General features: G+C 42.7%; 8 protein-coding genes across 21 annotated transcripts; 6 read left to right on the top strand and 2 right to left on the bottom strand.

Annotated features, from left to right (window-relative positions):
* Nucleotides 1–24579: 24579 nt before the first annotated feature.
* On the bottom strand, nt 24580–46419 carry LOC117356560 (gastrula zinc finger protein XlCGF26.1-like). Of its 2 annotated transcripts, none has more exons than XM_033935925.1 (7): nt 46377–46419; nt 44622–44976; nt 40199–40325; nt 36368–36481; nt 33473–33586; nt 30048–30164; nt 24580–26302 (listed from the first exon to the last, which is right to left on the bottom strand). In XM_033935925.1, the coding sequence occupies exons 2-7, from the start codon at nt 44643–44645 to the stop codon at nt 24855–24857; spliced, it is 1944 nt and encodes a 647-aa protein (XP_033791816.1). In that variant the 5' UTR covers nt 44646–44976; nt 46377–46419; the 3' UTR covers nt 24580–24854. The 2 variants fall into 2 exon arrangements, with proteins under 2 accessions (XP_033791816.1, XP_033791817.1); XM_033935926.1 differs by lacking the exon at nt 24580–26302 and adding an exon at nt 27024–27073.
* Nucleotides 46420–52014: 5595 nt separating this feature from the next.
* Nucleotides 52015–68756, top strand: LOC117356334 (zinc finger protein 383-like). Of its 2 annotated transcripts, XM_033935416.1 has the most exons (7): nt 52015–52270; nt 53282–53408; nt 54888–55001; nt 55156–55269; nt 61768–61896; nt 66524–66604; nt 67076–68756. In XM_033935416.1, the coding sequence occupies exons 1-7, from the start codon at nt 52247–52249 to the stop codon at nt 68221–68223; spliced, it is 1737 nt and encodes a 578-aa protein (XP_033791307.1). In that variant the 5' UTR covers nt 52015–52246; the 3' UTR covers nt 68224–68756. The 2 variants fall into 2 exon arrangements, with proteins under 2 accessions (XP_033791307.1, XP_033791308.1); XM_033935417.1 differs by lacking the exon at nt 61768–61896.
* Nucleotides 68757–76662: 7906 nt separating this feature from the next.
* Nucleotides 76663–92721, top strand: LOC117356625 (zinc finger protein 510-like). The gene is made up of 6 exons (XM_033936098.1): nt 76663–76908; nt 82701–82827; nt 83922–84035; nt 84552–84665; nt 90657–90785; nt 91275–92721. The coding sequence occupies exons 1-6, from the start codon at nt 76885–76887 to the stop codon at nt 92393–92395; spliced, it is 1629 nt and encodes a 542-aa protein (XP_033791989.1). The 5' UTR covers nt 76663–76884; the 3' UTR covers nt 92396–92721.
* A 13105-nt stretch (nt 92722–105826) lies between these two features.
* LOC117356626 (zinc finger protein 567-like) lies at nt 105827–127102 on the top strand. 6 transcript variants are annotated; one of them, XM_033936104.1, is made up of 8 exons: nt 105827–106076; nt 108348–108474; nt 113356–113469; nt 114137–114244; nt 119501–119629; nt 123167–123277; nt 124499–124553; nt 125687–125822. In XM_033936104.1, the coding sequence occupies exons 1-8, from the start codon at nt 106053–106055 to the stop codon at nt 125688–125690; spliced, it is 672 nt and encodes a 223-aa protein (XP_033791995.1). In that variant the 5' UTR covers nt 105827–106052; the 3' UTR covers nt 125691–125822. The 6 variants fall into 6 exon arrangements, with proteins under 6 accessions (XP_033791995.1, XP_033791996.1, XP_033791992.1 ...); XM_033936105.1 differs by having other exon boundaries at nt 105830–106076; nt 123170–123277; XM_033936101.1 differs by lacking the exon at nt 124499–124553 and adding an exon at nt 107132–107230 and having other exon boundaries at nt 105832–106076; nt 125687–127102.
* An 18388-nt stretch (nt 127103–145490) lies between these two features.
* Nucleotides 145491–176598, top strand: LOC117356627 (zinc finger protein 182-like). The gene is made up of 6 exons (XM_033936106.1): nt 145491–145750; nt 154102–154228; nt 160033–160146; nt 160472–160585; nt 167121–167249; nt 173974–176598. The coding sequence occupies exons 1-6, from the start codon at nt 145727–145729 to the stop codon at nt 174894–174896; spliced, it is 1431 nt and encodes a 476-aa protein (XP_033791997.1). The 5' UTR covers nt 145491–145726; the 3' UTR covers nt 174897–176598.
* Nucleotides 176599–311109: 134511 nt separating this feature from the next.
* MRPL33 (mitochondrial ribosomal protein L33) lies at nt 311110–327467 on the top strand. The gene is made up of 4 exons (XM_033939331.1): nt 311110–311235; nt 316003–316021; nt 322722–322828; nt 327186–327467. Exons 1-4 carry the CDS (start codon nt 311214–311216, stop codon nt 327233–327235), a joined length of 198 nt encoding a protein of 65 aa, XP_033795222.1. The 5' UTR covers nt 311110–311213; the 3' UTR covers nt 327236–327467.
* Nucleotides 327217–491324, bottom strand: RBKS (ribokinase). 3 transcript variants are annotated; one of them, XM_033939328.1, is made up of 8 exons: nt 491061–491322; nt 454027–454141; nt 438315–438378; nt 429034–429096; nt 424459–424623; nt 421091–421182; nt 402591–402779; nt 327217–329112 (listed from the first exon to the last, which is right to left on the bottom strand). In XM_033939328.1, exons 1-8 carry the CDS (start codon nt 491114–491116, stop codon nt 328939–328941), a joined length of 918 nt encoding a protein of 305 aa, XP_033795219.1. In that variant the 5' UTR covers nt 491117–491322; the 3' UTR covers nt 327217–328938. The 3 variants fall into 3 exon arrangements, with proteins under 3 accessions (XP_033795219.1, XP_033795218.1, XP_033795220.1); XM_033939327.1 differs by having other exon boundaries at nt 454009–454141; nt 491061–491305; XM_033939329.1 differs by lacking the exon at nt 327217–329112 and adding an exon at nt 399834–400501 and having other exon boundaries at nt 454009–454141; nt 491061–491324.
* On the top strand, nt 490919–958475 carry BABAM2 (BRISC and BRCA1 A complex member 2). Of its 5 annotated transcripts, XM_033939325.1 has the most exons (13): nt 491420–491542; nt 491652–491747; nt 501047–501211; nt 507654–507730; nt 542433–542527; nt 594470–594664; nt 606008–606082; nt 701961–702070; nt 857872–857971; nt 872281–872351; nt 882786–882868; nt 911345–911498; nt 958072–958475. In XM_033939325.1, exons 3-13 carry the CDS (start codon nt 501084–501086, stop codon nt 958133–958135), a joined length of 1152 nt encoding a protein of 383 aa, XP_033795216.1. In that variant the 5' UTR covers nt 491420–491542; nt 491652–491747; nt 501047–501083; the 3' UTR covers nt 958136–958475. The 5 variants fall into 5 exon arrangements, with proteins under 5 accessions (XP_033795213.1, XP_033795214.1, XP_033795216.1 ...); XM_033939322.1 differs by lacking the exons at nt 491420–491542; nt 491652–491747 and adding an exon at nt 490919–491068; XM_033939323.1 differs by lacking the exon at nt 491652–491747 and having other exon boundaries at nt 491408–491542.
* Nucleotides 958476–1061163: the final 102688 nt, after the last annotated feature.

Genomic DNA, 1061163 nt, shown 5'->3' with positions numbered 1-1061163 from the left:
ACTACTATTAATTATTTCTAGAGCACTACCAGGCTGCAGCATTGTAGAGTCACAAAGGGGACAGCCTGAATCTAAACAATCAAGACAGACAAACAAATGTCAGAGTAGGGGTTACAGGATGCCAGAGTAGGGGTTTACAGCTAGAGAGACGGTTAAACTGCTGGCTTGGGTGGTGAGCAGAGGGCAGAGGAGTAGGGTTACACTGGACAGCAAATTTTTCCAAAAGTTTTGCTTCCTTATGATAGACCCCTTCAAAATAATAAACTCAAATAATAATTTCCCACTGACTGTATCACATAGGAATTTTGAGAGACACGATGGTATCTTTAATTGCCTATAACATGTTTTAATGCACAAAGTTTCTGATACACTGTGATAGTTCACCGTGGCTAACAGTGATTTTCTGCTGATTTTCATTTGTACTCGGTGTCCACTGCATCTCTTTGTAGTGTCCGACAGTAGTCAGCCTGCATAGATGGATTCCAGTTGCCCTGATATCTTTTTTCCATAGTGGCAATGTCCTGGTGAAACCTTTTGCCATGTTCGTCACTGACTGCACCAAGATTTGTGGAGAAGAAGTCCAAGTGTGAATGTAGAAAGTGCATCTTTAGTGACATGTTGCACTTCATGATTTTATATGTTCTAAGAAGTTTGTCAACCAGTTGAATATAGTTTGCTCTGTAACTGCCAAGAAAATTCTCAGCGACATCTTTAAATGCTTTCCTGAGTGGAGTAGAACAGGTACAAGTGGATTGATTTTCACTCTGACAAAAATTACAAAGACTAGGGGACACTCAATGAAGATGCAGGGAAATACTTTTAAAACTAATAAGAGGAAATTTTTTTTCACTCGGAGAATAGTTAAGCTCTGGAAAGCATTGCCAGAGGTTGTGGTAAGAGCGGATAGTGTAGCTGGTTTTAAGAAAGGTTTGGACAAGTTCCTGGAGGAAAAGTCCATAGTCTGTTATTGAGAAAGACATGAGGGAAGCCACCAGCGCGACCCGACTCCCCCAGAAACAGGGAGGGTATTCAAGGGAGACATAGAGGATAGCCTCACCACAGTGAATGTGGATTTGGACAAGATATACTATCAGATTGACAAACTAAAAAGTGACAAATCCCCTGGACCAGATGGAATTCACCCGAGAGTATTAAAGGAGCTTAAGGTTGAAATTGGAGAACTATTACAAACCCTAGCTAACATGTCAATTTGAACCGGGCAAATACCAGATGACTGGAAGATAGCGAATGTTATCCCAATCTTCCAAAAAGGTTCGAGAGGAGAACCAGACCTGTGAGTCTTACGTCGGTTCCTGGGAAGATGGTTGAAGCACTAATCAAGGATAGCATAGTGCAACATCTGGAAAATCACGACCTGATGAGAGCTAGTCAACATGGCTTCAGGAAGGGGAAGTCATGTTTGACAAATTTACTTCAATTTTTTGAGAAGGTGAACAAATTAATCGACAGTGGAGACCCGGTGGATATAATTTACTTGGACTTCCGGAAAGCGTTCAACAAGGTCCCGCATACAAGGCTTATGAGGAAACTACTAAGTCACGGAATAGAAGGGGACGTACTCAGATGGATAGGCAAATGGCTGGAGAACAGATTGCAGAGGGTAAGCATAAATGGGAAAAATGGGCGGAAAAGTGGCAGATGGAGTTTAACATAGACAAATGCAAGGTGATGCACCTGGATAGGAAAAATAAGGAACATGAATATAAAATGTTAGGTGTAACATTGGGCAAAAGCGAACAAAAGAGGGACCTGGGGGTACTGATAGACAGGAACCTGAAGCCATCAGCTCAATGCGCAGCAGCGGCAAAGAAAGCAAACAGGATGTTGGGCATGATAAAGAAGGGGATCACGAGTAGATAGTCAGCCATCATAATGCCGCTTTACAGAGCAATGGTCAGACCACACTTGGAATACTGTGTCCAACACTGGTCTCCATACCTAAAGAAGGATACAACCCTGCTGGAGAGGGTGCAGAGGAGAGCCACGAAACTAATAAAAAGTATGGAAAATTTGAGCTACAAAGAACGCCTCGGAAAGCTGGGACTGTTCACCCTAGAAAAGAGGAGACTGCGAGGGGATATGATAGAGACTTTTAAAATACTAAAAGGATTCGACAAAATAGAGCAAGAAACATCGTTATTCACATTGTCAAATGTGACACGGACAAGAGGTCATGGACTGAAACTGAGGGGCAGCAGGCTCAGGACAAATGTCAGGAAGTTCTGTTTCGCACAACGAGTGGTGAACACTTGGAATGCTCTCCCAGAGGAGGTTGTGACGAAGACTACCATTCTGGGATTCAAGCGCAAGTTGGATGCACACCTTCTTGCAAATCACATTGAGGGATATGGGTAATCAAGGTCTCCATAAGGGAGCACCTGGCTTGGCCTCCGCGTGTGCGGGTCGCCGGACTAGATGGACCCTAGGGTCTGATCCGGTGAAGGCGTTTCTTATGTTTCACTCCTTGCCCTGAATTGGTAACATGGAATATTGCTACTCCTTTGGTTTTGGCCAGGTATTAGTGACCTGGATTGGCCACTGTGAGAACAGGATACTGGGCTTGATGGAACATTGGTCTGACCCAGTAAGGCTATTCTTATGTTCCAGGTGATTTTCTCTGGCCTAAAAGATCTTCAAATCTCTCCTCATTAATTATGTGTCTGATCTGTGGACCGACAAAAATGCCTTCCTTAATCTTGGCATCAGTTATTGTTAATTGCATTAGAAGGTATTACAAGAAATTGTGAAAATGTACTTTTTTGTTAAAACAGTACATGATATGTAATTTTAAGCGTGATTTTCGTGATCAGCAGCAAAAAAGCTGTAAGATACACCTGAAAGTGTTGAACAAGTAAGAACTTTGTTGTCCAGTATTATGAGTTGGAGGCTGTCTCAAAAAGGAGGGTTTTCAGCCTGCTTTTGAACATGGGAAGGGGCATGGAGGATACACTTAGGCAGTTTATTCCAGGCATACAGGGTGGCAAGATGAAAGAAACAAAGTCTGGAATTGGAAGTGGAGCAGAAGGGTACAGATAAAAGCAACTTTGTCTGATGAAAAGAGTTCTCGGGGAGGTGTATAAGGAGAAACAAGAGATGTCTAATCTAATTTTTCATTTGTGAGTCGCACAAACCTATACAAGCTCAAGGCGACAGATCAAAGAGGAAGGGGAAGTTAGAGGGGGGACACATGTAGAAGTAAGGGAAGGGGCCTAGAAGTAGGGGGTGCAATACAGAAGCTGAAATAGTTAAATGTCAAAGAGATGGGTCTTTAGGTTTTTCCTGAATGCAGTGTAGTTTGTCTCTTTCCTGATTGCTTCTGGGAGGTCATTCTAGGTTTTTACACCCAAATAAGTTAGCATAGAGTGGAAAATTCGCTTGTAGGGGAGGTATTTTGTGGATGGCAGGTTTAGCTGAATTCTGTTAAGGATTCTTCTTGATGTCGACCAAACAGTAGAGAATAGTTGGATGAGAGGGGCTGCTGAGTTTCCGTACAAAATCTGGTGTAGGATACATGAAGTTTTGAAAGTTATTTGGGATGATATTGGGAGCCAGTGTAGTTGCCTGATGAAGGTTGTGATCGAGTCACATTTCTTTAATTTGTAGATTAGTCTAACGGCTGTGTTCTGGACGAGGTGCAGTTTGTGGATGAGAGTGGTGTTGATGCTGAGGGGCTGCAGAACAAACACACTTGTAGGTTACTAAAAGGAGTTTGAACTGTATGCTAAGGCAGATAGAGAGTCAGTGAAGTGATTTGAGGAGAGGAGTGAGGCGAGTGTAGCGAGATTGGCATAAGATAAGTCATGCAGCAGGGGGGGGAGAGGTGACTCAGCAGGAGACCTGTTAGAAGTAGATTGCGATAGCCTAAAAGTGAGGTTGTGAGAGTGTGGGCAAGGGTTTGGGTAGTGTGTTTCAAAGAGGAAGGGGTGAATTTTGGAGGTGAGGTAGAGATTAGAGAATGACACGGTGACAAAATTCATCACAGTTCCCGTCCCCACGGATAACCGCGGGAAATAATCCCATGTCATTTTCTAGTGTCTATTTCAACCTCAGTCCTTCTACACCAGCATTCTTCAGAGCAAAGCTTGCGGGTCAGTGGTTGTGGCCATTCATACTCTGATTCTTATGGGAGCCAAGGATAATGAAGCCATTGTGACATCACTGATGTGATTGGTTCTTAGGCACTGGTGGAATGAGGCATTATGACATCACAATATCTGCTCTAGATACCAGAGACTGTCATTCTGTAGTGTCTATTTCAACCTCGGTCCTTCTACACCAGCATTCTTCAAAGCAAAGCTTGCGGGTCAGTGGTTGTGGCCATTCATACTCCGATTCTTATGTGAGCCAAGGATAATGAAGCCATTGTGACATCACTGATGTGATTGGCTCTTAGGCACTGGTGGAATGAGGCATTATGACATCACAATATCTGCTCTGGATACCAGAGACTGTCATTCTGTAGTGTATGTTTCAACCACAGTCCTTCTACACCAGCATTCTTCAAAGCAAAGCTTGCGGGTCAGTGGTTGTGGCCATTCATACTCTGATTCTTATGGGAGCCAAGGATAATGAAGCCATTGTGACATCACTGATGTGATTGGCTCAGGCACTGGTGGAATGAGGCATTATGACATCACAATATCTGCTCTGGATACCAGAGACTGTCATTCTGTAGTGTCTGTTTCAACCTCAGTCCTTCTACACCAGCATTCTTCAGAGCAAAGCTTGCGGGTCAGTGGTTGTGGCCATTCATACTCTGATTCTTATGGGAGCCAAGGATAATGAAGCCATTGTGACATCACTGATGTGATTGGCTCAGGCACTGGTGGAATGAGGCATTATGACATCACAATATCTGCTCTGGATACCAGAGACTGTCATTCTGTAGTGTCTGTTTCAACCTCGGTCCTCCTACACCAGCATTCTTCAAAGCAAAGCTTGAGGGTCAGTGGTTTTGGCCATTCATACTCTGATTCTTCCCTCTCTCCTTAAAGAATGACATGAAGATGGTTTCCCGCGGTTATCCGTGGGGACGGGGACGGTGTTGAATTTTGTCACCGTGTCATTCTCTAGTAGAGATAGAAGAGACAGGCTTTAGCAGTCTGTTGGATGAGGGTAGAAAATGAGAGGTCAGAGTTGAAGATGACTCCAAGGTTGAGAGCAGAGGAGATAGGAACTATAACAGTATTATTTACAGAGATGGAGAACAGACGGTTTAGAAGGAAAGAGGAGCAGCTCAGTCTTGGGACATGTTTAGTTTTAGGTGAAATCTTGGGCATAGAGAGGTAGATCTGGAAATCAGCATAGAGGTGATACTGGAAGCCACGTGAGGCGATCAGGGCCCCTAATAAGAACATAAGAATGGCCTTACTGGGTCAGACCAATGGTCCATGTAGCCCAGTATCCCATCTCCACGGAGGCCAATCCAAGTCACAAGTACCTGGCAAAAACCCAAATAGTAGCAGCATTCCATGCCACTGATCCAGGGCAAGAAGCGGCTTCCTTCATGTCTGCCTCAACAGCAGACTATGGACTTTTCCTCCAGGAACTTGTCCAAACCTTTTTTTTTTTAACCAGCTACATTAACCACAACCTCTGACAATATAAGAATAGCCTTACTGGGTCAGACCAATGGTCTGTCTAGTCCAGTAATAAACACCTAACTTTTATAGAATCATGCTTAGCGCTGCATTAGTTGTTCAGATGATTTATATAGAATCGGACTCATACAGCAACCATCATAGGCCTCCAGGCCTATGTAATGATATCAATAGATCCAAACGCAAAAAGTGTTGAGAAATGAGAGTAAAAGTGTTACTCAGCCTAGGTAAGGGCGGGAGATGAAAAAACAAATATCCAGAATCCAGTCCTGTCATTCAAATTTGGACAGCCTTTTTGATGAGCAGAAGGAATGAGTAAAAATCTTCCAGTCGGTACAAGAATGGAAGTAACAGACTATGCAAAACAAGAAAAAAAATACTTTTTAAAAAAAAAATTAGATTGGCAAACTTGGAAAAACAAGTAGCAAATGCACAAATACAGTAGGGAAATATAACGTAGTATTCCAGGAACCATCTATGGATCAAGCCCAGACACTGACCCCTAGATTCAATATATGATGTCCAAAATTGATCACTGATCCAAGATGTGCAGCCAATTAAATAGGTTAAGGAGCCAATTGATGCTAATTGCTACTAATCTGCATCAGTTTGGGATTGGGTGCACATTTTGCTATATGCTATTCTATAACAATGGTGTACCCAAATCCCATAGTGTACAACCCAAAAGGGGGCATGGTCCTGGGTGGTACATGGATGGGTTGGGGTAGTGCTGAAATTTGGGTGCAGTGTTATAGAATACTGGGGATGTGTACCCAGTAATTACAATGGTATCAACAGGTGTAAGGTCTGGCACCAAAATTTGAGCTCTGGAATGATCTCCCCCCCCTTTTTTTTTTTTTTAAGGAGTTCCAGTTCATTTCAATTTTTCCATAAATCTTTAAAAACTACTCTTATTTGCCAAACATTTTGAAAATTAATTCTTTTGAAATTTTGCTATTATCTTCTATTTATCATTTGTAAATCATTCCCTGTTTATTTAATTGCTGTAAACAGAGTCGAGCCTTCTCAGAATGATAACTCGGTATACAAAGTTAAACTTTAATTTAGATTAGCTCCTCAGTATCTCTCCTTTCTCATCTCTCTCCCCCACCCCAGGGATTCTGCTCATTGGGTAAGTCTCTCTCATCAGTACCCTTCTCCTCTACTGCCAACTCCAGACTCCGTCCCTTTTACTCTGCTGCACCATATGCCTAAAACAAATTGCCTGACTCGATACGTCGGGCTCCATCTCTGGCAGTATTCAAATCCACTTTGAAGATGGCTTTCAGTTCTAAACTCCAAACCACCTTCTAAGCACAAATATCTGTCTTGTCTTATTCCCTCTGTAATTCCCCCACCTCAGCACAGTGTATTGATTCACCTTTTTGTCCAGTTTGTCTTGACTAGAATGTAAGCTCTTTTGAGTAGGGACTCTCCTATGTTTTGATGTAAAGCGCTGTGGATGTCTCGTAGCGCTATAGAAATGATTCGTAGTACTGTAGTAATAGAATCAGTACTCGGTGCTGTTCTGTAATGAGCGCTCATCTGTGAGTGCCCATTAAAGCAGTGGTCCCCAACCAGGCCAGTCGGGTTTTCAGGATAGCTCTAATGAATATGCATGAAAGAGAACTGCATATAATGGAGGTGCCAGGCATGCAAATCTGCTCTGCATATTCATTAGGGCTATCCTGAAAAAACCCGACTGGCCTGATGGTCTTCCAGGACAGGGTTGGGAATCACTGCATTAAAGAATAGCATTTTTGAGTGAATCTGAATTTACTGAATCTAGCCCTGAATGGTTAAGGAGTGGGTGCGCAGTCGGACTTAGACGACATATCAAAATTGGCCCTTCACGTGTATTGTGATTTGCTTTTGATACAAGATGAGAAATAATTTAGTGGTTCAATTAATGCTTAAAATTGTGTCTATTTTAGGAAATACTGAAATATTTTAAGTATTCATCCTTGTTTCACTACTAAGACTTTGGGCTCACATATATATATGCAACCCTCAATCTGGAAGAAGGTTCTTTGCCCATCTGCATTGCCACCTAAGGAGAACAGAAAATATAACATAAAAACTTACTTCTGTACCGCAATACCGTTAAGTTCTATGCGGTTTAACCCCCCCAAAAGAATTACAACAGATGAAGTGTGTTCAGTTACCTAAGGAGCTTGTGAACAAATATGTTTTTAAATGTCTCTTAAATAGTTGATAGGTTCTAGAAGTTGCGATAAAAGAATTTAAATCCTTATCCCAAGATGCTGCTTGATAAGACAGGAGGCGCTGATGGTATCTTTTAAATTTACACCCTTTGGCAGATGAAAAGTTAAACAGTGCATATGAGCGTCTAGAACATTTTAAGTTAGCAAATTTGAATGAATCCACAAGATAGTTGGGTATAAGACCTGATTGTTACCTTGAAACAAATACCACCAAACTTGAACTTCACACGGGCCTCTATCGGCAACCAAAGCAGTTTGCGATGGAAAGGAGTGATACGATTCAACTTTTTCAAATTGATAGGCAAAAACGCTGGATGGTTCTAAACTTATTGGACATTATAAATGTGGATACCCACTGTACATCACCTGGGGGAATCTCTTCATAAAGGAAATTAATATATCCCAATAGCCAGATCAATGGATGCATGTTACCATTCAAATGAAAAATTGATCAATTAAGGGAACTCGTATGTCGGGAAACAGAAAATGTTCTTTTGTCAATTGCAGGGTTTACTGAATGGAATCATATGCCTGGGTACCTGTGCTCAAAAGATGACACATTCATTTTCAAGAAAAAGTTGGAAAGTGTATTTTATTTTTTTGTACGCATTTATGGCACAAGCAGTTAAGCAGCATTGTAAGGTTATTAATTTAGTCAGCAGTGTTGGTGATGAAATATTGTAACCTTTTGTTAGTTATGTTGATCTCAATATGTTCTCATTTTATGTATGTTTTCCTATAACCCACTTAGGTGTAAGCAAGCTATAATCAGTCAATAAATAAGTGCATGGATGGATTTACAAATTGAAGCATATCAGTGTTTGAATGTTCTACTTTTCTTATATATGCCACAGAGGAGGTAATTTAATAAGTGGGCGCATACTTTGTACTGTGTGCAATTCTGGAGGCCACATTACCGTAAAGATGTACTTCGAGTTGAGTCGGTCCAGCGAATGGCCACTAGGATGGTCTCCGGACTCAAGGGTCTCTCATACGAGGAAAGACTGGGCAAGTTGCAGCTCTACTCTCTAGAGGAGCGCAGGGAGAGGGGTGACATGATTGAGACATTTAAGTACGTCACGGGTCGTGTCGAGGTGGAAAACGACATATTCTTTCCTAAGGGACCTTCAGTCACAAGGGGGCACCCGCTCAAACTCAGAGGAGGGAGATTTGGTGGTGACACCAGGAAGTATTTCTTTACAGAAAGGGTGGTAGATCACTGGAACAAACTACCGGTGCAGGTGATCAAGGCCACTAGCGTGCTCGACTTTAAGAATAAATGGGACATCCACGTGGGATCTCTACGTGGGTCGAGCAGCACTCTGACTTAATGGGGTGGGACAGTAAAGTGGGCAGACTTGATGGGCTATAGCCCTTTTCTGCCGTCATCTTTCTATGTTTCTATACTTTAAGCCTGTGGCATTCATTAGCAGTGTAAAAGTATGTGTGTTCACGTGATAGAACGTACATTAACCATGTACATATGCAGTTTGGCTGGAGTGCACAAGTATACAACATATAGATTGTAGAAAACTCTAATTTACATAAATACCTGCAAAATATGGAGACTGACATTTACACAAGCTCCTGGACGGGAGGTATAAGTATTTGCACCTGCAAAGTAGGCATGTTTTAGGCACTGTCTACTGATATTTTATAAAGAAAATTAGACACCTTGGCCCCGATTCTATAGAAAGCGCCTACCATTAGGTGCCTAACTTAATTTTTTTAATTGCCATAATCAACTACTGGGCCCCGATTGTAGAATTGCGCTAGTCGGTGTTGATAGGTGCCGGTAAATTAGGCCAAGAAAACCCTGGTGTAATCTACCACTCGCCTAACATTATGGTGCCTACCAGCATGCTATTGCCAAAACTAGTGCATTAATTTGGTATTTTTTTGTATGTTAAGCATATGCTAATACTTAATACGGTTTAATAAAAGGGCTGCTAAGTTTTCAGTGAAAACCTTTATGTAGGAGCTTAAAAGCTGTGAAGTGTGTAATCAAAATGAAAATACATCTAAAAATCCGCCTAAATCGGCACTTGGACGATCAAAAAGACAGGTCGTCCAGGTGCCGATAATTGAAATGGGTTTTAGACATATCTAGAAGCAGATTAGGCCTTTTGACTACCGCTGTGTGCCCAGAGCAAAAAGGGATGTTTTTAGAGGAGTGGTTAGGGTGGGAGGTGGGCCAACCAAAGTTCGTCCTGCAGCGATAATCGAAAGTTTGATGAGATTGCCTGGATGGAACTTTTACATTTTGACTTATATGAAGTCAAAACAGGTATAAGTTCTGATCGGATTGCCGCAATCAGTTTAGTGGCCCTGTCAACCCATGCTCCCCTCCCCCGATGACTATCGGGATGCCCAATCCCTCCTGCCTACACCTGCCGCAACCCACCCCCCTGCAACGATTGCGACAGGAGGGATACCCAGTCCCTCCAGCTAGAACCTGCCACAACCCCCATTAAACGATTGCTGGTAGGAGAGATGCCCAATCTCTCCTGCCAATGCCCCCGTACCCCACTCGTGAAAGTAAACCGGCAGGAGAGATACCCAGCCCCTCCATGCCCAACTGGACCCCTCCTACCCTTTTTTCGATAGCTGGCTGGACGAGTCCTTCCTGCATCTGGCTGGCAGGCCCGTCTTCACCGGAATGGTGGACCTGCCCCTTTCAAGATGCACCGGGGAGGGGCCTAAGGCCCTGATTGACCCGGGTGTTTAAGGCCCCTTTTGTAGGAGGGGCCTTAGGCGCCTGAGCCAACTAGAATCTTATGCCTGTCTCCCAGTGCATTCTGGGATGCACTTGGAGTGGCCTAAGATTCCAATTGGCCAGATCCCTTAGGCCACCCCACATATGAGGGGCCTAGGGAATCTAGCCAATCGGAATCTTAGGCATTGAAATACTGCAAAACCAGTTACCACATACTAAATCATGTGTTAACTGCCTAATGCACTTTAATAAAAGGAACACTAAGGGGAGGTTAACAACATGGGCTACTGTTAAGATTGGTTATTTTACCACAAGTTGGGCTATTTTAGCACACGATCTTATTACATAAAAATGGGGCTCTGTGCTAAAATAACTTTCCCCCTAAGTGTTCAATACCAGTGAAAGAACTGAGATATCTCTAGAGAGTGCTATCCATTTTCAAACTGATTGCAGACCCCGTGGGAAATAGATGGGAAAGGATTGTGAGGTGAATGAACATGATTTGAAATTAAATGTTAACAAAACTGAGGTGATGGTGGTGAAAAGTCAAAGGGATCATTTTGAGATAGAAAGTGTTGTGATGGGGGAACGATTGGTAGTAAAAAAAGGAGATGGCTGTACTAGGAGTATGTTTGGATAGTTGTTTAACTATGAAAAACAAATATTGAAAACAATTTGGGCTATACAGGTTAAAACCTATGTTACTAGCATTCGACTTTCGAAGTGTAGTGCAAGCGCTGATCCTGAGTAGGGTGGATTACTGCAATACACTATACCGGGGAGTTGCTAAAGTGAAGCTGAGGGCACTGCAGGTGTTGATTATCTCTGCGGCAAGATTGATTACTGGTGTCCCAAGAATGACTTGCATAACCCCAGTGCTGAAACAATTACATTGGATACCCATGCAGCACAGAGTTCACTTTAAGATTCTTTCAACTACACATCGGATTTTTGTATCATGTTTTTCCGGTTGTTTTACAAGGAGTTTTTGAAATGTATCAGCCTAGAAATGTATCAGTCTGAGATCAGAAAATAGTATGAAACTGAGCTTAGAGGGTAAGATGGCAATCTCTCATGTTAGGATTGGTGCAGCGATGCTGTCTGTGGCAGGTGCTTAACTTTGGAATGCGTTGCCTGGAACTTTGATACGGTGCTGGTTTAGCCTACCCTCTAATGTAACTTCCTGGTCCAGCAGGAAGTGATGACAGAAGGAGGGCCGAGGATGGGAATAATAGTATTAAACAGGATTTAGGGAGGCCCATAGTACCCCAATATGTGTGAGACACCCTTTGCCTGAGATACCCAAAGAATGACACTAATATACTGTAGATAAATAAATATGAAGCTGAAATATATAGAAATACTTTGTTACAGTAAAAAGAATACTGCTTGGTTTAATATTACTAGCATACTTTTATTTAAAGTTTTAAAATAGATGTTTGTCCCAGCTGCTATATCTTATAAGATTGGGTAATAGAAGGGTCCCAGTGGTGGAACATAGTGACATAGTAATATGTAACATAGTAGATGACAGCAGATAAAGACCCGAATGGTCCATCCAGTCTGCCCAACCTGATTCAATTTAAATTTTTAAATTTTTTTTCTTAGTTATTTCTGGGCAAGAATCCAAAGCTCTACCCGGTACTGTGCTTGGGTTCCAACTGCCGAAATCTCCCTTAAAACCTACTCCAGCCCATCTACACCCTCCCAGCCACTGAAGCCCTCCCCAGCCCATCCCCCACCAAATGACCCTATACAGACACAGACCGTGCAAGTCTGCCCAGTACTGGCCTTAGTTCAATATTTAATATTATTTTTTGATTCTAGATCCTCTGTGTTCATCCCACGCTTCTTTGAACTCAGTCACCGTTTTCCTCTCCACACCTCTCTCAGGAGCGCATTCCAGGCATCCACTACCCTCTCCGTAAAGTAGAATTTCCTAACATTGCCTTTGAATCTACCACCCCTCAACCTCAAATTATGTCCTCTGGTTTTACCATTTTCCTTTCTCTGGAAAAGATTTTGTTCTACATTAATACCCTTCAAGTACTTGAATGTCTGAATCGTATCTCCCCTGTCCCTCCTTTCCTCTAGGGTATACATATTCACTGAGGAAGATGTCCAATACATTGAAATAGATGATGATCTCAGATAGTCTAGATGTAACCCCCTAAATTGCTGACAGGAATGAAACTAATTGTACATGATAAAGTCATTATAGAATTGCTAATGTTAGAAAAAATTAATAATGAAGTAAGATTGACAAGAAATCATATGACCAATGAACCAAATATGGACCTAGAAGCAAAATGCAATCATATTCGATTTATCATTGGATCTTAATGAAGTAGTTGTATTTTGATTGGAAGATGTACTAACTTGTGTATAAGTAATAATAAAAGGAATGATGTCATGAAGCGAATGGCCCGTCACCTGTGGTTTGGAGAGATTCTTGGGTTGGACTCTGACAGTTAGCAGACCTCTGAGATCTCCCATTAAGGCCTTGATGTTTTGAACTTCAACTGTTTTTCCTTGGCCTCCTTCAGAGATAGAAGGAAAGGGCTGAAGGAAATCTATCCATGCAGGCATTCAGAGCAAAACAGCATAAGCAGCAATTACAGGAGTGAAGGGGAGAATGCATTTTTAAGAGATCCCAAGCTCTTTCAGAGTTGCAGAGGGTAAGGATGCCCCTTATCTCCACTTCTTTTTCGAAACTCTCTTACTGAACTTTGAATCCTGAAAAGTATGTAACAGGGGTACAAAGTATGTAACAGGGGTACACACAGTTAAATTTCTCAGTTAAAATGCTTGCATTTGTGGATGATATTCTTATGGTTCATGTGAATCTCAGGAATGCTTTACTTAAAGCCTTGAATTTGGTGGTTAGTTTTAGTAGATTGGTTTTAAACTGAATTTCTCAAAGTACATTGCTCTGCTGCTACTGACACTTATAATAATTTTATATATACTGTATATGTGGGTTCTAGAACTCCAGGTCCCAGAAGGCTGTGTGTTTTACTGGGCCAGGGAGGAGGGCATGTTGGAAAGCTAGGAGTAGGAGGTCTAGATGGGAAGGAGTAAGGGTAGCCCCTTGAACTCTCTGTAAATTACACCTCTGAGGATGACCTACTACTCTCCCTTAGAATCCTTGTAAGCAGATTGGTTCTAGGAGTGGGGGAGGAAAGAAAATTCAGTCCCTGGGGAGCTAAGAGAAAAGCTGGCCTGGAATATGGGATTCCCTGGGGAAGCGGACTTCAGCCAGGTCCTCCACATATCCCCAGTCTCACCTGGAAAAGTGCAAGAGGGCTAGATGCATTAAAGTCTCCGATTGTCTTAACAATCGTCGCTAAAACCAATTTGACTAGTTTAGCGACCAATCGAATTTGCTCACCTTAGAAACATAGAATATGACAACAGAAAAAGGCCATCAGCCCAACATGTCTGCCCATTCGAAGAACCCTTCCCCCTAAGCACTTCCTTGAAGTGAACCCACATGTTTATCCCATTTTTTCTTAAAATCGAGCACGTTGCTGGCCTCAACTACCTGAAGTGGAAGATCATTCCAATGATCAACCACCCTTTCGGTGAAGAAATACTTCCTAATGTCACCGTGAAATCTCCCACCCTTGATTTTTAAATGGATGCCCTCTTGTTGCCTTAGGTCCTGTAAGGAAAAAGATATCTTCTTCCATCTCAATAAGGCCAGTAACATATTTGAATGTCTCTATCATGTCTCCCCTCTCTGTGGTTTTCCGTACTGCAGTACATTCTCTGATTCTGGCATGCAAATGAGGTTATTAATATTAAAACCAGCCATCTGATCAATGGCCTAACCTTGAATGCCAGAATCAGATCGATATTACTGACCTGAAAAACCTGACAGGTCTGCCTGTTTTTTAAAATTTTGTTTTCTATGGGCACAGATATTGTGCCCATAAAAATAAAATGCCATGCCGTGCTGCCCCCCCCCCCCTCCGACACACAAATACCAAAAATTTGGCAGACGGGATGCCCACTCCCTCCTGCTGCCGTAACTCCCCCACATTGATGACCCCCCCACAAAGATCCCCCGAAACCAATCCCTCCCCTTCCCCACTTCCTTTCCTATAAAAAAAAAATTCAGCAAGAGGGATGCCCATTCCCTCCTGCCACCATATGCCCCCTGGCCACCCCAAACCTCCCCCATACCTCAAAACTAGATGACAGCAGGAGGGATGCCCAGTCCAAAATGGTGGGCCTTCCCCTTCGCGGTGCATCCTAGGTTACATAGGGAGGGGCCTAAGGCCTCTCTGCCTACTACACAATTAGTTTTAATTTTTGCCAATCATGAGCTCATTGTTGCTCATTAACAGTGCTGATTAAGTTAATTTAAAAATTAAGTTAGAATCTGGGCCTCAGTATTAGTAAATTTTCATAGAGGCCAATTAAGAGTATTACTCTTGAAGTTAGAACTTTAACCTTTGGATATCAGCCTCTTTGTGGGTACTTCTAACATTCTAACATTGTTTTATTTACCTTTTTCAGAGTCTTCTCCATCTACAAGGGTAATCATTCTGTTTCTCATTTATACTCTCGGGGATCCTTGTATAAAACAGCTTTAAAATGTTTTCTGTTTCAGCTCCAGTAGGTGGCATTTTAATGGCTCTAATGCTCTTCCTCACTTTATTATACATTGTCTTGGGTTCTCTCTAAATTTTTAAATTTGGATGTCTCTCCCTTGGGATAGATATTCAAGCAGGAATTTACCAGGTAGGAAGGTTTACACCAGGTTAAATATTGTTTTAAATGATAAAGTTTATAGCATCCAACCAACCATAAAGATACTTGGTGTAATTCTAGATCGTACCCTTACAATGAAAAATCAGGTTGACTCGTTGGTTTGAAAGGGTTTCTATACTCTATGGAAACTAAGAACTATTAGAGCATATTTTGATATTAACTCCTTTTGATTGTTAGTTCAATCATTGGTGCTTAGTCAGTTAGATTATTGTAACATTGTTCATCTTGCTTGTACTCAAAAAAAATCTTCAAAGACTGCGCATAATTCAGAATGCAGCAGTCAGACTGATTTTTAATTTAAAGAAGTATGACCATGTTACTGATTTCTATTGCCGATTCCACTGGCTTCCAGTTGAGGCACGGCTTAAATTTAAGTTTGGCTGTATTTATTTTAAGGCATTAACAGGTTTAATTCTAGAGTATCTTATGGAATCTTTCATTATTACAAATTCTAAACATTCTAGAAAATCTCATTCATTATTTTCATTTCCTTCTGTAAAGGAATGTAAATATAAGAAATTTCAGGAACGATTGCTGTCTTTTGAGGCAGCCTTATGGACTAGGGATTTAACTCACATTCACATTTTCAAATTCGTATCAACAATTTCGACGTGCCTTAAAGACGCATCTTTTTAGGGAATCTTTCAGAAGTTAGATATTGGATGTTTGTTCATTTGTATTACTAGTCTTTGTGAACCGCATAGAACTTAATGGTATTTGCGGTATAAAAATGAGTTTTTGTTATGTTATGTTATTTAGTGATCAAGTGGTTCTGCTGAATATCCTCACCACTGTGGTACTGTTTGGTTAGTGCCAGGGTGGTCGATGATCAGAATTGAGACCACTAGGATGTAACCTGATTAGTGTCCCTGGATAAAGTTAGAACCACAACAGGTAACTTTTTTGTGCATTTAACCAGGGAAGGAAAAAGACCTTGGCGATCCACAGGTGTTAACTACATCCAACAAAAGGACCCCCTTGTCACCCAAACAATGGATCAGTCTCAATCATGGGTCTAAACAAAACCTCATCCTAAGTTTTGTTGAGGAATTTCTGACACTTGCAGGTGTGATAAGGTGTCACAGATGATATGAAAACTTGAGTTTGTGAATAAATTAAAACAAAGTGCCTATATATTAAAATTTGGGAACTCAAGATGAGAAATCTAGTGAAAAGTCTGAGATAGTGTACTTACAGATTGGAAAATCTAAATAGCTGTTTCTGCATTTTAGTTGTGCTAAGGAAGATCAGAGGGTGACCTGTGACTTTTTAAGACATAGGTAAACTTATGTATTATTCAAATTCCGTCATGGATTTCAGAGGAAACGGGGAAAACTGTCTTTGTATCTAGACTCGCACACAATCATGTGAATGCCTCTGTTTCTTATAGATTAGCAAACACAAAGCTAATTAGGAGTTCACACAGATGTTGGGATGTGTCTGTTTCTACAAACCAGGATGTAGGCCTTCTACTGCCATGATGTATGTCTTGACAGGTTACTAATGTCAGTTGTTATATGGAGAAAAAGAATAACACTACTATCTCTTTTACATTGTGATTTTATCTTTGGTCCAGGCTATAGAGAGTTAACGACAATTATATAGAAAAAATACGTTTTTGTAAATGAACTAGGCTCCACAGGATATACGTGTTTAGGAAGCTTACACGTCAGACTATTATATGTTAATGTCAGAGAAAGGATAAAATGTATAGCTTTGTCAAGATTTTTTGAAGGAATTTGAAAAGGAGAATGTAATGCGATTTTCTTATTCCTTCCAATTGAACACATAAATACTTTGTAATTTGATATTTACTTTGCATTTATTATAATAAATCTCGAAGATTTTGTTCTTGAAGTCTTCAGTGTTTTGTGTCCAATTTAACGAGCCTCAGGATGGGAAGCTCTTGTCTTACTGCCTAAGAGAGGAATTTTCATCCTGTGGAACTTCTCCTGAACCTGTATCCAGGTAAATAGCAGCCCCTGGATAGTTGTAACAATTACATAACTTATTCGTTTACGAGTGCTCATCAAAAATTTAAGTTATGTAATTGTTACAAACTTAGGAGGTTAATGTAGCTGGTTTTAAAAAAGGTTTGGACAAGTTCCTAAAATAGGCTATAGTCTGCATTGGTTTGACCCAATAAGGCTATTCTTATGTTCTTATTGATCCACTGTTCAGGTGACAAGTCCTTTTGTAGGATGTAGCTAACACCCATGGATCTCTGAGATCTTTTTCCTCCCCTGGTTAAGAACACAAAACGTTACCTGTTGTGTTGTGTAGGGCTGTGATTTTGACTTATTTTTGCTTCAGGATTGTTTCCACTGTTTATGGTGTTAACAATCCTGAATAAAGTTAGGAGAGCCAGAATAATTCAGCCAGGACCCAAATATCCCATTGGCCAGACACACTGGATATGGGCTGGCTCTTAATATTCAGGTATAAGTCTGTGGCAGCCACTGTGGCTCAGTCTCAAAAACTGTTTTTAAAGCTATCATTCATATGAAAACAAATGGAAATTTAGCATGAATCACAGTCCTAAGAATCAGTTCTGTTTTACAGAACAAGCACATTTTTAAAGCTCCTCTGAAATCTTTGTAAGAAAGAGTGATACTTTGATGGCAATAAATTCCAAACCCACCAACCTTGCTCTGGCTAGTTTTATGTCTGTCTCAGCTGATGATAATTTTCATCTCACCAGGATAAACGAATTGTAAAAACCCCTAGTGGTGATGTGATGCAATTACATTACAATTTAATTACAATTAAATGTATGCAATGTTATAACCATGGTCACGGTTTCCCCTTCAATTCACACCAACACAGAGGTTAAATATTTGAGTTAAATATTTGTATTTATTTGTTGCAACTATAAAAACAGTAACAATTGAAGGTGAAAGAAAACTAAATATGTCCAACATTTGTTGTTAACAGATGTTCTTTAAACAAGGTAAATTAAAATTTAAACATAACATTATAATTAGTGATAATATTAAAACCTCAAACAAACATGTCATGACTTTCAGCTCAATACCAACTTTGTTCTAGGATATCCAAAACCACAGGTAACTATTTTGACTAAGTGACTTATAAAACCAGAGAGTGTTTTTTGGTCCCTAAGTTCAATAAAATACAAAAAGCGCATATCTGTGTGCACACAAAAATAAAGTTTTGGGGTTTTTTTTAAAACTGTTTTCACCACTATTGCTGCTTTCTTGTGCTAGGTACCTCTGAGTTGTTATCTTATTACCTGTCTGGAACCAGCAGCATCTCTGAAGATATGGATGTTTGCTACTATCCTATCTGTAAACAAATGAAAGTAAGCAAAACCCTAACCTCCCCTGATGAATGCAAGCTAAAGTCAGTGTCTTCTTAGGCTAAGGCCATGTATTTCTGACAATAAGTGCAAAAGAACAGATAATTCTTTTATCCCTAAGCTGACCCTCTCAGCATAGAAAGCCATAAATGCTTCCGATATGAAATCAACTCATAGGGTTTCAACACACTCATTCACATAATATTTGAGCCACCTCAACTTTATCCAAGTATCATGATTCAGAAATAATGAAACTCCTTAGTAATTACCTCACAGTCTCATAGCTTCCTCACACAGAGCCTGACTGGAAACAGCTCTATATCACAGAACTTCCTAGAATCCCGAGACTAAAGAGATCACTCCTAATGCTTCAGACCTTCAGTTCTGAAAAGAATATTTAACTTCAAAAATAAAATAGTTTCAGTTTTCCAAACTTCACCCAATAGCATATACTGGTTAAGGGGGTCAACAGATTATTAATCAGAAAAGACTACAGGAATGCACTCCAGAAGTAAAAAAACAGCTGAACACTAAGGGTTTCCTCTACAAAACCGCAGTAGAGGTTTTTACTGTAGGTTGTTGAGATAAATGCTCCGATGCTCATAGAAATTCTATGGCACTGGCCCATGGTAGAAACTTCCACTGCATCTTTGTAAAAGCCAGTGTAAACTAAATATAAAACATTTGCCTTAGACACCAATAATAGGCAGTGGCGTAGTGAGGGTGAGAGGTGCCCAGGGCAGTGGTGCCTCTCCCTCCCTCTCTTCTACACCCCAACCCCTCTACATTCTCCTTTCCAATTCTTCTATTCCCTGTACATCTGTAATGTTTCTGGTGCGAGCAGCTGCAACTCCAACCTGCTGTCGCACCTGTGTGGGCTCTCCCTCTGATGTCACTTACATGGCACAGGTCCAGGAAGTGATGTCAGAAGAGCTGACACAGGGTGGGGCATGCTGCTTGTGCCAGGTATGTTACAGAGGTACGGGGAAGGGAAGTGGTGTGCATGGCGGTGTGAGTGTGTGGGAGGGACGGGCAGAGAGGAGGATGGATGCTGTGCCCCTACCATGATGGTGCCTGGGGTAGACTAGCTCCCCCTTACTACACCACTGATATTAAGCAATCTGAGTTGAATCAGTGTTCTCACACAGTAAAGGGGTTAAAACACTCTCCCAGTATTTTATACTACTTTTTAGCAACAGGAGTCACAAAAATCCAGTTTACTAGAACACACTTAAGTTCTTATCAATTTTCCTTTGAAATACTTTATGGCGCCAAACTTAATTTAGAAATCTTCACAACCTTCTTATTACACACCTCAATTCAATAGCCCATAAGTAGGTTAGTTTGCAGCATTTCTCATGAAATCCAACATTTATAAGAAAAAATATTTCAAACATATGCACCCCTTCCACACACACAAACTCCAGAGCTGACATAGAAACCCTCACCCAGCAGCTTACCAACCATTTTCTCACCAATTCCTGATACTGTCTTATGAGCTCTCTGCTTTTCTCTAGCTCACAGAAATGGTTCGGTGGGGGGGGGGGGGGAGGGTCTTAGAGCTACCATTATGTTCAAAGATTCCTGCTGCAGACTCTGTCCCTCATCTTTAAGTCAGTCCCCATATGCCTTATCACGAAGACCACACACCATTTTAGTAGCCTTCCTCTGGACCGACTCCATCCTTTTTATATCTTTTTGAAGGTGCAGCCTCCAGATATGCTTAGAAATTCTTTTTAATCAAGCCTGTGGCACCTGAAACAATGGGAAATATTTTTTGTATTATTCTGCCACATTTCATTGGTCTTGGACTGCATTTATTGGTGCTTACAGATTTTCTCTTTCTCACCACATGATTTACAGAGAGATCACTTGGGACCGATACCTGTACGAATAATGCCATTATGGTGTTTTCCTTTTACTACTATGTCCAGCTTCCTTGCATCCAAGCTTTTTATCGGTTGGGACTGGGACATCCCAGGTTATCATAACCTCCTTACTCTCCACAATTTTCTTAGGGTCATGATCCCAGTGTCCTTCTGGTATGTTAATGTTGTTATGTTTGCAAAGTTTCCAATAAAGGAGTGTCACCTTGTTGTGCCTTTCCACATATAATTTTTCTGCCACCAGCACTTCACAGCCACTTATGATATGGGTAATCATTTTCCAGCTCTTTCTTACAGAACCTACAGATGTCTGTTGAACTAGTCTTTTCTATGCTTGCTGTGATCCACTGTCTTTGGCTGCAAGTAATCAGTCCCTAATTCATAGGTTTAAATTCCTTTCATCCATGTGTTCAGGTTTGATCCACATGTTTCCTGGAGTAACACTTTATATGTTTATAAGTTTCCACACCTTTATTTTTTTTAAAACACTATTTATTAAATATCTCAAAAGCAAATTACAACACTTTTCCGCATAATCGCCCTGTTTTGTGATGCATTCTGTCCTACTAATATACCCTTTTACCACTTCTCCCGCCCCAACCATTTCCCGAGAAAATATGAAAAGTGCGGAAACGTTTTGAAGAACCGTTTTCTACTGTATTTGTGCATTTGCTTGGTTTCTTGTCTAATTCTTTAAGCCTGTTCTCTCGCTTTGCACGTTCTCTTGTTCCTTTCCTGTGCATAAAGGTGGATTTCCACTCATTCCTTCTCCTCAAGCTGTCTGTCCAACTTCAATGATGGAATTGGATTCTGGAAGCTTGCGTTCATAATGCCACACTTTTTTGTGGATTTGGAACCACTAATGCTTTTAAATAGGCCTGAGGCCAATAGCTCTATTATGTGACAGGGAAGCTCCTGTCACGTGGAAAACTACTACTAGAACTCCCCAGAATGCAGCACAAGGCTGGATAAAACCAGGCATGGAGTCAGGACAGCTGGCTCAGGCAAAAGAAAGCAAGCCCAGGCAGGTTCCAGCACAGCTGAAGAGCCAATTAAGAAAGGCTCTGCAGACCACTGATTTCCCCTATCACTCCTTTCCTGAAGTCAGGGAGAAACCTGAGGCTAATTTAGAAGGAGGTGGAGTCAGACCCCGGGGTTGGCCTTATAGGAAAGATCAATTTACTACAGAAGGGGGAAGGGAGGAAAGGAGAGAAGGAACGAGAGTGAGGAGAGAGGAGAACCAGAAGGAGTGGTTGAGAAGCCAAACTACTCACGTGGGTTCCAGGTCACAGAGGGTGCCTCAAGCCCAGCAGGAACGGAGGGCAAGAAGCCCACACCTAGGGAAAGGTGTTACTGGCCTGGAGAGGTATTGTGACTGGCAACTCAAGTCCCAAAGAGCAGGGCTGGGAAAGTCTCCCCAGAGAAAAGCTGCAGATAGTTTTGCAGACGTACAGAGAGGGGGAGGGGAAGCACAAACAGAAAGAAGTGAAGAAACTTCAAGCCAGAGTTCCCGGGAGTGTGAATGGGAAATGGGCAGCGTGCTAAGTAATGAGATAAGTGAAGAGGGCATGGACCTGGGAGAATATGATGTTTGCATGTCCTAAGTTAAACTCCTGAAGAACGGTCTCCTATTGTGTGTATACCCGACAGCATGAGCAGTGCGGGCCAAGTTAACAGGGTGCTAATAAAGTGTTAAACAAATGCAGAGAGCTGAGAAGGAAAGGCTGGACGCAAGCCGGGCTCAGCTAACTGGGCTCGTAAAAGGTGAAGACCAGAGTGAGAGCAATTAAGCCCGACAGGGGCTACGAGCCAAGGAAAGCATTAACTGACTTATACGTTTGCTGATAAGGAAGTACAATCTTGCTCCTTAATAGCACCTGGACTGTAAGAGTATAAGGTGGGAGAAGCACTCGAAGCACTGTAACCAACTGAAGTGAATGTTTTATGTTTTTCCTTCTGCTGTTTTATTTTCTTTGAACTTTGGGTTAGTAATAAACCTGATACTTTATTCTAAAGAATCCGGTATCCGGGTCTTCCTTCCACTGCCCTATAAAAGGCGTATCAAAAATCTTACTTGTGGTCCGGGCCGCAGTTTCCCACTTACTCAGGGACGGGCCCGGCCGCAATATGTACTGCATAATCTATTTTTGTGAGTCCCATTCATCCTTCAGCTCTAAGAATGTACGTTCTTGGCATACATTGATTGTTATAAACTACCTCACGAGTGTGGAGTTTTCCTGTTCACACATCTAATTTTTCAAGGCATTTAAGAAGCCAGTCCACAATTTCAAAGCTATATGAGAATGCAAGCCGACTGACAACTTGCGTCCGTTCTTCCAAAACAGAGTTTGATGTTTCCTCATCTATCATTTGTGCCACGGGTTTTGAAGGCGAAACAGGCTCTAAACTGCGCCTTCTGCCCAATTTACCAGTAACAATGATACTCGATTATTTAGGAGTCCTTTTACTCAGGGCGCACTAACCGATTTAGCATGTGCTAAATGCTACCGTGTCCATAGAATATAATGGGTGGGCTAGCACACGCTAAATCGGTTAGCACGCCTTAGTAAAAAAAGGGGGTTGGTGAGGCTAGAAGTATAATATAACAAACGAATATATATGATTTGGATGCTTTTAATAGATTCACGCTGGAGCCGCGATTCTATGCAGCCATCCTCTGTGGTACTTTTCAGTATCACTTTTAATCTCCTGTAATACTCTTTACTGGTCTTCTCTCTCCACGCTTTGCACGCGCCACGCTTTCTCTCACTCCAAATTATTTTATATATCCCTTCCTGTTCTTGACAGTATAATCATCAGTCAGAAAGATGTCTTCTGTTTTGCTCAATTTTTCTCCTAGGCTAACGTCATCCTGATGTCATCTGAAAAGCCTTTTACTAAACCAAAGTTTTTCTACCAGATGTTGCTGGGATTGTAGTTTCAAGTCTCAAGTCAGCTACCGACAGCAGGTGGGAGGTCTTTACCCGCTCTAGAATTGCCGTAAGCAGTGTTCTCAAAGATTTAAGTGCTGTACAAAAGAAGAGAGGTGATGAGGAGTGTTCCTGAAAATATGCCTCACTGGATCTTGATATTGGGAATGACTTTCTCTCTATTTTCATACTGTAGTACAGTGTCTCTCAAACTTTCTTGAGCCGGGACACGCTAAAGGTAGTGGCCATGGCTTGAGGCACCCGGAAGTGCGCGGACGTCGCTGTGATGACATCATCATATCGACATCTTCACATGTGCAGAGGCCCTCAAAATGGGCCCTGAGACGCCAGTAGGGGGTGCCAGCAGGGAAAAGGGCCAGAGAGAAGGAGAGGCACTAGCGCCAACTTCTCAACTACTTCAAGCTAAGTACCCCCTAAGTCTAACAAATATCAACTGAGTACCCCAAGTTCTGCCCCAGATCCCATCCCCTTTACTAATTGTAATGCAATTTTTGTCCATTCATTTTTCATATACACACAGTATACACAGCAGATATAAATTCTCAAAACTGACACATTTCAATCACTATATTGAAAATAAAATCATTTCACCTACCGGTGGATCCTCTGCAGGCTTCTTTAATTAGCTTTAAAGGTGTGACCGGGAGGCCAGGGGGGAAGCCGGAGGATGCTAGAGAGAAGGGGGAAACATGTAGGCCTTCGGCAAATCGGGCAGTGCTGGCGCTGAACCGCATAGGGAAGACAGCTGGCAGGCGCCTCTCTTCTTCCTCAGTGTGCACACTTGGAATCTCAGGAGGCACACTAGTATGCCTTGGCACACAGTTTGAGCTACACTGCTGTAGTAGATGGTGTGTGGTTTGCTACATTTTCATGGGAAAGTTAACATACTCAAACATTTTAAAGTTTATTTGGCACACTGAAAGACAATTTATTAACTATTGCTTTCTTACAATCAATCCATGCTACACTAAAACTGCTTTTCTCATTAGAGAATGAGATGGGGACAAATTTGTCCCCCTGGGATCTATCTCCATTCCCTGCCCCATCCCTGCAAGCTCTGTCCTCATCTGCACAAGCTTCAAACACTTATGATTTTAAAGCGTTCGAGGTTTGTGCAGATGAGGACAGAGCTTGAAGGGAAGAGATAGAGACAGGGACGGGATAACGATAGAGCCTGTGGGGACAGGGACAAATCTGTCCCCATCTCCTTCTCCATTTCTCATTACTAGTCATGATGGCCTTATTTAGCAACAGCTGGTCTATTGTTCCATAGGCTCCCTTTTTATTGTCCTTATGCTTTCCATATACAGCATTGCAATACCTTTTTCTCTGGGAAATATTTACCACATTTAAACATGTTCTATTCAATGTGAATCTTTTCATGTAGTCGGAGACTTTGTTTCCATCTGAAACACTTACTACATTGGGGACATTTAAATAGTTTCCCTTTCATGTGAGTAATTTTATGCAGGTTAAGGTTGCCTTTCTGTCTAAAGCATTTGTCACATTCAGAACATTTGAATGGTTTTTCCCCTGTGTGGATCATTATGTGCAGTTGCAGTGCCTTCTTGGTTGTAAAACATTTTTCACACAAGGAACATTTAAATGGTTTTTCCTTCATGTGGGTCATTTTATGCAGCTTCAAGTACCCATTCTTTCTGAAACATTTATCACATTCAGAACACTTATATGGCTTTTCATCTGCATGGGTCATTATGTGCCGTTGGAACCTCTCTTTCTTTGTAAAACATGTATTACATTCAGCACACTTAAATATGTTCTCTTCACTGTGGATCTTTTCATGTAGTCGTAGACTATTTTTCCATCTGAAACATTTATCACATTGAGAACATTTAAACAGCTGCTGTCTCATATGGGCCATTTTATGCAGTTTCAGGTAGCCATTCTGGTTGAAACATTTATCACATTCAGAACATTTAAATGGCTTCTCACCTGTGTGGATCATTACATGGCGTTGCAACCTCTCTTTTTTGGAGAAACATTTATCACATTCAGAACACTTAAATAAGTTCTCTTTGGTATGAATCTTTTCATGCAATCGTAGGCTTTGTTTCCATCTAAAACATTTGCTGCATTGAAAACACTTAAATAATTTCTGTCTCATATGGGTCGTTTTATGCAGTTTCAGTTGGCCTTTCTGTCTGAAGCATTTATCACATTCAGAACATTTATATAAGATGTCTTCCATGTGAATCTTTTCGTGCAATTGTAGGCTTTGTTTCCACCTAAAACACTTATCACATTGAGAACATTTAAATCGTTTCTCTTTCATGTGCGTGATTTTATGCAGGTTTAGATTGCCTTTCAGTCTAAACCATTTATTACATTCAGAACACTTAAACGGCTTCTCCCCTGTGTGGATCATTATATGCCGTTGCAGTGTCTGTTTCGTTGTGAAACATTTATCACATTCAGAGCATTTAAATGTTTTGGGTCTGGAGACAGTACCTCTGATTGGATTTGTTTTATGTATGTCACGACAGTAAAAAACTTTGCCTCTTGGCCAGGGTATGTTGTGCTCTGCAAAATGTGAATCTAAGATAAAGTTAGGTCTCTCTTCATCACCTAGGAGTCCCTGAGTTTGTAAAACTCTTGGGCAGCGGTTGGAATTTCTCTCATATGCATTTGATCTCTCTCCTTTTAGGGTTCTTACTATGCTACTAATACCTTCCGCACAGTCGGCTGAAGGTCCTGGGCTTTGTTTGCAGGAGTCTTTGCGTTTCCATTTCTCCCTCTGCTTCTCATCACACATTCTTATTCTTTGAACATTATTCATAAGTCCATTATCTGTTGAATAAAAATGAAAGCACTTCACAGCTTTGAAGAAGCAGTCTAAAAAAAGAGGCAGACATCCAACAACAAGCTACAAACAAGTGCAAAGTGGTAGAGAGCTGGAACGCCCTTCCAGAGGCTGTTATAGGGGAAAACACCCTCCAAGGATTCAAGACAAAGTTAGACAAGTTTCTGCTGAACAAGAACGTGCGCTGGTAGGGCTAGTCTCAGTTAGGGTGCTGGTCTTAGACCAGAGGGCCGCCGCGTGAGCGGACTGCTGGGCACGATGGACCACTGGTCTGGCTCAGCAGTGGCAATTCTTATGTTCTTATGTACAAAATACAGATTTCAACAGTATCATACATTCAGTCACTAGATGTAAGAATCGCCCAATGTGGCCATATTTTGGCTCACAGCTGCATCAGGGGGTCTAAGTTCAAATCTAGAGGAAATAGTCAATAATGGATTTCAAATTACAGTGGTGCCTCGCATAACGAACGCCTCGCACAGCGAACGCTGCACACAACGAACTTCATGTCTTGATTCATACAACGAACTTCGTTTCACACAACGAAGTCGCCCGAGCTGCCGATGTATTGCCTCCTTCCGCGCAGGCACTGCAGGCAGTCGTTAGTCACTGCGCTTAACTGCCCTCTCTCACAGCCCTTCGCCTGGCTCCCTGTGCAGTGGCGGACCGTCGGCTCGCCTCCTTTTATGGAGGGGCCCGGCGCCTACTGCTGATGCGTTGGGGGGGGGGGCGGAGCTACTCTCGCCGCTTCCCCGATGCTAGAAAAAAAAAAAAAAAGAAAAGTTAAGTCCCAGTTTTTGCCGCTGAGACTCTGCCCTCTCTCACTCTACTTAGTCTGTCTTAAAATTTAAAAAATGTGTGTTTTTTTTTAAAAAAATTATGTTTTTAGATGTATCTAAATAAAAATAATAACAAAAAATTTATCTTTTTTTATGTCATCTTAGCATATTTTATGCTACAGAACGAATAATTTTTTTTAACATGTATTGTTATGGGAAAACGCGTTTCACGTAACGAACTTTTCGCATAACAAACTTGCTCCTGGAACCAATTAAGTTCGTTGTGTGAGGCACCACTGTATATATTCATATACAAGGGTGAATGCTTAGAACAGCCTCCTGGTGGAGGTGGTAGAGACAGCAAACATAACTGAATTCAAGACGGTTTGGGACAAGTACTTTGGATTTCTAAGGAAGAGGAGGGGATAGTGGATGGCATGGTTATTTATTTATAGCATTAATATACCACTAATGACCTAAGTGGTGTACCTTCAGCATTTTTCCCTGTCTGTCCTGGCAGGCTCACACTCTATCTAATGTACTTGGGCAATGGGGGATTAAGTGGCTTGTCTAGAATCACAAGGAGCAGCATGGGATTTGAACTCGCAACCTCAGGGTGCTGAGGCGGTAGCTCTATCCACTGTTGAGCAGACTAGATAGACTATATGTTCTTTATCTGTCTTCATGTTTCTCTGTTTCTAGAACACAGGATTAAAAACACACACGGATTAATGCAGAATCCCAAACGCTAGCCCTAAAGCTCGTGTAAATGCCCATGATGAGATGTTAGCATGCACATAAGAACATAAGAATCGCCATACTGGGTCTGATTAATGGTTCATCTAGTCCAGTATCGTGCTTCCAACAGTGGCCAATCCAGGTTTCAAGTACCTACCTGGTAGCAGTGGCGTAGCAAGGGAGGGAGATGTGGGGGGGAGCGGTCCTCCCTGAACGCCACCTTGGTGGAGGCACTGACACCCATTCTCCTCTCTGCCCTCCCCCACTCCCGCGCACCCTCTCCTTCCCTTCCCCCATGCCTCTTTAATGTTTCTGGCGCGAGCAGTAACCCCAACCTGCTGCTCGCATCAGCGTTGGTTCTTTCTCCGATGTCACTTCCTGGATCCACACCTAGGAAGTGATGTCAGAAGAAGAACCGACGCTGGCACGTTGGAGTTGCTGCTTGCGCCAGGGATATTAAAGAGGTACAAGGGAAGGGGGGGGGCGCGCATGTGGCAGGAGGCATCGGAGAAGGAGTGGATGGGGTTGGGGGCAGAGAAGAAGGCGGGAGAGGGGCACCTCTTACCCTCGCTATGCCACTGCCTGGCAGAAACCCAAATAGTAGCAACATTCCATGCTACCAGTTTAGGGCAAGCAGTGGCTTCTCCCATGTCTATCTCAATAGCAGACTATGGACTTTTCCTCCAGGAACTTGTAAGGGCATAAATGATAGGCTTCTATAATTCCTGCGTGTGGGTGTTCTGCCCACACTGCACCAATGAGAATGCTCACAGTATGTGCTTTTCTGTTAGTGGGTATCCCATAAGGAGTCATTTAGGAATGTAACTGTCTATTTGCATACCTTGCTGCCTAAAACTAGCTGAAACCTTTTGGAATTAACCCTAGGTAATAAAAGATGAAGGGAAGGGTCAGAGAAACACAGAAAAAAAGGGACAAAAGCTGATAAAGATGAGGCTTCACAAGGGAAATAAGTAAAGACTGGAGAAACCAGAGAGGCTTTGCTTACAGGAAGAAAGAAGTTGCTGTGGAATGGTGGGAGAGGACAAGAGAGGGAAATTGAGAATAACAAAAGCAAAATTACACAGGAAGGAGAAGAAAGAAATGACTACTGCTGCTACTATTTATCACTTAATATAATGCTGAAAGGCATACTCAGCACTGTACATGTTGATGTGTAATAGATGGTCTCTGTCAGAAGAGCTTGCAATCTAACTTGGACAGACAGACATGACATATAGGGTTAAGGATGCAGAACCCAGGGTGAGAGGAGTTAGTTGTTGAAAGAGGTGGGCTTTTAATTGGGCCTTGAACGCTGCCAGAGACAGAGCCCGCCGTAGGGATTAGGGCAGCTTGTTCTAAGCGTATGATGCAGCAAGATAGAAGGGATGGATTCTGGAGTTGGTGGTTGAAGAGAAGCAACACAAAAAAAGACAAAAAGGGAGACCTAATGATCCACAGTAAAAAAACCAATCCAAAGATAAAAACAACAGACAGCGGATGTCCTGAAAGATGATTTTGATTTGCTCTTCACAATAAAAATACAAATACAAAGAAGTCTGAATTAGTAATACACGCATGGTTGTCCTGACGGATCCTACACGGTCCATGTTTTGGTGAGACTGCCTTATATAGGGGTCCAGATGATATAGGGTACAAAGATAAAAATATGAGCAAAACAATGTACACGTCTTTGAGCATAAAACCTGAAAATGGCTTGAAACAAACAGAGTGGCACATAAAATTGCAGTGAGAAGGGCAAGATAAGAGGAACTTACCAGCCAAGTGGAGCTCATGGGGGGGGGGGGAGATATAGGGAAGATAAGTGAAGAGAGATAGTAAGGGGCACTTGTAGGTCAGTAAGAGGAGTTTGAACTGTATTCAGAAACAGATGGGAAGCTAATGAAGTGACTTTAGGAGAGGGTTAACATGAGTATAGCAGCTCTCAAGGAATATGAGTCGTGCAGCTGAATTGAGGACGGATTGGAGGGGAGCGAGACATCTAAGTGGTAGGCAAAAGACCCCAAAAAATGAAAGGAAAAAAGTGGAATTGAAAGAGAGCAAACAAACCATTCACACAAAGGTTAGAGGTCAGGAGATTTGATGCTTTATTCTTGCTCTGTCTGGGACATTATTCTTGCTCTGTCTGGGACATTATTCTTGCTCTGTCTGGGATGTTTGCATCAACCATTAGTAAACTCAGTCCTCGCCACATCACCTGTTTTATGCAGTTCTTCACTTGAGCCTGTGTTGGGCAGGTTTTCCTCAGATCCCTGGGGCTCAATCCTGGATCCCTTAAATCGGATTAAAATATCAGGTTTGACATTGGAACAGCCTGTTACACAAAAACATAATTATAAATTGCGCCAGTTTTTAAAACTGGCAGTCAAGAGTGTATTTTTTAAGTAGGACACAGCATTAAAATTTTTTTTTTAATGTACAGTATTCACCACAGATTGATAAACAGCAGCACTAAATATTTATATTCTCTGCTGACTACAGGTTGCTATACATATATATTCTGCGTGGAGACCAGTGACGTACCTAGCATATGTATAAAATAATAAACACTTTCAGTAATGGTTAATGCTATAATGTCCTCTGTTCTGATACAAGAACAGCATAGGCTATGAATAACTCAAAATGAAGGAGAAAGCCTCAGAAAAGGGCCCTCCCACCTCCCACCTCACCCTCTCTGTTTTCCTTGTGTTTTGTTTTGTCCAGACCCTCCGGACTGATCTTGATCTAAAAAATCCTCTTCTGAATTAGACATAGATGAATCTGAAGAATCAAATTCCTTAGACTTCTGTTTAGATGGATTTGTTAGCCATGGGTAAACTTTCTTTTTAGCATAGTCACCCTCGTCTCTTTTAAATTTTTTAATCTTATTTTTTTGAAGATTAATTTTGAAAGAATCAATCTTCTTCTGTATCTCAGCTAAACTTTTTTCAAAAGCTTCAGCGGCTAGACTGCTTTTCAGCTCTCCGAGTTTGGTGTCAAGATCAAATTGTATGGACTCTGCGGTGACCCTTGTTTTTCATAAAGCAAAGCACAGCATAAGGCTATAATTATTTTGAAGGTTTTTTGCCAATGAGGTTAGTGCTAACTATCTTTAACTAACCACTTCGGTGGAGGTGGGAGGGCCCTTTTCTGAGGCTTTTTCCTTCATTTTGAGTTATTCATAGCCTATGCTGTTCTTGTATCAGAACAGAGGACATTACAGCATTAACCATTACTGAAAGTGTTTATTATTTTATACACTGAGTTTTCACGTTATCTGTGTCATTTGTACCTAGCATATGTGACATCCGGGACCTATCATTTTTTGACTCCCCCCCATCTGTACAAAAAACATGATTTTTAGTAACAAGCCACATGTCACACATGAGTACCTAGGAAAAGGCAGCATCTTACATACTGCAGTGAGCAGTACAACAGCAATACACCCATTGTAAAACTAAACAAGCCAGACTAGTACAGATCGATCCTGCAGTTAATCCTAACAAAAAACCATGTCTTTCGAACACAGAAAACACCTTCACCTAGTATGGAATATGTAATCACAAATTAACCCCTCCCTCTTTTACAAAACTGTAGTGCAAATTTTAGCCACGGTGGTAACAGCTCTGACGCTCATAGAATTCTGAGCATCAGAGCTGCTACCACCACGGCTGGCGCTAAAAAACGATCCACAGTTTTGTAAAAGGGGGGATAAAATAGAAATACATAGACAAAGGTTAAATTGAACCAGTAAGAAGCTGGACTCTGCATACAGTGCACCACAGAAACAGTGACACATGTCTCCTAAAGCAATAAATAAATAGAAAATTGTTTTCTACCTTAGTCTTCTCTGGTTTCTGCTTTCCTCATCTTCTTGTAACTCTCTTCCTTCCATCCACTGTCTGCCGTCTCTCTTCCCCTATATGGCATCTTCTCTCCTTCTATGCCCCTTTCAGAAACTGTATGCCTCCCCCTTCCATCTCTCCATTCACCCCCATTGGTCTGGCATCTCTCTCCTCTCCTTCCCTCTCCCACACCTCTCCTCTGCAATCCCTTTCCCTTTTTTCCCTCATTTTCCTTTTCAATTTATTTTCTGCATCTGTCTAGATTACGTTCTTACTACTCTCTCATCAATGTCCTTTTTTACTGTACGTAATCACTGCCTGGCTGGCCCGGAATGTCCTCTCCGACGTCAGAATTGATGTCGGAAAGACTTCTTGTCGGCGGTGGGAGGTAAGATTGCAGCGGCGCGGACCGGGGGAAAAGAAGGGCAGGAGGAACCGGACCTGGCCGGCTGTGCACCCCCCCCCCCCCAAGCCATGCACCAGGGGCGGACCTCCCCCCCCCTTGGTACGCCACTGGTGGAGACTTATCTCAAAAAAATCATAAAGGTATCCCAGGATAAGTCTCCACATAGTATAAGTTAATAAGTTTTGAATTCACAAATCACAAACATTCCAAATTATATTGAAGTTTATTTTCAAACAGTAACACATATGCAGTGATTAAGTGATATGTTCTCCTATAGGGCTTGTCCCTGGGAGGATTACATTTCTCTGAGCATTTGTGAGATTGAAATAAATTATTTGGAGTATTTGATATTGTTATCAAAATACTTTGGGCGCATGGTATGATTATTATATTGTTAATCTTTTCATGTGTCTCATTTGAATTTGTTTACCTGAATCAAGTTTTTTAACTAGGCCACTAAATATTGAGCTGCACAAAATGGCTTTTTTCAAGGCCACCCTACATGAACATGAAGGGTTGATGATGCTCGTATGTATGTTTTTGGCCAGCGAAGTGCATTATTCAGGAAACATCTAAAAACACATCTGTTCCTGAAGTACTTAGGTAACTGACCTATACAATCTTAGTCCTCAACAAATGATCTTTAGAACTGTTAATCACTAACTCTGAACTTTGTTAATTCTACTCAATCTGTAGCATCTTTTAATCATTGTAAACCGCAGCCATAGAACTTCACAGTCCTGTGGTATATAAACTGTTATTATTATTATTACTCGATTTATGCAGAAAAATGATTAACATGGCAACTTTAACAAACAAACTCAAAAATTTAAGACCAAGCTAGAATAAAAAGTTGATTCTAAAAGCCAAATGTATCCTTTATAATAGGGGTCCCCAAAGTCCCTCCTTGAGGGTCGAATCCAGTCGGGTTTTCAGGATTTCCCCAATGAATATGCATTGAAAGCAGTGCATGCACATAGATCTCATGCATATTCATTGGGGAAATCCTGAAAACCCGACTGGATTCGGCCCTCAACGAGGGACCCCTGCTTTATAATGTGGTACACTGACAAACCTATTGGGTCAACAAAAAAATTAAAATAAAAAGTCAGAAAGTTGAAAGAATGCAAAATTCACATGTGGTTCCAGACTTTTGCACAGCACTGTATATATCCCGCACACAGATATAACCTGCATCCCTATATAACCCGCAGAAAATAAGGAGTTTTGTAAAAAGTGTTTTACATTGCCTTTGCCTTTGTATATTCCATGGGTTATATATGCAAAAATATAGTATTTATATTCATGCTATATATTCTCCCATTTGTCTGGAGTCTATAAGGCAGTTGTATAAATGTGATTAATAAACTAAAAAGTATATTTTGTACGTGCCTGTTACAGGAAGATAAATCTGATGAGATGTCTCTGATTCAGGATGATCCATGAAGGGGAGATCTTCCTCTTGTTTAACACTCAATGAGAACACAGATGTTACAACTGGAAGGCCTGTATATGAAAACAAGTATATTGGATCTCTAAAAGGACAAGGACAGGAAGGAATAATAGATGGCATGGATAGGCAGACAAAGACCACAAGCCCTTCATTTTTCTCTGGTTTTATACTTTCATTTATTAAATTTATATTTGTCTGTAACTTCACTTCTGGGTGATTTACAAACATGCGGGTACAATAATATATCCTAAGGCCTCCTTTTATCAAGCTGTGTAACGTTTTTTTTTTTTAATCGCAGACTGCTGAGGTAAAAGCTCTGATGCTCATAGAATTCCTATGAGCGTCAGAGCTTTTACCACAGCAACCCACAATAAAAAAACCCTAACGCAGTTTGATAAAAGGAAACCTAAGGGGCTCATAATTAAAAGGGAAATACGTCTATAATCCTGCCTAAATCGGCAGTTGGATGATCAAAAAGACAAGTCGCCCAAGTGCCGATAATCGAAACAGGTTTTAGGCCAGGGGTCTCAAAGTCCCTCCTTGAGGGCCGCAATCCAGTCGGGTTTTCAGGATTTCCCCAATGAATATGCATGAGATCTATGTGCATGCACTGCTTTCAATGCATATTCATTGGGGAAATCCTGAAAACCCGACTGGATTGCGGCCCTCAAGGAGGGACTTTGAGATCCCTGTTTTAGACGTATCTAAAAACAGCTTAGACTTCTTCAGTGCTGCTGCACGCCCAGAGCTGAAAGGGGTGTTTTGGGAGGAGTGGGGAGGGCGGGTTTTGAGCAGGACATGGGCCAACCTAGACTTAGTCGTACTGCGAGTATAACCAAAAGTGTAATGAGATTGCCTAGACGGAACTTGTATGTTGTGACTTAGGTGATGTAAAAACATGACTAAGTGCCCAGAAGGTATCCAAAGTGACCAGATAACAAAGTATAGACCCCCACACACTGCCCCAGTGATCACTGACCCTCCTCCAAACACCATAAAAAAACAGAATATAAACGTACATACCTGCCTCCAGAACATCAGCACCTGGCATAGGAAAAAGCCTAGTAGAGCTGCACAGAGGTGGCTTAAGTAGTCTGGGGGATGGGCTAGTGAACCATAGAGAGGAGGACCCTGGCCAATAAGCTACTCTAACCACTGCATTCATGGTGAAACATGTGCACTCCCCAAAACCTCCTACAACACTATTGTACTGCTATATAGATGCCACCTGTACCCATACACAGGTGGGTCTAGTAGGTTTTGGGGGTGTTTTGGGGGGGCTCACCATGACCTATAAGGGAGTTCTGGTGAGATGTTTATGTGGCACCCTTTTTCTGAAGTTCGCAGCAGTGCCCTGTAAGGTGACCCACTACTCTGTTGCCATGTCTGGGTGGCCAGTTCATGACTTTGCTGGCCCCTTCCATGTCCAAAAGGTCTTGTTCTAGGCGTTTTTATGACTTGGATGAATTTTTGGATGAGAATGGGGTATAAAGATAGACGACTTAGCAGTCTGGACGATCAAACGGCTGGACGTACAGTTAGATGATTTTCAAAAAAAAATATTTTGGATGTATTTTTCGGGAATGGACTTTAGACACTACCGACTTTGGGCGACTAGCGACTTAGGCCCAAAACGGACTTAGACATATTTTTTAGTTATTCCCCTTCATATGAACAAAAACAGTAAAATACTTTTAAAAAATCTAAAATTCCATCATAACGACAAAATGCTAAAACAGCTGGGTCTTTCATTTCTTTCAAACCTTAGGAAATCCTGCTCTTCACACAACTCCATAATTGTGGCCCTCGTACTGAAAATATCCATAACTATGTAAATTTTGGATTATTATGCAATTTGATCTTTGCCTGCTATTCGTAATTGTTCTTTTCAGCAGAAAATTTCTGAAAATTCTATGCAAAATATTTTAAAATTCTGCATTATTTGTAGTGTTTTAGCTCAGAATTTTCCCAGCCTATGGCCTGAAATCCCCTCCTACCTCTCCAGTTCTATTTCTCACTCCAGCTACAGCTATCTCTCTCTTTCTCTCTAACTTCCAGTTTTGTCTGCCGTCAAAATCTTGCAACACCCGAACACCCGAACTGCTTCATTTCAACCACAGACTCTAGCACCACACAGAAACTGGTTCAAGCAAAAAACGAGCAGTCATGACCAACTAAACACAGACACCTGATCAGCCATATTCCACATCTGATGCCAGATAAATTGTGGCAAACAGCCAGCTAGGGATACTTACTAATGGTGTGCTAGAAACTTCAGAGAGAGAAGATCTAGCAACATATATGGCTTGCACAAAGATGGTGAGGACTTACCCAGTTTAATGACCATCCTGAAAAGAATGGAGAATGGAAGTCTGACTTGAAGCAAGTCATAGCACTTATGAAGCCTTCCATAAAGGAAGAGATTAATCTGATCATAAAACGGCTGGGAACTGAGTCAGCCAAAAAACATGAAGGGATTGAAAGACACATTTTTGCATGACACCTCCAGAGGCCTGAAAGAAATGGGGGAGAAGCTCGAACAGCACTATGGCAGCCCAGAAGCTATGCAAAAAGGCTTTGAAGAAGAAAATAAAGAATCAATGTCCTGGCCACAAAAGCAAAGTTTGAGATGAATGAAAGCCATTTTCTATACTTTTGTGGCATAGGCAAATAAGAAAGAATCCTTAATACCCAGGAACAAAAAAAATTAAATTAAAATTTTGTTAATATTATACCTGGAAATGGATTTTAAGTTTACAAATCTTTAGTGTTTATTAGCCCATCTCCTGTGATCAGAAAATAAAATGCCCTTGAACTCCAAACCGTTCACTTACTTATGCTGGGATCATTTGAATTTTCTTTTCCCTCCCACTCACAGTGCTGAGTAAAATATTTCTCATCTTCCTTTTTAATCTTGAACACAACATCAGGATTAACAATTGAATAACCTGCCAATAAAAGATGGGAAAATTAAATTTTAAATTCTACTTGCAGAACCCCATAGGGTTGGATGAAAGGAGGTGTGACAGAGGCCTATAAAACCATGAGTGGAGTGAAACGCACAGTTTACCCCAGGGGTCTCCAAAGTCCCTCCTTGAGGGCCGAATCCAGTCGGGTTTTCAGGATTTCCCCAATGAATATGCATGAGATCTAGGTGCATGCACTGCTTTCAATGCATATTCATTGGGGAAATCCTGAAAAGCCGACTGGATTCGGCCCTCAAGGAGGGACTTTGGAGACCTCTGGTTTACCCTTTCATATATCAAGATTAAGGGACACTCCATGGAACTAATAGGAAGAGATTTAAAAGGAAACAAAGTATTTGTCACTCAATGTACAACGAAGCTGTTAACTGTAGAATTTGACAGATGACGTGGTCAAGACAACATATCTGGATTTGAAAAGTTCCTGGAAAAATGTCCATGTAGACCAGGGGTGTCGCAGTCGGTCCTCGAGGGCCACAATCCAGTCGGGTTTTCAAGATTTCCCCAATGAATATGCATGAGATCTATGTGCATGCACTGCTTTCAATGCATATTCATTGGGGAAATTCTGAAAACCCGACTGGATTGCAGCCCTCAAGGACCGACTTCGACACCTGTGATGTAGACTTAAGAAAACCAACACTTTTCCCTGGGAATGAGAAATAAGGGGATCCTGCAGGGTACTTGTGACCATGGTTCCCTCTGAGTGGGAGTCCTTCAACCAGTGGGGGGTGGTGCTTCCATATTATGTTTTTCAATTGCTAGGAATAGGAAGGTAGGGTTACCAGACCCATGGCCTCGCCCCCACCCTCCAGCCCCACTCCTCAACCTGTTTGCTCATCGGGATGGCATCTGCACATGTGCTGGTGTGACCGCGATGATGTCACGCGCACGATGTCATCACATTGCATCCGTGCATGCGCAGATGCCATCCCAATGTCGCTCGTTATCAGACACTTTTCAAAACCCGGACAAAGTGCCGGATTTTGAAAAGCCATCCGGACCTCCGGACGTGTCCTCAAAAAGGAGGACATGTCCGGGAAAATCCGGACATCTGGTACCAGTGTTCCCGCTAAGCTGCGTTGACGTGCGCACGCGCACAAAATATTACCTCGCAGCGCACATGTTTCTCGTCACAGCGCACACAGTGTAGAGCACAGTTCTTCAACCGCCGGTCCGCAAACAAAATCTTGCCGGTCCGCGAAGGATTCGGTCCCCGCCGCAACGAAAGGCCGGCGTCAGCTGACTTGCAACTTCCTGTTGCAGTCGCTGTGCCGGGACTCCTGCCTTCCACCGCGTTTGCCTCCTGCCTTGTCTCCGCACCTCCAGACCAGCAGCGGCAGCTGTGTATGCTTTTAACTTCGGCACAGAGCTGCCCCTAATCAATAGTTTAGCGCGGTTTCATAAGGCAGCCTCGGGGCCTTTGCTAGGCCGGCCCACATCGCATCATCGAAGCGGGCCGGCTATCAAAGGCCCCGAGGCTGCCTCATGAAACCGCGCTAAACTATTGATTAGGGGCAGCTCTGTGCCGAAGTTAAAAGCATACACAGCTGCCGCTGCTGGTCTGGAGGTGCGGAGACAAGGCAGGAGGCAAACGCGGTGGAAGGCAGGAGTCCCGGCAGTTAAAAGCATACAGAGCTGCCGCTGCTGGTCTGAACTCTTGGGCCGCTGAAGGAGGGCAAAAAGCAGCTGTCCTGGAGGTTTCCCTTCCTCTCGCCTTTACAGGTTCCTTTTTTCCACCTTTTTTTTTTTCCTTCAAACGGCAACGGGCCCCAGCATCGACATCAATCAAGTAAGTTCCACTGTCAATCAAGCGGTTCTGCTCGGCCAAAGCTTCCCCTGTGACATGAGCCACCCTCAGGGGAAAGAAAGTGACCCACAAAGGTGAGGGGAAGGGGGGCAGATGATGGAAGTTGGGGGGGGGGGGGGGAGAGAGAGAGAGAGAAGGGGCAGATGATGGAATGGAGGAGATGAGAGAGAGAGAGAAGGGGACAGATGATGGAAGTGAGAAGAAGGGAGAGAGAGCAGAAGGCAGATGGATGTCAGTTGAGAAGGGAGAGCAGATGCTGAATGGAAGTGGGGAAAGAACACATACTGGATGGAAGGAGGAGATAAATAAAGGGGGAAGAAAATAGTAAGATAATGGAGGGGTGAGGGAAAGGGGTGACAAGCTGTGTGTAGACACAGTGAAAAGAGGGAAACGGGACTAAATAGTAAGAAAGAATTTAATTTAGATGGAGGCAGAAAATAGAGAAGGAAGACCAGAGAAGAAAAGGGAAGAGAGAGCAGAGAATGATCAGATCTGAGTGGAGGAAATGAGAAGAGAGATATGCTAAAAACCACAGGGGGGAGGGAAGGATAGAGATGCCAGACCATGAGGGGAACAGAAGGAAGATGATGGATGCTAGACCAAATTGGGGGGTGGGGGGGGGCAGGAGGAGAGATGGCAGGGAAAGACAGACAGTGAATGGAAGGGGCAGATGCTGGACTGAAGAGACAGAGAAGGTTATCATGCTGCTGTACCGGGCCATGGTACGCCCTCACCTGGAGTACTGCGTCCAGCACTGGTACTTTAAGAAGGACACGGTACTACTCGAAAGGATCCAGAGAAGAGCAACTAAAATGGTTAAGGGGCTGGAGGAGTTGCCGTACAGCGAAAGATTAGAGAAACTGGGCCTCTTCTCCCTTGAGCAGAGGAGATTGAGAGGGGACATGATAGAAACATTCAAGGTACTGAAGGGAATAGACTTAGTAGCTAAGGCAGGGAGAACGAGAGGGCACTCTCTAAAGTTGAAAGGGGATAGATTCCATACAAACGTAAGGAAGTTCTGTGGTAGAAAGCAACATATTTATTTGGCTCATAACTTGCTGGCGCCCGATATTTTTAGCTCACAGTGAAAAAAGTTTGCTCACAACACCCGCCCGCTTAGAGGGAACACTGCTGGTAACCCTACAGAAAGGTTCACTGGAGCCCTGCATAGTTTACCTTCTCTCACTATTGAGAATGTGATTGTAAAACAGCGCCACCCACTGGCAAGACTGTATGTGGAGGACTCTCATTCGGCTTAGAGCAGTGGTCTCAAACTGGCGGTCCAGGGGCCACATGCGACCCACCATGTACTATTTTGAAGTTCTCGGTATGTTTATCATAATTACAAAAGTAAAATAAAACAGTTTCTTGATCATATGTCTCTTTAGCTATAAATGACAATATTATTGTTAAGACTTAGCCAAAAGGAAAGATTTATAAACTATAGAGTTTTACCTCATGCAAAATTGTCATTTCTTTAATGACATTAACTATCTGTTCCTGAAGTTCTTAGGTAACTGACCTATACAATCTTAGTCCTCAACAAATTAACTCATTAACTCTGAACTATGTTTATTCCACTCAATCTTTGTAAACCGCATAGAACTTCACGGTCCTGCGGTATATAAACTGTTATTATTATTATTATTTTTTTTCCTGAGGTCCTCCAAGTACCTACAAATCCAAAATGTGGCCCTGCACAGGTTTTGAGTTTGAGACCACTGGCTTAGAGGGAACATCAGAAACGGGACGCTGGGTTTGATGGACCTCTAGTCTTATGTTCTTATGTGTTCAAGGAATAAATATTAGTTAATAAATAAATCCTGCAATGTATCTGTGCTGTGAGGTAGGTGACAGATAAGCATATTTACCTTGTAAGATCAGGAAGCTATGAATTTTCTTGATGACATTCTTATACAGCTCCTTCTGCCATTCCCCCAAAATGTTCCACTCCACTTCCAAGAAATAAGCAGCGACATCGCTGAATGTGACGGACGCCTGTATACAGATAACACAGTTTGGGTAGTTACTGTATATTGTGCCTGCTTGTATAACATTCTTCTACAGCTCATATTCTGTCCCTTTACTGATTGAAGATCTGAATGCAAATTCTTTCCCAGCACTCACACAGAACTTAAAAAACAGGAGAAGCTACAAACTTCAGAGGTCTGTATACCACATCTTTAGAACAAAGTTAGCAAGAGAAACTCAGCCACAGGCCCTGCATTCTCAGAAACGACTGATACTGTCCTCTGATGAAGGATCAATTACAGACAAAGCCAGATCACTTGAACAATTGAAAAGCACACCATATTTTGGTGAAAAACAATGAAAACTACTGGGGGCTTGATATTCTATACTAGGGGTGGGCAACTCCAGTCCTTAAGGGCCGGAATCCAGTCAGGTTTTCAGGATTTCCCTAATGACTATGCATGAGATCTATTTGCATGCACTGCTTTCAATGCATATTTATTGGGGAAATCCCTGAAAACCCAAATGGATTCTGGCCCTCGTGGACCGGAGTTGCCCACCCCTGCACAGTTAAATCACCTTGGCAGCGCTGCTGAATATCGGCTCTGACCAGCCCCCCCCAAATGGGGAGGAGCTATCAGGTTTGCGGGTACCAGTAATATTCAGAGCCGGCACCCGCAGAGCTTGGCGGGTGAATTTAAGACAGCTCAAAACCCATCCTAAATTCACTCACTTTACTACTACTATTTATCATTTCCATAGCGCTGAAAGACATACGCACTGCTGTACATTCAACATGTAATAATAGATTGTCCCTGCTCAGAAGAGCTTACAATCTAATTAGCTATGTGGGCCTTTGGACTAAATATTGGCTGGGACCTGCATTAAAAAAATAGTCCAGTTTCCCTCCTTGTAGGGTTACCATATGGCTCCAGAAAAAGGAGTCGCAAAGGACAGGAGATATACCGCCACAAATCAGTAGCAAACAAACAAACAATGGAGATGTCCAAAGACACAGATGCACAAATCTAATTCGAAACTCTGCTTTATTTCTTCATTGACTCAATGCATATGTGTTTCGGCCCAAACTGCCTGCATCAGGAGTTGGTTCGTGAGCATTGCAGCTGCCTGTGGACTGTTTTTCTTAGCTTCTCACGAACCAACTCCTGATGCAGGCAGTTTGGGCCGAAACACGTACGTGTCCAGAAAAAGGACAGATTGAGACATACGGGTTAAACTTCCATTGCTTTCAATCCGTCCTCCTTTTTCTGGAGCCATATGGTAACCCTAGCTCCACTCCCCACTCCTTCCCCTAGTCCAGGGGTAGGCAATTCCGGTCCTCGAGAGCTGGAGCCAGGTCAGGTTTTCAGGATAGCCACAATAAATATGCATGAGATAGATTTTCATCTCAAGGAGACAGTGCATGCAAATCCATCTCATACATATTCATGGTGGAGATCTTGAAAACCTGACCTGGCTCTGGCTCTCGAGGACCGGAATTGCCTACCCCTGCCCTAGTCTATAGCCCACCTCCCACGAAAAGCCAGTGAAGCAGCGGCTATTTTTCCATGATAGTTTCCCCTGATGAAGTGATGTAGCGAAACAGGGCCTTGTCGGGAAATCTATGGACTGTTATGAAGGTGATCCTGAGAGTGAACATTGATTTATACAGATTGCTGTGGTTATAATTTCAAGACTTGGATTCTGGCAGGAACTTTTTGCTACTGGAGATGGGACATTTCTGCAGATAAGTGTTTCGTTATTCTTTACATAGTTTTTTTAATTACTTTGAAAAATGATAATGGAGTTTTTTTTAGACTGAGGATGTATTTCCTATAACAGCTTTGAAGCTGACAGAGAGATATTCAGGAGATACTTATCCCTAGAAATATTGAGGTCTTTTTTTCCATTGTTTTGTATGATCAGCTTTCAAAAGTATTTTGTCCCTTCCTCTGGTATATAGTGAATGAATATTTTTTGGTGAATTGAGGTGTTTATAACAGGACCACTGAATTCTGGATTTGCTTTGTACCCCTGAGCAAGCAATCCAGTCATAAGGCCTTGACCAGTTCATCAGTGTGGTAATTTCATCTGTCACTGTCCTGATCACTGATCTCTCTCAAATACAACTCACTAGACAGAGTTTGAGCCCACTGGGTCAGATAGGGAAATATGATAAAGTTCAGCTACAGGTCTGCCTAATCCCACCAAATTATGTCAATGTGCCTAAACTTGCAGTCTTGGTTTTCTTTTGGACAATATTAGACTATCGCTATGAAGGCATTATATTGAAAACCTGTGAATGAGACAATGAAACTAATGTGTTAGTGTCAATATGGGTAAATAAGTAAAATAGATTGATAACTGAGGCACAAAAGACATTAATATGCAATGTAAACAAAAACTATGGGGGTCTTTTACGTTAGCATTTAGCGCACACTAATTCGGTTAGCGCTCCTTAGTACAAGACCCACTATCAGAGCACTTAAACATATTTCAGTAATTTGTGTATTTTTACATAATTTCTTAGAAATCCCAGGTAGGTAAATAACATATTACACAACATTTAAAGCTAGTTGTTGATTTTTCCACATGAGACTGTACCATTTTTTCACTAGTGCTTTTTAAAATTATGACTTCTCCAAAACTGACACACCCTAATATATACGCTTGTGCAGTGGCATACCAAGTGCGGGGCGAGGGGTGCGGACCGCCCCGGGTGCAAGCTCTAGGAGGGAACACAGCCGTCCGGCCGAATCCGGAACCTCCCGCACTGCTCTAATCGACACCTGCACCTCAGCGTGGCTGCCATACTTTTTCCGAAGAAGAGTCGGCAGCTGCGCTGAAGTGCAGAAATGTCCCGTGATGACTGCCGTCTGCCGCCTCTACTAAAGAAGACGTAAGTGAAGTCGGAGGGGGTGGACCGGCAGCCGCAGTCATCGCGGGACCTTGCCGCAACTCCCTGAGTCTGCCGGCCCACCCCCTCCGACGTCACTTACCTCTTACGGAGCAGAGACAGCAAAAGCAGTCATCGTGGGACCTTGCTGGTTTGGAGGGAGAGAGGAGAACAGAAGGGTGGTGGAGGGAGAGAAAGGGGGTCAGGGTGGTATGGAAGGGTGGTGGAGGGAGAGAAAGAGGGTCAGGGTGGTTTGGAAGAAGAAAAAGGGGGCAGATGCTGATGAAATTGGTGTGCAGGGAAAGGAGAGAGAGACATAAGGGGGAAGGATACTGGATAGAATTGGGTTGGAAGGAAAGAAAGGGGGCAGATGCTGATGGAAGTGGGGGGAAGGGAGAGGAGAGAGTGAAATGCCATACCATGGGGGTGTGGGAGAGGGAAGGGAAAAAGAGGAGAGGAGAGAGATGCCAGACCATTGGAGGAGGGAAGGGAAGAAGATGGATGCCAGACCAATAGGGGTGAAGAGAAAGATGGAAGGAGGAGGCATACAGTTTCCAGAAGTGGCATAGAAGGACAGAAGATGACAAATAGAAGGGACAGACAGTGGATGAAAGGAAGAGAGTGACAAGAAGATGAGGAAAGCAGAAACCAGAGAAGACAAGGTAGAAAAAAAATTATATTTATTTATTTTTTTGCTTTAGGAAAGATGCATCGCTGTTTCTGTGGTGTTGCATTGTATGTAGAGTCCAGCTTCTTGGTGTCTAAATATTTCTATTTTATCCCCCCCTTTTACAAAACTGTGAAGCGTTTTCTTGCGCCAGCCGTGGTGGTAGCAGCTCTGATGCTCAGAATGCTATGAGCATCTGAGCTGTCACCACCGTGGCTAAAAACCGCACTACATTTTTGTAAAAGGGAGAGGGGTTAGTTTGTGATTACATATTCCATACTAGGCGAAGGTATTTTCTGTGTTCTGTGTGTTCGAAAGACATGGTTTTCTGTTAGGATTGACTGTGCAGGATTGATCTGTACTAGTCTGGCTTGTTTAGTTTTACAATGGGGTGTATTGATGTTGTACTGCTCACTGCAGTATGTAAGATGTTGTTTTTTCCTAAGTACACTCTTGTGTGAGGTGTGGATTGTTTCTAAAAATGATGTTTTTCATACAGATGGGGGGGTGTCAAAAAATGATGGGCCCCAGGTGTCACATAGGCTAGGTATGCCACCGCGCTTGCGAAAGTAAGGGTGTATGCAGGTTTACTGCTGTATAAGTGAAAGATGGTATCTTATATTGCGTGTGCGTGTACATGTGAGCAAAAGAAGGAATGTAGAGCGTGAGAACTTATACATAAGTATGGAAATGATAAAGCAGTAAGGGTACGCGCGTGCAAGACAGAAGTGGAACATAATGACATAGAAAGGTTTCTTACATGATCAGAAAGCAAGGCAGACATTTCCCTCCTGTTTTCCCAATAAATTCTGCAGCTGCTGGGAGGAATTCAAGCTGGAGATTTCTCTGAGCCTGGAAAGACGAATCGGGCACAAAACAGAAGGCTGAGCTAATTCCTGGAGGTCTGGGTTAAAGTCCCTATTGCCCCCTGCAGCGATTTCCAGACCTTGGAGACAAGTGAGGTTTTCTCCTCTTTATCTTTTCTGCTCTTTGCAGTCCTGTTGACTCAACAGGAAGAGAAAGCAGCTGAAGGTCCAAGGTTGTGGGGATCCCGCCTTCCTAAGGTGGATCTCTAGAGATAGCAGTCATGCAGGGTCAAGTCGGAAGGAACAAGTCTGGTTCAGAAAAGAGAAAAAGAAGCAAAAGTCTTACAAATTCCAAGTACAGCACCAAAGCAGGCATAATGGCATGACATAATACAACACCACATTTTATTTTTATTCCCCCAAAACCTCGCAGATCGATGCAGGCAACAAAGAAAACCGTACAATCGTTGAACATAGACTTAGTTATAAAATCTTACTTTTAACTTTTACAACACGTTTAAATAATCAACCTGGAGTTCATTGACAGACTTTTAATTCCTTATAATCCTTCAAAATCGCTTCGTTCAATGTCACAAAATCTTCTTGTCATACCATCATTAAAATGAATCCACACGTTGCGTTCCAACAATTTCGCAGTCACTGCCCCTTCTCTCTGGAACTCACTGCCCAATGAATCCGTAATAAAACAATTCAAATCAAAATTAAAAACATTTTTGTTCCAGGATGCCTTTGGACAATATCTGTCCTCTTAAGGACAAAACCAAACAAATTTTATCACTTTTTACCCTATTGTCTTTCCCCTTTTTGTTGTGCTATTTCTTTCACAATTGTAGTTCATATGTCTTATTATGTGTTTCACTAAGCTATTTTGGTATTGTTTAGTATCCCTAACTTTTAATCTGTTTTTATGTAATTTTTATATTGTACACCGCTTAGAAACCTGATTAAGCGGTTTAAATTTTTTTTTTAATAAACTTGAAACATACTCAGCGAATTACAATTATAATAATCACATTTCATAAAATCAGTCTAATGGCAAACCCCTAAAACATCTTATATAAGCAGGTTGTCAATGATGTTATAAAGTATAAAGTATGAAGTTTAGGTTCCCAACTTGAAGCCTGATAAGACTTGAGTATCAACCTCTCCTCATATCTCTTATTAAGTGCAATCTTTAGCTGAAGGGAAAGCAAAAAACGGTCATGTAATGCAAAGACCTTACAGATGAGGAAAACCCAAAATGATCTACTTAATAATCTGGTAGCTGACCATGGAGCACCTTAAAACAAAGACAGCCATATTTAAAGATGGCGCAAGCCTCCACCGGGAGCCAATGGTCCATCTTACTTAGGGTTACCATACTTGGGAAGTCAAAAAAGAGGACACATATCCCTAGCCCTGCCTTGCCCCATCCCCCCTAGAGGGAAGTGCATGGTGGGGTTGGGTCTGCATTGATATGAGGAAAAAAAAAAAGAGCAAAAGTGGGTGGGGGGATGAAGGAAGAAAAGGAAGAGAGATCTTTTTTCCTTCCCTCCTTTCCTGTCTCCTCCTGAGACCAATATCCCTCTTCCTCCCCTCCCCACTGATGGTCAGTATCTCCCCTTTTCTCTTATCGCCCTCTTGACTCCTCCCTTGAGGTCCAGAATGTAACAGGAAGAAAAAAAAATAAATAAATTTGGAGCACTTACAGGGGAGAGGTAGGAGGGAAATGCTAGGAGCTGCTCAGAGGATGGGCCCATGCACAGAGCCTGTGAGCTGCAGGGATATCAGAGAGATAAAAGCAGTGGCGTAGCGAAGGGGAGTGGCACCACTCCCCCCCCCCCCCCGCCGCTTTCCTGATCCCGCCTGCCGTGTACCTCTAGTTGAAGTTGCTGCTTGCGGCAGTCAACAACGTGCTCCTCGCGACCCCGTCCGCTCTCCCTCTGACATCACTTCCTATATGCAGCACCCGGAATTGACATCGGCGGGAGAGCCGACGAGGTCGTGAGGAGCACGTCGTTGACCGCCAAGAACAACTTCTTCAACTAGAGGTGTGGGGGGAAGGGGCCGCACACGTGGAGGGGAGGAATGGGAAGAGGAGGGGTGTCGGCATCCTCACCAACATGGTGCCATGGGCAGACCGCCCCCCCCCCTCACCCACCCCTTGCTACGCCACTGGATGAGAGACAGAGAGTCTGGCAAAAACAAGGAAAAGACTGCAGGATGGAATGTACAAGGTGCAGGAATCTTTATTAAAAAATTATACAAAATTGTAATTGTTAAAAAATGGCTCTCATTTACATGGAATACGGACCCAACACAGTCCGTGTTTCGGAGAAACACTCCTTCCTCAGGGGTCCAGGGTGTCCAATATATCACATGTATAGAGAAGTGCAGACAACAACGTTGTGATACGCTCATCAGAGGCAAGAAATTCTTCTTCTGAGCTGACGCAGAGTCTGCAACAGGAAGTTTGGAGCAAGCTGCACATAATAGCTCTATCATTAAGTGCCTCAGAACCGTTATTCTGAGCTGGAGAGCAGAGGGTTTAAGGCAGCATAAGTTATTAGTGAGGAAATGTTTGCAGCTGCTGGGTGAGAGTTTCTGTGTCAGCTCTGGAGTGTGCGTTTGGATGGGGGTGGGAGGGTGGGGGTAAGAAGTGCATATTTTTGAAATATTATTCCCTATAAATGTTGGATTTTGTGAGAAAAGCTGCAAAGTTAACCTGCTTATGGGATGTTGAGCTGAGGTGTGTAATGAGAACGCTGTGAAGGAGATTTCAAAATTAAATTTGGAGTTTATATTTCAAAGGAAAATTGATAGAACTTTAAAAGTGTGTTTTAGAATGTAAACTGGATTTTTGTGACTCCTGTGGCTAAAAAGAAGACTTAAGTACTGGGAAATAGAGAGTTTTAATTTATAACAATTTTTATTGAAAGAATCAAATAATCAATACAATAGGATAATATAAAAATACATTCAATACAATAATAATATTTCATACAAATTTATATCATTCCTTCAAATTAAATTTCCATATGAACTAATCCAATCTTATCTACACCCCCCTTAATTCCATCCCCTACCCCCCTACCTTTCCCCCTAAATGAAATCCCTCACCCTAGATGAAAGTTGACAAAAATAAAGAATTAAAATAAATAACTGGAATGTAATCGGCAACGCGGGTCCCCCCCAATCGATGGAAAGTAAGACAAGCAAGTAACGTAGGTAAGAAAGGCAATGGGAACTGTAATTGTGCAAGTGGTGCTGTTTGCCCAAAGCCCAAACAGCACCACTTGCATTGGGGCTGCTACACCCCTATTATTGATTTTCTTGGACTAAATGGTGTTGTGTTGTATTAAGGCTGATGAGTTTGTTTGTTATTTCATAAATTATAACATGTGTTCAAATAATTCTGTGACTGTTAATTGCACCAAAAATGTTTTTCAATCTTACATATGCTCAGAAGAATGTAGCCCTCCTGCTTTAAAAGTTTAAATAAGCAATAAATTGAACACTTCTTGTTTAACTTGTAATCTATATATATAAAATCGGAGGTATGTATGTGTGTGTGTATGTGCCGCGATCACGCAAAAACGGCTTGACCGATTTGAACGAAACTTGGTATGCAGATCCCTCACTACCTGGGATGATATGTTCTGGGGGTCTCGCAGCCCACCTGCACACGTGGGCGGAGTTACAAACATAAAATCATATTTCACCCATTCATGTCAATGGAAAAAATGTAAAAAGCTGCCATTCTCACAGTAATTCAAAAACAGCTTGACCGATTTGAACGAAACTTGGTATGCAGATCCCTCACTACCTGGGGTGATATGTTCTGGGGATCTCGCGGTCCACCTGCACACATGGGCGGAGCTACAAACAGAAAATCAGATTTCACCCATTCATGTCGATGGAAAAAATGTAAAAAGCTGCCATTCTCACTGTAATTCAAAAACGGCTTGACCGATTTGAACGAAACTTGTTATGCACATCCCTCACTACCTGGGGTGATATGTTCTGGGGGTCTCGCGGCCCACCTGCACACGTGGGCGGAGCTACAAACATAAAATCAGATTTCACCCATTCATGTCAATGGAAAAAATGTAAAAAGCTGCCATTCTCACAGTAATTCAAAAACGGCTTGACCGATTTGAAAGAAACTTGGTATGCAGATCCCTCACTACCTGGGGTGATATGTTCTGGGGGTCTCGCGGCCCACCTGCACACGTGGGCGGAGCTACAAACAGAAAATCTGATTTCACCCATTCATGTCAATGGAAAAAATGTAAAAAGCTGCCATTCTCACTGTAATTCAAAAACGCCTTGACCGATTTGAACGAAATTTGGTATGCAGATCCCTCACTACCTGGGGTGATATGTTCTGGGGGTCTCGCGGCCCACAACTCTATGTTGCTTGCTCAAGGCTGGGTTTACCCAAGAATTTATATGTTCTTGCTCCAGGAGGTGAAACTAAAAATGTTGTTTATAATCACGTTTTGCGTTAGTTGTATTGTATTCATTTTGTCAAATATTTCACATTATAATTTGAATATTGTACTTTTTATTAAGCTGTAAAAAAATAATTTCATTAAGCTGTAAAAAAATAATTTCATTCACCACTATAAAGTATCTTTATTTGAATCCATTTACAGTGTTATTGCTATAATTAAATACCCGTGCAACGCCGGTGCATCAGCTAGTATTTAATATTTAAACTTTTATTTGAAATCTGTTTTTATTGGCAAAAAGAATAACATCCAACAACCACATGTGACAAAGAAGAATTGGTACATTTCCAACTGTATACAAAAAGAGGGTCACCCCCCCCCCCCAAGAGGACTGGACTCTGATGTCCTCCTAGGTTACAAGGAGACCCCCCCCAGAACAAACCCCTACCCCCAACCCCCTCCCCTCCCAAAGACCCCAAAACAAAGAAAACCAAGGTCAGACAGGTGGGGTAGGATACAACTGCAGTCTGTTCAAAATTTTACTGCGACTTCTTGGAGACAAACTGTCCAAATAAGGAGACCAAGTTCGAACAAAGTCTCTGCTCTGGCGCTGAGAAGAGTAAGCCATCCGGGCTTTCCAGCCCATAAGTTCGTGCAATTTATTCCTCCAATACCAAAAGGAGGGAGGGACATCAGCCAGCCAGTGGTTCAAAATACACTTTTTCCCCAGAATATAACATTTACTCAGAAACAGGTTTTCAGCAGAGATATAAACAGAAAATACAGAGAAGTGAGCAAACAGCATGTGAAATAGAGAATGACATGGTGACAAAATTCATCACCGTTCCCGTCCCCGCAGGAAATAATCCCATGTCATTTTCTAGTGTCTATTTCAACCTCGGTCCTTCTACACCAGCATTCTTCAAAGCAAAGCTTGCGGGTCAGTGGTTGTACCCAATTATACTCTGATTCTTTCCTCTCTTCTTAAAGAATGACATGAAGATGGTTTCCTGCGGTTATCCGCGGGGACGGGGACGGGGATGAATTTTGTTACCGTGTCATTCTCTAATGTGAAACACAGAAAGAGGGACAGGAGTCTCAAGCAGGCCTTGAAGGAAGGAGGCCAAGTCCCCCCCCAAAACCCTGAATACTCTCACAACTCCAAAGGCCGTGAAAGTAAGAATTCACTTCAGTGAGGCAAGTGAGACAGTGTTGGGTATCCACACAGCCCATATAGTAGGTCCGGCTCTGGGAGGTATAGGCCCTCATCAGGGTTCTAAAGTGGCACTCACGAAGCTCCACATTGTATACTAAAACCGGGACTCGTCGGAGAGCTCGGCGCAACAAATCCGCTCCAAGCTCCCGCCCCAAATCCCTCTGCCAAGCCTCCAATACAAAAGAAAAGTCTCGAAGAGGGCCCAAATATTTAAACTTTTAAAGCAGCGTTGACATCATTTAAGCTTTCAATCATTGACACATATGCAGTGATTAGGCGGTGGGTTTTCCTACAGGGCTTGTCCCTGGGAGGGTTGCACTCTTCTGAGCATATGTAAGATTGAAAACCATTTTGGGGGCAATTAACAGTCATATAGAATTATTTGAACACATATTATAATTTATGCATTATCGACATTTCATGTGTTTCATCCAACTTTTTTGCCCTGTTTAAGACATTGATTTGGTCTGTTGTTTTTGGGGTTTTTTTTTTGCCACATGTACTGATTCTCCTACTGTAAATATCACCACTGGCTGCTGCACCATGTAACCTTCACCCTTACAGCTAAAAGGAGCTCAAAATTTAAAAAGTGGGGACGGGGTAGAGAGGGATATAAATCGGACCATCTGCTTTAGGTGCAGAATAGAGAGTTGCGCGGGGACAGAAATCCCACACATCCCCGCCCGTCCTTGCCAGGATCCTCTCCATCCCCATCCGTCCTCGTCAGGATCCTCTCCATCCCCACCCGTCCCCACCAGGATCCTCTCCGTCCCCACCCATCCCCACAAGGAATTACCTCCATCCCCGCCCGTCCCCATAAAAACAGCAATTACTTCTGACAGGATCATCAATTCCACAGTTTCTTTTGTGTTTGCGCTGCTGTTTTCCTTGTGGAATCTCTTTGGTGGAACCCTTTTTTTGTTTTCTGTTCAGGCAATTAACTTATACACCCCCTCTTTTACTAAGGCTGGCATGCCCATTATATTATATGGACGAACCCTGCTTCCAAAGCCTTCCATCCCCGTGGGAGTCCCGTTAGGGTTAGGGGGGTATTCCCGTTAGGGACCCCCGCGGGACCCGCGGGATTCCCGCGATCCCCGTTCCCGTGCAGAACTCTAGTGCAGAAACAGCTGGTTCTGGCTTTGGTGCACAATTTACTTAACATGACAACTGCAGACAGATAGAAACAAATAATAACATACGGTAATTACTGAATTGTTTTACTTCCATTGCATCCACCAAGGTACAGTAAACTCTCAGTTAATCGGCACCCATGGGGATTGAGAGATGCCGGATAAATGTAGTTTCTAGCTGCTTGAGAGTTACTGTTAACAACAGGCCTAACTAATACTATACCCCATACTATGCCATACCATAAACTGTTAAAAAAAAACAAAAAACTACTGGAGATGTGGTAGGCAAAGTGTGGATGTACTCAGGTAGGGCGTGCCAAGTTTCCACTTAAATTTCTGCCAGAAATTGATTTTATTTTCATTTTTATTTAAAATATTACAGTATTTCTTAGATTTTTTCTGGTTGTTTGAGAGTTCTGGTTAATAGAGAGTTCAAAACAAAAGAGCCAGGAATCCACAAATGCAACATCTATCTGCTATCAGTACAGATCCACCTTAAGCGGGATCCTACAGCGTATGACCCCGGCTGCGTCTCTTCCTGTAGGGTCTACGGGGGCTGCAAAGAAGAAGAAAGACTCGGAAGAAAACCAGGAACTTTCTGCCTCCTCAGCACTGGATATCCCTTCCAGCCCCACATCTGCAGAGGAGGAGAGGAGAAAAGACCCTCAGGGATCAGCCTAGCCTCCTCCTGTCTTTTGTCTTTCCAAGAACAGAGAAATCGCTGACCCAAAATCCATCCCAGCAACTGCAGAATTCAGAGGAGAAACAGGAGAGAAATGTCTGCCCTGGTTTCTAATCAGGTAAGAAATTCTCTGCCCTCGTCGTCTACAAAAAGAAAATCTTTCCCCTTTGTTATTTTTCAAGCCTTCCCTCTCCTTCTCTGTTTGTTTTGGAGTGGAACAGTAATCCAGTGATTAACTTTCAGTGGTTCTCAACCCTGTCCTGGGGACCCCCCCCCCCCCCAGCCAGTCGGGTTTTCAAGATCCCTAATGAATATGCATGAGAGAGATTTGCATATAATGGAAGTGTCAGGTATGCAAATCTCTCTCATGCATATTCATTAGGGCTATCTTGAAAACCCGACTGGCTGGGACATGGTTGAGAACCACTGGATTAGAGCATCAGGAAAAGCCAAAGCGGGGTTCAAATCCCATTCCTTGTGACCTTGGTAAAGTAACTTAATACTTAAAGAGTTTTCGGTTTACTAAGCTGTCGTGTTATAGCAGGTTTTGCCACTTTTCATCTCTGAAAAATTCTAGTGGGATTTACTAATGAAATACATGAGAGCCTGTTAAAACTGTATATGAGTGACTGAAATGCAGAGGTTATGGGGAAAAAAGTGTGGTGCGGTGGTTAAAGCTACAGCCACAGCACTTTGAGGTTGTGAGTTCAAATCCACACTGCTCCTTGTGACCCTGGGCAAGTCACTTAATCCCCCCATACATTAGATAGATTGTTAAACCACCAGGACAGACAGGGAAAAATGCTTGAATACCTGAATAAATTCATGTCAAACCAATCTAACCCCTCCCCCTTGGGAGAACAGTATAGAAAATTAAATAAATACTGTGTAGGCTAACTATATACAGTAGCTCCAATTTAAATGGAGGGACCGGGCAGAGAATTGACTGAAGACACACAAAAGGAGGGAATGAAGGCAGAAGTGTTGTTGGTATTTAGGGGAATGGGGCTCTCTTTCTACTATAATCTGCAGGAGATCTGACCTCACTGACAAGAGGCCATATGGCAAAGTCCGTTACACAACCATGTTAAGGAAACTGTGGCTGAGGGTGCCCTATTGGTTGTTCCAGGTGTCAGTCGCATTCAAGGACGTTGCTGCTTATTTCCTGGAAGTGGAGTGGAGCATTTTGAGAGAATGGCAGAAGGAGATTTATGAGAAGGTCATCAAGGAGGTTCACGGCATTCTGACGTCACAAGGTAATGCCTTCTCGTTCTCTGTCATCCACTGCACAGAAACATTATGGAATCTGTAGTAGAAAACTCACAGGTACCAGACCCCATGAGCGCCTGAAATTTAGAACCTAGCTTCTGATGTCATCTCCTAAGCAACAGGAGCTCCTGAAACACCTCACTGCTGCAGGCTCTGCAAAACACGCTTCTCTGTGCTCTAAGCCACTGTTTCTCAACTCGGTCATGGAGCACCCCCTTGCCAGTCAGGTTGTCAAGATATCGACAATGAATATGCATGAAAGACATTTGCATATAATAGAGGCAATGATGGTATAATCAAGTTTATGCAAATTCAATGTGGATATCTTGACAACCAGACTGGCAGGTCCGAATTGAGAAACACTGCTCTAAGACACAATGTTTATAGCTTAAACTGGAGGCTTCGTACAAGACCAGATGAAGTCTGTCTCCCTTTTCTGTGCCAAATAATGTGGCTTAGAAGATTAGAGAGGACTTGCCTCTAATTTCATGCTGAGATAAAACTTCAGAGGAGACATGATAGAGACCTACAAGATCATGAAGGGCATAGAGAGAGTAGAGAGAGACAGATTCTTCAAACTTTCAAAACATAAAAGAACAAGAGGGCATTCGGAAAAGTTGAAAGGGGACAGAATCAAAATGAATGCTAGGAAGTTCTTCTTTACCCAACGTGCGCTTCCAGAGGACGTAATAGGGCAGAGTACGGTACTGGGGTTCAAGCAAGGATTGGACAATTTCCTGCTGGAAAAGGGGATAGAGGGATATAGATAGAGGATTACTGCACAGGTCCTGGACCTGTTGGGCCGCTGCGTGAGCGGATTGCTGGGCACGATGACCCAGCGGAGGCATTGCTTATGTTCTTATATGTTCTTATGTTAAGTGGATGATGGTCGGCTCCACAATGCAATATAACCCTTCCAGAGAAGGCTGACACCCGTAATGCCTCCAGCTTAGAGGGTCATGAAGAGAAATGACTGTACCAGCAAACCTCTAAGAGACCAGTCGTAATTGCCCCCCACCAAGGGCTACCAAACGTCCAGATTTCCCTCCACATGTCATCCTTTTCAAGGACATGTCCGGGGGTTTGGGCGGCTTTTCAAAACCCGGCATTTTGTCCGGGTTTTGAAATGCCTCCTCAAATCACGTCGGGCACGTGTGCGTGACATCATCGCGTGGCCTCCTTGCATGTGCGGGCTTCCTCCCTGCCCAAGAGCAGGCAGTGGGGGGGTGGGGGAGCAAGGCTAGGGCGGGACTAGGGTGTTACAAGGCGGGGATGGGCAGCATTGGGCAGGCCTGGGGGGCGGGCCTAGGGGGGTCCAGATTTTCCAATTGGAAAATCTGGCAACTCTACTTTCACCTCCGTACACATGCCCCGACGCTGCTTCATCGTAACAGGTCACAGGTGGAACCTCCCCAGGGATTCTACAAATAGAAATTAAATGCCCTTTTCCTACTCCTTATTGACAGGTTATTCAATTGTTAATCCTGACGTTATATTCAAGATAAAAAAGGAAGATGAGAAATATTTCAGTCAAGGCTGTGAGTCTGAGGGAAAGGAAATCCCAAATGACCCCACGAAAAGTAAGTAGATACTTTGGATTTACAGGGGTTTTTTATTTTCAGATCACAGAAGATATGTCATTCACATCAAACATTTGGGGACTTAAAGCCCATTTCCTGATTTAATGTTATCTGATGCTAGGTGAATCCTTCTAGACATGTTTTCTCACCACAGGCCTTCCAGTTGTAACATCCGTGTTCTCACTGAGCGTTAAACAAGAGGAAGATCTCCCCTTCACGGATCATCCTGGATCAGTAATGTCTGAGCAGACTCACCTTTCTGGAACAAGTAAGTATAAAACTCCTGCACATCTTTACTAAAAGTCTGGTGGGACAATTTAAGAATTCGGCACTTGAGGGCTACGAGGGCCGTTGTCCTCTCTCCTTCTCCCGCTATCTGTTTCCCTACTTTGGATGGAGTGGACTTCCTGTGGAGGCACCTGATAGGGGAGAAGGGACATCTTGGTAGGTGGTGGGTGGAGTCAGGCTTGCAAAACCTTTCATAATACAGTAGCATGCCATGGTGTCGTTGAAAGGACTTTTGACGGAGAAGAGGTTTCTCCATTGTTGTGGAGGAATATGGAGTTCTTTTACATTGCGGGTGCAGAGCAGTACGTAATGCAGTTTACATAATAGATTATGCAGATAACATAATAGATTATTTCTATACCGCATAGCTGGTAAGTTCAATGCGGTTTACAAATATTAATAACATTAAAAAAAATGAAACAACATTTGATTAGTTGATAAACAACATTTGATTAATTAATAAACAAATGTATCTTCAATTGCTTCCAAAAGTAGCAGTAGGACACAGAGCTTAATAACAGAGGTTTCAATTCCCTGTCCCGTATATCCCCCTGATAAGAAAAAAAGATGTTGATGGTATTTTTTTTTATAACAACAGCCTTTTATTGATGGAAAATTAAAAAGGCCGTGTGAACTACGTGAGCGCTTAGATTGAACAAAGGAAAATGATTCGAGTAGGTAGATGGTTGCCGTGTCAAAAAGAACTTTGTAGCAAAGACAACCAAATTTAAATTTGACACGGGCTTTCACAGGCAACCAATGAAGTTCCCGATAAAAGGGATTCACATGGTCAAACTTTCTTAAGCCGTAAATCAGGCGAACCGTGGCATTCTGGACTATTCGCAATCTAGATAAAATCTTTTGTGGACCTGCTAAACATACTACAGTAATACATTTCGATATTAATGAGCCGATTTGTATGATTTTGCATGCAGTTTAGCTCAGTGGTTCTTAAACCTGTCCCGGGGGACCCCCAGCCAGTCGGGGTTTTCAAGATATCCCTAATGAATTTCCTGGTAGATGATGTGTTTCCTGTTTGTCAACTGATACCTGGTTTGTGTCGAACCATGGGTTCCTGCTCGAGTCACACTAGTTTTACTGGATATGGTCTGAAACCGGTGAGTCTCGCAAGTACAGCTCCTGAAGATGCCAAGTGGCGAAACACAGTCCTGTGTCGAGCTGTATGCATTGTCTTTTAAAGTGATGGAAAGTTGAGAAGAAAGAATGGAGCAGCGGATGATGATTGAGAAGTTGGCATGGACGGGTTTTTTTTTTTGCCATACAGTTGTCTTACTGTTTGGAAACCTCCTCTATCAGAATCGATGTTTACTGAACTAAAATCCTTTATTGGATAATTGCAACTACACAGAATGCAGTTGTAATTGTGATTATTGGGATTTGAGTGATTGTATGTGTGTGAATGGTGTATGAATTGGAAGATGGAAGAAAGGTTCACCAACTGCAAAATCTAATATAATAAAACGGTAAGCCGCGCATGCGCACTTCCTATGCGTGCGTCCGTTTTTCGTGAGCTGTAGCTAGGAAGTGCGCATTCGCGGCTTACAGTCTGGCCTTCCCTGCTCTCCACCTGCGGAGCGGCGGCTGCCGGCCACTAGCACCCCCTGCCCTCTCCGTCGCCTGGCTCCCTTCCTGGGGTTTTTCGCGGTGGCGGCTCCTCTTGCGTCCGGCCCTGTGTACTTACCCGCCAAACAATTTCTGCTGTTGCCGAAATTTGGCCCACCGTTCCTTCCCTTCCTCCATCAGGTACAGTTCAGCTCCGCCTATGTTAAAAGGAGCTGCTTTGAAATTGGAGTCCTGCCGCCACCATAACACGTTCCCTCTGCCGCGGTCCCATATGTCAGAGAAGGGGCGGGACCAAGGCAGAGGGGAAAGTGCTACGGCAGTGGCAGGCCTCCGATTTTGACGCGGCTCCTTTTAACATTGGTGGATTCACTGCACCTGATGGAGGGAGGGAAGGAAAGGTGGTTGTGCGCTGTTGAGCCCCTCTTTGCCCTCAGACCCTCTCCTAACTCATTATCTGCGCATTGTGGATGCTCGCTCCTGTCTCAGACCACTGGGGGGAGGTGCCTGTCTTCAGCTGCCGGGATGGAGGGAGAGAAGAAGAAAGAAGGGGCCCTGGCAAGCGAGTTATCAAAAGCCAACCATAGCCTGGGACCCCTACATGATATGAATAATGACCAGAGAACAAAAGGTAAGAAAAATAATTTTATTTTCTGTTTTGTAATTACAATATGTCAGATTTGAAATGTGTCTTGAGGGGGAGGGGCTGCCGCTGCAAAGTGCTTTGGTGGGGGAGCCATCCAGACCGCGAGTGTGGGGCCGTTGTAAGCGCGGATTGGTCAAGGAGCCACCCGCAAACAGCTTTGCTCTGGGGGGGAAGACAGAAGGGGCCATGGAGAGACAGGGAGAGGGTTAGGGGGGAGGGGTGTGCTGGGGGGAGACAGAAGGGGCCATGGAGAGACAGGGAGAGGGTTAGGGGGGAGGAGTGTGCTGGGGGGAGACAGAAGGGCCATGGAGAGATAGGAAAAGGGGGCTGCTGGAGACAGACAGCTTTGCTCTGGGGGGGAAGACAGAAGAGGGCCATGGAGAGACATATGGGGGGAGGTGGGTGCTGGGGGCAGACAGCTTTGCTTGGGGGGGAGGGGGAGACAGAAGGATACAAACAGCGGCCAAGGAGAGAGAGATAAAGAAACACAGACAGACAGACACATCTATTCTAGCACCCATTAATGTAACGGGCTTAAAGACTAGTATTTATATAAAAATATTTATAAATTGTGAAAAATTATGTAATATTTATAATTGATTAGTGATATAGGGTGTTTGATGGTATTTAAGTTATTAAACTAATTAAAAGGAAAAAGTGCTTTAGTAATAAATAATAGCTGATTTGTATTTTAGTAATGAATCTGCATGAGCGAGATTTGCCTATAAAGTAGGTAATAGGCGAACGGGAACAGGAGGAAAAAAGGCAAGAACTACAATAATCAAAGGAAAGTGAACATAAAAAGGAAAAAAAAATAGGGAGGGGGTCTGAGTAAATATTGACGGAAAGAGTTTAACCCTGATAAGGGCAGTTAAATATCAAAAGAAATTAATGTTGTACTTGGGTCATCGATATTACTAACTTATGAAGTTATAATTTATGGCACTTTATTACATGTTAAACCTTTTTTGGATCGTTATAAAAGCCGGTTTTTCTTAATAATGACGGGAGTAGCCATTCAAATGATAACACGCAATTGGAAATGTTATGATCAACTTAATTACACTTTCTGGTGGGCAAACTTGTGTTCTAGTTATAAATATGAAAGAATGAACAATGAAATTTTAGGTTATAGTAAAGTATTTAACATGGTGTGGAGCTCATTGGCATCATTTATTGAGTCACAATAGATGTCCATGTACCTTTTCTTTTTGTCTGACCTCCTTACACATCCAGGATGGGAGGGAGGGTGGTTGGAAATGTATTATTGCTTGTTATTTCTATTTTATTTATTGTATGGAAATTATAAATGTATATCTACTTTTATTAGTTAAGGGGGGGAGGGGGAGAAAATGAGTGTTGTTCAAATTATTTGCATATTTAAAGTGCTTTTCTTGATTTGCTTATGTTTAAATTAATTGTATTGCACTATTTATATTTTAAAATTAATAAAGATTTACAAAAAAAAAAAAAGAATTTATTTATTTTTAAAAATTGATATACCATTTAAACCTATCGTTACATATATAATTCAATAAAACAAATAAAATCAAACAAACATTAACATATACTCATCAGAAAATCACGTGATATGCCCATCAAAAGAACAACCTGGAAAAATGCGTTTTTAATAGTTTTCTGAAATTACCCCTGTCATGACATTTTTGTAATTGACCAACAAGTGAATTCCACAATTTGACTTAATTTAACTTAATTTTAAAGTGGGGAAGAGATGCTTGTAGGTGAAGATAGTTAGTTGTAAATAGGTGTCGGTAATGGCCGAGCTAATGGCCAAATGTTAGTTGGGAAATAAATGCGTGGCCATTTTACTACTACTGTTTATTATTTTTATAGCACTGCCAGATGCACGCAGCGCTGTACATTAAACAAGCAAGAGACAGTCCCTGCTCAAAAGAGCTTACAATCTAATTATGATAGGTACACTGGACAAAGATGGTGCATCAATATATGCTGCTCATGTAGGGAAATACAACGCGGTGAAGAGGTAGAGGGGGCCAGGGACTACAGAGGGAATGACAAACAGATGTGGTGCTTTATATATGCAGCTTTGATTAAAGTGGGCTTTTAGCCCGCATTTGAATATCATCAGAAATGGAGCCCGACGTGCCGAGTCAGGCAGGTTGTTCCAGGCATGTGCCACAGCAAGACAGAAGGGACGGAATCGGGAGTTGGTAGTAGAGGAGAAGGGTACAGACAAGTTTCCAGGGTGGAGTATAGGGAGAGATATGAGAGGAGAGATATTGAGGAGCTGCAGAGTGAATATACCCGTAGGTTGGTAAAAGGAGTTTGAACTATATGTGGAAGCAGACAGGGAGCCAATGAAGTGACTTGAGGAGGGTGGAAGCATGAGCATAACAAAATTCTGAACAGATTGAAGGGGAGAGAGATGGCTTAGCGGAAGACCTGTGAGAAACAAGTTGTAATCTAGTCAAGAAGTGACAAGAGCATGGATGAAGTCTTAGTAGCATGCTCAGAAAGGAAAGTCCAGATTTTAGCGATGTTGTATACCTAATTTTTTGTTTTACATGTTATATCTTAATTATATGAGCAGAACAGATATGTTTCTTGGGAAGTATCCCTGTACTCCTCCCTGTTTTATTTCTTCTCTAAGGCTGACCATTTACTTTGGTACAAACTGAAGAATTGGAGGACAGCCCAGAGGGATGGGAGGTGGAGAAACAGAATGCTAATAAGGCTCTCTACAAGAATTCTTATGAGAAGGGGTTGACTACCTGAAGGATCAGGAATAAAGTATCTGTCTACTAGAAAGAAGATTACCGACGTAAGAACCTAATCTTTCCATGAGATGCCTGCATATTCACTGCAATTGAGGGCAAATCACTTGGCCCAGCTTTATGGCTGGCATAAATGGCTGTGTTCTGGAACTTATTGCCAGAGGATGTTATAACAGTGGTTAATGTAGCTGGGTTAAAAAAAGGTTTGGACAAGTTCCTGGAGCAAAAAGTCCATAATCTGCAACTGAGTCCACAGCTTACCCTTGGCTTGGTAGCATAGAATGTTGCTACTATTTGGATTTTTGCCAGGTACTTGTGACTTGGATTGGCCTCTGTGAAGACGGGATACTGAACTAGATGGACCATTGGTCTGACCCAGTAAGGCTGTTCTTATGTTCCTACATGCAACACACGTATTTGACTGTCAGGCACCCATTTTCTCGTATTTGCCTTTTTACAGGTTTTCCTTCTTTGTGTGTTCCTAAGTGTATGAGGAGGTCAAAATACCAGTTAAAAAGATTAAAGAGAATGTCCTGGTGCTATTCACAGTAATTAAAAATGGTGAAGATGCCATGTATAAGGAGAGGTAGTGGACAATCACAGACTGGATGAAGTCAAGAAGTAAATCGAGCAGGAGGATTTTCAGACGAACAGGATATATTTCAGAACAGGAATAAGACAACGAGGGCCACCATAGAGGACTAAGGGGAAGGGGGGGGGGACACCACTGCCTGACAGGCACCGACATGAAGGTTGTGGATATAGAGGGTAAACAGAGAATATCTTCCAGATAGGTCAGTGGGTTCTAGATCCAGCAGGTCCACCAAATATACGGCTCCTCCCCAGACTTAATCAACTCCTGCACAGTGACAACTCAGCCTTTTCAGGCTAATATCTCACCTTTCCTTCTGTTTTCACCTCATTTGGTCCCTTTTCTATTCCATTTGTAGTTCTACCCTTCTTCCCTTCTGTTCCTGTCAGTGGTCATCTCGTCTTAGTTCTGTTTGACTTATGTATTTTAACCCTGATTTTAATTGTAAATCGCTTAGAAATCTGTATAAGTGTTTAATCAAATTTTAAATAAAACTTGGAAGAGGAGACATCTCCTTTTTTGCTCAGGAAAGGGAGGAGAGCCATTGTTTTCCCCTCCTTCTTCCTTTAGTGCACTCTAACGAGGCCTGAACTATAATGATTTAGCAAACTTCCAAGTCAGGCAGAATCTGATTTCGGATAAATAGCAATTAGGTGACAAGCAGTCTATGTTTTGACAGAAATGTTCATTACGTTTATGCAATAGCTGTATCTACAACATGCTTGTAGCTAATGAGGAAAGGAATTGCCTACCATGGTATTACAATTGCTAGAATAAATTTCTGATGCTCTCTTGGATCTGAACTGGTGTCAGTTCCTATAGAAAGAGCATCCTTCTGAACATGTATAGGCTCTGGGGGTAACTTGTCTAAACATTTTGTACTATTTTTTTCCCCTGTAAAAGGCTTTCATAATATCAAGCCTGACATTTTAATCCGATTTGAGCAAGAGGGATTCAGGACTGAGCTTCAGGGATCTGAGGAAAGAAGAAATCTGACCCCCACAGGCTCATGTGAGGAACTGCATGAAGCAGGTGATGTCGCTTGGATTAAAATTAGTAATGAGATGATACAAATTTATTTATATACCAATTATATTCTAAGTGGTTTACATTCAGGTACTTTATCATATTTCCCTATCTGTCCCGGTGGGCTCAAACTCTGTCTCTGGGGCAATGAAGGGATTAAGTGCCCAGGGCCACAAGGAGCAGCGAGGGATTTGAACCCACAAGCTCAGGGTGCTGAGACTGTAGCTCTAACCACTGCACCACACATCCCCTTACAGGAAAGATGCCTCCTCTGAAGTAGGCATGCTGCAAATAAGGTGCTATAATCACCGCTCCACCTGAAGGAATAAGACGTTATTTTGATTGTGATAATTATGGTAATTTTTGATATATTTCAAAATTATGTCTGCTACATAGTTCATCAAGATGACATTTGCAATGTTTGTAACATTTACAGGTTTTTTATGTTTAGTTATTTTAATGCACTAAAGGATAGCCCCTCCCCCACCCTTTTTACAAAGCTGTGCTAGCAGCTGCTGCACTGTACTGGCCCTGGAGCCCTTTAAATCCCTTTGGGCTTTGGGACAGTTACCACACCTGCCCACGCTAAAAGAGGCCATTATGTTGGTTTATTTGTTTTCATGATTGAATCTTACGAATTTTGAGGCAAATTCTATAAACGGCATCCCAATTGTAGGCGGCGGTAGGCATCTTACCGCTGTCTAACCTGCCAATCGGGACGCATATTTTTTTTTTTTAAAACAAACCACTCCCTGAGGCAGGCAGCCTACATTGTAGGCATTTTTGCAAGCCTAGGGAAACGTGTAGGGCCGCCTAAGTTAGCCCAGGGCTAGGCATGGGTGTGGTTTCGCCCAGAAGTGGCCTTAGGTGAGCTTAGGCAACTCTAGGCATCTCCCTAGGGCTGCGATAGGTGCCTGAAATGTACCGCATCTATTTGAAATGTTCCTGAAATTTCAAATAGACGTGGCCGCTGAACTGATCGTAGCAAGAGAATCTCCCTGCCGCAATCAGTTTAGCGGCCGCAGCAGGGAACCCGTCCCCCCGCGAAGTTGGCCAGCAGGAGGGATACCCAGTCCCTACGGCCAGAACACCCACCCTCTGATGACCAACCCCCTGAAAATTTGCCCCACCCCAACACCCTCCACGCCCACTTGGATCCTCCCGCCATACCTTTTTCTTGTAGGCTGGCCTTAGAGATGATTACTCCCTCCAGCCGGTGGGTCCGCCTCCACAGAACTGCCCAAGCACCATAGGAGGGGCCTTTGGCGCCTGGGCCAACCGGAATCTTAGGCCTCCCTCCCAGTGCATTCTGGGATGCACTGAGAGTGGCCTAAGACTCCGGTTGGCCAGATCCCTTTAGACCACGCCCATGGAGGGTGGCCAGATCCCTTAGGCCCCGTTGATCTTCAGGGGTGTGAGGTGTGGGTGTGGTTTCCAGCAGGAGGGACTGTGCATTTCTCCTGCCGTTGATCTTTGAGGGGGTGAGGGGTTCCGGCAGACATCCTTCCTGCTGGTGATCTTTGGGGGATGGCAGCAGGAGGAAATGGGCACTCCTCTTGCTGCGGATATTTGAGGTTCCAGCAGGAGAGACTAGACATCTCTCCTGCTGGCCGACTTCATGGCTGGGGGGTTTCCTGCTGCAGCCACTGAGCTGATTGCGGCAGGGAGATTCCCTTACCACGATGAGCTCAGTGGCAACGCGATTCTCTAAACGGCACCTGTGACATGGACGCTGGTTAGAGAATCGGGGTGGTTAGGCGGGATTAGGCGTCTGTCCGTCAGGACAGATGCGATTCTATATAGGAGGCCCATGTGCGATTCTCAAAAGCTGCTTAGGCGGCTGCTGAGACAGGGCATCCTATACAGAATCCGGCCCTTTGGATATATTTGTATTATTATCCTCCCCCTTTTACTAAGCCATAGTAGAGGTTTATACTGTGGCCCAGAGTGCTAAATACTCTAATGCTGGTCTGACACTCATAGAATTCCTATGAGTGTTGGAGCAGTGATGGAACATTTAGCGCTCTAGAAGGCTGTGGTAGAAACCTCTACCGCAGCTTAGTAAAAGAGGGGGGCATATTTTTTTAAATAGACCCCTGATGCAGGCATATTACCGAAACACAGCCTGAGTCGGGTCCTTCAATAAAAACTTAGATGCCAACCAATTCTTGCTTTATTCATTTGATAATCACACCCCCCCCCCATCCAATATCTATCATTTATTGTGTAGATAATGTGTTGTTTGATTTTCCTTATTTCTACTTTTCTCCTTTCATTAATGTCTGCTTTTTTCTCTCCTTTTCTTCCTCTTAACATAAGAACATAAGCAGTGGGTCAGACCAGAGGTCCATCGCGCCCAGCAGTCCACTTACGCGGCGGCCCATCAGGTCCAGGACCTGTATAGTAATCCTCTATCTATACCTTTCTATCCCCTTTTCCTTCAGGAAATTATCTAATCTATTCTTGAACCCCAATACCGAACTCTGTCCTATCACACCCTCTGGAAGCGCATTCCAGGTGTCCACCACCCTTTGGGTGAAAAAGAACCTCCTAGCACTGGTTCTGAATCTATCCCCTCTTAATTTTTCTGAAGGCCCTCTCGTTCTTGTAGTTTTCTGTCCCTCTCCACTTTCTCAATGCCCTTCGTGATCTTGTAAGTCTTATTTTTCACAATCACGTTCCCTCATCTGTTACAGCATGATTCTCAAAAGCTTAAGGCCGTCGTCAACTGAAAGATTTACTCTTATAGTGACATTTGCATTAGAGTCTGATAGAGATTTAATTCATCAAACTTACTTTAGACATATGAATAATACCTTTTTTGGTTCAACAATCCAAATATTTCCTGACATATCCTAAGCGACATAGAAGAGAAGAAAATACTTTTTGGTCTATAGAACAAGAGTTTTGGCTTTGGGCACATGCTTTGTTCTAAAATTTCCTGTCAAGGGCAGGATTTTTTTTTTTTTTATTTAATGCAGCAAGAGAGAATAGGCATCTCATAACTAGTGCCAATTAAGTGCTTGCTAGTTGCAATAATTAAATCATTGGAGCCCATTAACTAAATTATTTTGGATGACGAACTTGAATCCATGTCCAGTTTTGGTTGACATTTATAGAATCATGGGGAGAGTTTCTTGTCAACTGCTGCCTGGCAACAGTTGGTGACAGAAAAGTCAACTGAAAGCCAGATGCTGAAAAAAGTACCGTATATACTTGAATGTAAGATGAGATTTTGGGGCCTGGTAGGGAGGGAAGGGGGCTGGTTTCAGAGCCTGGCAGGGCAGGGAGGGAAGAGGGCTGGGTTCAGAGCCTGGTAGGGCAGGGAGGGAAGAGAACTGGGTTCAGAACCTGGCAGGGCAGGGAGGGAAGGGAGCTGGGGGGCAGAGCCTGGCTGGGGAAGGAGGGAGGGAGGGGATGCTGGATGCAGTTCCTGGCAGGGCATGGCATAACTTGAATATTAAGCCCCTGTCTTATATTCAAGTCAACTATTTTTTCTCTTTTTGGGGAGAACAATGGGGGTCTTCACTTATATTCGAGTATATATGGTAAGCATGTTATGGCATAGGGGTCAGTCAAGGATGCAGTATACGCTCTGTAGGGAAGTAGTAGACTTTCAGACTGTAATCTAAATCCAGCAGGTAACCAGTGATTTTGGATAAGCAGTGTTATCACCCAATCGAACTTCCTAGCACAACAGAAAGCGTAAATTGTGGTATTCTGAATGCATTAGAGACGACTACGCAGTGCGTTAGCAATATCTTCTTATATTGAATTATAAAAAATTCAGGCAAGGTGTGAAGTGAGCATACAGAAATGATAATTGTGCTGATTTATCGAGGAGGGAACCTACAGAATTAAATTGACAGAGAGCCCCAAAATGAGAAAATTGAGTACCCTGTCCACTGGAAATAGTAGGGGCAGGGAGACAGGAAGGGTCTCATTTGTAGCACCAGGCTGAAGAGAGTGGGGCAGTGGCATGATAAGGGGAGTGGGAAGGGGGGTCCGCCCTGGGTGTCATGTTAGTGGGGTGCCAGCATGCCTCCTCCTCTCCAGCCCTGCCTCCTCACCTCACCATGCGCGCACCCCCTCGCTCCCCCTGTACCTCTAGGTGTTCACAGCCACGAGCAACAACTTCAACCCTGCTCCTCGCGACCCTGCCGTCTCTCCCGTCTACGTCAATTCCAGGTGCCGCACACAGGAAGTGACATTGGTGGGAGAACCGATGGGGGTCATGAGGAGCACGTCGAAGGTCTTGTTGCTCGAGGTGATGAACGCCTAGAGGCACAGAGGAAGGGAAGGTGGTGCACACACAGCAGGGAGGTCAGGGAAGGAGCGGGAAGCAGAGACAAGAGTGGGGGAGGGATACCTCTCACCATCGCTGTGCCACTGGAGCTGGGACCCTAAAGCAAAGGGTTTATTCTGTAGAGGTTTTGGTCAATATATTATAGGAACCTGTCTGTGTTCAAAAGTCATGGTTCATTTTCAGAGCCTCAGAGGTTTCTGAATTCCTTCCGCCAGGATATTTACATTTGCTGAGCTCATAAAATTCCCATCATCTCTGTTTTGGCCAGGTTTTGCTATTCTTAGGTCTCCTTTAAAACCTGACGTTATTTATCCATTCTTCTAATAGGCAGCCAAAGTTACACTGCTGACCTCACAGTAGAGATCCTGAAAATGGAAGAGCTGACTTACAACGATTGGCTGGAGGGAGGTGAGCAGGAAACTGATATCAGTAGTGGTGAACCAAGAATTCCTCGAAATTAAATCCTTGGCGTTCTGAAGCCATTTCTAAATCTTCACATAGACAGCGAATGCTACTAGTGATTTTCAGGATCAGTTTTATCTCTTAGACATTAGAATTCAGTTTTCTTAAAACGACCGGGATCAGGTCCTGAATGAATCCCAGGTCTCCAAGCAGGGTGTTTAGAGGTTTTGGGTAGTCAATGTAATCAGTGGAGGGAAATCACTGCAGATATTGGAGCTGAGGATGTGTTGCCCAGAACCAGCAGAATGAGATCAGGATGATCTGTTTCTGTTTGTTCATATGCTATTGCCCGACTGCACCTGCTATAACCAACATCATTTCCTGTTGCATGTGATATAGAGCATATTTGTGGGCATATTTGTCTCTATATCACTTAGCTGTATAATTTGTGTATGTACTCTCATTTTTATCCAACAGATGATGGATTTGGGCACCGAAGTAATGGAATGAGAGTGTGCGATGGGCAGCAAAGAAAGGAATGGAAACACAAAGCCTCTTCTAGAAACAGCCAAGGTTGTTTAGCTGATTGCTTGGAAGGTATTAGTAGAGTAATACCCTCCAGTGTGAAATTAAAAACTCAAAAAGGAGAGAGGGTCATTGCGTGTGCTGAACAAGAGGGAAATCCCAACTACTTCTCAGATCTTGGACAAAATCAGAGACTCCATGGAAAAAGACTGTTTCAAAGCACTGCATGTAAGAAAGAGTTCACTGAAAAGACAAATATGACACAACAAAATAACATTCACAGAAATGACAAGCAATTCCAGTGCACTGAGTGTGAAACATGCTTTTCATATAAATCACAGCTTATAATTCATCAAAAAGTTCATAATGGACGAAAGCAATCAAAATATTCTGTACTTGATAAAGGCTCTAGCCAGATGTTTGAACTGAGAAGACACGAATTAATCAACACTAGAAAGAAACAAATGGATGAAATGATCCTCCAGGGAACAAAGCTGTTTAAATGTTCAGAATGTGATAAAAGGTTCATTAAAAAAGGTGACTTGGCATATCATGAAAGAATTCACACAGGAGAAAAACCTTTTAAATGTTCTGAATGTGATAAATATTTTCGCTCAAAATCTGATTTAAGAAAGCATGAAATAATCCACAGTGGAGAAAAACCATATAGATGTTCTAAATGTGATAAAAGCTTCACTCAAAAATACAGTGTCAGAATTCATGATAGAATACACACTGGAGAGAAACCATATAGGTGTTCTGAATGTGATAAAAGCTTTACTCAAAAATCTAAACTAAGGCATCATGAAAAAATCCACACTGGGGAGAAATATTTTAAATGTCCCGAATGTGATAAATATTATTGTTCAAAATCTGATCTAAAAAAGCATGAAATTATCCACAGTGGAGAGAAACCCTTTAAGTGTTCCAATTGTGATAAAAGCTTCACTCAAAAATATAGACTCAAAATTCATGAAAGAATTCACACCGGAGAGAAACCTTATAAGTGTTCTGAATGTGATAAAAGCTTCACTCAAAAATATAACCTCAGAATTCATGAACGACTCCACGCTAGAGAGAAACTGAAAGCATCTGTCTGATTGTGCCATTAAGGAATAGGAACAGGAAGATTCATATAAATATTTAGGTGTCAAGAAATAAAACAACAATTCAGCATAAAGTACTGAGAGAAAAGACCAGCAAAGAGCATTATAGGAGAATAAAACTAAATTGAAAAGTGATCTATCATCAATGAAAAGGAAAACTGGTGAATTGTTGTATATTTCTGAAGGGGACAGAACAAATTTATCTCCCCAAATCATGCTGAGCACATGGTGACTCCATTATATAAAATCAGATCTCAGCAAACTTACATTACAGTAGAAGTGTGTTAAGAAGGTATAAGAATAATATATACTGGTCAAATGTAGCCCAGGAAAAAGAGGTCATTGTTAGCTTATGTTCTAATGATCAGATGAAGGTAGTGACAGCGTAGTAAACTTCAGGAGATGAAACTAGAGAATGACACGGGGACAAATTTTTCCCCGTCCCCATAGAAACTCATTTTCCCGTCCCGTTCCCCACAAGTTCTTTTCCTGTCCTTGCCCCATTCCTACAAGCTCTGCCTCAAACCCTTTAAAATCCTAAGTAGCAACAATCTAAAGCTCATATTGTAATGTCATAATGCCCCATTCCACCAATGCCTAAGCTCCACCCTCATCTGCACAAGCCTCTGTTCTAGGCTTGTGCAATTAAGGCAGAGCTTACAGGAATGGGGCAGGGACAGTGACAAAACTCGCAGGGACAGGGAAATTGAGTTCCTGTTGAGGACAGGGGAAAAATTTGTCCCAGTGCCATTATCTAATGAAAACATCTTTCATACAGCAATGTGATAGTGAATTTCCTCATGGACCCACTGAAGCATAAAGTGAATTAAAGTAAACCATTAGGCAAGACCCTATTTGATTACATAAGATAAGCAAGAAGACTCAGAAAATTAAAGATAAGTACCAGAGTAAATAAAATGTAAACTAGTGAAAAATAATGCAGAAAGAAACAAAGAGGAGTGAAAATAGAGAGGTGCCACCATAGCCAGAGCAATTTAATAGGATGTGAAATACATGCTAGTCAAAGGAGCTTTTACTGGAAGAGATTGTGAGTTGTGCAGGTAGGGGGAATGGGTACAGGCTACAATAAAGGAGGAGCGTGTGGCGCAGTGGTTGGATCTACAGCCTCAGCACCCTGGGGTTGTGGGTTCAAACCCCGCGCTGCTCCTTGTGACCCTGGGCAAATCACTCAGTCCTCCATAGCCCCAGGTACGTTAGATTGATTGTGAGCCCACCGGGACAGATAGGGAAAATGCTTGAGTACCTGATTGTAAAAACCGCTTAGATAACCTTGATAGGCGGTATATAAAAAATCCTAATAATTAATAATAATAAACCACACTTGTGTTTTATGCTTTAAGAGGTTGTCTTAATTTATGTGATTCAGCCCTTTTGAATGTTCAGCCTTGGGTTTTTTTTAAATGTTTTAACTAATTCTAGATCTATGGTGAGTAAGTGGGATGTTTTACTTGATATGGGAGGGACACAAGGGGTTTAGCATTATTATTATTATTATTGCAGAATTATGGATGCCAGGGGAGTGGGGTTATATCTGAACTGCCTTGTCCCACAGGCTATTGGTATTTGTCCTGTGATCTTTTTCTTCTTAGCTATTTCTGGGCAAGAATCCAAAGCTTTACCCTGTACTGTGCTTGGGTTCCAACTGCCGAAATCTCTGTTAAGACTTACTCCAGCCCATCTACACCCTCCCAGCCATCTAATGCTGGTTTCACATTAACTGGCTCCCAAATGTTCACAGATCCATTCCTTGCCCCAGTCCTTAGCACAGTCTGTGCATACCTGGCTCCTCTCAAGATATACTTACATGGGGGCCACCCTCAGGCTCTACTGAGGGTGGCCAGAATCCTCTATGAATTCCTGTCCTTGCCGCCAATTCATTGCACATGGTCTCCTTCAGGTCACTGGTGGTAATGACTGGTGAGTTATGTGGTCATCAAGTCCCTATTTATTCTCAGCATTGAAAGAAAACTTCTCCAGAATCCTCACGGTTTTATTTGCTTTGAGTCCCTGAGCTGCTTTTCCCAAGCAGATGTAGAATTAACAGCATGGACTATTAACAGTCTCTTATACCAATTTCCTTTACATTGGCCTAAGAAAAGGTAACCTAAAGAGACTAAAACTTATTCAGAATATGGCAGCTAAAGTAATATTTGGAAAAAATAAATACGATCATGTCACTCCATTATTGAGGGCTCTGCACTGGCTTCCGATATATTGGAGAGTTCAGTTTAAGTGCTCCTTTTACAAAGGTGCGTAAGCTTTGCAAGGGTGAAGATCTGGAATGACCTCCCTCCAGATATTAGAACTCTTGCCTCATTGTCCAGTTTTAGAAAAACCTTTAAAACATATATATATTTTTTTCCAACTCTTTATTCATTTTATCATATACAACAAGTGTACAGTAAATATAATACATCATATTACATTCTCACTTGAAATTCCATAACCAGATATTTCCAATATATTTACCCCCTCCCCCTTCCATCAAACATACATACATATTATATTTCTTATTTGTATTAATCAATTAAAATATACATATATTTATTTAGAATATCCTAACCCTCCCACCTCCCCTCCTTTCTACATATTATTACATAAGGAAAAAGAATATTAAATTAACCTTAATCATTATAATATTCTATTAATGGCCTCCACACATCCTGAAACCTTTTAAATTGACCCTTTTGTACTGCAAGTAACCTTTCCATTTTGTACAGATGACATACAGAGTTCCACCAGAAACTATAATTTAGTCTGGAACAGTTTTTCCAATTAAACGTTATTTGTTGGATCCCCACACCAGTAAGGATCATTAGAAGTTTATTATTTGCTGCAGATATTTGGCATTTAGCCCTCATACACATTCCAAAAATAACTGTATCATAGGACAATGCCACATGACTTTCCATCATTAGGTTAACTTGATCCCAGATTGACAACCAAAATGCCTGAATACAAAATATTTTACAAATAACTGTTAAATTGTTTAGCCGATCATTTAATGTTGTTTCTATCGATCCTCCCTGTACTGTTGTTCATCCTTAATAATTTGTTAACTGGATCGAGTCCCTTTAGGGCAGGGGTAGGCAATTCCAGTCCTGAAGAGCAGGAGCCAGGTCAGGTTTCCAAGATATCCACAATGAATATGTACGAGATGGATTTGCATGCACTGCTTCCTTGAGATGCAAATCTACCTCATGCATATTTATTATGGATATCCTGAAAATCTGACATGGCTCCGGCTCTTGAGAACCGGAATTGCCTACCCCAGCCTTAGGGGAATGATCCGGTATGTAAGCTTAAGGATTAGATTAGATTTGTAGAGTGCCCCTTCTACTCTGCATTTAACTCTATCTGAATTAGAATTAGCAGATGTGCAATCAGTCCAGTTCTAGACTAGTCAGTATTCTTGCAGCTCTTCATTCAGCTCAAGCAGGACTTTTGCAGAAAATCAGGCAGGAAGGATGTCCACTCCCTCTTGCCTGAAGGGCCGCCTCTTTAAAATGGCAGCCCTTCCCCCTCCCAGTGCATCCTGGGATGCACTGAGAGAAACCTTAGGTGCCTGAGCCAATTGGGGTCTTAGCCCTCTCCCAGTGCATCCAAAGGGCTGTCATTTTAAAGAAGCGGCCCTTCAGGAGGGAGCTGACATCCTTCCTGCCTGATTTTCCACACAAGATACTTGGGGTGGTGTGTTGGGGGTGGAGTGTCCTTGAGCTGGGGGGAGGGTCCGACCTGCCTCCCCCTAGCCCACCAGGATTTTGTTTTGGGGTGGTGAGAGTGGTCAGGGGGATCGGAAGGGGGAAGCTTGGTGTCAGGGGGTCCCGGTTTTGAGCCCATGTCATTCTGTAGTTGGGATTTTAAAAGTGATTTGAAGTGGTTCTTTGTCCTGGTGGGTTTTGGACTGAATTGTACAACCTCTGGCAGAAACTGCATGGTAAGTTTGTACTGTCTCCGAAGCAGCAATTCCTGTTCCTTAAGGGAAACCTCACCTCAGAGGAGATGTAAGGGGAGGGGGAGAGTGCTGAGACACTGCAAACATCTTGTTGCGGCAGGGCAAAGGCTCAGCACCTGCAACACACAAAAGGTATGGGATGGGATCTGCCTTGGTGATGGAGGAGTGCTCCAGGGGGGTCTAGGCAGAGTGATGAACTGGCTGAGGGATCAGAAGGAACCCACTGAATCCCAGAAGGGGAGGGAGAAGAGAACGGGGGTGGGGTGAGGGGTGGGGAGTGGGGGTGGGTGGGCAAGAGCTAGTTGGCATGGTATTGGAAGGGGAGGGGCAGGAAACAAGTTTGAAGACAGAGGGGATCAGATAGCAGACCTGGGTAGACAGAAACGTCAGTCTGTCATACAGACTTTTAAGAACATAAGAATAGCCTCACTAGGTCAGACCAATGGTCCATGAAGATCAGTAGCCCGTTCCCACGGTGGCCAATCCAGTACCTGGCTAAAACCTAAAGAATAGCAACCCCAATGAGAGCAACATTCCAGAGCTGAGATTGTGATGTCATAAAGCCTCATTCCACAGTGCCTCAGAGCCAACCTCATGAGTGATGTTACAATGGCTTAATTGTCCTATACTTGGCTCACGTAAGAACATAAGAATAGCCTCACTGGGTTAGACCACAGGTCCATCAAGCTCAGTAGCCCATTCTCAGGGTGGCCAATCCAGATCACTAGTACCTGGCCAAAACCCAAGGAGTAGCAACATTCCATGCTACCAATCCAGAGCAAGCAGTGGCTTCCGCCAGGCCTTTCTCAATAACAGACTATGGACTTTTCCTCCAGGAACTTTTCCAAACTTTTCTTATCCGCTCTTACCACATCCTCTGCCAACGCGTTTCAGAGAGATGTTGTGTTTTATGCTTTAAGAAGTTGTCTTATTTTATGTAATTCAGACCTTGTGAATGTTCAGCCTTGGATTTTTAATGCTTTAATTAATTCTAGATCTATGGCGAGTAAGTGGCATGTTTTGCTTGATAATGGGAGTCTGCAGCAATGTAAATCGTCAAAGTGAGATGCCACTGTGGCACTTATTTGTGTTTTAAAGGTGGCCTAGGTCCTGTACATCAATGTGCTATCTTGAATCAGGGATGGATGTAGAGAATACTGCATCTCCCATGACATGTCTCTGCTGACTTATACCTTCCATTCTTGGCTTTTGTAAAATGCCAGCTTAAAACATTTGAAATACATATGAATGGAGCTGACTTCAAGATGTAAAATGTCTACAGTAAGTGATCAACAAGATTTTATAGTACGCTCAGAGATATGAAGCTCTCCAAGAGGGGAGAGGATTGCCCCTCTCTCAGTGTGAGTTTACCGTCCAGTCACTGCGAACTTCATAATGTTTGATCATTCTCTGAGACAAATTGTATGGTTTGTATTATTTATGACTTTGTTAAACTTCTTCTTTAATAAATTTTTCTGTTCTTTATAATAATAATTTATCTTGATTTGCATGTAGACAGAGATTTCACCAAATAATCTGAGATAAAAAGGCTGCTTTGCTGACCTCATTGGAATAACTACAAGACGGCATTGTATCTTCCAAAACAGACAATATTAGTTTATTGGTAGTATAAAAAGTTACAATATTACAGCAGCCAAGGCATAGCACAAAATAAATATATAAAGTATTGTCAGTTCAGAATATACAATGGAGAGAAGAATTTGCACTCATATGCTTAGCAGGGGGGCTAGCAGTTCCCCGTAGCATAAGTAAGAGAATCTTTCTCTGGCTTTTCTTAGACTGCATGTGTTTTTTATACAGAGAAATTCTTCCTTTGTTCCAAAAGAGGCCATCCCCCGAATTCTAGTTATGTACTTCCCTATTGGTACATAAAAATAATGTACAGCTAACTCTTCCCTATCATCCACGCCTCTCTCTCACCTCCACCCCCCCCCCCCAGTAAAAGGGGGGCCTTACAGAAACAGAGAACTGTTGCTGAACTCTCATCTTTCAGCACGGAGACCTGCATCTACTAATTAGAGGTTTTACAATTATATGCATATTCGAGTTGGTGTCCTTGTAAGATGAAAAGTTGGCAACGAGATGGCCTTTCCACAATCCAGCTGTCTGGTTCCCATAGCTTGGTTCAGAGACAGAGAGTCCATGGTTTGGTACCAAGATCTTTCATCTTGTTACACCCACATGAGCAGAGCTCCTTGCTCATTATAAATGGTTTATGGCTTTTTAGGGTGTCTGGCATATGAAGTCATACAGCAGTGATAAGAGTCCAGCAGGGCCTTGAAGAGATAGACTCCCAGCAGGGAATGAAAACAAGAACATCATTGCTGGCATTGCAAAGGCTGCAGCTGTAGCAAGGTACACAGGCTGGGCCTGGCTATGGGAAAATATGTCTGTAGTTTCCAGCATACACAAGTGAAAATCTAGGTCTGTAGAGTCCAGTAGAATCATCCAGATGTCCAGGATATACATGTCAAATCAAATAGACTTCATTTATCTTTGAATAATCTGGGGGGTACCAACGTGGCGGTTGAAAAGTTCTGTATACTCTACAACAGGGGTAGGGAACTCCTGTCCTCGAGAGCCGTATTCCAGTCGGGTTTTCAGGATTTCCCTAATGAATATGCATGAGATACATTTGCATGTACTGCTTTCAATGCATATTCATTGGGGAAATCCTGAAAACCCGACTGGACTATGGCTCTTGAGGACCGGAGTTCCCTACCCCTGCTTTACAATGATAAGACCATATTATTACAGAGATTGGTTACTCTAAATTTTCTTCACACTTCTACCTCTAACCCTCTGTTGTAGTTCCTTCCTATTTCTCCTACTGTAAACCGCGTCGAGCTTTACGAACGTGGAGATGATGCGGTATACAAACCTAAGGATTAGATTAGATTAGATTATACTTTCACACCAATTGAGAACTATATAATCGGGTCTCCTGAAGCAGATTCTGAAACGAGGCCACGTTGGGACCCCCCAGATTATTTAAAGATAAGTGAAGTTTATTTGATTATTTGGTGATATCTCTGTCTACATGCAAATCAAGATAAATTATTATTATAAAGAACAGAAAAATTTATTAAAGAAGAAGTTTAACAAAGTCACGGAGGAGGGTGTTTATGAGCAACTTGAAAAACTGAAGGTGGACAAAGCGATGGGACCAGACGGGATCCATCCCAGGATACTAAGGGAGCTCAGAGAGGTTCTGGCGAGTCCTATTAAAGACTTGTTCAACAAATCTCTGGAGACGGGAGTGATTCCTGGGGATTGGAGGAGAGCGGATGTGGTCCCTATTCATAAAAGTGGTCACAGGGATGAAGCAGGAAACTACAGGCCGGTAGCCTCACTTCAGTTGTTGGAAAAATAATGGAAGTGTTGCTGAAAGAAAGGATAGTGTATTTCCTTGAATCTAATGGGTTACAGGATCCGAGGCAACATGGCTTTACAAAAGTAAATCGTGCCAAACGAACCTGATTGAATTTTTTGATTGGGTGACCAGAGAGCTGGATCGAGGACATATGCTAGATGTATTGCAATGTCAGAGGGAAGGCTTCCAGATGAGGTACAGGACTTCAAGGTGCAATTAGTACTATTATGGGGGCGGGTCTGGGGTGGAGATGGGCGGGGTCTGGCCCACAACTTAGCCCAGTGTTCTTCAACTGCCTGTCCGGTCCACAGAATAATTCTTTTATTTCTGCCGGTCCATAGGTGTACAAAGGTTGAAAAACACTGACTTAAGTAATTGGATTTAATAGTATGACTGTTGACTTTTAATCACATTACATTAATTAACTTCTAATGTCCCCATTAGAAGTTAATTAATATAATGTGATTAAAAGTCAACAGTCATACTATTAAATCTAATTACTTAAGTAGTAAATCTAATTAATAAGTTGGAATATAGAAGTAATGTCCATTTTTTATATTATGCAAATGGTTTTCAATAGTTTCATATTTTGTGTATATAATACCATTTGAAGTTTGTATTGTTTTGTTGGATCAATTACTATAGACATTTTACATATTGAAGTCAGTTTCATTCATGTAAGGGGTCTGGATTTTCTGGTAACGCTACCCAGGCGCCTCTCCCCCTCGCTATGTCACTGCCTCTCAGCCTTCATTTTTAAATCCCACACACCTTTAGGATGCGAGTTCAAAACCAGGACTGGCCAAAAGGTGCCTGGAACTGGGGAACTTTGGCATTTATGCATTCGTCGGCCTACATTTTGATTCTTTTATCATTCTTTATTATTCCTCTTTTGGTGCTGCATTTGGAAAGTTCAGGGATTTTGCCTCTTTCTGTTGTGTTTTAAACCAAGGACCCAACTGTTCTGCCTGGAACACCCTGCAATTCTCTGCTATCTCTACAGATCCACCTTAAGGAGGCGGGATCCCCATAACATGAGTTCAGCTGAGCCGATTTGCGCATGACCTGCAGCTTTCTCTTCCTGTCCAGTCTGCAGGACTGCTAAAAGCAGAAACTTTGTTTGCAGGACTAAAAATCCTTGGGAGCCTCAACCCTAGACCTATAGAGGGGGAGGGGAAGGGACTTTATCTGAGACCCTCAAGAATCAGCCTGTCTTTTCCATCTTTCCAGGAACAGACAGATCCCAGGCTCGAGCCCACTCAGCAGCTGCAGAATTCGGAGGGAAATGTCTACCATTGTTGCTGATCAGGTAAGAAATGGCTTTCCTCTCTTCATGTATCACTTTCTGTCACACACGCCCATGTGATATCATTTTCCCAGTTAGGCATGCATTCCCACACTCTCACATATATGCACACAGATTCCTTTTCGCATTCACACAAATGTACACACACACCCACTTTCACAAGCATACATACAAATACTCTCCCCCCAGATTCTATATATGGTGGCCATAGTTGCACGGTTCATAGACTAAACCGCGCCAGACAGTCGCATGCGGACAATGCTGGGCAGACAGTCGCGCGCAGGACGTCAGTGTACTGGATTAAAAAAAGTATTTTAAAGCGCTCCGAGGGGGGGGTGTGAGGGAGAACCCCACCGCTTTACTTAGAACAGTTGGGGCTCCCGTTGGGGGGGTGTTGGGGGCACATTATAGAGGAAACAGTGCTTTTCCCCTATTTTGGGGGGGAAAATTACAATTTCCTCTGTAATGGGGGGGTTCCCCACACACACCCCCTCGGAGCGCTTTAAAATACTGTTTTAATCCAGCGCGCTGATGTCCTGCGAGCGACTGTCTGCCCGGCATTATCCACGTGCGATTGTCTTGCGCAGTTATGACTCGTCGCCCAGTTGCACACATCATGTAACAAGCCACTTAAGGCCAATAATTGGGCGCCAACAATCGTTAGCATTCATTTTGATTTGTCCACCCATCTTGCTCTGCGCTGTTCTATAACGATGTTTACAAATTGTTTGTGGAGGTGGGTGTCGTGAGAGTGAGAGGCGCCCCTCCCCGCCCTCATCTCCACCTCCCTGTTTCTTCCCCGATCCCCTCTGCCACATGTGCGCCCCCCCCTTTTCCTTGTACCTCTAGTGGTTCACCGCCGTGAGTAACCTCGTGACCCCATCAGATCTCCCTCTGATGTCACTTCTTATGCTCGTCCCCCGGAAATGACATCAGCAGGTGAGCCGACACGGTTGTGAGGGACACGACGTTTTGGCTGGTGGCGGTGAACCACTAGAAGTCCGGAGGAAGGGAAGGGAGGGCATGCGCGTGGCGAGGAGTGGGAAGAGGCAGGAGGAGGGATACTGGTGCCCCACCAACATGTTGGCCAGGGTGAACTGCCCCCCCTCCCGACCTTACTACACCATTGGGCGAGTCAAGGGGCAACACCTATGTCAGCAGGAAAGGGACAGCAGAGAATTCCTACCCGCTGCCTCCCCCTAGTATCCCTCTAATGTATGGGGGTGGTAGACTCAAGAGCAATGTACGGAAATTCTTCTTTACGGAGAGGGTGGTGGTTGCCTGGAATACGCTCCCAAGAGAGGTGGTGAGCCACATTTTGGATTTGTAGGTACTTGGAGGGCCTCAGAAAAACTAGTTAATGTCTTATTAAAGAAATGACAATTTTGCATGAGGTAAAACTCCATATAGTTTATAAATCTTTCCTTTTGGCTAAGTCTTAATAATAATAATATTGTCATTTATAGCTAAAGAAACATATGATCAAGAAACTGGGGTGTTTTTTTTTTTTTACCTTTTGTGATTATGATAAACATACCGAGGGCCTCATGTGACCCCCCGGGCCGCAGGTTTGAGACCACTGGTGTAGATGGACTAGAGTGAGCTTTGACAGAGACTTCAGTAGTTGGAACCTAAGCACAATACCAGGCAGAGCTTTGGATTCTTGCCCAGAAATAGCTAAGAAGAAGAAACAACAACAACAACAAATTTTTAGATTGAATCAGGTTGGGCAGACTGGATGGACCATTCGGGTCTTTATCTGCCATCATCTACTATGTTACTATACATACGGAGTACACTCCAGGGAATTATGTGCCCAAAATTCATGTGGCTGCTGACTTTGTACAGGTCTTGGCTGCCACCTATGGTGACCCGTCAAAAGCATGCTGGACATTGGCGCCCTGACAATCCTGCAGCAACATTTGCGCCCAGAACTAATGCATGCTGCCGCTTCTGCAGGTTTCAGGCCTTCAGGTTTGCGCTTTGAGGGGGTGTGTGTGTGTGGGAACTCCCACACTACACTTAGAAATCCTGGTGCTCCTGTTGGGGGGGGGGAACCCCCCTCCACTACACTTAAAACTCCCATTCTCCTTTCTTTGGGAGTTTTCAGGGAGTTTTAGTGTAATGGTGGGTTTCCCCCCTCAATCCCCCCCCAAAAGGAGCGCCAGGACATCTAACTGTAGTGGGGGGTTCCCCTCCACAACCCCCCCTCAGAGCACCAGCAGAAGTGGCGGCACGCATTAGTCCTGTGCGCAGATGTCGCCGCGGGTTTGTCGGCTTGCAAATGTCCTCCGCACTTTAGTTATGGTACCCCATCTCCAGCCATAATTTTAACTGCTGTCTGCCCTGAGTCCCACTCCCATGGCACACTGCAACAAAAGTTCCAGCCCTGAGGGGTCCTACTGTGCGAGGAAGCAAACGGAAAATAAAATGATAAACTGTGTGTGTGGGGGGGGGGGGGGGTTAGGTAAAGTTAGTTCAACATGGTCATGACAAATCTTGATCATTCCACCTTCCATAAGGGAAAGAATGTGTGTGTATACAGAGTGCCCAGAAAAATACTCCTTGATTTAAAATGGTTACAAAATCAAAACTTATTGGAATCTGTTTATAAATAAGATGCCAGCAAATACAAGTCCCAAAAAGTACAGTTAGCAAGGTCTTACACAATCACTTGCACTTTCACCCTTATAAGATGCCATTGGTGCAGAAGTTACAACCTTCAGACAATGCAACGTGACAAAATGACCGGATGTTCCTCAAGTGGCCCCCCGAGATCACCGGACATTACCGTTTGTGACTTTTTCCTTTGGGGGTACCTACCTCCACTACCCACAACTATGGATGATCTGCAGGAATGCATCACTGACGCTATAAACGCAATCGCGCCGGATATGCTTCGGAGAGTGGTCCAAGCTCGTTTATCGCATCGATGTTTGCCGAGTAACAGGTGGGGGCGCACATCGAGTGTATGTAATGAACAGACACCATATGAAAGGCGAAAGAATATTCCAATAAATTTTGGTTTTATAACCATTTAAAATCAAGGAGTGTTTTTCTGGGCACCCTGTGTATGGTATCAGGGGTTGAGGGTGGATGAAGGAAGTGCATATGAACGTTTGTTTAGTGTTCCTGGACAATTATTTAGTTCCAAGTCACAAGTGTCTGGCAGAAACCCAGAAGAAGATCCGTTGTGGATTGAAATGCCCAGTTAGAAGAGGGTGTCTTAGGTAATCGGCGCTGACTGTGGTTGACTCCATCAAAGATAAGTGTTGTCTGCCTTTACAAAAATGTTAGGAGGGAAAGCGATCCAGGTTGAGGCACTATCACATAAAAATAAAATAAAAAATCCTTTTACTATGTTAAGGGATTGGAGGGAGGAGTGAACATAAATGATTTTGGAAACAATGGTACAGGTTGTGGACCTCAGACGATATACAGTATACATAGATCATAAGAGGCCCTATGATCTGACTTCCTAAAAGTGATATGTTCAAGGGAAAATGCTATTAGGAAAGTGATAATATTGGAAAAGTAATTTGTTCAGTGGATGGCTAAGTATTGTCCCTTAATCTTTTGGGTCTATTGTGAAAAATCTTTTTGATAGAAGACTTTATTCATCTTTTTACCCATTTGTTCTTTACAAGAAACCCAAATAGTAGCAACATGCCATGCTATCGATCCCAAGACAAACGGTGGCTTTCTCCATAGCTGTTTCAACAGCAGACTATAGACCAGGGGTAGGGAACTCCGGTCCTCGAGAGCCGTATTCCAGTCAGGTTTTCAGGATTTCCCCAATGAAGATGCATTGAAAGCAGCGCATGCAAATAGATCTCATGCATATTCACTGGGGAAATCCTGAACACCCGACTGGAATACGGCTCTCGAGGACCGGAGTTCCCTACCCCTGCTATAGACTTTTCCTCCAGGAACATGTTCAAATCTTTTAGAAATCCAGCTACACTAACCACTGTTACCACATCCTCTCATAATGTGTTTCAGAGCTTAACTACTCCTTGAGTGGAAAAAATATTTCCCTCTTTTGTCAATTTGAAAAGAACAAGAAAGAAATTGATTCACTTTTACCCATTCTATACCACTCAGGATTTTGTAGATCTCAATCAAATTTCCCCTCAACCGTCTCTTTTCCAAACTAAAGAGCTCCAATTTCTTTAGCCTTTCCTCGTATGAGAGGAGTTTCATTCCCTTTATCATATTGGTTGCTCTACTTTGAACTTTTTCCAATTCCACTACAGGCAGTCCCTGGGTTAAGAACAGGTTCCGTTTTTTTTAACCGTTCTTAAGTTGAATTTGTATGTAACTCATATCCTAGTATTCTTCCCACCTTCTTGAGGCCTCTCTTGCATTCCATTCCATCCATCCCACTGTTTCCTCTCCACCTCCACATCCAACATTTCTCCCTTTCATCTCTCTCTTCCCCATGCATCTCTACCTCTATCCTCTCCCACCACCATGTCCAATAATTCTCTCTCCCTCCCTTTGCCCAACAATACTCCTCTTTCTTCATCTCCCCATCTGCAATCTCTCTCTTTCCCTCTAACTCAGATACGCGATTTTCCCTTTATATCCCCCCCACCTCAGCATCTCTTTCCCTCCGTCCCGCCCTTCTTTTTTCCATCCTATGGCTCATGCTCCCCTCCTTCCCTTCATTCTGTGTCCCAAGTTCATGCCCCTTCCCTCCTTCCTTCTGTCCTTTGTCCGAAGTTTGTGCTCCCTCCCTCCCGAGTCCCAACGCGCCCCTCTCCCTCCCTCCCGAGTTCCAACGTAGTCCTCTCTTTTCCTCCCTCCATTCTGTGCCCCAAGTATGTCCCTCCCTCTGGCGGATGTTTACCTTCTGATCGGCTCCCTCCACCTTCCAGCTGCAGTCATTTCTCTGCACAAAGCCGCAGGCGGCGGCTCCTATGTGTATCTTGCAGCAGAGCCGGAAGCCTTCCCTCTGATGTCGTGAGCGATCGTCAAACACTCTTCACTTAATGACTAATTCTCTTAACGACCTGGTCATGTGAACGTAACTCGGTCGTTAAGTGAGGAGTAGCTGTATAAGCAGATTATGGTGAGATATGCACCTGGGACTTTTTATGTGACGTACTGTGTAGTACTCCCTAGAGCAGGGGTGGACAACGAGGGCCGCAATCCAGTCGGGTTGTCAAGATTTCCACAATGAATATGCAAGAGATCTATTTGCTTGCACTGTCTCCATTGTATGCAAATAGATCTCATGCATATTCATTGGGGAAATCCTGAAAACCCGACTGGACTGCGGTCCTCGTTGCCCACCCCTGCCCTAGAGTGTCCTTCTGCTCTGCTGAGATGTCTGTGTGGCCAGTCTACGAAGAACGCTGGCTGCTCTGACATCCTAATAGCTTGTTTGTCTTTTGGACGTTTGGTTCTAAAAAAATAGACACACCAATGTCAAAAAACATCTAATGGTCATTTTTTAAACAAAAAGTTAGACTTTTTTTCTGATTTGAAAATGGTCATTTTCTCTCCTGGAGTTTTGAACATTTTTAACAAAATGCCTAAACTCAAACTTGCCCCTCCACACTTTATGACTTTGACTTTTTTTTTTTTTTTTAATAAGACTTTCTAATTGTACTTTATTATTCTTGATGCCAGTGCTTTTACTTTTTTTTACATAAGTACTTTAAAAAAAACCACGTGTATTGAACACAAAATGCGCAATGACCAAACTATGTACTTTAAGTACTTTTAAAAAGTAATGGCCCCCATCTCTGATCTCTACTAGCTACCTTAACTTTATTATCTTTACACAGGCATCGGTCATATTCAGTGATGTCGCTGCTTATTTTTGGGATGTAGAGTGGGACATTTTGGGAGAATGGCAGAAAGAGCTATATAAGAAGGTCATCAAGGAGATTCACAGCTTCCTGATAGCACAAGGTAAATATGCTTATCTGTCATCTACCTCCCACTGATATATTGCAGGATTTGTGTATTAATTAATTTTTATTCTCTGAGTGCATTTTTCTCTGTTTCTGTAAGAACATAAGATGCGCCTTTCATCTGGGGTGGTTATTGGGAATTTTGTGGATTACACAACTCTTAAAATTGCTTCCTGCAATGTGGGTGGGGTATCCTCTCCAATTAAATGTAGAAAAATAATTCATGTATTGCTTAGGAAGAATATAGCGATTGCTATGCTTCAAGAAACATTTGGATACTGCAGAACATGCTAAATTAAAGAAATGGAGCTGGGTTCCTACAGTCTTATGAAAAAATTATGACACCCCATGAAATATTCAGTTCTTTCTTAAGAAATGTTCATATATCGATGTCAAATCTTTTTTTTTATTTATCTCTGGGAAAGAAAGTGATGTAATTGCAGGTAAACAACAAAAATTTTCCTTGATTTACACATGAAACAAAAGATATCCACAAAAATGTGTATTCTAACTGAGGAATAAATTAGGACATCCCCACATATCCTCCCACTTAAAGTGGCTCAAATCACACACAGGTGTATCACATCAGGTGCACATGATTAGAACATCATTACTCAGCATTTTGAAGGTTTGTCCTACTTAAACCTCAGACATTTAGTTTGGTGTGCTCATGACTGCTGCGGTGAGAGTGAACACCATGGTGAGATCAAAAGAGCTGTCTGAGGCCTTCAGAAAGAAGATTGTAGCAGCTTATAAGTCTAGAAAAGGATTTAAAAAGATCTCAAAAGAATTTGACATTAGCCATTCCACAGTCCGGAAAATAGTATACAAATAGAGGACTTTCCAAACAACTGCCAACATGCCCAGGTCTGGCTGTCCAAACAAGTTGACCCCCCAGAGCAGGCCACAAGATGCTAAAAGAAGTCTCCAAAAACCCTAAAATGTCATCATGGGACCTTGCTACTGTTGATGAAAGTACACACCTATCTGCACACACTGGCTGATTGCCCCATCAGAGCAGGAAAGAGATAAAACCCCAGGGACTTCTACTAATTTCATTTAAAATGCAATTTACTTGTTTGTTATTGACAGGTTATTCAATTCTTAATCCTGATGTTATCTTCAAGATTAAAAAGGAAGAGAACAAATATTTCACACAACATTGTGAAATGGAGGGAAAAGAAAATATAAATGATTCCACCAGGAGTAAGTAAATGCTTTGGAGTTAAAGGGTTTTGCATTTTCAGACCACAGGAGATGAGTTGAAGATGTGGAAACCTAAAATCTGTTTCCTAATATAATAATAATAATAATAACAGTTTATATACCTCAGTACCGTTAAGTTCTATGCGGTTTACAAATCATAGTAGGGCTTGTTGTATCCTTCTAGATACAGAGGATCTAAAATCAGAAAATAATAGTAAATAGTGAAGAACTGGGCAGACTTGCATGGTCTGTGTCTGTATATGGCTGTTTGGTTGAGGACGGGCTGGGGAGGGCTTCAATGGCTGGGATGGTGTAGAGGGGCTAGAGTGAGCTTTGACGGAGCTTTTTAGTAGTTGGAACCTAAGCACAGTACCGGGCAGAGCTTTGGATTCATGCCCAGAAATAGCTAATAAGAAAAAAATTTTTTTTAATTGAATCAGGTTGGGCAGACTGGATGGACCATTCGGGTCTTTATCCGCTGTCATCTACTATGTTACTATGTTTTTCTCTTTGCAGACCTTCCAGTTGTAACATCTGTGTTCTCACTAAGCATTAAACAAGAGGAAGATCTCCCCTTCATGGATCATCCTGAATTAGAGACATCTCAACAGATTAACCTACCTGTAACGGGTAAGTATATATAATAATATTTACTTGTTTTAATTATTATTCCTATTAATAAAACTGCCTTATGGATGTTAAATATTAGAACACAGAGCACATAAAATGTAAATAATATCCAACAAGTGCATTATAACAAAGACAATAAATTAAAACCAGACCAAAGAGATACATAAAATTAAAATACAGACTAGCATAAGGATATAAGAATAGCTTTACTGAGTCAGACCAATGATCCATCTAGTCCAGCATCTTGTCTTCACAGGTACCTGGCCAAAACCCAAGGAGTAGCAACATTCCATGCTACCGATCCAAGGCAAGCAGTGGCTTCCTCCATGTCTGTCTCAATAGCAGACTATGGGCTTTTCCTCCAGGAACTTGTTCAAACCTTTCTTAAAACCAGCTACGCTATCTGCTCTTACCACAACCTCTGGCAATGCGTTCCAGAGCTTAATTATTCTCCAAGTGAAAAAATATTTCCTCCTATTGGTTTCAAAAATATTTCCCTGTAACTTCATATTTTTCTGTATTCAATCAAATGTACACTGTTGTAGTTTATAAAATAATAAAATTTCTACAAAAAAAAAAAAGTATTTCCATGTAACTTCAAGTATTCCCTAGTCTTTGTAATTTTTGATGGAGTAAAAACTCGATCCACTTGTACCCGTTCTATACCACTCAGGATTTTGTAGACTTCGATCATATCTCCCCTCAGTCGTCTCTTTTCCAAGCTGAAGAGCCCTAACCTCTTTAATCTTTCCTCATACGAGAGGAGTTCCATCCCCTTTATCATCTTGGTCGCTCTTCATTGAACCTTTTCTAGTGCCGCTATATCTTTTTTGAGTGAAGTCGCACCATAGAGTGATACAGAGGCAATATAACATTCTTGGTCTTGTTAAATCCCCTTCCAATTGTGCTCTCCATTCCCCCCTCTTTTTTATTTTATCATCTCAATGTAATAATGTATTCTCTCTCCCTCTTACCTCTTGTTTTCACATTTGTCCGTCTTAGTAAGTGAGCCCCTCGTATATTTTAATAGAACTTTTGATTATATGTTTTTATCATTGATTGTACTGTAAACTGTTTAGATAACCCTGGTAGATGGTATATCAAGTGCTCAATAAACTTGAAACTTTAAATAATTCCTAGCATCTTGTTTACTTTTATGGCCGCCACCGCACATTGAGTGGAAAGGTTTCAGCGTATTGTCTGTAATATCACCCGGATCTTTTTCTTGGGTGCTGACTCCTAAGGTCAATCCTAGCATCTGGTAAGTATGATCTTGGTTATTCTTCCCAATTTATTTATTTCGATTTCTATCCCGTTCTCCCAGAAGCTCAGAACGGCTTACAAGTAGACATTCACAATCGTTTGAAGACAGACTAGTCGTGACAACAAATAGGTTACAGTAGACAATAACAGAGCGTATTCTAGAGACCAGACTGGTCATACCGAAGAGTACTAGGAGAAGTATATTGAGGAGGCAGTTCTTAATGGCCCGAATGGCGGAAGAGGAAGATCTTTACTGCTCTGCGGAAGGTCATTAGTGAGTCTAGCGACCTGATCTGTGTGGGTAGTCGGTTCCATAGCTGAGGTAGGAAATGGCTGTAGGATCTTTTGTACGCCGTACTCATTCGGAGGGATCTCCCTGCGGGAATGCTGAGTCTTTGTTCCGCTTTAGAGAGGAGGGGGCGGTTAGGGGTGTATAGGCGTAGCTTGGATGCTATGTAGGCTGGGGTTTTTTGGTAGAATCTCTTGTGTGTCATGACCAGGGCTTTGACGATGCATCGCTTTTTGACTGGTAATCAGTGAGCTGCATAGAGCGCTGGAGTAATGGGGGTCATGGTAGCTGAGGTTGTATAGGAGTCAAATTGCTGAGTTCTGGACATTTTGGAGGCGTTTTAGATCTCTTGCAGCGATGCCATTGAATAGGGAGTTGCAGTAGTCTAGTCTAGAGAGTACGTAGGCATATAGTAGTTGGGCTAAATCTGTTTCTGGGAGATAGAGTTTGATCCTTTGCAGTTGGCGTAGGTAGTAAAAAAGATGTGGAAACTACTTGCGAGACATGGGCAGAGAGGGACAGGTAGCCATCCAGTATAATTCCAAGACTTCGTACCTGGTCTTTTGCTGTTAAGGGGGTGGATTCCCAGGATAGTGTCGGATGGGTGAAAGTAGTGTTCTTTTTCCTGATCCAGAGTAGTTCAGTCTTTGAGACATTCAGCTGGAGTTTATTGGCTGTCATCCAGTTTTTCATATCAGAGAGGCAGTGTAGGAGGTTAGTGAGTTGGGATGGCCAATCGTCACCTAGGGAGAGCAATAGTTGAAGGTCATCAGCATAGGAGTGAATCTTAATGTTGTATTTGTGTGCAATGTCAATGACTGGCCTGATATATAGATTGAAGAGGAGAGGGGATAGCAAGGCACCTTGGGGAACTCCGTAGTTAATTGATTTGGGGTTTGATTTAACTGTCCCTAGTAGCACAGATTGTGTTCTTTGATCCAGGAAGGAGGTGAACTATTGCAGTGCTGAGTTCTTGATTCCTATGTCAGCGAGTCGGTCTAGTAGAAGTTGATGATCTATAGTGTTGAAGGCGGCACTAAGGTCAAGCAGGACCAGTAAGGCATCATTTCCTTTAGCCAGCATTGACCAGCTGTCATCAATGATGTCAAGGAGGACAAATTCTGTATTATGGCCTGGTCAGAAACCTGACTGGCGTGGAGCTAGAGCTTCTTGTTGATCAATGAAAGGTTGCAGTTGGTGGAGCACTATCTTCTCCAGTAGTTTGGAGATGAAGGGGAGGTTAGAAAGGGGGCGGTAGTTGCTTGGATCATTTGGGTTGAGGGAGGGTTTCTTGAGGGTGGATTTGAAAATGGCCGATTTCTAGTTGAGCAGAATTTTCCCAGTTGATAGTGAGGCGTTGATGATGGGGAGGATTGATTCTGCAAAGGCATCTTTGGAGGACAAAAGAAAGTTGGATGGACATGGGTCAAGGATGGAATTGGAGGGTCAGAGCTCTTGTAGCATTTCTAGCTCAGCATGTGTGACCAGGTGAATTTGGGAAAGAGTTCTACAAGGTGGGGTTTTGGGCATGTGAGAGGGATGAGCCTGGGGGGCGGATCTTGCTGGGAGCGGAGTAGAGATTGCTTCGGATGTTATCAATTTTTGTTTGGAAGAAGTTAGAGAGAGTTTCACTGTCTAGGTTAGTGGGGGTATTATGATTGCATCCGTGAGCAGCGGAGAAGAGGTGGTTAGTCAAGGTAAACTGGTATCTGGAACAGTTTGGAACTTTCTGTAAGAGGTGTGCGTAGTGAGCTTTCTTTGCTTCCAGAATAGCAACTTTGTAGGTGTTTGATAATTTTCTCCAATGTGATTTGTAGTTCTCTTTTTGGTGTTTGACCCATTTCCTCTCTGCTTGTCTCAGAGTTCTCTTTTGGGATCAGAGGTCATCGTTGAATCAGGAAGCAGGGTTTTTGTTAGTAATAAAAATAAATAAACATTTTAAAATCGATTCAGCGTGGCAGCACTCCTCATTGATCCTTGTAACCTGGTGAAATATTTAAGCCTTCTTTGAATTTTTTACTTTTAACTTGTGACACTCTTAACTAAATCCCTGTGATCTTCTTAATTAAATAGCTTAAACTTAGCTTTGAATGTTGCTGCACCAACCCTCGCCGACACGTTTCATTACTTCATCGGACTCTAAAAACCTCAGCGGTTTTCAGAAAGGCTAAGCTAATGAGCTTTTCTTTCTACTCCGGTATCATCCCCGACCCTCACAACTTCGATTATTCGCGGGTTTTATGTTGCTGGCTACACCCGCCACATGATGTCATCCTGGAGTACCGTGAATAAAATAGAAAAATGTTATTCATGATTTTTTGGTATTCACAGTCCAGCTTTGCCTCTATCCCCTGCGAATACGGAGGGAGAAGTGTACTACTATTAATTATTTCTATAGCACTACCAGACATGCACAGTGCTGTACAGAGTCACAAAGGAGACAGTCCCTGGTTAAAGGAACTTATAGGCTAAACAGACAAACAGGGTGCCATGTATACAGTTAGGGGAAATGTTGTTGCTATTGCTGCATCAAACATGAAGCGATCCTCCACCTCCAATACTGCCCAGTCTGACATCTCCACTGAAACCTGTCTGCCTTGGGAGGCCCTGCTGGTATTGAAACTACCGAAGGCATAGCTTTCAGCTTCACAGAGGCACGCAACTAAGCAAACTCGGAATCCAAACACAGTCGATCCTCTAGCCATGTCCACTGGAATCCGGGACCTCAGTAAAACTTGCAACCAAAACCTCCACTTCATTGACCTGGCCGCCTCCACCTGGCACACAGGGATTCAGGCCCTCTATGATAACCTGACACAAACAAAAACTACATGCTTAGTTACTAACAAGGCCTGAAGATGTTTGTGATTATGGTTGGTGGTCTGACATAGGACTTTCCACAACACCGCCAGCACTTAACCCAGAAGCGAACGCTGATTGGTCGATTCTTATCTTTGACAGCTGTCAATCATTTTGACATGAGGTGTACCTATTATCCCTTTCAGGACCAAGGGACATATTTGTCCCATAACTTTAAAATCCTATAAATTTTGATTGGGATAGTCTACAGTTCTAAATTTGATATGTACGGATTCCATATGATACTGCCTTTATGTAAACAAACTGGTTCCGACATTCATTCATTAGCGTCGTTGCAAGATTGACGAGAAGATTCACTTGCCACACTGTCCATAAGCCAGAAGTTTGATTTTTTTAAAAAAAAATGATATTTCACAAAAAAAAATCAATTTTTTGGCATCTGCAAGCCCTTTTTACCATAAAAATGTCGTCAAAACCACAAAAATTGGCCTACGATCCTTATGGTCCTGAAAGGGTTATACTACTCCCCCTACCTGATGTAAAATATAAATACCTGAGTTGGCAGGGATCCCTAAGCCCCACCAGCTGAAGACCTTTTCCTCCTCTGGTCCAACAGCCAGAACTCTCCAAGCTCTTCAGCTGGTGGCCACTGCCCCAGGCACCACCTACCCTCACTCTGCTGCTGACCCAACTCATCATTGTTCAGTTTACCATTGACTCTTGACCCTGCTGAGTACGTTACAGGTGGCTCAAAACTCAGTGGTTAGAACTTTTTTTTCGTTTGGACAGGACTGAACGTGTCACAGAATATTATGTGAAGTTATACTGGTTGAAGTTGGATGACCGTTATATACTTTAGACTTCTTGTGATGGTCTACCTGTGCTTGAACGGTTTGGCTCCCGCATGTTTGGTGGGTATTATTCAAGCTTATGCCCCTTTATCCAAGTTGTGCTCTGTCCATCTTGGCGACTTGTTTGTGCCATCGGTAAGGGAATTGAGATTGAATACCACATGTGCAACCATGTTCTCCTGTAGAGGCCCTCAGGCTCCCTTTGCACATTAGAATGCAAAGCAATTTCGAGGCGTTTTAAGAAATGACTGAAGAGGCGTTTATTTTGCAAGATGAAATATGGGCATTAAGAAATTTGTATTGATGAAAGCGCTGGTCGCTTATCTTGTTTGTTTTATATGTATTTTTTATTATGTATGTTTATGGTTATAAATTCAATAAAACAAACAGCAAAACCAAACAGTTTGGCTAGAGACGAGTAACTAGTTCAACAAACACAGGCAACTCCACCGGTCTCATAGGCTCGATTCACTGAACAGCGTAATTTAACATGCAATGATCCACTGTTTGTGTGACCAGGTTTTGCTGTCACACTGAGGAATCGTCATCTTACGTCCACTTTTACTTTAACTGCAAGCACCAGATGTAACTAGGTAAAAGTCATAAAAATGGTGAAATAATTACTTCAGTAAAAAGTAAAAGTAGCAAATGTTCTCTTGTACTTCTTTACAAGTAAAAGTCACAATTAGTTTCATTTACTTAGTTACTCTATGACACTGTTGTCAGCTTTAAGACATGTTCCAGTTGTAACTCTGTTTTCTACAACAGGCTTCCCTGATGTCAACCCTGACATCATAATTCGATTTAAGGAAGAGGAATTCAGGGCTGAGCCTCGAGGATCAGAGGAAGGAGGAAATCTTCCTATCAAGGGCGTACACAAAGAACTCTATGAAACAGGTGATGTAGCTTGGATTGAATAAGTCTCCAGCAGGGTGTTGCAGAGTTTTTGATTAGTGACTGTGAACAGAGTGAAAGAAATCACTGCAGAGACTGGAGGTGAGAATGAGATGCACCAAACAAGCACATTTTTCTTCCTTTGTTCATGCTCCATGGTCCACCTGTATTACTGTACATAAGAACATAAGAAGTTGCCTCCACTGGGTCAGACCAGAGGTCCATCGCGCCCAGCGATCCGCTCCCGTGGCGGCCCATCAGGTCCATGACCTGTGAAGTGGTTCCTGACCATTCTTATAACCTACCTCTGGTTCTATCTGTACCCCTCAATCCCTTTATCTTTTAGGAACCTATCCAAACCTTCCTTGAACCCCTGTACTGTGCTCTGGCCTATCACAACCTCTGGAAGAGTATTCCATGTGTCTACCACCCTCTGGGTAAAAAAGTACTTCCTGTAAAATTAACGATCGTACTCTAATTTTTATCCAACAGGTGATGGATGCAGGAATAATAGTAAAAGAATGAGAATGTGTGATGGGCAGCAGAGAGAGAACTGGAAACAAAAAGACGCCTTCAGAAACAGCCAAGATCCATCAGCTCACTGTGAGGAAGGTGTCAGTGACAGAACACCAACCAGAGAGAAAAAAATAACCCGAAAAAGAAAGAGATCAGACGGACCAGAGAGGAATTTCAACTACACCCCGATATTTATACAAACTGGAGAACTCAAAGAAGGTGAAAACCATTTAAAAAGTGCCGATATTCGAGAAAACGTCACCACAGACTTACATATGGTTGAGCACCACACACTCAGTCTTAGGCCTGAGGTTCATGAGAGTCAAGTAAAGCACAAAACTAACTCATTTGGAGATTCTACCAACCAAGACAAGCCATTTAAATGTTTTGAATGTGATAAATGTTTCATTCAGAAAACCTATCTACAGCCGCATAAAATGAATCACACAGGAGACAAACCATTTAAATGCTCTCAGTGTGACAAGTATTTCAAAAAGAAAGCTAACCTACAGTTTCACATAATGACTCACACGGGCGACAAACCATTTAAGTGCTCTGAATGTGATAAATGTTTCAGTCAGAAACACCACCTGCAACGGCACAAAATGAACCATGTGGGAGACAAACCATTTAAGTGTCCTGAATGTAATAAATGTTTCAGTCAGAAAAGTGACTTGCAAAGGCACAAAATGACTCACACAAGAGACAAACCATTTCAGTGTTCTGAATGTGATAAATGTTTCAGTCAGAAACCCCACCTGCAACGGCATAAAATGAATCACGTGGGAGACAAACCATTTAAGTGTCCTGAATGTAATAAATGTTTCAGTCAGAAAAGTGACTTGCAAAGGCACAAAACGACTCACACAAGAACATTTAAATGTTCTGAATGTGATAAATGTTTTGGTCAGAAAGCTCATCTGCAAGTGCACAAAATAACTCACATGGGAGACAAACCGTTTAAATGTTTTCAATGCGATAGATGTTTCAGTCAGAAAGGCCATCTGCAAAGGCACAGAATAACTCACATGCGAAACAAACCATTTAGAAAGGACAAAATGGAACCCAACAAAACAATTCAGCAGAAAAACTGGTGAATTTTTGTGTATCTGAAAAGAAGGGAACACATTTTGTGCACTTGCTGAGTACTTTCATTCGGTGACCCTGTTGTTTAACATCTATACCAGTAAGGCAAAACTACTATATAACTCTCCATCCCTTTTACTAAGCCTGACAGTGTGATAAATACTCTAACGCTCATAGGAATTAAATGAACATTGAAGAATTTGCCATGTGACACTCGGCTGCGCAGCTCAGTAAAAGGAAGTATGATAGAAAGGGAACATAAGAAATGCCTTCACCGGATCAGACCCTAGGTCCATCTAGTCCGGCGACCTGCACACGCGGAGGCCAAGCTAGGTGTTCTCTAATGGACACCTTGTTCACCCGTATCCCTCAATGTGATTTGCATGAAGATGTGCATCCAACTTGCCCTTGAATCCCAGAATGGTGGTCTCTGTCACAACCTCCTCCGGGAGAGCATTCCAGGCGTCCCGACCACTCGCTGTGTGAAGCAGAACTTCCGGATATTAGTCCTGAGTCTGCCTCCCCTAAGTTTTAGTCCATGACCTCTGGTTCGAGTCACTGTTGACAATGTGAATAATGAAGATTCTTGCTCCATTTTGTCGAAACCTTTTAGTATTTTAAAAGTCTCTATCATATCCCCTCACAGCCTTCTCTTCTGGAGGGTAAACAATCCCAGTTTTTCGAGGCGTTCTTCGTAATTCAAATTCTTCATACCTTCTATTAGTTTTGTGGTTCGTCTCTGCACCCTCTCTAGTAGGGTTATATCCTTCTTTAGGTAGGTAGACCAGTGTTGGACACAGTATTCCAAGTGTGGTCTGACCATTGCTCTATATAGCGGAAAAGAAGGATACATGCTGGCCAGAAGTCACCATGATAAAAAGGTATTGTTGAGGAATTTCTGAAACTTACACGTGTGATGGATAAGGTGTCAGAAAATTGAGGTTAAGAATGAATTAAAATAAGGTGTATATTAAAGATTGGGACTCAGATGGATCTATAGTGACACAGTCTGAGGCAATTGTAATTAAGGATTGGAAGGTTTAAATTGCTGATGCTACATTTTAGCTAATGCTAAGGAAGTTCAAAAGTTTGACTTGTGACTTCTAAGACATAAGTAAATCTATATACCATTGTTTAAATAATCAGGGAAGAGCAAGATAAAGATTTTGGAGGAAACAGGAGAACTGTCTTTATATATAGACTTACACATAATTATGTGAATGCCTTGTGAAAGCCACTGTTTCTTTTAGATAACGAACACACAAAAAGTTAATTAGGAGTATACAAATGTTAAGGAAGTCTGTATCCACTTCTGGCTTACGCACTAGGGCTAATGGTGGTCATACTGATAATGCAGAAGCTTCAGGAGAAGATAACATCCCTGTTACAGCCGTTGGCCATGTTGATCTTGACCCACTACAGCAAGAGATAATTCACAGAAACTAATGAAAAAGTTAGGCGGACTCTTGAAGATAAAAAGGCTACTATTACACTCCTGGCATAGGAGTGAGGTTCATTCCTGTCGCAGTGTACACAAAACTAACCCATTTGAGGAAATTGCTCTCTAAGTCAAACCACTTAAATTCTCTGAATGTGATGTTTCAGTTGGAAAGACGGTTTGCAAAAAAAGAACTTCCAAGTGCACCTGAATAAGCTGCCTATACATGTTACATCTTATGAAGTCCAGAAAGAAGCTCTCTTTGGCGGACGTTAGCAGGAAATCTGAGAGACTGAGATCATAACTCTGGCTAAGGAGTGAGGCTCATTCCTGTCATGGTATGAGACACAGATTTGAAGGACTTTCCCTGACGCAGCCAGGTGATCTGGTGAAACAAGGTCCTTGTTGGGATTATGAATTCTTGTGCTGGAACAGTGTAATGCAGGGGTCTCAAAGTCCCTCCTTGAGGGCCGCAATCCAGTCGGGTTTTCAGGATTTCCCCAATGAATATGCATGAGATTGATGTGCATGCACTGCTTTCAATGCATATTCATTGGGGAAATCCTGAAAACCCGACGGAATTGCGGCCTTCAAGGAGGGACTTTGAGATCCCGGGTGTAACATCTGGAGTGTTTGAAGGTTTAAAGACTTGAAGATTTTGTGAACAATTGGAGACTATGAACCGAGTGTTTGATTCTCCAGCTAAAGATAAATGTTTTTCTAACTTTCCTGTGCACAGACAACGGCTTGGACCTTTTGAAATATGGAGCAAGTTCTCAGTGGAGGTTTTCTTTATGCCAGTTGAAGGCAGCTAGAAGTTTCTATATTTGTGCTGCTGCTTAAGTTTGAGGCTTTTTTCTCCACATGTGGTCTGCAGGGAAATAAAAAAAGGAGGAGGTCTAGCCATCATAGCTAGAAACTCCCTAAACCTGAATATACTAGCCAAAACGTCCACCACTTACATGGATCTACTAGCCTGCCAACTCTCATGCACCGCACTAAAAGAATCCATAACTTGCATGCTCTGCTACATAACACCAGGGAATAGGAATACAGCTAGACCCGAATTCGAAGATTTTATATACCAAAATTCACTAACAGCAACTTATTGTGGCGCTAGGCAGAGGTTACTATGTGGAAAAATTAACTGTTCACCCTGTTAAGGTATGAATATTTGGATGTTAAGAATTTGGGGCCTGGTTGTTGGAGAAATTTCCAGGCCATTTGGGCTCCTTTTTGGGATAGCTTGTCCCATGGAGCCCAAAGTGCTCTGTTGAATTTTTTATTTTTGGTGCTTTGACACTGGAGTGATGGGGTGGGGGGTGGGTTTTTAACTTGTTTCATTGAGTTCTTTAGTCTCCGTGCAGAAACCCCGCAGATGACTATCTTATCTTTCGTTTTGTATAGGTCATGTACGTGTTCTGACTGTTGTATTTCCTTTGTATGTGAATTTGTTAAAATAAAAATTTTGAAAAAAAAAAAAAAGTTCTGAAAGCAACCTGAAGCTGTGAAAAATGACTTGTATGTGGGAATATAGTAGGAAGGAAAAAGAAGAAAACCTTGATCCAGCTCAAGCAGCAAACTATAGACTGGTAGCACGTATACCCTTCCTGACAAAACTGATAAGAGTTCGTAGTAGCTTCGCAACTAAAAGATTATATTACACACTGGAAACTTACTACTAACATCCCAACATGGATTTAGGAACACACATAGCACAGCGACATGTCTGGTTGATTTAGTGTCCAGCGTGAGATCAACGCCGAGTATGGGAGATCAAACACTGCTACTGCAGTTTGATGTTTCAATGGCATTGGACATGGCAAACCACTCCCTTTTACTAAACAGACTATCTGAGCTAGGAATCTCCTTGGTTCCAAGGCTTCTTAACCAATAGACAATATAGAGTACTAAAAAAATGGTACATGCTCCAACTCCTGGAATCCCCTCCAGGGATTCAAGACAAAGTTGGACAAGTTCCTGCTAAACTGGAACGTACGCAGGTGAGGCTGGACTCATTTAGAGCACTGGTCTTTGACCTGGGGGCCTCCACGTGAGCCGACTGCTGGGCACGATGGACCACTGGTCTGACCCTGCAGTGGCAATTCTTATGTTCTTAAAGCTAATGCTCAAATTCTTTGCCACTGAAAATTCTTTGCCAAATATGAAAAGTACTAATTAATGAAACTGAAACCTTATCCCACTATATATAGAGCTATATGTTCACCGCTTACCATATAGCGGCCACATATGCAAGAGATTTTTGTACGGACCTTCAGAGTGCGGCCAGGCATTTCATACTAAAGGCTGCTAAAGTCTTCGTCAGTCCTAGCCTTTATTGAAACGTTTTCTTTAATGGCTTGTTAGCTTCAATTTTTCTTTTATAAACTTCTTATAAGAACATAAGAAATTGCCTCCACTGGGTCAGACCAAAAGGTCCATCGCACCCAGCAGTCCGCTCCCTCGGTGGCCCATCAGGTCTATGACCTGTAAGGTGATCCTTGTGTAACCCTTTGATCCCCTTTATCCTTATATCTTTACCTTTTCCTAATCTATATCTATCCCTATCTGTATCCCTCAGTCCCCGTATCTTTCAGGAATTTATCCAGTCCTTTTTTGAAACCCCGGAGCGTACTCTGTCCTATCACAATCTCCGGAAGCGCATTCCAGGTGTCCACCACCCTCTGAGTGAAAAAGAATTTCCTAGCATTTGTTCTAAACCTGTCCCCTTTCAATTTTTCTGAGTGCCCCCTTGTTGTTGTTGGTCCCAATAGGCTGAAGAATCTGTCCCTTTCTACCTTCTCTATGCCCTTCATGATCTTGAAAGTCTCTATCATGTCTCCTCTGAGTCTCCGCTTTTCCAGGGAGAAGAGCCCCAGCCTTTCTAACCTGTCAGCGTATGAAAGGTTTTCCATACCTTTTATCAGTTTTGTCGTTCTTCTCTAAACCCTCTCGAGTATCGCCATGTCCTTCTTGAGGTACGGCGACCAATATTGGACACAGTACTCCAGGTGTGGGCGCACCATCGCACGATATAGCAGCATGATCACTTTCTTCGTCCTGGTTGTAATACCCTTCTTAATAATGCCCAACATTCTATTCGCTTTCTTTGAGGCTGCTGCACATTGTGCCGCTGGTTTCATTGTTGTATCCACCAGCACACCCAAGTCCTTTTCAAGGTTGCTTACCCCTAGCACTGTTCCCCCCATTTTGTAGCTGAACATCGGGTTCTTTTTCCCTAAATGCATGACCTTGCATTTCTCTATGTTAAAGTTCATTAGCCATTTATTTGCCCACTCCTCCAGTTTGTTTAGGTCCCTTTGTAGGTCTTCACATTCTTCCGCTGTTCTGACCCTGTTACAGAGTTTAGTTTTATCCGCAAACTTTATAACTTCACACTTCGTCCCCGTTTCTAGGTCGTTTATAAATACATTGAACAACAGCGGCCCGAGTACCGACCCCTGCGGAACACTGCTCGTGACCCTCCTCCAGTCCGAGTAGTGGCCCTTCACTCCAACCCTTTGCTTTCTGCCCGCCAACCATCTGTGCACGTCCCCCTCCACCCCGTGGTTCCACAGCTTCCTAAGTAACCGCTCATGGGGTACCTTGTCAAAGGCTTTTTGGAAGTCGAGATAAATGATGTCTTTGGGTTCCCCTTTGTCCATCTGGCTGTTTATCCTTTCAAAGAAGTGCAGTAAGTTTGTTTGACATGATCTTCCCTTGCATAAAATTAGCGTAAACCACTTCTTCTAGTGGATTCTCTTTTCTTATACACTGAACTACAGCTCCCTCAATTGTTCCCCTCGACCCTGAAGAAAGTTTCTTTGAAACATGAATGTCAGGAGAGGTGGCGTAGATGAAATTTGAGAATCCACTATAAGAAGTGGTTTACACTAATTTTATGGATAACGTAAGAAAAGTGAAAAAAGAAAAGAAAAAATTGAAGCTAACAAGCTATTAAAGAAAAAGTTGCAATAAAGGCTTGGGACTGACGAAGACTTTTGCAGCCAGTAGTATGAAATGCCTGGCTGCACTCTGAAGGTTCGTACAAAAATCTCTTACATATATGGCAGCTATATGTTAAGCGGTGAACATATAGCTCTATATAAAGTGTGATAAGGTTTCAGTTTCATTAATTAGTACTTCTAATGTTTGGATTAATTAGGAAAGGGCAGGGCATGTCCATAGATGTTTGGTATCCATTTCAGAAGGGGATTAAACTGTGTCCTAAAATATCAATGTTGAGAATCACAGCTACTCCCAAGCAGTGGTGCGGCAAGGGTGAGCGGCAACCCCCCTCTTTCCCCACACCTTTTAACTTCTCCGGCGTGAGCAGTGTGCCCACGTTGGTGTTGGCTTGCTCTCTGATGTCATTTCTTAGGTGCGGGTCCCAGAAGTGATGTCAGAGAGAGCGCCAATGCCGAAGCAGGCAGCAAATTTGCGCCAGGGAAGTAAAAAAAGGTACAGGGGAAGGAGAGGAGTGGGGGAGGGGAGGAGGGGTGCTGCGCCCTTAGGAAGATGGCACCTGGGGTGGACCGCCCCCTCGCCCCTCCCACTTACTACGCCACTGCTCCCAAGCACGTTTAGGATTTGGGAAAAAGCTACTATTGAGTAGCACGCCACTGGAGGATTTAGGGGGAAGGGTTATCCCCTTAATCCCCCCACCCCGTGTTTTTTGTCCCCTCCAACTCCAAACTGGTCTTTAGGGCCATGTCAGGATAATAAGTGGTTATGTTTTTAAGACAAGTTATTTTCCAGCATATAACAGGTTTTTTGACAACTGGTGATGTGCCAGCTTTGAACACCTTTATTTTTGTAAAATGGATGTTTCTGTTGCCTGCATTCTTATGCATTAGCATCCATTTCTCTATAGTTTAGACCAGTGGTTCCCAAACCTGTCCTGAAGGACCCCCAAGCCAGTCGGGTTTTCAGGCTAGCCCTAATGAATATGCATGGAGCAGATCTGCATTCCTGGCATCTCCATTATATGCAAATCTCTGTCATGCATATTCATTAGGGCTATCTTGAAAACCCGACTGGCCTGGGGGTCCTCCAGGACAGGTTTGGGAACCTCTGGTTTAGAACAACCTCTATATCAACAGATTCTGTTCTAAAATACAGGATGCCCTCAAAAACACTCCTTGATTTTAAATGGTTTACAAAACCAAAATTTATTGGAATATTCTTTCACCTTGGAAGCTACAGTTTAATCAACTCACAAAGTTTCATATGGTGTCTGTTGATTACATACACTCGATGTGCGCCCCCCCACCTGTTACTCGGCAAACATTGATGCGATAATCGAGCTCGGACCAGACTCTCCGAAGCATATCCGGTGTGATCACGTTTATAGCTTCAGTGATGTGTTCCTGCAGATCATCCATAGTTGCGGGTAGTGAAGGTAGGTATCCCCAAAGGAAAAAGTCACAAACAGTAATGTCCGGTGATCTCGGGGGCCACTTGAAGAACACCTGGTCATTTTGTCGCGTTGCATTGTCTGAAAGTTGTAACTTCTGCACCAGTTGCAGCTTATAAGGGTGAAAGTGCAAGTGATTGTGTAAGATCTTGCTAACTGTGATTCCTGCCACTGTGCTGTGTGCTTCCGTGGCTGTATTCTATTTGCAGCGCATGTGGCGGCTTGAGGCGCATGCGCCGGCTTGCGGCGTGTGCAGTGATTTGAGTGGCGGTGGCAGTTTGACTCCTGCGCTGCTGCTGCTGGGATGCCTCTTCTCACCCCCGGACCAGCAAACACAGCAGCCGCGGGGCATTTGCTAGGCCGGCCCACTTTGATAATGCGAGGTGGGCCGGCCTAGCAAAAGCCCCGAGGCTGCCCGGGCTAGCGGATGCTGGACAAGGGGAGCAGGGAAAGGAGAAGGGGTACTACTGGACAGGGATCAGATAAGGGGTGCTGCTGGACGGGGGAGAGGTAAAAGGAAGGGAGGCCTACTGCTGGACAGGGGGAGTAGGGAAGAGGTGCTGCTGGACAGGGGGAGGGAAAAGGCCTACTGCTGGACAGGGGGAGCAGGGAAGAGGTGCTGCTGGACAGGGGGGAGGTAAAACGAAGGGAGAAGGGCTTCTGGACAGGGGGAGCAGGGAAGAAGTGCTGCTGGACAGGGGGGAGATAAAACGAAGGGAGAAGGGCTACTGCTGGACAGGGGGAGCAGGGAAGAGGTGCTGCTGGACTGGGGGAGGTAAAACGAAGGGAGAAAGGCTGCTGCTGGACAGGGGGAGCAGGGAAGGGGTGCTGCTGAACATGGGGGAAGTAAAAGGAAGGGAGAAGGGCTATTGCTGGACAGGGGAAGCAGGCAAGGGGTGGTGGTGGACAGCCGAGGAAAGAGAGAGACAGAAAGAAAGACAGAAAGTGGCCAAGGAGAGAGAAAGAAAGAAAGAAAGACACACACACACACTCATCTATTCTAGCACCCGTTAATGTAATGGGCTTAAAGACTAGTCTTATTTATAAACATATTCCAATAAGTTTTTGATTTTGTAACCATTTAAAATCAAGGAATGTTTTTGTGGGCACTGTAATGCTGAAACTGATCTTTGCGATTGCTCTTTTGATGGGCACTATGGGCTCCTTTTACAAAGGCGCGTTAGCGGTTTAACGCGTGTAATAGCGTGCACTAAACCACCGGCTGCGCTAACCGCTACCACCTCCTCTTGAGCAGGTGCTATTTTTTGGCCAGTGCAGGGGTTAGCTTGTGATGAAAAGTCGTGCGCGTTAACCCCGCTAGCGCGCTTTTGTAAAAGGAGCCCTATATGTGATTTTCCGATGATTATATGTTAATGTTTATTTGATTTTATTTGTCTTACTGAATTATGTATGTAACGAGATGTAAACCATTTAGGTAAACAGTAAAACCTTGGTTTGCGAGCACAATTCGTTCCAGAAGCATGCTTGTAATCTAAAGCACTTGTATATCAAAGCGAATTTCCCCATAGGAAATAATGGAAACTCAGACGATTCGTTCCACAACCCAAAAACTTTAATACAAAATACTATACGTATTTGCTTAAACTCATTAGTCCTCTGTCTTAGGCTCTGAGAAATTGAATTAAAAAAAAAAAATTCTTAACTTTCTATTATACTTTTAAAGTTTCTTACCCTCCATTTGTATTTTCCTTGTATGTATCCTATACTTATTGTAGTTCTCCCTACTTCCCTTATGTATTGGTACGTCAGGTCCGTTTGTGTTGGTTTTAGTTAATAATTAAGACCCTCTTTTAAATTGTAAATTGCTTTGAATTAATGATATTGCGATACATCAAAATTTTAATAATACTTGAAACTTGAAAACTATTGCAAGACTTTACTCATTTAGAACAGTCACTACACTCCTGCAGCGTCAGAAAGAGAAGAACCATCAGCTCAGCTGTGATGATGTGACCCGTGTATGCTGTATGTACTCGTATTGCAAGACTTCGCTCGTTTAGAACAGTCACTACACTCCTGCAGCGTCAGAAAGAGAAGAACCATCAGCTCAGCTGTGATGATGTGACGCGTGTATACTGTATGTACTGGTGTTGCAAGACTTTGCTCGTTTAGAACAGTCACTACACTCTTGCAGTATCAGAGCGAGAAGAACCATCGGCTCAGCTGTGATGTCTGTATACTGTATGTACTTGTATTGCAAGACATTATTTGTATATCAAGTTAAAATTTAATAAAATATTTTGCTTGTCTTGCAAAACACTTGCAAACCTGGTTACTTGCAATCCAAGGTTTTACTGTATATATAAATTTTAAAAAAAAAATCTGGATTACTGTAACATTGTTTACATTTCTAGTACCAAGAAAAATATGGCCAGATTAAGACTTATTGAGAATTCTGTGGTGAGACTTATCTATGGTCTGAAGAAGTTCGGCCCTTTTACCGTAAATTACATTGGCTTCCTGTGGAAGCTCATATTCTCTTTAAATTGGGTTGTATTTATTACAAGGTTGCTTTTGGTCATGCCCCACTCTACCTAGTCGATCGATTTTCATTAGCTTCTCAAAGGAACAATAGAAGATCTCACGCCCTTTTCGTATTTCCTCCCGTCACGGGCTGTAAAAGTAAGAAATATCATGATCATGCTCTTTCATTTCAGGCAGCTTTCTATGATAAGGATTTTTGACACCTATTGTTTTCATCTCATTCTTACGTACATTTCAGAAAACAACTGAAAAGATCTTTTTTTCAAAATATCTTGTTGATTAGACCTTCACTGCCTCCTTCCTTTGTTATTATTTAATTTTTGTAAACCACATTGAACTCCGTGGTTATGCGGGCTAGAAATTCAATTTTATGTTATGTTATGTGGATTCTAAGTGGACCTGTGAAAGGGGGGGGAGGGGCAGAACTAAACACTTTTTATAAAGTGATGTTGAAGACTAAGGGCTCCTTTTACTAAGCTGCACTAGCGGTTTTAGCGCTCGCTGAATTGCCACGTGCGCTAGATGCTAATGCCACCATTGAGCTGGCGTTAGTTTTTACGCGTAGCGCAGGGGGAGCAGCGTGTGCTAAAAATGCTAGCATGCCTTAGTAAAAGAGGGGGGTAAATCGATGTCCCAAGGGAAATAAGATTAGCAAGGTAAAGGGGAAGGCCTTCATAAAAAGCACGGTGAGCAAAGGTTAAAATCTTATGGTGGAAGTGATATTGCATGGGAAGCCATGTATAATGCAAAATTAATAGATCTGAACGAGAGGATTGGTTCTACTGTGGTTGTGTGGTAGTTTGCTGTCATTGTAGAACCAACCTTCTTGTCCAGATCTATTGCTTATTTTGGGTTTGGCATTTTCTAATTCCTCTTTTATGCACAACATTGACCCATTTGGAGGCATAGCCCCTCCCCCCAATGAGAAACCATTGAAATGTTCTCATGTGATAAATATTTCAGGAGGAGTGGAAGCCTGCATCTGTATACTGTATAAATACCTTCAAGTGGAAGAACGAACGATAACCAGCATAAATTACTGAGAAAAATGGTCAGTAAAGAATATTACAAGAGACTCAAACCAATACTGAAAAGTGATCCAGCAGCATGGAATAAGATACAATCCATCATTCAGCTTATATGTCCAAAGTTTCATACAATTTTGCAATCATAAACTGGTCCCATAATAATTCTGAAAAATTAAATGTAAAAACAATCTATAAGAAGTTCAAGTTTTTTTTATTTTTGATATACCATCTAGCAAAACAAGTGTCTAAACGGTGTACAACAGGGATGCCCAATAGGTCAATCGCGATCGACCGGTAGATTGCCAGGGCGATCTAACGGGCCGATCAGCCTTCCTCTCCCCGACGTCAATTCTGCCGTCGGAGAGGAAGTTCGGGCCAGCCAATCGCTGATTGGCTAGGCGGAACTTCCTCTCCGACGGCAGAATTGACATCGGGGAGAGGAAGGCTGGTTGGCCCGCAGGGAAGCAGAGAGAGCTTGGTGTGGCAGCGGTGGCGACTTTGGGGCCTGTTACCTGATGGCAGCGGCGGCGGCGGCTTGGGGGCCTGTTCCCCGATGGTGGTAGCAGTGGCTTGGTGGAGGGTAGGGAGAAAGAAAGAAAGGGGGAAGGCAGGGACACAGAAGGAAAGAAGGGAAACAGAAAAAAATGAAAGGGGGCATGAAGAGAGAAAAAAAAGAAAGGGAGGCAGGGAAAAAGAAAGGGCAGGGAGAGAGGAAGAAAAAGTTGGGGGAGGGAATGAGGTCTGGAGGAGAAGAAGCATAAAGGCTGAAAGAAGGGAAGAAAGATTGGATGCACAATCGGAAGAAGAAAGTGCAACCAGAGACTCATGAAATCACCAAACAAGGTAGGAAAAATGATTTTATTTTCAATTTAGTGATCAAAATGTGTCTGAATTTATATCTGCTGTCTATATTTTGCACTATGGGCCCCCCTTTTACTAAACCACAATAGCGGTTTTTAGCGCAGGGAGCCTGTGTCGAGAGAAGCACAGGGCATTCAGCACAGCTCCCTGCGCTAAAAACTGCTATTGTGGTTTAGTAAAAAGGGAGGGGGGTATATTTGTCTATTTTTGTATGGTTGTTACTGAGGTGACAGTGCATAGAGTCATCTGCCTTTATCTCTTTGAAAAAAACCTGGAATAGGAATGATAATTAACATTTTCTCAGCGTACAGTGTGCTTTGTGTTTTTTTTTAATTTTATTGTTAGTAGATCATTTTGACTTGGTCATTTTAAAAGTAGCTCGCAAGCACAAAAAGTGTGGGCACCCCTGATGTACAATATGCCAAGACTTGTATGCAGTTATAGCTCAATAAAGCCAACGTTGGACTAGCAATTTACTGTGAAAAGATAAGTGTTGCTGATATATATTAAAAAGTTTACAAAAAGATTTTTAATCAATGAACACAGTTATAATGATGAATTGATTGAATAACATTAGATTTATTAATTAGGAAGAAGCATCATGAACTGTTTACTATAGAGAGAGAATTATTTTAATGTAATACAACATAAAATAAAATAAATTAAATAAAGACATCAACTAACTAATTAAGGGAAGGGAAGGAGGTTTTGTATAAATGATTATTGAAATCTAACAGAATATGGACCTGGGATAACGTATGCACTGAGATCTGTTTATCATATATAATATACCTTCCTTCTAGTTTATTGAGGGGTTGTTAATTAATTTAAGTGCTTATTTAATTGATAAAAATGGTATGATGAATCTGTTTATAAAAAGTGAAGTGAATGGCACAAAGTATGTGTGTGACTACTATAAATATATGAAAAAACAACAATAATTTCCTATAACCCTATTTGTTCATAGTTATTCCAAAGTTTGGGTAGGTATTTTTGAAAAAAGATCCGTCTTTTGTTTTTGATTTTCAAGACTTCTATATCTGCCATGTTATGTATCAGCACGTCGATGCCCATCAGACATCAGCAGCTGCATGCATAGAAAAGCCCTCTGTATACTTAAAATGGCAGGTACTCACAGCCACTTCAGCAACTTGATCTATAGGTCCTTTACAATAGAAAACCAAAAAAACTCTGTGGAGTGACGATGTTCCTAAATGGACTTTATTAGAAAGTGTCAAAGTTCCAAAGGTACACTGAAATCATCCACATAAAATAATTCCATCCACATAAAAATAAATTATCCACATAAGAGCCTTAAAGGACCTAGTCCGCTAGGGATACAGGACCCAACACGGTCTCAGTTCCGGCTCACCACACAATTGTTTCCCACGTACTCACCTTTATAGGACCTCCAGGGACCCCTGAAGACGACTTTTTGTCGAAACGCGGACTGTGTTGGGTCCTGTATCCCTAGGTCCTTTAAGGCTCTTATGTGGATGATTTATTTTTATGTGGATGGAATTATTTTATGCGTATGATTTCAGTGTACCTTTGGAACTTTGACACTTTCAAATAAAGTCCATTTAGGAACATCGTAACTCCACAGAGTTTTTTTGGTTTTCTCTGGATTTTCTTCTTTGTGGATATTTCGGGGTCAATTCTTTTTGTTTTTTGCTTGGTCCTTTTACAATAGGCTATAGCTCAAAGAAAAATAGATGCTAATTTACAGTGACGCCACCTAATGGTTCTTTGTTATATAAGTAAAATATGGCAAGTACCATGTTAGTCCACTTTAAAAGAAATAAATTGGAAAAAAAGCACATTAAAGAGAAAATAAGATAATACCAATTTTATTGCACTAACTTGATATATATATTTGACTAGCTTTTGACCTTTCACTATATAGTAATACAGCAATGATTTATTTATTTGCTTTATTACTTATCAGGTTCATTCAAAATGGTTCACACTTGGTTAAAAAAAACAACCAATAAAAGAATAAACAGGAAGGATACATCTCTTCATCTCTAGAACCAGCAAAATTACAGGTCTGTGATGCAGCAGACCTCAAAGCAGTAAGCTGGCCTGTTTCCTTTCCTGTGGACACCCTGCAACTCTGCCATATTTTACAGATCCACCTTAAAAAGGCAGCCTCCCACACTATGACCTCAACCAGGAAGCTTTGCACATGCTCAGTGGCCTTCTCTTTCTCTAAATAGCAGGGGAAAGTCAAGAGTAAAACCTGATATTTCTGCTTCCCTAGGGCTTGAAATCCCTGCAAGCCCCAACCCGGGTCTGCAGAGGGAGAGGAGGGGCTTTATCAGAGACCCCCTGGGATCAGCTCCTGCCTTATTCATCTCTCCAGGAACAGGGAGCCCCCAGCCTAAATCCATCCCAACAGCTATAGAATTCAGAGAGCAATGTCTGCCCTGGTTTCTGATCAGGTAATACACTCTTTTCTATACCGATTGCTGTTTCACCCACACCCACTCTATATCCTTTATGTACACGTATACACATTTGTTCTCTTATGCACATGCATACAACACATTCCCATATTGAAGAGCGCACACAATCTTTCATATACATATAGTAATAAGCATGCATATAACTATTCTCTCCAACACATAAACACACTTTCATACCCACTGTCTACCTCCTCTCGTTCCCTTGAAGTTCGACTGAGCAATTCTGTCTTCAGACACCAGTACACCAGCCTCTCTCTTCTGTCCCTTCATTCAACCTCCACAGACCAATACTGATGCTTCTCAGCCTCATATACTGGTTCATTCCTCCTAACCATTGAAATTAGCCAGTGCCTGAGGTTTCCAGTATTTTTCTGGAAATCATGCCATCTATACAGAATATGCAGCTCTCTTTATAATGTACTGGAGAGTTGATCTCACTGGAAAAAAAACTAAATAAAAAGCTTACTACAGACAGATTGTAAGGAAATTGGAGGGAGGAAACAGAGGGTGTCCCTGTCCAGTTTATTTATAATAGATGTTAATCATTCATAAGGTTGTTTTTTTTTTGTAGCAAGAAGGTGGGAATTGAAATGTGTACTCTATTGGACCTCATGGTAATGGAAATTTGGAGAGTGACCAAACCTCAGTAAAGAGTACTTCATGGAAGTCCATGTGCTAGGAATTGAAATGTCATTTCAGGCAGCAAAATTAGACCCTGACATTATTAAAATTCTACTTGCAGTATCAGATTATAGAACTTTCAGAAAGGAAATTTTAAAAAACCTAGTTATTTAGGAAATATATCAGGAAGTGTTAATGCTGCTCTATAACATATATTAAATTGTAATGGATTTAACCAGTTTATCTCTTATTGTAATCTGCCTAGAACTGCAAGGTTAAGGTGAAATAGAAGTCAATAAATGTCTCAAGATTAATAGCAGAAGTCCAAAATGAATAGTATTTTTAGTTTTTTGACTCTCACATATGATGTATTTTCCAACTGGCCATGTGGTCTGGCTTTATTTGTACAGCTTCACTGATCCAGAGATAAGTCTGTAACTGATTCTTCACAACGCTCAGACTTATCAGGTAGCAGAATCCGAAGTTTTGGATTGCAGAGTCTGTGGATGGTAATTTCTTTTGCTGATTTGGTGGCCAATGCAGTAACAGTACCCAGATGTTGGTGCAGGGCTAGTGCAACATCTGTGTACAATTTTGTGGGACTATGATGCAGAAAAGCGTTTTGCACAGAAGTTAACTTTACGCAAAACCTTACACCAATGCACAGAGTTTTAAAATCTTTAGTAAAGAAGCTTTGTATTAACAAAGTAGTCCACCTTTGTCATAAGGAAACTAGGACCCATAAGAACATAAGCATTGCCCCTGCCGAGTCAGACCAGGGGTCCATCGCGCACAGCAGTCCGCTCCCGCGGCGGCCCCCCAGGTCCATGACCTGTAAGTGCTCCTTACCTAAGATGTTTATACCCTATTTACTTAATGTCCTGTAAGTAACCCTCTATCTGTACCCTGCTATCCCCTTCTCTTTCAGGAAGTCATCCAGTCCCTTTTTGAACCCCAATAATGTACTCTGTCCTATCACCTCTCCTGGAAGTGCATTCTAGGTGTCTACCACCCTCTGAGTGAAGAAGAACCTCCTAGCATTCGTTTTGAATCTGTCTCCTCTCAATTTTTCTTGATGACCTCTTGTTTTTGTTGTCCCCGCTAGTCTGAAGAATCTGTCTCTCTCCACCTTCTCTATGCCCTTCATGATTTTATAAGTCTCTATCATGTCCCCTCTAAGTTTCCACTTTTCCAGGGTAAAGAGCCCCAGCTTGTCCAACCTTTCGGCATATGAAAGGTTCTCCAACACGGTGTACTCTTTTCAACAGCTTCGCACTGAGATGCGCCTTTCTAAGGTTTCCACCATTTTTCCACGGAGTTTTGGATTTTTTTTGTACATTGTTGTGGTCTACATGTTTTCTGAGGAAGATGTATTGATTGAAACCTGGACCGTGTTGGGTCCTGTTTCCTTATGACAAAGGTGGACTACTTTGTTAATACAACGTTTATTGACTGAAATAAAGCCTTGGCATCAAGTGCATCGGCTCTGCAGTTTCTTCTCTGGATTTGGTTGTTCCGACATTTACTGCAGACTCATGGGAAATACCACATCTTAATGATAGCCCATCTGGATAACATTCCCCTTTAATCTCCACTAAGTACCCTAACTTGGTTATCTGTACATAGGCATCGGTCACATTCAGTGATGTCGCTGCTTATTTCTGGGAAGTAGAGTGGGATATTCTGGGAGAATGGCAGAAGGAGCTGTACAAGAAGGTGGTCAAGGAGATTCACAGGTTTCTGATAATACAAGGTAAATATGCTTATCTGTCTCTTATCTCCACATATACACAACAGCATTTATTTATTAACTAATATCTATTCCTTGAACATATGTATAAGAACATAAGATGCATCTTGCTGAGTCAGGCCCAGATCTTAGCCTGACTCAGCATGGCTTTTCTTGTGTTCTAAGAGATTAGGGTCTAAACCTGAAATTTTCAGCAATGTCTCTTTCAGTAGCATTGACAGCATATATCACTTTCCAAGGATGCTGTATATAATTCAGAATATTTACCCATGGGTGTTGCCTTTTTGCCAGGGCTTTAGGACCAGTGAAGGAAACTACTGCAGCAGGTCTGACAAAAGATGCTACTCTGGGTTAAACTAGAGGCATCAAATATGACCAGCTGGAGGCTGTCTCTCTTTTACCTATGACAAAACTGGCATGGCATAGAGTAGGGAGAATTTATCTCTTCGGTTCCCACTTGAGAACCACGACTTCAGTTTCTTGTACAACCCCACTGTATTCCTGAACTTGCAGGGTTATGAATCCCTTCTTGCGAGATCTTTGTAGGAAACTTCATTTGCATATTTTTGACCTCCTCTTATCTCTGAACTGCCCCTCAGTTTTTTCATTTATCTTCTTACAAGTGACTAAGTAGGAGCTTGTCTTTCTTCTCGTGTTTATTTTAACTTCAAGTTCCGTATTCTCCGTTGATTTGCATGATTTCTTTTTCATGCTGCAGAGGATTCCCCTTGAGGGACAGCTCTGGCTGTGGGAGACTGCAGACTCTGAGGCTAGGAGTCTGCTTCCAGGGGTTGGCTGCTTTGCAGTGCACCCCTTGGACAGCCTGCTTTTATGGATTGAGAGCTCAAGGACTGTTCCCTTGGGAGCACAGCTTGCCCCAGGTTTGTCCAAATGGCATGGCTCCATGGTAGTTTGTCCAGGATTGGGGTTGATTGCATTTCTTCCCCGTTTGTACACTTGGGATCCCTTGGGATTTGAGGTCTCCGGCTGGTACGTTAGGGCTCGAGAAGCAGTCAGAAGATACAGCCGTTCCAGTTTCCAGGCTTATTGAGGCAGAGGATTTTCCTGTAAGCAGTTCCAGCTTCTGTTCTGCAACTCCCAGCACATAGCATGGCACAGTGAGTAATCGATTTGGGTGGGGGGGGGGGGATGTCTCCAAAAACATGTTTTGGGAGGTTTGGCAGTTAGTACTAGGTCCCCCACCTCTTTTTTTTTTTTATTTTTTATTTTAATTCTTTATTTATTAGATTATTCATTACAATATCTTTGTAACAAACATGCATGAATGAACACAGAAAGTACAAATGTAAATTCCCTAACGGGAATTTACATAATATATAAGGAAACTAATTCAACCATATCCTAGTCCACATTAAAGCTGATCGCCAGTACAAATAAAACATCAAAGCAAATCTTTCTATCTACTATCTAGGAACAGGCAAATGGCTATTATATATATTATGCATCATCCTCCAAAAATAAACTGAATATTAGGAATTAAACTTTCAACAAAGGTTTCTCTTTGATAAAATCTTCCACCTGGGCTGGATCAAAAAACACATATTTATCATTTCCATATGAAATCAGGCATTTACATGGAAATTTTAAAAAGAAAGTAGCTCCGACTGCCAAAACCTTTGGCTTTAGCTGAAGGAACTGTTTCCTCTTAAACTGGGTTTGTCTAGAGACATCTGGAAAAATTATCACCCGTTGACCACAAAACATCTCTTGCTTTTTCAGGAAATATAATTTCAAAATATCTTGTTTCTCAAGCTCTGTCTTGAAGGTCACGAGAAGAGTTGCTCGTTTCTCAATTATGTCCTTAGATGACTCCAAAAACTGTGATACATTCAAACTCTCAGGTGATACTATTCTATCCATTCCACCTTCCTCTACCTTTTCTTTGGAATCTCTTGAAATGTAATATAAATTATCGACCTCAAAGGTCTCCACTTTATTATAATGTAATATCTCCCTCAAATACATTTTCAAGAGTTCCATTGAAGAAAGGTAATGTGTGGTAGGAAAATTTAACAAACGAAGATTCCCCCCACCTCTAACCCCAACCCCAACCCCAATCGCCATTTTTTTATTTTTTTTTGTTTTCTTTTCCCAGGCAGATTTTGGTAGCCATCTTGGATTTCCCGATCTGAACAAAAATGCTTCCGTCTGCCTCAAAACACTTTATTTTTGTTTAAAAACATTTGGGATGGACTCCTCAAGGCAGGATACTGCAGATTCATGTCCTATTTGCAATGGATGGCATTTGGAGGAGCATCCGTGTTCCACGTTCCGCACAGCACATGAGGGGAGTACGGAAGGTGCTTTTTCAGCTCCCCCTGTTCCCTGGGGAGTTTTGGATCCCAGTCAACCCGCAAAAAGTGCCAGACCTTGAAATTTGAGCATTGGAGCATTTAGTTCTCCTGGCTGCGGTAGAAATCTCTACTGCAGCTTAGTAAAAGAGGGCCTAAGTTTTGGTTTTTAAAAAAAACAATTTGTTCAAGAAACAAAGCAAAGAGTAATACAAACAGATACAACAGTTTCATTTAGAAACATACATCAAAACCTAACAGACATAGCAAAGGTTAAACAATCAGTCCAGGTTTGGGTTCTTAGAACCCAGACTCGCCCAAATAAAACTACCCCACTGAGATTCCCCCCTCCACCCCCCCATCCTCTCCAAAAAACCCCACCTGACATCAAGTAATAGGCAATAAGGGTACCGCTTCACAAGAGAATGATAAGCACTAGCTCCAGAAAGGTGAAGCCTTACAGAGTTGGTCTTCAAACCAGACTCAGAAAGGTGGAAGAGGTACTCAAGTTGGTTTTTGTGTTGGACAAGTAAGTGGACTTAGGGTCCTGCCTTCACACCAGACATCAAACCTTCTCCATTTAAAAGAATAACATGTCTTAGTTGAATCTTTCCTGGAAGCCAGCAAAAATTCTGGTGACACCCTTAGATAGGTGCAAGGAGGTGAATTCTAGGCTCTCAACATTTAGGCCATGAGGACAAGGGTCCGGAGGTTGAGATACAGAAGGGACCTTCATTTTATGTGATGTCCAACCTCCGTGGATCTTGGGCGGACAACTCCAGAAGTGTAGAGGGAGCAAGAACTGCCTTGACCAGAAAGGTGCAAGTAAGATCTTGCTTGAGTCTCAACAAATCTTCCCCATTAGAGGGATGGGAGGATAAGCATATAGGAAGGCATCTGATGCTAGTCTGTTGTGTGACTTGAGTCTGGAACAGTACCGAGGGATTTTATTGTTGAGGTGCGTGGCAAAGAGGTCTACCGAGGGGGTGCCACACAATCGGAAGATCTCATGAGCTACTCCCATGTTTTACAGACCACTCGTGTGGTTGCGAGATCTTGCTCCGCCTGTATGTCAGACAATTGTTTTTTTCCTGACAGATATATAGCTCTGAGCACCAAGCTATACTTGAGAGCCCACTGCCATATCCAAACTCCTTCCTGACACAAGGGGTAGGAGCCTGTACCTCCCCCCCCTGCTTATTTATGTAATACAAACTGGATTGTCCATTTGAATTAGAATAATTTGATTCAGTAGCTGATCTCTGAAAACCTTTAGAGCCTTCCATATGGCCTGCAGTTCCAGAAGATTGATGTGAAAAGGCTTCGCCTGATAGGACCAAGTCCCCTGAGTGTGAAACCACTTCCTTTTTTGACTACAAATTAAACCCTCGATCAGTACCCTTAAACACTTGACATCACCAGGTAACCAGTTGTCACAGACCAAATATTCTCTCACATTGTCATACCCTCTAGATAAGTTATCTTTAAATCATAGGACCTGATTTTTTCCTTTTTGAATGCTCTTAGTAAGATGCTGAGACTTAATCTCATCCCGAATAGAAAAATTACCATGTCAAGAAACCCTCCAAGATCTAATCTTAATCAAGTCGCAGGCTGCAGCTATCTCTTCTCACCAAAATACATACCGCATGCACACACTGTCCCATCAGAACAAGAAAGAGATTAAGGACTAGATTCACTAAGCAAACCGATTGTGTACCGATCGGTTTGCGACCCCTTTGTGACCTGATTTCCCTCTGACCCGATTCACTAATCTGTGTACCGATCATCCTCCGATCCGTGCGTGCAAATGAGGGGAAACGGGAGGCAAAGCAGGAAGGACGCGATTCACTAAACTGACACACCGACTGGCTGGCCGATCAAAAAACAAGCGACTGGTGAGGACCAGTCACTGGTGCTAAAACCCTGCTCTGGCTGCCCTGCTCTCTGCCCCAATCAGGCTTCTGTACTCTCTGACCTGCTCCACTGCACAGAACAAGCTTGTCATGCCCTGCTCTTGCTGCCCCGACTCTCCTGCTCTCTGCCGCCCTTCTCTGCACTGCGAGCCCGTGGTTTTAACCCGTGGGTTAAAAGCGTGGCTGCACTGCAGGGAAGGCGGCAGAGAGCAGGAGAGCCAGGACAGGTTTGAACCACGGGCTTGCTGAAGTCGGGGCGGCAATTGCAGGAGAGTCAAACTGCTCTTTTTGCTGGCATTTGTATGTGGGCAGATCTGCACGGGAGGGGGCACTGGGCTGAACGGCGGGAAACACAATCCAGGGAAGAGAACAGCAGCATCGAAGCAAAAAAAGAAAAGTTGCTATGGAGCAAACAGATGCGCAGACCATCTGTAGGCAAAGTAACTGGTCTGCATATGCGTTGGGATCGCTACACAGCGATCCGTGTCGTCGGATGGGGGGGCGTGCCTCCGATCGCCCCCATTTGAATATTCTTCCTTCCTGAATCGATCGACCCTGCCCGGATCGGTCACGATCGGGCAGGTTAGTGAATCGGGCCCAATAGTCCCAGGGGATTCTGCAAACATAATTTATAATTTTTCTTTTGTTATTAACAGGTTATTCAATTCTTAATCCTGATGTTATATTCAAGATTAAGAAGGAAGATGAAAAATATTTCACACAGTATTCTGTGTTGGAAGGCAAAGAAAACATGAATGACCCTACCATGAGTAAGTAAATACTTTGGATTTAAAGGGCTTTGCATTTGCAGGTCAAACACTAAAGATTTGTAAACTTAAAATCCATTTCCTAGTATAATAGAAACAGGCCACCAATGAATCCTTCTAGTAGAGGGCGATCGAAATGGGGGGTTTTCAGTTTCGGCTGAAACAAAATCTGCTCCTGAAATTTGCAACACAGTTTTGGTGGAAACTGAGACCAGGCTGTAGGCCCCCAACTCCTCCTCCCCAAAGCTACCACCTGGAGGCCCTCCCTGGGCCTAACTTAAAAGCCCTAGTGGTCTTGTTAGGGCAGGAGCAATTGCCAGTCGTTCTCTGCAGTCAAAATGGCTGTTGCAACTTCCCATGGCAGTCTTGTGAGGCTTCTGTAAAAGGCCCTGACAGCCATTTTGTCTGCACAGCTGGCATGCTTTTTTTCCAACGAGGTAGATCTTGGGAGGGCTTACAGGTGGTAGGAGGACAACAGTCACAGCTTTCAGTAGAGGGGGATGCTGGGGGACCAGCTGCTGGAAGACCATCCAGCCCCGCTTTGGTTGTGGGGTTGGTTTCTGGTTTAGCCAAAAATGTACCAGCTGAATACAGATTTCGGGCTGATTTCAGTACCAAAAGTTGAAACCAAAATTTGATTGGCCTCATCCTGTTTGTTTTCTTATCACAGGCCTTCCAATTGTAACATCTGTGTTCTCAGTGAGAGTTAAAGAAGAGGAAGATTTCATGGATCATCCTGGATCAGAGACATCTGAACAGATTCACTCTCCTATAACAGGCAAGTATAACGTTTGTTTATTTTTCATATTTATAAAACTGCCTATGGATTCCAGGGAAATGATAGAACAGAAAACATGAAATATAATTAATATTCAACTAGTATAATAAAGAGAATATATAACAGCCTGACCAAGAAGATAAACAACACTAAATAAAAACTTAACAGATTGTAGAAGAAAAATAAAAACCAAGGGGGCAATATTTAATGATAGTTAACCGAGAAGGAAAGACTTCTACCCAATTAACTAACACTGATCATATCTTGATAGGGTAATAAGTGGCATATAATCAGACAGAGATGCTGGATATCGTGTCTGAGTGCTGCAGTCCTTTCTAGTTAGTGCCAGGGTTACCCAGGGGCAGTGTTGAGACAGAGCCAGGAGTTACCTGGGTGCTGCTGTTATTCAGAAACAGTACCTGGATAGCTACATGAGTAACTTAGGACAGTAGAAAGACTGTCCTCAGTTCACTGGCTAAATATCCTTGTATAGCTGCTGAATACCAGCAATGATTAGGTAACACCCAGTGGTCACCCAAGACCAGATACTCAGTATCCAGGTTTAATTCAGCCAACGCTGGCTAATTTTTAAAGAAATGCTGACTACCACTGGCTGAATATTGCCCTCAAAATTTTAAAACTGTTTCAACAGGAACAGTAAAACCAAATTCCATTCTGATGAAAGCAGATGAGAATAATCAAGTCTTAGAAAGTCTGTGCAAGCCTCAGTGGTACCAATTTGTCAAAGCTCTTTAGGCTGAGAATTGCACAAAGTGTGGCCTAAGTCAGAGAAAGCTTTCCTCTCAGCCCTCAGGCTACAGGTTTCATTTATTTGATATACCGCTAACCTCTAAAAGCAAATAAAGCGGTTTGCAGTAAAACAACAATTAAAAAAATAGAAAAGCACTCCATCCTAAAAAGGAAAACCCATCCCGAAGCTTCCCCCTAGCCCAGGGATAGGCAATTCTGGTCCTCGAGAGCCGGAGCCAGGTCAGGATTTCAGGATATCCACAATAAATATGCATGAGATAGATTTGCATCTCAAGGAGGCAGAGCATGCATATTCATTGTGGAGATCCTGAAAACCTGACCTGGCTCCGGCTATCAAGGACCGGAATTGCCTACCCCTGCCCTAGCCAATCCCCAAGCAAACATATAGTCACACCATATTCATGCTAATAAAACCTTTAATTGTACTCCAAAAGCATGCTGAAATAAATAAGCTTTCAAGGACTTCTTAAACCTAAGCAAAGAAGTTTTTAATTTCATTGACTGTGGAAGCGAATTCCATAATGCTGGACTAACACAAACAAAAAAGCTACTTTTCTTGTGCAATTTAATTTTGTCTCATGCAATTTTGCAATTTCTAGAAGATGTTCTTGACTCGAACGCAATAATCTGGGTGAACTCTAAGGCTTCAAAAGGCTTCCTTTAAGGAAGGTAAATTGGAAAAAAAATCCCTATGAATAGTGAAGATTTCTTCCTGGTCCATTGCTTTAAGTATGTTGACAAAAGTAATGTGGAACTGTTTTTCTCAGATATAGAATAGAAAGTGATGGTAGACTGTTATATTCTGTTTGTGCTAGGAAGCCAGTATAAAGAATAAAATCAGCTCAAAGACCGTCAATAACATAAATGTAAAACAATCAAAATAACAATTACAAGGTAATAAAACACAGAAGGATCTGATCTGATCATATACTAATCTGGACAAATGAAAAATGATGCACATTGGGAAGAATAACCTGAATCGCAGTTACTGGATGCTAGGGTCCACCTTGGGGTTAGCGCCCGAGTAAAGAATCTGGGTGTCATTGTAGACAATACCCAATGTGTGGCTGCGGCCAAAAAAGCAAACAGGATGCTAGGAATTATTAAAAAAGACTAAGAATGTTATAATGCCCCTGTAATGCTCCATGGTGCGACCTCATTTGGAGTATTGCATTCAATTCTGGTCTCCTTATCTCAAGAAAGATATAGTGACACTAGAAAAGGTTCAAAGAAGAGTGACCAAGATGGTAAAGGGGATGGAACTCCTCTCGTATGAGGAAAGATGAAAACGGTTAGGGCTCTTCAGCCTGGAAAAGAGACAGCTGAGGGGAGATAGGATTGAAGTCTACAAAATCCTGAGTGGAGTAGAACGGGTGGAAGTGGATCAATTTTTCAATCTGTCAAAAATTATAAAGACTAGGGGACACCTGATGAAGTTACAAACCAATAGGAGGCAAAATTTTTTCACTCAGAGAATAGTTAAGCTCTGGAATGCATTGCCAAAGGATGTGGTAAGAGCGGATAGCATAGCTGGTTTTAAGAAAGGTTTGGACAAGTTCCTGGAGGAAAAGTCCAGAGTCTGTTATTGAGAAAGACATGGGGGAAGCCACTGCTTGCCCTGTATTGTAGGCTATATGATAGCTAAATGAAAGCAAACCTGTGACACTCTCCTTTGCCTGGCAGTTTAGTGTAAACCTGCCAGAGGCTTCACTAGAGAAACACTGTGTATAGTGAATTCAGTGACTTGGACTCTATGTTGGTACTAAACTGTACAACCTGTTTGGGAGCAGGTTGCAGTGAGCTCTGAGGTGAACTTAACCTCAGGGAAGAAAATCCCGAAGAGGAAATAATAAGGAAAGTAGTTGAGCTTTATTCTTGGAACTGTTTATTGCTCACTTTTGAGTTTGGACTGCTTGAAGGTTTATGGTTTACTTACCTGTTTGTTTGGTTCATGTTTTTCCTGATTTTTATGTTGGAAGGAATAAACCTGAAGTATTTTGATTTACTACCTTTTTGAACGTTTTGGTTTTTTTTTTATGGTGTCAGTCCAAGCCTGCAGGGTGACTCCAGTCCGGGTCACACGCAAGTGCTATTATATATTGTAACCACTGAAGGGTGCTGGTGAGTCCCGATCTGACCACAGTACGGGTTACATATATTTGACTAAAGCAATTTCTGACTTTCCCTAGTTTTTACTAGTATTACCCCCATGATATCAGAAGGAAATATGCCCTGTATTGGTAGCATGGAATATTGCTACACCTTGGGTTTTGGTCAGGTACTAGTGACCTGGATTGGCCACCGTGAGAACGGGCTACTGGGTTTGATGGACCATTGGTCTGACCCAATAAGGCTATTCTTATGTTCTTATTTTACTGCACTAATCCTCTCCTTTTCCAAAAGCACAGAAGAGGTTTTTATGTGCTGCTCTGATGGTCATAGTGTTCCTATGAGAGTCGCAGCAGCGCAGAGCATTCAGAACGCCGGCTAAAACCTTTTTCCGCTTTTGTAAAAAAAAAAAGAAAAAAAAGGGGGTGGTACCAGTTTAATTTTGGATACAGTTTAAAATACTAACTTTGACTTACAAAACATTACATTCGGGTGTTCCGGACTATCTCGCCTCTTTAAACTAAACTAAAACTTAGTTCATCAACCACAATGGTTAACACTAAATGAAATCATGAAACAGAAGAACAAAACAAAAAATAATCTAAATTAAAAAGGTAAAAATGATTCATTTCCAAAATGTTAAGCAAACAAAAATGTCTTCAGGGCTTTTTGAAATAATAAGAAGGGGCCTAAACTTCTTAGCGAAAGCAGCAAATTATTCCAGAGCTCTGTCGGCCTGAAAGTGAAAGAGAAACTAAATCTCCTGATAGATCTATTTTTGCCTCCAATCTCTATTAGACAATAGACTAGTAATTCCTCATCCTTCAAGAACGAAATGGGAGAGAATCAGGAATTCAGCATTCTTTGCAATTGCCCCTGCTTTATGGAACTCTTTAGCGACTGGTTTACGCTTTGGAATCTTCATATTCCCGGTTTAGAGTACTGTTGAAGACCTACCTCTTTGAACCTGCCTTCTCTTAATTCAGCTAATTAGTAGAGAACACATTTTGCAGTGTTGGACCATGGAAGATTTTTTTTTTTGTTTCTGTATGAAAGTGGCGTTCTTTTTTTCCATTTTTTGTTTTACTTAATGCATTTTTTTTTTTTTTTTGTAAACCGCCTTGGATTGTGCTGCAACTAAGGCAGTATATCAATTTTAATAAACGGTAAACGATTCTTAAGAGCACCCAAAAGTGACTGGTCAGGCAAGAAAAGTTCATGTGAAAGGCCAGGTCTTGGCCTTTATTCTAAAAATCCGGAACTGAGTTTCACTCTTCAGTCCCAATAATAATGACTTCAGGGTGGGGGTTGGGAAGTCAACATTCAAAGCGATTTAACTTGCCTGGCTAGTTAAATCGCTTGTGTGGGGCTGTCGGCTGATACTCAGCATCACTTAGCTGGATAGTGGCGCTAAACTTGAGTACTAACTGCCAAACTGCTATTTTGTGGGTGGTTCAGGGGCGGAGTTGGCACTTAGGTGGGCAAGTGCCATTATTCTGTACTTAACCATCTAAGGCCCTCTTTTACTAAGCCTTGGTAGAGGATTTTTTTTTTTTTGGGGGGGGGAATCCAAAAGTGGATTGAGGAGGTCAGGTATTCTCTCCCCTTCCCCCTCCTCTCTGCCACCCTCCCCCGCCACCATGTTAACATATACCTTTGCCGGGGGTGGGGAGAGGGGGTTGCCAAGCTCAGCCAGCTGAAGATGTCTCCTCTTGTTGGCACACTTCAATCCTTGAAAGTTTATTTATTTCAGCATGCTTTTGGAGTACAGTTATGGGTTTTTTTTGTGTGAATGTGGTATGACTATGTGTTTGCTCGAGGATTGACTATGGGGAAGTTTGGGGGTGGGTTTTCCTTTTTTATAGCAGGCGCTCCTGCACATGTTCAGTTGGTGTCTGAAGCACGCCTGTTGGCTTAAGTGTTGCTTAGGCAGAACTTGTGCAGGAGATGTCTTTGGATGGCGGGGCTTGGCAACCCTGCCAGTCATTAAAGCAGAGGGGGCTCGGGCTGAACGTGAGGGGACCGAGGCAGCTGAGCCCCCACAACCACCGTGGCTATGCCACAGCTGTGGACATCTACACCTGCTCCCCCAAAAATAAAACGGTTATAAAATGACCTTCAGAATGCAAGGATGAAAACAATTTATATCAGTCCTAAAATAAAATCCCCAAGCTATCCGTAAAGCGGCCGAATGCCACTGCGATGCAAGTAGCAACTGATGCAGTCAGTGGCAAATATGGATATTAAAACATCAGTAACGAATTGCATAAGAGTACTGAATGTATGTCTTTTAAACTGCCTCAGCCAGCATTTAAGGAAATACTCTGGCTTCTGGTTTTAAAAACTGTCCCAACCCTAACTTTTTTCCTATAACAGGCTCTCCTAATGTCAAACCTGACATTTTAATCCGATTTAAGGAAGAGGGATTCATGATTGAGCCCCAGGGATCTGAAGAAAGAGGAAACCTGCCCAATGCAAGCACATGTGAAGAATTGCACGAAACAGGTGATGTAGCTTGGGTTCAGTCTACTAATGGCCAGTCCGAATAGTTCTTGTAAGGAAGATGCAGCTAGAGAATGCCGTGGTGATAAAATTCATCACCGTTCCGGTCCCCACAGATAACCGTGGGAAGCTATCTCCATGTCATTTTTTAAGGAGAGAGGGAAGAGTCAGAGTATTTATTTTCGAATTGTATTTAATCTATTTTCCCCCCCCCTCCTCTTCATCAGTGTTTTTACGTCATAATTGTCTTTAATGTCCTGTTTGTTGGAAATTTTTTATTTTTTTTCTATTTTTAATTTTGTAAATTGCATTGGATTTGGATACTGCGATTATATCAAATATTTTAAATAAACTTGAAACTCTGCCACTGAGCTCCAAGCCTTGAATTGAAGAATGCTGGTGTAGAAGGACTGCGGTTGAGATAAAGAATGACAGTCTCTGGTAGCCAGAGCAGATATTGTGATGTCATAACACCTCATGCCACCCCTAAGAGTCAACCTCATCAGTGATGTCACAATGGGTTCATTATCCCAGTGATTCCCAACCCTGTCCTGGAGGAACACCAGGCCAATCGGGTTTTCAGGCTAGCCCTAATGAATATGCATGAGAGAGATTTGCATATGATGGAAGTGATAGGCATGAAAATTTGCTTCATGCATATTCATTAGGGCTAGCCTGAAAACCCAATTGGCCTGGTGTTCCTCCAGGACAGGGTTGGGAACCACTGCATTATCCTATACTTGGCTCACATAAGAATCAGAGCATGAATGGGCACAACCACTGACCCTCAAGCCTTGAATTGAAGAATGCTAGTGGTGAAGGACTGAGTTGAGAGAGACACTAAAAAATGACACCACATGGATTCCCTTGGTTATCTGCGGGGACAGAAACGGTGATTAATTTTGTTACTGCATCATTCTCTAGATGCAGAGTGCAGACTAGACTGAGCAAGAGCGAAGCATCAGAGCCCCTGATCTTTACCTTTCTCTGGATAGTTGTCTCCCTTTTCTTTGTATCGACTTTTTTTCTTTTCATGTTTAGGTCTTTGTCTTTTTTCTCCTATCCTCTGTTTGATTTTGGCTTTCAAGATATTTTTTTCTCACTTTCCTTGTCAAATCCTCCCCTACAATTCTACTATAACATGTCTTTCTTTCCATAAACAAATTTTCTTCCCTTTCCATGCACTTTAGAAAGCTCCTAAAAGCACCCCTCTTTTCCAAATTCGGCAGTCCTTCCTAGGGGTTCATAGACAACCCCGCGAAAGACAAAGGCGCGCACCGACAACTGAACGCAAGATGGAGGCGCGCGCCAAAGAAAATTACAGTTTTTAGGGGCTCCGACGGGGGGTTTTGTTGGGGAGCCCCCCCAGTTTACTTAATAGAGATCGCGCCGGCGTTGTGGGGGGTTTGGGGGGTTGTAACCCTCCACATTTTACTGTAAACTTAACTTTTTCCCTAAAAACAGGGAAAAAGTTAAGTTTTCAGTAAAATGTGGGGGGTTACAACCCCCCAAACCCCCCCAACGCCCCCACAACGCGGCGCGATCTCTATTAAGTAAAGTGGGGGGGTCCCCCCCCACACCCCCCCGTCGGAGCCCTATAAACAATCATTTTCTGCAGTGCGCGCCTCCGCGCTGCGCTCAATTGTCTGCGCGCGTCTTTGTCCCGGCACGCTTTTGACCTGACACCCTTCCTAGGACATGACCTCCATTATTAATCGCTCCTGCCAAGCTATGTTATAGCTCAATGCAGTGGCATAGTAAGGAGGGAGCAGGAGGGCGGTGGGGGCAAGGGCACCTGTCCTCCTCTCTGCCTTCTGCCTCCCCCGCTTCCTTCCCAACACCCCGCTGCCGCATGTGTGCACCCCTTCCCTTTCCTTGTACCTCTTTAAATTTTCCGGCGGAAGCAGTATCACAAATTTACTACCCGCGTCGCGAAGGCTCTCTGACATCACTTCCGGGTTCCGTGCCTAGGAATTGACATAGCCTCCACGGTATCCATGTCTCCTAATCCAGCATCTCCCTTTCTTTCTCTATTCATCTCCTCTGTTTTCTCTTCTACCATCATAATCCAGCATCTATCTACCTTTTCCCGCTCTTTTTCTCCCCCTTCCCAGTCCAGCAATAACCCACTCCCTCTCTTCTCCCGTAGTCCAAAATCCTCCCAGGTGCAGCATTTCCTTTCTTTCCTTTCCCCAGGCCCCCTTCCCCCTGCCAGAGTCCAGCATATCTCTTTCCCTCTCTTTTTCAAACAATCCACATCTATTTTATTTATTTATTAAATTTTCTATACCTTGCTCCCAGGGGAGCTCAGAATGGTTTACATTAATTTTTTCAGGTACTCAAGCATTTTTCCTGTCTGTTCTGATGGGCTCACAATCTGTCTAATGTACCTTCGGGCAATGGGGGATTAAGTGACTTGCCCAAGGTTAACAAGGAGTAGCATGGGTTTGAACCTACAACCTCAAGGTGCTGAGGCTGTAGCTTTTACCTCTGCACCACACAATCCCCTCTCTTGTTGTCTTCCTCTCCTTCCTGGTAGTTTGACATCTCCCACTTGGTCCCCCACTTCTCTCACCCCCAGTGGTCCAGCATCTTAGCAGCAAATCAGAAGGAAGGCTGCCAAAACGAGCATGTAGCCTCGGCCTCTGTGTGCTTATGGCTGGCTGTGTGGAGTGGGTAGGGAGGCATCCCGCCTTCAGCACACACAGAAGCTTTCCTACTGAGCTTTGCGGCCACTGCCCACTGTAATTAAGTGGATTTGTCAGCTGCAGGGAACCAATCCTGGCTTCCTAACGCTCTCCTCTGTGGCTACCCACTTGGAACTGTAACCTGGGTTCCAGGCATGGGTCACAGACTGGCACAGATCCCTCCTTCTTCCTTTCTACAGCCTCTGGGCCTGAGTGACTGAAACCTAAATGTTTGAACAGTGGGGTTTTGTAATTTATTTGAACCAAGTAGAGCTCCCAACTCACAAAACCCTGCAGTTTCAAGCACAGGCCAGGCGGCTGTGGAAAGGAAGAAGAAATTTCTATACGTATGTGAGGGTAACAGGGCGGCAGCTCCAGCTGGAACAGCGTATAGGTCGTGCTTGGTCTGGTTGGAGTGGCAGTTGACATCCCAGTGATGTCTGATGCCTTAGAAACTGCTCCTGCACAGCGATTGGGCTCTGTACAATTGAGCTGGATGGGGCAGGAAGTACGGGAAGACTTGCAATTTCAAATCTCTTGGGACTTGGACTTCCCGAATCTCCAGCCCGGTGTGACTTAAGCATAGAGAAGCCGGTTGCTGTGCAGAGCTGTCGGAGCAGTTTTTAAGCGGTGTAACAGGAAAAAAAAATTCAGGGTTATGAAGTCCTGAGTGCCAGAGTTCAATTTCTAAGCACCATGGTGACCTGATGCCTGGGAGTTGTTGAGATCTGTGTGTATAGATTTGCTTATTGTAAACTGTTTAGATACCTGTGACACTGGGCAGTATATGAAATCTTCAAATACACTTGACAACGATTTAAAAGTTAAAGAGGTTTAACCATTTTTTTTCTAGCAGGCAGTCAAGATGACAATCCTGACACCAGAATTGAGATTCTGAAAATGGAAGAGCATCATGTCAGTATCCTGCTGGAGGAAGGAGAAGAGGAAACTGATTCCAAGAGCAGTTAGGAAAATTTAACTTTACATTCTTTCATTTTTTTTTTTTTATTTATTTATTCCATTTTCTATACCATTCTCCCAAGGGAGCTCAGAAGGGTTCACATGAATTTATTCAGGTGCTCAAGTATTTTTCCTTGTCTGTCCCAGTGGGTTCACAATCTATCTAATGTACCTGGGGTAATGGGGGGATTAATTGACTTACCCAGGGTCACAAGGAGCAGCATGGGTTTGAACCCACAACCTCAGGATGCTGAGGCTGTAGCTTTAACTACTGCGCAAAACACAGGGGAAACAAGTCCACAAGGAACAGAATAGTGGAAAAAAGTGGAATTGTTTTTTAATTTTATATGATATTATTTATTATATTCTATTTATTAAAGAATATGTTGTTTTGTATTTTTAAACCTTTATATGTAATTTGCTGTTTCTTTATATATGTTTTTATTATTATATATTTTATTATCATATTTATTATATGTTTCTATATGTGTTCATATGTTTTTATACATGATTTGTAGACTCCTGACGCAGGCCTTAGGGCCGAAACATGTACATGTCGGGTCGAGTATTTTTGGAAGAATAAAGGATTACCAGATTAACCAGATGAGTTAAAAGACACTTTTATTTGTGCACCTTTCCTTATTGGACAATTCCACTTTTTTCCGCTTTAACTACTGCACCACTCTAGAAATCAAAATGTAGCAAAAATAGCCAAGTATAGGACAATGAAGCCATTGTGACATCACTGATGAGGTTGGCTCTTAGGCATTGGTAGAATGAGGCATTATGATGTCACAATACCAGCTCTGGTGATCAGAGGCTGAAACTTTTCACACTGTTTATTCAATTTTCTATACCATTCTCCCAAGGGAGCTCAGAATGGTTCACATGAATTTATTCAGGTACTCAAGCATTTTCCCTGTCTGTCCCAGTGGGCTCACAATCTATCTAATGTATCTGGGGCAATGGGAGGTTAAGTGACTTTCCCAGGGTCACAAGGAGCAGCTTGGCTGTAGCTTTAACCACTGCACCACTCTCCCTGTATAGGGGAGAATGTGGCGCAATGGTTAAAGCTACAGCCTCGGCACCCTGAGGTTGTGAGTTCAAACCTATTCTGCCCACTTGTGACCCTTAAAATCCTTGCTATGAACTATGGATGATTTGCTACTGTATGCATAGAGGTTGAATCTAACTGTTAGCTAACAGTCAGTTATTAATTCATTAGTAAAAGGAACCACTGCAGAGATTGAGGATGAGATGCACAGAACTAGCAGGATGAGGTCAGTCATGGTCTGTTCATGTACCTCTTTTCATTTTTTGTTGTGTGTCTTATGGAGCTTTAACCAAGCAAATGATTTTAAAATAATCATAAACAAACAGTTCTTTGTATGTGATTCTTCTTCATAGCGATAACATTTATGGACTTCACTGGTAAGGCAGCTGAAAAAATGGCGCTGATAGAGGAACTTTTAGGAAGCTCCTCAAAACACAATTGTTTGTCAATGCTTTTTTATAGGGTCTGATTTGTCCTGTTTAAGGAATTACAGTCAAACTTCGGTTTGCGAGTAACGCGGTTTGTGAGTGTTTTGCAAGACGAGCAAAACACTCCTGCAAACTTTGACTCGCAAACCGAGCGTTGACTCGATACGTGAGCCCCCACCCCCGAGAACTGGGTTTGCCCCCCGCCCGCGGCCCCCCCCCCCCCCAAACCCTTACCTCGAGCGGACGCAGCACCAACCCACAGGACATGCCGGTGCCGAAAGGGCCTGATGATCTCTGCTGGGTTGCTGCGGGGCCTTGAGCATCTGCACATGCTCAAGGCCTTCCGGCTCCTACTCTCTCATAAGATTCTCGGAGAGTCTCGGAGAAACCGAGAATCTCATGAGAATCTCGGAGAGAGTGGGAGCCAGAAGGCCTCGAGCATGCGCAGATGCTCAAGGCCCCGCAGCAGCCCAGCAGAGATCAGCAGCAAGCGTGGCAGACTCTTTCGGCACCAGCACCTCCTGTGGGTTGGTGCTGCGTGCCGGTGTCCGCTCAAGGCAAGGGTTTGGGGGTGAGCTACGGGGGGTGGGTGGGCAAAGCCGGTTCCAGGGGGTGGGGGTGGAAGCGCGTCAGTGGTCTCAGCGGGGTGTGGGGCCTTTTTGGAATGTGGAACGAATCATCCGAGTTTCCTATACTTTCTATGTGGGGAAACTTGCTTTGATATATGAGCACTTTGGTTTATGAGCATGCTTCTGGAACGAATTATGCTCGCAAACCAAGGTTCCACTGTACTGTGTATTTCAATTTTAGATGTTTTGTTCCTTTTCTGTGTTGTTTTAGTTATTACTTATGTGCACATTTGTAAACCGCCTAGGAATTAGACGGTATAGAAACTTTTTAAAAAATAAATATTGTAATTTTTACCCAACAGATGATGGACTTAGGAATAAAGGTAAAAGAATGAGAATGTGCAAAGGAAAAGAGAGGGAGGACTGGAACCACAAAGATGCCTCCAGAGACAGCCCAGGTCCTTCAGCTGACTGTGAGGAAGGTTTTGGTAGTTTAACACCAAGAAGAGTGAAAGAAATAGCCCATAAAGGAGAGGTATCAAACTCAGAAGACAGAAATTTTAACTACTGCCCAGATCTTCTACAAACTCAGGGACTCGTTGAAGGCGAGAGAAATTTTCAAGGTCCCGACACTTGGGAAAACTTCACCACAAACTCATATTTTGTTGAGGATACTATCCCCTGGTTTAGAAGCGAGGTTCATCGCTGTCATGATATGGGTAGAATGAAATCATTTGGAGACAATGACCCCCAGGAAAAACCATTTAAATGTTTGGAATGTGATAAATGTTTTAATAAGAAAGCGAGCCTGCAACGACATAAAATGACTCACATGGGAAGGAAATTATTTAAATGCTCTGAATGTGATGTATGCTGCTATTACAAAGGCAACCTGGAAATGCATAAAATGATCCATACAGGAGAGAAGCCATTTAAATGTTCCGAATGTGATAAAAGTTTCAGATGGAAGCGAAGCCAGCAATTGCATGTAATGACCCATATGGGAGACAAACCATTTAAATGCCTAGAATGTGATAAATGTTTCAAGTGGAAAGGGAGCCTGAAACTGCACAAAAGGATCCACACGGAGGAAAATCTATTTAAATGCTCCGAATGTGATAAATGTTTCACTAAGAAAGACAGACTGCAGTCGCACATGATGATCCATACCGGGGAAAAACCATTTAAATGTGGTGAATGCGATAAATGTTTCAGACAGAAAAGTAACTTGCAGTTGCATAAAATCACTCACACAGGGGAGAAACCATTTAAATGTTCTGCATGTGATCAATGTTTCCGATGGAAGCAAAGCATGCAAGTTCATGAAATGACCCACAGGAATAAAACCAGTTAGTGGATTTAGGGCCTCTTTAATGAAGCTGTGCTAGAGGTTTTTAGCGCAAGCCAGTGAGGTAAATGCTTTGACGCTCATGGAATTGCTATGAGCGTTGGAGCGCATACCTCGCCGGCCCATGCTAAAAACTTCTTGCGCTGCTTGATAAAAGGGGGGGGGGGGGGGTGTTGTTAATGAACATCTTAAATTAAATGTAGCAGCAAAAGCCCAGACACTCCAGAAATACAAAGAAAATAGGGGGAAAAAAATTACAACATTTTTAGATAGAATCCAAAGCAATTCACAGGGAGCTAGAGAAGAGCATTAGAGCCATTAAATTACCGCTTGTTAGATCTGAAATAGAAAAGCTTTTGGAAAAATGTATATGAAGACTGTATAGAGCAGTGGTTCCCAAACCTGTCCTGGGGGCCCCCAGCCAGTCAGGTTTTTAAGATATCCCTAATGAATATGCATGAAAGAGATTTGCATATAATGGAAGTGACAGGTATGCAAATCTCTCTCATGCATATTCATTAAGGATATCTTGAAAACCTGACTGGCTGGGGGCCCCCAGGACAGGTTTGGGAACCACTGGTATAGAGCAAAAGACAAGCAGAATAGTTAACTTATATGCTGAAGAATCTGGAAAAAAAAATTAAATATAGAAATAATGGAATGGCCTGAAGTACCCACAAAAAGAATGATTATTCAAAGGTTTTAAGTTCTTAAATTTGAATGTTGTTAGGGCTGAGTGTCTAAATCTATGCTCAAAATTTCACCAAAGAACCCAAAAGGTAAGTGGCAACAGCGATGTATTTTGGACAGGGGAAAAAAGGTTGGGAGCTTAGTACTGATTTTCAGTGCTAGGCACCTTAATTCGTATTCTAAATCTAGACAAGTGTCCTGCAGGCTTAAATTTAGGAACATAAATAGTGTGAGAAAACAAAGAGATTCTATAATTAAAGGGTTTTTGTTGGTGGTGTTCACACTAGAAGAAAGTTTAGAATTTATAAATTATTAATTCCAGAGCAGTGGTCTCAAATTCAAACCCTTTGCAGAGCCACATTTTGGATTTGTAGGTACTTGGAGGGCTTCAGAAAAAAATAGTTAATGTCGTATTAAAGAAATGACAATTTTGCATGGAATAAAAAACTCTTTATAGTTTATAAATCTCTTCCCCCCTCTCCTGAAGGCCTGCATGTTCCTCCCTTCTTTGCAGCAACCTCCAGCTTCCCCCCTGGCCTCCCAGTCTTAGTTTCAGCTAATTATCACAGCCTGCAGAGAGGATCACTGGTGCTGTAGCGTTCCTTGCAGGCTGCCATCGGCCTCTGCAGCACGGTCCCTCTGCTGCGGTCCTGTCCCTCCTCCAACGTCGGGGGCAAGATTGCGGCAGAGGGAACGTGCTGCTGCAGACGACGGCAGCCTGCAAGGATCGCAACAGCACCAGCGATCCTCTCTGCAGGCTATGGTAATTATCTGAAAGTAAGAGCGGGAGGCCAGGGGGGAAGCCGGAGGATGCTGCAAAGAGTGGACAGCACTAGTACAGACAGTACTAGTACAGAATGCAGGCCGCAAGATAGTACTTAGTGGGCCGCGAGTTTGAGATCACCGATTTAGAGGGAATGCGCTGTGGCGCAATCTGTGCTGTGCTGCTGAGAATTCACATAAAGGGGTGGGGAAGCAGCAGCAGCACACTTTTTTTTCATGAGGGACAAATAAGGCTCGCTTTGTCTCAGCCCCTTTACGAGGGAGTGTTAAAAATTTCTCAACCCAACCAACTTCCTCAATTCTGAGTGTTATTTTGGCTCCGTAGCTGAAAAGAGTGTTATCTTATTTCATTAAGTGCCAATTTGCAGAAACCAAATTCTACATTTTAACATTGTTTCAGATCATTGATTGAACCATAGGAATATCATTCTTTTCTTGGTTGGGCTGAGAACTTTTTCAGCACCCCCTCGTGTCTCCATGGTTGCTGATGCTGTATGAAAAAATAAATTGTAGGTCTATGGCCCTGGTTGCCCAGCTCATTCTGCTACCTGTGTATAGGGGACTTATTCATGTGATGGCAACCACTTTATGGATCACCCCTTTCAAACATCCTGGACAGACAGAACAGTTCTCCTTTTGAAGAGAAACCTAAGTAACATTCACCAAGAACTATCAGCTCATCTCTTGTCTGCCCACAATCTACCACTTGTTCATGTCAGTAGATGCTAATATGATATATGGTCATATTGACCTTAATAAAGCAAAGAGAGGCAATAAAAAGGGAACATATGGAACTATGGCCTAGTTCTGAATAAATTCATTATGCCCTGTCATGAGGGAGACCAAAATCTCAGTTCAGCCTGGATTCATGATAAGAAAATGTCTTATTGTATCCCACATCTGTAGAAAATGATGGCAGATAAAGATCATAGAGCCTATCCAGTCTACCAAATTCATACCAACTGCTATGCTCCGTAATCTTCCTCTCCCTGAGAAATCCTCTGCTCGTCCCATGCTTTACTGAATTCAGACACAGTCCTTGTTTCCAACGCCACCCCTGGGACACTATTTCACACGCCCATCACCTTCTTGTAAAGAAATATTTCCGTAGATTATTCCCGAGTCGCTCCCGTTTCCCCTCCATCCACTGTTCCCTGAGTGGGAGTCCTCCAACTGCATTGCTGCCAGTGGGGGTTGTGGTTCAATATTGTGTTTTCAATCACTAGCGACAGTTTCCCTGAAGTCCTACAGAGCTCGCCTATCCTTCACGATTGAAAATGTGGTGGCCAAACAGCGCCCCCTCTGGCAGGACTGTAGGTGGAGGACTCTCACTCAGCTTAGAGGGAACAGTGCCTTCATTCTCTGTCCCCCTGTTCCAGGAGCATTCCCTTGCTCTTTTCTAATTTATACTCTTTTTCTCCGTTACTCTTTTATTGTAAACCACTCTTGAAGCTCTGCGTACAGTAGTATAGAAACTTTTCAATAAACATTGTAGTGTATCTGCCGAGTGATTATTTTATACACTGTTTGGAGAAAGTGAAAATCCATCAGTACCATGAGAAATCAAGAAAACATGACAGAAAAATCTTGAGTTAATTCCAATAGCATATGTGTGTTGGTTGCCACCTGGGGTAGAGCACCCCTTTGTCCAGGTGCAGCACACCCCTTCAAGCAGTGGGGGTACGGTGGGGTACATGAAGTGGTCATGGGGCCATGGTCTTGCGGGAGCAGCTGTTGGCTCTGCCGGTCCCCTGCCCCAGAGCAGGAAGTTGACGTCGGGGGCAGGGGCCGGTGGAGTCAATGTCTGTGCACCCCAAACAGTGGCCCTGTAGCTTCTCCCTGCACTCCCTTACTGGCTGCAACCGAGGCTAATCGCCCCCACCACCCCATCCTTGGTGACGCCAGGGGTTAATTCCCATTGTGCTGGGCACCACAAGCTTGTTTAAAAGTAATTTCCAAGCACACCATGATAGGTTGCCTATGGTGGTTATTTTACAAGCTCTATTCCTGTTTTGGCTTTCTGAAACTGGCTTTTAGACATTCGTATTACATGGCCATCCAAATCCTGATTTTATAAAGCCAAGAAATGGACGTCCAAAACTGTAGTATGTCCATATGGCAAGGGGGTGTGGTCTGGGCATGTTTGGGGCAGGACTAGGGAGTGGCCAAAAGATGGATATCCAGCTTCAATAGTAGCAGGGGAAGATATGTCCAGGGCCAGAAAGAACCACTCCAGCATAAATCTTTTGCCTCCTCTTCCCCCAGCAATAAACTCCAACTGTCCCAACTTGTTTCGCCAAAACCACGGCTTGAAGGAAGTCCTTGAAAAAGCTGTGCTTTTGGCGCAACATGTTGGACACGTACCCCCTGGCCGACAGGCAAAAGTTTTAAGATACGTTCAAAGCTAAAACCAGTTAAAACTTTGCTCTGTAGAGCTGTTAATGGTTCTCATTGAACTAAGTGAACATTTTGCTTACAGAGACACATGCAAGGCTAATGTGGAGGTGGGTGTTTAAATCTTAGTGCAATGAAAAATTTGAGCACTAAGTGCCATCGCTGAAGCTAATAGAAAGAATGAAATAGGTATTTAAACTGTTGCTGACACTTTATTATATGCCCTGTGACAAAAAAAGTTGGAGAGCTCATGGCCAAAAAGATGCACATCCATATTAGACCTGGTCCTAGGCAGATCCAGGTTATAGAAAGTTGCTTTGATTCAGTGGTTCTTAACCTGGGTTCGACCGAACCCCAGGGGTTGGGTGAGTCAGTCTCGCGGGTTCGGCGGAGGTCAAAACACACCTCCGACTCATATAGCGCTTCGGTCACGTTCAATCATCTATCAGTTATTCAGTGATTTTGATCAAGACTGATCGTGTACTCGGTTTCTTGATCTATCAATCTGTAACTAACGCCTTATATACATCAATCAATTCCTGATCAAAATTTGTGATTTAACTGATAGATGATTGAACGTGACTGAAGCGCTTATGATTCGTGATGATACGCCCCGCCTGTCCATAATTGGCTGCAGGTGATCACGCAACATCGCTTGGCCTATCTGTGCTGCAGGGGATTTGATGCGCACAGTAGTCGAACTGTAACTGTTGTGATGGTACGTCGTGTGATACCTATCTTAATATTTTAATCCCTTACTAACGATGTCGAGCAAAATACGAAAGTAGTCGGACGAATATGTACAATATGGATTCACATGTATAACGGAACGTGATGGGAGTCAGCGTCCTAATTGCATGATTTGCAATGCCAAGTTGAGTAATTCTAGTCTAGCTCCGGCAAAACTAAGGGAATAAAGAAGGGTTCGGTGAACACGCATATGAAACTGGTGGGGTTCAGTACCTCCAACAAGGTTAAGAGCCACTGCTTTGATTGATCAGTTCTCGACTGCAGGGAGTAAGGGGAGTCACGGTATGTATTTTTCTGTTTCTCGAGGGCTCAAAAATTTAAAAAATATTTTTCAAAAATAAAACAAAAAATCTGCTGAGATTCTCAGTTGGCCAGTCTAACCATTAGGCTACTCGTCCACATGGACATTCATGCTGGATGTAGCCAACACTTGGACAGCCACTTCCCATGGGTTTTAGAGGTGACCCATCAAATGCACGCAGGACCATGGCGTGCCAGCATGCACTGCACTGAAACCCGACAAATTTTTATTTTTGAGGGTTACAAAGTAACCCTCTTTTTTAAGTGGGTGGAGGTGGAACCACCCACTTAAAACATTCAGTTGCTATCTAGTGTTAGAGTAAGGTTTGCATGATGGTTATGGGAACCCGTAAAAGGGTTCCCATACCCTAACACTAGATAGCAACTGAATGTTTTAAGTGTACCCCCCCCTCAAAAAATTGTCGGGTCTCAGTGTGTGCTGGCGCGCAAATGTTCGGCGCGCCATTGTCCGCGCAATTGTTGGTGGACCATTTTAGAACAAGCTGCGTGTCAGCAGATCCATCAGAAATAGATGTCGCTATTTGACATACAGACTTGGATGTCCATATTCTGAGTTGGTCGTCCTTTCTAAAAATTCCCCTCTTCATGTATCACCTCCTCTGAAATCTGGCATGATGTAATTATGCATGTGAGCCCTAGCAGTAAATCTGAGAGACTGAGATCATACCCTGGCTTTAGAATGAGGTTCATTACTCTCAAGATGTATGCAAATTCTTTAAGAGTGGAACCCTACATTATAAGTGCTATATATATATATTTTTATTTATGCATATTTTAACAAAATATCCACAAGTATTCACTTGTTTAAGCAACACAGATGAAAAGCCAAATAAAAATAAAAGAATTAACAGGACTAATATTCAGTCTTCCCCAGCCCACTATAAGTGAGAGAGTGGCTACATAGAAGACAAGATAAATAAAAGCAAATAAGGTGACGTTATTTAAAAAAGGCATTAACATAACTAACCACAACCCAAATTTACAGTATTTGCCCAAATAAAGATATAACATGATCTTCTTCATATTGATGAAATCTTGATTTGCTCAGAAATAAAGAAGACCTATTTAGTCCTACCAACTCTAACCAAACATTTACATGGATAAGCCAGAAGAAAAGTTGCCCCAAGATTTTTACCCTCTTTTTATGAAGCCACATTAGGCTTTTTTAATCGCTGGCCACGGCGGTATTAGCTCCGATACTTATAGAATTCCTATGAGCGCCAGAGTTAATACCGCTGCAGTCAGCAATTATAAAGCCTAACGCGGCTTCGTAAAAGGGAGGTGGGGGTGGGGGTGGGGTAAGTCTCTCATCACAACGCTACAAAAGCCTTCCTTATCTCCCAGGTAACTGTAGCAATATCAGGATAGATTCACACTTTCTGACCATAAAACAACCTGAAAATTATGAAAATAAAGCTTCAGGATTGCATTCAGATCTTGTTCAAAAACAAAACCAGCCAAGAGTGTTCCCCTCTGAGAAGTCTCCGTTATGGACTCCTCCAAAATTGCAGAAATATTATCCAAATCAGCTGTGGAAGTTGTTGATTTTCTCTCATCAATTCACCCTAGGAATTTTTGGAAGAACTTGGTAAATAATATATCCTATCGAAGGAGGCATAGTTTGCCGAGGACATTTTAATACTAACTATATATTTCTTAAAACATTTGGGAACCCTTTTGGACTACCATGACTCCTTTGGCTCGCAGCTGTTTACTTAATTGTTGATTCCATGTTTTCTGTTTCACCTTGTTGCTGTTGGTATGCCTGATTTCTTTTGTATTTTCTTTGTGCTCTGTTGTACTTGGAAGGAGGACCCCTTTGGTGTTGGGGGGATATTGGTTGGGGGGGTGGGGTGGGGTTGCTCAGGGGGAGGAGAAGTGTGGGGACTGGGTTCTGTAATATCAAAAGTTGAGCTTGTCTGCAGTTCGTTTTGTATCTCTGTTTGGCATTCTTGATGTGCTCAATAAAATATATTTGAATATATATTTCTTAAAAGACATCAATCCAGGGATCTGAGGTAAATTCAATACATGATGATTAAGGCCCTCTTTTACAAAGGTGTGCTAAGCGTTTTAGCGTGCACTAAATCAACACGCGCGCTAAACACTAACGCATCCATAGGATAACATGCATGCATTAGCGTTTAATGTGCGCTAATATTTTAACGCGCGCTAAAAAGCATAGCACATCTTTGTAAAAGAGGGGGTTTGTCTTCTATCGAAAATCTCCACTTGTTCAATTTTTCTTTGGATAAACAATGCATCTGAAAGTCCTGGAGAGTCTCAATATCAGTTTGAATTTGCTGCATTTTGCTTGAATGGTCCTTTTTAATCCCCTCCACTGATTTATTAATTGGAACAAACTTTAGATATCAATGAGGTTACCTCTTGCGTTGATTTAGAAACAGTAGTTTTAAGATCCTGAAGTCCTGCAGCTTCCATCGTCACCACCGCTGGAGGCTTCTGCAATACAACCATCGCTCCGTTGTCCTTCGCTACACGAGAAGTGTCTATTTGCGATTGGGGGCCTGATAAACCACAGCTTCCAATTCTCGGTCCCCAGCTGCTGATGCCATTGGATATGGTGGATGATTGGGTTCTGGAGGAGGCAGCGCGACATCGAGTCCCAAGGAGGTAGCCGCTCCTGCATGCTGCCCCACAGCAGGGCTTCCTCTGGGATTAGTTGTGAGCCCAGTGGCAAACTGGAGAATCTTCAATTGAGTCAGGGAGGATGAACGGACCGTTGCGGGTCCACCCTTAACCACCCCCTTTCTTTTTGTGTGCAGCATTGGTACAGCAGGTAACAAAATTGAAGCATAGACTCAATGAGATACTGTTCCACTAGTCTTACCGCTCAAGGGTCATGCCGCCATCTTGGATACTCCCCACAATGTATAATGAGGGGTATCATCAGTTTAAATAAGAGCAAGTGTATCTTATGCTAGCTTTCTAAAATTGGTTTTATGTGTATATATGATATATGGGCCTGATTCTCTATAGCACGTGCTACAGTTACGCAACGGTAGGCATACTACTGCCCCTAACTACCTAATGGCAGAGCACGTTATAAAAAAAAAAAAAAAAAAAAAATTAGGCACGCTGTGCTAATGCAATGTCTCATTCCATCAGTAAGAGGTGACTTCATCAGTGATGTCACAATGACTAGATGCTCCTCTACTGGGCTTTGACCGTTGCCTTTTTTACCACCCTGTTTTATCCCCCCCTAAGTCCCGCTCTTCTTTCATGCACAGGAGTTCTTCACCTCCTATACCATACTGTTCTCCCAAATTTTTGCTGCCCAAGTGCACAACCCTCCATTTTGTAGCATTAAATCTTAGTTGCCAATTACCAGACCATTCTTCAAGCTTTGCCAGATTCCAACTTATGTTATCCACACCCTCTGGGGTGTCTACCTTATTACAGAGCTTGGTATCATCCCCAAAAAGGCTAACTTTGCCAGACAGTCCTTCTGCAATATCACTCACAAAGATGTTAAATAAAGCCGGCCCAAGGACAGATCCCTGCAGCACTCCACTAACAACATCCTTTTCCTCCGAGTAAACTCCATTTACCATTACCCATTGTCTCCTTCCACTTAACCAGCTTTTAATCCAGTTTGTCACTTTAGGATCCATACTGCATGCATTTAGTTTATTTCTCAATTGCATATGCGACACTGTGTCGAAAGCTTTATTAAAGTCCAGGTACACTACATCTAGCGTCTCTCCCATATCCAACTGTTTGGTGATCACCCAGTCAAAGAAATAAATCAGATTCGTCTGACAAGACCTGCCTCTCTTAAAACCATGCTACCTCAGGTCCTGCAGACCATTCAATTCTAGAAATTTCATTACCCTCCACTTAAGAAGCATTTCCATTAGTTTACTCACTACCGAGGTCTGACTAATCGGCCTGTAATTCCCAACCTCCTCCTTACTTCCACTCTTGTGCAGAAGGACCACATCTGCCCTTCTCTAGGTCCTCTAGGACCACACCAGACACTAAGGGGCTCATAATTGAAACAGAAATACGTCAAAAAACGGCCTAAATCAGCACTTGGACGATCAGTAACACAAGTTGTCCAAGTGCCGATAATCAAACTGGGTTTTAGATGTATTTAAAACAACTTAGGCCTTGACAGTGCTGATGAATGACCAGTGCTAAAAGGGGTGTTTCAAGAGGAGTGTCAAGGGCGGGATTTGGGTGGGATGTGGGCCATCCTAGACTTAGTCATATTGCATGTATAACTAAGGTAACCATACATCCCGTTTTGAACGGGACCGCCCTGTTTTCAGTCCTCCTGTCCTGTTGTCCCCACACACAGCTTCGGGACGCCGAAATGTCCCATTTTCAAGGACAGCGTCCTGAAGCTTTGCTCAGGGACAACGGGACAGGCAATCACTTCCTATCCCTACCTGCTGCGGAAAAAAAAAAAGCCTCCCTCCTTCCTTTCCCCGGTCCACTGCTATCTTACCACCCTGCTGCTGCTGCTGCTACTGCTGAAGACAACACAAAGTCTTCTTTCCAACGTCAATTCTGATGTCGGAGAGGACATTCTGGGCCAGCCAATCACTGCCTGGCTGGCCCAGAACGTCTTCTCTGACGTCAGAATTGATGTCGGAAAGAAGACTTCGTATCTGCTTTAGCAGTAGCAGCAGCAGCAGCAGGGCGGTAAGATAGCAGTGAACCGGGGAAAGGAAGGAGGGAGGGTTTTTGGGGTTTTTTTGCATGGCAGGTAGGGAAGGGGGTAGGCAGGCAAGCAGGCTGGTTTTGGCCAGGGAGGGAGGGAGGTAGACAGGCAGGAAGGCTGGCTTTGGGGGTGGGGGTGGGACAAAGTTTGGAAGGCAGTGAGAGGGACATAGGAAGGAGGCACTGGGGGCACTAAAGACATAGGAAGGAGGCACTGGGGCACTAAGGACGTGGGAAGGAGGCACTGGGGGCACTAAGGACACAGGACAGAGGCACTGGGGGCACTAAGGACATGGGAAGGAGGCACTGGGGGCACTAAGGACATGGGAAGGAAAGAGGGAGGGAATAGAAAGGGACAATTGTTGGGCCTGAGTGCAGAAAGAAAGAAATGAAAGAAAGGATACACAGACAGAAGGAAACGCAACCAGAGACTCATGAAATCACCAGACAGCAAAGGTAGGAAAAATGATTTTATTTTCAATTTAGTGATCAAAACATGTCAGTTTTGAGAATTTATATCTGCTGTCTATATTTTGCACTATATTTGTCTATTTTTTTATAGTTACTGAGGTGACATTGCATATTTTAAAGTCATTTGCCTTGACATCTTTGAAAACCCCCCCAAATATAAATGATAATTAACATTTTCTCTGCGTATAGTGTGCTTTGTAGTTTAAAAAAATTTTATGGTTACCATTATGAATTAATAAGATATGTGTATATGAAAAATGAATGGAAGAAATTTGGGGCGGGATTGGGGGCGGGGCTAGGGTGGGGTTGGGGTGGGGCTATGGCGGGATTGGGGGCGGGAATGACAATTAATAGATGTCCCCTTTTGATGAAAACAATAAATAAATGGTCACGTTATGTATAACCGAAGGTTTTACAACACTGCCTAGACGGACGTTGTGACTTAGGTCATCTAAAGCCAGATCTAAGTCCACAGAAAGTATCCAGTGACTAGATAAGCACTGCAGACACAAAGTACAGACCCCCACACACTGCCCCAATGATCACTGACCTCCCCTCCCCATAAAAATCATAATAACAACTTTACATATTTGTCTCCAGAACATCAGCACCTGGCAGCCTGGCATAGGAAAGCCTAGTAGAGCTGAACAGAGGTGACTTAAGTAGTCTTGGGGGTGGGCTAGTGGACCATGGAGAGGAGGACCCAGGCCCATAAGCCACTCTAATCACTGCATTCATGGTGAAAAATGTGCACCCCCCCAAAAAAATACCCCCAAACCCTTTTGTACTGCCATATAAGTGGCTCCTGCAGCCATAAGGGCTACTGGGGTAGTAGATAGGTGGGTCTAGTAGGTTGGGGGGTGTTTTGGGTGCTCACCATAAGGGAGCTGTAGTGAGATGTTTATGTGGCACCCTTTTTGTGAAGTTCACAGCAGCGCCCTGTACGGTATCCCACTACTCTGGTGCCATGTCTGGGTGTCCAGTCCATCACTTTTCTGGCCCCTCTTGCGCCCAAAAGGTCTTTTTCTAGGTGTCTGTGACTTGGATGAATTTTTGGACGAAAATGGGGTAAAGATGGACAACTTAGCGGTCTGGATGATCAGACGTATGGACATACAGTTGTATGATTTTCAAAAAAAAAAGTTGAATGTATTTTTCAAAAATGGACCTTTTCCCGTGTCTGACGTTGGGTGACTTGCGACTTAGGCCCAAAACGGACTTAGACATTTCTTTTGATTATGCCCCTCTATGGATGCATTGAAAAGATGAGACAACGGAGTTGGCAGAAACTCTGAATTCAAGAAAGCCTGAGATAGGCACATGGGATCTCTTAGAGAGAGGAAGAGATAATGGTTACTGTGGATGGGCCATTTGGCCTTTATCTGTCATCATGTTTCTATGTTTCTCTGTTTCTTGAATACCCTTGGATGTATCCCAGCAGGCCCCTTCGCTTTGTCTATTTTTAATTTTGCAAGCTCCTCACAAACACAGTTGTCTGAGACTCTTTCTGGATCTACTACACATACCGGTACATTTCCATTTGCTTTTGTTTCTGGTCTTTCATCCGTGAACACAGAACAGAAATAATTGTTAAGCAGTTCAGTTTTGACATATTTGTCCCATTCACCCTTGAGCCTCACTATGCCATTTTGAAACGTCTTCCTATCACTTACATATCTAAAAAATGTTTTCTCCACTAATTTTACTATATCGGTTATCTTTTCTTGCATTTACATCTTTGCTTTCCTGACAGCTTTTCCCACTTCTCATAGGTTTTCCACATATTTTTGTGTTTCTTCCTCTTTCTGCGACGTCTTGTAATTTATGAAGGCTACCTTTATTTTCACACTTTTTCAATTATTATATTTGAGAACCAAATTGGCCTTCTTTCCCTTTAACCTTTATGTACTTTCCTAACATATAGGATTGTCACCTTTAGAATAACTCCTTTCAATTTGGCCCACTGTATTTCTACTTCATTCAGCTGTTCCCATCCAACTAACTCCTCCTTGAGGTATTCCCCCCATCTTGACAGTTATTTCTTTTGACGTTTAGAACCTTCAAATTTGAGCAAGTCCTCTCGTCCCACATTTTAATATTGAACCTCACCATTCTGTGAACACTAGATGCCAAATGATCACCCACTGTAACCTCAGAAACACTTTCCCCGTTTGTAAGCAGAAAGTCCAGAATAGTTCAGCAGTACTTCCCCTTTCCTAGCTGTCATGTGAACATCTTTAATTAAATCCTTGTCCATTTCTTCCGACTGTGAAGGAGGCCTGTATATCACACCAACGTAAATACATTTTCCATTCCCTCTTTCCAGATTAGCCCACAGTGCTTTTTCTTTATCCCCTATGTCTTTCAATTCTGTCACTTTAATATTATTCTTAACATATAATGCCACTCCTCCATCTTTTGTACCTACCCTATCCCTCCTGAATAGATTATAGCCCGGTATAACTACAACCCAATCATGGATCTCTATGACTGCCAGTAAATCCAATTCAGCTTCTGCAATTAGAGCCTCTAGAACTAGAATTTTGTTTCCCATATTATAGGCATTGGTATACAAAGCTTTCCAGCTATCACCCTTTTCTCATTTCAATAACAGTGTTTGATGTCTTATATTCCTGAATGTTATTAATTACCTCAGGGCATTTTACACCCACCCCCAGTAAATTTTGTTTAAAGACCTCTTCAATACATTAGACAATCTGATACCGAAGACACTTTGTCCCTTCTTGGATAGATGGACACCAACTCTGCTGAGCAGGAATAAGAAATTCATCCCATGGTCTAAGAATCCAAAGCTCTCATGTTGGCCCCATTCACACAGCCAAGCATTCAGCTCCTTGATGCGAGTTTCTCTCATTTGGCCTCTACCTAAGAAAGGAAGGATCAATGAGATCACCTAATTGCTTCACCCTTTGTCCCTAGGCCATGAAGTCGCTTTCGATAAATTCAGTGCGATGCCTAGCAGTATAATTTGTGCCAACATGGATAAGTAGCATAGGATAACAGTCCTTAGCTTTGATGAGTCTCTTTGCATACCTCTCTTGACACCATGCCGGTCGGCAGATGGGTGCCTCTGTACCTCTCAGAAGGGAATCGCCAACCACCACTATCTTTTGCCTCTTATTGGCTACTGCACCAGCAGCTTTGAGATTTGTAAGTTCTAGTTTCTCCTGTTCTTGAGATATTATGATATCTTCTACCTCTAGGACTGCAAATCAGTTCTTCAGTTCAACTGAAGATGGTTCACTTTCCAGGGCCTGGTGATGTGTCCCGCTGTCCTCTTTTATCGTTTATCATTTATTAAACTTGATATACTGCATTAGTTGCAGCACAATTCAAGGCATTTTACAATAAAATACATCAATAAAATAATTTTTTTAAAAAAAAGAACGCCATTAAAAATAGGGTACTACACTACTTTCATACAGAAAACAGAAAACCATTCATTGTCCATCACTGCAAAAGTGCATTCTCTACTAAATTTACACAGTTAAGACAATGTCTCCATCCCCTTTGCTGGAGATCCCCGATTCATTAAAATGCATATCTGGTTCTTGAACTTCTTTCATGAGGGATTCAACATGCCTACAACTTGTACACGAACCAGTCCCTCACCATGGATCAAGCAATCGGTCTGCGCTGATATAAAAGCTGTAATGGGAACAGCATCAACTATGGAGGGAGGTACGATGTTTTTTAGCCATACTGTATCTAGAAGAGCTTTTTCAAACTGTGGGTAGAAAGAGCAGTACCAATCAAGGTTGAAACCCTGTTTTTCTTTTACTCATTCAGTAAATAAGGAGCAGTTAGTTACTCTTTTGTGAGTTTGAAGAACTTGTACAGATTCTCTTGGTAGGTGTAGTTCAATGCACTTCCTCACATATCCTCTCAGGTTTAGGAACATAGTTTTATATCTGGTGTGTAAAGTTGTGCTTACTTAGTAGTTTTAATTGAAGGGGTTAAAGTACTAATTTAGGGCTAGAATAAAAAGTGTTTTCTAATTATATGCGTGAGGTACTCAATTTTGCCTTGGCTGGTTCCCCGGAACAATTGGTGCTGGAATTTTCTGGGGCTTTTGGGACGTTAAGGGAAGCTCGCAGACTTTTGTGTCGGAAGCTCAGTCTGGTGGCTAAACTTTAATGCCCCTCCTGGGTTTTAGCTTTGGAGAGTGGATGTGCATCAATTGGCCTGTTGGGAAGCCAGAGATGCGAAAGGGTCTCGGAAACGGAGGCAGCACTTTCTGAAAAATTGGGATCCGTATATTCGGCAGTTGCATCCCAAGGGTCGCAGTCTCCTGAATGATTTGGGAGAGGTGTGAGGAGGGAAGGGGTATTTTGGGGTAGGGGGGAGGAGCTTGTGGTGACTTGGGGGTACTGTGGGATAGTGAGTGCTGGTGTCGGGCTGAGTTTGGTTATTATTCCCAGTTTTGAGGGGTGGTCCGTAGGATGGGAGTTGTTTTTGGTTTGTTTGAAGGATGGGGGGTTGGGGGGTGAGCTGTTTTTGTGGAAGGGGGAGCAGGGTTGTATAGGGGGCTGGTTCTGACCCTTTTCTCATTTCAATAACAGTGTTTGATGTCTTATATTCCTGAATGTTATTAATTACCTCAGGGCATTTTACACCCACCCCCAGTAAATTTTGTTTAAAGACCTCTTCAATACATTAGACAATCTGATACCGAAGACACTTTGTCCCTTCTTGGATAGATGGACACCAACTCTGCTGAGCAGGAATAAGAAATTCATCCCATGGTCTAAGAATCCAAAGCTCTCATGTTGGCTCCATCCACACAGCCAAGCATTCAGCTCCTTGATGCGAGTTTCTCTCATTTGGCCTCTACCTAAGAAAGGAAGGATCAATGAGATCACCTAATTGCTTCACCCTTTGTCCCTAGGCCATGAAGTCGCTTTCGATAAATTCAGTGCGATGCCTAGCAGTATAATTTGTGCCAACATGGATAAGTAGCATAGGATAACAGTCCTTAGCTTTGATGAGTCTTTTTGCATACCTCTCTTGACACCATGCCGGTCGGCAGATGGGTGCCTCTGTACCTCTCAGAAGGGAATCGCCAACCACCACTACCTTTTGCCTCTTATTGGCTACTGCACCAGCAGCTTTGAGATTTGTAAGTTCTAGTTTCTCCTGTTCTTGAGATATTATGATATCTTCTACCTCTAGGACTGCAAATCAGTTCTTCAGTTCAACTGAAGATGGTTCACTTTCCAGGGCCTGGTGATGTGTCCCGCTGTCCTCTTTTATCGTTTATCATTTATTAAACTTGATATACTGCATTAGTTGCAGCACAATTCAAGGCATTTTACAATAAAATACATCAATAAAATAATTTTTTTTTTAAAAAGAACGCCATTAAAAATAGGGTACTACACTACTTTCATACAGAAAACAGAAAACCATTCATTGTCCATCACTGCAAAAGTGCATTCTCTACTAAATTTACACAGTTAAGACAATGTCTCCATCCGCTTTGCTGGAGATCCCCGATTCATCAAAATGCATATCTGGTTCTTGAACTTCTTTCACGAGGGATTCAACATGCCTACAACTTGTACACGAACCAGTCCCTCACCATGGATCAAGCAATCGGTCTGCGCTGATATAAAAGCTGTAATGGGAACAGCATCAACTACGGAGGTACGATGTTTTTTAGCCATACTGTATCTAGAAGAGCTTTTTCAAACTGTGGGTAGAAAGAGCAGTACCAATCAAGGTTGAAACCCTGTTTTTCTTTTACTCATTCAGTAAATAAGGAGCAGTTAGTTACTCTTTTGTGAGTTTGAAGAACTTGTACAGATTCTCTTGGTAGGTGTAGTTCAATGCACTTCCTCACATATCCTCTCAGGTTTAGGAACATAGTTTTATATCTGGTGTGTAAAGTTGTGCTTACTTAGTAGTTTTAATTGAAGGGGTTAAAGTACTAATTTAGGGCTAGAATAAAAAGTGTTTTCTAATTATATGCGTGAGGTACTCAATTTTGCCTTGGCTGGTTCCCCGGAACAATTGGTGCTGGATTTTTCTGGGGCTTTTGGGACGTTAAGGGAAGCTCGCAGACTTTTGTGTCGGAAGCTCAGTCTGGTGGCTAAACCTCTAATGCCCCTCCTGGGTTTTGGCTTTGGAGAGTGGATGTGCATCAATTGGCCTGTTGGGAAGCCAGAGATGCGAAAGGGTCTCGGAAACGGAGGCAGCACTTTCTGAAAATTTGGGATCCGTATATTCGGCAGTTGCATCCCAAGGGTCGCAGTCTCCTGAATGATTTGGGAGAGGTGTGAGGAGGGAAGGGGTATTTTGGGGTAGGGGGGGAGGAGCTTGTGGTGACTTGGGGGTACTGTGGGATAGTGAGTGCTGGTGTCGGGCTGAGTTTGGTTATTATTCCCAGTTTTGAGGGGTGGTCCGTAGGATGGGAGTTGTTTTTGGTTTGTTTGAAGGATGGGGGGTTGGGGGGTGAGCTGTTTTTGTGGAAGGGGGAGCAGGGTTGTATAGGGGGCTGGTTCTTGGGCCTGTTTTTATAGAGTGTGGGAATTATCAGAGTACAGATTTCCAGTTTGCTTTGGTTACAGCGGCCATGAGGGTCCAGGGCTAGTCCTTCCAGTTTGACAGACGTGGGGGGTTTTGGGGGGATGGGTTGGGGGGGGATCTGAGGATTTTGTTAGTGTTGTCATCTAAGTATATGTTTTTGTTTTGTGAAATTTCAATAAAAAACGTTTCAACACTAAAAAGTGTTTTCTATTAAGGAGGTAATATGCGACTCAGGGCCAGATGCACTAAAGTCAGTGATCATCTAACGATCGTTGCTAAACCAGTTTTGACTAGTTTAATGACATTCGCATTTACTGGCCCGATGCAGAAAAACGGCTCATCGCGTGGTTTTCTGCATTATCGCGCATTCTCCAATCCAACCATGCAAATAAGTTCATTAATATTGAAATGCCATGCAAACTAGTAGAGTGACTGATGCTCTAATATGGCTTCTCAATGCACAAAAATAAAAAAGTGATTGCATTTAGTGATCCGATAAAAAGAGACTGGTCAAGCCCAGTTACTGACCTGTCTAAACTGATAAAAACATATTTATAACATGCCAAACCTTTTTTTTTTTTTTTTTATAATGTGCACAGATGCTCTGTGTGTGTGTGCAAAATATTTGGTCAAGTACAGGTTTACTGGGATTCTACCATATCTATTTTAGGTACAGACAGTTTGTCTTGGCTCTAGTGCACAATTCACATAATTAGGCAACTCTGGGTCAGCTGCAGCTTTGCAAAGAGAACTGTGATGGGAGGAGGGAGTCAGCCAGAGGAGGTAAACACCCATGGGAGACACAAATTTGGGACGCAGAATAGAGGGAAAGACTACGAGGGGCGCATTGGGACAGGAAGGGAGGAAGAAAGGACGCGTTGGCACAGGAAAGGAGAAGTAGGGGCGCATTGGCACACAGAAGGAAGGGAAGGAGCACAAACTTCAGACAAAGGATGGAAGGAAGGAAGGAAGGAAGAAAGGAGGGAGCATGAACTTGGGAGAGGATGAACAATGGAGGGAGAGAGGGAAAGATGCTGAGGTGGGGGAGGAAATAGAAAGGAAGAATTGTTGGGCATGGGTGTCTGAAAGGGAAAGAGACAGTGCACATGGGGAAATGAATAAAGAGGTGAATTGTTGGGCATAGGGGGGGAGAAAGAAATATTGGACATGGTGGTGGGAGAGGCGTGAGGTACAGATGCGTGGGAAAGGGAGAGAAATGTTGGATGTAGTGGTGGAGAGGGAACAGTTGGACAGATGAAGATCATACTACAGTATTTTGTTTTGAGGACTGTTTCTTTAATGTTTAATGTTTTTATAGACTGTGTACTGTACAGGATCCGAGTTACATACAAATTCAACTTAAGAACGGTTTAAAAAACGGAGCTCGTGGGCTTGCTGCAGTTCAGGAAATTTGTGAAAACTGTTTTATTCGAACAAATATTTTACCCATAATTTGCTTTTAGCTCGGTTTTACTGTGATCATTCGTTTTGATGTGTAATTCTAAGGTTGTGCCTAGTTTTAGGTATTTTAAGAACATAAGAATAGCCTGACTGGGTCAGACCAATAGTCCATCAAGCCCAGTAGCCCGTTCTCACGGTGGCCAATCCAGGTCACTAGTACCTGGCCAAAACCCAAGGAGTAGCAATATTCCATGCTACTGATACAGGGCAAGAAGTGGCTTTCCCCATGTCTTTCTCAATAACAGACTATGGACTTTTCCTCCGGGAACTTGTCCAAACCTTTCTTAAAACCATCTACGCTATCCGCTCTTACCACGTCTTCTGGCAACGTGTTCCAGAGCTTAACTATTCTCTGAGTGAAAAAAAAATTTCCTCCTATTAGTTTTAAAAGTATTTCCCTGTAACTTCATCGAGTGTCCCCTAGTCTTTGTAATTTTTGACGGAGTGAAAAATCGATCCACTTGTACACGTTCTACTCCACTCAGATGTGTTATTGTACGTTTTATGATGTTGTGTGTTTAGAGAAATTGTATGTCTTGTGTTACCCGCCTAGAATTGTAGGATAAGCAAGATATTTAAAAAAACTCGTTCTTAACCCGGGGACTGCCCGTATTTGTTCAAATCCACCTTAAGGAGGCAGGATCCCACAGAATGACCTCAGTTGCTTTGCACATGCTCAGTTGCTTTCTCTTCTTAGAGTCTGCAGGACTGTGAAGAACAGAAAAGAATCAGAAGAAAAGCACAATTTTTTTTTTAACCTCTTGAAGATTGGAAATCCGCTGCAAGTCCCAGTCTTAGAACTGTAGAGAGGGACAGGGAAAGGCTTGATCTGGAATTCTCAGGAATCAGCTCAGTCTTCTCCTGTCTTATTCATCTTTCCAGAAACAAGAGAAAAGCCGAAATCCACCCCAGCAGCTGCAGAATTCAGAGGGAAAACAGGACGGAAATGTCTACCATGTTTTCTGACCAGGTAAGAAATTATTTTTCTCTTCAGGTACTACTTTCTGTCTCACATGCACACACATTTGTTCTCTCACACGAGAGTGCACACTCGCACAAGTAGGAACACACTTTCTTTCTCTCACATACATACACTGTATAATACTCCTGGGGGAATTCTGCACAAAATGTTTTGAAAATCCTGCATTCAGTAATTGAAAATTTTGAAATATATGTAGTGTTTTTGCACAGAATTTCCCTACCTTAAGGCCTGAAATTCCCTTTCCTTTTTCCTCCTTAGGCTCCATCTTTCACTCCAACTGCAGTTCTGTCGCCCTATAACTCCCAAGACCCCTATTTGTGTCTGCCTCCAAAGTCTACTTTTGCATGCATGCATGCAATAACTTAAACTTTTTATTCTTCCTCCTCTCCTGCAAATACCCCAACCTATAATTCTTCCTTTCCAGGGGTACACCCCCCACTTCTCATTCTTTCTCCTTCTAACCCCAGCTATCATTGTATCCTTGGGTGAATCACTTCTTAGAGGCAGTTAATAAATCCCAATAAATAAATCTCCTCCATCCTCCCCATGTCACACCCAGTAAAAGAAGCTTGGGGCGGCTAACTTCCCCTCCCTTCCTGAATCCGTGGCAGCAAGAAAAAAATAAGAAACTGTGAGCTTCCCTTCCCTGCTGTTGTCTCCCCAACTTGGTGCTTGCAAACAGAATTAAATCATGCATGAGGCTATGCCGCTGCTGGCTCTACCGGTCTCCCTCCTCCTCTTTTCTCCCCTGTGATTAACTTCTTGTTTCAGGGAGAGAGGAAGGGGGAAATCAAAGGGCATGCAAAGGGCTCTGGGTCCCTTCTTTGCAATCACTGAGTCAGGGAGCCAAAGGCAGGGAGGGGAAGGGAAGTTCACCATTCCTATTTGCTCTTGCTGCCATGGACTCAGGCAGGCAGTGACCCGACAGAGAATAACAGTGAATGAACAGGAGGTGAGAGGAGAAAAAGAGATGGGGCAATTGTGGGGTAAGAGATGAGATCCTGTGTAGCGGAGGATGGGAGGAAAGAGAGAATAACTATTGTGGGAGAAAGACTATTTGGGGGAGAGACACTGGTGATGCTGTACCGAGAAGGGGGAAGGAAGGAGGAGAGAGAGATGGGAACAATGCTGGATTCTGGGGAATGAGAGACAGAAGAGCAGTGTAATATGGGGAAGGAAGGGAGACAGGCAATGAGGACTAAGAGATAGAGGGACAGTTTTGAATGGGAGGAAGAAAGAGAAGCATGTTACATGGTAGGAGACAAGAAAGACATGGGGGCAATGTTGGGTGGGGGGCAACAGAGAGAGTTAGACGAGATCCTGGATGGCTGGGGGAGGGGGAAACAGAAAGGAGACATATTACATAGCAGCTGGAGAGAGAAAGGATATTCTGGATTGCTGGAGTAGGAGAGTGGGAGAGAGAGAGAGAGAGATAGGAGATGCCATATGTTCGGAGAGATAAACTGGAGATTCTGGATGGAGGAGAAGAGAGAAGATGCTGCATGGGTGGGAGGAAAGAGAGAGAGATACAGACAGGAAATGGTGTACGGCTGAGGGAGGGAGACACATGGAGAGGAAGTGCTGCAAGGCAGACGGAAGAGAAGGAAGTGCTAGTGAAAGACTGGAGAATAAGAGAAGCAGAATGAAAGGGCCTGGTGAGGAAAAGAGATGGAAAGCTTTAAGTAGATGCAGTTAAAACATGGAGATTGAAGACTGAAGAATGCAATCTCAGTGGACAGAGAGGCAATCCGTGTTGTGCTAGTTACTCTTCAAAAGTAATTAATCAGTTACTTCTCAGTTTAAAGTAATGAGTTAGTGTTATTAAAATACTCATTTGATTACTGATTACAGTTACCTACTTAAGAGTAACTAATTGATTTGTCCTTTATTGTTTATTGTGAGCATTTATACTGCTATTAATGACTAGGATGCAAACTAGAGCGGTTTGCATGAGCTTCTGTAAAAGGTGTTACAATAGTTGAGCTTCTGTGGAGGTGTTACAATACATGGGCTCTATACAAAGTTACTTCTGTACAAAGAGGCTTCTGTAGCGGTGTTACAATTCAGAGTTATTAATACCAGCATAATTATGGCATAATCAGTCATTCTACTTATGTTACCGGCACATTGATTGTCCTACTTATATGTACAGTACTCCCCCAATATTCGCGGGGTTCCATTCCAGGAGGCAGGCAGAGGGCAGCCGGAGCACCGGCGAGTGAAGGAAATCACTCGCGATATGCTCTGACCGCCTCTTGTACTAAAGCCGGGCCTTGCCAATCAGGAGCTGCTTTGATACGCAGCTCCTGATTGGTGAGGCCTGACTTTAGCACAGGAAGAGGCGGTCAGAGCATACCACGAGTGATTTCCTTCACTCTCTGGCGCTACAGCTGCCCTCTCCTGCCTCTCAAGCTGCCCTCTCCTGCCTGGTCATTCGCGGTCAGAAAATACCGTGAATGACCGGGACCGTAAATCGCGGACTGCGAATTCGCGGGGGAGCACTGTTTATGTTCATACCAAATCAATCACCATACCTCTCTTCACATCTAATATTAGGTTTACTATTGTAGCCAAGTACACAATATTTACACACCTCCTAAGGAATTTGGTCTATTCAACTAAATATACCACATCCAAGAATACTTATGGTAAAAGCATTATGGTACATGAAGAAGTTAAATAAGCATCTTATACACAACCCCAAGGTGAATATTGCATAACTTCATCTTGTAATGCTTATTTCAAGGAGGTTTGACCAACTCATGCCAACCACATCCTCTGTCATGTCATGTTGCGCTTGTTATTCTTCAAAAGTAATTAGTTACAGTCGCTGGAATAGTGAATAAGTAGTTAAATACTCTTATCGTTTACTGTGAGAAATTAACTACAGTAACTAGTTACTAGTAACTCATTTCGCACAAAACTGGAGACAGTAAAATAGAAGAAAGTAGAATGGAAAATATCAATGTCGGAGATAGATGTAGTGGAAGACACGAAGAAGACAAAAGGAGAGAGAAAAATGACAAATGGATAGGAAACCCTGGAACAAGTTAAGAGAAGGTAGGAAAACAGTAACTAGAGTCTGCAATCTACAATTAGAAAAATTGAATGGACAGGGAGAGGAAAAGCATGTACCTGGTGAGAAGCCAGCCGCGGACCAACTGACAGACACTGGTGAAAGGAGCCTGGTCAGAAGAGGCAGCCTGCTGATGTTGTCATTTCAGGCCGACTTCTCTATTGAAATACCAGCAGCCCCTGCGGTGCGGCCCCTTGTGAGCCCCTATGGACTCCCTGGAGCCTCAGTGGGCATAGGAAGGTACTTTATATTCTACGGGGAAAACAAAATCGTGATTAACAGCCTCAGCTTTAGGACCAATTGAAAAGCATTTGGTTCCTTTAGAATAAAGAGGGTTCCATGCTCAGGGGAAAGGCCTACCCTTAACCCACCTACCTTTTCCTTTCTCTATCTACATAGGGGTTTATCCTAAGATAGATTTTCCCCCTTGGAAGGATCAGCCTACTTGGCCAAACATCTTCTGCACAAGTGCCTCGGTCGTGATCATCTTTGAAATCAGGAACCCCTAGAAATTTATCTGAGAGATATACGAGTATGGAGAGTGGTTAAAAGGACTGAAGTACTGTTAAAAAGAGTCAGTGTAGTAACTTTGCTCCTGTACACTAAATTGTCTCAAGATGGATCACAATTAAAGAACGTGGAATTGCAAGTTGGGACTTTGTAATCAGTGGGAACATCTGGCATTAAGGATAGCTTGATTTTAAACAGGTTGCTGGAGTTTTTGGAAACATCAATCTAGAGCTCTCAACTTGAGATTCCTGAATTTTCCTGTTTGCCCTTTGTTATCTGCTGAGAAGATATTTTAAAGAGGTTTTGTTGTTATCCAGTGTTGACTGAATTGCTATTCCTAAATGCTATTATTTGCCTTTGAAAGTAGTTTGCTGTAGGCAAGATGGTTTGGTCCCTGATGTATTGTCACCTAAAGTTAACAAATCTTTTAATTTGACTCAATTTTTGGAAACTACTCCGGATGGCTTATCACAAGCCACTTTGTTGCTCACCTTCTCATTGGAGAAAGACAAAATAAACGTTTTGAAAGCTTATTTTAAGAACGATTTCTTGTTTTGTGGGGGAGAAACTTCAAATATTTTTTTGATGTTTCTACGGCTACACAAGCAAAATATAAGCAGTTTCTTCAACTTAAATCTAGGTCTTGGTTTTGGGGGCCACTTTTTTCTAAAATTACTACTACTACTTATCACTTAAATTCCCCTCTAAATGTTATATTACATTTGTTAGTAGTTATGTGATTTTTCAGCTGGAAGAAATAGAATGGCTGCTGTTAGAGAAGTGAATTAATTTAATTGTAGGCTGGAGATTGCATTAAATCACCTTAAATAGCACCAGGATATTAATGGATATATTATCTGGATTATTTATTAGTTTTCTTGATGATCTCCTTTCTCTCCCATAATATGGGCTGTTTGTTTTCTTAAATGAGTGCTTTTGTACCCATGTAAAATGAACTTAAAAAAAAATTTAAATGGCCAGACAACAAAAGGTAGATTAAAGAATTTGGGGCTTCTTTTACAAAGCCACAGTACAGGTTTCTACTGCGGGCCAGAGAGGTAAATGCTCCGACACTCACAGGAATTCTATTATGAGCATTCCTCGTCGGCCCGTGGTAACTTTGTAAAAACCAGCTTTTAATTTTAAATCTAGGGTGAAATAACATGGAAGCTGTTTTAGTTCTTCTTAAAGTTAAATAAAAATAAAACTAAAGTAGAAAATAAAATGATAACTTTTTTATTGGGCTAAATTCATTTTTTGACTAGCGGTCAGAGGGAAAAAAACTTAAGTTCCTCAGGTAAGTAAACTGTCTGGACCTGAGGAAGGAGGTTTTGGCCTCCGAAAGCTAATTTACCCCACTTTTACTAAACCGTGGTAGCGGTTTCTACCGCAACCCGGAGCACTAACTGCTCCGACACTGCTCCGAAGTTCATAGAATTCCTCAGGCCGTGGTAGAAACCTGTACCGTAGCTTAGGAAAAGAGGGCCTTAATAAATTTGTAAATTAGTTCAATAAAAAGGAATCATTTATTTTATGTTCAAACAATTTTTTATTGAAGACAATGCAAAATATCAACAATAAAGATTTCACAGTACAACAACTGTGTCTTCAGATGTATATGACAATATCCCTCCCCCCTTCTCCTCAAACCAGAAACAATCAGTACAACTTCAAATGGCCAACACATTATATATGTCCTCCTCTTCCCCCCTCCAAACCTTTTTTAGAACTAAATCTGTTTTCTTAAAGAACAAATCACCAAGGAACAATACATGATATGAAAGGTGAAATTTCTAATAAGCAGCAAAAGTAACAATCAAGTTTCAAGTTTAAAGAGAATTTGATTGATTACCTATCAAAGTTCTGGGCGATTATACAATATATTAAAAAAAGGGGGATGTGATAGAGTGGGGCATCTTGCTCCAGACAGACCACACTCTGGCCATTCAAGAAAAAAACCCTCTTTTATTCAACAGTAGGGCAGAGCCTGTTTCTTCACAGGCTCCTATAAGTTTGTGTTCTTCAAATAAAACAGTTAGGCTTTTCCCCAGTCTTTCTCAAACACAAGTCCCCCTCTCCATAGTGTGTGCCATGCCCCAAACAGTCTTTATTCCATGTGCAGGGAACAGTTAGGCAGCATTATGTCCCAGGTCTTAGCAGGCACTAGAACAAATGCAGGGTTGTTAAATGCAGTAGAGTCTTACATCCTACAAACTGTCAGTGCCAGCTTCTCCAGCTCCTAGGTTCCCTCTAGTACACACCCCTCTCCTCCTGGGTCTGGCTCGGCCTTTTAAGTTCCCCTGAGTCACTTTCTGGTTTCCTACTTTTCTCCCCTCCCTCTTCCCTCTTTCTCAGTGCTGCTGTGGTTGTGAGACAATTTAGCCAGGAGGGGAAGTGCTGGGTTTTCCTGAGGTTTATTCTGAGTTCCAGCAATAGTGTCAATCAGGAGAAGTGGCAGGGTTTCATACACTCTGTCACAGGGGATTAAAAATACAAAAAAAAACAGTCCCAGTTTCTCTTTCTGATTTTGTCTATCTTCTAATTCTCTTTCCAATGTCTGCTGTCCATTTTTTCTCCTCTCTTGCTCCAGTCCCTGTCTCCAACATATTGATTATTCCCTTTCAACTTTTCTCCTTTTTTCTTTTCTGCCTCTGTCCACTGAAATCTCGCCCTCTTTCTCATCCTTCTCCTTTTTAAATTTTCAGCTACCTATCAATTTTCCATCATTCTGTAGCTCTCCCATTTCCCATCTCACTCCTTTCCCAGCCTCCTATTTCCTTCTATCTCTCCTCTTAGTCCAACATTTTGTTCCCTCTCTTTTCTGTTGTTCTTCTTCCCTCCCCCCTTGATGCTGAACAATGAGATGGAAGAAAAAAAAAAGAGAGATACAGCATCTCTCACCCTTCCACCCCTAGGCCTAACATTTCTCCCTCCCTTCCATCTCCAGATCCAACTTCTCTCCCTTTCTCTTCCCAACTGCCCCCATCCCATCTCTTCCCCGGTCTGCCTGCCTCTCTCCCTTCCCTAGGTCCACCATGTCTCCTTTTCTCTTCCCAATGGTTCTCCCTTCAAGTATCTTTTTCCCTCTTCCTCCACACTACCCCAGGTCCAACCTCTCTCCCTTCATCTCGCTCTCTTTACAGCCCAGCATGCCTATCCCTCCAGCGCCGGTCCCTCTCTCTTCACAGCCCGGCGTGTCTTTCCCTTGAGCGCCAGTCCGATGTCGCCACCAAGCCGAGAAATCTGCCGGCCTCAGTGATTTGGTAGTGTTGTACGTGGCTCCCCCCTCTTGCTTTTCAACTGCTACGGTCTGTCTCCAATGATGTGCAACTTCCTGTTTCCATCTGGGTGGACCACGGCGGACGGAAGGCAGGAGAGGGAGCCACGGACAACACTCCCGAATTGCTGCTGAAGCCGGCAGACTTTCCGGTGTGATGGCAACATCGGATCGGCGCGGGAGGGAAGACACGCTGGGCTCTGAGAAGGGGAAGTTCAGGAGCATTGCTGCAGGTCACATAAAAAGGCCAGGTGGGCCGGATTAGGCCCACGGGCCTTGGGTTTGACACATGTGCTCTAGACATACAGTTACAACAGCATTTCCCAGAATCAGAACATCTGCTATACCAATGTTACCCTCCAAGATCCAAGAATAATACACAAATGAGCTTAATTTCTACTAACCACCCTAACTTTTGTTATCTACAATATGTTAACTTCTCTATGGATACAAGAAATTTGACCATGTCATCCCCTCTTCGTTTCTGAACACTTACTCTCGGTAGTTTTCAGGATCCCTTATAAATTTAACATACTGTGGGGCTCATTTTCAAAAAAGAAAGGTGGCATAAACTGGCACTTGGATGCACTTGCAATGATCCTACCAGTCAAAACATTCCCTTGTCAATCAGTTCAGTGGCCGCGTTTACTTGGATGCACTTGTAATGATCCTACTAGTCAAAATATCCATTTTTGAAATTTTTAGACGTCTTTCTGCTCATTTTGTCTCCAGTGTGTCTAAATTTTAAAGGGGCATGTTAGAAGTGTGTTTAGGGCAGTCTTAGTATTTGGACATTTTACAGCGATAAACAAGATGGGATGTCTTACAGGTTTGAAAATGGACATTTTCTCCACATGATTTTTGGATGTTTTTCTGAAAACGTCCAAAATGGGACTTAGATGTCCTTTCGAAAATGTCCCTCTGTGTCATCAGATCCAGTCCTCAGGTCTTCCTTGCCAGCCTCTCGGTCCGCTAATCACCCTTAAGAAGGCTCTTCACAGAAACAATTCTAAACAATTTCCTCCTTTGGTAAGGTTTTTCTGGAAACTTTCAGAAGTTCCCATTTTAGCCTGATGGGCCCAACTCCTTGGAACTCCCTCTTTCTTTCCTTGAGGATTGAAGCATCTTTCAATAAGTTTAAGAGTCGATTAATAGCCTATTACTTCTCCATTGAATTTTAGATGAATTTTTAGATTTTGCTCTAGTTCCCTCTATGGAGGTTTGAGAATTATGGAGAGAACTATTTTAACCCCCCACCTTTTGTATTTTCCTCTCCCTGCCTACCTTATTATTATACAGTAAAATTTTCCTTTTCCCAGAATTCCTCTTGTAATTTCGGTCTGTCACGATTTCTGTCTTTCAATGTTTCTGTTATTGTGCATATCTTCCCTTCCCCACTTATTTTGATTTGTAAACCGCTTAGAATATTTTTTCTTATGGTACAATCAAATAAACTGAACTTGAACCTTTACACAGGCACTGGTCACATTCAGTGATGTCGCTGCTTATTTCTGGGAAGTAGAGTGGGACATTCTGGGAGAATGGCAGAAGGAGCTGTACAAGAAGGTCATCAAGGAGATTCATAGCTTCCTGATAGCACAAGGTAAATATGCTTATCTGTCACCTACCCCCACAGATACATTGTAGGATTTATTTTTTAACTAATATTTATTCATTAAGCACATAAGAACATAAAATGGGGCATGCTGAGTCAGACCAAAGGTCTTCGAAGTAGCATAGTAACATAGTAGATGACGGCAGATAAAGACCTGAATGGTCCATCCAGTCTGCCCTGTAATCACAATTTCATGATTAAACTAAAATGTCTTTTTTCTTTGTTATTTCTGGGTCATATACCTTAGAAGTCTACCCAGTACTGACCTTAGTTTCCAGCTACTGCAGTTGCCACTGAAGCTCACTCCAGCCTATCCAAACCATCTTTGCAAGATTCAGACTGTGGAAGTTAGCCTATTAATGACCCAGTATATAAAGTTAAGTTTTAGTTTAGTTTAGTTTAATTAGCAATCCTCTGTGTTCATCCCTTGCTTGTTTAAATTCCATTACAGTTTTCCTCTCCACCACATCCCTCGGGAGGGCATTCCGTGAAAAAGAATTTCCTAACATTACTACTAGGTCTATCACCCCTCAACCTCAATTTATGTCTCTAGTTTTACCAATTTCCCTTCTCTGGAAAAGATTTGGTCCTATGTTAATACCGTTCAAATATTTAAATGTCTGTCAAGAATCCAAATCGCAATAACAAAATATAAATACAATCAGCAAAAAAATTGTTATTAGCCTAGTGGTGGAGATACCCCATGAAAGTACAGTGGAACCTCCGTTTGCGAGTAACCCGGTTTGTGAGTGTTTTGCAAGACGAGCAAAACACTCAGCAAACTTTTGACTCGCAAACCGAGCACTGCCCCGATGAACGAGCACTCACTAGGGTGGCCCAGGGGTGGGTGGGTACCTGTCTGTGGGCTGCAGCCCTTGCAGCGTGGTGGTTTCCTTTCCCCGGGGTCCCCGTGCGGTTCTCCTCCCTCTTCGGCGATGACTTTGCCGTTAACCAGCGCCTCCCGGCTTCCGATTCAAGCCGGCCATCCTCCAGACGCATGCGCAGGACCTCTGCACTCTCCCGGCGCCGCTCCAACAACACGCGCACCACATACAAGCACGCAGGACGTATATACTTTAACCATAGCAGCCCATGAACAGTTCTCAAGCTCCACCTTTTCTGAAATGCTGCCGCCCTGGGCCCGGTAGCCGATGATCATACCTTTTTCAATGCCTGAAATACCTTTTTCAGTCTCCTCGGCTGGGGAGCTCAGTGTCTCGGTCACTCGGCTCAGGGCAGCTGCTCTCCGGAGGAGGCTTCTTGTTTGATCAATGTTCTGGAGACCAGAGCCATCCAGCTGGCATTCCAGACATTGTTGACGGGCAAGTCTGTTCGGTTCTCTCGGACATTGCCCTGGCGGTGGCTTACATTAATCATCTGGGGGGACCAGGAGTCGTCTGGTGGTGAAGGAGGCTGCTCTGCTCCTGGTTTGGGCAGAGGCTCATCTTCTGGACATCTCGGCTTCCCACATAGTAGGAGTGGAGAATGTCCCAGCGGACTTCCTCAGTCATCACGTGCTAGATCCTGGAGAGTGGTGTCTCAGTCCCACAGCCTTTGAGTTGATAGTGCATACTTGGGGTCAGCCAGTCATGGACCTGATAGCCACGAGTGTCAACACCAAAGCACCAAAAGTTGGTGCAAGTCCATCTGTAGGGATGTTCAGGCCAAGGGGCTGGATGCTCTGGTACAGCCTTGGCCGGTGGCAGTCCTCCTGTTCTTGTTTCTTCCATGGACGATGGTGGGCAGAATCCTTCGCATTGCTCAACACCCTGGCCGCGTGATCCTGGTGACTCTGAACTGGCCAGGCGCCTGTGAAATGCAGATCTGGTTTGTCTTCTTGTGGCAGATCCTCTTCCTCTGCCCCTCTCGCTTGACCTTCTGACTTAGGGCCCCATTCCAATGTTCGATCCGGGTCCCTTTTGTCTTACAGTTTGGCTTTTGAGAGGGAACGCCTTGGTAAAAAAGGTTATTCAAATACAGTGATCTTCACTCTCTTGGGGTCCTGGAGGCTTTCCACATCTCGGGCTTATGTGTGTGTTTGGCGTATTGTCGAGGAGAGGTGTGCTGTGTGTGGAGTGGTTTCCTTTTGTGCCTCTTTGCCTCACATCTTGGAGTTCTTGCAGGATGGGGAGGGTCATTGGGGTGGGCAGACTAGATGGGCCGCGGCCCTTATCTGCCGTCTTTTTCTATGTTTCTATGATGGCCTGGACTGGGGCCTGGTCTGGTCATCTCTCTGGGTTCAACTTGCAGCTTTGTCTGTGTTTCACGGTTTGCTGCAGGGAACACATTTAACTTCTTTTCCGTACGTGATTCGATTTTTGAGGGTGGCCAAATTGCTTCGGCCTCCAGTGCGACCTTCGTTTCAAGCCTGGGATCTCAATCTGGTCCTGTCCATGCTCGTGCTCTCTTTCTTTGAGCCCCTGGGTTCCTGCATGTTGAAGGATCTTACTCTCAGGGCAGTTTTCTTGGTGGACATTACTTCTGCGAGACACGTTTCTGAGCTGCAGGCTCTCTCTTGTAGGCCTCTCTTCCTGGAGTTTTCTAGGGAGCGTGTTGTGTTGTGGCCTATTCCTTCCTTTCTGCCGAAGGTGGTCTCGCCTTTTCATGTCAATCAGACCTGTCCCGGTCTTGGGTGGTCAGGAGGGCTCTTCGGAGCAGAGGCAGTTGTGCAAGTTGGATGTCTGTCGGGTTCTTCGCTTTTATGTTCGTGGACCAAGGAGTTCTGGAAGTCGAATCATCTTTTTGTCCTCTTAGCGGGTCCTCATAAGGGGATGGTGCTTCCAAGGCTATCATTGCATGCTGGATCAAGGAGACTATCGCTTCCGCATACCTTCTTCAGAAGAAGCCTGTTCTGGAATTTCACAAGGCTTATTCCACTCAGGGTCAGGCAGCTTCTTGGGTTGAGTATTCTCTGGTGCCTCCAGTGGATATCTGTAAAGCTGCAGTTTGGTCTTCTCTGCATTCCTTTATGCGACACGACTGTGTGGATGTTCAGGCGTGTCGGGACGTGGTGTTCGGTGAGTGTGTTATAGTGGTGGCCCTCAAGGGGGTCCCACCCATGATGGGTACTGCTTTGGTACGTCCCATCAGTGAACTGTATCGCTTTTCCATCCCTAAAGGGCTGTACCTACAAGAGATACCTTGATAGAACATTATCATTCCAAGCAGGCAAATGGAACAAATGTTTAACCAACTTCATCTCAAACACACTTTCGTACCAAATGTTTAGGAAGTCAATCAAAACTTATCTCTTTTACAAATTTCTCTGACCCCCATTTCAACCTTGATGTACTTCCAAAACACTTCCAGATAAACTTGACTAAGCTTAACATGCCAATGTAATTTTGAAAGTTCTCTGTAATGTCGCTAAGTGCATACAGTCTCTTCCCCTGTAAACTGTTTTGAACTGTTTGTGGTATGGCGGTATATAAAAATAAAGTTGTTATTATTATTATTAAAGGAGAAATTAGGTTCTTACCTGCTAATTTTCTTTCTTTCAGACTCCCCAGACCGGTAGTCCCTACCCTATTGGTTTGTCTGTTGTTCTTGTAGGATTCACGTGAAGAGTGTGATTTTTCTGTGGGTTCTAGTATTTTTATAGGGTCGGGGAGATGAAAAAGGACAGCAGCTTTGGCTCAGCTGGCGAGCTATGAGGACGTTTGCTGAAGGGGCTTTTTTCTATGCCGTTTCCAACAGTCTTGCTCTATGTTAGTTGTTACTCCTGTTAGAAGTATTGTTACTGTTATACTTAGTACTTCTTAGTTCTGCTTGGCTATTCGACAGACTGAATATATTAGGGGGAAGAACAGCTACTTGTATTACAGCCAAAATATTTTGTCTCAGTCTCCACCCGCTGGTCATGGTAAGCTATTACCCATCAGTGAACTGTACTGGTCTGGAGTCTGAAAGAAAGAAAATTAGCAAGTAAGAACCTAATTTCTCCTTCATCCACTCACAGTACACTTTAACCACAGCAGCCCATGAACATTTCTCAACTCCACCTTTTCTGAAATGCTGCCATCCTGGGCCTGGTAGCCGATGATCACGCCTTTCACAATGTCTGATAAGTCACGCTTAATCCCCCCATGACAGCCACAGTTGCTATATTGGCAACTTGCTGACATCCCACCTTATAGAACCACGAAGTCTGCACGCAACGCGTGCATTTGTTCATTGGCTGTGCGTCCCTGACATCAGAGGTAGACAGTGGTCATAATAATGTGACTCAACCGTGTATAATTCAGAACATTTACTAATGAGTGCTGCCATTTTGTCAGAGCTGGTAAAATCCCAGATGCCAGGCTGCTAAAAATTTAGGACTTGACTCTGAAATCTCAAATTCAGAAGGAGCTACCATGAGTCTGTGAGATGCACCTTGTTTTTCCTCTTTGAATGCTTTTAATAAGATTCTAAGACATTCTCCCTGGGAGTGTGCATGCCAGAGAACACTGGCCCCTTCGACCCATCAAATACCACCACCACAACAAAGCTGGAAACAACCTTAGATACAGTAGAAAAATGGATGATGGATCACAAACTAAAACTAAACTCAGAAAAAACAAAATTCCTCTTGCTCGAACAGGCCAAAACGCCTACCATCACAGAACTGAAAATCAAAAACACCAAATACCCAATACAACCCGAACTAAAACTCCTAGGAGTTACAATAGACAGATGTTGCACAATGCAATCCCAAATCAACAAGACGACCCAGAAAGCTTTTCTAACCATGAGAAATCTACGTAAAATCAGAAAATTCTTCAACCCAGCACAATTCAGACTAATTGTCCAATCCCTAGTCTTAGGTCTGCTGGACTACTGTAACTCCCTCTATCTTCCTTGTCCAGCCACTATGATAAAAAGACTCCAGACCATACAAAACACCGCCCTCAGACTGATCTACTCACTCAGAAAATATGATCACATAACAACTACCTTCTTAGACTCCCACTGGTTACCCATACAAGCACAAATTCAATTCAAATTCCACTGCCTATTATTCAAAGCGTTACACGGCTCTTCCCCTTCCTACCTAAACAACCGCTTAAACCAGATCTCCACCTCAAGACACAGAAGAACCCCAAACCCTTTTGCCTTTCCCCCACTCAAAGGCACACTACGCAAGAAAATGTTTGACAACCTTCTGGCAACACAAGCAGCAAAACTCAACCATTCCATCTCCAATCTGCTGACAACATCGGACGACTTCAAAACATTCCGAAAAGAAATCAGAACCCTGCTTTTCAAAAAATTCATCCAAATATCTTAACCCTTCTTCACCTACCTCAAGATATTACTTCCCCAAATAACCCACCTAAACACCTTCCAAGCAAACAGACCCCTAAAATAGATGGTAATCTTACCTACTCTAACTATATTCTCTTTGTCTATATCACACAGTTCGGCACTGTCATTTTACTATCCAACCCCTAAATCCCCTTAGGAATCTATCCAGCTATCTCTCCTCTGTCAAAAAAAAATAAAAAAATTAATAAAAAATTGTATCTTCACTGGAAAATGCCCAGTCAAATCTTTTGTAATCCGCCTTGAACTGCAAGGTATAGGCGGAATAGAAATCTGTAATGTAATGTAATGTAATCATGAATAGAAAAGACCATATCAGAAACCCACCAAGGTCTAATCTTAATCAGGCTGAATCCCTTTCTTTTCATGAAGCTTTATCACAAAATAACATACCTGCATGCATACATTCCTCCATCCCAACAGGAAAAAAAAAAGAGGATTTTACAAATAAAGCTTAAAATGTAATTCCTCTATTTGTTATTTAACAGGTTATTCAATTCTTAATCCTGATGTTATATTCAAGATTAAGAAGGAAGATGAGAAATATCTCACACATTATTGTGAATCGGAGGAAAAAGAAAACATGAACGATCCCACCATGAGTAAGTAAATGCTTTGCAGTTAAAAAGTTTTGTGTTATCAGATCACAGGAGATGGGCCATTGGCATCAAATATATGGAAACTTACCCCCTCTTGTACAAAACTGCGCTGTTTCTAGCACGGGGAGCCGCGCCGAATGGCCCGTGCTGCTCCCGATGCTCATAGAGTTCCTATGAGCATCGGGAGCAGCACGGGCCATTCAGCGCGACTTTCTGCGCTAAAAACTGCTAGCGCAGTTTCGTTGAAGAGGGAGTTAAAATCTGTTTCTAATATGATAATTATCAAGGCTACTGAATTCCTTTAAACATGTTTGTTTTCTTATGCCAGATCTTCCAATTGTAACGTCTGTGTTCTCACTGAGCATTAAACAAGAGGAAGATCTTCCCTTCATGGATCATCCTGAATCAGAGACATCTGAACTGATTAACCTACCTGTAACAGGCAAGTTTAAAATATACTTTTAATTTCATTATTCATGTTCAAATTGCCTTGTGCACTCCAGCCAAATGAGAAAACATAGAATATGAGCTATAAATAATACTCGACTAGTTCAATGAAGATAATAATATAATTCAGATCGGAGAATTAAAACAAAATTGAAGATCAGCAAAAAAACATGTAAAAGAACAAAAAATAAAAAAAGAAGAAACCCAGTTTAAAAACTGATTAATTGGAAACAAAAAAATAAATTCCGTACTATTGAAGGTATATGAGAATAATCCAAGTTTTACAAAAGGGGCCCTTTTACCAAAATGCAGTGAGTTTGCACTTAGGCCCAGATTCTGTAGAGGATGCCCAGTCTCAGAAGTCGTACCTAAGCCTGCCTAAAATGAACCCGATCTCTAACCAACGTCCATGTTACAGACACCGGTTAGAGAATCAGGTTGTCGCTGAGCATATCGCAACAAGGGATCTCCCTGCCGTGATAAGTTTAGCAGCAACCTGTCCTGTGTCCCCCCCCCCCGCAAAGACTACCGGCAGGAGGGATGCCGATGATCTATGGAGGGAGGTGGGGGGGATCCGGCAGGAGGGATTGGGCATCCCTCCTGCCGCGATTGTTCAGAGGGGGTGATGGGCAGCCGCTAAACATATTGCGGCAGGGAGATCCCTTGCTGCAATAAGCTCAGCGGACGCATCTACTTACAATGTAGGCCCCCAAATGTGAGCCCCCCAAAACCCTACTCTACTGCCATATAGCTGCCACCTACAGCCATAAGGGCTATTCGGGTTGTAGACAGGTGAGTATAGTGGGTTTTTGGGGCGGGGTCTCACCATAAGCTATATGGGAATTAAAGTGAGATGTTTATCTGGCACCCTTTATATGAAATTCACAGCAGTGCCCTCTAAGATGCCCAACTGCAACTACTTTGTTGCCATAGTGGGTGGCCAGTCCATTATGGACTGGCCCCTCCCATGTCTAAATGGACTTGTTCTGGGCGTTTAGGACTTGGCCGAAATTTTGGTCAAAAATGTGGTATAAAAATAGACATCCTGGCGGTCTGAGCGATTCAATGGCCTGGATGTCCAGATAGAGGATTTAAATAAATTTCAAGACGTATGGTGGTTTGCCTTTTGAAAATAAGCATTTTTTTTACCGCTGACTTTGGACATCTAGTGCCATTCGTCCAAATTGGACTTAGAAGTATGTTTTGAAAATGCCCCTCCACATGCTATAGATATTAAATTATATACTCTACTAATGCCAGGAAGCTAGTGAAAAGAATATAAGGTTGCTGTACGATAAAATCAGATCAAAGACAGACAATTCACTAATATAACAGCAAAAAAGTACATGGTAAATAAATCACAGAAAGACTTAATGCCCCTTTTCAATCCTCCTCCTCCCCCCCTTCTGACCTACTCCCCCCCACCCCACCCCACCCATCGCCCTCCTCTCCCCCCTACTCTCTCTCCTTGCTGTTTGCAACTCTATGATCAATTTGATATGTAACCACCTGTAATCTCTGTCTAACTAATGTGAACCGCCTAGAACTCTTCGGGGTATGGCGATATACAAAAATAAAGTTATTATTATTATTATTACTAACCTTACTGCGTAAAATCCTTAGAGTAGCTAAAAAAAATAACAGGTCAAGCAAGCTGTATTTTTTTGTATGGGACAGACCCTGGTCTTGGTTTTAAAAGTCAGGTACTTAGTTTCACGCTTCAATTCCAGCGGTAATAAAGGAAGAATAAAGTGAAACATGTTTATGCCTGTTCTTGTATATTTGCTATACTGCCTTTCATACAGAACACCGCAAAGCAGTTTACAATGTTAAATTTTAAATAAAATGGCAAACATGAATGCAAAGGAATCTAACTCTCCCACCACTTCCTTTACCCACTGTTATTATTCCTTCTGCTAGAAACACTCCAACCCTGAAATGTCCTGTCTCTCCAAATTAGTTTGTAAGATCTTCTGAGCAGGGATTATCTATTACATTCAAAATCATTGAGCTTTGGAACAACCTTACCTCCCTTCTTCGGAACTTGAGCTCTCTCCAAGTTTTCCGCAAACATCTGAAAACCTGACTTTTCTCAAAAAATGTAAGTCTCCCTCCAACTTAGGAATCAAGGAAACTCTTATATCTTGGCATCCCAAGTCCTCTAAATTTTCTTCACACTTCTACCTCTAACCCTCTGTTGTAGTTCCTTCCTATTTCTCCTACTGTAAACCGCGTCGAGCTCTACGAACGTGGAGATGATGCGGTATACAAACCTAAGGATTAGATTAGATTAGATTTTTTTTTTAAAACTAAATTTATATTCCGCGCATCCTACAATTCTATGCGGATTGCAAATTATTCAGGTACTCAAGCATTATTCCCTAACTGTCCCGGTGGGTTCCCACTCTATCTAATGTACCTGGGGCAATGGGGATTAAGTGACTTGCCCAGGGTCACAAGGAGCGGTGCTACATACGCCTTTCAGCGTATGGAACATACATAGCAGAAGTAGTTAAGAGGATTGCAATCCAGCGAGTCTTAAATGAAAAGTGTTGGAACTGACAAAGTAAGTGCTTCTTGGAGGTTACCCCAATTTTCTGGGAAGCTAGTTTCTGCTGTATTGCCTCTCTCTGCCCATTGGCTTTTATTCTCCTTTCACTGGTTCTCCAGAGCTTCGTATGACTAAGCAAACATACAAGTTCTCTCCATGACATCAGTGTCTACTAGGTCTGTACCAACACCCATCTCCGCAGTCGCACATTCTTCTTCTGATATATGCGCCAGGTGCTGGCTTAGGGCAGCTCACTAAAGCAGTTGTTGATGGCTGAGCAATGGTGGAGAGCGTTCGGGGCATCTTTGCAGATATCTTCAGCTGGTGAGGTTTGGGGGTTCCCTGCCAGCTTAGGCATTTAATATTTTGAGGGGGCAAAGAGGACATTCTTCCCGCCTATTTTGGTAGCAGGCCCACCCAGAATTTGAAGTCTGGCTCCTCCACCATTGCAGCTAAAGAGTTCCCTAATTTAGAGAGAAGAGAATGTGAGAAATTATAAAATGTTGGAAGGAGGAAGAGGCAGCAGGTGGCATTCAGGAGAGGCAGATAAAGATTGCAAAGATAGCCAAGGCAGGTTAGATCATCATGGCACTATGGCAGTTTCATGACACGGGGACAAATCTTTCCCCGTCCCCACAGGAACTCATTTTCATATCCTGTCCTGGAGAGTTCTTTTCCTGTTCCTGCCCCTTTCCTGCAAGCTCCATCCTCATCTGCACAAGCCTCAAAACACTTCAAAATCATGAGGCTTCTGCAGTTAAGGCAGAGCTTACCGGAATGGAGCAGGGTCAGGGAAAATGACAAAACTTGCGGGGACGGAAAAATTGAGTTTCTGCGGGGATGGGGAAAAATTTGTCCCCCATGTCATTCTCTAACGTACATCTGAAAAGGTAAGTTCTGACTTCCTCAAACGCTGAAAGAACAGCAATGGCACAACTGACTGGTTAATAAAGATGTTGGTTGATCTAGTGTCTGAATTAATGCATTAGAAAGATAGACGTGTGACGAGTCAGAGCTTTGACACGTTGAACCTTCCAGCAATAACTTTAAAAGCACCAGGAAAGAATTCCACCACATGGTTTAACAGCATAGAGATCTATAACAAGCATGTCTCAATCCTGGCCAGGTCCTTCTTCTCTGTATCTCATACAGTCAAGATTTAACGATATAATGTCCATGATCATGTTTATGGTATGTTATTTAGTTGTATGAATGTATTCTTTCCTATTGATTACTACCAGGATTTTTTTTTCTTACTATTGACTTTTGAGATTAGCTCATGTTTGTAAATTGCTTAGACTTGCCTGTCCAAAATTTTGCAATTAATCAGAAATAAACACAAAATACAGTACATTGATGCATAGCTTCACTATAAAACAATCATTACCAGTTCTTCTTTGTGAACTTTTATCTTTGGATTACACATCCCCCTCCCTATTCGCGGTTTCGATTATCCGCAGTTTTTTTCCCCAGCCCCCCCCCCCTCAGAATCGCTCATTGGCATTGAAAAAAATGGCCCTGGGACTTGGAGGGAGGTGGGGTGGGGGGGTGGCCATCGGAGGTGATTAGAGGCGGCAGGGGGGGTGATCAGAGGCAGAGGGAGGCAATCAGAGGCGGCAGGGGGGGGTGATCAGAGCATGGACCTTACCTGGTGGTCTAGCAGTAACGCGGGGCAGGAGCGATCTTCCTACACTCCTGCCCCGTGCAGAGCCATGCTGTGAGTTCCCGTGGTCTCATGAGACTACAACAGGGAGTTCCTGTTGTAGTCTCGTGAGACCACGGAAACCAGGCTCTTAGTTCAGTCCCATGCACTGGGTTGATTTTCATCATATTCTCTCCAGGGGGCGGGTGGTAATTTTGATACCGGATGGCTTAAGCTCCCAGGAGCTCATTAGTTTTGGGAATCATAAGAGTTTGGGCTCCTGATTTATAGGGTAGTTTTCCCTGATTACTTGGATTTTTTTTAGATTGGGTTCCTGGGGACTAAGCTGGATTGTGGACTTGGGGGTGGGGGGTTTGATGAAACCTTTCTTTTGTATAAAATGGATAACTGTACTGTGTATTCTGGCCTTTATTGTTGGACCTGTTTGTTCCAGTTATCATTAAAAATTGTTGGAACATATAAAAAAAAAAAAAAGCAGCAACCTCATTGGAAGACATCCGCAGAGCAACATGGTGTTCTCTACCTCATTTTACACCTAGTTTTGCTTAGTTTTGCATCCAGAAATTAATGTGCTTTTGGTCAAGTAGTGACAAAGAACTTATTTGCATAATCTGCATAAAAACCATTAATGGCTCTTGTGGTATATAATGCTTTTGTAAATAAATAAATAAAAATCTCACATAAAAAGTGATTTTAGAAATTGAGTTGCGTACAACTACAGACTACATTTAACATTCAATAGACGGTCCCTTCTCAGAAGAGCTTACAATCGGACACCTGAACCAATCAGGACCTCAGGATGCACCAGGAAGGAGAAGGCCTGCCAGTTTGGAGAGGTGGGCCTGCAGGTAGGAGGGACTGGGCATCCCTCCTGCTGTCTTCTTCTATATAAGATACAAGGGTGAGGGGGGCATGGGGTGATCCAGGTGGCGTGATCTCAGGGGAAGGGTCAGGAGGGGGGGCAGTATCCGGGTGGCTGAGGCAGGAGGAAGTGGGCATCTCCCGGCCAACGATCTTTGCAAGGGGGAGGGGTCAGGAGTGTAGGAGGGTCCAGGTTTCCGAGGCAGGAAGGAGTGGGCATCCCTCCTGCTTCTCTTTTTTTATTTTGTTTGGGTGAGATGGGGGCCAGCAGAACTTTTTTTTTAAATGGAGACAGATATTGTGCATGTGTAACACACACACACAACATCTGTGCCCATTAAAGAAAAAATGTCTTCCTGCCCTGAACAGCTGAGCAGCTGGAGGCTGTGTCAGACTTCCCCTGGTGGCTCTGCACATGTCTAATTTGCATTTCCGACGACTGATGGGTTGGGAGGGATTATGGCAAACCTCCGCATAACTCATTTGCATGGTAAGTAGTTTGAACATCAGTCGCCGTTTTGAAATTGGACAACTTGTCGGCCCCACAGCGACCCACTGGATTTTAAGGACACTTTGAGTGCATTTGGGTCTATGTTGCCTATATAAAGCATCAGCAAAATTTAAGTTCCAGGCAATTACATTACAGTACTCCTGCCAGTGAACTCTCTTTACTTGGACTGGTCTCTCTCTCACTGCCAGTCCTTAATTGTTCAGGTACCCAATCTTCAACTATCCTCATCAGTTCGGAAGGTCAGCTCCTTCTCTTCTGTCTACCTCTCATTTCCTGGTCTTCAATTCACATATAGAGTTACTGGCTCTTGCTTTTGAATGCGCAAATCTGGGCCTTCTGCTACGAGAGCCTCTCTTTCACTTGCTGTATCCATGCGGTCTGCTTCTCTGAACTGTTATCTCATTGATTGAGGACTGCCATCAGTTTCCTGGTAATCTTTCTGATTACTTCATCTTGCAGTGTAAATATAAGCACTCCTAGGTCTGCCACCCTCTTGTCTAGTGCATTTCAGATTCTACCTTTGGTTGCCTATGGCACTTTTCTTGCCATTTAGAGATCATTTGCACCTCAAAATTGCTATGTACCTCGGGGCATACCACTAAAGTGTGTTTGCCTGCCTTGGGTATTTTCCGCTGCCTTGGCCATGCAAGGGTTGGTCTGTTAGGCATCTGCTCAACACCCAATCATCAGTTCACTCCCAGCTTGGGTAGAGCTAAGGCTGAGCTGTGGTGGTGGGGAGGGGGAGGATGGGAACCACTTATAGCAGTCCTAAAGTAAAACTTCTAAGTTACCATATACTACCGTATAATTTTAGTTACTGAGTGCCATTGACTATCTGTATGTTTCTATATGTTTATTTAAACATGCGGTGAGCATTTCAAAAACTTAGGATGACTACCAGTTTTAAAAACTGACCCAGTTGCATCTCTGTTTATCTATAACAGGATCTCCCAATGTCAAGCCTGAAATCTTAATCCGATTTAAGGAAGAGGGATTCAGCATTGAGCTCCAGGAATCTGAGGAAAGAAGAAACCTGCCCAATATGGGCACATGTGAAGAACTGTATGAAACAGGTGATGTGGCTTGGATTGAGACTGTAAATCAGAAAGAATGCAATCATTGCAGGAAATGATAAGATGCAGAGAACCAGGAACACGCACAAAAAAAATCCAGAACCAATCATGCCCATTTTCAAAACTGAGATGGTTTGGGGAAATCCACTGCTTATTCCTAGGTTAAGCAGCATAAAATCTATTTTACTACTTGGGATCTAGCTAGGTGCTTGGGACTTGGGTTGGCCACTGTTGGAGACAGGATACTGGGCTTGATAGACCTTCAGTCTGTCTCAGTATGGCAGCTCTTAGGTGAACCAAGTCTAGGACAATGAAGCCATTGTGACATCACTGATGAGGCTGGCTCTTAGGCATTGGTGGAATTGAGGCATTATGACATCACAATCTCAGCTCTGGAATGTTGCTACTCTTTGGGTTTCTGCCTGGTACTTGGGACCTGGGTTGGCCACTGCTGGAGACAGGATACTGGGCTTGATGGACCTTCAGTCTGTCTCAGTATGGCAGCTCTTAGGTGAGCCAAGTCTAGGACAATGATGCCATTGTGACATCACCGATGAGGCTGGCTCTTAGGCATTGGTGGAATGAGGCAGTATGATATCACAATCTCAGCTCTGGAATGTTGCTACTCTGGGTTTCTGACAGGTATTTAGGTTAGTCACTGTTGGAAATAGGATACTGGGCTTGATGGACCTTGGGTCTGTCCCAGGATGGCAATTCTTATGTTATCATCTATCTTGTCTGTTCGAAAATGGATGTGATTGTGCTCAGTGCGCGTTATCTTTTTGAAACCATTTTTTTTTAAAAAGAACGTCCAAAAGTAAAACGCACAGAACAAGCCATTGGGATATAGGAGGGGCCCAGCATTCTTAGTAGACTGGCTACGCAGACATCCCAGCAGAGCAGTGCAGCACTCTAGAAAGCACCACAGTGAACTTCACATAAAATGGCCCAGGTACACATCTCATCATAGCCTCCTTATATTGCATGGTGAGCCCTCCAAAACCCACCCGAAACTCACTGTACCCAACTGTACACCACACCAATAGCCCTTAGGCCTGCAGGTGACACCTATATCTAGTTACAGAGGGGTTAGAATGGTGTTTGGAAGGCTCACAAATGCCACTTTTAAGGATCAAATAAACTTCCTGGTTAAGAAATGTTTTTTCTGCTCACGAATGTTGAGGAAAGTCAGATCTCTTTTCCATCAACGTCATTTTACTGTTTTGGTCCAATCTATTATATTATCCCGGTTAGATTATTGTAACGCCATTTATCTTGGCATCACTAAGTCTATAATTGATTCGGAATACCGCTGCGAAGTTGATCTGTGGAAAGAGCAAATTCGACCACGTGACTCCTTTGCTTTTCTCTCTCCATTGGCTCCCGGTTTATTTTAGAATTCAGTTTAAGTGTTTATGTATCATTTTTAAGATTTTACATGGTATCTTTGCTCCTCTTGTTCCTCAGCTATGGAATGTTTATAGATTTTCACATTCGAGAGGCATTCATCGATTTGAACTTTCTCTTCCTTCTAGGAAAGGAATTCAAGGAGTTAAGAATTTTAGCAGCTCTCTGGCGTTTAAATTTCCCCAACTATGTGAATGAACTTCCCCTAATTTTGAGGTGTCCCAGTTCCTTCCAACTCTTCCGTAAACTTCTAAAAACTTTTTTATTCGCTAAACATTTTGAAAACTAAGGGCTCCTTTTACTAAGGTGCGTTAGGGCCTTAATGTGCGGAATAGAAACATAGAAGATGACGGCAGATAAGGGCCATAGCCCATCAGGTCTGCCCACTCTACTGACCCACCCCCAATAGCGCACGCTAAATTGCCACGCGCGCTAGACCTTAATGCCAGCATTGGGCTGGCGTTATTCTAGAAGCGTACCGCGCGGTAATTTTGTGCGTGCGCTAAAAACGCTAGCACACCTTAATAAAAGGAGCCCTAACTCTTGTATTTCAGTTTACTTTATTTTTTTAAATTTATTGTTAACCGCGCCGAGCTTACATTGGCTGAAGACATGGTCTATAAGGTTAAGTTTTAGTTTAGTGGTTAGAGTGGAGTTTGGGCTGAATCCCCATCTTCATGATTCACTACACTGCCCACCAGGCTACTCCAGGAACCTGCTCATTGCTCCACTAGGACTGGCCTTAACATCTGAAGCTATCATACAGGCAGGTATATATTGTTTCACTCATCTTTTGGGCTGGGTGGGAGGGGGGGGGGGGTCAGTGATCATTAGGGGAGTGTGGAAAGGTCATGCTTACATTTCTCCAGTAACACTTTAGAAAGGGGATCACATTCGCTATACATAATCAATTATCAAAAATTTAACCCCCCCCCCTTTTATAAAACCTTAGCGTGGTTTTTAGCACTGGCCGCAGCGGTAACAGCTCCGATGCTCATAGGAATTCTATGAGCGTCGGAGCTTTTACCGCTGCGGCTGGCACTAGAAACCACGCTACAGTTTTGTAAAAAGGCAGGGTTAGTGTGAAAACAGTAAAGATATAGCGGTACCTTTCTTGCCGCAGAACCACCACATCGATAAGAAAATATTACTCAAAACAGCCTCAATGGCTCAACAAGCTTAGCAAACAGCCATAGCTGTCTAGAGCACAGTTCTTCCGTGAAGGATTCGGGTCCCCGCCACAACAAAAGGTGCCGGTGTCAGCTGACATGCAACTTCCTGTTGCCGTCGTTATGCCAGGACTCCTGCTACGTATGTCTCCTGCTCCTGCCTTTGTCTACGCACCCCCAGACCAGCAGCGACAGCTCTGTGTGCTTTTAACTTTGGTACACAGCTGCCCCTAAGCAGTATTTTAGCCGCGGTTTCATGAAACAGCCTTGGGGCCTTTGCTAGGCCGGCCTGTTTCAATGATGCGATGTGGGCCGGCCTACCAAAGGCCTTGAGGCTGCCTCATGAAACAGCAGCTAAAATACTGCTTAGGAGCAGCTGTGTGCCGAAGTTAAAAGCACACAGAGCTGCCACTAGCCTACATAGAGGAAACATTTGCTGGAGAGGGAAGGTAGAAGGGGTACTCCTGGACAAGGGAGGGGAAGGAGGTACTGTTGACAGGGGAGAAGGGAAAGGGAAGGGGCGAGAGTTACTGTTGGATAAGGGGAGGAGGAGGAAAGGGAGAAGGGGTACTCCTGGACAAGGGAGGGGAAGGGGATACTGCTGACAGGGGAGAATGGAAAGGGAAGGGAAGATAGTTACTGTTGGATAAGGGGAGGAAGAAAGGGAGAAGGTACTGCTGGACAGGAGAGGAGGAAAATTGGAAGGAAACAGCTGGCAGGGAGATTAGAGGAGGGGAAGGAGTCAGGATGGAATGGAGAGATCAGATGAGGGAAAGGGGAGAGACAGAGGAATGACAAAGTAGAGAGAGATTGATGCTGGGAAGGGGGGTCAGATGAGAAATAAGGAAAGAGGGACAAAGATGCTAGATCTGGTGTAGGAGAAAGGAGCATAGAAAGAATGCAGATACCATATGGGAGGGGGAGAGGGAAGACAGTGGATGGAAGGACAAATGCTGGATTGAAGAGACAGAGGGCAGACACTGGATGGAAGAGAGTGAAAAGACGATGAGAGCAGAAACCAGAGACAACAAAAGATAGAAAAAAATCATTCTGTTTCTATCTTGTGATTAGAATATATCAGATTTAAAATATGTATCCTGCTAGAGCTGATGTTAGACATAAGTGGGGAGTGCAAAGCCCAGGCAGTGTTTCTTTAGTTTCCAGCTGGCTTAGGGCTCTCTCTGACCAGAAGGCAGTTGCCCTAGTTGCACTCCCCCTAACACCATTCCTGCCATGTTTGACTGCGGTATTCTGTTAGCATGATATTTGTGTAGCATTCTGTAATAATTTGACTTATTCAGTTTTCTTGATAGTAGAGGGGATATATGTGAAGGGGAGGGGAGACGGGAAGTTTTGTTGATCCTTGCCCTGTATTATTTATATTTGTAAAATGACAATTGTACAGAATATTGTTTCTTTTTATACTTTAATAAAATATGTTCAATATAAAATCATAACTATTTGAGGCTTGTGCGGATGGGATCAGATGGTTAACGGGACCGAGCTCGCAGGGATGGGGCGGCGATGGGTTTTTAAATAAATTTCAGTTTTATTAGTTTGCCGGTCCACGAAATAATTATTTTATTTCCGCCGGTCCATAGGTGTAAAAAGGTTGAAGAACACTGGTCTAGAGAAACTATACCGGAGCTCAGAATCATATCATTGGCTGATAATACCAGAAAAAATAGAGCACTTAAAAAACAAAAAAACATACCTCAAAGTGCTCCAAAAAAATGTTCCCACAGCAGAAAATGGAACTAGCTACACAAAAAGTTCTCAAAAACAGAAAAAGAGAGCAAAACAAAAACTTATCTAGAATTTTTAGCCGAGGCCAGTCTAATCTGTGACGTACTGTAGAAAATCCTTGTTGTGGTCCGTCGTCTCTTTCTTGGCAGGGTGTCTAACAAAAAGCTCTTTGATTTTGATTTCTCCTGACGCAGCGGGATATGCCCACGAAACAAGCGGCCCTGGTCGAGACTTTTTTTAACAGAAGGTGAGAGCAGATAAGAGTTTTGTTTCATTTCTAGCCGCGCAATAAATATAAAAGAACTATGAGAAACTGGCACCTTCTGAAAGCCGTAGTTTGTTTGCTAGTGTTGGGTGTGGCGTCGTTTGCTCTGAGTCGGTGCTGGAGTCCTGGGGATCAGGAGAAGCTGGTGTTTTGCCCAAGGCGTTGAGTATAACGGGATTTTGCCAATGAATGACAACGGACGACAAGGATTTTCTATAATAAATCACAGATTGAACTTGCTTCAGCTGAAAATCCCAGATAACTTTTTGTGTAGCTGGTTCCATTTCCTGCTGTGGGAACATTTTTGTTTGATTTTCTATATTACTAGGTATTTTTTAGCACTTTGAGGTATGGTTTTTTTTTTGTGTTTTTTTTTTAAAGGGCTCTTTTTTTCTGGTATTATCAGCCAATGATATGATTCTGAATAGTTTCTCTAGTATAGTATAGTATACTATATAGTATATAGTATATACTATATAGTATAGTATAGTATTAATAGTATAATAGTAGTATAGTATATAGTATAGTATAGTATTAGTAGTATAGTATTAGTAGTATAATAGTAGTATAGTAGTATAGTATATAGTATAGTATAGTATTAGTAGTATAATAGTAGTATAGTATATAGTATAGTATTAGTAGTATAGTATTAGTAGTATAATAGTAGTATAGTATATAGTATAGTATTAGTACTATAGTATTAGTAGTATAATAGTAGTATAGTGTATAGTATAGTATTAGTACTATAGTATTAGTAGTATAATAGTAGTATAGTATTAGTAGTATAGTATTAGTAGTATAATAGTAGTATAGTATATAGTATAGTATTAGTAGTATAATAGTAGTATAGTATATAGTATAGTATAGTATTAGTAGTATAGTATTAGTAGTATAATAGTAGTATAGTGTATAGTATAGTATTAGTACTATAGTATTAGTAGTATAATAGTAGTATAGTATTAGTAGTATAGTATTAGTAGTATAATAGTAGTATAGTATATAGTATAGTATAGTATTAGTAGTATAATAGTAGTATAGTATATAGTATAGTATTAGTAGTATAATAGTAGTATAGTATATAGTATAGTATAGTATTAGTAGTATAGTATTAGTAGTATAATAGTATAGTAGTATAGTATATAGTATAGTATTAGTAGTATAGTATTAGTAGTATAATAGTAGTATAGTATATAGTATAGTATAGTATTAGTAGTATAATAGTAGTATAGTATAGTAGTATATACTATATAGTATATACTATATAGTATAGTATAGTATACTATACTATTCTCTAGTACAGTATACTATACTAGTTTCTCTAGTATAGTATAGCTCCAGTATAGTTTCTCTAGACAGCTATGGCTGTTTGCTAAGCTTGTTGAGCCATTGAGGCTGTTATGAGTAATATTTTCATATCTATGTGGTGTTTCTGCAACAGGAAAGGTGCCGCTAGAATATCTTTACTGTTTTCATACTAAATTACATCTCTCTAGTAGTCATCTGGTCAGTTTGGACACCTCTTTGGTATTTATTCATTGTTAAAACAGGTCTAGCCCCAAATCTCCAAATTGTGCCCCTAGACATAGGGCTCCTTTTATCAAGCTGCGCTAGCGGTTTAACGCGCATAATAGCGCGTGTTAAACCGCCGGCTGCACTAGCCGCTAACGCCTGCCTTGAGCAGGCGGTAGTTTTTTGGCCAGTGCGGCTTGATAAAAGGAGCCCATAATCTTAAATGTTCGATTATGGCAGAAAAATGTCCAAGTCCTGCCCTAGCCCCGCCCACACCACACCTCTAACACGCCCCCCACCCCTTGAGATTTAGACGAACTGCAATGGAACAGCATAGGAATCCTTCTAGAAAATATGTTTCAAAAAAAGCGAAGAGTTTGGCAAGAAAAACGTCTTATCTACCTCTTTATGCCACGTTTTGGACATTTTTCTTTTTCTGAAAATGAGCCCCATAGTCTGTTTCCCTCTGTTCCATTGTCCACCTATCCTGTCTACAAGAGGCACTTCTTTCTTATGTAGAACTTAGCCAAACAAATGTCTTCTTTAAATAATCATATGATGATAATTCATTATATATGTCCTCCACAGCTGTAAAATTAATGATCATGGTCTCATTTTTATTCAACAGATGATGGATTTAGGAATAATAGCAAGAAGATGAGATTGTGCGGTGGACAACAAAAGGAGGAATGGAAACACGAAGAACCCTCCAAAGACAGGCCAGATCTTTCAGCTGACTATGAGGGAAGTAGTAGTAGCATATCACTACCAAAAGAGAGGGAAATAACCCCCAAAGAAGAGAGATCAAATACACTAGAGAGCAATTCTAGCTGCTACCCAAGATTTCTGCAAGCTCAGGGACTCAAAGAAGTTGAGAGACCTTTTAAAAGTGCCGACACTAGAGAAATTTTCACCACAGACTTCAATTTTGTTGAGCAGCACCTATCCTGGCTTAAGAATGAGGTTCATTACTCTGACATATGCCAAACTAACACATTTGGAGACGCTGCCAGCCAAGACAAACTACTTAAATATTCTGAATGTGATAAATGTTTTGGTCATGAAGGCAAGATGCAGCAGCAAAAAATGCATCATGCAGGAAACTGCCCCCGACTAAAACCGTTTAAATGTTCTGAATGCGATAAATGTTTCAGTCGCAGAGCTAAACTGCAGCAGCACATAATGACTCACACGGGGCATAAACCCTATAAATGTCCTGAATGTGATAAATATTTCAGGTGGAAACAGAGCCTACAACGGCACGAAATCACCCACACAAGAGAGAAACCTTTTATATGTCCTCAGTGTGATAAATGTTTCAATCAGAAAGGCAACCTGCAAAGGCATAAAATGACTCATACTGGGGTGAAACCTTTTCAGTGTTTTGAATGTGGTAAGTGTTTCAGTCAAAAAAGCAAAATGCAGCAGCACACCATGACTCATACAGGCTTGAAACCTTTTAAATGCTTCGAATGTAATAAATGTTTCAGTCAGAAAAGTAAACTGCAACGGCACAAACTGATACATGCAAAGTGGGCTGCGACTGCATAAACGCATCCATATTTGAGTGAAACCATTTAAATGTTCTGAATGTGATCGACATTTCGGTTAGAAGGATAACTCACAGCTGCATAAAATGGCTCACATGGGACACAAACATTTTAAATGTTCTGAATGAGATATATTTTTTGATCTGAAAGGCAAACTGTATTAGTATAAACGGCTCACATAGGACTGGCAAAGGTTACATAGCACCTACTGTTTGAAGCTATACGGTCCTAGCAATTGACATTCGACTGAACAACTGTTTTTTAACATTTTGCAGATGACATCAGGATGACTGGACAAATGTGCTTAGGCAAACTTTTCTAGAAGGAAAATTGAGTGAAACTGAAAATATCTCTTTGACTGATGATTATGCTTTCACAGAACTTGAACAGAAAAAGATATATAACTATTTAGGAGCAAAGGAAGAAGCAATAATCCAGCATAAAGTACTGAGAGAAAAAAAGGCCACCAAAGAGTATTAAATGAGATAAAACCAGATACGGAAAAGTACGCTAACTTCAAAGGATAAGATACAAGCCATCAACTAGCTTCCAATTCCCGTAGTTTCATATAGCTTTGGAAATGTGGACTGACCTCTTAAATATCTTGGAAAAATTGGTTGTAAGAATAAGAAAAAATTCTCTACACCTCTTGAGACATAGTGATTCTTATAGACTATGTTGAGACTTTACATTCCTAGAGCTGAAGGAGGAATGGACCTCATAAAGATTAAAATATAAACTAGGGAAGGACTGAAGACACAATAAACCATGCTCCAGTAAATTGGTATATATTGTGACGGGGCCAAGAGTAAGCCTAGCACTGGCAACCTGGCTTCTGCCCCAGGCGCAAGTATTAGCGCTCTTGGGCGAACCACTCTGGAATAAGCACAGCAGAGAAAAAGAAAAGAAAAAAAAAAAAACCACTTTCCACCAATAATTTCCAGTTCCAAGTTTCATTATCCAGTTCAGTTTGCACTTGTTCTAATACAGCCACGCTGGCTGATGATGCTTGGAAAAGATTTATCACAAATAAAGTCCTCTTTTACGGCAACTTCTTGCATCAATCAGGAAAGAAAAACAAAACATTTCCCTTTAAACGGGGTTTCTTTCTCACTGTTCCGCTGCCATGCTTTGCACAGTTCTGGGCACCATTCTAGTTTCAAGAACTTATATACAAGAGCCCCTGTGGACCAGCCAGCCCTGGGCTTTAGCTCCACACTTCTAGGCTTGGGCACAATTACTGTGTTTAGCCCACTGTTTCTTCAGGAAGTTCTCCCCATCTGACTGCCTGAAGTATGAATATCCCACTGACCCCTCTTGTTTCTGGGCAGTGGGCTGGGAACCATCCACCCTTGTTTTAATGGTCTAAGATTCCCCTCCCAAAAGTTCCCACTATCAGGGATGTGAAATGTCAGGTCACTGAAACAACTCAGGGCTTTATTTCTCCTTCTAACGTTAGTTAGTTTTAACCCCTCCCCCCATCATGCTTTGCTTGCATACAGGGATTCTGGTTTAATTTCTGTTGCTAACCAATCCTCACATTCACACACCAAACACTCTTTCATTAAACCGTTCCTCATGAGGACAGAAATGTTTCTTTTAAGTACTTTAGACCATTGTTATAGAACAAACTTTCACTCCCTTCCCCCACACAGTACCTTACCGACTCATGCTGCATTCAGCCATATAGTCTAGGACTGCAACCTTTAAGACATAAAGAGCCACTTGGACCCGTTTTCGAAAAGAAAAAAAAACTTGGAGCCGCAAAACCATTATAAAACAAATCTAACACTGCATATATTGTTTCTTATCTTAATGCTATATACAGGATCACTAAATTGAAAATAAAATCATTTTTCCTACCTTTGCTGTTTGGTGATTTCATGAGTCTCTGGTTGCACTTTCTTCTTCTGACTGTGCATCCAATCTTTCTTCCTTTCTTTCAGCCTCCTTTATGTTTCCTCTCCTCCAGACCTCATTCTCTCCCCCAATTTTTTCTTTCTGTCTCCCTGTTCCCCCTTCTTTCTGTCTCTGTCTGCCCCCTTTCTTTCTTTCTCCGTGCCCTCCCCCAAGCCACTCGGTTTGCTGCCACCGCCATCGGGGAATAGCCCCCAAGCCACCGCCGTCCCAAGCTTTCCCTGCAGAAGCGTCGCGCTGACCAGCATTAAAAGGTGGAGTTTAAAAAAAAATATCTTTATTCATTCAAAAATAAGTACAACATATTATACAATCCTATTACACTATTATAGCACCTAAATTCAATCAAATTGTAATCTATGACAAATACATATATCACCCCCCATCTTCATATTCAAAAATTGCACTCAAAGATTAAAAATATTTTCCAACCCCCTCTCGCACCCCCTGGACGTGCATGATCAAGGGGCAAAATCAACAACAATCACTCTTTGCAGTATTTTGTCAATGGATCCCAAATATCCAGAAACTTCTTATAATGTCCCTGTTATATAGCCATAATACATTCCATTTTAAAGGTGGAGTTCTTTTATTCTGCTCTTATTTATTTGTATTCCACACTGTTCTCATAATACAGTGTATGGCAAACTGTGCCACAGCAGATTCCAGGTGTGCCATGAGACGCCTGAGGAGGATAGGCACGGGCTGACTGCTTATAGGTCGTGCCTCTCGCGGCAAGAGGCACGCCCTATAGGCAATCAGCTGGCACCAGTAGCTCTCCTGCTATCCATACCTCTGCCTCTCCAGAACCCCACCACCGGTGACAATAGGAGTCTCAGGGCCGTGAATGTCTATGTGATGACATCACGTGTGCGTGACATCATCACGTTGGTGTCCGCGTACTTCCAGATGCCCTCCAGTTGCGGCCCCGCATTTAATCTGCCGTGGTTTTAAAAAAAGTTTGCGGCACACTGTCATAATAGATTCTAGGCAGATAACAATAATTACAAATTTGTATCTGATATATAAAACTGGCCCATATAAAGACATTATCCCTGGAAAAGAACCCAATCAAGGGTTTTGAATGTGATAAATATTTCAAGTGGATATGGAGCCGGCAATGTAGAGCTGGTGAATATAAGTACATTTCCAAAGAGGAGAGACTAAAATTCTCAACCAGTCTTTCTGAATGCCTTCACAAGGTGATGCCAATAGCTATTGCTCTCTCTAAAGAAAGGGTTTTGGATGGAACAGCTATAATTTCACTTAGATAAATACTGTACATAATAACACCTAAAAAATCAATATGGATTTAATAGAGGCATCAGCATTTTGATTATTATTTCTGTTGACAAATTCCAGTAACTTTAAATGCTGATGATGGATAAATAGTAATATTCTAGAGTCATTACATGCAAATTGATGAACTGTACTATCATAACATTTAGGCCAATATTCAGCCTGTGGGAGGCAGCCCAGTTACTTCCCATGGGCCGTGGCAATCAACCAATATTCATTGACTTGCCAACTAAGGCAAAAGATAGAACTGTGTCTTCAGGGACGTAAAGTTTTTGAGGACTGAATGTTCACCGTGGATAATCACGGTAAACAATCCCATGTCATTCTTTAGTGTCTATCTCAACCTCAGTCCTTCTACACTAGCATTCTTCAATGCAAGGCTTGAGGGTCAATGGCTGTGCCCTTTCATACACTGATTCTTATGTGAGCCAAGTATAGGATAATGTAGCCATTGTGAATGTTGTGATTCTTTGGGTTTCTGCCAGGAAAGTGTAACCTGGGTTGGCCACTGCTGGAAACAGGATACTGGGCTTGATGGACCTTCGGTCTGTCCCATAGCAATTATTATGGTCTTATGTTCTAACCATCCCGTATCATTCTTTAGTGTCTATCTCAATCTCAGTCCTTCTACACCAGCATTCTTCAAAGCAAAGCTTGTGGGTCAGTGGTTGAGGCCATTCATACTCTGATTCTTATGGGAGCCAAGGATAATGAAGCCATTGTGACATCACTGATGTGATTGGCTCTTAGGCACTGGTGGAATGAGGCATTATGACATCACAATATCTGCTCTGGATACCAGAGACTGTCATTCTCAACCTCAGTCCTTCTACACCAGCATTCTTCAATGCAAGGCTTGAGGGTCAGTGGTTGAGGCCATTCATTCTCCGATTCTTCCCTCTCTCTTTAAAGAATGACATGGGAGATGGTTATCCATGGAGACAGTGACAAATTCTGTCACCGTGTCATTCTCTATTCAAACACAGAGAGAAGCTTGCTTATCTTCAAAGATAATGCCTTCAGTATTTTTTAAAAGAAGTGCTGGAAACTAGGGAGTATTGGTTGGTTTTTCCATTTGATCTGAATTAACATCGTTGAGCTGTCTAAAAGCCATTCTCTCCACTGTACTGCCTGATACTACTGCTACCCTCGTATAAAACCAGGTTGAATGCCAGCGCTGTTACTGCTAAAGGGCCTTGTCCTAGGGCTTAATATGAGTTCACTCTGACCAGTTTTCTGATAAGAATATTTATTTGCCTGTTATTTCCCTGAGTTATCTTGCATTTACATATAATTCTTAGTTACTCGTGTTTTCACATTTAGCTGTTTCACTTGCTTGTAAATAAATAGCCTTTATTTTTATAATATTGGCCTGTTTCCTTGCTGGTCAGTTCTCAGAGCAATAGAACTTGGGAGTCGTACAATTTGTGGGACAGGTTTTAGAAAATCCTGATAACAGCTACTGTTACGCAATTTGCCCATCCCATTCTTACAGTCCAGGGCCGGCTTAACCTATGGACCAGGTGAGGTTCTGGCGATAAAGGTCACCAAACGCCCAGGCCATGACATCGCTGGCCCATAATTTAAGTGGCTTTAACACTACCCTCCTCCTCCTCTCTCTTCTGATGTTGTTGCCCAGACCCGGTGGGGTGCAGCTTTGTAGACAAAGGGAGAGGGCAGGTGTCAGCATCAGAGCCGAGAAGTGCTGCATTTCCCTTCCCCTCCTCGGACGCTATTGCTTGACACTAACGCTGGCCCTCCCTCCTTGCGGCAGCTGTCCTATGAAGCTTCACCCTGCTGGGACCAGAGGGAACTGGCCGGGGGGCAGGGGCACCATAACATCTTGAGCCAGCCCTGGTACATCCAGAAAGCACTCTATTGGAGGTAGCTCTACCTACACGCTGCGATGCCATGTGCTGAGTGCCAGTTTTATAACAGCTTCCATGTGCCAAGATGCCATACTAATGTAAACTGAAATTGGCATTCCTCTATTTAGGTGCGGCCATTTAAACCAGGTGGCTGGTAGGCATAAATGGGTGGGGCCTAAGCATGCCATGCAATATGCATAACTTATAGTATTCCATAAGTTACCTGCATGAGTTGAAGACACACTCATGCCCCTCCCATTCTCTGCTCTTGTGTATACCCCATTGTAGTTATATGCTAAGGCACTTATATGTGTAAGTACTAATTTTCTCAACCCTTACATGCACAAGATGCAAAACTGCAGGTGCCCAGTTATAGAATTGCCCTTATTATCTGTATACTTACAAATTCAAAATAATACATGTATAAATCAGACAGTGTGAATGAATGTACCATATGTGATATTACTTGATAAGGGGGCTATCTAGCCATAAAAAATACTTTGTGAAATAAATGCCGAATGGAAAAGTAAAAATATACACTGGTCATACGTCGCCCAGAGTGAAAGGGTGTTCGCTCTGTGCTAAAGCTCCAGGGCTGAAGATACTGGAAGTGTCGGAGCAAAGACTTTAGGGAAACAAATACCCAACTAATGAATAGGTAAGATTTATTGGGGCAAAAATGGAGAGAGAAGGCCAAACCTCAGACAGTGATGGCCAGCCAACAAAAACCACAATGACATATTATTTTATGAAGATGTCTTTAATTTCTTATTGGATGCCTGTAATTTTTCTGTAATGATGATAATAAACTGCAAATTTAAAAAAAAAATATTACCAAATCCAAGTTCCTATCACAGCTGGCTACTACGCTCAATAATAAGGAAAAAGCAGGACTGCAGAATCTCTCTCTACCCTATTTACCTTGTAGCAGTCTCTCTCAAACTGTGTGCCAAGGCACAGTGGTGTCCCCTGAAGAGATTCGGGGTGTGCCACGAGAGATTCCAGAATTTTACTTTATTTTTAAAAATTCTCTTCACTAGAATAGATGAAATGTCCATTGTGTACGCGAGTCCATCAATGTTCTGAGCATCTGTGTCTGTGTAAGGATACAACCACCCAGACAAGCATCATTCTTTGACGTGATTGGTCTTTGAAAACTAGTGGCAAATAATTTCATTTTTTTATGCAGTAGTTAGCCTAATTTGAGCAACAAAACCATCAAGGCTTTGTTACCGTTTGGATCTTCTTATCTTTGCGAACTTGGATTTTCAACTCTGATAGAAATTAAAGAGAGAGAGAGAAGAAAAAAAAAAGAGAACTGCAGATGGTGGATGATAAAATGTGTGTTTGCTTGTCAACCTTTGAGCTGAATTTTCAGTTAATTTGCACTCAAAAACAAGCTCATCCATCATATTGATTAGCAATTCTCTTTTATCTACTTTAGTTTCACTGTTGTTACAATTACCCAAACATAGCTTAAAGAACTTTAAATAAATAACGCTCAATTATAATATGCCATGAAAAACATTTGCTCCGTTCAGTGTGCCAGAGCTAACAGTTTGAGAGACACTGATGTAGCGGTGTCAGGTCAAAAGCGCGCCAGGACAAAGGCGCACGCAGACAATTGAGCGCAGCGTGGAGGCGCGCGCCACAGAAAATTACAGTTTTTACGGCTCCAATGGGGGGACCTGGGGGGGAACCCCCCCCACTTTACTTAATAGAGATCGCGCCGCGTTGTGGGGGCGTTGTGGGGGTGTGGGGGGTTGTAACCCCCCACATTTTACTGAAAACTTTACTTTTTCCCTGTTTTTAGGGAAAAAGTTAAGTTTACAGTAAAATGTGGAGGGTTACAACCCCCCACACCCCCCACAACGCCGGCGCGATCTCTATTAAGTAAACTGGGGGGGGGCTCCCCAACAACCCCCCCCCGTCGGAGCCCCTAAAAACTGTAATTTTCTTCGGCACGCGCCTCCATCTTGCGCTGAGTTGTCGGCGCGCGCCTTTGTCTTTCGCCGAGTTGTCTATGAACCGATGTAGCATAAGAAATCACCTATGTCTCCAAAAGAGATTCTTAGATGAAAGAAAAGTAACCACCAAGTGGACAGGATCAAGGAAAATAAATGAGGCATTTGCAGGGAAATTTCAGGAAAAAAAACCGTTCCTCCTAAAGCCAAAACACGAGGTTTAAGCTGTAGGAATGCCTTATGACGCAATTGAGCTTGTCAAGTTACATCAGGAAACATTAACACCTTTTGACTAGAAAAAGGATACTTTTCTTCTGAAAAATATGTTTTCATCATTTAAGGATTTTTTTTTTTCTCTCTCCAAAGAAAATGATGTTACTAGTAAAATGGCTCTTTTTGAAATTCCTTCCTGAGAGGTCTCTAAAAACGTAGCTCAATCCAGACTGTCTGGGGAGCTCGAATTATCCAGCTCTCCTTCTTGACTCAAATGTACAACAGCTCTAGGCAGATAATTACAAAGATTTAACATCTTCGGGCAGAATACCAATTTGTAAAACATCTTTAACACACATTTTGAATAACTCCTTAGGAGAAAGGTAATGCTATACAGGAAAATTGAGTAACCTTATATTTAAAGCTCTATTATCGTTTTCCAGCTGTTCCAAGTTATAAATGTACCATCTTTGGTTGATGTTGACGCAACAGCCTTAAGAAATATGAGCATTAACGCCTTTGACTCTTTTTTCTACCTTAATCAGCCTTATATCGTATTCAGTCACTTTAGAAGCAACTTCTTCAGAGTATTTACGAAAGTCAGTAGCATAGTGAGGGTGAGAGGCACCCCTCCCCGCCCTTGTCTCCGCTCACCCCTCCCCGCCCTCTTTCGCACGCATCCTCCATCCTTTTGTTCACTGCCGTGAGCGACGAGCTTCAATGTGTTCGTGACCCCCGTGGGCTATCCCTCGGATGTCACTTCCCAGGCACGGCACCCGGTAGTGACGTCAGCGGGAGAGACGACGCGGTCACGAGGAGCGCGTTGACGTTGCTCGCGGCGTTGAACAACTAGAGGTATGTGGGAAGGGAAGGGGAGTGCGCATGCGGCGAGGGGAGGAGCGGGAAGAGGCAGAGAGGAGGAAGGTATATCAGTGCCCCCACCAACATGGCACCTGGGGTGGACCGCCCCTTACTGTGCCAAACTGCTGAAAATTATCCTTAAGATTTTTATCTAATGTTATAATTGCTTCATACAGTGTTAGTATAATATGGCTATTCACTGGCCAGAATATAATATGTGCAGTATAAAATCTAAATTCCAGCAAACTTATTCATATAAAGCAGTGGTTCTCAACCCTGTCCTGGGGACCCCCCAGCCAGTCAGGTTTTCAAGATATCCCTAATGAATATGCATGCGCACTTAGGACGGCGTGTTCCCTAACAACATCCTGTGTCCCTCCTTGCCCTCACTCACTGTAAGGGATCGTGTCAGAGGGAACGTGCTACCGACGTGCAGAGCGGCCTGCGAGGTTCACTACAGCTAGCCGCGATCCTCAGCAGGCTGCTTTGAAGAGGAGGGCAGACGCGAACGACCAGGAAGCCAGATGCTGGACAGGGGGAGCATGTAAGGGGTGCTGCTGGACAGGGGGAGCAGGGAATAGGTGCTGCTAGACAGGGAGGAGGGAAAAGGCCTACTGCTGGACAGGGGGAGCAGGGAAGAGGTGCTGCTAGACAGGGAGGAGGGAAAAGGGCTGCTGCTGCACAGGGGGAGCAGGGAAGAGATGCTGTTAGACGGGGAGGTAAAAGAAAGGGAGAAGGTCTACTGCTGGCAGGGGGAGCAGGGAATAGGTGCTGCTGGACAGGGAGGGAGGTAACAGGAAGGGAGGCCTATTGCTGGACAGGGGGAGCAGGGAAGAGATGCTGTTAGACAGGGGGGGAGGTAAAAGGAAGGGAGAAGGCCTACTGCTGGACAGGGGGAGCAGGGAAGAGGTGCTGCTGGACAGGGGGAGGTAAAAGGAAGGGAGAAGGGCTGCTGCTGCACAGGGGGTGCAAGCAAGGGGTGGTGGTGGACAGCCGAGGAAAGAGAGAGAAAGAAAGACAAAGGCCAAGAGAGAGAAAGAAAGAAAGACAGACACACATCTATTCTAGCATCCGTTAATGTAACGGACTTAAAGACTAGTTAATTAATATTTTGTTATGATTTTTTGTTATTTTTTCAATAAATATCACTTATAATAATTTAATTTTATATAGTACTTATCTTCCTATTATTGTCCATATATTAAGGGAGCACCTCTACCAACATGTCTATGTTTCAAAAATCTTTCATCAGGGTTGAGGCTCCCGGTATCAAAATGTTCATGTTCAAGAGTAACCGCTCCTTTCCATATGGTATCATTCATTATTAATTCAATATTAATTGATTGAATCTATGAAGATTGGGTTTTTGTGATTTGTTTCACATAAACCATTGAGGCATTCTTAATAGCCCTCTGAGGATCATAAAAAATAAATATATAAATGCTTTATATGAATATGTTTGCTGGAATTTAGATTTTACTGCACATAATTGCTTCATAAACATCTTTGTTATTGAAACATCACTAGATTTGGATATGTTAATCAAAGGAGTATAAGACCAAGTAATAGGTGAAAGTACCTTGTCAGAAATCTGTCCAGCTGACTTCAGAGAGGAATCTTGAATTGCAGCAGTCTCGGGAGAAACATCTGCTGTGTTTACTCCAGCCAAATGAAAGTGTTATTCTACAAATTCATTGCAAGGTTGGCAGGGAGGGGTGGAACCACCTGATGAAAACAAAATATACGGAGTTGATGGCAAACTTGCCCCCGATATCGTGGCTGGTGGCATAGTTGGATGCAAGTGAAGATCCATTGGACCTTTAATCACAGGAACCACTTTTTCCTGGCCTTCCGCTTCCCCATAGGAGCGGAGCAAGATTCCATGCTCCTTGCTCCTCTGTGGCTCCAAAGGGACGGGACCTGCCCCTTTGGTCATGCCCCTTAGCCACATGCCCATGTTCCACGGACAGGAACACATTTTAGCTGGTAAAGGATCTCACAACGTGGGGCAGGCATCCAGGGCAGTGCCTGCTCGGTCTTGCGGGGTTCCAGTTGACTCCTCCAGTGCCATAAAAGTTGACGTAAAATAATTCAGAGGTAAGATGTAAAGAAATGTTCTTCTAGGGATACTGAACCATTTAATGCACAATTTTAGAAAAGTTTTAGAAGATCTCTGGTTGTCATTTAGACTTTCCCATGTTTTTGTTTTCTTGCCATTATGCTTACAGTCCCATTTTGGTAAGTTTTGAAAAACAAAACCCTGTTTCTAGAAATCACTGCTGTATCCAATAAAAGTGAGACCAGTTCAAGTCAATTCAGTCATTGTGACATCACTGATGAGGTCACTTCTTAGACACTACTTGAGTGAGACATTACAGTGCCATCCCTGATTACCAGAGAGTGAAACCTTTCACTCAGAGTGCTGAGTGCCAGTGAAAGTACTAAGACACCTGTACAGTTTCTGTTTTAGCTACAGGAAAAGGTAAGAAATAGAGACAGTCCCAGCTGGTTATTGACTTTTATTTTCTACAAGTCCCTTTAGGGTAGAGATAAGAGATCTATAGTAAATTTAAATTGTTCCCACTGACCCTACATCTTCCAGCAATTATTATTATAAACAAACTCTACCTCCCTAACTCCCTTCAGCCTCATAACCCACACAAATTAATCTAATAGGGCTTCTTCTCCCTTGAAAAGAGGAGAGTGAGAGGGGACTTGATCGAAACGTTCAAAATACTGAAGGGAATAGACTTAGTAGATAAAGGCAGACTGTTCGCCCTCTCCAAGGTAGGGAGAACGAGAGGGCACTCTCTAAAGTTGAAAGGGGATAAATTCTGTACAAACGTATGGAAATTATTCTTCACCCAGAGAGTGGTGGAAAACTGGAACGCTCTTCCGGAGTCTGTTATAGGGGAAAACACCCTCCAGGGATTCAAGACAAAGTTGGACAAGTTCCTGCTAAACTGGAACGTACGCAGGTGAGGCTGGACTCATTTAGAGCACTGGTCTTTGACCTGAGGGCGGACTGCTGGGCAGAATGGACCACTGGTCTGACCCAGCAGCAGCAATTCTTATGTTCTCATTACTTGAGATCCTTGCTTTACAATGATTCTTTCTTATGGCTCAGAAGATGCCCAGATTAGATGAACAGGTACAGTGAGGGACTGGGCAAAGGGGTTAATAGGTAAAATTAAAAGTCTTTTTTTTACCAATTAACACCTGAAGCACACATACTTTCAACAAGAGAAAACATAAAGAGTGTCTCTGGTGAAGAAAAAGATGAATTTCAGCCTTTAAAAGCTCTGAATCTCTGGCTTGCTGTCAACACTTTTCTTAATGTAAATAAATGTTCTTTCTAGGGTGACTATAATTCCAAGATACAAGGTTGAAAAGCCCTGGTTGAAAGTCCTTGTTCATGAACACAGGCAGTCTTTGTAATATCTGTAGGTTAGACAATGACACCTGTTTTAGGGCTAGATGCACTAAGGTCAGTCAGTAATACCAACTAGATTGCTGTTAGCTGATTCTCTGTCTGATTGTGGAACAGCGATCGACTGTGCTACCAAGTTTGCATGCAAATCATTTGCAAGCAAACCCAACAGATCAAGCGCTCAGTGAGCGATTGACACATGTGCAGAGCCCTATCAGCAGTGACAGGGGAAGCAGCCTCCCACGCTGATGGCCCTCCCCAAAGACCCCCCCATGGCAGCGAAAATTGCAGGAGGGATGCATACCCCCTCCTGCCTGGCCGAATACCCTGCACCATGCCCCCATCCAGTCCTGGATCCCTGCGCCACTGACCCCCCCAACCAACCCCTACAATCCCCCCTTCCTCCCCCCCCCCAAAAAAAAAGGCAGGAGGGATTCCCACTCCCTCTTGTCACCAGATGCTCCCCTGAACCTTTGTTAGACATTGGAAGCTGGAGGGAAGCATGTGCCTCTGGTTCCAAGCCCCACACGTGGAAAATGATAGCCCTCCCCCTCCCCCTCCCCAGTGCACCATGTGATGTACGGGGAGGAGCCTCAGATCCTGATTGGCTAAGACGCCAAAGGCTCCTTCCTCTATCCCATATGATGCACAGGGATAGACCTAAGGTCTGATGTCTGAGCCAATGAGGGCCTTAGGCTCCACCCTCTGTATCCCATGTGATGCATGGGGAGGGACCTAAGGTCCTGATTTGCTCAGATATCAGACCTTAGGCCTCTCCCTGTGCAACACATAGGATACAGAGGGAGGAGCCTAAGCCCCTGATTGGCTCAGGCGCCTAAGGCCCCTCCAACCAGTCTTTTTTTTCTGATAGCTAAAGCCCTTGGGTTGTTGTTTTTTTTTTTTTTTGCATAGCCAAGCAATGTTAGTACATCAATTGCTTGGCTACTTTCATGGGGTTTTAGCAAATTTGCATGTCCGGACTGGAAAATGGGCGATCAAGGGGAAAAACATAGTGAGCTGTTTTGTGCATCGGGTCGGTAAAAGTGATCATCACTAAAGCTGTGAAAACAGGTTTAGTGATGATCACTGACTTTCGTGCATCTAGCCCTTTGTACTCATTTATAAGTAGTAGATATGTGATGGAGAAACATATTTTAACAAGCCATTTAAAAGGTCAATTCTATAAAGTATGTCAAAAGTTAGATGCCATAATGTAATGTGTATGAAGATGTAGGGTCTGATTCTGTATAGGCCGCCAGTCACCTAAGAAGTGGCTGAGAATCGTGTCTGCCCTAAGGGACAGAAGCCTAACCCCCTCCCCCCTCCCCGCGATTCTCTAACTGGTGCCCATGTCACAGGTGCCAACTACAAAATCACGCCTGCCTACTCCTCCCTTGCCATCAGCAGATCACGGCAAAGGAATCCACAATCACCTGAGTTGGCAGGCCTCCCTGAGACCTGCTGGCTCAGGTGATTAGGGGGAAACTACCCCTGCTGTGATCAGTTGAGTGGCTGTGACAGAGACCCCCTGTGAAGTCTCCCAGGAGGGATGCCCACTCCCTCCTGCCAGAACTGCTGACACCCAACTCCCGAGAAGTCCCCCAGCAGGAAGGATGCCCACTCCCTCCTGCCATCACTCCCCCAGAAGTTCCCACTCCCCCAAACCTATGGGCCCCCCAGCACCCCTACGTTCCCTGGCACCCCCAACCCCCGTACCTCTGTAGTAGAAAGTCCAGTGAGAGGAATGCTTACATCCTCAAGCTAGCAGGCCTGCCACTCCAAAATGGCGGGCCTTCCCCTTTCCGATGCATTCTAGGATGTAATGGGGATGGGCCTTAGGCACCTCAGCCAATCAGAGTCTTAGGTCTCCTTCCCATTGTATCCTAGGATGCCATAATTGGGTCATTAATACCGACCCCCAAAAACCAGACAGCATACATAGGGAGGAGCTTAAGGCCTGGGAGCGGTAGCATGGAATATTCCTACTATTTGAGTTTCTGCCAAATAATTGTTACTTGGATTGGGCATTATTGGAAGAAGGATACTGGTCTGACCAAGTATGGCTATCCGTATGTTCTTACGAGGGGAAAGGGCTGTCTGATAAAGTTTGCCTCTTGGTAGAAGATTCCAAAATCTGCAACAGGGTGGATACCTTAGAGGAGGGATCTGGCATTTGGGCTGCAAAAAATAAGGGAGTGGAACAATGTAGGGGTAAAAATTGTGAGCAAAAGAACAGGACTTAGAGGTGATCCTATCTAATTACATTAAGTTGACTAAATAGGTAGAAAAGACAATAGCAAAAGTCAGAAAGATGCTTGGATTCACAAGGAAACGTCCAGCAGAAAAAAAGAAGTGATAGTGCCCCTGTTGCGATCTCTAGTGCGACCTTGTTTAGGCCTATTGTGTACAGGGATGAAGACCGTACCTTCAATTCCTATCAGCATCAGAGCATCTAATGCTCCAGGCTTGGTAAGAGAGGGCCTTAAATAACTCTGCAGCATAAATACATAGGAAGTGAACCTCTTTCAATTGAAAGGAAAAATTATAGAAATGGTAGGAATGATATTAGGTAGGGGTGTCAAACTCAATCACATAAGGGGCCGAAATCTGAAAAAAAGGCTAACTCGCGGGCCAAATTTTTAATTAAGATACTTAGGGGTCCTCTTATTAAGGTACGCTAACCAATTTAGCACGTGCTAAATGTGTACCTTAATAAAAGGACTCCTAAGTGATTAAGACTTAGTTTTAGTAGAAATGTAGGGTTACGTCTCCAACTGCACGCCGGCTCTGTGGTGTAAACAAAATTAAAAAAAAATACTTTTCCTCTCTGTTAGGTCCCAGTTTACACTCGCTGTCTAATACCAACCCTGGCAGGATACACATTTCAAATCTGACATATTGTAATTACAAAACAGAAAATAAAATTATTTTTCCTACCCTTTGATGGCCCCAGGCTCTGTTTGCCTTCTAATAACTCGCTTGCCAGGGTCTCCTTTCTCCGTGCTAACCATCCATCTTCCATCTCTGTCCTCCCCTGGAGGTCTGGCATCTTTCCTTTTTTTCATCTCCATCCCCGCAGCTGCAGCGATGGACCCCACCATCCCCAGTTCCACCATTTCTCCTTTCTCAACTACCCTTTCATCCAGCATCTCTCCCTCCTTCCCTACTACCCCAGGGTCCACCATCTCTCTCTTCCTAACTACTCTCCTATCCAGTATTTCTATCCCCCCAGCCATACCATCCCTTGTGACCAACTTCTCTCCCTTTCTGTTTCTTCCCTCCCTCCATCCCATTGTCCACCATCTTTCTCCCTCTCCTCTGTTTTATTTCTTCCCCACTCACCCCCTCCCCTCAGTCCGGCATATACACTTCTGGACCCCTCCTTCTCTCCCTCCGGGTATTTCTACACCAGGGCCCACCCCCTATCCTGAAGGCCTGCATGTATTCTCCCTTCTTCTTCCCGGTCTCACCTTCAGATTTGGCTTGCCGTTCCTACCCTCCCTCCATCATGGCTTCCTTGTCTCCTCTTCAAAGCAGCCTGCTGAGGATTGAAGGCCAGCTGTAGTGAACCTCACAGGCTGCTGTTGACCTTGGTAGCACGTTCTCTTTGCCGTGGTCCCGCCCCTCCTCTGACATATGGGATCGTACCAGAGTGAATGTGCTACCGAGGTTGATGGCAGCCTGCGATCCTCAGCAGGCTACTTTGAAGAGGAGACCAGGCGAAGGCAGACGCAAGTGAAGTGAAGAGCAGCAGCAGCAGCGGTTCGTGCCAGCGGTCAACATTTAATACACCGCAGACCAGGTTTGGCCTGCGGGCCAGAGTTTGACGTGTCTGATATAAGGAAATACTTCTTTATGTTAAGGTTGGTAGATGTGTGGAACAGCCTCCTGGTGGAGTGATGGAGATGAGGATAATATCTGATTTCAAAAGAATATGGGAAAGGCACAGGAAGATCTCTAAGGGAGAGGAAAGAGGATTAGTAGTATGGCTGGGCAAACTGGACAGGCCATAATGTCTTATCTGTCATTACTTTCTCTGTGTGTTCCAGCCCTGCCATTTCTCGGACAAGAAGTTTGCATCAGAAGAGGTGGGATGCAGCAGGCTTTGAATATGTATAAGTACTCCTTTCAAGAACCCCAAATCATGCTGCATTTCATCAATGTCAGGTGGAGGACAGGCATAGGATGACAGTAGTGGCAGCAGGAGAGGGGAAAGATGCTGTAGTCAGGGGATGTGGAGAAAAAGAGAGATGCTGAACATTTGGGAGATGGGAAAGGAAATGGTGGACATGGGGGGTGGACAAAGGAAGAGATGATGCGGTTCATCAGAGGGCACATGCCTAAGCTTCACTTAGGGCAGTGGTCTCAAACTCGCAGCCCGGGGGCCACATGTGGCCCGCCAGGTACTATTTTGAGGCCCTTGGTATGTTTCAAGTTTCTTAGGTTTTAAATACCGCCTATCAAGATTATCTAAGCGGTTTTACAATCAGGAATTCAAGTATTCTTCCCTATCTGTCCTGGTGGGCTCACAATTTATCTAATGTACCTGAGGCTATGGAGGACTGAGTGACTTGCCCAGGGTCACAATGAGCAGCACAGGGTTTGAATCCATGACCCCAGGGTGCCAAGGCTGTAGCTCCAACCACTGCGCCACACACCATTGTTCTGGAACGTTTGCCTGCCTCACTGCTGTAACCTCAAGCAAGTGCTTTCCTGCATCTTTCTGCATGTTACACTGCTTTCAGCTGTGCATAGCTGAAATTATCAGAAACAATTAAGGAATGATTTATAAACTATAACGCGTTTTTTCTGCAGCCCTCCAAATACCTACAAATCCAAAATGTGGCCCTCCAAAGGGTTTGAGTTTGAGACCACCGACTTAGGGTATCAAATACCCTTAGACCAGCCCCGATTACTGGCTATTTAAATAAATTCCACTAAAGGGCTCACTCCTAGAGGGAAACACAGAGCTGCAATATGTGGCATGGCCAGGAGATGGCACCAAACTTCCAAAAAATGGGCACAACCTTCCCTTGTGAACACAGAGCTGCAATCTGCAAAGTAACCAAGAGATAATGCCAGTATTCTATACAAGATAACACTGGAAAAAGCTTTTTTTCTGTTTTAGTAACAGCTAGAATTTTAAAATATTGCGTTACCACATACTAGTAACACATGTTAATGGCATTAGTAACTAGCCTCCCCTTTTACTAAGCCGTGGTAGAGGTTTCTACCAAGGCCCAGAGTGCTAAATGCTCCGATGCTCATAGAATTCCTATGAACTTCGGAGCATTTAGCGCTTCGGGCCACAGTTAGAAAATGGCTTATTAAAAAAGGGGGTGGAGGGAGGGAGGTCCCATCATTTAAAATAAGGCCTACTGTAAAATAATAGACATTAATAGTGTTAGCGCGTTAGTAATTCTAGCTATAAGTTTTTGAAACATACCCCTAACATTAGAAACTGTGACATCTACTAAATTCTCACTGGATTTTAATCGCACACTAAATACCAGTAATTTATTACTGGAATTCCAAGAAATCATCTTATCTCTGTAAGCATGCTTTCCTCTTATTCATGCAATCCAGCTCACCAGGTGCCATATATCCAAATTATTTCACTCTGGAAGTCTTAGAACCAGGAAAGTACAAGGTAAGGCAAGAAAAAAAATAAAATAAAATAACACCCTTAAGTTTTTGCTGTTTTCTCAGCAACTGTTTGGAATTTCAACATATAATTTCACAGCTTTATTTGTTCTTACTATCCATGTTTATGTGATGAGAGGAATGAGATTATCTTTAACCCTTTAATGGTGAAACGGCTGCTTTACGTAACTAGAGTCGTTTAAATACTTACATAATATCAATTTGCATGAGTCGAGTCTCTTTCATTTGAAAGGAAACTCTGCAACGAGAGGGCATAGGATGAAGTTAAGAGGTGATAGGCTCCGGAGTAATCTGAGGAAATAATTTTTTACAGAAAGGGTGGTAGATGCATGGAACAGTCTCCTGGAAGAGGTGGTGGAGACGGAGACTGTGTCTGAATTCAAAAGGGCCTGGGATAGGCACGTGGGATCTCTCGGAGAGAGAAAGAGATAATGGTTACTGCGGATGGGCCAACTAGATGGGCCATTTGGCCTTTATCTGCCGTCATGTTTCTATGTTTGATGTTGAACGAGCGCAACAATGCCAAGTAAACAGGCATTTGGAGATCCAGATCTCCCATAAGAGCCATAGAAGACACATGTTGTTTCTGAGCAACAATGCCAAATAAAGGGGCATTACAGATGTTTTAGCACGACCATCCAGTGAGTTTCACATGTTCAAAAATGTTTACACTGTAAAACTACAATTATTTGAAAAAAAAAAAAAAACCCCAAAAAACGACGTACCAACTTACTGTTAATGTTGTCACCGTGACATAGAATTTTGTCTGGAGAGTAATGTTGGAGGCCTATCACAAGCTCCACCCAAAGCGTCAAACAATCACCAAACTCAAGCAATGAAGATGATCTGGGATAGCCTGACATAGGAACTGATCAACAAGGCTGTTAAGAATGTCTCAAAGCAAACGAAGGAGAAGGACACCGAGCATTCACAGTGACTGCGAAATTCTGACACATTGTTAATTGTTTGAATGTCATTAGTGTGGTTGTTATTTAACATTTTTAAATCGCTAGATAGGAATGCTAAAATGTAACATCAACCTAGCTTAAAAAAATTATGTTAATAGTAATATGTAAGTATTATGAGCAAGTACATAAAATTTCTCAGTGATTATAGTGGTTGCTGAGAAAATGGCAAAAAAAAAACCCCAAGCTCTAGGGTTGTTGGTTTTGTTTCACCCTATGTATGTGTGGCTTTAATGAAGGAGATTTCTACAGTTTTACTATTTCCAATTATTTGACTATGTTGACCAGCTAATGAAAAAAAATAATAGTATAAAACATTAAGTAATTCAGAGTCAAAATCTAGAGAAACCTTCTAAGACTATTGAATGATCTTACCGTATACCAGACAATCTTAGAAATGTTCTAGTCTTCTAATAAAAGAAAGCCCAGTACAGAGAAATCCTGTCATTGTGACATCATCGATGAGATTGCTTCTTAGGCTCTGGTGGATTGAGGTACTGTGACATCACACAATGTCTACCAGTGAAACAGCTAAGATGCCTTTATAGACTGCCCTCACCTTGCAAATATTCAGCAGTTATTTGATTGGATGGTTCTGGGTTTTCTGCTTTTGGTTACATGAAAAGGTGAGATGTAAATACAACTGCAGTTGGCAGATGGCTTGGATTTTCCACAGGTTTCATTGGGGTAAGTACTGAAAATTTATGGCAATTTAAACTGTGCTCCCCTTAACCTTGTATCTTCCAGCAGTGATTATTATGTATGACCTTTAGGGCACAGTGTCTCCAAATGGGTTAGTTGGATAGAGGGAGTGTGCTAGATGTGGTACATTTAGATTTTAGCAAAGCCTTTGACAGTGTTCCACACAGGCGTCTAATAAATAAACTGAGTGCCCTCAGGATGGGCCCCAAAGTGACAAGCTAGGTCAGGAACTGGTTGAGTGGAAGGCGACAGAAGTCAATGGAAATCGCTCTGAGGAAAGGGATGTTACCAGTGATGCGCCTCAAGGTTCTGTTCTTGGGTCAGTTCTTTTTGACATTTTTATAAGCGATATTGTTGAATGTTGTCGGGCATGATTTGCCTCTTTGCTGATGATACCAAAATCTGCAATAGAGTAGACACCCAGGCTGGTGTGAACAACATGAAGAAAAACCTGGCGAAGCTTGAAGAACGGTCTGAAATTTGGCAGGTAAATTTTAATGTTAAGAAATGCAAAGTCATGCATTTGGGCTGCAAAAAACAGAGGGAACGGTACAGTTTAGGGGGTGAAGAACTTATGTGCACAACAGAAGAGCGGGACTTGGGTGCGATTGTATGTGATGATCTTAAGGTGGCCAAACAGGTTGAAAAGGTGATGGTGAAAACTAGAAGGATGCTAGGGTGCATAGGTATGGCCAGTAGGAAAAAGGAGGTATTGATGCCCTCTGTGTAAGACTCTGGTGTACAATTCTGGAGATCGCACCTTCAAAAAGATATAAACAGGATGGAATCGTTCCAGAGGACGGATACTAAAATGGTCAGCAGTCTTCATCAGAAGACATATGGGGACAGACAAACATCTCAATATGTATACTTTGGAGGAAATGCGGAAGATACAATAGACACATTTAAATACCTATGTGGCATAAATGCACATTAGGCAAATCTCTTTCATTTGAAGGGAAGCCACAGAAGGAGACTGCATAGCATGAAGTTAAGAGGCGATAGACTCAGGAGTAATCTAAGGAAATACTTTTTTACAGAAAAGGTGGTAGATGTGTGGAATGGTCTCCGGGGTAGAGGTGGTGGAGAAAAGATAGAGCCTTAGGCCCCTTCCCAGATGCAACCAGGGCTCTAATTGGCCCAGACGCACAAGGCCCCACCCATAGGAGGGGCCTTAAATAACTTGGGCCAATCGGAGCCTCAGGCCCCTCCCAGTGCATCCCAGGATGAACTGTGGAGGGGAAGGCCAGGCATTTTGAAGAGGTGGGCCTGCTGGCCAGAGGGAGTAGGCATCCCTCCAGCCAGCCATCTGAAAATAAGATAAGGTGGGAGAGGGTGGGGTTTTTTGGAAGCATGGGGGGGTGCGAGGTGGCGGGAGAGTGTGGGCAACTCTTCCACTGCCTGGGGGGTGTTGGTTGACGGTGGGAGATATTGGGCATCTCTCCCGCTGCCTGGGGGGGGGTGTCGATTGGGCAGAAGAGACTGGGCATCTCTCCCGTTGCCAGTGGTGTGTACCGGTCGGTGGCGGGAGAATGTGGGCAACTCTCCCGCTGCTGGGGGCTGTGTGTCGGTTGGCAGCGGGAGACATTGGGCATCTCTTCCACAGTTGTGTTTTGTTTTCGTTTATTCTGCGTGTGTGCCCATCACTATAACTAGCGATGGGCACATGCTAATTTAGCAAGCCTTCACTATTCTCTGCCAACCTCATTTGCATGAGCATTTTTTTTGGGAGAATGACTCGCTTTTTTTTAAATCGCTACTGTAATGGTTTCGACACTTTTACTTGGGTTTAGAATGTATTTTATTTAGTACACATTTTTCGATAGCCAGAACATTAGTATATCAATAACTTACTGAACCAGGTGTAAAGCTGTTTTTTCAACATGTAAGTCAAATAGAACATATGCGATATATTTGCGCATATTTTAGCTCACACTTTATTACACTAGGGCCTTGAATTAAGCTTTTGTCAGTTGAAATTGGAAGTCCAGGCAATCTCTCTGTAGTGAGAGCAATGAAGGTGGCTACTGCAACAGGGAACCAAAAGGGGTCAAATGTAAAAAGGGACTGGAGAAGCCTTTATAACCCCTTCCCTCCTCCCTTTTACTAAGCCACAGTAGAAGTTTCTACTGCGGCCCGGAGTGCTAAATGCTGACACTCACAGGAATTCAATAAGCGTCAGAGCAGCGTTAGAAACCTCTAACACAGCTTAGTAAAAGAAGGCCTAAATATCACCAACACTGGTAGGTTACTTAATAACACCAACTTGGGTGATGTACTTATACAAATGCAGATAAATAACAGGGAACAATTTTCAAAAGCCATTTACCATTTATGGGGCCTGTCTGAAAACTGCCTTCTCTCGCAGTAGTTAAAAGTACATACTATACTTTACAGCACACAGACTTTTTCTCATGTGAGCACCTGTTAATACTTAACCTCTGTTTCGTATTTTTATTTTAGAAAGCTACCGAAGACATTTGTTTTCAAAAATTTCTTGGGCTGGCTGATATGTTTGTTATATTGATTACAATTTTGTAGCTCACTGTGTTTTTCTCAGTTTGTTAACTGCTTAGAACTGGAAGGATTTACAGAACAAAAATAGTGTTATGTTACTGTCAAGGAAACATAAACACCTGTTTTAGAAACCCAGTATATGCACTTATACACCTTAAAAAAACAGCCTCCCTGAAAACTCCAAGACAGGCACATACACTATGTGCTTATCTAATATAATAAAGCCCTAAGTGCGCATGCGCACTTCCACCTGCGTGCTCCCGTTTTCCGTGCGCTGTAGGGCACCGCAGGTAGGAGTACGCATGCGCGAGAATCCCCAGAGGCGGATGTCGGCCGCGGCGGCTGAAGGCTGCAGCGGAAGTCGGCAGCTGCAGAGGCTGTCGGCGGCTGCAGACCGCGGCGGAAGATGGCTGAAGCCTGGCTGGAGGAGGACGAGGAGGAGCTGCGAGAGCTCCGCAGAGGCAAGAGGTGAGGAGAGAGAGACAGAGACAGATGGATGAGAAGGACAGAGGGGCTACTAGGGGGACCAGGAGAGATGGTAGGAGATAGGGAGAGATAGACTTCAGGGAGTGTGGAGGGGGCAGGAGAGAGAGATGGTCTTGGGGAAGGACAGATGGCAAAAGAGGTGAAACAGGGTCAGAGAGAGATGGTAGAGGGTGTGAAAGGGGGAAAGGGAGAGATGGAAATGGTAGGACCACTGCTGCTTTGGGGCACTGAGGGAGGAAAGGTTGGTACGTCAGGACTGCTGCTGCCGCCTCGGGTAAGTAAAGACCCTGTCAGGAGGGCCAAAAGGGTACAAAGGAAATGGTGAAAGGTGAGGTGGTGGGACTGGGATCAGAGGGAGGCAGGGTCCAGGCATGACAGAGGCGGGGCATGGGTGGGGGTCAGAGTCAGGGTCAGGGTATAAGTGGGGCTATTCTAGCACCCGTTACTGTGACGAATGTAACGGGCTAAAACACTAGTATTTGATAAAATTAGCTACAGTGAGGAACAATGCCAATAACAAACTAGAGCACTGGGAAACAGGTAACGTCAATATTAGAGTCCAAAACCACTCAGAAAAAGTCTATTAATGTGTTAATACGTTTTATCATAAAACACCTTTAGAGCTCAAAGGCAGATTTAATTGAAGATAGTGATGAAAGGGAAAGTATTACTACCGTATATACTCAAATATAAACCCATCAAAATATAAGCCGAAGTATCTTCCCCCACCCCCTCAAAATAAACTGAGGATAGAAATTTGGATGGTAATGGCAAGCCAATTTATAAATACTGCCAAGACTAGACATCTTTGTCATAAGTTTTAATAACTTCACCTGCAGCTTTTAGTCAATACATGCTTTAAAATCCTTCAAAACAGGATTCCTCGTCATCAGAGTTCCCAAACAGACAGTGGAAGTCGGCTGCTGTGATGTCATCAGCATAGACATTATCATTCTCATCAACACCATTGTCACTGTTGTGGTCACTCTCATACAGCATATCATCTTCACTGCCGTCCATAGCATTGCTTATACCACATTTTTTGAAGGCAAGTCGAACCGTATTTTCTGGAATGTTCTCCCACGCGTCTCTGACCCACTTTGCAATCAGTTCTATGTCTGGCTTCACCAGGTTTCCAGCTTTTGTCAAGCAAGTTTCACCACAGGACATCCATTCATGCCACATCTTTCGCACGTGATCTTTGAAAGGTTTATTCAAGCAAACGTCCAGTGGTTGTAAAAGTGGCGTAAGTCCTGCTGGTATAACTGCCAGAGTAGTCTGAAGAGACTTTGCCTTCTGTTTGATGTCCTCAGATACGGGGACTTTGAACATATCCCAAACAAGCAATGATGTTTTTTTCTTCAGAGCCATACCTGGTCGTCTATTCCAAATCTCGTCAAACCATTTTTTTGTCCCTTCTTCATCCATCCAGCCTTTGATATGTGCAAGCACAGCAATTCTCGGTGGGAATTTAACGTTTTGTGGCAACGTGTTCCTTTTAAAAATAACTACCGGCTTCAGCTTGATCCCATTTGCCAAACAAGAAAGAACAACTGTGAAATGGTTCTTTTCATTCCCAGTTGTCCTCAAAAAACCAGTTTTATTTCCTAGATTTGCTACAGTCCCGTTGTTGGGAAAGTCAAGTGCCATTGGTGTTTCACCCATGTTCCCAATGTCCCCGAGCTCAAAATTCCATAATTTCCGCTGCTTTATAATAAATTTATGAAATGAAGATACCTTTTCTTCAATATCCTGTGGCAGTTTCTGAGAAAGTTTTGTCCTTTGTCGTAAAGACAGGCCATACCGGTTCATAAAGCGGCTGCACCAGCCTGCAGAAGCAACAAATTTGTCTATACCTTTAGCTTTATATTCGTCCTGTTTCGCCATTTGAAGGGCACGAAGGCGAATTCCCATGCGTGTAAGGCAGTGTCCATTTTGCCAGCACTCTAGAACCCAGCTGTTCAAGTCGTTCTCAAGAAACGAGAACGACGACGTTAAACCACGGCAAGCCTTTTTGGATCTGGGCATCTGTTCCAATTCGGCCTTCTGCTTTCTCCAACTTCTCACTTGCTTTTCGTCCACGCCAAACTCTCTGCTTGCAACTGAATTATTGCTGTCTTCTGCTCTCAACACGACTTTCAATTTAAATCCAGCATCGTACGACATCCGTTTGCGCTTCCCGCCAAGATTAGCCATTCCTAATAGGAAACAACATACAAAAACATTTTTTTTTTGTAAAAGTAAAAACTTAAGTTTCCTTATTGCCCCGAGAGTTGAAGGGGAGATATTGATACCTGGAAGAATTCAGGTCCCTCTATCTGTCTGGAGCCCAACAACATTTCTATCCTACCTGGATACTATAGTACCTTAAAAAAAACAAAGGCGCACACAGCAGAAGGGAAAATCAGGACTAGACTAAAAAATTCAAGAATGAACTGAATTTTTTCCCCTATTCACATCACTTGATAAAGAAAACTAACTAAATAAATAAAAATATAAGAGGGGGAGGCAGAGAGAGATGGGTAAAGAGGCTGTTAACCAAGTACCATAAGTGCATTGACATGTTCTGAGTATGGTAAAAAGTTGCCATACTGGATCAGATCAAACCATTCAGTCCAGTATCCTGTTTTCAATAGTGACCAAGGCCCAAGGTGCTAAATGCTCCGATGCTCATAGGAAGCACCGGAGCAGCATCAGAACATTTATCGCTCTGGGCCGCAGTAGAAACCTTAACTGTGGCTTAGTAGAAGGTGCGGGGAAGGGTAAATAATACAAATCAGGCCGGATTCTACAGAGAGATTCTATGCTGCTTATCTCCAGGGGTAAATAGTGGAGTTCCCCAAATGGGAGGAGAGGTATTTATTTATTTTTAAAATTTCTAGTCCGCCTATCAAGTAGGCGGATTACATGTTCACATACATAATGAAAATGACATACTTAAAATGTATTAACAAATTATACGAGGACACACAACATATAATATGTTTATATAATGATTCAAAATGTTGTGCGATCGTGGCACTGAGGTACCCTCTCTCTTCAAACCCAGCATGCACCCCAAAAGAGGGAGAAAAAGCCTCAGACTAATGTAGCAGTATAGAACCAAAAGGTACAAATCAAAACTGCTTTTGATACTTTCACTGGTAAAAAAAACTCCCTCACAGAACAGCTCAGGTTTAGAAAAGGGCAAAGTCCCCCGGAGGCACATTCAAGGGCTTAGCTGACAAAAGACGACTTGAGCTCCAACGTTGTCACGTCTTCTCCAATCTTCCCAACAAGCGATCTTGTTTCACCAATGTTTGGCTCATCGGGGGAACAAACAATACAGCCTTGAAAAGTGCAGCCATGCTGAGACCAGTGGAGTTTTTTTTGCCAGTGAAAGTATCAAAAGCGGTTTTGATTTGTACCTTTTGGTTCTATACTGCTGCATTAGTCCGAGGCTTTTACTCCCTCTTTTGGGGTGCATGCTGGGTTTGAAGAGGGAGGGTACCTCGGTGCCACAGTCACACAACATTTTGAATCATTATATGAACATACTTAAAATGTACAAATTCAACATTTATGCACAATTTTTAAAAAATGCAATATATCAAAGCCTCAGTTCAAATTTGATCCTTGTGAAAGAACTACCGACATCTCCTTATTTACAGAAAGCTCTAACAAAGAGTGCAGATGATGTGCTTTTCAATTCTCCTGTACCCTTTCCTAAAGGACGGGATCGAAGCAAAGCTGTGGTATGTATGTTCTACTTATATGCAACCTCTTTCCCTAAAATGGAACCCAAAGCAGTTTACATTGTCAGTGGCAACACACTACGGCAGTGTCTCACAAACTTTGAGAAGCTGCGGCACACTAAACTGGTGGCCGCGGCTCGAGGGCATCCGGAAGTGCGCAGACGTTGACGTGATGACATCACGCGTGACGTCATCACGCATGCGCGAAGGCCCTTCAGGCGGGGCCCTGAGCCGCCAGTGGAGGGTGCTGGAAGGGAAAAGGTGCGGAGAGGCACTAGGGAGAAGAGGTGCTGGCTGACTGCTTACAGGATGTGCCTTTCGCTGCGAGAGGCACATCCTGTAGGCAGTCAGCCAGCACCTCTCCTCCTCCCCAGCGTCTTGTGGCACACCTGGAATCTTGGGCAGGACACTGTCTTATTTTGGTCACACCATCAGAAGAGAGAGATCACTGGAGAAGGACATCATGTTTGGGAAGATCGAAGGAACCAGGCAAAGAGGGCGACCTGCAATCAGATGGCTGGACACGTTGAAAACAACCATGGGGATGACGCCGGAGGACCTTTCCGGACTAGCACAAAACTGATTTCTTTTTAGATCTGCAATTCGAGTCGATGGCACCTAACAACAATAAACCTTCCAGACAATCAACTGAAGGATCTGGGCTGTCTTTCTGTTTCCATTTCTCCCTCTGCTGCCCATCGCACACTCTCATTCTTTTACTCTTGCTCTCAAACCCATCATCTATGGGATAAAAATGAGAGTACGTACATAAATTAAGAACATAAGAATTGCCGCTGCTGGGTCATCCTGCCTAGAAGTCCGCTCATGTGGCGGCCCTTAGGTCAAGACCAGTGCTCCAAATGAGTCCAATCTCACCAGTTTAGCATGAACTTGTCCAACTTTGTCTTGAAACCCTGGAGGGTGTTTTCCCCTATAACAGACTCCGGAAGAGCGTTCCAGTTTTCTACCATTCTCTGGGTAAAGAAGAATTTCCTTACATTTGTACGGAATCTATCCCCTTTCAACTTTAGAGAGTGTCCTCTCGTTCTCCCTACCTTGAGGAAAAATGTATAGTCCAATATCCCCACAGAAGACTCTTAGACATTTACTTTGTTATGGCTCCATATGTCACAAAATAGGAAAAAGTTTTGCAGGTGGAAGTGGCTTTTATCACATGACATGTGAACTGACTATCCAGATCTCATCTGCTGGCTCAGGATACGTTGTTCTCACCTCTAGTCTCCACAGCGGTTGCCTTTACTCTGATGATATTCACTAACTAAAAACTCTGAACACCCTGCTGGAAACCTGGCATTCGTTCAGGACCTGGCCTCTACATTGCACGCCCGGTAGCGTAAGAAAACCGAATTCTAATTAGTAAGATATAAAAATTCAACGGAAAATCAACTTTCATCATCTAAGTAAACATGTAGAAACCCTCTAGGGCACGCAGCAAGGATTTTATTACAAAGGAGTTCTTGACTCACCTCGCTTGGCTTCAGAACCCTCCTCTCCTCCTTTCAGCTGGTCACCGACAGGAACCTCTTCAATTTTCAGGATCTCTACTGTGGGCTCAGCAGTGTAACTTTGGCTGCCTGTAAGAATGGAAAAACAGCTTCAGGTTTTTTGTTGGGTTTTTTTTTTTTTTTTTTTAGAAAGCTTAAGCTCTAAGAAAAGCAAAATTTTATGAGCCCTGAAAAAGTATCCCGGTGGAAGGAGTTAAGGACCTTCTGTGGTTCTAAAAGAAATAGGTTCCTATGACAATGAAAATTATTGCAGACCCTTTGTTACAGAAGCTGATCTCTCTTCAACCTGGTGCTACCACTGTGGGGCTTTCCTGTCTTCCTACCCATTATTGCCTAATAGTAGTGGACACCCTTCCTTTTCCCTCCTGCTCAGTGGGGCAGGAACCATCATGGCTGCCTCACTCCATCAGGCAGCACTTTTCGGTTTAGCGGGGCAGTATTTTGTCTGCCGATTGTCAGAATGGCTCACTGTGGCCTTTTCCGAGCTGTCTCTGCCATACAAATGTAGTACTACGAGGCTATTAATATTAAAATAAGCACTCTGGGTGATTCTTGTTGTAGCACATTTACGAGCAAATTTTTCCGGCAGCCTTACTTTCCGATCAGTGCCTGAGTGCTGATTAGCTCAGGCATGGACAGGAATGTAAGGTCAGACACCTCAGAACCCCCTCTCCCAACAAATAATAAAAAATTTCAAAAAGTCGAAGATCGGCAGGAGGGATGCCCACTCCCTCTTGCCACTGCACAACCCCTGATACCTCCCCCACGGCAGCAGGAGGGATGCCCATTCCTTCCCGCCACCCAACTCCCCCAGCAGAGGGAGAGATGCCCACTCCCTCCTACCATCACACAACCCCCCAACACCCCTCTATGCCTCTGATGACCCTCCCCCCCATCTCCCCTACTTTCACGAAGGCCGGCCAGAGGGATGCCTACTCCCTCTGACTGGCAGGCCCGCTTCTTCAAAATGGCGGGCCTTCCCCTTACCAGTGCATTATGTGATGCGCCGAGGAGGGGCCTAAGGTTCTGATTGGCCTTAGGCCCCTCCCAGGATGCACCATGAAGGGGAAGGCCCGCCATTTTGAAAAGGTGGGTTAGGCATCCCTCCAGTCAGCCTTCGTGAAGAAGGTAGGGGGGGAGTTGTCAGGGGATTGGGTGATGGTGGGAGGGAGTGGGCATCCCTCTCGCTAACGGCAGTTGTCGGGGGGAGGGGGGGTTGTGTGACGACAGCAGTGGGAGGGAATTGGCATCCCTCCCACTGCCGGCGTGTGTGGAGGGGTTGTGCGATGGTGAAGACGGGAAGGAGTGGGCATCCCTCCTGCCGATCTTCGATTTGGGGTCTCTTTTTTTTCATTTGCAGGTGTATGCTGCGCATGTACCAATTGCTATCACCAGCAAATTTAGCGAGCCTCCGCAAACCTCATTTGCATGCACGGTTTTCAGAGAATGACTCGTCTTTTTCAAACCATTACATTTACGGCCTCGATAGCGGACTGTCGGATTTTAGTGTGAGTGTTAGTGCTCCTGAGAGGGGTCAGAAATACTGATAAAAGACCAGACAGCAAATGTTCAAAAAGAAGGGAAGAGACAGAAATGCAGGGGGGTAACGGTGGGGGAGAATAAGAGAGAAGAAACGAAAGGGAAAAAAAGAGGCACCTGACAATGAAAGTAGAAATTTAGACAAGGGAAACAGAACAAAGAAACACGTTATCTACAAAGCAAAGCTGTGATTATAACTCTCATTCTCACTGTGCCTCATCCAGAGGGGTTTCTGTTGTAAGAAAAGTTTGTATCTACCTCATTACTAACTTTAATTCAAGCTACATCACCTGCTTCATGCAGTTCCTCACATGAGCCTGTGGTGGTCAAATTTCCTCTTTCCTCAGATCCCTGAGACTCAGTCCTGAATCCTTCTTGCTCAAATCTGATTAAAATGTTAGGCTTGACATCATAGAAGCCTGTTTTAGGAAAAAGATAGTACAATATGTTTAAAACAAGTTATCAAAGAACCTATATATAAGTTCTCAGAACTATGCTGTTTTCACTGCCAGCAAAACTAAAGTAAACTAAAACTTAGCTTTATATACCGGGTCATCAACCAGAGGAAGCTCGACTCGGTTAGCAATAATTAAGAAAGATATGCTAAAATTGCAAGGGGATTAATTTTCAAAAGGTTTAGCAAATAAAAAAGTTTTTAATGATTTGCAGAAGAATTGGAAAGGACTGGGACATCTCAAAGTTAAAGGGAGTTCATTCCATAATTGAGAAAATTTAAGAGCCAAAGAAAGGCTAAAGTTCTTGACTCCTTTAATTCCTTTCCTAGAAGGAAGGGAAAGATTGAATTGTTGAATGCCTCTTGCATAGGAAAATCTGTAAACGTTCCATAGGAGAGGTACAGGGGGAATAAAAATACCGTATCAAATTTCGAAAGTAAGGCATACACATTTAAATTGAATCCTGAGGTGAACCGGGAGCCAATGAAGGCTCAAAAGCAACGGAGTCACATGGTCGAATTTGCTTTTTCCATAAATCAACTTCACAGCGGTATTCTGAATCAGTTGTAACCTTTGGAGACAGATCTCTGCGATACCAAGATAAATAGCATTGCAGTAATCTAGCCGAGATAGTATAATTGATTGGACCTAGACAGAAAATGACGTTGATGGAAAAGAGATCTAACCTTCCTCAGCATTCGTAAACTGAAAAAGCATTTCTTTACCAGAGAATTTATTTGATCCTTAAAGGTAAGAGAGGAGTCGAAAAGGATTCCCAAAATCTTGGAGAGAACACGATTTGCAGGGAAGACCCAGAATCCAGAAGCTAAGAGTAGAAAACAGAGCTAAGAGTAGAAGGGTGTTGCTGTACTGATCATCATCAGAAATACGGTATATTCTAGCAATATCCTGAATATCCTAATTCTGTGGTGGGCATCTCCTTTCCTCTAGAGCTACAAACAGCTCTGAAGTGGATACAGCAAAAATGTGATGGAAATTCCTGTCACCAGGAGCATTTTTTTTTTTTGGGGGGGGGGGAACAAACAGTTCTTCATCTAGTTGCTGTAAATCAGATTCTGCCTAACACCATCAACTCAAAATTTGATAAATCTTTACAATTCTATGAGGCAGAGTGGAAGAAGGCCCCAGTAGACAAACAATTCTTAGAAGAACGGGAAGCGACTGCAATGGCACAAAATGCTTTCCCCCCCCCCATAGCAGTGAGAAGAGTAGCCTCCTATTCAGGGTACTAGTGACACGAACTATCAGACAGGTATTGCTGATGCCCTAAGCTATATAAAGCTTGGAGGCTCCTTGTTAATAAGATGCACCATATTGTATACCCTAAACCAGCGTCTCGCAAACTTTGCCAAGCCGCGGCACACTTAAACGAATGTCCGCAACTCAAGGTATCCTGAAGTGCGTGGACGTTGACGTGATGACATCACATGCATGTGTGACATTATCATGTCGACGTCCACGCATGCGCAAAAGCCCTCTAGACGTGCCCTGAGCAAATTTAGGGTACATTGATATATATACATTATAAACTTAGTACAAATGTATTTACCTTCAGTGACATCCATTATTGTAAATTTAGGGGGTCCTTTACTAAGGCGCTCTAGCTGATTTAGTGCGCGCTAAATGCTAACGTGCCCATTATATTCTATGGACGCGTTAACATTTAGTGAGTGCTAAATCGGCTAGCGTGCCTTAGTAAAAGACCCCTTTAATCTCTGGAATCTCAGCCCTTCATGAAAACCAAATACATTCAGACGTTTCAATCTAAATTAGTAAACAATTTATTCAGCCCCTCTAGATACATTTCCACGATAACAGCACTTTAAAGCTTAACAGAAGGGAGAGTACCGATCCCTGAGGTATATGGCATTTCAGTAGAAAAAGAACGACTAATTCAGTCTCCGACTCCAGTGTTTTTACACCTGGCTGCAGATGATAGCAGTAACGGGATCGGGCCCTGGACTGGCTCCTGACACCCTGGACTCTTCCTGGACTCAGATTTTACTAGGCCCTTGAAAAGACAGAGCCTAGCTTTCTTGATCATGCCAGCATCACTGCGACAAGGCCTCAGGAACAGCAACCAGAGCCCGAGGAGTCAGAAAGGCTTATGAGCAAGGCCCAGGCCAAACCTTATTGAAGAAAGAAAGAAGGACAGGTATGCTGATTAGGAAACCTAGAGACTGTCTGACATTTTTTGCTTTTTAACATCAGGCAGGCTGGTGGCATAAGGAAATAAAGCAGAGTGAAACAGAGTTTGGTAGGATTATATCACTGGCAAAATTACAATTTTGAGCCAATCAGGGCCTTAGGCCCCTCCCACTGCATCCCAAGATGCAATGGGAGTGGGAGGCCCGCTACTTGCAGCACGCAGCCCTGTAGACAGTAGGGAGTGGGCTTCCCTCCTGCCAATTTTGCAGTAGAAGGTACGGGGTGTCAGGTGATGTGTGTGTGTGTATTCCATTATGTTGAGTGGTGTCGGGTGATGTGGGGGGGGGGGGTCCAGAGCTCTGTGGCTCAGCTGATCCTAACAAGGTGAATCCCCATCAGCTGAGCCAGCAGGAATCCCTGAAACAGGCTCAGCTGATTGAATTCCTCTGTGATCAGCTGATGGCAAGCCCTCAATGTGCTGTTTCCACCCCCCCCATCTCTGGGTGGTGGGAGGGGGGTCAGTGACTACTGAGGGATCATGCCTTAATCCCTACAGTGGTCAGTTTGGGCAGCTTTGGGGCACTTAGACACAACTAAAATAGGTCTAATTGCCGGCATCTAAGTTCCCTCTAGGAACACTTTGATTATCGCTGCAGTACGTCCAGGCCTAAGCATGCCCGATTCCCGCCAATAACATACCTCCCAACACACACTTTTGACTCTGGACATAGAGCAGCTTAGAAGTGCTGCTGGACGTCCAGAAAGATGATTTTGATTATTGGCCCTTGGACGTCCCTGCAAGGGGATCTACACATGAGTGGAGCATGGAGAGGGCATCCAAAATACGGTAAGATAAACATGTCCCTTCTGTTTTCACGTTACCAGTTACACCAGGTCTATAGCTAGCATAACTACAAACACATAAATGTGAAGCATGCTGATATCAGGTTATGTATTCTATAATGCCAATTAAGAAAATGTTAATGAGCTGCGCTGCATGCAAAATGATGCACTGCAGTGAAGTGCTGCTGGACGTCCAGAAAGATGATTTTGATTATTGGCCCTTGGACGTCCCTGCAAGGGGATCTACACATGAGTGGAGCATGGAGAGGGCATCCAAAATACGGTAAGATAAACATGTCCCTGCTGTTTTCACGTTACCAGTTACACCAGGTCTATAGCTAGCATAACTACAAACACATAAATGTGAAGCATGCTGATATCAGGTTATGTATTCTATAATGCCAATTAAGAAAATGTTAATGAGCTGCGCTGCATGCAAAATGATGCACTGCAGTGAAGTGCAGAACGTACCTTGATTTACATTTAGCTATTAGCAATGTAAGAACTCCACGGCTAAGTCAAAGTGCATCATGTTCCCCTTATAATGACAGAGAAGCCTCTCCACCTCCACCCACCTTTTCAAATACCCTAATTTCTCCACCCTATGACACTTTAGGGATAGTTAACAAGATTAAGTATGTTATAATGTCTTTGTATTCAATGGTGTGACCTCACCTAGAATACTGCATTCAGTTCTGGTCTCTTTATCTCAAAAAAGATATAGTAGCACTAGAAAAAGTTCAAAGAAAAGCGACCAAGATGATAAAGAGAATCTCTCATATGAGGAAAGACTAAAGAGGTTAGGGATCTTCAGCTTGGAAAAGAGATGGCTGAGGGAAGATATGATCAAAATCTACAAAATCCTGAGTAGTGTAGAACGGGTACAAGGGAATTTTTTTTTTTACTGCAACAAGATTTACAAAGACTAGGGAACACTTGAAGAAGTTACAGAGTAATACTTTTAAAACCAATAGGAGGAAATATTTTTTCACTCAGAGAATAGTTAAGCTCTGGAACGCGTTGCCAGAGGATGTGGTAAGAGCGGTTAATGTAGCTGATTTTAAAAAAGGTTTGGACACGTTCCTGGAGGAAAAGTCCATAGTCTGCTGTTGAGACAGATATGGGACAGTAGCTTGGAATGCTGCTGTTATTTGGGTTTTTGCCAGGTACTTATGACTTGGATTGGCCTCTACGAAGACGGGATACTGGGCTAGATGGACCTTTGGTCTGACCCAGTAAGGCTATTCTTATGTTCTTATGAATCATTTTGAGAGTCCGATTCTACTCCCAGGACACCCACCTCCATCTCCACAAGCAGCCTCCGATGGAAGGAAGAGGGTGAGTGATGGCCTCTTATTCTGCCAGCACAAAATTCCTGAATGGTCACAGCTGGCCTTAGTTAAAATGTGTAAAAGAAATTTTATACTTACTTGTTACAGAAGGATGATTCTGTTCAGATGTCTCGGATTCAGGATGATCTATGAGGGGGAGATCTTCCTCTTGTTTAATACTCAGCGAGAACACCGACGTTACAATTGGAAGGCCTGGTGATGAGAAAAGATTCACCAAGAATCTGATAAATTAGGACATGGATTTTAAGTCTGCAAATGTTTGATGTCAATAACCCATTTCTGGTGATATGAAAATGCAGAGCCCTTTAAATCCAAAACATTTGCTTACTCTTGGTAGGGTCATTTAGGTTTTCTCCTCCATTCCATTCAAAGCGTTGAGGGAAATATTTCTCATCTTCCTTTTCAATCTTGAATACAACATCAGGATTAACAATTGAATAGCCTGTCAATAAAAAGTAGGAACATGACATATTAATTGTATTTATAGAACCTCTGGAGAGGTTCCATCCATTTCCTATTCTAAAGGAGCAGTGAATGACTGTGTACATGGAAGTAAAGTACAGTACATATATATACTAGTTTTTTAGCCCATGACATTAATGGGTGCTAGAATTGATGTGAAGACTTAGGCATTTCTTTCTTTCTGTATGTCTGTTTTTCTCTCTCCCTGCCCCCTTTCTTTCTTTATGTCTGTCTTTATTTCTGTCTCTCTCCCTGGCCCTGTCTGTCTGTATTTCTTTCTTTCTTTCTGTCTCTCCCCCCCTGTCCAGTAGGAACCCTTCCCTGCTCCCCCTGTCCAGCAGTAGCCCTTTTCCCTTCCTTTTACCTCCCCCCTGTGCAACAGCAGCATTTCTCTTCCCCCCCCTTCCCTGGTCTTCCTTCTCCCTCATTCCCTCTGTCTCCCCAAAAGGGTACTGCTGCAGCATTCCCCCCGTGGTTTCACACAGCCGTCGGCAGCATTTCTTCCCCGCCCCCTGCAGTCTCACACAGCCATTGGCAGCGTTTCTCATTCCCCCCCCTCCTCCCGGGTCTCACACAGCCGTCAGCAGTGCAGCATTCACAAATCGCTTCTCCTGCTTGCTTCGGTCCTTCGTCGCTGCCAGGTCCCACCTACTTTATGTTTCCACAAAGGCAGGACCCGGCAGCGAGGAAGGCCCGAAGCAAGCAGGAGCAGCGAGTTGAAGCCTCTCTCCCTGCCCTATCTTCCTTCAATGCCGCCCTAGGCAGGAAGTGACTACGGCCATGCTCCGGGGGCTCTAACACTGTGTTTGCCGGCTTCATTTCTCCTCTCTCCCCCCGTATCCGGTTTCGGAGGAACAGGGTCGGGAAGTCGGCAAGCACAGCGTAGTCAGAAGTCAGCTGGAGTCGGAGATCAGCTGAGGCAGGTACTGTGCATGCGCGGACACGGCACCACGGACCCACCAACTTTGAAGTGCACATGCGTGCTAAGGGAATTATAGCGGATGCCTGTCAGAGCGTCGAGAGAAGAGGCAGTTGCAGCTTGCTTCTTAAGACTGAACCCTGGAGATTTGCTGGTTCAACTCTTTTTAGTATAAACATGCTGCTGTATAAGTATTATTGGGACTACCATTCATGCATAAACAACTAAGACACAGAAATAATAAAGCAAAAAGAGAAAAACAGACCTCAATAACTTGGCTCTTGGACTCACAAAGAGGGGCAAAATCAAAAGAAACGCCCCAAGTCCATTTTGGGCCTAGGACGCTAGTCGCCCCAAATCAGCAGTGTCCAAAGTCCATTCTCAAAATGTTCTAAATTTTTTTTTTTTTTCTAAAATCATCTACTTCTACATCTAGCCGTTTGATCATCCAGACCGCCAGGTCCCCTATCTTTATACTACATTCTCGGCCAAAAAATCGTCCCAAGCCCAGAACAAGACCTTTCTACATGGAAGGGGCCAGCAAAGTGATGGACTGGCCACCCAGACATGGCAACAGAGTAGTGGGGCACCTTATAGGGAATTGCTGTGAACTTCACAAAAAGGGTGCCACATAAACATCTCACCACAACTCCCTTGCAAGTCATGTTGAGCCCCCCAAAACACCCTTAAAACCCATTATACCCACCTGTCTACACCCCAATAGCCCGTACGGCTGCAGATGCCACCTATATGGCAGCAGAGTAGGGTTTGGAGGGATTTACAGTGGTTAGAATGGCTTATGGGCCTGGGTCCTCCTCTATATGGTTCACTAGCCCACCCTCCGGACTACTTAAGCCTTCTGTGGGTGGAGATGGAATACACTGACACTTTACTCGTGACCCTGAGCATTTCATAAATATGTCCGCTATATAGTCCACCCCAGCCAGTACCACAGGAGGGCACCCTGCCCCCTCTGCAGCCGGTGTCTAGAGTAGCAACCTATGGCAGACCTGCACCACAAAGGAAGCCACGGCCACAGTTTTAGGGCCTAATACCAATGCCTCAAACGGCCGTTTGAGGACTGAGTCCACTCTGAGGTCTTGCGAATCCTTCAGGACTATGCCAGGCAGAGAAGTTCTTTAAGTAACTTGAGCCACCAGAGAACCTTTAGGTGGAGTAAATAACTACTGGAAATCAGAAGCCATGGGATATAATTTCATCATTGCCCTGGCCCCCATCAGATGATTCTCCGACATCTCCCAATGCTTTGTTATCGTCCTGGTATTCTCTGGGTGTGAAGGGAAGCAAGTGGACTGTGACCTCGTACTGCTTAACAGTGAGAGCAGGAGAAACCTGCAGGGATTCTAAAATCCAACTCCCATGGAGAAACTAATAAATTCAGTTAAATCTGTTGGCCTAAATAGCTGCACAGCATTGGAGCCTCTCCATGATCTAGGGCCGTCACCAACCCCTGCTTGCTCGCCCCACACTGAGAACCAGACTCCTCCAGGGAGAGCAGCGAAATTGCCTCCGATCCCAGGTCATCCCCCATCCTCATCTGACTGGGCCTCTGGTTCCTGCAGTTCTACTGGTTGCAGCAAGGCCTCGCTTTGTGGAGGTAAACACCTCCGAGAGCTAATCACCCTTTATGCTTCTGGTAAGCTGTATACATCAAAGTCACAAAATCAGAGTCGAAGACCTGGCTTGGAACCTCCGAGGACTTCTGCCACACACCTCCTCTCAGGATAAGGGGTGTCTGCGTAAGAACGTTTCACTAGCGACACCAAGTCGCGTTTAAGAGGCTGTAACAAAGCTTTATGTCTACTTGGATCTCTGGCTTTCAGCACCTGCTGACCCATGAGGTGAATAGTGGGGGCTAAGCCCATAGCACCTACCTCACCCCCCTCGCATGCCTTGTGGCACATGGTTAAAGGGTGCTCCTCATCCAACAATTAAGTGCAAATTTGGCATGTTATGGGGTCTAAACCTCCTGAGGAGCCCATAATAATCCATTTTTACCAAAATCAAGGCTATTTGAGGCAGAAGGAGGCTAAAATAAAATTGGGGAATCCAAGATGGATGCTGTGCCAGAATTTTAGCACCAAAAAAATGGCCTTTCGGAGCAAAATCAAAAGTCCAAAATTACTGAAAATAGAATTTTAGAGGTGGGGGACCCTTGGGACACCCTCAGAAACCCTTAGTTTTGCTGGATTCAGACCCACCATGATTTTCCCATAGAGTAATGAGCTGTACTCAAGGATCTGCCATGTGCTGTGCCTGCACTAGCTTCTCACTGCAGCTGGAAATGGAGAAGGGATTTCTGCCTCAGCCATGCAAGGGTAGCTCCAGCAGCTTGTCTTTTCGGGCTGCCTTTTATTCATGTTCCAAAAACCCTCATGCTCCCACACGATTCTTCAGGGGGAACACACAGCCGACCTCCGCCAAACCTCCCGGCTAGTCATGGAGTCAGATCAGCCTGCGAACACACACCTGACTATGCAGGGGTGAGCACCACTCCCAGAGAACCTATTCCTGAGCTCCAAGTGTTACAGCAGTCCGGCCAGGCAGGTGCTTCTTTTAAAAGCGTGACCCTCCTGGCTTCAGACCCCAAAGTCTGGCCCTTCTGTGCAGAGCTGTCCCAGGACTACTGGGAACCTCTTAGCACAGGGAGGTCTTGAACAAGAACGAACTGAATCCCCAAAATAAAAAATCTAGTGCAGAGCAGATGAAAAAAACATCTTTTCAACTTGCAGAAGTTAAGACTGAGGAGAAGAAGCGCTGCCAGAGAGACAAGGGGCGGGAAGAAGAAAATTATTGATGTCTTCTGCAAGCAACTTGCAAGTTGAGGTGCTTAACCCATCCATAAGGAATCGGATGCTGTTTGCCCAGGAAGCCAGATTCTAAATTTCAGGTGCCCATGGGAACTGGTACCTGGCATTTTTCCATCACCAATTCCATATTGTGCCTGCGAGATAGATAATACAGTATAGAAGGCATATTTACCTCGTGACATGAGGATGTCATGAATCTCCTTGATGACCCTCTTGTACAGCTCTTTCTGCCATTCTCCCAATATATTCCACTCCACGTCCAAGAAATAAGCAGCAACATCCTTGAATGTGACCGATGCCTGAACAGCAAAAAGGGCACCCTCAATCAACGTTTCTGTAACAGACTTTGATATAAGACCATTCCAGTAGAAAGAGCTCTGTCCCCTTAACTATCTAGTATTTTCAACTAATTGTCCGATTCCTAGTGGCAGCGTGCAAATTTTACATGCTGTCCGAGGCCCGGATGCACTAAACTCACCGTGCGTTTAACGATTGTTTCTAAACCAGTTTGAACTGGTTTAGTGTTGAAGTAATTTACTGACTGGGACACACAATGGCTTATCAAGGGCTTTTCTGTGCATTTGTTGCAGCCTCTGACTCTGCTATGCACACAAGCTCATTAGTATTAAAACTAGGTCAAATGAGAACTGACCGATTCTGAGAACTGACCGATTCCCTAACATCGCTTAGAGATGCACAAAATGTAGCACCAACTTTTAATGACCCCAAATTACTGTCAGGTCCAACATATATGCACGTGTTAAAAAGGCATGTTTAAAGTACGACCCCCTATGTTCCCAACCCCCTCCTCCGTGAAGATCACTGCCACTCGGACCCCCTCCACACTCCCAACACCCCACCCATGAAAATCATGGCCATCCAGACCCCCACACACTCCCAATCTACCCCCCCAATAAAGATTGTCAGCAGGATGTCAACTCCCTTCTGCCATAGGAGGAGCCTTAGGCCCCTCCCAGTTCATCCCAGGAAGCTCCAGGAAGGGAAGGCCCACCATTTTGAAGAAGCGGGCCTGCCGGCCACAGGGAGTGGGCATCCCTACTGCCGTCCTTCATCTTTAAGGTACAGGGGGGGTGAGACCCCGGCAGCAGGAGGGAGAGGGCATCCTGGGAGTGGTGGCGGGGACATCAAACGGCCCTGGGGGAGATTGGTGGGTGGGAGGGAGGAATGAGGGGTCTTTTTTTTAATTGGAGATTTTTTGCAATGGGGTCTGAGCTGTCAAGCCTTACTTTCCTGTCAATGCCTGAGCAAATCAGCACTCAGGCACTGACCGGAAAGTAAGACTCTGACTCTGCCAGAAATTTTTACCTGCAAATGAAGTACAACAAGGTTAGAGAATTACCGGGAGTGCTTGTTTTAATATTAACGACCTTGTTGTACTACTATGCTTGGGTGTTTTTGTTACAAGGCTCTTTATGGGTTATTACCCTCTTATCTGGTTTCTTACCTGAAATTGTTTTATTAAAAAAAACATACCAGAAATTCAGGTATGTTTATTTTCCCTACTCCAAGGGATTGTCATTATAGGACTTTTTTGGATAGGACACTGGAATTTCAGGCGGGTAAGACGAATTCTTGGATGAGTCCGTTGATTGTCCAAGCTTATTCATATCCTATATTTAGAAAACTATTAAAAACTCATTTATTTGATAAACAAGAATGTTGATTTCTTTAAAGTATATGTTACCATATGGTATATGGTGCCTTTTCTTATTAGGTTTTTATCTTCAAACTTTTTATCATAGTAGTTTTTTGTTATTGTTGTATCAATAGTTGAGTATTTTTAAAATCCAATTTTAATTATGTCATATTAATTGATGTATTAGAATGTAGTGTGTTCAAGATTATATTTCTAACTGAAATGTCTTGGTTTCTTTGCTGCTGTGAACCGCCTAGAACTACTGGTGGGGCAGTATAGAAGAAAATTAATTATTATTTTTATTATTAATGACCTCGTTGTTTTATATTTGCATAGTATAATTGGAGGCTGCTAGGAAGCATAGAAAAGAGCATGGTTCTGAGAATTAGCCAGTAAAATACTTAGATGTTAAACCGGCTGAATTTTGAGAATCTGGCCCTCAATGGGTTTTGGCATCCTGTCTGCAGGTTGGGAAATCCCATGTGTATGAATGCAGCCAGGTATTCCTGACCCCACATGCCCAGCCCTAAACCTACTTTCTATTAAAGGGGAAGCTCTTTCCCTCTTCCTATTCTCATAAATCCCTGGAGCCAGGTCTCTCAGGTGATAACAAATTCTTCAGACAGAATATTGCAATATGCGTTCATTAGGATAAAGCCTTGTACCAACAACAAGCAGGTTACTGCTCCACTCTAAACCAGACCAGCAAGGGAAGTCTGGAAGAACTACACAAGTTTTCCTTTTCACGCTGGTACCCAGTGTAAAAGAGGACAGAGAAGCATTTCTTACCTGATCAGAAACCAGGGCAGACATTTCCTTCCGAATGCTGCAGTTGCTGGGACGGATTCAGGCTGCAGATTTCCCTGTTCCTGGAAAAATGAATAAGACAGGAGATGATTCCTGAGTCTGGGAAGCTGGCAGGGATTTCCAGTCCTGACAAGGCAGAAAGTTTCTGGATCTATTTAGATACTTTTTTTTTTGCTCTTTGCAGTCCTGCAGAGAGAAGAAAAACCCAGAAGAGCATGCTCAAAGCTGTTCACCCTCCCCCCTCGCTGACATCATCCTAAGCTAGCCCACCTCCTTAAGGTGGATCTCGAAATATAGCAGATGCAGATGCTGACAGCAGGTCCAGCACTGGAAGAACAGATGAGAGACAGATTTAGGGTCCCTTGGCAGCATTGCTACAGCAGCTTTGCAAAAGGGGTCCTTAGTCTTCTTGCAACCTATGGCCTTGTAGTTCTAGTAACCTGAATCTGATAACTGGAACTCTCATATTTCTTTCTTGTGGGTGTTTATTTAGGCACTTCATTAGAATATTTGTGTACATCTTGCTTCATGGAATTGCATAAAGATAACATTTTGTATTGTAGTGCAGTGTTTCTCAACCTGCGGTATGCGTACTCCAGGGGGTATGCGGGCTTCCTGTTGGGGGTACGCGGGCTGGCCGCCGCCTGGGATCTCTTCCTGCCCGCCACCGCTTCCTCCCTGCCCCACCACCAAGCCGACCCTGCCACGCTCCTTTCCCACCCCCTGCTGCCGCAACAGGAACAGACCAGGTGCGTGCAGCGACTGCACGCAGCCAGCCCACAAGCCTTCCCCCCGATGTCAATTCTGACGTCAGAGAGAGGGTTCCGGCCTAGCCAATCCTGTCGGGGGGAAGGCTTGTGGGCTGGCCGCGTGCAGTTGATGCACGCGCCTGGCCTGTTCTTGTGTCGGTGGGGCTTGGGATCTAATCTAATCTTCTATTTCTGCATCGTGCATACCTATGCAGGCTCAAGTTGACTTACAAAGAGAAGTGAGAGGAAGGGAAAAGAGAGGAGGAGAAAGGGGGGGAATACATTGGGCAGGGGAAGATCTGAGTTGTTCAAGTATCAAAGAGGTAGGTTTTCATTTTTTTCCGGAATGTGGTGTAACTGGGTTTCGTTCTGGTCGTTTCAGTGAGATCATTCCAGGTTTTCACTCCTAGGAAGGTAAGCATGAAGTGAAAAATTTGCTTGTATTGGAGATTCTATGTTGATGGAGGGTTTAGTAGTATCCTGTTAACTTTGTTAAGGGTTCTGCGGGAAGTAGACCATGCCTTTGAGAAAAGCTGGATGAGTGGTGCTGCTGAGTTTCCATGAATCCTATTTTGAGTTGGTGCTGGTAAGGTGTGTGGAGACTAAATGTGTGAACACAGTTTGCCCAGTGACTCAGCCAACATTTGAGGCCTGGCTACAAACCACCTGCTCAGTGTCGCCTCTATGATCTTGATGATGTCAGAGAAAGGGCGGGAGCAATTTGAATGGCAGGAAGCAGCAGCCAGCAGCCACCAGCAATGCGGGCTTTGTGGTAGTGGGAGGCAATACTTGATCTGGAGAGTGCAGCTGGCCATCAGTGACTGCAGCAACAATGTGATTCAAGTTCCACAGAGGCAGAAAAAGAAAGAGGGGAGATGATGGGCATGAAGGGGACAAAAGGGGCAGGAACACAAAGAGGAGATGCTGCATGGGAATGGTGTGTGGGATATCAGGTCAGTCACCACCCAGACAGTTCCCACCTGGACAATTACCATCTAGGTTAATTATGACCTGAACATTCCCCTCCCCCCAAGGACAGTTCCCCCCCTTAAAAAATACTGTCCTGCTCTGGAAATGACTGTGCTGTGTGCAGCTCCTGAGTGTTAGGGTTAGGGGGAGACCTCCAGCATGTGCAGCTCCCGAGTCTTTAGGTTAGGAGGAGACTCCAAATACTTGTATTCCCTGAGGGTTACGGGGAGATCCCAAGTATGTGCAGCCCCCAAGTGTTAAGGTTAGGGGGAGCCGAGTATTAGGATAAGAAGTTTTTTTTGTGGAATGGAGGTGATTTTGTTTTATTTATTTTTGGGTATATGTAACATGACCATTAATTTTTTTTCCTGAAAATGGGACAGGACCTCCTCCCCCCCCCCCCCCTCCGGATCAATTCTGATGTCGGAAAGGAAGTTCTGGGCCAGCCAGGCAGCGATTGGCTGGCTCGGAACTTCCTCTCCAACATCAACTGACGTTGGGGGGAGGGGGGGGAAGAAGGCTTGTGCAGTCACTGCACGCACCTGATCTGTTGCTGCTTCAGCGTTGGGGAAGCAGAGAGAAATCCCGGGCTCTGCAATCACGTGTCCCGTAGTCCCCATGCACAGCTTCGGGACGCTCTTTCTGAAAACGGGACATTTTGGCGTCCCAAAGCTGTGTGTGGGGACAATGGCAGGGCAGGATTAATTCTTCAAGGGCCCCTAGGCACACAAGTATACTGGGCCCCTGGCCCTGCTCTGCCCCCACCCCACCACATTGATTTACCTGTTTTCTTATTTGTTTTTATGCTATTCTCTTCCTTCCATCCACTGTTTGCCCCTTCCAGAAACTCAGCAAGTACTTCATTTTGTACTATCAACACAATTGGTGGCGTAACCACGAGAGGGGGCTGGGCCTCCCACTTTGAACGTAGTCCCTCCCCCTCAAAAAAATGAACATCCCCCTTGCTGTAATTGGTGGGAATCCCCAAGCATCATCCATATAAAACATATTTAAACCAAATATATAAATAAAGCATTTAAAATAATAAAACATTGAATGAAAATTTAATAACAGGGGATATCATGTAGAGATATGTAAAATTAAAAAAAGGAATATTAAAAACCATAAACCATATAAAACAATATTAAACCAAATCTGAAAGCATATAATCAGTGGCGTACCAAAGGGGAGGCGGGGGGGGGGGGGTAGAACCGCCCCGGGTGCAGCCTTAGGGGGGGGTGCACAGCCGGCCAGGTCCGTAAAATGATCCATTGCAAAGGCAAAGTGAGTCAATCGCAGAGCCCATCCCGGGCTCTGTGATAGACTCACTTTGCCTTGGCGATCGACCATTTTCCGGACCTGGCCGGCTGTGCATCCCCTCTAAAGCTGCCGTCGGAGAGGAAGTTTGGGCCAGCCAATCGCTGCCTGGCTGGGCGGAACTTCCACTCCGTCGACCTGACGCTCGGAAGCAGAGAGAGCTTGGGGCACCGCGGCGGCGGCGGCTTCGGGGCCTGTTTCCCGATGGTGGCAGCAGCGGCTTGGTGGAGGGCAGGGAGACAGAAGGGAAACAGAAAAAAAGAAAGGGGGGCATGACAGTGGCGTACCAGGAAGGGGGCGGGGGCGGTCCACCCTGGGTGCAGCCTTAAGGGGGTTACACAGCCGGCCAGGTCCGGAAAATGGTCGATCACAGAGCCCATCCCGGGCTCTGTGATAGACTCACTTTGCCTTGGCGATCGACAATTTTCCGGACCTGGCCGGCTGTGCATCCCCCCTAAAGCTGCCATCGGAGAGGAAGTTTGGGCCAGCCAATCGCTGCCTGCCTGGGCGGAACTTCCTCTCCGTCGGCCCGACGCTGGAAAGCAGAGAGAGCTTGGGGCAGCTGTGGCGGCGGCTTTGGGGCCTGTTTCCCGATGGTAGCAGCAGCGGCTTGGTGGAGGGCAGGGAGACAGAAGGGAAACAGAAAAAAAGAAAGAGGGGCATGAAGAGAGAAAAAAGAAAGGGAGGCAGGGAAAAAGAAAGGGCAGGGAGAGAGGAAGAAAATGTTGGGGGAGGGAATGAGGTCTGGAGGAGAGGAAGCATACAGGTTGAAAGAAGGGAAGAAAGATTGGATGCACAGTCAGAAGAAGAAAGTGCAACCAGAGACTCATGAAATCACCAGACAAGGTAGGAAAAATGATTTTATTTTCAACTAGCTGATGCCCCGGCGTTGCACGGGTATTTAATTATAGCAATAACACTGTAAATGGATTCAAATAAAGATACTTTATAGTGGTGAATGAAATTATTTTTTTACAGCTTAATAAAAAGTATAATATTCAAATTATAATGTGAAATATTTGACAAAATGAATACAATACAACTAACGCAAAACGTGATTATAAACAACATTTTTAGTTTCACCTCCTGGAGCAAGAACATATAAATTCTTGGGTGAACCCAGCCTTGAGCAAGCAACATAGAGTTGTTGGCCGCGAGACCCCCAGAACATATCACCCCAGGTAGTGAGGGATCTGCATACCAAGTTTCGTTCAAATCGGTCAAGCCGTTTTTGAATTACTGTGAGAATGGCAGCTTTTTACATTTTTTCCATTGACATGAATGGGTGAAATCTGATTTTATGTTTGTAGCTCCGCCCACGTGTGCAGGTGGGCCGCGAGACCTCCAGAACATATCACCCCAGGTAGTGAGGGATCTGCATACCAAGTTTCGTTCAAATCGGTCAAGCCGTTTTTGAATTACTGTGAGAATGGCAGCTTTTTACATTTTTTCCATTGACATGAATGGATGAAATCTGATTTTATGTTTGTAGCTCCGCCCACGTGTGCAGGTGGGCTGCGAGACCCCCAGAACATATCATCCCAGGTAGTGAGGGATCTGCATACCAAGTTTCGTTCAAATCGGTTAAGCCGTTTTTGCGTGATCGCGGCACATACACACATACATACACACATACATACCTCCGATTTTATATATATAGATTTAGTGATCAAAATGTGTCTGAATTTATATCTGCTGTCTATATTTTGCACTATGGCCCCCCTTTTACTAAACCACAATAGCTGTTTTTAGCGCAGGGAGCCTATGAGTATCGAGAAGCACGGGGCATTCAGCACAGCTCCCTGCGCTAAAAACTGCTATTGTGGTTTAGTAAAAAGGGAGGGGGGTATTTGTCTATTTTTGTATGGTTATTACTGAGATGACAGTGCATAGAGTCATCTGCCTTGACTTTGAAAAAAACCCAGAATAGGAATGATAATTAACATTTTCTCAGCGTACAGTGTGTTTTGTGGTTTTTTTTAAATTTTATTGTTGGTAGATCATTTTGACTTGGTCATTTTAAAAGTAGCTCGCAAGCCCAAAAAGTGTGGGCACCCCTGAGCTTTGCATTAGAGACGACTTTTACGGCAGCCATATGCAACTACAATGCTCTGGCTGCTGTAAGAAGGCAGTTTAGACATCGCCGGCCACAGGCAGGGAGGTTTGTCGGACCGGGCCTGTTGTCCGGGGGGGGGGGGGTGCAGATCATGTTGCCAAAATCGGAAAGGTGAGAAGGTGAGGAAGAGAGAAAGATGGGCCTATGGTAGATGGAGAGATTGAGAGAAGGGGGCAGATGATGGAAGTGGGTAGAAAGGGGAGAGAGAAGAGGTCAGATGATGGAAGTGGAGAGAAGGGAGAGCAAATGCTGAATGGAAGTGGAGAAAGAGAACACATACTGGATGGAAGGAGGGATAAAGAAAAAGGACATATGCTGGATGGGGTAAGAATATAAGAGTTAGTGAGATAGTGGAGGGGTGAAGGAAAGGGGTGGCATGCTGTGGGTAGAAATAGTGAAAAGAGGGAAACTGAGGACTGCATAGTAAGAAAGAATTTAATTTAAATGGAGGCAGAAAACAAAGAAGGAAGACCAGAGAAGGAAAGGGAAGAGAGAGAGATGCCAGAGAATGGGAAAGGAGACAGAGATATCAGATCTGAGCGGAGGAAATGAGAAGAGAGAGATGCTAAAAACCACAGGGGGGAGGGAAAGAGAGATGAAAGGAGAAAGATGCCAGACCATGAGGGAACAGAGGGAAGATGATGGATGCCAGACTAAAGGGGGGGGGGGTCAAGAGGAGAGATGGAAGGGGGAGGCATATAGTTTCTGGAAGGGGCATAGAAGGAGAGAAGATGCCATATAGGGAGGGGCAGAGAGATGGCAGACAGTGGATGGAAGGAAGACAGTAACAAGAAGATGAGGAAAGCAGAAACCAGAGAAGACGAAGGTAGAACAAAAATTTTCTATTTATTGCTTTAGGAGACATATATCACTGTTTCTGTGGTGTTGCATTTTATGCAGAGTCCAGCTTCTTGCTGGTTCAATTTAACCTTTGTCTATGTATTTCTATTTTATCCCCCCTTTTACAAAACTGTGGAGCGTTTTTTAGCGCCAGCCGTGGTGGTAGCAGCTCTGATGCTCAAAATTCTATGAGCGTCAGAGCTGTTACCACCGTGACTAAAATCCACACTACAGTTTTGTAAAAGGGGGAGGGGTTAGTTTGTGATGATATATTCCATACTAGGCGAAGGTGTTTTCTGTGTTCTGTGTGTTCGAAAGACATGGTTTTCTGTTAGGATTGACGGTGTAGAATTGATCTGTACTGGTCTGGCTTGTTTAGTTTTACAATGGGTGTATTGATGTTGTACTGCTCACTGCAGTATGTAAGATGCTGCCTTTTCCTAGGTACTCATGTGTGACATGTGGCTTGTTACTAAAAATCATATTTTTCATACAGATTGGGGGGGTGCCAAGAAATGATGGGCCCCGGGTGTCACATATGCTAGGTACGCCACTGCATGTAATCAAATAAAATAAAAATAAAAAGGCAGTAGAAGCATATTTAACCAAATGCATGAATCCAGCATTAAAAGCAGAATGAATCATCATCATCATGAAGAACGATCATACAACGCTAAGTCGTACAAAAACTAAACCAGCCTAAAGCAAAACATAAATAACAAGAAATGATGCTAAAAAAATTACATTCTGAAAGCGTGTTGCATACAATTAGTCAGGCTGAAATAAAAAGTGGTGTGCAGTGAAGAAAAAGACAGAAACAGGACTTGAAAAACCACGTTGGAAGTGCCAAAATGCAAAGAAATGAATTAAAATGCTAAACCAAAGAGCAGTGATTGTGGGAAAAGAAAGCAGGAAGAGAGGACAGAGAAACAGAACGCTGGAGACTAGTAAAACAGTCCATGTGCTGAAACGATGCTGTATAGAAAAGGTTCTGTGAAACAAAAGGACGACAGTTACAGAAGTCAATCTGAAAAGGGAAGTACTGAAAGAACTACCAAAAGTATTAGGAAAAGGCCATGACGGAGAACCAGTGAAACTATGTTGTGCAAAACGCAGTGAAAGCGAAAGTAAAATTGGCGCCAATGGTATGCTGGCTTGAAACAAGCCCTGGAGGAGGTCACATGACTGTACCGACTGGAAAAGATATACAGTAAAACCTTGGTTTGTGAGCATGCTCGTAATCCAAAGCACTCGTATATTAACCCAAAACCTTTAATACAAAACACTATACGTACTTGTATTGCAAGACCTCGCTCGTTTAGAACAGTCACTACTCTCTCTGACGCTGCAGGAGTGAAGAACCATTGGCTCAGTTGTGATGATGTGATGCATGTATACTTTATGTACTCGAATTGCAAGACTTTGCTCGTTTAGAATAGTCACTACACTCTTGCAGTGTCAGAGAGAGAGAGAAGAACCATTGGCTTAGTTGTGCTGTGTGTATACTGTATTGCAAGATACTGCTTGTATATCAAGTTAAAATTTAATAAAATGTATTGCTTGTCTTGCAAAACGCTTGCAAACCAAGTTTCTTGCAATCCAAGGTTTTACTGTATATAAAAGGGGGACAGAAATAGAGGGAAATGTATAGAAAGGGGAAGATATGCCGGCTCACGGGGACTCCCCAGAGCCTTGGGGCCCAGGACAACTACCTAGTGTGCACCCTCCTAACGCTGGCCCTGCTTGTTTCTTCAGTGGGCCCCCCTGATAAGTTCGGGCCCTAGGCACGTGCCTCCTGGGCCTACCCATTAGTCCGGCACTGGACAACAGGACAGGCAATCTAAAAACGGGACGGTTCCGTTCAAAACAGGATGTATGGTCACATTAGGTATAGTCTGGTCGAGGAAGGGAATTGTGCAGTGTAGGGTCACCATATTTTCTTCCACAAAACCCCGGACACGTGACCCCGCACCATTTTGCCTCCAGCCCCACCTCATTATGCCCCACCCAGGTCTGCCTCCAGCCCCGCCCAGTTCAGCCTCCAGCCCTGCCCTGTTCTGCCCCCAGCCCTGCTCCCACACAACCTAATCTCTTCCCCAACAAACTCCAGCTGCATCTGGAGGGCCTGGAGCATGTTCAGATGTGTGTGATGTCATCCGCGCATGCTCAGAGGCCCTCCAAATATGGCCGGAGCTCATCGGGGCTTTCCAAAACCTGGACAATCTGCCAGGTTTTGGAAAGTCCATCTGGGAACCTGGGAAGTCCTCTAAAAAGAGGACATGTCTGGGTTTCCCCAGACGTCTGGTAACCCTAGTCAGGTGAGAATTGACCTAGCTGGTAATTTTCCAGGTGGCAATTGGTGGGTGGGAACTGTCTGGGTGGTTACTGACCTAGAACCAGTATATGGATAAAGAAAGGTAATCCCCAAATCAAACATAAGAATAGCCTTACTGGGTCAAACCAATAGTCCATCAAGCCCAGTAGCCCGTTCTCACGGTGGCCAATCCAGGTCACTAGTACCTGGCCAAAACCCAAGGAGTAGCAACATTTCATGCTACCGATCCAGGACAAGCAGTGGCTTCTCCCATGTCATTCTCAATAACAGACTATGGACTTTTCCTCCAGGAACTTGTTCAAACCTTTCTTAAAACCAGCTACGCTATCCGCTCTTACTACAACCTCTGGCAATGCGTTCCAGAGCTTAACTATTCCGAGTGAAAAAATATTTCCTCCTATTAGTTTCAAAAGTATCTCCCTGCAGTTTCGCGTGTCCCCCTAGTCTTTGTAATTTTTGAAGGAGTGATGGAGTGGATCCACTTGTACAAGTTCTACTCCACTCAGGATTTTGTAGACTTCACATCTATCTCCCCTCAGCTGAATCTTTTCCAAGCTTAAGAGCCCTAATCGTTTTAGTCTTTCCTCATACGAGAGGAGTTCCATCCCCTTTACCATCTTGGTCGCTCTTCTTTGAACCTTTTCTAGTGTCACTATATCTTTCTTGAGATAAGGAGACCAGAATTGAACACAATACTCCAGATGAGGTCGCACCATGGAGCGATACAGGGGCATTATAACATTCTTAATCTTGTTAACCATCCCTTTTTTTATAATTCCTAGCATCCTGTTTGCTTTTTGGCCGCCACCGCACATTGGGCGGAAAAAAATGAACTTCACTATAATGATTTGTCCTGTTTAAGGAATTATTGTGCATTTCAATTTTAGATGTTTTGTTCCTTTCTTGTCCTGTTCTAGCTATTACGTATGTGCGCATTTGTAAACCGCCTAGGAATTAGACGGTATAGAAACTTTTAAAATAAATAAATGATCCTGCCAGAGAAATGCTTTGCATCCAAAATCACAAAAATCAGGAAAAAAACGACAGCTATACATTCGTACACATCTTTACCCTAGACTCAACTGTGCTCAGAAGTGTAGGTGACAGACCAAAGTGAGGGAGCAGCCCAAAGCTGTTTGTCTTTACTCCTTCTCAATCATAGCACATGGTCCAAACCGCCCCAGTCTAAAACAGTGATGAATTTCTGGTCTTGCTCTTATGGCATAATGCCAGACATGAGAAGGGGTATATGGACAGCGACAGAAAATGCTAGACATGGGGGAGAATTAGGGCACAGAAGGGAGTTGCTGGACTTGAGGGGCATAGGGACAGAGAGGAGTGATGCTGAGCACGGGGGGAGGGGGAGGGGATAGGGACAGAGAGTGGTGATGAAGAATGTGAGAAGATGGACACAGAAGAGATAATGGACAGGAAACTATAGGGGACACCAGAGAAGGGAGATGCTAAACTTGGGGAAAGATAGGTACACAGAGATGGAATATGGAGGGTGAGAATGGAGAAAGAAGAAATGTCAAGTGAGCAGGAGATGCTTGTGAGTGAGTTGAGAGAAGACAGGGAAAAGGAAACTAAAGCCTGAGACCAGCTGTGAGAGTGTATGAAACCCTGCCATTTCCCTTGCGTGACACTGCTGCTCAGATTCAGAATAAACCTCACAAAAACCTGGCACTCCCCCTCTTGGCTAATTTGTCTCACAACCACAGCAGCACTGAGAAAGAGTTTATCCCAGGGAGGGGGAAACCAGGAAGTGACTCAGGGGAACTTAAAAGGCCGAGCCAGACCCAGGAGGAGAGGAGGTGTGCTAAAGGGAATCTAGGAGCTGGGGAAGCTGATTGGAAGCCTTGGCACTGACAGAGTTTGTAGGAGGTAAGACACTGCTGCATTTAAAACCTTGCCTTTGTTTAGTGCCTGCTAAGACCTGGGACCAAATGCTGCCTAGCTGTTTCCTGCACCTAAAATAAAGACTGTTTGGGGCGTGCCAAGCCCTACGGAGATTGGGACTTGTATTTGGGAAAAGACTGGGGGAAAGCCTACTTGGTTTCTTGGAAGAACACAAACTTCTCTATACTGTTTAATTAAAGTATTTTTCTTGAATGCCCAGAATATGGTCTGTCTGTCCGTCTGTGCAACTCTTCTCCAGAACATGCTGCCCACCTCTATCACACCAACATGATTTGAAAAATAAATACTGGCTTTTACAAAGCCGTGGTAGAGGCAAGGTAAATGCTCCGATGTTCATAGAATTCCTATGAGCGCCAAAGCTTTTACCTCACTGACCTGCGGTAGAACCTCTGCTGCAGCTTTGTAAAAGGGGGCCAAAATGACTAAAAAACAAAAAGTAAAAAAAATAATTTTATTTTCCATTTTCTGATTAGAATATGTCAGATGTGAAATGTGTATCCTGCCAGAGCTGGTGATAGGACTGGCTAGGGCCCAGGGCAGAAACTTGTGAGGGGACCCCAAAGCCCACTTCCAAGCTGCGCCACCTTCAGTTTGCAACAGGCTTAAGGCTCTCTATGGCTAGAGGGCATTTGCCATAGTTGACCTCCCCTAACACTATCCCTGGTATTTGTGATCTTTATATATAGTAACATAGTAGATGACGGCAGATAAAGACCCGAATGGTCCATCTGGTCTGCCCAACCTGATTCAATCTAAAAATATGTTTGTTTTTTCTTCTTCTTCTTAGCTTTTTCTGGGCAAGAATCCAAAGTTCTGCCCGGTACTGTTCTTAGGTTCCAACTACTGAAGTCTCTGTCAAAGTTCACTCCAGTCCATCTACACCAGGTGTGTCCAACCTTTTGGCTTCCCTGGGCCGCATTGGCCGAAAAAAATGATTCTGGGGCCGCAAAAACGCTGCAGCAAGGCAGAGGAGGGAGCCGGCAAGACAGTAAACACCCAGGGCAGCAGAGGAAAACACTGCATCGCTCTCGACTGGGGCCACACAAAATACTTCACGGGGTGTAGATCAGGTTGGACACCCCTGATCTACACCCTCCCAGCCATTGAAGCCCTCCCCAGCCCATTCTCCACCAAATGGCCATATACAGACATAGACCGTGCAAGTCCGCCCAGTACTGGCCTTAGTTCTTCAATATTTACTATTATTTTCTTATTCTAGATCCTCTGTGTTCATCCCACGCTTTTTTGAACTCCGTCACTGTTTTCATCTCCACCACCTCTCTTGGGATCGCATTCCAGGCATCTACCACCCTCTCCGTAAAGAAGAATTTCCTTACATTGCTCTTGAGTCTACCACCCCTCAACCTCTGGTTTTACCATTTTCCTTTCTCTGGAAAAGATTTTGTTCTACGTTAATACCTTTCAAGTATTTGAATGTCTGAATCATATCTCCCTTGTCCCTCCTTTCTTCTAAGGTACACATATTCAGGGCTTCAAGTCTCTCCTCATACGTCTTTTGGCACAAACCTCCTATCATTTTCGTCCCCCTCCTCTGGACCGCTTCAAGCCTTTTTGTGTCCTTCACCAGATACTGTCTCCAAAACTGAACACAATACTCCAAACAATATACGGGGAATACTGCAAACAATATAGGGGGAATATAAAAATTAGCTCACCATTCAAAAACAAATATCAATCAAAAATGCTTTAACAAAAGTATAATATCAAAATATATGATAATAAAAAAATAAAAAATATACATGAAAAAATTAAACTTAAAAAAATCTATATATTCTTTATATTTTGCTCAGTATAGGAGGACATGCATCTCTTTCTATTTCTTTGGTGTTGTACCACATGCAAGGTGTGGCTTCTTGGGAGTTTGATTTCATTTATGTTTATCATTTCTGGCATTTGTGTTCTGTGGTGCGACTGAGGTATTTTGTTAGCATGAATTTTCTATGTAGCATTCAGCAGTAATTTGGTTTGATCAGTTTTTCCAAAGGGGAGGGGTAACAGGGTTTTTTGTTAGGATTACCAGACGTCTGGGAAAACCCAGACGTTCTCTTTTTAGAGGAATGTCTGGGTGCCGGATGAATTTCCAAAACCCGGCAGTTTGGAAAGGCCGAACTCGGGGCCACATCTGAGGGGGGGGGGGCCTCTGAGCAATTACGCATGCGCGCAACATCATTGTGTCGCATCCGCATGCTCGAGGCCCTCCATACACGACCCTGAGCTCAGGGAAGATGCTGAAGGTTCGTGTGGGGGCGTGACTGGGTGAAGAAAAGGGCAGGGCCAGAGTGGGACAGGGTCGGGATGGGAGCAGAACAGGGCGGGGCCAAGTGCCCTCTTTTTAACTTTACAAATCTGCATGTGCAAGACCGGAGGGTTAGGACTTCAATGGGAAGATAAGACTCAATGGGAAACCAAGGTGGCAAGGGGGCCCCTTCTGGTGACTCAGACAGGCCGTGACCTGTTCGGGCCGCCGTGGGAGCGGACTGCTGGGCAAGATGGACCTGTGGTCTGACCCAGCGGAGGCACTGCTTATGTTCTTATGTTCTGGTAACACTAGATTTGTTGATCCTTGTTCTGTATTGTGTGTGTCTCTTATACAGGACGCCCGTGAGTAGGGTTACCATATTTTTCTCTGGAAACCTTGGGCACATGACCCCGCTCCGCCGCTATTCTTCCGGATGAGCTCCAGCCATGTCTGGAGGGCCTGGAACACGCACGGATGTGTGTGACGTTATTCGTGCCTGCTCAGAGGTCCTCCAGATGTGGCTGGAGCTCGTCAGGGCTTTCTAAAACCTGGACAAATGCCGAGTTTAGAAAGTCCATCTGGGAGCCGGAAGAGGAGATATCTGGGTTTTCCCGGACGTCTGGTAACCCTACCCATGAGCAGCATAGTAAATGATGGCAGCTAAAGACCAACACGGCCCATTCAGTCTGTGCAGTAAAGTTGTTCGGGTTGTAACTGTTGTTCCATGCAGAGTTCCCTATCCTAACCTTGCTCTGCCCCTCCCCCCTCCAATGCCCTATGCACATCTGTAACTGTTACCCTTTGCAGGTTACCCTGAGCAGGTTACCTCCGCCTTTTTTGTAATGTGAAATTCATTTAATTTTTGCTTTGGGTGGAAATAGAGATCCTTTGTATTTATCCCAATGCCTCTCTGAATTCCTTCACCATTTTTGATTAGGCCTTCTGCTCTCCAAGTTGTCCTGGCTGGAAAATGCTACAAAATCTGGTAGATGGGGGCAAAGCTAGGGTCGTTAATCAAGATGATGGTCAGTGGCTGGATTTGGAATCCTGGCACACGGCACCTGACCTCCAGACCATTGCTTCTACAGTGAGCAGACTAGGAACTGTTGGCGTTAGGGCTTCCGTAAATGAAGGAGTTAAAACACTCAAGAGGAGATGCAAAAGGGCTCATGGTGGATGTCTGAGCACATGGTTTCTACTGTACACGTAATAACGCAGAAAGCAGCAAAGTTAATCATAGTCAAATTTTATGTGCAGAAAATCTGTAGCAAAAATGTGGGGAGCATGCCAGGTGCACGCACATGCCAGATGTGTGAACCAAAACTGAATTTGTCAATATACAACAGCACCTAAATATGAGTCTTTCAAAAACTTGAAATTGTTGAGAGGCTCATATTTTGGTGCAGAAGAACTGGCACCGATGAGTGTTTTCACTTTTGTTCAGACACACCCACATGTTTGTTTCTCACTGTCTGCCTTTGAAATTTGCACGGGCTTCCTTCAGCTTGTGCAATAAGTTAAAACCAACCTGTTCAACCGATTTGTGACCAAGGATTCCTAAAGTCTTCACTGCTTACCCCACGCTGTATGACCAACCCTTCTTAATGTAAACCCGCCCCTACAATGTAACCTTACTCTGTACAAATATTCATGTACTCAAAGACTTCATTGTTTTTTTACGCTGAATGTCCAGCTCTTCTTTATTGTAAACCGCCTCGAACTACTTTGGCTTTGGCGGTATATAAACAATAAATTATTATTATTATTATTATTATTAAGTCAAAACCAACACTTCAATGTGAAAGACTGCTATGATATCTCCTTTGCAAAACCTTCTACAGTACCCTGTGCTGTGCACATGTCAAAAGTGGGTGACATACTCTCCGCATATCACGGAATACCTAAAGTAGCTCATCAACATACATTTTTAGTTCAAAAATTTTATTAAATTTTTTTTTGTAATTCTTTATTCATTTTTATAACTTACATCAACTGCATCACAAGGTATCAACCATTTTAACTTAAATATATCACTTGAAATTCTACAATTCTTCATATTAAATAGAATTATAAATTTTTATAACAAGCAAAATGCAACTGAGAACTAAATAAAATATAACATACAACGTGACCTTGGGTCTCCTTTTACTAAAGTGCACTAGCGTGCCGCATTGCCCTGTGTGCTAACCCTGCGCTACGCGCCAAAAACTAACGCCAGCTCAATGCTGGCGTTAGCATCTAGCGCGTGCGCTAAAACCGTTAGCGCAGCTTAGTAAAATGAGCCCTTAGTGATATTGCCATTGTCAGAAGGGAAGAAATACGACAATTATTATCAGTTTATAATTAACAGAAGCAGAATCATAATACCCATTGAGGAGATAAGTTTCAAGAGGTTTCCAAATCTTACAAATTTTATGGTACCTATTGGGGGGGTTTCTGCAGCCTTAAGTTCATATTTATAGATAAGACAAATTATATACCCCCCCCAAAGATGTGTGGCAGTCTTCCAACAGCCAAGAAACATTTGGATTTGCAAATGCTATTAATATGTGAAATAAAGATTATTGAGTATGATCTAATTGTAAAGAAGGATGTGTTGAATATAAGATGATGGTGGAGAGTGAAATTGAATGATTTTCGGAATTTTTGGGATAGTTGACCATATCTTTTGCCAGACTGGTTCTCAAAATGTCTATCATCTCGCTCCTATTCAGTTGACATGGATGGGTTCTATTTCTAAATCTTGGAGAGCCACCTGTGGTGTTCCTAAGGGTTCCCCATTGTCCCCAATTTTATTTAACATCTACATGAGCACATTGAAATACTACAATCTGAATATTCAAGAAACCTTACTGACTTATGCCAATGATATTTTCATATTACTTGAGGTTGACTCAGATCTCATTAATCTGTCATCTAATATAAATCATTGGATTACTAAACTCCAGTCCTGGGCATCAATGGTCCAGATGAAACTTAATGCTGCAAAAACAAAACTTCTGTGGTTAGGTTCACAATTAGATTGCCTCCCTCCCGCTGTAATTTTGGATTCAGGCGAGTCTTTGAAAATTGAGTTTTCTTCGTTAATACTAGGAGTCCTTATTGATTCCTCACTCACATTTAAGGATCAGATCAATGCTCTTGTAAAAAAAAAAATAAAAGTTTTTTTCAGCCTCCATATTTTAAGGAGAGTAAGAGCGTGTTTTCATCAACAACATTTTTCGGTTTTGGTTCAGTCTGTTAATGTCTCGCCTGGATTATTGCAATGCAATGTGCTTGGGTTTATCTAAGGTCAGCTTGCAAAGACTCCAGCTAATGCCAAATACTCATCTTTGGTAAGAGTAAATTCGACCATATGTCTCCATTACTCAAATAATTACAGGACAGTACATTGGCTCCCAGTCCATCTTAGAATTCAATTCAAGTTCATTTGCATTGCATTTATGATCCTAATTGGTATTTTCATTACTCTTGTTCCCTTGGATTGGAATGTGTACAGATTTCATCTTGCAAGAAGCTTTCAAAAACTGAAACTTTCTTTCTTTTCCTTCTCTTAAGGGTAAATTTAAATCTTTCAGAAAATTTAGTCGTTCTTTTTTTTTTAAATTCTTTATTAATTTTCGCATCACATTCAAAAGTGCATTAAATTATACATAACAAATTATCATAGACAGCACTTATATTCAATCAATATTAATACAAAACATATTTCCCCCCCTTTTCATTACAGTCAATCAACAAGAATACCCAGTTTAGTGGCTCTTTCAAATTGATGGAGCTTTGGAATAACTTGCCGCTCTCACTAAGAAGCTTAAGTCCCTTTCTATCCATTTGGAGAGCTTTTAAGACAATCCTGTTTGCCAAACATTTTGGAAATTAGTCATCAATCTTTTTTTTTTCTTTTATTTAGCTTGTTTCTTTTGTATTCTTTTTCTTATTGTTAACTGAGTCGAGCTCCAATTGGTGATAACCCGGTCTACAAATCTAACGGCCTCTTTTAGAAAACGTCGCTAGCGGCTGCCACGCAGCAAAAGCCCTGAAGCCCTTTAAATCTCTACGGGTATCGGGGTCATTAGCACAGCATAGCCACTAGCATGGCTTTGTAAAAGAGGCCGTAAGTTTTAGTTTAGTTTAAAAACTATTAATATATGGACATTTGAAGATCATTCGTGTTAAAGTGCCATCATTTTGATTACAATGCCTGCAAAATTTGGTACTGGCAATGTTTGTTCTTCACTTATCAACATATTTTTCTTTTTTTTTTTTTTTTAAATCTTTATTGATTTTCCATTACTAACAAAAAGTGCAAGACAATATTCATATCCGTAACAATAACAAATAAGCACTTAAATACAAACAGTAGCAATGCAATAATATAAGCCCCCCCACCCCACAATTACCTCAAGGAATCACATTAAAGATATAACCCTCCCCTCCTTCCCCCCCTGGATGTGTTTGAATTATACCAACAAAAAGAGGAATAAAAGAACTATAACAAATGTACAAAAGACGTCAATGGACCCCCAAACTAAGTTAAATATATTAGAATGCCCTAGTATGTCGGCATTCATTTTCTCATATCTAAAGCTTAAACATAAGCTTGCCCACCAAAAAGAAAAATTAAGTCGACCACAATTTTTCCAATTGCGAGTTATCATCTGTATGGCTATCCCAGTCATAATCAGTAAAAGCCGGCATTTATAGCATACATTGTAATATAACTTGCAGCTGTGTCTTCCACGCGAGTTATCGCCTGCGCATGAGCCCTCTATGCATTGTTTGCATGTAGAACCTGCCTACAACCTCAGTAACACTGCAGCGAAGCCCGAAGTTGCTTTTTCTGGAATTGTGAACAAAAACTCACGGCAGCAAGTTCCCAACCCTAGTTTTGACTGAGGTGGACAAATAAAAATAAAAAAAAAGACAAAGAAGGAAATAGAGGGCTGAAAAATAGAAAGAGAGAAACTGGGATAAGCATAGAGAACCCCTAGTTCTGAAGATGTGAAAGTAACGATGGAGAGCAAGTTGGCTCTGTGGTATTCCGCCAGGAAGTGAATTAGACTAGATGGGCCTTAAAGTCTGTATCTGCGGTTATTTTCTGTTTATATGTATATTTTTAAGCCCTGATGTAATAGTGTTGCTCAGCCACAAGAGAGCGATCCAATATAACTGCTGTTGCCAGTACTGGCTAAACTTCTGGTGAAAAGTTGGGAAAAGCTCACTAGGTGGTGCTGGAGTCTTTCCTGGTTCTATTCATGGTACAAAAACAAATTATCACTGATGTTATCTCTCTCAAAAGCAACAAAACAGACTCCCTTTCTCAGAAGGTACTCTGTGTTGCATCAGAGAACCCTGCAAAAAGCAAGTTTTGCATGCCTGCTGCACCAAGCCAGTACTTAGGTTGTGAACTCAGCTACAGCCCTATGAAAAGACAGCAATGGAAATACAGGCAGTCTTTGAAACTGCTCTTAAGTCGGATTTGTATGTAACTCAGAACTTGTGGATTTTAAGATTCTCGCTGCTTATCTCTGCTCCCAGCTGACAAAAGGGCCAACTGTCCCTACCTCTAAAGTACAGCATGCGCAACCACACACTGTTCTTAAGGTGGCCATGCATCATTTCTGAATCTGTTGCAGGAAAAGTGTGGAGTTTATAGTCTACCTTTGAACAAGGTGGATTACATAATTTATAAAACAAAAAAGACTGAAAATACAAACAAATCAAATAACATCAAAATTGCCAATTCTTTTTTTTTTTTTTAACTCTTTATTCATTTTATAATTTATATCAAGTGTACAGAGAATATCAAGAATTCAACTCGTACATCACTTGAATTTCTACAACTATTCATGAAAATAAGATTTAACCCCATCCCCCCCATCAAATTGACATGAAATAATACAAATAACAGAATATATCTTATAACATTTCTTTGATATCTAATAATGAAATCAAAAACAAAATCCCACCCCCCACACCAAATCAACAATTATATTAAGTAGGGAAAAGTGATAATCAACAGAAATTCATCAATGGCCCCCACACATCCTTAAATTTATTAAAATATCCTTTTTGAACTGCTAACGCCCTTTCCATTTTATACAAGTGGCACACTGAATTCCACCAAAAACAATAGTTCAATCGCCTATAATCTTTCCAATTATACGTTGTTATTTTTTTTTATGAGAAAATTGCCAATTCTTATAAAAGTATTAACCATCATACTTCATTTTACAAAACAAGTGGCACTTTAACAATTTCTTAAATGTACCCAGATCTTTCTGTTGCCTAATATATACTGGGAGTCTGTTCCATTTTGCGGGCCCAACCCGTGAAAAAGTACTAGATCTCACAGTCTGTAGGTGCAGTTTCTCATGAATAGGACAATATCAATAAAAATAATTTAAACACAGATATCTACAAACTAAGGACAAACCATACTGATTATACATGGGAAGGAACTACAAGAAAGTCAAGAAAGAAAACATATAAGGAGCAAACACAAGGAATGGGAAGACACATATGCTGCTGCATTTCTTTTAAAAGAAGAGAGACTGTAAGGAGCGAGTAGCGCATTCGGAAAGGGTACCCGGCGTTCCTAGACATCTTTACACAGGAAAGGGTATCTAGTGTTCATAGGCATCTTTGAACAAAAAAAAAACAAACCATTTTAAGGCACCTTTGAATTTCTCTCTGTTAGTTTTTGATCTAATACGTAAAGGTAAAGAATTCCAAATTGTGGGAGCAGTCGCGGAAAAAACTATTGTACGGCGAGTGCCGATTATTTTCAATGAGGGTACAAAATAAAGACGTTAGTTTGAGGATCTTAGGGCATATTTTACAAAGCCGCGCTAGTGGTTGCCATGCGGCAACAGCCCCGAAGCCCTTTAAATCTCTATGGGCTTCTGGGCCCTTACTGCGCTGCAGCCGCTAGCGTGGCTTTGTAAAACAGGCCCTTAGTGTTCTAGGCCAGTGGTCTCCAACTACAACCCTTTGCAGGGCCACATTTTGGATTTGGAGGTACTTGGAGGGCCTCAGAAAAAAATAGTTAATGCCTTATTAAAGAAATAGAAACCACAAACAGCAGCAAAAAAAGGTCTGATGGACCTTCAAAGTAACTAACTTCTGTCTCGAGCACTGAACTACCAATCATATGTCATATAAATAATATAATTGAAAAAAGGAGGGAGTCTCAGTGTGAAGGACCAGCAAAAGGAGAAAAACATCTCCAGCACTCACATGCTAAGGTGAAGGTCTAATAACCTCCACCTGCACACCATCATCGAGTCCCTCCTGTGTGCACCCACCAACCAAATCAAAAGTAGGGTGAAATAAAGTGAAATTCAATAGTGATAATAATAAGTCACATATTCACAGTGCTGAAACAGAGAAAAATACTTTGAAGGTCCCCCCCAGCTGACTCCAGCAGAATCAAAAAGGAAAACTTAGTTTGCAGGCATGGTCCGTAGAAAAACAAAGGCAAGGAGACACTGTAAACTGCCAAGTCAGATGAAATTCAGGAGTACCGTATTTTAACGCATATAACGCGCGCGCTATACACGGTTTTTACAAACTGTGCATAACCTTGCGTGTTATCCACGTCATCAGGGGGGAACTATGTAAAACAAATTTTTTTTACATAGTTCCCCCCTGACGTCCGATTCACCCCCCCGAAGGACCGCTCGCACGCACTCCCACCCGCACCCGCACCCCCACCCTGAAGGATGTCTGATGTCAGAGAAAGGGCGGGACCGCCGGAAGACGAAGCAGCGCAGACGCAGGGCTCACAGAAGGGCCGGGACTGCCAAGAGGAAGCAGCAGGACACCGGTAGGAGCTTCTACATGATGAGGGGTGGGGGTCGGGAGGCTGTGGGGGTGCGAGCGGTCCTTCAGGGTGGGAGTGTGGGTGCGGGTGGGAGTGCGTGCGAGCGGTCCTTCGGAGTGGGGGTGCGAGCGGTCCTGCGGGGGGGGGGGTGAATCGGACGTCGGGGGGGGCATCAGGCTTTCAGGGTGGGGACAGGACTTCAAGGGGGAGAGGAGAGTCGGGGCGGGGGAAAGGAGAGTCGGGGTGGCCAGAGGCGAGTCGGGGCGGGCGAAAGGAGAGTCAGGCAGCGATGGGAGAGTCGGGGAAGCAAGCGCGGTATACGGGTGTGCGCGGTATATAAATTTTTTTTTACATATATGTCGGTTTCCCGCGCACTATACCCGTGTGCGCGTTTTACACGAGTGCGCGTTATCTACGTGAAAATACCGTAGGTTTATTAAAGAAATGACAATTTTGCATGAGGTAAAACTCTGTATAGTTTATAAATCTTTCCTTTTGGCTAAGTCTTAACAATAGTATTGTAATTTATAGCTGAAGAGACATATAATCAAGAAACTTTTATTTTACTTTTGTGATGATGATAAACATATAGAGGGCTTCAAAATAATATCTGGCGGGCCGCCAGTTTGAGACCACTGTTCTAGACGGTTCATGAGGGATAATCATTTTTTCTATAAATGCTGGTTCGTTCATTTTAGGTGTTTTAAATGTTATCAGGGCGAGTTTATATGTTACAAAATATGATGTATAGTACTCAATATCTCAGTAGTTTTAATAGCTTGCTGTATTGTACTAAGAAGCATAATCCTTTAACAGTTACTCAAATGTGCCTCAGAAACCGGTGCAGGACATTGAAGTCACTGCTACCCTTATAGAGCTATAGTCAGCTTATTGTTCACTTATCATTGTATCACTTTTCCCCTCTTGCAGTTGGGGAAAAACAGCGCAGTAAAAAAAACCCTGAAAAGAAAAACCTTTTGAGAAAAACCTGCGTTTCAAAAACCCAGACTGCAAAGCTACAAATATGTTCAGAAACTTCTTGTAGAAGCCTAATTACTCCACAAGATTACATAACATAAGAATTTATTTTTAGACCGCCATTACCGTAAACTTCAATGCAGTTTACAAAAGACTAGCTACGATACATAAATCAATGTGAAAACTATGTTAGTAGTACGAGCTAAGAAATTGAACCTTTTCCTGTCGTGTGTCCCGGATGACGGGACATTCCAAAAATGACAGACAGTGGATAAACAGTCTGTATGGACTAATAAAGAGCCAGGAACACAAAATATTTGAATTTACAGACTTATGACTTATTTACATTATGTTTACAATAGCTGTAAATGATAATAGTGAATAATACAAAACTTTGCTACAATAATTATGATTGGAACCAGTGTAACGTAAAATTTATTACAATAGGAAAAGGTTAAACATAAAGCATGGCATAATATTGTATGCTACATTATAATGTCAACATAATACACAATAAAACATTTTAAAAGACAGCCTAAGGTGTAAGCAAAGATGGAACATATATAGATAGATAAGACAGAGTTGCAGGGGACTAATTTAAAGAAGTTGTACAATGGACATGAGATAAGAATGGTACTTGAACATTCTTAGCGAGGGTAGAAGTGGATAAACATTAGCAAGTTAGTTACTTCTCCCATTAAAGTTCAAATTAGATTACATTAAAATTAGAGACAAACCATAACAATAAGTACAAATAGTAAAAGAGGAAGATATATCCAAAAGATTCCAGTCAAATGTTTAAATTCAAAAATCTCAGTCAACAACCCTACATCCGATCTAATATATAAGTAATAATTATCTTCAAATATAAAATTAATACACTTCTCTATAATCCTGAAATAGAAATCCATATATCAGGAATTTTATCTTAAATATCTCTGAAAAAGTAATGTCTTCACACAACATCTAAATTCCAAATAACCATGGGTACTTCTAATTTCATATTTTAATAAACAAGAAAGTCTTAAGTTGTTTCCTGTAATGAAGGTAAGAAATGGATGATGATGAAAGCTGCTTGAAATCCTTGTCCCATAAAGCAATTTGAAAAGAGAGGGTTTTATCATGATATCTTTTGTACCTACAGCCCTTAGACTCACTTCTAGTACAAAAATTATTATTTTTTTTTCAAATGAATGCAAAAACCTTACTTATAACCAAATATGTATATACAGTGCTCAGATCACCAACCATAGTGCTTAGTAGAAAACCAAGCGCAGCTTGCCGTGGGGACCATCATAGCAGTGTTGAAGGTCCCTTACACCATCTTATAAATCACTATATAATCAACTAGTCTTTAAGCCCGTTACATTAACGGGTGCTAGAATAGATATGTGTGTCTTGTCTTTCTTTCTTTTTTTTTCTCTCTCTCTCCTTGGCCGCCTTCTGTCTGTCTGTCTCTCTCTCTTTGGCCACTGTCTGTCTTTCTTTGTGTCTCTCTCTTTCCTTGGCTGTCCACCACCACCCCTTGCCTGCTCCCCCTGTCCAGCAGTAGCCCTTCTCTCTTCCTTTAACCTCCCTCCTGTCCAGCAGCACCCCTTCCCTGCTCCCCTTGTCCAGCAGCAGTCCTTATCCCTTTCTTTTACCTCCCCACTGTCCAGAAGCACCCCTTCCCTGCTATCCCTGTCCAGCAGCACCTCTTCCCTGCTCCCGCTGTCCAGCAGCAGCCCTTCTCCCTTCCTTTTACCTCCCCACTGTCCAGCAGCACCCCTTCCCTGCTCCCCCTGTCCAGCAGCAGCCCTTCTCCCTTAATTTTAGCTCCTCCTTGTCCAGCAGCACCTCTTCCTTGCTCCCTAATACCTGCTTCTAAACTGCTGTTCCTACCCTCCCTCCATCCCGGCTTCCTGGTCTCTTCTGGCCCACCGGTGTCTGTTTATAGTGCCCCTTCTCCCACCTACCTTTTTTAAAATCATGTTTATACAGTGAATGGCAACTGGCGCATAGTAACCGGCGCAGGATAGAGGAAACCGCTGCAGGATAGAGGAAAACGCTACACATGCACTCATGCCGAATGCACGCGCTGAACGTGTGCACGCGCACCGCACGCTTTAACATTTCTCTGTCGGCCATGGAGTTACAGGTCACGGAGGCAGGGATCATGCAGGTAGGAGTGTGCGCGCGCTTAGGGTTTTATTATTAGTGATAGCATGAAATAGCAAAATCAATTAAGCTTTTTACTTATCTTGATAGCTTGAATTCTTAGAAATCTTAGAAAGGACAGTGTTAGTCAACAACTTCCTACATTTGTGTCACTTTTTTAATGAGTCACCCCAAAAGTGATATCCATGCCTGCGAACCCTCTACTCGAGTTTCGTAGGAGGGCGCATTAGCTGCATTACTAATGGAGACCCACAAAGCGGACAAACAGACCATTGCGGAGACTCTTGTGGAGTAATTAAGGTTGTATTAAAACTAACACAAGCTGTGAATGAACTAATACTCCCTTTTTATGACATAAACTTCTTGTAACATAAATATCAACATGGGACTTAGTTATCAAATATACATAAAGACATGATGGCAGATAAAGGCCAAATGGCCCTTCTAGTCTGCCCATCTGCAGTAACCATTATCTCTTTCTCTCTCTGAGAGATCCCACATGCAGAATTTCCTTTGAAATGAAAGAGACTCAACTCATGCGCATTTACATTACGTAGGTATTTAAACATCCCTATCATATCTCCCATGTCCCGCCTTTCCTCCAAAGTATACAGATTGAGATCTTTAAGTCTGTCCCCTTATGCCTTATGATGAAGACCACATACCATTTTAGTAGCCTTCTTCTGGACCAACTCCATCATTTTTATATCTTTTTGAAGGTGTGGCCTCCAGAATTGTACACAATATTCTAAATGAGGTCTCACCAGAGTCATATACAGAGTCCTAACTCTTCCTATGCACCCTAGCATCCTTCTAGCTTTCACTGTCTCCTTTTCAACCTGTTTGGCCACCTTAAGATTATCACATACAATCACACCCAAGTCCTGCTCTTCTGTTGTGCACATAAGTTCTTCACCCCCTAAACTGTACTGTTCCCGCAGGTTTTTGCAGCCTAAGTGCATGACCTTGCATTTCTTACCATTAAATTTTAGCTGCCAAATTTCAGACCATTCTTCAAGCTTCGCCAGGTCTTTCTTCATATTATTCACACCATCCACAAAGAGGCAAATCTTACCCGACAACCCTTCAGTAATATCGTTTACAAAAATGTTAAAAAAACAGGCCCAAGCTACTGGAGGGTGCTTGGAGAGAGAGGAGACTTTTGCCTGCACTAAAACAACTACTACTTCTGTCTGTTTGCCTTCTGTCTATTTGCCTGTGGGACTGGTGCCGAATCGAGCAGGCATCGGAGGAGACAGCCGGTGACGTCATCAGGGTCTGTCTCCTCCGTGTGAAAAAGCACTGCAGCTGCTAGGCACGGCCGCAGGGCGTGATCAAAGGGATGTGCCCTAAGGGGCACGCCCTGCCCCTTGGGAGCCACAAGGAGTCAGGAGGTGTTGAGAGGTTATACCATCGTTGAGTAAGATTTAATTCTTGTATATATTAATGGGTAAAAGAAAAGCTAAATCCAAACGTTCCACCCCTGCTGCAGCTGGCCCTATGGATCGCCATTTAATACCTGTGACCCCCTCACAAGCAAACCAGGAGTATTCTTCCACTTCGGGTGCATCCTTAAGTCTCCTTGAGAGGACTCTACCCCTTCCACCATTATCCGATGATAGGGAGCTTATGTCAGCCCCTATAGATACTTCTGAGGACTCCTGAAAATCAATCACTGTATCCAAATTACAACATACATCATTACCTAAAGCACATGTGTCAAACACAAGGCCCATGGGCTGAATCTGGCCCGCCTGGCCTTTTTATGTGGCTCGCGGCAATGCTCCCGAACTTCTCTTTCTCACAGGCCAGCGTGTCCTCTCTCCCGTTCCGGTCCATCGATGTCATGCTGGACAGGACTCAGTTTTGGAGCTCCTGCCTGCATTGCCCACACATAGTTCACTATGGCCTTGTTCCCCAGACAGCTGAAGAGAACTTGAAAAAGTTAGCATTCTTTGGGTCTCCAGCTCAGCTGCGATTCGGCAGTGATGTCTGTGGCTCCCCCTCCTGCTTTCCGTCTGCCGCGGTCCACCCAGGTGGAAACAGGAGGGGGAGCCACGTACAACACTGCCGATTCGCTGAGGCCGGCAGATTCCTCGGCTTGGCGGTGACATCGGACCGGCACTGGAGGGAAAGACACCCTGGGCTGTGAGGAGAGCGACATGAAGGGAGAGAAGTTGGACCTGGGGTAGTGTAGAGGAAAAGGGAAAAAGATACTTGAAGGGAGAACTGTTGGGAAGAAAAAGGGAGAAATGGTGTAGCTTTAACCACTGTGCCATACTCTCCTCCTTGCACCACTTTCTAGAATGCGCTTATAAATTTGCACACATGACTTCTAATTGGTGCCAATTAGCATAAGTTATTAGGTGTTAATTGCCAAATATCAGAGTTGATTGGCTTGTTCAACCATTAAGTTGTGTGCGCAAATCAGCTTTGCGCACCAATTTGCGCATGTAACTTAAGACCCCATATACAGAATTTGGGCCTTAATGGGTACTGAGTATATAGAGGTGAAATGATTTGCTTGAGGGTACACAACAGTGTAGAGAAAAGGGGTCCTTAAAGGGTTGAGTTTCAGCTGCCATTTTATCATAGAAGGCAGAGCAGTGAGAGAGACAGCCTTCTGCTGCTGCTAACAAGTAATCCTGGGGCTGGAGAAACAGACCGTTTAATGTCAGCCAGATGCCAGCCCATTTCTAGGAGCCAAGACAAGACAAAGAGAGAAGGTTACAAAGCAGGGGGGGGGGAGGGGTTTAGAAGGACTGAGTTGGGGGAGGAAAGGAGAGTGAGGAGGAGGCTGTATGTCACAATTTACCTCAGAGACAGAATTAGAAGAGGGGAGGAGGGAAATCAGAGTTAGGAAATATTGAGCTTCCTCATATAGCAACCTCTAATCAGAGTGAGAGGGAGAAAAAGAAGAGGTGGTATTTGAGGTTTTCGCTCTGTCTTTCCCTGATGCCAACCTAGTGATTATCACATGTGTGCAGCTGTGTTTATGTAATAAAGGCATCCTGGAAAGGTCAGCAGGCTGCAGGGCAGGGGGTGTAAAGGAGCCTCCGCACAGATGGACCCTTCAACTTCAGCAGGACTGTTTTAAGGCTCGAGCCACTTTCCATAGGTCTCTTGCACACAGTTGGGACCTATTACTGCATGCTACCATCTTTTCTAGCAACTTGTCCCGTGAAAGGAAGGGAACTGGCGGAGGGAAGAGCAGGGCTGGCATTGGGCAAAAAGGGTAAATGCGAAATACCACAGGAAGCTTGACTCAAGCTGAAGGAGGCAAAGCCTGCAGGTAGGTTTGAGGCTCTCTCCTCAGATTCTGCCCCTGTGCCCCCCTGCATGTCTAACACCAGCCCCGAGGAAAAGGCGGAGCCTATGCAACTACCTGCTTTCCTTCTTCGACCATAAGTTATGTTTAGATCTGTATGGTGAAACACCTGCAGATCCTTCTGGCCACATGGCTAGCTGTGGTTGCACCTTTTCCATGTGCTTAAAGTCAGCCCTGCACCATGAGCATATGGAGTAGGATCACACAAATAAATGGGGCCAAACAATCCCACAAGGGGAAAAGAAAACCCAACAAAGTGGGAAGATACATTACAGTGTCTGGATGGACACAAAGTTTATTATAACAATTCCTAATTACAATGGCAGAAAGCAGTCATCCGATGAAACAGTTGTCAAACCAACAGAAAGGACCAAACACGGTCCATGTTTTGGCAACAATATGTCTTCCTCATGAGTATGAATTGATCCACTATTTGTTAAAAATTAATGGAAGACCAAACACATATGTGTTGCGGTACCGTAACAGAAGTGCGCCGGACAAAAGCGCGCCGACAATCCCGGCAGGACTTATGCACACTGCCTTAAAACACTTCCTCTTAGTGCTGTGAGTGGGTGTGGGGGGGAACTACCCTAGTGGGGTGGGAGATCCGCCCCCACTACACTGAAAACTGCCATTTTCCTTAGTTTTTCTGGGTATTCGGCAGTTTTTAGTGTGGTGGGTTTTTTTTTTTTAGTGTAGTGGGGGTCCCCCCACCCACCCACCCCCAACAGGAGTGCCAACACTTGTAAGTTTAGTGAGGAGGGCGTTCCCCCCACACACACCCTCACAGTGCTAATAGGAAGTGTTTTAAGCTGGCGCATGTAAGCCCTGCGTGGGATTGTCGGCTCGCTTTTGTCCAGCGCACGAATGACGGATCACCATGTGTTGCACTCTCTAATCGCTTGGTGGGAAAGAGAACAGCTCGATTAGGCATCTATAAAATTGCCTTGGCTTACAAAACACAAAAAATCCACTTATATGCTTAGCAGCAGTTCTTAAACTTATAAGTGCCCTATCCATAGGGTTACCAGACATCTGGGAAAACCCGAAAATGCCATCTTTTTAGAGGACTATCTGGGTGCCCGGATGGACTTTCTAAAACCCAGTAGTTAGTCCAGGTTTTAGAAAGCCCCAACCTCCCAGCTATGTCTGGAGGGCCTCTGAACATGCGCAGATGATGTCGCACGCATCCGCACAGGCTCGGAGACCCTTCAGATGCAGCTCAGAGGTTGGAAAACACGAGGCTTTGCAAGGGGTGGAGCTAAAGTGTAGGAATGCCCCACAAAGGAAACATACACACACAGTCTTAGAGTCGAGAAGGAGGCACTTCAAATGAATGGTCTCTCCTCATTTTTATTGAGAATCATAGCTCCATTAATTACTTATTTAATGCTCTACAAAGTTATAATTTCATAATGCATTTACAGTGAGGATTAGACCAAGGTAACTTATTGTTTATCTATTTCATGTGCTTCTCAAAGCTACTATCTCACGTGACATCTGAATACATAATAACAGTTACAATAAAGTGATTCCCAATGTGTACATTTCTGATATGTCTCAAATCTTACTATGGCATGTGACAGTCCAAAGGTTATAATGCATGCTTCTTAAGCTTTCTTGATTAGCCTTAAGTCAGGATCTGCTTTGGCACATAGGCAAAGTCTGATTGTTGCCCATATAAGGAATGCTTAAACAAGATAAAGAATAAGGGTAAATGTGTGTCAGGTAGTTTGGGTAAGAAATTGACTCTAGCCACAATGTCAGAGAGAATCTAGAAATTTAACAGTGACTCCAATTTATGAGGGATAATTAGCACCCCACATCTTAGTCACCAGTATTTCACTAACACACCTTACTGGCAGACAGTCTTATTTTTCTCACTCACAGAAGCAGTCTCTTCTCACAGAAGCAGTCTCTATATCCACTCTGTATTTTAATATTTCTTGGTTCTATTAGACTAATTCCTGCATCTACAACAAGTATCAGGCGGTCGTCCTAACATGTTTATAAGTTCAGCTCCCTGTTTGATGCTTGCATAACTTTTAACTGGTGTTCCTGAGGCTAACTGATCGGGGGTATAAAGCTCTCCAGACTGTAAAGCTCTCCATTGAGCCGCCTCATTATTTTCACTATCCCACATAACTTATTGACCTGTAGTCAATACCATGCGCATAACATCTGGTATGAAAGTATGCGCTCCAGCCATGGATTGAAAGAACCTGGCTGTGAAATTACTTCTTAAACCTGTCTCTGAGTTATATTGCGCTAAAGTTTCTGCCTTTTTTTTTCCTGTAAAGGAGCTGGGGATACCTGTGCTGGAGGTATGATTTTTGGATATGTGTTCTGACTTGAGTAGTCAGGGGGGAACGGTTAATGAAACCATTGTCACCTTGGAATGTGCCTCTGTCCCTACAATTTCCAAGGCACGCTCACACTGAGGTCATACCCATATGGCTGCCGAGGCTCAGCATACAAAACTTTCCCGACTCTAAGCCAATCTTCTAATGTTAATAATCCCTTGTCCGTATACTGGGAGCAGTGCTCTCCTATCTTTTGAACTAAACAGTTTAACTGTGAATCAGAGGCCTCTCTGTCTGTATGTCTCAGAATATTCTTCATTTCTGTCTCATGAGCACGCTGTAAATCTGACAGGGAATTGCCCATACTTACTCGAAAGGATCCTGGAGGATGAGGTGCACCTAATCTAATAGTCAGACGGAGCAAGCAGGGCGAGGGTCGTCGAGAGTCCCTGTGTTCGGGCACCATTTGTAGGAATGCCCCACAAAGGAAACACACACACGCAGTCTTAGAGTCGGGAAGGAGGCGCTCCAAATGAATGGTCCAAATGAATGATTTTTATTGAGAATCATAGTTCCATTAATTACTTAGTTAATGCTCTACAAAGTTATAATTTCATAATGCATTTACAGTGAGGATTAGACCAAGGTAACTTATTGTTTATCTATTTCATGTGTTTCTCAAAGCTATCTCACGTGACATCTGAATACATAATAACAGTTACAATAAAGTGATTCCCAATGTGTACATTTCTGATATGTCTCAAATCTTACTATCTTTGTTTTAGGGGAGGGTATCTTTAGCCACCACTGAAATACCTTCTATTTCTAATTCTTCAGGTCCTCTGAAATGCCACCAAATGTTCAATAAAATTTCATAACACTTGGCTTTATGCATCCGAATCTTCATCAGGTCACTTTATGAAACATTATATTATCTCCAAAATGAATTCGGTTAAACTATCAACTTTTCTAAATTAAAGGAATATATTGTGCACTTAGCTTAGGTGGTAGACAGCATGGGACAAGTTCACCAACATGTTTCACCCTTGGGGGGTTTCCTCAGGGCTACCATCCCTAAAACACAAAACCAACCTCACTAATGCTGAATCTCTCTCCTATATAAGTTTAACCAATACTATTTAACTCTAATTCTTACCTTGGTTTAACTTGAATTTCACGACGTGACCACCCGGTGTTTATTACAAGATGGCCGCGGCGTGCTACTACTCTCATTAAATACTCACCGGCTCAGCGCTGGGCGGGAACTTAAACCACAGACGGCAACGTAGAAATTATGACGTCACTAGACCAGCATTGACAGCCAACCGGGAGTGTAGAACTTGTTTCAACTGGTAAAACCACCCCCATAAGTTTGATAAGGGAAAGAATAAGAGTAAGTATAAGAATGCATCCCCAGGGAGACGTCATATAAGGGACAGCCACTCTAATTCTAAATTAAGACCATAGGGGATAATAGTATTGAGGCAGTAAATCCACCTCTGTTCCAAGTAATTCAATTTAGCTTCCATATTACCTTCTACTCCCTGTATTGTCAAAGAATCAATGATCCTCCACTTAATCTGGTCTAACGTATGTTTTTTTGACACCCAATGCTGCACTAATGGGGCTGACCAAATTTCTGTGGAGATCCGGGATTTATGCTCGTTTAATCTCATCTGAACGGCTCGTTTTGTGCGTCCTACATAGACAAGTGACAAGGGCATACTATAATATAAATGACCCAGCCCGATTTGCATGTTGTAGATTCCCTAGCGTAAATGACACGCCCCGTACGGGGGTCTTGTCAGGACCTACCTTCAATGGTTTTCTCATACCATTGGCAGAGGGAACATTTTAAATGGGATCCTTGTGTCTTGGCAGAGGTTCCTTGTCGATTCAACATCTGGCCTATCGTCCACCCCTTAGTATCTCAAATCTTATTATGGCATGTGACAGTCCAAAGGTTATAATGCATGCTTCTTAAGCTTTCTTGATTAGCCTTAAGTCAGGTTCTGCTTTGGCACATAGGCAAAGTCTGATTGTTGCCCATATAAGGAATGATTAAACAAGATAAGGAATAAGGGTAAATGTGTGTCAGGTTAATATGTGACAGGAAGGGAGGAGAGATGCCTCAGCATTCTATCACAAGGTGCAAACTTTGTCCTTGCATAGAAAGTATACGTGGCAGAAAGGAGAGGGAATGAGAAACACAGGCTTAGATCCGCACACAGGCCTAGAATCATACACAGGGCCTAGGTCAGTGTGCCGACCTGACCTGTGTTCAGAACCGCCTGTGTGCTGACCCTGCCCGTGTTCTGATGCCCTGGATCAGAACTTATCAGATCTCCATCCCTACACCAGAGGAAGAACTGGGCAAGGTTAGGGGCAGAATGGGGCGGGGCCATGTGGGTTTCTCCGGACAAAAATCTTGTAACCCTACCTCTCCATGAATTTTTAGCAGCACTATACAAGCTCCCTTATGTGCAAAATTTTACAGAAAACTAACACTTACGTGCATATGTGTTTAAATACCCATGAACATGTCAGCAAGTTGACTAAGCACTTTCTTTCTTTCATGGCACACGTATGAGGCGTGATAGTATATATATGCAAATGTAGTGTGCACATGGGTGGAGCTTAGTTGGGTAATGGGTGGGGCTCCCATTTACATGCCTAACTTTCAGAATACTATATGTTACATGTGTGCCTACTGGATTTATATGACTGCAGCTATGTCAGGTTTATGGCTTGTGTAACTGCAGGTATGCAAATACCGTGCTATTATAGTATGGTGTAATCATTTTTTTGTCTTTTTGTGTTGCTAGTAGTGTAATATATACATTGGGTGGGGGAGGGACTAAAATCCTCTGATGGCCCCTGGAGCTTTTTCATGTCTACTTTGTGGCCCTTTACATGAAAAAAGTTGGAGACCAATGATGTAATGGAATCTGGGCGCCCAGATGTTGTGATAGAATAGGTCAGTGTATTGAAAACTGCGTGCTGCGGTGAGATTCCAGGTTTGCCATGAGAGGCACGTCGTTTAGGCGAGTTAGCAGGTGCTGGTGCACCTCTCCTCCCCACTGGCATAGTCATTTTAGAGATAATAAGCTCAGGGCCCTGCCTGGAGGGCCTCTGTGCATGTGTGGACGTCGATGTGATGATGTCACACAAGCACGTGACCTCATGCCAACATCTGCACATGTGCAGAGTCCCTCCAGCCGCGGTTCTGATTTTAGGGTGCTGCAGCTTGGAAAAGTTTGTGAGGCATTGGAGTAGGCTGTCATCACACATCCTTGGGGCACCCAAATATAGAATTCACCCCCAAAAGAACTTAAGCAGTGCCTCTGCTGGGTCAGACCAGAGATCCATCATGCCCAGCAGTCCGCTCACGCGGCGGCCCATCAGGTCCAGGACCTGTATAGTGATCCTCTATCTATACCCTTCTATCCTTTTTTCCTTCAGTAAATTATCTAATCTCTTCTTGAACCCCAATACCGTACTCTGTCCTATCACACCCTCTGGAAGCGCATTCCAGGTGTCCACCACCCTTTGGGTGAAGAAGAACTTCCTAGCATTGGTTCTGAATCCATTCCCTCTTAATTTTTCTGAATGCCTTCTCGTTCTTCTAGTTTTCGAAAGTTTAAAGAATCTGTCCATCTCCACTTTCTCTATGCCCTTCATGATCTTGTAAGTCTCTATCATGTCCCCTCTAAGTCTCCGCTTTTCCAGGGAAAAGAACCCCAGTTTCTCTAATCTTTCAGCATATGAAAGGTTTTCCATACCCTTTATCAATCGTGTTGCTCTTTTCTGAACCCTCTCGAGTATCGCCATATCCTTCTTAAGGTACGGCGACCAATATTGGACGCAGTACTCCAGATGCGAGTGCACCATCGCCTGATACAACAGCAGGATAACTTCTTTCGTTCTGGTTGTAATACCTTTCTTGATAATACCTAGCATTCTGTTCGCCTTCTTAGAGGCCGCTGCGCACTGTGCTGACGGCTTCATGGTCTTGTCCACCAGTACCCCCAAGTCCTTTTCTAGTCTACTTTCACCCATTACCAGCCCTCCCATCGTATAGCTGTACATCGGGTTTCTGTTTCCTATATGTAAGACTTTACATTTCTCTACATTAAACTTCATCTGCCATCTTTTCGCCCCCTCTCCCAGTTTGTTCAGGTCCCTTTGTAAATCTTCACATTCCTCTTTAGTCCTAACCCCACTAAATAGTTTTGTGTCATTTGCAAATTTTATAACTTCGCACATTTTGTATAGTGCTGGAATACAGTGAGGGTGTTCCGCCCAGTTATACGGATAGTGGCATTATTTGGTTGCTATGTTTGTAAGTATTTATTTACCGCCTCTGAAAAATTAATTGGAGGCAGTGTTTAGCTAAATGGTTTAAGTAAGGCCAGCAAAAAGGCTGTCCTGGATTAAACAGCTTAGCTACTATATTTATGTACCTCAGTGGTCATACATATAGTTCCAGCACAGTGAAGGGGAAGGGAGATCGAGTCGTCCCCCTTCACTGCACCGGAGGAGCAACACGTTCGGCGGTTTGCCCCGCCCCCAGCAGCCACTTAGGCACCTGGCCTGCTTTTCCAGCCCTCTTAAGGGCTTTGCAGACCGGGCCTTTTTCCCTGTACCAGCACAGTGAAGGGGAAGGGAGATCGAGTCGTCCCCCTTCACTGCACCGGAGGAGCAACGCGTTCGGCGGTTTGCCCCGCCCCCAGCAGCCACTTAGGCACCTGGCCTGCTTTTCCAGCCCTCTTAAGGGCTTTGCAGACCGGGCCTTTTTCCCTGTTCCAGCACAGTGAAGGGGAAGGGAGATCGAGTCGTCCCCCTTCACTGCACCGGAGGAGCAACGCGTTCGGCGGTTTGCCCCGCCCCCAGCAGCCACTTAGGCACCTGGCCTGCTTTTCCAGCCCTCTTAAGGGCTTTGCAGACCGGGCCTTTTTTCCCTGTTCCAGCACAGTGAAGGGGAAGGGAGATCGAGTCGACCCCCTTCACTGCACCGGAGGAGCAACGCGTTCGGCGGTTTGCCCCGCCCCCAGCAGCCACTTAGGCACCTGGCCTGCTTTTCCTGGTGCATGCGCCTTAGTGAGCGCCTTCGTGAAGCGGCAGTAGTGAAGCAAAATAGAAACAAGCAGCTCACCAGCTCCCCTAAATAGGATAAAGCAATAGCTAAGAGATAATCCTTTCAATCAGACCACTCACATCGTTTATTTAGCAACCAACACCCAGCAACCCTACTCTCCAACAATGGCAACCCGCCTTCCTAAAACCCTGCTTGTCCTTCTGTTGCTCGCCCTCCTCATATCCAACTGGAAAACAGCAGGCTTCCATACTTACTCCATCCCAATCATTACAACAGACCTCAGGCAAACTCCACCAGCCAGGAAACTCCACTCCTTCAGAACTCTGACACCATGTCCTAATTCCAGCCTAGATAGCATCCCAACATTCTGGGGTAAACGACCTCCGCCAAAACCCAAGATAAACAGCCATAAACACTTGACACCCCCAAGAATCTTCCTCAACTCAATCAGTTCACAACTCTCCTTCACAAATTTCACACCAATAAAATGTGCTTACATGAACATAAGATCAATCAATCCAAAGGTGGAATTAATCAAAGATTGGCTAATCAAAGATCATCTAGGATGCCTATTCCTAGCTGAAACCTGGATCACTTCAGACTCCGACCCAAGCATAATAGATCTCTGCCCAAAAGGATATAAATTAGAGATTGTATGTCGAGAAAACAAACGAGGGGGAGGGTTAGCCATCATAGTAAAAAACAACTTTAACTTAAAAGTCCTAGCCAAGAACTCATCCCCTCACCTGGACCTTCTAGCATGTCAACTCTCCGATAACACTCTCTCTGGAAACCTGACCTGCATTCTATGCTATGTCACACCAGGGAAATGGTCCACATCAAAACAAGAACTCGAAGAATTCATTCTCCAGAATTCACTAACTTCCACCCACAACTTACTCCTCGGAGACTTAAATCTCCATCTAGAAGACCACTCCTCCAAACAAGTAGAGGGAATACTCTCATATCTCGATACCCTATCCTATCAGATACTTAACCCCGAACCCACACACGAAAAAGGCCACCAACTGGACATTGCAGCATTCACGACCCATAATCTTGACACTCAAAACATACACACATCCAACGGTATATGGCACCCCTCCCTCTGGTCAGACCACTACAAATACACTTTCACCATAAACTGGGCTCAAAACAACCACAAACCCGCACCCCAAAAAATCCACATCAACACACGACAGAAAATCAATCCTACTACATTTTGGGAGAAGGTAGATCCAGCATTCGACGAAATCAACCCCAAAGAATTTGTAACTCACTGGCGTACCATTAGCGAAGCTACTTTGAACGAGCTAGCACCAATAAAAACAAAAAACAAAATCTGTAGACCTTCAGACAAATGGTTCGACGCTGAACTTCTCCATTTAAAAAGACAATGCAGACACCTCGAAAGAATATGGAAAAAACAGAAACAAGACCAAACAAAAGTAACATGGAGAATCCAAATCAAACAATATAACATCAAACTAAAGGAAAAAAGGAAAGCATACTATTCCAAACTAATAGGCACTGAAAACCCAGACTCAAAAATACTCTTCAATATTGTAAGAAAACTCACAGACACCAAACCTTTCCTAGCTACTCAAGGAAACCAATCTCCTTCAGCTCACCAATTAGCAGACTACTTCAAGCACAAAATCACCAATATCAGATCCACATTCAACAATTCATTAGCCCTCCTCGATGAGATTATAACAACACCAACAATAGATGAAGCCTTAGTAGCCGACAGAACGTGGACTAACTTCCCCAAAATACAATGGAACGACATGACTCGACTATACAACAAATATAGTAAAACTTCTTGTGACCTAAACAGCTGCCCATCGTACCTGCTAACAACCGCATCCATCAAGTTCAAAGCTAACCTCATGAACTGGCTACAATCCACGCTCACAGATGGTCACTTCCCACCAGAACTAGGCGAGATTATTATCACCCCCATACCGAAAGATCCCAAAGCTCCAAACAATAATCCAGCCAACCACAGACCCATCGCTTCAATCCCATTATATATCAAACTACAAGAAGGTCTTGTAGCACAATACCTCACCAACTACTTAGAAGACCACAACATACTACACCCATCACAATCAGGTTTCAGAAAAAACCACAGCACAGAGACACTACTTGTATCTCTAATGGATATAGCCCACCAACACCTCAGCAAAGGGAACAGGATACTACTTATCCAACTAGATCTTTCAGCAGCTTTCGACCTAGTGGATCACAACATACTACTCCAGATACTAGACGCCATAGGGATCACAGGTTTGGTACTCAACTGGTTCCAAGGCTTTCTAAAAACTAGAACTTATAAAGTAAAGACAAAAGACCACATATCTGACCCTTGGTCAAACCCCTGTGGAGTACCACAAGGATCTCCATTATCACCCATACTTTTCAACCTCTACGTATCCTCACTGGGCACCACTCTAGACTCCCTAAATATAGTCTCATTCAGCTACGCAGACGACATAACAATCCTTCTCCCCTTCAATACCCAAGACCCCAACTCATCAGGACGACTGAAAATAACTCTGGAAACGGTAGAAACATGGATGACCAACCACAAACTGAAACTGAACACGGATAAAACCAAATTCCTGCTGCTAGAAAAAGACAAAGAACCTACCTTAACTGATCTGACGACAAATGCAATCACATACCCAATACAGCCAGCACTCAAAATCCTGGGAGTAACAATAGACAGGAGATGCACAATGCAGACTCATACTAACAAAACCATCCAAAAAGCCTTCTACACCATGCGCAACCTGCGAAAAATAAGAAAATTCTTTGACAAAATTCAATACAGGATCTTAGTCCAATCACTTGTACTAGGACTTGTAGACTACTGCAACAGCCTTTATCTACCCTGCCCCGCTTACATGACCAAACAATTACAGACAGTACAGAACACAGCACTCAGACTTATCTACTCGCTAGGAAAATACGATCACATCACTAATGCCTATCTCGACTCACACTGGCTACCGATACAAGCAAGAACTCAATTCAAACTATACTGTTTATTATTCAAAGCACTAAACGGAACAGCACCTCTCTACCTAAACAGCCGCCTAACCCGAAACCTCTCAACTAGAGTAAGGAGAACCCAGACTCCATTCACCTACCCCTCACTCAAAGGCACAAAACGCAAAAAGCTATATGACAACCTACTTGCTACACAGGCCGCGAAAACTGACCCCACCATATCCAAGCTGCTGACCACAACTACGGACTACAAAGCGTTTCGAAAAGATATAAAAACCATACTATTCAAAAAACACATCCCAATATTATAATCTACCATCATCTTCTCTCCCTTCATAACCTACTGCAACTCACAACCAACTGCAACTTCGTCCCCATAGGCAACATCTAATCTAGCTGCATCGGGCGTAAAGCCAATTCATATCTAGAAACACTGTCTCCCCAAATACCGAAAAAATCAGATATAGCAACCTAGGAACAGACGATTTTTTGGTAACATAAGATTATACGTTGTAATATTATGTAAAGTAACATAAGGTTATGCGTTGTAATATAACATAAGGTTATGCTTTGTAATATCATGTAATGTAAGTTATGCAATGTACTGGAATAATAAGGTAAAATAACATAAAATAACTCTACGTAAAGTCTTGTAAAGTTATGTAAGATAAATTATGTAAGATAAATTATGTAAACTTAATGCAAGTTATGCAAGCACGGTAAGGATAATGTAAAGTAACACAAAGTAACTCCACGTAAAGTTATGTAAAGTTATGTACGTAAAGTTATGTAAAGTTATGTACGAAAAGTTAAGTAAAGTTAGGTTTGCAAAGTTTGTAAAGTTATACAAATAATTGTATTGTCATCGCCTGGAAATGTCCAGCCATCTTCTAATGTAATCCGCTTAGAACCGCAAGGCACAAGCGGAATAGAAATCACTAATGTAATGTAATGTAATGTAATGTAAATGTTACTAACTTTACGTCGAGGGGCAATTCTCTAACAAGGGCTAACATTTATGCGTCCACATGTTTAGAATAATGCCATTTTTGCATACAGTATATGTGTGCATACATGTGTGTAAATGGCACAATTCCACCATAAGTACATAAGCATCGCCTTACCGAGACAAACCACAGGTCCATCAAGCTCAGTATCCTGTCTTCAAAAGTGGCCAATTCAGGTCACAAATATCTGAGTTCTTTTATTAATACTCGGGGAACATGGGTCACTTTTATCAAGCAATGAAAAAGGTTCTGGTATACATTACCCCTGAATACCTGCTCAAAAAAAAAAAAAAAAGCCTTGCATCTCACAGACATTTTCAAACAGAAAATACATCAGGGTTTCCTGTTTTGAAAATAGCCATTTTACAAACTGAAATGTCCAAATTGTGACCGCCAAAAATCTAGGGACAAGGACATCTGTTTGGCAGCATGTTTATTCTGGGGGGTTTTACCCCATCTGTCAAACAGATTGTCTAGTTATAAACATCAGACAGGGGATCAAGAAATTTTTAGACTAGAACTCCAGGTTAGGAAAGATAGACCTATGGTAGCCATCCCTCAGGACATACTAGGAATTAGGCTTTTGCATTGTAGAAGGCTTTGAATTAGTTGCTTCATTCGTGGGTGATTAAATCCCATCTGTATTATAAATATAAGCTATATAAATATGGGAATTAGGTGGGTGGGGGGAAGCTGTTAGCTAAATTAGCAAAACATGGGATGGTAAGTATAAAGTAACACAGTTAAAACGGAAAGATGGTAGGCTAGAATGTTCTGACCATACTATTAGCCAAATATTTAGAGTTTTTCATGCTATCCTATGTTCCTCTTCATCAGGTCTGGATTTAGAGGGCGACGCATACTTTACGAGTCTAGACCTTTCCACTGTTAACAATGGAGATAAGGTGCTGCTCAATGCATCTATTACGGTGGATGAGATTGGTTGGACAATATAGATTAATCCTTTTTATAAGGACCCAGGCAGTTCCAGATAGATTAAGGGGAGAATTCTATAAAATACTGTAGGGTTTCCACAGCAATATTTACTGAAATCATTGTGATAGAGAGATGCCTTGATTCTTTGCGGATAGCTCAACTAATTATCCTTCTCAAAACATAGAAAGATAACACACTATTAGGGGCATTTTCAAAACACTAAGACGTCCAAAAAAACGGCATATAGTAAATCGGCACTTGAACATTTTTCTCGCCAAAACATCCAAGTACCAATTTTCGAAGCCAACTTTCTGGACGTCTTGTTTGACTTCTTAGCTGCTATGTATCCAAAGTTCAAGGGGGCACGTTGAAGACATGTTCCAAGCAATTGATAGATGCGAATCATTGATACAGCACATTCCAGAGAAGGTGAGTTGTAAACCTGAGAGGAAGGCCGTCATCAACAGTGAATATCTATCCTAAAATTTAGCAAAGAATCTATAATGACAAAAAAAAAGGTCAGGTTTAGGAACAAGACTGAAAGTAGAAACAGCACAACAGAAAAAGTGGTCCGTTCATATTGTAGAAGATGTCGTGTAAATTCTAAATTTTATAAACCCCATCCTCCAATTTCCTGCCTGCCTGCCTATCTTCCCACTCAGATAACAGATTCTCACTACATTGCCTCAACACATCCTGCTCCCCTCCAGGGCTTGCAGCCTGCTGTAAGACTGGAATACCCAAGAACCAGAGAAACAGCTGCTGCTGGAAAAACCCTGCCTCCTTTCTGGGAAAAGGAGTTGTAAATCTCCAGCTCAGGACATTGACTCAACACATCAGCCTCCGGTTTTCAAGCTAAAGGAACCATGAGTCATAGGGAAGGGAAGCCCTGGGGAAGCATGAACAGAAAGGAGAGAAGGGTCAGGAGCCAGGGGCAGAGAGCTGGGAATCAGGAAGTACTGCAGGATGGCCTTCTCTCCTAGACTCTTTCAAGCATAGGCACTAGAGACAAAAGTTCATTTCAATCCATTTTTTAGGGAGGAGGAACAGTCTTATATAGTTAGAGCTGCAGGCTGAGAATCAGGGAAGCCAGCTTTAAATCCCACTGCAGCTCTTTAAGAGCTTAGTCAAGCTACTTAACCCTTCACTGCTTTAGGTACAGAATTAGGTTATAAGCCATGTGAGGACAGGGAAATACGGTACCTCAATCCAAATAAGCAGGCATGTCCAACTTCGAACAGGTCGTGATCTACTTTTTTCGACCAAAAGTGTCGGTGATCTACCACCATGAAAATTAAGTTTCAAATTAAGTTGGAGGATTCCCCCTAACACATTTTTAATGAACCTTCTGTCATTTACTTGGATGTGATCAGTTGTTAAGCAAATTAAGCAAAAACAAAACAGAGAGACGAAGATCTAGTAAGAACTGCGAGGGGAAATGGAAACTACATTTTTTCTTAAAGTTTTATTGAGTAATAACTTTCTTTAACTGTCTTAATAACTTTTTTAAACTTTTATTGAGTAATTTGTGTTAAACTTAGGGCAAGTATTGATCCAGGCTGATCTTGCACAATCTTTAATATTTCACTCTTCCTCATTAGTCTGAGACTGCATTTCATCCACCAGCTTTTTGAAGTTGGGTGAATATTGCATGAGGGCCAGTCTCAGGGAAGCCTGAAGATGTTCATCTGTCATGTTGGAACGTTGTGTACTCTTTCTCATTTTCAGATGGGAAAACGCAGATCCACACAAATAAGTTGAACCGAAACAGGAGTGTACAGCTTCACTGCATCTTCTCAAATTGGGAAATTTGTCTCTAGGCACTAGCTTCCAAAACGATTCTTGCTCATAGAAACATAGAAGATGACGGCAGATAAGAGCCATAGCCCATCAGGTCTGCCCACTCTACTGATCCACCCACAAGTCTACTATCCTAGGGATCCCACTCCTGGTGACAGGTTCCCTTGGCTTAGCCCTCTAAGGGATCCCACATGGGCATCCCATTTGCTCTTAAATTCTTGCATGCTGTTTGCCTCGATCACCTGCACCGGGAGATTGTTCCAAGGATCAACCACTCTCTCGGTGAAGAAATATTTTCTGGTGTCGCCATGAAATTTCCCGCCTCTGAGTTTGAGCGGATGCCCTCTTGTGGCTGAGGGTCCTTTGAGAAAGAGAATCTCTTCTTCCATCTCGATACTGCCGGTAATATACTTAAACGTCTCGATCATGTCTCCTCTCTCCCTACGTTCCTTGAGTGAGTATAGCCGCAAATTTTTCAGCCTTTCCTTGTACGATAGATCCTTGAGTCCCGAAACCATCCTGGTGGCCATCCGTTGCACCGACTCTCTCAGCACATCTTTTCAGTAGTGTGGCCTCCAGAATTGCACACAGTATTCCATGGTTCTGTATAATGGCATTATGACTTCAGGCTTCCAGCTGACGAAACTCCTGCGGATGCAATCTAACAACTGTCTTGCCTTAGATGAAGCCTTCTCCAGCATGGGTCTTGAGAAAAATGTCATTTTTAAGGGTTAATATTTCGTTTTCAAGAGATGGCTTGTGCAATGAGTAATTTTTACTGATAGCAGCTGCAGTTTCTTTAATGGAAGTAACAATCTATTTTCGAATTCCTGGATAACAGAACAGATTTCTGTCACATGCTTCTCGTTCTGATAAACAAAATTTGGATATTGTCCCAGATGGTCCTGCATATTAGGAAAATGATCAAAAGTGTTGTTTGCAAGGTCAGTCATCATTAGCTCAAATTTGCTCTTGTAGGATGAAATTGTACTCATCATCTCACCAATGCATTTGTTTTTACCTTGTAGTTCAAGGTTCATATCACTTAGTTCACCTGTAAATTCAACAAGAAATTCCAGATCACATAACCACTCCTCATCTCCCCTCTCCTTCAAAAAACTTATTTCATTCAGAAAATCACAAAATCTTTGCAGAAATTTGTGCCTACTTAGCCACCTTACATCTGTGTGCAAAATGATTTCCGCTGCCCCTTCATCAAGAGGAAGATTGAAAAGCTGTTTTTGAAGTGTTCTTCCATGAACTGAATTTATAATTTTGAAAGTGATGCCCGTGACAGTCTTTGCATTGAGTCTCTTGCTTGCCAAAACTTGCTGGTGAACGATGAAGTAGTAAGAAAGGAAATCTGGGAAGTTGTCATGCTCTCTACAGAGGGCTATGAAACCCTTAACCTCACCTGTCATTGCTCTTGCTCTATCAGTAGTGATGGAAACAAGTCTATGCAATGGAAGATGATTACACTTTGTCATAAAAGAATGTAAAGAACTGAATATTTCCTGACCGGTAGTTCTCCCTTTTAGAGAAATCATTCCAAGTAGTAGGTCTTTAACACAGAAGTCTTCAAAAACCATCCTGATAAAGACTAGTAACTGGGCTATGTCTCTTATGTCTGTAGATTCATCCAGTTGGAGTGAGAAAGCAACACAATTTGCAACATCTTCCAACAATTGTTCAGTTGTGTACTACACATCTTTTCTATTTGCCGCACGACAGTGTTTCTTGACAATTGTACATCTTGAATAGCAGCTATGATCTCTTTCTTATTTTTAAATCCTTCAAGAAAACAATCTTTGGAGAAGCGTGGCTGTTTCCTGCATGCAGGCTTCCTGTTAGTCGTCTCTGCTTGCCGGTGGAGGGGCCTTGTCAGCGATTACACCTTCCATCTGCTCCTGCTTCCAGTGAGGAGCGTGGCTGTTTCCTGCGTGCAGGCTTCCTGCTAGTCATCTCTGCTTGCCGGTGGAGGGGTCTTGTCAGCGATTACATCTTCCATCCGCTCCGTGGAATGTGGCCGCATGCCCGTGGGCTTGTGTCCTAAGGGGCACGCACATTAAGAGGATCTTTGGAGCAATACGGAGCATTGAGCATTGGGTTCTCCTCCATTATTTGGATGGGGAAGAGGAAAGGAGGAGTAAAAGGGAGAATTGGACCGAGCGATAGCAAAGGTCCAATGGACAAACATCTGATACCGATTATGTCATCTTCTTCCAACCTCCCAGAGACTTCCCTATCTTTAGGGGGACCAGCCCCACCCTCACAACCCACAGTTGGAAGACTTGAACTTTCTAATTTAAATTAAGTTTTTCTTCTCAAGAGTTATCTAAAGTTTAAGAATTAGATATAGTACAGTCTTCCCGGGCTACAGATCCTCAGGTTTTGCCGGTTCCCCAACCGATTGTCTTTTCTCATCATACTTTGTAAGATCTTTGCTAAATAGTAAAGAGATATCAATGAAAGATATAATGAAAGCTATTATGAAAATGGATGTCTTTGCACGATAATTTCAGAGTTTCAGCAAGTATTCTGAAATTTCTTCAGTAAAACTTGCTGAACAAGATACTAGATTGGAAACCTTAGAAAAATCAGTGAAGTGTGAAAATCAAATTAAAGTTTGTCAGTCAGTACAAAATTCAGCAATAAAGGATAACCTTATGATACATTTTAAACTGGAAACCTTTGAAAATATTTCTAGAGCATCTAACTTAAGAATATTGAATTTTCCAGTTACACACTTTCTTTCTCCTAAAGAGTTTTTCAAACTATATCTGAAGGATGTCTTACAGTTGGATTGATGAGAAAGAAATTTCTAACGTTTATTATCTACCATCTGGTGCTAGAGAAATAAGACAAGAGGGAGGGGTAGATGTAATTAATACTCCTGACAGTCTAGACCTCACTAATTTTCTAGAAAATACACAGGAACCTATAGTTAAGAGATCTACATTGTTAGTAACAATGAGATCTGTAGAGAAGAAAGGGACAATTATGAAAGCATATTTTTCAAAAAAGTCAATTTTGTTTTGTGGTCAAACAGTTTCCATTTTCCCAGATGTTTCCAGACAAACTCAAATTCAACGTAGGGCCTTTCTCCAGCCAAAGCCTAAGGTGATTGCTGGAGGAGGAACTTTCTTTTTAAAGTTTCCTTGCAAATGTCTGGTGACTTGGGAAACAAATTCATATATCTTTTTGGAACCTTTACATTTGGAAACTTTTCTCTCTGAGAAAACTGCACTTAATGTTGATGTTTAATGATTATTAAGAGTTTTTCTATTCTGTGAGTTTAAATGGGATCATTTATATTCTTTGCACGCATGTGAATTAACCAGATTCTTCATGATATAGGCTTGAAGATTGTTAAATTTCTTTTTATTTGATAGGATGGTTCTTTTATTCTTGTTTTCTTGTGATTTCTAAATATTGTAATGTATGCAGAAATCTTAATTAAAAAAAAAGAAAAAGAAAACAATCTTTTACAAATTCCCCTTCAGTGAAAGGTTTGCATTTCTTTGCGATCAGGTTGCTGACCTTGAAGGATGCTGTGGTTGCATTGACCGAATGTGACCTTGGCTTCGCCATCAACTGTTGCTAGATAGCCAATTTCGATTTAAGTTCACTTAATTTCACTTTTGAGTAGAAAATCCAGATTACCCTTATTGGTCAAGGATACTGGGGCATTACAAATTAGCAACAACACTTGTCTTTCACCATGATGAAGAAGTAGTCCATTTCCCATTCATCATGAAAGTGGTGGATTTTGCTCTTCTTTGGAACACTCATCTTCGTTATACTGGGGTGGCTGGTTGTAAGAAGGTCAAATCTGCTAAGTTAGTATAAACACTGGCTGAATCTGGTCCAAAACTGTCACTGTCCCAAAGTATTAAAGATCAACAGGAACTGAAGACCTTTGGATGATGTGCAATATAAGGACTGGAGATGCCAAAACCACACATGCAGTTCTAAAAGTAAAAATAAGAATTCATCATACTGGCACCAATAATCAAATACCACCAAGCAATCATCAAAAAAACTCAAACACCTGTCCAGCAAACCAGATAAAACTGCCAATCAAGTTCAAATACTACCACATGCGATTTAATAAATTCTGCACAGTGTAGAATCAACGCAAAGGCTAGGCAAAATTATATTGCAGAGGCAAGCAAATGTCACAGTGGGTTGAATCAATTCGAAGGCAAGGCTTAGGCAAGTTAGAACAAAATTGGAAAAGCCCGCCAAAATCATCAAATTCTTGACACTTTGGGCTCCTTTTAGAAAGGTGTGCTAGCGTTTTTAGCGCACGCACCGGATTAGCGTGCACTATCCGAAAAACTACCACCTGCTCAAGAGGAGACAGTAGCGGCTAGCACGCGCTATTCAGCGCGTTAAGGCCCTAACGCACCTTTGTAAAAGGAGCGCTTTGTTGTGTCTGCCCAAAAACGTTTAATAAAAGTGAACTATAAAGCGACCAACGACCAGCATCCGACACAACTAATACGGTAAGTATTCAGGTAAAGCCCAAGTGAATGGTATATAATACACTTCTAAGGGGTGTTGGGGTGGGGGCAGGAATGGATGATTCTGGGTGTGTGGCGTATCGTCGTGGCGGCGGCCCCCTGGGGTACCCACAAACTATTGGCACGAAAACAACAAGCACCCCAATACACCCACAGGTAAGATTCCCGCAGGCAGGGAAAAAAGAAAGGCAAAGGATCAGCAGCGGTGGCAAGTCCTCGGCAGACAACCCAGCACAAGCTCTCTCCTAGTGACGGGGCGAGCTGCTGGAGAGATGGAGCCAAGTGGGGCTGGTGATTTACCTCTGACTCCTCCGTGATCTACAGGTAGATCACAATCTACCTGTTGGACATGCCTGCAAATAAGTATAATACTTACAAAAATAAGTATACTTAAAAGCAAGCACAGTCAACAGCCCATAAAACATTTAAAAATGAAACCACATTTCAGAGGTGACTATCATTCATTCAATTTTCTCCCAGGGGAGCTCAGAATGATTTACATGAATTTATTCAGATACTCAAGCATTTTTCCCTGTCTGTCCTGGCAGGCTCACAATCTATCTAGTGTACCTGGGGCAATGGGGGGATTAAGTGACTTGCCCAGGGTCATAAGGAACAGCATGAGTTTGAACCCACAACCCCAGGGTGGTTGAGACTGTAGCTTTAACCACTGCGCCACACTCTCCTAATCTTTCAGTAATTATTGTAGTAATTTTAGAAAGGCAAGTAATTCTAAAAAAAAAAGCATGCATGCAAATGAGGTTGGCAGAGAGTAGTGAAGGCTCATTACATATACATGAGATGAGTCGCTGGTGATAGAGATCGGCACAAAAGAAAGAGGCATAAATGTGTGCTTACTCCCTCCTGCCATTTTCGCTGCCATGAAGGGATCATGGAGCCGGTTTGTGTGTGTGTATGGTTGGAGGGGGGGTCACTGGGGAGGGCCATCAACGTAGGGGGCTTTTTCTTTTTGATGGGGCAGATTGTGCATGTGTAATGCAGGTACAACATCTGTGCCATTAAAAAAAAAAAAAAAAAAAAGAAGCCCTAACAGCAGTGACAGAAGCCTGCTTCCCCTGTCATTGCGGATAGGGTTCTGCACATGTGTCAATCACTCACTGAGCAATTGATCTGTTGGATTTGCGTGAAAATCATTTATATGCAGACTTGGTAGTACATTGATCAGAGAATCGGCCAACAGCGATCCAGTCAGTAATACCGACTGACTTTAGTGCATCTAGCCCAGGGGTAGACAATTCCAGTCCTCAAGAGCCACAGGCTGGTCAGGTTTTCAGGATATCCACAATGAATATATATGAGATGGATTTGTATGCACTGCCTCCTTGAGATGCAAATCTATCTCATGAATATTTATTGTGGATATCCTGAAAAACCTGATCTGCCTGTGGCTCTTGAGGACCGGAATTGCCTACCCCTGATCTAGCCCTGTGTGTGTGTAGTGTGGGTATGTAGTGGGTGGATGTGTCTGTGTAATTTGGATGTGTGTATGGTGTAAAGCAGGGGTAGGGAACTCCGGTCCTCGAGAGCCGTATTCCAGTCGGGTTTTCAGGATTTCCCCAATGAATATGCATTGAAAGCATTGCATGCAAATAGATCTCATGCATATTCATTGGAGAAATCCTGAAAACCCGACTGGAATACGGCTCTCGAGGACCGGAGTTCCTTACCCCTGGTGTAAAGGGATAAAAAAATTATTCTGTACAATCATGCATTTGCATTATATCTGTTGGTTGCCCTGGTAACCAGGGTGTAAACATTCCAGATGCTGCAGTTGCTGGTGAGAGTCAGATGGGAGGGAGCTATGACAGTGTGTGAAGTCTGTGTTAAGTTGTCCTGCTCTCATAGCTGAAATGTGGTTGATTCCTTGGGTGTTCACCTTGAAACCTTTTCTCTAAAAGTTTAAGGGAGACTGTGTGAGTATGTATGAGATTTAAAGGAAAGGAATCAACCTGGTAAGAAAACTGAATGGTGAAAGACAGAGAGGAGTGGCTGAAAGAGCAAACGCCAGATGTTAGGTCTGCTTTTGGATGAATATTTATAGGGGAAATAGGGATTTCTAAAATAGAATAAAGTTCCTAAGAAGTGTACATTTGCGCAGAGAAGCTTTGATGGCTGGCAGCCTGGTAAAACCCTCTCTCTGCAAATCTGTCTAAGGCAGGGGGTAGGCAATTCCAGTCCTCGAGAGCCGGAGCCAGGTCAGGTTTTCAGGATAGCCACAATAAATATGCATGAGATAGATTTGCATCTCAAGGAGGCAGTGCATGCAAATCCATCTCATACGTATTCATTGTGGAGATCCTGAAAACCTGACCTGGCTCTGGCTCTCACGGACCGGAATTGTCTACCCCTGGGCTAGATGCACTAAAGTCAGTCGGTATTACTGACTGGATCGCTGTTGGCCGATTCTCTGATCTTTCACCACCAGGGAGTTGACAATGATGTATGTAAATTAGTATATATGTGTTTGTGTTTAGTGTGGTATGTGTATAACTAACTATTGTGGGTGGATGTGTGTTTAATATACAGGATATAAATGAGAGTGAATGTATGTGTGTGTGTACAGTGGATGTATATAGAATGTGGGTGGATATGTTTGTGTAATTAGGATGTGTGTATAATGTATGTAAATGAATAGATTCTATGTGTGTGTGTTTAGTATAGTATGTGTGTAACTGACTGTGGGTGGATGTGCGTATAATGTGTGTAACTGACTGTGGGTGGATGTGCGTATAATGTATGTAAATGAGAGAGAGAGAGAGTGTGTGTGTGTGTACTGTGGATGTGTATAGAATGTGTGTGACTGTGGAGGGTGGATGTGTTCGTGTAATTTGGATGTGTGTATAATGTATGTAAATGAGTGTTTGTGTGTGTAACTGATGAGTGGATTTGTGTGTAACAGACTGTGTGATAAGTGGATGTGTGTATAATGTGTGGTAAATGAGTGTGTGTAGATGTAGTGTAGAATGTGTGTGAGACTGTGTGGTGGGTGGATGTGTTAGTGGAAACTGGATAGGTGTATAATGTGTGTAAATGAAAATGTGTGCGGGTGTGTTTGTGTAGTTTGGGTGTGGGTATAATGTGTGTAACTGAGAGCATGTGTGTGTAGTGTAGTAGATGTGTGTACATAATATGTGTAGCTGTGCATGTGTGGGGTGGATGTGTGTGTATTGCCTTGTTCTATGAATGAACAGTGCTGCTATTTTAGGAGCTGTACACTTGCCAGTTATTGTTACGTGTGAGTTTCAGACGTCACGGAAAGACTGGAGGGCTTAGCTTGAACAGAACGTACCTGCATCCGTCCCAGGCACTCGCTTGCAGTACAGCTGGGGAGACCACAGAAGGTCAACACCCTCTGGAAATTCAGCTAAACAGAGTACAGCACTTAATAACCCTCTGACTTACATGCTGGAAAAGTACAGGACATTCCTTTAGCAGAGAGCACTTTGCTTCAGTACTGCCTAAAATCCACAGTACATTTTGATAACAGCAGAAAGCTTACATAAAGCTGAAGTATTGCAATCTGATTTTTCTTTGAATTTTTAACATTAAACAATACCTTTTTGGAGGACTGTACCATCAGTACCTTGAAAACAGAGCGACTGCCTAGGTATCTCCAGGTTCTAAAGATCAGCACAGGATTATCCTGCTAGATCAGTTCCTCTCTCTGAGCGCTCTGGGAACTTCTCAATGCGCAAATCTTTAAAGAAAGGATGACAACCCTGGGATACTCACCAGTTCATTAGGATCTGAAGTTAGATGGTCACCCTATGGGGGGAAGGGGTAAAACGCGGACCTGACGGACCTCGTGGATCTAAACCCGCACGGCCTTATAAATCTGAGGTCCGTGTCCGTGCCATTTGTAGTTTCTGTCTCTGACAGACCTCGATGAGATTTTAGCGCTGACGGATCCATCTCAGCATAGGGAGGGAAAAGTATTAGGATCCGTCAGCGCTAAAATCTCATCGAGGTCTGTCAGAGACTGAGGTCCGCGTTTTACCTTTTCTCCAAGAAAGGCAGAGCAGAGGGGTACATCGAGCAATTCAGAGGAAGGAAAGCAGCCAAGGCTATGCCTCATGCCTACGATCCTCAGACTGAACCCCAGAAGCACCCAGCAACGTTTGGAGACTTCTTTTCCATAACGCACGTCCGAAACCTATGTCCCCGCTCTCTTGGCATCTGCTCTGCCGCTCCAGCACTAGTCTCTGGCTCTGACAGACCTCGAGATTTTAGCGCTGACGGATCCTAATACTTTTCCCTCCCTATGCTGAGACGGATCCGTCAGCGCTAAAATCTCATAGAGGTCTGTCAGAGACTGAAACTACAAGTGGCACGGACATGGACCTCAGATTTTAAGGACGTGCGGGTTTAGATTCGCGAGGTCCGTCATGTCCATGAGGTCTGCATTTTACCCCTTCTCCCCTATGGGCAGGTAAATGTAGAATTATCAGATGTCTAGGTTTCCCCAGACATGTCCTCTGAGGCATTTGGGCAGCTTTTTTATTTTACTATTTTGAATGGGGAAACCCTGACATCTATTAACCCTACACTTGGACCCTGGTCTGCCCCTTGTCAGGGTTCTGCAGGATCCGCACTGCCCCTGGTGACCAATCAGAGCCCCCACCTGCATCGGTGTGCCTGTTAGGACCCCCATGGCCCAACAGTCTTCCAAACCCCAGCCTTCATCCAGCCAGGGTCCATTCACATTTCTTCCACTGTCCGCAATAGTCCGGGAGACCTCTCTGCTTCTCCCTCCCTGCTTCTCTTCCCCGAGCCGACCAACTCTAGCCGTCCGACGTCAATTCTGACGTCGGAGAGGACGTTCTGGGCCAGCCAATCGCTGCCTGGCTGGCCCGTAACGTCCTCTCCGACGTTAGAATTGATGTCGGGCAGCCGGAGTTGGTCGGCCCGTGGGAAAAGAAGGAGGGCGAATTCGGCGCCGGCCTGTTTCCGATGGCCAGTGGCAGCCTTCCCCCGGCGGTAGTGGCAGCATGGTGGTGGTAGCGGCGGTGGCATGGGGGAGGGAAGGGAGAAAGAAAGAAAGGGGGGGAGACAGGGATCCAGAAAGAAAGAAAGGGGGCAGGGTGAAAGAAAGAAAAAAAAATGGGGCATGGGGAAAGAGAGAGAAAGACAGACATTGAGAAAGAAAGGGGGCATGGAGAGAGAAAGAAAGAAGGGGGCAGGGTGAAAGAAAGAAATGGGGCATGGAGAGAGAGAAAGACAGACATACAGAAAGAAAGGGGGCATGGAGAGAGAAAGAAAGAAGGGGACAGGATGAAACAAGGAAAAAGTTGGGGGAGGGAATGAAGTCTGGAGGAGAGGAAGCATACAGGAGGCTGAAAGAAGGGAAGAAATATTGGATGCACAGTCAGAAGAATAAAGTGCAACCAGAGACTGATGAAATTACCAAACAAAGATAGGGAAAATGATTTTATTTTCAATTTAGTGATCAAAATGTGTCCGTTTTGAGAATTTATATATGCTGTCTATATTTTGCACTATAGGCCCCTTTTACTAAACTGCAATAGCAGTTTTTAGCACAGGGAGCGTCGAGAGCAGCGTGGGGCATTCAGCGCAGCTCCCTGCGCTAAAAAATGCTATCAAGGTTTAGTAAAAAGGGAGGGGGTATATTTGTCTATTTTTGTATAGTTGTTACTGAGGTGACATTGCATAAAGTCTTCTGCTTTGACCTCTTTGAAAACCCGCGGAATATAAATGATAATTAATATTTTCTCTGCGTACAGTGTGCTTTGTGTTTTTAAAATTTTATTGTTGGTAGATCATTTTGACTTGGCCATGAAGGTAAGGGGGAGGGAGGGAGGGGAGCTGCTGAAAGACATCTAGTAATCCTTGCAGGCTTGACTGTGCAGGGAATTATTTTTGTAAAATCATGTTTTGTTATGTGACTGGCATTATTTAGACTTTAATTTCTATGAATGAATAGAATGAAAATGATATAAAATTACTTGCTTGTTTTTATGTGCGTGCGCTGAAGGAAAGTGGAGAGAGAGTGGGCTGAGGACGCTGAAGGGAAATGGGGAAGAGAGAGTGGGGTGAAGACGCTGATTTATAAACTGACAATTGTACAGAATATTGTTTCTTTTTATACTTTAATATAATAAGTTCAATATAAAACAATTCAAGGCTTGTGTGGATGGAATCAGGTGGTTTGTGGGGATGAGGACCAAGCTTACGGGGATTAATCCAATAAAATGGTATTTTCTTATTTCTCATTATTTGTTTTATTTTTATTTGTTAATTTGTAAAGTGGTGATTGTTATGTATCAGTTTTTTCAAATTTACATCTAATGCCTTTATATTTTGCACAGTATTAGAGGACATGTATTACTGTTTTTGTGGTGTTGCATTGTATGCAGAGTCTGGTTTCTTGGCAGTTCAGTTGAACTTTTGTCTACATATTTCTATTTTTAGTTTGTGATTATTCCATATGGGCGAGGGTGTATCTGTCTGTGTGTATGAAAGGGACATGGCTTTCTGATAGCATTGACTGTACAGGATCAATTGACTGTGCAGGATCTGGTTTGTTTAGTTTTACAATGTATGTGTTGGTGTTCTAGTGCTCACTGCAGTGTTTAAGATGCTGCCTTTTCCTAGGTACACTCTTGTTGTGCGATATGTAGATTGTTACTAAAAATCATATTTTTCATATAGATGGGGGGGGGATCAAAAAATGATGGGCCCCGGGTGTCACATATGCTAGGTACGCCACTGGGTTAGGGTTCTTCAGCTTAGAAAAGAGATAGTCGAGGGGAGACATGATCGAATGCTACAAAATTCTGAATGGTGTAGAATGGATACAACTGGATTAATTCTTTACTTCATCAAAAATTACAAAGCCTAGAGGACACTTGAAGTTACAGGGAGATACTTTTAAAACCAATAGGAGGAAATATATTTTCACTCAGAGAATAGTAAAGCTCTGGAACGCATTGCCAGAGGATGTGGTAAGACCGGTTAACATAGCTGGTTTTAAGAAAGGTTTGGATAAGTTCCTGGAGGAAAAGTCCATAGCCTGCTATTGAGACAGACATGGGGGAAGCCACTGCTTGCCTTGGATTGGTAGCATGGAATGTTGCTACTATTTGGTTTTTTTGCCAGGTATTTGTGACCTGGATTGGCCACCGTGAAGATGAGATACTGAGCTAGATGGACCATTGATCTGACCCAGTATGGCTATTCTTATGTTCTTAAGGATGGGAGGAGAGAACGATGGTCATGCTAAATGGAAGGATGGGAGAGAAAACAGGGACCCTGGATGGAAAAAGTGGGGAGGACAACATGCTAAATGGAAGAATGAGGAAAGAAAAAGGGAACCCTGAATGGAGGATAGATTGGGGACCCAGGATGGATGGGGTGAGAGTGGAGATGCTGGATGAATGGATGAGGGAGGGGGTTAGGGAAGAAGGACGTACTAAATAGAAAGGCGAGGAGAGAAAAAGGCGACATACTGGATAGAAAAGGGGCAGGCAGAAGATGCTGGCTGGAAGGATGGGAAGAGAGGGGAGACGCTTGATGGAAGGTTGGGGAGAGACATGGGAGACAATGGATGGAAGTGGGAAGAGAGAGAGAAGGACATGCTGAATGTAAGGGAGTTGAGGACAGTTAGTGAGAGACTGGGGAATAAGAGAAAGGGAAATGAGAGGTATGGTGTGAGAGAAAAGAGCTAGAACGCTGTAGGTAGACAGTAAAAAGAGGGACTGTGGTAGACTAGCCTGGTCTGTCAGGCTAGCTGGCTTGCTAGGAGTAATTATCACACCTTTCACTGAAACAAAAAACACTTTGTTTTATTGTTTGCCTCACACAAAATAGAATGAATTTAGCTTACCTCAGCCAAGCATATACAGGCACCAGTCTATTTTCTCAAGGCCTGCCTCTGCCTCTCTAGGGAAAACTTGAGAGTTCCTCTTTCTCCCTCGGGGACCATCTAGAATAAACCCAGCCCAGGTAGAAATACCTCTCTCCTGTGAGTTCTGCCCCTGTGACTCAACACTGAGCTTTGTAGCCCAGTGCATGATGGGATCTGTAGTTCCACGTTTGATTTGCATTTCCTGCTGCCCAGAGAAATAATTTGCATGGGGGAGGGAAAACCACTTAATCTATTACAGGGACATTGAAGACTATATATTAAGAATGAATGAAGAGAAGGAGAAAAATAAATTGAATGCTGAGGGGAAAAAAAACAATGTTAGAGATGGATATAATAGTAGAGATGAAGAAGACAGGAGGAGAGAGAAAAATGACAAATGGACAGAAAATCATGGAGAGTTGAGAAGACAGAGGAAAGCAGAAAGTAGAGATTGGGACAAATTAGATGGCTAGACAACAAAGGTAGAAAAAAAATTGTATATTCATAAAGGACAAAACACAGCCAAAAGACTAATATATCATGGGGGAGAGGGTGTAGGCAGTGCAAGAAAGGATGGGGGGCACCATGGAGAGCAAGTCACATAGGGCGTAATTATAGCTGCCTGAGAGAGGGGTAGGGCTGGGGCGGGGCAAGAGGTGGAGTCATGTGACCTCTTTTTTTGTCTTCACAAATATGGTAACCCTAGGTAAATGGAAATCTGGATGACAATAGCAAAATGGAGCAGAGCTGCAAAACATACCGGTAGCAAGAGTGCCAACTAAGTACCCAGGAAAAATACCAGACTAAAGTAAGGCCAGGGCCAAGCAGACTTCTAAGGTCTGTTCCAAAAATGGCACAGTCAGGTTAGGTTCAAGTAATTATGCACATTTTTTTATCATAAGCTATGAGAATGGGTGTTATGTTTCTCTATTGGCATGGTGCTGTGATACTGCAGCATCATATAGAATTGTCTATTTGTGATAGACATGGTATCAAATTGCCAAGTGCCCTGGTTGTGTGCCAGTGTTCAGTCATGGAGATGTGTAACCTGCACAGAGGGGCAGGTGCAGATCTGGCCACCTTGTTGGGCAGACTGCCTAAACCATGCAAGTCTTTACCTCCATCAATTACTGTGATATGACCAGCAAAATATATTTTAAAAAATGGTAAAAACAAACTGCAGACTCCTATGCTTTTGCTTTACTAGTTTTGCGTTGCACATTTTAAGTGGAGGAGGATACCATACAGGCGGTTGTTTTATACTTTTCATTGCAGTTTATTTTATACCTTAGCAACCATGGACCTCTGAGAAAGGAGTGTTTTCCGAAACACGGACCGTGTCAGGTCCCTTGGTTTGTTATCAGGTGGTATTTTCAACTGCATAAAATATTTGGTATAATAAACATTGCCTGCATCTGGTACATTGGAGTCTGCAGGTTGTTTTTTGTTTTGCTTTAAAAAAATGGCCCCAGAGTGCCTGTACCCCATGCACAAACCCCCTCATGCAGCCACTCCCAAATCAGGTCTCCACAATAGTCCCCCATCCAAAGTGGTGATCCCTCCACTCAGAAGGAATGAGCTGCTTTGCATGCGTTGGCGTGTTCTGCATCTCACTACTGCTGCATTACAGTACCACAACCAGTTCACCATCTATCCCTTTCTCTTCCCAAATACCCTCCTATCCAGTATCTCTATCCCCCCTTCCATACCATCCTTTGTGTTCAACTTCTCTCCCTTTCTGGTCCTTCCCTCCAACCCATTGTCCACCATCTCTCTCCCTCTCCTCTGTTTTTAGACCCATTATTTCTTCCCTCACTCCCTCCCCCCAGTCTGGTATATCCACGTCTCTTTGAACCCCCTCTTCCCTCCCTCCATGTACTTCTACACCAGAAACCCCCCTCGAAGGCCTGCATGTTCCCCCGAAGGCCTGTATATTCCCCCCCCCGGTTGGCCTGCATGTTTCCCTGCCTTATTTGTCCTTTTAACATGTGTCCCTTTAACATGTGTTAAGGGACAAATAAGGCAGGTTAGATATGATTGAAGTCTACAAAATCCTGAGTGGAGTAGAATGGGTACAAGTAGATCGATTTTTCAGTCTGTCAAAAAATTACAAAGACTAGGGGACACTCGATGAAGTTACAGGGAAATATTTTTAAAACCAATAGGAGGAAATATTTTTTTCATTCAGAGAATAGTTAAGCTCTGGAACGCGTTGCCAGAGGTTGTGATAAGACGGTTAGCGTAGCTGGTTTTAAGAAAGGTTTGGACAATTTCCTGGAGGAAAAGTCCATAGTTTGTTATTGAAAAAGACATGGGGGAAGCCACTGCTTGCCCTGGATCAGTAGCATTGAATATTGCTACTCTCTGGGTTTTGGCCAAGTACTGGGGACTTGGATTGGCCACCGTGAGAACAGGCTATTGGGCTTGATGGCCCATTGGTCTGACCCAGTACACCTTGTCTTATGTTCTTATGTAACACAGCTTGATCACTTCTCGCCTAAGTTAACAGAGCCAAGATTTGAACCCAGGAATTCCACAGTCACATGGATATGTAGGAGCCAGCTTTATAAAATGATTGACAGTGCTAAAGTTAGCATAAATTATCCTTCCCTGGGCATGGGGAAGGAGCTTGATAAATAACTTGAGGTGTCCAGGAGCCATTGCACCCACAGAGCTGACACCTATCTATGGACATTTCAGCAGAATTTGTATAATGCTAGTGAAATCAGAGTTTGTCGTCTAGTATTTAGGTAGTGGACTCAGAACTATCAAAGCCAGGGTTCAAGTCCTGCTTCTCTCATTGATGCTCCTTGGTCAAAATTTTTACACACTGTTGCCTCAGGCACAGACTTAGATTGTAGGCAGTGACCTACTATTAGCATAGTGGTTAGAGCTACAGCCTTAGCATCATTTATTAAGGAAGAAAAATCACTAAGTAAATTTAAAGGACTGTTAAAATGCTGGTTGTACAAGGATGCTTATGAGACCTAACCATCGAGTCTCATTTGATCCCATTTGTTGCTTAAACTCACATTTCCTCTGTCTTAGGCTCTGAGAAATTGAATTTAAAAAAAAAAAATTCTTAATTTTCTATTATATTTTTATCAATACTTTTAAAGTTTCTTACCCTCCTTTTGTATTTTCCTTTCATGTGTCCTTTACTATACTTATTGCAATTCTCCCTACTTCCCTTATGTATTGGTACGGCATGTCTGTGTGTGCTGGTTTTAGTTAATAATTAAGGCCCTGTTTTAATTGTAAATCGCTTTGAATTAATGATATTGCGATACATCAAAATTTTAATAAAACTTAAAACTGAGGTTGTGGGTTCAAACCCCATGCTGCTCCAGGTACATTAGATCGATTGTGAGTCCACAGATAGGGACAAATGACTGAAGTACCTATATGTAAATCACTTTGAGTGTGGATATATAACTACAAAAAGGCAATATACAAGTCCAAATCTCCTCCCCCCGCCCTACTAATTGTATCTGAATTTGTATATTGCCTTGACCTTAAACCTGGAAAGGTGAATAATCAAACCCAAAATCCAAATAATATATTTCCTGGATGTGCAAAAGTTTAGAATGCTGTTGCCTGACAGAGGAAATGATGTCAGCACTCATAATGGTAGCTTGACTTGAGTGCTTCTTCCTCATCCTATTAAATTGCATACATAGGGTTACCATATTTTTCTCGGAGAAACCCTGGATACATGACCCTGCCCCATTCTGCCTCCAGCCCCACCCTCTTCTGCCCCAGCCCTGCCCAGTTCTGCCTTCAGCCCGCCCCATTTTGCCCCAATCCCCACCCCCAAATAGCCTCCTTCTGGATGAGCTCCAGCCATGTCTGGAGGGCCTGGAGCATGCGTGGATGTGTGTGCATGCTCAGAGGCCCTCCAGATGTGGCCAGAACTCTCTAAAACCCGGACAAATGCATGGCTTTGGAAAGTCCGTCCGGGAGCCCGGACAGTCCTCTAAAAAGAGGACGTCTGGGTTTTCCCGGACATCTGGTATCCCTATGCATATAAGACATTACAATTTAACTAAGATGGCTAGAGGCTAACATATCAAAATTTGCCAGCCTCAAAATGACTGCTCAGGATGTGACATCCCCAGAGCAGACTCTGAAACAAATGTCACAGGAGTTGAGTTGCAGGAGCTAGTTGTCAGCGTGTAGGAAGTCAAAATAAATTTGGAGACGTACAAATGTAAAAGGGCAAGTTGAACTCTATCTATGCAGATTCACTTTATGAAACAGATGACCTAGGAGCCAGGAATCCCAACCCAAAGCACCCAGTAAAAATTGACAGCATTATTTAGACTAGCATATGCAAGCAAACCTTAGTGGGAGAAGTTAGTGTTGACGGACTTCCCACTGAACTGGAAAGAACTGATAGAGCACTTGGGTCTGCTCAGAACAACAAGCCAAGAACTACAGTGGTATATTTTATGAGGTACTCAGACAAAGACAGAGTGTTCCAGAAAGTCAGAGAGGTCAGATTAAATACCAAGACTCTCCAATCCAAAAATACCAGGATCTTTCAGCATCCACACTGCTTCAACAGAGGGAAATGGTGCCTGTACTGAGGCTCTTAGAAAAAGAAAATATAAAATAGATATCCCCCTTTCACAACAAGTCCACTTTTGAGGGGAAAAGTGTCAAAGCCAGGGAACTAGCAGAAGTGTTGGAGAGCTTTAAGTCAAGCAAATTTTGCTATTGCAACATCTTATCTCATACCAACTCTTCAACTACCAAACAAGTTTCCTCAGTGGTAGAAGGTTCCAGATAAGAGCAAGAGTCTGAGGAGGAACAAGCAGGAAACAGTTTGACTGAGGACAGAAAGAATTTTGGGGTTAGTGATAAGTACGTGTAAGTAGTAGGAGTCCTTCATATAATTCTGAGGCACGCGGCCAAAATGCTTCTTGGAGTCCTCTCCCCTCCCTGGTACAATGTTATAATGAAACACAAAAAAGGAGGTATGTAAAATCCACAAAAATAAGTCCTCAAACAGGAAGAGTGGATTAAAGCAAAAAGTATCGGGATGACTTCAGGAAGGACACAAGATGAGGTTGTTATAGGGGAAAACACCCTCCAGGGATTCAAGACAAAGTTAGACAAGTTCCTGCTGAACCGGAACGTACGCTAGTAGGGCTAGGCTCAGTTAGGCCACTGGTCTTTGACCTAGGGGCCGCCGCGGGAGCAGACTGCTGGGCACGATGGACCACTGGTCTGACTCAGCAGCGGCAATTCTTATGTTCTTATAACCAACTTTCAAAACGTTAATAAAAATACATGTTTTATCCCTTGTGTTTCATATATTTTTTATTAACGTTTTGAAAGTTTTTTTTGTAAGCACTTTCATTCCGATACTTTTTGCTTTAATCCACTCTTTCCGTTTGTGGACTTATTTTTGTGGCTTTTACATACCCCCTTTTTTGTGTTTCATTATAACATTGTGTTTTATTATAACATTTGCTTTAATCCACACTAGTGCTGCCTGATTTCAGATTCGAATCGATTCACCGATTCACTTTGGGTGAATTGATTCGAATCGATGTGTATTAAAAAAAAAAAAATTGGCCTCTCTGATTCGGGGCCCAACCCTTCTCCACGTGCCCCTAACCTAAAGCTGCTGCTCCGGCTCTTGGAAAGTTTCTATCTCTGAGGCAGGACACTGCAGTGTTTTCTCTAGTGCTTTTTAGCCAGGCGCTCCACCCAGCTAATTTAGGTGAGCACCCGGCTGTCATTGTGGTCGCGAATCCTGCTGTTGCCGCTGCCACCACTCAAACATTTTTAAAAACCCCTCTCACCAGCTTGGGGATTCCTTGGCCTGACTCGGCACAGCCTTAAGTTCTGTGTTCGACTCCAGCCAAAGAAAGTAAAAAAAGACTCCCCTCCCCGCAAAACCAGGCGATTTTTAAAACCCTCCCCGTAACACTAGCCTGGACTAGCAGCTGCATCGCTCTCTCCTTATTGTAATTTGCCTGACAGCTTCCGTAGCTTTCGAGAGTCAATTCCTTTCTACAGCCTCGGGGATTTTGCTAGGCCGCCCCACCTCTATGATGATGCAACTTCCTTCTTCCTCAGAGGCGGGACAACCTAGCAGAGTCCCCGAAGCTGCTGGAGGGAATTGACTTGCTAAAGCTATGGCAGCAGTCAGGCAAATTACAATAAGGAGAGAGCGGTGCTGCTGCTAGTCCAGGCTTGTGTTACGGGGATGGTTTGAAAAATTGCCTGGTTTTCAGGGGTTTTTTTTTTCTTTTTTACTTTCTTTGGCTGGAGTCGAACACAGAACTTCAGGCTGTGCCGAGTCAGGCCGGGGAATCCCCGAGCCAATGAGAGCCTGTTAATCAGGAGGAAGGAGTGGTGCAGATGGACCTGGGAGATAAGAGGGAGGGGTGCTGATAGGAGGAGAGGAGGGAGTGGTGCTGCTAGACCTGGGAAGTGAGTGGGTAAGGTACTGCTTCTAGTCAGAGGGGAGGGAAAGGAAAGGGAGAGGAGCCCTGCTAGTCAGAGAGGAGAGGTGCTGCTAGCCCTGAGGGTGGAAAGGAGAGGTGCTTCAGCTAGTCGGTGGGGGAAAAGGAAGTAGAGAGCAGGGGAGGGAGAGGTGCTGTTGGAGCTGAGTGGTGGAGGGAGGTGAGAGGGAGAGGTGCTGCTGGATTGGGAACAGAGGAGAGTGCTTCTGGACTTAAAATGGAAGAGGGAAAGCTGCAGCAGGACTGAGGGGAGAGCAGTGGAGGAGGAGAGTGGATGGGTGATGGGGGAAGGGGGAAGAGCAGTGGAGGAGGAGAGTGAGAGCAGATGGGGGAAGGGGGAACAGAAATGCTGCTGCTGAACCCAATTGGGGATAGAGAGGGAAGGAGGGATAAGGAAGACCAGGAAGGGAGAAGAGAGGAAAGAGAGATGCCAAGACCGTGGGAGGGAGGGAAAGGAAAGGCGATACTAGACCAGGCAGGGAGAGATGTCAGGGCATGGGGGGGGGGGGGGAGGAGACATATTCCAGACCAGGGGAAAGGAAGGGAAGGACACAGATGGAAGATGGAAGGTTAGCACGGAGAAAGAAGAAAGAAGGAGTCCCTAGCAAGCGAATTATCAGAAGACAACCAGAGCCTGGGACCAACATGATTTGAATAATGACCAGACAGCAAAAGGTAGAAAAAATCATTTTATTTTGTTTTGTGATTACAACATGTAAAACACGCAAAATATCTGCCTGATTAAAAAAAAAAATTAAAAAAGCCGGCAGAAGCCCTGACAGGAGGCTGTTTCTCCTGTCACTACTGTCAGGGCTTTAGCGATCCGTGCAGTTGGCTGGGGGCGTGCCAACAATCGTCTCCATTTGCATGCAGGCATTTAGTGAATTTGTCGGCCTGCATGCAAACGGAAACAGATCGCACATGGATCGGAGGGTTAATGAATCTAGCCCTATGATTCTATAAAACGTATGCGTCAGTTCTAGTTGCAAATTTGAAAAGGGAGCATGGCCAAGGGTGGATCATGGTGTTCCTAACATTAATGCACGTTAATATAGAATACACCTGATCTGCACACAGCTTAGGTACAGGCATTTAGGCCTGTTTTCAGTTCGTCTAAATGGGTGTGCCTAAAACTTATGCAACACACTGACACTTAGCACGTGCACCTTGTAGAATCGTGTTAAGCCCCATTCTAGTTGGCGCCAATTTTTTGGGCGCTCTATATAGAATTTGGGGGTAAACAGATAAGAGACAGTCCCTGTTCTATAAAGCTTACAACCTAATCAAGACAGACAAACAGGGCAAATAAGGGGTTAAGGAATTACTTATGGTGGGAATGATTATAACAGACATGGAGAATGAATAGGAGTTACGAGGGGGGTGCTGAAAAGTTCTCAGCCCACCCAAGAAGAGAATGACGTGGATACGGTTCGATCAACGATCCGAAGCAATGTCAAAACACAGCATTTCATTTCTGCAAATTAGCATTTAACGAAAAAAGACAACACTCTTTTCAGCTACAGTCGTAAAATAACACTCAGAATTTAGGACGTTGATCGGTTTGGGCTGAGGATTTTTCAGCACCCCCCCCCCCCTCATAAAAGCAGCCTCAAAACGACGGGATTTTAGCTTAGATTTGAATACGGCCAGAAATGGAGCTTGACTTATCGACTCAGCAAGCCTATTCTAGACACTCGTGCTCATGTGGTACAGCAAGATAAAAGGAAGAGAGTCTGCAGAGAGATTCCTGGAGAGGAGTGGAGAGAGAGATAAGAGGGGAGAGGTACTGAGGAGCTGCAGAGTGAATGCACTTGTAAGTCATTAAGAGGAATTTGAACTGTATGCAGAAACGGATAAGGAGCCAACGAAGCAACTTGAGGAGGGGGCTAATGCACGCGTAGCAACGCAGGTGGAATACACAGTTTTGCAGCCGGATTTTGAACAGATTGAAGGGGAGAGAGATGGCTAAGCAGGAGAGCTGTGAGAAGCCAGCTGCAGTAATTTAAGCATGAGGTGATGAGAGTGTGGATAAGGGTTTTGATAATGTGCTCAGAAAGGAAGGGATGAGTTTGGGTGATATGGTAGAGAAGGAAACAGCAGGTTGAATTTGAAGCCAAAGTTGACTCAACGTGTTGACAAGACAGGAAGGATGAAAGTGTTATCCACAGAAATAGAGAATGGGGGAAGAGAAGAGGTGGGTTTAAATAGAAAGATAAGAAATTCGGTCTTTCTTTGTGCTCCATTATAAAAACTGTGCCAGGGGAGGGGGGAGAGGACTCCAAGAAGCATTTTGCCCGCTTGCCTCACAATTGCAAGAAGGACTCCGGTGGTAATGGGTTCAACAAGGAAAATAAGAAACTCGGGGCTCCTTTTGCGAAGCCGCGTTAGCGGTTTAACGCGCAGAATAGGGCGCACTAATTTGCCGGCCGCGCTAGCCGTTACCGCCTCCGATTGAGCAGGCGGTAGTTTTTTGGCTAGCGCAGGGGTTAGCACGCGCTAAAAATGTACGTGCGACAAAGCCGCTAATGCGGCTTCGTAAAAGGAGCCCTCAGTCTTTGCCATGTTTAAGTTCAGATGGCGAGACATCTAGGTAGCAATGCCATTCATGTTGGCTGAGACTTGGGCCTGGATTTCTGCTGAAATCTCTGGTGTGGAAAAGCAGAACTGGGAGTCATTAGCATAAATATGATGCTGAAATCAGTGGAAGGAGATCATCACACCAAGGGAATAAGTATAGGTAAAGAAAAGAAGAGATATCAAGACGGAGCTCTGAGGGACACATAAGAAACAATATAAGAACAGTCTTATTGGGTCAGACCAATGGTCCATCAAGCCCAGTAGCCCGTTCTCACGGTGGCCAATACAGGTCCCTAGTAACTGGCCAAAACCCAAGGAGTCACAACATTCCGTGCTACTGATACAAAGCATTAAACGGCTCCGCCCCCCCTATCTAAACAACCGCCTAAACCAGATCCTCACCTCAAGACGAAGAAGAACTCCGAACCCTTTTGCCTTCCCTCCACTCAAGGGCACTCAGCGCAAAAAGATGTTTGATAACCTTCTGGCGACGCAAGCAGCAAAACTTAACCACTCCATCTCCAACCTGTTGACGGCAACGGGCGATTTCAAAACTTTTCGAAAAGAAATCAAAACCCTACTTTTCAAAAAATTTATCCAGATATCTTAACCCAACCCTTCCCCCTCCTCCTAGATAAATTCTCCCCCAAAACCTCCACTTAAATAATCTCTTCCTCCCCAAAACACCAACCAAGTATTCAGATCCCTGAAATGTAACGTAATCTTATTTGTACTCTAACTGTAATCTATTTGTTATATCACACAGTAACGTACAGTCAATTTAATATCCAATTTGCAAGTTCTTCCGGAATTAATCCAGGTACCTCTTCTCCCTTGTAACAAAAAAAAACAACCCCCCAAAACTGTTGTAACTTCACTGGAAATGTCCAGTTAGCTCTTTTGTAATCCGCCTTGAACTGCAAGGTATAGGTGGAATAGAAGTCCTTAATGTAATGTAACGTAATGATCCAGAGCAAGCAGTGGCTTCCCCCATGTCTTTCTCAATAACAGACTATGGACTTTTCCTCCAGGAAATTGTCCAAACCTTTCTTAAAACCAGCTACGCTATCCGCTCTTACCACAATCTCTGGCAACGCGTTCCAGAGCTTAACTATTCTCTGAGTGAAAAAAAAATTCCTCCTATTGGTTTTAAAAGTGTTTCCCTGTAACTTCGAGTGTCCCCTAGTCTTTGTAATTTTTGACGGAGTGAAAAATCGATCCACTTGTACCCGTTCTACTCCACTCAGGATTTTGTAGACTTCAGTCATATTTACCCTCAGCTGTCTCTTTTTCAAGCTGAAGAGCCCTAATCGTTTTAGTCTTTCCTCATACGAGAGGAGTTCCATCCCCTTTACCATCTTGGTCTCTCTTCTTTGAACCTTTTCTAGTGCTACTATATCTTTCTTGAGATAAGGAGACCAGAATTGAACGCAGTACTCCAGATGAGGTCGCTCCATGGAGCGATACAGGAGCATTATAACATTCTTAGTCTTGTTAACCATCCCTTTTCTAATAAAGTGATCAAGCAGTGGAGGAGGCTTCACCTAGAACACACAGACTCCTGAAATGTGACTGCCTTGGGTCTGAATACATTTTTAAGAGGGCAGGATGGAAAGGGCATTGTTTTCCAACTAGCTTTCATTATTTTCTCTTGCACATTGTCAATCATAGGGGTGGGGAGGACTGGCTGGTTGTACTTTGAAGAAGGTGGGCCACAGTCTTCAAAGCATTCCCACTTTTATTTGTTATATTATTGTTTTAGGGTTATGATTTATTGCAGTCTGCCTGGAAGGAGGTGGTAGGGTCGGAAACGTAAAGCTCATGATGAAGCAACGCATATGGAGAGTCATGGAGCTGAGACAGAGAGGGAGGATAAAGGGATGCTTGCACTTATTGAAGACTGTACTGTGGTTATATTACAGTTTTTATCATGATGCATTTATGTGTTCCATTGTAAACTGCTTTGAGCATGTATGGCCGTGTGACAATTTAAGTCTGAAGAATATAAATAAATAATGTTTGTTTCCCTCTCCCTTAATGTTAGAGAGTTGAGTAAAAGACAACTCTTGTTCAAAGAGTTTGAATACTTAAAAGCAATCATTATCATAATTATGATTATGACTTTCATAATTAGCGTCTTCTTTTCTACAGAAGACATTGTCGCCAACATTAAGTACTCCAGATAGATCAAGGCTATCTGGAGTACTTATATTATCAATCTCTCCCTCTTGTGCAGCTGTATTTACTATATCTTTTTCAACCAAGATAAGCTGATGATGTGAGGACGTAATATTTTTTGTTATATAATGATGTATATTTATTTCTTTGTTACTGTGGTTGTAACATGACTATAAAGTTTAATATATATAAAAAAGGACTAAGAAAAACAGTGTAATGGCATCCAATAGCTTCAATAGTAAACAGACTAGGATCAGACTCATATTCTAGTTATTGATATTAAAAAAGATCAGATCGGGTGCATTTTGATGAATACTTAAGCCCCCAAATGGTACAGGCCCTCTTTTTTGATAAACTTAAGATTTCCCTAACTGGTTTTAGGAAAAAAAAAAAGGTAATTAATATAAAGGATTTCAGTGTCTGCATATTTCCTGACATCAGCTCCTCTAATACACTGATGTAGACAGAACCTCAGCATATCAGGTATCTTTACAGGGCTCCGACAGACTTAGGTCTGTAGATGTGTAGAAAGACAAGTATCCTAAAGAACAGAATTATATTCCTAATCTAATCTCTACCATTTTCATAGATTGCTCTACCGAGGGAGGTGGTGGAGAGGAAAACAGTGATAGAATTTAAAAAAGCATGGGATCAACACAGAGGATCTCTAATTAGAAACAAATGGTATAAGTGAAAGAACAAAGGCTGGTATTACATTACATTACAGATTTCTATTCCGCCATTACCTTTCGGTTCAAAGCGGATTACAAAAGAGTTATGGAAGAAGGGTTACAAAGTTAGATCAGAGGTCGTTTCCAAGAGAGGGATAAGTAGGATCAGAGGTAAGGGAGGGGATGGTAAGAAGGGGGTATTCGTGGTATTAAGCTTTATTCAGGGATTTCTTGAAGAGTATAGTTTTTATTTCCTTTCTGAACATCTTGTAGTCTGGGGTTGTTATCAATAGGTTGGAGATTTGGTTATCTATTTTTGCTGCTTGAGTGGCTAGTAGGCCGTCATATATTTTTTTCCGTTTTACTTCTTTGATTGGAGGGTAGGTGAATGGGGTGTGTGTTTTTCTATGCCTGGTAGAGGTAGTTTGGATGAGGCGGTTGTTTAGGTAGATTGGGCTGACTCGGTTTATGGTTTTAAATAGTATACAGTAGAATTTAAATTGTATTCTTTCCTGGATTTGAAGCCAATGTGAGTCGATGTATGCCTCAGAAATGTGGTCATGTTTCTTCAATGAATAGACGAGTCTCAGTGCTGTATTTTGAATTGTTTGTAGGTGTTTAATCATTATTGCAGGGCAGGGGAGGTAGAGGATGTTGCAGTAGTCTAGGATTCTTAGGATAAGAGATTGTACTAGGAGCTGAAATTGTGTTTTTTCGAAGAATTTTCAAACTTGTCTAAGATTTCTCTAACTGTGAAAGATTTCTGTATTGTTTTGTTTATTTGTGGTTGCATGGTGCAGCCTCTGTCAATAGACATACCTAGTAGTTTTAGGGTGGTTTGCAAAGGGTAATTGATAGAGTTGATTTCTAAGTTGGTTATGGTTGGGATTTTGTTATTTTCTAGGAGGATGAATGTAGTTTTGTCTGGGTTGAGTTTCAGTTTGTGGTCTTCCATCCAAGTCGTAACTGTAACTAGAGTTCAGTGTAATGTGTCTGTCATTGAGAGCTTTGGTTGGTCGAAAGGAATGAGGATGGTGATGTCATCAGCATAGCTATTGGACAGCATAGGTATTGGACAGACTTGGACAGTGAGGCCGGATTCTGTATAGGACACCCGTCCCGGGCGTCCTATACAGAATCGGAACAAAACCTGCACAAAGTAAACCCGATTCTATAACTGACGTCCATGTTGCAGACGCCGGTTACAGAACTGGGTTTTTGTTTAGAGTGTAGACACGGCCGCTATACTTTATTGCGGCAAGGGATTTCCCTGTTGCGATAGTATAGCGGCCACAGCTATGGCCGCCAGTCTCCCAAACCCCCCCCCCCCAACGTTTGCGGCAGGAGGGTACCCAACCCCTCCTGCCGTAAGAACCCTCCCCTCCAAAGATCGCCGGCAGGTGGGTACCCAACCCCCATGTCGGACCCCCCAATGCCCCCCTGAAGATTGCTGGCAGAAGGGTGCCCAACCCCTCCTGCCGGACCCCCCCAACGAAACCCCCCCGGAACCCCCCTCAAGCTTACCGCCAAGTTGGCCGGACGGGTCTTCTCACTGTCTGGCCAGCAGGCCCGCCTCTGTCTAAATGAGGTGGACCCGCCCCTCCCCTGCCCAACCCACAGGATCCTAGGGCCTGATTGGCCCAAGCGCCTAAGGCCCCTCCTATAGCGGGATGGACCATTCGGGTTTTTATCTGCCATCATTTACTATGTTACGATGTTACCAGGTTGCAGGTTTGTGATGCATACATACTTCTTGTTTGATAGATCTGAAATGGTTACAGGATGATTGGGGGAGAAGGGATGAGTCTTAAAGCAGTAGCCTATGGAATAATCATAAGACAGTAAAGGGAAGGGGATTTAGAGATTCCATAAAGAATATTAGAGAGATGAGGAAAATAATTTTGGGGATAAAACCCCCTAAACAGAGTGATTGCCAAAGTAAAAAGTTGACTTAAGGTGTGAACGTTATTAAAAAAAAAAGACTTTTGGAAGCCACGATAAAATGTAGTTCATGCTTTTAAAAAAGGTTGAAGAAAGACAAATGGCTGTCAATAATATTTCGTGGTGAGATGAAAGAGGCATTGAAAGCAGAAAGTGGAAAGCAGATCAAATGATAGCAAATAGAATGTTAGGACCACACCTCAAATATTGAATGCAATTTGGGTCACTGCATCTCAAAAAAGATATATAGGAATTAGAAAAGATACAGAGAAGGGCATCTGAAATTATAAAGGGGATGGAATGATTTCCCTTGAAGGAAAGGCTACAGAGGCTAGGGTTCTTTAGCTTGGAGACAAGATGACTTATGGGAGACATGATAAATACTGAGTGCAGTGGAACGTGTAGACATAAATCACTTGTTTACTCTTTTCAGAAATACAAGAACTAGGATGCACACAATGAAGTTACCGGTATTATAGTAAATTTAAAACAATTTCGAAAAAATATTTCTTCACTCCTCATATAATTAAACTCTGGAATTCTCTGCCAGAGAATGTAGCAAAAGCAGTTAGCTTAGCAAGGTTTAAGAAAGGTTTGGACAGGTTCCTAAAAGTTCATAAACTATTATTAAGACAAACATGAAATTCCTCTACTTATTATTATTATTACTTATACCTGGGATAAGCAGCATAAAATCTTTTACTCTTTTGGGATACTGCACTTGATGGACCTCCAATCTGACTTAGAATGGTGATGCGTATGTTCTTATGTTCCATCTTTGTTTTATTTTTAGCAATTTTTAATTTAGTAAATGAAATATGTCAGTTTCTGAAATGTACATCTGCCATCTTTTTATTTTGCACAGTACAGGGGGGACATGTAGTGTTTCTATGGTTGTTACATTTTATGCAGAGTCTGACTTCTTGGGTTTTCAGTTTCATTTGTGTCTACATATCTGATAAGTTTAGATTCTGATTACTTATTCTACACTTGGTGAGAGTCTGTCCCAGTATGGCATCTCCAAATCCACCAATGAAAACAAACACAAAAACTGTGGATACAGATGTTCTGGAGATAATTTATTAAACACTGACATTTAAAACCATGAAAATTCAATTTAAAAAGTATAATGATAAATATCCAACCGGACCCTACACAGTCCGTGTTTCGGCGAACATGCCTTCCTCAGGGGTCCTAAAAGGGTCTGGTATGGATTTTTATCACTGTATTTTTTATCATTGTACTTTTTTAATTGAATTTTCATGGTTTCATATGTCAGTGTTTAATAAATTATCTCCAGAACATCTGTATCCACAGTTTTTGTTTTCATTGGTGGATTGTTTTTACTGTGGATCATTGGATCTCCAAATCCACATACTATCCAACTTGACAATAAAATTAAACTCCTAGGACGAGCTTACCTAAGATGGCGGCGTGAGCGAAGCAGGGAGATGCCGATGCGGATCTTTTGAAAAATTTCCTTTCTTCTGCCTGATGGTGAAGAGAAAATCAAAGGTCCGGGTTTTCCCAGACGAATCAGCAGTTTATCAAACCGGGCCGATGGATCTCTTCATTGAGCGAAGCTCCTGAACAACATATCCAGAAGATCAAACCTCGGCTGGAGAGGGTGCGCAAGCTGAGGTGCGTGAGTTCTCCTTTGAGGGAGCCACTCTTTCCCCGGATGAGCGGAACCCACTGACTCATCCTGCAGCATCGGAGGAGCTGTTGTCGGCTGGACCGACCCGGGATGTTCTTCTCCTGGCCCAACAGGACAGAATTTCTGTCCAGGAACGGAAGCAGGTGGAGTTTTCATTAACAGCACTGCACGGCGGGGAGTCTATAACAAGCCCAGGAAACATCAGCGACTTCTACAGTGGAAAAAGGTACTGTGTTTTCCACTGCAGGGCCCAGAACTGAGATTGCCCCTTTGACTAGACTCAAGGGCCCTGATTCTCCAAAGTGCCGTCCCGATTTTAGGCAGCTGTAGGCGTCCTACAGCTGTCTAATCAGCCAATCGGGATGCACGTTTTTTTAAAAAAAATGCTCCCCAGGCAGGCCTGAAGGCACCTCCGGGAGCCTAGGGAGATCCACAAGATGCCTAAGCTCGTCTAAGGGCCTTAGGTGGGCCTTAGGCGAACCTAGGCGGCCCTACGCGTCTCCCTAGTAGAGGAGAAGCTTAAAATGTAGGCCAGCAAAATGCTGGTCTACATTGTAAGTAGACGCGGCCGCTATACTTATCGCGGCAAGGGATCTCTCTGCCGCTATAAGTATAGCGGGACGCGGTCTGTCCGATCGCTGGCAGGAGGGTGCCCAATCCCTCCTGCCCGAAGACGCACCCCCCCGACACTACTGACCGCCCCCCCCGACACTACCGACCGCCCCCCCCAACATTACCGATCTCCCCCCCCGACAATATCGATCGCTGGCAGGAGGGTGCCCAATCCCTCCTGCCCGAAGACGCACCCCCCCCGGCGCTAACAACCTCCAAACCTCCACTCCACCAAACCTGTTCTTACGGCCAGACGGGTCTTGCATGCCCAGCCGGCAGGCCCGCCTCGTCGAAATGAGGCGGGCCCGCCCCTTCCCGGCCCATCCCGCCGAAGCCTAAGGCCTGATTGGCCCAGGCTCTAGAAGCCTGGACCAATCAGGCCTTAGGCATAGTGGGTCCGCCCATCCCCACTAAGTCTAAGGTCTGATTGGCCAATCAGGCCTTAGGCTTTGGCGGGATGGGCCGGAAGGGGCGGGCCCGCCTCATTTCGACGAGGTGTGCCTGCCGGCTGGGCGTGCAAGACCCGTCTGGCCGTAAGAACAGGTTTGGTGGAGTGGAGGTTTGGGGGTTGTTAGCACCGGGGGGGGGTGCGTCTTCGGGCAGGAGGGATTGGGCACCCTCCTGCCATGGATCGATATTGTCGGGGGGGGAGATCGGTAATGTCGGGGGGGGCGGTCGGTAGTGTCGGGGGGGCGGTCGGTAGTGTCGGGGGGGCATCTTCTGGCAGGAGGGTTTGGGCACCCTCCTGCCAGCGATCGGTCAGGGGGCCGCGGCCCGTTATACTTATAGCAGCAGAGAGATCCCTTGCCGCGATAAGTGTAGCGGGCCGTGTCTAATCTAACCCGATTCTCTAACCAGCGTCTGTAACATGGACGCCGGTTACAGAATCGGGGTTTAGTTTAGGCCGATTCTGAATAGGACGCCTCTCCCGGGCGTCCTATACAGAATCAGGGCCTAGGTGTCTTGCGGGCTTCGCCTTCAATATAGGTGGCCTGCCCGGGGAGCATTTTAAAAAAAAAAAACGTGCATCCCAATTGGCTGATTAGACAGCTGTAGGACGCCTACAGCTGCCTAAAATCGGGACACCGATTCTTTTGGAGAATCAGGGCCAAGGTCTTTAATATGGAAACATTATGGGAGGCGATATCCAATTTATAAATTTCCTTGGCAAATCAAATTGAGCAACTTTCCTCAAAGTGTACCATGGTGCTTTCTGAAAATTCAGAACTTAAGACCAAAGTATTAAGTTTGGAAAATAAAGCGGATGATGCGGATACCAGGATAAAGACTTTGGAGGCCCAAGCATTGACTTGGGTTAAAGACAGTGCAAGTTTGCACTTTAAACAAGAAATGGTGGAAAATTCCATTAGGAGATGTAATCTCCGGATCATTAATTTCCCAAAAATATTTTTGACAACTGCTTTAATTATGTTTAAAAGATATTTGAATGAAGTTCTTAAGATACCGGAGACCTCATACCCACCTATCTCCAAAATGTATTATTTACCTAGACCAATTAAAGCTCAAAGTCCAAACCAGCAGAATTTATCTGCTGATAGTTTGGGCTTATCTAATTTCCTGGAGCAGTCACATTATTGGTACAATTTGCTATAGATTCAGATAAGGATTGGATGCTTAAGCTGTTTTTCAAATACAGTGGTGCCTCACACAACGAACTTAATTCGTTCCAGGAGCAAGTTTGTTATGCGAAAAGTTCGTTATGTGAAACGCGTTTTCCCATAACAATACATGTAAAAAAAAATAATTCGTTCTGTAGCATAAAATATGCTAAGATGACATAAAAAAAGATAAATTTATCTTGTTAGAGCTGTTAGCATGATATAGAGGGGATATATGTGAAGGGGAGGGGAGACAGGGGTTTTGTTGATCCTTGCTGTGTATTATAATCACCCCCCACATACTCCCCAGTACCTTTTTTAATTCCTCCCATCTTTCCCAGCCAGTGGCGTACAGGCCAGAAGCGCAGAGATCAGGAGCAATTCCTCTGCACGCCTGTGTGGGCCCATGCCGATCTCCGAATGGCTGCAGTTAGTTCTTGTGAGTCCCGCGAGAGCTGGCTGCAGTTAGTTCTTGTGAGTCCCGCGAAAGCTGACTGCAGCCATTCAGAGATCAGCGCAGGCCCAGGCAGTAGCACAGAAGGCTTGCTCTTGATCTCTGCACTTCTGGCTGGGAAATTTGCTAGACCACCACGAGTGAGCGGGTGAGATTAAAATTGCAGCAGTGGTGGCTTTTTTAAAAAAATATGTGGCGGCGGGGGGAGGTTTAAAAATATGCGGTGGCGGCGGGGGGAGGTTAAAAAATATGCGGTGGCGGCGGGGGGAGGTTTAAAAATATGCGGTGGCGGCGGGGGGAGGTTTAAAAATATGCGGTGGCAGCGGGGGGAGGTTTAAAAATATGCGGTGGCGGCGGCAGGGGGGTTTAAAATATGTAGCGCCGAGAGAGGGCAGTTAAGGATGCAGCTCGGGCGACTTCGTTGTGTGAAACGAAGTTCGTTGTGGGAAGCAAGACCTGAAGTTCGTTGTGCGCAGCGTTCGCTGTGCGAGGCGTCCGTTATGCGAGGCACCACTGTATAAGGATGTTCCATTTTTGTCTAATGTTATAAGAATGTATCCAGATGTTTCTCAAAAGCGAAGGAAACAATTTTTGATTTTGAGACCGAAGGTCATTCAGTTGGGAGTAACCTTTGTTTTGACATATCCCTGCAAGTGTGTTGTGGTATTTAATGGAAACAGATTTGTATTTTATGAGCCGCAGCAATTATCCAAATTTATTTCCGCTAAAGTACAACTTATAGAAGCTTCCTGAGTTATTCCAATATGTTAGCTCAAAAAGAAAGAAACGATTAGGATCTGTATCTCCACATCTTTAGTTTTCCTTTGACATTTATTTGTTCATGTTAATTTCAGTTCCTTCTCCATATATATGGTGGACTAACTACAACCTAGAAACATAGAAACATAGAAATAGACGGCAGATAAGGGCCACGGCCCACCAAGTCTGCCCACCCCAATAACCCTCCCCTACCTTTCTCTGTGAAGAGATCCCACGTGGCGATACCATTTTGACTTAAAATCAGGCACGCTCCTGGCCTCGACCACCTGCAGTGGAAGATTATTCCAGTGATCAACCACCCTCTCGGTGAAGAAGTATTTCCTGGTGTCACTGTGTAGTTTCCCGCCCCTGATTTTCCACGGATGCCCTCTTGTTGCCATGGGGCCTTTGAAAAAGAAGATGTCCTCTTCCACCTCGATGCGCCCCGTGAGATATTTGAACGTCTCGATCATGTCTCCCCTCTCTCTGCGTTCCTCGAGTGAGTATAGCTGCAATTTTTTCAGCCTTTCCTCATACGGGAGATCCTTGAGTCCCGAGACCATCTGGGTGGCCATTCGCTGGACCGACTCAAGTCTCATCACATCTTTGCGGTAATGCGGCCTCCAAAATTATTTCCTGTAATATGAAATATTTTGTAGTGATATTCTTTAGATATACAGGCTGTTATTGCTTTTTTGACTTCTATAGATTATCAATTGTTAAAATTATAAATAAGGAATTATAAAAAAATTAAATTAAATTAAACTCCTAGGAGTTATTATTGACAAAGATCTTAACTTTCATCAACATATCAGCAATGCCACTCAGAAATGCTTTTACAAACTAAGAGCTCCTTTTACAAAGTCATGGTAGTGGTTTTAGCACGCACTAAAATGCCACGCACGCTAGCCGCTATTACCTCCTTTTAAGCAGGCGGTAATTTTTCGGCTAGCGCACGCTAATCTTGTGCATGTGCTAAAAATGCTAGTGCACCTTAGTAAAAGGAGCCCTAAAACTCATCTGCTCTATTCTTTCTTTACTAGATCCCCCCCCTCTATCAACATCCTGATTCACTCTCTTGTTATTTCCAACGTTGACTACTGCAATACCTTGTATCAAGGTATTACACAAAAGGAAATCCGCCGGCTTCAACTATTGCAAAACACCGCAGTCAAACTCATCTCCAAAGCTAAAAACTTTGACCATGTGACTCCCCTCTTGCTCAAAGCTCACTGGCTACCCATTCTTCATTGCATCACTTTGTAGGTTGATTTATGGATATAACAAATTAGTGCAACACAAACAAGTTACGTGCATAGCTAGTTGCTAGGGCAATCCATAAACACCTCCATGGATTCGGAAATTTTTGCCAGTTTATACTAAGACAGAGACCGGAGCTATATGAAATATTTTTATTATAGAAATAGAAAAATATAATTCACAAGCCAGTAGTAAATAATAACTAATTATTGTTCACAATATCTCTATATACATACATGTATCTCATTACATAATTATTACACAATAATCCCTAAGTAAATGAGTAAATACAACTAATTCTCATACACTAGGTAATTCCTTATAAAATAAGTTCTGAATATAGCAGCAATCTAAAAATAGCTTATCACCCAAGGAGTTTCACTTTCCTTTTCCCAAAGACAATAGAATTCTTTCTAGCCCCACTGGAAGAAAATATAATTCCTTTCTCACCCTCAGATTAAGCCTTAGCAGAATCGGGGAGGTGGAATCCTTCCGTTTCCTTCAGCGCAGCAGATGTGAAAATTCCTTCAAGTTAGATAGGGCAGTTTGTCACTGGAGCAAGCTGTCAGATATATGTGCTAAAGTTTCTTATGTAATGTATAAACCAGAACTGTTTCAAAAGCAGTTCTTTGTTTCAGACTCATCCAGAGCTAAGTCACAAGAGGTACTTATCAGTCCTTAATTATTAGAAGGTGTGCGTAGAGAAGATATGCATGGGTCCGAGCTTCCTCACATCTAAGCATAAACTAGTAATTAATTAGACACCTTCTCCTTAGTTTTTGTTAGATGACCTTCCAGGACCAATCCTGAAACAGAACTTGCATCAATAGCCTTTCTGTGTATGTCTTGTACAGGCTTTGAGAGAGAGATGCCTTCATTAGATAAGAACAGCATAGAAGCTCATGACTCCCTCAGATTCACACGGGCTGAGCATGTAGGCATAGTCAGATATCCTTGACTGGAGAAACACATAGTTCTGGTGAACATACCCAGAATGCATCTGGCAGGCAGCAGGCAACAAAGATGATTTTTTCTTTTTCTCTTCTTGCAGACAATGGTTCATGCTGGAAAGATTGTTCAGGCTTTCTGATATCAGGGAGAGGCCTAACCTTCAGGTGTGAGGAAGGAACCACCCCCTGTTAACATTTAAAACCAAGCAGTCCAAATCACCCCCATTCATCGACAAACTTCTCCTTCCATAAGCCCCTTCCCGGAATCTGCGTTCCACTACTCAAAACCTATTTTCTGTCCCCTCTATTTGTGAGCTATTCCTCAATTCCACCCATAAAACCATTTTCTCATTCACTGCCCCCACGTTATGGAACACCCCTTCCGTCAGATCTTGGACAAGAAACATCTCTTAAAAAATTCAAATGTAAACTAAAAACATTCCTTTTTAAAGATGCCTTCTCCGTTTGAGTCCATTCACTTAGGGCTCCTTTTACGAAGGTGCACTAGGGCTTTAACGCGCGGAATAGCGCATGCTACATTGCCGCACGCGCTAGACCTTAACGCCAGCATTGAGCTGACGTTAGTTCTAGAAGCGTAGTGCGCGGTAATTTCCTGTGTGCGCTAAAAACGCTAGCGCACCTTAGTAAAAGGAGCCCTTAGAGCCCTAACAGCTTCTCTGCAGTCGGCAGTACCGAACTAAAACGCTTCTTTTGAAGCGACCCCTATCCTATTGTGTTAAAGCCCCTCCTTCCCTCCCTTTTAAGATTTTGTTTTATCATTGTATTTAAGCTCTTATCATTTCCCATTTTTCCTTTTTATTCCAGGAAGTCTATTTGTTTTTGTCGTCCCCTCCACTTTTTACTTTTAAGTTTATGCTTTATTTTAACAATTATTCTGATAATTGTAAACCGTTTAGGTATGTATTTGATAAACGGTTTATCAAAGATTAAATAAACTTGGATCTATTTGTATTCTGCGTGTGTGAAAAAAGGCCAGATAGTCTATTAACATTGAGCATCTAAGTAGAATTGATCAGTGCTGATCCGGTTTGTTTAGTTTCCAGTGGACACATTGATTTTCTACTACCTATTGCAATGTTTACTGTGCTGCCTTTTGCTAGGATTTTGTATTGATTCACAGAATGCCTGGTAGTAGCTCGAGGTGGTTACAACTAAACTGAAGACAGTGTGAAGTGTACATCATAAAGAGACTTCATAAATCAACCATTCACAAGAACAGACAGCACTTTTCTCAGTTTTTGAGATATCACTGGATTTGCTCCAGTCTAGCAGAGTGTAAACTCCAGACGGAAGAATTGAAGGGGCATTTATTAGCACGAGGGTACCCAGAATCTGTTGTAAAGAATGGTAAATGAAGAGCGAGATTTAATGACAGCTTTGCTCTTATACCACCCACTGACAATCAGGGTCCAGAAGATGTGTTTATGACATGTATTTTGTTCTGCTATTCCAGCTCCTCATCATTAATGAAGAATTTATGCAAACACTGGCAGATTTTGCAGCTTCTTCCTTGAAAAGTTTGATAAAAATGCAAGTTAGACAAAGTAGTCTCCATTGAGGGATATGCACTTAGTCCAGTGAGTTTCCAGCTACTATTCCTATGGTACAATATTCATTTCCTAAAAGAGAAATCCATAGGCCATTATTGACATAGCTTGGGGAAATCCACTGCTTATTCCTAGGATAAGCAGCATAAAATCTACTACTTGGGATCTAGCTAAGTACTTAGGATCTGGGTTTGCCACTGTTGGAAACAGGATACTGGGCTTGATAGGCCTTCGATCTATTCTAGTATGGCAACTCTTATGTTCCTGTATAAGCCAAGTATAGGATAATCAAGCCATTATGACATCACTGATGATGTTGGCTCTTAGGCACTGGTGGAATGAGGCTTCATGACATCACAATCTCAGCTCTGGAATGTTGCTACTATCTGGGTTTCTGCCAGGTACTTGGGTCCTGGGTTGGCTACTGTTAGAAACAGAATACTGGGCTTGATGGACCTTCATCTATTCCAGTATGGCAATTCTTATGTTTTCAACCTGCGGCACTTTTATACCAGAGGGTGCTGATTCCTGTGGTATATCAAGGTGCAGTAAAGATCACCATTTCCAGCCCCTTGATAGTCTCCTTAATAAGCACAAACATACAAAGCTCATAATGCCACAGTCTTGGAAGACTGTCGCCACTGTCCGTAGAGTCTAATTTATTTTATATTTTCAAATTATTTTGGGCATAAGCAGCGGAATGCTTTTTGTTTGAGGGAGCCCAAAAGCTTCACCCTAGGCCTCTCTCTCCGGCTCCTCCCTGGCTGCTGTCATTTTAAATTTTTGAGCAGTCATCAGTGGCAACGAGTAAGCTTAAGTCTTCATTCTGCAGCAACTGGACGCTGCAGAATGAAGTCTTCCAGGGCAAGCCAACGGCAGTAGGCTCACTTGTTGCCGCTGACAGCTGCCTGAAGATTTAAAATGACAGCAGCCAGGGAGGAAGTGGGTGGGGGAGGCAGGAGAGACATAACTCTTCTGACCTCCGACCACCAATTTTTTTAGGGGGGCCATGGTCCCTGTGGACAACCCCGTTCCGACGCCCATGATTTTGGGTATTTTTCAGGGAGAAAACATGATAAACTCCAATAAAAAGGGGCATTCTTTACAATGTAGAGTTGTGGTGAGATAAGTGGGAGTTCATTATCATGATTATACTTGACTGCCCAGGAAATACTTCTCAGTGTTATTGAAGTTTGTGTGTTATAAGTGAAGTGATAATGTGAACCTTCTCTAAATAAAAAGATTTATTGGACCTGCCTGACTGTAGGAGCCTTTCTTTCAACCATAAAAATAATTATGAGTGATCTAAAACAGTGTTCTTCAACCACCGGTCCATGGACCAGTGCCGGTCCACAGAAATTTCCTGCCGGTCCACAGGGCCAGCACGTGCATCAGGCCCAAAACAGTGTTCTTCAACCGCCGGTCCACGGTGCGATCGATGCGGCGTTACCTACGAGCCAGCTTCCTCTTCCTAACTGATTCAGTGCACAAAGCCACAGGCAGTGGCTCCTACGCACATCCTGCGCCTGAACCGGAAGCCTTCTCTCTGACTTTGCAACGTCAGAGGGAAGGCTTCCAGATGAGGCACGGGACTTGCAAGGTGCAATTAGTACTATTATGGGGGTGGGGTCTGGGGTGGAGATTGTGTAGAGATGGGCGGGGTCTGGCCCATGACTTAGCCCCATGTTCTTCAACCGCCGGTCCACAGACCGATGCCGGTCCACAGAATAATTATTTTATTTCTGCCGGTCCATAGGTATAAAAAGGTTGAAAAACACTGATCTAAAAGATGCTGGTGCTACCATCGTGCTGAGAGACTTATGCAGCAGTTGTAGACAAGTGTGTAATGAATTTTTAGTAAGGTAGCTGTTGGGTGCTTCATCCCCACTCCACAAATGACGAACACAGAGCGACCATCGGCCACATCCTGAAGCTAGAGCTGAGATCAACGACCTCAGGGAGAGGGGGTATTCCCCAACAGTATGACATAATGAGGAACAGATTAATATTGTAGCTGACCTCATGCTAAGAGCTTCTACAGAGCCACCGAGACAGAAATTCGGCTTCCAACCATGTGGTTTTGATGCCTAAATTACAATGATTAGAACTTTCCCCCTCTTCTTACTTCATACAAGCAGGTTTCTTATTATGGTAATTACCAGTTTCATCTGCATAAGGACCTGCTTCATTAATGTACAGAAAGCCCAGCTGTTTTAAGACACCAGTTTTAAGGGGCTCTGAATTTTCCAGAGTGATCTTGTCCTCTCACAACTGTTTAAGATGGAAAAGATCTGATACCGCCTTAGAGCAGAGGAAGAGATACAGATCTGGGTTAAGACTTTGCTCTTTAAAATAAAAGCCACCCCCAGTGGCGTAACGAGGATAAGTGACACCCGGGGCACCGGGGTGGTGGTGCTCTTTCCTCGCCCTCTTCTCTGCTCCCCCGCTCCTTCCCATCCTCCCCCTGCTGCGTGCACGCTCTCTTCCCTTCCCCCCATACCTTTTTAATTTTCCATGCGAGAGCAACAGCCATGAACTTGCTGCCTGCATCGTGTCAGCTATCCCTCTGACTAGAGGTCTGCACGGAAACGGGGATCGCAGGAATCCCACAGGTCCCGCGGTAGTCCCGCAGGAATCCCCCCCTAACCCACGGGACTCCCACGGGGACCCCCCTCTGGCCCACGGGACTCCCATGGGGACCCCCCTCTGGCCCACGGGACTCCCACGGGGACCCCCCTCTGGCCAATGGGACTCCCACGAGGATGGAAGGCTTTGGAAGCAGGATTCGTCCATATAATATAATGGACACGTCAGCCTTAGTAAAAGAGGGGGTTTATAAGTTAATTATCTGAACATAAAACCAAAAAAGGGTTCCACCAAAGAGATTCCACAAGGAAAACAGCAGCGCAAACACAAAAGAAACTGGAATTGATGATCCTGTCAGAAGTAATTGCTGCTTTTTATGGGGACGTGTGGGGACGGAGAGGATTCTGACGGGGACGGGTGGGGATGGAGAGGATCCTGGCGGGGACGGGCGGGGATGGGTGGGATTTCTGTCCCTGCGCAACTCTCTACCTCTGATGTCATTTCCTAGGCATGGGGGCCAGAAGTGACGTCGGAGAGAGGCGACACAGACGCGGGCAGCAAATTTGCAATGCTGCTCGTGCAGGAAAAATTAGAGGTTTAAGGGAAGGAGTGCACATGCACGATGAGGGGGTCGGAAAGGAGGACCGGTACCTGCGTCCTATACAAAAACCATGCTTGGGGTGGAACACCCCCCTTTACTATGCCAGTGCCATCCCCTCCCTCCCATTGTATCTGGAAAGTAGAATAGAGAGAGCGGGACAGGGGAAGACCTCACCTTTCTCCTCCTTGTGATTTTTTTCCGAGAAGTAAAAGCTATGGGCAGACAGTGGCATAGTAATAGGGGATGAGGGGACGGTCCAACCCAGGCGCCATCTTCCTAAGGGCACGGCGTCCCTCCTCCTCTCCTTGCTGTGTGTGCATGCCCAATGCCTTCCCCCGTACCCTTTTTTTTACTTTCATGGCGTGAGGTTGCTGTCTGTGTCGGCATTGGCGCTCTCTCCGACATCGCTTCCGGGACCCACACCTAGGAAGTGACTTCAAAGGGTGAGCTGACACCGATGTGGGCATGCTGCTCACACCGTAGAAGTTCAAAAGGTACAGGAAAGGGGACGGGGAAGAAGGCGGTGGAGGGGGAGGGCAGCCTGTATGCAGAGACTCATTATCAAGCCTGATTTATATGAATATTTGCATAAGTACAAGAAGTCAGGGCAGGTTTTTTTTATACAGGGGGGGGGGGGGGGAAGCAAGGGGAACTGCAGATAGCGGTTTTAAACTGAAAACTTTCCAGACATACTACATATCCTTCTGCCTTTTGGACATTAATAACAAAAATTCTGCTGATTCCTGAAAAAAGGCAGAGAATTGGCAATCCTAATCTTCTGGGTCCTCAGCACATGTCACAGGGTTCCCCTAAACAAATACAAAGTATGTGCAAAGTTTGCTAATGGATTAATAATATCCTGCCCACAGCATGTAGGGATAGTTGGGGGTCAAAGTTATTTTTTTGGGGGGTGTCAATTTATGTGGTGGTGGGACAGTTACCGGGGGTATTTTGGGGGGCTAGATACAGTTTGTGGGGTGTTGTATCACTTGGGTGTAGGGTAGTTTGTTGGATGATGGAGCAATTGCGGGCTTAGTTTTTGAGGATGGGGTAGTTTGCAGGGTGGGGTAGCAGTTTGTGGAGGATAGATTGTTGAAGTATGTGGCAGTTTGCTAGGGGTAGGTTTTTTTGACATTACATTACAAATTCACTTATAATGCGCCAGTATCACAAATGTCAAGGCAGCTCACAGAGAGAAAAAAATACAGCATTCTCTGAGATTGAATAAATCATGAGTTGCCAATACAAATCTCCTAAATAGAAGATTAGGGGCATAGAGGTAGTTCAGGGGTTTGGGAAAGTAGAAAATGTCACCTTTTAAAATCTCATGTCTTGTTCTCTAAGTTTTTATGCCACAGAAGCTGGAACTCCTTTTCCCATAGAAATGCATTGGGACATTTGGGGGGATGGAACCCCAGTCCAATTTGTCTCGTTTTCAAACTTGTGTCTTTTAACTGGTTTTTCCTTCATACCAAGTTTTATCCAAATCGGTTAAATATTTGGAGAGTTATTTTGCTTCCAGACAGGGAGACAGACATTCAGCCCCTTTTGTATAATTCTTTCCAACTTCTGTTGGGTTATAAAGAATAAAAATCACTAAACAATAATACTGTACAGATTGATCTAAGACAACCCCCCCCCCCCCCATAATATTGAACATCCAAACCCAATTGCATAAGGCTTTGTTGTCAATCTTTTCATTTCCTGAACTTCTAAAAAGCTTATCTGACCACAGTTTTACTGTTGATGTATTTATGCAATCAGCATAACTTAACCCACTTCCTAACTGCCACATTAAAGATTTTATATATAATTACTGCCATGATATGGGTAGGAGAGGGACCATGATGAACATGTCTAGGAAAGGAGAGGAGAACAAAAGATAGCCTGCAAATTGGATTGATACCCAATAAAAAGTTATGGGCATAATTAATACAAAATAAGAAAGGGTGATGTTGTTCAAGGCACCACATCTTGAATTCTGTATAAAATTCTAGTCGCTGCATCTCAAAAAAGATATAGCGGAATTAGCAATGATACAGAGAAGGGCGATGAGATGATAAATGAGATGGGATAACTTCCCTATAAGGAAAGGCTAAAGAGGCTAGGGCTCTTCAGCTTGGAGAAGAGAAGGCTCAGGGGAGATACTAAGTGGAGTGGAATTGGCAGAAACGAATCGCTTGTTTACTTTTTCAAAAAATAATAGGACTAGGGGGCATGCAATGAAGCTACTAAGTAGTAGATTTAAATCAAACTGGAGAAAACATTCCTTCACTCAACATGTAGTCAAACTTTGGAATTTGTTGCCAGAGAATATGGTGAAAGCAGTTAGCTTAGCAGAGTTTAAAAACAAACAAACAAAAAAAAAAAAAACCAAAAACCGGTTTGGATAATTTCCTAAAAGTCCATAAGTGATTCTTAAGATGGGCTTTGGAAAATCGACTGCTTATTTCTAGGACAAGCAGCATGGTATTATTGCTGTGTTTAAACAGTTCTCTTTTGTTATAAACTGCATTGAACTGTAAGGTATTGCGGTCTACAAAGTTATTATTATTATATATGCAGTAAACACGTTGCATGCTAATAATCTGCATTCAAAACACTGTGTGCATATATGGAAAGTGTGCCTAACTGCTGTATTAACATTGATTCAAGGCTCTCTGTATTTTGTTGGTGAAAAAACCCTTGCGGGCCCTAGCTGCTGCGGTGTCTTGTCTGGAGTTACCATAGTACAAAGATATGGAACCACTGTTGCTTCTGCAACACCAATGCCCTGATGGGCGGCTTCATTTTGTTTCTCCTAATACTAATAAACAAACCATAACTGGAGGAGTATTTTAACAGGCAGACCAGAAAGTTATGCCCCCCAAAACATCTGGTGGTTTCCTTTCCTTAAGCAAAACAGACATCTTCACCATATCAGCCAATTTTCTTCTAGCTTCTGAGCATGACTTTTGTTCTCTAATATTGATTCCTATAATTTACCAGCTTCTTTATTTCTTTTATTCAAAAAGCATTTTATATACTTATTCATATTCTCTAATCTTATTGTTGTTAGAAACTAATATTTCCTCCTATTGTTAATAAGTGCTCAGTCTTGTATCTCCTGCATTGGAGCCACAGCGAGATCATTCCAGGACCATCATCGCACTTCTTTATATGTAATGAATAATCTCAAAATAGAAATCATCCAGCCTGTGCTTGTGTGTTTTCTTTTACTCTTTTCAACTAATAAATGAAAATGGCACTTATTTTATTCAGCATGGATGATCAAGTCTGTGGTTCTGCAGTCTTCTTTTCTCTTTCAATGTGACATAAGTAAATATGTGATTTTTCTCTACTCCCCAACTCAGTTCTGAGTTTCGCCGCAGGGGCTTCTTCAGGAGGAGTCTTTACTATAAATAAATAAATAATTTACATTGTCATCTATAATTATCTCTAATCTTGCACTTATTATCCAAACTAATCTATAACTATCAATCAAATTATTTAATATGTATTTGTTTATCTACAATATCTTTATATTGTGTTATATTGATTTTATGCGTTCTCATTTTTATCATGTATTGCAACAGCGTCCTCTCGGGTTAAACGGAGAAGATCCGGTGAGACTAGAGAGATTAACTTATATGATTAAATTTATCACTGTCACAGACAAATTATGTTGTAGTTAAATCCTGTGCTGTTCAGATGAACCAAAAGGAATAGAGCCTTGCTCCACTATTCATTAACTACATTGTCATTCTGCATTGCACAAGATATATTCTTACTATGCCCAGAACTTGTACTCTAAATCGAATGTCAATCCCTCAAATTAAAGTTTTGTTGTATATTGGTACCTTAAAAGTCTCTAATGTCACAGTCCCTCATTTAAACCCTCCCCTTTCTGTGGTGCTTACAAATAATCATAACCACTTCGTTTGGAGCCCCACCCTCTCCCAGGTGGATTTTCCCACAGGGTACTCTCTATTGATCTATTGAGAGGAAGTGAAGGAAGAAATAGAAAGGAACCCAAGAGCGGGAGAGAGATGAACAGGAGCCTGATCAAAAGGAGATGTAGAAGAATGCAAGAGAGGGAAGATGAAGAACATTTTAGTAGGGGGAAGAAAAGTGGGAAAGGAACCAGTGGATGTGTGACAAGAAGATGGAGAGGAGCTGGAGAGGAACTTAAGGAAAGATAAGGAATTTAAGGCGTATGCGATATAGAAAAGAACTTGAAGCTGGAGAATGACATAAATAAAAGGAGGGGGATAGGGGTGGAGAGGAACCCGGAAATAGCATAAAGAAGTCTTGTGACAGAACCTGCTGCTGTGGAAAGAAAAGCTGCCCTAGTGGGAAATTTTGTACTGATGGAATAAGGTGGAATTAAGATGAAATAGATCATTTCAGTATATTGTTTATACTACACGGCTTATCTAAACTAAAGCAGTTTATAGTTTAACAGTCAAAATCCCTGTTTAAAGCAGTTAGGGCCGGATTCTGTAATTGGTGCCTAAAGTAAGCATTTGTTTGAAGTATCTGTGCATGTGATGAGAAAGGTATACAAATAATAAAGATTAATTAGCACCTAAATAGATTGGTAGGAGGTGGTGGACATAGATGATTATAATGAAATACAAGACAGGAACCTGGAATGGTATATATCATAAGAGGTTCCAAAGACTGAGGTCTGTATAATTTATGATATGTCCGCCACAAATTTATTAAAATATTCAGAAAGGAAATAAGCAACGTTACAGTTAAAGCAGTTAATTAAAATATATTAAAAATGTATTATTGATTTCGTACAATTCATTTGTTATTATAACGGTTATGTTTCGTTAAAGTTTTTATCAAATTTATTTGAAAGTTTGTTCCCCTTTTTTTCTTCTCTTTGTTGAGAAACTGTACAAGCATCAAAGGTATACCTTTTTAATTTCAGCATTTATAGAGCACTCCAGCTCAGACAAAGAGGGAGGGAATGTCTGGACAGTCCAGTCGGAGGTCCGGGCAACAGCCCTAAGTTCAGTTGCTGAAGGACTAAGAACATAAGAACATAAGAAGTTGCCTCCGCTGAGGCAGACCAGAGGTCCATCTCGCCCAGCGGTCCGCTCCCGCGGTGGCCCATCAGGCCCATTTGCCTGATCAGTGGTCCCCGACTATTCCTATAAATTGCCTCTCACTCCTATCCCTATAACCTTCCTCTACTCCTATCTGTACCCCTCAATCCCTTTGTCCTCTAGGAACCTATCCAAACCTTCTTTGAAGCCCTGTAATGTGCTCCTGCCTATCACAGCCTCCGGAAGCGCGTTCCATGTATCCACCACCCTCTGGGTGAAAAAGAACTTTCTGGCATTTGTTCTAAACCTTTCCCCTTTTAATTTCTCCGAGTGCCCCCTTGTACTTGTGGTTCCCCATAATCTGAAAAATCTGTCCCTGTCTACTTTTTCTATGCCCTTCAGGATCTTGAAGGTTTCTATCATGTCTCCTCTAAGTCTTCGCTTCTCCAGGGAGAACAGCCCCAGCTCTTTCAGCCTGTCAGTATATGAGAGGTCCTCCATACCCTTTATTAGCTTTGTTGCTCTTCTCTGGACTCCCTCCAGCACTGCCATGTCCTTCTTGAGGTACGGCGACCAGTACTGGACACAGTATTCCAGATGCGGGCGCACCATAGCACGATACAGTGGCAGGATGACTTTCTTCGTCCTGGTCGTGATACCTTTCTTAATGATGCCCAACATTTTGTTTGCTTTCCTTGAGGCTGTAGCGCACTGCGCCGACGCCTTCAATGTTTTGTCTACCATCACTCCCAGGTCTCTTTCCAGGTTACTTACCCCTAGCGGTGATCCCCCCATTTTGTAAGTGAACATCGGGTTCTTTTTCCCTACATGCATGACCTTGCATTTCCCTATGTTGAAGCTCATCTGCCACTTTTTGGCCCATTCTTCCAGCGTCGTCAGATCCTTTTGGAGATCTTCGCAGTCTTCCGTGGTTTTGACCCTGCTATATAGCTTGGTGTCATCCGCAAATTTAATGACCTCACATTTTGTTCCCGCCTCCAGGTCGTTAATAAATATATTGAACAGGAGCGGTCCCAGCACCGATCCCTGCGGAACTCCGCTCGTGACCCATTGCCAGTCTGAGTAATGGCCCTTTACTCCAACCCTCTGTTTCCTGTCTGCCAGCCAGTTTTTGATCCATCGGTGGACTTCCCCTTGCACCCCGTGGTTCCATAGATTCTTAAGCAGTCTTTCGTGTGGAACCTTGTCGAAGGCCTTTTGGAAGTCATTAATAATACTAAATAATCATGTTTATTTGCATTTTTCAAGCTCTTTTTTCAACGTGCAACCTAGGTTAGAAATGATGTATTTAATGCACCTTCATTATGGAATCAGAAGGCAAGTTGCACAAATCTGTTCCTTCATAGATAGGATTTCTGATTAGAAAACAAACAGATGCCCTGATGCGCTATAATACAGTCATCCTGCAGGCATTATGGTATATTTCAGCTGGAAAGCTTATCACCATATCTTTAGATCTGCACAATAATGTCTCCAAAAGATGTAGGTGGGAGCTGTATACTGATGCAAGGGAGGAAAGGACCATCTGTTGCAAGAACCAAACAAAGGTCAAATTGTACTCGAGTACGTCAGTGAGTATAGTTTCCCTTCTTTCTCATCTCCTGCTCTGCACATTTTTTTCACTGTTCCAGTTTGGGGAAGCAAAACAGGGCAGAGTCAGTCTTAAGTAATCTTTCTCTCCCCTCATTATTACTTCCCTTTCTGTCTTATGACGGTGGATGTGTTTTTACTTCTGTTGAATAACTAACTGCTGCCCAGGTAACTACATCATCCAGTTCCTGGAAATGTTCATGAACAAGGAATGCCAGGTTACATCTCCCTTACAGTGCCATAGCACTGGGCAGCTTTTTGGCAGACTAGAGTGGATCTGGCTTTCCTTTAGTTTGTTTCCAAGTAGAATTTCTTTTGCCTGAAAGCCGCATAGTTTGCTGACATGATTAACTGAAATCCAACTCGGACAAGTCTGTGTGTCTCTGCCCTTACTGAAATCCCCATCCTCTTTCTCAAGCACCTCCAACATGTGGCAAGAGAATAGTATGATTTTTGGATGGTTTTTGTCTTGAATTTACACTTATCTAATAAATAAATGTCATCACCACAGAAGAGGCTATAACAACCTTTTATACAGTAATTTGTACAGGCAGCTTCCATCTGACCTTTCACTAGCCATAACAATTGGGGCTCTGCCTTTTCTTCCTGACAGGGGAGGAGACATCCTTTGGAGGGAAAACAGGGTTCATATCATTGTCTTTGGTTCTTGATCCTCAGCCAGAACACCTACAAGTAAGGGGACCAGAGATTGGTGTAGAGCTCTTGGACAATCATGTTCTAACCATGCCCTTATCTGCACCTTTTCTTAATTCTGCTACATGGATTGGGGGGGGGATTTTTTTTTTTAGATACAATCACCAGAGTTGCATACAGTATTCAAGGTGTGATTGTGAAACAGAAGCATTACGACGTGCTTTGCTTTAATCTCTATTTTATTCCTAATAATTCCAAGCATTCTTTGCTTTTTTAGCTGCTACCCAAATACTGAGGATTTCAATGTACAAGTGGTGCCTCACACAACGAACTTAATCCGTTCCAGGAGCAAGTTTGTTATGTGAAACGTTCGTTGTGTGAAACGCGTTTTCCCATAAGAATACATGTAAAACAAAATAATTCGTTCTGCAGCCCTGTTTTCCCATAAGAATACATGTAAAACAAAATAATTCGTTCTGCAGCCCTACATTTCCCTCCCTCCACCTCACCTTATATGCAGAGTTTGCCAGCTTTCTTTTTCACCCAGCCGCACGCTTTCAAAAAGCTGTGCACGCGCAGCTGCTGAAGTTGATCAATGTTCTCCTCTCCTGAAACTTCCGGTTTCCGGTTGCGTCAGAGGAGAAGATTGAACAACAGAGCATGCGCGCATGTGCTGCTCTTTGAAAGTGTGTGGCTGGCCGAAAAAGAAAGCCGGAAAACTCGGCATCTAAGGTAAGGTGGAGGGAGATGATGGAACACTGCATTCAGACAGGAGGGTGCTGCTGTTCCCGGCTCACATTAGGAAGCGGCGAGAGTAGTTCCGCCCCCCCCCGGGCCCCTCGGGCGACTTCGTTGTGTGAAACGAAGTTCGTTATAGGGAGCAAGACAAAAAGTTCGTTATGCGCAGCGTTCGCTGTACGAGGCGTCCGTTATGCGAGGCACCACTGTATTATCCATGATGATGCCTAAATCTTTTTCCTAGGTGGTGACCCAATGTGGAACCTAGCATCATGTTAATTTGGGTTATTTTTCCCAGTGTGCATCACTTTGCTCTTGTCCACATTAAATTTCACCTGTCATTTGGTGAAATCTCCCAGTCTTCCAAGTTCTTCCTTGCAATTTCTCACATTATTCTTGTGATTTAACAAATTGAAGTAATTATGTGTTGCCTCCAAATTTGATCACATCCAATTCCCAGGTCTGTGCTAACTATATAGCTTTACTGAACTGTTTACAGCTTCATTGAACAGCCTCTATCATAGATTCCATCATGTTTTGTACTGAAAAACAGGACTCCTCTGAATGGCCGAACAGTATTGAATTCTCTCTGAGTTATATTGGCAATTTTAGGAGGCTCTTATTCAGTTAACCCTTACTTCTGTAATTTTAGTGTTATCAGCCAGACTGTAGTTCTTGAACAACTTTCTTTAATAACATGAAGTAAAGAATAAACACTTACAATTGACGATTTCAAGGTAGTTCAACTTTCACAGAATCTTCTCACTCTACCATCCTACCATCCTATTCAAGGGAAAGCTGGGAGTGTGTCCACACCTTGTGGAAAATAATATTGTGCTTCAGACTTAGATATTGCAACCTAAGATGTATTGGATTGATAGAAATAAAGGGTGGAAACCTGGTGGGAGAAAAATTCTAGACTCAGGTTCTCATACAGCCATGCAGTCTACAAATATGGCAACTGTTCTCTTTCAGACTGAAGAAGAAGGGCTGCGGTTCCTGGACCTCTCAGCAGCCTTCAACCTAGTCCAAACCTCATTGCTAAAATCAAGATGCATAGAATTGGGCCTCAAAGGAAAAGTCATGGCATGGATAGAGTCCTTTCTATCTAAAATACTAATGAGAGTAGAATGGCAGGGGAACACAAGCAGCTGGAAATAAACAGACATAGGGATCTGCTATGTCACCCATGATGTTCAACATCTTCCTCCAACCACTGGGGAAATTCATCAGAAAATTGGGATGGGAATGCTACATCTATGCAGACGACATCGATCATCCCACTGAAGAAACAGGACACGAAACAATGATCAAGACACGCCTACAGAAAATCTTCAGATGGTTCCAAACAAATGAAGTAGTAGCTAACAAGGATAAAACCAAACTACTTCTAATTAACAAATGGGGAGGAAGTAGCTCAAGATACCAACTAACTCTGAATGGCAATACCATAAAATCATCCATGGAAGGGGTGAGGAAGTTAGGAATATGGCTGAACTCAAACCTAGACATGACATTACAGATCAAACGCATCGTGAACAAAGTTTATGGCAAACTCTACTAGGTTAGAGGACTTAAACGCTTCTTCACCCATTAAGCGATGTCCAACGTAATAATAACCCTAGTACTCTCAATCTTTGACCACTGCAATGCAATTCTGCTGGGCATTCCAAAGTACATGATCAGGCAGATTCAAATGATACAAACGCAGCAGCAAGATTTCTGTTGGGAAAATTGAGGCAGACACATGCTACCCTGCTACTGAAAGAGTTACACTGGCTCCCAATTGAAAGCAGGGTGAAATTCAAGATCTTGTTGTTGACACACAAAATCATAAATCTCTCGGAACCACAATATCTAGCAGTCAGACTACATTACCATACACCAGCATGCGCCCTGTGCTCGAGCCAAGAATACCTGTTGGAAATACCCTCCATCAGAGACATCAAATACAAAAGCGTCAGGACAAGAATGTTCTTATTGATGTCTCCAAGCTGGTGGAACTTCCTTCCAAAGGAATTAAAAATAGGGAAGGACACCGGAAAGTTCAAGAAAGGGATAAAGACCATCTTCTTCACAGACTACTTTAACTAATAATGCAACAGAGGAGATGGCTGCTGGCTAGTCCCTACTAGGAACATAATAGGGTGAACACAGTAGAGATACACAGAATTGCTGAAGGTATGATAAACAAAGTACAGATAACTAGAATTATCAGGATGTATGTAAATCTAAGATGAACCTAGAACATGATACCAGTATTAAGTGTGCAAGTAAGTAGGATTTAGTATGAACATAGTACACAATACTAGTATATGTGTATATACGAAGGATGATTGATATAAATGTGTACATATATGTAGGATGATTATGGCATTAATGTGTCTGTATTGAAAACCATCTCTGAAAACGCTCTCTATTGTAACACCTTTACAGAAGCTCATGTATTGTAATACCATTATAGAAGCTCATGTAAATGGCTCTGAATTTTCTCCCAAAGTCATTAGTAGCGGTATAGAAGCTTTCAATAAACAATAAAAAAGCCACCGAAGGTTTGTCGCCGGCAGGCACCTAGATCACACCTACAAGTGACTAACTTAAAGGTTTTAATTGGTTCTAAATGACACAATAATTGGTTGCATCATTAAAAAAAACAATTAAAACCTAATCAAAACAAAAAGTTAGGTGACATAGATGGCCTCCTGGACCGGTGCCTAGGTCCATGTCACCTAACGTCACCTAGTCTATATAATCACTAATTCTTATTATATTTTCCTTTCTTTAAAACTCTTGTAAACTCTATCCTTATATAGTGAAGATGCGGTATATAAGCTTAAGGTTTAGTTTAGTGACGTTGAAGTCTGGAAATGTGCATGTTTAAGGGTGACGCCAAGCTTCAGCATCACTAGGCGACACTAGTCAGATTCAGGAAGGACCCTAGGTACCAGAAATCTAGACCTGTAAACCCCTGGCCTACATTTCCAATGCCTAGGGTTCTTGGGAGCCATGATTCTGGAAGCAGCACCTGTCGGTGACTGACATGCGGCAGGCACCACATACAGAATCCGGACCTCAATGTCTTCTTGTGTTCGGCTGGATAAAGCCTGCAATGCTGTTCAACTCCTTACAACAAGGCCTTAGTGAGACTCTTACATTAGATCCGCTAAGACAGGGGTGTCCAATGTCGGTCCTCGAGGGCCGCAATCCAGTCGGGTTTTCAGGATTTCCCCAATGAATATGCATGAGATCTATGTGCATGCACTGCTTTCAATGCATATTCGTTGGGGAAATCCTGAAAACCCGACTGGATTGCGGCCCTTGAGGACCGACATTGGACACCCCTGCGCTAAGACTTCAATAACTTTTTTTTTTAAGCTTTTGTGTTTCCTGTAGGTTAAGTTGGAAAATGTAGGTTGCCTCCTTATATCATTTATAAGAACATGATTCATGAAACAAACAAAGCATATCTTGCCCACCACATCGATACTCAAGGTGATAAGACACAGCAGCTATTTAAGGCTATCATCATTTAAGGCTATGTGAACCAGAAAGACCAGGGTATGAATCTCAATGACGCTTCTTGTGGTCTTGGACAAATCACTTAACCCTCTATTGCCTCAGTTACAAAGTTGGATTGTAAGCCCTTAGGGGACAGGGAAATACCCACAGTACCTGAATGTAACTCACTTGGAACTACCACTGGAAAGGCATGAACTAAATATTAAATACTAAATATTAAATCAACTAAATCAAAGCCTGTTGTTTCTTCCTTTATAATAATCTGACCTCTACTTTCCGAGCACATTATCGATACCCTTATCCACATTCTCATCACTTCTCACTTAGACTACCACAACTTGCTTCTCTCTCCTTTAGTCCATTCAAAATTCTGCTGCACAACTTATGAGGGCAAATCAAAAAAATTAAAGGCAATTGTTAAATTACATGATAACTGGAACAGAGCTAGTGAAAAGCAACATATGTACTCGTACATTGCCTGTTGGATAGTTTATCCATGCTGTAGGTAGATTTATGGGTATAACAAGTTAGTGCTACATAAGCAAATCATGCACATATCTTGTATCTAGGACACCATAAATGCCTCCACAGATTTGGTAAATTTTGCCTACTTATACGACTACAAAGACCAGAGTTATATGAAATATTTTTATTATAGAAATAGAAAAAAATAATTCATAAGTCAGCAGCAAATAATAACTAATTATTTGTTCACAAAATATCTGAATACATATATATATCTCATTACATAATTATTACACAATAATCCCTAAGTAAATGAGTAAATATAACTAATTCTTACACACACTAGGTAATTCCTTATAATAATAAATTCCTGATTATAGCAGCAATCTAAAAATAGCTTATCACCCAAGGAGTTTCACTTTCCTTATCCCAAAGACAAAAGAATTCTCTCTAGCCCCACTGGAAGAAAATATAATTCCTGTCTCACCCTCAGATTAGGCCTTAGCAGAATCGGGGAGATGGAATCCTACCGTTTCCTCAGCGCAGCCGTGGATAGAATTCTTCTGATCAGGAACAGTCCGTTAGTCACTAGAAAGCTGTAAATTAGGTCCGCCTCTCAGTTCCTTATGTGAGGGAATCCAGATCTGTATAAAGAGTTCTGTTTTCTCCACTTTCTGGAAGAGAGCTAGTCACAAGAGGTAACTTATCAGTTTTTATTATTATAGAAGGTGTGCAGAGAAACCTATGCGAAGATCCAAGCTTCCTTACATCTCAGCATAGACTACCAATTAATTAGGCACCTTCTCCTTAGTTCTCATCAGATGACCTCCCTCTAACCAATCCAGCAACAACACCAATTAGTAGCCTTTCTGTGTCTTCGTGTACCAACCTTGAGAGAGAGCGGTGCCTCTGTAGATAAGAGAGACACATACCGATCATGGCAGCTCAGCCCTCCTCCAACTTTCTCAGGAGCTGAGCCGGGCAGATGTCCTTGACTGAAGAAACACAGAGTTCTTGTAAACAAGCCCAGAATGCACCTGGCAGGCAGCAGAGATGACAAAGATGATTTATTTTATTCTTGCAAAAGATGGTTCAGGCTTTGTGACATCAGAGAGGCCTAACCCTAGGTGTGAGGAAGGAATCACTCCTACACTCCCACAATGCACAGTGCATTTTGCTACTTAAACTGGTTTGCTCTGTTTACAAGGGCAAGCACTGAATGGTATTGTAAACTTATCACTGATCATCCCACTGTACAGTTCAAAACAAACCCTTTGAGAATGGCACTAGAATGTTTTCCTTTTTTTAATGCATTATATAAAGTTCATGGAAGGTGCTGGATCAAGTATGGGAGTTAATCTATGGTCCTTATCTCTTTTATGCTAATATGTCGCAGTCTTGCTATTAAGCAGCAGGGCTGGAATAAGGAAGAACCCTGTAGCACAAAAATATAGGTATTAAACAGCTTCCCTTGGAATCAGAAGGGAAGGGATTTTGGATTTAGTTCACACCTTTTTTAGTAATAGTTCACGGTGAGTTTTTGAGAAAGACATGGGGGAAGCCACTGCTTGCCCTGGATCGGTAGCATGGAATATTGCTACACCTTGGGTTTTGGCCAGGTACTAGTGACTTGGATTGGCCACCGTGAGAACGGGCTACTGTGGCTGTTCTTATGCTCTTATGTGTGCCAAGTATAGTCTTTAGTCATGTGGTAGCCATGAGGTCAGAAACATGGACCCTCCATTGCACGTTTACACCATCGAAGAACATGCAGTACTGTGCTTTCTTTGGGCAGAAGGAGTGAAACCTATGGAAATTCACCGTCGGATATTGACTCAGTATGGACATAGCACCTAAAAATCAATGAAAGGTTTATGAGTGGGTAAAAAGGTTTAAAGTGGGAAGAACAGGTGTAACTGACAAAGGTCGTCCTGGTCGCCCATCAACATCGCACACACAAAAGCACATAGACAGGGCGGATGCCGACGGATAATGGTGTCTCAGTTGGCTGCAAATTTGCATATCAGCTACGGATCTACATTTGCCATAATGCATGATGACTTGGGATACAGGAAAGCCTGCGCACAATGGGTTCACAAACAGCTTACTGATCTGCACTAGAGAATGACACGGTGAAAAAATTGGTCCCCGTCACCGCCCCGTCCCCGTCTCACCATCCCCGTCACCGCCCCGTCCCCGTCTCACCATCCCCGTCACCGCCCCGTCCCCGTCTCACCATCCTCTTCACCGCCCCGTCACCGCCACTGCCACCCCATTCACCGCCCCGTCACCGCCACTGCAATCCCATTCACTTTTCTTTATTTACGTATAAAGGAAACATTCTTTAAAACTTTAAAACTTAGTTAAATATTAGTTAATAACTATACAAAAACAAAACACGCAGAGAAAAATTAATTAATATAAATTCTCAAAACTGACACATTTTGATCACTAAATTTAAAATAGTTATTTTTCATACAGTTTTTCAATCACTAATCTTCCACCACCCCTGGGGCTAGCAATGCAAAAACAAACACGACATGTACTTTAAATGCTTACAATGTTAGCCTATATGGTAATTAGACGCGGCCGCTGCACCTAATCGCGGCAAAGATCTCCCTGCCGTGATTAGCATAGTGACCGCGGCTACGGCTGCAAGTCTCCCCTCCCCCCAGCGATCACGGCAGGAGGGCACCCAACCCCTCCTGTAGACCCCCCCAACGGCCCTCCCGACAATCGCAGCAGAAGGGTACCCAACCCCTCCTGCCGGTCCTCCCAATGGCCTCCCCTAAGATCGCCGGCAGGAGGGTACCCAACCCCTCCTGCTGGACCCCCCCCCCAACGAACCCTCCCACCCCGGAACCCCCTTAGTCTTACTTTCCAAGTTGGACCGGACGGCTCCTCACACGTATGGCCAGCAGGCTTGCCTCCGTCCAAATGAGGCGGGCCCGCCCCTACCCTGCCCAACCCACAGGATCCTAGGGCCTGATTGGTCTAGGCACCTAAAGCCACTCCCGCTATAGGAGGGGCCTTAGGTGCTTGGGCCAATCAGGCCCTAGGATCCTGTGGGTTAGGCAGGGGAGGGGAGGGGCGGGCCCGCCTCATTTGGACGGAGGCAGGCCTGCTGGCCAGACGAGCGAGGAGCTGTCCGGTCCAACTTGGAAAGTAAGACTAAGGGGGTTCCGGGGTGGGAGGGTTCGTTGGGGGGGGGGTCCAGCAGGAGGGGTTGGGTACCCTCCTGCCGGCGATCTTAGGGGAGGCCATTGGGAGGACCGGCAGGAGGGGTTGGGTACCCTTCTGCTGCGATTGGCAGGAAGGGTTGATCTGACAAATGAGGAGCACGGTGAAACACAGGTAAATAGCGGTTCCTAGAAGGGGGTACATTGGCCCGCGGGGACAAACCTGTTCACCGTTTCCGTGGTCGGTGAATGGCCTTGTCCCCGTCACCGCAGCGACTGCTAGTTTTCTTCCCCGTTTTCGGCGGTGACCCGCGGCTTAAATGCGGTGGCCGCGGGTAAACCGTCACCGTGTCATTCTCTAATCTGCACAAGCAACACCCTGTGGAGGTTGTGACCCAGTTCCTGAGACAGTATGAAGAAGATCCGAGTATTTTGGAGAGAATTGTCACCGATGATGAGATAAAGGTGCTTTACTGCGATCCGGAGAGCAAAAGACAAAGCATGATGAAGTAAAGGAAGCGGTGCTCACTTGGCTTCAGGATCTGTCAAAAAATTTCTCTGCAGGAATGCAGAAGCTAGTTGAATGATAGAACAAATGTGTCATCTTGCATGGGGACTATGTGGAAAAGGGATATGTTCAATTGCTTCTATTAAAGCTGTTAAATGCATTTTGCCTTTTTTATTTACCCTTGTATAGTCAGCCATACTCACATTACCCCTCTCAAGTCACTTCATTAGCTCCCCATCCATTTCTGAATATAATTCAAACTTATCTTACTGACACCTACTGCATTCACTCTGCAGCCCTTCAATCTCTCTCCAAACCAGACTAGGGTGGTATGAGATGGGGCCACATGTCCTCTTTTTTAACTTACAACATATGGTAACCCTAGCCCTGAGGGCACAGCTCTGAATTTGATTGTTTAAAACAGCTTTCAACTCATAACCCTACTCCTCTGCCAACCACCCTAGCTAGCAGTTACCACCTCTCTAACTGTAATATATCCTGTTTGTCGGTCTTGATTGTTTTTAGATTCAGGCACTCTCCTTGGTGACTGTTCAGCGCTGTGGTCTGGTAGTGCTCTAGAAATAATTTAGTAGTAGGTTGAGCAGGCAGCAAGTAAACGCTCCTCAACCGACCAAATTCAGAGCAGTGCCATATTTATTGCTCTGTAAATCGCCTTGACCTGCTTTGCAGAGAATAAGGGCCCTAACTGCACGCCACACTTGGGAGTCGGCATTTGTGTGTCAGGTGAGCAGGGAAGACCAGTTCTAGGCTGGAGATTTTGAGACTCACATCCTAGATTTCCGATTTGCAGGCTGCAAATTCAAAACTAGAACTGGCCAAAAAAGTCTCCAGCCTGGACACGGATAATCTGGCATCTCTTGGGGGGCAGCACCAAGTAGGGAAGGAAAAGGTAACTGTTATGTCGATGCCTACGATGGATTGGGGGGGGGGGAAGGGGTGACCAAGTAAAAAAGCACTACCGAGAGAGAATGAGCAAGGGAAGGAATTGTAGTAGCTTTAGAACGCACGCACTCTCGCGGCTAGCTCCTCCCACTTTTGCCCACCGTTCCCGGAAGTGTTTAGTCGCAAGGTCGACGCACTCCGGAAGTTGTTCTCTGTGGTTGGTGACGGAAGCGGAGCGTAGATATGTTGTTGAGTACGGTCCTATGTAAGTTATCGGTCATCTCCAGGAGCCTCTGCGGGGGAGGGGGGGACGGCGTGTACCACAATGGGGCGGGTGGGTTAGTGAGGGCTACGGTGTATCTGAGAATCTCCCCCCCCCCCCTTTCACAAAGCCCTTTAAATCCCTGTGGGCTTCGGGGCAATTACTGCAGCGGGAAAAATGATTAATTTACCTATCAGCTAAAAGTCTAAGGTACAACGAGGACAGTAAAAAGCATACAGATGCAGACCTGGATTGGGAGCTCTCTGGGTACAGGGACGTGTCCTGAATGTATTCAGTGAAATGGTGTCAGCTAACTCCCAATTAAATGAATGAATACACGGTTCTGCTGCTGATCCTTTTTGTCTGGAGACAGGTCGCATTTCTGACTTATTTTATTAGAGATCTGCAGCGATTGGGGGGGGGGGGGAGGTGCTAATGTGAGGCATTATTCTGAAAGGTGAATAATATCCAAAGTATTATGACGCTTCTGTATTCAAACATAGGGTTCACTGTGGGGAAAGGCTCTTTTGTGTTCGAGAAGAGATGAAAACATAATTGCCATACTGGGACCGACCAAAGGTCCCCTGAGCCCAGCATCCTGTTTCCCAAGTAGTAAAACAGATTTTATGCTGCTTATCCTAGGAATAAACAGTGGATTTCCCCAAGCCATCTCAATAATGGCCTATGGACTTCTCCTTTAGGAAATTATCCAAACCTTTTTTAAACTCTGCTGAGCTAACTGATTTCACCACATTCTCTGGCAATGAATTCCAGCATTTAAGTACACGTTGTGTGAAGAAATCTTTTTCTCCACGTTGTTTTAAATGTACTACTTAGTAGCTTCATTGCACACCCCTAGAGTGTGGTGCAGTGGTTAAAGCTACAGCCTCAGCACCCAGGGGTTGTTGATTCAAACCCACGCTGATCCCTGTGACCCCGGCAAGTCACTTAATCCCCCCATTGCCTCAGGTGCATTAGATGATTGTGAGTCCGCCAGGACAGACAGGGAAAATGCTTGAGTACCTGAATAAAATCATGTAAACTGTTCTGAGCTCCCCTAGGAGAATGGTATAGAAAATTGAATAAATAAATCGCATGCACTCTAGTCCTAGTATTTTTGGAAAGAGTGAACAAGCAATTCACATCTACCCATTCCACTCCACTCAATATTTTATATATCTCTAGCATATCACCTATAAGCCGTCTCTTCTCCAAGCTCAAGAACCCTAGCCACTTTAGCTTTTCCTCATAGGAAAGTCATCCCATCCCTTTTATAATTTTTATCGCCTTTCTCTTTACCTTTTCTAATTCTGCTACATCTTTTTTGAGATATGGAGATCAGAATTGCACAAAGTATTCGAGGTGTGGCTTTAACATAGAATGGTACAAGGGCATTATAACATTTTCTTCTTTGTTTTCCATTCCTTTCCTAATAATTCCTAACATTTTATTTGCTTTCTTAGTTGCCACTGCACATTTGAGCTGAGGATTTCAATGTATCCTTAATAATGACACCTAGATCCTTTTGCTGGGCAGTGACTCCTAACATGGAACCCTGCATCATGTAGCTATAATTCGGGTTCTTCTTTCCCACATGCATCACTTTGCACTTGCTCACATATAAATTTCTCTCTTCCCCATGCATGTCTCCCTCCTTTTCACCATATGCAGGATTTCTCCCTCCCACCCTTTTCTACCTTTGTTACATCGTTCCCTTCCTCTCCTGCACCCCAACAATTCTTTCTCTTGCCTCCCTCCCCCCATGTACAGCATCTTTACTCCCATCCACCTGTGCAGCAGCTTTCCCTCCATCCCTCCCTCCCATCCCCTCGAGCAGTAGATTTCCATCAAGTTTTATTAAAGTTTGATATACCGGTTATAAATTGTCTAAGCCATGTACATAATTAAAAAGACTATAAAAATAAAATAAAACAGGTAGTCACAAAAGCAAATACAGATAGTTCGTGTGAGTAAATGGGGGAAGAAATGGAATGATCGATAGGAAAGAAAGACAGTAAACGGGAAACACAAGAGGGAGGGTATTAAAATCCTGTCGGGGCGATATTAACAAACAAAGGCATCCTTAAACAGAAATGTTTTAAAAGTTGATTTAAATTTAGCGAGAGAGGAATCTTCTCGAAGATGCAAGAGCATGCTGTAGTGACTGAAAAAAATGATTTTCTGGTCGTATCATATATTATGTGTCGAGTTAATGGGATCTCTAACAAATTGTGATTGCTTGAAAGTAGTGATCGTGAGGGTATATATGGAATGAGATATCTTGATGAATCCTGGGGATTGTGTCATTCTGGTTTTAAAGGTTAAGAGTACAATTTTTTAAGTCAGTTGATGTGAAATGGGTAGCCAGTGTGCAGCATCTCACCAACCTTCCCACCATGAGACCTGAGATAATATCTGATATGGCTCCAGCCTATTTAGTAGATCAATTTATTTTCTCTCATCTTAGATGTTCTACTCGAATAGCTAAACTTTTTGACTTTTCATCACCTAAAGGTTGCTGCTACAAAAGATATAATCGTCTATTGTCATTCTAAGCAGCCACCTGCGATGCCGACTTTCTTCAGTTATTCTTTGCATCTACATCATATCAAAATTTTAGGAAATTGTTAAAGACCTAATTAGGAAATTTTTGAAAGACTGAATTTGTACTATATGCTGTGTTTGTGGCAATTTTTTATTCTGTTAAACTTCTTAGATCTAAAGCAGGGTTGCCCAAATGGTCGATCGCGATCGACCAGTATATCGCAAAGGCAACGCGAGTTGATCACGTTGCCTTTGCGATCTTTTTCTCTCTGCTGCTTCCCCAAGCCAGGCCTGGCGCATACAAGCACTGGACTTAAAAAACTTCATCTCCAACGTCAATTCTGGGCCAGCCAATCGCTGCCTGGCTGGCCTGGAACTTCCTCCCCGACATTAGAATTGATGTTGGAAGTGAAGTCTTGTAGGTCCGGCGCTTGTACGTGCCAGGCCTGACTTGGGGAAGCAGCAGGGAGAAATCGCGTTGGTGGCTTGGGGGTAGAGGTAGGGAAAGAAGTGGGAAAGTGGAGAAATCGGCATGATGGCTTGGGGGGGGGGAGAGAGAAATAAAGGCAGAAAGAAAGAGGGGGGAGAGAGAAAGAAAGGCAGAAAGATATAAATATTGGCTTTACAGAAGAAGGAAGTGCAACCAGAGACTCATGAAATCACCAGACAAAAAGGTAGGAAAAATGATTTTTTTCAATTTAGTGATCAAAATGAGAATTTATATCTGCTGTCTATATTTTGCACTATGGCCCCCTTTTACTAAACCGCAATAGCGGTTTCTAGCGCAGGGAGCCTATGAGCATCAAGAGCAGCGCAGGGCATTCAGCGCAGCTTCCTGCGCAATAAACCCTATTGCGATTTAGTAAAAGGGGAGGGGGTATATTTGTCTATTTTTGTATAGTTGTTACTGAGGTGACATTGCATATTTTAAACTCATCTGCCTTGACCTCTGAACCCCCCCCCCCTCGAATACAAATGATAATTAACATTTCTCTGTGTACTGTGTGCTTTGTGTTTTTAAAAATTTTATTGTTGGTAGACCATTTTGACTTGGTCATTTTAAGAGTAGCTCGCAAGCCAAAAAAGTGTGGGCACCCCTGATCTAAAGGGTGTTGCGGTATACAAATGTTATGTTATATGTCATGTTATTTTGACTAGTGGCACTAGTTTTAAATCCACTTATCAAACGAGGGTAATGCAATGTAATAATTCTAAAGAATGCTAGATATAATCTGCATTCGTTCCGCTCCTCATTGTTAAATAAATACGGCAGCCATTCAGGAAGTGGCGCGACCCATGCAGCAGCGCGCTTGTGCACCGCTGGCCCCAACATACCAGCAATCAGCAGGCAGCAGTCCAGCGAAAACCACAATTAAGAAGGCAGGATTCTCAACCCAGTCCTTGAGACACACCCAACTAGCCAGGTTTTCAAGATACAATGAATATGCATGACTTGCATACAACAGAGGTGGTGAATGCAAATTTATCACATGTACCTTAGATACTAGACTATAGGTTGACTTTGTGTATAGGTCAAGGGGCAATTTTAGATCTAAAAATGGTCTAAAATCCCTCGACCCTTGCATAGATCAACCCTCCCCTCCAGCTCTCACATAGGCCAATGGTGCTCTCTCCCTTCCTTCCCTCCAACACCCTGCATCAGCCAGCAATCCTCTCTCTCCTTCCCCTCCCTTCAGTACCCCATGGCAGCAATCCTCTCCAAGCAGTCAATGCCCTCCTGCCTTGTGCCTTAATATCTTCAGTTGAGGCTACTTAACAGCCTGTCCCGGAGCCATGTCTATGGTTTGTCCTGTCTTTCTGTACAATCATTATATGTCAAGATACTCTGATTTAAGGAGCTTTGTAAAAATAAACAAGTGTTTTAAAATTGTAACTATAGGGATGACTAGAATAGCAGAAATGTAATATAGTGAATGGTAGGATTTCAAAAGCAATTCAAACTCTTTCCATCTTAAAACCCCAAATTCCAACTACTACCCCTCTCTTTCCTAGAAATGGCATACACTTATTTTGAGGGATGATTTTTCTATTGGGCTGTAAATATAGGGTGCCAGTTGAGTTTGCTTGAACTGATTTGGAGGAAATGTTTACATCAGTGTCTCTCTTTTTTTTTTTTTTTTTTTTCTAACATTTAAAACTGTAACACTATCATAAAATTAACTTCTCTCTTCTTGGTCTCTTTTCCTTTCCACTCAATAAACCCAGTTGCCAAGAGCAAGTCAAAGTAAGTATTTTTCCTTTTTCTATGCAATGAATTTAGTCTGATCTACTTCAGCATCGCTCATTCTAGCATTCTGTGAGATGCCACAGGAGTACCTGCAGCAATGGAGACTTATTAATCTTTTATTGTTGTATGCTAATCCGACATACTAATTTTGGGTGCCAAAGAGAGATTGAAATTGTTTGGATTTCTTGGCCCAGCTATCAATAAATGGGATACTTATTTTAGAAACAGAATTTCCTAGGGTAACTGTCATTGAGTGGGACACTGCTTGGCTGGGTTTAGTTGGGGGAGATTTAGGTTTTGTTTGGAGCCTGGCTTTTGCTGCTTGAGCTGCAGTCACATGTTTTTTGAGATGGATGGCTTCTCAGCCGTCATGCAACATTGTCCCTTATGATCTGGTTCCGGGTTTTAAAGTTAGTTGTGCTGTAATTCATACCAAGGACTTGATTGCTGGGCTACATAAAAGCAATATAAAATGGAGGCAGCAGATGGGCTAGCAGTTAGTGAAGGGTCATGTCACAGTAGACCCAGTATAGTATGGCCAAATATTTCAACGAACAGGAAGCCCACAAGAGTAGGAAGAAACTGTTGGGTCAAAAATGCACTGCCCTGTTCATTTTAGCTTAAACATTTTTAAAAATGCGTTTGTATCTGTCTGCTGAAGGAGAAGTGATATTGTAATGTTGACATCTGAGTACAGATGAAAGAGAACAGCTTCTGTTTGCAAAGCTGGAAATCTCATTTGCAGGGATTTTACATTTTCTCCAGGACTTACAAAATAGAGAATGCACAGGGATAAAGTTTACCTCTGCTCTGTCCCCATGGGCACTGTCCCCATGCCCACCCCCGTCCCGATAGGCTCCATCTTCATCCCCACCCCATTTCCGCAGACTCTGTCCTTATTTGCACAAGCCTCAAACACGATTTTATATTTAAATCTTTTTATTAAAGTATAAAAAGGGACAATATTCTGCACAACTGTTTATAAATCACAAATAGAGCCTTCCATTTCTATCTGGTTTTGGTACAGCCTTCCCAATGATTCAGTTTTAAATCACCTGGGAAAATAATTGGATTGTCTTTCAGACATGGGTGTAGAAGAGAACCTAAACTATGTAGTGGATGAACAAGAAAATAAGTGTTTATTAAATGTCCAAACTTCACTGGCTTCCAGTAGTCTCTAGGGTCCACTTTAAATGCGCTTGCCTAACTTTCAAGATCCTACACGGCATCCTTTCTCCCCTCATCCCACTATCTTGGAATTCCTTGAATCCTAACAACACCAGATCCACCCAAAATTCAGACTATCCTTCCCCTCATTAAAAGGCATATCCCATCCAGGAAAACTAGGGACATCCCTCTCCTTCAGAATTACAGAGCTCTGGAATAACCTTTCTACCCCACTTCAGAATCTGGGCGCCCTCCCAACTTTTCCGAAAACATCTGAAAACTTGGCTATTCTCAAAAATGTAATATTTACTCCCCTTTATTATACTAAGTCCCTCTAAACTGTATACTGTCCTGTATCCCTCATTGGAGTTCCTTCTTTATACCATTCCCCGTAAATCGTGCCAAGCTCTACGAGTGTGGAAATGATGCGGTATACAAACTTAAGGTTTAGTTTAGTTTAGATTCTTGATGCAAGCAACAATGGATGAATCTGTTGCAGTAACAGGATGTTGCTGATTGCAGACAAGACACAAATGTTGCCAATTGACAGATGTGTTTTTACCTATTGATACTAGTCTTAAGTTTTTAGAGAATGACATGGGGACAAAGTTTGTCCCTGTCCCCGTGTATACCTGTCCTCTTATCATTCTCTATTACAAAAGACAAAGCCACTTGCCATGCATTGAAGTGGGGGTGGGGGCGTTCATTTATCTCCTGTTCCACTCTCATTCATCCCCTACCCTACCTAGGAGCAGTATAATATTCTTTTTGACTCCTTTACCTTTCAGCTCTTTCTTCCTTCTCACTTCTTTTCTTCCTGTGCATTCTAGCCTTATCATTCTTTTCTGTTCTCCCTTGCTTCTCTACTCCCACTCCAAACTTTTATCTCCTCATAAACTCTCCCCTCACTTTTTTCTGGTACCCTTCCTTATCCCCTACCTCCAGAGCACTTGTTCTAGGGCAGGGGTAGGCAATTCCAGTCCACGAGAGCCACAGGCAGGTCAGGTTTTCAGGATATCCACAATGAATATACAGCATATGAGATGGATTTGCATGCACAGCCTCCTTGAGATACAAATCTATCTCATGCATATTTATTGTGGATATCCTGAAAACCTGACCTGCCTGTGGCTCTCGAGGACCGGAATTGCCTACCCCTGCTCTAGGGCTTGTTAGCTGCATTTTCAAAACTCTGCTCATTTTGTAATATAAATACTGGAACTGTCATGTTTTTTCAACATGAACATGTGGTGCCCAAGAGTTTTACATGCAGGTAACAACTTCCTTGTGATCAAAGGCAAATTTAAAGAGCTTTCTAGTACAATAGGCACTAGTGCTGCCCGATTCACGATTCGAATCGGTTCACCGATTCACTTCAGGTGAATCGATTTGTATCGATTTAAAACAATAAAATAATCAGCTTCACAACTTGGCTGACCCTCCCCCCTCACCCCCCTGCTACTCTTGCTGGCCGGCTGCTGCCACATCTACTTTAGAGTGCGAGGGGGGAGGGTCAGTCGGGAAGTGCTGCTGTCCGGCTTCCCCCCCGGCATCCAGTTTTCCCCCCTGGTGTCCGGCTTCCCCCCCTGGCCTCCCCGCACCGTTTACCTTTGAGGAGCAGCCTGCAGACAAGATTGCGGTGCTAGCAATCTTTGCAAACTGCTTCAGAGCTGTTTCCTCCACCGCGATCCTGCCGCTGACATCAGAGGAGGGGTGGGACTACGGCAGAGGAAACAGCTCCGAAGTAGTTTGCAAAGATCGCTATCACTGCGATCTTCTCTGCAGGCTGCTCCTCAAAGGTAAATGGTGCGGGGAGGCCGGACACCAGTGGGAGGCCATGGGGAACACGCAGGCCTTCTGGGGGTGTGGGGTGTGAGCAGTCCTTCGGGGTGGGGAGTGGGACAGGCCTTCAGGGGGGACAGGCAGGCAGGCCTTCAGGGGTGGGATGCAGGCCTTTAAGGGGGGGGCAGGCCTTCATGGGGGGACAGACCTTCAGGGGAGGGGGGCCCTGGTGTAGAAGTACACGGAGGGAGGGAGGGAGGGAAGGGGGGATTCAAAGAGACATGCATATGCCGAACTTTGGGGGGGAAGAGATAATGGGTCTAAAAATAGAGGAGAGGGAGAGAGATGATGGACAATCGGATTTAGGGAGGGAAGAAACTAAACTAAACTAAACCTTGGGTTTGTATACCGCATCATCTCTACATTCGCAAAGCTCGACATGGTTAACAAGGGTTAGGGTAGAAAGGAACTCCAGTGAAAGGAAAAGACAAAATGAAGAGAAAATTTAGGACAGAGTAACCAGAGAGATGAAGAGCTACATTTTTGAAAATAACCAGGTTTTCAGATGTTTACAGAAGATTTGGAAGGAGCTCAGATTCCTAAGAGGGGAGGTAAGATTGTTCCGGAGGTAAGATTGTTCCAGAGCTCAGTGATTCTGAAACGGAGGGAGGAACCTAGTTTTCCTACAAGGAAACAGAAAGGGAGAGAAGTTGGACACAAGGGATGGTGTGGAGGGGGGATAGAGATACTGGATAGGAGGGTAGTTGGGAAAAGAAAGGGAGAGATGGTGGATCCTGGGATGGTGGAGAAGGAATGAGAGATGCTGGATGAAAGGGTAGTTGAGAAAAGGTGAATCTGTGGATGGAGATGAAAAAAAGAAAAGATGCCAGATCTCCTGGGGAGGGAAGGGAACCGGAAGGGGAGGACAGAGATGGCAGATGGATGGTTAGCACGAAGAAAGAAGGAGACCCTGGCAAGCAAGTTATCAGAAGACAACCAGAGTCTGGGACCAACAAGATTTGAATAATGACCAGACAACAAAAGGTAGAAAAACTAATTTTATTCTCTGTTTTGTGATTACAATATGTCAGATTTGAAACGTGTATCCTGCCAGAGCTGGTGTTAGACCGCAAACGTGAACTAGGATTTAACAGAGAGAGGAAAAGTCCTTTTTGTTTCTTTATTTTGTTTACACCACAGCGCCAGTGTGGTTAGGAGAAGGCAAAGGGGGTAAAGAAGCTATAAAATAAACCCACCAGGATGTTTGAAAAAAAAACAAAACAAAAAACCCCACCCAATTGGGCAGGAAAATTGAAAAACCAATTCAATAGGCTGAATCAAATCAAATTTTTTTTTCCCTGAATCGGGCAGCACTAATAGGCACATCATTCTTGAACACTTGAGTAGTCAATCTGTACCAGTGAGATTGTGTAGAGAGCCTCATTAGCATTTTTTCACTCCGCCTCCCATCACTCTGGGCTATCCTGTAATTCCTCAGGGGAAGATTCTCAAAACTAAAATCTGCCTTTAACGTGCTTGCTAAACCGGTTCCAGCCAGTTTAGCGTGCATGTATTGTAGCAGCAGATTATCAAAATGGCTTACCATGTTATTGGGTTTATCAGCAGCCAAGTGTTTGATCACTAATCACTGGCAAGTAGCTACTTCTCCATCCAAAGCAGATTGGACTTTGAAGCTGCAGACAGTGAGCGCTTTAGAACTCTCTATAGTGAAGAGCCATGGATATTATGATTGCCAATAATGGACCTGGTCTTTGATAATGAATAAAGTGACTTCTTTATCATAAGTTTTTTTGGGGGGATGGGGGTTGTTGTGGTGTATGGGTGGTTTCCTGAAGAACCAACTGGAGGCTACCTGTGGTTGAATCTCCTACGTCCACAGGGATGGGGTAAGGGGGTTGTTGGGGTTTGATAGTTGTGGTTGAGATTTTGATTGGGACAAAGTAGCGGAGAGTTCACCTAGTGCTTGTATTTCTATGGGTTATATATTCTGGAGGAATGTTTTCGATTTTGCTATTGTTCTGTCTCTATTTTTTGAGATGCTGTATATATTTGCAAAACTTCAATAAAAATGTAAATAAAAAAAAACAACGGCTTACTACGGTCTTTTCCAAGTTTTCTAGCAGTCTCCAATACTGCCATGCAAATGTAGTACAACGAGGTCATTAATATTAAAATGAGCACGCCGAGCGATTCTCTATAATCGCTGAGTGATTCCCTAACCTTGTTGTGACACTTTTGCAGCCAAAATTTGCCGACAGGTCTGAGCTGTCGTAGCCTTACTTTTTGATCAGTGCCTGAGTGCTGATTGGGTCAGGCACTGACAAGAAAGTAAGGTTTGACAACTCAGACCCCCCACCATGCAAATTAAAATGAAAAATACAAAGTCCAAATTGAAGATCAACAGGAAATATGCCACTTTTTCCTGCCACATCACACAATCACCTGACACTGCTAACCACCCCGGGAGAGATGCCCACTCTCTCCCCCTGTTGTCCAGCTCCGTGCCCCCGACTGAACACCCTCCCCTCCGCAACGGAAGAGATGCCCACTCTCTCCTGCTGTCGCCCAACCTCACCCTGATGACCCCCCCCACCCCTACTTATCTTATTCAGGAAGTCCAGCCACAGGAATGCCTACCTGCTCCACCTGGCAGGCCTGCCTCTTACAAAATGGTGGACCTTCCCCTTTCCGGTGCATCCTGGGATGCGCTGGGGAGGGGCCTAAGGCTCTGATTGGCCCAGGTTGCTTATGGAAAGGCCTTATGTATCTGGGTCAATAAGAGCCTTAGGCCCCTTCCTAGATGTGCCATGGAGAGGCCTAAGGCTCTGATTGGTCCAGATGCTTAAGGCCCCTCCCCGACACATCTCAGGATGTACTGGGGGGAGGCCCACTGTTTTGATGAGGCAGGCCTGCTGGCTGGAGGTAGGAGACATCTCTCCAGCTAGCCTTTGTAAATGAGATAAGGGGGGGCGGGGGTCATCGGAGGTACTATGGCGGTGGAAGGAAGTGGGCAACCCTTCCACTGTCGGGGGGGGGGGGGGGGAAGAGTGTTTAACACCAGTGGCAAGAGGGAGTGGCTATCCCTCCTTCTGCCAGGAGAGGGAGGGGGTGTTGCTTGACAGCGGCAAAATTTTCTGGCAGGTCTGAGCTGTTAATCCTTACTTTCCTGTCAATATCTGACCCAATCAGCGCTCAGACACTGACTAAAAAATAAGGCTAGGACAGCTCAGACCTGCCAGAAAATTTTGCTCACAAATGTAGGATAACGAGGTTAGGGAATCTCCCGGAGTGCTCATTTAAATATTAACGACCTCGTAATACATTTGCATACCAGAGTCGGAGACTGCTAGGAAGTTCGGAAAAGACCACAGTAAGTCGTTTTGATAATCTGCCACTAAAATACATGAATGCTAAACCGGCTGAAACTGGTTTAGTGACGACATTGAAGTTTTGAGAATCTTCCCCTAAATATGTTTAAACAATGTGGCTCAGACTGTGCTGAGAGCTCTGATGAAGTGGTATAAAAGTGATACTGTTTTGTGTGGAATAATGTAGCTAGTATTTCAAATTGAGCAATCAAACTTATTGTAGACGTTGTATTCTGAGCTGAGTGCAGATTCTCTTAATTTGGTGGAAGTGTCATAACAGCAACTGTTAAAAAAAAAAAAAAAAAGTGGTGTTGATGTCTAATGTCCACTTTTCAGTGATGTTTTGTTTCCCATTGTAGGAACATCCTTGTGCAGATGATGAGTGCAGCAGGGACTGGTTATCGTTTCAACACAGTGAGAAGCCGGCTGAAGGGCAAGCTGACCCTCAGAAAATATGATCCAGTTGGTGAGTAGTGAAGTAGGAATAGGATCAGCAACAATGCCAAGCACCATAGGAGCCAGCTCTATGGGTGCCTGAGCACCCCAATATTTTTATAATAAATGTTAATATAGGGTTAACAGGTTTTCTCTTTAAAAAAAGGACACGTGGACCCGCCTTGTTCTGCCCCTGCCCCACAAGGACCTCATTTCTCCTTCCACGAGCTCCAAGACATGTCTAGAGGATCTCTGTGTATGTGTGGACATAAATATGATGACATCATTGTCATGCATATGATGTCGTCATGTCAACATCCGTGCATTTGTAGAGGCACTCCAGAGGCAGCCCCGATCTCAGTGCCTTCCAAAACTGAGACAAACTGCCATCCATCTTCCTACTTGGGGCCATGATACCAATAGCGCTTCACAACATTCATTCCTAGCAGAACACCTGGCCTCGGTCACACATGCAGAACACAGATAACCCCTATGCAAATACAGGACCACAAAATAAAATTCCTATAATTCACAAACGAAACCCTAAGATGCTAGACTCTGCATGCAGTACAACATCAGAGAAATAGAAAGAAATATCATTTTTTCCCCCGCTTCATAAGACGCACCTGACCATAAGATGCACCCTAGACTTAGAGGAGGAAAACAAGAAAAATAAATATTCTGAGTCAAACAGTGTACTAATATATTTAACAAAATATATCAGGTTCTGCAAACAGCCCCCCTCACTCCTTGACAGGCTCTGTACATAACCCATACTCATTGCCAGGCTCTGCACCCTGTCCCACCTCCCTGCCGGGCTCTATACCCTGTCCCACCACCCTGCCCTGTACCCTGTTCCCCTCTGGTGGTCTAGAGGTAGGCCGGGACAGACACACACACACACACACACACACACACACAAAAAGATATCTTATTTCCTTTACGATTGGATGTATTTCTATGTATTGTCATTAAAAGTTGACTTAAACTGTAGTTAGTGGGAAAGAGGCAGAACAGCGAATGTGTTCCATTTTCTCCTACTTGCGGTGCTTTCCACGGGCCCGTCTGCCACTAAAAGCCTTCCCTGGAAGCTGGCCGTGAGATGCCATCCCGCACAACCTCCCTGTGTGTATGTGCTGCTGACACTGGGGCCATTGTGAAGTCGCAGAGGAGCGCACCCTGATTGGCCAGCGGGTGGCTGTGATGCACCACTAATGTTTACCAGAAATAGTCAAGGGAAGGGGGAGGGCCTGGTAGGGAGAGGTAGGCAGGGGGAGGGGTCTGGTGGAGAAAGACAGACATGAAGGAATGAGGAGAGAGGGTTGGGAGCCAGGGAGGGACAGATGGGGTATGAAGGAAGCGCGAGGACAGGGACTGATAATGGGTAGAGCGCTCTCTGTTTTGTCGTTCCCACCCCCCCGGTACATGAGAGACAGAATACCGAGCAAGAGCCTTCCTCACCCAGGGACATGTCCAGCTTGTCGGGACTCTCCGAACCTCCTCTTCTGGCAGCACTGAACCCGAATCCGCTCATGACAGGGTCAGGCCATGCCTGCTCTGGCTGCTCTTGGGGAATCGAGGCCTCTGTGCATGCGTACACATCACAAAGGCACAGAGACACACTGAGTGTGTTCACGATGTCACCGGTGCGTGAAGCTGCGTTAGCGCCCGCGCGCTAATGAGGCAGAAGTTCGGGACTTCTGTTTTAGTGGGTGGGTGTGTTCTCGAGGAAGTGCATTCTCATTCTGTTGCTTTATTATAAGAAGTAGGCTCCGGCAGGACAAGGCTCCTTCTCGGCACACACCTCCGGCTTCTGCATCTCCCCCCACCCCGCTCTCCCGGATCCCGGCTTCTTGGGGCCAAGACAGCTGCTGTCGTGTAGATCACCCGCCCAGAGCAGGCTGGGGCCAAGGCCGTGGCGAACTGGAGCCTTCTCAGACAAAGAGTCGCAGGAAAGTGGTGGGTAGGTAAAATTGTCATATTCGCTCCATAAGATGCACAGACATTTTCACCCACTTCTTTGGGGGAAAAAGTGCTTTTTATGGAGTGAAAAATACGGTACATTTCTTCCTGAACAGTACAAAATATAGATAGATGTAAATTCTGAAGATTGACACATTTCAATTACTAAATTAAAAATAAATTCACTTTTCCTACCTTTGTTGTCTGGTGATTTTATTTTTCTACTCATCTTTCTGGTTGCACTTCCTTCTGTGCTCTTAACTCTGTTTCCAGGGCCTTCTTATCCATTTGCTGTTTTTCTCTCCTTCACTTTCTGCTCTACATCTATCTTTGACATTAACTTTTAACATTCAACTTTCTTCCATTTTTCTGCTTCCTCCTCAAATCTGTCTACTTTTCCATGTCTTCCCTTCTCATCTATCCATGCACACTATGTCCTCCCTCTCTCTGCCCTTCCCCACCATCCATATGTGCTGTATCCTCCCTCTTTCTTCCCATTCCCATCTATCCATAAACAGCATTTCTTCCATCTCTCTTCCTTTCCCCACCCCTCCCACTCCTGTGCACTATGTCCTCACTCTCTCTCCCCTTCCCCTCCCCCTGTGTACCATCACTTCCCTCTTCTGTAGTCTGACATCTGTCTTCCATCCTTTCCTCCTCCTAAGGTCTGGGATCTTTATCCTCTCCTTCCTTTCCCTTCTCTCCCCTTTGTGGTCTGGCATTTCTCTGTCTTTCCCTTCCTCCTGCCAGTCTGGAATTTCTCCCTCCATCTTCCTTTCTTTGGTCTGGCATCTTTCTCTTCTTCCCCCTGCCCTATCCAGTAGAGCAATCTCTCTCTCCTTCCCCCTCCCGTGATCTGCCATCTCTATCTGCCCCTTCCCTTGCTTCCCCCTCATCCCCGTGGTCCAGCATCTCTCTTACCCTCCCCATGCTATCCCCCCTCCTCCCCCACAAGGGATCCGGTACTTGCTCACCCAGCGCTGCTGTAACTCTTTGGCCATTGGTAGCATGAGTGAAGCAAACATGCTACCTTCGGTGACCTGGAAGCTTTATCTCTGCTACTGCTTCCCGCCTAATGCGGGACCAGGAAGAAGTAGCAGAGAGAAAGCTTCTGGGTCGCTGAAAGCAGTGTGTTTGACCAAAGGCAACATGAGTGAAGCAAAGGTTACAGCAGCTCTGGGTACGCAAGCACCAGATCCCGTGAGGTGGGAGGAGAGGAAGACTATGGATAGGTGCGAGATTACTAGATGCACAGTTTCTCCAGACAAAATTTGTAAAATTAAAAAGCTGCCCAGACTCCTGACACCAACCAGCTTGACCCTAGAAGGCACAGATAGGCCCCAGTAGCCCAAATAGGCTTCAAACATAAGTCTAACAAAAAATCCCTAAACAGGATGCCCTGGGGATATCTGCATGGACTCCCCATGTCTCCTCATGGGCCCTGAGATCTATACGTGTCTGTGCTTTGCCAAAGTTGCTGTGTCATTGTCTGAGAGCTCCAGGGGGGAGTTCTTCCCCCCCCCCAAAAAAAAAATGAGCCATCTGCAACTCCCATCACACTACAGGAACCAGAGAGAGCTAAGCTCCCACCCCCTCCCCCTCATGTGGCACATGGGACAAGGACACTCCTCAGCCAGTCAGCCTGCGGAAATTTGGCATGAAACAGGAATCAAACAGCCTGAGCAGTCCACATCTAATGATTTTATCACAATTAAGATGTTTTTGTGGCAAATAGAGGCTTTTAAATAGGATTAAAAAATCCAAGATGGCCACTATAGCAGCAGTTTGACACAGAAAAACGGCCTGGGAGAGCTAAATAAAAGTTCAAAAAATGTGGGAAAGAGATTTGGGTCCTCCAAAAACCTAAGTCCCAGAAACCCCCTAAAGGCAATTAAAGACCCTCCACGTCTCCCATAGACGTGCCTGCTTCAGCTTAAACAGAAGCTGGAGGATGGGGAAGACCACTGTCTCAGACAAGCATACAAAAACTTACTTCAGATGCTTGTTTCTTCAGGCTGCCAGTGAGACTATGTTAGTCTGAAAACACAGACCCCCAAAGTTCCTTGTGTATCTTTGTTGGGGGTGGGGGGATGCAGCCAGCAACCAATAAAAATCCCAGGGATCAACACAGATGCCACATAGCCTGCACTCAAGCTTTGGTACTGACCAGGAGTGAGCTTCACTGTAAGCCACAAAATTGTTAGTGCAGGCTGGCTAGGTAGGTGCCCTGAACAGGATTGCCCTCCCAGCTACAGACCTCTGACACTGAGAGTTTGTGCCTTCACCCAGGCAGAGTTGTAAAGAGAATTAATTTATCTAAACGTGTATAGCTATGACTATTTTAAGTCCCCTAGATGGAAGGGCCTTGAATTCTTGACAATTTATTTCTCTTTGTACAGATATCAAGTTCTGCTTTCCTTTCACAGTGAATACACACGTCCTTTTTTTTGAGAAGAGAAAAATCCGCTCTGTTTAAAGACATCCTTTCCATGGATCTGCATTCTGAGGAAGCCCTATCATGTGTGCTAGAAGGAGAGGAAATAAAGTGCAGCCCCAGCCTGCTGCCATAGAAAGCCCATTGTGAAAGAAAACAATGCTGAGAAGAAGACAGTTTCATTGCTGATTGCAGATTAGTCCCACAACATTTTATTTATCTTTGCTGATTATTGTTTTACATTGTATAATAAAACATATACCATTGTCATTAAGAGAGATTTTTGTCTGTATTTTTGTTTTAATTGGCCAGTCTCTTCGAGGAGCTAACATTTTCCCAGTTAATAATCATTTCTGTTGCAAGATGCCAGGTTTTTGTTGAACTGCCAAGACACTACAATAATAAGGATAGTATCACCGCTGGCTTATTCAGCTAATCTCTTGCAAGTAGAGTTGAATTGCTTACCTGTAATGAGAGTTCTCTAATAAAAGCAACTCAATGAAGTCTCACAGATGGGTTAAAAGTGTTTCTTGCATTAAGTCATGGGAAGCAGAGCTCATGTGATTCATTTATGTGGTAGCTAGTCATCACAAAAAAACAAAATTTATTGCCTATAATGGGGTATTCCTTGTTCAACAAGCCACACTGATAGGTCATGCAATCTCAATTGCATGCCAAACTGAGCGCAGGACACTCCGGTTATCCTTCTGTGTGTATCCTTTGAGATTACTTCTTACTAGGGAAAGTTTGGTAGCAAGTGGCTAAAAAGAAAGTGGCTCAGTGCTTTTAAGTACCTTTGCAGTGGTTATGTCTCAGCACTGCTGTGTGTCGTTTATGTACAGTGAGAAGCAGCTCTAATGTAAACTAGTTTCAGCTACTACATATTAGAAGATGATTATAGTACAATTTGAGATTACTGTGCTACACATCGCCATTTGCTTGGGTAAGGCACTTGTAGATAATTGAATAGTCTCATGTTGAAACTACAGAGCTCTTTTCAGATAAACACCTCAGGCTCACACACACATCATTACTCCTGGCAGAATTCTGCGAGTACCAGATAACGGCTCACATAAACAGTCAGGTCTAATTTGCCACAAGAGGAGGAAATGACTCGCTGTGCAGCAGGTCACTTCCTCCTCTACTGCATGTGTCTGCATTAAATTCTGCACGGCATGTGCAGAATTCTATGCGTCCGAGGAAGTGAGGAATTCTGCACTTGCAGAATTCCAGCAGTAGGAACATCATCTTCAGTAGTTCTTATGTTGGTCCCTTCCAAGGTCCGACAGCCTGGTAAGAATTCTGCAGGAATGGTATAGTAACCGGAACTCTGTGCTTTACTAAGACATGTTGAATTCTATTCCTTAGATAACTGCTTCATAATTGAAAAATTATTGGCTTTTATGCATCATGTTGGCTAACATGAATTCTAGACAACTGTACATCTTCCTGATCAGTAATACAGTTGGCCAGAAAATAGACTTCTAGGCAGGGAGTGGTATTTGCAATATTCATGGCAAGAACTATTCACTAAGGGCTCCTTTTACAAAGGTGCGCTAGCGTTTTTAGCGCACGAACCGGATTAGCGCGTGCTAGCCAAAAAACTACCGCCTGCTCAAGAGGAGGCAGTAGCGGCTAGTGCGCGTGGACCGTGCTACAACATAGGCTCAACATTGATTAAAAGACTCAGATTAATTAAACCAATAATTTTTGTTTGGATGAAAAAATTTCATATAGATTCCACATTAGAATAAATCTTGTGGTAATTCTTTCTTGAAGGGATAGGATGCTTGGGTTCCAGCTGCCAGCACACTCACTGATGCAATGGAATTGGATCTCTTTATCATTTCATTTATGCTGAGGTCTGGATAACGAGCCATATAAAAAGCCAAAGCTCCTACAAAGCTATCTCCAGCACCCTAAACAAGAGGAAAAGCACAGCTGTGACATTAAACCACCATAATATAGAAACAATATCATTGACAAATAACTTTCTATTACCTAGAACAGTGTCCCGCAAACTGTCGAGCTGCGGCACACTAAATGTAGTGGCTGCGGCTTGCATCTGGAAGTGTGCAGATGTCGCCATGATGACATCACTCGCATGTGTGATGTCATCACATCGATATCGACGTATGCGCGAAGGCCCTCCAGATGGAGCCCTGAGCCGCCAGTAGGGAAGAGGGCTGGAGAGAAGGAGAGGTGCCGGCACTGGCTGATTGCCTACAGGAAGTGCCTCTTGCTGTGCGAGGCACATTCTGTAGGCAGTCGGTGCTGGTGCCAGCGCCTCTCCTCCCCAGTGTGTCGCAGCACACCTGAAATCTCAGGAGGCACACAGTTTGTGATACACTTACCTAGCACAAACAGAACAGGGAATAAAATGCAAGTCAAAACAATAATAAAGAACAGCAATTAACAATACAAATATCAGTAATTAAAATATATGAACCCATCTTCCACCCTCCTAGTCAAACTCAAAGGTCTCCAAACTGCCTTAGATGTCAAAGTCAACCAAAGGAAAAAATCATATGAGGCACACAGACTAGTGTCAGCAAAAACAACAAAGCAGGAAGACCCAATACCCACAGTGAAACCAGTCCAAGAGATGAAAACAACAAAGGACTGTGGATGAAGAAGTTCTAAATGATGATTTATTGGTAAAACACCACAATAAAAAATATATATGAACATATGATAGTCGACATGTGTTGATCCTAATAGACCCAACACGGTCCGTGTTTCGGCCTTCTTCAGGGGTCCAGTTGGAGGTTATGATCTCAGATGACAAAAACAATATCCTTAAAACGATGCTAGGGAGATATCAATAAAGCAGCCTGAAAAGCAGGAGACCGCCATACAAACAGCTCACACCACATGATTCACACTCGGCAGACTTTACTGCCCTGAATCTGCCCTGTAACTTTGTATAGAGTTCTTTGTAACTCTGTATTGCAACACTTTTTACAGAACATGCAAACCGCTCTGAATGGACATCCCAGTTATTAGTAGCAGTATAGAATCTCACAATACTTATTATAAAATACACACATGTCCATGCAAACAAACCTGCCTCAGAACAGCTCTAACTTTCAGTGGAAGCTGTTGGGAAGAATTTTTATAATGGCATGATGTAGCCTTCATAAAATAGCTGCATATATTGTGCCTATGTAACTCAGATGTCCTGTTATAAAATTGCTCCATTGGTTTGTTTGGAAGTAGCGACATGTGCAGGCAGATTTTAGATATTACATGGAGAAGAGAATTTACACATCTACTGCAGGTCAGGACATGGAGAATTTTCATTGTATTTTACAAAAAGGTCTGCCAAATGGAGCCTCTTGAAAAAGAGGTGCAGAAGTGTATGTTTAAGGTTCTCCACATAGAGCAGGAGTAGTGATATTTAAAAAGTACACATGGGGGTAAAAATATGCAGCACTGCCCCACTTAGACATGGGAGCTGCTTTTTGATAACGGTGCTCCCAACACCAGCCATGCCCTCACCCACTTGACACCCACCCTGTTGATACCCACCCTCACAGCATCAACTCACTATCCAATTCCTCCTCCCAATATGGCAACCCCCTTCTGATCCCTCCCATCCATACCTTTATGATCCCTCGCTCTGCAATTGCAGTCAAGCCCTTCTTCTTCATGGGAACCTCTCTGATCATCCTCCCCACCCCCCAGATTAGGATGGAGGGTGAGGGAAGAATTCTCAGTCTAGAAAAAGTTTGAAAAGTATATAGGAAAGAAGACTTAGGGGTGGCTAAACAGAAAAGGAAAGTAGGAAAGCAGAGGGAAAATGGAAACGAGCTAATTTAAAGACCACCTTTTTTTGTAAGTAAAATAAATAAAAGCAAGAGGAAAAGGCTGCTTTAGATCTCATAAAAAGAAGCGGAAAAGGAAAGGAAAAAGAGGTTAGCCTTCATAAACTATAAGGCATTGCAGAAAGACAGATGACAATATTTGGAAAAGCAAAGAGAAGCTGGTAAAATAGTCAGGAAAGCAAAGATGGAAATGGAAGAAAAATAGCCAATACAATAACATAGGAAGACAAGATATTTTTTAGAGATGTTATTGATATGATGAAGTGCAAAAGTGGCATTGTGAGACTCAAAGGTAAAGGTAGGAGGAATATATAGAAGTTGATAAGGAAGAATAGCTTAACATATATTTCTGTTTGTTCACAGATGAAGGGCTAGGAGTAAGACCACAGAAGGCAAATACAAATAGAAATGGAAGACCTTGAACAATTTTCAGAGAACTGTGTTTGTAAGGAACTAGCAAAATTAAAGGTAGACAAAGCAATGGGGCAATATGGTGTACATCTGAGGGTACTGAAGGAACTTAGGCATGTTCTGGCAAGAGTGGTCTTGGAGAAAGGTGGATATAATTCCTCTCCAGAAAAGCAGAAGTAAAGAGGAGTCTGTCCAGAATGCAGCCATTAAAATGGTCAGTGGTCTTTGTCATAAAGCATATGAGGACAGACTTAAGATCTTTGGGAGGCATGTGGGATTTCTAAAGGTAAGAAAGTGATAAGTAGATGGTTTGGATGGGCCATTGTTGTTTTTTTTTTACATTTCTATTTTTAAAAATCTAATTAAATTTATAAATCACCTCATCTTCAAAGAACTCTTAGTAACATACAATGTAACATAAATCACATAACAAAGTAAAATAATATAAACAATATAAATGAAATTTTCAGCAAAAATAAAATCAAACCCCTCAAAAACAAAGGCAATTGATCTGGGAGGGAAAGGGCCAGGAGAACATTGTAGCTCAGGCAGGTTTAATTGTTTTAGAAGCTTATGGAGAGTACTGGGAGGAGGTTTTATGGGCTTTATTTTTGTGATTTTTTTTTTAATCTACTACCAGTTAGCACTGAGTTTGATTAGAGCAGGGGTGTCCAATGTTGGTCCTCGAGGGCCGCAATCCAGTCGGGTTTTCAGGATTTCCCCAATGAATAGGCATTGAAAGCAGTGCATGCACATAGATCTCATGCATATTCATTGGGGAAATCCTGAAAACCCGACTGGATTGCGGCCCTCGAGGACCGACATTGGACACCCCTGGATTAGAGCAACCCAGCTGCTTAGAGTTATGCTACACTGTGCCCAAATAGATTTAGTTGAATTTTGGGTTAAAAACTTAGGGGCCCTTTTACTAAGCAACATTAAAAAGTGGCTGGTACCACCTATTAAGTAGACATTAAGGGCTCCATGCTAATTGGTCAGTGTCTGCAAATGTAATGTAATTTATTTCTTATATACCGCTAAACTCCATTAGGATTCTAAGCGGTTTACAGAAAAAAACAGACAATAGGATGCATTAAAATTATAAGTAAAATAGGTACTTAGATATTCCCTTACTGTCCCGAAGGCTCACAATCTAACAAAAGTAACTAGAAAAATGACAATTAGTAGAGTAATGAAAAAAATTAAAATAGGGATAGATGAGAAAAAATAAGAAAATAAACATTCTAATAAGACTACAATGGTCTAAAGGACTTTGAAAGGTTGAAAAAAGAGGGGAGATAGGAAATAGAAGTAGGAGGGAAAACCGTTGAAACTATAGAATTCTTGGGAAATTTAAATGAAATCTAAATAATAAAGTAGGAAACAAAAACCAAGTGGCAAAAACAATGAATGAGATTTAAAAATAAAATAAAATGTACACACACTAATCAATTGGTACAGGGCACGCCTACTCTCTGTCCCCCAACATGCCCAACATGTATTTGTAAGCACACGGGTGGAGCTCACTGAGTCCGCAGTTAGCGTGTGCCACCTGAAGGCATGCCACTAGCACCGTTTCCAGATGGTACTAAGTCTTTCAAACTACATAGAAGCTGCTGTAGAAACCCACAGTTCTCTTCTTAGGGTCCATGAGGAGTTCTAGCATCACCAGAAAAGGAACAGAAGCTCTAAGCAATGCATAAGAGACAAAATCAGTTTTAATTTACACATTTTCCCTTTTGAGGTTGTACAGCACTGAGCTTTCCTGCAACTGCTGTGCCTCCTCAGGAGAGCATGTCAAATTACTGAGTTCATGAGGCCTCTTTATATTTAAGTATCACTGAGTAAACTTTAAATGATCACACACAAGACCACTTCAAAAGAATTTCACAGCACATTATTGATATACAGTATAGTGTAGTGTTTCTTTTAAAACATAAATCATCATGCAATGGAAATAATTTTTCTCTCTCCGTAGGCTGTTTACTTAAGTTTGAGCTGCATGCAATGTGTTCGTGAGATCCTCTAAACAGCAAAATAATTATTTACATAGCTCTATCGAAGAGCTAACTCAAAACCAGGAGGAGAGGGCCGTGCAAAATACACCCTTATTAGCTTATTAGTTACTTAAGACAAAAATATTTAGGGACCTATATGGGCAATCCCACCCTCTGAGAAACATCAAGGAAAAACCTACTGCACAGACTTTCCCATATCAGGAATCTGTACCCACTTCCAGACAGATTTATGCATGATTTGTTAAGAAGTTATTAGTTTGTTCTGCTGACCGTTAACCCCCTGCATTCCTAATCCATGAGTCTTGACACTTCCTCTGTGATGTGTATGTTCTTTCACACAACACAAGTCTACTCACTATTCCCATAGATATCACAAGACCAACAAAGCATGAGTTTACATTTCTCTGAAAACTTATCTGGGTTGTGTTTTTAAGGGGAAAAAGACAGTCCCAACCTGATGCATGTGTCTTCATTTTATTTTCTACCTTGATCTAAAGGAGGCATTTCTTAAATAAATAAATATATACATATATATAAGGGAATAACTTTAAGGAAAAGTATTTTTCTTTATAGAAATATTGTCACAGAGGGGAATCCAAAATGATTGCTCTTGATAGTTACATTTGCAGACTGCTCCCATGGTGAACAGCAAGTGGAAAATTTTCCCCTCCGCCCTTGTTCAGCCATTACTTCATTGTATTATGGATCTATTTGTGATCCTATCAGTGGCAAGATTCCAGCGGCTTCAATCAAGAGTAATTTCTTTGCCAATCTGAAGCAACACACACGCTGATGATGTGGCATAGTCATCTGCTCGATGGGAAGATGCCAGTGACATGAACAGTGGCATAGCGAGGGAGGTTGGTGCCCAGATCAGTGGCCCACAGCATCGCTGCAATGTGCACCCCCCCCCCCATTTTTCCCTGCTGCTTGAGCACGCCCCGCTTACATCTTACAATTTTCGCCAGTACCAACAGAATCTTTCACCTGCTGCTCATGCCAGCCTCGACTCCCTTCTGACGTCACATCCTGGTCCTGCAAACAGGAAGTGATGTCAGAAGGGAGCCAAGGCCGATGCAAGTAACGTGGAAAATGCTACTCGTGTTAGCTAACATTTAAAGAGGTACACGGGAGTGGAGGGGTGGGGAGGAGAAGAGGCACCAGTGCCCCCACAAAGACAGGGGAAAATTCTATAAACAGTGTCCCTATTGTACATAAGAACATAAGAATACCCTTACTAGTCAGACCATCCTCACAGTGGCCATTCCAGATCACCAGTACCTGGCAAAACCTCAAAGAGTAGCAACATTCCATGCTACTGATCCAGGGCAAGCAGTGGCTTCCCCCATATCTGTCTCAATAACAGACTATGGACCTTTCCTCCAGGAAATTGTCCAAACCGTTCTTAAAACCAGCTACACTATCCGCTCTTACCACATCCTCTGGCAATGTGTTCCAGAGCTTAATTATTCTCTTAGTGAAAAAATATTTCCTCCTATTAGTTTTTAAAGTATTTTCCTGTAACTTCATTGAGTGAGGCATCACTGTGGTGCTTTAATTCCAAGACACACTATTTGGAGGCTTAAGGCTTGCCCCATCTGTCTTCAACTTTCTAGTATTAAGGAGGAGCTCTGCAAACTTAAACAGGAATTGAATACAATTAAAGCAGTTTCCATCACTCCACAAAATCATACCAACTTACCACCTCTACCTCTGCCTCAAAGGAATAAATGGGTCACAGTAGGCTCAGGAAGACTGCGACATGTAACACAGAAACATCCACCTTCACAAATATTACCTCTACAGAATTCCTTTGCTCCACTAGTGCACTGCGATACTCAAGAAAACAGAAGGGAGGTAGGACTGGAACCAATGAAGGTAACTCAATAGAACAAGCGCACCCTAAACACAAATAAAAATGCCAAAAACAGAAAACTATTGCTGTAGGGGGATTCCATCATCAAAGGCATTAACATTGGAACACAAGGTGAGACCAAAATAGTGAAATGTCTTCCAGGATCCTCAGCTGCCAGGAATTCCAGGCAAATACTGACTATAATTAAAGAAGAAACTAAGGATTTTAACACTGGTGTTGTTATCCATCTGGGAACAAATGACCTGGCCAACAACTCCACACTTGCAGCGCAGAAAGCTTTTCAGGAGCTTGATAAGGGCTTGAAAACTTTTGTAAAGACTATAGCTTTTTCTGAAATACTGCCTGCATATGGAAAGGGAGAGCAAAGAGTAAAAACACAGAGGACTTTAATAAATGGTATACCTAAAGCCTGGTGTCATCAAGAAGGCTTTAGGTACATAGGAGGATGGGGAAATATGTCGAAGGACAAGAAGTTATATTGCACTGATTACATTACATTACATTAGTGATTTCTATTCCGCCATTACCTTGCGGTTCAAGGCGGATTACATCCAAACTAAAACAAAATTACATTCAAAATTTGAAGGAATAGAATAAGCGATGACATAGAATTTTTAAGTTAATATATATTGGGTAAAGAGTTACCAAAGGGAAGTGGAGGTCTTTAGGAGATAAGAATAGGGTGAAATTATGGGTTTTAGATAACGTTTGGTAGCTAAAAAAGTATTAGAGAGATCTAAGGGTAAATAGAGTGTTGGATATTGGGTTGGGATTGGTTGTGCTGGATAGGTTTTATGTGTTTTTTGAAGAGTATGGTTTTAATGTCTCACTGATGGGCTACATATTACTACAGCAGGAAAAAGAAATCTTGCGGAGAAACTTAGACAATATATTTCTAGACATTTAAACTAGAAGGTGAGGGTGGTGTATGTATGAAGGACAATTATAGAGACCACCCCCGGCAAAAGAAAAGATGTGATGGTAGTAAAGATTGCAATATAAACAATATCAACAACTCACTTCTTAGCATTGCAATGGAAAGTGAAACGAAACAAAAATCTATATGAAAAAGGAGATTACTGCTGAAAGATAGCTGGAAAGCGATGACCACAAATGCTCACAGTCTAAGCAATAAAGTTCATGATCTGCAAGCCCTGATGTTAGAGGCAGATCTGGGATATTGTCGCTATCACAGAGACAAGTTTCAGTGAATCCCATGGATGGGATGTAAACATACCGGGATATAATCTTTTTAGGAAGGACAGAGATGGTCAAAAAGATGGAGAAGTAGCTCTCTAAACTAAAGATCGATATCCAAGCGACCAAAATGCAAGGGATCTGGGGAGAGGAAGAAGAAATATGGATTGCTCTGAAAAGAGAAGATAAAACTTCTATCTAGGTGGGTGTGGTCTACAGAGTTCCGACTCAATCGCAGCAAATTGATAAGGATCTGATTGTGGATATCCAAAAGTTTGGAAGGAAAGAGGAGGTGCTGCTGTTGGGAGATTTCAACCTGCTAGATGCGGACTGGAATGTTCCGTCTGTGGAATCGGAAAGAAGTAGGGAGATTGTGGATGCCTTTCAAGAGGCTCTGCTCAGACAAATGGTGACGAAATCCACGAGGGAAAAAGCGATATTGGATCTGGTCCTTACAAATGGAGAGAGTATCTCTAATGTTCGAGTGGGTGCTCACCTGGGAAGTAGTGATCAAATGGTGTGGTTTGATATAACGGCTACAGTAGAGAGCGGCCACACGATACTTAAAGTCCTATTTTTCAAACGTACAGACTTTAATAAAATGGGAGAGTACCTGAAGAAAGAGCTGTTAGGATGGGAGGACATAAGAGAACTGGAAAGACAGTGGTCTAAGCTGAAAGGAGTGATAAAAATGGCTACGGACCTTTATGTGAAGAAAAGAAATAAAAACAAGAGAAAAAGGAAGCCGATATGGTTCTCCAAACTTGTGGCGGAGAAAATAAAGGCGAAAGGAGTTGGCGTTCGTGAAATATAAAAAAAACCCAAGAAGAGGCGAGCAGAAAGGACTACAGGGTGAAACTGAAAGAAGCCAAGAGAGAGATACGTCTGGCGAAAGCGCAGGCGGAAGAACAAATGGCTAAAAATGTAAAAAAGGGAGACACAAATTTTTTCTGATATATTAGTGAAAGGAGGGAGATGAAAAATGGAATTGCTAAACTAAAAGATGTTGGGAACTGATATGTGGAGAGGGATGAGGAAAAAGCAAACGTGCTAAACAAATACTTCTGTTCTGTGTTCATGGAAGAAAATCCTGGAGAAGAACCGAGATTGTCTGGCAAAGTAGCGTGAGAAAATGGAGTAGATTCTGCGCCGTTCACGGAGGAAAGTGTTTATGAGCAACTCGAAAAACTGAAGGTGGACAAAGCGATTTATTTATTTAATTTTCTATATCCTTCTCCCAAGAGGCTCAGAACAGTTTACATGAATTTATTCAGGTACTCAAGCATTTTTCCCTTTCTGTCCCAGCGGACTTACAATCTATCGTACCTGGGGCAATATGGGGATTAAGTGACTTGCCAAGAGTCATAAGGAGCAGCGTGGGTTTGAACCTCAGGATGCTGAGCTGTAGCTTTAACCACTGCGCCACACTCTCCACTTTCTTTCTCTCCTCCCATGGTTAGGTATCTCTTTCTCTCCTTCCCTCCCTTTCTCCCCCCCATGGTTGAGTACCTCTCTCCCTCTGTGCTATCTCTTTATCTCCTTCCTCCCTCTCTCCCATGATGTGGTATGGTTCGGTCGCTCTCTCACCTTTCCTCCCTCCGTCTAACTTTTCATAGTCTGCCGGCAGTTCTAGTGATTAAAGCAGAGCACTGCCAGCAGGCTAGCTGGCTCCACAGCCTCTCACGGTAGAGGTTTTTACCATGGCCTGGAGTGCAAAATGCTCCAACGCTGCTTTGACACTCACAGAATTCCTATGAGCATTGGAGCAATGTCAGAGCATTTAATGCTCCAGGCCTCAGTAGAAACTTCTACCACGGCTTAGTAAAAGAGGGCAATTAATGCGCTAAATCTTTAACGGTGATTAATAAAATTTATCAAATGATTAACATGATTACCTTATCTGTGCGGGTGCTCCAGTCCCTTCCCCATGCTGCCCACTGCAATCTTCAGGTCACCAGCAGCATTAGTCAACTGAACGTGCTGTCTTCCCTCTGCAGGACAGGAAGTTGAAACAGAGGGAAAGCTTCTAGGGCCACAGAAGGCAATGTGTTCAGCTGACTGATGCTGCTGGTGGCCTAAAGGAAAAGAGAGAGAGAGATAGATACCCAGCCCATAAGGGGAGAGGGAGGAGAAACGTTGCATCCAATTGGGATGAGAGAGGGGTAAAAAAGAAAGCCACCAAGTTGAGAGAAAGGAAGGAGAAAGGAAGACCAGGGAAAGGAGAGAGAGAGATACTAGAGGGTAGGGAAGGGAAGCAGAGGAGAGGAGAAAAATGCCAAACTACAGGGGGAGGGGAGAGAAAGATAGAAAGGAAGGAGACAGATGCCAAATCATGGTGTGGGTTGGGAGGGAAAGAAAGAAAGAAGGAAAGCAGAGATGCCTGAGCATTGGCGGGAAAGAAAAAGGGAGGGAGATATGGAAGGGAAGGAAACAGAGATGCCAGACTGTGGCAGTGGTGTACAAAGGGCAGACACTGGATGGAAGTGATAGAAAGAGAAAGTGCAAATGCTTGATGGAGGGAAGGGCAGAAAAAGAGTGCAGACACTGGATGGAAGGGAAAGGCTGAGAAAGAGGGTAGATCCTGGATGGAGGAAGAAAGTTGCTACACTGAGGGGGCAAAGGACAGATAAAAATGCCTGACTTAGGGTAAAGAGAGAGAGAATTGCTACCTTGAGGAGGACAAGAAGAGGTGAAGCATGGGGTGGCAAGGAGAGGGAAAGAAGCACTGGACTTAGGGCAAGGAGGGAGCGAGGCACTGCATGCAGGGGAGAAAGCAAGAAGGGAGAGAGTTTATGGGGCATGGAGGAGGAAAGAAGCGCTGGACTCTGGGGGGGATATGGAGGGCAAGAGGTGATGTATTGGGAAAGGAGGAATAGAGGTGCTGCATTGGAAGGCAAGGAGGGAAAGAGATGCTGTACTCGAAAAGGAGGTGGGAAGGGGAGAGAGAGATCCATTGAGGGGATTGAGGACAAGAACGGGAAAACTAGATGCGCAGAGTTAGAGAGAGAGAGAGAGAGAGAGAGAGAGAGAAACTGGATATAAAAGGTGAGTTGGAAAAAGAAAAGAGGAGATATACTAGCCTGGAGGCAAGGGAAAGGAAAGACCAGGATAGAGCTGAGAGGGTAAGTACAAAGAAAGGAAATGGAAGACTAGGTAGTAGATGAGGAAACTACAAATAGACAAGTGGTTTATGCTTGATTTCAGGAATTATTTTGTGTTTGTATTTCTTGATTAATTGCTAACACCCAACATGGTTAATAGCAATTAAAATTTGTAATCTTCCTGCAGTCCTAATATATATACATTTTTTTGCATTATGCTTATATGTTTATTTTACATATTTTGTCCATTTTTAATGCTTTTATATTACATTGTACGTCATTTATTCATTGTTTTTATTTTGTTTTGGACATATAGATCAGGACTCCTGATGCAGGCTTTTGAGTGCCAAAACATGGCTCCAGGTTGAGTTGTATCTTCTTGGTGTACATTGAGAGTTCTTTATCCCCTCCCCCTTTTACTAAGCCACAGTAGAGGTTTTTTACCACAGCCCGGAGCGCAAAATGCTCCGATTCTCATAGAATTCCTATGAGCGTCAGAACATTTAGAGCCCTGGGCCGTAGTAGAAATCTCTATCGTGACTTAGTAAAAGAGGGCCTATATTGGTTATTCAATAAAACTGCTGTTTGAACTTCTATTGAACATCTATTAGCCTCCTTTTAGAAAACCATTTATCTAGCCCTACTCCTTTTGACTGACTACCATAGAGATTTATTGTTTTCTTTTTTGGTGCTTTGCAATATATGTGCTGCATGATTTCCTCCTTTTACCCCTCCTTTGAGTTCTCCCTGCCTCTCAGCTTATCCTCAGGCTAAATGAAACAGGAACAGTGAACACTATGCATCAGATGTTACTCATGCTACATGTTAGTTAGAAGCTGCAGCAATGGGGGAGCTTTGGTTGTCACATGCAGCAGCCAAGATAAATAACTGATATTGTATGGATTTCTGCTTCTCTGAAAAAAAGAGTTGAGGCCCAGGATAAAGAAAGAAAAAGTTAATCATAGTGAAGAGTGGAGGGTTGGGAAGGAGAAGGGGTCTGCAGCAACGAGGAGCTGAGGGAGCAGTAACATTAGCAGAGTGAGGATCGGGGTAGATGGGCAATTGCTCATATTTAATTTCAAAAGGCTGACAGTCAACACATTGAAATAGAGAGCTGCAGTAGAGAAGAGGAAATCTGAAGGTGAGTCAATGTTTATTTTCTATCCCGTTGTCTCCAAAGAGCTCAGAATGGGTTACAAGTTGAACGTACATAAAATATTTAGATGCCAAAACTTCTATTTGTTTAGAAGTTGCTAGCATAGATTCTTGAGTTGCCTCACCAATAAGTGCCTTCAAATCTAATGAACACTTAGGGGCAAATTCTATAAACGGTGTCCCGCTTGTAGGCAGCAGTAGGCATCCTACTGCTGTCTAATCAACTAATTGGGATGTATGTTTTCTAAAAAAAAACAAACCAGAGGCAGGCCGCCTCCATTATAGGCATCTGTCGCGGGTGTAAGGAGGCGCCTAGGGATGCTCAAGCTCACAACAAGGCCATCTGCCTAGGCCCATGAGAGGCACCTGAAATGTAGGCCATATTTCAAATAGACACAGCCACAAGCTGAATGCAGCAAGGAAATCTTCCTGCCGCAATCAGCTGAGCGGCCGCAGCAGGGAACCCCTGAACACCACTGCAAGTCTGCTGGCAGAAGGGATGCCCACTCCCCACTGCTGTCACCCTGAACCCCCCCGCCACTATCCGCAGCAGGAGGGATGCCCAATCTCTCTTGCCACCCCCATCTGACACTGACTGCGGCAGGAGAGATGCCCAATCCTTCAGCCACCACCCACGAATCCTCCCTTGAAGTCACCCGGCAGGAGGGATGCCCGCTCTCTCCTGTTGGACCCCCCAAAACAACAAATGGACACACACACAAAAGACACAGACACATCAGTTGATTGGAAAAGTCACAGAACCATGTGGATCTTGGCCCTCATTCTCTGTTTTAAAATTTGGAAAAGAATGGTAGAGCTTTCCTAGATTGTCTTCTGGCTAAATGAATCTTTTCCATGTTTGCACTGTCATGCAACATTTTTGTTAGCACATGTACATCTTAGGGTATTGTCAGGCTACTGCTCTAGAGGTACTGACATGTCTTAGAATAGTGGGGAATTTTTGGGGATAAAGTGAAGTGGCCCTGGTTAATAATCCCTCAGAAATGTCCTTGTTTGCCATCAACATCCTGGGGGTGATGGAGCATTTGTTGCCTGCTATTGGGCCACTTATTGGTGCAAGATCCAATTTTCTGCAACCAGCAATACAACTCCATGTGTAAGATTGTAAATGGTTTGGTGAGGGCTGGATCCTAACATTCTGTGCTGCTGGGGATAAGGTTCACAGCAAAAATTGTCAGATTACATTCCTGAAGATACTATCGGGGCTCAAAAAGTGGCCGAGACCCAGGCAGGGTGGATTTGATTTAAATCATGATTTAAATCACCAGTCAGAAAGACTTGATTTAAATCATGCTCATGACATTATGAACAGAACTGGACTTCTCCCAGCTACTCTACACCTTCATTTTCTCCTGTACGGACTACTGCAATGTACTCCTAAATGGCCTCACTATTAAAAAAACTTCCATTAGCTACAATGAATACAAAATACTGCCATCTGAATCCTGAAGAACATCCACATTTAAGACCCGATCACCCCGGCATTATGTGCTGCCCACTGGCTACCAGTCGACAAATGATGTATATTCCAAGGCCTAGTAAAGGCCTACAAACTCTTCTATGACATAGCAGTGGCATACCTAGCATATGTGACATCCGGGGCCCATCATTTTTTGACCCCCCCCATCTATATCAAAAATATGATTTTTAGTAACAATCCACAAGAGTATACCTAAGAAAAGGCAGCATCTTAAACACTGCAGTGAGCACTAGAACGCCAACACATATACAGTATTGTAAAACTAAACAAGCCAGATCCCGCACAGTCAATTGGTCCTGCACAGTCAATGCCAACTGAAAACTATGTTCTTTTCATACACACAGAACAGAGATACACCCTCGCCCAATATGGAATAATCACAAACTAAAAATAGAAATATGTAGAAAAAAGTTAAACTGAACCGCCAAGAAACCAGACTCTGCATACAATGCAACACCATAACACCACAAAAACAGTAACACATGTCCTCTAATACTGTGCAAAATATAAAGACAGTAGATGTAAATTTGAAAAAAATGATACATAACAATCACCACTTTACAAATTAACAAATAATGAGAAATAAGAAAATACAATTTTATTGGACTAATCCATTTTTCAATTAGCTTTCAGAGGCCAAATCTTTCTTCAGTATCCTGTCCTGACCTGAGGAAAAGGGTTTAGTCCAAAAAATTGTCTTATTTCCATTTCCTATTTATAAAATTTTATCAATACAGTTACAATACTACTTGATTCTAAGTAAAGAAACAAAAAAATCTTTCTACCTTTTGTCGTTTCTGCTTTAATAATCTCTTCGCTCTCTTCTTTCTATACAGCGTTTGTCCTCTCTCCCTTCCATGCAACATCTGCCCTTTCTTTGCCCCTTCCACCCAGCTTCTGCCCTCTCTACCCCTTTCATCTACTGCCCACCCTCTCTCTGTTCCATATGGCATCTACCCTCTTTCTATGTCCCTTCAATAAACTGTATATCTGGGGTCCCTTCTCTCCTTTGCACATGATTGATTTCAGCTTCACCCCCTCTCCATTTTTATGTCTCCACCCCCTCCCCTATGCTTTGGAATCTCTTTCTCTTCTCCTTTCCTTCCTTCCTTCCTTCTCACTCCACACCATGGTATGGTATCTCTATCTCCTTCCCTTCCCTCATGCCATGGTATCTCTTCCTCCCCCTCCATGGTCTGGTATCTCCTTTCCTTTTTTCCTTTCCCTCCCTCCCATGGACTTGGCATCTCTGGTTCCTCTCCCTTGTCTTCCTTCTCCCTCCTTCCCTCTCTCTCCCCAATTGGGTGCTGCAGCAGCAGCATTTCTCTCCCTTCCCTGTGCAGCAGCAGCATTTCCCCCCTTCCTTGTGCAGCAGCAGCATTTCTCCACCCCTTGCCTGTGCAGAATTTCTTCCCCCCCTTGCCTTTGCAGCATTTCTATTCTCCCCCCTTCCCTGTGCAGTATTTCTACCCTCCCCCTTGCCTGTGCATTTCTCCCCCCTTGCAGCATTTCTCCCCCCTTGCCTATGCAGCATTTCTCCCCCTTGCCTGTGCAGTATTTTTGCTCTCCCCCCTTCCCTGTGCAGCATTTCTACCCTCCCCCCTTCCCTGTCCAGCATGTCTGGCTGGTTCCCCTGCTGAAAGCCGCAGGCGTTTACACCTCACCGATCCGCGGCTGCGTCAGAAGCCTTCTCTCTGACTTGAGAGAGAATGCTCAGAGAGAATGCTTCCGACGCAGCCACAGATCGCGAGAGGAGCGGATGCCCGCGGCTTTCAGCAGGGGAGCCGGCCAGAAGCTGAGCAACACTGGTGAGCACCCGCGGACACCCCTGTTTACTGCCGCTGCTGCTGGTTAAGGAAAGGCAGCAGCGGCAGAATAGGGAGGGTGGCCTGCTGTGCACCCCCTTGGGGCATGCACCCAGGATGGACCATCCCCCCGCCCTCCCCCTTGGTACGCCACTGTGACATAGTACTGGCCTATATGGCCTCCAAACTTCCACCCTATGCCCCAAACCGACCGTTTCACATGCAAGAAGAAAAGTGATTATGCACTCCCTCATGACGCGCCCTCTGCCTTGAGAACACCTGAAAAAGATCTTACTTGCACTACCTACCACACCTCTGGAACAAACTACCTACCCACATAAGATCATTAGAAGGTCTACTCAAGTTCAGGAAGGCAATAAAAACTCACCTCTTCCCCTGACCTTCTATGAGAGTGCACCAACCCAAATTCCATGAATTTTCTGACAAAGGGCTCAACTCTCCATTGCCTCATCTAAAACACTGATGTGCTTCATTCTATGTCTTACCATGCCATGTTTTGCCTTCCAATGTTCTTGTCAACCTTATCCTACTATACTTTACTGTATACCATATTTACTATACTTTATTTACCGTAATATGTTGGCCCTTCTACAGTTTCTCATACCATGGTTGCCACACAATGTTGCCATATCTTCCATGCTATGTTTCATCATGCATGCTTGCCTAACCATTTTTGCTAGTCCTATCATACTGGTTAGCTATGCTTTGTAATACTATGTTTATCATGCTATGTTTTGCTGAACTATGCTCGCCATGCTATGTCTCACCATACCATGTTTTGTCATATTATATTTTACCATGCTTTGTAAACTTTATTTTGTTATCTTTGTCAGACTTCCCCAGGTATATTAGATAGATTGTGAGCCCACTGGGACAGACAGGAAAAAATGCTAGAATACGTGAATAAATTCAAGTAAACCATTCTGAGCTCCCCAGGGAGAACAGTATAGAAAGCAAATAAATAAATTTACCAAAACATTTAGGACTCCTTTTACAAAGCCACAGTAGAGGTTTCTACTGCGGGCTGGCAAGGTAATTGCTCTGATGCTCATAGGAATTCTATGAACATTGGAGAATGTACCTCACTGGTCCGCAGTAGAAACCTCTACCACAGCTTTTTAAAAGCTTATTTCATGATGAATAAATTTTGGACTAGAACATATCTTAAATAGAAAACTATCTTTAGATAGATTGTTCCTCAAAAAAAGCATTTTATTTAAAAATATCCAATTTAAATTTTAAAAATCTGATTTAAATTTTAAAAATCCGATTTTTTAATTTTCTTTATTTAAATCATTGATTTTTATCCACCCTGGACCCAGATAAAGGTACTATACTCAAATCCCTTAGTGAGAAAAATATTCACAATAATAAAGACCCCTAATTTCCCACTAAATATGAAAGAGTGCAAAAAGTATCATTAACTAACTGGAAGGGCCTCAGTAATAGAGCCTACACAAGTCATAGACTCTGACCGTACAAGTCTGCGTGCTTCCCCGGCTCCTTAGCTCCAATCATCGGCCACCTTCCAGTCCCTTACCTCAACTAAAAGAATTTTAAATTTATTGCAAGTAAATTCTTAAAAATTTTTTTTATCTTTTTATTTAAATTTATTCTGAATAGCTTATTCTAAAATATTAGCTTTCTAAAAATCTAAATTCTATAAATACATGCACTATTTCCTTATGAGAGACTTAATTTAAACATCCAATATCCATTGAAATTACTTAGCTTTCAAATAATATATCCCCAGCAAACTGCTTCAGACCATGCCAACGTGGCCTGAAGCAGTGGGTTTAAATAAGTTTCCACGAAACGCTGGCCACGTTGGCATGGTCTGAAGCAGTTTGCTGGGGATATATTATTTGAAAGCTAAGTAATTTCAATGGATATTGGATGTTTAAATTAAGTCTCTCATAAGGAAATAGTGCATCTATTTATAGAATTTAGATTTTTAGAAAGCTAATATTTTAGAATAAATTTAAATAAAAAGATAAAAAATTTTTTTAAGAATTTACTTGCAATAAATTTAAAATTCTTTTAGTTGAGGTAAGGGACTGGAAGGTGGCCGATGATTGGAGCTAAGGAGCCGGGGAAGCACGCAGACTTGTACGGTCAGAGTCTATGACTTGCGTAGGCTCTATTACTGAGGCCCTTCCAGTTAGTTAATGATACTTTTTGCCCAGATAAAGGTAGTCAGGCTGGATCAGGCTTGAGCTGGAAAACACCCAGGAGGCTGAAACTGTACTTTGGCTAGAACGATATCTGGCATTTACAAGCAGCATGAACTGGAGCAGAACTAAGTCAGAGTTTACACTTTAGTGGATAGAGACACAGATGTGTAAGAGCTGGAGCAGAACTAAGAAAAAAAGGGATGGTAGAGATTCTAGCACAAAGAGGGTAAACACCAAATAAAAGGATGCTATGTGTTAACCAGATGGATACAATTAATTATTCTTGGATTGGTCCATTTCAAGGTAATAAATAGAAATAAAACAAAAGAAAAAAAGAAAATAAGATTTATTTTATTAAGTATTTACAGTATATACCACCTATCAAGGTTATCTAAATGATTTACAATCATGTACTTCAAGCGTTTTCTCTATCTGTCCTGGTGGGCTCACAATCTATCAGGGGCAATTGAGGATTGAGTGAGTTGCACAGGGTCACAAGGAGCAGCGCATAGTATGAACCCACCACCTCAGGGTACTAAGGCTGTTGCTCCAATCACTAGGGCACTCCAACCACAGCTACCACTCCATTTTATTTATTTATTTATTTAATTCGTTTTCTATCCCGTCCTCCCCAAAGAGCCCAGGACGGGTTACAGGTCAGCGTACAAAATATACAGTTAACAGGTTACAATTTGGCATAGTTACAGTACAAGTTAAAAGGGGATAGATTCCGTAGAAATGTAAGGAAGTTCTTCTTCACCCAGAGAGTGGTAAAGAACTGGAATGCTCTTCCGGAGTCTGTTATAAGGGAAAACACCCTCCAGGGATTCAAGACAAGGTTGGACAAGTTCCTGCTGAACCAGAACTAATGCAGGTAGGGCTGGTCTCGGTTAGGGCACTGGTCTTTGTCCTGGGGGCTACCGCGTGAGCGGACTGCTGGACGCGATGGACCACTGGTCTGAACCAGCAGTGGCAATTCTTATGCTTTTTCAGGTACAAGTTTTTATCCTAACTCAACACATACTAGGGATCTAATACCAATATCCATAATATACAGTTACAGGTTAAATTAGTCATAGGTACAGTGCAAGATTTTTCAATACAAGTTTTTTATCCTAATGCAATACAGACTGAGAATCTTGTATCAATATACTGTACATTTCTTTGCAATCTATTGGTCGTGGGGGAGTTTCTATTGCTTTCCTAAAGTTGAGGAGTCCTTTAAGTGATTTAATCTGCGGGGGTAGCTGGTTGCAGTAGCTTTGTATAAAGTGGGAGTAGGAATGTTATTTGGTGGTTTGCAGTTGAAGGGCTTGGTTTCAGTTTTGATAGTGCATTGTTGAACAGTATGCTTTGGGATCTATTATTTAGGAAAGAGGTGAACCATTGTAACACGGCGTCTCGGATACCAATTTATAGAGCCGTTCAAGGAGGAGAGGATGGTCAAAAGTATCAAACGCTGCGCTCAGATCCTGCAGTACCAGAAGGACATCATTACCCTTATCCGTGAGTTTCTAGCAGTTATCCATGATGTCGAGAAGGACGGTTTCAGTACTGTGGAATTTCCTGAATTCTGATTGGAAGGTGGATAAGGCTCCTTGTTCGTCGATGAAAGAGTGTTTTTTTCAAGAATCTTGGAGATGAAGGGTAGGTTAGAGACAAGTCTAAAGTTGCCGGCCACGTTAGGGTTAGGCGTGAGTTTGATGACTGCTGACTTCCAGTTTGCGGGCACTTTGCCTGTTTGTAGAGAGGTGTTAATGAGAGGAAGGATGGAGTCTACAAAGGCATCTATCACAGCCACTAGGGGATGTGGCGGACAGGGGTCTAGGTTTGAGCCAGATGGGCGAATAGTGTCTAGTATCTTGGTGATGTCATCACGGGAGACAGTTTTGAAGTGAGTTAGGGTCCCAGTTGTAGTTTTAATTTACTTATCTGAGTCATGGGGGAATGATGTCTCTAGCATGGTGGAAACGAAGTGAGACCATATTTTGTCAGCGAAGTAGTCTGAGAGCGTTTCACTATCGAGTTCTGTGTTAAGGCATCGGTCGTCTCCTTGTGACATTGCATCTTTTTTGTTTAAAAACAGGTTTTTTGATGTATTGGGGGTCTTTAATAGTTGTTGGGAGTAGTATATTTTTTTAGCCTCTAGGGTGGCTTTTTTTATATTCTTCATGCGGTTCCTTCCATTGTCTAATAATACAAGGTATCGCAGTTTATAAAAAACCCAATTTTGTTCTGGATCAGCTATTAGACCTGCATACTCCTGAGAGTTTGCACTGAAACTGAATCATTAAGGGCCCCTTTTATCAAGCCGTGCTAGAAGTTTTTAGTGCAAGCCAGCGCGGTAAACGCTCTGCAAATCATAGAATTCCTATGAGTGTCAGAGCACTTTCCTCACCAGTCTGCGCTAAAAACCTCTAGCGCAACTTGATAAAGCACGGAGATGGGGGTAAAACAGCAAACACATGTTTTAGGATTGCCGTCATTCTGCTATCCCCGAGGAGAACAGAGAGCTGGTTTGACAGCACTTCCTAATCAAAAAGAAATGTTAAAATTAGTAAGGGTGTCCTTGATGCTACTGTTCTACAAAGCAAAAATAAAAATATAAAGAAATAAAACTTCATGACATGCAGTGATAAGAGTGGAAAACACTTGTATTAGAGGGTGGAATTGCTTTCTCCCTTATCTCCCAAAGAGCTTCTGTATGATCTGCAGTTCTCTTAATTAACATTTACCAGCAGCCAGCTGGTACATGTCAGCGAGAACCTGCATTCCACAGCCAGTGGTAACATGGAGGCCTTTATTACAAACAGATCCCTTTGGAATGTGATAGAACTACCCTGCTCAACCACCAAACAGCCCTAAACACCCAGGCTCCACCAGTTAGTTAGATTACTCACCAATGCCTGGTATGCTTTAACTTGCCATGGTTCTGCTGCCCCCAAGGAAACAATACCATACTTTCTGTGTACCAGACAGACAAGGATATTCTTGCATCATAAAAAAAACGACATAAATACAGTACTGTACTTTACTCACAAATTTGAGATCATTCCTGATAAAAAAATATAAACTGTGAGCTTGGAAATATATGTTTAATGGTACACTAAAGTTTGAAAATTCTTGTGACTTTCTTGAAAGCAATAGTATAAAATCCCTACCCCAGCACACAACAACAAACAAAGCTTCACACTACTGCTTATACCCGTATAATAGCACACGTGTGGTTACTGCAAATTATTTGCCGCCTGCCTTGCAGCAAAATGAATTAAATAAATATCACAAGATTACTTGAAGTAATATTTATATAAGGGGTGATTAAAAGTGTCCACCTGAGGTTCTACAGGACTATTGTAAAACAATATGGACATGTTCTGGCTGCTGAAGGACCTCTATAGCTGGCAGGGCTTCGGGATCCCTACCAAGTCAGCTATTTATTATTTATTGGGGGTTGCTGGAAGCAGGGGTGAGAGAGAGTGGCAAGGGGGGGAGGAATTGTATGCCCACCCACCTTGAGCTCAAGCACATCCAAAATGGCATGTCTGACTATACCACTGCAACAGATGCAGTGACTGAGGCCAGTTCCTGAAAAATGACCTGAGCAATGAGGCACACTGGTGTTAGAATGACAAAGAATGAAAGATGTTTAATGGCGGGGCCGCTGTTGGAGGAAATTCATCATTTCTTGGAGAAATAAACTCCTTATAGAAACCTAATGGCCTCGCACCAGGAACTGGAAGAAGAATTCAAGCTATGAAAGTATCAAAGCCACAGAGCATTACCCTGGAATAAAAAATCAGGAAGGTCATATAAAGGTTAGAAATCTGGTACTGGACATATTAATTCAATTGCAGTTGTAGAATTAAGTCTCAGATCAGATGTGCCATCTTGAATGGTTGTACTCGAACCAAGATTGGTGTAGTGAAAGGCACCAAAGGGTAAGGTAAACAGAGCTCATTCTGAGGAAAGGGACATTAAAAGTGGTGTGCCACAAGAGTCGGTTCTTGGTCTGATTCTTTTGAACATTTTTCTAAGTGATATTGCCTAGGAACTGTTTGGTAAGATTTGCCTCTTTTTCTGATGATACCAAAATCTGAAATAGGTAGGCAGCCCTGAGGGTGTAAAGAACATACGTAAAGAGGAGCCTGAAAGCTAAGATTTAATGCTGAAAAATGTAAGGCTATGCATCTGGGCTCCAAAAACATGAGGGTGCAGGATAGTTTAGGTGGTGAAGTACTTCTAGGTATGAAAGAGGAGCGGGACTTGGGTATAATCGTATGTGATTACCTTTAAGGTGGCCAAACAGAAGAAAAGGTGATGGCAAAAGACAGAAGAATACTTAGGTGCACAGAGCAAAGCAGCATAGCCAGCAGGAAAAAGGAGTTGATTAATGCCTCTTGTGGTAAGGAAGTATCTCTGCACAAGCGCAGTTGATGGAAAAGCCCAGTAAGAGACAGTTTAAAAGCCAGCAGCTGTTCTTCTCTACCTAAAAGAAGGAATTAGAAGCTTAGAAGGGGGAAGGGAGGGAGATAAGAGACTGCACCTGAAAGTATGAAGTAAAATCCCCACTGGATTAAAGGGAAATGGAGTAGAAGCTCTATTCCATTATAACCGGGGTTGAGAGAAGTTTATAATTCAAATCCTATAAAGGCAGTGGGTAGGACTCACTTAGAAGCCAACATTGTCCATGACTGGGTTAAACAACTAGGATCAGCCAGGAAACTCCCAATTAGAGCAAAGCAAAAGGGGAGGCCCTGTTTCTTTCCAAGAGGATAGTAGGAGAGGAATGGGTGGGATCCTCCCCTCCAAGAAACACTGTACAGCAGGGGTCTCAAAGTCCCTCCTTGAGGTCCACAATCCAGTCGGTTTTTCAGGATTTCCCCAATGAATATGCATGAGATCTTTGTGCACGCACTGCTTTCAAAGCATATTCATTGGGGAAATCCTGAAAACCTGACTGGATTGCGGCCCTCAAGGAGGGACTTTGAGATCCCTGCTGTACAGGAACTCACTGCTAAAGACTGTAATGCTGAAGATATACAAGTAGACCTTAACAGCCTGAGTTTCCCTCAAAAATTAAAGCAAGCAAGCAGAAGGTACTGAACAACGATAATGTTTTCAGTTAAGACTAAAGAATAGAAACAAAACAAGAGAATAAGTTGATAGCTTTTCTACTTGAACTAACAACACATTTTTAAAATTAACTTTCAGATCAGAAGTGAGCAAATGATGACAAACGCATAAAAGCATTCTTACAATCTCATGGGGAAAGACAGGGGGATGGAAGTGAGAAACGGGGAGAGATGGATGGGTGATCAGAAGCTGACAAAACAGTACAATTTTCCATTCCATTGGGTGCCCCCTAGTTTTTGTAAATTTTGACAGAGTGAAAAAAATGATTCATACCTATTCTACACCACTCAGGATTTTATAGACCTCAATCTCCCTTCAGCTGTCTCTTTTCCAAGTTGAAGAGTCCTACCATCTTTAGCCTTTCCTCATATAAAAAGAGTTCCATCCCCTTTTTCAATCCTGGTCACTTGGACTAGAATAGAACGCAATACTCAAGGTGAAGTCATACTATGTAGTGATACAAAGGCATAATATTCTTAGTCTTCTTTATCACCCCTTTTCTAATAATTCCTAGCATCCTGTTTGTTATTTTGGCCACTGCCACATATTGGGCGGAAGGTTTCAGCCTATTGTCTACAATGATCTTTTTCTTGGGTGTTAACTCCTAAAGTGGACCCTAGCATCAGGTAGCTATGATTTGAATTATTCTTCCCAATGTGCATCACTTTGCATTTGCCCACATTAAATTTCATCTGCCATTTGGATACCCAGTCTTCCAATTTCCTAAGGTCATAAGAACATAAGAATTGCCACTGCTGAGTCAGACCAGTGGTCCATCATGCCCAGCAGTCCGCTCACGCGGCAGCCCTCTGGTCTAAGACCAGCACCCTAACTGAGACTAGCCCTACCAGCGCACGTTCTTGTTCAGCAGAAACTTGTCTAACTTTGTCTTGAATCCTTGGAGGGTGTTTTCCCCTATAACAGCCTCTGGAAGAGCATTTCAACTTTCTACCACTCTCTGGGTGAAGAAGAACTTCCTTACGTTTATACGGAATCTATCCCCTTTCAACTTTAGAGAGTGCCCTCTTGTTCTTCCTACCTTGGAGAGGGTGAACAACCTGTCCTTATCTACTAAGTCTATCCCCTTCAGTACCTTGAATGTTTCGATCATGTCCCCTCTCAATCTCCTCTGTTCGAGGGAAAAGAGGCCCAGTTTCTCTAATCTTTCGCTGTACGGCAGCTTCTCCAGCCCCTTAACCATCTTAGTCGCTCTTCTCTGGATCCTTTCGAGTAGTACCGTGTCCTTCTTCATGTACAGCGACCAGTGATGGACGCAGTACTCCAGGTGAGGGCGTACCATGGCTGGGTACAGTGGCATGATAACCTTCTCTGATCTGTTCGTGATCCCCTTCTTTATCATTCCTAGCATTCTGTTTGCCCTGTTTGCTGCCGCCGCACATTATGTGGACGGCTTCATCGACTTGTCGATCAGAACTGCCAAGTCCCTTTCCTGGGAGGTCTCTCCAAGTACCGCCCCGGACATCCTGTATTCGTGCATGAGATTTTTGTTACCGACATGCATCACTTTACTCTTATCCACGTTGAACCTCTTGCTACAATTTTTCACAGTCCATATGTGTTTTATCAACTTTGAATAGTTTAGTGTCATCTGCAAATTTAATAACCTCATTTATCATTACAATTTCCATAATTTATAAATATGTTAAATAGCACTGGTCCCAGTACTGATCCCTGTGGCACTCCACTATTTGCCCTCCTCCATTGAGAAAAATGGCCATTTAACCCTACCCTGTTTTCTGTCCAATAACCAAGTTCCTAATCCACAACAGACCATTGCCTCTTATCCCATCACCCTTTATTTTCCTCAGGAGGAACTTTGTCAAAAGCTTTCTGAAAATCTAGATCAGGGGTGGGCAACTCCGGTCCTCGCGGGCTGGAATCCAGTTGGGTTTTCAGGATTTCCCCAATGAATATACATGAGATTTATTTGCATACACTGCTTTCAATGCATATTCACTGGGGAAATCCTGAAAACCCAACTGGATTCCGGCCCGCGAGGACCAGAGTTGCCCACCCCTGGTCTAGATACACTACATCAGCTGGCTAACCTTTATCCATATGTGTATTTATATTTTCAAAGAAATGAAGTAAATTGGTGTGGCAAGACTTCCCTTGGCTGAACCCATGATCACTATGACCCATTAAATCATGTTCATCTACTTGTTTCATAATTGTATTCTTTATAATAGTGTCCACTATCTTACCCGGAACTGAAGTCAGGCTTACTGGTCTGTAATTTCCCGGATCACCCCTGGAACTGTGGTTACATTGGCCACCCACCAATCTTCAAGTACTATGGACAATTTTAACTGCAGTTTACATATCACTAACAGCAGATTAGCAATTTCATGTTTGAGTTCTTTCAGTATCCTGGAATGTTATACCATCTGGACCAGGTAATTTATCACTCTTTAACTGGTCCATTTGCCTGAGTACGTCTTCCGATATTTCTTTCAGTTATTCCACATTGTCACCCTTGAATACTATTTCCAGTTCAGGAAGATTTCTTATATCTTCTTCCATAAATAACACAACAAAGAATTAATGCAGTCTCTCTGTTATGGTCTTGTTATTGTAAGAGCGACAGACATTTTTGTGAGGCAAGTAAGTAAAAGTAAGAGGAAAAGAAGACCACTTTCATTCTCAAAAGTAGAAGCTGAGAAGGAATAAGAGATTAGATTTCTTAAACTACAAAAGATCGCAGAAAGAACTTAAGAACATAAGAATTGCTACTGCTGAGTCAGACCAGTAGTCCATCATGCCCAGCAGTCCGCTCAAGTGGCGGCCCTCTGGTCTAAGACCAGCACCCTAACTGAGACTAGCCCTACCAGCGCACGTTCTTGTGGAAGACACGCAAAAATATCTGGAAAAGTTAAGAGAGGTTGGTCGAGTAGTCAGGAAAGGAAAGATGCAAATGGAAAGAAAATATCTGACATGGTAAAATGGGGAGACAAGATATATTATAGATATATCAGTGCAAACGTGGCATTGTGAAACTCAAAGATGAAGGGGAGAAATACAGTATGAAGAAGCTGATAAAGAAAAGGCTGAATTGCTTAACAAATATTTCTGTTCTATGTTCATGGTTGAAGCACCGGGAGTGGGACTGCAGAAAACAAATACGAATAGGGATGGAGGAGTGGTAGACCCTGATCGATTTTCAGAGGATTTAGTTACTGAGAAACTAGCTAAATTCAAGGTAGACAAAGTGATTGGGCTGGATGGTGTACATCTGAGGGTGCTGAAGGACCTTTGGGAAGTTCTGGGGGCTCCACTTCTCTAGAGTCGAGAGTAGTACCGGACGACTAGAGAAGGGTGGATGTGGTCCCTCTCCACAAAAGTGGAAGCAAGGAAGAAGTAGGGAATTACAGGCCAGTAAGTCTGATTTCTGTGGTAAGCAAATTAATGGAAATACTTTTAAAACAGAGAATGGTGAAGTTTCTGGAATCTGGTAGATTACAAGACTGGAGGCAAAATAGATTCACTAGAAGTAAGTCTTCTCAGAAAAATCTGATCAATTTCTTTGACTGGATAACCAGAGAATTGGATAGAGGGAGTGCGCTATATGTGGTGTATTTAGATTTTAGCAAAGCTTTTGACAGTGTTCCACACAGGCTTCTTATAAATAAATTGAGTGCCCTTGGAATTGGTCCCAAAGTGATGGACTGGGTCAGGGACTGGTTGAGTAGAAGGGTAGTGTGTAAGGTTTGTTGTGGCCCCCTAAAATGTTAGGTTGGTGGGTATAAGGATGTTAGATGGGGTTATGTGAGGCGCCCTTACAAACGCTAGGTCCCGAGTTCAATACCTTCACAGAAGATTCACCAGGAAGTATACTCAAATGAGAAGCACAGCCAGAGGTGATGGCATAAAGAATAGATATATTGTGCAGAGAAAACAAGATTCATAAAAGTTACAATTAAGCATTATAATTAATGAGAGATATAAGTTTTTACATTTACAAAGAATGCTTCTGTGCTTTTGTGAATGAGAGAGAATAGGTACTGTTGAGGACAGAGAGGTAGAGAGAAAAGTAGAGAGAGAAAGGTGGGAGGTGATGTTCCCAGCTTCAGGTTCCAGAGATAGAGTAAGAGAGAGGAGTGATGCAAGAGGAGCCTTTTATAGCTTGGAATCTTATTCTAAATATAGAATCTATTGAACTTCAATACAATCTATTGAAGTTAAGCATCCCATCCTTAGTAAACTGTGCTAGACTGGAGAAGAATAGACTGGAGTCACATGTAATTTCCAGTATGCCTCTGACAATAGTTTCTGATTAATCTTAGTTATCTGTGTACCTGGACCCATTGTATATCCTAAGCTGTCCATCCTAAGCATCAGACATTAACACATCTTCTTAGCATGTCTTCGCACCTCTTAGCTGCAAGTTGGTTTGTTACCTTTTAAGCATGATTTAATTAGGGCTGTTTGAAAGAGTCTGCCTGGATGCTTTCTGTATGTGAATTCTGTGCATGAGCACTCAGGGTCTATCTGCATCCACATCCCAGAGTCAGATTGATATAATTTCCCATAGGCTTTGCTGACATTGATTAGGGCAACCAAAAATGCTGATTGCTAGCAATAGCTATGCTGACATAGTGGTCAATGGAGATCGCTCAGGAAAGGGATGTTGTCAGTGGTGTGCCTCAAGATTCTGTTCTTGGGCCAGTTCTTTTTAACATTTTTATTTTTATAAGCGATATTGCTGAAGGGCTGTCAGCTAAGATTTGCCTCTTTGTGGATGATACTAAAATCTGCAACAGAGTAGATACTCCAGATGGTGTCTACTCTGATGGTGTCTATAAAAAAAGACCTATTGAAGCTTGAACAATGGTCTGAAATTTAGCAGCTAAAATTTAATACTAAGAAATGCAAGTTCATTCATACATTTGAGCTGCAAAAACCCAAGGGAATGGTACAGTTTAGGGGTAAAAAACTTATGTGCATGACATAAGAGCAGGACTTGGGTGTGATTGTATGTGATGATCTTAAGGTGACCAAACAGGTTGAAAAGGTGACGGTGAAAGCTAGAAGGATGCTAGGGTGCATAAGGAGAGGTATGGCCCGTAGGAAAAAGGAGGTACTGATGCCCCTGTACAAGACTCTGATGAGACCTCATTTAGAATATTGTGTGCAATTATGGAGACCACACCTTCAAAAAGATATAAAAAGTCCAGAGGAAGGCTACTAAAATGGTACATGGTCTTCGTCTTAAGGCATATGGGACAGACTTAAAGATCTCAATATGTATACTTTGGAGGAAAGGTGGGAGAGGAGGAGATATGATAGAGATGTTTAAATACCTACGTGGCATAAATGTGCATGAGTCAAGTCTCATTTGAAAGGAAGCTCTGAAATGAGAAAGCATAGGATGAAGTTAAGAGGTGATAGACTCAGGAATAATCTAAGAAAATACTTTTTTACAGAAAGGATGGTAGATGCGTGGAACAGTCTACTGGAAGAGGCGGTGGAGACAAAGATTATCTGAATTAAAGCAAGCATGGGATAGGCACGTGGAATCTCATAGAGAGAGAAAGAGATAATGGTTACTGTGGATGGTCAGACTGGATGGGCCATTTGGCCTTTATCTGCCAACATGTTTCTATGTCCTCCCTCAGTGTCTCTTTTGCTTTTTGATGATTTAACGATCCCACAGATTTCCTCAATGGCTTAATTTTTAAAAAATAATTTATATTCCGCATATCCTGCAATTCTGTGGCAAGTTTCTCTTCATAGTCCAAGAAAGCAACAAGAGAGGTGATCTGCAAACTCCAAGACGGTGACAACAAGAGCATTTAAGACAAAGAGAAATATTCAGAAGAAGTTTTATTCTTGTGGAAGACATACAACATTTAAAAAAAAAATGCCTGACACAGGCTTTGTTTTGCCCATACAAGGGCAGTATCCTCAGGGTAGGTTTTTTTTCTCAATCAGTCTCTTATAGGCCACCACACCTTTTCAATCTGTTATAGCACCTTCATATACTTTATGCACAGTACCTCTAATTATAATATTTACTTGAAATCCTTACTATTCACAAAATAAAGCTGTTTATTGAAATACTTTTAAGTGATATACTATACACCTTTATCTGATTATCACTTGGTTGTTGGTCTACATTTTTATTTAACTTTATCTCTTTATATTAGTTTGTTCATGCATATATTTGTCTGTATCATTCATTGTTTATTTTCACTATTGTCCTTTTTGGAGATATACAAATGTGATGATAATCTATTTTCATTCCTCTGAGTTCTGGAATTTATTTTAATGTTTTGCTTGGTTATTACCAAATTATTGAATTAAAATATTAAATTATTGGATTATTTAAATGAATTTATATTGTTATTTTGAATAGTGGATTCTCTTGATTTCATGTATATATTTGCCACATGGCAAATACATACATGTGAGTTTATAATTTAGATTCAAATTTTGTGTACAATGATAGATTGTATTTTATCATTGTCTTATACTTTCCTTGAGCCCTTGATGCAGCCCTTGCATGGATGAAATAGCCTGTCAGGCATTTGATGTTGTGTATCCTCCGCAAGACTAAAAGTTCTTCTGAATGTTCCCCTTTGGCTTATCTGCTCTTGTCATCACGTTTCTCTTCATATTCTCTTTTAACCTTATCAATGCTTTTCATCTAACTTGCCAGCATTTATGCTTCTTATTCTTTGAAGGATGGTTTTTAGCTCTAATAGCTTCTTTCACTTCACTTTTTAACCATGCTGGCTGATGTTTACTGTTCTTTCCACCTTGGGTTAATACATGGAATATACCTAGTTTGGGCTTCCATATTCATACTTTTTTAAGGTCCTAACCCTTGTGGCTGATCCTTTTAGCTTCTTTTAAACAATTTTCCTCATTTTAGCATAGTCAATTTTCTTTGTGATTTCACTCTAGATATTAGCTTAAATTTGATCATATTTTGGCTACTGTTTCCCAATGGACCCAACACCATTACTTTCCATACTATGCCATGCATTCCACAAAGGACCAAATCTAAAATAGCTTTCCCCTCTTGTTGGTTTCTGAACCAGTTGCTCCAAGAAGCAGTCATTTATTACGTCTCGGACTTTCTTCCCTAGCACTCCCTGATGTAATATTTATTTAGTCAATTTTGGGGTATAGTTATGTAAAACTACCATCTGTTCTGCCTCCAGCAGCTTCATGATAGTTTGTGACCTAGCTCTAAGATGTCTTTCATTTTATTCTCACTTCACAGAACTTTATACTGCAGTCATTTCCTGCTATGTTGTGTGAGCAAAGCATTGTGTGAAATATATCCCCTCTTTTACTAAGGTGCGCTATGCTTTTTAGTGTGAGGTGAAGGGACACGTATCAGAACTTTAGTAAGTGTCCTTAGGCATATGTTGTTTAAAGATGCAAAGGTAGGCCCTGTTTATCTTTCCCTTCTTTGAAGATGGTACAAGGACAAGTAATGTTTAAACAGAGATAATGTGAAGTGAATTCAATTGTTTTGTTAAGCCGTATTTACAGACAGATTTAGATTAGAAGCTCTGCTGGTTAAGGCTTTTTCTGACCCTCTGTGGACTTCAATCTCTAGCTAGGAAAAATGCTGATGTGTTTAAAGTTTCATGTGACCTTCCATATATGGTTTGTATTTACGTCACATGCCATCACATGCTGACAAACCTGATTCGTATAAATATGTGAAACTCATAATAAAAGACGGACATATTTGAAAGATGATTTCTGGTCTTTAAGATGTGTCCCCAGGTACCTGACTTACAAATGACAGATACAGAGAAAGTATGGGGCAGGAATTGGGACCTGAATCCTTTTCAGTTGGGGGCTTGTCCGCGATGGGCAGATGATATCACCGGTATTTTGTGAGTATTTCTGAATTTTTTCTGTTCTTTAATACTCACTGGGTAGTGGTGACCTGTACCCAACCCCTTATTTTAAGTTCAAGCTTTGGGTTCTATTATGGAGTTTTTTTGGGAAAAATCTCGGGGTACTTTCGGTAAGCGCCCCTCATGAATATATACGCAGCTGCCATTCTTTCGGAAAGAATGAAATTATTTATAGAACCCCCCTGCCCACTCTGTCATTTGTAAGGTTAAAACTTTTATAGAGTATAAGATTTTATTGTCTCTTATTACTGTACCTCGCTTATAAGGTAAGATAAGCGAATATTTTTGCATTGTTATATTGCTTTTATAATGAGTCATAAAGGCACTTACTCCTAGACAAATGAGACTTGTACGGCTGTGTGTGTGTATGACATTTTTCCTTCAGCTCCCATCTTTCTGTGTCACCTATGTTTAATACTGAGGTAGGACATGCTGTTATGTGGAATGAATTGAAAGCGCTGTTTGAATCAGTCTAAGATCTTTCCCTTGTAGTTTGTACACAAGCCCTAATTTTGTGCGTTTTTTCTACCGGCTGCTTTCTTTGTGTTCTGTGCTGGATCATAAAAAAAAAAAAAGAAACAAGAAAAAGAAAAAATTCCGTTTTAAAGGTTTTCTTTCTTGTGCAGAGCAAAGCTAATCTGTTCTTTGCTTTCATTATCAGGGTCTGTGCATGAATGTTTTTGTCCCTTCCCCCAGACTTCACTGTTTGGGCTTCCATTGACCCCCTATAGTGCTTCTTTGAAGTTACTCATTCTTGGTTTTATAAAGCAGTAAGGTGAGATTCCACTGCTTGTCTCTTGACTTTTCTCCGGCATTATCAAAACCACCATCTCTTCTTATAATACGCCCATCGCTCTTGCTGTCAAAGCTGATGGCATTCCTCGTTTCGTCCTAGATTTTCGGGCTGTTAATGTTTTGGTAATTCTCATTGCACTTATGTTTCTTCCACCATTCCACCGGCAGCCAATTATTTTTTTTCTATCATTGTCCTAAAGAATGTTTTATTTTAGTCCCTTTGGTGAGGCTTTTCAGCTCTTTTTTTGCCTTCACCTTTAAGCAACAGTATACCTAGTGTGGAATGTCCTTCGGGCTATTCTACAAAGTCATGCACTGCCCCTCATGGTCCTATTCTCATTTTGTACAACTTTTTGTGTTCCATAATTCAGGAGACCTATCCGATTGATAGTTTGCATCTTTTATAATGGTTGTCTGTGTGTGGTCACAAGGTGTCATGAAATAAACTGCACTGGTGTACGTCTGAAGTGAAATACCTGGGTTTTGTCCTGTCTCATGGTCAGAGGAAAATCTGCACTTTCTGCATTGCTGCTATTCTGGGTCTGCCCCGCCCAGCTACCAAGAAAGACATGCTTACTTTTCTTGCTATGATTGGTCACTGCCGCCAATGGATCTCTGCTTGTTCCTTCTATGACCAGATTTTGAGACAGACCCTGGTTTCTGAAATGACTGCTCTTATCAGATGGACTTATGAAATGTTGGACATTTAAGATGTGCTTTGGTTTCTAGCTCAAGTTTGGGTTTTCCTGCTTATGCCCACATGTTTTATCTCTTTGTTTGGGACTATTGTAACACCATGAAGGGAGAACATGGCGGTAAGTTACGCTCTGTTGCCTTTTTTTATAGTCACTCCTGTTCAAGTTCCCTGGCTGCTTGTGCTATGGTGGTAGAGATGGTTACTTCTTTGACCCTTGGTCACCTCATTACCCTTCACACTCTTCACGATGTTCAAGCCCTTCTTTTAAATGGGCTTTTGGGTCTCAAGGGTGAACAGGATTCTCTTCCTCTCTTTTTTCACAGCTTCCTCTGAATTTGATGCCTGGCGTTTGGCAGGTGCCCAAAGCCGCCCTTTTGGACGGACTTTGGTGCAAAGAGGGGAAACCCTGGATACCAGCTGCTAGCTCTCCCTTATTCATTGCCCAATATCATGGTATTGGTTATCGTAGTGCTCGCTCGACATTTTAACTTCTTGCTAGTGATATCTTCATTCTTGACCTTTTGCTCCTTGATACAGATATATATAGCTCAATAATTACAGCTGGCACGGTTGTGAATTGAAAATAAATTGGAAAATACAATTCCTTTCTATTGTTTTAGCTGAAATTAGGATGTTGCTAATTTAAAATGTTTTGTCCGGATTTATACATAGCCATCCCAGATCCGTTTTGGCACAGATATTTCTAGTGTTTTCCATGGGTCCTCTTTATCACTGCAGAGATAGAGACGCTCCAAAGAGACATTAGCTTTATGCCTTTTTTCAAATATGAGATGGTTATGATATACATTATTTGTTGTTTTGGTTTTTTTATATCAATGTGTTTATTTGCAGAGTTAAATTCAGCCCTGCACACTTGACAGATGGAGAAATAGCTCCACGCTTAAAACTTTATGTTTTGTCTGTGTCATGTTTACTTGTTTTAGTTTAGTGGGTACCCCAGGATACATAATATTGGCCATTTCTAGAGCTCTTTTTCCACTTTTTACTAGCCTAACTGCGCAATGTTCTTTTACTTTTAGCTTTTATATTCTGAATGAAGTTTAGTCAGGGGTTATATGTTTAAGAAAAAGTTTTACTTTATACAGCATTTATTTCGTGGTGTTCCCTACATATGATCCATTCAATATACATTTCTGAATACATTCAGTACATCAGTATGGTTTCTCTGAGGTGCATAATAGTTATATGCAGCACGAAAAAACATATCTTTTTGGATTGTTCAATTAAGAACCTTAAGTAACTGAGTATTGTCTCTCTTTTGCCATAGCTATATCAAATACATGAATTGGTATTGTTACATGTTGCCACATTCAGTACAGGCAACATGGTTTCTCTTGTTTTCTATCTCTTATTTGGATCACATTGGAGTACAGCTGCTGAATGATATTTGGAATGCTTTTCAAGCATCTCTTTTCAAGTATCTCTTTCTGTATGCACAGACATCTGGCTGCTCTCCCTTTGAGATTCTCACGGGATGACCTTTCCCCGCCCCATGGGTAGATTTTCCCTTGATACAGGAGGAATACGTCTAAAAGCTAATTGAAATATTAGGGCTTGTTCAAAGAAACGTGTCTTGCACTTCTCCTTTCTCTCCACAGATTCCTACCCATTTTTTCCAGCCTGGTGATTGTCCAGCAGCTTTCCAAGGATCGGAAGCAGACGGATTTCCCCTTTGGCCTTCCCACTACTGTGATCGCTGTGACCAGGCCCGCTGCACTCACTGAGGAGTTTCCTGTTTGGATCCACGCAAGTCGCTTGAAGAGGGTTAACCTAAAAACCCCAGAAGCAAGTCTTCCCTGCGCAGATTTCACCTCCTCCAGTGGAACAACATAATGATCTCATTGCAGCATTCTACCAACTTTATCATTCTCTTACTGGCACCGCTGCTGCTAGTTTTTCTCCCTGTATGGATCATTTCTAACTGGGTCTACAGGGATGATGTGTTCTGGGTCCACGACACTTTCTGCCCATACCCATCTGTAAATGACACTCCTGCTGTAAACAGCACCCCCGACACCTCTTTGCGACTAAGACGTCAAGCTGGACTACTCCCTCGCAAAGGCTGTCCTTCAATTGGAATCCAGAAAAGACCGATAGTATGCTACCCTTTGGTATAATTCCAGCAGTGTGCAAGTTGCCACCTTCTCCTTTGAGTATTGTGACATTGTGGACTGTTCATCAATTGATATCCCAAGGCTGTGCCATTGGTCCTCAGAGATTCCTAAAACTAAGGACATATATGTATATGTTACTGACTTACGTTGGGGGGTTAAGTGTGCATTCTGGGGAGTGGTAGGGTGGAATATTGATACTGACTGGGCTTATAAACTAGAAAATACCCTGAAAAACAGTGGACCAAAATGGTAAATCACTGCTTACTTGTATGACTCTTCATAAGGTTGGACACTGTTATAGGAAAAGTGTTCCTGCACAAATTATTAAGCTTTCTCTTACTATTGACAACCCTAGACCTACTGATGAAGGTATGTACATTATGGACATGTGGTTTAAGGGTGGGTCTAGCTATCATCAGTTTTCTTACGGGATCTATCTACCTCCACTCATCTTCTCCCGCCATTTTATGGGGGCCCCAAAAAATGCTAACCCACTGGCCCCTACATTCAATAAACTTACTGACATGATGGCTATTGCCAATCCCACTTTTGAAGATACTGTGGCTGTTGAGGTAGGGTTTTCAGAACGTAACCTTTGGTTAGAATGGATGAAATTCACTGCTGATCAACATAATAAGAGTAATTGTTACATATGTGCTCAAGCTAGACCCCATCTAGGAACCGAACCTCTGGACCTCCCTCCTGGTATCCAACCATGCTTTTTTGGGTTATTTACCAATATCTCCTCTAATTTTACCTATCCCCTTTGTGCACTGCAGTGTTCTAAATACCCTTTGTTGCCAGGACAGCAAAAGCTTGATATTGCCGTTATCATCTATAAGGGCAATTACACATGTCATGTTTCTAATCTGACACAGGGTAGTTTTGTAGGTAATTTACCCCCAGGTTATTGTTCTGTCTTGGCTCATAGGTATGCCCTATTGTTGCTGCATCAGATTTGATATTTACTGGCTTTATGGAGACTTTTGGCTCCCTGTTAAGCTACCCAGCCAGTGGATAGGCCAGTGCACTTTAGTTAAGGTTACTATGCTTCTGCATATTCTTTCTGAAAGGCATCCTTCCTATTCACATGGTTTTTCCTTTTATTTGTCTTGATATAAATCTGATCACATGTATACATAGATGCTATAGGGGTCCCAAGAGGGGTCCCAGATGAATTTAAGGCCCGAGCTCAGGTTAAGGCTGGGTTTGAGTTCCTTATTCCCTTTATTACTATTAATAAGAATGTTGATCGGATTAGTTAAAATTATTATAATCAGCAATGCTTTGTGAACTATTCTAGGAACGCCTTGCAAAGTATTACTGATCAATTAGGCTCCACTTCTCAGATGGTTCTCAAAATCATATGGCCCTAGATATGATTCTAGCTGAGAATTCTGTTAAATTCTCCTCAGTATTTTATGCTGTTGTACTTTTCTTTCTGACAATATAGGTCCTACTATGGACATTCAGAAATTAGCAGACCTCTTTGCTGAGTTCAAATGTAACTCTGATTTATCTAATTCTTGGGATCAGCACTTTAGTTGAATGCATAATCTCTTATTATTTGCACTCTTGTCTTGACTGCTCATGTACTGTGTTATTCGTATTACAGCTCCTAAAAGACCCCTCCTTGAGAGACATACCTAAGGTATCACTCCCTTCCAGCTCATGCTGTGTATTTGTGACGTCATTTACATGACGTAAGAGGGGAATTGAAGGGACACGTATCAGAACTTTAGTAAGTGTCCTTAGGCATATGTTGTTTAAAGATGCAAAGGTAGGCCCTGTTTATCTTTCCCTTCTTTGAAGATGGTACAAGGACAAGTAATGTTTAAACAGAGATAATGTGAAGTGAATTCAATTGTTTTGTTAAGCCGTATTTACAGACAGATTTAGATTAGAAGCTCTGCTGGTTAAGGCTTTTTCTGACCCTCTGTGGACTTCAATCTCTAGCTAGGAAAAATGCTGATGTGTTTAAAGTTTCATGTGACCTTCCATATATGGTTTGTATTTACGTCACATGCCATCACATGCTGACAAACCTGATTCGTATAAATATGTGAAACTCATAATAAAAGACGGACATATTTGAAAGATGATTTCTGGTCTTTAAGATGTGTCCCCAGGTACCTGACTTACAAATGACAGATACAGAGAAAGTATGGGGCAGGAATTGGGACCTGAATCCTTTTCATGAGGTAAATATTAGCGCGTGCTAATCACATGCTAAATGCTAACGTGTGCATGTTATCCTATGGACGCATTGATTTAGTGCATGCTAAAATGCTTAGCACACCTTTGTAAAAGAGGGCCATAGTCTCTTACATACTGCAGCTAATCCTGCTTACCTGTATAAGCTTTGTTCCTAGTGGTCTTTCTCCTAAGACCCCCTCCCTTTTCCTGTCATCTAAGAAGGAATCTTTCATTTCACTGCTGTACTTCCTGGTCACCTCTACAACCTTTGCTCTGATGGGTCTACAAAAGTATGACCGCTCTCTGCTACCTGTTACCAAGCTCTGTCCCTATTGGTCTCTTGTCTTTTCTGGCCTTCTAGGTACAGTACTCCATAAGAATCCTTTATCTCAGAATCTGCTACATTTCTGCTTCTATCTCATACACTTGTGGCTGTAGTCCCCGAACAAAGACCAGCCTTTTTTTTACCTGAAGCCATCTGACCACATGCTTGAACAATTCAGCATTTCATCTCTGGAACTTGGAATACCTCATTATTTAACTATTTTCTCACCTCTGCCACAAAGCTTCTGTTCTTCAAACTTTTATCTCCAGTTGAAATATTCAAAAATCTACCAACTTTGAGTACATCTATTATATTTATTCAATAAAGTATATTTCAAAAAATTAAAATAACTGCCTACATGTGGGTTGGTGTGCTAAGGTTTAGCTTTCTGTTGAATATACCGCATGTCTGCTTAGAGAGTCCTTGACTGAGGCAGCACGTTATATGAGAACAGAATACCATCTACACTTTACGAGAAAAGAGCGTGTTCAACTAACCCCATTCAACTTATTTACATCTTGTAATAAACATACATGCAACAAATGCTACTCAAGGCTACCATCACCCCAACATAATACAAATATTAAAGAAAGTGGAGAAAAAGACCTTAGTTACTTATGCTTCATGGGTCATTAAAAAATCCACTGGAGGGTGTAAATAAGTGTAGATTGTTGGCTCCTATGAAACTGACAGGATCCCTGTTTAATGGGGGCTAGGAGTTTCTAGAAGCTCAGTTGACTAAGAGACCAAGACGGTCTCCCTGGAGGGTGATCTTAAAAATGACCTCACACCAGAGGATATTTAAGATCTGTTCTTGGGTGGGAGATTTGTCTTTGGGAAGATCTACTGTTCCTAAATAACCAAGGTCCAACCATCGGGGATCTTTATGCATTTGGAAGAGCAGAGACTGTAAATAGTTTGATGTTGTCCAATAGATTGGAGGTTGTTCATAAAAGCACCCTAAGATGAAAGAGTAGGGTTACCATATGGCTCCAGAAAAAAGAAGATAGATTGAGATATCTGGGTTTTACTTCCATTGAAAGCAATGGAAATAAAATTCGGATGTCTCAATCCGTCCTATTTTTTCTGGAGCCATATGGTAACCCTATGAATGAGTAAAAGTTCAGTTGGAGTTTAAACCTTTTGGTGTGGTCTGTCCTTTCTTGGAAGAGAGAGAGAGAGAGAGATTGTGTGGAGTGTGCTTGCTGCAGCCTACCAGCATAAAGTTGGTCCGAGCCTGAAGTGAATCAGGTACTTTGTGTCACCCTTTCCCAGCAGCCGGGTAAGTAAATATAGATTGAAACTTTATGTAATGTTTTGTTATAATGAACAATTTTGATATGATTGTACATCATAAGAAAAATAATTTCCTTTGCTATATCAGTTTATTTGATATACCACAAATATAAACAAGTAAAATCTATGCGATCTACAAAATAGAAAAAGGGAAAAGGGGTTGCTCATTAAGACTGAGGACATAATGATGAACTATATAGGACTCACAGAGACAAGAGGAAAAAGGGGTGTGGGAAAGGTTACAATATTATCAGGATTATGGGGGGAAGGAAAATAACCAAGTAGGAGTAGGGGGAAAATAGCTCTGGTAAGAAAAAATTGCTGAGTTGTCCAGCTCTGTTCTTTTCACTTCTTTATTAATGTGCCCTTCCCTTTATTTGATGCAATGCAAATTGCCTTGCTGATGACCTTTGCAAAATTGAGCTTTTAGTTTAATAATAATGTCATCCACCTCAAAAAAAGAAAGATAAAACATACAGAGGAATGCAAGAGCTGAAAAGCCCATCTAGACCACCCAATCTGATCAATTTTATATTGTCATAGACCCCAGTTGATCAGTCTTCGCCTTCAGTTCTCCACAACCTGTAGCCTGCCCTGAGCTCTTTGGGGAGGATGGGATAGAAAACAAATTAAATAAATAAAAAGAAGAGTTATCCATGCTCATCCCAGACCTTCTTGAATTGCTATTGGGTTTTTTTTTCTCTACCACCTCTTCTGGGAGGTCATTTTATACATCAACTGCCCTTTCAATGAAGCAACATTTTCTAATGACCCTCACTCTTATATCATTGTCTCTTGTAAAATATTATGTCTCTCTTCAGTACAAGTCAAAAGACATAATAATGGTTAATTTTCCATCTGGCTCACATTAGGGGGAAAAAAACCCCTGGGTGGTTGTGAACAAAGACTCCTGGAATCTGGTTCCAACCTAGCTGGAAGCCTAGAGGAGTAGGAGGAAAAGCTCCTACACAAAAAGAAACATATGCCGTCAGCTAAATAAAACATTAAACTCTTGTACAGAATTGAAAAAATAGGGCAACAGCAGGAAAGCTGTGTACACTAATGCCCATAGTAAGAGAAATCAAGTTCTGTATCTAGAGGCTATAATGGAAGAGGCTGACCTGGATTTTATCACAGTAACAGACAGTAGTGTAGGGAGGAATTTCTCTGGGGAGGGGAGGGACAAAGTAATTGTTTGCATTCCCCAACAGTACTTTCTATCGATCAAGTTGTAATAGGAAGGGTGATATTGTTTAGAATTTGGTGGTGGGGGTGGGGGAGGCAAATACCGCTCTTGCCCCCCCATACCCTTGGCTACAGAGAAGTAATACATAGAAAACCATTACTAGGTGACCAGAGAGTTGGATAAAAAGTGCTAGATTTTAGCAAAGCCTTTGGCACTATTCGACACAGTGCCCTCAGTATAGGCTCCAGCGTGAAAGATTGGATTAGGAACTGGTTAAGTGGAAGGCGACAGAGAGTAGTGATAAATGGAGCTCACTGAGGAAAGGGGGGTGCTGCAAGTGGTGTGCTACAAGATTCGATTCTTGGGCCTGTTCTTTTTAACATTTTTGTAAATGATATTGCTGAAGGGCTTTCTAGTAAGGTTTGCTTCTTTGCAGATAATGCAAAAATCTGCAATAGGGTAGACATCTATGATGGTGTGGATAACACAAGGAAGGACCTGGTGAAGCTTACGGGGGCAGAGTCTGGGGCAGAACTTTCGGACCCCCACCTCCCCCCAAAACAAAAAAACGTTCTACTGCCTATGCCTAGAATGACTATTTGAATAAAGTTAGGATTAAGTATGGTAACATGTATGAGGTGAAAATAACCAGGTGGATTGCTGGAATGGTATCTCAGGGTGAGGAAAGATCTATACTTTTACTACGTATCTTAATAAAAATTTTGGGCCACGACTTAGCCTGTGTTTTAGATTTCGGCCCCTTATGTGATTGAGTTTGACACCCGTTCTCTAAGTAATCCCACGTGTCTATCCCAGGCTTTTTTGAATTCAGACACAATCTCTGGCTCTACCACCTCTTCCGGGAGACTGTTCCATGCATTTACCACCCTTTCTGTTAAAAAGTATTTTCTTAGATTACTCCGGAACCTATCACCTCTTAACTTCATCTTGTGCCCTCTCATTCCAGAGGTTCTTTCAAATGAAAGAGACTCGACTCATGCACATTTACGCCCTGTAGGTATTTAAACATCTTTATCACATTTTCCCTCTCCCACCTTTCCTCCGAAGTAAACATATTGAGATCTTTAAGTCTGTCCCCATAAGCCTTATGATGAAGACCATGCACCATTTTACTAACCTTCCTCTGGACCGACTCCATCCTTTTTAAATCTTTTTAAAGGTGTGGTCTCAAAAATTGTACACAATATTCTAAATGAGGTCTCACCAGAGTCTTATACAGGAGCATCAATACCTCCTTTTTCCTACTGGTCATAACTCTCCCTATTCACTCTAGCATCCTTCAAGCTTTTGCCGTCACCTTTTCAACCTATTTGGCCACCTTAAGATCATCACATACAATCACACCCAAGTCCTGCTCTTCTGTCGTGCTCATAAATTCTTCACCCCCTAAATTGTACCAATCCCTTGGGTTTTTGCAGTCCATATGCATGACATTGCATTTCTTAGCATTAAATTTTAGCTGTCACATTTCAGACCATTCTTCAAGCTTTGCTAGGTCTTTCTTCATGTTATTCACACCATCCGGGGTGTCTACCTTATTGTAGATTTTGTTATCCACAAAGAGGCAAATCTTATCCAACAGCCCTTCAGCAATATTGTTTATAAAAATGTTATAAAGAACAGGCCCAAGAACAGAACCTTTAGATACACCACTGGTAACATCCCTTTCCTCAGAGCAATCTCCATTGACCACTACCCTCTGTCGCCTTCCACACAACCAGTTCCTGACTCAGCGCGTTACTTTGGGACCCATCCTAAGGGCACTCAGTTTATTTATTAGACATCTGTGAGGAACACTGTCAAAGGCTTTGCTAAAATCTAAATACACTACATCTAGTGCACTCCCTCTATCCATTTCTCTGGTCAACCAGTCAAAGAAATTGATCAGATATTTTTGAAAAGACCTACCTCTAGTGCAGGAGTAGGGAACTCCGGTCCTCAAGAGCCGTATTCCAGTCGGGTTTTCAGGATTTCCCCAATGAATATGCATGAGATCTATTTGCATGCACTGCTTTCATTGGGGAAATCCTGAAAACCTGACTGGAATACGGCTCTCGAGGACCGGAGTTCCCTACCCCTGCTCTAGTGCAGTGGTTCCCAACCCTGTCCTGGAGGAACACCAGGCCAATTGGGTTTTCAGGCTAGCCCTAATGAATATGCATGAAGCAAATTTGCATGCCTATCACTTCCATCATATGCAAATCTCTCTCATGCATATTCATTAGGGCTAGACTGAAAACCCGATTGGCCTGGTGTTCCTCCAGGACAGGGTTGGGAATCACTGCTCTAGTGAATCCATGTTGCCTCCAGTCCTGTAATCCACCAGATTCCAGAAACTTCCCCATTCTCTGTTTTAAAAGCATTTCCATTAATTTGCTTAGCATAGAAGTCAGATTTACTGGCCTGTAATTCTCTACTTCTTCCTTACTTCCACTTTTGTGGAGAGGGACCACATCCACCCTTCTCCAGTCTTCTGGTACCACACCTGACTCTAGAGAAGCATTGAAAAGGTTAGTCAGCGGAACCATCAGAACTTCCCTAAGTTCCTTCAGAATCCTCGGATGTACACCATCCAGCCCCATCGCTTTGTGTACCTTTAATTTAGCTAGATCCTCACAAACACAACTCTCTGAAAATCGATCAGGGTCTACCACTCCTCCATCCTTATTTGTCTTCTGCAGATATTTTTGCCCGTCTTCCTCTTTTTGTTATCTTTTGTAGTTTATGAAAGCTAACCTCTTATTCCTTACCTTCTCAGCTACTACGTTTGAGAACCAAAGTAGCCTTCTTTTCCTCTTACTTTTACTTACTTGCCTCACAAAAAGGTTTGTTGCCCTTAAAATAACTCCTTTCAGTTTTGCTCACTGCATTTCTACTCCTTCCAGACATTCCCATCCAGACAACAATTCCTTGACGTAATGCTCTATCTGAACAAAGTTAGTATTTTTAAATTGTAGAACCTTTACTTTTGAATGATCCCTCTCAATACCCATCTTAATATTAAACCATACCATGCAGTGATCACTGTATGCCAGATGATCACCCACAATAAGATCAGAAACACTTTCTCTGTTTGTAAGCATAACCAGTATGACCCCCCATCTCGCGTGGGTTCCATTACCAACTGCTGGAACAGTTCTCCTTGTAGAGAATCCAGGATCTCCCTATTTCTAGAAGACTCCGCAATAAGGATACCCCAGTCAATATCCAGCATATTAAAATCATCTTTTATTAAAATGGCATTACATTTAGTACTACGTTTTTAAAGCTGTTAAGTTGGATTTGTATGTAACTCAGATCTTATAGATTTTAAGATTCTTGCTGCTTACCTTTGCTCCCAGTTGACAAAAGGGCTAACTGTCCATACCAATGTTTCTTCTAAGGTACAGCATGCACAAGCACACACTGTTCTTAATGTGGCCATGCATTATTCCTGAATCTGCTACAGAAGTATAAGATCTATGCCACTAAAAATACTGCTCAGTGAGATCAAATGAAGTAGCAACTGAGTTCTTAAGTACGAGTCATACTTAAGTCGGGCATCTGTAACTCGGGGACTGCCTGTATTACTATGGGGGTGGGGTCTAGGGCAGAGCTCTGCATCTCCTCAACCCAACCCCCCCCCCCCCAAAGCATTCTGCAGCCTAAGGTTTTAAGCATCATTGATCAAAAGAGGATACTGCAAAATATTAGGATAGTAAGTGGGATGCCAATGCATCTCTCTATCAAAGGAGACAGGTCATGATAGGGGAAGGAAAGAACATAGTGGAAAATCTCTGAAGATGGTAAAATGGTAGAGACTATGATAAAGAACAAAATTACAGAGCATATAACTTAGGCTAAGATTAATGGGACAAAGCCAACATGGATTTACATAAGAATAGCCTTACTGGGTCAGACCAATGGTCCATCAAGCATAGTAGTTCATTCTCACAGTGGCCAATCCAGGTCCCTAGTACCTGGCCAAAACCCAGAGTAGCAACATTCCATGCAAGAGCAAGCAGTGGCCTCCCCCGTGTCTTTCTCAGTAACAGACTATGGACCAGAAAATTGTCCAAAACCAGCTATGCTATCTGCTCTTACCCAGGGCAGGATTAATTCTTTGAGGGCCCCTAGGCACACAAGTACACTGACCCCCTCCCCCCCCCCGGGCCTGACCCGCCCTATTTATCTGTTTTCTTATTTACTTCTTTATTTCCATTTATATTTCTTTTTTTTTTATTCAAAACAAACAAAGATTAGCATACCAGTGCACAGTTTTTCTTCTATGCAACCCCTAAACATCTCTGAACAAATCCCCCTAACCTAAATACATCCAGTATCCTTTCCCTGCACACCAATTCCATCAACATTAGTCCCCTTTCTTTCCCTCTAACCTAAATCCATCCAGTATCCTTCCCCCTTTCCCTGCACACCAATTCCATCAACATTAGTCCCCTTTCTTTCCCTCCAACCTAAATCCATCCAGTATCCTTCCCCCTTTCCCTGCACACCAATTCCATCAACATTAGTCCCCTTTCTTTCCCTCCACCACCTTTTCCACACAACAATGGAAACGCACCCCCCAAGCAATGGAAATGCCCCCCCTACGGCAACGGGCCCTCACCTGGCATCAACGATGACAACAACACCGCCTCCTGGCATCGATGGATGGCAATGCGGTCTCCCCCCCGACATCAACGTTAAGGCGGCTGGCTTAACTCCATGAAGATCCCGCGATGAATGCGTCTGCCGGAAGTAAGTGACGTCGGAGGGGGATGGACCGGCAGACGCAGTCATTGCGGGACTTTCTTGGAGCTGTGTTGGCTGTGTTGCCATTGATGCCGGCGGTTGGCTGCATTGCCGTCCGTTGATGCCAGGGGGGGGTGGCGTTGTCGTCGTCGGGTGGGGGCCCGTTGCTGTGGAAGGAGAAGGGTGGGGGCCCATTGCCATCTGAAAAAAAAAATGGCATGGTAAGTCGTCCTTCAGCGGGCCCCCCTGACTATTTCGGGCCCTAAGCATGTGCCTACTGGGCCTATTGGTTAATCTTGCCCTGCTCTTACCACAACCTCTGGCAACGCATTCCAGAGCTTAACTATTCTCTGAGTGAAAAAAATATTTCCTCCTATTGGTTTTAAAAGTATTTCCCTGTAACTCTGCGTGTCCCCTAGTCTTTGTAATTTTTGATGGAGTGAAAAATCGATTCACTTGAACCCGTTCAAGGGTAATCGTGCTGTAGCAATCTACTACATTTCTTCAAAGGGGTAAATAAATATGCATATAAAGGTGAGCTGGTCGATGTTATATATTTAGATTTTTAAAAGGCATTTGACAAAGTACCCCATAAACAAATCCTGAGGAAATTAGAAAGTCAAGGGATAGGAGATAATATCCTATTGTGGATTAAGAACTGGTTAAAAGATAGAAAATAGCGAGTAGTGTTAAATGGTCAGTATTCTGAATAGAGAAGTGTAGATAGTGAGGGTCCCCAGTGGTCTATGCTAGAACCGCTGCTTTTTAACATATTTATAAATGATCTAGAGATGAGAATAACTAGTGACGTAATTAAATTTCCTGATGACACAAAGTTGTTCAAAGTTGTGAAATTGCAAGAGGACATTATGAGACAGAGACTGGGCAGCCAAACGGCAGATGACATTTAGGGCTCCTTTTACTAAGCTGTGGTAGCGTTTTTAATGCACACTGCAGATTAGCACGCGCTAACCCCTGCGCTACGCGGAAAAACTAACGCCAGCTCAATGGAGGCGGCTAAAAACCGCTAGCGCAGCTTAGTGAAAGGAGCCCTTAATGTGGGCAAGTGCAAAGTTTGGTATTTGGGAAAGAGGAACCCAAACTATAGCTACGTGATGCAAGGTTTCACATTAGGAGTCATAGCCAAGGAAAAGGATCTACGTGTCATTGTTTGATGTGTTGAAACCCTCTGCTCAGTGCAGCTACAGCAAAGAAAGTAAATAGAATGTTAGGAATCATTAGGAAAGCAATAGAGGACAAAAATGATAATGTTATAATGCTTTTGTATTGCTCCGTGGTATCATACAAAGACATTATAACCATGACCGCACCTCAAATACTGTGTACAATTTTGGTCACTGCATCTAAAAAAAGATATACATTTCCCCCTCCCCATTCGCGGTTTCGGTAATCACGGTTTCACATATTCACGATTTTTGAGGGAGGGGGAAAAGAGAAAAAAAAAAAACATCGTTAAGTCTTCTCCCCGGCATCCCGGCCTTACCTGGTGGTCTAGCGGACTTTCGGGGCAGGAGCGATCCTCCTACGCTCCTGCCCCGTGCAGATCGCCATTAGGAAATAGCTGTAGGGAGTTCCCGTCGTAGTCTTGATAGACTACCGGAACTCACAGCAGCCATTTCCTAATGGTGATCTGCACGGGGCAGGAGCGTAGGAAGATCGCTCCTGCCCCGAAAGCCCCCTAGACCACCAGGTAAGGCCCGGAAGGCAGGGGTTCAGAGCCGGATATTCGCGGTTTTTCGCCATTCGTGGTCAGGATCTGCCCCTATCCCCCATGAATCCGGAGGGAGAAGTGTAGCAGAATTAGAAAATGTATAGGGAAGGGCAACATAAATGGTAAAAGGGATGAGACAACGTCCCTATGAGGAAAGGCTAAAGTGGATAGGGATCTTCAGTTTGGACAAGAGATTGCTGAGGGGAGATAAGATAGAGGTTTATAAAATACTAAGGCCCCCTTTTATCAAGCTGCATTAGAGTGTTTTATTGCAAGTCACTGTGGTAAAAGCTCTAACACTCATAGGAATTCTATGAGCGTCAGAGTTTTTACCGCAGCGGGGTGTGATTTAAAAAAAAACCTAACGCAGCTTGATAAAAGGGGGCCTAAGAGCAGTGGAAAGAGTTTACTCTTTCTAAAAATACTAGGACTAGAAGGCATACAATGAAGCTACTACATTTAAAACAAACTGGAGAAAATATTTCTTCACTCAACTTGTAATTAAACTCTCTGAATTTGTTGCCAGAGAATGTGGTAAAAGCAGTTAGCTTAACTGGGTTTAAAAAGGTTTGGATAATTTAGAGTCCACGAGCCATTATGAAGATGAACTTGGGAAAATCCACTGCTTATTTCTAGGAAAAGCAGCATAAAATCTATTTTACATTTTTAGGATCTTGCCAAGTGCTTGTGACCTGGATTGACCACTGCCGGAAACAGGATAATGGGCTTGATGGTCCTTTGGTCTTTCTTGCTTATCTTCTTATGTTATGTTCTCATCTGATCTGAGCATGAAGAAAAAGAGAGAATACTGATTCAGAACAACAAGAAGTAACATCAGAGTTTGAGCAAATGTGATAGGGCAGGCAGTGTACAAGGCACTGGACTAGACTAGTACTTTCTCTTGGCTGCTCAATGAGGTTTATTTCATTTTATTAGCTTTATTAGTCCTATCAGGAGTGTGGCATGCTTCTACATCCTGATTTTGTCTGATCACTCTTTGTATAATCTTTGCTGTTTTCTTAAAATCCCACTGTGGATCTCCTAGGACCCTTTTCCAAATGATTGGAGGTTCTAAACCCAATAGAAATCACCCCTCCCTGGATGCAGTCATGGAATATGCTTAATATTGGGGGTGCTCAAGCACCCACAGAGCTGACTCCTATGGTGAATCTCACAAGGCGTCCAAAGACTTGAATTTACATCAGCTGCATTTTGCTGTTTTACATTTTGGTGATATGTATGCCAAATAAGATAGCTTTAGACAGACTGCACACCAAACAATTTATAATGGGATTAACAAACAAGAAAAGAATTTGACAATGCAAGATCCAACCACAGGGTTCCATTTTTCTGCTGGTGCACAGATTTTAGCTTCATTAGTCACTCTATGGAGTTATAAACTTACACCCTTCTAGCCAGGACTGTTAAACCACAAAGTCAGAAAGCAAAGAACTACAGAAATGAAAGAGGGATTGGCTGTTTTTTAATTTTATATAACTAAGCCCCAGTTCCAAGAATGGCCATTTCACTTTCTTCTGCTGGCTGCTTGACCTACTGTTGTGGCTTGATCAGAGTAAAGATTATTATTAGCGAAGTAACTAACAGAACAACTGGAAACTACAAGCAGGGATCAAGCTAGGGCACATTTGATAAGGCAGAGCTAATACAATACAACACCTAATTCTCGTAAGAAGCATATGGCAACTGCAAATCTCAACAGAAGGTCAATATTATTCAGTACCATTCAACACATCCATGTTTTTTTCTCTTGAATTTACGTTCTTTGAGGTCTATGCAAGAGTCTCTATCTTATATGCAGACTAAAGCAGGAGTATATAGGTATTAAAATTAACTTACAAAATAATATACTGGATCAGATCAATGGTCCATCTAATCCAGTATCTTATCTTCACGGAGGCCAATCCTAGTCACAAGTACCTGGCAAAAACCCAAATAGTAGCATCATTCCATGCTACTGACAGAAGGCAAGTAGTGGTTTCCCCCATGTCTGTCTCAATAGCAGACTAAGGACTTTTCCTCCAGGAACTTGTCTAAACCTTTTTAAAAACCAGCTATGTTAACACCTCTTAACACATCCTCTGGCAATGTGTTCCAGAGCTTAACTATTCTCTGAGTGAAAAAATATTTCCTCCTATTGGTTTTAAAAGTATTTCCCTGTAATTTCATTGAGTGCCCCCTAGTTTCTGCCATTTTTGTCAGAGTAAAAAATTGATCCACTTGTACTTGTTCTACACCACTCAGGATTTTGTAGACTTCATTCATCTCTCTCCTCAGCTGTCTCTTTTCCAAGCTTAAGAGCCCTAAGAGAGGATTTCTATCCCCTTTATCATTTGGGTCACTCTTCTTTGAACCTTTTCTAGTTCATCTATATCTTTTTTGAGATAAGGCAACCAGAATTGAACGCAATACTCAAGGTGAGGTTGCACCATGGAGTGATACAGAGGCATTATAACATTCTTAGTCATGCTTACCCTCTCTTTTCTAACAATTCCTAGCATCTTGTTTGTTTTTTGTTCACTGCTGCACATTGGGCAGAAGGTTTCAACGTATTGTCTACAATGACACCCAGATCTTTTTCTTGGGTGCTGAGTCCTAAGGTGGACCCAAGCATAAGATAACTATTATTTGGATGATTCTTCTTGATGTGCATCACTGCATTTGTCCACATTAAATTTCATCTGCCATTTGCATGCCCAGTCTTCCAATTTCCTAAGGTCTGCCTGCAATTTTTCATAGTCTGCATGCATTTTAACAACTTTGAACAGTTTAGTGTCATCTGAAAAATTGAATCATATCACTGGTCATTGCAATTTCCAGGTCATTTATCAATAAGTTAAAAAGCACTGGTCCCAGTACAGATCCCTGTGGCACACAGCTATTTACCCTCATTCATTGAGAAAAATGGCCATTTACCCTACCCTCTGTTTTCTGTCCAATAACCAATTCCTAACCCACAACTGAACATTGCCTCCTAGCCCAAGACTCTTTAATGAGGTGCCTCTCATGAGGAACTCTGTCACAAGTTTTCTGAAAATCTAGATACACTACTACAGGGGTGTCCAACCTTTTGGCTTCCCTGGGCTGCATTGCCTGAAAAAAAATGTTTCTGGGGCTGCACAAATGCTAAAACGCTGCAGCAAGACAGAGGAGGGAGCCAGCAAGATGGTAAACCCCCGGGGGCAGCAGAGGAAACACTGCATCGCCCTCGACCAGGGCCGCACAAAATACTTCACGGGGCCACAGGTTGGACACCCCTGCACTACTACATCAACCGGCTCACCTTTATCCACATGTTTATTCATATTTTCAAAGAAGTCAAATAAATTGGTGAGACAAGACCTCCCTTGGCTAAACCTATGCTGACTCTGACTCATTAAATCATGTTTGTCTACATGTTCCACAATTTTATTTTTTATAATTGTTTCTAATATTTTTGCCCGGCACTTCCTGAGAAATTCCTTCTCTTTTCAAGTCTCGCCACTCTTGATAGAAGGAGAATATTACTGTAATTCTTTATAAACACAATGGGCTTGATTCTATTAACAGTGCCGAAGTTAGGCACCACTAGACACCCTAACACCTAATTTACCCTCCCTTTTACAAAACTGCGGTTTTTAGCGCAGGCTGGCACACTGAATGCTCTGTGCTGCTTTTGACGCTCATAGGAACTCTATGAGCATCAGGAGCAGCGGAGAGAATTCAGTGCGCTGGCCTGCACTAAAAAACACTATTGTGGTTTTGTAAAAGGGGGAGGTTTAAATTGCATGGTAATTGACCATACCATTAAAACCGATTATTTTAATTATCAATTTTGGTTATTCACCAGCACTTAGAAAAATCTAAGTTGAGGCACCCTCCAATGGCTAATGACGCCTAACTAAAAAGGCATGGTTAACTTAGGCGTCACTAGGCATTGTAGTTAGGCTCCAGTAAGTAAGGGCAGTTAAAGCCTGGCCTAATAAACCGGCGCCTACCACAGGGACACCTAATACTCCTAGGACTCCAAAGGACATCTAGTTGTTGACAGACAACCGCGTGGCGTGGCATCAAGAGGCTTTTCATTTCGGAACGCCAACACGCTTCTAATTAAGGAATAAAAGACTACACACGTTGTCCCCTGAGGAAGGCAAGTTTGTTTGCCAAAACCCGAATCCTGGTTGGGACTTTCCTAGGATTCCATTCATCTGGGACCTCATATGGTCTTTTTAAAGACCTAGGACTTTTAGACTTTTTATATGTCCCCCAGCAGTATGAGACCAGCAGCAGTATCGGGAGCCCCTCTCCAGCAGGGCACCTGATCACAGTTACACCGCTCCCCTGATCCAGCAGGGGAGAATACTTTAAATATATATTTTTTATTTCTCTTGATACTTATTTTTTATCTCTATTTTTTATTTATTTTACTTATTTATTTTTAATTCTATCTTTAAATTTATTTATTCATTACTTGGTGGAATACTCATTTCTATCTCTCTCTCTATCTCTGTCTTTATATTTTATCTTTATTTTTCATAAATTGTCTCTTCAGGTACTTTAGTTAGATTGTGAGCCTTTGGGACACAGTTAGGGAATTTCCAAGTACCTATCTTATTTATTTTTATTTATTGTATTTTTTAATGCATTCATTTTTGTAAACCGCTTAGAAACCTCACAGTTATTAGCGGTATATAAGAATTAAATTAAATTAAATTAAATTAAATTTTGAATAAATGTGACCAATGGTTGGTATAGACATCTCTCTTGCCTCTTTGTTGTGCTTTTTTTTGCAATACAGAGTTACAAAGAGCTTCTAATAGAAGGTTTTCCCCTGTTTTGTGCAATTTTTGGCTATCCAGAGAGTGTTCGGGAGGTGCATGGACAAAGCCAATAATTATTCAGAAAGCAATGATATTTAGATCACCATTCGTATACCTAGTGGATAAAGTTAGTCCAGAAAAATGCTGTCTTAACTTTATCCAGATAGTGGTTTGAATGTTGCCGCTATCTAGATTGCTGTGGCACTTCCCACCCTGCAGATATTTAGTGTCACTTACTATTTCTTTGAATATACCTAAATAGTTTAAATGCTGGGGCTAGCGTTTAAAATGAATGCCAGTCATGGAGCTTAAATATTGAACTGAGCAACGCTGCTTGGATTCATGTTCTACCCAAGTCAAAATTCGGGTACAAAAACTGACACCTACTGAAATGGAGTTTGATAAAGATTGAGAAAAAAAGGACACAAGGAGACATGCCAAAAGAAAAATATTCATATAAAAAAAGGAGGCAGCAGGAGTGGAATTAAGAAAGAGTGGGACAGGAACAGATCTCTTAGGGAGAGGAAGAGAGTGGATGCTGCAGATGGGCAGACTGGATGATCCATTTGGCCTTTATCTGCCGTCATGTTTCTAGGTGCAAAAAGGTCCCCCCATAGGGGCCTCAAGTGTGCCTGAAGCTGAACGAAATACAGATTCTGGTAGGCTTTAGTGCCCCTTCCCAAATTTCTGCTCTGGGTTATAGCAGGTTTAACACCAGCTGAAGGAAGCAGTGCCAAATAATCCTGCATTCAAGAACAGAAATTTCATATACAGTGGTACCTTGGATTACGAGCATAATCCGTTCCAGGAGCATGCTCGTAATCCAAAATGCTCGTTTATCAAAGCGAGTTTCCCCATAGGAAATAATGGAAACTTGCTTTGATAGGTTCCCCCCCCCCCCGAGGCCAGCAGCGCTGCTCCCCCCCCCACAAGAACCGGCATTGCTCCCCCCGAAGGCCCCCCATGAACCGGCATCCTCCCCCTCGCGATCCGCACCCCCCGCCACCATCGGGCACCCCCCCGCCGCGACCTGAGGTCCCCCCAACCCACCCGAACCCTCTTCTTACTTTGCTGTAGCCTCCGCAGCGGCACCGGCACCAGCATGTCCTGTGCGTGGTGCCGGTGCCTGAAGATCTGCTTCCTGTGCTGGGCCTTGAGAGTTCACGTTCGACGTGAGAGTTCACGTTCCACGTGAATTCTCAGGCCTTGAGCATGCGCACATGCTCAAGGCCCAGCACAGGAAGCAGATCTTCAGGCATTGGCACCACGCACAGGACATGCTGGTACCGGTGCCGCTGCGGAGGCTACAGCAAAATAAGAAGAGGGTTCGAGTGGGTTGGGGGGACCTCAGGTCGCGGCGGGGGGGTGCCCGATGGCAGCAGGGGGATGCCCAATGGCGGCGGGGGGGGGCCCGATGGTGGCGGGGAGGGTGCCGGTTCGCAGGGGGGGCTCTCGCAAATCGAAGCGCGCTCGGTTTCCGAGGCGCTGATTTTGCGAATGTTTTGCTCATCTTGCAAAACACTCGCAAACCGGTGCACTCGTAAACCGAGGTACTACTGTACATTGTTCTTTTGATTAGCAAAGATCTATACTTATAAAGGGGATTCCCTCTTATTTGACCAAATATATTATATTCCTACTGGCAGCCCATCTCCAATGCTTTTCAATGGCAGATAAACCGGCCAAGAGCTTGCAATTACAGTTGGTGAGGCCCCACTTGGAGTACTGTGTTCAATTTTGGAGACCATATCTGGCAAAGGACATAAGAAGACTTGAAGCGGTTTAGAGAAAGGCAACAAAAATGGTAGGAAGTTTGCACCAAAAGACATATGAGGAGAGACTGGAAGCCCTGAATATGTATACCCTAAAGCAGGGGTGTCAAAGTCCCTCCTCAAGGGCCACAATCCAGTCAGGTTTTCAGGATTTCCTCAATGAATATGCATGAGATCTATTAGCATACAATGAAAGCAGTGCATGCAAATAGATCTCATGCATATTCATTGGGGAAATCCTGAAAACCCGACTGGATTGCGGCCCTCGAGGAGGGACTTTGACACCCCTGCCCTAGAGGAAAGGAGGGACAGGGGAGATATGATTCAGATGTTCAAATACTTGAAAGGTATTAACTTAGAACAAAATCTTTTCCAGAGAAAGGAAAATGATAAAACCAGAGGACATAATTTGAGGTTGAGGTGTGGTAGACTCAAGAGTAATGATAGGAAATTCTTTATGGAAAGGGTGGTTCATGCCTGGAATGTGCTTCCGAGGGGGGGAGGGGGGGAGAGGAAAACGGTGACAGAGTTAAAAAAAAAAAAGCATGGGATGAACAGAAAGGATCTCTAATCAGAAAATAATGGGTATACAGTGTTCCCCTGGTTGTTCGCAGTTGGCAGTTCCGGTCATTTGCAGTATTTTCTGACGGCGAACCGCCGACAAGGAGAGGTGAATGGAAACCTGTAAAGATGTTCCCGGCCGTTCTTCATGTTTGCTGTGGTGGCTTTTATTTCGTTCAGTCACCTACCATGCCAGTTTGTGTTCCCCGAGAGGAGGGGGGAGGAGCGGGGCATCACTTCCACCCTGGGAGTCAGTCTTTTTTTTTTTTAAGGGCTGCTTTTGTGTCCTTTTCCTGCGCCTCCTTCGCTCTCGCGGCTAACAGGATCGAACGCTTGATTGATAGGTCGACCAACAAAGGGTCTGGGAAAGATAAGGGTGTGGAGGCAACAGGGGGCGACCAATGGGAGGGAGGCCTGGTTTTAGCATCTTGTTGACGGTTTGGCAGTGCTCATGCAAGATGGAGGGTGCGCCGCGGGTCATGCTGGTATTGGTAGTCTTTTGCGGTGTGCTCCGCTTGGAGCACCTTGATGCGAAGGGCGCAAAGTGTTCCCCCGGTCATTCACAATTGGATAAGGCCCTCTCCCTCTGTCCTCTTTAGGCTCCCCCATGAAAAACCGTATTCGCAGTTTTTCGAGATTCATGGGGGTTCATGAACGGAACCCCCATGAATATCAGGGGAGTACTGTATATTGAAGAACTAAGGTCAATATTGGGCAGACTTGCACGATCTGTGTCCTGTATATGGCCGTTCAGTTGAGGATGGGCTGGTGAGGGCTTCGACGGCTGGGATGGTTTAGTTGGGCTTTGATGGAGACTCCAGTAGATGGAACCTAAGCAGAGCTCTGGGTTTCTGGCCCAGAAATATCTAAGAAAGAGGAAAATTTAAATTAAATCATTAATTTATAGAGCATGTACAGTTGGGCAGGCTGGATGGACCATGCGGGTCTTTATCTGCCGTCATTTACTATGTAACTATGCGACAAGAGATGCTAAGGCAGCTTCCAAGATACCAGGTCTGATCTGCTCCATGTCATTTCCTTAGATCTGAAATTGTCTTGAATATCAGAGCTAGTAACTGGAATATCAAAGTAACATAGTCCATCTTCTCTGCTCAAAAAGGTGTTCAGAGTTCTATCTGGAATTCTGCATAACACATCTTCATAACTAAACACTGCTGTCATAAACAGGATTGTCCACAACTTGCCACCTTACCAACCTCATATAGGCAGTTATATGATGCAAACTTGGAACATAATACCACGATAACTTTGTTTTTTATCCTAAGAATGTCTTTACCTCACTCACCATTAAATAACATCATTTATTCACTAACATAAACTTTATGATTCAACCCCCCCCCCCAAAGATAGCATCTGCAATCATAGCATATGCTTTGAATGCGATATGATATATGCATATGATACACTTAATCACTCTTTCTCCCTGCCCACTCCAGCCTTAATCCTGATTTTTCTTTGCCATTTTTGGTAGAAGTCTGCCTGGCACTGGTCTTACATCCCAACCACTGGAGTTCCAGCCATGAGGTCATTAAGTTTTATTCTTCTCAGGTTTCTGCTAATACTATTAATCATCTAATTGCTTAATAAGAAGAAGCATATGGTTAGGAGTTCATTGAGCACTCATATGGTATCGGGCTTTGTCATTAAATAATCCTTAAACACCTGAAGGTGGTCTCCATGTGGTTTCAAAAGTTCACACACCACAACATTTTATGATGGCCCTTTAAACCAAAGTCTCACGGCCCATGAAGATTTTAAGCAATATCCAGGAACATAGAGAATAATATTGCCAGTGTTGTTTGCTGATGTGACTCACTAAATACGAAAAGTCTGTGTAGAACTAACCCAGGTCTACTGCAGTAACAAAAACCTTTGAAACTTGTTCAGGACTAAAGTAGTATGCGTGTGATTCATAAATAAACCAGCTGGAGACATACATAAATTAGTTGTTTTTGCAAGCAATAAGTACTTCAGACATCACATACTCTAAAATTCTGTAGATCGTAGGATGCAGTACAAGAATCCACAGGCAAGCCTTAGAGACAAGAGCCATTACCAAATGGTTCTCTGAAGGTATGATGTCTGCCCAAACCCCCCAGGTGAGCTGAGCAACCAGGCCTGTTCAGTGACAATTAGCTATTTTTAGGACACAAAATGTCAGATTACTTTTTTCTTTGCCAGCCACTTTCCGTAGCTAGGAGAAATGGGGGTGGAAGGCAAGGCAGAAATGTCCTTGTCTTTAATTATAGTCCAAAGTCAAGCTGAAACTGTAAAAAGATGACTTTTCAGGCAGCAAATTAAGCACTCATTAAACAGTGGTGACTCACAGTAGGCCAGCGGGAGGTAAGCAAAGGAAAAAATGTGAACTTGGTTTATAGCCTGTACTTTTATTCAGTTGTTTGCCTGTACTTTTATTCAGTTGTTTGTTTTATATGGCATATAGTTAGAGAACAGTAAAAAAAATAGCAAATGAATATAAAATATCAATAATAATAAAACCCTAAGCGCGCATGCACACTTCTACCACCGTGATCCTGCCTCTGTGATCTGTAGCTCTGTGCCAATAGAACAAGCCTGTGGCGTTTTGTGTGCGGCGCTTTTCTGGCTCCTACAGCGCATGCAGAGTTTGAAATTGCGACCACGGACGTAAGGAGGCGGAGAACACGCCGGTGACTCCCCCCTCCCGCCCTCACTCAGTCTAAGAGGACCACACAACGGAAGCAGCCGCGGTTATGGAGCAGGTAGAATACGCCGGCGACTCTCCCCCCCCCAACCCTTACTCACTCTAAGAGGACCACGCAACAAAAGCAGTCGCGGTTTGGGAGCAGGTATTGATGGACAGGGGGAAGTAAAACGAAGGGAGAAGGGCTGTTGTTGGACAGGGGAAGCAGTGAAGGGGTGCTGCTGGACAGGGGGGAGGTAAAACTAAGGGAGAAGGGCTGTTGCTGGACAGGGGGAGCAGTGAAGGGGTGCTGCTGGGACAGTGGAGAGGTAAAAGGAAGGGAGAAGGACTGCTGATGGATAGGGGGAGCAGGGAAGGGGTGCTGCTGGACAGGAGGGAGGTAAAAGGAAGGGAGAAGGGCTGCTGCTGGACAGGGGGAGCAGTGAAGGGGTGCTTCTGGACAGGGGGGAGGTAAAAGGAAGTTTGAAGGGCTACTACTGGACAGGGGGAGCAGGGAGGGGGTGCTTCTGGACATGGGGGAGGTAAAAGGAAGGGAGAAAGGCTATTGCCGGACAAGGGGAGCAGGCAAAGGGACAGCCGAGAAGAGAGAGAGAGACAGAAAGAAAGAAAGACAGACAGACAGCAGCCAAGGAGAGAGAGAGACAGTTTGGGATTTGCACCAAATGTAATTTTCTAATTTGCTTAATTGGAATGGAAATTGACCACACCGGTTTTCAACCAATTAAAATTAAAAAATTAAGCAATTTAAGAGTTCAGCAATGAACTCTTAGGACGCCTTGCGAAATCTAAGTGGAGGCGCCATCCAATGCCTAGGGACTCCTAATGAGGCCTATGTTAAAAAGTAGGCATGGTTATGGTCAGAGAATAGGCGTGGTTGACTTTAGCATCGTTAGGTGTCTGACATAGGCACTGCCAAATTACGTGAGTGAAAAGCTGACCAAATGGCGTGGTGCCTAAGTCTAGGACGCCTAGCGATGCCTATGTCAAATGTCAGCATCATTTCCCTCCTCTGGATCCAGCGGTATACCCCTCCTGCAGGTCCGGCACACAGCATCCCTCCTCCCGCCAGGTTATTCATACTTTCTGAGCCTCAGAGACCCTGCCACCAAACCTCACAGGCCTACTCTGGAGCCTTCCCTCAGCCTTCATTCTGATGTAATGTCCTGTTTTTAAGAAACAGGAAGTTGCATCAGATGGAACAACTCCGGCCGAAGGAAGGTCTCAGAGCAGGCCTGTGAGTATCAGCGATCAGAGCTCTGAGGTTCAAGAAGATATGAACAGGGCAGTGGGAGGGGAGAGACAAATGCCAGTGTGGTATTTGAAGTTTGTTTGTTTTTTTAACAAAGTAGCAAGGCTTTTTACTGCTCCCATAGGAAAGTTAAAAAATATTTTTTACCTCGGATTTACCATGGGTACCCGCGGGTCTCCATACCCATGTCATTCTCTAGATCTAGGGCCTTGACTTCACACCAGACAGCAAACATTTTTTTATTGGAATCTTTGTTGAAAGTGAACAATATTCTAGTGACCCCCCACAGGCAGCTATAAGGACTGAAATTCTATGCTCTCAACATTCAGGTTATGAGGGTCAGGGTCTGGAAATTGGAGTGCAGAAGAAACCCCTTGCTCTGCTTGATTTATGATGGCCACCGTGATGTCGATTTTTAAAAAGGGTTCCAGAGGTGATCTGAGAAATTATAGACCAGTGAGTCTGACGTCGGTGCAAGACAAAATGGTAGAGATTATTATAAAGAACAAAATGGCAGAACATATACGTATCCAACATGAAAGAACTATCTATAGTGAATTAATCATATACCTCTTATAAATATAAACTTCAGATCCTCAGTGACACCACTTTTGGCTCAAACATGCTCATAGCCAAAAGCTTGAAGTGTCTTATCGTCACTGGATCTTCTAGTTTCTAGGTATAGATTTATTTTATTATTAAACTTTAATATTTTGCGTATATGTACATTTAGAAGTACTTAGCTTTGTGGTCTTTATAATAGGGATCTGTTCACCAACATATTTTACTCAGTGTTTTTTCAAGGCTTGAATCCCTACATAGGAGGAAAAATACCATATTACTAATACTCCAACCAGAGCCTATCAGCTGGGACCCATGTGATAAAAGAGATGGGGCAACTTTCCTATGAGGAAAGGCTAAAGAAGCTAGGGCTCTTCAGCTTGGAGAAGAGGCAGCTTAGGAGTGATATGATAGAGATGTATAAAATACTGAGTGGAGTGGAAAGGGTAGATGTGAATTGCTTGTTCACTCTGTCCAAAAATATTAGGACTAGGGGGCATGCGCTGAAGCTACTAAGTAGTAGATTTAAAACAAACTGGAGAAAATATTTCTTCACACAATGAGTAATTAAACTCTGGAATTCATTGCTGGGTGAAGTCAGTTAGCTTAGAAGGGGTTTAAAAAAAGCTTGGATAATTCCCTAAAAGAGAAGTCCATAGGCCATTATTGAGATGGCTTGGGGAAATCCATTGTTTATTCCTAGGATACACAACATAAAATCTGTTTTACTACTTGGGATCTAGCTGTGCACTTGGGACCTGTGTTGGCCACTGTTGGAAACAGGGTACTGGGCTTAATGGACCTTCAGTCTGTCCTAGTATGGCAATTCTTATGTTCTTATGAAAACACTTCAATCTTCTGTTAGTTAGGTCCTAGGCAACCAATGCACCAACTGTGCAGGCCTGTTACAGAAATCACTCAGTTTCATTGGGAGCACCTCTTGAAGCTACTGGGGGTCCTCTTAACCCTTTCAGGACCATAAGGATCGTAGGCCAATTTTTGTGGTTTTGACGACATTTTTATGGTAAAAAGGGCTTGCAGATGCCAAAAAATTGATTTTTTTTTGTGAAATATCATTATTTTTATTTAAAAAATCACACTTCTGGCTTATGGACAGTGTGGCAAGTGAATCTTCTCGTCAATCTGGCAACGACGCTAATGAATGAATGTCGGAACCAGTTTGTTTACATAAAGGCAGTATCATATGGAATCCGTACATATCAAATTTAGAACTGTAGACTATCCCAATCAAAATTTATAGGATTTTAAAGTTATGGGACAAATATGTCCCTTGGTCCTGAAAGGGTTAAACATTAAACAAAGATACACAGTCAAATTACATTTTTCAGTCTTGAAAGTAAAAAAGGGGCACAACTCAGTGCTCAGGCCTAAGCAGACCTAAATAGCCGCAAGAAAAGAAAGAAAACTTGAAGGACCAAAACTGACTATGAAATAACAGGGAAAGGAATAAAAACTAAAATACTGAAAAAAATAAGATAAAAGATAAGATCAACCCATATGGGAAGACACTTGAAAAGCTGAAGAAAAAACACGCTGAGGAGAGATTGCAAAGAGGCATCTTCCCAGCCCTGTGGAAAAGAAGAGACTGATGGACCCGTACTCAAACGTAGGGTGGGAAGGCACCTGCGAATGCATGGTGGGACACTGCTAGAACTTTCTTAACCTAATACTGCTTGGTGGCATCCACATGTGAGAATACAACTGACCTGCTTGTCTTCAGAGAAACACAGATACCTCTATCTGTTTAAAATAAACAGCTAAAAACTGAAAAGGGGGTTGTTACCATGAGAGCCTCTGACAAGGCCTGTCTTCTCAGCGGTGGTAGTTTGCCTACATTACAATTTACGGTTTATTACTTACAATATTGCCACACTACAGAAAACAAGGGGAAGTGAAACTTCCACAGAGCATTTGAGAGAGGGAAGCTCAGAAGAAAAATAGAAGTGATTGAGCTTAGATGTTGCACAGTTTGCCAAGGGGAAAGTCAAAACCAAATTTAAAACATCCAAAGACAGCATCTATCAATGTAAAAACTGGGTGGATTTCTGTTTAAAGGCCAGTCTCCTCAGCCAGGATATAAAAGTGAAAGCTTTTTTAGTCATCTTTTCTCATTGCATTTCTCATTTTTTTAAATGATAATGAGAGGCTCCTGCACACTTAAGATGATGCTGAGCAGGTGGGCCTTCGATAGCAGCTCGGTCTGCCGTGGCACTGTCTGGGGACAGAGCTGGGGAGGAGCTGGCTGTTACTTGGGCACAGGTTATATTCAGTGCTGGCACCTGCCTGGCTAAATGGGTGAATAGAACCACACAAAAGGCAGTCCTCTCTTTACTAGTTACCAGATTTTCTGGAATGAAAATCCGGACCCCTGGCCCCGCCTCCAGGCCCGCCCTGTTCCACCCGAGTCACGCCCTGTTTTGCCCCAGCCCCGCCCCTCAACCTGGTCACTTGTTGGGAGGGCGGGTGCTGGTGTGACGCGATGATGTCGCATGCATGAACGTGATGTCACCGTGTTGCATCCGCCCATGCGCAGATGCCGTCCTGATATTGCTGCTACCTGCCAGGTTTTGAAAAGCCATCCAAAGACCCCAGACAAGTCCTCAAAAGTGAGGACATGTCCGAGAAAATTTGGACATCTGGTAACCCAACTCTTTACCCACCTAGCTATGCAAGTTTTGGCACTGAATATCAGCCAGTACCTGCATAAACTTCCACGTCTACACCTCATCTAATCTAACCAAAACATTTCTATTCTGCTTAAACAATCAGCTCAAGGCGGATTACAGTAAATATGATTGCACATCTTCTTGCAAATCACATTGAGGGATACGAGTAATCCATCAGGGAGCACCTAGCTTGGCCTCCGCGTGTGCAGGTCGCCGGACTAGATGGACTTAGGGTCTGATCCGGTGAAGGCGTTTCTTATGTTCTTATGATTCAAATACAAAGGGGCTCATTTTCAAAAGAGAAAAATATCCAAAAAATGGTATAAAGTGGCATGCGGATGTTTTTCTTGCTAAAAAGTCCAAATCACTATTTTCAAAACCCGTGATTTATACATTTTTCTAAACTGTTTATCCCGTTTGTCTAAATTCCAAAAGGGTGTGGTGAAAGCGTGTTTTGCAGTAATAATTGAGCATTTAACAGAATGTCCAGGGCACTGTTTAGACCAGGGGTGGGCAACGAGGGCCACAATCCAGTCGGGTTTTTAGGATTTCCCCAGTGAACATGCTTGAGATCCATTTGCATACAATGAGAGGCAGTGCATGCAAATAGATCTCATGCATATTCATTGTGGAAATCCTGAAAACCTGACTGGATTGCGGCCCTCGTTGCCCACCCCCGATTTAGCATGTATTTAAATACTTCTTACATCGATACTATAATTAGATTGTGAGCCCACTGAGACAGAGAGGGAAAATTTTCTAATGATAGAAAATGTAACCCTCATTTCTAATGTATTAGTATTGTAAATTGCTTAATACTCATGTACAAGCGGTATATCAAATATAATAAATCCAATCCAATCTAGTTTACCACTTCTCCATCTCTGGAAAAGACTTCTTTATACATTAATACCAATCAAGTATTTAAATGGTTGTATCTTATCTGTTGTATCCCTTCTTTCCTCTAGGGCAGTGTATCGCAAACTGTGTGTGCCGTGAAATGCCCGAGGAGGAGAGGCGCCGGTGCCAGCTGACTGCTTACAGGATGTGTCTCTCGTGAGGAGAGGCACATCCTATATGCAGTCAGCCAGAGCCGGTGCCTCTCCTGCTATCCACACTTCTCCCTCTCCAGATCCCCACCACCGGCAGCAATAGAAGTTGCAGGGTCACACTATATTACATAATATAATATAAGCTTCGGTCCGTGACTATGCTCCCCACTATATTATATAATATAGTGGGGAGCATAGTCACGGACCGAAGCTTATATTGAAGCCAAACAACATGCTGTTCTGAAGAAGCTCTTACTATTTCTATAAGAGCGAAACGGAGATCTTCCGTCTGTAAACTGGGTGTGGGAAGTTTGCCGGGCGTTTCTTCAAACCCAAGCTAAGTACCACACGTTTACAGCATAATAACTAGTGTAAAAATAAATTTACTATAAAACAAACAACAGTATAAAATATATATATAAGAAAACAAAAAAAAAAGCTCATAGAGAAAATAAGACAATATTCGATGATAGCCCAGTTACTGGTTCAACAACCATGATCTGCTCTGGCTGCTGACCTTGGGCACTTGAGAAATTAAGTCCTCATCTCTACTATTGAGCAGGTTTCACTCCTTAGTTTCACTGCTGGCCCAGTATCTAATCTAATCTAATCTAAACCTTAAGTTTATATACCGCATCATCTCCATGAGAATGGAGCTCGACACGGTTTACAAGAACTTAAAATAGTGGGTAGAGAAGAAGAAAAAGGATTACATGAACTTATGTGTAGAAGGGGGGAGAGAAAGGGGGGAAGGATAGAGCTACAATTTGCTAAAAAGCCAGGTTTTCAGTTGTTTGCGGAATAACTGAAGGGAGCTCAGGTTCCGCAGCGGGGTGGTGAGGTCGTTCCAAAGACCTGTGATTTTGAAGAGAAGGGATTTTCTCAGTTTGCCTGAATAGTGGATGCCGCGTGGAGAGGGGAAGGCTAGTTTAAGCCTTTGGGCAGTTCTGGAGGAGTCGGGACTGGAGGAGTTGAAAGACAGTGGGATAAGAGGAGGCAGGATTCCGTGAATGATCTTGAAAGCCAGGCAGGAACATTTGAAATGGATTCTGGAGATTATTGGGAGCCAATGAAGTTTGGCAAGGAGTGGGGAGGCATGGTCAGACTTGCGTTTTGAGAAGATCAGTTTGGCTGCAGTATTCTGGATTAGCTGGAGTCTTAGAATACTTTTTTTTGATAGATTTAAGTAGATGGCGTTGCAGTAATCTAGTTTGGAGAGGATGATGGATTGGACAAGGATGGCAAAGTGTTGTTGGCTGAAGTAGGATCTAGCTTTCCTCAGCATGTGAAGGCTGAAAAAGCATGATTTTGTCAAGGAGTTGAGGTGGTCATTGAGGGAGAGAGAGGAATCGATAGTGATACCAAGGACCTTGCATGAGAACTCGAGCTGTAGTGTATCGCCTGTGGGTAGTGTGAAAAGTGTGGGCAGGTGTTCGAATTTTGGGCCGAGCCAGAGTAGTTTTGTTTTAGATTCATTTAGTTTCATCTGTACCGAGAGGGACCAGGCACGGAGTCTCATTATGCAAGCTGTAATGTTTTCGTGGAGGTTGGTGAGGTTCTGGTCAGTCTCAAGGAGGACAAGGATGTCATCTGCATAAGTGTAGATTGTTTCCAGGGGGGATAGTTGAAAGAGTTTCAGGGAGGACATGTAGATGTTAAAGAGAATAGGGGAAAGGAGTGATCCTTGAGGGACACCGCAAGATGGAGTCCAAGGAATGGACATGGTGCCATTTGTGTTGACGGTGTAGGAACGGGAGCGTAAGAAGTTTGAGAACCACATTAGGACGGTGGAGTCAATTCCAATCTCGGAAAGTTGGTAAAGTAGTATGTCGTGATTGACGACATCAAAAGCAGCGGTTAGATCGAATTGTAGTAGGACAGCGAATTCGTTACGTGAGTGTAGTTGTTGTACCTTTGAAATTAGGGAAACTAGGAGGGATTCAGAGCTAAAGCAGGGTCTGAAGCCATGTTATATGAGTTTGAGTAGGGTTACTAATTTTCATTGAGAGTGTTTGACTCCTAAGGGTAACAAGCAGGAATGGGGATATATTAAGGAAACCCAAAATCATAACAATATCCTTGATTCAGAAGATAAAATGACAATTCTGATACATCCTATATAATCACCGTCCTGTAAAATGAAAAGAATGGAATGAACTGTAGAGGACAGTATCTCTCAAGACATATAACGCATAGTATATTTACTTGCTATACTTCACCAATCATACAAAAGCTAGGAACCCAGACAACAAAGCTTCTAGGCATATCACTCATTAGACTGACACTGTCCCATCATGTGAGACCAGATGGAAATAGTCAGAGCTTTCTGGGAAGTATGGGAGGTTATGGAGTTCTAGCCTGGAGGGGAGGGGAAGGTGACTCTGAGCTGCATTCTCTGGTTTTAGTACTGTAACATTATCTCGAGTCTAGCAAATAACTTCATATATCAAACATTAGCTGACAGATGTGACTTTCTGGCATTACAGAGCACAGTGAAATGAGACCATAGACACACTCCTTTTTTAAATAATTTTTTTCACTATTTTTCAAATCCATGTTAACTTTACATTGGATCAAATCCAAAGTCCTGCAGACGCATCCGTGATGTTAGATGTCCCTCCCTTTTTTTTCTCTTTCAGCTTAGAAGTAAACTTTGCTTAGTAATTTATACATAGCTTGTGTTCTTTATTTACAAGCACTTATTTATTTGGATTTAGCTCACACCTTTATTTAATAACTAGTTGTTTAGCCCGTTACATTAACGGGTGATAGTAGCCCTTCTCCCTTACTTTTACCTCCTCCCTGTCCAGCATCACCTCCCTCCCTTTCCCTGCTCCCCCCATATAGCAGTAACCCTTCTCCTTTTATCTCCCTCTGTCCAGCAGCACCCCTCCCATTCCCTGCTCCCCCTGTCCAGCAGTAGCTCTTCTCCTTTACGTCCTGCTCCCCCCCTGTCCAGCAGTAGCCCCAGGAAAAGAGTGAGGATCGCAGGACCAAAGCTTTTACTCCAATCCTCTTGATGTCTGACATCCAAGTAAAGGAAATCCACTCTCCCCACCTCCTTGCTCCTGCTGCACTTCCTCCTCGGCTATACACACGCACACACACACTTACATACAGCTCCGGCTCCTCACGCCCCTCCTCCACCTTCCGCTTCTTCGGCGAGGGCCAACGTTTTCTTTATTTTCTTTTGTTTTCTTTTCGCGTGTTAGCCGTAGTGCCGTAGGAGCGCGTCTTGGTGCGGGCCAGGCTCTGGGAGAGCTCACGCAGACCTCCATCACGGAAAAACAGCACTACCGGCCAACTTAGTCCCTTGCCGCCCCCATCCCGCGGTCCCAACAAACGTCCTTACTCCAGCAGGGGCCGCAGCACTCTAAACAAGCTGCTTCGCGGCCTGCTACTGCCCTGATTTGCTCTGCCCTTGCACTCCTACCTCAGGTGCCCTACATCTCACGGAAAACAGACGCACGCAGGTGGGAGTGCGCATGTGCAGCTTAGCGTTTTATTATATTAGATGGATATTAATCTCTCCATTTAAAATGTCAGGTACTTAGATTCATGGGCATCGACATTTCAAAATGATCGGGGGTACCAAACACAATGCAAATTACCCCTCTCTGAACACTAGGAAGGAGCTTGCTGAATATGTGAGTTTCTTAGGACTCACTATCACCCACAGAGCTGGCTCCTATGCTCAGATTAATCCTAAACAAACTAACGACAATCAGGACTTTTTACTAAGATATATTATGTACTCACAGTAAATCATAATGTGGGCAAATGCTACTGTCTCCTGTAGTAAAGGAAGGTTGTGTGATATATACAGGCAGAGGAGTAGCCAGCTGTGACAGCCAGCACACAGGTTTGTATCATGGGCTAGCTGTCACAACTGCCGGTAGTACAGCAGAATTTAGCATCACCTCAAGTGGAAGCGATAGCTGCACTACTGGTATTTTGATAGTATTGTCACAAACAAAATGGTAGCAGGTTGAAGCCCAAACCCCCTTCTCTTTCTCCTAAGGCCACCTTCCCTTTCTCTCTCATCTAAACTTGAATCCTTTGCCTCACTTTTGGCTCACCTTTACTTCCTGGTCTACCTGGCCTCTGATTCTGCCCTTCCCTTGGCCTTGTGGGAACTCTTTGTCAACAGAAGGGGACACAGTTCTTCCTCCATCAGCATCACATGTGGCTCTCCTAACCCCTAACAGAAGTCACCAAGGTAAAGATACTCGGGGGTCATTTTGGACCAGAAATTGAATTATCGTGATCAAATGAGCTCACTTGTTAGTAACTGTTTCTATAGGTTAAGGTTGACTAGATCATTATCCACATTTTTGGACGAATCATCACTGAATATTTTACTACACTAGTTAGTTATATCAAAAATTGACTGCTGCAATGCTTTGCTCAAGGGAATAACCTTAAAAGAAATGCGCAGACTGTAAATCCTTCAAAACACTACAATTAAAATAATTACTAAAAAGAAAAAAATTTGATCATGTGACTCCACTACTAAAGGAAAAGCATTGGTTACCTGTACATCATAGAATTACATATAAAATAGCATGACTTACACATAAAACTTTAATGAACAAAGCTCCTGCATTTTTAGAAAGGTTCTTAATTCCTTATATTTCCACAAAATCTTTAAGATTGAAGAAAAATCTCTCCTCTTAGTCCCTTCACTAAGACATATCTATTCAAGGAGAGACACGATCTTCTCTGTCACAGCTCCTCAAATTTGGAATTTGCTCCCAATTAATATAAGGGAAGAAAAATTGCTTAGTAAGTTCAAAGGTCTCCTGAAAAGCTGGCTTTTTAAGGACGCCTTTAACTGAGTTATTCGAACTCTATATAATCAGGATACTCTTTAGTGGACTAATAATGCTGTTAAGTGAAAAGTGAGCGGGTAACCTGCTCCCATCCTATTGTTTCTTTACCCATGCCCTTTTTATTTTATTTATAAATTGTATTTAATCCTTTTTTTCTCCTTTTTCCCTGTTGTGTTTGGTTGGTCAAAAGTTGTATTATTGTCTCATGCAATTAATGTGTTTTTATTTATTCTGATTTTATTGTTACGTATTTGTAAATGGGATTGGATTAAGATTTTGCGATTAAATCAAATTTTTAAATAAACTTGAAACTTGACTATCTTTTCACCTCTTGAGCTATCCGAGCACATGCAGGAATGCTCAGCAACCCAGCTCTGAAAACTTTCCATTCTGCTGGTCTATTCTCCTGCCTCCCAATTTCTTATCCTTATCTACTAGAGCAACATTCTGAAACTAAGCCCAGGGGAAGAAACCTCTGAGAAAGAACTGTAAATGAGAGTACAATTAATATATTTGCTCAATAAAATATACTTCAGAAAAGTTAGAAGCATTTCCTGCATGTGTGTTGGTATGCCTGGGGTTTAGCTTTCTGGTAGATTTAGCACACATCTGGGACAGCTCACTAAACAAGACAGCAAAGCGATCAAAAAGGGGAAGTTGACCATTTTCCTCAATGTAGATGGATTTCTATGCTGTTTGTCTGCAATGCATTTAAATCTCAAGGGGGTATGATGGATGTATATTTTGGATGGGACTAGGGCAGGTTTATAATTTGGACTTTTTCTGCAATAATGGAACATTGCAGAGTACGTCCAGGGCACAATTTGGACATTTGAAGCTAGACCTGTTTTTATAACTGACCAGATGACTAGTGGAGGGATGAAGGCATGACCCCTCCCCCCCCAAGAATGTGAATGAAGCAATGCATACCTGCCTATGACAGCTTCAAATGTTATGGTCAGTCCTATTAGAGCAGCAAAAAAGGTGTCGGTGGTCGGTGTAGTGAACTATAGAGATGGAGACTCAGGCCCATATCCCACTCTAACTACTATACTCATGGTGGAATCTGTGAGCCTTTCAAACCCCACTCTAATCCCACTGTACCTACATATAGGTGACACCTGCAGAAATAAGGGCTATTGGTGTAGGATACAGTTGCGTGGAGGTTATGGTAAGATGCGTACCTAGGACTTTTGTATGTAAAGTTCACTGCAGTGCCCCCGCTGCTCTGCTGAGATGTCTGTGTGGCCAATCTACTAAAAATGCTGGCCCCTCCTACATCCCAATGGCTTGTTTCAAGCACTTTTCTTTTGGTCATGTTGGGTTTTTTTTAATGGTTCAAAAAGATAGACACACAGAGGACAAATATATCTGAGAACTGGCCATTTTTGAAACAAAATGGACATTTTCTTGTTTTAAAAATGGTCATGTTCGCTATTGGATTTTTGTGCGTATTCCGAAAAACGTCTAAACTTGGATTTAGACGTCATATTGAAAATGTCCCTTCACGGTAACTACAGACATTTTATTACCCATTCCATGAAACCCTCTAGCTACTCACCTCCCACATCTATAGTCATATCTCTCATATCCTACTAACTTGGCAGTCTTCATTACCATATGCAGGCAATTGTTGCCAATGTTTTGTCCCTGGTCCTATCAGTGTCTACAACTTCCACAGTCAAAGTAGAATTTTTCCTTCTTCATGCACTCTTATCCATTTGCATTGTGGAGTTCTCTGAATTTGTACAGGGCGATTGGATAAGTGATATAGTTACTGGCAAATCTATGCAGCCCAGATCTGATAATGCTTTCCAAGCTTCCACCACCATTTGCACTCAGTACGAGTTTCCGGAAACTGTAATTCAGAGCCCAAATGGATACAACCACTTATATATACCTCACTGCAGCTTGCAGTATATATTTAGCAACTTCCTTCATTTCTCGGCATTGCTGTAAAGTTGTTTAGCCAAATCCTGGAAAACTAAAACTTTACAGTTATCCCAACTAATATCCCCAGAGGATCTGGCTTTTTTCTAAACCTCCCCTTTCATTGCAAAATCATGAAAATATGTTATCATATTCCGTGGTGCTGAATCCCAGCTGTGCCCCTTGCTCCAATAAACATGATCCAAATGAATCCTCTGGGGACTATTTGCTGCAGAGTAATTGAGGACATCTTTCAAGATATGTTCACAAATATTTTGGATGGCTTGCATATAGTTCTTATCTGTTTTGGAGATTCCTTTAAATCTCAAATAGGCATTGACCCATTTTCTTTTTTTTTTAAACATATTAAGCAATTACAATCACAAGTATCCACTCGTTAAAGCAACACATAGAAAAGAAAAAAAAAAGAAAAAGAAAATACTTAGGCCCCCTTTAATCAAGCTGCATTAGGGTTTTTATCATAGGCCGCTGCGGTAAAAGCTCTGATGCTCATAAGAATTCTATGAGCCCATGATAAACCCCCCCCCTAATACAGCTTGATAAAAGGGGGTCTTAATTATATATAAGAAGATAATACAGAAGTATATTATTTTCTCTTTCTTGGACCACAAATTAAATTGGGGAGAGCGGCTCGAAAAGATAAGATCATTTATACGGAGAATAAAACAAATTTAGTTATATTAAATAGAAAGGTTTAACATGTACAATTATCATCATATCCATATCAACCCTAACTTCTTCAAGTACAGAAAAGCTCTAAGTTGCTTTGGTGTAAAAAAAAAAAAAAAAAAAAAGACATATTTAGTCCCAGCATTGCCCCAAGATCTTTAGTTTTTTGTCTCATGGCTAGAAATGCTTTCCTGCATTCTTGAGACATCTTGATAATGTCTGGATATATCTAAACCCTCTGGCCATGAAACATAGACTGAGAGGCGTGAAAATACATTCCCATTACTGCGTTGAGATCTTGTTCAAAAACAAAAAGAAATAATCAAACTCCAGCAGTACCAGACCCAAAAGGCAGAGCCTCTGGGGGAATCCTCAAGCGCAATCCCTCTTGAATGTCCCTCTGTACCCTCTTCAAAACTCTTGTACTACCCTACACTCCCATTACATATGAAAAAAATATCCCTCCTCTCCACACCCTCGCCATGTGTATGCCAACTCCAACACTCCCATCTTAAAGATCTTCTTGGGAATTAAATAGATCCTGCTTATTAACGTATATTGAATCTGCATAAAGGCCACAGAATAAGAGTAGGTATGCTATGATGAGTAGGTATGCACGTAATGTTGTCATGTTGCATTCGCACATGTGCAGATGCCCTCCCGATGTGGTCCCGAGCTGGAAGCTTTTCAAAACCTAGACAAAGTGCCAGATTTTGAAAAGAGGACATGTCCGGGTAAATCCCGATATCTGGTAACCATGTCTCTTCCACTTCTGCTACTCTGGTGACCAATCCCTCAAATGTTTCTTCACATTTTTTTGCCATTTTAACGGCAATGTCATGCTTCAACCAATAGATCTCCTGCAACAGCATATTCAAATTTGTCTCAGGATCACTGCTGTTCTCAGCCCTTCCCATTCCTCTCTTCCACCACCACAACTAGGAGGGGCTCCATGGATAGGCTCTGCTGGGCCAAGGACTTCAGTTTTTTGCATACATCTTCTTGATCGTTTTTACCCCTTTACTCATGACTGACCGGCATACAATCTGCAGACTGGGACTATATCAGCTTAGCTAAACTTAAAAGATACTCCTTTTTAAATTAAGCTGCCTGAGTTCACCATCATACATCTGCTCACATCCTCTGCCCAGACAGAAGTTCCACAAATACAAGTTTCTGTGTTGAGAATTGGTGCAAAGCCAGCTTGTAAATAAACATGCAGTCTTTGTCCCAATGTGACCAATTTGAAAATTGTACCTCTGAGTTCATGGGGATCATAGTTACTGTATATATCTAAATAACATGCAAGTGAGGGGTACAAAAATGTATCTTCCAGTATACACATGATATTATAAGAAAATGCATATATACAGGAGCTAAATTAAAAGTGACAATGAAGGCTCTCACCTAAATGTATGAATTAAACTTAATGAACAGAAGCTAAAAAAAAATATTCCCTTTTCCTTGGTTTCCATGAAGCTGCATAAGTGACCTGAAATCCAAGTCCTCTTCCTGCCCTTATCTCAACATGCTTTTGATCCTCTAAACCAGGGGTGCCCAAATGGTCGATCATGATCAACCAGTTGATCGCGTTGCCTTTGCAATCTTGTTCTTCCTGCCTCCCTAAGCCAGGCCAGGCGCGTACAAGCGCCAGACCCACAAGACTTCACCTCTGACATCAATTTTGATGTCGGAGAGGAAGTTCTGGCCAGCCAATTGTTGCCTGGCTGTCCTGGAACTTCCTCTCCAACATCTGAACTGACATCGTAGATGAAAGCTTGTGGGCCTGGTGTTTGTACGCGCCAGGCCTGTCTCGGGGAAACAGGGAGAAATCGGCGTGGTGGCTTGGGGGGGAAGGGGGGCGGCAGGGAGAGATAAAAAGAATCTGGGAAGTGGAGAAATTGGCGCGATGGCTTGGGGGGAGGGGCAGGGGGAGAGAGACAGAAAGGCAGGCAGGGGGACAGAGAAAAAAAGACAGGCAAGGGGAGAGAGAAAGAAAGACAGAAATAAAGAGGGGGCAGGGGGAGATAGAAAGAAAGAGAGATAGAAAGAAAAGGGGAGGAGGCAGAAAGAAAGACAAAAAGAAAAAAATATTGGATTTACACAAGAAGGAAGTGCAACTAGAGACTCATAAAATCACCAGACAAAAAGGTAGGAAAAATGATTTTATTTTCAATTTAGTGATCAAAATGTGTCCTTTTTGAGAATTTATATCTGCTGTCTATATTTTGCACTATGGCCCCCTTTTACTAAACTGCAATAGTGGTTTTTAGCGTTGGGAGCTGCGAAGGACATTCAATGGAGCTCTCTGCGCTAAAACCCGCTATCACAGTTTAGTAAAAGGGGAGGAGGTATACTGTATTTGTCTATTTTTGTATAGTTGTTACTGAGGTGACAATGCATATTTTAAAGTCATCTGCCTTGACCTCTGAAAAAAACCCCGAATACAAATGATAATTAACATTTTCTCTGCTTACAGTGTGCTTTGTGTTTTTTAAAATTTTATTGTGGGTAGATCATTTTGACTTGGTCATTTTAAAAGTAGCTCGCAAGCCAAAAAAGTGTGAACACCCCTGTTCTAAACAAAGAGGGATATCCCAGCATAAAACCTTTTGCAAGGTCTGTTGCAGTCTAACCTCAGACTGCAGCCCCAAAGTCAAGTGAAGAAGTGACACTGCCCCATAAGAGCTTTGAGAAAGAACAGAAGTTTTAAAAAATGCAATCCTGAGAAAGAGAAACACCCCTTCCCACAGCACATAAATACATACCAGAAGCTATGGCAGGGCAAAACTCAGAGATGCTCTGTATTTTGTAAAACCTCTAAAAATGTTTTATACAATATTTTTGGTTTTGAGAAACTTTTTTGAGGTTTAAAAACATTTTTTTTTAAAAAGTCTACTTCATCTTCAAGGGTACTGCAAGAATGAAAATCTAAACAAAAACCTATTGGAAATCACTGGACATCAAATAGAGACCAGTTAAAAGACAGTAAGTAACAAAATAATGCAGCTGTTAAAAGTCACAGAATAATATAAGAAAATTCAAAGTGGTCCAAAAAAATGGATGTCTGAAACTAACAAAGGAGAGAGCTCAGTAGTCCATGAACACAAGCAAAATTTCCAGTAAAGCTTAAACCATAATACCAGCATTTTGGTTCAACACAGGAATTGTCCTATGTTCTAGCCAAGAGGTTCTCAACCCAATCAGGTTTTCAGGATATCTACAATGAAAACATATGAGAGAAATTTGCATATGCCACCTCTGCTATATGTAAATCTATCTTGTGCATATTTAGTTTGGGTATTCTTAACACCTGACTGCCTAGGTGTATGTTCAGGACTGGGCTGAGAACCACTTCTTTAACTGGAAGAAAGTGTTGTAATGCATCAGATGAAAATGTTGATAGTAAAGGCTAAGTAAGCTTTATTAAAACAAATAATTTGCATTTAGTTTTAGGTTTTGCAAAATAATCTTTTTCTCTCATTGCACACACTCTGCTCCAACAACCACTATAAACTAAAGACTTGGGTACGTTCAAGCAATTGTGAAAGGGTGTAACTGGGAGAGCTCTTCTAATGGTTGAATGACGTATGGCTTTACTCAACAGCAGCAAAAAAATAAAACTCACTGAAACATGAACACCAAAACCATTTGTTTTCCCCCAGAACTCAAGCCTATTTGTTTCTAGTAATAGAAGTACAAGGACTAGGGGACATGCCATGAAGTTACTAAGTTTACATTTACATAGTAAATAACAGCAGATAAAGATCTGGATGATCCATCCAGTCTGCTGAATATTTACACATATTCTAAATTCATATAAAATTGTCTTTTTTCTTAGTTATTTCTGGGCCATTAATGTAATGTAATGTAATGTAATTTATTTCTTATATACCGCTATATCCTTTAGGTTCTAAGCGGTTTGAAGAAAATATACATTAAGATTATAAATGAGAAGTAAGAAGGTACTTAAAAAATTCCCTTACTGTCCCGAAGGCTCACAATCTAACTAAAGTACCTGAAAATTAATAAAGAAGAGAAAATAAAGATGGTTGAAAAAAGAAAAATTCTATGTGAACTTATAGGATGGAAATTAAACTGACAGTGAAGAACTGTATGAAAAATACATATGGAATGCAGTTAGAGAGGGTAGGTTACAATCTATTTATGGTATTTGTTTAATTGGAAGGTGTTAAGGTGGGTAATTTGGGGGAAGGTTATCTGAATTAACCGCAAAGTCCGCCTAATACTGTCCTCTGGTTCCAGGCTACGAAGCTCTCTCCAGCCTATCCAAACCACCTCTTTGTTTGCGGGATACCAACCGTAGAGTCTGACCAGTACTGTCCTCATGTTCCAAATTACTGTAGCCATTGAAGCCCTCCCCAGCCTATTCTAAACTGAGTTGCCATGTACGGGACACAGACCTTGCAAGTGTGCCCAGAACCACCCTTAGTTCATCAATTTATACCATTCATTTTCTAATTATAGAGCCTCTATGTTCATCCCATGCTTTCTTGAAATCCATCACTGTTTTCCTCTCCACACCCTCCCTTGATGGGTCTTATGGTACATATTCAGGTTTTTGAGTCTCTTCTTGTACATCTTTTAGCACAAACCCCTACCATTTTCATCACCTTCCTCTGGACAGTTTCAAGTTTTCTTATATCCTTTTTCAGATAGGGCCTCCAAAACTGAACACAATGCTCTATGTGTGGCCTCACCAGTGACCTGTACAGGGGCTTGAACACCTCCTTTCTTCTGCTGGTTACACGGCTCTCTATACAGTCCAGCATCCTTCTGGCTACAGCCACCGCCTTGTCACACTATTTCATCGCCTTCAGGTCCTCAGGCACTATCACCCCAAGGTCCTTCTCCCCTTCCGTGCATATCAGCCTCTCACATCCCAGCACATATGGCTCCCTTTGATTTCTATTCCCCAAATGCATCACTCTGCATGTCTTTGTACTGGAATTTTAGTTGCCAGATGTTAGACCATTCTTCTAACACTGAAAATACATCTTACATCTTTGATACTCAGAACCACCCTGGGACTGGTCTACATTTGCTTATAGAATGAGGGTGAGAATGACTGATTCTAGAACTGGATAGAGATGAATAGACAGCTGTGGCATAATAGAATTTAGTCCATAAGATCCAGATGTAATATATAACACACTTAGGCTGGCTATCAATTACACATCATAAAACAGCCTTTGTGCAGTTGCCCAAAGATCTGATTAATAACTGCACTGTAAAGGAAATTAAATAGCCTCTTCCAAAGCAAGGCTGTTAAACTGCAAGACACTTACCGTAGTATCCACTGCCTTGACTTGCCTAGTAGGGATATGTTTTGGGGTGGTGTCTTCTGCTGAGAGTACTACACAGCCCTCAGCTCCCAAGGTTACAATGACCAACTTGCAACCTTTTTCTATCAACATGGATCCAGCCTTCCCAGCATCTGCAGGATAGCGTACTAGAAAGCCTGTTAAAATTTCTGCCTGAAATGTAAAATTGAAAAAATATATTGAAGTAAAATAATTCACACTCATTTTTACTAATGACCGAAACATGATAATAACAGAAGAAAATATACACAGGAGATCCAATACATTAGCATTTAACTTTCAGAAAGGATACTATGAAAATGAGGAAAATGGAAAAAAAAGAAAAGAGGAGCAGCTGCAAAGATCAAAATGTATATCAAGTATGGATGTTGTTGAAAAATACCATCCTGGAAGCCCAGATCAGATATATTCCATGTGATAGAAAAAGCTGGTAGATCAAATAACAACCAGCATACAGGTAATTAAAAAGTGAGATGAAGAAGGTTTTAGAGCTATAAAAACATCCTTCAGAAAATGGAAGAAGTATCCAACTGAAGATATTAGGATATAGCATAAGGAATGGACTAGTCAAAGGCAAAGCAAAGTTAAGGACAGCAAAGAGTTTTGAAAAAAAGCTTGCCTTGGAGGCAAAAACACATAATAACTTTTTTAAGGAACATTTGAAGCAAGAAGCCAGTATACAAATCAATTGGATCATTAAATGATTGAGGGGTAAAAGGGTCATTCAGAAAAGGCCAAAATGGAGAGACTACGGTGCTCATTTTCAAAGCAGCAGTTTAAAGGTCTGGATTCACTATACTGCACCGATATCAGCAGCCATTTAAAAAGCAACCACTGATTGCATTTCAATCACACGACAGCACAAAATAGTAAATCACGTCTCTGGGAAAGATAGGTGCCAGAAATATAGGTTAGGATTTTCCAGGCCTACATTTCCGGTGCCTATCTTTGTCATAAATCGCGCCTACGTAAACATAGAAACATAGAAATAGACGGCAGATAAGGGCCACGGCCCATCTAGTCTGCCCACTCCAATGACCCTCCCCTACCTTTCTCTGTGAATAGATCCCACGTATCTATCCCATTTGGCCTTAAAACAGGCACGCTGCTGGCCTCAATAACCTGAAGTGGAAGACTATTCCAGCGATCAACCACCCTTTCAGTGAAAAAGAATTTCCTGGTGTCCCCGTGCAGTTTCCCGCTCCTGATTTTCCACGGATGCCCCCTTGTTGCCGCGGGAACCTTGAAAAAGAAGATATCTTCTTCCACCTCGATGCGGCCCGTGAGATACTTGAATGTCTCGATCATGTCACCCCTCTCTCTGCGTTCCTCGAATGAGTACAGCTGCAACTTATCCAGCCGTTCCTCGTACTGGAGATCCTTGAGTCCCGAGACCATCCGGGTGGCCATTCTCTGGACCGACTCCAGTCTCAGCACATTCTTACGGTAATGCGGCCTCCAGAATTGCACACAGTATTCCAGGTGGGGCCTCACCATGGATCTATACAATGGCATAATGACTTCAGGCTTACTGCTGACGAAACTCCTGCGTATGCAACCTATGATTTGCCTTGCCTTGGATGAAGCTTGCTCCACTTGATTGGCAGTCTTCATGTTCTCACTGACGATCACTCCTAAGTCTCGTTCTGCTTCAGTTCTTGTTAGGATCTCGCCATTAAGGGTGTAAGTCTTGCATGGATTTTGGCTGCCCAGGTGCATGACTTTGCATTTTTTGGCATTGAAGCTGAGTTTCCAGGACCTAGACCAGCGCTCCAGTAGGACTAGGTCATGCATCATGTTGTCGGACATTGAATTTATGTCTATTGTGCTTTTGCCCACTACATTGCTTAGTTTGGCGTCATCGGCGAATAATGTTATTTTACCTCGCAGCCCTTCTGCCAAGTCTCTTATAAAGATGTTGAATAGGTAGGTGCTTTATGGTACCTAATGCCACTTCTGGTGTTAGCCATGCCCATAGTGGTGTTAAGCACAGTACAGCGCCTACATAGGCATGATTTTGGCACGTATTAGGTGCCGTTTCTAGAATTTCCTCCAAATGCCCAAAAAACCATCCATCTGCCAAAAATGTTCAAATTCTGATTTTGGAAAGTCATAACTTGGACATTTCACACTGTGGTTTGTCCAAATAGCAAGGGGGAATGATGGTGTTTTGGGTGGATCTGGGGAGGGCCCAAAAGTAGGACGTCGAAAAAGGGATTTTCAACTGGAAAGAAATGTCCATGTCCATGTTTCAGTCATGTCTTGAGTTATAAAATGTTTACTTTAATTGAGCAGCTGACCACTGGAGAGAATAAGGCATGACCTCTTAATTTTCCAGTGATTGCAGTCCTCTTCCCTTTCCTCTGAAGGTAAAACTGGAAAGGAAAACCCTACTCTTATGTCAGCTGCAGGCATTATGGCCATTCTGAACAAAGCAGCAAGGAAGTTAGAGGGATAGCCTAGTGGTTAGCACAGTGAACTGTGAGTCAAGGGATCCAGGTTCAAATCTCACTGACAGGAAAAACAAAAAGAAGCATGCCGTGGCTCCTTTCCCTTGTCTCTCCCCCCCCCCCAAAAAAAAATCCTGCTAATCCAATGGATCTCTCCCGACCCTCCTTCCCTCCTTCAAAAAAAGAATAGCCTGATGGCCCAGTGGACCCACCCACCTGACTTGACTCAAACCCCCTGGGCTAAGCATGACCCCAACCCCCTAGTTACCACAGACCCTGGTGATCCAGTGAAAACCCTCTTCCACATGCCTTACACAGGAGGCAGGAGGAATAGCCTTACTCGGTCCGTCAAGCCCAGTATCCTGTTGTCACGGTAGGCAATCCAGGCCACTAGTACCTGGGAATTTCATGCTACTGTTCCAGGGCAAGCAGTGGCTTCCCCCATGTCTTTCTCAATAATAGACTATTGACTTTTCCTTCAGGAAATTTTCCAAACCTTTCTTAAAACCAGTTACGCTATCCCCTCTTACCACAACCTCTGGCAATGCTTTCTCCCTCCTGCATCTGGGCCTGCTCTCTTCAAAATGGCGGTGCCTCATCCCTGTCTGGTGTATCCTGGGATGCACTAGGTGGGACTTAAGTACCACATAAGGAAAAAACTCCTTGTATGGTACTTAGGTCATGCCCAGTGCATTCTAGGACGCACCAGGCAGGGGCAGGGCACCACCATTTTGAAGAGGGTAAGCCCAGAGGCAGGAGGGAGAAAGCATTCTTCCTGCCTCCTACTGAAGTAATATGAAGGGATAGGAGTAGGATTTCACTAGACCACTAGAGCTATTGATAACTAGGGGGGTCAATGTCAAGCTCAGCCCAGCATGGTTGGGGGTCAGGTTGGGCTGGGTCTGGATGTGTACCTGTAGGTGAGTCTGCTGGACCACCGGGGGGGCTGGACCATCAGAGCTTTTGTTAGATTTTGGGGAAGGGCTGGGAAGGGTCCACTAGACCACCAGGGATTTCTTAGGTTGGGAGGAGGGGGGAGGAAGCTCAGGCTCGCAGGAAGTCCATTTGAGCAGAGTGGTTGGTTAGTCTGTGGGAGAGAAAGGGTGCCCTTAGACTCCTCTTCTCTCAAGCAATCCACAGCACTGCCATTTTTTTTTAAACATACTGTGGGTTGTCTAATGATCACATTTAAATGCATTTCTATGCTAATGGTTTCGGCACCAGTGCTGAAACCATTAAATCTCAGAGAGATGCATCCCAATGAAATATTTTGCAAACCTTAAAATATAAGTTTCAGATCTTTATGAAATAGTTGCCCTGACACTGTGGCAGATTTCTGTGTAGCTTCTGAACTCCCGGGAAGAATAACAGTGCCATATTTATTAAATATTATCACAAAACAACCTAAAGAAAGCTTTTACTGAAATAATAACAAATCTTTAATAGAGAGGAGATATTAGATGAAATGAACCAGCTACAGAATTTTAAAAAACGAGTCAGTGAGGCAGGATATATATACTTTTTAATTCATTCTGAAATATGGTAATTTAGGTAATGGAAATTTGCAGAATCCAGCTGAAGACAGTTTCTGCATCAGAATAGGTCAATTAATACGTAGGCTCTCAAAGGATGTATCATTACTGTGTCTCAGAATATAACAAAATAAGTGAAGTGAAGCGAAGCTTTCTGACCAAGCTTGTGGCAATGACCAGGAGGATGAGTATGACAAGTGGAATGCAGCCAAAGCTCCTTTGGCCATCATCCTTTACTAGCTGATATTACTAAAGGATAGAAAACACACAGACAGCTCACAAGTACTGTACAACCGGAGGTTTCTAAACTCTGCTCCCCCAACCCCCCTGGTACTTTTAAAATCCTTCAGTTCTTCGCCAGCAAGAAGCAGGTACTCTTAGGTCTCTCCCATGATTTGATGAAGTTCTTTTCATTTTGAAGTTGTATTATGTCTTAGCAAAGGTAAGAGGTATATAAAGTTTTAAATAAACATAAACATACCCACTGCTGCACGGGTCCCAAGACTTCACTCTGATGCAACTTCCTGTTTGTGGGACCAGGAAGTTGTGTCAGATGTAAGGCTCAGGGCAGGTGCAAGCAGCAGGTATAAGTTTCTGCTTGCGGCTGGTGAAGAACTAAAGGATTAAAAAAAATACCTGGGCATTGGGAAGTGGAATTGAGACCCCTGATCACCTTGGAGGGGGGGTGATGAGAAGAGGTTGAGATGCCAGGAATCTTTGGCTGGAAAGGTTTGGGGGATCCCCGTCAGCCACATCACAGCTGTGCTGCTGCCCAATGGGCCTGAGTTCAAATTGCATAGTCAGGATCTACTCAAGCACTATGCCACTGGGGCAAGTGGAAGACTCAAGAGGCCAAATCAAAAGTTAAGTCTTTTGTAAAACCGCCTAGTTATAGGCGGTTAAGAAATCTTTTAAATAAATAAATAAGTCCTGCCACTCTCTCCTCAACCCTCCATATCATGCTCTCTATCTGGCCCTTAAGTCCATTCACCCAGCACACTTCCTTCCCTTACTCATCAGTCTCTCTTTCCTCTCATACTTTCTTTCCCTTTTCTCTAAATTCTTCTTCCTTCTCTTTTCCCCTCTCCTTACTTCCCATCTCTCACAGGCTTGGATCATTTCCTTGGTCTGCTCTCCCTGGCTCCAGGCACATTTCTGTTGTCTGAGACTGGTTACCATTTCCTACACTGCAATTTGGTGAGTGCCACAACATGAGCATGACATTGTGTGGGTAGCAGCATCCCTCCACACTTGGCTGCCAATGCTGCTGCTGTTTGAGCTGGCAGAATTTTATAAAACTCAGGACCCAAGCAATCCAGCCCTGGGAGTTTAGCCAGTTTAAAACATTTAATCACTGTCTATAAATCTTTAGCTTTTATGGGCCTATTAAAGTAATCTGACTGTTCCTCTAGTACTTGAAATAAATGTGTATTTGGGAAGAAGGCATCTTCTGCGAGGTATCATAAAAACCTTTGCTGTACAAGTCCTGGTAGAAATCTTCAAACTTGCTCATGATATCCTTTTCTGATGTATAAACCACCCCTGCTCGACCCTTAATTTTTTGCACCCGGCACTGCTTCCAACAAGGTCCCAAAAAGTTTGCTAGTAACTTCCCTGCCTTGTTTCTCCAATAGTATAATTCAGTGGTCTCAAACTCAAACCCTTTGCTGGGCCACATTTTGGATTTGTAGGTACTTGGAGGGCCTCAGAAAAAATAGTTAATGTCTTATTAAAGAAATGACAATTTTGCATGAGGTAAAACTCTTTATAAATCCTTCCTTTTAGCTAAGTCTTAATAATAATATTATAATTTATAGCTAGAGAGACATATGATCAAGAAACTGTTTTATTTTACTTTTGTGATTATGATAAACATACCGAGGGCCTCAAAATAGTACCTAGTAGGCCGCAAATTTGAGACCACTGGTATAATTTATAAATATTAATACTAGCTATTGTCCTCAGGTTGTAGTGTGTCATCTACACTATTTTTTTCCTAAAGGACATATATTATCTGGCCAGTGGCAGTCAGTGGGGGCTTTTTTTTAATGCTGGCCATCACCAATTAAATTAGCTCCAACACTGAATATTTGGGGCTGTTTGTCCTGCAGCTAGCCGCCGGTGCTTTTGCAGATCCCAGCTAACATTCAACCAGGGCCTAGGAAAGACAGTTATGTGGGCCCCAACTGCATATTATCTCCAAATTTAGCCCCCCTTCCCTTCCTGCTTCTCTAAACCATGCCTTTAAGTAACCCTCTCTCCACCCAAAACAACCACTCATCCTCCTCTCCCCCCCCCCCCCGGGCCTACCTTTGCTCCCTGGTGGTTCAGGACCAATGAGGGTAGAAGCAAAGCCCACATTAGTTCTGCCCCATGTGGCTGCCTTAAGAAAATGGCTGCAACAACCTCTCATGGCAGCTGGCAATACTTGTACGTAAAAGATGTGAAATTCCATCTTTTATTTAAAAAAAAAAAAAAATGTAACTTGGAATTTTGTTTTAATTTTGATTTGTATGTAGAATTTTAAATATGTTATATTGTAATCTGTCTAGAACTGAAGATAGTATGAAATTATAAATTTTATTAAAAAAATAAATAAACAAATGGGGAGATTGTGGGTATGGAGATGCTAACATTTGAGAATACCAGGTTGTACCCCTGAGTTTGTCCCTGAGAAGGACATAAAACGGGGTACTCTGTAGGGCAATCAGCCGAGGCACCCTCCCCCCCTTGTCAAGTAAAGAGATGCTTGGAACACTTGCGGCTATCATTAAGATAAGTCTCAGCCGTTTTTGATTATTTTAAAATTATGGTAGAAACTTCTTTTTATAAGGACTCAGGGGTTTAAGCTATTAAATATTTTACACCTTTTGATTTCTGTATTTTTGCACACAACACTTTTGAATTTAAATAATCACATATATGTGCGCTCGTGGGGTACACAATAACTGTGGACATACCCAGGTGAACTCCTTCATTTTTGATAGGAGGTTCCTGTGAACTGATAAACCACCCTTGGTTAATTATAGCTAATTCTTAGAAAATCCTGATTGGACGTTAGGTCCTGTGTGCAAATTAAAGAACTAGGAGTTGTTCTTTTAGATTGGAGTACTGTATTTGGTATTGACCGCCTCCAAATTTTTCTTTGGCTTTATATATTTTTGTACTTCTTAAGTTAAACAGAAAAATTTGGCTGAATATCAGCTTACATAGACCAAATGTATTCATATTGGGGGGGGGGGAGGCAATTCTATAACAAAGGCACTAAAATGTATGTGCATAAATTTATAGCATAAAAGCCTTTACATATGTATATGTGTACATATGACAACAACTGGTGAAGGAACAAACAGTACTTTAAATACCTTTTTAAGCTTCAGTGGCGCTCAGAATCCAAGATGGAGTAAAAAACCTCAGTGTGGGGTACAGAACCCCTAGAGAGTGTCACAGAAATGTAAAAGAAGTTCCTCTGAACCAGGACACATTTTAAGCAGTGGTTCACTAGCAAGTCAGCGGGTTCTCTGAAGCAGCCAGGGTTGGCGAAACGCATCAGAACCTTGCCGGGTCAACGCTAATTGAACATTCAAGATAAGTTCTTTATGAACTCACGTTTTTTGAATTCATTCACATATTGAAGAGTTATTTCACTAGATGGACATAACAATTTAAGAATGTTTTTTAACAAGCACTTTCATTACCTTTTCACTTTTAATGGTGCAATGATAGATTCTACAAAAAACGCTCTCTAGGGGTTCTGTACCCCACACTGAGGTTTTTTACTCCATCTTGGATTCTGAGCGCCACTGAAGCTTAAAAAGGTATTTAAAGTACTGTTTGTTCCTTCACCAGTTGTTGTTGTATCCATGAATTTTGGGAACAAACCCTGAGTTTGAATCTTCACCCAGTTGTGTGTATTGGATATGTGTACATATGAGCATAAATGCCAAAATTCTACCCAAGTACTATTCTTTAAATACATGCTTAACTTACATAGCAGATATTTGCAAAAAAGGTATACATATGGGCGGAACCCGGACTGTGCTCCTATTTTCACATGTAACTTACAGAATCCTTTGTTATGTATGAATGTATGTTTGTCTAACAACAAGAGGCAACACACTGGCCTGAAGTGCATAGATACATGATTAGGCTAATATTCTAGTTTCTGAACCTGCAGTTGGACTGCCGTAATCTTCATTGTTTTTTTCCCCAACCTGATGACTCCTCCACTGCATAAATGTAGGCATTTGAATCCACCAAAAATGGGGTCACAGTGAGAGGAAGAACTTTGTAGATTTCGTCATGGCAGATGTGGAGATGTGTCTGTGAGAGGACTCCAGAGGTGTGAGATTGAATTTTGTGTTAAACTTGGAAAGAGCGGTAATGAAACTTTTGAAACGTTACGGCAAGCATATGGTGGTGAAACGATTAGCCATGGTGCGTACTCTCACAGACACCTCTTCCTCTCGCTATGACCCAACAATTAAGGCTGCAATGAGAACACAAAGTCCAATATCAGCAAACAATAACAAATTGCTTTTAATATTGACAGGAGTTGCCATGCAGCAAATCACACAAAATTGGAAGGATTATACCAAGCTAAATTATACATTCTGGTGGAACTCGGTGTGTCACATTTACAAAATGGAGAAAATATTGGCATTACAACAAGGAAATATAAAAAATTTTAAGAAAATATGGGATCCATTGACAAAATATTCTAAAGATCAGATATCTTAACACATTGATAATAATAATATAGGGTTAGGGAGGGAAATATAGAAATTAATATGAGGAAAAATGAAAAAACAAATAACAGGGGAAAGGGATTCAATATATATGATATGATATTGTACATACAACTATAATTATTATAAACTAAATATTATGATATTCATTTATTGTAAGAATGAAAATTTTATAAATAAAAATTAAAAAAAAAAAAAAAGGCTGCAGCAGTTGAACTGCAGGTTCAGAAATGTCAATGTTTAAGCTTCACAAGAACCGGCACAGCATTGCCATGTCTACAGAGGCATAAGAACATAAGAATTGCCTCTGCTGGGTCAGACCAGGGGGTCCATCGTGCCTAGCAGTCCACTCCTGCGGCAGCCCTTAGATCAAAGACCAGTGCCCTAACTGAGACTAGCCTTACCTGCGTACGTTCTGGTTGAATCCCTGGAGGGTGTTTTTCCGTATAACAGCCTCTGGAAGAGCATTCTAGTTTTCTATCACTCTCTTTGTGAAGACGAACTTCCTTTTGTTTGTACGGAATCTATCCCCTTTTAACTTTAGAGAGTGCCCTCTCGTTCTCTCTACCTTGGAGAGGGTGAACAACCTGTCTTTATCGACTAAGTCTATTCCCTTCAGTATCTTGAATGTTTCGATCATGTCCCCTCTCAATCTCCTCTGTTCAAGGGAGAAGAGGCCCAGTTTCCTCCAGCCCCTTAACTATTTTAGTCGCTCTTCTCTGGACCCTTTGAGTAGTACCATGTCCTTCTTCATGTACGACGACCAGTGCTGGACGCAGTACTCCAGGTGAGGGCGCACCATGGCCCGGTACAGCAGCATGATATCCTTCTCCGATCTGTTCGTGATCCCCTTCTTTATCATTCCTAGCATTCTCTTCACCCTTTTCGCCGCTGCCGCGCATTGCGTGGACGGCTTCATCGACTTGTCGATCAGAACTCCCAAGTCTCTTTCCTGGGAGAGATCTCATAGAAACGATAAAGAAAAGGGCAACCAAAATGATTCTTTTTTGAGGAAAGGCTAGGGAGATTAGGGTTTCTCCATTTTGCAGAAGGGAAGGCTGAGGGAAGATACGATAGCAATAGCAGTTTATAAAATACTGGAGTGGAATGGAATAGGCAAACATCCAGAAGTGCGTGGACGTTGATGCAGTGATGTCATGCACATGTATGACATCATCATATCGATGTCTGTGCATGCACGAAGGCCCTCTAATGGGGCCATGAGCCACCAGTGGGGGGTGCTGGAAGGGAAGACACACAGAGAGAAGGAGAGGCGCTGGCTGACTGCATACTGGATGTGCCTCTCGCCGCGAGAGGCATGTCCTGTAGGCAGTTAGCTGGCATCTCGCGACACACCTAGAATCTCGGGTGGCACACTAGTGTGCCATGGCACACAGTTTGCGATACACTGGTTTACACTTTGAGAAAGCACAGAGACTAGGAAATACACCCTGAAGTTACTAAATAGTAAATTTAAAACAAATTGGATAAAATATTTTCCCTTAACATGCAGTTAAGATCTAGAACTCATTGCCAGAAAATGTGGTAAAAACAGTTAATGTAGCTGGATTTAAAAAAAGGTTTGGACAAATTCTTGGAAGGAAATCCATAAACTGTTATGGTAGACCTGGGGAAATCCGCTGCTTATCCTTTAAGGTAAGTAGCATGGAATCTTGCTACTTTTTGGGATTCTGCCAGGTACGTGTGACCTGGATTGGCCACTGTTGGAAGTATAATGCTGGGTTAGATCCATCTTTGGTCTGACTCAGTATGGCAATTTTTATGTTACATTATATTCCTAACACTAATTTTTGAACACCTAATTTAATTGGAAAATATGCACCTACATGTATTTATTTAAAAATTTATACACTTCCCCCTCCGTATCCGTGAATTCCATATCTACGGATTCGTTTATTCGCGGTTTTAAACCAAAAAATGCTTTTTCATTTTTCAGGCTATTTTAAGCCCTGTAAGCCCCCCTTAAGCTTTACCTGTTGGTCTAGCGGATTTTCGGGGCAGGAGCGATCTGCCCACGCTCCTGCCCCGTGCAGATCGCTCACAGGAAATGGCTCGAGAGACTATGGGAGCTCAAGGCAGCCATTTCCTGTGAGCGATCTGCACGGGGCAGGAGCGTGGGAAGATCGCTCTTGCCTGAAAACCCACTAGACCAGTGGTTCCCAACCCTGTCCTGGAGGAACACCAGGCCAATTGGGTTTTCAGGCTAGCCCTAATGAATATGCATGAAGTAAATTTGCATGCCTATCACTTCCATCATATGCAAATCTCTCTCATGCATATTCATTAGGGCTAGCCTGAAAACCCGATTGGCCTGGTGTTCCTCCAGGACAGGGTTGGGAATCACTGCACTAGACCACCAGGTCAGGCTTAAGGGGAGGCTTTCAGGGCTTAAAATAGGGGCAGAACCGGCCCAAATATTATTTGCGTTTTTTAAATATTCGCGGGACGGCTCTGCCCGTAACCCCCGCGAATACGGAGGGGGGAAGTGTATACGGTATAAATCCTATACGGTTTACATAACAACAGTCATAAATATTAGACAGTACATACATGTTCAATACATTAAAAACTTTGCTATAAGATCCAGAATATCTATATAATAAAGCATTTACAGGTAATTACACCACACAATATCTCATCATAAGAAAGCATTTACAAATAATTGCGTTTTCAACATTTTCTTGAAACTCACCCTGACTGCGCATAAGCGCAGAACTCCTGGCAAGGCATTCCGAAGCTTTACACCCCCCACTGACAACATAGTTAAGAGTAGAAGCCCTATGTATAATTACTACTTGTATATTTTGTAAACAGGGCATCTGACACATAGCATAAGTTAGGCACTTATAACACATCTATGCACTCTTTAGTACCCAAACAGCAAAACTGAACATTCTGTACAGATGGCAAGCTGCTAATTCTGCATATTAATCTTGGAGGAGCCAGATTACTGTAAAAAGGTTGGTCATTCCTTTCATATTTAAGAATGAATTATAAAGGTAGAACACCTTATTTGCCAGCTCTCTCCCTCTGAATATTTAACATTTTCTTTTAATTAGCGGAATTATCAATGCTGCTACATTCCTGTGCAAACCTCAGGGGTGAGGTGCTGCAGCAACTGGTGTCCAAAGCCAGTCTCAACAAGCCTGATGTTACTGGCACACAGCAAGCCAGAGGTCACAGACAGAAAAGAGAAGCCAATTGCTAAACTGAGCTGACTGGAGAGCAAGATTTGGCTGGGAGTATTTTTCTTCAGGAACCACATAAAAGGCAGAAAATAAAATTGTCAGCAATAAAAGTTAATCAGGAAGCAACTTGTCCCAACAAATAAAAATAAAGTATCTCCTTCCTCACTTCTTTCTCCACAGATACCATGAAATGAGAGTAATTTATATGGGGCCTTGGCCAAACAGGTGGGCCTTACTTAGGGGGGAAGTTATCAAGCTGTATCAGGCATTTAAGTTACATTATTTGCCCCTAATATAGCTTGTCTTAATTTACTGCAACAATATTTAAGTCACTGTAGGTTACATAGCAAAGAGATGCAAAATAAGCAAATTCATGTTTGTTTCTCATTATGCAAATACCCTGTGACATGTGGTGATACACCACAAGCACAGAAATCATTGCAAAATAGCACCAGAAGAATCAGAACACAAAGCTGAGAACCAATGCCCTGGGGCCAGGGACTGTGCACTGTCAGAGCCTTTCCCCTGCTCCCCCAGTCACACCCCCACCTCCAGTTCCAAGCCCCCCAGATCCCCAATCACATCCATACCCCTTGATCCTCCATCCCTAGCAAGACATACCAAATGTATTCCCTGGTGGTCTAATATTGATTGGGCAGCAATGATCCCCAGTCACTCCTGCCCTGTCCAGTGCCATATCCAAAATGTGCGCCCTAGCAGTAGTCTCATTCTACTACCACTAAGGGGTACTGAGGAGTAGTGCGAGACTACACCTAGCGGTGCCAGTTTGAATATGGATCCTGGCAGGGCAAGAGCAAATGGAGATTGCTCCTGCTTGATTAGCTCTGGATCACTTAGAGTGGGAAACTCATTTGGGGGGCCCTTGGATTACGGTGGGGGGGAGGGAGGGGTGATCATGAGGGATGGGGAAAAGGCTCCGACAATCCTTAGAAGCTCATTTTCAAAGCACTTAGGGTTAGATTCTCAAAACTTTGCAGTAAAAACTGATCGGCCGCTGTCGCAGCCGTTATTGTAGCAATTTCAAAAAGGCGAGTCATTCTCCAAAAAATGCATATGCAAATGAGGTAGATGGAGAGTAGCGAAGGTTCGCTAAATTTGCATGTGCCCATTGCTGGTGATAGCGATCGGCACATGTGCAGAATAAATGCACAAATAAAAAAAAAAAAAGAAGCATCAGCAGAAGGGATGCCCATAGGAGGGACCTTAAACAACCTGGGCCTTAGGATGCACTAGGGAGGGGAAGGCCACCATTTTGAAGAGGCAGGCCTGCTGCAGTAGACATCTGGGATATGGATAGGACATAATGGAGCAGCATACCCCCGTATTGATGGAATAGGAGAATTACTTCCTAGACAGCTATTTTTAACTAATGCATTTGACAGGAGCACAGACGCCACTGAGGTTTAAAGACAGTCTCTTGTTGAAATCAAAGGAGGCAAGCTCCCTCATCTGCTGGATCCATTGCATAAAGGAGGTTGGCGTCGGATTCACCCAGTGCTGAAATAAAAGCTTTTTCGTCAGCAGAATTGAGATTCACACCTACCATTCCGCTTCCTCTACTGATAAACGCCTTTATGTTTCTCTGGGGCGAGCTTTCGTATTGCCGCCGAGGAAGCTGAGTTTGATGCTTCGCTCTGAGTTTGATCTGTAGACTCCCGACGACTCACTAAAGTTTCTGAGTTCTCTCGGTCCGGTGTATGGCTGGGGTGTGCATGGATGGTGAGCTTGGGGGGGGGGGTTGATTGGAGTATGGCTGGTGAGGTTGGTATGGTATGATGTCTTGCTGGAAGGTATGTGTTGGAAGAATGGTTGATGTGTAAGGGACGTAGAGTCCATCTATCTTAAATGTTGGGCAGCCTGCTTAGTTTCCCGAGGAGGTTTCCTCATAGACTTAACTTTGTACCTATGAGGTAGAGAACGATTTCCAGCCATGGCTATTGTTTGTTTGTATTGTTTCTGCACCACATATTTTTGCTGGGGTTTCTGTATTGGCTTTTTCATGGTTGAGTGTTACTGCTGTCCTCCTGGGAATGCTTGTCTTGTTGTTCTTCGTTCATTCATATTGTTGTGCTGTAGCCTATGATTCCTTCTAATGGTGTTGGTTATTAAAAAAAAAAGAAATCAGAAATGATGATGTGGAGATGGTTGATTAGTAGACTGGGTGGGCACCCCAATGTCACAGATGTGATCTCATTGAGAGGACACTCACTTTTCCCACCGGAGAATAATGGTGTGTTTGAGAGATGGGAAAGAGAGATTGGAGCATGTCCTGACTGAGGCTGGGGATTTGGTTGACTTAGATACTCTGCAGGAAAGAGTTGGGGTGCAATGGGGGGGGAACACCTTTGCCTATTGCCAGCTAAAACATTTTGGACCCAGTACCCTTAAGTGCTCATACGGGTGCTAGACTGTGGGGTGGGGGGGTTTCGGGGTGGAAACGGGCGAGGTAAATTCAGTCTCTAATAGATACATATAAGAAGTCAGTGAAGCTGGTATCTGATAAAAAGTGGGACATATATTGTTTGGGGTGAGTGAGGGAGCTACATTTGCCCCTGGAAATCTTGGGACATGATCAAACAAATAAAGAGCATTCCTAAGTTGATGACTGCGGCTTCCCTTCGGGAGTGCTATTATGGAGTGCTGTTTCGAGCATGTTGATCCCAACAACAGTTACACTACTGTCCACTGTGTATCAAATGCAATTTGACTGAAGGAATATTACGGCATATGTTTTGAGGGGTGTACAGTCATCCAAGGGTATTGGAAAGTGATCATGCATTACATAAGACATAGCTCTGGAATGAATACTGGGGGCACAAAAGAAAAATCAGTGCTTAGTCTCCTTGGGGCTTATACACATAAGACGAGAGGGCAGAGACAACTATGCTGTAAGCTGAGTTTACTAGCCCGAAAGGGAATCTTTAAGAGTTGGACTTCTTCTGAGCCCCCATTGTACTGGAGTTAAACAGCTGATCTTCATCAACTGGCTGATTGGGAGGCTAAAGACATGAGAGGCTCTACGAAAGGCCGCATACACCTTTTAGAGATCTGGGATCCCAAGCTTAGAAACTTGAATCCGAAGGGCCACAGTCTTCTCTTGAATGAGTTAAGATTGTAGGATGGGGTAGAGTGGGGTTGGGAGATTCTGAGGGAGGTTTGGAGGAGAATCACTGTACTACTGCTGCTGCTGGGGAGGGCTGGTGTGGGTTGGGTAGATACTTTTGATGGATGTAGAGGTGTAGCAGTTCCTGGAGACTCCATTCTTTGGTATCTGGGGAGGCTTTAATGATTAGTGTTTAATGTTATTCCTCTTTTCTTTTGAGGGGAAGGGGGAGGTTGGATACAGCTGTTTTTGAATGAATATTATATGACTTCACTATTGAGTTCTACGGTATACTATGTTGTTGTGCCTCTGGGTTTACAAGCTACAAGACCTGGGGTCGCTCTGAGTGGTAGAGGAGGGACAGACTTCATTATAGAGAACTATTGAGAGGGGAAGATATAATAGGTGGGGATAGGGGTGAGAAGTTGGGGAGTAATATGGAAATTTATTTGGATGACTGGCATTGCTGGCTACTGATTGATTGTATTTATAATAGTTGACTACAGTATTGTTGACTTGCATATTTGTAATCAATAAAATTGTTTGAAAGATAATATTAAAATTATAGTACAATGAGGTCGTTAAATTAAAATGAGCTGTCTGAGTGATTCTCGAAAAGGAACGCCCCTCCATTTACATAGAATTGGGGTTGATATTTAGCGGCAGGGTCTGAGCATTGATTGGCTCAGGAACTGATACGACAATAAAGCAGCTGAGACCTGCCACCACGAATGGCCCCAATTCCTCCTAAATGGAGCTCAAAAACAACCCAAGTGGTCTAGAGCCCCCCCCAAGGCCGATGCTACCCCAATCTTATGTGGAAGATCGATAAGCTCTCCCATCCCAATAATCCCCCACCAAGCCTGGTGGTCTAGTGGGCCCCCCTCACCATTGCTGCCCCCGCCAATGCCATTCAGAAGATCAGCAAGCTCCTCCCCCATGACAACCACCCACCATACCACCTGGTGGTCTTGTGGGCCATTCCCCCCTAATCCTCCCATGGTACCTTTTTAGATGACTGGCAGAAGGGATGCTTACTCCCTCCTGCCGGCAGGCCTGCCTCTTCAAAATGATGGGCTTTCCCAGTGCACCCTGGGATGTACTGGGTAAAGGCCTAAGGCTTGAATGGCCCAGGCACCTATGGCCACTCCCCCTATTGGCCCTGGGAGGGGCCTTAGGTACCTGGGCCAATTAGGGCCTTAGGCCCATCCCTGGTGCACCTTGGGATGCACTGGAATGGGCCTAAGACTCTGATTGGCCCAGGCACTCCTATATTCTGCAAGGATGCTGTGTGGCCATTTTCATTAGAATGCTGCCAGCCTTATTTTGAGCCTTATTTTTCCTCATTTATAATTTAAATGTTTCAGTTAGAGTCAGTCTAGAGTGCTGCTACAAAGTTGGTTAGTGGGCTTTATCATTAATCGTATGGGAACAGACTTAGAGAACTTAGAGGAAAGATGGAAGAGAGGAGATATGATAGAAATGTTTAAATATCTCCATGGCATTAATGTACAAGAGGTAAGTCCTTTTCAAATGAAGGAAAATTCCAGAAGGAGAGGGCATAGGATGAAGTTAAGAGGTGATAGGCTCAGGAGTAATGTAAGAACATACTTCTTTAAAGAAAGGGTGGTAGACGCATGGAATAGTCTCCCGATGGAGGTGGTGGAGATGAAGACTGTTTCTGAATTAAAGATAGCATGGGACAGGCATGTGGGATCTCTTAGGGAGAAGAGAAGAAAATTAATAATGGGGAAGGGAAGATTGGATGGGCCTTTATCTGCCATCATGTTTCTCTGTTTGTAAAATAGTTGTTCAGGATGGACATCCCCAGAGAAAGGACATCTTTCTCACGTAGTTTTAAACAAGAAACTTCAACGTTATTCCTGTTTAAAAATGGCTGTGTTTTCGGCACTTAGACATCCTTTCAAAAATGCCTCTCTACAGAGAACAGTAAGCACTTCTGTCAAGTGCCGCAGCTCCCACATTCTTCTGTACCCTGCTGCTGATGAGTATATCCCCTGATCCTCAACAGACTGCAGAAGGAGAAGGATACATCAGGAGCAGATGAAATAAGTATTTATTGCCATTTTCACAGCCAGTTTCCCCATAGGGCTGGTAAGCAGGCAGTGGCATAGTGAGGGTGGAATAAGCCCGGGGTGGTGATACCTCCCTCCGCTCTCTTCTCTGTCTTTCTGTTCCTTCCCCGACCCCTCCACAAGCAGTATCTTCAACTTGCTGCTCACGCCAGCCTCAGCTCTCCCTGTGACATCACTTCCTAGTCCTGCAACCAGGAAGTAACTTCAGAGGGAGAGCCGAGGCTGGCGTGAGCAGCAGGTTGGAGTTGCTGCTCACGCCAGTGAAGAGCTAGAGATATGGGGGCTGGGAAGGGAATGTGTGCACTAGAGAATGACACGGGAACAAATTTTTCCCTGTCCCCACGGGAACTCATTTTTCCATCTCATCCCCACGAGTTCTTTTTCTTTTCCTGTCCCTGCCCCGTTCCTGCAAGATCCATCTTCATCTACACAAGCCTCAAACACTTTAAAATCATAAGTGTTCAAGGCTTGTGCAGTTAAGGCTGAGTTTACAGGAATTGGACAGGGACAGCAACAAAACTCAAGGGATGGGGAAATTGAGTTCCTGCAGGGACAAGGACACGTCGTGAAGGAGCAGGGGGGCAAAGAGGAGGAGAAGTGCCGGTGCCCTCAACAAGACAGCGCCTGAGGCGCCCCCTCCCCCCCCCCCCCCACATACTACACCTCTGCAAGCAGAGCAGCTCAAACATGAGCCAGATGAGGCACTGGCTCAGGGTATCAAATACCTATTTCACTGGCTCAGCCACCACATGTTTTGACCTCACTGCTGTGCTCCTTTCTCTGCAAGGCCACTGGCACGTCTACAGGTTTAATAAATGCAAGAACAGATACTTCCTATTTCCCCGTTTAAACCTGAGGTGGTGCCTGCAGCTGAACATGGAGGAAAGCAAAGCAGTGAGATCAAAGCAACGTGCTATTTCTCGCCTCTATAGAATGTAGTGCTGATGCTGGTGGGATGGGGTGGGGCAGGGAGGGTGGGAGATGCTAAGCAAATGGGAGAGAAGGAATCAGAGCAATAGTGGCTCAGGGAACCACAACCTCTTGAGCTAGCACTGCAAGTCACCTCCACTCCCACCCCCATATCCTCATCCTAAAAATGTTACACATGAATGCAGTTATTGCAAATCAAAAGATAAAATTATGTGAAAAAAACAGGATGTCTTCCAAAAAGTGATGGTTTGAATCCACACAGCATTGTGGCTGCATGGAAACCAGCAGCACCTCAGCGGAGAAAATGAAAATCAACAGCTTGCCGTGCTTGAGTGTTAGCTTTTTCCCTGTAAGCAGTATATGGATGTACATTACCTCACTCTCATTGCAGCAGAAGACATCAGAATAGATGTAGAATTGGGGATCCAGGTCAGAAATAGCTGGAGCAGGATTAAATATTGTTTTTACTGAAAGAGACATGAACCATGGATAAGTACAATGTAATTCATGACAACCATGTCTGTCAAAAGTAATGCTTTGTGGGACAATGTGGTACAGATGTTATGGATCTTCTGCTATTAACGCCAAGAGCAAAACTCTAAATCATGAACAGGAGATAAAGGTAATTTGCAAGCAGAGGAAATTACCTTTTATTATAAGGGGGAAAAGAAATAATGATAAGGAACTAGGTGAACATCTGTTAAAAGTTCTTGTAAAATGAGAGAGTTGAGAGTCTTTAGAGCTAACACAATTGCCCCCTTAAAGTGCTACGTTTTAAACTTTGGTGGTCTGGAGGGGGGGTCTTCAGGCAGGATCTTCAGTCACTCCTGCCAAATCTAACACCTGCCTCAAAATGGTGTGAGACTACCACTAGGGTTGTCATTTTGTGGCCAGCACTACACTGGGCAGCAGTGGCGTAGTAAGGGTAGGAGGTACCCGTGGCGGTGGTGCGCCCCCTGCACCCTCCTCTTCATGCCCCATTCCTTCCTTGCCCCCCGCTCCTTCCTGCCCCCCATTCCACACTTGCACTCTCCCTCCCCCAGTACCCTCTTAATCTTTGCCAGCGTGAGTGGCTTCTGCGAGCATGCTCCTTGCGCCAGCATAAGATTCCCTCCAATGTCACGTCCTGGCCCTGTGACTCAGACGCGATTCAGAGGGGATCCAGGTTGGCAGAAGTTGCTCACGCTAAAGAAGATAATATGGAGGTATGGGGTGGGGGGAGGGATGGTGCGAGGGTGGCATGATGTGGCAGGGTGGGGTGGAGAAGTGCCAGAACCCACACCGACTTGGCGCCCAGGGTGGTCTGCACCCCACTTACTACACCACTGATGGGCAGGAGTGATTAGGCTTCTCTCCTCCACTACTACTTATCAAATTTATAGCACTGTACATTAAACATGTAAGAGACAATCCCTTCTCAATAGAGCTTTCAATCTAATTAAAAGAAAGAGGAAAAATAGGTGTTATGGAATTTTTCACAGAGGGAATGATAGAACAGCCATGGGAGTTACAACTGAGTGGGAGTTAGGAATTAAAAGCAGCCTCGAAAAGTGGGCTTTTAGCCTAGATTTGAATACTTTATTTCCCATTAAATATGATACACTCTCATTAGGATGAAGCTATTACATATGGAGGGGTCATAACAGGGGATGAATCCCCCCATCACCTCACCACCCAATCATTGCTTAGTCCTCTACACTTTTTAGCTTTTAAAAAAAAATATATATATTTGTTTCAGTTGAAAGTGAAAAATCTTCCATAAAACTTCAAAGGACATTCAATAAATAAGTTTTGAAAAATCACTTAGCTCTATAACGGTTCCTTGGTTTTGACGTGAGCACGTTTCGTTTTCTGTATCAGGAAACCAAAAAATTGAATTTTGAACCACATTTGGAGTGCCTTGGAGCATTAAAGAAGATACATCTTACAGATTTTCACCTTGTCTTGTTGCTGATTGCAAATGTGGTTCAAAATTCAATTTTTTTTGGTTTCCTGATGCAGAAAACGAAACATGCTCACGTCAGAACCAAGGAACCGTTATAGAGCTAAGTGACTTTTCAAAACTTATTTATTGAATGTCCTGTGGAGTTTTATGGAAGATTTTTCACTTTCAACTGAAACAAATATATATATTTTAAAAAAGCTAAAAAGTGTGGAGGACTAAGCAATGATTGGGTGGTGAGGTGATGGGGGATTAATCCCCTGTTATGACCCCTCCATGTTTCTGAGCTAATCCTACCATATGTAATAGCTTCATCCTAATGATAATGTATCATATTTAATGGGAAGTGTTTTTGGTTGACATATACATTGAATTTTCGTTTCCGTACTGATATACCTTTGTGGTATATTCCACATTCCCTGTTGTCTTTTTGACTAGATTTGAATACTGCCAGAGATGGAGCTTGACGTTTTAACTCAGGCAGTCTGTTCCAGGCATATGGTGAAGCAAGTTCCCAGGGAGGAGTATAAGGAGAGCTAAGAAAGGAGAGATACTGAGGAGTTGCAGAGTGACTGCACTTGCAAGTCAATAACAGGAATTTGAACTGTATGCGGAAATGGAGAGGGGTAGTGCAAGCATAGTGACACTGGCAGAATATAAGTTGTGCAGCAGAATTTTGAACAGATTGAAGGGGAGAGAGATGGTTTAGTGGAAGATCCGTGAGAAGCAAGTTGCAGTAATCTAGACAAGAGTGTGGCTAAGGGTTTTGGTAGTGTGTTCATAAAGGAAAAGCCAGATTTTGGTGATATTACAAAGAAAGAAATAGCAGACTTTAGCAGTCTGCTGGATCTGTGCAGAGAAAGAGAGAGAGAAGTCAAAGATGACTCCGAGGCTGCGAGCTGACAAGACAGGGAGGATGAGAGTGTTATCCACAGCAATAGAGAAAAGGGGAAGAGGAGAGGTAGATTTAGGTAGAAAGATAAGAAACTCAGTCTTTCCTGACCAAAGATCCCCTCTCCAACCATCAATGTTCAAAAGGCAGCCTCTTGAATAGGCGAGGGCTACATTACAAGTGGGGGTAAGGGAGAGGGAGTGGTGAGGCTTGGACTTTGTGGTGTGATGGGGGATGGGCAAGACATGACCTGAAGGGGTAGCCCGTGTGAGGACATCAAACCACCCAATGTTCAGTTGGTGCAGGAGATATGATGGATAGACAACTAGTATTCAGACACCATCTATCTAGTTCAGGCATCATCTAGGGTAGGAGAAGGTGTTGTATCATAGAACTTATGAAGCTGTTCATTGTTGAACAACACTTGCCCTGTGCCAATCTTTATATATATATATATATATATATATATATCTCCAATTTCTGAATAAGACTGGACTTGATTATCCAGTCCTTTTTGTCTGAAATCTGCATGGTCTTGAATAGCTGATTCATCTTGACAATTGCCGCAACACTTTCATCAAACTCTTTGCCTTAAGGCTCCTTTTCTGCCAGTATCACCACTAGAAAAGCTGCTCCCAAGACAAGTAGAGAAAAGCTTATAATCAGTTGTGGCTGCAGCTGAAAATCACTAGCTAATAAGAAAGTCAGAATGAAGCGGAGGTGTTTGGTTGTGACATCCATGCAAAGCAATTTTGGGGTAACAGACATTTTTTGAGATAACGGAATAAAGAGCTGAAATCTCATGATTTTTTTCACATAATGGGTGCTTTCAGATAATGGAACACTGGATAAAAGGTGCTCTACTGTTTTAGCTTTGAATAAATGAGTAAAGAGATTAAAATAAATTACCTCCAGAAGTGTGTGCAATCTTCAGTGCTTCAAGCGATACAGCTGGGGTTATCTCTAGTTGGCACACCATCACTTTTGCCTGAGAAATGGAACCAGCCGCCTTTTTCAGGTCTTCAGAATCCAAAAGCAAATTAGCACCAGCAACTATAATAATGGCATTTTGGCCTGGAAAGAATTAGCTAGGTTTAGAAAAAGAAAATCTGTATGGAGCAATAGCGTAAGGAAATATATGAACATAACATAGCAACATAGTAGATGGTGGCAAATAAAGACTATATAATAAATACGTTCACCTGTATTTTGTGACCAGCAACCTTAGAAGTTGATACACAAAATAATCAAATGGGCCTTAAAGCTCCAAAATGGATTCACACATATAGAGAAGGATCAACCTTTACAAGGAGTCATAAATATTCTCATTGGCCTAATTAAGCAGAAAAAATGCCCACTGGGGGGGAAAAAAATCACAGTCCAAAAACACAGTGCAATAGCATATAATATTCGATTATGAAAGAAAACTGTCCAAATCATAAGCCCACCCTAATCCAGTCCACACTACGTCTCTAATATGCCCCCTTGAGATTTAGTACTGTTGACCAGGAGATCTACCATTTTCTCAGTCATAGCTCCTCAGCTGTGGAACAACTTACCACTGTATCTACGTAATGAACCATCCTTAGAAAAATTCAAGCGCTCCTTAAAAAGCTTTCTGTATAAGGATGCATTCAATACATAGACAGCTTAACCTCCCAAATATAAAATCTTCAGATCCTAATGGATTTTATGTGATCCCATCCTATATGTTCCTCCCCAAATGTTTCTTTTTATTTTTTTTTAATTAAAGACTGTAGTCCATCCTATTTACCCTTTTTGTATTAGTTTGTATTATAACTTGTATGATTTTGTAAGTAATGTCATATTTTGTCCACCCTTTTTTTTTATTTTTATGAATTGGAAAATTGTTATACGCATTGAAATATATGATACTGCGTAGATAACAAATCTTATTAAACTTGAAACTTGAAACTCATAGATATTCATCTAGAAAAAAGGTTTCAAATATAGCAAGTTGGAGGGGTGTGGTGAGAAAAATGTCCATCTGTCCCTTTATGACGCTTTTTGGACGTCTTTCTTTTTTTGAAAATGAGCCCCCATTGTCTGCTGGAGGTGCAATGAATGTAAGGAGGGAGCTTGTCCATTGTTGGCTTGGCTACCCTATTCTGAATACGTGTCACAAAACATCATAAAGTTATATATATATTAGTCTCATAATTTATTATTGCACTACTGGACTACTAGTTGCACAGCTGCACTTTCACCACCTCAGCAGTTATGCGAACGAGCATGGAGTTGCAACCCGCATACTAGCTGGCACAGCTGGCCACTTCTCTGCTCTAGCAATGACATGTCCATGACCCACTACTACCCACATTAAGCAATTAGCACACAATTATATACACCTGCTGGCTTTATTGCACCGTAACCATTAGCATGATTTTGTGCGAACATCTATCGTGCTATAATATATAACATAGTAACATAGTAGATGACAGCAGACAAAGACCTGAACGGTCCCATCCATGAATATTAGAGAGAGGTTATGTCTGAATGCAGCTTAGTAAAAAGACCCCATAATGAGATGAGTAGAAAGTAATCGTTATGATAATATTGAGCTAATTCTGAAGGAGTTACATTGGTTGTCTTTTCATGAAAGGATCAAAATCAAGATGATATGCAGAGTTTTCAATCCCCCAATTGCCCAGGTATATTAGACAGATTGTGAGCCCACCGGTAGGTGCCTGAAAATCACTTTTATGTTCAAATCTGTTTTTATTATGAATAAAATATATAATACAAACAGAAACAAAACAAGCAACAAGGCAGAACAGGTCCAGCATAATAAAACCCTCCCAAATCCCCCCCGACACCCCTCCATCAAAACAACCCCCCTCCCCATGAGAGCAGAAGTGATGGCTACCTGTAGGTGACAAAAACGCCAGAGGCCCGAACTCTTGTGGCCCTTGGGCAACCATAAAAGTGGCTCACGGGAAAGGGGAGAAGAAAAACAAACAAACAAACCGTGTCTGGTCCCAAACTAGAGCTCAATAACCAGCAGACCACCTATGAAATAGTATTCAAAATGAGGCTACACCCTTTCGGGGACAAAGAAGCTAGATAAGCTCCCCAAATGAATAAAAAAACAACTTCGCCAGAACGGGCAACCCGTCGCCTCACGGGCCTCCCACAAGGCCAGGTTGTGTACCAGAGACCTCCAGCCCCAAAAGGAGGACAGCTCGGACACCGTCCAAAACTGTAACATACACTTATGAGCAAGGAGATACACGTCATTACACCAGGAGGAACCTCCTTTAGGCCCCTGAAAATCACTTTTAAAAGAACTCGTAAACGGCGTTTCCCTCTTAACCTAGGCTCCCGTAGGGCACCTACCAGTGCCTAAGTTAAGGCACAATTTAAAGAATACGGGCCTTTGTGGTTCAGAAACAAAGATGGAATATCAAAGACAATATAATAATAAAGATACTTTTAAAAGAATGCATCTTCAAGGTTTATTAAAAATGTGATTAATCGCCTGTTAACATTCAAGGCGATATATAATACAATTAAATTGAGGGGAACAAAATTAAAATAAATAATCAGAATAATGGACAAACTGTCTTTAGCATTTCATAATATAATTACAATAATGTCTGCAGCCCCTAAGAAAGGTCACATTTCAGTTAAGTCTGTTCCTAATATGACCAGAGGATTATAGTATGAATAACAATTTTAAATATCTGAAGATCTTCCCAATGGCTTCTGGAAATTAATGTAGCTGCATAAAACTACTGTTTACAAAAAAACTTCAGGGAGTTAATTATTACTAGAGGGAGCTGAAGACTATGTTAATGCCTAGATTTGAATTTGCAATAAAGGTGTCTAGACAAAGTAGTATAAAAAGGTAATAAATCTGACGCGTTGTTGGCTGCACACCTACTGGATTATAGGGGGAAGATTATTATAAAGAAAATTATAATTAAGCCTGTACAACTATCCCCCTCTTTCACAAAGATGCGCTAAGCTTTTTAGTGCGTGCTAAATATTACCATGCGTTAAACTTGCACTAAACGCTAATGCGTGCATGTTTTCCTATGGACGCGTTAGCAGTTAGCGCATGCGTTGATTTAGCGTGCGCTAAATCCGCGTTAAAATGCTTAGCGCGCCTTTGTAAAAGAGGGCCTAAGTGGTCCTTTCACTAAGGTGCACTAAAAGATTTAGCATGCGCTAAATGCTAAGATGCCCATAGAAATATAATGGATGTCTTGGCATTTAGTGCGCGCTAAATTTATTAGCAAACCCTAATAAAAGGACCCCTAAGAGTACTGAGGGGATTCAGACAGAGATTTTGAGGATTTACATGGAATTATATACTTTGCAGGCCTCCATGACTGAAGAACAAATTGAATGATATTTAGATGAAGTTTCCATACTAAAACTGGTTGACAGCAGTTGTCGGGTGCCATTGACTCGTGTTTGAGTCCTAGCGACTTGATGAACATCATCAAGTTTTCATGGCAGAATACGGAAGTAGATTGCCGGGCCTTTCTTCTGCGCAGTATAAATTCGATGTTGTCGTCATTGTCGCATCAAACGCAATCCTCTGCCTCCAACACTACCCATCTTCTGCTGCCCAGATGGGTGGTACATCGTTAGTCTGACATCTCTGCTGAAGCCTGTCTGCCTTGGGAGTCCCTGAAACTACAGCTTCTCAGTTGCGTGCAAGCCCCAGTGGTATGACAAGCCCATGCTCCAATTAGGGTTGTACTATTTGCATTTCAGTCTGAGAATACAACCCTTATTGCCCCAAATGATGTAGGGAAAGGCACACTAGTTCATACCTTTCTAGAGTGCCCAAGTCTTCATTTGTGGACTAAAGTATTACCTGTTATAGAGAAAATTTTACTATGCTCATTACAATGGGATTATGGGACATTACTTTTGGGGATTCAGGATACCTTATTTCCCAAGATCTATCTTACCCTTATCGGAAATTTATCTATGTCTCTTTGTTGTTGGTCAAAAAAACTATATTACATTTTTGGGCGTCTCTGGAATGTAATTTTCCTACTTGGGGGAGCAGGTGGTTCTTGATGGGCCTATGTCATCTCTTCAGGGAGGTTATAAAGAAAGGAAAGGGGATCAGAGTCGAGGGAGGGGTAAACTGCCCACTACCCTTATGCGAATCTTGGTGAATATTGAGCCAGGACCCACATAAGTGTCTTATGCAGCTCCCAGCTGAAGATCTGCCAGGATGCGCATAAAAGATGGCAGCCTAACAGAGTCTGGTCAGACCCTGAAATTCAATGCCAGTGCTGGACCTGCATTATGATTTGGGCCTAATTTTGACTATAGTGGTCAGTGTTTAAGAAATTGCCAACTACCACAGGCTGAATGTAGACCTGTATTTCCTGAGGAGGGATAAACAAAACAATGAGAATGTAAAAGTGAAAAATATTTATAATTGGAATTTTAACTAATGTTTCTGAAGGAAAAGGTTGCTCCTTACCACAAACTTACCTTCATTGTTAACCATGATTGAAGCCACTCCTGTAGCAGCATCCCCAGTCTGACCTACAAAATCTTTAGAAACATAAAAAAAGAAACCATTAAAGATGAATTTGTTCTTAAAAGATTTTTGTTTTCTTAAAATATTTTTGATGATCAGTATTGCGGATTCCCTTTTGCAGGATTTCTTGAATTTGAAAAATCTCAGCTCATACATGTATCTAGTACAAAATCTCATACTCCCTCTCCCATTAACAACAACAAAAATGTATGCTTTAACTTGACTTAGCTGTTATATTTGTTTTCTGACCTCATAATGTAGTCTAATCTAAAAACAGTAATAGTTCCTGAGCTCCGGAAGTTGCAGACTTGGATGTTACTACAACTTAAAAGGTAACTGCCCTCCTTAATTCCGTTGAAGAGGTTGTTTGCAATGAGTCTTAAGTACTAATCTTAGAAGCCTGCGATACTGTGAATAGCATACATTTTAAAATTATTCTTTTTTTTTGCTTTTTAAACATGGTTCATGGAATTAATTTTATTAGACCATGACAGATAGAAATGGACTGCTGGTATATCTGCAGGAACTTTATGACTATAGTAACATTTATTTATCACCTTTTTAAAGAAATTCACCTAAGTATATCCAAGAATAAACAATTACAACATTTTAAGGGTGGGGAAGTCGCTGTGGCAGGAGGGCCTGGGATCCCTCCTGCCCGTATTTTAAGGGAGGTAGGGGGGTCGCGGGGCTCATGCCTTGGCAGGAGGGGTTGGGCTCCTTCCTGCTGGTATTGGGCATCTCTGCCGCGGGTTGCGGCAGTTCGGAGGGGGGATCGCGATCATGGCAGGGGAGATGAGCCATCTCTTCTGCCATGATTGCTGCGGGGGGGGGGGGGGGGAGATTCTGTAACCAGTGTTGTTTTTGACAGACGCTGTTTACAGAATCCAGCTTTTAGGCGAAGGACTGGCCCCTCCTTTGCCTAAAAGGTCTTGTTTTGGGCGTTTGGGACTTAGGTTATTTTTTGGTTGATAATGTGTTCTAAAGTTAGACTTAGTGGTGGTCTGGGCGTTTAAACTGCTGAATGTAGAGGTAGGCCATTCTAAAAAAAAATCTCATTTTGGATGTTTTTTTTAAGAATGGACATTTTCCCTGCTGCTACTTTTAGCGTTTAGGGCCTTAGGCCAAAAGAGGACTTAGACTTTTTTTAAATTATGCCCCTCATACTGTATATCATAAAAATCATGAAAAGATCCCACAGTATGCTTTATTATGGAGAGCTGAACTTCATGGCTCAAGGTCTTAAATCAACTCAAGAGAAACCGGCTATAAAAAAGTTAAAAATATCAAAAACTGCTGCCCTGCAAGACCAATCTATGGGCACAAAAAATGTATGATAGTAATATAATGAGAAACTGGAATGGAAAAAGGATGTTAACAAGTCCCTCTGAGCTTAGAGACATTTGGAGCATTGAGATTAAGCATCAAATTTCTGCTTCTCAATGGCCACGTATTTGGTCTTGGAGGATGAGATGTACAATGTCTGCATCTATGAGAGAAACATGGTTCTTCCTGTTGCATAGAGCATTCTGGACCTCTGTTCGTTTAAAAAAATTAGATTGTTCTATAGATGTTGGCATTGTCATCTTGAAGCAGGGACTTTAGACCATTTATTATTCTATTGTCCATTTATTATGGAATTTTGGAAATCAATTTGGAGTCAAATAAATTGTTTATTAGAAAATCATGTGGCATTATCCTATGATACAATATTATTTGGCATGGAGATGAGAGCTAAGAGTCAAATATCCTCTACAAATAATAAATTATTGCTCATTTTGACAGGAGTTGCCATACAACAAATAACACTTAATTGGAAAAGTTGGAATAGATTGAACTTTAGTGTTTGGTGGAATTCAGTATGCCATATTTATAAAATGGAAAGAACATTAGCCATTCAAAAAGGGAACTTTAATAAATTTCAGGATGTGTGGAGGCCATTATCAAATTATTGTAAAGAATGAGTATATATTTTTCTTCCCTGATTAGTACAAATGGAAATTGGGGGGAGGGAGGGGGGTATTTATTATTGGAAAATGTTTTTATGAAATATAAAAGGATGGGAGGGAAGGGGATACATTTAATTTGATAAGATTAATTGTAGAATTTCAAGTGATATATCTATGTTAAAATGTTAATACCAATGTTGATGTAAGTTATAAAATGAATAAAGAATTATATAAAAAACAAACAAACAACAAGTCCCTCTGAGGAAAAAAATGTGTAGCCCGGCAAAAATGAACCGCTCTACATTACGCTGTCGGGGGCTGGGACGTATTGGGGATTGAAAACTATCTATGATCCGGCACTGGTCTATGGGGAGCCGGCAAATCCTATGTGTAAAACTACTATGGTATAACAGACGGTCTCGGCGATACATCAAATGACATAAAAAATCGGAACTCGCAGTGCTGGAAATAAAAATAAATAAAGCTGGCTACTGGGATTAGACTTACCGTGAGAAAGTAATGTGATACTTCTATCATGCTGGCTGTGATTCAAAGAAATGAACCGTGGCAAAAAGAGTGCTCCTTGAAAACAACAGTTCTTATTGCGTGTGCGTCAGTCCTCTTGTGAGAGCGCCACGTGGCTACGTGCTGATGTCATCGGTTTGAGAAACGGGAGCCTATAACAAGCGTCAAATTGAATAGTAGGCAAAAGCATATAACAGGCTGTAAAAAATGGTGGACCTCACCGCAGCAAAATGATAAACATTATTTTTTAAAAAATTAATTAATTAAAACCCATAAAATTTGGGAAAACCTACTTATGCCCACTTCCAAATATGGTGTTCCCGCAGGGGACTCTGCTATTCCCCCTATTATTCAATCTGCCTTGACCTCTATTAGATATAGCCCACGAATATCAAATACAGATTCACTCCTGCACAGATGACATCCAACTGTATCTACTGCTAGGAGAAGCCTAATCTCTTGCATAATTTATTAATATTTTGTTAACCGAGTCGAGCCCTCTTGTTAGGATGAATCGGTATATAAAATCAAAGATTAGATTAAGCCCATGATACCCAGATTGCGAAACTCCTAAACTGCCTCTTGGAAATCAAAAACTGGATGTCGGTCAACAAATTACAACTAAACGCCTCCAAGACGGAACTCCTTTGGATCCGCAAAGAATGCTGGGACTGCACCGGTCCTTCCCTGTGCTATGACTCAACTACTATAACTGCAAAAGACCAAGCGCGCAGCTTAGGAATGCTCTTCGATTGCAACCTATCACTTTCCAACCATATCTCTCAGGTGGTATCGTCCTCATTTTACTATCTGTGACAACTCCGAAAAATAAGGAACTACTTTTCAGAGGCTTACTTCACCCAACTACTCTATGCCTTAATACTCTCCCGCAAAGATTCCTTCAATGCAGTATTCAACGGTCTCATAGCAAAGAACACATATTGTCTCCAGCGTGTTCAAAACGCAGCAATCAGGGTTCTGAAAAACCTCCATGCCCATGGCCCTGTCTCCCAGGTTCTAGCGTCAGCTCACTGGATTCCCGTAGCCAATTGCTGGGTCTTCAAGGGCCTGATGCTAGCGTTCAAATCCTTGCATGACATGGTGCCGGGCTTTGTGATGGCTAAGCTTCCTCCGTACGTGCCAAACTGGTCCTTCCGCTCCCAGGATGAAATACGCCTCAAAACGCCCTCTGTTCATGCCCTTCAACTGCAAACCGCCAAACGACTTTCCTACTCCCACTTCATACTGAGCCACTGGAATCAACTGCCCCCGCAGATCATATTCCTTGAAGGACTCCTCAACTTTAGGAAAGCAAAAAAACACAACATACCCTGCTCTTGACTAATGGATCAAAAAGAAATGAATAGTGGTACCAGAACCCAGTATGTGTCACGTAAGGAAAACTTGTATTGTTAAATCTTGCAAATCTAACTTGTAAACTGTCTGTGTGTGCCAATTAGGATAAAACTTGTACTGGAAAACTTGCACTGTAAGGATAACTATGGTAAATTGTATATTATGTATATTAGTATTAGACCCCTAGTATGTGCCAAGTTAGAATAACTTGTCATGTAAACTTATACTGAAATTATGGCAAATCCAGTGAAGACTGTAACCTGTTAACTCTATACTATGCTTAACCTGAAACCCGATCTGAGCACTTTGGGGACAATGGGCTAGAAAATGAAATGAATAAATAAATGAAGGTACGATGTAATACATTAAAAACAAATTGGAGAAAATATTTCTTCAGTCAACTTGTGCTTAAACTCTGGAATTTGTTGGCAGAGAATGTGGTAAAAGCAGTTAACTTGGCAAGGTTTTAAAAAGTTTGGATAATTTCCTAAAGGATGAACTTTGGAAAATCCCCTGATTATATCTAGGATAAGCAACGTAAAAAAAATCAATTTTACTCTTTTGGGATCTTGTCAGGTACTTGTGACCTGGATTGGCTGTTGTTGAAAATAGGATACTGGGCTTGATGGACCTTCAGTCTGTCCCAGGACGGCAACACTTATGTCCTTATGTTCTTAAGTGGAGGCTTGACATTGAGAAGTCCCTTCATTAAATGTGAGATAATAGTGTAGTGAAAAGCCGGAGGATTATTCAATGAGTCCTGTAGGCCATGACAGCGTTAAAGTTTATTCTTATAGAGGATATTTAGAGGCCTTGTTGATACAGATGATACAAGTAAAGCAAAACAGGGGTATAGATAGAGGATTACTGCACAGGTCCTGGACTTGTTGGGCCGCCGCATGCGCGGACTGCTGGGAATGATGGACCTCGGGTCTGACCCAGCGGAGGCATTGCTTATATTCTTATGTTCTGGAATCATGGCTGCTTGCAAAACACCAAGTAATAAATCATTTCCACTTGAAAGAGTATATCTAATATAATAAAGCCCTAAACGCGCATGCGCACTCCCACCTGCGTGCTCCCGTTTTCCGTGCGCTGTAGGGCACCGCAGGTAGGAGTGCGCATGCGGGAGAATCCCCCGAGGCGGATGTCGGCCGCGGCGGCTGTCGGCGGCTGCAGGCTGCGGCGGCAGATGTCTGAAGCCTGGCTGGAGGAGGACGAGGAGGAGCTGCGAGAGCTCCGCAGAGGCAGGAGGTGAGGACACAGAGACGGAGACAGATGGATGAGAAGGACAGAGGGGCTGCTAGGGGGACCAGGAGAGATAGACTTCAGGGAGTGTGTAGGGGGTAGGAGAGAGAAATGGTGTTGGGGAAGGACAGAGGGGGACAGGAAAGGGAAAGATGGCAAAAGAGGTGAAACAGGGTCAGAGAGAGATGGTAGAGGGTGTGAAAGGGGGAAAGGGAGAGATGGAAATGGTAGGACCACTGCTGCTTTGGGGCACTGAGGGGGGAAAGGTTGGTACGTCAGGACTGCTGCTGCCGCCTCGGGTAAGTAAAGACCCCGTCAGAAGGGCCAAAAGGGTACAAAGGAAATGGTGAAAGGTGAGGTGGTGTGACTGGGATCAGTGGGAGGCAGGGTCCGGGCATGATAGAGGCGGGGCATGGGTGGGGTCAGAGTCAGGGTCAGGGTATAGGTGGGGCTATTCTAGCACCCGTTACTGTAATGAATGTAACGGGCTAAAACACTAGTAAATAAATACATTGGCAACTAAGGGGAGAGTGTGGCGCAGTGGTTAAAGCTACAGCCTCAGCACCCTGAGGTTGTGGGTTCAAACCCACACTGCTCCTTGTGACCCTGGGCAAGTTACTTAATCCCCCCCCCAATTCCCCAGGTACATTAGATAGATTGTGAGCCCACCGGGACAGACAGGGAAAAATGCATGAGTACCTGAATAAATTCATATAAACCCTTCTGAGCTCCCCTGGGAGAACGGTATAGAAAACTGAATAAATAAATAAGTGTTCTTGAATGGATAGAGGCAATTCGAGGCAGAGACAAGGACTGCTCAGTTTTCAGTTCTTCAAAGCCAGGTTGTCTGGGATAGAAGACATTCTTTTTTTTTTTTTTTTTATATTCAACCAGCTGAACAGATATCACCTTCTCTATTGTGAATGAAGACTCATGATGACACAATTACAATCCCAGTTTCAAATGAGCTAGAAGCACACCAAAGGAGCAAAAGAAAAATCGCTACTCCACCCATCACCCCCCAAAAAGAAAAAATAAATAATAAAAAGGAAGCCTATTTGTTAAAGTCATAATCCATGTTGGCGTAGCAACGGTAAACCCCCTCGTTCTAAAACTCAGCAAACGCATGCTTAGTTTATGCTTAGCATGCAAAATTGCGCACTAGGCCACATAATGCCCAAAGTTATGTGTGTAACTTATTTGACAAATGAGCTGCTACTTGGCAATGACATCAAAATATTGGTGATAGCTGTTGTTAACTGGTGTTAATTTGCAGTTAGATCGTATTTTATAACTTTTGCGCACAAATTCTACAATGCAAGGGGGTGTGGACCTGGGAGGAGCATGCTCAGAACTTACTAAGGTTTAAGAATACTGATAGTCATGTGCGTAACTGCAACTCTTAGGGCTCCTTTGCGAAGGATTAGCGCGCGCTAGCCAAAAATCTACCGCCTGCTCAAAAGGAGGCGGTAGCGGCTAGCCCGTGTGGAAATTTAGCGCACGCTAGTGCACCTTCGTAAAAGGAGCCCTTAGTTACAGACATTGCCACCAGCCAGTGACATGGTGCAAGCAGCCACAGCCTCTAGGAAAGCAAACAGAATGCTGGGTATCATTAAGAAGGGTATTACGACCAGGACGAAGGAAGTCATCATGCCGCTGTATCGTGCAATGGTACGGCCGCATCTGGAGTACTGTGTCCAGTACTGGTCGCCGTACCTCAAGAAAGACATGGCGGTACTTGAGGGAGTACAGAGAAGAGCAACCAAACTGATAAAGGGAATGGAAAATCTCCCATATACCGACAGATTGAAACAGTTGGGACTTTTCTCACTGGAAAAGCGGAGACTTAGAGGAGACATGATAGAAACCTTCAAGATCCTGAGGGGCATAGAAAAAGTAGACAGGGACAGATTTTTCAAATTAAGGGGCGCCACAAGTACAAGGGGGCACTCGGAGAAATTGAAAGGGGACAGGTTTAGAACAAACGCTAGGAAGTTCTTTTTCACTCAGAGGGTGGTGGATGCATGGAACGCGCTTCCAGAGGCTGTTGTAGACAAGAAAACATTAAATGGTTTCAAAGAAGGTTTGGATAGATTCCTAGAAGAAAAAGGGATTGGGGGGTATAGATAGGTATAGACCATTGCTCAGGCAATGGGCCTGATGGGCCGCCGCGGGTGCGGACCGCTGAGCAGGATGGACCTATGGTCTGCCTCAGCGGAGGCAACTTCTTATGTTCTTATGTTCTTATAATGGCTGTTATATACATAATGAGCAATATAGAATTTGTGCTTAGCATGCAGCATCTCAGCACCTAACTTTTACTAGAGAATGACCCCCACAATGACCTGGCTAAGAGATAATAATAATAATAATAATAAATGGTTATTATTATTATTTAGGGGATAATTTTATAGCCTGTTATAGACAGGATGCTGGACTCAGACGTTTGGTCTGACCCAGAATCTTTGTGAAAATGTAACATCACAAAGTATCTCACGGGCCGCATCGAGGTGGAGGAAGATATCTTCTTTTTCAAGGGTCCCGCGACAACAAGGGGGCATCCGTGGAAAATCAGGGGCGGGAAACTGCACGGTGACACTAGGAAGTTCTTCTTCACTGAAAGGATAGTTGATCGCTGGAATAGTCTTCCACTCCAGGTTATTGAGGCCAGATTTTAAGGCCAGATGGGATAGACATGTGGGATCTATCCACAAAGATAAATAGGGAGGGTCATTAGAGTGGGCAGACTTGATGGGCCGTGGCCCTTATCTGCCGTCTATTTCTATGTTTCTATGTTTCCATGATTCTCAGGGACATTGCGGCCTTTTGAGAAGGGAATCCTGGAGATAGTGTGACATCACACAGCCTGAGAGGAGTAGTGAATCCTGGCCACAATGTGATTATCAGAAAATCTAATAAACAGCAGGAATCTCAGGGAGAGCCCGAGAGGAGCTTGGAGATAGTTTGGGCGGCATCACAGAGCCTCTGAGTAGAGAATGACACGGTGACAAAATTCATCACCGTTCCCGTCCCCACGGATAACCGCGGGAAATAATCCCATGTCATTTTCTAGTGTCTATTTCAACCTCAGTCCTTCTACACCAGCATTCTTCAAAGCAAAGCTTGTGGGTCAGTGGTTGTGGCCATTCATACTCTGATTCTTATGTGAGCCAAGGATAATGAAGCCATTGTGACATCACTGATGTGATTGGTTCTTAGGCACTGGTGGAATGAGGCATTATGACATCACAATATCTGCTCTGGATACCAGAGACTGTCATTCTGTAGTGTCTGTTTCAACCTCAGTCCTTCTACACCAGCATTCTTCACAGCAAAGCTTGTGGGTCAGTGGTTGTGGCCATTCATACTCTGATTCTTCCCTCTCTCCTTAAAGAATGACATGAAGATGGGAACGGTGATGAATTTTGTCACCGTGTCATTCTCTACCTCTGAGCAGCAGGGAATTCTTGGGACAGTTTAACATGTCAGTCTATGAGCCATATTAGGAAATCCAACAGTAAAGATAGCAAGACAGTGAAACATTTACTGAAAACCTATAATGATGCCACAGTCCTGGTAGAAAAGAACTGAATAAATTTTATAAATACAGAAGGCAATATTCAATAGGACCAAATCTGTATAAAGATTTAGTGGATATTCAAAGAGATATTCGTATCTCTCTGAGCCACTGAATATTTTGGCTCAGAGGTCTTGGGATATCTTATCTTGCCAGCTATTTATGCATGAAGATATCTGGATAAAGTGAGCCAAGAGGCCGAATATCCCAACTAACCAGCAAACTTGAAACCTACTCCTAGGCTGTCTATGGCCCCTCTTTTAGTCATACAGATAAGTTTTCTCTGGAAATTGATTTGTTGGCTGTTTTCAAATTTTTTAAAGCAAAGGACTTAGTCAGATAACTCACATTGTTACCCTGATAGATTTTAGAATACTGACTTCATAAATTTGAAAGGAGATAGAAGAAAAAAGAAGTAACTTTAAAACAGTATCTATGAAACAGATGAACAATATTCTGAACCTCCATCTTCTAGCATTATAGCTGAAATTTAAAAAAAAGGTTTAAACAGGAACAAAGTGAATTTAAAATATAAAAAAAACAATCCCTAAAATAATAAAACAGCTTGAAATGTTACCTGTAGAAACACTGTTCTTGATGAAGTTTTCTACATAGTCATTGCCAAAGGAATCCTTTCCAACCTGTACAACAGCAATAAGGAAGATTAAGGCATTTATTCTCAGCAAAAAGTGTCACTAAACACATTTTCAGAATAATAAAGGAGACCTCATTTTACACTGCTCAAGTGTTAATAGTAATGCAAGATAGAAATCTTTCTCTTAAAAACAAAAGCTATGAACTTCGAAGAGGTATGGATGGTATACAAATAAAAATTGTATTGTATAACAGTATATAAACTACTTTCTTATACATTGTAAACCTGCAGGAAAAGAAACAAAAATTTACAAACGCTGGGTTTTACTAAACGGCGCTAGAGGTTTTTAGCGCGGACTGGTAAGGTAAATGCTCTGATGCTCATAGAAATATGAGTGCGAAAATGGGCATGGTACAATTAACATTTATAAAGCCTGCAGAGCCACAGAGGCCTCAGCAGCTGGGCAGGAAACCAGTGGGTAAGGAACTGGACAGCGACAGGCAGCAAGACCTGGAGAGAGGGAGGTTTGGTCATAAAAAGAACATTTGGTGCCTATATTTGAGAAACAATGCTCTAGTGCACCGCTATCCAAACTTAGGGCTCCTTTGACAAAGGTGCGCACGCACCGGATTAGCGCGTGCTACCCGAAAAACTACCGCCTGCTCAAGAGGAGGCGGTAGCAGCTAGCGCACGTGGCATTTTAGCATGCGCTATTCTGTGTGTTAAGGCCCTTATGTAAGTTTCAAGTTTATTAGGATTTTATATACCGCCTATCAAGGTTATCTAAGCGTTTTTTTACAATCAGGTACTCAAGCATTTTCCCTATCTGTCCTGGTGGGCTCACAATCTATCTAACGTACCTGGGGCTATGGAGGATTAGGGTCACAAGGAGCAGCGCGGGGTTTGAACCCACAACCCCAGGGTGCTGAGGCTGTAGATCCAACCACTGCGCCACACACTCCTCCCCGAGTAAAAGGAGCCCTTAGTTTAAACTCAGCTAGTATCAGCTTAATACCACAGTATATGATGATTTGAACAAACTGGCTTGCTTGCACAGTTTTGAAACAGCACATCCCCTGCTCAAGAAATTACATTTCCTGAAACATCTGGAAAGAAATTTTCACAGAAAGAACCGAGTAAAATAAAAATCAAGCAAAATGCACTGTAGAATGTTCTGCTTGATCTACAACAGGGGTGTCCAACCTTTTGGCTTCTCTGGGCCGCATTGGCCCCAAAAAATGTTTCTGGGGCCGCACAAACATGCAAATGCTGCAGCAAGACAGAGGAGGGAGCCGGCAAGACGGTAAACACCCAGGGGCAGCAGAGGAAAACATTGTATCGCCCTCGACCGGGGACCGCACAAAATACTTCACTGGGCCGCATGTGGTCCTCGGGCCGCAGGTTGGACACCCCTGATCTACAACTTTCAGGTAAACTTCCCACCATATACAAGTTGGTGAATCTTTCAAAACAGAAGATAACATTTAACATAATATAACTTTATTCTTCTATACCGCCATAACCGACTGATTTCTAGGCAGTTTACACCAAAGAAGACTGGACAATCAGTAAAATACAAGATGGTAGGAAGATACAAAATATTTCTTATAAGTACAAATATTCTTTAAGAAAATACTATATAAACTTTTAGTTAGAATAACAGTTCATAATGATGCAACCACACTAGGATATCATGCCGTAGGTTCTATCGTCAGTTCACTGGCTGCCCATGGCCATATATGGCTTCAAGGGCTTGATGTTAGCGTTCAGATCCTTGCCTGACATGGCGCCGGACTACATAATGGCAAAAGCTTCCTCTGTACGTACCAAACAGGTCCCTCCGCTCCCAGGATGAAATACCTTTCAAAATGCCTCCTGGCCATGCCCTTCAACTGTAAACTGCCAAACAACGTTCCTACTCCCACTTCATACTGGGCCACTGGAACCAACTGCCCCCGCAGATCAGATCCCTTGAAGGACTCCTGAGCTTTAGGAAAGCAATAAAAACATATCTCTTCACCTAACTCCCCTGTCCATGACCGATGGATTAAAAAGAAATGACAATTACTCTTTGTATCTTTGCTGTATATGTACAGTCTCTTCCTCTGTAAACCGCTTTGAACTGTTTGTGGTATAGCGGTATACAAAAATAAAGCTATTATTATATTGGTATTAGATCCCAGTATGTATCACGTTAGGAAAAACTGGTATTGAAACATCTTCCACTGTAACTATGGCAAATTTAACCTGTAACTGTACATTATGGGGCTCATAATCGAAAGAGAAAAACGTCCAAAAACTGGCCTAAGTCGGCAATTGGATGAACATTTCGCAAATACGTCCAAGTGCCGATAGTAAAAACGGGCTTTGGACGTATTTCTAAACGACCTAGGCCTTCATAGTGCCGCTGAACGACCAAAGCTAAACGGAGCATTTCGGGAGGAGTGTCGAGGGTGGGAGTTGGGCGGGACGTGGGCTGGCTTAGACTTAGTCGTACAGCATGTATAACCGAAAATTATACAGCCCAGGATCGACGGAACTTGGATGTCGTGACTTAGACCATGTAAAACATGGTCTAATTCACAAAAACCCACCGAAAGTCACCAGATAAGCACTGCAAACACATAAAACAGGTCCCCACACACTACCCCAGTGATCACCGACCCCTCCCCCAACCCCAGAAAAATCATAATCACACCTTTAAAATTCAGCCTCCAGACCATCATCACCTGGCCGCCTGGCATAGGAAAGCCTAGTCGTCCAGCACAGAGGCGGCTTAAGTCATCTTGAGAGTGGGTTAGGGACCCATGGAGAGGAGGCCCCATGCCCATAAGCTCCTGTAATCACTGTATTGATATTGAAACATGTGCACTCCCCTATATACCCCCAAAACCCTTTTTTACTGGCATATAAGTGGCTCCTGCAGCCATAAGGGCTATTGGGGTGGTAGATAAGTGGGTCTAAGGGATTCTGGAGGTGGTTTGGGGGGCTCTCCGTCACCTATAAGGGAGCTGTAGGGAGGAGAAGCCATGGCACCCTTTTTGTGAAGTTCACAGCAGTGCCCTGTAAGGTACCCACTATTTAGGTGGCATGTCTGGGTGTGCAGTCCATCAATTTGCAGACCTCTCCCACGTCCAACAGGGCATGTTCTAGGCATTTTGGACTTGGACGGAAAGTTGGACAAAAATACGGTATAAAGATGGACGATTTAGTGACTTGGATGATCAGATCGGCAGGACGTATAATTAGACGATTTTCGAAACGAAAAAAAGATGGATGTATTTTTCGAAAATGTGTCTTAAGTTGTTTTTTTACTTTGGATGACTTGCGAGATGGACGTAAATGGACTTAGACGTCCCTCTCGATTATGCTCCTCCAAGTGTATTGGAATTAGATCCCTAATGTGTATCTAGTTAGGATAAAATCTTGTATTGAAAAACTTACACTGTTGAGGATAACTATGTCAAATTTTAACCTCTGAACTCTATTTTATGTTTATTGGTATTAGACCCCTAGTATGTATAGAATTAGGACACAACCTTGTATCATAAAATTGTACTGTAGCTGCCATATTGTAACCTGTTAACTGTATTTTATGTATGTTTAACCTGTAACCCGTTTTGAGCTCCTTGGGGAAAATGGGATAGAAAATGAATTAAATAAATAAATTGAAAATGGCATTATACGAGAAGACATGAGGGAATAGAGGTAACAGGACAAGAATTGCTCAGCTCTGATTTTTTTTTATACTGGAAAGAGGATAATATCACCTCCTGAGATAGGAAATATTCCAGCAACAAGGTGAAAAGCCAACTAGTGTGTTAAATGTTGTAAAAACAGAGGAGATGCCATTTTATTCAGGAAAGAAAGGTGTGCATCTAAGCAGCAGTGGGTTTTTGCATATTTTAAGGAAGCTCCCCACACATACCCATGAAGAAGAGAATGGCACACATCCTTGTGGTGTGACAAACTGCAAACTGTGCAAGCACATCTCAAAGGATCCCATGGTCACTCATATGGGAAAAAAACATTCATCATAAAGGGATCCTTCAAATGTTCATCTTTTAATGTTGTATACATCATTCAGTGCAAAAGTGCAAAGAGGCATATTACATAGATGAAACAAGCCAAATGCTAAAGACCAGAATCAATCTATATAGATATTATATTAAAAATTGCAATACCAACCAAGACAACACTTTTGAAAAACTGACCACTGCACCAGTGAGCATGGTAGAAGGGAGCTCTAGCTATCTTCAGAGGCAGTCCTCAGCTGGCTGGGCTTGAGAATTACCACCATCTACAGCGAGGGTCTGGGATAGGGTTCAGAGCAGAAATTAAGAATGGAGCCCCCAGTCCCCTTTCATTCCTGTCCCCTGATCTCCTCACCTAACATTACTACCACACTGACAGATCTTCACCAAATACAGCACAAGGAATCACAAATTAGAAATATAAATATGTAAACAAAAATTGAACCAGCAACCCTAAGAAGAAAACTCAGCATATACTGCAACACTGGAGATAAAAACAGAAAAGCATTTCCTTGTTATTTAACACAATACAAAGACTCTACCATGTACATTTCCCAAAACTAACATATTCTAGTTAATAGATTTAAAATAAAACACTTTTTTCTATCTTGGTTGTCTGGACATTTTATTTTTCTACCATGTTTGTCCCAGTTTCTCTTTTCTGCTTTGTTTCTCTTTTGCTAATTCTCCTTTCAGAAGCTGCTTTTCTTCTCTCTTCTAACATATTGATCTTTTTATAAATCTCTTTTCTCTCTTTCTTTTCTGTCTCTCGGTCCACTCAAATTTCACTCTTTCTCACCCTGTCCTCAACCATTTCCTCCCTTTTACATTTCACTTACCTATCAACTTTCCATTTCCTCATCTTATATTTTAGCTCTCCCATTTCGCTCCTTCCCCAGCATCCCATTCCTTTGTATCTTTCATCTACTTCCCATTACCACACTTGTAGCTTCTTTATTCATTATCCTCCTCTCACTCAACTCCTTGCCACCTGCCTTGGCCTTTCCCACATGGTTCTACCACTCCACCCATGTGGGATGGTGTGATGCTGGACTTGGTGCTTATGAATGGGGAGAGTGTTTCTGGTGTTATAGTGGGTGATCATTTGGCATCCAGTGATCACTGGATGGTGTGGTTTAATATTAAGAAAAGTATGGACAGGGTTAATTGAAAGCTAAGGTTCTAGACTTCAGAAAACTAACTTTGTTCTGATGGGGAACTGCATCAAGGAGTTGTCTGGATGGGAAAAGCAGTGGGCAAAACAGAAATAAGTTATTGTAAGGGCAACAAACCATTTTGTAAAGAAAGTATGTAAATGTAAGAGGAAAGGTAGGCTGTTTTGGATCTCAAAAGTAGTAGCTGAAAAGGTAAGGAACATAAGACTAGCCTTATGGATCAGACCAATGGTCCATCTAGCACAGTATACCGTCTTTACAGAGGCCAATCCAGGTCACAAGTACCTGGCAAAAACCCAAATAGTAGCAGCATTCCATGCCACCTAGCCAGGGCAAGCAGTGGCTTCACCTATGTCTGACTCAACAGCAGACTATAGACTTTTCCTCCAGGAACTTGTGCCAACCTTTTTTAAAACCAGCTACATTAACTGCTCTTACCACATTCTCTGGCAATGCATTCCACAACTTAATTATTCTCCGAGTGAAAAAATATTTCTTGCTATTGGTTTTAAAAGTATTACTCTGTAATTTCAGAGCTGCCATGTAACGAAACTCTTTCTCTAAATGTAATTTTATCAAATTGCTGCTTGGAAGAGCCTTTTGTAAAATACTTGGGGAAATATAAAACTCCAGCCTGGATACCCCATTTTCCACAGAGAGCACCTATATAAAATCAGACTAAGGGCTCCTTTTACAAAGGTGCGCTAGCGGTTTTACTGCATGCTTAGCGCGCGCGCTAAAATGCCACGCGTGCTAGCTGCTACCGCCTCCTTTTAAGCAGGCGGTAGTTTTTCGGCTAGCGCACTAATCTTGTGCGTGCGCTAAAAACGCTAGCGCACCTTCGTACAAAGAGCCCTAGGTTTTCAGCCGAATATCTGCCTTAATTTAGGAGCCTAAAAGTTCTGTTGTTAAATTTGGGACTGCCATTCATTTGCCTAGATTTGGATGCCTAGTGTTGACAAATCCAAGCTAAACTCCTAACTTTTTCTTTGCCCTAGAACCGTCACTGTTGCCATCCACTTTTTAGGAACCAGCCCTACTAAATTTTCATAGACACCAATTTAGGAGCCGCTGCCTACCTATCCGAGTTAGGAGACTACATTCTTTGAACGTCAGCCTCAGTATTTCTACACAGTGGGCTCCTGTTATCAAGGTGCGCTGCGGGGGTTAGCGCGTCAGACATTTCATCACGCGCTAACCCCCGCGGCAAGCCAAAATAACTAACGCCTCGTCAACGGAGGTGTTAGCGACTAGCGCGGCAGGCGGGCGGTATTCCACGCGTTAAACCCCTACCGCGCCTTGATAAAAGGACCCCAGTGTTTTCTAGTACAATTTGGTGTACTTGCTTGTATTTTCTGCTTATATGTAATAAACCTTATAGAATGGCAGTTAAAAGCAAATGACTCCACAGAAACTCGCTAAATTTTCTTTTTTTTGTTTTTTTTATAAAATTTTTATTCATTTTTACATATTACAAGTGTAACAGAAAAAGACATATGATCTTATAAATACACACTTGATTTTCCTTAATGTAACATTTAAAATACAACATATCATTCTATAATCATATTCTGTAATATCTTGAATATTATGTAATACATCAAATATGCAAAACAATTAATATTAAAATAGAAAACCTTCCCATCGCCTCCCCACCCACTGCAGAAATACCAACCTAATACAGCAAAAATATTGACAAATTCATATATATTATGAGATGAATAAAATAATACCCACCCACATCCCTTCCTTGGGAAAATGTTATCATTCATTACAAAAGTCTGCTAATGGCCCCCAGATCTTCTTGCTAAATTTTCTAATGAAGGCTCCAATCTATGCTGGTCCTGCGGACAATTTGAAGGTACACTGCCTCATATGATATATCAATACTCACATCTTAAATTGTATTGGGACAAAGTTCGAAACACCATATCCTCCATATTAAACATTCAGGAACCCTTACATCTTAAAATTATTATTCTTGGACAACAGGGCCTCGCTCACTCTTTGTTTGAAACCCAATGCTCGGCTGCTCAATATCTTACTGTTTCTGGCTATAAAAAATATTTTGCTCTGTTGGAAGGACCTATCTAAGGTGGAATTTATTTTATGGTGGAACACTGTATGCGTAACGTCTAAATTTGAAAGTGTTATTGTTGACAAACACCATTCTACTAGTTCATTCCATAGAGTATGGATCCCTGTCCAATCCTATTGTGTTTTCGATCATTGACATATAGGGCTCCATTTTTAGCGCACGCTTAAATGGAGGCGGTAGAGGCTAGCGCGTGCGGCATTTTAGCGCGCGCTAAAACCGCTAGCACACCTTTGTAAAAGGAGCCCATAGTACTTAAGAACAAAATTTCAAAGTTATATATTGTGTCACTTCTTTTCAATTTAATTTATGTCATTTTGTGTTGCTCATTGGGAACTTTCTACTATGCTTCGCATGTATATTTTCAGCTGAAATTATATGCACTGGCCTCACCTTCTATGTTTGACATGAGATACTGGTTGCATTGATTTAAGATTAATATTTTTCTATATATTAACTGAGATACGTACAATTAGATGGTTTCATGTATTAGTTAATTACTGTATATTTGTATATTTTGTTTATATCTTGTTTATTTATTCTGAAAATCTCAATAAAAAAGATTTAAAAAAAAAAGCAAATGACAAAAACAATGAAATGGACAACAGAGTCTCCTGAGATGTATCTTTGCTTAACACCAAATAAGTTCCATTAGTTGAATTTTCCTCTATTCCAAATCTATAAATAGTCTCCAGACAATGTGGCAAGGCTAGCTTTTGTTGAGGAATCTGTATAAATAGTTTTATGATATCTCCAGCAGGTCACATCAGCCGTGGAATTTCAGAAAGCATAAACAGGGCTTCCAGGAAAGGCCCCCTCCACCTCTCACTTTGGACCACATCCAGATCAACAGAGACGTGCAATTTGGAGAAAAAGGTTTCATAAAAAACTTGACTAGCAAGAGTTAAAAGAAAAGACTCTGCAAAGCCAGGGTATGTAATTAAAGTAATCTAGATTTCAACATTTATATAAAGCAAGTTGTTCATTTACAGACAAACTCTTTTTATGTAATTGGTTTGCAAATCATAAAGCAGATTTAACAGTAGTTCTTAAAAGTCCTCCATTGGGTAGTATAAACACATTGAGGATAATTCTATAACAGGTTGCCTAGATTGGGAGACGAAGTAGGCACCTATTTTGGAGTTACTTTATAAAAACACATACGCACCTATCTGTTTTTATAAAAGAGCCTCCCCAAACTGCAGAAATCACATTTAAATGCAGCTGAAGTATTACCATATGTAGGTATGTATGTTATGTGTATGTTTCACAACTGCTCATGCATTGCTCAAACTGCACCCATGATCACACCTACATGCGGATCATGCAGAAGTATGTTTCTTCTTGTCACTGCATATACTTTTACACCAGTGGTCTCAAACACGCGGCCTGGGGGCCACATGCGGCCCGCCAGGTACTATTTTGAGGCCCTCGGTATGTTTATCATAATCACAAAAGTAAAATAAAACAGTTTCTTGAACATATGTCTCTTTAGCTATAAATTACAATATTATTATTAAGGAAAGATTTATAAACTATAAATTGTCATTTCTTTAATAAGACATTAACTATTTTTCTGAGGCCCAAATGTGGCCCTTCAAACGGTTTGAGTTTGAGACCACTGTTTTACACTTACCTATACTGTGGGGCAATTTTATTCTACATGTATACAAAAAGGATTTATGCACAAAACTCCTTTCAAAAATTACCTCACCATGAGTAATATTCCTAACTAGTTCTTCCCACACAGTTGTAAACTCATTATACTACTCTCATATCTTAAAGATTCAATATGTATATTAGGAATTATTTTTAACACTAAACTTTTGTTCAAACTCCCAAATGAGGCATTTCTTTGAGCTTCTTTTCTGCCTACATTCCCCTAAAGTGGTGTGACAGGGTCTATACCTCATCACTTTGGAAGGTCTAGGAGTTAAAGAAAAAGATGGAAACAGGGAAAAGAAACCCAGAAATAACTTCAGCCTGAACCAGCAAGTGATATCACAAAAGCTCTGCAGTTCACCAGGAATCAATCCCTGGCAGTAAGGCCTGGATTCTCGAACCGCCGTCAATTTTTTAGGTGCCAGTAGGCGCCCATATCTCCATTAAAAACACCATCCAAACAGCATTTTTAACCTAGATTTGAAGCACATACTGGCACCTAGAAAACTGATGCCAGAATTGACCCTATGTAGGCGCTTTAGACCTCCAAACACCTAAGTAGGCATGGCCAATGCCAGATGTAGCGTTAGGCAGTCTAAAGCATGATTTATGCAAAGATAGGCGCTGGAAATGTAGGCCTGGAAAAACCTGGCCTACATTTCCGGCACCTATCTTTTGCATTGGCTTGATTCAGAAACTGGCGCCGATGCATGATTGACGCACAATTGACAGCCGCTTTTAAGGTGGCCACCAATATTGGCGCCGTTTTGAGAATCCGGGCCTAAGTGTAGTGATGTGAATTCACCTGAGTAAAAGACTGGCATCAAGTTTCTCCAATCAGAAAAGGAGACCCATGTTTCTGCCCAATCCAACAGCAGGGTGGAATTTGAAGGAGGAGTCTACTGGACTACAAGAATCTGAAAGCTGAGACAGAGCAGAGACTTCTTGTGGATCAGTGGAACAATGTTGAACCAGAAGCTGGAGTCTGCATGCCATGGCAAGAAAGGAGTACTGAACTTTATTGTTTTTCCCTGTAATTTTTACTTGTTGAATGACTCGATCTCTGTCAGTGGGTGGATGTACCTAGGAGGAATAAGCAACAATGGTGGTAGCAGGAGAGCAGCTCTTGTGAAGCCTGACCCAATATAAATGTCGAGAATTATTGCAGTCATTTGGAAGTGAATGGATTAAAAGGGGACTGCTTTCCAATTTAAGAAGATTTTGGAATAAATGTTTTGGTTCCTGACAATCTTTGAGTTGACACACAACGAGGGAGTCATGAGAGCAAGATGTCAAGAGATCAGTCAAGGGTGTATAGTTCAAAAATTCACTTTATTGATGAATATGCCACAATGGCTCAAAGACTCTTTGATGAATATGCCACAATGGCTCAAAGAGTCTTTGAGCCATTGTGGCATATTCATCAATAAAGTGAATTTTTGAACTATACACCCTTGGCTGGTCTCTTGACATCTTACCCTCACAACTCCCTCGTAGTGTACTCTCTTCTCATCGTTGAGGCCTGTCCTTGAATTCCGATTCAATCTTATGAGTTGGACACAAAACAAAAAAAAACAACACAATAGACTCCTGACCTCCAAGTCTTCTGGAGAGGTCCTGGGCAGCCAGCCCCAGGAGGGGCATAACTATTTTTGTTTTAATTGGGAAGAAAGATAATCTGTATCTGCAGGAGCCAAGGCCAACTAGAGAAGTCTTCATGGTCATCTGGCTCATGCTTTTGGATGAGCAGCATAAAACCAGAAGTCTTCATGGTTATTCGGCCCATGCCCACAGGTAGGTGTGGAATAGGGTTACCAGACGTCCGGATTTACCCAGACATGTCCGGACGGCTTTTCAAAACCTGGCACTTTGTCCGGGTTTTGAAAAGCTGGTAAGAGCGGGGCTGAATCTGGTGTGCATCTGCGCATGTGCGGATGTGATAAGGTGACAACAACACACATAAGCACATGCGTGCAACATCATCACGTCGCATCTACGCATGTGCAGATGCATTCCAGACCCAGCCGGAAGAGACAAGGTTGCGCGGGGTTGGGAGACAGAATGGGGTGGGGCCAGGATGGAATGGGGCAGACCTAAGGATGGAATGGGGCTGGGCCATATGTCCTCCTTTACCAGAGTTCTTCATATTCCTTGCTAGGTACATATCAAAAAAGGCACTGAGTAGACTCTCATTGTGTCCTTATCACATGTCATAGAAACATGATGCCACGTGCCTATCCCATGCCTTCTTGAATTCAGACACAGTCTCTGTCTCTATCACTTCTTCCAGGAGACTGTTCCACGCATCTACCACCCTTTCTGTAAAAAAGTATTTCCTTAGATTACTCTGGAGCCTATCACCTCTTAACTTCATCCTATGCCCTCTCATTCCAATGCTTCCTTTCAACTGAAAGAGACTTAACTCATGCACATTTATACCATGTAGGTATCTAAACATCTCTCAAGAATCAAAATCGCAATAACAAAATTTAAATACAATAAGCAAAAAAATTGTTATTAGCCTAGTGGTGGAGATACCCCATGAAAGTACATTTATAATAGGTGGAGAAAAAGCCTCCACTTATCAACAATATACGGACGACAACCCAATGAGTTCTTATGCCAGTCCTGCTCTGTATCATAGGCAAAAAAACTCCACACGTTTCAAAATGTAACTTTTCAAAATGGGACCAAAGCCACCACTGTGCACAGGGATCCAGAAAAAGAACAAAACAGTTCACTTATCTTCTGACGATGGCAACAACAGCAGTGAGTAGATCTTCCTGCTATAGCACTTCTCACGCTGAAAAAAGACAAGGCTTTTTCTCCACCTAATATAAATGTACTTTCATGGGGTATTTCCACCATTAGGCTAATAACAATTTTTTTGCTGATTGTATCTAAACGTCTCTATCATATCTCCCCTCTCCTGCATTTCCTCTAAAGTATATATATTGCGATATTTAAGTCTGTCTCCATACGCCTTATTTCGAAGACCATGCACCATTTTAGTAGCTGTCCATCCTTTCGAAGTTGTGGTCTCCTGAACTGTACACAATATTCTAATTGAGGTTTCACCAGAGTCTTATACAGAGGCATCAATACCTCCTTTTTCCTACTAGCCATACCTTTTTCTATACACCCTAGCATCCTTCTAGCTTTCGCCATCAGCTTTTCAACCTATTTGGCCACCTTAAGATCATCACATACAATCACACCCGTCCCGCTCTTCTGTCGTGCACATAAGTTCTTCATCACCTAAACTGTATCGTTCTTTCAGGTTTTTGTAGCCTAAATACATGCCCTTGCATTTCTTAGCATTAAATTTTAACTGCCAAATTTCAGACCTTTCTTCACGCTTTGCTAGGTCTGTCTTCATGTTACTCACACCATACAGGATGTCTACTCTATTGTAGATTTTGGTATCATCCACAAAGAGGCAAATCTTACCTGACAGCCCTTCAGCAATACTGCTTATAAAAATGTTAAAAAGAACAGGACCAAAAACAGAACCTTCAGGCACACCGCTGGTAACATCCATTTCCTCAGAGTAATCTCCATTGACCAATACCCTCTGTTGTCTTCCACTTAACCAGTTCCTGACCTAGCCCATTACTTTGGGGTCAATCCTAAGAGCACTCAGTTTATTTATTAGACGTCTGTGTGGTACACTGTCAAAGGCTTTGCTAAATCTAAATACATTACATCTAGTGCATGCCCTCTACCCAATTCTCTGGTCACCAAGTCAAAGAAATTGATCAGATTTGTCTGACAAGACCGACCTCTAGTGAATCAATGTATTTATAAATAGATAAGAACAGAGGAGCAAAATAAAAGATTTGGGGACTATCAACAATATCTGCATATTCACTTCCATCCTCTATACATTCCCAATGGCTCATGCTTACTGGAATACTGTCTAAGGTACATATGCGCCCTGACTTTATGACCTCAATCCACACTGTTCACCACTGGTCTACTCTGGCCTTAATGAAGGGTAGAGCGATATCTCTTTTTTATAGTATTCTAAGAGATCACTCTTTCACCTTTTCACCTCAATCAATGAACCAATGGGACTCGATTCTGCAGACTACGCTTTCTGATATAGATTGGGAACTTTTCTGGTCCTCCACAAACCGTCCTCTCCTATCTTCCAGAGTCTCGCAATCAATGTTCTTCGTTATGTGGAATGCAGTATGGACCCCATATCGCATGTGGAAAGCGAAGCTAAAACAAGACTCCACCTGCTGGAACTGTTTGAAAGAGTCTGGAACTCTCGATCACATGCTTTTTCATTGCACTATAGTTCACTCCTTCTGGATTCGTATTTGGGACACTATAAAATCTATTACTAAGTGTTCAGAAGAGATTTCCATGGACATTGTAATTCTTCGTTCTCAACACCCTTGTTTCGCACAAACAAACTGCCCACCTAAACTCATTGATGCCATGTTTGTAACAGCTCTTATGCATATTCTGAAAAATTGGAAATCATCCTCGCTACTTGACTACACCTTTTGGTGGAACTCTCTGAGCATGTATCACAAATTTGAATCTTATGCATATGAGAAAAACATGATTTCTCGACTCTCCACAAACATGGTGCGAAATAAATCACCTTGGTCATTCTTAGATTCATTTGTTCATTCTAACCAGTAGACACTTCTGCCTCTCTATCTCTATCTATCTATCTCTCTCTTTTTCTTTTTCTCCCTCTTTCTTTCCCTCTCTCTTATTTCACTCTCCCTGCTTTTCTGCCTTTCATATATCTTCTATTAGCAGTTACACATACCCTAGATTCTTTTTATTAATCTGGTTGTATGTAAATGATTGTAGATATGGACTTATTCTACACCACTGTGTCTTATTCAGATTTTGTGTTTTTGAACTGCCTTCTGTAAATTTCTTATAATATTCAATAAAAACTAATGAACTAAAAAAAAAAAACAAAAAAAAAAACAACAAATCTGTTTTATTTGTGATATCAACTGGAGTGTGTTTTGCTCATCCCTGATTTGCAGTGGACTCAGATGAGGTAGTGATGTGTCGATCAGTCTTTAAGACTACTCTTCTGGTGCCACTATTGGTATCTTCTCCGACCCACAGAAGCATAGACTATGACAGCAGAGAAAGACCATTTGGCCTATCTAGTCTGCCCATCCAAAACAAATGATCTGTAATCCTTCCCTCTCTTTCACAGACCTTTTGTGCTTGCCTTATGCTTTTCTGAATTCAGATAGAGTTCTTGTCTTACCACATCTACTGGTAGGCTGTTCCACACATTTACCATAAAGAAATATTTCCTTCAATTACTCCTGAGTCTATCTTCTTTCACTCTTGGTGATAGGGGGGGGGGGGGGGGGGGTCAGCGCCCAAGAAATAGATCTGGATGTCATTGTAGACAATAAGCTCAAACCTTCCTCCCAATGTGTGGTGTCAGCCAAAAAAGCAAGCAAGATTCTAGGAATTATTAGAAAAGTGATGGTAAACAAGACTAAGAATGTTATAATTCCTCTGTATCGACCCATGGTGTGACCTCACCTTGAGTATTCCATACACTCAAAAAAGATACAGTGGAACTAGAAAAGATACAAAGAAGAGTGACCAAGATGATAAAGGGAATGGAACTCCTCGTATGAAGAAAGACTAAAGAAGTTAGGGCTCTTTAGCTTTGAAAAGAGACAACTGAGGGGGAGATATGATTGAATTCTACAAAATCCTAAGTAATGTAAAATGGGTATAAGTGGATTGATTTTTTACTCCATCAAAAATTACAAAGACTAGGGGACACTCGATGAAGTTACAGGAAGATACTTTTAAAACCAATAGGAGGAAATATTTTTCCACTCAGAGAATAGTTAAGCTCTGAAATGCATTGTCAGAGGATGTGGTAAAAGCAGTTAACATTGCTGGTTTAAAAAAAGTTTTGGACAAGTTCCCGGAGAAGAAGTCAAGTTTCTTCAAGTTTATTGGGATTTGTTATCTACGCAATATCATATACTTCAATGCGTATAACAATTGTTTTTTAAAAATAAAAATAAAAAAATTGGGGAGGACAAAACAAGATATTATAAACAAATTATTCACGTTCTATTACAAACTGGTACAAAAGGCAAAGGGGATGAACTACAATCTTTAAGGAAAGAAAAAGAATCATTTAGGGAAAAACACATATAGTGGGAGCACATAACCAGACTATAAAGTAAAATAAAGTCCATAGTCTGCTATTGTGACAGACACGGGGGAAGCCACTGCTTGACCTGGATTGGTAGCATGGAATGTTGCTACTATTTGGGTTTTTGTCAGGTACTTGTGACCTGGATTGGCTACCTTGAAGATGGGATACTGGACTAGTTGGACCATTGGTCTGACCCAGTAAGGCTATTCTTATGTTCTTATGGTAAAAAATAGTCATTCTTATAATGACTTCAATTACTAATTTTAACAATGATATTTGATAAAGTGTTACATTTTTCCTGCTTCTATTGAAATCAAGTTTTTATTTCCACAAAGGACCTGCTGTTCACAGCAAAGAAATGCTGACTCCTTATCTTATCCCCAGGAACTGGAAAGAATTATGGCAAGAGATTAAACAGTCATGCATTTTCCAAAAATCCTTTGTACTCGCCAACCATTCAGACTCAAGATCATCAAAAAAATTCAAGCAGGGGAGGAGGATTGACGTACAGCAGCCTAAGATTAAAACTTACCTTACAAATCATTGATACCTTAGCTCCAAGTCGAGCTGCCTGGATACACTGGTTGGCTCCTTTACCCCCAAATCCAATAAAAAACTTGTGTCCATGTATCGTTTCTCCAATATTTGGCAGACGAGTGCTAACACTATTAACAAAAAGTGAATACATTAAATAATTGAGAAAGAGAAGAACATTTGTCCTAAACAGGTCAATATTAAAATGAGCTGCTTGATATTTTGATATTCTGCACCAGAATTTAGCCTCTGATTATAATAATGTCTCAAAGAACACCAGGTCAATTAATTCATTCCTTATGAGGGCAACTGGTTATTGCACAATTTAACTGCTATAAAAATGATGTTTGTGTTGACATGTCAGTTTAGTATAAACAGGATTTGCTATGAGATAGGAGCCCTGTATCACTGAAGAAACTCAGTGATAGCAGAAACCAGGATATCTTCAAACATAATGTGGGGCAGACTATTTCTGTCTTCTTCATTTTACTCTACCTGTAATTCAGGCTAGCCTTTCTGCTTGTTCTGTTCCATGGCAAAGGCTACAAATTCTGCAGCAAATGTACACTCAACAAGCCTTACCTCCGATGTCAGCCCTGACGTCAGAGAGAAGGTTTCCAGGTCAGCTACGTGCAGCGTGTGAACCATTGCCTGCTGCACATCCCCCCAACAAGCCGCTGAAGACAAAATGAGGGAAGAAGTAACTGGGAGCCCCCCTCCCCCACTGACCTGACAGGCTTTCCTCCGACATCAGCTCTGACATTGGACGGAAGCCCTGTGGGTCGGCTTCGGGAGGGAGGGAGGAGCAGGGAACCCTGGCAGCGGGTGGGGCGGGAAGCAAGGAGGGATCCCTGGCAGTGGTTGTGGCTTCGATGGGCGAAAAGGGAATATCCTCTATGGCACCCAGGCAGCGTACCCCCAACAAGCAGCCCATGTACCCCTAAGTGTACGCGTACCATGTGTTGAGAAACATTGTTTTAATCCAAAATGGAGTATAGCTCTAACCTGGATAACTCATGCTAACTAGTCTAACTCAAATTTCACTGTACTTACCCAGATAGTGCTACTAAATATCTGGGCAGACCATTGAGATACTAGTTGGTTAGGGGGCAATTCTACAAAATAGAATTTGTCCCCAAAACTTTTTATAAAACTCTGTTATGTTAACTGCTTTTAATACTTTTTCTGGCAATGAATTTCAGAGAGTAATTCCATGTTACTTAAAGAAATATTTTCTTTATTCTAAATCTACTACTTAGTAACTTCATTGTGTCCCTCTTAGTCCTTGTACTTATGGAAAGAGTAAACAAACGATTCATATCTACCTATCCCATTCCACTCATGATTTTATAGACCTTAGCAGCTCCGCTATTATCTCTTCTTCAACCTGAAGAGCCCTAGACCCTTTAGCTTTTTATCTCTTTATCATTTGGGTTATTATTCTCTGTACCTTTCTAATTCTGCTGTACCTTTTTTGAAATGCAATGACTAGAATTTCACATAGTATTCGGGTCTAGGATGATTCATCACAGCTGTTTAAGGGCTGCCAGTTCAGTGTGGCTCTTTCATTGTGGGACTATTCAATGTAGCCCTTTCATTGCAGGATGAGTTCAACGCGACTTTTCCACAATCAGGTATTCCAGGTTCTGAAACTCCAGCAAATGAGACTTTTTCTCCGACAACTGGATATACAGCCAGTAGGGCTGCTTGCCTATCCTGAGCTCCCCTCCGATCGTAGACTCCCACTTGCCGTATCTGCACCAGGCTGCAAAGCACTCTAGCTCAGTGGTCTCAAACTCAAACCCTTTGCAGGGCCACATTTTGGATTTGTAGGTATTTGGAGGGCCGCAGAAAAAAAAAAAAGTTAATGTCTTATTAAAGAAATGACAACTTTGCACGAGGTAAGTACCTACAAATCCAAAATGTGGATTATCTGAAATTATCAGAAGCAATTAAAGAAAGATTTATAAACTGTAGTTTATAAATCTTTCCTTAATTGCTTCTGATAATTTCAGCTGTACACAGCTGAAAGCAGTGCAACATGCAGAAAGTGAAAAACTATCAAAGTATCAACTGCAAGAGACAAGATTGTGGACCAACTATTTTGAGGCCCTTAGTATTATAAAGAACGATTCTTTATGGAAAACTTGTGCCTTCGGTGTCCGGTGGTCTCATCCACAACCGCCTTCAGCTCTCACCTTCTCCAGCACCGGACACACACACAAGCTGCACTACCTCCAATGGTTACCTTACGTTCTGGAACAGTGACTGCCTCTCTGCTGTAACCTCATGCAAGCGCTCTTTTCCCCCATGAGTTCCAGCCAGGTCTGGAGGACCTTGAAGCATGCGCGGATATATGTGAAGTCATCCATGCGTGCTCAGAGGCCCTCCAGATGCGGCAGGAGCTCGTCGGGGCTTTCCGAAACCCATACAAATGCCGGGTTTTAGAAAGTCCATCCAGGAAGTCCTCTATAAAGAGGACATGCCCGGTTTACCAGGATGTCTGGCAACCCTGTGGTAACTCCTAATGTAAAACCTTGCATCATGTAGCTGTAGTTTGGGTTGCTTTTCCCTATTTGCATCACTTTGGATTTGTTCACATTAAATTACATTTGTCATTTGGATACTCATTCTCTCAGTCTCTTAAGGTCCTTTTGCAATTTCTCAATTATCTTTTGATTCAAACCATGTGTTCCATTAAGGACTAGATCTAGAATTGCTCCCCCTCTTGTTGGATCCTGAACAAGATGCTCCATAAAGCAGTCATTTACTTCCCTAGCAAGCTGTGATAGTATATCTTGGCAAAACAGCCTGAAACCCTCAGAAAACACACCAGAGGGCAGTGTAAGGTCAAAAAGGAAAACTTTATTATTATGTATAAGGGAAATAAACCTGTTTCTTCGCAGGTTCAATATTCTTCATGGAAGTCTCTCAAACACAATCTCACTTTCATTAATCTGCCTCTGGCATGGCTACTCTTTTACACAGGGCCCCTAGGCACCCAAGTACACTGGGCCCCCCTGGCCCTGCCCCGCCCATGCCCTGCCCCTACCCCGCCCATGTTCCGCCCCCATTTATCTGTTTTCTTATTTACTTCTTTATTTCCACTTGTATTTCTTTTTTTTTTTTAATTCAAAACAAACAAAGATTACCAGTGCACAGTTTTTCTTCTATGCAACCCCCAAACATCTCTGAACAAATCCCCCTTCCTTCCCTTCCCTTCCCACCTACTTACCCAGGGCTTTAACTCTTAACCCTTTCCATGCATATATAAAAGTGTTCAAATATTTGTAAAGCAGTAATACTATCTGAAATGTAAGTCTATATTAATAACCAAGTTTATAACGCCTCTCAACTGCCTCTGTATCGACCAACTGTAACCCATATGTATGCATAAACAACCAAATCTAACTCCTCTAGTATGTTCCACTCCATGTATGTTAACCTGTAATGAAACAACAAAGCAAGAAATCCACCAAAGAATCCAACTTGGAACAAAAGAAGATTGGCAGACAATAAGGAGGTTCAAATCAAGTGCTCCCAAGGCCATATGCGCGATGCATTTAGCCAAACTAAGCTAGTCAGTGCTAACAGAAAACTATGTCTTTCATACACACAGAACACAGATACACCCTCACCCAGTATGGAATAAGTAATCACAAACTAAAAATAGAAATATGTAGATAAAGGTTAAACTGAATCACCAAGAAGCCAAACTGCATACAGTGAAACACCACAGAAACAATGTCACATAGCCCCCTAATACTCTGCAAAATATACATATAGCAGATGTACATTTGAAGAAACTGACAAACAATCACCAGTTTACAAATTAACAAATAGAAATAAAACAAAAATTGAAAATAAGAATATACCATTTTATTGGACTAATCCCTTTTTCAATTAGCTTTCAGAGGCCATAGCCTCCTTCTTCAGGTCAATATAGTATACTGCTGTTACATTATACTCTCCTGACCTGAGAAAGGGGGTTTTGGTCTCTAAAAGTTAGTAAAAAATATATAAAAATTAGTCCAATAAAAAGATTACCTTATATTCTAAAGCAACAAAAAAAAAATCTTTTTTCTACCTTTTGTCATTTCTGCTTTAATCATCTTCATGGAAATAGTATCTGGCTGTGGTTCCCGGTGCCTTCAGCATCTCTCTTTTTGTCCTTGGTTGGGGACAGCAGCAGCAGCGCCGCTGCCCTGTCCTTTACATGTCCCAAGGGAGGCCATCCTTCCCTTTCTCGCTCTCTCTCACTCCCTCCCCCGGGCTACCTGTTGGTGGCTTCCTCTGATCGGCGTGCCTGCCGGAAACGTGAAGTTACACCAGAGGGTGGGCAGGGCGATTGCATGTACTGGCTCGAGCCTGCCACTGAAGTTTGTCTCGCCTTCTGAGCCACGAGCAAGGTTGGGTCTTGGTGGCCTAACATTGGCAAACGGCTGCGGAGAGGCGAGGAGTGTGAGGTAGTTAACCAAAAAAAACAAAGAGAGAAGCCGCGGGACCTTTCCTCTTGCCTGCATCGCTCTTCCTCTTTCACCGGTCTCAATCCTGCCCCTCAAAAACAAGCAGTCACTTCAGAGGGGGGCGGGATCAAGATTGGCAGACACTATAGCGATGCAGGCAAGAGGAAAAGTCCCGCGGCTTCTGTCTTCGTTTTAGCTGTACCGTAGCTGAAGGCAGGGCTGATGACAGCTAAATGAGCTGCCTGGATCACGGGGCCCCCTTGAGCTGTGAGGCCTAGAGCAGCTGATCTGTTTGCCACCTCCTAACGCCAGCCCTGGGCCCCCCCTGACTATTTTAGGCCCTAGGCACGTGGCTCTTGGGCCTATCCTTTAATCTGGCCCTGCTTTTACATATGTACAATGTCTTCGTTACTCACAATCATAGTTAAGCAAAAAAGGGATTCTGAGTCTACCTTGGCAGTCTTTCTTACACTCACTCAACCCTGGAATTCCTTCAAACATAATCATCAGACTTATCCCTCAACATACAAGGTCTGAGCTAGAGTCACCCTTCTCCCCTGGAACTCTGCCAGTTATTGAAGCGTAAGCCAGATCACCAGCATACAAGATCTAAACTAGGGCTACCCTTCTTCCCTGGAACTTCGCCAGGTACTATAACCCAAGTCAGATTACCATGTGAGGATCTTTGCCCTCAGGACTTCTGCATGAGACCTCTATCCTGGAGGCTTCTCTCATTCTACACCAACTCAGGGCATTTAACTCCATCCTGGCCTAAGCCCTGCCCCTCTGACAGCCTCAGCCTCTGAGATGGCCGTTTAGTGCCCCTGCTGTAAGGAGGCTTAACTACACCACCAGTGAGAGTGGTCTTCAACACTTCTTTTGCTATACCACTCCCTCCCTCACATACATCTTGACATTACATTTATTCAGCCAATATATCTGCTGCATAGTATAAATGAATAATCCCCAGAGGTTTTACAAAACTTTGTAATTAAAACATTTCCAAAAGAATGATGAAAAAGACCTTAGTTCCCAATATATCTTAGCCAGTTAGAGAAATCATTGGTCAAAAAAACTCCATCCAGTTGCTTGCAAAGTTCATTGTACAAATTTATAGGGAGGAGCATTTTCGATAGTACACCCAAGTCCGAAAACATCTGTTTTAAAAACCACTAAACATTCATCTCCCCTTCCCCCCGAAAATTGCCTATTTAGACATCTTATCATCAGGGCGTACAACCTTAGAACACCTATCTTTTTTGGCCATTTTTGACCATAAAAATGTTCAAGTTCAAAATATCCAAATCCAGACCATTTGGATGTGAGAAGGGCCAGCATTGCAATGGAATGGCCACACAGACATGCCAACAGAGCAGTGGGGCACCTTAGAGGGCACTGCTGTGAACTTCACATAAAAAGTGCCAGAAGAACATCACACCATAACCCTCTTATAATTTATGGGGAGCCCTATGAACTCCCTAGTTAGACAATCATAGTTATCATAACCTGCAAAGAATTCATGACCCAACTGTCTGGTTTTTATTTTTAGTTCTAATTTCCTCATGACAGTCACCAATTTTCTATGAGAAATCTACATCTTAATCATTTCCATAGAAAAATGGCAGATAAGGAAGAGAAGAGTCAGCATAATTTCTTATCGCTGACAATATATATTTCACAAAATAGTGATGCTAGAACTCAGAATGACTGTATAGTTAATGACAGCACATAAAATCATGTGACAGAGTAGAATGTCAGGAAACTGGCCACAAAACACTTAGTAAGGCCTACGTCAAATGAAGTTATTAATAGAGTAAAGACAATTGAGAAAAGTGACAGTTACATTTCATTTTGAGAAGTCATATGCCATGTATCCAACTGTGTAAAGGAAGCCTATTTAATTAAAACAGAAAAAAGATAAGGACAGAGGTATTAAAAACATTTTCCCACTGGGCCACATGAATTAAGAAGAGTTTTCTCACAAAGGACCTGACACTACCAGATCCGCTCACATACTCAAACTATCTTTCCCCTCGTAATAGGCGTCATGTATGCAGGTAAATTAGGGAAATCCCTTTTCTTCAAATTCACTGAGCTTTGAAATAACCTCTCTGCCCCGCTGCGGAACCTAGGCTCATTCCAATTATTCTTAAAGCATCTGAAAACCTGGCTTTTCTCCAAAACGTAAAGCTATCTATTTAAAATGTAAAGCTAGCTATCCTCTTCAAAACCTCTAATTTCTTATTATGTCCTTCCCTCATTTATTGAATTACCTGTAAACCGTGCCGAGCACTATCTTTATGAAGATGATGCGGTATACAAACTTAAGGTTTAGTTTAGTTTAGGGAAAATGCTTAGACGGACATTTTCAATAGAACGTCTAAGTCCAAATCAGGACATCTAGACATCTAAGTCCAAAAGTGGAGCTCATAACCAAAATAAATGCCCACGAATAAGAGGATGTTTGGAAAATGAAGTGGCTGAACGTCTGAAAGATCACATCTAAAACCTGTTCCACTGGATATCCAACATTTTTTATTATAAGACACCTGCGACATCTAAGGTAGACATCCTGCAAGATGTCTAAGGTTATACGACCTGCAAGACATCTAAATTAGAAAAATATCTCCGATGACATCGGAATGTTACCGCAGTCATAAGAGGACATTCCCAACATCCTGCACGTCTATATGTATATAGCCCTGCATGTGGAATGACAATTCTTTATGGGTATAGCAAAGAGTTTGGTGATGGAGAGAGGAGTTAGTGAAAAAAGAGTGCCTGCCCCAATAACGGAGCCCTGCAGCCAAGCCCCCATTGCCAATACTCATCAAAATCAGGCCCCAACACCCCAGGTGGGTTTTTAAAATATATATATTTTAACTGGTTACAATACTATATGGAAGCATGGGAGAGAAAAAGGGGACCCTGGATGGAAAAGGGGGAGTTGGGAGAAGCTGGATGGAAGGATGGGGGGAGAGAGGGGGGTCATACTAAATGGAAGGATGGAAGAGAAAAAGGGGACCTTGGATGGAAAAGGAGGAGAGGGGATACGCTGGATGGAAGGATGGGTAAGGGGGCATGCTAAATGGAAGGATAATGAAAGAAAAGGGGGACATGCTGGATGGAAAAGGCATAGAGAGATGCTGGATGGGAGAGACAGAGGGAGACACTGGATGGAAGTGGGGAAAGACCTGATAGAGAGAGGGAGGGGGGCTATACACTGGATGGAAGTGGGAAGAGAGAGAGGAAGACATACTGAATAAAAGGGAGTATAGGACAGAGTTAGTGAGAGACTGGGGAATAAGAGAAAGGGGAATGAGAGGTATGGTGTGAGATAGCTGTAGCTGGTGTGAGATAGCTGTAGCTGTAGCTTTTATGTGAAGCTGGGGAGTTCAATGCATTAGGTTTTGGAAGAGTTGCTTGCTTGATGTACATTTTATATTTTGTATGTCGATTGTACACTGCTTTGGTTTAAAGCAGTATATACGGTTTTAAATAATTAAATACATTAATAAAAAGAGGGAGATTGAAGAATATAAAGTAAGAATGAATGAACAGAGGGAGAAAAATAAATTGAAGAACATTGAGAGGGAAAGAGCCAATGTTGGTGATGGATGTACTGTAGTAGTGGAGGAGATGAAGAAGCCAGGAGGCGAACAAAAAATGACTAACGGACACAAAATGTTGGCATGAGAGTTAAGACAGAGGAAAGCAGAGACTAGGACCAACATGATTTGAAAAATTAGATGGCTAGACAACAAAGGTAGAAAAAATAATTGTATTTTTAATTTTGAATAAAGTACAAAATTCACCAACTGAAAGTCATATATAGTATCACGGGGGAGAGGGTGGGGGCAGTACAAGAAAGGATAGGGGGGCACCATGGAGGGCAAGTTACACAGGGCACACATAGCTTGCAGTTACCTAGGATAGAGGTGGGTCATGTATCCTCCTTTTTATCTTCACAAATATGGGTAACCCTAATCTGAAGGCCCACACTAATCCCTTGCTCACATTTTCACATAGACGTTTTCAGCAAAATGAGTACAACTGGTCTTGGACGTCATATTGAAAATGCCTCTTCACGTGTGTATGTGTTGTGTATTTGTGTCTCTGTGATTAGGAGAGTAAGGAGGCAGGCAGTTTTGAAATAAGTAATTCTGTATCTGCTGTGCTTCATCATATCAAAACTTCTATGCTGCACATGATGGAGCTGCTTCTCACATAGAAAAAATATTGGACCACTTTCTGAAGAGCTTATTTCTCTAGTCAGTGCGTCTTTTCAACAGATTTTCTCCATACCATATTTGGTCCTATTCCATTATATTTTTTTGAAGAGTTATTTTGCTCCCAAACAAAAAATATTCTCAATCCCTCATGTATAATTTCATTCCAACATCCATTTGGTTGGAAGGAATATTTATCACATACAACTTATTTGTTGACCTTTATTTCCATATATCCAAGTAGACTTGCTCAACAACCATAATTTTTTACTGTTCTAATATAAATATTATTCTCTTGTCATTTAATTCAGCCCTGGCAATGTTTACTGAATTTTGATTACCATCAGTCTTACAAGAATTTCAAATTATTGTTATGAAAATGCTTTAATAAGTAATTTATATAATCAAGGCGAGATCATAAAATGCCACTTGGCTTATTTCTATGCCAGAAACAGTATTCATAATCATCCAAAAAAGGCTAAAAACAACTCATGTTATTCAAAACATGAAGAAAAACATGCTGAACAAATAGTATATTTCTGAATCAACCCTGATGTTTCAGAAATATAAAGCAGAGCATGGGTCAGTTTGAGGCCTTTATTCTAAATCTGGAAGCAAATTGAGAAATTGTGGGTCATCAGTAACCAGCTGGAATGCCCACGCATTACTCTGACACATTCACAGGAACAGACTCTTCAGTTTATAGGCACAGCTTTCACTCCGCAATTCAGAATTTGTAAAACAAAAACTCAGCATGGAAATGTCCTTGGGGGAAAGAACTTGGGCCTTGATTACAGTATTTCAGTATCACCAACTAAAAGGTCAAGTACAATGTCTTTGAAAGGCTAGTTGGCAGCTCTGGACTCAGTACTCATCTCCCAGCCCACGTAGGGATTTTTTTATTTTTTTGCTCAATTGTTATTTTTACCTCCGAAGAGCACTGTAGTGTGTGTTCAGATGCTCCTTTAAAAGGCGTGCTCTTGAATTCAAGTTACAATATATTTTTAGCACAGATGCTTAAAGCAAGACAGCAACAGATTTGTAAGAATCCACTCCAATGAAAGCAAAATTATACACACTGTAATACAATTTTAAAATGTTTGATATGTAACTCACCCTGTGTAATTCAGCCATTAAAAAAATGGCAAAATTTATTCTTAAGCTCTTAAATCTCAAGTTTTGGCCATGGAAGGGAGAGTTGGGGGAGAAAGGGATTGGGACTTGTATGCTACTTTTTTGGAATTATACAACCATACTCAAAGTGGTTTACAAAAAGGTACTTCAGTCACCTGTTCCCATCTGCCTTGACCTCTTTGAAAAAAAACACTGAATAAACTATAAATGGTAATTAACATTTCCTCTGCGTACAGTGTGCTTTGTGTTTTTTTAATTTTGTGTTTAAAATTATGTACTGTATTAATAAGATTATTTTGTGTGTATATGAAAAATGGATGGAAGAAATTGTGTTACAATTAGTACTATTATTGTGGGGGTGGGGTCTGGGGCGGAGCTTGGGCAGGAGTACTCGTTTGGCATTTATTAGGCTTAGGGGGTACTTGGCTTGAAGAAGTTGAGAAACACTGGCCTAGATGACTGGAAAATGCACTTGCCAAACATTCTAATGTTCTGGTTTCTCTGCCTGGAGGAGTAGATCGTGAATTCCATGAACTCTTAAAGGCAAATTCCACAACTAATGAATCGTGTTGAAGTTGAGTTCTTTCAAATCCTGGATAAGTCTGAATTCTGTAGATGCTGGATGCCGATGCAATACCGAAAAATTTTTTGAATTGAAGTTTCCATACTTTGAGTGACCTCTTTTGCATTCAGAAACAGAGGGTACAGTTAATGCCCTGATGTTAGGAGTCACTGCCCAAGAAAAGGATCTAGGTGTCATTGTTGAGGATACGTTGAAACCCTTATATCAAAGTGCGGCAGCTGCTAAGAAAGCAAATAGAATGAAAGGAATTATCAGGAAAGGAATGGAAAACAAAGATGAAAATGTTATAATTCCTTGTATTGCTATATGGTACGGCCGCATCTCAAAAACAGTGTGCAGTTCTGGTCACCATATCTCAAAAAAGATATAGCGGAATTAGAAAAATAACAAAGAAGGGCGACAAATGATAAAAGGGATGGGACGACTTCCCTATGAGGAAAGGCTAAAGCGGCTAGGGCTCTTTAGTTTGAAGAAGAGACGGCTCAGGGGTGATATGATAGAGGTCTATAAAATAATGAGTAGAGTGGAAAGGGTAGATGTGAATTGCTTGTTCACTCTTTCCAAAAATTATAGTACGAGGGGACATGCGATGACGCTACTAAGTAGTAGATTTAAACAAACCAGAGAAAATATTTCTTCACACAATGTGTAATTAAACTCTGGAATTAGTTGCCAGAGAATGTGAAGAAATCAGTTAGCTTAGTGGAGTTTAAAAAAGGCTTGGATAATGTCCTAAAAGAGAAATTCATAGGCCATTATTGAGATGGTTTGGGGAAAATCCACTGCTTATTCCTAGAATAATCAGCATAAAATCTGTTTTACTACTTGGGATCTAGCTAGGTACTTGGGACCTGGGTTGGCCACTTTTGGAACCAGGATATTGGGTTTGATGGACCTTCGATCTGTCCCAATATGGCAATTCTTATGTTCAGGACCCAGATACTGGACATACCAATTATGTGGGTTAGAGCCTGCGATGGTCCGATTTTGACATTGAGGGGAAAACAGCCAATTCTAAATGGCCTGAGGAGCTTGAATTAAACGTATCCTTAAAAGGATCGATGTTCCCAGGGAAGAAAGGCTCGAGGTGGCCTGAAGACTCAAAAACAAAAAGTCTTTAGGATGGAAACTTTGATATTGTAAGATTGAATTGCAGTCAGATGGTTTGCGATGCAATGTTTTATGCAGTCTACCTTCACTCTTCCTAATCTGGATGTATCAATCGAGTATGTAAACTTTATGTTAAGATCATACATATCTAATTCAAATATAAAGGCATTTAATTGATCAATCGGGGCCCCTCCAGATTAAAAAAAAACAACCCATCATCAATAAATCGCTTCCAAATGCACACCCTCCCGAAATGCCCTGACTGGTATACAAACTGCTCCTCAAAGCCGGTCATATAAAGGCATGCTATAACAGGAGCTACTGTGGCCCCCATTGCCACCCACTTTGTCAGCAGGAAATATTGATCCTCAAAACAAAAACAACACAGGCCAAAACATCATTTTCAGCAGTTAATGTTGGGTGGGTTTTGTATTATTTTTCATGCTGATTTCAAATCTGTGTTTAGTTTTTCACTAGCACATCACTTTTTTGTGATGAGGCTCATTATATATAATTATAAATGTTAATTGGGTGATATATCATGCGTTTATAGGATAAACATATAAGGAAGCTTAACGACAGTTGTCTTCGTTTTTTTATGCTACAGATGGTGATTAATATTACATTACATTAGGGATTTCTATTCCGCCATTACCTTGCGGTTCAAAGTGGATTACAAAATAGTTAAAGAGGGTGTTTTACAAAAAGATTGCTGGTCCTTGTTGGGGTAAAAAAAGAGTAGAGCAGAGTCTTTATCATGCCAAGACATTGTACTAATCATCCAGATAGTTTCTGTTACATCTGTGGTTCATTCATGATGAAAGTAAAACGTCGACCAATTACCATAGATCTGAAGAAGGTATACAAATTGTACTTTGGCTGTCCACTGGGTGACCAGGATAAGTCTTGGCCTCCACATATCATCTGTACCAGTTGTTCCAGCAGACTTCGTGACTGGCTCAATTGACGAAAGGCAGCAATGTCAATTGCAATCCCAATGATATGGAGGGAATCGTGAGACCATATTAAAGATTGCTACTTTTGCCTTGTGAACACAAATGGATGCTCAGCTACAACAGCACAAAATTATATATCCTACTCTGGATTCTGCAATTAGGCCTGTTCCTCATGATGACTCACTGCCTGTCCTTGTACCTCCACAAAATGGACTTGCTTCTGTGGAACATGTTGAGGAATGTGATGATGATGCAGCAGCTAGTCACAATCCATTATCTGATCATGATTATGTGAATGATGAAGATTCAGAACCAGAGACCTTTACACAAACTGAGCTCAATTATCTTATTTGTGATCTAAATCTTTAAAAAAAAAAAAAAAGAGCAGAACTTCTTGCTTCAAGGCTTAAGCAAAAGCACTTGCTTGCAAAAGATGCTAATATAACTCATTACAGAAAAGGAATCATAACAACATTTTTCCCTGTAAATGGCTCATTGTGTTTTTGTCATGACATCAACGGGTTCTTCAACAGTTTGTCACAAGTGCATTTTCCTGATGAATGGTGTCTCTTCATTGATTCTTCACAGAGAAGCTTGAAGGTAGTGTTACTGCACAATGAAATTCCAAACCAAGTATACCAATTGCCTATTTTGCTCATCTAAAGGAGTCGTATGAGAATATGAAGAATTTACTAGAAGCAATCAGTTATGAAACACACCAGTGGAACATCTGTGGTGATTTGAAGAACACTAGCATGCTAATGGGAATACAAGGAGGATTTACTAAATACTACTGTTTCTTGTGCTTGTGGGATATCAGATCTACAGCTGAACATTATGTCAAGCGGGTCTGGTAGCTGAGGGATACCTATAAGCCATAGACAAGCAGTATGAAATTTATGCCATTGGTGGATTCACATAAAGTATTTCTTCTACCTCTTCATATCAAGCTGGTAAAGGCTATGGGTAAAGCAAACTTGCCAGGTTTTCAATATCTTATTAAGAAATTTCCAAAAATTAGCACTGCAAAACTGAAGGAAGGGATATTTATAAGCCCACAGATCAAGTCTGTTATGCAGGATGAAGATTTTAAGCAATCACTCTCAGCAGCTGAGCTTGAAGCTTGGGAGGCATTCAAGTGGTTAGTGGAAATCTTTCTGGGCATATCAGAAACCTGGCTGTCGCATGGCATTAAAAATACACTTTTTGCACTCACATCTTGACTTTTTTTCTGGAAAATCTTGGTATGGTGAGTGACAAGCAAGGAGAACGTTTTCACAAGGACATTCAGTTAATGGAGTGTCGCTACCAAGGTTTCTGGAATGAGAGTATGATGGCCCAGTGGCGTACCAAGGGGGGGCAGTCCGCCCACAAGACTTCACCCCCAGCGTCAATTCTAATGTTGGAGAGGAAGTTCTGGGCCAGCCAATCGCTGTCTGGCTGGCCTGGAACTTCCTCCCCATTAGAACTGAAGCTGGAGGTAAAGTTTTGTGGGCCCGGCGCAAGTAAGCGCCAGGTCTGGCTCGGGGAAGGAGCAGGGAGAAATTGGCTGCTGGCTTGGGGGTGGGGTAGGGGAAGAATTAGGGAAGTGGAGAAATCAGCAGGATGGCTTGGTGGGGGCAGGGGGAGAGAGAAAGAAAGAAAGACAGGCAAGCTGGGGGAGAAAGAAAGGCAGAAATAAAGAGGGGGACCAGGGGGAGAGAGAAAGAAAGGCAGAAATAAAAAGGGGGACCAAGGGGAGAGAGAAAGAAAGGCAGAAATAAAGAGGGGGACCAGGGGGAAAGAGAGAAAGAAAGGCAGAAATAAAGAGGGGGACCAGGGGAGAGAGAAAGAAAGGCAGAAATAAAGAGGGAGGCCAGGGGGAGAGAGAAAGAAAGGCAGAAAGAAAGAAATATTGGCTTACAGAAGAAGGACCAGAGACTCATGAAATCACCAGACAAAAAGGTAGGAAAAATGATTTTATTTTCAATTTAGTGATCAAAATGTGTCCGTTTTGAGAATTTATATCTGTTGTTTATATTTTGCACTATGGCCCCCTTTTACTAAACCGCAATAGCGGTTTTTAGCACAGGGAGCCTATGAGCGTCAACAGCAGTGCGGGGCATTCAGCACAGCTCCCTGCACTAAAAACCCCTATTGCAGTTTAGTAAAAAGGGTGGGGGTATTTGTCAATTTTTGTATAGTTGTTACTGAGGTGACATTGCATAGTCATCTGCCTTGATCTCTTTGAAAACCCCCCCGAATATAAATGATAATTAACATTTTCTCTGTATACAGTGTGCTTTGTGTTTTTTTTTTAAATTTTATTGTTGGTAGATCATTTTGACTTGGTCATTTTAAAAGTAGCTTGCAAGCCCAAAAAGTGTGGGCACCCCTGTTGTAAACAGTGGTGTCCGCTTCCCAGCTTGTGCTCCCTCCGGCGGTTGTTTCACTTCTGGCCGGCTCCCCTGCTCAAAGCCTCGGGTATCAGCTCCTCGCACGATCTGCGGCTGCGTCGGAAGCGTTCCCTCTGACGTCACGATGTCAGAGAGAAGACTTCCGACGCAGTCGCAGATTGCATTAGGTGTAGACGCCCGCGGCTTTGAGCAGGGGAACCGGCCAGACATGCTGGGCAAGGAAGAGATGTTGCTGCTGCACAGGGAAGGGGGGGGGAGAAATGCTGCTGCTGCACAGTGAAGGGGGGGGGAGAGAAATGCTACTGTTGCAGCACTCAATTGGGGAGAGAGAGGGAAGGAAGGAGAAGGAAGACAAGGTGGAGGAACCAGAGATGCCAAGTCCATGGGAGGGAGGGAAAGGAAAAAAGGAAAGGAGATTCCAGACCATAGAGGGGGAGGAAGAGATGCCATGGCATGGGGGGAGGGAAGGGAAGGAGATATAGATACCACACCATGGTGTGGAGTATGAAGGAAAGAAGGAAAGGAGAAGAGAAAGAGAGAGATGCCAAAGCACAGGGGAGGGGGTGAAGACAGAAAAATGGAGAGGGGGTGAAGCTGCATTGGAGGGCCTCAGGGAGACACAAAGCAGATACCAATGAGTGGTGGAAAGGACAGAGATAAGGCACATGAAGGTAGAAGGCTAGGTCCTCTGAACCAGGAATGCACTCATTCTACAGCTGCTAAAATGTGCCATGCACCTTATCCTTGAGGCTAACCAGAGTTGTTTCCTCCCAAAGCTGAGATAAATCTGGAGAAAGAAGGGGAAGAGACATAAGAAAGCTGGGAAACAAGAGCATCCCTAAGATGAGGGCAAGCCCCGAGGTGGATTGCAGAAGGCTTACACCACCATCTTGGGCCCCATACACAAAAACCTCACCAACAAATAAAACTATTTACTGTTGGCCCTCTCCTCCTTAGACACATTGACCCACATGCATTCACATAAGCCATAAGAGAGAGGTAACATTATTTACAAAGACAAAATGTAGCCCTCTCCCCATAATCTAGACAGAGACAAACACCGGACCATCCCTGCCATGCCCCTGGCCATTTTCTACATTTTTGTCATATCGACACTCAGCTACGACCTGTTCTGTGATCGTGTTTTAGATATTTTGGTGGTTTAGATGTTGATGTGCTCAGATATCCACATGAAAAATGTGAATAGTGCTTTTAAAATGATTACCTTTAAAATGCAACATTTTTACTGAGTCAACTCAGCTGGCTTCCTATTAAAGCTAGGATTGAATTTAAAGTTTTATCTTTAATTTTCAAAATTATACATGGTTTAGGTCCCAGTTACATACAAAATATGGTTTCCATTTATCATACTCAAAGAGCTCTAAGATATAATTGAGATAAAACTGTTTTCCCTTCCTCCAAACAATGTTGTTTAATATTTTCTAGAGCTAGAACATTATGGGTAGGGTCCAGAATTATGAACTATCTTACCCCTTGAAAAGAGAAGTACCCCTAGTTATTTGGAATTTAGATGTTGTGTGAAGACATTACTTTTTCAGAGATATTTAAGATAAAATTCCTGATATATGGATTTCTATTTCAGGATTATAGAAAAGTGTATTAATTTTATATTTGAAGATAATTATTACTTATATATTAGATCGGATGTAGGGAATTTTGAGTTGGGTTGTTGACTGGGATTTTTGAATTTAAACATTTGACTGGAATCTTTTGGATATATCCTCCTCTTTTACTATTTGTACTTATTGTTATGGTTTGTCTCTAATTTTAATGTAATCTAATTTGAACTTTAATGGGAGAAGTAACTAACTTGCTAATGTTTATCCACTTCTACCCTCGCTAAGAATGTTCAAGTACCATTCTTATCTCATGTACATTGTACAACTTCTTTAAATTAGTCCCCTGCAACTCTGTCTTATCTATCTATATATGTTCCATCTTTGCTTACACCTTAGGCTGTCTATTAAAATGTTTTATTGCGTATTATGTTGACATTATAATGTAGCATACAATATTATGCCATGCTTTATGTTTAACCTTTTCCTATCATAATAAATTTTACGTTACGCTGGTTCCAATCGTAATTATTTTAGCAAAGTTTTGTATTATTCACCGTTATCATTTACGGCTATTGTAAACATAATGTAAATAAGTCATAAGTCTGTAAATTCAAATATTTTGTGTTCCTGGCTCTAGTCCATACAGACTGTTTATCCACTGTCTATGTCATTTTTGGAATGTCCCGTCATCCGGGATACACGATAGGAAAAGGTTAAATCATTTTTACTGAGCAATCAAAGCAACCAAAATTAACACAAATATCAGTAGGTCAAGAAAGAACATAGCAAAAACAGCAAATAGGAAGCTCAAACAATTTTCAATTTTCACCCCCCACCCCAACTACTTCCAGAAATATACATAGTATGCTTACCATAATTATTACCTATATGCCATGCTTTATATTAACTGAATATTTTCACTGCTGTAACTGTCTTGCTTATTTTGACATATTCTTGTTATACACCACCTTAGCAGTAAATAAATCCTAATAAATAAATAAACTCTTGGTTAAGTAGAAAATAAAAATGCAAATTATCCAGTTAAGTGCCATTGAATATCGCTGGATAGCATCCTACAAACAATTTAAATGGCCAGGAGCCTCTCCTGGCTGTTTAAATCACTTTGAGTATCAACCCCTTAATAAATATATGTGAGCAAGCAAGCATAACATATAGATATATCTATATGCCTTCAAAGTCAAAGCGTTCTACCACAAAATTATCCTTACAGTGTTGAGGCAGGATTATGCTGGAGACAGCAACTATGCTTGTAGCTATGCATTTTGAAAACTGAAAAAGCAGGAGTAATCCCTCCCAGTACCCCCATGCGGACTTAGTTCTTAAATAATGTAGAAGACGTAAGCCTGCACTATTGATATTGCTATTTTGTATATTACCTTGATATCTATCAGATCCCATGATGGAATATGAATTGCTTCTCCCAAATTGTGGGCTTTATTAGAGAGATCGTTAATTCCATATGGAATTTATTTTATTTTTTGTGTTTTTTTGCTTAATTGTATGTAATCTCTCTTTTTTCCTTTTATATATATACTACAATTGTATATTTATAAACTGAATAAAACAAACAAACAAAAAAGCAGGCACAAATCAGTGTGGGTAGTTTTTCCTTGGCCAACATTAAAAGAAATGTTTACAGCACGCGAACTTTTGCTTTGAATTATTGGTGAAAAACCCCATGATAAGAAGTGATTATGTTGTGTACCAAAGCACCAGTTTGATCAATGCATTCATAATATTGTCATACTTCAATAAATAAGTGTCTTTTTTTTTTGCCTGGCACTTTTCTCCTGTTCCTTTGGACTTCCAACTCTGTTGGATTACAGTTCCAGGAGCTTTCATTTACAACATTCAGGGTCTCAATTTCCTATATTATAGCCTCCCAATTCAAAGCTGCTAGTGCAGCAATAGTCCTTGGCAGCTGGCCACAAACCATGAAGCTGGCCAATGCATCTCCATAGCATTCCAAAGGCTAGACAGCTCAGGGAGCAGAAAATGTGACCCAGAAATCAAACCCAGGTGTTTTACTTGGCAGTGTGCAGTACTTGGCACTGAGTCACTGGGGTAGCCTGGATAATCCCCCCCTCCTACACAAAGAGCTACATTCTGCTTTTGCCAACCCAGCAATAATGCAAAGTCTTTTAACATTGGTGTTTTTCACTGAGACTCACTACTATACTCAAGCAATCTGGAAACAATTGTAAACAGCAGGGATGTTGCACTCTCATAAACTACTCTTGCCAGCCACTCTGCCCCTAAAATCCCACCATTAAACTGAAGGCCCCCTTGTGGGCTCTAAACAGGATGAAAATGAAATCAATAAAACAACAAAAGAAGAGAGAATTTGTGGATTGCCATAAAAAGATTGGGATACTGTGCGCTTCTTGATGGTAATATGTAGTTTATATGTTGAAAAAAAAAAAGGGACCTTTGTGTTGGCAGTTATGTCCCAGTATTTAACAGAGTAAACTTCAGAACAGATGATTTTCTAAATTAACTTTTACAATACATTGAAGATAAATATATCAAGATAACATCTGCAGCCAATCTTACCTGTACCTGCTCCAGTCCCCTAACGGCTGCCATGACCTCCAAAAGCAAAGTCATGAGACTGTTGCTGGAATTTGCGGCAGCCATTTTCACTGTGAACACAGGATGGGCAGGAGCAATGCTCCTGCCCCAACTAGGTCTGGACCACCATAGATGTTAAGGTAGACCCAAGGGGGAGGGCAGCAGCCTGTGGTAAGGTCTGGGAGGGGGGCAAGGGCCTATAGGTACTTGTAGGTTTAGGAGGGGGGCTTCTTATGTTTGGAGAGTAGGAAAGGAAGGGAGGAAAGAAGAAAGTGGGAGCTCCTTTGTTTCAGGGGGTGAGGAGAGAGGAGAAGACCCAAAGTAGATAGAACAAAAAGTTTTGGTTTCAGCTGAAAAGGCAAAGACATTTTCTGCTGAAACTGAAACAAGGCTGAAGGCAGGTTTCAGGCCAGTTTCAATGCCAAAGCCAAACCTGAAATTCCATTGGCTTCAACTCATTACTGCTTTTCTCACATTGTTTAGGTGCCTGTGTATGTTAACAAATCAGTTCTGCAAAAGGCTAAGGGGCTCATAATAATAATAAAAAAAAGTGGCCTAAGTTGGTACTTGGATGATCAAAAAGACAGATCGTCCAAGTACCGATAATCAAAGCTGATTTTAAACGTATCTAAAACCAGCATAGGCCTTTACCCTGCCTCTATGCGACTAGAGTGAAAAGGGGCGTTTTTGGAGGAGTGGATAGGGCGGGAAGTGGGACAACCTAGACTTAGTCGTCTGGCAGCCATAACCAAAAAGGTTTGACAGGTTGCCAGACGGAACTTATATGTTTTGACTTAGACCAAGTCAAAACAGGTATAAGATCTGAATAGGGGCCGCTGAGCTGATCTCAGCTGCCGCGATCAGCTCAGCAGCCCTGACAACCTGTCCCCCCCGCACCAGTAACGATCGCGGCAGGAGAGATACCTAATCTCTCCTGCCGGAAAGAACACCCCCTAACACCCGTGATGACTAGCAGAAGGGAGCCCAAGCCCTCCTGCCAGAAAGAACACCCCCCAATACCCATGATGACTAGCAGGAGGAAACCCAACCCTCCTGCCGGAAGGCAAGCACCCCCCCGACCGCACATCCCCCAGACTCCCCCTAACCTTAAAAGTTGTTCGGCCTGCCTTCCTCCGAATGGTGGGTCTGCCCCTTCCCGGTGCACTGTGGGATGCACTGGGGAGGGTCCTAGGGCCTGATTAACCCAGACGCCTAAGGCCCCTCCTATGGGGTGTCCAGGCCAATCAGAGCCTTAGGCCCCTTCACGGTGCATCCGGGGACAGGCCTGAAGCTCTGATTGGCCCAGGTTGTATAAGGCCCCTTCCATGGGAGAGGCCTTAAACAACTTGGGCCAATCAGAGCTTCGGGCCCCTCCCTGGTGCATCCTGGCTGGGATGGAGGGCATCCACATCCCTCAGATCATCTACTTAGAGGTAAGGGTGAGGGGGCGTTGGAAGCGGGGAGGGGGGGAGGTGTTGTTTGGTAGGGGGGTTCACTTGGCAGTGGGAGTGGGCATCTCTCCCCCTGCGGGGGGGGCAGGCGTTTATTGGCAGTGGGAGAGAATCGGTATCTCTCCTGCTACAGGGTGTGTGTGTGGCCAGGTGGCGGAATTTCTTGGCAGTGGGACTGAATGGGCATCTCTCCCGCTGCTGGGGGAGGAGTTGTTGGTTGGCAGCGGGAGAGATTGAACATCTTTCCTGCTATTGTTGTGTTTTTGGTTTTTTTAACGCAGTTTTTCTGCGCATGTGCCCATCGCTATCACCAGCGATGGGCACATGCAAATTTAGTGAATCTTCACTGCTGTGCGCCGACTTCATTTGCATGCGCGAATATTTGAGAATGTCTTGTTTTTTTTCAATTTGCTATCAAAACAGCTGCATTAGCAGACTGTCGCTTTTTAATATGGTTTTTGAGAATCCTGGCCTGAGGTCTCAGTTTGAAGGGCCCATTAGAGGTTGCCAGGCATAAAGAAGAGAGTATGATCTAAAAAGACTAAGGAGGCCAATGTTCAAAGGTGCCTGAATTCCTCAATTCAGAAACCTAAGGACTCTTTTACTAACATGTGACAACAGGTTAACACATACTAATGTGATTTAACACATTAGCCATGCAGGTCCTATTATTCTCAATGAGGCCTGTTGATTAACTGCACTAAACTTTGAATTAATGTATGTTAACATGTTAACTGGTTAATGTATGATAATAAGTAGAGCCTGAAATTAAGTTTCTAGCATTGGCATCTAAAACTGAAGCTCTTAAATTTAGCCAGCCACCATCACAGGACCATTCAAAGTAAACTCTGCAAAAAAATAAATAAATAATAAATAAATAAATAAAAATAAAGGATATCAAAAATATTAAGCCACAAAAATCATACCAATTATCACTCTAAAGGTGGAGAAATTACCTCAGTAGTCCCTTAATAACATAGCTCTAACTTGAAAGGCTGGCTAGGCCCTGGGACTAAACTGAACTGTTGTTTATCTGACCGAAAGCAACTATTGCCCCAAGAACGAGCCTTGGCGGAGAAGGTACATCGAGTCATTTTCTGGTACAATTCAGGGAGTCAGAGAAGGCAAGACTCCCTCATGTCCTTGACTAACTTCTCCACGTCCTCTCCAACGAGCTACTGGTCTTTGAATGGCAGCTAAGACATTTCTTGGATGGCACATCTGCAACCAGAGCCACCTCTAGGCCACTGCATGTGAGGTAATGTCCACAAGATCATAAAGAACATCAGCAGGGAAGGCTGTCCCTGACTCCAAGTGGGTTATCTCTGGGGATTACAGCTGTAGCCAGAATAACATGACTCTTGCCATGTACCTGCCACACATGGTGGCTTACATTCCAGCTGCCACAGAGGAAAGGCCCAGCTTTAGCTACTCTTCCACCTTCTTCTCGTGTATCTTCATGAGAGCTGAGCCCCAATCCACTAGAATGGTAATATTCTTCATGATCACTGTGACCAGGGCATCCACCTTGGGGTACTTCTAATACTATCCACCTCTTCCAGAGAGAAAAGATAGTCTGCCCAACATTTTGGACCCCGACAGAACTCCATCTGGGGCCTTCCATTCTACCAACATCATATGGGAGTATCTTATGAAAAGAAAAGTAATAAGAGAGCCCTGAAAAGCCCTCCAGAATAGGGTCTACCTCCAAGGGCTCAGTAAAGGAACCTAATAAGAGTTCCAGAGCTTCTGAACCTGAATCAAAATTTCATCCCACTGATAAAGTAGTATGATTGAGGAGCATTCCTCCTCCTTCTCCTGTGGAGGAAGTTCCACCTGAATCAGGAAACAAGTGGCGGTCTGAAAGGTTTATGAATGTCTAAGGCTCCAAATCTTTTACTGGAGGATCCTACATTTATTGAACAATGAAACATGATTTTGAACTGGTGTTCACTTGATCTGATGTTGACTTCAGTGAAGCGTTTGCAAGTGAAGATCATGGAGGAAAGAACATGGTATGAAGAGTTATTAACAGCATGTAAAGAACAACTGGATTTTGAACAGCAACAATAGGAATTGTTAAATAAGTTGGAGAAGTTTCATAAGGATTTGAAAATGGTGAAGGTTAAGAAATTTCATAGAGATGGAACACAATTATAAGGAGGGGTTTGTATACCTGTGGATGCAGAAGGACTCTGGAGTTGTAGAAACATGTAGGAAGACACATTTTAAGGGACTGATGGAGAGTTCGAGTAGTGGGGAAGAGTCCTTTAGAAGGGGACTAGGCTTCCCGCAAAATTTGGGGGCAACCCAGAGGATATCAATACATAGGGGGAGAACAGAGGCCCTCTACGAGATCATAGAATCACAATCCACAGTGATAAATTTGTTTTCTCATCAATTATCTGCGGTTGAGAGGACTGTATTATCCAAAGGTTTGTCTTTTGTTCCATCAGGTCTGCATGACCCATTTCAGGTATGGCTGGATTTAGAGAAATTCATCCATAAATTGTGGTTGACTGTATTTTTCAGATAAAGATTGTATGGATGACAGGTTGGTGTTGAAGGATTCCTCTGTTTGGACCCTGGCTGGTGTTTTGGATCCTATCATTTCTACTTTTCGTTTCCTAATTTTTCAGGATGTGGAGAATCTGGACTTGGTTAAACATTACTAGCGAAGAAAGAACAGCATTATGCATGTTACATGATAATATGTACATTGTAATTCATAAAGCAGACAAGGGGGGGGCTATAGTCATCTAGAATAGGATGGATTATATAAAATTGAATGACAGCATGTTTATGGAACTGAGTGAAGATCCTTCAGATGATGTCGCAGCTAGCATAATGAATATTTTAAATGTGAGTCTGAAGAGTGTTGGGTTGTTTTTTTTTACCAGAGCTGAATTTCAAAAGATTTAGGACATCAATTTGTTTTTATACATTACCTAAAATTCACAATATGTTTGTTAAATTCGCTTGGCCGTCTGACTGTTTCAGCCAAGGGTTCCCTTTTGGAAAGATTAGGAAGATATGTGGATGTTTTTGCAACCATGGGTCTGTGGAGTTTGGTCTTATATTACCCCATGAGCGCCTACTAAGGAAACTGTGGAACCACAGGGTGAAAGGGGAAGTGCATAGATGGATCAAAAATTGGATGGCGGACAAGAAACAGAGGGTGGGAGTAAAGGGACACTACTCTGACTGGAAAGGGGTCACGAGTGGCGTCCTGCAGGGGTCAATGCTGGGACCGCTGCTGTTCAATATATTCATAAATGACCTGGAAGTAGGGACGAAGTGCGAAGTCATAAAATTTGCGGATGAGACAAAACTCTCCAGTAGGGTCAGAACTGTTGAGGAATGCAAAGAACTACAAAGAGACCTGAACAAATTGAGTGAGTGGGCAAATAGATGGCAGATGAGCTTCAATGTAGAGAAATGCAAAGTTTAGCACATAGGGAAAGGAAACCCGATGTATAACTACACGATGGGGAGGATGGTACCGGGGAAGGCAACCTAGAAAAGGACTTCGGGGTTTTGGTGGATAAAACACTGAAGCTGGCGGCACAATGTGCAGCGGCCTCGAAGAAGGCGAACAGAATGTTGGGCATTATCAAAAAAGGTATCACGACCAGAATGAAGGAAGTTATCCTGCCACTGTATCAGGCGATGGTGCGCCCACAACTGGAGTACTGTGTTCAATACTGGTCGCCGTACCTTAAGAAGGATATGGCGATACTCGAGAGGGTCCAGAGAAGAGCAACAAGGATGATAAAGGGTATGGAAAACCTTCCATATGCGGAAAGGCTAGAGAAGCTGGTGCTTTTTTCCCTGGAAAAGCGGAGACTTAGAGGGGACATGATAGAAATTTATAAGATCTTGAAGGGGATAGAGAAGGTGGAGAGGGACAGATTCTTCAGACTAGCAGGGGCAACGAAAACAAGAGGGCATTCAAAAAAACTGAAACATGACAGTTACAGAACAAATGCTAGGAAGTTCTTCACTCAAAGGATGGTGGATACCTGGAATGCGCTTCCAGAGGAGGTGGTAGGACAGAGTACGATTTTGGGTTTCAAAAAGTGATTGGATGATTTCCTGAAAGAAAAGGGAATTGAAGGGTATAGTTAGATGGTTTCTATACAGGATATTAAATAATTAGGAAATACAATATTTTAGGTAAAAGATCACTTACAGGTCATGGACTTGGGGGGCTGCCGCAGGTGCGGACTGCTGGGCGAGATGAACCCATGGTCTGACTCAGCAGAGGCGACGCTTATGTTCTTACACACACACGTTTTGAGATTATAGTTCCTGACTCTTTTTATTTTTATTGAATGTCATCTCTTTATACACAAATATACAGCAAAAAAACAGCAGGTAATTTTTTGGATTTGGCCCCCAGACCTTAGTTGGTACCTCTGGAATTCATCTTGACCTTGTTGGATGTTGCTTTGAAGAAAAATTATTTCATTTTTGATGGAAAAATTTTCTTGCAGATGAAGAGAGTAGCAAATGGTGGCAGTGTTTTCTCCTTCCTTGCTCTGTTGTTTATGTCTCATTTTGAGGAGAGATTTGTGTATCCTTCAGAATGGTTCCAATATTTACATTGTTGGTGGAAATTCACTGATGACATTCTTTTCATCTGGAAAGGTTCTCAGGAAGACTTGATAAATTTTGTGACCTTTTTGAATTCTTGCCACTCCGCTATTTGATTTGAGTCCACTTGTTATCCCAGTAGAATCTCTTTCTTGGACATTATGATCTTTGTGGAAGAACACAGGTTTTAAACCACTGTAGGGCCGCAATCCAGTCGGGTTTTCAGGATTTCCCCAATGAATATGCATGAGATCTATTAGCATACAATAAAAGCAGCACATGCAAATAGATCTCATGCATATTCATTGGGGAAATCCTGAAAACCTGACTGGATTGCGGCCCTCGAGGAGGGACTTTGACACCCCTACTGTAGAGGCAGTCCCCAGGTTATAAACGAATTATGTTTTTAAAGCAGTTCTCAAGTCAAATTTTTATGTAACTCAGAACTTGTAGATTTTAAGATTCTTAATGCTTACCTCTGCTCCCAGCTGACAAAAGGGCCAACTATCCCTACCAGTTTTCCCCTCTAAGGTACAGCATGCACAACCACACACTGATCTTAATATGGCCATGCATCATTCCTGAATTTGCTACAAGAAAAGTGTAGGAGTCTATGCTACTAAAAATATTGCTCAGTGAAATCAAATAAAGCCACAACCTGTTCTTAAGTATGAATCATACTTAAGTCAGGCATCTATAACTTGGGGACTTAGGGCTCCTTTTACAAAGGTGCGTTAAGGCCTTAACACGCGGAATAGCACGCGCTACATTGCCGCGCACGCTAGACCTTAACGCCAGCATTGAGCTGGCGTTGGTTCTAGAAGCGTAGCGTGGGTTTAGTGCGCGCTAAAATCCTGCGTGCCTTAAAAATGCTAGCGCACCTTAGTAAAAGGAGCCCTTAATGTACATGTTAAACCTATGGATAGGAATACTTTGTTGTTGCATTCCAGCATGCTTCACAGACATTCCAAGAATAACATCCCTACAGTACAATTTTTGAGATACAGACAGGTTTGTTCCTCAGTGGAAGATTACAAATTCAGGTCTACTGGTTTGATAAACAAATTTATGAACAGGGAGTACTCTTATGGAAAGCAACCAAAAGAGCACTACATAATCCATGGGATTAGTTACTGCAATATGTAAATAAGGATTCATCTGAGAAAATTTCTTGTGTGCTTCAGTATAATAAACATGCTATGTTTGTAGTTAAGACCATATTTCGCCCTATCTCCAACAACTGCACTGGTTACCAGTTGTTTGCAGAATACAATATAAAGCGGTAATGATCTGTCACCAATTCTTGTTTGGAATCATACCAGAATTGTTTAAAAATAATATGCTTAGTTATTTACCAAGCAGATAATTACGTTCTGAGAATTTAGATTTACTGAAAACGAATGCTAACCCGAGGTTGGTGGAGACTGGTAAAATGACTTTCTGTTGTGCAGGAGTTAAAATATGGAACTCCCTTGTGGACCAAATACTAAATTCTCATGAAAGGGGCCTGTTTAGAAAATTGCTAAAGACACAATTATTTGTAGACGCCTTTTTCTAGTCAGTAATTTTCTCTGGTTTAACTGAAGAATTATTCATGAACTTTTTATTCAAGCTTTTGCTGCTATTTTGCAGATATGTTTTTACAATTGTTTGTTTTATTATGTTCTTTTATAATTTATGTAATTCATGTAAACCGCTTAGTTCTAAACCAGGAGTGGGGAACTCCGGTCCTCGATGGCTGTAATCCAGTCGGGTTTTCAGGATTTCCCCAATGAATATGCATTGAAAGCAGTGCATGCAAATAGATCTCATCCATATTCATTGGGGAAATCCTGAAAACCTGACTGGATTACGACCCTCGAGGACTGGAGTTCCCCATCCCTGTTCTAAATGGTATAGAAATTTTTAAAATAAATTAAACGATATCTTAAGACAGTAAATATCCACCCTTGTTTCCACAATGTTCAGTTCATTTTTTCATATAAACATTGACAAAGTTTGTGTGACCAGTTATGTTTGGCTGAAGTTTGGAATAGAAGGGATTGTGCAGGGGTAGGGAACTCCGGTCCTCGAGAGCCGTATTCCAGTCGGGTTTTCAGGATTTCCCCAATGAATATGCATTGAAAGCAGTGCATGCAAATATATCTCATGCATATTCATTGGGAAAATCCTGAAAACCTGACTGGAATACAGCTCTCAAGGACCGGAGTTCCCTACCCCTGGGATTGTGGGAGGGAGGCTTCAGGTGGACATAGCAGCTGTGGTTCATTTACCATCTGCCACCTCATGTGAGAGTCAGACTTTTTTGTGGACCAAAAGTCTAAGGGCCTGTTTTACAAAGCCACGCTAGTGGCAACAGCCCTGAAGCCTTTTAAATCTCTATGGACTTCGGGACCGTTACCGCGCTGCAGCCGCTAGCATGGCTTTGTAAAACAGGCCCTAACTGTTGTTTTCATCTCAGATCTCACACAAACTGTAGGTCTCAAAATGCAATTTATTTGTTTGCAGTGTCTTTGCCAACTATGTTATGTTGGTCAGACCCCCAGAATCCTAAAGACCAGGTTAATTGAGCACTGTCATTGCGTGAGAGCACAGAAGATTATAGAACTGCTGGTGTCTCACTGCATTCAATTTCATCATGATTTTGAATTCTTTAAATGTATTGTGTTGGAACAATTGCAAGTATCCACTCCTTCTAAGGTACAGCATGCACAACCACACACTGTTCTTAATGTGGCCATACATCATTCCTGAATCTGCTGCAGGAGAAGTGTAGGAGTCTATGCCACTGGAAATACTGCTCAGTGAAATCAAATGAAACCACAACCGCGTTCTTAAGTATGAGTCGTACTTAAGTTTGTAACTGCCTGTACTCTTACTCCCTCTTTTACTAAGGTGCGCTAATCGAATTAGCACGCACTAAATGCTAACTTGTCCTTAGACTAACATGCATGCATTAGTGCGTGCTAAATCGAATAGCGCACCTTAGTAAAAGAGGGCCTTAATCTTGCTTTACTAATCTCACAATGAAACTGAATTTGCATCAGTTCTACTATAATAAGTGTTAGAAGTGTATAGTCAGACCTAAAAAGCAAAAGCACAGGAGGAAATTGCTCATCTTAATTTTAACACACACAAAAATATCTTTGAGGCAAGAGGGTGGTTTCAGACTGTTTTGCTGCATTAAAACTGTTTGTTGAGTGGAGTTTTTTTGACTTATGATTAAGCTGCACTTGCTATTTTTTAGCTTATGCTATATTAGTTTTGTGCAGGATGTACTGAGGATTTTTTTTCTCCACTTTTTGTGCTAAAATTGCAGCGTCAGTCTGCTCTCTCCCTGCGGAAGAGAGTAGAGTATTTGCTGTTTATATATCATCATAATTTTAGTCATCACTGTATCCTGAATTCTTCTCTGAAATGACTCAGAAGGAGTTCTGGCAGACATATGATAATCGGGTTCACAGGATTCAATCGCAAAAATGCTTTTGTAAGTTATCTGTATGACTGATGATTTTTCCTGGCTACGTGAGTTTGCACGGCTTGTAGTCTTTTGGTGGCTCCAAGCTGCCAGTGAAACTAACTTGATTTGGTTTCTAGTAGCGGCAGCAGTGTGGTTGCTGATGTAGCTGTCAGCAGCTAAAGGAAGTTAGAAGTGCTGACAGATGGGAGCTTCCATCAGACCCAGCCCTGCAAAAATAATAACTTTGGAAATTCATCATCCCTACTATCTGCTCACAGTTTTAGTGATATCAGTGCATTTAACAAGTCATCTCAAACATAAGATATCGACCCTTTGGAGTCCAAATGCCACTGAAACCAATGTAAACAAGAGATGACCAAGACTAAGACAGCACTTGGAGGTACTCAGATAGTGAGTTTCTTCCTTTATCCACTTTTACTTGGATGAGGATGGGTATTATACCCTGCCAAATCCCCAAACAAGGTTCGAGGCGGGTTTACATATCAAGCATTAATCAGGAGTTGAACAAAAATTTAATAGTCGTACACCAAAAGATCATAAAATAAAAAAACTCTTTCTTATAATGCCGAAGCATAGAGGAAAACAGAGTGGAGATCTTCCTGCCTCCTCTGCCACATCACTAATGCGCCAAACAGCTATAACATCTTTTACTATGCCGGTTGTTCAAGGCATTATCTGCTGACCGAGGGGGGGGGGGGTCGACCTTGATTATGGACAGCGATGTTTCGCTGAGCCCTGCTGGTCCTGGAGTTCCCCCATGCCCCAGGAGGCTATCTGGGATGCTGACTGTGCTACAGGAAGTGGCAGGGATGAATACTCTGTTAGCGTGGTTCAGCTTACCCCTGACCCCGGAGGCAGTTCCAGTCTCGCTGGAGTTACAACTATCGCCAGCATCTGGGGGGATCTGAAGTTCAGCAAGTTTTGGGAGCTGAAGGATTTACTCCTAATCAAATGGATGTTTCTTCTACTCGGAACCTTCCTACTCTCCTCAGGCCGCTGAAAAAAATAACTGTGATTGATATGGAGGCAATCTGGGAGGCTATTGAAAACCTGCATACGGTATGCTCTCAATTTATTTCAACTTCACAAGTTTCTTCTGTTCAAATAAAAAATTTAGAAAGAAAAATTCAGCATCAAGATATAAGAATGGTCAAAGTTGAGAAGTAGGTCTCTGAATTAAAAAAAAACTCTTCTAACCAGCATTCTAAGGATAAAAGCTTGTTGATTAGGAAAATTGAGAACCTGGAAAATGCAATGCAAATTAGGAACTTATTTATTTATTCGATTTTTAGCCCGTCCTCCCAAAAGAGCCCAGAACTGGTTACAAAGAACATCCATAATAATCCAGACAGAGCAGAGATGACATTTTACATAAATTACAATATAGACATGACAATAAAACATATGTACTAAGTAGCATCTGTTGAGATTAAGTGACATAGGTGCGTTGACTGGGTGGCATTTCAGGGTGAATGACTTTAAGGCGCTGGGTTAGTAAAGAGGAAGGTTTTCACGGCCTTCCTGAAGTTCCAGAGTCCATCTAGTGATCTGACAGATGGAGGGATTGTGTGCCAAAGTTTGGGTATGAAATGTGAGTAGGAGCGTTTGCGGGCAGTTTCAGTTTTGAGGGAGCGGCCAGAAGGTATGGTCAGTCGTTTTTCTCCTTGGGACCTCAGTTTTGGGAAGTAGATTTGTAGTTTAGTTTTCATATAGTACGGAATCGTTTCATGGAAGGTTTTGAAAGCGAGGAGCAGGGCCTTGAAGGTGCAACGTTTATGAATGGGCAGCCAGTGCATGGAAGCTAATGCAGGGGTAACATGGTCGCGGATGCCTAGGTTTTTCAGAAGGCGGATTGCGGCGTTTTGCACCCTTTGGAGGCGGGAGAGAGTTTTGGTAGGCAGGCCCATTAGTAGAGTGTTACAATAGTCTACATGGGATAGAACAAAAGCGTAGAGTAGTTGGGCAAATTCAGATTCTGAGAAGTAGGCACGTATGGATTTTAGCTGGCGGAGGTAGTAGAAGGAGGATGATACTAGTTTGGATACGTGATCTGTCATTGATAAATTAGAGTCAAGAGTTACTCCTAGGCTGCGGATGTTGTCTTTGGGTGTAAGGGTGTTTGTGGCCCAGGAAAAGGACGGACGGGGGTATACGCATAAATCTTTGTGGATCCAGAGAAATTCTGTCTTGGATTCATTTAACTGTAATTTGTTTACGGTCATCCAAGACTTTATTTCAGTTAAGCAAGACTGGAGATATTTGATTTGTGTGTCTCGGTGACGGCCTAGGGGAAGATAGAGTTGTAGGTTGTCAGCGAAAGAGTGGATTCTGATGCTGTGTTTACCCGCTATGTCCAGTACTGGTTTGACATAGAGGTTGAAGAGGAGAGGTGAAAGTAAAGCTCCCTGAGGCACTCCATAGTGGAGTGGTTTGGGTTCAGATAAGGATTTTCCTAGTAGGACTCTCTGCGATCTGTCGTTCAGGAATGAAGAGAACCATTGAAGTGCATTGTCACGGATTCCAATGGACTTTAGCCTGGACAAGAGGAGAGAGTGGTCTATGGTGTCGAAGGCGGCACTGAGGTCTAATAATACCAGCAATGCATCATTTCCACCATCTAGGATTTTCCAGCAGTCATCTAGGATGTCCAAAAGCACAGTTTCTGTGCTGTGGTGTTTCCTGAAGCCCGATTGGAAGTTGGAGAGGGTGGTGTTTGTCTCCATGAAGTCTTGCAATTGCGTGAGTACAGTCTTTTCCAATATTTTTGAGATGAATGGGAGGTTTGAGACAGGTCTGAAGCTGCTTGGGTTGTCTGGGTCCATGGTTGTTTTTTTCAGGAGTGGTTTTACTATGGCTGATTTCCAGCTCCGTGGAACTACACCTGTCATAAGGGACTCATTTATTAGGGGTAGAATGGATTCCAGGAATACCTCATTTGTGTTCAGCAGTGTGGTGGAGGGACATGGGTCCAGGATCGAGGTTGCGGGGCGTACGGAGTTGATTATTGTTTTGAGGTCATTGTGGGAGATCGGTTTGAAACTGTTCAAGGTTTCCATCTTGGGTGGATTGTCTTAAATCTTAGACTGATCAACTTTCCGGTCTCCAGGCTACAATCACCTAAAAAACATTTTTATCTGTTCTTATCTTCAGTTCTAAAATATCCAGAGACAACTATGTCCCCACATCTAAATGTTCCTAAAGAATCTAATCAGGATATGGAGAACCAACCAGTGGATTTAAATCTTACAGATATTCTGGAATCTTCTCAGAGTGAAATTTCAGTGAGGGCTACATTGCTTGTGACCTTTGTCTTTTTACAAGACAAAGAAGCAATTCTTCGTCTATTCTTTAAAGCTGAGAATGTTGAATTTTTTGGAATTAAAATAGCTGTTTTTCCAGATGTTTCCAAGTGGATACAATTTTGTCGGAAAAAATTCTTCATGCTATGTCAATCTGTACTAACGGCCTCTTTGCGCTAATGGCCCTGAAGCCCATAAAGATTTAAAGGGCTTTGGGGCTGTTGCCGCTTAGCTTTGTAAAAGAGGCCTTAAGTTTAGGAGCTACCTTTCAGCTGCACTTTCCCTGTAAATGTTGTATTAATTATTAATCCAACAGATATGTTTTCTATGAACCTGATCAATTACAGTTTTTCTTGGAGGGCAAAGCTGCTTCAGTGGCCCCAGAGAGCTCCACTGATATCACTACCCAGATTATTTAGTTAAATACAACTGTTCTGCTCCTTAATTTTGATAATAATGATATGTTTTCTTTTCCTTGGATTGCAACTACTCTTGTAGTGCTTGTTTCTCTCTCCTTAAGTTGTGGACTGTCTGCATAGTACATTTATGTTAAATATGTATTATTACCTTATTGGATATTGTTATTTTTCCTCAAAGTTTGTTCTTTCTTTTATGTAAATAAAAGATAAATAAATAAACTCACATATAGGTGGGTTTATATATCAAGCATTAATCAAGAATTGAACAAAAATCTTATAGTCATATAACAAAAGATCGTAAAATAAAAAAACTCACATGCAGGCCCCCTTTTATCAAGCTGCGTTAGGGTCTTTATCACGAGTCGCTGTGGTAAAAGTTCTGACGCTCATAGGAATTCTATGAGCTCTGGAACTTTTACCGGGTTTGGGGATGCAGAACCCAAGGTGAGAAGAGTTAGGAATTGAAAGCAGCCATGACAGTCAGGTAGAGTCTGTGGCACTTGGAACTTGAAGAACTATATGCTTGATCCAGCCAAGGGTTTGCCAGTAAATGTTATTGACTGCAGATCAGTGTATGCCGTGGCCTGCAGGAGCATGACCATGGGAGAACTTCTGCTTATACCTAAAGACGAGTTTGGGTCATTTTTCTTTTGCCTGTGAAGTACCTTTAATAAAAGTATTATTTTGTTGATCTTGACCGCTGTGTGTCTCCAATTTATCTTGGCTCCAGGGCCCGCCCTCATTCACATTACCACAAGCTCCATAACTTTTGTTTAAATGCAGATATTGCAATGAGTAAAAAATAAAAATATGTCTCTTTCTGTGAACTATTCTGCACATGTGTCAGTCACTTTCTTCAACAACTGATCAGATGGTATTTTTGCGGACCTCATTGGCATGCAAAGTTTTTGGAACATCGCTTGTTTAGAAATCGGAAAAGTACCGCCACTACAATGGCACACAGGATTTCAACAGTGACTTTAGAGTAGGGATCTCCAAAGTACGGCCAGTGGGCCACATCTGGCCTGCGATATGATTTTATCTGGCTTGCGGAAGAATTATGCTGAAATTAGCCAATTGGACTAATTTTCCAATGAGAATCCACAACAAAAAAAACGGGGTGTTGATAGATTTCAAATGCAATAATTAAAATTGTGTTACAAATATATTGATATTCCATATTATGTTAATATTAATATTATTCACAACCTTATTTGATAATGAATTATAATTGTATACTTCGCGGTATTTTATTGTACTTGTTTGGCCTCGATCAACAATGTCAATTCACGGCGTTGTAGGTAGCTCTGGCGCTGTGACTAATCTTTAAATTGAATCTGGAAGTTCGTTACTAATTGTTACGGTTAATTGTCCAAAAGAATACTTGCAGTGTTGCAGTGTAATAATACTGAATTTATAATTGCATAAATTTATATTTAAAGGTGCGTATTCACTTATTCACATATTTATCTCCATTTATGGGACAACACATCTTTGCTAACAAACTTTTTCCCGAATGAAATATATCAAGTCAAAATACAGGGCAAATTTATCTGATGAACATTTGAAGTCGCTATTTGTAATTAGCATGTCAAAATTTGAACCTCAGTTTTATAAGATTTTAAAAACACAAAAACAGTTTCATCATTTACATTAATGGTTTTATTATAATTTGTGATGAAAATATGAGAATTTTCTGGTAGTGATCGTCATCATTAATATATGATAATTTAATCTCACATATTCTGTAATTAGTTTATAAAATTTTCTGCTTTCAATAAAACTCATATATCTAGAGTTATTTTTCTTTTCTTTTTTTTTACTACGTCCTGCTGAAAAGTGCTGAAGTACCCAATGTGGCCTTCGTTTGGTGAAAAGTTTGGGGACCCCTGCTTTAGAGCATCGGGGCCTAGGTTCTCATACTGCCTACCTCAAAACCCCAACCAATCAAGTTTGAGAATCAGCGAAATGGAATGAAAGGAATGAGGGCGATGAGACACTGGAGGTAAGAGAGTTTGTTATTAAAAAGAGAACTGGCACTGTTATTTTCAGTTTTGCATAGATACAACTCTCATCGCTATGTTCTCAGTTTTCCATTTTATTTGTCATCAATCTACAGGAAAATATTTTTGTCAATAATAAGCAAGAATTGGCTATAGGTACATCCATTCCATATTAGAAAGGTCACAACAGCTGCCAAATAAACTAGTGCTAGGAAAGAGACTTTTTGGCTAGTCCTGGATTACAATTTGCATCTTTAGTAAAATGTTGTGGTAGCCATGTTAGTCCACTTTTAAAGGTAATAAACAGAAATAAAACAAAAACATAAATGAAATATGGTGACACCTTTTCTATTGGACTAACTTAATGCATTTTTTATTAGCTTTCATAAGAACATAAGAATAGCTTTACTGGGTCAGACCACTGGTCCATCAAGCCCAGTAGCCCGTTCTCAAGGTGGCCAATCCAGGTCACTAGTACCTGGCCAAAACCCAAGGTGTAGTATTATTCCATGCTACCAATACAGGGCAAGCAGTGGCTTCCCCCATGTCTTTCTCAATAACAGACTATGGACTTTTCCTCCAGGAACTTGTCCAAATCTTTCTTAAAACCAGCTACGCTCTCCACTCTTACCACAACCTCTGGCAATGTGTTCTAGAGCTTAACTCTTCTCTGCGTGAAAAAAAATTTCCTCCTATTGGTTTTAAAAGTATTTCCCTGTAACTTCACCGAGTATCCCCTAGTCTTTGTAATGTTTGACAGAGTGAAAAATCGATCCACTTATAGCCATTCTACTCCACTCAGGATTTTGTAGACTCTAATCATATCTCCCCTCAGCCCTCTCTTTTCTAAGCTGAAGAGCCCTAACCGTTTTAGTCTTTCCTCATACAGAGGAGTTCCATCCCCTTTACCATCTTGGTCACTCTTCTTTGAACCTTTTCTAGTGTCACTATATCTTTCTTGAGATAAGGAGACCAGAATTGAATGCAATACTCCAGATGAGGTCACACCATGGAGCGATACCGGAACATTATGACATTCTTAGTCTTCTTAACCATCCCCTTTTTAATAATTCCCAGCATCCTGTTTGCTTTTTTGGCTGCTGCATATTGGGCAGAAGGTTTCATCATATTGACTATAATGATATCCAGATCCTTTTCTTGGGCGCTAACCCCCAAGGTGGACCCTAGCATCCGGTAACTGTGATTCAGGTTATTCTTCCCAATGTGCATCACTTTTCATTTGTCCACATTAAATTTCATCTGCCATTTGGACGCTCAGTCTTCCAATTTCCTAAGGTCCGCCTGCAATTTTTCATAATCCGCATGCGTTTCAACAACTTTGAACAGTTTAGTGTCATCCGCAAATCTAATCACCTCACTCGTTCCAATTTCTAGATCATTTATACGTTAAATAGCACTGGTCCCAGTACAGACCCCTGCGGCACTCCACTGTTTACTCTCCTCCATTGAGAAAAATTACTGGTATGTCTGATCTGAAGAATGGTTATCTTTGAAAGCTAACCAAAAAATGCATTAAATCAGTCCAATAAAAAAGATGTCACTTTATGTCATTTATGTTTTATTTCTATATATTAACTTGCATCTTAAAACAGAACGGTATTTGTAGTCCCTGATTCTACCATTAAGGGCCCCTTATTATTTTGTCATGGTGGTGATTCTCCCATGGCAAATGAAGCCCACAGGAATGGAATAAGCTTTAGTACATTTGCTGCAGGGGAACTGCACTGTGGCTTTGTAAAAGGAGCCCTAAATAAGTTTGCATGTCCTATAATACACCATCACAATAGTGCTGGTAGAAATACAATCTCCCCCCCTTGTATTAGCAAACTGTTCATGTGATGTAAAGGGTAGGTTTATAGGACAGGGGACACATTTTTTAAACTAATCTATGTGGTAGTGTCGTGACCTGTCAAAGATATCACTGTGACTGCTCTCTAATACAGCTCACCAAATCTGAAAATGAAGTAAATTTTACTCTTACTAACCTAGCTATTCTATTTGTTTATTGTACTTAAGAACCACACTGGCCTGGACAGATTTTATTATGTGAAGTTGGGGGGGGGGGGGGTTCCACTGTTGACTGAAAAAAAAAGAACATATATTTCTAAATTAATACTTATATTTCAAAGAGATCAGCATTTTTTTCCCCAAAAGGTATCAGAATGGCATGAAATGATGCAGGTGTAAGGTATTGCAGGTTTAGGGAAGCTGACTCATATGGATGTGCTTAGAACAAGTTCATAAGTTGCCTGGGCTACCACGTCAACATCCCTCCCACCTCCAGAAGATCTAGTCCGGTTTTGCCCCACTGAAAATATGGAGTTGCAGTGCTGATTTCCCTTAGAAAGCAGGGTGAGGAGGGGTGGAGAAAGCTAGAACTGGGTCTTTGGTAGATTTGTTTGAGGTGGCATCCCTAAGTTCTGTGACCTCCTCAAATTCAGAAGTGTCAAGTTACTCAGTTACGGGCTGTAGTATTTAAGACAGTCCTGTGTTTGCTTTTAACTCCTCCTGCTTGTTGCATTATGGGACTTGCAGCCCTAATTTCAATGGGCAGGAGCAGAAACTACATATCCCACACTTCTTATTGGGCTGCAAGTTAAAAACCAGTACTGGCCAAAAAAGTGTCCCCCCCCCCCTCGCCTGGAAGTGGGTAACTTGGCATCTCTGAATTCCCTCTAGTAAAGTGCACGGAGGGAGTCGGCCACGACTTACAGTGGAGATAAAAAGTACTAACCTGACCAGGTCAGTCATGCACGAGCCAACTACAACCACCTCAGGGTCTGCCTGCATAGTGAAGGAGGGCCCGGCCGCACAGGCAAAGAATGGGAGAAAAGCGCTCGCGCGCGAGGCGAGACAGGAAAGCGGTCGGCTGCTCTCGCTCACAGAGACGGCCTAAGCGTCGGCTAGCATAAGGAAAGGCCCCGGCTCGGCTTTAGGCGCTCCTCACACTGCCGGACCACAGGGGTCAAGGCCCGCTAGGGGGGGGGCGGTCTCCGTCGTTTCGGGCGCCAACCACAGCCCCCTAACACGCTACCGCCGTCGCTTCCTCTCGGCCTTCTCTTGTTGGCTGAGGCGCCATCCGGCAGTCAGGCGCGACTCGAGGCAGCCCGTTGGGGGGGGGGAGATTGTTGCTACCTGGGGCTGCTGGCGGTGGCCGTATCCGCGGGGGTCGCTCGGAAGCGCAGTACAGTATATGGAAAGATACATTTGCGAGAGGTGATATAAGTTACTACAGTCTGTGAATGACACCACTTCTGTTGCACTTGATGCTTGTGCATTTAGTACGTTTCCTTATTTAATTCGTTTTCTATCCCGTTCTCCCCAGCGAGCTCAGAACGAGTTACAGATTAACACACACAGACTAAAGACGTGACAGGTTGACATACAGAGAGTACAGTCGACAGGATACAGTTGATGCACGGTATTTTACAAAATATAGTCATCCGAACTTGATCTGTTAAGAGGATCTAGTTCTAATGTACATTTTTCCTTCATTGTTCCTTAAAAGTAATATACAATAGGTAAGGGATTAGGTGAAGAGGTACGTTTTTAGTGCTTTCCCTAAAGTTCAGGAGTTCTTCGATGGATCTGATCTGTGGGGGTACTTGATGAACTGGTGTTTGATTTGGTTTTTTTAATGTAGGAGTCCCTACCTCAGAAAGGGTCTTTTCTGAAACAGGCAACTTACTACACTGTTCAATCAACTTTTAAAAATGCCTACTTAGACCCTGACGTCAAACGATCAGCCTTTGTCCTTCTGCTATTGGGTAAAATCATTGAGATGGTATTACAGAAGGATATTGACGGTCTTGATGTTTTAGATATCTGCCCATCAATGTGACGTATGCTTATAGTTCTGAGATCTGTTAGTTTCCACTTGTCATTTCCTGCTTTGCTATTTAGAGAAATCTGGAATGGTGTGTTTTCTTGTTTGTAGATAGTTCTTATGCATCTGATTCAGTTAGATAATCGAGGAGTGGCCTTCATAGATTGGCTGAATGGTATTACAGTATTTAGATATTTTTATCTGGTCATACTCAGCAGGTCTAGCTGAATCAGGGTGTCCAGGTGGGTGGGATTCAGAATGATGTTCTACAAGTTTGTTTTATCCCCAATTCTTACTCTCTCTATAAAGAAAATAATAATAAAAATACATCTTGGAGTGTTTTTTTTATTCTTAAACTAATGATATGAACCTTTTAGACTGCATTCACCTACAGGTTGAATGGTCTGACAGTTAACTTTTTTAAAAACATAATTTGATAGAAGCTCAGACAAAGTTTTAATTTCCCAGACCATGTGATGTTTGATGAGATTTCTATTCGGATATAGTAAATAATATACTATCCAAGGGTGCTGCTGGATAGCAATTTAACCATGCACCCACCCATCTGAAATGTAGTAAAAAGAGTACTGTATTCTATAAGCTTTTCCTCTTATGTATGCTAAAGTTCTTTTTGTTAGCCAATATTTTTGATCAGTACTACAACCTATGATTTTGGCCATTCTGAATAAATTGCAATTCAAACAAAGTCAATAAAGGTTTGTCAGTTGGTCCAGAACTTGGTGGTATAGATGATCTTATGCGCTATATTCTGTGAACATGTTATCTGTAGCGTAAGCAAGTTTTACTCTCTCAAAAACTTACCAGTAACCTGTATATCTCAATTAGAGACCTGCTTAGTTTGCTTTTCTTAGTTACAAGTATATCAAATCTTGTTTACCTTGTAGCCTTTAGAACAGGGTTTGTTAAAATGCATGACTTTTAATATGGTCTGTAGGGTGAGGCTGTATACGTGTGTGTTTTCAGTGGTGGGGTTTCATATGCGGAAAGACTTACTGATGCCATTCCTATTTTAGTATGATCTCTTGGACTTTAAGAAGAAGCTGAAAGTGATTTTTGTTGTTTGTTTTTCTTTTTGACATTTGGCATTTGGCATGTACTTCAGGGAAGGTTAGAATAATGGTTCAGTTTGGGATGCTTTATTAACTGTGCTTAGGTTTTATAATGTGTTTTGGTCTGGTTTTATGTTATTGGTTGATGTTTGTTGGTAGTATTTTCCTATAAATTGGCTGAGCTAGGTAGGTTATAAATAATAATAATAATATTATAGGTATTTTGATGCCACATAGAATTGGGAATTGGAGTAAGAGAGAGGTACAGATAAAAGCAGATTGCTTGGTAAGTGAAGTTGGTAGAAGGTCTAGGGGGAGGTAAAAAAATCAAGAAAAGCAACAGATCTGCTGAGGGAATAAAAACTTGAACTTTTAGGTGAAAGCAGATGGGGGAGACTCTGAGGTCAGAAGTCTGTAGCCAAAGGGCAGCCTGCTTGTTAGGGCACCTGCTTGGCTGGCCTATTAGTTCGGGAGCTCAGGGACCATTCCCTTGTGAGCAAGGCTCGCCCCAGATTCTGTCTGCAGTGGGCTTGAGTGCAGGCTGAGTGGCTTAATGGTGGCTTTTCACCAGAATCAGTGCCGGATGCATTTCCTCCCCTGACTGTGCATGTGAGTTCTGGTGGGGGCTGAGTCTTAGATCACTCGTGGGGTCGGCAGTCAGAAGAAGCAAGCAGTTCATTTTCCAGGCTTGTTTGAGGCAGAAATTCTCTTAGATAGCTAGCTGCAGTTTCAGCCCAGGCAGCTCCCCAGCTCCCAGCATGGCACAGTGAGTACAAGGCTTGACAGCCTATGAGAGAAAATTGGAGAGTTGGGGGTGGGTGTCTTTTAAAAGTGATTTTTTTTTTTTTTTGGGGGGGGTGTCTGGCACTAGAGACAGGGTGCCCTACCCCTAAAATCCTAATTTTAGAATTTTTTGACCCTTGATGTAGCTCCCACAGGCCATTTTTGGTGCTAGAATTGCTGCCATGGCGGCCATCTTGGATTTCCCTATTTTTAAATAAAAACCTCTATCTGCCTCAAATCACCTTGATTCGGCTCAAAATCAGGTGAGATGGACTCCTCAGGCCAGGATAGTTTGGATTCATGCCAGATTTGTGCTGGATGGTGGGCCAGTGACATCTATGTCCGATGTGCTGTGGGAGTCACAGGTTTAGCCTCCTCCACTTCCCCTGAGGGTGTTGGAGCCCAGATATGGTTCAAGTTCCAGGTCAAAAGTCCTGGTTAGAGCCGGGAAAGTGTAGCTGCGCACTGACTGCAAAATCCCTGAAAGGACTTGGATGCGACCGCAGGGGCCCTAAGGGCCTCCTGGGCAGAGTTTTGCTCCAGAATTCATTAATATGATGTATAAAGCATATTTGATTAACAACGGCCATGTGAAACCCTTGGGGGTCATGGCAATGCTGGTGCCGATGGTCCATCCCCTAAAGAGTGCAGTTCCACTGCAGCAGTGCCATTTGCAAGAGATGGGGGTTCAGTCAGAAGAAGACTGGGATGATGAGGATTCTGTATCCATGCCTTTACTTTCCCAGTCCTGGTTCTCAGTAGCAGGTGATTCTGTATGACGTCTTGGGGGGAGGGGGTGGCTGGCTCTGGATCTTGGAGAAGACCGGAAGTGCACAGACTGTTTAAGCCCTCAGCGCTTTTGGAAATAATTTATGGAGTCTCTCCAAGATTTAAAGATAGAGCCCACAGACCTCAACGATTTAGTGCTTGCTCTTGAGCAGAACTAAGGTTCAGACCACTTACTTTCCCTCTCATCAGGACATTACTAAAATGTTAACTGACCATTGGGAGGTCCTGGAGGGGTTGCTAAGGCCATGGTGAAACTTTATCTGATGGATGCAGATTTATTTAGTCCACCAAAGGTGGATTCCCTCGTGGCGAAGATGGAGTGATGTTGAAAGATACCCAGGACCACAGGCTGGATTTTGTTCTCAAGAAACAATTTGAGGCCGCAGCTTCAGGATTAAAGGCAATGACAACGGCATCGTTCATTGTTCATTGCACACGCTTGCCATTTCAAGTTGTGCCATGATTCAGAGGGAGATGTTGGAAGGGATCACCAGTTTCTCAGGTTGGGAGTGGATTATGTGGCTCTATATCAGTGGTCTCAAACTCAAACCTTTTGCAGGGCCACATTTTGGATTTGTAGGTACTTGAAGGGCCTCAGAAAAAATAGTTAATGTCTTATTAAAGAAATGACAATTTTGCATGAGGTCTTTATATTTTATAAATCTTTCCTTTTGGCTAAGGGCCTGTTTTACAAAGCCGCGCAGCAACAGCCCCGAAGCCCTTTAAATCTCTATGGGCTTCGGGGCCGTTACCGCACTGCAGCCGCTAGCGCGGCTTTGTAAAACAGGCCCTAAGCCTTAATAATAATATTGTAATTTATAGCTAAAGAGACATATGATCAAGAAACTGTTTTATTTTACTTTTGTGATTATGATAAACATACCGAGGGCCTCAAAATACTACCTGGCGGGCTGCAGGTGGCCCCTGGGCCATGAGTTTGTGACCACTGCTCTATATGATCTATTCATGGTATTGAGCAAGGTTTCTGCTTACATTTTCGTCCAAAGGATACTGTGGATCAGACAGTGGGCAAGGGACATTCTCCAAGGCGACTCTGAGCAAGTTTCAAGGTTTGTTTAAGCTTGATATACAGTACTCCCCCAATATTTGCGGGGATTCTACTCCAGGAACCCCCGCAAATCTTGAAAAAACGCGAATACGGTTTTTAGCGGGGGAGACGGGCGAGAGCAGCCGGAGCACCGACGAGTGAAGGAAATCACTTGCGGTATGCTCTGACTGCTTCTTCCTGCACTAAAGTCGGGCCTCAACAATCAGGAGCTGCTTTGACATGCAGCTCCTGATTGGTGAGGCCCGACTTTAGTGCAGGAAGAGGTGGTCGGAGCATACCGTGAGTGATTTCCTTCACTCACCGGTGCTCCGGTTGCTCTCTCCTGCCTCTCTGGCTACCTTCTCCTGTTCGGTCATTCGTGGTCGGAAAATACCGCGAATAACTGGGACCGCGAATCACCGACCGCAAATGTCCGGGGGAGCTCTGTACTGCTTTAATTACCAAAGTTCCCTTCAAGGGACAATTGCGCTTTGAAAAAGGACTGAATGATCTCATGTCCAGTGTGCAGGATCACAAACCTAAGTCTTTACCAGACTGCGGACCGGAAACCCCTAGAGCAGTGTCTTGCAAACTTTTTCGAGCCGGGGCACACTAAACCTAGTGTCCCCGGCTTGAGACACCCAGAAGGGGTGGTTGAGCAGAGTATGGTTTTGGGTTTCAAAAAGGGATTGGATGAGTTCCTGAAGGGAAAGGGAATCCAGGGGTACAATTAGAGGGTTACTATACAAGACAAAATGCTCTTGAGTAATAGATCACTACAGGTCATTGACCTGGGGGGCTGCCGCGGGAGCGGACTGCTGGGAATGATGGACCTATGGTCTGACTCAGCAGAGGCAATGCTTATGTGCTTATGTGCTTAAGTGTGTCAGCATGATGATGTCATGCGCATGCATGACATCAGCACATGCACAAAGGCCCTTCAAACAGACCTTGTGCCGAGAGAAGGACCTGCACTGGAGAGAAGGGCCAGCAGAGAGAAGAGGTGCCAGCGTTGGGAGATTGCTTACAGGATGTGACTCTCTTTGCGAGAGGCACGTCTTGTAGACAGCTGGTGTCGGCACACCTGAAATCTCAGGAGACACATTGGTGTGCCTTGGCACACAGTTTGAGATACACTGCCCTAGAGGGTCAAGTTGTGGGAATTTTCCTAGCTTTAAATGTTTTTGCCAGTACTTGGGAGGACCTTCGGTCCACAGATTTTATCAAGGCTCAAGATAAAGATTTGAGAGTGACAGGTACTCCCAATATTCAGGATCCTGCCCCTCTGTTGTCCTTAAGAAGCAGTTATGATGCCAGGGTAGGAGCTAGACTTCCAAGGATCGGTGGGAGGTTAATGGCCTATTGGGAGGCTTGGGTGCGGATCACTTCAGATCACTGGAGATTATTCATGAGGGTACAACCTTGAGTTCTTTCATCCTTGACAGAACCTGTATGTGGATTCTCCAGCTGGGAAACCAGAGAAAATGGTCAGAGTCTAAGCGACAATGCAGAGGCTACTAGATCTAGTGGCCATAGAAGCTTTGTCAGAAGAAGAATTGGGATTAGGCAGATAGTCTGATTACTTTATAGTGCCCCAAAGAGACTCAGAAGACTGGAGGCCAATTCTAGATCTCAAGTTGGTCAATTCAGCCCTCAAGATACCTGGTTCTGCATGGAGACGGTGTGATTGGTCACTGTTTCGGTGGCATTGGGGAAATTTCTTACCTCTCTGGATTTGAAAGAGATCTTTTTGCACATTCCCATTTTTCTGGAGCACAGGAAGCTCTTATGGTTCCATGTGCTGTAGCAGCACTTCCAGTTCTCAGTCCTGCTGTTTAGACTGACCACGGCACCATCACCAAAGTGCACCTCCACAAGGCGGGAATTCAGATGCATTCCTATTTGGACAATTGGCTGATCAGACCCCCATCCAAATCTGAAGAAAGGACTGCAGTGCAGTATGTGGTTCAGATCCTGCAGAACCTGGGTTGGGTGGTCAACTTTTGAAAGAGCCACCTGGAGCCAGTGCAGTTCCTGGAATATCTTTGAATTCTGTTCAACACAATGGAGAACAGAATTTTTCTTCTGGAGATCCACAGAGTAAAACTTGCACGTCTGATCAGGGAGTTTTGGGACAGGATGGTGCCAACAGCTTGGCATTTACTGCAGGTGCTGGGGTCAATGGCAGTGACCACAGATGTGGTCCCTTGGGCAAGGGCGCTTTTTTGCCCTCTCCAGGATGCACTCCTATCTCCATGGTGCCCGCAAAGGGATGCGTTGCAGATGCATCTACCTTGGACAGCAGAGGTGCGTTGCAGTCTAAACTGGTGGCTGGAGCCTCAGTCCCTAGCCTGAGAAGTTCCACTTTGCATCTCCACATGGGTAATTCTGACTACAGATGCCAGCCTATACTATTGGGGAGTGCATCGAGAGGGGCTTCTGGTTCAAGGACACTAATCCTCTTCCTAGAGGAAGTAGTTGATAAGCTTGTTGGAACAGAGAGCCATCCACCTGGTGCTGCAGATGTTCAGAAATGCACTACATAACAAAGTGGTGTGTGTTTTCTCAGACAATACAATGGTAGTAGTCTGTGTGAAACGGCAGGGGGGCGCAAATAGTATTTCTCTACATCTGGAAATTCAAAGGTTGTTTTGGTGGGTGGAGATTCACTTAATGGCTCTCTTGGTGGCACATGTAGCAGGAGAGGACAATGTGCAAGCAAATTTTCTCAGCCGGAAGACCCTAGATTCCAGAGAATGGGTGCTATCTCAAGAGGCATTCCACAGCATTGTGAGTTGTTGGGGGTGCCCGATGTTTGATTTGATGGCGTTGACTGCCAACAAGAAGGCAGCATGGCTCTTCAGTTGAAGACATGAACCAGGAAGCGATGGCTTGGACATCCTGGTGCAATGGAGTCCAAAAGCAGGGCTTCTATATGTCTTCCCTCTGTGGCCCATGACAGGCAGTCCTGTGTAGAAGAATATCACACCCAGGGCTGGTAGTTCTGGTTGCACCAGACTGGCTGAGGTGTCCATGGTATGCAGATCTCATATGTCTACAGAGGGACCAGTGTCTCAGACTGCCATGCAGGGGGTTGCTCATGTAGGGCCCAATCGCCCTGGAAGATCCTAAGTGCTTTGGTCTTATGGCATGGCTCTTGACAGCGCAGCCTTAGTGCGCAAAGGCTATTCGGAAGTGGTTATTGCCACTCTCTTAAGGTCCAAGAAACAGCCAACTGTAGCCACTTATGCGAAGGCCTGGAAGTGTTCCAGGTCTGGTGTGAACAAAAAAGTGAGGACTCGGTCTTGGCTCCGATCTCCTTGGTCCTAGCATTTCTGCAGGAGGGGCTTGAAAAAGGCCTGGCAGTTGGCTTCCTTAAAGTTCAAATAGCGGGTTTCTCATGTTTCAGACCTCAGGTTAACAAGAGGACCTTGACCTCACACCCAGGTGTGGCCAGGATTTTGAAAAGGGCTTTACACCTGTGTCCTCCAGTACAACACACTTTCCAGTGTTGGCGTCTTAATCTTGTCCTGCATGCGCTCACTAGAGCTCCTTATGAACCTCTGGAGCAGCCATCATTGTTGGACATCATGGTTAAAGTGGCATTTTTAGTGGCGATCACTTTAGCTCGAAGGGGTCAGAACTGCAGGCTCTCTCATGCAGAGAACCTTTTCTCAGAATTTCGGAGTCTGGCGTAATACTACGTACTATACCATCTTTCTTGCCAAAAATAGTATCTAATTTTCATTTCAACTAGGAAGTACAGCTACCTATTTTTACGCCCTCGGGATCCAAGAAGAAGGACAAAGTCCTGAAATCCTGGATGTTTGCAGAGTGCTGCTTCGTTATTTGGAAGTGATAAATGAGTTTCGACTGTCAGATCGTCTCTTTGTGCTTGCAGGTGCGGCCCTTAAGGGTTGGCTAGCTTATAAAGTGACCATTTCAAGCTGGCTTCATATAGCCATTTCTTCAGCCTATATCAGGAGCAGAAAGCAACCTCCCATATCCTTAAAGGCGCATTCCAATAGCATCTTCCTGGGTGGAGGCTACAGAAGTTTCCCCTAAAGAGATTTGCGGAGTGACCGTATGATCCTCCCTCTATACTTTTCATGAAATCTTACAGGATGGATGTGGCAGCCAAATTATGTGCATTCGGATTGTCCATACTTGCAGCAGGTTCATCTGTCCCACTCTAGATTCCGGGGACTGCTTTGATATGTCCCAAGAGCTCAGGAATGATGTGCCTATTACACTAGAAGGGAAAATTAGGTAATTTTCTATCTAGTAAATAGACACATCATTCTTAAAGCCTGCCCTTTCAGATGTAAATTAGCCTTCTTAGTAAATTAGCCTCAGACATGCTGAGAAGTCTGGATATCTTGTTTCTCCTTTATCCAGAGGACAACACCACTACTATTTCATGGTTTCCAGGGGGTATCTTTCAGACCTCCAAGACTTGTTAGTGCAGGTTGTACTCGGGTAGGTGGCTAGTTCATTCCACCTTGTTACATGTTTGTGGTTCATGTTTTAAGTGTTATGTGTTGTAATATGAACAGAACAGACTTGTTTCTTGGGGAGTGTCTCCATAACACCTCCCTCTTATGTTTCCTCTCTAGGGTTGACCATCTGCTTTAATATGAACTGAGGAATTGCAGGACAGCTCAGAGTGATGGGAGGCAGAGCGAAAAAATGCTAATGAGGATCTCTACACAGAATCTCGTGAGAAGGGATTGACTATCTAAGAGTTCAGGAATGATGTGCCTATTTACTAAAAAGAAGATATTTTGTTTGTATGTTTGTTGTTTTATTTTTATGACTGTATTTTGTAAGCCGCTTAGGTTTAAGCGGGTAAGCCATTTTTAAAATGAATACATAAATCTAAGAGTACGCAGAGAGGTATGACTTAAGTCAGTGGAATGCCAGCACATCTTGAGGTAAGTGTAGGGGAAGAGGCATAGAACAGTAGAGAGGAATATTTTTGCATTTACTTCACTGGCAAAAAGGGTCATTCTGAAGTGTTCCTCACTCCTGAAAGTGTATTTAGAAGAGTGTTCCTTATGAATCTTGTCTACAGAAAAATCTATTACAAGTCAGTAGCAGTGTCTTATCATTCTAAGAACTATCTGTGGAAAAGACAGACAGGAATGGCTTCATATATAGAGATTTGATTCCACATTCATTGTGTGTTTGCTTTTAATTTATAGGATTTAATAGATTTTGATTCTGAAGTGGAGAAGAAAAATGTCCCCTGAAGTTACCTTGAGTAGAATTTCTCCAGCACTTTCTCCATTTATATCAAGTGTAGTCCGAAATGGAAAAGTCGGATTGGATTCTACTAACTGTTTGAGAATTACAGATCTCAAATCTGGGTAAGTATTGATTAGCTCTGTTTCATCACAAAGAAAGTCTGTTATTTATTTGAAATTTTCTACATGCTTTATGTTTCCATTCTATGTGAAATAGAATGATCCACTATCACGATGTGTTTTTTTTTTTTTAAATACAATAACACTTTCACTTTGATTGATGCATGTATGTCAAGTTCAACAATGGCAGGACAGCACAGGCTCTGAATCAGAAATCAGAAACGAAGGAAAAAGCCTCAGACAAGGGCCTTCCCACCTCCACTAAAAAGTGGTATTGCTTAAAGGTGGTTGAGCGATCACCTCGTCGGCAAAAAACCTTCATTGAAATTGAAAAGACTCTGTGCTGTACTGTTAAGGACATGAAAATAGATGAAAATGATTTCAACTTATCTTCAGCTGATCGGTACACCGACAGTGGCCAGCGTTTCACAAATCTGCTGCCTCAGGATGTGACACGACCGATCAGATTTAAAAACGGGATGCTGAGCACTTCTCCAGCATCCTAAGATGGATGTGTTCAGTGTCCCGTTTTGAAGTCTGATCGGTCGTGTCACACCCTGAGGCAGCAGATTTGTGAAACGCTGGCCACTGTCGGTGTACCGATCAGCTGAAGATAAGTTGAAATCATTTTCATGTCCTTAACAGTACAGCACAGAGTCTTTTCAATTTCAATGAAGGTTTTTTGCCTTTGAGGTGATCATCAACCACCTTTAAGCAATACCACTTTTTAGTGGAGGTGGGAAGGCCCTTGTCTGAGGCTTTTTCCTTCGTTTCTGATTTCTGATTCAGAGCCTGTGCTGTCCTGCCATTGTTGAACTTGACATACATGAATCAATCAAAGTGAAAGTGTTATTGTATATTATTATTGTTTTTACCCCATATCTGAGTCATTTTGTTGTTTTTTTTTAAACATCTGTTTGATATTTACCGTTTGACATTCTCTGCTATGCTCCATATAACTTCTTTTTTTAAATTTTTTATTTATCAAATTTCAGTTATCTTATCAAGCATTACATTTTGTACAGAAAATGATGATACAGTTTTAAACATTTTAGGAAAATAAAAAAGATCATAGACTAATCATTCTCAAGTACACTATTAATGGATCCAAGAGTACACAGCACAGAAATTATAAAGAAACTACTAGAATAAACTAGAAGAATCAAAAAGGAAATTATTGTAACTGGCGCCTAGTTTCAGAAACTATTTATTCATTAAGAACTCAAGAGTCGAACTTCCCGCTCCTTCAAGGTGTTTAATGGACAGTAAAGCAGTTAGATGAGACGGTTTAAAAGAATACATATTTCAAGGATTGAAATCTCACTATACATTTGCATGGGTATCTCAAGTAAAAAGTCCTTCCTAGAAGAAGAACTTCTGATTTCAGAAGCAAAAACTGATGCCTTTGCTTCTGTGTATCCCGTGAAACATCTGGGAATATCTGGATCTTAAAACCCCAGAAATTCTTTGTCTATTTTTGAAGAATATTTTCAAAATCCACATTTTACCTGGCAAAAGTGCCACCGAAGCCACTAATGTTGAGGATTTAGCTACCTCTTTATCAGAGGTCTCCAAAATAGTTGAAATGTCTAACTGTTCTTCATTTTGATATAGATTAGGAATTTGCTGATCTTGTGAACTTCTAATTGGCAAGTAATAAACCTGGGAAAAAGGAGGAATTGATTCCTCTGGGATTAAAAGTACTTCCAAAAAATGTCTTTTCAACATCTCTCTCTGTGTTACAGTAAGCACCTGAGGAAAATTCAGGAACCACAAATTATTATTTCAAGCATTATTTTCCATTATTTCTTATAATGTCCTGAGTTTGACGTATCTCACTTAAATCCTTTTCGTATTATCAAGCTTAGGTTTTAAAGAACAAATTTCAACTTTTAATTCTTCTTTTTGTTTATTACTACTCCTTCCAGACACTGAATTTGAGGGCACAAAGATTTCCCCAAATTAGTCGCTAAATCCCATAAAGAGTAACTTCAGGTGGCTTGGTTAAGGAATAGTTTTGCATTTGTACAGTTGTAAACTGCTCACCAGTCCGTCTCTCCTCCTGAGTGCCTCTGTTGGGGTCCGGGTCCTGGTCCTTCTCAATAGATGGTAAACTCACAAATCCCCTAGATGAAATTTCCTCTAAACTAGGGGAATCCAGCTCTACTGATGTTACCAAAATAGCCTCTAGGTCAGAAACTGCCACTGCCCCTGGTGCATCCATCTTGTACTCGCTTCGGAGAGCTGGCAATCTGTGGTTGAGGAGGAGGAGCTCTAGCATTGGGGCTCAGCATGATGTCAAGCCCTGGGAGATCGGCCGTGCCTCCGCTCCTAGCTGGCATTTCCAGTGGGTGTCTCTCCAACGTCATCTCATTCTGCAGCTTCATTGATTCCCTCCTCCCAGCTTGCCTGTGTCATCCAACATGGTCTTTCCCCTCTCCGGTGCATCTTGGGATCCACCGGGAAGGGGCTAAAGCTTTGATTGGCTTGGATGCTTAGGGCCATGGAAGAGGCCTTAAACAACTAGGGCCAATAAGAGCCTCAGGCCCTTGCCCGGTGCATCCCAAGATACACTGGGGAGGGGAAGGCCCATTTTGGACGACGCAGGGAGGAGGGAACCCATGCTTGAGTACCTGATTGTAAAACCGCTTAGATAACCTTAATAGGCTGTATATAAACACCTAATAAACTTGAAACTTGATGTCTAGACTTTATCCACTACCACTTGATTTTCAGCAAGTTTTTGACCAGCCTGAAGTAAATTTTGCAGGTTCTTCGGCACATAGCCCTCCCTAGTGATGGGGGAGTGCTGCTTAAGGATTCTCAGGATCGCAGGGTGGACGTTATGTTGACAAAGCCTTTTGCAGTAGCATCTTTTGGTATCAAAGCGGTGGCGGCTGTTTCCTTTAAGACAAAAGCCTGTCTACCAGTTTGCGCAGTTCATCCTCTATGGAGGTATATGCTTGTCCTCCACTGGTGACTGCACTGCCAGAGTACACATGCGTCCTTTAAGAGGAGTCCCTCTTCTCTTGGTGGCCTCCGCAGTGCCATCCTCTTCAGATGCTGCTCCCCTGGACGGAGCTAGCACGCAGCAGCTTGAGCTGGTGGCTTCCTCTCTGTCAGGGCAGGCTTCTTCGGATTCCAGAGTGGATGACTCTTATGATGGATGCCAGCCTCTTGGGTTGGGGTGCTCACTTCGGAGACCGCTTCATTCAGGGGCAGTGGACTCCTTGTTGGAAATATTGGTCGATCAATCATCTGAGCTCCGAGCAATTTGGCTTGTGCTACTCGTTCTCCAGACTCTTCTCTGACAACACCACGATGGCGGCATACATAAATTGTCAAGGGGCATATGAAGTGCACATCTGTCTCTCTTGGCAGTCCATGTGGCAGGAGTGGACAATGTTCCGGCATATTTACTCATCTGTCAAATGCTGGACCCAGGAAAATGGTCCCTTTTGCAGAAGGCATTCAGTCTGAATGTACAGCACTGGGGTCAGCCCCAGATGGACCTGATGGCTTCAGCAGAATACTCGAAGGCCAGACGCTTTTACAGTCGATGGTCCCAGTGTGGAAACCTAGGGCTAGATGCCTTGAGTCAGCCCTGGCTGGCTCACGAGCTCCTGTATAGAAACATAGAAACACAGAGTATGACGGCAGAAACAGGCCGACGGCCTATCAAGTCTGCCCACTCAAGAACCCTCCCTGCTCGAAAAACCGTCTTTTAAGCATTCCTCTGGAGCGATCCCACCTGACGGTCCCATCGTCCCTTGAAGTCGAGCGTTGTACTGGCCTCAACTACCTGGCGTGGAAGACCATTCCATTTATCAATTACCCTTTCGGTGAAGAAGTATTTCCTGGTGTCCCCATGAAATCTTCCCCCCCTGAGTTTTAGCAGGTGCCGTGGGACCCGTAACATAAAAGATTTCTTCTTCCACTTCAATAAGGCCCATGATGTATTTGAATGTTTCTATCATGTCTCCCCTTTCTCTGCGCTCTTCGAGAGAATATAAGCTTAGCCTGTTCAGACGTTCTTCGTATGGGAGATCTTTGAGTCCTAAGACCATCCTAGTGGCCATTCGCTGAATCGACTCCATTCTCTTCACATCCTTTTGATAATGTGGCCTCCAAAACTGAACACAGTACTCCAGATGAGGTCTCGCCATGGATCTGTATAAAGGTAGTATAACTTCAGGCTTTCGGCTGATAAAGCTTCTTCTAATGCATCCCAGCATTTGTCTAGCCTTTGCTGAAGCTTTCTCCACCTGATTGGCAACTTTCATATCTTCCCGGATGATTACTCCCAAGTCCCGTTCTGCTGCAGTTCTTGTTAGGTTTTCACCATTCAGGGTGTACGTTCTGCATGGATTTCTGCTACCAAGGTGTTCCATCTATAGCCTCTTGTCTGTCAGGTCGTCTGCTGGATAGCGACACATCCCAGCCTTGTGATTCTTGTAGCTCCGGTTGGGTCTCATCACCCTTGGTATGCAGATTTCATCCATCATCAGCAGGATGAGAAACTGCAGCTCCCTTTTCATCAATAGGGGAAGTGCTTTGGCTCTTAAGCGCTCAGCCTTGATGAAGTGTGGTTATTCCGATGTTATTATCTCTGTTGCACTCGAAGAAACCCTTTCCTATTGCTGCTTCTGCCAAGGCCTGGTAGGCTTTCTAACAGTGGTGTGCCATGGATCATGTGGAGCCTGAGAGGGCTCCTGTTTCAGTGGTGCTGGCCTTTCTTCCGGTAGGCCTAGGCAAAGGTTTAGCAGTGGCCTCCCTTAAGGTTCGGGTGGCAGGCCTTTCATGCCTTAGAGCCCGCAGGAGCACTAGTTTGCTTTTCTTCTCATCCAAATGGAGAGGTTTATGAGAGGGACTCTTTGTTTGTGACCTCCCTTGTGTCTTCCTTTCCTTTCGTGGAATCTTAACTTCATTCTGCAGGGACTCGAGGAAGCCCCATTCGATCCACTGAAGGATGCTTCTCTTCTGGATCTCACGATCAAGACTATCTTTCTGATCGCCATTGTCTCGGCACAGAGTATGTAGCAGCTACAGGCTCTTTCATGTAGAGAACCCTTTCTCCATATTATGGATGCAGGAGTTGTCTCCGTACTGTTCCTTCTTTTCTGCCGACAGTGGATTCAGCCTTCTATATAACCAGGAGGTTTGTTTGCCTGCATTTTCATGCCACAGGTTCGGAGCGCAAAGATCGGATCTTACACAAGTTGGACAATAGGAGAGTCTAGCTCCACTATTCGGAGAGACCTAATAGTTTCAGGCTATCTGATCTCCTTTTTGTCCTAACTGCTGCACCTCACCGTGGTTGGTCGGCGTCCAAATCCTCAATTGCTTGATGGATTCAAATGACCATTTCTGCAACTTACATTGCCTGCGGCTAGCAGCCACCAATTTTGCTTAAAGCCCACTCGACTAGAAGAGTGGCTGTGTCATGAGTGGAGTCTCACATGATTCATCCTGATGAGATTTGCTGGGCAGCTACTTGGTCCTCTCTTCACACTTTTACCCAGTTTTACCATGTGGATGTGGCAGCTCGTTCAGATGCTGCTTTTGGTACCTTGGTGTTGAGGGCAGGCTCTTCTGTCCCTCCCTAGCTTCTACCATTGCTTTGGTACGTCATCTAGCATATGGAATCTGGAAGGGATGTAACAGATTAGAAGATTAGGTTTTTACCTTTGATAATCTTCTTTCTGTTAGTACCTGTAGGATTCCATATGACCCACCCTCTCTGTGTTCACTCAGTGGTTTGGACTAGCCTGCTTCTTTCTGCCTCGGTTATTCTCCTTACAGGCTTGAAGATTTTCTAGACAGTTGCCAGTTCCTGTGGGGAGTTTTCTGTGAGTATGCACATTGCCAAAGGCTCTTTCTTGCACACAACAGGTTAGATCTACATTGTTCCTCAATGTTTTTCTGAGTTGCTTTTGTGCATGTTATTACTTGTTCATATTTTGCAGAGCAGGCTAGTTCAAGAATTGTTTGTTTATGATGCTGGGGATCTTCCCCTGTACCCCCTTTTCATAGATTTGTTCAGGTATGTTACTTAGCTTTGAAACTTAACTGGATATGTTTGCTAGCTCTCAGTCTAAGGGGGTGGAGCATGTGCTCACAAAAGTGTTGAATTTCTGCAACTTCCGGATTGCGGGTTGGGATTGAACACCTAGCGTATGGAATCCTACAGGGACTAACAGAAAGAAGATTATCAAAGGTAAAAACCTAATCTTCCATTAACACTCTACTTCAGATTCAAAGCTTCAAGGAGGCCATTCCTTCATTTGCAAACTCATTTATGTCTGTCTGGGGACTGTGTGTGAAAAGACATAGTGTGTCTTGTTAGAGTTACAGGAGTAGTAGGGGATTTTATTTATGCCTAAAAGGACACCTGTGTTGACAAAATTGTTTTCTATTTTGATTTTTTTTCTTTTTTCTACCGTAGTTGTACATCCTTGACTCCTGGACCAAGCTGTGATCGGTTTAAACTGCACATTCCATATGCAGGAGAAACACTGAAATGTAAGTAAAAACTATTCATATATGCTATATAATTTTCCTGGCACAATTGCTTTTATAGCTTTCATAGGATTTAATGCTGGCATTTCAGAATAACTCTTAGTATGGCATAATCCTGCTTTGTGCACAAGGAACTGCTTTGCTGAGGATTGGGGTGAAGCTTCCATCTGTGGGATAAACTGAATGCCCAAACAAAACAAGATATGATCACTGTAAACTGAAAATCTCAACTACTGTCACCACTGTTGTTGGAGGAAATCCATACATGTTATACTTCTCTCACAATTTGTCTTGGTGACAGTGGTTGAGATTTTCAGCTTATAGTGGTTAGATCTTGTTTCGTTTGAACATTGACTGAATGCCTCATAAATAGAATTTCCTCCCTGTGGCGTTGATGAAGGAAAACTCTGGAAGAATGAAGTCAAGAGGTGATAGGCTCAGGAGTAAAAATACTTCTTTACAGAACGGATGGTAGATGCATGGAATAGGCTCCCGGTGGAGGTGGTGGAGATGAAGACTGTTTCTGAATTTAAGCATGGGACAGGCATGTGGGATCTCTTAGGGAGAAGAGGAGATAGTGGATGGTGTGGAAGGGCAGACTGGATGGACCATTTGGACTTTATCTGCCACATGTTTCTATGTTTCTGTTTCAAATGAAAGAGACTCGTCTCATGCACATTTATGCAAACAGGTATTTAAATTTCTTTATCATATCTCCCCTCTTCTACCTTTCCTCCAAAGTATATTGATCGAGATCTTTAAGTATGTCCCCATATACTTTATGATGAAAACTATATTCTGTTACATCTCTTTCAGTCTGACCCATATAGGATACAGTTCTACCTGCTGGCTTGAAAGAGCAGTATTTGTCTTCTCAGAGTTCTCGATATGCTTTTACCTGCCAAGATCTCTTCTTGTTGCTCTTCCTCATTTATTTTGCACATTGGACTTCTGGTGTGCAGAGAAGGGCCTTAGGCCCCGATATTCTAAGCTTACCATGCCATTAACGATCAAAGCTAAACCATTTCTAACCGGTTTAGCGTTGAAGTATTTTAGCTTCCAATGCACAAAATGGCTTTGTGCGGTCTTTTCCGTGCTTCATAGAATTCTCCGATAATACTATGTAAATGTAGTACAATGTGGTCATTAATATTAAAATGAGCGCTCTGGATGATGCCCAGAGATTGTCTGGTGATGCACAAAATGAAGCGCTGATGTTTAATGCTCAAAATTACCTGCAGATCTCGAGGTGCTAGTAGTGTGTTAAAAGCATGCCTCAGGTGTGTCTCATGTGCATGCATCAAAAGTGTTCATTGGCAAGTCTGGGCTGCTGATTGCGTGAGAGATGAAAATACATTTATCATACTTGATGGGGGGGGTGCCATATATTCGTGTGTTAAAAGTGCATCTCATATGCTTGTCTTAAAGGCTTGTCTCATGTGTGTTCGTTAAAAGCATATGCCAACAGGTCTGGGGCTGCCAATTGCAAGAGGTGGAAGTTCAAAATACAGGGGCAGCATATATGTCTTGCAGAAGCAATTTAGAAAAAAGCATTTGCTTATGATGTATGCCCATGAAGAGCTACAATAAGGCACGCCTACGACATAGCATTTCCTGGCGCATTTATGCCTCTTTCTGCTATTATTTCTATAGTGCTACCAGATGCACGCAGCGCAGTACAAAGTCACAAAGAGAAAGACAACAGTCCCTGCTTGAAAGAGCTTGTTTGTCACTTTCTCCAGTGACTCATCTGTGGACCTCCGCAGAGCTCATTTGCATGCAAAGTTATTGTAGCATCGCAATTTACCAGCATTACAACAGCCCACAAAATTTTAACAGTAAGCTTAGAACATCGGAGCCTTAGTTTGCAGGCATCTGTCCTTCATGAGGGTAGAAAGGGGGTTCCTGCTGTGCAGCTGAAGCCTAACTGAAGAGCTGCATTGTTTGCACAGCAAAACTAGACGATAGTTTGATGTAGAGTTACCAGATTTTCCGTTTGGAAAATCTAGACCCACCCCCCCAGGCCCGCCCAGTTTCACCCATCCCTGCCTCAGCCCCACTTCCAATCCCACCCTAGCCCCGCCCCACCTCCTACTGCCTGCTCTGGTCAAAGTGCCAGGTTTTGAAAAGCTGTCCGGACCCCCCGACATGTCCTCAAAAGGAGGACATGTCTGGGGAAATCTGGATGTCTAATAACCCTTGGTGTAGTCAGACATAGGAGTCTGACTGCCAGCCCAGTGATCAGCTTTACAGAACCATTGTGACAGTGAATTTTCTCATCCAGTTATTGTGAGAGAGCTGAAAGCAGGCAACAGCACAGATCCTGTCAAATCACCTTGAGTACACAGGAAAGACAGTCTGCGACAGGAATCAGGGGAGGTCGGAAAAGTGTTTCTGACGGTTCCCCCTCTTGAAAAATCATAAAATTGCCACTTTTCGAGTTTGGGAAGTGTGAAAAATATTGCGATTGTAGCGCAAATGTTTTGACAGCAGCCAAATGTTGGATTTTTAGCAATCTTTTTTTCTAAAGCTCCCTGCTTTTTCAAAACTGCAAATTTTGCCTAGAAACCTGCTGGGATGGTGTCCTTTGGCTGTCCTTATGTGGATTCTTGCAAGGATTGCTCAAATTTAGCATTTTTAGAGCGTTTTTGTGCCATGTGCCATTGCGTCCAGCTTAGCCTCTCCGCTGCTGAAGCAGGTGACCAAACGCTGGCGGGGCAGCCTTTGTGGCTTTCAGGATTCAGCACAGCTGGTAATTCTATCTGCCAGGCTGCGGACCCTTTGCAGCCTAAGAAATGCAAAGTTTTAGTCACCTTAGGGTGACTCTATGCCCCAGGATCAGGACACTTTTTCTGAATGTTTCTGGTCTGAATCTCAGAACCAGTGTTCTCCCCATGCGCAGTCCCAATCCACTCCATGGCATCTCTCTGTGGCATTGCTCCTTTGGACATGTTCTCAATTCACCCTGCCACTGTGCTTTCGCTGCATGACTGATCTGGGGGATCCTGATGCGGATGACTCACTTGCTGACCCCTTATTTGCAGGTGCAGTGCTTCCCGGGGCAGGAGATTGGGGACTGTGTGCTGGATCTGTGGATCCCTCTGGTGGTTTTGGAGCCTAAAAATGCTCTCATGATCCTGCACTTATTTAAGTCTGCAATGTGCCGGACCTTATTTCTGAATCTTTGCAGGAGTTCATTTTGGTCACTCAACCGACTCCATCCACTTCCTCCTGGCTTTGTGGTGTGCTTGCAGTCTGCTACCATCCCCTGGTACCATGATATGAGCATTCTGATCTCAGAGCAGATTGACTCTCTGGAGGGTGCTCTGAAAATTGCAATCAAAATACTGGTTGTTCATCTAGATAGACAACTGTCCATGTCAGCCCAAGTGGATCATGTCTTATGCAAAGGTTTCATCACATTCTGGAATCTCAGATCCATAAGAAAATACTTTGAATTGGTGCCATTCCAACTCCTAGTTCAAGCACTAGTCAGAATCATCATAGACTACTGCAAAATTGTCTGCTTAGTAGGATTAAGCAAATACTTCCGGAGACTAAGTGTTGTCCAAAACACTGCAGTGAGGCTCATCTTTAACCTGAAAAAATTTGACCTCAGAACCGCATTCTGTCAAAAATTGCATTGGCGGACGATAGAGGGACGAATGCTCTTCAAATTCAGCTGTCTCTTTTACAAAGCATTATGTGCCCGATCCACTCACTTTCAATCATTCTTCACCTTTCCCTCAGTCAAAGGCAGCATTCAGAAAAAAATCATCAACCATGGGGTGGAAGGAGATGTACACAGATGGATCAGGAATTGGTTGACGGGCAGGAAACAGAGGGTAGGAGTGAAGGGCCACTACTCAGACTGGAGGAAGGTCATGAGTGGTGTTCTGCAGGGGTCGGTGCTTGGACTGCTGCTATTCAATGTATTTATAAATGATCTAGAAACGGGGACGAAGAGCGAAGTAATAAAATTCACAGATGACACCAAGCTATTTAATGGAGCTAGGACTAAAGAGGACTGCGAAGATTTACAAAGTGACCTGAAAAAACTAGGAGAGTGGGCGACGAGAAAACAGATGAAGTTCAATGTAGAGAAATGTAAAGTCTTACACGTAGGAAACAGAAATCTGAGGTACAGCTACACGATGGGAGGGCTGTTGTTGAGTGAGAGTTCCCAAGAAAGGTACTTGGGCGTAATAGTGGACATGACAATGAAGCCGTCGGCACAATGCGCAGCGGCTGATAAGAAAGCAAATAGAATGCTAGGAATAATCAAGAAAGGTATTACAAGCAGAACGAAAGAAGTTATTCTGCCGCTGTATCGGGTAATGGTGCGCCCGCATCTGGATTACTGCGTCCAATATTGGTCGCCGTACCTAAAGAAGGATATGGCGTTACTCGAGAGGGTTCAGAAGAGAGCGACACGTTTGATAAAAGGTATGGAAAACCTTTCATACGCTGAAAGATTAGAGAGACTGGGGCTTTTTTCGCTGGAGAAGCGGAGACTTAGAGGGGATATGATAGAGACTTACAAGATCACGAAGGGCATCGAAAAAGTGGAGAGGGACAGATTCTTCAAACTTTCGACAACTACAAGAACGAGAGGGCATTCGGAAAAATTAAAAGGGGACAGATTCAGAACCAATGCTAGGAAGTTCTTCTTCACTCAACGGGTGGTGGACACCTGGAACGCGCTTCCAGAGGGAGTGATAGGGCAGGGTACGGTATTGGAGTTTAAGAAGGGATTGGACAATTTTCTGAAGGAAAAGGGGATAGAAGGGTATAGATAGAGGGCTAGTATAGAGGTCCTGGACCTGATGGGCCGCCATGTGAGCGGACAGTATTAGATTCCAAGAAGGGATTGGACAATTTTCTGAAGGAAAAGGGGATAGAAGGGTATAGATAGAGGGCTACTATACAGGTCCTGGACCTGATGGACCGCCACGTGAGTGGACTGCTGGGCATGAGAGACCTCAGGTCTGACCCAGCAGAGGCACGGTTTATGTTTTTATGTTCTAGACCAGTGGTCTCAAAATCGCAGCCCGGGGGCCACATGTGGCCTGCCAGGCACTATTTTGAGGCCCTCAGTATGTTTACAAAAGTAAAATAAAACAGTTTCTTGAACATATGTCTCTTTAGTTATAAATGAGAATATTATTATTAAGACTTAGCCAAAAGGAAAGGTTTATAAACTATAAAGAGTTTTGCCTCATGCAAAATTGTCATTTCTTTAATAAACATAGAAACATAGAAACATAGAAGATGACGGCAGAAAAGGGCCACAGCCCATCAAGTCTGCCCACTCCAACAACCCTACCCCCTTGAATTTACCCCCCTAGAGATCCCATATGTGTATCCCATTTCCTTTTAAAATCCTTCACGCTGCTGGCCTGAATCACCTGAGGTGGAAGTTCATTCCAACGATCGACCACCCTTTCGGTGAAGAAGAACTTCCTGGTGTCGCCATGAAATTTCCCACCCCTGATTTTCAGCGAATGGCCTCTTGTGGCAGAGGGGCCTTTAAAAAAGAAGATATCATCCTCCACCTCAATACGGCCGGTGATATATTTAAACGTCTCTATCATGTCTCCTCTCTCTCTACGTTCTTCAAGTGAATATAGCTGCAATTTATTCAGCCTTTCTTCATACGGGAGGTCTTTGAGTCCCGAGACCATTTTGGTGGCCATTCTTTGAACCGACTCAACTCTCAGCACATCCTTTTGATAATGTGGCCTCCAGAATTGTACACAATACTCCAGATGAGGCCTCACCATGGATCTGTACAATGGCATTATAACTTCGGGCTTCCGGCTGATAAAACTTCTTCGGATGCATCCCATCATTTGTCTTGCCTTTGATGAAGCCTTCTCCACTTGATTGGCAGTCTTCATGTCTTCGCTAATGATCACCCCCAAATCACGTTCCGCCTTGGTCCTAACTAAGGTTTCACCATTTAGTGTGTAAGTTTTGCATGGATTCCTGCTGCCGAGGTGCATGACCTTACATTTTTTAGCATTGAAGTTTAGCTGCCAAGTCGAGGACCAATGTTCCAATAGAAGACATTAACTATTTTTTTTCTGAGGCCCTCCAAGTACTTACAAATCCAAAATGTGGCCCTGCAAAGGCTTTGAGTTTGAGACCACTGTTCTAGACGAATTCAGAGACTCGGAATGGAACCAACCAGAGCATCAGCCTCTTACACACACTTTAGAAAGCTCCTAAAAACATACTTCTCTTCTAAATTCAGCAGTCCTTTCTAAGATACCTAAGATATGGTTTCCATTATTAACCGCTCTTGCCAAGCTATGTTGTAGCTCAATGACATTGTTCAGTTCTACCTCTTTGTAAATCTCTACTGCTAACTGTTCCTGACAAGTTGAGTGGTAGCCCCTGACATTAGACATGTCTACCTCTTTGTAAATCTCTGTTTGTTACCTGATTGTAAACTCCTTTGTTAACCGCCTGCCAATTTATGCTGTTGCTCGCTAACTTTGGTCAGCCTTACCTTCTTTTGTAAACCGCATAGAATCAAAAGGCTTTTGTGGTATATAAATAAAAATTAATGTTATTTGTTTGACTTAAGGGGGTACTTGGCTTGAAGAAGTTGGGAAACAGTGCTTCAGGTGTCTGGACTTCAGTTCACATGTCTGGTAGTCCCTCTAATTGTTGTCAGTGTTTCCCCATATCTGTGCTCCCTTGAGTTATGGGTCCTATGATATTCCAGGGGATTATAGGATGCCCCCAACACTACTGTTATACAACTGGCTTAAGCAAATAGCTAAAAAAATGTATTGTAGATATGAGTCCCAGGTATTCAATTGGAGCTCTGTGGTTGCTGTTACTTCCTCTCTCTGGGTTCTGTAGAACATTAGTTCTGACTACTGCCACATTGGATAGAGATTTACACTTTATTGTGGTTTGCTAGAAGCAGATGGTTTACTCCTTAGCAAACACAGTTGTACAGCCACAGTCTTATTGTCAACAGTCGCCGTAAGTGTCCTATTGCTGCTGTTACTCTCTCCTTCCTAAGCAAGGTAATGATTTTCCAACAAAAGGAGACCATTGCAGGAGTAGGTTGCAGTTCAGAATTTGGTTGTCTGATGATGCAACAGCTGTCAACTTCTTGCTTTCTCTCATGCCAGCAATTCTTTTTTAATTGCTCTCAGAATTAGAAAGCAATATGTTTTAGCCAACTATCATAAGAAAACATTTCAGCTACAACCTAGCTGGCTAGGTTACAGTTCAAAATAAATTTAAACATAGCCAATTCATATAGCCAGCTGGATTTTTGTCAGTTATAGTCACGCCTAGGTTTAGCTGGATAGGTTAGGCTGTGTTGGAAATTTGTGCCAGCCTGTAATTCTGATGAGCATCTGGGAAACATTCACAAATTGAATGGCTATACGTATGTAGCCACTTAGTAGTAGGAAATGTTAATCCTTAGTCAACTTGATGCTTTTGAATACCAGCACCTATCCTGGTGGATTGGGTTAGAAAATGGTTGAGAAGATAGTGGTAAAGAAAATGCCTCAGAGATTAATATCTGTGAAAGACATTGTGGAAGGGTTTGAAAGAAAGGTTTGCCTGTGAAACACGTGTCTAAAGTAGAATGGATATACCCTGGAGGAGTAGACAAAATAAGATGTGATCTAAAATTTAAAAAAACAAAACAAAACTTGGCAGTTAAAATTCATTGTATAAAAAGTGCAGAGTTATGTGTTTGGGATGCCAGATAGATTGGGAAATAGTGTGATATAAAAACCATGATGAGAGCCAAGAGGCTTTTGGTATGCATGAGGATTCACATGTAGTTCCAGAAGCTGTCTCAGAAAGAATAGATGTAGAGGCAGTTTAGAGAAAGGAAACCAAAATAATTTGATGTCTATATCAAAAACTGTGAGGTGGCATTGAAGGATGTAAATATATAGTATATACTCGTATGCTGGAGAGGAGAGATTATATGTTTTCCTCTTCTCTTTTCTTTCTGACATTGTAGTTCCTTCCCCCTTTTCCATCTTTGGATGTTGATACTTAATTCTCTTCTCTTATCCTATTATAGACTAAGTTGCTGAGACATCTACTTGATGGACAGGATAGAAAGTTCAGAATAAACTTGGAAAACCTTTTTCAGGAAATGGGAAGATGTACTATGGAACTAGGTGTAGAACTTGATTTTTTTGTCTGTACCCTTCTCCTCTACAGCCAACTCCTGACTCCATCCATTTTGTCTTGCTGCGCCATATGCCTGAAACAACCTGCCTGACTCAGTACGTTGGGCTTCGTCTCTGGCGGTATTCATGTCCAGGCTGAAGGCCTACTTTTTTGAAACTGTGTTTGTAAAGCACCACATTTGTTTTTGTCATTCCCTCTGTAGCCCCCTACCCTCTCTACCACTTCTCTCTTTGTATTTCCCTAAATGAGCAGCATATATTGATTCACTATTTTTGTCCAGTGGGTCTTTCTTAATTAGATTGTAGACTCTTTTGAGCTTTCATTTGGTCTAGTGTCAGCACCCAAAGGGTTCATAAAATGTTTAGTTGTAGTGGCTACAACACTCCATTCTTGCACCTTTTCTGTGTTCCCTTATCTGGATGACTGGTTAATCAAGCCCCCGACACCTGAAAAAGCTCATCTAGTCATGGATTCAACTGTAGATTTTCTAGAATTTCTCAGTTTTACAGTTATTTATGAGAAATCCCATCTCTAACCCATTCAAATTCTAGAGTTCATTGGGGCGCTTCTAGACACTATACAAGCTTATGCCTTTCTACCACAACAGAGGCTCTGATTTATAACTGCCAGAAGGTCTCCTCTCTTCAATTCATCCTACATGTCAAATGATGCATCTTCTAGGTCACATTGCATCTACGGTTCATGTCGCTCCATTTGCCCATCTACATCTCAGTGGACGCTCTTGACCCAATGGTCTCAAGCCACCGATATGCTATACCAGTGACTGCAAATGACCTTGGCACTTCATCAATCTCTTCAGTGGTGGCTGTCGCCAACAAATCTGTCCAGAGGTCTTCTCTTCATTCTGCCACATCAAAAGATATTGACAGTGGATGTCTCCATGCTCGGTTGGGGAGCCCATCTCGACAGTCTCCATACTCAAGGCAGCTGAAATTTTTAAGAGAATTCTCTCTACATCAATTTCCGCGAGCTTAAATCAATCTGCAATGCTCTGTGCTCATTCCAGGATCGTTTCCTCAAGGAGTACTAATTTGAATAGACAACCAGGTAGCCAAGTACTTTGTGAACAAACATGGAGGTGCAGGGTCTCATCCACTTTGCCAAGAAGCGATCAGAATTTGGTCCTGGGCGATTCCTTGCAACATATTACTTAAAGCGGTTTATCTCGCAGGGAAACAGAATGTCTTGGCAGACAAGTTGAGCAGACTCCTACAACCTTATGAATGTTTTATGTCAGATATTTTTGAATTGGGGGACTCCAGAAGCGGATCTCTTTACTTCTCCCCACAATCACAAACTTCCAGTCTTCTGTTCCAGAATCTACATTCCCAATCACCTGGAGTCTCATGCCTTACTTCTCGACTGGCGAGACAAATTTCTGTATGCTTTCCCTCCATTACCTCTAATCAGAAAGACTTTATTCTAACTTTGCCAAGAACAATCAACCATGATTCTCATAGTGCCCCAGTGGCTGCGTCAACTGTAGCTTTCTCTTCTCCTACAATTCAGTGTATAAGATTCCATCACACTTCAAATCTTTCCAAAGCTGCTGACACAGAATGAGAGCTCTTTTCTTCTTCCCAATCTACTGCATTTCTTTGAAGGGATGAAGGAACATGTGGATAAAGGTGAGTTGGTTGATATTGTGTATTTGGATTTTCAAAAGGCATTTGGCAAAGTACCTCATGAAAGACTTCTGAGGAAATTAGAAAATCATGGAATAGGAGGTAATGTCCTATTATGGACTAAGAACTGGTTGAAAGACAGAAAACAGAGAGTAGGTTTAAATCAGTGGTCTCAAACTCAAATCCTTTGCGTGGCCACATTTTGGATTTGTAGGTACTTGGAGGGCCGCAGAAAAAATAGTTAATGCCTTATTAAAGAAATGACAATTTTGCATGAGGTAAAACTCTGTATAGTTTATAAAACTTTCCTTTAACAGTTAAAAGGAAAGATATATAAACTATAAAGAGTTTTACCTCATGCAAAATTGTCATTTCTTTAATAAGACATTAACAATTTTTTCTGCGGCCCTCCAAGTACTCTATTTTTTTCTGCAGCACTCACATTTAAAGTTCAATATTTTTTCTTTCTCAAAACTGGCACATTTCAATCACTAAATTGAAAATAAAATCATTTTCCTACCTTTGTTTGGTAATTTCATCAGTCTCTGGTTGCACTTTATTCTTCTGACTGTGCATCCAATACTTCTTCCCTTCTTTCAGTCTCCTGTATGCTTCCTCTCCTCCAGACCTCATTCCCTCCCCCAACTTTTTCTTTCTTTCTCTGTCTGTCTTTCTCTGATTCCGTGCCCCATTTTTTGCTTTGTTTCTGGTTCCCTGTCCCCCCTCCTTCTTTCTTCCTTCCTCCGTGCCCCATTTTTTGCTTTTTTTTCTGGCTCTCTGTCTCCACCCCACCTTCTTTCTTTCTTTCTTCCTGCTCTCCCCCATGTCACCGCCGCCGCGGAATAGGCTGCTGCTGCTGCCGCTATCGGGAACAGGCCATCTCCCTGCTTCTCTTCTGCACCGGGCCGACCAACTCTTGCCGCCCGACGTCAATTCTAACGTCGGAAAGGACGTTCTGGGCAGCCAGGCAGCGATTGGCTAGCCAGAACGTCCTCTCGACGTCAGAATTGACGTCGGGCGCCAGAGTTGGTCGGCCCTGCAGGGAAGAGAACAGTGGACCGCCCCCCCTCTTGGTACGCCACTGGAGCAGCAGCGTGTCTGGCTGGCTCGTTCGTTCAAAGCTGCGGGTGGCGGCTCCTTGTGAGATCCGCGCCTGCGTCTGAAGCCTCTCTGATGTTGTGACATCAGAGAGGCTTCCGATGCAGGAGTGGATAGCGCAAGGAGCCGCCAACCCGCAGCTTTGAACGAACGAGCCGGCTGCTGCTCCAAAAGAAAGAGAATGATGCCTCCAGACCGCGGGCCGCAAATAAAACCTGGAGAGCCACATGTGGCCCGCGGGCCGCGTGTTTGAGACCGCTGGTTTAAATTAATCCCTCAGCTTAATTTCTACCCTTCTATTTGCTTTCTTAGCTGCCACTACACATTACCAGGAAAGGAATGAAAAACAAAGATGAAATTGTTATAATGCCCTTGTATAGCTCTACGGTATGGCCATACCTCGAATACTGTGTTCAATTCTGGTCACTGCATCTGAGATATAGCGGAATTAGAAAAGGTACAGAGAAGGGCGACAAAAATTATAAAAGGAATGGGACAACTTCCCTATAAGGAAAAGTTAAAGGAGCTAGGGCTCTTCTGCCTGGAGAAGAGATGGCTCAGGGGTGATATGATAGAGGTCACTGATAGAGCTGGCAAATCCCAGTGCTGCTCCTTGTGACCCTGGGCAAATCACTTAATCCTCCAGTGCCCACCACTTTGAATGTCAGCTTTGAATGCCAAAGCCACAAAAAGGCGGTATATAAGTCTCCATTCCCTTTCTATAAAATAGAGTGGACTGGAAAGGATACCATATATATTCGAATATAAGTTGATTAGAATATAGGACGAGGTACCCTTTTCTCCACAAAAAGGAAGAAAAAAAATTGACTCGAATATAAGACGTGTGTGTGGGTGTTTTAATATTCATGTGCCCTACCCCCTCCCTCCTTCCCCTGCCAGGCTCTTCACTCAGCCCCCATCACTCCCTGCCAGGCTCTGCATCCAGTTCTCCTCCCTTTCTGCCCTGCCCGGCTCTGCACCCAGCCCCCTCCCTGCCCTGTACCCTGTCCACCCTCTCTCCTGATGTCCTGCAGGCCTCCACTGGGCCTGCTGTATGACATGGTGGGCTGGAATAGGATGACTGCCAATTTTTTTTATCTCCCTCCCGCCTCCCCCATGTGTCTTTTTGAATTCTTGGTGGTCCAGCGGTATACTGGACAGGAGCGAGCTTTCCGCGCTCCTGCCTTGTGTGGAGCCTCTCCCTGAATGACCGCCTTGAGTTCTCATGGCCCAGCAGTGTACCGGGCATGAGCGACCTTTCCTTGCTCCTGCCTGGCGCCGAGCTGCTTGATGAATGGCTGCTACGAGAACTCGGGGCAGCCATTCAGTGAGTGGCTCAGCACCGGGCAAAATTGAGGAAGGGTTGCTCATGCCCGGTACACCGCTGGGCCGTGAGAACTCAAGGCGGCAATTCAGGGAGGGGCTCAGTGCAGGGCAGGAGCACAGAAAGCTTGTTCCTGCCCAATACACTGCTGGACCACCAGGGATACAAATAGATACATGGGGGGAGTTGGGAAGGAGGTAAAAAAAAAAAAAAATGTCAGAGTCGATTGGGACAGGAGACGGGTGGGATCCCTCCTGTCTTGGCAAATCCCACCAGGCATTATGGAAAGCTTGGCAGAGGCCTGCAACAAGTCTGGGAGTGAATGGTTGGGCGATAATCCAAATATAAGCTGAGTCCCCCATTTTTGGGCCCCAAAATCTCAGTTTATATTTGAGTATATACGGTAAATGTGAATAGATTGTTCACTCTTTTCAAAAATACTCGGACTAGGGGGCATGCGATGAACCTACTAAGTAGTAGATTTAAAACAAACTGGAGAAAATATTTCTTCACACAATGTGTAATTAAACTCTAGAATTCATTGCTGGAGAATGTGGTGAAATCGGTTAGCTTAGTGGGATTTTAAAAAGGTTTGGATAATTTCCTAAAAGAGAAGGCCATAGGCCATTATTCAGATGGCTTGGGGAAAATCTACTGCTTATTCCTAGGATAAACAGTATAAAATCTGTTTTACGACTTGGGATCTAGCTAGGTATGTGGGACCTGGGTTGGGAAACAGGATACTGGGCTCGTCCCACTATGGCAATTCTTATGTTCTTATTCACTGTGCATTTCTGTAGCTACTTGAATGGATTTTTAGTTGTGCCAAGAGGATTAGTTCATTGATGCATTGTTAAACACCACGTTGCTCCGTCTTGCTTTGAAGTTCCAAATGTGATACTTGAAAGGTATTAATTTAACAAATTACAGTAATTCCATAGATGGTGTAAGGGGAAAATGGAAGCAGAAATGGCATACATGGAAAGAAAAAAAGCCAAATGCTTCTTTAAACTGCTTCCAAACCTATTTTTCTATAGATGCTTCTTGATTTGGAAGTACATTGCACAGAAAAACTGTGTTGATTTTGAATGGATATGACAGCAAGCATCTGGGATGCCTTTCCGTCCTACTAAAGTACTTTAGCTTGATTTTATAGAGTGAGCTTGGCTCTGTCACTAGATTGGTCCTTATACAAACCATTTGGGAAACGCTATATGGAAGATGCAAGAGCTTTTACACTAAGTATGAAGAATTATGTTTCCTATCTGCAAAGATCCATCTGGCTGTTTTAGCACTGGATGTGTGGTAGTGCTGCCCAATTCAGGGAAAAAAATTTCGATTCGATTCGATTCAGCCTATTGAATTGGTTTTTCGATTCGATTCGATTTTCCTGCCCAATTGGGTGTTTTTTTCAGACATCCTGGTGGGTTTACAGTGTTCTCCCCAGGGCTTTTTAGCTGGGCGGACCGCCCAGCTAATTTAGATGACCGCCCAGCTGTCATCTATCAGGAATCCTGCTGCTGCCGCTGCTCAACATAAAAAAATCCCCCCCAAAACCATCTCTCACCGGCTTGGAGATGCGAACTCATGCTTCGGGGCTCTAAGGTGTGTGTGCCGGCTTCCCTGGGAAATGTCATTAGAAGAGCATGGAAGAGAGCAAAAAATTGCCATCGACCATGCCTTCTGCAACCAGTGACTCACAGTGCTGACCAGAGTATAGCTTATGTCATGCCATATACTAATAACAGTAATGCTATAAAAAAAAATTATACTAAAACATTGGCCAATTTTACAGTGTCATCCTGTTTTAATCTCGGCGAGAGGGAGAATTAGAAGTCCTTGAGCATGTGCAGATGCATGCTCAAGGCAGGCAGAAGCCGGAAGATCTTCTAGGCACCGGCGCAATCTGTGCCTGCGTGCCGGTGCCAGACGTGGGGGGGGGGGGTAAGTTGAAGTTGTTCAGGCGGGGGGGGGGGGGGGGCGGTTTGCGCGGGGGGGTGCCGATTCGCGCAGAGGGGGGTCTTTGCGAGCGGGGGGGGAGCAGCGCTGCTGGCCTCGGGGGGGGGGGAGTGGGAACGTATCAAAGCGAGTTTCCATTATTTCCTATGGGGAAACTCGCTTTGATAAACGAGAATTTTGGATTACGAGCATGCTCCTGGAACGGATTATGCTCGTAATCCAATGTACCACTGTACGTCCAAAACCCAGTATTATTATCGGCACTTGGACGTTTTTGAGAAATGTTCGTTCAAGTGCCGACTTAGGCCGGTTTTTGGACGTTTTTCTCTTTCGATTATGAGCCCCCTAGCATATGGATTCTCTACAGAGATACCGTATTTTTCGCTCCATAAGATGCACCTGACCATAAGATGCACCCTAGATTTAGAGAAGGAAAACAAGGAAAAAAACATTTTGAACCAAATTCTTCCTGCCAGGCTTTGCACCTAACCCACACTCCTTGCAAGGCTCTGTACCTTGTCCATCCTCTAGTGGTGGGCCGGGACAGGGCACAGGGCAGGCAGGCCTAGTGGCAGGCCCCCCCTTAAATCATCCCCCCATGCAGCTTCCTAGTACCTTAAATCATCTCCCGTACCCCTGTACCCTTTTAAACACCCCACCATACCTTTTAAATCAGACCCCTGTACCTTTTTTTTTTTTTGAGTTAATAAATTATTTTTATTTCAAGTACAACTATGGCACAACATAAGACATAACATATATACCACATTATATTTCAGTTCAATATAAAAATTACACAGAAAGTTATTCTACTGTATTTTACATGCTTTTAGCAAACTTTCACCGTTTTTTTTCAAGCAGCAGTAGAGAGTTACACCGCAAGCCCGCGAAGCAAATGTTCCCACCCTCATTCAATTCCTATGAGCGTTGGAGCATTTACCCCACCACTGCTTGACAAAAAATGAGCCCTTTATAAAATATGCAATTTAAGAGAATGAACAATGTAAATTATAACATTATATACAGCATTTGTATAATATTTCACTTTTGAAATCAATACATTGTGTGATAACACATAAGGCTATTCAGTCTACTTATCTTCAACCAAACACATTTGGCCTCTTCATTTAATACCAATGAAAGATCTGTGTCCACTTTAGTAATAGGGTTTCCTTAATTCATTAATGCTCCTCACTGGGAGCTATATACTAGTAATGGAAGACACTAGTAATTTAAGGATCCTGTTCAAAGATTATTCCTGACATTTTTTATGTCCTGAGATCTGTTGATCCATAGTACCTTTTCAAATCTCTCCCTCCCTCGCTAGATGGCTCTTGAACTCGGGTCAGGAGAACGGATGTCAGGACCGCGATACGTGCTCCTGCTTGGGCCCGCCTTTGCATTCTGAATGGCTGGCATCAGTTCTCGTGAGTCCCGCGAGAACCGTCACCATTCAGAAAGCAGCGGCGGACCCAAGCGAAAGCGCTTAACGTTTGCTTCTGACCTGAGTTCGAGAGCCATCTAGTGAGAGAGGGATACTATTGGACCACCAGGCTGTTTAAAAAAGGTACCAATGACAGCGGCAGTGCTGAGAGGCAGGTGGGAGGTTGAAAAGGTGCAGCGGCGGAGCAGAGAGGGGGGATTGTTTTGAAAAGGTGTGACGGCGGTATGAAGGGGGGGTGTTTTGAAAAAGTGAGGCGGCGGTGCGGAGAGGGGGGTTGAAAAGGTGCGGTGGCAGTGGGAGGGTGTTGTACAACGCTAAAGGGGGGGTACAAATTTTGTATCTTCGTTACATAAGATGCATCAAGATTTCCACCCAGTTTTGGGTGGAAAAAATGTGTGTCTTAAGGAGCGAAAAATACAGTAATTGTTCCAGCAGCTGATAATAGAATGCACATGGGATGGGGCCATAATGGACTTAGTGCTTACAAATGGGAAAAGTGTTTCTGATATTATAATGGGTGATCATATGACATTCTGTGATCACCAGATGGTGTGGTTTAATATTAAGACCGGTACAGAGAGGGCTTATTCAAAAGTGAAGGTTCAAGCTTCAAAAAAACTGACGTCTTTCAGATAGGTGATTCTGTCAAAGAGTTGTTGTCTGGATGGGATAAAATGGAAGAAGTAGATAACTGGAAAGTAGAAACTGAAAAGAGATATTGTAAGGGCAACAAACCATTTTATAAGGAAAGTTAGTAAAAGTAAGAGAAAAAGAAGGCAGCGTTGGCTCTTAAAATTAGTAGCTGAAATATTAAGGAAAAAGCGGTTAGCTTTTATAAACTAAAAAAAGGTTGCAGAAAAAGGAAGACAGGCAAAGATAGCTGGAAGAGTTAAGAGAAACTGGTAAAGTAGTCAGGAAAGCAAAGATGCAAATGGATAAAAAAGCCAACATGGTAAAACAAGGGGACAAGACTTTTTTTTTTAAAATATGTGATAAGAGGAAGTGCAAAAGTGGCATTGTGAGACTCAAAGATGAAGGGGAGGAATATGTAAAAGCTGATAAAGGCTGAATTGCTTAAATATTTATGTTCTGTGTTCACAGCTGAAGTGCTGGGAGCAGGACCGTCAGAGACAAATACAAATATAAGTTGGAGGTATAGTAGACCCTGAACAATTTTCAGAGGACTGTGTTTGTGAGGAGCTAGCTAGCTTTAATTCACAGATATTTGCTTTGAAATTTCATCTTGCAGAACTTAACCTGGGAATGATTTGGAGTTTTTAATAATGAGCAATAAGTTGATTGTGGTTGGCTTTTTAATTTAACAGCCACTACCTACTACAGAGTAGAAACACTCCCACAAGCTATTTTAAAATAACACAGCCAGCAGTTAACACATGTATTTCTAAAAATAAAACTTTAATAGATAACCAATCAAGAACAATTTGCTTATCCAATCTGCTCAGTTTTCTGGTCCATACTGCTCAGGATATATCTTAGCTGCCAGCTGTGGAAGCTTAACTCCCTATAGGCTCTAAATCCTTATTCAGATCCCCAAATTTCTCTTTTCTTGTTTTTTTCTTGAGAAAAGCAAGACCTGAATATGCTTTCTTCATGTTGTCATCCCATTTTTATGTATTAAGATAAACTAGTTGCTGCTTGTCATAAACCCATGCCTATAGCATTCCTGATCAATTAAAACTATATTTGTAGCTTAAATGTCTGAAGGACATTTATTTAAATCAGGGAGGCATGACCTCAGTGAAAGTTGGGTACCCTTTGTTCCATAATAATTTGAAATAACAAGAAAGGGAATATATGTTTATAAAGGATTGAAAAGATACGTAGGAGTGAGATCAACAGGATTAGCAGAGCCAAAAATGGGTAGTTAGAAAACTGAAGTTTCTACCAACTGTTATATGGCATTAATTAGATGTTGCAGGTCGCTATGTGGGGAATTTTGCATGCACAATTGAAAAACCATTATTAAGAAGCATTGAGTGATAAAGTACAAGGGAAATTTTAAGTAAGTTCAGCAGTACATGGATGAAACCAAAGCATATGAATATCCTTAAATCTTAATTGTGGAATTGCATTTTTACTTCTTAAAGAGTGAATGTTGTATGATAACATGGTAACAATGTACCGTATATACTCGAATATTTCGATCCAAATATAAGTCAAGACCCCCATTTTCCGGTGTCAGGTCAAAAGTGCAACGCGGAGGTGCGTGACAAAGAAAATGACTGTTTTAAAGGGCTCCGACGGGGGGTGGGGGGGAAACCCCCCCCCCACTTTACTTTATACATTACATTACATTACATTAGGGACTTCTATTCCGCCTATACCTTGCAGTTCAAGGCGGATTACAAAAGAGCTAACTGGATATTTCCAGTGAAGTTACAACAGGTTTTTTTTGGGTTTTTTTGGTTACAAGGGAGGAGAGGTAGCTGGATTAATTCCGGAAGAACTTACAAATTGGATATTAAATTGACTGTACGTTACTGTGTGATATAACAAATAGATTACAGTTAGAGTACAAATAAGATTATGTTACATTTCAGGGATCTGAATACTTGGTTGGTGTTTTGGGGAGGTGGAGGTTTTGGGGGAGAATTTATCCAAGAGGAGGGGGAAGGGTTGGGTTAAGATATCTGGATAAATTTTTTAAAAAGTGGGGTTTTGATTTCTTTTTTTATACAGATCGCGCTGCGTTGTGGGGGCGTTGTGGGGGGGTTTGGGGGGTTGTAGCCCCCCACATTTTACTGAAAACTTCACTTTTTCCCTAAAAAACAGGGAAACAGTTAAGTTTCCAGTATAATGAGGGCGGTTACAACCCCCCAACCCCTCCCCAACGCCGCCGCGATCTATATTAAGTAAAGTGTGTGGGGGGGTTTCCCCAACAAAACCCCCCGTCGGAGCCCCTAAAAACACTCTTTTTCTTCAGCGCGCGCTTCCGTCTTGCGCTCAGTTGTTGGCGCGCACCTTTGTCTTTGGTGGTTTTGTCTATGAACCCCATTTTCCACCCCAAAAGGAGGTAAAACGGTTGACTCGAATATAAGTCAGGCAACTTAATATTCAAGTGCCCTGCCCTGTCAGGCTCTGCACCCAGCCCCCTCCCTGCAAGTCACTGTACCAGCCCCCTTCTCTCTCTCTCTCCTGTCAGGTACTGCACCCAGCCCCCTTCCTTCCTGTCAGGCTCTGCACCCAGCCCACTTCCCTCCCTCCCTCCCCTGTCAGGCACTGCACCCAGCCCTCTTCCCTCCCTTCCTCCCTGTCAGGCTTTATACCCAGCCCCCTTCCCTTCCAACCTGTCAGGCACTGCAACCAGCCCCCTTCCTTCCTTCCCTCCCTCCCCTGTCAGACTCTGCATCCAGCCCCCCTCCCTCCCAGGCTCTGCACCCTGTCCCCCCTCCCTGCCCTGTCCTCCTACCTCCTCTGATGATCCCTGGTGGTCCAGAGGTGCAGCGGGCAGGAGCGAGCTTTCCACACTCCTGTCCCACTGCTAACCCAGTCATTGGCAGCTGCCACAGGATCGGATTTCTTTTGCCACTTGGCACTGAGTGTCTTCTTGACTGGCTCCCACAAATTCTTGTGATTCACACGAATTCACAGGAGCCAGTCAAGAAGCTGCTCAGTGCCAAGCAGGAGCACCAAAACATGTTCCTGCTCGTTGCCACTCAAAAGAAACCCAATCCTGCGGCAGCTGCCACCAACCAGGTTAGCAGCGGGGCAAAAGCACGGAAAGCTTGCTCCTGCCTACTGCACCACCAGGAATCGGCAGAGGAGGTAGGGGGACAGGGTGCAGAGCCTGGTGGCGGCCTGAAATAATTCTGGGAGGGGGGCTTTGGCCCGAATATAAACTGGGACCTCCATTTTTGGGCCAATTTTTTGGCCCCAAAATCCTGGTTTATATTCGAGTATATACGATAGATAGCTGGATTGCCTTACTTGCCTTCATCTAGCCTTTCTCAGTTATTCTGTCTACCCTGTCAAAATTTCAGCTACCAGGACAGTTTTATTGTCTTTCCTCCTCTGAAATACCTCTGTTGTACTGCAGCATTCTGAACAGTCTGCATCATTAGTGTGGCTGCCCCAGTATCCGTCATCTTAGGCCCCATGTGTAGCTGGCTAGACAGATATGGTTACGTGCATTACTAGTGCATTGGTTCCAAAACTATGGGTTAGGGTCCCCAAAAGAGATTACAGAAACAGGGCTGCTCCCTCTTCCTCTGGACCTCCTTTGTGTCCCTTTCCCAGTAATGGTAGTAAGCATGGAACCTTCAATTCAGATCTTTTTATTACCCAGTCAAAGAAATCAATTAGCTATGGTTTGGTAAGACCATGTTGCTTTAGATCTTTTAACTCATTGGATTGTAGAAAGTTGATTATCCTTTCCTTCAGCAACATCTCCATTATTTTTCCCACCACTAAGGCAAGCATCTTAAAGTGTTTCTTATTTAAAGATGTTTACAATCTTTAAGACGCTAACAAGCTATTCCACTTATCTATATTCTTTCTCCCATCCCATTGTTTTTCCCTGAATGTGTTCTTATTCTTCAAAGAGTGTATTTCTACTCTATACCTCCTTTTGTGCTAGTTTGTCTGTATGTCTGTAATTCGTAATACTGTTATTGAATTTTAATTTGTATGATACCTAATTTTATTTAAATTGTACCTCACTTGGTAAGTAAAATAAGTGATTGAATCACATTTTAATAAAAACTTAAAACTTTTAATATCATGTAGAGATCACTGCCACCCAAGAATGTGCCTACCTGGATATTAGACACGCTGGGGCTCATTTTCAAAGCACTTAGACACATAAACTGCCATCGGTTACTTTGGTACTTTATGTGTCTAAATGCTTTGAAAATGAGCCTCACTATCTCCAGTCATGAGTATTACTGTATGTCCAGCAGTGACTTTTCCCTGGTAGACCTCCTTATTTGTGTGAACAAATCCCTTTGTAGGGCAGCCATTACCTTTTTGGGGTTTTTTTTCGGATTTGTAGATGGGATACTCCAATCCACATCTGGTAGATTGAAGTCACCCAGTATTAGCACCTCCCCTTTTCCTTTCTACCTTTGTAAAATCGTTTCTTCTTTCCAGCACATTTCATAGAGCTTTCTCTGTTACCCACACCCTCTGCATTCCAACTACTTTATTATCTTTTACATAAAGAGTTGTTATTTCTCCTTTGTTTTCTATTTCTATCCCTCCTAATTAGGTATGATGTTGATGTCATGTATATGGGACTTATTGAATCATTTCTCCATCATGGCCCCAGGGTGTCAGGTCAAAAGCGCGCCGGGACAAAGGCGTGCCCAGACAATTGTTTGCAGCGCGGGGGTGCGCGCCGCACAAAATTACTGTTTTTAGGCCCCCCACTTTACTTAATAGAGATCGCGCCGCGTTGTGGGGGGTTTGTGGGGTTGTAACCTCCCCACATTTTACTGAAAACTTCACTTTTTCCCTGTTTTTAGGGAAAAAGTTAAGTTTACAGTAAAATGTGGAGGGTTACAACCCCCCAAATCCCCCATAACGCCGGCGCGATCTCTATTAAGTAAACTGGGGGGGCTCCCCAACAAAAACCCCCGTCGGATCCCCTAAAAACTGTAATTTTCTTCGGTGCGCGCCTCCGTCTTGCGCTCAGTTGTTGGCGTGCGCCTTTGTCTTTTGCGGGGTTGTCTATGAACCTGGCCCCAATGTCCAAATCCCATATTTGTCAATAGGGCTTTCAAAGTGGGAATTTTATTGGCTAAACTATGAATATTTGTGCTTATAGTTTATCTGGATGGTTTGCTTGTAAGTTGATACAGTTTTTGCTTTGTTTGCCTCCTGCTCTTTGCGGATATCTTATCTTATTTATACCATTATAATGCTTAACCTGGGGGGTGACTTTGTTCTTTCTGCTACTCCTTCCTCTAAGTTTAAGGGCTCCTTTTCTGAAGGTGCGCTAAGCGTTTTAGCGCACACACCGGATTAGCGTGCGCTAGCCAAAAATCTACCGCCTGCTCAAAAGGGGGCGGTAGCGGCTAGCGCACACGGCAATTTAGCGCGCGCTATTCCGCGCGTTAAGGCCCTAGCGCGCCTTTGTAAAAGGAGCCCTAAGTGTCTCTCCGTATGTTGATTGAATTGGTGGAATTCAGTTTGTCACGTGTATAAAATGGAAAGAGCGTTGGCAGTTCAAAAAGGTTACTATCATAAATTTAAGGATGTGTGGAGACCATTATTAAAGTATTATAAGGAATAATTTACACTTTTCCCAATTTTAATACTCATGTGGATTTGGGGTGGGGAGGAGGATTCTTGGTTTTCCACTAATAATATATTTATGAATGACATAAGATATTATTTTCATGTGGTATATTTTAGTTGTATATGAATTTGAGAGGTTAAATCTTCTTGTTGTATGATATTGTAGCTTTTCAAGTGATGTTGTACTATAATTGTTTAATATTTACTGTACACTTGATGTAAGTTATAAAATGAATAAAGAAATTTTTTAAAAAAAGAATTTTTCAATGAGGATCCTTTTGCCTAGACTTGTCCTTCAAACAGATTTGTTTCTTGTGTATTAATAGCTTTCAGGTATTTGAATGTCTCGGGTATAATCTTCCCCAACTTGTCTCTCTTCGGATGGGGTTTTGGATAGCAAACAAGCATAGACCATGTGCCAGAGCATATGAGGTATCTGAAAGTTTGATCAGGAATGTTAAATAAAGACAAGAGAAAAAGCATCCAAAATATGAACACAGAAAGCATGCAGTCTTGTTCTGCATCACAGGAGGGTGCTGCTGGTTTTGTCCTTCCAGAAATGTTGAAAGTTATATGTAACTTGGAAAAACTGCTCATAATTTCTTTATGGTTTTCAGCCAGATGTGAGCTGTGAGCTTTAGTTCTTTGCTTTCCAAAGTCTCTCTGTGCAAGTCATGTATGTATGTAGTAGCTTAATTTAAATCAGCAACTTCTCTGTTTTGAATCTTTCTAATACCATTTTATTGGAATAAATTTCATCTAACCGGTCAAAAAGTTTCCTCTTTGGCAGACTTCAGACAAAACGGAAAAGCTGTCCTGTTGCTTAACTCCCTCATTTACTTTTACACTTCATAGGCGTTTCAAGAAACAATCAAAGTGGTGTACAAAAGCATAAAATATAAAAACAACCTATAGATATAATATACATAGTAACAAAGTAACATAGTAGATGACGGCAGATAAAGACCCGAATGGTCCATCCAGTCTGCCCAACCTGATTCAATTTAAATTTTATTTTTTGTAATTTTTCTTCTTAGCTATTTCTATGCTGTCTCTTGTTTTGAAACTAAGGAATAGAATTCTCTTCCTTCTTCACCACATTCACAGGAAAACTGGGAGATAAAACTTAAAAGGGTACAAACTTTTACACTCGGTGCTTCTACTGTTTTCCCTATTTTTCGTTTTGTCTGTGTTCTATCAGTTTTCTGGTGTCAGGTCAAAAGCGCGCCGGGACAAAGGTGCGCGCAGACAATTGAGCGCAGTGCGGAGGTCACTTTACTTAATAGAGATTGCGCTGCGTTGTGGGGGCGTTGTGGGGGGCTTGGGGGGTTGTAACCCCCCACATTTTACTGAAAACTTAACTTTTTCCCTGTTTTTAGAGTAAAATGTGGAGGGTTACAATCCCCCAAACCCCCCCCCAACACCGGCACGATCTCTATTAAGTAAACTGGGGGGGCTCCCCAACAAAAACCCCCGTCGGAGCCCCTAAAAACTGTAATTTTCTTTGGCGTGCTCCTCCGTCTTGCGCTCAGTTGGCGCGCGCCTTTGTCTTTCGCGGGGTTGTCTATGAACCCAGTTTTCTTTTTGCACTAAAATTTCTTTATTTTTTATATATTGAACTGATTGTAAACTGCTAACAAGGGGGGTGTAAGGCAATAGCTTAAGTTATTCAATAAGCTAAGCTAAACTAAACTCTTTCCTTCCCGGCCTCCAATCCAACAGTTTAGCATAATGGTTTTAATATTTACCATTTTGCTGAATTGTTGTCTGGTGGGGCTTGGAGGCTGGGCAGGGAGGAGTTTAGCTAAGCTTAGCTTATTGGATACCTTAAGCTATCGCCTTACACCCCTTGTTAGTGGTTTACAATCAATTACAGTTCAATTTATGAAAAATAAAGAAATTTCAGTGCACAAAGAAAACCGATAGAACACAGACAAAAAGAAAAATAGGGGAAACAGTAGAAGCACCGAGTGTAAAAGTTTGTAAAATAAATAGGTTTTCAAAGCTATTTTAAAACATAAGAACATAAGAATTGCCGCTGCTGGGTCAGACCAGAGATCCATTGTGCCCAGCAGTCTGCTCACGCAGCGGCCCTTAGGCCAAAGACCAGTGCCCTAACTGAGACTAGCCTTACTTGTGTACTTTCTGGTTCAGCAGGAACTTGCCTAACTTTATCTTGAATCCCTGGAGGGTGTTTTCCCCTATAACTGCCTCTGGAAGAGCATTTCAGTTTTTCACCACACTCTGGGTGAAGAAGAACTTCCTTATGTTTGTACGGAATCTATCCCCTTTCAACTTTAGAGTGTCCTCTCGTTCTTCCTACTTTGGAGAGGGTGAACAACCTGTCCTTATCTACTAAGTCTATCCCCTTCAGCACCTTGAATGTTTCAATCATGTCCCCTCTCAATCTCCTCTGTTTGAGGGAGAAGAGGCCCAGTTTCTCTAATCTTTCCCTGTACGGCAACTACTCCAGCCCCTTAACCATTTTAGTTGCTCTTCTCTGGACCCTTTCGAGTAGTACCGTGTCCTTCTTTAAGTACGGCGTCCAGTGCTGGACGCAGTATTTCAGGTGGGGGGCGTACCATGGCCTGATAACCTTCTCCGATCTGCTCATGATCCCCGTCTTAATCATTCCTAACATTCTGTTTGCCCTTTTTGCAGCCGCTGTGCATTGCGCAGACGGCTTCATTGCCTTGTCGACCAATACTCCCAAGTCTCTTTCCTGGGGGGGGGGGTCTCTCCGAGTACTGCACCAGACATCCTGTATTTGTGTATAAGATTTTTGTTACCGACATGCATCACCTTACACTTATCCACGTTAAACCTCATTTGCCATGTCACGGCCCATTTCTCGAGCGTGCTTATGTCATGTTGCAGTCTTCGCAATCCTTCTGCGTCTTCATTACTCTGAATAACTTCGTATCGTCCACAAATTAAATCACTTCGCTTGTCGTACCAATTTCTAGGTCATTTATAAATATGTTGAAGAGCACGGGTCCAAGCACTGAACCCTGCGGCACTCCACATACACAGATTGCAAGAGAATTCTATTCTTTAGGTCCAAAAGAAGAGACAGCAGTATATCTAGTGGTTGTTTTCATAGTTGGTTTTTATACAAGGATGATTGAAAATTAATGAGATTCTGGTTTTGTTTTGATTTAAATTCAGACTTAGATGACGCCATTGGATTTCAACATTTGTCCTTCACATTCAATAGATTTTTTGCAGCGTTTCAAAAACAGTTCAAAGACATGCCTTAGACTTGCTTTGTGACATCACATGTAGCGCTGCAGCATGGTTAATTGTTTTACCACCATAAGCTTGCTATAACATTGGGGAATTTTGCATGCACAATTGAAAAACCATTATTAAGAAGCATTGAGTGATAAAGTACAAGGGAAATTTTAAGTAAGTTCAGCAGTACATGCATGAAACCAAAGCATATGAATATCCTTAAATCTTAATTGTGGAATTGCATTTTTACTTCTTAAAGAGTGAATGTTGTATGATAACATGGTAACAATGTACCGTATATACTCGAATATTTCGATCCAAATATAAGTCGAGACCCCCATTTTCCACCCCATAACATTTCAAGAGTTTCATTATCGCTCTTTCCAAGTTTAACACAAAATCCAATCACAGACCTCTGGCATACTCTCACAGATACGTCTTCCTCATTTGCCATGATGAAATGTACTAAGTTCTTCCTATTGTTGTGACCTGACATTGAAGACTACAGTGGTCCAAATGCAGGTTCAGAAACATCGATGTATGGGCTTCACAAGAACCAGCCCAGCATTCACACATTCACTTCTTGGAAAGAAAAGCAGAGGCAGTTGCATTACTTTTCAATCAGTTCTCGTGGGTTTTATACTTTTGTACACCACTTTGATTGCTTTTTTGCTAGTACAATAAAGAAGGGGCCTAGCAAAAGTGCACAGTAAACACTGTACTACTATTTATCATTTCTATAGTACTGAAAGGAGTCTTCAGTGCTGTACATTTAATATTCAAAGAAGAGCTTACAATCTAATTTGGACATACAGACAGGACATCTCAAGGCTGGGGTGTTTTTAGCAGAAGGAATGATGCGATGGGTAAAGGTAACTGATGGTGAGTGAGTTAAGAGTTGACAGCAACTTCAAAAAAGTGGGCTTTTAGTTTGGATTTGAATCCCACTAGAGACGTATTGACTCTAGCAGCCTATTCTGGGGATATGGCATGCGTGGCAAGAAAGAAGGGATGGAGTCCGGAGTTGACGGTGGAGAAGAGTACCGAGAAGAGGAACTTACCCAACGAATGGAGTTTACAGGGGGAGATAAGTGAGAAGAGATATTGAGGGGCTACAGAGTGAATGCACTTGTAAGTCAGTAAGGGGAGTTTGAACTGTATTTGAAAAAGGATGGGGAGTCAATGAAGTGACTTGAGAAGGGGTAATGTGAGCATGGTAGCTCTTGCAGAATACGAGTCATGCAGCAGCATTTTGAATGGATTGAAGGGGAAAGAGATGGTTGAGTTGCATTAGTCTAAGCGAGAGGTGAAGAGAGCGTGATGAGGGGTGAGGAAAGCGTGGAGAAGGGTTTTGGTAGCGTGCTCAGTTTAATTAGTGTTACCGCACTGCCTACTGATATTTTTATTCAATTAAATAACCCTATGACCACCAATCCTTCCAAGCAACTAGAGAATTACTTGAGCGTTTTATCTTTTTAGATTGCCCTAAATTTATAATAATAAAAAACTCCAAACGCTACAGAATACAGCCATTAGATTAATCTTCAGATTGAACAAAAAGTGATAAGATTACACCTTATTTACGTGAATTACACTGACTACCTAGAGAAGGGAGAGTACTTTATAAATTCTATTGGTTTGGAGACACTCCTGATTATATGCCACATCTCGTTAAATTTTCTAATAATCCATCTTTGCACCTAAGAAACAATGATACTTTTCGGTATCCAATCATTAGGAACATTAGATACAATAGAACTTTTAACTCCACATGGTCATATCAGGCAGCAAAACTGTGGAAGCAACAAAACAACAAAAGAACCAGAGGTCCAACTTCGTCTGCAGTGAAAAAACAGACCAGAGCAAACAAACCAAAACTGCAGACTTGTACACGGTGCAGGCAAATTTTATTTTGACAAATAAATTTTAACTAAAAACCTTTTACCAGACGGGGGACCCAACACGGTCCGTGTTTCGGACAACCTTCATCAGGGGTCCATGGTAATAAAGGTAAAAAGAAAAATATCACAAAAAGAAGCCTGGAAAAATAGCTTTGGTAGCACACCAGTGAATCTCCGAAATGCACTACAAGTGACGAACTTGTAGTGCATTTCGGAGATTCACTGGTGTGCTACCAAAGCTATTTTTCCAGGCTTCTTTTTGTGATATTTTTCTTTTTACCTTTATTACCATGGACCCCTGATGAAGGTTGTCCGAAACACGGACCGTGTTGGGTCCCCCGTCTGGTAAAAGGTTTTTAGTTAAAATTTATTTGTCAAAATAAAATTTGCCTGCACCGTGTACAAGTCTGCAGTTTTGGTTTGTTTGCTCTAGCAAAACTGTGGAAAGCATTACCAACTAATATTAACCAGCAATCTAATTTTAAATGTTTCAAAAAAGACCTAAAGACCTATATATTTCATGAATTTGTTACTAAGAATTCCTAAATATTGTAACACTAGTTTTTAATTTGTATCGACATAATTACTTATGTAAATCATTGTGAACTTCATGGAGGCATTAGCAGTATACAAATAAAAATTGTATTGTATCTGCTACTGGGACCAAGGATTTTGCAGCTCATATCCTGAGACTTAGGGCTCCTTTTACTAAGCTGTGATAGCGGTTTTAGCGCACGCTAGACGCTAACACCGGCATTGAGCTCGTGTTAGTTCTAGCTGCATAGCGCGGGTTTAGCGCACGCGGCAATTCTGCGCGCCTATCGCAGCTTAGTAAAAGGAGCCCTTAGTTCTGTGCAGTGATCAAAGGACAAGCAGAATTGGGCCATGTCATTGCTTAAAGATATCAGGAGGCAGTGCAGTCATACTGTTAAAGGGAATTGCTATATTTGTCATGTCCACCTCTTTCCAATCTTAATGTTTTGGGTGGGAGAGATTTCCCATAAGCTTGTGGAAGGAGGAGGAAACTTCAGCAGAATTTTACTTGAAGGTACTGAATTTGAACTTATGTCACTGGAACTGCGATTTCATGGAAATCGTGCAGTCCACATAATTATTTCCGAGACGCCCAGTGTGAACAGAAAAAAACCCCATGATCTCTCAAAGGCTAAAAGTATTTTTGAGATCTGTGCCAGGAACAGAACAACACCCTGATATGAAATAAAATAGCACATACAAGCTCATTTTCCTTAAAAGAAGCCATTAATATTCCAGATCAGATATTCATTCTCTAATTGTGTTGGCTCCCAGCATTTCTTTCTGTCTGGATCTAGTAGAGAGCTTAATAAGTTAGAATAATTGATAACCTAACTGGTTAGTTTAAATCCCTTTTTGGACTTTTTATGTTTTTTTACTAAAGTTTATTTTAAGCTTGAATATACCACATCCTACAATGCATCCATGCAGTGTACTTTAAAGTTTCTGTGGTAGAGAGGGATATGATAGTTATGGTAGGTGGGGAGTATGGTAGGTGGTAGAGAGGTACGGAGAGCAGAGAGATGAAAGGTTAAAATGAAAGCAGAACTACAATATTTCAATAAGATAGGATAGTGTAGAAAAAAGAGAGATATACTGAGCAGGTCTGTAGGGTGGTCTCCCGGATGAGAGCTGAGTGCAGAAAGGGGTTTTAGTTGAAGGCATCTTGGAAAAGGAATGTTTTTAGTAACAATTTAAATCAATCGATAGAAGGCTCTAACTTTAAGTTGTTGAGAAGGGCGTTCTAAAGGGTGGGGCCTAACACTGAAAAAATACAGTTCCTGATAATCTACTCTGGGCATGGAATGACTAAGTAGGGTTTGTTGGAGGGACTGGAGGGTGCGTAAGGGTATGAAGGGGATTAGAAAGAGGGGGAATGAGATTGACATGTTTTGTAGACCTCCTTTGTCCCATTACCAGAAAATCAGAATGAGTAAGTGAACAAAGAATCACAAAGTACCAATGATTTGCCTTTAAGGGGTAATTATGTAATACTAGTTTTTTAGGCCGTTATATTAACAGGTGCTAGAATAGAAGTGTAGACTTAGGCATTTCTTTCTTTCTGTCTGTCTGTCTGTATGTCTTTATTTCTCTCTCCCTGGGCCCCTGTCTGTCTGTCTGTCTGTCTTTCTGTCTCTCTCCCTGGCCACCTGTCTGTCTTTCTTTCTGCCTCTCCCCCCTGTCCAGCAGCACCCCTTCCCTGCTTCTCCTGTCCAGAAGTAGCCCTTCTCCCTTCCTTTTACCTCCCCCCTGTCCAGCAGCACCCCTTCCCTGCTCCCCCTGTCCAGAAGTAGCCCTTCTCCCTTCCTTTTACCTCCCCCCTGTCCAGCAGCACCCCTTCCCTGCTCTTATCTGATAAGTCTCCCGTGTTTTGTGAAGCCGTTCTGCAAGGACCCACCGCAGGCTCCTTGTAGCGATAGGGAAAGCGCCGGAAGCAAACCGCCGCAGGCTCCTTATTCAGCTGGCTCCTTTTTTAGCTGGGGGAAACTGCTGCACATGTTGCAAACTGTCACCACTGCTGGGGAAACCGCCGCACGCGTCGTAAATCGCCACAGGCTCCTTCTACTGTGCATGCGGCGGCACGGAGCCACGGATCATGGATGCACGGAGTTTGAAGTGCACATACACGCTAAGGGTTTTATTATAGCAGATAAGAATAGCCTTACTGAGTCAGACCAGTGGCCCATCTAGCCCAATATCCTCAGAATGTTTAGCCTGTGTATTTTATTTATGTATTTGGCTTTATTAACCACCTTTATGAAATGATTGACCCAAGGAGGTATACAGCAAGTTTTAAATTCAGGTACTCTTTTCCTTATCTATCCCAGTGGACTCACAATCTTATAGGTGCCTATGTGTCTTTAATAAAATACTCGGGATAAACTAACTAAAATCATGTCTAGATTGAAGCTGTGGACATTTATGCTTGCTTGGAAGCAGGTGTAAATGTTAGCGTGTAAAGTCTGCATCTAAGTTCCCACTCTTCACCCTAACTCCTCCCCAGATCATGCCTAAACATGGATCAGTTTCTTGGCACCACACAGAATTATAGAGCAATTAGAATATAAGACCGAAGGTCCATTAAGCCCAGTGTACTGTTTCCGATGGTAGCCAACCCAGGTCCCAAGTACCTAGCTAGATCCCAAATAGTAAAACAGATTTGATGCTGCTTATCCTAGGACTAAGCAGTGGATTTCCCCAACCCATGTCAATAATGGCCTATGGATTTCTCTTTTAGGAAATGATCCAAACCTTTTTTAAACCCCGCTAAGCTAACTGATTTCACCACATTCTCTGGCAACAAATTCCAGAGTTTAATTACATGTTGTGTGAAGAAATATTTTCTCCGGTTTGTTTTAAATCTACTACTTAGTAGCTTTATCACATGCTCCCCAGTCTTAATATTTTTGGAAAGAGTGAACAAGCGATTCACATCTACCCTTTCCACTTCACTCAGTATTTTATAGACCTCTATCGTATCACTCCTGAGCCATGTCTTCTCTATGCTAAAGAACCCTAGCCACTTTTGCCTTTCCTCACAGGAAAGTCGTCCCATTCCTTTTATCATTTTCATCACCCTTCTCTGTGCTTTTTGTAGTTCTGCTATATCTTTTTTGAGATACAGCGACTAGAACTGCCCACAGTATTCAAGTTGTGGCCATACCATAGAGCGATACAAGGGCATTATAACATTTTAATCTTTGTTTTCCATTCCTTTCCTGATAATTCTTAACATTCTATTTGCTTTCTTGACCGCCGCTGCCGCACATTGAGCTGAGGGTTTCAACGTATCCTCAATGATGACACCAAGATCCTTTTCCTGGGTAGTGAATCCAAACATAGAACCCAGCATCACATATCTCTAGTTCGGGTTCTTCTTTCCCACATGCATCACTTTGCACTTGCTCACATTAAACATCTGCCATTTTGATGCCCAGTCTCCCAGTTTCACAAGGTCCTCTGCAATTTTTACTCAATCCTCTTTCGATTTAACAACTTTGTGTCATCAGCAAAGTTAATTATCTCACTAGTTATTCCCATCTCTAGAACATTGATAAATATGTTAAAAAGCAGCTGTCTTAGCACACTATTTAACCACCCAAAAATATGAGAATGAGAAAGAACAAAATAATCTCACAAAATACCCTTCTCACAAACTTTAAGAATAAATAATACCTTATCAGAATCAATCGGGAGTGTTGTTCTGCAGCAAAAAAAAACCTCTTGACTTGTTTAATTATCTTGGTTAAAGGGGAAGAGCCTTAGATCCCCGTGTGTTGTAAAGCTTAACAACCACACTAGATAGGGAATTAACCTCACTGGCTCATACTCTCCCTCCTGCCCGCATAGAATCAAGTCTTAAACAATTTACAATGTAAAGAATCAAAGGGCTTAACTTTAGCTTCAGGGCAGGGTGAATTGTTAAGAGTTGAATGTTAGATGTTTCAATTCAGATGATTATCGCTCCTGCCATCTCTGCCAGTCACTTTGCCGACGTTAAGCTAGCTGTCGTTTCGCCTTCAGGCTGCGTCAGGGCTGTGGACCGATTATCTAAGAAATGTAAAGAGAATTAGCAGGAGGTGTATCATGCAGCATAAAAAGCACTCTCCAACAACACTGCTACTTACTGCCGTGTTTAATTTTCACACTCACCACGACAGAGATACAGCTGATCAAGATAAGTGTTGCTAACAATTTCATGGAGCTATATATGCACAACTTTTTAGCAGAAGATCTATTAAAAACCCAGTATTAAATATAGAATTAAATTTTGGGGTAACTAATAATGAAATTGTAAGACATTGATTAATGGCATATATAAATTTAACAATTTTAATGAGTTGGTTATATACATAAAAATCAATTAAATAATAAAAATATTAAAATTGAGAAGAATAAAAAGTTTTTTTTACATAAACTTATTAAGGGAAGGGATGGAGGACATGGTATAGATGATTAATTAATGTGGACTTGGGATAACTGTGAGGTCCTATGCATTGAAACCACCAACATGGTATGATATATCCTCCTCCTAGTTTACCACCTAAGATATAATGATATGGTGTTTGATAAAAAGTAAAGAAAGGATAAGCTATGGAGTGATTAAATAGATAAATTGGTAGACAAATAGATGCCAAATATTATTACTATATGTATTACTTATTAAATTTCCAAATACCCTATTAGCTGCTTCAGACTATTGGCAGAAGTACACATATATCAGTCTCCTTGCCTACTTGTTCTCTCATCTCCTTACCCTGTTGGCACCTAGTCTTGCATTCTCTGATCCCCAACTATCTCTCAGTTTCTCTAACATTCTCTTTCATCCCCCTTACTTTGTTATTAATGTCTTCCTCCTTTCTCTTTCATATTCTAAATCTGTCTTTAGTTTTTCTCTTATCTCTCCCTCATCAATCTCCTTCTCCCATTCCACTATTCTGACCATTCCCCAAGCTCATTCTCCACCACCCTGGAAACTAGTCAGTCATCCCCCTTTATCTTCCCCCTCCCCCCAAAAAAGTACAATGACCACTCAGCAAGGCAGCCCTCCCACAGACCCCACACTAGACTGGTCCTGCTGCCCTTGACCTCCGATCTTGTGATCTGCTTCTGCTGCCAAAGTTGAAATTAGAGCTTTCTCTCCATTGCGCTGTGTGGTTCTCAGTGAATTTGAGCCAATGGCTGTTGTCCATATCGTGGTTCAAATTTTACAAGAATCTAGTATATGTATAGTCTGGTGAAAGCCCTTCTCTCAGTGTCTGTGGCTCAGAAGATTTTCATGAGTCTGCAATTATCAACTTTGGGTGTGTTGAGGTTGTTGGATTATATGAAGTCCACAATTTCTCTAACACATATCAGAATGAGATGAGACCAGGGACCTCATGTTTGCAATAGACTCAGACCATTGAGAAATTATGGGATATCTGTATAATTAAACCACTAAAGTGTCATGTCTTGGTGAATGGATTGATTAAATTTAAGAAAATAATTCTTTCTTGAATTCTTCCCATACAAATTGTCCTCGCCCCAGATGCCTAAGCTGAGCTGGACAGGCCGTTTAAATGGACTTCACACCCAAGATCTCTTGTCTCCTAGGAGATGTTCATTAGATACTTTTCTTGTAATTAAGGGCTATATGGAAGGCTCTAAAAGCTTTCATAGATTAGTTACCTAACAAAATTATTCTAGTTCAAAGTAATAAATAAGTAGCCAACTACTCTGTCAGGCAGGGATGATCAGGTTTGTACCTCTTGTGCTGGGCCATCTTTCATAAGACAACAAAGAAAAATGAGGAGACCCAATGATCCACAGTGAAAACAATCCACCGATGAAAACAAAAAACTGTGTATACAGATGTTCTGGAGATAATTTATTATACACTAACATATAAAAACATGAAAATTCAATTTGAAAAGTACAGTGATAAAAAATACAGTGATAAAAATCCAACTGGACCCTACACAGTCCGTGTTTCGGTGAACACACCTTCCTCAGGGGTCCAATGGTTTGCAAACTCACATATAAAGAATTGGACTGATCACTTTCAGAGCCACTTATCTGGTAGGAAAAGATGTTGTCCAAATGGACAAACTGAGCTGAGTATTCCAACTACATGAGATATCTCTGGACTGAGGGATGGTAAATACCATGAGTGGAGAATACCCACAATGGACCTTTTCACGTTTTCTCTGAACAGAAAAGTACCTTGGTTCTGTTTACATCTTCAAACTCAGAAAGGACCAAGGGACTCTTGATTCTAATAGCCCTTTTTGGCTAAAGCAGATCTGATTTTTCTTTCCTTCAGGCTGGTTTTAAGAAAGGTTTGGACAATTTCCTGGAGGAAAAGTCCATAGTCTGTTATTGAGAAATACATGGGAGGAAGCCACTGCTTGCCCTGGATCGGTAGCATGGGATGTTGCTACTCTTTGGGTTTTGGCCAGGTACTAGGGACATGGATTGGCCACCATGATGTTCTTAAACAGAACTAAAGCCAGCTGGAGAGTGCTAGGAAATGTGCTATTGTGGGACTTTCCCACATGTCCAGGAAATAGGACATTTTTAGGCACTGTATTTCTTTTTGAGTTTGTGTGCTAATATTCACATTAGTGTGCATAACCTGAAAAAATATTGACTCTGGAGCACTTACCATCTTCTATTAGGAGGTGATAAAGGCTCCCTTCTTATGGTTGCATTAGCTAGCACACACAAATATCAACACACTGGCTGAAAAGCATGTCTGTGCCCATTTTCTGTCCCTGGCATGCCCCCTCCTAAAATAAGCACAAAAAATATAAATAGCAGGTGTTTTGCACTAAGCATTTCCATGCATGCTAAGTACACTTTAGGGCTTAATGCCAGGTAGTAGACATACTCCATAGAATACCTAAAAATAATTTGCCTTCACCTGAGGAAAGGTATAAGCTAAATCCAAAACAACCTCTCGATATGCTTGGATTGTGCTAAAGTTAGAAACATGAAACATAGAAACATGAAGGCAGATAAAGGCCAGATAAAGTTGATGAGGAAAAGCTGCTTACCATGCAAAAATGATCTCTTGCAATGTACTAAGCAAGTATTCCTGGTAATAAGTTGTTGATTTTTTTTTTTAAATTTACTTCTTTCCCAGGGGATGTCATTTTTAATGCACATTACCCTGAGCTACCTCCAGATTTTATCTTTGGAGAAGATGCCGAGTTCCTACCTGATCCCTTGGCCTTGCATGTAAGTACCATTTGAATATTTTTCTGTTTAGTAGCAGCAGGAAAAAATAAATTGCTGTTAATGTCTTGACAACAGAAATTAATTAGCATTGCAGTGGGTGTTTTTTTTTTTTATTGCAACTTACTCTATTGCAATAGCTCTTTCTCTGAAAAAAAGATTAAGGACCATTTTGAAAACAGGTCTTCAGGTTGGATTGATGATTGTAAAGCTGCCTCCCCTCTACCAATAATAGCAGGGGGTGTTCAATTCATTTTGATGGCAAAAGCCACATTGGCTAAAAATATACTTGACTTGAGCTGACTGCTCAGAGAGAGGAAAGATGCAGGATGTTCTCCTTCCATGTTAAGCAGGGAAGGGATTCCCTCTGGACGAAGGTGATACGCTCCAGGGGTTCATCTTCCCATGTTGCAACAATGGGAGGAAAACCCCATTCATGTAACTTATATTATCCATCAGGGCCTCGCTGCCATTATATTAATACTCATGTCCATGCAGTATATCAAGTATAATAAATACAATTACTCTTGCCCAACTCTTGAATTGGTCTTTCACCCAGTGTTGTTGATGTGGCTGCTCTCTTGGTCAGGGCTGAAGCTAGGCATTGACTGCTCTGCCTACCTGGGTTCTTTCCAGTGGGCTTACGCATGGACTACAGCTGAGATCCATCTTATGCATTGCTTCTGGAATGATCACGTTGGCATCACAGTGGTACCGACGCTCTGGGTTGATGCAGCCAGTGGTACTTGAGCTGGCATCCCTGGTTCCCAACCTGCTCCTCCTGTTCAATAGCAGAATCACTAGGCTATGTTGATTTGCACTAAGCAGAATTTGAAAAAAAATTCATTACAACACACACACAAATAGTCCTCAACACAGAAGAAATTATTACAAATCTTGACCTGAAATTCAAGATTTGTCTGTATAGGATGCCCAGTCTCAGAAGCCGTCTAAGCGGTGTTTGAGAATTGCACATGAATGTACAATATAGAATTGTGTCTTTCGTCAAGAAATATCTGTTCTTTCAAGTGAAAAATATTTATTATCTAAAGTTCCATGAAAGGCCAAGACTCCTTTTGAACTTATTTACTACGCAGTGCTGGGAAAATACCAAATAAGTGTTGAGTGGATTATTTGCATATATTAGTGCTATTTATTGGTGTGAACTCAATAATTCCTCATATGGAGAAAGTGTGTTTAGAGGTCAAGATGGCACTATGACTTTAAATTGAGAGTATCGTCAACTATATAAATTTGCACAGAAAGGAGAATATTATTATTATTTATACATACTTTTCATTCACATGTAGTGAGAGGTCCTGGGATGTTTCATGTGACCATACTTGGCTGGGTTGAAGTCTTTTAAGCAATTTTTAACTAATGGGACCAATTGTTCCTACGAGTCATGCGAACTGAGGATCCTCACTTACAATATATTTTTACTTTTTGTCAATTTGTTTATGTATGTGATTCACGATATTCCCCTGTGATGAATTATCATACCTCTCAAACTGAGTGCGGATAGCCTCCTTTTGATATACAGAAATAATTTTCACTTTGTTATATTTTTTTATTCTTGGGTATTTTGGTCGAAAAGTATTATTGCATCTGATATGGATATGGAAAAGCTCACAGCAGGTAAGCTTTTGAGCGTTGGCTATGTATAAGTCAATTTTCAGCTTCATTACAATAAGGTATTTTTGCGAACACATGTGAAGTTCCAATCTAAAGTGGTCAAATCCTTCTGCATCCGTGAAGAGAGTGTTGCCTCATTTCTATCTTAAGATACCAAGGCAAGAAGCCTCATAAGAAGGCTCTTCAGACTATGGACTGTAAGCAAGCTCTCGCATACTATCAGAAAAGAATTGAATCTATCAGGAAGTCTAGCTAATTGATTGGATTGCAGTTGTGTATTCAGTTCTGTTATAATCAAGCTGCTTGTCCTTCTGGCTTGTGCACCAGATTAGAGCCACCGCTATGACACTGTAGCTCTCTTGAAATCTGCTTCTATAGAGAGCATCTGCAAAATAGCAACCTGGTCCTCTTTCCATACATTCACTTTTCATTTCTGTGTGAACCAGCCTTCCATAAGGGTAAGTGTCTTTGGTCAGGCAGTACCAAGCAGTCTGTCCATAAAAACTGCTGAAGTCTCATAAATATATGCGAGCAAGCTGCCCCTCAGCAGTAGGACAGTTATAAACTGGAGTCATCCAGTAGTGTGTCTAATTTAATTCTGCATGTTGAAGGAGAATGCAGAGTTACTCAGCTATAATACATGTTCTCTTTAGCCAGTACGAGTAATCAGGCACACAATCTGAGAATGAATACTGAGCTTTAGACCAAGGGGACTGCTCTGCATAGAAAGGGCTGTGCAGACTCATAAATGTTTTAAGTTCGTTTTGATCTCTGGGAGAGCTGTTCATCCCCATGCTGTCTAAGTTAATCCTGCCACCTACAGAGAATACCTGATGCATGTAGGAATGTTTGCAGTTTTAATCATAAAATCTGCTTTTTGTGTTCTATCCTTGAATATACTCTCCAAGCCAAACTTTTTGCTGTCAGTTAAAGCTTATGCATGGAACTAACCTGTAAACTTTGAAGGAAGTGTTTGACGATAGCAGGGAGAGTGGTAAAATTGGGTAGGGAGGGCCCTGGTATTCTTTGGTTGTTAATACTAGGAAAGGGTGGAGACTTGGTGAAGTGTTCTTTCCATTGTACTAGGCAGCCCTCTAAAAAAAAAAAAAAGTCCTCATTGTGCAGAGACAACCACTGGAATAATGAAGAAAAATAAGTAGTGACAGGGAGGGGAGACAACCATTGTCAAGAAGATTATTTGAAAATATCTTATGATATGGCTTCGCTGGCAGGAAACATACAATGGTTTAAAAATTGGCTCTAATAAGCTTGAGATATTTGGTATGGTGCTTTCAATTATATTTCATTCTTCACAGATAAGAACATAAGATTTGCCACTGGTGGGGCAGACCAGTGGTCCATTGTGCCCAGGAGTCCGCTCACATGGCGGCCCTTAGGTCAAAGACCAGTGCCCTATTTAAGTCTAGCCTTACTTGCGTATGTTCTGTTCCAGTAGGAACTTATCCAATCTTGTCTTGAATCCCTGAAGGGTGCTTTCCCCTATAACAGCCTCCGGAAGACGTTCCAGATTTCTACCACTCTCTGGGTGAAGATAAGATGATCCTTTTGCTTTGCTGTACTTCCATTTTAGATCTTGCATCTCGGCCAACGATAGGGGTTTATGTTTAGTAGACATTGTTGGCATCTCAACCAGCTTCTATGTGCTTCACAGTAAAATATTAAGGATGTCAGGCAGGCTAGCCATTAATATTTTGATCACATCTGCCCTAAAATGGACTACTTAGCATCCATAGGTGGGGTTTGTTATTGTTCAGCTGTTTTAAAGCTTAAAGCTGTTTTAAAGCTTAAATGCACTAGGATCAGAGAGTTGTGCCCTTTTGGAAAAGAAAGCAGGACTTTTATAGGTGACAAGAGAAACACTAAAGAGCAGAAGTGATAGATTAGGGCTTATTTGCCATGTCTGTATATTTTTATGCTGAGAGCAGAGCAAATAGTATTAATGACAGTATACCATTATGATAAGGTTAGATCTGAGAAGAGCGCCAGGAGTGATGCAGCACTGAAATACAGGGTGTCCACAAAGTCTCTTTACAATTTCAAGATTTTATTTTTAAAAAATAATGAATAGACAAATCTGTGGAAATTATTACCAAATGAGGAGTATATATTGAAGTTTATTTTGCTTCATTTAACGAACAAAGGATTGTCTTCCATGATTGACGATTTCCTCCAATTTTCTTGGTCGTCCACTTCTTTCTTTATCCAATACTGTCCCTGTCTTCATAAATTTCTTGTGCTATGCACAACTTGACAGACGTGACGGTGGATGTTTTCCATACTTAGTCCTATAGTTTCGCTGAGTCTGCCTATCTGATTTTGTTTCAATAAACCACGATACGCATTGTGCCTTTTCTTGAGGAATAGTCATTTTTTAAGGTTTTATTCAACAGCCTCTATTTCGGAAATACTCATATGCAATGTGATTACTACAAACTTTTATAATGACTGAGAATGTAGGACAAATTTGATTAACATATCTCATCAATTGCCTTTTTAGTAATTTTTTGAAATTGTAAAGAGAGTTTGTGGACACCCTGTAATGCAGTTATGAGATGTTGTATTGCAAGGATCACACAGAGACTTCCTGTAATGCAGAAATAGAAATCTGAAATAGCATGATCTAGATCTCACGAGTTCATAGCCGAATATTAACTTAGTGTGCAAATATGGTACAGACTGTGTCTCATACTTGCATTCCTCTCTTCATTGTAACCATCTGTGCTCTGACCCCAGTTTCTTATAGCAAGAGCAGGTAATTGACTAATCCTTCTACTTAAAGGGCATTCATTCATTTTGGAAAGAGAGTATCTACAGCAGAAATATTGCACATTTATGATACTTGCACTTAAATGCGCACAAGAACTCTGGTATTACTCATCAGTACTGCAATTGTAAATTCATGCTTAGTTAACTCTAACACACAAAACCCCGTCTTGATAACAGAAGTTGAAACAAATATTCCATATATTTACATATTGATGTTACTCAGTAATCTTAGAAATAGTAGCTTTACATAGGCATGAAATAGTTTTATTGGGGAAAAAAATCTGCTTTTGTATGATTCAAAGGGATTCTCCACTAGGAGTTATTTTGGAAACAGTCCATATGAAATGGGTTACTGGAAACGGATGGGTCATTTCTGAATCACTGAAATACTGTTCCCCCAGGACTCTTCTCTTAGCCCTCTGGGCATGTACAGCTTACTATCAGATTCTCTCTCAGTGGAGAACGTGGAGTTGAATTAGCAGAATGAAAAGATGTTAAATAAGGAGGGAAAAAAATTAAGAAATCAGAGCATGGATATTAGTTTTTTATCAAGTTTATTAAAAATTTTTTATACTGCTTAATCAAATTTCTAGGCGGTGTACAATGCAAAAAATTCCATAAAAACAAATTAAAATTAGAAGTACTAAACAAGACCAGGGTAGGTTAATAAAACACATAACAAAACATATGAACTTACTTCACACAAATGGGAAAAAGGGGTAGAACTACAATCTTTGAGGAAAAGAGCACAGTAAAAGGGGAAAAATCGATAAGTGAGGGTAAAAAGCTGTAAAGCTTTGATTTGGTCCTTAAAAGGACAGTTATTGTCCAAAAGCATCCTGGAACAAGAATGTTTTTAATTTTGATTTAAATTGATTTAATACGGATTCGATGCGTAAATGATTAGGCAGCGAGAGACCTTGTGCATAGATGCTTGTGGCTTAGTGTTCAGTATGGTAATGCCAATAGAATTGGTCCCAGCAACATGATATGAGGATCTTGGCCTTAATGTCAGAGTTCTAGCTACGTGCCATATTGGTGAAAATGGCACTGAAGAGATTGGCAATGCTAGAAGGATTCTTTCAATCCTTTGGCCATTAAGACATCTGTTTACTCAATATTGCTGTCCAAGAAAGGAGTAAACAAATAAAAAATATAGTACATAAACACTACATAGATATATGTGCTATTCTAGTGCAATGTGTCTAGTAGTCCTGAACCCGGTATAAAAAATTTTAAATAAACTTGAAACTTGCAGAATGATATCGCTCATCTTTCAAATCCTCCTCCTTCCCATTAGGCTTGCTCCTGCCCCCTCAGTTTTTCTTATGCAAGCAAGTTGCTCAGATGTGTTTCTGATCTGCTTTGTAGTTTTATTATTTTTTGGTTTTTTCCTGTTGTTTTAAGTTTGAGGCTTAGTGCCTAGAAGTTTCTTCTTCTTAGGACCTCTACCTGGGAGAAGACGCAGACTCACACGGTGGAAGTCTTTTGCTAGCAGGCTCAGCCCTCAGTGACGCCTGTCTAGCCATTTTGCTGTAATATTTTTGGAGCTTAGGTGTTGTCCCCCGAGTAGCTGCTTGCATCCATGATTTATCAGGAGCTTGAGTGCAGGCTGTTTTGCTCCTTCCTGGCTTGGCTGGGATTAATATCAGGCCAGCCATGTGGTTTTCCTTCCATCGCGGTGAGAAAGTGTCTGGGGGTTGAGGCTCAATCCCACATCAGTCTGACTGACAGCCCAAAGACCAAGTTTGTAGAGCGAACCTGTGAGGCAGAGTTCTTCTCCATTTGTTCTAGCTGCACTTCTGAGCTGAGACAGGCAGGCACCACATGACACAGTGGAGAAAATGGGGTGGGGGGTTTCTGGAAAAGTGAAATTTGAGGGTTTCTGAGGTCAGAACTAGGGTCCCCCTCCTCCAAACTCTTTCCCTTTAGTTTTTGAACTTCAGGGGAGCCTCATACGGGTTGTTTTTGGTGCAAATCCGCTAACAGTAGCCATCTTGATCTTTTTTTTCTAAAGCCTCCATCTGCCTTAAAACTCCTCGATTTTACTTAAAATTGATAGGGATGGACCCCTATCATGCCAGGTTTGTGCTGGATGGTCAACCAAGGAGTGCCCATGTGCCGCTTGCCCCAAGTCCTCCAGGGCTGGGGATCTGCAGGAGGCTAGATCTCAGTGGAAGAGGCTCTTTCCAGATTTGGCGAAGCACAGATGTGTGAACCTGTTGAGCCCAGGAGGATCTTCAGGGAGTCCCTGCTGGGGTCTTCGAGACCCCCTGTGCAAGGCTTCACCCTAGATTTTATGAGCCTGATGTGGAGTGCTTATTTAAACTGCCGAGATTTCCTAACATCTGCTGAAGGTGAGACAGTGGTGGCTGCACTGGTGATTAGTCCTCAGCCCACACTATGTGCAGACGAAGACCCAGAACTGGACCAGGATGTCTAGTCTGTCATTGACTGGGAGGATGGAGTGTCCAATTCCATGTCCTTATTGTTCCAGGACACAGTTTCTCTGGCAGAATCTGGTTCTCTGCATGAGACCAGTGGACAAGAATCAGTGGTGGCCCTGGGCCAGGGGGAAGACCCCATGGTGTGGCAGCTATTCAAGGCATCAGTGCACCCGGGCATAATAGGTAATTTGCAGCATGAATTGCAGCTGGAATTTCTGCCAGCCTCTCAGGCTACAGTGCTCGGTGACTCCAACCATGTTCTTTCTCTCGCATCCTGACATCATGAAGCTAATCACTAACCACTGGGAGTGTCCTGAGGAGCCTCGCTCCAGATTTTTAATAGCTGTTTGTTCTGTGAAAGATGGTTTCACTGGTAGCACCGGTCACCAAGCAGACTTCTTGCCCTGTAAAGGGCAGTGATGTTGAAGGTGCCAGGGCACACATGAGACCCCTTTAAGACTCTCCTATCCCAATGGTCTCTTCAGACAGACTTTCTTCATCAACCATTTCTGTGGACACCAGAAGCATGGAAAAACTTACAGTGGTGGCTGCAGCTAGCTTCCCTCTCAAAGGGCATGCCATTCTGTATATCCTCGTGGGAGATCCTAATGACCAATGCCAGCCTTTACTGTTGGGGAAGGAGTTCATTTCAACAGACATCCAGTTCAGGGTTGTTGCAATGACTCCCCCCTGCAAAAGTAGTTGATAGACTGCCTGGAACTCGGAGCCATTTGGCTGGTATAGAGAGGGAAATAAAAGTTGTTCTAAGTCGGCCGGGGCAGGAGACAGCAGGGATCCCTCCTGTCCCGGCCCACTGCTGGGCCACCAGGTCTTATGACAGGTAGAGGCCTGCAACAGGTTTGGGAAGGGGATGGGTCAGCGCTGACCTGAATATATACCGAGACCCCCATTTATCCCAGGACAAGCAGACAGCATATTCTCTACATGTGGGTGGCGTCACCAACGGAGCCCCCTAGCGGACGTTTTTGCAAGCAGACTTGCTTGGAGACCTTCAAGCTTGCGATTGGCCCGCGCATGCGTGCGTGCCCCTCCCACCCGTTCTAGGGCATGCGTCGCCTCTGCGTGGCCTCAGTTCAATGTTTTCCGCGGAGCCAGAAGCACTGCTCCCTTTCTACGTGCGATCTTGTTGTCCCTCTTGCACCGCGACTTTCTTTTTTGTTTTCGTTTAAGTCGCTGTTCTCGCGTCTTTGTTATTTTCTTTATGTAATTTCAACTAGGCCTCCGGTCTTGTTCTGGCCTCGCTCCGGGTTCAAAAACTGTACTGAGTGCAACTGGGTTATCTCCATCACCGATCCCCATCGTTGGTGTGTAGAGTGCCTGGGTGTGGAGCACTGCGCTTAGTTGTGTCCACGTTGTGCGACTTTGCAACTGTGTGCTCTTCATAGAAGAGTGGCCAAGATTCTTCAACTGTTTGGCCCTATGGATCCAGCGGGACAGGCCTCGAGCTCCGCCTCGTCCACGGTTTCGGGGGCCTCGGTCTCGAAGTCTCCCTCGACCTCGAAGACCCTGGCCTCGGTTCCTCCTACTACCCTGGCCTCGGGTAAGTCTCCTCTTGCCTCCTCAGGTGTGCCAGCAAAGATGCCTACCTCGGAGTCTCATGCGACTGCTGCTTCATCGGCCTCTTCGAAACATCATTCTAAGCGTGCCTCCTCATATAGGGAATACTCTTCCTCGAGGTCACCCCCGAAGGAACGCACTGCTGCACCCCAGAAACAACCTCCCTTGGTCTCGGTGCCAATGTTCGAGGACATGCTTAAGGCAATCCTTACCTTGCAGCTTTCCTCAGTGGTGAGCCAAATGGTCCCGGCCTCGATGCCTATGACCTCAGTCTCGACCCACCTTTCTGACCAGCCTGAGCGTACTTTGCTTGAGCCTCGGGGTCGCACACGTAAGACTCGCAGGATTCCCTCAAGCGATTCTTCGTCCCCAGATTCGGGGCCTGTGACTTTCCGGGGTCCCGTGACGGGGGTCCCATTTTTCCCCGGCTACTTTGTCAAGGTTCGCTCCTCCTAAGAGGTTGCGGTCTTCCCCGCCTCTTCGAGGCAGGTCTCCGACCGCGAAACCCTCCAAGCATACCCTTGTCCTCGACCTGGACTCTACCGTACATTCTCCCTCGAAGCACCGGGCTGCCTCCTGAGGATCTTCTTCGAAGCCGGCGGAAGAATTTTCCTTTGCCCCGTCTTCTCCGGGGCTCCGCATGCGGGTCCCTCGGACTCCGGGATCCTCTTCGACTCATCTTTTATGGGGTCATTCCTCGACGCCTCCAAGGCGCTTTAGCTGAGCCTCCTTCATTTCCCATTCCCGGGACTCCGAGGCTCTGGTGTGCTACTTGAGGGAGATTTCTCCCTCTTTCTCTGCTGCCCCGAGATTTTGTTTGGGATCCCCTCCCGAAGATGAGTCTTCTTCTTGAAACTCTTCCTTACACTCGTTTCATTGCTGATATGGGCAGGGCTTTGAACCTGGACCTCCAGTCGGAGTCCCGTTATACCCAGGAATTCCTGGCGGAGATGGGAGTTTCTCATCCCCCCCCCCCCCCCCCCGTGAAGCGCTCCACTTGCCTTTGCACCAGGTTCTCTGGCAAACTTTCCTATGGAACCTAGAGACCCCTTATGCGATCCCGGCTATTCCCTCCAAGTTGGAGTCCTGCTACTGGACAATTCCACTTAAGGGATTCAAGAGTTCTCAGCTTTCTCACCAATCCCTGGTGGTTGAGTCTTCCTTGAAGAAGTCCAACCCCTCGAAGGTGTATGCTGCCGTCCCGCCGGGGCGGGAGGGCCGTACGATGGACAAGTTTGGTCGCCGTCTTTATCAAAACTCGATGGCGAACCGTGTCCTCAACTATAACTTTATCTTTACGTCCTATCTCCGGTTCTGTGTGGAAGCCCTCCACTCGTTCCGGGTGGACATGCCGGATTCTTGTCGTCAGGAGTTTTGTCTCCTCGAGGAGACTCTCTCCCAGCTCCGGCTCTATATGTTCCAGGCGGCCTATGACACCTTCGAGTTGTCCTCGAGAGTCACGGCTTTTGCGATCGCCATGCGTCGCCTCGCTTGGCTCAGGATTGTTGATATGGATCCGAATCTCCAGGATCGTCTAGCCAATCTCTCTTGCGTGGGTACTGAGCAATTTGATGATTCCATTGAGGCGGTCACTAAGCGCCTCTCGGAGCACAGAAGAAGGAAGTGCAACCAGAGACTCATGAAATCAACAGACAAAAAGGTAGGAAAAATTATTTTTTCAATTTAGTGATCAAAATGTGTCCGTCTTGAGAATTTATATCTGCTGTCTATATTTTGCACTATGGCCCCCTTTTTCTAAACTGCAATAGCGTTTTTTAGCGTAGGGAGCCTATGAGCATCGAGAGCAGCGCAGGGCATTCAGCGCAGCTTCCTGCGCTAAAAACTGCTATCGCGGTTTAGTAAAAGGGGAGGTGACATTGAATATTTTAAAGTCATCTGCCTTGACTTTTGATAAACCCCCCGAATACAAATGATAATTAACATTTTCTGTGACTACAGTGTGCTTTGTGTTTTTAAAAATTTTATTGTTGGTAGATCATTTTGACTAGGTCATTTTAAAAGTAGCTCGCAAGCCCAAAAAGTGTGGGCACCCCTGATCTAAAGCCTACCATCAGAAGTGTTAGCAAGAGGAACATTTCTGAATTCTAGCATGTAAGGAACAGATGCAGAGAATGGTGGAGGCAACCAGGCAGTCCTTATCTGTCAATGGTTATGATGCTGCTATATTCTTTGTCACACAACTATCTATCACTGAAATGCCAGAAATGTACAAATCAGGCAGGATTCTTTTTATATGGTGTAGCAGGTCAGGCGTTGGGTTTGTTAGCAGATTTGAAAACTTTTCATTGGATAGGTGCATATGTATCTGGGCTCTTCTTTTCAATGTGAACTAAGCAATACAAAGAAAATTCTTGAACATTTAGCAGTATGAAAATGCCACCATAAAAACTGTCTCGTTTATTTCCTGACTTATCTTTAGAAAGACACAGAGGAGACATCAGGGTTTCCTGGCATAAAGGCTGTGAGCAGTAGCTCTAGGCATAACCTTTGTGTTATGATTTCCTTGTCAATGTTTCATTATGTTTCAATCTAAAAAAAACCCTGTTCTTTGAACTGAAGCAACTCTTGGGCTTTATTTCATCTAAGGAGGAACCAAGGGTTACTGTATAAAGCTGCATAGGTCGACTGTTGGAGCGGGGAGGGATATTGTGTTACTCTCATGCTAAATTTTGTTTTTCTTGACTTAGAGCACCTTTTATCAAACTGCGGTAAAGCTTTTAACTGCGGACCTGCGAGGTAAATGCTGCATTGCTCATAGGAATTGAATGAGCGCTGGAGCATTTCATTCACTGGCCTGCGGTAAAAAGCTCTACCGCGGTTTGATAAAAGGAACCCTTAATTTCTTATCTTGGCCTTTTGTCTTTCATTCCCTTTACCTTATGTAGTTGACATGTAGATGATATAAGACATTTTTTCTTTTTTAGACATAATTTTTTATTTATTGCCAGAAGTTTTTGCTACAATATTATGTGACTTTAAACTGTTTTGAAATTTCAATTAAAAAACTGTCTCAATTGCTGATTATGCTGATTATGCAATTGATATATGTAGAAAGAGAACAGTAGAAAAAGATCAGTACTATATGATTTGACTTTTTTCATATTTCTGATGCTCTGCTGAAGAGGAGGCAGTACAAAATGTTTACTAATAATTTGTTCATGTCCCGTTTCATGTGAATTAAAAGAAACCTCCTCTTGTCTGGATGTTGATGAGCAGCAAACTAGTCAGGTTTAGGAAAGCATATTACAATATTTTCCTTTTTTCTGGCCCATGTATGCATCTTAACTCATTTGTATTATTAAAAAAAAAATAATAATAAAAAATAATAAAAAAAATTTTTTTAATTGAATCAGGTTGGGCAGACTGGATGGACCATTCAGGTCTTTATCTGCCGTCATCTACTATGTTACTATGTTACTATGTAACATTGCACTGGTTAGGGCCCAGGACATGTAATTATATTATGGAGGTAGTAAAATATTGTCAATAGTATTGTGACATTAATATTTCAGGAAATAAAACTGAAATGACTTTTACATACAAAGAATAAAAAGAGCTGTCCTAAATTTTACCATGTGGGCATTTTCAAAAAACACGTCTAAGTCCAACTTGGATGTTTCCAGCTTAATGTTCAAAGATGGAGAAACAAAAATGGCCATATTCGAATGTCATACTGCTGGACGTCCAAATAGGAATTTTTGTTTTTTTGAAAATTGTCCATTGTGACAGGGAAGCTCCTGTCCCAGTGCCAAGAACTACAAAACCCAGCATACATCCTGCCTTAGCCTGAGAAAACCTGGCCCGGAACGGGGCCAGCCAACACAACCAGGAAGGGAAGAGGGAAATCAGGCCATAGCAAAGCCCAAGAGTCAGAGGGAGAGGGCAGTTGATCCTAATTACTCTCCCTATGGCTCCTTTCCTCAGGTAGGGAAACTAAGGTCCAACCCAGGAGGGGGTGGGGCTAGCCCTCAGGAAAGGCAAGTTAAAAAACCTCTGACACCACTTGAAAGGAGGCAACCTGGAGGCCCAGGTGAAGCTACTCCTAATCAGCTTGCAGTGAGGAAAGCTTGCAGCTACCAGGGAGGAGGGGTGCCTCAAACCCGGACCCCATCCTGGAGACAACCGAGCAGGAGGGGGATAGAGAACCCAGGGAGGTATCTCACCGTGGCAAACCAACCCTGCAAAGGGGATTCCAGAGACTGGCCAAAAGCAGACCCGGTTAGTACTGAATTAACCCAAAGGCAAGGAGATGATTGGGGAAGAGTGCCTGAGGTTACTGGGTGGAAGGATAGTTGGGGCCAAGAAACTATTGATTGTGATATGAACATGGAGAGGACATGGAGATAGGGGGAGAGTGTGACTGAGGGTTCATGCTGACTTTCCCCAAGAATCCAGTCCAGGATTAAGAATTCTGAACACAAGCCTGGCTAGAGGAGGGCAGAAACAAACCTCTTTAAGAGGCAAGTATGGTAATCATCACCAGAAACTTTAAGGTGCCTTTCCTGAGAACAGAAAGGAGAGGAATTAATTTGGTTTTTCTGTGGGGAACGGCTTCCCCAACCAGAATCATTCGGCAGAAAACTTGAAAGCCAAACCTTTGTGGTTTTTTTCTTTGAACTTCAGTTTTGTTTGAACTTACATTGTGTCAGGAACCTGGAGGCTCCAGGCAAAGCCAAGGACTTGAGTGATGTCTAGATTGAGAATATGCAAAACTGATTGTGTGTTCCAAGCTAATTTTCCTTTGAAACTTTAATAAACTTGCACCCAGTTCTCAGAAGATCCGTTTCCGGGTTTTCAATTTTCACCAGCCATATAAAAGGTGCTACATAAATCTGCCTGTGGTCCGAGCCTGGCTTCCTGAATAGGTATTCAGGAACCGGCCCGGTCACAGGAAGTTGGTGGCAGTGGTGGGATATAGGCTTCAGACGCAGGTGCGGATCTCGCGAGGAGCCGCCACCCGCTATTTTGAATGGAACGATCAACTGAGCTGGCCAGACACGCTGCTGCTCCACAAGGAAGAGAAGGGGAGGGAAAAGAGAAATGCTTCTGCTGCATAGGAAAAGGGGACCCTAGGGAAATGCTACTGCTGCTGCTGCTGCTGTACAGGGAAAGGGAGAGGGAGGGAAAGGGGAAGAGAAATGCTTCTGCTGCACAGGAAAGGGGGAAGGGAAATGCTACTTCCGTTGCTGCTGCACCCAATTGGGGAAAGAGAGGGAAGGAAGGAGAAGGAAGACAAGGGAGAGGAGAGGAACAAGAGAAGCCAGGTTCATGGGAGGGAGGGAAGGAAAGGAGATATCAGACCATGGAGGGGGAGGGAGAGATGCCAGGGCATGGGGGAAGGGAAAGAGACAGATGCCAGACCAGGGGAAAGGAAGGAAGGAGGGAGGGAGAGAAAGGAAGGAAAGAGATGCCAGACCATGGAAATAGGACGGAAGAAGAGAGAGATAGGAAGGGAAGGTAAGACATGGAAACGTAGATTTTGAAAAGAAAGCAGAAAAATTGAACATTAAGTTAATGCCAAAGATGGATGCAATGAAGACCTAGGCACTCACTTCACCTTTTTTTTGAATGAAGAATATTATCATAAATCAGTCCGTTCCTGCAAGACGTTACCTCACAAGTTTGCCCAACTTCGTTCAATAACTGTTGGTTTATTTTGGTTTTTTATGGGTCCTCAGAGGGCCACCACGCACTCAAATACATCTCATAGTGCGGGGCTTTATGCACCCTTTCGTCACTGGACCTATGTTTTATGTTGTGTTTATCATAAATATTATTTAAATTATTTAAGTATAAATATGCTAAAAGTACTTAGCTTTTGTGTGACGCTAGTCGGGAGGGTAGAAACATTAGTTATCCAACATGTTTCGCCCATGTATCTCACAGGGCTTTATCAAGGCTCCCTCTCCCTACAACAGATAAAAAATATATATGTATGTTTCTAAATGCCTAGCTTTTTACCATATTACACATATTAAGTGTTACTATATACATTTAAAGTTATTAACCTCTTACCGTTCATAACCACATTCTCCCACCAATGCGTCGAGAACGAAATGGCGGTCACGCTCTTGGTCAGCTGATTTATACGCACCCACGACAACCACGTCCCAAACTGTTAGGGACGTCATTGTGTGACGTAGATTTTTCTAAACCTTACTCCTCCCCTTTATTTTATTCATATTTATATAGTGTATTTGACAGGACAATATCAACAGTCACCCCCCGGGGACTATATCATATTAATGAAGCCCATTCAAGTTTGTTATTCAATCCCTTAGGAGCTACCGTATTCAGGCGGTAGATCCATCGCTGTTCGGATAGATTTAACCTCCCTTCCCAATCACCTTCCAGTTCTTTACCATTCATACACTCTATCACTCTCCATTTTAAATGTTGGATGTCATGGCCCTTATCAAGCCAATGCTGGACTATAGGGGCTTGTAGCGTCCCAGTGTTAATACGGGATTTATGTTCGTTTAAACGTACATTGATCGCTCGCTTTGTTCGGCCCACATACACTAGATCACAAGGGCAGACTATGATATATACCACCCTAGTAGTTTTACAGGTCGTATTTGACCTGGCCTTTACCGTATATCCTGATTGTGGGTCAGTCCATTGAGCCCCCTCCAACGTGAGATCACACCATTGACACTGGTGACACTTACTATGCTCCACATATTCTAATGGACGTTCTACTTTCCTAAGAGTCTGTTCGATGGTCTTGCCTCTGCGGTATGAGAAAAGGGGCTGCTCAGAAAAAAATCTCATGTAAACCTAATATATGCCAGTGTTGTTTAAAAAGAGAGGCCAGCACCCCTGATGCCTTTGAGAACGGGAGGACACAAATCATCCTCCCTTCCTCCTGGACTCAAGGTTTCTCAACAAGTAGCAGCTCCCTATGGGCATACCGAGCCCTCAAATAGGCCCGTCTGATGGAACTTCTAGGATACCCTCTCTCTAAGAACCGTCTTTCCAGATCCTTAGCTACTCTTTTAAATTCCTCTAACGAGGAACAGACCCTCCGCACTCTCAAATACTGGCTGATGGGCAAACTGTATTTCAGTTGGTAAGGGTGATAACTATCAAAATGAAGGAAGGTGTTACGGGCCACCGGTTTCCTGTACAAAGTAGTTTCCATTCTACAATGATCCTTGCTTATAAGTATGTCCAAAAACTCAATTTGGCTTTTACTGAAATGAGGAACAAACTGTAAATTAGGGTTCAAAGTGTTAATCCAAACACAAAACTCCCCCAGTCCCTCCTCGGTGCCCTCCCAAAGGAAAAAGATATCGTCTAAAAACCGTTTCCATAGGGGGATATATTTGAAGGGTTCAGATGGATACACTAACTCCTTCTCAAATTTCCCCATATAAAGCGTAGCGATGGAGGGCGCCAAAGTTGCCTCCATCGCCACTCCCTCTATCTGCTGAAAAAAAGTCCCGTTGTATTCAAAAAAGCTATTCATAAGGACCCACTGAGCTAATTTTAACAGAAAAGGGGTAGATATCCTAAGGTGTTTAGTCCTGTTTTCCATCACCCCCTCTATAATAGAGAGTGCCTCATTTTGGGGTATCTTGGTGTACAATGATACCACATCAAGGGTGACAAGGAATGTATCACTATGGGGGACACAAATCTCATGAAGGGTCCTGAGGAGATGAGAGGAGTCCTTTAAATAGGACTCAACCTTAACAGCCTCCTCTTTCAGAAAAGTGTCCAAGAATTTAGACGAAGGTTCTAATAAGCTGTCTCTAGAAGAGGGTAGCATTTGAGGCTTCCACAGATGAATCTGAAGGGTCGAGTGGGGATTCTGCGCAGATGCATGCCAGACTCTTCCCTGATCTTACTAGCTTTTCAAAACCCAGGCAAAGTGCCAGGTTTTGAAAAGATGCCCGGACAGTCACCTGAAAAGAGGACATGTTTGCGTAAATCCGGACATCTGGTAATCCTAGTCTTTGAGTCAGGAAGAGCTCATGGAATTTTGTGAAGCTAATTCTGATTCTTCATTTCCTGAAAATCAAATGGAAACTGATAATGAGTAAAAGTGAAACTGTGCTGGAAGTGAAGTATTGTAGCACTATTTAGCAGTGTAGTTTTACCTGAGCTGCTAGAAACAGTTTACTTGGGACTAGATTCACTAAGTCCACCGATCAAGTTCCTACCACTTAGCGACCCAATTTCCCTCCGACCTGATTCACTAACCTCGTGGCCAATCATCCTCCAATCCGATCCATGCATGCAAATGAGGGGAAACGGCATGTAAAGTAGGCAGGCACCAAAAACTGGAACATCGAGTGGGCTGGCCAATCAACAAACAAGCGACTACTGGCGACCAGTTGCTCAAGTCATTTCCGACTACATCTCCTGCTCTCTGCCCCAACTTTCCTGCTCTCTCTGCCCCCGACTCTCCTGCTCTCTCTGCCCCCGACTTTCTTGCTCTCTCTGCCCTTGACTCTCCTGCTCTCTGCTAGCCCAAACAGGGAAGGCTTCAGGACTGGGCCAGCACTTATCGGCCAAAAAAACACCCGGGGAGGAAGGATGCACCAGGCGAAGTAGAGGACAGGGAGTGCAATAAAGTAAAAAGGAAACACATCTCTCGGCGGTCATCCTTATATTTTCTCCCTTTGAAGTGCACGAGGAGCGAGCGACAGGAGTGGGAAGCACGGGCTGAGTTAATGGATTGGGAGAGGGTTAGAAAGGGATACGTGCGCGCTTGGACACTAGCACTTTTCACTAGCTGCGCGCTGGTAGAAAGCGGCAGAACACAGTGGACTGCTCCTCTGAAGCAACTGGTGCTACACATAATGCACACTTTCCATTGCATTACCAATAATTTATAAACAACCGCTGTCTGGTAAACTTCTCACCTTCCATCCAAATCTCTCTATAGCTCAATCCCCAGTATGACCCAAAAGGGAATTTCTTTAATCCAGACTACTCTCTCTGCCCCGACTCTCCTGGCCTTCCCCTGCAGTGTGAGCCTGTGGTTTTAACCCACGGGATTAAAGCGTGTTAAAACTACAGGGGTCACTATAAAAAGTTAAAAAAAAAAAAAAAAAAAAAAAGGAGGTTGCTGCTGTGTAGGTATCGGATCGGATCTGTGGGCTTAGTGAATCTAGTCCTTGGTCTGTAATTTGGTCAAGCATAGGTCTATTAAGGTCTTAATGAGATAGAGACTGTGCTTGATAGCATTAGAGAAAGGGGTGTAAAACTCAGGCCATTGTTGTGGAAGAAAACACAAGTACTGTTTGAAGCCCTACAGCAGTTTAAGAAAGCACGGCAGAGAAAGCCTTTTAAAAGAAGGAAAGAATTGGGACATGCTTGCTGTAGGAAAATAATGTTGCAGGGGACGTTGAATTATTAGAACCTGAAAGGGGTCCTTTGGGGAGGGATCATAATAGCTGGTCATTGTGGGAGGATGGTTCCTAAAGTCATTGAGTTTGGCCTTACTCTAAAAACTCAATGATGCATTTCAGGTTGTGCATTGCAATGGACTAAAAAAGATGCGTTTCAGGTTGTGCATTGCAATGGACTAAAAAAAAAAAAAAAAGGAAACTTAAAGGAAGACAGAAGTCTGTAGGAATAGTTTTGCCCAGCCTGGAAAATGTAGGTTTGGCTCAGCCTGAGGAAGCCAAGCTAAATTCCTGTCTAACGGCGGGCAAGGACTGTGATTGCAAGAGGAAAAGGTTTTGGGTTTTTTTTTTTCCTTAAACCTATTTTGTGTCTTTAAAAGGAACCTATAGTGAAGTTGTTTATAAAACCCAGCTGGGAGAAGATATTCCATTGGGGAGTGTTATGAAACTATTTTCTTTGAACTGTTTTTGGTGACTGCCATCTGCCAATAAAACATATAAATCAAGAAACTTTGGTGACACTGGAACTTTATAACATATTTTCCACAGTACTATAATATCCACCAACTCCAGATAAAATCCTCTTGGTCAAAGTTTATGTACTAGGCAACTATAGGCTTGATCCTCACAAACCTGGCCATGCCTGGTCACAATATCTTACCATAATCCCTTATAATTTATGGTGAGCCCCTCAATCCCCCCCCAAAACCTACTATACCCTTCAGTGTACCACCCCAATAGCATATAAGGACAACATATCCGAAACAAAGAAAAATTACTACGCCAGTAAAATAGGAGGTAACACAACCAACAGCAAAAAAACTGTTCTGCCTAGTACGACAACTGACAGCCCCCTCCCCCCCAAACCAAGAATCTGCAACCTTCTCCAACAAAATTTCAGCCCAAGAACTTCCTCAACAAAGTCAAATTGGTCCAATCGGAAGTTGCCAAGACAGCTTCATCAAACTCGTCCCAACACAACTATATGGAATACACTGAACCCATAAATGCAGATCAGATCTGGTCTTCATTCACTAACCTTTCCGTCCCTGATACCAATAGACTAATATCAAAACTAGCCTTGTGAAGCAGTCCCCTTGACAACTGTCCTCCTTACCTTCTTTCAGCAGCTCCACATCACATCATTAACTGGCTCACTAACCTACTAAATAATTCCTTGAACCAAGGGCACCTACCCAAAGAAATGGGTAAAATAGCCTTAACCTCTATACAGAAAACAGCCCAAGCAGACCTCTCCATAGCATCCAACTACAGACCGATTGCTGGCATTCCAATATTCACTAAAATCCTCGAGTCCCATGTCAGCAAGCAGCTAGCCTCATACATAAAGCAACACTCCTGCCTTCATATATCCCAATATGGCTTCCGAAAACAGCATAGCATCGAGCTCCTCCTCGTCACTTTAATCACTAAAATAAAACAACTGCTAAGCTCGGGTCACCAAGCCATTTTACTCCAATTTGATATCTCCACAGCCTTTGACTCAGTGGATCACCAATTACTACTAACCAAACTCTCAGAAATCGGAATAACAGGAACTGTACTGAAATGGTTTGCAGACTTCCTACAAATCGCAAATACATGGTCAAAAGGCAAGAATCATACTCCAACCCTTGGAAGGCATTCTGTGGCGTCCCACAAGGCTCCCCATTAACCCCAGTCCTATTCAATTTATTCATGAGCTCACTGGGCCACATCAAAATGGAAGATGAAACTCTACTATCGTATGCCAACTACATCCTCCTCCTCATCCCCATAACCAACAACCATCCTAATATTGCCAAAAAAATCTCAAACAATATAGATAAAATTCAAACCTGGGCAATGAACAAGTTGAAACTGATTGCCACTAAGACCAAAGCCATTGGTTTCCGCACCGCACAACAGAATGTCATACCTAACCTCACTCTTTCATCAGACATCACTCTCATAATGGAAAAATCCACCAAGGTACTAGGCTGCATCTTAGATGACACTCACAGTGTAACCACAAATATCTAACCTTCGGAAAAAGACCATCTACACTATGCGTTAACTACGACTCACAAGACCATACTTCCACCCACACACTTTGCTCTGATTGTTCAGATGATGGTCATACCCCAACTGGACTATTTGCAACTCCGCCTACCTTGGCATCAACATTGCCCTTATCCACAAACTACAATTCATCCAGAACACAGCCGTTAGACTAATCTACAAATAAAAGAAATTTGACTCAATTACAACCCTCATCAGGCAACATTAGCTCCCAATATCATCCCGAATAATCTTCAAATCATCATGTATCCTACACCAGATCCTATACGGAAGCTCAGCAGCCCCTCTCATCCAATTATTCTCTAATGTTTGGTCGACATCAAAAAGAATCCTTAACAGAGTCCAACTAAACCTACCATCCACAAAATACCTCCACTACAAACAAATTTTCCACTCTATGCTAACCTATCTGGGTATAATAATCTGGAATGACCTACCAGAAGCTATCAGGAAAGAGACAAACTACACTAGATTCAGAAAAAACCTGAAGACTCACCTTTATGACAACTAACTATCTCAATTTCTGTATAGCATCCCCTACGTCTAAGTCCCTCCTCTTATCTCTCCACGTCCTCTTCCCCTCCTTCTTTTCCCCTTTCTCTTTGATCTGTTGCCTTGAGCCTGTATAGGTATGTTGTGACTCACAAATGGAAGATTAGATTAGATTATATTTATGGCTGCAGGTAACATCTATATGGCAGTATAGTAGATTTTGGGTGGGCTCATACGTTCTACAATAAATGTAATGGTTAGAGTGGCTTATGGGCCTGGGTCCTCCTCTCTATGGTTCATTAGCCTACCCACCAGGCTATATAAGACACCTGTGTGCAGTTCTACTAGGCTTCCCCATACCAGATGCTGCTGTTTTAGAGACAAGTATGTACCTTTTTGTTCTCATTTTTGTGTGGTGAAAGGGGGGGTCAGTGAGCACTGTGGGGAGTATGGGGGTATCTTATCTTGATGCATGCAGTGGTCATATAGTCAGTTTTGGCACCTTTGTGGTACTTAGATGCTTCTAAAACAGATCTAGTTCTAAGTTTCATTCAGGATATCTTGCAAAATATTTGATTATCACTGCAAACGTCCATGTCTAACCCGCCCTTCGGCACGCCTCCACCACACCCATCTCGTGCTCTGGACAGACGGAGGCTGGAACACTTCGCTAGACCTACAGAAAGACTGTTTTGATTACCCTGGTGATTAGGACGTCCAAGTGCCAATTTAGGATGCTTTTTGGACATCAACTGTATGTTTGTTTGATTATGAGCCTGCATGTGGAGTAATGAAATATACATATTGTTGCTGACAGAGCTGCTAATTGCCCAGTTCCAGAAAGAAGATTTTAGATTAGTCTTGAATTTTTCAACACTATTCTTAAGTGTTAACAAATTATATATTTTGGCGGTATAAGAAAAAAATAGGGGGCTCATAATCGAAAGAGAAATATGTCCAAAACCGGCCTAAATTGGCATTTGGACGAACATTTCTCAAATACATCCAAGTGCCGATACTAAAAACGGGTTTCGGACATATTTCTGAACGACCTAGGCCTTCATAGTGCCGCTGAACGACCAAAGCTAAACAGGCGTTTTGGGAGGAGTGTCAAGGGCGGGACGTGGGCCAGCTTAGACTTAGTCATACAGCATGTATAACCGAAAGTTATACACCCAACGATCGACGGAACTTGGGCGTTGTGATTAAGTCACAAAAATCCACCTAAACTCACCAGACAAGCACTGAAAACACATAATACAGACCCCCACCCCCACCCCATAAAAATATTAATCACACCTTTAAAATTCAGCCTCCAGACCATCATCACCTGGCGCCTGGCATAGGAAAGCCTAGTCGTCCAGCATAGAGGCGGCTTAAGTCATCTTGGGGGTGGGTTAGGAACCCATAGAGAGGAGGACCCATGCCCATAAGTCCCTGTAATCACTACATTGATACGTAAACATGTGCACTGCCCTAAATACCCCCAAAACCCTTTTCTACTGGCATATAAGTGACTCCTGCAGCTATAAGGGCTATTGGGATGGTAGATAAGTGGGTCTAGGGGATTCTGGAGGTGGTTTGTGGGGCTCACCATGACCTATAAGGGAGTTGTAGTGAGGAGAAGCCATGGCACCCTTTTTGTGAAGTTCTCAGCAGTGCCCTGTAAGGTACCTCACGATTTAGGTGTGCAGTCCATCACTTTGCAGACCCCTCCCACGTCCAACAGGGCTTGTTCTAGGCGTTTTGGACTTGGGACGGAAAGTTGGACGAAAATGTGGTATAAAGATGGACGATTTAGCGGTATGGACGATCAGATCGGCAGGACGTATAATTAGACGATTTTCGAAACGAAAAAAAAGTTGGACATGAAAATGTGTCTTAAGCTTTTTTTTTTACTTTGGACGACTTGTGAGATGGACGTAAACGGACTTAGACGTCCCTTTCGATTATGCTCCTCTACGTGTTTATCAGAGTTTTGGAGTCACAGATATTATTGCTGGATTCCAAATAAGCTGGGGATCCAGAGTTCAAGGTTTTGAAGGCAAGAGTTAAGAGTTTATGATCTGTAGGTTCTTTAATGGGAAGCTAAGGTTTAAAAAAAAAAACCAACAAGCTGAGGAGCCCTAACCTCTTTATCCTTTCCTCATATGAGAGAAGTTCCATCTTAATCAATTTAGTTGCTCTTCTTTGAACCTTTTCTAATTCTGCTATTTCTTTTTTGAGAACCAGAACTGAACGCAATACTCAAGGTGAAATTGGTGACATTAAATGTGGTGGAAAGATCCAGCTGCACTATTAATGCTTCTCTATCCTTCACTACCCTCCTGGATTCAGATAACATAGCTGCTAAAACTGTTTCTGAATTATAACATCATCTAAATCTAGTTTGCTGGGGGTTAAAAATATCAAATTATTATAGAGTCCTTTTACTAAGGCGCGCTAAGGTGATAAGTGCTAACGCATCCATTATAGTCTATGGACGCGTTAGCATTTAGCGTGTGCTAAATCGGCTAGCACGCCTTAGTAAAGAAGGGGTCTATGTGTTCCTTCAACTAAGTTGCCACAATCACTTTTAAAGCTTTGCTAAAAGAGGAATACTGGCTACAGGGTAATTTGCACACAATGAAACAGCACCCAAAAATTTCAGAATGGGAGGGTCGGGATAATAGTTCCCAAAACTGAAGGGAAATATTCAGCTTCTAACCCCAAATTTACAAAGTCAGCCAAGGCATACTTTTCAAAAAACGAGTCTGGGTATGGATCCAATTCTCAACTCTTTTCACCCTGAAAAACTTATCCCCGACACAATCAAGTAGAACAGTCAAAGAAGAACCATTCTCCAGCCCCCTACTGCCAGATATCATAGGTATCATTGGACTATGCAACACTACCTGTGCTAAAAAGGGTGTGCCAAAACGAAGCAACCCTCTAGACCAGGGATCTCAAAGTCCCTCCTTGAGGGCCGCAATCCAGTTGGGTTTTCAGGATTTCCCCAATGACTATGCATTGAAAGCAGTGCATGCACATAGATCTCATGCATATTTATTGGGGAAATCCTGAAAACCCGACTGGATTGTGGCCCTCAAGGAGGGACTTTGAGACCCTTGCTCTAGAGTTTTTTGATGTTTTCTTGGCGGCTGCTTGGAATTTCATTGCAAAATTTTTACTATCTCCATTTATGTGCCGAGTGGAATGAGATGATTTTTAAACACTGTGATATTACAAACCTTTTTAGCGTGAACACCAAGCAATTTTCATGCATTCAAAAATATTTGCATTGTAAAACTACCATTATTTGAAAAAAGTGGTCACAGTGATGTTGACTTTTGTAAACAATTTTTTAAATTTGTATTTGATATGATAATTTGTAGGTAATTTCTTTAAAAACATGTCAGATCAGAATGGCAGTCATGGGCAAAGTGTTGCCACAGGGACTGATCGACAAAGCTGTTAAGAACTTCTCAAAGTGACTGAAGGCTTGTGTTAAAGCTGACTGTGGATACTTTGATCATTCACAGTGATTGTGACATTCTGCCACATTGTTAATTGTATTGTATGAATGATATTTTATTGTGTATTTTCTCAAACATTTTTAATATGCAAAAATCGCTAGGTAATAATGCTAAAATGTCAGTAACATCAACATAGCTTAAGATAATTAAATGTTGATTAATAGTAATGTATAATTATGATTAAGTATGTAAAATTTCTTATTGAAATTCAAACCAGTTGCTGAGAAAATGGCAAAAAACTGTGGGGGATTACTCTTTTTTTTTTTTTCCTACCCTGCAGATACCTTTTAAGGTATTTGATTGGAGGTAAAAGGAAAGTTACAAGCCTACAATTAACCCTGACTAGAGTGGGTTTTTTTTTTCCAACAACAACCAATTCAGGTATGAAAGGTTTTCACAAAGATCACTGATCTATTTCAGGGGTGGGCAATTTGTGGCCCATGAGACCATGGAACGTATACGGTACATTGTTTTGAGTTAAACCTAATCTTATTTATTTATTACAGAAGATCTAAGGAGCTAAGTGCATTTCCAGTTTTGACATTAAGTAATGTTGCAGCTGCTTGGAATAGTATTTACATTTATTCGGTCCTATATGTATAAAGTTTGTCCACCTCTGATCTAGTTCATCCTTTGTCATAAGATAAAAGCTTAATGATAGTTAAAAAAAATAATCTAGAGATCATACTGCTCCAGCACTTTGAGCAAAACAATCCAATTAATTTCTTTTATGAGTATACTTATTTTAACTCACTTGCTCTTTGCTAGAAAGTGTCTCGTACCCAGCTTTTACTTCTGTCTAGGGTTTATTATCTAACTGAAACAGAGGGGGCAAGCTTGGCAGAGACAAGTGCTCAATCTGCTACATGTTGTTGAAACTCAGGACTCTGTTTCAAGAAAGATGTGATAAGTAGGACCACACATCAACACAAAAATCTACTTTCTACTAGGTACCTAATGACATGTTATGAGAGGGGGAAAATGTTAAATTGAGAGAGACATTTAAAGCAGGTGAAGAGAAAAGAGAATCAATAGCTTAACAAAGCATTTGGAAACCTGAAGAATAGCCACAGGAGATGATGGTGATCAAATATAAGTGGGCACTATAAAAGACCAATGCAGCAGGTGAAGTTGTATGATAGAGGATATGCTAGATAGCCAAGGGATTCACCTAGTGCAAACATATTGACTAGGATGAAGCTGTTAAGCCATGAGACTGATTCCTATAGTTGATGTCAGTAGAATATGAAATGAGCATACTTGGATTAGTATAATGTGAATTTGCTACTGTGATCATAGCTGCTTCTTCATTAAAGCTTTATCAGGCTTGGGCAGGCAAGCAGGAGGCAGGAAAGGGGATTCCTTAGTTCCTTCAGCCTAATAATGCCCCCTTCCTGATGACGATAGTGCGAAACTCGAATCGAAGGGAGGCTTTTTATAGGAACACAGGGGCCGTTAAGGTTACTAAGAAAGATAGTGAAGCCTAACAGTAGCGCTGAATTCTGCTTTTTACCGCCTTCATACTTCATACATCAGATAAGTGGTTCACTGATTTTATTCTTATGAATACTTCTTTATAAGTTATCAATTGTATTGGAGGCAGGTTGAGGGACGCTAATAGTGCGATGATGGTCCCTCAATACAGTCAGCGCTTCTACTTTTAATGGTACCTTTGAACTTTTTGATTGATGACTGAGCACTTTATTAGCACTTGTTGCACTTTATTTTTATAACATATATTTTTTTGCATATGATTGAAGATTTAACTTGTGGATAGTTTATAATAATGAATCTACATCCAGCTATGCCAAAAATCTGGACAACCTGAAAGTCTGGACTCAGGGGAAGAGAGAAATGGTGATACTGAAGCTTTTACAGCAAGGGTTCCTTTTACGAAGCCGCGTTAGCAGCTTTATCGCACGCAACTTTTTAGCGCGCGCTAACCCCTGCGCCAGCCTAAAAAACTACCGCCTACTCCAGCTAGCGTGGCCGGCAAATTAGCGCTCGCTATTACTCGCGTTAAACCGCTAACGCGGCTTCGTAAAAGGAGCCCTAAGTGTTACGAACAGGAAAAAATGAACATTTAAAAACAAGTTTTACAATAAAATACTTACATACGAGGGTAAATGAAAAAAACCAGAGGCAAAATACATTTAATTGGCTTTAATAGAAGTACAGTAACTGTGAGCAATTGAGCATATCACTTTTCCACATAGTCCACATGCAAGACAACGCATTTGTGATATTGTTCAACTAGCTTCTGCATTCCTGCAGAGAAGTTTTTCAGCTGCTCCTGAATGTAAAACAAGCACGCAAAATATATGGCTCTTTTTCATTTACTATAGCCACAAAGATAAGTACTGTGTTAATTCTCATTACAATTTCCAGTCTTGGAAAATCGTTGATCTCTTTCATAATAGGCTCAATATGAACTGTGCACGCTGAATTGTTCTGAATAGCAGTAGCCAACGTTGAATGTGGGGTTTTTTTCAGATTTTTTTTTTTCATATTTATTTACACTGAGGCACATTTTGTGCACTGTAACTTTCACCATTGGGAGTTAGTCTGGGGATGTTTCACCAGCTAACCCTGTGTGAGTATAAAGAGTGAGAACTTGTGCTTTGGTCTACTAGCGTACAGTTGTATAAACTGAGGACTCTCCCCTCACCAATGCGTTATTAATTGTGTGTAACACAATAACTTCTATTGGCTTCTGCTATTCTCACTTTATCTAAGAAGGATTTTTATCCTTACCTGAAGCCAGGTGAGCATCGCTTCCTTTACTTCATCATTAGAAGTGAATCTGCGACCTTGCAACGTCTCCTTCAGCAGACTGGAGATGTGATAATCACTAGGTGCCAAATCCAGGTTCTAAGGAGGATTTGGAAGATTTTCAAATCCAAGCCATTGCACGGTCTCTTTTGTCACTGCTGCTGTTTGAGGATGTGCATTGTCAAGGTGCAGCAAGACTGTTTTGAACAACATTCCTCTTCTTTTGCTGCAAATTGCAGGTTTAAGTTCATTTTGCAGCCCTGCACAGAAATTTTCACTGTTTGCCCGTACACTTGGAAATGCGCCAGAATAGGCCCCCTTCATGTCCCAAAAGAACGTTGACATGATTTTCTTGGAGGAGGGCTGATATTTGAATCTCTTCTTTGTTAGAGAAGATGGATGTCTCCACCATGCTTTGTCTTTTGCTTTCCGGGTCATAGTGATGCACCCATATCTCGTAGCCAGTGACAATTCTCTCCAGAATACGTGGATCTTCTTCATACCATCTCAGGAACTGGGTTGCAACCTCCACACACTATTGCTTGTGTATATCAGTAAGCTGTTCGGGAACCCATCGTGCGCAGACTTTCCTGTATCCCAAGTCATTATGCATTATTTCAAATGCAGATCCATAGCTGATATCCAACCTTGAGGCACCATTATCCTCCGGTCTTCTCTAATCAAGGCATCCACCCTCTCAATGTACTTTTGTGCGCGTGATATTGATGGGCGACCAGGACGACCTTTGTCAGTTACAGCTGTTCTTTCCGCTTTAAACTTTTAACCCACTCAAAAACTCACTCATAAACCTTTTGTTGATTCATGGTGCTATGTCCATACTGAGTCAATATTCGGTGGTGAATGTCCACAGGTTTCACTCTCTCTGCCCAAAGAAAGTGCACTATTTATTTATTATTTTTATTTTAGAAATTTATATACTGTTTAAACCTAAATGGTTTCCATATCATTACATACATAATTCAGTAAGACAAATAAAATCAAATAAACATTAACATATAATCATCGGAAAATCAGGTAAAGTGCCCTTCAAAAGAACAATCGCAAAGATCAATTCCTAGAAAAATGCATTAACAAATAACTGTGCTTTTAATAGTTTTCTGAAATTACCCTTGCCACAACATTTTCATAATTGACCGACGAGTGAGTTCCACAGTTTGACCCCCGCACAGCAAAAGACCATTTTACTGGTCTCAGCGCATTGTTCTTCATTGGTGCAATCTTGCAGTGGAGCGTCCACGTTTCTGGCCTAGTGGTTGCCACACGACTAAAGGTCAAGTGCTGCACTGTGAGTGGATGAAATATCCAACAGGCAATGTTTGAGTACATATGTTGTATTTCACTAACTCTGTTCTGGTTATCACGTAATTTAACAATTGCCTTTAATTTTTGATTCATCCTCATATTTTCTATGACTGCTAATATGTTCTAATTCATTGAGACATTTTTGTATGTCTTCCTGTAAATATAACTATTTTAATAAATAAAACATTCTGTATTTGTTAGTGAATAAATCAACAAAATTGACTTGTTCATCTCGTCTTTATTCCTTCAATTTGAATTTTAAATGTACAGCCTGGGAATCTGGAAAATCTAGAAGTCCATGCCAACTCAATCCCTGAGCAGTCCGGATTATTTGGAATGCTACTGTAGTATAGTGAGCCCTTCTGATTGTATGGCAAACACCTTATTGGTACGCTTCTACCAGTCCCAAATGCACGTATTGCAAATATATATTTTCAGTGGACCGGATCATAAAGATTTACTAGCATTTATGGGCTAGCTTCAGCCCCACCACTCCACCGCTGTGCTATCTCGTGACTGCGGGGAGATTTATGTGGCACTTCATCACTGGCTGTCCATATTATAGTTTAATATGTTATATTCCTTATTTTTTAAATATTTTAGAGAATATATTCTATAATTCTAATTTAACGCAAGTAATATTATATGTACTTAGCTTATATCAGCCACCGCCTGGGAGTCTGACCCGACATGGCATGTTTCGCGCCCTCTGATCAAGGGTCTCCCTGTGTATAGTACTCGGGGCACCTGATGTTTAAAAAATAAGGAATATAACATATTAAACTATAATATGGACAGCCAGTGATGAAGTGCCACATAAATCTCCCCGCGGTCACGAGATAGCACAGCGGTGGAGTGGTGGGGCTGAGGTTAACCCATAAATGCTAGTAAATCTTTATGATCCGGTCCACTGAAAATATATATTTGCAATACTGTAGTATAGTGAAGCAGCTATGTATGCACAGAAGTTACAGTAGATGTGGCCCATCTACAAAGAGCATAAAACCAGGCTCATGACAAAAGATTGGCAAGCTCTTTAAATTGTAAGTAGGTAAAGCACCCTTCAAGAGTTTGGATCAAAGGGTAGCTAAGGGGCACAATGTAGCAAACCACCGAATGTTTTTCCCCATTCACCAGCTTCATTTTCCTTTCAGACTAGTTTTGTAAAGGCCTAGAGCAGATAAATGCTGCTTTTGTAAAAGCTGTTTTTGTTTCCGAGAGAAGAAAGAAGTGCAATGCAATATTTATTTACATTCCGTCTGATGTTTTAGTATAGCCACAGAAATATGCAGTAAGCTGTCTCTTTTTATAAAGCCTGAGTAAGGAAATTGTGTTTCTGGTAAGTGCGGAATATAAAAGCAAAAGAAAACAATTGGAAATCCTTAAGAAATGAACCTTTTCAGCTACTGCTGGAGTTTATTAGCTTTTGGTCTGGTTGCCTGAAGGCCTGAACATGAATGTCCTTTTATGGGAAATCTTGTTGTGAGGTCCATGATTTTCAGATGGGAAAATACATGATTCTTTGAGAGAGAAAATGATGGGAATATTTTGCTTTGAAGGAAAGATGTCAAACTCAGCTGTGAGTTTAAGATGAAATGCAGTATTTCAGCTTCACTTGAGAAATGCAAGTATATGGAAGAGTTAATATAAGAGGGAGAGCTATTGAACAGAGGTATATTTCTGTAGTTATACTATAGGAAAACATTGTTCATTGGTCCAGGAAATGATGTCATCAAGGGTGGGCCATAGCAGAGGGAAGTCTGGGGATAGCACAGGCAATTTATAAAAATGGCAAATGTTCTAAAGTACAGCTGGATGGGTTTCAGAAAGAGGGGGACTTGATAGACCATGGATTTGAGAGGGGCAGATGTTGAATCTGGCAGTGGAAGAGAGGGGGAGTGAAGTGGCTGCTGCCCCATTGTTTTGGGGGTCTCTTTGGTAGGGTTACCAGATTTCTTCTTTAAAAAAAGAGGACATATAGCCCCGCCCATTCCACCCCTGGCCCCTCCCCCACACAAACCTTGTGTCTCCTCCGAGCTCCAGTCCATGTCTAGAGGGCTTCTGTGCATGTGTGGTTGTTAATGCGATGATATCATGCTCATGTATGTATGCATGATCCCATCACGCCAACATGCACAGAGGCCCTCCAGACGTGACCCCAAGTTCAGGGCCTTCCAAAACACAGACAACTGCCGACAAATATCTTCCCATGATCTCATGAGACTAAACGGGAACTCACAGCAGCCATTTTTGATGACAGCTCTGCACAAGGCAGGAGCGTAGGAAGATCGCTTCTGCCCCACATCACCGCTAAACCACTAGGTAAGGTCTGGGGAGGTTTGGGACGCAGGAGGGAGGCAGGGATGGGTCAGAGTCTGCCCTAAAAGTTATCCGCGATTTTCCATATTCGCGGGCCGGCTCTGCCCCTAACCCTCGTGGATTTGGAGGGAGAAGTGTAGAGTGTTAAAAAATACTGCTGCTGTACACCAAGAACTGAAAGGGGCGTTTTAGGATGAGTGGTGAGGGCGGGCCGTGCGCTGACCTAGACTTTGTCGTACTGCAAGTATAACTGAAAGTTTAACGAGACTTCCTAGATAGAACTTATACGTTGTGACTTAGGCTATCTAAAAACAGGTATAATTGCCCAGAAGGTATCCAAAATGACCAGATAACCACTGCAGGGACAAAGTACAGACCCCCACACACTCCCTCAGTGATCACTCACACACTCCCCCCACCACCATACAAATCGGAATAAAACAGAACATCAGCACTTGTCCTAGGAAAGCCTAATAGAGCTGAACAGAGATGGCTTAAGTAGTCTTGGGGGTGGGCTAGTAAACTATAGAAAAGAGGACTCAGGCCCATAAGCCACTCTAGCCACTGCATTCATGGTAGAACATGTGCCCCCACTAACCCCCCCCAAACCCTACTGTACTATCATATAAGTGGCACCTGCAGCCATCAGGGCTATTGAGGTTGTAGACAGATGGATATAGTAAGTTTTGGGGTTCTCACCATGACCTGCAAGGGAGTTGTGAGATGTTTATATGGCAACTTTTTTGTAAAGTTCACAGCAGTGCCCTGTAAGGTGCCCCACTACTATGTTGCCATGTCTGGGTGGCCAGTCCATCACTTTGCCTGGCCCCTCCCATGTCTAAAAGATCTTGTTCTAGGCATTTTGGACTTGGACAAATTTTTGGACGAGAATGGGGTATAGACCACAGTTCTTCAACTGCCGGTCCGCGGACCGGTGTTGGTCCGCAGGAAATTTTTGCCGGTCCGCGCAGGGCCGACAAGATTGACTCACTTCAACTTCCTGCCGGTCCGCGCAGGGCCGGCAAGATCAACATCTGAAGCGTGCGCTGGGCCGGAGAGATCTTGGGGAGCCTCCCAACAGTGGCTTTCTCCCCTCTCTGCAGCTCTCCTTTACTTCCCAGCACAGAGATTCACGAAGGCAGCCTCGGGGCTTTTGCTGAGTCGCGGCTGCCTCTGATGATGCAACTTCCTCTTTCCTCAGAGGCGGCGCGACCCAACAAAGGACCCAAGGCTGCCTTCGTTAATCGCTGCGCTGGGAAGTAAGAAGAGCTGCTGGGAGGGGAGAAAACCACTATCAGAGTCTGGGAAGCTGCTGGGCAGGGGAAAAAAGAGACAGCTGCTACTGGAGAGGGAGAAGGTGAGATGCTGCTGGGAGGGGAGGAGGGAAAGGAATATGGGAAGCTGCAGGGCAGGGAAAAAAAGGGACAGTTGCTACTGGAGAGGAAGGAGAGATGCTTCTGGGAGGGGAGGAGGGAAAGGAATCTGGGAAGCTGCTGGGCAAGGAAAAAAGGGACAGCTGCTACTGGAGAGGGAGAAGGAGAGATGCTTCTGGGAGGGGAGGAGGGAAAGGAATCTGGGAAGCTGCTGGGCAAGGAAAAAAGGGACAGCTGCTACTGGAGAGGGAGAAGGAGAGATGCTTCTGGGAGGGGAGGAGGGAAAGGAATCTGGGAAGCTGCTGGGCAAGGAAAAAAGGGACAGCTGCTACTGGAGAGGGAGAAGGAGAGATGCTTCTGGGAGGGGAGGAGGGAAAGGAATCTGGGAAGCTGTTGGGCAAGGAAAAAAAGGGACAGCTGCTACTGGAGAGGGAGAAGGAGAGATGCTTCTGGGAGGGGAGGAGGGAAAGGAATCTGGGAAGCTGCTGGGCAAGGAAAAAAGGGACAGCTGCTACTGGAGAGGGAGAAGGAGAGATGCTTCTGGGAGGGGAGGAGGGAAAGGAATCTGGGAAGCTTCTGGGCAAGGAAAAAAAGGGACAGCTGCTACTGGAGAGGGAGAAGGAGAGATGCTTCTGGGAGGGGAGGAGGGAAAGGAATCTGGGAAGCTGCTGGGCAAGGAAAAAAGGGACAGCTGCTACTGGAGAGGGAGAAGGAGAGATGCTTCTGGGAGGGGAGGAGGGAAAGGAATCTGGGAAGCTTCTGGGCAAGGAAAAAAAGGGACAGCTGCTACTGGAGAGGGAGAAGGAGAGATGCTTCTGGGAGGGGAGGAGGGAAAGGAATCTGGGAAGCTGCTGGGCAAGGAAAAAAAGGGACAGCTGCTACTGGAGAGGGAGAAGGAGAGATGCTTCTGGGAGGGGAGGAGGGAAAGGAATCAGGGACACTGCTGGGCAAGGAAAAAAAGGGACAGCTGCTACTGGAGAGGGAGAAGGAGAAAGAGAGATGCTTCTGGGAGGGGAGGAGGGAAAGGAATATGGGAAGCTGCTGGGCAAGGAAAAAAAAGGGACAGCTGCTACTGGAGAGGGAGAAGGAGAGATGCTTCTGGGAGGGGAGGAGGGAAAGGAATCTGGGAAGCTGCTGGGCAAGGATAAAAAAGGGACAGCTGCTACTGGAGAGGGAGAAGGAGAGATGCTTCTGGGAGGGGAGGAGGGAAAGGAATCTGGGAAGCTGCTGGGCAAGGATAAAAAAGGGACAGCTGCTACTGGAGAGGGAGAAGGAGAGATGCTGCTGGGAGGGGAGGAAGGGAAGAGAGTTACTGCTGGACAGCAGAAGGAGGGAAGGGAGAATGAAAAAAGGAAGGAAACAGCTGGCGGAGAGATTAGAGGAGGGGAAGGGGAGACAGGCATGAGAAAGTAGAGAGATTGATGATAGGAAGGGGTCAGCAGAAAAATAAGCAGAGAGGGACAACGATGATAGATCTGGTGTAGGAGAGATAAAAATGAAGAGAGCAGTGAAGCTGGAATGAATCATGTAAAAAGGAGAGAGGGGGGCACAAGCTGGATGGAAAGGGGAGAGGGGCATAGAAAGAAGATACCATATGGAAGGGGGAGAGGACAGACAGTGGATGGAAGGGGCAGATGCTGGATTGAAGAGACAGAGAGGGCAGATGCTGGAAGGAAGAGAGTGAAAAGAAGATTGAAAGCAGAAACCAGAGACGACAAAAGGTAGAGAAAAATAATTTTATTTCTATTTTGTGATTAGAATATATCAGATTTGAAATATATATCCTGCTAGAGCTGGTGTTAGACATAACTGGGGACTGCAAAACCCAGGCAGTGCTTCTTTAGCTTCCAGCTGGCTTAGGGCGCTCTCTGACCAGGGGGCAGTTGCCCTAGTTGCACTCCCCTAAAACTATTCCTGTCATGTGTGACTTCAGTATTCTGTTAGCATGATATTTCTGTGTAGCATTCTGTAATAATTTGGCTTGTTCAGTTTTCTTGATAGTAGAGGGGATATATGTGAAGGGGAGGGGAGACAGGGGTTTTGTTGATCCTTGCTCTGAATTATTTGTATTTATAAAATGACAATTCTACAGAATATTGTTTCTTTTTATACTTTAATAAAATACATTCAATATAAAATCATAACTGAGGCTTGTGTGGATGGGATCAGATGATTTGTGGGGACCGACTTGTGGAGATGGGGCGGAAACGGGGTTTTTAAATTTTAGTCCTAGTAGTTTGCTGGTTCACAAAATAATTCTTTTTTTTCTGCCGGTCCACGGGTGTAAAAAGGTTGAAGAACACTGGTATAGACGACTTAGCGGCAAACAGCTGGACATATAAGCAGACGATTCTTTAAAAAAAAAAAAAAAGATATTTTGGATGTAGTTTTCGAGAATGGACTTTGGATGTGTCCAACTTTGGGCAACTAACATTCTAGGCCCAAAACAGACTTGGACGTATTTTTTTATTTTGCCCCTCTATGTGTGTGTGTGTGTGTGTATATATATATATATATTTTTTTTTTTCTCTGGCTGTAGTTCATGATAAAATTTTACATTAAAAACAAATTACAAGATTTGCCTGAATTATAGCTTTTGGGAGAGAAAGGCATGTTTTAGGCATCCTTGTTAAAAGCCGATGTTGCTTCCCCCTCCTCTCCTTTCCTGCAAAACCTGGTTTTATACTGACTGATTGAAAAAGTTTGAAGCAAGATGACGAACGATGCTGTATTTCCACAGAGAAACCAACTGCTAAAGCCATGTGTGTCACGCACCTACTGTATGATGTAAGCATATATTATGCTCAAACTAGGCATATGCTTATTGCGCTGCTTTGCTTTTCCCTGCACATGCGCATATTCACGCCTTTTTCCTTGTGTATTCTGCGCATTTGCTGATCACTATCACCAGCAACTCAACACATGTAAATTTAGTGAAAATTTGCTAGTCTGCCAACCTCATTTGTATGTACAATTTTTTGAGAATGACTCATGTTTTTAAAATCATTACAAGATCGCCTGCAACAGCGCCCCGTCAGTTTTTAACACGGATTTTTGAGAATTCCAGCCCTCGGAGAGCAAATGGATAGCTATTAAAGGGAAAAACCAGTGTCAGAAGCTCACAATCTTCAATATTTAAGTATCCTAGATGGAGTAAGCTAAGTTTTAAATACATGTGGATCCAAAAGTTTTGAAAGTTGGGGGAGGGTAGGATTAGAATATTGGTCTAGATCAGGAATCTCAAAGTCCCTCCTTGAGGGCCGCAATCCAGTCAGGTTTTCAGGATTTCCCCAATGAATATGCATTGAAAGCAGTGCATGCACATAGATCTCATGCATATTCATTGGGGAAATCCTGAAAACCTGACTGGATTGCGGCCCTCAAGGAGAGACTTTGAGACCCTACTCTAGATGATATTTTGGACCATTCTAACGGTAGGGAAAAGGGAGTTCACTGCCTAGAAAGCAACTTCAAACAACTCTGAAGCAGTTGAATATGATAGATATATTGAAACTAAAGCACTCAGGACAGAAGTGTTATACTTTTTATTCAGCAGTCCATCAGCTTTACACTAGAACTGATTATATTGTGTATTTGTAAGTAGGAACTTGTATCCTTTGGTTGATGGAGGGAAACTGGGATGTCATATACCAGGGGTGCTCAAAAGGTAGATCGCGAAGGCAATGCGAGTCGATCGTGGAGCCCATCCCAGACTCCGTGATAGACTCGCATTGCCTTCACGTTCTACCTGCTTCCCAATGCCGTAAAGAGGACGCTGAAGCGCCGAGCCAACCAACCTTCCTCACCCAACTTCAGTTCTGACATCGGAGAGGAAGTTCTGGGCCAGCCAATCGTCAGGTGGGGAAGGCTGGTCCCGGTGCTTCTGCGTCCTCTTTATGGTGTGAAAGCAGGGAGAGCTCAGAACGCGGCGGTGGCCTGATCCCTGATTGCGGCGGTGGTGGGGGCCTGTTCCCCAATGGCAATGGCTTGGGGGAGGGCAGGGAGAAAGAAAGAAAGAAAGAGAAAGAAAGAAAGGGAGGGCATGGAGAGAGAAAGAAAGACAGACATACAGAAAGAAAGGGGCATGGAGAGAGAAAGACAGACAGACAGACAAAGAAATGGGGTCAGGGAGACAGAAAGAAAGAAGGGGGAAGAGAGAGGGGAAGAAAAAGGTGGGGGAGGGAATGAGGTCTGGAGGAGAGGAAGCATACAGGAGGCTGAAAGAAGGGAAGAAATATTGGACTCATGAAATCACCAGACAACAAAGGTAGGAAAAATGATTTTATTTTCAATTTAGTGATCAAAATGTGTCCGTTTTGAAAATTTATATCTGTTGTCTATATTTTGCACCATGGCTCCCTTTTAATAAAGGGCAGTAGCGGATTTTAGCGTAAGGAGCCTATGAGCATTGAGAGCAGCACAGGGCATTCAGCGCAGCTCCCTGCGTTAAAAACCGCTATCGCTGTTTAGTAAAAAGGGCGGGGGTATATTTGTCTAGTTTTGTATAGTTCTTACTTAGGTGACATTGCATAAAGTCATCTGCCTTGACCTCTTTGAAAACCCCCGGAATATAAATGATAATTAACATTTTCTCTGCGTACAGTTTGCTTTGTGTTTTTTAAAATTTTATTGTTGATAGATCATTTTGACTTGGTCATTTTAAAAGTAGCTCGCAAGCCCAAAAAGCGTGGGCACCCCTGTCATATACTATCCTATATCATCATCAACCAATCTGGATTTCCATTAGCGGAGTAGAAGGGCAGGCTGAGGATAGATTTTGGAGATTAAATGAATCGCTGGTAGAGAGAAAGAAGTACTGTATATCCAGAAATATATTTATAAGCACCAACATCTGTCATCATTCCCTCTGTAATTCCTTCTTGTCCAATTTGACTAGATTGTAAGCTCTTTGAGCAGGGACTGTCTCTTCTGTGTTTTGATGTACAGCACTGCATATGTCTAGTACGGGGGTCGGCAACCTGCGGCTCCAGAGCCGCATGCGGCTCTTTTCCACCTTTGCTGCGGCTCCGGTAGTGTGTCACGCAGGCATGCAGTTACAAGTCCGGCGTCGCGGCGGGAAATAGCCATGCTGAGCAGTGAGCTCAGCACATACACAGATGAAAGCCTTGCTTGCTGATTGGTCCGGCGGCCCCGCCCCGCCGTGCCGCCGGACCAATCAGCAAGCAAGGCTTTCATCTGTGTAGTGCTGAGCTCACTGCTCAGCATGGCTATTTCCCGCCGCGACGCCTGAAAAAGAAATCATCCTGGCCGGGGTCGGTGTCATGCTCCGGAGATCTACAGCCTTCCTATCTCCCTCTCCCTTCTACCTGCTTCCGGCCACATCCCCTGCTCCGCGGCTCTCTTCGGCAACTCAGCAGCAGCTTCTGACGTCGGGGCCTACCCTCTGCGAGTCCCGCTTGTTTCAACTTCCTTTTTCCACAAAGGCGGGACTCGTAGAGGGAAGGCCTCGATGTCGGCAGCTTGTCTTGATCACTGCTGCTGACGAGTTGCTGAAGAGAGCCGCGGAGCAGGGGGGTGTTGCCAGGTGCAGGTAGAAGGGAGAGGGCCAGATGCAGGACTCGTGGGTGAGGGAGCAGAAGAGAGAGAGAAAGAGAGAGGGGAGGGAAACAAAAGGAAATATTTCATACTGGGCTGGGCCGGAGTGGAGGGAGGGTGGAAAGATTCTAGCTACAGGGTGCAGTAACAAAGGAAAAGGGGGGAAAGCTGAAAATGGAGATAGTAACACAAAGAAGAGAAAGGGTAAGCAGGACCTACTGAATAAGGATAGAGATACAGAGGGGACATGAAGAGGAGGTGAAATAGAGACATAGAAGTAATGCTGAAAAAGTGTGTGGGGGGAGATAAAGACATTGAAAGGGCAAATGGTGAACATGGCGTAAAGATAAGGACAGAGACAAATGAAGATTCTGAAAAAGTGGTGAGATAGGGATATAGGTGAGATGGACACAAAGAAGGGTGATGCTGGAAAATAGGTGGAATGGTAATTCTGACAGACACAGAAGGGAAATGCTGGATCAAGGAGAGATGGGGCTCAGGCTGGATGGAATGAGGAGAAATGCCTTGTTGGCCCGGAACTTCCTCTCCTACGTCAGAATTGACGTCAGGGAGCGGAATGCTGGTCAGCGCAACACTTCTGCAGGGAAAGCTTGGGACGGTGGTGGCTTGGGGGCTGTTCCCCGATTGCGGTGGCAGCAAACCGAGTGGCTTGGGGGACGGCACGGAGACAGAAAGAAGGGGGAACAGGGAGACAAAGAAAAAGTTGGGGGAGAGAATGAGGTCTGGAGGAGAGGAAACATACAGGAGGCTGGAAGAAAGGAAGAAAGATTGGATGCACAGTCAGAAGAAGAAAGTGCAACCAGAGACTCATGAAATCACCAAATAGCAAAGGTAGGAAAAATGATTTTATTTTCAATTTAGTGATCCTGTATATAGCATTAAGATAAGAAACAATATATGCAGTGTTAGATTTGTTTTATAATGGTTTTGCGGCTCCAAGTTTTTTTTTTCTTTTCGAAAACGGGTCCAAGTGGCTCTTTATGTCTTAAAGGTTGCAGACCCCTGGTCTAGTAGCACTAAACTGCCTGAACACTCAGTGACATCACAATGCATCTGAGTCAAACCCAGAATTCTTGATGTCATAATGTAGTTGTTTATGGTTCTTCCACCTGAGCACTGTGTTTCGATGCACCTTCTTGTGCAATTTGTCTTGACTAGATTGTAAGCTCTTTGTGCAGGGATTGTCTCTTCTGTGTTTTGATGTACAACATTGCATATGTCTAGTAGTGCTCTAGAAATGGTAAGTAATAATATTTACAAGTATCTCCAATATAATGATACGGGAAAGGTAGAAATTATTATGGTATGGGTTGTGCTGAAAGTGGTAATTAGAGGCTGCTTGATCAAATGGGGTGCCAGAAAAAAAAGCTGAAAAAGCTTAAAGAGCAATTGAATAGTAGGGAACAGTTGATAAAATTGGAGAGACTCCACCAATTAAAGGGAGGAGGGGGGGAAGGATATAGAAAGTTCAAGAAATGAGAAAAAGACTTTATAATCTTCAATTAGAAACTAAATTTTTATATTACCTTCTTCAAGCATACATTTTATGAATAATGTAAAAAAAAAAAAAAAAATCTAGTCACTTCTTAGCTAGACAACTCAAGAAGAGGGCCTTCCTGGCAAACATTCCCAAAATAAATGTGGGGTGGAGGGTGGGGGGAACATGTTCTATAGAGATGCAGAAATTAGGAAACTAATTTGAGTCATATTATAACCAGTTATGTACAAAGGAGGGAGGGGATTCACAAGATAGGGTGAGGAATTATTTGGCTCTGCCCAGGCTTACAGAGGAGGCACAGCTGAGATTGAATGCTCCCATTTCTAGAAGAGCAATGATTAAGCAATTACAGATGAACAAGGCACTAGGTTTAGATAGGTTTTGGGAGAGCATTTATAAGAATTTCATTAAAGAAATTTTGGGGTTTCTGGTTCATTTGTTAAGTGGATTCCTTCAGGTACAGACTCTGGGCCCTATCAATGAGGGTAGTGTGGATTTTGGTACTCCCTAAACTGGGAAGAACCCCTCACGGTGAAGATCTTACTGCCCTATTTTGCTTCTGAATATGGATATACAACTCTGAAAAAATCTTGGCCAAGAGGCTAGCGAAGTAATTTCGCTAATTCATGTGGACTGGTCAGGGTTTATCCCAATGAGATAGGATGTTGATAAGGGGAAGAAGGCAGTTTTTCTCATAGTGATTCTCATTTAACAGGTTTAGTTGGGAGTAACATAGTAAATGACGGCAAATGAGGACCTGAATGGTCCATCCAATCTGCCCATTGGTTATATACATTAAAAATTAATGATTAAATTAACTTGTCTCTTCTTTGATATTTTTGGAAAATAGACTGTAAAGTCCACCTGGTATTGTCCAAGGTAACAAATGCTGAAATTGCTGTCCAAGCTCACTTGTGGGAGATGATGGAGGGATGAGCAAGGGGGCATTTTTGGAAGGAGTTTGGCAATTAGATGATAGGCCTGAGGTGAGGAATAAAGTGAATGGGGAGTACTCCCCTGTGTTTGACTTGGATAGGATTATTTGACAGGGGTGCCCCCTCTCCCTTTTGCTATCTTGGTGGAACCCCTAGCTGTGAAACTGAGGGAGAACATAGACATCTGAGAAATTCAGGTGGAAGAGCAAACCCACAAATTAGCATTGTTTGCATATGACCTGCTGGTGTATGTAGCCCAAACCAGAGTGACCCTCCCAATTCTGCTGTCTGAATTGAATGCAATAAAAACCCACCTCGTTCCTTGACCCTCTGTGAGAGTGTGCCAGCCCAAATTTCCCAGACCTTATGAAAAAGGGCATTGGCCCTCCACTGTCTCGCGTCTCAAATGCTGATGTGCTTCATCCTACCGTACCATGTACTGTCGCACTTTATATTGCCTATCATATAATGCTCTACTCTACCAAGTCCCCTCTGGTGGTATAATGTATAGCCTCCACTATGCAAGATCTCATCATACTAGGTATTATGCCTGACCATGCCATGTTTTGTCATACAATGTTTGCCACATTTTGTCATACTGTCACCTTTTCTCTCTCACTCGACGTGTAATTAAACTCTGGAATTTGTTGTCAGAGAAAGTGGTGAAAGCAGTTAGCTTAGCAGGGTTTAAAAAGGTTTGGAAATCCACTGCTTATTCCTAGGATAAGCCGCATAAAATTGTTTTACTCTGGGATTTTGCCAGGTACTTGTGACCTGGATTGGCCACTGTTGGAAACAGGATACTGGACTTGATGGACCTTCGATCTGTCACAGTATGGCAACTCGTATGTCCTTTTAAAAAAGATAGAGTAAAGAAATGCTGTAGAGGGAGGGATCATAGGGGCAGGTACATGGGGTAATGCAGGAAATGGGGAGGAATAGAGATGCAGAGGGGATGATGCTGGATGGAAGAGAGTGAGGTGAGAAGAGAGACGAAGGAAATGGTGCATATAGATGGAGGGGAGGCGAAAAGAGTGGGAGGAGATGGTGCACATGGATGGTGGAGAGGGGATGGGAAGAAGCCAGAGGAGATGGTACACGTAGATGGAGGAGGGTGATGGGAAGAAATTGGGAGGAGATGGTGCATATAGATGGAGGACAGGGAAAAATAGATTTGAGAAGGAGGCAGAAAAATGGAAGAAAGCAGAATGTGAGAAATCTTTAGATGGATGTAAGACAAATCTTTAGATGGATGTAAGACAAACTTAAGAAGGGAGAGAAAAAGAAATAGCAAATGAACAAGGAGCCTTGGAAACAGAATTAAGAAAACAGAGAGAGGGAAGAACAAGCAGAGACCGGGAAAAGGATGATTAGAAAAATAAATGATCAGACAAAGGTAGGAAAAATTATTTTCTTTTAATGAACGAAGTATATCACTGTTGAGTATTTACTTCTGATGTGTTTGCATTTTGCACTTTACAGGAAGAAATGCTTTTTTTTTTGTTTGTTTTTCTTTGGAGGTGCAGTGCATGCAGTCTGGCATCTTAGGACACGGTCCTAGCTAGGTACATGCAGCTGCTGAGATCACACAGGACAGAAGAGAAGTGGTTTCTAAAATTGCTCTCCATCCATTGGCCTCCCATGCTCAGCTGTAACTCAGGGCATGTTTCTGGGTTGCTACACTTCTGTCTTAGTCTTTTGTTTTGTAGTCACTTATTCGTATTTGAAGAGGGGCTATCTTTGTTCTGCATGTGTGACCGAGGGCAAGTGTTCTGAAGGAGTTGGATATCTACATGCAATGGTTTGTGATGTGGCCCCACGAAGCAAGATATTCATTGGCTCTTCTTCAGCGTTTTTGGACCCCCAAATGGCCCTGACTTAAAAGTGAACACCGCTGACCTAACTGAACAATCCTGCCAGGCATCCTGAAAGGATGCTGAAACAACAGGTTTTTTTTATATTGTATAGCAAACAATGAATATCCCTTTTGTTGTATTATCCTGCGTAATGTAGTTATTTTTTATTTTGTAATTTTACGGCCAGCTTAAAACTTGGTTAGCTATTATAATATTAATGGTCTCTTCCTGTTCCAAGTAGCACAATAGAGGAGTTTGTTATTGCAGTCCCACTAACTGGTAGAGCATATACTGGCACAAGGTTTGTTGCAATGTTTCCTGGCTCAAGAGTTAGGAAACAGGACGTCTGAGGTTTTACACTGCACTTGGTTTATTATTGATGATGCAAGACTTGCTTCCTAACGGAGTATTCAAATTATAATCCAATAAATTGCTTGTAGATAGTGAAGGTGCTCCTGGAATTAGTGGTTGAAATCAAAGCAGGAGGTCCATATCTCTTGTGTTCCAATCCCCTCTCTACCTCTGACACTCTAACTTTGATCTAGTCCCACTATCTTTTTTTTCCTCAGTGTCCCTGTTGCAGTCAAATTTTCATGTATTGTCTGGGCACTAAATCTGTTCTGGAATATCCATTCACTGGTGGCTACAGTCTGTTTTTGCATGTGTCAGCAGTTTGCACTGGGCCTCAGCATAATATTTTCTAAAACTCACTTTATTAATTGTAGTAGTAAATTGGAATGAACTGAAGGTGCTACGGAGCGTGCCAAATCTTTTAGCTTAACCGTTTCTCTACATGTTAACTTTTACAGGCACCCTCCCCCCTCAAACTGACCACACTGCCACGTATAATTCTGGGATTTTAAGTCATAGCTTTATTTGTGCACTTAAGCCAAGTCATTAAGAAACCTGCTTAGGACCTCCCGTCCCCATTCTCTCTTGAGCCAGGAAAACATTGCAACAAACCTTGTGCCAGTATATGCTATACCAGTGGTTTTCAACCTTTTTACACCCGTGGACCGGCAGAAATAAAAGAATTATTTTGTGAACCAGCAAACTACTAGGACTAAAATTTAAAAACCCCGTTTCTGCCCCATCTCTGCAAGCTCGGTCACCTCAGTAACTATAGAAAAATAGACAAATATAGTGCAAAATATAAACAGCAGATAAAAATTCTCAAAACTGACACGTTTTGATCACTAAATTGAAAATAAAATCATTTTTCCTACTTTTGCTGTCTGGTGATTTCATGAGTCTCCGGTTGCGTTTCCTTCTGTCTGTGTATCCTTTCTTTCATTTCTTTCTTTCTGCACTCAGGCCCAAGAATTGTCCCTTTCTATTCCCTCCCTCTTTCCTTCCTATGTCTTTAGTGCCCCCAGTGCCTCCTTCCCATGTCCTTAGTACCCCTTCCTGTCTTTAGTGCCCCCAGTGCATCCTTCCCATGTCTTTAGTGCCCCCAGTGCCTCCTTCCTATGTCCCTCTCACTGCTTTCCACACTTTGTCCCACCCCCATCCCCGAAGCCAGCCTGCCTGCCTGTCTACCTCTCTCCCTCCCTCCCTAGCCAAAGCCAGCCTGCTTGCCTGCCTACCTCCTACCCTCCCTGTCGCGCAAAAAAAAAAAAAAAGCCTCCCTCCTTCCTTTCCCCGGGTCAGCTGCTATCTTACCGCTCTGCTGCTGCTGCTGCTGCTGCTAAAGCCGACAGGAAGTCTTCTTTCCGACGTCAATTCTGACATCGGAGAGGACGTTCTGGGCCAGCCAGGCAGTGATTGACGTCGGAAAGAAGACTTCCTGTTGGCTTTAGCAGCAGCAGCAGGGCGGTAAGATAGCAGCTGACCTGGGGAAAGAAAGGAAGGAGGGGGGCTTTTTTTTTGCGCGCGACAGGTAGGGACAGGGTCTGAAAACGGGACCTATGGTCACTTTAATCTTGCCGGCCCTGCGCGGACCGGCAGAAATTCCCTGTGGACCAACACCGGTCCGTGGACCGGCGGTTGAAGAACAGTGTGCTATACCATTTAGTGGGACTGCAATAATAAACTCCTCTATTGTGCTATTTAGAAGGGTGGAAGAAGAGCCACCAAATATCTTCCTACATGAGGGCCACGACATCCAGCCCCTCAGTAACACCTGCCGCCAGTTACATGCAGAACACAGAGAGTTCCTCTTCAAATAAGATAGGAATGTAGGAATATATAGACCCTTTAAGTTTAAGTTGAATTGGTTAGTGGTTAGCTTTGCCTGTTGCAAATCCCTAGTGTCCATTGTTTGTTGCTTTTGGTGAGCCTGGTAGCTTGGGATTCCCTGATGTGATAAGTGATATTTTACTTGTTCTCGGAGAAAGTGAAATTACCGGTAGCAGGTGCTCTCTGAGGACAGCATGCCACACATTACCCCTCCTCCCCTATGAGTTGTATTTTCTGAGTGTTACTGTTCTATTGCAGGAAGACACTCAAGTGAGCGTGGAATGAAGCTGCCAAAGTTTTCTGGGTTTTTTTGAACACCGAGTAGTGTTTGTGCTGTGCTCTCCCATATGTGGTAATGCATGTCCTGCCACAAGTTGAGTAATTTTGCTTTCTCGCATTCCCCTTTTACTTTTTTCCTATGATGTCCTCTTGTCCTTGAGCAGTTCAGTCTATGGAAAATGCTACCCTCCAGTATTTTATTGAAGTCTAATTGATATTTCAGTGTTTGACGTGTGCTAATATAGCAGTGACTGACAGAGGTAAGGGACGGTAGTTCCTCCCTTTTGTGTGTACCTTTGAAATATGGAACTGTACATAACCTACCTGGCTTTCTCTTTAAAAAGTTGATAAGAACCAGTATATCTTATCAGTTCTTTGACATTAGGATAAGTGTGTGCCTGCTTACATGGGCTAGGTGTATTAAAGTCCAAAGAACATTTGAAGTGGGTGGGGTAGAGTAAAGTGAATGAAAGGAGAGCACGGTGCCCCAACCTGAAACAAGAAAAACCACACCTAATGTAAACCTTCAGGTTATAAAACTAGTGTTGCTTTTGTCACAGGGTGTATAGAGACTTATAGGATAATGGATCGCATGAGAGCTCTCCAGTATTCTCTACCCTACTCTATATTGACAATTTTGCAGAACTTGATTTTATATTTAAATCCTATAATGATGAGTTTGATGAAGGCCTTGTGAAAATAACTTTTGCAATCAGGATATGGGAGTCCCAATTCTGGGCCATATATTGTTTCTGTGGAAAGAGGATGTTCTTAGAATTCTTTGCTCCTGTTAACGGAACAGATGAAGAGGTTTCAATGTAGAACCCAAGTGTTTCATATCCCAAACCGCCTAATGTTCTTTCTTTTTTTCTCCAGTTTGAATAATGATAATAAGACTGTGTCCAGAGTGTGTTTGCAGAAAGCTACTTTACCATGGCAGAATAGATTTCATAAGCAAGTCTCCAAAGGATTTGCATTATATTAAGTCCAAAAATATTCTGCCAAATTTCATTTTGTAGTTAAATAACAAAAGAGGAAGTCTGAGAGAAGCTACTACCGTGTTTCCCTGAAAATAAGACCTACCCCAAAAATAAGCTCTAGCATGATTTTTGGGGTACGTCTTAATATAAGCCCTACCCCAAAAATAAGCCCTAGTTAGATTGCTCCCTAACCCCCCCATCCCCCTGCATAGTGTCTTTCCATCTCTCCCTCCCATCCGAACCCTGCCGACCCTCCCACTTCAAAACCGACATGCCTCCCGTCAAACAGCAGCGTCAGCACCATTTTAAACAGGCTGCTTTGCGGTTTTTCCTGCTGGGTCCTACCCTCTGCCACCTCACTGATGATGTCATCAGCGACATGGCACAGGGAAGGCCCTGGCGGGAGAAAGCCACGAAGCAACTTGTTTAGAGTGTTGCCTACGCTAATGTTTGGAGGGAGGTATGTCGATCTCGTGGCGATGCGGCAGAGAATAGGACCCGGCGGGAGAGGACCACGAAGCAGCCTGTTTAAAGTGCTGCTAATGCTACTGTTTGGCGGGAGGTTTATCATGGTGGGAGGGTCGGCGTGATTCTGCTGCGTGGGGGAGTTTGGGAGGGAGGGATAGAAAGATGCTGCAGAGGGAAGGCACAAGAGGATGGGTGAGAGGGGAGGAAAGATACATATGTGGGGGAGAGAAAAAGAGGAAGAATAGGGGTGGAGGTGAGGAAGGGAGAGATGATCATTGTACATGAAAAAATAAGACATCCCCCGAAAATAAGCCCTAGTGCATTTTTTGGACCCAAAATTAATATAAGACACTGTCTTATTTTTGGGGAAACACGGTATTTGGGTCTCTTCTATATATTTGTGATCTGATGAAGCCACTGTTGGAAACAGGATACTGGGTTAGATAGAACATTGGTCTGATCCAATATGTCTGTTTTTATGTTCTTATGTTAATTCTTTTGCATCCATATAACAGAACATAACTTTATTTTTCTATACCGCCTTAATCAAAAGAATTTCCAAAAAAAAAACTGGACAATCAGTGAAATACAAAATACAGTCAAACCTCGGTTTGCGAGTGTTTTGCAAGATGAGCAAAACATTCTCGCAAATCTTGTCTCGCAAACTGAGTGTTGACTTGATTTGCGAGCACCCCCCCCCCCCCAATAACCAGCATCGCTTCCCCTCCGTGTGAACCGGCACCACCTGCCCGAACAACTTCAAACTTACACCCCTGTCTGACACCGGCACGCAGCCCACAGGACGTGCCAGTGCCGCTCGAAGAAGTTCCTGCCTCTGCTGGGCCTTGAGCATGCATCTGCGCATGCTCAAGGCCATCTAGTTCTCCCTCTCGCCGGTGCCAGACAGAAGGGTAAGTTTGAAGGTGGGGGTGGGTGGGTGCCGGTTCGCGCGGGGGGGGGGGGGCCCTGTGTTAGCTGGGGGGGGGAGGGGAGATGCCGGTTCTCGGTGGGGGGGTGATGGAGTAGCGCCGCTGGCCTCGGGAAGGGGAGGGTGGGAACGTATCAAGTGAGTTTCCCTTAGTTCCTATGTGGAAACTCGCTTTGATATACGAGTATTTTGGTTTACGAGCATGCTTCTGGAACGAATTATGCTCGTAAACCAAGGTTCCACTGTAATAAGAAAAGGAATACAGCCTGTTATATTAAAAAGACATTAAAAATTTTAAATTAATTATATTAAAGATAAAAGCACAGATTAAGAAATAAATTTGTCAAATAATACTGTCTTAATTTCGTTTCTAAAAGCGCCACAGAACAGCATGGACAGTTGTTTTTTTGTTTTACATAATTTAGCTGTGGGATCTGCTGTCAGAGAATATGTTCAAAGGGACCAACTTAGTGGGATTCAAAAGAGGATTGAACAAGTTTCTGGAGAAAAAAAAAAATCCAATAAACAGATATTTGGGAGAGCCCTTGTTCTTTCTTGGAATTGAACTGTGAGAAATAGATCTACATTTTTGGGGTCTGCTGAGGACTAGCGATTCAGACTGACTTCTGTTGGATACAGGATTGGGATTTGATATATGGCTTGGCAAGATGTATTAAGAGGTTTACTATCAGGTACCCTATCTGTTCCGGCAGGCTCACAGTCTTTCTAATGTACCTGGGGCAGTGGATGATTAAGTGACTTGCTCAGGATCACAAGGAGCAGCACGGGGTTTGAACCCACATCCTCAGGGTGCAGAGACTGTAGCTCTAAACTAAACTAAACTAAACCTTAGGTTTGTATACCGCACCATCTCCGCAAGTGCAGAGCTCGGCACGGTTTACAGAGGTTGAGAGGAAAGGAACTACAAAGGGATATAGGAGAGGGACTGAGAAGATAGAGGGGGAACAGGGTACTAGAGAACGGGAGGAGATTAGATTTTTGAAAAGAGCCAAGTTTTCAAGTGTTTGCGGAAGGATTGGAGGGAGCTAGAATTTCTGAGTGGGGATGAGAGGTTGTTCCAGAGTTCTGTGGTTCTAAAGGGGAGGGATGTTCCAAGTTTTCCTGTGCGGGATATACCTTTTGTAGATGGGAAAGATAGTTTTAGTTTTTGGGAGGATCTAGTGGAGAGTGGGTTTGAGGAATTCCAGAAGAGTGGGATAACGGGAGGGAGGACGCCATGTAGAATCTTGAAGGCTATGCAGGCACATTTATAGAGGACTCTGGAGTATACTGGGAGCCAGTGAAGCTTGGAGAGGAGTGGGGAGACGTGATCGAACTTGCCTTTTGCGAAAATAAGCTTGGCCGTGGCGTTCTGAATTAGCTGAAGTCTATGGAGGTTTTTCTTAGTTAGGCTTATATAGATGGAGTTGCAGTAGTCCAGTTTAGAGAGGATGGTGGATTGAACGAGGATGGCGAAATGAGAATGATGAAAGCAGGATCTTACTTTCCTCAACATATGGAGGCTAAAGAAGCATTTTTTTACCAGGGAGTTGAGGTGATCATTGAAGGAGAGAGAGGAGTCTAAGATGATGCCTAGGACTTTGCTTGAAAACTCAAGCTGAAGAGTGGGGCCGGAAGGTAGTGGGATGGAGGTGGGTAAATGATCTGAAATTGGGCCGAGCCAAAGTAGTTTTGTTTTGGACTCATTCAGTTTCATTTGTACAGATTGGGCCCAGGATTGGAGGTTCGTAATACATGTGGATATGTTCTCAGCGAGGTTAAAGAGGTTGGAGTCGGTCTCGAGGAGGATGAGGATGTCGTCAGTAGACCTTGATCTGCTTCGGCACAGCTTTCTTATGTTTTTATTGATTTGTAGTTATGTGAACTAGTTACAATAGGTATTTGATTTGAGGTAACATGAAGAGAAAGTATAGAATATGCATAATGTTCTAACCAAAGCCCACATATTTTACTACTTTCCTCACAAATCTAAATTCAAGTTTTGGTGACTTGAATAAATGGGATTTAGGTTTTCTGTGTGAAGAAATAAATTTAAAGGGATGAATCAAACTATTTTTGTGGTAAACACTTGCATCTCTTTGTCATAATTTTATGATGTTTCATAGGTAATTGTGTAAAGATCTTTTATAATGGTTGTATTTTATTGGTTTGTGCTGCTTTGGCTAGGAAGTTCTTCTTTACCCAACGTGTGGTGGACACCTGGAATGCGCTTCCAGAGGGTGTAATAGGGCAGAGTACGGTACTAGGGTTCAAGAAAGGATTGGACAATTTCCTGCTGGAAAAGGGGATAGAGGGGTATAGATAGAGGATTACTGCACAGGTCCTGGACCTTTAGGCCGCCGTGTGAGCGAGCTGCTGGGCACGATGGACCTCAGGTCTGACCCAGCAGAGGCATTGCTTATGTTCTTAAACAAAACTGGATTAAACTCTTAAGGAGTACATTGTATAACTGGCACTATTAAGTGGCAGTAGGCATCCTACCACTGCCTAACTTACCCTCCCTTTTACAAAACTGTGATAGAGTTCCTATGAATGTTGAGAGCAGTGCAGAGTAGAGAATGACACGGGGAGCGATCCCCGCAGGGAGCTGTGGCGTGGCTGCGGTTTGGCTGCGGGTTATGGAGACTCCAAAGCCAAATCGCCGCAGACACGGGGACAAAAGTTTTCACCGCCCGCAAAAACGGTGAAAAGATTTGTCCCCGCAGGCCAATGTACCCCCTTCTAGGAACCGCTATTTACCTGTGTTTCACCGTGTTCGTGACCGGGTGTTTGATGTCTCCGCCATGTTGTCTGTCTCCTCCAACTCTCGATCCAACTTGCACGTTGCCGCATTGACTCCGCCCCCCAATATACTGGCTCCTCATTTGTCAGATCAACCCTTCCTGCCAATAGAACCCGCCCCCCCCGACGATCGCCGGCAGGAAGGTGCTCAGCCCTTCATGCCGACAGAACCAGCCCTCCCCAACGATCGCGGCAGGAGGGTACCCATCCCCTCCTGCCTACCCCAACAGCCCCCCTGACGATCGCAGCAGGAGGATATCCAACCCCTCCTGCCAGCTCCCCAACAGCCCCCCTATGATCACTGGTAGGAGGGTGCCCAACCCCTCCTGCCGGCCCCCCCCAACGGCCCCCTATATCGCCAATAGGAGGGTGCCCAACCCCTCCTGCCGGACCCTCCCCCAACAAACCCCGCCATCCCGAAACACCACCCTTAGTCTTACTTTCCAAGTTGGACCGGACAGCTCCTCGCTCGTCTGGCCAGCAGGCCTGCCTCCGTCCAAATGAGGCGGGCCCGCCCCTCCCCTCCCCTGCCTAACCCACAGGATCCTAGGGCCTGATTGGCCCAAGCACCTAAGGCCCCTCCTATAGCGGGAGTGGCTTTAGGTGCCTAGACCAATCAGGCCCTAGGATCCTGTGGGTTGGGCAGGGTAGGGGCGGGCCCGCCTCATTTGGACGGAGGCAAGCCTGCTGGCCATACGTGTGAGGAGCCGTCCGGTCCAACTTGGAAAGTAAGACTAAGGGGGTTCCGGGGTGGGAGGGTTCGTTGGGGGGGGGTCCAGCAGGAGGGGTTGGGTACCCTCCTGCCGGCGATCTTAGGGGAGGCCATTGGGAGGACCGGCAGGAGGGGTTGGGTACCCTTCTGCTGCGATTGTCGGGAGGGCCGTTGGGGGGGGGTCTACAGGAGGGGTTGGGTGCCCTCCTGCCGTGATCGCTGGGGGGAGGGGAGACTTGCAGCCGTAGCCGCGGTCACTATGCTAATCACGGCAGGGAGATCTTTGCCGCGATTAGGTACAGCGGCTGCGTCTTCTTACCATGTAGGCTAACATTGTAAGCATTAAAAGTACATGTCGTGTTTGTTTTTGTATAGTTATTAACTAATATTTAACTAAGTTTTAAAGTTTTAAAGAATGTTTCCTTTAAAGAATGTTTCCTTTATACGTAAATAAAGAAAAGTATATAAAATCGTACCCGTTTGAGGCTTTTATGTATGCAGCGGTGACGGTGACGGGGCGGTGAATGGGGTTGCAGTGGCGGTGACGGGGCGGTGAATGGGGTGGCAGTGGCGGTGACGGGGCGGTGAAGGGAATGGCGGTGACGGGGCGGTGTAGAGGATGGTGAGACGGGGACGGAGCGGTGACGGGGACCAATTTTTTCACCGTGTCATTCTCTAGTGCAGAGCATCCAGCATGATGGCCTGCACTAAAAAAATGCTACCACGGTTTTTAAAAGGGAGCGTTAGTATTTTAAATTGGTTCAATCTGCGCAGTAATTGACTGCGCCGATTAAAAAACAATTAAAAGGTAGTTAAAAATGGTGCCTTTGTCCTGACTAAAGAGGCGCCTAAGGGTGCCTATGGCCACTGTAGGTGTGGTTAACACTGGAAGTGACCTCTTTAGACACGATTCTCGTAGAAGGTAGGCGCCGGAAATGTATGCCTTTAAAACCCTGGCTTTTGTTTCTGGTGCCTACCTTTCATGTAGGCGCGATTCTACAAATGGCACCGTTGCGAGATTGACACACAATTGGCGGCCATTTTGTAGACAGCCACCGATAATGGCCCTATTTGTAGAATCAGACTCAATATTTTCCCACATTTCTTGAACAGGTAAGATTAATTGTACTCTGTTATACTTCCCAAAGCAACTGGTCCTGTGATAAAGCTGGGCTGGATTCTGCAAACATCACCTACATTGGCAACCACCTACAAAAATGCCACCAATCACATGTCAATCATGCTACGGCGCCATTTGCAGAATTGCACAGAGCATTAAAAATAGGCGTTGGTAATGTGCCAGGGTTTTAAAGGCATTCCTTGCACCTATGTTTGATAAGAATTGCATCTACAGGGGTGCCTAGTGGCACCTAAGGAAATCTCTGGTGTAAAACACGCCCTTAGGTGCCTCTGTAGATGTGATTATGGAATCCTTTTTTGAAGGTGCCTACAGGCGCCTACAGATCAGGCTGCTGATGTCCTGTCCTCAGAAGCACCTACAGTCAAAGTGGACATGGCTTGCAGTGGAAGTGACTGTAGGCATCAGTAGAGCCACTGTGGGTGCGATTCTCGTGTAAAATAGGCGCAGGAAATGTAGGCTACACAGGGCTGTGATTCTGCAACCGGTGCCGGTACATGATTGACATGCGACCGGCACTGGTTTTGGAGGCACTGACTGATATTGGTGTCAGTTGAAGAATCTGGCCCTTTGTGACTATACAGCAATCTTTACTTTGCTGGCACTTTGAGAACAACTCATTTTATTTTATTTATACATTTATTTTGTGATTTTCTTACATTCTAAGTGGATTACAACAACATATGAAATAATATAGTAAAATAAAGCAACATAAAATATGAAAACATAAAACAGACTAATCAATACATAAATAGCATTATTCTAAAAAATTTAAGTAAAACAGATCAGTTAAAACAGCACTAATTAGAGGAGAATAAGTAACTTTATTCCAAAAGTAATTTCAATGCTACAAATTTTTGTGTGTTGTAAGAAAAAGACAACTGAAAACTGATTCCTTTTTGCTCTTTATAGAGTTTAGCTGCCTGGAATCCTTCTGACCCAGAATGCCTCCTGCTCGTGGTGAAAGAGTTGATACAGCAATATCACCAGTACCAGTGTGGTCGGCTACGGGAAAGCTCTCGGCTTATGTTTGAGTATCAGACACTGCTGGCAGAGCCGGAGTATGGGGAAAACATGGAAATCTATGCTGGCAAGAAAAATAACTGGGTAAGCAAGTAAAAGTTTTATAACAACACTATGTAATATGTTTTGTTCCTGAGCGGTGAGTGTAATTTCCTAATTGCTCATGCCTGAAAGGTATAGAAAATGTATATTTTCATAAAGTTTTACTTTTGTGGCCAGGATAATCAAATTTTGCAGTTTACCTATTTAAAGTGTGAACATGCCAAATTTTCATTTTTTCATTCTTATAAAATCATAAAAAGCAACATATCAATAACAATTAACATGTATTTATATTGAAGTTGTACAAAGATGACCACAAGATTTAGAAGTGAATAGTTTTTTGAGATTTGCGATTATATTAGAAACAGAGAAACATGATGGCAGATAAAGGCTCAATGTCCCATCTAGTCTGTCCATCCACAGTAACCATTATCTCTTCCTCTCTTTAATTTTTGTAAGTCACTTTTGCTAATCAGCCCCCAGATGTAGTCTCCCATCATGGTAGCGGTGTTCAAAGTCTAGTATATCCTGGTGGAAGCACTCACCTTGCTCCTCTGACTATGCTCCTATGTTATCTATGAGTGTTTCAAGATGAGCATCAAGGACATGGACTTTGAGAGACATCCTATAGCCCATTTTACTGTAATTCACCAGATTCTCAATGAACTCCATATAATTTTTGATCTTGTGATTGCCCAGGAAGCCTTGAACCACATTTACAAAACTGTTCCAAGCCACTTTCACCTTCCTAGTTAGCTGCTTGGGAAATTCCTTGCACACCAGCTTTGACCTTTGGCTTAGAGAGATTAGGGAACATGTCTTGAAGGTTCTTGAAGACTGCCAACTCTTTATCTAGAGCTCTAACAAATTGTTTCATTATGCCCAATTTGATGTGCAGTGGTGGCATCAGCACCTTCAGGGTGTCCACCAGTGCTTCCCATTTGTTTCTCCCCACAAAGAACTTGGTCCACTGTGGCACATCCCTCCTTTGGTATTGTGTCTTTGTATCCCTGCTGTCCCAAAGGTAGAGATAACAGGGAAACTTGGTAAAACCACCTTGGAGACCATTATGAATGTTGCCATTTTGAAGTCTCTGATGACCTCCCAGCCATTTTCATCATACTTCAAGGTGCCTAGCAAGGTCTTGAGGCTATTGTAATCCTCTTTGAGGTGCACTGAGTGAGCCAATGGAAGAGGCAGGTACTTATTCCCATTATGGAGCAGCATAGCTTTGTTGATGCTCCTGTATGAGCTGTCAGTGAAGAGACACCACTTTTTCCAAGTTACAGGCGATTCCAATTGCCTCAAACAGACTGGTCACATTGTGGCTCATAGCCCATCTTGATGGGTGAAGAAGGTAGAAAAAAATTTGATGACACCTCTGATTTGTGACTTGCACACTTTGCCACCTAAGTTTACTCAGGCCCATGGAAAGAAAGAAGTTGCCCTGCAGTATATGCCTTCACAAATTATGAATTAGATATCAGGAGTGGCTAAGAGCTTTCACCTCCATTGTAATTATTCTTGCTGCCGGTTCCCTGACGCAGGGTCGAAACGTGGCACGTCGGAACCAACCACACGCTAAAGTTAAATTTTTCAAACTACTTCTTAAACATATGTTACTTGGATGGAAAGCTTAGCATAGCTGTAATAGCTAGCAATATATAAGTGAAAGCAAGGCTATATATACACATTTTTTGAACACTGCAATGATTGAGTGGTGAGGCGGAACAAATTGCCTTCATGTCTCTGAGCAGAGTTCTACTGAATGTTATATGAGCAACACAGCAATATCAATGCAATTGTGATGTAGTGACTTTTTTATTTGTACCTAAGTTTACTCAGCTTGAAATCAATCTGGAATGTTCTTCAAAAAAGGTAAGTTTGAGGGTAATGACAGCTATTTTCTATATACTTTTGTGGCATAGGCAATTAAGAAATGCTTATTATCCAGGAACAAAGACATAAAATTTTTCTTACATATTATAATATGTAATTGTTTGTCATCATGTGATTGGGCCGAGCGGTCATCACCCGTCTCACATCTCCGCTACCCCAGGTACTGTTGAAATAAACATAGCACAGTTATTCAAACACACTACCACAGTCTTAAAACTCCTGACCAGTCCTTCCAGGCCCTCCTAGTCATCTCTAGGACCTCTCTGGACTCTTATGATCTTCTGGTCCACTCCTGACCCTTCTTTGGCCATCACCGATCTCTCCGCTGGTTGCCACTGACCCACCGGTCCCTCTGCTGGTTGCTTGCCAGATCTTTTGGCCAATGTTCTCCCAGGTCTATTGGATTGCTTTCCTGGGCTCCTCTGGCAACTTCCAGTGCCATCACCAGTCTCTCTTCTGGTTGCCATCGGTCCCTCTGCTGTTTGCTCGCTATACCCCCTCAGCCTTGGACCTTCAGCTTCCTCCTGGCTTTTCCTGTGGGACCACCACAAGAATCTATGCTCCCTGGCCTCTTGGGTTTCCTACTCCCTGAAAACCTTGCCGGTCCCTCCACTGGTCATCAAAACTGAACCACTCCCTGGACTCCAGGTTCTTCCAGGCCCTCTGATTACTTCTCCTTCCAGGTCCTTCTTCTAGTAGCTCAGTCATCTTATCTCAGCCCCTCAGTTATATTATCACAGACACACACTGTGAGGACTCCTTCCCAGCCAGTCTCTCTCTCCGAGGGCTCTTTCCAGCTCTTCCTTGTTGCTCCCTGGAAGGACTCTCCTGTCTCTCACTCCCCTAGTCTCCCTGACTACCACCAGGTCCTCTGCTGGTCATCAGCCCTTGGGAACCCTCCTGTTTATCCCCAAGGTCTACTGGCAGGCCAGTCTAACAGACTTACCGAGAGCTAGGCCAGAGGCCAGCATTCCTCTCCTCAAGGGTTGCCTGGCTTCCAAAGGACCTTCTGCTTTTCTCAGCTCTCAGTTTGTGAACTGTCCATTTCAGCACCACTGTTCCTTCAGGGTGAGTGGACAGCTCCCAGCAGCCTTTGCAGGATGGTAAGCAGATTAGCTCTTTCAATTGCTAAGGCTCCCTCCGCTGGCCAGTGACAGGTACTCTACCCTGTCACAGCATTCATTTTATTTTATGAGAGTAATGAGCTTGCTTCTTGAAGGAGAATTTTTTGAGCCATTGTTGTACAATTAAATTTCAAGTTAGTTTTGAGGCTTGGCTTATCTCTCTGTTATGAAAAGTACACTGAGATTTTTTTTTTTATTAAAATGAACTGTGTCTTGGTTTAACATGTTGTCTAACAGATGGTATTCAACATTGTAAGTTTAGTTTATTCACAGTGAGTGAGAGATGAATGGTTTAGATCAGTGATTCCTAAACCTGTTATGTTGAACCATCAGTCAGTCGTGGTTTTTTTTTTAATTTTAGTCATGAATTTGCATGAAGTAGATTTTTCTACTATGGAGAAAATACATTTAAATATCTTTGCATATTAATTATTGATATACTGAAAACCCAGTTGTCTGATTGACTCCATTTTGGGAACCACTGTTTTAGAAACCTTCTCTTGTTTCTAACAAAACTCTTTGAATATCTTCTATATAGTTTAAGGATGAGGATTCAGAATCAACTATGTTAGGGTATACATCAGTGCAACTGGCACATTTTGCTACTGCATCAAAACAGTTTCTGTATAGCTGTTTTAGGATTCATGTGGTGGTGATTTCATATCCATGCCCCAATGACATCTCAGTGGAATGGGACATGGTCACAAGGATATCCAAAATAGATAAACTTAAATTCTTCTGTAGGCTTCCAATTTTATGGAAGATAGAAGAATTATTGAAAAAAGATTCAAAAATGTCTCTCTGTCAGTCTGTCTGGGGGCAAAATAATTCTCTGGAAATGTAACAGAATAGGTTGAATACTCGGTAAGAGTGAAAAATAGTGAAAAGATGAATTGATTTTGAAAATGGCCAGATGGTTCCAGAGAAATAAGCTCCCTCTTCCTCCAAAAATGGCCCCAATACATGGGGAAAGGACTCACAGTTTCAAAAGCTTAAAGTGACAGTACACTTTACCATTGTCCGTACTGTGGCTCCTTGGATGACATCACCCCACATGTGAGAATATCTGCCTGCTGGCCCTGGATAATACCTGTTACAGTAAGTAACTGTGCTACCTGGGTTGGCCACTGTTGGAAGCAGGATACTGGGCTTGATGGACCTTCGATCTGTCCCAGTATGACAATTCTTATGTTAAATTTAAATAGAATGAAACACATTGGTTAGGGAATCCATCCTTTCAAACTGCTTTTCCCCATTCTGCCTTTTCCCACCCCTCCAAAGTGTCCCTACACCAAAAAACTCCACAGCAGCTCCCAACCTCACAAAGTACCATCTGCTATTGCTCTACTACCCTGCAAACTGCACCGCCTATAAAATATACCCCCTTGCAAATGCTACAGCCCTTAAAAACTACCCCCTTGCCACTTCCTCAGCTTCTAAAACCAAGGGCCTATCTTGATATAAACAAGATCCCTTTAGCGAAATTATTAGAGTCTTGGAACATAAAATTTCACATCTTTACAGATGATATTCAACTGCTAATATTTGTGGGACACAACCAAGAAGAAATTCTCTCTGGCCTTAATAGCAAACAATACATTTTACTTTACAGATCTTTATTATCATTTTTGCTTGAAGTACTTTAAACATAGAAACATAGAAATAGACGGCAGAAAAGGGCCACGGCCCATCTAGTCTGCCCACCCCAATGACCCTCCCCTACCTTTCTCTGTGAATAGATCCCACGTGTCTATCCCATTTGGCCTTAAAATCAGGCACGCTGCTGGCCTCAATAACCTGAAGTGGAAGACTATTCCAGCGATCAACCACCCTTTCAGTGAAGAAGAATTTCCTGGTGTCCCCGTGCAGTTTCCCGCCCCTGATTTTCCACGGATGCCCCCTTGTTGCAGCGGGACCCTTGAAAAAGAAGATATCTTCTGCCACCTCGATGTGGCCCGTGAGATACTTGAATGTCTCGATCATGTCACCCCTCTCTCTGCGTTCCTCGAGTGAGTACAGCTGCAATTTATCCAGCCGTTCCTCGTACGGGAGATCCTTGAGTCCCGAGACCATCCGGGTGGCCATTCTCTGGACCGACTCCAGTCTCAGCACATCCTTACGGTAATGCGGCCTCCAGAATTGCACACAGTATTCCAGGTGGGGCCTCACCATGGATCTATACAATGGCATAATGACTTCAGGCTTACGGCTGACAAAACTTCTGCATATGCAACCTATGATTTGCCTTGCCTTGGATGAAGCTTGCTCCACTTGATTGGCAGCCTTCATGTTCTCACTGACGATCCCCCCTAAGTCTCGTTCTGCTTCAGTTCTTGTTAGGATCTCGCCATTTAGGGTGTAAGTCTTGCATGGATTTTGGCTGCCCAGGTGCATGACTTTGCATTTTTTGGCATTGAAGCTGAGTTGCCAGGACCTAGACCAGCGCTCCAGTAGGAGTAGGTCATGCATCATGTTGTCGGACATTGAATTTATGTCTGTTGTGCTTTTGCCCACTACATTGCTTAGTTTGGCGTCATCGGCGAATAATGTTATTTTACCTCGCAGCCCTTCTGCCAAGTCTCTTATAAAGATGTTGAATAGGATCGGGCCCAGGACCGAGCCCTGCGGCACTCCACTGATTACCTCCGTCATTTCAGAGGGGGTGCCGTTCACCACTACCCTCTGAAGCCTACCTCCAAGCCAGTTCCCAACCCATTTCGTCAATGTGTCGCCCAATCCTATAGAACTCATTTTGCTCAGCAACCTGCGGTGTGGTACGCTTTCGAATGCTTTACTGAAGTCCAAGTATACGATGTCCAGGGACTCCCCAACATCCAGCTTCCTCGTCACCCAGTCAAAGAAGCTGATCAGGTTGGATTGGCAGGATCTCCCCTTAGTAAATCCATTTTAACGGGGATCCCGTAGATTCTCCTCGTTCAGTATTGTATCCAATTGGCTATCATGCAGCCAATCCATCCTAAAAAAACTTCCTGAACTTGCTGGCAAAACCATCCAAATCAAGCCTGAAATATTGACTCAAGGAATGAGCTGCAACTCTGATCTAAGCTACAAACTGCAAATAAGCTAAGTTGTAAAAATGTGTTTCTACCACCTAAGACTACTGTGCTAACCAAAACCTGTCCTGACAGCAAATAATCTAGCTAAACTAATTCATGCATTTATTACTAGTTGTCTAGACTACTGTAACACATTACTCCTAGGGTCAAGCTTAAGCAACCTGTCCTGCCTGCAGTTAATCCAAAACACTGCAGCTGGACTCTTAACAAGTGCGCCCATTAATGACCACATTATACTAATTCTGTTTGATCTGCACTGGCTGCCAATAACTAAACGGATCAAATTCAAGCTACTTTGTCTAGTTCTCAAAGTCTGTAGTACAAAGGGCTGCAGGATATTACTTAAATTATTTTAAATTCATGTAAGATAGGCAAAAAAAAATTTTACCTTCAAATTCATCTGGTCATTCATGTCCGTCTCCATTTCTTAATCTTTGAGGGTATTGCAGCCCTTTGTACTATAGTTATTCTAGTTTGGGCAGGATTTTTTGGGAAAGGATCCGGGTTTCTTGTGTTTGAGTTTCAAAATTGATAACTAGGATCATTTTAAGCAAGAGAACACATTACACGGCTTCAGCTGTGGTTCGTGTGTATTGTAAGTAAGTGTTACTCAGTACCCTCGAAGATTAAGAAATGGAGACGGACAGGAATTTGAAGGTAAAAATTTTTTTGCCTATCTTAAATGAATTTAAAATAATTTAAGTAATATCCTGCAGCCCATTGTACTACAGTAGTCTTCAATGTCTGGCATCTTCAGCTTCCTTATTATCTCTGCAAGAAACTGGCCAGATGTCAGCCTAAAAATACTTTGTGATCATCACATCACGATTGATTTGAAGTCCCTGGACCAAGATTAATAAAACTACAAACAACTAGAAGGAGAGCTTTCTCGTAAGCAGGTCCTAACCTTTGGAATTCCATGCTTCACGGCTTCCTTGAGGAAACATCCTACTTCTCCTTCTGAAAACTATTGAAATCAATTCTATTTTATCAACACTATGAAACTCTATGCGATACTCTCCATAATCTGCAAATGAGCATCTTCCACGAACTGCAGATTCTCCTTCCGACTATTCATACCTTATTTCATTTTTATTTAGCTGGGTTTGTCTTATTTTATTTTTTCTATTTCTTTTCTCCTGCCTGATATAGTAATTTATATTTATATTGTTAGATCTACTATTCTATCTTTTTCTCTGCAATGCTTCACTTTCCATGGTTCTATACATCTCTCTGGGGCTCCTTCCTTCTCATCTTCTTTCTATTTTTATCTTTAATATATGAATGTTGTTCTTTTTCTCTTAGGCACTTTAATTAAGATTGTGAGCCCTTTTGGGACAGAGAGTGAAATCCAAAGTGCCTAATGTATTTAGAAACCGCTTAATACTCATGTACAAGCGGTATAGCGAATATAATAATGTCCACCTAAGTTTTTCAGCTTGTTATGGTTTGCTATATTATTAGATAATGGGGATGTATTCACTTTAGGGCCTTTCCTTTTTTCTGTTGTTCTTTTTTTTGGAGTGATCTCCCTATCATTTGGTTCACTGCCCCCTCAATGTTGGGGGTCTAAGGAAGAACTATATTGCATTTCTTGTAAAATTTTCTGTTTTGCCTTTTTCAGTTAATTATTGTTCTGTTATTTGAGCAAGTGGATGTACTTGTAGAATTATTTTTGTAATAAATAATAAAGGGGTCCTTTTATTAAGGCACGGTTACCGATTTAGCGTGTGCTAAATGCGAAGGGATCTATTATATTCTATGGGTGTCTTAGCGTTTAGCACACCTTAATAAAATGACCCCAAAATAAAAATTAGCTCTCTTTTCTACATGATATGGACTCCGTGCATTCATTTCCTGTTAGCACTGCTGAAATACCTTCATTAATTCTTGTATTTTTGTGCGCACTTTCCCTTTATCTGCTATTTGAGTGGCATATGATTTGGATTTGTGGGGTTTTAATAAATATGCCAATAACTTGCCAATTTTATTTCCCCATTTGTAGGGATGGTATTTTAAAATTGGATACTTGCTATGGCCTTTTGTGCTAAGATCTTGACTCTTGTCTTTAATTCTAATATCTTTTGTTTATCTTCACTGTCATCCTTTCAGCATGCACCTTGCATTGTTTATGCAGTTCTTGTGTTAGCTTTATCAATTCTGTATCTTTTCATTTCCTCATTCTTATTTTGTCAGCCGTTATCTAACCTCTTAACACCGCTTTTCCTCTCTCCCGATATGTTATACCATTCATCCCCTTTTTCTTATGTGGCTCAAATTCCTGCCTAATATCCTAAAGTCTCCTTCCATCTTCCCCAATTTAATCCTAGCCTGCACTGCCAAGTGATCTAACATGTTTATTAAGCTTATAGAGGCCTGTGCTAGTCTTGAAAACAGCTGTATTGGGATTAGACTATCATCTAAATGTGCATATATCTTAAGTTCTCCTGAGTAGTATATGAAATTAGGGGCAAATTCTATAAACAGTGTCCTTATTTTAGGCAAACGTAGGCAGCCTACCACTGTCTAACCAGTCAATCAGGATGCATTTTTTAAAGAAAAAACCCCTACCGTTAGGCAAGCTCTCCAAAACTCACCCATACCATACTATACCCACCTGTCTATCACTCCAATAGCCCTTATTGGTATAGAATTTTGGTGGCCTCACACTTTCCACCATAAATATAGTGGTTAGGGTTGGTTATTGTTCACTACACCACCCACCAGGCTATTCTAGACTAGAGAGTTGCATGGGGACAGAAATACCACCTGTCCTAACCTGTCCCCGCCAAAATCCCACCCGTCCCCACCCGTCCCCGCAAGAAATCCCTCCGTCCCCATGAGAAATTCCTCCATCCCCACCCGTCCCCGCGAGGAATCCCCTCCATCCCCACCCGTCCCCACGAGGAATCCCCTCCGTCTCCGCCCGTCCCTATAAACTCCAGGAACTTGTCCAAACCTTTCTTAAAACCAGCTAATACAGTGTCAATAAGTATGTGCAATCCGGATTGCACATACTTATTTACACTGTATTAGCTAAGAAGGAAAAAATATAAAAAAGATCGTTGAGCCACAGCATTGATCATCCAAGCTGAAGAAAATAAGTGCTATATATTTTTTATTTCATTTATTTATTGTGTATTTTGAACAACATACATAGCAAACGAGAGCATATATAAATAATTATTTAAAGAACTCATCAGTGCGCTGATGGTCTTGGAACAACTTGCTATGGTCTCCATGCAGAATACACAAGACTGAGCACTTATAATGTACTATCATGTACTATTATGAATTATCTTTAAGGGTTTTTAATACAATACTATAATTATAAATAACAAATGAAATATCTGGTAACCTCACTATTATGAATAATAATATATCATAAAAAACATAAATCATAAAAAACATTTAGGCAAATAATAATTTCTTACCTAATCTCTTGATCTCCTCCTCAACTCGTGGCTCTAGTCAGGTCAGGTCGGTGCTCTAAATGCTCCTGCGGTCCTCGAGTGTCTGTCAGGGCCTAAAGTTTAACTTTGGGCTCAGTCGGGTGACGGGGCAAGGCTCAGGTTGGCTCCTCGGGTCTGTTCTCTCCTCTCCTCGTCGGGTGGGGTGACTGGAGGGATTGGCTGCTCAGTCGGGTGGTCAGGTGGTCCTCTTTGGCTGGGGCTCGGGTCGGGTCCTGGCTGGGCTGGCCTAGGGTTCTTCGGGTCTCTCTGGTGACGGTCCTTGCCTGGGGCTCTTTGGTCGGCTGAGGGTCCTCTTGGCCGGAGCACGTGCTCTTCGGGTCTGGTGGTCCTTGCCCGGGGCTCTTCAGTTGGCTGAGGGTCGTCTTGGCTGGAGCATGTGCTCTTCGGGTCTGGTGGTCCGGGCTCGGGGTTCTTTGGGTCTGGTAAGGTTACTGGCAGTAGTGAGGGCCTCCTCGTCGGGTCACTCGGGATGGAGCCGGGCGGTCCTCCTCCTCGATTGGTTCGGGTCGGGTGGCTGGGTGGTCCTCCTCGGCTCGGGATGGGAGTCAGGTCCAGTGGGTCCTTCTCGGCTTGGCTTGGTCCAGTTAGTAGTGGGTCGTCCTCAGGTCAGTCTCTGTTGAGCCTTTGGTGGCTCTCCTCATTAATTACTGGCTCTAGCCCTGCATGTGACCATCTTTCAGCCAATCAGGAGCAAGGCTCCCTGCCTGCGGACGTGTGCCTACATGCTGAGCTCGCTGCTCAACATGGCTCCAGTCCGCTGCAGCTCTGGTCTCTTAATTAGATTTCAATTAAATCCATGGAGGTCACGGATCACAAGGTAGGCTCAGAAATCCCAATTCCATCCCCGTTGGAGTCCCGTGATGTGTTTGGGAGCCCCGTGGGAGTCCCTTTGACCAGGGTGGGATCCCCGTGGGAGTCCCGTGTAGCGGAAGGGAAGGAGCTATTCGACTAGCTTTGCAGGCCTTTGAAAAGTTCCTGGAAGGCAAAGTGGTCAGGGTTTTCTCGGACAATGCTATAGCAGTGGCATACATTAGCAGACAAGGCACCAAGAGTGCTTTGTTAAAACTAGAAGCCCAATTGTTCCACTGGGCAAAAGCCCATTTAGAAGCCATTTTGGTTGCGCATGTAGTGGAAGTGAACAATGTGTAAGCAGACTTTCTCAGTCGCCGTGAGGCCTGGTTTTTATTCCAGAGGGCTTTCAATAAAATTGTAAAGCTCTGGGGAAGGTTGACAATCAACCTGATGGTGTCAGCAGACAAGAAAGTCTCTTGGTACTTTAGCCGTTGTTTTGAGCTGGGAAGTGTTGGCGTGGACACCTTAGTCCAGCCTTGGCCAATAAGAGAACTGTTGTAAATGTTTCCCCCATGGCCAGTGGTAGGCTAGGTCATCAGGGGTTGGTGATTTCTATATTTTTGTGTTCTTTAAATTGCTTATACTTTATTATAACTGTTTGTGCTTATAAATAACTTCTCATTTAAGTCACTTAATTCATACCTTGAATGTATTAAGGAAATAATTTTCAAAGGCTTCTAAATACAGTATACTAGTACTTGCCCTTGAGTTTTTATCCATCCATACCCTTTGGGGTTGGCATTATAACAGGAGTTAGAAAACACTTGAGGGAAGCAAAAGGGACATGCAAATGCTGTTTATGTAGGTTTGCAGACTTCTTCTTTTAAGCTTTTTGAAGTGGTTACAGAATTTTCCATGAACCTTACATCCTTGAGGTTCTGATTCTTGCTGACTGTGTAAAAATTTCTTGCTTGTTGTTCTATGCCGAGTGCCTCATCGCTCCATTTCTTTTCTTCACAGACTGGTGAATTCTCAGCACGCTTCCTCTTGAAGTTGCCAGTGGATTTCAGCAATATCCCAGCATACCTTTTCAAGGTAAACATGTGAAAAAGAACCCCCCCCCCCCAAATTCTTCATAATATTTAATAAAGAAACTTCTCAAAGACACTTCTCCTGCTTTTAGAGTGCTATTAGTTGTTATGGTCCTGGAAACCGCTCTTTTGGCAAGTGTTGCTAAGGAGTCATAGGATCATAAGAATAGCCTTACTGGGTCAGACCAATGGTCCATCTAGCCCAGCATCCTGTCTTCGTGGAGGCCAATCCAAGTCACAAGTACCTGGCAAAAACCCAAATAGTACCAGCATTCCGTCCTTTTACTAAGGTGCTTAATGGATTTAGCACATGCTAACAAATTAGTGCCATGAAACTCACAGGTATACAGTAGGCAGTTTGGCATTTAGCGCTCACTAATCCTGTTAGCACACCTTAGTAAAAGGGCCTCTAAATGTGCTCTACTGCATTAGCAGTTGCTAACATCATTAATGTGCATTATTACTAATTAAGGGATCCTTTTATTAAGGCGTGCTAAATGTTAAGGCATCCATTATATTCTATGGGCACCTTAGCATTTAGTGTGCGCTAAATCACTTAGCGTGCACTAAATCACTTAGTGCGCCTTAATAAAAGGACCCCTAAGTCTTATTGCATAAAATGGGACCTGCAATAAAATAACTAGCATTGCGTTAACAATTTTATTGCACACTAATGCAGCACCACATGTTCATAACTTTAGCCATTGGTAGGTTTTGATACCTTTATAATAGATCAATAAAAAAAAAAGAGGTGCATGAGCTTAGATATCAAAGTTGCTTGAGAATTGGGCCCGGATTCTTTAAATGGTGCCGATTTTTTAGGCGCTGGTAGGTGCCCAAACTCAGTAAAAAAAAACACAAACGCTGTTGAAACATTTTTAACTGAGTTTCAATGCACGTAAAAAATTGTCACTGGAATCGTGCCTCAGTAGGCACTTTAGACCAGTGTTTCTCAATTCGGGCCTGGAGTTACCCCCTTGCCAGTCAGATTTTCAGGACATCCGCAATGAATATGCAAGAACTTGATTTGCATACACTGCCTCCATTATATGCAAATTTCTTTCATGCATATTCATTGTGGATATCCTGAAAACCTGACTGGCAAGGGGGTAACTCCAGGCCCGAATTGAGAAACACTGGTCTAAAGTGCCTACTGAGGCACGATTCCAGACATCCAGGGAGGGAGAGGCTCAGCAAGGGGCAGGAGCGCAGAAAGATCGTTCCTGCCCCATACACCGCTGGACCACCAGGGATTAGAAATGGCAAAAAGGTGCGCGGAGGGGTTAAAAAATTGTTAGTCAGTTGGGACGGGAGGGATACTCATGTCCCAGCCTACCAGGTCATACGAGGCCGGTTAAGGCCTGCAACAAGTTTGGGAGGGGGTTGGGTGGTCATTGGGTGTATGACGCAGTGATTGAAGCTACAGCCTTAGCACCCTAGAGTTGTGGGTTCAAACCCCACGCTACTCCTTGTGACCCTGGGCAAGTCACTCAGTCCTCTATAGCCCCAGGTACGTTGGATAGATTGTGAGCCCGCTGGGACAGATAGGGAAAATTCTTGAGTACCTGATTGTAAAACCGCTTAGATAACCTCGATAGGCGGTATATAAAAAACCTAATAAACTTGAAACTTGACCCAAATATACGAGACCCCCATTTTTGGCCCATTTTTTTGGCCTAAAAATCTCGTCCTGTATATGGTAAATTTATATATCTCATCAATAAAAGAATATTTATGAATATGTTAATTGAGAACTTTATTATCCAAAATAAAATTCCTTTGCATTCCTTCCTTAAATTCAGTCAAACTTCAGAATACTGTTCTGAATGTTTTTCCTTATGATTTTTAGTAGCAGCTTTGCTTAGCATGTGGCTTCCCCCCCCCCCAATTAACATGACATGACACATTTCATGTCTGTGGGCAAAAAGGCTTTAATACATAAGGTCCTCAGCTTACTGTTAACTGCTGAAGATGGCAAAATGTATCAGCTACTGTGAAATGCATAATCTTAATGTCAGATATCCATGGGAAAATTTCTGTAATCTGTCTGTATTTTACTGGCAGTCATTCCCAGTAAGATCCGTCAAAGCAAAGAACTTAATTCTGCACATCTTATAACTTTTTGTATAGGTTGCGATGTGTTATGAGTTATAATCATACAACATCACAAGCGGACAAACATCATTATTAATTGCCGTGTAGAAGTAGATAGATGCTCTTATATTAGCCTTCAATATTTAAACATACTGTGTTATTGTTAATTGGATTTGCATCATTTTAGTGACAGTTTCCCTTCCTCCCACATTGTCAACTTTTTCATTGAACAGTAGAAAATTTAGCCTTTATTTGGTTTGCTCTTTTGATAGTTTTTCGGTGTTGATTGTGGGTGCCTGATTATTTTTTTTAATAATCTAAGCAACACTGTGGAGTGATCTTCCTCTACATTTAAGACAAATGACACCTTTGCTTTCATTTAAAAAAGCACTGAATCCGTAATCTTCACCAGCACTTGAACAAACTTGCACTGGGTTTTACTAAATCATAGAAGAGCTTCTTACCACAGGCCAGTGAGGTAAATGCTCCAATGCTCATAGGACTAAAATGAGCGTCAGAGCATTAGCTCACCAGCTCGCGATAAGAAACTCTTTCGCAGTATAGTAAAAGGAGCCCTCAAGTTGTCGCTGTGGACAGATTTTGGGCCTGATTGATTTTCAACTGCATTTTATGGAGTTTTTTAATGTTTTGTTTTTAATTCTATGTACAGTAGTTTCACTTGTATTCTATTTAGAATGTTTAGATAATGCAGGATATAATTTTTTTTTAAATAAATAAGGACTAAAAGATCCTGGGGCTTTAAGTTTTGTGACCATGATGTATTGCAGTACTTGTCTAAGGTTTACTGTCCTGTTAGGACTTGTAGTGGATGCCCTGCTGTACACTCGGATTATAAATATTGTGTAATCTTTTTGGAATGTCAGGGCCATAGAATAATTGCAGGTTATTATGTAATGATAATACCTGTTTTTTTTCTGTCCTGATCTATCTTGGCTTGTACAAAACAAGCAATAAACAGTCTGGAAGCAGAATGAATTATTTTTATCTTTTTTTTTTTTTTTTTTCTGTTTTCACAGTTTACTACAAATTCTGGATTTCTTGATTGCTATAATTGTGGATTATGTTGTCTTCTGAAATGTAGATGATTTGGAAATATTTGTGCAAAAATAAACCCCTTATCTGCTCAGGCCTGGATTCTATAAATGGCCGAAACTGCCTTAAAAATGGCTGACGATTGCGTGTCAATCATGCGATGGCACAGTTTATAGAACTGCACCTTCAGGAAACATAGGCGCCAGAAATGGGGGCCAGGGTTTTCAAGGCCTACATTTTCGGCGCCTATCTTTCATGTGAATCACACCTAAGGAGGCGCTTTACAATACCTAATGCCACTTCCTCCTTCATAATATTACCAAATCTGACCCTTCCTCTCTGAGCACACTACCAAAACACTTATCCACGCCCTCATCACCTTGCGCTTAGACTACTGCAACTTGCTACTCTCAGGTCTTCTGCTTAGCTATCTCGCTCCCCTCCAATCTGTCCAGAATTCGGCTGCACAACTCATATTGCTATCTTTGCCATGTTTCTCATTACTCCTTTTAAAACAAGTTCACCCTTTACCATCTGTGTGCTATGAAGGAAAAAAGTAGAAGCATGGATATGTAGCTTTGGCTGTAGATATTACTTATGTACCTACCTCTGGGATAAGGCACAGCCAATAACATGTATTCTGTTCCCTGTTTTACTTAGAATTTAGAGATCAGTGGTCAGCTGATTCACCCCCAAAATCATTCTCATCTGGAAGAAATAATTTAGAGGCTAAAGAGAAAACAAACTGGGACATGGAAAAGGTGTATATTAAGCCAAAATACACATATTTAAAATACATCTAGGCAGAACTGACAGTCTGTTCTATTGCCGGAGACTTAACAAGGAGCAGTTTGGATGACTCGGTTGAAGTGCTGTCTTAACAATATCAGTTACTGTCATTCTCAAGTGTCCTGACCAATTTCTGATAAGAAGTATTAACTTTGCTGTCATGATAGATAACCAAGCAGCAGAACCAGAGGTGTAATCTTAAGGCTTTCGTAGCATGCGACTGGAAACTTTATGGAAAACTGCAAAGAGAACATAGGTGCCTCCAACTGGAGTAGGAGGAAGGGGCCACTACACTGGACATTGTAGAAGGGACTGATCTTGAAGGAGAGATTACTGTATACACTCGAATATAAGATGAGATTTTGGGGCCAAAAAAATGACCCAAAAATGGGGGTCTCGTCCTATATTCGGGTCATCACCAAGTGACCAAAAGACCCCCTCCTGGACTTGTGTCAGGCCTCTGCCGGCCTGCCTTATGACCTGGTAGGCTGGGACAGAAGGGATCCCTCATATCTCCCGTCTCAGGCAATTCGAACAAATTTTTTACTCCCCGCGTACCTTTTTTCGCATTCCTGTTGGTCCAGCGTTGTATGGGCAGAACTCGCGAGAGCTGATGGCAGCCATTCAGGGAGCGGCGCAGGGCCAGGCGGGAGCTCGAAAAGCTCACTCCTGCGTGCCGGGTGCGCAGCTGGCCGTGAGATCTGAGGCAACCATTCAGGAACAGAGGGGCTCAGTGCGGGGTAGGAGCGCGGAAAGCTCGCTCCTGCCCATACACCACTGGACCACCAGGGATGCGAAAAAAGGTACGCGGTGGGTAATACAATTGTTAGAATCGGATGAGATGGGGTGGGATCCCTCCTTTCCCGGCCTACCAGGTCAAACCAGGTCTATCATATCCCTTGAGCCTAGTATTTTTGAAAGCAATTTACATTTACCTATACCATTTCATTCAGTATTTTATAGACCTCTTATCATATCTTTTTTTATAGACCTCTATCATATCCCCGAGCTTTCTCTTCTTCAGGCTGAAGAGCCCTAGCCACTTTAGCATTTCCTCATAGGGAAGTTGTTGCATCCCTTTTATGATTTGCTTTGCCGTTCTCTGTACCTTTTCTAATTCTGATATATCTTTTTTGAGACGCAGCAACCAGAATTGCACACAGTATGTGAGGTGCAGCCGCATTATGGAGTGATATAAGGACATTATAACATTCTCATCTTTGTTTTCCATTCCTTTCCTGATAATTCCTAACCTTCTATTTGCTTTCTTAGCCACTACTGCACACTTTTGAATACACGGTCTGGAAGAATTGGTTGTTTTTTCCAGACCTAGTATTTACTACTTGTCTGAGTGAATAGTTATTGAATTGCATGCTCCATTAAGCACTTGCATGACCTAGTAGTACACATCTATATTTAGACTCCTGAGGCAGACCATTGTTGAGTTGTTCCTGAGGGTTATTAGCTTTATTGAGGCAGGACATCCATTTGTGAACATATACTGAGCATATTGGCTTTCTGTCTTCTCTGCTGTTTTGTGTTTTGTTTTTACCTAAAGACATATGTGAAGAGACTCGAATCCTTAAATAATAATAATAATAATAACAGCTTATATACCGCAATACCGTGAAGTTCTATGCGGTTTACAAAGATTAAGCAAAGGTACAAATTGATTGACTTTAAGAGGGGAGGAAGAAAGAGGGTTAATAGGACAGGAAATCCATTTTTGAGGAAAGAGTGAACAATAAAACAAGTTAATCGTTATAGAGGGGAGAGAGAAGAGAGGATCAGTTGTCTAGATACTTTAGGAACAGGTGTGTTTTCAGACGTTTCCTAAATTCCTCATAAGTAGTGGGCGAAAGCAATTGCTCTAGATCTTTACCCCATGATGCTGCTTGGTGCGAGAGAAGATGTTCATGGTGCTTTTTCAGTTTACAACCTCTCACTGGGGGAGAAAACAAAGTTGGCATGTGAGCTTCTCTTGTGTCTATTGGCTGAGAAGACGAAAAGGCAGTTATATATTTAGGGGCAAGTCCGTGTAGTGCTTTGAAGCAGAAGCAGGCAAATTTAAACTTTACGCGCGCCTCCATTGGTAGCCAATGCAGCTGCCGGTAGTAGGGTGTCACGTGGTCAAACTTCCTCAGCCCAAAGATCAGTTTGACCGCTGCATTTTGCATCAATTGTAAACGCTGCATGTTCTTTTGGGAAATTGCTAAATAGGCGATGTTGCAGTAGTCAAGTAGACTCAGTACGAGGGATTGGACTAGGGTTCTGAATGCCGCTGTATCGAAATAAGCTTTAATGGATCTGAGTTTCCAGAGAGTGAAAAATCCCTTTCTGATCAAGGAGTCCACCTGGTCTTTCATGGTTAAGCACTGATCCAAAGTTACACCTAGTATCTTTATGGTAGGTTGGATAGGGTAATTAAGATTATTGATACATAGTGGTGATTTGGTGTCAAGCGGATGTGGCGAAGCAACGAAGAAAGTTGTCTTTTCTGAATTAAGTTTGAGCCTAAAGGTTGTCATCCAGTGCTCCATCACGTTTATGGCTTCTGAAGCTTTATACACTAGAGGAAAGGAGAGATGAGAGGATGAGATACAGATATTTTAATATTTAAAATGTATTAATGTGCAAGTTAATCTTATTCTGAGATGCAGACAGGGAAGCGGTATACAGTAAACCCCTGCGAATTTGCGGTTCGCAAATCGCGAACTCAGTAATTTACGGTATTTTCCGAGCGCCTCTTCCTGGTACTAAAGTCATTAGGAGCTGCTTTCACACGCTATCTGGCGTATCAAAGTAGCTCCCAATTGGTGTAACTATGACTTTAGTACCAGGAAGAGGCGGTCGGAAAATGTGCCCGGTTTCGTAAATACAATGTAAGCACATGTCAGCGCCCTAGCTGCCCTCTCCTGCCTTCGATCAGCTGAAAAACTGTATTCGCAGATTTTTTAAATTCGTCGGCGTTCCTGGAACGGTACCCCTGCGAATTTCAGGGGAGTACTGTAATAGAGAATGACACGGTGACAAAATTCATCACCATTCCCGTCCCGCGGGAAACCATCTTCATGTCATTCTTTAAGGAGAGAGGGAAGAATCAGAGTAAGAATGGCCACAACCACTGACCCGCAGGCTTTGCTTTGAAGAATGCTGGTGTAGAAGGACCGAGGTTGAGATAGACACTACAGAATGACAGTCTCTGGTATCCAGAGCAGATATTGTGATGTCATAATGCCTCATTCCACCAGTGCCTAAGAGCCAATCACATCAGTGATGTCACAATGGCTTCATTATCCTTGGCTCCCATAAGAATCAGAGTATGAATGGCCACAACCACTGACCTGCAAGCTTTGCTTTGAAGAATGCTGGTGTAGAAGGACTGAGGTTGAAATAGACACTAGAAAATGACATGGGATTATTTCCCGCGGTTATCCGCGGGGACGGGGACGGTGATGAATTTTGTCACCGTGTCATTCTCTATACTGTAACTAAAGATCATGAGTTGAGGTTGTAGGGTGGTAGACACAGGAGCAACATCAGGCAATTTTCTTTTTTAATAGAAAAGGTGGTGGATGGTTGGCATGCCTTTCGGGGGGGGGGGGGAAGTGGTGAAGACAACAGTGATGGAATTCAAGAGAGCATGAGATATATAGAAAAAGGATGGAATAAATTTAAAACAAAACTTAAATGATCTCATAGATGGAGTGAGCTTTGACGGCAGTTCTAAAAGGCAGATGTCTATGCTATCTAATATAATAAAACGCTAAGCTGCGCATGCGCACTCCCACCTGCGTGCGTCCGTTTTCTGTGAGATGTAGGGCACCTGAGGTAGGAGTGCGCATGCGCGCGAATCTCTCTCTCTCTCTCTCTCTCTCTATATCCGGTTGTCGGGGCAGAGCAAATCAGGGCAGTAGCAGGCCGTGAAGCAGCGTGTTTAGAGTGCTGCGGCCCCTGCTGGAGTAAGGACGTTTGTTGGGACCGCGGGAAGGGGGTGGCAAGGGACTAAGTTGACCGGTAGTGCTGTTTTTCTGTGATGGAGGAACACGCAAAAAGAAAACAAAACAAAATAAAGAAAACGTTGGCCCCCGCCGAAGAAGCGGAAGGTGGAGGATGTGCGTGAGGAGCCGGAGAGCTGTATGTAAGTGTGTGTATAGCCGAGGAGGAAGTGCAGCAGGAGCAAGGAGGTGGGGAGAGTGGATTTCCCCTACTTGGATGTCAGGCATCAAGAGGATTGGAGTAAAAGCTTTGGTCCTGTGATCCTCACTCTTTTCCTGGGGCTACTGCTGGACAGGGGGGGAGCAGGACGTAAAGGAGAAGAGCTACTGCTGGACAGGGGGAGGAGGGAATGGGAGGGGTGCTGCTGGACAGAGGGAGATAAAAGGAGAAGGGTTACTGCTATATGGGGGGGAGCAGGGAAAGGGGGGGAGCTGTTGCTGGACAGGGAGGAGGGAAAAATAAGGGAGAAGGGCTGCTAGCACCCGTTAATGTAATGGGCTAAACAACTAGTGAGTCCCATAAATGGCAAGTCAGAAGAGGGTTATAGCTGGAAAGTGCTTCAACCTCAAAACTAGTAGTTGGGAACTAGCACCGGTGCTGGACAAACTTTAATGGTTTGTGCCTCAAAATTGGCAGGAAGAGATAGATATTAAGTTTGCATATATTATATCACTTTGAAGCATATGCTGTGGTTGCAGGTGCTCTGTATCTCTGTGGGGGTAGAGAAGGGCAAAGTCATAAAGTTGATATTTATGAATAAATGATGCTAGTTGGCTCTGGGGAGGTGGAAGACATTCTTAGGGTTGAAAGCAACAGTTGTTATATTCCAAGATTGTATTGTGAACAGTAAGTGCTTTTGGGGTGCTCTTACTAAGGCGTGCTAGCCGTTTTATCGCACGCTAAATGCTAATATGTGCCAACGCATCCATTATATCCTATGGATGCGTTGCCACGTGTTAGCATTAAGCGCATGCTAAATTGGCTACTGCACTTTAGTAAAAGGACTACTTATGAGGTTGGCAAGGCAAGTTGCCGACTGCCCTGTTTATGATGCCAGTGTTTAATCATGAAAAAACAGAACCTGTGCAGAATTCTAGACACAAATCTGTTTACCTTGCTGGGCCGTATAGATTTTTAGCTGCCAACAATTACTACATTACTATGCTAGTTTCTAAGCCTTCCTGGTTGAGGTGAGAGATGACCAAAGTTTATGAAGTTTAGAAGAGAGATCAGATCCTTAATGAATCAACTAATACATTTTTGGGTCTATGAATACTGATGCATTCTAGCTGTAGAGCAGACATTTAAGGGGTTCTATTGTTTATAAGACATTTAGGAGGGAAACAGTTATGTTTTGAAAGGCTATATAATGCTAGAATTCTTTAAAAAAATGTTTATTAAAGGAACAGTGTACAGAAGGAATAAACAAGTAGTACAGAACTGGTATCAAAGGAGAATATAGTGCAAGAACATTGAGCAATACAAACTGTCGGAATCAGGGATACAACCAACCCCTATGCATGTTCCAATTTTAAATCACGCTCCCTCCCACCCCGCTCCCCAAATCCCCCTCCCCGCCCTGCATCCAAGAACTTGTCCCAGTCTAAAAGGAATTCCAATAGTCCAAATAGGCCCTACATCTCCACCCAGGTGCACCCTCCTTACCCAGGCGTTCCTCTGAGAGGATGTGGGAACTAGATGGTTGCTTACTTCTAAAGAGACAAGACTCAGGATCGAAGAAATCTTATCAGCAAAGGCTATAATGGAACTGCAATGTACATATGGGCCTTAACTGTGGCATATACACGGTACAGGGACTCATTTTCAAAGCAGTTAGACTTACAAAGTTCTATAGGTTACTATGAACTTTGTAAGTTTAAGTGCTTTGAAAATATGCTGTTTCCTGGTGGATGTGGTAGAGGCAAAGAACTTATAGAATTCAAGCAGGCATACAATAACTCAGAGGATCCTTAACTGCAAAGAATTGATGAGTAAGCCACAGATGAACTATGCTCTGTAGTGATGGCATTCAATCCAGTCCTTGACAATCCAAACCAAATTGGTTCTTAGGAATAGGATATCCGTAATGAATATGTTTGAGACAGATTTTGGGTGATGGTTTTCCATAGTATAGAAATCTGTCACATACTTTCATTGAAAACTAGACTTGTCAGCTATATCCTGAGGACTGAGTTGAGAAACCACTGATCTGAGTTATTGTGAAAAGAAGCAAATTGGGCAGTCTAGATGGACCTTTATAATCATTATCTGTCATCATATTCTTTATTTTTCTGTTTCTGATTTAGATATAATATATGGCATGTAATAATCTCATGCTAACCCACTCAGTTTTTCAACCTGAATATTTTAAGTGCTTATGGAAGCAGAAAGCAATAATCAAGTTTGATGGAAGCACTGAATAATAATGACTTGATTAGCATTCAGTGGTGCAGCAGTCAACATTAGCAGACGCATATGTTTTTTTAGCTAGCTGTGACGTTGCTTTTATTAGAACTACATGTATTAACTGACAGAATGTTTTGTAACTGAAAGTTTTCAGCTAAAAGAAGCTGCTTTATTTCTAGAATGCCACACTTTTTATATTTTAAATTATTTCTGTGGTGAGCAGCTGCTATCTTTAAACTAGAATACTTTTTTCTTGGAAAGAGAGAGAATGGAAGTGGAATACAGTAGTGACTCTTAAATTGAGCTCCAAGGAGTAGAGAATGACACGGGGACCGTTTATCGCAGTAAACCGTGGGTCATCGCAGTAAATCCACAGGAATGGAGACATGTGCAACTGGTTTACCGCAGGAATGGGGACAAGACCTTTCACCGCCCCGCGGAAATGGGGACAAGACCTTTTACCGCCCCGTAGGAGTGGTGAAAAGTCTTACTCCTGTGGTAAAAAAAATTGTGCCCGTGTCAGACTCAGCATCTTCTCCCCAGCTCCTCTTGCACCTATTTTACCTTCAGGAGTCAGCCATGCCACGATGAAGACAGAAGGAACCTAAAACTAAAGCCTGAGACTATTGTGATTTAAAGAATAAAATTACCAAACAACAAAAAGAAAAAAAATAAATTTATTTTATATTTTGAGATTAGAATATTTCAGATTTGAAATATGTATCCTGCTAGAGCTGGTATTAGACATAACTGGGGACCACAAAGTCCAGGCTGTGCTTCTTTAGCTTCCAGCTGGCTTAGGGCTCTCTCTCTGACCAGGGGGCAGTTGCCCTAATTGCACTCCCCTAACATTATTCTTGCCATGTGTGACTAAAGTATTCTGTTAGCTTGCTTTTTCTATGTAGCATTCTGTAGTAATTTGTTCAGTTTTCACAATAGTGAAGGGGATATTTGTGAAAGGGAGGGGAGAGAGGTTTTGTTGAACTTTTATTTGTGTTTATAAAATGACAATTGTCAGAGGAGAAGCTTCCGCCCACACTCACACGCGACTGCAGGGCGGCACAGGCAGGCTTCACCGGCATCAGTTTCTTTTCTAAAGCGCTGTGAAGGTAAGGGGGAGGGAGAGAGATAGATTTGGCCAGAGGGAGAGAAGGGGCCACATGCGCGATCGGTGACCGTGCGTCTTCCCTCCCTTAAGTTTCTTTACACTGTGAAGGTAAGGGGGAGGGAGGGAGATTCTTGGGCCGCTGAAGGGTGGTGAGATGGCGAGAGGGAAGGGTGGATGATGCGGGGACAGGGCAGTGAAGGGGACGACGGGTTCGGGACGGTGAAGGGGATGGCGGGGTCTGTCTTATGGATTGCTGCAGTCCATCCAGGAACTGTTCCAGGAGTACCACTCTTGCTATCTTCGGGCCAGTTTTTCCTTTGGACTGAAGGTACCACTAGGCTATTTCTTTAAGCCTGTAAGAAAAACTCTGGGGATTCTCCTTTTCATGTAGAGATGCTTTTTGGAACTGTTGCCTATAGGCTTCTGGGGTGCATCCAGCTCTTTCCAGAATATCGGCTTTCACTTGCGTATAAATTGCTGTCCCTTTGGAGTTGACATCCTGGAAAGTAGTCTGACTACTACTGATTAGAAGATTGACCAAATGAGCTGACCATGCGGCTTCAGGCCATCCTGCCAAGTGTCTGGAAATAGCTGGGGTTATCATCTGGTACCATTTTCTTCAGCACAGGCACTGGAGGAGAAGTGTTTGGATGCTTTAGGAATGGTGTCTGCCTGTTCCTGCGAAGCCTGTTGTAGCTCTATAACCCTCTGCAACAATTGTTGCTGTATATGATGCTGCTGCTGCCCTTCTAACATCACCTGAACCAACTTCTCCATACTTTTTAGCTCCACTTTCTATAGGGCTTTCCTTTGGCTCTAACTGGATATTCTAGTTTGTTTTTCCTACTCCAGTCCAGGTCTTTCCCACTGCCTGGTGTTTCATAAAATAAAACCAAAAACAACTCCTGCCTGTTCGGCTCTGGCTATATGTGCTTGTCTGGGCAGAGCTGCTCTCCTTTACCCTTTAAGAGAAGAAATCCTATCCTACTATAGTGAGGTCCATAGCCCAGAAGGTACCTGGATCATCATCTTTACACAGACGTTTAACTTCCCAGACAATCCCCCATAGGTGACATGGTAGAATAAGTGCTATAGGAGAGAATCCTGCTAATGAAACCTTGACATGCTTTTCAAATGAACAGAAAGTGTTTATTAGCATATAAAGCCTGCCTGTTACCTCACAGGTACAGGGAGCGGTCAGAAACCGCCCGCAAATGCTCCTACACTTCATTCCCCAACTCTGGAACCAACTCCCCCCTCAACTCAGACTACAGAACTCACTAATATTCCGGAAAATGGTAAAGACCCTCCTCTTCAACTAAAGGTCACCCTCAGTCTACACCCAACCCCTTAAACCCCACCTCTACCCTTCTTTCTCCATTCTAATCTTCTGCCTAAATTTCTATATAGTCCACTCTCAGCCTATACTCAAATAACTTGTATCTAAACTAAACTACTTATATTTAAACTACTGTTCTTAATTTGCTGTATAGTCCCTATATTTACACTGCTGCACAGTTTCGTATGTCCAAGTATTTAAATCTACTGTATAATCTTGTATGTCCAATTCACTCCATTGTAAACCGTTCTGAGCTACTGGGAGGACGGGATAAAAATCTAAATAAATAAATACTTTCAACCAACAACAAAAAAAAGGGGGGGGGGACTAAGGTTCTAGTTCACAGGAACAAACTATGCTTACTTTGGTTAGCTGTTGGCACGCCAAAAACACAGGGTTCGCAGTCTTGTGTCTATCACCTAGCCCCTAGAATAAAGTCAGAACTCCAGCCAGGGAAACAGTCTAGAACATCAGGTCAGAACCCTCCTTTCCTGGGACCTCTCTGGAAGTAAACCAGATTGGGGCATGTATTCTCCTTCTTACTTGAGTCCCTCCCCTCTGATTCAGCAAGGCTGGCCTTACTTTCCTTACTGTGGCTCACTTGTAAGCTACAGAACATAAGGTATTCTGGGACAGCCCTTTGGGCTGGTTCCCCCTTTAGCCCAGTGGTATAATTGTAGCCTTCGTGAGTAAGAACTCCTTTCTCCCTTGCAGGGAAAAAATTAAGTATGTTTTGCTACTAGACTGTTAACTCTAATAGAATCATTAATACCCTCTCATTTCAACAAGACCTTGAGGCTTTAGTTATAATTCTTATTACTATACAGTGCCAAAAGGGTGTAGAAATGGGAAGGTCTTGGGCAGATCAGGGACGTTCCTCAAAGTTACATGCACTGGTGGAAATGGTTGCACCTAAAGTTAGGTATGGCTCTTTAAACCATGCCTAACTTTAGGAGCCATTTATAGAGTAGCACTTAGGCTGTGATTTTCTAAGCACAATACATAGAATTCAGTCTTAACTGTATTCTATTCAAATATCCAAATATTCAAATATCCAAATATTCAGACCAAATCAGTCCAAGTCCAGTCCAAGTCCAGTCCAAGTGCTATATTCAGACCAAATCTGCCCTTAAATCTGCAAAACCTTCGCCTACCAAGCAGCCAAGCTCAACACATGGCTGGCCCAAATGATCCTCGAAGCCCCCTCCTACTTCGACTTCAGAAAATCTCTCAAAACTTACCTTCTCAGCAAACAAGACCTCTAACGGCCCTACCCGCTCACATTTTCCTCTCCCCCCCCAGCATTCACCCCCCCCTTTTTTCAGCTCCTCTCTTCCACGTCTTCAACAACCTCCCCCATCCTCGGTCAATTTCAGTTTTTACTTGTTACTGAACTGTTTTATTTTATTTGTTTGTAAATCTGCTAGATAACGTAGATCCTTTTGAATTGATGTAAACCGCCTAGAACTCGCTGGGTATGGCGGTATATAAAAAATAAAATTATTATTATTATTATTATTATTATTAAAACATGCTTATGCCTGAGTTGCATAAAAGCGTGTGTGTAATTTTATGAAAGGCATTTTGCATGCCTGTACTAACATCACTCGAAAAAGTCTTTTATAAAATTACCCCTATAAGAGGTATCTATAAGGTGTGTCTCTACTGCAATGTCCCTGATAGGAAACATATCACTGAAGGTAGACAAACAGCAGCACATGTATCTTGATCAATAGGGCAGCGAGTTAGTGCCCAGGCACAATTATTAAATCTCTCCTCAAAGAATTCTTCCTTCTTGTACCCATGAGAAGACCTGAGATTTTTTTTTCCCCTTAATGGTTTCAGTTTGGTACATTAGAGTTCATATGTGAGTTGCTGTTAAAGTGATCTAGCATTGTTATATATTGTAATTATTTTTGATTACAGACATTAAAAGTGATTTTAAACTGAAGGGTTGGTTATATTATGTTTAAAAAAAATCCATTACAACATGACAAAAGCTAGCTTAGAATGAGGTGTAAGGTTTTGACACGTTTAAAACCTAAATCTGATGTTAATTTGAAATTTCAAAATAAAAGGATTAAGGCAGACTCTTGTTAAATTGAAAGTGCCTAAACATTTTTCCTGCATTATGTGATTCGTTTTAGCTCATCTAACTTTCTGAATATTAGAGGAGCATTGTAGAAGGTTAAAAATAAGTTGCAGCAAAGTCTTAGGCGAAGGCGCGTTAGCGGTTTAACGTGCGTAATAGCGCACGCTAAACTGCCGGCCACGCTAGCCACTACCGCCTCCTCTTGAGCAGGTGGTAGTTTTCCGGCTAGCTCGTGGGTTAGTGCGTGATTAAAAGTTGCGCGCGCTAAAGCCGCTAACGTGTCTTCGTCAAAGGAGCCCTTACTGTCAGTTATGAAAATATACTATATAAAATTGATATTTTTCTGAAGAAATTAATATAGGGTAGCATACATCCTCTTATTTAAAAATAAAATAAAAAATACATGGAAACAAGAAGAGATTGCAGTGTTTCCTTTTTAATCAGTCAGCCATACACAAGAGAAAACATTTGACTGAATTTTATATATGGCATACTTGTGTAGAAATTGTAAACATAGAAAAAGAGTATGACGGCAGAAAAGGGCCGACGGCCCAACAAGTCTGCCCACTCAAGAACCCTCCCTCCCTCGAGAATCCATCTTTTAAGCATTCCTCTGGAGCGACCCCACCTGTCTGTCCCATCATCCCTAGAAGTCAAGCGTGTTACTGGCCTCGACTACCTGACGTGGAAGACCATTCCATCGATCAATTACCCTTTCGGTGAAGAAGTATTTCCTGGTATCCCCATGAAATCTTCCCCCCCTGAGTTTTAGCGGATGCCCTCTTGTCGCCGTGGGACCCGTAAGAAAAAAGATTTCTTCCTCCATCTCAATGCGGCCCGTGATGTATTTGAATGTTTCTATCATGTCCCCCCTTTCTCTGCACTCTTCGAGAGAATATAAGCGTAGCCTGCTCAGACGTTCTTCATATGGGAGATCTTTAAGTCCTGAGACCATCCTAGTGGCCATTCGCTGAATCGACTCCATTCTCTTCACAACTTTATGATAATGTGGCCTCCAAAACTGAACGCAGTACTCCAGGTGAGGTCTCACCATGGATCTGTATAACGGCAGTATGACTTCAGGCTATCGGCTGATGAAGCTCCTGATGCAACCCAGCATTTGTCTTGCATTTGTTTAAGCTTTCTCCACCTGATTGGCAGCTTTCATATCTTCCCGGATGATTACTCCCAAGTCCCATTCTGCTACAGTTCTTGTTAGGTTTTCACCATTCGGGGTGTATGTTCTGCATGGATTTCCGCTACCAAGGTGTATTACCTTACATTTTTTGGCATTAAAATTCAGTTGCCAAGTACTGGACCATTGTTCCAGTAAAAGTAGTCCTGCTCCATAGTGTCGGGCATGGTTGCGCTGTCAGGTTTTGCTGCGCTGCCCACAACGTTGCATAGTTTAGCGTCATCGGCAAATAATGTAATTTTGCCTTGAAGTCCCTGAGGCAGATCTCTTACAATGATATTAAATAGTATTAAGCCCAGGACCGAACCCTGCGGTATTCCACTGGTCACTTCCGATGTTTTTGAGGGAATACCGTTTACCATCACCCTTTGAAGTCTGCCGCTAAGCCAGTCTTCTACCCATGCAGTCAGTGTTTCTCCTAGGCCCATCGTGTTCATCTTGTTCAGTAATCTACGGTGTGGGACACTATCAAAAGCCTTACTGAAGTCTAAATACACGATGTCCAGGGACTCTCCCCCATCCAGTTTTTTTGTTACCCAGTCAAAGAAGTTTATCAGATTGGATTGACAAGACCTTCCCTTCGTAAAGCCATGCTGGTGGGGATCCCTAGTCTTTCATCATCCAGAAACGTGTCCAGTCTGTTTTTAATCAACGTTTCCATAAGTTTACATACTATTAATGCGAGACTCATCAGTCTGTAATTTTCGGCCTCTGACCTGCATCCTTTTTTGTGGAGTGGAATAACGTTGGCAGTTTTCCAGTCCAAGGGAATTTTTCCCTTGCTTAGGGAAAGATTGAAAAGCTCAGCTAACTGTTCTGCCAGGACATCTCTCAATTCCCAAAGAACTCTGGGGTGTAGATTATCCGGGCCCATAGCTTTGTTTACTTTTAGCTTTGGTAGCTCGTGGTAGACATTGCTTGTGGTAAATTCAGAATCCCAGAATGGGTCCTTCGAGCACCCCTTTGTCTGTAACTGAGGTCCGGAACCTGGCGCTTCGCGGGTGAAGACTGAGCAGAAGTAGTTATTGAGTAGTTCTGCTTTGTCTGTGTCCGAGTCTACGAAGTTACCGTCAGGTTTCCTTAGGCGCGCAATACCGCTTGTGTTCTTCTTCCTGTTGCTAACGTACTTAAAAAAGGATTTATCCCCTTTTTTAACCTGTCTTGCTATATTTTCTTCCATCTGGAGTTTGGCCTCCCTGACTGCTGTTTTAACATTTCTAGATTTCGCCAGATAGGTTTCTTTAGCTTCCGGTCGTTGTGATTGTTTGTAGGTTATGAATGTTTTTTTCTTTTGCTTTACTAGTTCTGAGATCTCTGCAGAGAACCACTGTGGTCTATTTTTTCTGCGCCATTTGCTCACGGTTTTTATGTATATGTTGGTTGATTCTTGCAGGGTTGATTTCAGAGTCGACCATAGTACCTCCACACTGTCCGTCGGGCTCTGGTTTTGCAGCGCTTTGTAGACATAGTTCCCCCATGCACTGAAAGTAAGTTCCTTTAAAATTTAGGACCTTAGTAGATGTATTTGACCTAGTGATTCCTTTCTTCAGGTGGAACCACACCATGTTGTGGTTGCTGGAGGCCAAAGCTTCTCCCACCGATACCTCTGTGACACCGTCCCCGTTGGTGAGTAGCAGGTCCAGGATCGCCTGATCCCTGGTGGGTTCTAATAGTGTATCATCATTGCTTTACTCCTTATCCCTCCCCTCCTGTACATGTTTATGTTTATTTGTGCCTGCTATACCACCTTATTCTTCTAAAGCAGGTCAAGGCGATTTACATAATATTAAAATAACACCCCCCACACTCCCGGCGGTATTAGCTCCAGCGATAAAAAAGCCTAAAGTGGCTTTGTAAAACAGAGGTGCGAATTTGAAAGGAACTCCAACAAAATAAAAGGAAACAAACAATCGAAAACAATCATATAAACGGAGAAATTAATTAGACTCAAACCAGACAGCATATTTAAAAACAAAATCTTCCGATCATTTGGTCACGATAAGAAAAGTGAATTATTCTTTGAATGTCATGGAAGTTGCGGTAGAAGGGTATTCCATAGGAGAGGAGCTTGAAAAAAGAAAGCAAAATTTCTCGTTGCTTCAAAATGTGCCCTTGTACATGGTAGTATAAATGACTGCTGTTCATAAACAGAACGATTTGGGAAACTAGATGAAATGGTGGTTATCAGATCTGTCTAGTAAGAGGGAAAATTTTCCTTCTGTTCTCTTTTATTCTGCTCCATCATTCCCCAGCTTTTCCATCTCTTTCTTCTCTCTTCTGCCTTGGATAGGCAACTTATAATTGTAAGAAATGAAAATTATAAATAAACCCCTTGCCCCCTTAAGTTTCTCTTCATTACCTCCTTAAGTTTCTTATCTTTCATTCCCCCCATTCTCCTTTGTAATTTTAAAAGTCTTTTATATTTGCTTTATAATGAATGTATATAAATACAAACCTTGTAACACAAATTGAAAAACAGAAAAAGGTCATAAATGAGAACTTTTCCAAAAACCAAATCCACAATTGTTGAATTCCAAGAGAAATTACATCTTAGATATTTAGACGTAGTATGTGCTCTTTGCTTGTTATAATTATTTTTCTTGTATTTTTTTTGTTTAAACTGTATTCCTGTGTCTGTTGACCCACCGATTAGCACCTTCAGATACAATTGCCAGGTTTCTTAGTATCAATAAAAGATTTAAATCTAGGAAATTAGGAGAATATGTACCATTCATTATTCAACTTGACTAAGAAGTAATATGGCAAATTTAGAAAAGATGTAACACCAAGAGTTAAAACTCTCGGGTGTATGGCAAGAAATAACTTATAGAAACGTGATGGCAGATAAAGGCCAAATGGCCCATCCAGTCTGCCCATCCGCAGTAACCATTATCTCTTCCTCTCTCTAAGAGATCCCACGTGCCTATCCCATGTCTTCTTGAATTCAAACATAGGCTCTGTCTCCACCATTTCTTCCGGGAAACTGTTCCATACATCTACCACACTTTCTGTAATTCACCCAAGTAAAAGAAAATGCATATTTTATCATATGAAAGAGCATATAGAAATTATTAGTAATGGTAGTAATATTTGTGAACTCTGAAAATATAGTCAGAATTCCATATCTCCATCCTGCAGAAATACCAAAGACGCAAAATATCAATGTTGAACCATGTGTAATATTAATGTGTGCCTGACCTACAGTGCAAACCTAAGGGAAAGCATATTATCCTATATCATAATTTCTGATTATTTAACGAACATAGCTACTTTTTTAAAAGTCCCCAATGTGAACTTCTTTATCATCATATGATATATTTTAATCACATATTTGATCATTCTCTAAAATTATTCTCATGTAAAATAAACAGTCCTTCATCATAGATGTAGAAGCTGTTTTAGTATTTAAATGCTGCTAATGAAAGCCGTACTCCGAATAAGAGGAGTCAAAGTAATATAAAGCTACAAAATGAGACCTGCTCTATGTTCTCCAGAAACTTGTAGGAAATGGAGCTGACTAAACCATTTAAACGAATATTTCTGAAGTGTTAAATACAGAGTGTTACATCAATAAGTTCCTGTTTTTTAGCCATCCTATTGAGGGTTTAAAATTGATAAGGTCTAACAATTCAGGAGCTTTAGATGAAACACCATCTAGAAGCGCTATTGAATTTTGTACTTTAAATTCTCATTTTAGATTATTTAGATTATTGGGTGACTGATAGCATTCGCAATTAAATATAGTTTAAAAAGAATAGAAAAAAAGCAGTTAAAAAAAGAATTTATGAATGATAGATTTTTAGATTAGCTCATAGAGTGTTTTAAAATGATGTGAGTGGGTGATGTCTTCTAGGCACGCCAGTGCTTTTTGGCGGTATTGAACCCTGGTGAACTCGTATAAAATCTTTCACTTCAGAAATATTCATTTATGGTTTAGTCAGCCCCATTCCCTACAAGTTTCTGGAGAACATAGAGCAGGTCTCATTTTGTAGCTTAGTATTTAAATGTCCAGCACTAAGTTAACCTAGATGTTAAAGCTCTTCTCTTTGTTGGAGACAACCTCAAGCAGATGCATGTATATCAGCGATCCTGGTAAACAGTGGCTTGGGTGTGCAGCACTTATAAATTGGCATATATCCTCTTTTTTAAACTCTATTAATCTATAAGGGTCATAGGGAGAAGAGTTGTAATTTATGAAGTATACTCAATAGGAACATTAGCAACGAGAATTACATTTGTGTTCCACTAACCACATAGTAGTACTTTGAATTCTAATATTCCTTGTGAATCCTAATAAAAAGTCCAGGACTACTATGGTTCTTACACAGCATTTGTTCAGTACATCTGCATTGTCTGTAGATGCTGCATTATCCTTGCTTTCCAATCAATCTAAAACTTATATTCCTTGATACACAAAGTGAGGTATAATTGCTAGATGGAAAAATTAGATCCTCAAATATTCTTTGATGTCATTGTCACTAGATAAAAAGCACCATGGGACTGCAAATATTGACAGGATTAGTTGTTCTAATTCAGTAAATGGTGTAATTGAAGATCAAGGTATGACATACAATCTCATCGAGTAGATGTACTGCCTCTTTAATATTGATTAGTTAGAGACTAGCTGAAAAAAACAATCTTGTCTTCTTGACTCTTCCTTTATTTTATTCCTAACTGAAAACAGCTAAACTTTTGTATTTTTCTCATCTAAAAATATATCCTGATTCTAAGATATATTATCTTTTTATACATTTTTTGCAATCAAATGTAATCACCTTTTGGTATAGTTGTGTGTTAGTGAGACCAGTACAAGAGGTTCGGATTCAAAAAACAAAGGGAAATGGAATTAACAAACAAACTCGTGAAGCAGGGTTAGAGAGTATGGAAACACTGAGGGAAAAATCACTTCCATTTAGATGAACTCGGAAAAGGCAATGAAAGCACATCCAGAAGGATGTGGAAGAAAAGCAGGAAGTCAAGCAAAAGGAAGAAAGTTAAAAAGATTTATGTATCATTTGTGGAGCAGTGGTATGAACACTGAGGAAATGCGAGAGAGCTAAGGCTGTGAAGTTAAATCTAAAAAAAACAACAAGCGCAGAACAAAAACTTGGGGAATGTGACCATTAAGAACAAGGCTTTGGATAAGGAAAACTTTGCACTCAGCAAGCCAGCCATCTTCTAAAATGGGAAAAAATGTTTTCCTGTGTGAAAAGATTTCTTGCATGCCATTTAAAGGGTTCCACAAGGAGGGGGGCACACTTGATGTAAGGGAGACACCATTGGGGAGGGGGGTCATGAGATCAGTTGTGTAGTGGAGGGACTGATGTCAGGGATCAATGCCATCAGGGACAGCAGTTTTACAATATTGTTCCCACTCACTATGGGTGTCATGTGCAGATTTGTAAACTGATGTTCCTGCTAGACATGATGGACACAGTCCTGCACTTCCTTAAACTTATTTTACAAATGGCTCTGTGTTTGGCAGAGCCTTTGTAAAACTCAGGGAGAATAGTACACCTTACTGTCTGGATATCCCAATTTCCATTTCAATGTTCTATTTAAAATTGAGTGTATATAGTACATTGTAACATGGCAAATGAAAATCAAATAACCCACCCAGGATGCCTAGTGGTTCTTGTCTCTACTACTTTAAGGCTACCATTCACCTGTTGTAGAGTGATTTGATAAATTTACTAGATTAATAATTTTGATGAATCCAGAGATTATTATGCGAAAATTGCCTGCTGAAATGCAATACAGTGGTACCTTGGTTTACGAGCATAATTCGTTCCAGAAGCATGCTCGGAAACCAAAACACTCATATATCAAAGCAACTTTTCCCATAAGAGTTAGTGTAAACTAGAACAATTCTTCCACATCCCCAAAAACTTAATTACCATTAGCAACGCCTCCACCGCTGCCTCTGCCACAGACCTATTCACGCAGCTCCTCCAGTTCTCCTCTGCTGCTGTTCGCTGCCTCTCACTGTGGGTTATGCGGGTGATGCTGGCAGTAAGCAAACTGCCGCCGAGCCCGACTAGGCACCGTTGACCCTGCTGTTCCCGGACGCTGCCCCCCCTGGATGCCACTACCCCCTCTGCCGGGACTCTCAGGTGCTGGCTCACTCCTGCCGGATGCACCCCGACTCCCATGCTCCACCCGAGGCCACTGGCGCTGCTATCGCCTCCTCCCCCCTCCCCAACTGGCCCTGTCCTTACCCCTGCACCGCCAGTGATAGAAGGTGCCTGCCGCCGGTCTGCTAATGAGCCTTGAGCATCTGCGCAAGCTCAGACCTTCTGGATCTCACCCTCTCCAAGATTGTCATGAGATCTTGAGTCTCATGAGAATCTCGGTGAGGGTGAGATCCAGAAGGCCTTGAGCATGCGCAGATGCTCAAGGCTCAGCAGCAGACTGGCGGCAGGCCCTTTCTAACTCCGGCGGCACATGGGTAAGGACAGGGCTGGTCAGTGGATGGGGAGGAGATGATTGTGAAGGGAGGGAGCTGCGCCGGTGGCCTCGGGGGGAGCAATACTGCCGGTTCCCGCGGTCGGGTCGGTTGGGAGCTCGGAAATCGAGTCAAAGCTCGGTTTGCGAGTTACAGTTTGCTCGTCTTGCAAAACACTTGCAAACCGCGTTACTCGTAAACCGAGATTTGACTGTACCATGCTATTATTCATGTTCCACTAAATACAACTCATTATACATTACAGTGTAAGGATAGCTAGGTAGTTAACTAGGAATTGCGGTATATAAAAATATTATAGCACCCCCTTTGATATTAAAAAAAATAATACATTATTCAAAAGCTCATGAAGTAAAAAATGTTTGAAATACATTTTTTTTAAAGATCTCTGAAATCACTGACTAACCATATTTCAACTGAAAGAGCATTCCAAATTTTTGCTATTTCATATGGAAGAGACTGTTCAAATACTTTCCTAAACATTGTTCCTCTTAGACTTGGAAAGTGAAACTTAAAATAAGTTTGAAGGATTCCACTCTGGCACAATTAATCTAATCTTCTATTTCTGTGTCGCTTATACCTAGGTAGGCTCAAGGTGACTTATAAAGAGGGATGAGGATGGAGGGGGGAGGGAAGGAGAAGAGGAGGGGTGAGAGAGAGGGGGAAGGGAAGGATACAGGTGATTAAGTGTCAAAAAGCTGAGTTTTCAATTTCTTCTAGAATATGGTGTGGTTAGGTTCTGTTCTGATCGCTTCAGTAAGGTCATTCCAAGTTTTTGCACCAAGAAAGGTGAGCATGGAGTGGAAAACATGTTTGTATTGAAGGTTTTTTGTGGAGGGGAGATTTAGAAATATTCTGCTGAGGGTTCTGCGGGAGCTAGACCATACTTTAGAGAAGAGTTGGATGAGAGGAGCCGCGGAGTTTCAGTAAAGTATACGGTGAATGATGCATGAAGTTTTGAAGGTTATTCGTGATGGGATGGGTAGGCAGTGCAGTTGCCTGGTGAAGGCTGTAATCAAGTCGTATTTTCTCAGGTTGAAGATTAATCTGACAGCTGTGTTTTGGATGAGTTGCATTTTGGGGATTAAAGTGGTGTTGAATCCTATGTAGATGGGGTTGCAGTAGTCTAGTTGTGCTAGTATCATCAGTTGTACAATTAGGGCGAAGTGGTGCTGGTGAAAATATGGTCTGATTAATCTTAGTTGTCTCAATGTGGTAAAAGAAGGGACATTTAGGCCCTGATTCTATAAAGGGCACCTAAAGGGTGCCTAACGCTGAGCAGATTTAGGCATCCAAACTAAGTGGTTATGAGTCATTTAAGGATCTTAACGAGTGATAATTGGCTCATGGACATCCACAGGATGTAGACCGTCACTTTGTAGGTGCCTCCACAATTTCATGGATGCCCATTGGGAAAACTCACACCTAACGGAATGGGCATGGAATGGGCGAGGTGTCCTTCGATTAATTTGCATAATGCTGAGTGACCTAGGGCATCCATCTTATGCCTACATTGTAGGCGAATGAAAACCAGGTCTACTTTTCAGCATAGTTTGGGCTTTAGATAGACCTGAGTTCTCTGGATGGAACTTAGGCACAGTTTGGACATCCTCAATGCGATCTGCTAAATAGCTCTCTGGGTTTTTATTTTTGCTTTATTAAGCTCAAAATATATTTAATAAGGCACCACATAAATAGGGCACATTCAAATAGATATATTGCTGCAAAACCTATTTTTGTGGACTAACAGCAATGCTATTTGCTAATTAGAGGAAAACATCCATTAACTGAAGAACAGCATATGAAAAAACACAGGCTTTGTAGTCTGTAATTTCCCGGATCTCCCCTGGAACCCTTTTTAAAAATCGGCGTAACGTTGGCCAGCCTCAAATCTTCAGGTATTACATGCGATTTTAATGACAGGTTACAGATCACTAACAGCAGGTCAGCAATTTCATGTTTGAGTTCTTTTATTACCCTAGGATGTATAACATCCAGTCCAGGTGATTTATCACTTTTTAACTTGTTGATTTGACTTAGTGCATCTTCCAGATACACTGAGATTTCTTTCATCCTTGAAAACCATTTCTGGTTCAGGTAGATCTTTTACATTTTCTTCCTTAAAGACCGAAGCAAAGAAATCATTCAGTCTCTCCACTATGGCCTTATCCTCCCTGAGTGCTCCTTTTGCTCCTTGATCATCCAACAGTCCCATGGATTTCCTCACAGGTTTTCTGCTTCTGATGTACCTAAAAAATTGTTGAAAGTTTTTGCTCCTTTGGCAAGTTTCTCTTCATATTCTTTCTTAGCTTTCTTTATCAGTGCTTTGCATCTAACTTGTCAGTGCTTATGTCTACATAGATACATAGTCTCTCCTTATTTTCTTCATTTGGATCCTTTTTGTGACTCTAATAGCCTCTTTTATAGAAACATGATGGCAGATAAAGGCCAAATGGCCCATCCGCAGTAACCATTATCTCATTCTGTCTCTGAGAGATGCCACATGCCTATCCTAGGCCCTTTTGAAATCAGACACAGTGTGTGTCTCCACCACTTCTTCTGCGAAACTGTTCCATGCATCTACCACCCTTTCTGTAAAAAAGTATTTCCTTAGATTACTCCGGAGCCTATCACCTCTTAACTTCATCCTATGCCCTCTCATTGCAGTTTCCTTTCAAATTAAAGAGACTCGACTCATGCGCATTTACATTACGTAGGTATTTAAACGTCTCTATCATATCTCCCCTCTCCCGCCTTTCTTCCAAAGTATACAGATTGAGATCTTTAAGTCTGTCCCCATACGCCTTATGATGAAGACCACATACCATTTTAGTAGCCTTCCTTTGGACCGACTTCATCCTTTTTATATCTTTTTGAAGGTGCGGCCTTCAGAATTGTATACAATATTCTAAATGAGGTCTCACCAAAGTCTTATACAGGGGCATCAATACCTCCTTTTTCCTACTGGCCATACCTCTCACTATGCAACCTAGCATCCTTCTAGCTTTCACTGTCACCTTTTCAATCTGTTTGGCCACCTTAAGATCATCACATATAATCACACCCAAGTCCTGCATGAAAGTTCTTCACCCCCTAAATTGTACCGTTCCCGTGGGTTTTTGCAGCCCAAATGCATGACCTTGCATTCTTAGCATTAAATTTTAGCTGCCAAATTTCAGACCATTCTTCAAGCTTTGCCAGGTCTTTCTTCATGTTATTCACACCATCCTGGGTGTCTACTCGATTGCAAATTTTGGTATCATCCACTTAAAGGCAAATCTTACCTGACAACCCTTCAGCAATATTGTTTATAAAAATGTTAAGTTTCAAGTTTCAAGTTTATTAGCATTTTATGAATCGCCTATCATAATATCTAGGCAATGTACAATCTAAAAGCCACAGTTAGTGGTTTCACATATAATTTTGACAGATTAGACTTATTACAGACAATACAAAGCATAATCAAAATTTTTAAGAAACAGTCAATACAATACATTTAAAGTCAAAAAATAACATGACTGGGTAGGAAAGAAGGGAAAAGTTACATCATTTTTATCTATTAGAATTTACATAAATAGGAAAACACATTATGGGGTGAGGGGAAAAAAGTCCAATGTTTGTAATAAAATGTATAAAAGAACAGGCCCAAAAACAGAACCTTGAGGCACACCACTGGTAATATCCCTTTCCTCAGAGCGATGTCCATTGATCACTACCCTCTGTCACCTTCTACTCAACCAGTTCTTGACCCAGCCCGTCACTTTGGAATCTATCCCGAGGGCACTCAGTTTACTTGTTAGATGTCTGTGTGGAACACTGTCAAAAGCTTTGCTAAAATCAAAATACACCACATCTAGCACACATCCTCTATCCCAATTCTCTGGTCACTCAGTCAAAAAAATTGATCAGATTTGTCTTTAGTGCCTTTAGTGAATCCATGTTGCCTCCACAGGATTCCATGAACTTGACCATTCTTTGTTTTAAAAGTGTTTCCATTAATTAGATATCTAGTTGGACAAAACATCTAGCTAGGGTATTGTCAGTGAAAAAAAAAGATAGACATCTTGAGAATTCAAAAATGGACATATTCTCCACCTGATTTTTGGACGTTTTTCTCAAAATGTGCAAAAAGACATTTTATTTAAAATGTTCGTTAAATGTTCATGCTGCTCACGATCTTAAGCTTTTGCAGGCAGAGAAGCCAGGACATTGGAATATTTTGGTAAATGCATTTTCCAATCATTGATGCTCCTCAATAGAATTATGGACTACAAATTTTACATGTCCATTTATTTTAAATCCTTACTTAAACAACTGTCAGAGCATGAGGAATTCCTCCCTCCAGACAAAATAAAACAGTTTCAACAATTATCTAAGAACTTGTTCACTATGAAAAGTATATGGCTAGAGGAATTTTCAATGGATTTGATGTTTCTTCTTGGATATCTGCAGTGGAAAATGCAATGTGCCATTTGACTTAAGAGTTTCTGATCTGGAAATTTCAGTTCAAGAATGCCTTTCCAATGTCCCTTCTAAAAGAAACAATCAATTTGGAGATAAAATTGAAGAGGTTGTAGATTTAAAAAAACACGCAGATACTATGACAACTTTATCTAAACCACAAACCTCTCAATCTTCTTCATCTTCTAGAACAGTGTTCTTCAACTGTTGGTCCACGGACCGGTATCGTTCTTCAGAAAATTCCTGTTGGTCTGCGCAGGGCCGGTGAGATCGACACGCTAAAATTTGCTGCTGGTCCGTGGAGGGCCGGCGAGATCATGGGGAGCCTCCGACAGTAGCTTTCTCCCCTCCCAGCAGCTCTCGGTACTTGCCAGCACATCGATTCACTTTGGCAGCCTTGGGGCTTTTGCTGAGTCGCGGCCTGCCTCTGATGATGCAACTTCCTCTTTCCTCTGAGACGGTGCGACCCATCAAAGGACCCAAGGCTGCCAAAGTGAATCGCTGCGCTGGCAAGTACTGAGAGCTGCTGGGAGGGAGAAAGTCACTGTTGGAGGCTGTGAAGCTGCTGGACAAGGGAAAATAAAGGGGAGGGAGGAGAAAGGGGTCAGGGTGGAATGGAGAGATCAGATGAGGGAAAGGGGAGACAGGAATGAGAAAGTAGAGAGATTGATGCTGGGAAAGGGGTCAGCAGAGATGCTAGATCTTGTGTAGGAGAGATAAAAATGAAGAGAGCAGTGAAGCTGGAATGAATCATGTAAAAAGGAGAGAGGGGGTGCAGGCCAGATGGAAAGGGGAGAGGGCAGACAGTGGATGGAAGGGGCAGATGCTGGATTGAAGAGACAGGGCAGACGATGGAAGGAAGAGAGTGAAAAGAAGATGAAAGCAGAAACCAGAGACAAAAGGTAGAAAAAAATAGTTTTATTTCTATTTTGTGATTAGAATATATCAGATTTGAAATATATATCCTGCTAGAGCTGGGTTTAGACATAACTGGGGACTGCAAAGCCCAGGTAGTGCTTCTTTAGCTTCCAGCTGACCAGGGGCCAGTTGCTTTAGTTGCACTCCTCTAACACTATTCCTGTTATGTGTGACTGCTGTATTCTGTTAGCATGATATTTCTGTGTAGCATTCTGTAATAATTTGGCTTAGTCAGTTTTCTTGATAGTAGAGGGGATATATGTGAAGGGGAGGGGAGACAGGGTTTTGTTGATCCTTGCTCAGTCTGTGTTGTTTGTATTTATAAAATGACAATTGTACAGAATATTGTTTCTTTTTATACTTTAATAAAATACATTCAATATAAAATCATAACTGAGGCTTGTGCAGATGGGATTAATGGTTTGCGGGGATCGAGCTCGTGGAGATAGGGCGGAAATGGGTTTTTAAAATTTCAGTCTTAGTAGTTTGCTGGTGCACAAAATAATTCTTTTATTTCCGCCAGTCCATAGGTGTAAAAAGGTTGAAGAACACTGATCTAGAAAATATTCTGCCTCTTCCAGGCATTCATATTACTACTAGTATTTTAGCCCGTTACATTAACGGGTGCTAGAAGTCTGGCCAGCTCCCTTAGTCCCTTGTCCCCCCCCTCCTTCCCTTCCCGCGGTCCCGACAAAGCTGCCGACTCTAGCAGCGTCTGCAGCACTCTACACACGCTGCTTCGTGGCCTTCTACTGTCCTGATTTAATCTGGCACTTCCCTGATGACATCATCAGAGACACGGCAGAGCAAATCTGGGCATTAGAAGGCCCCGAAGCAGCGTGTGTAGAGTGCTGCAGACAGGTTTGGAGTCTGGACTGCGGGAAGGGAAGGGATGGGAGACCGCAAAAAACTTACTGTTTTTATGCCGTGAGAGAGCAAGAAGTCCAGCACTGGCGGCCAGTCCTGCTGCGAGTGTAGTTAGGTGCTGGAAGGCTGGGGACTCGCGCATGCACACTCCTGCCGCCACAGACATACACCTCACAGATCAGGGAAAACGGAACACACAGATAGGAGTGTGCATGCGCGGCTAGGGTTTTATTATATAGGATAACACCAAATGGTGTTACAATCAGCCATCTTCTAGGCCTTCTGCTCAATGATCCTGTGCAAGGCAACAAAGGACAGATAAATCACAACCTCAATCTCAGTCCAAACAGCAATCATCCTTTTGACTCCTTTCTAGAGAGCATTGCCAACATTTCCCTGCTGCTTCTTCCACCCATCAGATGCAGATTACTCTACTTCCATCAATGTTGGACTCAAGAGATCAGTGGGTGCTTCGAGTCATCACTCAGGGCTACTACACCTTATGCCTGATCAGAAAACCTCCAAATCACCCACCAAAATAATCTCTTTTCAGTTCCCTGCAGAAGTAATCCTTCACTAAGAACTCGTGGCTCTTCTCCAGTTAAATGCAATAGAACCTGTTCTCTTTTGGAGAGAGGCTGGAGGTTCTACTCAATGTATTTCCTAATAACAAAAAATACAGGAGACTTTCAGCCTATTCTAGACCTCCGGGGCTTAAATAAATACTTGTCAAATGAGAAGTTTCACATGGTCTCTCTGGGAACCCTTCTACTTTTACTGGTAAAAGGCGATTGACTTTGTTTTCTAGATCTCAAAGAAGCATACACTCATATATCCATCCTACCTCCTCACAGAAAGTATCTTTGCTTTTGCATTGGTTCTCAACACTTCCAATACAAAGTCTTGCCTTTCAGACTGGTGTCTGCCCCTCGAGTTTTCATGAAATGCATCATGGTAGTGGCGTCAGCTCTTTGCACATGAAGGTTTCATGTATTTTCCTACTTAGACAACTGATTGATCAAGCATTTATCTTCACAGGTGTAATTCTATAAATGCACATGAGTCAAGTCTCCTTCATTTGAAAGAAAGCTCTGGAATGAGAGGGCATAGGATGAAGTTAAGAGGTGCTAGGCTAAGGAGTAAGCTAAGGAAATACTTTTTTACAGAAAGGGTGGTAGATGTGTGGAACAGTCTCCCGGTAGAGTGGTGAAGACAGAGACTGTGTCTGATTTCAAGAAAGCCTGGGATAAGCATGTGGGGATCTCTAGAGAGAGTAAAAAATAATGGTTACTGTGGATGGGCAGACTGGATGGGCCATTTGGCCTTTATCTGCCATCATGCTTCTATGTTTACTCCTTTGGCAAATCTTCACTTGAATGCCCTACAATGGACCCTGTTGACCCAGTACTCTCAAGCCACAAGATATATGTCTGTTCCATTCCAAGTCACCTTGACCTCCGTCACTCTCTCCAGTGGTGGATGAATCCTCACAGTCTCACTCAAGTTCTTCCATTCCAGCTTCTCCCCCCTCCCCCACCCACTCCTCACCATCAAAAACTTCTAACCATAGATTCTTCGATGTTAGAATGGGATGCTCATCTAGATGGCCTCTATCCTCAAGGAGTAGCTTTTTTATTTATTTTTTTTTTTTACTGAATTGCTGGTCCCACAAGCTGATGTTGGGTGGGAAGGCACTGGCATGTGCTCAGTATGGGCACAGCCTAAAAATTTAAAATGACATTGCACTTTGTAGTGTCCGTACAGAGTTCTGTGGATGATGTCACCCACATGTGAGAATATAATAATAATAATTTATTCTTGTATACCGCCAAAGCCATATATGCCTGCTATCCTCAGAGAACATCTGCTACATGAGCATAGGGAGACAGCTGCAGATCCAGATGAACCTGTGTAGGTTGAAGCATTATAATGTGTGCTTAACAGGTTACACTTTCCCCACATCCCTTCATGGAAAGCAAGCTCAGGACCTGTTCTCATTCCTCACAACCCTGTTTGGTGTCTCTTGCTAATGGGTATCTTATGGCACTGGGGAACCTGGCTGATTTGGAGGAACTGAAGACCATTGCTTTTTCTGCAACCTAAATGATTACTTGTGCATTGTTCCCATCTTTCTTCCCTCACATTAATTACTTTGGTAAGAACATGGTAAGATCAATGGTCCATCTAGACCAGTAACTCGTCTTCACAGAGGCCAATCCAAGTCACAAGTACCTGGCAAAACCCTAAATAGTAGCAGCATTCCATGCCACCGATCCAGGGCAAGCAGTAGCTTCGCCCATGTCTGTCTCAACAGCAGTTTATTGACTTTTCCTCCAGGAACTTGTCCAAACCTTTTTTAAAACCAGCTACATTAACTGCTCTTACTACATCCTCTGGCAATGCATTCTAGAGCTTAACTATTCTCTGAGTGAAAAAATATTTCCTCCTATTGGTTTTAAAAGTATTACTCTTTAACTTTGACTGCCTCTAGTTTTTGTAAATCTTGATGCAGAGAAAAATCGATCCTGTTCTACACCACTCAGGATTTTGTACACTTTGATCTATCTCCCTTCAGTCGTCTCTTTTCCAAGCTGAAGATCCCTAACCTCTTTAGTCTTTCTTCATACGAGAGGAGTTCCATCCCCTTTATCATCTTGGTCGCTCTTCTTTGAACTTTTTCTTGTGCCACTATATCTTTTTCGAGATAAGGAGACCAGAACTGAACGCTGAAAGGCAGTAATGAGTATGTAGACTTAGTACTAAATATTTTGGTTCAAGTTAGAAATGTCACTGTAACCCTGTGCTACCCTGATAAGCTGTACATCATGCAAGTCAGTCTTCTACAGTTCACCATAGACTAGCACAACTTAGCAGTATAACATAGGTTAATGATTATCATGGACTTCAAACTTTCTTTTAATAAACCCTAAAAAAAAGCATTTCTTAAGAATTCTGTTTGTGTAAGTTTACATTTTCAGAGATAGCTGTCTGTCTTTTATGTTCCTTGCATGCAGTGTGCAGATCTAGACAAAGTCAATAAATATTTCTGTCAGCATATATTTGTCTTTAGAGGTGGAGAAATACATGTTTGAGACTGACCAATAAATTCTTCTGAAAGAATTTAGAATGGAAAGATATTTTTGCTGTAAGAAGCTGAAAAGGCTTTCAATGACTAAGAAGCCCTTTTATTAAAGCCTAGCATGCAGTAATGGGCATAAGCACATGTAAAATACTGTGTAACCTATTTTATATCTATGGACTATGTAGCAATTAGTATACACTAATGTCTGTTAGTACATGTTAAGCTTTAGTAAGAGGGCCCCTTAGTGATTTTGGTTTCTTGATTGATATACTGTTATCATATCGAAATAACATGTGGTAATGTTTTTTGCAATAAAGCAAAATATTTAACTTTACTGCCTACGGACTGGATGCCATTTATAGAATCTGCCCACAAGACCCTGATTCTATAAGTGGTGCCCAGATTGGTGCCTAGCTGATTTCTGCATGGAAGTTAATTTTTTTAATTGGCTTAAATGGCATGATAATTGAAAACACCATTATAAGCCAATTAAAAGACAAAAAATGATCAATTAAAGGTCCGTGTGGAAATCAACATTCTATCTATACCCTTTTATCCCCTTTTCCAGCAGGAAATTGTCCAATCCTTTCTTGAACCCCAGTACCGTACTCTGCCCTATTACGCCCTCTGGAAGTGCACGTTGGGTAAAGAAGAACTTCCTAGCATTCGTTTTGAATCTGTCCCCTTTCAACTTTTCCGAATGCCCTCTTGTTCTTTTATTTTTCGAAAGTTTGAAGAATCTGTCCCTCTCTACTCTCTCTATGCCCTTCATGATCTTGTAAAGTCTCTATAATATCCCCTCTAAATCTCCTCTTCTCCAGGGAAAAGAGTCCCAGTTTCTCCAATCTCTCAGCGTATGAAAGGTTTTCCATACCTTTTATCAGATGTGTCGCTCTCCTCTGAACCCTCTCGAGTAACTCCATATCCTTCTTAAGGTACGGTGACCAATATTGGATGCAGTACTCCAGATGCGGACGCACCATCGCCCGATACAACGGCAGGACAACTTCTTTTGTTCTGGTTGTAATACCCTTCTTGATTATATCTAGCATTCTATTCGCTCTCTTAGCAGCCGCTGCGCATTGTGCCGTCGGCTTCATTGTCATGTCCACCATTACCCCCAAGTCCCTTTCTTGGGTACTCTCATTCAATAACATCCCTCCCATCGTATAGTTGTACCTCGAGTTTCTGCTTCCCACATGTAATACTTTACATTTCTCAACATTGAACTTCATCTGCCATCTCGTCACCCATTCCCCTAGTTTGTTCAAGTCCCTTTGCAATTCTTCGCAGTCCTCTTTGGTCCGAGCTCCACTAAATAGTTTGGTGTCGTCCGCAAATTTTATTATCTCACACTTTGTCCCTGTTTCTAGATCATTTATGAATATATTAAATAGCAGTGGCCCGAGCACCGAGCCCTGCAGGACACCACTCGTGACCCTCCTCCAGTCCGAGTAGTGGACCTTTACTCCTACCCTCTGTTTCTTGCCCGACAACCAGTTTCTGATCCATCTATGTACGTCTCCTTCCACCCCATGGTTCTTCAGATTCCGAAGTAGGCGTTCATGGGGTACCTTGTCAAAGGCTTTTTGGAAATCTAGATATATGATGTCTATGGGGTCTCCTCTGTCCATCCGTTTGTTGATTCCTTCGAAGAAGTGCAATAAGTTCGTTAGGCACGATCTCCCTTTGCAGAAACCATGTTGGTTGGTTATCATAAGTTTGTTTCCTACCGATGCTTACCCTAACCTACCTGAAAAATAGACATGGTTAGGGGTGGAGAATAGGCATGGTATGACTCAGGCGTCAGTAGGTATCAGGCACCACCAGTAAATTAGACCCTGGCCTGATATGCAGCTCTTAATATTATGATGCCTACCAGTGCTTACCAATTCTATAAATGATACTTAGCGGTTGATTGACTGCTGCGCAGAACGGCACCTAGCCGTAACACACAGCTAGGCGCCATTTATAGAAAAGGCCCTAATTGAATACTTTGCTTCATTCTTTAGAGAGAGACTCGTGCTACAAATGATATTTAAAAGTTATAATTTTGAGAAATTGAAATGAATCTCAGTGCACATGGAAGATGTAATGGAGAAAATTAACGAGTAGCAAATCACCTGGATCAACATGTATACATACCAAGATGCTGAAAATTAAAATTGCCAACCTAGTAGTAATTTGTAAACTATCATTAAAAGCATCTGCAATACCTGAATTGGAATGTGGCAAATGTAACAATTTTTAAAAAGGGTTCTAGAATGATCTGGGAAACTACAGGTTCATGAACTTGATATCAGTGCTAGGTAAAATGGTAGAAACTATTATAAAGAACAAAATTACCCAATAATATAGATAATCATGGTTAGATGGCATAAACCAGTATAAAATTGAGTAGGGGAGGACATGCTTTACCAACAGTTTTTTGAAGTTATGACTAAAATGTGACTAAAGGGTTTGCTGTTTGATTTTGGGTCTCTGGATTTACAGAAATCAATTTGAAAAATTTCCTCATGAAAGACTCCTAAAGCATTTAAAAAATATATAGGACTAGTCTTTAAGCCCGTTACATTAACGTGTGCTAGAATACATGTCTTTCTTTCTTTCTCTCTCTCTCCTTGGTCGTTGTCTGTCTTTCTTTCTTTCTTTCTGTCTCTCTCTTTCCTCGGCTGTCCACCACCACCCCTTCCCTGCTCCCTTCCTTTTACCTCCTCCCTGTTCAGCAGTAGCCCTTCTCCTTCCTTTTACCTTCCCCCTGTCCAGCAGCAGCCCTTCTCCCTTCCTTTTACCTTCCCCCTGTCCAGAAGCACCCCTTCCCTGCTCCCCCTGTCCATCAGTAGCCCTTCTCACACTTCATTTTACCTTTTACCTGGTTTTCATGGTGATCTGCAGTGGTTTTGGGGTCGCAGCGTCATGGAAGAAAGGCAATGTTTAAACCACCGCAGGCTCCTACTGATGGGGAAACTGCTGCATGCTCTATTGCTCATGCGGAAACCGCTGAACAAAACAGTCGCACTCTCCTTCTTCTGCCTTCTTTTGCCCCATGTGCTGCATGCCGCCCCACGCGCCTCAAATCGAATTTAGCACAGAAGCAGAAATCACGGCGGCAGGGATCACGTTGTTTCAACAGTGCATGCGCGGGTAAGGGTTTTATTATAGAGGATATGAGGCAGTGTGGGATTAGAATGACTTTAAACAGTAGAAAATAGAAATTAGGGTTTTCTCAAAAGAAGAAGGTAAATAATGACATGACCTAAGGATCTGTAAATGCCTTGAAATTGGGGAAAAAGTGAGATGGACAATTCAGCCCACAGTGGCTTAAGGAAAACTGACCATATCACGCCTTACTATAAGCAACTGCACTGGCTCCTGATCAAGGCCCGATCTATATTCAAACTAGATTGCTTATGTACAAAGCTCTCTATAGCCTCCTACCAATACGTGACTGAATTATTTAAGTTCACCCTCCCCCTCACACACACCTTTTGTGCTCCAACTCCATTTTTGCCTACCCCTCCCTGCTAGGAAAACCTAAAAAAGCCTAACCCTCTCTTCTACAAAGCCGCACTAGTGGCTACCACGTAGTAACGGCTCCGAAGCCCATCACTGCTAATAGAACTTTAATCGCGTATGCGCACTCCTATCTGTGTGATCAGTGATCCGTAGGTCCATGGCAGGTAGGAGTGTGCAAGCGCGCTTAGAGTTCTATTAGCTTGGGAGGAAATGCCCGGGGCCTTCGGAGCGCAGAGGGGCGGCAGTGACAGAGGCGGTGCGGGCTGACGGGTGGCGGCAGAGGAGAAGCAGTGGCACTGGTGGCAGAAGCAGGAACTCTGAGGGGAGTGCGACCGGAAAATTGCTGCGAGGCGATGGGTGTCGGAGGAAGAGGAGCAGCGGCACTGGTGGCAGGAACAGGAACTCTGAGGGGAGTGGGATTGGGGAATTGCCGCAAGGTGACAGGTGGCGGAGGAAGAGGAGCAGCAGCGGCACTGGCAAAAGCAGCAGGAACTCTTGAGGAGAGTAGGGAGGGAGGTAACAGGAAGGGAGGCCTACTGCTGGCCATTGTTTTGGCTAATCAGGGACTTCCTCAAGGGAGGAGCCCGAGGCCCCTGATCCAATCAGGGCCTTAGGCCCCTCCCTGTGCATCACATGATGCACCGGGGAGGAGCCTAAGGCCTGCATTGCAGCGGGAGCAGGCTGGAGGTTTGACGGGGCACCCCTCTTGCTCCCATCTTAAAGTTCCGGGGATGTGTGTGATCGGGGGCACCCGACCAGACCACGGGGGGGGGGGGGGGTGCAATGGCAGGAGGGAGTGGTCATTCCTCCTGCCATATCAGTTCAGCGGCAGCAGCGATGGCAGGAGGGCGTGGGCATCCCTCCTGCCATTTCAGGTCTACAGCAGTTGGATTTTAGAATCGTAAAACCTGATGCAAAATAGCCAAGCATATTCATAGTTTCATAGTTTATTTGGATTTTGATTAAATGCTTCTCCGAGGGTATAAAACATTGTACATTGTAATTTAAAATAGAGAGGAGACGAACAATAAATATTAAACATAGATCAACAAAACAAACTTACTTATGACATGAGAACATTGGGAGAAAAGGGAAGAACTACAATTTATTATAAAACAGCACATAAAAGGAAAGTACAGTAGGGAAAAAGGGACAAATTAAATAATGCAGAATTAAATACATAAGTAATAAATCAATTATAGGCATCTTTAAAGAGAAAGCATTTTAGGCTACTTTTAAATTTCTCCAAGTTTTGTTCGGCTCTGAGGTATATGGGGAGAGAGTTCCAAATTAATGGGGCAGTAACTGTGAAAATAAGCGTACGACGAGTACCAATTATTTTTAAGGATGGGACATTAAGGGAATGTTGAGAGGCCGATCTTAAAGTTCTGGGAGGGTCATAAGGAATCACTATCTATGAATATTAGTGAATCAATCACTTGGCTATTTTGCATGGGGTTTTACAAATTTGCATGGCCGGATCGGGAAATGGGTGATTGAGGGGGAAAAGACGTGGTGGGCCATTTTGTGAATCAGGTCGGTTAGCAGCAGTCTAAACTAAACTAAACCTTGGGTTTATATACCGCACCATCTCCACGAATGCGGAGCTCGGCACGGTTTACAGGAAGAAGGATGAGAGAGGAACTACAGTGGAGAGATTAAAGAGTTAGGGGAAGGTGAGAGGCCTAAGAGGGGGGAAGTGTTACAGTTTTGAGAATACCCAGGTTTTTAGGTGTTTGCGGAAACAGGTTTAGCGATGATTGCTGACTTTAGTGAATCGGGGCCTATGATAACATGAGAAGAATGGTAAAATAGAAGCTTAGAGGAGCAGCTGCAAAGTTAAAAAATTTACATCAAATGTGGATGTTATTCAAAAATACTATCCTGGAAGCCTAGACTAGATATATTCTTTTTAATTTATTTATTTATCAAGTTTTGAAATACAATTCACAAGTATCCACTTGTTAAAGTAACATGGAAAGAAAGCTTACAATTAAATCCATAAATTTACCCATTAGAAAATATATATTTCTCCAATATTAGACCACCAACATTGTGAGGGAGAGATCTTTAAAGGATAAGGAAATCCAAATTAGAAAATTTTTTTAAAAATAAAAGGTCTTAGTATATATATATTTTATGTATTAAAAAAGAATGAAGGAAGACCAAACAGCAACCAATATGGTTAATGAGTGAGGTGAAAGAAGCTATTTGAGCCAAAATAGAATCCTTCAGAAAGAGGAAGAAGGATCTGGCTGAAAAAAATTGTAAACAGCACAAGGAATGGCAAATCAAATGCAAGGCGCTAAAGCAAAGAGAGACCTTGAAAAGAAGATTGCTTTGTAAGCAAAAGCACACAGTAAAAATGTTTTTAGGTATCTGAAAACCTGGCTTTTCTCCAAAACGTAAAGCTATCTATTTAAAATGTAAAGCTAGCTATCCTCTTCATAACCTCTAATTTCTTATTATGTCCTTCCCTCGTTTATGGAATTACCTGTAAACCATGTTGAGCTCTATCTTTATGGAGATGATGCGGTATACAAACTTAAGGTTTAGTTTAGGTATATTAAAAGCAAGAAGCAAGGAAGAGAATTGGTTGAACCGCTAGACAACCAAGGTATAGAAGGGGCTCTCAGAAAAGATGTAGCAGAATTAGAAAAAGTACAGAGAAGGGCAATAAAAATGATAAAAGGGATGAAGCTCTTCAGCTTGGAGAAGACATGGCTCAGGGGAGTAATGACTGAGGTCTATAAAATACTGAGTGGAGTCGAAAGGGTAGATGTGAATCGCTTGATTACTCTTTCCAAAAATACTAGGACTGGGAGGCATTCGATGAAGCTACTAAATAGTAGATTTAAAACAGACTGGAGAAAATATTTTTTCACACAATGTGTGTTTAAACTCTGGAATTTGTTGCTGGAGAATGTGGTGAAATCAGTTAGCATAGCAGGGTTTTAAAAAGGTCTGGATAATTTCCTAAAAGAGAAGTCCATAGGCCATTTTTAAGATAACTTGGGGAAATCCACTGCTTATTCCTAGAATAAGCAACATAAAATCTGTTTTATTACTTGGGATATAGCTAGGTACTTGGGACCTGGGTTAGCCACTGTTGGATACAGGATGCTGGGCTTGATGGACCTTCGGTCTGTCCCAGTATGGCAATGCTTATGTTCTTAATCATAAACTCGAATTAACAGGACTCCAGGACATTAGAACTGATCAACACAAATGCTCAGCTTTATCAAGAAAATCCAGGGCTGACACAGTAAGTCCTTGTTGTGGATTATCAAGAGTTCTTAGGTATTTAAAGAAGAGTAAGATGTTTAGGATTCAAAAATTTTAATTCAGCTGCAGTCAAAAAACCCAAATGATTTCAAGGGTAATACCTTCAATTTGTTCTTGTAAAAATTCTGAAAGGGTCAGAATGCAAAGTAATATACATCAACATGTCTGATACTTGACGTAGAAAACCAACAAAAGATTGTGGAACAGAAGATCGGATTTACCAGTTTGCAGTTTAGTAAGTGTCCAAAAAAGATTTTAAAAAATCTACAGCACCTGGGACAATCGGAGTCTTAGGCCTCCTTCCAAGTGCATCCCAGAATGCACCAGGAAGGGGAAGGCCCGCCATTTTGGAGTGGTGAGCCTGCCAGCCAGAGGGTTTAAGCATCCCTCCGGCCGGCTTTCTACTACAGAGATATGGGGGGAAAGGGGTCAGGGGGCCTTAGGGGTGCCGGGGGGCCCATAGGTTTGTGGGGGGGTCTCAGGGGGGGTTAGAACTTCCATGGGGAGGGTGGCAGCAGGAGGGAGTGTGCATCCCTGTGATCAGCTGATGGCAAAGGTGCAGTTCTTTAACATCAATGCCAGTTAGAGAATTGGGGCGGTTAGGTGTGGTTTGGCGTCTGTCCATTAGTACAAACATGATTCTGTATGGGATGCCGGTGTACGATTCTTAACCATTTCTTAAGTGGCTGCTGAGACCGGCGTCCTAAGTGCACACAGAGTGATTGGACTCTGCTGGCATCAGAGTGTCCATGGAGGGCAGCACATCTGTATAAGTGTGAGTGAAGTAGCTATATGTATCTTTTCTATAATGATATAGAATTCTGTGTAGTGGCATTCCATGCCAGAGCACAACCACAGCCAAAATATATAGGCAGTCATCTGACCCTGAATTCATGGCATAGCTTTCTGGCACAATAAGAAACTTGTCTTATAACAGTGATCATTTTACTTAGAGAAAATTGTTCCAAACCCATAGCTTAATCAGATGCCAATGTCCCCACCCAGTCTCTGTTTCAACACCCTTTGTTGGACGCTCTTTTTATGTTGTGCAAAACTAACATTCAGGATGTTAATCCAGTTTCCTTAATTAACCCTGCAGAGTGAATACAGTATATCCTTACACAGCATTTACCTGGAAGAACAGTTTAGTGGTTGGAGCTCAGACTGGAAACAGGGCAAGTTTGAAACCATCAAATCAGTTTAATGTTACCAAGATTTTTACCTGTTTGTGAAAAATAAGTACGATATGTAAAATATGTTTAGGTGCCTGAAGTGGTTTTTCAGGAGTATGTCAAGTATGTTAGGGTTTTGGCTGCTAAGGTATATTATGTGCTGTAAAGAGCACATAGTTTAAATTTTGCAAAGTCAGGGATTCCAGCAGGAGAATAGCCATAGGACTAGAGAGGAGATGCAGGACAAATAGGCTGCAAAGGGTAAAAGGGATGGGACTTTATATACCACTTTTTTTGTGTGGTATAGCATTTTTAAATAAAGTGGTTTATGTATTTTTTTGTACCTGGGGCAGAGTGACAAGGAGCTGCAGTGGGCAATGCAGCTGCTTTAACCACTAGGCCGTGCCTCCACTCCACACAGAGGATACCCACAAATTGGCAAGTGGAAGGTAGAGGGTCAAGTAGTGCCTTGCCCAAAGCCAGATGTCCTGGAAGACAGAGCATGGCTGATGACTAAAGGCTTGAAGGAGTTAAGGGAGTGGAGTGTTAGCACTGAATTGAGAGTGAAGGATTAGAATTCTCAGTCAAGAAGAAGGGATGAGAGGGTTATGTTTAGCTGAGAAATAGAAAAGAGGGAGAGTGTTGGTCTGGGAGGGACCAATATTCTCTGAATGTAATGGGTGACCACTAGTATGAATGCATACATATAAGGACATGTATATGAGAGAGAGAACTGAATGAATTGGAGTCCTGGTATTGATGCAGATGCCCCTTGGTTAATTTGCTTAATATATTTGTTTATTAAGGTAATTATATACCGCCCTTTGCAAAGGCAATATGATACCATAATTATCTACAGTAAATGCTGGATTTGCCCTTACCTATAAAACTACAGTTGCTGAGAGCCCAACACAAACTGATGGAGTCAGAGGTAAATAATATTGGTTTCCAAGTATTGAGATGAATTGATTCAAAGCACTTCCAAGTACAAAATAATTAACCCTTTGGGGTTAAATGGAATAGAAACACCAAGTTAAATAAACTGAAATTTCATTCAGTTACAAAATTGGCTAGACAGTGAGAGATCCCCCATCTCATCCACCATTATAGTGAAGCATCAAAAGTATATTGATACACAAAGAACATGGAGACTATAATGAAAATTAGAGTTTACGCTAAAATCCCCAAATATCTACAGAGCAGTGCCCAAGTCTTACAGATCCTATCTTAACAACCAGCTGCTATGGCTTCATTTATATGTTTTAGACTAACTGAATTCCACCAGAAAGTCACATTCACTATAGATATCATCTTCCAGCTTTTCAAAATATCATAAATGGTGACTGCAATCATTAAATTATAGAGCTTCTCATAGCATTCTGCTTCAGATTGTACATGGAGGCCAAATATTATAAAAGAGTAAAATATCAGACACAGAATACATAATAGTGAGCAAATTTTCTGCCAGATCAACTGCCAAAGCAGTTCTAGAATGAGACAAAAGAATAAAATGTTATCCAAGGTACCAACGAAGAGTGCGCAGGACCAGCGCTTATTAAAAGTATGAGGCTCTCCAACCATTGCAGTTATACAGGGGTCCTTAGATTTGTTGTGTTAGAGAAGTTGAAGAACGTCAAACTTTATTTTGGACCTAAAATCGCCCATTTGGCAGAGATCAGGTGTACATCAATTTTGACTGCCCATTTTTTTTGAAGAGAGGACATGCCCACATGTATGGGATTATGATGAAGCAGCTTATGAATAGAAGCGAAAATCTGGTGATCCTCCATAATGAGTCAAGATACCAGATCTTGAAGCAAGCAAGGCAACATTCTTTTTCCATTCTCTGATCATGAGTGTTTACTGGAACCATTTATTAAAGCACTGGGACAATGGAAGGCTATATTTCCTACTAAGATCTGGGAATGTCATAAATTGATTAGCAGATGGCCAAATACTCCTTTGTGCCCATTATTTCCAATGTCTTATGGGAATTTACCTAGAAAGGAACAGTAATCAAGTCTAATGTCTCAGGGAGAAGTGTCATGTCCAACTGACCCAGTGTTTGAAGTGTAGACACAAAAATCTGATTGACTTTCAATCTATGTGGTAAGCAGGTTCCAAGCAAGCACAGCAGTTTTATAAGGGTCTCACCACAAGGTGATTTCAACTCATCATCTGTGTCCTGTAACCAGTGGAGTTCTTGTCACAATATAAAAATTTATGATAATTAAAGAAGTGAAGAAAATTGACCCTATCACCAGCTTTAGCTTTTTGTAATGTACACAAGGCAATCCTGGACATCTTTTTATACCAAAAGAAGCCAATTAAGACCTTGCTTCTTTATTTCCTTGTAGGAGGAGTGTGTGGTGCAGTGGTTGGATCTACAGCCTCAGCATCCTGGGGTTGTGGGTTCAAACCCCGCGCTGCTCCTTGTGACCCTGGGCAAGTCACTTAATCCTCCATAGCCCCAGGTACGTTAGATAGATTGTGAGCCCACCGGGACAGAGAGGGAAAAATGCCCTGATTGTAAAAACCGCTTAGATAACCTTGATAGGCAGTATATAAAATCCTAATAAACTTGAAACTTGTAAAATCTGGCAGAACAGTAGGAAGTTTTGCATAATCAGCAGAGCAAGAGACTAGTTTGTTTCTAGGCAATCCCACCATCTTAAATATAGTGGGGGCCATTATTCACATAACCCTTAGATTTTTTTGAAGAATTCATTACATAATCATGTGACCAATAAATTTGGCAATAAAGCAATTCCCAAATATTTCATGCCTTTAGGAAACAAGTCTGTGATAAAATACACATTCAGGGGCAACAATTGTGGCTTTCCAGTTAATTTTATAACTAGTAAATGTACCAAAAATATCAATAAGCTTTAAGAGAGAGGACTTGTAAGATCAGGTTTGGATAAGTATAGTAATACATAATCTGCTTAAGCAAAGAGCTTATATTCATGCCTATATAAGATACATCTTGGATGAGCTGTGATTGTCTTATAGCACAATGAAGGATGCCAGTGCCAAGTTGAAGAGCAGGGGAAAGAGTGGACCCCCCTTGTTGTATTCCTCTGTGTAAGATGTATGTTTTGGTAGTAGGAGAGGTGTATAGAAGCTGTACCATATTTAAAAACATCACTGATCTCAAACCTGAACAGTACATGAAACATATATGGCCATTCAATTTGATCAAATGCCTTTTTGATGCCTAAAGACGCCAAAATGACAGAGTAGTTCAGTTCTTTAGCGAGTTGTATAAGATAGGTTTAAGGTCTCCTATTATTAACTGAGTACCTATGGTATTATTAAGAAATCCTGTCTGATCCTGAAGATCTAAACCTGACAGTAGATCCATTAAGCTAGCCATTCCCAACCCAGGCCTCAGGACACACATAAGTCCCATCACAATGAATTGCAACAAAATCTATCTCATACATATTCATTGTGGATATCCTGAAAACCCGATGGGACAAGGTATACCCCAAGGACTGGATAGGGAATGGCTGTATTAAGTTATTTGCTGATACTCTTTCATATACAGTATTTTTGCATCTGTAGTTAGTGACCTCCTGAGCATTCCTTCCAGGTTTTGGCAAGACAGCAGTGAGGGCTTTAGTTATGGTTCTTTGCATCTCACCCTTAGAAAGAGGACTGATACAAAGAAAGTTAATTCTGCCTGAAAGATCTTGAAAAATTCAGCAATAAGACTGGGGTTTCATTTGCTTTGAGTTTACTGCTACTGAAATATCTTAACGCTACAGAATCTTTCAGAGTCAGCACACCGTTTGCTGTGAGAGTAGAGGCTTGTATTGAAAACAGAAAATGATCATTATCCTGAACAGAGTTTACACTGATCTTTTGGTAAAGTTGAATATAATAATCATCGAATCTAGAGAGGATAGCATCTTGCTTTGTAAACACCTTTTCCTGGTTGTCTTTAATAGTGTGCTTCAAGTTCCTACTATTCCTACTATTTATCATTTCTATAGCGCTGAAAGGTATACACAGCACTATACATTTAACAAGCAATAGAAGGTCCCTGCTCAGAAGAGCTTACAATCTAATTTGGACAGACAGACAGGACATTGAGGTAAGAACCTAATCCACCTCTTGTAATGTAATATGACCTTGAATTGAATAGGTAAAGGCAGAATAGAAAACCTGATTAACATAACATATTTAGTTACCTTATTTTCATTAAATAAGACACTAATACAAATTCCTCAAAAGCTCAGCAAATACTCTTTCCTAAATTCAAGCCTAATCCCACCTCAAGCCTAATCCCATCCCTTTCATTCAAGGCACTTGCTCAATCCCAGAATTTTATTCCTCTTTTCCAACCTAAGTATATCATCCCTTTTCAGACATTTACCCATGCTTAAACAGAAATCCAACATATTTTCTTATTCTGAATCCATTTTACTCCAAATTAATTCCAATTCTTGCATTCATCTGCTTCTCATCTATAACCCTGTGACAGGGTGGAGCACCTGTCACTGGCCTGCGGAGAGAGACAAGCAGTTGAGCTCATTGAGACTAAGGGGAGAGCTAATCTGCATAGAGCTGCTGGAAGCTGTCCACTCACTCTGAGTGGATAGTGGTGCTGAAAAAACAGAGCTCAGAAAGCAAGAAGCTCCTTTGGGAGCTGGGCGACTCTCATGAGGAGGAATGCTGGGCTCTGGCCTAACTCCCGGTAAGCCGTGAAGGCTACTACTGACTGACCTACATTTTAAGTATAATGCTAGTAGTCTACCAGCTCTATTACTAGAAAAGTAATGAGAAGCATCTTGGATATAGATTTCCCCGGAAGCCTTTTTTCTAAGAAGATGTTGACATTTTGAACACAATAACTCATATAAGGTTACACTATTCCATTTGTACAGCAGAACTTGCTCTTTAGCATTGATCTCCTGCAATAAAGCATATACACACTCCCACAGCATCAGAGAGAGAAGAACCATCGGTCCAGTTGTGATGTGTGTATATTGTATGTGCTTGTATTGCAAGACATTGCTTGTATATCAAGTTAAAATTTAATAAAATGTTCTGCTTGTCTTGCAAAACACTTGCAAACCAAGTTACTTGCAATCCAAGGTTTTACTGTACCGTATTTTCACGTAGATAACACGCACCCGTGTAAAACGCGCTCACGGGTATAGCGTGCGGGAAACCGAAATATATGTAAAAAAATTTTTGTATACCGCGCACACCCGTATACTGCGCATGCTGCCCAACTCTCCCGTCGCCACCCGGCTCTCCTTTCGCCCGCCCCGACTCTCCTCTGGCCACCCCGACTCTCCTTTCGCCCGCCCCGACTCTCCTCTCTCCCTTGAAGTCCTGTCCCCACCCTGAAAGCCTGATGCCCCCCCCGACGTCCGATTCACCCCCGCAGGACCGCTCGCACCCCCACCCCGAAGGACCGCTCGCACGCACCCGCACCACCACCCTGAAGGACCGCTCGCACCCCCACAGCCTCCCGACCCCCCCCCCCATCATGTAGAAGCTCCTACCGGTGTCCTACTGCTTCCTCTTGGCGGTCCTGGCCCTACTGTGAGCCCTGCACCTGCGCTGCTTCCTCTTCCGGTGGTCCCGCCCTTTCTCTGACATCAAGCCCTCTTGCCCCGCCGACTCCCCGACACGATCAGGGCAAGAGGGAGCTCAAGCCCTCTTGCCCCAGCCAACCGCGGCACCCCCGACACGATCGGGGTAAGAGGGAGCTCAAGCCCTCTTGCCCCCCCGACTCCCCAACTCCCCGACAATATCGGGCCAGGAGGGAGGCCAAGCCCTCCTGGCTCTGGTGACCCCCGCCCCCGCTAGTTGTTCGAGCCAGGAGGGAGCCCAAGTCCTCCTGGCCCTGGCGACCCCCCCCCCCCCCCCGCTAGTTGTTCGGGCCAGGAGGGAGCCCAAACCCTCCTGGCCACGGCGACCCCCTACCCCCTACCTCCTCCCCCCAACGACCCCCGACCCCTCTGGCCAACCCCCACGACACCCCTACCCCCCTTCCCCGTACCTTTGTGTAGTTGGCCGGACAGACGGGAGCCAAACATGCCTGTCTGGCAGGCAGCCAACGACGGAATGAGGCCGGATTGGCCCATCCGTCCCAAAGCTCCGCCTACTGGTGGGGCCTAAGGCGCCTGGGCCAATCAGAATAGGCCCGGGAGCCTTAGGTCCCTCCTGGGGGCGGGGCCTGAGGCACATGGGCCCAACTTGACCATGTGCCAAAGGCCCCGCCTCCAGGAGGGACCTAAGGCTCCCGGGCTTATTCTGATTGGCCCAGACGCCTTAGGCTCCACCAGTAGGCGGAGCTTTGGGACGGATGGGCCAATCCGGCCTCATTCCGTCATTGGCTACCTGCCGGACAGGCGGATTTGGCTCCCGTCTGTCCGGCCAACTACACAAAAGTACAGGGAAGGGGGGTGGAGGTGTCGTGGGGTTCAGCCAGAGGGGTCGCGGGTCGGCTTGGGGGGCGGTCGGAGGTTCTTGGGGGGGGCGGTCGTTGGGGGGAGTGGGGTTTGCGTCGAGGGCAGGAGGGCCTGGGATCCCTCCTGCCCGTAATGTAGTGCGGGGTGGGGGTAGGGGGTCGCCGTGGCCAGGAGGGTTTGGGCTCCCTCCTGGCCTGAACAACTAACGGGTGGGGGGGGTCGCCAGGGCCAGGAGGACTTGGGCTCCCTCCTGGCTCGAACAACTAGCGGGGGAGGGTCGCCAGAGCCAGGAGGGCTTGGGCTCCCTCCTGGCCCGATATTGTCGGGGAGTTGGGGAGTCGGGGGGGCAAGAGGGCTTGAGCTCCCTCTTGCCCCGATCGTGTCGGGGGTGCCGCGGTTGGCTGGGGCAAGAGGGCTTGAGCTCCCTCCTGGCCTGAACAACTAGCGGGTGGGGGGGGGGTCGCCAGGGCCAGGAGGACTTGGGCTCCCTCCTGGCCCAAACAACTAGCGGGGGGGAGGGGTCGCCAGAGCCAGGAGGGCTTGGGCTCCCTCCTGGCCCGATATTGTCGGGGAGTTGGGGAGTCGGCGGGGCAAGAGGGCTTGGGCTCCCTTTTGCCTCGATCGTATCAGGGAGTCGGGGGGACAAGAGGGCTTGAGCTCCCTCTTGCCCCGATCGTGTCGGGGAGTCGGGGAGTCGGCGGGGCAAGAGGGCTTGACGTCAGAGAAAGGGCGGGACCGCCGGAAGAGGAAGCAGCGCAGGTGCAGGGCTCACAGAACGGCCAGGACCGCCAAGAGGAAGCAGCAGGATACCGGTAGGAGCTTCTACATGATGGGGGGGGGGGGGGTCGGGAGGCTGTGGGGGTGCGAGCGGTCCTTCAGGGTGGGGGTGCGGGTGGGAGTGCGTGCGAGCGGTCCTTCGGGGTGGGGGAGCGGGTGCATGCGAGCAGTCCTTCGGGGTGGGGGTGCGAGCGGTCCTGCGGGGGGTGAATCGGACGTCGGGGGGAACTATGTAAAAAAAAATTTGTACAACGCGCTCACGCGTATAACGTGCAAGGTTATGCACGGTTTGTAAAAATCGTGTATAACACGCGCGTTATATGCGTGAAAATACGGTACTTTGTTTTAGTTGGCTGTTATTCTAGCCAGCTGTTATTCTAGCCAGCTGTTATCCTATAATCGCCCCTCTAATGGGTGTTTTGAAGGTGTCCCAAGTTGTTGTCATCAAAGTTGATTAAGATGATTTGAGTAAAAAGTATTCTTGTATATTTGGCTTTATAAAAGTGTGAAGCTCAGAATCTTATAGTAGTGTATTACGAGGGTTCTTCAAAAAGTTTATGCACTTTCATATTTTCATGGGAAATGGTTGGGGGCGGAAGTAGTAGTAGAAGGGCGTGTCATAAAATGACATGTGACTAGTCCAGGGGTAGGCAATTCCGGCCCTCAAGAGCCGGAGCCAGGTCAGGTTTTCAGGATAGTCACAATGAATATTTATGAGATGGCTTTGCATGCACTGCCTCCTTGAGATGCAAATCTATCTCATGCATATTTATTGTGGATATCCTGAAAACATGACTTGGCTCTGGCTCTGGACTAGTCAATCAGGCAAACCGGCTCACCTTGCAGATAGTGATGTAATGTTTTTAAGATATTTAATAAATAGTGTTTAAAAAAAAACTAAAAGTTCAGAAACTTTTTGATGATCCCTCGTATTAAGTCTCCATAAAAGAGTTGGTTCATTTGGTAGAAGGTCTCCAAGTATAAGACTAATTTGTGTGATTAGAAATAGTTACAATGCAAACTGAAGCTTAATTCGGAAAAAACAAAATTTTTTGCAGCTTCGCCACACCCACTTGACACTAAAACATCACTGTGCATCAGTAAATGTAGTTATCCCATCCAACCCACTATGAAGATATTGGGTGTAACATTGGACCAGAGTCTAACCATGAAAGATCAGATGGACTCCTTAGTTAGAAAGGGTTTTTTTACTTTCTGGAAGCTTCGGTCCATTAGAGCATATTTCGATGTTTCATCATTTAGAATCCTAGTACAATCATTTATACTGAATCAACTAGATTATTGCAATATCGCCTACCTGGCAATTTCCCAGAAGAATATGCGGCGATTACAATTGGTGCAAAATGCGGCAGTCAAGCTAATTTTTGGGTTGAAGAAGTTCGATCATGTAACACCTTCCTACCGACTTCTACATTGGCTACCGATGGAGGCACGCGTGAAGTTTAAGTTCGAATGCTTTTGCTTTAAGGCACTATTCGGTTTAGCCCCTAAATATATAACTGACCTCTTCTCTTTCTCAAACAATAGACATAAGAGAAGCTCACACTCGAATTTTATTTCCCCACCAGTTAAAGGATGTAAATTTAGAAAACACCATCAACATCTTCTCTCACATCAAGCGGCATTATGGGGCAAAGATCTGGAACAATTGCTCATGCATACTACTTATGGGTAATTTAGGAAACACCTAAAAACATACCTGTTCCTGAAGTATTTAGGCAACTAACCTGTACAATCCTACTCCACAATAACTGATCTCTAGCGCTGTTAATAAATAGCTTCTAATCTTGTTAATTCTACTTAATTTGTAACATCTTTTAACCATTGTAAACCGCATAGAACTTCACGGTTCTGCGGTATATAAACTGTTATTATTATTATTACATTGTCAATAGTATTATTGTCAATAATAATAATTTGCGAGAGCCATTCAGGAAGCTGCTCAGCGCTGAGCAGCAGTGCCAAAGTGCACTCCTGCTCGGTATCGCTCAGTGGCTGAAGCCGGAACTCGTGGTACAGACCGACTGGGTTAGCAGTGGGGTAGGAGTGTGGAAAGCTCACTCCTGCTCACTATGCCTCTGGACCACCAGGGATTCCAGCAGCAGAGGAGGTATGATGGACAGGGCAGGGAGGAGGGACATAGTGGAGAGCCGAAGGGAGGGAGGAGGGGAGGGAAGGGAGCTGTGTGCATTACCTGGCAGGGAGGGGGCTGGGTGCAGAGCCTGACAGGGGAGGGAGGGGGTGCTGGGTGCAGATCCTGGCAGGGCAGGGCGCTTGAATATTAAGCCGCCCGACTATATTTGAGTCAACCATTTTTCCTCCTTTTTTGGGGGGAAAAAGGGGGGTCTCGACTAATATTTAAGTATATGCGGTAAACAAAAATTCCTGAAATCAAGCATAAACCACTTGTTTATCTGTAGTTTCTTCTTTGTCTTTCATCTACTATCTAGTTCCCCAATTCTTTTCTCTGTACTCACCCTGTCAGTTCTATCCTGGTCTTTCCTTTCTCTTACCTCCAGGCCAGTGTGTCTCTTTTCTTTTTCCCATTCACCTCTCATATCTAGTATCTCTCTCCCTACCTATGTGTATCCATTTTCCTGCTTCTCATCCTTAATAAACATAGTAAAAAATGATGGCAGATAAAAACCTGAACGATCTATCCAGTCTGCCCTGTAACTACATGTATTACAATTTAATGATTGAATTGTCTTTTTTTTTTCTTTGTTCTGGGCCACAAACCTTAAAAGGCTACCCAATACTGTCCTTAGGTTACAACTACTGGAGGTGCCATTGAAGCTTACTCCGGCCTATCCAAACCAATTCCTTTGTGAGATTCAGATTGTGAAAGTTTGCTAATTCATATTCTAGTTATAGATCCTCTGAGCTCATCTCATGTGCTTTTGAATTCTTTCACCGTTTTCCTTTCCACCATCTCCTTTGGGAGGGCATTCCAGGCATCCACCACCCTCTCCATGAAAAATAATTTCCTAACATTACTAAGTCTACCACCCCTCAACCTCAAATTATGTCCTCTAGTTTTACCAATTTTTTTTCTCTGGAAAAGATTTAGTTCTATATTAATACCTTTCAAATATTTAAACGTCTGTATCATATCTCACCTGTCCTTCCTCTTCTCTAGAGTATACATACTCAGCTCTTCCACTCTCTCCTTGTATGTTTTTTGGCTCAAACCCCTTACCATTTCCGTTGCCTTTATCTGGACCGCGTTCTCTCTAACCAGCCTAGTATCCTTCTGGCTACAGCTACCACCTTGTCACACTGCTTCATCACCTTCAGATTCTCAGACATCATCACTCCAAGGTCCTTCTCTGTGCATATCAGCCTCTCGCCTCCCAACACATACATTCCCTTTGGATTTCTACTCCCCAAATGCATCACTGTGCTCTTCTTTGCATTGAATTCCTCTCTGAAACTCCTTCATCTATCCCCCCTAGAAACTCTCTACTCCTACGCTGATGACATCCTCATCCTCCTCGAGACCGACTCGAACCTCTCTAACCTTGCTGATAACATATCCACTTGTATAACGAACCTCCAATCCTGGGCCCAATCTGTACAAATGAAGCTGAATGAGTCCAAAACAAAACTACTTTGGCTCGGCCCAAGTTTAGATCATTTACCCACCTCCATCCCTCTACCTTCCGGCCCCACTCTTCAGCTTGAGTTTTCAAGCAAAGTCCTAAGCATCGTCATAGACTCCTCTCTCTCCTTCAATGATCACCTCAACTCCCTGGTAAAAAAAATGCTTCTTTAGCCTCCATATGTTGAGGAAAGTAAGATCCTGCTTTCATCATTCTCATTTCGCCGTCCTCGTTCAATCCACCATCCTCTCTAGACTGGACTACTGCAACTCCATTTATATAAGTTTAACTAAGAAAAACCTCCATAGACTTCAGCTAATTCAGAACGCCGCGGCCAAGCTTATTTTCGCAAAAAGCAAGTTCGATCATGTCTCCCCACTCCTCTCCAAGCTTCACTGGCTCCCAGTATACTCCAGAGTCCTCTATAAATGTGCCTGCATAGCCTTCAAGGTCCTACATGGCGTCCTTCCTCCCGTTATCCCACTCTTTTGGAATTCCTCAAACCCACACTCCACTAGACCCTCCAAAAAACTGAAACTATCTTTCCCCTCTATAAAAGGTATATCCCGCGCAGGAAAACTTGGAACATCCCTCCCCTTTAGAACCACAGAACTCTGGAACATCCTCTCATCCCCGCTCAGAAATTCTAGCTCCTTCCAATCTTTCCGCAAACACTTGAAAACTTGGCTCTTTTCAAAAATCTAATCACCTCCCGTTCTCCAGTACCCTGTCCCTCTCTATCTTCTCAGTCCCTCTCCTATATCCCTTCATTGTAGTTCCTTTCCTCTTAAATTCTATAAACCGTGCCGAGCTCTGCGCTTGCGGAGATGGCGCGGTATACAAACCTAAGGTTTAGTTTAGTTTAGTTGAATTTTAGTTGCCGGACAGTAGACAATTCTTCCAACTTTTGCAGATCCTTTTCCATGTTTTCCACTCCCTCTGGGGTGTCCACTCTATTACAAATCTTGGTATCATCAAAAATGCAAACCTTTCCTTCTAATCTTTCAGCAATATTGTTCACAAACATATTGAACAGAATCAGCCCCAACAGCAATTCTTGAAGCACCCCACTACTCATCTTCCCTTCCTTTGAATGAATTCTGCTAATCACCACCCTAATATAGTTCACCACTTTGGGTCCTAACTTCAGTTGGTCAAGTTTGTTCAAGAGCCTCCTATGGGGAACCGCATTAAAGGCTTTGCTGAAATCTAAGTAAATTATATCTAGCGCACTTCCTTGACCTAATTCTCTGCTTATCCAGTCAAATAATTCAATCAGATTTGTTTGGCACGATTTACCTTTAGTAAAGCCATATTGTCTCAGATCTTGTAACCCATTAGATTCTAGGAATTTCATCATCTTCTCTTTCAACAACACTTCCATTATTTTTCAAATAACTGAAGTGAGGCTTACAGGCCTATAGTTTGCCACTAGCTTGGACCACTGTTTTTCCACTTCCCTTATGTTCTCTCATCCTTTTAGCTCTTTCTTCAGATAGTCCCCCATGCCACTAAAGTCCACACATTTTAAATCCAGGACTTTGAGTTTTGTGTGGCTTCCTTCCAATTTAGCTGATATATCAAACCAAACCATTTGATGATCACTACCACCCAGATGGGTACCCACTCGGACATTAGAGACACTTTCCCCATTTGTGACCACCAAATCCAGTATCGCTTTTTCCCTCTTCGGTTCTGTCATCATTTGTCTGAGCAGAGCTCCTTGAAGGGCATCCACTATTTCTCTACTTCTTTCCGATTCTGCAGGCAGAACTTTCCAGTCTGCATCCAGCAGGTTGAAATCACTCAGGAACAGCACCTCTCCTTTCTTCCCCAGATTATGGATATCTGCAACAAGATGTTTATCTAGTTGCTGCATTTGACTCAGAGGTTTATAAACACCCATGTAAATAATTCCATCTTCTCTTTTCAAAGCTATCCATATTGCTTCTTCTTTTCCTCAGGCCCCCTGCATTTTAGTCACTTGGATATCAGTCTTTACATAGAGAGCTACTCCTTCACCTTTTTGACCATCTCTCTCTATCCTAAAAAAGATATAGCCTGAGATGTTTGTGTCCTATCCATGGGAATCACTGTGATTGCTACAATATCCAAGTCTTCGTCTAACATCAGAGCTTGTACCTATGTACCTAAAGCCTTCTTGATGACACCAGGCTCTGATCTGGCATCTGTCTCATTCCCTTCCTTCACTCCCTCCCTTCTTCCTCCCCCCTCATGTTCTGGCATCTCCTCTGCTTTTCTTCCTTTCCCTCCCATCCCCCCCACTCCACCCCACCCCAATCCAATCCATGGTCTGGCATCTCTGTTTCCTTCCATCTCTCCCATCCCCCTGCAGTTTGGCATGTTTCTCCTCTCTGCTTCCCTTCCCTCCCTCCCCCGTGGTCTGTCATCTTTCTCTCATCTCCCTTCCCTTCTCAGGTCTTCCTTCCTCCCTCCATCTCAGTTTGGTGGCTTTCTCCTTTACCCCTCCGTCTCCCCAACTGGGTGTGACATTTCTCCCCCCTTTCTCCATGTGGATTAGGTACCTCTCTCTCTCTTTCTCCTCCAGGCTGCCACTTGCAATCTTCAGGCCTCCAGCAGCGTCAGTCAGCTGAACATGATGTCTTTGGTGGTCCCAGAAACTTTCCCTTTGCTTTAATTTCCTGATCTGCAGAGGGAAAGTTTCCGAGACCACCAAGGGCAGTGTTTTCAGCTGACTGACACTGCTAGTGGCCCGAAGATTAACAGCATGAGGAAAGTGCCAGAGCACCCCTGCAGACAAGGTAATCACATTAAATCATGTTATCACACTAAGGGCTCCTTTTACTAAGCTGCACTAGCGGGGTTAACGCGCGTGACTTTTCATCACGCGCTAACCCCCGCACTGCCCAAAAACTACTGCCTGCTCAAGAGGAGGCGGTAGCGGCTAGGTCAGCTTCGTAAAAGGAGCCCTAAATCTGCATTCCCACTTTCAAGTATTTAAACATCTGTGTCCTATCTTCAATGTCTTTGGTGCAAGCCTCATACTGGATCGCTTCAATTCTTTTTACAGTACTCAGGTGGGGCCTCACCAATAACTTGTGCAGGGGCATCAACATCGCCTTTCTTCTGCTGGTTATGCCTCTCTCTATCCCAGTGTTTCCCAAGTCAGTCTTGGAATACCCCTTTCCAGTCAGATTTTCAGGATAACCACAATTAAGGTTGATTTGCATACACTGTTTCCATTGTGTGCAAATATTGTTCATGCATATTCATTATGGATATCCTGATAACCTGACTGGCAAGGCGATACTCCAGGATTGTCTTGGGATGCACTGTTTTATGCAGCCTAGCAATGCTTCTGGCTATGGCCACCACATATTCCCATTGTTTTGTTACCTTCATATCTTCTGACACTATTACTCCCTGGTCCTTCTCCCTCTCTGGGCACATCAGCCTCTCACTACCTAGGACATGTTGCTCCTTAAATTTCTACTCCCCAAATGCACCACTCTGGCAGTTAAAATGTAATGCTAAGATGGGCAAACATTAAACCTTTCTTCTAACTTTTGCAGATTTTTTTTTTCAAATCTACTCCCTCTGGGGTATCTACTCAGTTACAAATCTTGGTGTCATCCTGAAACCTTGCCTTTTTTTTTTAAATAATTTTTATTAATATTTTGTGAATACATATATCACAACAGCAAGCAATAAGACAACCAGAAAGGTCTTCCTTGTTAATCCTTCACGAAGACCTAAAGGAGCCAAACCCCTCACCAAAGACACCCCCCCCAATCCAACCCCTCGTCCCCCCTACTCCAGTGTCAAAAGTTCAAAAGCAAACTTCGTAAAACCTTGCCTTTTAATCCTTCGTGTTCACAAATATATTGAAAAGAATTGGCCCCTGCACCAATTCTTGAGGCACTCCATTACTCACTTTCCTTTCTCCTAGTGAATTCCATTAACCACCACCCTCTGGTATCTGTCTGTCAACTAGTTTCTAATCCAGTTTACCACTGTGGGTCCTAATTTCAGCCTGTCAGGTTTCTTCAAGAGCCTTCTGTGAGGAACTGTGTCAAAGGCTTTGCTGAAATCCAAATAGATGGCATCTAATGCATGTCCTTGATCCAATTCTCTAGTTGCCCAGTCTAAGCTTGTATTGCAGTCAAGCACCAAGCCCCCATTCTGTCAAGACCGGGGATTATCAAATGCCTTTTTTGTTTGTTTTATTACCTACTCTGCCCTTGGGGCTCATGTGTCAAAGATGTAAGCCAATTATTCCACCAGCAAATTTGTACAAATTTATTTACCATGGATTAACCTCTTAATAAATGGTAAGTCACAGGGTTTGCTGCCAGAGTTGTACCTGCTGCTTTGTGCAGCTTAAACTTTTTTGTGATCTGTTTAAAGTGTGAAAGTCATTTGCTTAACTTCATGTTCTTTCTATTTAGGGATTCTCTGCGTTTATCCTACACATTTTTGAATCTAATCACTGTTTTTGTTCCCACTCCTGAGGGGGGGAGGGGTATTTCATGCATCAGCCACCCTCTCCTTGGAAAGGTATGTCTTGTTCCTAAGTCTCAATAATAAAAAATTAGTTTACTATTATTTTGAAGCAACCCATCAAAAAATACTCATTTATTAAAATGTGCCTCAAAGCTCCATAAGGATCCTCATGCACTGAACTGGATCCACCTCTTACAGGAGTCCCAGTTATTCTCATCAGCCCCAAGCAGACCAGAAAAGGGTTGGGAAGAAAAAAACTCCACAACAGAGAAAAAGTTCCCAATCCAAAAATACTGGTAAATAACGTAAAGTAAACACAAAGGTCAATAACCTCAAAATATGCCACAAAAAAATTATAAAAAATCCACACATGAGCAAAAACAAAAAAAGAACTTATCTACGTCTCCTGTTGCTTATTCATTTCATATTTCTGTGTGCCCCGTATTTCAAATGATGATTGTTCATACTTCAACCTTTCAGATACGCCATTCCTTACACCAGCATTCAGAACATCTCCTCTTTTTTTTCTCGAAAGGGTCCTTTAACAATTAGCTGCTTCTGGAGAAGATTCAAAATAGCAAAGCTAAAAAAATCTAACATGGCCCCTGTGTTTTATACAAAACACCGTTAAAGGCGTCACTCCCATCACCTGACCAAAGGTAAAAAAGGTATTTATTTGGCATTGTTGCTCAGAAGCAACATGTGTCTTCTATGGATCTTATGGGAGATTTGCATCTCTAAATGCCTGTTTTCTTGACACTGTTCTTGTTCAACATCAAGTTACGTAAAGCAGCCGCTTCACCATCTGCCAATTAAAGAGTTAAAGAAACAGTCCTGAAGTGCCCTCACAAAGTGCTCCTATAGAAAGTCATTAAAAAAAGCTTTCCATTCTATTGATGCATTAAAGCCAGAAGGTTCCATTGTATCCAACTAGAAAATAAATCTCTGTTCCATTTGTCTCAGCCATTTCTTAATATTCCCTCCATGAAGTGAAAACTCAAGTTGTTAAACATAGAAATATGACAGAAGATAAAGGCCAAATGGCCCATCTACGAACGCCCGCCCAAACTGAAGCCTTACCCTCATCTGGCACCGGTACGCAGCACCAACCCACAGGAGGTGTTGATGTCCGAAGATCGTGTTGCTTGCTGGACTGGGCCTTGAGCATCTGCGCATGCTCAAGGCCTTCTGGCTCTCGCCTCTCTCCGAGATTCTCGGAGAAAACGAGAGCCAGAAGGCCTTGAGCATGCGCAGATGCTCAAGGCCCAGTCCAGCAAGCAGCACAATCTTCCGGCACCTCCTGTGGGTTGGTGCTGCATGCTGGTGCTAGATGGGGGTAAGGCTTCAGTTTGGGGGGGCGAAGCCGGTTAGCCATGGGAGGGGGCTTTCGCAGGCAGGGGCAATGCCGATTTGCGGGTGGGGGGACTCACAAATCGAGTCAATGCTTGGTTTGCGAGTCACGATTTGCGAAAATGCTTTGCTCGTCTTGCAAAACACTCGCAAACTGCAGTACTCGCAAACCGAGGTTTGACTGTATATAGATAATCACATAGACATCTGATTAAATAAATAACATTTGTAGATGAACATGTCATAGGGCCCGAAAGGGTAATAATTTTATCTCCTCTAGCCCAATAAAAAGCAGTGCCCTCAATTGTCATCTCACAGATCGAACTGGTAGCACATTTCATAAACCCTGTACCCGTCTCTTGTCTTCTACCAGTCCAGACATCTGTTTTGCAGTCTATCTGCCAAATTAGAATTTTGTGCAAAGGAAACCATACAATGATAAGCACTTAATCTTTCATGAACAGACAAAATTTGCCAATGTTTCATAATAATAGAAATTATTTTCGGTAATGAACAAGTACATTTCAATATATAGGTTAATGCTGAATCCTCATTAGTTCTTTTAAGACATAGCTGCAGTAACAAATCCACAAAAATGCAAACTTTTCCTTTTAAACTTTCAGCAATATCATTCACAAATGTATTGAATAGAATAAGCCCCAGTACTGATCCCTAAAGTACTAACTGCTCATTTTTCTTTCATAGAAACATAGAAATAGACGGCAGATAAGGGCCCACGGCCCATCTAGTCTGCCCACCCTAATGTCCCTCCCCTACCTTTGCCCTGTGAATAGATCCCATGTGCCGATCCCATTTGGCCTTAAAATCAGGCACGCTGCTGGCCTCAATCACCTGTAGTGGAAGACTATTCCAGCGATCAACCACTCTTTCAGTGAAAAAGAATTTCCTGGTGTCACCTCGTAGTTTCCCGCCCCTGATTTTCAACGGATGCCCTCTTGTTGGCGTGGGACCCTTGAAAAAGAAGATATCTTCCTCCGCCTCGATGCGGCCCGTAAGATACTTGAACGTCTCGATCATGTCTCCCCTCTCTCTGCGCTTCTCGAGCGAGTATAGCTGTAATTTGTCAAGCCGTTTTTCGTATGGTAGATCCTTGAGTCCCGAGACCATCCGGGTGGCCATTCTTTGCACCGACTCCAGTCTCAGCACATCCTTGCGATAATGCGGCCTCCAGAATTGCACACAGTATTCCAGGTGGGGCCTCACCATGGATCTATACAATGGCATAATGACTTCCGCCTTACGACTGATGAAACCCCTTCGTATGCAGCCCATGATTTGTCTTGCCTTGGACGAAGCCTGCTCCACTTGATTGGCAGACTTCATGTCCTCACTGACAATTACCCCCAAGTCTCGTTCTGCTACCGTTTTTGCTAGGATCTCGCCATTAAGGGTATAAGATTTGCATGGATTCTGGCTGCCCAGGTGCATAACTTTGCATTTTTTGGCATTGAAGTTGAGTTGCCATGTCCTAGACCATCGCTCCAGTAGGAATAGGTCGTGCATCATGTTGTCGGGCATTGAATCTTCGTCTGTTGTGCATTTGCCCACTACATTACTCAGTTTGGCGTCATCGGCGAATAATGTTATTTTACCTCGAAGCCCTTCTGCCAAGTCTCTTATAAAGATGTTGAATAGGATTGGGCCCAAGACTGAGCCCTGTGGTACTCCACTAATCACTTCCGTCATTTCGGAGGGGGTGCCATTCACCACCACCCTTTGGAGCCTACCTCCAAGCCAGCTCCCAACCCATTTCGTCAATGTGTTACCTAATCCTATAGAACTCATCTTGCTCAGTAACCTGCGGTGTGGTACGCTATCGAATGCTTTGCTAAAGTCCAGGTACACGATGTCCAGGGACTCCCCAATATCCAGCTTCCCTGTCACCCAGTCAAAGAAGCTGATCAGGTTGGATTGGCAGGATCTCCCCTTAGTAAATCCATGTTGTCGGGGATCCCGTAGATTCTCCTCATCCAGGATCTTATCTAATTGGTGTTTGATTAGAGTTTCCATTAGTTTGCTCACTATTGATGTTAGACTCACTGGTCTGTAGTTTGCTGTCTCCATCTTTGAGCCTTTCTTGTGGAGTGGAATGACGTTAGCTGTCCTCCAGTCCAACGGGACGCTGCATGTACTAAGGGAAAGGTTGAAGAGCGCGGACAGTGGCTCCGCCAAGACATCACTCAGCTTCCTAAGCACCCTGGGGTGCAGGTTGTCCGGCCCCATTGCTTTGTTAACCTTGAGCTTTGACAGCTCACCGTAGACACTGCTGGGTGTAAACTCAAAGTTACTAAACGGGTCAACTGAGCCAACCCTTGTCTGTAGCTGAGGGCCGAGCCCTGGCGCTTCTCGGGTGAAGACTGAGCAGAAGTATTCATTTAATAGTTGGGCTTTTTCCGAATCCTTTTCCACATAGTCTCCGTCTGGTTTCCTAAGACGTACAATAGCCTGAGTTTTTTCTTCTATCACTGATATACCTGAAGAAGGATTTATCTCCCTTCTGGATGTTCTTTGCTAGAGACTCCTCCATGAGGAATTTAGCCTCCCTGACTGCTGTTTTGACGGCTTTTGATTTGGTCAGGTAGTCTGCTCTAGAGTCCTGCTTCCCTGATTGTTTGTAAGAGATGAATGCTTTTTTCTTCTCCTTGATTAGGTCTGAGATCTCCGCAGTAAACCACTGTGGCTTATTGTTCCTTCGCCGTTTACTTACTGATTTTACATAGCGGTTTGTTGCTTCTTGTATGGTTGCTTTCAAAGTCGACCACATGTCTTCCACGTTATCGGTTTCTTCTTGGCTTTGTAGCGCCTGGTGAACGAAGTCTCCCATTTCTTTGAAATTTGTGTCCTTGAATTTGAGGACTTTGGTTAGTGTAGTAGATTTAGTGAAACCTTTCCTGATATTGAACCATACCATGTTGTGGTCACTGGAGGCCAATGTGTCGCCCACCGAGACCTCTGTGACACTTTCTCCATTGGTAAGTATCAGGTCCAGTATTGCCTGATCCCTTGTCGGTTCCAACACCAGTTGCCTGAGGCTTGCTCCTTTCATAGAGTTTAATAGCCTCCTGCTGCTGCCGGAAGCAGAGGTAAGTGTAACCCAATCCACATCAGGCATGTTGAAGTCACCTAGCAATACTGTGTCCCCACACAAGGTGATATTTTCTATATCTTCGATTATTTCCATATCCAGGTCATCCTGTTGTCTTGGGGGTCTGTAAATTACGCCAAGATACAAGCATTTGTCCTTCCCTCTGGCCAAATTAACCCAAAGGGATTCCCCAGTATACTGGACATCTGAGATTCTCGTGACCTTAATGTCATCTTTCCTCCAAATGGATTCTATTTACCACTACCCTCTACTGTTTGCCAGTCAACAAGTTTCCAATCATGTCCTCCACTTTGCGTCCTATCTTTAGCCCACTCAGCTTATTCATTAGCATCCTATTTAGAATCATATCAAAGACTTTGATTTTTTTTTTAATTAGGTTACCAGAGAATTGGATAGAGGACATGAGCTAGCTGCAGTCTACTTGGATTTCAATCATTATTTGAGCACAATTTAACTTTGGTAAAACCAAATTGTCTCAGGACGTTCTAGGATGTTCACTAGCCTTTACTTAAGCAGCATCTCCATTTGTTTTCCAGCAGTGCAAGTGAGGCTTACCATTCTGTAGTTTCCCACTTCTTCTCTGTCATGGTGTTTGTGAAGAGGGGATGCCCAATCAAGACTGGTGGACTCAATATATTTCACAAATCTCTTTTATTCATTCAAAAACCCAATGGCTCGACATGTACATGTTTCGGCCAACATGGCCTGCTTCAGGAGTCTTGAGAGTCTCAGAAAAAATATGAATTGTTTTATCCACAAATACTAAAAGATTTCAAAGTCGCTAGAATGGGACCAAATCTTCTGAGCAAAACCGTGCAGGAGCCAACAAATTTGCATCTCCTTTGGCTTTTTCCCTTTTTTTGTAAGAAATTTTATCATTGAATGGTGCATGAGGACTCCCTAACATTAGTGCCTATAACATTGAGTACCTCCTGTAAAAGATCAGTGTTACTTGTGCTGTAAAATACATAGTACATTTCCTTGCTAATATCATCCTTATAGTAAAGTGGTGCAAAGCTTGTAGATAAAAAGCATATGTTCTTGACCCAGTTTGGATAATCTGAAAATTGCCTCCATTATCATAGGAATCAATCACATTGTTTGGCAAGATTTTCTTCCTTTGTAATCGTTACCTTTGATATGTAACTCAAGAACTTCTGTCTTTCAGTTTACCTTACCGCCTATGATGTTAAACTAACAGATCTATAGATTCTACTTCCTCTTTGTTCACACCCTTATGGGGTAATACTACTTAGTATCTTGTTACCAATTATAAATTGAGCAAAACAGTGAGGAATGCAGGTTATATATATTTAAATTATCTTCATTATTCTGAGATGTTTCCATCATGTTCAATGATCTTGTTTACTTTAATTATATTAGTATATTAACTCCTGCCTGTTTGTAAATGGCGATGTGTTCATCCCACAGTCCTTTATGTTCTTGCCTTTGGACTATCAGCCTTCCAGTGTGAATACCACATCAAAGAATTTGAGTAATCTTAAGCTTTGCTTTGGACACTAGTGTTTTTCACTGCCTCCACTGACATCTCACCAGCGTTAGACATTCAAGACAAACTCTTGATAAAGGCACAGACGCTGAAACACTGCCAGTGTCGAGTCTTATGAGCCCTTGTGGCACATTTATCAATATAGTGACTTTTGAACTATATACCCGTGGTTGTTCACTTGACATCTTATCCTCACGACTCATCCTTGTGTGCACCCAGACATGGCAATAGAGCAGAAGGGAATCTTATAAGGCACTGCTATGAACTTCACAAAAAGACTGTCAGAAATTGTTGTAAGAGCGGATAGCGTAGCTGGTTTTACGAAAAGTTTGGACAATTTCCTGGAGGAAAAGTCCATATTGTGAAAGACATGGGGAAAGCCACTGCTTGCCCTGGATCAGTAGCATAGAATGTTACTACTCTTTGGGTTTTAGCCAGGTATTAGTGACCTGGATTGGCCATCGTGAGAATGGGCTACTGGGCTTGATGGATCATTGGTCTGACCCAGTAAGACTATTCTTATCTAATATAATAAAGCCCTAAGCGTGCATGAGCACTCCCACCTGCGTGCTCCCGTTTTCCGTGCACTGTAGGGACATGCAGGTAGGAGTGCGCATGTGTGCGGCGGCGCGGAGCCTGTCCGCCGTGGCGGCTCTTGCGGTCTGAAGGATGTGAACTGGCCAGGGCGACGTCAGTGGGGGCCGGAACGGACTTTAATTCCTGCCTCCCAGGCTTCTCCTCCTGGTCTGGCTGTGCCCGCATAAAAAACCCAAAAAACCCCAGAGCTCGCTTCAGGTCCGGCAAGAGCTGTGGGTCCTGAAACTTTCCGATTCAAGCAGCGTCTGCAGCACTCTACACACACTGCTTCAGGGCCTTCTACTGCCCTGATTTGCTGGGCAGTAGAAGGCCCCAAAGCAGCAGTGTGTAGAGTGCTGCAGACGCTGCTGGAATCGGAAGGTTTGTCGGGACCGCGGGAAGGGAAGGGGGGGCAGTTTCCTTCTTTTTGATCATAAGTTTTTTGATTATAAGAATTTGATAATATATATGCATTGCACTCTAACAGAGTTTTTCTATGACCAAGGATGTGCTCCCTATGATAATTTAGTATTTGTCATAGCAGTTTCCTGAGTTTATTCTCAGGGAACACAGGTCTTTTCTCCGTATTTTGGAATCTGCCCTAAGTAGTCTCAGATAATTGGATAATTATAGTGAATACTTTTTGGTGGTATATTTCATTTGTCAGGTATTCTGCTTTTTATATTCTGAAACACCCATTTTCTTCAAAAGATGTCTGATGTCGTTGCAGAATACTAAGTTGTTGTCTTTGGTAAAGAATAGCAGCAAGTCCTTTTCTCTCCGATAAAATGTAATTTTCATTCTAGGCTGAAGTACATTTATTTCCTTTAGTCTGGAGGCAAGCAGTTTAAAAGACTCCTTGGTAAGATTTAAGACCCTAATCAAATCACTCAATTTGTTCTGGTCAAAACGTTCACTGTGTGAAGTTGTTTGGGAATCACTGTCACTGTCCCCACTTTCTTTATCTTGTGCAATAGCAGACATGCAAGACTCATCCTCTGAGAGCTGTAGTAGTTCACGGAAAGGTGGAACAGGTGTGGGACAGGTCTCCTAGCTGAAGGTAGATCAGGGTAAGACCACTTGTCACAATTATTTTGATTAATGCCCATGATATTAATAATACAAAAATAACAGCTTCTCTTTCCATTTGTCCACTGGTGCAAATGCTCCATACAAGTTTTACATATAATATGAGGAGCCCATGCCTTATCGTGATTGCCAAGCTTGACACCAAAATAACCTAAACACCGTATTTTTCGCTCTATAAGATGCACTTTTTCTCCCCAAAAAGTCAGTGGAAATAAGGGTGCGTCTTATGCAGAGAATACCATGCGCCCGCCCCCCCCCCCCCAGTACCAGCGCTACATCGGCAGGCTCCCCTGCTGGACGGCCACCCAAGTTCCCATCTTCCGTGGCAGTGAGAGGCAGGTGCGAGCCCCGAGTGTGTCTGCCTGGTCCCGTGTCGCCGCCCAAATGCTGTCATCAGCTCAGTCTAGTGCTGAATTGGCAGGCTCTCCCATCTGCCATGGAAGTGAAAGGCAGGCATGAGCCCCAAGCGCGCCTGCCTGGTCCTGCGCCGCCGCCTACACACATGCACTGGGATAGAGAATCCATTGGTACGGAAGCAAAGATGTAAGGTGTCCGGGAACGTCGCGTGCTGCCCGAGGCCGATGAGCCATCGAGTGAGAGAGCAGGAGTGGAGTGTCGGGGCTGCCTGTCTGCCCTTGCCCGACATGGCTATTGGTTCGATGTGTGGTGCTTCCTCCTCTTCGACCTGCTGCTCTTCGTCATCATCTACCTGCTGCCCTGAGTGCTGGAATTTCTAAGCATGGACCATGCAGAAGGGTTTAAGATTCAATATCCCCCTAGAAAAAAACATCAGACATTAGAGGTGCCTCCTGAGCTGCTCTTATCACTAACGTCTTAAATTGAGGGACAGAAAGAGCTCCTGCTAAATGTGCCTTGGAATGGAAGCTTTCTGTCTGACTAAATACTACTACTGTCTGCTTCTTTTGTTCTAAACTGGGTAAGGGCCATTACAGAGAATAATTCTTTCCTTTGTAAAGACTAGGTCAGAATTTTGGGGAGCGCTCTCCTTCTAGCCAGTGGGAGATGGTATGTCTTGTATTCTGCCCTCACTCAATAAAGACTTTGCACTAATGGCAGTATCGAAACCTACTCTCCTATTCCCTTGGCATGGTGGGGAGGGAGGAAGCTGCTGGACTGATGGGATATTGGAGCTTCTTTTATACACCATGGCAGTGTGCTTGTATTGTTTGAACTCCTGCCCTTGCAATGCTATGTCAATAAAGGGTTGCAGCATTTAAAATAAACCCCAATGAAAAAAAGAGGAAATAAAAATGTAAAGGTATTAGTTGAGCATTTTCCAAAGTTGAGCAGGAAACAGAAAGAATTCCCTGCCTGCCCTGTCCCTTCCTGCCTGCCAGCCACTAGGCATTGCCCCGTCCCTGTCCCTGCCTGCCCTGTGCCAGCCTACCACTAGACCACAAGAGGGTGGACAGGGTACAGAACCTGTCAGGGAGGGGGGACAGGGTGCAGAGCCTGGCAAGGAGTGTGGGGTTGGGTGCAGAGCCTGGCAGGGAGAATTTGGTTCAGAATGTTTTTTTCTTGTTTTCCTCCTCTAAATCTAGGGTGCGTCTTATGGTCAGATGCATCTAATGGAGCGAAAAATATGGTATGCTCTTTTTACAAATTTAGAAATAGGTTTCCTACTTGCTTTCAGTATGTACTCTCCACAAATATAGCAAAATACATTGGGCTGATTCAAGCAGTTCCATCTTGAAGTAGTCATAACCTCAACGGTGTTCGATCTGCAAAAATGAAATTTGAGTGGGCATATACACACACCTCCTATATGATCATAACTATTATGTAGTTAAGTGTAAAATCCAATGTTTTGGATGTAAAACTACAGTTGGAAATATGTAAACACTCACTATATCTGCTAACTTGTACACAAAAACACAAACCAGGTAACGGAAGACAAATTCGAAAAACCCATCAGAATTTAAATCTATGTGCAACTGTTTTAAACAGATCAGGTTGAGAAACCTTTGAAATACAAATTTATGTAGTCTAAGGAAACCATGTTAACCATCTAAATTTTTTGCATATAATTATGTAATATAACAGAACAAAGGCGATTTTGTCATTTGAGCTTTACATTTTTATGCCAATGTGCATTATAGAAAAGGAAGTATCAGGTTTCAGTTTATTTAAAAATTTGATATACCGCCTTTTTAAAAATTCAAAACGGTTTTACATAATATAAAAACAGAGAATAATAAGAACGTACATTAAAAACAAATTACAAACAATTCTACATCAATCAAACGCACTGACAAACATTAACTTACCGATACAAGATGGAGAAGGGCAAAAATACAATTTGTATAAAGAGAAAGAGAGGGGAAGAGGGATCAAGACAAAAGGAAGGGGAACAAAATATAAAAAGTCTAGAATAATGTAAAGTAGATGAATAATTGTGAAACAAAGGTCATTATACACAAAAAAATGTGGGTAAATACATACATTTCCTATTCAAAAAAGAAAGCTTGTTGTGACATCCCGATTCAGCGGTAAAAAATTCATAAATTCAACCATATCTAAGAAACTAGAGCTGATGTTGTCTATCCAGTGCAATTTTCTGAATCAGCACCTCAAATAACCCCAGGAAAAGGTAAAAAAAAACAAAAACCAAGGTACTAAGAAAAAAAAAAAAATTTTGTTAGCCTGTGTAATCGGTTATCTTTCAGCCACCATTGACTTTAGTCATACAGATCATCTTTTTGGTCTTTTCTTTTAGCTTTATTGGGAGTGACTATTTCCCCAGCTATGTTGGTGCGATTATTTCAGAAAGCTAGTATTATCAATGATTGTTAGTGCAGGTAGGCAACTTCCAGCAGCCTTTACTATTTATTGCCCTAAAGCAGTGGTATCTTCTTGGGCAGAATTCAAATCCTTTGCATTAGAGGAATTTTGCACAGCAGTGACTTTTTTCCTTATTGCACTTTAATTTCAGGTATTTCATATTGGACATTGCAGCGGGTACAGATGCTGCCTTTGGGTGCGTCAATCTTGGTGGGGCCGATGTCCTTTTTTCTTCCCTATGTTAGGACTGCTTTGCTACATCCCACTAGTCTCTGGATTTATCTGCTGCTGGTGCTAAGGAAGAAAAAAATTATATCTTACCAGTTAATTTTCTTTCCTTTAGCCACAGTAGATGAATCCAGAACCCCACCCTATAGGTAATTCAGCACTTGTTTTTTCTCACTAGAGGAGTTCGTAGTTGGTTGTTGATTTAATGAGTAGTATGTTTAAGTTGATCTATATGGGAAAGAGAGTTTTTTTTTCTCCATAGGTATCCAGTTCCTTCTGCTTTGGCAAGAGCATACTAATCGGCCAGGAGGCTTTCCATCCAATAAGATAGTCAATTCCGTGCTCTCTATCTCTATCTGCTCTCTATCTCTATCTGCTAGTAGATGATGGGCATTATCTACTAGTCTCTGGATTCATCTGCTGTGGCTAAAGGAAAGAAAATTAGCAGGTAAGATATAATTTTTCCATAGTGACCAATCAAGTTTCATTTTCCCAGAGAAAAGATGAAATTGCATTGATCACTAATGTCAGCTTTTGTTGAGATCTTCCTTTTCTCTTGTTCTTATAAATAGGCACCATTTAATAGCCATTGTTCATTTTCACTCAGTTTGTTAGAAAGACACATCACTTGTCAAAGGGCCAGTTTTTATGAGACTGAAATAGAACATGTCAAGTGTGCTTTGGTCTGCATGCTAAATGCAGTAAAAAAGCAAAACAAAGAAATTGACCCTGGAAGATCCATAGAGAAGAAAATTCAAGAGAAACAATGTTCCTGAAATGGACTTTATTGTAAATATAAAAGTTCCAAAAGTCAACATGAACAATCCGCATAAAAGTAAAATAATCCACATAAAAACCTTAAGGACCTAGTCCGATGAGAGAGTAGGACCCAACATGGTCCGTGTTTCGACAAGATAGTCTTCTTCCAGGGTCCCTGATAGTCCTATGGTAGTAGATATGTGGAAAAACTATTAAATCCAAAAGAACAATTGCGTGGAAATTTGCAGAGAATGCGCTGCATAAACTGGTTTCTCATCTGCTAGATGCAGTAACATGTATTTGTTATGTATGTTGTGTAGTTAGCTACTGTTTAATAATAAAATATCCATTTCAAAATCTTTGCTGTTCAGAGCTTGGGGAGGGGGGGCAGAGATCCTTGATTGAAAATTTTTTGATTTAAACAAATGGCCAATCAAGATCTTCCTTAGGCTCCTTCCTAAGGAAGTCCCTGATTGCCTAAGACGCCTCTTGCCCCTCCCAAGGGAGGGGCCTGAGGTGTCTGAGCCAATCGGGGCCTTAGGCCCCTCTCCTGTGCCCAGTGTCATTGTCGAGGGAGGAGGTTTTTTCGGTACCTCCTCCCAAATTTTAAGGTACAGGGTAGGGGGACCTGGAGGGGAAGTGGGTGCCTTCATGGCAGGAGGGAGTGGGGTATAGAAAAATAAAGTTATTATTATTATTATTAATATCCCTCCTGCCTTTTGTTTCGGGGAGGGGGGGAGTGGGCTCCTTCATGGCAGGAAGAAGCGGGCATCCCTCCTGCCTTCTTTTGGGGTGGGGGAGGGAGGGAGTTCCTTCATGGCAGGAGGGAGTGGGCATCCCTCCTACCATTGTGCCGTGGGTTGGGGGTGGACGGTAGCTCGGGGTGCTGGCGCAGGGTGGGAGGGCATGGCACGGGGGCTTTTTTAAAAAAAATGGAACAGGTTGTATTTAACACAGCACAACATCTGTGCCATTAAAAACAAAACAAAATCAGAAGCCCTAATAGCAATGACAGGAGGCTTCTTTCCTGTCACTGTTGTTAGGGCTTTGGACATGAGCGATTGAATCGGTCGCGGTTGCATGCAAACTTGTTTGTGCATCGATCGCTGTTGGGGAATCGGCCAGCGAACCGGCTAACAGCAATCCAGTCGGTAATACCGACTGACTTTTGTGTATCTAAGCCTAACAAAATTTCAAGTGTGAGCCATTTTATTGCATTGCTTTGATCCTCCTTCCAGACAGCAAGAAATTGCTGTGAAAGAGCTGAGAATGTCCATTAGTGGCTAGGACAGAAGGCTGTGATTCATATAATTCTGTATTTTTCTCCTTACACCTCCCTGAATAACTAACTATAGGAATGTTATCCACCCTTTTGGAGCTCAGGCATCAAAGATTTTTGAAGGAAGGGCCTGTTAACAAACCATTTGTCTAGTCAAGCACCCATTTCACTGAAAGCAAACTGCCGTATATGTGCGCTATTCTCATTATAATCAGTGATAGTAACTCTGCAGTGGACCCTTTTCTAACTAATCTGCTTCTGTTTCATTAATGAGAATTTGTTATATCATATTTTGATAATTTTGTGATGTAAGAACTTTATCAAGCAAGATCCATTCTGCTTAGATTTGTTCTGCAGAGCTTTGAAATCTGTAGAGAAGCCCCGTTGAATGTTTCACATGCTTGCTTTCGAATTAGTTGGGCTAGTGCTAGTTAAAATGCCAGTTACTCAAATTTGCAGCTGTTGAATGATTGGAGCAGTTTCCATTCCATAGCTGTAATAAATAAATAGAGCATAGCAATCTATGCCATTTTTATTATGTCTAAATAGTATATTTATATATTTAATGTAATAACACGGAGGGATGTGGTGTAATGTGCTAACAGCATGGGTGTGTTAAGGCGTGAAGCCAAATAGGTTAAATGCTTCACGCCCTAGAATTTGTTGTTAGTTTTAGAAAACCAGGTAATAGCTTTGCTTGTCCTCTCAGCAATGTTAGAAGAAAATTGAGCAAAACAAAATTGCAAGTGTTAGCTTTTACTAGATTAGATTTTACTTAGAAAATATTAAGTTTTTACTAAAATACATTTGGAATACTGTATTTTGTAAAGGTAGAAGGACAGCATTCACAAAGTACAGAGGATCTCTAAAAGAGGAACATAAAAAGGAATATTTGGTAAAACTAAAATGAAGAAAGAAACCAGGATGGCAAATTCTATAACGGGAGACAGTTCAGCCTTTTAAACAACACTAAAAGACTGAAAACAAATTATTGAAAGTATTTTTTCATGCAGTGGAAAATTAAGCTAGGAGATCTGTTGCTGGAGGACACAGTCACTGCAATTTACATAACACAGCATGATTCAAAAGAGGTTAGATCAATTCCTGGTGCAAAAGTCCATAAAAAAATGAGTAACCAAGTAGATTTGGTAAAGTCATCTTTTTTCCTTGAAAATGAGCTATTGCATCTATTTTTGGGGTTCTGTTGGGACCTGCACTGTTCCGTTGGAGATAGGATGCTAGGCTCGGTGAATCCTGATTTACTCAGCATGGCTTACCTTGTGTTCTTAAAAGAATGGAGAGAAGTACACATGAAGCACAGTGAAGACTTTTTTCCAAGAATGTTGGGAAAGGCAAAGGAGTAAAAGTGGATTTATAAGTTGGGGAAGTAGAGAAGCTAAGGGTGGTGGCCTGGGCTGCACAAGATTTTTGTCTTACTTCAATCGTTCCCACTGTCCCCTCCTCCCCCGGACTATTAGACTAACATAATTTCCTGCTTTCTCCTCTCTCTACACAAGTATAGGCTGCTTAAGTGAATGGTGCTTCAAAAGTTTGTCGCTACTATGTGATTCAAGAATAAATTAAGTAACATAGTAGATGACGGCAGATAAAGACCTGAATGGTCCATCTAATCTGCCAAACCTGATTCAATCTAAAAATTTGTTGGGGGTTTTTTCCTTCTTTTTAGCTATTTCTGGACAAGAATCCAAAGCTCTTCTTCAGTAGGTTCCAACTACTGAAGTCTCTATCAAAGCTCACTCCAGTCCATACACCATCCCAGCCATTGAAGCCCTCCCCAGCCCATCCTCCACCAAACGGCCATACAGACACAGACTGTGCAAGTCTGCCCAGTACTGGCCTTAGTTCTTCAATATTTACTATTATTTTCTGATTCTAGATCCTCTGTGTTCATCCCAAGCTTTTTTGAACTCGATCAACATTTTCATCTCCACCACCTCACTCGAGAGCGCATTCCAGGCATCCCCCACCCTCTCCATAAAGAAGAATTTCCGTACATTGCTCTTGAGTCTACCACCCCTCAACCTCAAATTATGTCCTCTGGTTTTACCATTTTCCTTTTTCTGGAAAATATTTTGTTCTACTTTAATATCTTCCAAGTATTTGAACATCTGAATCATATCTCCCCTGTCCCTCCTTTACTCTAAGTTATACATATTCAGGGCTTCCAGTCTCTCCTCATATGTCTTTTGTTGCAAACCGCCTATCATTTTCGTTGCCCTCCTCTGGACCGCTTCAAGCCTTTTTGTGTCCTTCACCAGATACAGTCTCCAAAACTGAACACAATACACCAAGTGGAGTCTCACCAACGACCTGTACCGGGGCATCAACACCTTCATTCTTCTACTGGTAGCCCTCTCTTTATACAGCCCAGCATCCTTCTGGCAGCAGCCACCACCTTGTCTCACTGTTTTTTCACCTTTAGATCTTCAGACACTATTACCCCAAGGTCCCTCTCCCCATCGGTGCATATCAGCCTCTCACCTCCCAGCATATATGGCTCCTTCCGATTATTAATCCCCAAATGCATTACTCTGTATTTTTTTGCATTGAATTTTAGTTGTCAGATATTAGACCATTCCTCTAACTTTTGTAGATCCTTTTTCATGTTTTCCACTCCCTCCTTGGTATCTATTCTGTTACAATCTTGGTTTCATCCACAAAAAGGCAAACTTTTCCTTCTAACCCTTCAGCAAAATCACTCACAAACATATTGAACAGGATCGGCCCCAGCACCGAACCTTGAGGGACTCCACTACTCTCCTTTCCTTCCTCTGAGCAACTTCCATTAACCACCACCCTTTGGCGTCTGTCCGTCAACCAGTTTCTAATCCAGTTCTCCACTTTAGGTCCTAACTACAGCCCTTCAAGTTTGTTCAAGAGCCTCCTATGAGGAACCATGTCAAAGGCTTTCCTGAAATCTAAGTAAATTACATCTAGCATATGTTCTCAATCCAGCTCTCTGGTCACCCCATCAAAAAATTCAATCGGGTTCGTTTGACAAGATTTATCTTTAGATTTACCTGTAACCCATTAGATTCTAGGAAGTTCACTATCCTTTCTTTCAGCAACACTTCCATTATTTTTCCAACAACCGAAGTGAGGCTTACCGGCCTGTAGTTTTCCACTTCATCCCGGTGACCACTTTTGTGAATAGGGACCACATCCGCTCTTCTACAGTCCCCAGGAACCACTCCCGTCTCCAGAGATTTGTTGAACAAGTCTTTAATAGGACCCGCCAGAACCTCTCTGAGCTCCCTCAATATCCTGAGATGGATCCTGTCTAGTCCCATCGCTTTGTCCACCTTCAGTTTTTCAAGTTGTTCATAAACACTTTCCTCTGTGAACGGTGCAGAATCTGTTCCATTTTCTCGTGTAACTTTGCCAGACAATCTCGGTCCGTCTCCAGGATTTTCTTCCGTGAACACAGAGCAGAAGTATTTGTTTAGCACGTTTGCTTTTTCCTCATCACTCTCCACATATTGGTTCCCAGCATCTTTTAGTTTAGCAATTCCATTTTTCATCTTCCTCCTTGCACTGATATATTTGAAAAAATTTTTGTCTCACTTTATTACATTTTTAGCCATTTGCTCTTCCGCCTACGCTTTCGCCAGACGTATCTCCCGCTTGGCTTCTTTCAGTTTCACCTGGTAGTCCTTTCTGCACTCTTCTTCTTGGGTTTTTTTATATTTCAGGAACGCAAACTCTTTTGCCTTTATTTTCTCTGCCACTAGTTTGGAGAACCATGTTGGTTTCTTTTTTCTCTTGTTTTTATTTATTTTCTTCACATAAAGTTCCGTAGCTCTTTTTATAGCTCCTTTTAGCTTAGACTACTGTTTTTCCACTTCTCTTATGCTCTTCCATCCTAACAGCTCTTTCTTCAGGTACTCTCCCATTTTATTAAAGTTTGAAATCTAGGACTTTTAATATTGTGTGGCCGCCCTCCACTTTAGCCGTTAAATCAAACCAAACCGTTTGATGATCGCTACTGCCCAGGTGAGCACCCATTCGTACATTAGATATACTCTCTCCATTTGTGAAGACCAGATCCAATATCGCTTTTTCCCTTGTGGGTTCCGTCACTGTTTGTCTGAGCAGAGCCTCTTGAAAGGCATCCACAATCTCCCTACTTTTTTCCGGTTCCGCAAACAGAACTTTCCAGTCCGCATCCGTCCGGTTGAAATCTCCCAGCAGCAGCATCTCCTCTTTCTTTCCAAGCTTTTGGATATCCACAATCAGATCTCTATCAATTTGCTGCGATTGAGTCGGAGGTCTGTAGACTACACCCACGTAGCTAGAAGTTCCATCTTCTCTTTTCAGAGCGATCCATATTGCTTCTTTCTCTCCCCAGGTCCCTTGCATTTCAGTCGCTTGGATATCGATCTTTACAAAGAGAGCTACTCCTCCATCTTTTTGACCAACTCTGTCCTTTCTAAAAAGATTATATCTTGGTATGTTTGCATCCCATCCATGGGATTCACTGAACCATGTCTCTGTGATAGCAACAATATCCAGGTCTCCCTCTAACATCAGGGCTTGCAGATCATGAACTTTATTGCTTAGACTGCAAGCATTTGTGGTCATCGCTTTCCAGCTATTTTTCTGCGGTAATCTTTTTTGTATAGTTTTTTGTTTTGTTTCATTTCCCGTTGCAATGCTAAGAAGTGAGTTGCTAATATTGTTTGTGTTGTAATCTTTACTACCATCACATCTTGTCTTTTGCTGGGGGTGGTCTCTATAATTGTCCTTCATACATACACCACCCCTACCTTCTAGTTTAAATGCCTAGAAATATATTGTCTAAATTTCTCCACAAGGATTCTTTTTCCTGCTGTAGTAATATGTAGCCCATCAGTACAATATAGCTTCTTGTCCTTCCTTGTATTTCCCCATCCTCCTATGTACCTAAAGCCTTCTTGATGACACCAGGCTTTGAGCCACCTATTGAAGTCTTCTGTGTTTTTAACTCTTTGCTCTCCCTTTCTGAGCAGCAAGTGTGGAGTTGTTGGCTAGGTCATTTGTTTCCAGATTGATAACAACAACAGCTTTAGACTTTTTAGTTTCTTCCTTAATTATAGACAGTATTAGTTGGGTACTCCTAGTAGCCAAGGATCCTGGGAGACACTTCACTATTTTAGGCTTCTTGTCTTGTGTTTCAATGTTAATGCCTCTAATGATAGAATCCCCTAAAAGCAATAATTTATTGGCTTGAGGTTTCTTACTCTTCTTTTGTGAGTGCTTTTCCTCATAAGTTACTGTCATTGGTTCCAGTTCTTTCTTGAGCACTGCAATGCTCTAATGGAGCAAAGGAATTCTGTAGGTGCAATTGTGAGGGTGTATGTTTGTGTGTCACATGTTGCAGTCTGCCTGACCCTACTGTGATCCATTTATTCCTTGATTGCATTACTCTTTGAGGCAGTGGTGGCAAATTGGTATGGTTCAGTGGAGTGATGGAAGTTGCTTTGATTGCATTCAATTCTGCTTAAGATTTCTGAGCTCCTCCTTAATACTAGAAGGCTGGAGACCATTGGTATGATTCTGTGGAGTGATGGAAGTTGCTTTGATTGCATTCAATTCCTGCTTAAGATTTCTGAGTTCCTTCTTAACACTAGAAAGCTAAAGACAGATGGGGCAATCCCTAAGTGTCCAGATGATGCGCCTTCGAACTTAAGCACCACAATGATTGCACTAAATAAAGGTCATCTTGATTGGATGGTATAGGAAGTGACTAATATATAGACAAGAAAAATACTTATCAGTGATAATCCAGGGGTGGGTGTAACAATTTGTCCTTAATTTAGCAGGGAACCAAGCAAATGAGAATTAGGTATTTAAGTAATAATGTAAGCACAGGGCTGGGTGGGCTGAGGGGAGGGTGGGAGGATCTAGGCAACTGGAGATCTGTGAGCTGTGTTAGCAATGAAACCTATCTTCAATGTAATTTTCTATTAAAACAACTTTCTCTACACTTAAATAACTGGGATAATGAGCTTCTAAGTTCATATCACCCTGTGCACTAAAGTGCATTAAGTTTGTCATAGCCATGAAGTTGTGAAAAATTACCGTATTTTCTCGCATATAACGCGCACGTTATACGTGGTTTTTACAAACCGCGCATACCCTTGCGTGTTATACGCGTGAGCGCGTTGTACAAAAATTTTTTTACATAGTTCCCCCCCCCCCCCCGACGCCCGATTCATCACCCGGAAGGAGCGCTCGCACTCCCACCCCGAAGGACCGCTCGCACCCCCACCCGAAGAACCGCTCGCACCCCCACAGCCTCCCCCCCTCCCTCATGGAGAAGCTGTCTACCTTGTTTCCGGATGCCAGCCCAGCTGCTTCCTCTGCCGGCGGTCCTGCCCCTTCTCAGAGCCCTGTGCTACGCTGCTTCCTCTTCAGGCGGTCCCGCCCTTTCTCTGATGTCAGAGAAAGGGCGGGACCGCCGGAAGAAAAAGCAGCACAGCAGGGCTCAGAGAAGGGGCGGGACCGTCGGCAGAGGAAACAGCTGGGCTCGCTGGCATCCGAAAACAAGGTAGACAGCTTCTCCATGGGGGAGGGGGGGAGGCTGTGGGGGTGCGAGCGGTTCTTTGGGTGGGGGTGCGAGCGGTCCTTCGGGGTGGGAGTGCAAGCGCTCCTTTGGGGTGGGGGTGCGAGCGGTCCTTCGGGGTGGAGGTGCGAGCAGTCCTGCGGGGGGGGTGAATCGGACGTCGGGAGGGGGCATCAGGCTTTCAGGGTAGGGACAGGACTTCAAGGAGGAAAGGAGAGTCGGGGCGGGCGAAAACAGAGTCAGGGTCTCCAGAGGAGAGTCGGGGCGGGCGAAAGGAGAGTCGGGCAGCATGCACAGTATACGGGTGTGCGCGGTATATAAAAATTTATGTACATAAATATGTGGTTTTTGTGCGCTATACCCGTGTGCGCGTTTTACACGGGTGCGCGTTATCTATGTGAAAATACGGTAATGGTTTTGATTTGGGGAGACTGGGAGAAAAAAAAGGCTAGCATACCAGCCCTGCATCACAGGGTCACTGTGTTAACTTCTTTGGCACCAACACCCACTGGCTAAATAAATTCCACTCAAATAAAATCCACTACATATAAAACAGTAGGAATAATAATAATAATAACAGCTTATATACCGCAATACTGTGAAGTTCTATGCGGTTTACAAAAGATTAAGCAAAGGTACAAATTGATTGACTTCAAGAGGGGTAGAAGAGAGAGAATTAATAGGACAGGAAATTCATTGTTGAGGAAAAAGTGATCAATAAAACAAGTTAATCGCTATTGGGGGGAGAGAGATGAGTGGATCAATTGTCTAGATGCTTTAGGAACAGGTGTGTTTTTAGACGTTTCCTAAATTCCTCATAAGTAGAGGGCGAAAGTAATTGTTCTAGGTCTTTACCCCATGATGCTGCTTGATGCGAGAGAAGGTGTTCATGGTGTTTTTTCAGTTTGCAACCTCTCACTGGGGGGGGGGAAACGAAGTTGGAATGTGAGCCCCGCGATCCCCAACCCCCCCCAATCCCAAGCCCTCCTGGCCCGGCGACACCCCCTAACCCCCATCCCCCACTAAAATACAGGCAGGAGGGACACACAGACAGTGGAACCTTGGTTTACGAGCATAATTCATTCCAGAAGCATGTTCGTAAACCAAATTGCTCGTATATCAAAGCGAGTTTCCCCATAGGAAGTAAGGGAAACTCGCTTTGATTCTTTCAGTTTAAAGTTACATTGTTTGTATCCCCACGCCAATCCTCCCAATTATGATGCTTTTTACAATATCTGGTATAAGCCCAGGGGAGGACTTCAGTCTCAATTACTTTTGCTTGTGTGGCTGATTTGGTTCCAACAAATAACCTCTTGGCTATCAAAACATCACATCCTCAGTCACTGCTGTTGCCAAAATGTTTTCTTTTTTTAAGTGGGCTACATATGATTACCACAGAGGAGTGCCAATTTTGAAGCTACGTGCTGCTTTTATCATTTGATATACTGTGGAAAGACATTTAAAAAAGAAAAAAATTGGCAACAGGAGGGGTGATTGAGGATGTAATGTGATGTTTTGATAGCCAAGAGGTATCCATTAGAACCAAAGTATCCACATAAGCAGAGTCAACCGAGGCTTCACTGAAGTCCTCCCCTGGGTTTATACCAGATATTGTAACATGTATCTTAACTTCTTTGGCAACCATTCTAACTCAAAAGAAGCCATTTATGATTACTTGCCTGGTATCAAGGTCCAACAATAAACGTACATTCCCCAAAATCCCTGTTGCTTCCCCAGCAAAAAACCCAAACAAACCCAATGTTACCTAGAGCTTCTAGAAGCCTACATGACCTAGCCCATACCTCTCTGCATGTAGGAGGAGAAATTCTTTACTTCCTGCTATCTTGTCTGTTATTATCCAAACCATGCCAGCTCTAAACCACTTCATGCTCTGTCCACATACAGGTGAAAATATGAAGCAGATACAAACATGTTGCTTTGTTTGTATTGTTTTTCTTCTGGAATTTGTTGTTTTGATGGGCAAGAGGAAAAGTGCCTTCTTGGTATAAGAACATAAGAATCACCTCTGCTGAGTCAGACTACAGGTCCATCATGCCCAGCAGTCCGCTCCCACGGTGGCCCCCTAGGTCAATGACCTGTAAGTGATTTATTAAAGCATTTGTACTGTACAGTACCCCTCTAATTATACCCTTAAATCCCCTTTTCCTTCAGGAATTTGTCCAGTCCCATTTTGAAACCCAAAATCGTGCTCTGCTTTACGACATCCTCCGGAAGTGCATTCTAGGTGTCCACCACCCTCTGAGTGAAGAAGAACTTCCTGGTATCTTACCTTAATAATTGTATTGCAAAGACCAAGGAAATAACACAGTTTCTAAAAGAAATATCCTCACTAATCAAACATCAAATTATAATAATATAAAATTAAATTCAAGATATTAACTTATGAAATAAAAAAAAAAGACTTCACTTGCTCCCCACTGTCCTGACCTTGACCAGCTGATCTCTTTGATGCAATACTCTGGTACAAGTGGTATTTACTTTGAGGAAGAGAGTAGTCTCCCTGGTGGCACTAGAAAGAGATGTCTCCCCAACCTTGAAGAAGGGGTGTCGTTGAGCCTTGATTCCTGCAATCCCCCTAATGCGCTCATTGTGAACTTTCGTATTGTAAGGGCAGCAGCAATGATGCTAGATTTTGGGCTTCCTGGAACATTTGTGGCTGAGCAGATTCTTCATTCAGTTACAGTTACTTTATTTGATATACCACAATTATTTACAAGATTTTTAAATCAAAACTATTTATAATGAAGCGGGTTAAAAAATATAAAATCAATAAAGACAAACAGGGTCAATCAACCATGACAAAGCTTTTGGCTATATAGGGAAGGAAAGATTTACAAAATATTATGGGGTAGAGCAAAAAGGAAGACAACAAAAGGTAAAGCCTAGAATGATTTGAGGGAGCATCGATTAAGGATTTCAATCTTCTGGAACAGTAGTACACAGATTCTGCAGCAGAGAAAGTTGGCAGAGAACAGGAAGCCACTTTAAATGCTGCATTCTGGAGATGTCTGAAATCCATGTGCTGCTAAATTTTCATTTAGTAGAATTTTAGAGAAACCTGACGAGAGAATTTTGGAATCCACATGGTAGGTCATTAGCAAGTTGGGCATGACTGTAAATAGGAGGTTGGGAGATGTGGAAAATTCCATGATTAAGATGGAGAATCAGTTAGCTAGGGTGGAAGGACCTTGAGGTGAAGTTGGGAACTCTGGTGAAAGTTTGTGGTTTGGTTCAGGCTATTAGTTCCAGCTTGATGAGGGACTGTATACTCTTACATCACAAACTAAGATAGATGGAAAAATAGGTTGAGATACCTTAATCCTTGGGTACTTAATTTCCCATAACTACCAACCATTGGACCAAAGGCACTTTTCAAAAAATACCAAATGGAGATATTGAAACTTCCAGGAGGGTCCCTACCAGTGTTCCCTCTAAGCGGGCGGGTGTTATGAGCAAACTTTTTTCACTGTGAGCTAAAAATATCGGGCGCCAGCAAGTTATGAGCCAAATAAATATGTTGCTTTCTACCACAGAACTTCCTTACGTTTGTATGGAATCTATCCCCTTTCAACTTTAGAGAGTGCCCTCTCGTTCTCCCTGCCTTAGCTACTAAGTCTATTCCCTTCAGTACCTTGAATGTTTCTATCATGTCCCCTCTCAATCTCCTCTGCTCAAGGGAGAAGAGGCCCAGTTTCTCTAATCTTTCGCTGTACGGCAACTCCTCCAGCCCCTTAACCATTTTAGTTGCTCTTCTCTGGATCCTTTCGAGTAGTACCGTGTCCTTCTTAAAGTACCAGTGCTGGACGCAGTACTCCAGGTGAGGGCGTACCATGGCCCGGTACAGCAGCATGATAACCTTCTCTGTCTCTTCAGTCCAGCATCTGCCCCTTCCATTCACTGTCTGTCTTTCCCTGCCATCTCTCCTCCTGCCCCCCCCCCCCCCCCCAATTTGGTCTAGCATCCATCATCTTCCTTCTGTTCCCCTCATGGTCTGGCATCTCTATCCTTCCCTCCCCCCTGTGGTTTTTAGCATATCTCTCTTCTCATTTCCTCCACTCAGATCTGATCATTCTCTGCTCTCTCTTCCCTTTTCTTCTCTGGTCTTCCTTCTCTATTTTCTGCCTCCATCTAAATTAAATTCTTTCTTACTATTTAGTCCCGTTTCCCTCTTTTCACTGTGTCTACACACAGCTTGTCACCCCTTTCCCTCACCCCTCCATTATCTTACTATTTTCTTCCCCCTTTATTTATCTCCTCCTTCCATCCAGTATGTGTTCTTTCCCCACTTCCATTCAGCATCTGCTCTCCCTTCTCAACTGACATCCATCTGCCTTCTGCTCTCTCTCCCTTCTTCTCACTTCCATCATCTGTCCCCTTCTCTCTCTCTCTCATCTCCTCCATTCCATCATCTGCCCCTTCTCTCTCTCTCTCTCTCTCCCCCCCCCAACTTCCATCATCTGCCCCCCTTCCCCTCACCTTTGTGGGTCACTTTCTTTCCCCTGAGGGTGGCTCATGTCACAGGGGAAGCTTTGGCCGAGCAGAACCGCTTGATTGACAGTGGAACTTACTTGATTGATGTCGATGCTGGGGCCCGTTGCCGTTTGAAGGAAAAAAAAAAAGGTGGAAAAAAGGAACCTGTAAAGGCGAGAGGAAGGGAAACCTCCAGGACAGCTGCTTTTTGCCCTCCTTCAGCGGCCCAAGAGTTCAGACCAGCAGCGGCAGCTCTGTATGCTTTTAACTTCGGCACAGAGCTGCCCCTAATCAATAGTTTAGCGCGGTTTCATGAGGCAGCCTCGGGGCCTTTGATAGCTGGCCCGCTTCGATGATGCGATGTGGGCCGGCCTAGCAAAGGCCCCGAGGCTGCCTTATGAAACCGCGCTAAACTATTGATTAGGGGCAGCTCTGTGCCGAAGTTAAAAGCATACACAGCTGCCGCTGCTGGTCTGGAGGTGCGGAGACAAGGCAGGAGGCAAACGCGGTGGAAGGCAGGAGTCCCGGCGAAGGCAGGAGTCCCGGCACAGCGACTGCAACAGGAAGTTGCAAGTCAGCTGACGCCGGCCTTTCGTTGCGGCGGGGACCGAATCCTTCGCGGACCGGCAAGATTTTGTTTGCGGACCGGCGGTTGAAGAACTGTGCTCTACACTGTGTGCGCTGTGACGAGAAACTTGTGCGCTGCGAGGTAATATTTTGTGCGTCAGCGCACCCCAGCGCAGCTTAGCGGGAACACTGGTTCCCTACCCTAGTGTCTCCCAACATGTGTGCCACAAAATGTTATGTTCCCTGAATAGATTTCGGGTGTGCCATGAGAGATTCTAGAATTTTACTTTATTTCTAAAAAGTCTCTTCATAAGCATACTCTAGAATAGATGACATGTATGTCGTATACGCAAGAGTCTGTCAATGTTATGAGCGTCTGTGTGCGTAAGGATACAACCACCCAGACAAGCATCATTCTTTGATGTGACTGGTCCTTGAAAACTAACAGCAAGTAATTTAATTTTTTATGTAGTAGTTATCCTAACTTGAAAAACAAAGCAATCGAGGCTTTGTTATCGTTTGGATCTTCTTATCTTTGTGAACTTGGATTTTCAGCTCTGACAGAAATTAAATTAAAAAAAGAGAACGACTGCAGATGGTGGATGATGAAATGCTTGTTTGTGTGTTGACTATCGAGCCGTGTTTTGAGTTAATTTGCATTCAAAAACAAGCACATCCATCACATTGATTAGCAATTCTATCTACTTTAGTTTCACAATTGTTATAATTACTAATACATAGCTTAAAGAACTTTAATTAAATAACTCTCAAATTAAATTTTTGTTGGTTTTGCAATTTTATAATTTCAATTATAATGCACTGTGAAAAACATTTGCTCTGTTTACTGTTCCAGAGCTAAAAGAGTTTGAGACACTGTCCTATGCTTTACTTATTTTCATTTTGAGGCTGGGCTGCTGAGGGACCTTTGCAAATCCCTATACATTGATTAGATGTAACAACAGTATTGGGGTGCTGTCTGAAAAGATAGTAAATCAAAAGATTATTTTTTAAAACAATTCTAAAATTATAATGTGGTGGTTTTAATTTCAAATGTTTTTATTGGTGATCACAGTACAAACAGTACAAAACATATGACAATCATAAATAATAAAGTTGCACTACATCACCATTTTTGCAATTAATCACCCCTTTTTCCCCCTTCCATCCCTTCAATCCCCCTATTTAATGTGGTTGGGTGGGGTTTTTTTTTTAAATAACAGAAATAGTATATTTATGGGTAAGTGGTGGGTTGGTATTTTCCTGGTTTGTGTAGGAAAATGCAGAGAAGGAAAGTTTCCTGTAGCTTTGTAATGAAGGATTGCAACACAGGGGGAAAATTTTTCCTGCAATACCCTTGAGTGTTTTGAATGCTTGATAAAGATTGCTAATATTAAATATATTTTTTTTTACCTTGTACACTTAAAAGATTTCTTGGGGAAAAATGTATGTCCAACCTGAGAATATACAGTAGTTTTTGCTTTAGATCCAGGATTATCTGATGTTACAGGAAGTTAATAAGTTTTGTTGTGTATCTTTTCCCATGTTTGCATATTGATTCTTTTCTTATATATCTGAACTTCCTTTATTTCTGGTTAGTCCTTGTATTTTTGTGGGTGTTGTAGGGGTTGGGTATGCACATGTTTTTCTGTTTTATCGGCCTATCTATAATTTCACTTTATATGATATTATTTTGATGTACATCCAGTCCATTTACTTTGCGGGTTATTATGATTGCATTTTAGTATACTCAAATAATACAGTGCATTAAAAACTACAACAAAGAATTGAACAGGCACCAATTTGACAGAGATAGTCAAGGCAGCAGAAAGTCCCATGCTCATGCCCCCTGCCTTCCTTCTGTGTCCCGAGTTCGTGCCCCCTTCCCTGCTCTCTAGCCTTTGTCCCAAATTCGTGTCCCTCCTGTGTCCCAGTGCGCTCCTTCTCCCCCCTCCTTTCGTCCCTCGATTGTGTCTGCTCTCTCCCTTAAGTGCTCGCTTTAGGGCCACACTCGCTGCCTTCAGGGCCATCCAGCTGGGCTGCTCCTTCCTGCCTTCAACTTCACAGAGATGCAGGCAGTGGCCCTTACATGCTACACATAGCTAACCCACAAGCCTTCCCTCTGACATCAGCTCTGGCATTGGAGAGAAGGCTTCCTGTTCAGTATTATGCAAGAGCCGCTGCCCACGTCCCTGTGCTGCTGAAAGCAGGAAGGAGCAGCCTAGCTGGATGGTCCTGAAGGAGGTAACTGGGATCCCTGCTGACCCAGAAGGCTTCCTTCTGACATCAGTTCTGACAATGGAGGGAAGCCTTAAAGACCAGCTTTGGCGGAGGGGAGAATGCAGCTGGAGGGCAGGAAGGGAGAGCATGGGATCTCCAGTGGTGGCAGCAGGGTCTATTAAGGAGGAAGGGGGACAGGAGACCCGCACAGTGCCACGCACCCCCAACAGGTGTCTCGGGGGTAAGCGTACCGCATGTTGCCAATGATTCTGCCTAGAAGATTAAAAACAATTTTTAAATACTGTATAAATATAAAATAACCTAAATATCTCCAAAGTCAATCAAAATAAATGCTTTTAATTAGGGTTACCACCTCCCCTAGGTTAACTAAACATGCTAATTCAGATCTTCTTTCATCTCGCATGGAGCAAAATCAGCCTGTTTGACCTGGGGGAGGTGGCAATCCTTTTTTTCACTTATCTATTTCTAATTAACGGTCAGCTGGCCTGCTCTAATCTGTAGATATCTCTTTCCTCCTCTCCAAGCTCAAGGATCAGGTGTTCAATCCTCAAGCCCTGCAAATAGGCCAGGTTTTCAGGATATCCCTACTGAAAATGCATGCATAGATTTTCATACAATGGAGGTAATATCCATGCATATCTGTCTCAGGCACTTTCAGTATGAATATCCTAAAAACTTGGACTGTTTGCAGCACTCCTACCTCCCTGCAAGCCTGTAGCCCCCTTTACAGGTAAGTAACTTTGCTTTAGTGTCTATATTATAGAATTTGTTCATTTCAGCAGGACCACTGAATATGCAGTCCTAAACTTAAACATTTAAGTTATTCATTCAAAGTAGTATAACTAGTTATGGTCCTATTTAGACAGATAAACTTGGTAGTAAACTGAGAAATGCTGTTATCTGGTTTGCCCCTGGTACGTAGGGAGAGTGTAGTGCAGTGGTTAAAGCTACCGCCTCAGCCCCCTGAGGTTGTGGGGTCAAACCCATGCTGCTTCTTGTGACTCTGGGCAAGTCACTTAATCCCTCCGTTGCCCCAGGTACATTAGATATATGTGAGCCTGTTGGGACAGAGAGGGAAAAACTGCTTGAGTACCTGAATAAACACATGTAAACCGTTCTGAGATCCCCTGGGAGAACGGTATAGAAAGTTGAATAAAAAAAAAAGTTGAAGCTCTGCCCCAAATGCATCTGATCTCACCTTCAGAGTGTGATTGCTTTAATCTAGAATGTAACAAGCCATTTCTCAGACTTGTTTTGTTTTCTGTTGTACATAATATATTCCTTTGTATTCTATCCCTAATCAGAATGCAGAATCCTAAACTATAATTTTACATGGTTTCTGGATGAGCAAATGCCAATGATTTACATCCTGATTGGTGATAGATGATGTCATGGGACATAATTATATTGTGGTAACACACCTACAGTTTTAAGCCTTTGATACAATTGTCATTTACTAGTTTTGTTTTGTTGGTGTCTGTCAGCATTGATCTTAATTCTGGGGGTGCTATCTGCCACTTAAACATATTTTATAAAGCAACATCCAACTCTACTGCTGATTAATCGTGACCTGGAGCAAATGACTTTGTTTCCCCATACCTCTACTTATCTAATTGTCTCATGGTGTAGTAACATTGCTTGGTGAAGAGAGATATTTTTATGTATTTCCAGTTTCAGAACAGCCATTAAGTTCAAGAAGTAGTGGTTCTTTATAATTTCAGTATGGACACATCAAGAGCAAGTATCACCGTATATAGCTTTAAAGGATTCCAAACTTTAATTTATGAGGCAATGCTATCGCGCTTCTCTGCGATTATTAGTTAAGCATACAGTATTCCACCATATATTCAACATACACCTCGAGCAAACTGACCAACCTGAAACCGCGGACTTCTGGTCACTGCTCTCACAACTAGGCTTTGACAAACACCCCCCGATCAAAACCCACCAAAGAGGACACCAGTTAGACCTGGTAACTCTATCCTCCAAGGAACAGACCAATCCCACTTTTTATTGGAAACAAGGCAACTGGTCAGACTCCCTTTGGTCCGATCACCGCCTATGCAGCTTCACCATTGGATGCCAACTTAAACCCCCTAAAAGCGAAAAAAACAAGAACAGTCAAAACCCACAATACCAGAGGAAAGATTGACCCAATGGAATTCTGGTCCCACTTCGAAATCAACACCAATCCAATAGAAGATACGGAACAAATCATGACCTCCTGGATACAAGATAGTACCAATATACTAAACGAGATTGCCCCCAAAAAAAACCCGCAGAATAAGAACCCCCAACCAAGAAGGCTGGTTCGATTCTGAACTGCTGCAATGCAAGAAGGACCTCAGAAAAGCCGAAAGATCATGGCAAAAAACCGGAACGCTAGAACACAGACTGGCATGGAGACAAAAATTAAAACAGTACAAAACCCTCACTAGTGAAAAAAGAAAAAAATTCTACTCCAACAAAATCGGTAATCCTAATACCAATAGCAATAACCTCTTCAGATTGGTCAATGATCTTTACAACATAGAAACCTACACAAACCTACACGAAGAAGCCACCTTAACCGCCAACACCCTGGCTGACTTCTTCAATACCAAGATCCAAAAAATAAGAACAACTCTACCAGCCAGCCCCAACCCCCTCGAGCTCTTCCCCATCCTCACAGACATGAATCCACCAAACCCAGACCCGGGAGCCAAAGTCGACCTTAGTTGGAAACAGTTCGCTATAACCGATTGGCAAACCTTCAATACTTACTATAATAAGTATACTCACTCCTACTGCCAGCTGGACACATGCCCACCAAAAATCATGAGAACGGCCCCCCCCCCATTTTAAAGCAAAAATGATGACATGGGTTAATTACCTATTATCCAAAGGTAACTTCCCATCGGAGCAGGGTCAAATAATGATCACCCCAATTTTAAAAAATGAGAAAGAACCACCAAACTCCCCTTCTAATTATAGGCCGATCGCCAGTATCCCCCTATTTACCAAAATAGCGGAAGGGCTGGTAAAAGCGGAACTTTCCGCATACCTTGAAAAATTTAACATTCTAAGTGACAACCAATCAGGATTTCGGGCGGACCACAGCACTGAAACCATCATAGCCTCCCTTCTCGACCACCTCCTCACACTCTTCAGTCAAGGCTCAAGTGCCCTGATCATACAACTCGACCTGAGCAGTGCTTTTGACCTGGTCGACCACACCATTCTCCTGGAATGCCTAGCGCACATAGGCATCTCAGACCAGGTCCTCAATTGGTTTCAGGGGTTCCTACAAAATAGAACATACAAGGTACTCAAGAATAACTCTTTCTCATACTGCTGGGACAACACCTGCGGGGTCCCACAGGGCTCCCCCCTATCCCCCATCCTATTCAACATTTACCTTGCCTCACTAGGTAAACTCCTACACAACCTAAATCTCAAATTCTTCATTTATGCAGACGATATCACAATAACCATTCCATTAACCAACTTTTCACAAGAACTACTCGACCACATCTCAAACACTCTCAACCAGATAGAACTCTGGATGCTTTCATTCAGACTGAAATTAAACCCAGACAAAACAAAATTTTTTCTAGCCTCCCCCAAAGATAAAATTAAGGAAACCACAATTCAACTAAAAGGAAAGACCTTCCCCCTTGATCCGACCATAAAAATTCTGGGAGTCACGCTGGACAAAAACTTATCTCTAGATAACCATACCGACCTCATAATTAGGAAAAGCTTCTCGGTACTTTGGAAACTCCGCACCATAAAAAAACACTTCTATGACAATGCATTCCGCCTACTTGTACAATCCTCCATCCTCAGCATCCTCGACTATTGCAATATCATCTACCTTAACGCCACTAAGAAAACTACCAGAAGACTAAAAACAGTCCAAAATACCGCGGTGCGCCTCATCTTTGGCCTAAAGAAATGGGAACATGTCACCCCTTTCTATCACCAACTACACTGGCTACCATTTGAATCTAGAATTCTTTTTAAATTTGCATGCTTCTGCTACAAATCGGTTAACGGCTCCTCCCCAAGTTACATAAACACACACTTTAACCTCTACTGCAGCAACAGGACATCACGGAGAACTCAATTGTTCGCCTTCCCTTCGCCTAAACACTGCCCTCTCAAAAGATTCCTGGATAGAACTTTTGCCTTCCAAGCAGCCAAGTCGAACCCATGGCTAGCTCAGATGATACTCGAGGCCCCCACTTACCTATCATTCAGAAAACTACTAAAAACGTACCTTTTCAGCAAACACGACCCTTAATAACCCATTCACCTCACATGACACTTACCCCACCGCTGCCCCCTTCCTCCTTCACCAATCCCTCCCTCCCCCACTCTCTACCTCCCCTACCTAGCTCGGTCAAACCTGCAATTTCTGTAATATTGATGTAAACCTGCCCTCTTTGCAGACAGTTAAGAATCGCTGTAACTTCACGGCTGACTGCGGCAAATCACTGTAATTTATCGTAATTCAGCCTGCAATTTTCTGTCAAAAATTCTTCCAATTATGCTGTAAATCTGCTTCTAATTTTGTAAACCTACTGCTAATTCTGTTGTAAATCTGCTATCCAACGCTGTAAATCTGCTTCTAATTTTGTAAATCTACCTCTAATTTTGTTGTAAATCTGCTATTCAATGCAGATCATTTGCTAATTGATGTAAACCGCCTAGAACTCACTGGGTATGGCGGTATATAAGAATAAAGAATAATAATAATAATAATAATATATTGAAATCAACTTTTGATAAGTCTTTCCAACAATGAACATAACAACAAAAGAATTGCCACTGCTGGGTCAGACCAGTGGTCAGCAGTCTGCTCACACGGCAGCCCTTAGGTCAAAGACCAGTGCCCTGAGACTAGCCTTACCTGCATATGTTCTGGTTCAGCAGGAACTTGTCTAACTTTGTCTTGAATCCCTGGAGGGTGTTTTCCCCTATAACAGCCTCCGGAAGAGCGTTCCAGTTTTCCACCACTCTCTGGGTGAAGAAGAACCTCCATACGTTTGTACGGAATCTATCCCCTTTTAACTTTAGAGAGTGCCCTCTTGTTCTCTCTGCCTTGGAGAGGGTGAACAACCTGTCTCCTCTATCTACTAAGTCTATTCCCTTCATTATCTTGAATGTTTTGATCATGTCCCTCTCAGTCTCCTCTTTTCAAGAGAGAAGAAGCCCAGCTTCTCCAATCTCTCACTGTACGGCAACTCCTCAAGCCCCTTAACCATTTTAGTCGTTCTTCATGTACAGCAACCAGTGCTGGATGCAGTATTCCAGGTGAGGGCGTACCATGGCCCAGTACAGCGGCATGATAACCTTCTCCGATCTGCTTGTGATCCCTTTCTTAATCATTACTAGCATTCTGCTCACCCTTTTTGCTGCCGCCATGCATTGCACAGACAGCTTCATTGACTTGTCAACCAGTACTCCCAAGTCTTTTTTCTGGGGGGGGGGGGGGGGTCTCTCCAAGTACTGCACCGGACATCCTGTATTCGTGTATAAGATTTTTGTTACCGATATGCATCACCTTACACTTACACAGCATACTGTTTGTCTTTTTTTATTGATTAGATTGTGAGCTCATTCAAGCAGGGACTGTCTTCTTCATGACTGTACAGCTCTATGTACGTCTGGTAGCACTCTCGAAATAATAATAGTAGTAGACTTGTACAGGAAGTCCATTTCAGGTTTATTAGAATTCATGTTTACATAAACTGAATATTCACAGGATATATGAGTATAAGTGCAAGGAATGTGCAACTGGCTGAGCATTCTCTACCCATTCCTGGTGCATTATATAGTGCTCAGACATATGTATGCCATCTTTTCACTAAGTATGGAACAATAGACGTGCTGTTGTCTGGTATTTGCAAAAAGCACTTGTTTGGACTCTTGCTATACTGTTCAGATCAGCGAGATTAGGGTTGTTATGTAGCCACATGTCATAACAGATAAAATAAGATCCATTCTTATCCTTCCAGGTATTTATATCCTTCTCAGAACTGACAAGCACAGCTCTAGGATCTGTTTAATGACATTCTTGTTGGCCACAGTAGTATTATGTGCAGACGAGCACAAACCGAAGGGCTCTCCATGCTGATGCAATGGATTAATGTGCTGAATAAGCTGCTATATTTAAACACGTATGCCACCCAAAACATTTATCATCTGAGCAGAATATACTCCTCTGTGTGTACACAGTATTACTCCTTGCCTTATTCTGTTAGATCAGTCTAGATGATTAGGGTTACACTCCCCAACCAGCAGATGAAGGCAGAGAATGCAGGCATTTCAGTGATGTCATCACCAGCATAAGGGGTTATGCAACCCAGGAACTTGCCAGTGTTTCTCTACCTCCAGCAGATGGTGCAGATGGACTGGTTCAGCTGAATGATCTATTTTCACTGGGCCTGACACCCTGGGGCACAGTTTATGGCCTGCAGCCCATGGTCAAATACTTGGCCAGAGGAGCTCTCAAGGATTGCTTTACAGACCTTTGCCCTGAGTAAACAGGAAGAGTTTTCTTTAAAATGCCCCAGTCTGCAGGCCTTCACTTGGTGAGGCAGTGGTCATCCAAGGGGAAGAAGGATCCAGGGGCCCCATGCCTCAGCCTCCAAGGCTTAGCCTGGTAGGGTCAGCTGCTGGCAGTAGTCCCCTGGAGCCGCTGTTAGGAAGGTGAATACCGCTTGGTTCTTTACCGTTTCCCCATCCTCTTCATAGTTGTCCATCTCCACCCTTCACCCTGTGTCCCCCATTTACTCCCTTCTCTCAGTGCTGGTTTCGGGAGAATTTTTTAACTTCTTAAAAGCAAAATTAAAAAATGTAGTTTTTCATTTGTGCTTGCAACCTGCTGACCTTGGCCCATATTGTTCGAGAGTCCATGCAATGCAAAAAGTAAATTTAAAAAGTGTACTACTGTTTTTGTGGCAGTAGTAGAGAGCATTTGAGGCTATTTTGCGCCAAAGTTACTCAGATGAAACATACAAGGACCTCTTGTTCTCACTATTTTAATAGTTGCTGACATCTCAAGAGGATTGGGAATGCCAAATACATTTTAGATTACTTCTACTTGGGTACCCGGAAGATGTTTGCTTAATTTTGGGGGTGCTCTGCACCCATGGTACTAACAGAGATAGCTCTTATGTCTATATTTTCCCACAGATATTCAACTGTGGAAGCTTGTGACGGTTACATGGCTACTCTCAGACTTTGTAGCAACACAACAGTGCCCCATCTCTACTAAGTTACTTTAGCAACAGTCTTCAAGCCTATATGAACCCCTCTCCCCACTCTATTCCTTCTCAGCCAGGGGAGCACCAAAGAGAGTGCAGGGTGACCTGCAGGATTGGCACTTATCTTCCCTACCCAGGTGCATCCTCCCAGGAGGCGTAAGGTTGGTTGAGAAAGAAATAGGAAGAAAGAGGACACATCTTCTGGTTCCATTTTTGGCCCTTCCTAACTCAGATTTTAAAAGAAATTATGAGGTCTGCTTAGCAATGGTTAGGGTACTGGAATATTCTGTGGTTTGGGGCAAGAGGAAAGAAAGATAGTCCATTCGAGATTCAGAGGGAGGAAGCCTCCTCAGTAGAGTTTAAGACCTAGATGAAGAAGTTGTTTTGAAGAGAGAAGTAGGTGATCTTTGCTTCTGGAACCTGGGCTCTTACTAGGACTCGGAAGCAGAGACCGTGACTTGTGGGCAGGAAGGGAGGGGGAACCTGGATTCCTGGAGGCTGATTGTTTTTTTTCTCACATTCTCCAAGTGCTTCCTGACATGTCTGCTGGTTGTGGTTTGGAAAAAAACAAAACAGAACAACCTATGTCATGTTTAGAAGGAAACACAGCATTCTGCAGTCCTCTTAGTGGAGATTTATATTGTTTCTTCCCAAACAATGATATATATATTCTGTGGTGCCAGGACTGTCTTTCAGCCTGCCCTGGATGGAACCATGGTAATCAGCTGGCAGGTAACATAATGCAGAGGTCTTGAGTATCCCTACATGGGGTCTTGCAGATTCTGGCAGGTTGTTCAACTAGTGTACTATATATTCTAAGAAGTAGGAAAGAGGTGCTAGGACCCCATGGTAGATCCTCCATTTTGCCTGTTTGGGGCTAGATCAAATCAAAGCTGTAGTGTTTGGCCATGTCTTGGGAGCCTATGCCCAAAGTGCATTGCAACAACAATCCTGTTATGTGCATGATGTTTTCTTGCCCAGGGATTGTGGTCCTTTGCAGAAGTTTTGCAACTTTTTTTTATTTATTTAAACAAAAGAGTGATTCAGCCATTGGTGCATTGCTGTTGGAAGGTTCTTCAGCTCATCCCTCACTCACCCCAGGCAGTATTGCTCAGGCAGCCCCTCTTTCCCTTAGGGAGGTGAATTTGAGTAGTGAGTTGAAGGGGATGATTTCCTCTATCTTGCAAGTGACTGCATTTGGACCATGCTTTTTGGTAGATGCTGAAAGTCTCTTCTTGGAATGGCTCTCCTCAGCTCTGGTAGTTCCTGTCTTGGATGCACAGGCTTAGTCTCTTCTATATTTCTAGTACCAGTATTCTGATTCCCTCTTGTCAGCCTTAATGTTTCTCCCTTGGGACATTTAAGCCTCATAAGGCTCATTTAAGGCTCATAAGCCTGTGCTTATGAGTGGTGTAATCTGGTCTGGCTTTTAGGATGGTAGATGTTGGGCATTTATCTTTGGGCATAATTTAGTAGGGGGGAGGGTTTACTCAGGTCTTCTGGGAAGCAAGGGATCTTATGTTCTTTACCATCAAGGACTTAAGATCTCATTCTTCATATCCAGCTTACCTGTCTCCATGTCCTCTCAGGGTCTATTCCCTCTGCAAGACTTTGAGTAAAGGTCAAGGGACTTTTGTGGGGTTTCTTGGTTTCAAATACATAGGTATCTTCCAGCTCATTCTCCTTTTGAGGAGAGCAGTATCGAGTTTGCATAGTTGACAGCCAAGCCATCATGCAGCCAAATTTGATTTTAGTTGAAGAGCAGTGAATGATCCTGGCATTGCATGGGTCTGGTTTTGATCTCTGAGCAATATAGGATATCCCTGAATCAAAGACTGGGTTGCTTGAAGGGTCTTAGGTCCCTTGTGCTTATGGTCTGGCCCTTCTAGGCTCTGGTCTTTGGTCCAGGATCCCAATCAATGGTTAATTTGAAGCCTTGTTTAGGCTTAGTTTAATTGACTTTTATTTATCCTTGTAGGTTAGCTGAAGGCTCTGGTTATGGCAAGCAGCTGTTTTCCTTGTGGTTTGTGAGCAGAGGGGCTGGATTGAGTTGTGCAGCCTTCCAGACTTGTACCGCTTCTTAATAGGGATTCCCTGGTCCTTTCCTCCCATGACAAGTCTATAGCTGGGCTTTAGGGGCATGGATGAGACACTTGCCTGATTAAGAGCCCTAGATCCTGCTTGATGTTGTGTTTGGGAGCCATTTTAGTTCTGCTTGGAGGTCTTCAGTTTTATGACTTCCTCCATTCAATTCTGTGGACTGTCTAATGAATTTGGTAACGCTGTGACAAGAGTTTCTTCTCCTTGTCTGAGGTGGTGTTTTGCTGATTCCTTGCATTTGCAAGTGCAAAGTCATTGGTTTCATGTTTCCCCTCAGTGCTCAGGCCATATATAATCAACCTTTTGGGTGCTTGTTTGCTTTAACAAGCATGTTCATGTTCTTTTTCATGAAACCCTAGGACATTGCTCTTCATTATGCAGTTCCGATTTGTTATGACTTTAGGTGTGGCCCTCTGATTCTTTCCCCATATTTATTCTCTCCACACTTTGTCCTGAGACTTTTTACTAGCATTATATCTATAACAGCTATGACATATAGCTCTCAATCTGTCTCAACCGTGTACTTCCCAGCCTTTCTTATAAAACTAAAAAATTCAGAGCATCGTATAATTCAAACTCACTAAAGAGTCTTGTGGTTCAGGAAGAAAATAGAATAACTATTTAGAGGGAATTTAAAAAAACTGGAGTGAGGAACAGCTTGAAGGAGTTGAGGATAAAGACTAGGATGGGAATGGGAACTGAAGATTTTTTGCCAAAGTGGCCCCCACTGGAAAAATAACGAAGATCACTGGCATAACAGAAACTAGGGTCCTACTTTGTATGGGATGGATGAGGGATTCATCCATATGCCCTGCTTCATGGTAGATTAGTTTGTAGCCCCAGCTCTGCCTGGAATGTGCTAGTATAGGGCTGTGGCTTGGGTACCTGGCTGATTAGCATTTCCTGGTCTTCCCTTTGGCGTAGCTTGTGCAGGGTGGGTTTCCAGGGGATGTTTGTCTTCCTCTCATCCTGAGTCTGTGAGCTTTGCTATATCTCACTCATCTTGACTGGTCTAACAGAATGATAAAGAAAGTGGAATTTGTTCTTACCTGTAAATATTCTTTCTTTGAATCCTGCTAGAGCAGTCCAGAATCCTCCCAGCAGACTTTAGTTAGAAATATTTAAAGAAACTTAGGGACCGTTAGACGCTTATATTAAATCTCTTTAAAACTATATTTTCTCAGTATGGAACCCTTTCAAATCTGGTCTCGGTGAAATCCTTCATCCACATCCAGGACATAGGGAGAGTGGGGGAAGGGTTACTTGAGGGGGAGTGTCTAAGAATAGATATGTAGTACCTTAGAGGGGCATAATCGAAAGGGACGTCTAAGTTGGTTTACATCCATCTCGCAAGTCATCCAAAGTTAAAAAGAGCCTAAGACACATTTTTGAAAGAGACATCCAACTTTTTTTTACTTTCGAAAATCGTCTAATTACGGTATACGTCCTGCCGATCTGATCGTCCATCTTTATACCACATTTCCGTCCAAGTCTAAAATGCCTAGAACAAGCTTTGTTGGACGTTAGAGGGGTCTGCAAAGTGATGGACTGCACACCCAGACATGCCACCTAAATAGTGGGGTACCTTACAGGGCACTGCTGTGAACTTCACAAAAAGGGTGCCATGGCTTCTCCTCACTACAGCTCCCTTGTAGGTCACGGTGAGCCCCCCAAACCACCTCAGAATCCCCTAGACCCACTTATCTACCAGTAGCCCTTATGGCTTCAGGAGCCGCTTATATGCCAGTAAAAAAAGGGTTTTGGGGGTGTATAGGGGAGTGCACATGTTTAAGTATCAGTGCAGTCATTACAGGGGCTTATGGGCAAGGGTCCTCTTCTCAATGGGTCCCTAACCCACCCCCAAGATGACTTAAGCTGCCTCTGGGCTGGACGACTAGGCGTCGAGGCGGCCAGGTGACGATGGTCTGGAGGCTAAAATTTAAAGTTGTGAATAAAATTTTTATGGGGGTGGGGGGGTTGGTGATCACTGGGGTAGTATGTGGGGGTCTGTGTTATGTGTTTGAAGTGCTTATCTGGTGAGTTTAGGTGGGCTTTTGTGACTTAGACCATGTATTTGTGACTAAGACCATGTTCTACATGGTCTAAGTCACAACGTCCGAGTTCCGTCTAAACTCTGTTGTAAAACTATGAAGGCCTAGGTCGTTTAGAAATACATCCAAAACCCGTTTTTATTTTCGGTGCTTGGACGTTTTTGAGAAATGTTCGTCCAAGTGCCGACTTAGGCCGGTTTTTGGACATTTTTCTCTTTCGATTATGAGCCCTTTAGTGTTTTCTGATGTTACTATTTGTATGTAGTTCTTCTTACACTGTATATCAATTTATTTTTGTATTATAAATCTAATAAAACAGTTTTAAAAATGAGAAATATTTCTTCTTGGTATCACCGGGCATTGGAGGGAATGCCTTAGAGGTCAGGAAGCCTGGGGTCTGGAGTGTTTGTTTTTTGTTTTTTTCTTTTTCTTCAATAATTCATTTTCATAGTCTATGTTGGTAGGCTATAGTAATTGGTCCATTCTATTGACACATACAGCCTCTTTTACAAAGCCTAGCGGCAACAGCCCCGAAGCCCTTTAAATCTCTATGGATTTTGGGTCCGTTAGTGCAGCGCAGTTTTGTAAAAGAGGCCAATAATGTTTATCCTTAACAAGGATTACTATTGTTATGACATAATGTTGGCCCTTAATTTGGATCCATACTGTGGATCCAGGATGTTGTTCCTTAATTGTATCTACAAGAGATTCCTCGATAGAACATTATCATTCCAAGCAGGCAAATGGAATAAATGTTTAACCAACTTTATCTAAAACGCTCTTTCTTACCAAACTTTTAGGAAATCAATCAAAACTTATCTCTTTGACAGATTTCTCTGACTCCATTTCTACCATGATGTACTTCTAAAACACTTCCAGGAAAAATTGATTAATCTTACCATCCTATATAATAAAACCGTAGCCGCGCATGCGCACTCCTACTTGCGTGTTCCATTTTCCCTGATCCGTGAGAAGTAGGTCCGTGGCCGCAGGAGTGCGCATGCGCGAGTCCCCAGCCCCTACCTACACTTGCAGGACTGGCCACCAGCGCTGGACTCCCTGCTCTCCACACGATCGGTAAGGCTCACTTACTCCCTTGCCGCCCCCCCCTTCCCTTTCCACAATCCGACCGGCTCACTTAGTCCCTTCCCGCGGTCCCAACTCCAAACCTGCGACTCCAGCAGCGTCTGCAGCACTCTACACACGCTGCTTCTGGCCTTCTACTGCCCTGATTTACTCTGGCACGCCCTGATGACATCATCAGAGATGCGGCAGAGCAAATTAGGGCAGTAGAAGGCCCCGAAGCAGCATGTGTAGAGTGCTGCAGATTCTGCTGGAGTCGCAGGTTTGTCGGGACCGCGGGAAGGGGGGGCGGAAAGGGACCAAGGGAGCCGGCCAGACCGCGGGAAGGGAAAAGGGGGGTTTGGGAAAACACTGCTGCTGCACAGGGAAGTAGTGTGGGGGGAGGGAATGCTGCTGTGGTTGCTGCACAGGGAAGTAGGGGGAGAGAAATGCTGCTGCATAGGAGGCAGGAAGAGAGACAGACAGATAGATAGAAAGAAAAGAAAAAAGACACGGGGGAAGGGAGAGACACAGAAAGACAGACAGACAAAGGAGGCCAGGGAGAGAGATAGACAGAAAGAAAGACAGCGGGAGGGAGAGAGAGACAGAAATAAGGAAAGACAGACAGGCTAAAATATTAATGTTAATATAATTTTGAAAGTTCTTTGTACTGTCGCTGTCTATATACTTTCTCTTCCTCTGTAAACCGCTCTGAACTGTTTGTGGTATTGCAGTATATAAAAATAAAGTTATTATTATTATTAATTGGACTCCATGTTATTAACTCCTAATGTTGGTCAAAGAGGTTGATTCACCTTCACTCCTCACAGTCTATAACACAGGACTATTTGCATGCACTGCTTTCATTGTATGCTAATAGATCTCATGCATATTCATTGGGGAAATCTTAAAACCCGACTGGATTGTGGCCCTCGAGGAGGGACTAGGATACCCCTGGTCTACAATATTGATCCATATGTTTGTTCTGTGATGCCTTTTGAGTGGTCACTTCTGCTCTGGCAAGCTTCTGGGCTGCACCACCTCTTAGCTAGTGATGACATCACTGCAGTGTCAGTGTTCTCTGCTTCCATCTGCTGGTCGGAGGGCATAACCCCATTCATGTGAACTTGTTTAGCAGAACTCAAGGAAAATAAATTTACAATAAGAACAAAATTCATCTTCAGAACTGCTAGGGAAAAGTTGATAATTCACAGGTTTGATATCAGAATATAACATTATATCTGTCTGCAATTACAGAGGAGAATATTGGTCAGGATGATTGCTTTTCAATAGAGCTACCTTGTGTTAAGGAATAGAAGTACCAAAAGTATATTGTTAATTATGTCCTTTAGATGAAAGAAAATATATAGTTCAACTCCCTTTATACCAGCCACATTTAGGCCATTATTTGTGACTATTCAGAGAAAATTAAAAAAGAGTTAGATGACAGCAGCCAAATAAATATCTTCCTGACAGAAGTTGAATCAATACTTGTACATCGGGAAGAGGCAGCTCGTTCCCCCCCCCCCAAAAAAAAAAGGAAATTTGGAATTTCTGGGGGGTTTTGGACTAACACAATGCATTTTATGGTAACCCTTCTTCAGAAATAAGCAAATGTTGACAAATATCAGTATATATAAGGAAAACATGAAAGCATTTTTGATATGTTTTCTTGTCCAGGATGTGAATGAAGATCCAGGAGAAGATGTGGCGCTGCTTGCTGTCAGTTTTGAGGACATGGAGGCCACTCAGGTGTTTTCTAAGCTACATCTGTCTCCTCGTACTGAACAGTAAGTAACTCTGAGACACTTTTCAATACAGTGAGGCTGCAATCACAGCCCACCATAAATAGTCTCTCCACTAGTGCTTCAGAAGGCTAATATCTTAGGCACAGTTGTTCTGAGAGACACTTCTTTCTATTTCTCTTGTGGTGTGCTGTGTGCAGTGTGGCATATTAAGGTTTCATTTGTGTACAATAGTTTGTGGTTTTATATTTGAAAATAGTTTTTTTTTCTGTTTTCTTCATATGTGACAAGTTTCAAGTTTCAAGTTTATTATATTGTTTGATTAAACGCTTTTAAAATTTCAAAGCGTTTTACATAAATAAAATAAAGTGGACTTACTTATACAATTACTATTCATATAAACATACTGGGAAACAAATTTAGACAAGAAGACAGCTGATAACAATGGGAAGGTGGGGAAGAAATACAATATTTATTTAAAGATTACATAAAAGGGAAACACATTGGGGAGATAAGGGCAAAAATGAGAAACCGAAAGGAAGTCTAAAAAAATGAGAAATTGTAATCTGTCAATTAAAAGCTTCTTTAAAAAGAAGACATTTAAGGTTCTTTTTAAATATTTTTAAATCCTGTTCTAATCTTAAATATAAAGGAAGAGAGTTCCATAACATTGGTGCCGTAACGGAAAAAATTGAAGCACGGCGGGTTCCAATAATTTTTAGAGAGGGGACATTTAATGTACATTGTGAAGATGATCTGAGAGTTCTAGATGAACTGTATGGGATCAAGAGCCTATCTATGAAAGCAGGAGTATTGGATTTTAATGTCTTGAAAACTAAAAGAGCTATTTTGAAAGTAATCCTATAAGATATTGGCAACCAATGAGCATTTTGAAGTAAGGGTGTGACGTGATCAAATTTTTTGGAACCTGAGATTATCTTTATTGCAGTATTTTGAACGAGTTGAAGACGCCTTATATCCTTTTGGTAAACCCCTTTTAATAATGAGTTGCAATAATCCAATTTTGAGATAATTAATGAGTGGATCAGTGTATTAAGAGAAAATGAATCAAGAAGGGGAGCAAGTGAACGGATCATTCTTAATCTGTAAAAACAGTTTTTAACCGTTGCACTGATATGTCCTCGAAAAGTAAGATTGTTATCTATTAAAACCCCCAAGATTTTTGTATTAATGGACTGAATGAGGGGTTTATTATCAATTATAATTGGACTTGTAAGTTGAACTCCATCTTTCTCTGAAAAAAGTACAGTTGTGGTTTTATTAATACTTAAGGAAAGTTGATTATTGTTTAACCATTCATGAATTTTTGCTAACTTCTTATTGATTTCTGTTATGTCTTGCAAACTATTGGGGTCAATGGTGTGCAGGAGTTGGAAGTCATCTGCATAGGCATATACTGTGAAGCCTATGGATTGACATAGTGTTAATAATGGGGCCAAATAAATATTAAACAATAAAGGTGAAAGTATGGACCCTTGTGGTATTCCATAATTATTTTTTTGATTAGGCTTAGAAAAGGAATTTTTAAAGAAAACATTGGAAGATCTATCTGTAAAGTAAGAACGGAACCATTCGTATACTTGATCTGTGAGACCTATAGAGGAAAGTCGATGAAGTAATAGACAATGATCAATTGTATCGAATGCAGCAGCTAAGTCAAGGGATATGAGAATAACAGATTTATGTTGATCCAGAAAATAGTGAATAGTTGTAACCAGGCCTAATAATGAATGTTCAGTCGAATGATTTTTACGAAATCCTGTTTGATTAGGGTGTAGTACCTGAGTTTTGTCGATGAATTCTGATAATTGTTGAAATACTACTTTTTCAGTGATTTTGGCTAAGAATGGAAGACTCGAGATTGGACGATAGTTAGAGCAGTCGGACAAACTGGTTTTGGTATCCTTGATAATAGGAAGTAGAACAGAATGCTTCCAATCCGTTGGAACTGATGAGGTGGACAGACTTGTATGTATAATTTGAAGAATAGCTGGACCAAATACAGAGAAGTAACGTTTGAGAAGAAAAGGTGGAAAGGGTTCAGATATAGACCCTTTAAGTTTTAGACCTTGAAAAAGCTGTTTTATTTCTGTTAAAGATGGAAGGGTAAAGTTGGAACAAGTGGCATGTAGGGACCTGGTTTTTAATTTTTGATCTTCGTCTAAATCTAAATCTAAATTATCCGTGAAATCTTTGGGTGAAGATGCACTGGCATTATTGGTTATGTTTGCTCTTATTGATAATATTTTGTTATAAAAAAAGTTGGCTAAACCGTTAGCAGAGGGGGTATCAGTTGAGGAAATAATAGGTTTGTGTTTAAAAATTGTAAGTTGTTTTAACATTTTAAAAAGCGCTGAGGAGTTCTTTGTCATTGAGATTTTTTGCGTGTAATATTGTTTTTTTGTTTTATTGATCATTTCACGGTAATGATATGACTGTTGTTTATAAGTGTCTTGATTGATTTGAGTTGGATTTTTACGCCATTTACGTTCACTTGATCGTAGCTGTCGTTTTAATAAAGCAAGAGAAGAATTGTACCAAGGGTTTTTCTGCTTCTTGGGAGTGATAGTTAGCAATTTTATAGGAGCTATTTTGTCAAGAAGTGATTGACAATTATTATTCCACAGTGTTCTGGTGGGGATAGAAATCCAGAAACTTTGGTTGGTGTCGTGGCCCAAAGTAGAAAGATATTTGTCAGCTCTCCTTCAGCTTTTTTGGACTCAAAACAGCCCCAACTGAAAAATTAGTGATTATTTATGGCATGATCCCTGACAAACACTCACATACCCAAATTTCTAATCTCGGTTTATATTCAAGTCAACCTTTTTCCTCCATTATTAGGGGGAAAAAGGTTACCTTGGTTTATATTCAGATCAGTTTATATTTGAGTATATACAGTAACATATTATTTTTTACATTGTTTTGGAGTGACATATGACAAGTGTAGAAACGGACCCCGTTCGTGTAAATCAAGTTTTCTTGAAAGTTGTTCCTATGATATGTGCTGCTACATTCTTTGCATTGATATCTGAACTGGATAGTTGCCATTGTTCCAGGAGCGATGCACTAGTGATCATACCATCATCCAGTAGCCATATACTGCAGATATAGCTATTTTCAATAAATAGAGATGAATGGAATACTAGGCCCTAATGCATATCTGGCTGTGTAGCCTACTATATCTTAATTGAAGGAGGGAAGAGTGTCCTAGAGGTTAGAGCTATAGCCTCAGCACCTTGAGGTTGTGGGTTTGAGCTCAGAACTGCTCATTTGTAATCCTGGGCAAGTCACTTAATCCTCCATTGCCCCAGGTATGTTAGGTAGATTGTGAGCCCACCGGGACAGATAGGGGAAAATGCTCGAATACCTGAATGTAAAAAAAATGCTTAGGGCTCCTTTTATCAAGGTGCGCTATGGGGGTTAGCGCGTCGGACATTTCATCATGCGCTAACCCCCCACGGCACACCAAGAAACTAATGCCTTGTCAATGGAGGCGTTAGCGACTAGCGCGGCAGGCGGTTGAACACGCGGTATTCCACGCGTTAACCACCTACCGCAGCTTGATAAAAGGAGCCCTTAGATAACTTCCATTGATAGGTAATATGTAAATATTATATTAGAAAAGACAGAAATTAGCAGTAGTATATTACTATGAATACTTCACTAGTACAAGTAATATATTACTTTTAAAAGTAAAGAGCAATTATTACTTCCATACAAAAGTAATGAGTAAATGTAATATTACATTTTTCAGTGATGAGTAATACGTCTAGTTACTTTATAGTGATACCTGTCTGATTTTTTTGCATTATTAGGCCCTTATTAGCTTGCTTTCGGTTTTTGGCAAACTTCCTTTTGAGTAAAATTGCATGAGGTGATAGATAGCTGGACCGTTGACATTTAAATGCTCTGTTTGTCAATTTTTTTTTAAATTTATTAACGGCCTCTTTTATAAAGCCGCGCTAGCGGCCCCAAAGCCCATAGAAATTTAAAGGGCTTCGGGGATGTTGCCGCGCAGCATCCACTTGTGCGGCTTTGTAAAAGAGGCCGTAAGTGATAAAGATAACTTAATTTATGTTAGATGCAAGTTTTGTCTGGTAAGCCACAAACCTGAGTGTGATGAAGTAGCATCAGTGCCAGCAAAGAAATAAAATCTTGTTCAATAAACTGTTCATTTTAACCAAACAGCATGATGTAAATTTTCTGAGTGAGGATTGCTGTATCATGAATCTACTAGCAGCTGCTCTGGACATTTTATAAACTGAAGCTAAATGTTTGGGCTTTTTGCTGCCCACTTTGGTCAGGTTGAAAACAAAACTGACTAAAGGTACAGACCTTAAATATGCCTCACCTCTAGTTTATACACTTCAGTGTGGGCTCAATGAGCATTTTGGTCATTATCCTGAATGCAGAGATTTGATTCTGGCTGCCACAGTTTTGTCTTCATTGGGTGGAAGGCAATGAAATAAAGGTGAAATACAAAACTTATTTTCAAGTCAATGAAGCTATCATCAAAACAAACTGCACCAGCTTTATCCAGTAGTGCCTGTGGTGATGAAGATTACTTCTTTTGTTTTCAGATTGTTGATGGCAGTGACAGAAGTGATGCTGCTGCTGAATTGGACCTATTTCTAAATGACATATCTCATGAAGTAATCAATGTATCATAGTTTCCTCATATCAAGGCACTGATTTTTTTTAAGTATAACAGATTTGCCTTCAAGTGCTTTTCAGCATGGGTAGACAAATATGACTCCAAGAAGATGCTGAATGACAAACATGTTGAAATGCAATTGTTCCTTCACTATAATGGGAGCGGTATAGTTAAAGCATTAACTGTCATTGGACATATTTCTAAATGACACTTCAAACCTGGAACTCTTTGATCAACCATTCTGATTGAACAAGTTTTTGTTTCTTTTCTGACATTGATACCAGAAGAAGACAATTCTTATATTTGAGGGCTTGAGTATTTTCTGTTTAGATGTTTTCTTTGATAATGGATGAATTTTCAGTTGCTAGCATCAATGTAATGTCCAAACAATTATTTGTATCCAAGAATTTAAAATTAGCTAAAAGTAGCATACAGTCCATTCTTGTTATTTGCGGTAGTACAGTTCCCGAACCATGAAATCACAAATAATGAAATGTTGAATCTAAGGGAAAATAGACATTAGGTTCCAGCAGTACACATTGCATCTCAAAACCACGGAAAGTGAACAGTGAATTCTACATGGGGAAGATTGCACTGTATAATATGGTTTTGGTACCACAGTGGCTTTATGTCTTTCAGATATTACCAATACTCCTTTCTACTAAACATGATAAGGAGTTGAGTACATGTCTTCGTTGTTATTTGTGGAATGGGAAGAAGGCGAGATTATCCCTGCCTGCTTTGCAAAGACCTAGGGACTAGGGTAGACTGGGACTGCGCAGCTTGAAGATGTTGTCCCTGGCCTGTCAGATGAGACATCTTAACAACTGGTTTCGGGGAACGGGTCATTTTTCTGCTACAAGCCAAGAATTGTTTCTCTGTGGACCATTTCATTTCTGTGGACCATACTTACTTCATGTGAAGTGTTTGCCTCCAAGGACATCCTCTGCTAGAGATTTATATTCGATGCCCTTACGTCGAGTCTGGAAGACTTTGTGCCAAAGGATGCATTGTGATCCCTTATTTATCATTATAGGGAAATGGAGACTTTGTTCCAGGGATGCCCCCGGTGACGGCAGCAGTGTGGAAGGCTGCTTCTTTTCAATATATTTTTCAACTTGTTCATTCTAATGGAACTTTATACTCTTTGGAAGACCTCATTAGGGAGCATGGCTGGACAGCTCAACATTGGCTCCCTTACGCTCAGCTTTCTTACTATGTTCGTTCCTTGCCATAAGACTGTCTTACGAATAGACGAATGGAAACTCTTTCTGAAGCTTTATGTTTGTCTGCCCAGATGCTGATTCCTTTATGATATCATTATCGTCACCTGCAGGAATCTTTAGGTGATATGCCTTACGCTCATTATGCAAATCAATGGACTTTGGACTCACCTTGCTAGGTTACAGATCAAATGATACAGAGAGGACTTCGTCAAGTGGCAAAATTGACCTCTAGAGTGACTTTGATAGAAATGAATTACAAATTCCTGTTACGCCTCTACAGGTCTCCGGTGTACTTGTTTTAAGCTTCCCTCTGTGCTTCTGCTGCTTGCCTTAAGTGTAATCATTCTCCTGCTACTCTTGGTCACCAATTTTGGACATGTGCAAGGATACAAACTTTTTGGCAGCAGGTCCATCAGCACATTATGGTCATGTGGAACCACACATATGTTTTTGGTCCGCTCAGTTTGTTCACTGTAGATTTTTTGCCGAGACCCTCTCCGAAGGGTTTCAGGGCTTTTTGAAAAGAGCAATCTTACTGGGCAAGAAAGTGATTTTTCATTGCTGGATAACTTCTGATTCTCCAACTTTGGCTCTTTGGCGAACTCTGATGATAGAATTGGCATCCATGGAACGCCTTCAAGTACCTTCTCTGGATACACCGCAGGGGTGAGCGTTTTGTTTTTGTTGGGAACCTTTTTGAACCACTCTGACGCCCAGAGCTCGCAGTCATTTGTTGAATGTTTAACTTTTTCTGTTAGTGACACACTGGAAAGGGGATTGTGGATTAACCTTGGTTGGTTTTGTGTGATTTTTGGGAGGGGGGTGGATGGGTGGGTTTCAGCATATCATGGTGAAATGTGACAAGAATATTGGTACTCATTTCTATGCTTTGTACACTGTAGTACTGTATTCTGTATTTGTTTGGTTCTTTTTGAAACTTAATAAAATATATATATATTTTTTTAAAATGCTTCCACTACTATTCTTTGGACCCTAAATATGAGTGTAAGGGGAATATTTGATTCAGGCTTCCTCTTTAGGGCTGTCTGTTTTCATTCAGTGGCAATATTAATATACAACTTGGGTCTCTTGCTTGGTCATACACTAGGGCTGAACTGTGCTGTGCAAAGTTAAATTTATTAATTTTAGCTTTGGAATGAAGCTTTTTCCACTGTGGGGAGCAACCTCTACCAAAAGCAGTGTTTTACTTCAAATGAAAATATTTTCAGCTGTCCCCTTTTCTGTAAGCTTGTATAAAATTGTTGAATAGCTCTATCAGTAATTTACTGAAGAAATTGAGGGGTAGATAACCAGCATACTTTAAGAACATAAGAATTACCGCTGCTGGGTCAGCCCAGTGATCCATCCTGAGTTGGAAGGTTCCTATCTGGTTAAATCATACTGACCGGTCCGGCACTGATATAAAGTGCCACAACACTCTGTAATTAGAGCTAGGGCAGTGCATTGGCAGAGCTGGTACAGTGCTAGGGTGAAGCCGGGAGTTACCCAGGTATTGCCAATATTCAGTTCTGGTGCCCAGATAATGATCCGGGTAAGCTGAATCAAGTAAAGGTCTGCCCTAATTACCCGTGTACTGGAACTAAGTATTGGTTGAACTCGGAAAGTTTTTGGTATCCACTGATGTGTCAGATATTTAGCAGGGCTAAATATGTGATCCCTGCCAGTGGTGTACCTGTGTTGGTTGCCACCTGGGGCGGTGCACCCCCTCCAGGCAGGGGCTGCAGTCTGGTGGGCATGGCTTTCAGCTCTACCAGTCCTATCCCAGAACAGGAAGTTGACTTCAGAGGAAGTGGGGGACAGTGGAGCCAATGGCTACATATACCGGCCTGCAATCACATGGCTTTTTCCTACACTCCCTTAATGGCTGCATCCAGGGTAGACTGCCCCCATTGCCTTGCTCTTGGTATGCTACTGAATCCTGCCCACAGCAGTCAGTATTTCAAAAAGTGCTGATTGCTGCAGGCTGAATATTGACTCCTAGTATTTGCACCATGTAAATGTTGCTAGTAAGAATATCCTCGGTCTGCCCTAGTAAATATTAGTGTCCACACTTCTCCAGTCAGATTTATTTATTTAACAAATTTCTCAACTGCCTATTACTAGGCGGCTTACAAATAACATTCATATAAGAGGTAAATTTTTAAGGGTTTTTTTGGGAGGGAGGGGGAACATTACTTTTTATTAAAGCAAGATTTTTTTTTTTTTATCCATACAAGTTGTCAAACAAATAGTACATACATATGATGCATAACAGGAATAGCATCAATTCTAATACAACCCAATACTACAGACAAAAAAAGCAACAAGTAATACGAACTACCAACCCTGTTGAGTGCATTACAGGTTGCCCAAAATTCAGTGGAAAGAACTCTTTTTCGCTTGGGAAGGACTGAACATGTCACCGAATATTATATGAAGCTATACTGGTTGAAGTTAGAAGATCGTATATACTTCAGATTGCTTGTGCTGGTATTCTTGTGTTTGAATGGTTTGGCTTCTGCAAGTTTGGTGGTGTCCCTTTATCAAACTTGTGCTCTGCCCATCATGGCAATTTGTTTGTGCCATCTGCAAGGTAATTGAGACTGAATACCTCACTTGTAACTATGTTTTCCTGTAGGGGACCCCAGAAATGAAATCAGCTACCCTTGTACATTAGAAGTTATTGAAGAGACATTCATTTTGTAATATAAAATATAGGCAGTATAAGGCCAGGGGATGTCTCGGGAGGAGGGGGTTTCTGGCAGGAGGGAGGCATGTATAGACTTCAATCGTTTCTCCCCTCAGCTGTCTTTTCCAAGCTGAAGAGCCCTAACTTCTTTAGTCTTTCCTCATACGAGAGGAGTTCCAACCCTTTTATCATCTTGGTTGCTGTTCTGTGAACCTTTTCTAGTGCCGTGTAAGATTTAGATTATTGAATTGAAGTCTGTTTGAAACCAAGATGTGGTATCTGCTTTTCTGGATAACTTTGGTCTATCTGCAGATTAGATTCCTCAACTGTGAACCCTGAAGAACACCATATGGTGAAGTCTTGCTCTTTGAAAACAAGACTTTCTTTCTATGCACATATCTGTTAAGCAAAAACTCACTAGAACATAAGAATTGCCGCTGCTAGGTCAGACCAGTGGTGCATCGTGCCCAGCAGTCCGCTCACGCGGCATGTATATGCATGCCTAAGAACTGCACCTCGTTTTCTTTGTAGGGATATGGCTAGGTTTTCAGAGCTAAAATTACCTCAAAAGAAACCATACGTCCACATCCATTCCTGTTCAATCCGGAATGCTTCCACTCAGTCCAAGGGGGGATATTTGTGTGCATAGGTATAGTGTGCATATGTTTACTTGTATATCAGGTGGGCAGTTTTGGAAAAGTCCATTTTGGGGGTAAAACACTGTTGTACTTCTGGAAATACTTTAGAAAATTACTCACATAATGGACAGTCCCTACACTGAACTTATAGTTGAGTAAAAACAGCATGCCCAATGAAAAACAAATGGGAGGCTTTCAGTTAAAAGAGCAAGGCTAAGGTGGGTGTCGATGAGGTTAAACTGAGGCCTCCCTTATTCTGTAGAAAAATGCATATACGGTAATAATGAAAATGGAGAATAGTTTGGCTCTTGCTGTGGGCGACAGAAAGATAAATCATGCAATAAATATTGCCTTCCTAGGCAAGATTTTCTCTGATAAATGTGTAAACTTGAGGATGCCAAGCCAGCCCAGCTGTCAGTGGATGTGTGTATTTGGTTCCTGCTTTAGTGGATCAGCCTCCATAGTTTAGACTTTAAGGAGAGCGACGTGCACGTTTGCTGATCTGGGAGCTTGGCCAGCAATGTTCTTCAAGGCTTGGAACAAAGTTTAGTGAACTGCAATCAGCACATTTTTATTAGTAGCTGAGCTTGCCTTCCCCTTAGTCTTTGTTCTACTCTACCTCATCAAATAATGATTTAAAGTATGTTTTTAGTTTTCATACTAGAAAACAGTGTCTTCTGTATTTCATTAAGGTTAATCTGAAAATTTTTTAAAGACTTTTAGTCAGTAGTGAAGTTCACTGTACGGAAGAGCTTATACTGCAGTGTTTCTGGATATAAGAATACTCCAATCATATCTTTGTCAAATTTTTTCTCCAACACATGCAGCAAACTAAATACGTAATAGTCTACCATTGCTTCTTTCAGTACACAAATGATCTGAGCTTTGCCTTTATGTTTTTCTGATTTAAAATACTAAGATATAATCTTGCGCTAGCCTCCCCCTCCCCCCCCCCCCCGATTTTTCCAGCATTTCATGAAAATGTAGAGCAAATGCATAGGTGTGAGAGCTAAAAAGTCTTTATTTATTTTATTTTTACTGTATTTGGCTCACAACTTTTTCATCTTTTTAAAAATTAAATCCATTATTATACACTGATGGGAATTTTCGATAGGATGTCTAAGTCTAATTTGGATATTTAGAAAAAAAAATTCCAGGAATCCAGTAGAGAAAATGTCCATTTTCAAAACAGCCAGACGTCTATCTTTTATTTTACAAAATGACATATGTAGATGTTTTGGTCCTTAGTACGTCTATTTTTGGGGCCATTTTTAAAAATAAAAACGTCTACATGAAAAACACACCAAAGAAAGTTTTGCAGACATACCCAACTACGTTGTCTGATTGCAGCATGGGAATCCCCATCAGCTCAGCCAGTTTTGGTGCAGTCCTGCTGGCTCAGCTGATGGTGGATTCCCCTGCCAGGATCAGTTGAATCGGCAGGGAGAAAAAATTCTCTCCTTCCCTCTCTCACACCCACCGATCTCCTACACCCTTCAGCTCAACATTTCCCTAAATCCCCCGACATCTCCTCACATCCACCCATCTTCCTATATCCCCCAACAACCCCTGTACCTTTGAATGACAAATCAGCAGGAGGGAAGCCCACTCCCTCCTGCCTATAGGGCTGCGTGCTCAAAATGATGGGCTGTCCCCCTCCCAATGCATCTTGGGATGCAGTGGAAGGGGCCTAAGACCCTGATTGGCTCAAAATCACCTTAGGTCCCTCTCACTGCATCATTCTGAGCACATGGCCCTTTAGGCAGGAGAGAGTGGGCTTCCTTCCTGCTGATTTGTCATCCGGGGGATGTGGGGAGATCTTGGGTGGATGTGGGGAGATATCAGAGGAATGCCTATTTGGGTGGTGAGGGGGTCATGACCCCACAGACATCGTATATCTGGACTTCCAAAAAGGGTCAGGCCTTAAACCCTCCATTAGTCTTCTTGTCAGTTTGGGCACCTTTGGGAAACTTAGCTCTGTTTTAAATTCATCTAAGTCCTGGCGTGTAAGTTCTGCCTAGGACATCCTGGGAATACTTCGATTATTGCTTCAGGATGTACAAGTTGAAGCCCACCTGTTGCCCGCCCATAACACACCTCCTAACAACCCCCTTTGAGCTCTGGATACACAGAAGCTTAGAAGTGTTGCTGAACATCCAGAAAGTTGGTTTTGATTATCGGCACTTGGACGTCCCTGCTATTAGTTCTTTTTCAAGTTTTTATTAGGTTTTTATATACCGCCTATCAAGGTTATCTAAGCAGTTTTACAATCAGGTACTGAAGCATTTCTCTATCTGTCCTGGTGGGCTCACAATCTATCTAATGTACCTGGGGCTATGGAGGACTGAGTGACTTACCCAGGGTCACAAGGAGCAGCACGGGGGTTTGAACCCACAATCCCAGGGTGCTAAAGCTGTAGCTCCAACCACTGCACCACACACTCCTCCTATTAGGACATCCAGGTGTCAACTTGGGCTTTTTTTTGGACATTTCAAAGTTTTGATTATGAGCCTCACTACCTGATAGCAAAAGTGAAACACACAAACTGAAAGCAGGATAAATCATTTCAGTTTGTTTTCAGAGAATAGGCCCAGAGAGCCTCAGAGCAGATGGTACAAGATGCTTCAGAAATGCCAATGATTTATTTTCTTAAAAAAAAGAAAAAGGAGTATGTCTGTTTCATTCAGTTTTATATTGTACTAGTAATAAGTGCTTGTAGTAGCTTTAGAACTGTATGTATTTGGCTAAGGACAATATTAGGTTTTTGCTATTGAATGTCTATAAAGGAATTAGAAAGCCCCTGGGGATAAAGACCAGGATGGTGTTATGAGCAGTTTACTTGAGCCAGAGCTACATGGCTTATCGTTGAAGGCTTTGGTGGCTTTCTTCTCATTTAGTGATGGGGAGGGGAAGTGCCTCAGTTCCCTCCTGCGCAGGCTTCTATCCCACAGCTGAAGCAGTTCAATTTAGAAGGCTTTTGTACTCTGACTTGTTCAGGGAAGGTGAACTGTTTGACTCATCTGTCGGTGGATTCATCTGGCAGCAGTATAGATGGGGTCTCCCTGAGAGCTGCTCCCATATCGGCCCTGCTGCAACCAGGAAATTCTCCCAGTCCAGTGGAGGTAATGATTTGCCCAGAAAGGAATCTTTACTGGGTCTCAGGCTTTGGATTTCTCCCCTGGAAACATTGTTGGAGGTAGGGGAAGACTCAGAGGTGCAAAAATTACCAACAGTGAGTATCCCAGCTCCTTCAGAGGAAAGAACAACTGTGGAAATGATGTTTGTGCTCAAGGCTGAATATAGTGATTTGGATGCACTATGGGATGCCATGCAAACATTGAATTCTTCTTTAATGGAAGTAGCTACTACTATGTTTCCCCGAAAATAAGAACTACCCCGAAAATAAGCCCTAGTCGTAGGCAGCCGCGCTTCCCCCTACCCTCCCCCACCGTGCAGCTGAACCGCCGAACCCCCGCTGACCCTCCATCCTTCCCTCCCAACCGATCCCCACCGACTGCGATCATAAATACCTTGCTGCAGAGGAGCATTGGGCCAGCAGCACTCACAGGCTGCTTTGTGGCTTTCTCGCTGGGGAATGAGATATTTATCAAGGTTCTTGGAATGTAATTTTTATGATTTCCTTGTTTGCGTTGTAATATTTTTGAGGGTAGCTATTTTTGCCTTTGGTGAACCTAAACATCTATTGGATTTTGTGGTTTCTAAAGGGTGTACTTTAGAGCTGGCTGAGACATTTTCTCTGATTAGGCTTTCTGCGCTGTAAAAAATTTTAATTTCCTTTTTCCTTCTTTTGGTCTTAATTTCCTTTGATATGTAAATGATAGTGAATATTATTTTTCCTTTGAATTATTATTACCATGTTTCTGTATTTCTAAGAATTACATTGTGATGTGATTGTATAAATTTAATGTTAAACAATTTTTATTGATAACAACCGAGAAATATACAACCATGAATAGCAAATCATTCAACTGCAAATACAAGGAAATGAAATACAAACATGGAATGTCCAGAGTTTGTAGTCATCAAATGCACTTTACCAATAAAGAAATCCAGAAGAAAAAAAAAATTCCTTGTATTTCTCCCCCTTCTTCCCCAAACCTCCCCAACTGAACAGTATCGAACCAAAGCAGACTGCTGCAAAGATCCCTCCAAAAAAAGGTCATCCGAGGACTTGGACTCTTATAGTCCTCAGAGTAGGCTAGGAAGCAAAAATTGCAACAAAACAGCATCACAAAGTGCCCTACAAGATCACAAACAAAAAGGGAGATACAGACATCCCACCCACCCAAAATCCCCCACCCCTATTCTAGCTGAGGTCCAAGGGTTATGGCAGATCAAATAATAAAGAAAGGTAGAGTGCGAGTAGAGTGAAACAAGCCAATGGGAAAGCCAGAGTAAGAAACTACACCAGGGTCACAATTTCAAAAGAGGAAGCATTCGATGGCTAGAGGGCCCAATCTTATCCAGAAATATCTCCCAATCTATTCAGAATTTGACACTGGGCTCCTGGGGCAAGAGACTGTAAATATGGCCCCCCAATCAAAAGGAAGAGTTTCTTTCGTTTATAAGTTGCTCTAGCATCCTGAGCCTCCCAGGCAATAAGTTGTGATTTGTGCGCCCTCCATGTCCAATAAGAAGGAGACGTTGAGGCGGTCCACACCTACAGGATCGTTTTATGTCCCAAAAGGCTAAGTTTTCTAATCCAAGTTAAATTCCCCTTTCCCTTAAAAATACAGAATCCTGCTATACCCAACAGTAAGAGTAGGCTAAATTTTGTTTTTTGTTCCACCCATTTGGAGCAGAATGGAAAGTCTTTCCATGCTGCAGACACTGTGGAGGAGGAGTCCTGAAAGCAAAGTTTAATCTTTTGCTGGTAAATCAGTTTTTACCCACTCTGAGGGCTCTAAGAATATCCATTTTCTGAGAGTAATTGAGCACCCTAAATATCACCACCCTTGGACGGTCACCCAAGTCTTTACATGGACCCACTCGGTGTGCTCTTTTGATGTGTAAGGGTCCCACAGACTCCAAATGGCCCAGAGAAGAAGTTAACTGGGCTTCTAAGAAACTTTTTAGGTCCACGTCCGACAGTACTTCAGGCAGACCCACCAACTGTAAATTGTTGCGGTGTGAATGATTTTATAAATCATCCAATTTGGATTCCTGCTGGTCCAGGCAGCTTGCATGTTATTTACTTTCGGCTGCTAACAGATCAAAATGTCCTCTGACGCACTAACATAGGTTTGCATGTTTCGCAGAGCATTGGAAAGGTGAACAAAGCGCTGATCCATATGTTCTAATTTGTCCATCAACTGTTGAAATTGTTTTCTGATTGTGCTCTCTACCACTGAAATAACTTTGGCGGTAATCTCTGCAGTCCAGGCTGAGGCCGGCACGTTCAAGTTCACTTCGTCCCACAACGCCATTTTGTGTTCTCCACCTGGATTCTTGATCGCGTTCTTCTTTGGTTGTCTGCTGCCATCTAGCCTTCCACCAAAGCACGCAGATGACACAAAATAAGGCAGGGACCCTCCCGGACAAATTAAGCCAAAAAGCAGGGGCTGTTAGCAGGGATATGTCATGCAGATAAGTGGAGGAGAGTCAGAACAGTGAGAAACATGTCTTCACCGCACCATGCCTCAACCGGAAGTCATGTGATTGTATAAATTTAATACTTGAAAATAAAAAGGTTTTAAAAAAAAGAAAGCTCCTGGGACTGAAGTACCCAGAGAGGGAGCACCCCACCCCCAATGGTGGTCTATAACTTTTTTCCATAGATCTGGGAAGATTAAAGGTGGGGTCAAGTTAGAGAGCAGTCAGCAGGTAAGGGATAGAAGGGGATGAGTGAAATAACTTACCCTTTATCCCTTTTCCTGCTGATTTGAAGCAAAGTAGGACCTATCCAGGTACCAGGAATTTGCCTCATGTATCAGCTCTTGGGGTTTCTGCCACCCAATTGTCCATTAAGCTCCTGTCCCTTTCCCTTATATACCATCATATTTCTATGTTTCTTAGTTTTTAGCAAAGCCTTTGATAGTGTTTCACGCAGGTGACTAATAAATAAACTGGATGCATTCAGGATGGGTCCCAAAGTGGCAGACTAGGTCATGAACTGGTTGAATGGAAGGTGAAAGAGGGTAATGGTCAATGGAGATCTCTCTGAGGAAAAGGACGTTACCAGAGGTGTGCCTCAAAGGTTTGGTTCTTGAGCCTGTTCTTTTTAACATTTTTGTGAGTGATATTGCTGAAGAGCTGTCAGGTAAGATTTGCCTCTTTGTGGATGATATAAGACTCTGGTGAGACCTCATTTAGAATACTGTGTGCAGTTCTGGAGACCGCACCTTCAAAAAGATATAAACAGGATATTGTCGGTCCAGAGGAAGGCAACTAAAATAGTCAGTGGTCTTCGTCATAAGGCATATGGGGACAGCCTTAAAGATCTCAATATATATACTTTGGAGGATAGGCGGGAGATATGATTGAGACATTTAAATACCTACATGGCATAAATGCGCACGAGGCGAGTCTTTCATTTGATAGGAAGCTCCGGAATGAGAGGGCATTGGATGAAGTTACAAGGCTCATGAGTAATCTAAGAAAATACTTTTTTACAGAAAGGATGGTAGATGTGTAGAATAGGCTCTGGTAGAGGTGGTAGAGACAAAAACTGTGTCTGAATTCAAGAACGTGTGGGGCAGGCACATGGAATCTCTTAGGGAGAGGAGGAGATAGTGGATGCTGTGAATGGGCAGAATGGATAGGCCATTTGGCTTTTATCTGCCATCATATTTCTGTTTCTATGACTCTGGTGTGCTTTCCCATCCCTGCCACAGGAGTTCATTCAGCTGCTATGATGGTGTTTCAGGTAGTCTCCGTTGTGCCTATTGCTCTGCATGACCTGACGTGTAAAGGATACAATCTGCTCTCTGAGCTGCAGCACTAGCTGCCCAAGAAGGAGCACGTGGGCAAAAACTAGGCACCTATTGCTGCCACGTTATATATTCAAACAGAGTAAATGAAAATGAATACTCTAGGCACTGACTAGATTCAATGGGGAACTAATCATAAATACCACTTCCAGATAGGATGTATCCAATATATATCAATATTCATTCAGGAAAAGGCCTCAGAATAGGAGCATACATACAGTCCTATCACAGACTGAGACTTCAATGTAACTGCTCCTTGCTCTAATCATTGGCCAAAAAACCTGAAAATCTCTTTAATTCACTTAAATTATTTTTAATTCAATATATATACTTTTTTTAAAATATTTTCAAACTTATGGATACACCTCTCTAATGGTTTGGGAGAGAATATTTGACAACTAGATCTAAAGTACTTATCTCAGTGTTGTCATTACTGGTTCATAGATTCAATGGGGGTCATAAACTAACTTAACCCAAAACAGGGTGCTTGCTGACGTCAGGCGTGTTCACTTTGTTCAATATCAGTACAGCCCAGCCCATAGCAGTAAAGGGGAAATTTGCAGGCTTCACTGACTGCTGCTGATGCAAAATCTGTTTTTCAGCTGGGAGAGAGGGTTGGTTTAGCATGTTCTCCTGGACAGACATTAATTTGCCTTGAATGTTGAGCTCTCCATTGACATGGTGAACTCTAGTGCAGCCAAAAGCAAAACAAAATTGTGGAAACCATGATGGCAAAAACCAGTTTATTGTAAACTGTCGAGCCTTCGCAAGTACAAGCGAAACGAATACTTGACCTGTCCAAGTGATACACAGTAAAAGGTCTGACATGGACCTGACACGGTCCGTGTTTCGGTATGCAACAACCTTCTTCTGGGGTCCGTTCTGGTTGAGCCACAAGAGATAGAAATGCTAAAATGCATCCAAAATACTGTTGATCAAAACGGAATGCAGCCAACACAGGACTGAACTAAATACAAAGCAATTCCTTTGTCTGATCCTTACAGCCAGCACCATAGATTGCTGTTGTATGGAAACATTTAAGTTAGGTTTCAATAAAATGTTCCCACATCAGTTGCACATAAACACTGGCATCCCAGTAACAGCAGGCAACATTAAAACGACGACTGTTCATATGCCAAAAAATCAACTTGGAGCTGAAAGATTGCTTTTTCCAGTGAAGTAGGTTACCATTATATCACTTGATTTAAGACTTTGCTAGATTAAAGCACTGCTAAATAATAATTCTTTTTTAGAGTTCTGGGAGTACATTTGGTTTTCTTTTGTTACGGGTTGGAATGTTTATCAGTTACTCTGAAATTAACTGCAAACCACCTTTGTACCTAGCAACATTGTTGTGTTCTTGCATGTTTTTGACAACAGTGATATATTGTCATGTCTGCAGTACTTGGGAGTGAAGAATGTTAATGTGGAATGTAGACTGCTGCCAAATTTATACATACATTCAAACATGTAGAATGATTTAAAAAGTAGTTTGCTTGTAGGTTTTTAAAATGTTTTTTTAAATATTGAATATTTAATAAAGAATAATATCAAATCAAACATCAGTGCAATACTGTATCTGACCTGTAATCACGGCCTTAAGACAGAGAATGAATTATACACACAAAGTGTCAAATCAAGATTTTCATGCATTGTACTAGAGAATGACACGGTGACAAAATTCATCACCGTTACCATCCCCACGGATAACCGCGGTAAACAATCTTCATGTCATTCTTTAAGGAGAGAGGGAAGAATCAGAGTATGAATGGCCAAAACCACTGACCCTCAAGCTTTGCTTTGAAGAATGCTGGTGTAGAAGGACCGAGGTTGAAACAGACACTACAGAATGACAGTCTCTGGTATCCAGAGCAGATATTGTGATGTCATAATGCCTAAGAGCCAATCACATCAGTGATGTCACAATGGCTTCATTATCCTTGGCTCCCATAAGAATCAGAGTATGAATGGCCACAACCACTGACCCGCAAGCTTTGCTCTGAAGAATTCTGGTGTAGAAGGACTGAGGTTGAAATAGACACTAGAAAATGACATGGGATTATTTCCCGCGGTTATCCGCGGGGATGGGAACGGTGATGAATTTTGTCACCGTGTCATTCTCTACATTGTACCTTCTTAACTGGGGTTGCCAGTTAGTTCCAGATTTGTATGTTCCGATTTCCTAATTACATTCCTAAAGAACAGGAAGATTACAAATCCATACTTGTAATGAAGAAACCCAGGACTAGATCAATCCTCTTGGGAAAATCTGGAGCCAGTTGGCAACCCTAGCTCTATCATGCAAACATCACACAATGTTACACAATGCTCCCTTCTACTATCAACCAATCAACTATACCCCCCAAATGAAGAGCCAGATACTGGATGCTCAATAACCTGGTGTGATTAGTCCTAGGTTTAGGCATATTTAATATCAGCAACTATGGCACCAAATTTTGAAATAAGCCAAAGAAGGGCCTTCTGGTTAGGGCAGTGGGCTGAGAACCCGGGGAACTGGGTTTGATTTCCACTATGGCTCTTTATGATCCTTGCAAGTCACTTAACCCTTCATTGACTCAGGTACAAAAAACTTAGATTGTGAACCTACTAGGACCAGAGAAAATACCTGTATATAATAAATGGTTTTACTTTTTGGGTGGGCAACGCACACACTGTCGATGACACCAACAAGTTCTGCATCCTACATCGATTTTGATCATGTTTGTTGTGTATAAGTCTGTACCAGTTTACTTGTTTAGTCCCCTGAAGAAGGCATTCCAGATAGCCAAAACTGGTATCCTAGTTGGGACATTCATTCTGTGATATCATCAAGTAAACGTGCTAGGACTTTTTGCATTAATAAATGTACCTCTCGGTTGTTTTGACATCTCGCTTGCTTTTCTTTCTTGTTTGTTTGATTTTTTCTTAAATAATAAATGTAAATCACTTTGGTTGTTATACAGAAAGGTAACATAACATAGGTGATAATATCAAATCCCTGACCCTTGACTTCAAGATCATATGCATGTGTGCTGCTTCAAAGGGGTGCCACCATGGCCTTCCTCTGCTTCTCTCCAGTCTTTGGGATTAATAACACCTCCCCCCATGCTCATCTCCATCCCAACTCTCTGGGATCTGCATCTAGTCTTGCCTGTGAATACCAAAAGTCTGACTGTGGTCCAGATAATTACAGATACTGTACTGACCTGAGGAAGGACGTTTTGGCCTCTAAAAGTTAATTGAAAAATGGATTGGTCCAATAAAATGGAATTTTCCTTTTTTTTTTTTTTTCTATTTGTTAATTTGTAAAGTGATGCCTGGAATGCCTTCCCGAGGAAAGTGGTGGAGAGGAAAACGGTGATGGAATTTTAAAAAGTGTGAGATAAACATAAAGGATCTCTAATAAGAAAATGAAAGATGTAAATTAAAGAACTAAGGTCTAAATGCACAAAAGTCAGTCGGTATTATCAACTGGATTGCTGTTTGCCGATTTGCTGATCGATTCCCCAACAGTGATCAATGCACAAACAAGTTTGTATGTAAACGATTTGCACGCAAACGTGACATATGTGCAAAGCCTTAGCAGCAGTGACAGTAAAGCAGCCTCCTGTTACTGCTGTTAGGGCTTCTGGTTTGGTTTTGTTTTTTAATGGCACAGATGTTGTGCTGTGTTAAACACAACCTGTCCCCCCAAAAAAAGCCCCCGCACCATGCCCTCCCACCGTGTGCCAGCACCTTGAGCCACCAGCAAACCCCCTGACCTGCTATCCACCCCTGCTGACCCGTGGCAAAATGGCAGGAGGGATGCCCATTCCCTCCTGCCATGAAGGAGCCTATTCCCTCCCCCCACCCCAAAAAAGGCAGGAGGGATGCCTGCACCCTCCTGTCACGAATGTGCCCACTTCCCCCCGCCCCCCAAAAAGGCAGGAGGGACAACCACTCCCTACTGCCACAAAGGCACCCCCTCCCTACCCCCTGAAAAAAGGCAGGAGGGATGCCCACTCCCCCTACCATGAAGACACCTACTCCCCCTCCAGTCCCCCCACCCCGTACCTTAAAAGTTGGGAGTAGACAGTACTGAAAACACCTCCTGCTCTTCCTCCCTCGATGATAACACTGGGCCTTAGGCCCCTCCCCAGTGACGCTCCTGAGCCAATCAGGGACTTCCTTGGAAGGAGCCTAAGGAAGTCTGGTTGGCCATTTATTTTGGCCCCAAAGGAGGAGAGGGATCTGAGATGTCTGAACCAATCAGGGCCTTAGGCCCCTCCCCATGCATCACATGATGCACTGGGGAAGGGCTTAAGGCCCAGTGTTGTTGTCGAGGGAGGAGGAGCTGGAGGAATTTTCATTACCTCCTGCTCCCAGCTTTCAAGGTATGGGACAGGGGAGGGGGAGTGGACGCTTTCATGGCAGGAGGGAGTGGGCATCTCTCCTGCCTTTTTTTGGACATGGGGATGGAGTTCTTTCATGGCAGGAGGCAGTGGGCATCCCTCTTGCCGTTTGTTTTATGTTTAGGGGGTCACCACATTTGTCAGGGAACGCAATTGGGGGTTGTTGGGGAGGGCCGTCGGTGGTGGGGGATTTTTCTTTTATTTATTTATTTTTTTAATGGGACAGATATTTTGTGTGTGTAATACATACAAAAGATCTGTGCCATTGGAAAAAAAGAAAGAAAAACCCAGGCAGACCAGTTGGTAACACAGTTACCGACAGGTCTAGAGCAATCGGGTTTTATAATTGGTAAAACCCGATGCTAAATAGGCCAGAGATGTTTATGCATCAGTCGCTTGGCTATTTTGCATGGGGTTTTACTAATTTGCATGGGTCGGATCGTTAAATGGGCGATTGGGGGGAAAAACAGATGGTATGCAGTTTTGTGCATTGGGGAATCCGATCCGATTGATTGCTAAACTGGTAAGTTTTGTGCATCCCCCAGAAAGGCTGGTACTGGACAGACTTGCACGGTCTGTGTCCCATATGTGGTGATTTGGTATAGAATGGGCTGGGTAAGGCATCAATGAGAACTCCAATAACTTGGAACATGAGAATTTTACTGGCCAGACTTATGGTAGATATCCTGCAAACAGGATGGTTGGATAGGCTGGAGAGAGATTGGATGGCAACTTCAGCATTTGGAACATAGGACAATACCTGGTGGACTTTACAGTCTATTGACAGGAATATCAAAGAAGAAACAAGTTAATTTAATTATTAATTTTTAATGGATATAACTAATGGGCAGACTGGATGGACCTATAAATTCAAATTTACATCTGCCGTCTTTATATTTTGCACAGTAGTAACATAAAAACATGATGGCTGAAAAAGGCCAAATGGCTCATCTAGTTTGCCCATCCACAGTAACCATTATCTGTTCCTCTCTCTAAGGCCTAGATTCACTAAGCTTTGCGAGCATTCTCCGACCACTTTGCGAGCCTTCTCCGACCCCAACCCAATTCACTAACCTCCTGGACGATCAACCTCCAATCCGATCTGCACATGCAAATGAGGGGAAATGGCATGTAAAGTAGGAAGGCAGCGATCCACTAAACAAACGAAGGAACACCAACAGGGTTGGCTGATCCAAAAAGAAGCGACTGCTGAGGACCAGTTGCTCACGTCCTTGCCGACTGTCCTGCTCTCTGCCACCCTGAAATCCCAGTAGAAGGGAAGCTCTGCCGACTCTCCTGCTCTCTGCTGCCCTGTCCCTACCGACTCTCCTGCTCTCTGCCGCCCTTCCCTGCAGTGCGAGCCTGTGGTTTTAACCTACGGGTTAAAAGCATGTTCTGATCCTGGCTGCAGCGTGTACTGTTCCATTAAGCTCTGGCTAAAGCAAGTTCTGTTCCATTGAAGCCCCCCCCCTCCCCTTTGTGCAGAGTGCAATTACAAGCACATGCACGGACTGCATCTACAGGCAAGAAGATGGTCTGTGCATGCGTCAGGATTGCTCTGCAGGGATCCATGGGGTCAGTGTGCGTGCCTCCGATCACATTAATTTGCTTGAAGACTCGTAGTGAATCAGTCGCCAAGCCATGGATCGCCCACGGATCGGATCGGTGAGTTTAGTGAATCTGGGCCTAAGAGATCCCACGTGCCTATCCCAATCCTTCTTGAATCCAGACACAGTCTCTGTCTCCACAACTTCTTCCGGGAGACTGTTCCACGCATCTACCACCCTTTCTGTAAAAAAGTATTTCCTTAGATTACTTCTGAGCCTATCGCCTTTTAACTTAAAAAGGTGACAGCGAAAGCTAGAAGGATGCTAGGGTGCATAGTAAGAGGTATGGCCAGTGGGAAAAAGGAGGTATTGATGCTCCTGTATAAGACCTTGGTGAGACCTCATTTAGAATATTGTGTACAATTCTGGAGACTGCAGCTTCAAAAAGATATAAAAAGGATGGAGTAGGTCCAGAGGAAGGCTACTAAAATGGTGCGTGGTCTTCATCATAAGGCGTATGGGGACAGACTTTAAGATTTTAATCTGCATACTTTGGAGGAAATGTGGGAGAGGGGAGTTATGATAGAGACCTCTTGTTTTACTTATTCCTCTTCAGCATAGGGACTCATGTGTCTCTGTACAACCCTGCACTAAAGCAGTATAAATATGAATAGCAGCTCATCTGCTTCCATAAATAGACTAGTTACTCAAATTTATTTTAGTCACCATTCTTATCTGGGAAATCTTTCTCAATTAGTATTTTTAAATGTTTTTCAATTAGAATTAAGAAGTAACCACTTTAATTTTATTTAACAATATATGAAAAATAATCTATGAAATGTCTTAAACATTGGGCAGATGCCCAGAAATGACTTGCCCTAGTTTTATATCATGATAAATAGGACAATTACTCATCACCTGTTCCTTCTTGTTCATATTTATATCCAGTACTCATCAACTCTTTATTTACACTTTGTGGCCACTGGGCCCTGGACTAGGCGAATAGCGCCCCGGGTGGACCACAGGTAAATTGTACTGGCGTACTGCTCAAACTGGAGACAGTCCCCACAGGCCAAATATCAGATAAATTAGTCAAATTCCTATCCAGGGTTCTTTATTCCACAAACCAAAATCAGAATGGCAAACAAGGAACAAAAAGGAAAAACTCCAAGCAAAAATCCTAGTAAGCAAATCAGGATATACAAAGTCCCGGTGCCTTAGCAAATTTGGCAACGCTTCCTGCAGCTAGGCCTCACCTAGACCTAGGCCTAACTTTAGAGAGAGTTAATCTCACTTAACACAGTGAAAAACCAAAACCTTCACTGCATTACTTCCAGAAAACACCAAAGCAAAAAAGTAAATGTTCAGGAGGCCCTCAGCTCTGCTCCTGAGCTGGTGCAGGAGAACTGCCAAGTTTGTCTTCAATAATATTCAAATATTCCCACATGAGGTGTTGACAAACTTCTCCCCATTAGTACAGTTCTCAGTTCCTGGGCTTTACTGTACTCAAACAAAAACCATGCAGTTCAAAATAAAACATTTCCCCAGCAAAACAAACTGGGAAAGCACCAGTAACAGTCCTTTAAACATTAGAGCTAAAGAACCCTGCCCCCCGCTTGGGACCTGGTAATGGGCCACAGTAGTGCTGTGGACCTAGGTAGCACAAAGGAGAAAGTTTAAAAAAAAACTCTTTCTCCCTAAGTTACAGGCTGCAACACAAGCCCTAGTAATTGTCCATACAAAACTTCACAACAGCATTCAAAAACAGTTCACTTCAAATTGCTTGGAAAACTTCACAAAAGAAAACACAGTTTTTCAGTTACTAGCCTTACAGGCAACTCCTATTTCCATAGCTTCCTGGTCTGGAAATACCTGTTCAACAATGTCCATTTCTTCCTCATGAGGCATGGCCTCAGCTCCCTGGTCTGGAGCTAAATGATCTACTTCCATGGGCTCTAGGCTATTCACTTGCTCTGAACTGGCTGGCTGCTGAGGACCTTTTCCCTTCCTTGTTCTCTCTGTTTCTGAAGGGAAAGCAGCTCTGGCTTTTCAGAGGGAGAGCCATGTCCTGCTCTCAGTGTATCTGCACTGCTCTGAGGCTCTCTTGGGCTCCCCAAGTGGATGGTTGGGTAAATGCAGGGTTTTCTCCCAGGGGCACTTTGCCTAAACCTAATATTCACAGGTTTTGGAGCAAACCTAGCAGAACTGGGCTGAGTTTCCATGTCTTCAGCTTCTGAATGGTCAGAAGGAAACTCATCTTCAGTCAGATCCTCCCTATTGTAAACAGGGAACCTAGGCTGCTGGGCTTTGAGGGGCTTGGAAACAGTTTTCCTAGCCCTGCCTCTGCCTCTCCTGGGGTTTCTAGCTGGGAACACGGCAGGCACAGAATCTGACTGGTCACAACTTCCATCCCCCAGTTTATCTTATGACGGTATCTAACATTTCTTTCACCTATCTTTTATAGTCATTGCCCACATCTTCAATTTTTCCTTCTGCGAGGGATCGGTGTTTATTTCCACTTTCTTTTGTTGTTCCTTATCGCCAGACCATTTCTTCCTTCCACCTGGTATGGTCATCCCCCATTATCTCCTCCCTCCTGTCTCTTAGGAGTCATATCCTCCACCCTTTATGACCTTTTCATTGCCTGTGCTCATCAAAATCTTTTCCCCTTATCTCTTCTCCTTCTCTTAGAACCAGTGCCCATTCTTGCAGCCCTCTATTGTAGTATCCATTACATTTTCTACCTTTCTTAAGATTAGTGTCCTTCACTTCATTTTTTCTATCTTCTTGTCTAATAAGTAATGCGTCTGTCAGTTCCTATCACTCATTTTTTGTCCTATCTGTATTTGCTGTACCAATAGCCCACATCCCATTTCTAGCTCCCTTCAGTTGAACTCTTATTTCAGAATTAAAATTTAGTAGGGCTGTACAAAGATTACAATTTTGCAAATAATCACATGATCCAAATGAAAACAAGTTATAATAAATTTAGCACGTACAGCTCTATTAAAAATGAAATCTGGAGATTTTATTTTTATAATCATCTCCTCCTCAGCTCCTCTCCATTCCATGCACACCATCTCTTCTCATCTCCCTCCCCGCCCCTCTTCTTTTCTCGGGCACCATCTCTAGGGTTGCCAGATTTTGTCCTCAAAAAAAGAGGATGTTTGGCCCCGCCCTGTTCTGCCCCCAGCCCCGGCCCCACACAAACTCCACGTTTGGAGGGCATCTGCGCTGTGTGGATGCGATATAATGATGTCATGTGCATATGTGTGATGTCATCACGTCACATTTGTACATGCGCAGATGCCTTCCAAATGCGGCCCCGAGCGCGATGGTTTTCAAAGCCCGGACAAAGTGCTGGGGTTTGAAAACCCATCCAAATGCCTGGACAGTCTTTTAAAAAGAGGACCTGTCTGGGTAAACCCGGATGTCTGGTAACCATAACCATCTCATCTTATCACCTTCCTATAGGAAGGGGTAAAACGCGGACCTCGCGGATCTAAACCCGCACGTCCTTAAAAATCTGAGGTCTGTGCCGCTTGTAGTTAGTTTCTGGCTCTGAGAGACCTCGGTGACAATTTAGCGCTGACGGATCCGTCTCAGCATAGGGAGGGGAAAGTATTAGGATCCGTCAGTGCTAAAATGTCACCGAGGTCTGTCAGAGCCAGAGACTAGTGCTAGTGCTGGAGCGGCTCCAAAACGAATCCTTTAAACTGGTTTCCTGCAGCCCCAGTAAATCGGCTCTGACAGACCTCGATGACATTGTAGCGCTGACGGATCCTAATACTTTCCCCTCACTATGCTGAGACGGATCCGTCAGCGCTAAATTGTCACCGAGGTCTGTCAGAGCCAGAAACTAACTACAAGCGGCACGGACCTCAGATTTTTAAGGATGTGCGGGTTTAGATCCGCGAGGTCCATGAGGTCCGCGTTTTACCCCTTCCCCCTTCCTGTTCCTGTGTAGGTGGGCCTGCTATAGAGAGGAAGAGAGAAACACTGAAGCTGGCTAGCTAGCTGGAAATGCTCTATCAGCAGTGTATGGAAGGTAGGCGTGAGGGAAGGATACTGGACCATGGGGGGGGGGAGAGGGAGAAGGAGAGAGAGAGACCCCAGTCCAGAAGGAGACAGGGAGGGAGACAGACTTGCATTAAAATTTGTAATGTATTAATCACGTTATTAACGCATTAAATGTGCAGCCCTAAAATTTAACTTTGGAATTACATGGTCAGAAATTCAAAAACCAAGTGAAGTTGAAGATTTAGAGGCTCATTTTTAAAGCACATAAGTTCCATTGAACTTTGTAAGTCTAAGTGCTTTGAAAATGACCACCTTATTTAGTTAGTTAGTTGTACAGCTTATCCACCCCAGGAGCCCAGAACGGGTTACAAGGATACTAAACTAAACTAAACCTTGGGTTTATATACCTCACCATCTCCACGAATGCGGAGCTTGGCACGGTTTACAGGAAGAAAGATGAGAGAGGAACTACAGTGGAGAGATTAAGAATAGCCAGGTTTTTAGGTGTTTGCGGTATGTGTTTCTTAAACAACATGATCGTGATAACAGAATGAAAACTATTATAATGCCTGACTAATCTGCTAAAAAACGAAACATAGGGCTGCTTTGGTGATGTCCGTCATATGGAAGATCTGCATCTCCAAATGCCTCTTGGCACTGTTGCTCTCTTCAACATCACGTTACATAAAGCAGCCGTTTCACCATCTGCCAGTTAAAGGGTTAATACAACAATCCTACTCGAGTTCAATTCATGTAACATGTGTCACATGAGAATTAAACGATGATGGGACTCATTTTCATAAAAGAAAAACACTGAATAGACAGCATAAACCTGCTCTTGGACATTTTAATTGACAAAATGTCCAAGTGCTGATTTTTGAAACTGACTTTTTAGATGTCTTGCAGGTCATTTTTTCTCCAGTACATTTAAATTTTAAGAGGGTGTTTTAGAGGTGTGTTTTGGGTGGGATTAGGGCTGCCTTAGAACTTGTATGTCTTGCAGCAATAATCAAACCTTTTTGAAGATATCCAGAGTGTCATTTAGATGTTTGGAGGTTTTAAAAGCAAATAAGGGCCAAAAAGGTACCCAAAATGACCAGATGACTACTGAATGCATAAAGGAATGACTCCTCCCACACACACACTCCCCTGTGGTCACTGACCCCCTTCTACTCCCCAAAGATGTGAAAGAAACAGTACATACCAGCCTCTTTGACAGCTGCAGATATTATGGGAAATCCTAATAAAGAAACAAACAGGTGTTTGGAGTAGCTTGGTGGGCGGTGTAGTTAACTGTAGAGAAGGGGATCCAGGCCCATATTATACCCTACCCACTACATTTATGATGGAAAGTGTGAGCCTACCAAAACCTACTGTACTGACATATAGGTGACACCTGCAGCCATAAGGGCTATTGGGGTGGTAGACAGGTAAGTATAGTAGGTTTTGGGGGCATTTTGGAGGGCTCACTATGGTTATGGTGAAATGTGTACCTGATACCCTTTATGTGACGTTCACAGCAGTGCCCTCTAAGATACCCCACTGCCTTGTTGGCATGTCTGTGCAGCCAGTTAATTAAAATGTTTGCCCTTTCCATGTCCTCTTGGCTTTTTTTGGATGTTTTGCATTTGGAAGCTATGATTTTCAAAAATGGCCAAAAAAGATAATGTCCTAAGGGCCAGAATGTCTAGACAAGTCATTAAAAAAAAAAGTAGATGTCTTACAGTTTCAAAAATGGTCATTTTCCCAACCTGACTTTGCAGAAATGTCCAAAGTCAATCTTAGGCGCCTATCAAAAATGCCCCTCCACGTATCCTAATATAAAGAATGGATGGATTCTCAGACTGGGTCATATTTCACCTGATATTTAAAGCAATGAACTCATCTCATTACATGAGATGAATTATTCCAAAATTAAAGCTATGATCATTAGTTCTGCACATCTAATATTCTGCAGTTTATATAATTAAGAACATAACAATAGCCACCCTGGGTCAGACCAATGGTCCAACTAGCCCAGTATCCAGGTCACAAGTACTTGGTAGAAACCCAAATAGTAGCAACAGAAAAACTATGAGGTACATAATCAAAGGGAAATACATCTAAAAACCCGCCTAAATCGAACAGGGTTTTAGACGTATCTAAAACCAGCTTAGGCATTTTCACTGCCTCTGTGCCCCCAGAGCGAAAAGGGGCATTTTGGAGAGTGGGGAGGGCGGGATGTGGGCCAACCTAGATGAAAAGTTTAACAGGTTGCCTGGTCGAAACTTATATGTTTTGAATTAGACCAAGTCAAAACAGGTATAAGTTCCAGATCGGGCCACTGAGCTGATCACGGCTTCTGCAATCAGTTCAGTGGCCCAGGCAACCCATTCCCCACCCCCGGCAACGATCTTGGCAGGAGAAATGCCCAATCTTCCCTGCTGCAACCTCCCCGCAACAATCATAGCAGGAGGGATGCCCAGTCATATATTCTATACATTTAAATATGGGTGCATTCTTATAGAATTCCCCTTAATCTATATTTTACAAAGGGTCTTTTCTAAAATAATTTTTTTAAATGCACTGACCTAAATGCCTGTTTTCCAACCAGTCTTATTTTTTTCACACACCTAACATTAAACAATAGACTAGAAAAACTGCTTACCACATTATTTGGAAATATGACCCCCCCTTCCTCCTCAGGTTAAAAAACATTACAATTAATATACATTACAATTAATATTTATCCACCATTTTACTTGTCTGGGCACCTGCTTAGAAGGTTATAATTCCCATGACACTTTACAGGAAATGGCCTCAACAGCCTTACAGCAGCTGTCCTTCAAACACATAATCCTGTTTTGCTGACTTTTTTAATCTGAACAACCCAATCCTTTCAAAAACAATAGGGGGAAAAAAAAACAACTCCAAAGTCTCCCAGAGTGCTCTTCGAGGTCAGTGCACTTCATGCTACTTGCTGAGATGTTAGCAGCATCTGGTAGACTGGTAAAAAGCCGCCTTATCAGACATGGAGGGAATGAGTTCTAGTGCCATGACTCAGGGACAGAGATTGGAGTTAGAAATGGAATGTCCACTCACCTCAAATAAATAACACAGCCTGAGAAAGCTGCCAATGAATTTAGTAAATCCTATAAAGTTTTTACGTGTTGTAAACAGCATTTTGAACACTGCTTTCCTCTGGCTTAGTAAATAGTCCTCCTGTACATTTTTTGTTTTGTCTATTGTGACTACTCTGAAGGATAGAAAATTTGAAAATATTAACATTAAATTGTTGATGCATGATTTAATGCATAAAATTATATTTATAACATTACTAAGTTGAGTTTATAGGACAACTATGCAACTGCATTCTTTCTTCTTAGCAATCATTCTTATTGAGAATTCTAATGATGCCTCTGTTATCATACTCTCCTCCTCCCTTCCTAGTATCCTACATAATTGGTGTGTCACTTCCCTGTCTTTCTTTACTCATCTCATAAATTTGACTTGGCCACGCAAAAGAAAAATGGTGAGGCAACTGCATATTAAGAGTGAGATGGCAGCATTCCATGAAAGCTGATTTTCTGGAAGTGTCATTGGAAAGATATAGCACATAGCACTAAAAAAAAAAAAAAAAAATGATTGCAAATCTGTTTTCTGAGATGGCTTTAATCAAAGATCCTCTTTATAATAGGATCTTTAAAGTGATGAACTACCAATTACTAGATATGTGTGGAGGGCCATTTACGATAGGGCATCTAAGTCTGACTTTGAAAGTTTCCCATTTTTGAAACCCAAACTGCTAGATGTCCCCCCCAAAATAAAAAATTTAAAATTGTTTACTTGGACATTATGACGGGGTACATGTCCTGTCACGGGGATCCAGATATCCTAGAGAGAAGTCCCTTAGATAGAAAGCATATGAGAAGACCACATGGCTCTGAGGCTAGGTCTTAGGAGTCTTTCTTTTATATCAGGGTGAGTCAATAGAGTCCTGCCAATGGGTGGTGGTACCTAATTAGGGACTGCCATGTGGCAGGAGGGTGAAAGGGAATCAGTCCCTCAATACCAACTTACAGTAATTCATGGAGACTGAGAAGCTCAATTTTTGCTTCATGTATTCCGAGTTGAACTGATTTGAATACTAATTTGCATATGTTTTCCCATTGAGAGAACTGCTATTGAGAAGACCTTTTTTTGTGTGCCACTTTGAAGTTTTCCGGGGTTTGGAGCAATGTTCCCTCTAAGCTGCACACCTCTTTTGAAGACCCCGTGCAGAATTTAGGACTGCCATTCAGCAGGAGCAGCACTTCCCAAATTCCCTCCTACCGCCATCCTTCCCGCTTCTGCTACTTCTCTAAACTAGTAGTAGCAGCGGCAAAACAGGCTGCCTCACTCTCCCTACAGCTGCATTCACAGCCTTAATAAGATCAGCAGCTGGCTCTGACCCAGAACTGGAGGAAAACGATGGAGAAGCATGACCGGCAGCTGTGCGGACTGAGGCTGCGATTGCGGCCCCACAGGAGAATGAGGTAAGCTGTTTTGCCACTGTTACTTCTCTTTTAGAGAAGCAGTAGTAGTGGCTGGGGTGACCATGGGAGGTAAGAGGGGAAGTGCTGCTCTTGATGCACAGCACAAGAAGCAGCAACCAAGTGTTAGGTGGAGAAAAGACAGGAGGGGCAGGAGGTGAGAGTGAGGAAGACACTGAATGAAAAGAGAGAGGGGGGATGATACTGTGGAAGGGGGAGACACTAGGAGATATACTGATAGAAAGGGATAGAGAGAGGATAGATGCTTTTTAAAAGGAGATGGGGGAGATAAAGGGTAGATCCTAGATGGAAGAGGCGAGAGGAAGAGAGCAAATGGTGTGAGGAAAAGACAAATATGGGAGATGATGGAAGGGGAAAAGGGAGATGCTGGTTAGAAGTGGGAGGGGGAGAGAGACAAGAGAGATGGCTGACACTGGATGGAAGGGGACACAGGAGGAAGAAGCTGTATAGATATAAGGAGACAGAGGCCTGGATGAAAGAGGGGAGAGACAGGGGGGAGGAAGTGAGAGGAAGACACTGAATGGAAAGAGAGAGGGGGCTGATGCTGTTTGGAAGGGGGAGACACTAGGACAGTGCGTCTCAAACTTTTTTGGCTCACACTAAAAGGAGCAAATATTTTTTTGCGGCACATTATAAAATTGTAAAACCAATAAAAAATTAAATTTGAGAGTTATTAAGTTCTTTAAGCTATATATGGGTAATTGTAACAACAGTGAAACTAAAGTTGATAGAATAGAATTGCGATGGACGTGCTTATTTCTGAGTGCAAATTAACTCAAAATGCAGCTCCATGGATGACAAGCAAACACGCATTTCATCATCCACCATCTGCAGTCTCTCTTTTTCAATTTATATGAGAACATAAGAATTGCCATACTGGGACAGATCGAAGATCCATCAAGCCCCCAGTATCCTGTTTCCAACAGTGGCCAATCCAGGTCCCAGGTACCTAGTTAGATCCCAAGTAGTAAAACAGTTTTAATTTCTGTCAGAGCTGAAAATCCAAGTTTGTAAAGATAAGAAGATCCAAATGGTAACAAAGTCTTGATTGCTTTGTTGCTCAAGTTAGGATAGCTATTCATAAAAAAATAAAAATAAATGCTGATAGTTTTCAAGGACCAATCAAGTCAAAGAATGATGCTTGTCTGGGCGGTTGTACCCTTATGCATACAGATGCTCATAACATTGACAGACTCTTGTCTAACGTTTGATACCCGCAAGCACTTGAAGTCTTTTCCCCCCCAGAAATATCACGAATGCTTAAATAAACAAATCAATAAATATTCATCAGGGAGGTAAAACACCAGTGAGAACCATTAGTTGTATAAGGGAGAGCAAAAGACTGTTGAGCCAGACAGGCAAGAAAGTGAGATTAATCTGGGGGAAACTACAAAAAGTGGCAAAGATCTAGGGTTCATTAATCTTAGAAAGCCCCACCATCATAATGGGCAGCATGAGCAGGATATGAATGGGATAGAAGTCCGTGGTTAGGAAGAGTTGCCCAGTCAAAAGCTTTGAAAATTATTTTATGACAATAAAACTGTTGTGTAGCTATATTTAGTCATGTCTGCTCAGTTTAGTGGTTTAAAATCCTTTTACACATTCAGGTCCTACACAATATAATACACTGAGAAACTCAGTCTGTCTCCGTAACTGACATCATCAGACTCTGCAGCTCATGGGCTATTGATATCAGATTTTGAAAGTGAGTGCCTAAGTTTTTTGTTCCAATGCTGTGTCCTTTGCTTCCCACCCAGTACTGTGGATAGGAGGGCTATAAATGTTTTAATCATACCAGATTTCTGTTGATTCCCTGGTAGTAAAGTTCTCATATATAATATAAAAGCATGCAGGACAAATTAATACAATATATTGGATATAAAGTTGTTCTCCTCTGTTCATTTTGGAATCAATTTCCTGTTTGTGCTTGTAATAGCAAAAGTGGCCTGTAGAAACAACCATCCTTTTAGCCTTTTCCTAGAAATGTGTGATAGGGCTGGGGAGCTGGGTCCGTGTTTCGGGGAAATATCTCGCCCAGAGGTTGTTCTGGAGTTTGGCGCCAAATGCCTGCGTTCTGAGTCTGGGGACTCGTATAGCACGGTGCAAGCGCCTCAGCAGGGCCCTGCAGTGCATACGGTGTGAATTGTCGGTTCCTCTGTATTCTTTGGACCCAGCTCATTGGACGTAGTCATCAGGCGCATCGGTTTCTTTTAAACTAGTTTTGCCAGTGGCAGAGGTCCCTTTTCAGGAGCCCTCTCGTCCGACTATGGCTGAGTTCAATTGCATTGTGCCATACGGATATTATGCCGCTTTTGTCTCATGACACTGCTTTTATTTTGGATCCGGCTGATACCCTTGCTAGGACTGGCAACATGGTCACCCTGAGAGTTCGGATTTAGATGAGGACCCCCTCCATCAGCAGGCGCCTTTTCAGCATGGCTTTGTCTAACATTTTATTGCTGGGGTTGTGCAAGAGCAAAAAAAAAAAAAATCTCCTTTTTTCCATCCCATCCATAGCTTCTTGGTCTGGATACAGGACAATAGGATACCTAGGCTGCTCTTTCCTGCTCTCTCAAGCTATTTCTAAGCTTTCTCCACTGGCTCCTACTTTTCAGCAGTTTTGAGCACCCTAAGGTGGATTCTGCCATGGCGCAGGATACCAAGTCCGCCCTAGTGTTGGAGGAGTAGTGTTTAAGGACTCCGAGGATCACACAGTGGTGGTTTAATTTTTTTTTAAAAACAACAAAAGCCTTTTTTGAAGTGGCTTCTTCAGGTTTCCAGGTGGCGGGAGCCTCCTTTGTTGCGTTTCTGCGGTGTCTGCATGCTGACCTCTTTGGTTTTGTCCTTGGGCTGGGGACGCTGCCTCCAAGGCCACTTTAAGCAGACTATCTTTCAAAGGTCAGCTTCTTTTTGGGACAGGTCTGGATGACCTCATGGCCAGTGTTGCTGATTGCCACCCTAAGTCTCTCCCTGTGCACAAGTCTCGCTGGACTTTGGGAGAGGAGAGTAGTAATTTTTGTCCCTCTCGCTGTTTTTATCAGAGATCCTTGGGCTCTTCCTCACAGAAACATTCCCAGGGATACGCTCCCCGTGACAACTCTTCCATTACAGCCATCCTCAGACATCCGGATCCTAGACAGCTACTGCTCCTAAACAGTCCTCCAGAGGGCGGCCTTGCTCAGTTTTACCAGGAGTGGACTCACCTGTCCTCAGATAATTGAGTTCTGGACAGCATATGGGAGGGGCACAAGATTGCTTTCTTTTGTCTGTCTCCAGATTAGTTTCTGGACTCACTAGCAGGTTGGCCAGACAAGGAGTCAAGGGTCCGTGCTACTTTGCAGTGTCACTTGGACATCAAGAGCTCAATGCTTTTCAGCCACTTTGTGCAAGAAATCTTGGAACAGCAGGAGTTTATTGCCACTATATTCCAAAGTGCAGTGTTTTTGAATAAATCCAAAAGGCAGGCTTTCAGAGCATTGTTAAGAAAATGGGTGAGAATAGGCCTCGGCCTTCCTCCTTCATCTTTTTGCTGGCCAACATGATGCACCTGCTGCACAATTACTGACTCCACATTCTGTGGGAACACTAAGACCTGGGGGATCCAATTCCCCACAACATTCAGTAATTCACTATCCTTTACATTCTTGGGAAGACCCATGATGCATATATTCTTTTGTTTCCCATAATTTTCCTGGTCTTCAACATGTTCCATAAGGGCCTTCATTTGTACTTCTAGCATACCCAACTGGCCACTTGCAGTCACCATGCAGTCTTCCTGTGTTGACACTCAGTCCTCCACCTTCTGTATTTGAGCTGCATGCCCTGCCATGCAGTCCTTTAGTTCTTCCATTGAGGTATGCAATTTAGCCAGCTTGTCATCCAACAGTTGAGAGAGGTGACACATGGAAACTTGCATTGTGTCCTCGGGCGGAACCACCAGAGGCTCCTCAGTTTACGTGATCGCTGTCTTTTTTTTGGAGTGCACCCAGCTTTATATTTTTCCCAGCCAAATGAATTTTACTGGCATTGCTCGGTTCCCTTCATCGCTGGAGATCTCCCCAGATACCAATTGGTAGGCAAAATTACAGGTCACTTCATTCTCAAGTGTCAACAAAATTACAAAGCCACGGTAATGGCTGCTGCTACTGCGGTAATTGCTCTGCCACCGATAGGGAGTTAATGGGCATCAGAGCATTTGCCGCGCGACAGCCACTACTGCGACTTTGTAAATGGTAATGTATTAGTATCTGTGAAATTGAAATTATTATTTTGATTAACCTATTTATTTCTTTTAAAATGGGTAGATTTTTTGGCCTTCCTATAAGAATTCTTAGCCTCTTTTTTTTTTAATTTTGTAAGTTATTTTTATTTGATACATTTTAAAAAATTTATATACTGCTTTAGACCAAAGTTCTTATGTCTTATGTTCTTTTTTATCTAATTTATTTTTACATGCAACAAAGGAGTTCAGGAAAATGAAGGTAATATTTATCATAGTTAGTATATTTCTGTGTCTCGTTGGCCAAAAATTTGGATTTGGAGGCTAAGATGTACAGCGTCAGCATCTATGAGACAAACATGATTATTTTTATTGCATAGGATTTTTTGGACCCCAGTTCGTGTACAAAAAATAGACAATTCTAAATCTAATAGATGCTGGCATTGTCATATTATCATAGGGACTTTGGATCATCTGTTATATTTTTGTCCATTGATTCTTGGTTTCTGGAAGTCAATTTGGGGACAAATTAATCTCATTCTTGAATCATCCATCCCCTTGTCATATGAGGCGATAATATGTGGTACACTTCTTCATGTTAAACCTATTTTAAATAAATATAAAAGTCACCTTTTCATGATATTGACAGGAATAGGGGTTCAACTGATTACTCATAATTGGAAAAACCATGATAGGATTAATTTTACTTTTTGGTGGGTAACTGTGTGTACTACATATAAGTATGAAAGGATGATGGCGGAACATTGGGGGAATAACAAGTCCTTTAATGATGTATGGAGTCCATTGACTAATTTTATTGCATTATAATTAGGGTTATGTTTCTTTCTTTCTTTTTCATTAGAGTCCTTGCACATCCAGGGAGGGTGGAGGGATGGGAGGGATAACGTATTTTAAGGAGTTAAACTATTTCATTATAATAATGAAATCATATCATATGTATTATTGCTTTAATAATTAAGATAAGAAGGGGAGAAAATGATTGTTTAATGTATTAATTGTATAGTTAATAGTGTGTTTCTATGTAGTTTGTATGATTTATCATTTGTATCACACTATCAAAGTTTAAAAATCAATAAAGATTTAAAAACTCTTCCCTAGACCCGTCCAGGCTCTACCTCAGATCCCGCACCCATAATAATAGTACTAATTATAATGCTATTTCTTCCATTCATTTTTCATATAAACACAATATAATTTTATAATCTGTCTTTCCCTCTTTCCAACCTTCCTCCAGTATGGCTATTCTTATGTTCTTAACTTTTTAAATTAACCTTTATAAAGTTTAATTACATGCATTATTTTACTGAAAGAGGCTAAAGTGTTACTTTGTTTTTTGTTAGTCTGTACTGACAGTGGGAGGGAAATTACTGTCCTTAGTTAAATGTGCATGACCTTAGATAAAGGCGCATGAGTCGAGTCTCTTTCATTTGAAAGGAAGCTCTGGAATGAGAGGGCATAGGATGAAGTTAAAAGATAATAGGCTCAGGAGTAATTTAAGGAATTACTTTTTTACAGAAAGGGTGGAAGATGCGTGGAACAGTCTCAGAAGAGGTGGTGGAGACTGTGTCTGAATTCAAGAAAGCCTGGGATAGGCACGTGGGATCTCTTAGAGAGAGGAAGAGATAATGGTTACTATGGATGAGCAGACTGGATGGGCCATTTGGCCTTTGTCTGCCATCATGTTTCTAATCCCTAAATTTTGAGGCACGATTCTCCCTTTTCCATTCAGAAATCCTACCCATTACATAAACACACTCATTACAGCAGTTCAGCACTAAGCTGGGGATATGAGATGAATGAAAGGGGAGGCTTTCACTATATTTTCCACTTAATAGCTTTTTGAGACTCTGGCCTCTTATATGGCATTTGGCACCATTGTAAACCTTGCTGATTTGGAACATTTTGCTCAGATCATCTGGTATACAGAAGCTCTTTCCAAATAGAGAGTGGTATGGGGACAAAGATTCATCTCCGTCCCTTCACCATCCCCATAGTGAAGTGCATTTATCTTTCCTGTCCCCTCACCATTCCCACATTTTTCATCCCTGTCTACTCACCATCTCCACAGTCTTAATTTTCTTCCCTGTGTCTTCCCACTCAAAGCATAAAGATGATTTTATGAGCCTAAGGCATTTCAAATAAACATTTTAAGCCTTCACTAAATACAGAACAAGGGGTCACAAATTAGAAACAAAAATAAGTAGGCAAAAATTTATCTGAGAACCCTAAAAAGTTAAGCTCAGCGAGTGACACTGGAGAAAAACAGAAATGCATTTCATTTTCTGTTGAACACAATACAAACACATTTGCTATACATATTTCCCAAAACTAACATATTGTATTTCAGTCAATAAATTCAAAATAAAATCCTTTTTTTTTTTTTTTACCTTTGTTGTCTAGGGATTTAATTTTCCTTCATTGTCTAGGGATTTAATTTTCCTCAAATCAGTTACAGTTTTTCTTTCTTTCTGCTTTCCTGCATCCCTTCCTTTCTCTCTCCTCCACCCCATGTGCAACATGTCTGTCTCTCTCTCTCTCTCTCTCACTTTTCACCATCTTTCTCATTTCCTCTCTTCATGCAAAGGGAGTGGGAAAAGAGAGAGAGGGGGGGGATCCAGGGCACATTTTTCCTACCCCTCCTACTGCCAGGTCCAACATTTCTCCCTCTCTCATCCCCTGACTCCTGTATAGCATCTTTTGCCTCTCTCCACCAGCCCCATACCTAGCATTTCTCCTGCTATCAACCTTCTCCAATACCAATTGCTGCATCACTTCCTCCCTTCCCTCCACCACTATCTCCAACATTCTTCCTTCTTGCATCCCTTTCCATCTCTCCTACCCTTCACTTTCCACCACCATCATGTCCAACAATTCTCCCTCTTTTTTTCTTTCTCCATGTGCACCATCTCTCTTTCCCTCCCACACCACGCACCTATGTCCAACCATTCTCCTTTTCTCTTTCATCCCTTATTGGTAGATCTCTCTTTTCCACTACCCCACTCTAAAATCTCTCTTTCCCTCCCTTTCTTCCGAACCCCTCAGCCCATGCATCATCTGTCCTTCCCTGCCTTCCCAGCCCATGCAGCATCTCTTTCCCTGCCTTCCCAACCCCTTCCCAGCCTATGCAGCATCTGTCCTTCCTTGCCTTTCCAACCCCTCTAGCTCATGCAACATATGTTATTCCCTACCTTCCCCAAAATAGTCCCCCAGCAGGATTCTGTGTCACGACCTCTCTCCCGGCCGCTATCATTTAAAATCTTCAGGCAGTTGTCAGCGACAACAAATGAGCCTGCTTCCATTGGCCTGCTCCAGAAGTCTTCATTCTGCAGCAACTTCCTGTTCCCGCGATGGCAGGACGCCACAGAATGAAGACTTCCAGGGCAGGCCGACAGCAACAGACTCACTCGTTGCTGCTGAAGGCTGCCTGAAGATTTAAAATAACCCTGTTTGTAAAATCTAACTTTCATTAGTTTAGCCTGTTGGCGAAATTCCTCCAAAGAGGAAAATGAAGATGAAGATTTAAAATAACAGCCGCTGGGGAGGAGGTAGGTGGGAGAGTTGGGAGAGCTAGAACTCTTCTGAACTCCAACCACCAATTTGGGGGGGGGGGTGGCCACCACTTTCTGATACCTATGATGAAAAATATATCTATTAGTTAATGTTAATCATGTTTATAACTTGTTTAGTAACCAATATAAAAAGATACAATGGCATAGCTATAGCTTTTAAACCCAAACTCTTAACAGATTAGGATGCTACAAATTAGCCTGATGATTCACATTGACAATTATGAAACATCCTGTATGCTGAGTGCATTCAGTTAGTTTAGGAAATCTTTAATTAGTCTAATTACAGACAGAGGAGTCGGAGGTACTATAAATTAAGGAGTCGGTGTCAAAGGTTTTGTGTACCGACTCCATAGCTTGGGGACAATCTATAAACTTAGACTGGTATTAATCAGATCAGGAAATATTAGGGATAAGCAGTCTTTCATTAATTTAGTTTTTGATAGATTTTATCACTCGCATACTTCTGGGAATCTTAGTTCCTTTATACAGCTTTACCTGTGGCAAATATTCTTTTTCCTCCAGTTTTAGGCAGACCTCCTTGTTACAGCCCTTAGATTTAAATTTGAGATTTGAAACATTAAGATAGCAGTATGTTATCTCCTCTCTATTTGCAGGAGTCCACTTAATTGTAGTTAATCCTTCCAACATTTAATTTTTTATTCTTAATCCTGCACATATCATGCTGCCATAGGAGTACTTGCATGACAATCACTGAGTCATTGGGCCCACTCAGATCTGCACTTTTTGAAGTTGTTAGTTGCCTACAGTACAATGTTTGCAGTACATCAACACAGTCTGTTACTCATGCTTTCAGTGTCTTTTGCCCTTGTGTACTGACATCATAATGTCTTTCCCTTTCACAGTCATCGCTGTAAGCTGGAGATGTTTTAGCTAGCGCAAACTCTGTTTATAGTTATGCTGCTTTAGTAGTGCACTGCACTTTATTTTGAAGAAAGTACATATGTATCTTGATAATGCATTTGTGTTCAAATGCACATATGTTTGTGCATGTCTACATCTGTATATTTGCAAATGTAGATTTTTGCTTATGTATATATATTTAAGGCTCATGGGTCACTTTATTTTCTATACCGCTCAAGAGCCTAGGCCTAAGCGCTGTGCAATAAATATAATAAAAAGAAAAACCAAAACCAGAAACGCTTTGACTACTTCGTTGACAAAGTAGACAAAATATAGTCTCATCTCGACTCCACCTCGCTACAGACATCATCCCCCTCATGACTCAGACAAGATAATTAAAACTACAACTGGGACGGTAGCATGAAATACTGCTACTATTTGGATTTTTGCCAGGTACTTGTGACTTCAATTGGCCTCCGAGAAGATGGGATACTGGTTCAGACCATTGGTCTGAACCAGTAAGGCTATTCTTATGTTCTTATAAACTTAACTCATTTTGAGACTGTCTCCCACGATGACATCATCAAAATACTAGGCATCATCAAAATACTTCGCTCTTCTGGCTCCATCCTAGACCCCTGTCCATCACACCTCCTAGTTGCTGTGAAAGATGCCTTTGTAGACTCCATCCTTCCTCTCATCAACACCTCTCTACAAACAGGCTTAGTGCCCACATACTGGAAGTCAGTGGTCATCAGACCAGTCTTGAAAAACCCCACACTCGACCCTAATGTGCCCTGCAACTTTAGACCTGTCTCCAACCTACCTTTTGTCTCCAAGAGCCTTGAAAAAACAGGACTAAACCAATTACACTTCGTCATCAATGAACAAAGAGCCCTATCCGCCTTCCATTCAAGATTCAGGAAATTCAATAGTACTGAAGCCGTCCTTCTCGACATCACCGATGACTACTATAAACACATAGATAAGGGTATGGAGGACCTCTCATATGCTGACAGACTGAAGAAGCTGGGGCTTTTCTCCCTGGAAAAGCGGAGACTTAGAGGGGACATGATAGAAACCTTCAAGATCATGAAGGGCATAGAAAGAGTGGACAGGGACAGATTTTTTAAATTATAGGGAACCACAAGTACAAGGGGACACTCGGAGAAATTGAAAGGGGGAAGGTTTAGAACAAACGCCAGGAAGTTCTTTTTCACCCAGAGGGTGGTGGACACATGGAACGCGCCACCGGAGGATGTGATAAGCAGGAGCACGCTACAGGGCTTCAAAGAAGGTTTGGATAGGTACCTGGAGGACAAAGGGATAGAGGGGTACAGATAGGAGTAGAGGTAGGTTATAGGGATAGGATTAGAGGATTAGAGGCAGTTACAAAATTAGTCAGGGGCACTGATCAGGCAATTGTGGAAGGTGGATAGAGATACTGGATAGGAGGGTAGTTGGGAAAAGAAAGGGAAAGATGGTGGACCCTGGGGTGATAGGGAAGGAGGGAGAGATGCTGGATGAAAGGGTAGTTAAGAAAAGGTGGATCTGTGGATGGAGACAAAAAAAAAAAAGAAAGATACCAGACCTCCGGGGGAGGGAAGGGAAACGGAAGGGGAGGACAGAGATGGCAGATGAATGATTAGCACGGAGAAAGAAGAAAGAAGGAGACCCTGGCAAGCAAGTTATCAGAAGACAACCAGAGCCTTGGACCAACAAGATTTGAAAAATAACCAGACAACAAAAGTTAGAAAAACTAATTTTATTTTCCATTTTTTGATTACAATATGTTATATTTGAAACGTGTATCCTGCCAGAGCTGGTGTTAGACCGCAAATGTGAGCTAGGATTTAACAGAGAGAGGAAAAGTCTTTTTTGTTTGTTTATTTTGTTTACACCACAGCGCCAGTGTGGTTAGGAGAAGGCAAAGGGGGTGAAGAGGCTGTAAAATAAACCCACCAGGATGTTTGAAAAAAAAACCAAAAAAAACAACACCCAATTGGGCAGGGGAATTGAATCGAATCGAAAAACCAATTCAATAGGCTGAATCGAATCGAATCAAAAATTTTTTCCTGAATCGGGTAGCACTACTATGCACTATCAAAACTGAAACTGATAAATATGGTGTTCCACAAGGGGCTGTATTATCCCCCCCTTATTATTCGGTCTCTACATTAGACCTATCCTAGTCCATAGCCCATAAATACCAGATACAGGTTCACTCCTTAGCGGATGACATCTAACTATACTTACTGCTAGGAGAAAACTGCAACGCCCAGATTGGGAAACTCCTAAACTGCCTCTCAGAAATCAAAAAGTGGATGTCCATCAACAAATTACAACTAAATGCCTACAGAATGGAACTCCTTTGGATCCACAAAGAATACTGCAACCGCGCCCATCCCTTGCTATGCTGGGACTCAACTGCCATAACTGCAAAAGACCACGCACGCAGCCAAGGAATACTCTTGAAACCAACCTGTCGCTTTCCAACCATATCTCTCAGGTGGTATCTTCCTCATTTTACTACCTGTGATAACTCCGGGAAAAAGGAACTACTTTTCTGAGTCTGACATCATCTAACTACTCTATGCCTTAGTCTTCTCCTGCATGGACTACTGCAATGCGCTATTCAGCGGTCTCATGGCGAAGAACATACAACGTCTCCAATATGTACAAAATGTGGCACTCAGACTTTTTTTTTTAAAAAAAAAACCTACATGCCTGTGACCCTGTCTCCCAGGCTCTTTCGTTGGTTCACTGGCTGCCCATAGCCAAACATGTCTTCAAGGGCTTGATGCTAGTGTTCAAATCTTTGCACGACATGATGCCAGGCTACGTGACGGCCAAGTTTCCTCAGTATATGCTGAACTGGTTCCTCTGCTCCCAGGATGAAATACATCTCAAAACACCCCCTGGTTATGCCCTTCAACTGCAAACTGCCAAATGATGTTCCTACTCCCACTTAATACCGAGCCCCCCCGCAGATCAGATAACTTGAAGAACTCCTCAACTTTAGGGGAGGAAAAAAATACCTCTTCACTTAACTCCCCCGCCATGACCAATGGATTACAAAGAAATGTATATTGGTGCTAGAAATTTGGTATATGTCACATTAGGATAAAACTTGTATTGAAAAATCCCGCACTGTAACTATGTCAAATTTATCCTGTAAACTATATATTATGTATATTGGTATTAGTTCCCTAGTATGTGTCAAGTTAGGATAAAAACTTTTATTGAAAAACCTTGCGCTGTAACTAATGAAAATTATACCTGTAAATGATATATACAGTGGTACCTCGGTTTACAAGTGCACCGGTTTGCGGTTTTGCAAGACGTGTCAAAGCAGCTCCTGATTGATGAGGTCCGACTTTAGCACAAGAAGAGGCGGTCAGAGCATACCGCGAGTGATTTCCTTTACTCACCGGCGCTCGGGCTGCCCTCTCCTGTCTCCCCTGCTAAAAAACGTATTCGCGGCTTTTCAACATTCGCGGGGGTTCCTGGAACGGAACCCCCGCGAATATCGGGGGAGTACTGTATAAGTAGAATGCTATGTTATGTTCTATTTCCCAATGGCCAGGGAGGAAACTGCTGAGCCCAAAATAAAAAAGTACTTGTGCAATAACTACTATCGGATTTTTATATTTTAAGAAAGAAAATATTTTTTTCCCTTTCTTTGCTAAATATTCTCTAAATTTTATCCCCTAAACAGCTATGTATACCTGAGAGTCAGTATCTATGTTAAATTTCTGTTTATTCTTAAAAGCTCATTGTTAATGTTGACTGTTGCTTTAACTTTTCTGAGCTCCTAACAATTTAGGGCAGCTTTTGTTGACTGTAAAGTGTATTTGTGTTGTATATTTCATTTCTAAATAAAACTAACTTGGTCCACCCCTAAAGCCAAGGAGGCAGGAATCATTGCCTTGCCTTGCTCTGCTATAAAGCCCATAATTGGAAAGTCATATGTCATTAAACCTCTCTCCTCCCAGGCTTTTCAGCATGATCAGGATTAACATTTTAATCGTCGAGACTGTATAAAACCACCCAATTACATCATCAGTTTATTGTGTTGTAGTGAAGATGGAATACATATGTTTACATTTCCTCAGGGCAGCTTCTAGTGTTTGGGTGCAGCATATGGCACCTCTAGACAACAGAATTATTTTTGTCTCTGTGCTCTCTTCATTGCCCTTGAAAACACTATTGTCAATATGTTAGTGTTGCTATCCCAGTCTCAGAGACCAACAGTGAATGCAAGAACTAGTTAAACATCTACAGAAATCTCTGATGATTCGGGATCACTTATGGTATGTCATAGATTAACTATATACCTATAGAGCAGTGGTCTCAAACTTGCGACCTGCCAGGTACTATTTTGAGGCCCTCGGTATGTTTATCATAATCACAAAAGCAAAATAAAAGTTTCTTGATCATATGTCTCTTTAGCTATAAATTACAATATTAGTATTAAGACTTAGCCAAAAGGAAAAATTTATAAACTAAAAAGATTTTTACCTCATGCAAAGTTGTCATTTCTTTAATAACATAGTAACATAGTAGATGACGGCAGATAAAGACTCGAATGGTCCATCCAGTCTGCCCAATCTGATTCAATTTAAATTTTCTCTTCTTAGCTATTTCTGGGCAAGAATCCAAAGCTCTACCCGGTACTGTGCTTGGGTTCCAACTGCCGAAATCTCCGTCAAAACTTACTCTATCCCATCTAAATCCTCCATGCCATTGAAGCCCTCTCCAGCCCATCCTCCCCTAAACGGCCATATACAGACACAGACCGTGCAAGTCTGCCCAGTACTGGCCTTAGTTCAATATTTAATATTATTTTCTGATTCTAGATCCTCTGTGTTCATCCCACGCTTCTTTGAACTCAGTCACCATTTTCCTCTCCACCACCTCTCTCAGGAGCGCATTCCAGGCATCCACCACCCTCTCCGTAAAGTAGAATTTCCTAACATTGCTCTTGAATCTACCACCCCTCAACCTCAAATTATGTCCTCTGGTTTTACCATTTTCCTTTCTCTGGAAAAGATTTTGTTCCACGTTAATATCCTTCAAGTATTTGAATGTCTGAATCATATCTCCCCTGTCCCTCCTTTCCTCTAGGGCAGGGGTAGGGAACACCTGTCCTCGAGAGCCGTATTCCAGTTGGATTTTCAGGATTTCCCCAATGAATATGCATGAGATCTATTTGCATACACTGCTTTCAATGCATATTCATTGGGGAAATCCTGAAAACCCGACTGGAATACGGCTCTCGAGGACTGGAGTGCCCTACCCCTGCTCTAGGGTATACATATTCAGGGCTTCCAGTCTTTCCTCATACGTCTTCTGGTGCAAGCCTCCTATCATTTTCATTGCCCTCCTCTGGACCGCTTCAAGTCTTCTTACGTCCTTCGCCAGATACGGTCTCCAAAACTGAACACAATACTCCAAGTGGGGCCTCACCAATGACCTGTACAAGGGCATCAACACCTTCTTCCTTCTACTGGCTACGCCTCTCTTTATACAGCCCAGCATCCTTCTGGCAGCAGCCACTGCCTTGTCACACTGTTTTTTTCACCTTTAGATCTTCGGACACTATCACCCCAAGGTCCCTCTCCCCGTCCGTGCATATCAGCTTCTCATCTCCCAGCATATACGGTTCCTTCCAATTAAGACATAAAGTATTTTTTCTGAGGCCCTCCAAGTACATAAAAATCCAAAATGTGGCCCTGCAAAGGGTTTGAGTTTGAGACCACTGCTATAGAGCAACAAAATCAAATGTCATCACTTTTCCAAGTCATTTAGACCCTATTTTCATTTGGTTTGGTTTTTCTTTGGTGGAATGGGGAGAAATGATTTAAGTGAATTATCTTGTGGGGGAAAATGTAACGCTAGCTCATGTCACAGGAGAATTTGAAATGACTGTTTTCAAGGATGGGTTTTTTGAGTTTATCCCAGTGTTTCTCGATTTCATAGATGTGAACTTCTAGAGTGCAACTGAGCTTCAAAAATGTTTTTAACAACCTATGGTGACCATTTTCTAGTTAACTATTCATCCGGTCCACTGAATCATTTTATTTATGTTAGAATGCCATCAATATATAGCATAGCATACAAAGAAAAAGAAGTTCCACAGGGTAAACAGATTTAACCAAGAACAGACAAGTACAGGAGATGGCAGCTACCTATCCCCGAAGGCATTATTTTTCCTTCACTCATTAGCTTCAGCTAGGTCATTATTAATGAATGCACAAGCAGGAGCCATGTATAGGACACCGGATATCAAAAGTGCAGTAAGATGATAAAACTTAAAGGGAAATACCAATGGGAAATCACTGAACTTTTTTTTTTTTTTTAGATTATTGGTCTTGCAAAGATGACATTGCTAATTGGCCAATAAAATAAAATGTCAGTATAGTGAAATAACAAAGAGAAAGATGAGCATTTTGAAAATTGCTTTAAGAAATATTATAGAACTCACAGCCAAATTGCCACATTGGGATGTTTGACATCCAGCATAAACAAAATTGCAATAATCAATCCATGATAAAAGAAAAGCCGGAATAAGAATTTGAAGAGATGGAAAACTAAGCAAACTTTTTCTTAGTTTTTCATCTCTTCAAATTCTTATTCAGGCCTTTCTCATATCACAGATTGATTATTGTAACATTGTTTATGATGGCTTACAAAAATCCCAATTTCGTTGTCTAAAAATCCTTCAGAATACAGTCCATTCTTTTTATTCGCGGTAGCATGGTTCCCAAAAATGTTCGTGAACCACAAAATCAGATGCTTGTAATTCACTCTCTAGACAATTGGGGGCCATATCTGGAAGTGAACACTAGACACGATGTGAAAATGAAAGCAAAAGAAGTTGTTCTTTTTTTAGAGCATTTCCACAAATATGCACACACAGCATCATGAATAGAGAATATTTGTCACAATAGATACACCTGCAGATACGCAAAAATGCACATCAGGAATGCACGAATAACGAGAAAAGACTACAGCTGCTAGTTTTCTTCATTGTGCAAAAAAGTATGATCATGCAATACTCCTGTTATATTTTCTTCATTGGCTTTCTGTTTTATACCGTCCGTATTCAGTTTAAAATTCTTTGTTTGACATTCAAGGCCTACCACTTTGGTTCTCCAGCCTTCAGTAATTATTTCTTAAACCTCCTCCCGTCCTTTGCATTCTCTTGATGGGCATCGCTTACTTCTTGTTCCAAAAAAAGCTAACTATGAGTCTACCTGAAATTCAATTTTTCTTGTACAATTCCACTTTATTCCAGGACTACTGAAATATCATTGGCCCTCATCTTTGTGATGTCATCCTGCTCTGTTTTAAAGCACGCTGTGCGTGCGGCTCTGGGTAGCTCCGCCCTCTCAGCTGGCTTGGCGTTCTAACTTCATCGATTCTGACGACACAGGTCATTGTTGTGCCTTTTTTGGCTACAGGTTCCTGATGAAGGGACTTTGTGTTTCCGAAACCTGGCTTGGTTGAACTTGATCGAACCTGACTTCAGGATGTACAGTGAATATGCTCTCCTGTTCTGATTACGGACATTCGAACCAAGGATCAAGCTGAGTTTACTATCTGTGGGAGTTGGCTGGGGGGTTTTCCTAGTGGGTTTCCAGCTTGCTACAGCACCTGTGTGATTTACAAAGTATTTATATCACTGTTTAAGTTATTTATCACTTATTTCTTTGAGCACACGTGAGGTGTCCAGTGATGGTGTGCTGGTACAGGTTCGTTAATCTGTACCTTTGATGTATAGCGCTGGAGGTCTCCTCCTATCACTGACCCTACACACTGAGGACACCCCGTCACTTAAATTTTAATTTAATCATTATTTATCTATTGATAGAGTCTGGTGCTGTACTAAGTGGGTTTTTTACCCTTATGAAAACCCAACGGACTTAAGCTGCTTTTTTTAGTTATCTTCTCTTTACTGCCAGCATAAAAAGCTGTAACTTATTTCTGGCTTCCCTGAAGGGCATGGGTTGAAAATAAAAAAGGAGCTGAGGGGGATATGTGCTAAACATTTAGGCCTATATCCTCAAAATTCACTGTGCCTTTAACGATTGATGCTAAACCAGTTTTAACCTGTTTAGCGTCAAAGTATTTCAGTTATCGATGCCCAAAATGGTTAATTGCGGGCTTTTCTGTGATTTATAGCAGCCTCTGATAATTGTATGTAAATAGATTACAGTGAGCGCATCAATATTAAAATGAGCACGCCAATCGATGCCAGATGATCCACAAAATGAAGCGCCAGTTTTTAATACTCTGAAATCTCTGGAAGGTCTGGAGGTGCTGGTAGTATATATATAAAAAGCACCCAAACAGCAGCTTTTAAACATTTTTAAATGAGCACAAAAGTTGTGTGTGTTACATGCGCAAAAAGGAAGACCTATGTTACACGCTAAAACTGAGCAAGTCAAAAAGGAAAAAAAGAACATAAGAATAGCCTTAATGGGTCAGACCAATGTTCCATCTAGTCCTGTATCCCATCTTCATGGAGGACAATCCAAGTCACTAGTACCTGTAGCAGCATTCCATGCTACTGATCAAGGGCAAGATACCAACAAGGAGGCAGTGAAGATCATACGGTTCTCGGAGAGACTGTCTGCTGACCAAACTTTAGAAAACACACAGGTGATAGAAAATCAAGCAGTAATTAATATAATTTGATAATGGAGTACCCTCAGTGTGATAAAGCAGCGAAGGGAGCAATACTCCTACGCTTCACATACGAGACAAGGACCAACCAGTCCCTGCCCCCACACCATCATGGGGTACTACCGTGGTGTGTGAAAAATCAAACCGTGAAAGTGCAAAATAAAGCACAAAGCAATAACATAAATGAGGTCAGTCAAACAGTCTATCAGAGAACCTCCCCCAGAGGACTCCCGATAGAATCAAAAAGCCGACTTAGCTGAATGAAAGCAGATGATGAAGCGGTCTCCCAAGAACAGGGAGATCCGCAAGATGCCAGGTGTATATTTTTTTGAACTGATCAAGGGCAGGCAGTGGCTTCCCCCATGTCTGTCTCAACAGCAGACTATGGTCTTTTCCAAACCTTTTTTAAAACTAGCTACATTAACCACTCTTACCACATCCTCTGGCAATGCATTCCAGAGCTTAACTATTCTCTGAGTGGAAAAATATTTCCTCCTATTGGTTTTAAAAGTATTACTTTGTAACTTCATCGAGTGTCCCCTAATCTTTGTAAATCTTGATGCAGTAAAAATTTGATCCACTTTTACCCGTTCTACACCACTCAAAGTTGATCATCTTATGATCACTGTTTCCCAGTGGATCCAACACAGTTACCTGTTCTACTATGTCCTGCATTCCACTAAAGACCAAATCTAAAATAGTTCCGCTTCTTGTTGGTTCCTGGACCAGTTGCTTTAAGAAACAGTCATTTATGACATCTAGGCATTTTACTTCCCTAGCACTCCCTGATGTAACATTTATCCAGTCAATGTTAGGGTACCTGAAATCGCCCATTATTATACTGTTGCCCAATTTGCCAGCTTTCCTAATCTCTGAAGACATTTCTTCATCTGTCTGCTAATTCTTTCCCGGGGGATAGTAGTATAATCCTATCCGTATATTCCTTCCCTTCACACATGGAATTTCTATCCATATGGATTTCACACTGCTATGTGTGTTGTGCAGAATGATTATTTTGTTTGATTCAATTCCCTCTTTAAAATATAGCACAATCCCCCCCCCCTTTCCAAATTGATCTACTCTTATCATTGTGATATAATTTGTACCCAGGCAACACAGTGTCCTGTTGATTGTCCTCCTTCCACCAGATCTCTGAGATGCCTATTATATCTACTTCATTATTCAGAACAGAATGCTAGGAATGATTAAAACAGATCGGAGAAGGTTATCATGGTATGCCCTCACCTGGAATACTGCGTCCAGCACTGATCGCTGTACATGAAGAATGCAGTTGCAGCAATGCAGTTGGAGGACTCCCGTACAGCTTAGAGGGAACACTGCTGTGTGTATGCTGGAATACATTTCCGGACATTAAAAAAACCAATATTTATGCACAACATAGTGTTCAAGCACATTCGTACGTGTTATGTGCATGACATTTCTACACGGTACTACTCAGAAGGGTCCAGAGAAGAGCAACTAAAATGGTTACGGGGTTGGAGGAGTTGCCGTACAGTGAGAGACTAGAGAAGCTGGGCCTCTTCTCCCTTGAAAAGAGGAGACTGAGAGGGGACATGATCGAAACGTTCAAGATAATGAAGGGAATAGACTTAATAGATAAAGACAAGTTGTTCACCTTCTCCAAGATAGAAAGAACGAGAGGGCACTCTCTAAAGTTAAAAGGGGATAGATTCTGTATAAACGTAAAGAAGTTCTTCTTCACCCAGAGAGTGGTAGAGAACTGGAATGCTCTTCCGGAGTATATCATAAGGGAAAACACCTCCAGGGATTCAAGACAAGGTTGGACAAGTTCCTGCTGAATCAGAACGAACGCAGATAGGGCTGTGAGCGGACTACTGGGCGCAGCAGCGGTTGCTCTTATGTTCAGTGCTATATACAGTGGTGCCTCGCATAAAGAACTCCTCGCACAGCGGACGCTGCACACAACGAACTTCATGTCATGATTCATACAACGAACTTCGTTTCACACAACGAAGTCGCCCGAGCTTCCACGATCGCTGCCGATGTATTGCATCCTTCCGCGCAGGCACTGCAGGCAGTCGTTAGTCACTGCGCTTAACTTAAGCACGTATCGCGGCAATCGTTCTTCATTACGAATTAAATCACGCACGCACGCACGTATCACGGCAGTCGTCCTTTTAAGATAAACTCAATATTTTTTATATATCATGGCTTCTAAAAAAAGCAGGAAGGTGATTTCTGTTGAAATGAAACGGGAAATAATTAGAAGGAGTGAATGTGGGGTAAAACAGTGTGACCTCGTCAAAGAGTTTGGCCTCAGCAAGACCACCATTTTCACCATTTTGACAAATTTATCTTTTTTTATGTCATCTTAGCATATTTTATGCTGCAGAACGAATAATTTTTTTTAACATGTATTGTTATGGGAAAACGCGTTTCCCATAACGAACTTTTCGCATAACAAACTTGCTCCTGGAACGAATTAAGTTCGTTGTGTGAGGCACCACTGTACTCTAATTCTACTTTATTTTTTAGACTGCTAGCATATGTATACAGACAATTCAAATTGTGTTTTTTTCCTTGTACCTACCAGGTACTGAAAAGAGGACAGGGATAACTTGACACCTTTACTCTGCTTCCCCTCTTAAGCACTCTTGGCTTTCTTTCACCATTATTGAAACCTCTCTACTGGGACTCCCTATGTGTCCTGCTTCAACAGTATCCTTCAGGGATACTCCACACTGAACCTTCTGCTCCTGGGTAACTGTCAGCTGCCCCCCCCCCCCAAATCTTAGTTTAAAAGCTGCTCTGTCTTCTTTTTAAATGTTAGTGCAGTAGGAGGGGCCTAAGGCATCTGGACCAATCAAAGCCCCTCCTATGGTAGGGGCCTTTGGCACATGAACAAATCAGGGTCTTAGGCCCCTCCCAGTGCATCCCAAGATGCACTGGGAAGAGGGAGTGGGCATCCCTCCTGCTGATCTTCAATTTAGAGGTACGTGGGAGGGTTTGTGGATGGGCCACGGCAACATGAGGTAGTGGGCATAAAACTACTCTTATACCCCAAACAGCTGAGTAGCAGGAGGCTGCTTCAGGACTTCCCCTGCCGCCCAGCTGTTTGGGGCTTCTTCTGCTGGCTCTGCACATTATCAGTCGCTTTCTCCAATGACTGTTTAGATGGGATTTGCATGTGAAATTGTTTCAACATTGATCGCTATTTTCAAATTGGGCCATTTACTGGCACCACAGCGACACACAGGATTTTAACAACAATTTTAGAGCATCCAGTCCTAAGTGTATTGTTCACAAACATGTCCCGTCATTTGTCAAATGTCATGCACATAACACGTACGAATGTGCTTGAACACTATGTTGTGCATAAATATTGGTTTTTTTAATGTCCGGAAATGTATTCCAGCATACACACAGCAGTGTTCCCTCTAAGCTGTACGGGAGTCCTCCAACTGCATTGCTGCTAGTGGGGGCTGGTGCTTCATTATTGTGCTTTTCCAATCGCTAGGGTCAAGCAGGTCGCTGGAGTCCTGCAGAGCTTGCACTCCCTACTATCAGGACCGTAGATGGAGGGCTTCCTCTCAGCTTAGAGGGAACAGTGATACACAGAAACACTTCCCCCTCCATATTCGCAAATTCCGTATCTACGGATTCGTTTATTTGCGGTTTTAAATTTAAAAAAATTATTTTCATTTTTTGGGCTATTTTAAGCCCTGTAAGCCCCCTCCCCCCCCCCCCCCACACTTAACCCTTACCTGTCTAGTGGGTTTTCAGGGCAGGAGCAATCTTCCCACGCTCCTGCCCCGTGCAGATCGCTCACAGACTACGGGAGCTCAAGGCAGCCATTTCCTGTGAGCGATCTGCACGGGACAGGAGTTTGGGAAGATTGCTTCTGCCTGAAAACCCGCTAGACCACCAGGTAAGGCTTAAGGGGGGGGGGGATTTCAGGGCTTAAAATAGCCAAGGGAAGCGGGGGTTAGGGGCCGAACCGGCCCGAATATTATTCGCGTTTTTTTAAAATTCGTGGGCCGGCTCTGCCCCTAACCTCCGCGAATACGGAAGGAGAGGTTATGTGCAAAACATAGGCTGAGCACACACATTGTGCATTAAATAGGAGAACACACTAGATGCATATGTGCCTGGGTGAGTGCTAGTGACTGCATAATGTTTGCTTACTGTTGAGGAGCAAAGGTTTTGTGTTATGCTTGCATTCTTGTGCAGCCCCTTTCTCAACTTAATTTAGGTGTTTCAAAGTCAAACATGTTTGTCATTTGAAAGCTATGAAGAAGTAACATCTAGGAACCAACAATAGGCTGAAACGAATGTTCTCAATAACTGACTCTCCAGTTAATTGGAAAAAATGACTCTACCACAAGGGTGATAAAAAGTTAAAAATATCTCTGCTTTAAGTTCTAGCATATACAGAAAACTCCCAATATAATCTCCTCAAGCAGTACAGATGCTGCTGCCCAGATACATTTTGTTGTTTGTTGTTAAGTCTGTTACTAAGGTGAATGATCTTGTACCATGCCTTTACCATAAACACTGGGGGAAGCCAAGGAATCGGCCTGGGTTGTTACATACATTTCTTTTCCTTTTCCCCTGACCCTGTCCAAATGCAAGCTTTGCTGGCTTAAGGAACTTTTGAGGGCTGGAGACGGCTGCCCTGCTACTTGGGTTGCAGGGGCTGCCACTGTTTCAGCTCTCATTCTCCTTCCCTCCCTGGGCCTGAGTATTCTATTTCCTCACCGTCTTCTGGTCTGTCCAGTCCTGATGAACAGGATCCTCTGGATCCTCTTCCTCCTTTTTTCCAACTTTACTGTATTTGATATACCCCCCATTGGTGAAGCCATCTGAGCAGTTCACAATGAATTCACAATCTAATCGGATGATGTATCACAGGTCTGGACTACAGCCTGTGCTGCAGAACTGACGTTCCGCGTCTGGGACCTAATATTATAAACTGTCTTCCTTAGCAAACATTTTAAATTCAAAGCAGTTTACAACAAAGTATGTAGTAAATAAATGCATCATATTAAGCATAATCCATAATGCATTTTGACTGCAAATACCCGAGAGACAGTACAGTTTAGGGGGTGAAAAACTTATGTGCATGACAGAAGAGCGGGACTTGGGTGTGATTGTAGGTGATGATCTTAAGGTGGCCAAACAGGTTGAAAAGGTGACGGTGAAAGCTAGAAGGCTGCTAGGGTGCACAGGGAGAGGTATGGCCAGTAGGAAAAAGGAGGTATTGATGCCTCATAATAAGACTCTGGTGCAACCTCATTTATAATATTGTGAATAATTCTTGAGGCCGCTCCTTCAAAAAGATATAAAAAGGATGGAGTCAGTTCAGAGGAAGGCCACTAAAATGGTGAGTGGTCTTCGTCATAAGGCGTATGGGGACAGACTTAAAGATCTCAATCTGTATACTTTGGAGGAAAGGCGGGAGAGGGGAGATATGATAGAGACGTTTAAATATCTCTGTCTGATTTCAAGAAAGCCTGGATAGAGAGAGGAAGAGATAATGATTACTATGGATGGGCAGACTGGATGGGCCTTTATCTGCCATCATGTTTCTATGTTTCTTTCTACAATGGATCTCTTCCTAAAGACAGTTAATAAATCCACACATTAGGGGCAGCATCTCCCGCTCCCCCCCATTAGTGAGACTACCTAAATGGCTCTCCTAGAGTACATCAGCGGATAGGGGCAAGGTCTTGCCATACCTACAACTGAAGAAGTGAAGACAACAGCTAGCAGGACTAGGGCTTGAACCCTACTGGAAAGTGTTATTTTGTAAAACTAAGCCCTTTGCTTGCCACCTTTGTGATAGTTACATAGAAACATGATGGCAGATAAAAGCCATATGGCCCATCTAGTCTGCCCATCCGCAGTAACCATTATCTCTTCCTCTTTCCAAGAGATCCCATGTTCCTTCCTATCCCACGCCTTCTTGAATTCAGACACAGTCCCCATCTCCACCACCTCTTCCAGGAGACTGTTCCACACATCTACCACGCTTTCTGTAAAAAAGTTTTTCCTTAGATTACTCCGGAGCCTATAACCTCTTAATTTCATCTTATGCCCTCTCATTTCAGAGCTTCCTTTCAAATGAAAAAAACTCTATTCATGAGCATTTATGCCACGTAGGTATTTCAACGTCTCTGTCTTTATCTCTCCTATCCCGCCTTTCTTCCAAAGTATACATATTGAGATCTTTAAGTCTGTCTCTATACACCTTATGACGAAGACCACACTCACATCTTTTAAAACTGGTTAAAATCATATCTGGGAACTTTCTGAAATGACTGACACAGGACTTTTTTTTTTTTTCCAAATAATCTTGTTATTGTGATTGTGAACTTTGCCTTTGGAGTGGGGCTTATTGGGTTACAGTTACAGATGAAAAATATGAATGCTTGTTCTTAGGAACCATAACAAAAGTATGAGTAACATTGTTGCAGTCCAATATTTTTTTTCAAGGTGGACTAATGATTGTAATTATTCATTCTGGTAGTTTGTGCTTTCCACAGCTGTCCTCATTGTTATTGTTTGGCTGACTGGAAGGCTTTGGAAGTATAACAATGAGAGAAAAATGTTTAAGGTAGCTATAGAGCAGTGGTATCAAACTCGTGGCCCACCAGGTACTATTTTGAGGCCCTCAGTGTGTTAACCATTATTCTGGAACGTTGCCCGCCTTATTGCTTTAACCTTGCACAAGCGCTTTTCTGTGTCTGTACACAATTGTGAGGTGGAGTGGAGAGGACAGTCGTGTACAGACACAGGATAGCACTTGCGTGAAGTTGCAGCAGTGAGGCGGGCAATGTTCCAGAATATAAGGTAACCATTGGAGGCAGTGCAGCTTGTGCGTGTGTACGTAATCTCGTGAACTCTCGTGAAATTCAGCAGCTGTCCTGGAGGTGACTGCTTGATGTAAGATAGCACTTGTATCCGGTGCTGGAGGAGGTGTGAGCTGAAGGCAGATGCGGACGCGACCACCGGACACTTAAGGCACAAGTTTTCCAGGCACAAGTCGGATATTGATTCTCCCCTCTACAAAAAAGCCTAGAGGACTGCACCAAAATCTTGTCTCTTGCAGTTGATACTTTAGAATCTAAATCACAATTTTTCATGAGGTAAAACTCTTTATAGTTTATAAATTTTTCCTTAATTACTTCTGATAATTTCAGCTATACACAGCTGAAAGCAGTGCAACATGCAGAAAGTGAAAAACTATCTAAATTTCACTTTCAGCATGTTGCACTGCTTTCAGACGGGAACTCATGGCAGCCATTTTGTATGAGTGATCTGCATGGGGCAGGAGTGTAAGAAGATCGCTCCTGCCCCGAAAGACCGCTAGACCACCAGGTAAGGTCCGGGATGCCTGGGGGAAGACGAGAGGGAGGCGGGGATGGGTCAGAGCCGGCCCAAAAGTTACTCGTGAATTTTCAATATTCACGGGCCGGCTCTGCCCCTAACCCCCGTGAATATTGAGGGAGGAGTGTAGTTTAATTTTGTGGTTACCATTATGTATTAATAATATTAAATTGTGTGTATATGAGAAATGAATGGAAGAAATAGCATTTACAATTAGTACTGTTATTATGGGGTGGCGTTTGGGGCTGAGCTTGGGTGGGTCTGAGGCAGGGCTTGAGCAGGTCTGGAGTGGGGTCTAGGGCGGAGCTTTTGCCGCCCCCCCCCCCAACAAAAAAGCGTTCGGCTGCTTATGGGTTATACCTAACGTGACCATTTATTTTTTTCATCAAAAGGGGACATCTATTAATTGTCAGTCTCGCCCCCCAATCCCGCCCTAGCCCCTCCCCCAATTTCTTCCATTCATTTTTCATGTACACATAATATCTTATTAATTCATAATGGTAACCATAAAAATTTTTTAAAAACTACAAAGCCCACTATATGCAGAGAAAATGTTAATTATCATTTATATTTGGGGGGGTTTCAAAGATGGCAAGGCAGATGACTTTAAAATATGCAATGTCACCTCAGTAACTATAGAAAAATAGACAAATATAGTGTAAAATATAGACAGCAAATATAAATTATCAAAACTGACACATTTTGATCACTAAATTGAGAATAAAATTATTTTTCCTACCTTTGCTGTCTGGTGATTTCATGAGTCTCTGGTTGCGTTTCCTTCTGTCTGTGTATCCTTTCTTTCATTTCTTTTTTTCTGCACTCAGGCCCAACAATTGTCCCTTTCTATTCTCTCCCTCCTTCCTTCCTATGTCCTTAGTGCCCCCGGTGCCTCCTTCCCATGTCCTTAATAATAATAATAATGTCCTTAGTGCCCCCGGTGCCTCCTTCCCATGTCCTTAGTGCCCCCAGTGCCTCCTTCCCATGTCCTTAGTGCCCCCAGTGTCTCCTTCCTATGTCCTTAGTGCCCCAGTGCCTCCTTCCCATGTCCTTAGTGCTCCCAGTGCCTCCTTCCCATGTCCTTAGTGCCCCCAGTGCCTCCTTCCCATGTCCTTAGTGCCCCCAGTGCCTCCTCCCATGTCCTTAGTGCCCCCAGTGCCTCCTTCCCATGTCCTTAGTGCCCCTTCCTATGTCTTTAGTGCCCCAGTGCCTCCTTCCCATGTCTCTCTCACTGCCTTCCAGAGTTTGTCCCACCTCCCACCCCAGAAGCCAGCCTGTCTACCTCCCTCCCTCCCTGGCCAAAGCCAGCCTGCCTGCCTGTCTACCTCCCTCCCTCCCTGGCCAAAGCCAGCCTGCTTTCCTGCCTACCTCCTTCCCTCCCTACCACACGCAAAAAAAAAAAAGTCTCCCTCCTTCCTTTCCCCCGGTCCGCTGCTATCTACCTCCCAGCTGCTGCTGCCGCTAATCGCCAACATGAAGTCTTCTTTCTGACGTCAATTCTGATGTCAGAGAGGATGTTCTGGGCCAGCCAGACAGTGATTGGCTGGCCCAGATCGTCCTCTCTGATGTCAGAATTGACATTGGCGATTAGCAGCAGCAGGGAGTTAGATAGCAGCGGACCGGGGGACAGGAAGGAGGGAGACTGGGGGTTTTTTTGGGTGCGGCAGGTAGGAACAGTTAGTGATTGCCTGTCCCGTTGTCCCCGAGCACAGCTTCGGGATGCTGTCCCTGAAAACGGAACATTTCGGCTTCCCGAAGCTGTGTGCGGGGACAACAGGACAGGGGGTCTGAAAACGGGACTGTCCCGTTCAAAACAGGACATATGGTCACCTTAGTTATACCATATGTCTGTTAATAGCTTATACTACATCAGAACTTCCTTAGCTGCCCCTCCTGGAGTTATCTTCTTCCAAAACTCAGTCCATTTGCACTAGACTCCAGTTAGGGATTTGTCAGCTGCTTAACAAGAAAAGAAAAAAAGAGAAAGAAATCACTTGGCCACAGTTATCAGGGTTTTCTCTCACAGTGTCTTTGCCAATCCTAACAGCTTCCACAGTCTTTAGCAAGTCTCCAAGCAAGTTTGAAATTCTCTTTAGGATTGGGTAAGACTTGGTTAATGTGCTCTACTTTAAACACATTAATGTCCCAATATTTCAGTTAAATACTGTGCTTTTCACTCAGGTCTCCATAGGAGTGCCCTCCACATCTTTCTCTTTCTGGTATTGTAAATCAGGGCAGATAACATCAGGTTTAGTGAGGTATCTGTATTGTTGAGTCCTCCATTCTTTATCTCTGGCCCTGGTCCCACATGGCTTGACTGGAAGCTGTTTCTCCTTTGAGTTCCTGCTTTGCTCTGCCCTCCTCTGCACTGCACTGCACTACTGGGATAATTAAGGCAAAGGCCAGGTGGCTGCTGGCTTCAGATTGGTGCTGCTCTCAACAGTGTGTCTGCCTGGCTGCCCTTGGCTTTTTGCCTAATGCTTACTCTAGGTTTTAATTCAGGACTGCCCTGTTTTATTTTGCTGGACTGAATTAAACCTGAATGCTTTGCTGTCACCCTTTCTGGTGGCTTCTCAGAAAAAGATATGTAAATAGGACTTATCCTTGTTCACTTTCCTTTCCAACAATTGTCTGGTTTAGGAACAGGCTTAATACAACCGGTGTTTCACAGGGGCTTCCCTGTGACAATGTATAGTTTTAAATGTAAACCTATGGTGTCCAATTCGTATGATTGTTGTAGGATGTTCTTGATGGAAGAGTTTAATTATGAAATTCTTGAGGGTTATGGGCTAAGGACCTGGAAATTAAATTGGGATTGGGGGGGAGGCTGAAGATTTGCCTTGGGTACTTAATACTTTTTCGCCAGCCCTATTTAAATAGATGGTTAGGTTGCTACCCATGTATATCCAACTGACTATGAACAAACTTAACTGAGTTCTAATTGTGCTCAAGACCTCAAACACCCAAGACACTACTTATGGGCTTTTTTTTCGTATCCTTACTGGGGTGAAGTGTTCATCATCGGTCATATGTAGGATTTTTAGTTAACAAACTAAAATATTTTTATATATATGTGCTTAATTGTGGTGGAAAATTCTTGTACAGAAGAGCACTTAACTTAAAGCCCAACGACTACCCAGCCGTTTCACTGGTAAGTTTCTTCAGGGGCTGTAGCTCTGATGCAACACAATTGTCTATTTGGAGAAAGAAAATGCCCATGCTCCTGTTTCAGTGGTATGAGAGGAGCACACGAGCATTTTCTTTCTCCAAATAGACAAGTGTGTTGGAGCAGAGTTTCAGCCCCTGAAGAAACTTACCAGTGAAACGGCTGGGTAGTCGTTGGGCTTTAAGTTAAGTGCTTTTCTGTATAAGAATTTTCCACCACAATTAAGCACATATATATATAAATATTTTAGTTTGTTAACTAAAAATCCTACACAAGACCGATGATGAACGCTTCACCCCAGTAAGGACACAAAAAAAATTCCATAAGTAGTGTCTTGGGTGTTTGAGGCCTTGAGCACAATTAGAACTCAGTTTAGTTTGTTCATAGTCAGTTGGATATTAATCAATTGAACAAACAGTTTTCCATAGCCAGTGTGGACTACCCATGTATATATACACATATGTGTGTACATACCAAAATTTCACCTTAGCACTATTCTGCAAATAACATGCTGAACTTAAATCTTTATTTGTATACAACAAAAACCTTTCAAGAGTATTATTCAAATTTTCCTGTATCTGCTTTAAGCTGATATCAGGATTGTCTCCAACTTACCTTTTTCCTCATTTTCTGTTGCATAGACCATCAAGAGAAACTTCTACTTATTTGCTTATCCAAAGATTAATGGGTGTAGATATAAGACCTTCTTAGATAGGACCCTAGCATTTCAAGCTGGTAGGCAACAATCTTGGTTAGGTAAATGCATTCAGCAAGCTATGTTATCCTATTGCTGATTTTGGAAATTAATTAAGACCACTTTGTTCGATAAGTTTATTACTTAGTAACATAGTAACATAGTAGATGACGGCAGATAAAGACCCGAATGGTCCATCCAGTCTGCCCAACCTGATTCAATTTAAATTTTTTCTTCTTAGCTATTTCTGGGCAAGAATCCAAAGCTCTACCCTGTACTGTGCTTGGATTCCAACTGCCGAAATCTCTGTTAAAACCTACTCCATCCCATCTAAACCCTCCCAGCCATTGAAGCCCTCTCCAGCCCTTCCTCCCCCAAACGGCCATATACAGATACAGACCGTGCAAGTCTGCCTAGTACTGGCCTTAGTTCAATTTTTAATATTATTTTCTGATTCTAGATCATCTCTATTCATCCTACGCTTCTTTGAACTCAGTCACAGTTTTACTCTCCACCACCTCTCTCGGGAGCGCATTCCAGGCATCCACCACCCTCTCCGTAAAGTAGAATTTCCTAACATTGCCCCTGAATCTACCACCCCTCAACCTCAAATTATGTCCTCTGGTTTTACCATTTTCTTTTCTCTGGAAAATATTTTGTTCTACGTTAATACCCTTCAAGTATTTGAACGTCTGATTCATATCTCCCCTGTCCCTCCTTTCCTCTAGAGCACATGTGTCAAACACAAGGCCTGCGGGCCAAATCCGGCCCGCCAGGCCTTGCAATGTGGCCCGCACCGCGCTGTCATCACTGCACGCCGCTGCGTTCCATCACATTGACGCGCGGTGACATATGAGGCTTGTGATCTCGCCGGCCGTACTTGCTATCTATCTCCCCCCCATCGACCGCCCCCCCCAAGAACCTCCGACCGCCCCCCCCAGCCGACCCGCAACCCCCCCTGGCCGACCCCCACGACACCCCCACCCCCCTTCCCCGTACCTTTCTGTAGTTGGCCGGACAGACGAGAGCCAAACCCGCCTGTCCGGCAGGCAGCCAACGACGGAATGAGGCCGGATTGGCCCATCCGTCTCAAAGCTCCGCCTACTGGTGGGGCCTAAGGCGCCTGGGCCAATCAGAATAGACCCGGGAGCCTTAGGTCCCACCAGTAGGCAGAGCTTTGAGACGGATGGGCCAATCCGGCCTCATTCCGTCGTTGGCTGCCTGCCGGACAGGCGGGTTTGGCTCCGGTCTGTCCGGCCAACTACAGAAAGGTACGGGGAAGGGGGGTGGGGGTGTCGTGGGGGTTGGCCAGGGGGATAGGAGGTTCTTGGGGGGGCGGTCGATGGGGGGAGGGGGGTTTGCGTCGAGGGCAGGAGGGCCTGGGATCCCTCCTGCCCGTAATGTAGTGCGGGGTGGGGGTAAGGGGTCACCATGGTCAGGAGGGTTTGGGCTCCCTCCTGGCCCGAACAACTAGCGGGGGGGGGGGGTCGCCAGGGCCAGGAGGACTTGGGCTCCCTCCTGGCCCGATATTGTCGGGGAGTTGGGGAATCGGCGGGGCAAGAGGGCTTGGGCTCCTTTTTGCCCCGATCGTGTCGGGGAGTCGGGGGGGCAAGAGGGCTTAAGCTCCCTCTTGCCCCGATCGTGTTGGGAGTCGGGGAGTCGGCGGTCCTTCGGGGTGGGGGTGCAGGTGCGTGCGAGCGGTCCTGCTTGGGGTGAATCGGACGTCGGGGGGGGGAACTATGTAAAAAAAATACACAGCAGAAGCTGCCAGTTCCTGGCATAAAGTGTAGGCATAAAAATCGCAACAGAATCTGCTATCTGTACCCAGCCAGGCATTTATTGACTGACTTTTTCATTCTAACGCAGATTTCCAATAAACTACATCTTTTACTGCCAATATTGATCCCAAAATGTCCAGGAAAAGAAAAGTTGACGGTGAAGGCAGACAATTTAATGACAAATGGGAAAATGAATACATGTTTGTGCTTAGTGAGGGCAAACCAGTGTGTATATTGTGTTATGAGACAGTGTCGGTGATGAAAGAGTACAATATACGTCGTCATTTTGACACCAAACATAATGTTAAGTATGGCAAATATACTTTGGAAGAAAAGCATAAAATTGTTAAAGAACTAAAAGGCAAACTACAATCACAGCAGCAAATGTTTACAAAGGCTACAGCGAAAAATGATGCTGCAGTGAAAGCAAGCTTTATAGTGGCTGAAGAAATTGCCCGTACTTCAAGGTGTTTTTCAGAGGGTGCCTTTTTGAAGCAATGCATGCTAAAAGTGTGTGAGAAAGTATGCCCAGACCAGATACAGAGTTTTCAAACTGTCAGTTTGTCAAGAAACACCATTGCAGACAGAGTTCAAGAACTCTCAGGAAATCTATCATCACAGCTGGCCGAACAGGCATGCAGTTATCTCGCTTTTTCACTTGCTATCGATGAAAGCACAGACAACACTGATACAGCGCAGCTGTCCATCTTTATACGTGCTACGAAGACCGACCTCTCTGTCACTGAGGAACTTTTGGATGTAGCTGCCATGCATGGGACGACGACTGGTAGAGATATATTTGAGGCTGTGGAGAAATCTATAAATAATTTTAAATTACCCTGGGAAAAGTTGGTGGGGCTAACTACCGATGGTGCACCTTCAATGTGCGGAGAAAAGAAAGGCTTGGTTGGACTAATGAAGGAAAGAATGCAAAAAAGTCACTGCCACACACCCTTGATTACTTATCATTGCATTATCCACCAAGAGGCTATGTGTGGAAAAGTTCTGGACATGAATGACATAATGACCACAGTCATTAAAACTATTAACTTTATAAGGGCACGTGGCCTGAATCATCACCAGTTCCAGCAGTTTTTACAGGAGGTGGGTGCAGAGCATGGAGACGTGCCATACCACACAGAAGTAAGATGGCTGAGCAAGAGCGCAGTCCTCAAAAGATTTTTTGAGCTCAGAGAACAAATTGCTCTTTTCATGGAAAGTAAAGGAAAGCCCTTGCCTGAACTGTCGGATCCCGCCTGGCTATATGATTTTGCTATGATGTGTGACATATGCGAGCATCTCGCCCAACTGAATCTGAAGCTGCAGAGATGCAAACAAGTCATCACGAAGATGTCTGACATGATCACAGCATTCCAGCGTAAACTTCAACTATGGAAGTCCCAACTGGAACAGGACAATCTTGCCCACTTTCCCGTTTGTTTGAGTATCTCAACCACTATTTCTGGTACTTTTCCTTGCAGTCGGCTGGCTACCAAAGTTAGCCGTTTACTAAGTGAATTTGAGCGGCGCTTCTCTGACTTTAGAACACAGCACTCAGGCTTTGACATCTTTGCCAATCCTTTTACAGTTGATGTCAACAATGTGCCCCATCACCTTCAGATGGAGATAATCGAGCTTCAGTCTGACAGTGGCCTGAAATCAAGGTTTCAGGATGTTGAAATTGAGGACTTCTACCCTCTACTGCCCCCTGACTCAATGCCAGAGCTCCGACTTCATGCTGCCCGTATTCTATCCATGTTCGGGAGCACCTATCTTTGTGAACAGATGTTTTCAATAATAAATCTGAACAAAAACAAGCACAGATCACGCATTACCGATGACAACCTCCATGCTGTTTTGCGGGTTGCTACAGCCCAAGAAATAAAACCGAACATTGACTCATTGATACGGGGAAAACGGTGTCAGACATCTAGCCAGAAAACAAAACAATGAGCATTTTAGGTACATTCCAATATTACTGTTTTGCTTGATACCAATATTACTGTTTTGCTTGATAGCATGTGAGTTGGTTAACAGCACTGTTAAGGAAAAGATTGTTCCACTCATTTTAAATTCACATTTCTGGTTAACATTGTCAGTTTATGACTGTTCAGTAAACCATTCGGCCCGCGATTTAGGCTGGATTTTAGATTTTGGCCCCTTCTCTGATTGAGTTCGACACCCCTGCTCTAGAGTATACATATTCAGGGCTTCCAGTCTCTCCTCATACGTCTTCTGGCGCAAGCCTCCTATCATTTTCGTTGCCCTCCTCTGGACCGCTTCAAGTCTTCTTACGTCTTTCGCCAGATACGGTCTCCAAAACTGAACACAATATTCCAAGTGGGGCCTCACCAATGACCTGTACAGGGGCATCAACACCTTCTTCCTTCTACTGGCTGCGCCTCTCTTTATACAGCCCAGCATCCTTCTGGCAGCAGCCACCACTTGTCACACTGTTTTTTCGCCTTTAGTGAGTTTTATTATTGAAATTCTATTTTATAAACATTTGAATTTTTTACTGTATTATTGTATTTCGCTGATTGTCCAGCTCTTTTTAGTGTAAACCACCTAGAACTTTTGGTTATGGCGGTTTAAAAGAATAAAGTTATTATTATTATTTCAGTTCTATGCGATTTACAGGATCAAACAAAAGCAACAAAATTCAGCATTTTAATTACCGGTACATTAGGTATTAAAGAGTAAAGGTAATGACAGAGGGAATATGAGGGTGTAATAATGAATGGGAGAGATTTCTCAATAGGGAGGGTATGAATAATTAGAACATTCAATTTGAGAAGAGGTGAGTTTACCATTCATTTCTCCCTTAATGATAGCTTGTTGCCTTTAAAGGACGTAGAACCTTCTAACCTCAGATGAACCTAGTAGCTGTCCTGACTGGATATATAATGAGCTTGAAATACTTCCTTCAAAATCTCCACCTTCTTTCTTGAATGCTGCTCTAGGATCAACAGAAGGCCAAATGAAAGGAAAGGGAGTTATTGATCCATATTAGGTTATTTTTAATACAGCAGTAAATATGAAAAGAATATGTTTTAGCAAATTTAATGAAAGAAAATGTCCATTTCTTCTCATCAGCAAAATATATGAAATCAAAGGTACACAGGGTGGGTGAAGGAACCTTGACAAGATGTCTGTAGTGCTCAATTTTGCTAAGTTCGCCCAACTTGCCATATTCTATTCCAAGTACCAGTAGCACAAATACAGTTGAAAATATCTTGCTTGCACACAACCAGCTGTTTGTTGTATGTGACATAATTTGGGAGTTTTTCTGTGTACAAGTCTTAATCATTGAATCAAGATTTAATGACTTTGGATGTCGTAGTTGTCGTGGCATCGATAGTTTTTAGAGCTGGATGTGACTCAGAAGGAATGCTGTGGTTAGCCCCTGAAAATGCCTTTTTAATAATTAACCTGAGAGGATAGAAAATATAGTAGTTATTCTGCAAGGCTTCAGATGTCTGAAAACATATCATACTTTCAAAATAACTAAAGCTGCTCTTTTATCTAAAAGGGAGAACTAGGAATTCAGGCCTGATGCTCAAAACCTTGCCTTGCAAGTAAGACTGGTTGTAGCCAGTCTTGCTTGCAAGGCAGCCAGCCTCCGATGCTCAAAAGGGTTCTCGGGGACTTTTACCAATCGCGATGGCAGCCACCAAGAATCCTATGCAAATGGTTTAGAAGGAGCTCATTAATATTAAAATGAGCACTCCTTGTAAGACACAGCAGGGAACACCCACTTTTTACCAGTTAAAATTTTCCGGCAGGTCTGCAGCTGCTGGTAGCTGTTTGTGCATCTGTTGCATGAGTGTATATCTGACGTCTCCAGTCAGAATGCTCCTGTTAGGTGCTGGCCATGCACAACAGCTGCGCTCATATCAAGTGTTTAAACAAACCAAAAACCACTTTTAAAAGCTGCTCGCGAGTTCCGGCGATCAGGAGCTGTACTGGGCCTGCACGGAAGAGCTGTGCCTACTGCTTAGCTCTTCTGTGCAGGCGCTAGGCACAGTTCCTCCCCCTTTTTACGGGGCTACACAGCACAAATAGCATGCATTTAATTTGCATGCCATTTGTGCTGAGCATAACCTAGCAAAACAAAATTGCTTCCAACCTGGTATTTTTTTATTGGGTTGCTGGCGCTTTGTGCATCCTACCCTCAATGTTTTTTTTAGCTCTTGTCCAGCAGCTGTGACATCTGTTTAAAAATGTGTTCTCAGGTCAGGAGGAGAATTTTAGCAGTACCATTTTGATGCTGGTTTCCATTTGGAAAGGCAAAAGGTGGTTTCCCTTGGTAACTTGCCCTTTCAATTTGGCCTAATTAGCATGTGAAAAATTGAGCTGACCAATGCAACAGCATTACTATGGCCATGCCATCTCTTACTTAGTCAGGTAACACTGCTGCGTTGTACAGCTCATTATTTTAGTCCTTGGAGCATTAAAGCCCAGTGTACTGATGATATTAAAATTGACAGGTAATAGAGATCAATTAAGAAGCTTGTCTGGCAAAATACATTTGGGAATGCCGATTTTAGAATGTAGATATTTACATATAAAATTGCTACTGAATGCACGGATTCACAGAGGGTATGTTCTGGGTAGTCCAAAGAAATGTATATGTGGAAGGGCATAATCAAAAGAAACATCTAAGTCCATTTTGGGCCTAGGGCGCTAGTTGTCCAAAGTCAGCAGCATCCAGAGTCCATTCTCGCAATATACATCCAAACTTTTTTTCTTTTTGAAAATAGTCTACTTCTACATCCAGCCATTTGATTGTCCAGACCACTAGTACGTCTATCTTTATACTACATTCTCATCCAAAAAATTGTCTCAAGTCCCAAACGCCTAGAACAAGACCTTTTGGACGTGGGAGGGACCAGCAAAGGGATGGACTGGCCACCCAAACATGGCAACAGAACAGTGGGGCACCTTACAGGGCACTGCTGTGAACTTTACAAATAGGGTACAACATAAACATCTCACCAGAACTCCCATATAAGTAATGTTGAGTCCCCCCAAACACCCCCAAAACCTACTATATCCACCTGTCTACAATCCCAATAGTCCTTATGGCTGCAGGTGTCACCTATATGGCAGTAGAGTAGGGGTTTGGGTTTTTTTGGTGGGCTCACATTTTCCACCATGAATGTAGTGGTTAGAGTGGTTTATGGGTCTGGGTCCTCCTCTCTATGGTCCACTAGCCCACCCCCAGACTACTTAAGCCACCTCTGTGCAGCTATACTAGGCTTTCCTATGCCAGGTGCTGATGTTCTAGAGGCAGGTATGTACGTTTATATTCTGATTTTTATGGCGGGGGGGGGGCAGTGATCACTGGGGGAGTGTGGGGGGGTCTCCAGTGGTTCTCTGGTCACTTTGGATACCTTCTGGGCACTTAGAACTGTTTTCAGAGCACCTAAGTCACAAAGTATAAGTTCCGTCCAGGCAGCCTCGTTAAACTTTCGATTATCCCTGCAGTACAACTAAGTCTAGGTCGGCCCACATCCCGCCCTAACCACTTCTTCAACAACGCCCCTTCCAGTTCTGGGCACACAGTGGGATTCAGAGGCCTAAAAAGTCTCTTAATACATCTAAAAACCTGTTTCAATTATTTGCACTTGCAGGATCCACACATACATGTAAAGTCCTGCATGATAATGTTGAGATTGTACATGCCATCAAATGCATGTGTATTTGTCAGGGTCCTTATACGTATGTTACAAAAGGCTCTACATTGAGCCTTTTGATCATTGACCTGTGAATGTTTATGCATTGCATGTGTCATTTATCACCTTGTCAGCCTGCTATAACAGAGCCTACAATGAATACCTACTTTATGGTTTGTAAATCGGAAGCACAAATGAGGGATGTTTCTTATTGATATTGTGCTTTACAGTGAGGTGGACAAGTTTATGGGGTCTTTTTACTAAGCTGCGGTAAGCACTAGCATGTACTTTTTGCAACTTAAAAGGACGCGCTCAGGTGTCCCACAGTAAGTTCCAAATGTGTGTATACTGCCCACATGCTAAAGAATATTTTTTTTAGCTGAGGGGGCCATATCTTGGGGCTGAGAGTGGATATTTCTGTTCTAACTAATTAGAACAGGATTAGCATGTGAGCCCCTACTACCAAAAAAATAGGTGATAGTAAGTGCACAAATGCTAATTTTTGTTAATGGCAACCAATTAGGAAAATCAGCTGTTTTCTGGCCCTGGAAAAAGTGACCTTAGCGTGTGGGAAAGATCTGCATAATAGCACACTAAGGTGATTTTGTGCCGCAGCTTTGTAAAAGGACCCCTGTATATGGTGTGATCTATTTATATATTCATAATAATGTCAATTCAGTATGGAATGTTAAGTTGGCTTGTGTAAAGAATATAGAGACCCAGGTCTTCCGAAATTGTCTGATCTTTCAGTTTAAATCAGCTATTTTGAATAAACATATTCATAGGTCTGTTTGTAGTTTCTTTGCTTATTACCTTGAGAGAGAGAAGATACTCTGGATGAATTAGGCATATCAGTCATACAAGTTAAACTTTTTAATTTATTTGTTGTTATTGGCTGATCTCTTGCAATTTCTAGGTTTTTAGCCCCCTCTGAACCTTTTCTATCTATGAAGGCAAAATCTAAAAGCAAGTCAACATGAGCCCTCTCTTAAGCAGGTACCAAGGGGTGTGCCCATAGTTTAAGCTCATAGAAACATAGAAGATGACGGCAGAAAAGGGCTACAGCCCATCAAGTCTGCCCACTCTGCTTACCCACCCCCTGTCTATGCCCTAATGACCCAATTTCCTTATCTTGACCCTCGTAGGGATCCCACAAGGGTATCCCATTTATTCTTAAAGTCTGGCACGCTGTCTGCCTCGATCACCTGCACTGGAAGCTTGTTCCAATGATCAACCACTCTCTCTGTGAAGAAATACTTTCTGGTATCGCCATGAAATTTTCCGCCCCTGAGTTTGAGCGGGTGCCCTCTTGTGGCCGAGGGTCCCTTGAGAAGGAAAATATCATCTTCCACTTCGACACGTCCCGTGAGGTACTTAAATGTTTCGATCATGTCTCCCCTCTCCCTACGTTCCTCAAGAGTGTAGAGCTGCAATTTGTTCAGTCTCTCTTCGTACGAGAGACCCTTGAGCCCCGAGATCATCCTGGTGGCCGTCCGCTGAACTGATTCAATTCTGCGCACATCTTTACTGTAATGTGGCCTCCAGAATTGCACACAGTACTCCAGATGAGGTCTCACCATGGCCCTGTACAACGGCATTATGACTTCAGCTCCACCCTTTACAGTCACTCTCTTTGGAGTACATCACATTATGCATCTACACAGTTAATGCACTTCTTGGATTTCCTCCCTGGGGCAGGGTGGGCTGTGTCTGGAATGTATTTAGACACAGTTGGCCTGAAGAGCAGGAGTTGGGTTTAAGAACTGAATTCAGTCTTCAAGCACAAGTGCTGCTGAGCTAAGTTTATTGCATTGTGGCAGAACACAACTGAACTTTTTTCAGGGGCAAGAATTTTCAGTTTGCTTGTCCCCATGAGTTGGCAAGTTGTTCTTGTTGGAGATGGATGAATATTTTCTCAAGGGTACTGGTGCTCAAACATTTATAAATATGGAACTGAAGCAGTAATTCCTGCACTGAGTGCATTATTCTTAAACCCTTACGTGTTGGAGGTTGAATCTTAGAGGGAACCAGCTCTTCACACACAAACACGTGTGCGCGTTTGAGGAAACAACTTTCATTTTGTTAGATGCACATTTTTCAGATGGAATTACTGCATTGATTGAAACCATTCATTCTGTCAGCTGATTTTAGGACCGTTGTTCAGGCTATGGTGATTTCACAGCTGGACTACTGCAATGCCCTGTACTTTGAGATTTCGGCTTCAAGTTGCAGAGCTTTGCAGTTGTCCAGAATGCAGCTGCTAGAATGAAAGCTGAAATTCCAGAAAGGAGCATATGACTGGTTGCTCGTTAATTTTCGAACTGAATTTTTAAAATTTATATTTGGTACAACAGATATTGTATCAAGATGCCCCATGGAAGTTAAAGCAATTATTATCTTTGTACCAGCCTATTCGTAGTTTGAAACTCTCTTTAGAAGAATATCATTCAGTACTTTTATCAGAAGACCAGACTGGCTACATGTTTTTTGGGCAGCATCAGTGCTCTGGAATAAACTTGAGTATTACAGTTTTGTACTTCAATAATATTTTTTTTTGTAAAGTTATTGAAAACAAATCTATTTATACAGGTATTTAATTCTTCCCTCTTCCACCCCCACTTTTTCTGTTATAGCCATTATGATTGTAACACCCCCTTCAAAGCAGCTCTGGTTCCGGGGCCCAACCTGGTTAGAGTCCCCCAAAGATAGTCTCCATCGGTCCCTCACTTAGTTGGCGCTCGGTGCCTTCACCTGGGGAAAATAAGTGTTAGTGGGTGGGTTCACACTTTTCTCCCCCCAGGAAAACCCAAATAAGGTCTTTAAAGAAGGTTGACTAATTCATTAAAAAGGTTTATTTGAACTCTGTATATCGACCTTCTCATTTACCATGAACTACTTTAACAGCTTAATTTCTCTTTTGCTTGAACCAATACTTATGTGATTAACCATACAACCTTTGTCTTTTATTCAGACTTCTAGTCCCATTAGTTCAGAGTCTTTTGACCCTCTAGACCTGATCCTTTTGGATATTAACCCTTTAACTTCTGACTGTCACTTCTGCAGCTACATTATTTTCCCCAGTGTTTTAATTTAACCATTAGATAGTTGTGTCTATAAGTCCCTCCTCTCCTATCCGATTCACCCTCACCCATTCCCCAAGGTCTCACCCTCTACAGGAGTTTCCAAGGGTAGATGATGGCTGCTCTCCCTGGCCTATTGTAGTCTCCTGGGAGCTCTGAGGGCCCCTGCTTTCCCAAAAGCACTCCTCTGTTTCAGGGAGCTCCCCTCCTTTGTTGAGAGTCAAAGTAAGTGCCTATTGTAAAACTGGTTTATAAATAAACACAGGCTTTTGCGTGCTTTTCTAAAATTGCTATACAAACTCTGCAGAAATTGCAGCTGAAATGCAGCAGCATGCAACCTCGAGAACAGATTTCAATGTATTTTATAACCTGTGTACATACTCCAGAACACCGCTGCACATGCCTACACATAGATTTTCCATCTGGGGTAGTTTTATAAGAGGCATTTGAAAAATCCTTTATAAAAGTATCCTTGTGCCCTTTAGGTTTTAAAAAACAAATACAGCGTACAATTTGGTTAATGTAAAGGTCTCACTTATGAAATAGATGTGTTAGTCACCTTGTTCCTGAACCTTTTAGTGCCTCCAATTAGTATGAACAGGGATTGGCACTTTAATGTTAGCAGTCTTAACAAATAGGGAATGTGTACCAGAGACAACCACAGCATTGGCAGTCCTATAAAGAGAGAAGAGAGGTTTGGAGTCTATCTGCATCATACATGATGAGTTAGATAGAATTGTTTGGGTTCTTTTATGTGGGCAATGTTCTTTTATTAGGATGTAAACATGAAAATGTGATGTGGATGAGATAGAATATAGCCTTTTATTAAAAACTTCAAATACATTCTTTTCTGGTAGACATGACTAATTCAAAACAGATCTGCATTTGCCAATAGTGTTATTGTCACTGAGATCTACAGTATCATTTCATTAGCTTGGGTGGTTTTGCCCATTGGATTCCAGAGAAGGATTTTTTTTTTTTAAAAGACAAAATTGGAACATCATCCACTCCAAATTCAAAGTCAAATTAAGCCTCCAGATGGCTTAGATTCTCAGTATATGAAGTGTTCTTTTAATTAGAAGAGTACTTTTTGAGCTAAAGCCAGTATCGGTCAAACAAAGGGAGCAAGAAATGGGGAAGATTTGCACACAGGGTTTAGTATGCTCAGATTTCTGATTGATTTCCATAGTTTTTATAACCCTTGGGAAGCAAGGGAGATGCAGCTAGTGAGGGCATTTTAACCACTATTTCAGTGCATTCTGATTCTTCTAGTGTATAGCAAGAGTGATTATGTACTATATGTGAGAATCCACTGCCATCTAAGGTTAAAATCAAGAGTAAATTGGCTTAGTATGACCTGTAGTCAGTTTAATTCGTTTCAGAGAGACTTTATAAGACAAAAATAGATTAGGCGCTAAGCTTTAGATTCAGTAAATCATGGATGATTTAGAGTAGTTGTTAGAACTTACAATAACAGATGTAATCGGGCAGTTATCAAAGCTATTTCCGGGGTAAACAAGTCTTTAACCATGGAAAAAGCCCCTTTGGGTCTGCTCTGCTTTGGGGTCTTGTGCAGAGAAAAGAGATTGTTGTGAGACAGACCTTTAAAAGCAAAAGCAAGGAGTTCATTTTCAAATTGCCTGCCTGCTTTTCACAGCAAGCTGTCCAGGTTAAATACTTTCCTTGGCCCAGGCCCACCAGTGGAGAATACTTTGGGTCTGCAAGTATCCAGCAGCTGTCAAAAATTTAACCCTCTATGTTATTTGTCTTGTGGTTTCCTTGCAGTTCTCTCTTGACTGAAAGCATAACTTGCTTTAAAAAGTGTAGAATTTTAATTATCCCAGGACAAGCAGGCAGCATATTCTTAACTGATGGGTGACGGTACCGACGGAGCCCCGGTACGGACAATTTTAGAGTGATTTCACTCTAAGAACTTAGAAAGTTCTAGTTAGGCCGCACCGCGCCTGCGCGAGTGCCTTCCTGCCCGACGGAGGCGCGCGGTCCCCAGTTAAGATAAGCCAGCTAAGAAGCCAACCCAGGGAGGTGGGTGGGACGTAAGAATATCTGCCTGCTGTCCCTGGATAACACCTGTTACGGTAAGTAACTGTGCTTTATGTTGGTTCCGGGAACAGATGAACTTCTTGAGGCCCTTTTACTAAAGCTTAGCACACATTAACGAACATTAGTGTGTACTAACTGCCATATGGTCCATAGGCATTTAGTGGATGCTAACGACCATTAGTATGTGCTAAACTAGTTTCCTTTCCCCCATTGCAGGACTGGGTTAAATGGCCATTTTTCTTGATGGAGGAGGGTAAATAATGGAGTGCCGCAAGCATCTGTTCTGAGGCCAGTGCTATTTCACTTATTTATAAATCATCTGGAAATTGGGACGATGAGTGAGGTGATTAAATTTGCAGTAACACTAAACTGTTTAAAGTTGTTAAAACGCATGCGGATTGTGAAAAATTAGAGACAGACCTTAGGAAATTGGAAGACTGAGCATCCAAATGGCAGATGAAATTTAATGTAGACAAATACAAATTGATGCACATTGGGAAGAATAGCCCAAATCATAGTTACCAAATGCTAGGGACCACCTTGGGGGTCAGCGCCCAAGAAAAAGATCTGGATGTCATTGTAGACAATACGCTGAAACCTTCCACCTAATGTGTTGCAGCAGCAGCCAAAAAAGCAAACAAGATGCTAGGATTTATTTGAAAAAGGATAGTAAACAAGACTAAGAATGTTATAATACCTCTGTATTAGAGAATGACACGGTGACTGTTAACCGCAGGTAACCTGCCAAAATGGAGAGAAAAAAAAAATTGGTCACTGCAGGTATAGGGAACCAGGCCATTCACCACCCATCTCTTCCTCTTGTCCAGCCATCTCCCTCCTTTCACCTCACCTCTGCGTGTGCTCTTCAGAATTTTCTCTGTCTGAGGTGTCCAGACGTGGTAACCATTCTCACAAGTCCCGTGCGACTGCCGCCAAAGCTTCTTCTCTGACACACTTTCTGTTTCTGCCTGGATGGCTTGCGTCAGAGGAGAAGCTTTGGGGAAGTTGCGCAGGACTTGTGAGAATGTTTCCACGTCCAGACATTTCAGAAAGTGAAGATCACCCGCAAAGGTAAGGGAAAGGGAGGAAAGTGGCTCGATGAGGGGAAGAGGTTGAGTGGCGCTGAAGGGAATTGGAGGGAGAGGGAGGAAAGGTAGCAGATACTGAAAGGAAGTGAGGAGGGAGAGAGAGGGGAGCACACGCTGAAGGGAAGTGAGGAGGGGAGCAGACACTAAAGGGGAGAGAAGGGAGTAGCAGACACTGAAGGAAAGTGAGGAGGGGAGAGAGAGGGGGCAGACACTGAAGGGGAGAGAAGAAAGAGCAGACGCTGAAGGGAAGTGAGGGGAGAGAGAGGGAAGCAGACACTGAAGGGAAGTGAGGAGGTGAGGCGCAGTCTCTGGATGGAAGTGGGGAGGAGAGAAAGGGGAGCAGACGCTGGATGGGAGGGGGAAGAGAGAGGGGAACAGACACTGGATGGGAGAGGATAGAGAGGGGAGCGGACTGGAAGGAAGCGGAGAGAAGAGAGAGAGCACATACTGGATGGAAGGAGGGGATAAAGAAAATGAGCACGTGCTGGATTGGGGTAAGAGGATAGATTTAGTGAGATACTGGAAGGGGTGAGAGAATGAGGTAGCAAGCTGAAGGTAGACACAATGAAAGAGAAATTGAAGACTGGAAAGTAAATAGACAAGAGGTAGAAAACAAATTAAGAAGGAAGAGCAGAAAAGAAAAGGAAGGGAGAGGAGAGAGAGATACCAGAGCATTGGAGGAGACAGATACCAGATCTAAAGGGAGGAAAGGAGGAGAGAGATACTAAAAACCACCTGGGGGAGGGAGTGAGAAATAGAAGGGAAGAAGACAGAGATGCCAGACCATGGGGGTAGCAGAGAGAAGAAGATGAGTGCCAGACCAATGGGGGGAGGAGGGAGAGATGGAAGGGAGAGGCAGACAGTTTCTGGTAGAGGCATAGAAATAGAGCAAATGCCATATGGAAGAGGCAGAGAGAAGGCAGGCAGTGGATGGAAGGAAGAGAACGACAAGAAGATGAGAAAAGTAGAAACCAGACAACAAAGGTAGAAAAAAAAATTCTATTTCTTTTCTTCTTTTTTTTGCTCTAGGATAAAGTAGTATTATAGCTGTATTGATAAACGTTTATAAACAAAGCCTTGCCAGTTGAAGATCTCTTCCTCTAGTTCAGCAGCCAGAGCTCTGAAGACTTACTTATTTCAGAAATCTATTAATGACTCCCCTTTTTCAAGTTAATGACTATAGAAGGAAAGGTTTTGTCCAATTCTTTGTATATTTTTGTTAATATTTTGTTAACTGAGTCGAGCCCTCTTGTAGGGATGAATCGGTATATAAAACTAAAGATTGGATTTGATTGGATAAAATGACAATTGTACAAAATGTTTCTTTTTATACGTTATTAAAATAAGTTCAGTATAAAACTATTCGAAGCTTATGCAGATGGGATCAGTTGGTTTGCGGGGACAGGGACTGAGCTCACGGCGACGGGACCGAGTTCGGGGGTATGGGGCGGAGATGGGGCCAAATTTTTTCCCCGTGTCATTCTCTACTCTGTATCACTCCATGGTGCGACCTCACCTTGAGTATTAAGTACAATTCTGATTGCCTTATCTCAAAAAAGATAGCGGAACTGGAAAATGTTCAAAGAGGAGCGACAAGATGATAAAGGGGATAGAATTCCTTTTCTATGAGGAAAGACTAAAGAGGTTAGGGCTCTTCAGCTTAGAAAAGAGATGGCTAAGGGGAGATATGATTAAAGTCTACAAAATCCTGAATGGTGTAGAATGGGTACAAGTGGATCGATTTTTTATTCCATCAAAAATGACAAAGACTAGTGGACACTCAATAAAATTACAGGGAAATACTTTTAAAACCAATAGGAGGAAATATTTCTTCACTCAGAGAATAGTTAAGCTCTAGAATGCATTGCTAGGGGATATGGTAAAAGCGGTTAACGTAGCTGGTTTTTAAAAAGGTTTGGACAAGTTCCTGTAGGAAAAGTCCATAGTCTATTGAGATCGACATGGGGGAAGCCACTACTTGCCCTGGATCAGTAGCATGGAATGTTGCTACTATTTGGGATTTTGCCAGGTAATAGTGACCTGGATTGGCCTGTGAAAACGGGATATTGGTTTAGACGGACCATTGGTCTGACCCAGTAAGGCTATTCAGTTATACACCAAACAGATCATTACGTTCTGAAAATCTAGCTTTACTGAAGATGAATGTTAACCCAAGGCTTATTGAGACTGGTAAAATGACTTTCAGCTGTGCAGGAGTTAAAATATGGAACTCCCTTGTGGGCCAAATACGAAATTGTCATGAAAACGGCACATTTAGGAAACTACTCAAGACACAACTATTTGTAGAGATCTCTTTCTAATCAATAATTGCCCTCTCTGGCAAAGCTGATGAACTGTTCACAATCTTTTTAATATGATTTTAGTTTGTAAATATGATTTTTAAGGATTATTTGTATGTCTGTTATGATGATTTTGTTTTAAATTATGTATGTAATTCTGTAAACTGTTTAGTTTTAAAAGGTATAGAAATTTTTTAAATAAATAAATATCCCCTGGATTTTACATTTATGCTTTGAGTTGCGTGCACAAATTGAGTAATGAGCCAATTAGAGCCAATAATTGGGCAAAATCAAGCAATTATTAGCACACATTTACAATAATTTCAATTTATGTGTGCATGTTTAGGTGTAAATTCTAGTACTCAGATCTAGAAGGGGGCGTGGTCATGGGAGGTTCACAGATGAAACAGTCGTGTTCTACAGTTTATGCGTATTGTTATAGAATTAGGGGGATCTGCAGCTAGTTTACATTCAAAGATTTACACCAGGTTTTCATAGGTGTAAATGGTCGCGCCTAAATGTAGTTATAGTTTCTGGTGCCAAGCGCTATTCTATAAACTGCACCTAACTGTAATCACAGTTTATAGAATAGCACTAAGCTCTGTTTTTTTGGTTCCATTTATAGAATTCTCCCCGTCCCATGTGTGTGTGTATAGATACATGGATGGATATAAATATAAATTTGAAATTAAGGCCTGGATTCTATAAATGGCGTTCCGATTGTGGGCAGCGGTAGGCGTCCTACCGCTGTCTAACCAGGAAATCGGGATGCACATTTTTAGGAAAAAAACACCCGAGGCAGGCCACCTACATTAGAGGTGCCTCCGGGAGCCTAGGGAAGCGTGCAATCCCTCCAAACTCACCTAAGGCTTGAAGCGGGCTTGGAAGTAGCCTTAGGCAGACCTAGGTGGCTTCCTAGACCAGCGGGAGATGTGTACAATATAGGCCAGCAAAATACTGGCCTACATTGTAAGTAGACGTGGCTGCTGAGCTTATCGCAGCAAGGAATCTACCTGCCGCAATAAGTTTAGCGGCTGCAGCTGCCCCCCCCCCAAATGAAAGTGGCAGGAGGGATGCCCAGTCCCTCCTGCCCAGAACCCCCTGAACAAAAGTGGCAGGAGGGATGCCCAATCCCTCCTGCCCGGAACACCTGGAATACTGTCCACACACCCCCCCCTGTAGATTACGGCAAGAATGCCCGAGTCTTCCGTCCACCCAGCTGGCCCACCTTGTGGAATGCACCAGGGAGGGGCCTAAGGGTCTGATTGGCCCAGGCACTTAAGACCCTGCCCATGGGTGAGGCTTGAGGCACCTGGGCCAACTGGAATCTTAGATTGGCCCCACCCATAGGTACATGAGTCAACCTAAGATTCCGGTTGGCCCAGGTTGGGCATCCCTCCTGTCGCAATCTATGGAGAGGGGTATTCCGGGCAGGAGGGACTAGGCATCCATCTGCAGCTTTCATTCAGGGAGGGGGGCGCTGGGCAGGAGGGATTAGGTATCCCTCCTGCCGCATTCGTTCAGGGGGAGGGGGGTGTTCCAAGCAGGAGGAACTGGGCATCCTTCCTGCCTCTTTCGTTTGGGGGTGGGTGGGGGCGGGTGTTACAGGCAGAAGGGACTGGACATCCCTTATGCCACGTTTGTTCGAGGGGTGTGCTGGGCAGGAGGGATTGGACATCCCTCGTGCCGCGTTCATTTGGGGGGGGGGGTCGGTAGCAGTTGCGGCTGCTAAATTTATCGAAGCAGGGAGGTCCCTTGACACAATAAGCTCACTAGCCATGTCTACTTCCAACCCGATTTTCTAACCGGCATCTGTAACATGGACGTCGGTTAGAGAACTGGGTTCACTTTAGGCACGATTCTGTATCGGACGCCCGTCAGCTTCTGAGACTGGGCATCCTATATAGAATCCGGTCCTAAATGTTTTTGAATGCTCCATAGGGATCCCTTTTTGCCCTTTAGATTTATTGTGAAATGGCCCATATAAAGGAGATGTATGCTTTTAAATAGTGTCCCTTTGTGCTTTTTTTATTATAAGTATTCTGCTCTGTAAACCTACCAGCTTTACTTTTCCTTCTCCAGGTGGCATGCCTACATCCTTCTTAGCCCAAGAACTCAAGAGGTTCTACATCCTGTTAGCTGATATAGGTCATTAGTAGCCATCTTCACTCCCTCCCTGTGTCAGTCTATTACTTTGACGCTCCAAACAAACAGAAGCACACATTGAAGCACCACCCTTCCAATCCTACAGTAATAACCACGTAGTTTGTTAATGTAGTCATCTGTTCAAAATAACAGGACCTCCCAAATATTTTAATAATTACCTATTATAGCAGTGAGGTAATCCCAAAGGAATCTTTTATTTTGTTCTCATCTACTGCAAAATTATACCATCCTCAGAAGTGTTTGCATTTGTGTTATGTTTTATTTAGACTTGCTATACTGCTGTTGCTGCCTAGCATATCACAGCGGTGTGCAAAATAAACAAAAGGGCAGAAAAGAACTATAATAATTATCAGTAGAAAACAGTCTCAATCAAAGAGCATTTACTCTATAAAATTTGGGGAGGGATAGGAAGAGGATAGGATAGGGCCAAGATGGGAGGGACAGTAAATAAGTGGGGGGAGAGCAGTGGAATAGTAGCATACCAGCCTTGGTTTTTATTTATTTACTAGTCTTTAAGCCTGTTACATTAACGGGTGCTAGAATAGATGTGTGTGTCTGTCTATCTTTCTCTCTTTCCTTGGCCGCTTTCTGTCTGTCTTTCTTTCTGTCTCTCTCTTTCCTTGGCCGCTTTCTGTCTGTCTCTCTCTTTCCTCGGTTGTCCACCACCACCCCTTGTCTGCTCCCCCTATCCAGCAGTAGCCCTTCTCCCTTCGTTTAACCTCCCCCTGTCTAGCAACACCTCTTCCCTGCACTCCCTTGTCCAGCAGTAGGCCTTCTCCCTGCCTTTTACCTCCTCTCCTGTACAGCAGCATCCCTTCCCTGCTCCCCCTGTCCAGCAGCAGACCTTCTCCCTGCTTTTTACCTCCCCCCTGTCCAGCAGCACCCTTTCACTGCTCCCCCTGTCCAGCAGCAGCCCTTCTCCCTTCGTTTAACCTCCCCCCCTGTCCAGCAGCACCTCTTCCCTGCTCCCTCTTGTCCAGCAGTAGGCCTTCTCCCTTCCTTTTACCTCCTTCCCTGTGCAGCAGCACCCCTCCCCTGCTCCCCCTGTCTAGCAGCAGCCCTTCTCCCTTCGTTTTACCTCCCCCTTGTCCAGCAGCAGCCCTTCCTTTTACCTCCCCCCTGTCCAGCAGCACCCCTTCACTGCTCCCCCTGTCCAGCAGCAGCCCTTCTCCCTTTGTTTAACCTCCCCCTGTCCAGCAGTACCTCTTCCCTGCTCCCCCTTGTCCAGTAGTAGGCCTTCTCCCTTCCTTTTACCTCCTCCCCTCTCCAGTAGCACCTCTTCCCTGCTCCCCCTGTCCAGCAGCAGCCTTTCTCCCTTCATTTTACCTCCCCCCTGTCCAGCAGCATCCCTTCATTGCTCCCCTGTCCAGCAGCAGCCCTTCTCCCTTCGTTTAACCTCCCCCCTGTCCAGCAGCACCTCTTCCCTGCTCCCCCTGTCCAGCAGTAGGCCTTCTCCCTTCCTTTTACTTTCCCCCTGTCCAGCAGCACCTCTTTCCTGATCCCTCTGTCCAGCAGTAGGCCTTCTCCTTTCCTTTTACTTTCCCCCTGTCCAGCAGCACCCCTTACCTGATCCCTCTGTCCAGCAGTAGACCTCCTTTCCCTGCTCCCCCTATCCAGCATCTGCTAGCCCAGGCAGCCTCGGGGATTTTGCTAGGCCGGCCCACCTCGCATTATCGAAGTGGGCCAGCCTAGCAAATGCCCCGTAGCTGCTGCGTTTGCTGGTCCAGGAGTGAGAAGAGGCGTCCCGGCAGTGGCAGCGCAGGAGGCAAACCCCCACCGCCGCTCAAATCGCTGCATGCACTGCAAGTCGTCGCAAGCCGCCCCACGTGCTTCAAATCGAATTCAGCATGGAGGCACACCAGGTGTCAGGGAACACGGAGTTGTAAGTGCACATGCGCTGTTAGGGTTTTATTATAGAGGATGTGGGTCAAAGGTTTCCATAAATAACTTTGTTTTTAGGGCAGATTTAAATTTCTTGAGTGATGGTTCTGCATGAATAGAAAAAGGGAAGGAAGTTCCAAAAGAAAGGTACAGTAAAGAAAATGTGTGAAGACTGATCAATTCTAACTGCAAATTTGGGTCCAGGGAGAGCCAAGTGGTGGTCGTTTATAGGTCAAACTAGGCCTACTGATGAGTAAGGATTTGTGAGAGAGGATAGGTATAGTGGAAGATAATGTGAGAACTATTAGTTTGTAGATGATGAGTTGGTTGATAGGAAATCAGTGGGGGTTTTTTTTGGGTTTTTTTAAGGAAAGGGAAACATGGTCTCGTCTCTGAATTTTTCAGAGCAATTTAATGACAACATTCTGTAGGGACAGTAGTTTCTTGAGTTTAGAATGAGTGCACCCTAAGTAAATAATATTGCAATAGTCTAATCTAGTGACAAGTAAGAAGATCAGAAAATGAAAAGTGTTGTAAAGTACTTGCAGTCTGAACAAAGATGTTGGAGGATATAGAAACCATTTTGCACATGTTAATTCCTGCAATGAAAAAATGAGCTGTGAATCCAGGATGATACCCTGGTATCAGAGAGTACTGGTTTGAATAGTTGTACTAAAGAAGGTTAAAGAGATGATTGGGATCAACAGATCTCCAGTGATCCAGCAGGCAACAGTTTTTTCTTTGTTTAGAATTAGTTTATGTTCAGAAAGCCTAGTGGAGATGAGTTCCAAGCAGCCCTGAAGGGGACTAATAGAGGGGTTGAAAGGGTTGGTAGGGAAAAGAAGAAGAATGTCATCAGCTTAGACGTGAAAAGATATTCTGGCAAACTGAATCAGTGTTGCAATAGGACTGATGACCAGACTGAAAAGCAGGGAGGCTGAAGTTACTACTACTTATCACTTATATAGCACTGAAAGGCGTACGCAATGCTGTACATTTTGACATTTATAGATGGTCCCTGCTCGGAAGAGCTTACAATCTAACTTGGACAGATTGCTGTGGATGAGGGGGTAACAACTGTAAATGAACAGTTAAAGAGAAAAGAAGAAAACCATGAAAGGACGGTGTCTGAAACCCATGGTGGACAAGTGGGATAGTAGCAAAGAGTGATCAATTAAGTCAAAAGCAGCAGAAAGGTACATTCTAACAAGATGGCGGCCAGTTAAGTCATCAACTGTGCTGTCTCCCTCATCCTATTTTTTTGTTTCTGTTTCATTTGGCCTTATTTGGTTTTCTTTTTATTTTATATTCTAATGGTTTTGCTTATGATCTTTGTTCCTTTCATCTGGGACCTCCATTCTTGTTTAAGTTTGTTTTAAATTCAGTTACTGATTCTCCGGTTTGACAGTTGCTTCGGTCCGGTGGTTAAGGAGGCCTCTTGCTAGCTGCTCGACTTGTTCCTTGGTGGCGGTGGAAGACGCTGGTCTAGGTCCTCATCCTTTCATCGAGGGTGTAAGAGATCTGATTCCGGCTCCTGTACATCTGCGTGCCGACAGCCGCATACTCCTGCTTTTCGGCTTTTGATGTCGTGCCAGTGGGGAGGTGGACGACGCATCGGAGTGAGCTCAGAGGCGGAGCTTCTGAGGAGAGGACGGCCCCAGAAGGATCACAAAATGTGCAACCAAAGGAGCAATTGTCCTGCCTGGAAAATCGCCTGTTCGTTGGAGGGATCCCGAGATCTTTGGAAGCAGCCGTTGGATCCGATGATGGTGGCAGTTGGCCGTTTAAAGCAGCTGATGCATCAAAATGATAGTGGCGGTTGTCTGGCTGTTGCAGAGGTCATCTGATCCAAATGACATGCCTGCATTTTGTCATTGCCTTGACTTTGATCCATATGACTAGCCTGTATTTTATCACTCATTCCTAAATCCTGGGAAACCTTATTACTGAAATATTTTTTGGTGGTTGGCTTCATATCTCAGAACTCAAGGAGTATACCAGCTTTCACTCCTTGGCATGTCATCTTTAAGAACTTCTAACATCAGATCCTAGTGTTTTATTTGTTTTTTAATCCTACTTTAATTTAATTCACTGAATACTTGTTGGGATGTTCTTATCTTATTTCTATCTCTGTTTTATTTTTTCTATCTTTACCATTTTTAATAATTGTTTTCTCAGGTACTTTAGTTAGATTGTGAGCCTTAGGGACAATTAGAGAACTTCCAAGTACCTATCTTTATTTTTATTTTATTGTATCTTTAATGCATTCTTTATTGTAAACCGCTTTGAACCTCATGGTATAGCGGTATATAAGAAATAAAAAATTAAATTAAAGATCCAAAGAAACTAAAAGAACAATATTATGCTTATCTAAATGAGAATAGATTTCACTGAGCATAGCAGTGAGAATAATTTCAGTACCGAAATGAGTTCTAAAGCCTGATTGCTTAGAATGGAGAGAGAGCATTTTTTCCACAAAAGAGAACAATTGCAGGAAAACCGTTTTCTGGAAAGGAAATATACGTTTGAAAAGGATTGGTAATGAGCCGAAAGGGGTCCAAGAAGGTTTTTTTTAAAGAATCCGTCTGACTATAGCTGATTTGCAGAGCTGAGGTACCTGTCCTACTTTGAGACTGTTATTATGTAAAACTAGCTTCTGAGGTAAAAGGTTTAATTCAGGAACTTCATGCCAGGTTGAAGGAAAAGGGTCCAGAGTGCAATAAGTGAATCTAGTGGTGGAAAGAGCCATAGTAAGGGAACCTAGGGTCAGTGGTTGAAATGATGACCAGGAAGGTGGAGTAAGAGGAGCAGTATCCACTTGAGCGGTTAAGGGTGATAATATAGTGCAATGGAAGTGCTTTGGCAGGTTGTCAAGATCTACTGCAGGTGGTGTGAAGGATTGGTTTGGATCAGACACCAAACGTTGTGCAAAACCAGATTATTTGTTGAAAAGTAGGTAATTAAAATCTCCCTAATGTGGCCACATTTCGTCTAAAATTAGGCTGCATCAGGGGCTAACAACTGTCAAAAAATAAAAATATATCTAAAACATCTCAAAGTAGTAAATAAAAATTATTTAAACAAAGAACAAATAGAATTGCATAACAAAATTCTTAAAACAATTATTGTATAAATATTGTTTTGTGTTATAGTAAATGACGGCAGATAAAGATCCAAATGATCCATCCAGTCTGCCCAAACATATACGCTCTATAAATTAATCATTTAATTTAAATGGTCCTTTTTCTCAGTAACAATCACCATTTGCCCAAAGAGGAATAACTAAAAGCATTTCCCCTTAAGCAGGGCTTGAGCAAATCTAAAAACACAAAGCAGCATGATTTACCAATAAGATAATATAATCCATTGCTAGAACAACAGATATAAGTTGAAACCTGATAAGTCAACCAGATAGTACTCACAGCACATCAGTCTCAGCACAAGTGTATTCAGTAAAATGGAGGAAACCAAATTTGAAAGCAAGTAAAATATAGCTTTTCTGTACAGGTTAAAGGTCAACATAAATAATTTTGTTAACAATTCAATTAAAACAACATAATTTTCCTTAAAAATATAAAAATAATAAAACTAAAAACTGTGCAGAAAAGACCAAAAATATCTTTCATGAACTTACTTGGAAAATTTAAAACCAAGCTCAAAACTTTTCTCTTTAAAGATGCCTTTACTCATTAGTACCAGCTTCCGCTTCTCAAACTTTTAATTTCTGTGAAGCTCTGAAACATCAAACGCTCTTCTGAAGCGATCCCCTCCCTAATGTCTTGCCACTCCCCTTTTACCTCCCCTTTTTTATTAATTTTACTTCGATGTATTTTAAACAACTTCTCCTTTCCCAACTTCCCTTCTGTCTCATGTACATTAATGTGAATTTGCGTAGTATTTTAATATTTGACAAAATATTGTTTTTATTTACTCATTTTAACAGTTTTCTACATTTTTTTTTAGATTGTACACCGTTTAGACATTTGTTTTGATAGATGGTATATCAAAAAATAAACAATCTTGAAACTGTAACTTTAAAAATGGTGATTTTTGCACCATCTCAAAACTGGACAAACAGCAAATATTCTGAAGGGTTATCTAATGCCCTCCACAAATTGCTAAAATCTGCATAAATTTGCTGTTTGGATCATGATTTTTTTTTTCCTCCAGATTCTTTCCCATCTTTGCAGTTTCTTCTTTAGAAGTCATAAGCCACCATGATATCATAGCTTTCTATTCTTGGAATTAAGAGATCTAGATACTTAGGGGAGGGCAATCTGACAAAGAGCCAAAGAGAGTATAGAGTGTAGATAATGAGCTTGATCATTTATTTCCTGAAAGTCATAGTCTGGTAGAAGGGAGAGAAGGGATGGAGAAATAGTATGCAAGTGGATCAGGAAGAGGTGCCTAGACCATCATGGGGTGGTCAAATTCTCAGCCACGGGGGCAGGAGGGAGAATGGAAAAATTGACTATTAGATGATTGGACCAATGGATCAGGATAGTATAAAAGGAGGTTAGGGAGAAAATGGACTCTTCAGGTACAAGGAAACCCAATGATGAAGATTTAAATCTACTATGAATGAGGGAAAAGTTCTAGAGCAAAGCTGCTGTAGGGTATCAACACAGGTGTTAGTTGTCCAGGATTACAATATCAGGATAGCAGCAGTCTCACTGGGCTTGGGTCAGGAATAGTGGGCAGTAGCAGTGTATGATGACCAGAGGAGTTGATACGCAGATTCTGATAGCCAAGCCCTCAAGATATTGGGATTTAAGGGGGAGTTCAACAATCTGGAGCTTAGAGGAGTACAGGATAGCTAGACATTCCTGGTTGGTTGAGATAGTGAAATGACATCGTAGCCATCTGGAAGACATTTAAAAGTTTTCATGCTTCACGCTTGATCCATGTTTTAGTGAGACAAAGAATGTCCAGGGCAGAAGAATCGATAAGGTCGTATATAGGTGAAATTTTAGAACGTAGTGATCTACAGTGTTGGTATTTTACTCTGAAAAGGAGAAGTACAATATTTTTTTTAAAGAAAACAAAAACCAGGTATTCTGAGGTTATTGGAAAAGAGTGCTATTAGTAGTGGAGGAGTAGCCTGGTGATTAGAGCATCAGGCTGAAAGCAAGGAAGCCAGAATTCAAATTCCGTTGCTGTTTCTTGTGACTTTGTGCAAGTCACATAACCCTTCTTTACTTCAGATACAAACTTACTGTACCTTTCCGGGAACAGGAAAATAACTAGTGTTCCTGAATGTAACTCACCTTGAGCTACTAGTGAAAAAGATGTGAGCTAACGCTAAATAAATAAACGACCACTTAAGTCAATATTTTCATTCCAAATCAGAGTGGTGAAGGCTCTTTGGCTGTTGGGTTTTGGGTTGTTTTTTTTTTTATAACTTAATATAATACCCTTTCAGTTCCTCGGGTTTGCTTACTGTTTTAAGGTGCTCTGTTCAAATTCTATTGCAGAGAGCTCCTGGTACTGTATTCTTTTTGTAGAAATGAGCGCAAACTGAAATTGAACCCAGATAAAATGAAATTCATCCTCCTAGAAAACAACAAAATACCAACCATAACCAACATTGAAATCAACGCAATCAACTACCCCATACAAACCACCCTAAAACTGCTAGGAATAACTATCGACAGATGCTGCACCATGCAACCGCAAATCAATAAAACAATACAAAAGTCATTCTTAGTCATGAGAAACTTAAGACAAGTTCGGAAATTCTTCGAGAAAACTCAATTCCAGCTCATAGTTCAGTCCTTAATACTAGGCCTACTTGACTACTGTAATATCCTCTACCTCCCATGCCCTACAACCATAACAAAACAACTACAAACTATCCAAAACACAGCACTAAGACTCATCTACTCATTAAAGAAACATGATCACATTACAGAAGCATATCTCCAATCGCACTGGCTTCCGATCCCAGCAAGAATACAATTTAAATTCTACTGCCTACTATTTAAGACTTTATATGGAGACAGTCCAAACTACCTGAATAACCGCCTCATCCACAAAACCGCAACCAGACATAGGAAAACTCACACCCCATTCTCATACCCCCCAATTAAGGAGGTCAAATGGAAAAAACTATATGATAGCCTCCTGGCCACTCAAGCAGCCAAACTAGACAACCAAATCGCCAATCTACTGACGGCATCCCTCGACTACAAGACTTTTAGAAAAGAAATAAAGACCATACTCTTCAAGAAAACTCTGAAAAAAAGAAATAATACCGCAAGTCTCAAACTCCACCTCTCACTAAAGCCAACTACCCCAAACAAATAACCTTACCCATTTCTCACTCTTTTTGAAAATGACCTTTTTTTTTTTTTTTGTAAGTTCTTGTTGTAATACATCTTGGATAATTCTTTTGTAATCCGCCTTGAACTGCAAGGTAATGGCGGAATAGAAATCCCTAATGTAATGTAATGTAATTCCTACCGTTAGATGCTTTTTTTCTTATTAGGATAAGCAGGATATCTTCGCTTTCCACATACGAAATGGGGTCCATACTGCATTCCACATAATGAAGAACATTGATTGCGAGACTCTGGAGGATAAGAGAGGACGATTTGTGGAGGACCAGAAAAGTTCCCAATCTATATCAGAAAGCGTAGTTTGCAGAATCGAGTCCCAATGGTTCATTGATTGAGGTGAAAAGGTGAAAGAGTGATCTCTTAGAATACTATAAAAAAGAGATATCGCCCTACCTTTCATTAAAGCCAGAGTAGACCAGTGGCGAACAGTGCGGATAGAGGTCATAAAGTCAGGGCGCATATGCACTTTAGACAGTATTCCAGTAAGCATGAGCCATTGAGAATGTACAGAGGATGGAAGTGAGTATGTAGAACAAAAAATATCAAAAGGAACGAATGAGGTGGAGGAGATCAATTGGTGAGCAAACCCTACACCCGCCCGCTGCCACCTCTTCCATGAGAGGGATCTACCTTTATTTTGAATTTTAGAATTATTCCATAGGGACATGAGTGGGCTTTCACTAACAGAGATCTCAGCCGTTGCATCTAGAAGATGAAAAGCATGCTGCGTTGCACTCAACAAAGAATACTTTCTCAAGTGTCTAGGTACTGACACTGTAAGGAAGCAGGAGACATGCAGAGGTGCACATAAAAAGCGTTCCATTTCAAACCATGCTGGTTGATCCTGAGGAGTAGGGTCAACGATCCAATGAGCTCCATATTTGGCTAAAGATGCGATATAATAATAATAAAAATCTGGTAAATTTAAGCCGCCATTAATCTTAGAGGCCTTCAGCTTGGCGAGAGCAATACGGGGTTTTTTCTTGTTCCAAATAAATTCAGAGATTTTCATATTAAGCCAATGAAATAATGTTTTCCGGCATAAGAGGGGAAGCATGGAAAGAGTGTAATTAATTTGTGGGGCTAGAGTCATTTTAATGGAGGCTATTCTACCCCACCATGACAAATAAAGTGGGGACCAACTAGTTGTAGTGTTTGAAACTAAATTTTTGATTTTGGATATGTTAAGATCCTGGGCGTGTACTGGATCTTTATGAATTAGGACCCCCAAATATTTCACAGCTCCCTGTGACCATGAAAAAGGAAACTGAGCCAGATCTGAGGAGATATGGTCATTGAGAGGAAAGATCTCTGATTTCTCCCAATTAACAGAATATCCAGAGAGATGAGAGTATTGAGATACAGTGTTGATAAGATGGGGCAAGGAGACAAGAGGATCTCTGAGAAAGAGAAGGACATCGTCAGCATAGGCTGCTAATTTAATGTCTCGACTGGACGAGGGGATGCCCTTAATTAAGGGACATTGTCGGATAGCTGGAACTGTTTGAAAGAGTCTGGAACTCTTGATCACATGCTTTTTCATTGCACTATGGTTCATTCCTTCTGGATTCGTATTTGGGACACTATAAAATCTATTACTAAGTGTTCAGAAGAGATTTCCTTGGGCATTGTAATTCTTCCAAGTTTTCCAAGTTTCCAAGTTTATTAAATAGTTTGATTAATCGCCATATCAAAATTCAAGGCGATGTACAAAATAAAACACATAGTTATAAAACAAGGGTAAAATATTATACAAATAAATACTGTTACAAACACAAATCAGAATATTAAAATAAAAATAGATTATTGGACATTGTTAGAAACAAAAGGAAAGTTCATTAATGGTTACAGTGCATATTAAATTCAAAATTAAAAAAAAAAAAAAAAAAAAAAAAAAGGTAATAACATAGGGGGAGGAAAATTATTAAAAATATGATATTAAAAGATCGTTAATCGCTAAAAGCATCATTAAAAAGGAAACTTTTAAGCTTACTCTTGAATTTATCTAGATTCTTTTCTTCTCTTATATATGTTGGAAGATCATTCCAGGATTGAGGAGCTGTCACCGAGAAGATAGTAAGACGTCTAGTATTGATGATTTTTAAAGAAGGAATGGTTAATAAATGTTGGTCCTGTGATCTCAATGTTCTAATAGTGGAATATGGAATTAAGACTCTATGGATGAAAGCCGGAGTTTGAAAAAGGAGAGTTTTAAATGTAAGTAGACATATCTTGAATAGAATACGGTGTGCTATAGGAAGCCAATGTGATTCTTTAAGTAAGGGAGTGACGTGGTCAAATTTTTTTGCTTTATGTATTAATTTAATAGCGGCATTCTGAACAATTTGTAGACGTCTAATTTCTTTTTGAGGTAAACCTTTGAATAAGGCATTGCAGTAGTCGAGTTTAGAGATGACAAAAGAATGAATCAAGATATTAAGTGATTTTGCACATAAAAATTTAGAAACTGAACGAATTTGTCGTAATCTGAAGAAAGTGGATTTAACGACATTACTTATGTGGTCGTGGTATGACAATTTATTGTCAAATATAATACCTAAGATCTTTATGTTGTGTTGAATCTGTAATGAATTGCCATTGATAGAGATTGGAGTAGTAAATGAACTGCTATCCTTCCATGGGAAAAGCATAACATTGGTTTTTTGAATATTTAATGATAATTTGTTAGTGTCGAGCCAATGATGAATCTGATCCAGTTTGTTATTTATTGCTGTTATTTCTTGTACATTCTTGGGGTCAATTGGATGTAATAACTGAATATCATCGGCATAAGCGAATACCGAAAAACCAATGGATTGACATAATGTCATAAGTGGAGCCAGAAAAATATTAAATAAAATAGGAGAAAGTATTGATCCTTGTGGAATTCCAAAAGGTAATGTGAAATTATTAGAATTTGTATTGTTAAAAATAACTGTAGAGGAACGGTTTTCAAAGTAGGATTTAAACCAGCTAAGAACTTGATCGGTTACACCTATGGAGTATAGTCTGTGAATTAACTCAACACCCTTGTTTCGCACAATCAAACTGTCCACCTAAACTCATTGACGCCATGTTTGTAACAGCTCTTATGCATATTCTGAAAAACTGGAAGTCATCCTCGCTACTTGACTACACCTTTTGGTGGAACTCTCTGAGCATGTACCACAAATTTGAATCTTATGCATATGAGAAGAACATGATTTCTCGACTCTCCACAAACATGGTGCGAAATAAATCACCTTGGTCATTCTTAGATTCATATGTTCATTCTGCCTCGTAGACACTTCTGCCTCTCTATCTATCTATCTCTCTCTTTCTCTTTCTCTCTCTTTTTCTTTTCTTTTCCTCTCTCTTATTTCACTCTCCCTGCTTTTCTGCCTTTCGTATATCTTCTATTAGCAGTTCCACATACCCTGGATTCTTTTTGTTAATCTGGTTGTATGTAAATGACTGTAGATATGGACTATTTCTACACCAATGTTTCTTATTCAGATTTTGTGTGTTTGAACTGCTTTCTGTATATTTCTTATAATATTCAATAAAAACTATTGAACTAAAAAAAAAAAAAAGGATAAGCAGGATATCAATTGTTTAAATAAAATAAACATTCTGGGGCCTGTTGACTAATGTATGCTAAGCCTTTAATGTGTGAACCACTGTGCATTGTAACTGTTACTGATTTGTGCCGATGAATGGGCATGGATTGCACATTGAGGTTAGCATCCGGTACTCATCACACGCTGTCTCTTGTGCACTTATCATGGGTGTACTTTCCACCTCCTCAAGAAGAGAGATTAATCTGCATCTGAACTAATTACAAACAAAATTGTATACATAGTTAAAGTACGCTTCAGTGCAGCTGCTGCCTCGGCACTTTGAGGCTGTGAGTTTGATCTCAGCCTGCTCCCTGTGACTCTAGGCAAGTCACTTAACCCTCCATTGCCCCAGGTACCGCACTTAGATCATAAGTCTTCCAAGACAGATAGGGAAAATACTTAAGAGTAACCTGATTACTATTCAATGTATTGCAAGCCACTTTGGGTGAATCTCTTCATGAAAAGGTGGTTAATAAATCCCAATAAATAATAATAACTGCTGGAACCATGCTGGATACGCTCCCAACAGATGTTGCAGTCTTTGCACTTAGGCCCGGAATCGAGTTAGGTGGTGGTAGGCACCCTACCGCTACCTAACTTAATTGCTTTAATTGGTTTTAATTGGCGCGGTAGTTGACCATGCTATTAAAAACAGCTTAAAAGCTCATAAAAAGTAGGCACCAGAATCACGTCTAAGCATGGTGCCTAACGGTGCTTAAGGGCAAAGTAGGCATGGTTAGGGGCAGAGATGACCTTAGGCTCCATTAGCCTTGTTTCTTCTTAGGCACCAGTAATATAGGTCTTGGGACTACATTACCGGCACCTTTTCTTTAGCCACAATTATGTTAATGGCTCCTACGTGTGATTGACGTGCAAATTTTTGTAGCTGCTGCCCAATGTAGGCATCGTTTACAAAATCTGGCCCTTACTGTGCAATGTTTGCAGTTAAGGCACAGGGCATGGAAAACACTGCCACATTTCATTGATAAGGTAAGCTATGCAGCCCTTATTTCTATCAACCTAAAATATCAGTAGTTACAATTAAGATGCGTTATCCTGGTAAAACGTATGTAGCTAGACTTGAAAGTCATAAGAGCAGCATGTCTGTATACAAGCCAGAAGTTTTTGTATTTAAAAAATGGAATCTGTAGTGACGTGGATGTGGTTTAGCAAAACAAATTCACAACGCAGACTCTCTAAAATTAATGGTAACAAATTGTTTTCATTTGCTAAAGCAATAATGATCAGTGGGGATGAGAGATGACATTTCCTGTCCATTAGTAACCTGAAATATTACTAATACTCTTTCCTCTGCTACATATTAGCATATAGGCCGTACCTAACCAAGAGGTCTTTAATTGCCCTAATAATATGGATGAGCAAAATAGAATTATGGATAAGTAGAAAAAGTAACCGAGATAAAATTACCTAGTTTCTTCACCAACATGAATATTTCCTGATCTTCTGAAGTTTGTTTCTAAATGAAATCAGAACACACAATTACCTTTCCAGTTTTCTGAGATCATTTTTTAGGCTTATCAGTGAACAGTAAAAATCAACACTGCATGATTGCTGAAGGTGTATGCCAGTCTGAATGTGAAAATTTCAGCTCCAGCATTCTAGGCCATTCTCAAGAAGTCTATAATTAAACAATAAAGACATGACAGGGTGTAGCGCATACTATAGCAGGACTTGCTTATCCACTCATTCTCTATCTAACTTCATTTTCCTGCACCTTTTCTGACTTCATATGCATTTTTTTCTTAAGTTAAAGTAACAGAAGTTAGTCCCCCTTATTTCTATCTATCTTGCTGTCTATATGTTCCACTACCACCCTATGCTGTCTATTACGATGGTTTAATTCATTTTATTATAATTTTTAATTTATTTACTAGAATTTAGTTACCACCTTTTTGAAGAAAGTCACCAAAGCCAATGTACAGAAAGAATAAATCAAACAGAGTTAATAGTCAGTTACAGCAGTAAAAATGTTCAAATAACTGCACATAGTATGCCATAGTTTGCTATTTACAAAGTTAGCATAATACACATTAAGCATCTTAATAGACAGCAAAGAGAACAAGCGGAGGTGGAACATAAAGTCAGAGTAGTAGGATATAGCTAAGGGTGAATAATTTAAGGAAAATTGCATGTAGAGTCAGAAAAAGTGTGTGAAAATAAGCTCAGCTAGATTATTGTTAGCCCTTGTGTGTGTGTGACTAGCAAATTAGTTGTTTCTTCCATTAAAGGCTTGGGAGAAAAATCAAACTTTCACCTCCTTCCTAAAGTAGAGAAAGCCTTGCGTTTTGAGTGAAGCCTTTCAAGTAGATCATTCCAGAGTGTAGGAGCTACTCTGGAGAAGGCTTATTGGCCGGTGTCATATTGTGTGATATCCTTTGAAAAGGGTGTGGTTAGAAATACTCCTTGGGAGGACATTAGCAACCTTGAAGATGTGTAGAGGAGGATCCTGTTTTTCAAGTATTCTGATCCATTTCCTTTAAGGGCCTTAAAGATCAGACACCGAGTATTCAATTTAGCCCTGTATTATGATGGTAGCCAGAGAAGTGTTTCCGAAAATAGTATGATGTGACATATCACTTGCAACCTTCTATCAGTCTTGCTGCAGCATTCTGAATCAGTTGGAATTGGTGCATACTCTTTGTAGACAGACCACTGTAGGGTGCATAACAGTAATTTAGTCTTGATTTTGTCATAATACCGGTATGAACATCAGAAGCAGAAAACCATTGGATGATCAAGAAGCAAAAGGGGCACTAAGGGAGGATTAGGCCATAATAGAGAGACTGAATGAATTATTTGCTTTGGTCTTTACAGAAGATGTAAGAGACCTATCTAGTTTTCAAAGGTGATGATGCAGAGGAACTGAAAGAGGTACTAACCCAACTTGACATGTTAAAGAGTGATCAATCACATGGACCAAATGGTATATGTCCTAGGATACTGAAAGAATTCAAACATGAAATTGCTGATCTAATAGTAGTGATCTGTAACCTGACACTAAAATCGTCTGTAGCACCCGAAGATTGGAGGGTGGCCAGTGTTAAATGCTAATTTTTAAAAGGGTTCCAGGGGAGATCCAGGAAATTGCAGAGCAGTAAGCCTTCCTTCAATGTCAGGCAAAATAGTGGAAACATTTATAAAAATTAATTTGTGGGACACGTAGACAAACATGATTTAATGGGAGAGAACATGGGTTCAGCCAAGGGAGGTTTTGCCTTACCAATTTGCTTGATTTCTTTGAAGGCGATAATAAACATGTTGATAAAGGTGAGCCAGTTGATGTAGTGTATCTAGATTTTCAGAAAGCTTTTGACAAAGTTCCTCACAAGAGGCTCCTAAGAAAATTAAAGAGTCGGGGGATAGGAGGCAGTGTTCCATTGTGGATTAGAAATTGGTTATCAGACAGAAAACAGAGGTAGGTTTAAATGGCCATTTTTCTCAATGGAGGAGGGTAAGTAGTAGAGTGCTACAAGGATCTATTCTGGGACCAGTGCTATTTAACTTATTTATAAATGATCTGGAAATTGGAATGACGAGTGAGGTTATTCAATTTGCAAATGATACTAAACTGTTCAAAGTTGTTAAAATGCATTCTGACTGTAAAAAAATTACAGGCAGACCTTAGGAAATTGGAAGACTGGACGTCCAAATGGCAGATGAAATTTAATGTGGACAAATTCAAAGTGATGCACATTGGGAAGAATAACCCAAATCATAGTTACTAGATGCTAAGGTCCACATTGGGGGTCAGTACCCAAGAAAAAGATCTGGTTGTCTTTGCAGACAATACGCTGAAACCTTCCACTCAATGTGCGGCAGCAGCAAAAAAAGCAAAGATGCTAGAAATTATTAGAAAAGGGATGGTAAACAAGACTAAGAATGTTATAATACCTTTGTATCGCTCCATGATGCGTCCTCACCTTGAGTATTGTCTTCAATTCTGGTTGCCTTATCTCAAAAAGATTTGGCGGAACTAGAAAAGGTTCAAAGAAGAGCAACCAAGATGATAAAGGGGATGTTCTTTCGTATGAGGAAAGTCCAAGGAGGTTAGGGCTATTCAGCTTGGAAAAGAGATGGATGAAGGGAGATATGATTGAAGTATATAAAATCCTTCCAGTGTTTCTCAACTTCTTTAATCCAAGTACCCCCTAAGTCTAACAAATATCTACTGAGAATCCCAATCGCTGACCACCTAAACTCTGCCCAAGCTCCACCCCAGAACCCGCCCTCATTACTAATTGTAATGCAATTTCTTCCATTCATTTTTCTTATACACACAATATACACAGCAGATATAAATTCTCAAAACTGATACATTTCAATCATTATATTGAAAATAAAATCATTTTCCTTTCCTTTGTTGTCTGTTGATTTTATTTTTCTAATCATCTTTTCCCAGTCTCTAGTTGCACTTCCTTCTGTTTATGCTCTTAACTGTGTTTCCAGGGCCTTCTTATCCACTGACTATTTTTCTCTCCTCCTTCAATTTCTGCCCTACATCCATCTTTGTCATTAACTTTTAACATCCAACTTTTTTCCATTTTTCTTCTTCTCAAAATCTACTTTTCCATGCCTTCCCTTCCTATCTCTCTCTTCTTCCCTCCCCGTTTCCATGGTCTGACATCTCTCTCCTTCCCTTCCTCCCAAGTAGTCCCTTCCTCCTCCCAGTGGTCTGGCATCTCTCTCCTCTCCTTCCCACAGTCTGGCATCTCTCTCTACTATTACAACTATTATTAATTATTTCTATAGTGCTACCAGACTCCCCTCTTTCCCTTCCTTGAGTCATTTATACTCCCCCACCCCAGTGTAACATTTCTCTCTCCTTTCCTCCTTTCTGCCGCCTGCAGTCCAACATCTTCTCTTTCAAGTCCAGCAGCACTTTTCGCTTCCCTTCCCCTTCTGCAAGGTCCAGCAGCACTTCTCCTCCTCCCTCTACCCTAAGTCCAGCAGAATCTCTTCTCTCCCTAGCAGCAGTTCACTGTGTACTTTTAACTTCCCCACACAGCTCTCATTAGAGGCGGGTTGGCTTAGCAAAGGCCCCGAGGCTGCCTGATGGAATCGCCAGCTAAACTAACGATAGCGGCAGCTGTGTGGGGAACTTAAAAGCACAAAGTGAGCTGCCACTGCTGGTTCAGGGGTGGTGCGAGGGAGGATGGGTCGAGAAGACGAAGGCAGGAGATGCATGATGGCAGAAGGAAATTGGGAGACATTCAGTGCCGGCGCTGCATACCCCCTGACAATGGTACGGATACCCCCTAGGGTACACGTATCACATGTTGAGAATCTCTGATGTAGAATGGGTACTAGTGGATCAATTTTTTTTTTTTTTTTACTCCATCAAAAATTACAAAGACTAGGGGACACTCAATGAAGATACAGGGAGATACTTTTAAAACCAATAGGAGGAAATATTTTTTCACTCAGAGAATAGTTAAGCTCTGGAATGTGTTGGCAGAGGATATGGTATGAATGGTTAACCTAGCTGGGTCTTTTTTTTTTTTTTTTTTTTTTTTTTTAAGGTTTGGACATGTTCCTGGAGGAAAAGCCCATAGTCTGCTATTGAGACAGACATAGGGGAAGCCACTGCTTGCTCTGGATCAGTAGCATGGAATGTTGATACTGTTTGGGTTTTTGCCAGGTTGGCTTGGATTGGCCACAGTGAAGATGGGATACTGGATTAGATGGACCATTGGTCTGGCCCAGTAAAGCTGTTCTTATGACTTGTCTTCTCAATGTAAGCAGTATAGTTGTCGGAGATGATAGAAGCAACTTCTGAAGGTTGCATATGTTGCAGTGTGTTATATATAGCCATAATGTGTGTTGAATATGTTTGCTAGTGTAATTATCTATTGCCTATGTTTGGCTTGTTCTTGCTGCAAAGCAAGAAATTCGCCTTGGGTGAATTTCTGCAAAAAAGGCAGCAAATAAATCATAATAAATAAATAGCTTGCATTACAAGATCAGAGGCTGAGAGTCCACAACATTGGAGTGGAGTAGCAGCCTAATCATTAGAGTAGTGGGATGAGAACCATGGCAGCCTATCTCAAATCCCACTGCAGCTCCTTCTGAACTTAGGTAGGTTACTTAACCCTTTGTCTCAGGTGCAAACTCAGAAAAATACTATATCTAGAAACATTGAAAATGATGGTAGATAAAGACCATGAGGGGCATAATTGAAAGGGATGTCTAAGTCCGTTTACGTCAATCTCGCAAGTCGTCCAAAGTTAAAAAGAGCCTAAGACACATTTTCGAAAAAGACGTCCAACTTTTTTTTGGCTTTCGAAAATCGTCTAATTGTACATCCTGCCGATCTGATCGTCCAAGCTGCTAAATCGTCCATCTTTATACCACATTTCCGTCCAACTTTCCGTCCAAGTCCAAAACGCCTAGAACAAGCCCTGTTGGACGTGGGAGGGGTCTGCAAAGTGATGGACTGCACACCCAGACATGCCACCTAAATAGTGGGCTACCTTACAGGGCACTGCTGTGAACTTCACAAAAAGGGTGCCATGGCTTCTCCTCACTGCAGCTCCCTTATAGGTGACGGTCAGCCCCCCAAACCTCCTCCAGAATCCCCTAGACCCACTTATCTACCACCCCAATAGCCCTTATGGCTGCAGGAGTCACTTATATGCCAGTAGAAAAGGGTTTTGGGGGTGTATAGGGCAGTGCACATATTTAAGTATCAATGCAGTGATTACAGGGGCTTATGGGCCTGGGTCCTCCTCTCCATGGGTCCCTAACCCACCCCCAAGATGACTTAAGCTGCCTCTGTGCTGGACGACTAGACTTTCTTACACAAGCAATAACGTGTGGTGGTTGTGACCCAGTTCCTGAGACGGTATGAAGAATATCCGAGTATTCTGGAGAGAATTGTCACTGGCGATGAGACACGAGTGCATCACTGCGACCTGGAGAGCAAAAGACAAAGAACTATGAAGTGAAAGAAGCAGTGCTCACTTGACTTTGAGAGCAGTCGAAAAACGTCTTCTCTGCAAGAATGTAGAAGCTGGTTAAACGATACAACAAATGTGGGAAAGTGATATGTTCGATTGCTCATAGTTACTTCTATTAAAGCCGTTAAATGTATTTTGCCTTTACTTTTTGATTTACTCTCGTATGTATCTGTAGTATTAGTTATATGTATAAATACCCTAGTGGTGCTATTCCCTTTTTTTAAATCACATCAAACTAACCCAGAATGAAAATCACATCAAACTAACTAAGAATGACATTTTTTTTGTAGATCCTCTAGGCTTGTAATACTCCTTTATGCATTTCATATAGAGATCACATAAGCCATTCTATTTCTATTTATTTTTCTATTTATTCAATTTTTCTATACTGTTCTCCCAGGGGAGCTCAGAACGGTTTACATGCATTTATTCAGGTACTCAAGCAGTTTTCCCTCTCTGTCCTGGCGGGCTCACAATCTATCTAACATACCTGGGGCAATGGGGGGATTAAGTGACTTGCCCAGGGTCACAAGGAGCAGCGTGGGTTTGAACCCACAATCTCAGGGGGCTGAGGCTGTAGCTTTAACCACTGCGCCACACTCTTCCCCCCCTCCCCCCACATTCTCTTCATAGGATCCATTTTTAAATAATTTCATGCAGGCGCTCCCTATATATATGGTCAACTCAAAAAGATAAGTTATATTTTAAGGATTCACAGTTATTATAAAGCATTGCACAAAATTATTTAAAAATGGATCCTACGAAGAGAATGGCTTATGCGATCTCTATATGAAATACATAAAGGAGTATTACAAGCTATAGAGGATCTACAAAAAAAAAAAAATTCATTATTATTGTCATCTGGGTTAGTTTGATGTGATTTAGATTATATTTATTACCCAGCAGAGTGTTAGCCAATAAGTGTTGTTACATTCCCTTTTTTAAAACATCTTAATAGGCTTTTCTGTTGTGTGTGCTACAAAATAAACTTGTTTCTTGGGCATACTATGTATTTTATAAAAAGCTTACCAGACTTTTGATTAAATAGTAGCATAGTTTTAAATTGCCAGCTTTTGTCTGAAGGTTTCCCTATTTGAACAACCTAGACCAGGGGTGTCCAACCTTTTGGCTTCCCTGGGCCGCATTGACCGAAAAAAATGTTTCTGGGGCCGCACAAATGCGCAAACACTGCAGCAAGACACAGGAGGGAGCCGGCAAGACGGTAAACACCCGGGGGCAGCAGAGGAAAACACTGCATCGCCCTCGACTGGGGCTGCACAAAATACTTCATGGGGCCGCAGGTTGGACACCCCTGACCTAGATGAAAGCATTACCTATTGCAAATCTGAATTCATAAGACCTTTGATGCAGACTTCACATCATTATGTTTACTCTGCCTCCACCTATGCACTTTTGGTGATGGAGACAACAAAATTCTTAGACAGTCTCTTAACACAAACTTACCATTAATCAAACATTAAAAAGTAAAGTGAACTCCTATCACCCTTTAGAAAATAGGATTTACAGCATTTTTCGTTTGTATAATGTACTTGAACTTTGTGTGCAGATGTAGATGACACATCTGGCTTCACACACTGATGGTTATTTTCTATTGGTAGCACACTGTGAATACACTCTGTCCAAAACGCGTAAGGAACAAAAAGCTCTAGTCCTTGGCTTTGTTACGTCATGTGATGAAACTCTAGTTCAGAGTTTGTTTTTGCTGAAGGAAGCATGTAATTTTGAACAACTGCCCAGTGTTTTCTTACTCTCTGCTTTAAGGCTGATGTAAAAATAGCAACATTTTTGCTACAAAAATATTTTAACAAAGAAAATATTATGCAGGACTGAGCAGTTTACAAGAAAAACAGGAGCCTTGGTAATCACAAAAGTGAAAACCCAGGGGGGGGGGTTTTCCTATCTCGAAGCAATTTTTCTTCAGTACTGTATAGTTTATATGCTGGGGAGAATATTTATGGTTAGGAGGATATGAGGTAGCAGTCTTTAACTTGTACATTATTATTATTATTTTTTTTTTTCGAGACTTGGCTAATCTAGTTATGAATAGGTTCATTGTGTAACACATTAGAAAAACGAAGAGTAATTATTTACTTTCCCCACAGACTGTCAGAGCCCAGAGATAAAGAAAACAATTGCTGTTTCCAATGTATTTGTCTTCTTTCCTTCCACCTGCAGTGGTCACAGTAGAATGAGGGGCAGATTCTCAAAACTAAAATCTGCCTTTAACGTGCTCGCTAAACCAGTTCCAGCCGGTTTAGCATGCAAGTATTGTAGCAGCGGATTATCAAAATGACTTACCGAGATCTTTTCTGAGTTTTCTAGCAGTCTCCGATACTTCCATGAGGTCATTAATATTAAAATGATCACTCTGAGCGATTCTCTATAACCGCCAAGTGATTCTCTAACCTCATTGTGCCATGTTTGCAGCCAAAATTTACCGAGAGGCCTGAGCTGTCGTTACCTTACTTACTGATTAGCTCAGGCACTGACAGGAAAGTAAGGTTTGACAGTCAGACCCGGCCCCCATGCAAATTAAAATAATAATAAAAAAACAAGACCAAACAAACAAAAAAAAACAACACCCCAAATTGAAGATCGGCAGGAGAGATGCTTACTTTCTCCTGCTGCCAAGAAACGCACCCCACACACACACACACACACACACACATACATCCCCCGGCAGCAGAAGAGATGCCCACTCCTTTCCACTGCCAAGCAATATACCCCCGACACCCCCTTGGCAGCGAGAGATATGCTCACTCCTTTCCGCTGCAAGCAACATACCCCCGACACCCCCTCAGCAGCAGATGCCCACTCTCTGCAACCCCTTCCCCCCGGCCTCCGATGAACCCCACCCTCTCTCCCTTACCGTACTTAGATGGCTGACCAGAGGAATGCCTATTCCCTCTGGCCAGCTGTCCCGCCTCTTCAAAATGGTGGGCCTTCCCCTCTTGCACTGGGGAGGGGCCTGAGGCTTTGATTGGCCCAGACAAGGCCCACCCATAGGAGGGGCCTTAGCAACCTGGGCCAATCGGAGCCTTTGGATACTTCTGAACCTATCCCCTTTCATCTTTATCCTACGACTCCTCATTCCAGACCTTCCTTTCAATTGAAGGAGGCTCACCTCTTTGCATTTATGCCACATAGGTATTTAGAAGATACATTATTAGAGGGTAGGGCTTGCCTGAGATACCATAAGTCTTGTGACAAAACAGCAAGACTAAAAAACTTATTTTTAAAGAAATTTAATAAGTGTAAGTGAGTGCCCTCAGTGTGAGGTTGTAAGCTCCCACGCACCACTCAAAAGAACAGTGCTAATGCTTGCAAATAAGCCAGCAACGCTAGGTGCACCAGCTGCACACCATCATAGGAGTGCTCACGTGTGCAATAATAACTCAATTTAAGTGTTTGTGATAATAATAATAAAGTGCCAAAACTTCATCACAAGGCATATGGTACCCCTCTAGTGCCAAAACCTGCAGACCAGGGGCAGAACAAAAAATCCAATTGACAATCAAAATAAAGCTCCAGTTGCAGCTTTATCAATGAGAGTTGGATTCAATGGAGCTCATTTGGTTGCTGGAATCGCCATAATGCCATTCTTAAAGTCCATTCCTGGGTCCCAAAGGTCCTACCAAGCAAGGTTTCATGGCCGGAAGTCACAGCAGAAGTGCCACCACTGTATTTAAACATCTTTAACATATTTCCCCTCTTCCTGCCTTTTTTCCAAAGTATACATATTGAGATCTTCAAGTCCATCCCCATACACTTTATGATGAAAACCACTGACCATTTTAGCTGCCCTCTGGACCAACTCCATCCTTTTTTGAAGGTGTGAACCCCAGAATTGTTCACAATATTCTAAATGAGGTTTCACCAGAGTCATACAGGGGGCATCATAGCCTCCTTTTTCCTATGCACCCAAACATCCTTCTAAGTTTCACAATCAGCTTTTCTACCTGTCATCAAGCAAGTTGGTAGCATTTGTCTTCTGGGACAAAGATGGAATTTTGCTAATAGATTACCTGGAAAAGGGTGTAACAACCATGACAAAGTATTATGTTGACCTTCTCAACATACTGAAGCAGCAACTGATCTCCAAATGTCGAGGTAAGCTTTCAAAAAGAATCTTGTTTCTTCAAGACAATGCCACTCCTCACAATGCGACCATTATGCAGCAGAAATGGGCAGATCTTCACTTTGAAGTTCTGAAACACCCAGCCTACTCACCTGATTTGGCCCCTTCCTAACCTAAAGAAAACACCTCAAGGGAAGAAAGTTTTCAAGCATTGAGTATGCCACATTAGCTGCAGATGAGTGGTTTGCAGCATAACCAAAATAATTTTTCTTGGAAGGGTAAAGAAGTTAGAACAACAAAGACAAGTGTGTGAATATCTAAATAAATTTTTCTAGTGCTTATAGGTATGTCATTCTGAATGGACAGGTACTATCCCAGTGCCCACGAGCCGTGCAGAAGGAATCCACTCTGGTTTTTTAATCTCTCCTCCACCAGAGGGCTCTGCTGCCCCCTTAATTTTTTTCCTTCTGCACATGAGCCTGAAGGAGTCTTTCTAATCTGCTCTGCTTATTTCTTTATTTGTGTCAGTTTATTTTGATCCTTTTGTGTTGTTGTTGGGGTTATGTTGGTTTGTTTTTTTTTACTCATTTCGGTGCTAAAAGCTTCCCTAGTTGAGGGTACAGCTCTGCCTTCATAGAGGAGAAGCAGACTGAGGTCTACAGCTGACAGGCCGATTCCTAGTGGTACCTGTTGGCCAGCCTGCAAAGCACAGGCTGTTAGGCATCCATAGGGGGCTCAGCGGGGTCTCGCAAAGTGCTGGAGTTCACAGGGATTGGAGGCTCAGTCAAACTGGCAGCTTGAAGGTTCAGTGCTGGAAGAACAGTTGTGAGGCAGTGATTTTTTTTCTCCCAGATCTAGCTTCCTTTGGAGCTGAGGCAGGCTGCAGCATATTTCCATCACAGTGAGTAAGGCTGTTACAACCTATGAGGAAAATCTGTGTGTGTGTGTTCGGGGGGTGTCTTTAAAACCTTTTTTAAAGTTTCTGCCCCTTCCCTTAGGTTTCACCACCTCCATAATCCTAAAATTTGCTGGGGGGTTTATTTTGATGAAAGCATTTTGGAGCCTTTTTTTTTTGCTCCAAAATGCTGCCGAGGCAGCAATCTTAAATTTCCCAATTTTTTTTAAAGTTCTCCAGAAGCTTCAAATCACCTCATTTTGCTTCAAAACTGGCAAGGGTGGAGTCATCAGGCTCCTCATGTTTGTGCTGGATGGATGCCTGAAGAGCACCCTTGTGCCATGTACCATGCAGCATGTGAAGGGAGTCAGGAGTGGTCAGCTTAGCCTCCCTTTTGCTCTCTAGGGCTGAGGAAAGGTTGGTGGGTCTGTTGGGAGTAAATCCCTTCCAGAGCCCTGGAATGGTGATCATCCTAAATGCAGGGGCGCAGAAGCCGCAAAGCCCAAGATTCGCAAGCTGAAGTCATCTAAAGGAGATTCCATGCTGCTTAACATGGCATTTTCTCTGGAATTTGTCAATCTAATGTGGAGATCCTTTCTGTATAGCCAAAATCTCAAAGGGGTATATGGCAGAGCACCAGGAGGTGCACAAGGGGGATTGGGCTCCCAGGGCGAATCTGCCTAAGATTCAGAGGCTCACCAGGATGTGGTGGGCCTTTCTGAGAGAGACTCAGAGGATGAAGGGTATATTTCTATTCCCTTACAATCATAGAGCGAGCCCTCCCTGTTAGGAGATGCAGGGTCACAGGCAGGTGCATGTGCTTATCGATGACTCTCTGCGGGAGTTAAAATTGGACTCCCAGTAAGTCCCCTCTGCCCCCTTCTTTATAATGAGCGGAGTGAGAGCCCAGTCTTCTTCATTTCCCTGACATCCTGATATCAATGTATTGGTCACTTGAGCATTGGTATGTTCCTGAAGGGTCCCTTAAAGTAGCCAAGACAATAGCTCAGCTCTATCCAATGGCACAGGAGTGTCAGCAGCTGTTTACTTACCCCAAGGTAGATTCCTTGATAGCGCAGGTAACCAAGTACACGTCCCTATCAAGTGAGAGAGGCGTGATATTAAAGGATATAAAGGATAGCAGATTGGCTGTGATTTTTAAAAGACAATTTGAAGCATTGGCTTTGGGAAACACAGCAACTTCAGCAGCTTCCTTTGTGGCACACACCTGTCATACCAAGTTTCTGAAACTTCAGCTGGCAGAGGGCGAACCTTTACCCCAGCATCTATTGGCTGGAGTGGATTATGTAGCCAATACTCTCTATGACATCATCAGAGTTTGAGCAAAGTTTTGGCTTATTCAACCTCAGCCCACAGAATGCTCTGAATCAGGCAGCAGGCAGGAGATTCCACCTCTAAGGCTACCCTCAGCAGTCTTCCTTTCAAGGAACAAATGTTTGGAAATGGGCTAGACGATCTCATGACCAGCATGGCAGATCGTCAGCTGAAATCTTCTCTACCTGTCAGTAGACCATGAACCTCTAGAGGCTCTGAGTGGTCTAATTTTTGTGGCTCCAGGTGCTTTTGATAGAACATAAGAATTGCCACTGCTGGGTCAGACCAGTGGTCCATCATGCCCAGCAGTCCGCTCACGCGGCGGCCCTCTGGTCAAAGACCAGCGCCCTAACTGAGACTAGCCCTATCAGCGTATGTCCTTATTCAACAGGAACTTGTCTAACTTTGTCTTGAATCCCTGGATGGTGTTTTCCCCTATGACAGACTCCAGAAGAGCATTCCAGTTTTCTACCACTCTCTGGGTGAAGAAGAACTCCTTATGTTTCTACGGAATGTATCCCTTTTCAACTTTAGAGAGTGCCCTCTTGTTCTCCCTACCTTGGAGAGGGTGAACAACCTGTCCTTATCTACTAAGTCTATACCCTTCAGTACCTTGAATGTTTCGATCATGTCCCCTCTCAATCTCCTCTGTTCGAGGTAGAAGAGGCCCAGTTTCTCTAATCTTTCGCTGTACTTAGGAGGAGCCTCCTCTCAAAGATCCTTGCAGGGATGCAGACAGAGATTCTTAGATTCCAGGTGGAACCAAACCTCTAAATCTTGTTTTGCTACAACTTCCAAGAAAGCACAATTATGCCATGTTCGGAGCAGTTCCCCTGATGATAGGGGGATGGCTCTTGGACCATGTGGAGGCCTGGGCACAGATCTCGTCAGACAGTTGGGTACTGGAGATCATTCAGAATGTTTACAATCTCAAATTTGCCCAGCCCTTGACGAACTGGTTTGTGGACTCCCTGGCTGGGCAACCAGAGAAATCAACCAAGGTCGCAGCTACAGTTCAGAGGCTATTAGATATTCAGGCCATAGAGTCTGTGCCGCCTAAAGATTTTGACTCGGGCAGATACTCCATATACTTTGTTGTACCCAAGAAAGGCTCAGATGATGGAGACCCATTCTGGATCTTATGTGTAACAAAGCAGCACAGAAAATTCCATGCTTCATATGGAGACAGTACAATCAATCATAGAGGCAATAGCGCCAGGGGCATTTCTGGCCTCTGTGAATTTGACAGAGGCCTACCTGCACATTCCCATATTTCTAAACCACAGAAGGTTCCTGAATTTCATGTCCTGGAAAACAGCACCTCGCACGTTCACCAAGGTGATGGTGGTGGTAGCTGCCCATCTGTGCAAGATGGGCAAGATGGGCTTGCAGGTTCATCCATACCTGGACGACTGGCTGATCAGATCTCCGTAATTTCCAGAAGGAGAACAAGCAGTGGCTCAGGTGGTCTGGGTCCTGCAGAGCCTGTGTTGGATAGTGAATTTCCGACAGAGCCAACTTGTTCCATCCCAATCCCTGGAATTCATGGGGGTCTTCTTCAACATGGCAAAAGGTTGTGTCTATCTACCAGAAGCATGCAGACAGAAGCTTTGCACTCAGATAACGAGCTTGCTGGCCAAACCAGCTCTGTCCACGTGGTACTACCTCCAAGTGCTAGGCTCCATGGCAGCCACAATAGACGTGGTCCCCTGGGAAAAAGCTCACATATGTTCTCTCCAGAGCATGTTGCTATCACGATGGTCACCTCAATCGAACTCCCTGCAGATGTCTCTTCTGTGGGCACCGGAAGCCCAGGTTAGTATGGACTGGTGGCTCTGCCCACAGGTGTTGACAAGGGGCATGCCCCTCCGAATTGCCTCATGGGTAATTGTGACCATGGATGCTAGCTTGTTTGGCTGGGGGGCTCACTGCTTTGGGCACGAAATCCAGGGGCATTGGTTGACCTCTCAGAGGAAGTGGTCAATCAACAGATTAGAACTTTGAGCCATTTGACTGGCATTGCAGAGACTGCAGAAGAGTCTGTAGGGACAAGCAGTTCGAGTTTTCTTGGACAATATTACAGTAGCGGTGTATGTCAATCGCCAGGGAGGCACCAATAGTGCAGCTGAGTATGGAAACTTGATTAATGTTCAGCTAGGCGGAGCTTCATCTTCAGCTCTCTCAGCGGCACATGTATCGGGAGTGGACAATGTCCAAGCCAGTTTCCTCAGTAGAAAGACACTGGATCCAGGCGAGTGGACGCTGTCTGCAGCAGCCTTCCAGGCCATTGTTCAACGCTGGAGTCACCCAACATTCAATCTGATAGCCACATCAAGAAATAAGAAGGCAGACAGATTCTTCAGTCAAAGATCTAAGCCCAGAAGTGTGGATCTGGACACTTTGGTCCAGCCGTGGCCAAGAGTGAGCTCTTGTTCTTGATTCCTCCATGGCCCATGATAGACCAGATTCTCCATGGGATTGCAAGTCATCAGGGAACAGTCATTCTCATGACTCCAGACTGGCCATGCAGACGGTGGTATGCAGACCTAGTGCATCTTCAGACAGGCTCAAGTCTAAGACTACATGTATAACCGGACCTTCTTTCTCAGGGACCAGTGGTCATAGAAGATCCAGATTGCTTTGCTTTTACAGCATGTCTCTTGAGCATGTGGTGTTGGCATCAAGGGATACTCTGAGATAGTCATTGCTTCTCTGCTCAGGTCCAAAAAGCCTATGATGGTCTCTGCTTATGCTAAGGTATGGGAAACTTTCCAGCAATGGTGTCTTAAGGAAAAGGAGGAGCTTTTCTCTGCTCTGATCTCCATGGTGTTAGCCTTCCTCCAGGCTGGTCTTGACAATGGGCGTCCCTCAGATTCCAAGTGGCGGGACTTTTGTTTCAGGGTTCGAGACCAAAAGGCTTCATTGGCGTCTCATCCTGACATAGCCAGATTCTTAAAGGGGCCATTGTATCTCAGGTTCCCGGTAAAACACCCGTTCCCTTCATGGAACCTTAACATGGGGAGAGTGTGGCACAGTGGTTAAAGCTACAGCCTCAGCACCCTGAGGTTCTGGGTTCAAACCCATGCTACTCCTTGTGACCCTGGGCATGCCACTTAATCCCCCCATTGCCCCAGGTACATTAGATAGATTGTGAGCCCACTGGGACAGACAGGGAAACATGCTTGAGTACTTGAATAAATTAATGTAAACCGTTCTGAGCTCCCCTGGGAGAACGGTATAGAAAATTGAAAAAATAAATGGTTTTGCAAGCTCAGCCAGGCTCCATACGAGCTGCTGAAGGAAACATCTTTAATGGATCTGACACTCAAGATGCTTGTGACCATTACCTCAGCAAGAAGAGACTTGGAGCTACAGGCTGTTTCAAATTCACAGAGGCACACCATTCCATCCTTTTTGCCGAACGTTGTTTTGGCTTTCCATGTCCATCAAGAAGTCAGATTGCCGGCATTTCAGTCCACAGATTCTAAGAAGAAGGACCAGATTCTGAAAAAGTTGAATGTGAGAAGAGTGCATCTCCGATATCTTGAGGTCACCAATGAGTTCAGGCTCTCTGACCATCTCTTTGTGCTTACTAGTCAGGCTAGACACGGCGCACTGGCCTCTAAGGCCACAATCTTCAGATGGATCCATAATGCCATTTCATCAGCATATATTGCATGTGGAAAGCAGTTACCAGTATCTGTAAAGGTGCATTTAAGTAAAAGTGTGGCTTCTTCATGGGCAGAAGCTCAGGGGGTCTTCTCCGAGGAGATTTGTTGGGTAGTGACTTGGTCCACTCTACATATATTTTTACAGAGTGGATGTACCGTGTTTCCCCGAAAATAAGACACTGTCTTATATTAATTTGGGGTCTAAAAAAAAGACACTAAGTCTTATTTTCAGGGATGTCTTATTTTTTTCATGTAATGATCATCTCTCCCTTCCTCCTCCTCCAATACTTCCTATTTCCTTTCTCTCTCCCACATGTGCAGCATCTTTCCTCCCCTCTCACCCATCCCCTTGTGCAGCAGAACCTTTGCAGCTTCTATCCCTCCTTTCCTTCCATCCCCCCGTGTAGCATCTTTCTATATGCCTGCCGCTGCCGCGCACCCCCCCCCCCCCACCCTCGCTGACCCATCTCTCCCTCCCATCCGAACAGCGAGACAGGAATACCTTATAACAGCATCAGCAACAATCTACACAGGCTGCTTCATGGCCTTCTATCTCCCGGGCATTCCCCTGCCGCATTGCTGATGATATCATCAGTGATGCGGCAGAGGAATGCCCAGGAGATAGAAGGCCGTGAAGCAGCCTGTGTAGATTGCTGCCCACGCTGTTATAAGGTATTCCTGTCTCACAGTTCGGATGGGAGGGAGAGATGGGTCAGTATGGGGGGGAGGCATGGCGGCAGGCAGGGGGAAGCTCTGCTGCTGCTGGCAACTAGGGCTTATTTTCAGGGGTAGGGTTTATATTAATACCTACCCCCAAAATCATGCTAGGTCTTATTTTCGGGGAAACACAGTAGCAGCAAGATAGGACTCTGTCTTTGGGTCCTCAGTATTACAGGCTGGTGCAATGGTCCCAACCTAGATTTCTGGGATTGCTTTTGTATGGCCCATCCATCCAGAATGACACCTATTGCACTAGAAAAAGAGATTAGGTCCTTCTTTACTAATATCTTTTCTAGTAGATAGGTGTGTCATTCTGGAGCCCCACCTTGTCAGATCTCTCATGCGGCTGCCTACTGTCTCAATCAGAAAGCTCAAATCCAAAACTGAAATTTGGATATCAGTCAGACCTTAGGGGTATGAAGAATTATCTGTTGCTATAACTCATTGGGGTATTATTTGAGCTCCATAAAAGTTTCTGTTGGCATATTTGTTTTGCTGTTTTGCGCATTGTTTAACATGTTTGTTGTGTTTTCAGAACAGAATTGTAGTTCAGGGAGTTTCCCCGTACCTCTCCTTCACATGTGTTTTTAAATGAGACTATCGCCTTCTTTGGTATAAACTGAAGGGGGCAGCAGAGTCCTCTAGTGAAGGAGGAGGGATTCAAAAGCTGGAGTGGATTCCTTCTGCACAACTCGCAAGCACTGGGGTATTACCCGTCCATCCAGAATGACATACCTATTTACTAGAAAATATATTACCAAGGAAACTAAACTAAAACTTAGCTTTGTATACTCAGTCTTCAGCCAGAAAGGAGCTCGACTCGATTAACAGTAACTAAAAAATTCTAAAAAAGTAACAGTCAGAAAATATTAATATGACTGATTTCCGAAGTGTTTGGCAAATAATATAGTTTTTAAGGATTTATGAAAGAGTTGAAAAGGACCAGGACCCCTCAAATAAGAGGAAGTTTGTTCCATAGTTGAGAAAATTTGAAAACCAAGGATTGACTGAAATTCTTGACTCCTTTGATTCCTTTCACTGAAGGAAGGGAGAGCTTGAATTGTTGGCTGCCTCTTGCATAGGAGAATCTACAAGCATTCCATTATAAAGGGATAAGAGGGATGAAGATACCATATAAAATTTTAAAAGTATACATGCACATTTAAAGTGAATCCTGAGATGGACCAGAAGCCAGTGAAGGTTTAGAAGCAAAGGAGACACATGGTCAAATTTACTTTTTCCAAAAATTAATTTTGCAGCGGTATTTTGTATCAGTTGGAGTCTTTGAAGGCAGGTCTTTGTTATGCCGAGATAGATAGCATTACAGTAATCTAGCCGGGATAATATAATAGATTGGACCAGGACAGAGAAGTGTTATTGGTGGAAAAGATTTATGACCTTCCTCAGCATTCAAAGGCTAAAAAAGCACTTCTTAACAAGAGAGTTTATTTGATCCTTAAAAGTAAGAGAAGAGTCTATAAGAACTCCCAATATCTTGGAAGAGAACTCAATCTGCAGGCAGACCCTGGAGTCCAAAGTTACAGTTGGAGGAAGACAGTCCAATTTTGGGTCTAGCCTTAAAAGTTTTGTTTATGCAGCATTTATCATCATCTGGACAGACACAGCCCAGGCTTGGAGTTTAGAAATACAATGATTTATTTTAAAGGCTAGATTGGTGAAATCTGAATCAATCTCAATCAATATAAAGATATCATCCGCATAGGTGAACAGTGTTTCCCAAGCTGACAACTTATAAAGGTTCAATGTAGTCATATAGAGATTGAACAGCATTGGGGAGAGCAGAGAACCCTGAGGGACGCCGCAAGGGGGCCGCCAGGATTTTGAGGTGTCACCTTTAATGTTAACTGACTAGGAATGAAACAATAAAAATGTGGAGAACCAGTCAAGGACAGCCTGATAGAGACCGATGTCTGAAAGTAAATAAAGCAGAATGTCGTGATGCACTACGTCAAATGCTGCAGATAGATTAAACTGAAGCAAAATAGCATATTTATTTTGTAATCATAATTGTTGAATTTTTGAAAGTAGGGAGATCAGCAAGGTTTCAATGCTGAAATTTGAACAAAATCCATGTTGAAATGGTTGAAGTATTGAAAATTTCTCAAGATAGTTAGTAAGTTGACTAGCAATGATTGATTCTATCATTTTTGTCAACAAAGGTATGTTGGCAATTGGTCGATAATGAGAGGAAATGGTAGGATCTAGATCTATTTTTTTTAGAAGAGGGGTGAGAGTTATTTGCCCATGGAATGTGAAAAGTATCCGTTTTCCAGTGAATAGTTCAAAAGAGTAGTCAACCAAATTATTGCTTGTGAGGGAATACTAGCAAATAGATATGATGGAAAAGGGTCCAGAGAGCATTTACACTTTCTCATCTTTTCACACAATTTAGAAACTTGAAGTTCAGACACTGGATTGAAAGAGCACCGGAAATGATCTGCTGGGATCTCCATTGCAAGATCCTTTTTTAGAGTATGTAGAAAAATATCTAATATCTAGTGCAGGAAAGGATTGCCTGATAAGAGTAATTTTATCTTGGAAGAAGCAAGCTAGAACATCAGATAAGGGAGATAGAGATTGATTAGATTTAGAATTTGAACTGATCAGACAGTACCAAAGTTTGAATAGGATGTTGCTCTGATCATCAGACTTGTCTATTTTATATCCATAGTAAGTTTTTCTCGCTTTCCTTAGTTCTAAATTATATTTTCTGATTGCATTCCTCCAATTTAATTTATCTGTGTCTAAATGAGACTTTTTTCCATTTTCTTTCTAGCTTCCTACAGTTTTGCTTTATGACTCTATGAACGGGTAGAAAACACGGTGCATTCTGAGCATAAGAGATTGTTTTGGAGATTAATGGTGCCAGAGATTGATGAGTGCATTCTGTAAGAAATCTCCAATTATTCCAGCTGTCATCAATAGAATGTTCTCTAGGTGAATGAGGGAGAGAGGCTAGAACTTGCGACCAGAAAAGTTCTGGGTGTATTTTCTTTCTGAACGTGATAGTTTTTTTTCTGCTGAGATTTTTCCGGGATATGGGACATGAAAATAGGTAAAGAAAATTCACCGAGATAATGATCTGTCCAAAGGATTGCTGCCAGTGGACGTCAGCAATAGATGTCCTTTGGGTAGTGTGGTCTAGAAAGCTGACAATATCCAATGAGTGACCTTTTTCATTAGGAGTGATAGATGGTAATGAAAAACCCAATGACTGGAGAAGAGAAATAAAATCAGAGATATCCTTATTATTAGTATCCTCAAGATGCAAATTTATATCCCCTATCACTAATAATCTATGAAATTTAACCAAAGCATTAGCAATCTCTTTTTATCTGTACCCTTTTTCTCTACTGCCAACTCTAGACTCTTCCTTTTATCTTGCTGTATTATATTCCTGGAATAGACAGTTCCTGAGTTGTTAAGTCAAGTGTCATCTGTGGACATTTTCAAATCTAGGGTAAAAGCTCTCCTTTTTGAGGCTGTTTTTAATTCCTAACTCTTATTTACCTGTTGAGTACCCATGTCTATTTTAATCATTCCCACAATAAGTCCCTATTACCTTATATGTCCTATTTGTCTGTCTTGAATAGATTGTTCTGTCAAGTAGGGACTGACTCATACATGTTTAGTGTATAGCATTGCATACATCTAATAGCACTGCAGAAATGATAAGCAGAAGTAATAGCAGTGGGTTGTTTCTGGTGGGTGACTCTAAAAGCCACTTATCTAGCAAGTAAGTAGAAATATTGAGTCTCTACTGTATTTCCCCACATATAGGCTGCCCCTCTGCATAGGCCGTACCTATGTATGTGCTGCAGAAAAGGGTGACCTATGTTTAAAAACCAGAAGATAAGCCGCCCCATGGCATTTGCCGCAGCTTATCTTATCCCAGGACAAGCAGGCAGCATATTCCCACATATGGGTGACGTCACCGACGGAGCCCCGCAGCGGACAGCCTCGAAAGCAAACTTGCTTGAAGATCTCGAACTTTCGAGTACTGCACCGCGCCTGCGCGCGTGCCTTCCCGCCCGAACTAGGGGGCGCATCTCCTGAGAGGATCCTCAGTTCGTTTATTTCCGCGGAGACAAGAAGACACGTTCTCTTGCTCTGCAGCAATTGCCTTCTCATCACCGCGGCTGTTTCTTTTTATTTTAAAAGTCGGTCGCTGTGCTTATTTCTCTTTCTTTTTCTTTTTCTTTTCTAAAAAAAAACAAAAAAAAAAAAACATATTGTTTTTCTTTTTCTGTTCGGCCGTCGAGCTTTGGGCCTAGGCCTAGGCTCCTTAGTTCGACACGGACTTTATTTTTTCCATGTCCCGGCCTCTTACCGGGTTTAAACGTTGTAGACAGTGTAATCGGGTGATTTCTGTCACCGATCTCCACTGCCGTTGTTTACAGTGCCTGGGTTCTTCTCATTCTCCAGAAGATTGTCATCGCTGCTTCACCCTTACTCCTCGAGCCTTTCGATGACGTTGTGCTCAATTTTTTCAACTTTTCGGCATGGAGCAATCTTCGGACCCGGCCTCGACCGTAGCGGCTGCTCCGGTCTCGAAGGCTTCGACTCCGACGACATCGACACCTGTGGTCTCGAAGGCCTCGACCCAGGCTCCGGCTGGAGTTTCGGTCTCGAAGGCCTCGACTTATGCTACCTCGGTTACCTCGAAGACGACGCCATCCACGAAGTCTTCTACGGGGGGTAAGTCTCCGAGTTCTCTTTCAGGTGCCGTATCCAAGAAGCCACCAGAGTCCTCGGCACGTCCTCCTTCGAAGCGTACCTCCAAGATAAGGGAATACTCACCTTCGAGGTCGCCCTCTTCGGAGCGTACTGCTGCACCTACGAGGTCAGAATCTTCTGTCTCGGTGCCGATGCTAGAGGACATGTTGAAATCTATACTCACAACTCAGATTTCTTCCTTGGTAGCTCAATTGGTCCCGTCCTCGACCTTGCCTCGGACTGATCAGCCTGTCACTCAACCAGAGCTTCCAGTCTCCCGAGGCCGATCCCGGACACCGAAGAACATTTCTTCATCAGAGTCTTCTCCGGGCTCACCTCCTCCGAAGCATCGATCGAAGCATTCAAGACCTGTTCCTTCTAAGCTTCGGAGGGAGTCTTCGAATTTGGATACCGAGGCTTCTTTGCCTTGTTCTTCGAAGTCAAAGTCGAAGCATGGATCTAGACGAGCCTCGACTCGAAGCCCTTCTCGATCCAGAACACCGTCGAAGCCAGTCCGTCGAGACAGTCCTACACATACCTCGACTGTAACTCGTACACCTGCTACTTCTCCTTCCAGGAGTTTGAAAAGAAAGCATTCTCTTACTCCAACTCACAGTGCAGCTTCTTCGGTCACTCTGCGTCTGGAATCAGACCTTTCACCATATTCTAGAGAGGCTTCTCCATCCTATTCAGTTCAACATAAATCACGCAGTGGTTCTCCTGAGGAAACATCTGATCCAAAATCAGTTTCTTTTGCCAAATTTATCTTTGACATGGGCCAAGCTCTCAAGATAGACCTTCATTCAGACTCAAAATATACTCCTGAGTACTTAGCAGATATGGAGCTTCCCCATCCTCCAAAAGAGTCACTCAGATTACCTATGACTCCTGTGCTACAACAGACCTTCACTCGCAATATGGAAACTCCTTATTCTATAACTGCTATCCCATCCAAATTAGAATCTCGTTATAGAACGGTCCCATGTAAAGGGTATGAAAAGTCTCAACTTTCTCATCAATCTCTAGTTGTAGAATCATCTTTGAAGAAAGCACATCCCTCCAAAATCTATGCTTCGGTTCCTCCTGGTAGGGAAGGCCGTACCATGGATAAGTTTGGACGTCGTTTATACCAGAACTCTATGATGCAAATAGAGTTCTTAATTATAATTACATATTTACGTCCTACTTCAACCATTTTTTAAAGATTTTATCTTCATTTTACCCGGACATCTCTACCAATCGCCTATCAGAATTTAAAAATATCCTTAAGACTCTTTCTCAGTTAAGACTTTTCATGCTACAAGCTTCCTATGATGCCTTTGAACTCTCGTCTAGAGTGTCGGCGTTTGCAGTAGCCATGCGTAGATTAGCATGGTTACGGATAGTGGACATGGATCCTAACCTTCAGGATAGATTGGCTAATCTTCCTTGTCAAGGAAATGAATTATTCGATGACTCTATTGAGGCAGCTACAAAGCGTCTTTCAGAACATGAGCGCTCTTTTGCTTCCCTCATTCGTCCAAAACCTAAACCTGTACCAACTAGAGGTTTCAAACAAACTCCACGTCGCTATCCGCAGAAAACAACTCCTGCTTTTTCTAGACCTCCTGTTCGTCGGCCTCCTCCACAACAACGACAACAAAAGTCTCAGACTCCTGCTGCCACCAAGCCTGCTCAGTCTTTTTGACAATCTCGACATGAGCATTCAAATTTCTCTGTTTCCAAATTCTCCCCTCCCCATAGGGGGTCGCCTGTCCACATTTTATCATCAATGGGAGTTCATAACATCAGATCTCTGGGTTCTTACCATCATACGGGAGGGATACTCTCTTCGACTCCTTCAGGTGCCTCCAGATCGCCATCCAAGAGAGTGTCTTTCAAATCAGTCGCATCTTCCTCTTCTTCTTCAAGAAGCTCGAACTCTTCTTCTTCTGCGAGCAGTGGAGGAAGTTCCTCTCTCCCAACGGAACTCGGGATTCTACTCCCGTTATTTTCTAGTTCCCAAAAAGACGGGGGATTTGCGACCGATTTTAGATCTCAGAGCTCTCAACAAATATCTAGTCAAAGAGAAATTTCGAATGCTCACTCTGCCAACTCTATATTCCTTGATGGATCAAGGGGATTGGATGTGCTCCCTCGATCTCAAAGAGGCCTATACTCATATCCCTATTCATCCAGCATTTCGCAAGTACCTCAGATTCCAAGTAGGAGATCTTCATCTTCAGTACAGGGTTCTCCCCTTCGGACTGGCTTCTTCTCCCAGAGTTTTCACAAAATGCCTTGTGGTTGTGGCTGCAGCTCTTCGCAACCAGGGTCTCCAAGTATTTCCATACCTAGACGACTGGCTCATCAAGGCTCCCTCTCTTTCAGAGGTTATTGCAGCGACCCAACAGACTATTCGTTTTCTACAAAGTCTATGATTTCACATCAATTTTCCCAAATCTCAGCTGACTCCTTCTCAGTCTCTCCAGTTCATAGGAGCAACTCTGGACACCATCAATTTGAGAGCATACCTCCCACAACCACGTCAGGAGGCTCTCCTTCAAATTTCCCAACAATTCTTCCAACTTTCCACTGTTCCAGCAAGGAAAATGATGGTTCTACTCGGTCACATGGCTTCTACAGTTCACGTGGTTCCTTTTGCCAGACTTCACCTTCGCATTCCTCAATGGACACTGGCATCTCAATGGCAACAATCAGTGGATCCTCCAACTCGACTAATTTCCATCACTCCTTCATTGAAGAAGTCTCTCCGTTGGTGGATGCTCTCTTTGAATCTTTCAAGAGGTTTACTGTTTTACCCTCTTCCTCATCAGAAGGTCCTCACAACCGACTCGTCAATGTACGCATGGGGAGCCCATGTGGACGGCCTTTGCACTCAAGGGCTCTGGACCCAAGCAGACCGGAAGTGTCCTATAAATCTGTTGGAACTCAGAGCGATATTCTATGCTCTCAGAGCTTTTCAGCATCTACTTCACGACATGGTGATCTTAGTACGTACCGACAATCAAGTAGCCATGTATTATGTAAACAAACAGGGAGGGACGGGATCTCACTCCCTCTGTCAAGAGGCTCTGAAATTGTGGCAGTGGGCGATTCTCCACAACATCTTCCTCAGAACAGTTTACATTCAGGGTCAACACAACTGTTTGGCGGACAAATTGAGTCGTCTTCTACAACCTCACGAATGGACACTCAATTCTCCTACTCTTCGCCAAATTTTTGCTCGTTGGGGGACTCCACAGATAGATCTGTTTGCGTCACCTCTCAACTTCAAACTGCCTCAATTTTGCTCCCGCATCTATACTCCTCAACGTCTCGAAGCGGATGCGTTTCTACTGGACTGGAGGAATCAGTTCCTTTATGCTTTTCCTCCATTTCCTCTGATTCTCAAGACTCTGGTCAAGTTGAAATCAGACCATGCCACCATGATTCTGATAGCTCCTCGGTGGCCCAGACAACCTTGGTTCTCCCTTCTACTTCAACTCAGCACCAGGGAGCCTCTACTTCTACCAATATTTCCTTCTCTACTCACGCAGAATCAAGGATCTTTGCTTCATCCCAATCTACAGTCTCTACATTTGACAGCTTGGTACCTTTCTCTTTAACAGACTTTTCTCAATTCTCTCCGTCTGTGCAAGATATTTTACTTGCTTCCAGAAAACCATCAACTAGACAATGTTATGGTCAAAAGTGGACTAGATTCTCTGCTTGGTGTTCTACACATAATTTACCACCCAGATCTGCTTCATTGACATCAGTTCTGGACTATTTACTTCATTTATCTCAATCTGGACTTCAGACTACATCTATCCGAGTCCACCTTAGTGCTATAGCTGCTTTTCATCAGCCTATGGATGGTAAATCCCTTTCTGCACATCCTATGATTTCTCGTTTTATGAAAGGACTTCTCAATCTCCATCCTCCTCTTAAACCACCTCCTGTGGTTTGGGATCTCAATGTTGTTTTAGCTCAACTTATGAAATCTCCTTTTGAACCACTTGACAAAGCTCATCTCAAGTATCTCACTTGGAAAGCTGTGTTCCTGATCGCCCTCACTTCTGCTCGTCGTGTCAGTGAATTACAAGCGCTAGTGGCTGATCCACCGTTCACAGTTTTTCACCATGACAAGGTTGTTCTCCGTACTCATCCTAAATTCTTGCCTAAAGTTGTTTCAGAATTTCACATCAATCAGTCTATTGTTCTGCCTGTATTTTTTCCGAAGCCTCATTCTCACCCAGGAGAGGCGGCTCTTCATACTTTGGACTGTAAACGTGCTTTGGCTTTCTACCTGCAACGCACTCAGCTTCACAGAACGTCTCCTCAACTTTTCATATCCTTTGATCCAAACAGGTTGGGTCGTCCTATATCGAAGCGTACCATCTCCAACTGGATGGCTGCTTGCATTTCTTTTTGCTATGCTCAGGCTGGTCTTCCTTTGCAAGGTCGAGTGACGGGCCATAAAGTTAGAGCTATGGCGGCATCTGTAGCTTTCCTCCGATCAACTCCTATTGAGGAAATCTGCAAGGCTGCCACTTGGTCCTCGGTTCATACTTTCACCTCTCATTATTGTCTGGATACTTTATCCAGGAGGGATGGCCATTTTGGCCAATCTGTTTTGCAAAATCTTTTTTCGTAAATTGCCAACTTCCCTCCATCCCTTTTTACTTAGCTTGGAGGTCACCCATATGTGGGAATATGCTGCCTGCTTGTCCTGGGATAAAGCACAGTTACTTACCGTAACAGTTGTTATCCAGGGACAGCAGGCAGATATTCCCACAACCCTCCCACCTCCCCTGGTTGGCTTCTTGGCTAGGTATCTGAACTGAGGATCCTCTCAGGAGATGCGCCCCCTAGTTCGGGCGGGAAGGCACGCGCGCAGGCGCGGTGCAGTACTCGAAAGTTCGAGATCTTCAAGCAAGTTTGCTTTCGAGGCTGTCCGCTGCGGGGCTCCGTCGGTGACGTCACCCATATGTGGGAATATCTGCCTGCTGTCCCTGGATAACAACTGTTACGGTAAGTAACTGTGCTTTCCGGTGCCTCCCTTGCCTTTTACATTCATCACTCCCCCCGGTACCTTTTTAGGAAGCCCTCTCGCTGGCACGTAGCTTGGGTCTCCAGCAGTGCAGGGCAGCCATGATCTGTTCGGCATCTGGCCTGCCCCCGCACCACCTGCTGAATGGCTGACGTCAGCTCTCAGGGGAATCACGGGACTCATGAGAACTGACCTCAGCCACTCAGCAAGCGGTGTGGGGGCAGGCCAGATGCCGAAGAGATTGTGGCTGCCCTGTACCGCTGGAGACCCAAGCCATGCACCAGCAAGGGGGCTTCCTAAAAAGGTACCGGGGGTGGGGGGATGGTTTAAAAGTTTTATATAGGCCGCCCCATAACTAGGCCACCCTCCATACATAGGTTTGTAAAATCCATGTATAGGCCGCGGCCTATATATATGGGGAAATATGGTAGTTGATTTCTCACAAATTGTTCCTGGATCAAAGAATAGCAAACATTTTTTTCACTGTGAGAATTGACTGTACTAGATCTATTTTCAGCATTTCAGAACAGTGAAGTACCAGAAGAGCATCAGAAGGCAGGCTAGCTTCGCATACTTTCCACTTTAGAAGGGAATAGCTGTTCAACATTTGCCTTTTTTGATAGCTCGGACAGCAAAAAGATTGGAGGGTAGCTAACACAACACCGGTTTTTAAAAAGGTTCTAGGGATGCTGCAGGAAATTATAGACCAGTAAGTCTGACGTTAGTGTTGGGCAAAATGGTAGAAACTATTAGAAAGAACAAAATTATTGACCACATAGACAAACATGATTTAATGGGACAGAGTCAACATGGATCTAGCCAAGGGAAATCTTGCCTCACTAATTTGCTTTATTTCTTTGAAGGTGTGAATAAACACGCAGAATAAAGGTGAGCCAGGTGACGTAATGCATTTAGATTTTCAAAAAGCTTTTGACAAGGTCCCTCATGAGACTGAGAGTTAAAAAGCCATGGAATAGGAAGCAATGTTCTGTTGTGAATTGGGAACTGGATGATAGAAAACAGAAGGTAGGGTTAAATTGCCATGTCTCTTAGTAGAGTAGGGTGGATAGTGGCATTGGACCAGAACTATTTAATATATTTATAAATATATATTATATTATAAAAATATATATTATATATATAAAAATTATAAAACGTACCTGTTCTCGAAACACCTAGGTAACGAACCAGGACAATAGCCCCCTTCGCAATATCATTCCCAAAACTGAATTTGTAAACTGTTAACCCCCAATCACAAACTATGAATACCCCATTCAATTTATGGAATTTTTCCAATTCTTTGTAAGCCGCATGGCACTTCAAGGCCCTGCAGCATACGAACTGTTGTTATTATCATTAATGTTCCCATTATCAGAAGTACACTGCTATACTCTGTAATTCGCTGTATGTACAGTTTCTCTTTATTGTAAACCGCCTAGAAGTCGCAAGATTGTTGGCGGTATATAAGAATAAAGTTATTATTATTATTATTAAATGATCTGAAATTGGGAATGATGAGTAAGGTGATTAAATTGGTAGATGACACAAAACTATTCAGTTGTTAAAACACATGCAGACTGAAAACTTGCAGGAAAACTTTAGGAAATTGGAAGACTAGGCATCCAAATGACAGATGAAATTTAATGTGGACATATGCCAAGTGATGAACATTGGAAGAATAAACCAAATCATAGTTACTTGATGTTAGGTTCCACCACAGGAGTCACTGCACCAAATATCTAGATGTCATTGTGGATGATATGCTGAAATCTTCTCCATGTGGAGCAGCGGCTCAAAAAGTAAACAGAATGGTAGGAATTACAGTCAAACCTTGGTTTGTGAGCATAATTCGTTCCAGAAGCATGCTTGTAATCCAAAGCACTCGTATATCAAAGCAAATTTCCCCATAGGAAATAATGGAAACACAGTCGATTCATTCCATAACCCAAAAACCTTAATACAAAATACTATACGTACTTGTATTGCAAGACCTTGCTCATTTAGAACAGTCACTAAACTCCTGCAGTGTCAGAGAGAGAGAAGAACCATCGGCTCAGTTGTGATGATGTGATGTGTGTATACTGTATATACTTGTATTGCAAGACATTGCTTATATATCAAGTTAAAATTTAATCAAATGTTTTGCTTGTCTTGCAAACCAAGTTACTTGCAATCCAAGGTTTTATTGTATTAGGAAAGGATAGAAAAGATGAAAAATACTCAAATCCTCTGTATTGCTCCATGGTGTGACTTCATCTTGAGTATTGTGTGCAGTTCTGGTTACTACTGTATCTCAAAAACAATATAGTGGAATTAGAAAAGGTTCAAAGAAGAGGGACCAAAACAATAAGGAAAAGCTAAAGAGGTTAGGGCTCTTCATCTTGGAAAAGAGACTTCTCATGGGGGAGGGAGAGATATGATACATATCTTCAAGATGCTAAGTGGAGTAGAATATGGAGTTACATGGTAATACATTTAAAATAAATGGGAGAAAATATTTTTTCACTCAATGAACAGCTAAGACTCAATGCTGGAGGAAGTGGTAGCAGCATTTAATATATCTGGATTGAAAAAAATGTTTGGACTAGTTAACTGGAGGAAGAGTTAATCTGTTCTTAAGGTAGGGTATGCCACTACTTATCCCTTGCTACTATTTGGAATTCTGCCAGGTACTTATGACTTGGATTGGCAATTTTGGAAGCTAGATACTGAGCTAGATGGATTCCCTCATCATTCTCCCTCCTTTGAGGCCCCCTCACCTCCATCAGAATGTATATCCCTACTATCTATCTTCATTTCTCTTTCTAGCCTCTGTCATTAAGATACTTTTCCTGCCCTGCTCTCACCCCTCAAAAAAAAAGACAAAACAAAGAGCAATTGACTTATTTTTATAAAGTAAAATATAAATTTACCTTATTTTATTTATTTATTTAAGTATTATAAATTTATGAATATATGTCACATAATTACCGTAAGGATGTGCTGAGGGTTGAGTCAGTTCAGCGAATGGCCACCAGGATGGTCTCGGGACTCAAGGATCTATCGTACAAAGAAAGGCTAAACAAATTGTGGCTATACTCTCTCGAAGAACGTAGGGAGAGGGGAGACATGATTGAGACGTTTAAGTATATCACTGGTCGTATTGAGGTAGAAGATGATATTTTCTTTCTTGGAGGACCCTCGGCCACAAGAGGGCACCTGCTGAAAATAAAGGGTGGGAAGTTTCATGGCGACACCAGGAAGTACTTCTTCACCGAAAGAGTGGTTGACAATTGGAATGAGCTTCCAGCACAGGTGATCGAGGCCAGTAGTGTGCCAGATTTTAAGAACAGATGGGATGCTCATGTCGGATCTCTAAGAGGGAATGGGACATCAGAGTGCGATCTCTCAAAGGGTAGCTAGGAGGGTGGGTAGGTCAATAGAGTGGACAGACTAGATGGGCCTTGGCCCTTTTCTGCCATCACTTTTCTATGTTTCTAATTTTCATAGATTTCAAAGCTTTCTGACAGAATTTACCTGGTATTGAGGCTGTGCTTGTAACTGTGACTTTGATATCCAGTTTTGAATAAGAAACTGAAGTCAGTGTACCCAGGTTAATGTTATATTTTAGATTGTTTGTTTATTGGCGTTTAATATACCGCTCTATCTTGGAGAAGTTCAGGGTTGGGTACAACTTATATTTTTAATCAGGTACTCTAAGTATTTTCTCTATCTGTCATGGTGAGCTCACAATCTACCTTTTTTACCTGGGGCAATGGAGGTTTAAGTAACTTGGGGGTCACAGGGAGCAATGCTGGGATTGAACCTGTAGCTCTAACCACTAGGCCATTCCTCTCCTTCTGTTTGGTCCCCTGTTATTTGGTAAAGTGAGTGCTCCTTAGGATAACATATCATTTACTTCAAATTCAGCTTTGATGGTGGAGGGGCTGCTCAAAAGGAACACAATAGGATATAGACATTCTAATTTAACAGTAAGACCAGTTTTTTGTTTGTTTTTTTAATCATTTTATCATTAGGCAGTAGCTTGCTGATGGAAGCAGAATTTCAGTGTTTTCCACAGGGCCATGTTGTTTGCCCGTTAAGTTCTGATTAGGAGAGAAATGTCTTATGTGAGGGGAAAAAAGGTACAGATGGCAACAAAGTCTGGCATCTCAAGGCTGTTCTTGTGGTCACGCTCTCTCCATTTGATGTGGTTGCCTCATCTGGCTGTGCCAAAGCAATGCTCTAAGCTTTGAAAAAAAAAAAAAAAAAGTGATGATAAAGCAGAAAAATAAAACATGAATTGTTCAGTCAAAACAAAAAAGAAAGAAGGAAACTGGAGAAGAGCAGGAGACAGGAATAAAAAAAAAAACCAACCCCAAAACAAAAATCCAAAACACCTGTCTCCCCCAAGCAAGCAAGGAAAGAAGAGAAGTCTGTACAGAAACTGCCAAGAATAGATATACAAGTAGTTTCATGTCTTCTGCTTCCAAGGGACGAGTGACTTGCAGCTATCTAACAGACTCTTCTTCATAACAACTCATAAAAACAAGTAAGAGTTTGGGGATCGCTTATGTGTGTGTATATATATATGTGTGTGTTTTAACCTAAATACATTGTTGTTTACTTTGGCACCGTATTCAGCCTGTAGTAGTCAGTATTTTTTAAAACTATGTGCACCAACAGCTGATTTAGACCTAGAGATTCAGTGCTGTCCTTTTTGCTGTCGTAAGTTAACTGAGTAACTATTTGGGTACCTCTGCTGAATATCTGCAGTGCCTCAACAGCTCCTGGGTCTGCCTTGATTCCACTCTTGGACTGCTGTGATACTAGCAAAAAACAAAAGGAATTGAACCCAAAATATCCACAAAGAAGAAAATCCAGAGAAAACCCAAAAAACCTCTGTGGAGTGATAATGTTCCTAAATGGACTTTATTTGAAAGTGTCAAAGTTCCAAAGGTACACTGAAATCATCCACATAAAATAATTCCATCCACATAAAAATAAATCATCCACATAAGAGCCTTAAAGGACCTAGTCCGCTAGGGATACAGGACCCAACATGGTCCGCGTTTCGACAAAAAGTCTTCTTCAGGGGTCCCTGGGGATCCTATAAAGGTGAGTACGTGGGAAACAATTGTGTGGTGAGCCGGAAGTGAGACACTGCTTGCATTTTTTTCTGCCGTGATACTAACCAGAAAATGCTTGACAGCCAGGATATGGCCTTTCCCTGCCCCTAGTGTCAGTTTTCTAGCTTTCCCCCCAACTTGCATGCTCAGTATATCTCTTCCTTTCCTTCCTCCCCATGGTCCAGTGTCTCTTTCAAGTCCTTCTCCCCCCCTCCCCGTTCACACTGCCACTACAGTTCTCTTAACTTTCAGCAGTGTCAGCGCAAGGCAGCTTTGTCCCCTGCCAACCCCAAAAGGTTTCTGACTGTAGCATCCTGCCTACATGGGACCAGGAAGTTCTGCAGAGAAATAACTTCTAGGACTAGCAAGGGATGAGGCTGCCTTGAGCTGACACTACCGGAAGGTCAGAGGGCTGTAACGGTAGCATGGGTTGGAAGGGGGAAGAAGTGAAAGAAATGCTGGAGCATGGGTAGGAGGGAAGGGAGAAAGAAACCAAAATTAGGAGAGGTGGGATAGGGGAAAAAGAAATGTTAGATCGTAGTGGGGAGGGTCAGAAGAGAGATACCAGAGCACAGCTGGTGGAGGAAGAGGGAAGAGAGTGTCGAATGAGGGGACTGGTTGAGAGGGGGGAAGATACTGGACCCACAGAGGGGGGGGGCATTCTTTTTGTAAGTGGTAATTGTAGTGATGTAGTTTTAGAGATTGGGGATGATTGTACACGCAATGTTGTGGAATGATAGATTTGGGGGATAGGGTAGTTAAGGACAATAGTTTACAGGGATGGCAGTAGTCGAGGCATTGAGGCATAGTTGTAAGGGCTAATTTTGAGAGTGGGATTAGTCCCAGGGTATAAATTTGGAGAGTGAAGGGTACTTGGAAATGCCAATGCAGTTTTGGAGGGAATAGTTTTGGGGGTTAGGAGATGGAAAAGCAAGGGGGTAGTCATGAGGAGTATGTCTGGGTGGCCAGCGTAGATGGGAGATGGTTTAATAGTAGGGGGGAAGGGTTTTGTAAGAGGATTTTGGGGTAGGAAAGATGGGAAGAGATGTTGGACCTACTGAAGGAGAGAGTTGCTGTACTATTGGGAGGAGGCAGGGGATAGATGCTGTCCCTCATGGGGGGGGGCAGGAGAAAGGGAATTGAGTGTGAGAAGCTGGATACAGGTAAGCACAGTAACACATGAGAAGGCTCAAGTACAAGGAAATAGAAGGAATAAAGGTTGATATAGTGAAGAGAGGAGGAGATCCTGGAAAAATCAGAAAATGGATAGCATGGGAGAAAGGGAACAGAATAGAAGATGGTTGGCATTAAGAGGTAGAGGAGGAAGAGGAGGGATAGAGTAGAAGATGGGTGTCTCTAGGGGGTGGAGGAGAAGGGAGAGAGTATAGAAGATGGATGGGACTGGGGAAGAGGGAGAAAAGAGCAGATTACTGGAACTTGGGGGGAGGAAAATAGACTTGGTAATTGAATGGGAAGCAGAGCAGGAAATTATATTGCATTACATCAGTTCTTATATCCCACAAATTTTCCTATTTAAAGGTTCAATGCAGGTCACAAAATTAAGAAGCTAGGCATACCCAGTAATATACAAAATATCTAATTCTAGATAGAAAAAGAGACCTACTCATTAGCTATTACAAATTTAGAAAATAAAAATGATTTCAGTGACTTCCAAAATAATCCAGGATGCATCTGTTTCCTAATGTTTAAAGGAAATTGATTCCAACATCTAGCTGCTGCAAACTGAAATGTGTTTACAAACATGGATTTGTATTTAACATGAGCTGGGCTAGGGTATATAAGCTCCAGTTAATACCAAGCTAGATAGCAAAATTAGTGCTCCCCCATGTTAACGCTGGCCCCCTACCACCAAACAAATGTCAGGTCTGACTATGCCACTGGTCAGAGCAGATATTTAGTAGCACTCTTTGGTTAAGTGCCATGAATATCAACCCCTTTGTGTACACTGTGGAAATCATTTTTATAAATTCCCCCGTCTTCACCCGCAAGCAGTGTAAGTGAAATATTATCGGATTAAATTATGAATAAGATAAGTGTACAGGGCAATACCAGCACACACATTATCGGCCAATGGCATACTTGTAATCATCCACATATATAAGAGCTTCCAACGAGCATCACATATTAAATTAAGTTAAGGGGAGGTGATCAATATAATCTTTTAACAAAATATTCTGAGAAACTATTTGTCAACGGTCTAAAGCACAATATAATTGATCCAGGCTCCAAATTTTAAGGAATGAACTAGTGGAATGATGTTTTTCTGCTATTACACTTTCAAACTTGGTAGTAATACATACTGTATTCCACCATGCAATAAATTCTACCTTAGATAAATTCTTCCAGCAATGCAATATATTTTTGATAGCCAAAAACAATAGGATATTAAGTAAACACAAATTAGGCTCCAATAGAGGTTGTGTAAAACCCAGTTGTCCTAGAACGACAATTTTAAGATTTAATGGGTCTTGGATCTTTAATATAGAGGAAATGGTGTTCCAAACCTTCTCCAAATATATCGTGAGCTGAGAGCATTGAAATATCATGTGCGGGAGTGTACTAACAGATTTCTCACAGGACCAGCATAAATTAGACTTTGTGTGAGAATTTAGCAAGTTACTACGGAGTCCAATGAGCCCAATGTAAATAAAGTATATAGATTAAAGGACTGCAGCTGATCGGATAGACTTAAACATTCTGGTCTACACTTCTTGCCATGTTTCATCATCTGCCAATATATCTAGGTCGGGATGCCAAGCACTCATCAGCAATGATATTGACACCGGTAACACTTGATGCAGTAACCCATACCATTTGGAGGCTACACCTTTGAGAGGAGTAATAGTAATACATTGAAGAAAAAGATCAGGTGTACACTTTAGTTTTTGTATATCTGGAAATGCAGCAATTACATTTTCTTCTAACTGTACATCCAATCTTTCTTTCTTTCTTATCTATTTCTTTCACAATCCAGTCCCATCCCCTTTGGGTCCAGGTCTCTGTCTCTTTTCCTTCTGCTTACCCTCCCCAGATCCAGTGTCACTTCTCCTTTGTACCTACCGCCACCTTTGTTCCAGGTCTCCCTCCTCCGTTATGGTCTTCCATCTCTCTGTTTTTCCTAAGGGTCTCTCCCCCTTTGTCTGCACCTCCCATAGTCCAGCATCTGCTTCCTGTCTTTCCCCTTTGTCCAGGCCTCTCTCTCTGTCTTTCTTTTGCTTACAACCCCTTCCCCTCCTCTGTTATGATCTTCCATCTCTCTGTTCTTCTTCAGGGTCTATCCCCCTCTGTCTGCACCTCCCATAGTCCAGCATTTGCCTCCTGTCTTTCCCCTTTGGTCCAGACCTCTCTCTCTCTTTGTTTTTCTTCTGCTTACAACCCACCCACCCACCCCCAGTCTTTCTCTGCCTCTCTTTCTCTCTCTCTCCTTCCTTCCTCCCTTCCTATGTCCCCCTCACTGCCTTCCAGCCTTTGCCCCACCCCCCCTCCCCCAATGCCTGCCTGTCTACCTCCTTCCTGCGCCGGTCAGCCTGCCTCTCTCCCGCGCCGAAGCCTGGCCTATCCGTCACCGATTCTTCCTTCCCCCCTGTTCACCACCGAAGCCAATCTGCCTCCCTCCCTGTTGCGCCGAAACTTGGCCTACCCGCCGCCGATTCTTCCTTCCTCCCAGTCCACCACCGAAGCCAGTCTGCCTTCCTTCCTGCCACGCTGAAGCCTGGCCTATCCACCACTGATTCTTTTCCCCCCCCCCCCACTGTCCACTGTTGCTTGCTACCCGCTGTTTCAGCAAGTCCAAGCAGAGATGAGCCAGGCGTGTGCAGCGGCGCCGGCCCACAAGCCTTCCCCCAACGTCAATTCTGACGTGAGGAGGCTTGTGAGCCGGCAGCATGCATTCGCTGCACATGCCTGGCCCTTTCCTTCCTGCAGTTATGGCGGTGAGCAGCGGCGGTGGGCAGGGAGCAGTAGTGGCGGTGGGCAACGGTCAGCCTGCATACCCCCTGACCTACAGGACGGGCAATTTTTGGGGAGGCTATGGGCCTTGTGCCCCCTCCCCCGATTTGGGAAATCCTGAAAACCTGACCTGGCGAGGGCCAAAGTTAAGCATCCCTGCTTTAACGCATAAACAACAGGATAAACACCTCCATGAATCTTGCTGCAGATGAACTAGATTTGTTGTGAACCCTGGGTGACTGTTATAGCTGGATAGTAATCTTCTAGTCCTGCCAACGCTTTATATGTTGATATAATATACAAATTCCAACTTGCTGATGCGTTAACTGTGAAACTTCAAAGTGTGACCTATCGTTCAGAAGACTCCTGATGCAGGCCATTCGAGCCGAAACATGTACTTGTTGAGTCATTGAATGAATAAAGCAAAATTTTGAAATTAATCAGCATATCTGATTCTTTACCTTCAATAAAGAACTGAAGTTGATCTGGGTCAAAAAAATATATATCTACGTATTAGTAGAAAAAACAGAATACATCTAAAAGGACAACATAATTGGAAAGTGCCTTCCAAAGTTTAAACCCGAGGTCTAAATATAAAAAATTTCTTTCTTCTGTCTTGAGTTGTTTTAGTCAAATCTGGAAACCCCCAGATTTTTTGACCCATATATTCTGTATTTTTGTAACAAAAAAACCCCAAAAACCTCCAATCGCAACACATGCTCACAATCCTGAGGAAACACAAATGTAACCAAAAGAGTTGCACTGCTCACTGCTTCAGATTCAGATGATTCATAAAACCCAGTCAGATTTAAACTGTCTCGTGACAAATCTTCATTTTCTCCAGGAGCTCTCTGTCCCCGCACAGGCACATTCTTAAGTGGAAATGTAGCCTATCTTAGAAAAGGGGGTGTAGCTTCCCTGTGCATATGCAAAACATCTTCCATATATTTATTTAATAAGTCCATAGAATTGGGTGCTTTGGAAAATTTATAAAATGCAAATTAAGATATCTTTGAGCATTTTCCAAAACCTCTAATTTTCTTGCTATTAACGTTGTATCCTTTATCAAAGCCAACTTTTTTCCGCCTACAATCGGGATGCCGTTTATAGAATTTGCCCCTTAGTGTGTTGAGTGTTTTACAACTTATTTAAATATATCCAAATCCAATGCACTGACAAAATGTGACAAGCCTTCAAGAGTTGTAGACTTTCTTTAGCCATTGTCAAATGAAAATGTTATAATGTAAGGGGGGGAGGGTAATTGAAAATCCATGTTTGTACCAACCGTCATCATGAATAGTTTCAACTGAGAAAGATGACATTTTCAGTACAAGGAAACATTAGTTGGATTTCATTATTGAGGCAATATTAAATAAACAGAACATTAATATTGTAATCAGACGTTTCTGAGACGCAGATTAAGTTCAGAATTCAAATGCTAATTAGTATGATTTTAATTTTCAAACAGACTAAGGTAAATCTGTTGGTGAAGCTATTTCGAAATCTATTGCCTTGTTAGTGAATAAATATTTTATCAAATGTATTGTACCAACAGTATTGAAAGTGGCAGCTGTATGCCCTTTGTTGAAGAATAGCAATCAGGTTAGTAGTTGGATTCAATTTCATCATTGCCCTTTTTTTTTTTTTTTTTTTTTGTAAAAGCTATTGAGAATCTTATAGTTGAGTAATTGATGAGATTTATTGAATTTCAAGATCTTTGAGACTCTTTTCAGTTTGGATTTTAGCTTAAACATGGGACAGAAACTTTGTAGAGTGCCACAAGATTCTGCGTGGTCCGCCATTTTATGTAATATTAATATGTACTGTGCAAATTGTATGCTGCTGATTTGCTAGTAGAAAGAACTTACAAGCTTGGTTATTTAAGCAGGCTTTCTACAGTTTAGAAGATGATCAGCAGGTTCTGATTGTATTTTAGAGTAAAGATACATAAATGTAGCTATTATGTTTACAAATTGATTTTTATTGGATTTAAATTTTGATTGTAATTTTTTCTCTGTGTTTTGATTTTACTGTATTTGATTATGTTTGCTGTTTGTAGTACACTTAGGGATCCCTTGTACAAAACCGCCATGGGAAAATCGCAACCGTAGCTTTATAAAAGGGACCCTTAGATCATTATGTGGGATATATATAAATCTATCTGCAAAACCTCCTTCCTTTCTCCTGAACAAGTACAGTTATAGGAATTCTTTGACTGTGAAAATTGACTCCATCCATTTATACTAACCTGCTGAATTGCAAAAATAACCCTGATTTTGGTTGGCAGTTTTTAGGAGAATTTTCAGACAAAATTATCTAGCTAAGTATTATACTGAAAATTCTCCTAAATTTCATTGATATGAATTTGACTGGTTAGATTCAGGGTTGATATTTGTGCAGCTGCAGCACTAACTGAGAGCACTAACTGAGAAAAGAATAGAGCTGCCCTGTTTTGAGTAGTTAAATGGGGGAGGGGGGAATTCATCAAGCAGCATTAGAGCTTAAGTTGCAGTAAATAGCCTTTACCACAACTTAGAGCCCTAACTCTGCAGGGCCAAAAATAGTACATCAATATTTAAGTAATAAGTAATGAGATGCAAAACATGTAGGGCTCTCCGCCCCCCCCCAACCACCCCAGTGGCTACTTTCAATTTCCATGGTGGTCCATGGGATATCTGCTGGGGTCCAGGGGGTTGTCCAGTGGGATCTGGGGGCAGGAACAATGCCGCACCATTCCTGGCCACTCTGGTGCTGCTGATAAAATGGCACCCTAGTGACAGTCTCGTGAGACTACCACTAGGGAGTCATATTTCCTTATATGGCAACATACCACAAGTTGCTGAATTTCACGGGGCATCATGTTCCGCACATTGATGAATCCCTCTCTTAACTGCTTATATACTGAGGGTGATAAATTTAGCTGCTCAGTTCAAAGAAGTTGGTAAAAGCCAAAGTTTAGCCAGTTAAACTCTTTCAGAATTGACCCATGTGTTAATATATGATACCATGACTTGGTCATAATTTTAGAAATGTCTGCACAGAAAATATATTGGATATATGCTATGGTGAAATACAGAGAAATGATTGAATTAACAAGACTAAAGTTTGTAGGTAGTTATGCCAACCATCAAGGCTTCAGCTATAGCTACTGAGAAGTCATGCATCTCTAAAAATAATCATAAATCAATCACCACTTGAAAATGTTCCTGTATCCACTCAGTTAATGACTACAGTAGAGACTCAGGGCCAGAAGCACAAGGAAAATACTGAGTTAGGAGCGAGTTTCATTTTTCCGGTAATGCTTAGCACAAATAGTATGCAAATTATATGATGTTATTTGTTCTGATTATCCCAGTGAAGAGGGGAGGAACTAAACTTAACGCCTGCACACAAGAGCTGATTGTTAGGGACAGCTCTTGTGCACAGGCCCAGTACAGTGCAGTGCTGTGCTCACTGAGCTCCGGTAAGCAGCAAACAGGACACCTAAAAAGAAAACTTCCAGCTGCAGTTGAAACCTCTTTTGCTGGAGCAAGCTCAGAAGTCTTTTTTGTTGTTGTTGTTCTAGTGTAATTTGGATGCAGCTGTTGAGCGTGTTTTGTGTGCATTCGTGTCCCATACCTATGGTCAGAATGCAACTGTTATGCGCAGGACACCCATGTGCACAAAACAGCTCCTAAATTCAAGAATAATACTCCTGCTGAAAATATTTGCACGGTAAGAGGTGGGCATTAAATGAAGTGCTCATTTTAATACCACAGTAGCAAGCTCCTTGTAATGCATTTGCCTAGGGTTCTTGGTGGCTGCTACTGTGAAGGGTAGAAGCTCCTGAGAACCCTTCATTGGAAGCTGAGCTAACTTGCAAGTAAAACTACAACCATTCTTACTCACATGGTGAGCTTTTGAGCATCGGGACTTCAGGCAAGATAAAAGGTCTTCTTCACTACAGATTGCATTGGGGAGGATTATTACCAAGTAAAGGAGCATTGAAGGAGTGGTGATACTGCTAGATCAAAGGTCTCAACCTAGTCCTTGAGACACACTTAGCCAGTTGCATATTCTGGATACCCACAATAAATATACATAAGGATAGATTTGCATGTAACTGAAGCAGTCCATGTAAATTTGTTACATGCATGTTCACTGTACATATCTTAAAAACCAAGACTGGCTTGGTGTGTCCTGCAGATTGGGCTGAGAAACCCTCTCCTTAGACGGATTGTATTTGGAGCTGTAGAGGGAAAAGTCTATAAATGATGCTGAAAAACTAGAAAGTGTGTTTTGTTATAAAGTAAAAGTAATGGTAAACAAATAAAACCCTACTCATTAGTCACATATATTCACCAAGAATAGTTCCTACAAATACAAAACAGAAGAAATCCTTGCCGAGAATTGCTTAGGCAAAGGGTAAGCTCAGAAAGCCAAAGCAAAGAAACTTGGGGACTTTTGTTCAAAGTAGGTATTGTTGAGCAGCTTTTGTTGCATCCACTGAGAGGATTCCTTTTGTTAAATTCTCTTTAACTCTAGCCCAGGGGTAGGGAACTCCGGTCCTCCAGAGCCGTATTCCAGTCGGGTTTTCAGGATTTCCCCAATGAATATGCATTGAAAGCAGTGCATGCAAATAGATCTCATGCATATTCATTGGGGAAATCCTGAAAACCCGACTGGAATACGGTTCTCAAGGACCGGAGTTCCCTACCCCTGCTCTAGCCTAAGGGTGCTTAATTTGATCTAATACTAGTGTTTCTCTTAGTGTACATCTTATTGTTTGCGAGGAACATTTGCAATCTGAAACCAAACCAATTGTGAGTCGGCCCTCTTAAACCACAGAAGGTATGCTGTAGCAGACAGCAACCAAAAGAAATGGGTTACTTTCTTTAAAAGAGTAAGGTTCTCATATCTCAGACAAAGATATATCGTATATACTTGAATATAAGGCAATCCAAATATAAGTCGAGACCCACATTTCCCCCCCCCCAAAAGGAAGAAAAATGGTTGACTCGAATATAAGTCTGGCGGCTTAATATTCAAGTGCCCTGCCCTGTCAGGCACTCCACCCAGCTCCCCTCCCCTGTCAGGCATTGCACCCTGTCCCCCCCTCCCTGTCCTATCCTCATATCTCCTCTGCCGATCCCTGGTGGTCCAGAGGTGCAGCGTGCAGGAGCGAGCTTTCCGCACTCCTGTCCCACTGCTAACCCATTCGGTGGTGGCTGCTGCGAGATCGGGTTTCTTCAGCCGCTGAGCGGCACCGAGTAGGAGCACGCTTTGGCACTGCTGCTCATCGCTGAGCAGCTTCTTTACTGGATCCCGTGTGCTGCATTACAATGTGAACACAATGCACAAAACATTTTAATAGGCAGCATAGGGTGTAAGCAAAGATGGAACAAACAGATAAGATTAGAATTAGAAAATAAGGGGACTCATTTAAAGAAAGTTTCACTTGAAATCAGAAAGATACTTGAATATTATCTCAGCCAGGATGCAGCTGGTGTTACTCCTTGTGTAGGTCTTCTCTTCCCAAACTTAAATCAGGCGCACAGGTCCTGATTCTATTAAAAGTGCCTAGATCGACGTACCTACCGGATCTAGGCGCCTAACTTTATTTTTTCATTGATTCAATTGGCGCTGTTAATTGAAAAGCGCCAGTGAAAAACAATTTTTAACAAATCAATTTGCAGGTAGGCATGATGTAGGCATCTACACCGAGATGCCTACCCAAAAAATAGGCATGGTGAGGGGCAGAGTTTGGACGTGGATTGAGATAGGCACCAGTATTTTAGGCCAAAAACATCTTGAACTAATATACTGGTACCTAAGTTGTAGATGTCTACTGGCGCCTAACTCAATTTAGGAGTGATTCTATAAATGGTGCCTATCTTTGAATTAGATACAGTTTATAGAATCAGGTCCATACTGTCTCCCGGGGTGGGGGTGGGGATGGTGAAGAAGGGTTGGTGTGTAGGGTGTGGATGAAGGGGATTGTGGCAAGAGGTTGTGTGTAGTAGACAAGGTATGTGTGAGAGAATGAGAGAGTACGGGCTTTAATAGCTGGAGTAGGCCACCAGTGTTGATGAGATATTGGATACTAAATTATAGCCATACTGCAGCCTCAGTAGTGACAGGAGAGGGGGGGGGGAAGAGTTGGTCCTGCTTATATTTTGGTTAGCTGCCAAGGAAGTTGTGTAGGCAACAACAGAGGTCATGAGAATGAAGCCTTAGAGAAATGAGACAGGTCTGTGAGAATTAAAGTGCCTCAATCTGAATGACACAACATAGCAGGGATGGAAGCCTGATGGGGTCAGAGGAAGATGGTACTAGGAAAGTGGTGTAGGAGTATTGCGTACTGTAGCAAAATCAGTAAGAGTTTGGCAGCAAGAGTGAGCTCATGTTTGTTTATTAAAATGTGATTAGTAGCTTTAGAATAAATGCAAGTAAGATGGATAAAAGGATGAGCATGACAGGGTGCATTAGATATTTTGGGGTCTGTAGCTGAGTTAGGAGAGTGCTTTGCAGGGAGCAGAAGTCGTTAATGGTAGTTTTCAGAAGAGCATGATTGCAGTGTGGTCACAGATGAATGCATTCCTTAGGCTATCATTTGAATGGCAGGCTGCCTGCTTACTGTTGCAATGAAAATTAGCCATTGGTTACAACTGTAGTGAAAATTTGTCACTGTTATACTGATAGAAAAGAAAGTTGGCCACTTTCCTATGAGAAGTAGGTGACAGAGAAAAAACAATAAATGGAATCAAAATATGTGACTCACAAATTAAATCCATTGCAGATAATGATGATGATGACCCCCCATTACTGAAATAGCTGCAAGAATTATGGGGTGATCATGAAAGTTTATTTGGCAATGTACTGGTACTGTAAAGTGATACCTTTGAGTTTGTAGAACAGATCCATGAGATTTAGAATGAGTCAAGGAAAGAAAGTATGCTGTAGACATTAGAGATAAGTGGTATATCTCAGTTCAGAAGAGAATGTTTATTTATTTATCACAGTCTGTTCTGGCCTTAATTAGTATAGAGAAAAAGTATTTTCTTCTGAGTGAAGCAGTGTATAAACTATAATAAACAATTGCCACACTCACTTTCAATATAGAGTACAGAGTAAATAAATAAATAATTTAATATCTTCTTTTTCAGTCGTTCTTCTTTCTTCTGTTCATCTTTCTTTTCAAATCACAATAAATAAATAAATATTTTTAGTGACCTCAGCAGCTACACTCAAGCATCATATTTCATGTAAAGCTTGAGTCACATCGTAGCCAGCCTCCTCAACAGCCACAATATCTGTGTTTTCATTATAAACTTATTTTATGAAGTATAAAGCCTAGGTTGACTTATCTTAATCTATAATAATAAAATGCTAAGCGCGCATGCACACTCTTACCGTGTGTTTCCTGATCTCTGATCTGTAGGTCAGTGGTCGGCAGGAGTGTGCATGCGCGACACCAGGACTCCTCCTCTCAAGCCTCAGACACGCTGACCGCCTTCGGTCCCGCGGGCCTCTCAAGCAGCGGCAGTGGCAGGGATGGCGAAGGGCAGACGCGAATGGAGGTAAGGGATGCTGCTGGACAGGAAAGAGGTGCTGATGGACAGGGGGCAGAAAAAGGAAGGGAGGCCTACTGCAGGACAGAGGGAGCAGGAAAGAGGTGCTACTGGACAGGGGAAGAGGTGCTGATGGATAGGGGGGAAGAAAAAGGAAGGGAGGCCTACTGCTGGACAGGGGGAGCAGGAAAGAGGTGCTGTTGGACGGGGGGACGTAAAACAAAGGGAGAAGGGGATAAGGGGAGCAGTGAAGGGGTGGTGGTGGACACAGGGGAGGTAAAAGGAAGGGAGAATGGACAGGGGGAGCAGGCAAGGGGTGGTGGTGGACAGCCGAGGAAAAAGAAAGACAGAAAGAAAGAAAAACAAATACAGAAAGCGGCTAAGGAGAGAGAGAAAGAAATAAAGACAGACACACACACATATATTCTAGCACCCGTTAATGTAACGGGCTATAAGACTAGTAATATAATAATCGGGGCTCTGATGTGAATTCAGCGTTTCGCCAAGAAGCATCCCCATTTAAGCCATCAACCACTTTCTCCATGCTGGCATAATATGCCACCTAACACAAAAAAATAATCCCTAGGTACAATATTAATACCAAAACTGCATATAAAATATAAACAAAATTAGATTAAACAGTATGTTTTTATTTTTATATACTAAGTAAAACAAACACTGTACACACTGATCTTTTCTTTAAACCACTTTTAGTGAATATATATATATCTAATATAATAAAGCCCTAAGCACACATGCGCACTCCCACCTGCGTGCTCCCGTTTTCCATGAGCTGTAGGGACCCGCAGGTAGGAGTGCGCATGCGTGCGGCGGCGCAGAGCCTGTCGGCCGCGGTGGCTCTTGCCGTCTGAAGGATAAAGCCAAGTAAGTTGCAGTATATAATACTCCCTCACTCCCTTCCCGTAAGTTTGCCGCCGCCGCTGCCGTCCTTCCCCAGAACCCACGCTCGAAAAACGGCCGATCACCCACTGCGCATGGGAGCACTGCCCCGACTGGCTCCTCCAGGCCGACGACGCGCACAGGCCTAAGTCGGCCAGCCAAAGCAAAGGATCCGATGCTGCAAAAACGGCCGATTCCGAAAGTAGCCCTGCATGCCGCTCCACCTCCGATAGCCCCGATCACCTCCCATGGCGCCCGATGTACAAAATCGGCCCCGGAGGAGTGTGCCTATACCTTTAATAAAGGGGGAGGGAATGCTGCTGCACAGGGAAGTGGGGTGGGGGTAGGTAAATGTTGCTTCACAAGGAAGTGGAGTTGGAGGACATGATGCTGCTGCACAGGAAGGGGGGGGGGGAGAGACAAAGGGAGCCAGGGAGCAAACGTGCTTTGCTTTGGGGGGAGGGGTGTGCTGGGGTGCCAGGGAGCAATCTTGGATTGCTTTGGGGAGGAGAAAGAAAGGGGCCATAGAGAAAGACAAAGAAAGGCAGGCAGGCAAGGGGCCACAGAGATATAGAAAGACAGCAGACAGGGAGAGAGACAGAAAGAAAGAAAGACAGACAAACAGGGGGCCAGAGGGAGAGAAACAGACAGAAAGAAAGACAGACAGTGGGAGGGAGAGAGATAGAAATAAAGAAAGAAAGAGACAAGGGCAGGGAGAAGCACAGACAGAAAGAAAGACAGACATACATATATTCTAGCACCCGTTAATGTAACAGGCTTAAACACTAGTATATGTAAATAATACAGAGTAACAACCAACTTCCAGCCCATTTTACAGGACTTCCAACTTCCTATACAGGATTTCTCCACTAAAACACTCCATACTTTTTTGTTCTCTTTCCTCAAATTGATGGTGTTCCTTTCCTCTCTTTTATAGCTTTGTAATCATGATGATATGGTATATCAAGCATTATAAAACATTATTCATTTTTTCTTTGGAGTATCACACCCTCTAGCAACATTACCCAATTAACAATGGCCAAGAGAGAGAACAAAAGAACATAAAAACTTTTGCATATCATTTAGACCAGGGGTCTCAAAGTCCCTCCTCGAGGGCCGCAATCCATTTGGGTTTTCAGGATTTCCCCAATGAATAATAATAATAATAATAACTTTATTCTTGTATACCGCATTACCATGGAAGTTCTATGCGATTAACAGAAGAAGAGACTGTACATTTACAGCGATGTTACAATTTCGTTAAGGTTAGGTTTACATTTTGGACGATACAAATTCGGTCAGGTTACCTTTACATTTTTTGACAATAAATATGCTGTGAAGTTATTTTGGCAGTTAGGTTATATGTTCAGAACGGTTACAATTGCTATAGTTAGATACAGCAGCGTTACAGATTGCAGTGTTGCATGAGGTAGTAAGGGTTTAGGGGGAGAGGTCAGGAGGGGAGGGGGGAGGAGGGAGCGTTGATCAGAGGAATTTGTCAAAGAGGTAGGTTTTGGTTAACCTCCGGAATGTTTGATAGTGGGGGGAATTGGAGATAAGGGTAGAGAGGCATTTGTTCCATTTGCCCGCTTGGAATGCTAGAGATTGGTCAAGGAATTTTTTGTAGAGGCAGCCCTTCATGGAGGGGAAGGAGAACAGGTAGGTGTTTCGTGTGCGAGAGGGGCGTGCAATTTCAAGGTGTTCGGATAGGTAGATTGGTGAGGAGCCTGCTAAGGTTTTGAAGCAGAGGCAGGCGAATTTAAAGATGATTCTTGCCTCCACCGGCAGCCAGTGGAGTTTAGCATAATAGGGGCTGACGTGGTCGTATTTTTTGAGGCCGAAGATGAGGCGGACGGCGGCATTTTGTACTATTCTTAGGCGTTTGATGGTGTTTTTGTAGGTTCCTAGGTATATGATGTTACAGTAGTCCAATATGCTTAAGATTAATGATTGAGCCAGTAAGCGGAAGGAGAGGTGGTCGAAGTGGTGTTTAATAGTGCAGAGTTTCCAGAGGGTACAGAAGCATTTTTTGACCTGGGCATTGATATGGTCTTCTAATGTTAAGCATCTATCTAGGATGACTCCGAGTATTTTTATGGAGGGGTTGATAGGGTAATCTAGGCCGTTCAGTTTTATGGAGGTGTTTGTTATTTTGTGGGTAGGGCTTGCTAGGAAGATTTTGGTTTTTTCTGTATGAGATCTATTTGCATGCACTGCTTTCATTGTATACTAATAGATCTCATGCATATTCATTGGGGAAATCCTAAAAACCCAAATGGATTGCGGCCCTCGAGGAGGGACTTTGAGACCCCTGATTTAGAAATTCAATGTAATTACCCCCTGTCCTCTAGAGCAGTGGTTCCCAACCCTGTCCTGGAGGATCACCAGACCAGTCGGGTTTTTGGGAAGGCCCTAATGAATATGCATGGGGCAGATTTGCATGCCTGTCACCTCCATTATAAGCAAATCTCTCTCATGCATATTCATTAGGGCTATCCTAAAAACCCGACTGGCCTGGTGGTCCTCCAGGACAGGGTTGGGAACCACTGCTCTAGAATATACCCTCTCATTGCTCTCCCCTCTGCAAAGGCCCACTCCCTCCCCTCATTCTGCCTTCTCTTTATCGCCACTGAAAATTTCTCCCATTCATCCAGGAGGGCTTATATTTCATAGGGACAGAGAGTTTGTGCACTGAATGTACTTCCCACACCCTCTTTAACCAAACCTCCAGACAGGGCGCCAGAAATCAATCACATACCCTTTGCTAAACCCAGTTAATCAATAAGAAGGGCCTGGGTAAACACTGAAATCTTAAGCTGCTTCTGTTCCAGATGCTTTGAAGGAGGGAGTTTATTCCAAAGGGCAGGTACTGCACAGCTAAAATGTGAGCTGTTTCTCATAGTCGGCCAGACTGAAGAAACAGGAGGGACTTCTGTTGCAAGGAGTGCAAAATACACCCAGGCATGTAAATGAAGAAAAGAAGCTATGTAGATAAGGTAGTGCCACTATTTAGACATTTACCCCTTCTTCTACGAAACTGCACTAGCAGTTTCTAGTGTGGGGAGCTGCGCTGAATGGCCTGCGCTGAATGGCCTGAATGAACGTTGAGAGCAGCGTGGGCCATTCAGTGCATCTCTCTGTGCTTTGTCTCCACCACCTCTACAGGAAGACTATTCCACGCATCTACCACCCTTTCTATAATAAAAGCATTTTCTTAGATTACCCCTGAGCCTATCACCTCTTATCTTCATCTCATACCCTCTCGAGTTTCCTTTCAATTGAAAGAGACTTGCTTCATGCACATTTACGTCACGTATTTATTTAAGTGACCCTATCATATCTCCCCTCTCCTGCCCTTCCTTCAGGGTGTACATATTGAGATCTTTGAGTCTGTTCCCGCATGTCTTGTAACATAGCACGGTTTTGTAGAAGAGAGGGTTAGAGGGCAATATTTTAGAGAAGTGCCTTTCTTGAGCCTATTCTCTAGGGTATAGTAGGCACCTACTTTCCTGTATAGAAAACTTACAGCAAAAATACACTTGACCATAGGAAGCTAGAGCCTGTCTTCAAAATATGTAACAAGTTTCTCACACCCTGATTATTCCTTTATAACTTCTGTATATTCTCCTATATTTTTTCCTATGGTTAACCGTTTGTGTCTTTGTGGATAATCAATGTATAAATTTTTTCACTTCGCAAACTGCTTAGATAATCTGCGTGATAGGCAGTTTATAAAAATAAACCTGGCTTGGCATGTGTCTGCTTACTGTGCTATCATATATCTCAATCTGTGGTCCTTCCCTCCCTTTATTCTACTATAAAGTCTCTTTGTATCTGTGTTGTGTATGCTCAAATTCATTCCATTTTCGCTTCTATCACTTTCACTGCAAGCCCTTTGCAGCTGTGCACCACTCTCTCAGTAACAATGCATTGTCTTTAGAGCCTCTGTTCTTTCAGCATAATGTGTCAACTCCTTATCCCTTACTTTTTCTTTCATCTACTATAATAAAACGCTAAGCGTGCATGCGCACACTTATCTGCGTGATCCATGATCCGTAGGTCCCTGGCCAGCAGGAGTACGAATGCGCGCTTAGCTGTGCTAGTGGCCGCCAGACAAATTGAAAAGCAATGGCCTCCCTGCTCTCCACCTCACGCAGTCCTCCTTCCAGGAAATACGGCCCTACCAGCCGAAGTTTATTTTTAAGTTAAAAGCAGCTGCAGCGGCTCCTCTCACGAACCACACCTGCGTCGGAGAAGGCTTCCGACACAGACGGCGATTGTGAGAGGAGCCACCGCGGCACCTTTAAAATTAAAAATAAACTCCGACTAGGACAAGTTGAACAAGCTGTGGAATGTATTGAGGCTCAAACTAATCCTGCAGGCTAGACCTTGGGAAAGGAAGGGGGCGGCGGCAAAGGACTAAGGGAGTAGGCCAGACAGTGGGAAGGGAAATAAGGGGGAGGGGGAAATACCGCTGCTGCACAGAGAAGTGGAGGGGGAGGGAAATACTGCTGCTGTTGCTGCAAAGGTAAGTGGGGTGGGGGGAGGAAATTCTGCTGCATAGGGAAATGGAGGGGGAGGGAATGCTATTGCGGCTGCTGCACAGGGAAGTGGGGGGAGGAAAATGCTGTTGCTGCTGCACAGGGAAGTGGCGTGAGGGGGAAATGCTGCTGCACAGGGAAATGGAGGGGGAGGAAATGCTGCTGTGGCTGCTGCACAGGGAAGTGGGGGGGGAAGAAATGCTGCTGCTGCATAGGGGGCAGGGAGAGAGACAGATAGAAAGAAAGAAAGACAGACAGCGGGAGGGAGGGAGACAGAAAGGAAGAAAGACACAGGGGCAGGGAGAGAGACAGAAAGACAGACAGACAAAGGGGGCCAGGGAGAGAGACAGACAGAAAGAAAGACAGCGGGAGGGAGAGAGACAGAAAGAAAGAAAGAAAGACAGACAGACATATATTCTAGCACCCGTTAATGTAACGGGCTTAAAGACTAGTTCAATTATAAGATGAATTTGACAAAACATTTTGAGCAGAAGACAACACAACTTTTCTCCTGTTGGACTTCTGCTCCGTGAACCCTCATTCCCCATTTCCTAGGGGGCAGAGTTTTTTTCTATTTTATATCTCCCTGACTCCCCCAAAAACTCTGGTGCATCATTTCCGCAACAGTCCTTAGCTGGTGACCACAAACTCCTTCTGTAACCCTGCCATTCTTTTTAATCGCTGGAAACAGAACCGGCTACATAAAAACAGTTTAAAATCATAGCTTCCAAAAAACAAGATCTAGGTATAACATCTGGTATGTTGTTTGCTTGCTCTCTGCTAATAGCATGTCATATGTTAAGATTACTGCTTGATTGGAGCCTTTTTAATAAGTTAACAAACCATTAGAAGACATGATTTTGAAAATCTGGTTAGTTTTAATGTAATGTTAGAGGCTCTGTTTGCAGTTATTGTTACTTATTTATAATATGAAAGTTTAAATAAAATTGTTTCTTTCTTTTATCCATGAAACCACATTTTCTTAATTACAAAGCAGTGAATAGCCCCAGAAATGCTGATTATTAGAAATGCAAATTTATGCAAATTTGAAGGGGGTTCCCCTGAAAAATGCTGTCAGATCTTTGGTGGGGGGAGGCAGAGGGGAGCAATGAAAGGTATGTTTTTGTTTTGCTCCCCTTTTCTTTAATTCTTGCCCCACCCCAGGATAACTTTCTAAGCCGTTCCTGACTTAGAGATAGAAAGGAAACTTCATCTCTGATTCAATATGTCTTGCTGTTACTGTATGCACATAGAAATACATTTTGCTGATGGTTTATGATCAAGTAAAAGCAATGCCTGCCTCTGGAGATGGGAGTGCAATTTCAGAAATAGATATCAACTCCACCTAATAAATGAAGATGGGCAAGCCTGGAAACCTGGGATACATAGTGCTATGCTAAGACCATTTTGCCCCATTTTTTTCAGAGCAGAGGCTTTCAATCATACATAGTTCATTAGAACCAAAGTCAGGTATGGTTTTCTCTATATCCATAATGAATATTCATTTATAAGAAAAACTGCAGAAGGGGGGGGGCGCTAGTGAGCGCGATTCATGGTGGACGCATAGCGACGCAGCTCCCGCAGAATCTTATCTTGACTCGATTTCCCCTGCAATTTTAGCCTTATTTTTTCGGCATACGCTGTACAAACAGTGCCCTAAACCCTTATGGCATCCACCAAGCCTGGAAAGCGCCGTAACACGGACCCGGTTTCGCCGCAAAAAGCGACAACATCCAAGGCCGACGAAGCCTCCTCACAAACCATACTGGAGGAAATAAGAGCCATGCGGTCGGAAGTCAAGGCCGACACCGAAGAAATTAAAGAGGAACTGGCTGCATTTAAAAAAGACATCGCAGCGTTGCAACTCCAGGTACAAGCGACTGACACCAGGATGTCTGTCGCTGAAAATAATATAAAAGACCTCCACAGGCAATCAAAGAGAATAGCGCAATTAGAGTCCTTGCTTGAGGATTTCAGTAATCGATCTCGGAGGAATAATTTCAGAATCCTCGGGATCCCTGAATCTCGAGAGGGACGTAACATGTCGGAATTTCTGTATACGAACCTGCCGAAAATACTTGATCTTAACTTTGACTTACCCTTTGAAATCGATAGGGCGCACCGTGTTCCCTCCAACTCACTTCCACATGGAACCGGCCAATACCCCAGGCCGACAGTAGTGCGTCTCCTGAGATACACACAAGTCATGACTATTATGCAGCAGGCGCGTGTTAAAGCGCCGATTAAGTTCGAGGGCAATACCCTATTATTTGTGCCGGATTTGGGAAAACAAACAGCCAAACTTAGAAAACAACTGCTGGAATATCGCCCCAAATTGAAGCAACTGGGTGCCAGGTTTGGCATGATGTATCCTGCCCGACTTAGGGTTACATACAATAACCACACCAAGGATTTTACTAACCCTCTTGAACTGGCTGAATACATAGAAAGCTTGATCCCGAGTACAATTGATTGTACCTGAAGCTAGTGACTGTTCTAAAGCCTGCTTGTATTAATGTTATCTAGCAGTATTATTTCACCTTGTGTGTTCATTTCAGTATGCTTACGGGATGTTTACCTGTATAGCTATGTCCCACATTTAATGCAGGGATATTGAAATTTAAACTTGTTTGATTCTGCTGGGCGGTGGTGCTCTGTTATTCCACCTGGCTCACTGACCCGTGTTTAACTACCTAGTTCACTCATTACATGCGATTCTTAAGTTTCATTTTATTTTTTTTTCCTTTTGACTGCTTGGCTAGTATTTGTATTACATTCAGATGTCAACAGATTGTATGGCTTGCTCTACGCATATCAATTGGTTCACACATACTTAATCTATGTCTTATAGCCCCTCATGTCTTTCACCTGTGTTACTTTAAATGTTAAAGGATTGAACAATCCCATCAAAGCTAGGAAAATTCTAAACTACATATCTTCCCTATCAGCTGATATAATTTTTCTCCAAGAAACTCATTTAGATGCTACATCTTCTGCCAAACTCACTCTCCCTTGGGCATATCCACCACTTTTTTCCCCTGCTGTAGACAAAAAAAATGGTGTCATTACTCTTATTAGAAACTCAAACCATATTAGAATACTTTCACATACTACTGACAATCAGGGCAGGTGGATCTCTACAAAATTAAGTATACAATCACAGGAAATACACTTCTTAAACCTATATGGACCCAATACTGATGACTGTGCCTTTTTCACTAACATAGCTGATCAGCTTAACTGTTATCAAGACATCCCTTTTGTAATTGGGGGAGATTTCAATCTAATCATTGACCCCTCAAAAGATAGGAAATCCATTTATAAACATAAAAAATCTAAGACATGGTTATGCCTACAGGATATTATTGCCCAATTTCGATTGACTGATCCATGGCGCATAACCCACATTGATGAAAAGGATTTCACGTTTTTCTCCGCCCCCCACTCATCTTATACAAGGATTGACTACTTCTTAATAAGTCCTTCCTTAGTTAAATCCATACTCCAATCTGAAATTAAAACGATTAGCATATCAGATCATGCTGCAGTCATTCTATCTTTAACTAATCTACAACCACCTTCTCCACAGAGAGCATGGAGATTCAATTCATCTCTCTTACAAGATAGAAGCTTCTGCGAGCATATATCCGCAGCAATACAAGATTATTTTCTGTTTAATTCCCCTCAGGATAGTAATTGGATTTCAATTTGGGATGCGTTCAAGGCATATATCAGGGGAGTAATAATCTCCTATAATGCTCATATGAAAAGGTCTCTAAATAAAGACTTAGTTGCTCTTGAATCTGAACTTAAAAATTTAGAGACTATACACCAAGCGAATCCTAGTGACATCCAGACACTCAAACAACTTCAACACACTAGATTTCAATATAACACTAGCTTAAGTAAGACTGCAGCTTCACAAATTTTTATGACTTCAGCTAAATACTATTCCGATGGTAATAGATGTGGTCATCACCTTGCTTCCTATCTGAAAGGGAAACGTAACAAGACCATTATCTCAGCTCTATATACCCCTGATGATACCCTGATCACTGATCCGAATGAGATTGTCAATCAATTCCACACTTTTTACTCCAAATTGTATACATCAGAACTACAGCAATCAAATGCATCTGTTCCTTTCCTTAAAGATCTCACTCATACCACTTTAACTGATGCTGACACAGTAGGATTGGAATTAGATATCACCATTGAGGAGATTAGTGAGGCTCTTGATCTCATGTCCACTAAAAAGGCCCCTGGCCCTGATGGCTTACCAGCTGAATTCTTTCAGGTATTCAGAAAATTATTATCCCCTCACTTACTAGAATTATTTAAATACATGCAGAACACAGGTGACATCAGGGGATCTTTTACAGAGGCAACCACTATTGTATTACTCAAACCCAATAAGGATCCGCTTAAAGTACATAATTATAGACCTTTATCTCTTATCAATACAGATGCTAAGATATATGCTAAAATTTTAGCTACTAGATTACAACTGATTCTCCCCAAACTGATTAATCCTGACCAAACTGGTTTTATGGCTAACCGCCTCTCTAGTGATAACACGAGAACATTCACTCACATAATCTCTCTTGCCAAAACATTAGATTACCCAATTGTGGCCGTTGGCCTAGACGCAGAAAAAGCCTTTGACCATGTAGAATGGTCTTTTATTTTTAATGTAATGACTTGGTTTGGTTTCCCATCTAAATTTCTTAACATGGTAAAGGTACTGTATTCCTCACCGACCAATAAAATTTATGCTAATCAATATTTTTCCTTACCCTTCAATCCTAGCAGAGGAACAAGACAAGGTTGTCCATTATCCCCTCTACTCTTCAATATAGCTCTGGAACCTCTCCTGATTGCAATCCGTACTTCATCTCATATCAAAGGATTTGACTATGCTGGAGTGAGTATTAAACTGTCAGCGTATGCTGATGACATTCTGTTATATCTCACGCCAGACTCCATTTCTCCACTACTTCAATTGTTGTCGGAATATTCCACTCATTCTGGATACAAACTAAACCTCTCCAAATCAGAGGTAATGCCTTTAAACTGTCCAGAAGTAGGTCAATCCATCAATGATCTTGGACTAATGTGGTCACCTACCAAATTGAAATATCTTGGACTATATTTCACATCTGACTTGGAAGCAACCGTAGATCTCAACTCGGATCACATACTCGACTCAATCCGACTTCTCATCACTACCTGGTCTCCACTAAAACTATCATGGTGGGGCAGATTGGATACAATTAAAATGATGATTTCTCCAGTTATAAACTACACACTGAGCATGTTACCTATATTGATGAAACCTACCTTCTACACTAAATTGGACAAAATACTTACAGCTTTCCTATGGAGCAATAAACCACCACGTATAAGCTTACAAAAACTGAGAAATACTAAAGAGTCTGGAGGAGTTAATTTTCCTAATTTTAAAAACTACCATATAGCTTTCCTGCTCCGACAAGGCTCCTGCTGGCTCTTGACCACGGATATCACCACAGAACCCAAATGGCTTCAACTGGAACGTTTTATTTCCAAAGACGTACCCCTTGAGAACCTGCCTTTCATTGGTCGTATCAATTCTCAACTGTTAAAACCAATCATTGCATCAACTTGCACAGCCATCAAACATGTTGATGCTCTGCTTTCTCCGAAATGGCATGAAACCACCCAACTGCCACTCTGGGATAATCAAAACATTCGCATACAAAACACACCTGTCCATAACTCAGCATGGAAATCCAAAGGAATAACTCGTCTCTGTCAACTCTACTTGAATTCCAAATGGATTCCGTTTCAACAGCTGGCTGAATCCTATCAGATACCAAAATCGCATTTCTTTAAATGGATTCAACTGAAATCAGCTATTTCTGCTTATATAAAACGACAACCGGTTCAAGATGAACTTCCTCAGATTCTGCTCTTGTGTGCTCAAATTACCTCTAACAGGCATGAATCATCACAATGGTACAAAATCATGAGGAAGCATGATACTTTCTCACTCAATACTTTACACTCAATTTGGAACAATGACACTGGCTTGAAACTGGATACTTCTGATTGGAATGATGTATGGAAGATGTCCCATTCCACGCTTGCCTCCTCTGCTATAACTCAATCCCTTTTCTTTCTCCTACATAAGGCATATTGGACCCCTTTGAAGTTGGCCAAAATTGCTCACCAGGCCAATGTATCAGATGGAAAATGCTGGTCGTGCCATAACTCCCCTGGAACTTTGGATCATATGATCTTCCATTGTGCCGTCATTAACCATTATTGGACCCAAATTTGGCGTACTATAAGTGCTATACTGCACATTTCGGAACCCATCACTTTAGCAGTTGTGATGTATGGCCATCATGGACTTAAGTCTTCGCTTATTGAACCTCAAGCCAAATTACTCAAGGCTCTAATTGCTATTACTATCAAGCAGATATTATCCAACTGGAAGAACTCCTCTTCATTATCCTATACAGCTTGGTGGAATCAAGTCTGCCTTACTGCCAAGTTTGAATTAGCAGCAGCGGAACGGAAAGGGTCACTACGTAAAATAAATACCATATGGCAGCCTTTTCTAGACTATTGTACCGATTAATGTAGAATTATTTCATTGTATGATAGATAACTAACTCATATATTTTGAGTTTGCTAGCCAAGCAGTCATTTATTACTACTTATTTTCCTAAGTTCTCTTAAATATTAGGATCTTATTATTACTTTTTTCTTTCTTTTTCCTAGATTTATAATGCGCTGTCAGATATTGGAATTTGTCTATACCAATCACTTTACTGATGCATTGCTTTATGGAACTTGATCTTGATGTTATTTTATTTGTTCTGTTATTGAAAACTGAATAAAATATTTGAACTAAAAAAAAGAAAAACTGCAGAAGCACATACAATGATGCAGGCTAAATTTATTATATCAAAAGATAGGATGCGGTTAATAATAATTAACCGCATCCAATCTTTTGATATAATAAATTTAGCCTGCATCATTGTACGTGCTTCTGCAGTTTTCTTTGTTTTGGTTTTGCTTGCTTTACTGCAGATTTTTGTTGGTTCTCCCTTTTGGTTTGTCTTGAATATTCATTTATATACATTTGTTCTAAAAGCAAGGCTAACTTTTGCATAGTATGGTTACCCTGAAAATTAGGCCTATGGCCCTTGAAGATAGTGTGGCCCTATAATGTTCCAACTACTTGTATGTTGGCATGTGTCGGATATGGACATAGAATGAATAACTGAGGGATTATCAGCATGATGCCCATTAAATTGGGGGGGAGGGTGTGGTACAGTGGTTAAAACTATAGCCTCAGCACCCTGCGTTTGTGGGTTCAAACCCCCACTGCTCCTTGTGACCCTGGGCAAGTCACTTAATCCCTCCATTGCCCCAGGTACATTAGATAAATTATGAGGCAGCCAGGACAGACAGGAAAAAAATGCTCAAGTACCTGAATAAATTCATGTAAACCATTCTGAGCTCCCTTGAGAGAACAGTATAGAAAATTGAATGAATGAATAAATAAATAAATTACAGGACTGTGCTGCTGCAGCCAGCAACATTAACACCCTATGAGAGTGGCCTAAAGGATCTGGCCAATTGGAATCTTAGGCCACTCCCAGCGCATCCCAGAATGCACTGGGAGAGAGGCCTAAGATTCCGGTTGGCCCAGGTGCCTAAGGCCTCTCCTATGGGAAAGGCCTTAAGTGCCTAGGCCAGTCAGGGCTTGAGGATCCTCCCTGGTGCATCCCTGCCTTTCAATGGTGGGCCTGCTGGATTGATGGAGGAAGCATCCAGCCAGCCAACTTAACACAAGGTAATCTGGGGTCCAGGTGGGCTTGGGGGGGGGGGGTCAGAGGCATGCCCTTCAGAAGGGGACCGGTAGAAGGGACTGGGCATCCCTCCTGTCAATTATCTTTGTGTGTGGGGGGGGGGGTAGGGGTCCAGGAGATTTTCCTAAGTCCATCTTAATAATAATGTCTTATGGACTTTTCTTTTAGGAAATTATCAAAACCTTGCTAAGCTAACTGCTTTCACCACATTTTCAGGCAACAAATTCCATGTTGAATTAAGAAATGTTTTCTCAAGTTTTTGTTTTAAATTTACTACTCAGTAACTTTACTGCATGTTCCCAAGTCTTAATAGTTATTGGAAAGGGTAAAGAAGCAATTCACATCTACCTGTTCCACTCCACTCAGTATTTTATAGACTTCTGTCATATTTCCCTTCAGATGTCTCTTCTCCAAACTGAAAAGCATCAGCCACTTTTGCCTTTCCTCATAGGGGAAATCCTCCCATCTCCTTTATAGTTTTTGTCACCCTTATCTTTATCTTTTCTAATTCTGCCTCATTTATTTTTTGAGATGTAATAACTGAATTGCACACAGTATTCGAATTGCGGTCGCACAATGGAGCAAAACAAAAGCATTATAACATTCTCATTTTTGTTTTCCATTCCTTTCCTAATTAATGAGTTCCTACACTTGGAATAAATCACAGAACATAGATCATGACAGCATATAAAAATCCAAGCCAGCCTGCCTATCCACACCAACCGCTCGGCTCTACAGTCCTTTCTTCTCATCTAGAGATCCTCTGTGCTTATTCCATGCTGCTTAAATTCACATACTAACCTCCACCCTACACTGTAAGGCAGTTCCAAGCATCCACCTCCCTTTCCATAAAGAAATACAGTATTGTATGAGATTATTCCTGAATCTCCCCTTTCACTTTATCCTATATTTTTGACTCTGTAACCTACATAATATCCACCAAACATCACTAGATTGTGTTCTCCACTGTAAATCATCATGATTTATGTAGATCTGCCACCTCTGTCTATATGATCACCATGGAAACCATATTGGCACACAACATTAGGGGAGAGTGTGGTGCAGTGGTTAAAGCTACCGCCTCAGCCCCCTGAGGTTGTGGGTTCAAACCCACGCTGCTCCTTGTGACCCTGGGCAAGTCACTTAATCCCCCCATTGCCCCAGGTACATTAGATAGATTGTGAGCCAGAGAGACAGAGAGGGAAAACTGCTTGAGTACCTGAATAAATGCATGTAAACCGTTCTGAGCTCCCCTGGGAGAACGGTATAGAAAAATAAATAATAAATAAATAAAAACATTACATTACATTAGGGATTTCTGTTCCGCCATTACCTTGTGGTTCAAGGCGGATTACAAAAGAGTTAAAGAGGGTGTTTGACAAAAAGATTTCTGGTCCTTTTTGGGGAAAAAAAGAGTAGAGGAGGTTGATTTGGGGGCAACCAAATTAAACGAGTTGGCAGCTTTTCTCAAGTGCAGTAATTTTATTTGCTCTTTAACCTTTTTTAATTTTATTTTTTTTTTTACTTACATTTTTTTATATTTATATCAAACTCAGCATTTGAATAGTAATTAAGATACAAAAATAGAAAAAAAAATCCAAATTAAAATAATTATATAAAAAACAAACGATTTTCACCTTATTTAGAAACTTTTCAGTCTTTCCTAAGTGATAGATCTTCTAAGATACCTAAATTACTCAATTCATTCAGTACAAACGCTACAACAATCAGTTCTAGTAAGTATGCTTAATATTTACCATTGCTGTCGTTATTTCTATGAGTCATTAGAGCTCTCACAGTGATGCATCTTATAATCAGCTTCGGTAGGCTGTTCTGAAAACTACCGATATGACTAATACTACATGTTAAAATAAGCATTCCATTAAATACAAGCACACAAAATTATTCATTCTTGCATATTACAATTGACGTTGAAGAGCTTAGCCCAGCACTACTCCAGGTTCCAGTACCCAGAATATGTGAAGCACAATTTTGCTTAGGGTATCTAGGTAAGAACTGGGTTATCCAGGAAGCACACACTTTCCTGAGTATATTTTTCAAAGAGCTTCCTAAATGCTGAGCCATTTGTAAAATATATGTACAGGTAAGGACACCAGAAAGTACACACCTAGGAGCAACAGTCATTTTACAGAGGATCATATTAAAAAGAAAAAAAAAAGGTGTGGTATCATTTGGGGTTCTGAATGTGTAAATGTTGATTTTTTGCATCTTATGAACGTGATGACACTTATATGCAAAGTGCCAGATTTTACTAAACTGGGCATTCAGCAAGAGCCAGTTAAGAAGCCAAGCAAAATAACTTTCCCCTTAAAAAAAATAAAAAAAAAATTGAATTGGTTTTAAAGCCCTGAGATGTAAACATAATTGTCTCCTCAGTCTCTGGTACAAAACCTAGGTCTAAATAAGCAATTAGCTGACACACCTGTCTTGGAGCATGTATAAGTGCTGGCATCCAGATATGGTAAAGTATGCTTGTGTTGCCAACCCAGAGCATCCCCACAACATGCACACTTCAAAACTGTACACGTCAATAGCAGTTTTCTAAAAGAGTCTTTTTAAACATATTTATATGTATAAATGCTGCTATTTATATGTGTAAAAGCCACACAGGTCTTCCAAAACGACTCCTGTTATTCATGGGAATTTTAACCTTTATTTTGAAGTTTTTGTATTTCCTGTCCATCATGTTTACTATGAAATTAGCTTCTATGAGCTGCTTGGCCGCTCATGAAGCCAGGCACTCTATTCGTCTTATATTAATGCCAATGGATGAAAAATTGAAAGATTTTATCACAAATTTTGGTATGGAATTTTTAATTTCATCAGGCCACTATTGTGATTCATTCTATCTTAATATTTGTACAGATAAACCTTTCTGGCCAGACAAAAATTCTGTTGCGTTGGTAATTGTCTGCTTTTCATCTGGTCAACTAAACTACTGTATTTTTTAATAGAAACTGGCTTCTTTGTTTAAATCCATGATTAAAACTTGGAACTGAATTTGTAGCATTGTTAAGATCAATGCCATACTGGGACAGACCGAAGGACTGTCAAGCCCAGCCAGTATCCTGTTTCCAACAGTGGTCAATCCAGGTCACAAGTACCTGGCAAGATCACAAAAGACTACAACAGACATTATGCTGTTTATTCTAGAAATAATCAGCATATTTTCCCAAGTCCATATGGATTATGGACTTTTCTTTTAGGCTTGTCCAAGCCTTTTTAAAACTCTTCTATGCTAACCACTTTTACCACATTCTGTAGCAAAAAATTCCAAAGTTTAATTACACGTTCTGATTTTTTTTAATTTACTACTTAGTAGCTTAATTGTGTGGCTCCCTTCTCCTTGTATTTTTGATTCAAAGCCCTCTTTAGCATATAATGCTACTTCTCTACCAATTAGATCCACTCTATCACTACAATATAATGTGTATCCTGGTATGACAGTGTCCCATTGATTATCTTCTTTCTACCAGGTCACAGAGATGTCTTTATTTAGTGCAATATATTCTAATTCTCCATATTATTTTTAGGTTGGTAGCATTTTTATACAGACACTTCAAACAATGTTTTTCATTCCTATTAACAACTGGCTCAATAGTTGACAGTGCATTTGCAATCTTTCAAGTTTGTCCGCTCTGTATTTAAAGGTACTTGGTTTTCTATGGCCTTATTGCACCTCACTATTGGGATACTCTATTTTCCCTTTATCCTTCAAAGATAACTTGTTTTCAAACCATGCACTTTTGGTAACTGTTGGCCTTCCCTCCGTTTCTTAAAGGCTGTTCTATCTCCTTTTTAAGTGTTGGTGCTAGCAGATTGTTTCTACCCTGGTTAAGCTGGAGCCCATCCTTCCAGAAGAGACTCCTCATTTTCCAGAACATTGCCCAATTCCTAAAAAATCTAAAACCCTCCTCCTTGCACCTTCTTTTCATCCACACATTGAGACTCTGGAGAAGAAGTGTGTATGGGCACATATTCTTGTCCCCATCCCCACCTGTCCCCAGTTGATTCATTTCCATCCCCACCTTGTATCCGTCATTATTGATACCTATAGTTTTGTTTCCCATCCCCAATTTGAATTTAACAGGTCTTGTAATGTCTTCCTTTCTCCTACCCCTAGGTCTGTCTTCTTTCTCCCTCTCCCTCGCTGCTCCCTGCCTCTGGCATCAGGTCCAACTCTCTCCCTCCCTGCCTCTGGCCTCAGTTCCAACTCCCTCTACCCCCATGTCCAATTCTCCCTCCTCCTTCAGGGGCTTCTCTGCCTGTTTCCTCCTTCCCTCCCTCCTATTTTGGCCCTGTCCTGTTTCTTATAATTCCCTTCCACCCACACAGTCTGGCATCACCACCCTCCCCTCTAGGATCCAGCGCAGCTGCTCTTCCACCCATTCCCCCAGCCCACATGGTCCAGCATCACCTCCCCCTCCCGGACCCAGTGTGACTGCTCTCCCACCTGCCCACCGCCTACTTTTAAAGTCAGTCTTCAGCCCTGAAGGCCAGCAGCAGCCATATAGAAAGGCTCCACCTGCAGCCTGCACATCCTTTCCCTCAGACCTGGCCTTCCCCTTCTGAAACAGAAAGTTGCATCAGAAGGCAAATCAGAGAGAAATGCCCAGTGCAGGCTGCTGGCCTGCAGGGCCAAGGACTGATTTTAAAGGTAGATGGTGGAGAGCAGCCATGTTAGGTTGGTGGGGGGAGGGGCAGGGAGGTTCCAAGACTGCAAAGTTGAAATGTGCATGGAGCATAATTTGGTCCCCAACTCTTCCCATTCCTGTTCACTTTCAATTTATCCCCTCCCATCCCTGCAGATTCCCACGGGTTTCCCGTTGTCCCCTTCCCCATGCACACCTCTGTTCTAGAGCTCTGCCTGTCTCTTGGGTCCTGTGTATTGAATGGGTATATTTCCAAAAATGCTACTCTGGAGGTTCTGGTTTCAGTTTTCTACCTGAGCCTAAATATTGCTTCCAGAAGCCCTTCCTCATGTTTTCCTAAGCCATTGGTACCCAAGTATACCAAGAGAGCTGGCTTCTTCCCAGTACTGCCTAAAATCTTATCTAGGTGACACTTGAGGTCTGCTACCTTCACACTAGGTAGGCAAATGACCAAGTATTCCTTATGTCCAACAGCTAGCTAGCTATCTACATGCCTAATGATAGAATCCCCAACTGTTAAACTATGGCATGGAAAGGCTGTTGCCTAGTTTTCTGACTAAAAAGAACTAAGGCTGAATATAAGATGCTAAAATTACAGTGCCATCAGTTGAATAGTAATGCTGCCAGAATGAAAGTCCTATGCTCTACAGTGGTTTTTGTGGAGTAACAATGTTCCTAAATGGACTTTATTTGAAAGTATCAAAGTTCCAAAGGTACACTGAAATCATCCATATAAAAATAAATCATCCACATAAGGCCTAAAGGACCTAGTCTGCTAGGGATACAGGACCCAACACGGTCTGCGTTTCGACAAAAAGTCTTCTTCAGGGGTCCCTGGGGGTCCTATAAAGGTGAATTTGTGGGAAACAATTGTGTGGTGAGCCGGAAGTGTTGGGTCCTGTATCCCTAGCGGACTAGGTCCTTTAGGCCTTTATGTGGATGATTTATTTTTATGTGGATGAAATTATTTTATGTGGATGATTTCAGTGTACCTTTGGAACTTTGGAACTTTCAAATAAAGTCCATTTAGGAACATCGTCACTCCAGAGTTTTTTTGGTTTTCTCTGGATTTTCTTCTTTGTGGATATTTGGGGGTCAATTCCTTTTGTTTTCTACAGTGGTTTTTCTCAGAACTGCCTTAAACATTAAGAAAGTTAATTGACAAGAAAATGGCAAAAAAATCACCTAGATGAAGACAGGCTTAACAATAAGAAATACATGGCAATGTACCGCCAGGCCTTAGCAACAGCCAAAAAACAATATTTCTCTGAAAACAATGAACAAGCTGCAAATTCAACCAAGCAACTATTTAAAATAGTAAACAGTCTACTGCAAACCCCACAACCGACCCAGACCTCCCAATCGCAACTTGTTTGCAGTGATTTTGTTACATATTTTGGCAACAAAATTAAAGGTCTCTATCAAGACCTACAGACAGTCCCATCAAAGCTCCCAACAGCCAAAAAATGTGGTAGAAGAAGTTAGCTTAGCAGGAGTTTAAAAAGATTTGAATAGTTTCCTAAAAGAAAAATCCACAAGCCATTATTAAGATGGACTTGGGAAAATCCACTGCTTATTTCTAGGATAAGCAGCATAAAGTCTGTTTTAGTCTTTTGGGATCTTGCCGGATACTTGTGACCTGGATTAGCCACTGTTGGAAATAGGATACTGGCCTTGATGAGTCTTTGGTCTGACCAAGTATGGCACGTGTCATTGTCCACATCTGCAAGGTAGGCACAATTTCTGCCACTTACACTAGTATTTCATAAAGATAAGTAGGCGCTAATCCTCTTTATAAAATAGTGCCCAGGTAGGTGCCTAGTTATCCTCTTAAACCCTGTATAAAATTACCCTTTATATGTTTGTTTGCAATTGGGAAGGATAGTAGCTTTCAGAAATTTTGTCTTGTCAGATTTTGAAAATTACTGTATAGATTCGTTATTGTCAGAATGTCAAAAATCTCTAAAACTTACAAATATGAGCTTTAATGACAAAACCTTGTTCAAAATTTTTATGCAAAATATCTTTTAGGAGTCAAATAAAGATCCCTTAGAAAAGAGCAGTATATTTGTGATCAGGTCTTGGCTTAAAAACTGGGAAATGTTTTAAAATAATTTTAAAGAAATCATAAGAATATAAGAAGTGCACTACTGGGTCAAACCGAAAGGCTATCAAGACATAGAAACATAGAAATTGACGGCAGAAAAGGGCCAAGGCCCATCTAGTCTGCCCATACCAATGTCCCACCCCCTAACTCCCTCCTTGAAGAGATCCCACGTGCCAATCCCATTTTTTCTTAAAATCTGACACGCTGCTGGCCTCAATCACCTCCAGTGGAAGACTATTCCAGCAATCAAGACCTGCATCCAGTTTCCAAAACTGGCCAATTTGGGTCACCAGTACCTGACTAGATCCCAAAGAATAGATCCAATCCTCTGCTCATACTTTTACATTACATTACATTAGAGATTTCTATTCCGCCATTACCTTGCGGTTCAAGGCGGATTACAAAAGAGTTATAGAAGGTGGGTTACAAAAGATCTCTGGCCATTTCCAGAGTGAGTAGAGAGTAGATCAGGTTGATTCAGGGGGTTAGGAAGAAGATGGGAGGAAGGAAGGTACTCATAGTGTTAAGACTTTTTCAGGGATTTCTTGAAGAGTATATAGTCTTTATTTATTTTCTGAATGTCCTGTAGTCTGGAGTTGTTATCAGTAGATTGGAGATTTGATTGTCTAGTTTTGCTGCTTGAGTGAATAGGAGGCTGTCATATACTCAGGGATAAACAGTAGCTTTCCCATATGGCTAACATTTTTAATCTCTTTTTAAACTTCTTACTGTACATTTATGCCTTTCACCACATTCGAGTTTCACTGTGTGCTGAATGAAAAAACATTTTCACCAATTGAACTATAGAGCTGTATAAATATGCTACCTGTTAGCTTCATTGAATATCTCCTGGTACTAGTAGGATCCATTTGTGAATATGTTTAGTACTTTTCCAAATTATTCTATTGAAAACAATCTGAATATCAGTAAAATCAGGTGATTTTCAGTAGGGTAAGTTCCAGGTCTGTGGCTGAACTTGATGCTAAGAGGTTATATCCAGCCTACTGTGGTAGGTGGCTTTGTAATCCACTCACAGCACAGGCTGAACTAACCCTGAGTTTATGCCTGGCTTCTGGCACGGAAGATCCAGGCTTGTGTGCTGACCTAAAAATGAACAAAAGCACTGTGGAGACGACGATGTCCAAGATGCAGGTCTTTATTAAAAATACAGTCAATCCACATGATGAAATGTCAAAGACCCCAAAAAATGGGGACTAAGGACCCTGTCTTCCTCAGGGGTCCCTGAAAGTCCTAATGCAAAAACATGGATCAAATCCTAAAACCTAAGGTGGTCAAGTATGGGAATGGACTGGTCCAAGTAGAAAACTCTGCGCAATTGAAAAAACATCAATAGCTGGAGCTGTGACCTAAAAATTAACTGCACATTGGATTGAATATTGGCCAGTGCCCAGTTACTTGGCTCACAAAGTTAGGACAGCCTTTTTGCTGTCCTAATTTTATGTTCTCAGTTAGCCAATTAGTGGACCAAATATCACCGCTAACCAGCTAAGTTGCAGCTCTGCCCAAACTCCGCCCCTGGACCTTGGTGTCAAGTCAAAACCGCGGAAGACAAAGGCGCGCGCTGACAACTGAGCGCAGTGCGGAGGCGCGCACCAAAGAAAATAACTGTTTTTAGGGGCTCTGACGGGGGTGTGTGGGGGGGAACCCCCCCACTTTACTTTATACAGATCGCGCCACGTTGTGGGGGCGTTGTGGGGAGTTTGGGGGATTGTAACCCCCCACATTTTACTGAAAACTTCACTTTTTCCCTAAAAACAGGGAAAAAAGTTAAGTTTACAGTATAATGAAGGGGGTTACAACCCCCCAAACCACCCACAACTCCGCCGCGATCTGTATTAAGTAAAGTGGGGGGGCTCTCCAACAAAACCCCCCATCGGAGCCCCTAAAAACTGTCATTTTCTTCGGCACGCGCCTCCGTCTTGCGCTCAGTTGTCGGCGCGCACCTTTGTCTTCCGCGGTTTTGTCTATGAACCCTGGACCTTACTTAACTGATTAAGGAATGGCTGGTTAGCGGTGATATTAAGTGCACTACTCAGTTAACTGCTGCAGATTAATTGAGTTAAACCCCTTTGATATCTACCCCAATTTAAAAATTTTTCTTGCTAATTGCCAGATAGACTTTGCCGCCCTATAGGTTAGCAATTACCAAACTTCTTCAGACCACAACATCAGCAAACTATTAGGAACCCGCTTAAACCTAACCTCATTTGTGGTTATGATCAATACAATTCACAGAGGAGAAGTTGTAATCATTTAGATGTCATCCACTCCAGGAGCAATAATAAGCATGAGAAAATGAATAGTCTTGTCTGAAGTAGCATGCAAATATTGTGATAAGCAAAGGTAATAGAATTGCCTTGCTAACATTACCCTGATTAAAACAGGACTAACTTTTCTTTAACTTGTGCTTTCAGTGCGCTTGGTGGTTCCTCTGCACTTCACATTCCCACGTTTCCTAGTGGAGGATGTCTAATTGACTATGTGCCCCAGGTCTGCCAGCTACTCACCAACAAAGTACGTGGGCTTTTCCTTTTTCCTTACTCAAAAACATTAAGAAAACAAAAGCTGCATGAACACGATGCCTCTATGTCAGCTCCAGTAGCTGAAACATAAAGGTAGATCTTCTTCCAGGTTTAAGCTACATTATAGGTAATTGAACTGATTAGCTCATTAGACCTCATTCAATAACAATTTTTTTTCCATAAGTACAGAAGGAGAATATATATTTTTCTGAATTTTCCACCCTCACTTATTCTTAAATTCTTATCAACATATTGCAAAATCAGAGCCATGTCCGTAGGCTCAGAGGAAATAATGATAACAGGGCTATGTCAAACAATCTTATAAAGCTTTAAATGGTAGGAAGTGGCTGCATATGCTGAGTGCTGGATACAAGGAGTTCAAAGTTGTATGGGTCTCTTAACACATCAGGGCAGTTCTCTAAACTGAATGCTGACGTTTATGCGCATATGTATGGCACATATATACAGAGTAGCATTTAGGTGGAATATTGGCATATATGTGCTTATCTTGCATTGTGTTATTTGCAAGGGGTTATACACATGAGCAGGAGACAGGCTGGGATCCCACTTACTCCTCTCCTCTACCTGGAGCACTGGTTCCCCATCTGAGCTTGGGTGATGTTTAAAATTCTTTGCCTTGTCTTCAAATCATGCCTTTCCTCAGCCCCTGCATACCTCAACTCCACACGGACTCCCTATACTCCAACATGCTGCCTTCACTCATCTACTGCTAATCTTCTGACGGTGCCCTCTCTCCCGTATTTCACATGATCATCTCCCATGAGACTTCCTTCAGTTACCTTAACCTTACCCTTTTCAACATACTTCCCTCACATATGGCTAGATCAGGGGTAGGCAACGAGGGCCGGAATTCAGTCGGGATTTTAGGATTTCGCCAATGAATATGCATGAGATCTATTTGCATGCACTGCCTCCATTGTATGCAAGTGGATCTCATGCATATTCATTGGAGAAATCCTAAAAACCCGACTGGATTCCGGCCCTCGTTGCCCACCCCTGGACTAGATTCACTAAAAATAGCGACTCAATCACTGTTGGCTGATTCTCTGGCCGATTTTCCAAAAGCGATTGATTCACTATTAAGTTTGCATGCAAATGATTTGCATCATCTCATAAACTGTTTTGAAATGTATCTCCTGTAGCATCCTTTTAACTTTACTAAATTACATCTCTTTAATTGTACTGTAAGTCACCTTGAACCTATTTGGGCATAATGGCCCTGATTCTGCAAAGTGCATCCCGATTGTAGGCAGCTGTAGACGTCCTACAGCTGTCTAATCAGCCAATCAGGAGACACGTTTTCTAAAAAAACAAAATGCTCCCCAAGCAAGTTGCCTATATTGAAGGTGCCTCCGGGAGCCTAGGGAGGCCTGCAAGTCCGCCTAAGCTCGCCTAAGGCTAGGTAGTAGCCTTAGGCAAGCCTTGGGCACCCTCCTGCCAGCGATCTTTGGGGGAGGCCATTGGAGGGTCCAGCAGGAAGGGATGGGCACCCTCCTACCGGTGATCTTCAGGGGGCTGTTGGAGGGTCCGGGGAGGGGCATTTTGTTTGGGGGGGGTTGTTGGGGGGGTTCGGCAGGAGGGGCTGGGTGCCCTCCTGCCGGCGATCTTCGGGGGGCGGGTTCTGTTGGTAGGAGGGGTTGGGCACCCTCCTGCCACGATCGTCGGGGGGGGGGGGGTTGGGGAGAGGAGACTGACGGCCGTAGCCGTGGCCACTATACTAATCGCAGCAGGGAGATCCCTTGCCACGATTAAATATAGCGGCCGTGTCTAAACAAACCCGATTCTGTAACCAGCGTCTGCAACATGGATGTCGGTTACAGAATCGGGTTTACTTTGGGCGAGTGTAGGCCCGATTCTGTACGTCTTATACAGAATCCGGGCCAATGTGACCCATAAATTCCAGATTGGATTAATTGACACCAATTACTGATTATTTATTTATTTATTTTTAGACCGCCTATCCTTAAGCGGTTCACAGTGAAACATTCACAATAGTACCAGACAAAATACATAAAAAACATCTTCAGTTACAGCACAATCATATATTAGCAGTATCCCTCGAAAACTGGGTAGGCAATATATTAGCAAACTATGCTACATTAAATCATCTTAATCACATTCAAGATATCCTGACCAACTTGCAGCGTAAAATTTAAAAAAGGCCTCAACATATAGTTCGGTCTTTAACATTTTCTAATTTTTAACTGGTCAGAACAAGTCCTCAGGATGCCGGGAAGATAATTCTATAATTTCACTCCTGCCACAGACATCATTGCTATTCTAAATTTAACATATCGGACAACATTTTCCTTCATAGAGATCAGTCTCATAGTACCTTCTGACCTCAACGTCCTCCCCAGCTGATTCACCTCCCACAAATTCCGATAGTTCACTGGCACATATCCATACAAACTCTGATGAACTACTGATAACATGTTAAAACAGAACGTTTGAGCCACCGGGAACCAATGCAATTTCTTTAACACCGGAGTAATGCGATCCACATCTATTCTATAACCTGCATACCCAATTATTTTGCATGCAAGTCCAAAGGGGGGGTCATGACCAAGGGAGGGGCATTCCTAGGTTTTAGGTGCAGAGTTATGGAATACAGTGGAACCTTGGTTTACGAGCATAATTCGTTCCAGAAGCATGCTCGTAAACCAAATTGCTCGTATATCAAAGCAAGTTTCCCCATAGGAAGTAAGGGAAACTGCTTTGATTGGTTCCACCTCCTCCCCCCTCCCCCTGAGGCTACCGGCGCTGCTCCATTCTCCCCCCCCCTTTGAGGAATTTGACGCTGTTCCAACCACCCCCCCCCGGCGACCGGCATCCCCCCCGGCTCGCGTTGCCCCCCCTCCACCACGATCCTACTTCCCCCCCCCTCGAGCAGTTAATGACACCCTTTACCCGACTTGGCACCAGTGCCGGTGCCCGAAGATCCCCCTCTTCTGGCGCGGCTAGGCAGTGCGTTGGAGATCCTCCTTCTTCTGGGCTGGGCTGGGCTGGACTGGCTTTGAGCATTTGCGCATGCTTAAAGCCTTCTGGTCTCATTCTCAATCTCGGAGAGAGCGAGACCAGAAGGCTTTGAGCATGCGCAAATGCTCAAAGCCAGTCCAGCCCAGACCAGAAGAAGGAGGATCTCCGATGCACCGCCCAGCCCAGGCCGCGCCAGAAGAGGGAGGATCTTCGGGCACCGGCACTGGTGCCAAATCAGGTAAAGGGTGTCATTGACTGCTCGGGGGGGGGAAGTAGGATCGCAGTGGAGGGGGGCAATGCGAGCGGGGGGGGGATGCCGGATCGCTGGGGGGGATGCCGGATCATGGGGGGAGGGCGCTCATACAGCGAGGCAAGCTCGGTTTACGAGGCACCAAGTTTGCGAATGTTTTGCTCGTCTTGCAAAACACTCGCAAACTGGTGCACTCGTAAACCGAGGTACCACTGTACTTCCATTTCTGCACCCAACCAACAGTAGTTAGGCGTGAGTATTTACGCCATCCTTTGGCAGGCATAAATGCTCACACGTAAAGTGGGCCCGACAGGGCACAGAACTGCTTTTGTAGAATTTGCACTTAGCACACATCATCCCGGTGCCTGACTTTGGCCGCCCTTTAATAACTGCCTCTTCTATTAAACTGCCCTAGCAGTTTTTTAACGCAGTGAGCCCGTGCTGCTCCCAACGCTTGTAGAGTTCCTATGAGCGTCGGGAGTATCGCGGGCCATTCAGCGCGGCCCTCTGTGCTACAAACTGCTAGTGCAGTTGAATAGAAGAGAGGGGTAAATCTAGCCCTAAGTGTATCCATGCTAATTGCTAACAGGTTTAATGCATGCCAAATGACATTTCAATGCAGGAACTGCAGAGGTTTATGGGCAGACTGGATGGACCGTTCAGGTCTTTATCTGCTGTCATTTGCTATGTTATGTCATCCTGGCCATGCCCCAGACAATTACGGCATGGCCTTTCTACTTACCTCATGTTCATGTTTGCTGTTAAGATTTTTATTTATTTATTCAATTTTCTATACCGTTCTCCCAGGGGAGCTCAGGACGGTTTACATACATTTATTCAGGTACAGTTTTCCCTCTCTGTCCCGATGGGCTCATAATCTATCTAACCGGGGCAACGGGGGGATTAAGTGACTTGCCCAGGATCACAAGGAGCACACTAAGTGCTAAAATGTAATGCACTTTAGTAAAAGAGTCCCTTATTGACTTATATCGCTCCTTTATTTTCCATGCTCAGTTCTATATATGTGCTTTCAATGCTACCTAAAAATCATTTTGTAGTACTTTTGTTTATATCCTTTATAAAAACTGTTGTGTGCATCAGTGTATTTGCATTTGTCCCTGGATGCAGGGTGATATACAGCTATTTTAGGGAGCTCTCGTGAAACATAGGGCCTTACTCACAAAGGACTTTCTGTGCCTGTGGAAAAAAATCTTTATTGAATCAGACTCACCAAGTTTGTCATCAGTCATTACTAGTAAATAAAATGGCTCTCTACGTGTCACATGCCTTGTATATTATTATCGTGTGGTTCTGAAAAGCAGTTACTCTAGAGCACCTGTGAATTCTAGCAAAATGAATGGCGTAATAGACATCGTAATGATTATTATTATTATCACTGCTAAATGATGTACTCTAAATAATTCTCAGCAGAGGTGCTGTAGTATGTTCTTTAACTTTATCCGGAATATGTGTTTTTTCAGCCTACTTCATGTCCAAAACTGGCAGCAAATCCTTATCCACAGTGCAAAAGGCAAATATCGAACTTCTCCTTGTATGATGCATTTTATTTAATTTTATGGCTTTTATTTATAATTTTTGTGGTTTATGAAAAAAATAATCTATGGCTTTCTAGCAAAGAGCCTTTCAAAGAATGATTCTAGAAGTACCCTGAAATATAGGGCTCCTTTTACTAAGGTGCACTAGCGTTTTTAGCACACACTAAAGATTAGCGTGCACTAACCCCACGCTACTCTATGAAGGCGTTGCACAGGGAAGTGTATGTGGGAGAGGGAAATGCTGCTGCTGCACAGGGAAGGGTGGGAAATGCTGCTGCTGCACAGGAAAGTGTGTGTGTGTGGGGGGGGGAATGCTGCTTCTGCATAGGGAAGGGTGGGAGGGAAATGCTGCTGCTGCTGCACAGGGAAGTGGAGAGGGAAAGGGGACCTGGGAGCAATCTTGGTTTGCTTTGGGGGAGGGGAGACAAGCTCTATGAAGGCGTTAGGTGTAGTGCGTTCTAAAACCGCTAGCGCATCTTAGTAAAATGAGCCCATATTTTTCTGGCTGTTTTGTAGTGGTTTTCATTAAAACAAAAACAACTTTACAAAAGGACTTTAAGCTGATATGATGTGTTATAAAAATCTTCAAACAGGTCTGCATTTTCTCTTTTTAAACAAATTTAGGAGAGAAATGCATCATCTGTTTTGCTTTTACTGAAAATAACATTTCAGAGCCCACACATCGCCTCCTAAATAATCGCTACTTTGGCAATTAAAATGAGCCCTGTCTTAAAAATAGAATAATTTTATTTTGGGAAGGATATAACATGGCTTCCAGCACTGATTGCATGAAGGTTATTTCAGAAGGCTCAGCCCAAGCAAGAAAAACTAGCATCACCACAGCCAGTATAAGTTCCTTGCATGTTGTTTTTCAATATCTTGTTTCATTCAGCATCGAGAGGCTTTATGATAGCATGGACTATTCTACCCTGTGACTGAAAATCTTTTGCCAGGGATTGAGATGGTTCAAAGGAACTGGCACAGGGTTAGGTCAAGTTCTCCAATTCAGATTCGGCTAGTGGTGACTGAAAGTTGTTTGGCTGGCACAAGATCTAATCTAATCTTTGAATTTATATCTAGCTTTATCTCAAATGGCCCAAGACAGGTTCTCTTACGTCCCTTCTGGATTCCATAAACTAGGTGTTCAGTCCCAACCAGTCCGGGTATTGCAGAAATCCACAACTTTTATGAGTACATGCTCTACCCTCTTAGTCTGAGAGCTAGGAAACATATCTAGTTACAGTTTCTGCAAACAGCCTGTGCAGAAGTCTTTTGCAGTAGCTCTGCTTCTTGTTTTTATTTTACTATTCAAGTTCATTTCTCAGTGGCTTCGGTGCCTTGAGACCCGTCCCCGGTGGTCCTCTGTCAGAGAAAAGGACGCAGTCCTGCGGTGCTGTACTACAGCTTCACAGAGAAACTCTAGTGGATCTGTGGAGCCAGCCTGCTGTGTGCCACCTTCCTGAAGTACCCGGGGTCCCTTCCCTTGGGCGTCTGCTGGTCGGTGACCCTGTCACAGGTTTCTAGCGCAGGTTATGTGTGTCTGGACAGAAACCCACCCGGGTTTCAAGGCACAGGCTACTTTTCCCACCCCCGACCGTGTGGCAGAGGATTCGTGGGGGCGGAGGTTATAGTCTGTATCTGACTGGCTGTTAGTCTGAAGATCTTCCATTCTGTGCATTTGGTGCTTTTTCTGAGGCAGAAATCCTTTTTTTCCACTCAAGTGCTTTTAAAAACGCTGACAGGCAAAGGCACTACAGAACTAAATACCTCCATTATTTTCTATGGGAACTTTGGGAGTGGCTTGTGGAACAATTTAAAAGTCATTTTTCACAGTTTTCTGTGGGTAGGGTTCAGGTCCCCCACCTCCCCAGACACCAAATATCTATTTTTTTATTTTCGGTTTTTATTTATTTTGACGTTTTTGGCGTGAAATCGTAACAGTGGCAATCTTAGATTTTAAAATCAATCTTTTTTTCTAACTTTTATTTCTGCCTCAAAAAACTCTTGATTTGACTCAAAATCATTTGGGATGGACTTCTCAGCCCCTAATCCAGCGGTCAGGAACCTATGGCTCGCAAGCCAGATGTGGCTTTTTTGATGGCTGCATCTGGCTCGCTGCCAACATGATGCTCTGATTTCCGGGGGCGGAGCCAAGGAGAGCGGCCACACACACTACGAGCTCCTCTGCTGCAGCGGAGAAAAATCTTCTCCAAGACGTGCACTACAGCAGAGGACACCCGAGCAGACCTACCCAGACCATTGGGGACATTCTGCCGGTCACCCGGAAGCGGGAGCCGCCGATACAGAGCCGGATTGGATCTGAGCCAAGACAGAGACAGCGGCGGCCATCTTCCAATGCTCTGCACAATGTGGCACCTCCCCCAGCTGCAGATTCTAGCCTGGACCGCAGCAAGCTATACCAGTGAAGGGGACAAGTTGTGAGTGTGCCTACTTCATTTGTTATTGCTCCAGAACCCCCCCCCTAATCTCCCCAGTGTCCCTCTGTGACTATATGAATGCATGGGAAAGATCCTTGGCTGGGGCTTGATTGATGCATGCTGGGAAAGAAGAACACGTCTTCTTTCCGCCGAGCGCAAGCCACGCCTTCCTCTGCATCGCATCCTTGGGACTCACCCTACTTTGCTCCACAGCATCCGCGGCCAAATGGGCCTGAAGTCGCATCGTCCTTCACAGGCAGCCCCAAATCGAGGCCCCGGCTTCCCATCCCACCAGCTACACCCGCAATTGGCTACTCTGCCTTCATTTCCTCTGCCCTGCCCCACAGACCTGGGGTGGTATCCTCCTCACCTCAGTCAGCTAGCTAATTGCAGAAATCCTTTTATTGAAGAAGATGGCTAAAAGAAAAAAAGATGAGGAGTATCATACTTTTCAGCAGGAATGGACAGAGGAATTCGCCTTTGTGGAGAGAGCAGGTTCTGCAGTGTGTCTAATATGCAATAATAAAATTGCATCAATGAAACGGTCAAATATAAAGCAGCACTTCGACACACGCCATACTACATTTGCATCAAAATATCCTGCGGGGGACAGCAGGAAGAAAGCATGTCAAGAGCTACTGTGCAGAGTGCAAGCTAGTCAGCAGCAACTCCGTTTTTGGACCCAACAAGGTGACTTGGATTCGGTTAGCTTTGCTGGTGCTTTAGCAATTGTGAGAAACGGAAAGCCATTCACAGATGGCCAAAACATTCATGCTTGCTTTTGCCAATGAACTTTTAGACAACTTTTTGGATAAAGACAAGATAATCAAATGAATAAAAGACATGCCTTTGTCGGCAAGAACTGTTCACGATTGTACCATCATGATGGCAAATCAAATTGAGGCAACACAAGTGAAGGACATAAATGCAGCACCATTCTTTTCTCTCGCTTTGGATGAGTCAACAGACGTAAGTCATTTATCCCCGTTCAGCGTGATTGCAAGGTATTCTGTTGGTGACCGCTACGTGAGGAAAGTCTTGCTATTTTGCCTATGAAAGGGACAAGAGGGGAGGATTTATTCAAGTTTTTCAATGAGCTCGCTAAAGAACAAAATCTACTGATGGATAAACTTATTTTGGTGTGTACTGATGGTGCTCCGTGCATGGTGGGGAAAAACAGAGGATTCGTAGTGCTTCTTCGTGAACATGAAAAGAGACCCACGATCACGTTTAACGGATGGAAGTCTCAACGCCTGCATGAAACTTAACCTCACCACGTATCAGCCAGACTACAAAGCCATCAGCAAAACCATGCAGCACCAGAAGTCGCATTAATGGTAACTACTATATTTATCATTGGTTAGCAACAGCATAACAACGTTATTAAAAAGAATTCAGAGACTTATTGTACTTTAAAAGTGTTGGTCTTACATAAAATGCACACATTTACTTGTATTTAGTTTTAAACATATTGTATGGCTCTCACGGAATTACATTTTAAAATATGTCGTGTTTGTGGCTCTCTCAGCCAAAAAGGTTCCTGACCCCTGCCCTAATCTGTTGAATATGGACATTGATTGCGCCGGATGGGTGCTGGATCAGCAATTGTGTACCACTTGCCATAGAACACTGGGTGAGGGGGTGCCTCCTCTGAGTAATCTTGGGCTGGGGAGCCAGCCTCGGTCCGTGTCTTCTAAAGAAAATCTCGCCCAGAGGCCATTCTGGATTCTGGCACCGTATGCCTGCATTCAGAGTCTGGGGACTCTTTTGACATGACGCATGTACCTCAACAGAGCTCTGCCATGGTTACGGAGTGGTCCTTTTCACCGGATTTTATTTAGCTTCTCTGAATGGTGTATCCTCAGACCCCACTCGTTTGACACAACCAGCGGGAACGTCGGGGCTTTTTCATCGGGTCTTTTTCGGTCTGTGGTGTCTATGGCGAAGCTTCCTATTTAGGCGATCTCTCGTCTGGCCATGCCAGACTTCAATTGCAGTAATTGCTATGCAGATTTTATGATTCTTCTGTCTCCTGCCACTGTATTTTATTTGGATCCGGCTGATGTCTTTGCTGAGACTGGTCTTGGCCACCCTGAGCATCTGGATTTGGAGATTCTGATTCTTTTTCACGTTTTAAGTGGGATTCTCTTTGCCTCTTTCCTTATGATGTTTTGACAGAGCTCCATTTGGATTTTCCACCTTCCAGTCCTCTGGCTTCGGTCCTGGACTGTTCTCCTGTGCTTTTTTTTCCATTTAATCCACAGCTCCTTGATCTGGTTTCAGAACAATGTGATGCCCCGGAAAGCTCTTTCCAATCTGGTAAAGCTATGTCTACGCTTTATTACCTAGATCCTGATTTTTGTCAGATTTGAACAGCCTGAGATAGATTCCACCATGGCGCCCGTTTTCCAGCGTGCAGCCCTCCCTAGTGATGGGGGAGTGAGGTTTCAGAACTGTCAAGATCTCAGGGTGGATGTTATGTTATAAAATATTATTTTCTAGCATCCTCAGGTAGCCGAGTTGCAGTGGCAACTTCCTTTATGGCGTGTGCCTGTCATACCGGCCTATGCAATGTGTTCTCTGTGGAGGTGTATGCCTGTCCTCCACTGGTGCTGGTTGGTGTGGTTGCAGTGTCGGGCACACTTTATGATGTCATTTGCGTTCTTAGTACATTCTCTGCTAGTGCAGTGTCTGAACTCTTTGGATCCATCTTTGGATGAGGACACTGCCTCATGGATCACCTTCAGCGGCCGTCTTTTCAAGGGCCAGATTCTTGTTGGTATAGGTCTGGTTAACCTCTACTCGGGAGTTGCTGACCACTGCCCTGTGAACCAGTTTCGCTGGACATCAGGAGGGGATTGTAGTTCTCTTCATTCCTCCCACAGGTGTCATCAGGGATACTCAGGTTTTTCCTCCAAGAGACATTCCCAGGGCTACTCCCACATTACCACGGTTCCAATTCCAGACATCCTCAGGTTCCTGTGCAGTGGCTATGCCTCACACACAAAAAAAAGAACGCTGATGTCGCCAGGGGTTGGGCGTGGCTTCCTCACTGAAAGGCTGTCTTTTCAGTTTTGTCAGGAGTAGACTCGACTTTCATCGGACACTTGTTAGTCCTCCCTTGCCCGCCTCCAGCTTGGTTTCTGGACTCTGGCAAATCGACCGCAACAAAGTCCAGGGTCTGCGATGTTCTGCAACGCCTCTTAGTCATCAGGATGCTGTAACCTGTTCCAGACCATGAATGGGAACTTAGGTGGATACTCCTTATACTTCCTCATGCCAGAAAGGCTCAGAGGATTGGAGACCCATTCTAGATCTACAGTCAGTCACCCACTTCTTGCAAATTCCTTTTTTCCAAATGGACAACAGAGTACATGGTGATAGCTGCTGTCTCTCCAGGGGAGTTTCTAGTGTCCTTGGATCTCAGAGGTTTACTTCCATATTTCAATCTGCCTGGAGCATTACAGGTTTCTACATTTCTTTGTTATACAACAGCATTTCCAGTTCGCAGCTCTGCCTCTTGGGCCTCACAATGGCTCCCGCACTTTCATCAAAGTGATGGTAGTTGAGGTGGCTTTCCACCAGCAGGGTGGAGGACTTGGACAACGGGTGATCCAGGCTCCATCTTGCTGGGTGTACAAAGGTGCGTTGGGGATGGTAGTGTCTAGTGCAGGTGTTGGCAAGTTCAGGAAGAAACATATGTCCTCCCAATTCCTGGAGTTTCTGGGGCTTCTCTTCGTCTCCAGACAGGGTCGTGTGTTTCTTCTCAGGGCAAGTAGACAGAACCTTTGTCAACAGATCAGAATTCTTTTGGATCATCCGGCTCTCTCGGCCTGGTTTTATCTGCAGGTTCTGGGGTCTCAGGCAGCCTCCTTGGAGGCGATCTCCTGGGCCAGAGTGCCTATGCACACTTGACGGAAGTCCCTCCTATTTTGATTATCTCCACTGAGTTTTCCCCATCAGATGCTGCTCCCCTGGACTGAGCTAGCTAGCAGCAATTTGAGCTGGTGGCTTCAGGGGGTGGCTCTCAAACAGGGCTGGCTTCTTCAGATTTCTGAGTGGATGACTCTTAGGATGGATGCCAGCCTGTTGGGTTGCAGGCTCACTGCGGAGCCTGCTCCATTCTAGGGCAGTGGACTCCTGGTCCACAACATTGGTTGTCCGATCATCTGGAGCTTCAGGAAATTTGGCTGGTGCTACTGGTTCTCCAGCCCCTTCAGAAAGGACCAGCAGTGCAACTTTCTTCGATGCCAAGGCAGTAGCATATGTACATCACAAGGGCACTCTAGTGCTCTCTCTCTCTCTCTTGAGCCAGAAAGATCGGCGGTGTTCCACTGGGCAGAAGCATATCTTGTGTCCTTCTTAGCAGCCAATGGGGCTGGAGTCAACAATGTTCTGGCTGTCTTCCTCAGCCGACAGTTCCTGGTCTCAGAAGCATGGTCCCTCTCGCAAGAGACTTACAGTCTGATGTTATAAAAGCTGGTTTGCTCCAGAGGGTCAGCAACTCCGAACCCCCACTCCCCTGCTCCAATTGAACCCCACTTTTATAGTCACCAATAGTCCAATCCAAGATCATTCTCATCTGAGCAGCCTGATAATACCACCAAAGATTAGGCAACCCTCTGCCCCCTATCTCTCTAGCAGCCCACATCTATTTTTGGAATAATCGGGGAGGCTTACACTGCCAAATAAACCGCCGCAACTCAGCACTTACTCTAGCAATATCTGCCAGAGGAACCGGGACTGGCAATGTTTGAAACAGAAATAACAATCGGGGAAGTACATTCATCTTAACTATAGCTATCCGACCCCACCAAGAAACCCATAAACCATGCCACCTCTGTTAATCATATCTAATATTCCTATAAATAGGAGGATAATTCTTTGCATAAAGCTGGGAGAGGTCTTTGGGAATATAAATACCCAAATACTTAATTCCCTGGAAAGCCCATCGAAAAGGAAAATGTCCTTGGAGCCCTACCACCTCAAGGTCAGTCAGGGTCAAATTCATGATTTCCATTTTATCTAAATTTATTTTGAATCCCAATACCCTCCCATATTTGTAAAAAAATCTGTAACAGCCGCAGAATAGTGGCCTCCGGCTTCCCCACATATAACAAAATGTCATCGGCAAATAGTGCAATATGATGTTCCACGCCCAGTTTTGATATCCCAAGCAGCTCAGGATGAGTATGAACATAGATTGCTAGGGGTTCGACGGAAACTGCAAACAGAAGTGGAGACAGCGGACAACCCTGACATGTCCCCCGTGAGATCGGAAAAAAATCCATATAAGACTGATTAACACGAAGACAAGCTCGGGGCTCCACATAGAGAGCCTGAACCCACCGACTAAATGTACCCCTCAGACCCATGCGCCCCATAACATCCCAAAGGAATACTCAGTCAAATGCCTTCTCAGTATCAACCGCCATCAAGACCGCCTTACCATGGCACGACTGAGCCTCCCACAATAAATGTAACGTACACCTGATATTATCACTCACTTGCCGTCGTTGAATAAAACCCAACTGGTCCAAGTGTACCAGCGAAAGGAGTACTTTCCCCAAATGAAGAGCCAGAACCTTAGTCAGGATCCTAGCGTCCAAGTTCAACAAAGAGATTGGCTGGTAAGATCCAGAATTCAAAGGATGGGAGAGCACTATATCTGTGGAGATTTCAGCTGGGACCTGCATAGCTATCTTACACAGGCTTTGGCTAAATAACGACTGGGACCTTTTTTAAACCCTGGTGGCACCACAGGGACAAATAGGCCTGGTTATTCAGTGCCTATGGCCAGACATGGCCCAACACTGGATACCTGGGGCTAATGTAACCAGCAACTGTCAGATTAAAAACCAAAAACAACTCACTGACTGCTACTGGCTGAATATCAACCAGAATGTTCCCAAGAAAAGGTAGGAAATTGTTCACAGTGTAAGTGATGGAAACAGAATTGAAAACTGGGTCTCCAAACTTTACACTTCAAACCTTAAGATTGTATTTAACCTAGGAAGCACAAGTCCTAATGTACATCTTTCAACAATTATGCCACTGTCGGAAGCAGCGCTGGAACGCCTTTTGAGATTGGTCACAACTGGTCCATCGCATTCTGCATGATGTCTTCTCTTGACTGAAATCTGGTCCCTTTCAGGCTCGTACCCATAAACCCAGGACTCATCGCCAGTGATCACTTTGCTGAGGAAGTTGGGATCACTGTTCGCAGTCTCCAGCATGTCCTGTGCGATCTCCAAACGGAGTTGCTTCTGCTCGATCGTTTGCAGCTTTGGCACGAACTTCACTGAAGTTCTGCTGAAACCCAAATCCTCAGTCAAAATGGAATGAACAGATTCAACGCTGATGCTTGCTTCATCTGCATGTTCTCTGATCGTGATTCAACGATCCTACATCACCAGGGTCCTCACTTGATCAATGACGATCTCATTTCTGAATGTTGAGGGCCTACCAGAATGTGCTTCACTCTCCACTGATGTGCGGCCATCTCTGAAGCGGTTGTACCATGCCTTTATATGTGTGGTGCCCATTGCTTCGTCCCTGAAGACCTGTTGAATCTTGAGGATTCTTTCCATTTGGGAATCGCCAAACTTTACATAAAATTTAATGCAGTAGAGTTGTTCAACTTTTTCTGTCTTTTTGTCAAAAATGAAAATCGGACGGCATTCACTTATACTTCCTCACTCATCGGCGGTCTGCCAGTGAATGACAGCTTCTGAAGGCGGGAAAAAATTCAAGCATGCGCATTAGGGTCGTCTACATGCATGCACCAAACCACACCTCCCTAGCTTTATTTATGCAAGAAAAATTAAGGTCTGATACTTTTTGAACAGCCCTCGAATTTCAATATACAGTATTCTGATTTGTAGGTGGAGTATATAGAAATCAGAAATAAAGAGAAAAATGAGAATAGAGTGACACTAAAGACCTAAATGTCCTGTTGAGAGATTGAATGCACTGTTATCTGCTATGATTTACTGTTTGCTTAACTTGGCAGTGTCTTAATAATAATCTTTTCATTTTTTTGTGTATTTAATGCCAGGTGCAGTATGTTATTCAGGGGTATCATAAGAGAAGAGAGTATATTGCAGCTTTCCTGAGTCATTTTGGAACGTGAGTTGATTTTGAAAGCATCAGCTTTATTCATTCCTAGCTAATTTAAACAACATACTTTATGCTTTCAATATGAAAGAACAATTAAGAAATATTCAAAAAGTAATAAGAAACTAAAAAGGGGATTGGAAAGGGGAAGATCCGCCTTTTTGCGGCTACACATTCAAAGCGGTTGCATATACTGTATTCAGGTACTTATTTTGTACCTTGGGAAATGAAGGATTAAGTTACTTGCTGAGGTCACAAAAGTCATGATTACTTAAGTTTTCACTCAGTACTTGGTGGAAGTTCCTTTTTCCTGCAAATAACAGCTGAGAGTTGCTTAAGATAAGTATCTACTTTATACATTGGGATGTAGTAGATTTTACCTGTTTTTACATTACATTACATTACTGACTTCTATTCCGCCTGTACCTTGCAGTTCAAGGCGGATTACATCAAAAGATGAATGAACATTTCCAGGAAAAATTACAATTTAAGGAGCTGGTTACATAATAGGGTCGTGAGGAGGGATTAAAAGATAGGTAGAAGAATAGCTCAACCTTTTTCAAGCTGGCTGTGGATTGTCTGTGGACGGTAGTTATCAAGCCTTGCCACAAAATCTATTATTGACTTCAGGTCTGGGCAACTCAAGGATGTTCCTATTCTTCTTGCTGAACTACTTCATTGTTACGTTTGCTTTATGCTTAGGATCATTGTTCTACTGAAAGGTGAATTTGCTTCCTTCTCTCAGGTCTGTGGCATACTGGAACTGGTTTTCCTCCAGACATCTGGATTTACTTGGACATGTTCTCTTTTTAGAGAACTGTCTAGTGTCTAGATTGTTTCCTGGACTGGAGGGAGTTTGTCCTGGTCCAGCCCCCACCCTGGACTTGGGTATGGCTCTCGGAGTCTCTCCTGCCTCCAGTACCTCCTTCAGTGCTGCAATTTAAAAACTTTGGGCAGCCAGCAGTGTTAGCAACATGAGCTTGCTGCTGTTGGCCTGCCCCAGAAGCTTTCGTTCTGCAGCGTCCCGTCTACACCAAAACAGGAAGGGCTGCAGAATGAAGGCTTCTGGGGCAGGTTGACGGCAGCAGGATCATGGTGCTAATGCTGCCAGCTGCCTAAATTTTGAAATTGCAGTGCCGGAGGAGGTACTGGGGACAGGGGAGACTCAGAGAGCCATACCCAACTCTGGTTTGGTCCATATGAGGGGGCTGGAGAGAAAGAGAGGCTGTGCTGAGGGGGGTGGAGTAATTTAGGGACGAGACTAGTGAGATGCAGGGGCAGGGCACTATGGGTGGGATGAGGTGGGACATGGGGCAGGGCCAGGTGTCCTCTTTTTTGGCTTAACAAATATGGTAACCTTACCTCCAGAATTTACCCAAACTTTGCACCAAACAGAAGGCGATAGTTTCAGTCCAAAGTATACACGACTTGTACTCCATTATTGGAGTTTAGAATTAATGTTAGAAAGATAATATGTCAGCTAAAGAGGCAGTCTATGATAATGTTAGGCCTAGCTTCACCCCATTATGATGAAATTGAGAAACAGGTGGGTAATTTACTAGGGTTGGGAGCTAATGAATTCAATGAGCTGAAATTGTAGCCACTAAAAGGGCAATCTTTCAGGTATTTAGCCCTCAAGAGGCCAAAAACATCAAGCAGGGCTTTTGTAAACTATGTTAAAGCAACACTGAGGTCCTATGATACAGTGGGTAGCTTTTATGAAGCAAAGCTTATATAAGTCTTACAACTAAAATTTGTAGAGAAACAGGCCTTCCTTCTTCATAAGCACCAACTGCACAAAGATGTGCCCCAGCCAAAGGGATTTTGAGCCAGACTCAGACATGTAGAAGGTATTCAAATAGCTGGGTTTTTTTTTTTTTTTCAAAACAATTTATTGAACGACCAAATACAGTGGAATCTTGGTTTACAAGCATAATTTGTTCCAGAAGCATGCTCGTAAACCAAATTACTCATATATCAAAGCGAGTTTCCTCATAGGAAGTAAGGGAAACTCGCTTGATTGGTTCCACCTCCCCTCCCCCCCGGCCACCTCACCACATTCCCAAAAGACCCCCCCCTCACTGCTGAGGCCACTGGTGCGCTTCCACATCCCCCCCCTCCCCCCGTGAACCGGCATTGTCCCTCCTGCCCTCAAATGCCGCCCCTCCTGCGAACTGGCATCCCCCTCGCAAACCGGCATCCCCCGCCCGCCCAAACTGAAGGCTTACCCCCAATGGGGCACCGGCACGCAGCACCAACCCACAGGACGTGCCGATGCCTGAAGATCGTGCCTCTTCCTGGACTGGGCCTTGAGCATCTGCGCATGCTCAAGGCATTCTGGCTCTCGTTCTCTCTGAGAATCTTGGAGAGAGGCAGGAGCCATAAGGCCTTGAGCATGCCCAGATGCTCAAGGCCCAATCTGGGAAGAGACACAATCTTCGGGCACCGGCATCTCCTGTGGGTTGGTGCTATGTGCCGGTGCCACATTGGGGGTAAGCCTTTAGCTTGGGCGGGCAGGGGATGGTGGTTCACGCTGGGGGGATGAGTGTTCGCGTGGAGGGGGCGATGCCGGTTCATGGGGGGGCGGTGTTTGCGGACGGGGGGGGGCGATGCCGGTTCACGGGTGGGGGGACTCGCAAATCGAGTCAATGCTCGGTTTGTGAGTCACGATTTGCGAGAATGTTTTGCTCGTCTTGCAAAACACTCGCAAACCGCAGCACTCGTAAACCGAGGTTTGACTGTAAAAACAAACAGAGCAGCTGATACAACATTTTCAGTTGACAAAGCACAAAACAACAAACCACCAAAACTGGTAGAGACCGTCAGAGTCCGGGCTGGATTCTTATACCCAGACTCGTCCAAGCCCCACCCTACAGTAAATCCCCTCCACCCCCTGTCCCACCCCTAACCTACTGGCAACCCTGGTACTCCTTGCTTCTGTAGCCGGTTGAGTTCTTGGCTTTTAATCAGAGGGGGTAATGTATCCAAATAAAACGGCCAAGAGCTTACTACGATGACGAGAAAACCAAGCTGAGAGGGATTCCCAAACCATTAGAAGATGGAATTTATTGCGCCAATACCAAATGGTGGGTGGGGAGTCCTGAAGCCAATGATTTCAAATAAATTTCTTACCCACTAAATAACCCTTGTGGAGAAGTAAAGAGTCACCGGCAGAGAGTCCACCCAGATAACCTTAGCCAAAAAGAGGATCCCCTCAACCTGGCAAGGAAGGGCATAGCCCACCAGGGTCTGCAAATAACAACGGACCTCCCGCCAAAGGGCAGCAATAGCTGTACAGGACCAAAGACCATGCGCTAGAGAATTATCAACCCGGTGGCATTTCAAGCACGTAGAGGTAGATGCACACCCAAAATGGAAAGCCTGTTTCTGGGAAATATAACCCCGATGAAGGACCCGAAATTAACATTCCTGGAGCTCAGCACTCTGCACTACCCGAGGGATCTGCTGCACCAGAGGAGACAGGGATGCCACCCGAGGGCAGCAGCCCAAGTCCCGAGTCCACAGAGACAAAAGTCAGTGATAGTCCCTCCGCGGCTGCAGAGCACCAACCAACGATGGTATTGAGACACCGAGAGCCAATCCCAATTATCATCAAAAAAGAAATCCTGCAAAGTGACCAAAAAGACATGCTGTAGAGACTCTCTGGGCAGAGTGGCAACGTAATGAGCGAGCTGCCGGTACGCAAAATGATCCAGAACATTCAGGGACCAGGACGCCTGGAGAGCCGGAAAAGAAGAAGGACTCCCATGTGCCTGAAGGAAATGCCCCAGATTACATAACCCCTTTCACGCCCATCGTTTAAAAACAGCATTATCCTGACCCAGACAAAAGGCCGCGTTACCCACTATGGGCAGTAAAACGAGCTAGAAGACCCAAAACCATAACACACACCTCTAAGCCTTGCGCAGCGGGCGAACCAAACAGCTATGAGCCCCAGGACCCAACTGCTGCTTCCCATCCCAATGTAATAGATAGGGCAAAGCCCAGGGGAAAAAATAATCGGTTTCCAAGGCTATATCAGGTATTCAAGTAGTTTTTATGTGGGACAGGAAAATGGACCTACAGCTCTGCCTTTACTGTTACATAATCAACAAACCTCCTTTATCTGCAATCAAATGACCTTCTAATGGATTACTTTCTAGGAGACAGACATATTTGTGACACTGAATAGGAATGTATTTATTTACTTTGCATTCGGCCTTCAAACTGTGGCCACAAAAGATTGAAGATTGGAGAGAATCTAATTTAGACATTTATAGATCACCCTTCATGGAAACAAAGGAATAATCAGTAATTGTTCCTAGCTTGATTGAAGAGTTCTCCCTGGTGCATTGCAGTTTAAATTATCTGACAGATAAATTAGCTTATAAAGGCTCAAAGTGTGAAACATCAATACTAGTAATTTAAATTCCATCCTCATCGATTGTGATTACTTTCTCCCTGAGTGATTTTCCCAGTATAGATATCACTGCCATACTTTGTACTAATTAGCTGGCAAGCCCAGAAAAAAGGCAAATCACCAGCAAAGGATTCACTTTTTAAAAAAGCTTTTTGCTCAAGATTTGAATGGACTATCCTTCAGAGACTCGTCAAGTCCTACATCCCAACTTGAACCCATTCAAGCTCCCTCTAGGTCCCATTTTATTTTTTAATTTAGAGATGTTTTAATTGAAAAATACAGGAGTTCTAATGTGACAAAATTAAAAAAAAACAGCTATCACCTTGTTGTCAAAGTTATAGTTAATAGTTTGTGATTTATTTATATTTAATATACTGTACTTACTGCGAACATCACAAGGCAGTTTGCATAATAATTTTTTTTTTTTTAAGAATGCCTTGCTATGATAGGAAAGTAATCATTCATTCAACACAAGAGAAAAGGAAAGAAAGAAAGATCAGTCATCACAATTATAGATTGCAAGAGTCAATAAATTTGAGATGCTGTGCCACCAGGAGCCATTCAATTCCCAAATGTGTTCTTAAATAAGTCTGGATGGCTGTCTAAAATCTTGAATAAGAGGGTTCTAGATGGATTTGAGTAGGGAGAGTATTCCAAAGAGAGGGTGCAACGCAGTAGAATGTATTAAGCTGAGAAAAATCTAATCTAACACTTCATGGGGATGGAATATGCAGAAGTAGGTCATTAAAGGAGTGGAGAAGCCTGGCTGGTACATAGGGGATAGCAATAGCAGAAAGGTTTTCATGTTGCTCTTCTATTTTGTTGGCAATAACCCTTAGCTAGAGAGACCCATCTGTGTGACTGATGATTCTGCTCGTCTTCCTGGAAAGCAAAGTTGCTTATCTTTAACAATTCTCTCTTTAAAGATTGTAGTTCACCCCTCTCATCTTCTGTACCAGTTATGTATTAGAATGGATAGAATTTTATGGTAATTATGTAAAAGAGTTTTGTTCTACCCCCCATTTTTAAAATGTTATATGCTTTGAAGTTTTTGATATTGCGTACATAACAAAAATGTAATAAACTTGAAGACCGAAGAATCATTAGTCACATAGGCCCGGATTCTATAAATGGCGCCTTAAGTTAAACACCAGTATGCACCCTACTGGTGCCTAACTTAAGTTGAAAATGCTGTTAAAAAAGGGGGAAAAAAAGCTGTTACAAGAAAAATGTAGGTGTTTACCTGCGCCTAAAAAAACAGTGTCAAAATCGCACCTATGGAAGCGTTTTATGATGCCTAACGCCACTGCAGGCATGGTTAATGCTTGAAGTGGCATTAGGCATCGTAAAGTGTCTCCATAGGCGTGATTCATGACAATGGTAGGCCTTGAAAACCTTGGCCTACATTTCTGGTGTCTACCTTTGCTGAAGTTGCGATTCTTTAAATAGCACCGTCGCACAATTGACACTTGATCAGCGGCCACCGACAGCGATGCCATTTATAGAATCGAGGCCGTATTGACCCCTCCACCCTACTTTTCTAAAACTGGACTTAAGACTAGAATGGAACTAAGGAATGATGTGAAAGTTCAAGAACAGCTTTGAGACTCGTCTACTCTTTGAAGAAATATGATCACATCACGGAGGCTTACATCGACTCACACTGGCTTCCAATCCAAGAAAGAATACAATTCAAATTTTACTGTATACTATTTAAAACTATTAACGGGAAAAGCCCAACCTACCTAAACAACCGTTTTATCCAAACTACCTCTACCAGGCATAGAAAAACACACACCCCTTTCACTCACCCCACAATCAAGGAAGTAAAACAGAAAAAACTTTACGACGGCCTATTAGCCACTCAAGCAGCAAGACTAGATAACCAAATCTCCATTCTACTGACATCAACCCCTGACTACAAGAGGTTCAGAAAGGATATAAAAACTATACTCTTCAAGAAATTCCTGAGTAAAGCCTAATACTGTACCATGAACACCTCTCCTACCCCTGATTCTACCTTTCCCTCTCTCAGAAACTACCTCTGATCTAACTTTGTAACCCTTCCCTCCACAACACTCTTATTGTAATCCGCTTTGAACCGAAAGGTAAAGGCGGAATAGAAATCTGTAATGTAATGTAACTACTGTACATACCCAAGAGGATTTCTTTCATGGAAAGTTCCATACAATGGTGGCATTGCTTTTCTCTGAGATGGGCGATTGCCTTTTATTCAGAAAAGCCCCTGTTATATGTAAACAATTTTGCTATTATTTTTTTTTCCTTAGTTTTCACGTCCTTAGTTAGATGGTGATAGCAACTGTAATATTTCTTGTTTTCATACTGTTTTGGAAGCTTTCATGCTATTCATATGCAAGAACTATTCTATATATCCCAGATATACCTGCATGCCTGTTTCAAAAAAAAAAATGAATAAAAAATGTACCCAATGAATCCAAATTGTTATTGTAATTACTATACACTACAATTGTGATTTCTATCCCATCCTCTTACTATAAAATATTAATACTTATTATTTTTAGTATATTTTCTCTGGTTATTTGCACAATTTACAAGTTGGAGAAATAGATTCCAACTCATTCTTAGATTTGAGAGTTCATCACTTCCATCAGTGTAATACTATTTTAGGGCTACATGGCCAAATTACAAAGCCTTAAATCAGTGGTCTCCAATGTGTGGCCCCAGGGCTGCATATGGCCCCCGAAGTTGTGGTCCTCAAACAGTTGGCTGAAATGTTCCTCAAGTCCTACAGATTCATTAAGTTCAGCCTTGCCTACTTGGATAGTGCATTAAATGTCTGAAAAAAGGATTGTCATAGGCTAGGCATGGACAAAGGTTGGCACAGGGCAGGTATAGAGCCTCCTTTGCTTGCACCATATGTATATATGGTCATAGGAGGCCAGGATTCATATTTAGATGCACATGTACTGCAGTGATATGACAAAGCTAGAAAAACCATGAAACGCTTGTGCTGAGAGAATTGTGGAAACTACGCCAAAGTTTTGCTAAAATACTAAAGAATTTTCAATGGTGTATTTAACTAATATAGGCTTAAATGTGTAAACTTGAAATCTTTTGGTGGCCCTCAGAGCTTTCTCATATTCACAGTATGGCTAGGGTTACCAGATTTTCCTTTGGGAAAATCCGGACCCATGGCCACGCCCCCAGGACCGCCCAGTTCCACCTCTGTCACGCCCTGTTCCGCCTCCTAGCCCTGCTCCCAGATGGCATCCGCGGATGCGATGCAATGACATAACATAACATAATAACAGATTTCTAGACCTCATAACTGTGAGTTCAGTGTGGTTAACAAAAGATTATGCTATGAGGAAATACAATGTTGATGGGATGTGAGGATTTAGATAGTCAGAAATTTGGAAAAGAGAAGAGTCTTCAAAAGTTTTCGATAATGTTTCTAGGATATAGATCTAATCAACAGTGGATGGAAATCTTTGTCATAAAAAGCAGCCTGATAAGAAAGGCAATGCCCAAGATGTCTCTTACCTTTACAACCCTTTACAGAAGGCAACGTAAATAAGACATGGGTTTTCCTACTCCTTTCATTAGTCATGATAACAAATCTTTCAACAAAATATGAAGGAGCGGCACCAAAAGCTACTTTGAAATATAAGCAGCCTAATTTAAAAATCACCCGTGCCTCTACAGGGAGCCAGTTTAACTCACGATAATAAGGAGTGACATGATCGTACTTCTTCAGGCCGTAGATCATTCTTATAGCTGTGTTTTTTACCTAAGCCAGTCTAGCCAAATTTTTCTTAGTAGTCGTCAAATATATAACACTAGTGTTTAAGCCCGTTACAATAACGGGTGCTAGAGTAGATGTCTGTATGTCTGATTTTTGTTTTTTATTTCTCTCTCTCTCTCTCCCTGGACGCTGTCTGTCTGTCATTCTTTGTGTCTGTGTCTCTCCCTGGTCCCCTGTCTGTGCGTCTTTCTTTCTGTCTGTCTCCCTGGCCCCCCTGCTTGCCAAAGCAGCCTCCTTTCCCTCTCCCCCTGTTGTGCAATGTCTGCCTGATTCTTAGCCCCCTTCTGTTCCCCCCCATGATTGCTGTCTGCCCCCAGAACAAACATCCCCCCCAAAGCAGCCCCCTTTCTCTCCCCCCTGGCCCCCAGTTGTGCCATGCCTGCCTGCTCTGTGGCCCCCTTATGTCCCCCCCCCCATGATTGCTTTCTGCCCCCAGAACAACCATCCCCCCAAAGCAGTCCCCTTTCTCTCTCCCCCTGTTGTGCAATGCCTGCCTGCTCCATGGCCCCCTTCTGTTCTCCCCCATAATTGCTGTCTGCCCACAGCACAACTCTCCTCCCAAAGCAGCCCCCTATCCCCCTGTTGTGCAATGGTTGCCTGCTCCATGGCCCCTTCTATTCCTCCCCCCCATGATTGCTTTCTGCCCCCAGAACAACCATCCCCCCCAAATCAGTCCCCTTTGCCTCTCCCCCTGATGTGCAATGCCTGCCTGCTTCGTGGCCCCCCTTCTGTTCCTCCCCCCTCCCTGATTGCTGTCTGCCCCCAGCACACCCCTCCCCCCAAAGCAGCCCCCTTTCTCTCTCCCTCTGGCCCCCTGTTGTGCCATGCCTGCCTGCTCCGTGGCCCTCTTCTGTTCCCCCCATGATTGCTGTCGGCCCCCAGCACAACCATCCCCCCAAAGCAGCCCCCTTTACCTCTCCCCCTGCCTGCCTGCTTCGTGCACTCAGCACAACCCTCCCATCAAAACAGCTCCTTTTTCTGCCTGCTCCATAGCCCTTCTTTTTCGGCTTCCCCTCCCGTTTTTACCTCCCTCCATCCATCCATGGTTCCTGCCGCCGCTGCCGCTCCTGTTCAAAGCGGCCTGCTTAGGTTCATGGGTGGCTGTATTGAACCTCGCAGGCCGCTCTCCATATGGTAGCATGTTCCTTCTGACGCGATCGCGTCAGAGGGAATGTGCTTCATGTGGAGAGCGGCCTGCGAGGTTCGCTACAGCCGGCCGCAAACCTCATCAGGCCGCTTCAAACAGGAGCGGCAGCGGTTGGTGCGGGAGGGGGGAGTCGTCGACTTGTTCCCTACTGCTGCGGCGCGAACGTTACTGGGCTCCTCGGTGGGGGCGCTGAGTGGCCGCGATCCCTCTCCTCCCAGACCCTCTCCCCCCCCCCCGGAGGAACGGAGATCAGCGGTGTCTTCTATCCACTGCTGAGTTACCGAAGAGCAGGGAGTCCAGCAATGGCGGCCAGTGCTGCGAGTGTAGGTAGGAGCTGGGGACTCGCGGATGCGCACTCCTGCTTGGCCGCGGACCTACAGAACATGGAACAGGGATTACAGATCACGAAAGTTGGAGTGCGCATGCGCGGCTAGCGTTTTATTATATAGGATTACAATAATCTAAAATACGCAAAAGTAATGTCTGGACTAAGAGAGTGAAAGCGGTAGTTTCAAAGTAAGATCTAACAGTACGAAGTTTCCACAGGGTATAATAACTCTTCTGAACCACTGCGTCTATTTGAGTTTTCATAGTTAAACACTGATCGAAAATGACCCCCAGAAAATGACATCATGCGCGCTGCGGCTGCGCATGCACGGATGCCTCTTCCCGATGAGATTTTGTCCCGACGAGAAGTGCCGGGTGTTGAAAAGCTGTCTGGGGAAATCTAGATATCTGGTAACCCTAAGTATGGCCCTTTACATAAAAAAGGTTGGAGACCACTACCCTAAATGTTCAGAGCATGCCCACTTTAACATGTAGCAAAACCATCAAATCAATAATTATAAGACACAAAGGTTAGTCCTAATGAATAAAATAAAATATTGTAAATTAATTTCTTCATTTTAATATAGTATGCAAAGATGATTCTATCCTGATTAACACTTTTTGTTTCACCCTGCTGCTTAAAATAGTTTTACAGCTTGTGAGGTTCCTATATGGTCAAAGATGTTTAAGTTCAACTCAGGCTTTATTAATGCACAATATAATGATTAACTCAGAAAGTGGTTTGTTTGGTTTTTTTGTTTACAGAGGGGTAGTCGAATACGATGCTGAAGGCTTTACAAAGCTAACTTTGTTACTGATGTGGAAAGATTTTTGCTTCCTTGTTCACGGTAAGTAAGCTTTGCCTAGGGCAGAAAGTTCTAGTCTCTTACAGATAAAACTCAATACAAAAGGGGGAAAAACACACACAGGAAATTTGAAATATTCCTTGTTTAACTTTATGGTGGTTTTGTGTTTCTCGTTTTGATAAAATATAACTTGACACTTGAAAATGAGAATGAATTGTAAAGATCTCTTGTTTGTTTCCTGGTAACATTGCTAAATTCCACTGTTTAGGCAAAGTGAGACAGATATCTAGACAGCCAACTCACTTTGCTGCTGGCCAGCAAAAGGGGCAACTATTGTCCTTATACTTTTCTCTAATGCCCCAACTTTTGAAGGTGTCATAATGTAGTAGTGGTTTAGGATGGGGGTGAGGAAAAAAGGAGGGCCAGTCAGGAAGCAATTGCTGTGCAGCATTAAAGAAGCATCACTAACAGAAAACATAAAAACATAAGGTCTGTCTAGTCCAGTATCCTGCTTCCAACAGTTACCAATCTAGGCCAAACATATTTGACAATATCCCAAAGAGTAGCTAGAATCCATGCTACTTATCCCTTGAGACAGGCAGTGGCTTTCCCCTTGTCTACCTTAATAACAGTTTATGGACTTTTCTTCTAGAAATTTGCCCAAATCTATTTTTTAGACCCATCTACACTAAGAGGAAAATTCTGTATAGAACTCTGGTCTCAGCAATCACCTAAGAAACTGCTGAGAATCAGACTGGCATCCTATATAGAATTGCAACCCCTTGGGATGCACTGGGAGTGGCCTAAGATTCCGATTGGCCCAGGTGCCTAAGGCAGCTCCTATGGGAGAGGCCTTAGTCATCTGAGCCAATCAGAGGCCCCTCCCAAGTGCATCCCAGAATGCACTGAGAAGGGGAAGGCCTGCCGGGTGTAAGCATCCCGCCAGTCAGACTTTCTACAAAGTCTAAAACAATGGCCAATCAGGGACTTCCTTAGACTCATCCCTAAGGTGGCATCCCTCCTGCCGTTTGTTTGGAGGGGGAAGGAGAGGGGCCAATGGTAGGAGGGAGTGGGCATCCCTCCTGCCATATGTTTAAGCACGGATGTTCGGCAGGCAGGCGGGTGTTCAGGCAGGAGGTGTTTGACCGGCTGCTGGCGAGCGGGGGAGGAGAGGGGCAATGGCAGGAGAGACCGAGCATCCCTCCTGCCATAAGTTCGGCGAGCGGTTGACAGGAGTTCTGACAGCAGTGACAGGAGGCTGCTTCTCCTGTCACTACTGTCAGGGCTCTGCCCCGATTCAATTGCTCACTGAGTGATTGAGTCGGGAGTTTGCATGCAAAAAAGAGAGTGAATCAATCGCTGTTTCAAAATCGGCCAACAGCAATTGAATCGCTATCTTTAGTAAATCTGGGCCTTATTCTGTATTTTGTGAGGGCCTCTGTGTTTGCATTTGGATTTGTTGGGACTGTTGACCACTTCTTTGTGTTATGGGTGTAGAAAATGTTATCGTGCGGCTGCTGAGCCCCTGTTAGTTTTTGTGAGAATGGAAAGTGTTTCGTTGATGCCACTGAGCCTCTCTTGATACTTTATTGGGAGCTGCAAGTGTTATGTTGAGGCCATAGAACATCTCGTGCTTTTTGTGGGATTAGCACTTTGGACTAGCAGGGGAAAACAAAGGGGGTAGGAGCCTGATCAGTGCTCTAAGTGAAAGGACACTTCTCATCAATGTCCCATCTGACCCCATTCCCTGACCAGCTGTGAGGGTGATGCCCCCTTGCCCTTGGTGCTTGAGGAACAAGAGCACGTCTCATCCTTTGCCTTAGGCAGCAGATTGCCCTGAGTCACCCTTGACCACCATACAGTCAACACACCTGTGGTGACACAAACATTTCTTAGTATATACGGTAAAATACAACGGCAGGAAAGAGTCCACTGAATTTCTCTATACAAAGTGATATGTACAGAAAATACACTGAATGGCTTCTGAATGGATAATAAATTATTGTACTAGATTAAGAAATCCTATTGTTTTTGTGGGTGTGAAAATAAAAAAAGATTTGTTACAGACTAGCCTGATCAGGCTGTAGCAATGTGTTGCTGCAGCAAGTGGAATCCATACTTTAGATCTGTCTATTGGTGTTATTTGGGCCTAGACAGCTACAAGGCCCAGGAAGGGAGAGAAAATGGGCAGCAGTTCCTGCTGGCACAGATAGGTAAGCAAAAAATGAGATTAAAAGATCTGGAGGCTGTGATATCTATTATGGAACAGTACAAAAGAGGAGGTTCAAAAATTGAGCAAAGCATCACAGTACTACAGTAAGGGTGCATCTTTTAAAAGGCACTAGGTTTTTGTTGTGTTAGTACAGATTTGTTCCTTGTGCCAAATTTCTGCCTTGATCAAAACTTGTTCTGATCTCTGTACTGGAAAATCAAGTCCCCTGCTGTTTTTAAAATACATTTTATGAGATTTACTTCAGTCAAGACCTATCTCAATTACAAACAAAGGGCTCTTTTACTAAATAGCACTAGAGGTTTTTTAGTACAGACTGGCGAGGTAAATGCTCCCATGTTCATAGAATTCCTATGAGCGTCAGAGCATTTACCTCACCAGCCTGCGCTAAAAACCTTTAGCGCCATTTAGTAAAACCCAGCAAAAATATGTTGTGCAGAGGATCTTGTTCATTTGGATAGAAATTAATTTGACAATATTTGGTAGTTTTTATGTTTCCAAAGATTTTTGTAAGCTGCATACTTCCATCTAAGTCAATTGATGCGATAGTTGGTAACTCATACATATATTATATGGTTCATATTATTCATTTGAAACTACTGCTATTAATTATTTCTTTAACGCTACCAGATGTACACAGTACTGTACAGAGTCACAAAGAAGACAATGCCTGCTTGACAGAGCTTACAATCTAAACAGACAAGACAGACAACTAGGATGCCACGGATACAGTTAAGGGGAACGGTTAATCTGCTGGCTGGGGAGTAGGGTTATGGATTGAAGGCTATATAAAAAAGATGGGCTTTCAGTCTGCTTTTAAACAAGGAAAGGGAAGGGAGTTGGCAGACAAACTCTGGCATAGGGGGTAGCTAGATGAAAGGAATGGAGTCTGGAATTGGCAGTGGAGAAGAAGGGTACAGCTAAGAGCCGCTTATCTGAGGAACAGAGTTCTCTGGGAGATGTTTAAGGAGAGAGATTGAGGGGCAGCAGAATAAACACACTTTGTAGGTCAGCAATAGGAGCTTGAACTGTATTCAAAGGCGGATAGAGAGCCAGTGAAGTGATTGACAGTGGCGTACCAAGGGGGGGCGGGGGCGGTCCACCCCAGGTGCACGCCCCAAGGGGGTGCACAGCTGGCCACCCTCCAGTTTTCTCCCTAGGCAGGTAAACTGTGGCTCTTTAGCCACTTGAGTGCCACCGCCGCCATCGGGAACAGGCCGGTGCCGAGTTCTCCCTGCTTTTCCCCGCGGGGCCGACCAACTCTCGCCACCCGACGTCAATTCTGACGTCAGAGAGAACGTTCTGGGCCAGCCAATCGCTGCCTGGCTGGCCCGGAACGTCCTCTCCGACGTTAGAATTGATGTCGGGCGGCGAGAGTTGGTCGGCCCCGCGGGGAAGAGAAGCAAGCGAACTCGGCACTGGTCTGTTCCCAATGGTGGCAATGGCAGCCTATTCCCCAGCAGCGGTAGCAGCATTTTCCCAATTGAGGTGGCATGGGGGAGGGGAGGGAGAAAGAAAGAAAGGGGAGACAGGGAGCCAGAAAGAAAGGGTCAGGGTGAAACAAAGAAAAAATGGGACACGGAGAGAGAGAGAGAAAGACAGACATAGAGAAAGAAAGGGGGCATGGAGAGGGAAAGAAAGAAGGAGGTAGGGTGAAAGAAAGAAAGAAATGGGGCACAGAGAGAGAGAAAGACATACCGAAAGAAAGGGGGCATGGAGAGAGAAAGAAAGAAGGGGGCACGGAAAAAGAGAGAAAGACAGACATACAGAAAGAAAGGGGACATGGAGAGAGAAAGAAGGAGGCAGGGTGAAACAAAGAGAAATTTGGGGGAGGGAATGAAGTCTGGAGGAGAGGAAGCATACAGGAGGTTGAAAGAAGGAAAGAAATATTGGATGCACAGTCAGAAGAATAAAGTGCAACCAGAGACTGATGAAATTACCAAAGGTAGGAAAAATGATTTTATTTTCAATTTAGTGATCAAAATGTGTCTGTTTTGAGAATTTATATATGCTGTCTATATTTTGCACTATGGCCCCCTTTTACTAAACCGCAATAGCGTTTTTTAGTGCAGGAAGCCTATGAGCGTCGAAAACAGCGTGGGGCATTCAGCGCAGCTCCCTGCGCTAAAAACCGCTATCGCGGTTTAGTAAAAAGGGAGGGGGTATATTTGTCTATTTTTGTATAGTTGTTACTGAGGTGACATTGCATAAAGTCATCTGCCTTGACCTCTTTGAAAACCCGCAGAATATAAATGATAATTAACATTTTCTCTGCGTACAATGTGCTTTGTGTTTTTAAAATTTTATTGTTGGTAGATCATCAAGTTTCAAGTTTCAAGTTTATTAGTTTGCTTGTTGAATCGCTTAATCAGATTTCTAAGCGATGTACAATAAAATATACATGTAAGGAAACGAAAACATTACATACAGTTAATTAATTATAACGTAAACAAAAGGTAAGAGGGGGTGAAATACATTTTTTATAGTAAAGAAAGAACATACAGGGAAAACACATAAGGAAATTAAAAAAAACAAAAGATAGAAATAATTCGCTAGAATAACACTTTATAATAAAATTTAATTAATTTGCAAATGCGTCTTTGAACAAAAAGGTTTTTAATTCGCTTTTAAATTTCCCAAACACCTTCTCCTCCCGTAAAAACATAGGAAGCGCATTCCAGATCTGGGGAGCTGTACATGAGAAGATAAATTGTCTTCTTGTGCTAATTACTTTTAACGAAGGAATTGATAAAAGGTTCCGTTCACTAGATCTTAAAGTTCTTTTAACTGAATATGGGATAAGTAGTCTGAATAAAAATGCTGGAGTCTTATTTTCTAATGTTTTAAAGATAATAGTACATAATTTATGTGTAATTCTATGTATGACTGGAAGCCAATGAGCCTTTTTAAGGAGTGGTGTCACATGATCAAATTTTTTAGATTTTGTTATTAATTTAATAGAAGCATTTTGAATAATTTGTAAACGTTTAATTTCTTGTAACGCAATTCCTGTAAATAATGAGTTGCAATAATCGATTTTAGACATCACCAGAGAGTGAATAAGAATATTAAGTGCTCTGGGACAGAGGAATTTAGAAATGGATCGAATTTTCCGCAATCTATAGAAGGTGGTTTTCACAATACTACTAATGTGATCATGATAATTAAGTTTATTATCAAAAATTACTCCTAGAATTTTAGTATTTTTAACTAATTGAAGAGGAATATTTTGAATCAAAATAGGAGCAACTAAAGAAAAGTTTTCCTTATAAGGAAATAGCATGATATTTGTTTTTTTAATATTGAGGGCCAACCTGTTTTTGTCCAGCCAATGATGAATTTGCTCAAGTTTCCCATTAATTGACAAAATTTCATTTATGTTGTTATTATTTAGGGGGTACAATAACTGTATATCATCAGCATAGGCAAAAACATGAAATCCTATAGATTGACATAATGTCAGAAGAGGTGCCAAAAATATATATATTTTGACTTGGCCACGAAGGTAAGGGGGGGGAGGGAGGGAAGCTGCTGAAAGACATCTAGTAATCCTTGCAGGCTTGACTGTGCAGGGAATTATTTTTGTAAAATCATGTTTTGTTATGTGACTGGCATTATTTAGACTTTAATTTCTATGAATGAATAGAATGAAAATGATATAAAATTACTTGCTTGTTTTTATGTGCGTGCGCTGAAGGAAAGTGGAGAGAGAGTGGGCTGAGGACGCTGAAGGGAAATTGGGAAGAGAGAGTGGGGAGAAAACGCTGATTTATAAATTGACAATTGTACAGAATATTGTTTCTTTTTATACTTTAATATAATAACTTCAATATAAAACAATTCAAGGCTTGTGTGGATGGAATCAGGTGATTTGCGGGGATGGGGACCGAGCTGACTGGGAGGGGACGGAGACAAATTTTTTCCCCCTGTCATTCTCTAGGCTCTGCCACGAATCAAGTTCAACTACGTGCGGACGTACGGGGTGTCAGTCGGGTTGATGTAGCAGTCGTAGCGCAAGCGGGCATGGAGTATGGCTCTCAAATAAAATCTTAATTGTTGTACTGCTGATTTTGGCTCTTTTGACTAATGAATTTGCCTACCACTGCCCTAGGGTCTCAAAAAAAATCTTAATCGTTGTACTGCTGGTTTTGGCTCTTTTGACTAATGAGCTTGCCTACCACTGCCCTAGGGCCTTTTAGCTGGGCGCTGCGCCCGGCTAATTTAGATGATTACCCGGCTGCCATTTATCGCAAATCCTGCCGCTGCTCAACATTTTTTTTAAAAAAACAACCCCCGCCTCTCACCGGCTTGGCGATTTCCCACCTTAGCCCATAGCGAACTCATGCTTCGGGGCTTTAAGGTGTGCATGCCAGCTTCCCTTCTCTTCCCTCCAAAACCAGAAGTTACGTTCCGAGGAGGGGAGGAGAAGAGAAGTCGGCACACACACGTTCGAGCCCCGGAGCATGAGTTCGCTAGGGCTAAGGTCAGCGACGGAGGGAAGCTAAGGGAGACAGGTCAGAGACGGAGGGAAGTTAAAACTTGTCTTGCTGCTCTTCCTTGTTTCGGACCTTCCTAGCTGCCAGGTCCTGCCTACTTTCTGTTTCTACGAAGGCAGGACCCGGCAATGAGGAAGGCCCAAAGCAAGGAAGAGCAGCAAGAGGTCAGCGATGGAGGGAAACTTGCGACTCCACCAATGGGAAGAGAAATGCTGCTGCTGCTGCACCCAAGAAGGGAGGGGGGAAGAGAGATGCTATTGCTGCACCCAAGGGGGGGAGGGGGAAGAGAGATGCTGCTGCTACTGCACCCAATTGGGGAGGGGGCAAGAGAGAAGTGCTGCTGCTGCTGCTGCACCCAATTGGTGAGAGAGAGGGAAGAAGGAACACCAGGGAAGGGAGAGGAAAGAGATGCCAAGACCATGGAAGTAAAGGAAAGGAGCTACCAGACCATGGAAGGGGGGAGGCAGATGCCAGACCAGGTGGAAGGAAGGAGAAGAGATGCTAGATAATGGAGTGGGAGGGGGAGATAGAAGGAGAGGAGAGAGATGCCAGGGCATGGGGGGGAAGGAAGGGAAACTAAAGGAGACAAAATGCCAGACCAGAGGGAAAGAAATGAGAGGAGGTGCCAGAGGGAGAGATAGGAGGGAGATGCCAGGGTATGGGGGGAGAGAAGGGAAGGAGATATAGATGCCAGACCATGGGGTGGAATGGGAAGGAAAGGAGAAGAGAAAGATGCCAGAGCATAGGGGAGGGGGTGAAGCTAAAATGAATCATGTACAAAGGAGAGAAAGGGCACAGGATATACAGTTTATTGAAGGGACATAGAAAGAGGGAAGATGCCATATGGAACAGAGAGAGGGTGGACAGTGGATGCAAGGGGCAGAGAGAGGGTGGACAGTGGATGCAAGGGGCAGAGAGAGGGTGTACAGTAGATGAAAGGGGTAGAGAGAGAGGGCACAAGCTGGGTGGAAGGGGTAAAGAGAGGGCAGATGTTGCATGGAAGGGAGAGAGGACAAACGCTTTATAGAAAGAAGAGAGCAAAGAGAAGATGATTAAAGCAGAAATGACAAAAGGTAAAAATATTTTTTTGTTGCTTTACTTAGAATCAAGTAGTATTATAATTGTATTGATAAAATTTTATAAATAGGAAATGGAAATAAGGCAATTTTTTGGACTAAACACTTTTCCTCAGGTCAGGACAGGATACAATAACAGTACTGTTCTGAAGAAAGATTTGGCCTCTGAAAGCTAATTGAAAAATGGATTAGTCCAATAAAATGTTATTTTCTTATTTCTCATTATTTGTTTTATTTTTATTTGTTAATTTGTAAAGTGGTGATTATTATGTATCAGTTTTTTCAAATTTACATCTACTGTCTTTATATTTTGCATTGTATTAGAGGACATGCGTTACTGTTTTTGTGGTGTTGCATTGTATGCAGAGTCTGGTTTCTTGGCAGTTCAGTTTAACTTTTGTCTACATATTTCTATTTTTAGTTTGTGATTATTCCATATTAGGTGAGGGTGTATCTCTGTTCTGTGTGTATGAAAAGAATATAGTTTTCAGTTGGCATTGACTACAGGATCAATTAACCGTGCAGGATCTGGCTTGTTTAGTTTTACAATGTATGTGTTGGTGTTCTAGTGCTCACTGCAGTGTTTAAGATGCTGCCTTTTCCTAGGTACACTCTTGTTGTGTGATATGTGGATTGTTACTAAAAATCATATTTTTCATGTAGATGGGGGGGTGTCAAAAAATGATTGGTCCCGGGTGTCACATATGCTAGGTACGCCACTGGTGATTGATACTGATATATTCCACAACAACTTTGTAGTTCAGTGCAAATTATATCCATTAAATTCAGACAGCTTTGAAGAATTAACAGCAGTTATAATGGTCACATAAATCTTAATATAAACAGTTCTTATAAAAAAAAATTTATTTTTAAAAGTATGCTTTTAACTGTTTCCTAAAAGCTAAATAATAAAATTATGATCTTAATCAGAAGAGAATTCCAGGCTTGGGCAACTAAATATTGAAAACTGGAAGTGAAAATTGGATTGGAATAAATTCCATGTGAACTAGGAAAGTGTAGATTTATTTTCTTTTTTTTTGCATTTATGAAATTTTTATAAGCAAAGAAACTTGAAAGAAAAGCGCATTTTAGAAAAACATTCAGGCAATAGCATTGTCCATCAATCTTCAAATATATCATGCTACACAATTCACAAAAGGAGGGAGAACCAAAAGTAATAAACCCTTTAACCAACCAGGTAATAAAGAAATAAATTAAAGAATAATATTATAGGAAGAAGAAATAAAAAATCATTATAAGATTCTCAGTAATTCCTTGATTAAACCTAATCTAAATCAGACCACTGCTGATTGTGTGTAGCCTCTATCAAAAACTAGTTTTTCTATTTAAAAACAAACAAAACATATCTAGTAGAGGAAATAACCACCTCACATTTACAGGGGTGAAGAAGTTGAAAAGTGCCACCCAAGGCTTAAACTCGCTATCTGTGCAAAATAAATTTCTTCGTTCTTTCTTGAATAGATTTTGTAAGATCAGGGTAAATCCAAATCTTTTGACCCATGTATCTGTAAAGTGTTATTTAATAAAACACCAGAATCTTCAAACTAGTTTCAAAACTAAATTGTGGATTAGAGAGTTTTAACATATTTTCTGGTACCCAGGGCATACAAGTACCAACAAATGGGTTAACTTCCCCTAACTGCGAAGGAATCAATAATAATAAAACGCTAGAGCGCGCATGCGCTCTTGAAAATTTGTGAGGTGTGGCGCCGTGAGGTGTGCTTCTGTGGCAACATTCTAACCTCACGGCGCATGCGGGGGCTGAAGGCGCCCGACTGTGCTCTCTCCCTGTCCTCGGCGCGTCACCGCCCGCCCTCACTCGCCGCTGCCTCTCACTCGCTGCCTGCCCACATCCTCGCCGTGTCACCTCACTCGCCGCCGCCGCTGATCCTCCTCTTCAGAGCAGCCTGCGATCGTGGCCAGCTTTAAAGAACCTTGCAGGCCGCACTCCAACCTCAGTAGCACGCTCCCTCTGACGCACGGGATCGCGTCAGAGGGAACGTGCTACCGAGTTGGAGAGCGGCCTGCTAGGTTCGCTAAAGCCAGCCACCAAGATCGCAGGCTGCTTTGAAGAGGAGCAGGCCAAAAGACGCCGAGATGGAGGGGAGGGTAAGAAGGGGATCAATACCGGGAGCCAGGGGGAGAGGGAAAGGGAAAGGGGCCTGCTTTGGGGGGAGGGGTGTGCTGGGGGGAGACAGAAGGGGCCATGGAGAGGGAGAGGGAAAGGGGGCTGCTTTGGGGGGGAGGTGTGCTGGGGCCAGCTTTGCTCTGGGAGGAGACTGAAGGGGCCATGGAGAGATAGGGAAAGGGAAAGGGGGCTACTTTGGGGGGGAGGTGTGCTGGGGACAGACAGCTTTACTCTGGGGGGGGAAGACAGAAGGGGCCATGGAGAGACAGGGAGAGGGAAAGGGGGCTGCTTTGGGGGGGAGGGGTGTGCTGGGGGGAGACAGAGGGGGCCATGGAGAGACAGTTAGGGAGAGGGAAAGGGGGCTGCTTTGGGTGGAGGTGTGTCCTGGGGGAAGACAGCTGTGCTCGGGAGGGGGGAGACAGAAGGATACAGACAGCGGCAAAGGAGAGAGTGATAAAGAAACACAGACAGACTGACAGACGCATCTATTCTAGCACCCGTTAATGTAACGGGCTTAAAGACTAGTCATCTATAATTTCTTCAGTGCCACCTCCTTCCTCAGTGGGCTGTACTGCATCTCTTCAGTTTTTCTTTGTGCACGCAAGCAGGAAGGTGTTTTCTGTTCTGCTTTGAGAAGTTTTGTTATTTTTAGGACTTTTATCCAAATTCTTTTGGTGCTCAAGAGATCCCCAATAGCCTTGGGGCAGCTCTGCCTGGAAGAAGACACAGATCCTCTAGCAGTCTGCAGCTAACAGGGCAACCCTTTGAGGAAACCTGTCTAGCCAAGGACCATTCCCTTGATAGTCAGATTCACCCCTGATTTAACAGGCACTTGAGTGCAGGCCATTTGGCCCCATAGCAGCCTGGGAGTGCTTTCTCAGGTGCCGGCTGCATTATCCTTCCCCCTCCCCCCCCCCCCCCCCCCGTTGTCATGCTGGCAGCCCGAAAATTGCAGCATCCTGGACTAGGTATATACTTGCTTAAGGCAGTGTTCTTCTCCATTATCCAGCTGCAGTGTGAGCTGAAGCAGGCAATAGCACTAGTGCAGCACAGCAGTGAGTAAAGCTATTATAGCCTATTGGAAATTTTGGGGGGACTAAGGATTATTGTTTTGGTGAGTTTGGGTGCTACCTATAGGGTCCTCCACCTCCAAAACCCCATCCCTGAATTTTCTGGACTTTGCTGCAGCTTTCTCTGACCATTTTGTGGCGCCAAAACGCTGCTGCCACAGCCATCTTGGATTTCCTAATTTTGATTAAAAAGCCTCTGTCTGCCTCAAAATCCTTTGATTTGGCTTAAAATAGATTATAATGGACTTCTCACACTTTTTTACCCCTATATTATGCCAGGTTTGTGCTGGATGGGTGGCTGAGGATCGTCCATGTGCCATGTGCAGAAGCGCATATGAGGAGAGTGGGGGCCCTGGGCTTAGCCTCCTCTGGTACCTGTAGTGCTGGAGAATCGCAAGTGACTTGTTCTAAAGCAGGGGTGCCCAAAACGTCGATTGCGATCTACCAGTAGATCGCAATGGCAACATGAGTCGATCACAGAGCCCGGGATGTCAATTCTGACGTTGAAGAAGAAGTTCCAAGCCAGTCAGGCTATGATTGGCTGGACCGGAACTTCATCTCTGATGTCAGAATTGACGGGGGGAAGAGGGGGGGATAGGCTTGTGGGCCCGCTGCTTGTGCAGTCACTGCATGTGCCTAGCCTGTTGCAGTGTCGGGGAAGAAGGGAGAAATCGGCGGTGGCGGCTTGGCGGGCAGGGAGAGAGAAAAAATAAAGAAAGGGGAGGGGGGCAGGGAGAGAGAGAGAAAGAAAGACAGAAAGAATAGGGAGGGGGCATGGAAAGAGGAAGAAAAAGTTTAATGTTGGGGAAGGGAATGGAGTGTGTTGGGTGGCAGGGGGCAGGCAGAGAGAGAGGATTCGTGGAGAGGCAGAGAGAGATTTTGGTTGGGGAATGGATTGAGGTCTGAAGGAGAGGAAGCATGCAGGAGAAAGAAAGATGCACAGTCGTGTCAGTTTTGAGAATTTATATCTGCTGTCTATATTTTGCACTATATTTGTCTATTTTTCTATAGTTTTTACTGAGGTGACATGCATACTTTAAAGTCATCTGTCTTGACCTCTTTGAAAAAAAAACCCCCAAATATAAATGATAACTAACATTTTCTGTGCATACAGTGTGCTTTGTGTTTTTTTAATTTTTATTGTGGGTAGATCATTTTGACTTGGTCAGTTTAAAAGTAGCTCACAAGCCAAAAAAGTGTGGGTACCCCTGCTCTAAAGGGAGAAAATACCTCCAAGAACTCTTGGAGAGCAAGTTGGCAAAATGCAGATGTATGGTTATGCTACAGAGCCTAAGAGACAACAAGGTGATTTTGTAAATTGTTGCAGGCAGTTGTCAGTCCCACTAATAGTTGCCAGGGTTTAAACAAGATCCTACTCTGTCAGTCCCAGTTTTCACTAAGGACAACCGAAAAATATTAGACGAATTTGAACTTGAGAGATTGATGTCTCTAAACAAATGAAAGTCCAACATGACTTTATAGCAGTGATTGAAGGTTTAGTTCTTTGTATATTGTTTTATTTTTGACCTGAATTGGCTGGTGGGTAAACAGTCATTAAACAAAAAACAGATAATGACTGTTCTCTCTGCCAATGGGAGGAGAAGTTAATTTTAGAAGTCAGCTGTGACAGCAAATTACAGAGAAAAATGCCCATATAACATGACAAAAAAAAAGGGACCAGGCTTCATAATCTTCGTCACAGAACCAATTAGGACACCCTATGTTTCCATTTAAATATATGCCTTGGTGAAATGCTGCCTAACTGGAACCACCAAAACAAGGTTAAGTCTTCAAAAGAAAGTTAGTTAGTTTTTTATTGTGAACATTTAAAAATGCATTTAGCAACAAAGCGTACTGGAGGGGCTGTTTAGATAAACTTTCTGTGAAAGTCAGTCTTAGACTGTATCTATTTTCTTCCATTAAAAGTATAGTGTTGTGGTTTTTTAATCATGAAAGTCTGGAATTATTGAAGGGACAGAGCTTTGTGCAATGCAGTCTTTGGGCAGAGCAGAATCTATGCCAAATAAACAACCAAGCCCTCATCCTCCATCATGAAGGAAGACTGTTTATGCTAACATGTAGTTAGGTCATCCTTTCCAAAAGCCAGGAGGCACACAGGCAACAGAAAAATACAATAATCAAAAAAGTCATCCTACAGTTTAAGCTTCTAAATGAACTTTTCCAAGATCTAGTGCATACTGTATATTTATAGAGTGAAAGTTCCATTATCCAGCACTTTACCATCTAGAATGTTCAGTTAACTGGGATCTTTCCCAAGTAGCACCTTCAGGACCTGAAAGTGGCATTAGCTAAAATAAAAAGAGCTAAAATAAATATAGCAGATCTTCATGTTTTGAAAACCATGCCCATTTCCTTTCCTTTTATTTCCTTTCCTAAGAGAGGGCTGAAAGTGTAAGAGCAAAAAGATGAATTGAGAAAATAAAAAGGATCTCTGAGCAGTAGAGGAAAAATATCTGATAAAGCTTAAATGACTTAGGAAAGTAATGTGGCAAAGACATAAGAAATGGCTTCGCCGGATCAGACTCTAGGTCCATCCAGTCCGGCGACCCGCACCCGCGGAGGCCAAGCCAGGTGTTCCCTGCTGAGAAACCTTGTTTACTCGTATTCCCCAATGTGATTTGCAAGAAGGTGTGCATCCAACTTGCTCTTGAATCCCAGAATGCTGGTCTCCATCACGACCTCCTCAGGGAGAGCGTTCCAAGCGTTCCAAGGCTTGGAAATAGGAGATGCCCGTGAAAGAAAGAAGTGTAGCAGTGAAATTGTAAGACTGGATGATGACAAAGATAAAGTGATATGTCGAAATAAAAATATAAAGGAAAAAAATTATACCTTTTTTATTGGACTAACTTAATGTAGTTTATGATTAACTTTCGAAGGTAACCCCTACTTTTTCAGATCAGAAGTAATCAAATATTGGCAAAATCAGTGTATATAAGGGAAACATGAAAGCATTTCAGTGGTAGTTGGAGACAAAGAGGTGACAAACAGTTTGAATTTCTTTGTAGTGGGAAAGAAAGCCAAGGTCTTTGTTACGTAGGAGACACAGAGATAGCAAAGCAAGTTGATCCTAGTCTTTAGCATCTGGCCTGTTTCACCAATGTAACAGACCAGATGCTAAAGACTAGGATCAACTTATACAGATATCATATTAAAAATTACAATGCCAATCAGGATGTCACCTCTGTCGGACAGCACTTTGGAAAAACTGACCACTGTCTTAATGATTTTACGGTGAGAATACTGAGAGGAAATTTTTAGACAATCCAAGAACGTAAAAGACTTTTGAAATCAAAATGATAAAATATTTTGATACCCACTGGACAGGTCTCAACATGGACCTTGGCTTTCTTTCCCACTACAATGAAACTTAAACTGCTTTGATTCCTCTCTCTTAACAAAGACCTTGGCTTTCTTTCCAACTACAAAGGAACTGAAACTTCTTTGTTGTAATTTTATTATGTATGCTTTATTGTACTCCATGCAGAATTGTGGGATGCTGTGGGTTATAAATTTTAAAATAAATAAAATTTCCTCCAATACCACTAATTGGGAAAACTCTACTCAAACTTCACCAAGAGTAAGCCTCTATGATTCTCTTAACACTACCGTACTTTGGCCATGGCAACCCTGGTTTCCTCTCCTCCTACAGCTCAGCGATCGGGATCCCATCCTGATCCAGTTATTTCCAATTCTACTAACTCAGAACGAAGGTTCCCTCCTTCATCCCAAACTACGTTCATTGGTACTCATAACCTGGTATCTATCTTCCCAGAAATAGATGCCTCTCCCCTTTTGCCTTTAGTCTTGAACATTATTGAAGCATCCAGAAAACGATTTACTAGACACTGTTACCAATTTAAATAGACACAATTTATTATCTGGTGTGATCTCCACTTCTTGGATCCAGTCATATGTCCTCTACCGTCTCTGCTAGACTACCTCTTTCATCTTTCCAATTCTGGACTTCAAATTTCTGACATAGTAACATAGTAGATGACGGCAGATAAAGACCCGAATGGTCCATCCAGTCTGCCCAACCTGATTCAATTTAAATTAAAAAAAATAATATATTTTTTTTCTTCTTAGCTATTTCTGGGCAAGAATCCAGAGCTCTACCCGGTACTGTGCTTGGGCTCCAACTGCTGAAGTCTCCATCAAAGCTCACTCCAGCCCATCCACACCCTCACAGCCATTGAAGCCCTCCCCAGCCCATCTTCAACCAAATAGCCATATACAGACACAAATCGTGCAAGTCTGCCCAGTACTGCCTTTAGTGCTTCGATATTTACTATTATTTTCTGATTCTAGATCCTCTGTGTTCATCCCACGCTTCTTTGAACTCCGTCACCGTTTTCCTCTCCACCACCTCTCTTGGGAGCGCATTCCAGGCATCCACCACCCTCTCCGTAAAGTAGAATTTCCTAACATTGCTCTTGAATCTACCACCCCTCAACCTCAAATTATGTCCTCTGGTTTTACCATTTTCCTTTCTCTGGAAAAAATTTTGTTGTACGTTACATCTCAATGCAATCAGTGCTTTTCATACTCAATTGAATAGTAGACTCATCTCGATGCACCCATTAGTCTCCAGATTCATGAAGGTGAAGCCCTCCGTTAATGATTTATATAAGAAATAAATCATTTGGGTGTCTCCACCCCATACTCCTACACAAAATGAGGACTAGCTTGCCACACACACTAACTTAAGGGCCTCTTTTATGAAGCCCAATATCACGGGCAAACACAGAAAATTATTCGATGCCCATAAGGATTAAATGGGCATTGGACCATTTGCTGCGTGACACTCACTAGTGCTGCTTTGTAAAAGGGGGCCTAAATCAGTTCCTCGTACCTTTTTTAACTGTATAAACAACTTGCCTTGAGCTTAACTTCCCATCTGTTTTTCCCAACATACTCTACTAGTGCTGCCCGATTTGTGATTCAAATCGATTCACCGATTCACTTCGGGTGAATCAATTCGAATTGATTTATTTTTGTAAAATATCAAACTCACCGATTCGTCAGCCCGCTTGCTAGAGACTCATTCGGGCTTTCCCTCTACCACCGGAATCCTTCCATCTAGTGTAACTTCCGGTTTTGCGAAACTGGAAATTACATCAGAAGCAAGGACTCCGGTGGCAGAGGGAAAGCCGAGTGGACCTCAGCATGCAGAACGGCGGCAACAAGGTGATTTTTAATTGGTTGGCTGGCAGCAGATGCCCGCGCTTCATCTTCCCACATGCACGCTCATGCTTCCCCCGGAGCCTGGCAAACACCCCCTATCCGCCACCTGCATGCATGCTCTTGCTGCTGCTGCTCAATGGCGTGTGCCTGCTCTCCCGGGTCCTGGCAGCGGCTGGCCTTTCATCGGCCACATGATGTGGTGGCGCAAGGGGGCTCCCAAGGAGCAGTGCGAGTGCATTGGAAGTGCTTCAGTGCGGATACGCTTCTCACTCGGCTTTTGCAAGGCTGCATCTTCTGCAGCTCATGGAAAAAATGTTTGTCCGCTGTGCGAAGCGCCCAGAGCTCTTGGTAGGTGCCACAATGCGCGAGTTTTGCCCTCTGCCAGCCAAATACTGGGCTTCTGTGTTGGGAGTCAGAGCTGGGGGGAGATGGGAGATGGACTTGGAGTAGGTGGACTGGAGAAGGAGAGATGGGGAGAAGATGGAGGGGGAAGATGGATGGTGGAGGGGGGAGATGAACTTGGGGGAGATCATGCAGAAGGGGGATGAACTTGGAGAGAGAGATGAACTTGGGGGAGAGGGGAGATGGGGAGGGATAGGGAGAGGGGAAATGGGGGGAGGGATAGAAGAAATAATGGATCTAAAAACAGGAGAGGGAAAGAGATGGTGGACAATGGGATTTAGGGAGGGAAGGAACAGAAAGGGAGAGAAGTTGTACACAAGGGATGGTGTGGGGGGAGGGGGATAGAGATACTGGATAGGAGAGTAGTTGGGAAGAGAAAGGGAGAGCTGGTGGAATCTGGGGTGATGGGGAAGGAGGGAGAGAAGCTGGATGAAAGGGTAGTTGAGAAAAGGTGGATCTGGGGATGGAGATGAAAAAAAGGAAAGATGCCAGACTTCCAGGGGAGGGAAGGAAACAGAAGGAGAGGACAAAGATGGATGGTTAGCACGGAGAAAGAAGAAAGAAGGAGACCCTAGCAAGCAAGTTATCAGAAGACAACCAGAGCCTTTGACCAACAAGATCTGAATAATGACCAGACAACAAAAGGTAGAAAAAATAATTGTATTTTCTATTTTGTGATTACAATATTTCAGATTTGAAATGTGTATCCTGCTAGAGGTGGTGTTAGACCGCAAATGTGAGCTAGGATTTAACAGAGAGAGGAAAAGTCTTTTTTGTTTACACCACAGCACCAGTGTGGGTAGGAGAGGGCAAAGGGGGTGAAGAGGCTATAAAATGAACCCACCAGGATGTTTGAAAAAAACACCCATTTGGGCAGGAAAATCGAATTGAAAAATCAATTCAGTAGGCTGAATCGAATTGAAATATTTTTTCCTGAATCGGACATCACTACTCTGAGGTACCACCCAGCTTGTTCCCATCTAATATCTGCATTTGACCGTCAGCTATGGTATAAACTGTATTATAGCAAAGCATTAGCGTCGTATCTATGTTATTTGAATGTTCTAATTTGTGCTTTTTAGATGCTTCATAAATATTATATCTCCCTTTTAGTATCTATTATATCTCTTTTATTTGAATTTCAGTGCTGTTAATAAGTATATTTTTGAAATTGTTTCATGGTAGTTCTATTAATTCGTTTCAATTTACTGATTTTGACTTTCCCTCATTCATTGTGTTTATGTTTATATTTGGTCTTTTTACTACTGTTGTGCTGCAACAAAATTGTAAGTTTTATGTTGAATTATATCTGCTGTACACCTCGGGTGAATCTCTTCATAAAGGCAGTTAATAAATCCTATTAAATAAATAATGAGGTTCACGAACCAGGCTAATCTGCATCCCAGTTTACATCCCAGGCTAATCTGTATCCCAGTTTACAAATCAATGTTATTACAGTAGTCGTCGGAATTTGATTGGGAAGTTTGTTGAGCAAAGTGAATCACTGATACAAGTAAAACTATTTTTAGGCAGTTTACAGAGCTTTATCCAAAAGAGTCTTGCCATTGGCAGAAATTGGGAGAGGGACTTGTAGTGTTTAAAGTCAGCTTCATGATTAAACTGTACAGTAGCCCATGGGCAAGCATTCATGCAGATCGGATGAAGAAGCAAGGAGTGTGTTAGCACTTTAAGACTTCTCCAGACATGAGTCATCCAGTCTGCTGACTCCACAATTGGAGCCCTGAGTCAGCTCTTCTTGGGGAACAGCAGTTGCATTCAGTAGAAACAAGACTGTATTGATTTATCCTTCTCCCCCTTCCAGAGTTTATTGTGTCAGACAGATAACAGAAATGTTTTGTTCACTTACTGAGTAAATTACTGCGTTTTCAATTGTGCCTTGCATCTGTTAATAAATAATAAACCTCTCCTACAGTGTGTCATAGCAGGAGGGCACAAAACCTGAGGTTCTTTTACCAAAATGTCATAAGTAATTAGCAAGTGGTAATCAACACTGCCACATTGACTGATCCAGTCACTACATCTCCTATTTGGGTATGTGTCCTCTCCTTGCTGTGATTGGTACGGAAGCACGGGTATCACCTCTTGTCTATCTGTACTTACTGTGCAGTAAAGTATTTTTTCTGTGCAGTAATTGTCAGAAGTTAATGCAGATGCTTTGCACTTACTGCTCTTTTGTAAATGGACCCTGTAAAGGTTTTTCTCATTTTGAGAGTAATGACAAGTTGCCTAGATGTAAAAGTGAAGCAGTTGCCTATTTAAGCCTGTTTTACAAAGACACACGGACGGGATGTATATTTATAAAACTTACCCATGACCACTTGGGATGTGGCTGATAAGTGATCCCAGAGAGGCAATTGGGATTTCACTGCATATTTGGAGGACTCACAAAAGGTTATAACAAATTGAGCCACCCTCTTGGTAGTGGACCCTGATGAGAAGGCTAAATTGTTAGTCTTGAATCATCTTTTAAACATAACTGTTTTGTATAGCCAAAGAATCCTAATCTTTCAGAGGTGGCACATATTAATTGAACATGCAGGAAAGTTTCTTGCTTTGAAGGAGTGTACACTAGGAGCTGCTTGGGGGGAGGGGAGGGTTGTACAGTATCCTATAAATGTTTTAAGATCTAATTCAATAACTTGGCACTTGATTAGTGCATATTTCTATAAACGAAAGCGGGAACCTGCTTTATAGAATATTAGTGTAACCAGATAAACAGGCTATATGGACTTTGTGGGTATAGGGTATCCTAGCGACTTGATGAACGCCATCAAGTTTTCATGGCCAAATACAGAAGTAGATTCCCAGGCCTTTCTTCTGCGCAGTATATAAATCCAATGTTGTTGCCGTTGTCACATCAAGCGCGATCCTCCACCTCCAACACTGCCTATCTGCTGCTGCCCAGATGGGTGGTACATCATTAATCTGACACTGAAACCTATCTGCCTTGAGAGGTCCTGCTGCTAGTAAAACTATCGGGGGCATAGCTTTCAGCAGATGCACACAAGCCCCAGTGGCACAACAAACCCATGTACCATACCCCTAAATAAATAGTGTCATCTCCAAGGACAAGCAGGACTGTAGTATCCTTACATCTGGGTAACGTCATCTCAACAGAGCCTAGTATGGATGCTACCCAGCATTCTTTAGGTTTAAGAAGCTTTTTGCAGCAGCCTTAATGCACATGTGTGAGTGCCTTCCCACCCAACATGTGAATGCGAGACTCTTACTCTCTCTTCTACTATACCGCGCTAGTGGTTTTAGCGTGGGGAGCCGCACTACTCCCGACACTCATTGAGTTCTTATGAGCGTCGGGAGCAGCACGGTTTAGTAGAAGAGGCCCCAAGTCTTGTTTTGCCCATGGATCTAGGAGGTCGCATCTGGTTGATCTCAGCACTTTTATCCTCACGATTTTGTGCCTTCCTATACAAGCATTTTTCTGATATCCTCATATAATTTTGTTTTATTCCCTTAATATTTTTTGTTGTTGTATCTCGGATTTCTAGTACAGAAGCAGAGAAAGGAGTGGGGAAGGGACATAAGTCAAGCCGCTGTAAGGACAATCAGTTTATTGAAATATCAACAAATTTCAAATTAAAAGTACACATATATAATGTATGCATAAAATGTGACAGGCATAATAAAGTCCTTTGTAATGAAATGTATATTGGACCACATTCAGTATCATGTTCTGCTATTTGGCCTTGCATCTTCACCCAAGGAATTTGCCAATGCAGTAGTTGCAGTGTTACTATGCAGGCTGGGAGTGTATGTGTTCCCCTATCTGGATGATTGGCTGGTCAAGAGTACATTACAGGAGAGAGCTCAAGAATCAATGCAGAGGGCTATCTGGGTGTTGGAGCTGCTAGGGTTTGTGGTCAGTTATCCAAAGTCCCATCTCCAGCCAGCTCAATAATTAGAGTACATAGGAGTCCTGCTAGACACAGTGCAAGCTTAAGCCTTCCTGCCTCAGGATCAAGCAGCTACTATGATTGAAGATACTATCCAGGTTCACAGAAGTTATCAGGTATCAGCTCAGCAGATGTTGCTTGCTAGACCATGTGACTTCAACAATACACATCACACCCTTGGCATATCTCCATTTCAGGAGAGCCCAATGGACCCTAGCTTCTCAATGACATCAGGCCACTGGGAATCTGGCATATGTCATCCAGGTCATACCACAGCTAAAGCAATTGCTCTACTGGTGGCTAATCTGATCCAGTTTGACCCTGGGATTACCATTCTAAATTCCGCCACCCCAAATGATATTGATCCCAGATACGTCCAACCTGGGCAGGGCTTCTCAGGAGTGATCTCTTCACATCAATCTCCTGGAACTATGGGCAGTATGGAACACTCTTAAGGCTTTCAGAGATTGGTTATTGCATCAAATTATTCTAATTCAAATGGACAATCAGGTTTAAATGTATTACATAAATAAGCAGGGAGGGTGCAGTGTGCTGTTTGGATGTGGCATTGGGCTCTTAAGTACGACATGGTGCTCAGAGCCATATACCTGGTGGGAAAGAACAGTTGTCTGGCAGATAAGTTGAGCAGTGTCATGAAACCTTAGGAATGGTCCCTCGATTTGGGTATAGCCAAGTGATCATCTGAGCAGGGGGCACTCCCTTGGAGGATCTCTTCGACACTCCTCAATAACATTGTACCTCAGCACTACTCCCAGACTAGAACCAGATGCCTTCTTCTTGCATTGAGGGGACGGTCTGTTGTATGCATTTCCTCCCATTCCTCTAATAGGGAAAACTTTTTTGAAACTCAAGCAAGGGAGCCATGATCTTAATCACACCTTCCTGGCTGAGTAGATATATTTCCCTCTATTTTGGAAGATGTCCTCCAAAGTTCCATGGAGATTGGACTGTTTTCCAGTCCTCATCATAAGAAAATAAGAGTTGCCATATGGGTATGGATCAAAGGTCCATCAAGTCCAATATCCTGTTTCCAGCAGTAGCCAAACCAGGTCAGAATACCTGGCAAGATCCCAAAAAGTAAAACAGATTTCATGCTGCTTATCCTAGGAATAAGCAGTGGATTTCCCCAAGTCCATCTTAATGGTTTAAGGACTTTTCTTTTAGGATGTTATCTAAACATTTTATAAACCCTGCTAATCTAACTGCTTTCACCACATTCTCTGGCCACAAATTCCAGAATTTATTTTCTATAATAAAGCAAATATCTCAGGAAATCAGTAGATAATGTGCTAATACTACGCATTATTGCTGCTTCTGCAATCAAGCAAATATTCTCTCTATATAAATCTTTCTTCATACATCACTATAACCACATCTGAAGAAGGGACCAGTGTGATCTCCAAAGTTCATGCACCAAATCTTATTTGTTGGCCCTTTAAAAAGTTATGCGACCCACAAAGACTCCAGACTTGTTCCCAAAAATGCTGGCGTACCATCTTGCTTTCTTCCTACCATGAAATTACCTTGATTTTTTTTTTACTGGTTTGTCTCTTTAACAATTCTAGAGTCTAACAAATGTAGTTTGAGGACACAAACTGCTTTCTGATCTTTCATATGCAGTGGTAGGTAGACCAGTAGAGACCTGAGCTGCCTGCTGCATGGAATAAACAGCAGGGTGATTTGAGGTAACATCCTGCCTACCTTAATTCCAGATATTTACATTATATTACCAGTTCAGTCTGTTTCCTTAAATAGAGAATTGCTTGCCTTAGAAACATAACCTCAACTGACTTCTCCTTTTTTTTGGTGTTAACTGTTCATGGGCTGTTTTCATAGGAGATCCTTGTCTGTTCTCTCAGAATATATTACATCTGTATTCAGGCTCAGAGTTAATGTGAGTTCACATATGCACAGGAAAGGGGTTAAAGATTTTGTAAAGAGTTCACAAAATCACTGCGGTCTAAGAAATTCAGTACATTCAAGGATTTTTTGCATTTTGGATTGTAAAGGAGTTCAAGGTAAGACCTAAAGGAACAATTAGCTGCAAGCTATTTGCAAATATGTTTGCTTGTTCAAATTCAGCACACTAGTCGAGAAGACAACTGTTATGTTACCAGCTCAGTATTTGTTTACCACACCTACTGTTATCATAGGACAGACGTTTTTAAACTTGTTTATCCCCCATTTTTGTCTCTCTTGTATACTTACCTCCATACCCAGGTGATACATGCTCCAAAGGAAGGTCAGGAAATTACATTCTGTACCACTCCTTTGACCAGCAGAGTTCACACTAACCAGCCTTGTGTAATAAAACTGCATTAAAAATCAGCATTATATTAGCACTTTTTTTTTTAACTTATGTGCTATTTAAAACTTTGTGCAGAAGTAATGTATTCAAAATGATGACGAAGTGAACCATGGTCATAAAGTGCTGTGTGGTGTGATCAACAGCAAACTATCCTGATTGTGAAAGTGAAAAGGATATATATGAAGAGTCGTGGGTTTTGTATTGTAGAAGCAGAACACGCATGCGTACCAAGATCTCCAGTGTCTTAAATACCAAGAACCATATGGAGGTTAACTGTGGCATAAGTTTCTTAGGAACAAAAAAAAAAGAGAGAGTTAAAAGGTATGCATAACCCGACTAAAATATGCTTAAAAGACATATGTAACAATGTACATACCAGGCATAAAACTAAAACTCCAAAGACTGTATGTGCAGCGGAAAAAAATGAAAAACCAAATAAACAATGAAAGTATAAAAGAACATAAAACCATAAATACTTTAAAAATGCCCTCAAAGAGCAGGAAATACTACATATGGTCGGAGAACTGCACGACGTAAAAACTAAAAAATGTATAAGAACTCTGGCAACAGCCCCTAAAATAGTAGGACTGGAACTCTCAAAACCAGGTGAACTAAAAACAGAAAATGTAAAAAGATGAATCTGATGTTAGAACGCAAATTTAAGGTCAGAGCTTTGGTGTCTAATCATGGAGGGCCCTTACTTGGACCGGACAAAGGAACATTTTGCCAGACACAAATGCTTTGGAGCTGATTGCTCTTACAACTCTAATAGTGCCGGAATGTGCCCCATGGATACGTTTAAAAAAGGGGTGGACGGAAGATATAAAATGTAGAAGCTGGGGTACTTACCGAGGTGTCAGGTCAAAAGCGCGCCGGGACAAAGGCGCGCCCAGACAATTGAGCTAAGAACCACTGAGGTGTCAGGTCAAAAGCGCGCCGGGACAAAGGCGCGCCCAGACAATTGAGCGCAGCGCGCGCTGCCGTGCCGCTCTAAATTACTGTTTTTAGTGCTCCGACGGGGGGACGTGGGGGGGAGCCCCCCCACTTTACTTAATAGACATCGGGCCGCGTTGTGGGGGCTGTAGGGGGTTGTAACCCCCCACAGCTTACTGAAAACTTCACTTTTTCCCTGTTTTTAGGGAAAAAGTTCAGTTTACAGTAAAATGTGGAGGGTTACAACCCCCCAAACCCCCCCATAACGCCGGCGCGATGTCTATTCAGTAAACTGGGGGGGGTTCCCCAACAAAAACCCCCATCGGAGCCCCTAAAAACTGTAATTTAGAGCGGCATGGCAGCGCGCGCTGCGCTCAATTGTCGGCACGCGCTTTTGTCTTTCGCGCCGTTGTCTATGAACCCTTACCGAGGGTGATATGTGATGAAAAACTCCTGTGGTAGTTGCTTATCAGTTTGCTTATCATACAGCAAAAAGTGAAAGTCGCCACGGGAACCCATGATGTAACTGATTAGGGGCATGTGTCCGGAGCGTAATGATAACATAAAACACATATAGAAGCGCTGTGATGTATATGAGATTACTATGGTGGCCAATAACTATAATACCTTGAGCATGAAAGTAGTGTCATTATGAAAATGACTAAGCAGGGGAAAAGGAGTGAAAAAATATATGAGAGTGTAGAACGGCAATAAGTAGTGAAATAAAGAAAATAAAATGTATGATGTGTTTTAACTAATTGGATGTATGGTGTTAAGGTGAGAGTGGTGTGTTGTTCCAAAGAGAATGTGTAGTATAGAAACATGTGATACTGTATGTAAGCAATGAGTGTGATGTGTAATTGTAATCAAGGAACGGTTGGAATTCTGTTTCCCCTGATGCAGTTCTAGCGAAACAGAGAGATGATTTTTTGGGAATGCAGTTCGAAGAAGCTGGATGGTACAGTTGATGAAAATAAGTCACAAAGGGCTCCTTTTACTAAGCTGCGTTAGCGTTTTTAGCGCACGCTACACGGCTAGAACTAACGCCAGCTCAGTGCTGGCGTTAGCATCTAGTGCACGTGGCAATTTAGCGCGCGCTATTCCGCGCATTAATGCCCTAACGCAGCTTAGTAAAAGGAGCCCAAAGTTTCAGCAGATGAGTTCATGGCTATATTACTACATCTCTGTGTTTCTCTGCTTTATTGAAACTATTGAACTACTGATTTACAATTGACTATTTATAATCGGCTTTTTGTACGGAAGCATTAGAGATTTAGTCAATATAGATTTTTGGATTCTAAGCACATAATTTAATCACAACATTACAAGCACATTGAGACATTTTAGGATGTGGAGATTTTTATGGCCAATGATGAAAAATAGCTCCCTCTGTACAGTTGGTTCGGCCTGTTCTTTTTAACATTTTTGTAAGTGATATTGCTAAAGGGCTGACTGGTAAGATTTTCCTCTTTGCTGATGCTGCCAAAATCTGCAATAAAGTGGACACTCCTGATGGTGGGGAAAACTTGCAGAAGGACCTAGTGAAGCTTGAGAAATGGTCTGAAATTTGACAGCTGAGATTTAGTGCTAAGAAATGCAACATCATGCATTTGGACTGCAGAAACCCGAGGAAACAGTACATTTTAGGGGGTGAAGAACTTTTGTGCACAAAAGAGGAACGGGACTTGGGCATGATAGTATGTGATGATCTTAAGGTGGCTGAACAGGTTGAAAAGGTGACGGCAAAAACTAGAAGGATGCTAGGTTGTATAGCAGTGGTCTCAAACACGCGGCCCACGGGCCGCATGTGGCTCCCCAGATTTTATTTGCGGCCCGCGGTCTGGACTGGATCATTATCTTCCTTTTGGAGCAGCAGCTTGTCTGGCCGGCTTGTACCGTTCAAAGCCGCGGGTTGGCGGCTCCTTGCGCTATCCACGGAAGAGCCGGCCAGACACGCTGCTGCTCCAGTGGCGTACCAAGGGGGGGGCGGACCACTGTTCTCCCTAGAGTGCGGCTCGTCTAGAGCAGTGGTGCCCAACCTGCTTCCCTTCCCTTTTCAGGCCGGCACTGTGTTATTTGATCTCCCTGCTTCTCTTCGGGGCCGACCAACTCTCGCCGCCCGACGTCAATTCTGACGTTGAGAGGACGTTCTGGCTAGCCAATCGCTGCCTGACTGCCCGGAATGTCCTTTCCGACGTTAGAATTGACGTCGGGCGACGAGAGTTGGTCGGCCCCGTGGAGAAGAGAAAGAGGGAGATCTCGGCCTGTTCCCGATGGCGGCAGCGGCAGCAGCCTATTCCCCGGCGGCAGTGGCATGGGGGAGGGCAGGAAGGAAGGAAGAAAGAAAGAAAGAAGGGGGGACAGGGAGCCAGAAACAAAGCAAAAAATGGGACATGGAATCAAAGAAAGACAGACATAGAGAAAGAAAGAAAAAGTTGGGGGAGGGAATGAGGTCTGGAGGAGAGGAAGCATACAGGAGGCTGAAAGAAGAGAAGAAATATTGGATGCACAGTCAGAGACTGATGAAATTACCAAACAAAGGTAGGAAAATGATTTTATTTTCAATATAGTGATTGAAATGTGCCAGTTTTGAGAAAGAAAAGATATTAAACTTTAAATGTGAGGGCTGCAGAAAAAATAGAGCACTTGGAGGGCCGCAGAAAAAATAGTTAATGTCTTATTAAAGAAATGACAATTTTGCATGAGGTAAAACGCTTTATAGTTTATATATCTTTCCTTTTAACTGTTAAAGGAAAGTTTTATAAACTATAAAGAGTTTAACCTCATGCAAAATTGTCATTTCTTTAATAAGACATTAACTATTTTTTCTGCGGCCCTCCAAGTACCTACAAATCCAAAATGTGGCCCCGCAAAGGGTTTGAGTTTGAGACCACTGTTGTATAGGGAAAGGAATGGCCAGCAGGAAAAAGGAGGTATTCAAGCCCCTATATAAGATTCTGGTGAGACCTCATTTAGAATATTGTGTACAATTCTGGAGACCGCACCTTCAAAAAGATAAACAGGATGGAGTTGGTCCAGAGGAAGGCAACTAAAATGGTTGATGGTCTACGTCATAAGGCATACAGGAACAGACTTAAAAATCTCAAATCTCAATATGTATACTTTGGAGGAAAGGTGGGAGAGGGGAGATATGATAGAGACATTTAGAGAGAGTAAGAAATAGTGGATACTGTGGATGGGTGGACTGGATGGGCCATTTGGCCTTTATCTGCCATCATGTTTCTATGTTTAGTGAGATCTTTTGTAGCTTCATAACACTGAGTGAGTATTTTATAATAAGTGTGTTCCACTCAGTTCCCATTTTAGTTTTTGGAAGACTTAAAGCTGCCATTTCAGCCCAAAAAGAGTTCCATAGGATGTTAAAATCAGTTCACAGTGGAGGATTTTCTCAATACAAGAACCTTCATAAAGAAGAGGAAGCAGAAGAGAAGTCCAAATATCAGAAGCAGCCAGGGGTTGCTCAAGGCAGTATGACATTTAGGCAATTGATGAGATCAGTAATTAGAGATGGGGGGCCTTCCCTTCAAGCTCCAGTTAGAGAGCAGGGAGGGGTTGGGGGTGGTTTCTTTAGGATCATAGTCAGGGACTGTGGGTCTCCCTCTGAACTCCAGTAATAAGGAGGGCAAGTAGGCATGTGTGAGAATTGAAAGGTGTCTAGGATAAAGAGGGAGGAGAAACCAAGTTATCTTTGTCATGAACCCTAATGAAATAATGTAATCCCTGGATATGGCAGGCTCGTCTAAATTGTAAATTGTATTGAACTCCTTCTGGGGTATATTAGCGATCCATAAATACTAATGTAATGTGAAATATGGTATGTAGGGTAATAGCATATATGTGGAACATGTAAGGAATTATCTGGGGTATCAGAAGGAGTTCTAAAGGGATATGTGCTCATTGTGATTGCTAGAAGAGGTAAGTGCAGCCATCCAGCAGATCGACCACAGGATTGGCAGGGATTGCCAGCAGCATTTTGAACCTGGTACTTGCAAGGGGAAAGGAATGATTGGGGGTTGCACCTGGATTATTAAAGGTAGACTGGGGGGAGGTGAGCTACAGGAGGGTGTTTTTGGTAATTGGAGGGTTTGGGCAGGGAACATCAGGAGGATTTAATCACAGGCATTGAGTGGGGGAGGCTTGTATTTGGGGGGCCTCAAGAGGCAGGTAGGCCATCAGGGGGAGGGGGGGAGGGAAAATAGGGAGCAGCTGTTGTATTAATATCAACTCCTTTAAGAAGTGCCCAGAAGTATTAGGCACCCGATACTCCCAGGCACTATGAATGGCGCAGTTTGTGAAATAGATCACAAGCTGTGTTATTTGTTTAATATAGAAGTGCCTAACCTAGGGTACTAAGCTACTACAAGTTAATCACTACTGCATGAAATTAAGGTGCAGTTAAAGACCAGCCCCTGCCACCTCTGGGAGCAGAAGACCCGAACTTGGAATAGAATCCAGGTCTCTCAGAACAGCTGTTGTCACCAATTTATCCCAAATCATCATTGTAACAAATCCAGCTAAAATGTCTGCTGCTTTTCCTTATAATATCTAAAGTAACAGATCAATTTAAGTGCCTTGAAGCACACAGAAATATAAACTTCAGCAGAAGTATAATTCTTTGCCTCCAGGAATCTTTTAGATTGCTTCATGAATCTCTCCGTTTTACCTCTCTTCACAGTTGATCTGCCCTTGTATTTTCCTCGAGACCAACCTACGCTGACATTTCAGTCTGTCTATCACTTTAGCAACAGTGGCCAGCTCTACTCCCAAGCCCAGAAGAACTATCCCTACAGCCCACGCTGGGATGGCAACGAAATGGCCAAGAGAGCAAAGTAAGTTAGGGTTGCTATCACATTACATTGGTAATATCCATTTGGTTTTCTGCCCAGGAATTACTGTATGCTGAAGAATGGGATTCATTGTATAAATAGTCTCAGAAACCAGCTGCATGGTATGGAAAGCTGGCTCCCTCGTGTTCTTTCATACTATTTCTATCAAAGCAGTTATAACTTAATGAAATGAAATTTAGGAATGGGGGGAATGGGGTTGTAACTTAGGAAATATATATATATATATATATATATTGTGTGTGCGTGTGTGTGTGTGTGTGTATATATATATATAAAATCAATCAATTGATCAGTGCTGCACTCTTTCACACTATCAACAAGGGGTTTTTGTGTAGTTCATTAATAAATAAGCTCTTAGAATATAATGAATAAGTATCTGGAGTACAAAATACTTTTAATTTTTATGACCTCAGCGTCAAATTTCATGTAAAGCTGGAGTTATACCATAGCCAGCCTCCTCATCGGTCATTATTTATCTATCTTGTGATAAATAAATAAATTAATCTTAGTAAACTCTTAAAAGCCAAAGTGACTTATCTTATATAGAAAACTTGGGCTCCGACATGAATTCAGCGTTTCACCAGAGAGCTGTCTCAAGGAGCATCCCCATTGAAAGCATCACATCACTATCTCCATGTTGGTCTCAATAATGCTTGAGGCAGAAGTCCACTTCCTCCCTGTTCATGCATCTTACAGTATTTTTTTGAATTAACCTTGGCAACCATCCCAGGATCCCTCCTATTTATAATAATCATCACACAAGCATGTTCCTAGAATATAAATAGAAATTACAATTCACCATTATGGGCTCCTTTTACAAAGGTGCGTTAGCGTTTTTAGTGCACGCTAGCCGAAAAACTACTGCCTGATCAAGAGGAGGCGGTAGCGGCTAGCGTGCGCTATTCCGCGTGTTAAGGCCCTAACGCACCTTTGTAAAAGGAGCCCTATATCTTTGAGCTTGGTTCCAAATTCTTTTTACCAAATGTTTTTAGAAAATGAAAAATAAATCAAATTTTTAGAATTTAACTCAGATTCTTTAAACCAAATCAAATTTTTTAATCTGATGATTTTTATCCACCCTTTTACCACCATGCTTTGTCTTCCGTCCCTAGAGGTGAGAACAGTGGGCTGAAAATCAGGATGTTCAAGGTTTAAATCTTGTTTCACTCTTCAACAACTCTTATGAGCTTAGGCTACTCACTCTTCATTTGCTCAGGTTCAAATCTTAGACTATTTGCATGTAACTCATCTTGAGCTTGGAAATTTATGTAAGAGATTGCTGTAGTTAATCTTGAGTCCACATACGTTAAAAATAAAGGTGTGCATGTTCTTATAGAGCGAGAAGGTCTGGAATTTGCCATGAAGGACCCATAACTTTATTTGTGAACACATGTGGGATAAGCTGCTGACAGGTCTTATACACAAATCTCTCTTGCTGACAGTCAATGATCCAAGTGATATTCTGAAACCATTCTATGATCTCACTGGCACTTCAAGCATGTAGCCTCCTGATCCAGCACATTCATTTTCATAGCACCTGAAAACATTCTGGTTGTCACAGTGATTGTATGATGAATGAGTTATTCTAGGACAAGCAGCCAGCATATTCTCACATGTGAGTGACATGGCCATGGAGCCCAGTATGGACGGTGAAAAGTATATTGTCACTTTAAGCTTCAACAAAACTTTGCAACTGCCAGCACCACCCATGTGCGAATGGCTTCCCGCCCGACGTCGGCTCAAGGTTTCTCAATTTTTTATTTTTGACTTTGTCTGTCCGAGTTGCCTTCCCGTTCTGTATTTTTTCTTATACTTCAGGTATTATGTTCTTTAATTTTTTTTCCTTAATTTTCTTTATTGTTCTTCCCGTGTGTTTTTTTCTTAAAAACTAAAATGATATTTCAATATCAGATCACGCCGCAATTGAACTCTATTTGGATGGTATCTCACTGAACTTCAAATCTAATTCTTGGAGATTTAATAACACGCTACTTGATGACCACATATAGCACATTAGAGATGCGCTTAAGGAATACTTTTAACTGAATAGACCCGAACACACCAGTTGGCCCAATATATGGGATGCCTGCAAGGCTTATATCCAAGGATTGATAATAAACATATCAGGCCAACAAACAAAAAAAACTCAAGAAAAATCTTAGCAGAACAAGAAGATAAAATAAAACAATTAGAAATACAACATCAGTTACATCCTGAAAATATGTAGACTCTGAGTGAACTCAGAGAATTGAGACTAGCATACAATATACAACTGAGTACACAGGCGGGTAACTCGATATTTATGCGATCAGCATGTTACCATAGTAACAATAATAGAAGTGGACATCTTTTAGCCCAATATTTGAAAGTTCAAGAGGAAAAATCTCATATACATGCTATTGTAGATGAGAAGGGTAATATGCGAACGGACCCTAAAGAAATCATATTAGAATTAAAAACATTTAACGAAACTCTTTAAACTACCAAATTAACGACTCTCAACTCAGATGAGTTTCTTGCAAACGCAATCTCAAGACCTCAGTTGACTCCTGAAGACAATGTGGTTTTGATGGAAGACATTACGGTTGAACATATTAGATCTTCTTTGAAGGCAATAGTGAAAAAAAAATCCCCAGGCCCGGATGGTTATATTGTAGAATTTTATACACAATTGTTCCTAATCTGCTCCAGCTTTATAATCACTTCATTTCAACTGGAGAGGTAAAGGGTACCTTTAGAGAAGCAAATATCATTGTATTACCTAAACCAGGTAAAGACCCTCTAAAAATCCAAAATTACAGACCCATGTCTTTAATTAATGTAGATGCAAAAATATATGCTAAAATAATTACGGAAAGATTACAACAAGTACTGCCCAAGCTAATCGGTCCAGAACAAAATGGCTTTATGGCAGGGAGATTAGCCAGTGACAACCCAGACTTTTTACCTCCCTTATCCAACAAGCACAACATTCTTCTCAGCCATACTTAGCACTTGCACTTGGTACTGATCCATATTCTCTGGCTGGTACCAACAAAACACCAAGGTCACGCCATACCAAACATACTTCTCGCCTGCAAGGTCTACATCTCAGAGGGCATCAGCACCGCATGGTACAGACTCCCATACTTCTTGACGTAAATCGAGGTCTCCACACTCTATGTGTCGAACATCGTCCTCCTCTTTCTCCAGAACTGTACCAATGATAAGGTAGACTGCAGACCCTTTCATAAAAATGACCTTGCGACAACCCAATTGCTGTATATAATTCAGGTTTATTAATAACAGACAAATGTCAGCATACATGAAACAACAAAGTACAGCACATTGAGCCAATGGATACATACAGAGTGGCCACCTCGTGTTTATGGATCCATCCCAGAGTTAAGCCAGCTGGTATGCCATTTATATACTTTTAGTCCAGTAGCCTAGCCTAGTTATAGATTATATACTCACTTTCTATTGGGTTGACACATTTATCACATCTACTAATTGTATAGTCTACATTTTTATCTCGGAACTATATTGAAGCATGGTATCACCCAGTATCAAAATCTGACTCCTCTCTATTTCCCTGACAATGTATTCTTAATACCAAGGTCAATAATTTCTGAGAGCAGGCCCCCTCCCCTCCTGAGTTTCATTGTCCTTCATTAGTAGTTTAAATAACTTTTGGTAGGGCATCTTATCCTGCAGTAAAGGTGCCTGGGATTATCTTCTTGTTCTTGTTTTGGGTTCGTCGTCTTCTGGAAAGTCCTAAAACATCCAAGTCTGTTAGTCAGCAGATAACCAGTATTGTAATAGTCAGCAAATGCTTGCCATCCTTCTGGGGCAAATATGAATACAGAGCATATTAGTTCTTGCTAACAGGGTAAGATATAATTGTCCAGAAACTAGAATTCAATAGCACAATGAATCTCTTCAAAATATAACTTTTGGGGTCTCATAGAGGTCTCACTTACATTTTCATGAAGGTCTTACTTCTGATTCTTTCTCACCACAGGCATTGTAAGAATTTTTCAAGACACTCTCATCATCGCCACACTCCATTCCATGACAAGCGCAAGTCTCCAACTCCTGTATCATACAGGGAGTCTCCTGTGGTACAAACAGTTGACTCAGACATTTCAGTCCATGAGGATTCTGATCCTGAACCTGAACTTTCTTTTTCAGAGTCGAATGGCATACCTTCAGAGCCATCGCCTCCTCCACCTTGGCGGCAATCCCCTTCTGAGGGACTGTCTTTCACAAACTTCATCTGGCAGATGGGAAAACCTTTGCCAGGGAAGCTGGAGGCAGATTCTGAGCCACAAGCGGAGCTCCTGGAGGGTCTAGATTTTGATGATGTACCAAAGAACCTTCTTGAATTTCCCATACATCATTTGCTTAAGGGCGCAATGTTCAAGAACTAGGAAACTCCCCTTACTCTGCCTATTGCACCTAGGAAGATAGACTCTTTATATCGGATTCAATCCCATCCTGGTTTTGCTAAACCTCAACTTTGACACCAGTCATTACTAGTAAAGGTGCTCTCAAGAAATCATCAAGTTCTCAAGTCTATGCCAGTACACCCCCGGGCCCAGAAGGACACACCTTGGATAAGTTTGGCCGTCAGCTTTATCAGAATTCTGTGTTAGCCAGCAGGGTCCTCAGCTATAATTTTTTCATTATTTTATATATGAAACAACTTACCAAACATCTAACCAAGTTTGAGCAGTTTATTTCAGCTGATCGCCTTTCAGATTTCTAAGAGACTACCCATAATCTTCTCCAAACCTGCAAGTTTATGGCTCAATCTGTTTTTGATGCCTTTGATGTTACATCCAGAGTATTAGCTATGTCAATAGCTAAATGTCAATTAGCCTGGCTTCAGGTTTCCGACCTTGATATTAATGTCCAAGATCGACTAGCCAATATTCCCTTTTTAGGAGAGGAATTGTTTGGCGACAAAGTCAAGGAAACTATGCAAAAGCTCACTCGTCACCAGCAGAGCACGTCTACTTTGTCTACTTCTAAGTCTACTAAGACTCAATTGAAGACTTATCCAAAACAGTCTACATCTTATAAGAGGCAATATCCTGCAACATCATCCTCTTCTAAATCTCCATCTCAAAAGAGGCAGAAGTCTGACGGCAATAGAAACCCCAAACTTCTGCACCCCAGAAGTTAACCCAGCCATTCAGACAGCTTTCTGAACAGCATAGCCAAAGTTCATCCATCTTTGCCCCCTCATCAACCTATCGGGGGTCATCTTCGTTTGTACCATCAGCATTGGACTCTCATAACAACAGAGGCTTGGGTTCTAAAAGTTATTTAGGATGGTTATTCTCTTACTCAATTTCCTCCACATACCCCTCCAAGAGAGCCTTCTTTCAACTTGTAACAGACTTCCCTTCTTCAGGAAATGGAAGTTCTCCTGCAACTTGATGCCGTAGAAATAGTACCCCCTTCCCAGAAATATCAGGTGTTTTATCCAAAGTACTTCCTAGTTCCAAAGAGATGGGAGGTCTTCAACCCATCCTCAATCTTAGAGCTCTCAACAAATATTTAGTAAAAGAGAAGTTTTGCATATTATCCCTAGGAACCCTTTACCCATTTCTAGACAAAAAAAGATTGACTGTGCTCTCTAGACCTCAAAGAGGCGTATACATACATACGCATTCATCCAGCTCACAGAAAATACCTTCACTTTCAAGTCGGACATCATCACCTCCAGTATAAGGTATTACCCTTCGACCTAGCCTTCTTTCCCAGAGTATTCACAAAATGCCTAGTGGTAGTGGCTACAATCCTTCATATTTATGGGTTTCAGGTGATTGGCTGATCAAAAGCTCCATCACTTCAAGCAGTTCAGTTGGCTACACAGGCCACTGTCATTCTCCTGGAACTTCGAGAGAGAGCACTACACATCAGTGTCCTAGAGCTTTGGGCAATACGCAATGCTCTCAAAACTTTTCAAGCTCTACTTCTCAACCAAGTCCTCCTTATCAGAACCGACAATCAGGAGAGGCACGTGATGCCGCGAAGCTGAACGGACGTGTCTCCACACAGCTCCGGGCCGTGCTGTGTTAAATCTGCTTTTTACACGCCACATACGCTTCGGATCCCGGCACCCCGCGGACCATCCATCAATCACTAGCTCCCGAGGTGCGAGGAGCATTTTCCGAAGCAGATCGAAGCCCGGAATGACTGCATGGGCGCAGCGAGACACCCGCGGGAAAGTGAGACCGGCGGATTCCAAAGTCCCCAGACGAGGTCCCAATATCGGACCAATCAGCTGTAGTTAATCTTTCTACAATGGAACTTAGTCCGATACAGGAGCAAGTTTTAAATTTGGGATTGGGCTTTGTTCCTACAGCTAAATATGAAGCCTTTACTCGATTATCAGTATTTAGTCTTCTACGCAAACTGCATTTGAAGATGTTCTTCCAAGATCATCAAACTATCAACGATGGAACATTGATATCGAATAAATCTAGTTGGTGCCCTGTGTCTCCTCTGTATCCCAACTTGATTACGTTCTGGGACCTAGTTCTGACTGAGGTTGAGCGAGTGGAAAAACAAATGGCCCACATACAACCCCAGTTCAATATGTCATATAATGAATGGTGTGCTTTACAGGAACTGCAAAAAGATATGTCTGTTATGATTTCCCGTGCTGATAAAGGAGGAGCCATCATGGTGTGGTCCAAAGAACAATACCTAAGAGAAGCTCATCGGCAGCTGGACGATTTGACTTTTTACCAACTTTTGCCTGAAGATCCTGCTATTGAATTAAAACGCACCATCTCTGCTCTGGTCTCCAAAGCATATAAACAGAAAATGATTACCTCCAAAGAAGCCGCCTTCCTCAATCCTAGTTTTCATGTGACACCTATCATATATTTTCTTCCGAAAATACACAAAAATCTGTCTAACCCCCCTGGGCGCCCTATTGTGTCCATGTGGAACTCTCTTCTTGAACCCTTGTCCAAATTTCTGGATATTTTTTTGAAGCAGAAGGTCTCCTCTATCAGATCTTATATCAAAGATACCACCCACATGCTTAGAATTATTGCTGACATGGAAGCCTGTGAACCACATTGGATATTAGTCACATTGGATGTGACTGCACTTTACACCATGATACCTGTGGACAGAGCTCTAGCTTTGATAGAATGTATTTGTAAGGAACAAACCATAAGACCTAATTTATCTTTGGAGATTCTCATGGATATGGCTACTTTGGTCCTAACCCAAAGTTATTTTTGGTTCCACAATGAATCTACTTGCAGAAACACGGAATAGCTATGGGGGCTTCCCTGGCTCCCTCCTTAACTGCCTTATATATGGCAGATCTGGAGGAGGGCCAGATTTATCATCTTCCTGGTTACAAAAATGCGAAAATCTGGAGGAGGTTCCTTGATGATATTTTTTGCATCTGGACTTCAACTGAAAAAGATCTGATTCAGTTCATTGAAGCGTTGAATACCTTGGACAATAACATCAAATTCACAGCGACAATTAAACATCAAGAGATCCCGTTCTTGGACATTCTAGTGAAGAAGATAGGGGGCACTCATCTTCATACTTCTCTGTACAGAAAAGACACAGACTGCAACAGCCTTCTATGCTTTCATAGTTTTCACCCTGAGAACTTAAAGAAAAGCTTGCCCATCAGCCAATTTTTGAGGCTGAGAAGAATTTGTTATTCTACAGATGATTTTCGGGTGCAAGCTAGAATAATGAAAGCGAGATTTTACCAACGTGGATATCCCTATGCCATTGTTCAAAGTGCCTATAAAAGAGCTAAACATGTGCATAGAGAGTGGCTGCTACATGAGACGAGCAAGGATGAAAATCCTCTGGACACGGTGGCCTTTGTCCAGGAGTTCTCTACCCTTGCCCATCAGATTTCCCAAATTGTGAAGAAATATTGGTATATTCCTAGGTTGACGATTCCCACCTTGGATGATCACCCGATTTGTTCATATAGGAGAAGAAGAAATCTGGGTGAATATTTAAATCACAGTAAATTCCAGGAGAGAAGTTTTTCCCAAGGTGGGAGTCACCTCCCGTGTGGCCAATGCCAATGGTGTAGTTTCACCATATCTGGGGAAAATTGGACCCATCCTAGTACGGGGGAGATATTTAAGATCAAACATAATACCACCTGTAACTCTGATAATGTTATATATGTAATTCAGTGCCCCTGCCCCAAGTTATACGTGGGCAGAACGACCCGCCCTATACGGGTTCATCTTACTGAACACAAATCCAGAGTCTATACTCGTAATGAATCCTCTCCGCTTGTCCGTCATTGGATGAGCTGTGGCCACACTTTAAAGGACTTGAAGTGGCGTGTTTTAGATCATATTATTGTAGGGTGGGAGGGTGGGAACACTGCCCGGAGGTTAAACCAATGTGAACTCCGGTGGATGTTCACTTTAGACACTACGTCCCCTAAGGGGCTTAATGAGTCCTCCGATTGGTTAGCTCAATCGGACCTTTAACTTCATGCTGGTCTCTTTAAATGTAGGCAAATTTGTTTGTAGTATGATTCGATGAGTCCTTCCCCCGGAAATGTCGTCATTCAGGGGGGGGGGGGTTTAAGTCCAGAGTTTGTACACCGCGGCTTGTCTTTTGATAAGCTTAGCGGCGGTATGCAGTGTATGTTCACCTTAGTAGGTAAGTTACGATTCTGAAATAATGGGAGGGCTATGCTTTTTGTAGAATGAGTAGAATATTTTTAGCGTAGTCCATGTTGGATAGTGCTAATTATGATGTTTTTTTGGGTTTCAGCTTTCCCCATGTCGCCTTGACAAAGAATTCGAAACGCGTTGGCGTTCAGGGGAATGATTTCAAGGCTGAAAGCTAAGTATTCAGAGTATTCGTATACAACAATATAGCTCCAGCATTAGAAATGTTCAATAAGTAACAATATTTATATAAAAAAAGGAAATAAGACAAAAAGATAAAATAAAAAGATAAAAAGAAAGTAAAATAGAAAAAGAATTAACACGGAGGAGGAGGTACCGTGGGGTATATGAAGAGTGTATCCCCCTCAAACTTAACTGGTTTGTGGGACTGTCTGATACCCCTATTGGACCTCATAATAAACTCATTTTTTGGGTTTATCCTTCTGTGGACTCTGTGACTATTTTGGTTTTGAGATAAATTTACAGATGACACTAAACTGTTCAAAGCTGTTAAAATGCATGCAGATAGTGAAAAATTGCAGGAAGACCTTAAGAAATTGGAAGACTGGGCAACCTAGTGGCAGATGAATGCAAAGTGATGTACATTGGGAAGAATAACCCAAATCACAATTACCAGATTCTAGGGTCCACCTTGAGGGTTAGCACCCAAGAAAAAGATCTGAGTAGCATTGTAGACAACACGATTAAACCTTCCGTCCAATGTGTGGCAACAGCCAAAAAAGCAAACAAGATGCTAGGAATTATTTAAAAAGGTATGTTGTGTACATAGTGCCAAAATCCAAGATATTACACAGACTCATCAAGCCTAATGACTATTATTCAATGCTGCTTATCCATGTTGGCACTAATGATACTTCTAGGTACCCCCTCTGAACGTATCAAAAGTGACTTCATGGCTCTGGGAGAGAAGTGAAGCAGTCAGGTGTGCAGGTGGTAATTTTGTCATTCCTCCTTGTTGAGAGTAAAAGCCTGAGCAGAGAAGCTTTCATCCTGGAGATGAATGCATGGCTGTGTGGATGGTGTCATTGAGAGCATTTCGGCTTCCTGAATCATGGGATGATTTTCCAAGTGCTGCTGAGCAGGGATGGTGTACATCTATCAAAGAAGGGAAGTGTCTTCAGCAGCAGACTGGTAAATCTACTGAAGAGGGCTTTAAACTAGAATCATTGGGGCAGGGGGATCAAAGTCCCCAGGTGAGTATAAGCCTTCAGGTAAGTAAATCACTAAATACTTCTATAGAAATGGGAAAAGGAGGCAATGCTGGATAGAAGAAGAGAGAAAAGAGATATTGGATGGAATGAGACAGTGAGAGAGAGATGTTAGTTATAGGGAAATAGTGGTTGAATGGGGAAGAAGTGGAAGAATGCACAATGGCTACCCACAAAAATATCCCACCCATATGGGGAAGACAACCACCTCCCAGTGAAAGGAGGACATTTCACAAACCACCTCCTGCACCTAGAAACCTCCTCCACCCAAAGTATATCTCCAACCCCCACAAAAACCTTACCTCTATCCCATGTGCGTACATGAACATAAGATCAATCAGCCCAAAGGCAGACCTAATAAAAGACTGGATAGTAAAAGAACAGTTAGGCTGCCTATTCCTAGCCGAAACCTGGCTCTCCTCCGACTCGGACCCAAGCATAACAGAATTCTGCCCCAAGGGATACAAACTTGAAATAGTCTGCCGAGAAAAAAAGCGAGGGGGAGGTCTGGCCATCCTAGTAAAAAACAACCTAAATATAATGGTCCTAGACAAGCACTCCACTCCCCATTCAGACCTACTAGCCTGCCAACTCTCCAGTGACTCACTCAAAGGCACTATAACCTGCATCCTCTGCTACTTAGCTCCAGGAAAATGGAACACCACAAAACACGAACTTGAAGATTTCATCTTTCGGAATTCTCTAACCTCAACACATAACCTGCTTCTTGGCGACATAAACCTCCACCTAGAAGACCACATCTCCAAACAAGTCGATGACATACTCTCATACCTCAATGCACTTTCCTACCAAATTCTTTACCAACAACCCATGCACGAAAAAGGCCACCAGCTTGATATTGCCGCCTACATGTCCCAACATCCCCACACACCAGACATTCATATCTCCAATGGGGCCTGGCACCCCTCCTTCTGGTCAGACCACTGCAAATTCACCTTTAGCATCAACTGGGCACAAAGTACAAACCAAACACGAACCCCGCAAAACTTCCTTCAAAACCCGACCAAAAATCGATCCCTCCACATTCTGGGCCATAGTAGACCCCTCAATCGCCTCCTTAGACCCAAATGTATTCATTATCCAGTGGCGCCCCTTGAGCGAAACAATCCTGAACGAGCTAGCCCCAGTAAAGATAAAATACAAACTCTGCAGATCTTCTGATAAATGGTTCGACACAGAACTTCTCCAAATAAAAAGACACTGCAGACATCTCGAAAGAGACTGGAAAAAAAGAACCAAGAACACACCAAAGTAGCATGGAGAAACCTAATAAAACAATACAAGGTCCAACTTAAGGAACTCCAAACTAGTCGGCACAGAAACCATAGACACAAAGAAACTCTTCCAACTAGTAAAAAATCTCACCGACACTAAGCCATTCCTAGCCACTCAAGGAATCTTCCCTCCAACAGCCACCCACCTAGCAGACTACTTCAAAAACAAGATCATCACAATCAGAATCTCCTTCAACAACTCACCAACCCACCTCGACGAGATTATAATAAACCCTACAACAGATGACGCCACTGCAGCTGACAGGTACTGGACCAACTTCCCAGTGGTACAATGGTCGGATATGAACCGACTCTACAAAAAATATAGTCAAGCGTCATGCGACCTGAACAATTGCCCCTCATATCTGCTAACAAATGCCTCCCCCAAATTTAGAGCTAGCCTCATGCAATGGATTCAAACTACATTCACGGAAGGTCAATTCCCACAAGACCAAGGAGAAATCATAATCACCCCAATACTGAAAGACCACAAAGGCCCAATAGACACCCCTTCCAACTACAGACTCATCGCCTCAATTCCATTATATGTTAAACTAATAGAAGGTCTGGTTGCACAATACCTCTCCAATTATCTTGAAGACCATAACCTACTCCATCCCACACAATCAGGGTTCAGATCCAACCACAGTACAGAGACACTGCTAGTATCCCTACTAGATATAGCCCGGCAGCACCTTAGCAAAGGAAGAAGGATGCTGATAATTCAACTCGACCTCTCTGCCACATTTGACCTGGTTGACCACACCATACTTCTTCAGATATTAGAAGCAATAGGGATCTCAGGCGGGGTTTACAATTGGTTCCAAGGATTCCTCAAAACAAGAACATACAGAGTAAAAACAAAAGATTTTATATCAGACCCCTGGACCAACCCCTGCGGAGTACCTCAAGGGTCACCACTGTCACCCATGCTCTTCAACCTCTTCATATCCTCCCTTGGTACCATTCTAGACAACCTAGAAGTAACTTCATTCAGCTATGCAGATGATATAACCATACTCCTCCCCTTCGACTCACAAGACCCCACTACAACAGACAACCTGAAAAATACACTAGAAGCAGTGGAAAAATGGATGATAGACCACAAATTGAAGCTTAACCCAGACAAAACAAAATTTCTATTGCTTGAAAAGGACAAAACCCCTTCTATAACCGAACTAGAAATAAATGCCACTAAATATCCCATACAACCCGTTGGTCAAACTCCTAGGAGTAACAATAGATAGATGCTGCACCCTTCAGGTTCAAATCAACAAAACCACTCAAAAAGCATTTTTTACCATGCGCAACCTACGCAAAATAAGAAAATTATTCGACAAAGAACAATATAGACTCATAGTCCAATCCCTAGTCCTAAGTCTAATGGACTACTGCAATATCCTCTGCCTACCTTGCCCCACCTACTTAATAAAACAATTACAGACCGTACAGAACACAGCCCTCAGACTGATTTACTCACTTGGAAAATTTGATCACATCACCAGCGCCTACCTAGATTCACACTGGCTACCTATACAAGCCCGCATTCAATTCAAACTATACAGCCTATTATTCAAAGCATTAAAAGGAACGGCACCCACCCACCTAAACAACTGCCTAAACTGGAACCTCTCACCCAGACAAAGGAGAACCCAGTCCCCATTCTCCTACCCCCCTTTCAAAGGAACTAAGCGAAAAAAAATGTATGACCACCTACTAGCAACACAGGCAGCAAAATTGGACCCCTCCATCTCCAACCTGCTGATAGCAACAACTGACCTCAAAACTTTCCGAAAAGAAATCAAAACCCTACTATTCAAAAAATTCATCCAGATACCCTAACCCCCCCTTTCCTTCCTTGCTATTCTCCCCTCTCCCTCGCCCTACCTGTAATATCCCCCTAAGACTCAACTATGTAACCAGCATCCACTCTGCAACTATCTCGTAACTTTCCAGCTCCTTCTGACGTTCTCCTTACTTTTCCACTTATCTTGTAACCTCTCCTCAAAATTGAATTATGTAACCAGCTCCATTAATTGTAATCTTCTTCCTGGAAATGTCCAGTTATCTTCTGATGTAATCCGCTTTGAACTGCAAGGTACAGGCGGAATAGAAGTTAGTAATGTAATGTAAATAGGAGGACCAGGGTGAGAGAAAAAGATGGAAAACCATAGGTAGACACAGTAAAAATAGGGGGTTCAAAGATTAGATAGTAAGAATGAATGGAATCTGAATAGATAGAGGGGCAGACATAAATAGAAGAAACCTGAAGGAAAAAGATCAAGTGTCAGAGATGGATGTAATAGAAGTGAAGTGAAGAAGACAGGAGGAAAGAGAAAAATTACAAATGGATAGGAAACTCTTAAAAGAGAGTTAAGAGAAGACTGAGGAAAGCAGAAACCAGAATCTAGGACTAGCGTGATTAGAATAATTAAATGAAAAAAACAAAAGTTTGTAATTTACTGGGCAGTTTATATCTGCTATCTTTATATTTTACACAGTACAGGGAGAAATGTGTCACTCTTTCTATTTCTCTGGTGTTGCACTGTATTCAATCATAAGAATAGCCTTACTGGGTCAGACCAATGGTACATCAAGCCCATGAGCCTGTTCTCACAATGGCCAATCCAGGTCACTAGTACCTGGCCAAAACCTGACTTCTTGGGATTTTAGTCTAACTTTTGTATACATATTTCTGTTTTTACTTTGTTTTCACTTACTCTATACTTGTGGAAGGTGTATCTGTGTTCTACATGTGTGAAAAAGGCCAGTTATTCTGTTAGCACCGAATATCTATGCAGGATAATGTGTGAATCAAGCTTGTTCAGTTTTTTGCAATAGGTACATTGATGTTCTTGTGCCAACTGCAGTGTCTATTGTGTTCCCTTTTCCTAAATAAGCCCTTGTTTGATTCATGGAAGTTAATGCTGCTATGGGTAGAGCCTATAGTGCATTTCTACAGAGTGTCTTTGTAAGATTTTATGTTTCTTCACAATATGCTTGGTACTGATTTTGAATTTGGATTTTCTCATGCCTGTCACATCCTGTTTCTGTTTAGTTTGAACCTGAGGCAATAGAGAGTTAAATCACAAGGAGCACCAGTAAGATGTGAGCCCTGGCTTCTTTGGTTCTCAGCCTGCTGCTCTAACCATTAGATGGCGCTAATTCAGATACAGAGTGAGGCTCAAAATGACCCAGAATTCAGCAATATTACAAAAAGCACTCAGATATAAGTGTATACTCATGTACTCCCTATTCCCCATACATGTATCGATACCTGTACCCACTATATTCACATTGTACCTCTCCTTTATTGTACACCATCTTGAACTGAAAAAGTATGATGGGATATAAATAAAGCTATTATTATTATTTGAAATTGAATAAGTACAAATGAAACATAATGTTATAACTCTAAATCTATGAACATACCACATCAAAAGTTACGCATGCCTCCACTAGGGAGAATAAGAGATCAAGGAGATAAGACAGACAGGAGCCAGTGTTAAAGTACTTGCATATATTTCTAGAATCTGCAAATATTGTTCTATTTAATATGTTTTATTTTGGTGCATTATTTTGGGGATGGGGGGATGGGGTGACACATAATTCCCTGTCCTGCAAATCTGATCCGTGCATATTCATTAGGACTACCCTGAAAACCCGATTGGCCTGGTGGTCCTCCAGGACAGGGTTGGGGACCACTGCTCTATTCAGTGTGCATATCGCCATCAGTAATGGAGTTCCTGGGAGGAGGCAACTGATTCAGCTTCTCCATAAGTCACACAGAGAAGGAGTCTTTACCTGCTATGTTCAAAAATGCCCCCACTGTCCCTACCCTAAGGATTTTAACTTGCCCCACCCCAGCTTAATTCCACTTTAACCTCCCCAAACAACTGAGTAACCAACTGCCTATGCCTAGTGATTTATTACACTTGAGTTTGTCAGTTTGCTGTATTACACCTTCCAGATTCACCAGGATGTGTTTCAATTCATTTGAGTCATCGCCATTTAAAGGACGTTTCAGGAATGGTTGTATTCCCAGCATCCTCCTCCGTAATGACCAAAGCAAAGAATAAGTGGAGAATTTTACCTCCTCTCAGGTGCTATAGTACCAATCACAGTATAACATTTGTCGTCATAAAATTACTTTTTTCCAGTGGTGGCACACAGTACTCTAGCCTGGGTCTTAAATTAATACCAGTACCACATTCCCATCGCTCACAAAATAAACACATACAATGCTATAATAACACTGCACAGTAGTGGTACTGCTCTCATTAATATAATTACCAGCCATGTCTTACTAGACAAATCTGTTTCACTTTTGGAATGTCGCATTTGCTTCTGGCACTCTCCAGACACGTGTGGCCTTCATATGAGCCAGGCAGTGGGGCAGACTGTGAGGGACGCAAGATTAATCCCCAGTCACTTTTCATTAAAAGCATTGATTCCTAGAAACAAGATTTGGGCAAGTGAGAAGTGAAAGGGAGAGAGAGAGAGAAAGATGCTTTGAAATGAGGATTAATAATTGAAATGAAAAGTTGTTTACAAAGAGAATCCTGATGTTGTTTAGAAAGAAAATCTTTGCTATGCTGTAGCATGGTGTCTGCACAGGATATACGTTGATCTAAGGACACTTTGTTCTGAAAAATTCTGGCAGCAGAGTGCAGTTCCAGTGGATAACTTATTACATTTGACATAATTACATTTGGCCCTATGTCAGTTTGGCTTGCACCGCTAACATTTTTGCCTCTATGCTAGAAACAGATGGCATCAAATCCCATACTGACACTCCGATACATTCCCACTACTGTCAAGATTTTGACAGGAGGAAAGACTGTCCTGTTTGAGGTGATGTCAAATTCAAGAGGTACTTAAAGAAACTGTGTCATGGCAGGTTTCCAACTGTGACATGCAGTATATCCCATGAAAGCTTCCAGGCTTTTATGGAAAATCTGCAGATACTCACAGAAGCATCTGTTGCTTTTCATGGAACTTTCAGGTCCACTGGGGTTCAGCCTCATGACACTCGGGGATAGAAGATGGAGCCTTGCGGCTGAGGCCATGAGAGATGCACAGCCAAGAAGCCAGTAAAGCATTTCCTCTGGGCTTTTGGAGGATGCCACTGGACCAGCATAGGGTGTGTCCTCAATTAGAGGCCAAATATCAACAAGGCCACAAAAACACACCCTTGCTGGTTCAATAGTATCAAGTCCTGTAGATACAATGTTTGTCTCCCTTGTTTCTGTCTAGTGATTTCATTTTTTGTTTAGTTTGCATTTAGTTGTTGTTTAGCAACAACAAAATGTTAGTACTCCTATGTAGGGCCATCCTTAATAGGTGGACTGATTACTGAAGAATCCACCCTAACAGTAATCGCATCCCTTTCAGCCAGCCACAGAGTCTATGAAAAAGCAGCATCCTATATAATAATACCCTTAGCGTGCATGCACACTAAGGGTATTATTTTTGTGGCTCCGTGCATCTGTAGCTCCCTGGCCGGCAGAGAAATTGTAAAGCGTGTGGCGCGTGTGCACATTCGGCGCGTGCGCACATGGCGATTTGCTTCGAGTGGCGGTTTCACCTAATCCAACAGCAGTTACTATGTGCCGGTTGCCCTTCCCAACACGATGTATGATTTTTTTTTAAAAAGGTAGGATGGGGCACGATAATTGACAGGGAGAGAGATTGAAAGAAAAAAAAAAAACCAAAAAGCCAGACTGGACATTGACAGACTGACAGAAATAGAGACACACACACTGAAAGACAGGTAGGTAGGAGTGAAAGACACACAGAAGGACAGGGGGCCAGGGAGAGAGATTGAAAGAAAGAAAAAACAGATAGCGGACAAGGAGAGAGAGACACACATGTCCAGTAAGAGCCTGACATTGAATATCCAGGGCTAATTTAGCGAGCAAAGCATTTAAAAAGAGAGGACGCTTTACTTAACATTAGTGGGAGTCACTCAGGATTTTGTAGACTTCAATCATATCTCCATTTAGCCGACTCTTTTCCAAGCTGAAGAGCCTTAACTTTTTTAGTCTTTTTCTCATACAAGAGGAGTTCTTTCCCTTTATCATCTTGGTCACTCTTTTTTTCTTTACTTCTTGTGTCTGGGTCTGGCTGTATGAGCACAGGCCCAAACCTAAACCCTGCTCGCGCTGTTACAACCCCAATGATTATATTAATTCACTCCTACAGTGCCTAAGAAACTATTTAACCTCCTAGAAATATATTTACCCTTAGTAGTAAGATAACTTAATAGAAGAATAGATTATACTCATATTCACTGTGAGCATGAGTACAGCTAAAGTTTAGTGCCTCAGCTTATTCTGGGCCAGTAATGGCTACGATGTTGGATTGAGGAACAGTGTGCAGCTGGAGTGGAAATGACAAATTGATGACAGCAGTGTGGGACAATGTGGTTCAAAGTGTTAGTCACACTATGGGGAAACTTAAATTCCAGCAATGGAAAAAATTTTCTAGTGTCTGTCTTCTATGTAGACAGGCCCCTCCCCCTCTCCCAGCACCCACCGATCCCTCCAGCAGATGGGGATGGGTATTTGAAAAGCAGAAGCAATTCTATTGTGAGTACAATATACATGAGCATTAGTGGAACTAGCCAGAGTTTATGAGACTTACTAAATTGAAATCATCAGCAATTAAAGGAGCCATTAATCAGAAAACATTGACAAGGTAACTGAAAGACCTTGATAATCTTCTTATAGTTTCCTTCATTATAAAATGCAATACTCCTTCCTTATTATTGTACACTTTGGCTTCAAGTGTTCATCGGTCATAAGATTTAGGAAAATTTGTTCAAAGAGATCTTATATAAAAAAAAGCTAAGTCTAGGAAATCAAGGTCTTAGGAGATACTCCAGTGCAGTTGAAGCGCGCAGTGAGACAATTTGGCATTTGTGCAGTAGAACTGACTAAAAGGGAAAGAGAGAAGAGAAGCAATATGGGGATAACTGGGTATTAAAGGGCAAAAATCTACTAGAGTTGCTAATTGATGCTCTTACAAACATTGTATTATATATTCTCTCCCATGGTTTTGCTTTTATAACTTTTTGGCATCCACTCCCTTTGTGCATTCTGATGAGTCCATTGACTATATAATAAGCCCTATACCATTAAAGGTCCTCCTGCTGCTCTTTCTGTGTCTCTCGGTGCATGTAAAACAATGACATTTATTTCTGCATCTTTCTTCCACGTGTTCTTGGCCTATGACTGCATTTCCTGGTCCTTGAGGATCTTTTCTCTCTCAATGTGATTCACAGAATAATTGTTCAGGACTGATATCTCTATTATTAATGACTCATTAATGTCTCATTGTGTAACAAATTCATGTCCTATTTCAACTTCCAGGTGCTGGCACTGGTGTTGTGTTTGATCTATCCAGGAAATTAGGATATAGCGAAAATATCTCTGGTCTAACGCTTCAAAGCATGATGGGTATTTTAATATACTTACATATACAGAATCAGGAAAATACATGTACTATATTTGGTGTACTTGATCATAAGTTCAACAGTTAGATTCTGCCACTTTTCCAACTAAAATATGTTGAAAATGTTGTTCAACATTGTAATTTTTTAACACAGCACCTAGGCAGGGAAGCCCCAGAGGTGCTTATGTTACATCTATCCCTCATGAAGGAAGTGAAGGATCTGAGAGAAGAGGTGGCAAGACTAAAAATCATCCCCAAAAACAAGAGGTACATCGATGAAATACTTGTACTTCATGAGGCATCAAAGATTTCCAGCAGTGGGAAAGACAAGGCCATGCTGAAGGAGAATGGCTGGACTCAGCTTACAAAACCCTGCAGGATTGATACTATGATTCCACCTACACGTGAACTGCAGAACTGGTATGCAACCCTGGAAGTGGAGGAGATGAGAGCATCCCAGGGAGAGGAAGGACCAAAGCTTGAAATCCCCAAAGTTGCTGGATCCGTGACCACAAGGAGGTGAAAGGTAGTGGTGGTTGGTGACTTTCTTCTGAGGGGTACAAAGCTGTCCATCTACAGACCAGACATGATGTCCCAGGAAGTGTGCTGTCTGTCTAGTGACAAAATTTGATATGGAGAGCTTGCCGAGACTCAAGTCTAATGACTATTATCCAATGCTGCTCATCCATGTTGTCTCTAATGATACCAATAGGTACCGTTCTGAACATATCAAAAGTGACTTCATGGCTCTGGGAGAGAAGGTGAAGCAGAAAGGTAGCAGGTGGTGTTCTCATCGAACCTCCCTAAAGGCAAAGGCAGAGAAGCTTGCATCCTGGAGATGAATGGTGTAGCTGCACGGATGGTGTTATCGAGAGCGTTTTTTTCTTCCTGGATCATAGGATGATTTTCCAAGTGTCTTCAGCAGCAAACTGGCTAACCTACTGAAGAGGGCTTTAAACTAAAATTGTTGGGGTTGGGTGATCAAAGCCTCCAGGTAAGTATAAGCCCTCAGGTAAGTGAATCATTGAATACCTCTACACACATGGGGAAAAGGGGCAAAAATCTGGAAAGCAGTATACTAATGCCCGTAGTATAGGAAATAAGATTCTGGATATAGAGGCTGACTTGGATTTAGTGGCAATCATGGAGAACCATGACTAGGATATAGGAAAGACAGGGTAGGGAGAAAAAGAGGGGGAGTGGTGTTATATGTTAAAGATCACATTAAAGCCACACAATTGCAAGACCTACAGGGTAAAGAAGAAGTACTGCGGGTCAATCTGGAAAGAGGGAATGGGAAATGTATTTACATTGGTATGGTATATAGGCCTTCCTCACAGACAGAAGAGGTGGAGGTGCTGAGTGAGGATCTGTTAAGGGGAAGAAAAATTCCATTGGAATATCATACCTGCTGGCATTCAAACTTGGGAAAAGGTAAAACTTGGACTTAAGTAGGTTATTTCATTGTCCTTCTCTTTTACTTATTAGTTCAGTACTCTGCTTTTTCAGCAAAGTCAGTATAAGCAATAGTGTAACCTTTAGAATCTCTGTATAAAAAGAGTCTTTGTCTAAAAAGTGTTTAAAGACAATTCACTAAGGACACCGATTGTGTCCCGACCTCTTTGCAACCCAATTTTCCTCTGACCCGATTCACTAACCTCGTGGCCGATCATCGATCTGATCCGCACATACAAATGGTTAACAAGACTAAGAATGTTATAATGCCTCTGTATTGCTCCATGGTGTGACTTCACCTGGAGTATTGCTTTCAATTCTGGTCTCCTTATCTCAAGAAAGATATAGTGGGACTAGAAAAGTTTTAAAGTAGAGCAACCAAGATGATAAAGGGAATGGAACTCCTCTCGTATAAGGAAAGACTAAAAAGGTTAGGGCTCTTCAGCTTGGCAAAAAGGCGGCTGAGGGGAGATATGATTGAAGTCTACAAAATCCTGAGTGGAGTAGAATAAGTACAAGTGGATCAATTTTTCACTCCATCAGAAATTATAAAGACTAGGGGACACTTAATGAAGTTACAGGGAAATACTTTTAAAACCAATTGGAAGAAATTTTTTGTCACTCAGAAAAAAGTTAAGCTCTGGAACGCATTGTCAAAGGTTGTGGTAAGAGCGGATAGCATAGCTGGTTTTAAGAAAGGTATGGACAATTTCCTGGAATCCGTACTTGAGAAAGACATGGGGGAAGCCACTGCTTGCCAGGATCGGTAGTATGGAATGTTGCTACTTTTTGGGGGTTTTTGCCAGATATTAATGACCTGGATTGGCCACCGTGAGAACGGGCTACTGGGCTTGATGAACCATTGGTCTGACTCAGTAAGGCTATTCTTATGTTTTTGACTAACTGTTTGCGACCAAGACCACCATCCTCAGGTCAGGACTGGATACCATAACTTAAGTAAACTGTACTGACCTGAAGAAGGTGGTTTTGGCATTTGAAAGGTAATTGAAAAATGTAATAATTCAATAAAATGGTATTATCTTATTTTCTATCTTTTGTTTTATTTCTATTGTAAAGTGGTGATTTTGTTTGTCAATTTTTTTTTCAAATTTACATCTGCTGTCTTTATATTTTGTACAGTATTAGGGGGTTATACATCATTGTTTCTGTGGTGTTGCACTGTATGCAGAGTCTGGCTTCTTGGTGGTTCAGTTTAACCTTTGTCTACATATTTCTAATTTTAGTTTGTGATTATTGATTCCATTCTGGATGAGGCTGTATCTGTGTTTTACGTGAATGAAAAAGTCATGATTTTCTGTTAGCGTTGACTGTACAAGATCAATCTGTGCCAATCTGACTTGTTTAGTTTTCCTAGTTACACCCTTGTTGTCTGACTCATGAATTATTACTAAAAATAATTTTTTCATATAAAGGAGGGGGGTGTAAAAAAAATGATCAGCGCTGGGTATGAAATATACCAGGTATACACTGATAGTCTTACTGAATTTGAAAAAAATGTATAATTAATATTCAGACATGAAGAATAGATATAAAACCTTTTTTATTTTGATTTTTCGGAATTTGTAACCCGTAAGAATGTGCTTCTCTTCTCATATTTTACACAGTATGCATAGAAGGTTTGTTTTCCTAGAGTTCATGTTTCGTCTACATATTTGTATTTTTAAATTTTTGGTTACTTGTTCTGTATTTGTTGAAAATCTGTTTTGGTAGCAGTGCAGCTTATGCTGTTTTCCCCATAGGAGGTTATGGTGTATTGGTATTCTAGATCTCAGTGTGATAATTGAAGTGCTGCCTCTTCATAGTGCTGTTTGATCTCTTTCAATTCTGTAATACATAGCATGACAAGCTTGATTTATAGGTTCTAAGTGTGGTTTTACAGGATACTATAGCATTAGAGTAAGAGTTTGCTGCTTCTCAGTGCACGGTATTTTTGTGATATCATCTCAGTTTGAGGTGAGCTCTCCACATCTTCAAGTTCAACAAAATGTAAGACTATTTCTTTTATTAGTGGTGGCCGGGAAAGAGAAGATATTGGGCACCCTCAATAATTTTTAAAAAGTTGGCTCCTAAGCATCAGGGAATGTTAGGAAGATAACATTCTTTGATGAAATCAAAGACTGCTTTATGAAGCAGCTGGTTCAGGAACTGACAAGAGGCAAAGCAATTGTAGACCTAGTTCTTAGTGAAGCGCATTAATTGGTGCGGGAGATAATGATGCTGTGGCTGCTTGATAGTTGATAACAGTGATCATAAAAGATCAGATTTGATATAATCCCTAGAATAAGTTCACACAGGAAATCCAATACAACAACATTTAACTTTAAAAAGAAGACTATAATAACTTGAGGATCATGATAAAAAAGAAACTTAGGGCTCCTTTTACTAAGCCACATTAGGGCTTTAACGCGCAGAATAGCACACGCTATATTGCCGCATGTGCTAGACCTTAATGCCAGCATTGAGCTGGTGTTAGTTCTAGAAGCATAGCGTGTGGTAATTTCGTGTGTGCGCTAAAAACGCTAGCGCACCTTAGTAAAAGGAGCCCTTAGAGGAACATCTGAAAAGGTCAAAAATTTATATCAGGCATGGATGTTATTCAAAAAAACATCCTGGAAGCCCAGACTAGATATATACCATGTATTAAAAAAGGTGAAAGGAAGACCAAACGGCAGCCAGCATGGTTAACGAGTGAGGTGAAGAAAGCTATTAGAGCCAAAAGAGAATCCTTCAGAAACTGGATGAAGGATCCAACTGAAAATAATTGTAAACAGCACAAAGAAAGGCAAGTCAAATGCAAGGCGCTAATAAAAAAGGCAAAGAGAGACCTTGAAAAGAAAATTGTGCTAGAAGCAAAAACACACAGTAAAAACTTTTTGAGGTATATTAAAAGCAAGAAGCTGGAAAGAGAATTGGTAGGCCCGCTAGACTGAGGGACAAAAGACACTCTCAGGGAAAACAAGGCCATAGCGGAGAGATTAAATGAATTCTTTGCTGCGGTCTTCACCAAGGAAGATGTGGGAGAGTTATCGGTGTCACAAATGGTATTGAATTCTAACATGGCCACCATACCATTTCACTCATGATGAATCAGAGAAACTCAAACAAATCTCTGTAACCCTGGAAGATGTAATGGGTCAATTTGACAAACTGAACAGTAGCAAATTGCCTGGACCAAATGGTATACATCCCAGAGTGCTGATAGAATTGAAAAATGAAGTTGCAGAGCTACTGTTAGTAATTTGTAATTTATCGCTAAAATCCAGCTTAGTACCGGAAGACTGGCCAATGTGACACCGATTTTTAAAAAGGTATCCAGAGGTGATCAGAAAATTATAGACCAGTGAGTCTAATGTCTGAGCAGGACAAAATGGTATAGACCAGTGTTCTTCAACCACCGGTCCATGGACCAGTGCCGGTCCACAGAAATTTCCTGCCGGTCCACAGGGCCAGCACGTGCATCAGGCCCTAAACAGTGTTCTTCAACCACCGGTCCACGGTGCGATCGATGTGGCGTTATCTTTGAGTCAGCTCCCTCTTCCTAACTGATTCAGTGCACAAAGCCACGGGCAGTGGCTCCTACGGGAATCCTGCCCCTGAACCAGAAGCCTTCTCCTGACTTTGCAACGTCAGAGGGAAGGCTTCCAGATGAGGCACGGGACGTGCAAGGTGCAATTAGTACTATTATGGGGGTGGGGTCTGGGGTGGAGATTGGGTAGAGATGGGCGGGGTCTGGCCCACAACTTAGCCCAGTGTTCTTCAACTGCTGGTCCACGGACCAATGCCGGTCCACAGAATAATTCTTTTATTTCTGCCGGTCCATAGGTGTAAAAAGGTTGAAAAACACTGGTATAGACTATTATAAAGAACAAAATGACAGAACAAATACATACGCATTGATTAATGTGAGAAAACAAACATGAATCTAGGGCTCCTTTTATCAAGGTGCACTAGCAGGGTTAGCGCGTCGGACATTTCATCACGCGCTAACCCCCACGGCAAGCCAAAAAACTAACACCTCGTCAATGGAGGCGTTAGCGACTAGCGCGGCAGGCGGTTTAACGCGCGGTATTCCATGCGTTAAACCCCTACCGCAGCTTGATAAAAGGACCCCTTAATCAAGGGAAATCTTGCCTCACCAATCTACTGCATTTCTTTGAAGGGGTGAATGAACATGGATAAAGGCGAGCCAGTTGATATCATGTATTTGGATTTTCAAAAGGCATTTGACAAAGTACCTCATGAAAGACTTCTGAGGAAATTAGTGTGTCATGGGATAGGAGGTAATGTCCTTTTATGGATTAAGGGTTGAACGACAGAAAACAGAGCGTAGGTTTAAATGGTCAATATTCTCAATGGAGAAAGGTAAATAGTGGGGTTTCCCCAGGGATCTGTGCAGGGACAGCTGCTTTTTAACATATATATCAATGATCTAGAGAGGGGAATAGCTAGTGAGATAATTAAATTTGCTGATGACACAGAATTGTTAAATCACAAGAGGATTATGAAAAATTGCAGGAGGACCTTGTGAGACTGGGAATCAAAATGGCAAATGACATTTAATGTGAGCAAGTGCAAAGTTTGGGGTTTTTTTGTTTTTGTTTTATTTTATTTATAACCCACCTTTCCCAAAGTGGCTCACAATTTAAACATACATAATAAGAAATACATAAAATAACATGTATAAAAAAACATAAACAAATAAGCGACCAGCGTTTACCCCATCTCAAATGCCTTAATGCCCATATTTCATGTTACAAAATAGATGTATTTTCAGTAACTTCTTAAAAGTATCAAAATTGCCTTTCTTTGTAATGTACAAAGGTAGCCAAATCCATTCCTAGGGGTCCCTGCAAGAAAACATGCTTACACCTGAAGTATTTAGTCTCAAATCCCTTATGGGTGACACAAACAAGTCACCGTGATAGATAGAACATAACTTGGGTAGCCGGACATAAGGCTGAATAACACCCACCAAACTTGCAGGAGCCAACTATCACAAGCAGTCTGAAGTATATATGGCCTTCTAGCTTCAACCAGTATAGCTTCACGTAACATTCTGTTACATGTTCAGTCCTTTCCAAACAAAAAAGAGTCCTTATTACTGAATTTTGAGCAACCTGTAATGCACTCAACAAATTTGCAGGTAGGCCCAAGATAACAAGATTACAATAATCCAGACACAATGATACCATTGCCTACAAAATGACCCTAAATATGCAATCAGGCAAATACGCTCGACGCCTACTGAAAAGCCGCAATCTGAAAAAAATCTTTTTTTATCAACTCCTGAACATGATTTTTAAATGTCAGTTGCGAGTCCACCACAAAACCTAAATACCTAACCTCTTCAGAGAGCTTTATAGGGGTATCCCAAAGCTGTAAAGACCCAGGGATTTCTTACACCTGTGATTTTCAAAATAGCATTATTTTCATTTTTTGAACATTCAGCTTTAACTGGCTACCCTCCATCCATTCTATCACACTCGTCATCACTACTTGCAGTCATTCTTCCATTTCCCTCCATTTCCCTTTAATAGGGAGCAAAAGTGAAATTTAATTGGCATAAAGCCAGTAGATGACCTCAGAACTTTGCAGTAGCTGACATCTCAGAAAACCATCTCAGAAAATGCTAACTCTGTATTGTAACACCATTACAGAAGCTCATGTAACACTCTGAATTGACTCTCCAGTCATTAGTAGCGGTATAGAAGCTTCAGTAAACCTTTAAAAAATTATCCTAAGGAAAGTAAGCACATACATTTGCACCTGCTCTGATAAAGGAATAGTCACGCATGTGTGCATTTTAGCACCTAAGTGTTTCCATGCAGATCTGCAAAGGGGACATAATGATGTGACATGGGTGGGTCATGGGCATTCCCTTAAAATAAGCATGGTGTAATAGAATAGTGCGGATCTGCGCCCAACTTGCGTGCCAGGATTTTACACGTGCTTTCAGTTGGTTAACTCCTTGTACTCAAAATTGAATGTGGATCCTGGCCCTATACGCTATTCTTTAAAAGGTGCCCATCCCAGTACGCCCATTATAGAATATAATTCATCATTGAATTTTGAACGCAGTTTACTAAATCCAGCTCTGTGCCTTCTTTCCTGAGCATATAGATGTGGTTTCATACAGTCAGGTCCCAAATTGGACCATCAAGGTTACTTTGAATATCTGAGTGCTAGACATACTATTTGCTTGACTAGAATTACTGGTATCATGTCAGATGTTTATAAGTGGAATCAGGTTAATAGGAAGGTAATTTTAGTGTCATCTTTTCAAAGCAGGATTTGCAAGAGCTTTATTAAAGACTTTTGGCTGAACAAATAAGCCAACCCAAGTCTGAAAGCTGGGGTGGAGACCATGATTCCCTGATAATGTGTATTTTGCTTCATGTTGGTTTTTCCTCTTCCTGCTGCAGCTTGTCCTGAGACCTGGAAAACTAGTTTTATTAAAATGCTTGACACCCAAAACAAACCTGTTCTTGGCCAAGTGACAAGAGGGTTTGTTCTCTCTAAACCATGAGTACATTGTTTTATTGCAAAGTTTGAGTGATTGGTTGTTTTTGTGTAACACCCATGGATTATCCTTTTAGAAAATGTACATCTTAACCCTTCCCAAAGACAGAACGTGCCATTTTCTTGTAGGTCAAAGTAAAAAAAAAAACAACCATACACACACACAAAACCATTTTCAGATTTCTCATGAGTCCGAGTCCACTGTTAGAACATTCATGCTTTACCTCATTTGATACAGTTTTTAGTGTCCATGAATTTCTAGCTCTGTAAATAAGTTGCACTTATCATGCCAGCATGTCAAGTTGGTATCTAGGCCAGGTTCTTTAATGATTGTTAATTAAACCAGTGTGACCGTGATAGAAAATTCCTATATATGTACACATAATATAACTTGCAGCTTGAAGATGTGAAGAACAGTATGTACATATTCTTTCTTAGGAAAACTGTGCGTACAGGTTAGCAGGTATAATTATGTGAACTAGTTTTTTGGGGTAATAATTTTCAAAGATAAATTATGTGCATAATTGTACTTGAAAAAAAAAATGAATGGAAAATCTATGGAAAAAGCTAACCAGGGACTTTATATGATTCAAACAGTTATAGAAATTACTCCCATAAAGTTCTGTGATGAAACGCTGCTCTTAAAATAAAAGGGAAAACATATACTCATAGACTCATCTTTTTTAATTATTGAAATTTAGAAAAATTATGGAAATATACTCAATGAAGAAAAGCCAATTAAAAAGAGAAAAGAGAGAGAAAAATTAATCAATTGCTTTGTACTTGCAAAAGTCCACAAAAGGAGGGAGAAACCGTCAAAACAGGAGCAACATGATAGCAACAATTCAACAGATACAAATTCTAGTAATTAAAGGAGAAAATGGCAAGAACATTTAAAGAAACATGAAATTCTTCTCTGATGGTAATCATATGTCCCATATATGGGCATTGGAATGGGAGGAACCACAGGTGCCATGGCACCCCCCCAAAATCTCAGCATACCCCACTACCACTGCTGCTGTTTCAGCAGTGGCAAAACAAAGATAAATGTGTCGTGGGGTTGCTCTATTCATCCTCATGGCTGCCAGCACTGCCATGGGATTGAAAGTGATATCAGAAGGGCGCAGGGCTGGCACTGCAAGGATGACCTACGATGCCTTTATCTTTGTTTTGCCATCACTGGAGAGAGGGGAGAGATATACTGGATGGAAGGGGGAGGGAGGGGATCAAGCAATGGATGGAAAAGGGGATTCTTTTTCCATCCATTGAACTGTGGCTTCTTGGGAGAGCATTGGGGAGTGGGCTGGAGAACATGGGGGGCTCTAGAGGACAGCTTCTGGAGGGCATTGTAGAGCATGAGGGGGGACTATCAAATGTTGTCTATAGCCCATTATCGGTAGTAAAAGAAATATTTTAGTAGCTTGACAATTTTCATTTTTCAGGTGCCATGTGCACCTTTTTGAGTTAATTAGATATGGAATGGTACAGCTGAATTAAATATTGTTAGTAGATGAGAGCTGAGAAAGGAGAGGCTTTTCATGTGACGTTCTGGGTGTTTGATTTTTATTACATTTTAAATAGAGGTAGAATTACCCTTGTTAACATAAGAACATAAGAAAAGCCTTACTGGGTCAGACCCACGATCTATCAAGCCCATTCTCACGGTGGTCACTAGTACCTGGCCAAAACCCAAAGAGTAACAACATTGCATGCTACCGATCCAGGGCAAGCAGTGGCTTGCCCCAAGTCTTTCTCAATAACAGACTAAGGACTTTTCCTCCAGGAAATTGTCCAAACCCTTCGTAAAATCTTCTTGTTATATTTGCTGCTTTAAGAGAGAGAATAAAAACTCCTTTCAGAACATGGCATTAAGGAATGCAGATGTTTCAATGTGCTTTATGTAGTTTAATTTTGTGGTTACCATTATATACTGTTTACTTACTAATTCACTTTTCTATACTGTTCTCCCAGGGGAGCTCAGAAAGGTATACATGAATTTATTCAGGTACCATGTCTGTCTCAGCAGGCTCATAATCTATCTAATGTACCTGGGGCAAGTCTGACAAAGATGGCAAAACAAAGTTTACAAAGCATAGTAAAAATATAATATGACAAAACGTGGTATGGTGAAACACAGCATGGTGAGCATAGTTCAGCAAAACATGGTAAACATAATATTACAAAACATGGTTAACATAGAATGACATGACTAGCAAAAATGGTTAGCATGACAAAACATAGCATGGAACACATGGAATGGCAAACATTGTGTAGCAAATATAGTATGAGATCGTAGCAGGACAGACAAACATAGTATGGTAAATATGGTGTATAGTAAAGTATAGTAGGACAAGGATCTCGAACAGTGTGACAAGAGTATGGTAGAACATTGGATGACAAAACATGGCATGGTCAGATATAGGATGAAGGCCATCAGCATTTGAGACTGGAGAGTCGGGCCCTTTGTCAGAAGGTCTGGGGAATTTGGGTTGGTGCACTCTTATAGAGGGTCAAGGGAAAAGGTGAGTTTTGATTGCCTTCCTGAGAATTAAATTGCTGATGACACACAAGTTCTTCAAAGTTGTTAAATTGCAATAGGATTGTGAAAAATTGCAAGAGGAACTTGTAAGATTGGAAGACTGAGTGTCAACTGAAGACCATTAGACCTTTTAACGATCTTATATGGGTAGGTAATTTGTTCCAGAGGTGCAGTAGATAGTGCGAGTAAGATATTTTCAGGTGTTCTCAAGGCGGAGAGTGCGTACCGAGGGAGCACATAATTATTTTTCTTCTTGCAAGTGAAGTGGTTGGTTCAGGGTGTAGGGTAGAAGTTTGGAGGCCATATAGGCTGGTACCATGTTGTGGAAGAGTTTGTAGACCATTACTAGGCCTTTGAATACACATTGTTTGTCAATTGGCAGCCAGTGGGCATCTCGTAATTCCAGGGTGATTTGGTCTTGTATGTGGAGATTCTTCAAGAGTTAGATGGCGGCATTTTGTTCTCGTAGTCGATGGAGGTTTTTTTAGTGAGGCCATTTAAGATTGTGTTGCAGTAGTTCATACAGGAGAGGACAAAGGTGTAGAGTAGCTGGGAAAAGTCTGGTTCTGAGAAGTATCATCTGATTTTCCATAGTTGTTGGAGATAGTAGAACGAGGTGGAAACTACTTAGGAGATATGATCAGAGAATGAAAAGTCACCATCAAGGATCACCCCTAGGCAGCGTACTTTGTCTTTAGCCATCAGGGTGGTCAATTCCCAAGAGATAAATGGGCGGGCGAGTTGAGGGGTCACCTCTCCGTATCCAGAGGAGTTCAGTTTTCACCAAGTCATCCAGCTTTTTATTTCCAAGAGACAGTCATGTAGTTTGGAGATTTGAGTTTCTCACTTAGAGTCTAGTGGTAGTCTTAGGTACAGTTGTATGTTGTCGGCAAAGGAGTATATCTGTATTTGTTATTTTAAGGCGATGCCTATCACTGGTCTGATATAGAGGTTGAAAAGCAGAGGGGATAGGAGGGCACCTTGCAGTACGCCATATTTTATCAGTTTAGGTTGCAATAGAATAGATTTTAGTAGGACGCTTTTGGAACTTTTGGAAAGTTCGCAACTGCCGCACCGCGCTTGTGTGAGTGCCCTCCTGCCTGACGTAGGGCGCGCGTCTTCTCAGTTCTAAGTTTACCGCGGAGCTGAGAAACTTTTGTTTCAAGGCTCTGCGTGAGAGTTAGTTCTAACTCGTGCCTTCTCTCACCGCGGCTCGTGTATTCTTTTTTCTTTACAGGGTCGTTGTGTTCCACGCAGAAAAAAAAAAGAAGAAATTTATTATTTTTCTCGTCGTGTCACAGCAGGGCCTACTCCGCAGCCTCAGCCTGCGGGTTTCGATTTGGCCATGGCCATTTTTTATTCTTTATCCCGCCAGTCATGGGGTCCAAGAAGTGTAGCCAGTGTCAACGCGCGATCTCCATCACTGACCCACATAAGTGGTGTGTGCAGTGTTTGGGACCGGATCATTGTCTGGAGTCATGCGCCCACTATGCTACACTTCAGAATCGGGCCCTCAAACGACGTCAAGTTCAAATTGAAAAGATCTTCTGGGCCATGGATCTTCCTTCCGTCTGCCAAACCCTCAACCCCGATTGTGACCTCGACTCCATCAAAGTCTTCTGCGGGGCTCAAAGCTTTGACCTCGACCTTGCTCAAGCCTTTCTCAATGGGGAAGTCCTCGTCCTTGGGAAAATCAGCAAAATCATCTCTGGAGGGGCCGTTATCTTCAGTGTCTCCATCAGATAAGCTATCTAAGCCAGTCCTTCAGGAGTCACAGTCCATTCCAACAGCGACCTTAGTGGGACCGGTTGCTTCGAGACTTCCCAAGAAGCGTGTTTCAAAATCGAGGAAATACTGTTCTTTGAGGTCATCTTCCTCGGAGTCTATAGCCGCACCAATTCCAGTGGTCTCAGTGCCGGCTTTGCAGAATATGTTGGAAGCTATTCTGCATCAGGAGTTTGGTAACATGCTTGCCAAATTGACTCCTGCCTCGATCTTGCTTCCTGCCTCGATCTTGCTTCCTGCAGTCCAGCCTGAGCACTCAGCAGTATTACAAGGAGCCGAGTCCTTGCAAGTTTCTTGACCTCAATCTTCAACTTCCAGCCCTACCTCACAACATAAGGCATTGCCTTCTTCGAGGCACAGGACGAAGACACCTCGACATTCCTCATCGAGGCTGGATTCGACTCCAATGCTTTGTTCTTCGAGGCATAGTTCATCTCCACATCATCTGTCGAGGCATTCATCTAGACCTAGGTCGAGGCCACCAATTCCCTTCTCGATGAAATCTACTATGGAACCTCACATCCAGAAACCACAGGACTCTCGTCAGTTGAGTTCCTCTCCTGCGAGGTTTTCTTCACCAGCTTGTTCCTGAAAAAGAAAACGTTCTGCTTCTCCTACTCATTCCAGAAGTGGACTTTCATCTTCATTTTTGCCTATGGATTCAGATCTGCGGTACCAATATTCCAGAGAGGCTTCACCTTCTTTCTCTGCTGTAAGGGATACTTCGAGGGGCTCTCGTTCACCTTCACCTCAACAGGGTCATCCTTCTTCTGATACCGTGTCCTTTACTAAATTCCTATGCCAAATGAGTAAAGATCTCAGCATTGTCTTGGAGTCTGATTCGAAATACTCTAAAGAATATTTAGAAGAGCTGGGTATGCCTAATCCTCCTAGGGATTCTCTCAAATTACCCATGAATGGTATTCTTTGTCAAATTTTCAAAAGTAATCAGGATACCCCATACTCAACTCCTGCAGTGACAGCAAAGCTAGAATCTCGTTATAAGATGGTGCATTATAAAGGATTTGAGAAGTCTCAACTATCCTTCTCGTGCAGTCTTCTTTGAAAAGATCCAAACCTTCCAAAGTTTATGCCACAGTCCCTCTTGGCCGAGAGGGAAGGACCATGGACAAGATTGGCCGTCGTCTGTATCAAAATTCTATGATGACAAATCGGATTTTAAACTATAATTTTGTCCTCACATCATATCTAAAGCATTGGGTCAACACTATGCCTACTTTTTTCAAATATCTCCCAAAACATCAGCTATCAGAGTTCCAGCATATGCACTCTACTCTAGGTGAGTTTCGCATGCATATGGTTCAGGCAGTATATGATGCTTTTGAAATGTCCACCGCGTTCTCAGTGGCCATGCATCATCTGGCCTGGTTACGTACTGTGGACATGGATCCGAACCTTCAAGATTGGCCAACATTTCATGTCAGGGAAATGAGCTGTTTGATGATTCCATTGAGGCAGCCACAAAACGCTTGTCTGAGCATGAGAAATCATTTGCCTCTATAGTTAGACTGAAGCCAAAGCTTTCCACTGCTAAGAGTTATAGGCCTCCTCCATCTTATCAGAGGCGTTATCCTCAGAAGTCAGCACCTTATTCAAGGCCACCTCCTAAGAAACAACAGCAACAACAATGGCAGCGTAAACCTCAGACACCTGCCGAGCCTAAGTCCACTCAGCCTTTTTGACCATCTACCACAGAGCATAACATCAATCTTTCTGCCTCTGTCTTCCCTTCTCCCGATCGGAGGTCGTCTCCATCATTTTTATCAACGATGAGAACTGATTACATCTAACCTCTGGGTCCTCACAATAATCAGGGAGGGTTACTCTCTTCAATTTCTTCAAGTTCCACCAGATCTCCCCCCAAGAGAGTATCCTTCCACTTCGTCGCAGCTCACCCTTCTTCTTCAGGAAGCTCATGCTCTTCTTCATCTCCGTGCCATCGAGAAAGTTCCTCTGGAACAGCAGAGTACGGGGTTTTACTCCCATTACTTCCTTGTCCCGAAGAAGACGGGGGATCTACAACCTATAGTGGACCTCAGAGCTCTCAACAAATTTCTTGTCAAAGAAAAATTTCGGATGCTGTCTCTAGCATCCTTGTATCCCCTTCTGGATCACAACGATTGGTTATGCTCTCTGGATCTCTAAGAGGCTTATACTCACATTCCCATTCATCCAGCGTTCCGCAAATTTCTCAGATTTCGGGTGGGAAATTCATCATTTTCAATACAGAGTGCTACCTTTCAGCCTAGCATCATCTCCCAGAGTTTTCACCAAGTGCCTAGTAGTAGTAGCTGCAGTAGCTCTTCATAGCCATGGTCTTCAGGTTTTTCCGTACCTGGACAACTGGCTCATCAAAGATTCAACATCTCAAGGGGTTATTATAGTGGCCCAACAGACTATTTGGTTCCTCCAAAGTTTGGGGTTCAAAATAAACTTTCCAAAATCCCAGCTACAGCCCTCTCAAACTCTACAGTTCATTGGAGCTGTACTGGACACTGTGCAACTCAGAGCATTCCTTCCTCAACAACATCAGAATACTCTTATACAACTATGTCACAAAGTGTTGCCCCTCACTTCACTCTCAGCAAGACACATGATGGTTCTCCTAGGTCACATGGCCTCTACAGTTCACATGACTCCTTTTGCCAGATTTCACCTCAGAATTCCTCAGTGGACCCTGGCTTCTTAGTGGACGCAGGCTTCCAATCCTCTCTCTTGGCACATTACAGTGACTCCTTCTTTCAAACAGTCTCTCCACTGGTGGATGCTTTCTTCCAATCTCTCCAGAGGTTTACTGTTTCAAATGCCCCCTCATCAGAAAGACCTCATGACAGATTCCTCGACCTATGCTTGGGGGGCTCATTTTGATGGTCTCCGTACTCAAGGACATTGGTCCTTCACAGATCATCAGTCACATAAATCTGTTGGAACTCAGAGCAATTTTCAATGCTCTAAAGCTTTTCAACATCTTCTTCACGATCAAGTAATCCTCATTCGTACCGACAATCAAGTAGCCATGTACTATGTCAACAACCAGGGAGGTACAGGATCCCTTCCCCTTTGCAAGGAAGCTCAAAAGGTTTGGCATTGGGCAATTCTTCACAACATCTTTCTGAAAGCGGTCTACATTCAAGGAAAGAAAAACTTACTGGTGGACAAATTGAGTTGTCTTCTACAGTCTCACGAATGGACACCCAATTCGTCGCCTCTCCATCACATTTTTTCTCAGTGTGGAACCCCTCAAATCGATCTCTTTGCGTCTCCCCACAACAAGCTACCTCAGTTCTGCTCCAGGATATACTCTCCTCACCACATGGAGGCAGATGCCTTTCTTCTGGAATGGACAAACAAATTTCTGTATGCGTTTCCTCCATTCCCTCTAATTCTCAAGACACTCATCAAACTCAAACACGAACGTGCCACCATGATTCTGATAGCTCCTCGGTGGCCCAGACAACCTTGGTTCTCCCTTCTACTTCAACTCAGCAGCAGGGAGCCTTTATTTCTACCATATTTTCCATCTCTGCTTACACAGAGTCAGGGTTGTCTGCTTCATCCCAGCCTGCAGTCTCTACACCTGACAGCTTGGTACCTTTCAACCTACAGTTCTCTCAATCTGTAGCAGACATTATCCCAGGACAAGCAAGCAGCCTATTCTCATATATGGGTGACGTCATCCATGGAGCCCCGATGTGGACAGCCTTGCAAGCATTCTTGCTTGTAGAAACTTCAGAAGTGTCAAGTCAGCTGCACTATGCATGCTCGAGAGCCTTCCCTCCCAGCACAGGGCGAGTCTCCACAGTTTTCCGCGGAGCCGAGAAGTCTGTACTTTGACGTTCTGCACTGAACTTCATTCGCTTCATGCCTTCTCTCACCGCGGTTTGTATTCTTTTTAGTCGCGAATCGCTGTGTTGTTTATTTCTTTTAATTTAAAAAAAACAAGAAGACTTTATTTTATTTTTTTCTTCGTTGACTCACTGGCAGGGCAGGCCGCTCGGCCGCAGCCTGAGGGCTTTGACTTCGCAGCAGCTTTCTTCCCTCCTATGCCCGGCCAGTAACAGACTTCAAGAAGTGTAGCCAGTGCCAGCGTGCGATTTCTCTCACGGACCCACATTGCTGGTGCCTCAAGTGCTTCGGGCCTGACCATAGTCCTAAGTCATGCGAGCGCTGTACTACTCTTCAACCTCGAGCCCTTAAATGCCGTCGGGTTTTAGTGGAAAAACTCTTCAGGATGGACTCTTCAGTGACACCCTCAACCTCGAGTGCTGCCTCGGTCTCACCTTCCACCGAGGGTCCTGCAGCTTCCATTACTCTGACCTCGAGTCTCATCAGACCGTACTTGTTTGGATCGTCTTTAGCCTCGAGTACACCTGCTTTATCTTCCCCTGAGCGCACCTCAGGTCAGATACCTAAGCAGAAGGTTTCAGCGGTGGTCCTCAAGCTCTCCAAGACCTCCAAGTCAAAGCACATCTCCACTGCCACCTTGGAGCCTCAGCAAGTGGTCCGGTTTCAGACGCGGATCCACATTTGCAGGCTTCTCTCCAGAACATGTTGGGGCAGCAATTTGTTCAATTACTGAGCAAATATGGTTCTGCCTTGACAATGCCTCCTATAATCCAGCCTGGGCAATCGGCAGTCTCCCGCGAGGTTGAGTCCCTGCTTGTGCCTCGAGCTGAAGCTTCACACTCTATGCAAGGAGCAGAGTCTTTGCGAGTGTATGATCTGGCATCTACACACTCAATGCAAGGAGTAGATTCTTTGCGAGTATCTCGACAGGAATCCTCACACTTCATACAAGGAGCAGAGTCTTTGGGAGTGCTTCAAGATTCTTCGATCCAAACAACTGAGTTTCGATCTACTGCTTCCAGCCCTATTCATTCACCAGCAACATTGCCTGTTTCCATACATAGGGCAAAGTCTCCTCGATCCTACTCGAGACCTTCCAGGCATCACTCTAGTTGTCGATCGAGGCCCTCATCGAGGTGCAGGTCTCCTTCCAAAGAGCAGCCTTCCTCATTCAGACCTCATTCCAGACCTTCCAGCTCTTCGAGGCCTCCAACTCCTCGATCGAGGTTGCCATTTCCAGACCCAGAGGAGTCAGCTGCTTCCATTGCCTCCTCCAAGTTTCCATATTCTTTGGATTGCCACTTCTCCAGAGAGACTTCGCCTTCGTTCTCCACTCAAGGCGCCTCAAGGTCATCGAGTCCCTCTCGAGGCAGGGCCCTGGTGGATCAGCTCTCCTTCTCTTCCTTCCTTCGTCAGATGGCTGATGACCTGGAAATTCAATTAGATGCTGGTTCTAAATACTCTAAGGAGTATCTCGAGGTCATGCATCTGCCTCAACCTCCTGCAGAGTCACTTAAGCTTCCTCTTCATAAGCTTTTGTCTCAAACTTTCAAACGATGTCCGGAGACTCCTTTTGCTATACCTGCGGTTCCAGGCAAGTTGGACTCGAGGTATAGAACTCTACATTGCAAAGGGTTTGAGAATTCACAGTTATCTCACCAATCCCTCCTTGTGGAGTCCTCTTTGAAAAGAACCCATCCTTCCAGGGTCTATGCTACAGTTCCTCCTGGAAGAGAGGAAGACCATGGACAAGTTTGGACGTCATCTTTATCAAAATGCTATGATGTCCTCCAAAGTGCTCAACTACAATTTTATCTTCGTTACTTATCTCAAGTTCCTCATTGATATTCTTCCAGGCTTTCTCCAGCACCTGGATCAACATAGGCATTTTGAGTTCCAAGAAGTCACTGCTACTCTGTCACAATTCAGATTGCATCTTCTCTAGTCATCTTATGATGCCTTTGAACTGTCTGCTAGGGCCACTGCTTTCTCTGTAGCCATGCGCCACTTGGCCTGGCTTCGCACCAGGATTCTTTTTCCTGCCATAGTAAGGTGCAGCCCATAATTACAATACATTCTCTTGTTTTTCCATGTATTGCCCCATCCTTCTATGTACCTAAAGCCTTCTTGATGACACCAGGTTTTGAACCACCTATTGAAGTTCTCAGTATTTTGTACTCTTTCCTTTCTCTTTCCATAAGTAGTTAGTACTTCTGAAAAAGCTACAGTCTTTACAAAAGGTTTTATCTACTCCCCAAGCTCCCAAAAAGCTTTCTGCACTGCAAGTCGATTATTGTTGGCCAAGTTGTTTGTTCTGAGGTGGATAATAATACCAGGATTAATCTCCCTATGCTATTGGAATTAATAGCTTTTGATTTTTGGACCATAAAGATCTATTAGGCTTATAAAGTGCCACAACTTGTCAAAAATACCATGGTGTTTGACAGTAAATAGTCTGATAGACCACATAAACAACTATACCTGTTATATAAACGAGTAGTATAACAAGTTTTATGGTTAAGTATTTTTATTCAAAATTTCAATACAGTGCAAGAAAAGCAAAGATAAAATAAACCAAATTCTTTCATATGTGCACAAACCAATCCCTCCCCCATCCAACCCTCCCCCCCCCCCACGTGTCTAGGATTAAAGTCCAACCGCAACTCAGGTAGCAGGTTGTCTGCCTCATAGATTCAGTAGTTTGCTGCAAGCCTGAGGAGTAAGGTCCATCCAGAAATGCTCCCAAATCTGACAGAAACGATGGCCTGGGCCTCAGTCAAGATCCCCAACCTGTCTCCGCTCCAAAGATGCATGGACAATCATCAAGGATCTCCATTGACTGTAAGATGGTGGGTCCTGGGACAGCCAGTTGGCCAATATCGCTTTTTATTTAATGGGGCCAGGACTAAAGAGGACTGCGAAGATTTACAAAGGGGATTTACAAACTAGGGGAGTGGGTGACGAGATGGCAGATGAAGTTCAATGTAGAGAAATGTAAAGTCTTACACGTAGGAAACAGAAGCCTGAGGTACAGCTACGCGATGGGAGGGCTGTTATTGAGTGAAAGTTCCCAAGAAAGGGACTTGGGGGTAATAGCAGACATGACAATGAAGCTGTCGGCACAGTACACAGCGGCTGCTAGGAAAGCGAATAGATTGTTAGGAATAATCAAGAAGGGAATTACAAGCAGAACGAAATAAGTTATCATGCTGTTGTATTGGGCAATGGTGTGCCCGCATCTGGAGTACTTCGTCCAATATTGGTCGCCGTACCTAAAGAAGGATATGGCGATACTCGAGAGGGTTCAGAAGAGAGTGACACGTTTGGTAAAAGGTATGGAAAACCTTTCATATGCTGAAAGATTAGAGAGACTGGGGCTTTTTTCACTTGAGAAGCAGAGTCTTAGAGGGGATATGATAAGAGACTTACAAGATCACGAAGGGCATAGAGAAAGTGGAGAGGGACAGATTCTTCAAACTTTCGACAACTACAAGAATTCGGAAAAATTAAAGGGGACAGATTCAGAACCAGTGCTAGGAAGTTCTAGGAACGCGCTTCCAGAGGGAGTGATAGGACAGGGTACAGTATTGGAGTTCAAGAAGGGATTGGACAATTTTCTGAAGGAAAAGGTGTTCCGCCACTTATTTCTGTCAAATGAGATGATTAGTGACACTCAGAAAAGCACACAGACAATATAAAGCATAAACAATAACACTTTATTATACTTATATATATAGATGAATATAAGAATAAAATAGCATTACCGTATCTCAGGCAAATACTCTTCCTTCACAATTGGGAATCCCTCAATTGATAGGCGAGTAGACACGGGAGACTGCCCCTTTAGACATCTTGGATTCTGTTCCTGGAGACGTCTTGGATTCTGATGTTAGGGGCAGAATTCCGTTCTTATATAGGAAAAAAACTGCTGAGCTCATAGTAAAACAGCTGGTCCTGCAGTAATTAGCATCCTTTGTTACGATTCAGGTCTTTTGTTCTTTGTTTTGACAACATCCAGGTCAGGATATCAGAAGGAGGTGTTGCAGAAACGGCTTCCCATCTGGTTCCCTTTGATGTTGTTTTTGGGCAACACTCAGGTCAAGGAGGTCAGAATGTCAGATAAGCAGACTTGTGGATACATGTCAGTAGTATGCTGAGTTTCAGTTACCCCCCTGGCCAGTCCTTTTGATGTTATCAAGGAGGTGTTACAGAGACCGGTTTCCCATCTGTCCTTTTGATGCTGTTTGGGCAACTCCCAGATCAGATAAGCAGACTTGAGGAGACATATTACATAGTTTCAATTACCCCCTGGTCATAGGCATAACAGTCCACCCCTGGATCCTCAAGTCTGCACCTCCCAATAAGAAATCATCCGCATAAAGGGAGAGCGTGTCCGTTTGTATACACAATAGGTAAACCCACAATTTAGAAATGTTAACATAAGGATAGTTAAACAAAAATATAGAGTAAGGAATGAAGAAACACCTTTTGTGCTGTAGCCCTCCCTCTAGTAAAAGCATCCCACCAAGGGTGTGCAGTGGTAGCTTCAATGTGATCTGTCACAGAATGCAAGTACATTGCTGATTTGCTTTATTTAGGATTGCTATATTTTGCATGGCTTTCTTTATAGATGGCAATAAAATACATCGGCAAAAGAAAAATTAATATTTACATTTGATATACACATATTGAAAAGGGAGCTTGAATAGCAGGAATCACAAGTTCAACAGTACTGCTAGCAACAAAAACATTTTTATGTGATATTTCTTGTATAAAGGTATAACCTTGCGGTGGAATGGTCCATTGGCACAAATTGTAGATATGTTGTAAAGAACATGGTTCATAGATGACACATTTGTTTTATTTTGTTCATCTATTAGTTGCCCATGATAAGTGGGAAACCCTAATTGGGGTCCCAATGTCAAAGGCATCACCGCAAAAGGACACATTGTTTCATTTCAAAATTACTCCATTTTCTATCTAAGGGTACAGAATGTGATGTGGTTTTAAATCAATGAGATAAAGTTAGTTCATAATTATGTACAGTATTTGGCACCCATTCACCTTCCCATCTAAATACATCTGCTACTCTGGAGCCAAAATATGCTTGTTTGCCAGCCAGTATTTCAGAACAATAGTATTTACTATACCTCAGGTTCTACATTTAGGTAAAGGTAAAATGGGAAAATTAATTTTCCCTTCATAAATTATTTCCTTATGTTCTAAACCTGGTATTCTTGCATTCCCTAATATTTCTTGCTAATTAGGCATTTTACTTGAAAGTATCACGTATAGGGAATCATGGAAATTAATAATCTTATTAATATTATATTTGTGCTCTTACTCATGGCTTACATACATTTAGGGTAGCTTCATATTCACCATTGATCACTGCAATTATCTGGTATCCCGTTTTTCTTAGCAGCTTTGGTTAGGGTCTGGCTATGCTCCAGTTTCAATAGGCTTGCTATGCCACTCACATGCCTTCACTCACGTAAGAGTCAAGTGCACCACCCCCAGAGACTAGCCCTACTGTGAAGTGGCAGGATATAGGCTCACTTCTATTCCCAAGTCGGTGCCACATAATAGCGTCATGGCACGGCACTGTATGTCTGGTTGCGTGTCATCATCTTCTCGATCTGGTGAAATTTTCTCTTAACCCAGCATGTTAGCCAAATCATAAGAATAAGAGAGCAGAGCTGACCAATTCTATCACAAAGGGATGAAAGTCTATATGGAATAACATTTCCCAGTACGTTATTTTCCAAGGAAAATATTTCATCATGACTGTTTAGCTTCAATGCTTTAGTTATAATAAACACCCCTAGTGATAAAAGAGAAGATAAGAAAAAGAAGAAAAACCACTTTATGTACAGAATGTGATAAGATGTAACACAATTCTTGTGTGTAAGGTAGTATTTGTTTGAGATAAAAGAAACAACACTAATGCACTTAAAGGTATTCTGTAGGACATTCAGAAAATACACCTTTTTATGTTCTGGACATAATTATTATGTCACTTAAAAGAGACCATAAACACGTACTGATGGTAATACCAAAATAACTTATGTCAGAGATGTGCACTGCACTGTTTATACCTGGTAAGTTAAATAAAGAGAGACCATTTTTTATTTTATTTAGCAAATATCAAATACCAATGAGCACCATTTTACCAGGTATAAAGCTTTCTAATTTTTTCTCTTCAGATATCCTCTTATAATATAACCCCTAACTAAAATATAATTGGGCTGTATGAGCCATAGCATAAAATCATTGTGAGCATGGTTTTCATAAGATACTTTCTTGTAAGTGGGGGAATCTTTTTTGGAAAGGGATATGGACTAATAGAAGGGGTGGAATAAACTCTGGAAATGGCCAATGTGCGATGTTTATTGGGGTACCCCATAAGCTAAAACAGACAACACATAACAGAAACAGACAAACATAGAGCTCCGGCATGCTTTCTTCCATCGGTAATGATTCAGGGTTGAATTTAATCTGTAAATAAGCACACTTTTAATCAAAAGAGTCATAAACAAATTTGGTATCCATTGGATTCCCACTATCAGGTCACAGTGCTGGAAGTATTTTAAATATGGCACAGTGAAATTGGTTCTCCTGACCATGTCTGGATACTAAGCTTCTAAAAGAAAGAGAGATAGAAACTTAAGTTCTTGCTGGTCTCCTTTCTTTCTTCTTCCATTTCAAAGCTCTGTCACACAATCATAAGAGAATGCAAGCAGGGACGTTTTCATCTATAAAACATACAAGAGAAGTTTACGTGCAGGTACAGTGGTTCACAATGTTAGTGTTTGAGGTAAAAGACACATTTGCAAAATCACTTGGAGTGCAACTTCCTTATACTATCTAACAAAACTTTATACTTTATAAAGGTCACTTAGCAATATTTCTACTTTTTTATTGTCCAACCTACCCCATATGTTACCCCAGATGTGAAATATGTTGCCTCCAGAATCCAAAAAGGCCCAAGTCTGTTTTTTACTTTGGGGAGAAGGGAAGTTTACAATTTTCTGTTTAACTTTCTCTATCACCTCTCGGCATCCTTTTGCCCACTTTCTGCTATAATCTTGTGATAGAAAGTGGGACTAGGTAAGTATTTTTGTGGTAGTCTGGTAGATGTATATTGCCTCCCTTGCCAAGTGAATGCAAATTGTTCTGGACATTGCTCCACTATAGGAATAGTAAAAAATGCATTGGTTCATGTTTACAATTTTAGTGGAGATCGGTACTACTATTGGTTTAGATAATTTCCCCACCACTACTGATCTCATAGGAATGTCTGGCAATTTACCAAAACTATAGATTCCATCGGAAAGCTGTAATGTTAACCCTTTTAGGATATCTAGCCCTATTATATTTTAAGGAATTCCATAGATTAATACAGTATATTCCCAAATTGGTAATTGTCCAATTTTAAAATTTGTAATTTTTTTCTTCCTGCTTGTATAATTTTCCCCCCAATTCTGATATTTATATTCCTCCACCCCAGTGTCCACTACAGCTTGTACCTTTTGCTCCCCAGATTTCTACTAAATATTTATCTCTACCTGCGGACGCTGTTCTAATTTGGTCCAGGCAAACACTGAGGCTCGGCATTCACATTATTGATCCTCCCAACACTTCCACCCTTTTAAATCAGGATAAAGAATGGAAGCAGTTTCCTCAGGGGGAGCCGTTGGCACCAAAATATCCTCCCTCTCTCCTTTGTTCATTTGTGCTTGAGACATAGATTTCTTTCCCAGTCCTCTACTTTTGTACATTTCCCATAATGTCCTTGTATTTTTCCCATCTATTTCTTCCACCTTTACACCATCTTTTATTAATTTCAAAAACATATTCCTCCAAGACACCCGATTAGCCCTGTTTGAATTGGATTGTCCTTTTCTCTTTTTATCAAAAGTATTTTGAGGTCCCCAGTCCCCCCGATCTCCTAACTGTCGGACCGCTTCTAAGGCTTCCAAAATAGTCCTGTCTATTTGATTGATCAACAAAGTTATCATTACCTGTTTGTATGCCGGTGCAGCATACTTAATAATTTTATTTCTCATGGGCACAGTAAAAGGTAATGACATATATGTGTCAACGTGACCTATTACTAAGGCTGCCTTCATAGCCTCCTCCTTAATTCTCATTTGAGCATCTTTTAATGTATACCAAATTTTATCATTTGAGGGCCAATCAGATTCAAGTGGATATCGCCTCGTGACACCCCTACTAATTATCTCTAATAAAGACCATTGGGCATATTTTGCAGGATAAGGATCCTCCCGCAACGCATTTTGCACTGCTACTTCTTGACTAATTTGAACAAATTTAGGGGCATCTGTGGCATCCAACATAATCCCTGCTGCGCCCAGCTCCTGCACCCGAATTACCCATTGTATTAGTGGTTCCCCAGGCTGCTGTGTAAAGCGTGCCATCGTATCCATGATTTCATGTGGTAGTAACATCCTCCATAACATTATTTCTAGTTAGATTTTCTCCTGTTTGCAGACTTCCCTGTAATCTTTGTCTCCTCACAGGCTTTGCTTCTAAACTTTCTGCCTGTTCTCCTTCAACACATATATCCTCCTCACTGTTATTAGAATTTGAATCCCAAATATCCCCATCCCGTTTGTTTGGATTCCAATCATCTGGCAGATGATAAATTAAGATTTTAACTTTTCTGTAACTCACTTTCCGCCTCCGTTTCTTATATTTATATTGTGCACATTAAACAGCTGCCTTTTCTGTTACATTTTGATAGGTGTCTACCTTATCCATTAACAACTTATTCTGACATTGTAGCATTTTAATGGCATGCTGTTCATTATACCTTTTCTTTTCCAGCTCTCCTAATTCAATTGTAATTCCTGTTTAGCTTCATGCAAATTCCTCCAGTCTGACAAAATTATCCTTCCTTGTCTAGAAATTCCTTCTTGCTCTTCTCCTTTTGAGATTTTCACCTTTTGTAAGGAGGCACATAATTCATGTGGATCCCCACTTCCAAAAGTACAGGATTCACTTAATCCTGCTTCTACAGACCACTCAGTGGCCATTAATTTACCTATACTGTCATTCCCATTCGGAATGGAGGGATTGGGAGCCTGCTCCTCAACCCCTTGTTTTCTAGGTAGCTTTTCTGACCACATTGATCACCCCACTTCTGGTACCAATATGTTCCGCCACTTATTTCTGTCAAATGAGATGATCAGTGACACTCAGAAAAGCACACAGACAATATAAAGCATAAACAATAACACTTTATTATACTTATATATATAGATGAATATAAGAACAAAATAGCATCACCGTATCTCAGGCAAACACTCTTCCTTCACAATTGGGAATCCCTCAATTGATAGGCGAGTAGACACGGGAGACTGCCCCTTTAGACATCTTGGATTCTGTTCCTGGAGACGTCTTGGATTCTGATGTTAGGGGCAGAATTCCGTTCTTATATAGGAAAAAAACTGCTGAGCTCATAGTAAAACAGCTGGTCCTGCAGTAATTAGCGTCCTTTGTTACGATTCAGGTCTTTTGTTCTTTGTTTTGACAACACCCAGGTCAGGATATCAGAAGGAGGTGTTGCAGAAACGGCTTCCCATCTGGTTCCCTTTGATGTTGTTTTGGGCAACACTCAGGTCAAGGAGGTCAGAATGTCAGATAAGCAGACTTGTGGATACATGTCAGTAGTATGCTGAGTTTCAGTTACCCCCCTGGTCAGTCCTTTTGATGTTATCAAGGAGGTGTTACAGAGACCGGTTTCCCATCTGTCCTTTTGATGCTGTTTGGGCAACTCCCAGATCAGATAAGCAGACTTGAGGAGACATATTACGTAGTTTCAATTACCCCCTGGTCATAGGCATATCAAAAGGGGATAGAAGGGTATAGATAGAGGGCTACTATACAGGTCCTGGACCTGATGGGCCGCCGCGTGAGCGGACTGCTGGGCATGATGGACCTCAGGTCTGACCCAGCAGAGGCACGGCTTATGTTCTTATGCTCTTAAGCAACACCCTAGTCACAAATGTTGTCATCCCTTTAGGTTTCGGTATTGCAATTGTATAATATCCAAAGAGTGTTCTTGGCGTGGGAGACCATCGCCTGCCCCAGAGAGCTGTAGTATAATGTCCAAGCCCATGCCCAAACTGTATGATGCGAGGACATGTCCAAAGCATATGTCCCAAAGAGGCATGGGTCTGAACACACTTTGGGCAATTATGGTTCGGAATAATACCCATCCGGGATGCTCGCGCAGGGAAGATGTAAAGCTGCAGAACAATCTTAAATTTTTATTCTCAATGTAGAATGTTGGAGGACACCTTCCTGATGTTTTGTAGTACGTGTTGCACTTGTTGAACAGTCAGTGAGCAATGCAGGTCTTCTGCCCAGGAGGCCGCCAGAATGTCCAAATTAGGCCCCGGTTGACAATCCCGGAGGCTCAGTAGGTGAAATCGAAGAGGTATCGGCTGCTGAGCTGAAAGACTAAAAAGTTCCGAAAGTGCTTCGCGGCTGTCCTCTTTTAAATATCTAGCTGGTAAAGAATGAACATAATGTCGTACCTGATAGTATGCAAAAACATCTGTGGCCGGCAAATCAAACGTATGACATAAAGTAAAAAATAAGGCCAGTCATCCTTCATCTGAAAACAATTGAAATAGATATTGTAATCCTTTCTCAGCCCATCGTTTAAAGTCCAGGCAAAAATGAACAATTGCCCTAAATGGGCAAATACATAGATATCTCAGAGGATAGCTGGGCAGATTTACAAAGCCACCGCTATGTCCGCCGAGCAGGGGCAAATATTGGGTAGTGTGCCACCACTGGGCGGAGAGTCGGTTCGAAGACATGTAGCAAATAACTAATATGATAAGGAGCCAACAAAGATAGTTCTAAGGAAGTGGCTGTAAAAGAAGTACCTCTAAACGAGTCATTATTATGTCTCATCTGGCATGCCAAGGCATACCAGCGAATATTCAGCAGTCCATACCCTCCCCTTTCCCTAGGTAGACACATCCGAGGAAGTGTCATGTGCAGTCGTTTGCCCCCCCCCCCTAAAAAACATTGCAATTCCCTGGTAAGTTGAATATTGTGAGTATGTGATAGTAGCACGGGGAGTACCTGAAAGCGAAACAACCATTTGGGAAAAAGGACCATATTGTATAAAGCAACTCGTCCTGCCACAGACAGGGGAAATGTCAACCAAATTTGTAGCCTTTGTAAAGTATCATGCAATAATGGTGAAATGTTACTTTTGTAAAGAGATGTGATAGCTCTAGGAATCAACAAGTTTTAATAAAACATAAACTTTATGTTGCACCCGAAATACAACTGGTAACCAATGTAAATAATCAGAATTAGTGTAATATGTGCCATCCAGTCAATTCCCATTACTGCGGCATTTTGTACCAATTATAACGCTCTCCCTCTTGTTTTTGAAATTCCAAGACAGAAAGTGTTAAAATAGTCTAACCTAGACAGAACCATCTCCTGCACAACAGTCCAAAAATCAGAAGGCAAAATCAGCAATTTCAGGTGATAGAGCATATGAAGTTGGTTGAAACATGCCTTAACAGTCTTAACTGTTTGCAGCTTCATGGTCAGGCCTGAGTCCAAAACATTCAAAATGAAGAATTTGTTATATATTTTGTTGGCATTAATTGCTTTTCATCAAGATGTTTACTAACAGCATTTTCTTCTTTTTTTCAGGGCTTATTTCAAAACCTTTGTCCCTCAATTCCAAGAGGCAGCATTTGCCAATGGAAAGCTCTAGACTGTACCATAGACTGAAAAGCTGATATGGTCAACATGCTTTTCTGTTACAAGGCTGCTAAAGTCTGTATGGTGGCCATGATGATTACAGACTGCACTCACTCGTTTGGTGCAAGATGAAGACTTCCATTTCTGTTGGTTAATGATAGAATAAGTACAGGATGCTTTTATTTTTTTCCATATTGCTATAACTTTTTCCAGTGCTATGAAAGCAAACTGTTGATGTTTATATGGTACTTTTTCCATGAATGTGGAACTAAATGAAATGTTACATGCTTGATATCTTGCTTCCAGAAATGCTTGTGCTTCAGAGCCTGTTAAAGAACTGACGTTTTCACATACTCTGGTGTGCTGTCTTTTTTTTCTCTCTCTCTATTACTGGATATATGAATTCTGAAAAAAAAGTAGAAAAATAGCCATACCAACCACTCAGTTCTACAGTCATTTTCTCTCCTTCTCTGTAGCTTTCCTGAATATTGTCTTTGTTTCCACTGGAAGGTTGTTCCATGCATTGTTTTTTATTACTTCTGAGTCTAACCCTTTTCACACATGTCTCATGATCCCTCATTCCAAAGCTTTGAACCTGGAGGATAGGCAATATTGGGGAGAGATGATTGAGATATTTTAATACATACAAGATATACATACAATCACAGAAGGCAAGCTTTTTTATTGGAAGAGAGGCTATGGAACAAGACATCACTGCTTTCCCGCTTCCCCAAGATTTTGCTGTCTAGCTGATAACTCCTTGAGGTATCTTCTCCCTCCCCCTTCTTAATAAAGTTAGTTTTCCTGAAGTCTAGGACTCTCACCTTTGAAAATCTAATCACTTCTTGTGCTCTAATATTAAACAAGAGCACCTTGTAATTGCTGGATCTTAGATCAGGAACGCACTTCCCATTTGAAAGCACCAGGCTTAGTGTGGGTATTATTACCAGTTCAAAGAAAAGTTACACCAGTAGAGAATTCAAGATCTTTCTGCTTCTAGATGATACTGCAACTGGGATACCCCGATAAGCATCTGGCAAATTGAAATCTTTCATTTCTCTTGCCCTCTTTTACATGATAACTTAAAGACTTTAAATCTATTTATTTATTTAAAAATTTATATACCATATACAACTAAGCGGTTTCCATATCACATACATAAAAATCTTGTTTCCCTCTGATTATCACATATAGCATAGACATGTCTAAACAACATCGTTAATCGTCCCTGCTATAATAGGGATAGAGCACAAATTCAATCAATTCAGAAATACAAGCAAGCTTTAAACTACAGGATTTTAACACTAATCTAAACACTCCAATTGATGATGCTTTTTGGGAATCTAATCTAATCTACAGTTTGTGAGTCGCTCTATGCCTAAATAGGTTCAAGGCAATGCACAATTGGGGTGTTAAGCAAACAGATAAAGGAGAAAGAGGACATTAGGCAGGAGGAGGAGAGGGAGGGGTGAAGAAACCTCAACGGGGAAGCAAAGAGGAGATATTAAAATACAGCTTACACTGGAATGAGGAAGAAATCTTTGACTTCGAACAAGCTATTGATTGTCAATGGAGTATATTGTCTCGAAGAGAAGTCTTTAGTTTCTTTCGAAATCAGAGATAGCAGTGTTCTGTTTTGATGGTTATCGGGAGGTTGGTCCAGGTTGAAGAGAAGTCTTTAGTTTCTTTCGAAATCAGAGATAGCAGGGTTCTGTTTTGATGGTTATTGGGAGGTTGGTCCAGGTTTTTGCACCGATGTAAGTGATGAGTGAGTTGAATGTGCGCTTATACTTGTATTTAGGAGACGGGAGGATCAGAAGAAGTTTTTTCATGTTTCTGGCTGAATTGGACAAAGAAATGTTGAAAAGGTTTATGAGAAGTTCAGCTGAGCTTGCATGCAAGATGTGATATATTAAGCATGACACTTTGAATTTAATGCATGCAGTGATTGGTAGCCAGTGAAGTCTTTTGAAATAGGGCGATATGGAGTCAACATTTTTCAGCTTGAAGATTAGCCACATTGCTTTTTTTTTCCCATGAAATTTTATTGGGTTTCACAAAAAGTTACATGAAACAAAGAACCATAACAGAACATCAATGCCACATTGCTGTGTTTTGAATCAGTTGTAGTTTGTGGATGAGGGTGGTGTTTATGCCTGCATAAAGTGAGTTGCTGTAGTCCAGTTGAGACAGTACTAGTATTTGTGTCAGTATTGCAAAGTGGTGACTATGGAAGAAGGGCCTTACCAGTCGGAGTTGTCTCATACTGTAGAAGGTTTTCTTTCGTAAGTTGGAGATCTGCAGTTCATAGAGGAGGGTAAAGTCCAGTTTGCCCCCAAGTATTTTGGAGGTTTTGTTGGTTCCAAACGGCAGGGTGATAGTTGTAGGGAACTGTGAAACCATAGTACTTTTGTTTTTGCTGTGTTCAGTTTGAGCTTTTTGTGCGGCCCATGCTTGTATTTAGTCTATGCTGTTGGCAATTCTGTGAGGGATGTCATTGGAGTTTCATTTAATGGGGATGAGGAGGAGAATGTAATCTGCTTATGGTAGTAAGCTCTCATTGTTATTCAAGGTAATATTGCCTAAGGAACTCATGAAAAGGTTGTAGAGTGGGGGAGAGGAGGGGATCCTTGGGGAACACCACAGAATGCCTGCCAGCTTTGCGAGAATTCCTCATATTTCCATACAAAGTAATTTATGTTCTCTAGGAAATCTTTGAGCCAGTTGTATACTGTGCTCACTATGCCTATTTCATTGAGTATGTTTAAGAGCAGTTGGTGGTTGACAGAGTCAAATGCTGCTGAAATATCGAATTGGATGAGGATGGTTTGATATCCTTTTCTTAGTGCTTGCTTGACTTTGGTAGTTAAAATTAGCAGAAGCAGTTCCGGGCTGTGTTGCAGGCAAAGTCTGAACTGCATGTGATGAAGGCAGAAGTGTTTTTCAATATAGGTTGAAAGCTGTTTACTTAAATGTGTTTCTAAAGGTTTGGTGAGTATTGGGATGCCAGCTATAGGGCTGTAATTTGTAGGATTTGTTAGATCTGCACTTGGTGTCTTGGGAATAGGGGTGAGTGCTATCTGACCCATTTGGGGCAGAAGTTGGCCATGGTGTAGCAAATTGTTCAGAAAGTGAGTGATCCAAGCAATGATGTGATTTGGGGTATTAGCAAATAACCAGCTGGGGCATTTGTCAAGGGCGCTACTGCAGGAGGAGAGTTTCTTTAGTAGTTTAGCTGTGTCAGAATTTTCTAGTGGTATAAATGTGCTCCAGATTAGGTCAGCAGCACAGGGGTCGGAAGTCATCTGTGGTGATGGGTGAACTGGAGTTGTTGTGGTGGAAGTGTTCTGAATCTGAATTTCATTTGTCACAACGGACACTTGTGTGGTCTACATTCTGTACAAAATCTGCTCGACTCACTATGTCAACATCCATCACCCAATCGACATTCTTCATTATGCACAAGGCCTATTGTACCCCAAGAAAGAAGGTCCAGATATTGAAAACTGACTCTTTAAATCTATACTGGTCTTGCTTCAAAGAACTAGGAGTGTTATCACAACTACAATATTATTCTCCTGCCCCAATGTCCAAATCTTCTGGAACAAAATAACTAATATACTGGATTTAGACAAAAATGTATCTATTTCATATAAAATGATTATTCTGTGCTTATCAAATTCCTCCATTACTATGGGGCTCATTTTCAAAAAAGAAAAACACCCAAAAAGTGACATGAAAAGGCAGATGGGTATATTTTTCACCATACCCTTTCAATACTACCGTATGAATCAGGAAAATTAAGCAGAAATTGATTTCTAGTTTTAGAAGTAGGACCTCCATTAAGAAAATGAAATAATTGAAAAATGTACTGCAGTGCTAAACCATGAAGAGATTTAAAGATCAGAGTGCAAGATGTTAAATTGCACCCTGGCCTCTATTGGCAACCAAAGCAATTCCAAATAACATGAGATGTTTTTGAGTAAATTATTCTAACTGAATTCTGAAGTAATTGTAATCTATTTTTCTTATGCAGAATTACAGCAGACTACTTGTGAAAGAAGTAACGATTGTACAAGTAATCTAAATATTCCTTGAGTAAAGAATTTTCGTGTGATTCAAAGCTTTTTTTTAACAATAGGAAATAATTCTTAATAATTATATTTATCTGGATATCCATTAATAAACGGCTGTTCACCAGAGACTGGGGCCAGTACATTTTTTTTTAAATTACTGTACCAATGACAGAGATGAAAAAAAAATTTATTTTCTATTTATTGATTAGAATATGTAAGTTTTTGGCAGTGTATAAATTTTTAAAATAAATACATACCATGGCCAAAACTGGTATTAGATGTGGGTGGAGCTCAAGTTCAACACAAGTTTTCCCTTGCCAGCAAAAAAAAAGTACTGCTGGTTTTGAGTGACCAGCCTGTATCTAAATGTCAAGTGTAGGTAATGTGTTAATCTCTCCGCACCCCCCAACCTGTTTATGTCATACTCTATTCTCTTTATTCCATTCACATACCACACTTCCCTCACCAAATATTTTTTTTTATTATTTTTTTAGACCGTCCTGCCAAAAGAGTCAAGATTGGGTTACAATAATTACATATACAATGTCGGACATACCAGATATAGACATAAATTCTTGCACAGGGAAAAGTAGGAATTTATACATCAGAACAAGGGAGGAGTGAACACTCTGTAAGGAGTCAATTGGAGGAGCAAATTGAAGATTAGAGGGAATTACTGGGAAAAGATGTGAGTTTTTACAGGGTCAGCAATCTTTCTAAAGAACTAATAGAGTGTGGGAGTAGATTCCTGAGAAAGAAGGAGCCGATGACTGTGCTTTGAAGCAGCTGAAGCAGGACCTTCCCTGGCAATCTGAAGTAGGAGGAAGCAGACCAGTCCGATGGACAACAAGGCAGAGAAAAGGCAGGATCCAAAGAGCCAAGTAGGACCCGGCAGAAGAGTCAGGCCAAGGAACACTTCCTGATACCAGCACCATCCAGCAAGCTGACGGAGGCAGTAAAGGGTGCCAAAATATTAATTTAAACACTACATTAAAATATCCTGATTATGTAATGGGTGAGCAGAGTGAAGATTAGTATCTGGCACATCTTCTGTATTTAAAAAACTAGCGCTGACAAGGAGAAAACCAGTGCCATTTTTGAAATCAGCAGGTCAAATATACCCAGACACAGGTCTAATATTTGAGGCACCAAAATGAGTTTTGGCCAGTGTTCTTAATTGGGCTGGGTCAGTTGTGAGATGGCAGCTGGTTATCTGCTTTTTTATCTTCCAGTCTCCCAGTTACTGGGCTGAATGGGCCCCAGACAGAAAAATTAAAATGGACCCCTATAACATCTCTCCCTCAAAGTGGAGAGGCAGAAAAGGGAAAACCCCTCAGAGCTCCAGTAAACAAATACTGCAAAAAGCAAACACATTCTACACCTAAACAGAATACATGATATAGAAACAAAAGACTCAAATGCATGATCAGAGAAGCACATTTCCATAAGCTGATATATTACAATGATAAATTCAAGAAAACAGATGAGAGACACCGAGTCCAAAGCAATACTCAAACAACAATGTAGAAACGTATTTTTTTTCTTAACTCTCTTTCCAGTGTCTCCTGTCCAAAATTGCCCCTCCATGTCCAGCATATCTTCTCTGTATCCCTGTCTTCCCCCTGCCCATCCAGCTTCTCCCCTCTCTCTGTTCCTTTCCTCCTGTACTTCCTACCCTGCATTTCCCCCTCTCTTTCCTGTCACCTAGCCCCCACCCTATGATCTGGCATCTCTCCTTTATATTGGTTCAGTGTCTATGGGGTTCTCTCTCTCTTTCCTCACAACCACCCAGGTCTAGCATTTCATTTCTCCAACCTACCACCTCTAAAGCTGGTCCTACTTCTCTCTCTTGCTCCTACCTTTCTGTGCCAGTCCAGCATCTCCTTCTGTCCTCCCAACCCACAGCTCGTGCAAAATCCCAGAAGGTAACTGGCAGAGGTAGTGATGTGAACAGGCTGTCTGTGGTTCTCCTGCCTTGGCCTTTCCTTTGCTGCATCCCATCTCCTGTGATGTTAGTTCCCATGGACAGAGGAAAGGCCCTAGTGGGGCTGGACACAGGCAGCCTGTTCACATCACTGCCTCTGCTGGTCACCTGCTGGGATTCGGGGAGGGGGGGGCAGAAAGAGACCATGAGACATCATAGGTGAATTTTTTGAGGAAGATGGACATTGGAAAAGAGAGCAGAGGGGCAGCAGGCAACCCTAGGCATTTCACTGGCCTTCCTCAGTGGTAGCTACATCCCTGGTATTTGATGGTGGTGGTGGGAGGGAGAATAGCGAAAGGAGAATAGGTTGTGGTTCCTGCAAACCATGAACTTAAAATTCCTTTCCCCTGGCAGCTCTGATATTGAGAGTGCCTATGGTCAGGGATTGAACCAAGGGGAAATGGAGAGTAGGACTATTGTCAATCTTCACATAAAATAAAAATATTATTCCCCCATTATATCCCATTGGAGGTAGAAATGGTAAGCTGGGACACTGGGTTTGTGAGCCTAAAGAAGGAGCATAGCAGCAGCAGTAGGAAGAGGTGACTGATCACTGGCAGAGTTTATGGGGACAGCATGGGACATATTGCATCGCAGACACTATGGGGCTCATTTTCAAAACAGAAAGATGTCCAAAAATGACATAAACCGGCACTTGGACATTTTAATTGCCAAGATGTTCAAGTGCTGATTTTCAAAACTGACATGTTAGATGTCTAGCAGGTCATTTCCCTCCAGTATGTCTAAATTTGAAGGGGGTGTGTTTTGAGCGGTTTTAGTATGGCCTTAAGACTTGGTTGTCTTGCAGAGATAATGAAACCTTTTTGAAGATGTCCAGGGTGTCATTTACATGACAGGAGTTAGACCCGTTTTAAAAGCACATAAGGGCCAAAATGGTACCCAGACTGACTAGATGACCACTGGACAGATATTAGCATGACTTCCCATACTCCCCCAGTGGTCACTGACCCCTTCCCATCCCCAAAGTTGTGACGGAAACAGCCTCTATGACAGTTGCAGAGATTATGGGAAATCCTAGTCGAGCAGCAAGCAGGTGTTTGGAGTAGCCTAGTGGGTGGTGTAGTGAACCATAGATGGGGATCCAGGCCCATATCCCAACCTCTCCACTACATTTATGGTAGAAAGTGTGAGACCATCAACACCCACCCAAAACTACTTAACTGACATATAAGTGACAGCTGCAGTCATAAGGGCTTTTGGGGTGGTACACAGATAGGTGTAGTAGGTTTTGGGGGAGTTTTGGAGGGCTCACTATACATTATAATGAATCTATGGTGAAATGCATGCCTGACACTCTTTATGTGAAGTTCATAGCAGTGCTCCCTAAGGTGCCCCACTGCTCTTTTGCCATGTCTGTGTGGTCAGTCCATTAAAATGCTGGCCTTTCCCATATCCAAATGGGCTTGTTTTGGGCATTATGCATTTGGTCATTTTGATTTTGAAGAATGGCCAAAAAGGATAGACGTCCAAAGGGCAAGAACATTTAGACGAGTCATTTTTTGAAAAAAAAAAAAAGATAGACATCTTGCATTTTCAAAATTTTCCAATCTGACTTTTGGACATCCTGTTGAAAATGCCTCTCTACGGGGCTCATTTTCAAAAAAGAAAAATGTCCAAAATGTGGCATAAAGGGGCAGATTGAAGTTTTTCTCACCAAACCCTTCCAATTCACTATTTACGAAACCCGTGTTCTAGATCGGGAGTACGCAATTCCAGTCCTCGAGAGCCACAGGCAGGTCAGATTTTCAGGATATCCACAATGAATATGTATGAGATGGATTTGCATGCACTGCCTCTTTGAGATGCAAATCTATCTCATGCATATTTATTGTGGATATCCTGAAAACCTGACCTGCCTGTAGCCTTTTTATGTGAAGTTTCCTCCAATGCCCCCAAGATGCCCCACTGCTCTGCTAGGATGTCTGTGTGGCCAGTCTACTAAAAATGCTGGTCCTTCTTACATCCCAAAGGCTTGTTTTGTGTGTGGGGGGGGTTCTTTTGGATGTGATTTTTTGTTTTTAAATGATTCAAAAAGTTTGACGTATTGAGATCAAGCACATCTGAAAAATGGTAATTTTTTTTTTCTTTATTCTTTATTGAATTTCACATTTTTTATGATAAACAACAATCATATTGAAATCAACAGTATCCATAGAAATACAAATAATTATTAGAAAAGGAAAAAGGAAAATAAGCATTCTTTCAACTATTTGTTAGTCCATAATTGGAGCATAATTCAGACCAAGATTATTTTATAGGCAATATAAAAAGAAAACCTAAAGTGGACCTAATACATTAACTATGAGCTTTTATTCTTGTCTCTCGATAGGGGTAGTAGCTGTCCTCACCTCTTTATCAATAATAAATCTAGATAACTGCGAAGAATCAAAGAAAATATATCTAACTCCTTTAAAATGAATCAAGCATTTGCATGGAAATCATAATACAAATGTAGCTCCCAATTTTAAAACCTGGGGTCTCAAGAGCAAAAACTGTTTCCTCTTTTTCTGAGTTAATCTATTTGAATGGAAAGTCCCCACAATTTCATGCTCTTGTGTCCTAAGGCCAGCAGATGATGTAGTCTTCCTGGGGGGAGGGGGGGGGAAGAGAACCTTTGCACCTGGCCCTTTTTCATTGGCCTAGGCTGGCTCTAATAAATAATAATAACTTTATTTTTATATACCGCAGTGCCACAACAGTTCAAAGCGGTTTACAAAGGAAGAGACTGTATACAAACAGCGATATTACCTTATTGGTTCAACTCACACAGGACATCAGCCCTTTCCCAGAACTTATTAGTTTAACACCAGATACCTATATACCTTCAATTCAGGAAAGCTCTGAAAACGCATCTATTCTCACTATTCAGACCTAAGTTCAATAGTGTCTGACTCATAATGTCCAAATCTTTGTAATCTTACCAGTCTTGTGTAAGCCACAATGAGTCTTAGCTGACACTTATGGGATACAAAAAACAATATGGTATGGTATAAACTGGCCACCAATGAGACAAAATAAGTTAATACTAAAAGCTCCAAATAGATCCAGAAGCATCTTCTCCCTGACTCAACACCTATTCTCTGCTCCCCAAGGGAACTGTCTCCAAGTACAAACTAGCCTGGACAGTGAATCACTATCCTACTTTTCCCAAGAGAAAAACAAACTTCGTTCAAATCTGGACTCAGAGTTAAAACTACTACCAGTTGCTCTTCCCAACCTAACTGTTCACTGCACCGCCCACCAGGCTACTCCAAACACCTGCTTGCTGCTCGACTAGGATTTCCCATAATATCTGCAACTGTCATACAGGCTGTTTCCTTCACAACTTTGGGGGTGGGAAGGGGTCAGTGACCACTGGGGGAGTATGGGAAGTCATGCTAATATCTGTCCAGTGGTCATCTAGTCAGTCTGGGTACCATTTTGGCCCTTATGTGCTTTTAAAACAGGTCTAACTCCTGTCATGTAAATGACGCCCTGGACATCTTCAAAAAGGTTTCATTATCTCTGCAAGACAACCAAGTCTTAAGGTCATCCTAAAACTGCTCAAAACACACCCCCTTAAAATTTAGATATACTGGAAGGAAATGACCTGCTAGACATCTAACATGTCAGTTTTGAAAATCAGCACTTGAACATCTTGGCAATTAAAATGTCCAAGTGCCGGTTTATGCCATTTTTGGACATCTTTCTGTTTTGAAAATGAGCCTCATAGTGTCTGAGATGCAATATGTCCCATGCTGTCCCCATAAACTCTGCCAGTGATCAGTCACCTCTTCCTACTGCTGCTGCTATGCTCCTTCTTTAGGCTCACAAACCCAGTGTCCCAGCTTACCATTTCTACCTCCTATGGGATATAATGGGGGAATAATATTTTTATTTTCTGTGAAGATTGACAATAGTGCTACTCTCCATTCCCCCTCAGTTCAATCCCTGACCATAGGCACTCTCAATATCAGAGCTGCCAGGGGAAAGGAATTTTAAGTTCATGGTTTGCAGGAACCACAACCTATTCTCCTTTCGCTATTCTCCCACCACCACCAAATACCAGGGATGTAGCTACCATTGAGGAAGGCCAGCAAAATGCCTAGGTTTGCATGCTGTTCCTCTGCTCTCTTTTCCAGTGTCCATCTTCCTCAACCACTCACCTATGATGTCTGGTACAACTATTTCTTTCTTCTTCCCCCCCCCCCATGCTTCCCATGTAGGTCTGGCATCTCTTTCTGCCCCCCCCCCCCCAGAATCCCAGCAGGTGACCAGCAGAGGCAGTGATGTGAACAGGCTGCCACCTATGGGAACTGACATCACAGGAGATGGGATGCAGGAAAGGCCCTGGCAGGAGAACCACAGACAGCCTGTTCACATCACTACCTCTGCCAGTTACCTACTGGGATTTTGCAGGAACTTGTAGGTTGGGAAGACAGAAGGAGATGCTGGACTGACATGGAAAAGTGGAAGCAAGAGAGAGAAGTAGGACCAGCTTTAGAGGTGATAGGTTGGAGAGATGAAATTCTAGACCTGGGTGGTTGTGAGGAAAGAGAGAGAGAACCCCATAGACACTGAACCAATAAAAGGAGGGAGCAATGCCAGATCATAGGGTGCGGGCTAGGAGACAGGAAAGAGAGGGGGAAATGCAGGGTAGGAAGTACAGGAGGAAAGGAACAGAGAGAGGGGAGAAGCTGGATGGGCAGGGGGAAGACAGGGATACAGAGAAGATATGCTGAACATGGAGGGGTAATTTTGGACAGGAGACACTGGAAAGAGTTAAGAAAAAAAATACGTTTCTACATTGTTGTTTGAGTATTGCTTTGGACTATGTGTCTCTCATCCGTTTTCTTGAATTTATCATTGTAATATATCAACTTATGGAAATGTGCATCTCTGATCATGTATTTGAGTCCTTCTTTTCTATATTTTATTTACCCAGTAACTGGAAGATAAAAAAAGCAAATAAGCTGCCATCTCACAACTGACCCAGCCCAATTAATAACACTGGCCAACACTCATTTTGGTGCCTCAAATGTTAGACCTGTTTCTGGGTATATTTGACCTGCTGAGTCCAAAATGGCACCAGTTTTCTTCTATCAGCTCTAGTTTTTGAGATATAGAACATGTGCCATATACCACTCTTCACTCTGCTCACCCATTAAAAAATCAGGATATTTTAATGTAATGTTTAAATTAATATTTTGACACCCTTCACCGCCTCTGTCAGCTCACCGGATGGTGCTGGTATCGGGAGCCGTTCCTTGGCCTGACTCTTCTGCCGGGTCCTGCTTGGCTCTTTAGATCCTGCCTTTTCTCTGCCTTGTTGTCCATCGGACTGATCTGCTTCCTCCTACTTTGACTTGCCAGGGAAGGTCCTGCTTCAGCTGCTTCAAAGCACAGTCATGGGCTCCTTCTTACTCAGGAAGTCCTGGACCAGGTTGATGTCAGGCCTCTCCAGAGTCCAGCTTGCTGTTCTTCAGGACTGTTTTCTGTTGGTTGTTTTTTTTTTATTCTCATTTTTCTATTTTGCTTGATTGTATTATACATTCACTCCCCTTCATTCACTCCTGTAATATCAACTGTTATATCTTTCCTATTATTATTGGCATTCTTTTCTATATGTTTCTTTTTAAACTTTGTAAGCTGCTTTGACCTTTTGCATTAAGCGGGATATCAAATGTACAATAAACATAAACATATCTTTTAACTATGACGGAAACATATTAAAAATTAAAGTGTACAACATGAAAATCTACTTATTTCATACCAAAAGCACAAGTTTATGATACAAACTTTCCAATCATTCGACACACAAGAAGCTCCTTTTGTAAGACTTCTGAGAGTGGGTTCTGCCAGGACAATCCCGCATAAGATTCCAACAATAGTCTGCCATCATGTGTGCATCCCATCTTCCTTGGTATCTGGCTTTCATTTTTATGTTTTGGTGAAATCTTTCACCTTGCTCAGCGATCTAAGTGACTGTGTAGACAATGGACTTGAACACTCATGTTACAGCCAAAGCCTGTTGAAATGAAAGAGCATATCCTCTACTAATTGCGTGTAGTTGTCTGCCTTCTTGTTGCCAAGAAAGTTTTTCACAAGAACAAATGAAGACCAGGCACAAGATTCGATTTCATTCATTGATGCTATGAAATGTAGATCATTTCTAAGTTGTCTGATCTGTGGACCATCGAAAATTCCTGCCTTCAGTTTTTCCATGGTAAGTCCAGGTAACATAAGCACTATGGAGCTCATAATCGAAACTTAAACACATCTAAAAACCCGCCCAAGACCTTAAAGACGGGTCGTCTAAGTGCCGATAATCAAACTGAACTTCTGGAAGTATCCAGGGACTTTTTAGGCCTCTGAATGCCTTTGTGTGCCCAGAGCTGAAGGGCGTATCTGAAGAAGTGGTTAGGGCAGGAAGTGGGCTGACCTAGACTTAGTCGTCCTGCAGGGATAATCGAATGTTTCACAAGACTCACTGGATGAAACTTATACGTTGTGAGTTAGACGATGTAAAAGCAGGCATCCAAAGTGACCACATAACCATTGCAGAGACAGCATAAAGACCCACACATACTCCCCAGTGATCACTGACCCCCCCTCACACAAATATCAGGTTAAAAACATACATACCTGTCTCCAGAACATCAGCACCTGCCATAGGAAAGCCTAGTAGAGCTGCATACAGGTAGCTTAAGTAGCCTGGGGGTGAGCTAGTGAATCACAGAGAGGAGGACCCAGGCCCATAAGCCACTCTAACCACTACATTCATAGTGGAAATGTAAGCCCACCAAAAAAAATCAAACAAACCCAACTGTATTGCCATATAGGTGACACCTGCAGCCATAAGGGCTATTGGGGTTATAGACAGGTGAGTATAATGGGTTTTGGGGGGGCTCATCATATCCTATAAGGGAGTTCTGTTGAGATGTTTATGTAGCACCCTTTTTGTGAAGTTCACAACAGTGCCCTGTAAGGTGCCCCACTGCTCTGTTGCCACGTCTGGGTGGCCAGTCCATCACAATGCTGGCCTTTCCCAAGTCCAAATGGTCTTGTTCTGGGTGTTTGGGACTTAGACAAATTTTTGGTTGAAAATGTGGTCTAAAGATAGACGTACTGGCAGTCTGGATGATCAATGGCCTGGACATCCAGATAGACAATTTTGAAAAAAAAAATATTTTGGATGTATTTTTCGTGAATGGACATTTTCCCACTGCCGATTTTGGGCGTCTAGCACTATACGACCAAATTCAACTTAGACGTTTGTTTTGATTATGCCCCTCCATGTATTCAATGCCTTTACAAATTATTTCATCAGGCCTAGCTTTATATATAGTGATGGCAATAAGATTCTATCTCGTGCCACCAAAGGTTCATTGATTACATTTTATCTCCCAATCACCATATTCCCTGAGGCTTTTTTTTTTTTTTTTTTTTTTGCCTAATGTTCATGTTTGACTCCACTATCCCAAAGACATATCTTACTATCCCATTTATATACGAAACTAGAGCTGATGCGGCTATCCAATACAATTTTCTGAATCATCGCCTCAAATAACCCCAGGAACAGACCAAAAACCCAAGGCACCAAGAAAAACTTCTTTTCTGTTGGCCTGTGTGATATTATATCTCCCTCCCAGTAAGTTTTGGCAAGAAGCTAATGCATTTCAAATTGTTGTGTCTGAGGCTCAAATCTATTCTTTTTCCCTACTTGTTCTTGATTTCTATTTCTAGTCTCACCCTTCCTGCCTCTTCCACCCCTCTCTTCACCCTGTAGTGCTTGTACCCTCCATCAAGACCCTCTTTCAGAATCCTCTCAGCCTGTCTCCCCTATTTATTTTATTTATTTATTTAATTTGATTTCTATCCTGTCCTCCCAGTAGCTCAGAATGGGTTACAAGCCAACATTCACAGTGGAATACATTTGGACAGTACAATGACTATACAACAACTTAAGTACAAGTTAAGAAGAATGGAGAAGAGAGGGCAGAAAGAAAGGGGGTATTTAAGGGGGGAAGGGGAAGTAGAGCCCCTCTTCACTAAGTCCAGCAAAATTCCTCTCACAGTCCTCTACAACTCTTTGTATCACATCCCATGTTCTCTCTCCCCCCTCCCCCCGCTTGCATTCACTTCAGTTCTGCTCTTCCTTTCACCACAGCCTACGTCTCTTCTCTCAGCCATGTTGTCTCAGTTTAATATTCTCCCTGTCCATCTCTTTTTCTTCTTTCCCTTCCAACATTCTTTCAGTGAGCCCCTCTTACTATTTGGCATATTTATAGAATTTGCTATTGTAAATGTCACCACATGCTTCTTGATTTTAGATTGAGCTAGACTTCTCCTTTTCTTTGCTCCATCATAATAGATTATAGTCCAGTATAATAATATCCTAGTCAAGGTTCTCTCCTTATAACCAACATCTCTGTGGCAGCCACTAAGTCTAATTTGTTTTTTTTCCATTCCTATGTCTAGATCTGAGATTTAATTTCCTATACTATGACCATTAGTATGCGTAGTTTTCCAGATGTTACTTCCCCTTTCTGTTCAAGCGTTTAATGGTTTATTTATCTAAGGACTTTATCTACCCATCCTCAATGATCCTAGTTTAAAGCCCTCTTTACTAGATGCCATTCTGTTCTGGAAGATGTTTCAACAGTTGCATCATAATTGGATATGCCATATTCCAAAGATCTATACATAATTAAACCACAAGTATGTCTACCATACATATTTATTGCACCCTCAGATGCTGATTTCAGCCAAAACTCAATTGCAACACTGAGCATTGTGTTTTGGCTGAAATCACTATCTGATGGAACAATTTACTTGTCGTCTAATATCCCAAGGATCTACACAGAAGTATTAGAAAATGCCTCGCTTGCATTCTGGATCCAGAACACATTCTTAGAAGTATCAAACTACAGTATAGCAAAATTAGTTCATATCAGTGCGCATCAGATTTTGAACAAGGATTGATATCAAAACCTAATAATTTTTCCAGTGACTAGGGGAGACATTCTAGACATGTGGGTAGTATCCCAGTGGCCACGTGCCATATGCAGAAGGAATCCAAACCAGATTTTCTCTTTGTGATGCCGCTCTACCTCAGTGTACTTTCTAGCTCCATCTACAGTTTTTTCCTTCTGCACATGTGCCAGCAGGAGTGTGTTTGTTCTGCTTTCTCTTTTTTATTATTTTATTCGGTGTTTTTATCCCCCTTTTTTTTCCAGGATTTCTTATGCTTGGTGTGCTTATTCAGTTAACAGGCCAATCCCAGTGGGTACCTGTCAGCTAGCCTGCATCTGCTTCTGAGGAGTTCAGGGTATCCCTGTTTCTCCTACTACCGAACGATGTTCAGCACAGGGTGTTGGGCATACCTAGGAGACTTAGTGGTGTCTTGCAGGGTGCTGGCTGCGTTCCGTGTCTCTGTCTGCAGGAGTGGAGATGCAGTTAGGCATGAAGTCTGACTGGCAGCTTGAATATCAGTATCATGAAGGCATCCCAAGCATGAGGCAGTGGTTCCCTGATTCCAGCTACTGTAGGAGAGCTGTGGCAGGCTACAGCACATTTCCAGCATTTCAGCACAGGTCACAATGAGTAAAGACTGTCACAGCCTGTGAGGTGAATCGGGAGGGGGGGGATCTGAATTTTGGAGTTATGAAGGTTTCTGTATGTTCCCCCCACCTGAAAATCCTAAAATTGCTGTTTTTAATGTTTGATATATGTGAAAAATATCGCAATTTTGGCATGAATTTCTTAGCAGCAGCCATCTTGGATTTTTAGCAATCATTTTTTTCAAAAACTCCCTGCTTCTCCAAAACTCCAAACTTGTTGAGATGGAGTCCTTGGGCTCTCTTAATGTGGATTCTTGCCAGGATTGTGCAAATTGGGCACTTTTAGGGTGTTTTTGCACCATGTGTTACATGGCGCAGCTGGGAGTGGTTACAGCGTGAGGCTTAGCCTCTCCCTTAATTCAGCAGGTGACTAAATGCTCAGCTAGCCCGGTGGGGTGGTTTATTTTGTTTTCAGGGTTTGGCACAGTTGATGGTTTCGTGTGCAAGGTGCAGACCCTCTGCAGTCTCAGGACCACATTTTTCTGTTATCTCAGGGTGACTCTGCTCCCCAGGAGCTGGAGGCCTTCGCCGAATCTATATAATAAAACCCCTAGCGTGCATGCACACTTCAAACTCCGTCTCCATGCTGTCATGCCTCTGCATGCGCAGTACACCGCCGAGCGGCTGCAGTTGGCCGCTGGGGTTGATGTGGTATGGGCTATAGGGGGCGTGTGGATTAGGTGGGTGGGAGGGGAGGGGAGAGGGGATTTCTGCTTCTCCGGTCTGGCTGCCGCGTTATAGCGGACGTGGCATATTCTCAGTGTGGAGGACTTTGTAAAGAGAAAAAGTGTCCCTTTTCTTAGTTGCAGTGATTTCCCCAGGGCCTGTGGTGGCAGGTGCTGTAACAGTAGCACTCACCGGGGTTCGGCGCGGGAGACATAGGTGAGACATGGAAGATGAGGTGAAGAAAGGTAAAAAGGTAAGTGAGGGAGTGCGGGATGGGAATCTACCCTTACCTGGAAAAGGAGGAGCATGACTCAAGTGTGGCAGGAAGAAGGGAACCGATTGCCCAAAGAAAGAAAAAAGTTTTCTTCAAGCTAGGAAAACCTGTCCCTACTGGGTTTTCCTGTGTACAGCTTCACTCAGTTTTCAGTATGAAGTGAGTTCATGTCGTGGTAATTGAAAGAGAGATCCCGGTAGTACAAAAGTGAGGTGCTAGCAAAACAACATTCGGAAAAGCTTTAAGGGCTGAGTTTGTGGAGGGTCTATCAGGGCGAAGGGCTGGGGAGGGGAGATGGATGGATGTTAGACCCATAAGTGTGGAGGGGGAGGGTTGCGGTAGGGGAGATAAAGTGACCTAGACCAGAAATGAGGGTGGGAAGGGAGGAAAAGATACTGGACCTACAAATGGGGGCGTGGGGGGGTGATAGGGAGAGGAAGAGATTGAGGTGGGAAGGGAGACAAAACGATTTTTACAGTAACTCTCAAGCAACCAAAAACAGGTAGGAGGTAGGTGGGAGAGTCAGGAGCTGGAGAGAGTGGTCTGAAGATACCATTGGGGGTGGGGTTTGAATTGGTGCAGGCTCTGGTGTTGGGGTGCAGTTGGGTGAAGAGGGTTAAAGTGGCACATGTTGGAATGGAGAGGGGGACAGTTGCAGTACTGTGGAAAGGGGAGGGGAGGGGAGAGACGACAGAGAAATTTGTAAAAGAGGAAGAGAAGTTGGGTGGGGGTGGAATAAAGGGACAGGAAGAATGGCCTTGGAGGCAATTGAAGGAAGGATAGATAGGAATGGAGCTGGGACTGAAAGGGTGATAAATGCAGTGGAGGATCGATGAGGGCCAAAGGGTACAGGAAATGGTAAAAGGTGGGACTGGGATCAGTGGGAGGCAGGGTCTGGGCATGGTAGAGGCGGGGCATGGGTGGGGTCAGGGTCAGAGTATATGTGGGGCTATTCTAGCACCTGTTACTGTAACGAATGTAACGGGCATAAACACTAGTTTATGGCATATTTACGCAATGCATCTTGCAGCCGGTATTCTTCCCTATGCAGTCCCACTCTGCCTCTGACCTGCTCTAAGCGGCATCCGTCTATGGGCATGTTTTCCCTCAATCTGCCGCTGTTTCAGCATTGTCTGATCCTGTTCTGTTTGATCCTTCGGATGATCAAGGTTCAAATTCAAGTTTATTTAAGCTTGATATACCGTTTTAATTACCAAAGCAGTTCTGGCTCCTCAGAGTCCTTGAGAGCGGCTTTGCCGGATCTTATGTCTGCATCTCTACAGGCATTGAATATGGTCTCTCAGCCGGCTCCATCCATTTTTTCCTCCTGGCTTTGTGGAGTGCGCTCCCAGTCTTCCACCTTTCCCTGGCACCCTGCTATGACCTTTTTATTTTCAGAGCAGTATGTCTCTCTGGAAGGAGCTCTTAAGATAGTGTGGACAATGTCTCGCTTTTATCCGCTGGTACAGGAGTGCCAGCAGCTTCTGGGTCAGCCTAGGGTGGATTTTGAGTTGTGCAGGTGGCTGCCAGCACCTCTTTTCCCAGGACAGGTGGTGTGGTGCTTAAGGTATGCAGGACCGCCAGGTGGATCTTGTCCTCCAGAGGCTGCTTCAGCAGTGTCCTTTGTCACTCGCACCTGCACTCTGGAGACTGGGGCGGTGCAGCCTCCTCATCAACTTCTTTTGGCTGGTGGTGCTTATGTTCTTATGGGAATACTGGCTAAGGTGCCAACATACTCCATATATGCTTGCTGGATGCTCTGAATCAGACACTGAGCTGCTGATTCAACTTCCAAAGCTCCTTTGGCTAAACTTTCCTTTACTGAGCTCATTTTATTTGGCAAGGGCCTGGATAACTTTATGAATTCTATGGTGGACTCTCACCTAAGTCTCTGCCTGATAGCAGACCCAGTACCTCTAGAGGTTCTGGATGCTCTACTTTTTGTGGCTCCAGGCATTCCTGCCCATATATGACTGCCACATCTCAGAGCTTTTCCTAGCGCTCCCGGCAGAGGCACTCTGACTACACTGGATATTATTAAAATGTTAATACTTTTCTTTTTTTAATATACATGTTATTTTTAAATATGCATGTTTTATATTGTTGTTTTGTCAGAATATTTGTTATTTTATTTTTAGACTCCTGAAGCAGGCCATCATGGCTGAAACACATACATGTTGAGTTTTAATTGATGCAATAAGGAAACTGAGCACCAATGGTCACCTTTGCTGTTTTTCTTGTCTTTCCATTTTTGGGGAAGGCAGTATCTCCTGTCCTGCTGAAGGATTGAGGACAAAACCGTTTTAAGAGAAGTAGGGAAATCATTTAGAGATATGGCTGTATACGATGTGTGGATTTGTGATAGAGGTGAGTTTGGAGGGTGGGAGGTGAAGACGTTTATGATTGTGTGGTTGGGGTAGGTGAAGTCATGCATGGGGAATAAGTGGTTGAGGTGTGGGGCATATCTAAGAGGTAAGTCTATGGCTGAATAGGAATGTATGGATTGTAGATGTGGGGGGGATAAAGGTTACAGACAAATGAACGTGTGTAGGTGTGTCTGGATGTTGGGTATATGTGGGAGGGTGGTAGGTGCATGGAGGTTTTATGGGATGGTGTGTTTAAGGAAGCATAAGAGAGTGTGTTGGATATAGGAACATGTGGGTTTGTGTGGGAGTTTAGATATTGTGACCAGTCAGACACGAAGCCTGCCAAGGTCCCAGTTAGGTCAGGGGAAAAAGTAAAGGGAAAAACCCGGAAAGGAAATTCCAAGGTCTCTCCTGGTCAAAGGAATTCTGAGTCCAGTGAGGAACGGTGGCAAGCTAGCCAAGACACTATGTTGCGGCAGCATGGAGAACTAATGATAACTATGCAGGAGCAGGCAAAAATATTTGCACAGATTCTGCAACAAACCACTGTACCACCGGCAAGGCAAGAGATACCGAGTGTAGCATCTCCAGCTCCGGTAGGACTGAATACACTAACACATTTGAACCTATGTAAGACTGCGCCCAGAGATGTTCCTGATGATTTTCTTAGTTCCAAAACGCTAGGGCGGGTCCTGGAAGTTGATGAAGCCTATCTAGATGCCAGAGAATTCTTAGGAGAAGGCCCAGGCACAGTGCAGGGACACACACCTAGGCAGAGTCCCGGGGAGTCGAGTAAGGGTTGGAATAGGAAACCCCCTTCTAAGGATTCAGATAATATTTCCTTTGGCCAGGAGAGACCTTGGAATTTCCCTTCCGGGTTTTTCCCTTTACTTTTTCCCCTGACCTAACTGGGACCTTGGCAGGCATCGTGTCTGACTGGTCACAATATATATGAGGTATGTATGTGATGGGTGAGAGATGATTGGAGATGTGTGAGAAGTTGTGGTGGAGATATATGGGTGGGTGTGTACATAGGAGACTGGGGTAGGGCATGTGCATAGGAGGCAGAAGAATAAGGTACATTGGGAGTTGGTATGTACTGATCCAGTATGGCATTACAGAGAGGGCATATAAAAATACACAAGGTGTGAGGATTTAGGAATGTGGGGAGTGGGGTGGAGGTCTGGAAGAGATGTGCATGGGTAGTTTTCTGTGAGGAGCTTGAGTGGGGGGGGTGTATGGGAGTTTGGAAATAAAATGTGAGGTGAGGCAAGTGGGTGTATGTGTTGGATTGTGGCCATAGGTATTTGTGGGAAGGCATGATCCACGAGTGCCACAACCCAATCAGGTTTTCAGGATTTCCACCAATGAACTGAGATTGAGTCACAAGTACTGCTTCCTTTCTATGCAAATAGATCTCATGCATATTCATTGTGGAAATCTTGAAAACCTGACTGGGTTGGGACCTTGAGGATCGTGATTGCCCACCTCTGATCTACAGTGTGGGTGAGTGTGGCAGATCACCAGGATGTAGCAGCTACATGAATTTTCTTCTTTGATGTATATTTTTGCGTACTGTCTCGTACCGTAATTTTGTGTGTCTGAGGCAATCATCTTTTCTGAAGGAATGATTTTTTTTGTTTCCTTTTGTCTTTTTCCTGTCAATTGACTACTTTTTCTTTCTACCTTATTTTACTCTGTAAACTGCTTTATGTGTTTCAGAAAAAGTGACCTAGTAAATTAAAAAAATCCTAAGTGTGGGGAAGATGCCATTTGATGCCTTTTTTTCCCAGCTGCCTCAGTTATTTTCCCTGTCTTTGATGCTATGGATCATTAGCTAGAAGCGTCGGGAGGGGGTAAAATGGAGTAGTGGTCAACATTCTATTAATTTCTTGTAGAAATAATGAGGAACTTTCTGGGAGGTTTTGTTCTCTGAAAATACTGACCTGGCTTTTGATCTTGTCTGAGTAAATCCAGTGCTTTTCTTGGTATTATTGCTCATACGGACAGACAGACATTGCTCCCTTATATATAAAACATAGTAACATAGTAGGTGACAGCAGATAAAGACCCGAATGGTCCATATAGTCTGCCCAACCTGATTCAATTTAAATTTTTAAATTTTTTTTCTTCTTAGCTATTTCTGGGCAAGAATCCAAAGCTCTACCCGGTACTGTGCTTGGGTTCCAACTGCTGAAATCTCAGTTAAAACCTACTCCAGCCCATCTAAACCCTCCCAGCCATTGAAGCCTTCCCCAGCCCATCCTCCATCAAATGGCCATATACAAACACAGACCGTGCAACTCTGCCCAGTACTGGCCTTAGTTCAATATTTAATATACTGTAGTTCTTTCCTTTTTTATTTTATTTTAATTAATTATTTATTCATTTGTTACAATTACATAACAAAAAATACAAGAATATCAACTTCAAACAAAGCATACAACTGCTCATCAAATAAGGTCCAAGGCAATAATTTATCAATGATCAAGTCCACATTATTAAATGGCCAAGAGTGCCAGCACTTTAAAAGAAAGAATAAAAGGAAAAAAAAAGTTTTACATCTGGCAGGCAAAGAGATGTGACACATTCTTTAAATCATCAATTATCCTCTCCAGCAAACGAATAATAGTTTTTAAGAAACTATCTGCAAAGGTTTATCTCTAAGAAAATCTTCTACCTGGGCTGGGTCCAGAAACACATATTTGTCACTTGCAAATGAAATAAGGCATTTACAGGGGAATTTTAAGAAGAAGGTCGCACCTATCGCTAAGGCCTTAGGCCTAAGCAATAGAAACTGGTTCCTCTTTATCTGGGTCTGCTTTGAAAACTGTAGTTCTTTCCAATGTTCCATATGTTGTAATAGCTGTTAGAAATTCTTTCAAGGTGGACTAGCTAAATAGATATATGAGCATGTAGACAAGCTACATTCAAAAAAACACCCTAAAAGGGCAATGTAACAATAAAAAGTGTATATATTAATGTGAACAGAGTCCTCAGTTTTCACAACTCTCAAAGGGACATACCCTGCACGTAAGAGTTGTTAATTCTCATTAACCCATGAGGATTATTTCCTGTGAAACATCCCAGGACGTCTCTGGTGCACAATTAGTGAGAAAAATCAAAATGGTGTCCTAATGAGTGAACGAGTGAATATATCTAACAGTCTAGTTCATGTATTCGTATCGATCATATGTGTGCTCTCATGATATCCAGTTCAAAAATCATTGTGACAGTCCAAATGCTTTACATAAGAACATAAGCAGTGCCTCTGCTGAGTCAGACCAGAGGTCCATCATACCCAGCAGTCCACTCACGCGGTGGCCCATCAGGTCCAGGACCTGTATAGTGATCCTCTATCTATACCCTTCTATCCTCTTTTCATTCAGTAAATTATCTAATCCCTTCTTGAACCCCAATACCGTACTCTGTCCTATCACACCCTCTGGAAGCGCATTCCAGGTGTCCACCACCCTTTGGGTGAAGAAGAACTTCCTAGCATTGGTTCTGAATCCATCCCCTCTTAATTTTTCTGAATGCCCTCTCGTTCTTGTAGTTTTCAAAAGTTTGAAGAATCTGTCCCTCTCCACTTTCTCTATACCTTTCTTGTAAGTCTCTATCATGTCCCCTCTAAGTCTCCGCTTTTCCAGGGAAAAGAGCCCCAGTTTCTCTAATCTTTCAGCATATGAAAGGTTTTCCATACCCTTTATTAATCGTGTTGCTCTTTTCTGAACCCTCTCGAGTATCGCCATATCCTTCTTAAGGTACGGCGACCAATATTGGACGCAGTACTCCAGATGCGAGTGCACCATCGCCTGATACAACAGCAGGATAACTTCTTTCATTCTGGTTGTAATACCTTTCTTGATAATACCTAGCATTCTGTTTGCCTTCTTAGAGGCCGCTGCGCATGTGCCGACGGCTTCATGGTCTTGTCCACCAGTACCCCCAAGTCCTTTTCTAGGCTACTTTTACCCATTACCAGCCCTCCCATCGTATAGCTGTACATCGGGTTTCTGTTTCTTACATGCAAGACTTTACATTTCTCTACATTAAACTTCATCTGCCATCTTTTTGCCCACTCTCCCAGTTTGTTCAGGTCCTTTTGTAAATCTTCACAGTCCTCTTTAGTCCTAACCCCACTAGTTTTGTGTCATCTGCAAATTTTATAACTTCACACTTTGTCCCTGTTTCTAGATCATTTATAAATACATTGATCAGCAACGGTCTGAGTACCGACCCCTGCGGAACACCACTCGTGACCCTCCTCCAGTCAGAGTAGTGGCCCTTCACTCTCACCCTTTGCCTCCTACCTGCCAACTAATTTCCGATCCATCTATGTACGTCTCCTTCCACCCCATGGTTCTTCAGTTTCCGTAGTAGGCGTTCATGGGGTACCTTGTCAAAGGCTTTTTGGAAATCTAAGTATACGATGCCTATGGGGTCCCCCTTGTCCATCCGTTTGTTAATTCCTTCGAAGAAGTGCAATAAGTTCGTTTGGCACGATCTTCCCTTGCAGAAGCCATGTTGGCTTGTTTTCATCAGTTTGTTCCTTTCTAGATGCTCATCGATGCTGTCTTTTATCAGCGCTTCCGCCAATTTCCCCGGAACCAAAGTCAAACTTACCAGTCTGTAGTTCCCCGGGTCACCTCTCGATCCTTTTTTGAAGATGGGCATAATATTAGCTATCTTCCAATCCTCCGGGATCACCCCTGTTTTCAGGGATAGATTGCAAACCTGCTGTAGTAGTTCCGCTATTTCCTCCTTTAGTTCTTTCAACAACCTAGGGTGGATTCCATCCGGGCCTGGAGATTTGTCAGTTTTTAATCTATCCATCTGCTTGTGTACGTCTTCAAGGCTTACCTCCATGGATGTTAATTTATCTTCTTGATCTCCTTTGAAGATTTTTTTCAGGTTCTGGAACGTTGGATGTATCCTCTTTAGTAAATATTGAGGAAAAGAACATCTCTCCTGCTGTTGTGTTCTGTTTTTTTTTTGTTGTTGTTTTTATGTTTTTTTCTGCACATGTGCCCATCACTATCACCAGCGATGGGCACATGTAAATTTAGCAAGTCTTCGCTACTCTCCGCCAACCTCATTTACATGAGCGTTTTATGGAGAATGACTCGCTTTTTTTAATTTGCTGCCAGAACAGCTGCAATAGCAACCCATCATTTTTTAACGTGGTTTTTTAAGAATCTAGACCTTAGTATCTTGGCTGGCATGTATTTACAGAGGGGCAGATCCAGGGCAAGGCTCCCTCTTATATCCATACCTCCAGCATTTACGAAGCACAAACATTTACACTAGTTCTGTGGCAGAAGTAAGTGTTCACACCTGAATGCTAACTCACATATATATCCAGTGATATTACGGAAGGACTGTCTGGCAAAGTTTGCCTTTTTGCAGATGATACCAAGCTCTGTAATAGGGTAGACACTCTGGAGGGTATGGATAACATGAGGTGGAATTTGACAAAGCTTGACGAATGGTCTGGTAATTGGCAACTAAGATTTAATGCTAAAAAATGCAGGGTCAAAAAAACATGAGAATGGTATAGTATAGGAGGTGAAGTACTTCTGTGTGCGAAAGAAGAGCGGGACTTGGGGGGTGATTGTGTCCGATGATTTCAAGGTGGCAAAACAGGTAGAAAAGGCGATGGTCAAAGCCAGGAGGATGCTTGGGTACATAAGGAGAGGAATGGCCAGTAGGAAAAGGGAGATGATAATCCCATTGTATTAGTCTCTGGTGAGGCCCCATTTGGTATATTGAGTGCAATTTTGGAAACTCCCACCTTCAAAAATATATAAAGAGGATGGAGTTGGTCCAGAGAGCTGCTACAAAATTGCTCAGTGGTCTTTGTCATAAATCATATGGGGACATACTTAGAGACCTTAATATGTATACTATGGAGGAAAGATAGGAGAGAAGGGATATGATAGAGATGTTTAAATATCTCCATTGTGTTAATGTACAGGAAGGAGAGGACATAGGATGAAGTTAAGAGGTGATAGGCTCAGAAGTAATGCAAGAAAATACTTCTTTACAGAAAGGGTGGTAGATGCGTGGAACAGTCTCCCGATGGAGGTGGTGGAAATGAAGACTGTATCTGAATTCAAGATAGCACGGGACAGGCATGTAGGATCTCTTAGGGATAGGAGGAGATGTTGTGGATGGGCAGACTGGATGGGCCATTCGGCCTTTATCTGCTGTCATGTTTCTGTGTTATGCTGATATTCGGACCCCTAACTGTAGTACTCTTTTATAGAATTGACCTGACCGTGGTGGGATGGAATGTGAACAGAGCCAGGTGAGTCCCGGAACTTAAATGGATAGCAGTTACTGTATAATCAGCCTACTATTTGCATAACTTGCCTAGATTTCATAGAACGGCTATGAAGTTAGTCCAATATGTTAAGTTCTAGCACTGGCACTGAATATCTGGAAAGTTTTTGACCACTGTTATCTAGTGCAATATTTATCCATTAATTTTTAGCAGACCAGGCTAGAATGGCCACCTCTCTTCCAGGCTAATGGGATAGGACAGAACCAGTCGTGCCAATCATTTTGGTCTTCCAGCCCCAGGAGGAGAGAGAACATAGCATACTGCATAGGTTAATGAGTGGGGAGTAAATTGTTTGTGGGTCCTAGAGAATGACAAGGGGACAGAATTTGTCCTTGTCCCCATCCTCATGATAACTGCGGGAAACCATCCCGTGTCATTCTATATTATCTGTCTCAACCTCAGTCCTTCTACACCAGCATTTTTCAATGCAAAGCTTAAGGGTCATTGGATGGGACAATTGCAGCCTCTTGAAGAAGATGAGTGGCAGCACAGTTCAATCTTTATTCCCCCTGCCCCCAATCAACAAGGCAGAAGACAATTGGCAGGAAAAGTTCATCCATCCTTCTACACTTCAGGAGACAACGAAGAAACTGCAGCATGGATCTATTCCCTCACTTCCATTGAGGCAGACCTGTGTTTGTACCACTCTACCCCCACTGAGGCTGATGTGAATGATATGGATCCATTGTAGGCTTTTCCTCATCCCAAGGACACAGAGTGATCCAGACCTCTCAGCCTCTAAAGTAGAAGAGTGTTGACAGATTCCATCTTTGAGGAGAAGGCCCATAAGGGCTGAGACATTCTGCAGTTACTGCTGTTTGCTTCTAGTTGGAGACTGAGGAGAAAAGTTATTGGAGAGGGAAAGGGATTGGGACCCTTTTTGTAGTTATACAACCACATTCAAAGCGGATTTACATATGGGTACTTCAATCATTTTCCTTATCTGTCCCAGTGGGCTCACAATCTATCTAATGTACCTGAGGCAGTGGAGGATTAAGTGATTTGCCCAGGGTTACAGGGAGCAGCACAGGGTTTGAACCCACAACCTCAGGGTGCTGAGGCTGTAACTCTAACCACTACACCACACTCTCATCCATGTCTGTTTTATCATTCCCTCTGTAAGAAATTCCCTAACCCCTATTTGTCCTGTTTGTCTGTTTTAATTAATTTGTAAGCCCTATTGAGTAGGGATTGCCTCTTACATGTTAATGCACAGTGCTGCGTATGTCTAACAGCGCTATAGAAATGATCAGTAGTAGCAGGAATGGATCGCCCTGGAGACTGAGGACCTCCAGAATTTGCTGGGCTGACATTTGGCAACTCAAATCAATTTGGAGTATCGAGGATGATGTCGAGCTCTTCAGGATCACTGGAAGTGACAAAGGAGTGCTCAGGAGAATAGGTGAAAAAGGTAGCAAGGTATGAGGTACCCTGAGGGCTGGTGAGCAGAGGATGGCAGCGGGTTGGCTTTGAGTTTTGTCTTTCATGTTTGTCACAGTTTAAAAAAGTTGAAAACTGGTGGCTGAGTGAATGAAATGGGAACAGCTGTTTCTGCTTTTGATTCATCGAGCAGATCATATCTCTTCCCAAAATGATATTTTGGTTTGTATCGAGATCAGGGTACTTTCCAGCATGGAATAAGGTTGTTCGGAAGTTGCTATAAATGACATACAAATGATGTGCCAGCTCTCTGCTAATCTTTGGTGATGGTACCAGAGGAGCTCAGCAGAAGGAACTATCCTAAATCTCACCGTCTATTTTCAGTATGTAATATGTAAGCGTAAAGAAGTGAGTTTAATGGGTCACTATGAGCAGGGTGTTCTAGAGTAATCACCCAGTAGTCTTCAATTTTATTTCTTGAGTTTGCTTTTTTTAAACAAAATAACCTGCCTCGGAGAAAAGGCTTGAGAGCAGGTATTGCTGGATACAGAAAATGATAAAGTTCCTCCAGTAACAGAAGCTAAACAAAAGCTGAAGTTCCCACCTCCGCTCCCTCTAACATAGGAAGTGTAAAAATGATCTGAATGTATCAGAGGAATCTGTTTACCAGGAAGAAGAGAATGTTAAGAATGTGCTTCCTTGGCGTGATACTGTTTGTTTTTCAATGTGCAGGTGGGTGCTGCAAGATAAACCTGGAAATGGTTATTAGCTACTCTTTGGGCTAGATTCACTAACCTGCCCGATCGTGACCGAACCGTGTCCGATCCGGGCAGGTCCGATGGATTCTTCAAGCAACAATATTCAAATGGGGGCGATTGGAGGAACGCCCCCGTGCGCCGTCATGGATCGCTAGTGTGCGATCCAGACGCATGCGCAGACCATCTGCTTTCCCTGTAGATGGTCAGCGCATGCGTTCATGTTCGTGTGCTGCGTTTTTATGGGGGGTTTTTGGGGGGGCCCGATTCGATCTCCGGCGGCAGCAGCCTCTTTTTTTAAAACATTTTTATAAACCTCTCTCTCAACTTCTTTGCGAGCCCATGGTTTTAACCCGCTTTAAACCCGCGGGTTAAAACCACAGGCTCACAGTACAGGGAAGGGCAGGAGAAATTCGGGGCGGCAGGCAGGAGACATTCGGGGCAGAGAGATAATTGTCGGGTCAGCAGAGAGCAGGGCGGCAATGGAGCTGGAGAGTCAGAAAGTTTCAAGTTTCAAGTTTATTTAAAATATTTGATATAATCGCAGTATCCAAATCCAATGCGATTTACAAAATTAAAAATAGAAAAAATAAAAAATTTCCAACAAACAGGACATTAAAGACAATTATGACGTAAAAACACTGATGAAGAGGAGGGGGGAAATGGATTAAATACAATTCGAAAATAAATAAAAAGGAAGGGTAAGGAAGCAAAAGGTTGGGGAACGGTACCCACTTAATTTCGACTTAACAGTGTTCCTTGTCCAGATAAATTCCAGGGAATGAGATAATGTGATTATGAAAAGGGTCAGTTAAAGGCGTTTGTGACTGGTCCCCAGCAGTCACTTCTTGGGTTGATCGGCCAGCCCAGTCGGTTTGCAAAATTTGTTTTGTGAATCGCGTCCCTGCCTATGTTGCATGCCATTTGAATGCGTGGAACGGAATCGGATCGGCATAGAGGTAAGTGAATTGAGATGGAGTAAAATCAGGTGGCAAAGGGGTCGCAAACCAATCGGTACACGATCGGTTTGCTTAGTGAATCTAGCCCAGTGTGTTAGTTCAGTCCCTCGTACATCCTGAGGTCTTTAACATAGGCAGATGAGATCCCCACATCCTCTCGCGACCCTTATCCATCTCGCACCACTATCCTCATCCCCACACCCAGGGGAGAAAGCACCCAAACAGTAATCAAAATAACACAAAAGGTATTTGTAGTATAACATTTGGAATGTGCTTTATTAATATAAGAAACCCAATCGATCTTCTAGATCGGGGTGGGCAACTCCAGTCAAGGGCTAGAATCCAGTCAGGTTTTTAGGATTTCCCCAATGAATATGCATGTAACCTATTTGCATGCGCTTCTTTCAATGCTTATTGGGGAAATCCTGAAAACCCAACTGGATTCCAGCCCTCGAGGACTGGAGTTGCCCAACCCTGTTCTAGATATGCCCTTAGACTTAGAGGATTAGACCTTAGTGGTGCCACTGTGAGTATTTAAACTTCACACACAGTCAAAGTACCTCCTCAAAGGCCGCAATCCAGTCGGGTTTTCAGGATTTCCCCAATGAATATGCATGAGATTTATTTGCATGCACTGTTTTCATTGTATGCTAATAGATCTCATGCATATTCATTAGGGAAATTCTGAAAACCTGACTGGATTGTGGCCCTTGAGGAGGGACTTTGACACCCCTGATGTAGAAGATCAATTAGATTTAAGGTTTATTATTGAATGGAGTGTTATGAGGACATGCCTTAAATACTCTGAAACTATGTGCTAATAAACGGTGTACTTTATTAATAAAAGAACATTAGAAAAGCTATGCTGAGTCAGACCATGGCCCATTGAGCCACTGACTAGTCCAGATCGCAAGTATACAACAAATCCCCAAAAAGTGGATCTATTTTCCATAGTTAATTTCCAGAGATGAACAATGGCTCTTTCAAGTGTGATTAGATGGTAATTTTTTAGGGACTTTTCCTCCAGGAACTTAACCAAATCTCTTTGGAATCCCACTACGATGGTCATCTTAACCACATCCTCTGGTAACAGATTCCACAGTTTAAACTGTTTTTTAAAAAAAGACCTTTTTCTAAAATGTATTTCTAATATGCTGGTCATTAGATGCATGGAATGTCCTCTTGTGTTTGCATTGTTTGACACGTTGAACAACTGTTCCCTTTTTTAACTCTCTCATCTCACTCATAGTTTAATAAATTTCTATCACACCTTCTCAGTTTCAAAACATAAAGATCCACCATCTGAGCCAGTAACTTACTTTTCTGCACTACCTGTCTGTTGTGGGACCAGCATGGCCACTGTCATCTCCACTGCTTGGCACAGAGCAAGGCTGCCTATCCCTAGAGCAGGGGTGTCAAACTCAGGCCCGCGGGCCAAATTTGGCCCGCAAGAAAATACTCTGTTCCTTTCCTCCCTTCATCTCATTGTCCACCATCTCTCTCCTGGCTTCCTGGTCTCACCTTCAAAGCAGCCTGCAGAGGATCACCGGTCGGCTGTAGCGATCCTAGCAGGCTGCCGTAGCCTCTGCAGCACGTTCCCTCTGACGTGGTCCCTTATGTCAGAGAAGGAGTGGGATCACAGCAGAGGGAACATGCTGCGGAGGCTGTCAGCATCCTGCTAGGATCGCTACAGCCGACTGACGATCCTCTGCAGGCTGTTTTGAAGGTGAGATCGGGAAGCTGGAGGACGCTAGAAAGAAGGGGGAAAACATGCAGGCCCTCGGGGCGAGGGGGTGGGCCCTGGCCCTCCCTGTAGAAGTACAAGGAGGGAAGGAAGGAGGGGTCCAAAGAGACGTGCATTTGCCGGACTGAGGGTTGGGGGAGGGGAAGAAATAATGGGTCTAAAGACAGAGGAGAGAGAGAGAGAGAGAGAGAGATGGTGGGCGATGGGATGGAGGGAGGGAAGGAACAGAAAGGGAGAGAAGTTGGACATAAGGGATGGTGTGGAGGGGTAGATAAAGATACTGGATAGGAGGATAGTTGGGAAGAGAAAGGGAGAGATGGTGGATCCTGGGGTGATGGGGATGGAGGGAGAGATGCTGGATGAAAGGGTAGTTGAGAAAAGGAGAGATGGTGGATCTGGGGATGGTGGGGTCCATCGCTGCAGCTGCGGTGATGGAGACGTAATAAAGGAAAAAATGCCAGACCTCTGGGGGAGGGAAGTGAAATGGAAGGGGAGGACAGCGATGGAAGTTGGATGGTTACTACGGAGAAAGAAGAAAACGACAAATGGGCAGGAGACCCTGGCAAGCAAGTTATCAGAAGACAACCAGAGCCTGGGACCAACATGATTTGAATAATGACCAGACAACAAAAGGTAGACAAAATAATTTTATTTTCTGTTTTGTGATTACAATATGTCAGATTTGAAATGTATACCCTGTCGGAGCTGGTGTTAGACAGCAAGCGTGAATTAGGACCTAAAAGAGAGAAGAAAGTCTTTTTTATTTATTTTGTTCACATCACGGAGCCGGCGTGGGGTTGGAGAGATTGTAACCCTATACTTCTACTAAGACTAAGGGGTCCTTTTTTTAAGGTGCATATTTAGCATGTGCTAATCTTTAGCGCATGCTAAATCGCTTAGCGTACCTTAATAAAAGAACCCTTAAGTATCTTAATAAAAAATTCAGCCAGCAACATAGTCTATGTTTTAGATTTCGGCCCCTTATGTGATTGAGTTTCACACCCCTGCCCTAGAGCATCTAATATGCTTCTACCTTCCCTGACATAGCTGAATGCAGACTGGGTAGAAATGGTAGTGCAGTTTAATCACAATGCTAGTACTTCTTTCTGTAATGAATGTGTTTTCACTGCAAAGATACTGAATTTACAAAGAGAGAAGGAATAATATGGTCATTATAATTGATAAATTGAAGATCTCTTATTGGACAGAATGCAGAGAAGAAGAAGAAATCAGCTTGGGGACCGGAGGGAATGGAAAGAAATGAAGGACAGAAGAAGGGCATGATGACGAGCTAAGATTTTGGGCAGCCAGATTTTGAATCTTCTCTAACAATGTACAGTAGGCAAAATCATGAAGAAGCAATGGTTAAATAGGCAGATGGGTACTCAATTGCTGCTTTTTGAGCAGATCAAACAGCAAAAATGGAACAAATAAGCCCCAAAAGTATACTAGAAAGAGAAGGCCTGCTGTAGGGGGCTGACATCTGATGATGTCGGCCTTGTGATCCTGGTAGTAGCAAGTGTAGGGGGAAAAACTAACGAGCACCCAGTCAGTAAAACTCATGACCAGTTGATGCATGGCTAGAAGGGATATCAGTTAAATTACCCGAGTTGCTGTGACCGTCCAGCAATATGAAGGAAACTAGATCACTTAGAGCCGTGGTAGGAAGATCTAGAAATCACAATGAGGAATCAGTTTCATAAACAATGTCCAAGCCGTAGGATGAAGCTAAATTATGAACAGGAGAAATACGTGTGATCAGTTTGCTCTCTGACTGCATCTGATTCCAAAGTGACTGGAATTGGACAGGGCCTGCAAAGCCTTGGCACCAAAGCTGACCCAGGAGGGCAGACCGTGAGCTAAGGTGCTTTCTGTGTGCAAATTTGAAGACAGAGTTCAAATCCTGATGTTGCAAAGAGCAGAGGTGAAATGTTTTAGCCAAGCAAAAAGATTTGCTTCTTTCATGACTTTTCAACGCAGCTTCAGAAAATGCAACTGTACAATGCAAAGTTGTATTAGAACATAAGAATTACCATACTGGGACAGATCAAGCCTAGTATCCTGTTCTCAACAGTGGCCAACCCAGGTCCCAAGTAGTAAAACAGATTTTATGCTGCTTATCCTAGGACTAAGCAGTGGATTTCCCCAACCCATGTCAATAATGACCTATGGACTTCTCTTTTAGGAAATGATCCAAATCTTTTTTAAACCCCGCTAAGCTAACTGATTTCACCACATTCTCCAGCAATGAATTCCAGAGTTTAATTCTACATTGTGTGAAGAAATATTTTCTCTGGTTTGTTTTAAATCTACTACTTAGTAGCTTCATCGCATGTCCCCTAGTCCTAGTATTTTTGGAAAGAGTGAATAAGTGATTCACATCTACCCTTTACACTCCACTCGGTATTTTATAGACCTCTATCATATCACCCCTGAGCTGTCTCTTCTCCAAGCTGAAGAGCCCTAGCCGCTTTAGCCTTTCCTCATAGGGAAGTCGACCCATCCCTTTTATTATTTTTTGTCGCCCTTCTCTATACCTTTTCTAATTCCGCTATATATTTTTGAGATATGGTGACCAGAACTGCACACAGTATTCGAGGTGCGGCCGTACCATAGAGCGATACAAGGGCATTATAACATTTTCATCTTTGTTTTCCATGTACCTAGTGTAACTGGGATAGGCGTAGCAAAGGAAAGCACACATGTCCACTACTCCAAAAGAGATGGAAGATTTTTTTTAAAATCCTGGACAGTTTGGGGAGGAGGCCTGAGGGGTTACAGTGCTGCTTTTATTGGCAGATGCACCTTGACTAAGATATACACTTTATTCCTTTTAGACAGAAGAAGCTGACTGCTGCGTTTACTGAGTTAATAACAGGATTTATTGTGCTTTTCTCAAGTTGCTGAGCAGCTGTACTAATAATCTCGGGAAAAGTATATGATGAGCAGCTCCAAAAGCACAAGTTATGCAAGTTTTGCAAATTAACTTTTCAAGTGACAAAAATGGGGTAAAAAGGCAACTCTTGGTATGAGAAGAATATATGAGTATGTTTATTTGAAATAGGGGTATGAGTGTGTTTTTTGCATTCATCTTTATTTCTGAGTGATGTAGTAAATGTAGGTGGTGCACCCTCCACGCCCTCCTCTCTATGCCACCGCTTCTTCCCAGTCCCCACACCACACTCACTCTTTTCCTTACCCCCCCTCCCCCCGCACCTCAAAATTTTCACCAGTACGAGTGGCTTCTCCAGCATGCTCCTCACACCAGTATTGGATTTCCCTCTGACATCACTTCCTGGCCCTGTGACCTGGAAGTAATTCAGAGGGGAACCAGACTGGCGCGAGCAACAGGGAGGAGAAGTTGCTCGCACCAGCGAATATCTAGAGAGGTACGGGGTGGGGGGGGATGGCATGAGAGTGGTATGGCGGAGATGTGTCAGCACCCCCACCAACACGGCACCCACTGTGAGTAAGTGATTCTGTGATATCATTTAAGAATCATGGTTCACAGAGGAGCATATGGATGGACCATTCACTATTATCCAGTGATGGGGTGGTGGAAGTGTTTCTCATTTTTGGGTGTGATGTAAGGTTCAGAGGCGTAGCCAGGTGCAGTGCAAGAGAAGCAGCTGCTCTCCCAAACAGATTTTGACTAAAATGGTGGATCAGCCCTTCCATTTCACACCTACACCTATTTTACAAAAAAAAAAACCTGCTCCCCCTGCCATCGAAACCTGGTTGAGCTTCTGGTAAGGTTAAATTGGGTTCTGGGAGGGAGGGGTGTGGGCTCTTATGTCAGGTGGTGAAGAGGAAAACAGTGACAAAATTTTAAAAAGCATGGGATGAACACAGAGGAGAGGTATAAATTGAAGAGCTAAGGCTGGTACTGATCAGACTTGCATGGTCTGTGTCCTGCAGGGTTACCATATGGTAACCGTAGTGTCCCATTTTTGGCAATTTGGTTTAGGATGGGCTGGGGAGGGCTTTGATGGGCAGACTTTACAGTGTGTAGCCCACAAACGACAAGATGGTTGGATAGGCTGGAGTGAGCTTCAGTAGTTGGAACCTAAGGACAGTACAGGGTGGATTTGAGGGTCTATGGCCCATAAAAATCAAACAAAAAAAAATACAAGATGAACTGTTCAAGTCTTTATCTGCTGTCATTTACTGCGTTACTATGTTTTTCACACGCCAACAGACCTGGGACGAATAATTCTTTATACTGTAAGAAACCCGACACTGCCAGTGTTTGGGCTCTTGGCCTGACTCAGGGGTCGTTTCACACGGCCAGCATTCAACACTAGCTTTCTTCAGTTCTGCTGGTGTGTACACTTCTTTGTGGGTGTTATTGACTTTTTGTGTATTTTGACCCCTTTCTTTGTGTTGTACTTGTTTATTTTCTAAAGCGATTCCTCTGCAGCCTCCTCTTCTGATCAATCTAGGCTTTTCAAAATAGACTTTCACCTCATTCAGAGAGGTTTTCTGCCCATATCTTGGATATCTGCAGGGGGAAATGGGACTCTTGAATCTCACTGTGGCTTCTAAGAAATAAAACGTCGATGTTTTATTTCTTGTGTTTCAATATTTTTATTAACGTTTTTAAAGTTACTTTGGGGAGCATTTTCACTTTTGCGTCCTTCCTGCAGTCATCCCAGTACTTTTGATGTTTTTCCATTCCCTTTGTTTATGAATATTTTACCAACATGGTGCCCAGCTTGAGTTAAATACAGTAAAACCTTGGATTGCAAATAACTTGGTATGCAAGACAAGCGAAACATTTTATTAAGTGTTAACTTGATATACAAGCAAGGTCTTGCAATACAAGTACATATAGTATACATACATCACAACTGAGCCGATGGTTCTTCTCTCTCTGACACTGCGGGAGTGTATTGACTGTTCTAAACAAGCAAAGCCTTGCCATACCAGTGCATACAGTTTTTGTATTAAAGTTTTGGGGTTGTGGAACGAATCGTTTGAGTTTTCATTATTTCTCATGGGGAAATTTGCTTTGATATACGAGTGTTTTGGATTACAAGCATGTTTTCGAAACGAATTATGCTCGCAAACCAAGGTTTTACTGTACTGATATCTTATGTTCCAGATATTTTCTGGTGTTGCTGCCATCTCCCAAAATTCAGGGCTGCAGGCGCCAGGCCTCTCAGAAAATCTTGGGTGAACCTGGAAGTAGCATCAGGATAGGCAGGGCCGTGCCCCGAATGCCATGATAGAAGCAGTCTGGAACAGTGAGGCACAAGGGTAAACACTTCCAGCTGACGGTATCAGTCTGTGGGACCAGATGGAACAGTTATCAAGAAATTACTGTAACAATCATCACTATTTTTCCACAACAAAATGTGTCATAGAAAGTTTTGCTATGAAATTTGTATCTGGAGAGTCTGTCAAGATGTTTTGTATCTTAAAACAAAGAGCAGCATGGGAGCATTGTTTATTTATAATTGTACTTGCCTGGTCCCACACAGTGCAGTTTATAACTGTTTATGGATACTAGCTGGTATTGTTCAGTGACGAATATTCACAGAATAAAGCAGCATCTTGAAAGTATTAGACCACATAGAAGTCATTCAAGTTCTGTTCTCATGTTTGTTCCCACTAATGCAGCAGAACAGGTCATTACTAAGCAGGCCTCACTGGAGCCTACCAGTTGATTAGATAAAATCACAAGACCTTGTGGTAGGACTTGTTTTCGCCACATGGTTACAGAATTGTTATTCCATTGCCTAGTTAGAATATTGTTTTCCAACCGTATATTTAAAACAATATCTTTTATGTAAAATTTAACTCCAACAAGCTGTTTCATAAATCCACTCTAGGCTGGGTAATTAAGCAGAAAAATCAAACCATCCTTCTCATGCGCTGCAGGTGCCTAGGGTGGGGGGCTGAAAGATTTGCTGGTTGTTTAGCAGGTGAGCCATGGAGTGCAACTGTGCCACCTGGGAGCACCTTGCTTGATAAGGAATAGCCCTGTTGATGCTGGTGCCAGTCTAAGAAAATATAACAGAAAGTGGGGTCATGGAGATAATGACATGTTAAAAAACTAAGCTACGGACAGAGCGTGAACTCGCAGGTCTTGACCATGCGCAGATGCTAAAGGCCCAGCACAGAAGAGGAGACCGATCTTCGGGCACTGGTGCCGGTGCCGAGGCCAGATGAAAGTAAGTGGGTTCGGGTGGGTCTGGGGGGACTTCAGGTCGTGGCAGGGGGGTGCCGGATCACGGGGGGGAGGGTGCCGGATCACCGGGGGGGGGGGGGCTTTGGGGAGAGCAATGCCGGTTCTCATGGGGGGGGATAGAGCAGCACCACTGGCCTCGAGGGGTGGGAACGTATCAAAGCGAGTTTCCATTATTTCCTATGGGGAAACTCGCTTTGATATACAAGTATTTTGGTTTATGAGCATGCTTCTGGAACAAATTATGCTCATAAACCAAGGTACCACTGGGTATTTGAATTACAAAGAGTAATGATGAATGTATTTGTTAAATGTTGTGGGCATCCTTGGTCCTTGTGGGCGTCCTTGGTCTAACACGGAGCCTGGGGGAGGGATTTGTGAACGATATTGGTATTAACCAATAAGAATTTAGGTGGGCGGGCCCGGCAAATTTTGAACAACGTGATGACATCGGTTTCAGCTGATCGGGCTTCCCACTCTATTTAAATCCAAAAAACGCCACCACCATTTTGATGATACAGTGGTCTCAGTCACTGGCGGTTTATTTGTTAGGTAAGTGCAGAAAGAAGGTGGATTGCTGTCTAGTAAAAGTTTAACTAAGCTGGCAATATTGAGAGCGCAACGATATTAACAAGGTTTTTGTTTCTTTAGGGGTCAAGCCTTGAGAAAGCTGTTTATGCGAAACATGTCGGCATCAGTATCCCTAGCCAGAGACCACTTGGTTTAAGCTAAGTATTCGCTTATTTAAAAATTAAATGAATGTATTAATTACAAGTAAAAGCTAAGCTCTTAAATAAGATTTAAAAAAGAAAAGACTAAAAAGTAGATCTAATGAGGATTAGACATGTAAAGCTTGGGACAATGAGTCGCATTGAGTCCTGAGTGGAGCCGCTGAGGATCTTACAAGGGTTGTTATAATAGCTGAAAAATTACAGTTATTTTCGGTGAAGATCTAGATTGTCAGAGCACTTCTGACAACCCCCCTTCATTAGAGACTCCTGCGGACTCTAAAAGCTATGGGATAGGATGAAATCTGGTCAAAAGAGAGAAAACAAGGATTTGCACTGTGCTTCCTTTGCTGTCTAGCAGTTTGCTCTGTCGAGGGTTTACAGAGAGCACATGTTTGGTTCATGGAACTATTTTTTTCTTATTGACTATGTTCTGTTTTCAGTTGTTATAAATAAAGCTTTTAAAAAAAAGAAAACAGAAAGTAGGGTTAAAAGCCACAGGGTTTTCTTCTGGGACCAGTGCTTTTTAACATATTTAGAAGTGAACTAGAAATGGGAACAGCGAGTGAGTGAGATGACACAAAACTATTCAAAGTTGTTAAATAACATGTGGATTGTGAGAACTTGCAGGAGGACCTTGGGAGACTAGAAGATCGGGTATCCAAATCACAGATGGGCCAAGTGGATGAAAGCCCCAAATTATAGCTACACAATACCATCCTCGACATTAGGAGTCACCAGTCAGCACAAAGGATCTAGGTGTCATCACGGGCAACATTTCGAAATCTATTCGGAGTGCAGCAGCAGAAGCCAAAGAACAAAACAAACAAACAAAAAATCGAAATACCGCTATATTTTTCCATGGTGCAATAAAAGTCTTTGCACTTCAAAAAAGATAGCAGAAGTGTATTGAAGGGTGTGTCTGAGGGAGTGAGAGGGCAGAGGAAGAGAGCGTGTGGGGGGAAGGGGTATAACGCGGACCGTACGGACCTCGCAGATCTAATCCCACACATCCTTAAAAATCTGAGGTCCTTGCCACTTTTAGGGCTCCTTTTATTAAGCTGCGCTAGCGGTTTTAGCGTGCGCTAGACGCTAACGCCACCATTGAGCTGGCTTTAGTTTTGGCGCATAGCGCGGGGTTAGCGTGTGCAGCAATGTAGCATGCGCTAAAAACACTAGCGCACCTTAGTAAAAGGAGCCCTTAGGGATCCTTTTATCAAGGTGCGGTAGGGGTTTAACGTGCAGAATACCGCACGGTTAAACCGCCTGCCGCGCTAGTCGATAATGCCTCCATTGACGAGGCGTTAGTTTTTTGGCTTGCCACGGGGGATAGCGCGTGATGAAATGTCTGACGCGCTAACCCCCGCAGCACACCTTGATAAAAGGAGCCATTAGTCTCAGCCTAGGTTATGGCTCTGACAGACCTCCATAACACTTTAGCTCCATGACCTTAACGCTTCTCCCACCCTATGCTGAGACTAAAAGAGGCACGGATCTCAGGGCAAATGTTTTGCCACTTTTAGTCTCTACATAGGGAGGGAGAAGCGTGAAGGTCCGTCAGAGCTAAAGTGTCATGGAGGTCTGTCAAAGCCATTACCTAGGTGAGACTAAAAGTGTCGAGGTGCCGGGTTAATCTATTTTGTATTCTGGTTCTACTTTGTTGTTATTCCACAGTTGCCTGTACTTTGTACGTTGCTTTTCTGTTTGAAAATAAAAATTGATTACACATAAAAAATGGCACGGACCTCAGATTTTTAAGGACGTGCGGTTTAGATCCGCGAGGTCTGCGTTTTACCCCTTTCCGAGTATGTGCAAGAGAGGGGACAGGAAGGGTAGGAAGAGAGTGGGACAAACAAGGAAAGTGCGAAGGACTGGGGAGGCGTGAAAAGTGGGTTTAGATCAAGAGTGTGAGGGGAGAGTGGGGGAGGAAGAAGGAAAGGCAGGAACAGGAAAAAAAGGGATAAAACGAAGTGGGCTAAAACGGAGGCGGGATGGGGAGGAGGGGGGAGAGGACCAGGAATGGCAAGACAAGAATGGAAAGGCAAGAACAAGAGGGGAGTAAGGGGAACTGGAGAAGAGCGATAATATAAATGTAAAAGAGGATGAGGAGCTTTGAAAAGAGAGCAGATAGGAAGATAAAAAAAGGAGACAAAAAGCAAAAGAAGAGAACAGAAAAAGAAGAAATAGAAAGAATGAAAGTATCTGTTGCTAAGAGAAAGTTAAGAGAGAGGAATGAAACAAAATAGCAAAACAAAAAAAAATGGAGGAGGACACCAGAAAGACAAAAGATTAGACCAAGAAAAGAGAGTGACCCGGCGAGAAATTGAGTCAAGAGGAGGCACCACAAGTTGGCAACTGATTAACTCATGATGGATATTTCTAGGTCACATCCTGAAAACCCAACGTGCTGTGACGTAGGGCTAGATTCACTAAGCAAACCGATCGTGTACTGATTGGTTTGCGAGCCCTTTGAAACCCGATTTCCCTCCGACCTGATTCACTAACCTCTCCTTCGATCTGATCCCGATCCGTGCATGCAAATGAGGGGAATCGGCATGCAAAACAGGAAGGACACGATTCACTACACTTACCAACTGGCTGGCCGATCAAAACACTAGCGACTGGTCAGGACCAGTCTCTTGTGCTAAAACCCTTCTCTCTGCCCCGATTCTCCTGCTCTGGCCGCCCTGCTCTCAGCTTTCTGCTTAGCCCCGACTCGCCCGCCCTTCACCGCAGTGCGAGCCGCGAATTTAATGCGGGTTAAAACCACGGGCTCGCGACGTTAATATAAACAGTGAAAAAAAACTGGCTCGGAGGACCCTTAGCGCATGTGCAGACCATCTACAGTCTAGGAAGATGGTTTGCGCATGCTCAAGGATCATTTTCCAGCGATCCGTGCGGTTGGTGGGGGACGTGCCAACGATCGCCCCCATTTGCATGCAGGCCTTTAGTGACTTCGTCAGCCTGCATATGCAATTGGGCATGGAAAGGAGATTAGTGAATCTAGCCCTTAGAACTGAAATGCAAGAACGGTGTCTATTCTGACGAGAGCTTTGCAGGACATTCGGAAGCCTTTCAGTGGACGGGTCAGTCCCTGCAGGGACCCACAGACTGGGCCCAGCGCTTAACGCTACTTTCCAAGATCAGATCCCTGCCTCGCAGACAAAACAAGTTCTCTGGACGGCTGCCAAGAAGGCCTGGGGAGAGAAGAGGAACGTAAACAGTTCCTAATTGCCATTAAGTGGAGAATCAAACTTGGCCTTTTTTGTTTGTTTCAAACTGTTTACAGCCAAAATAGGTCCAGAAAAGCCCAATATGTTTAGAATCCCTCCAGCACTTTTTCCTAGGAAACAGCCTTGGTTATTTTTACTTGGCTCTGTCTTGTTTATTTGCTATATTTTTTCTCTTTCTTTTGAAAGAAAAACACTGGATCTTTTCTTCTGGGGCAGTTTCTATGAATTGTGCTGAATCCTGCCTCCAGTGGCTCGCACCTGGGCTTGACTCACTTGTGCAGAACCCCTGCTCACATCATAATCCCTACACACATGTGCACAAATAGTATAATCCCTCCATCGAATACAGATCCTCTCTACATCCGCAGACTTGCACAATACACTCTGTTCCATACATGTGCACAATACAGTTCACGCATACAAAGTTAACCTCAATACGCATACATATGCATATATGAGGGGGTGCTGAAAAGTTCTCAGCCCAGCCAACCAACCCGCATGCTACATAATGAGCGTTATTTTGTACGATGTACGATGTCGGCATCTATGAGACAAACTTGTTTTTTTTTCTGTTGCATAGAGCGTTGTGGACCCCTGTTAGGTTACAAAAATTAGATAGTTCTTTGTCTAATAGATGTTGGCATTGTCATCTGGAAGCAGGAACTTTAGATCATTTATTGTTTCATTGCCCATGTATTATGAATTTTTGGAAATCAATTTGGGACCAAATTAATAATTTATTAGATAACCCAGTGGCATTATCCTATGATACTGTGATATTTGGTATGGAAATGAGAGCAAAAAGTCAGATTTCTGCGAATAATAATAAATTACTACTTATGACTGGTGTTGCCATTCAGCAAATTACATATAATTGGAAGGATTGGAGGAGATTAAATTATAACTTTTGGTGGAACTCTTTATGCCATATCTATACAATGGAAAGATTTATTGCATTACAACGGGGATATTTTAAGAAGTTTCAGGATGTGTGGAAACCATTAACAAAGTATTGTAAAAATTAATTTGAAATTGTTTCTCTTATATTTATCAACTTAAGGTGTAGGGAGGGGGGGAGTTTATTATTATATGATAATGGAATATATGGGAGGGAGGGATGGGAAAGGGGAAGGGATAAGAATTTATGAAATGTATCAATGATTGTTTGTAAGTGATGTATTTATTGTTAATGTGAATGAATATATTTAACACTTAATGTAATTTTGAAAAGGAATAAAGAATTAAAAAAAAAAAAAAAGAGAGCGTTATTTTGCCACTGTAGCTGAAGAGAGTATTTAGGAAGGGCTGTGGCTCACTGGCCAAAGGATGTGAGATCAAATCCTGGTGCTGCTCCTTGTGACCCTGGGCAAGTCACTCAATCCTCCAGTGCCCACCGATTTGAAATGCCAAAGCAGGAAACGAGTCCCCCATTCCTTCTCCCTTTGCCTTATTTTGTTAAGTGCCAATTTGCAGAACCCAAAATTCTCTATTTCAACATTGTTTCAGATCATTGATTGAACCATATCCATGCCATTCTCTTCTTGGTTGGGCTGAGAACTTTTCGGCACCCCCTCGTACAGATGCAACACAATCTCCCCATACTTGGCTTTGTTGCCACCCGGGGCGACTCACCCCCCTCCTCCAGGCAGTGTGTGTGGGGGAGGGTGCATTGAGCAGTAGCGGGGCTGTGGTCTGCGTGCGTGTAGCTGTGGGCTCTGCTGGTCCCTATCCCCAGAACAGGAAGAGGCGCTGGCAGAGCCAATAACTGCATGTGTATGGACTGCGGCCCTGTAGCCTCTCCTGCACCTTCCTATTACATGCGCTTGGGGTGGACCGCCCTCGGTATGCTACTGAGGTATTCAACACACTCTTCATACATTTATGCACATAATACAAAACCCGTTTGAGAAGAGGACTCCAAAGCAGGGGGGCTAATACTCTAGGTATTGTACTTTTTAATAAGGAGGGATGAAAACAGAAGAAAGGAAGTCCTCCGCAGGGAACCAACCAACAAATGACACAACGAAGGACACGAAACCAATGAAGTAAAAGTGGAACACTTTATTCAAAGTCACAAACTGACTCGACATGAGTTGTGTTTCGGCCAGAGGACTGCATCAGGAGTCTAAAAACAGAGATATAACATGATGATAAGACCTAATGACAAACAATGGTATTAAAACAAAAAGAAACATCATTAACAATCAATAAAATAATTATATATATCTATATACTGTATGTCATTAATGTAAAATATAGACATATAAGAAAAGAATAGAGACATGATAAATATTTAATGAGATAAAATAATCCAATACATAGAAAAAGGAGAGTAACGTTACCAAAAGCCTGCAATGGTTCTGGAATGCTCTGTTCTGATTGGGTCCCAGTTATAAACTAACAACCCCCCCCTTTTACAAAACCACAAAAGCGGTTTTTGGCACAGGCCAGTGCACTGAATGCTCTGCGCTGCTCCCGACACTCATAGCTGATATCCAAATTTGCAGCCAATTGAGACACTGTTATCCATCAATCTTCTCTAATCAAGGCATTGGCCCTCTCAATGTGCTCTTGTGTGTGTGATGTTGATGGGTGACCAGAACGACCTTCAACGGTTACACCTGTTCTTCCTGCTGTAAACCTTTTTACCCATTTATACACCTTTCATCGATTCATGGTGCTATGTCCATACTGAATCAATATCAGATGGTGAATTTCCACAGATTTTACTCCCTTCTGCCCAAAGAAAGCCCACTACTGCATGTTGTTCTTCGATGGTGCAATCTGACAACAGAACATCCATGTTTTTGGCCTCTTGGTTGCCACATGACCAAGGGTCGAGCGCTATACTGTGCATGGATGAACTATCCAACAGGCAATGTACGAGTACATAGGTTGCATTTCGCTAGCTCTGTTCTGGTTATCGCGTGATTTAACAATTGCCTTTAAGTTTTGATTCATCCACACACTTTGTGAAAATTATATGTGCCTACTTGAGTGGGAAAAACAGTATTGTACATGCTCACATTGCTTAAAAAATTATCTCCTAAAACCACGTGCATTATCATGTTGAGTATCTAGAAAAATGGAAGAATACCACATCCAGCCCAAATTCATAAATGCAGGTTACACAACTTCTCACTGCGTTATGTTAGAAGATATAGGGCCATGCTATGAGTAGGGTTGGGAGAGGATGAGAATGTGAAAAAGGATCACAGAAGGGGGACATTTTCATTTTTCAATTTCATGGATATTGCTGGTTTATGATACCTACGGTTATGATGATATTGGCGTTCACAACTTTGGAATTTGATTAATATTGTGTAATGTGGATCTTTGTGTACTGTATAGCTAAGGATGTGTTATTCAGTTTCCAGCTGTATTTGTCCATTCTACAAGGTGTCTATGTCAGCTGGTGACTTTTTGTATTATTGCACCATCGGGGCAGGAGCCACTGAGGATCGATCCTGCCACATTAAGATGGACCCACCTTAAAACCTCAGGAAAAGTCTTCCGCCACCATTGATACTCTTTCTCCATGTTGCTGCTCACAGACTATGTCGGAAAAACCGGGAAAGAACTCCACAGTCCAAGCAGAAGCAAACAAACCACAGTGGAGAAGTGCAGTGATGTCGGTGTGCAGCTTTATTCTGCAATCATGGAAATCTGTATGATGGCTCGAGGCACACGTGTTTCGGCCAATATGGCCTGCCTCAGGAGCCTTATTACGAATAAGCTACCTTTGCGTAGGTGTAACCAAAAAGCAAATAGGAAGCTTCATCAGAGTACTAAAAGTGCTTGCAAAGGTTCAATATGTAACTCTCTACATCCACAAATGAAAATACCCTTTGCAAGTGGAGAGAGGACTACATGGTATTTTCATTTGTGGATGTAGAGAGTTACATATTGAACCTTTGCAAGCACTTTTAGTACTCTGATGAAGCTTCCTATTTGCTTTTTGATTACACCTACATAATAAGGCTCCTGAGGCAGGCCATATTGGCCGAAACACGTGCGCCTCAAAGCCATTGCACAGATTTCCATGATTGCAGAATAAAGCTGCACACCGACATCACTGCACTTCTCCACTGTGGTTTGTTTGCTCCCAGACTATGACCATCCGTCCCGCTTTATTAACCTCCCTCTTTGTAAAGTCCTCCCACATGCGATCGCTCCAGTCTTTCAGTTCTTTCATCTGTGTAGTAGCTCGCAGACTCTACTCAGCCACCTTTTCTGTAAACTGCCTCGAACCAAAAGACTTTCGCGGTATATAAATAAAGATTTATGTTATGTTAACTTGAGAGTGAGTGAGAAGTTTGCAGAGTACAGCGGAACAATGCTATCAGCCAGGAACAGTGTTCTCCTCAAGGCCTTTTGAATGGGCCCACCATAGAGCTAATTTTACTTACAACCTAGCTAACTCAATAGAACATGTAATAATCTCGCATGGTACTCCTCCATACCTGCACAGGATAGAAGCCAGCTCTGTGGGTGCTTGAGCACCCTCAATATTGACCAAACCTCTTGAGTGTGTCCAGGGAGAGAGGGATTTGTTGAGGTTTTGGCTCCTACACTGCACAGCTACTCCTTCGTGCCATCCACCTAGCAAACATTTCTGGGGAGAATGTTGCAAGGAGGACAGAGAGGAAAAATGCCTGAATATGCACTAAACATTTTGGCAGAGGTTAAAAGAGAAGCCAAATAAACTCTTTAGAAAAAAAATGAGACAGCAATCCTAAATGACTTGTAAATTTTCCATGCACCACTCTTCTCAAATTTCTTTTAATATAATTTTTATTGAAAACAGCTATCGCAAGTACCGTACAAGCTACAATTAAATAGAACATCAATGACAGCATGAAAGTGCTGCCAAGCCTTGCTCCAAAAACAGTGAAATACACAAAAACCTATTTGACTTTTTTTTTTTCCTTTCAAATAGCTCCCAATCCCCCTACCCTCCCTCTTATAACAGCAACGGCACATAGAATACTACTGAGTCCAGCAATATTTCTTACGCTGGAGTCAAATCTAACTACTGAACCAGAATTTAAGACCTTCTTGGTTAATAATTAAGAACCCAGCTGCATACTCAAGGAGGCATCCCTCTCCAAATTGGCTAAGTTTTTTAAAAAATTTGATCCAGCATCTAGCATCCTTCCAACCTGCTCTATGTTGCTCAAATGATACAGCAACCAAGTTCGAGCACTGCATGATGGCTGGCGTCAATTCACCTGAATGCTGACTATGATCTTCAGATGCACCACTCCACGTTCAAACTATTTCATTACGTTAAGCTTGATGTGCAAAATCTTCCCTGGATCAACTCATTTTTAAATAATTTAATGCATTTTAAATATTGTAACAACTTAATAGTTAAATATCTTCATTTATCTCATTTAATTTCTTTATCATAGAAACTTAGCTTTAATTTTGTGAGATAAATAAAGATATTTAACTATTAAGTTGTTACAGTATTTAAAATGCATTAAATTATTTAAAAATGAATTGATCCAGGGAAGATTTTGCACATCAAGCTTAACGTAATGAAATAGTTTGAACGTGGAGTGGTGCATCTGAGGATCATAGTCAGCATTCAGGAAGCTTGTTCTTAAAGGGATCGAGTCGGTTGAATATTTGATTGAATGAATGTTTACATAAAAAATTCATTGTAAATAGTGCACTAGTCATTGATGGTGTCAATTCACTGCACCTTTGCAGTAATATACATTTCCTAACCAAAAAGAATAAATAGTTCTGTGGATCAGTTTGTTTTTCTGGTATAGTATTGGAAATTCTGATGGCCGAGCAACCATAAAATAAGAACAATTGAGGATTAAATGGAATCTGTTTGTATAACATTCTAACAAATCTTTGAATACATTCACAAGACCAAAATTAATCTAATCTTCTATTACTGCGTCGCACATACCTAAGCAGGCTCAAGGTGACTTACAAAGAGAAGTAAGAGGGAGCGAAGAGAGGCAGGGAGAGAAGGGGAGGAGACATGGGGGAACATTTGGGTAGAGGAAGAACAGAGAATTCAAGTGTCACAGAGATAAGTTTTCAGTTTTTTACGAAATGTGGTATAGTTGGGTTCGTTCTGATCGTTTCAGTGAGGTCATTCCAGGTTTTCACCCCTAGGAAGATAATCATTGTAGGGGCGTTTCCTTATTCACACCTGAAGGTTAGGCCTCTCTGACGTCATAAAGCCTGATCCATTGTCTGCAAGAAATCTTTCCAGCATGAACCATGAATGCAAGAAGAGAAAGAAGAAAACATCTTTGCTGTCTATGCCTGATGCATTCTGGGTATGTACCAGAACTGTATTCTAGTCAAGGACATCCAGCTATACCTACATGCTCAACCTGTGTGAATCTTGGGGGAGGCATTGCTCCTGTGCCTCTGTTTCACGGCCTGTACAAGACTCTATACAGAAAGGCTATTCATCTAAGTTATGTTTCTGGATTGGTCCGGAGAGGTCATCTGATGAACCAAGTGGAATGTGCCTAATTATTATATTCTGTGTTGAGGTGTGAAGGAGCTTGCATCTTAACATTGGATTCTCTGCACCTCTTCTATAATAATTAAGACCTGAAAAGTTACCTCTTGTGACTCTCTGCCTGAGAGAGAAAACTGGACTTTTATACATCTGGATTCCATCACATAAAGGAAACCTTTGCTGCCAACCTAATTTACAGCTTTTCCAGTGGCTGATGGACTGTTCCTAATCAGAAGAATTTCTATATCTGCTAAGCGGAGGAAAGACACCGATTCCTTCTCCCCAATTTTGCTGAGGCTTGATTTATGTGGTGAGAATAAGGAATTCTATTGTCTTTTCAGCTGGGTTAGAGAGAATTCTATTGTCTTTGGGACAAGGACGTGAAGTACCTGTGGTGATAAGCTATATTTTTAGTTGCTGCTAATCAGGAATTATTATTATAAGGAATTATTTAGAGTGTAAGAATTAGTTTACTCATTTATCTAGCAATTGTGGTGTGAGAACTATGTACTGAGTTTCATATATGTATTCAGATACATTGTGAACAAATAATTAGTTTATTATTTATTGCTGGCTTATGAATTATATTTTTATATTTCTAATAAAATTCTTCATATAGCCTTGGTCTCTATTCTTAGTATAAACAAGCAAAATAACGAACCTTGGGTAAGGAGATTATGGTTTTCCCTAGCATCTGACTAAAACAAGCACATATTTGTTTATGTAACTGATTAGTCATCCATAAATCTTACTATAGCATGGAGTGAAAAATTCACTTGTATTGGAGATTCTTTGTTGAAGGAAGATTTAGTAGTATCCTGTTAAGAGTTCTGTGGGAGGTAGACCATGCCTTTGAGAAGAGTTGGATGAGTGGAGCTGCTGAGTTTCCATGTATTATTTGGTATATGATGCATGAAGTTTTAAATTTTATTCACGATGGAATGGATAACCAGTGTAGTTTGATGAAGGCTGATATCGAGTCGTATTTTTTCAGATTGAAAATTAGTCTTACAGCTGTGTTTTGTATGAGTTGCATTTTATGGATCAGTGCGGTGTTGATTCCCATGTATGCAGCATTACAATAGTCTTGCTGTGGTAGGATCATCGACTGTACAATCAGAGCAAAGTGATGCTGATGAAAGTATGGTCTGATGAGTCTCAGTTGACTCATGGAGAATAGGGACTTTTTCTGGATGTTAGAGATTTGAGCTTCCATGGTTAGCATGGAATCAAGAATGCAGACTAGGATTTTGGATGTTTTATCGACAGCGAGGGTATGGCCTGATCGGAGAGTGATGCTTGTCGGTGCTGTCTGTTGGGCTGTGTGGAAGTATAAGATTTTGGTTTTAGTTTAGTTTAGTTTTAGCTTGTTGATTGTTGCCCAATTTTGGATTCTTTCAATATTGGTTGAGAATTTGTTGGTGACATCTGACTGGTTGTTGGTTGTGGGGATGAGGAGCAAAATGACCCAAGGTAGCACCTCTTTCTCCACATCTTATACAAGAGTTATCAGAGGTAATACCTATCTTTTGGGCTCTGTCAGGAGCTATGTAAGCTTGGAAAGTGAACTTATATTGTATACTAGCTGATGCCCCGGCGTTGCACGGGTATTTAATTATAGCAATAACACTGTAAATGGATTCAAATAAAGATACTTTATAGTGGTGAATTAAATTATTTTTTTACAGCTTAATAAAAAGTACAATAATCAAATTATAATGTGAAATATTTGACAAAAAGAATACAATACAACTAACGCAAAACGTGATTATAAACAACAATTTTAGTTTCACCTCCTGGAGCAAGAACATATAAATTATTGGGTGAACCCACCCTTGAGCAAGCAACATAGAGTTGTGGGCCGCGAGACCCCCAGAACATATCACCCCAGGTAGTGAGGGATCTGCATACCAAGTTTCGTTCAAATCGGTGAAGCCGTTTTTGAATTACTGTGAGAATGGCAGCTTTTTACATATTTTCCATTGACATGAATGGGTGAAATCTGATTTTCTGTTTGTAGCTCCGCCCACGTGTGCAGGTGGGTCATGAGACCCCCAGAACATATCACCCCAGGTAGTGAGGGATCTGCATACCAAGTTTCGTTCAAATCGGTCAAGCCGGTTTTGAATTACAGTGAGAATGGCAGCTTTTTACATTTTTTGCATTGACATGAATGGGTGAAATCTGATTTTATGTTTGTAGCTCCGCCCACGTGTGCAGGTGGGCCGCGAGACCCCCAGAACATATCACCCCAGGTAGTGAGGGATCTGCATACCAAGTTTCGTTCAAATCGGTCAAGCCGTTTTTGCGTGATCGCGGCACATACACACACACATACATACATACATACCTCCGATTTTATACATATAGATTTGTTCTTTTAAAATACCATTTGCTGCCTTAGCTAGGGGCGTAAGGGAAAGGCCCTTGAACACAGCTGAAGTAACGTCCAACCCCAGATCTTGAGTCTATTTCTGTTCCAATCCTAGATCTTGAGTCTATTTCTGGCCCAACGATCTAAAGAAGGGAGTTTCTGTTTAGCTCAAAACATTTTAAAATAAAAATAATTATTAGTCTTTTCCTCTTTGGCAAGCAAATACACCTCTTCAACTTGTTCAATTGCATCTTCTGTCAAATATTAGGAGTCTAGAGATTGAGCATAATGATAAACATAATGATCATTGGCGCTTATGTGATGAATATCTTGCAATTGATCAAGAGGTCACACCCACCCTCTCCAGCTATTGCACATCGCACATGGGTTAGTCAATCCCTCACCCATAATGGAAAGGCCTTGCTTGTGGTACCACTGGAAAGCTAAAGCTCCCCCTAAAAGATAATCACCCTATAACTGCAAGTTTCATTTAATCTAATTGGATTTACACCAGCAACCCCACACCACCCACAAAGGTTTTATCAAACTACTTTGGCTAAGTTGTTGGGGCAGGTCTTTGGTATACGCATGAAGGACAAAACTAGGGGAGAAGGGATATAAAAATATCTATTTACACTCTAAAGGGGTATTCAAACTAAAAGAGATTGACTTTGTCTCATCTTACTTAAGAACTTACACTGGCTACCTATCAAAACTCATATTACCTTTAAACTATCATGCATAATATTCCAAATCTTATACGCAAAAACTGCTGAACTGCTTATAAATGTATTTATCACGACCATTCATGCTATATTTTTATATTGTTTCGTAGTGGATGCTTTATTTATTTAGATTGTATTGCTATATGACATTTTTGTTATTTTACTCCGATTCATACTTGCTAATACTTCTTCTGGATGTTTATTCTAGATATAAGGTACATTCTTACTCTGTTTATACGATGTTTATTGATAGAATATTCTTTCATCACCTAGATATGTACTTGCTCATTTTACTGTTGGTTGTACCTCTTATTCACTATGTTATGTCATATTCATCCATATTTTGTATCTTGAAAAAATTTTAATAAACAAACCTTGACTAAAAAATAAATGTATTTATCAATTCTCAGTCTATGTCAACCAGAAAACTGAAATCGCTTCAACTGCTCCTCCCATCTCCCAAAGGGGTTAAATACAAATACACATTCGACTCGCTCTTCACATATCTTGGCACCAGGACCAGGAACAACCTCCCGACTAACATCAGGATAGAAACATTCTACAACAGATTCTGAAAAAAATTTAAAATTCTCTTCTTTGAAAGCATACACACCATAGAAAAACTAACTCGAAATACCTGTCACTAAATCCCACACTCTATTCAAGTGCTTTACCAGTACAGTACAGTACAGAACCTCCATTCTCTCTTCCTTTTTACTCCATTCCTAATTCTGCCCTCCTCAAACTGCTATAATGTAGCATATACATTCTGTAATTCTGGTTTCTTCTTTTATATTTGTGTGTGCCAAACTTGTGATTGCTGCGGGAACTCATGGCAGCCATTTTCAATAGCGAATCTGTAGGAGGTAGGAGTGTAGGAGGATTGTTCCTGCTGGACCACCAGGGCTTAAGGCAGGCCTGGGTGAGGTGGGAGTGATGCAGAGCCAGGGAGGACTCAAATCTAAACCAAGACACCCCCCATTTGTGGGCCTTTTTTGTCCCAAATTATCGGTTTACATTTGAGTATATATTATACCTAGTTGCAATATGTAAAGGGCTTTAGTTGTAGCAGAGGAAGTCAGTATATCAAGCATCTATTAAACATAAAAGTGCTTTGGATTTATTTAGACCTTTTGTTTTGCTTTGATTGCAACTGCAGCTTGCTATTTACAAGATGCTGCCATCCTAGGTGACCATCTAGTCTGCCCAATGGTTAATTTGGCCGGTTTTCTTTTTCACAGTGGGGCTCATTTTCAAAAGAGAAAAACATCCAAAAATGGCACAAGTACAGCGACCAGTGCTGGATGCAGTATTCCAGGTGGGATCGCACCATGGCCCGTACAGCGACATGATAACCTTCTCTGATCTGTTCGTGATCCCCTTCTTAATCATTCCAAGTATTCTATTTGCCCTTTTTGCCGCCGGCTTCATCGACTTGTCGACCAGTACTACCATGTCTCTTTCCTGGGGGGTCTCTTCAAGTACTGCACCAGACATCCTGTATTCGTGTACAAGATTTTTGTTACCGACATGCATTACCTTACACTTATCCACATTAAACTTCATTTGCCTTGTCGCGGCCCATTTATCAAACTTGTTTATGTCCTGTTGCAGGTCATTGCAATCCTCCTGCATCTTCACTACTCTGAATAACTTCGTATCATCTGCAAATTTAATCAACTCACTCGTTGTTCCGATTTCCAGGTCATTTATAAATATGTTGAAGAGTACAGGCCCAAGCACCAAACCCTGCGGCACTTCACTGGTGACGCTTTTCCAGTCCGAGTATTGTCCATTTACCTCCACTCTCTGTTTTCTATCCGTCAACCAGTTTTTGATCCATGTGAGTATTTCACCCTCAATCCCATGGCTTGCAATTTTTCAAAGTAGTCGTTCATGCGGGACCTTGTCAAACGCCAGATATACAATGTCGACAGGGTCACCTATGTCTATCTGCCTATTAACTCCCTCGAAGAAGTGCAGCAAATTCGTCAAGCAAGATCTTCCTTTTCCCCATCATTTGTCCTCATCAGATTGTGTCCTTCAAGGTGGTCAATGATGCGGTCCTTTATAAGAAATAGTACATGCCAGCCTGTATGACGGCTTCAGATGTTATGGCCAGTCCTATCAGTGCAGCAAACAAGTTTCTGGAGTAGCCTAGTGGTCAATGCAGTGGACTATAGAGATAGATACCCAGGCCCATATTCCAGTTTACCTAGTACATCTCTGGTGAAATGTGTGAGCCCTCCAAAACCCAACCAAAACCTACTGTACTTACATAAGGATGACACCTGCAGGCATAAGGGCTACAAGTGAGTACAGAAAGTTTTTGATGGATTTTGGAGGGCCACCATACAATATAAGGGGGGTTATGGTGAGATGTGTATCTGAGACCTTTTAGGTGAAGTTTCAAGTTTACTGATTATCTGATATATCGCCTATCATAATAAAAATACAACAAAAATACATATTATCAGATACAAAGACAGAACGGACTAAGGACACAGAAGGACTAAGGGTAAACTACAATAAGATATAGTAAAGGAGAGAAAATGAAAAAGGATAAAACAATGGGGGTAGGAGTTTTATTCAAGCTGTTGATTATCTGCATGGAATGGAGAGAGAGGAAAGTAGGAGATTAGATCATTGAAGTTCACTGCAGTGCTCCCTAGGGTTCTCTGCTAGGATATCTGTGTGACCAGTCAGAATACTGTCTCCTCCTACATCCCAATAGCTTGTTTGTGTACATTTTTCTTTTGAATTTTTGCCCCCCAAAATGATCCTAAAAGATAGATAGATGCACTAAGCTCAAAAACATTTTTCAAATGATCCTTTTTGAAACAAAAAGTTAGATGTTTTTCTGGTTTGAAAATAGTCATTTTCTCTACTGGATTTTTGGACGTTTTTCCTCAAACGACTTAGACATCATATTGAAAATACCCGTCAATATCTCCTGCTCACTTAAATTATTATGAATATTGGCCGGATTGTGTCTAGTAGTACAGTGCTTGCAAAGAGAGAAGTATCAATCCCCAAAGTTCAGGCCAGCACTCCTCTACGGACACCATCAGAGTTCGCAGTTGCATCGTCTCATTTCTGATGTTCCAGTGTGTATCAGTTTTTCACATGTCTAATAAAAAATAAAAAATAAATTTTTTAAAGCACAGACTTACAAGTCCTTTGATACAATGTGGCAAAATCAAGGCTGTCTCACTTGGTCCTTTCAGATATTGAATTTGTTGGCAGTTCCTATTGTATCTACAGTATCTATATATATAAAATCGGAGGTATGAATGTGTGTATGTGCCGCGATCACGCAAAAACGGCTTGACCGATTTGAACGAAACTTGGTATGCAGATCCCTCACTACCTGGGGTGATATGTTCTGGGGGTCTCGCGGCCCACCTGCACATGTGGGCGGAGCTACAAACAGATAATCAGATTTCACCCATTCATGTCAATGGAAAAAATGTAAAAAGCTGCCATTCTCACAGTAATTCAAAACCGGCTTGACCGATTTGAACGAAACTTGGTATGCAGATCCCTCACTACCTGGGGTGATATGTTCTGGGGGTCTCGTGGCCCACCTGCACATGTGGGCGGAGCTACAAACAGAAAATCTGATTTCACCCATTCATGTCAATGGAAAAAATGTAAAAAGCTGCCATTCTCACAGTAATTCAAAAACGGCTTGACCGATTTGAACGAAACTTGGTATGCACATCCCTCACTACCTGGGGTGATATGTTCTGGGGGTCTCGCGGCCCACAACTCTATGTTGCTTGCTCAAGGCTGGGTTCACCCAAGAATTTATATGTTCTTGCTCCAGGAGGTGAAACTAAAATTGTTGTTTATAATCACGTTTTGCGTTAGTTGTATTGTATTCATTTTGTCAAATATTTCACATTATAATTTGATTATTGTACTTTTTATTAAGCTGTAAAAAAATAATTTCATTCACCACTATAAAGTATCTTTATTTGAATCCATTTACAGTGTTATTGCTATAATTAAATACCCGTGCAACGCCGGGGCATCAGCTAGTTTACAATAAAAAGAGGCAAGAAGATTCTTCATCAGTTTGAAATAAGTGCCAGCAAAAATATTTTTTACTTTATTTATATAGATTTAGCTCACACTGGGGTCCTTTTATCAAGCCGCGCTAGCGGGGTTAGCGTGTTGGACATTTCATCACACGCTAACCCCCGTGGCCGGCTAAAAAACTAACGCTTGCTCAATGCATGCATTAGCGGCTAGCGCGACAGGCGATTTAACACGCGTTAAACCCCTACCGCAGCGTGATAAAAGGACCCCACTATTTCAGCGGTAGCTCAGGGTGAGTTACAGATAGGCCCCATTTTATCAAGCTGTGTTAGGGTTTTTGTCGCGGGGCACTGCGGTAAAAGCTCCGATGCTCATAGGAATTCAATGAGCATTGGAGCTTTTACCACAGAGGCCTGCAATAAAAAAGCCCTAATGCAGCTTGATAAAATGGGGCCTTAGATAACTCAGGGCCCCTTTTTTTCAAGCTGCGCTAGAGGTTTTTAGTGCAAGCTGGCATTGTAAATACTCTGACACTTATAGAATTCCTGAGTGTTGGAGCATGGAGTACTTACCTCACCAGCTTGCGCTAATGCAGCTTAATAAAGGGGGGGCAATTTCAGTCCGAGGCGATCATGTCATAATATCAAGGCTGGATTACCGCAATTCATTATATAAAGGTATCTCACAGAAAGAGCCAAGAAGATTACAAATAATTCAAAATACAGCAATAAAAATTATCACAAATTAAAAATAATCCAACCATGTGACCCCCCCTTCTGAAAAATGCACACTGGCTTCCAGTTTCTTATAGAATCACATGTAAAATAGCTAATAATTTTCAAAATCCAGCTATCAAATTCACCAGTATTTCTCGATCGCCTCCTTATACCATACACTCCATCCAGATCATTACGATCAACAGACTACCATCTTCTTTCCATTCCTTCTTTTAAAATTATTAGTACAAGGCGGTCTGCTATTTTTTCAGTTACACCCCCACAGCTCTTGAATGCTCTACCAGGTTACTTGCGTAATGAAACATCATTGGACAGATTCAAAGGCTCCCTAAAAAGCTTCCTGTATAAGGATGCCTTTGAAACATAGACTTGAGGATCATTAATTTTTATCATCTACATTTCTTTTTTGTGTCCTTGAAATTTAGACCAAGACTTTTTTATTGACTTTTCTTCATTTTTCCGCATATACCTTCTGATTTCCTTTCTATGTATTCTCTATTTTTTTAATCTTCTTTCCCCTCCTGGTTGTGTTAACCTGAGATACTAATTGCATGGGTCAAGGATTGGCTGAGTGGAAGACATCAGAGGGTGGTGGTCAACGGCACCCTCTCTGAGACATCGGAGGTGACCAGCGGAGTGCCACAGGGCTCGGTCCTGGGTCCACTCCTTTTTAACATATTCATAAGAGACTTGACCCAAGGGCTTCAGGGTAAAGTAACTCTGTTCGCTGATGACGCCAAACTATGTAATATAGTAAGTGAAAGCAATCTGCAGGATAGTATGACGCAGGATCTGCTTACGTTGGAAAACTGGTCCTCGACATGGCAGCTGGGCTTCAACGCTAAGAAATGTAAGGTTATGCATCTCGGTAGCAGAAATCCATGCAAACCTTACACCTTAAATGGAGAAACACTAGCTAGGACTTCAGAAGAAAGAGACTTGGGAATAATCATCAGTGCAGACATGAAGGCCGCCAAACAAGTGGAGAAGGCCTCATCCAAAGCAAGGCAACTTATGGGATGTATCAATAGAAGCTTCGTTAGCCGCAAATCTGAAGTCATAATGCCACTGTACAGAACCATGGTGAGACCTCATCTGGAGTACTGTGTGCAATTCTGGAGGCCACATTACCGTAAAGACGTGCTTAGAGTTGAGTCGGTTCAGCGGATGGCCACCAGGATGATCTCGGGGCTCAAGGGTCTCTCGTACGAAGAAAGACTGAACAAATTGCAGCTCTACACTCTAGAGGAGCGCAGGGAGAGGGGGGACATGATTGAGACATTTAAATACATCACGGGACGTGTCGAGGTGGAAGAAGACATCTTCTTTCTCAGGGGACCCTCGGTCACAAGGGGGCATCCATTCAAACTCAGAGGAAGGAAATTCGATAGTGACATAAGGAAGTATTTCTTCACAGAAAGGGTGGTAGATCACTGGAACAAGCTTCCAGAGCAGGTGATCAAGGCCACCAGCGTTATTGACTTTAAGAATAAATGGGATGCCCTAGTAGGATCCTTACGAGGGTCAAGTTAAGGAACTAGGTCATTAGTACTCAGACTTAATGGGGTGGGTCAGTAGAGTGGGCAGACTTGATGGGCTATAGCCCTTTTCTGCCGTCATCTTTCTATGTTTCTATGTTTCTATGTTTATATGTTCACTCTTCGCTATAATTTTTGTAGCTCTCCCCCTCTTCCCTCCTGTACCAGTTTGGCTAAGTATGTCTGTCTAAAGTTTGTTGATGTATTGTATTGTTCTCTCCATTTTAGAACTGTAATTTGCTTTGAAATATTTGACAATGTGTGTACATCAAATTGTAAATAAAACTTGAAATTTGAAGAGATTATAAAAGCTGCTTTTACATTACCACTGTTATCCAATGGCTGTGAGTAAATCTGGTGTTAATCGTGATGATCAGTGAAGAAAATAAGATAGAACAAAGGACTTCCACCAGACCAAGGGAATGCGTAGAGAATATGTAGTTAAGAACATAAGCAGTGCCTCCGCTGGGTCAGACCAGAGGTCCATCATGCCAAGCAGTCCGCTCACACGGCGGCCCATCAGGTCCAGGACCTGTGTAGTAATCCTCTAGCCATACCCTTCTATCCCCTTTTCCTTCAGAAAATTGTCCAATCCCTTCTTGAACCCCAATACCATACTCTGTCCTATCACGCCCTCTGAAAGTGTATTCCAGGTGTCCACCACCTGTTGGGTGAAGAAGAACTTCCTAGCATTGGTTCTGAATCTGTCCCCTTTCAATTTCTCCGAATGCCCTCTCATTCTTGTAGTTTTCGAAAGTTTGAAGAATCTGTCCCTCTTCACTTTTTCTATGCCCTTCATGATCTTGTAAGTCTCTATCATGTCCCTTCTAAGTCTCCGTTTCTCCAGGGAAAAGAGCCCCAGTTTCTCCAATCTTTCAGTGTATGAAAGGTTTTCCATACCTTTTATCAAACGTGTCTCTTCTGAACCCTCTCGAATATCGCTATATCCTTCTTAAGGTACAGTAACCAATATTGGACGCAGTACTCCAGATGCGGATGCACCATCGCCCAATACAGCGGCAGGATAACTTCTTTCGTTCTGGTTGTAATATCTTTCTTGATTATACCTAGCATTCTATTCGCTTTCTTAGCGACTGCTGCGCACTGTGCCGACGGCTTCATTGTCTCGTCCACCATTACCCCCAAGTCCCTTTCTTGGGTACTCTCACTGAGTAACAGCTCTCCCATCGTATAGCTGTACCTTGTGTTTCTGTGTTTCTGTTTCCTACATGCAAGACTTTACATTTCTCTACATTATATAAATCCAAAATTCAGGGTCCCTTGCATTTTGGTTTTCTACAATAAACTACTTATTCTCTGCATATTGTCCTGGCCTGTTGCATCCTATTTTCTTCACTGATTCTCACATTGTGGGAGTTTTGCTCCAGACTCTTTTTTTTTGAGGGGGGGAGGGAGTTAACTCTGATGAACCTCATCAGATGCCATGTAGATATCACACTGTCACTTAAAATGGGACTGTAGACCTGGGCCCACCCAGTCTGCGACAGTGGCAGAGACTATTAAGAGGAGAACTGGATGTATGTTGCCTTGTGCCCACTCATGTTAATCGTAGGCCCCACCAAAATGATCAATGCAGGCTAAGCCAACTGCTGTAAAATTGACAACCAGAGACAATACTGAAGGACATTTTATACAACGGGATAGAATAACAGGGGTGCACCCCTGGTTGAAAAATAAATAAATTACTTAAAAAATATATTGAGGTCAACAGAGAAAGTAAGACCAAAGGAATGAGTAAATTCAATGCAGCTGTACTCCTGCCACTTATATAATTGTCTCTGTTTTTGGTCGTTCTTTGGAAGAGGAGTTGGGAAAGGCCATTAGTAAGATGGACTTGGAAAAATCCACTGCCTATTTCTAGAATAAAATCAGGTTTTCTCTTTTGGGATCCTGCCAGGTACTTGTGACCTGGGCTGGCCACTGTTAGAAACAGGATACTGGGTTTGACGGACCTTTGGTCTGTCCTAGTACAGCAGCTCTTATGATCCTATGTTCTTAAAGGCTATTGGTATTGAATTTTTGGAAGATACACAGGATGTGATTCAGAGTCGATCCACCCTGGTAATAACATGCATGAGCGAGATGGATAAGATGTTGATAATGAAACTTTACTTCAAAAATAGGTTAATGAAATTTTGTGGGGATTTGGTTAGGATTTTTCCGGATGTATCTAGAACCACTCAGTTGAGGAGGAAAGAATTTTTTAAATTGAAGGATAGAGTGTTGACACTGGATGCATCCTTTTACCTGAAATTTCCCTGTAAATGTTTGATTAAGTTACAAGATATTGAATATTCTTTTTGGGATCCTATACAACTACAACAATTTTTAGTTGCAAGAGAATAGAAATAGAAATGAGATTTGTTTCACCTAGCTGAGAATTTGAGGAGAATTAATATAAATAGTATCCCATTTTAAGGAATGATTCAAGGTTCTTTAGTGTGAACCAAGAATTATTGTCCTTTATTTTCTTGAACTTTATCCTGTTAGAAATAGCAAGATATACTCCCCATTAATGTGGGCTTAAAAGGAATTATGTATGTATGATTTGATTATGTATTGTTTTATGTGATTTTCCTTTTTTCTTTTGAATTATTGGATATTGTAATGTATTCAAAATTATAAATATATTAAAAAAAAAAAAAAAGGCTATTGGTACACTCACTCCTTCTAGTTCATTCTCAACCTATGTCACAATAGAAACCAGAATTTGTGCCACATTTTCAGATCACCTCAAAGAAAAGCATTGAGATGCTCAGTTTTCCAATGTGGTTTGGATGATGGGAAACAGAGAAGGAACCCACTTGTTTCTCCATGGAACCATCTGCAGATTTGCCATCATGATATCTTAAGGTGAACCTTCACGCACCTCAGGAACTGCTATGCAGTGCTGATATGTTTTTTTAACTATCATATCGGATATTACTTTTCAGTAGTAGATAATTTTTATATAGAAGCGTAATCCAGCAATCAATGAGTCTCTGAGAGGTAAGAAGGAAGCAGTTAACCACAACCAAGAAGAGAACATCAATTCAGGGGAAAATGCGTCAAGGGTTGAGCCACAGAGTGTGAAACTGGAAAGTTAATGTGGGCGGAGGAACATGCTACCCAGAATCTAACCTCATTAACCTCAGATGTCAGGAATGATGTGAAAAGATTAAAGAAATTACAAATGTCAAACATTGACACTTGATGCTTTCCGAATCTGTTTTGAATGAAAGTGCCTTATAGAGAAACCCTTATAGAGAAAGTGGTGCATGGTGTGTGGTCTTTATCATAAGGCGTATGGGGATAGACTTAAAGATCTCAATATGTATACTTTGGAGGAAAGGCAGGAGAGGGGCGACATGATAGAGATGTATAAATACCTACCTGGCATACATGCGCATGAGTTGAGTCTCATTTGAAAAGAAACTCTGGAATGAGTGGGCATAGGATGAAGTTAAAAGGTGATAGGCTCCGGAGTAATCTAAGGTAATACTTTTTTACAGAGAGGGTGGTAGATGTGTAGAACAGTCTCCCAGAAGAGGTGGTGAAGACAGAGACTGTCTGAATTCAAAAAGGCCTGGGATAGGCACATGGGATCTATTGGAGAGAGAAAGAGATAATGGTTACTAAAAATGGGCAGACTGTATGGGCCATTTGGCCTTTATCTGCCATCATGTTTCTATGTTTCTATGTCATCAAGATGGAATACAAAAGAAGGAAACAATTAAATCTGTTTTCAGGAAAGCTGTTGACTTTGCTGGTAATCACTTGATGTGTGTCCTACTCAGAACTTCCATTTGCCATTTCCAATGTACAGTTTCCCTCTGTGCTTGAACTAGGGTTTCCAACTGGCTCCAGATTTGCCCAACAGGGTTGATCTAGTCCGGGTTTTACCTCACTGCACGCAGGGCTTCATAGTTCTGATAGCCAAACTGGATTTTCTAAGAGGAAAAAAAAAAAAAAGACTACAAGTCCCTGCATGCAACAGGTTGAATCCAGGACTGGATTGACCCTGTTGGGCGAAGCTGGAGCCACATGACAACCCTGGCTTGAACTGGGGGAGCAAAGAAATTCTCATTTTATTTAGAACCTCAAAAATTTTCACTTTTTTCTGTCTCCCCTCCCTTGCTCACTCCCCAGTACTTTATCACTTTTACTCGTCCCATAAATTATTTTGCTGCCCTACTCGCTAAATGCTGAGTCCATTCCCCTCTCCCTTAGTGGATTTCCATAATGAGTGCTGCTCTCAACAACTTCTATCCATAGATCTAAGGTCTGAAAGATAGGATGCCATAACATCAAGGTCTAGCACGGAGGTTCTCAACAACTTCTATCCATAGATCTAAGGTCTGAAAGATAGGATGCCATAACATCAAGGTCTAGCACGGAGGTTCTCAAATCTGTCCCAGGGGAACCCTCCCAGCCAGTCAGGTTTTCAGGATATCCACAATGAATGTTCATGAGATAGATTTGCATGCACTACATCTATTGCATGCAAATCTAGCTCATGAATATTGATTGTGGGTGTCCTGAAAACCAGGCTGGCTGGGGTTCAAGTTTCAAGTTTTTATTAGTATTTGATGAATCGCTTATTTAATTTCCTAAGGCTTGGGACCCAATGTTCTTGCAGGATAAGCATTCATGCTGTCATTCTGGAATGCTCTCTGCAGCAGCCACACCAACTTCTCTTGGACACTTTAAGGGCAATTCTACCAACACGCTTCAGGTGCCCACCTTGGTTTCCTTGGGAATGGAATGGTTCCAGCTTCATGCCCTTTGGTTTGGGGCACATCGGTACCCTCATCACAGTATATTCTGTGTTTCAAAAAAACAGGATCCTTTTTGGTTTTCTGTATAACAACTAAATAACTGGGTGTAAAATAATAAAACCTAGCTCCCAAATAGGCCTATCATAGAGCTATAAATTGATCAACAAATACATAATGTGATAAATATGTTTATAAATCATTGCATAATTATTTACATTTGGTCAGCCTGGGTTTCTCACTAGAAGATAAGCAAATAATGAAATGTCACAGTCAAACAAAATTCTGTGGAGTGAAAAAGTTTCTTAAAATGTTTTTTTGAACACAAAAACTTGTTCAAAAAAGTGATATTGCTGGTGACTTCAAACACTGCTTGTAGCAGTCAACTCCTTCAGGGCATGCACCACTGATGTCATTAACCAAGTTGAAGATTGGGTATTACGTCAGAACGACACCCTAGACCTACTCCAAAGAAAGACATTTTGAACATGCACTTTGAACTAGCAGAAAATACAAAACAGACCAACATGATAAAACATAAATACAATGTATTGAAGATACATTGAAAACATAAAACACTCTTCTAAAAATCCAAGATGATTAAGTTTCATCCCCTAAGGGCTGCTTCAGGGGCTGAGTATTAAACTGTCTTCGCTGGCCTTGATCACACTTAGGGATAAGGAGAGAGACCATCACCGCGTCCTAGTGCATCTTGATCTTACTGAGGTTTGGTTGATATTCTAAATTGTACATTTGTAGAAAGACTCTATGACGTGCTACTTCCATAGCATTCTCTCTCTTGGAACTGGATTGTGATAAACTATATTTCAAGTACAGAACACAGCATTTATGTGACTCTCAGATTTGGGTTTTCCTCAGCTCAACAAGGGCTACTCAGAAGAGAAAGCAACAATTTCTGCTTTTTAGATCTGGGGTCCAGCCCTGTTAAGTATCCATTCAAATGCAGAATTTACTATAACAATCTGAAATGTGTTGTTTTGCTTGTTTGTAATAAGATTCTTGTGAAAAGGGCTTCTTTTGATCCCTAGTAGTACTGGACCATCTTGTTGATTTGCATGAGCTTAGCATGGTTAAGGTAATTTCCTGTTTGTGGAAAAGATTTCCCTTTCTCTAAAGTTTGAGGCTTCAATATTGTAACTCTTCCTCCTATTATTGTGGACTTTAATTTTTGAGTACTTGTTCTGCCTCTGGCAGCTTCATGCTAGTTTATGACATAACTCAAGTGTTTAATGTTATTCTCACTTCATAGAATTTAATGCTACAGTCATTTCTCCTGCTATGAAGTGTGAACAAAGCATGGTGAGAAATGTAGTCTCATATACAGTATACTGCAGCCACTCCTGCATACTGTATAAGCTTTGCTTCTAGTGGTCTTTCTCCTAAGACTTCCTCCCTTTTCCTCTCATCTAAGCTTGAATCCTTTGTCTCACTGCTGTACTTCCTGGTCACCTTTACAACCTTTGCTCTGATTGGTCTGCTAAGGTATAACCTCTCTCTGCTGTTGCCAAGCTCGGTCCCTATTGGTCTCTCTCCTAGACATGGAAATATAGAAGCATGATGGCAGATAAAAGCCAAATGACCCACCCACAATCTCCATCTCTTTCTTAGAGATCCTAAGTGCCTGTCCCATGCCTTCTTGAATTCAGACCCAGTCTGTCTCCACAACTATTCCATGCATCTACCACCCTTTCTGTAAAAAATTATTTCCTTAGATTACTCCTGAGCTATTGCCTCTTAACTTCATCCTATGCCCTCTCATTCTAGAGCTTCCTTTCAATTGAAGGAGACTCACCTCATGCACATTTATGCCACATAGGTATTTAAAGGTCTCTATAATATCTCCTCTCTCCTGCTTTTCCACCAAAGAATACATATTGAGATCTTTAAGTCTGTCCCCATATGCCCTCTTGATAAAATAGTGGTAAAATCAGTGTTCCAATGCCAGATGATTGCTATAAATAAAGTTGTGTGATAGCTATGTTAGTCCACTTTAAAGATTTTTTTTTTTTTTAAAGAAGCAAAAATGGACAATACAGTGACACCTTTCTATTGGACTAACAATGCATTTTTGCATGTAGGGATCAAAACCTCCTTCTTCAGGTCAAGACAATATGAGCTATGGGAGATAATTTAAGTATACTGTATATAAGTAAGCATTCCAATCACAGTCTCAATGGGAAAGGCTAGTTAAAGAGAGGGAGGGAGGAATGATTGATTAGAAGGTGGCAAAGTAGTATAATTTAATGGTATATAATGTAAGAAAACCAGATCTTTTTTTAAGCCCTTTCTTATTAGTTGCAAAGTATCTTATGGTTTTAACTCCAAATGTCTTACGAGTATTCATGGATTGTTTTAAAATTTCTTCTTAGTATTCTAATTATAAGATCATTGATGCCGTGCTCTGATCCTGAAAAGTGCTCTCCTAAAGAGCGGGATAACAATTCAGTGGTACCCAGCATAAGAAAGCAGTGATACTAGTGATAACAAGGTTTTTTAATACTTTTTTTTGTGTGTGCACACGTATATATATTTTTTTGTATTTTATTGAACTGTGGGACTGAGAAACACTCTCTGGTTTTAAAAGAGTCACCTAGTCAAATACTTCCCTGTGGTTCTGGTTATCCTGGAACAAATTTGGTATTACACTTCTCCCTCCGTATCCGCTGTAATAGGGGATTAACAGAACCGCAAATACAGAAAAACCGTGAATAACTTTTTCATATGTTATTCACTGTTTTCTATTAGAAACCATTGTGAATATGGTGAAACCGCGAATAACATGGTGGGAGACCTGGCCTGTTCCTGAAGGAGAGACAAAACATGGTGAAGACAGTGTTGGGAATCAGCGATTTTTCTCTGTAAACACTTGGAATCAGCGATTTCTCTATGCAAGTTGACGTAATTTTGGAGGAGGAGCCAGCAAGCTAAAAACTGTGAATAATCGAAACTGCAATTGCTGAAACCGCGAATACGGAGGGAGGAATGTACGTTGAAAGGCATGACATGTTTGCTTGAGATTTGAATATTATCACTGACTATAATGGTGTTATCAATGCAGTGGTGTTGCAAAGGTAAGAGGCGCCCGGGGCAGTGGTGCCCTCTGCGCTTTCCTCTCCGTCTCCCCGCTCCATCCATGCCTCCCCCCTGTTCTTTTCCCGCACCCCTCGCCACACTCATGCCCTCCCTTCCCCTGAACCTCTTTAAATATTTGCCAGCGCGAGCAGCTTCTCCGGCCTGCTGCTCATGTCGGCGTTGGCTTTCCCTCTGATGTCACTTCCTGGCTTCGCAAAGCTGGTGTGAGCAACAGGCCGGAGAAGTTGCTCACGCTGGTGAAGACTTAAAGAGGTACGGGGAAGGGAAAGCGCAAGTATGGCATGGGGGTGCAGAGAGGCACCAGTGCCCCCACCAAGATGGCACCCCTTGGTGTATACACAAATTGAGTTTGGGTAGAGCACATGCGGAGTCCACGCTTACACACCCAGGTTATAGAATTTATTTATGCCCTTACTTGCAGAAAGTACAACTACTTATAATAGCCCTTGAGTTAGTATACGATGTAGCACCTACATATATGCATTATTTCATGTCTACTCCTAGTATTTTATAACATATTTTTTTTAAATAGCATATATATGCTATTTTAGAAAATATATTTTACCCAGACACTGTAAATCCGGATATTTACTCTACGATTGAGAGAGGCTTAGCAGGTCAGACTGTTCTGTTTCCACAGAGGGCATGGCATTCACTGGCTAATAATAGCATCCCGTCCAGGAAGTTATAGACCGTGCCCCTCAGATTTAAGGCAAGAAATACACCACATGTTCTCTCCATCAAGGGCACCTGGCATCACTACACTCAAGCATGTTTTTTCCTACAGCTCTGAACTGCACTGTTCAGCTGGTTTAATTTATGAGGGTGTTGGCAGGTTCCAGCGACCTTGTAGAGGAACACTGCCAGTTCCCATTCATGGGCATGTCTCTACAAACCAGTCAACTGCAATCCCCATGCCCCCAAGGCTGCTGGCAACTGGCTTCCTTCTACTGTTGACAAGATGTCTAACAAACTGAGAAAAACACCACAAAGCCTGTGGTGCAGATAATTGGTTACATCCAGGGTGTGTTTGTATATATTTACACGACACTATGAGAACTTCCTTGGAGAAAACAAGACATTATTTACAAAAAAAAAGATTTCTCCTACACTCCAGAGCTGTCAAATTACCCAGTTCCAGGAGGGAGACTTTGTGGCCCGTCCTGGTTTTGAACTTACATCCCAAGGCAAGTACGGATTTATAATCCATAATTCTGCCCATTGAAATTAATGCTGCAAGTCCCATAAAGCTTCAGTCAGAAGAACATTGTCAGAAATTCAAAACTGGTTGAAAATCTCTCTCCTGGAACTGAGTTATAAGGCAGCTGCTTGTTTAAGGAATCACATAGTCCAACCTAGTAAGATTATGAGCTACAGGTTTGATGAGTTTATCTGTCTGAGATCCCCTGGGCTAATCCTCAGAGAGGCATCATCACCTCCTTTTTCCTGCAGGCCATTCTTCTCCCTATACACCCAAACATCCTTCTAGTCTTCATTGTTTGGCCACCTTAAGATCATTGCATCTAATCACACTTAAGTCCCACTCCTCTTTCATGCACAAAGGTTCTTCACCTCCTAAAATGTCCAGATTTCAGTGGCGTAGCAAGGTGGACGAACCATCCCAGGCACAATCTTGGCGGGGGTGCTAGCCCCTCGCCATGTCTCCGCCCACTCATCTATCTCTTCAAATGAATGCCAGCAGTGATCATTATCTCTTACCTGCTGCTCACGCTGGCCTCGGCTCTCTCCCTGACATCACTTCCTGAGGCCGGCATGAGATGCTGCTGTCTGCTGGCAATTCTTTGAAGAGGTATGCTGGGGGGCGCGCAGGGAAAGGCATACAACACAGTGATGACAGGCACCTGCGTACAGTGAGAGATTGGAGAAACTGGGCCTCTTCTCCCTTGAAAAGAGGAGACTGAGAGGGGACATGATCGAAACATTCAAAATACTGAAGGGAAAAGACTTAGCAGATAAAGACAGGCTGTTCACCCTCTCCAAGGTAGGGAGAATGAGAAGGCACTCTCTAAAGTTAAAAGAGGATAAATTCTGTACAAACATAAGGAAGTTCTTCTTCACCCAGAGTAAGAAGCCGTTGTAAAATATGGATAAATCCCCTAAAAGTTTTTTGCCTTAGGACTTTTAGGGTATTTATCCATATTTTATAACGGCTTCTTATTCTGTTCATCTCCTTCCTCCTTTAGATATTCTCTAAAACTTATACACCCACTGACACCATTTTGACATCATTTTAGGACATATTCCATTTAATATTTTATTATCCATAGGACCCCTGAGGAAGACAGGTTTGTCGAAACACGGACCGTGTTGGGTCCATAGTCCCCATCATTTGGGTCCTAGATATTTTATCATGTGGATTAATTGACTGTATTTTCAATAAAGCCTGCATCTTGAACATCTTCTCCACAGTGTTTTTGGTTTTGAGCTGTGGGGCCATCCCTGCCACAGGTGAAGGAATCAATGGCTGCAATATGAGTATATTCCAGGCTGGGAGATGTATGACCTTATAGCAGGATGAGCATCTGGCTTCCAATCTCACCTTTACCACTTCTTCCATAAAAATTGATCCCTGCATTGGAAGAATACAAATATTTGTCTTCTCTACTGTTGTTCAAAGTACTTGATCAAAATACTTAAGTAAAAGTAAAAATACATGTATATTGTAATACTTAAGTAAAAGTACAGTGGAGGATGCATTAAAATTTTTACTTAAGTTAAAGTAAAAATGTTAATGCCTAATATAATACTTTTTTGAGTAAAAAGTAAAAGTATCATAATATGAATGCAACTATTGTTAATGTTTTTATCCCAACAATTCTATTGTTCTACAATTCAATCTACTTTGCTTTTAATAAAAGTAAATTTTGAAAATGACTGACACTCATGTGAGTGTGCTTGTGAGTCATTATTAAACCAGCATGGCTAAAAAAACAGGTGTCCAACAACTGCACTGTCAGACTGTGGATTGCACAGCCTGAGTAAAAAGTTCCTTCAAATCAGGCCAGGCTGCAGTCTGGGCCTGCAGTTATTAATCAAGGGAATCTCTATTTGAAACACTTGACTTCTGTATAACTTAATTTGAAAAGATTACATTTCTTGCAGAATACTGCCACTCGCTTTCTTTGTAGAGCCATGTGTTATGACTCGGTTACTCCATTATTTAAGAGTACGATTACACCGGCTCCCTCTTCGCTGTCATATCAAATTTAAGATCTTTATGTTGGCTTTTAGAGCTTTCCAGGAAGGAGCACCAGAATGCCTTTCTTGCTCCACTATTCCCTATACTCCGTTATGGACCCTCCGGTCATTAAACGATTACAGGTTGGTTCTCCCGTCTCCCTACTCTGACACGATGGGAAAATACAAAGTCGTCTGCCTTTAATTTCCTAGCCCCTTAGCTTTGAAATACTCTGCCTATATTTCTTCATGCAGAAACATCTATGAAACAATTTAAGGCCAATTTAAAAATTCACTTATTCACTCAAGCCTTTAATTCACTCTAATTGTTCCCTCTGTCAGTAAGGGGCTTTTTATAATTTACTAAGGCATTTTTTTTTCTTGTGTGTATGAATGATCTGGTAATGTGTGTGATCTACATTATTTTATATGACATTCCTCTATTCTCTCTCAAATGATTTTATAAAGTTGTTTGTAAATTGCTGTGATTCGGTTGTACCGCAGCATGGCGATAAATCAAATTTGAAATAAAGATAAAGATAGTCAACTCCCAGGACTATAGCATTCTGGCTACTCCTGTGGGGACAATCAAAGCAAATTGTTTAACCTATTCAGTATAGTAATCATTTCCAATAAATCCGTCAATGAGAGGGGTCTAGTCTTTAGTAAGAGTTTCATAGATCCCTTTATATCAGTGGTTTAGCCATTGGGGGGCCCTTGAGAACCTGGGTCCTCTGACTTTGTGATCAGGCCCTTTCCAGTGTGGCACAGTGGTTGCAGCTACAGCCTCAGCACGCTGGGGTTGTGGGTTCAAACCCCACACTGCTCCTTGTGACCCTGGGCTAGTCACTTAATCCCCCCGTTGCCCCAGGTACATTAGATAGATTGTGAGCCCACCAAGAAAGATAGGGAAAATACTTGAGTACCTGATTTTATATCGCCTATCAAGGTTTATCTAAGCGGTTTTACAAACACCTAATAAAACTTGAAATGGCTGACAGGGATGCCCAAGCTCTACCAGCTGAAGCGGTCCATTGCCTGAGCAAAGTGGTCAATGGTGCACTTCAGCCTTCAACACTGGCACTCCTGCACATGCCCAGTTCAGCAGCATGAAATGAGCATGCACTAGCGTGCCAGCATCAGTGGCGGAAGCAGACAGCTGACTTCATCATTGCTCAATCAGCCCGGGAGGATGCTTGGGGGGAGGGACCACTTCAGCTACTAGGGCTTGGGTATCCCCACCAGCAAAAAGGTAGGATTTAATTTTTCCAAGAGGGGGGAGGGGGCAGAAGAGAAGATATGTGTGACCACCAGTCCATCCCCGGGCCCCATAAAAATGGATTTCTGCCTTTGCCCCTACTTTACATAGGTTACTGCGCTCTGATGTCACTGGACTTAGCCCATCCTCAGGTATCGGTGCACAAGCTGGGTTAGACAGTAAGGGGTTCTGTGTAGTGGCTGATGGAGAGCCTATACTAGTTGGGGATCAAGACCTTGTATGAGCAGATGAGGCCTAAGCAAATCCTTGCATAGAAACATAGAAAGACGACGGCAGAAAAGGGCCACAGCCCATCAAGTCTGCCCACTCTATTGACCCACCCCATTGAGTGCTAGTGACCTAGTTCCTTAACTTGACCCTCGTAGGGATCCCACGTGGATGTCCCATTTATTCTTAAAATCGAGCACGCTGGTGGCCTTGATCACCTGCATCGGAAGTTTGTTCCAGTGATCTACCACCCTTTCCGTGAAGAAATACTTCCTCGTGTCACCACTAAATTTCCCCCCTCTGAGTTTGAGGGGGTGCCCCCTTGTGACCGAGGGTCCCTTGGGAAAGAATATATCGTTTTCCATCTCGACGCGACCAGTGACATACTTAAATGTCTCAATCATGTCACCCCGTTCTCTGCGCTCCTCCAGGATATAGAGCTGCAGTTTGCCCAGTCTTTCTTCGTATGAGAGACCCTTGAGTCCGGCGACTATCCTAGTGGCCATCCGCTGGACCGATTCAGCTCGAAGCACATCTTTCCGGTAATGTGGCCTCCAGAATTGCACACAGTATGCATGAGCAGATGAGGCCTAAGCAAATCCTTGCATTATAGCAGGTATCAGGAAATCCTGGATCCTCAGCTGAGCAGATACCGCAGTCTTGTTGTAATATTGAAATGACAGTCTTAGGTTTACTGACAGTAGTTTGGGAGGCATGAAACCCCCAGCTGCGTCAAAACATCCATTGTTTTGCCAGCCTTGTGAGCAGCTGCATTGTCTTCCAAAAAGAGAACTCCTTTCCACAGCTTCCCTCTCCTTTTTTTCTTTCTATTCCGTTAAGGGAATCATGCAAAAGGAAATATAACGCTTATAGATTATACAAAATGTGTCCATCAAATTTATCATGAAAGCTAAAAAATTCGACCACGTCTCACCCCTTTTAAAGAAATCTCACTGGCTACCAGTTGCTCATCGTATAACTTACAAAATATACTTGCTTACTTTTAAGACTCTTTTTTTCCAATGCACCAGCTTTTATCGATCAAATCCATATCCCATACGCCTCCAAAAGATTACTCGGATCCAATGATCAATATCTATTGACAGTTCCCTCTCTTAAAATTATTAACACTCATAGAGAGTACATCTTCTCGGTCACAGCACCACAAACGTGGAATTCACTACCAATCCATTTAAGAGAAGAACGTTAACAGGATAGATTTAAGGGCAACTTGAAATGTTCTCTTTTTAAAGATGCCTTTGACCGTTAGCTCAGATAACCAAGTCTTCATCTCGTCATATGATGATTATTCCTCTTGTAGAGGCAGTCTGCCTTCTGTTCTTTTCATCTCTTTCTTACCCTTCCTGCTGTCCTTCCCCTATTTGTCTTCTTTCCCATCTAATATTGTATTTCCTCCCCTCCCTTCCTTTTTGGTACAGTAAGTCCTGTGTGTCTTTTGTACGTCTGTTATCTGGTACCCTCTATTGTTGTAAAAAAAAAAAATTTTTAATTATTGTTCATCGCTTTGAAATGTGATTAAGCGATTCATCAAATTTTAAATAAAACTTGAAAACAGCAAATTACAGTAGTATTCTGCATTAACTGTTTGTCCCCTTGGAAGATAGCCAGGCAACACCTTCCTGATCCCAAAACACTGTGGCCATGACCTTTCCTGCTGGCTTTTAGGTCTTGAATTTCCTTGCCCTTGTAAAACAAGAGTGCCGCAATTGCATGAAAACTCTCCTCAAGATGCAATACGACCAAGCCACCATGATTCTAATAGCACCTCAGTGGCTGTGTCAACATTGGTTCCCTCTCCTCTTGCAACTCAACAGCAGGGAATCCATCATGCTACCAATCTTTCCAACCTTGCTAACACAGAACGAAGGTTCTCTTCTCAATCCCAATCTGCGTTCATTAACACTCACAGAGTGGTATCTCTCTCCCAACCATTAGATGTCTCTGCATTTTCAGTACCAGAATTAACTATCATTGAAGCTTCCAAAAGACCATCCACACAACATTGCTATTGTTTTAAGTGAACTCGCTTCACAGTTTGGTATAATCATCACTCACTAGATCCGATAACATGCCCTTTACCATCAGTGTTTGAATTTCTCCTGCAACTCTCCAATTCTGGCCTTAAAACATCTTCACTGAGAGTTTATCTCCATGCATCAATAAACAAAAAGTCATTGTCTCTAAATCCTCTGGTATCTAGATTCATGAAAGGATTTAACAATACCAAACCACCCTTCAAGCCCCCTCCAGTGCCATGGGATCTTACGTAATATAGTACTCTCTCATCTGAAGAAGCCTCCATTTGAGCCACTATCAATTTCATCTCTCAACTATGCAAATATGATCATGTTACTTTATTGTTAAGATCTTTACATTGGCTACTAAGAAAAGCCAGAATTTGATTTAAAGAATTTTAATGTTTAAGATATATCATGGTTGGATGCCTTCATTTTGGATTAATTAGTAGCCTTGTCTTTTAAGAAATCATCTGTAATTGCAGGAATTGGCTAAAGTTAAATTATGCCTTGGTTAAAGGAGTGAAATATAAGAAAATGCTTACTTCCACTTTCCAATATAAATCAGTTGTTATATGGAATAGCATTCCATTGGAAGTGAGATAGATTATGAACTATCTCAAATTTTTAAAGATAGTCAAGGCGATATTTTTTGAAGAACATTTAAACTGATTTGAATTTGGTAAGTATAAGGTTGAAATATTTGAATGGTTTTTATGATGTTTATGTAATTCCTGGATATCTCTTGTCATTCAGTATATTAAATTTGTAATCCACATAGAGCTGAGAGGTTTAATGTCATAATATTAGTACTCTATTGCATTGTATTTCTTATAGCAATGGTCTTCGCTAATATTTACGTGCGGGCCATTTTGGGTTCCAAGTAATAAAAGTAGTAGAGCAGTAGCCTAATGGTTAGTGTAGTAGGTAACAGGAGATAAAGACCTGAATGGTCCATCTAGTCTGCCCAACCATACATGAATGATATAATTCATGATACATGTACGGTAAATTAAATGGTCTATTTTCTTAGATATTTTTGGGCCAGCCAAGTTCTGTGTTTAGGTTCCAACTACTAGAATCTCCATTGAAGCTCACTTTAGCTTATCTAAACCATCCAAGCCATCAAAGCCCTCCCCAGCCCATCCTCAACTGAATGGTCATATGTGGGACACAGACCATGCAAGTCTGCCCAGTACCAGCCTTAGTTATTCAATAAATACCCATTACTAGGGATCCTCTGTGCTCATTCCATGCTTTTTTTTTTTTTTTTAAACTGTCACTGTTTTCCGCTCCACTACCTCCCTCAGGAGAGCATTCCAGGCATCAACCACCCTATCTGTAAAGAAGAATTTCCTAACATTACTCTTGAGTCTACCACCCCTCAATCTCTACCTAAACCTCAAATTATGCCCTCTGGTTTTACCATTTTCCTTTCTATAGAAAATATTTTGTTATATGTTAATATCTTTCAAGCATTTGAACGTCTGAATCATATTCCCCCCCCCCTGTGTCCTTAGTGCCCCCAGTGCCTCCTTCCCATGTCCTTAGTGCCCCCAGTGCCTCCGTTCTGTGTCCTTAGTGCTCCCAGTGCCTCCTTCCCGTGTCCTTAGTGCCCCCAGTGCCTCCTTCCCATGTCCTTAGTGCCCCCAGTGCCTCCTTCCCATGTCCACTGATGCCAAACTCTGCACATCTGAAAGCGGGTTCACTTAGTTTGGGCACATCATCACCACCTTGCCATTCCAACCGAAGTGGACTACAGATGCTGTACAGTGAAGTGCAGATGCTGATGAAAAGTTCTGGCTACACCACCTGTTAATTCCCAGCAGCGACCGCCGTTGTTGGGCTAGAACTTTTCATCAGCATCTGTACTTTTTCACACACATGTACCCTATTTTTGCTGCCTACTCTGCTGCGAAGTTTTCACTAAAGTGCGTCCCGTTAGCACTTACTCATCCTTCTAGCAACAAGAACAGCCGCGGCGCGAGCAGGAACTCTAGCGGTCGCGCGGCTGAGGATATGTTCCATTCAGGCAGCCAAGAAACCAAGCTTTAGCTGGGGGACCGTCAGTTCTAGAGGGGAATGGCCAGTTTGGAGCCATGCGCACAGCACTTCGGTAGTTGTAGTTCCAACGCACACCATTTCCACCCCTAGATTCGTGGAGAAACTACAAGCCCCGGGATGCCTGAGAGAGAGGATGGTTAATGGCAATGTCTGAATTGAAAGAGCGCGGCAGGGAGGGAGGGGAAGCGATCGCCGGTCCATTGTCCCCGCGCACAGCTTTGGGACGCTGTCCCTGAAATGGGACATTTTGGCGTCCCGAAGTGGTGGATCGGGACAGTCAGTCCCATAATGGGACAGTCCCGTTGAAAACGGGACGTATGGTCACCTTAAGCATGCTCTTCGTGCCAGTGTTGGATTTCTCGCTGATGTCCCGTGACCCGGAAGTGATTCTGAGGGGAACCAGGCTGGCGCGAGCAACAGGCAGGAAAAGTTGCTCGTGCTAGTGAAGATCTACAGAGGGATGGGGAGGGATGTGCCTGGGGGTGGTCCGCACCCCCCTTTTACTATGCCTCTGTCCCCAGTCCCAGTTAACTCAATGAGCAAGAGCCAGTATCGGAAACTGAGCCATTGTGTCCCGTGAACAAAATACACCAAGCCACCCTACCCAAGAGTTCAAGAATCCTGTGTTGTGGGCAAATTATCCTCTGCTCCCTTTTGAAAACAAAGGTTTTAACATGGCTTTCCTAGTCACAGGGCTGGTGTTAGACATGATGGGGCCCAGGGCAGTTGCTAGGGAGGAGGCCCCAAAGCTTGCTTGTAGGCTGTCCCTCTTTCAACTTCAGGCAGGGTTTGGGCCCCTTGTGACACTGTGGTCCAGGGCAATTGTTCTACTTGCTCACCTCTAATGCCGGCCCTTCCCAATCAACAAAGTATAAAACATTTGAAAGATATACTTCAAGGAGTACATAACATTTCCAAAGGCAGACTGTTGCAGTTCAGCCAACTGCAACAATCGTGAAACCAGCCACGGAAGCCTAAGAGAACATTTCCAAAGGCATTCTTTACACCAAGAGCAAATTTCCAAAATGTCTTTATGCTTTGTGTGTGTATCTTAGAGACATCGGGAAGCTGTGTGTCGTGTAAGTGAGTGAGAATGAGGCTCTGCTTCTTTGTGTATGTGTGTATTTGAGAGAGAGAGAATGATTCTGGTTTGTCTGGTGTACCAGCTTTTGCCAGTATTGTCTGGCAGGGCATGGGCGTGTCACCAAGCGATATATTCAACTTATAGAATACTATGCTCTTAGGTGTACCAGCTTTTGCCAGAGGTATGAGGCAGCATAGGATCATGGTGAAAGGGGACAGACTGAGAAATAGCCTGTGAAAATACTTCTTCATGGAAAAGATGGTGAATTTGTGGAACAGCCTCCTGGTTGAGGTGATGGAAATGAAAGCTGTAACTGAATTCAAGAAAGCTTGGGACAGGTGCATAGGATCTCGAAGAGAGAGGAACAGATGGTAGATAGTATGGATGGGCAGACTGGATAGGCCATATAATCTTTATCTGCCTTCATTTTTCTATGTCTCTACATTGCACAATCCAATCTGGTGAACACTGGGAGTCTGAGAAACTTGGGAAAAGGCTGAACATGACCGACAAAAGTCTGAATCTGCCTGAAAGCTATACAACTGTGCAATTATGTTAAAAAAAACCCCAAGTTTAAATGTTTCATGAGGAGCTTACAGGGAAACTATTTACCCTCAGGATATTGAACCAGACGACAGGGTGCTCTATCAGAGCAAAGATGTTATCATCTCCAAAAGAAGGAGTCCTTTGTTTTTAACTGTGAGAATGATGGAATAAGGCGATGCCATAGGATTGGATAACAGATGAATTTGTTCCAATACCTCTCAGAGTAGGTGGATGAATTTATGGAAAACAGGAAGCCCAGTGGGTCTGGTGAGCTGCATAGACTTTGGGGCTGATTCAGGAGAAATAAAACCTATTCTATTGGGGAAACAAATCTGCCCAAGCTCAAAATTCAAAAGTGAACAGTTAGTAAATAGACTTATATTGACAATATACTGTATATACCTAGATTTTAAAAAAAAATATATAGTGCCTAATTACAGTGCGCAACAAATTTTAACTTTTTTTTCTGAGGCAAGAAGAAAATGAGGTTTACGTTATAGAATTTGACCTCCTGTGTATGAAAATAGCCTCAGTTTTCTCCTATCACGTATAGTTTTTGAGAAAATTTCAAATATTTATAGGATGAGAAGTCATAATGTAACTAAGAATCAAAATCCTGGTACAAAATTGACGATTTCATCTCAACTGTGCTGATGAAGCTTGGAAATTGCTGATGATGCAATAGGCCCACAGAGAACGGCATATTCCAGCTCCGCCTCCTCACCCATAATAATTTAATTATATAGCACATTATTACATCATCACTAAAATTAGGAGGCTGAAGATGCTCATAGAGCTGTGTGTGAGTATTTTTGTGCCAAAAGACTGTACATACTACATTATTACAAAGAAAATAGTATTTTATACACTAAGCTGTGGTGTTAGGTAGCAAAAGTGAACAGGATTGCACAGGAACCTAACCTCCTTTCTCCTATAGGATCAATGGTTTAATATACATTTTCTATATTTACGGGGTTTTCTAGGAACCTATTCCAGCAAATAGAAAGAATTTACTGTAATTTGCAGTTAGATGCGTGTCAGCATTAGATGCTAGCCTACAAGGTAGTGCCTAAGTACCATAGCGCAAAATTGCAAGAGGATGTGCATGTGGGCAGGGCCTGGGCGTGTCACCAAGCGATATATTCAACTTATAGAATACTATGCACTTATGTGCACCAGCTTTTCCCAGTCATTGTCTGGCAGGGCATGGGTGTGTCACCAAGCGATATATTCAACTTCTCTTCCCTATGCATCTCTACCTCAATCCTCTCTCTCTCTCTATACCCAACAATTTTCCTTTCTTCCTTTCCCATGTGCACCATATCTTTCCCTCTCACTCACACACTCATGCCCAACAATTCTCCCATGTTAGTGCGTCCTTCCTCCCTCCCTTCTGTTTCCCATGTTCATGCACTCCTCCCTGCTTTCCCATATTTCCTCCTCCCTCTCCCTTTGTTCCACAATCATGTCCCCTCTCTCTCTTACTTGCTACAAAGCGCTCGCTCCCTCCATGGCCATCCAGCTCGGCTGGTCCTAGCTGCCTTCATCCACACAGGGACATGTCGCGGGCAGCGGCTCTTACACGCTGCATGTGGCTGACCCACAAGCCTTCCCTCTGGGTTAGCCATGTGCAGCATGCAAAAACTGCTGCCCGTGATGCATCCCTGTGTGGCTGAAGGTCAGAAGGAGCAGCCCTGAAGGAGATAACTGGAATCTACCGCTGACTCGGAAGGCTTTCCTCTGATGTCAGCTCTGATATCGGAGGGAAGTCTTTATGGATCGACTTTGGTGGAGGGGGGGGAATGCAGGAATGAGGGTATGGGATCCCCGGTGGTAGCAGCGCTTCGGCGGAAGGGGGAGGGCAGGAAGGAAGACAGGAAGGAGGGCATGGGATCCCAGGTGACAGCGGTGATTAAGGAGGAAAAGAGGTAGAAGACCTTTGCAGCGCTGTGTACCCCCAACAAGCAGCTTGCAAACCCCTAAGGGTTGAGAAACTCTGCTCTACTTCCTCTGAGAAAGACTTGAAGTTAAAAGGACTACAGAGGTTGTGGTAAGAGCGGATAGCATAGCTGGCTTAAAAAAGAAAAAGGTTTAGACAATTTCCTGGAGGAAAAGTCCATGGTCTGTTATTGAGAAAGACATGGGGGGAAGCCACTGCTTGCCCTGGATTGGTAGCAAGGAATATAGCTACTCTTTGGGTTTTTGCAAGGTACTAGTGACCTAGATCGGCCATCGTGAGAACGGGCTACTAGGCTTGATGGACCATTGGTCTGACCCAGTAAGGCTATTCTTATGTTCTCATGATGTTTTCAGAGCTAATTAAAAACAGTATGGTCTGGACCCAACAGAAGATAAGTAGGATAACTTTGTATAGGACATTTTTATAGTGAAATGGACATTTAGGTATTTGTGTTTTAAAAACCCCTACCATTTTGAAAAAGGCTCCATAAACACAGACTGATATTCAGCATTATTTAACTGGCCAGGAACAGCTCCTGGTCAGTTAAATGGCACCAAGTTGGCTAAGTGCTAATATTCAGCATGGGATGGTCATGGCTAGCCAGTTATGTTGGGTGACTTAGCCATCCATTCACAAAATTTAAAGAGCTAGCTGGCTATGTTTAGCAGCTAAACTGAGCTGTTTAAATAGCTGGTCTATCTTTGGCTGCTATAAACTTAGCTGGCCAGCTTTGTATATCAACTTAGCCAGCTAAGTTTATAGTGGCCATAAATAAACTAGATATTCAATGCTCCTCACTAGAAATGGTCCAGAACATTTTTTAAAAATTCAATTTCCTTTACCGTTCTCCCAGGAGAACTCAGAACGGTTTACATTAATTTATGCAGGTACTCAATCAAGCATTTTTCCCTGTCTGACCCAGTGGGCTCGCTATCTAATGTACCTGGGGCATTGGGGGGGATTAAGTAATTTGCCCAGGGTCACAAGGAGCAGCATGGGTTTGAACCCATGCCTCCTTGCCCATGAACAGAACATGCCACAGCATATATGTACAAGTGGTGCCTTTTCTAAACTACCTACACAGGTTTCATGTGCAACTCTGCCATGTACACGTGTATATGGTGTATAATTCTTCAAAAATCTCTGCCTAAGATCTTAGCCATTCTATAACAACAGGTCACAGAGGATATGAGGAAATAACTTAAAACGTAATTTAAAAAAAAAAAAAAAAATTAAAAAAAAATAAAAATATATATAAAAAGAACATGGAAAGTAAAAAGCCAGACAACCAGACTGCAGCTTACTAACAATCTTCAAATTGCCAAGGGCTAGAATTATGATATTATCTGTAAACTGGGAGTCAATCTTGACAGTATGTATTGCTCTTACAGAGCTGCCACTTAACTTGTGAGCTGTCAAGGCCCTCGATGTGACTCTCCCCGACTACAGAGCTTTTTATTCTTAAATAAGGAAGCATGTCGTGGAGAAAACAGATAATAAGCCCCGTTGGACATAGAAGGCTGAGATCAGAAGTGAGATGCAGATCCTTTTGTAAAATACCCTCAGGAGTGCATGTTGGCTTTGCCAGCACGTACAATGAGAGCATCTATTTACAAACATCCACATGGATAAAATGAATGGCATGGACCGGGCGGCCTTCACGTAGGAGTGGCACCACGTCCATGTGTAGCTGCCCCATTTGATGAACCTGTAGGTATCTCCAGTTATGTAGTGAGGCAGCAATTTTCATTTGGTTTCATTTTGGAGGTAGAGATATACTCTACATGACCATGAATCCCCTTAATGGCTTGTGTAGAACCCTGGCGGATTCAAACATCTTATAAAAAAAATGTGTGCATGGCACTCAGCTGCTGTAAAACCCTATTTCCTTTATAAGGTGAGGAATCACATGTGTATTTTACTGATATGAAAGGATTGTATTTTAGGATTGAATGATTTAATTCGTTTTTTTATCTCTTTATTCCCAAAGAGCTCAGAACGGGTTACAGGTTGACATACATAATATACAGAAACTGGGCCTCTTCTCCCTTGAGCAGAGGAGATTGAGAGGGGACATGATCGAAACATTCAAGGTACTGAAGGGAATAGACTTAGTAGATAAGGACAGGTTGTTCTCCCTCTCTACAATTGAAAGGGGATAGATTCCGTACGAACATAAGGAAGTTCTTCTTCACCTAGAGAGTGGTAGAAAACTGGAACGCTCTTCCGGAGTCTGTCATAGGGGAAATCACCCTACAGGGATTCAAGACAAAGTTAGACAAGTTCCTGCTGAACCAGAACGTACGCAGGTAGGGCTAGTCTCAGTTAGGGCGCTGGTCTTTGACCTGAGGGCCGCCGCGTGAGCAGACTGCTGGGCACGATGGACCACTGGTCTGATCCAGCAGCGGCAATTCTTATGTTCTTACAATTTGCCATAGTTACAGTACAAGTGTTTTTGATACAAGTTTTTTCCTAATTTGACACATACTAAGGATCTAATACCAATATACATAATATGCAGTTTACAGGATAAATTTGACATAGTGCAAACCACAAAAACCAAAATTCTTGCGCATCCAGGTGCAAGAATTACCGTCCCTTTTCTAATAATTCCTAGCGTCCTGTTTGCCTTTTTGGCCGCTGCCACAAATTATTTTCATTTCCACCACTGATTTTTCATTATGATTTTGTTTCCCAGGTACCAGAAGATCAGCTGCAAATGAATCGGATCACTTTGGGGCTGTTCCTCACCAGTCCCTCGGGAGGGCACCTTCATACTGACAAATGCAGAGCACGAATACAGTATGTGTGCTGCAGGTACAAGTACAGAGAATTTGGAAACGGTTGTGTACTTTGGGGCCCTTTTACGAAGCTGCAGTAGGCATTAACGTGTGCTTATTGCGGATTAGAAACCACCATCGCGGAGCATGGTCAGGCATCCCATAGTAGTTTGAGGATTGGCTAATTGACCAGCGCCATTAAAAACTAATTTAAAAAACATGCACTAATCTTTAGTACAAGACCCCCCCTAAGTATATAACTAGAGAAACATACATCAAATTTAAAAAAAAAAAATTAAAACCAACTTTTAGACAAAAAAGCTCATCCCTTAACCCCCTCGTTTCTTAACAGCTCAGTTAAATTGATGCATAAATTTATATACGAGTAAAGGCAAAATACATTTAATGGCTTTAATAGAAGTAACTGTGAGCAATTGAACAGATCACTTTTCCACATAGTCCTCCTGCATGATGGTGCATTTGTTATATCGTTCAACCAGCTTCTGCATTCCTGCAGAGAAGAAGTTCTTCAGCCCCTCCTGAAGCCAGGTGAGCACCACTTCCTTTACTTCATCATGCTTTGTCTTTTGCTCTCCAGGTCGCAGTGATTCACCCACATCTCGTCGCCGGTGACAGTTCTCTCCAGAATACTTGGATCTCCTTCATACCGTCTCAGGAACTGGACTGCAACCTCCACATGCTGTTACTTGCGCAGATCAGTAAGCTGTTTGTGAGCCTATCATGCGCAGACTTTCCTGTATCCCAAGTCATGCATTAAGGCACACGCAAATCCATAGCTGATATCCAAATTTGCAGCCCATTGAGACACCGTTATCCGTCGGTGTTCTCTAATCAAGGCATCCGCCCTGTCAATGTGCTCTTGTGTGAGTGATGTTGATGGGCGGCCAGAACCAGTTCTTCCCGTTTAAAACCTTTTTACCTACTCAAAAACCTTTCATTGATTCATGGTGCTATGTCCATACTGAGTCAATATCCGATGGTGAATTTCCACATGTTTAACTCCCTCTGCCCAAAGAAAGTACCAGGTGGTCTTCTCCTCGATCCTCCCAGTAAGGGGCAAGGGCAGTGCCAGGGAGGATCGCTTCCAGAGGGCAAACGACTGGCTGCAGGGGTGGTGCAAGGAGATGAACTTTGGGTTCTTGCACCATGGAGAGGCATTGCAAGGACTACAGGGACCAGACGGGTTACACCTGACCAGAAGAGGGAAGAACGTCCTTGGACACCGTCTAGCCCACCTACTACATAGGGCTTTAAACTAGGTAAGTTGGGGGAGGGTACGGGCACAAACAACCTACCTGGCGAGCTAAGCTGCCAATACTTTTTTGAGACTAAGGTAAGTAAACACCGATCTGGGTCAGGGGAGAGTATACACACTTTCGAGTCTGGGGTTGGCTCACATTATAATTCTGGGTCACATTGTAATTCTGGATCTAAGGGGAGTATACATTGTAATTCAGGTTCTAAGGGGAGTACCCATTGTAATTCTGGGTCTAGGGGGAGTACACATTGTAATTCTGGGTCTAGGGGGAGTACATATTGTAATTCTGGGTCCAGCGAGAGAACACACATTGCAAATTGTACTAAAGGAGTTCAAGTAGCCCAAGTGGGAATACCCCCACAGGGTACACACATTTCCGAGTCTGGGATAGGAACACACTGTAGTTCTGGATCTGGGGAGTCCGGGATAGGTGCACGTTGTAACTCTGGGTCTAGGGAAAGTACAAAACATGCGAATAATGCTAAAGGTGTCCAAGTAGCTCAAGTGGGAACATCCCCACTGAGACGTAACAAACATACAACATGGAGGACTATGTACGTAAATGCCCACAATCTGGGAAACAAGATCCTGGAATTAGAAACAGAAATGAGGAATGCCGACCTGGATGTGGTGGCGATATCTGAGACCTGGCTCACGGACTCCTACGGGTGGGACATGGTCATACCAGGTTACAACTTGCTTCGCCGGGACAGGGAGTGCAAAATGGGAGGAGGTGTAGCATTATATACTAAAGATGACATTAAGGTCACCAGAATCACAGATGTCCACTACACTGGGGAATCCCTTTGGGTAAATTTGGCCAGAGGGAAGGACAAATGCCTGTATCTTGGCGTAATATACAAACCCCCAAGACAACAGGATGACCTAGATATGGAATTAATCGGAGATATAGAGAATATCACCTTGCGTGGGGACACAGTATTGTTAGGTGACTTCAACATGCCTGATGTGGATTGGGACACGATTTCCTCTGCTTCCGGCAGAAGCAGGAGGCTATTAAACTCTATGAAGGGAGCAAGACTCAGGCAACTGGTGTTGGAACCAACAAGGGATCAGGCAATACTGGACCTGATACTTACCAATGGAGAAAGTGTCACAGAGGTCTCGGTGGGCGACACATTGGCCTCCAGTGATCACAACATGGTATGGTTCAATCTCAAGAAAAGGTTTCACTAAATCTACCACACTGACCAAGGTCCTCAAATTCAAGGACACAAACTTCAAAGAAATGGGAGACTTCATTCACCAGGCGCTACAAAGCCAAGCAGAAACCGATAATGTGGAAGAAATGTGAAAGCCACCATACAAGAAGCAACAAACCGCTATGTTAAATCAGTAAGTAAACGGCGAAGGAACAATAAGCCACAGTGGTTCTCTGCGGAGATTTCGGACCTCATCAAGGAGAAGAAAAAAACATTCATCTCTTATAAACAATCAGGGGAACAGGACTCTAGGGAAGTCTATCTGGCCAAGTCAAAAGCCAACAAAACAGCAGTTAGGGAGGCCAAATTCCGCATGGAGGAGTCTCTAGCGAAGAACATCCAGAAAGGAGATAAATCCTTCTTCAGGTATATCAGTGACAGAAATAAGAACTCAGGCGGGATAGTACGTCTTAGGAAACCAGACGGAGACTATGTAGAAGCGGACTCAGAAATAGCCCAATACTTCTGCTCAGTCTTAACTCGCGAGGCGCCAGGACTCGGCCCTCAGCTACAGACAAGGGTTGACGCAGATAACCCATTTAGTAATTTCGAGTTTACACCCAGCGGTGTCTACTGCGAGCTGTCAAAGCTTAAGGTTAACAAGGCAATGGGGCCTGACAACCTACACCCCAGGGTGCTCAGGGAGTTGTGTGATGTCTTGGCGGAACCGCTATCCGCACTCTTCATTCTCTCCCTTAGTACGGGTAATGTCCCGTTGGACTGGAAGACGGCTAACATCATTCCACTCCACAAGAAAGGCTCCAAGATGGAGACAGCAAACTACAGACTGGTGAGTCTCACATCAATAGTGTGCAAACTAATGGAAACTCTAATCAAACGCCAATTGGATACGATCCTGAATGAGGAGAATCCCGTCAACATGGATTTACTAAGGGGAGATCCTGCCAATCCAACCTGATCAGCTTCTTTGACTGGGTGACGAGGAAGCTGGATGTTGGGGAGTCCCTGGACATCGTATACCTGGACTTCAGTAAAGCATTCGATAGCATACCACACCACAGGTTGCTGAGCAAGATGAGTTCTATAGGATTGGGCGACACATTGACGAAATGGGTTGGGAACTGGCTTGGAGGTAGGCTTCAGAGGGTAGTGGTGAACGGCATCCCCTCCGAAATGACGGAGGTAATCAGTGGAGTGCCGCAGGGCTCGGTCCTGGGCCCGATCCTATTCAACATCTTTATAAGAGACTTGGCAGAAGGGCTGCGAGGTAAAATAACATTATTCGCCGATGACGCCAAACTAAGCAATGTAGTGGACAAAAGCACAACAGACACAAATTCAATGTCCGACAACATGATGCATGACCTACTCCTACTGGAGCGCTGGTCTAGGTCCTGGCAACTCAGCTTCAATGCCAAAAATGCAAAGTCATGCACCTGGGCAGCCAAAATCCATGCAAGACTTACACCCTTAATGGCGAGATCCTAACAAGAACTGAAGCAGAACGAGACTTAGGGGTGATCGTCAGTGAGAACATGAAGACTGCCAATTAAGTGGAGCAAGCTTCATCCAAGGCAAGGCAAATCATAGGTTGCATATGCAGGAGTTTTGTCAGCCGTAAGCCTGAAGTCATTATGCCATTGTATAGATCCATGGTGAGGCCCCACCTGGAATACTGTGTGCAATTCTGGAGGCCGCATTACCGTAAGGATGTGCTGAGACTGGAGTCGGTCCAGAGAATGGCCATCCGGATGGTCTCGGGACTCAAGGATCTCCCGTACGAGAAATGGCTGGATAAGTTGCAGCTGTACTCACTTGAGGAATGCAGAGAGCGGGGTGACATGATCGAGACATTCAAGTATCTCACGGGTTGCATCGAGGTGGAAGAAGATATCTTCTTTTTCAAGGATCCCGCGGCAACAAGGGGGCATCCGTGGAAAATCAGGAGCGGGAAACTGCGCGGGGACACCAGGAAATTCTTTTTCACTGAAAGGGTGGTTGATTGCTGGAAAAGTCTTCCACTTCAGATTATTGAGGCCAGCAGCGTGCCTGATTTTAAGGCCAAATGGGATAGACACGTGGGATCTATTCACAGAGAAAGGTAGGGGAGGGTCATTGGGGTGGGCAGACTAGATGGGCCGTGGCCCTTATCTGTCGTCTATTTCTATGTTTCTATGTTACTGCACGTTGTTCTTCGATGGCTGTCACGCGACTTAAGGCTATCCAAGCTATCCAACAGGCAATGTACAAGTACATATGTTGCATTTTGATAGCTCTCTTCTGGTTATCACATAATTTAACAATTGCCTTTAATTTTTGATTTGCCCTCGCAATACTGCCATCCACGCAAGTAGGTGTCCACTTCATGCCTAATCGGTATTCTGTAATTACACGCTCAAATTACACAGTGCACAATTTTTAGAGGGGCATTCACCGGGGTGGAACATGAGCAGGACATAGGATGGGCTGGCATTTATGCTGGCAACTTAAGAACCTAGCCACATCATCTTCCAAAGAAAGCTGAAAACCCGTCTGTTCGACACTTAATCTCCTGTATCCTATCCTCTCCTCCTCCCCTTTCCCCTCCCACATCCTCTCCCCCTCTTCCCCATCCCCTTTCCCTCCCAATTCCTCTCTCCCCTCTTATCTATCCACCTCCCTGCTCTCTCCCCTCTCCTCCCATCCCCCTCCATCCTTTCCTCTCTTTAAGTCGCCTTGAGCCTGTATAGGTATGAGCGACGCACAAATAGAAGATTAGATTAGATTAGATTATTGTGGCAGTGTAGCTAGTAGCTGGCTACAGGACCTAACACAAATGTGGCACATAGACACACTGTCAAAAGTACTTTGTCCACACCAAAGGGTTTGTAGTCAGCTCTGTTACTTCAAACGCTTAGTCCTAGGGTTACCAGATATCTGGATTTTCCCAAACATGTCCTCCTTTTGAGGACATGTCTGGGGGTCCGGATGGTTTCTCAAAACCTGGCACTTTGGCAAATGAGCGGATGTTATCGCATCATGTCTGTGCATGCATGAGACATCATTGCATTGCATGTGCGGATGCCATCCCGATGCACAAACAAGTTAAGGGGGTGGGGCTGGGGGCAGGACCGGGCATGATATGGGTGGAACTGGGCGTGCCTGGGGGTGTGTCCATGGGTCCATATTTTCCTGAAGGAAAATCTGGTAACCCTACTTAGTCCTCTTAAGTGGAGTCTCTCATATACAATATAGTCCCAGTCAAACACTCTGGCAACTACTGGTAATGTCATCTCAGGTTCCTTCTGAACACACACCAAATTCATATACTTAGGAATTTTCTGCAAGGTTCTCTCCTACCTTGGCAGTCTTTTTTCCACATATAATCAACTCCTGGAGGCTGACTGAACACACAAGGTTTCCCACCCCGGGGAAACTCTTAGGATTAGGCCAAAAGTCAGGATTCATATTTAGATGCACGTGTACTTCAGTAGTATAACAAAGCTAGAAAAAACCATGAATTGCTTGCTTTCAGAGAACTGTGTAAACCATGCCAAAATTTTGCTAAACCACAGAAGAGTGCATGATAAAAACAGGATTTTACATTACATTACATTACATTAATGACTTCTATTCCGCTATTACCTTGCAGTTCTAGACGGATTACCAAAGAAGATAACTGGACATTTCCAGGGTGCTAATTACATGGTTGAGACTTTGCTGGGAAATTTACAAGATGGAGAATAGTCAAGGAAATGTATTAGTTTTTCTTGATAAATTTTATGAATAGCTGGGCTTTAATTTCCTTTCGGCATGTTTTCTAGTCAGTCGTAGTTGTCAGCATGTTGGAGAGGTGGTGGTGATCTAGTATTTAACTAGTACAGGCTTGAAATCTTTTGGTGGCTGTCAAAGCTTTCTTGTATTCACACTGTGGCCCTTTACATGAAAAGGGTTGGAGACCACTGCTTTAGGCGTTATCAGGTAAATTACCCAAATGTCAGCCCCTGTTCAAGCGTCCTGATACCTTCATTATTCTCAGCAGAGAAATTTGGGCAAAAGAATGCTATTGTGATTGCCACTGAACTTTATAATTAGAAAAATAAGGCAGCTAAGTTTTATAATGCTTGTTTCAATTTCCCCTGAAACGTTAAATCGCTGCTTACGGCGGGCGCTGACAAAGCAGAGCTGACTGATTACAAGTTCATACTTGCCCCCTTTACAAGGAACAGTAGTTATTCCCTTGGACACCGAGCATCTCTCCTTCAGCAGTAAATGTTTAACTGAGCACAGAAACGCAGACTGAGCTCTGAAAAATAACAAACTGATGTCATGACACAGGGTGAGATCCAGAAAGGGCTAGGCTGGGAGATCTCCATTTGTTGCTGCCGTTAGCAGATTCCCGTCCAAGACAAAAAAATTGAAGACCACAATATTTTGCAAAGTAAATCTGAACGACGAGACTCTCAACCTGATCACGACACGTACCGTAATTAAAGACGTGTATGTTGGGAAGCAAGAGGGAGTGGGTTGATCAGGGCATTGGCACAAGGTTACAGAGCATTTTACCCCTTGGTACCTGATTTCACATCCAATTCTGTACAGAGCTGACTGTAAGTCATTGCCATCCTAGAGCTTCTGGTGACCTGTGTGAAAACAGCTGCTGGCCTCAGGCTAATTTCCCAGTGGACAGGTGTTCACCTCATAAAACTATATCACCACAGTTTGGCACTAATTTACACACAGGCAAGGGGAACGGAATTATTTAATTAATTAATTCGTTTTCTATTCCATTGTCCCCAAAGAGCTCAGAACGGATTACAGGTTAAACATATATCATTTCAGTACATAAGATCAGGATTCTCGGAGTAATTTTTGATGAAATTTTTGATGAAAAACTAACCTATCATGATCATATTAGTCATGTTGTGAAATCTACTTTTTATAGTCTCCGCCAAATACGTTCAATGAAAAAATTTCTTTGTCCAAAATCCTTGAATATTTTGATACATTCCTTAGTTATTTCAAAGATTAACTATTGTAATGCCTTATTTAAAGGAATAGCACAAAAGGAAATTAAGCGCTTGCAGATTATTCAAAATACCTCGATTAAACTTATTGAAAACGCTAAGAAATTTGATCACGTTACACCTTTGCTCGAGAAAGCACATTGGTTGCCAGTTACATATCGAATAATGCACAAATTAAATTTGCTCACTTTTAAATCAATAATTTTTAAAACTCCGGCTTTTATTTATAAATTTTTAATCCCCTATAATACTTCAAGAGTGTTACGGTCAACTGATCAACATCTATTAGTTGTTCCATCGTTAAAAGTTATAGGTACACGACGGCATTCTATTTTTTCAGTTACGGCTCCTCTAGCCTGGAACGCCTTGCCAATTTATTTAAGAGAAGAAAGAATTTTAGATAAATTTAAGAGCAAACTTAAGGGGTTTCTTTTTAAAGATGCTTTTAGTGATTAATTGATTTTTTCTACATTTTATATTGAAACTTTTTTTTACAGTCCATATTAAATTTCTGCACCTCTCCCTTCTGTTTTTAACCTTAAATGTTTCTTTTATATTGAATTGTATTTCTTCCCATTACCTTACCTATTGTCATCACGTATGTTTATTGTTCTATTGTATATGTTTAGTCATGTTATGTGTTTTTGGCTATTTTAATTTGTTTTAAATTGTTCTAAATATGTATTTTTACCCTAACTCTGTAATTTATGATGTACATCGCCTAGAACCTGGAATAGGCGATTAATCAAATCTTATAATAAACTTGGAAACTTGGATGGCAATACAAGTTTTTATCCTAACTTGGCAAATATTAGGCGGTCTGATATTAATATACTTAATATATAGTTTGCTGGTTCAGATTTGCTATAGTTATCCTTACAGTACAAATTTTATGCTAATTTGACACATATGGACAGGTTTACAGGCTAGATTTGCCATAGTTACAGTACAAGATTTTGCAATGTAACTTTTCTTTACATGACACATACTGGTTCAGGTACCAATATACAATTATTTGAAGTCCATGGGTCAAGGGGTTAGATGAAGAGGTATGTTTTTATTGCTTTTCTAAAGTTATGCTCTCTCCCTGAGACAGAAGGGCCAAGGCACACTGATAGGGAATAGTGTGTGTATGTGTGTCAGTGACATAACCACACCTGACTTGGCCCCATAGGGTTACCATATGGCTCCAGAATAAAGAGGATGGATTGAGATATCCGGGTTTAACTTCCATTGAAAGTAATTTAATGTAAAACCCGATGTCTCAATCCGCCCTCCTTTTTTTTGGAGCCATATGGTAACTCTAGACTTGGGGGGCAGGAGCATTAAAATAACTGGGCACTACAACAAGATTGCTTTTATTGGGGGGGGGAGTGTGAGAAACCTACTTTCCATGTTTGCAGCAAAGAGAAAAGTCAATTGCAGTTGCGGAACTAGGGTGGGGCAAAGATCAACAATGGAGAGAGCTACTAGGTAGTGTAATAGTGACTCAACAGCCATGGGAACTTGATACGTCTAGGGGGCAGCACTGAGTGACTTATGCTCTGGCTTGAGCTGCCACATGACCTGTGTCCCTGCTGGGAACTGGGAGACACCACCAGCTGCAGAGCACACACAAGGGCCACAGTGGCAGGAGCCAAACCGAGGTGGAGGGAGAGAGGAAGGCCTTTCACACAGCTGTTGTATCTTAATGTTGCCAACGCACCACAGTCCATAGGAAAAAAAGTGTGGGGGAGAGAGGGGCACACAACTGTGATTATTTAATGCTGTTGCGATGTGATCTGTGCTCTGGTCCTGTAATAAAATGATTTAATACAACACATATGTAAATAAATATCGGTCCATAAGACATATCCAGTTATGAATCCTTTCAAACTCTCTTGTACCCGGTCTGTGTTTCGGCTTTAACGCATACACCAACGAGAGACCCGACTACGCTACTCTTTCAGTGATTGATTTACCTGATTTACCTATATCCCTAACGCAGGCTTCAGCGTTAAAGCCGAAACAAGGATCGTGTTGGGTACAAGAGAGTATGAAAGGACTCCTAACTGGATATGTCATATGGACTGATATTTATTTACATATGTAGATGTCACATCCTTCAGCTATGCTGACGACATCACCATACTCCTCCCCTTCGACCCATCAGACACCACCACCACAACAAAGCTAGAAACAACCTTAGATACAGTAGAAAAATGGAAGATGGATCACAAACTAAAACTAAACTCAGAAAAAACAAAATTCCTTTTGCTCGAAAAGGCCCAAACTCCTACCATCACTGAACTGAAAATCAAAAATACCAAATACCCAATACAACCCGAACTAAAACTCCTAGGAGTTACGATAGACAGATGTTGCACAATGCAGTCCCAGATCAACAAGACGACCCAGAAAGCTTTTCTAACCATGAGAAATCTACGTAAAATCAGAAAATTCCTCAACCAAGCACAATTCAGACTAATCGTCCAATCCCTAGTCTTAGGTCTGCTGGATTATTGCAACTCCCTATATCTTCCTTGTCCAGCCACTATGATAAAACAACTCCAGGCCATACAATACACCGCCCTCAGACTGATCTACTCACTTAGAAAATATGATCACTTAACAACTGCCTTCTTAGACTCTCACTGGCTATCCATACAAGCACGAATTCAATTCAAATTCCACTGCCTAGTATTCAAAGCATTACACGGCTCTTCCCCCTCCTATCTAAACAACCGCTGAAACCAGATCACCTCAAGACACAGAAGAACCTCAAACCCTTTCGCCTTCCCCCCACTCAAAGGCACACAACGCAAGAAAATGTTTGACAACCTTCTGGCAACACAAGCAGCAAAACTCAACCATTCCATCTCCAATCTGATGACAATATCAGACAACTTCAAAACATTCCGAAAAGAAATCAAAACCCTGCTTTTCAAAAAATTCATCCAAATATCTTAACCCCTCCTCTCTTACCTCCAGAAGATTCACCTACCTCCAGATAATTCTCCCCCAAATTACCCACCTAAACACCTTACAAGTAAACAAACCCCTAAAATAGATTGTAATCTTACCCACTCTAACTGTATTCCATTTGTCTTTTTCACACAGTTCTGCAGTCAGTTTAATATACATCCCATAAGTTCCCATAGGATTCTATCCAGCTATCTCCCCTATGTTTAAAAAAAAAAAATAAAATTGTATCTTCACTGGAAAATGTCCAGACAAATCTTTTGTAATCCACCTTGAACTGCAAGGTATAGGCGGAATAGAAATCCGTAATGTAATGTAATGTAATGTAATATGTATTGTATTAAATAAATCATTTAAAACTCAACACTGTCATAGGTTTCTTCCTCTTTTCTGGCTTTTACCATGGGGTTGTTTTTTTGCGTTTTTCCTGTACTAAAATGGCCAGAGCTGTAGGAGCCCGATCAAGGTGGGAGGAATGCACCTCAGACAGCAAAGTTTCTAATACAGGAGGGAGCAAGAGGGAGCTGAATTAGAAAGAGGCGCTGCACCTCTGTGCTGCGGCATTTCTTGCATGTGGCCTCTCTGTCCATTCTGTGGCTGCAGCAGCCACCTAAAAAAAAAAAACAAACAACAAATCAGGCACCATATTGGCTAGGCAGCCTCCTCTTTCCTTTTGGACGTTAATAAAAAAAATGCATTAAGTTAATTTATGTTTTGTTATATGTGTTTCTCTATATTACCTATCTCAAGGAGACAAAATTGCTGATGTCAGGAAGCTTGAGCTGGGATTGGTCTAGGCCGGGGTAGCTTTAAAAAAAAAAAATTATCAAATTCTTGGAGGGGTCTGGGCCCCCTCCAGGACCACCATTGGTCATACCCCTACTGTGTGTGTCCGTGTCTGTACTGCTACCTCCTGTGCTGTACCTGTTTAATTAGATTTTCCAAGTGACACCAGGTCGTCCAGCTTGTCCCAGAGGACCAGCATCACTTGAAAAACCTAATTAAAACAGAGCTGAATCACTGCAAGAAGAAAACTGCCTGACTTGCTACGTAGGGCAGGATGATCATGAGTACAGGACACAAAGGAAGTGCACTTCTCCTCCGACTTGGTCCCTGATATCATTAGTGAGTTATTGTACCTTGAAAGTCACACCCTCATCTCCTGGCCTTGGGGGCATCCATTCAGTCAGAAGCCACGGAGCAGGCTGTGATGTCAGCAAATGCCCTATGTCCCACGTCCTGACGTGACTGTGCAGTGCAGGCAGCAGCAGCAGTAAAAATATATATATATATCTTTTTCAAGATAAGGTAGATCTGGACCTGCTAGATAAAATGCCACTTTGAATTCCAAGTGTGAGAGCTCCCATGGAGGTAATAATTCCTGCTAGGGCATTTAGGGAAAGGGATTGGGACTTGTATACCACCTTTTTCTAGTTATACACCACACTCAAAGCGGTTCACATACAGGTGCTTCAAGTATTTTTCCCTATCTGCTCTGGTAGGGTCACAACCTATCTAATGTATCTGGGGCAGTAGAGGATTAAGCGACTTGCTCAGGGTCACAATGAGCAGTACGGGGTTTGAACCCACAAGGCCAGGGTGCTGAGGCTGTAGCTCTAACCACTGCACCACACTCTCCTCCATTTATTAACCACGAATGCCCATTCTGAAGGAAATCAAATCTGCATGAGGCATTAACTAATAATGCCACATTTAGGGCTCCTTTTACGAAGCCGCGTTAGCGGCTTGATCGCACGCAACTTTTTAGCGCGCGCTAACCCCCGCACTAGCCGAAAAACTACCGCCTGCTCAAGAGGAGGCGGTAGCGGCTAGCGCGGCCGGCAAAATTAGTGCGCGCTATTACGCACGTTCAACCGCTAACGCGGCTTCGTAAAAGGAGCCCTTAGAGCACATTAAGAGTTATTATTAGGCAAAATCATTTTCTTTGGAACATTTTTGAAGATTTAGAGAAGGCAATGGGTCGAGATTCAGCACAATTTAGCCAGCCAGAAATAGCCGCTGACCCATTAAATCGTTTGTTCGGGGCTATACGCTAATTTTCCATAGCATCCAACCAGTTATTTCTGCTGAAAATTAGTGGTTAGTGGCCTAAGTGAAACCCAACTATTTGGGGGTGTTCTAGGGGCAGAGTTAGCACTTGGCTGTTCAAGGGCCGATGTTCAGCACTTAACCAGTACTGTGTGCAATTCTGGAGGCCACATTACAGTAAAGATGTGCGCAGAATTGAATCGATTCAGCGGACGGCCACCAGGATGATCTCGGGGCTCAAGAGTCTCTCGTACGAAGAGAGACTGAACAAATTGCAGCTCTACACTCTCGAGGAACGTAGGGGGAGGGGAGACATGATCAAAACATTTAAGTACCTCACGGGACGTGTCGAAGTGGAAGATGATATTTTCTTTCTCAAGGGACCCTCGGCCACAAGAGGGCACCCGCTCAAACTCAGGGGCGGAAAATTTCATGGCGACACCAGAAAGTATTTCTTCACAGAGAGAGTGGTTGATCATTGGAACAAGCTTCCAGTGCAGGTGATCGAGGCAGACAGCGTGCCAGACTTTAAGAATAAATGGGATACCCATGTGGGATCCCTACTAGGGTCAAGATAAGGAAATTGGGTCATTAGGGCATAGACAGGGGGTGGGTAAGCAGAGTGGGCAGACTTGATGGGCTGTAGCCCTTTTCTACCGTCACCTTCTATGTTTCTATGATGGGTCATTTGGCCTTTATCTGCCATCATGTTTCTATAATCAGAAAGTTCTATGACATCACAATGCAGGTGTAAAGAGCCTTAGCCTATAGGAAGAGGAGATGCAAATGTTAAGAGCCTTAGCCAATAGGGAGAGGAGGAGAGAGTGGCTGCTGCAGACACCAGAAAGTATTTCTTCACAGAGAGAGTGGTTGATCATTGGAACAAGCTTCCAGTGCAGGTGATCGAGGCAGACAGCGTGCCAGACTTTAAGAATAAATGGGATACCCATGTGGGATCCCTACGAGGGTCAAGATAAGGAAATTGGGTCATTAGGGCATAGACAGGGGGTGGGTAAGCAGAGTGGGCAGACTTGATGGGCTGTAGCCCTTTTCTACCGTCATCTTCTATGTTTCTATGACTACATAAATGGGCCACATAAAAGGGAAAGGATTGGGACTTGAATACCGCCTTTTTGTAGTTATACAACCACATTAAAAGCAATTTACATACATACAAGTAATTTCAAGCATTTTCCCTATCTGTCCTGGTGAGCTCACAATCTATCTAATGTACTTAGGGCAGTGGAGGATTAAAGGGCAAATTCTATAAGAAGTGACCAAAAGTTAGGCGCCAAATTAGTCACTCAAGTACAATTGGGTGCTGTTTAGTGAATCACGCCGAGTGGCACCTATTTTGGAGGCGCCCGATAAATAGGCCAGCTCTAGGCACAACGATAAGTTTGGCGCCCATGCGCACGCTTAAGAGCAGCGGTTCTGCAACAAGGCGCCTAACACGAAGCCACGCCCACGCCTAACACGCATAGCGCCTATTTTTTGAAGGCCGCCTAGATTTTTTAGAGGCGCCTTGTTACAGAATCGCTCTTCCTTGATAGGCGCCTAAGTTTCAATTAGTGCTGATTAAAAGAAGCTTAATTGAGGTGCCTAACATTAGGCGCTGGTTACCGAATTTGGGCCTAAGTGTCTTGCACAGGGTTTGAAACAGCAACCTCTGGGACTTGTCCCCTTTACAAGGTGTTTTTGTGTGTGTGTATTTGTTCAATTTGCCGATGATGTCATTGGGATCTTGCGTTTTCATTGGTCCTTATATAGTAACTAGTCTTTAAGCCCGTTAAATTAACGGGTGCTAGAATAGATGTCTGTCTGTCTTTTTTTCTGTCTGTCTCTCTGGCCCCTTGTCTGTCATTCTTTCTCTCTCTCTATCCTTGGCTAGTGTTTGTCTGGGGAGGGGGAGGTTTCTTTCTCTGCTGTCTGTGTTTATTCTATCTGTCTCCCTGGCCCCCTGTCTTTCTTTCTATATGTCTCTCTGTCTTTCTCCCTGGCCCTCCTGCCTACCTGTATTTATCTGTTGTCTCTCTGGCCCCCCTGTCTGTTTGTCTTTCTTTATGTCTGTCTCTCTCCCTGGCCCCCTGTCTTTCTTTCTGTATGTCTCTCTGTCTTTCTCCCTGGCCCCCTGCCTACCTGTATTTATCTGTTGTTCCATTGCTGACTGTCTCTCCGTGGCCCCCTTCTGACTCCCTACTCCCTCCCGAAAGCAAGGCCATTAAATTAATGGGTGCCCTGTGCAGCAGCATTAGTGTTTCCTCTACCCCCCTTTCCCTTCCCGCGGTCCCGACTACAAAGCTGGTGATTCCAGCAGCGTGTGCAGCAGTCTTCACACGTTGCTTCGGGCCCTTCTACTGCCCTGATTTACTCTGGCACATCCCTGATGACATCATCAGAGACGCGGCAGAGCAAATCAGGGCAGTAGAAGGGCCCGAAGCAGCGTGTGAAGACTGCTGCACACGCTGGAATCGCAATGTTCTTAATCGGGTCCACGGGAAGGGAAGGGAAGGGTGGGGTGGCAAAGGACTCAGGTCCCGGGCAGCAGGGTCAGTTTTTCGGTTCGTCCCGAGGGGGGGGGGGGGAGGAGGCGCTCTTTGTACCCCAGTCCCGGCTTGTGGAGGCGATCGTTGGCTGGCTGGGAGGGCGGCGGGGTCAGTTTTTCGGTTCGTCCCGGGGGGGTGGGAGGAGGCGCTCTTTGTACCCCAGTCCCGACTTGTGGAGGTGATCGTCGGCTGGCTGGGAGGGCGGTGGGGTCAGTTTTTCGGTTCGTCCCGGGGGGGGGAGGAGGCCCTCTTTGTACCCCAGTCCCGGCTTGTGGAGGCGATCGTCGGCTGGCTGGGAGGGCGGCGGGGTCAGTTTTTCGGTTCGTCCCGGGGGGGGGAGGAGGCGCTCTTTGTACCCCAGTCCCGACTTGTGGAGGTGATCGTCAGCTGGCTGGGAGGGCGGTGGGGTCAGTTTTTCGGTTCATCCCGGGGGAGGGGAGGAGGCGCTCTTTGTACTCCAGTCCCGGCTTGTGGAGGCGATCGTTGGCTGGCTGGGAGCAGGTTTGTGGAGGCGATAGTCAGCGTGTAAAGAAATTTCCGTATTGTGAGGTGGAGAGCAGGGAAGCTTGTCTGGCGCGCATGCGCACTCGTGCCGTCGCGATGGATCAGGGAACACGACTTTTGAGTGCGCATGCACGGCCTAGCATTTTATTATATTAGATGCTATTTTTTAAATTTTTTTTTCTTTATTTTTCTTATTGATTCTATTTTTTTTTTAATGTAGTTGTTCTACAATTGCTTCATATATTGCCTAGATCTTCATAATAAGGTTGTCCATTCAATTACCAGATTTAAGCCGTTTTCTGTCATGGTATTCAGCATAAAAATTCACTTCTGCTCTCTGTAATTCAACATATATTCATAATCACCTCCCTCCCACCCTTCTATAACTTAATCTGTTATGCTCCACTTCATATCTATCCAACTATGTCCACAGTCTTTCCAGTGTTGAACTAGAGGGGCTTGTTTAGCCTCCGTTGTAATTCTGGACTTGTGCTCGTTTAAACGGATATGTACTGGTTAATTGCTCCTACCAATATATATTAGGTCACATGCACATTGAATCATACAGACCACATTTCTACTTTTACAGTTTGTGGTAGATCAAGCTTTAATTATTAGGCACCCGCCATTCATACCCCTCTACCACATACCCCACAAAAAAACGCCACCGCCATCTTGTTAAACAAACTTGATGGGGATAGCAACAGGTAAGCAAACACAAAATCGGTAACACTATCTAAATGATAAGTTGTACAGAGTAACTGCTCTTTAAGAGATAATCGGAAAGCAGGGAACTTTAAAACTAATAAAAATTTGAAATTGTAAGTTAATCAAACATGAGAATAACATCGGATTTCTTTGTGAATAGGGGGACAGCCTTGAAAAAGCCTGAGCAGCAAAACATGTCGGCAGCGTCCCCAGCCGACAGAGAAAAGGAAAATAAGTTATTGAAAGTAGAAGTAGAAAACATAAAAAAGTTAAAAGTTAATAAAGCCATGGATCGATGATGATTTCTGCAGTATTCTAAACAATATGCGAAAGACCACTGCGCAAAATTCCGAAGATCCAAATAAAGTGATATTTACACTGTATTGAGTAAATTTAGATCACACACTATTGCAGGGTAATTTCTTTAAAATGACATATTACCTTTTGTTTTTCTCTTTTTCTCTGTTTATTTCCCAACTCTCTTTCCAGGGTCTCCCATCAGTTGCATATTTCTTCTCTCTATAGATCCATTATCCATCTTTTGTCCATACCCCTATCCTCTCCTCATGTTCAGCACATATGATCCACTTCAACCTGGCTCCAGGGGCAAAACATCGATCTAGAACGACAGCCACGGCACTGAACTTCCGAAAAGGGAATAACGAAGGGATGAGACTCATGGTGGGGAAGAAGATTAAGAAGAGGATAAGCACTGTAAAAGAATGGTCCCTTTTTAAGCGCATATACATATATATCAACAAGGGATCCAAGAGGAAAAAGAACAAAGAACCGGCGTGGCTCACTGTAGCGGTGAAAAAAGTGATCAGAGACAAGAAGACTTCATTTAAGGAATGGAAAAGGTCAAAAACGGATGAAAACTGGAAATAGCACAAACAACATCAAAGCAGGTGCCGTAAGGTGGTAAGAGGGGCCAAAAGAGACTATGAGGAATAAATAGCCAAGGAGGCAAAAAACTTCAAGCCGTTCTTTTGATATATTAATGTGAAACGACCCGCGAAGGAAGCGGTGGGGCTGTTGGATGACCATGGAATAAAGGGAGTGCTAAAGGAGGACAAAGCCATTGCCGACAAACTGAACACATTTTTTGTGTCTGTATTTACCGAAGAGGATATACACAACATACCGGAAGCCGACAGGCCATATGCAGGAAATGAAGACGGGAAACTGACTGGTTTGATAATCTGTCTAGAAGAGATATGCAGGCAGATTGGTAGGCATAAAAATGATAAATCCCCTGGACCGGATGACATCCATCCAAGGGTAATCAAGGAACTAAAAGGGGTTATAGCTGAACTGCTTCAACTAATAACCAATCTGTCGATCAAATCTGGAAGGATTCTGGAAGACTGGAAAGTGTCGACTGTTACACTGATCTTCAAGAAAGGATCAAGGGGAGATCCGGAAAACTACAGACCGGTGAGTCTGACCTCGGTACCGGGAAAGATGATAGAGGCGCTGATAAAGGACCGCATCATTAACCACCTTGACGGATACAATCTGATGAGGACCAGCCAGCACGACTTCAGCAAAGGAAGATCTTGATTGACGAACTTGCTGCACTTCTTCGAGGGAGTAAACAGGCAGCTAGACAAGGGTGACACGGTCGACATTATATATCTGGATTTTCAGAAGGTGTTCAAAAAGGTCCTGCATGATCGACTACTTCGAAAAATTGCGAGTCATGGAATCGAGAGTGAAATACTCACGTGGATTAAAAACTGGTTGGTGGATAGGAAACAGAGGGTGGGGGTAAATGGACAATACTCGGACTGGAAAAGCGTCACGAGTGGAGTGCTGCAGGGTTCAGTGCTTGGACTCGTGCTCTTCAACATATTTATAAACGACCTGGAAATTGGTACGATGAGCGAGGTGATTAAATTTGCAGACAATATGAAGTTATTCAAAGTAGTGAAGACACAGAAGGATTGTGAAGACCTGCAACATGACATAAGAAATGGGCAAATGAGGTATAACGTGGATAAGTGTAAGGTGATGCATGTCGGTAACAAAAATCTTATACACGAATACAGGATGTCCGGTACACTACTTGGAGACCCCCCCAGGAAAGAGACTTGGGAGTACTGGTCGACAGGTCGATAAAGCCATCCGCGCAATGCACGGCAGCGGTGAAAAGGGCGAACAGAAGGGGATCACGAACAGATCAGAGACAGTTATCGTGCTGCTGTACCGGGCCATGGTACGCCCTCCACCTGGAATACTGCGTCCAGCACTGGTCGCCGTACTTGAAGAAGAACACAGAACTACTTGAAAGGGTCCAGAGAAGAATGACTAAAATGGTTAAGGGAATAGACTTAGTAGATATAGACAAGACAGGTTATTTACCCTCTCCAAGGTAGGGAAAACGAGAGGGCACTTTATAAAGTTAAAAGGGGATATATTCCGTACAAACGTAAGGAAGTTCTTCTTCACCCAGAGAGTGATGGAAAACTGGAACGCTCTTCCAGAGGGATTCAAGACAAGTTCCTGCTCAACCAGAACATACGCAGGTACGTCTAGACTCAGTTAGAGCACTGGTCTTTGACCTAAGGGACACCGCAGGAGCAGACTGCTGGGCACGATGGACCAATGGTCTGACCCAGCAGCGGTAATTCTTATGTTCTTATGTTGTAAAAGCTCTGGCGGCACTGGTCGAAGGCAGCCTGCTTACTTCGCTGCCTCTGCCGGCAGCCTGCTGAGGATTCCAAGGAGGAGACCAGACCTGTGAGGGGGCAAAAAAGAAGGAGAAATGCAGAGACCTGCAGAGATGTAACAATAGGTGGCCCCTACCATTGGAAAGACTCTGGATTTTTGCTGGGCCCATTCAATGGTAGCTATGCCCCTGGTTCCAATTATTGCTGCACAAGGAAGTGATACCAGTTCCTGAATACAGAGAACATAAGAATAGCCTTACTGGGTCAGACCAATGGTCCATCAAGCCCGTTCTCATGGTGGCCAATCCAGGTCACTAGTACCTGGCCAAAACCCAAGGAGTAGCAACATTCCAGCATCTCAAAGAATAGCAAGATTCCAGAACCCCAATCAGAGCCACATTCTAGAGCTGAGATTGTGATGTCATAATGCCTCATTCCACAGTGCCTTAGAGCCAACCTTATCAGTGGTGTTACAATGGCTTAATTGTCCTATACTTGGCTCACGTAAAAACATAAGAATAGCCTTACTGGGTCAGACCACAGGTCCATTCTCAGGGTGGCCAATCCAGATCACTAGTACCTGGCCAAAACCCAAGGAGTAGCAGCATTCCATGCTACCGATACAGGGCATGCAGTGGCTTCCCCCATGTCTTTCTCAATAACAGACTATGGACTTTTCCTCCAGAAACTTGTCCAAACCTTTCTTAAACCCAGCTACACTTCTGGCAACAGGTTTTTACTACATCCTCTGGCAACAGGTTTTCACACAGGAATGCTTATTGTTGAATATTTTGTTGAACAAATAATCAAGATATGTCTTTTTGTCAGTTATGTATTCAGAAGATTATCTTTCTCTCTTATCAGGGTTTTGATTAGGATCCTATAAATTGTACTAAAAATCCAGACCTTCCTCAGGGGTTCACAAACAGGTTCTCAGCACTGTTATTTTCTGGTCATTTTTTTCCCCCTTCTGGTTTTGGAGATTTCTCAGCTCACTCTTTCGTAAATCTTATAGTATCTTCTCCTACCATTTTCTGGCTTAACTGTGAGGTTCCTACCTGAGATAGCTCAGAATCTAATGGATTTATCTTCTTCCGCTGCTGCTATTCAGATAAGAAATAAAACCTACTTATGTCCAAATTGAGTTTTCTATGAGTTTCTATGGCCGCCCTCCTCGTGTGTTCTGTAGTTAAAATGCTTAAAAAAAACATTGCACTTCACCTCTCTAACCTCAGAAAGCCTACCAGTATGTGTGAGAGTGCACAGCACTGAGGATCACTGAGTTCCCCATCACACCTTGGGTTTAATCAGCAAACATTCTGGAGCTCCAGATCAGCAGCAGCTGAGCTCCCATTGCCCCCACCACTGCACATCTGGTTACTAATATAATCACACTTGTGACCCTTCTATCTATAGAAATGACTGATGCTGACCAGTTCCTCCGTGCATCAGTTCTGCCACGGCAGGCAGTCTTTTTTTCCTGAAAGACTCTTTGAAGAGGCAGTTTTTATCTAAAATTATTTGTGGGAAGTTGTGGGCAGAGGATGTTGTTTAAAGTGCATCATTCTTTCTTGTCTTGGAAATATAATGTATATAGGCTAGCAGGTGACAGAAAGACATTGTTCCTGAAATGGTTTATAGAAAAATGGATATATTTCCCTTTGATCATCGTAACCCTCCACTCCAAACATCATGCACAGACTCTGCTCTAACCCTAACTATTCTCAGACTTCTTAAAGGTTAACCCTTAGTGCCAGCCCTCGAGTGACATCTGCACTCTCTTCTGTAGCTGAAATCCATGGAGATGGTTTCTGTTTACTTTTATTTTGTATTTGACTTTTTCTAAACATCTTTTCACCTTTCTGAATTTGTCATGCAAATCTGCATAAGAACATAAGAAAAGCCTTACTGGGTCAGACCCATGGTCACTAGTACCTGGCCAAAACCCAGAGAGTAGCAACATTACATGCCAATGATCCAGGGCATGCAGTGGCTTCCCCATGTCTTAATAACAGACTATGGACTTTTTCTCTAGGAATTTGTCCAAAATTGTAATTGTCCAAAATTCCCATAAGAAATATTACTAACCACTTTGACCACATCTTTTGCTGTAACCATGTTACCTATTTCCTAGTTATAGTACTATTTGAAAGGTTAAGCAACATTTCCCTATTGGAAGATTAGATTTTTACCATCGATGGTCTTCTTTCTGTTAGTCCTTATAGGATTCCATATTCTAAGTGTTCAATCCCTTCCCGCAATCTGGGAGTTGCAGAAATCCAAACACTTTTCTGAGCATCTGCTCTTCCTGACTTAAGGAGAGAGTTAGAGCCCCCTTACCTTTCAGTTCCAAAGCCAAGGAACTATACTGGAACCAATCCATGACAAAAGAAGGGGGCACAGGGGAACTTCCCCAATGACATAAACAATTTCTGTCATGGTCTGCTCTGCAAAATATAAAAACAAGTAATAAACAGGCAAAAGGCAACACAGAAAAACATCGAACAATGTAGAACTAACTTGCTGTGTGCAACGAGCGCCCACATGAAATAGCCATCGGTAATATGCATAAGAGCGAACTCTCCACAGGATCCGTCGACTGGCTCCTTAAGCCTCTAAGAAGAATAGCCAAGGCAGAAAGAAGCAGGCAGTTCCAAACAACTGAGTTTACACAGCGAGGGCGGACCATATGGAATTCTACAGGGACTAACAGAAAGAAGATTATCAAAGGTAAAAACCTAACCTTCCGGATTCCATAGTCTAGGTTACATACCAAAGCAATGGCAGTGTCTAGGGAGGGACAGAACAACCTGCCCTCAACACCAAGGTTCCAAAAGTGGCATCAGAGCGAGCCACCACATCCACTCGATAAAACCGGGTAAAGGTATGAAGAGAGGACCAAATAGCCACCCTGCAAATTTCAACTGAATGAATCGCTCGAGACTCCACCCATGACGCAACAACACTTCTAGTTGAGTGGGCCTTAAAACAGCGGATGCTTGCCTTGGGCGATGGAAGTCGCGGAAATGGCCATATGAATCTAACGGATGATCGAGGTCTTAGAAGCCAGCCTACCTCACCAAGATGAAGTAGTCAGGACAAAGAGATGATCAGACAGCCGAAAGTCATTAGTTTTTTTCCAAATAATGGAGCAAGACTCTCCTGACGTCAAACTTGTATAAGATCTGATCCTTTCACTCCATCTCTTGGAGCAAAATGCAGGCAAATGAACCTCTTGATTGACATGGAAATTAGAAATCACCTTCAGCAGAAAAGAAGGTACTGTACAGAGAACCACTCCCGCTTCCGTGATCTGTAGAAAAGGTTCCCTGCATGAAAGAGCCTAAAGCTTCAAAATACGCTATGCCGAGACAATGGCGACCAGAAAGTCAGTCTTGATTGTCAGATCTAGAAGAGAAGCATCTTTCAGGGGCTCGAATGGGCTTCCACAAGGCCCTGCAGAATGATGTTAAGATTCCATGTAGGAGACAACTGTTGAGGCAACAATAGCAGCTTCCTGGAAGCTACCGTGTGCCTTGTGTTATTTGTTTCTCATTTGAAAGGAGAGAGAATGGATGGAGGGGGCCTGAGCACAGGAAGAGAGGAGGATAGGAGAAAGGCCACAGAGCAAGGAAGGGAGGATCAGAGATTAGATAGAGGGGTAAAAGCTGAAGAGCATTAGGGAATGAAGGGACAAGAACATAGAAGGGAGGGAAGAAGGGTAGAGGCACAAAGGAGGAAAAAATAAGAAAAGAGAAACAAAAAGGAGACAGGGAGGGAGAACAAAAGAAGAATAAAAGGAGGAAAATGGGCACAAATAGGAAGGGAAGGCCCAAAGAGAGTAAAGAAAGAACAGAGGGGCACACGAAATTAAAAACAGCACCTCATGCACAGGATCGAGAAAGAGGATCTGAGGAAGGGAAGAAAAGGGGAGATGGTAGCTAGGAAGGACATAAAAGGAGAGGGGAAAAAACATCTAGTAGAGGGATGACACATGGCACTAATGTGTTCAAGCAAGGTAAAGAACAGCACTTACACACAGGCCAAAACTGTATACCCAGGGGAGGAAAAAGCCTCGGACGACAAACCCTCCCACCATCCACACAGCGAGATTAAGGTGTTCAGGCTAAACCTCATTGGCATAAAAAACCACCCCTGGAATTTCAAAATTGGCTTTATGCGGGGCAGCAGAATTGTGAAACGCTGGCCATCGTTGGTCGTCTTCATGAGATAAGTTGATCTTTCTCACCTATCTGAGTTGTTTGATATTCTTATTGAACTGCACAGAGCCAATTTTGAAATTCCAGGGGTGGTTTTTGACCTTGACCTTGTTCTGCCACCACATCTGTGTGTGTGCATGTTTATCTTCAATTTGCATTGTATTGGCAGCCTATAGTTAGGGTAAGATACTTCCTTCTTGGTCCTATAACCTTTACACTCATAGATTAAATGTTGCATGTGACCCCCTTCTCTCCAGTGCCCTTGAGACTTCCCTTGTTCATACCTCAACCAGGTGCAATGTGAGTGACCTCTGTTTCCTTCACCCTAGTGAGAAAATCTCCATCTTGGATAATTTCTTTAAACAAGATCATGTGTGCCTCCTCTTTCCCTTTTCACTAGACCTACATTCAACAATCCAATATTCATCACTTCAGCATCTATTTGCATTCACTCCCATGGAGGTTGTGCAGTTATCAGAAACAATTCAGATAGACATTATCTGACCTGCTCTGATTTCAATAATTTTCACACAGTATGCTGTTACCTGTGAACTCACTTTGAGTATTGCTTTCAATTTTTTTTTGGCGCTTCTTTTTGGATGAAGAGACGCCGACGCACTCACACGCA

The sequence above is a fragment of the Geotrypetes seraphini genome, chromosome 3 (assembly GCF_902459505.1).
Source record: "Geotrypetes seraphini chromosome 3, aGeoSer1.1, whole genome shotgun sequence".
NCBI classification, from domain to species: Eukaryota; Metazoa; Chordata; class Amphibia; order Gymnophiona; family Dermophiidae; genus Geotrypetes; species Geotrypetes seraphini.
This window is presented reverse-complemented; position numbering and strand designations above follow the sequence as displayed.

Coding starts and splice junctions, on each gene's coding strand:
- LOC117356560 (XM_033935925.1), bottom strand. CDS start 44,645: ATGTCTGCCTTGCTTTCTGATCAT. Junction 40,326..44,621: donor CTGCCTTGCTTTCTGATCAT/GTAAGAAACCTT, acceptor ATCTGTATACAG/GCGTCCGTCACATTCAGCGA. Junction 30,165..33,472: donor GATTTATCTTCCTGTAACAG/GCACGTACAAAA, acceptor TTTGTGTAACAG/GCTGTTCCAATGTCAAACCT.
- LOC117356334 (XM_033935416.1), top strand. CDS start 52,247: ATGTCTGCCCTGGTTTCTAATCAG. Junction 61,897..66,523: donor TGAGGAACTGCATGAAGCAG/GTGATGTCGCTT, acceptor TTCTTCTAATAG/GCAGCCAAAGTTACACTGCT. Junction 66,605..67,075: donor CAACGATTGGCTGGAGGGAG/GTGAGCAGGAAA, acceptor TTTATCCAACAG/ATGATGGATTTGGGCACCGA.
- LOC117356625 (XM_033936098.1), top strand. CDS start 76,885: ATGTCTACCATTGTTGCTGATCAG. Junction 76,909..82,700: donor CTACCATTGTTGCTGATCAG/GTAAGAAATGGC, acceptor ATCTTTACACAG/GCATCGGTCATATTCAGTGA. Junction 82,828..83,921: donor CAGCTTCCTGATAGCACAAG/GTAAATATGCTT, acceptor TGTTATTGACAG/GTTATTCAATTCTTAATCCT.
- LOC117356626 (XM_033936099.1), top strand. CDS start 106,053: ATGTCTGCCCTGGTTTCTGATCAG. Junction 108,475..113,355: donor CAGGTTTCTGATAATACAAG/GTAAATATGCTT, acceptor TGTTATTAACAG/GTTATTCAATTCTTAATCCT. Junction 119,630..123,166: donor TGAAGAATTGCACGAAACAG/GTGATGTAGCTT, acceptor TTTTTTTTCTAG/CAGGCAGTCAAGATGACAAT.
- LOC117356627 (XM_033936106.1), top strand. CDS start 145,727: ATGTCTACCATGTTTTCTGACCAG. Junction 160,147..160,471: donor CATGAACGATCCCACCATGA/GTAAGTAAATGC, acceptor TTCTTATGCCAG/ATCTTCCAATTGTAACGTCT. Junction 160,586..167,120: donor GATTAACCTACCTGTAACAG/GCAAGTTTAAAA, acceptor TATCTATAACAG/GATCTCCCAATGTCAAGCCT.
- MRPL33 (XM_033939331.1), top strand. CDS start 311,214: ATGTTGTTGAGTACGGTCCTAT. Junction 322,829..327,185: donor CAGAAAATATGATCCAGTTG/GTGAGTAGTGAA, acceptor TTCCTTTCACAG/TGAATACACACGTCCTTTTT.
- RBKS (XM_033939327.1), bottom strand. CDS start 491,116: ATGCAGGCAGACCCTGAGGTGGTTGTAGTTGGCTCGTGCATGACTGAC. Junction 429,097..438,314: donor CAAGAACAGTGTTTCTACAG/GTAACATTTCAA, acceptor ATGTTTCTAAAG/ATTTTGTAGGTCAGACTGGG. Junction 421,183..424,458: donor GATTGCACACACTTCTGGAG/GTAATTTATTTT, acceptor TGTCTCTTTCAG/TAAAAACAATATTTAATCCT.
- BABAM2 (XM_033939322.1), top strand. CDS start 501,084: ATGTCCCCTGAAGTTACCTTGAGTAGAATTTCTCCAGCACTTTCTCCA. Junction 606,083..701,960: donor TCCCAGCATACCTTTTCAAG/GTAAACATGTGA, acceptor TTTCTTGTCCAG/GATGTGAATGAAGATCCAGG. Junction 872,352..882,785: donor TTCCTGAGTCATTTTGGAAC/GTGAGTTGATTT, acceptor TTTTGTTTACAG/AGGGGTAGTCGAATACGATG.